The following is a 1,120,860-nucleotide window of genomic DNA, read 5'->3' on the forward strand; positions in this document are numbered from 1 at the left end:
CTCTCGTTAGCAGCACCACAGGGAAAAGCTGGTGAGCCCTGGCAGAGCCATCACCCACAAGCTATGGGGGTTCCCAGGAACCCCCCTTTCCTCCGCCTGCCATGGGCTGGGGGCACATGCCCTGTCCTGGCCGGCTGCTGGTGGGCAATGGGGGGCACTGGGTTGCAATGGGGGGCACTGGCTTGCAATGGGGAGCGCTGGGTTGCAATGGGGGGCACTGGCTTGCAATGGGGGGCACTGGGTTGCAATGGGGGGCGCTGGGTTGCAATGGGGGGCACTGAACTGCAATGGCGTTTGTGGCTGTTTCCCCCCCCCCCCTTTTTTTTTCCTTTTCTTTGGGGGTCTTTTTTGTTTGTTTTGGGGTTTTGTTGGTTTGGGTTTTTTTTTCTTTTTGGGTTCGCTTGGGTTTATGTTTTGGGTTGGGGTTTGGGGGTTTTTTGGGGGGTTGTTTGTTTTGAGGTGCTTTTGGGTTTTGTTTTCTTTTGGGGGTTTCCTTGGGTTTGGGTTTTTTTGGGGAGATATTTTTTGTCTTTTGCTTTTGGGGTTTTTGGTGGGGTTTTATTTTTAGGTTTAGGTTTTTTTGTTTGTTTGCTTGTTTTATTTTGGTTTGGGGTTTTGGTTGTTTTTGGTTTGGTTTTTTTTTTGGAGGGGGGATATGTTGGGTGGGCTTTTTTTAGTTGGTGTCGGTTTGGCTCGGTCCGGGCCCCGCCGTTCCCCCCGGCCCGCCCGGGCCGTGCCGGCAGCAGCGGGCGGCGCCGCGCAGAGGCGGAAGCGGCGGCGCCGAGGCCGGGCGGCGGCGGGGCACAAGGTAAAGCCGCCCGGAGCCGCGGGGGGGGGGGGGGGGGGGGCCGGGGCCGCCGTGGGGGGGGGCAGGACCGGGCCGGGTGCCGAGGCCGTGCGGGGCGGGGGGGGCACCCCCAGAGCCGGCGGGGCAGCGGGGCAGCGCGCCCCGGAGCCCCTCGTACAGCCCTTGCACGCCCGGCGTGTGGGAGGGGGCGCGGGGGCAGCGGTGGGTGCGGGGGGACTCGGGGTGCTGGCGCCCCGCGTGGCTCCGGGCTGGCAGGGAGCGCCTGGGCGTTTGCGCCGCAAAAGGGGAATCGTCCCGTGGTGAAATCCGGTACGCAGCGCGCGGCTGTAGTTTTCGGAGATGTTCCTTGGGTTCCCCTTACCCTCCTTCCGCAAGGTGCTGGGAGAGGGGGGCCCGCATCCCGGACTTCCCGGTGGCCAGAGGCTCGGACCAGACCTGGGATGCAGCAGCAGAGCATACTCCTGGGTGGTTTTTTTCCTTTACGAGATCCTTTTCTAAAATGCTTGTGTGATGTAGGAGCTCATGGTCTGGAAACGCTCCTGCATCCCACAGGTGCTCCTTGCACTCCCATATTCAGTGTGAATTTTATGATTTGTTTATTATTTCCTGTATTTTCTGAACAAGCTGCCATGCAGGGCACAGTTCGAGGTTATAGCAGGTAAACGGGGTGGGACGTATGTTCCAGCGCCCTGTTGGACATGCTGCAAGGGATGGAGATGGTTCTCAGCCTCAGCCACCACCTGGAGGAGGACAGCCTGCCCATGGGAGTCATCCTTCTTGGTCTGACAGCCCCTGGTGACAAAAAACCTGCACGCCCACAATCTGAAGGACAGCTGAAGGGAGGGACAGTGTCACGGCCAGCAGTTGCGCTGGCTTGGCGGACACGGGAAGGCTGTTGGGGTTGAGCAGTGGGGCAGAAAGCAGGAAGGAAGAGATGCCCACGGGGAAGCAGCTGAGGATGTGATGGAGGTCCAGACAAGCAGCTGGAGAGAGGGCAGGACTTGGGACTGGGGCTGAACCAGAAGCCCCAAATGACTTGTCACTGTGGTGTGGTGGAAGGGCTGGCTCCCAGCACCGCTCTCTGTGGAGCAGTTTGGTGTTTTGGGGTTTTTTTTGGGGGGGAGGAGTTGCAGGGACCAGCTCGCTCATGGACATGCCCAGACAGTTTGTGTACCCACCAGAAAGGAGAGGTGGCCATCCATGCCTGTCTCCAGGGCTGTCAGATGCTCACCAGCTGCCACAGCCCCAGTCCGGCATTGCCCAGCCTAGCACAGCTCTTCCATTCTGTGATTCCGTAGCCTGGGAGGTGTTTTGGTCCATCTTTGCCTCAGGAGCAGAGTTGGGTGCAGCCGCAGCAGATGTAAGGTCTGCATTAGCTGGGCACTGAGGAACAGGTGTGATGAGAACGGAGCGGTGGATGTGCTGTCTTCCACGTGCCTTGCTGCAAGAGACGAACGGTGGGAGAGGATTGATAAATGAGCTAGTACGTAAAGCAGAGGGATAGTCCTGGGTCACAGAATGGTTTGGGTTGGGAGGGACCCTTAAAGATCCGTTGAGTCCACCCCCCCTGCAATGACCAGGGACACCTTCATCTAGACCAGGTTGCTCACGGCCCGTCCAGCCTGGCCTTGGTTGTCTCCAGGGATGGCGCATTGGCCACCTCTCTGGGCAACCTGTGCCACCGTTTCATCACCGTCACTGGAAAACATTTTGTCCTTATATCTAGCCTAAATCTACCCTCTTTCAGTTTAAAACCACTACCCCTCATCCCGTCTGTTAGTGTCCTGCTGCTCTGTAATGTGTCCTTCAGTGAGGACAACCAGGGGACCGGGACCTTGGGCAAAATGCCTCTGCCTGCAGTAGGGCTTCAGTCCCTGTGGCTGTGCCAGAAGCAGGACTGCTGGGTGCTCCCTGGAGCACCCCAACGACGTGTCTTTAGCCTTTGCCAGCTTGGCTGGGCACTCAGACACACGAGGACTGAAACGGTTTGCTTCAGGGTCTCTTTGGACTATAAAATGAACAGAGTCCAGTGGAAAATGAAAGCAGAGCTTTGTGAGTTGCTGTTGGGACCCTGTGTCCCGCTGTGCTTTTACAGAATAACAGTAACCTCCTCAAGGGTGACGCTTGCTTTAAGAATATCACCAGCCTCCTCTAGGAAACAAAGGTAAATCCCCGTGATCCCGCCATGCTTGTGCTCGGTGTTTGCTGTAAGTGCTCCCCCGCCGTCAGGCCCTTTTCCCTGTGCTCTCAGCTCACCTGTGTGGTTTCGTAGGGCGCTGAAGATGGCAGGCAGCTCCGCTCCTTGGATCGGCAGCGCTTATCTCTTCCTCCAGTCGACATGCAAGAGCATCGTTCTGCCGTCTCTCTACGAAAGCTCGCAAAAGAAACCCAGCGTGTTCAAGGCACTGAAGCTGGCGTTAGCAGGTACCCATCCTCACCGGTGTCTTGGTGTGCTGTCTCATCCCTTCACGCAGTGCCGTGCTTTGCTTTATTCTCGCGCTCACGGGTAAGGAAGGTTGGCGCTTGCTGTATTTAGTAAAGACAAAGCGGAGCACATTCTGCAGAGGTCTGCCGGGGCGGCTGGGGGCTGGAGCACCGTTCCTGTGAGGAGAGGCTGAGGGAGTTGGACCCGCTCAGCTTGGGGAGAGAAGGCTTTGGGGGACCTACCCACAGCCTGACGGTACCTATGAGGAGGGGAGATGGAGCCCAGCTCTTCACAGTGGTGCATGGGGAATGAGAGGCAATGGGTGCAGATTGAAACGAGGGGTAGACACCAGATCCAGGGACAAACGTTTTCCCCATGAGGACAACCAAGCAGCTGCCCAGCGTGACTGTGTGTTCTCTCCATCCTTGGGGGTTTTCAAAACAGGACTGGATAAAGCCCTGAGCAACTTGGGCTGACCTCAGGGCTGACCCTGCTGTGCATGGGAGGTTGGGCTCGAGGCTTCCTGGGCTTCCTTCCAACTCGAACTGTCCTACAAGTTATCCTACTTTATGAATGTTTGTTTAAACCCATTTATGTAAGAGGGGAAAAGATTGCAATTGCTAGAAAAGAAGATTTAATTTCTGGTTTTATACCACCACAGAAACGTGATTTCTGCTTTGAGAAGCCCATTTTTAAAATTAGCAATAGCCAGTATAAGTTCTTTTCTGATATAAGCAGGCACGATTACATTAGCTTCAACTGTATGTAACCCTATTTACATCAGAAAGAGACTTGAGATGCAGACGGTCATAAAACTCTTTTTCTCTATGCACCCTTGCACCAAGCTGACTGCAGAATAGTTAGAAGGGTTTATCTTACTTAGCTAGAGTGACTCTCACTGTGTTCTTTACCAGTCTCATACACCTGAGCCTATATCGTTTAATGGGGCTTGTGTAACTATTTTGTAATTTCTTCTGGCAATCGTGAGCCGAGCCGAGTCAGGCAGTTTATCCAGTACAGACCTGCTCATCTTGCAGCTCGATCCAGAGCTGGAAAGCAGCAGGGAGCCCGACGCAGTTGCCTGGTTAGGCTTGATTTACACTTGCTTTGTGTCGCTGAAATGTGAATCTGCTCACATGTTTAAGGGAAAGCCAGCAAAAAGACTCAATCCTACTGAGCTTATCCAGACCTAAAAAAGCCATGAAATCGGCAGCTCCCTGAAGCGTCATGAAGAAACATGTGCAAAGTCCTCTCTTCTGCAGTAGCTTCACAGCTGTCATGTACAGCATTCGTAAAGGTTTCCAGGTCTGTGCAGCTTTTCCCTCCCCAGCCCTCCTACCCTGCTATGGAAGCTTGTGTTTAACCAACACTCAAGAAAAACAAAGCCCGGAGGAAGAGGTAGAAAGACGTTTCTGGTCAGCCACAGTGAATTCAAATGCCTCCCCTAGGTGCCTAGCCCCATGTCCCAGTGACACATCTGGCCTGAACTAAGCTTTCTGATGCAGCCAAGGACTCGGAAAACCCTGTAAAGCCACTGTTAGATCACGTACTCTGAAATCCCAGGCTAATTGCCCTGCCTAACGTGGCGCACACGAGTCTGCTTTGCCTTGGGGTTGTCCTCCGAGCTACGCAACGCACGGTGCGGGGCTCGGCGGTACCCGACGCAGTGCCAGTGGGAGCTGGTACCTCTGCGCGGCGGGGGGGAGGGGGTTAATTTGGGTCTGGAAGCAGTTCAGGCAGCCTCCCACAGGCCTCTGCTGTAAGAGCAAAAAAAAAAAAAAGAGAAAAACACGTCCTCTAAACTGTCATCATCAGCATATAAAATCCCTGTGGAGACAAGGTCAATGTGCACAGCTAATCACAATGAAATTTTGCTGGGAGAAGGAAGAACGAAGGCCTGGACAGTTTCTGCTGTCAGCGTGGCTCATGCTGCCCCTCCACTAATGTTAGAGGGCATGTCCCCAGCTTCTCCTTGCTTAGGTTTTACCATTAATTAATTCTCTGTGCGAAAAGAGTTTAACAAGTCAAGGCCCGATCTCAAGCAGCCCAATTCCCGTGTCTGGACCTATCACTCGCCACTTGTGAGATGTTTTGAAGGCTCAGAGCCAGCCAAAAGTTACCTCTGGGCATGGGGTGGAGAGGAAACGCAGGATTTTTTTCCAGGACCTTCATCACTGCATGAAAGTCCAGTCACAAGGACTGAAGACTGTCTGAGCACTGAGCTGAACTTTCATCTATAAAACTTCCCTGTGCTGCCAGTTTAGCGTAACCATTTCTGTCTGGGAAATGGATCCTCAGACTGAACCCCTCCGCTAATAATCTCAGCGTTGAGATAATTACCTGGGGTGCAGCAGCATATGGCCTCCATTGGCCACCATACTTCATGGGGATGGATGGTGGCCGGGCAGCAAAAACTTGCTCTTGGTTTAACGTACAGGTTTTTCATCCCAGAGGATGTGGTCACAGGGAGAAGAGAATTCAAAAGCCCCCCCTTTGCAGGCTTGGTGGTGGGTGGGAGTGGGTCTGGGTCGCATGTCTCATGCCTGGATAGTGACTCTGCTCACTTCTCCCTGCCAGACTCCACCGGCAGCGTGAACGGCGTGGACATGCTCAAAGTGCACTGCAGCCACCCACACCTGATAGTCCAGCTCAAGTTCTGCAAGCAGGAGAACTGCCGCCGCTTCCTGCGGAGTTACCGGGAAGGAGCGCTCCAGCAGTCCCTCCAGAATCACCTCCAGCTCTCCTTGGCCATGACCACGGTGCCTCTCGAAATGGAGCTGAAGGCTGGCAAGGAACACCTCGACGACATGCTGAAGGATGAGGATCGCTGCGTGGAGTGCATCTACAGAGAAAAGGTGAGTGGGAGAGGGTGGGAGGCCAGGCAGCAACGAGGAGCAGTAGCACGGGACTCGGGAAGGTGCATGCAGGTCTTGCTCTGCTGCAGCATGCTGGGTTGTTGACTTCTCCCTCCTTCACTTCTCGACTATAATGTGGAGAAACAGCTCTGCCCTTCCCCAGAGCAGTGCGCTTTTCTGGAAGGTGTGACAGTTACCTAAAATAGCTTACAGAGATTCTGTGAAATCCCTGTGGTTTCTGTGTGTAACAATTAGCATGGCTGTTACCACCACTACAATGAAGAACTATAGAAGGTGCAGCTGAAAGCATGAGCAAGCATGCCTTGATACACCTGTGAGGCAGGTGGAGAGGACAGCAGTCCGGTGTGGAACAAGCACTGCTCAGCACCTTTGTCCCCTGCCTTGCCCACCACCTCCTCCGAGCAAAGCAGTGGTAACTGCACCTAGAAGCGAGCGTGGGTGCAAACACTGCGCATTAAACCAACAACTTGTGACAGAGTGGGGACAAACAGCATCTGCTGCCAGCAGAACATAGGCTGCCCTTTTGAAGGCAAAGTCTCTCTCTCAGAAGTGATATCCAGCGTCTAGCTCATTGCACACTTTGGCCCTGGCACTCTAATCCTGCTAGCAAGAGCAGTGAGGTCTTGTCATCTCACCACAAAACCAAGGCACTTGACATGATTAAACTCATTGCCTTTCCCCTCTCCCTCTTTTTTTCCACCTGGAACTAGCAATACCTTGTAACTCTGGTTCCCTCTAGATGGTCCTGAGAAATAGGTACTCACCATCTACTTGGGAAGATGAGGCACAAGAGTATGTTTTGCCACGTTGCTTTTCTGCAAGCACAGAGAACGAAGTGCAAACGTTTCAGCCCTGGGCCAAACCACACGTGATGCACCGTACCCTGTCAGCCTCTGCTTGCGGCTCCCTCCCCTCGCTGAACTAGCGGCCTGAACAAAAGAGATGGGCTTATTCTCAGTTCCCCCAAACTGACTTAGCCGGGCTTCTGCCTGACAGTGCCACAGTCAAAGATGTCCCTAAGGCACAGCTGTCAGTGGCCGAGGGCACTGCTGGGTGCTGCTGTACGCCAGCTAAGCGCTCGACAGAGCACTCGCCAGGTTGGACTCTTCCCATGTGTTTTGCTGCTTTTACTCCTTTGCTCATTACCTGCCTTCTGGAGGTCAGGCTAGTTTTCTCTTGGTCAGTGAGAAAAACTGGCTCGAAGAGGATCTGGGAGCAACAGCACTTAGGTAGTGGAGGGGCAGAGAGGAGAAGGGGCATAGCAGGAGCTGCCTGCTGTGGTGGCCCTGAGCTGCTGGATCAGGTCACCCCGTTCTGTGGGCCTGACCCTTACATGGGGTAAGTCAGAGAAGCCACGCTGCCTGTGGTGCCCCCTGATTCTTGCAGAGGGCTGCTGGAGGTAAATGTGGACTCGTAGGAATTTTGTGCAACTTGTAAGCGCTCACTGCTGCACGTGAGAAACCCAGGGGAGGGAGATTGCCTGTTTCATATCACATCAGAGAGAGAACCTCACACGTTTACAGCCAGAACTCCATCAGGCTATTTCGTCTGGTCAGTTCACAACTGACACTATAGCTGCCTCATTGCTCCTCTCTTGACACCGTCATCTTAGGCTGCACCTTCCAGCTGAACATCTCCAGCTTTGCAAGGCAGTGAGCCTGGCAGGCATCACTGACACTGTTTGCATTGCAGCCTGACCGCCTGCGGGATGAGGAGATCACGGAGCTGGAGGAGTGCCTCAAGAGCCTGATCGTTCACCAGAGCATCAACAACAACACGGCTGTAAAAGACTGCGCATCTCTGCACTCCCCATCTCTGCCTTTTCCGTCTCAAGGCAGCTCCCTTTCCCCGCAAGTCACCTTCATCTTTCAGGGACAAGAGTTCGGTGAGTAGCTGGAACTGACCAGGACAGCCCTTGGTCTTCCTCGCCTCAAAGCCCAAGAGGGAGGATTAACGTGACTACGTATTGGGGTCTACCTCAGATGCATCAAGGATCTCCCAGCATCCCATAAGGAAGGAATTCCAGCAGTCCTAAGATACTGCCATACTGCTTCTGCTCAGGCTTCAACCTGTTTTTTTCTTTTCTGGGGTGGCACAGAACCAGATGCTTCAGAGCCTGTGTCCTTACAGGTTCCTCACATTTAAAAACTCCTTAATACTGAAAGGAAGAACGCAGATTAGCTTCTCTTCCTCCACATCATTTTGTTGAGGTGAGTTAATATCGTAGGTGGGGTCAGGCTGGGAAGGTTGCTGTGGGCACCATCAGCCCTGCTGTCAGCCGGGATGGATTTGTCCAGGCTCCCTGCAGTACGTCAGCTGTCTTCGGGGTCTGTCCCCTCCAGAGAGCTTTCAGACAGTCTCACATAACAATTTTAGCTTGAGATCAGCTAGATAATTTCTGAGCGTGCTTAAGCTGCGTGTCCATTCTGCAGTGCTAAACAGCCAAGGAGAGAGCTCCTGTGTTGCATCCTGAGGATGCTTAGGCAGGGGACAGGGGACGTGGTCAGAAAGGTCTTGCCAAGTTGATTTTGAAAGGCTGAAACAAATAAAAGAGGATGTCTATCAGAAGAAAAAAAGAAAAGGAGAAAAAAGAAAAAAAGCTCTAGCAAACCACAGGGCAATCTTATACTGGGGGAGGAAAATTTTTTTTTAAAAAAGCTATTGCCGAGCTTGCAGGGTGGGGGCAAGCCCAGACACTGGCGTTGTGGGAGGATTTCAGTAAGGGAAGGGCCCGAGCAAGGCAGAGGGCTGGGGGCGGACGGCCACGGGCGGGTGAACGTGTCACCGCGTGCTGCAGCTCCCCACTGAGGCACCAGCGCCGGGGACGGCAGGCGGTGCGGGGAGCGGAGGGCAGGAAGGTGCGAAGCAGCGGGGCTTCCTCCGGCGGCCCCACCTCCAACGGTGGAGGAGCATTGTGGGGGGCGTGCGGACCCCCGGGCAGGGTGGTCCCTGTAGCTTCCCTGCTCTGGGACCCCAGGCAGGGCTGCCCGGGTGCTAAACCACCGGAGGACGAGTAGAGCAGCCCCGCAGCAGTTTAATAGCACACTGTGGGCGCCGAACAGGCTCCCTGCTCCGCGGAACGTTGAGCCAACCTTGCACTGGCCCAAGCTGCCTCACACCAGCCCTGAAACCTCCGTGTTTCACCTGCCCTCTGTCCCTTTCAGCCAACAGAATGCTCACGCCGGATGACCACCAGAAATTTGCCAAGCTTGTGTCCAAGAAATGGAAGCAAGTGGGTCGCTCGTTGCAGAAGAGCTGCCGGGCCCTGCGTGATCCCGTCATTGATAACCTGGCCCTCGAGTACGACCGAGAGGGACTGTATGAACAAGCCTATCAGCTGCTCCTCAGGTTTATCCAGTCGGAGGGGAAGAAAGCCACGATAGCGCGGCTGATCTCAGCCCTGGAAGAAAATGGTCTCACCAGCTTGGCTGAGGAGCTCTTGGGCCTCCATTCCAGCGAGGACTGCTCCTAGAGCCCACGGGGTCATGGCATCGCTAAGGGCTTTCTCGCTTTAGCTAGTGTATGGGACTGCTGCCAGCGGCTGGGGATGTAAAGCCCTGAAAATCACCGCAGGTTTCCAGGTAGGTGGGAATGGCCGGGGGAGAGGTTCTGTGCTCGCAGAAGCCAGCACGGACCTCTGATGTCCCCATTGTGTGTCCAGAAGTCAACGTTACTTTCCCATGAAGTGGTGAGAGAGGCTTTCAGCCTGACTTCCCTCAGGACTGAGCCGTCACAGGGAAGAGCCAGGCAGTCAGAGAGCCCTGGGGGAGAGTGGGGGAGAGGAGAGAGCAAGGAAGGCACCTCGGAGAATTCCTCTGGGAAGCAGGCGATGCCACTGTTTCTTAGGCGGTGGCCCAGGCCATCACCTAGAGAGCTGCGATAGATTTCTTATATTGAAGACATTTTTACCCTCAGGCATGACACCAACCGAAGACAGAGAGGAAATTAAGGAAAAGTCAGTTTTACATTATTTTTCCTTCTTCAAATGAGGAACAGACACCTGCAGCAAGTGCATCTGCCCTGCCCTACTGTGGTACAGCTCCTTCCCACCTCTCTCCACCCAAAGGTTTCCCTTTTACCTGGGACAGCCATAATCTTCCACAAAGCACCAGATTGCTGCTGTAGAACAAATTTCAGGCTCGGAACAAGCCATCCGAACAAACACAATTTCGGAGAACGATTCCCAACTCTTGGTTTGTGGTGGACAATACTATTTTGCCTACATCGTGCTCAGCTCTTTCCCACCAGCCCGAGGGAGCCTGTACCTGTGAGAAGCAACACGCAGTGCTGGAAGGAAAATTGTCACCTCGTCAGCGAGTTACCTGTGGAGTGCAGATGGGAGCTGCTGCTCTGAAGTGGGTCGCAGCACCAGATCCCATCCTGAACCCGGTGACCAGCTGGCTGCTAGCGCCTTCGCTCGCTTCTGGACCACGTACCCTCAGCCTGCTGAGTTCACCGGAGAGGATCGCTCATGCCGTCGTGTCTCACGAGCATCGGGATCTGCCCAGAGCCTTTCCCTGGCGGTGTTGTCACTGTGTGACAGTGGGGCATTAGCTGCTGTGCCTGGATTTACCTGCCCTGATTTCGAGGGTAAAAATGGCTTCAAAGACAAAGCACCCAAGCCCCAGGGCTGACTTGTGCTTCCAGTTCTGCTGGGAGATGCCAGCTCTCTCCTGGTACGGGTGATGCAGACTGCAACAGAGCGCAGTTTACACCTTTGCCCATAAAGCACAGAGCAACACGTGTCTAGCACGGCACAGGTCTTGTGAACCACAAATTCCCAATGCTTTCCTGATAGGTTTTTACTTACCCTTTTCCATTAATCCTATCTCTCTTCGTCTTTCCCATCCGTGGGAATAGCCGGTGGGCCTTGGAAATCATTTCAGATGTCGAGGGTGGTTCTGCCAGCACACGTAAAGCCCGTGTGGGCACACACATACCAGGCCACTGGCAGTCATGACAGGCCCAGCTTTCAGTCAAGCCCTGATGGTCTTTTAAACCACAACTCACATCCTAATCCTTCACGGGAGCCAGAGCTGTAATTTGGGAGGGAGGAATGCAGCCTTGGGCTCAGGTGTGGGCTGGGATCTGCTCCCACAGCTGCGGAAGACCTGGGGGAGCAGGATTTAGACGGCCAGCTTCTACCCAGCTGGGGTCCACAGGTGAGCTGAGCATCACCTTCCTCAGTGTCAGCCTGAGGAACCTGGCTGTTTTGCTGCAGGTTTGGGATCCCCAAGGTTACGTACACAGTGTGGAAAGGAAACGGAGGGGGTTAAAGGTGGGGAGCATGTTCGCAAGGTGTGAATGAGTATGTTTGCATGGTGCCCTTGACTTCATCCTGGCACTGTCTCTACAAAGACTGTGGCTCCGTGACCTTTCATTCAGCTATTCTGGGTCTGTGCTGTTGCAGTCTCATCTCCCCCATTCCTGCTCCACGTCCTTCCCTCTCCCTTACAGTAGTACCAGTGCTTTTCCCAAAATGAAGCAACTATCTCTCCGACAGTGTTGCTTTTGGGACCAGCATGGTGGAACCATACCTCAAAGCATTTTGTTTTCCTGCCAGATCCCAACTGGGGAACTCTTCAACAGCAGCCTACCTGGCAAATGGTATTTTAAAAAAAAAAATTACAAAAAAAAAAATCAGAAACTTGAAAATTACTTTAACAGCAATAGGGTTTGCTCTTGATTTTGGGAAAATGATTTTTTAGAAAACGAGGTCATATGCATACCTGCTGTCTTGTTTGTAGTCAGTATTTCTAAGCTATTCACGTGCACAGCTTTCATACACAGTTATAAGGCAGCCCCTGAGCAGTGAGAACTCCCAGCTTTTACAGTATCTGTTAATGCTCAAAATGAGAAAGGCTTGTTATTCAGCATCTACTTCAAGTCCAAAAAAACTTCTTTGCTGCTATTACTGTATTACAGAGGACTAAGCACGAATGCTTTTTTTTCTTTAATGCAAACCTTGGTTCATTTTATTCTTCTGCCAGCAGTTGGCATATGCGCTGCTTCTTACTCACAGATTCCCTCTCACAAGTGCCATTAAGTGCTGGAGCTTCTGGCAACCTTTCTGGAATATCATAATCTTTAACAGTATTCACAGGTGCCTTCATTACAGAGACTCAAAGGAAAAGGGTTTTCCAGGGATATTCCATGGTGGAATTGTCTGGAGCGCATGGCATGGTTTGGGACCGTAGCAGTGGCTGTTTCATACCATCTTTTCCGTGATCAGTCATCATCATCAGATGCAATGAAACCTTGATTCTGGTCTCAGGCGGGCTCCTTCCTCCTAAAAAAGAAGGGTTCTTTAGTATTACCTGGCACAAACGTAGAGACAATTTTCACGGAAGCCTTAGAATGAGATAGATCAGTTGGGTCGTGAGTACAGGATGCCATTTGCATTGATTTGGCATTTGGCTGGGGCTCGACTCTGAATTTACTTCTGTTTTACCCAGAAGATTTTACAGCGGTTTTACACCAGGGTGCAAAGACAAGGGAACTCGCGCCCGCACAGGGCAGGCAGAAGCACTCACAGAGGAAAAAAACATCAGCAGAGATTTGTTGAAGAAATTGGAGGCATGTCTACCTGGGACGGTAATGCAGTGAGTGGAACTGAAGAAAGAGCTAGATGCTGGGGGTACTTGCTGATACACCAGAAACTCAGGGCTATATGCTCACCCAAGGGCTGAAATAAGCACCCCAGCGACTGCCTGGCTGGCATGCTGGTGGAAGGGGAGCACACTCATGCTTCCTTCCTTGCGTATGCACAGTTAGTTGCACACATACTGCACCCACTGGGATGCCAGGCATGCAAGCGACACTCCCTTACTGCTGTTTATCCAGATTAGCTAATGTCTAGTGCGTGAGATAAGCCACAGGCAGTGCTGCTGCTGGTGAACTTGGCTCTATCCCCTAACAGCTCTTCTCTATGTATTGAGAGATGTCTGGGGGGGCGGGAAGTAAAAAATCAGGGGGGTTGCGATGTTTCAGAATCCAATATGCAGCAAACCAGCAGATGATTTTAAATAAATACGCTAATCACTTGCATATAAAAAATGAAATGGGCAGAATATAAAACAAACAGCAGAAACCAGGCCAAAATGTGCTTACAGAAAGGGATCCAAGAGGGCTTTTTTTGTGGTAGATTGTTTTTGTAGTTTTAGCAATGTTTCAGACTTGAAGGAGGCTCCTTTCAGTCTGTCAGAAGGAATAAAAGATGCATCCAAAGGAGAAATTGAATGATTTGGATTGACATAGCTGAGCTATAGTGTTCAAACGGAGAGCAACAAAAAGGAGGGTGAAAGTTAAAATGCTCACCAGATACACTTTGACGTGAGGCATCTGGCAGAAGTAAACCTGAGACTATACCCTGATACAAAATTGTCAGGAAGGAAGGAAAAAAAAAAATAAAAATCAAGCCGTCCTGGAGGGCAGAGTCAGTGAAAGGCCAACTTTAACCTTCCTAAATGCTTGTTAAAAATGCAGCATAGATTAATTTGTCTGCTGAAGACGAGGATGCGCCTCCACGGCAGATGGGGAACGTGCTCTCTTCCAGCAGCTGCAGGTCTCACATGCCACAGCTGCTTGCAGTGGGCCACTTTATCAGGTAAAAACAGCACTCGACTCAAAAATAAGGAAAGGCTTCAGCATTATTGATCGGATGCACCTGAAAATCATGAGCCAGACCTTAAAGAAATCATAGAATTTTCTTCCAGGTTTACATAGCCAGGCAAATTACAAATGAATGTCAAAAGCTCACAGCAACGCTTTTCAGGTTTCCGTTTTCAGCTTCAACCCTACCATTGAAAAGCTACCTGGGTTGTTTTTAATGCAAAGCGGGGTGCTAGTGTCACAGCATGGCAGGGTGCAGAGCTTGGGGGAAAAACGGGAGCCTCCAAGTGAAACGGTTTGCTGAAGCTTCCTAGCTGGGAAGTCTTGGAACTGCATCTGTTTCAAGATTTGGGAGGAGCTGAAGCAGAAAGCAGAGCATGCTTTGCACCACTGTCAAGATATGGAAAACATAAGGCCTGAAAAGCCTGTAGGCTTAGAGCTGAGGGGAGATACGTGCTCAGAGAAGGCATGGGTGGCTTGGTGCGGGTGCTGCTCCAGGCGAAGGTCTTCTCCCAGTGTGATGCAGTCGTGGTGTTTTTCCTTACCTGTTAATTTTGCCCTTCATTTCAAAATCTGGTTCAGCATTGAGAAGCTGTCCTGCTGCCTGGTTCACCATGTCACCTCCTCTCTGTGGCTTCAGAAGGTACCCTAGGGCCACCTCCAAGTCACACCCCAGCAGCCGCCCTCGGACCCTGAAACCAGAAGTGAGCATGTGCAGCAACGCGGAGCATCGAATCCACCGACACTGCTGAGTTGGTGTGACTGAAAATGCTGGTGTAGCCGTGAGCCATCGGCATTGTACACCTTAAACCAAGGAGACACTGGGATGGGAATCGAGAGGGTTTTTCACTCTAACCCACATACTGGAGTGTGTGCGTGAAATCGGTGAGAGACACTGCTTCACACCAGACAAGGGTCTGCTCATTTTTGTACAGAGATGAGCTCCACCAGTGAGGTAATTTACGGGCTAGAGTCCAAAACTGCATATTTTTTTTTTCTTCTCTGGGTTGAATTTTAAAGCCACTGAAGGGATTTGGCCCTCCGTCTGTAACCGAAACCTGTAGGAGATGTGTGGTTACGTCCCTTAGTCATCAGTGGAAATATCCCTTGCTGACCTTTGAATTCCAAATTTTCCGTGAGACTCAGCATCAGGTCTGGATCCCGTCTGCAGCTGTGGGCTGCAATGCCATGTGTAAGCGGGTCTACGACAGTCAGTCTCCAAGGAATTGTCTTTTATAGAAAAAAGCACTTTGGTCTATTTTTTTTCTCCATTCTTTTTTATAAATAAATTATACTTTTGATGAGAAGTGCCTCAGAGACTTTCATGAAACACTGAATGTGGTAGTAAGGGGTTCGCTGAAGTTCTGGCCACGTTGGCTACCGCCAGCTCTCAGAGGAGCATCCAGCCCAAGTGTGTGGATGCTCACCAGGGTCCTGCCCGCAGTCACACGTTTGTGCTGCCCCACCTGCGGGTTAACTGCTCTGATTTCAAGCTGAGACCAAACCAAGCTGCCACGTTCCTTCGGTTTCCAGCTCCTGCTTTGATGAGCCCTTTTTAGCAAACATGGCCAGAAGGGAGCTTTGTCCCACACGGGGCACCAGGCAGCCCTCTCCCTGTGTTTCTTTCAGTGTTATGGTACATCTGGGACTCCTCCAAGGCCACAGCATCGCCGTGACCCCCAAAGCGCCTTGCTGTAAGTGAGCTTTCTCACGAGGCTGCCTGCTCCGTAGGTGGGGAGCCAAGGACTGTGGACACGAAAGTTTCGCCAGCGGCTTTGCACAGGAAGCCACTGGCTGACCTGACAGCTGAACCCAGGGAAATTCCTTTTGCCAGAAACTGGAGCAGAGCAGGATTTCACCCTGCATCGCTTGCGTCTCGGACAGTACTTGCAAATCACAAGAGCAGCCCTTCATTATTTGCCACAAAGCTGTGTTCCAGCTGCGTGGCTTGGTGCCGGTGGGAACACGGTGGCAGGGAGCAGGGCTCTGCCCTGTAGCGGGTGGAAGGAAGCCAGCATACCAACCTGGGGCCAACAGGGTTGACCTACTGATGAGGATCAACAAGATCCTTGACGCAGTCTTGCAAGGGAGAGTGAGGTGCCATGGGACAGACCGAGGGCACCTTTGCTGGCAGTGAGAAGAATGACTCAGGCCAGGCATCAGTGCCCAGGGAACAAGGTACAGGTGAGACAACAACCAAGTAGAAGCACCCATGGAGAAAACTCCACCTCCCAAGCTCCCCCTCAAGCCACAGCAGCCACAAAGGCACCACGCAGCAATGAAAGCCTCTGTCCTCACCCTTACCCTATGGGAGCAAGCAAAACGGCCATAGGTCCCAAAACGTGGGTGAGGGAATGGGATGGAAATACCTGCTGTGAGTCCCTGCTGGTTTTGGGGAGTGGTCCCCCTCGCTCCATGGCCAGCCCCTCCGAGCAAAGGCAGCCGCTGCTCTGCTCTTCACCTCTGTGGCCATCACCTGCCTCCACGGAGGAGGCATAAAAAATAGCCTGGGGCTGCAGCGAAGGATAAAAAGTACCTTGGGTTGGCACAGGGAAAGCATGAAACTGAAGAACATTTATGGCTGAGGTTTCTGATCAGCTGCAGTGTTTAGCGGAATGTTTAGCAGAGGAACTGCTGCATTTCAGAGAGCTGCAGATCATGAGGAAAGGGCTTTTGCAGCCTGGAGTGCCTGAATGGGGGCCTGAGGTTTGCTCACCAGGAACCCATCCGTACAGCAGCTCTTCACGGTGACATTGTGGTCAATAAAGCAAAACGTCTGAGCTGCAATTAAAAAAAGAAAACATCAAAAAAGCACAGACACTGCCAAACCCCCACATTTTTACATTATGTTTAAAAAAAACCCAGTTGGGCTTTTGTGAAAGCAGAGTAGATCAAAACCTGCTTTTATGACGCGTTCACTGTAAATGAAAAAAATTTGCATGCTAAAGGGGCCGTGGTCTAAGCACTCTCCAGCCCCTTGGCCTCTGTTAGAGGAATAAGGGTTGTCATTTCCATGGCAGACACGAAGAAACAGCCACAGAGATGGGAAACATTTTGGCTGTCGTCAGCTGGCAGGTTGGTAGCGATGGCAATTTAGATTTGGCTCCGAATAAAAATGTTTTGCTTTGAAGTAATTCAAATTAAATGGAAAAGAAATGGGTGGAGGTTTTTGGTTTGGTTTTTCTTTTTGTGCAGTGTTTTGGGAGGGACCCTCACATCTGTCTTCAACCTCCGCACTGCTCAGCTCCTGCCTCCTCCCAGCATCTCCCTATTAGAAAAAATAAAAAAAACCAACCCCCAAGTGGATTTTCCTTCTGAACTGAATCCAACCTCACTTTCTGATTTTAAGCTTTTGCAGCGGTAAAGTAAATAATCACAAGGGGATAAAAAAAAAAAAAAAAAGCCAAATTGTGGAGGGGGTGGGGGGGGAAGAAAAATCACTGCATTTCCTATTGAAAAAAAGTTACAGAAAAAAAAAAAAAACACAAAAAAACCACAAAAAAAACCCCCTTTTTGTGTTGGTTATTTTTAACCGGTAAAACAGCAGCAGTGATGGAAGCCCCCAGCCTGGCTCTACATTCGATCCCTCAGCACCCCCGTTCCTGCCCTGTCGTGCGGGGCGCGGATGACGGCGTGCATCCCGAGCCGGGGAGCTGCTGGATGCGGGGCTGTGCGGCGCTGGAGGCCATCTGCGCTCCCCAGCCTGCCGATCACGTGTCAGCCGCTTGGACGCGGACCCAGCTCCTTCCCCTGGTGCGGTTGCTCCTTCCACCACGCTACAGCGAGCGAGCGGGTGCGAGGAGGGAGCCGGGCGTCCCGTCTCGCACCCCGCCGGCACAGGCAGCCCTCCCGGTAGGCACAGGAGAGTGGCGGAGCTTTGCTGGCTTTCGGCATAAAAACGGTCCAAAGCGCAGGAGAGCGAGTGCTGCTCTGCTCGGCGAGGATTTCCTCGGTTTCGCTGAAAGGCTGAGGAATGTCTCACACTAACGACATCCAGATGTGCCTACTTGGCAGCCCGCTGCCGAGACATTACCGACGGGACACAGGATCAGCGCTATCAAATGGGCTGTAAGTATCTATTATGGATGTTTGATCAGGGTGGGCTGGGGAGAGTTATGCAGCAAGCAGCGTGCACTGGAGACCGTCCCTGCGCTTTCCTGCTCCCCCAGCCCACGGCTTTTCTTTTTGCTTTGTTGCTGTTGCAACGTTGCTACATGCGGCAGCCCGAGCTGTGATGGTTAATCTGCGGCAGGGCCAGCTGCAGGCTCTGAACATGGCACCACCAGCCCTGCTCTGTCAGCTTCACACTTGGCTTCCCCAAGAACTTTCTTGGGGTGTTTTAGGTTGTTTTTACAGAAGAAAGTTTGGGGCTTCTTTAGACAGTGCCTCCAGGGCTCTGAGGCTGGGTTTCCTCCCAACCACGGACACATTCCAGCGGTGGCATGTTACATTTACAAGCCATTCCTCGGCGGTGAAAGGACATGAATCCTCTCCCATGTTACACTATTGTGTGCTTTGAGAAAACACAGGAATTTTCAAGCCCCCTTGCGTTGCAAAGAGAGAAAGAAAAAAAGCGCAGTCCCAGTGAAACGGGCAGTTACCAATCACTTTTTTTTAAAACAGCTTTGGGCAGATTCTGATAAACTCATGCATTGGGTATCATCTTGAAATTCATGGGGCAAGATAGCACGTACTCCCTCTCCCGTTCACGTCTGGGTGTATCGATGCATCCATGCTAATTGCACTGTGATCGTTGGGTTTGGGGGCACATCGGGCACATTATTTATCAAATCAGAAGAGGGCCTCGGAGCTGAAGAGGCAGCGAGTGCTGCAGCTTGGGGGAGACTGGGAAAGGACAGTGGCTGTTTCCACTGGGTTGTTTCACCCCTTCACAAGCCTGCAAGGCTTTATTCGCCTCCTGGGGCCAGGGGAAATGAACATTTTTAAGAGGTAGGGCAGGTTCTTGCTTGGCGGCTCCAGGAGGGGCCCCCTCCCCCAAGCACTCACAGTGCGTGTGGGGCTGCTGTGTTCTCCATAATTCTGAAAATCAGATCACCTACAGGCAAGACCACATCTGGATTTAGGAAGACACCTCCTGAGGCAGCTGCTAAGCCTGCGGAAGATAATCGCGTGTTACCTTCTCCTACCTTGCAGGCAGCTGGCCGCTCATGTTAGAGACGCGGAGCTGTGCTTCGGAGGCGCTGCAGTTTCCCCTGGCCCCTGGCAGCAGCACCATCCTGCACAGGCACTGCCCCACGGCACGTCCTGCCCATAAGGGCCAGGAAAGCATCTTGTGCTGCTTAAATGCAGCAGAGCTGTGGTCCCCAAACAGTGCCACGTGTACGTCAGTGACTTACCACTGGGTCAGCAGGGCAACGGGAGACGGGAGGAGTGGTGCAGGTGTCCAGCATTGCCCGGAGGTGCCATGGGGACGGACAGCCGTGCAGGCAGCCAGCGCTGCCCAGCATCGCCGGGGTGCCTGTGCACAGCTGTCACTGCCTCCTGGCGCAGTACCAAGCAATTCCCCGCTGAGGATGCTTCAAGTTCCTTCCCGGGACCCCTGTATGTGAAGTGCAAGCAGACATCCTAGCATCCACCTCCAGCCTTCGCACAGCAGCTCTGCCGTTTCTCTGCGTTGAAGTTTGTGCGCTCCATAAAAGCTTTGCTGACTGGGGTGAAGCTAAAAGGAAGCACCGCAGCAGCCATCTGCAAGCAGGGGTCTGACATGACTGGCATTGCGAAGGCGAGGTTGGCAGCGCCAGCAGGAGAGACTGTCGGAACATGGGACCAGCCAGCTGAGAAGCTGGTGAAACCCCGCGTTTCAGAACTGGGGCAAGCAGAGAGATAAATAAGGCACCCTGTCCTGTAACAGCACAGAACTCACCCATCTGTTTGTGCTGGCCTGAAAAGCGGCTCCAACAGGAAAGTTGGAAATGGTCTTTGGAGCGGGGCCTGCATTTTTGTAACCTGCTTGTGCTGTGTTTCAACCAGCAGAGCTTTTGCCTCCAGGTGCTGCAATGCAAGTATCAGCAGTGGTAACACTGGGCCGGTGACACTGTGCATGGGGCCGGAGGGCTGCTGTGACAGTGGCACCGGCCAGTGGCGCCCGAGCAGCACTGTGATGCGCAGCTGAGCACTGCGAGCCTCTGCCCCTCTGCACGGTGCTCGTTTGGTTCTGCCTCAAAATCCCAACTCCTGGAAAAGCTCTCTTAAGACTTTCAGCTAATTAAATCCTAATGCCTATTCTCAGTTTGTTTATAGAACTCAAAACTTCTAAGCAGCTGAATGAGATGGGCTCTTCTTTCTGGCAAGGCTGCTTAGCAATTGTCTTGATTACTTCATTTTTCTAGGGCTTTGCACTAGCCAATGTGCCGAAGGGTGTATCTTGATATTTCAGCCTGCCCTGTCCTCTAGTCAAGAAGATCAAATCATTCAGCATCAATTTGTAAACCCACAGCTCCAGATGATACCACTTCACAAACACGCTGTAATGCAGAGAGGAGCTGACGGGCACCAAAGCCACCTGAGGCATCAACTTTGATGAGGTTATTGACTTTGCCTGGAGGTGGAAGAGACCAGAAAAAAACCCTCAGAAACAAATAAAACCAAAAAAGAAACCATGCAGGAATAAAACTCCTTACATGACACCCAAACATAGAAAAGGAAAAGGGCTTCTTCCCCTGCTCCACCACACAGAACTATTTTTCCCCTTCAAACCCGCCAACATCTGCTCAAACTATTAAACGCAAGTTGTTTCATGCATGTTTCTGTATGTGGGGCAGAACAAACCTGGTGCTGGAAGCTGACGCATTTCCCTGTGGCTACCCCAAAGAGTCCAGACACCCACGCGATGCCAAATGAAGACAAGGTTTTGCCTGCACAAGACCCACGCCAAGATAACGCACCCGAGAGCGTGCAGCCTTTCCCTTAGCGCTCTGCTTTGGGCTCCTGCACAAGGCAAGAGAAGGATGGCAGCACGACGCGGCTTGAGGGTGCAAAACAAGCGATCCCCTTGCAAACCAGTGCACTGCGTGCGGCCGCATCTTTGGCAACGTTTTTAAATTAAACTGGTGCGGACACAGAAGTCAAACGCTCTGCTGGCCCTCGGGGGCAGGGACCAAGCCAAGGTCGGAAGGCAGATGTCGTCGGCAGAGCTCCAGGCGGTGCTGAGCACTCGCTGCCAGCACCCTGCTCTGGTGGGACACCGCTAACCTGCGCCCACCTATTGCCCACAGTCCGGCTGCGGGGCAGGCACAGGGTGCCGCCTTGTTCTTGTTGCTGGTGGGTTCTTGAATGGCATCAGGAGGAGGAGGCAAAGGAACAGCAGCACAAGGTGAGAAGGGGCCTGGGAGCTTGATTTGCTCTGGCTGAGTGAATCAGGGTGGAAAAAGAGTTAGGAACAAGGTGGGAGAGGGACATGGGTGCAGACCTCCCCGCTGCAGGCCAGAGACTGGGTCTCAGCTTCCAGCACTGAATGCTACAACTCAGCTTTGTCGTGAAATGTGTTCGACCAACATGAAATGAAAACAAATACCCCAAACTTCAAGCATTGACTCCAAGCACCCCAACACCCAGAACTTTCCAAGTGCCCCTCAGGACTGCAAAAAACTCATTGAACCCATCAGTACTGGATCCCCAACACTTGCTTTAGCTTATTTTACAGAGAAACAGATAAAAGACACCTCCATCAGCAACCACAACCATATTGCACAGCTACACCGTATGTGGCCACTCCATTGCCCAACCTGAACCTACCAGCGGCAGCTCCGGGGGCTGGAAGAGCTTCGTGCGCAGCAGATTTCTCCAGAGACAACCCACAGCCGTGTTTGGCGGGGAGGGATGCTTCTGCAGGCTGGGCTGGGATGAGCGTGCAGCACAGCTGGTTGCTGTATTTTGTACCCTTTTGCTCAATATACCACGTTTTCAGCTTGCCTCGCTATCTCAGCCGCTTTTTCCGAGGCTGGCTGGGATGAATAACCACCCTTCAAGGCACAAAGCAACATGCCAGAATCACCAAGGCTTCTTGACTGAATTCGGGGCCAGGATCCAGAGGCTTTTTCCCAGCTGGGCCCATGTGAGCAGAAGTGCCAAGCGATGGAGACGTGATGACCGCTGCACAAGGAGGAAGCTCAAGGCTTCACGTCATTCAGCTGGGAATGAAGGACTAGCAACTGGGGTTTTTTAAGTCATCATTTAACAGCTTTTCTTGCAGCACTTCTTGGCTGCATTTCAGAATCTTCTTCTCAAACAAATGAAAACCAGGCAGAGGTGAGGGCCCTCTGCCCGAGCGTGCAACAGCACAGGTCAGATTCCCTGCCTGGAAGCTCACCAGGGTGCCGAGCTCCAGCCACTTCCAGTTCTCAAGCACTTTGTTGCCTCTCTGGCCACGCAGGCTGTGGTCCCCTCGGTCCTTCCAGCACGCTCCTTACATAGGGGCTTCCCCTCGCTGCCACCTCACGGCTGTGGGACCTTTCAGCCTCTTCCTACAGCCCAGCTCAGCCCTCAGACATCGCTGGTGCCTGCAGCCCAGCACGCGACACCCCCCGCCCTGCCCCAGGACCCCCTTCTCCCACTGCTGGGGCAAACTGCACTGGCCCATTCAAACCTGCTTCAGCTGGACACAGGATCCTTACTGTAGCCATCCCTGGGCAGCCAACACGAAGGACAACTGCCTTTTTTTCCAGGCTTGGAGGACATGGGAGGCAGCCCTGGCAATTAAGCCGGCATTCCCCAAGGCAGAGAGTGATGCAGCAGTTTTATAACCCCAGCTCCGTTCCACAAGCTGGATGGAGATCCACCACAGCGATGTATGACGTGGAGGCATGTCCGCCTTGTATGTGGACACGCAGCGAGATGCTGTGCTGACAAATGCTCTGGGGTGCGCACATCTCTTTTGTTTGGCATCCAGTATTTTCTGCTCACTTTCATAGCCCTGTAATTTTATTTTTTTTCCCCTGGTGTCAAGGTGGATGAATAATCTTTTTGGCTTTAGGACACAGTGGAGTGTCTGCCAGAATCATCAATCCCTCTGAATTCAAGAACAGGACAGCTTTTCCCACACTGACATCCATAGATAGAGCTCACACCTTACAATAACCGAGGGCATTTCCTTCAAATTAAGGAAATATCTAACAAAGACTGGAAAATCCACATAATTTGATCAAGGAATCACTTCAAGGACTGGCAGCTTCTTTTGAAAATGAGATGTCTATATTCAGCACTGAACTGTTTTATTTCAGCATGGAAATCGCTATTTCAGATTCTTTCTTTCAATAAATGAAAACACAGAAGAAAATCTGGGCTATCAGCCCAGGCTTGTATCAATTCAGGGTTTTTCTTGGCTTTTCTAAGGGCACTTATTGCCAGATTCTGAGATGCTGGCAGGATAAATCTGTGAGCCATGGAAATTACGAGTTCCATGACACACACATTTTATTCCAAACCCTCTCTGATAAAATTAAACACAGGAAAGAGCCAGGACTTTCATCCAGCTCCTTAATTACCATCTGGAGCCTGGCAGCTGAAATAAGATCAAACTTTTGCATAGAAAAAGAAAAAAAGATTGTTATTACAGCGGGGAAAGAGATGAGACTTTACAAAGAACAAACATCCCAACGCTATCAGGATCTGTTCCACCAGGGGCTGCACATCTCCCACTCACTTTGGAGGCTGCGTGCACAGACCTACATAGCCACTCAATAAAGCTAATTCTGTCACAACAGAAGGAGAAAAAATGCCTCCGTTTTAGTTCTTATGAGCTTTTTGAGACAAGGTCCCTATTTTAGGTATCTCAATAGCACCCAGCAAAAATTCTTGGTCGTGATGGGCAGAAGAGGGACAGACAATTTCTCTGTAGTGGATCCAGTTCAGTGGCATGTCCTGGGTGTAGCAGGACCATCCCTTCATAAGCCTGGAACTTCTGCAAAAATACTGGAGGCAACATGAGCAAAAGCCTGCTGGGAAGCACGTCTTGACAGATAAAGGATGATTTAGCACAAAATTGAAACACAGCAGGTTGCTGCAGAGCATGGCAATCAGGACGTGGCAAGGGTAATTGGGACACGACAGACAAAAAACTCAAACTAACACCCTATATGCGTTAGAAGGAACTGTTTCAGGAGGCTGAGAACAGTTATGAGCCAAGTCATGGGGCAGAAAGAACATAAACAAAACTCAGCTTCTGATGATTATAAGCATTTTAACAACAACTTATGAGATATCAGAGAAAAGTCTACAACCTTGCTATTAATATCAAAGCTACGCAAGTTAAAACATCTGCCTAGCCTAGGAGAGAAATGAAAGGTACCGCAAAAAAAAAAAAAAAAAAACAAACAAAAAACCCAAACAACTCCTTACTAAAGAAAGGTAAAAACACTTACAAAGGATGGAGGAGCCAGGACTTGCAGCTTCCTACACAATTTATTCCTGCAGTTCACTTTTTTCAGCACTGTTCACCTGTGGAGCGCACGGATGGATGTTCAGCCTCCAGGCGGCAGCCACTTACGGATTCAAACATTTGATGGATCTGATGGGGCAGCGAGGTGCTTGGTAAGAAGGCGGCTGGGGCACAGCCAGGCAGCTTTTGGATATGGTCTCAGTTCACCCAAGACAGACAGACAGACAGACAGACAGCTGTAGTACCTTCTAAGGGCGCTTCTGCTCACGCGGCACAGGCAAGCTAGAGCTGTAAATTGGCTACGACCGTAAAACATCATCAGCGAAAAAAAACATCGGATGTGTAATATACTTCCGTGCACTTGTGGGCAAATTTTTGGGTGGAGTTGAACTTTTAGAAGCCCGCTCCTTGCTAAGGACTGTAGGGATTATGACTGCCACCTGCCTTCTCCAGGAGCACCGGTGGGTCCCCTCGGTGCCACTCGGCTGCATGCTGCTGCGGGGAACAGCAGCGCTGCTGACACAGAGCAAGGTCGTAAAAAGATTAGTCAGGATGAGTTTGGTACAATGCTCTGGTTATGTTGAGAAAGGAATGTACTCAATAATTGGAAAATGTTCCACTGACGATGTTAAAGTAAAGGAACGTACTCTGAATAATTAGAAAAAATTCAGTGGGCACCTGAAGGAGATAAGGAGACCTGTGAGCCAGGAAATCGTTGAACAAAAAGTTGAAAGGTTTACTCCACCTAGATCCCACCTATTACGAATAGAATGGTTAGATGTCAAAATCAAATGAGTATGTTTGTAAAGATGTTGTAACCTCTCATGAAAACTGTATAATACCCAACTTTTCACTGAGAACTTCGGAGCTAGTTGGTCCGGTGCGAACCAGCTAGCTCCCCAACAGTTGCAAAATATATACCTTTGCTGCTTAAAGACAAAATTAATCTCTGAGCAGTTACTCTGTGCCGTTTTGGCATCACTGCACGTACAGCAGCAGCCAGGACCTACCTTCGCTGCAGCTACAGACACTTGACCAGCTCTTTCCCTGAACCACGATGACGTGCCACTTTCTGCCTTCTTACTACTCTTTTTTGTTTGTTTGTTTGCTTGCAGTTGAAGAACTGATTGAATGAGACAGAAGATCTCCAGGAAAAGCGTAAGTGAGGAATCAAATCTGCTGTTTCAAAAGGCAGCTTCATCTTTCACATGCGGGTAAAATGTTCCCAGCGCCAGGCACTACCTTGCTTCTGCATATCGGGATTTATTTGCCCACCTCTTGCTTACCGGTCAGGGTGATTTGGCAGAAGCAAAACACCTGTGGCCCTTTCCAACCTCATTAATGGAAGTTATTTATAATGGTTTAATATTTTATAAAGATTATTGGCAGCAAAAAGGCCCTATGTGCATTCGAGAATATGCCTGATGTATTCATTCTGAAGGCACAGATCGTGGTTCGTTTGTGAGAGCTGGCACTGCATGCGGGGAAACGCCAGTGCCACTCTGATGCCGAGAAGTCTGCCCTCCAGCAGCCAGCTCTGCACCTTGCTGTTTTGATTAAAAAAGAGTAAAACCAGCAAGAAACAGTTACTAAGAAAAAGAAAAAAAAAGGAAAAAAAATATCTCATTATTTCTGGAAGAACGGCATTGTTCGTCATTTCCCACCTTGTTTTTCCCAAAGCAGTGAGATCTCTGCAATGGCAAAATGTGTTTGGCAGAGCAGGACGCGGGAGGCAGGGCTGATTTCACGGGGCGCTTCAGCAGTGGTTTTCAGAAGGATGGATGCCTGCTTGGTGACTTAACTAACCAAGTGACAGAGCCAGAGCCCTAGGATCAGCCTTAGGTTTGCAGCCCCTGTGCCTTTTAGCAAGTTCCTTCACGTGTCTCGGTGTTTCTACGAGTAAAACGCACTTTGCTGCTAGTTTTTTACACGGCGTTTCAGGTAGTCTCGTCTGCATGCTTCAAAGCTGCTGAATCCTCATTGCTGACGCGCTGTACGTTTATTTACAGATGGACATTGGTGCCAGGCAGCTCAAACACAGCTTTTAACAGTGCCAGAAACACCACAGAGACAATGAGAGTTCGTCTCAAAGGGGATGCGATCTGTACCCTCCTCCTGCTGGTAGCGCTTTGCTCTTTACTCTACTCCCAGCTGGAACATTTAGTCCCAGTAGGAAACAAGGAACCAACACAGAAGAAGCCTTCAGGAACGTCAAAAATATTCTCTGACGCCAGAGCATCTTGGAGACTGATGCCAGCAGAGGCAACGGCACCCAGACCCCCAGTAACTCCTACCATTAGACGAACAGAAGTGGCCAACAAGAAGGTCCAGACTACAACTGCACCCCCGTTGACTGATTCTGCCTTCAACTTCAAGCGTTACCTTCTAAACAAGGACAACAGGAACTTCAATATCCTCATTAACCAGCCCAAGAAATGCAGGAAAATACCTGGAGGTCCCTTTCTGCTCATCGCGATCAAATCAGTAGTTGAAGACTTTGACAGACGTGAGATTGTCCGGAAGACTTGGGGCAGGGAGGGTTTGGTGAATGGGGAGCAGATCCAGCGAGTGTTCCTCCTGGGAACACCAAAGAACAGGACAGTGCTGGCGACATGGGAGACCCTGGTCCACCAGGAGAGTCAGGCATACCGGGACATTTTACTCTGGGATTTCGTGGACACTTTCTTCAACCTGACCCTGAAGGAGATCCACTTCCTGAACTGGGCAGCTGAATTCTGCCACAATGTGAAATTTATTTTTAAAGGTGACGCCGATGTTTTTGTCAACGTCGAGAACATTGTTGACTTCCTTGAGAGACATGACCCCACTGAGGACCTCTTTGTTGGGGACATCATCTACAACGCCCGCCCTATCCGTGTCCGAAAAAGCAAATACTATATCCCAGAGACCATGTACGGGCTGAGCATCTACCCAGCCTACGCAGGGGGAGGGGGGTTTTTGCTGTCCAGCCGTACCATGAGGAAGCTCTCTAGGGCTTGCAGAGAGGTAGAACTCTTCCCCATCGATGACGTCTTTTTGGGCATGTGCTTACAGAGAATCAACCTCAAACCAGTTCTGCACGAAGGATTCAAGACCTTTGGCATTGTCAAGCCTTCTGCTGCCCCACACCTACAGACATTTGACCCCTGTTTTTACAAAGATCTCATGGTAGTTCACAGTCTGAAAGTTGCCGAGATCTGGCTAATGTGGAACCTGCTCCACAGCCCACATCTTTCCTGTACTCAGAAGAAGCAAGTGAAGAAGCCTTTCCAATGGAAAAAGAAAGCTCAACCAACCACACAGGCATCACCCCTCGGGTAACGCAGGCAGACAGACGCAGATACGCAGAGCAACCAGCTGAGAAAGTGAACCTGGAATGGTTGCAACCAACCAACCAGACTTTAGAAGTATTTTAGCACATCTTATTTACAATGTTAAGAAAAGATGACAAACTGTTGCAGGAATTTGCCACAATTCCACATTTGCACACACCCCCTGTGCAGGTCCTTCTCCATTAATGAGTCCAAATAATCGTAACAGTATCTTTAATTTATTACTATTTATTAGAATTCTAGTAGTGCTTAGTGGGCCAGTGTCTAAAAGCACATTGCAAAATGCAGTCCTTGGAGATTTTTCAGCATTGTTGGAAATGTGAGAAATGAAAGAAGACAGAGGGTAAGAGATAACACCATGGAGCACAGGGATCGCTGTCAACTTATTACCTTGACTCAGACTCATTGAGACATGACCAAACTACACAGGAACTAGAGTATAAAAAGAAATCAAGTCACCTTAGTATACGCTCAAATCAAATCACTGCTGCCTGGTGGGCTTTCTGTAAGCCTCATAAGAAAAGAAGAACGACTACATGGGGTCCTACACGTTACAGATAGGGTGGGCTACAAGAAAACTGGATGCTGAGGCTGGCGTGGCTGGTTAAGCAAGACACGCGAGTAGATTACTGGGAAGGGGCAGACTTCCAAAGGGCCTTTAAAGAAAGGACAAGAAGGACTTTGAGTTGATCCCTCTGAGGTTTGATTTTTCATTATTCGTAGCAACTCCTCAGTTCAAGTATCTGCTTCATTGACACACTCGGGACTCAGGGGACCAGATTTTGGCACTTCCATGAACTCAGGCTCTCTATACTATGGTGACATGCACTCAGCGAAGACTCAACATCATCCAACGGTATCTGATCTCTCTCACAGTCTAATCCAGATCTTCAGAAGGTTCACAGCTGGAGACATCCTTTGGCCTTCACTTGTGAGGATAAAAGCACACGGAGCTGCTACTTGCATCACATTTGGGAGCTTCTTTAAAACCAAAGGAAAACTTGTCAATGGCCTGGGCTGGTTTCTGTAGGCCTCAGTGCTCTTGCCTGGCATACAGTCAGCTGCAAAGAGCACCCAAGACTCTTCACATTGCTGCAGGTGTCATGTGAAGGCAGAAAGTAGTCTTCAGACAGAAAGGGCTTCAGAGTAAAAGCCGTTCTACATTTATTGCAAGAAAGCAAAACCACACAGCCATCTTTCTGCTGGGCTTTCCAAGTTTCAGTCAGCCTGTAGCTTCAAGAGTATTTTAAGCAACAGACAAGAACACTGGATTGCTTAGTTTTTCAAAGAATAGTCAATACTTCAAAGCTTTTGTTTTTTTCCAGCAGATTACCTTAAAAGAACATCCTTTTCTTGGACATCAAAGAGGGAGTAAATTCCTCTAAATCAGGGTTAAAAAGCTATGAAATCCACAGGGCAAAGAGCCTGAGTTCACCTGATACTTCTTTTGCAATTTTTTCCCCCTCAACAGAACTCCTCTCCATCAGAGAACCCTCAATGCCATCCCTCTTCAGGAGGGCACATACAGCTCCAAAAAGGAACTACAATCAGTCATAAAAGTCCAGGAAACTGCTTTGCCTTGAACAGAGCCTGCGGAGCATCTGCATTTCATAGCTGGGTATAACCCTCCTGCTACCCAGCAGCAGACCAGGCTTGGTACTCATGTTAACTATGCACAACACAGAGGAAAGCAAGCTGGTAATAGCTGTTGGTGGGCTGTTAATACCAGTCTTACATGTTATCTTCATCGTAAGGGTTTATGCCTTACGATAATGTATTTCCCAGGAAAGGTCAGCTAGAAATCAAGAAATTTCTGTTTTATTTCCATATATATATATAAAGAAATTTCTATTTTATTTCCATATATATATATAAAGAAATTTCTATTTTATTTCCATATATATATGGAGAAATCAAGGGACCACATGTTGATCTGGGATATTTTCAGCAACGCAATCCTGACATACAAAATGCTCACGTGGGCTTTCCAAGGAGCTCTGTTGGGTGTGGAAATAAGCCAGAGCCTCGCTGGTGGAAGCCAGCCAGCCACGTCCCCGTCTGCTAACACGTGTGACATGTATTTATGAGCTTGTACAGAAATGTATTATGTGTGATTAGTTTACAGTTTGGGAAATTATTTATACCATAATTAAAAGCCAGCATGCAGACATGCCTCCAGTTGTCAGAGTGAGTCTGTCAAGTTCACCTGCACACGCGTTGTAAGACTAACACCAGAGGTATTTTTCATGGAGACAGCAACATAAACAATACATTTTTGTTATTTGGGATAACTTGCGCTGAATCTTTCCTTATGTCAGACTTAATTTAATGGTAACGACAGAAAAATAAACGCGACTTACCCTATGATGTCCCACAAGGCAGGCAGACAGGCACAGCAGTCCTTACCAAGATCTTGCTTTTAAGCTTGGGGACGCACAGATTGGCTTCTCCCTCTAGGATGTCTTCAGTTCTGCAATCTACCCACAATGTGGCATTAATGAGTGCATTTTGTCCCAGATCAAAGTTGTTCAAACACCCACCTGGGCCAGCACATACCCCAATAGCTGGCAGAAACAGAACTAGAGCAAACACATCACTCTGTTGTCTTAAGTCTATGGAATAGCGCACTTACCGCTCCCTACAGCTACCTTGAAGGAGGTTGTAGCGAGGTGGGTGTTGGTCTCGTGTCCCAGGTAACAAGTGATGAGAAGAAACAGCCTTAAGTTGCACCAGGGGAGATTTAGATTGGATAATAGGAAAAATTTCCTCACTGAAAGGGTTGTCAAGCACTGGCACAGGCTGCCCAGGGAAGCAGCTGAGTCACCATCCCTGGAGGCATTTAAAAGATGTGTAGATGCTCAGGGACATGGTTTAGTGGTGGGCTTGGCAGCGCTGGGTTAACAGTTGGACTTGGTGATCTTAAAGATCTTTTCCAGCCTAAATGATTCCGATTTCTTTTATCTGATGAATACTAAACGTAGTATCTATTAATGACACATTTGCTTTAGTTCTCCAGCCTCTGCTGCACAGCGCATTTGACCTGGTTTTAAAAGTTTACATTTGCTTCTGCAGTTGAGCTGGAAGTTCACAGACCCCATACGTGAGCGTAACGCACTGGGGACATGCTGGAGGGCAGCGCTGTACTCCCTGCGGTTTATTAAGTTCTACTTGCTGCTACAGCAGGCAAAAAGCCTTTAACTGCACCCAAGCTGGAGAATGTTTCCTGAAAGATGGGGGTCTTTTCAGGAAAATGCTAAACCCTGAGGTGCGTATGAGAACTGGCAGGAAGAACCCTCTACAGGCCTTTTTGTGCAGCTCAGAAAACCAAAACTATCCGTTCCAGAATGACATTCTGAGCGGCCTTTATTAACTGGCCAATTCAACGCACCAGTTGGAGTTTTGCTACAAAGCCTTGCTGGCAACTTTTTTCATGACTAACCCATGATGAGAAAAGAAAACATAAAAACACCCTAAGTGGGTTTCACCAGTAGCAAGGAAAGCAAGCAGGCTTCCTTGAGACAGACAAACATCTGAAGCTAATACAGTACAGTAGGGTTTATTGAAACTCAGGGATCCACACACAGTCGGATTTTGTTCCTACTGTACATAAGTAGCCACATTTGGTCACTGTAATGAGCAGAGCTGGCTTGAAGCTCACATTCAGCACCTCCAAACGCATCTCTGAACACATAAAACTGGTAGCGAATGCCAAGATCCATCATTCAGTCAGGCCACTGCTGACTTAGACACCACAAAAAAGAAAGGCAGAGATGGCTCTGAAGCAGCCGAGTATTCAAATACCATGCTTCCCGCCTGCAGTTTAATTATTCACCTTCCTACCGCAGGTTCTCGGAAGCAAATCCCAACTGCAAAAATCAAACAGTACAAAAAAAAAAAAAATCAAATGGCTCTGAGACTCCTCACTAAATATCAGCACTGAGAACATTTCCCCCGGAGAGCGCTGACAGACCACCAGGCTGGCGGGGTGCAAGTGCCTGCCCCCCCCCCCACCCCAAGCCCAGTTTGAAGAAGTGCTGAGCCCCCAAGCTGTACCCTTCAGCTGGAGCTGTAGGTCCCAGCAGCCCTGAAAATGAGCCCACGTTTCCTTAACGATGCTACTAACTCGACTGATGCTTGTCAAGACCAGTTTAAACCCAACTTTTCATGATTCTTTAAGCTTATGGCCAGTAAGGAAACCATACTGAGCAATGAGAGTTCATCCAAGCCCCTTCAGAGCAAACAGTTCCCCCACCAGTCTTGACCAGCCAAACACCCTCTCCCCAGTTCACCCAAACCCAGCTCACTGGTCTCTCCCTCCCCTCCCCAGTCTGCCCACTGACAAGACCAGTGCTGAGCCCAGGGAATAACATAAAATCACACAGGTCCGTGGGGACTGCTTTGTCTCCGGGGGGGCTGACTGAGCTGGGTGAGAATAAAGGCATGATATTAAGACAAATCCTCTCTCTGGGCATAGAAACAGAAGAAAAGGGTGAAATAATCTTAGTAGCCTCCACGCTCGGGGATGCAACAGGGCTACCCAGCGAGGAGCACGGTAAACTCGGGATTTCAGGGCTTCAGTTCTCCTGTGAGGGAGCAGCGGAGGTGAAAAGGGGGGACAGTGATTCAAGCTGTTTTGATTACTTGGTTGATTAGACTGCACATTGCATCATCACGCCCGGGGATTTTTTTGTGATTGGTATTTAAACTAAATGTCTCTTCGAAGGATATTAATACTGGAACGAAACGTACGCATGAAGCGGAGTATGTAGTGTAGGTGTGAAACATTAAGGCACTTCAAACCAGCTTTCCAAAATTGCAATATGCAGTACTTCAAAGTGACCACACTAGGAACACTTCTTTTTCATACCCTAATTCATTCCTCTTTAAAAGGGTCACATTAAATCATTACACAAAAAAAAAAAATTATCTTTCTTACACCACGGTAGATGGCCCTGCCTGCCGACTCCAGCTTACCTTTCCTGCTGCTCCAAGCAGTGCGTTTCCAGATCATGAAAATGAATGTTTTTGCCTGCTGGAAAAATACACGTGCCCAAAAATAAAACAAAAGCCTTGGATATAAGGTTTGGCAGATAAAACGTTTAAACAATGACTATTAGTCACACACATAGGTTAGAGAATATGCTGTTTGAGTTCCACCTGGGCCCTCCAAGTGGCACATACGTTCCCTGCAGAAGCAAATCCCCTCGTAGGTGCAGTTTTCACTCAGTGAAATGGTTATTCCCTGGCCTTGAACAAAGCCCCCTTCTTTATTAACTGCTGATCCTATTTTAACGCTTAAGAGTTACATCCTCAGGAAGCTCCACTTTTAATTTCCCCCTGTTACGCTTCAACCTTACCTTATCTCTGAAACATCCTGGGCCATACCTGATGTGAAAAGAACCAACCAGAACGAATTTGTATTGTAACTCCCCCTGCACACATGATGTATTTATTTGGCTACATGTGCTGCGTGAGGTTACATCTGACAGGCTCGGCCAGAAAAAGAGTGCTTTGTGCTCTTAATCAAGATAAAGGAAGTACAATTTCAAAAAAAAAAAAAGTGTTTATGGGGCAAAAGTTGACACGGAACAATTGTATCTGCAAAGCCAGCATAAAATAATGCTGTTTGCATCATGACCCTAAGAATTACTCTGAACTCAAAGCCCTATGAACCACAACCAGCCCACGTGAAATCCTGCCATATCAGACATCTCAGTCCTTTGTCCAAATACTCTGAAGCAAGCAAACAGCTACAGCTTGGACATACTGTTTCTTTCAAAGTAAGACACACACAGCTTCACACATGCAGATGTAGTCATACACATTTGGAGCCATCAAACACAAAACCTAACAGAAGTTCAGCTTAGCAGAGTCGTTAAGCAACTAACACCACCTAGAAAGTTAATGCGAAACGCCAGCTGGGATCTAACCTCCAGCCAGCCCCTGATAACCATGATGAATCACCATCTCGCTGTAATGGTGAGCCATAGGAAAGATTTGTTTTAAACAGGTTTGATGGGAGTTCTGGAATATGATCATGAGCGCATGAATCAGTTCTCACACACCACCCAATTACTATTTCAGAAAAAAAAAAAATCAAATCTGTTTAGAATTAGAAGTGTGATGGATTCCTGGCAACAGAAAGTTGTGTTTTCTTGACAGGAACTGCATTTTGGGGAACAGAGGGTTCTAATATTACACAGCCGCACTCATCTATACAGTACTGCCTGCAATATTCACAGGAGCCCAGGGACTGCCTGCAAGCCTAAAGAGTACAGGAAGAAATGTCAGCTTCGCCTCCAGAAAGAAGCACACAACAATCAGATTTATTAAGTGCAAACAGATGAAATACTGTGGAAAACACCATAATACTCGAGCAGACAGACACTCAAAATCTTTAACTTTTATACAAAGGAAAAAGGCACACACTAAAATGGGATCATATGCACAATGTGTTTTATTAAATATGCAATTATATGTAATGTTATACCAAACAGTTTCATCATATGAAACCAAAATGATGGACCAATGCACATCCTGCCAACACACAGGATCCGTATCAAACCATAGTCATCCTAACAAGGGCACCTGCTGAGGTGGGACCTGACACAGCCCAAACATCTGGTTCCTTTGGGAAGGGATGCACACTGCCCAGCTGGCCCGGCAGAGCTCCAGCTGGCACACAGCATCCCTCCGTCAGGAGCTGCTCTCGGCCTGGACAAACAGCCTTGGTCCAGCCCCTCCTTCCCACCACCCTGCCAGCCTCACCTTTTCCCCCATTGCTCCTCTGTTCCCTGTTCCTTCCTCTCTGCATCCGGGCAATTCAGAACTGCCATCGTTCCCATCCCCGCATCCAGCGTCCTAAATTTTTCAAGCCAGCAAGTCCTTAAAGCTCCACACCAGCTCCCCTAATGCATCAGCACAGGAGCAGCTTGGCTTAGCGCAAACAGCAGCAAACAAAACATCTCAGCAGAGTGAGCTATGAACAGCTGCAATCACAAAGGAAAGCTGAGGAAACCCAGAAGAACTGCTCCACATTATCTCCCTGAGCCCTTCTGGAGCTCTGCCTCTCCCAGAAGTCAAATGCTTTGCACTCAGCCCATCAGTAGCAGCCAAGATGCAAAGTTGCCTTTATTTTTTGTCTGTTAGAGGAACTTTTCAAGACCTACAGCAGCACCTAGGCTGTCAAGGGAGCACATTTCATTATCTACACTGTTTTAGTTGCTTTGACTCACCAGAGCACTGCAAGCGAAGACAGGAGTCACTGAAGTTATTAAGTACCTTTGGTTAGCTGCTGACATCCTGCTCTGCGTCTCAAGGCGCGTGCTACAGCAGCGGTCCTGACTTCACACATCTGAAGAATTTGAACTGAATATGCTCGAGAGCAGGATATTGGCAGCATCTGCATAGCTATTACTCAAATCGTCCCATCAAGAATTTATCTCCTCCTGCAGCTCATCTGGAGCTTTTATTAGAAAAGGATTAATTAATTGAAATTAGCAGGATTGCTGTCATATTTTAGTAACGAACATAAGCGCGCACATCATTCCAAGTCAGAGATCATAAAATCCTCCAAGAGAAAGGTAATTTTATAATCCAAAACGGAAGGCCGCTAGAGGAGGGAGAGCTGAGTGCTCTACCCTGCATGATGCAGCCAGTGCGGGAGAAATGTGAATGGGAACAGGAGTCCCGTTCCTTATGTCCTTCATTAATTAACCTCTAAGCTACTTCAGGGTAAGCAGACTTCCAATGATTTTCTGTCAAGGTAGCCGAGGGCACGAGCAAGCAGTATGAGAATTCACATTTGCTCGTTTCACTGCAGACATTTCTTCCATTCTGTTGTGATATTCAAACTCGTTGACGCTTGATCAATTTTCACAATGCCCAAAGGCTGACATTAGCGTAACTGCTGCATTTTTGAACACAATACAGAAGCCACGGTGTTATTTACTACAAAGACTCCTCCTCCACTTCAGGGCAAAAATTTGTAAGACGCTTTCACAAATCTACTAGGAAACAGATTGCAAAGTTATATTATGTTTTCATACTGTTTCTTTGGAGAACACCCTGTATCGGCTGTAAAGGAGGAACACTAGTCAGGTCCTTCAAATAAAACATCTGAAAGACAGTAAAATAAAAAGAACTAATTGATAAGAAAAAAAAAAGCAAGAACATCCATGATTTTATTACAAACACACCCAGCAACTGTATTTAACACAAAAACAGTAACTGAGAGTCTCTCTTTATTTTTCTTTCAGTGTACATGCTCATTATTATTCCATTTAATTTACAGAAGGGCTATGTAAAATGAAATTAAAATTAGAGAGGAAACAAAAGGAAGGTTGAGGCATAGAATTTTCTTAGCAAGCAATGATCACAGGAGACAGCACAGATTGAACAGGGATTCAACAGGAGTGACACCTAGGGATAAAGGTAAACAGTAACTTTTTCCTTATCCATTAGATTCTCCATAGGGCTTTTTTGTTTGTTTTAGCAAAACAGTTTAGAGTATCACAGTATACAGGAAGACTAAATGGCAAAGAACGTCTCACGCGCACACGCACACACACCACATTTATTCCTGCTACTGGTCCAGGATCCAAAACTTCAGTTAACACTCGACTTCCTATCTCTCATTCATTGATAAACTATACAGGATTACACTGTACATGGAGTTAAAATTACAAAAATGTCATATTTACAAAATCTGTACACACATAGTAAAACTCACAAAATTGTCATCTATGTATCACAAGTTGCGACACCAAAATATTAAAAATGGGATAAAATTATACATTTCTCTTGTCCATTTTTAAAAAGGGTTCAATATTTCAAAGACAGACCACCTATTTCCCCCAAATAAGACTGGTAAGAGAACTAGAAACCTAAAAGTATCCTCCTGGGATAAAATGTCGCGAGCAGCATCTCCCAACTAGAAAGAAGCCTATATCCTGTCTGCTGGGGTGGGGTGTGCAGTTAGCATGTATGTACAGAAATGGTGAAACTACAACAAGGATGTCTTTGGCTAAACCTTTGGCATAAATTAAAACCATACATCAAAAGTTACAGAAAAGGTTTTCTTGGTGATGGCAGAGCTCAGGAAATTTCCTTCTGAGATACGACTATATACAGCTTTTCTTTCTCTAACAAAAGAGAGTAGGAATAAAGGATTTTGGAACAGAGGCAAATGAGGCAACACTGTTTCTTCATCAAAATTTTCACTAGTATGAAAAACTGTATCAAATCTTTTCACCAAAACATAATTCAATCATAGAAATAACCCCTTCTACATTTATTTCTTTTTGAAACTGCATATGAAAAAAATTAGTAAACCAGCCATGGCAGAAAAAAAAAAATTGTTTCAGCATATCAAGTAAATATTAGTGCAGGAAGGTGGATAAATTCGATCCACTGTATAAATAAGCTTTATGCGCAGCATACATTAAATAACCATCACACCCCACTCACACCCAGTACACAGATGCTCCTCAGTGAAGATAAAACATTTATCAAGTAATTAAAGTGTATGTAGTGCAAATGTTACAACCAAGTATTATACACATGCTACTTGCTTGGTTTAAAGTTACACAAAGATGTGGTGCCTGAAATCATGGACATATATACATCCTTGTCACACTTGGTACAATGTCCTAAGCCACAGAAATACCGATGTGTTTATATCTATATATATACACACACACGTTTTTCTTAAAATGTGACCACCACATCAATACAGTAACACAAACAGACTAAAATCAATACCTGCTTCCAGATGCTCCAAGGCTCAGAAAGTTTGTGCTTCTAACTCTTGCAGTCATTACGTGCCCCTCTTCCGTTTCCCCCTTCTGCCAGCTGAGAAGGGGGGACAGTTCTCTTCAGGTCTGTGCTGCATAGGATGAGGGCAACGGAGAGGAATAAATGACGGCACAGGCACCTAAGCTGCTTTCCTCCATCAACAGTTCCATGCCCCATGATGAAGGGTTGAGAGAATTTCCCCTCCACACCACTCCTGGGTGGAAAGGCTTATTGGAAAAAAAAAAAATCATAACGTGCTTTCCATATTATAAGTGGCAGCAAATCAAGGCACGCTGTACTAATTCTGTAGCATTGAGATTAGCTGACTTTGCAGGGGATGCTCACTGGGGAAGGTCCGATGTTCTCAACTGGCTGCTGGGCCGCGTTGGGCCGTACAGAGTAACAGAAGCTATGTGATTATTCTGCATCACCTGCAAAAGGATGGTTAAGGAAAAAAGGAAATTAAAAGAACTGTACACCAAACAGGAACTCAGGCGTGAAAGCGGTGACTACAGAACTGATCTGCCTGAAAAAATAAAATACCCCCATAGCAGGAAAAAGCAACAAGCTCTTGGCTAGTTCCTAAAAATGGTCTCTAGATTGCCCTGACACCTCTGAACCCCGGCGTGCTCTATCACTGCTCGGGGCTGAGCGCATGCACCTCCTGCTAGTAAGAGTTCTAGGTGACAAACTGAAGTTCCAGCTTTAACATGCAAATGCTCAACTTCAAAAAAGAGATTGGAAAGTCGCCTGTTTCTGCCAGAAAACTCCACAAATATAGCCACTCCCAAGTGTTGGCTGTTACTGAAATGGGAAATAAGCCAACAGGCACAATAATAGCAAACTCCTCATCTTCTTTTGCTCAAACAGATAGGAAGGTTTTTCTCCTAACCTCAAAGATCATTCGTTGCAGTCCAAAGCAAAAGGTTGACCCAAATGGGTTAGTGTTGTTCGGAGATGACGACCTGAACAGAAAAGAGGAAGGAAAAAAACACCACAAAACAAACCATGAATCAGGAACTTCTTAGGGAAGAATAACCACTCAGTAATATAAGATAAATTATGAAATTATGGCATCTTTATCATGGCTTTCATCAAAAGAAAGTAACTCTTATGTTATACACCACCACTGCTAGACCCCAAGTGAGCCAGCAGATGCCTCTGCTTAATGTCACAGAGCCATTACTAATACTCAGGAAGAAAGTAATCAGAAAGTTACTAACGACCTCTACAGGAAAACTCTTTCACTTAAATTGAACAGGAAAAACCCTGAAAATAAACAGATACAATAGGAAGAGAGAAGCACTATGTAATTTATTACAAATTATTTTTGTGCAAGATCCTCTCTCACTCTTCAATCTACTTTATGTCTCAGTCTCTACCATGTGTACTTACTATCTGCTGTCTATTAATCCACTGGTTTTATTATGTTAAAAAAACTACCCTGTAAGATGCTGGAATAGAATAATCCAAATTTTATTAAACAGTATTTTTCAAGATTAACTTATCACTTGCCTTCAATTATTTCCAATATACTTTTGGATCATATATATGACAGGCTCCTGCTGACTGCAATGGATTTTAGATTACAGCCAAACAAAACCCCTAGAAAATATTTACCTTTTGGCCCTTCTTGTAACCGGTCAGTTTCTCAGATTGCATGTCTGAGACATTTGAGATGTGCTCAGTAAAGGAAACTCTGGTTGAACTACTCTCTACAACACAGATGAAAAATAGAAGGACTCTATGTAATTGCTGTTTCACCTCAGCTTTACTTTACATGGCTTCTGCTCTAATGATCTGACTGACATAAAACAGAAGGGGAGCAAAGGGAACAATGATTTAGGGGAAAAAATGAAAAAAGTAGTAGTCAAAATCATACAAAAACCTGGTAAAATACCTTCTTTGGTATATCTGAAATTGCTGCAGTATTTTCACAGTACCCATGACCTACACTTGTCCCATGATAAATCCTATTTTCATATCGTGTCACAGAAGGATAACTCTGCAAACAGACAGTGCCTATTTAACCCACCCCCCAGCTCAATCCCTGTAGAAACACTGCAAATGTAAGGCTATTCTGTCTTCAGTCGGCCTGAAAGAACTGTAGAACCACCAGGAACGTTCCTAACAGCAGATTCTTCAGACAGAATGCTATCCTCTATTATACCATGCTGTACGACATCACACTGTTGAAATGTATGCGACTACTACAAAAATTCTACCCTGTATTACACATAGAGAGAGACTGCGTTATATGCTGCTTAGCTCTTCTCTGGATTTTACAGTTCAAGTAATTTTGGAAATGTTTTCATTCTGCACGTCAGCCTATTTCCTGTGAGAGCAGCTATCTAGCCTTGTTAGTGGTGAAAAAGAAGGAAACTTTAACAGCAAAACAGCCCCAAAGTAACTACTGCAATAAACTCTTTTCTGTCTGAACTCATCCTCTCTTCCCAGCTCAACCCCTGCCAAGCAAAACAGAGATCTTTACCTGTGAAGTACCACTGGCTTCTCTACAGGGTGCCCCAGAAGATCCTGAATACTGTCCCACTATAAATACATCAAAGAATTTGTGTTAGAATGAGGCACAGGAAAACTTTTTCTTTTTATCTAGGAAGAGAATCCCGTACATTTGCTTGTGACATGCTCATTTGCCAAATAACAGAGGTTGTATTTACAGAAGTATTTTGTGACTGGAGCCATGCTCAGTAATGGAAACTATCCATTACTAGGGCTAGGAAACCCTCTCAGGGTTTATTCTCTTTTTTTGTCTCAAAATAGCTTTGCATTAGGATTATTAATATATAAATATTTTATGGGTCTTATGGGTAAAGTGTAGCTGGAAAGTCTTGTAGCACTTCAGGGACACCTCAGAGAGCAAAGCAGCTGTGGGAAACTTCAACAAAATATCCTCTTACATACCTTTGCAGAGGGAAAAAATAGCATCACTGCTACCTCTCCCAAAAGTCTGTCTTTGATTTAAGTGACAAGTTTGGAAAAGAAGAGGAAAGCTGCACTATTTAATGACTGGGAACGTCCAGCAGTTTTCATCACTTTAAGCAGACTTAATAAGAAGCTGCCAGTATCCCACACAAGACGGAGGTAAGTCAAAGCACTGAAGGGTATAAGTAATTCAAATCAAAAAGCAAAGAACGGCAGCTTCCAGGTTGCTGACTCCAATTTTTTCTTCCCAGTATGGGACCCAGAATATGCCAAGGAGAGCCTTCATTTGGCACCCCAGGAGCCAAGAGAGCAGCACTGACCCTGGCTGAACGGTAACTGCAGAGACACTGCTGAACACAGTTTTTGAGAAGTTTTTCAACTTAATGTAGCTCTCAAACTTGCAGCAGCAACTGCTCAGTGGGGAGTTTCATTTAGGTGGCAAGGCTATAGTCTTCAAGGAGTCTGCTGTCATCAGGAGGCGTCACACTGGCAGTGACATTTTTTGAAGGCCTGCTGCTGTCTGAGAAACGTCCCATTACTGGCACTCTTCAAAAGAAAGTGGAAGGGCACTGGACCCTCTTGTGAAGACACATAGTATTTAACGAGTTACATTAAGTAGCAAAGCTCTGAAAATTGTGTTTAGAAATACCTCTTCCAGCTAACACTCAGCCACCACTGCTACAGCTTTCCCATCTCACTTATTTTACTGTTCAATTTCTACCTGCAGCTATCTTAAAATGCAAAGCGTGCAATAATACAGTAATTTAGTTTACTTGAAGTGTGCTATCACGGATGCCTTCAACCCTTAACACAACAAAACGTTTAAACCACAAAACATACATTAACTTTTGGCCTTCAATTTTTCTGTTTTAAAACAATGTGGCACAACTGCTATAGTTTCTTCAAAGCATATTGTAAATTCAGCATAGAATGGTTTAAGAAAAGAAAACATTCATTTCTGCACAGACTTACCTTGCTGTATGTTGTACATGTTTCCATCTGTGAATCAGCACGATCTATGAAAGAAAAATAGAAAAACCTTTACAGTTGATGCTTGAACAGTCTCCTATATATAATCCTTTATTTTGGGAGTTTAGTTCAGATAGCAGGAGACATAGAAGCATTAGATCAGATCACACAGAAATTTACCAGCATTTATAGCAACCAGAATTGGCAACATCATCGATTAAATGCCAGTTAAGGCGATTAAATAAAACCTGCCTATTTAAAGCAAGTTCCAAGTTCTAACGCTATATATGTTTAAAGCTGTAATCTTACATAGAAGAACGGCAGCATAAAACAAATGACATCTCTTTGCACGAAGTTAACAAGCCTAGCACAGCCACTCATTGAAAGAACATGATGTGCTGCTCATTAAGTCCAAACACTCCATTGCACTTGAAAAATAAGCTGGCTAAACCTGACAGCTTGAGACTCAGGAGCTGGCAGGCCTGAAATGAGCTAAAACGCCACTCTTTCAAAAGTAAAAATAGCAGAGAGCTTGGGAGTTGCAGTCTACACAAATAATAAAAAAGCCGCAGGTGAAGACAGCACTACATTTACACTTCCAGTCTTTAAAACCAAATTGTTTGCTCGTGGTTTCAAGCACTGTTTCATACATAGATCTGGGGACTTTTGAATATTGAAAGCACCTTCCTGAAGCAGTGGGAATGGACCTAGACATTAAACAAGTCAAACTGAGCAAATGGTCTTTGACTTGATTGAAAGATTCTCTGTATTTTCCCCCTGCTAAATAAACATGCTCTCTTTATGTTGAAAGAGTTCAGTGTCTGGGCAACTTGAACTCTGGCTGTCAGTTTATTGTCTGAAGCTGAATTACAACAGGGAGTTAATAAAGCTGCATCAGGCACCGACACCAGATGGAAGAACGTGGGGTCTTCATAAATTTTAACATTTTTTTTACTTGTCCTGAACATAAGGTAGTGACCAGAAAGGCGAGTTAAAAAAAAACAAACTACACAAACACCCAAGACCCAGACACATTCAGAAGAGATTCATGCTATTACTTGAGGTGAATAAAAATAATCAGAAATTAATGCCTTTGAAGTACTGCACAATAACCTAAGGGAAAAAAATTTGAAAAGTGAGAGCTTTGATGCTTGTTCTCTTGGCTGAAGCACAAATCAATTTTCATATAAGCTTGCTTACAGAAACATTGTTTGTTCCAGGCTATTATTCATTTTCCACGCTCACACTGCTGTGACAGCCACAGGAGGACTGTCCATTCCCCAGGAAAATGCTTTCAGTGAAAGCCAACCAGAATGAAGAAAGCACCTCTGGCCAAAATTCTAGCCAGAACCCAATATTCCCCAGATGATCAAGATACACACTTTCCTAGTACACCTATTAATTCTTACGTTAGATGTCCACCTTGATCACTATAATCTTCAATTAAACAAGGTTCCTCATGTTTTGTTGGGATTACTTACACGCACAGAGCTGGGCACACCTTAGTACCTTGCAGAATGAGCACTACAGATAATAGATATTCTTTTTCAAGTAGAGATTTGCAAGTAAACACCAGACGTACTTTGTCTATAGCATATAGAACCACCATATTCTTGTTGTTCTTTGATGAGATGCTTGTTCTCATTCCCAGCCAAACCCGTTTGTATTTTGTCTCCTGAACAAGCCTTGCAGGAGTAAGTACAACACTAAGAAGTTCAACAGTGGATTGGACAGACCAGCTCGGAGTAACGCTGCCTTACAGATTTTGAAGCTCCAGGCACAAGGTAATTGGTTTTAGCAGAGTGGCAGCATTACAGAAAATTAGTGATGTTGCAGCTAAATATTCATATGATCCAAGTAAGTAAACAAGGTAGCGTAAGTAAAATCAGAGAACTGCTAACTTGTCCTGAAGTAGCTTTTTTACTTAAATAGACACCTAACCCCCAAAATTCTCCCCCGTCTCAGTGACTTTCAACTTCTGCATCCTCTGATAATGAAGGATGCATTAGAAATGTAAACCGATCATACCTCCCCTTTGAGCGTTTTGTGGTATACGCCCGCTGAAGCCAGACAACAGATAAACTACTCACCTCGCTTAATGACTAGTGGAATCTTGAATTCACAGCGATGGTAACTAGAAAGTGCAAATCGTAAAGCTATTAGAAAACAGAAAAGCCAACATAACTGCATAGCATAAACTCAGGGCTCATAACCAGTTTAATGAAAAGTCACATGAATAATAAAACAAAAATGAGAGTCTCAAGGCTAAAGAAAAGTTCTCATTTCTATTTTCTACATCAGAAAAGGCAGCAGCCTGGAAATGTCCTAACACAATTTTCTAGAGGACACAAGAGGTCCTTCAGCACAAACTGCTCTGCTGTTACGCGGAGTGGATGGAGAAATATTCAGCTTAGAATCAGTACTACAGATTTCTCTGCCACTAACACTGTTTTAATCAGGTATCCAATCACTTCTTTAACTCACATTCCTCCTCTAAGGAGTTTACATTTAGACAGTATTAAAAATATCCTCAAAAGCATGAGATTATTTATATTTTTTTTTAATCACTAACTGAAATAATGTCAGGAAAAAACAGCAGCCTACCTACCAGTAAATGGACACTCCTGCTTAATAAGAAATTTGCCTCTAGCAAGAGAGTTTGCACATTATAGCCAAACCAAGAACTACCTTACCTCATTTACTGCTTTAAGACATACCTGACAGTATGAAGGCATTTCAAAGTAAGAAGAAAATAATTGAAAAAACCCCCATGCTAATAATGATGGCTGAAACCATTGTGAAAAAATACTTGATTTCTATAAAGGGAACCCAGCATTTCATTTTGAAATGTTCTAAAATGCTCTTCAAGAGATTAGTTCTTTACACTCACATGTTAAAGTTGTAATGACCAGGATAATTTGTATGCAGGACAAATTTCTTCACCTTGTGAGTGTTTGCATCAAAGAGAATATCCTGTCGAAGAAAACACAGGCAGACATGAAGCAATCTGGACAGAGGAAAGTGGCTTTCCCCAAGCTAACCTGAGAATAGTTACAACAGTACCTGCATACCTCTATATACAACTATCTCACTGGAACTGAATGGAACTATGAAAAGTAGTATTTGAAAATGAGATTATTTGTAAACTCAAATAAACACACATTTCCTCCAGCAGTCAATCACAACTGCAGTTTCATTTGCTAAATGCTGGCAAGTTTTCTAAGGAAGTCTTGTTTTTCTGCATATTATTTACAGTAACGTAGACCAAAGCAAAATCGCAGTAAGGAGGGACATGAAGGCTGAACTACGTCCCACAGCTCAACAAACTTTCACAGTTGGTGTCATGGCACACACCTATCTCGGTTCCGCGGGACAGGAGCGTGGATTTCAGAAACAAGAACTAGTATAATTATGTATCAGGCGTGGCAGAGGGAGAAAACCTGAGAGAATGGAGAAGCACAAAGAGCCCTCCATCCACTGGTAGAGATGGTAAGACATTACTGATTGGATTTGCAAGTGCAAGTCAGCATCGCTTTCACAGCCAGAGGCTCCCAAGGCAGCAATCAAGAGTTTTGCAGTCTCACCTCCCACAGCCTTTAGCCTTCTGAAAGAACTGCCGTGTAACTACATCCGAACTTTACAAGGATATGTTTATGGAAGCTTCCCACTCACCACTCCAAGTGTGAAATAATTGAAGAAGTAGTCATTGCACTTTGATGGGACTTGCTTATGGGGCGAGGGCGAATGGATTTTCATCTGCAAGAAACACATTTTTTCAGAGGTATTTAATAGCGCTGACAAAGATGAATGCCATTAACATCACTACATTAAACCAAATTGCCACGATCTGCCATAATAATAATCTGAAGCCCTTGTTCAAATATGTAAGATATTGTGCTTCATGACAGAACCATCACCTGCTTGCAGTGGCACAATGACATGTCAGCGTTTTGGTTTTGTTTTTTTTTTTTTTAGTTATCTGAAGTAAAAGGTTTACTTATACACTACTGGGTAAAAATATTAGGAAAGGATCAAACTATATGCTGGAGTTATTCTACATAAAATATAATTAAAAACAGGCAGTACACATTTGCTAATGCTTATTTGGATTCAAAAGTGTTCCTATTTTTATCTATTTTTAAACCACTTAACATGATGAAATTCAGTTATTTTACATAAATTGTAATTTAAAATAGGCAGTACACACTTGCTAAGGCTCATTTGGACTCAAAAGTGCTCCCATTTTTAAGCAATTGTAAAACCAGTTACCAAGACGCAATTTTATCCTTATTTTCTTTTAAATTTAAACAGATTTACATCAATTTAGCCTAAAAAAACTTCTTAAAACCGAATTATATAACAGTTCATCCTGGCCTATTACATGTCAAGTGAAGCACTCATAATTTGCGCTACCTGGCAGTTTAATTTCACTGGCCTTGCAAAATGCAGGCCCTGTGATTAAACTGAGACAGCACTGAACATCCAGTCCTGCACCTGAAAGAATTCCCTCACCTTATCTTCGGACTTGTAGAAGACTTTGTGTGGAGACCCCAAGGTGCTCAGCACATCCTGGCACGAATCACCGAAGTACACGCAACGCTCCAATACCCGCATCTTGGCATCAGCTAAAACACTCGGGACACAACCTGAGGAATGGAAATTAACTCAAAATTCATCCTTCCCAATCAGAGAGCACATCAGCAAAAGAATACAAAAAGCTTAGCATTCCTCTATCACAAACCAAACAGCTGTATTTGAACAGTGCCAAGCTAAGTTTAACCATTTATTTTGCAACAGTTTAAACATTTCTTATCAAAGTGATGTACGTGCTGACCATTGCACAGATCCCCATCTTAACCTCCAACTTCAGCAATGCTATCTTCACTTCCTTGCCATTCACGTGGACATGCTTTCCTAGCCCACTTCAATTTGATCAGCTGGTTATTAGCAGGAAGTGCCAGGAATTATTTCTAGTCCTAAAACATTCGACTTCAGCAGCTAGAGATGTATCTCCAGCTCGAGAAGTAAAGCCCATAAAATATAATTCCTCATCCATATTAATTGTGTCAGAGAACCTACATTCTTTACTCAAGATTTCCATAGCTTATTAAATAAATAGCAAGTATGTTCCTACGCAACCACTGTTAAAAATGGATCTTACTGAGTAGCCATTACATAGATGAATTGCTGACATCCGTCAGCAGATGTTAAGAAATTGAACGATCTTACAGTTTGTGACCCCATGCGTTTTCAGGAACGCAGCACCTCACACTTACGAGAATGCATGTACACGTGTGCAGCAGTGACTGCAAAATGCAGGATGTGCTCTAAATACACACTTAGCTTTTCCCACTATGCATTATTTATGTAGTAGTTATTGAATAAAATAAATCAGAAAAATACGATTGAGTCATCCTTGATGTCTCAAGCACGGGTTTCTTCACATTAATATGCTTGCAAAAAACTTGTGCTAGAACAGGCGTGTAATGTGTTCTACAACGGAGTTTCTGCAAACTTTAGCAAGACAAGAACAGCACGTGTCCAGACTGCCTCTTGGCAAGTTTTAGTCTGAACATTAGTGATATAATTTAACAATTTTTTTTATTCATTGACAACATTTCCTTTAAGCTGCATATATATATAAACACTTAACTAAACTTGACACTCTACCGTAAAAGCGTCCAATTTCTCAAAGTAGTTTATATTATTGTGATGTTAAAGCTCACTCCTTCCCTAGTACATGAGGATGTATGTTCCCTGTCCTAGGCAGGTCTCCGTTAATACTCCTCTTTACAGAGAGAAGCGAAGTAGCTTGAAAACACCTGCTTCGTTTTTCTTCGTATTTTTTAATCCTTCATCTTAAATTTTCTCCTTTTTAACTTCTGCATATTGCAAATGTATTCCCCGTGTTTCCTCAATGTACATACAGCTAGCAATCAGAACGGTCAAAAGCTGAACCTGCTAGTGAAAACTGTTGAAAAGATCTCCGTATTTTTTCTTACTAACATTGTTATGTCTCAAGTTATGGTGACTGAGCAAGACTCCTTTGCAGTCATTATTATCTTTCCCTCATTTCTAAGCAAGCATACCCTTCCCATTTCTGAAAGCACACACAAGGAGAAGGTACTCATCAGCCTCTGTCACTTTCACGGTTGCCTCCTACAGCAAATGAAAACAGAATTGAATTTAAAGTGCAGTCTAAGGCTGCAGCATTGCTGTAGTCTCCTGCAGGCATTTTTAAAAGCCTTCCAGAATTAATCACAGATATATTAACATCATACAGCTCACTGGAATCTCGAAAAATGCACACGTACATAAGGTTTCATGATTTCTCATGGATTTTTTTCAGTGATATACCTGCATCTGTTTTACTCTATATGTATGCCTGGACACAAATTCCGTTTCTGCAGACTGACTCTAAGGACGTGGAGCTACTGAGAACAGGGCTACAGTCCTCAGCGATTTCTCCAGGGACAGGGAAATGCAACAGCAGGCAGATTCACCTTGACAGGGATTTCACTGGGTTTTGTTTTCAATAGTTCAAAATAAGGTATATAGAACACTTTGAAATCACCTGTAAAGTCATCACAAATAACCTATGCTTGATTTATACATGTTTATCCCTCTTTTCCTCAGGGAAAGCAATCATGTTTTCCATGTTCTCAGTGTCACTAGTACCTGCAGTGAGTAGGCGAAGCCGTAAACCTGAGGGTCCAGTTCCATCTCTCAGAACATCAACGTTCTCAGCATACACGTTACCGAGGAAACAGCTGAGAGGCATCGAGGGAGCCCTGAAACCAATCATAAGAGTGTGCATAGGATTCCGCTTAGTCTTCAAGTTTTCCATTAACAAGCTGGTAGCAGTTCACTGGAACAGAGCACGTTCATTTTGACAAAGCTGCATTTAATTCAGACTGAAGATTAAAAATTATATTAAACACAAGGATCAGAGAGCCTGGGGAAAAGGGAAGAGGAACAAGCCAGCACTCACATGCAGGACCTTCACTATTAATGAAACAAACAGCAAGTTTTAAAGACTCCAGGAACTACTGAAACTGTATCTAGCCTTTGCATACCTCCTGTAAGGACCTGTCATCTCAGACTTCTCTCGGGGAAAAATGGAAGTCATATAGTTTTTAAAGATACCTGCTCCTTGAACAAGGTGTATCACCCCAATGCAGCAGAAAAGCACGATGCTCTCACTGCTCTTGGGAAGGTACACCTCCTTGCCTAGAACATGCCATCAGCTTGTGCAGGTACACCACAAACAACTCTGCTGCTTTACTCGAGAAGTTCTGATTTTAATTCAGTTAGTTATATTTGAGAAGAGTGTAACAGCCCCAAGTAAGAATTTTAAATGCTGCTTTGTATATTAGTTTGTATATGCTTTGTAAAATTCACTTCTTATGTGAACTTCTCCTCTGTGTGAATGACTTGAGCTAAAAGTCAGGCTTTGAGCTCTCTCACACCCACCCACACCAGAGCCCCACGCAACAATTAGCACTTCTACTAGAGCCCACCACATCACAGATGGGCACAGAAAACAACATTTTTCTGAAGTGCACTTATTTCTAATTGGGAGACAACATCTGCATAAACAAGGTTCTCTCCCTTCTGAGCAGTAATCCAATGATGCGTTAATCTCCTCCTGGCATCAAAACACAACTGCCTCTGCAAAAACTACCACCTTAACAGTCTGGGTATTTATAAGCTGAAAGGAAGAATTTACAGAAGTCCTTACAATTTTTCCTTGAGTAAGGAACCTCAGGGACAAGGTTTTTAGAAAGAGCAAAACATCAGATGTTGTACAATAGATTACTCCTTAAAAGACGACAGAATACAATACCATGAAAACACTAACCATATTAAAAGATAACTATTCCATTAGTATTTAGCCATGAAGATTAGTTTCCTCAGAATAGCAAGTTCAATCAGGTAACTGCAAATATATTGAATATATGGTAGGTTATGCATATGGCTTAAGTCTTCTAGCTATAAAAAATAATTAAAAATGTATTTTTAGGCTTAAGACCCTTGGTAGGGCCAAGCTGTCAGCCAGCACCCACAGGTCCTTTTCTGCCAGGCAGTTTTCCAGCCGCTCTTCCCTGAGCCTGTAGCATTGCATGCAGGGCCCAGCACTGAATCTTGTTGAAACTCATACAATTGGCCTTGGCCGATGGGTCCAGCCTGCCCAGACCCCTCTGCAGAGCCTGCTGGCCCTCCAGCAGGTCAATATTCCCCCCGACTTGGTGTTGTCTGCAGACTTACTGAGGGTGCACTCAATCCTCCCATCCAGATCTTCAATAAAGATAGCCCAACTGCTTCTCTTACCAGATTTACTATATTTCCCCCTTTACTTACTTAATTCATTTTCAGGTCAATTGAAGCCTACCACAGCTGAGCCAAGCTGTTTTTATAGCAACAGAAATCAAATCAATATTTGATTATAATGTCCGAGGACACCACCTATGGAAATTTGAAAGAGGCTGGTATCTAAAAGGCACTCCGTACACTATCAAGTTCACAAAAGACCCAAACTGTACTAGAAAAAAGTGTGTATTTTGCATTCACAAAACCCTAAATAAATGAGGAAGAAAAAGTATATGCTAAATGATCAAAACAGCACAACAAGCTGTACATACTTGGTATCCTGCAGACTGTTCCCGTTGTAGATGTACATACGTTTCACAGTCGCACCATGCGGAATTTGCAAAGAGGCTAGACCGTGGGCAAAGTTAGGCTGCGGATATACAAAATCATTCTTGTTACATGACACAGTAGACACTTCAGGTCAGTTATAGATTACGTTAGAAATACAGTATATGCTTACCAATTCAGGTAAGTCTCTAACCAAAAAAACCAAAGAGGGTAAAACCCAACAATTAAAAGCCCTTCTAGATGGTGCTTCTTTACATTACACCACCCCGGGATCCGCAGGCTGGGGTGAAATGCTCACTGCGTTTGTCCACCAAAAGATGGCACTAGCCAAACAATTAGCCATGGTGTACTGAGGATTCAAGTTTCTTGATCACTGGCAGCTAACAAGATATTTGTACTACTAACATAAACATATTTGTACTGTAATGCTGTATCTTTAAGGCAGAACCTTCTTTCTTGCCTCCCACTGCATTCATTTCAGCCTTTAAACATTTCTGCTGGTTTGTAAAACGCCTTTATCTGATTTTCTGCTCTCCTTATCGCCACAGTCTTACACATACTGCTTTTGATACAGACTTTGAGTGTTCTCATAAAATAAGAAAGCATTTTAAGGAAGTCAGAGCCATTCTTCTAGTACAGTAAGAGCCTATTTCTTTCAACTCTGAAGATGACAGGACCTTCTCCAAGACTTCAACATACTTTACTAGCCCTGGACAGAAAAGAAACTAAGTTTGTCACAAGCATTCAACAAAACCAAGATGTGCAATATGCCAACTATTACCCTGGTGTACTTTAGCAGGACATCACATAAAAGGTAAACAGAAAAAGTTGTACTTAGGCAGAAAGAAATTAACCCAAAGCAATGATTTCAGCTACTGTAAGTATGTAGACAGGAACCTTCACTACTTAGCAAATCTAGAGATGTCCTGATTTCAATCCTCTTTCTGAATTTACCCAGAACACGAACACCTCAAAACACAGCTTTCTAAAGTAGTCAGCTTTTGAACATACTTCCACCTTGCAACACCCAAAGTTTTCCTCAGTTTTTTCACTTCCATGTGCAAAGACTACACTGTTTTGCTAGGTAGTTCCGCATTCCAGCATGAATCCTCTCTGAACTTGAAAGATTTTGCCATCTTCCAGTTTCATTTCACTCCTCAGTCTTTCCTAATGTTCCTCCCTAAAAGGATCTACAATAGTCATGCTCCCTGTGGACTGTTTTATACTACTCTGTTCTCTAAACTATCCTGTTTCAACTCGTTTATAATCCTGAGGAGAATTTTGCCTTTCACTCTGCACAAACAACATTTTACAAACCCTGTTTGAACAACTGGATGAAAGGCTTTGAGAAGGTAAAATTTTCTCCGCTGTTCCAGCAGCTACAAAGAACTATCATCCACGAACCATGCTATGTCCCTCTCAAAGCATATTCGCACCAAGCATTCTGTAAGTATCCCCAATTATTTTCTTAGTTAACTGAACCACGCACCAAAACAAGACACAGATGCAATGGCTAAAACTGATCCTAGCAGCTTTATTTTTACATCTTCTAGTTTTTAGGCAGTCCTGCAAGGACTGAGGATTTGGACTCCATGATCCTTTAGTGGTCCCTTCTAACCTGAGCTATTTTATGATTCTGTTATCTTTTCAAGTCTTTGGTATAACAATTGTCTTCCTTAGCAACTTAGCCATGTTATTCACAAATGTCCTAGGAACTCTTGCATGAAACCCAACTACTCTTTGTTGGGACATTACTTCTGTCTGGCTTATTTGGTTTCTATTTACCTTCCAATATTTCTGAGACCCAACTGACTTTCACTACTGCTAAACAGTAACTTCCCCCAGCTACCCCGTTCTCGTAGCACATCAAGACACAACTACTGAAGTACCAGGCTGTGACATAGAACATGTGTCATCACATTGGTTGTTTTCTCCCCACTTTGTTTTGGCTCTTTATATGCTCCTTCTTATTTTAATTCCATACAGCATGCATTCTTTTTAACTGAGAAGCCTAGATAGTACAACCAAGAGCATTTCCATTCTCACACAAAACAAGTTACACATAAGTTTTCATTAATGTAGGTGGAAATCACAGAAGACCTGATCTTGTTTCCACTACAGAGAGGGATTTCCAAAGATTTCAGAGAATGCAGTAATGTTTAGTTACTCAGTAACTCATCTGAACATTTGGTGAATATGCTAACAGGTATTACAAATAAAGCTCGCTCATTTGGCTTTCTAAAAGCACTCAAACTGAAGGACACTTAAGATGAAAATGTATTTCACGAACTCTATCCTAGTTTAGTTGCATAATTGTTTTGATGAGATTCAAAAATATCTGATAAAAGAACAGCCCTCCAGTAGATTGCTTAATATTTACGTATTTGCACAGACAGCACTCATTTTTAGAAGACTCCTTTCAACAACAAAATCGCTAGTCCCAGTTCACAATGCAAGCAACACTTCTAAGCATATGCCTTCTGCTAAAGGGAAGAAAATTTTAAATTTTTGAATGAATACGAATAAAATACAAATAAGCACAACTGGGGAGTTAAATTCCTTTTAAATTACTATTTTCTTTTGCTTGCAGGCAAGACACTCTGTAGGTGATACTTCGCAAATACCAGTGGCAAAAAGACTGTCCATTAACTAAGAATGATTGCTGACCTCGTACTTCGGAGTTTCAGTCCAGGAGTCTAACTGAAAAGAAAACGACAGTCCTCTGAAATTGAGGTGAAAGAGTTGCTCAGCTGAATTATACACTAAAAGGGAAAAGAAAGTAAAAACAGGGTTACCAAAATAAATGAAAAATTTTCCAGTTCACGTCTAACAGCACTTTCATCACCTCAATGAATTAACTACGTCTCAAGATGTAGGAGGAACACAATTACACAGGACAGTAATAGTTTTGCTTTTTATTTGTTGCAGTAGAAACACAGCAATAAGAGAAACCTTAGATTCATTACAGCTGCCTATGCAAGCCTGTAGGCGCTAACCTATCCCCAATGATACAATTATACAGGATGACACAATCAGTTACACCTTAACATCCCTCAAGCAGTTTAAACAGCCACTATTAGTACACTTCTGTTCAGCGTTATGTGAATGTACAATATTAACCAGAAAATCCTTCAGACTGATGTGCCCAGAACGCTGATAAATTCCGTATTTCACCCCACCGGGAAGCACGTTCCAGTGGGAGCTGACAGGTACCTCCCTGCCACCTCCACCTGCCCAGAGGAGCTCCCACTCACATGCACCAGTTCAGCTACTCGTGATCCTGACTGGTACAGCACAAGGAGGAAATACTTCAGACACGCAGGTTCTAGGCCACTTAAGAGTGGTAATTAAAAATAGCATCACCAGAAACACTAGTCGATCAGTCTGCTTTTACAAAGAGCAGTAATAAATTAGAACACGCACAGGCTTCTAGCTGTCATCACATCACGAGATGTCCCAATTTATTGCAATAAATTGCACATCATCAACTATAAACAGCAACAGAAGTCTATCCCAGTACTTACTCTAACAAAACATACTGCTTTGAGAGACTGTGGAAAGCTTAAAAACAAGCCCAGGAGACTGGGAGCTTGGGAACAGTTTTGGGATTGATGCTATCAAACTTCAACCTGTGCCCAGTAGCTGCTGGGGGTAACACAGTGTTCTTGTAACACACAGAGGCTGGTTCATTTGCAAAACAGTTTGAAAACAGAGGCAAAAAACCATAAAGAAACACTCCGACAAAAGAAGCTGCTTTCTTCTACTTTACCAAAGGAAATTGATTCAATATTCCCTTTTTTCCCCTTACAATTTTATATTTAAGATGACAGAGCATAGAGAGAAAATATAAATATTCACCCCACCCCAAGTGCCTTTCAGATGTTCAACTTGAGACAAGTCACAAGGTATCTGGACAATGCCAGACCACCCATGACAGAAAAATAGTAGTTGAGCAATAAAGCATTAAGCTCTCAAAAGTTATTATTTGCCTTTTCTGCAGAATGTGCTGGTTAAGAGCCTTTTCCCTGCCTGTCACTCAAAGGAAAACGTGCAGGGAGAGGGAAATGTTTTGATCGGCAGGAAAATTACACAAATCTCTCATGTGATGAATTATGATGCATCTTTTCCAAAGCCCACAGCCAGCTGGAGCAGTGTTTTTCCCCTAGTCACGCCAAGTGTGATATCTGATTATACACATCGCATCAGTTCCCATCCCCTGCAATGTTTATGGATGCTTAGGCTTAAAGGGCAAGGAATGGTTTTATCCTTACGAAGTTCTCTCATGCTTCCCTCAAGACCATAAGTCACAACCACATGCCTGAACAAGGTAAGCCTTTTTTAAAAATTATTCTTCTTTTTGTTTACTATACAGGTACCCTGCAGAATAATTCCATTCAAAATTGCTGACAAAAGCAAAAAGACTGCTTCTTTGCTGCTGTACTCCCGGTGAGGGAGAGTTTGCCTTCCAGGAAAGCAACAGAGTGTGACCAGCTGGGAAACATTTCTGTAGAGCAGGATGGGACAAAGCCACCGACAACAGCGAGGCTGCAGAACGGACACGGTTCTGATAAAAGCAGAGGCAGATCCAAAAGTCAAGCCTTACTGGTATCAGACACAAGACTTTCCTGGCACCTCATGGGTGCCTGGGCAGGCTCCAAAGTCTCCGAAAGTTACAGAGCTCGAAGATAGGAACCACCCCTATCCCTGCAAGGCCACTGTGGCAGGAGGGAAGGATGGTGGTTTTTCTCTTTTACCTTATTTCTTTAGTTCAATCCCACAGTGCTTACCCATGCTGAATGGCACTTCGGCAAACAGCCACATCCACGAGGACTCAGAACAGGATGCGATTTCAACAGAACCACTGGCAAGAGCAAGCGCTTCCCAGCAGGAGGTCAGGTCAGAGAATCATGGAAATGTGGGATGAAATCTTGGCTTTGACAAAGCCGTCAACCTCCAAAGTGGTCATATTTCGGTCAGCCCCATGACAAAAATACTATGATGTTTCAAACTAACATAAAAAGTAATGAAGCCGGTTGCAATTTTCCTGATGACTCTTCTTTTTCAAAACCACTGATTTGGCAAAACCAGAACTGCTCGCTGAAGGTTGGTTTCAACACAAAACCATGGCTAACCTTTTGAAATAAGTTTTGAAACTATCACTGTATCCTGTTGCAGGAAAGTTCTGTTGCAACCACCTTGGTTTTAAGTGAAAGACAACAATTTTGTTTGAAATTCTGTCGAGTTTAACACTGACGTGAACAAGAAAATACTTTCAAACTTCAAGAGCTTGTGTTGGAGTTCTGGAGAAGTGTTAGGACAGAGAAAAAATGGGATGGTTGTGTCACACTTTCATTCATGAAAACTGGCACTTGGTACTTTGGTCACATCAGGAGGAAGGTTTCGCTTCCCACCTCTCTCTCCCCATCCCAACTCAAATTTTTGTGGGACATGAAAACATGGTAATCATCCCTCCCACATGCTGAAAACTGTTCTGGTTCTTTGCCTTTACTGTTTCAGAAAATACGAAGAAATAAAAGTTATCACAACTTGCATTGCATGATAGAGTTCAAGCTGTTTATGACAGGCAGCTTAATAGAGAGCATTTACTGCTGCTAGGCAGGCTGTTAATGGAAGATACCAACCTTGCAGTGAGGAAACTGAATAATGCACTAGTGAAATGGTAAGAGGCCAACATTTTAATAAAGGCATTTTCATACTACATGTCACTGGATGAAAACATGTTATGAAAAACTATCATCAGATGAAGCAAGTGGGCAAGTTCTCCTAATTGAGTATGACAGACGCGCAAGATCTGGCAAATTCAGCACAAGGACATGTGGTGCCAAACTGTTTTTAAGTGCTTGCATACAATTCCATGCAGTAATAAAACATGCTATTCCTATCATAAGCAGTGCTTACAGCTGGGTATGTATTTTTATGGTTCATATCATCACAATTTTGCAGGCACTTCACCTCTAAATATTTGCAAATTAACTATCGTCATAGAGCAAGTAAAAATTACAAACTGCCAAGGATATGGAACTGCTTTCACCCTTCCCAAATTCTACGTAGTCTCTTGTACATGATATTTCTATAACAGCTCTAACTATATATCTTGGAGTTTCTACCTAAGAGGAAATGTCAAGACCATGACCAAAGTAAAGCTTAAAAAGGCCAATTCTGGTCCTTGGAGTATTATGACTAGAAGCCATCCAAACTGCATTTATCTCCATCTGATACTCATCTGCTACAGCAGGCTTTTATGCAGTGATATTACTTTAGCCACATGACCCTCCACAGTTAATAAATCCTATTCTGCAACGTGCAAGAGATTGCCTGCAGAGAACAGGAACAAAGACTGGATATGCAATCACCATCAATCACTGAGAACACTAGCCTATTTGGGATCAGCCTGACTACTGCAAATGGACTGGGCTAAGCTAAAAATAGAAAATTATGCTCTAAAAAGGGTATCTTGCCAATATGGAGTTAATCTTCTTTCCTGTTACGCCAGTTTGCGGCTCTGTTTCTTGAAGGCTCCTGAGCAGTTTAATTGTAAAGATCCTCTTCAGTGTTTCACCACTGGCTTATTTTGATCACCTAACAAACCCCTGCAATACACTCTCCATTTTCACATACAAACAAGGAGCTGAAAGATAAGTCTTTTTCCTGCTGCAGCGGTGGTGAACAGCCAAGTAGCAGTGCAAGAGCCAGAGTGGGTTCAGCCAGGTTAATTAAACTTGTCCCAGTCATGCCACACCTAGGCTGACTTCACACCTCCCCAGCGCTCCCAGAAACGGGAAGGAGACGTGAGCCAGTTACACACAGGCTCAGACTTGACCCTGCCCTAGCAGGGGTGTTAACCACGTTCTCAGAGCACAGAGCCTGAGCAACCAGTCCTGGCTGACCCCACGCAGAGATCAGCTCAGATGTCTGTAGGCTTCATGGCATACTTAATCCCTAAGGACACTTGAGAGCTGACCATGCATAAGAAGGTTGATGCTGTTGTTCTTACACAATAAAGCTCACAATTTTCTGGTACTGGCTGTTCAAAACAGATCATCAATAATATCTGAACGCACCATCCTGTGCCAATGACTCTCTGTCTCACTATTTCACTTAAAAAGAGTCACAGTTAAACTTACAGTACATTTTACATGATATCCCAGCTATAAGAATACAACCGTTCCGGAACACAACTTCAGCTCATTTGACCACAGAAGTGTCTACATGTTTCTCTAGGCAGACATACAGGAAAGAATTTCTAGAAACAAGTCTGTCAATCTAGGTGCGCTTCTCAGAAACACTTCAGCTTACCTCCTGGATGTGTTGCTCCAAACGACTGATCAATTTGTTCTATGGTTGGAGCAATTGCCTGAGAGTTAAAATGGACACCACTGAAAAAGAAAACAAAACAAATCTGCCTTAAGAATATTGAACAGATGCTACAAAAGTTTATTAACAGCAATACTACATTTAAATTGGAAAAAAAGAGTCTCCAAGACTGAAGGAAAATAAAATGGTAATTAAACCAAGTGTTACGTTCAAGAAAGGATAATTATCTACCTTCTTTTTTGACAGTTATTTTGGGGTTTTAACAGGAATGATTGAAAAAATGAATTCGGGACAGAAAAGGGAGAGAAACCAGTCACTGTAGTCAAGAAAAAGTCGTAGGAGGCCTTACATCACTTACCAATATTTTAACTTCACCTTAGTCAAGTCATAAACTTCAATCACCTGAAAGACAGGAAACAAACATTACCACACCTCACACTCCCACTAGTCACACAGAGGCAAGTTCTTGTCACAAGGCCAGCCTAGCTAGTGCTGCTCGCTCCCCTCCTGAAGAGACCTCTGCTGGGATAAATCACACAGAGACAAAACTCTGAAAACTGACTCAGCAACTGCACATCTGAAACAAGTACTGAAGAACAACTATGGGCTCAGTACAGGACCTCCAGATCCCGCGTAAATCAGCGCTGACCTGCAGAAAGCCATCTTTTCACTAATTCACCAGCATCTCTATTGCTGCAAAATTACTCTTAAGCAAGTTCAAAGGAAAGTAATAGCAAAGGTCAGCTAATTAGGGAACCCTCTAATCAATGTCAAACAGTAGGCTCTTCCTTGTGTTGCTCTTATTACCCTGGAGAATGCAGGAAGTCCTAGCATCCACTGCTCTGCTCTAACTTCCAAACTCCTTCTGAAGTAAAAGATGAACACGGCAAGATTAAGTAGTAGTAATCCATTTCATAAAGAGACATCCAGCAATCTCTCCAGCGTTACAGAAGATAATCAGAAGACCAGCCCACAAAGAACCCAAGCAAGCCATGATACCTAGTTCTGATATTTGAATATTTTAGACCTTACTGAATAATCCAAGGAGCTCCTCTCTGTAGATAATACTAGGTATGGATCCTTTGTTCTGAGTACAGTACTGCAAACGCCCATCTGAGTGATTTCGTATCATTTTTATGTGACTGTTACTGAATCTTGAGGCTAGACTGGGCTTTAAGCACATAATTTTTGGTGAGTAACCATGGTCAAACACAAGCTTCTTCCACCCTACAGATGCGTTCCTGTGTCAGCAGGAAAAGGAAAATACGTAGAGCACATCATAACCGCTGCAAAGAAAAGGTAAAGTGCTTTTTACTGCTTTGTATAATCCTCCAACAAATCACTGGCAGATTCAGAAAGGACTCTCTCTTCGGCTAGAGAATAAAGCAGAATTCCCCAGGGAACTTGCTATGAAACATGGTTTTAAAGCCTAAAAATATCACCAGCTAAGAAGGAAGTCTTGGTTTTGGGAGATGCCCAGCAAATAACCCTAAATAAGACAACTTGCAATGCTTAAACCACTAGGAAAAAAAAAAGTCAACATTTGATGGTACACTGTTGACTCATAAAAATTTGGAAGAGTTCTCTGCACTTTGTTTGCTCGGGAAGCCCACACTCTTCAGGACATAAGCAACAAGTATAGCACAAAGCAAGTAACAAACGAACATTCTGGCAGAATCAACATAAAGAAGAGCTATCAAGTTTTTCCTCTTAATAAATATACTTCAAATTAAGCTTCTTGGAAAAACGTGGTTATCCAGTATTTTATTCCAAATGTGGTTTGACATGCCCAGGTTTCCTTTACTGCACAGCTTGTTAAAAACAAAGGCTACTTTTATGAAAAGCTAGGAATGACTTCACATTTTTTTAGTGACCTTGCACACTGTCTTTTTCCCCTCAGAAAATGTTTCTGAAAATAGAGAAAACCACTCGCCACACAGATCTCATTTTGCAGCAACTACCAGAGAGCACTGGGCACTCTCCTGAAGTTCTGCTGAAAGACACTGTGGTGGCAGAAGACAAAAGGATGAGCGGAAGAAGAAGGAGCAGTGCATGAGGAACAGCATGTTGCACAAACGAGGTCCCCCACGAGAGAAACACCCTGACAGCAGCCAACAGGCACCGATTTGCCATCAGCCCTCTTCCCACGATTCAGACAGATCTATTCACCTCAACATTTCTTTTTACTAACAGCAGAGGAAGAAACAAGCGCAACCTAGCAAAATTTAAAGGCAGTCAAAAGAGCTCATAAAACTCATGAAAGATATATTGAAGAAACACTGCAACAGGCCATCGCACTAGAAGAGGATTTATTTTTAAAACTACAGAAGCTACGCTGACAAAAGGATTAACATGATTCTTTTTGCTTGCAGAGGAACAAAAACTAAGACCAAGGACTATTCTTTGATGGGCTTACTACACAGCCAGAAGGCAGTTGGTTTAAATGAGTAAAACCTGATGCTTTCTTACACTCACTGTTTTAATAATTAGTACTGAGCAAGACTCATAAAAACGTTCAGGTATCTACTAACCAGCAATAACAGACCAACACTGTGAAATCTAACTCTTTCTCCACCTTAGAGAGAGTGTATGCGAGAGACCTCGCTGCTCAATTTCATAGCAATGTTTTCAAAACCTGGTCCTGGATCTACTCATTCACGTTAGCAGCACCTCCTGCAGTGCTTTGGCTATGGAAGCTGAGTAGAGAGACTGCACAAGCCTTCCTCCCCTCCCTGAAAAAAAGGGAAGAAACTTTTTAAGAATACTGCTATGGCTTTATTCCTGCACCAGGAAATAGACCCTGCAATTCTTTGGGTCTGCCAAGACTTTCCATTTTAGAAGCCTGTATTTCAGTCTTTTTCTCAACCAAATTTAATGGCAAGTGGGTATTAAAAAAACAACACACAAAGCAAAAAGGGATCCTGATTTTTCCAGTTTTGCTGCTGCTGAGCAACACTGAAAACACAGAGTCATACCATCTTAACAGCCATTACTTATTCTACAGCTACACAAGTCCTGTTGCTCACTTCTGAACTAAGCCCATAGAATTTATTCTATAATGCTTTCTGAACCGTTTTACAAGTGTAAGTTTTCAAAGCATTGTATGCATTTAAACAGCTTTACTCCCCATAGTTAAAACAAACAAAAGGTACTACTAGACCACTCAACCACAACGTACCACAATAGATTATTTTTTGTCAGACTCTGAAAACCCAGAGCTTAAGAGACATGGCATATACTAGTTACAGCACCTCAAAAACACTACAAGATTGCAACATTCCAAAAAAAAAGTCAGTAAGCAACCCATGCACTTGAAGGAATTATGTCAGTTTTGAGTTCAGTCTCCTTAAGAATTAAATATATTTTTGAAAGATTTTGTAGATTTTCCTTTACACTGATAAAGATCCATCTGAGACAGATTTTTCAAGACAGCCTCTTAAAAATCGTAAATTCACATACACAGTCTGAATAATTAAGTTCTAAATCTTGACAAAAATAAAACCCCCATTATTACAGAATGACTTCATAAACAGAAACTACCGTAAGGTAACTACAAACTGAAATCCGGCCAAAAAGTACTCTGCTGTCCCCCATCTGAGCTCAATTTGAACTGAAAATTGTTCCTCAAAATGTGTATTTTTATAGTTAATATAAAAGATTTTTAAAAATAAAATAACCAATAAAAATACCACAGTGTTACAGGTTACTACTAGAGAAGTAAGTACTTCTAACAACTACTGATTTGGATTGCTATTCAACAACTTTATATGTATATTTAAAGTATCTGAAGAGCTCAAGTTTCAGCCAATAGCACGCTGCTACACTCTTAAAAGTCATTTTGGGGATAAAGCACTAGGCTGCCATTGTGGAAGGTGACATTTTGCTGCTGGTTTTATTGGCAACAAGAGTAAGGGGAACAAGACCTTGTAAGTTCTTGTTCTACAAACATAAGGGGAACACCTACCACTGTTCCAAAGCTTGAAAGTACGGATGCGAGCACACCTTCCAGACTTACCTAAAGGGTAAGTATTCCATTTTGTAGCATCACATTTAACTCCACACTTCTGCTTTCGTATGGTAAGTAGCACAGCAGTTAGAGTACACTCTCAACCAGTCAGCCATATCAACACCTGGGAACTTTGGGCACACAGAAATTTGCGCACATCATGCAAGAACCACATTGACAACTGCTCAGCACAGCTGGTCCTGCCAAAAAGGACCACCCTGAACAACTAAGTTACATATAGATCTTTCAAATGTTTTCATTAATAAGCTTTTCAAAATTTTGTATTGATCTAGTCCTATGCCTACAGTTCCACAGTCACCTATTTTGTATGAATGAAGCATACCACTTTCGTAACACATTTTTTGCAAACTAATACAACAGGAGGTTGGTGACCAGCCTACCCATTATTCTTCATCTTAACTACACACAAAGAGAGAGGCAGATCAACAACTGGTCACCTAAAAGAACCAAAGCAACATTGCTGGGCTAAGGACTTTAATGGCAAGAATAAAAACTCATCCAGAACAACTAAAGTCAGTGCAGGAGGCAGCTGCTCACAAGAGGCCTGAATATGGCTTTCTGGCAGTTTTTATGCCCTCAATTGAAAACTAAGAACAGGAGGAAGCAAGCTTACTTTCAAAAATAAAACGGCAGCCCAGATAAAGGAACAACCTGGGCAGAAAGCAACACTATCTGGCTTGCATTAATCAATGATCTGATTTCAAATCCTACGCTTCGCTTTAGTAACGGCCTTTTGCAGCTTCTGCTGCAACTTGAGACAAGATGGGCAAGTGAGACCACACTGGCCCCATCCTGCTCCTAGGGTACTCTTACAGTGCCCAGTGCAATGTTAAAGATTTAACCCCCAAAGCAAAGAAATGCAGTCCACCGTCACAAAAGAACAACTACCCATGGCAAATTAAATGTCTAAAAGAGCCACATACTTAACACTCTGTCGTCAATATAGTCTACGGTTTTGGTTTGCACTGTTTTGTTTGCAGGAAGGGTGGTTTATTACCTTAAGTCTCTGATTGAAAGCATCAAACAGCAGTTTGATTCCATCCTGAGTCAGGTTAAGGATGAGGTCATGGCTAAGAGGTGACTGTAAAACAGAAAAAAAAAGCCATTAGGTTTTTAATTTCAAAGCTTCTTTGTTAAGATTATATATATAATTGTATAAATTGGTTACTCTGGAAAAATAAAAGAGTCTCAGAAAAGAACCACTTGTTCAACCAATAAGCCTAACGAAAATGCATTTGGCCAAACCTCTTAACCCCTTCAGTTTCCTTATGAAAAGAAATAGAAGTGCTTGTCTAAGATCTGGACCCTGAAAAAGCTCCCAAAAGAGTGGCTGTCCATTACTTCAAGTGAGAAGAAAAAAACCCCAAACACCTTGAAAATTAACATTCCAAGTTTAGCATCAGAGACATCATTCAGGGACAGTCTGTTGCGCTCCTGGCACACAAAAATAATAGCCCAGCTCAACAAGTCTCGCATCAGAACCAAGCATACAGTTGACAAAAAAAATGGCAAGAGGGCTTTCCACTTATACATAAAAATAATTTAAAAAAAAAAGTCTGTTTCGAGCCTCAAAAGGAGGGCTTCAGACTCTTATGTTGTGAATTTAGGTTTCCTTAGTTACTGTGAATCATAACAACTAAAAGCTTAATTTGCAGTCTGCTGGAGTCAATAGGAGACATTCCACTGGCTCCACTGGTGTCTGTATAGGCTCTACGCCATCTCAGTCTGCTGCGACACTGTGGAAGCTGCTCACTCCCCTACCAGTACAACCCATGCATACACAGTCAGCTGGCCCCAGTTCAGCTATTTGATTGTGTACCATCTAAAACATCTGCTCCACAAAGCTCCACCCTTCACAACTGTCTCCTCGGAGTTAAAAAAAAAAAAAAAAAAAAAAAAAAAAAAGGCTGAACAACAGAGAGGCAGCAATATCCATGCCCTAGAATTGCACCAAGAAGTTATCTAGCAAAAGACAGAATGGGGGTGGGACATCTGGGGCACATACGGGCTCCTAATGTTGGCAGCCCCACCACACAGCTCTTTCCATGAATTACGCATAAGATATTAAAAACTGTTATTCTCCCCTCTGCACTACTGGGAGAAGGTCTGTGTTTTGACTGTCAGAAGACTAATTTTCATCCTCAGTCTTCAAACCTGTTTATTCTCACCCCAGCACTGTCTTCTAGCCTGGATAAGTTTTCTGCATTCTCATGCGCACCTCCCACCCCCTCCCGAACAACATATTTAAGTGATCAGATCCCAGGCTTCACATCACTAGGTCAAACCAAGGCACAAGGCTTTCCTTCCCCCGTGATGCCGATCTCCCAAACCCCATTGATCACTCCAGTAGCTTTTCCTGAAGCAGGTTCAGCCTGAACTCACTTTCTTGAACACTGGTGATGCAGCACGGAAGCTGTCTTCTAAATGAAAACTTGACAGTGCCTCGCACAACGGCATCAATGCTTCACTATCACTGGCAAACTTTTATGATACCGTGGACAACGGAAGCAGCACTGCAGCATCACCATAAGCCTGAGATAAAGAGGTCTAATGTTGATCCTGACAGCCTTTTTTAAAAAAAAATCCAATTATTTTTTTAAAAACCAATTTAGAAAGGCTACAGAGCAAAAAAACCCACCACGTGTCATGTTGCATTTAAATATACCAACAGAGTTGTTCTGATATAGGATATGCTCTGCATTTCACTGGTTTCTAAGTAGAATTTTCATGAAGTTATGCTTTCATTAATTATGGAATTACAAGTACTTTTGAGTGGGTTAAAAAAAAATCTGAGGAAAAGCTTGATAATTAGTAGAGCAAAGAGCTTCTGTTCTATGCTGGCATATTTTCTAATAGAAGAAAAGTTTCAAGGGCGCAAATTTAGTTCATGTGACTTAATACACAAAATATAATCTCAAGTATGAAAGATGATGCCAGGAAGGAGAGTCCCCCCTGAAGGAACTTGGACATGCAGCTGCACTGCTAATCTACATAAAGCTGCAGGAAAAACTGTTATCACCAAACAATCCCATTGACACAAATCCAGAGGAAAAGAAAACATACAAAGGTGATTAAGTACCCCACCTAAACTGACCAAAAAGGAGTTAAAATTCTTTAGCCACAGGAAAGGGTTCATCAAAAACTTTTTTGGCACAGTTTGGGCATCCCACTTATGTCAAGTTACAAAGAGAGCCATAGGCAGATCTAATTGCATTTAATTATCATATATTTTTGAAAGGAAATACTTGCTGCTGGAGTTTCAGGACCAGAAATGCAGCGCTTTAGATGCAACAACTTTAAACAACATTTGATCGCTATGCTCAAAGGCATTCTTATGGAAAGCAAAGAAGACAGACATGAAGGCGTTTCAGGTGTAGTTTAGGTAGACAAGAGTTATGCATGGCAAAGTTTATGTAAAGCTTTGGATCATCTAAGAGCTGCAGCAGCAGCTCTTTGTGCTCAGCTGCTAACAAAGCACACTATGTTCTGCACAAGGGTGAGGATATAGCCAGACAGTCAACTGCAGGCCCTGAGTGGCATGTGGAAAAAACTGCACCAGTATCAGGCACTGAACTGGAATAATACACAGAAAAAATATCAGCACAACTCTTCCACAAAGTTCAGAGCTACTATTTTATTGGACTATGCAGGTGTTAAACAACATCTTTACACTTATTACAGTTTGGGGAGAAAAGCTCTAACATGCCCCTCACCCCCCCCCCAACGCCCAGACAGAATAAAAATTCAGTGTACATAGTGAAGCACAACGCAGCTTTTAGAGGCGTAAAAAGCCAAGCAGCGGTATACCTTGCTTTCTAGCACCGGACCACTAATCCTTCTGTGATCCTACAGACCTGAGAGGAACAGGAATCTCATCATTTATCTAACAAACCCAGAAATAATTCTGGAATGCACTGTGGTAAGAACAATGAAAAAGACTCCAAAGCATACAAAAAAAAAATAATGAGGAATGCATTCACCACCAGACAGATGCTCCCATGCATTAAGTACAAGGAGCTAGATTTTCAATTTGCAATTCAGTCATTATAAAACCCATAAATCTACATAATGTGAAACAAAAAAAATAACTCAATTACATATGTATCCAGCAGTAAAGGCCAGTCAAGTTTGTTCCTTAGCCATTCAGTATTCACTGCAAATGCACGAGGCCTCAATCAGTATTTTGACGCTAACTCACATTCTAGCAGACTTTGCCTTTTTCCTGATGTAAACATCTGTCATCTACAACATATGACTATCATATGATGATCTACTTCTGCAACGTATGATAATCAGAGTATCTTCTGATTAATGTGCATTTCACACAATACACGTCTGAAGTCACAATCCTCCCTTGTCCCATCTCCTCTTCCCTTCCACTTCCTTCAAAGTAAAGGTGAGTATATACCACATTTTATTCGATCTAAAAAGGTTTCACTTCTCATCTGCTTTTTGATGGAAGTCAAACATATTAGGAGCTTAATACTTTGTTACAAAGAATGATTAAAATATCTATAGCTTGTTTAAATCATTGCATCCACTTCCTGCAGACAAGATTGCAGATCCAGAGAGAAAGCATGGAAACCTTTTCAGGGAGTTCAGCACCGCTAAACCAAACACAAAAGCAGGAAGCAATAAGTGATTCACTACTTCAAAAATACTGCAACACCTGACAACGGTAATGTAAAAAGACTAGAATTAAATTATCCAGCTCGTTACAGAACATTTCTCTTCTTAAAGGAAAAACAATACTACCCCACCACTGCATATACAAAACTGACACCTGTTAAATCACTGCACTGTGCTGAGGATTATTACACTTGACATGAAACTGTTACAAAAACTACACCTCTGATGTGGTGGCAATAATTTGGTGCCATTCCATTTCAAGTAGCTCCACAATTCACTCAATACATAGGTTAGCATGACACAGCATCAGTATACCCCCCAAACGCCTTGATTCTGGGATACGATGAGGTGACTGACCTGGCCAGATCACGCACCACTCACCTGCTCACTGTAGAGAACCTGGACGTTTTTGATGATGCGACAATGTTTCTGAAGAATCGCTACAGCCTGAGCCAACGGCATTCCTGTAAATAAAAACAGTTGCATTGGTTCAGTTTAGAGGCCAGCTACCAGTGTTTTTTTAACAGAAAGGTTACAGATGAGGTAGCACAGCTATCATGAGCAAACAGCACATTACAACAGAAAGATAGGCAATCAACACATAAAGCTACCTGACTCATGGTATTAGCACAGACCTGCCTGTTTGTTCTTTTTTTAACAGAAAAGTCATTGTTTATCTACCCGTTTTGCTAGGCATATAGGAAAGAAAAGTATCTCTAGCTACAAAGTTAAACAGCAAAGTTCAGCCAGAAAAAGCAAAGATCTACCACCAGTGCACAAAACTCCCTGCTTTTTGGGGCCAGCAATTGGGTAACTGATAAAATAGCCTGTACCAACCTCCCCCAGAGCTGGCTGGAGCACTCCTGCACACATGCAGCAGGCTCCTGGACCACATTTTATGGCATACCCTTTATTACGCTTGATAAAGTGCTGAGGAGCCATACAAGATAGATATGACTACTAAAAGGGAGCAATGATTCTCCTTAGACCTAACAGGCCACATTACACATCAGCTGCTGATACGGCCACATTTGTGTCAAGGAAGGAACTTTATCTTCTCAGTTTACAGACAAGATAAACACACTAAACAATTTGGTTCAACTGAAGTAATACACTTAATAGTCATTCACCCTCTAACACAATTTCAAGGGCTTTCTTTCCCCATTTTTTTTTTCCTTCTTCGGGGTATATCTTATCTTTACAGCTATAAATTTTTGAAAGTGGAATGAAACAGCTGATTCTGCAGAAAGAATAGCACGGCACCATCTCATCCTTTATCACACTTAAAGCCTTTGTTGCCTTTCCAAAAGAAATGTGACCGTGTTCCTGGATTGAAAGCAGGCATTTATAAAGAGAGGTTATGAGCTCATAATTGTGAAGTTTTATTTCCCTACTAATTACTGCAAGTCAATTTAGATTAGTTATCTAGCACTCTATTTACATTCCTTGCCCCGTTCTTTTCTATTTCTAGTTTTTAAACTATAAGAAAGTTGCCTTTATTAGGGAAAATTTTCCTACGCCTTTATTTAAGTAAACTTTATTAAGTACTTATTTAAGGCATTCAATTTTTTTTAGTTATGAGCTACACCTATCAGACCATAAATCATGTTCCAAAACACCTTTTAGACTTTATCTACAGTACGAAAGTAAGAAAACTGCCTCTCTGTCTACGTATATATTTACATATATAAATAGCACACACGCCTAAATCATCACAGGTCCTGCTTTAATGTAATACTAGCATAACATTAAAAAACCCGATTACTTTCACTGTCGCATAAAACAACACACCTGTCGTGCCCATAAACTGCAGCTTTTCTGCAATTATGAAATCAAGTTTTGGCAAAACAGGTTTATAGATTAGAACTGCAGTAATTCGCTTTGTAAATACCATAAACAATTGTTTCTGTGAAATTGTTTTTCACACTAGCCCATAATCCTGCAAACAAATTTTTCTAGAAATTATAGACCAGAAGATGATATAAAATAAAAAGGAATAGTTATTATTTTAATAACTGTAATAAAATTTAAATGCACAGAGACACACAATAAAGCAGCACTGGTTCCTGTTATCTAGGAAATAGCAGTCAACTTGTAGTCCAAGCAGCTGATTTTAAAAGAGACAGTTATTATGTATTAGATAATATTTTTTAAATGGAACAGAAATATAAACAAGAGCAAGAAGCTAAAATCAAAGATGCTGCTGTGAAAGTTTCACATTTCTTAACCTAGTAAAAGCTATGATTCCAGAAAAAATAAAGATGATTTAAAAATATAAACCGCATTTTCACAGTCAGTATTTCTGGGAGACTTGTAGAGGTAAGACCATGAGCTTTTTTTTTTTTTTTTTAGAAAAAAAAAAAGTGGCAAAGGCTCAAGCAAAGCCAGCAAACAAGCTGACAGATTCTATACGCTGATGGCAAGTGCCAGAAGTAGGTAAGGTTTCAGCAAAAAAGCATGTGGTTAAAAAAAAAAAGTGTGCACAAACACGAAGTTCAGTTTGTAGTCCGATGTAAACTGATGCAATCTTGGGTTGGTAAGTGTGCAAACAGATGGCTCATGTGACTCTCTTACTCAGAGCTTTCTCAAGCTGCAAGCAAATGGACATGGGCTGGGTTTTTTTATTCAGTTTTCTGTAACTGAGAATCAAGAAGATTTTGCACACAGCTGCTTAGCAAAGCTACAGTGAGCAACTTAAATTCTCCAAGAACAGTTTGCAGAACCTGAAACATGTGTGGAGCGGCCAGCATCCTCTCTTTGCCTCCACTAGCAGGGAGCCAAAGGAGTAAAGAAACTGGGTTATTTCTCTCCACCCTTCTCACACGCACACAAAACATCCCCTTTTCCTCAACATTCATCAGCCTTTACAGTCAAAGAGGAAAACAAAGAATTCTTTTTCCCCTGCTTACCAGTCAGGGGGAACAGGGAAGCAAACATGGTTTCCAGCACATCAGATAGTCAACCAAGCTGAGCCATGGCAAATAACACCCTCAAAGACCAGTGCCAGGGCTCTGATAACACAGACTTTTTCCTTTTCTGAATGCTGGAGCGATACAAGCGGCACAAGGCACTCCTCTCAAACACTGGTCGTGAACAACATGGCCTGAAGCGAGAGCCTGTGCTAACACTATGTGTCTTGAAGGGGAGGGAGGCAGAGGAGAGAATAAAAGAGAAGAATACAAGAAAAACCAAGAGAAGATGAATCATAACACATCAAAGAAGTGAAACTTAGTAGGAAAAGAAAGTATAAAAAGCAAGAGAAATGCAAGTATGCCTTAGAAATTATATATTTCAAACGTTAATAATACAGCTATAGGCACTACAGAATAAGTATTTAATTGTTCTTTAAAACAGCAGGAATGTAGCCCGAGAGGTGCCACTACACAGGTATCTAATAGAACACAAAACACAGCCTTGGTTAAATTTTTTATGCTCTGGTCACATAGTGACTCAACACCGGAGTCAGAAACAGAATCCAAAAACTCATGTAAAAAATTTTCCTGGCATTTCCCCCCAGTCATCTCCATTGTGGGCACAATACTGAACGCCAGAGTCAGCAGCAGTTCAGGAATACTGCCATTAGTTCTGCTAAGAGCAGATCTACACAAACGATGAGCAGAATACCGCTGGCAGCAAGAATCCCATTTACACCAGTGCTTCCAGCCTCACTACCACCAACACAGCGGAGCCAGCTGTATAAGCAAGGGCAATTTTCGCACAGTATCACTAGCGCAGGACAAAGTTAATATCTTAATACCTAGTCTGCCTCCTGCTCTATACCAGCAGGTCATGCTAATTATATATTAGACACATCACGTGGTGGCTATGTTTACTCCAAGAATTGCAGGCGAGTTTCCTCCCTCTCACATCTATGCATGCGTGTGTCTGTGTACACATGGACACACACAGTTTTAACGATGAGATTGCATTAATGGGCTTCTTAGGGGGTTCTTGGGAAAAGGAAACTCATTTTCTCTCTTCTCTTTTTTATTTTTATAAGGAGAAGGGGGGGGGGGGGGGGGAAGCCAGTACTATGTTATTTACAAAGATTGTCAGGGTATGTAATTCAAAATCACGTTTCTTTTCAGGTAATACATGCACTAAAGGATCAGGAAAGGTCACAGAGCACAGAAACGTATTAGCAGTACAAGGAGATCACTGAGATTTCAAAGGGTGGGACCTGAGATACTATAATTAGCCTCCAAAAGCCATCCTAACACTCCCTGTAGCCATCAAGTTGTACTTGACTCTGAAGTCGCAGCAGCATAGCTGCATTTGTGTTCAGTGGGTTTCATATAAACAACTCCACGTCACAGCACCACTCCTTCGGTGCGACCCAAGCTCATGGCAGCTGCGTAACAGTGTTTTTAAGGAACAGCCTGTCCCCCTGCCATCACAGGTGACAAAAGCAGAAGTAGAAGTGTAATTCAAGTTCTGGCAGACACAGGCAGCTGCCGTGCAGAGCCCTGTTTACATTAGTCAAACTACAACTACCATTGACTGTGCTTTAGACAAAGCAACAGCGAAGACTGAAAACTGAGGGAAAGAGTCCAACTCCAATACCTCAAATAATCGCTCGGAAAACACAACAGCTACGGTATTTTCTGGGAGTTTTAAGGACTATCAATATCTGCTTGAAAACACAGATCATCTGAGGAATCCACACCATCTGAGCTTCAAATGTACATTTAAGTATCCTGGGTTGAGCACAAGCCAAATTTCCATCAGCGGGTGGAAAAGCTCTTTCCATCGCAGTAAATAGAGCAATGAATGGTAGGGAAGGACCTCTCAGAAACAAAAAATACAAATCATTGGGGGAAGAAATATGTGTTATCTAACGCCGAGAAAACCTATCAAAAATTTACCAAACTTCCATAAGCTGAGGGAAAAGTTCTTTCCATTGCAGTAATTAGAGCAATGAATGGTAGGGAAGGACCTCTCAGAGAAACAAAAAATACAAATCATTAGGGGAAGAAATGTGTTATCTAACCCTGAGAAAACCTATCCGAAGTTTACCTTCTCCATTACAATGTCGCAACCCAGCAACAACACAAAGAGATTGTGAAACTCAACTCATATTTTTGAAGAGTTTGTACAGAAAAGCACAGCATTTATGTTAAGTTGAAGATGCAGGTATCACCTGACTGGCATTCAGGTGACAATTGGTACATCCACACCTCTTCCTTTTAGGAGTTATTTTTAAAAAAATTACTAGTCTAAGATAGCAAGGCAAAAGGAGGTAGACAAGTAGAAGCAAGCATACAAGCTGATACACAAAGCCCAACTTGGCGTGCAAAAGCTGAAGATGAGACCTCCGCTACAAGAGGACCCTTAAAGCTCGTACATTAGTATTTTTAGCGACAGAGAAAGGCGAGCCTTGGCTCTCTCTGCCTCCCTTTCACTCCAGCGACTCGCTGGAAGCGTTGGGAGGAACCTCAGGCCCACCGGTTCCCGGGGGGGGGCCGCGGCAGGCGCGGCTCCGGGCCGGTGGCCACACGCAGACACTTACCCAAGGTGAACTCCCATTGCTCGTTCCCCAGAGAGCGCTCGGGCACCACCTCCAGATCTAGCATTGGCTCAGGTAGCGCGGAGGCCGCGGGCTGGCACGGCAGGTCACCCGGTCGCTGCGCCGGACCTCTGAGGGAAGCGGAGGGAAGCTGGCAACCTGCGGCCCGGCCCCGCCGCCCCCAGCCCCCCGGGGCTCCCGCCACCCCCAGCCCCCGGCCGGCAGCGCTGGGGCACGGCCGGGCCCCCAGAGCCGCGCTGAGGGGAGGAGCCCGGCCACCGAGCCGCAACAGCCCCCCCGCCCCGGGGCTCCCCTCACGGCCCGCCGCCTGCGCGCCCCCCGCCCCGGCCACCGAGCGCGGGCAGCCGCTGGCCCGCCCGCCCCCCCGCGGAAGGGAAGAGAAGAGGAGCCGCCGCCGGCCGCCCCCCACTGGAACCGGGCCCGGACGTACCGGCGGCGGCCCCCACCCGCCGGGGGAAAGGAGCGGGGGGGGGCCGATAACCCCCTCCCCCCCGCGCTGCGGGGCTGCAACTCACCTCACTTGCGGCTGCTGAAAAAGTGCTTTGCAGCTGCCGTCAGGCGAGCCCGCGCGTGGGGCGGTACGGAGGGCGGGGGCGGGGCCAGGAAGGTATGCCCCGCCCTCCGGCCGTGGGTGAGGGGAGAAGGTGGCGGCCTGGCGAGGACGAAATCAAGGGTTCGAGTCCCGCCGTGGGAGGGTCGGGGCTTGCCCTGCGGGGGGAGGTACAGCCCCACTGCTGCCCCCTTGTCCCTTGTCGCCAGCTGCGTGTCAGGCCTACAAGGCAAGCCCTAACTATGCCGCGTCGCAGCCTGGCACTGCAGGATTAAAAAAACAACAAAAACAAACCAACCCAAACCAGCCCAGTTGCATCCAGTTTTTCCAGTTGAAGGGCCAGGCTGGGGGAAAGAGTTAGGGAGAAATTAGTCAGTGGCACGAGCCAAGCAGCTGGAACAAGCTCAGGAATGACTCAGTAAGGAAGAAAGTAGTCATGAGGCCACTGGCTCTGACCTGTGGCTTGAGAAAACAGGGGTGCTGCCCCCCAGGCACCCCGTCCCAAAGTCCATCTTCCTAGGGTGGGGGTCACCACGTGTGAACACCCTTTGCTGAGACCCTGAAGACCCCAGGTGCAAGCAGCTGGCACCCACGCAGCCGCTGGGGATAACGGAGCCCTGCTGGGATACTGCTGCTACCCCATGCACCCCACGCCAGACCATCACCTGGTTTTACCACGGGAACCCAAACCAGGAGGAATGGCACCAGGTTGAGCATTGCCCAACATAAGCAAAGAATTAAAAATAAATGAGAAAACCCGAGGGTATGGACTTGTGCCAGCCTCACGTGGAGCGGTGTGTTCACCAGAGTGGGGCTGCACCAGTGATGGTAAGTCGGTAGCATCCAGGTTTGGAAGTGGCTGCAGTTCCTTCTGCTGGCAGTTGAATGCTCCAGAAGGGGCAGGGGGTGGGGGGAGATGTGGTTTTTTCACATTTATTTGAGGGTAGTAGCAGAAAAACCTCCCCTTGGGTGACACGCATCTCTCATCCCCTCTCCTCTGCTGCATCCCTGGGGGTGGTGGTGCTCACTCCTGGCTTTGACCCACCATCCTTGGGCAGCACCGCCACACAAAATCCCCATGGCACAGAACAGCCCACAGTGGAATGGAAAACACCAGTTGAAAAAACCTTTCATGCAGCTAACCGCAAAAGTTTGGGGTTCTCATATTTAAAAAAAAAAAATTAAAAAAAAATTTCAGCCAGGTTTTTCGCTCCTTCCCACATTCGCATCACATTGCTCCTGGTGTCACTGGCAAACATACAACCCTCATCAAGCCCAGGGTGAGCCAGCCTGCTCCAGCAACCCCAGCTTTTGGGTGTAAAAGGGGTAATTTGCTTTTTCCTCCCGCCTGAGCTGCTGCCGGTGCCTTCCCGCTCCGGCAGCGCTGGGGAAAGGAGCATCTCGGCATCTCCCAGCGCTGCCCGCTGCCTCTGCCCGGCCCAGCATCGCGCCTTGCTCCCTCCAGCCCAGCGCAGGCAGGCAGTGCGCATCGCTGCCGAGAAAAGCCGTCCCTTACAGCTCCAACACCCCTTCCAACAACCAGGAGATGTGGATGCCGACAGGTGCAGCCGTACCTCTCTTCCACAGGCAGCCCACGCCACCACTGGCAGGGGGAATCGAAGCATTCAAAAAAGAAATGCCGGTCCCATTTGGGAGCAGGACCCGGGCCAGGCTCTGCTCTAAACGCCACATTCCTCAGCATCTCTTTTCAGGCCACAGAGCTGTCAAAGCAGGCGAGATGTTAATGTCTGTGGCACGGAGCGGGCCCCAGGGAAATCAGCTTTCCCTTGAAGTCAGCTGCGTGTTGCTCTATTTATTATTCATGGCTTGCTTACTTTTTTTGGTTTTAGAATCCAAGCACGGTGACATCTTAATATGCTGAAAAAGCACAGAGGTGCTGCCAGTTTTTCCCCTTCCATCCAGCCCTCTGACACATCTTTATTGGCTCCAAAAAAGAAATTAGCCTCTCCGCTCCCCGGAGTGCAGGCTGATCCTGCATCCTGAGCCACCCGTGGCACTCCCACTCCCCACATACACACACATATATATGTGGCGACATCCATAAGGAACGTACTTGAGGGAAGAAATGCCTAGCTAGAAATCTTGCATAGCTCATTTATTTAACGGAAGATGAAGGACACCCCAGCACCCGCTTTTACCCGAGCATCCCTTGGGTAGGGATGCCGGATGGGAAGCGGGTGGATGCAGATCAGCTGGTCTTTGCAGAAACTCTTCTCCAACTCACACCTGTGCTCGGTGATGCCCTTTGAGGGCCTTGCGCTGCAAAGCGGGGAACGTGACAGGCTGGGCTGTCGTTACAAAAAATTCATCATCCTTTGAATAAAAATTCCGAAAGTATGAGCTAAATTCCCCGCGCAGGTTTGGAGATTAGAAAGCAAGGAGAATAAAGACCAAATACAACTGAGGAAAAAAATAACGTCTGAGCTAATGGGTTTCGGGATGCTCTTCTACCCTGCCTTCACACATCTCCCCAAAGCCCGACCCCAGGTGGGGGAGGCAATGCCCACCCCCCACCACCCCAGCCCCACAGTGCCAGGGCTTTGCTCTTGGAAATAATAAGCAGTGTATTGTCAAGGGGCTGTCATCTCAGGAGCGTGCCAGCCCCTTCTATGTCTCTGAGCTTAAAATACACCCCTGAAATAACTGGGAGGGCAGAGCAAAGCTGCCGGGAGCAGGCGAGGGCAGCGGTGCGGTGGCCGCGGTGGGTGTTTTTTGGCTGAGGGCAGTGACTCCCTCGGGTGAGAAGCGAGGTCCTGGAGTGGAATCCCACCACAGCATCCCAAAGGAGAGCAAGGGCAGGCACAGCCGGAGACAGAGCACCTCATCACACCCGTGCCCACCACCGAGCTGAGCCCTCTGCTTCCCTACGTGCGGGAAGATCCCCGCCATGCTCCTAAAGCATCCCCCCTGCATTGCTGGGGGGGGCTGGCTTCCCTTCAGAGCACAGTTCTCATTCCATCAGCCAAGACATGTGGGGAAAAAAAAAATCCTGGGTTGCTAGAAGGCAGAAAACTTACCGCAGGCTCTGCTTGCGTAGCTGGGGGTTGCACCACCCAAGGCAAGCGGCCTGAAGGTTGCTTTTGAGTTCCTTTAAATGCAGCGGGAGGGGGCAGCTTGCAGAGGGGACCATCGGCTCTGCAGCCAGGCTGGGGACCCACCGGGGTCACCTCCGTCGCCTCTGGGTACATCCCTCCCTTGGCTTTCCCCTCACCTGGGCAGAGATCCAGCTGCCAGCAGGGTTGTTTGGGGTTTGCACAGCTGAGGGAGCGGGTATGAGCATTCCCAGCACCCCCCAGCACCGATCCTGCTCTGAGCACAGCCGGCACCCATCGGCTGCCTGGGGATGTGGGGATGCTTTTCCCTCTGGACACCTCTGTGCTGCGGGTTGTGTTCGGGGCTGGGAGCAGCCTGGGGGATGCTGGGGATGGAGTCACCCCACGTGTCCCCACCAGGCGCTTTCTCCAGCCAGGGCTGGTGAAGGTCACAAACAGAGACTGATGGGGGCAGCTGAAACCATCCCCCCCAGAGTGACCGGCGGAGCCCTCCTGTGCCCCGCCAGTGGCACCAGGTATTTTCAGGGCAGAGTGAGCAAAGCACCTTCATTTCAGCAGGTGCTCAGGACAGGCAAAAATTAAATTTAAAAAAAAAAATAATTATCCTTTTCACTCTCTAGACTATGGAGCAATTCTTGGAAAATACCTGAGTTCGGTCCCAGGAAGCAATGTACAGCTTTCTAAAAATTATCGTTGTTTTTTATTAAAGGCTGGCTCAGCTGTTCGTGTTTCAGACTGAAGGAATGGCAGCGAGCACGTCCATCGGACACGATCCGGGTTCCCTGCCACCAAAGGCTTGCGATGCCATCACATTTTGGGGTGGGATCAGCAGCTGTAGGGAATTACCAGGTTTTTACTTGACTTTTTGTAAATTCCACCCATCTGCAGGCAGGTGTTAGCGGAGAGAAGCTGGGCTTTGCAATCCAGCGGTCAAGAAAAAAGGGAAAATATTGCAAAAGCTGCCGGGGGTGCGGATCAAAAATACACCAGAGCTTGCGGGTGGCAGCCATGCATGGGGAAAAGCGGCGGTGGCTGGCCGTGCAGGCGAGCTGCCCTCTCCCGATGAGATATAATACCGACACAAATCACATCTGTAAGGAAATCTGCCCTGCCCAGGAAAATGCGCTGGAAACAGACCCCAGACTTGGCAGCGCTGTTTCAGTTGGGGGAAAGATACTTGCTATAAAGCTCTGAGGTTGCTCTTCTTTTTTTTGGAGGTGTATCTCCTGCTGAAAAGCTTGGGTTTGCAGTTAGAAATGTTTCCAAAAGGCGCTGGCAGCTCCTCTGGCTGCAGAGCAAGGTGGGCTTTGTTCGTGTGCTGCACAAAGTGCTGGGATGCTCTGGGGAGGGGGGTTATCCCCCCTTTGCAGGGGGATTTATCCCAGAACCAAGAGGTTCGGATGCACTGGGTCCCACCGGGGTGGGCAACCCCCATGGACCCAGCGTGGGCAGAGCAATGCTGCACCCTGCACCCCATGGGTGCCAGGGTGGGTGTCCCAGCTGGGCGGGGGTGGGGGCTGGCTGTGCTGAGCATGGCCCTTCCCAGGGGATATCCCTGGCTCTGGATTTCTCTTGCTCAGCACTTTCCCCGCTTGCCTGCGCTACGCGCGCGTTGCCGGGATGTTTTCAATCACTCACCCAGAAACCCGCTGGAGCAGCAGCCAGGGGTAACAGGGGCAGAACGTGCAGCATCAGCCCCAGCTGGGGCACGAGGGAGGCACAAAGAGTGTGCTCCGCCTGCGGGTGCTGCAGCCCGGGGGCGGTGGGGCACAAGGTGCCAGTTCCCAAGGGGTCTCCAGTGTGTTGTGAGCCAGAAATCCACCCTGGGCTGGGGGCTTGCAAGCTCCTGGAGAGCATCCCCCATCCCGCCGCCCCCTGGGGTGCGCTGGGCTCACGGCCCTGCAGCTCATCAAAAATAAATGTTTTTGAGGTGGTTCCTTGCCTGGCCAGGGGTAAGAAGGTGGTGTGCGGGCGGGAGAGCACGGCAAGGCTTTGGCACATGCTTTACTCCATCAGGACCATGGTGGCCACTGGCATCACTTCCCACATCCCACATTCGGGCACCCAGCAGCTACAAAACCTCTCCTGCGTTTCTGCACTGTGCTTGGTGTCTAGAGATGGGCAGAAACGGGAGGCTCCCGGCGCTCGCACAGAGACGCCAAGATGTAACGTTAAACACCGACCAAGAAGAGCAGCCAGCACGGCCCTTGCCCCTTGCAGGGCATTGTACAGGGCTGGGGAGAGGGCAGGGGCCGGGGAGGAGGGCTGGATGTTGAGGGCAAAGCGTTTGCAAGAAGGAAAGGCAGCAGCAGTAGAAGCTGGCAGCAGGAGGGGCTCTAAACCGCAAGGCAGCCGCTCCTGTGCATCGCCCAAGTGCATCGGCAGCGACGGCCGGCGCGGTTACGTGTGTTTTGCAGAACTCAGCCCTTCCAGACAGATTTCAAAAGCTCTGATTCATGCAAGGCTCGATCTAAATTGGCTTCAGCTTCATTAGAAACAGATGCACTGGTTTCTCTCTCCTTCCCAGGGCGGCTGAGCCCAGGAGGTGCTGCCAGGCGTGGGCAGGGTGCGAAGCCCAGCTCCCCACGCTGCGGGCAGGGAGCCGGACATGCGCCAGGGCGAGGGGCGGCCGGCGGAGGTGATGCCCCTTCCCAGATCCGTCAGCACGGAGCCACCGGCATCGGCAGCTGGTGCAAGGGGACCGTCCCTCCAGCCAGCTGCTGGCCGCTGCATCCTTCCTTCGGCTGCTGCCTGAAGAGGCACTTGGGGTTTTTAAGTCTGCTTTAAAAACTTGTGGGAAAATTCACCCTGGGGCAGAGCACGGCATTTCTGTAAAAAAAAACCAAACAAATTTAAAGCACATTTTGTATGTATATAAAAAAAGATGAGTCTCTATAGAGTCCCACAACCCAAGGGCTTATGGAGCCAGTGCTGTGCAGATGGCAGGGCTTGTCATCTGGGCTGTGTTTCACCCCCAGAGATGTTTCTAGAAGGGGTGTTTGAGCATCAGGGTGGATGATGAGGAAGGGCCATGGGGCAAAGCACGTGAGAAGGGGGGTAGAGGGGACAGCCTCCCACACCAGCCTGCTCCAGCCCCAGTGCTCAGGGTTTCATCATTTAAAGGGAGATGGGTCTGAGCAGCAGGTTTGGGTGACGGAGCCCTCTCAGAGCCCCTGAAGATCTCCGGCTGCCCAGTTTGTCGCCGACTGTTGGCGAACAAGCGGTGTGGGGGTGACTCAAACCTCACCCACAGGCTGCCACGGATAAAACAAACAAGAGATGCTCATTAAGCCTTGCTCACAGCTCACAGCCCTCTTTGCAGCCTGCTCGTTTCACAGTGGGAAATTACTTGGTCCAATGCACACATCACTGGAAATTCTTCCCTGTGGCTGAGCTTCGTTAAATGATGCTTGAGAGCAGCCCCAGTCCCCGCAGCCCTGGGTTTCCATGGGTTTTGGGGAGCAGCACGTGAAACTGCCTGGGGAACCCGTGCAAGGCCAGCAGTGGCCGTGTTCCCCATAGCCTACCTATGGAGTTTCGGTCCCATTTTTGGTTTTTCATGGCTGTGGGACAGCAGCCAACAGCCCTGCAGCCCTCTGGGGAGCCAGCGGGAGCACATGCATGCACCCTACACTGCCACCGGCACTGCTAGAGGGGACACCAGCCCAGCCCCAGCAAGAAAGGGTCTTGCACCCAAAGGATCGGTTTTGCACCCAAGCCAGTGTCTGTGTTTGCTGCTGCTGTCCCGTGGCATCCATCCCACGCTGCAGAAAGCTGTAAAACACTGAACACCCCCTTTGCAGGGAGCTGAGCTCCGCTCCGCGTGCCACAGCCACACCGCCGCTCCCCTGTGCAGACCCTCCACTTCTGTCAGCCGGTCCCTCACCTTCACCGCTATTTTCTTTGGAGTAAGAAATTGTTTCAGAGAGGCAGGGGGGGCAGATCCCGCACCACGTGCCAGGGGATGAGCACAGCACGCACTGAGCAAGAAACATCCACCAGTGGCTGCTCTGTTAGAGGCGCTGGCCCCAGTGATGGCAGCCCCTTAGAAGGGTGACAGATCACCAGCGCAGTAACGAGGACAGCTTTCAAAAGGCCCACTAGCTGTCACAATTAAAAGTCTCTTATGAACTCATCACAGCAGAGCACGAGCCGAGTTTGTTGGCAGGAGAAGAGGTCCTGCTACGGCCGGTGGCTCCCAGCTGCCATGTGCCATGCCGGAGCGCTGCAAGGGATGGCTGGCATCCCACCCTGGCCAGAGGCGACTAGCTGGAGCGAGGTCCTCCCCGCAGACCCTGCTTTTCCACCCTGTTCCCATCCCCTCTGCAGCCATCTTTCACGCTCCTGGACCACAGGGTAGTCTTTCCAGTTTATTCCCTCTTTTGTTCTGGTCCCACTTTGCAGCGTGGTGCCCCACGGTCCTGCTAGCACATCCTGCCCTGGATGCAGAAGCAGAGGGCAAGACACCGAGGGTTTGAAGGACCTGGTGACTAAGGCACATCGGTGGGGTTGGTGGTTTCGGAGAGTCACACGTCCCATGGACCCACCGACACCAGGTCCCGACGGTCGTAGGCCAGACGTGCTCTGCAGAGCAGAACCGAAAGCAGAACCAAAAAGAGGATCTGTCTTCTCTGCTGTGTGAGAGCATCCGCCCAGTGGCTCCGGGCCAGGGCTGTCACTGCCAGGAAGGGGCTCGGGGGCTTCTCAGCAGCAGCAGCAGCTCTGGGCCAAGCAGAAGGCAAGTGCTAGGCAGCTCAGGAGCAGTCTGTGCATGCAACACCACCTTCCCCCCCTTCCTTCCTCATCCTGGCCCCCAGTCCTCACACGCAGCCAGAGCAAATGACCTGGAGCTGGGGACCACAGCATGCAGGGCTGAGCATCCTCAGATACCCTCCCCTTCTGGGCTGGGGCAGCTGTGGGCACACAGCTCCCGGGGTAGGCTACCTGAGCGGCTGCGGGCAAGGCGCAGGCAACAGCCAGAGCACGGGGGAAGGATGCCCCAGCACCCTGGGGCACCGAGGAAGCATGCCCCAGCACTCTGTGGCACCAGGGAAGGCCACCGAGGAGCAGGATGGTACTGAGCAGGGGGCTGCAGCATCCCACCTCTAGAGCAGGTGTCCCACTGCAGCGCTGCCCCATGGCAGGGGCCACCAGGGAGAGGGGGCACAGGGCTGTGAAGCACAGGGCTGCTCAGCTCTCAGCGGGGCCCGAGGGGACCTGGTGCTCTTTCTGGGTAGGCGACATGTCATTCTGGGCAGCGTGGTGCTCAGCTCCCTTCCTGGCTCAGAGGTGATGGTTAGTCTGGTGTTTCTGGATAGAGCCACCTGCTTCTTAAGACTAGTCTTCTGATAAGAGTTGTTCCCCCCGTGGCTTTGTTTGCAACCTAGCAGGGAATCCACACTTGCCCCACTGACCTCTCTGCTCTCCTCTGAGCTGAGAGCTCCCGGGGTTTCACCGGGACATCACTCCCTGTGCAGCTCCATGCGCTCAGGAACGGGGGATGCAGAGCAACAGCTTGCCATGGGAGAGGGCTGAGGCAGTGGAGATGCGGACCAAGGCCCTCATTAAGGGCCAGTTTCAACATCAAGACAGGCGGGATCTTGGAAGAGGCATCGTCACATCCTGCAGAAGCAAGCGCAATGCACAGAAGGGACACTCGCAGCCGTACATCGAGCAGCAGCCCACTGTGCCAAGGCAGCACCAAACCCCAGCCAGGTCTCGCATCTCTGGGTTAAAATGATCAAGTTGATTGAAGAAGCCAGGAACGAGCCTTGGCAGGACGTTCAGTGCTCCTGGCCACCCCATGCCACTGCACGCCCAGCCACCCCAGAGGAGCCGGGGCAGCCAGCAGGGATGTGTCCCTGTCAGTGCCCGCTCAAGCACCAGCTGCTGGGGTGAGCGCCAGTCACCCCCAGGACCCATCTCCTGGGGGGCTGTATGATATAACATATGATTGTGAACAAGACTGAAATGCAGCTCTGCAAAGGGCTCGGCGCCGCCGCAGCAAGGAGGGGAGGAGGGACACGGGGTCGTCTCTCCAGCCAAAGGCAGAGGCGGCAGGTGGGCCAGAAAACGGGCTCAGGCAGGATGCGGGGGCTTCAGATGGTGGCATCCTAGCCTGGGCAGAAGGATAACCCTCTTCCTTCTCTCTCCAAATCCATAGCCTAGAACAAAGCCAGTGGCTGGGCACCCAGCACTAGCTGTGAGCCCTCGGTACCACGTGTCCCCGCTTCTGCTCAAGACCCAAGCCAAGAGCCACAACCACTTTGGCCAGCCTGAAGCGAGGGCAAATGCAACGGTACCCGCTAGGCTTGAAGGAAGCGGTGGGTGTCAGGAGTGCCTGCCCGGCGGGTCCCACTTCCCTCCTGCCCACCCCTGTTTTCTCTTCCAAGCTGATATGCTTGGGTCCCTGCTCACCCCTGGAGGCAAAGCCCTACTGCCCAGCCTCTGCAGCTAAACCCACCCGCACATGGCTCCTTCCATGCACCGACTTACCTGCCCCGCACTGCCCCCCGCTCTTCTGGGACCTCCCAGGGAGCACAGCCTGAAGAGCCGCAGTCTGCATCACTGCTGCGAAGGGCCAAAGCCCGAAATACTCCCGCAGGATCCCGGCAGCAGCAGCAGCAGCAGCAGCAGCAATCCCCCCAGCCCTGTGCTTCGGTAACAGCACGCTCACAGGAGATGCTGTTGAGGCTGGGTGCATTCAGCAGCCAAAAAGTTCTAGCTCTCCTATGCTGCTCCTATTTCTTTATCCAGCAGCTTTATCCAGCAGCTGTACTTTGCTGGATTTTTGCACGGTAGGAACAGCGAAAGCTGAAAGGGCCGGGGATGGGGATGCACGCTGGCAGGGCTCACGGGGACAGGGGGACAGGCTTGCCCAGCAAACTGGCAGCTAACAGCTGGAAAAGACAAGAGCTTTTGCATGCAAACCTTTCCCCAGCTCTATTTTTTTTCTGTTTTCAAGCTAACCCATCACCTGCTATGGGGAAGAGAGAGGACTGCAAAGGGCAACCAGTTCTGTAAAACCAGGGAATTACAGGCTGCGGAAGGAGGGAAAGCGGCGCACCGGGGAACCCTGCGTCTACCAAGACACCCTCAGCAAGTCGGACAGGCTGGAAAACACCCCCCACTCGCCATGGGGGCTGCGGGCACGGCAGCAGCTCAGCCAAGGTCCCACCAGCTGCGGCGAGCCGTGGGGCAGCCCGAGCGAGAAGCACAGTTTCCCCTCTCCCACCTCTTCCCCTCCGGCAGGGACCCGATTTTTCCCCGGGCACCCCCGGCAGGGTGACAGCAGCGGAGCGCTGGGCTCTGCTGCCTTCCTGCCTCCCCTCTGCTCCCTGCCTGAGCCCAAGCAACGCTGGAAATTCACTTCTCTCGACCCGTAATCGAGACAGCTATTTAATAAAGTTACTTAAGCCCTGCTCCCAGCCAGGCAGCAGCTGATGAATATGCATGTACCGGGATTTACATTTTGTGGCAGCGTGAAGACAGGATGTCAGGCAAATGAGTTATGAGAAATGTTGCCGATGCAAACGCTCGCTCTGCTGTAACTTCTCACTGCAGTTCTCATCCTTGTAGCCATTTTTGTCATTCTCTTATTTGCATTGGAAATGTAGTAACAAAATAATCTAACTTTACAGAAATCGGTCCTGTTTCTACGCAGACAGGATAGATTCCTAAATATATCTGTAATAGAGTCCTGACCTAATGGTGGACCAAAAAAAAAAACCCAAAAAACCGCCAAAAAACCCCCAAACCGAAAGAAAAACCACACAGAAGTCCTCCCAAGATCCTGTCAGGCCATGAGTTTTGGAGTTCTTCAAACCCACGTCTCGTTCCCTTAACTTCCCACTTCCCAGCCCGTACCTGAGCAAGGCTTATTGTCAGCCAAAACCCCACGGACCCGCAGGGACAGAAAAGCCACTGTTTTCACCCACAGCTCCATTTTCATAGTTCTCTGCTTCCCAGAGGGGCCAGGACAGCTGGTGGCTGCTGTTCCCTTCAGGAGAGACCAGGAAGCCCGATTGTGCAGGTTTTGGAAACTTCACCAAAACGATTGAACGGTTCATGCTCTGGATTCTCTCGGGTTAGAGGCCGTGTAACTGCAGGAGGTTAAAAACCAGCCCAGAAGTGACCATACCCCACCTGCTCCGCTGGGGCTCCCGGTCACCGACGTCCATCTCCATCTCCAGTAAGCCCCAGCGTTTCCAGTGGCCTTTCGCTCCCCAGCTGGACACGGCCACTCCCGAGCCACGCCAAGGGCAAGGGCTGTACAGTTTTCCAGATCCTCTTCTGCCGGAGGTGCCTCCTGCAGGAAGGTTTTGATTCCCTCTGCTATTCCCACACGCGGGAGGCAAACTCAGGCGAGGAGGAGTCAGGGGACAAGGCACCTCTGTCCTTCAGGTGCCTCCGCTCAAGAAAAGCTTTATGAATAAGGGACTCATGCAGTTGCGATACCCCTTGGGCAGAAAAGTGGATCATTCCATGAACTTGGGGGTAAACCGAGGAGTTACCTAAATGGCTTTACTAACTGCTCTTTAAAGGTGCCTTTCAAAATGCGCTGCTTTGATGGCAGAGCCCACAGCAGCTGACAGACACCGTCTGCCGTCGGGAACACGGAGTCAGAGCCACACCGGTTGTCATTTATGTCTGCCTTCAAAGCCACCTCCCTCCCCATCCCAAGCACCTTCAGAAGCACCACAGGTCACAGTCAATGCCGGTTTTATTAGGCACAGTCGGATTTTAAAAGTACGACACAAGGTTATACTTTGTCCTTTTGCACGTAAACAATTCCAAAGCAGTCTCGAGTTATTAAGGAACGGATCCTCTGCAGGATTTCAGCACATCACCACCCAACATCAGATAGTTGAAGGTACACCCCTGAAGTTGCAGCAGCTTCAGAACAGGTTTTCAGGTGCAGCACGTATAATTCATATTTTCCCCACATTGCATGATGAAATTCAGGAAACAGGGAAAAATAGGTTGTTTTCCTCCTCATCCAAAACAGCATGATTAGCAAGGTTTAACAGCTGCTGTAAAAATGTGTCAACAACGCTCTTCCGTAAGCGTGCACAACTGTTACAACCCGACAATAAAAATTCCTTAGGGTCACTTGGATGTAGGCTTTCGGAGCAAAGAGGGCATATCAGATATATATAAAAAAACCCAGGACCTTTAGGGCAGCAAAATCCACATTTCCCCAGCATATGCCATATGAAAGGTTTGGAGGGAGCCGCGCATACGCCCCGACAGTGCCCAAAGCACGGGGACATGCCGGTGCAGTGACCGCTGGATGTCACTGTTGCTTCAGCCACGGCCACCAAGGCAGCGCTGCACCGGCCACAGGTTGGCAAGTCCGGCCACCAACACGCGGGGCGTCCTAGGGGGACGGCAGAAATAAGGGCACGGCGACTCGTTTTTCACTACACAGAAGTTTATTATGAAAGTTAAACATACAACACAAAAAGTAGCAAAAGCAATCCTGTAGCTTAAGGCAACTCTTACAGGAGATGAATTCAAGAAAGATGATGCAACTTCAGTTTAAATAGAAATTATGAAAAATATCAAATTGCATCAATAACTTAAAATGCACTTTAAAAAGTCTGCGCTAACCAGCAGAGGGTAAGGGCTCGTGATCTTAATGCCAGCATTAAGATATCAAAAGCAGCAGAATGCTAAATGATGATAGGGAAAGTTCAGTATTTACACAAAGATAGCAACGTTAATATCTGATAGCATAATTTCCTGTGTACTTCTGGTTTAAAACCACCGTCTGAAACATTAGGAAAACCTTTTAAAATAAACCTTCAGACTATTCCATCAAAAATACACAGATGGCAGAGAAGATCCAAGGCTAGGGATGCGTGCGGATGCATGCGTGTGTCCCTTAAATAACTCATTGCAGAAACACTTTAGAAAAATTATTTCTTTGGGGGAAGAAGAGCGAGAAGAATACGTGGCCACAGAATGAAAAAGGTTATCTTTCAGGTGAATCACATTTAAATTGAAGTATCAAAATATTTCTATTTGATGACATTCTCACAGTTTACAGTTATTGACATTTTTAAGTGAATGTTAAATATTCATATTATTAACATACAAAGATTCTCCTTCACATTGACATCTGCTTACATTTTTGCAAGACCTCTTTTGCATCAATTGTTCTGCCATTAATGAGGAATGTAATTATCGTAATTATAGAATTTAATAAAGATTTAACTGTTCTAACCATACAGAGTTTCTACCTTCAAAATAATTCTTAAAGCACTGAAGTCAGATCATCCCTTTCAAAAAGGTATTTAAGTGACATTTCAATTAATCAGGCTGTACAGGAAGCACCACATTTTAACAGAGCCAAATGACACCACATTTCCAATCCGTTTTCTTCAAATACTGGATGCAATGAAAAATTTGGAACAAGTCCATTCACCATCACCCCAAAATCAAACAAGCTAATTCACACAGATTAACTCATCCCAAATCTTACCCTGTTAGAAAATGCAATATATACTGCAATGTAGTCTCAATTTGCGTAAGATTTACTAGAAGTGTCCTATGCACAGTACAAGATTTTCTGCACACCACCTCATCTCGACTTTTTACCGTTCAGCACAACTTTACAAAAAGCCTAAGATATAAAATATACTTAAAGCAGCTATCTTAAACATCATTTAATACATATCACCTCGGCAGCTGATCACTTTTGTTCCCAGTTTAACATGCTGTTGAATCTGATTGTAGAGTTGCAGTATCCCTTTTAAGAACTATTTAAAAAAATCCCTGAATAAAACAGAAGCCAGCCTGCGACTTCCTATGAGTTTCAGTAAAGTACTATATACAGGGGTATAATAACCACCCAAACTCACTTGAGACAGAATAAAATCTAAGACAGATACTGGGGCAGAATGCATTAAAGCATGAAAATATACATTTTAAAATTTTGTAATTTAGAAAGTGGAACCAACGAATTGTTAGCAGTTAAAAGAATACTGCAACTGTAAACGTTTACAAACCCACAAAGTTTGAAAACTGATCCCAACAGCTCTGATTCACTGGGTTTAGCCTGGAAATAATGCAAAATAATGTCAGCAGTTTTAAGGTCTTGCAAATTTAGGAAAAAGAAAACTGAAAGATAGATAAGAATGCGTAGCTAAATTAAAGCAGGAGCACAATAAGGACAATCAAAATTCCAAAAGCCCATATTAAAAAAACTAAGCTTGGAATGCATTGGCTTCCAGCAGTTTACATTAAAAAAAAAAAAAAAACAAAAAAAACCAACCAAACAACAGAAAAAAAAACCAAAAAACCCAAACAAACCAAAAAACCCAAAACAAAAAAAAAATATCTAAATCTGTAATATCTTGACCTATTTTTTAAGTGACAATTTTTATTACAGTTGAGAAAAATGGTTTTATAGCTGCATAAGTTTCCATTTCACTAAAATAGTGCCAACAAAAATAAGTTTGCATAGAAAAACGAAATTTCAAATTGCCACTGGCTACATGCTTAAAATGGGAAATGCAGGTATTGTAACATAAACATAGTGCAAACCATGGCAGTTCATGGTGATTTTGACTGCCGCAGGTCAGGAAACAGACCATAGTATACCCAGTTATCACAGTTTCTGGTCTTTTATTAAATCCTTTGCCAAGTAGGAGCAATGCATGTGTGCAGACCCATGGTACGCCTGCTGCAGTTGATTAACGTAGTTTGAGATCGTCGCCACTTCCTAGATTAGATCCAGGACTAGGGTCTTGCTGTCTTCTTGCCTGTGTTAATAAACACATATTTAGGACCAAAAAAAATTATTTGGAAGTTATCAGTTTAGTTAATTTATTCAGTGTATTAACATGATTAAGACCACAACAAATTCTAAGACAGAAACTTTACGTTTCAAGCAGTAACCAATGTGTTCATTTTTAACATCAAAATCATTTGGAAGCAAGAGACTTCCAGAACAGTTAGGCAACAATTTTGCATCTCTTCTTCCAAAACACATCTTCTTTCCTGTGAAATTCCCTTCTGTTAACCTTTCCTGTAAATGTTTTCAGGACTGAGATCTGGGGGAGAAAGGCTACAACGCAGGATGGCAGAGTATGGTACGTCATTGCCGAGCAAGTCTCCCTCCAGTATTTTTGTGGGAAACGTTTACTTTAGTTTTTTTCTGGAATACAGAGACTTGTAACAACACACTAGCACAATTTAATCTATAGATTGACATACATTTTAACACTTCTTAAAAGCTGGGGGGTTTACTGCAGCATACTTTTTTTTTCTGCACCTGTAAAGTTAGCAATAATACAAAACTGAGAAAACTCTGGTACTTATGACCGCACCCCTGTATTAAAAAAAAAGTAACATATGTTCTCCTTTAAATAAATGATTCTGTTAAAACAGTTTGAATTGACAGCATTTTAAAGAGGAAATTAAGAACGGTCAATCGTAGTAATACCACTCACAGTAACCGACATTGCCATCTACTTTCTCTACCCATACGCATGCAGGCTGCCTTCAAGTAGCACGCACAAATGCTGCAGGTAAATACTTTAAAACTTTGATATAGTTCAATTTTAAAGCAATATTTTAATTCTGGGAACATCTAAGACATTTTAGTATCTATACTTTTATTACATGTTTATAGCCTGAATAGCTGGCAGCTTGGCCTGGAACCACCACATGACCCAAACAGCATCAGGGCTGCATTCTCAGCTGGTGGAAGGCAGCACCACAAAAGCATTATTTGCTCCATTAGTTTCACCAGCTGCAATAACCTGCCACAGGTTATTTCAGGGCTTCAAAAAAAAAAAAAAAACCCACAGAAAAAACAACAAAAAACCTCTCCAAAAAATGCAAAACAAGTGACCGCTTCCCTCCTTTGAAAGGCTTCTCTTATTTTGTTGAACGAGGCGGGAACAGACTTGGTGCATGCAGTTGTACCACCGAAACATGGGAGTTTAAGCAGTTAGCACGTTTACACGGTCACACTGAACAATACAAGTACTTTATATCGTGACTAACAGCAATGTGAGCGCTGCTCTTAGGTGTTCCCTGGGCTCTTCTGACTCACACTTACTGACACAGAGGAAGCCTTCCCGCCCGTGCAGCAGCTCCCCCAGCTTACGGCGTGCTGCTTGCTCGCTCCGGTGTGAAACAGCCAGCCAGCAGAGTCTGCAGCTCCCAAACCCTCTGGCATGCACTGCCAACACCATTTCCTCTAATTTACAGACTTTTCTCTCTTCAACTCTTCCTCCCTGATCTGCCATTCTTCTTGTCTGCCTAATTTTATGTTCCCAGTGCAACTGGTTAGCTTCACCCAAACACAGAACTGTTGCTTCCTTCTCTTATTTAAATACAATGTAAAGCTATGTTTTCCTTTCATGTGCAAAGATCCCGTTCCAATAGAGTTCTTCATTCCATAAATCCCTCTAGTAATCAGCATGTTTCTAGAGAAGACAATTCCCTCTTGCACTTTCTTCAGCGGTCATATTGCCGTTATTGTTTTGGAATCACCCTCGCTATTTTAAATATCACAACTGCTACCTACTACACGTTTATGCACCCAGTACTGTTGTTGGTTGCATTTTAGATATTGAGATGATCTTCTTGCTCTGTTCCGTCTGCACTGGCCACACTCTGAAAGAAACAATCTGCTCTTCCTACATGCAGAAGAACTCTGAACATGACAACTGACATCACTGCTGGTACGCAAACCCACAGATTTCTCAGTAATCTTTCTGAGGAATCGCATTAAAACAAACAGCCCTAATCACGTACAGTGCTGCAGATTTTTAAGTGCTTAAGAACGCACTCCTTTCAGCCCCTGAAGCAACTTTTGCAAACTGCCCTCTTTGTTGAGATGCAGAATATTGGGAGATGGCATTTAATTGAGATTTTCACATTATTTCCAATGGCCAAATCATTGAGCTTCGGCCACCTAGATCGCTGTGGAAAAGCCCACAGATTTTTTTTTCCCCCTTTTTTTTCTTCAGCAAATAAGCAAACTGCTGTAGAGATTTTATATAAAACGGTTGTTCAACAAGTTTAAGTAGATACTTCCACGCTAATTTAAGAGTTGTACTAAGATTAACAGTTCCACTTTGCACACTTTTCTCATATTGAACAGACTGTAACAAGATTTATTCTAGTTTTAACTGCTGCCTCTTTCTTCTAAAAGGAAACGAAGACGTGCACTGTCTTTAAGAATCACCGAACTCTTACTTATACCAGTTTAGTTAACAATTTTGTACTTGATAAACATTTTTACACTTAATTAGAAAAAAAAAGCAAGTTAATTGCTGCTATACTACTGCTTTAAAAGCAACAGTTTCTTCAGAAAACAAATCACATGCACAGCAATTTTATTGTCAAGTTTCAGTGAGGACTCCAAGATATGGGCATATGGTTGCATTTATGCTTTGCCTAAAGTGGCCTTTTCTTTCAAAACATATGAAAGAATTCACATGATTCGTGACCTCATTGCTACTTGTAGAGTTTGCAGAAGCCACTACTGAACAACTACCAGATTTTCCCTTTCAAGTGATATGCAGAAGGCATGACAAATTACCCTAAAATGTACCAAAAGCAGTCATTACAATATCTTACACTAGTATATGTGGGATAAAGGTGTAATTTTGCATTTCAGTAAGTGGGGATTTACACAAGCAACTGCAACATGTTGGAACAACAGCTCCGTCTCACTGAGACACCCTCCTTTACTTGCGCTATAGTACCATGCAAGAACACGTACACATGAAATGCACTTATTCTATCAGTCACCGCCCTGCCAAGGTGGCATGTCCGCAGTATGTAGCAACTACTACTGTGCTTTATGTGCTGGAAAAAAAAAAAGGAAAAGCAACATCTATGTATGCATCTAAAAAATAAAGCACACTAGTAAAGGACCAGTGAAATCACCTTGTATGTACACAGCCAGCACACTGTAGATCATCAGGCATGGGGTGATATTTTTGTCTACTGACAACAGACAAAATATAACTTTCATAAGAAATGCCACAAGATCCTTAATGCTCACTTGCAGGAGGAGTGTGACTACCAGTATGGTAGTATCTGGTAGTTCTCCTCTGCCTATTACAGGAAGCCAAAAGTTCCCTTTTATAAATGTAAAATGGGAATTTCCAGAATTGTGTCGATATGGGGTCCCGTAGTCCCAGCACAGCTAATCAATCCTCTGAATTGCAGTATTTGCTGTAATTTCTGAAGTGCATGTTTTATGACGCCGTGCAGAAGCATCAGAATTGCTCTCAGTGAATAATGAGCTCAGCTTCTCAAAGATTAAGGAGACTTGCTTCAATTAAGAAAGATGCATCTATCTTTGCCATTGGAAAATGGAATACTCTGCCATGAGTCACATACGAGTCATGAGAAAACAGTAGTTATACATCTTATCTCAGCATATTTCATTTTTCAGTCAAATGCTCATATGAAGTTTGAAGCACTACTCTGAACATTATTCGTCTGCTATTTAGTGAAAGGATAACAAATATTTGCTTGCAAGAATAAAACCTGTAAATAGTACACAGATCCCACTACAGTTGTTATTTTCCTAAAAATGGATGTATTTTAACCAACACTGCCAGTTTCCTTCCAAATATCCTGAAATTGAATAGTTAATGTGATGGACACACAGGGAGTTTCAATACCCAAAAATACTTCGCACTCAGCTTTCAGCACATGAAGCCATGCAAATCTTCTGCAATACGGAAGGAATTATAACTGGCCACAAGCCATTTAAAACCTCCAACGCTGGAGATTGTATGATGACCGACTGAAAGAATTGCAGGAACGTATTTGGCAAAAAAAATATTTCAAAGCCTTCTGTGACACGCTAGTCTAGATTTATTCACGCTGAACTCATCACGCTGATACCACAGGGGTAATAACATACTAACAAAGAAGAGAAAAGTTACTAACAAAATTAAACATGACTTGAGGGTAAACAAACACAAAAAATATCCCCTGCAATACTCTAACACCTAAAAGTATCCCCTACAATACTCTAACACCTATGGTCTCTTCAACCCTGTGATCTCTGAGCTTTTCCGGAGCCTAAACACAGGCTAACTAGTATGGGCTAAAAGTCCTGTCAAGAGTATGATGCAGTAATATCTGTACGAAATTGGTTTTCTTCTTAATTAATTAGATAGCTTGATATAATCACATCATTAACTTAGAACTGTGAGTCTTTTGGACAAACCATGCTGTAGCATTTAAATCTGTTACTGGGGCACTTCAGAAAAACAAGTCTAAGGATAATGGCAACTAAGGAAGGTGGCACACCAGCAGTTCCTCCAGCAGCTGGGACAGTCCAACACCGTCCTCCTCCTCCGGCCGCTCAATTCTGACCCATGCTGCTGTTACCGTGCTCTCACCACCGCCAATAAAACTCCTTAAGCTGGCTTTGAGAAAGCATCTGTAACTACCCCATCCCTGTGCACGTTCAGAGGCCTCTGACATAAGAAACCAACTCCTGAATCCATGTGGTAACGTCAGGAAAAGATAATGCAGCCCCACCATGTGGTTTACACGATAGCTCTGAGAAAGCAGAACTAGGAAAGCTGGAAGTAAATTTAGTAAGGATGGACAGGGCTGCCATGAAAATGGCCCACCCTTTCGATGAATCACTTAAAAGAAAAACAGCAGGCACAATTAGGACTTCTGAATCCTAGGCAGTGAAATCACAAGTGCAATATGCGTTGCACATATAACTTGGGACACTGGTGAAGAGGAAGGAAGAAAGAGGGAGATAATTTGAAGGAGAGCTGTCACAAAGAGTAGCCAAAATAAAGTCTCTCCATGGTCAACTCCACTGCAATTCTTTAATTGCATTCTGGCAACTCCATACCGCTGAAACAGACAGAGCAGATGCATTATGTGCCTTGGCATCTGTCATCTATAATTTACTAAATAAATGAAAAATCAGGCTATGTTATGAGAAACTAAACAGTGAACATTTGGATTCTCTTAGAAGGACTGTCAACATCCTGAAAGGGATTTAAAAAAAAAAACAACACCCAAGCCCGAACCTGAGAACACATTGCAGATACTTTTCTAAAAAGCATACAACCACAGGACAAAAAACCCCACCCAAACCAAAAAAAAAAGCGCACCCTGAAATAAAGACAGCAATACTCAGAAAAATGACCAGCTGCAATCAAGCACACCTCCACATCAGTCCTGCTGAGGCAGGCCCACACGAAGAAAAGCAACGAACTAACTGAAAGCTCTTCTCAGAGCTGCTGGTTAGTAACAGCTTCTCCTGTAGAGATGTGAACCTGGTTAAAACGCGGGCCACGCCTCCACCTCATTTACCCTTCTCAGAATTAAAGTCAGCAAAACTGTGCCGCTACAACACAGTCAGAATGACAGGTTACATATAACAGGACTTTCTCTGGTCACAGTTACAGCCCGATGAAGCACCCTGTACTGCTTTCAGGTCTCAGGGGGGCTTGAAAACAGACTCTCCCTCTCAATCTTCACTTCTCAGAACAACTTCAGCTGCAGCAGCATCCTCACTACGTACTGAATGTACAAACTGCTGGCAGTCAGTAGGGTTTCAGATTTTTACCATTCCTAGCAGGTCTAGTTACTGCCATGAGACTTGTGTAGCCTAGATCCAGTCTCTGGTTGCTTTGTTTTGCTGGCCATAGCACCCATCTTGCCATCACCTCTCTCCTTTTCACTTGAACCTGGGAAGAAGTAGCCTTGATCTTTTTTAATTATAATATCAAGCACCACTTAAGATTATGCAGATATTGGAAAACAGTTTCTGTAAGAGATCTGGATACTAGACTAAGTCCTTGTAGAACAATTAATATTATGAACTCTATACCTGATGCTCTTTTTTATTCCTACATCCATTCTGATTGTCTTTCGAGCTCACTGAAAGTCAAAATAAACAATTTTCTTAACAAAGGCCATACATAAAAATCATTTAGCACCTACCTCCATCAAGATTTCATTTCAAGCTTCCAACGATCTACTTCCTAGAAACAGAGTACTCTTCACTAAAAAACACCCATCAATTCATCAATGGCGTTTATGCTGAGTCTGCTCGCCCACCACCAGCTGCTAGAGAGCACGACCAGGCCAAGTAACACAATTTGCTTACCAATCCCGATGTGCTCTCTTGCCTGAAATCTTTGCAAGGGTTGCATCTTTGTGTAAAAGCTATTATCAAGCTACAGATTCTGGTACACCACATTGGTAACTGGACTAAAGTAACAGCAAGCCAAGAAAAGAAAAAGCATGGCTAGAGCATAACTCTTAAGAGAGCTTCAAGTACAGACTAAAATTTTTACTTTCGTATGAAAAATTCTTTTTCAAGGGAAAAAAAAAAAGCGCCTGATATGCTCCCTTTTAGAAAGTATTGTTTGAAGGCTGGTATAAAGGTTATAAATTTATAATTAATATTGATTGCTTCCAGACAGTATTCCTCTGTTGCTCAGCCCCCTGCTAACCTTCATTGACTGAAAGAAGATGCTTATATTACAGCATTCCCTGATTTGCAAGATTGATCTCCTCTGTACTACAGTCAGCATTGATCCTGTACAGCACAAATTGTTTTTCGGATATATGCATTCCATAGCACTTTTACATAAAATACCAGTTATTTAAATTTCTTGCGAAGCAATCTGGTCATAACATTACTGGTCTACTTGTACTGTACTCGCATTGTAGAGCCTTTTGAGGCAATGCCTATTCACAAACATACTTTGATGCTTTTTTCTAAATTATGCTGTGCTCATTCTGAATATAAATAAATCATATATGTATATATATGTTCATATACTCACACAAGCATGTAACAAGTCTGCACTACCTGCTGCATATGAAGAATTAACAGTTTAAGTTGCTTTCACATCCAAAAAGCTGTATTAAAGGTTATGCTATCTTTATATCAATGTCAGCTTGGATAGTACATACAAGAAGTAGTAATTAAATTAATTCCAGATGAACTTGAGGTAAACACCTTAAAAAAATCAGTTTGATAAGAAAAAAGAAAAACAAAACAAAATGGACCCTTACTGGAATATTTTCTTCTGAAGCCAGTTATATTTGACTAAAATACTTACAATTAAAGCATTTATTTATACTAGTAGCTCCATCTTAAAATTCCTTCTCAAAAAACGAAGTTAAAAAAGGAGAATAACTTCACTGTCTAGAACCTTGGAACAATAGGAAAGTAAGCTGTACTAGATTTTATTTTTTTTTCAATTGTGAACTGCTTACGTTTTTGCAGCAAAATCCTGTCTTCTAAGAGTTCATAACTTCAGCAGAATTTAATGAAATAAATTTCTCCCATTTCAACTGATAATTCCCAACAAACAGCAAAAATATGCAGAAACCTAGTACAGGATCAAGTATTTAAAATTTAAGAAAATTTTTATGCCAGTAACTTTAATAGGGTAGGGTTGGTGGGTTTTTTTGGTGCTTTGTATTGAGAGGAAATACTGCTGAAAGGAAAAAGTTTCAAAAGTTTGTTGGTTTTTTTTCAGCAAAATGAAGGTTTTTAAAATGGGAATTTCATGTAGTTTCCTAAAATGGCTCTGCTTAGCCATTAACGTAATTTATATTTAGCACAAGACCACAAACAGACAGATTGCTAGACTAGACTGTTTCAGGGAAGAGCAAACCACTGTGCCTCTTTACTCGTGATGTTGCTAAAATAAAAAGCATGGCAGTAACATTGGAAACGAACACAAAATTGAGAAATATGACATTTAAAAAATGCTGGTTGAACAAACTGCAATTGGAAACCTGAGAAGAGATCCAACCCACCCTCAAGTAAACAATCAGAAGGACCATCCTTACCTAGGCTGAAGAGTGTTCAGAGTAGGACCAAACATGCACTCAAATAGATCACTACAATTCTGAAGTTTAGTTTGCCTATACAAAACAAACCTTCACCAAAAACCCCAAACTTCAACCTCTCTGCACACAGGGGCACACAAAATAGCCTCTTCTCTTTATCCATCCCCTTGAAAAATCTACTGCTTTGTACCTTCTACTCCAGCCGAGAGCTGGCAGGAGGCACCTGCTTGCTGCTTTGCGGAACACAGTCCATTACTTTCAACATATTTTGATTTCACCAGCTAGGGCTGTTTAAGTGTCCTAGACAGCGTAACACATTTTGCAACATGCTACTATGGCCAGAACACTAACTAAAAAGCAACAGTTTTTAACGGAAGATTCAAATATGTCTAGACAGCAACCTCATTATAGTAATTTCTGCAGAACACTTCTTAGCCCAACCCTGAACTCTGGTCATTCATACTGAAACCATACCAAACAGAAGGAAACACCAGCACTGACTCTTTCAACCAAGGATAGAGAGAGTGAAAATTAAGCATCTACCTTGCTGATAGCCCTTTAGCTTCCTCCCTCTCTTCTACTAGTTTGGCAAAGGGAAATGGGCGAGTACTTCAAGTTCATGTTCCTGTTCGATGGCATCAGTTCCAGCATATACCCCTGAAGTAATGGCCTTGGACCAAGTTCTCTGGGGTGTGCCACTTGCTCATGGGAAGAGAACATTGCCTTTGACTAGCACAAAGCCATCCAACAGTGCGAATTTGACAAGTAGCTCAGTGCTCCTAAACTTACAAAGCTTCACACAATCATTTATTTTTACAACAGTCTTTAACCGGGGGTAAGGTCTTTCTTCATGTGTATCATTAAACATTTACTGTCTCAGCATTCCAACATTTTTGTAAAAGCAAAAGCCATTGGAACACGTTATTAATTTTGAGGGCATTAATTAAAAACATTCACTGACTTCAAATGTACCTTTGAAACAAAAGGATCCTGAACAGTGAGGCAGGATCTGCAGGATCTGATGTGACCATGCTACTTAAGCTGATAGAAAAACACAAAAGCATCTTGTATTCAAAACTGAAACTACGTTAAAAAAGGGACAGAATGCAGCTCAACTCAGACACTTAAGCTTCAATAAAAATTCCTAAACCCACTCACACCCTATTTACATTACAAGAGTTCTGTAATTGCACAAAAATACATCACCTCTGGAAATTCAAGCACAACCTACCAACCACTACAGATTCTGTCCTTACATGCAAAGAATATGTTTATTAAAATAAGGATCTGTTGTACTAATGAAGTCATCTATGGAAGCACACTATGTGATGAAAGGAAGGCAAACAAACCTGACAGCAGTCTGAGCAGGGTTTTTGATGGTGGGGGGGGTTTTCGAGTTTTTGTTTTATTGGTTGGTTGAGGGTTTCTAGGATACTTAAAAATGAAAATTAGTATAGCAATTATTCCTAAATTGTTACTGCACTTGCTATTTCTTTCCCCTTCAAAATATCACCACTACAATATCCACATACAAGTAATTTTAACTGTTTTCAACAACCTTCACTGATCGCTCCTAGGCACGGATATACCACTTTGTTTTAGAAGTCTACAGAGAGACTTAGAATAGGGAGTGTTTCCTACACAGAAAGCTGTATAAATACAGAACTGAATCTGATCATTTTCATATGCTGACAGGCTTTGGATGGATAAATGTTTCCAAAGAGCTGGCGCCTCTCTTTTGGGTAGGAGTGGGTGGAATACTGCAGGATTCCCCTTCCCTCCCCCACTGAAGCTGAATCTGGTCTCTATTAAAGGCATTTCAGATGTAATTCTAGTGTCTGAAATATCCCGATTTCATACAGCGTTGCAATTCCTAAAACAATCGTTAACACTGATGAGATCCTGTGCCAGGTCTGGCAGTTCCGAGTGTTACTGCCCATGCCAAGCTTAGCTTCGAAAAGAAAAATTGTAAGTTTTAGTAACAATGAAAGGTGTATAGATATATTTAAAAGATTATACTGAGGGCAACATACATACATAAAAATTCACTTAGCACACTTAGAACCCACCTTTTTTAGCTGCCCCACAAAAACCTTCAAGTAACACCTCTGTAGTGCAACCAAAGATACTATCTGACTTTTGAAATTACACAAACAGTACATAGTGCAGTCTGAACTAACGTTTTTATACCTGTCAGCAATGCAATCGTCAGAAGGGTACAACTGACAAATTGTATTTCCAAGCTGACTGAGCACATAAGCACTGGAAAATTCAATAAAAGCCATAAATATGACAAACACGGGAACGCACATTTATCTATTACTTTCTATTGAAAATTCTGTATGATGATCATGAGTACCTTACGTACGTGCTTACTGATTAAAGTTCATTTGATTCTGCCAGAAACTTGCATTAGAATACAACTGCAGCGAAAGTCAGAGAAACAATGAATAGTTTGGAAATCGGATTCCTCCTTTGGAATGCACTGCAAGTCTGTCTCCGCTCTCTCATCTGCCCCACCCAAAAGATCCTGATTTTTATGCGGTCCTAAGAGCCAGAGTGCAAAAGCTCATCTGTAATCACTCCAGATAAGAGGCCAGGACATCTTTCCCCAAACACACAAATGAAAACTGAAATGTAAAAATCTGTTATAGAACTACAAGTAATTGAGGCAAAGATCTCCTGGGTATACACAGTAAACATGCACAGTAAAATAAAACCTAAATTATGTATAACATTGTATTGCAATCATTAAAAACTTGTATTTGACATCACACAAATCTGAAGAACATTTTGACAATGTTTTTCATTCTGCTTAAGCACAGTTCAGGTCAGTAATTTTTCCTTTCTTCCTTTCTGTAGGTGATCTACACCAACGCTTTAGAGCAAAAACAGGGACTGGCAACTAATAAGGACATCATTTCACAACAACTGCCTTCTGCCTTATTAAAAGCAAGAGCCTTTTCAGAAGTTACTGAATCCAGCTCCTGCAGCTGGCCAGGGATGTTATTTTTTGTGTCTCGGCGTCACAAGTTTTGATGTCAGATGCTTGCTATTACCTCAATGTCACCGTTAATTGAAAGAGTTTTTGCGCATCCCAGCTGCAAATAAAGTCTTTTCTACAATTGGAGGGAAGAGCAAGTCTCACAGAACTCCAGAATTTCAGGAAGCCTCATTCTTTTTAAACTTTCAGCATTTCCAGTAATCACACGGCTTCTTCTGTAGTTAACAGGAGTGGGGAAGATGGGCACAGTAAAGGAAAATATATCAAGAAAAGCTTGAAGTAAACTGAGGTCAAGGACATAAGGCCGGGCTTGTATTTCTTACTGTGTTGTTAAGGCAGGCTGTCACAGATCTTCACGAACAGCTTTAAGTTAATTCTATGTTCCTCTTAATCTGAACTTACAGTTCCAGCTATACTGTGAGAGACAGAATGGTTCAGGTCATCTAGCTGATGCTCCAAGGACCCAGTGATAGTGAGGCCTCCAAGGCAAGGATTTTACCTTTGCTACAGCTCACGTCTGCCCTGGCTACATCAGTGTTTGCTGGGGTGCATCTTCTCGAAGTGAGAGATACTACTCTCCACATCTGCCTTTCCCCTCTCATTCTCATGCTCAGTGTCTTCCAGTTGTACTTGGAAGAGAAGAAAAGTCTGTCTAATCATCTCTATTACAGGTAAGGATGCCAGAAGAAAAAATACCTTAGCAATAACGACACTCAAGTTGTCTAAAAACCCCGAGAAGCGGCAGATTGATCCCATTTGATTATCGTAAAGTCAGGCTGCGCTGATAAAGCAGGAAGAAATTCAAAGCGTTTGTGTTTTCTCCCTATTCTCTGCCTGACCTACAGCCTGCCTTAACTTGCCAACTCTCCTTATGTATTACTTGTCCTCTTACAGCTCTTGCATCTGACATCTCAGAGCAGCTGGTTTCCATTCCCTTTTCTGGCTCCTCTTTTCTTGATCCCAGTAATTTCTGCTCTCATCAAGAAAGAACAAGATTCAAGACTGCGGGGCCCTAAAGAAGCAAAGAACAAGACAGGAGGAACTATGCCAGTGAAAGACAGAAGAGTAAGACTCCCCATGTGTAAGGAAAAGGTGGGAGGAAAATAAAACCAGCCTGTACAAGAAAGCAGACCGTGGCATCTGATTAAATTCACTGGTAATGTTTCCCACAACACAGGACAGAGCGAGCTACAAATTTATGTACCCGCAGCTCCTGAAGCCTTTCCTGTGTTCACGAGAAATGCAAGGGGCAAAAAGATTCCTCTTCCTTGCTATTAAAGTATCAGTTGAGACAGATATGGGAGCTCTGTGAACAAATGTATCCTTACAGCTTAAGTACCACAGAAAAGGCCATCTACAGAAAGGAAGAAAGGGTAAAATCAGAGAATTCTTATCCAAACTTCAAAACCTTCATTTTACAAGAGTTAAAAACAATGCATTTTGCAATTTTTATATGACAACATCAGACAGCAAACAGAAAATACACAACATTGTACAAACAGACAAATAAATGGAAACAATCTAAAGTTTTGGGAAAGTACTAACCAGTTACTGACAGCAGCTGTGAAACCCTCACCTCCATTTCCTCCCGATGAGACCTGTCTCTATCCTCGAATTCGCGAGTTCTTCGCCGAGCTTCTTCAAAGGCTTGTTGTGCCAATGCATCCTCCTGCTACCAAACCAGATGACACAGAGTGACACAAAAGGCTACCCTGGCTTCTACCAGAGCACATTTCTTTAGAATATTAGGGATCATTTGGCAGCAAGACAAGCATGTCCTACAGAATCTGCTAGACAACAGACAAGTTCCAGCAAATGCCAGCATAGGTTAATGAAATAATACTCACCTGCTGTAGAGATAAGCAAAGCTGCAGTGCAGCTACTGCTAAAATACACTTTCAAAGGAGATCTGCCTTTCCAAAGTAAAAATGCTGCTGTTCTTTTAAAAGCTAGGAATTCTGAAAAGTTATATGAAAAAGGCAATACACTTTTTCCTCTTTATAAAAGCAATTTTGAAGACAGCATTCACAGGTATATCTAGATAAGAGTTCACTAGCATCATTATATAAACAATGGTAATTTAATTCTCTTTCATTTAAAAATGTGTTATCTAAGTTACAAATCAAATACATCCCCCATTTTATCAAAAGCTGCTAAAGGTTCATCAGTATGAACATTCGTAATCCTTACATATAATTTCAATTATTTAAGCTCAGATGCATAAGAAAGTTCAAAGCAGAAGTGATTTCTCCACTAATTTGTACACACTCCCATAAATTGCAGAAGAAACCTACAGCTTTTCAACAGCCCCTTGTTTATTTTCAATAGCGGCTTATACACAGGAATAGATGTAATTAATGTTAAAAAAAAAATTTAAAAAAATCCTTCAAACCGTATTTTCTATTAGAACATGTTTTAAATAAAGCATTATTAATACATAAGCCATTATAAATCGGGTTGCAAACTATTTCTCTTAGAGGCCTTTTAGCACATATTTTGCTCAGGATGGAAACAGATGGCTGTTACCCACCAGAATTTTAAAATATTCAGAATGGAGAACTCTAAAGAGCTTCCACAAAACAGTAAGGAATAAACTGTTTTGGTTCTCCCACCTCGTAACTCCTCAGCTATAATTACTAACTCTGCTTATAATTAAAACACAAATGTTATTTCCAAGTTGATAGTTTCAGTTAAAAAAATAAATCCTAACCTTGACTGTTAGAGGACACAAACATGTCGAGAGCCCAACTAAATTTTAATATGCCAAGGGATTAAATGCATAAATTTTTTAATTTAAGATAAAGCATCCCCAGCCTGAGAGAATGTTAAATTGCTTTTTTTGCCGATGGCAGAACTGTGCACCCTGAAGCTACATTGTGAAGTGATGTGAATGAGTGCCCCTCGTGGCCTAACACAGTTAAATACAAACATCATCAGTCACTAACTCCACAGAGCTGGGTCCCCAGAAAGCCATGTTGGAAAGGCAATGTTTAAAGCTGCCAATAAGGTAACATTTTAACACTATTTACTATTTTTAAGAGTAGAATTTGGGTCTTTACAGCTATCTTAATGTTCATCCAATGTATAGCAACCAAGGTCAGACAGGGGGAAAGCAGTTTATCCTTAATAATGCAGAAGGATAGAGACGAAATAGATAAGCTTGTCTCCCAGATGACTACAGAAAAGCTGCCTTATTTCTAATTTACAAAAGCTATGAATGTCTTTCCTAGTCTGTTTGGTTTTTGAAAACAGATTTAAATGAAAGCAAATTTCTTTTTAATAACAATTTTTGCATTTTACGATCATTTAAAGTGGTCATGAAATAAAAGGCTAATATTTTAAAGAAATTGTCATAACCAAAAGAAACTGAATCAGAAATTCATAGGAAAAAAAATCAGCATGCTGACATCCAGAATGAACACATGTTGATAGCTTAAACACTTGTTTACTAATGTTTGAGAAAGGGAAAAAAACCCCAAACATCAGAACTTATCTTTTTAAGTGACAACCAAAAAAAAAAAAAAATTCTGCTCTACTCCTGGTGATGCGTTACAACAGAAATCAAGAAACATCACAGGATCTTGTAGAGCAAGAGTTTAAGAAACTTTCTTTTCAAATGTCGCTCAAATCTAGTAATGACTAGTGAAGTTGGCTGTATGAGAGCCAATCATTTATCCAGTCTAGTTTTAATCAATAAAAATGTTCCTGGTATGAAACTACTAAGAAAAAGAAGAGTAAGCAAAACGTGAGCCATATCAACATCAGAACAGAACAAAAGAAATCCTCCAACCCAGAAAGACAAAAAACAGAGAGAAACTTAAACACACCCTGGCAGGAAAAGACTTGGTGAGAACAACCATTTATAACTACCGAATCTTCCGTAATAGAGCATTCTTGCTGTGTAGAGATACAAAAGGACTGAAGATAGAAACAGTGTTTTAATGATACTCAAGACAAATACCAGATCCAGGGAAATTTCAGTCCCAAATGGGGACGATATTCAAGCATGTACACAGAGCTGTGTGTTAGTCCACTGAAGTCTGAACAAGCGGCTCAATCAGGGTCTCCAGCGACAAAAAAAGTAAGACTGCTTAGTAGTAAGACATTAATGGCCTGTGAATTAAATAGAACACTAGCTTAAGAGTTACAATTAAAGTACTTTTTTATGCATGTGGCTTTTCTTCTTATAATATTTTTTGACCTGGTGAAGGACAGTATAATTTCAAAAATGTGGCAGCAAAGAAAAATTTTATCTGATCCCAGTATTAGTGAGAAGTGGTAAGAGACGGGAAAATGCAAAAGCATCACATTTGTGTATGGCAAGCCTTCCAGACAACAGGATTAAGGGGCGAGTACGGGGTATGCATGAATGCCCACAGGACCTGGTACTACAGAAGACAGTGGGCACCCCAGGTGCTACACCGCATGTATGAGGCACTTAAACCCATCCTGATGTCAACGTTATTTTGGGATCAAAGTCAGCAGTTAGGTCAACTGCCACTAGCAATATTAAAACAGTTTTACAAAAGGAAGCAAAATGACAGATACAGGAAGAAGGAAACTGAAGGATGTAAGAGATTACCCAAGTGTTTACAATACTAACAAACGCAAGGGTGCAGCCACTTCTCTGTGTCTGTATAGCGCCTTATGACACCAGGAACTCTTAGGTGCTGCTACTGTAGCAAGTAAGATGGCAAATCACCTCCTCGTAATCATTGAGAAGCACAAACTGAGAACAAATTACACACCTGTAACTGAGTGCAAACATCTCTCTGTAGATCCACCCTGTGCAGCACCTCCAGCTCAGCACCCTGTACTCAAAACTCAAAAAAGCGCTGACACCTGAGAGCATGCATACATCCCCTCACAAAAAAGAATAAATCACATTCCCAGTGCACAAACACTTTCTGAAGGCAACAAAAAGGAATTCTTGAGTGTAGGTAAGACAGCATATACTCATCGGGGAAATTAAAATAATCCAAGAACATCCAAAAACATTTACCGGAAAATTAAAGAGAAAAACTGAACCCATGGGCCACCTGACCACCCTCCTTTTTAGAAGGGTGCCCACTTTTTTCAGGAACTATCCAGTTTTGGAAAAGAGTGACACTATCTCCTTCTGAGCACACATTCAACTCAGTTTCCTCTTGGTTCAGAAGTCATGTGACAGTGTTGTGTGTCAAACCTAATAGTCATAGATCAAGAACCTTGGGATTTATCTTGCATAGTCCCCAGGGGTCTACATTTGACCTTGCTGTGTAAGCCGTTACAGCCTAAAGGCTTTCCAATCAATGGAGTCTGCAGCAGTTACTCTCTTTCCAGAGAACGCAGGGCTGCAACAGGAACGTGGCTAGCTCAAAATGCCACCACCCAGCTTTGGAAAAAGTGAATGCCACAGTAAACAGTAGCATTCAAGTAAAAGCTTGGTTCTGCGGCTTTCCTGTGGATTAACAAAAGGTGGCAGGACTATTCTCAGAATAGCATACCCTCTCTTTCAAGGCATCCTGAAGAAAGCATGCAAGGCTGTGTGTCAAAACAGTGTCTTTGAAATAGCCAAAGTATTTCTATTTAATCCAGAACACAGTCACAATAACATGATCTCATTAATGTGCAAAATGGTTTCTTAAGTTGGGGAGAGGAGGCAAGGTACCACAACACTTGCAATTCTACGTATCTCCATGTAAATAAAACACCCTTGCATTCAGAGGCACTTTGGACCATGCCTTCATATAGTTCCAAAATGTCTGAATTATCAAACTGAAAAAATGGTTCACCACAAAATACAGATTGTAAGTCATAACTATGGTAACTGATACTACATCCAATTTGCTGTCCACTGCAGAGACAGGTGATCTGTGTAGAAGCCCACACAAACCTGGTGCAGCAGGCCTGAACATCAGTTACTTAGCTTTGTTACCAAGCTACATCTCAAAAGCAAAGATCTGTCTCAAGACTGATTAAATTAAGGAACCCTACAGTGGTGTAAGTGAACCTTATGTATGTGATATGCACTTAAAAAGTAATTTCCTCCGTGTTTACTTTGTTCTTGTGTGTGTCTAAAGATGCAGCTGCTAGACAGTCACTTTGACGGTAGGAAGTAAGCAGAGGAAGCAGGTTCTCGAAAGCTGCCATACCTTAACAGAGCAGAGTGTCTACCCCCTGTCAGAGAACAAATGGAAACCCCTATTCATTCTCCCCACCTCAATGTAATAAAACAAAAAGCTACTTAAAAAACCCAACCAGCCTAAACAGCTAAAAGACTTACCAGTTAAACTGTTACAATTTACAGACATAGCTTTTCAAATACTTTCAGATTTACTACTCTGTAGCATAGCAACAGTGCTAAGTCACCCACAAAGTTGTAAACTACAGATGATTCCTGCCCCTAATTAAAACACTAGTTTAGCTACAACCACACATTTCTGTACATTTTCTTTGAATTTGTACTCAAAGTGAAGGCAGAAAACAAGCAAGTGATTGCTACCTGACTGCCTGTTTCCTTCCGGAAGAACAAACATCTAAGGCACAGTAGCGATGGGCAGACTGTCTTCTTACCTGTGCTCTCTCTTCATCAAATTCCAGGCAGCCCATACCATCCAGTCTCTGCAGATCTATCCAGCCTTTCCAGATTACACAAACACCATTGAGAATCATAGGTGCCTTCAAGTACACCTGAAATAAAAGCATAACACATGCTACCGATTTGAAAGCATTTACACACATGCCTGCACAATGAAAATACTGATGCAGGAAGTTTCTGTATGTATTCTTAGAAGAACATCCAAACCAGCTGGTAACACGAGACTCCACTTAACAGCTTCTCCTGCCTCCTTTCCAAGAACTCATTTTAATCAAGTGAGTGCGGTAACTTTTGCCTACTGTACTGGGTGGAATAAATTTAAGCTGTGTTCTCATTTTATAAACTGGCGTGCACCAGGATTTGGTTAGAATTCTGTTACTGCTTTCAGTTAAAGTAACTGTTTTTCTTGTCAGCTTACCTTCGTGTCACAAAGAAAGTGGCATGCTGCCAGACAGGGAGGATCCCTTACAGCACATTTAAATGGTTAAACGAACACATGCTTCCCTACTTCCAAGAAGCACTGCACCTCACCCCAATACACAAGCTCTTTCAAGAAAGAACAAGCACTGGTTTCAGTCCTCAAATTCACAAATTAGTCAGTTTAGTTAAATACACCATACATACACACTGTGCTAAAAATAAGAAAGTCTTCCTCTGTCTATTCTAGCATTTGTGAAAGGCTTTTCAAAAGAAGCAACACCAGATGATCAAAACCCATCTACAGCATCAAGGTGCACAGTGCCTTGAGCTGCAGCAAGGAATAATGCATGAGCTTAAGGCCCTACATCTAGATAACAGCAGATGATAACAGTGATTTAAAGCAGAAGTATTTCCCCTTCTGAAGACCAGAGATTAATGTCCACACAGGAAATTTAAAAAGAAGAAAATACAACACTAAATGAGTTTGACACCTTAGATTTAATGACACCAGCCTTTAAAAAAAAAAACAACCAAAAAGCCACACCCACCACACCACAGCAAAACCACCTATATTACAAGGTAGGTGGTGGTGGTTTAAAAAAATAAAATAATCAACCTTCAGCAGTTATTTCAGACTACTTGTCAAGTCAAAACCTCTCACGGAACAGAAGTCTGTCTATGTTGAATTGCCAAAGAGGCAAACCTTGCACCCAGGTCTGTGCCCACTGCAGATTTAAAGACTGCCAAGACATTCAAAATCCTGTTGAGTCTTTTCAGTCTTCAGGAGCGGCCCAGCTAGGTAGGGGAATTTTCACACTGCGCCTCCTCTAATAGTTCTAAATTCATCCTCTGGCAAATCCTCATCAAAGTACAATTGATGTTCAGCACTATAGTGAGTTTCAAAGCACCCCAACTGTGCCTACTTGCTCAATTCCACACTTACCAGCTAAGGTCATCCAAGCAGAAAAAGAGAAGGCTTAGACATAGAGGAGGTATAGAAGGAAAGTAAGACTTCCTTCTGCAAAAGCTGTCCTGGTAAAATTAAGCGCTGAACAAGATCAAAGGCAATCCATGAGTGGAAGAAAGGGGACAAATAACATGAAACCAATTGACAAACAAGTAATGTTATTTGCCCAAGAAAATACACATTTGATCTCTCAGCTTGATTTTTACAGCTTAGCACACTTCAGTATGAAGTGGCATACTCTGTAAGTTTTAATAAGCACAATAAGCAGTAGCTTGGTAACGAAGAAATAACAGCTAGTTCAAGCCTATCTTCTTTGCATCATCTCTCCTACCGCACGGTCTGCACTAAGAGCACAGACTGGTTTTCTGTCCTTGAGTTCACAGCCCAGCTATGCAAGTCATCACACCTATGTCTTCCGTGATGACAGCACACTATGCACAGTGCCGATCTAACGGCCTTTGCGAGCAGAGGTGTCAGAACCAGCATGAGTAAGACATGGACTACCAGGAAACCACCTCCCACAGCACTCATTTCAAGATTAATCATTTCAAACACACAAAATACAACATTACTCTCTTTCAGCACAGTCTTCACTCATTCATCGCACAAGAAATAAACGAAGTACGCACCATCAATTTAACAGACGTGCTTAATTATTTAGAAGTGACAGACAGTTAAAGAGGCTATTAGAATCAAAAGTCATTCTCTTCTAAGAATGCAGAATAATTCAAGGGGGGGGGGGAAGCAGCATAATCTAACTACAGGTCTGTAAAGACAAAACAGTCTGTACTGCAACGCTAGTTACTTTTTGCAGAAGGCAAGTGAGCATTTTGCTCATCATCTTTTGGGGTCTGCCTTCCACCTAGCCTCCTCTATCCTCCTGGCCCACAACAAAAGCCTGAGACATTGAAAGTTACACAGGACTTCCCAGAGATGACAAGATCTAGCTTTTCAAGTTGTCCAGGAGGAGAGTATATTTTATTTGTTTCTTTGACAGGGAATATTACGCTGCCTCTAACTGCCTCATCTCCAGGGCTGTCCAGTTGCCTTGGTCACTGCGGCTGCTAGCGCATGAGATTCACCCAGTGCAAACGTTAGGCAGCTCAATGTAGCTGCTCAGGGCTCAGTACTTCAAATGCAACGCGCCTTGCGCATCACCTAGAAGCCTAAGCAGTGCTGGAAATGGTGTGAAAGTCTTCAGAAGTCAAAGGGGAAAAGGGAAACAAGTCGACAGAGCCGACGTCAGTACTGCTGCCTGCCCTGAGCACAGTGACCAACAGCTGAGCTGCTGACAAAGCAGCTTGTGAACCACTGGCACGCAGCCTGACCTTTCCAGATAAAGTGCTCTGCCCGTGCTCCCAAATCAGAGCCCTTAAAGCCTTACGTCGCTGGATTCAGGAGGTCTTCAAAACTCTGATAATAAACATTTTTCACCTCTGAATGGATGAATTCCTTAGCAAGATATCAGAGTTTTGAAATTACTATATAATCATTCAAATTTAGTACGATTCATATTGAAAACACATGTGCTTATGCAGGAACTTTTCTCTCATTAAAACACACAATGAAGCATACTGGTGCTTTTTCCTTTATTTTAAAGAAAGGAATTTAGACTCCTTTCCCCCCGCTCTTTCTGGATAATGGAAACCACCTAAGACTGTAGCCAAAACCGTTTAACCACTTTATTTCCTTCTTTTCAGATAAAGCCATGCTGGTTCCCTTTAAATTTCCGAACTTAACAGAATTATTAATAAATTACTGCTCTTGTCTATTTGCAAATGATCTGTTACGGCACCTCAAAATCCGGCACAAAGTTTGTCTTTTTAAAACATTCCGAATTCTCTATTTTGAAAGTTGCCCTAAGACAGTCACAGTAAGAGGGCAAAGGCCACATTATTTCTATAAAGATCCCAACTTCCCTCCTTAGTATTACTGAGCTACACAGTTAGATTAGAAGTAGACAAAAGGATGTCTTTGCTGAGATAAGTCTTGCAAGGGTTTGTTGCTAACTCCAGTTTAACTGCACTTCTACAGTTTAGTGAATCTTCCCTGCACCTCCGAGCAACTTTCATAATAATATCTGGAAGTCAGTCTTATAAAACTCAGACACTTTGGTGAAAAGCACTAGAGAGCAGTAGGAAGATGGAGAGGTTGGAAGTCAGGCAACTGTAATTTCGTATTCAGTGGATGTATTTAATGCTACATAAAGAAACCCCATTACTGGGACATACATGAGGAAAAGCTATACAGCCGTCTCCTTTCAGAGTACGGTCCATCCTCTAAACGGACAAGGTGCAGCTTTTCTGACAGAGACAGCAGATGGTTGTGTAACTAAGTTAAGCATTATTATATATATGTTGAAGGAGGAGAGTTAAATACTCACTCATTTTGCACCCTCATTTTCCATACACTGGCACAGCCAAAGCTAATTAGTTTGTTAGACTTTGGGACCTAGGTAAACAGTCACATACTGACACTTGCAGTTTTTACTAGCTTATGCCAGCTGAATTTTTGTTCAGGTGGCTGTTATACAAACGTTTAATTTCACCTCAAACTACATCTTCCATTTCTAATTCCTACTACAAATGAAAGTAGCATTAGAATTTTTTAAACAAGAAAAGTCCATGTTACTTTCACATCAGAAACTGGCTTTAAGCGTTAGAACAAATACTCTGCTTGCTGACTGAACAACCAGGAAGAGTAAACACTCTTATCTCCTGGCAGATTATCTGGACGGAGGATGAACAGCACGATAAACACACATAAACTTGAGAAGGTGCTGCATGAATATGTCAGGCTCCAAGTTGTTGAGCTGTGTTTGTGCCCTCTCAGCCTACCAGCAGGCTTTACCTCAAATACCTCCGTATCACACCCTCAATATATAGTGCATCCCACCTTCCTTTTTGTGCTCTTTCAACTAATCTGTTATTTCTTTTCATCTGCATTTACATGAGCAACCCTTTCCCCCAGCTCCAACTAATGGGGAGCTAGCTTTATTATTAAAAATAGGCAGGGATGTGGCTCCTGTAACACCATTTGTTCATATTTTAAAAACCAAACTTGATTTGAATAGTGAAGCAGACAAGAGGACAATTCTCAATGACATAAAAAAAAAGCTGCTTTACTTGAGCACAAGACACAAAACCTCAGTTTCACATCCTATTTTAGTCCTCTAGTAAATCCTTATCTCACAACGCCAGGGTATTTAACTGATGTGCTACAGATATGCTATCTGTACGCTCCATCCACACATCCTGCAGTTACAGAAAATGTTTCTTCTCCCTAAAGCAAGCAAGCCATTTCCTCCCCCAGAGATTGCACACAGCTCTCACCACCCACTGGCTAATGAATCAGCACGCTCACAACAGCCACTGCCACCGATGAGACCAACTCCACCCCCCCAGGAAACACCAGTCCCCAGTGAAGCGGCGCGTCTCCCCCCCCCCCCCCCCCTTCTGTTTTCATTTTCCCAGCACACTGGGGCGATACACATTCTTTCAGAAGAGGCTCAGTTCTGACTCACCGTCTGCCTCACTGCACACACATCTGCCCATTCATAACTGCTCACACAAGCTGCCTCTCTCTTGGCTGGGCCACGTACATCCGTCCCTCCGTCCTGGTTTTGATGCCACTTTCCCTTGAATCATACCCCACTTTTAACTATTTAAAAACAGCAGCCTCCCCAGTGACTTCATATATGAAAAACAGAGCACTAAGAAAGAAACAGCTGTAAACATTTACTCCAAGTAAAAAAGATGTTAAATCAGTTAAGGCTAAGCTCATCATTTCAGCTTAACACATTCTATATACAGAGCCCAGTAAAAGAAGACTACCTATTCAAAACATTCGGATAGGAAATATGTATTCATCTGTTTCCTTTCACAGAAATCTTAAAGTAGTACATATAGGCTTTCATAATATTTAATGTGGTGGTCTCGCCATACAAACTTGGCATGACTGTCATGAAATGTAAAGTTGAGTTAGTCCCCCTCAAATACCAAGGCTCACTTCATACCATAATCAGAGACGGGTTGCTAGCCTGGGTTTCAAAGAGTGGGCAGAGCATGAGAGGGGAAGTAATCTAAGAAACCCACACACCAGAAAGAAAAAAAAACCACCAAGCTTTTCTAAAACTTTGCAACAGAACTTACACACTAAAATCCTCAGTTATCTGGAGGACACAACAAAACAGTACCTTCATCAGTGTAACAACAACTTAAGGTACAGCAAAAGCTGACAACTCTGCCCAAGGCTTCAGACTACACTTTCAGATACCGATAACTCATGTTTTAGAAGAAGCTAACAAAAAACCACCAAGTCACAGACAGAGTTGACAGCACTTCTCAGACTTTCTAAGTTCAATTCTGAAACAAAACTCTTGTAACAGTTTTAACTGGGAATGAAACAGTAAATAGGAACAGTTGAAGAGAATCCCATTTAGGAAGTCACTATGAGCAAATTAGACGTTTTAGTGGTTTTAATCTTAGAACAATAGACACATCACTACAAATCGCAAGAGCTCAAAAATCCAACAAATTTAGATCAATCCTTCTGTCTTCATGGCTCAAAGCACATTATTATTCTTCCTCTAAACACAAGAAAATGTTTTCTAAGTTATTTTGAAACCTACATCTTGAAACAGCTTCCACTATATGAAAATGAGGTTCTTAAAATCTAAACCTTACGCTATTCTGTGAAAATGCAAAGGAAACGATACCTCCTGACAAAACAAGCCTTCCCTAAGTCGTACATGGATGAGCCAGCTGTGGCTTTCAAGATGAACAAAGCTTGAAGTGTCAACGGTGGCACCCATGTCCTGGCTGTACCATGCCACCACCAACAGGCCCTTGCTGGCTGATGAGTGCTGGGACGGGGCTGCCCAGGGACCCCAGGCTGAGCACAGAGGACCCCAGGGGGCCCGGCACCATCACTTCACCCATGACCCGCTCCTGCAGCTCCTCCTTTTGGTGATGGCACAAAGACATTGCACTTGCAACTTTAGATTATGTAAATAATCAGAGAAGAAGCTAGTTAAGATCAGGAATGATCAAGCTTGCTGTAGTGCACAAAATAGTCTTTGGAAAAAGCCCTTTTCAGCTTTTCAGTTTCTGTTTTTCCTCTATGTTACCTACACATGCCATAACACCCACTCATAAAACACACACAAATAAGACAAAAAAAAACAAACCACCCAGGCATTCGTTTTTACAGAACACAAGAATAATTTCTGGGAAGTTTAACATTCAAAATTAAATAGGGTTTCTCTATTTCATCATCTATGACACAGGTTGATTCCTCAAGCAAAACCAGAAATACTAACAAAACTGCTTGCCAAGAGTCTGAATCTAGACTGTTATGCTAAAGAAAAAAAAAAAAAATTAAAAGGGAAGAACACTAAAGTTCTAAATGCAGTCTTTTGTACCACAACATTTTAAAATTACCAAAAGCAGTGAAAATACAAATTCACTAACTGTGAGGAAAAAAATATCTAGAAGAAAAGAATCTGCTGAAATATAAAATATCCTATGAATTGCTAACAGCCTGTACTAAAATTTGAATAGCAACAAGTAAATACCTGAGCATAGAGCTAACTAGTTTAACCATTATTTGCGTGGGTTTGTTGTATATAAGCAGTTAAAATTGTTGTCAAGAGATTTTAAACACCTGTATTTTCCCCCTTTAGAGCAATATATCCCTGGTTCGTTCTACTTCTGTGTACTTCTGCTTAAAGTCTATTAATAAAGTTGGAGCTATGATTTAACTTCTCAGAAAGATTTAATTTAGTCAAAATACCGTACCTGACAGACTCAGGAGTCAGATGAATACAATTTTTTTTCTTTAATTTAAGTTTTAGACCCTTAGATGCATTTTCCCTTGTTCCGTGGAAACCTATACATTTGCAGGTCTATAGGTACATGATAATGTCAAAGGTGTTTCAAGCTGTATCTTGACTCATTAGCTTAAGGCATTTCACAGCAAAGAAAAAAGTCTCCTAAAACTTCCAAAATAATTTCCATTCAAGAGCACCAACAACACACCCACCCAGCCCACCCCCATTTTAGCTCTCCAGTTATAGCAGAAGGTGATAGCATTCCCCTGGTGTATTCCCTGAGGAAAGAATGCACTCCACAACTAGAAAACCACCCCAGAAAACACTTGCCACAATTTCCAACTGCATAGCAAAACCTGATGGGTCTTTGGTTTTGTACTTTGGACAATTCTGAAGTATGCTTATGTAAGTCACCTGTTTTTATTAAAAATACCACTAAAGTTTCAGAAAACGCCCATCTCAATAAAACTCAGATACAACTCTATGTAGTCCTTGTATGGACTACCATTAAAAAAACATCTCTAAGTAGTATCAGAGCTGTGAGAAAACCTCTTTCAACATGCTTTCTCTATTATTGAAAACTACAGTGATGGCTTTTCTTTTGGTTTCTAAAACTTAAAAAAAAATAAAAAAAATCTTCCTCACTTCACTGAAGAGGCAGAATTTACAAGTCACTTAGAATATCTGGTATTTTTATGGTGTTTTGGTTGTTTATAGGGGTGTTTTTTTCTGTGTAGTTAGCTCAACAATGTAATTATGACTCGTTTTCAAAAGCAGATCAATATTTCATTAAATTATGCAGGTTACTAATTCAGTTAACTAAAAAATAAGTCTGTAACTAAGAACAGATATGAAGCATTAAGGATGTCCGAACAAATGTGATTAAAATCTGCAGGGACTACGGCATTTTATTCCTGGATTAAGATCACTGGTCAGTACTTGGGCTTAGAAGCTAGCAGTGAAAAATACTAAAATGCTACTGCACAGAAATTATACTCATGACTTAATAACGAGTAGGGCTCCAGACACAGCTCATCATTCCAAAATACTGCAGTTGCTGCGCTGAGCAGCAAACATACACTACACTCAACCAAAACCACCAAAAAAATCCCAATACAAAGCAAAAAGTAGATGACTTCTGTTTTCACAGTGTCACTACAAAAAGGTCTAATGCATCCCAACGTGACGTGTGTCTCATGCTCAGACTCACTCCATTTACCTTCAGAACAACAAGGCCAACCACACAGCTGGAACTAAGAACCAACAAGAATGCAATGAGCAGAGTACAAGGATAATCTGAAAGGCAAATACACGCTGGGGTTTTGCCCTGTGAAACTTTACAGGGTCTTTTATCAGTCCATCTTTACCACTAGATTCTACATGAGAAAGATGGCTGGATTTTAAATCTACTCTCCCAAAACGGCATGCATTAAAAACCAACAACAACAAAACCCAATCTTTCTTGCAACGTTTTAAAAGAGTACTGTTTTTGCAGCAAAACACTGCTAGGACACTGCTGCTGTTTTGCTGCTTATACTCACAAAACCAGTTAACTAACAGGGACACACACTGTTTTCTGCCACGTTGACAGAATATATTTTCCAGACGGAAATTTCAAAATTGGTTGGGAAATCAGTTCTTTTCAAGCTTTCAGAAAATACCATAGGCAAAAAGCAGTTATAACTAGAAACTCCAGTAGAAGGTTAGAAAGAGAGGTTTATCTAAAATACATCATTTACACACCATGCTGCCTTTGTGCAAATAAATAGCCTATTAAACCTGTATTTTTGAACTGAAAATCTGAAATGTGTACTGCAAGTATACTCAACTAGAAGATACCCATTTTGACAACATGGGCAAGCAATTAATAAAAACCACCCAAGAACTGACCCAAACAGGAGAGGGGCAAGAAAAGTTGCCTCTTCCGCCTTTTGACTTTCATTATGTTCTTGAGCACTTCGACAGCCTCACCTTCCCCCTTAAGCAGGATTCAGGTTCTAGAAAAACTGCATGAATATTCAACATGTAATGCAGCATCAAGCCTTAAAATACTGCAAGTTAATGATTTTTCTTCTTTTGTATATCGTAACAACTATGTAGCTTTCATCATCCAATAAAACTTTGTAATTGTGTCATAATTATTCTATAGAAAACTATCAGCTTCTGCAGAACATCATTAGCAATGGCTGAGAATTTTCTTCACCAGAGTAATTAGCACTTTCAGATACATGTTTAAAACAGAGTTCTGCAAACAGCAAAATGCTGAAAAAAAAAAAATCAGCACAGTTATAAAGACAGTTAATAATATAAATACAGCTTTGCGTAGCCAAAATGCAACAAGAATTCTCTCAGCACAAGACCAGGAAAGGACAGAAACAACACTATGACTCACAGGAGAGGAGAATGGATGTAAATCCTTAAGCACTATTTATTTTTATTCCCTATAAACCACCTACTGATTCATTTTCTTGAAGTTGAAAAAATTGATAGCTGACATGAGCCATTACTTCCTCAAAAGTCTGACTGTCAAGTTCTAGGTATCAGAAGAGAGCTTAAAAAAGTCTCACACTGCTTTGCTTTGTCAGGAAAGTACCACATGCACAATCTGTTGTAAGACCTTTTGAAGTGATCAGAAACATCAGGTAACGAAAACCCACCAGGCTACCAGGTTGTGCAACCACATTGCAGGGTACTGTACTCAGATTCCCCTGGTCGGGGCAATCTGGGCATGAGATGATTGCCCCCACTGCTCCTCTACCCATGTGAAAATGCTTGCCCTCAATATATTTAAAAAAAAAAAACAAAAAAACAAACCAAAAAAAACCCAGAGAAGCATGCAAGCTTTATAAAGAAATCCCCAAATGCTCTAAATTTAGGAGCATAAGAAAAATACACTACTACAGTTGTTTCACTTTGTCTAGATGCCTTCCTGCCTTAAGTTTTCCTATTCATAAGCATTCTTTAGGCTTGTATTAGTTCTCCAAAAGGATAAAGAAAAGTCCGGTATTGCCTCTACTGAAGAACGTAAGCTTTTCCCTTTCTTTAATCTATTTTAAAGGAATACACTGGCTGAAAAGAGGCTAAAAATTTATCCTGGTCACCTCCATCCTGTTTTGTCAAACAATGCTGGCTACTTCTCAACTGCCATCAGGAGAGATTTCATCAGGACGTTAAAGCCCCCGTTCATGTGTTCCAGAGCTCCTTTCTTCCCTAGATTTCAGACCCAAAAGTATTTGAAAAATGTGAAAAAACAACACTTCGTCTTTGGTCACTGTATTTCAATAGAAAATTAAATTTAATGACCCTTACTGTAAAAATCATGTCAGGTTTAACAACTCTCCTGTCACCCTCCATAGGTTTTATGTTCTATATTTATACTGAGATGAACAGATAAAACAAATTGTATATGCAGAAGTCCCACAACATACAGCTGCTGGTGCAACTAATTAAAGTATCCCAAACACAGAATGAAGGCAGAAGTTTTGCACAGACTCCTCAAGTAGCTATAACTTGGATCTCATATACAAGCCTAGATATTACTGTAAAAAAAAAAAGCATATAGACCTTCTGCTAAGACAAAACATCTGCAGCATCAGTTATTCCCCAAAAAATGATCCTTTCACTAGCACTCAACATCTTGGAATGGCAGTCTTGTGCAAGAGTCCTCGTTTTTCCTACCTATTATTGCCACAGTACACATTTCGCCAGACCAACTTGTTAAACATCAAATATACAATTATGCAAGCTAATTAGCTCATTTTGTTACTTCTGCTTTGGACAATAAAGCTTGAAGAAACATTTCAGTAACTTTCAGAAAAACAACAGTTTCTTGCAGCAAATGTTTCATCATCATCTTGATTTATTTTTTTTTTAAATATGAAGCATTAAGTGATTTTCACGAAGAAAGAGACAACCTTCCCGACAGTGATGCTCTTACTTTTCTCATTCATTTATAAGAGTGCCTAAGAAGCATAATGTTAACAACTTTGCTTAGTAAGTGGAGAACGATATGCAAACAAGAGGATACAACAATCCAAATGTCTGGATTTCTTCCAGTGTCTATGCTGCAGAGATCTCAAGCACTGCTTTCCGCCACACACCACTCATCTGCTCTTCCATATAGCTGGTTCCCAAATGCAAAGCTTAGCTCGCTAACTCTGGTTTCCTTCCTCTGCTGGGAAACTTTAGGATGATGGTATGAGAAAATTTGAAGTCTTGTCTTTACAACTCTAATGGGTGCATTTAGACCACTGGAAAAATTTCAAGCTAATATGTAAAATATGACTGAATAACTGCTTCTACAACATGTAATAAAAGCTAATCAGAAGCAGGTTTACTGACAGCAGATCCTAAGTACTCTGGACCTACAGAAAGGGTTGATAGGTAGGCATCACAAACAGCACAGCCCTGCTGCAAGTACTCTTCATAAGCATTCTTTCAAAATTACATCATCACTGCACACACCGTAATGCATGAACAAGGCTGCGTGCAGTAACAAAAATATCTGGAGGATGGGGGGAGTGAAAAGATTAAGGGGAAAAGGCTGCGGATCCTTGTCACACGAGAGACGCCTGCTGTGACTCATGCTTTAGTGGCGGGGGCACCCTGTGATAAATCACTCTGCAGAACAACTGGCCCAACGTCAGTCTGGGGTTTCTTGCCAGCACAGGACAACACGTACCTAAAAACTTACACGAGCTCTAAAGATTTCTCTTCCCAAAATCCAAGTTCCTGACTGTTAATAGTTTATAAACGGCATGCAGACAGAGGCATCTCCATGTCCCTGCCCATGGCAGGGGCGCTGGAACTAGATGATCTTTAAGATCCCTTCCAACCTAAACCATCCTATGACTCAGTGATCTCCCAGCTGTGAGGGAAAGTGAATAAGCAAAAGATAACACTATGACTACCTGGCTTCAAATGGAGTTTCAATTAAATTGCTCTCCTCTATGCAACAGCAAGTCATAATAACTAACACCTCAAAGTGTCTAGGCAAAACAAAGTTTCACTCTTCTCTAAAGCAAAAGTGGTATAAGAGCATAAAGAGAGAAATCACTTATCTGGAAAAAAGAACCTGAGCAGTCTCTGCTAAATAAGACTTAAGCACAAACATAACAATAAAATCTAGAATCACAAGCATCTACGGAAAACTAGTATTTTACCCAAACCATTTAGCTGATCCTGGATGACAACTGATCAAGGGTACCATCCAGGAAAGAGAATTCTTCTCACTCACCAAGCCTTTGTAGGACTCTCACCACACAACTCCAAGAAAAAAAATCAAGCTGTTTAGACAGGCTGGTTACAATCTGGATATATCCACCAAACCCATTTCTCTGCTGTCAGACCAGCCATCCACACACTGACTCCCTTGTTTAAAGCTTACAGAAAAAGCCTGAGAAAGGTTAAAAGGAATGACAGTGTGGGCTTCATCAGGGCACCACCACCTCCCTTGGCTGAAGCAAGCAAAAGCACCTTGAAGGGTCTCCGCACACATAGTTCATCAGCTGATGCACCTTCACAGAAGAATCCCTCCCAGTCACCACAATGTTTTGGGGATGTGGGGTCATCAGGTAGACCCGAGCAGGAGGATGAACAGTTGTTTAGGGGTGCTCAGGAAAAGCGCCAGCTCTGAGGACAGGCACCAGCCAATTCTTCCCTGCTCCACATTCCTGAAGCAAGCTGGAGCTAAGCCAGAAGAGGAATTCTGTATCATTCTGCTAGCACAAAGGCTGAGAATAGCAGATGAACATGATAAAAATCTGACCCCAAAATATCATTATCCTAACCCACCAGTACATTAAGGGACTAGCTAAAAATCAGTCAAGGACTGTACAGAGCTATGGCAACGAACCTCAGTTCAACTTCAGATCTGGAAGCAACAAGACTGTTCAGCAACAGAAAACATTTATGAGCAGGACAACTTCTGGGAAACGAAACATCCCCACCAGATGCCTTCACTTATTAAAACACGATCCACAAAGAATGCTGAGACACCCGATACCCCTTAAAGGTTAACATTTGCTAGTTTTTTTTAACTAAGTTACATCTTACATGCCTCTGCCACATACAAACACCTCGGTGAACTTTTGTTAGGTGATGCCCAAGTCTTCAGGGTCGCAGCACTGTCTTCGGAAGTGCTTTAAGCAGACCTTCACAATCACGTGAAGGAACATTATGTTACTACAGACAAATAAAATGATGAAGCCTTGACAACTGTTAAGATCACATGCATCTCATGACTGAGGCAGTCTGCCCTATGTAGTGGCACACCACAGTATGATCTTAAAATATTAGGGTTCTAGCATACTTCTTTTTTCTTCCCTAAATCCCTAACATCAGGCATCTTTTCCCACTGATCTGGGAAAAGATTAAACTCATATCCTTTTTGTCCAGAGACTCAGTGGATTGCAGGGAACACAGACAAGTAACTGCTATCTATGAGAACATTCTAGATGGTAACAATACAAAAAACCCAAATACTGCTGGACTGAAAATACTGCAACTTAAGGAATATGGCTTTTTAGCACTACCATGAAGGTAAAATGAGAGTTGGAACTGTAAATCAGTTTCCCAGAAACCCTCCTCACCATTTTTTTCAAAATAAGCATACCTAAAGCAAGAAAAAAGAAAGCTGCTACTCCAACTTTATTTGGATGACTTGATGTTTGATCTAAGTTCTTCAGAAAGTGGTGGGGATCAAAGTAAAGAAAGTAAAACTCCCGATTCAATCCAGGTTAGCCCTGATATTCAGATGTTTCTCATAAATTAAGCCTTTGCTCTCCAAGCAAATTCCACTGGGTACACTGGGATCCTATGTTTGACTGGAAATTGCATTTGCTCAGAAAATGGAGCAACCAATACACCATCCCAATAATCTGTGAAACTGTATTGCTAAAGTCAGAAAAGAAAACACTGATTTGTGGACAAGTCCTATCTATCAAGCCTCTAGTGAGAAAATAGGACACAAGTGGAAAACTGGTGCTGTTGGCTGCCATTTAAATATAGTTTTTATTCAAATACAGCACCTTTCGTTCTCGTTACATTTCTGTAACTGCTGTAATGTCTGCAGCAAAGCAGAGATCTTCAGTTTTTTAGATTCATCCAAGCACTTAACATCAACTTATAGCCAAATAAAACTTCCTAGTTATGACAAAAACCTGCATGTATAGAAACTCGGCATCTTCAGGAAGAAAAGTGAGGTTTGGTAATCATTACTTATGGCTAGAAAAATGTTAACAGTCCAAAGAGTAGAAATCCTAGCTACATCACACATGTGGCATACCAGGCACTCTGAATCAATTTAAATCATGTCTGATGTGCTTTCCTCCAGAGTTGTGGGGTTCATAGCGTATTATACCAAAATAAGCCTGTGCTGAAGACTCTGCTTTATGAGCAGCTGCCGCCAAGCAGCAGGCAGGAAGTTAAGCCGCATTAGAAGCGAGATGGAGAATAGTATTGTAAAGGGGAAGGAAGTAAAACAACTTCACACACTTCATCACTGTAGTGACCGGTATTTAAACAATAAAAGAGAATACTCAAGAACTAATGTTCTTTCAGGTAAGAAAGACCAGAGCTATTATAAATGTCTCGAATAACAAATGAAAACCAGGGACATTTCATCTTCCTATAGGAAGTGTACAACATGAATCATGCAAAGAAAGCTGATCACACAGTTCTTAACAGAACAAGGGGACTTTCAATAAAATCAGGTTTTAAGAAGCATCGAAGCCTACACACACACACGGTTCAGCCTGAAGTTCATAGGGTATCAGTATAAAACTGAAGTAAAGAAGTTCAGTAAGCACAATAAAACTAGCCTAAGTAACTAATGGTATCAGAGAACCAAGGTGAAAATAAAGCTCTCCCATCCATTCCAGGGTTCAATTATGTGAAATGTCAGGTAATACATTACACTACTATACTGTCTGCCTCTGAATTTCTTAACAATATCTATTCGTTTATTCTTAAAAAAAAAAAAAAAAAAAGAAAAAAGAACTGGACATTAGCTGACGACACAATGGATCAGGAAGCCTTGGTATGGTTCGGATACCCAGAAACAGGACACACACTGCATTTGGTGCACCCCACACCCTCCCACGATCACAATGAAATACAACATTCTATCATTTTTACAATCCAGGGACCTATTTTTAGTGCTACTTTTTATTTTGCTATGACAAACCTGAAAAATTGCTCAAATACACAATTGAATTTGCTGCAGGGCAAAGACAGCACAGAATGCTAAAACTATCTCAAAAAAAATGTTAAGCTTGAGTTTAAAATGAATAGAAACATTAAGTGAACACTTAGCTATCCAATTCTTGAATTAATGAAGACAGGATATCCACTAGAGGCCTACCCACCCACTGTGAACATCAGATGCATCAACAAATTAAAAGACAAATTAAGAATACGAAAGCCCCCTCAGTTAAGAAATACCAAAATGAAAAACCTCAAGCCTATGAAGTAGATATCCACAGAATCCCAGCTTTCACATATTCACAAAGGTGTTGCTCTTTCTAAAATTCAATGATTTAAGCAGCAGTTCTAGCAGACACTGCACTGGTAGCTTTGTCCATCTGCCTACAAAACTGCTTAGGCACAATAGTGACATATTTCAACTCTGGATAAACTATTTTGGGCCATCATTTTGCTTAGCCAAACACTGAAGCAGAATTCCAGAATAAAAATATTCTGGTGTTGGTAAGTTTATCTACATTCTAAATCTCAAACTAATGCCTAAAATAATAATTAACTGACAGCTCCCCCCGTACGCTTTTTTTATCCATATAATTAAAAACATGCCTTGCTGGCTTAAATCCAGTGATGAACAAACACACATTATGCACTGCCTCAAGAATCAAAGCTCATAAAACAATGTTGCACAGAGCCACAAAAATCACATGGTGTTAAAGAGACTGCTGAAGCCCACGAAAGAAATTTTTAATAAAACCGAACAGACAAATCTATAGAGGACAAAATCTCAGACAATTCATATGAAACACTTAACTGTTTCTGTTGATAACGTAAGAAACACTCTCCCATTCTGCTTACTCCTCTTTTGAAGTTATGGGAGTGGCTTACTTTCAGACAAGTTTAATTCTGTGCAGAGCAAGCCTGCATTCACATGTGATTTATGCTAATAAAACTTTATTACAACACTGAATTTGCAATTTGTTCATACTAGAGCATAACAATATTCCTATTTAATAGTATGTCCACCTCTAGCCTCATTCAGATGAATTCTTCTAAGTATTTTAGCGAAGTGCTCCAGAATTTACTGTAAACACACATCAAACAGGGAGTGGCATTCATTTATTGAGGCTCATGTTCTATTTTAATACACAGCCTATCTACCACGCTCTTACATGATTAAGACAACACAAGAAAACGGATGAAGTAGTTCAGTACTTTAAGAATTCATTCAGAGGAAACAAAGTTAAAAAAAAATCATAGGAGTAAATAAAATTAAGTTCTGAACTGGCAAGAAGAGAGACTTCAGTCTTCTTACACATTACAAGAAAAATTCCTCATTCAATTGTGAGCCAGAATCAATATTTTTCAATAAGAGCCAGATTCAATTCGGTTTCCTTAGCAAAGCAGTCAGTACCCAGCATAGCCAACTTCACTCCTTCTCCCCCAGTCTGTCCAACTTCTGCAAGCCTCACAGGACTGAATGGAAAACAATTTTTTCCAAAAAAACTCATTAACTTGAATTCCAAATACCATAACTGCCCTCAGGAATTTTTTTTTTCCAATCAAGTTTTCCCACTATAGGAAATATTTATCTTCCACCTAGCAGCATTTAAAAGACCCAATATGCCTGGCAGGTTTGGTAGCATTGCTGTTAGTTGTTACAAGAGCGGGTAAAAAATGTTAGGCAAAAGCAAGGATTTTGTAGTCTATTTAAAAAAAAAAAACAACTTTATAGTGAAAAAACTATACAGAAACTAGCCTGAAACAGAAAGCCTGTGGGGGCTTAAGTGCTGGTCCAAACCTACTGAGGTCTGCAGAAAGTCTCCTATTGAACTTGGGGATCTTTGGATGAGTCCCAAAGCATCTACAGTAGCATAGATATTTTAAAGGTATGTTTTTCCTGTAAAACAAAACCAACTGTACGTGATTTTGGTAACTTTATTCTGATGAGACTAAGCAAGGTTTCTGACTTTAAATCTAATACAGCTTCACAGTAACCATCACTGTCATCAGGGAGTTCTACTACCTTTCATTATCAGTCTATGGGACAACCACCTCAGAAAAAATATATTCAGAAAATCAATTCTGAAAGCGATGCTGTTTCTGTATTATAGTTCATTGTGAAACTGAGAAAAAAAGCTTCATTCCACTAAGCAGCACACCAAATACTGGCTGTATCAACCGGCAACCTAAGACCCAATGAAGTAACCTGTTCAAAGTGCAAATTTTCATTCGCCTACCATAATTTGTTGGCCAAAGTCTAATTTCTGAATCATTTTAGAAGCATCTACTCAACACCAAATTTAAATTGTTCCCTAAAATTTTATCACAGCATGACAGCAGAAATAAAGTTCTGTTCCTCAAAATAATAAAAAGCCTCCACTACTGCCCATGTTTCCCCCTCCAGAAATGCTAACAATGCTTCAAAAACAAAGCGATACCAATTTTTCTCCTACCAGCTTCCAGTTGTACTCACGTGACAACCTACAACCACCAAGATGTGAAATATTAATGATTTCACATCATACATGTGGTCCATACTAATAAGATCATAAGCACAACATAAAAATTTCTTTCACTCGCAACAATTTCCTTCTTACCTTGCCTCCTTCTCTTTCAAAGTCGACATATTCCCGGGTCGGTGTCTGTCGCTGCTCCCCCTGCCAGCTGGCCGGAAAAAACTGGAGAGACAGATTGGTTCCTGTGGCCACAAAAGCCTTTTAGAAAAATCAATACAAACAGGATCAGGGAGCAAGACATTACATAAATTATGCAGGCAGTCATTTATTTTTACATCAGTTTATGTCTTAAGCCAGGCAGCACAGAGAATACTTAAAGTCAAAAACATGCACTCATCATTTTTCTTAAGTATTAAGTTACAAACATCTGATTCCATTTTGACAACATTTGCCATTGGCTGCTTCAGATATAAAATACAACATGGAATCAATACTTCTTTCAAATCAGTTTTGCTGACATTAGAATCTGTCCTTTCAGTTCTCTCCGGATACCCCGCACCAACTTAGTACCTGCAACATTAAAAATTGCCCATGCTTTTTAAAGAGCTTGCATATCTCTTAAAAGAAGTACTCCTGAAGGAAAATGAACTCCTGAGCCCTGTTACGAGGGTCAACTTTTCTTGAAGGAAAAGGACTCGCTTCCTTTCACTATCTGCTTGTACCTGGATCAACACTTAACTGAACTGAAATGTAAATATTCCCATTTTATCATCTACGGGCAAGCAGCATCAATATACAGCTCAATTAAACCTCACGGGATGAAGTCCTCTTGCCACATTAAGGCACCAGTGAAATCCAAATCAGCAGATGCTGTGTCAGTGAGAATAGGCAACTGTAGGAATTCTCCGCTGCAGCCCTTTGTAAAATCGTTAAAGGGACTGACTTAACCATATTAGAAAAAGCACACCTTGCTTTCAAGTAAGTAACTTGCTATGGTTTCAAATGAGAATAAAATTCCGTTTTCTGTTTAAACTCTCTGTATTTATTTGTGTATCTTAACTCCAACTCACGAAGAGTACGTCAATTTCTAGACATGAAAGAAAAAATTATTTTTGCAAGTCAGATTCACAGTACTTATACTCCTCTCTGGTACAGGTGAGTACCTCCTGTAAGCCTGCAAATACTCAAACATGCTCCCTGAATTTAACGCTACTCAAAATCCCAGGGTTAAACGCAATTTGTTGCAATCAAATAACTGTATTGATTACCATGATCACTTAAGATTTAAATGGTCATTAATCCAGAATACAGTTTTTCTTAAAAGCTATACAAATACTACCCTAATAGTTGGAATTTCCTGACAAACAGATACCTTTCAAGCAACCCAGAATTCAGCAACTGTATGGCATAACTGTGCTGCTACCTATGACACAATAGCTCTACATGTTATTTAAGATAGTTCCGGTCATGTACTGCAACACTGTCTGTCACAGGATTAATACCTCCCATTTTGAAAGTAGAAGTGCTTTGTCTTGACTTTTTCCCTCTCCGCCAAGGGAGGCTAATACTCTGCAACCAGGTTCCACTCCAGACTATCTTTAAAAGCAGATTATTAATTTTTTTTGTTTGTTTGTTTTTAAAATCTCCCCTTAAGCACATTCTCAGTGACGTTAAAATTGAAATATCAGTCCTACTAATGCCAGGATACTGTATTGGTACATTAATATTTGTTTGCCCTACAATATGCAAAGATAAGCATTTCAATCAATTTTAATAGCTTTACCTAGAATACACTTGCACAAATAGGAAGCATCAAAACTGTGAGGGCTGCAGGGGAACTGACTAGCTTGAATTATTCCTTTGCTTTCGAAGTGATTCTATTTACATAACAACAACAAAATTATATCTATCTCCAAATATTTTTGACTCGTAAGTCATCACCACTTCAGTTTGTTCAAGAACTACCTTCCCACCTCTGAGCATCCTTAGCAAATACGTGTTTAATTCATACACTCAAAACAAAATGCCAAGGAGCGAGATCTTTGAGTGTAAACCAGGTGACCGCTGCAGCCCTCCGGACCACTGCAGCTTCCACAGGCCCCACGGGTACCGGGTCGCAAGTACTGTACTTACTTCCCTGAGCGAGACAGTTAAGTGCCCATGCCTCCCTGCTTCCACCCCCCAACCTGTGCTAGAGGGCCATAAAAACCATGGGAAAAGTATATCAGAGAAAAGAAGAAAATGAAAGTATACAAATTCCCACATCCTCACAAACTCATGCAGGCAGCATTTAAACTCTAGGCTATTTAAAAAGCTGTGTAGATATTTATTCTCTGGGTTTTTGAAGCCTGTTCCCTCCCTTTGACCAGATAAACCCATCCAATTAAAATACCCATGTGCTTCCCAAATCGAAATCATAGGTCAATCCTGAAAAACACGACAACAGTCTTGCTAGTAACCACACAGGACTACACCAAACCCAACAATTTTCTTCTAGTCAGAAGCAAATTCAAAAAATGAGCTGTGAGGTTTTTTTAAAATCACACTGCCAGTATGGTCTTAAACTTGAAAGTAAGAAAATTCTGATTCTTCTATACAGAGCCTTTTAAAGCTCAGTCTGAAACTTTATCATACACATATGCCTCAAATTTTGCAAAAAGCTTGTCAGGTAGTGCAAGGGTGATCTGACCCACGTAGACAACATAAATGGAAGTACCTTTCCAAATAGGTAGTTAGGAAGTCTCCCAAAACAAACTGAACATGTAAAGTTATTTTCAACTTACCAAAGCAACACCAGTAAACCCAAAACATTTTTTAATATTTCACAATTACTTTCTCAGTAATACTGGTAATTATTTTCTTTATTCAATCAAGAGTTTTTTGACAGAAGTAACCAACAACCAACTGCCAATTCTACATTAAATCCCTATGCTGCTCTCTGGGTTGGGGTGTTTTTTTTTTTGCCTGCTTGAAAATATTTGAAGTCATTTGCAAAGACTCCCTTCGAGATAAAAGAATAAACCCTTGATGTCTGACAAAACATTCAGGACTTTAAAAAAAAAAAAAGTAAAATTACTAGCTCTTTTTAACATCAGTCATTACACACACTACATTTCTAAATAAACCTGACTACTTGTGCCCTGTTCACAAAACAAAACCAGATGTTTCAGAGCAAGAAATTTAGAGACTGTTTTATAATTAAGTAGAAGCAAAAATATGTAGAACTTGCATCGCTGGTTGCTTCCAAGGGATGAAGCTCAGGCAGAGAAAAGATAGTAGCAAGCTTAGAAGTACAAAGGTGAAACTACAGTGATTCCTCATTTATATAAATAACTGCGTGGGGCAGGGGGGAATGACACAACTCTGCCACACTACGCAGTTTCACCTGTTCAGGAACTTTAGATGCTTGTATGTTTTCCTCAGCAAACTACATTTTCCTTATCTACCCGCTGCTTCCCCAGTGACTTTTTAAAGGAAGCAAACAGACACAATCAAAAATGAATGTAAAAAAATTAGTAAAATTAAGAGACTGACTACAGGGGGCCTCTCACAAAATAATATTACAGATTCTAAGGCTACAGATAACAAGCAGGCATAAGATTCAGCTAAAATAAAGTTACTCAGTAAAAGACAACCATATCCCTGACTATATATCCTTTTACTCACAAATGCAAACAAGCTAGATCAGTTGCAGCAACTGGCATTCAATTATATTTGTTTGGACATGCGTAAGAATAATTTCCTTGTGAACCAACTGGCAGTATTGGTACCACATGAAATTAAAGAATCACGATAAACCAAACTTGGTGAAAGTAGGGGTTATTTTCTACGGAAAGGGAATTTTGACCTCATCTTTCACTATATACTGTACATGAAAAAGAGGTTACTTCTGCATTTTAAGAACAGCAAAGAGTCAAGAAGTTAACAGCAGTCCTCTGTAGGAGGTACTGATCCTACAGAAGGAACACATAGCAGAAACCAAACCAGGAAATAACGAGTCAGCTCTTGACCACTCCAAGCCATACTTCATCTCACTTCTTAATTCAGGAGAGAGCAGTCTGTACCTAACCTTAATGAATGAGACAAACGGGGCTGAAGTTGCAAGTCTCAAAGCCTAACGTTGGAAGCATTTGATTTAGTTCGCCAATACATCAAACAGCTCGTTTGAGACTTTTCGGCTAGCGCCTACTGAGTAATTTTACTCATTTCGGAAAGCTATTGTTTCCGGGGGTGGGGAAAAAGAAAAAAAAAGGGGGAAAAAAAAAAAAGGGGGGGGGGGAGATGAATATTGAGACAAGCAGGTTATAATTGTAACACGTGCCTAGGGAGGGGAGCAAGCGGCGGTGGCTGCGGGAGAGGATCCCGCACCTGGGCATCCCCCCCGCGCCCCGGACGGCTGTCACACCTCCGGGCGGAGGAGCCCTGCTCCTGCGGGGGGGGAGCCCCTGTCCCCGCCGTGCGGCCGAGGCGGTTTCCCCCCGCAGAAGTTCCCGGCCCCGCCGCACCGCACCGCGCACCGCCCGCTCCCGCCACGCCCGGCGCGCAGCCTTTCGCGTAGTTCCTTGGAGCCGTTCCTCCTCCTCAAAGGCTCCCCGAAACTTTTCATTTAAAAAACCGATAAATAAATTTAAAAAGACGAAGCGTGGGGAGGTGCAGCGGAGGGCGCCGGCCGTGCCCCTGCCCGCGGCTGACAGGCCGGCCCGGTCCCGGCGGGCCCCGAGGGGAGCGCGGCGGCACTTACGATCTCGGAGCGGCCGTCGCGGCAGGCGTTCTGGAAGCGGGCCTGCCGCTCCTCGTGGGGCCGGTCCCTGAAGCCGGTGTATTTAATCTGCGGAGAACAGGGCGCGCAATCAGGAGGGGCCAATCCCGGCGATAAGGGGGCAGCGGAGTGCACAGACTGCGCCTCCCCGCGCCTCGCCTCAGCGGGCGAGCCGAGCCCGGCGGCGCGGGGCTCCCCGCGGAAACTTTCCCCGCGGCGGGGGGAGAAGGGCAGGAGGGGGCCGCGCCGCCGCCTCACCTCGCACTCGCGGCTCAGCTTCCTGAAGAACTCCTCGTTCTCGAACTTGCTCCGCTGGTCGGGGACAACCCGCGGCATGGTGGTGGGGCCGCCGCAGCCGGCTGCCCTCCCTCCCGCCCGCCCGCCCCGCGCTGTCCCAGCCCCAGCGCTCGCCTCGCCCTTTGTTAGCCCCCGCCGGCGGCGCCCCCCTCCCCGCCTGCCTCCTTCCCTCCTCCTCCTCCTCCTCCTCCTCCCTCCGCCGCGCGCGCAGAGCGGCAGCCGCTGCCCGCCCCCCCCCCACCCCCCCCCGCGACTTCCTCCCGGCTCGTAAACTCCGGCCGAACAGCCGCACCATTCACAACTCCGCCGCCGCCGCCGCGCATGCGCCGCGGGGCGCCCTCCCTGCGGGCGGGAAGCGGGGCGAAGCGCGGGGGGGTGACTCAGTGCCCGCCGCCCCCGGCCCGGCCCTGACGCACCCGCGGGGCTGAGGGGAGCGGGGCCGCTTCGGCCGCCCCCCGCCCCCCCTCCATTAACGCGGCTTGTCTCACTGGTTTCCGGCTTCCTGCTCTCGAGGGGAGCCGCTGCGGGCGGGGAGCGGCCTCCCCCCGGGTCCCCTCACAGCGGGGGCGCGGCGGGTCCTCCCCGGCCACCCCCTGCACCTGCCCCGGGGGCGCTGGAGGAAGAGGAGGCGATGGCCGCATTGTGCCCCCCCGGCTGGGGGTGCTGGCGAGGAGGGGGCAGGTAGAGATGGGCTGGTGCTGGTGTCGCACCGACCTCCTCTAGCTCCCCTCAGGCCAGCGACGGCCCGAAGAAGCCGAAGAAGCGTCCCCCTGCTGCCCCCCAGGCCCCAGAGCTCCTTGGCCCCTCCGTGGTGGGGCTGGCGGCTGCCGGGGCTCAGCACAGGTGAGGGCGCAGCTCCTGGGGAGGGCAGCAGGCCCCCCGCCTCAGGACGCATGGGGGGCTGCCCACTGCCATCTTGGTGTCAGCCCAGAGAGAAGCCCGGCGCCGTGGCTCACCGCGCTCGCTCACTACAGCACCAAGGCAGCAGCCTCAACTCAAGATTTTTCATCTTCACAAACAAGCGTTTTACAGAAGCTAACTCAATCAAGGAGCACAGCAGGATATCTATCACCTGTCCCTAAATCCATTTTTTCCCTACATACCTTGATATTATTTTTCCCCCCCAACCACTCCCCCCAAGGTTTTTAGCAGCTCTGGAGCATCATAAAGATAGCGGCGCATGCCTTTTGGCGTGTCAGGTATTACGATACCTATTGCCAGCATAAAAATATTAGAGTGTATTAGATCTTTTGATAAAGAAATGAGGTTTTCTAATCTTTCAGTATTACATTCTTAACTTTACACATACTCATGCAAATTGGAAGAGGGCAATGCTAAGCTTAGCCAGAAGGCATGATTTGAATCAAGTACGAGCAAATTAATAAAAAATGAGGGAAGTGTCTGTATCCCTTAACTAATTGTATACAGACTCCATAAAAAAAACCTGGGAAGTTTTTTCCTAAATGTAGAAAATATGCTATGAGAAGGTTAATACATTTCTAATTAATAGAAACTGCAGATCTAGACAGTAACTCAGCGTGTGTTTAAGCTGTGTCTTCTGATTTTTTGGTAGGCTACTGTAATGCAGATATACAGCTAAATTCAGAAGTTAACTTCTGCACTAAAAGCACTGTTTTAAAAGCTTTCTTCAATAATAGCCAAATCTGAAAAGAAAATACACTGAGATTGAAAACATAAAAAGTTATCTATTATCTTGATTCATTTAGATGGATAAGAACCCTTAAGTGAACTTCTTGCATGTGTCAGGCACATTTAAAAGGTCCCAAAATAAGACCTTTTTTTTAAAAAAAAAAATCATGTCACTATTTATCTTACAGCAAAATCAATACCAAGAGTGTAGACCTGCAGGGAAACTGCCAAGTTCGTAAGGTAGACACCTGCTCTCTTCACCTCCAGTAATCTTTCACTACTTGCTAGTACATTGCCCAGTTTCCATCTCCTCACCTCCCTGCCCCAAACTGACTGTGCCTTCTTCCAAACAACAATTTGAAAAAAAAAAATTACCAAGATCAAAAGCAAGATGAGTCGTTGTAAAGCCCTAAAATAAGAAACGATAAACATAATCACCAGGTTTTTGACCTTGGCATATATTTTTCAAGACTTTGGAAACAACATCAAATTTGACCGCCTTCCTCCATGCAGCTATTTGTTTAACATCCTGGAGTTTTCATCTCTCCACTGCAAAGTTTTTGTTTTAACTGAAGTGAGTCAATATTATCGTAAAGTCTGCAACAGATCAAACACTGCCTCTATTTTCTGCCTCAGTTGTTCTGATGCAGAAACAGGATAGCTGGAATGGGTGAGATGGAAAACAGTGGAACGGTATCGTATTATTATTATGAATTTATCTAGTTTCTCTACACTAAGCTCACACACACACACAAAAGAACCTCTGCCTTGAAGAATACCTCCTTAGTGAAGGGAGACGATGCCTTTAGGTTGTAGCAGATATATAACTGGGAGAAAATAGTTATTTTAGGCCCATTTTCTCATCAAGGAAAGCTTATAAAGTTGGACCAGTTCTTCCTCTCTCTACCCCACGCAGCCCCCGACATTTAACAAGGCAATTCACATCTTAAAGACAGAAGTTCCTACTTTTTTTTGTTCCTAGCTGGGCAGAGGAGAAGCACAAAAATTAGCGTCTTTGCTACAAGAAAGGCTGGAGCATGATTTTGACAGTTATTTACGCTGTTTGGCCAGAGTCGCTGGCCACCAGCCAGACAGTCAACATAGATCAGAAGCAGCTTCACAGGTGGTAGCTGGGGGACATGAGAGGGAAAGCTGGGATTATCTTGCTGGAGAAGGGATACAAACTCATGGGAATTCTGCAGCTCACCAAATTTTTAATTTATTTTTTTTCTTTCAGCACTGCATCATCAACACACCAAAACAAGCTAGAACCTTTTCCCTTGTGCATAACCGAATGCAACTGCTTCTTAAAGGTGTCTCAGCGGTATCTCTGCAAACCCTTTCAGCGTGGTTCAGGCTGCTCAAATGTTAGTAGACTTACCTTGGCGTGTTGATTTACAAGAAGGCCTGTTCATCAGGCCTCTGGGTGAGTCACCTTCAGAAAATAGGAATGGTCAAGCTTGTAGACATGTGGCTTTTGGAGTGATTTCTCAGAACAGACCCCTTTCCAAAGTAAGATCTAAGGTGTTGACAGTGTGTGAATAATCGAGACGGAACACCACTTAAAGCTTTACAGGTGGGATGCTTTTGAGAAAGGGAACTTTCTTCACTTGCCAAGTCCTGTGTATACTGTTCTTTCTATAACTCTTCTCTACCATGTTTTTAAAACCTCTGATTTCCCCTAGGTAGCAGTAGTTGATGAACAACTGCATGGTGCCGATGCTACATTGTTCTCTAGACTTCACTCATGTGAGACAGTAAGAAGCAAGACTCTATCCACTGATCTATGGCAGCTACAGCATAATCAACCAGTGTTATGTATATACAAGCTACTCTATGATTATGGATCCATTAATAAACTGTTTGCAAGATGTAATTATGCACATTAGTTGTGAAATGCAATCCACTTACGCAAGGTCTATGCTCGTGGGTTCTACAAAACTGAGGGAGAGGGGGGAAATTGAACAGATGAATTGACCTTTTTTCCCCCTGAGACTTTTTCATTTCCCTACTACTATAACCAATGCTCCCAGCCAGAATATCCTCACTGAAGCTGTCCCACCAGTGACACGGGGCATTGCCGACTGGTTTGTGGACCCACAGTCACATGCAGAAACCATCGTGAATTGCTTTAACTCACCTCCAGAGCAGCCTTTCACATCTAGCCTGCAAACATCAGCATAAAGATCTATCTTATCTCAGGCCTCCCAAAACAACCCTAATGAGGGATCTGGACAATGCAGAGGGCCACGAGCTATCGGAGTCACTTCGTGTCTGCGGAGGCACTTTCTGCAGAGATGGATGCAGGGACTCCAAACGCACCAACATGCAATTTCAGGATTTGGCAAAGTCCAAAGCTGGTACCTAAACATCTTACACAGCACACAAAGGGAGAGATAAGAGCCATTCCACAACAGTTAAAATGATCTAATTTTGCATTCTGAGTGGGAAGCTGCCTACCAGTTAAAAAATGCTAAGCACGGCAGGTATGAGGGAGGAAGCAGCACCTGAGGTCTCTTTTCTCTCAACCAGGCTACAAGACAGATGTGTCTGTTCACTCCAGCTACCAATGCTGGACCCTTTTTCCTAAAAGAAGATGCCTGCAGGTGCTACTTGAAATAAATGAATAGGTCTCTCCCTTATCAGAACATGACTCCTGCCTGCCTTAGTTGTTCCCAAACATTTGGACTACTAAACCAGGATGCAGGAGAACCTTCCTGCACTGAAGCTGTTGAAGCCCACTTTCCCAGCCCCCTCAGCAAGCACCCTAGTCAGAATGACTCACGCTGGAGCAGCTGCATTTCACACCTCTGCTTCAGCCTGGGTGACTGCCACAGTGTGACAGAAGACCTAAGTCTTCATGGGCAGGCCTAAATGAAAAACCAGTAAAAACAACCGTCCTCTCCCAGCTGGGTGACTTGGACACCCTGGGCTATTTCTGGGTTTGAGCACTAGCAGTTTAACAGCGTGCTTCACAGAGAAATGGCCTTCGTTTCCATAACATAGATGCGCTGCATCTCCCACAAAAGCATGGCCCATGCAGCCTGGGACATCCACCTGAGCACGCTCTTCCGACACTTGCGTGCCAGTGACTAATCGTAAAAAGATCAGGGACGTGCACCTGTGGAGGTACAGTGTGATACCAGGTACAGGAGTCTGATGTAGCCAAGGTAGCCTCTGATTATTGAGCTTGGCCCAGTCTTAGGAAAACACAACATCATAATGAATTGAAAATTCATTAAAATTATTTCAATTAACCAGGGAAATACAGATGTTTTTCTGGAAACCAACTTGCAATGAAACTTGAGAACATCAGAACCAATTATCCCTCCAATGATGCAACAGAGGCTGAACTACACGATTAGTTAGAGAGCTAAACCAGATTATCCCAGAAGGCTACATGACTTTCATATTGGTTGTTGGGAACAGCGATGAAGAGCAAAGTAGATATATGTTTCTATGATTCTGTGCTATCTATACATGCTTTGGCAATGGAATTATGCAGCTTTTATGTCAAAACCCCTTTTTTTCACTTTACCAATGGCTGCACAAAAACTTTGAAAAGAAATATTACCTGAACTCAGAGTCTCCATTGTCTAGCATGCAGAAGGCAGGACTGGCTGCCTCTTCCAGCCTTGCCTGTGACCTGCTAAGTGACTGTGGGCATATCGCTTCACCTCTCCTGCCTCAATTCCCCCACCTATCAAATGACTTGAGATCACCAGATGAAGATCTCAAGATCTCTATGTACAGAGCCAGGCACTGTCATTACTCCTGATGTTGAGCAACGAGGAGAAAGTTTAACTGAGCACAAGGCATGACTCACCCAAGCCAACATACATAAAAGGAAGTGTTTAAAAACTGCCTTTGTGAAATTAGTTCTGAAGATGCTGGTAGCAGCACATGGACAATGCTAATGGCATTCAGCTGCATGCTGTTCAGGCTTAGGGTTTTTTGTGTATTGTCTACTGGGCTGCTGTCAGCCACGCTGCCTCGTTATATTGCGTTTCTTAACCCATTAAAAACTTCCTCAAAAAGTATATACATGGTTTTGGGGGGTGACATGCTATGGTAAAGAGCCTTTTTTTTTACACATTTTAAAAGAAAATTGTTGTTTAACACAAGACCTAAAAGGGCCAGACAAGATCTGTAATCTTGTAGCTGTTCTAGACGGCCCTGCAGATTTCCAGATCTCGAGGGCGTCCAAGAAGCGACATGAGAATGGACAATGCAGACAGTTTCAGTTCCCCAGGCCCAGCACAAGCCAGCTGTAGTACTCTGGCAGCTCAAGAGTGGACACAAGTTGCCCACCCAGGATATTTCAGGTTTTCTTCCACACAAAGGGATCCGGGTGACTAAATGGTCACCAGCAGAGAGCCTGTCTAAGCAGCAGTCAGAACAGGCATGTGCTCTTGTAACCTCCACCAGCCAAATCTCTATCCAATAAGCTAAATGCAACATCCTTGCTCTGAATTAATTACATTTGTCTCTCTTCTGTTTCTAATCTTCAGGGCTTTGGTTTCCTCCACCCCATCCCTGTCAGCATACACAGCACTGTAAGAAATTAGTTGACAGACTCAGTTGGTGGCTGGTGTGAGAAGAGCTCGTGTGCAGGACTGCACAAATATCTGGTCCTGCAGCCATCCCTTCTTGTTCCTGCGTTAACAGCACAGGGTATGTTTACACTGAAAGCATGGAAGCCAAGCACTCGTAGGGATAACTGTTCATGGGTTGAATTTGAGATGATGGGGGGAGAAAGCTGAACAGCGTGACTCAAAGCCCCGTTCTTGTTTCACATGTGAATGTTTATCACTGAGCAAGCTGTGTTATAGTCTGTTGTACTTTTGATTACACTCAGTACAACTGTTAGAGGTGATTCAGTCTTGGTGCAGATGATGTCCAAGCGACTCTTCAGATCCAAAAGAGATTATCCTTGTCAGCTTTAATTCTTTCCTCTCATTTACCCGGTGGTGGAAAAAAATTGCATTTATGAAGCTTTTTTAACTTCTCTATGGTCAAAGTAGAAATGAACTCCCAGCTGTAATCAAAGATTTTAAGACTTTGCCCAACTGAAGTAAAAACATCAATAAACTTCATAGAAGAGGTGGTCTGTCACAGGCACATCTTAGCTGACAGTGTTTTGCTGGTGAGAAACAAAGTTTATGCACAAAGAGATCTCTCCTCCCAAAATTCCATGTTTAGAAGAGCCAGAGACCTCCAAAGAAGTTATGAGCACAACTTGCATTAATCTTAAGAAAGTTTTTGTGAAGATACTAGAAGCTGAAGTTTTTCTACTTTCAGTCTTCTTGGTCACTCACACTTCATGCACTTTTATGACACATGCCCAACTTTAAGTTTGCCTCATAAAAGGCAGCAAAATGTTGACTTTCAAACCAACAGATTATTCTAAAAATCTTGTTCTTACTTAAAGAATTAATTTCATTTCCAAGGTGAAAGTGTTATTTCAGCTGAGCCAAGTTCTGCTGTCTCGTTGCACACTAAACGCATCAAAAGCTTCCGTTTCCATACACCAGGCTGCCACATCATATCATCACAAACAGATTGTTGACTATTTCATTGTGCTTTTTGAGAAATCTGCACTCCACTTTGGTGAACACAGACTGGGAGACAAAACCATGAAGCATGTTGTTGAATTAGATAGACATCCAAGGCTAGGAAGAGTTGCCACCACTTACAGATGGATCACTGCAAGGTGAAGTCTCTTGCTGAGGCCAATACTGGAAATTAGCAATATTTAAATTTGTGTCTCAAACCAAGTCTGCCAGGAAATATTCCTCTTTATCAGCACATTCCATCACAGGCAGGTTTGGAGCACTCTGGCACAGGGGGTGCTGGCCGCTGCTTTCATTATGGAGCTTGCAAAATTAAAATATAAAATAGAAATCTGGCTGCTGCTTTGGGGCTCTACCAAACTCTGCCTGCCTCTTGTCAGCTCCAAGAAGGCAAAGCAAAGCCCATTTCTTGGGTGTGTGCTGCCGAGGGAGCTGCCTTTTCACCTTCTTTTAATACAGTGCTGTTATTGTTTTTGCTCGCATTGATCTTATCCTTTGAGAATTTGGAAGGGATTTCAAAGAGGCAGGGTGTTGATAGGAACTTTGTTTTCATGCTTCTCCTCTGTTGCTCGAGCTATTTGTTTTTACTGACTAGGAATTAGGATGGCCCCAGTCCTCCACCTTCATCCAAACGGGCACGCCCTGGGTCAGAGTGAAGTTTCATAGACTTTCCCTTGACATCATAAGAGCGCAAGAACTTCTCCACACAGATTTGATTGCTCATTCCAGGTTGAAGGGTGTATTTACAGCTACCCCTTTGCCTTCTTTATGTCCCAAGACTGATTCCTTATCACACTCTACCATAGGATTTTCCTATCAGATGTGGATTTTCCCCCCTCAAGCCTTTAGCATTGTAATTTGCTGTGGTTTTGTGCTTTGCTCCCCTTACCCAGGTCTGTGCTTACCAACAGGACCAGAAGACATCTATGAGCCAACACTACAGCAGTGAAGGAAGCAACACCCAAGAGCAGCAAAGATTGCTCTTCACCTCTCTCTCACCTTTGTGGTCTCCATTAGCAGCTGCAGCGTTTGTAGATGTCCAGTTAAGTCTGAGACTGACCCACAGACCAAGGAGAAACAAAGGTCACTTCCAGTTTCACCAAAAAGAAATTCCAGTGGCTATTATGGGAAACCCCGTAATCCAGCCATGATTCATGTGTATTGAGGGCAGATCCAGTTTCACCAGAGATCCTAGATTTTTGAACAGTCTTAGCTGTTTGGGTGGTGGTGGGAACCACCTTTGAAAGCTAAAGGAGAAAAAATACAGCTCAAACACAGAGTTGGATCCTGTCACAGGGATGTTAACAAATGACAATGTTCTAAACAAACACAGGCTGCTCTAGGGAACATGGAAACAAAGCTAGTCTGGTTTCCTCAGGATTTGTACCTCTGTTCTCGCCTTTCACCCATGCCACCTAATTTAAAGGCTTTTGAAGGAATTTCTGAAACCTGCTTTTCCTCCCACTCTCAAATTTGCTTGAATTTTTGACCTGTGGACTCAACAGTTTGAGGTATAGGAGAACAGAAGAGGAAAAAAGGCACACAGGTGTAGTGATTTCCCACACCTTGCTGTACTATGGGTCCAGTGTCAATCTGAGTTTGTGCAGGATGAGACTTTTTTTGGGACAGAAAGCCCTTTCAGGACAAGGAGAGTGACTCCTGAAGCTCTCACAAGAAGCATCTCGGTATCAGCTGAGATTCCCAGGCTGGAGCCAGACCGACCGACCCATGTCTGCCAGGGAGAGCTGTCATTTTGGAAGGATTAGCACCTGGCTGGCTGATCTTCAAGTCACAGCCCCGCTCCCAGATTTCAGATCAGAGCACTCAAGGTTTCCAAAAATAGTCCTATTGCCAAAGTTCTCCCGTTCAGCCATAATGCAGCGGTATCATTCCCTAACCTCCTTCTCAGAAACAGCTGAGATTTTTGGCTACATTTTAAAACAAAAAGGCAAAGAGGAGGAAAAAAGCAGGGGGTGGAAAACAGCTTGAGGGAAATGCCTGGCATGGAAAAGCTTTAGCCTAAATAGCTGAGCTTTGGCAAAGCTGTAAGCAGTCAGACTGCTTCTTACAATGAAAACCACCCGACACACTTGATCGGTGCATACCCACTCAGAAAAATGCAGACATCTCTTGTATCTACAAAAACCTGTGCTCCACAGCAGATAGGGTGAGCAGTAATGAATGGGTTCAAATCGCAGCAGCAAGATCAAGATTAGGTAAGAGGAGAACATTTGAATGTAAAGATAACTTGAGCCCTGGGAAATCTGTCCCAGGAGAAATCTGTTTCCTTCATGGGAAGTTGTCAGAAGCAGATGGAGCACAACCATCCCTGCCATAGCAGGGAGCAGCTAAAAAGTGAAGCAGGTGTCACACCAAGACTCCTCAATATTTACTCTGTACACAATCATCTACGCACTCTAACAATGAGTAATAATGCTTTTCCCTTAGAAGTATTTCATAACTGTTGAAGCGATCCATTTTTCACATCCATGTTTTAACAGAGATGATATCTCTACCCCCCGTCTGACAGAAGTGATGAAGCAGAGGCACATGGAGGTTGTGTGACTTGTCCATGCTCATAGCAAAGCAGTTTGGGTAGGGCTGGTGACACCAGCTTTTAGGAGCTCTGCACTCATTACTTCTCAATCCAATTCACTCTTCTCCCTGGGAATTTCAGAAAAGTTTACACACACGTTTTTCATGGTCAGTGATTGATGGAGCTCCTTTTTTTTTGGCTGCTGCTTCTTCTGCTCTAGGATTTATCTGAGCCCAGTACCCTAGGATCTCCTTACAGCTACCTCATCCCCTCTTTCTTCTTTTCTCCAGCCAGGGGATTTCCACTCTGCTGTCAGATCCAAGGTCACATACATCCCTTTTATCTAGCAGTCTGCTGTGCTTCATCTTTGAGGAAAGATCCTGGATGGAAGCTTTTCTTCCCCATTTTTGTCATCTACTTTTTAACTCCTTTCCTTCATTTCCAACCTGGCAGGTCTTCACTATGTCTAACTACTTGATAAAATGAGGATTCTGGTTTATTTGCCATTTCATTTCCTTCTCTTTCAAGGCTTCATCTTGATTGTAGAAAAATCAAAGAGGAATTCTTTGGGAACCGGAGGAAGCCACTTGAGAGCATCAGAAGATTCATCAGAGACTGTCCTACCACTGCCCAGCCAAGGATGTCTGGTGGGCAGCTCATGAGCCTGGGAATAGTTTGTTTCCTCACCACTTCTCTTATGCTCTAGCAGCAGCTTCCTTGGTGTTATCATGTTCCAGCAAATTTTGAGTATCAGTTTTGAGCTTCACAGATCTTTTGAGATGCAGAGTTTTTTGGTTTCTTCCACCCCCTTGTCTTTGAGACTTGATTTTCATGTCTGTCATACTTATGGTCATTCTCTTAGTAGCACCAAATTGTTCACCTGTTTTTCTGTGGTTTGCCTCTAGATGGGAAACAGCTACAATTAATTCAGGATCTGTTCTCGTTTTGCACTCTTCAGACTGATTTCCCGCAGTGTTGGATCCCGGCCTCTATCACATCTGCTCTCACTCAGTTTGGCAACCTCATTTTCCACCGTGGTATCTTAATGGCTCTTTTCTGCTCTCGTAAGGAGTCTACAGCCATTTCAGAGTTTTGCCCTTTAATATGTCTTTATCTGGCAGCAACCTTGAGCAACATTCATTTCCAGAGATGAAAACCAGGTGTGCTCTGAACGCTACTGTTTTAGCATCAAGAAGGGGTATGTTTGGCCACCCAGTTTAGACTTCTGCCTCCGGTAAAAGCTAAGTAGATTCAAGGGATTCACACCTTCGGCTTCACTAGTAACCAGTCTGAATGACTGTGCCAAAGACAGCCTTCAATGGCACCCAAGGATTACCTTCCTGACAGATCTGCCTGCAGGCAGCATGGTCTTTCATCACCTCCGAGGTAAAGCTTGCAGATTGGTAGGAAGGGGGAAACAAACTTAACTAACCGTTACTTTGCAGCTCCTTCCCACTTAGTAGGTTGTCATGGCAGACCTGTTTCACTCCACCAAAGGAGAGAGAGTCTGGGCACCGCTCAGCTGGGAGGGCATGAGACAACAACCAGGGAAATCGTTCTTAGCAGAAGATATTAATTCAAGCACTTTAAGTTTCACGTAAGAGCTGCCAATGAAGCATTTAAGGCCCCACTCTCCCTGTTTCAAGGTGTGCCACCCACCACATTGTAAGTTTTGGTTGCAAAAAGCTGAATTTCAGTGGGTTTTCTCCCCTAAGCTGTACGTGGCTGGAGTTTTGTCTCACATAGAAGCCCTAGATACCTGAAAATGTCTCCAGGAAGCAAATTCCCCCGAGAACCACAAAGCTGGGAAAAGCCTCCACTTTGTCTGCTAAAAAAATACCCTAGCCATTTTAAATTCAATTAGTTACAGTCCCTGAATTACTTTGCAGCATGCTGAAATTAAAGCTGGTTGAGTCAGTCTGGTCTTTAGGTAACCAGAGCTCAGTGTCAAAGCCACACACCACTACCGTCCCCACCCAGGCACAGGAGTACAGAAAGTTCCAGCCGTGCTCTCCTGTGGGTCCGTTTCCCAGCATTTATCACTAACACTGCATTTAGGAATAACGTGATTGTCAGCAAACATCTAACAAAAGCCCAGGAGCACCGTACAGCGATTGAACTCGTTGCCTGGGAGCTTCTTGCTCCCACGGCTGCTGCCTGCCCACCGGCTTTTGCTCCACTTCACGTGAAGGGCGTGCAAGGCGCTTTGAAAGTCAGGTCTGCACGTTTTTCTCTGAAGCTGCCTGTAACCCACCTTTTTTTATGCTTACATAGGCAAAACCGGGTACCTTGGATAACTAGCTGCAGTCCCCAGCACAGTGGCAGGCTGTTAAACACGGTGCTGCCCTTGGCTTGAAAGCACCATCCTCCTCCGCTTTGTTTCTCCAACACTGGTATTTCATAACAAACACGAGCTTTTCTCCAAGGAAAGCGACATTGCCACAACACAGAACTGCGGATCATGAATTAAGTGCAAGAAACTGCGTTTAAAACGCAGTCAAAGCAGAGGTGTGCATGAATATGGACATAAAGATGGGTCTCTCCATCTCCATTCCTCTGCACCGCCTTTGAACTGAAGAGGAAGTGCTCGTGGCAATGCAGGATGCAAAGCTGATTGCTCTTTGCTCTGTAAGAAAACATATGTAGCCAGGGAACACATGTCTGCCGAGAAAGATTAAAAGGAGGCTAAAATTCAGCGCTTTGTCTTCATTAGCAGTTCCACAACATACTCTTTTCTTCATCCTGCTTTCTCTTCAAAAAACGCATTAAAAAGACAGTTAAAAAGAATACCCCGAGTACTGAGAGCAGAGGTGGGGAAACTGAGGTGTCATTTATGTTCCTGCTAAGCTGCATAAAATGGGCTGGAGCGAAGCAGCAACTGCAATTCAGAGCCCTCAAATCACAGCCCCTGTCTCCTGTAGCAGCTACTCACATTCCAACTATATGCTTAAGGCTTGTGAAAGCTACCCAGCGCTGGACTCTCTCCTAATGCATCCCTGCCCTATCCTCAGTTCACAGTGTTTCAGAAACTCTTGGACACTTGCAGAGACCACGTTCCCTTTCTTACTTTCCTGCACTTTTCATTAATTTATTCAGAAACTATCTGAACACCTTTGTCATCTTTTTGATTTCCCAATTTTCATTTTAAGCACGTGGAGCCTTTGCTATATGACAAGCGTCCCCCAGCAGCATGCTCGTTTCTCTGCCGATGGAGCCTCTAACTTAAAATATAGTGCCAAGCACCTGCGAGGTGCATGTTCAAAAAGACCATTAGAGCTTCTTGGGGTACTAAGCCAGCAGCGGCTGTTAAAAATCACCTGGGGCAGAAGATGCTGCAGCTGCTGATGGCTTGGGAGGTGGAGAAGGGACCACTTTGCCCTTTCTGGCACTCCCAGTGCAAGCAAGACGCACACACTGAGCTCAGAGGTACTTCAACAGCAGCAAAACACAAGCTTCAGCCTAATTTTTCTTCCAAAGTTTCATTACTCCTGCGGGATTTTCTTGCAAGATGTACTGTCCTAGCCCCAAGGGGTTGGCTTGTTAAGCACAGCTTTATCCCAACTTGTAAAGGCAGAAAGACCAGATCAAGAGCAGCTGCTTTCTTTACATCACCAATATGTTTCCAATGACCGGTGCTCGTGAGCACGGCCCCGGTTCAGGAAGACATTTATTCAGCACATGCCTAAAAGGCATTGACCTGAATGAGACTCAAGCTTGTGCTTCAGGTTTGTTCTGACTTAAGGCCTGAAAGATGGGATTTTTTTTTTCTGCTCATTTAAACACTGAAACCCAAGACTGTAACGCAGTATATTGAAACGTCCCTCCACCGCTGTTCCATCAGCTCATGAATCTTGTGGAAAGGCCATCAGTTACAGGTTGCTGCAACTGTGGTAAAAACTGAACCTTGCATTTATCTTTCCACAGCGTACATTAATGACTAAGATGTATGATGTTTTCTTGCTATCAGATTCAGAAAAGTTTTGGAAGCTTGTGGCATTTGATGGACTCTTTGAAATGTTTTCCTTGGATTGAATATCAGGTTGCATTTTGATTAGGAGGAATATATACCAGGGGAAGGCAGGCAGTGATGAATTAACAATTTCCTACTGCTTTCTCAAACTTGCTATTCATTTTAGGTGGAACAAATTTGTGTCAATTGAGTAATTCCATAGAGGCATTGATTTATTTGGAATTTAAAGGTATAGAAAAGAAAACATTCAAAGAGTCTTAATCATAAAGAGCATAGTTTTGATTAAGTCTAGGCTTTTTTAAAAAGGAGCAATTATTTTCCAAGCTGTGGCAATTCCCCAAAAGCTTTCTCTTTTTATCAACTGTTTAGGTTGAGGCACATTATTTCTAAAAAACAAAACAGCACTTTTTGGGTTTCTACCATGCAGCACTAACACCAAACTAGCCTCATCTGTCATATTCTGCTGCCATTTGCCTTTGGGTATTTCTAATTAAAACAATCATAAAGGAGCCAGCATTAGACCCCACCCACACTGAAATGGGGAAAAGACCAATACAGAGTTTCCCACTGGAACCGATGCTTACTTCCCTGATAGCTATTACCCTCTTGAAAAGGTTTTGGAAAATGCAGCTTACAATAAAATGCTCCACCATTCTAAGGGAAAAACAATTGGTCTATATTTAGGTCAAAAAAATTAAACAGTAGTAAACCCCGTGAATTGTAAGCAAGTCTGGCAGTTGTGCTCAGAGGAACGTAGCCACAGAGGAAGGGTCACGCCAGCAGTCTGCCTGCGCTGGCCACTGTCATGAAGATGTCCCCAGGCAGGCTGGTACCCACAAACACATTTCCAACACCAGGGAAGTGTGAGTAAAAGCCCCAGCGATGCTGACAGTGCCTTCCTCTTGAGAGGTGCTAATCCAGCTGAAGCCACACACTCAGTGGCACAGAGGGGAGGATTCACAGCCCCAGCTGGTTTAGGGGCCGGCTGCTGGAGGCCACCTCCTGCAGAGCAGGGGGCTGAGAGAAGGGAGCTGTGACCCCCCCGTGGGGGCAGAGAACTGCTCCAGCCTGTTCCCAAGTCCATGCGATGAGACACCCAACCACCCCACCTGCGCCGCGGCATCTGCTCGCCCCAAGTTTCCAGAGGTCTGGCATGACTCTCCCAAATGGTGTAAGACCCACCAGTGCTTCCCAGCCATCCTGAAGTCAGTCAAAGTTTGGACTAATGCTATTTCCCAGGGCTGCCCGTACCCTACCAGGAGACAGATATGCAAGAACACGTGGATTTAAATGAGGAAAGGGCTGTGGATCTTTTAGATTTAAATGAAGAATTTGATCACGTGCAATAATTAGAGCCTTCGCAGGCACCAAATGCTGCAGTCAAGTTCAAACTCCTTTAATTAGAAGGGCTAGATCTCCTTCCACATTAAATATCCTCATCTAAATAATGAACTTTCAATACACACTACCCAATAAATGCTGCCTCCGGATTGCATATTTAGCATCTTCAATAAACAGGACCATAATTTCAACTACTAACTGGTTATGAATAGCAGTTTAAAATAACAAAGCAACCATTCAAATGCAAAGTTAAAATGGCATTTCAAGTTCTAAAACTGTTTGGAATTGTCACTAACAGGAGCCATTCTGCTCCAGTCAGCAGCCTGTTGTCACAGAGCTGGATGCCCCAGAGACTCCTACCTCTCCATCAAGCTGAGCTCAACTTGGCCCTTGGGTTCAAGCTAATTGGAGCAGGCGATGGGCGGCCAGAGCACAACGTCCCCAGCTTTGTTTATGGAGGAAGCTCTTCTCATTAGATAGCTGGACGGGCCTGCACATTGCTGGAAGACAAATATATGGACTTTCACTTGTAGGTCAGCAGTTCAGATCTGATGGGGATGAGTAATGACAAGCTAATTGATCTCAGATGGCCGTTTGGTGGTCTCTGCAAAATGAATTTGGTGGTCTGGGTTCACATCTCCAGGGACGAGCATCCACGTCACAGGAAAACCAGTACTGCACAGCTCCTCTGCAAGGGCAAGGTCTGGAAGGAGACGCGAAAAACACCTTCTTTTCTTATTTTTCAAGGGCTCCCTTCGCGGCAGGGCTGGAGCGTGCTGACAGCTGGAGCTGGAAAGTTGGCTTTTGCCAAGAAACTTCACCGTGACTCTGAAAAGATGGGCTGCATTTCCTCAGCCCGCTCCTCTGCTCCCAGCAGAGGAGCTGAAGGTTTGCTAACAGCCCCTTCACGTGCCGGGGAACTTGATGCCCACACTTAATTGGAGAAATGCTGATGATGTTCTCTTCTAATCAGAAACTACTGTTTGCATTATGGCTCTCTAATAATATATCCCCTGTCCTTCCAGCATACGAGGAAAAACATGACCCTTTGCAACTCATCCACTGGCTAAAATTAGTGATTTTTAGCAGCAATGCATTTTTTAAATTATGTCCAGTGGGGCAGAAAGAGCCTCAAAAAAATCTTTCTCTCAGGAGGGTCATTTATTCTGACAGAAATGCTAAAGCATGTATCTTTCTGTCACAGCTCTGGCCCTCAGAAGAATTTCTAGATACAGCATTGCTTTTTTTATTTCTTTCGTTTAAACATTATTAATTGCCTCCCCAGCCCTCTTTGCTGAAAACAATTGTCTGGGGTCAGACTTGAGGGCTGTTGTTTCCATTCCCGCTATGCACAAAGGACCGCTTCATTACAGAGCCTTTCTGGAGGAGCTGCAAACGGACCGATCCTGCTCCCCCACCGCTTCATCCTGGGCTAGCTGTTTTAATACCAAAGTTGCTCAGCAGGTTTGCTCCCGATTTGCAGGGGCAGGCAAACCTTCAGCCTCTCCAGCAGGATCGACCCAAAGGCAGAGGTACCCAGGCTGAGGCGTGCCTCCCGACAGGGCTCCAGGGCTGGGGGCGCTCAGAGCATCCCCTGTCTGGTAGCTGGGCTCCTCGGAGGCAGCAGCTCCACCGGGTAAACAAGGAGGACACCGGCGCCCGCGGTCAGCCCCACGGGTGTTTCTTCTTGGCTTGTCCCCGTGGGAAGCTGCCTTGGAAAAATGGTAAATACTCCAAGGAGGAAGGCTGTTTGGGTCGGTGGGGAGGCGAAGCGCCAGCTCTGTGCTCCATCCCAGCCGCGGCATGTGGCCTCAGGCGAGCCCCAGGGCTCCCACCCTGCCGTGGGCACCAACTGTGCCCGCACACGGCCCCAGGTGCCTGGGCAGGTCCAGCCAGAGTGATGGAGACACCCAGCACCACTGGCACCCGCAGCAGGGACGGGATGGCACGGGCTGCCCTTCTCCCTGCCAAGCCCTTTGCGCCCCAAAATGTGCAGAACAACAACGAGTTTGTTAGCGGTGGGAAAATAGACGGGGGCGCTTGGAGGGAAGGCACTGGAGAAACAGAAAGTACTGTATTTGCATGTATAATGGCCACGTTTGCTGCTCCCTTCCATACTCCCCCTCACCTTCCCCTCCCTCCTGCCGCTGCCATAAATTAGCAAACAGGCAGGAGGTGCGCCTGTGCTCATCTGCTGGTAATTTGGTCGAGGCAGGGTGTAGCTGCCACATGCAAATACGCTCTGGCTTCCCCTTCTGCCTCCAACGGGGCACCTTGGCGCCCAGCTCTGCTGGCGATGCCGGCAGCAGGGAGCTACATGCCCAGTGCTGGATGCTGCGCCCCAGCCGCTGCGATTCCTCATGGCTGACCCCAGCCGAGGCAAAGCTGGCCAGGGGTGGTCCTCCGGCAGCACAGAGCCGATGTCCCAGGTCCTGCATTGCTTCCTCCCCCGTGATGGGGGCACTGGGGCCTCCCAACAGCTCCTGCCCCTCCAGCGGGGCACTGGCAGGATTTCACCATTCATATAATTTTGGCCTGCTTTGAATTAGGAGGAGGGCCTGGCTGGGGCACAGCACGGGAGTGCTGAGGCCATTCCTCCCTGCACTCCCCGAGCCTCCCTCCCTGCCTGCTTTCAGGGCACATGGGGACAAAGGGGAGGGCAGCCCCACACTCAAGTCACGAGCCACCCAGCTCTCAGCCCACTTCCCCCAGGCGGTCAGGGGCACCATGCTCAGATCCCATGCCAAGATCCCATGCCAGCTCTGGGCAGGATTTACGCTAGAAACAGCTTATTCCAAGTTAGAAAACCTCGTGCTTTCTAGGAGGGTGTCAGCACAGCTCTTGGCAGGGGGAGGACTAACCAAGCCTGGGCATCAGCACCTAGCCCTGCAGATCTCATTGCAGTGGCTGCACCTGGATGGGACCAGGACCCTTTTGGGGGTGCAGCAGGCTGCAAGAGCCAGGCAGAAGAGACTCGAGCTCCCAGCAGGCACGAGAAGCTATGTGGGGAGTGGTAATCGCTCTCTAGATCTACTACCACAGCTCACCTTCCTGCTGCTGTGGTGGTGGTTATATTCAAATCAGGGGCTGATGTCAAAAATAACCATGGTTAATGCTGCTTGTCCTCCTCAGCCCTTGCAGCAGATCTGTTTCAGCCAGCAGTGAAACATCCCTCCCAGGTGCCTGGTGGACCGGGATCTCAGGGAGGACCCTCTCCCGAGTCACGTCAGCCATGCACAGCCGGTGCTGGGGTCAGGCAGAACCTCAGCCTTTGCCCTCTCCAGCATGCAAGGGGTGAGTTAGACGAACACTCAAGCAGCCTGGCAAGGAAATATTCAATTTGTTTGCCCCCAGGCCCCTCAAACAAGCCCTCCTGTAGCAGCGGCTGCTCAATACCCCCATCCCAAAGCACCCAGTGGTACACACAGAGAGACCATCTGCAATGTCTAGGTTGTTCAGTAGGAGAGAGCGTACAGACGTGTATGCTCTTTACACTCCTACCTCACTATAAAACAAACAGCTTCCCCGCAAGGCCAGGTTCACTGATCTCCGGCCCTGGCTGAGCTTGTGGCAGTGCCACACATGGCTCATCACATGAAGAGGAAAGAGCACGCCTGGTCCTCCTCCATAGCAGGAGGGAGTTTGCAGAGGTGTTTGATAACCCACAGAGTTTTGTGACCCTCAAAACCCCCACAAATCTCAGCTGAGAGTCTGCCAGTGTATTTGCTTCGGTGTCAAGTTCAGGACCAAAAGCTTTTACCCCATCCCTTCCATGCAACACCTTATACCCTTCCCACCAAAGCTTCTCTCCTGATGCTAATGGTTTGGCATGGGTGACACCAGCCTAGGAAGAGCTGCCCTCTGGTATCAAAACCTTTCTATACACCCATGCTTGGATTTGTGCTTCCAAGCCCTTCTCACCCCTGCAATCGAGCAGCACATTTCCAAAACACCACAGGGCAAAGCTGCATTTGATCCCGAGCAAAGTCCTCACACACAGACCCCAGAGGCTCCTTAGACCGCCCTGTAGCTCCTTCCAGGCTTCTGGATTTTCTAGAAGAAAATGCCCCTCCGAGATCCATAAATAGCATCTGCAGCTGCCAAGAGCCCCATCTTCTTTATTCCCCAGGAGACACTCCTCCTGTTTTAGCACGTCCCTGCTCCAACACCCATCGCATAGCCCCACAGAGCAGAACTACCTCACTGCACCGTATTTACCTGTTTCACAGTATTGCTTCCCTTTCTGTAAGGGAGCAGAGGCTTGAGCAGCTCCTCAGCCTGCAATCAGCTGCACAAATCCTTTCTTTCTGCAGGACCATCACCAGGACCCCCATAAGCACATATCTAGCTGGGCTGCAGCTTTTTATAGCCCTGCAGGCAACTGCTTGATGGTCCACAGGTGTCTGGGACCAGCCTTTCCTGCCCTTCTAAAACCAGCCCCATGGGCTGCCCCCTGTTGCCCACCTCCCTGTTCCCAAAGGCCCCCTGTGCCCGAGCCCCCTGCGCTGCTGGTCGGCACTCTGGGCCCCCGAGGTGATGCCCCTGGGGGCTGCATGTCCCTGGGGACATTTCAAGGCTTTGTTTTCCCCTTGAGTAAGGGAAGCTCCGGGTTTGGTGCGAGGGAAGCAGGTGCCCACGTGAGCAGGGTTAGCCTTGTGTTTGAAGAAAAGCCATTGTCTGGAAAATATGTGTAACACAATAAGCAGGTTTAATATTCTTTATATTTTTCATAGTAAGTCCAAGGCTACATTTTCCGTGCATTGTGAAGAGGCAGATTTTGAGAGCTGATGCTTGGAGACATTGGAAATGTAACGCTTCTGGAGAGAAGGTGGGGCCTTCTGTGCGATGCGAGCTCGAGGGAGGCTGCTGCCAAGTCCTCCCCACACTTCCCAGCAGGTTCGGCTGATGCCCACTGGAGCTGACTGGGCAGCTCACGCTGCTTTTGGACCATCAGTGTCAGCTCTCCCAGGGCTCACTGGCCAGTGCTACGGACAAACCTGTGTTAGCCAGGTCCCTGTTTGCCCCAGGAGACGCGGAGTGCAGGGGAGGAGGGAAAAGGCTCTGTGGGTCACTCCCGCCTGCGATGTTTTCCAACCGCTTTCCCTGCCTGGCCAAATGAAAAGAGCTCATTTCTAAATGATAACATGTGGCAAACGATGCTGACAACAGATGGGAAGAGCCCAGCACGATTTTCCACAGGACACGAGCCTTCTCCGGGTGTTTCCCAGCGATGGAAATACCACCTTTAGATCAAAAAAAACCAACCTCGCAGCAGAGTGCAACCCAACGACTGATTTATATCATGGAAAAGCCAGAGGTGCTCATCAAAAAACAAACTTAAAAATAACATTGTGGTTGATGTTCTCTCAGTTCATAAATATGCCCACTCAGTCCACAATTTGGGGGGGGGAATTTTTTTTTTGAGGAGAGGGGGAGAAATGGAGCAGACAGGATTGTAAGCTCTCTTTTTTGGTGTTAAATGCAAGGAAGAAAAAAAAAAACCAAACAATTCTGCATACGGAGCTGCCTGGGCTTAGCTGCTGCAGGAGGAAACAGCTCTGCCCTTTGCTCCAGTGTCCTCATGCCAGGCTTCTCGCAGCTGCCTGCCCTTGCAGGCTCAGCAGCAAGCCCCGGAGCCTCTCGCTGTTGCATTTTTCACCCCAGTAGTCCCAGAGCAGGCAAACCATGCTGGCTGTGCCTGCACTCCACACTGTGCCCTGGGTTCTGGCTGGGTTTTACCCCCAGATAAAGATCGACGGTTGTTTCATATCAGCAATCCCCATGGCTGCAGCTCGCCACCTTCCCACGGGCGCAACAAATCACCTCTTAACCTGGGCTAAGCCAGGGGAGAAGGCGAGCTGCATTCGGCCACCAATGCATGTGGCCATGGCACATCGGCTCCTAGACCACCTGGCACTTGGGCTGCCAACGCGCAGCAACACCATTACCTCCTCCAGCAGCTGACTGCAGCGGCTGCTTGTTTAAATAAGAAAAGCAACTGCCTTGTTCCATGCTGGGGAGGAACAAAATAAGGCAAGAAGTCCTGCTTGATGTGTCATGACATTCTGTGTTCCCAAACATACAGGATGAGAGGTCCCCAGCGGTGTCTGGGGGTGCATGTGGAGCAGCTTTGCCAGCCTGGTAGAGGATCTCAGAAGAAACATAAAAAATCCATGTGTGTGACTTGGAAGAAGAGACCTGGTTGCATCACAACCCAGACCAGCTATGTCTTGTGAAACCAAGCCGTGATTAAAACAACAGACGTGTTTTGGTTTGTCTTTTTTTTTTTTTTTTTTTAAAGCTCTTTAGATCTCTCATTGAGGAAAGCTGGGAGATGACTCACCCTGGGCTTGCAGACCCAGGGGAAAAAAAGGAGAGAAAAAAAAAAAAGAAAAAAGAAAAAAGAAAGAAAAAAAAACCCAAACCATTTTCTAACCAAATGTTTCAATGCATTTGTTTCCAACGTGCCCATGGGCAGGCTGCGAGACCAGCCCTGCGAAGCCTGCCTGCCCGCCCACCACCGCGCACAGCTTGGCTCCAATTTTGAGTAATCCGCACGGGGTGTTTGATGTGGTTGAGCCTGGCAAGAAACGGGGTTGATACAGGTGAACGGCTGTGCTCTCTCTTTCTTCCCCATCTACACAAACTTGCCACCATCTGATGGGCGAGCCCTGGGCATCCCGCTTGCCACGGACTGGGGTAACGTGGCCATCCCTGCCACGAGCCTCAGGGAGGTCAGGATCTGCCCCGGGAGGTCCCTGGAGAGGAGAGCTGGATCTTGCTGCTGTTTGCTGGAGCTGGGGTAGGCACCTTTGGCGAATGCATGAGTAAACATGTCTGATCGTTGCCTGCAAAGTCCCCCAAGCAGCGTTTGCACTTAGACAGCACAGACCCCGGGCTCCACCTCTGCACGGGCATGTTGGGCACGTCCCTGCCTGCCCCTGGCTCCCCCACACGTGGTGGGGGGGTGCAGGGTCCCCCCAGAACAGAGCGGCTGCGGATGGGCTGCAGGAGAGTTAACGCTGAAAGGGAAAGCAGAAAAAAACTCAGGTCCTTCAAAACCCTCTGGAAGGCTTCTGAACATCCCATACCAGTAATCTAACAGAAAATTATAGGAATTACCTCCAGTAATGGGTTGATCTTGGCTTTGACATTGCTTTTAGCCCCAAGCTCTGTATTAAGTAGGCCAAAGCCCACAGAAGCACTCTTAATAGATTATTGCTTAATAAAGCAACCCAATGTATTTTCTCTATAGATTCCGGTGTCCTCAGCTTCAGCCCACGTTCCTGGAGAGAGGTGGGATGTGCCAGGGCTGCGGGCAGCCGAGAAGCCCAGTTCTGCGCTCAGGCACCCCCTTCCCACAGTGGAATTTTTGGGGTGCCTGAGTGGATTGTGCAAGGGTGGTGGGGGGAGGGGAGAGGAGGGTTGAAAGGAAATTGAAGTTCTCCGAGGGGAAGGAGTGGGCTCTGCAGCTATGCTTGACCCACCACCGTTCATGAGAAAGCGACTTCGGAGGAGAAAGGCAAGGGTGATGCTGAAGGGTTGCTGAGGGTTGGGGGGGGGGGCGGGGTAAATCATCTCACAAACCCTCCAAACGAGCCCGAGGGTTTTGCGGAGGGAGGAGGTGCCGTGCCAGGCAAGAACGGCGGGATGAGCAGAAGCCCTGGCGAGCCAGCACACCGGGGGAGCTCGCAGCGAGCGTGCGGGAGGCTGCACCAGCCGAAATCATCTTTCCTTTCCAGAGAAAAAAACCACCTCAGAAGATCTACCCTGCTTCAGAGCCCGGTGCCTTTGTGTGCTGGATCTATATCAGAAAAATACAGCATTCACCCAGGGGTTTCTATTTAGCGTCCCTGCCTTTGTGCCAGCAGACCTTGCATGGCAGGTTCAGTGACTTTCCATGGGGCCTTAAGAATTCAATTTTGCTTTTAAATTTGCTGCCTCTAGGCAAGATGTAGCAAGTTTTTATGCGCATGGTGCCTCTTTGTCTGCGTAGTGGTCTCATGCATAACAAGGAGAAGGAAAACAAAAAATCTATCTATATAAAGGATGCTATTGTGTGAAATTATTAAGTAAACAGGGGAGCTGGGGCTGGATTTGCCCACACCCATGGGCTGTGAGTGCTGGGGCTGGCTGGAGCAGAGCTGGGGTGGGCTTTAGTCCCCCTTTTCCAGCAACATCCCTTGCCAGGCCTGGCTTTCACAAGAGTTTATTTTCAGAGCTGCTCCCTCGGAGCAGAGAGGAGCGGGAATGCCCCGGCCCCGCATCCCGCTCCCGGCACCATCCACCTTCCCTGCGGGGAGGTTTTGGCATGAGCTACCCGACTTGTTTCTCTCTTTACTTCTGCCAGACTCAGCCAGTGATAAACAGCAGCGGGTGCCTTTTAATTAACATCCTCATTCAAGGCAACATATTATTTTCATTAAAATCAATAAATAGTCTCTGCTTGGACTTCTTCATATGCCTTATATTTAAAGCAAACCAAACCCTGCTCCTGGCATCTGGATCCCATACTTCCTCTACGGGATGCTCCACCGCCGAGGCTGCACCTGAGCAGGCTCCGCTTGCGGGACGGGGATTTTCCGGTAGGAAAGGCAGTGGCGGGTCGGTTGCCTTTGGGGATGCTTCTCCCTGGGTGAGGAAGTTATTATTTCAGATACAACAGAGGGCAGAGCCAGTGAGCAATGGAGTGCAGCATCCCTGGCAGCATCCTGCCCTGGACCACATCCCTTCCTGCTCCGCCAGGGCCTTCCTGCCCAGGGTGGATGGACCAGGGCAGCTTCGGGCTCATATGCACGACAGCAAGTGACCCTTCCCCTCTAAAAACGGGTGCTGTTAAATTAGGCAGCCTGAGCTGGGCTAGCTGAACCAGGTCAAACCAGGCGTGGATCCGCAGTAGTTTGGGATCTGGGCTGAAACGCAGTTTAAGTGGAAAATCACCCCACAAAAAGCAGGCATGGGGTCACTGTGTTGGTGAGAGGTGGGTGCCAGCATGCTGGGCTGGGCGCAGGAGGCTGCACAGGCACAGGGTGCGTGGGAGAGCAGGGGTGCACATGGGTGCAGGACTGTCTGTGGGAATGGGGATGCGCATAGGAGCAGGGCTGTGCATGGGGACAGGGGTGCACGTAGGAGCAGGGCTGTGCATGAAGATGGGGATGCACATAGGAGCAGGGCTGTGCATGGGGACAGGGGTGCACGTAGGAGCAGGGCTGTGCATGAAGATGGGGATGCACATAGGAGCAGGGCTGTGCATGGGGACAGGGGTGCACGTAGGAGCAGGGCTGTGCATGGGGACAGGGGTGCACGTAGGAGCAGGGCTGTGCATGGGGACAGGGGTGCACGTAGGAGCAGGGCTGTGCATGGGGACAGGGGTGCACGTAGGAGCAGGGCTGTGCATGGGGACAGGGGTGCATGTAGGAGCAGGGCTGTGCATGGGGACAGGGGTGCACGTAGGAGCAGGGCTGTGCATGAAGATGGGGATGCACATAGGAGCAGGGCTGTGCATGGGGACAGGGGTGCACGTAGGAGCAGGGCTGTGCATGGGGACAGGGGTGCACGTAGGAGCAGGGCTGTGCATGGGGACAGGGGTGCACGTAGGAGCAGGGCTGTGCATGGGGACAGGGGTGCACGTAGGAGCAGGGCTGTGCATGAAGATGGGGATGCACATAGGAGCAGGGCTGTGCATGGGGACAGGGGTGCACGTAGGAGCAGGGCTGTGCATGGGGACAGGGGTGCACATAGGAGCAGGGCTGTGCATGGGGACAGGGGTGCACGTAGGAGCAGGGCTGTGCATGGGGACAGGGGTGCATGTAGGAGCAGGGCTGTGCATGGGGACAGGGGTGCACGTAGGAGCAGGGCTGTGCATGGGGACAGGGGTGCATGTAGGAGCAGGGCTGTGCATGGGGACAGGGGTGCACATAGGAGCAGGGCTGTGCATGAAGATGGGGATGCACATAGGAGCAGGGCTGTGCATGGGGACAGGGGTGCACGTAGGAGCAGGGCTGTGCATGGGGACAGGGGTGCACGTAGGAGCAGGGCTGTGCATGAAGATGGGGATGCACATAGGAGCAGGGCTGTGCATGGGGACAGGGGTGCATGTAGGAGCAGGGCTGTGCATGGGGACAGGGGTGCACATAGGAGCAGGGCTGTGCATGGGGACAGGGGTGCACGTAGGAGCAGGGCTGTGCATGGGGACAGGGGTGCACGTAGGAGCAGGGCTGTGCATGGGGACAGGGGTGCATGTAGGAGCAGGGCTGTGCATGGGGACAGGGGTGCACATAGGAGCAGGGCTGTGCATGAAGATGGGGATGCACATAGGAGCAGGGCTGTGCATGGGGACAGGGGTGCACGTAGGAGCAGGGCTGTGCATGAAGATGGGGATGCACATAGGAGCAGGGCTGTGCATGGGGACAGGGGTGCACGTAGGAGCAGGGCTGTGCATGGGGACAGGGGTGCACGTAGGAGCAGGGCTGTGCATGGGGACAGGGGTGCACGTAGGAGCAGGGCTGTGCGTGAAGATGGGGATGCACATAGGAGCAGGGCTGTGCGTGGGGATGGGGGTGCATGCATGGGTGGGAGCCCTCCTTTGCATAGCAGGAAAAGGGTTGAGCAGGGTTTTGTCCCACAACAAGCCAGCCAGCACAAGTCATCTCTCTACAACGTGCTCGCAATATGTTCCCAGCATTACACCCGCAGTGCGATCCGGGCAGGCCTGCCTGGGCACAAAGCGGCCTCAGTTCTCCCTCTGTTTCCTACCAGCAATTCTTCCATCCCTTCTGTCCCCTTACTAAAGTCCATTTTTACACACAAAGCCTCAGTTTGTCCTCCAGACTCCCCAGTGCAGAAGCACTGCTGTCTTTTCCTACAGGCAAGGAGCCAAAGCACCACACTGAGAGATTTCCCTGTTGAGATTAGCACCACGATAAGAGGTTTCCCATGGCCATGCAGCAAACCGACAGCCTCGCTGAGCCGTATTGCTCCCATCTCCTCCCGGCTCAGCCCCAAACCCCAGGCTCATCCTTGCCTGCGCCGGTGTGCTGGAGAGAGATGCCTTTGTTGCAGTGGCTTTGGCAACGACTTTTATCCCAATGACTTTTCCAGGAGAGCTGGTGAATGGGATGTTTGTCTCCCAGTTCTTCACAGTTTATCCAGCCAGGTTTATTCTCAGGGAGTGGCCAGGGTTTGTGCTGCCCCAGCCCAGGAGCCAGCTCGAAGGGATCCAGTTCCCGGGGACAAAATAAATCCATTCGTTGAACATGATCCGTGTACAACACAGCACCCTTGGACTCCACCCAGCGCAGAATTTTCCTCCAGTTTGGGGCTTTACTGCAGATCTGTGACAAAGCCTGGATTTGTCGGAGGATTAATTTTGACTCCAGTATCAAAAAAACCCAAGCACAGAACCCACCCTGAGCCAGTCCTGCAGCGGGCAGCCTCGAAGCTCTGCCTGCGACAGGGCAGATGTTGATTTAATGAGAGGGCGGCGCTGGTTTGGCGCGAGTTCCTTGAGCATTTTGTGGAGGGGAATAAATAAACGAGGGCACCCGCCGGCTGTCCCCAGGTGACTGCTGCAGGAGTTTTGGGTGAAGGCATCCTTCCAGACCTCCCAAAAGTCTCAGGGAGCCTCTGTTTAACGGCTGGTAAATGGGAAAAGCCCCTGTCCCTTGTCCCTTGCTGCTGGTGGGGACATGTCCCGCTGCCCCTTTCAGCAGGCGTGTGCCCACGAGTGCTGATGGCCTCGGTTTGCCCTCAGCGGGTCTGATGTCTTTGAAAAAGGAGGTCTCCCCGAGCCTGTCTTGGGGTATGGCCCAAACTTGAGCACGTGGGAGCTTGTTCTGCCTTTGGTTTCATATTTTGACCAAACCAAAGCTTTCAGAGACCTCCAGACCCTGGTAGTTGGAGGTGGCAACTCACCACAATGCTCCAAAACCCAGCCGGCCACGAAGCCCAGCAAGCTCCAGCACAGTTGTGTCCTCCTGCGGCCAGGGCACCCCTGCACCCAGCACCCTGGGCTGCCATTAGCAACATGGAGGTGGAAAATCCGGTTGTTTGTCACCGAGCAGCTCAAAGAAATGGATTTTTATAAAGTGTACCCACTCCATTGGCAGCGCTCATCATCAGCTGGCTGCCCTCCCAGGAGATGATGCGCTGTGATAACCACTAGCTTGGATTTCAACCAAACGCTCACCTGCATGGAGAAATAATGATCCCAGGACAATCCAGCGCCCCTTAAAAACTCCCAGCTACAACCAAACCCCGGGAGAGCCCGGCAGGCAGAAGTGGCCCCGAGAGCAGCCGCACGTCCTGGCCATGGCCACGCCGGAGGCTGACGGCTGAGACCCGCAGCTGTAAAACACGCCTGGCTGTTGGTTTCTTGGCCGGGCTTCTCTTGAGCCAGGAGTGTCTGAAGTGGGATTTCTCACTGTGCTATTGTCCCTTGAAAGCTGCCATCCAGCCCTCAGTCTGGGGACACAGGCTGGCCGGGGCGGGCAGCCCTCGCGGCCGGCCGGCGCGGATCTCCAAGCCCTGCCTGCTTACACACACCCTGCTTCCCGCTCGGGATGAGGGGGGGAGAGGGATGTCTTCTGGGGCAGCAAACCGAAATGTATCTGATGTTCAAAACAAAGTCTGGAGTTCGTTAGAGCAGCAATCCACAGATTGGGAATCGGGCACTTCTGAGGGATCACACAAAGGCGCTTCACGGGGGTGTTAGCTCGCGTCGACGCGTTTTCTTCACGGCTCAAATTATTACAGGATCCAGATGTGCTCAAAGGCGCATCTGCCGCCCGCGTAAGCCTGAAGGCAGGCCGGGTGCCCGCGGAGGCTCCCGAGCCCTTTCACAGCCCCACGGCCGCGGCTCACGCCCGCTGCACAGCCCAGCGCCGGAGCCCTCCTCCCACCTGCGCCCCGGCAACACGCAGCAGCGCCTGAGGACCGTCACCTCGGGAGCAAACGCGTTCTTGAGCAGAGACAGTCTCCCTCCAGCCCAGGCTCAAAGTTAAGCCCAAATGTCCTGTGCCCACGTACCGGCCCTCGGCTGGCGGTGGATGGGCTGATTTGTTGCCCGCCTACACCCTGCTGCAGGGCTTGATTGAGTTACAGCAATTAAGGGACATCAGTGCTGCTGCTCCCAGTAGTGCCGAGCTCAGCCCTTTGGCTGGGTGATGGGAACACCAGTTCTTCCCATTTTACAGGCGGGATGGTCTGGTTTGCAGCACAGGTCTATGCAAAACCACTACAAGCTGCTGAGCAGCCCTGGAGCCCCCTCCAAGAGAAAGCGAGGACAGCTTCACCTCCAAAGTGGGGCTCTGCTTCTCCTCCCATCCTTGGCAAAAAACCCTGGCCACCCCGTCTGCTCGCCAGCCTGCGGGGTCCTTGTGCACCTAATGATGCTTGTATAACGGGGGCCGAACACGTCCCGTCCTTGTCAACAGGTTAAGTCATGAGAAATTTAGTGATGTTGGAAAAGAGCTGCTTGTGAGCGGAGCCCCGTTGGATTAGTCCAAACAAAACACATGTGATGGATTAAAAATAAAAATGCTATTAAATTCTTTCAGGATGTGAAATTTAACAAAAGGCCTGTTGTGCGTGGAATGGAGGGGAAACGCCGGAGTCAGGACCAGGAACTCACTTAGCCAGGCAGTTTTGGAAGGACCACCTCGGATTTATTTCATCCCACTATTTTTGGCCTTTGCGTGCAGGTTTTGTTCGTGGGGTGATCTATTAATGCCTCTGTCCCGTCTCCTCGGGTTGCCTCTGCCCCACACCTCCGCAGTGGGCGAGCTTGGGAGCCAGGCTCCCAAATGACAGGGCAGGCTGGGAGTGAAGGGCTGTGTCGGAAAGCAGAGCTCTCCCTCCCTGCCCAGGAAGCCGTGACCTTTCCCAGCAAGCAGAAACAAAACCCAACAAATTCCAGAAAGTTTCAAAATCACGACGGCAAAACCCCAGAGCATCGCCTGGGAGCGGAAAAGCCCTTTTCAGATCAACTCTGGAAGCTTTTCAGCTTTGATTCCCAATTGCTTCAGTACAAAAAATTCACTTTATTTTTCCTGTTTCCCCCCCCTTTCTCCAAGAGCAAAATTTTAACTCCACCAAAGCCGCGTGTTGCACAAAGGTTTTGTCAGCCGTCACGGCTTAGAAAGCAGGATGGAGATAAGCCACTGCCGCGCCAGCAGTTGCTACCCACCAGCATTTCTTGCTCCCCCCCAGGGCTGCTTTCTGCCCTTGGCTGCTCTGCGCCCAGCTCACATAATCTGTGCTTCTTCTGCCGGCTGGCCAAGAGGAGCCTGCCAAGCTGGAGGAGGGCCCGAAGCCCCGGCCCACCGCAGCTAATGCAATATTTACTGCTACAGAGCGGCGCTGGAAACTGCCGAGAATGAGCCGCTTTGTGCTGGGCGGCTGCAGGAGGGTGGGGGTGCCCGGGGGGGTACAGGGGTCCCCCCACCGCCCTGCCTGCTGGTGGCATCTGGGGTGAAACCAAAGCTTGCCGGAGCACGGTGGAGCTCAGACGTGAGCTGGGCATGGTCTGTGGGTCAGGCAGGGTGGACGTGCACATGAGAGCATCAGCGTGTCCTGGAGGACCCCCCGCAGTGCTCGGGGCCATGTGGGGACAGGGGGACAGTCCTTGTGCCCGTGGGGCAGCCCAGTTATGGCTCCCGACAGGATGGCTGCTCAAATCTTTGATTTTCAGAAAGACAGTAATAAAAAGGGGAGAAGTGGCCTGAGTTTGCAGGATCTTGATCTGCAGGGAGGAGAAACCGTGGAGTGTGCCCCGCTGCAGGTGGGGCTGGCGGGGAGATGCCCCCACCGCCCCCTGAAAGCCCCGTGCCCGGGCTGGTTCGGTTCATAAAGTGCAGGTTTTGTGCAGCCTCCTGCTTTTCCATCGAGAGGATGAAAAGCACTTCCCAATGGCAGCGTGCAGAGATCTGCAACACCCACTCTTTAAAGGCAGATTTATTTTATTGATCATTTTACTGAGGATTTACCCACAGGACCAGATCTGGAGCTGCTGTGGTGACCTCCATGGAAGCACCACAGAGGATGCCTTTGGCCCCAAGAGCAAAAGCATTGCATTTTCATCAAGGACTCAGCTGCTGATGAGGCTTTGAGCCAGGGAAGGTGCTGGGCTAAGCTCCTGGGAATATCCAGCCCGGTGGAGCAGAGATGCCTTGGGATAACCTGCCTGGGACGTGCACTGCTCTTTGCAAACTTGGCATGGTACTCCTCAGAAAAACTTGCTGGGGACGTAGCCGAGGTCAACCAGGGAGGGAATTATGACATGGGAAAGTCCATCCCTTCACAGCATCTCTGGGGCGGGAGGTGTGGCGGTGCACGGGAGCACTGCACCCCTGCACTGAGATGCTCGTGGGAGAGCTTTGGAGATAGCGGGACCATCTGCATGGTCGCTGTGGGATGGCTGCGTGGTCAGGCTTCCCAGCCCCACCACCTAACCAGTTGGTTAGTGCCAGACAGTTAAACCTAGGTGAGAAATACAGGTGGGTGATATGGGCAGCTGAGCCTCCATCCGTATTCTTCTGTGGGCAATGGCTATTATTCCTCATACAATAGCCGCCCTGCTCTGCCCGGAGTAAGAGGGCAGTTAAGCACAGGCAGGGTATTCATTTGCAGAATGATTAACTGCATTAGTAATTTAATTCTGCCTCCAAGTCCCCAGTTCCCAGCCCTGTTTGCCAGCGGGGCAGGCTGGCCGCTTTAGCCTTTCCTGTTACTTCTGCCATGGGCGGAGGAGAATGGCTTCTCCAGCACCGACTCCATTTGGTGTTAAAAACGGGAAATTAGTTTTCTATCGATTGGCATTTCTCTTAACGTATTCTCGCAAGTGCTCATTAAATTTTCATTCAATTATCCCGGGCCGTGTTGCATTTTTCTCTCCCCCCTATCCTTTTCAGAGGGAATAGGCGATAATGGACGCATCCATCCCTCCTGCGGAAGCAAGCCGTTCAGCGTGCGGCTAATTTAATCGAGGAGAGGCAAATCTTAATAAAGGAGGAGGGAAGAGCAGTACTCGTACCAGGATGGCTGCTGGTATAATGACCCGTCTTTTGCAGAAGCAGAGCAGCCGAAGCTCTCCTGGTGCCATTAACGTTCAATATGTCAGAGCTGAAGGTACCAGCGAGAGGAAAACATCATTAAGCAGGACACTCTCACACTGGAAGGGGAGGCACTTTGTATTCTGACAGGGGATTATCTAGGCAGCAATAATAATAGCAGGAGTAGTAATAATAATAATAAATCATTATCACTTGGCATTGCTGGCTGTAGTGGGACTCAAGGGTGTGAAACGGCGCTGGTAGAGTTAAAAGGGCAAGTGGCAGACACGAGCATCAGTGGGAGAAGATGGGTTTGCAGGGTGATGTGGGACAAGTCCCTGTCTGCGCCTGCCTCAGTTTCCCCCGTGGCAAAGCCAGGCAGTGATAGCTGACTTTGCAGCGAGCGCTGCGGATGCCCAGCTGGGTACCACTATTTAATCTTAGTGCATTTCCATCCGTTCTTCTCACCCCAGACTAAAATGGTTGTCCACCCACATTCATCATCCTTTTGGGGTGGAGAGCTGCAGCCTGAGCTCAGCTCTTGCCATCGTGGCCACCCCTGAGTGCCCTAAACCCTCCCACCCCCAAACAGGGCTTCTTAAGTCTGGATTTGCCTCTGCTCTGCCTGGAAGAGCTTTTCCCTGTGGGAGCATCCCCCTCAGTGCAGAGTCCCCAAGGGCAGCCTGGCCCTCGCTCAACCCCTTACACAGGAACAGGAGGGATGGTGCCAAACCCAGACCTTGTCTGAGCTTGAAGGTGGGCTTGTTCTTGGATACTTCTCAGATTTTCACATGCAGACTCGTGAGAGCATTTGCCATAAGGCTTGTAACAACAGTTCATCCATCTGCAACTCTGACAAGCCCAGCCACTAGCCAAAATATATTCCAGATTCGGCTCCAAATACCACGTGCTTGACCCATCCCTGAGGACCACACATTTCAGATAGATGTGTTATTCCTGCACCGGCACATTACCGGGGGTGATGTCTGCGTGGCACAGTTGTGCATGTCATTTGTTAGTGTGCGAGCAAGCGTTCTGTCTCGGGGAGACACGCTGGCTGTTGGGGCTGGCTGAGGTAGGCAGAGCTGGGCGAGCAGGGCAGAGCTCTGCAGCACGGCGGGGTGGGTACGTGCAAGGCTGGGAGCCTCGCTGCGTGCGCCACCCTTTATCTGGGTTTTAAGACGGCCTTTGATAAAGAACCACAAGGCAGACAGTGGCGGTAGCTGAAAGGGATCGGGGTTCAAGGCAGTGAAGAAAGACCTGGCTCCAAATCAAAAGGATCTCAGCAGCCGTGCCGAGGGGGCCGGCTCCTGCGCGGGGTGGGATGGGGATGCTCCCTCCTCTTCAGAAGAGGGGAGTGGAAGGGCAGAGGGGGAGCGAGGCTGCAACAGCCCCATGCACCCTTCTCGCACACATTCTGCCATATTTTGCTGCACTCATTCCCTCCGCTCTGCCTCCTGTGAGGACCAGGTTTGTCTCCAGCATTGCAATGGTTTGTACTGCCTGTAACCAAAACCCGGTTGCGGCACGGAGAAAGGAGCCATCCCGGCTGTGCTCTGGCAAACGTGAGCCTTTGAAAGGAGGGAAGAGATTCAGAGACTCAGGATGTGCTCAAAGCAAATCAGTGGATTAGCCGAAGCGATGAGAGCTCTTTCCCTGAGTGCTTGCGGTAAGCTCCATTACCGCCGCCGTGCCGGGGCTCGGTACCCTCGGCGCTGCACAGCTGGGGAGAAGCGCTCTGCAATGCCAGATTGGAGCTGTCTTTCACAATGCAATTATTCCTCAATAATCTTGAAATGGAAGATAATCAGGAAAGGAGGCCGGGGAGAGTGTGCAGTTCTGGTTGGAAGCTGTAATGCATGGCTTGTGCCGGCACTGGGGGAGCTGGACACAGCCCCGGACCAGGACCATTGGCCGTGGGGCATCCTCTCCCTGCCAGAGCCGACTGAAGCCTTGAACTTCAAAATTAAGAATAAAGAGGAGGGTTATTTTGGTTGGGTGGGTGTTTTTTTTCCCCCTTTTATCTTGAAAAATAATTAGGCTGAAAAGTGTTTTGAAAGAGGCTCACAAGCTTTAAATCAAGCTTCTGAAGAGCCGGATCAAAGCAGTGGCATCTCTGTCTGCGGAACCCTCCCGGGTTACGGGGCTGTGCTGCTGTCCCTGGATAACCCCTCCTGGCTAGAGGGATCCAAGTCTGGGATGCAGGGATGGAGAGGGATGCTCGCTGCAGGCAGCCCATACACGGCTGGAAGTACCCTAATGCCCGACAGAGAACTTGCTTCCCAGCACCAACTCCGAACCCCCGATGGTCCGTGTGGTCCCTCTCTCACACCCCTGTAGGCAAAAGGTTTATTTAAACTGATGATCAAATGCAGCTAGTGTTGGGGGCTGAAGGATGAAGGGGTGCCTTCAGGGTATGGGGGGCCTCCAGACCCGTGGGGATGGGTGCAGGGAACACCCTTGCCCCCCCCCCCCCCCGCCTCCACCTCTGTAGCTTTAGGGATTTTGCTGGCTGGGGGGACCCACAGAGGCCCCAGGCCACAGCTGGCTTTGCTTCACCCATCCCTGGACAGACACCCCCAGACAGACACCCCCCAGACAGGCGGCTCACCCATTTCTGGGAACTCTTCGCCACGGAAAAAAAATTCCCAGCCCTCCGAGTGACTCACAGGGGAGATAATTGGCTCCACTGCTTATTTTTCTTCCTTCTTCTGCCTAAAGAAACCATCATCTCCAGTGCCCAGTACTGGGACACCACAACTTTCACCATTTCCCTTTGTTTTGTCTGACTTATTCACTCCTGAGGGGGGGTTGTTTCTCCTGCTGCCAGAGCCCCCAGCAGCAGAGCAAGGCTGTGGATGTGCCTGGTCCCCAGCAAAACCACCCCGCTGTGGAGATTCTCCGGTGGCTAGAAAGGGCTGTGCTGGCAGTGAAAGCCTCTCCCTTCACCCCAGCCAGCCTTTGATGAAGCCTGTGGGAGCAGAGTCACCCCGGGGGCCGGATCCTGTACCCCACTGCGCCGGCACCTCATGCAGAAGTTGGGGCAAGACCCACAAACGCTGCACACATCCTTCCCCCTGGAGGCACCAGCCTCCTTTCCTGCAGGATGGAGGCTGGAGAAAAATATAAGAAAATAAAAAAAGGGCTTTAGAAGCAGCCCCCAGCTGACATGCCAGCACCTCTGACCTGGGGGCTCCCAGTGGAGAGCCTGGCCCCAGTACCCTGGCCCAGGCAGGGGGTGCTGGCCCCGGCTCCACTGCACGCCCCACGCTGCTATAAAAGCTTTGCTGAATCAGATCTAAAGCAGGCCTGGAAATTCCTTTGGCGTGAGCCGAGCTGGGGATTTTAAACCACATATAGCTTTTTCATTACAACGCCTGTGCTTTTTATATATATATATATATATATAAAAATTTTTATCATTATTTTATTTTTTATTATTATTATTTTCAGAGGGCGGGAGTTTTGCCCCAGCCTGCGGGTTTGGTCAGGTCTCTGTCCCGATGCTTCTCAGCATCCTGGGGCCACTTCGCTCTCACACTAAAAGCTTTTGCCTTCCGGCTGCTGGCTCATTAATACAGCTCAATTAATGCTTACTCCCCTCTTGTCCAAAGGTATTGGATTTCCAGTCCCTGCTCGCCAGGCTGAGCCGCCGGAGTCCCGCTCTGCTGCCTGCATGGTCCCACCGAGAGCCAGGGACGTTGCTCCTCTTGGGTGGATTTAGTGTTTTTAGGGATATTTTCCCCTTTCAGGCCTGGGGAGGAGGGATCGGTTGTGGATCGCCAGAGCAACACTGCTGCAGAAGGACGGGACAGGGAAACAGACCTTCAAACTGGCTTTATCTCGACACCTACGGAGCACATTTAAACATACCCCAGTGGTCACCCCACAGCCACCACCCTATTTCGCAGGGCGAGACCCTCCCCGCGCTGCTGCCGGGGCATGAACCAGCTCCGAAACCACGAGAGATGGAAACTGGGCAGGCGGGAGAGTTTTTCCAGGGTGGGATTAAGATAAAATGATTTCCATCTGAGCCCCTGCCTACTGCGGCTGGGCAGGGCTCCTGTCCCCCACCCCCCCACCCCCCTTCCCGCCTCCATGGAAAACACCTTCGCAGGGAGACGTTGGGGGCTTTTAATAGAAAACCAGCAGTTTAAATTGGCACAGCAGCGGCTGAAACGGTGCTTGGAGCCACGCTGTGCTGACAGTTTATTTAACAAAAAAAATAAAAAGAACGATGATAACATTGAACATGTAAAATGGAGCGAGGGAGAAGGGGACTGTTGCAGCGACGCTTTCCGTCGATGTTCTGGGGGGACTAAGGAAACGTCGCTCCTGGGCTTGGAGTAAGCGGCGCATTTCGTGTTTAAATTGCATTTCTTTGCTGTTTGGCTAGCAGAGGTGGTTTGGTTTTGGGGACCGAGCAAGGCTTTCGAGGTGGCATTGCTTCCTGAGCTGGAAGCCTGGGGAAAACCCAGCGAGAGACCCCCAGCCTGGGGGCTTCTCCTGGGATGCTCTGCCACGGCTCCCTGGGGCAATGACTTGAAATATTTCCCATCCTCCATGAGGAAAGGCAGCAGGAGCCCTCAGCAGCCTCACACAGGCAGGATTTGTCCCCTTCCCTGATTTCCTAGACGACACAAGCAGACTTCTGATAGCAGAGCGATTCTTTCGAACAATTTCTCATTGCAACAACAGCAAAAAAGAAGTGAGGGAGAGAGAAAAGAGATGAACCTCTTCATTTACTTCACCAGCAGAAGGGTTCCCTGGCCGGGGCAGCCTGGAGGCTGGAGGGGTGGCAGGGCAGGATGGGGCTGGGTACCCCACTCCCCGGTGATGCTGGGCATTTTCCTCTGGTAGCTGGCAAGGCCCCGGCCCAGGGCAGCGAGCACTGTGCTCCCCATGGAGAGAAAAGAGCCTTCAAAGGGATTTCTTTTGGAAAAGGGGATATAATTACCTGTTTATGGTTATAATTATTTCCTACATCCTTCGCAGCCCTGCCCCAGCTCTGTGCTAAAGAAAGCATCCCCCCTGCCCCGGGCACGGGCTACAAAGCACCTGGAGGTGTCCACCCCAAATATTTAACATCCAGCCTGCAACTGCTTTTCTGGTAGCAAATTCCTTTCCAAATCTCCCCTGCAATTTGTGGCGGGCAAACCTTGTTTGAGTTTGAGGATTTAGCACATTTTTGCTGCCCCGGTTTTCACAGGGAGGGCGCAGGGCTGTCCTGGTGGTGCTTTGTGTGGTCTGGCCACCCCCCCGAGCACGGCATCCTGCACCCTGCCTTGCCGGAGGCACCCCAGCACCCATCCTGCCCGGCACCCCGCAGCGGGAGGGCACTGGACCCCCCCCGAGGGACGGTCCCCGCACCATGTCCCCTCTGCCCTGCGGCCCCGCACATCTGCGGCTGCCACCAAGGCTCAAGGTCGCTGGGCTTTTTTGTTGTTCTTTCTTTTTCCATTTTATGTGGTTTGTGGGCACATAATGGAAGGTGGATTCTGGAGGGTTTTGTTCTCTTGCCAGCCTAAATTATTAATCCAGCCGGGCTTCTTTCTTTCTGGTTTGTTGGGGTTTTTTTTTTTCCCCCATGTATTTTATTTTAGGCAGTGGCAAAGTCACCGGCTGGCCCTCACACCAGCCTCCGACAGCATCGCTCGCCAAAGCCACGCTCTGGCCCACGGCAGCGAGACGATGCTGGGAAGCATCCAGGGGCTTCTCCGCTGCTGGTGCTCCCGCGGCCGGCATGCAGCATCCCGGCACCCTGCCCTGGTGTAATCTGCAGGGATTTGCTGGCAGAGGGGGTTGAAGGGTGAACTAAAGCCTCCTCCTGCGAGGGGCGATGCTGCCTGCCTGGAGGAGATCAGCGCGCTGGGCTGGGGTACCAAACTGTGCGGCACTGGACTGGTGGGAAATCAAAAGCCTTGGCTGACGCGGTGCAGGATCAGTGCTGGTCCAGCTGCCCGCAGCCTCCGTCAGCACCCTTGGCCATCCCCAGCTGCCCCAGGCAGGTCCCTGAGGGGCTGCAGCCCCCCAGGCAGCCCCCACCCCTCGCAGCAGCATCGTGCTCGCTCCCCATCCACCCCAGCACAGAGTCGCACCACACGAGCCCACCGGAGCAGGGACACCCACCTGCGTGTCCCAAGCCGGGGGGCCAGCCCCAGCCTTCCCCTGCCCCCCGTCCCCCTGCTATCGTGCCGGGGTGATTGCTGGCGGGAGCAGGCAATGCTGGGGGTGCAGCTCTGCTCCCCACAGTGCTGGCAGCCTTGGCACCCACTGCCAGGGCTTTGGGTGGCCCCAGCCCACCCAGCCACACCCAGGGCTGCCACCCACCCACCAGACACCACGCTTTGCTTTAATTAGCAGGGTGGTTTAATGAACGGCAGCTCAGCTGCGACCGCGGAGCCTTCCTGGCTGAGCAGCAGCAGTTTGTTACGGCTGTGTATGTTTGTCCCCCTTTGCACCCTGTGTCCCTAAGCCCCTGCCTTGTAGGGAGCAGGGCACTGGGGAGGGGGCTGCAGTGGGGACATAGCCCTTATTACGCACCAAAGAATCCCCATCAGCGGGGCACCCCAGCACGCAGGAGCAGTACAAGGGCACTGGGGCTACCCGGCTTTGCCAGCTTTTTGCTGGAGAGTTGCCTGGGTTGCAGCTCCCCCTGAAAGATGCTTCTATTGACATCAAGGGAAGATGCACGTCTCCAGGTTTGCTGCTCTCCCTTCCTGCTGCCTCATCTGTGGGCAGGCATCGAGCTGCTGCCTCGGGGCTGGGGGCCTTCATTTATACTGGGAAGACTGGGAGAGCATTATTAAATAGAGCATTATTAAATTGAGCGTGGCCAAATGGCTGCCGCGGAGGGAAAGACGCTCTCTGCCATCGCTGGGGCTGATATTGCTATTCCCATCACACGGCGCTGGGCGAGCAGCCTCAGCCTTTGGAGTGAGAACGTGCCTTCCCACGCTGGCAGTGCTAACGAAGCCCCCGGGAGCCCAGGCAGCACGAGAGCCTGCGGCAGAAAGACAAAAGCACTTGTTGAAAGAGCCAGCCAGGCAGGAGCAGCCTCCAGCACCTCGCTGTCTCATCACGGCACGGCAGCGGGGTGCTCGGCTGCGCGGCATCGCCGGCACCTTGCTGCCTAATTGGTGACCCCCGGCTGGCGATGGCAATTAGAGCCCCAGCCCTCCCCTCCACCGGGGACTCTCATTAACCACCGCCAGCTTTACCCCGCGGGGAGTCGGGGCGCGGGAGGCCGCGGACGCGGTGAGCACACTGCCCGCCATGCGCGCTGCCCACCCTCGCTGCAGGAGGAACGGGGTGACAATTTGTCGCGGCGTTAATTGGGCTCACTGCTGCCGAGCTGTGCCGAGCCGAGAGCAGGGAGGTCAGCGGATACCGGGTCATCCTCCTCCTCCCCAGAGCAGAGGGTACCCCTCCCCGGGGGCTTCTCCTTTGCTTTTATTCCTTTCCCCAAAGCAGGTTTTGTAGCATGCGAGCTGCCAACGCCATACCGCAGCCCCAGCTCTGGAGAGGGGAAGGATTCAGCGCCCAGATCCCCTTGCTGAGCATTTGAGGCCAGATACTCGCATTCTTGGCTACACCAAAGACTATTTTACCCCTGTCTGGCTTCACGTTATGTTCTGTGCCTTACGGCTCAGCAGAGTCATGATGCGAGTCATTAAAATCACCTTCTGAACCTGCCATTTTGTGAGACCCGAAAAAGAGGAAAATGGGTAAAAACCACAAGTGTGGAGGCAGTCTCTGTGCACCAGGCTGGGCAGCTGGGAACAGCCTCACCTGCTGCCAGCGGAGAGCTGAGGCTTTGCTGAAAAATGGGGATGTCAGTGCAGAAAGCCGGGTCTGTGGGCGGTGGGCAAGGGCCCAGCCCCAAAATTATGGTGCCGATGCGGCGGGCTCGGAAATCCCAGTGAAATAGCATCCGTCTGTCCCCCTCCATCCAGGCAATGAACGGCTCCTCGTGCTGAGACAAGGCTCCCAGCTCGCTGTGGGAAGCCGGTGGCTGCCGAGGACTGATGCTGGCAGCAAACACGCTTCTTTGATCTCGCCCCGGCTGGCACTGGGGAGGCTGCCCCGCAGGGTCAGCTGCGAACATGGTGCAGCAGGCTCCCTGCTCCCAGCCTCAAATATCTGTCTGCTCCGCATTGGCCACAAACCTCCCCCGGACTAGAAAGAGGGAAAATTACATGCTCCGATTTGCAGATTTGGCAGAGATAAATCCCCCCTGGAAGGCGCGGCTGGAGATGCTGGGGCTGATAGCGCCAGGCTGTGCGTGCGTGGGAGCGCCCTGTCTCCCACTGTGCCCACTGCCCCAGTGCCGGGGCTGCCCCGCTCCCAGGGAGAAGCTGGGAAACTCCCTCCTGCCCTGCTTGGGGGCAGAGGGCCGGACTGATTCTGTAAAACCCCAAGGGTGTATCGCTCCATGGGCAAAATCCTCTTGGATTAAGCGTGGGAGGAAAAGCGGAGCAGTGTTGCATATGGGGTAGCCACTCATGTGGTGAGAGGGTTTGGCCTCAGCTGCTGGGGAGGGCAGCCAGGCTCAGCAGCATCCCTTTGCTCTGGAAGGGGCAGAAGGGACGTAGGGGACAGCGAGCTCCCAGGAGAGCAGCGGCAGGGAGTGCTGTGGTGGGTACCAGCCCCGCTGGGATGATGCTGGAAGGCTGCAGGGTGGAAGGGCTGGTGGCTCTTGCAGGCGGTGAGCTGAAAGCTGAGAGGAGCCCAGGAAGGGGAAAAAACTGACGTGTGCCATATTTCATAACATGAGATGTGAAACTTTAATGGGCTCTGAGATATCAAAGAGGACAGGAAGCCTAAACCTGTACGCGGCACATAAAGCCCAACAGCAACACGCGATACCATCACCACGCTCCTTCGCCTGCGGCGTTCGCCTGCGGCCCCAGAGGACAGACCCCACTTGCCCACAGAGCGCTGGCTTTCTTGCTTAGCTCAAAGACATCAGTGCAAGACATCCTGACCTGAAGAGCTGTGACAAAGTGGTAAACAAGATTTTAAATAAAAAGTGACACTGCCCAAGGCTGGGCTCTGGCAGGAGGGCTGAGCTGGGAAAGCATCCCAGCAGCACGGGGCCAGCAGGTACGTCGCTGTGAGTTGTGGCCTGCACCGTATTTCTCCATTGCAAAGCTGAGCAGTAAATCCTGGCTGTAGGATCTCCCAGAGGCACCGAGGGACAGTCACCACCAAAATTTATGGCTCAGAGGCGGCAGAACTGTGCCATAAATCTCAGAGGTGTGTAGGAGAAGTGGCCCCAGCGCTTCCTCAAGGGGAAGCTTGTCCCCTTGCCCATCCCTTCCCCCAGCCCAATTTTCTCTCATTTTGGTTTCACAGCCAGCACTGTTCATTGCTGTTAAAACATCCTCGTCTCTGGAAGGAGCTGGTACCCATCCCCGGCAGCACCAGGCATGGCTGTAATGGGTAACAAGCGCCGTGACTCACACCAGCGGCAGCGGGAATAAGAGGGAGCGGAGACTTGGGGTGGTCATGTCTGCAAGCCCTCCGCTCTGCAGCAGCATCCTCTCCCCATCACCGCCAGCAGGGCTTTGCCACCCACGGTCAGCCTCTCCCAGGGTTGAACCGCCCCAGCTGCATCCCCCGGGCTCACTCCCCAAAGATCCCCACCAGGACAGAACCCTGCGGCTGCTCCCACCCCTTGTTTAAGGCCAGAAAAGACGATTTCAGCTGTGCTACCACTTATCCCGGCAAATCAATGCGCGGCTGTCACACCTGCTCTGCCCAGCAATGCTGGCGGTGGCTGGCAGGGCTGCACGGGAGGTTAATGCGGGTCCCGGCTGAATGTCCCAGGATGCGATGGGTGGCACTGGGATGCAGGCTGGCACGTGACTGTGAGCACGCTGGGGTTTCATGGTGGATGGGGGAAAATCAGCATCTCTACTTCTGAATGGCGGCCAAGGAATTGGAGAATGTTATCAATGGGCCGGAGAAGAGAAGGGAAAGGTCTGCCGGGAGCATTAACCAGGCACATGAACCCATGGCAGTGGTTACACCCCAGGTGCACCAGATCCACAGGCCTGAGAAGAGAGCTTGAAAACAGGTTCAAAGGGACAAGGCAGAAAATCCCGTCAGAAATGTGGAAGAATAAAAGCAGCCCAGGGGGGAACTAATAAAAATTAATCCAGGAATTAAAAATAATGATAATGACATAAACTAGGGTTCTCCTGTTGACTTTGCTTTGGGATTTCACCCTGATGGGGGATTTATAAACCACACATCTTTCTCATTTAGGGATATATTTGCAAATCTGCACCCTTATCCATCACATAAGGCAGCCGTGGGTACCACGTGCCTGGCTTTCCTGGGCATGGCTGATGCTTCTGCCTGGAAACTGCATCAGGAGCAAAATCCATGCCTGGGATGAGAGATGATCCCAGCCCGTGGGGACAGCCACCGTGACACGGTGGGGCAGCTACGGCTGCGACCTTGAACCGACAGCACGTTAACGGGGAGATGGTTATTCCAGGTAGGAAGGTGCTCCTGCAGCCCAGCCGAGCTCCTGAGGACAACAGGTGGCTGAGCCCCATGGAGCTCATCACGGCAAAGCCCTTTGCACCCCGAGGTGGCGGCTGGCCTGGAAGGTGCCCAAGTGGGGGGGCCCAGGGAGAAGGGCCATGCAGGTGTGGAAGCGTTTCAAAGCCAGGGTGCAGGCAGGGCTCGGAAAAGGCTCGCTTGGCGCTTGCAGGCAGCTCTTTTCCTCCAGCATTACAATCTCTCGGAGGTGGAGCAGCAGCAGAACCCGGTTTGCAAACATCACAAGTGCCGCCCCTTGCTCTGCAACGTGGGCGAATAGCGGCGGGCAGAGAGGGGCTCACCCGCGGCCCCCCCCCTCAGCCTGCGCCCCGCGGGGCACAGCACAGCCTTCGCGGAGGTGTGTGGGGGCTCATTAAACAAATTAAAAAGCAATTGGCAAGCCCCGCCCCGCCTCGCTGTGCCGCCGCGGGCTGCAGGGCTCGCCCCCGGGGACCCCCCAGCCACGCGCGGCGCGGCCGGCACTGCGGCGCCCCCTGGCGGCCGCGTAGGGCGGTACAGGCCCGTGGGGGGGGCCTGCGGTGCGTGTCCCCCCCGCGGGGCTGGGGGCGGGGGGGAGCTCATGGCAGCGCGGGGGGTCTCCCAGGCATCGCCCCGCTCCGAGGAGCCGGTGCCCGGCTGGCTGGTGGGGGGAGTGGGGGTGGTTTACAGCCAGACCCCGGGGGCGGGGGGGGTCGCCTGAAATAATAACGTCAGGGAGGGTGTTTGGGGGGCAGAAAGCCCTGCAAACCCTGCTGCACGGCCCCCCAGCTCAGCCCATGCCCGGGGGGGCTGCACCCCCCAGCAAGGCGTCCCCCTCCCAGCCGCTGTGGGCAGCAGCTTTGCCCCCTGCGGCCGAACCCCACCGGGCTTTTAGGAGAGGTGCCGCCTGCAGTTCAGTCTCACAGCATGTAAAAGTTATTTTGCATCTGGGCTACCCGCCGCTGAGTTGTAATTAACTTTTTTCCAGCACTGAAAATTGTTTACTAACATTTTATTGAGGTTTTATTTTCCAGAGAGGGGATGTGGCTTGGAAACGAAGAGCTGTTGGGGCTCTGGGGCACACGCAACGGGCCCATCGAAACTACTCTTTGAGACTTATTCCAAAATTCAGAGCAGAACTTCACACCGTTTGGAAACAACATTGTCTCCCCTCTGCCTCAATGCTTTACTCGCTGTTTGCCTGTGTTCTACCCCAGTCCCACGTGCCAGCCCCTGGTCAGGGTTTTGCACCAGGATTTAATGCACGCGCTGTTAGGTACCAGTGTGCCCGCTGGGGTGCTCGGCTACCTCAGGAGAGCGGTGACAGCAGGGGTTTGGCCCCCTGATCCCGCCTGGAGACCCATGACGAGTGAACCCCCCCAGCCAGCCCCTCACTCGGGAAACACCCTGTAAAAGCCAGCGCCAAGCTCACAGGCTGCAGCCCCAGCCTCTCCCTCCCACCAGCGCTTTCTGCATGGGACCTTGGCTCTCTGACCGGAAAGGTCCTGTGCCAGCCCCGGAGTCAGGAATGGAAATAACCCACCCCCCTGGGGGGACAACCCAGGCAGGGACCTTTTCTCTGACCGCTTAGAGCTTTGGCGCTGGAAAATGGCTGGGTGCAGCAGCACGGGACACGACGGCTGTGGTGCATGTGATGCTGCCGGCTTTTCGGGTGCCGGACCGGTGGGTGCTGCCAGTGCTGGGGGAAGGGCTGCACCGCACACCCGCGGCGCCATCACCCACATCTCTGAGCTAAAATCTCACCTGTGACAACCTGGGTAGCGCATGCCCATACCCCAAGCCAGCCGTTTGACACGCTGCCGAGGAAGCACTGGGGTCCGTGGGTGCAGGCGAGCAGCCGGCGGGGACCTCAGCCTGGGGACCCATGTCACCATCTGCCTGCACACCAACGTGACTAAGCCTGTCGGCGGCACCAAGACGAGTTCCTCTCTCTGTCCCCTATTTCGACTGTGCTGTTTGACTGCAAGTGGTGCCAGGGTGCTGGACACCTTCACATCGCCAAGCAGCTCCAGGAGTGCCGCAAGGCGCACGGGTGCTCATTTGTGTAGAAAGCAATTGCAGACGGGGCAGGTGCTGGCATGGGGTGAGGTCAGAGCAGCTAGAGAGAGGCATCGCCCTGGGGTGGGGGTTAGACCCCCTTACACTGCCCCTAAATCCCTGCCCTTCTCGCCCTTGCCCTCACTCTTTGAAAGCATTGCTGGGGTGTGCTGTACACGGAGCAGGTCAGCAGTTGGGTACCAGGGCAGTGATGCTCACGGTCCACCAAAGGACCCGTGAGAGCCTGTCCAAGACACGTGCAGTACAGCAGGGAGGAGGATGGGAAAGTATTGAAATGCCATTTTCCAGGAGAGAATGATGTCAGCAAACAATTGGTGTTGAGTGCATGGCACAATCTACACGTAAAATTATGGACTGATCAACGAGCCAGGGCTAGAGACAGCGCAGGAGCTGGTGGGCAAGGTTGCATACACCAGAAATGCACAGCACGGTGGAGAAAAGGGAGCCGGGGCTCGGGCTGGACCCTGCAGGGTGGCTGTTGGGTGCCACAACATGCTTTGGTGTCCCAGTGAGTGGTGACAGCCAGGGGACGAGCAGAGCCCACAACCAAGCTGGGGCTCAGGGGGATACTGGGTGCACCGCAGTCCCAAAAGTTGACCTGGTGCCTGAAGCAGCCGCATCAGGCTGGGGCTTTGGAGATGGCTGGTGGGGACACGGCCAGGGCAGGAGGGGATGGTGGGCAAGTACATGCTCCCCCCACCTCCTGGCAGCCAGAGAAACCCCCAGGAGGCAAACTGGGGGGTTTTCCCTGTGGAAAGCAGAGCCCTGATGCGCAGACGCACAAGCCCCAGCTGCTGGGGCGGGGTTGGAGAAGTAGCAGGGCTGTGACGTGGTGCTGGGAAATTACACAGTCAGCGGAGCTGCTCTAATGAGAAAATGAACCAGACATCATATGGTGTTGATTCAGTGCTCGAATATGAAGAATAGGGGAAAGGGAGGAAAATATCGCCAAACAAACCTCGAACCCTCACAAGGTTATAAAGGTGCTTTGTGCAAACGCGCAGCTTTTACCCCGAGAAGCAAGCAGCGTTCCTCCTGCTGCCCGTTCAGGGTAATTAATCTGGTTTTGGCAAACCAGAAACAAGGTCCCCAACTCTACTGAGAGCCACCTCTTGTGGAGTCTTAAACATCTGAGCAACTCAACACTGCTTTGGAAAATGCTGGCAAAGACGAAGAAAATTAGAGCATCGTTCAGGATGCCGCCGTTCAGCTTTTCCCCACAAGAGTTTTAATGATGTTTTTATTATTTGAGGCACCTGATCAGCTTCCAGAGGCATGGGCTGGCATCGCCGTCAGAAACTTTTGAAGTCTTCCTGCTGCTTTCTAAAACTTGTGTGTTTGGGACGCTGTGAGAGATGCTCTTGCTGGGGGATGCTACAGACTGTGACCACCTTTCATGTCCTATGGCTACAAAAACTAAACACCCCTTGTAAGAAGTCCCAGAGCTGGTGTCTAAAGAAAAAAAATGAAGTCTATTTGGTTTGCTTTTAGAAACCTGAATGCCAGCTGTTAGCAAAGCAAACGCAGCCCACAGCCAAGCTCCAGGCCATTGCACCGAAGTAGGTTTCCTGAGTGATGCAACCCCAAGTCCTTGTATCGGGGCAGCTCTGCTTGCTGGGGCCATGCTGCAGGGGGCTGCAGAGCCTCTGGGTTTTAACCAGGTCCCCCAGTTTGGACCAAATAATTTTTTTACAAACCACTCTGTTAAAAATTTAACACTAGTGCAAATCTCCCTTGAAATGCTCTGTGACTAGGGGTGTCCTGCTGCCCGGTCAGCCTGCTGGGGGGAATGCAAGAGTCCTGCACAGACCATCCTGTAAACCAAAGCCAGTTTAGATGTCTGAGTCACCAGTAGCGTGCGGAGTTTGAACCACCCACGCTGAGTCCCCTCAGCAGAGGCAGACCTGTGTTTGGGGAAGAAGTAATTAGAAAGAGATCCCAGACCATTAACTTCATTACTGCAGACATGATTAATAGCAGCAGTGGCAGCAGCGTGGAGCATCACCAGGGAGGATGGATGTGGGATCCCAGCCCGTCGGTGATTTCCCACCTCCAGAAGCTACTCTTGGTGCTGAAAAGGGGATTGAAATTAATTTCCAGCCACAACCTGCAGGTACCTCCAGAGCAGATAGTTCAAGCCGGCATTGGGAAAAGTATCCGCAGAGCCCCAGGGCTCAGTCCCAGGGCTGCAGAGTGAAAGGAGCGATGCTGGGGATGCCGCATCTTCAGGTCTGGGGCTGTTGGGCTTATGGACCCCATATGTCTGTGCCACACCATCACCTGTGCTCCCCTACTATAAGCATTTATACGGAATTAGTCCATAGGCAGCCGTTACAACGTTTGGTTAGTGTGCAAGATGCTCCATCTAATATGAAACACCCCCAGTAATGTCACAATAATCTGCCTGGGATTTTTCTTTTACTATTTTATTCGTTCCATGGCTGTGCTGTGTCTCACCCACCGACTCCTGGCTGGGATGCCATCTGCCGTTACCCGGCTCCTGCTATTCCTGCTCCTGCTCTCCCACCCCAGCGTGCATCCTGAGGAAACCTCTTCTTTAATAAACAAATTAACACGCCAGTGGCAAATGCTAGTGAGTGGCAGAAGAAGCCAGAGAACCTGTTCTTCCAGCTGGAGAAGACGAGAGTCGGGCTGGGCTGCAGGCAGAGCTGGCTCCTCCAGTGAGATGCTGAAGATGGCAGCATGCACCAGTAAAAGCGAACCAAACCTCTTCTACCTGCCAAAAAAAAAAAAAAAATTAAAAAAAAATAATGAGCTTCTAAGTTTTTCTTGCTCTAGGCCAGGAGCAAAACTAAATAAACCTCAAAGCTCATGAAATCCAGTCTTACAAACCTTAAGGAAAGCCATGCATGTGCATGTACATACGTGCATGTGGTGGAGCAGGGTTTCATCCAGCACATCTATGCCCCAGCAGCCACATGGGGGCTGGGGCTGGGGCTGCTGCCCACCTCCCCCCCCTCCTCGGGTACCCTTTGCTCCCAGTGTTTTGTTCAGCCAATTTCAGGGGCTTTGCTCTGGACCACACCGTGCTGGCTCCCGGTCAGTCTGGCTGCTCCCTCCCTTGCACAAGCCTCAGGGGCAGAGATTTGGGGGGATGAGAGTCTTCCCAAAAGGGAGACCCCAGGAAGGCACCCTACATCCCAGCTGGCAGCCAGCCAGCTGCTGGGGAGCTCTGGCTGCAGCTTAGCGGGTAAAGGGGCAAGCGGGGGATACAAGAGATGCTTCTGTCCCATAAAGCAATCAGGGAGGCAATTAGGCATGTAACGAGCCACATTTGGGTCACACCTGTCAGGCTGATGGGAAATGGCCCTGCTGCAAAATTTATGGAGAATACGTTTTGGGCTTGGATTTGGCTTTCTTCCACCACCCCTATCCCCTGCCCCACCCCCAGCATTAAGTTCCAACCCAGGAGATGAGCTTTGTCAGATGGGAAGCCCTTCATTTCAGAAATATTTGGTTTCAGTTCTGAAGGTACGTTTGGAGTTTTAAATGTGTAAAAAATAGAAATCGAGGCATCTTGGAGAGTAGAAATGAAAAGAACAAAAAAATAGTGACTTCAGAGGCTTATTTCTAAGTGGATAACGCACCAGAGCTGACACATTCATTTTTCTTTTCATTGGTCCCAAAACAAAATGCTGTCCCTGTTGATAAAGTCCTCTAAGACTCAGGAACAGGAGCCACCCAGCACCCCAATGGAAGCAGCAGCAAAGCTGTGGAGGAGCCTGGAGGATGGAGAAAATCAAATGAGCATCAGTCAACATGTGCGGGGGAGGCAGCAGCGTGTCCCGGTGGGGAATGGCCGAGCACATGCCCAAATCCCGGCTCTTCCAAGTGCTGCAAACACCCGGAGTACCCTGGGGCTCCTGGGGCTCGGGAGACTTTGTGGTCACCACACGTGCAGCAAGGAGCGAGGGTACTGGCAGAGTTTGAGCTCCCAAAGATTAAACCCCAGCCAACAAAACCTCACCCTAAAATCCGAGTATGGTCCAGAGAGCAAAGACTGGGGGGAAGGAACCAAACCCATGCAAAAGCCGTCCCTAACCAGTGAACCTGCAGTTTATGGTGATCCCAAATGCCTGGGCTTCATGAGATCATTAAAAATATTTAGCCGGGCTTTCTCCGGGAGCCGGGGCTGGGCGGCTGGCCTGCGCCCAGCAAGCGCCTAGCCCTGGTTCCGCGGCAGTAGCCCACAGGCTTGCTGCAGCGGGCTAGCATTTCCCCCCAGGGAAAGCCCATCTGGCAATTGGCAGCGCTGATTTGTGGCGAGCTGTCACGGGCAAGGATGCTGCCTCGGGCCTGAGGATGCAAAACCGTGGTGGACCATGAGGATGCAAAATACGGGTTCTGTAAAACCGGGGCTCCGCGGTAGGGAGAGCCATCGCCTAGTGAGAGCTGATGGGCAAAATGGCTCTTACCAAAATTCCATTGGAGCTGATGACCGCCCTCAACCCCCTCCTGGGGCCGGGTGCCCCAGGCAGCGGTGGCAGGCAGGGGACAGCCACAGCCAAGGCTGGGGAAGGCAGGTCCCACCCACACCTCTGCATTCACTCGCCCTCGCAAAAATTAAGATGGTTTTACTATTTTTTTGTTTATCCATCAGCTTCTAATTTTTCTTTGGGGGGACGGCGGTTTTGCCTGGGAAGGTGCTGCTCCTCTGCCTGCTGCACAGCCCCCAGCGGGGCTCCCCAGGGCACTGCCTGCTGCAGAGGTGCCGGGGGACCGAAAGCGGATCTAAGGGCAGCTCCATGCTCACCCCAAAACCATCTGGTTTATTTGGAAAAGGCTGCTACTTCCCAACCTGCTCCTTCATCAAGAAACGCTCCCTCCCTTGCTCCCAGGGCAGGTATCGGGTCTATTTATCCATGATTGTGTGGCACACAATGCCAGAGGAAGGGAGGAAGCTGGGCTAAAAAAAAATGGAAGCAAATAAGTGGTTTCCTGCAAAGGGAGGAGGCCGCAGCGGGTAGGAGAGGCACAGCCCCAGGGCATGGCAGGAGCACCCCAGGGAGACCACAGCACCCACCACAGCCCTGGGCTGCTCAGCACCCACCGGCTCGTGACAAACGGGGAAAAGAGTGAAAGAAACGCAACGCAGCTGGTAATTTCCCTGATATTGTCTGAGTGGCAGAGGATGAAGCCATCCTCCTAATTAATTGCAATTGTTTTTGGACAAAGCAGGAGGGCGGGAGAGCAGCCTTTGCTCACTGAAGTAGGAAGCAAGAGCCTCTGGATGGAAATTTGGGCGCTGAAGGAGCTGCAGCTGCGGCTCAGGCTCAGGTGCCCTGGGGAAGGGGCTGGAGCCAGCAGCGAGGGGTGAGGATGGGAAGGAACCAGCCGGCACCTCTCAGCCTGGCCGGCCGGACACGGGTGCCCACAGGATGCCCTGTGCATTGTTCCCCAGATCCGGCCGGGGCCGCAGGATATCCTGGAGAAGCTGCCAGACCCCACGGCTGCAGGGGTTGAGGAGGGGGGGAGCTGGATTGGGTCGTCTATCAACGGGATGCTTTGTTTGATTTCATCTTTTCTCCAAGAAAAAAAAAAAAGTCACGTGTAGATGATGCTGAGGATGCAAGGACATGGCAGCAATCTGGAGCGAAGCAGGGAAGCTGGCTTAATTCACTCTCACCTGCTGAAAAGTTAAAGCCCAGGGGTTATGGTGACCTGTAATGTTCTGGGGGTGCTGGGTGAAGGGGCTGAGGGGAAAAGCCGTGGCCAGCAAGCAGCCAGTTGGAGGCAGGGGAAGTTTCCCAAGGTCTGATAAGCCCTGGGGACACGGCGGTCCCGCTCTATCTGCCCGACTGATAAACCAGGCCTGGCTGGCGCCTGCTGCACCCCGGCAAGGCCACCCGCCCCCGCCAGCCCTGCCGGCCCCCAAGCCCCCAGAAGGTCTTCTGCAGCACCCATGGGTGCCCAGCAGCACCAGCATCCCCCGGAATGGAGAGGGACCCAGCCTGGCCGTGTGTCCCCTTGGCTTCCTGCCATTCTCCCAGTATCGAGCTGCTAAAAATAATCCGGAGGCAGCAGAGAGAAGGCGATGAGTACCCGAGCCTTCACAGCTTTGCTTCACGGAGCCTTTTCGTTTTGGCAGATGGGGCTGGGTGGGCTGACGTGGCCGTGCTCTCGTTCCAAGGGGCCCTGAGAGCTGGAGGGGGGATCTGCTTCGTCCCACCCGCTGCCCAATTAGGGCTAAAAAAGCTCCGCCAAGGTGCCAGACACAGCTTGCTTTCCTCCCATCTGCTTCCCTGGCAATGGGAGACCGCTCACAGCGACGGTGCTGGTCCTGCCACCGACTCCCCCCATGGCCTTGGTCACATCCCTGCACCCCTGCAAGCCAGGCTCATGCTGGGAGGTGGGGAGCCCTGCGAGTGCTGCTCCCGCATGGTTCCCTTGGGGGATTTTTTGTGGTTTGGGGTTTTTTATCTGGGCTTGGGCAGCAGGCAGGAGGGAGAGGACAGTGACCCCACACTTGTGCCTTCATGGGTGCAGAGCTCGTGCCTGCCCACCTGCCAGTGCGCTCCCCGCCGGCTCCTGCTCCCAAGGGTTTTCCTCTAATGGTGGCTGATAGAAACCGCCAGGAGGTCTCAAATATTCAATAAGTCCCAGTGAGCACCAGAAAGGTGTATTTTTATCCTATCCAGGTGATTACTTGGCTGCTCATGTATTATATTTGCACCCTGGCTGTACGTACTGGGGAGCTGATGGGAGAGCAGCAACCAGAACGGGTTCCTCAAACCACGAGCCAAGAAAAACCATCAAGAAAGGAGTTTCTTTGGGGGGAAATGATGATATAAAAAGTTCAGTTTGGCTTGATATGAGAAAAGGGCAGCTGAACTGGGTGAAACGTTTCATCCTGAAGCCTGAATTCTTTAAATTGCACTGGGGTACATTTGGTGAGGACATGTCAGTCCAGGAAAAGTGTAAAATCCTGCTGAGACAACTGGTGTGAAAGAGTCTGACTTGGGGGAAAAATGTGATGAACAAAACAGGAATTCATGAAGCGTTCAACTTGACGTGACTCTGCCTATTTCTGTGCGAGAAAAAAAAAAGGCAACCCACGATGCTGTGACTCAAAAATGCTGCCTGGTGCCGGCAGCAGCTCCCGCACCGCTCGCAGCCGGTGTGCCCAGCTCCACCCCGAGTATCGCCAGCTCCGGCAGCTCTGGTGTGGGATGTCTGCCCTGCCGCTCGCCTGGCTCAACTTCTCCTGGCAATGTGGCACCAGCCTCCGGCTCCTGCAGGCGGTAATGGGGATAATACCCAGCTTTTAAGGGATGAAACGCGTTGGGCAGGAGAGCCGGTCCCGGCTGCCGGAGCAATTCCTCGTCAGCATCTGTCAGGGAAGATTAATGCCTAAGTAGGTTGTGGGCTGGCTTCCAGCAGCATTTTTAATAATCAGATGCCACGCGCCGTTCGAGCAACCCACAGAAATGAAGTTGCCTCATTACAAAAAAGAAATAAATATGTTGACAAGAAGTAGCTCGTTTGCTGGGGATGATAAAGCTGGTGACAACCCCAATCATTCATCATTCCTGGGGGTCTAGCACCCCCCAGACCCTCTCCTGGGTTGCAGCATTGCCTGTGCCAGCCCCAGGGCCTGCGGCTGGAGTGGGGAGGGCTGTGCAACCAGCACAGCTCCTCAAAAAATGCAAACAAGGCCCCAAGCTGGCGCTTGCAAGGTCTCGCAGATAAAAAAAAGGGCAAATTCCTGCCTCCTGGGGTAAGGGGCCAGGCTGGGTTTGGGTTTTAGGGGCCAGGAGCCCACATGCCAGGGTCATGCCTTGGGACATGGCCGTGGCTGTGTTGGCATCACTGGGGGAAGCGTCAGCCTGCACCTCGTGGGTGATGTCACCCACCCCCAGCGTTTGGGATACGGTGGAAAATGGCCCTTTTCCATCTGCTGGCACACGGCACCAAACTGCTGCCTGACGCTGTCAGAAAATCCAGGTCGCTTTAGACTTCATTTTCCTCTACCTGCAGAGAAAAGTAGCTGGTTTAGGAAGAAGTCACACATACGTTAACTTAGTGCAGTCCTCTTGCACCAGATCATCAGTCCTAATCCCGTGGGATGCTGTACCCCCGGCGGTGAGAGCCAGGGAGCAGCGGGCAGGACCTCGTGCACCCAGCCAGCCCCACCTGGCCCACGGGGGCCAAAGGGGCTGGGACACAGCCTGAAGCTTCATCGGGGCTGGCAACCTCACCCGCCAGACCATCCTCATCCTTATTTTCATCCTCATCCTCCCAGAGGCTTGCTTGGCGCTGCCCCAGCATTAAACGGGAGCTTAACCACCCAGAGAGGCTGGGCAGGATATTAATAGAGCCGAGGCAGAGTGTGCTGCTTACGGGTCCCAAAATAGGCTGCCGAGGCGCAGGGATGCCCGAAAGGGAACTGCCCTGGCGAGGGAGCTCCCCGAAAGGCTGCGAGGGCAAGGGCCGGCATGGCTGGAGCTGGGATGTGCTGGGAGCAGCCGCAGGTGCGGGGCAGCGTCGGGTCCCATGCCTGTCTCTGTCCCAGCAAGTGCCAGCGCTTCATCGCCACAGTGAAAACATGTTTCTCCTCCCCAGCATTACACAAAGGCTCCTGTGGGCAGCCCAGGCTGAGCCCCATAAGAGGATTACTGGGCTATTAGTAGATTGGGACCGTGGCGAGGGTGTTCGGAGAAATTTGTTCTCCCACCCCTCCGGAGGGGATGCTCGCGGTGCCCAGTGGGTGCCCTCCTGCACGCAGAGCCCTGGGCGATGCTGGGGCTGCATGCCCCATCCCTGTCCCCGTCCCTCGCAGCCAAAGGCCACCAGCAGAGTTGAGGACAACCATGGGGTGATGACACCTGGCCAGGCTGCAGCCGGCACTCGGAGCCCTGGGCGGGCTCACAGAGGCGATTTGCCGGGGTTGGAATTTACACCAGATGCGCCCGAGCAACCCAGCCAGTGCCGGCCACCGACTGCGGGACACGGCCAGCTCACCCGGAAAACCTCCTTTCCCTGGAGCTGGAGGAGGGATCCTGAAGACTTACATTTATTTAACCTGAAAACGTAGCAGGGTGGAAAGAAATCTGGGAGCGGTATCGACAGCAAAATCCCATTATCAGCCATGAAATATGCATGTGCTGTAACTGCATGGGAAGGGCGCAGGTTTCATCCCTGGGAGCCAGTGCCGCCAGCGCCCGGCCAGGCATCCTCACCCCGCTGAGGGCAGGGAGATGGGCAGCACAGGCAGCTCGGCAGATCCCCATCTCACATGCCAGAGCACAGAACAAATCCCTCCTCGTGCTCCCGGGGAGCAGCCCCGCGCTGACGCGCTGTGTTGCAATGCTTATCAGGCTGGCAGAGCCGAGTGTGCCTAAATATACTCTGTAGTATTTATAATTCAAGGAACAAGTCAAAGCCACACTGCTTCTGTGCTTGCCATGTGCAATGTCCTGATCCCATCCAGCCCCTTCAATGCCCATTTTGATTTGATATTTGGGGTCATTTGGGAGCATTTTCCCACCAGCCTCAGGGGGGAAATTCCAGGTTAATTCATTTTCACTCGGTGCTGCTCCTGCCACCTGTCCCCAGCGCTTTGTGCCGCTCTCAGGAGGCAAAACTGGAACCGCAAAGCTGAAAAAGCTGGTGGAAATTGCTGACTGGTGGGGAGCACTGGGGAAGGAGGGGATGCCCCAGAGCAGGCCTTACTTATGGCTCCGATTAATTTTGGTTGTTGTTGGAGCCAGAGTGGGCTCCACAGGAGCGAGACCTTGGCTGTGACCCCACAGACATGGGGTACCCCCTTGCTCAGCCGGCTCCTGCCCCGACCCCGGGGTGCTGCGGGGTCTGCGGGGTGCTCCCTGGCTGAGCTCTTTGCCAGGAGATGGTGCTGCCCATTCTGCCAGCATGGCAGAGCTGCCTGTGAGGGGCTGCGGGGACCTGGGGACCATCCTGCACACTGCTGCTCAGCGTCAGCTCCCGAGCATCCCACCCAGGCTGCAGAGCCAAGCGCCCGGCTCCAGCCCGACGGGGCATATGCAGCCAGATCTGGCCCACCATGTCTCTGTCAAAACACATCCCATGGGATGTTTTGCTGGGATATTGTGGAAATAGGTGGGTTTTGCAACCCAGGGGCAGGAGGCTCCTGCCTGGCGTGAGGATGTGGATACAGCCCGGCAGGGTACAGCAGGCTGCGCCACGCAGCTGCTTCGCCAATGTTCTTTAACAACCCTTTTCTCACCGAGCCGTGCCCCAGCACCAGGCTCAGGCACATCTCCATCGCCCTGGTGCGACTCCACTGCCAGATCACCCAGCAGGGTAAAACGGCCCCTGCCCCCAGCCCAGAGAGGGGAGGTCTCCCCCCCCAAAGCAGCTCCATCAGCTCAGCACATCCCGGGAGCTGCTCCACACCCACAGCCACATTATAAATCAGCACTCAGCGAACTACCTCCATCAACAAGGAAACCCCGTGTTTGTAGTGAGTATCTGCTTTAAAATGATGTTTTACACAACATAAAAGGATTTCTTTATAATTAGCTGTCTTCTAAACCCTGGCCTATTGAAATTATATTAAACCGTACACCGTTCTCTGCTTTTTAAATATCATCTGAAAGTTGATTAGTTTTGCATTACTAAAGAGCAACCCGTTGAAATATTTAATCATCATGACACCTTTTTCACATAAATGTTAACATTTGATTTTAAAATTTTTTTCCCCCAGTAATTACCGTAGCTTTGCTTACACCAAAAAAAAAAAAAAAAAAAAAAGAGAAAGAAAATTGTCAAAGCAATTTTCTTGCAACGAAAGGATCAAAACAGTCCTGTACTTAACACCTGGAGCATCCTTTGGTGTTTGCTGCCTGGCACAGCTCCAGGTGGGAGTTAGTGCTGCTGCTGCAGACCCAGCTACCACCCTTAGGACCAGTGGAATGGCATGGCGATGCCCTGGGGGGGAGGGATTTTCTTTTCCCAAGGGGTTGATCCTGAGTCTGGGAGGAGTAGATGGGAACAGGGCAGGTGAGATCAGGTGATATGCCGCAGGGGATGGATGGTTTTATACCAGGTGATGAGAGATTTTTAGGACAGACAGGGGCTGAACTGTAAACCACAGCAGCAGGATGCTCAGAGCCTGGAGCAGGGACCTGGTGCTTGGCAGCCGGTGAGCTTAAGCATCACCTGTGGGCACCCAAAACAGCGTGGGGATGTGGGGCCATGCAGGCAGGGACATCCTTGCTTGCAAAAAGGGATGATGGGAGCTTCTGGTATGCTAAATCCAAAAGGAGAAGCTTTTTAGGTGCTTATTGCTTATAAAATCACATAGAAATGCACATGGGCATCAAGGGCTGAACCCTCATCACGTGTGCAGGGGGACAGGCGGGTGCCAAGCTGTGCCACCCTGTGTGGGAGTGGGTGCAGGGGGCAAAGGGACAGGCAGCCTCAGCCCTTCTGGTCTCCACCACAAAGAAAAGGAGCAAAGTCAGAGCCGGGAGGCCCAGGAGTCACTGGGAGGAGCAGGATCTGTCCCGTGGCTGGGCTCTACCCCCGGCACCAGGATCAGCCAGCTCCGCTCGGCTCACCCGGCCGTGTCTGCACCAGCGCCGGGAATAAACCATCTGGATTTAGACACACTTAAAATTCAGCTCCTGCTCCACGCCAGTCATCGGAAATGATGCATTTGTTGTGAAACGAAGCCAAGAGAGTAGTATAGAGAGCTTTTTTTCAAGATGCCTTAAATAGCCGGAACGTTTATTCTATAGGCAATGAAATTCTTACACGTTTCGGTCAAATAATAGGGATAATCTTTCTGGCTTAAGGGAAACACTCCTAACATCAGCAAAGGGGAAATGCACATTTCAGTTTATAATTTTAAGTAACAAATTTGCATGCAAATGTATATTTAGACACTTGAAAGAGATAAATCATACATTTTGGCAGGCTTTTACTTGCAAAAGAAATTTCCAGTGCGGATATGGCTTTGTATTAAATTCCATTATGTTGCTTAGAAAAAAATATGAAAGCTCTAGAAAAGCAAAGGAGTTCAGTGAAACGCAGCCGGGCTTTTCCCTAAGGCACGTCCTACCATGCAGCTGCACTGGTGGGACCTGGGAGCATTTGGTCCCCACCAGAAAAACGGTCCCAAACCGACATGTCTGGGTTGGGTTTTGCAGCCTGTGCATATCACGTTTGCACCCCGATTTGGGGTTTATTTTACCTTTCAGACAACTTAGAGTGGTGCTGGTGAATGCAGTGGGGTTGGAGACCCCCAAAACCTCTTGGCAGAAATCCCAGGGAGATGGGTCCATCTCCTCTCCCTGCCCAGCAAGCGGGGCGCATCCCTGGGTTTTTGGGTGCGTACCACACTGAAAAGCCCTGGAATCTTCTGTTTCTTGCAGTTTTCCCTTCTGAACAATATTGGGAGAATTTTCCTAATGTTTGACCTAAAGGACCCCAAAAGCATTTGTCCTCAGCAGAGCTTTGTTTATTTTCCCCATGGAAAGCATTCACCCTACATGACCCAAACCCACAAAGCCTGAAACCGTTTCCAGCAAAAAGCCACCCTAACCAGCAATGACACGTATTTCTGCCCCACCAGTGCAAAGAAAACCCACCTCCAAGCAGCAGCACACATTGAAAGAACTTTAAATATGCCTTTAAAATTCTCGCCCTCCTTGTTTAAGCACATAATTGTTTTTACTCGCAGTAATCTCTGAGGTGTTCAGGGCTGATTTACTGAATAACTCCTCCTGTGCGCACGGAAAATCACCCATTAGTTGTGAGGAGCAGGGTGCTCCATCCACCACCACCATTGTGCCTGTGTTTTGGCTTGACATCAGCACCCGCGGGGCTGGGAAGGGCACCGGCACGTGCTTCCCCATGGTTACACGCTCTCACAAGTGCAATTTGTTTTGAAATCCAGGCGGTTTGGGTTGCAGGAGGGCTGCGTGCCTCGGTACCCGCTGCACTGATGCTCACCTGCAAGCGCTGCCTGCCCCTGCCCATGCCATGGACGCGCGGGCACTCACTGCCTGCCCAGGTTCTCCCTCATGCGGGGGATGGTGCGTTTCTGGCCCAGAGCACAACACGTGAAGGATCCCCTCAAAAGAAAAAAAAAATAAATCAGGAATTAGAAACAGCAGTGTTGCTAGGGAACCAGACGTGAGCGCTCAGTTCCTTTTTCCCCTAAAGGAGTCCAAGAGAAATCCCTGAATTTCAGGTCATGTGCAAAGAGATGCTTTGCTGGTGGCTCCTGAGCGTCTGTGCTGACTCCTCTGGGACATCAGTATTTGGCAGAGCCAAATCATGCTCCTGCGCCTGGGGTGCAACGATGCTGCTATTCCCTACAGCCACCCGGCACATGGAGAGGGCAGCGATGGACAGGGGGGAGGACAACGATGAAGGATGGAGGAGATGATGGAAGATGGGAAGGATGATGATGAAGGATGGAGGAGATGATGGAAGATGGGAAGGATGATGATGGAGGATGGAGAGGGCAGTGATGGAGAACGGGAGGAACGATGATGGAGGATGGAGAGCATCTAATCAGAAGGAATAGAGTTGAATCCAGACCAGCCAAGGGCTGGTCTTATGGCCAACCACTCAAACCCAAAGAAAGTTCGTTAAGCACCACTCAAACCGAAAGAAAGTTCGTTAAGCTTTAATGCAGTCTCGCACCAACGGACATTATTTATGAGCCTCCAGCATTCCTGCATCATTAGGCTTGAAAAAAGTATAAAATATGAATGACCTAATGAGAAACACAGGGCTAAGGGCCCTCCCGGCTGCCGGGGAGGGGTGTGCTACCATCACCTCAGCGGTGACCACCTGTGTTTCACCTGCACGTCCTGGGGCTGCTGCCGGGGCCGGGAGCATTGCGTGTCCCCACTGCGGCCATGCTGGCTCCAGACTCAGTCAGTCTGCCCAGCACAGACCCCCGTCCTCCATAGAGTGCTCTTCCTCGTGCCCTTCACCAAGGAGCTGGAACCTGAATCCGGGTGCATGGCCATGCGTGACCTCGGAGCACTGACACGACTCTTACCCACGTGGCCTTCCAGCTTGGGAGCCGACTGGCTTCTGTTACTAAACATAACTCTGACTTTTCCTAATTTTTTTTCTGAAAACATTCCAAATATTTTCCAAAGCTAAGCCCCAGAAGATGCTATTTTCATGTCCCCAGTGGGCTGAGGAGCTGGCTCATTTTCCACCCACCAAAATTTCTTTTCATGGTGCTTCCCATCGGGATCCCCAAGCAGCCAGGGAACAGAGGCTCCCTGGTGCTGCCCTGTGCCTGGCCTAACACAACCCAGACTTCATGGAGCTGCTGATGCACTGCTTTTCTCCCTCCTCCCTGCAAAGATTTTTATTTTCCAAAACTTCCAATTTCTTTAGCAGCAACAGTTGCAGAGCTGATGGGCTTGTCGTTTCAAGGGACATCGAACCAAAGGGAGTTCAAAACACGCAGCCAGGAGAACGGGATTGCTGCTGGCACTGCAAAATGCCACCTGGATCTCTCTCCATGCAAAGTCAGCGGAGGGATTGCAGTATTTCCCAGATGAAACCGTTTTAAAGAATTTGACAGCACGGGGGATGCTGGCAACAGTCGGTGCTGAGATTCCGCTCACCATCACCCAGGGCTGCCGGCGAAGGCTGAAATTTCAGACGCTCTGGTTTAATTCAGAGCAAAGACATTTATTCACGGTGCCCTTGGGGTTACGGACTCCGGAGGAGGCATGGGGGGCTTCACCTCCAGGAGACGGGTGGTGGGGGATGGAGATGCAGGCGGGAGGCTGAGCAGGTTGATTCTGGAGGGAGAGCCCTGCTAAAGCAAAGCAGACCTCACCCCTGCTCCACAACTCTGCCCTTGCACCGTCAGGGACACGAAGGATGATCTTTGCCACAGAACTGGAGCGACAGTGCACCGAGCCTGGTTCCGGGGCTCCCGGCTGCTGCATTAAACATGAGCGGACAAATCCTCGCGAGCAACCCGCCAGCTGCTGCTCATCCTTCAGCAACTTTTAATAATTCAAGGGCCAAACTCAAACCCTTAAAACTGGAGGATTTTAATGGGTTTTCAAACAAAAAACATCCCTCCATCCTGAGAGCTCTTCAGCAGAGTCACAGGCTACACGGAGCCGCCGTCTTTTATATTTCTTCGGCATTCAGGGCTCGACCTATTTGCTCCCAGTAAAAGCCATTTTGTTTGAGCGATGCCTTATCACAGCTGAGCCCCATTGGATCCGTGCTTGGAGAGTTATCTGACATCTGGCCAGGACCCAAGGACTTTAAAGAAGACTTTAATCTAAAACTCTACGTAATCCTATGATAACATAACCCAAACTTGTTCTCTGAATCACGCTTTTGCCACCAAACCAACCCCAACTTCAGTAATGACCTGTAAGCCCCCTAGACTGGCTCGGAGCAGGGAAAACAAGGGGATGCTTGTACATACCCAGCGCTGCAATTTAAATCCCACCTGGCTGGGGAAAGAGTGCAAGGGACTGGCTTTTCTTAGGAAAATGTAAACCAGTTCCTTCTTCCTTTGGCAATCCTTTTCTAAATTAGAAATCAGACAAGTTCAGCCTCTGGGGAGGACCCTGTGTCCGGGTCCCAGCCGGAGACCCAATACACCAGCATCCTCCAGTCCATCCTGCCCAACTTCAGCTCACCATGGTCCTCCTCTGACCCAGACCTGAGTTTCCCCACATCTCAGCCTCCGCACCGAAGTTTGTGGTCCACGGGTAGCCTTTGGCATTGGCACGGCAGGGGACCCAGCTCCCTCTTAACTACACAGACTCTTCCTCTCCTTCTTAATGACTCCAGCCCTTCTTCAGCCCTGGTGCCCCATCGGACCGTGCCTCCCTCCCTGTGCCAGGCACCTGCCCGCTCAGACGCTGGCTTAGCCCTGCTGAGGGATTAGGATTACCCACACTGTCAGGCAAAAACACGCCTGGGGAAGAAAGCACTTAGTGTTGTATTATTTTTTTCCTAAGTAGGTAAATATCCCCGTTGAGTGAAATATGAATATCCATCTTCAGGGTCATGATGGGATTTGGTGCTGTAAATCTCTCTCTGGGCCAGCTCGCTCCGTGAGGTTTAGCCTGGGGTGACCCAGGCTGGAGCATGAGATCTGTGTCTCAGGTGCGCATCAGGCCGGTTGGCACATCCATCCCATTCATCCCAAAAAGCAAAGAGGCTGAAGGGAAAGGAAAAACCTGCTGTGAACATCCATGATGTGCTGGCTCAGCAGCCACCCTGGGAGCAGCCTGGGCTGTCATGGAGGAGGGTAATTCATGGGAGCATTCCCTAGCAGGTTGATAGGAGGTTCAAGTCCCATTTTATTCAGGGGTATTTAAATGTGCTGTTTTTTTCAGCATCCCAAAGGGATAACCAACACAGCAGTGGTGTAGAATAAACAATATAATAAAACAATAAATGCACTGATGTAGGCGAAGACCATGGAACAGCAAGGATTTGGCTCTGGACCTTGCAGTGGCCACGGGACCATCTTGTATGTGACAGCCATAATCCATCTGGGGCTTACCAGGCACAAAAAGCAACGGAGCACACAAATACTGACCATGCAAAACGCTGGGGCACTTAAACATCGCAGTAGTGTTTTCTCAAGTGGCAATGTGCACGTCTCAGGCAGGGGAAGCTGTGAGCGGTGTCCAAAGGCTTGTAGGTGCAGAGGATGGGTGGGAAGCACACAGGGGAGGGCACGACGCTTTTTAAGGTCCTAAGCAGTGGGACTGGTGCTGGGCACACTGATTTTGCTGCTGGGGCTGGAGGAGAGGGGCATAATCCCAGCAATGACGGCTCTCGGCAGCAGCCCGGGCAGGGCCTGGGGGTTGATGGAGCCAGAGGTGCCACTACCCGTCACACATGTTCGCAGGGTGGCTTGGGTCAGGGAGAAGTAACACATCACTACTCAAAATTTCTTGGAATCTCTTCCTTCGTTTAATTTCTGTGGCTGTGCGCTGGCATCTTGGCTTCAACACTAGTTAATTTCTCTCTTTGCTCATCGATCTGATGGTACTCCTTCTTTGCGTTTTCTTTTGCCCTTTTAATCTTGACTTCGAAACCACAAAAGCTAAACACATTCAGAAAAGAAGATGAATAAGACAAGATCATCTTACAAATTACCAGAGTCCAGGAGTGAAAGGCCTGAGGGAGAAAAACCACCAACCCCAGTTTCACAAGGACCACAATCCCCACCACCAAGAGCCTCACAGCCATGGGGACCCGGCCGCAGGCTCTCTGCAGGCGAAGCAGGAGACCCCTGGTCAGCCGCGGGTCCAACTACCTTCCATCATCCCCTGTCAGTCTCCCCTAGACCCAGCAAAAAGAAATAACCACCTAAATCCCAGCGGAGGTGGTGATGGGGTGTTACATTTTCATATCATAAAAATGCTCTTCAAATAATGGCTTCTCTTCATTTGCTGACATTTAATAATGGGAAGCCAGAATAAAAATTCATTTCAGAGTGTGCCAATGTGACACTGGGTTTTCAGGTTTTCCACTGAAGTAAAAAAAAACCAATGCGGTAGGTGGAGCAAAACAATTCATTCCACTCTCACGACTTTGTTTGTTTTTAATATTTAATTGAGGTGAGGTAATTTCATGACCAAAGGTCAGTTCAAGGCAAACATTTCCAGTGTTTTGCTCAGAAAATGGTGAAACAAAAGCCTGTGACATTTTGGGAAGGCGCGTTGCTGGTTTTCCTGCCTCTCTGTGCTAAAGCATGGGTGTGAGATGCCCCCCGCCGCCGGGGTCTGCCTCCTCCTGCTCTTCCCAACAGCAGGAGTGGCCGAGGCAGCTCCCAGTGGAGGTGCCAGCCTTGCCTGGAACTGACCAGTACGTTAGCCCTTGTGCAGAAGTGGTTTTACACCCTGTTAAACCCCCACCCACCCCCAAAATGCAGCTTTGATCCCCAGAGCCCAGTCAAGGGCACCCGAGCCCTGCAGTCGCATACGTGGGCTGACGTAACTCCAAAGCACAGGGAAAAAAAATACCTTAACCCTTATTTTCAACATGGTTCCCAAAATATCTTCCTCAGTGACTCCTGTATTTAAGTTTCGCAGGCTGATGATGTGATGTTCGTCTCCGCTCACACCGCAGTGGCTATTCCCAGCAGCATCCTGCTGCCCAGCCTCTGCATAGGTGATGCCCCGTCCTGCCTCCGCACGGACCACGGTGCTATATGGGACCTCTTCTTTATTGGGACCTCTTCTTGTTTAAACCCAAGGGTTTCCAAGCTCAGCAGGTTTTTCCTTCTGAGCTAAGCTCTCAAAGCGAGTGTGCCCAGCGAATGATGTGTCCCAGGCCAGACCAGTCTTCCCAATCATAGCAGAGGGCAGTGTCCCAGGGATGGGGTTGGTGACAAACGCGTCTAAGGGCCATCAGGCTGCTCTGGCAAGGGGCTGGTGACCAGCTATGGCAGTGGCCAGCCCTTCGCTGGTGTCCAGCCACCTCTCGCTGTGTCTGTCCTCTCACCGCCTGACACGGTCTCCTTTCCATCGTATATCCGGTTGCCTAAAGTACCCGCTCACCGGAAAAAAAGGCGACATTTTAGAGGCAATTAATATCCAGGGAATATATATCTCTGCTTCCTATGCTTGTACATTTGTAATCTGAGTCTCCCCTCTCACTTCTTTCCTTCCTCTGCAATGCCCTCTGGGGACAGCCAAGCCACTGGGGACATGGGGGGGTGCCTGCCCCTCCCCGGCCCAGCACCATGGCTCAGACCCCACGAGTCCTCCTGGGTCCATCCCTGCTGGGGAAGGGCCGACCCCAAAATCTGCCGAAGCCCATGGGCAGCACCCCAGGGAGAGCTGCCCTTCTCCTCCCCACAGCTCGGTTTTCCCTGGGGAGCTGTGCCCTTGCCTTAAATCTGAAAGGCATTGTGAGGGCTGAACCGGGATTAGCTGAGAAACCCAAAAAAAGGTCGGGAGATTATCTTTCCATTTAATTAGCCACACGGCTCTGCTTTACCTGCAAAGACAAAACGCACAAGCGAAAGCCAAGGAGGCTCCTGGGCACCACATGTTGTTCACACTCATTTGAACTGAGGGCATCTCCCACAGCCCGTTTCATTACTCCTCGTCTGCTCCGAGCAGGGTGATTAATTGGAGCAGAGGGCTCATCGGAGGTCACCGGTGCCCTGGGCTGTATGTGGCCTCGAATGATTTTCCATCCTGAACTCAAAGAAACTCACCAGGAGGTAGGACAGGCAGAGCCAGACCTCACCTGCATTTACCTGCATCAATGTGATTTTCCTCCAAACCCTCTCCCAGCCAGCTGTCAGACCTCTAAGGCTGCATCTGCAGCTGGTCGAAACCTGGCCACTGAAACTAATGCCCACGAGCAACAGCGTGCAGGGAGTTATGCCAGTGAAGGCTCAGAGATGGTCAAAACCCTGCCAGCATCCTCAGGTGGAGAGCGGGAGGAATGAAGGGATTCTGCTGGAGCTGGGGAGAAGATCCCATCCAACCCAGAAATTACTTTAAAAATATTTCCTGTTGAATACGGCAGCTGCATCGCGGTCATTTTTCACAGAAGAAGCAAAGCCCCTTGCAGCCCAGCCAGCAGCCTTGCAGCTGGTACAGCAGGGGTACAGGAGACGGTGTTAAGGAGCTCTGAGTCAGGGGGTAAAGACAAGCTCTGTTCTGGAGTTTTCTGTGGATGAATGCATTGCTAGGATGGTTCTGGTCCCTGGTCCCAGCACAGGACCGGAGGAGGTCCTGGGAAAGGCAGCAGCGCCGAGCCAAGAGCACAGGCACGGCTCCTGCATCCCCGCACGCCCCGGCTGGCCCAGCGGTGTGTGACACCAGTGCTCCCAGCCCTCACCCACTGGAAGTGCTGCCTCTGCACCGACACGTAATTCAACACGAGCACAGCCCATCTACTCTGTATTACGACCTTGAAGAGCATCCTCGTTAGGCGCTCTCCTTCCTCACAGACACCGGTGGGTGTTGGAGCGGGTACCGCTCCCTGCGGGCAGGTTTGCCGCTGGGAACCAGCAGTCCTGGGCACTGGGGGGAATCAAGCCCCAAGGAACAGGGAGAGGGACACACACAGCGCAGGGGGCCAGGAGGAGCCCAGGTTTGTAAGGAAGGGTGGGGAAGCAGCGAGGTCCCTGGGCTGGGTCCTCCCTGGCAGTTTGCTTTCTGGTTTTAGGACATGCTGCATCCATTTGCAGTGCAACTGGGTGCTGCGCTCTGGCTGTGCAGGGGGCCATAGGCTCAGCACAGCCAACTCCCAGTGCCTAAAAGCTGGATTTGTACCCCCAGTGTACGCCTACGTTCCCTTGTAAAGCACACAGCCAGAAGAGAGCCCCAGGCAGCGTAAGGTACAGTGCCACCCCAGCACACCTCTGCGTTCAGATGCAGCGATTCACACTGCTTTCCTCCTGGGATGATAAAATAAGCCCGGAGTGGCTGATCCCAGCTGTGGCCGTCAACTTCCAGCTGCCAGTGGGGGGGACACAGCCCCTGTGGGACAAATCCTGCCTCCCTCCCTCCTCCACCAGCCGCAGCTGCCTCCTACGAGAGAGCCGTTCAGCTGTGATGCTGTGCAGCAGAAACAAGGCAGGAGAAACCCCCTCGGCCCTGCTCAGGGTTGAGCAGTGTATCAGTTGCTACACCTCCTGGACCATGCTGGCATGGGCAGCTCAAAGCCATCGAGACTGGGACGTTGCATCTCCAGGAGGTGGATATATCACCTGCACCGGGGCTAATGGAGACATCCAGGACGTGGCTTTTGCTACTTGCCTCCAGACAGGAGGAACTGCCACCTGGAGACACTGTGCTCTGTCTGTTGGCCATGAAGAGAAAACTGCAATGCCGTTTAATGAAATATTAAAATCTGAGCAGCCCTTAGAGGAAAGAAAAACAGAGACACCCCAAAAACCCCATGAAGCAGCCTGGCTTCTCCTCCTTCGTAGCCCTGGAATCCTGTCCTGGCCCCGCTCCAATCTCAGCCAGGGCCTGAGCATCTTAGAGACGTGTCAGGGCTTCCCTCCGCATCTCTGGGGTGCTCTCTTTGCCACTCTGAAACCCCAAAGGACACCCCTGCCATTCCCCAGCACACCCCAGGTGAGGAACAAATGGCAATGACATCTCCTTCCCTCCAAGGCAGCACCCCAAGGGCAGCACAGCACACAGCAGCACCCCAAAACCAGCATGGCACACAGCAGCACCCCAAAGGTACCACAGCACGCAGCAGCACCCCAAGGGCAGCAAGGCACACGGCAGCACCCCAAGGGCAGCACGGCACACAGCAGCACCCCAAAAGCAGTATGGCACACAGCAGCACCCCAAGGGCAGCATGGCACGTGGCAGTACCCCAGGGGCAGCACAGCACACGTGCACCGTGCTGACTCATCCCAAAGCAGATCCACATGTCCTCTCTGCCCTACAGTCTCCCTGTGCTGCTGAAGTAGACCAGAGGCCACCCTGTGGTCCACCCTGCTTTGCTGGCAGCTCCTCTGTGGAAACACATCTTTTGCTGGGTTTCCATGGAAACCAGCATAGCACACATGCCAGACAGGCCAGGCAGCTCCCAGCCCTGGGAGATGCCCCACATCAGACACTGCATCTCCACGGGCACCCTTCCCTCCCACCCCAGCTCTGGCACTGCCCCGGAGTCCCTTGCTCCTCATGGCAGTTTCTGGCCAGTGGCAGCGGTGAAGAGCGGTGGGGCAGGGAGCAAACCCATCTGCTCAGTAATTCAGAGGATCCTGAGGACACGCAGCACGTGCCCGTTGGCATGCCTTGCTCTCTGCATGATGCACTTGCAGGTGGCACGTGAAAATGGGCAGCTCCTGTCCTGGGGGGATGAAGAGATGCATTCCCAACAGAGGAATAAGATCCACACATGAGGCTTTTTCTTATTGTAACTTGCTCCCCACGGGTCTCAAACAGATTGCTGGCAAATAATCCCAGCCCTGCTATCCTCCCCCCGACCCTTCTCTCTCCTGCATACGTACATCCTTGCAGCTCAGCTCCCTGCTGCTTCTCCCAGGCTGTTATTTAACGGCGTCACACCAGCATCTCGGCTGCGTAAGGAGCGACGGCACTCCGAGCAGCTCGGGGGAGACACTGTGCTGGCTCTCCTCCACCCAGCACTGCAGAAGGATTGCATTGCTCCGTGGAGTTGGGCTGGTGAAGGAGCTAGAGCTCGTTCCCACTGTGCCAGGCTGGCGGGCAGCATGCAGAGCTCTTACTGCTGTCCCACTTCCCTCCTCTGGGATCTGGAAGTCTGGTAGTTCCCCTGAGCTATTAAACCCATTATGAAACAGAAACTCTGACAATTATCCAGTTTATCAAACTAACCGCTCTCCCCCACGCTTCAAGACACATTGATCTGGTCACCCTCCTCCACATCTTTCTCAAATTTGAAATTATGAATACTCTGCAAATGCAGGCAAAGCATCTGACACCTTCCCTGGGCGATGATGACACCTGCCAGACAAAAAAATACCACTGAAAAGAATTCTTGCCCTTGCCCTTCACTAGCAGTGATGCAAACCCTGCTCACAGTCAGCAGGAGATGTGTATCCCGTTCCCACCACGGGAATGACATGACAAGCACGCTGCCGGTAAATGCAGCCCCAGGAGAAGGAGGAAAGAGAACAACAGCCCACAGCAGCGGCCACGTGGCGCTGCAGCGATCCCCGGCAGGGTTAGCAGCCATATCATGCCAATAAGGATTTTTAAACCCTCTCACCGATCTTGTGGGTATCCCCTGGGTAAGAGTTATCCCTAAGGAAAACATCCGAATTCCAGACAAGGCATGAAAAAGAAGGCCCTGAGACTTTCAAAAAGGGGATGTTGTTTCCAGCTACATCCAGCTGCGGGACTGGTTTCATCTTGAATTGAAATCATGAGGTCGTGGGGGGGGGGGGGGGGGGGATGCAGAAAAATGGCACCCTCGGGTGATGTATGAACACATTTACACCTAATAAAAGGCAGGTCGGTTTTATTTGGTTTGCCAGTTTCTTGACTGGTGAAGGAATTTGGAGACAACCTCTATTGCCAAGACACATTTGGTACCCCTGTGTGCTCCCCCATCACGTCCTGATGACCAGCACCACCTGACGCTCACTGGGGTCAGCAGGACTCACCCTGCCTGGGCACAGCGCCCCTCAAATCCCCAGCACCCCACCATTTAAGCAGGTACTTATCCCTAGACATGTGGCTAATGCTATTCACTGGAACAAAACTTGGGCAAGTCTCCTTATTAAGCACGCAGCCAAGTGCTTGCTTCCTCCAACAGGATCTTGAAAATACTCTGTTTACTTAGGCAAAAGGAGATTTTAATTCTTTTAATGCAGCCTTGAACTTAAAGCTCCTGAAATCCAGCCCTTTCACGTTGCTTCATTGCTGCCTTTGCTTTCTGGTTGCACACTATGCAGTAAGGATGCCACGTCCTTGTCCCCACAGGCACTGAACCTTGTATTTATCTCCCAAAAATTGCTATGCAATGCAAATTACTCCATTTCCAAGAGTGCCAGCCAGCCAGAGCACATTTTCAATGCACAGGGCAGAGGATTAGGAACAGCCTCCATCATTTGCAACTTGGGCCAAGCGGGAATAAAAGTTTCATACTGAATTAGAAACACAGCTCTCATGCCTGCCTGCAGATTTGTGTTCTGTGAATACAGCCAAAAAGAATTAAAAAAAAAAAAAAAAGAAAAGAAAAAGAAACCTGGCAAGCACTCATTCACTTTGAATGAATTTGCTTTGACTGACTGCACGAGGTTTCCACATTTGCAGCCTCGCCAAAAAAATGCTTCGTGCATGGTCAGCAAGGCGAAGTCCTGGGGGGCAGCATGGAAGCCCCAGTGTCACGGGGAGGATGCAGCCCTCAGAGAAAAAGCAGGTACCACGATATTCTGGTGCATACAGAGCGCCTAGTGATGCTCAGCTGTCTGTGGCACTGGGGGTTATGCTGCACACTGGTATTTTCTGGTGTTCCCCACTTTTCCATCATGAGTCCATCCACATCCATCTGCTCTCCTGATTTATACAGGGACTGCAGATTGTTTCTGAAGCAGTGAGATGCCAATCTATAATCAATGCTCCAGAAACCCAATGCTCTGGGATCTTATCTTAATGCAGTGATTGCAATACACTCCTGAGTGATTCCTCTATTTGAACAGCGCTAGTCAAAACACTTCACATCTTGAATTTCATCGGGTGGATATCGCTAATGAACTTACTTCTGCATTTTCTGTAGTTCAAAAATTGTCAGCTGAAGGGTGAAGGGAATCATAACATCTCCCCTGCAACCTGCAGAGAGAGAAAAGGGAAGAGCTCTGTCAAATAAATGATTCATTACTCAGCCTTCTCCCGGGCTAAGGTGCTCGTGTTAGCATCTTCAGAAGCTGTCTCCGCACGTGGCTTCTCTAATTGCATGGTGAGAGCAGCCGGTGATGCCCTGCCAGGGCAAGCGATGCCTTGGGGCTGGCACTGCCCAGGCAAGGTGTCCCTGGCTGCTGGGGAGACCCTCTGTGCCACTTGCTTTGAGAGGAGCAGCACCTCTCCTTAACCTTAAGTACAAATCCCTGCTTCCACGGGGCACCCCGACAGCCAGAAACCCCCACCTTAGTCCCGATTAAAGGCACAGGAAAGGGAAACAAATAAGCAGTACGTATCTCTGCAGGGCAAATACATATATATATTATTGACACCAGCAAGATGCCAAAGTCTACTGATGGGCTGCTGTACACATGATCCTGAAAGAGTAATTATCCCATCGAGTTGCCAGCTTTTGATGACGCAGAGGATAAACAGAAGTTTCCTGTTCGGGCCTTCATAAACACCCTGAGCAGATAAATGCTCATAAGCAAGGGGCTTGGGACAGGGAGGCCACGGGCGGCAATCCTCTTTTATGAGAAATGAGATTGGAAAAATAGTAATCTCCTAAATGGGCATGGCTGGTGGGCTGATAAACAGAGCTCCTGGTTATTACTGTGATGAGCTCAATAGAAAAAGTGTAATCCCAGCCCAACTGTTCGGGAGAAGGCTGCCTGGCCTCTTCCCTCCTCGCCCAAATCATCACATTAGGCTGATAGGAGAAAATAAATGAGATCTCTTTGCGCCAGGTTGTATAACGTCATGGAACAGAAGCATTGAGCTTTGCACTTTTGCCTGGGGACACCGGTGACTTCCTACCCTGGAGCAGGGAAAAGAGCCTCCATCTCCCCGCACCTTGTGTCCTCTGGTCCTTCCCATCACTGAGCATCTCTGATGGCTCCGGCTCCATCCCCTCCACTGAGCAGCACTGCCCACAGCTCTCTTCCCTGGACCCTTTTTGGGGTCTGTTCCTGGGCAGGAGCCAGGGCTGCCCAGCTGCCCAGGGCAGGCTGGTGGGCACCGGTACCTGCCCCCTCCCAGCCACAGCATCGCTGCCAGGCCAGCCTCACCGAGAGGGGCAGGATGCTGGCTTACTGCTGCGTGCAGAGGGAGAGCTGTTGCGGCAGCCCAAAACACACCTCAAGGATGTAAATCCACAGGTTGCAGAGATGGGGGGGTCACAGTTCCCTCAGCAGGACCGCAGAGGAAGCTTTGCATCTCGGCGCATACAGAATCCCTCTCCCAACTGCCAAAATTTCAGGCTGGGGCCAAATTAAAGACAAAGGACAAAATGCCATTTGATGTTATTTTTGTTTAGTCTTAAAATGGGTGGGGGGTGGGGGGTGGGGGAGGGGGGGTGGGAAAGCCACGTAAAAAGCTGTAGGCAACATGACAATTAGTGACAGGATAATGACTACCCGGCAGCCCTGAGAAGCCGTATGAACATCACAGACCCACAGCACCAGCCACATCAAAGAAATCTAAACAGTACCAAGTTAAACCAGCCACCAGCAAATCCAAGCGAAAGGACAAGCTCCCCGTTCCTGGGAAAATACCCACAGCCTCTCCTCCAACCCTTCCCAAACAAAGCGTTTTCCGCAGTTTGCTGGGAAGCTCCTAAGGTTTGTGCTAAGGCAAGCGGAGTCAGAGGGATGACAAGCAAAGGGCAAACGCAGGCAGTTCGGGGAAGTTAGTTTTTAAGAAATAGTTTTGAACACAGAGAATAACAAATAGACCTCAAGCACTCGCGGCTTTTTTTTTGATGTATTTTGCATGAAATGGAAAACTAAAACAACAAGCAGTACATAGAGTGACAATAAACAGTGCGGGAATACAACAAAAAGAGGATTATAATTTCAAACCGGTGTGCCCCGCATAGGCAGCGATTCAAGGGCTGGGGAGCAGCTCTGCCCTTATTTCTGCTGTCTGCTAGGCCAGGTATAAAAGATGTCAAACTGCAGATAAAACCCAGCCTGCTGGGATAACGACAAGGTAAAAAGATGAAAAGGAGGTTTTGCATGGCTAAACTCATGATTCACATTCAAGCATCAGGCTCTAAAAATAATTCTGAAAATCGTGTTTGAAACAAAATAGCACTGTTGTTTTTTTTTTTTTCCCCTCCATCAGAACAGCTCCCAAGGCCGGAGCTGGCTGTGGGATGGACATGGGTATTTAGATGGATGATTTACAGCCAAGCAGCAGGAAGACAGGGTGGTTCCGAGGTGCCCTGTGCCAGGACGGGGTCTGGCCGAGCTCAGGCTACCAGCCGGCAGAGCCTGCGTGATGCAGGGCTGTTGATGCTGGGGGGGGCATCAAAAGCAGGGGGGTGGAAGCAGTGGGCATGATTCACCTTGGGCTTCAGGAAAGCTTTTGATGCCTCAGCACATGAAAGCTTTGCTACCGGGCTAGTAAAATAGGGTTGGAAAAGAGCGATTCTTGGAAAGATAAAAAAAGCTGAAAACAAGTGTGAGGATATCAAAGGCTGTGGGGCTCGCACACGCTTCTGCATACTGGTGAAACATCGCTGCCGTGAGTCCTGCGGGGCCGTGCAGCCCCGGCACAAATCACAGGCACAGCGGCAATGAAGTTGGCAGCACGGATTTGTAACTGCGGGAGAACCTTGACAGGGCTCCGAGCCCTGAAGCGCAGCAGCTGTGGGCTTTCGGGATCTTTCGCACCGCACAAAGAGCCTCAGCACCCATTTCTCTCCCCGTTCCGGCTTTCCGATGGAATATCCATCCCTCCTCTCTCTGCCTTAAGCAGAGTACCCCGAGGGGGGGTGGGAGGTGCCCTTTGCTGGGAGTCGGGGACAGGGAGTGATCCCCACATTGCCTTATTCCCCAAAGGGGTGCAAGATGTCTTGTTAAGAAAGATCAAGAAGTTTCGACCCACCAGTTTGATAGAACTGAGGCATGGGCTGCTCTGGGAAGGGGAAGGGGTGGGTTTAGAGTAAAAAGATCTCATTCTCCATCCATTTAATTGGTTGGGAAAAAGAAAACTCCACATTTTCCCCCCTGGCAGGCAGACCCTTTTCTACCAACATTTTCAGCCTGCCACAGGCTCAACGCAACACCGACACCAGCTCAGTGAGCAGCCGGCTGGAGGCCACTTCCCGAGCTGGGAAGAGCAGCCACAGCTCCTAAAATAAATCACCTCCACCCTACCCCTGCCAGAGGCTTGGAAGAGGTCCCAAGGGCTCTGGTTTGCTCTCTCCCATCCCTGCTCTTCCTTACTTTGAGTCCATCAGAGGACGTGGGGAGGCAGTGCCTCCTCTCCCCCAGGCAGGGGCTCAGGGGCAAGCAGAGCTGGGGTGCTCTGCCAGTCTGTGCTGCTCCCGTCCTGCTCCTTCAAAGCTTTTACAAAGCATCTAGTATAAGAAACGGTATATTGCAAAGACACTTCATGCAAAAAAAAAAAAAAAGGGCAAAAAAAAAAAGCCCTTGAAAAGCCCCGCTCAGTACATGGGGGTTATGCTGAAGGCTTTTACACAGATGCTGAATTCTTTTCTCTTGTGTTTGTGGGGATGAAATGCTGCAAGGAGAGCTGGGGAGCCTGAGGTGGGTCTGCACCAGCCTGTACATGGGCTTGTTCTGGCAAATCAAACATGGGAATCATCCCCTCTTCCACTGAAATGGAACCTGTTTGGGGATAAAAACTGATTTTAACATCTTGTTTGGGGGGGTTATGGATTAATCCCTGGCTGTGCCCAGTGCTGTACAAAAATTAAAGTCAGAAGGTGAGCTTGCCTCTTGCAATTGAAATACAAGAGAGGAGCCAGGGGGAGGATGCAGGCAGGGGCAGCACAGGACCAGATCTCCTGATTTAGGACAAGAAATTGAGTTTTTGCCCCAGTTGGGATCTGGCAGATGGCAAGCCAGTGCTCAAATCCCCGCATTTCCCCTCTTGTCAAGCAGGACATGCAGTGTCAGGGGCCGTACAAAACCCAGAACAAGCAACAGTCCTCCCACCTCAGGGTATACCAATAATGATACCCAGTGTTTCCTTCCCCCGGGAGCTGGGAAGCTTCATTAATTGAGGATTTCAAGGATCTTTGAAATCAGCAGCTGAAAGATACTCCAGAAATACAGAGCAGTTTTATTTTTAGAATGGATGTACAGTAAAATCTCTCCCCTTATCTTCTGAAAAGGGCTTTCTCCCAGTCTGGAAAGGCCAGCTGGGCTATGTAAGCAAAACTGCAGTGCAGTGCGAGGAGAGGGAAGGGAAAAAGAGAAAACACAGAAAACCAAACCCAAGGCGAGACAAAGGACAGAGAATTTTTTTCTTTTTATTAAGGAGGATAATATTAAAATGTTGAAAAATACTGCCAGAGCACCATAAACCGTAAGGCCATGAGAAAACCTGGTTTAGTGGAGTGTTTTCTGCCAGGTGAGCAACAGCAGGAGGAGCAGAACCTCCCCAAACATCCCTGCCCCACGCACCGCGTGCATCAGCACCAGCATTGCTGCAGCAGGTATGGCAACGGCAAGGCACTGCCAAGCAATTTGCCAGTCCTGCAGGGAGCCCAGGCACTTGCTGGGAGCAGCCAAATTAGGAGGGCTTTGCTGAAGATGGGTTTTGAAATGAGACAGGTAATCTGGCCAGACCAGGCATCTTCTGGGGATAAGAGTAGTCTCCAAGCGCAGCTGGAGCAGGAGGGATGCAGCTTTTTGCCTGGGATGGAGGGTTTATCCCAAGCCTTGCTCTGCTCCAGGCATCATCCCATCCTCCACAAGGGCATGTGCTTCCCTGGGGGCTCTGCTACCTCCAAAAGCTTCTAGAAATTAATTCTTACCCCAATGATCTGCTCGATTGACCTATTGCATCTCTTTTCAGGGTATAATTTAGCTCTGGTTTATTCAAAGAAGGCTGAAAGGAAGCAACACAAAAAAGAAACATAAAATGGGCTGAAAAGAGCAGAAATTAGATGTGTTTGGCCTTGAGAAAGGTACAATTCCTGCTACAGGTGGGACTGAATGACTGTTTGGACATCTTTGAAAGGGACTAGAAATATTTTCTGTAAACCTGAGGTTAAACAAAGCTTAGGTGCCAAATGATAAGCCAGACCAAGTCCTGCATAACAGCTCTACGAGCTGGACACAGCTGGGTTCCATTCACCATTCACTCGGCATTTTTCAAGTCATTTGTGTTAATCTCTCCTTTGCCATAAGACACAAAAGCCTTTGAAGAACAGCTTCTTCAAAATATCCATTTCTGCATAATCAGAGCCTAAGAACAGGGAGTTATCAAAGTGAGACACTTTGGTCAGGGCATCCAAGCAGGTTTTTTCCCAGATGTTGCCACAGCTTAGTTTGTCACCCGAGGATTGGTTTCAGAAGGCAGTGGTGGCTTTTGGGTGCCCAATGGATCCAAGGACAGGCAGAGGAGAGAGCAGGGTGGGAGCACCTCTCCCCTCCTCTGCAGCCTTGCTGTTCCTCATGAATGGCTGCCGTGACAGGGTGGAGAGGGGTGTGTGCCAAAAACGGGGTGAAGTGGCACCCGGGAGCTGCACCCTTCCTCCCACAGCTGATGCAACCCGCTCCCGCACCGCCATGGGACAGGGAGGAAGGAAGTGCAGTCGAGCAGTGAGCTGCAGGGAGGCCGAAAGCCACGGCCTGACTCAGCCAGCATCGACTCCAGGTGAAGCTCCCAGCAGCCAAGGCAGCCTCGGGGGCTGCAGCTCGTGGTTGCCCTCGTGTTGATGCCCTGGGCTGAGCTGGGTTGGGGGGCTCTGCCACGAGGTGCCCAGGCCATCTTCCTCGTGGGAGACGTGCCCTCTGCATCCAACCCGCAAGCAAAACGGTCCAGCACCAGCACCCTGAGGGGCCACATCCCACCCCCAGCCATACAGCAAGGGCATGCCCTGGCCTACAGCCTGGAGGTTTAGCTCAGAGACGGGAAGAAAATGGCTTTCGAAGGAAAGGTGGTACAGAATTGGGCATCTTCTCAGCCCTCATCCATGGCTTTCCACCCGTGTAGCCTTCAGTGGCTCACTGGGTTGCACTAAGGCCACCTGCCCCCCAGGACTTTGGGGATGTTCCCTTTTTTCACTTGCCTTTACAAATTGGCTTTTGGCTCTCAGAGCGTGTGGGAGAGCCCTGTGCTGGGGCACGTGGCTGGGATCCGGCCCGCCACGACACACAGCACGCACACTTGTCCCCACGCTGCCCCATGCACTGATGTGGGAGCCAACCAGACAGATTATTAGTAATAATAAATTATTACTAAATTATTGCTAAATAATGCCTTTTCCCTCTCTTCCTGTGCTTGCTCCATGCTCCATTACTACGCGATCTGGAGGTCCTTGGACCATAGGTGACCTCGTGTAATAAATCATTCTGATTTTTATTAACTGCCTAAATTCTTATGCCATTGCAATACATTGTCCCATGTGCTGGCCCTGCTGTGGGAGCCCTGTGGATTCCCCAGGGTGCTGGGTTACAGCATCCCTTCTTTGGCGGCTGCAGCATGGCCAGAACACCCCTGGGTGCTGCTGGAACACCAGTGGTGGGGATGGCGGGGGGGTCAGAGCACTGGAGGAGGAGAGGAGGTGGGGACAACGCCAGCTCATGTCACTCTGCTGCTGCTGCTGAGCTGCTGGTGCCTGGCTGCTGCCGTGCATGAGCACACACCCTCCTACAGCTTGCCTGGGAAGGAAAAAGATCCAAGCTTGTGTGCTGGCAGTCCACACCCTCTCTCCTCTCTAAGGCAGCCTACAAAAGCCATTTGCTAGATGAAGTCCCCTGCCCCGTGCACCTTTTCCACTACCCTGCCCCTGCTGCGGGGCAGCACTCCTTGGGCAGAGCTGTGCCCACCAGGGCAGAGCCTGTCCTGCTGAGCCCCTTCGGATGCTCACCTCTGGGCTCCTTGGGATGCTCGCCACCGGGCCCCTTCAAATGCTCATGGCTGGGCCCCTTGGGATGCTCACCACCGGGCCCCTTCAGATGCTCACCGCTGGGTCCCTTTGGATGCTCACCATCAGGTCCCTTCGTATGCTCACCACTGGGATCCTTGGGATGCTCACTGCCGTGCCCCTTCGGATGCTCACCACTGGGCCCCTGATGTGTTTAGCTCCAAAAGGCAGAAACTCTGCGGATTCTTTTTTTTTCCCAGTGGATTCTTCTAACTGATTCCTCTGCTTTCCTAGCCCAATACCAGGATTTCCAGGAGGAAGGAAGTCTCGTTCCCGATGAGGGCAATCATGCATCTCACCGGCAAAGGCATAATGCAGCCGCTCTCACGCCCAGAGCATCGTGCTGGCTCCACGTGAGCAGAGGTGCCTCCGCTGCCCCCTCCAGCCACGTACCCATCACCTGCCTTCAGCACAACAGGCCAGGCACCACGCAGACATGACAGCCGTGATTTTGCAGGGCATTACTGCAAAACCAGCAATGACCGTGCCTGTTCCTGTGCCAAGAGGCAAAGCTGCAGGCTAGCCTGGATGGCTGTTACTCATCCCAAGTTTATGGGGAAACACAGGCAGCAAAGCAGCCGTTTGCCCCCGATGGGTTGATCCACACACATCCACGTATAGAAGCTGTTGCTCGCTGAAACAGAGCAGAGCCCAGCTCAGGGCCAGGTTTAGCTCTTAAAACTCAGCACCAGTGTGCCAGCAGGGGCAGGAATTTGCGCTTTAGCCACTAATGTCAAAATCATCATGTGGCTGATGCCATGGTTGTTTGGGGCAGGGCAGTGTCTTGAGCTAATGCCTCCGCCCGGAAAACTTCTTCACCACCTTCCAACATGAAATCTGTCCCTAGCTAGCCTCCAATACTGACAGATGCACAGCCCAAGTACAGCATCAATTAAAGCAGTGGGTGACAGGGTCCCAAGCGGCTGCCTTACAGTGAATCTAACAGAGTCAGAGAGAAAAGAGGCTGGAAGAAGACAGCGCTGAGGAGATGTGGATTCAGGAGACCTGCAAGCAAAATACAGCTGTGGCTTAGAGGCTGCAACAAAAAATGTAGGGCAATAAATTTGTAGAGTGAAAGCAACTTGAACATGGAGCAAAAGTACAGAGAAAGCATTGGGGAGATGGGGAGATAACAGAAACTTTAATTTAGGACCCTACCTGCCAGTGCAATAAATATTAATGGAATAAGTTGGAGAAAGGGGAGGCTTCCTTGGGAAAGCAACAGTAAAAACACAGAGGTTGATTTCCCATCAAACAGTATTTGACAAAGTAAAGCAATTAAGGGGTGAAAAACAAAACCTTATGCTAGGGGGGTGGTAGGCAGGATAAATGGGTTTCCAAAGAACCCATAATCAAAGTTTTTGAGTCCACTTCAGGCCCACTGACACTGGTTTGAATTAAAGTGCCCGGCACGTCAGCAGGCTGTGCCCTGCAAGCACCCTCTGCCCAGAGGGTCCCTCCTGCCCTTCGAGAGCCACACAACATGTTTCTAACCTCGAGGCTTGGCTGGCCCATAAAACTCAGACCCATCCACAGAAGCAGCTTGCACTCATAATGAGCCACGTCCACACACCAAGCAGCACCAGCAGCCACCTGCCCCACAGCCACAGCTCCAGAGCCTGTTCATCACCCATTCCTCTGGCAGGATAGGTACCTACTGGTGTTTCTTCTTAGCCATATCCATACACATACTCCCAAGAAAAGAATTGCCCCCATCGTATAAGCCTGAGGACTTGTCCTGGTTTCAGCTGGGATGGAGTTAATTTTCTTCTTAGTAGCAGTGCAGTGCTGTGTTTTGGGTTTGGTGTGAGAACAATGTTGGTAACACACTGATGTTTTTAGTTGTTGCTGGGTAATGTTTATACTAAGCCAAGGACTTTCCAGTTTCCCAGGCCTTGCCAGCAGAAAGGCTGGAGGGGCACAAGAAACTGGGAGGGGACACAGCCGGGACAGCTGACCCGAACTGGCCCAAGGGCTGTCCCATACCATGGGACATCATGCTCAGTATATAAACTGGGGGGGTTGGCTGGGGCCTGCCGATTGCTGCTCGGGGGCTGGCTGAGCATTGGGTGGTAAGCAATTGTATTTTTGCATCACTTGGGTTTTTTTTTCCCTTCCCTTGGGATTTTATTCCTTTCTCCTTGTCCCTCCTTTTCATTATAATTGCTGTTGTTATTATTTATTGTTGTTGTTATGGTTATTATTATTGTGGGGGGTTATCCTATTTTATTTTATTTTAATTATTATTTTTTCTTACCTCAACCCTCAAGTTTTACATTCCTTCCTGATTCTCCTCCCCATCCCTCTCAGGGGAGCGGGGGGAGAGAGTGCTGGGTGGCACTTAGTTTCTGGCTTGGGTTAAACCATGACAGGACTGCTGCTCTTCCAGTTACCTTGGACTGCTGCTCTTCCAGTTACCTTGACCAGTTTTTGTCCAATTTACACTAGGAAATACGCACAACTTGGTCTGAAGGCAGCATTGAAAATTACTCTGGAACTTTCTCTTTCAGAGAAGCTCATTGTTGCCCCTGAAAAATCTCCTGTTGATTCCCAGTGAGTCTCTCTGAGTGGGGAAACTGGGAAGCTTCTGCTTAGTTGGAAGGTTGAGATTCCCTGTGAGGAATCCTGTGAGGAAGTGAGAGATTCCCTGGGTCTCCCACCAGCATCAATAACGTTGCAAGTAACATCTTCATGCAATGCCCCAGGCCAACTTTTTACTCCAACAAAAACTAGCTATTGCTTGTTAGCTTCAGCTTCCCAGCCGCTGGTAAATCACCAGCGTACAAATCTGCATGGGGTCTTTCACTGCTGGGATGAGACCCCTCCTCTCCATACCCCTGATGCTCCCTCAATGAGCCACAATGCAAAGCTCCTTCCTTGATTCACCGCCCGCCCCATCCCAACCCGGCTGAGCAGGCTTCACTGTGCCACGTGCTGTGAGAGTGGATCATCAAAGCTGCCTTTTAATTGCCAGAGTAACCGCTTAGATGTACAAAACCTCCAGTGAAATTTGCATGGCTAATTAAATAATTAAACACAGCCTAACAACTGAGGAACACAATCGCGTATCCAAATATCAAAAACACCTCTTAAAGGTTGGCAGCAAGAAATAGGAAGGAGTTCACCACCCCGCGCATCCCGTCAGTGAGACTTGCTGATGGGTTGTGTCTCCTCAATCACAGACCAAGCGTAAGTAATGGCACAACCATTCTTTGATGAAGCCTTTGATCTCTGCCCAGAGAGCTGCTGAATCCCCAGCTCAAGCTAGCAGCTCCATCGGAAAAGCAGGACTACATCTGGCCGTGCTGCTGATGCTGCAGGGATGGAGCAAGGACTGGGTGCTGCGTGCAGCTCCGCGAAGACGTCTCATGTAGGGTCTGCTAGCCCAGCCCTCCATGGAGAATGCTGAAGAGGCTGCAAACCATGATGCCAGTCGGCCTTGGTGGCTGACCCAGCACCCCAGTGTGAACCCGCTACGGAAAGGTCAGACTTGGGTCTCATCTCCAACCACCTCCCACACTTAACCTCAGTCTTCAGCAAGAGGCAAATCCCACTGCCTCCAGCCACGTGTACTGGACCCAAAGTGTTAAAAAGTGTCATTTTCCAGCAAGGAGAAGGTGATCTATCCCATCTCCTTCAGCCCTGCTTTTTCAATCAAGCTTATAAAACCCACTTAAAATATTAATACGAGGATGGTCGGAACTGCACAGGCTAAAGGGGAATTTGAAAAGATTAATTCTCTATTACCGTCCAAGCCTTGATTTCATAAGCTTAGAAAGCAGATTCCCTGAGACTGTCCTGGGCTGCGGCGCAGCATCTCTTGCCAGGACGCCTGGCTTGACAACACCAAGACCTGACAGAAGCCAGAATCTGACATACTTTAATTCTTCAAGAAAGAGCAGGAGCAACACAAGCTTGAGGAAGGAGAGAGAGGAGACGGGAAATCCAGCCCTAATGGAAAGGCCTGGGATGCTGCCAATATTTTACATTCTTCATGACACAGTTTGCTGCTGGCTCCATTGCCTGATGTGATTAGTCTGAGAAAAAATTGGCCAGTGCCTCCCCAGACCAGCGCTGTGAAGGTGGCTTTTGACTCCCATCCTGCCCACAACCAGCATCCTTGTGGGCAGCAGGAGCCTGGCAACCCCCTGGGTACCCGTGCGGGAAGCTCATTATTTCTTTCCTCTGCATTTGGTGATATTATCTGGAAGAGCAGTGGCACACTTTCGGTCCAGATCTTATTGACACACACACACACACACACAGGGGAAAAATGTCTTCCCGGAGGAGTAGAGAAGGTCTAACATGCATTTTAGTTCTGAATGTATCTGCCAAATGATTGCAGCTCACACCACAGCCTCTCTGGCCACTAGAAGAGCAAAATACTTCCCACCCCCAGCTTCTCACAAACCCTGCACGGGGTTAACAGAAACCCTTTTCTAAGTCAACATGGTTAAACTAGTGCAAAACCTCTACGTGCCCAACTTGCATATGTTTCCACCCTGCTTATATAAAGTGATTAGTGATAAACGGATAAAAATCCGGCGTGTGGATGAAGCGAAATAGCTGGCTGAGCCCATCACAGGGCTCCACCGGAGCAGCTGTACTGCACACGCAGAATGTAGAGCAGCTCCTCACCACGGAAAGCTGAGAATCAAACCAGAGGCTCCCATTGATTTCTCCCTGCCCCAGTGTTTGAAACCAAACCCTCTCCCCTGGGCTGGCTGCTGAGCAGCGGGTGCTGGCGCTGAGCATGCCTGAGCCCACTGTGCTGCTCCGGGGGGGGGTGAAGCCCGGCCTGGGTTATGCAAAGCAAGAACAGATCCTCCAAATGGCAGCACTGCTATAAAAGTGATGGTGCCATTAACGGACCTTGGCTTGCCTCTTTGCTAACTGTGCAAATAACTTCTGCACAGAAGAAGTGTAAGCAAATAGATGAGAAGTGCATAAGAGAATGTATTTCTCTAATTTACTGAAGTCGCTGAGAAGCATCAAGGCAATTTTTAAACACTGCTCAAGCACTCGGGAGTTCAAACACTATCAGTCCCTTAAAAGTTTATTATTTCTGGCTGTATTTACAAATCTGGGTAAGAGACTATCTAGAAAAGCAATTCCATTTAGCCCCTGTAGCAGAAGTTCATTGGGGACTCAGAGTACATAGTGGGGACCCAAAGGAACTGCATTTGCCGTAATTCAGAGCAACCCCAGGTGTCTGAGCCCACATATCCAAAAATGTAAAAAAGCATCCAAAATCAGGCCCAGAGAAATAAATTTCCTTCTTCTGCACTGCACTGGCACAACGAGAGCTCTTGTTAGCTGAATACTTGTAAAAAACACTGCTTGTTTTTCATGTCTCTGAGCAATTTCATACATTTGGCCCCAGAAGAACACAGTGCAAAATCCAGGACCCTTTCAACCAAGCAGAAACCTTGTGTGCAGGTTCCCTGACGCATGCTCAGGCGATACCCTGGCTCCAGTCTCGGTGCTGCAGTTTTAGCATTTGTAAAGCTGGTAAATACAGACCCACCTCCGGGCTCCTGCATAGCTTAACCATTTGTCAAATCAGCGATGTCGGAGCTGGGATGGGCTAAGGGTACAAGGGAGGTCGGTAGAGGAGAGTTACAGCCGCAAAGGCGACAATTGCTATGTTAATAATTTGCATCTGTTGCCATCAGAGACTGTAAGGCAGATCCCCGCAGGGCTGGAAGCACTGAGCCAGCATCTCCAGTGGGTTTGTGGCCAGGCTCTGAGGCTCTCCAGCTTCCCATCGCCCACAGGGAGTAGTGCAGGCCCTTGGAGGCAGCGAAAGCTGTGTGTTTAGAGCAGGCTCTGTACGTCTGGCAACAGGAGCTGATCCTCTTCCTTGCCAAATGAAGCCCAGAGACTTTGCTTAGACCTTTTGCACAAACCTATTTTGGAAAAGAGAGAACAAGACCACCCTGCAGTGAAACCTCATGTTTCTGGCACTGAAAAGCACCTTTATTCCCAACGCATGAAGCTAAACACTGCCTGCACAGGCTCCTGACGGGGACCAGATGATTCACCGAGCGATGCACGCACTTGCTGCCTGAGGGATTTCCAGCCCTGGAAGATGCTTACACCTGCCTGAGCAATGGGCGCCAGGACGTGGTTACACTCCTGCCGCTACGGGGGCTGGTGTTTTCTACCCATGCCTTGAAAAGCCCTGCCTTGCCATCACTCCTTGCAGCTCTGGAGCTGAGTTGGGCAGAAGCTTTCACAGGGGTCCAAATCACCCTGATGTCTGCCTAAACATAGGAGGTGAATAGCAACACTCCTGCCCTGGCCCTCTTGCATTTTAACAAGCACTTAACATCAGCGAACCTTAGAAAACATGCTGTGGAGTCACCCTGACTACCAGAAATCATTTTCCCATGCCAGCAGTGCCCTGACAAGCCAGCCAGGATTGCAGATCCAGCTGTAAAGCTGCCTTCTCTCCATGGCCAGCCCCTTCCCTGCCACCTCTTCCCTCTGCAGACGGAGCAGCGCCGGGTGGGAGGTTTGCAGAGAAACCAGGAGTTCCGAAGCGTAATCCTGAACAGATGGCAGCTCCAGCCGGGCAGCCTCAGAAGGGCACTTTTAAAAGTAAATAGCAACAAATGTTTTGGTGTGTAATGCGTTGAAATCTTGATCTCACACAGAGCTTATTTTCTTCTTTTTTTTTTTTTTTCCCTCTCACAGCAGTGGCAAATGGCTGAGGACAAATGCTGCCGAAAGGAAAGAAGGAGGAAAAAAACCTCAATCAATTAAATGTTTTAGAAACAATTGTGTCTCAAAATCAACAAGAAGAATTCATGAAAATCAATCCTAATTCAAGAGGGCTGTACTGATTTGTTCATCTTTCCCTTTCCCTGCCTAAGCAACCAAAGCAATAAAAATGATAGCTCCATCTCAGGCAAGGAAGCAATTGAAACTTCAAAAACGTTCAACATCAGCTGATGAAGCTTGATGCAGTCTCCATGGCCTGAAAGCTAAATATTCTGCAAGAGAAGCAATGTACCAGGCAGATGAGTGGGAGTTTCAGATAACTCCTACCCCTTCAGCTTCCTTCTCTCAACAAAGCCAAGCAAACCAAGGTTAAGACTGTCCTGCCACAGGGCAAAAGCAAAACTGTTTGTATCAGCAAAAGCACTGCACAGGTGGGAGCTGCCGCAGTTGCTTTTTGCCAGTAGGAAACAGCCACCCTGCTCTTTCTCTGTGCCCACCCAAGGCCACCACCACAGGGATGGTCCACAGAGCAAATCTCCTGGCAAGGAAGCCTAGGGCTTGCAACGCCACTCCTGCAGGAATGCAGCCAGCGTGCCACGGACCTGTGCTTCTTCATCTCGTTGCACAAAGCTGTCCCCGAGGAAAGGCTTCTCAGGAAACCCAAAGCAGGGAGTTTGGGCACCTGCTGCTCCCTAGACCTGGCCCCACCTCAGCGTCCCACAAGGAGAATGGCATTTCCCAGGCTGTCACCCTGGCACGGAGGGTGTCTGGGGGATCCCAACCACATGTTTTGACGTTGCCCCAAATAAATGACATTCCCACCCAGAATTTCCCACTCCAACATGTGTCCCTCTGCCAGGGCTTGCCCTGCTTTAAGCTGACCTGAAGTCATGTGAATGTGATTCCCGCAGCACCCAGCCTTGTGCAAACAAACCCTGGCTAACCACCTTCAGGTGGCTTCCTGGCAGCACAGCAAGGCAGGACCAGAAGAGCAGGGTGCTGCATCCACAGGCTCACATCATCTCACCTCGGCACCACCGACAACAGCGACGGAGTTTTGTCTTGAGGGAAGCAAACTCAGACTCAAGTGCAGGTTTAAAAGTATTTGGAAGATAAAAGCTTCCTAGATAGCAAGGACATGCTCCCAAAGGAGGGTTTCTGTCTAACAGGCAGCAACAGCGTCCTGTGTCACTGCGCAGCGAGAGCTGGAACGGTGACTCGCGGGGGGGGGGGGTGGTGTTTATCTGTGGGGTGCAGATCTCTTCCCAGCTATCCCCAGTGCTCTCTAAAAGGGAGCAGGAATTTGAGCCAGAAAACAAACCTGGGAATAATAGTGTGGAGCGAAATGAGGAAAGGCAGTTAAGAGAGAAGGAGAAAAAAACCAGAGACAAAACCTGGCAGGAAGAAGAGCAATGTAAAACATGGCCTGGAGAAGGATCTCAGACTTCTATTTGCACAGGTTAAGATTTTCTTCAGACAAGGCTTTTCCACTTCTTTCTATAAAGTAATGAATGTTGTTAGACTTCCATCTGCCCAGTACAATCACAAAAGTTATCTGGAGACACTCCATCCTTCTTCCTACATGTCTAATGAAACCAGATGGAGATTTTAGGAGGGGGCCAGTCGGGACCTACATGTCCTGCTACAGCCGTAACCCAAGGGATTTAGATACCACTTGGTACCTCTGTATATATTTAAGGATTCGGTGCGCGGTTCTGCTGTCTCCTGCAACGTATTCCTATTGATGCATCTTGAGCAAACACTTGAGGACTCGGCATGTGTTCCTCTGTAGCACTGCAACAAAAATTGTAAAGAATTTTTTTAGGGAACGGAGCAGCCCCTTTCAAGGTGGCACCCAGGATTTGGCGTTCCCCTCGTGACCCTCCTGGCAGTAATGTACAGCTTAATTTCCTTCTTATCCTGTATTCCGCAGGAAAACACACTGCAGTCTCACTGTGGCTCAGCAGAGGCCAGAATCCAAGAACAGGAGACAGGGCTGAAGTTCTCACAAGGAAAGAGAAAAACAGGCAGAGATTTATGCCCTGCCAGCCCCTATCTGGGGCCTGGCAACACAAGCATGTGTTTGTACTGCCGTTTGGTGCTGGCATCGCCCAGCAACCCACAATGCCAGTCACTCACCAGAGAAGGTGTGAGAAGGTGACTAAGTACCCCAGGGCAGGATGGATGGCCCGGGGCTGCCCCTGGCATGCTGCTGTCGTGGGGTGCATCGCTGCACAGCCCAGCCATGATGTCCCAAAGAGTCATCGCCAAAGTCAGCTGGCTCCTCTGGGCACTGCCTGTCCGACGGAGCCTTGTCCTGGGGCAGAGGGTGAGCAGAGCAACCCATTTACCCAGCGGCACAGCCACACTTGCAAGCAGATTTTTCTTTCCTCAAATACATCTGCTATATCTGTTCATTTAGCTGGGATTCACGGGGAGTGATTTGCTGTAGACCTGGGTAAGAGATTAAAACTGTATTTATTCCTGAGCCAACCAGTTGTATGACCCATTTGCTAAAATGGATAAAGGAATTACATGACCTTACTTTTTTTTTTTTTATGTCAAAACTGCCTAGGATATATCTTCAGTTCCTTGTAGGGCTTTGGTGTGATTATTTTGTAATCACATGCTAAGGTACACATGGCTGATGTGAGGGCAAGACACGTTTTATTTGCTTGACAACACTTCTGGAGCTGAGTGGTCAGATCCCTCCTGAAGCATCCTCCTCTTTGCTAGGTGTACGGGTGCAGCTGTGATCTGGCTTCTGAGATATACGTGCCTCTGGTGTTAAGTTCATGCAGGTCGGGGCTGCACAGAGGAGATCTGTGGCTGTCACATTAATCTCCAAACCCTTTACAGTTGCTGATTATTATCAAGAAGAAATGGCTGCTAAGACTCTTTGTCTCTGCCTTAGAGAAAACACATTTTAATTCTAGATTGGCATCAGCCTGTTGAAGGCAGCAGGCTTACATCCAGCCTGAATCTTCTCTCAGTCCCTTCTTCCAAACAAATTCCAGCTTTGCACGTGGAGGTTAAATCCTACCACATCTATCTTCAGTACATCAGCACTTTGAAAAAGCCTCTCACTGACCTACTTTGTTCTTCATATCAAGCAAATCAAAGGAGAGAGGGTAGAAAGAAACACCATTTTTGTGTATATGCTAAGGGATCATCTACCTTTTTCCAAAGGTGGTCTACTCAAAAATCAAGAAGCTATTAATATCTTGCATTTACACAACGCTGTTCACCCCAGATATGAACACCAAACTACAGGACTATCTCCATCTCATGTCACCTCCTGATGAAAGGTGGAATAGGGCAGGCAGGTGTTTAATAATTCAGTGTAATTGTCCCCAGTGGTGCAGGTGGTGAAGGAAAGAACACGGTGTTCCATGAAGAATTCAAGGAGAAAGGAAGCAAGAGGCAGCCAGCTTAATACTCATGTGAACTATTGATGCAGGTTGCCAGAGATCCCACCCCACCGTCCAAAGCTCCTGGACACAATTCTGTTGGGACATCAGGGAATTCATGCACTACATTTGAAAAACACTTCTTCAGCCACAGAATAAGCATTTTTCAGCCAAACCTGAGATCCTCTGATCCAGGCAGCAGTCAAATATATCTCAGATAAACTGGACTACTACAGAAATCTGGATTCTCCATGCTGTGACAATGCATTTTTCAACATCTTAATCATTAATGCAGAACTCTCTTGAGCTGGCCAGGTGCTAAGTTTCCGAATCTCCACCAAAATCAAGGCGAGTTTTGCTGCTGCCTGGTGAAGCCATGAGAAACAGCCAACAGCAGTGCTCTAGGGAAACCCACTCCTCTTGGTAAGATTTATTCCCTGGGCACAGCCAGACTGGGTAGGTGAGGATGCTACACCCTGCCAGACTGACAGGCTGCCCAGCCCAGTCACTCCAGTTCTCGCCAAGGCCAGTGGAGGCTGCGGGAGGAGGGTACGTGGCCAAGGCACACGTACAGCAGCCCTCTCTTCTTGTACCCACAGCTCCTGACAGCCCGCCACCTGGGGCCGGCTTTAGCCAGAGGCAGTAATTTTGTGTATTTAACAAACTTTGATGGATCTTTTCTCCATGTTTTTTTTTTTCTTCCTGTTTTTTGAACCTGGATCGGGTTTAGCATCCAGCCAACATTTTGATATTAACTGAGTGCAGTGATACTCCCTATACAGAGTTTGCTTCAGGTACTGTTTCACTCTTGACTGAGATGTCATCTCCCCCAGTATGACCTTCTCGGAATAACACCGCATGTTCTCCACCATTCCCTCCCAGTGAAAGCAAGACCTTGGCTAGGGCATTGTGAGGGATGTTCACAAAGGTTAACTTCAGCCAAGGACAGCCAGTCTCTGTAGGCTCTTCTTCAAAATCAAAGGTGAGAGACAATTCCCATTATTCATCCTCCGCTGGAGAAGTGTCTCTTTTCGTACGCTGATTATAGCTTCTGTCAGCTAAAGCTAGCCTTCGTGAATCACTTCGGTACTTACAATCAGGAAGCACTGCATGGCACTGAAATAGCACTTGGTAAAGCTGATGCTTATTTTAAATATTTTAACATGTATTTCTAATAGAAGAACAATGTGATAATTCTGTACAAAAAACCACCAAAAGGTTTCTGCGGAAAAAAAGAGCAGAAGTTGTATGTACCTGGAGTTAGTTTCAGAGAGCTGGGAGGTAAGTGTACACTCATATTTTCACGGACTGAATTAGCACTCCTTAATAAAATCTCTCATCAGGACTACTTGTGTGAATGAGAGCTGCAAGGTTTCTGGAGTGTTTGTATAAAAACAGGAATGTTCCTGAAGTGCTGTAAATGAAACCGCTTAAAATGTCTATCCAAACTTTGCATCTGATGACAGTAGCAGAGTGAAGTATGCAATCAGTTGCATGTTTGAGCTCGAATGTTTCGTGCAGAAGGTTAAGCTTGGTGTCACCAAGACCAAGCAGTGACTGACCTTCTTGCACAGAGGAATCAGGACTGTGCCTCTAACCAGCATTCCTGGATGGTGGTAGGAACTGTTTCGTCCCTACTAAATCATCACGCTGGATATGGCGGAAATAGGAACGATAAAGGGTGGATGGGGTCCTTGTCATCCTCCTTAAGCCCCAAGCAAGGTCAGCTACCCTGTCTCATTTTTGGCACCACCTCAACCTTGCCTGAAGGACAGCACCATGTAGCTTCAGTTTCGTGGCTTTTCAAGGTTATCAGTGCACCTGCTGAATCATTCATGCTCCTCTACGTTTCTTCCTGCAGACAGTGGACCGAAGTAAGCTTCTTCCCCACTTCTCGTTCTGTTCCATTTAGGTTCTCACATCACCACCGAAGTATGGATATCTGCCCTACCATATGAGCAGAAAATAGTGCAACTTTATGTAAACCTGTCCCCAGCAATGAAAATACCCACAAGGGGATCTGTACTGATTTCCTCTTGATTAACTGAAGTTAATCATTTCACTTCTGATATTTGGGGGGTTTTTTGTAGGTCTACAAGCCTTTCTCTTTATCTGCCACGTGTCCCCAGACCACTAGAAAATGGAAAACATTGACACTGAAAGCTCTCCTTAGAGCTGGGAGTTGAAAGTCACTGCAGAAAGGGGAGAGGAGGTCACACCTCATTAAGGGTTATTGACAAGTTCTTTCTCACTTTGAGAAACCGTAACTGGGGGCTCTCTGCAGACCCAGGTAATGTGCTATTTCAGGCCACACAACAAATGTCTTTTCACAGTTAAGTAGCAGAAACTTTTAATTTCGTATTTTAAAAACCCCTTTATTGTGCAGAAACTGATGTGGATCCTTGGGAAATTGTTGGTTGAGGCGCGGTACTGAGCGGTGCTTTCACTCGGCTGCTGTCTTCTGGGGCTGGTAGGCAGAGCAGCTCCAGGAGCTCCTCCAGCCCTGCTACACACAGCTCTCCTCTGCCACCCCAGCAGATCTTCTACCTGGCATTCGTTACTTTCCCCTGAATACATCCCCATCTCTCTCTGTTCTCCTCCCTGTGGCATGAGACTTGAACAGAAAACTTCCTAAGGTTAGTCCTAAGCACTTTGAAGACAAGCTGTTGTATCTCTCTGTCAACCGCTGCCACTCCAGATGGCACACATTTCTAGCCTCATAAACCCTAGCCCAAAAACTACACCTTATTCCAAGACGGGAGCTGTCAGTGACTCCCAGGTCCTGTAGTTATCATCACCCACCCAGACAGGCATGAAAAACTAACAACAGAAGTAGGATTTTCAGCATTTCTCTAAACTTAGACAGGTTGTCCAACTTCTTGATGCCAAGTACACTGCAGGTCATATTCTTATCCACTGGAGGTTGGGGGGGGGGGGGTGTTGGTGGTGGTTTTTTGATTTATTTTAAATATTGACATCTCATTCTTGTTTTGGTGCCAATTTTCCATGCAAGAAACCCACCTCACACCTTCACTTCCCTTAATACTGGTCTCTACTTCTCCAAGTCACTAGTCAAATTCTAAGGTGCTTTCTCATTTGGTTTGCTGGAGTAGAACATATTTGTGGGGTGTGGAGTGAGTAAGAGTGAAGTAAGGATATTTGCAATTTGACCTAGTATCTGTGCATTTCATTAATCCTTCCTCCATCAACCACTTAACCTTTATGGGCGTTCTTATTGCCTCTCATGGTATTGATTTCTGTCCATTTCTCCAATTTAGTGAGATCATGCAGTATTTTAAACCTGTCTTCCACTGCATAACTAGGTTTAGCTGGGGGGTAATTGACATCAATTTAAAGAATGAAAGATTAGGCTGAATATCCGGGGAAAACTTCCTAATGGTGAGATCTGCTAGAATGCATTGCTGTCTCTCCATGGGATTGGTGGCCATTCCATTAGCATGTGCATTAAAACCATACTGAAGGAATATAAGATTATAGATTGGACAAACAATCCTGAAGTAGGAGGGGTATGACCAAGCTGCAAAGCATGGCAGCTTGTCTCCTACAGCCAGCTCATCCTGGATTTGCCCTACTCCTTCATACCACTCACCAGTTCGCTGAGGATATGCTGAACCAGAAGTACCAACTAATTACAGGGACGGGACCCAACGCGATGCTCCCTCCGATATTGTTGCAGCTTCACTTGTGGTGGTGGGAGTGGTGTGGTAGCTCTGGGACTTCAAGTGAAAGACTCACCTTTCTCGAGGCCCACTGGATAGTTTTCCCACCCTGTTTTACTACATCCCGGCAAGCTGTTAGGCACGCACTGGTGGCACCCAAGAACACACGCTGGCATTGGTGGCAGGGGTTTGCAGCTGCTCCCAGAGGCCATGCCTGCACTGAGACCCAGATGGGCTTCCAAAGTCCTGGATCCAGATGTGTGTCCTGGCTCCCACCTCATCACACCTCCTCCTGTGTTTCTCTGTGAAAGAAAACAAGATGCCTGGGCTGGAAGAAAAGCCAACTTTATCCCGAGCTGCATAAAAGGAAGCGTGGCCAGCAGGTCAAGCGAGGTGATTCTCCCCCTCTGCTCTGCTCTGGTGAGACCTGCCCTGTGCAGCATTGCCTTCGGCTCTGGGGTCCTCAGCACAGGAGAGACGTGGCCCTGTTGGAGCCGGTCCAGAGGAGGCCACGCAGATGGTCCGCGAGCTGGAGCATCTCTCCTGTGAGGACAGGCTGAGAGAGTTGGGGCTCTTCACCCTGGAGAGGCAGCTCTGGGGAGACCTTATTGTGGCCTTCCAATGCTTAAAGGGGGCTTATAAGAAAGATGGGGACAGACTTCCTAGCAGGGCCTGTTGCAATAGGACAAGGGACAATGGCTTTAAACTGAAAGAGGGTAGATTCAAACTAGATACAAAGAAGAAATGTTTTCCAGTGACAGTGATGAAACAGTGGCACAGGTTGCCCAGAGAGGTGGCCAATGCCCTGTCCCTGGAGACAACCAAGGCCAGGCTGGACAGGCTGTGAGCAACCTGGTCTAGATGAAGGTGTCTCTACTCATTGAGGAGGGGTGGACTCAACAGACTTTTAAAGGCCCTTTCCAACCCAAACCACTCTATGATTCCATGATTCTGTGATTCTAGGAAGAAAGCCAGAGCACTCTACAGACCCCTGGCATGGGTAGTCAGCGCCCGGGATGGTGAGGTATGCTGGGGACACATCTCTCCCCACGCCGGATACAGCCAGGAGAATCACTGGAGATACCCACCACCTGCAGGAAGACAACACACCTGAGATCATAAACTCATCATGTATCTGCAACGTCACTTCAGTACAGCCTGTTTCAAAGGCATCAGTCCATTCTGTTACCATCCTTCACTTCTTAAAGAAATGAGTGCATCTGATTTTTCTAGCAGAATGGTTGAAAACTGGTTGCAGAAAGAAGCCCGTTTGTGCCAAGGCACAGATCAGATACAGGAGAATGAGGACTTTGGTTTAAAATACACTGCTGAGTCTTAGGTTTGTAAAGATAACAATCCAAGCAGAAACAAGCATGTTCTTTATGCACCTCGAGCGAAATAGTTTAATTGCAGGAATAGCCAGAAAAAAGATTCTCCTCCCCATCTTTTATGGAGAGGTGCTGTCATATTTAAGAAAAAAAAAAGTCAAAAAAAACCCCAAACCTATTTTTGTCTGAAGTTTTTACTGCCAGCAACCACTTTTTATTAAAAGAGGACTTCTGTCAGCTCCTGAAAAATGGAAACATCATTTTCAGCAACAAACCCCAACATATTTATCTCAAAAGCCAAGTAGGCTGGTACATATTTTGATTGATGGGGGAGGCAAGCTTTTTTCTTTTCAGGTTCTTGAAATTTGTCTGCCATGAATAAGCAGATTTTTCAAAAAATGAAATTCCCCTCTAAGAAATTTTCAAAGGAAACATTTCCATCAGCTCTGCTTAATTAGCAGTAGCATAAAAATGGCTCAAAAATGGCTCAGTTTCACATATGCTCCCCTGAATCTGAGAGCTGAGAGCACAAGGAGAAGACTTGCCCATTTCTCATTTTCCCTTAAGAAAGAAATTAGCAGATATTTGTGTAGTGAGGGGGATGTAGATGGGACAAAGGGATGAGTGTGGCCTCCACACTGGTCAAGCAGAAGAGAAATAATTTTCTCTATGGCAGGAGGCATAGGCTACAAATTTGTCAGATAACGAGTAGCCAGAGGCTGATACAAAAGACTAATTCTCTTAGTGAAACCCTTGGAGAGTATCCCAATATGACTCCGAGGCTGGCAAGCTGCTAGAGAAGATGGGAAGTAAATGCAGCCATCTCATGAGGACACTGGCCCTGGATTTCTTGATTGTGCTTTTCCTATATGGCACTTTTCATAATGCCCTCTGGCTAGAACCATTGAAATGAAACTTATTGATCGACATTCCAATCCTATTGATTCTACACAAGAGATTTGCACGAATGTGAAAGAGCAGGAACTGCTCTGTAACCACTCTCGTCTCCATTTATTCCCTGCTGAATATATGTGGTAGGCTTGCTTGTCCATCTCAGTCCCCTGAGCTTCCAGAAATAAATTACCCAAAATTCAAACATACAGTACCTATTAGCACACAAATGTGTGGTAAATATTACTGGTCCCTGAATACACAAACATTATTTATCAGTTCCCTTTTGCTTTCTTTTGTCTGTTTCTCTCTCACATCCCCTCTTTACCTCATTAACTGCGAGCCATGTTTTTCCCCTTTATTTCAGAGGTGTGGAGGGGAAATGGGAAGCACATGTTCCGGGGGGAAGGTGGGATGGGAAACAGTGCTGGGAGGAGATGATATTTGCCTGGAAGGAAAGTGCCGGGGAGGTCATGTTTAAAATACTGTAAGGGCTATTAGAAATCTTATTTCTACACCTAAAGGAAGGATCCTGGATATGGGAACTGCCAAACTCAGGACAGCAGGTCAGAAGATCCCAGAGGAGGCAGCGAACAGAGGTCCCAAGTGGCGAGCCAACGCAGTGTGAGCACACGGTCACCCACACCCACCGCCACAATGGCAGCCCACTGCCCTCCCTGAGCCCCTGCAAGGCAGCCCTGGCGTAGCATGGACCCCGCATTTCCTTCCCACAACACAGGGACCTTCCCGTCAAGCCTCCTGAGGCTATTCTCTTTTGGCAGGGAGGTGGAGCAGGCTTTACAGGCAAAATCAGCTGCCTTGCCATTCACATCTGCTTCCTACCAACCCAACCCCCCTTTGCAAACTTTGTTTATGGAAGTGGTGGGTGTCCTTTCCATATGTTAGACGCGGTCCTTGATTTTGTTCATTTTAGTTTGATGCATTTTAGCTTGCTGAGCTCAACACTTCATTCATTCCTCTCTAGATCTTTTTATAGTCATGACTGTCACATGCCAATCAATGTTATGGATTAAAGTTGAAGGTATTATGACTTGCCTGGGCCAGTAGGAAAGCATTTTAAACAAAGTCCCATTTATTTTATTTTCCCCGTTGACATTTCTTTTCCTCTCTATTTCCAACCTTGTGAAATGGCAAAACTGGCCAGGAAAAATGCAGGATTTTTAACGCAGTACAATTCCTAAATCATTTTTAGGTGTCATGGAATGGTTAAGACAAGCAGGCAGGTCCAGTGAGAGGAAATCTGTGATTTCACTGCAACACACACGAAAAAAAGCCGCTGACCAACCCTGTTAATTACACTGATGGAAAACATAATCCAAAATGGTGGTGAAACTTGATGCCTTGCATCAAGCATGGGGAGCGATGGGAGCTATGGCAGCGATTCCCATCGCAAGTGATGGCTGAAGCGATTTCACCCCAAGGAGCGGAGGAAGGCTCTGCACAGGGGACCTCGTGGATGCCAGCGCAGTGCGTGGGTGCAGGGGCCGTGGGGGACCCGCACGGCCTGTGGGGGACCCCGGCCCCCCCTGCTGCGTGGGGCTGGGGTACGGCTGCCCCGGGCCCCCGGGGACCCCAACGCCCACGCGTCGCCAGGCCCCGGCCGCACGCCGCCCCGCGCCCCAAGCCCTGCGGCGCTCGGCCCGCACTGCGCGCCACGGCAGCCCCCGGCCCCGAGCGGCCGGCAGGAGCCCGGGTCACGGCCTCTCCCCTCCGGGGGCGGCAGGCGCAGCAGCCTGGCTCACGGCCCGCCGCCCCTCACCGTGCCGGCCGGCGGGCAGGCCGCGCGGCCCACGCCTCGCCCCCGCGGCGGGGCCCGGCCCTCAGGGGAGCGGCGGCCGAGCCGGGCCGGGCGGCGGGCAGCGGCGCTGGGGCGGGGGCCGCCCGAGCATGCGCGAGCCGCGCGCGTCACGGCAGCGGGCGAGCCCGGCGGGAGCGCGGAGCCCGGCGCGCCCCCTCCCTTTCGCCGCCGCTCCCGCGCCTCCACCCGGCCCCGCCGAGCGCCGCCAGCGCGCCCCGCCGCCGCCCGTCAGCGCCCCGCCGCCCGCCGAGGAGGGGAGAGCGCGACAGCCGGGAGCACGGGAGAGGGAAGGACCCTCCCTCCGCCGCGAACCCTCTTCCTCCTCCTCCTCCTCCTCCTCCCCCGCCTCCGCCTCCGCCTCCCGGCCGGGAAGAGCTCGCCGTGCCCGCAGCAGCCCCGCTGGATGCACTGAGCGCTCGGCCGCGGGGAGAGGGGCAGGAGGGAGCCGGGAGCCCCGCCGCGGAGCCGCTGCGCTGCCCGGAGGCTCACGGCCATCTGTTTTAATTCTTTTATTCCTCCCCCCCCCCCCCCCCCCCGCCCGCCGGTGGTGGCTGGCTTTGCCCCTGCCTCCTCCTCTCCGCCAGCCGAGGCGGCGGCGGGGGCTGCAATCCCCCCCCCCCCCCTTTTTTTTTTTTAATTTTTTTTTTTTTTTAAAATTTCATCGCCGCCATGGGATGTACCCTGAGCGCCGAGGAAAGAGCCGCCTTGGAGCGGAGCAAGGCCATCGAGAAGAACCTGAAGGAGGACGGGATCAGCGCTGCTAAAGACGTGAAACTCCTCCTGCTCGGTGAGAACCCGCTGGCGGGCCCGGTCGCCCCCTTCCCTGTCCCCTGCCCCGCGCTTATCCCCCCTCATCTCTCTCTCTCAACAGGGGCCGGAGAATCGGGGAAAAGCACCATCGTGAAGCAAATGAAGTAAGTCCCGTGAGGGAACCCGGGTGGCGAGTTAATGGGAGGGAGAACGGGGCGGGGGCTCGCTGAGGTGAGTGAGGGCCGCGGGCGCCATGTTTACCTGAGGGGACCGAGAGGGCGGGAAGGCAAACGGCGGGGGGAAGGCCCCGCCACCGCCGCTCCCGCTGCTGTTCAGGGCCGATGTGGTGCTGAAGGATCTCCCGGAGGCCTCGCCCCGTGGAAAGGGAGGGAAGGTGGGCTGCGAGCGGCCGCTGCGGCCGCTCGCAGCCCACCTTCCCTCCCTTTCCACGGGGCGAGGCCGCGCAGCCATCCCCCGTGAAAGCGGACCGCTGTCACTTCAGCTTCATGCCCGGGGTGGTGGTGGTGGTTCATCATCTGCTCGTTCTGCGGCTTGAAACCAATGCTCCCCATCACCCTCTCTTAACATTTTAACCGCTCCTTGGCCACCCATCACCAATTCCATTCAAAACCTTCCTGCCAACCCCGGGGTTCACGGTGGGCTGCTCCTCGCTGGGGCTTCCCCGACAGAAGCTCTCCCTCTGTTTAATTAAACATGCAATAAACAGCCGTGAAAGACCCCACTGCACCCTCTCTTCCAACCGTGCCTGGAGTAATTACATCCCCTAGGAAAGCAGGTGCAGGGGAAGGCTAATGGTGGCAGCGCTCCCGTGGCACGGTTATTCCTTCTTTATTGCCTGCTCCTTCCTCCTTTTGCATTAAAATGCAATGAAATACCCCGGCCTCCCACCCATGACGGGCTGGTTCGAGGCGGGCGCCATCACGGAACAAACCCCGGCGCCGGTTGAGGGTCTGGATTTCAGCCGGGGGGCGGCACGGAGCGCTCGTCCGCTCTGCCATGGGGGTTGCAGAGGGATCCGTGGCTGGGAGGGGCCCCCCGGGGACCCGGGGGAGAGAGGCAGCCAGAGCTGGGTGTGGATGGGGTGCGGGGAGGGTGCGGGCTGCGCTCCCTGCAGTCCCGGGAGCCGGCTGCCTTTGCGGGTGGCCCGTCGGTGAGCTGGTTGCCGCGGGGGGCGAGGAGCCGTGCGGGCCGGCGGGCAGGTCCCGGCGCGGCTGCGGCTTTCAGGCGGTTCGCGTGGTGGACAGCGCCCAGCGGGGACTCGAACCGCCGGCAGCGCCGCCGCTCCTGCGCCGCTCGGCTCCTCCCGGCGGCGGCCGAGCGTCGCGCTCGGCCTCCTTCGGAGAGCGCTCGGGGAGAGGCCGAACGGGCTCGGAAATAGCCGAAGGAGCTCGTCGCCGCTCGGCAATCTGTTGCCCTGCTCTCCCGTGGCCGCCCCGGGTGTGCGTGCGTGTGGGCGTGCGTGTGAGTGCGGCACTGGGGCAGATCCGGGCCTTCAGCCCACTCCTCGCCAGCCAGAGGGGCTTAGCGGGTCACCCGGATATTTCTGTATCCACTCTGTGGCCCCTGTGTCCAGCCCTCGGGGGCTCGCAGGGAACCGAAGCGTCACCCCCGCCTGAGGCGGTGCTTTTCCCCAGGCGCTGCAGAGCTGGGAGGTCTCGATGCGAGGAGGCTCGCCCTCAGTGCACGGCAGTCTCCGCAGTTTTTCCCACCGACATTCGCGTACCCTACTTCTGCAATGGCTCTGAGCTTCCCCTTGCACGGTCTGGACTTTCCCACCTTGACAGTTTATTTTGGGTATGAGGTGGGGTGGGTTTGGTTCACACTCGTTGGTGTGCAAAAGGTGGATCAGGGGAGACATTACTGCAGATGAACACCAATAAATTATTTTAATCTCTAGGAACTGTTTCTGCAGAAGCATGCTGGAATGGCGGGTGATGGGTTTTGGTTGAAGGGAGAGGCTGTAGATGCCACAATAGCAGCGCATACACACAGAGCCCATAGGCGGGAGGGCAGGCGGTGCTGGCTTACACAACTAGTGTATAGCGACTCTTGTTTTCCAAAGAGCAGAGCTCTTGTTTTTTGAAGCAGAATGCATCAAGATAATAACCTGTTTGCTGGACTAGATCAGTATATGGAGGACTGAAGGATACCCTGGTTTTTTTAATATATAGATATGAATGGGTTATATATATAAATATATATGCCCATATATTTTTTTTTCATTAAATAGCCTTAAAGTAATGTATGCTAGGCTTTCCTTTGTACCTGACTTGAAAATGCCGAGAAGGCTGCTATGGAGAAAGGGCTTGTAGTGTTGGAAACTGGGAGGCATCCATCAGTGTGGAAACTCCAGTGAACTGTGCAAAGGCTGGGGTGGAGACAGCGGTGTTGCTATGAGCACGGCGGCAGGCATCTGGAGAGAGCCGCGCAGCCGCGGGCACCGGGGAGAGTGATGAGCAGGGAACAACTCAGGGAAATTAACATTTCTGAAAATTAATTTAAATATAATGTAGGCATTAGCATTTCACCTGGTCAAGCTTCATTAGACAGGCTTGCTGAGAACCTAATGAATTCTTAATAAAGATTAAATCACATGTTCATTAGATTTTGATGAAAGAGACTGCTATTTTATTTTTTTAATATTGTGTTATTGGTGTGCTTCTAGATTATAAATCTCATCCTCATGAATGGCTAAAGCAGCTTCACATTTGTCCAAGGATACTGCCTTGGAGAGAGGCACAGGAATCTGTAGGCAGGTGAGAAAATGCTAAGACAAAGGAACAGAGAGAAGACATTGTTACAGAGGACTAAGAAGAGGTTACACACTGTCCAGTTAATCCTTGAAATATTAGGTAACAGGAGAAGTGGTGACAGGTAGAAATTAGAATAATTTGAGAGTGTAGCCCAGATGGGGATTACAATTTGTGAAATTGATTAAGTGTGTTTTAATGAAATGCTTGGAGATACCTTTCAGCTGGTGAACGGAGGGCTGTCCAGCAAAGAAAGAGGTACTGGTGAATGGCACAGAGGTGGAATTGGAGGCGAGCATGTACATCTCAAGCAGTGGCAATACAGGCTAGGAATGGCACTTTTCTTTGGACCCAAGGTCATTTTGACACCCTTAACCCTTGCACTTTGACTACACCCATCTTGACTGAGTAGATTGGCTTGTTATTTTTTTGCAACCAGTCCTGCAGTCCAGATACATTCACCTGTGCCTCAGAATGGCAGCGTCAGGGCCAAGCTAGTCAGGGGAACAGTTTTGAAAGACGCAGTTGTGCCATGCAAGCCAAGGAGACTCCAGAGTGTGCCACAGTGTTCAGAATCAGGCTGTTACCAGATTCGATTTTCACTCAGCTTAAACTAAAAACCAGCTTTAACCAAGCAAATCTGGGGCCTCCTTTGAAGATCCAAGCCAGAAGGTGAGAGTTAACCGGATGAAAGAAATTCATCTTCCACTCCCATCACCCTGTCTCAGCAAATTCACTTGGTGTAGGACTGCAATGGCTGTCAACATTTTCTAGATCTTATATCTTGAACTGCTGAACACATGCAGAATTTGGAACATGTCATCTTCTTTTTTGGAATACCTGGATTGTAGCATGGACTTGAGACTGCTGTTATCCTAGGATATTTTTGTGGGGACTTTAACTCTGGTGAATGTGTTTGTTCATCAAAAGCCGCATCCTAGGAAGACACCAAGCATATCTCCGTCTGTTACTGCTTAGCAAAATACTTAAATACATGCAACGGTCCAGTGGTGAGCAGGGATGGACTGCTCAGGTGGGAACACCATCCGCTGCCATCAGCATGAAGCTTCTAGGGAATTCAGTGTTTAATCATGCTAACGCAGAGAGGCTGAGTTAGCTGGCATGGCTTCAAAACCAAGGTCCTGCCACGTACTCAGCAGCAGCCGTTCTGGATGGTGAGCCGGGGCAATACTTCACCTTCCCAAATGAGGGGTTAGCAATGGCTGTGGCGATCAGGAGGAGACATGGCTTCACCTGCCCACAGGAAAAATCTTGGGGTTTGGGGGTTTGTTTTGAATTTTGCCTCTGCAAAAGCAGCAGCTTCTGTCCCCTGCTGAGCTGCAAGCAGAGAGCTGGGTCTGGCTCCCTTTCACAAGATGCTGGAGCTTCCAGCCCTGCACGTCCTCCCAAACAGCTGTTTCTCACTTCACCAGCAATGCTGGCAGTACCTCGGTTGATAGGTTTCTTTGCTGTGCCATTTTTTGCCAAATGTTTTGATGTTACGTATGAGAAGAACCGGAATACGCAATCAGGAGAAAAATGCACCAGCGTACAATACTTATCTCTGAATATCTACTGTCTTCTCCCCAATAGCCATCAGTCCCAATAGCCATCTGATATATTGCTTTGACCTTTCTCAAAAAGCCCCTCAAAACAGCCCCAGGCTCTACTTGCTCTCTGTGTAACTGAATTACTTATAATCTAATGAACTTCTTAAGAGTGAGTGAGAAGCAGTCCCCGCCCACTGGTTTTACAGCCCATCTCAGCAATTTGATGATAAATGCCGTTGAAATGAAATGATGTGTTGTGAACACCCACTTGAGCGCTCTTTGCCGCATGTCTGTGTCTCAAAACTGTAGTGATTTCACACTTGCAGCCCCTACCCCCAGGAATACCTCACCCCATTGGGGCTTAGAGTGTGGGGGGGCTGCTTTGCCTCTGTGGCGTGTTCCCAGGGAGAGGGCTGCAAACTGCGTCTTTGTGGCCTGCCCCACTCCTCAGTGCAGCTTTTCTGCCCTGCGGTGCTGGGTGCAGACACCCCCTTGGCCCCGCTGCCTCACTCCTGTCTGAGAACTGTGTGATCATGGCATGAGCTGGCAGCCCAGAACCTCACTAAAGCATCAGGTCAGGCGGAGCCATTCTCATCCTTACTTGTCTCCTGCTCTGTTTTCCAGGACTTCTGTGACTTGAGGCCCAAGGTGGGGCAGCGACAGGCTGCACCTGGGCAGTATTTTAAACTGGGTTTCAATAAGCAGGGGAAAGAGCTGTAGCCTTTCTGATGAAGTCGTGTTGTTCTCCCAAGACCCGCTCCAGTGCATTCTGCCCTCGCTGTGGATTTAGCACAGTACATACAGCATACTGTTGCTTTTCAGACTCCTGCAGAGAGGCAGCTCTGGTGGGGCTGTTTTGGCAGTGAAACCCAGATCTGGTAGTAAACCGCCTGCCGTGGCAGTTCTGGGGTGTATCAGTGCATTGCCTGCCTTGAGGAAGGCTGTCTCCTGCCAGAGATCATCCCAGTGGAGTCTGCTGCAGGAGGAGGCTTTCCCCTCGCTGCAGCTTTTTTCCCCACCTCCTTCCCAGATGCTATCTTGCATCCCTGGGTGCTGTAGGTGCCATGTTCCATGCCCTGCAATGGCACAGTGCAGGGACATTGCTGCTGAACTAGGAAGGAATAAGACCTGGGAGCAGAAGAAAGTGAGGCTGTTCATTTTGGCTTGTAGTTGCAAAGGGTAATCATGTTTTCAGCACTTCCTTCCTTCCTTTTGGATTATTAATTGTGCTTAGAAGCCAAAACATTAACAACCGTAGTTCATTCTTTTGTACTTACTGTTCTTGTTATTAGACTGAGAGAGATTTCAGGGGAAAAAAGTAACAGTATTAGCAGGCAAGATGGAATACATTTTGAGTTTGGGTGTTTTCTTTTTCCTTGACAGTTCTTAATTTGTTTCTTGTTTTAGGGACTCTTAAAAGTAAAAATATCTTTCAGTGACAACAGTGAACTGCATAGCTTCTCCTCTTTCAACCTAGTTTTAAAACCTTAAAAGAAATTTGCCTGTCATATTCTGACATGACACATCTAGTCCTGTTGGAAATGTTTTAGCAATCTAATGAGATGAAAGCGGTTCTTTTAATGAGCTCTGAAGAAAGAGACAAATCTGCTGCACAAATGTAACCGGGGATCTGTTTTGTTTTATGGCTTGGCTAACCCAGAAGTTGTAAGAGACATTAAATTGAGTCATGACAAATGCAGAAAGGTTGTGGTTTTCCTCTTTAGTCTGTCCTTTCCCAACTGTCTGGGATACAACTTCATATCTGATGTGAGTTCTCCAGTATGCTTACCTAGGGAATACAGGGAAGGTAATCAAAATGGGAGAGGAATGAAAAAGAGACAAATAATGGAAGTAGAGGCACTATGTTGGCTCTTCTGCTTGGTCTGGTCAAGAGAAAGAGCGACATGAAGAAATGCTTTGCTGCTGGCCAAGGCAGGAGCAGGTTACCTGGACAATGAGAGCCAGGCAGTCAATAATGCCTTACAGGCTCATAATTAGCTACCTGTGGTAGAGCTAGTTTTCTTCAGATGCTTTGCAGAGTTACAGCCTACCCCTTTAAGTATCAAGCTCCCCTGGTTTCTCCTGGATTTGCAGGATACAAAATCACAAATGAGCGTTGAAGCGGTGTTGAAATGAGTGAGTTTGCAGCCAGAAAGCCTGATGCAAGTGCAGGGGCTAAGAGCTCGATTTTGCAAACTTCTGAATTCATTTACCTCCTGCTCAAGCTGGGTGAAAGGTAAAAAGCTTTTCTCACGAGCCAGCAGTGGTTCACAGAAGGGCATATCCTTTATACTCTGAAGTCCATGGTTAAACCCTTGAGCATGACTGCGTGCAGAAGACAGGATTTGGTCCTTCATTCATTATAAGAGTGTGAAGAGGAGCTCTGGCTGAAGAGAACTGGCAAAACCTCCTGAAATTCAGGTGGCCAGGGTGTTTAAGAGTCTTGTCATTCTTTCTGGTGCAATTGCAAGTCTGAGATTTGCGGTTTTCTGTAGAGACTGAAATTGCTTCTGTGAAGCCTGGACTCGCATGATGACTGGGCAAGCTCTGTTTTCAGGGATTCTTTGCTTAGTCCTCTGTTTTGATTTTGAAAGAAAACTTCCACCTCTCCTTACTTCATAGAAAAGTTAAAAAATAAATGTCCTTATTCTAGCCTAAGAATTCAAGAATTTAGATCAAAATAAAAAACAGCCCAAATGAAGACAAGGAAATAAAATACATATTAATTGCTTGGTTATTTTTGATGCCTGCGTGGGTTTTTTTTGTTTTGTTTTATTGGGGTTTTTTTTTGCATTAGCAAGATTGAAACCGGCAACCTCACTTATTTCAAATCAATTTGAATGCTACTGACCCCAGATCCTCTTTTTGACTTAACTGGACTTTGGGATAGGTTTTTCCTACACTGGAGGTGATATCTGTTCAATGTACAATTTTTATGAGATTTGATGAATTTCAGGTGTTTGTGTGGCACTTGGTGGGATACTGGAAATGGCTAAATTTCATTCACAAGAACAAGGAAAAAAAGGTCTGGAAATCACATTTTAAAAAGCATTGGCACATTAAACCCAAGGCCATTTTTCTTGCCTCAAAAATTATTTTATTTCATTCTTAGAAAGAAATACTGAAGAGTTTTGCCATGGTTTTCCTAATGGTGAAGAAATGCTCTGCCTAATGTAAAAATCCCCATAACTGTTAATTGAATCATTCTTACTTTAAGACCATTCATGCAAATGGCAGATGTAGGGAGGCTGGAGGATTACAGTCCTGATTATAAGATGCTGTTAGGATTCTGCCTAAAATCAGAAGATGCAAAAGACTGAAAAATGCTAGTGGATAACACAAAGCAAAGGAACTGATGGTTTCCTAGTGCTGAGCAGAAGGGAGAAAAAAGTCCTTTAATCCAAAGCTCAGTCATTGTGTGCTTATTGTGATAATAGAATAAAACTCTTGATGGAGGCATTTCTCAGCTTACCAATAAAAATCCTTACCCTCCCCAGCTTTCAAGTTAATTGAGAAAGAACTGAAGAGCACTGTCTCAGAAGGGAGCCCAGGAAACTGTAGTGAGATGACATCACACCTATTTTAGAGTTGCTAATCAATAATATTTTTGCCTTTGAAAGAGAAGGATTGGCAGAGCTGAAACTGCTTTGTTTTTCTTTATTCTTGGGCATGTCCTGCTCTGCTTGGTCACCAAAAATTATATTGGTTCATCAGCAGACCTTTCATCGAGTATAAAACCTGTAAGCTTAAAACAAAGGAGCTGGAGTACACCAGCTTGAGGGAAAGAAAAGAGGGGTGGGTAACACAGAGTCTTTCCACAACTTAATGATTTTAGGCCATGGGTATTAGTAACCCTTCTCTCCCCCATCAGGCCATCCTGTGGGACTTTGTGTCCTCAGGAGCCAAAGACAATTGATCATATATTCTGTTTGATACAGGATAACTTGTCCAATCCTCCATCAGAAATTATGCTGGTTAACGTTGCAGGAGTTGCTTTTGGGGGAAGGTTGGGAGGTGCCAATCCTAGCAAGGGCATTGAGGTGCCAGTCGCTGTTCTCTGAGAAAGCCTAAAGGTGCTGTCTGATTCTGTTTAGGATTGTGCTGTTCAGGGAAGACGTGGGAGCAGGTTTTGGCGGAAGCAGAATCCAGTGCTGGTAGGAAATAATGGGGTTTAATAACGTGGAAAGGGAATTTCTTTTTGGCATTTGGCAGGCTACTTTGCGTAGAAATGCAGGGGTATGTGTTTCACATTGGGAGGCCATGTCTGCAGGAGCTGCTTTAGTGAGTGAAGAGGGGCTCAGCAGGCTTTCACTGGTTCAGAAGAACACCCTACTCTAGAAATACCCAGAGAATTCATCACCCCAGTGTTAGCATCTTGGCAGGGAGGCTGGGAATGGACGTTTCACCTCAGTGCATGTCCCTTCTCTGAAACATAACCCCTGCAGTGCTTAAAACAGTCTGAAAGGCAGAGCAGTGACTCAACATGCTTTGAGGCTCTCCAGCAACTCCAGACTTGTATTAAATGCTCTTGTCTACATGAGCATCATCAACAGCAACTTGTACACACCGTAACAGTCTGGTACAAGACTTTTCTGCATCAGCTGGGAATCATTACAGAAGGAGATGAGATAAGAATGGGCCTGTATTGAGGAAAATATCACTTAAATGATAAAAATGTGTACTACCTCCTAGCAGAATATGGTGAGTTATCCTCTCCCCGTTAGAGGTGATTTGAGTTAGCAGCTCCAATTTTAAAGCATTAAGCAAAAAATTGCATACAGAAAGCTGAGTGCACAAAATGGATGTTAGGCAGAATAATCTAGACAACAATGAGAGGTTTTATTGCTAGATTTCTGGAGCTGTGGTATGTGGTAGCTCGCAGTCATGTAGTGATGTTTCCTCACTGCCAGTACAGTGCTTCTTATTCACTACAGCCCTGTTCTTTGCCACCTCAGTAGCAGGGGCCTTGCTGTAATCCAGCTCCTGCCTTTGTAGCAGAGGTGGAGAAGTTATCTCATTTTGACGGCTCTCAATGTAATAGTACCATGTCAGTATTTACGGAGGAATTTTGTGTGGAACTGGTGCAGGCCAGCTCTGGTACTCTCCAAAGTTCATGGTGAGATTTTCAAATCACTTCCAGGGCACCCCGATGTGGATCTGCATGCCCTAATTTGAGATCGCGATAGCAAAACCTGCGTGAGTTCGTCATCCTTCCTCGTGCTCCTCTTAAGGCTGACATGGCAGGGCACGTGCTTCTCCACAGCATGGAGGCTTCCGCTTAGCTTCATCCACAGGAGAGACATAACGTTCTCATAATAAGTTTTAAATGTAACAATATCAGGTTGGCTGCTTAAGTAGTGCAGAACAGAGGTTTTGATTTAGTGTATTTTGGGAATCTGTTCTTATTTACTCACAGCCTCTTTACATCTATAAGCAGTGCAAAAGGGAATTACAGCAGGGGCAGCTATAGCTTTCTGCAACTGGAACAGCTCTTTCCACTGGCCAAATAGAGCTCTTTCCATGTGGCCCTTGTGAGAATGAGAAATTAGTCACTTGTTGGCAGGTTGATAAGGTGCACCGATGCCCACGAGGTAAGATGCTCCTTTCCAAGGTTAGGTGGGGACCCCATCTTATTGCCTAGAGATTCTAAAATGGGCACATACTTACCACCACGACGTGCGTACCCCCACCGCAGACATTGCAGAGCCTTTATCATCATACTTCATCAGTAACACTAGCACAAATCACTGGGATGAAAGAAAATTGCCATGATAAACATACACCTCAGAATGTCATCGTGCTGTTCGTTAATCACCAGTCACCCATCGGTGATTAATTATTTAGCCAAATTGGACAAATTTTTCCACATGAATGAAAAGATATTTACTTAATAAAGCAGAAAGCTTCTAGTAGCATGCCCTTGTTTTCCTCAATGTAGACATAAAATAAATTTATATTCTCCTGATATTACAGCTTGGCTGTAAAAACCCCACAGTGCTGTATCAACTTGTTGCTTTCAAGGTGGTTGCTGCCCAGTCAGTTCTTCAGCAGGAGACCTGATGCTGCTCAACGTGTGCATTTAAGATGTTTAAATTGAACAGTAGATGCACGAGCTGATGGTCCTGGGTTTGTTATCTGCATCTCCCTGTGTGCACCAAGCCCTCGTGAAACGCTGGTGAGAAGGAACAGGAGAGTGCTTTGCCAATCCCAGCTCAGGGGTCAGCATTTCTCCAACACTGACTGATGGCATCAGGGTGATGTTAGAAAAGAGGAAGGGCCCTCAAGACCCCCATCCTGCCAGCAGCCTTGTGCTTGACAGGAATTCCCCTGCAAGCGTGTTGCTGTGTTGCTGGGGCCTGCCAGGTCTTAACTCTGTGGTGAGGTGGGATGTGCAGAACAGGTGAGAGCTGGTGCTGGCACTGGGGGATTCAGTACTGGTAATGAATCAAAATCTTGGTATGTTCCTTCATCGTAATGATGTCTGTTCTGGGTCTTTCACCGTAGCTAATTACTAAAAAAAAAAAACAACAGTGAACTAAAAAACACCAACCTTGCTAGAAATAGCAAGAGAGAGCCCAAAAATGATAAAGAAGTAGAAATTAGTAATTTTCCTATGGTTTGGTAAGTCAGAATTTAGGCTTTGTTTATCTACTATTTTATTTATCTACTTCTTCCGTTTACTGATCCTTATTTTTAATTCATATTTGGATAAACAAGTTGTAAAGTTTTTCTACATGACAGAGCATGAAAATCGAATTATTACACTGGTACTTTCAGTCCTGATCAACGAGATCAAATTGTACTACTTTTCCTATCTGTCTGGCATAAGCAGATATTCAGGATTAAATTTAAATTCTGATTTTTTAAAGTACTCCTGCACAGGACTTTGAAATAGGGTTTTGGAGTTTCCTGTAAAAAAATAGAAAAAACTTACTAAGTGTCCATAATGATGATACAAACCCAACCAAAGTAGTGTATTTAAATTCCACAGTAACTGGATAAATATACCGAGTTTTTTAAAATAACCAAGATCATAACATTTTTATTGGCTCCCTCATTAATTTGGGCACAAACCCATGCAGTGCAGAGCCTGTCTGAAGCTCTTTAACACATCCCGCACTGTCTGCTGTCCAGGAGAGTCCTCTTCATTCAGCAGAATGATTGCCTTCACCCTCCCGAAGACTTGCTCAGTGCTTAACTCTCCGCTGTCAGTTTTCAGAAGCGGTGAGCCCCACAGCTGGCTGATTTCAAGACAGTAACAACTGCTCGGTACTGCTGACAGCGAGGCCACAGGACTTGCAGTGCTGCCAAATTGGAGATGCTACTAATCTGTATGTAGTTAAGTCCCAGCATTAGACATAGCTCATGTTTCATTCACACTCGGATCCCAAACCCCAGAACAATTGAGTTTTCTAATAATGTCCACATCAGCATCAATGGGCTTGAACAGAGCTAGGTTACTGCACACAAACAGGTTAGTGTGCACCTAAGCTTTGTTGAAGACCACATCATCTCTGCTTGTGCTGACTGCCACCCCATTTTAGTGTCACTTTGTTTATTCAGCCTTTGTCCAAGTACTCATTCTGTTTGTTACACCTCTTGGAAAACAGAGATTACGAAAAAAAAAATATTATAGTGTTGTGGCTGTTTTCATGACACCCTCATTTCTTTTTTGCCTCAGGTGCTCTCAGGTACCAGCTCAAATTTATTTCAGTTACAGTTATTTGCCATGTTATGTGTATCAGGAGAAGGAAAAATACTCTCTGGTATCAGGAAGTGCAAGTTTAATTATAGTATTTTATATATGTATTCATTCAGTTCAAGAAATGAGGTTGTGCAAAATCATTTGGGAATAAATCTTGCCTATTCCCCACTACTTGGTACTCGCAAAGCTGCATCTGAAATGCGGCATTCAGGTTTGGGTCTCCTAAGCCAAAGGGTAAACCACTAGTAAACTGGGGCCAGCAAAGTGTGCAGGGCTGGTGCACAGGTTGAGTGAAGGGAGGCCAACAGAGCCGGGGAAGAGGAAGCTAAAGGAGATCTCACTGCTCTCTTCCATCACCCAAAGAGGGCTAGAGATAAGATGAAGCCAGACTCTTCTTAGAGATGTATGATGAAAGGATGAGAGGCAACAGCCACGCATTTCATCTAAATGAAGATAGGCTATAAGGAAAAAATACTTCATGGGGAGGTTGGTGCAAAAGTGGAAGTGGGCCCAGAGAAAGGGAAAATCATCATCCCTGGGGATTTTCAAGACTCAACAGGATGAGGCCCTGTACAACCTGACCTACATGAGATGGTAGCTCTGCTCTAGGCAGGGACCTCTAGCCCAAGTTATTCAATGATTCTGTGACAAGAAAATCCAAATTAGTCTCCTTATTCAATGTTCCTGTAATGTCTGTTTTAACTAAAGAACTGCCCCTCTATTTGGAAACCAGTTGAGGGGAAAAGTTGTGCAGTGTTACCAGAATTTTCCCTTAGAATGCAGAAAAAGTGAGGCTTAGCTGGGAATATTTAGTTACTGCTTTTAATTCCCCTTCACACCACTTTGTTTTTTTGCTTTTAGGTGTTGTTTTCTTGGATTTATTCCATGCAACATTTCACAGGCAGTCTTCTGAAATCCTAAGCTGGGGTTTGATTAACATCTCTTTTTGTTGGTGGGGTGGATTTAGGTTGCATCTGTCTGTCCCTGCTCATCTATGGCAGTATGGTGATGTTTGTATAGTAACGTATGGCAGTACAGTGAACCAGACTCTGGTGCTGATCTGGGTTAACATAACTCAAAAAAAACCCCAGAAAGAAATGTCCATCAAATGCTCCCATAAGGCAGCAGTGTACAGAAAATTGAGATGTGAGATTGTATTTAAAGATTCAGTCACTCCTGGCTCGTTCTGTGTGTTTTGAGGGTAAATCAGTCACATTCAAAGACTTTGAAAAGTAGTTTTCAGAAGTCTTTCTGTACCTTTAGGCATTTAAATGGCGGGTGTTTTTTTCCAAACCAGCCTTATTTTCTCCTATTAGTTCCTATAAAAGAAATGCAAAAAACCCCCCAACTGGTTTGAAATTTCTGTGTTGTTTTAAATAAATTTCCTGTGATACACAATGCAATGAAAAGGGAAATGCAGCCTCTCATTGCTGTTTCAGTGTATTTAAACCATCTTTTATGCTTGTGGAGGTCAAATCCATTTAATCTGGTTATGCTATTTCAATCACATTTACATTTTTAATGCAAAGCTCAGGTTTGCTTCACACTAGAATGATCTCTCTGGTTTTGTAACAAGCTTTAGTTGTTCTGGGCTTTGGAGACTTCTCTCTTCTATTTCCCCTCAGCCTTAGATGCAGTCTTCATAATTCGTAAGGTAACTTTCCTCCACTGTGTTGCCAAAGTGCTGCAGGATCCTGATTACACAAGTAGTGAACAACATTTTCAAATTCCATTTTAATGGGAGCATATTTTGAAGCCTGCAATTAAAAGCTTGGTATTCCTGTGGTTAGCCTAACAGTGGTGCCCGAGGTGGTTTGCAGAGGACTCTGCTGCACTGTAAAGGGAGGAGCACTACGTACAGAATCACCACCTTCACTCTGTACCCCATTCAGTGAGCAAGCTACCTCAGTGCTCCCCTTGCCTCACAAGGGCTCACTACCGGTTCACAGCTTCAGTAAGACACCTTTTGTGTTCTTACTGTAAGTAAACCAGACTAGAAGGTCCTTCTTGTGAAAGATACTTGTCACATTTATAGCCTCAAAAAAGCTCCAGGAGGAACCTGCCCCATCTCCCTTTCCTCCATAAGTCTTGTCTTCCTCTTTTCCTTAGAAGAAGCTTTCATACAATAAGCCTTTTTTCCCAAGAAGAAGATGCTGTGTGTTAAGTAACCTGGGAAAACACCAGACAGTTCAGTGTTTTCTGAAGCCCCACTTACTTCTGAATTTGAACAACCCACCTCTCCCATTGCCTTTTGCACCCGTGACCTTCCAGCTTCAACTAAGTTCTTACATTGTCCCCTGTCTGAACAGAAATTAAGGCCCCAAATATCTACTTTGTTGACTTGTAAGACCACTGATAAACAAGCAGGAGAGAAACGGCCAGCCTGCCAGAGGTCTGACACCACCAGTCAAGACAAGAACTTAGTGCAGACAGTGAAATGCAGACAAAAGGCAGAAAGAGACAGAGCTTGATCTTTAAAAGCAGGAGTCGAACAAGGAATCATGATCGAGTTCAGGCTCTGGATAACAAAACAAGATTGTTTCCTAAGCAGTCATCCAGAAGACTGACAACAGCTTGATACAACAGTGCACAGACTGGACACTGACACCTTTATGTGAACCGTGCTCAAAGCAAGTGCCAAGAATAAGTGGATCAGAGCTGTCAGAGCTGTTAAGAAGGGCAAAGGCTGGCAGGAGAAATGGCAACACCCCCTTCGCAGTGTTAGATGCACACGGTAGGATGTGACCATAAGAGAATGCCAACAACAAGAGAGATCCTAGCAAGCCCCCTTTTCATGGTAGGTCTTGAAGACTTAATTTCCTAAATGAGGCTGCAGAAGCAGGACCCAAAATTCGGCAGGCTGGAAGACAAAATGATAACCATGTGTTTTTCCTTTTTATAAAATACATCCTTCCATAACCAACACTAACGCACAGAGGAAAGGGAAAGAAACAGTTTCAATTCAACCACAATTACAAGCAAGCCTTCTTTAACTTCTGATTTATTCTATCCTGGAAGGCCTCCTTAATACAAGTTATCATAAGTAGTGGTCCTGACTGTAAGTGGGGAGACACTGGGCCATTTGCCCAAAGTTTATGCAGTATATACCCAACAGCAGTGTGAAGAGTGGAAAAATAAATGCAGATGTACAGGGGAACAGAAGCAGATCTTATATCCAATAGCAAAGTCACACTTAATTATTAATGACTGAAGTGCTGTAGTCTTTTCACTTAGTAGCAAAACATATCCTGAATATCTGTCAGGTTATGTCAGATTGACAGAGCAGCAGTGTCAAAGACAATGTCAGCTTCTCAGGGATGGATCAGGTGCCATGTACAAGAGTAAGAAAGGTGAATATTCAAATGAGAATCTTGGTTTCCTCTGATAAAAAGCCAGGAATTCCAGGTTCAAGAACTGATTGATGGAAGTTGCCCTTGTCATGAACAAAATGGTAAACAGCTTCAGAATAATGAATTACAAGCAGAAATTGTACTACTCAGTGATGGAGTAGATCATGGAAAGGTCATTTTGTCCAGCTCTGTCCTAGTGCAGAACTCTTCTTGATCACATATTTGTTCTGTGTGATTTACTTGTAAATGACCTGAAGACACCAATTTTTTCACAATTGCACATCACTCCTAACTGCAGATCAATTTCACATTAAAGAACTTTCTCCAATAGCCTGAATTTTTTTGTCTGAAATTTCCTCTTGTTTCTCCTAATCACTTCTCAGTACAGAAGAGCTCTTAACTATCAGCTGTTGGAGTAGAAATATGAACTGGTGAATCTCTGGGCTAAACTGTATCTTTCCTAGCCTTTTTACCAAAATATGGGCAGAGAAATTGGTGGGGCTTTGCTTTTCCCATACTGAAGATTTCCAGTGTGAGAGAGGCTATCCTCAACCACCGACAGGAATTGTTCAGTCCCCACAATGGAAGGAAGTGGTTGGAGGAAGTGATTCCAGTTCAATGTGGAAGGTTTCAGTGGTTACATCTCAGATCCCACTTGGTGAATTTGTAATAGGCTGTGTCAAAGAAAGCAAACTCAAAGCTGAAAAAGAGATTACACTGATAGCAAATGAATCTTAAGTAGAGAGGTCATGGCTGGACTGCATTTTGAGTGCTGGCCTGCCAGCAGCTCAAGGCAGCTTTGGGGGAACGTGGAGGAGAAATCTAGAAGTGATTCTTTATAATGCTGTTTCAGAGTCCTGGCTGGCTGGGTGACCCAGCAGAACAGAGACTGTAAAGCCACACATGGCTCCTTGTCCTCTGCATTGACAAATGTGTACCTCTGCAGTCCTCCATGTCTTACATGTGTTTCAGAGAGAGCAGTAGAGTTAATGAAGAGACTGGTCTTTCTGAAAAGCAGGGTTCAAGCTTCACAGAACAAGCACGGGTGTTATTTGGCCTCTTGGTGGTTTTCTAAAAGTAGAAGATGCCCAGGAACTTGCTGTATCTGCAGCTGGTGCTTGGCAGAAACACTTGTATGATCTATATGGATGAGTGGAGAAAAGGGGGGCAGGAGGGGGAAAGGCCTTGGAGGGGAAACAGCTGAGGAGATACAAATGAAAATTCAATTAAACAGGAGACAAGGAAAATTCAGACTAGCATTGATGCCCTGCTCAAGACTCTTGATTTCATTCTAAACCTAGCAAACGAAGAAGGCAATGGTGAAGAAAATAAACTACTGCCCTGGAAGGAGCTAAAGGACCAGAAAGATAAAAACATTCAAATAAGGGTCTTTTATGGTGTGCCTAGGGCTTGCAACAAATCCAAAGAGAACAATAAGTCTTGGGCTTGTAACCATTCCAAGGCTTGTCCGATGTATGAGAATTTTTTTTTTTCCTAAAGGACTGAGTTTATTTGCCAACTGGAAGACTTGAAAGGGACAATGAACTTAATCCCCTGTTGCTTTCCACCCTATGTAGCCATCAGAATGATGCTAGCTGGATATATTAAAATCAGAATGGTGGCATATTGCACTCGTTTTACCTTCTGCCCTCAGTTGTGCCAGTATGGAATACAGAAAGTGATCTGATGTGGTTATTCTGGTTGCTTCTGGTTTCCTGTTTTGTGGGAGAGGTGTGCAAATGCTCGGTATCATAAGCTGCTGTAGCAAAGAGGCTGAATGGTATTTTCTCTCTTAAGATAAACTGTCTTTCTTCCAGAAAGTGGTCATCATCAATTTCTTTCAACTTTATTTTGCTCTTTGCCAGCTGTGTGAGGAGCATGTTCAGTATAACCAGTCATTCCAACAGCTTAATTTCTCCTATAAGTATTTTGCCGCTTTTGGGGTGTCACCACTATCCCATTTAAAAGCCTGCTAATAGTAACTGAAAGCCATTTTAGGCTTGCATGTAGTATCGGGGTTTGAGCTGTGTTTTATTTCTGTAAACCAGAAATAATACTTAGCTGTGACAGATACTAGGAAGCTAAACAACAGCCAGGGCTACCACGCTTTTGGAAACCTACGTTGCTAGAAGAAACTCATACTATATAGGCTTGATCTAGAACATGGTGAAATTAATGTGAATCTTCCCAAGGACTTCAGTGGGCTTTTGATCAAGTTCTGAGTGCAAAGTGTGATCAGCAGCAGCCAGAAAGAGGTTAGGCATGAAATAGCCGAGAACTTTGCCTTTGCAAAGAAGGTGCCTGGGTCTTCAGCTTGTATTTAAGAGGGGTGTTGATCCTTCTACAGAAAGCAAAGGAGAAAAGGAGTGAAAGGGTTCTGGCTGGTTTGGACTAAGCCGTGTTTAGACCAGGTGGTCTTCTAGACCAGTTGCAAAAAGATACTAGCTTTGTTGGGAAGAAGTTGGCTGATGCTATCTGTTCAGTTCCTCATTCTTAATTATTTTAGTGGCTATCACCTATATGCTATGTCAATCCCAATGAATGGCATTTGAAACATCCGGACTGAAGTCATTACATTATCACATTCAGGCCAGGCTTTAAGTAGAAGAGATTTGGCTTGTTCTTTACACTGCTTGGCCCCTGTCCCCAATGTACTGCCATTATAACAGAGGATTATCTGCACTGGAGCTTTTCTGCGTTTCTATTAGGAGAAAAAATTTCATTCAGCGCAGCAAGGGCAGCCTGAGATGGTAGGAGGAGATTGGCTGCATGCTGATGCCTTTGTTATTCTCAGAGCAGAGCCTGACATCCCCTGACACTGCCGGGGGCTTGGCGAGGGGCTATTATTTATTTCAGTGTGTGGAACACATTGTTTTCCAAAAGGGAGGAGAATCGGCCCTTTATTGAACAGGAGTCACTGGGCAACGTAGTCACTGAGCTGCAGTAACTGGGGTTTGTTGATATAGTTGGCTTTTCAGCAAGCGCCTTTGTTGGGCTTATCTTTTCTTTTAGGCTGCATCTCTTTGGTGGTGCTTAAGGTGGATCTGGGCTCTGCCTGTCTTTCCCAAACCCTCTGCCTTTTCTGACATAAAAACACAGGGACGGAAATAGAGGGACTCATATTTCTCAAGCTTAGGGATCTCCATAAGGCCCCATCCCTGAGATATATAACAAACTTCTCATATAGAAATACCATCTGTCCTGCCGTGGGTTGCCTTAGTTCAGTGGGTTTCTCCAGTCAATTTGCAGACAGCGAATGGCCCATACTGCTCTGGTAGGCAGTGTAAGCTGGTTTCAAGATCTCACTACACCCACACAAAAAAGGGCTGCTGCTTGCTGGTTTACACAGAAATGCAGGAAAGCACTGTGGCCTCCTCTTCATCACGTAACCCCTTGTAACAACCCCTGTGACACATTTGCGTTAAAGTGGAAGCCAGCCAATGTAGTAGCCTCATGTCTTCCTAGAGCCTAGACACTGCACACGTCATCTCCCCCACAAAGAGGCACCATATGAATACAGCACAAACTACGGGAACACTTTGGAGCAGAGACCAGTCTACACTGAATTCACTTAAAAGCTGAGAAAAATCAGGCTTTCACTTTTGATGTTAAGCCCTGAACTAGTGGCAGTGTAGGTGTGGAAACCAGGGGTTCTCGCTGGTATCAGGGAACCATTAATCTAGCCTTGTGTGACAGGTTCATCATACAGTCATCCCAACTTGACCCAAGGGGAGCATTTTTCAGGGGCTTGATCATCCCAGAAAAGTCTTCAGTTTGGAAATACAAACCCAGAGGTGAATCAAGAGACACTAGTCTCTTGCTCTGGGCCAGTGCCTTACAGGGCGCCTTACAGGGCGGTTCCTCCAAGACACAAGCCCAAAAGGGAAGAGTTAACTGCTTCTCTCTGCCAAATAAATGGAAACCTGGCTACAAGAGTCATCCAGTGGCCCTACTCACACCGCCGCCTGCCCTTCCCCATGCGTGCTCATCTCACTGCTGCAAGGCTCCAGGTGCAGCCAGTCTGTGAATCAGCCCTCAGGACCAAATGTGCTCTGCAAGCCTGTACTGCACTTCAGAGTAGGGTTTAGCACGTGCGTTGTTCATGCTCAAAGCTAAATTCGGGTCGCTATCTTGTTAGGGAGTGGCTGCTACGGTAAAGATTCAGAGGGCCAGGTGACTCACCAACGAGTTCAGTTCGCCAAGTGTTCTGAGTTCTTCAGCTAAGAAGTTCTGCTATAAATAGATTTTTGCATGGAGAGGAGAATACATAAGTATGCAGATTGCTTTTACTTATCTTTTTTTATCCTAGAAACATGTCAACAGTAAAGCAGAAGGGGCAGAGTATTTCGTCATGTGGCCATAAGGAATAGCAGTAAAGTGCTGTTTAATGACCAGGGTGGAGGTGTGACTTCAAACCCAAAATGAGAGAATTTATAATCTGTAGATTTGTGCTAAGATAACTGATTCAGTGCTTGACGTCTCTGGGAACCTAGTAGATAAATATGCTGTCTCACAGATACCCAAACCAATTTCATCTGATATTGAACTTTCCATTTCCAGTTGATTTCTTACATTATGAATCTTTTAAGTAAATCTGTCTGTGGGTACTGCAAAACATAGGGAAAGAGAGCTCTTATCACAGCTGAGGGAAGAGAATAACTTGGGTTTTTTTAATGCCTGCACAGAACAGACTGAAAGCATCCTAGGCCCGTCCAGCCTAGCTGAGGTGTGGAGGGCTCCTTTGGCCAGTCCAGGAACGGGAAGGGGAGTCTGTCCCAAAGGTCAGGGCGTGCCAGTGCGTAGACCTGCACGCAGGCGTCAGATGCAGATGCAGAGATGCAGTCAGGCTGTGCAAGACAGAGCATATTCCACACTCTGGGAAAGCCAGAGTTGGGGTCCAGTAGCTCAACAACTTCTAGAAGTATCAAGGAAGATTTTTACCAAAGGTGATTGTTGGTGTTGCTCTGATCAAATTTGCTTTGTTGCCATAATAGTAAACAAGGTACACATGAAGCTCAGAGCCATGAGCCAGTATAAAGGGATAAGATAATGGATGTTGCTTGAGCCTTTTACTGTCTTTGTAGTTAGAGCAGTTATTGGAAGGCACTAATCCCTCTCTGCTGATTCTCGACTTTTGAATGACTCCCCATACACTCTCCAGCAGCAAAACTTGTGGGTTTTCGGGCTCAGTAAAGCTCAATAGAACCAAGACCTTGTCATTTATTTTCACTGTTACTATTATTTTTCTGTTTCAAAGCAGAGGGTTTTGCTGCAAATTCCCCACTGTTTGATCACAAAAGCAAGCAAGGGAAATTGTTATTTTTCATCCTGAACCTTTTGTCCTTTTTATTTTTATAATCCATGTGAGGCGACTTTGCCGGTCATTAGCTGAGTTAGTAAAGCGAGCTTTCTTTGTTGGGTGATAGCAGGGAAACATCAAGTGTCTGGTTCCATGGTAGCAATTTGCTCTTGAAATAAAGCAAGTGTTGATAAGTTGCTACCCTCAGCTATATTTGTCCTGGTAAATAAACATCATCAGGATTTGAACACAAATACACATTGTTTTGCCCTGTTTAACTATTCTGAGATTGTGTCAGGCTAACAAAATTTCCTCTGCATCAGAGAGACTTGTTCTGTAACATTCTTGTTTTGCAGATGATGCGTGTTTCTGCACACCTAGCCAAAGATGTATTTTTCTAGGCATTGATCAGCACAGCAAATAACCTGGAAATGCATCCCATTAAATGCAAAACAGTGCGTGCTTTTGATGGGTTTGCTTTTTAGAGGCCAAGGCTTCTATCACAGAGATCTGAAATGATTTGCCTCTGTGGTACCTTGGAACAGTGGATAGCGTAGAGGGAACTGTGGTTTGCCAGCACAGGGCACGTGGGGGACATCACACCGTCGGTGCCTGCGCTGCCTAGCCAACTTGAGGACAGCAATTGATACATGCTGGCTTAAAGCAGGCCAGAAAACACCCTGAAGACCTGTCTTTGAGAGAAAGATTTGGTTTTCCAGGTTACCCATAAAGGTCATTAACCATTTGGCGATGGGCTGTTCTGCTTAAAAGTGAAAATCTGTGTTTGAACTTCACAAAATCAGGATCGTGCTTCTTCCCTGACAGGCAGCAGGACCCAAAATAAAGCAAAGGAGCAACAAGAGACCAAGTGAAACACGACAGTGACTTTTGTTCCACTTAGAGCAGCAGAGCCACCACTAATTTGGTCTGGAAGATTGGAGCATGTGGCAAGAGGTGGTTTGATGGGTTCAGCAGATAAACATACTGGGTCAGCCCCGAGCTGCACGGCACCTGCATGCTCTGCAGTGAGGCGAATCACAGCAGAAATAGGCAAATTCCGCCCTTTCACCATCACTAAATTTCCCATAGCCCTTCCTAGAAAATTCAAAAGGATTCCACAGCTTCCAGACCAAATTCCAATGTTTAATGGGGGTTTCAGCTCTTCTGACTTGCTGCAGGATTTGCAGTGTGCATTGCCATCACTTTCCCCACTTGCTTAAACAAATGGATGTCTGTACTCAACAGTTTTGGCTGCCCCACCTGCTTCGCACCTGAGACACAGAGAAAATGCTTTTCTTCACACTGCTGATTAGCAGTAATTAGGTTAGGGAGGTTCATAGTGATGGAGGAAGTCTCTCCTCCATGGAGAACCATCCAGTGGAAGTTAGTAAGGGAGCAGGACAGCTCTCTTACAGTGATTAACTCAGGGTTTTGCTGGAGCACTAAACCTAAGCAAGATCCCATTGTGCTAGGAACTGTACATCCAGCATGGGAAGACGGTGCCTGCTGCAGAGAGACATATGTTCTGGCTGATTCTCCCCTCTCCTTTTAAACCTCCAGATTAATCAAATCCCACCTTGAGCAGTGGAAATAGTGAGTTCTGGCTTCAGGAATTGTCTCAAGGGTGAGTGCTAGTCAGGTTCCTCAGGGGTATCTGCCTGTCCCCGAGAGAGGGAATGGGGAGGGTTTCTCTCCTCTGCTGTGCCTTGTATTTTCATAACGCTTCCAGGGGCTCAGTGCCTTTGAGGCCTCTACCAGATTTGGCAAAATTGGCCAAGAAATCAAAACATTAACTGAAAGAGGGGCAGGAGGATCAGGCATGAGCACATGGGTGGACTTGTGTCAGGCGATGCACTACCCTGGGGACCTTGAAGAGCAGACAGGGAAACATGTTGGTGGAACCTATTGCCTGGATTTCCAAAACCACGGGACAAATATTAAAACTAATTACTTGTAGGCAAGTAGACATACTAAAGCCACTCTGAAAACATTCTCCACTGAAACATTTTTTTGACAAGGGAAACTAATTATAGGCTTATTAACTAGTTTCAATAAGTAGAATTACACTGATGAACAGACACCGCTTAATTGCCTTCTATAACATAGCTGAAGAACTTAGAAAATAAGGAGCTGAAATTCCAGACTCACAGCCCCCTTCTTAGCGCCTCCCCCTTCGTTTTCCTTGAAAAACAGCAAAAAAGATCAGATCTGCCTTCTGGCAGAGATCAATTACATACTGTTTTTTAGAGCTTCAGAATATTATTCTCCAATTTAGGCCAAATTCAGAAGTGAATCTGAAGATGGTTAAGATGCATGTCAGAAGGAAATTGGTCAGAAAATGGATGTTGGGTGGGTGTGAGTTGTGTGGCACAGTGTAACTCACAACGCTTTGGCACTCAGTGGGAGAGTAAAATTGGTTTAAGTGAGAATAACTTACACGGATTTGGGCGGGGGTGGATGTAGAAGTACAAACTCTGAAAATGGCCTTTTTCTTAGAGGAGAAGAAAAGGAGAGGCCGGGAAGGGATCTGTTTGTGGTGAGAAGCGGGTACCAGCCCCCAGGAACAAAGGGCCCTGTTTGCAGGATGTGCCCTGAGGAAAATGCAGATCTGTTCCAATCTGCCAGAGCTCCCTCCTTCTACTTGTGCCCTGTGAGCCACCCTCCTGCCAGCCCCACGCCCAAGCAGAGTGCAGAAGGATTCATTTAGGGTTTGTAGATGAAAATAAAGCCACGGGAGAGCACTGCCAGGGCTGGAGGTGACTGGCAGCCCCCAACCCATGCGATTTCATTTCGTAGTTTCCTAAGAGAGGGAATTACGTTCAGTGCCGATTGCTTTGGGGTCGAGAATAAAGAATTCCTGTAGTAACAGAAAAAGGGGGAGCTTAGATTTTGCATAGATGGCTTATTAGGTCAGAGCTGGAACACGCTTTGATTTGTATTCCTGATGATTATACACGGGCACTAATTGGCCAAAGAAGCAAGGGATCTTTGTTGCTTTTGTAGTTTAATGAGGAAAATATTGTATAATGTGATGATTATTTTCTAATCAAAAAGCAGAGGAACAGAAAGGGAAAGAAAACCTATGAGTGCATAAAGACTGTAATTTTAATTAGTATTTCCTGGTGCTAGTCAGCTTCTCTGTTCTATAACCAGTTGTTAGCCCTAAATATACCCTAATGTTATATGAACATTATATGAAATGATACTTAATATTGTATCATGCTTGATATTATAGAAATATTTCCCTTAATATGCTAAGCATTTTGCCTGTGCATACTTTTACTCACATGTATGGGCCCATCTAAGCCAACAGGGGCACTAAAAGGAGGCATTTATGTTTGCAAGGTTGGGGTCTTCCATGTCCTGTGTTTGAATACTGGGAAATTGTTGCTTGTTTGTAAAAGCAATAGACAGTCTCTCTAGGGAGAGCTTTGCATTCTGGAAAGTGAGGCAGAGATGTCTGCTAAGCCAATTTGGAGCCGGATTCTGTCCTCACTTAACGTCCAGTGGTGCAATTGCCCACAATCCAGTGGAATTACTCCACTACCCAACAGTAGGATGTTTTGTTTAATGAGTGATTTGCTTTGATGTGGCAAGACTAGATGGATAGATGAGAATAATACCTGTCCAAAGTATTTTTTTGTTAGCGAATCTCAAAGCACTTCACACAGCGAAAGCAACACCATTGCTCCGTTTTACAGGTGGGAAACTGAGGTGTGAAGAAGTTGAGGGACCGGCCTGTGCACCTGGCAGTGTGTTGGCCAAGCCAGGGGTCAAACCCAGAGGGTCTCCCATCCCCTCCCTACTCCACATCCTAACCACTAGTCCTCGCTTCCCAAAACATGTCCCCTTTCAGCAAGCTCAAGGTACATGCTCGTGTCTGCACAGCCAGTGCTTCCTGGAGAGGGACTTTGTAGCTCTCAGCCACTGGCCTTCCTGTCCCACAGAAAAGCAGAGCTGTTTGCAAAGCTGAGCCTGAGGAAGAAAAAGCATGATGCCCAACACACCGCTGTATTTTAAACAAAGAAGGGTGAGGGATCAGAAGCAATAAAATGTGATCCCTGCAGCATTTGGAAGAACAGGTTGGTGCCTCTCCGGGTTGGAAGGACTGTTTGTCATGGTCACTTGTGTTCTCAGGAAATATTCAACATGACTCTTTGCTGCCTTTGAGTCTTGGAGGAAATGAATATGATTCACTGAGCTTTCACATTACATACTACTGTGGAGCTGTGGCTGGCCTGGGACTCTCTTAGCTGATTTCCTGCTGGATTTTAAGTAACAAAAAAATCCCAATCCCTCTTTGAAGGATAATCTAAGCAAATATTATTTGAAATTAAGAAGAAGCAGCATTGGTCATCTTTAAAATGGTCATAAGGGATTATACATTTCAGTTTGACAGCCAAAATTTTGGAGCAGTTAGTGAACCTAACTGGACCTTTACCTTAATAAATATTTATGTATAAAGATCAATTTGAGCTTGGTGATTTGTTTCTTTAAAAAAAAAATGAATGGTTGAGGTTCTGTGGCTTTACTCTCATAATTTCAATGTTTACTATGCTCAGAAGCCACTGCAGAGTTCGCACTCCTGCTCTTCTTGCAAGTCTCATGATGCCTCCTGGATTTTCCTTAAAAGCCCTCTGAAAGGCATATGAATTTGAGAGACCTCAAGTTCAGGGTTTTTTGGGGGAAAAAAGTATCTCAACCTCTGTAGCAGCATAGAAGTTGACAATGGACTCATAAACCTTAAGAATGCAAATATATCTAGAAAGGAGTATGTGTGTTCATCATACTTTAAAATAAGAGATTTGAAAAATGCCATTCTTATATGCTTTAGAGCAGCAATTTCATATTGGTCATCTCTTTAAACACCTGGAAATCTGCAAAACATCAAATAATCAACTTTTTTTATTTCCAACTGAGTCAGTACCATTGCCAGTGACCATGGTTGTTTTCATCCCTTCCTGAAAGTCTTTTGCCCTGAACCAGCATATGTCCTGGGGAAGAGGGCTCTGGTAATCCTACTCAAGGCAACAGATCCCTCTTTCTGGCTTTGTGCTTTCTTGGTCTGGAGGCTGCAAAATTTAATTTTTGGCCCTAAAAATTAGCAGACCAGAGTCTGCATATCCCCCAGGAACAGAGCCATTGCATAAACACACACCATTTGCAGACAGGCGTTTTTTGAAATTGCTCTTCTGGAGTATGATTTCTTCCCTGTAACCCTTAAATTGCTAAAGTGGGAGTGGTGTCTGCCAAAGAAAACTGGTTTAAAAAAAAATGGAGGGGAAGGGGAAGAAACATCATCCCCTCTGCTGGCATTTCATAGAGGGCATGCCAGGGCCAGGACTGCTTACACGAACAGAATGGGACTAGCTGCCCCCCACGTTCTTTGCAACAACACAGTATTTTCCTTATAAAATTGCAGAAGTGTTAATTATCTGGATTCAGCAATAGCCATAGGTATTTATTGAGGCTTGCTGCTTTCCCACATGAGCAAGGTCTGGATCCCCAGTGGAACAATTCATCAGTGGGTTCAACAATGACAGTCCGCTGCGGGGCTTTCAGAACACAACAAAGATTTCTTCACAGCTCCGAGCGACCAGAGCTGGCTTCTGCTATAGTACAGATTTGACAAAGGCAAAAGGAAACAGTCACTCACTAACATGCATTTCTCTTTCTGGAGTGTATTTCTATCTCTGTACGTCACATAGCACTTCATACAAGATAGAAAAGTGGTGTTGTCTCCATTTTACAGAGGGGAAACCGAGGCCCTAGAAGGGGAAGGCGACTTGAATAAACTTTTTCGGCTGACGACTGTCAGAACAGGGAGCAGGAGCACTGGCCAAGTCCTCTAATTTCCTGGCAGACCTTTGCATTCATCCAGCTGTAGTGAAAGCCACTCTATTTCCATGCACTGGAACTGTGAGTTATAAGCAGAAGGGGAAATACAGAGAGTAATGCAAAATTGTATCCCCCCCCTCTCAGTATCCACCAAACCTCTACCTTCTTCCTCCTTTGCTGTATCATCCCGGGGACAGGCTGCACACATGCCCACACAGTGTGCGTTGGGCACCACCCATATTCATACCAGCCAGGCTCCAGTTTCACTTCGCACAGGCTTTTCTCCAAGCAATTTTTGCTGCTGCTGTAGTTGTTGCAAAACATTTTAATTAATCAGGAATTTTAATTAATTGTAACCCTGCTGAAATGCCAAGACAAAAGCACAAATACAAGGAGACAGTTTCTCAGGTCAGAGCAGCCCATCTTCAGTTAGCTGTGCTCTGACATCACACAGTGTGATTACAGCACAGGGAAAATACTGGATTCTGAACGGCATTTTAATGTCAAGGAGAAATATGGTAGTGTTTTTATCAAGTCAGGAAACCTGTTTTGAAGCTCTGATGGTGACACTGGGCTGGCATACTGTTAACTGGAAAGCTGCATCCCAAAAGGATTACAATGACCTTTTCTCTGGTTCTCCAATTGCTTCAAACAATCAGTTTCACTAAAGCACTTCCAATGTTCTGCGTTTTTATAAAGCTGAAAATCAGGTCGTTTCTAGACTGATTTCACTTTAGTGAATGAGTTAACATGGACACGTATTTCTACCTTTGGCTGCACCACTTCCCAGGGACATGTCATACGTCTTGGGCTGTTAATGGCTGACAGAGACCCCCTTCTTGCTCAACATGTCTAGCAAAGAAAATAATCTGATTCCAGCCTTCTTACTCATCATCTGGCAACGATGCCAATAAATTGTGGCTCCTCTGGTAATGAAGTAATCGAGGTTCATCTGTCCAGTGATACGAAGTCCAGGACCAGCACTCAGCACACAAACTGATTCAACTTTCTGAGCCTGAAAGTAGTTTTCTAGCCTCTTAAAATGATTTTGTGCCTTGGTGCACAGTCTGGACAACCCCCAGCACACCATGAATAATAGATTTTGAAAATATGTAAAAGCTTTATTTATTCAAACACCTAAATATTTAGAATTTGTTCATATCTTTGGCATATTTACCCCACTTTCCCTGCCATAAAAGGTCTCAAAAGGGTTTCCACCTTGTAAACCTGCTGCGAACAGTATGTACACTCTGTTGGCTGACGTGTGTTCTAAGGCTCACAAGTGAAGCAAACAGGATCTCACCCCCGGTGGGTTTGTAGCTCTGCCCCTTCTTTCTAGAGAGCTAGTTGGATGGGTAGTGTTTTTCGACACAGAAACTCCTCTTTAGAAAGCTAATGACAAAGCCACAAGAGTTTTCAGGGTCTTTGCTCACAAAGCAACTTCATTCCCCAGTTTTCTTCCAAACGCCACCATGGAGCCCATGGGAACAGGCGCGGGGCGTGGAGACCTGGGCTCGGCTGACGCCTTGCCCACTAACACTCTGCTGCTTTTTCTCACCATGTGCCCTCCTGGGGAGGAGTGTGGAGAGTAAGCTTGTGGGGAGTAAGCTTGTCTGCCCAGCGAAAGCCTCTTGCTGCACATTTGGGTTGTGCTCTCTTGATGGTGGCTGCCTTTCCAGGCTCAGCTCAGCTCCAGCACTAAGCAATTTGGTGACATGATAAAGAGTGGAAGGGTCGGGTGGGAGGAGAGGAACTGTGCCCCGTCTCAGGGCTTTCTTCCTCTGCAGTAACTGGTGGTTTCTTCTGAGCTGTGTGCTTGCTCGTGGGGCACACAGACCAGGTCAGCTGCATCCCTGGCTACCTCTGAGAGCTTTGAGATGAACTTCAGCAGGAGCGGGACCAGAACCATTTTCATGCACTGAGACTATTTCTTCTCTTGCTAATACTGATGTAAATCCACAGAGCTCCACTGACCTCAGTAGTGCTGCTTTGGAGGGTGAAAGCGAGGAGAGCCACGCGCTATAGCCTAGGGCTGACGGTTTACTCAGATTGATGAGCTCCTTGTGAAGATGGCTCTAAGTGACTCAGCTCTCAATCTGTTTAGACCAACTTCATGGATTGAGGTGGAAATTGAGCCCGAGTAAAGTTACTCCTCATCCCCCAGGTTATGCCTGGAAAGCAACACTTTGCCTGTGCACATTTCATTGTCACAAGTGGTACCTTAATGGCAAAACCCTCTGGCTCAAAACTGCTCAGTTAATCATTTCCGTCATCCAAAGGCAAGGCTGTGCACTTCAGGGTTTTCTTGTACTAACAGATTATTGCCCTGATTCTGCAGACCGCAGTTAGTGCCTGGCATCCTCAGCTGAGCCGATTCCTCCCAATACAGCCCATGTGAGAGGATCTACACCACCGGGACTGTCCAAGCCTTCAGCCGTGGGAGAGGCAGCCCAGCCCATCGGTTTAGATGTGTGGTACATGGGCACTGGCAGCAGCTGAAGCTGAGCTCACTTCGCCTTCGCCTCCACCATGTGCCGCGGGTTCAGGCAGAGAGGGAGCTGCGTGTGTCAGCAGTGGGATCCCTGGGAAAAGGTGTCTAACTGCAGGATTAGTCACACCAGAAATTGCTGTGCTAAGCACTGAATATTACTTGGCTCTGCAGGTCTGTAACTTGATGGTGGAGATGCAGGGGAAAGGCTGGAGCTGCTCTTGTGACCGGGGAGCAAGCCAGCAGGCAATTTGCCCTGGACAACGGGTGCAGGGAGCAAGCCCTACCAGGTTCCTGCTTCCCTTGCCAGGCGGGTACAATAAAATACAGTCATGTTAACATGCTGTTAAACAGCAGAGCACTTCCCGTGTATAGGGAGCACCAAGGGGAAATGCAGAGGTTGTCGGGAAAAGGAACGGTGACACTAAAAGCTTAGTCGTGAAGAGCTGAGGGAGAGGAGAGGACCAGATGCTCTTGCCACAGGATCTGTTAGAGGTGCAGAGGAGGACAAAAGGCTGGTTTATGTAGGGTAGACTGCAGAGGTTCCTGTACTGGCAGGAGGAGATAAAGAGAAGTGTAAGTAGGAAACCAATTTCCTTGTGACCGTCACTTCTACCTGGCAGAGGAGTAAGCTGGGTTAGAGAGCAGACTGCAAGGGCTGGTGTTTGAGGTACCCACCCAGCCCTGTATTTCTAGGGAGCCTGAGGCACAGAGCTCTTTTTTCTAAGGAAAGCGCTTTACATGTAGACATACTCCTGGCTTTAAGGGGAGTCCTCCGTGCAGCACAGCTTCCACAAGTGGGAGCTTTTGCTTTTTTAGGAATGACAGATATGAGCTAATCCCTGCAACCCCCCAGCCCTGAAGGTGATTCTGCCTTCTGACTTGGCCCACCTTGTGCCAGGTGTGATTCACTATGCAGAGCCAGCCCATGCCCTGGGAATTCATGCTGTGCAAACACAGCTCTTGCTCTGCACCAGGAAAAGCTGATGGTTGTATTTTCCTGTGGTGAGTGTCCTCTTCCTCTTCCCTCATGTAATCTCCACTCATTGTCTCTTCTTATATCACTTTCTCAATCTTCATGTTTTCTATAAAGAATTTTTGCGTTGCTTTTTTCCCTTTACTTGGCTATTTTCTTCCCTTAAAACCTACCTTTCGTTTTTCCACACATTTTGGGCTTTCTAATATTTTTCCTTCTCAACAGATTTTTTTTCCCTTTCTTTCTTTCTTTTTTCCTTCCTGTTTTCTTTAGCCACAGGTTTTCACAGCTCTTACAGCTCCATTACCCTCTCCCAGCCTTCCCGGGAGGGTGCTGGAGCATACATCCCACTTGCCTTCCAAATGTTGACAAGGCTGTTTTGGGGGATGAGTGACTGACAGACAAACACCAGCCTCAAATACTCTGAATGCTCTGTTACTAATAGCTTTATTCTTGTCAACACAGTAAGCAAAGTAACCCTTGAAAGGGATAGGCCATATTTTTAGCCAACCTTAAACTCAGCTTCTAAAAAATAGCTTTATGCTCAGCTGTCGGTCTCACTCCCTGGATTCATGTTCCCCAAGCAGATATTTAGAGGACTGCTTTTCATTTGGACCTGGTGGGGATGCATAATTCAACTCTTGGAAGTGTGTTTTCTTCTGACACCTCGCAGCGCTGCATCGGTGGGGCTATGAAGCTGACCCGCAGCTTGCAGACAAGTCAGAAGGAAGAGGCAGGAGATGCTCATCTGGGGCTTTGCTGCATGTTCGGTCCCATGGCTTGGACCTGCACAAAGGAATCAAACGGGGTGGAATTTGAACCCCACCAAAAATAATTAATTGAGAACAGAGTGCCAGGGTTTCCCCACTGGTCATAGTCACCACCAAATTCAAATCTTGATGATATCAATATATCTTGTAGGAGTTAGAATTTAGAACAGCTTAGGGAAGATAAATAAAGATGTTTCTGTGCTGGCCTCGGATGCGCATGACCTTGCCTTCCTATTTTCCTATTGGTCTTAGCGCAAGCCAGATTAAGGAGTGATCTCTTCCAAACAGTCTTCAGTTTGTTAAGCTTGTAAACAACAGCAAGGATGGAAACAATTGCAAGCTGGATAAAGCTTAGAAATGCCCACTGGGATTTCCCTGTGACGTGCCTGTAAGGAATGTGTGCTAGTCAACAGGGCTAATTTGTTGTGTGGTGCTTGTCTCCAGGTTCTTTGTGCAGTTTCCTCATCCAGCCTTGTCACTCGGGGCCCCTGTTGCCACCACCTTGGCCTTCAAAAAGCAAGCTCCCGGTGGGACACTATTGGGAACAAGGAGGGGGACCTTCCCCTCGAAGGAGGCACAGGGGCTCGGCCTCAGTGGCCCCAGCCCAGCTGTGAAAGCTCAGCAGTGTCCCTTCAGCCAGGCACCCCACGCTACCTGCCCTTGTGGCAACCAAGCTCCAAGCAGCACTTTGACACCCAGCCAAAACGACAGCATTTCAGCTTTGCTGTAGTCTGTCTTCTTACAGCGCTTTGTGTCAACACATCCTTCGCTTGAGTGGCGCAGGATCGGAGGCAGCATGCTCAGCAAGGGTTTTGTGCTTGCTGCTCTTTTAGGCTGGAAAGAAGCCAGGGATCATGAGGGTTTGGTGTGTATGTGTGTGTGTAGTGTGCTGGTTCATTGCTGGTCTGTTTGGGATTTTTTTCCCTTGCTCCCTCACTAGAGACACAAACCAAAAAGCCTTTTTGTGTGGCAGCATTAGAGGCTGCTGGGTCTGAAGTGCTCTCGTTCATTTGTAAGGGATGGCTTGTTTATGGGAAAACAGCTCTGAAGCAATTACTGGATGCAGATGGAGAGGTACACCTTTTTCTTTTGTGGACTACCCCTGAAGCTCTCAGTGTGGGGGCGGGGGGTGGGTGTGGGTGGAAGAAATACCACTATCTTAGGAAAGCAAAGAGGGATTGCAGAAATGAGTGTTGCTGTACCTGAATTTAGTTAGTAATGAGGGATATCATCAAAAATTAACAAGTGGCTGTATAAACAGCACCATGTAAGACATGGTGTTGAGCACAGAGTGAGTGTGCAGTGGGATGCTAAGTGCCCACATTGTTTTTAGTGGCTTTCAGGCTGAGGGGATGCTTTTCCTAACATGATCTGATCCTGCTCCCAGTGCTATTCAGTATTGCCATTCATGTTTAGGGTAGTAGTATAAGAAGAGTACAACTCAGAAGAAGGTATGGCTCGGAAATACTGGGGAGGAGCTGCAAGGGCTGAGGAAGACAAGCATCACAAACAATGCTGCTGAAACGGCCCAGAAAAAAACGATGAGGTAAAACTTTGTAACACATACAAAGGCACTGCATTTAAGAGGGAGAAACCTGATTGTCCCAGAGCTACAACTGCCCTGTATGTGCTTCACCCAAGTTAAGCCGAGTTCTTGAGTACCAAGTGGGTGCCCTGCAGGAAACACTCTGTGCTTTGGAGCCAGGAGCCCAGATCTGAGTGAATACAGCAAAGGAAACCTGCCCTTGCTGGCTACAGGAGCTGTAGCATTCCCTCTCTGAGAAATACCCTTTATCCCCTCTTCTGCACTGGTGTGGAGCGGAGCAGCCGTCCTTCCCCGAGCTTGCTCTGCTTTAAGATGCCACAGCTGCACGTCCACTCGGGAGGAGGATGGCAAACCATGTCTGCCAGTTACAGACAGACTGCTGGGAAAGGCTTTTCTCTCCAAACTAAGAGGCATCTTTTCTGCTAGCAGGGCTTTTTCTGTTCCTTTGGCCATTCCAGCTGGATGTGGAAAATCCAGCCCAGCTGCAGACTTTAAGACATTGTTTTAGGACAAGACCTGTCAGGAGGAATGAGGCATTTTGGTGGTGAGTTGCTTACGCTGTGACTGTCACATGTGCACAGGAGAGGCTATGTTTGCCTTTGTGCCTGCTGTCCTTTCTGTATCTGGAAAAAGCAAGAGCCAGTGCAGTGTTTTCCTTTGGCCATTCAGCATTGAGTGTACCAATAATAGCACAGTCACACAGTCAGGGTTTAGGGGAAGGGACTGTGTCTTCTTCACAAGGGACAAGGCCCTTCACGCCGGGGACAATGCTGCTACTGGCGTAATGAAGAGAACATGGTGGTCCTCAGCAAGTTTCTCCAGTTGCCTTTGCTCTTGGCATAAAGCTTTGGTGCCCTTGGTACCTGTGGTATGGGAATGTAAATGTGAAAGGCAGATCATCATTCATATGCAATAGCTTCCGTTAAGAGGAAAGGTCATAACAAGTTTCTTCAGCCTTCAAGAGTGGTGGGGTGAGGGACAGTCAGGTTATCTGTTACTCGTTTTGGAGAGACCATCGGCTCTAGCCCATGGTAATAGGCAAGTGAGTCTAGTTGGAAGCCAGCTGTGCAGAATCAAGACACCTTCCCTCCCCAAATCAAGGAGAGGTTGAAGAAAAGCTTTTGGAGAACAGGGTGAGATGCATTCAGACTTCATAGGTGAGATCGATTCATGATGTGATGCAATGGATTGCATTGCAGGGAGTGCCTTGGGAAGCCCCATCACTCTTGAGTCTTGCAGTGAACAAAACCCCAAGCCCCACAGCTGGCCACAAAAATCCATGTTTTCCTGTTTCACAGGACACCCATTGTGTTTGTGGTGCATGCGTGAGGACAGGACATGTTGCCTAGACCATTACAGAAAAGGAAGTTAGACAGGAGGAAGGTAGGGCCAATTTCTCTATTAAAACTTGACCGACATCCATGCTGCAGACTTCCAGCCAAATTCTCTGCTGAAGGACTGCCAGGTTCAGCAGATATATGGAACCAGGTCTGTATGTAGGTGTGAGTGAGCGTGAGTCTTCAGAAGCCAAATGATGGAAGTTCACCCTGTCAGACTTTTGCCACCACATTTCTTAAGCAAATTTTAACTCTCCACAGGTTTTTTTTTAGTTTCTCTGACTACTGTCTGGCTTTCACCCCCATCTGCTACATATTCCCTTTGTGTTCCCTCACACTGTTGTTTACCTGAGCATTTTCTAAGCCTGCTGCAAATCCAGCAGCCCTCAAGTTCTTGTTGAACTTCTTCTGAACCCACCCTGTTCAAGTGGGTGCTAAATCAGGCAGGACAAGTCAAGCCAGCTCTAGTTCTGATGATAGCAATTGTGCTTTTGGAAAATAATTGACAAACATTCCGCATTTAGACAAAGCTTGTCTAACGGAGAGAGAATGCTTATATTCTGCAACTCTGGTCTGCAGAGCGCCACTGTTCAAGTAGGACATTTTAATAACATCCTTCATGGTAAAGTGTTTTGCTTGGAACCCCTTTTTCCTCCCTCCACTCAGACAATTGTCAGCAAAGGGACTCGCAGGGAACAAAATGGAATTAAATCTATTCAGAAAATTAGAACAGTCTGCATTTCTTTCTTTCTGTGCTAGATTCATTACTAGCCGGGCTATAATCTGCATTTTTTTCCCTGAAGCACACTCCCACTCTTACCTCTTCACAGCAATGCTGCTATTCTCACAGATAAACAGGTCCTCCCTGAATGGGTTATAGCTCTCAGCCAAAGGCAGGCTGATAACAAGGGAAAAACAAACAAATGCATTCCCAGGACCCAAACCAACTCCTCAAGAGGAAAATAGAAACCCTCCGGGATTTCAGTAGTTTCTATCCAGCCCTTACCAGTCCCTTTCCCGAGGGCTAATTGCACAGGGCCCAGGAAATTTGGGCTGTAAGGACTCAGTGTCGAGTACATTGTGTCTTTCCATCATCCGAGCTCAGGGGGCTGGGGCTCATGGTTCCCCCCACATCGGTGCTGCCAACCGGCTTCGTCGGACCTCGGACACGTTTGCATTCCACGTGATGCGATTCCTTCTGCTGCTGCAGGTTTGCAAGGTTTTATAAAGCTGTGAGCTCCTGGGTGGAAGGAAGGATAACTGCCAAAGGCAGCCAGTGAAGGGAGCGGGGTAGCAGGGGGTGACACTGGATGAGCCAAGGCTGACGTTAATGTTCACCCTCCAAGAAAAGGAAAGCGAGTAAAATAACGAAATGAGGGGCAGCTGAAAGAAAAAGAAGCCAGAAATATGTATGCTGAGATAGGAAGGTGCTAGGGAGGGGACAAGAGAGATCTGAATTCAATGATCAGGAAACCTTGTTGCTTTTGAGGTGGAAATCATCCTCTGAGATGAGACTGTGCCCCCAGCCCTGGCGGGAGGGCCTGCCTGCCTCCTGCTCATGCACCCGTTGATCTGTCGCACTGCTGCTGCTACTGGTGCATCTCTCCATCCTGGCTATGGAAACAGCTAGTTTCTTTTTATTTCTCCCACTCAGTCCTTGTGTGCTTCTACGGCTGGGGACTGGGGACGGGTGCTTTCTGTAGTAACAGGCTCACTATTGCCTTGAATTAGGAGGGCTTTTATCAGCCCACTGTTCCTGTAATTTACCGTGGTTTAGAGTGATAATGAGGAAAGAAACCCTAAAGTACACATGGAAATCAACACAAGGGAGGGCAACTCTGAGCCCTGGGCATTAGCAGCTATGAATGGGTGAGTGAGTGCTTAGCACAGGAAACCAAAACAGGGGAGACAAAACAGGAGACAAAAGCCACACATAATCTTCCTGGGCTGGCAAATGCTGTTTATCTTATTTGTTTAAATGCCTGGAGAACAGAAAGCTTTTATTTCCTTTTGTTGCTCTAGCTGTGTTACAGTTTAGCCTTAGAGCTGTGCTGGGTTGCTTGCATGACTCTGGCAAGGAAAGCCATCCCGGACCGGCTCCGGAGTGTGGGACTGGGAGGTGGTCTGGAGATTCCAGGAACCATGGGCACGAGTCCATCACCCCACCACAGAAACCAGAAGAATCGAAGAACTCCTTTCAGTCTTACTGTGCCTGAAGAACCACAAATGAAAAACAAGAGGAGGGGAAGTTCTTTAAGATTAATGTCCTTTTTGTGTAAAAAATGTGAAATGCTTCCTTGCCAGGGATAGTTTCTAGCAACAAACATCAACTGTGGTCACAAATAATACTGCCAGTGGATATGTGCCTGCTTTGAGCGGATGGCAGCATAACTGCATGTGCAAGTGGGGTGGAAGTGCGCTGATTTGCTACCAGATTCCCTAGCAGTGCAAATCCTTTGTAGCATTCTTGGCACTCAATTAGTGCTCCCATCTATAATTTCAGAAGCCTTGTTCTAAGGGGAAGGGGGGAAATACATCAGGCCTGTTATTTCTGCTGGCAACACTGGTACTAAAAATAACTACGTGCATGACATTATGGAAGCTGTATTTGAGTTTGTCAATAGATAAATTTTGACTGGACAGCAGGAAATATTCCTAACAATGAAATGAGTTACACTGTGGATTATTATTCCTGGAGAAAAGGTGAAACCTCATGACCCGGGAGCTTTTAAAGGGAGGATTTAGGAATAAAGAGGAGAGAACAATCTTGCATCACACCCCAATATTCTGCATGTTTGGGGGTTCCTGAGAGTTTTCAGTGAAGAATGACCATAGAAATCTCACTTCCATCAACCAGATGAAGCAGACCCACAGTTGGGTCTGGTTCCCAGGGTTGACAGTGGCAGACTGGGTCTCCAGGGCTCAGGTTTCCCCTTCAGAGGGCCAAATCCTGACTGCTCTTGAGCGCTTATGGGCTGCCTGCTGCCACAAGTTTCCTGGCAAAATCTGCTGCGGCCACAGCACCGCTGCGCCAACAGCTCAGCTGGGCTGCGGTGCTGGTGCACAAGCTGCTGCAGAGACCGACCAGACAACTCGTCCTGCCCGTGAGAGATGGTCTGGGCTGGCCTGGAGGTGCCTGGACCGATATGTCTGCTGTCTGCCCCCCAAAAGGGACAGCACCTCCACACTGAGGTCCCATGTGGCTCAGGTTCCAGGGTGCGAGGTGTGGGATGGGGACCCCTTGGGACATCACAGCCTGCACCTTTGAGACCTCACTTGTGCTGTGGTTTGGTCCCTGGAGGGCATGTTGGAACGGTTTCACCATGTGCTACCTTGTGGAAGTCCCCAGGAGGCCAGAATGCCGAGGGAAGAGAGCAGCTGTGCCCCAGCCATACCCAGTCCTTGGAGATGCTTGCAGGACATTTTTCCCCAGGAACCCCTGCTCAGTTCATCAGTCTTATTCCCATCTTCCCCATTCCCTTGCCCTTTTCTCAGGTGCTTCTGTTGGCATTAGTTGGGATAAATGTGATTTCCAGCTCTCCACAACAGTTCCCAAGCAGAGGCGGCTGTGACAGTCCTACCCGAGTGGGGCCGGACTCGTCTACCAAGTCTGCCTTCCCCCAGCTCCCTGCACCCTGCCAGGACAGCCGAGCAGCATTTACTGTGAGTTATTCCGTTTAAATTTATCAATTGATTGGTTAATGAGCCACTTGTTTGCCTTGGGTTACTCAGCACTATTGCCTTTGCTTGTAGATTAGGTGCTGCTTTTTATCACACGTTTCCCCGTATCCCGTAGGTTGTAAGCCTGTTATATAGATACTAGTAAGCTAGAGTCATCACTGTTGACAGAGGACACTGGCAGTGGTATCAAATGCTAAATCAGCACTCCCTTACCTACGTTTCCCAAGTTTAGATCATCTTTGTAATTGTTTTCTTCTCTTGCCACCAACATCCCCCAAAGGGCAGAGGTGCTCCCATGCCCAGACCTCACAGCAGCAAAGCTGGAGGCTGTTCTTGTTCATGGGACTGCAACTGAAGGGAGGGAAGGGAAGGTCGGCACTGTTTGGAAAACTCAAAAGCTTTGAGAAACTAATGAGGTGTCCAAACTTTCCTAGATACTTTCTGGAAAAACAGAAGCCTACCCTATCAAACCAGTGCATCATCCAAATGCAAGCAGTGCACCCACTATGTGGGTGGGAAAAGAGAGTCAAAGTAGTCTGCGCTAATTAAACCTCAGCTTCTATGAATCCAATCCAACCTCTCTGGGAGGCAGGAATGTTTTACACTAGGGACAGTTAAATAATACTAGACATAAACTTAAACTCTGATGATCAGACGTGGAGTAAATTTATTACGAGGCGTATTTACCAAATCTGGCTGGATGCTTTATAACGTGGTTCAGGCAGTCGCTTTGAACTGTGATGCATCTTCTTCTCAGATACTCTTTGGAAAGACTTATAGGCATTTGCAAATCAAGTCAATAAGGAATTTCTCAATTGAAGATAAGGACATGGAGGATGACAAAGACTGATGAAAGTAGTAGTGGGAACTTACTCATTTTCTGAGATGTTTGTCACAGCGGTCACTTCCCAGCGTAATGGGCAAACACATTTACACATCCATTTAAATGCAGTCTGCTCTCCGTTATTGTGTCTACCTCGAAAGCCAGCGGTGGCTTGCTGAACCAGAACTAGCCCGTACACCCAGCGAGAGCAGCTTGCACCACGGCACCTGCAGCTTCTGCTGGGGTCTGGTGGCTGCCAGGCAGTGCGGCAGCTAGGGGGGGTGGGGACAAAGTGCCAGGCGTGCTTGCTGGTGGCTGTCCCGAGGGGGTGGCTTCCCAGCAGCCTCCGCCTTGTTTCTTGGTAGTGCAGCGCTCCTGGGGATCTCATTAATGCAATATGGGCCTGGGATGGAGAACCAAAGTGCCAGCCTGGCTCTGCGCCAGGCTTTCAGATGCAAGGGAGCGTCTGGCCAGGGTACCCCAGACACTTGATTCTTGATCACTCTCTTCTCCACTGGCATGAGCTTCTGTGCCAAAAGCTTGAGATGAAGCTCTAGGAAAGTGCAGGGATGCGTGCGTCACCCAGCGAGTGGGAGAGGCGGCCTGTACCCCTTGGTGTGCCTGGGGGACAGGGGCACCCTAAGGATCCCGTCAGGCTGGCTGAGTCACCCAGGGAGGCTGGGGAGCTTCTCTGCTTTCTGCCCCTGGGTCAGTCCACTGATCTGATAGGAAGTGTCCTGCTTAGAGCCACGTCCTTCTCTCCTGCTGCCACCGAGAGGTCACGGGACAGTTCTTGGATCTGGTTACAAAGCCCCAGCTCACTCTGCAGAGCAAGGACAAATAATTATTTGTGGTCTTTTGGCAGTGGATGCACATGTTTGTATTCTTCCACTACTCAGTACAGGCATGGGAATGTTTGGCAGCACACTGCCTCCCGGTTCCACCCAGTGCCCCAGCAGCTTCCCAGGGAGGCACTGACTGGCTGTCCCGGCTCAGAGAGACAGGGGCACAGAGGGACACACTGAGGGACCCCAGAGCAGAGCTCTTGGTGTCCGCTGTGCCAGAAAATGCCACAAGGCACCGAGGATACCCAAGGTCTTAAAACAATTTTTCAAACAGTGTTACATTGGAATAGCTTGGCTGGAAAGCTTGGGGAAACGCTGGACAAAAGTTGCTCCTTCGTGCTTCTCAGGATGGTTGTAGGAGGGAGACTCGGACCTGAGGCAGCACCCTCCCCCATTGCCATGGATAAGGTACCTCCCTGGATGCGTGTGCTGAGTTAAACCAGCCAAGGTCTTGTCCCTCACTGGTATTTTCTAAACATAAGCTGTATTTGAGAATCCCGAAGGGTTAATGCTATTTGACTGAATCCTTGTGGTCCTTGTGGCAGGTGTCAGGGAAAAGCCATGCATTTGTCTTCCTTTCAGATAGCCTGTTCTCTGAGTACAAGGGTAGAAGCTAAGATTTAAAAATATTCAAATGCGTGTAATTAATCACAAGTGCAACATACCTCCTTCCTGCTGTGAAACCTTATTAACAGTGTGGGCAGAATCCTAAAATACCGTATCTGCCACATTTCAGCTCAAACTCTTCAGCTTGGAAAGCCTCAACGCAGTCAGCAGACCTGAGCAGCCAGGTTGCAAGAGTTTGGACCCATCACCTGGTGTTACTGAGCACAGGGGCCCAAAGCAAGTGTTCACCACCTCCTTCTTGGAGAGGTGTCCACCTCTGCTCCACCTGAGCCGTGTTTCAGCTGTAGGCACAGACTTCCATAAGGCTCCAGTAAGTACAGACAGCAGAAATTTTGCAGCCCCACTGCGAGAAATAGCACAGTTAGGCCGGCAAGGTTTGGTTTTATGCTGCCTGCAGCAGCAGGAGCGACAGAGATCAAACTGTTCCTCTGCCCAGGACTTTTATCACATCTACACCAGACGCCCCCATTTTGATTGCAAAATTTTCCATCAGCAGAGGTTCCATTGCAGTCTTTGGGGAATTATCACCAGCAGCTAGATACTCTCCCTCGGACTGTTGATCTGTGGGGTGTGGTGCTTGATGGTATCCTCTAACGGAAAGGCAGCCCGTTGCAGAACTGGGAACACTGTGACTCTAAGATCTCTGAGCTGAGATTAGTGGAGCCTAATGTCAGCTTGGCAGCACACCCAGGAGCTTGTGGCAAGCACAGTGCTCAGAGATGGAGCCCCTGAGCTGTAATCATGCCAGGGAAGATGGACAGGATACGAGGAATGGCATAATCACTCTTCCCAGAATGGATTCCTTCCCAGCTTAACATGTTAAAACATCAAAAGTACTGAAAAAAGCCCCATCTGCTACCAGACCTAATCAAACACATCAATTATTGCTTCAGAAAGACAGTTGCTGTGAGATTTGATATCCCAAAAAAGCAAAGCTGCTTTAAAGCATCTTTTTATTTTAGCTGAGTGTTTTCATGACAGCACACGATTCCTAATAAGCACTAGTACAGCTAGGACACACAATAAAATATGTCAACTGCGCAAAGATCAGCTCTAGATGCAGGGGAAGGAACACGGAATCCCAGTGGATTTCAGAAGAATGGAGGGCTTTGGAAGCCGGCTTTTTTGCATCAGTGCTAGGAACCGGGTCCATCCTACCAAAGCCTTGCTTTGATACACTGAGAGAGTTGTGCGCTGACCCTTCATATCTGAGTAAAATTCACAAGGTTGCTCTACTCTTCTAGTGGGATTTGGTGGTGGTACTTGATTGTGAGGATGAAATGCACGGGGCGATGAGGAGGCAATGTATATCTCTTGTTTCTTCTATGGTCCACAGAATGTTTGGTTATGGAGAGCAACATCTGAAAAGGTTTTGAAAGGCAAAGTCACCTTCCAGCTATCAAAACACTTCAGATGAGACAGATGGGAAACCAAAAATATTATTTAGGTTTGGGCAGTAAAACTGACATTGAACCCATTTGCCTCATTTTTCAGGCTTTGATGATAGTTAATGACAGCTTACAGAAGTTGTAAGTGATCTAAAAAAGCCATAAAAAGCTGCTTTGTGTCCTTGTTCAGGGGATGAATTTAACAAAACCATTACGGGGCTTTAAAACACTGTTTTGACTTTCTAGAACCAGCTGCAGGATGATCCAGCTGCAGTTGGATCCCCCTTGCATCTAAGAGAACATTAAAGAGGATTAATCCCAATAATTTTAATTCAACAAAATGACCTTATGTAACATTACGGAGGATTTAATGAGAATTCTCTCATGTGGGTCATCACCGGCCCGGTGGATGTTTTTTTTCCTCGGGGGAACTCATTGGTCTCGGGCAGAGGGTGGACAAAGTGGATTGACTATGTAGCACATCGCATGGGATCAGGAGATAAGTCAGTCGCAGCAGGAACTCTTTTTCCTTCGCTGATTATTATTTAGGAATGCACAAAAAAGAATGCAGCTGTCAGCCTCCACTGGTGCTATTTGAAACCCTTTTGGCTCCGAGGCTTTTTCCACATAAAAATGCAATCTCATCTAATGCAAATGCTGCTGCAGGAATCTCTGTAGTCCAGCTGTCTTTTTTTAATCAAAAAAACCCCTGATCTAATTGTTTTTGACTGTGTTTCTTTGCTGTTCTTACTGAGCCGAGCAGGATGCATATTAAAGCTAATTAGGTGCATGTAGGGTATTCAATATTTGATCTTAATATTAAAGGCCCCAGGAGAGGGCACTTTATCAAAGTTACACAACTGCAAATTTCAGTAAAACCAAACTATGCCAGTGGCCTGACACTGCGTAAAACTCAGGTCTGCACCACTCCCTGCTTGGTGTGGGACGTGGGGGTGTGGGGCAGCCCGTGTCCCTGTTTGCGCCTTTTGCTTCCCGTCTGGGCAGATGTGGCGTTTGGGAGCATAAGGAACTAATTTGGGGCAGTGAGAAAGCGGGTCTGTGTATTGCTTCTGTATCAGCAAGTGTGATGGATTTTTTTTTCCGCTGACTGCACCCCTATACCACCATCCCCTGTCTGTGTGCTTTCGGGGAGGGGTCTGAGGTTTGGGTTTGGTGCCGAGCCAGGCACTGAAACCCTGGAGGGGGGTCAGGTCCTGGGGGGTGTGCATCAGCATGCCTCCAGCAGCCAGCAGGCAGCCTGACCTCCGCAGGAGCCAGGAGCTCCTTTATACTGTAATTAGTGCTTGGGAGCAGGGTAGTTCATCTGGGCTCCAGGATTGCTCGGGGGGTCGGTGACTGGTGGTCTCTGCAGGAAAAAAACTATCATTAGGGTGACTCAGGTGGGTAAAACCACTGGTGTGGTTGACTCTGTGCATATTTAGGCTTGGTGTGGGGAATACTTTTTTTCTCATGAGTAAAGCCACTTCATTTTCCTGCGTCGTTTTCCTGACTTTGTGATGTTAAGTTTCAAAGGATGATGGTGTCCCTGTCGAGTTCGGGTGGAGTACTGGCACAGTAGCTGGATTTGCTCTGCCTGCTCAGCCTTGCCTTCCTTTGAACTGTCAGTACTGGTGTCTTTCATTTATCAGCAGTAATTAATTACTTTCAGGATGCAGTAGAGCGTTTACACTCTTAAACTTGCTTGATACACACACTTAAAAGCAGAGCATTTCACTCCACTGCGTCCTGTTAGAAAATGTAAATACTGAAAGAGTCCTCCCCGAGTGAAGATGGGGAGGGTCCTTGGTGCATCCCAATTGCAGGTACAAGAACCAACCACACCCCCCAGTCCGATGAAAGACACTTGGAAGGAGCCCAGCACGCAGTCCAGGAGATCATCTTTCCTCTCAACTACAGCGTGCAACCGAAGTGGGGATCCCCCCTCCAGACAGCCCAAAGCCAAAATTAAGCATTGATGTGGAACTCAAAAAATAATAATTAAAAAAAAAAGACTAAAAGCTGCTTCCGAAAAGGATTGAAGGGGCACAGCTTTAGTTTGCTTTAGTGCACTTGTTTCTCATTTTGGTCTGTATTAAACTGGAAATGAAGAGTATTCTGCATATATTTTATACACCTGAAAACAAGCTGAAATACGAGGGGTTTGGGAAGATGCAGTATCTGGCCCCTACATGTCTCAAAGCTAATCATTGTTAGCTCAAGAGCTGCTCATCTACAGGCAAAAATACGATGGTAGCAACATCCATTCTGAGTAGACAGGAGAGGGGTTTTTCTAACATCCTTCTGTAGCTTTTTGGCCAGCAGTTAAGGTGCAGAAGCTCACACCTGGCTTTAACCAGACCTCATGAAGGCACCAGTTGCTTGCAAGCGTTGATACTAGGCACAAATTCAGCTGCCTTAGAAGAGCAAAGAATGCTTCTGCCCTGTACAGGTCCATGAAACTTTTGCAACTGATTTGAGTAAGCTCGACCATTTCCAGGGCTGTGGATTTTGGCAGCGTTTCAATCGCCTGATGGATCTGCTTATTTTTTAACATGAACCAGCTGGTTAGTTAGAATAATGTCTTTGCATGCAATAAATACTTTGGTGGTAAGAATTCAGTTTTGAGTGACCCAAAGGCATTTCCTCCAGAAAGAAGGTTCCCCCCAGCTGGGATTCTATCACAGGGCTCCATCAGTATTTCTTGGACTGGTGTTAAAAATCCAGGTTGAAAAAATTATGCTTTTTTAAATGAGTTCCATTTGCAGTTTTCAGATGACCCTGACTGAAGAAGCTGTTTTTCTTTTCAAAAAAGCGGGCATGTAGGCAAACTGTCATCTTAATCTCCATCTTGAAGGATTTCTCATGGGAATAGGATGTACGACGTGTCATTCAAGCAGAGCCAGAGGGGACAAAGAATGAGAGTTCTGAGAGATTTGCACCCTGTCACGGAGTTCTGAACTGTGCCTTTGCAGTCTTTGAAACGCAAGGTCATGTACATCTGCATTGATTTAGTTTAACGTAATCCAGGAGTTTTTAATCGCATTTCAGGTTATTAAATGAGTGAGAAGAGAATCACTGGAATTTAGCTTCATAACTCCCCTGTAAACAAACTTTTAAACCTCACATCAAGATAAAAATAAATTTAAAAGTAGCTGATTACCTCTAGCAGATTTTCCATTAGAATTTGATCAACCCTTTCCCAACATATTGAAGTCAGATTTCTGCATTTTTTCCCCATTTGCAAACAAAGCTTACAGAGTTTTCTTCAGAATTAGTTTTTTTTTTCTTTTGTCTCAAGCTCTGCTCAGCCTTACCATAATAACCTGCTGTGAAACAGAAATTATTGTTTTTGAAAAAGCAGGGAAGAAGAGAAGAAATTAAAAAAAAGTGAGTTTGCCAAGCAAAAATTGATTTGTATGTGTGTTCATTCCAAAACTCTTCAGGTAAAATCCACCTTGGATCAGTCTGTACCCTAAATGTATATGTATGAATGAGGCTGTCAACAGCTCGAGCAAAAATGCATTGGTGAGCAAATGCAAATCCCTTCCACACCACCTCCCTTCTGCCGTGGCCCAAGTGATCTCCTGCAGTTGCAAGCAGCACTTTACAGGCTGTAGCATCTCACACTCTTTGCATGGGCTGGGAGGTTTTCCCATGTGGATGTCAGGAGCTCCCCAGACAGAGCCTGGGAGTGCTGAGCTTTCCCGGCGCAGGAGGAGCACGCAGCCACCCGGGCTGAAGCAGAGCCGGGGATGCTACACAGGGTACCGCTGCCAGCCGAAACCTGGCCAGCATCCTACAGCCCCAAGAGGCAACACTCACCACTGTGGCACCAGGCCCTGTGCAAAAGCTGTGCAATGACCTTTAGGGTCCTTAATTTGTCCAGATGAAGGTGAGGAGCGAGGACTGTTCTTATAGGAACTGGACTGTTCATTTGTGAGGCATTTGCTTGCGATATGCTTCAAGTGTAATAATCCCCTGGTGATTTCTTGCCTGGTTTTATTCAAGCAAATCACTGTAATTTTAGGGATGTGCATTGATATGGGAAAACTTCATTCAGCTGGAAACATCTTGCTGATTGAAAGTAAATCACCTTAGGTAAAACAGAAACTGTATGGCATTTATCTTCTCTGGTAGACAATCGGAAGTCTCTACATACGTCATTTACAGCAATGCAGACAGTTTGAAGCCTCGCAAAGCTTTCTGAATTTAGCAGGAAACATTTCAGAGGCATTGGCTCGAGGTTTTGGGGTAATGACAAAGCACAGGAGATGAGGCAGGGCTGTGTTGGTGAGGAAAGGAGAACCTGCGTGCCAAGATGTAAAGGGGATGGAGGACACCAAGTGAGGAAGTGGGAAGAAGTGTCCGCAGCAGGCTCCACTGCTGGGCAATGGCATCGCTCTCCCTCTGGCACAAGAAGAGCAAGTTTTGTAAGATTAAATGTCTTCAGACCAGCCGTGTTTAAGGAATTTCTTGCTACATACTCACAGGCCTGGCTGGCGCCATCTCCGAAATACAAACACTTCTCCTTGAGAGCTCTTGGAGGGCAGGTGAGGTACCAGAAGAAAGGAAAAAATGTAAACATGGTGTCTATCTTTAAATATAGAGGGAGAAAAGAGGAGTAAGAATTATAGACCAGTCAACTTCTAGAAGCTTTCAAGAGAAATGAACTATCAATCAAACAATTTGCAAGCACCTAGGAGATAAAAAGGGAGATGAGTGACATCCAGCATGGATTATACAAAAATGAGGCGTGTTGAACTAATCTCATTTGATTTCTTGGCAGAAGCAGGAGAGGAATAGTTGGTGCAGTATCTAGATTTTGGGAAGGGTTTGACAGTGTCTCACTTGACTTTTATAAAGTCACCTGGAAAAACAGTCTAAAGAAAACTACTTCAGCTTTTACACAAAAATGGATGAGTAGCACAACTTATTCCCAGAGAATACAGTTAGTGGTGGCTCGTGATCACAGCAGAGGACTCTGTCAGCCAGGACTCTGCAGGGGTCTGTGTTGGTTTCCTTCCAAACCTTCCATCCATGAAAAATGAATGAAAATACATAATTACACCTGGCAGTGATGTGGGGCTAGGAGAGGTACTTCAGCATGTCAGAGGAGAAGCTTTACAGCTTAAAATTATCTTGGCAAGTCAGAGAAGTGAGGACTGGGTCTAGTTCGGGGCACTGTGCCTCAGGAGGGAGCAGGACACAGCTGGGGGAAGAGTCGCTGCATCTACTAAACCTGGCTCAGGTTGGAAGGAAAGCACCAGAATAGCTTGTGTGGGACTGGAGTAGGGAGCGGGGGAAACCGTAGCCTCCGCTCCAGGAGGTTTTCAGGATAGATGGACAAGTGTTCCCCCAGGAGTGACCTAGGCAAACTGGCTCTTTGCTTGGATCAGTTGCCGGCTGGGATCCAGCCCTGCCGTGCCGGAGCTGCCGTGTGCTTTGTTTGACGCTGCCGTTTCACAACTGCTGGGGCGATGCGTGTCAGCAGGGACATACGGCAAAATCATCTTTGGCTTTGCCGTTTTAATACATTCGTTTTGTAGTGAAAGGCTGAAGGCATGTAAGTGCTTTGTTGAATGGAAGCCAAAGCAAGCTGCTACGCAGAATGCACCCCCTGTTTCCAAGTATTTAATTTATTTTGTAATTAAGCAATAATCGCTGAGGCACTGGGCACTTCTTCAGGATTAATGACTTGCTGAGGGATGGCAGAAGATCTGATGTGCAGTGGAACCATTTTGCCCAGCAAATACCTGTCTGTTAATGCCATTCTAAAATGAGTATGACAACATAACGTGCAAACATATGGGCTTTGCTGGTAACAGCCGAGAGATAGGTAGCAGGCATTAACAGGTACATTAGACAGTCAGGTTGCTTCAGTTGTCTCTCGCCATTCCATTCAGAGCACAGTGTTTCGTTAGTCACTTGGTGAATGAAATGGCTTTTTAATTGCTCAGGATCGCTTTTAAAAATTACAGCATTGTCTCCCTCCCGCCACAGCCCCTGGGGATCCTCTTAAATCCCTTTTCTCCCTTTGCCGTGGAGAGAACTGGCTCTAGCATGGCAGAGAGGAACCTGCCTGCAGCACTTTCCTTTGTATTTCAGACACAGGAAAAAATACAAGCCATCTAGAAAACAGAGGATTCACATTTTTAGTGCTGACAACCCTCTGTTCCCATTAATTTGCGGGTTGCTTAAGGAGCAGCCCACCCTGCCTGAACCTTTAAAGACTTCCCAGTCACGACATGCTGCTCACTTCTATTAGTTCCTCCACATTTTTAACGGTCACAGCTCACTACAGCATCCAAACTCCACTGTTGCTTGTGTCCTGTGGCACACAAGCTGGCTCAGGCCATGCCCCACGACAGTATACCTCCCAAGAACCTTGTTGGAGCTTTAGATGTCCTCTAGGCAGCAAAGCACAATGGCAGGCAAGACAAAAGGTGTATCCCAAACAGGTGAACGACAGCATGAACCTGTCCAAAGGACTATGGAAAAAGCTGCCACAGGAGTTCGGCCATCAGATCGCCAAGGCAAGCAAGAGGAGAAGCATTTGCTAGGAGCATATAGGACAATAAACCAGTTCACGGTGTCCTAGCAGGCTTTGGAACGGCACTAGTCAGTGGGGATTTGCTCGCTCAAATATTAGGTAATGTGCTAACTGCGTGATTGATTAATCCGTAGGTACTTCCTACAGCAAAACTTCAATACTGGCATCCGCAGTGCTGCTTTCAGTCGCCGTGGCTGCCTTCCCAGAGAGATTTCGCAGAAGAACAATTGGGGTGGTTTTTTTCCATGCTCTTTTTTGCCCCCTTTAAAAGTAATGCTTTTATGCCTGTGCTTTGAACGATGTCAGTGTGTTGCCCAGTCGGCAGTATGTTCACGGAGGGATCCCAGAGCCACTCTCCATCACTTAATTCTGCCCCTTCAGCACAAGGAACCCTGTTACTTGATAGGGAGCTTACTGGCTTGAAGTATTCAGAAACACTGAGTATTTAGAAGTGAAAATGTCAGGCAACAACTTCATGGCCCAAGGCCAGAGACAGTTTAAACTCTGAAGAAGACTAAAGCTCACCTCTTTCCCTCTACAGCTGTTCAGCCCTCTTTTTGCCATATCAGGTCCCTGGTTGATGCCTGTCAGTGAAAGGCAGAAACAAAGCCAGCCCAAGATGTGGGCACCATCCCATCTCCACCAGCATGGTCAGCAGCTGGACCAAAAAAATTCCAGCTGCATCCTCTTGTGGCCCTTACACTGCCCCTCGTGCTTGTCCTCTTTTCACCCTTTGTTATCCCCCTCTTACGTTTTCATCTCTTAACTGCCCCAGAACCAACATTTAGTCCTCCCTGCCCCAAAATCCAGGCCTGAGCCAACCAACCAGAAAGGATTAATTACTTCTGGTGATGCTTTTGCTAACCGCCTGCCTGCCTCCCACGGGACCCCAGCTCTGCTGAGCTTCTTGCTGTCACGCTCATAGCTGGGAGGAACCGGTGCCGTACAGTTTCTCTTGATTCCAAACAGGATTGATGCAGGATTGTGCCTTGTGCTTTGTGCCTTGTGCCAGCCATAACTCTTCAGATTTGACTGCAATTTTTGACAAAGAACACATTTCCCAGAAGTTCAGCAACTTGTCTGAGTAACAGTAAATGATCCATGAGATCCAGTGCCGACACAGGGCTCTGCTGGCCCCCCTCCTTCCCCATTACTCAAATGCTGCTATTCCAAACCTCGGCACAGGCAGTGGATTCACGCAATATAAAAGCTATGGAGTACAAGGTCTGCTATTGCCCAAAACTCTGCATCAAAATCAAAACTAGCCATAGAAAAAAATGTTGACAAATCAGCAAGACTGGATTTACTAAGTCAGAAAGGTTTTCACCCACCCCTGCCCTTCTCACCCTGAGACAAGCCAGCAGCCCCTCATGCTGTTTCCAGGGCACCAGCACCATTCCCCCATCCTGGAGCTGGGATACCTGAGCAGGGGGCTCTGCCCAGTTCCACGGATCAGTAGCTTAACAATCCCAGACACCAGTTAATTTGAACTACTGCCTGTCTTTGACCGTCTTTGCTTATAGTCATTTTTTTCCAGGACTCGGAGGGTGTTGGAGCAGCTCCTCCCAGGAGCAAAGTGTTCCCTGATGGGTGAGCGAAGGTTGTGGTGGGGGGAGCAAAGAGTCGGTTGCTTGTGTTAGAAAACCTTTCTATCAGCTTCACATCAGAGGAGGCAGATCTGTGTTTTTGTCAGCACGTTTCTATCAGCTTTTTTCTTCATGTAGTCATCTGTTAATAACACGGGGCTGGATGCCAGCCCTGTTCTCCACCTCCATCCCAGCACTGTATCTATTGCAAGCTCACTATGATCCCCGCTAGTGCTCTCTCTCCCCGGGGGGATGCCAGCACTGGTCAGGACCTTGGGTTTGTGTGTATCTGATTTAGAAAAAAAGGAAACAAAAATCCTGTTATAGACAGGATGCTAGGTTTTATCAGTGACCAGATCTGTTACTGAAGGACTCTGTTGTCCAGTGAGATCTGAGGATGAGCAAGAAAGGACTTCATTTCGGCTAAGCAGATCATCCTCTCTGCCAATATTTAAGAGACAGGATCATAACTTATGTCTCCACTGGGAAGAATTATTGTCAAGCACAATTAGATCTGCAAATCCTAGCTGTTTTCTAGACACACACAGACTTAGTTCTTGAGTTGCTTAAAGATGAAGAAATTACAGGTATCGGTCTTCTGAACTGAGCAAGAACTTGCTCCATCAAATAGTTCCTTTTGTGGAGTTTAATGGAGACTAACTCTGAGAGCATCTGGCATGCAGAGCTGCCGGGACGGTGGGTCTCATTCCCACATTGCTTTGGGAAGGGATAACGTAACGTAACGTAACATAACATAACATTAACATTACATTACATGCCTTGAGGTGGCAAAACTTCCAGCGCTATTTTCAAAGGAGAGGGAAGGAGGGAGGAGTTGTAAAGGGCTGTGAATACTTGAAGTGCTGCACAGCTAGGTCCCGTCCCCATGCGTACAGGGGTATTTTGACACTGGTTCCTTTAGTAAGGCACCCCAGGAGTTACTATGAAAAGGACTAGACAAGAACTAGGGGGTTTCTATCACCTGTTTAAGTGGTTAAGAGCAGATCTGATGGTCACCGTAAGCGTCGAATGTATTTCCATAGACCTGGACAGGAAAGGGAATGTAGGACCTGGAAGCCCAGGCCCCGTGAGGGGTAAGCATGCCGACACGAGGCCACCCAGGCTCCGGCGTTTGCAGTTCAGTTGGGAGGGAGGTACCATATGCACCAACCCTGCACAAAACCTCCTTGAGAGAGAGCAAAAGCAATGCTAATTCCAGGCACTGGGCTCAGACACACAACTGGTGAACAATCAGAAAGGTTTAAAAAGAAATGCTGACTAAATTAAGTGAATCAAGCTAGCAGATGTGCTCTTCAAAAGAGCACAGCTCTCTTTTAAATGTCTCTCCTATTGAAATGACATTCTCAAGAGGTTTTTGTCCTTTGCATTTTCTTCAGGATCATCCATGAGGATGGCTTCTCTGGAGAAGATGTGAAGCAGTACAAGCCAGTGGTCTACAGCAACACTATACAGTCACTGGCAGCTATTGTACGTGCCATGGATACCTTGGGCATCGAATATGGTGATAAGGAACGACGGGTAAGTCAAAAATCACCACTGCTTGGTATGGAGAGCTGAACACCTGGAGACTCCAGAGCACAAACAGGAGGCATTTGCACAATCTGAATGGGAAAAGGTGGGAGGGGGGAAGATTTACATCACCGTTGTACGCCTACTGCACAGGCAGTTTGTGCAACAAACAGAGGCATAGGCACAATTATGTACGGCATGCCATTTGTACACCTGCTCTAGGAAGTGTAGCTCTGGAGACCTCTGTGTCACAACGGCCACAATTTCTCATGCCCTGGCACTAGCCAGGCCAGTACAAAAGAAATTCTGTTATCTAGTAACAGTCTAGACAGAGGTGCTGACAGGCTTGGGGAAACGGCGAGAACATGTGTCCTGTCTACTCTGCCTGTGCTGGATACGCAGGCTTCAAGGAGAAATGTCTCGGGGAAAAGTCTTGCTGCTGTTCAAATCCCTTCCACCAGCCTGCTAGGTAGGAAAGCTTTTAGGATTGTCTTCACTTTTGTGGGGGCTTGACTGGCTTTTACTCACACATGCCCCATTCAGGTGTACCCAAACAGCAATTTCACTTCCTAACAAAAGGATGCATGGCTTCAGTGAGGTTCATGTGGACAGAGTCCTGGGCAGCAGTGTTAGCTGCTAGTTAGGCAGTTAGCATCTTATCAGAATAACTATGCGATGTCTGGCAGCCTTCATGCCACACACCTAGGCCAGCCTGCCCTTTTACAGTTGCTACTCTGTTGTTACTTTAACCAGCTCCCTATTTTTAAACAGTGGCTCCTCTGTGAGGTGCCCCTGCCAGCCTCTGCCTTTCCTTTTTGCATTTCTGGCTCAGACCAAGCCCACATAGAGAAACTCAGAGCCGTAGGGAAGTCAAGACCACCCTTTTTGCATGCTGCCATCCCAGAGAAAGTAAAAACTACTTGGTTTCACTGCAAATAAAATAATTTCAGATTAAAGATCTGATAAAGGCAAAGTCCTATATGCCACCGAGTTTGTCATGGCTATTTTTAGGTAGCTATCAAATGACAGATGTACAACATACCCCAAACTCCTTATCTGAGGGTTGATAATAAAAGCATTCACTAGAAAGGATGCCAAAATCCTGCTGTGGTGTTACTGTATGAAGAGGTACCTTATTTCTCCCAGTTGCAAAGGGATATTTTGATTTCTTTGCATCTAGGGATTTTTCCCACAGGAACTCTAAATCCTGGAGACATTTCCATCCCATACGTAGAGATGATACCATAATGGAGTTCTTGTGAGCTTGCCGAGAGCTAATGCTGATGGCTTTCGAACTGAATACATTAATCTGTTGATTACTTGGTGACTCAGCTCTCAGCGAGGCAGTGTATCTTGTCTCAGCTAAAAACCTATGCCCAGGAAAACAGAAACAAATCATTCTCCATGTCTGATAAATAGTCTGTGGCAGACAGCTTTAAAACGTAAAATTTCTTTTTTTTTTTAATCTTTTAATGCCTGAAGTCCTAATTCGAGAAGGGAAATTCAGCACTGCTTTAGTGGCAGGCCTGAAGCAGGGGGTGTGGAGGGGGAGACCTGTTATCAGGACTGCCAGGAACGAGAGATGGAGTACTGGGCTGCACAAAATGTTGCGTCCGTTCATATTTACTATGGAAAAGATACCAAATGTTCCTAGGATCATACGATAACTCAGGCTGGAAGTGAGCTCAGGAGGTGTCTGGCTCAACCTCCTGCTCAAGCAGGGTCAGCTCTGAGGTCAAACCAGGTTGCTCAGGGCTTTATCGGGTCAGGTCCGAAATCCTCCAAGGATGGAGACTGCACAGCCTCTTTGGGCAATCTGGACCACTGCTTTGCTGCCCTCACGATGAAAAGGTTTCTTCTTAAGTCTAGTGTGAACCGCTCTTGTTTCAATTTCTGCTTTCTGGCAGTAGGGATCCTGAGTTACCCTTTGCAATGTAAAAAGCAAGTTAGAGTTCTCCCCAACCTAGTTTCCCCTAAGGTATGTAGTCCTGGGGGAATTACTCCTCTCTTACAATGGCATCATGCTGACTGTGTACAGACAAGCCTACAACAAATAGCTATAAACCAAACAACAGTCTGGGAGGGCCGATTCAGAGCATCTTCTCCCTTCTTAGATGGGGGCAATATTCCTTCATCCAGCAGTAGACGAAGGGGAAAGAAACCAAGTCTCTCCGGGATGGTCTCCCACTTGTTCCCTCCTCTTAGCCAGCCTCCACAGAAAGTTGCTGGTATTAGTATGAAATAGTATTTATTTTAATCTTGCAAAGAAGCACATGGCTTCTGCTACCCCGCTTTTGTTATTAATGCACAGCTGCTATAAAGAGAGGCCATTAAACAGGCGATTTGTTGAGTATTATGCTACATGGTTCATCCCTTTTCAAGCAAAGCGTCTCTATTTTAAAAGACATTCCTCAACCAAGGGTTTCCAATGCAAATCTTTTAGTGGGGGATTTTCCCCTACTCATCACTTAAGCCCCCAGGAGAAGAGAGCTCAGGAAGGGGAGCCAGGGCTGCGGCTGCTCAAGCCTGATTCAGCAGCAGGGAAGGAGGGGGCACAGGCCCAGGACAGGTTTTCCCCAGGGACTGCTTGGCTATTACAGCTTCTCCCACCATGACTTCATGGGAGATGCATCTGCCCCTGTATCCCTTCCAAATGGCACCCTGACAATGTTCGGAGAAAAAAAAAAAAAAAAAACAAACCAAAAAAACACAAACCAACAAACCTCCCCTGTTTAATAAATGCGAATGAGATGATTTGTGCTTTTGTTATTGAGGTAAAATAACCAAATCCTCTCTCACTGTTCTCATTTTACTCCTGCCCATGATTATACCTCCAGTATTAAGTCTACTAGAAGTGAAAGACTGGGGCAAGAGTTCAGACTAAACCCCTTAGCTTTTGTCAGTCAAAGTGAGCTCAGTGTAGGAAATATGAGCCAAAAGGGCAAAATACATCATGAAAAGCAGATGCTCCAGGATTCACTGACCCTCTCTGCTGATAAGGACCTGTCCCCAGGTTAAGAACAAAAGAGTCTGCGTGTAGGATTTCACTCTTACACATGCTCCATGTGCAGGGGAGCGGGTTTTCTTGCAGCTGTGCCTGGCTCACGGAAGGTTCATGGTCTGCAGGCAGCACTGAGGTCCTTCTTTCGTGTCCTTCAGCACAGGGAGGCAGGAGCTGTCCTGCCATCTCAGGGCACATTATCATTGTGCACAGCCCGAAAGGTCAGTGTGAAACTCTGGAAAAGCTGTGCAAGTGCAAAGCCACAAATCCTTTACATGTTGCAAGAGGGCAGGTGAAAAAGGAGCTGTCAGTGAGGAGACAGGAGCTGGTTGCAGGGGGAGCAGCATCCATGGGTGTTCCTCAGCTCCAGGGCCATTGCTGCCCAAGGTCTGGGTCCCCAGCTATCCAAGAGCGAGGGGTTACACAAAGGAAGAGGTGCAGACACTTGGTCTCGCCTCTCTACCCAAGGCCCTCCAGCTGGGCACTACATTTATAATCAGATTAACAGGCAGGAAAGAGTCGGGCAGTAACGTGTAGCCTCTGGATTAAATGGTTCTCTAAAGTGCAAATGTATTAATAAAGCAAGCTCCTCGCTGAGTCCCTTTCAGTGTAACCAGGCAGAGCAGATGGGAAATGGAGATTTAAAGCCAGGAAACTAAAAGTCAGTGCAAGTGTGTGGATCTGATCGAGCAGGAAGGGCAGGGAAGTGATGGATTTTCATCTGAAGAGCCAGTTCTGAAGTCCAGCTTCCAAAACCCCGATCAGAAGAAGTATAAAGGCTTTTCCCTGACAGATCAACTCTGACCTCAGAAGCTGCTTGGAAATGCAGCATCTACCACCCCACTTGGGTGAAATGCCTGAGCTGCAGCCAGGCTGGGTGGCTGGGAGTGTCCGCAGCTTGGAGTGGTCCCAGGCTGCAATGAGCCTGTCCAAGCACACCGCCCGTGCAGGCTGGTATGAAAACAGCTGAGAGCGTGTTCATATTAGCATAAACCAGGCACAAACAGGCTGAAATAGTGCAGAAATTACTCAACAAAGAATCCCAGTATCAGTCACATGGCTCAGATAAAACTGTCTGAGGTGGCAGGGTCACAGGTCCAGCGCTTGGGGTCTGGAGGTGGCAGGCAGTGACCTTCTGGCAGGCAGTGACCTTCACATGGAACTTTTTTCCCAGTGGGAGTCTGGAAATGTCTCTGTTTCAGCTATGAAAGGGAAAACTATAAAGCCGCTAAAGTATTAAAAAATTTTCATAGGGAATTTTTTCTTTCAGGCTTTGTAACAAAATGTGTATGTGGTGACTTTATGCTGTATACAGTGTGTAACTCCTGAACTGTGAGCTAAACCAAGATGTACCTGGGACATTTTAAAATGCTGTAATAGTAATATTTAAAAAAAATAATCTGTTTAGTGCAATTGAACAGCCCACCTGAGGCAGCTGGCGAAGGGGGCCACGTGTGCTAGGGCTGCACCTAGCCTGCTTCTGAGCAGCAGGGTGATGCTGAAAGCCCGTGTCCCCAGCCCTGTCCCCTCAGCAGGTGCCAAAGGCGATGTGAGGAGCTGCCCTTTTCCTCTCCCTCCGGCTCAACGGCGGCAGGACCAGGGATGTGGCAGGACCAGTGGCAGGACCAGGGACGCAGCTGCTGTCACCTGCTGCCTTGCAGTCACTGGGAGGGAGCGGTGTGTGAGAGGAGCTCTTCGTAAGACCTGCTCCTTTGTAACTGGCTTTTTCTACTTGTCAGCCCAAGATATTTGTGGATTTTACTTCATTTCGGGCAGGTATCTGGTTAGACCAGCTTGGCCCTACTGCGGGTCCCTAACCCAAGGTCTCGGAGAAATACCAAAAAGCTGCTAATAACTTAGGGGAGGGCAGGCGAGGTTAATCAGGCACTGCCGTGCTGGTGGGAAGCCGCCGTTTGCTGACTGGCAGCGAATGGGGAGGTCTGGTGGGTGGTCACAGGATTCCTGGGGTTCTGCCACTGCAGTGAGGATACAACCAGCCCTTGCTGGTCTGCTGTTGTGAGTGATGGGGACTTCACCGCAGTGAAGCGTAACAGGGCTGCTTTGTAGAGGAGCAGGAAGGAGTGGGAGAAAAGGGAAAATGGAATCGGGGGGCATTAGCCACCCCATTTTTGCCTGGTGTCAGCATTTGTCTGGATGTCCAGCTGCAACAGGGGTCTGCTGGCTGGCTGCATGCAATAGCCACAGCACATGTATAACCATTCCTCCTGTACTGGGTCTGCTGGGTTCATCACAGTAACAACGCCGGACAAATATTTCAGCCTGCTCTTCACTAAGGTATAAAGATCTGTCACTCTTTTCCATTAAGACCAAAGCCATCTTTGTCACCTGCCTCCCTCTTCGTCCTTCCACGAGGTGCATTTCAGTTACCATCATTCATGGTTTTGAGCAATGGAGACAAATAAAAGGCAGGGCATTTCTTGAGAGGTGGGAAACATAGAAAGGAAAGCACTTGTTATTTTCACAGCCTGCCTTGTTGCCGGGGAGATGGCTGGCTCATTGAAGAAAGGCTCGTTGTTGCTGGCTGAGATGGCCAATGTATTGGGAAACTGTGCTGCAGAAGGAGGATGCGGGAAAAAGAGGGAGACAGCAAAGAAGGAAAAGCCCAGAGTAAGCTCTGGCTGCATGTTCACAGTGCGTTACTCACAAGCCCCGCTGCACCAGTTCTGCAGTCTCTCTAACCAAAAGCTGCACCTTCCACATCACACTAATGTATTTTCCTCCTTTAGAAATCCCTTGAGCCCCTGAAAATACAAAATCTTTCTCTAATGAACAATTACAGTAAAGTAACAGCAGAGCGTGAAGACAATTTATGATAGCCCTTTGCACCAACGAGAAGAGCCTGAAACAGTCTGCTCCCGTGCCTTTGCTCTGCCTCTTAGGGAGAGTCAAACTCACTCATCATCAGGAGAGATTCCAGCCGAGTCAGCTGAGACCTGCGGCCAGACCCGGGAGACCTTGCTTTGCTGCAGCAGCAATGGCACTGCCCGGCACTGCGCTCCGGCAAGGCTGGAGTCGTGGTCATCAAGTCAGTAACATGCAATGCTCTTCATACAGCAGAAAAGATCACCCCAGAACTGGTGTCCAGTTCACTGTAGCCATGCTATTAATAAAGATAGCATTTAGAAGGGAGACAAAACAAGCTTGTGTCATGGCTATGAACACATCATGGCTAGCTCTCACAGACAGAATTAGGCCTAGAAGAGCCAAATTTAATAATTGGGTTGGAGGTTGCCAGATCTTCATGTAGAGTTTTACTTAGGCTAAGTTCGTCAGTCTGTCCTCCTTTCCAACCTGGGTAATTACAATAGAAAACTGGTGATTCATTTAGGGCTAAAATGTGATCGTAGCTCTGGCTCCACATGGATTGCAGCTATTTATAAGGCAGCAGTAGTGATTATGAACAACAGTCAGAATCCCAGTCTTCTGCAAACGTGCCACAGGGCTTGTGAGCAGGAAGAAGTCCTGAGTTTGGGAGGGAGGGAGATGATACCGGCCCTGAGGAAAAGGGGAGGGATGGGTCTCGAATAGAAAGAGCCTAGAAAATGTAATAGCGGTGGAAACAGCTGGGTGCTGTAGGCAAGCAACCGAATGGCACGGACAGCACTGCACCCAGGGGCAGTATCAGCTAACCGCCCTGCCGGCAGGATACTATCAATCACTGATAGCTCTGAAAATCCAAACTTCCCCAGGGTGGCCTGATGTACCTAGTTTCAGTTAAAACGCCTAAAAAAATGAAAAAAGGCCGTATGAAATGGAGCCAAAAGGAGGCAGGGGAGAGTGGGCAGCAGTTGTGTAGCAGGTTGGAAATGCATGTCGTGTGGAAGGCTTCTCTCTGGAAGGTGCCACCTTGCCGAGCGGTTGATGTGCCAGCATGATGTTTTTCACATTGGTCCTGCTTCAGGATGGTAGCTATAGTGTTGGCATGGCAACACTTTAATCCTCACTCAAAAGTAAACATTCTGTCTGCTTTTTGGGTTCTTCCAGACGCCGTGGACCAGTGGTGAATGGGCAGCAATCAGGGGACAGGGTGGGATAGAAGTTCACCTGGTCTTCCAGTCCCTCTGCGCAGTCAGAGACCTGTTCCTAAGAAACACATTTCTAGGGAAAAAAAAAATATTTTGATGCACTTCAGCATCATTTCTAAGTGAGCCAGATGAGAACAAGTGATGCAATCACACCTTAAAATGCCACTCAGATCTGCTTCTTCAGTGAGCGCTTGGCATCAGCCAGGCTCTATAGATCGGTGACGCTTGCTGTCCATGCTGCCTTCCCAATTCTGAGATTAGCTTTATAGCTAACCATCCCATAAAACCACTGACCAGAACAGATGCCATCAATTAATACCAGCCTTTTAATTTTCTTTTGAAGAAAAACAGGAGGGGAAGGGATGTCTCAGGTGATCATTGCTTAGAGAGAGACCACAGTCATCTCACTCCAACTCCAAGGTCCAGATTGAATCTAATCACATATTTCACCACCTAAAGAGGACTTTAAAGAAGATGGTGCCTGAGTCTTCCCAGAAAGACACTGGGAAAGGACAAGATGATGTTCACTGGTGCCAGGAAAGGGAATTCCAGCTGAAATCCCAGCCATGGGCTTGAGCGCGTAGCGCTTTTCCTTTTCTCTCCATACCGTCGGGAGAGATCAAGACAGCCCACTCAGCCCTTTGGGCGTTAGAAGAGGGGAGGGATAAGAGAGGTCTAAGGATGTTTGTGTATGGGGGGGATCAGTGAAAATAGAAAATGCCCAAAAGGTGATTTTTGAATTAGGAGTATTGCCCTCCTCTTCAGCTAGCCCCCGGGAGAAAAGGTTGTCAGATGAATTCTCCTGGCCCTGTTTGCTCCCTGGGCAGGGGAAAGCACAACCTCTTCGGTGCAAATCCATCTTTAGAGCTGCTTTTTCCGCTGGTGCCTCTGCTTTCAGTTGCCACTTCAGGCTTGGTTTCTGCGTAATGAACACCACTACTTCTCCAAAGATTCCTTGAAAAGGATCCCCCACCTCCCCAAAACTCTCCCAACATCCCTGTTCACCCATGGCAATGTGGACCCTGTCCCGTATGGAGGTTAGTCTTCCCTGCTCCTTGCTTGCAAGGTCTCTCTTTTCACTGAGAGAGGGATATATTTTTCCTCTGTGAGCTTTATGTATTTGATACTGAGTTTTTGGATGATGCAGGGAGTATTTTTAGTTTGAAAAGAAGAAAAAAAACCCCAACCACCCTGTTCCCTTGGAAGAAGGGCTGCCTGCCTTCCCCTGTGAGATTTGTTATTCAAATGCAGCCGCAGTTAGGGCTGCCAGGGAGGTGGCGTGACAGGGAAGCACTCGGCACACAGGGGAGTGCGAAGCAGCCATGGGACTGTGCCATTAGTGGTGAATTAATGAGAGGTGGGGTACTGCTTTCCATTCCCACAAGATACCAGCAGAACATGGCTCCTCTGGGAACCCCTGGAAAATGCCAGAGCAGGATAGCACAGAAGACTAGGTGTGCAAAAATATTTGGCAGAAGACCACACTGGAGCAAAGCCCCGAGAAGGTGAAAACCTCCTTGCTGCCTGCGAAGGAGCTTCCTGGTGGCTCCTGCATCCAGGGTGGGATGCAAGGGCTCCGCTCCTTCCCAGAGGATGGCACAGCCTGGCCAAGGCGGATTTCAGCCCATCTGATGGGCTCAGTGCAGCCGCTCCCCACAGAGCAAACAGCACTGGCCTTGCCCTGGGTAGCATCTGGTGTCGGCGAATGCAGTCAGATACTGTTTGTCTTTCTCTAGAGCCTTTCTGTCCATAAAGGGGTTGAAGGGACTGTAAGCCAGGACAAAAAATACGTCTAGTTGTTTGATGTACTGCGCAACTGAGGTTAAACACGCGCCATGGCAGAGGCTTCGAAGGGGCTTATACTATATATGGGTATATATATATATATATATATGCTATATATATAGCTTATACTATGCTATACAAAGGTTTCTGACTATGTGGGTGATCGAGCACTCACTAAAAGCCTTCAGAGAGTCACCACCGTGTTTGAGACCGAAGCTCAGGTTGCCTCTGGCCGCAGCCTTATGCAGGCAGGGTGCTGTCTTCAGGTATGATTGCAAGTCAGCTCTCCCGGCAGCAATTGCAGATAACTACAAGCTACTCAGCACATTTCAAATACATGTCAGTTATTAAGTGGATTTATTTCCATCTCTTCTGGGAAGTGTTGGGAAGCGCTGCTGAGTCACGCTGCTTACTCAACACTTCCAGGAGTGCCATTTAGTTTTCCGAATGCCTTCTATGGCGTTCCCATTATTTGAATGTCTCCAGATGCAAAAAAATGAAAATTTTTATATGGGGCATCCCTGGCCTTAAACAGATCTCTGGTGTGTAACTCACAAAAAGGCATAAACCAAATGTCTTGGGAAGGGACTTCTCTCTTGGCTCTGTCGTTTGCTGTTTATTCAGGGATCGTGGTGAGGGATAGAGCAGACTTTGCTCCAAAACAGCAAGAGCACAGGCAGGCTGGGCTTGGGACAGCTTGGGAGGGAGAAGGAAGAGCCAGGGCAGCTGCCTTGCTGTGCTCGAGCACGAGGGAGCGGAGGGACAGGGAACGTGAGCCTTGCTTGCACTGGGTGCTAATAACTTAGGACACGACATTCTCCTGCAACGGTCTGCTCTGGCCACAGACCCCGAAGCGATCCGGCCTGCTGAGGAACAGCTCCTTGCAGGAGCACCGGGTCCAAGGGCAGGGCGGAATGCGGGCGCTCAGCCACCTCGGGCTCCACGCAGAGCAGGTGTTGTTTTTAGCTCCCTCGGGGGAGGTGTGTGGAGGCCTCGCTGACAGCCCCGTGCCTTTGTATGCCAAAACAAGGCCAGACAAGGGGACAGACCAGAGCAGAGGAGCCATTCCGTGGCCTCTGGCTGTGAAGTCCCAGCCTTCCAAAGGGGGAGTTTTGCTGAGCTGGTGAGACAGGGAGACAGAGGCTTCCAGCTGAAACACTGCCCTTGAGGAAACCAAAACGTGCCGACACTGTGCCCAAGCCCCCTGCCACCCTGCTCCTCCAAAGGGGACACCTGCCCCTCCAAAGCCTGTAGCTGCTCCGTGTAGCCCAGGTGGGTTCACCGGGGAGAGACCCCGAGCTCCGGCAGCCACCGTGGGGGCAGCTGCCCTCCCCCAGGCAGGGGCACAGCACGATGGTGTGTCCCTCATACTCCATCAGTCCTGGGGATGGCAGAAGATCTGCCACACATGAAGACTTTATTACCCGAATACAGGTTTTATTAATTTTTTATTAATCAGCGTTTGTGTACATTGTTAATAACTGATTAAAGATACCGTGTGGGAGCTCATTTAACAGCTGCCATTACTTCTTTGACATCAGCCTCACCTACTGCATGGGGCGGGAGGATGTCTGGCAGCAGGGACCAGCCTCACCCAGGGCAGCAGGAGCCCCAAGAAGCCATTCACCCAGGTCAGGACAGCCACGCTGGAAGGCCAGGCAGGAGTTCCTGGTATTTCATTCAAAGGAAATTTGAAGAATCAAACTCCAAATGAAGATTAGAAACAACAAAGCCTCAAAAGCTGCTGTAAAACCATGTCATTTTGCACCGTGGCAATGTTTAGCCTTGTGGTCAATGACAGAGGGAGAAAATGTGCAGGAAAAAAGCGCAGGACATGTGAATCAGCCTGTGTCTGGTTTAGGGTTTTTGATAGATAGTCGCTGGGGGCCCCCAGGATGCCTCATCCTTCCCCCAGCAGAGACCCACATCCAAAGCACATCTCCCCGGAATTGCTCCAGGCAGCACAGCACATCCCTCCCGAGTGTCAAAACCCACTCAGGAGTCAAAGAAAATCTCACCCACAGGCTTTGAACAAATTTCCTCCTTTCTGCTGTGCTCTTCGTTTTCCAGGGCTGTAGGAGTATCTGGTTTGCAGCATATTGTATCTGTGTTGATGGCACGGCTGTTGCTAGATACTTCTCCCTTGATAAGAAATAATTCCCTTAGGTTGGCTATTTATAATTAAGTCCTCATTCTCCTATAGATCGGTTTAAGATTAGATTAACTTCATTGATTAGAGGGGAATTACTCTTGATTTACGCTGGGATCATGGGAATGGAGAATCAAGTGACGCGTAGGAGCAGTCCCACAGCATCATGCTGTGGTTAGCTGTGTGGTTGTCATCTGCTTGTGAACCCTTCCTTCCTCCTGCATTTTAGAAACTATCCCTGGGCGGGTATTTGCCTCTTTATGGGAAGGGGGGTTAATAACCGGATCTTAACCTGCTGGATGTACGTTACAGGTGTTCAGTCAGGTAGCTAGGCTGTTGGGTCATGAGTTGGATACAACCAGTTGCTTTCTAGTCCGGCTGACAGCAAAACAGAAGCAAGACTGTTCTCCAGAAAAAAACACTTCCAGTTTGAAGAGGTTTTAGAAGTAGGGATGGGAGGGGAATGTTTTGCACAGAGGAAACGAGCATCCATTAACGAGAGAAGATGCAAACAGACTGACAACTCCAAAATAGCTCTTCACAGGTTTGGGAAGCAAAAAGGGTCCCATCCTATTCCCTCTTACCTGCTGGCAGCTGCTGTGCTCCAGAGCAGGCAGCCCCCTTGCCAAGCCTCCCTTGGGAAGAGCACAGCCCTGCTCGTGTCCCTGGGCACACAGCTCAGCCCATCTCCCACCCCTGCCTGCCCCCCCCCACCATTACTGACAAGCAACAGGAGGCAGCAGCAGGGAAGTAGAGAGCATCTTCTGAGGCCAGGACAATGTTTGGCTTGCCAATTTTATTGAGTTTTCATTTAAGATTATGAGAGCTTTTAGTGCTGGTAGATGATATGCCAAGCAACAAAGGAAAATTTTTCGGAGAAGAAAGAGATCCCAGTAGTTACCATCCAGTAAGTTTGAGTCAGTTCTGTAAAATTATGAATTAATTTCTTCCAAGTGAGAAGCAGGTCTCATCTCCTTTGCTCCCTTCTACATGTCATTGCATTTGTGTACTTTTTCTTTCTCTTATGCAGGGCAGGTTTGGCAACACAGCCTCTCTGGAGGCGCAGTGTGACATTTCTGCCGATGCCAAAGATGGGAATTTTAGGCTAGTTTTTTCTCACCACCTCACCAGCACCTTAGCAAAAGGTCTCAAAGCCATTTTTCTTCTGGCTTTTATTCTCCTTAATTACTGTTACTGCTACTATAAGCTTTGGAAAGCTTTTCTTTTGCCAAGTTCCACGGCCATATTTATGAGGCATGCAAAGTTTTTTAACCAGCGATATTTGTGCTGTCCTTCTTCGAGTCCCTTAGTTTTAAACCGACTTTTGTTTTACAACAGCTTCCCTGGATGTGCATTGCAGGCACCCATGGAAGCTGTTGTAAAACAAAAGTTGGTTTTAAACTCGCAAGGTGCACAGATTTTTGCCTGCAAGTTCAGCTTCTGCTCCTCTTAGCTGCTGGGGCACACGTGTGTCTTCACTGGTGGGATCCTTCACCCGCGAAACGGCATGGGGTTAAATCTGCTGTCTGCAGTTGGTGTCCACCTGCCATTCTTGCAGGCTTCTTTATTTAATTTACTCCAGAGGTAAAAGATTTACCAAGACTGAAATGGCCATATTCAGCATTACGGTGGATCATGAGCCAAGTTCAGGCCGGTCTTGTGATGAGTGAGTAGGCAAAAATCCTGATTTCCTCAACTTTCTCTCCAAGAACAAAACCTCAGGGAAGGCTCTAGGACGATTTGCAGCAACACACAAGGCTCTGCAGGGCTGAGCCTTTGGCTCAGCTGCTCTTCATGTCTTTGAGGACTAAGCAGCGAGCACCTTCTATTTATTGTTGGTGATCCAAGCAAAAAATTTACGTGCACAAAATAGTCCCAACCCTAAAGCCCTGAATGGTGTACCGGGAGGAGGCAGCATGAGGACACTGGGCAATTTCAGCATCAGGGCTCTCGGGCCATGGAGTTTCAGAAACCAAGAGGAGCTGGACCCAAACTACACCTCTGCGTATTTCAGTCATGGGCTGTACACAGACATTTTACCATACCGAATCAGCTTAAAAGCCACCTTTTGGGCTGACACCCTTTTTCAGGCTCCCCTTTTCCCATTTCTGAATGGGAATAGGGTGCAAATCGCTGCACTCGACATCCCCCAGACAGCCAGGCAGCTCCGGCGATCCTTCCCTGGGCACTGCATTGTAAGGCCAAGGAGCAAGCCACGGCCAGCACGTTTCAAACCAGGAGGCATGATCAGCTGATACATTTATTTGGAAAAAGAAGCAGGATGATGAGGAGAGAGCTGCTAATAGTAATCCACACAGGCAGCAGCTCTGAGCTGCCTTCCCACTGCTAATCGTCTGTCCCCTAAAATCCTGGGTGGGGGAGACCCCAGTTCTGGGTCGTGCTGCTTGTCAGCATGCATTTTCAGCTTCATTTCTCTGGGCCGATCCAAGAGCACCAAGGAGGGAGGGAGTGGACAAGCGATCACGCCATGTCCCTTTCTCCTTTGCCATCAACTTTGCAAAGAAAGAGTGGGCAGCAAATAAACAGCGAGGGCTGGTGGGGAGGGGAGGCCTGTCACTCCATGCTATCATTAGCTGACTTGCCTTGAAATGCTCCAAGAGGCCGGCAGGAATTAGTTCCAGTGCTAGTGAGTCTTCAGTGACCCTTTAGGAAGAGAACTGAGTTCAGGAGCCAAGTCCACCACAAAGCACCAGCTTCCTGCCAGTTAAATTCCAGATGTAAACACATGTTCTCCCCAGCAGCCCTTACAAACTCTGTTGTATCTGTCAGGCAGCACCGGCACACCGTGCAGTTGTAAGCCCTTTTCAGTAAGAAGCTGTAGGGTATTGCCTGGGATCAGGAAGAATTAGTGCAGCAAGTTCCTCGAGCCAGAAAAATCAAATTTCCCTGCATACTGATTATGCGGTTCCTGGTTCAGCCCAGGAGTCACAGATCAGTTTGCTACACTCGGCGCCACAGAGGAGGTTTAACAGTGCCAGGAAAGCTTCCAGCGAGCCGTTTGTCCCCGTCCCACCCACCAGCACTGAACTGGGTCCTTCCCTTGGCTGTTCTAGCAGAGGCTGTGATTGTTGACAGGCTAAAGAGTGGGGTCTTCTCAGGTGGGCAGGGGCGATGCTGACTTGGCTTTATTTCTTCCCCGCTGAACCAGACATCTCCTCTCCTGCGGGGCAGGAGCTGGGGGAAGTCTCGGTGCTTCCTTCCCAGGCAAGCAGCAGGATTAGGGTGAGTTTCACTCAAGCACCCTCTGCAAATGGCAGCCCTGGTCCGGGCATGCTGCAGGGAGACACCGACTTAATTTCTGTTTCCTCTCAGTTGGCCTGGAAGGGGAGACTGCTAATGAAAAGTGCCCATTAATGCTTGCGGTAAACATGTTAGCTCTGAGAGATGAAATTTTTCAAAAGCCACAGAGACCCAGCCCTTGGCCTCTGTTGTGGGTTACTGTGATGATGGGTATGAACCAGACATCAGGACATTGTGCGGAACAGTTAGCCGAGCTGCCAGCACCTTGGTGCACACACATGAAATTGCAGCGAGAAATCCAGGGCACCTGAAGCAGTGCCTAGCACCTAAATCTGGATGGGTGTATGCTGGGGTGGTCAGAAATAAAGCACTTGATGTGCAGAAGGAAAGGAGATCGAATTCCACATGCAGGACCACCAGCAAAGCTTCTGAGATGGTTGTTTCCAGCTCTTACAGGAAAGAAAGTGGCAGTAGGTTCCAGCTGAATGCTAAATAGGATAGCAAGTAGTGGAGTGATAAAAGTAGCATCTCCATAACTGTCAAGGGTTGTTCTAAAGGTCAGATCTGTGTGTTCTCTCCTAGCTCTGTGATTCCTTTCATCCACTAGTTGAGCTTTTGACTAGGACAGGCTGAAGTAAACAGGGCTAAAGCCATCCCATGCATTATCGCCGGGAATGGCTTGTCTCCAAGAGCAGGCTCTGCCTCTGTAGATACAACACACAGTGAGGCAGAGAGCAGCCCAAGAGGGCAGATGGCTCACGTGGACCATCCTCACCACCAAGCCTTGATCCCCGGGCTTGAAAATGCCGCAGTGCCCCTCTGCGGAGAGACAGCGATGCCGTTGCACTTGCTGCCCACGCAGCCTGAGCGCACACCGCCTGGGCATCGCCCCTGCGGAAGCGCGGGCAGAAGCCAGAAGCCCTTCGTTCTGTATACACTGCCCAAGGCTCTGTATCTGGAGTCAGGCTTCCTTTTTTCCACCCACTAAGGTGAGATGTCAGGAAAGAAACCCTGGCAATACTTCCCATACATTTTCCCTCTCTCTCATACCAAGCCAAAGCAGAGGTGCCCCGTGGCGCTGGTGGCGTAGGCGGGCATACTGACAGCCACTCTGCACGGAGCGGGCAGACGGGGCTCTGATGTTACCACCCGAGTTCTGGGGGATAACATGACCTTGCTCTTCCCATGCTTTTATTGATGGCCTTCTGCTGCCACAGCAGTGAGACATTTTTAACTGGCAAGTAAGAAACAAGATTAAAACCAAAGTAGTTTATTAAATGTCAAACCAAGTTGGTGTGTCTCACAGAAATGTCCCCAGGGCACCGAGATGGGAGCGCGGTCACTCTCTAGGCGTTCGCTCAGGAGCAGGACACCTCCAGCAGACAGACAGCAGTGCCAGAGGGGAAGGGGGCAGTTCTGCTGGGTTTGCATGTTGCCAGCATCTCTGAAGGAACTATCCTGCCTTCACATATCAGTCCAGGGATGCTGGAGCCAGCCAGGCTCTAAGCTACCTGTCTCAGCAGAGCCATTCCTACGTCCACGTCTAGGTGGAGGAAGTCAGATGTATTTCCAGGCTATGCTAAACCTCAGCAGCGTACACAGTGAGGTCCTGCTGCTACCACCATCTCCACATGCCCCAGAGGGAAAGCCCTCAAGCGAGTGGAGAGCCATGCCTGTTGCCAACAGAGCATCTGGTCCAGCAGCCCTCTGCATCAGCAACCCTATCTGCCAGGCTGACACAGGTGAAGTAGGTTGGGAGATGATGTCTCAGTGAAATCAGCTCCTCTTCAACCAAAAACTTTAAAAATTCTGGCAATGACACTTTAGCCTGTCCCCAGAAGAAACCATAAGCTGAAAGGCTTAATTCTTGCTTGTGGAACTAGAGAACCTAATCTTTGTTATCCTGGGGAACAGCCACCCAGCATTGAGGCAGGAAGACTGTAAAGTGCTCTGGTTTCTGGTGAAAGAGCTGATCCTATAAGACTCTTCTGCATCCCCAGATTTCAAGAAACAACTTTTTGTTGGTCTGTCCGGCTGTCCTATTTATAACCAGCTCATGTATTGTAAAAAGTGTGTAATTCACAGTGCTTTCTAATTAGATGTTGTAACTACAATCCTATTTCACGCCACTCTAATTTGCTCCATCACTGCATTTTAAAGTTTTGTATTAACTATATCATGTAGGGCAAACACTTCAAGGGTTTGAGGCCAGCATTTATGCGCCACTTTGAGTTGTATATGAAGCTGATGTGAGTTCACATGGCAATATCCATCTTACCGTGACGCCTGAAAACCTCAGATTAAAAGATACTTCTAAGGCTCTGTCCAAAGTCAGGGTTCGCTTAGTCCAAAGCTGGCAACTCAGCACAAGTTTGCCAGGCTGGAAAAGATTTTGCAATCCCAGTCACTTCCGACCTTTCTAAAAGGACTGAATTTTCAAGAGTCCATATTTGGTAGATCTCCAGAGCAATCTACATCTAAGTTTGTGGCTGACGTTCAAATCTCTAAAAATGGACATGGGCCTTCACCACTTGAACTTGAGGGTTTAGAGGGTAAGATCTTGGGGAGTAACTGGGCTAATGTGGTTAAGCAAACATGACTGGATTAGCCAAGGGCAGGATTAGACATTACCCATTAACACACTGGCATGTGCAGAAGAGCTGTGGGCTGATTCTGTGTGTTATTATAAGTTGAGTATGTGCATACAACTGCTCACCTTGTTTGTGCAGATCAGATATCTGCTTTGACTCATTAAGAGACTCCTTAGTAGGTGTGAACACCAAAGGTTTTGTTAAATGCACTGGCAAAATTAGCTGTAGAAAGTTTTCCCCTCCCTGTTTTAACCTTGGACCTCTGGTATGCTCTTCGCAAGTGTTTATTAAAAAAACCCAAGACATTTCCCTGGTATTCAGAGTGAAAAAACACAGTAAGATTGTAGAGTCTGATATTTTCAAGGAGCTGTTCTCAGCTATCTGTTTAACTTAAGAGCTCCAATTTGGGAAAAACAACTGTTTCTAAAAGTGCTCTGTATCTGCCTGTGCCTCCACCTCTGTCTTAACAACCAAAACCTCTGAGATCCCGCAGGTATGTGTTAATGCAGCAAACCTGGTCTTGCCAAGCTTCTACATTAAAAAGAGTAGCAGCCCTAGGTTAGGATCTTCCTTAGCTGAGCTGTTGGGAGAAAACAGCAAGAAGTTGCCAGGGGATCGTCTCTCCCTCTCCCCCCTCTTCTCCCAGCCCTCCCCGCTCCAGCCATGCCAGGCACGAGCATCCCGCCGCAGAGGGCAGACCCACAGCCTGCACACATCCAGTGCCGCTGAAGACAGTCTGGCCCCAAGGCTTGTTTTGCTATTTTACAACAGAACAAATAGAGCAACATTTCATAACGTCCTAATGAGGCACATTGAAGAATGCCCAGGAGACAGAGACAATATCAGTGTTCCTTGGCACAGAGAGAAAATCAAAGGCATTTGTTTGTTATCTGAAATGTCGATCTCTGTTCCTTTCAGTGGTGGGCAGACATTTTTATACTGTAGGTTCCTGGAAATACTCAGATGTCACTGTTACTGCATTCTAAGAGCGTTATTTATTTTCAGATGTACCTATAAAAGCCGAGGCTGAAGTAAGGAAATATTCAAAGCTGTTACGGGGTTATTAAGCTTTAAGTAGTGCTTTGCATTCTGTATAGCCCCGAAAGACTTAACACTTGTGGACCTGTTCTTCTTCCCGTTGAACGGGAATTATATCACTGACTTGAGAAAGCCCTAGTAAGAGAGGAGTCATTGCCCACCAAATCGCCCCGGGTGGAACCCAGCAGCACCCCAGCAGAGATCAAACTAAAAACACACCAACTGCATCTGACCAGAGCTTCAAGGGTCTGCCATCTATCCTGTAAGAGCGAGCGAGGGGGAGCAACCGTCCCAAGCTCTGGCTTGATAAATCAGAATTAAAACCAGTGCCATGAAGAGACATCACTTCAGCCATGCGCATCCCGCTGCATTACAGCACATCACCACTCAGGAGCATGGGATCTGCCAGCGTCCCGCTCTCAGCCCCTCGGTGTCAGCAGGGTCCGAGTCGGAGAGCCGAGGCCAGCTCTCCAAGCGCTGCCATCACCCTCTCGCCTGCAGGAAAAGGCAGAGGGACCTCTGTGTCATGACAGCCGCTGAAGTCTCACCTACGATCCTGATGGTGCCTTGAGGGAACATGCTGTTCGTTCCATCAAGCTCGCTGCTTTTTTTAAAGTTCCGACACTTGTTAAACAGCTTCCACTTCTCTAGCCTCGATAATCAGAGGGCATATCCCAAAGGCAAAAATACCAGCATCAAAGTGCCTTTGGAGTCTGGCTCAGGCTCGTGCTGGAACGGGGACCGACTGGTACTGGGGGCAGTGGATGAACCACTTCAGCTTTGGGCTCAGCAGGCTTTGAGACCTGCCCCTCAAGAAAGCGGCAGCGACAGACTGGGCTGCATTTCCTCGCCCACGCCGGTGAAGGGGTCTTTGCCAGCCTGGTGCGGTGGCAGCTATAGGGGGTGACGGGGGACTCCGCTGCCGTGCAAGGCTCGGAGGGGCTGGGCTGATCAGAGGGAGGAGTGGAAGTGCAAGGAAGGTGAGCTGAAGTGACCTGTTCTTCAGAACAACTAGAACGTCCTCCTTAAACCCCCAAGCAGTAACGCCTGCTGTGCTATCGAGAAGCCAGGCAATCGGAAGGTGTTGTCCCGTTACAGGAGGTACATCTCCTGCAAAAAGTGTTTCCTAAGGAAGCAATGCTGTTCTGCTGAGGTTGACCTTAACAGAGGCTTCTCCATTCTCAGCTGGATCTGGGAAGCAAGTATGTTAGTAAACTCACTGCCAAGCAATTAAATGTTATTCTGTACACTCGTTCTGGAAGCCTCAGAGAACAAGGAATTTTTGTTTATTTAATAACATTTTTTTCTGAATGTCACTATTTTAAAAATCCAGCAGAGGAAAAAGCCCCCCACCCCCCCAAAGCCAAAATCATCTCAACTAGGTGAGGTATGTTCACTGTGGTTTCTCCAGTTAAAAAGCTATTATCCATCAGGGTCGGGATCATCCATCCATCAGGACTGTATCAGCCATCCAGCTTGTAAAAACGAATACTCCTCTGTTATTTTTGAGGACACACAGGCTGTTCTACAAGATCAGCTCATGCCCACTATCTCAGAATGCCTCTGCAAGAGACTGGGAAAACGAGAAGAGTGGTTAAAAAAAGCGATTCAGACATTAACAATGTCATGGCAACAGCAAATTAGAGCCTCAAAAGCCAGAGCTCAGTTCAGTAAAGGTTTAGGGAGTCACTGCACTGCAGGACTGAATGGAATATTCAGCACATAAAAGAGGTCCCCAAATGTTTTTTGTATTTGTGCTAATGACGCCAAGCCAAGTGCTATTTCTGTATATTTTGCCTAATCATCAGGGTTTTTTTCCCCTGCAAAAGGTTTTAAAATAGTATACTTGTCAGGTAAACGTGGGTCTGTTTTGATTCGTGGGGAACTTTGGCATTGGCAAGCGTAATCATAAACATCAATTTCTGCTCATGCGGAAAGCTACTGCTGGAGCGAAAATTGATAGAAAGAGAAGCTGAGCATTTTGGGAAAAGTTACATAGCAAGAGATTTTGCATGTTGAGTAAGCTGATGTAACGTGGGGCGACGGCCTGACCCATAACTGATAGTGAGGTATGCAACCACAAATTCGGTGTTCCCACCTAATGCTTTGCATGTGTACAAGCAGGCGATAAACCTCCTGTGCTGTTTCTTCCCCCTTGCCACCCTGCAGCTTCTCTCCTAGGTTTTTCAGGCTTTTTCTTCCCAATGATCTCAATCTTGTCAAGCTGCCTAAGTATTGAGTGGCTGTTCCCACCTCCCATAAGCTTTGCTTGCCTGATCTTTTCTTCAAGCTTCATTCTAGTGCTTAGTCTCTTGATTATATTAGCTACCCATGGCTGATACCAGTAATGGGATGGGATCAGGGCAAAAAAACCCTGCATTGCGAAAAATATCCTCTAGTTTTAATTTGGGCTTATGCCAGGCTGGCAGGGAGAGAGAAACTCCAGCAGGGTATGTTCTGTACACTAAATAAGACTCAGAAGTGAGACAGTACTCATTTTTTATTTGTTTTGTGTTTGTATCCTTCTTTCTGCTTTTTGTCCTCTGCACCTCATAATTTTTACCCTCCCCCTTTGCCTTTGCTATGCTAGCTTGGGAACTTGAAACAAGGTTTGAAACACCTTGGGACTTGCTGGCCATGTAAGTGGTCTCTCGCAGGGGCACTGCGAACGCTTTCAGACTCATCTGCCCGACACTGGATGGGAAAGTCTCTGAGCGTCTGAGGCCGTTGCAGTATTTGCCCATTCATTTGCCACATCCTGAGATGCTCCCGCCTTTGAAGACGCCGACTGTCTTTTAGCTAAGTCTCTCCTTCCCATTAGTCCTCTAAACTCTTTCAAGTCACTTCTCACAATGCTGGAATCTTCTGGTTTTGAAGAACTTGACCTTAAAGTGAAATTTTATATAGTGCTGCACACACAGTCCCCCTGAGCCATAGGGATCAGGTCAATTTGGAGCCGTGAACTTTCCCAGTACGTTTCAGACCACCTTCTGCCTCCCAGTGACTCAGTACCAACAAGTCTCCAAGCCTCGCACCGTTGATACACAGGCATTAGAAAGAGAGCAACCTAGCAGGCTTTAAATACCAGCTGTTCTGGCTTGCCAGCTGCGATCTCCTGACACCTGGTTCCAAACCCACTGTCCTCTGTACTGCTGGAGGGGCCGGGAAGCACTTAGGTTTTGCATCCGTCAGCACCAGAGCTGCAAGGGTGGAAGCTTTGAGCGGTTTCTGCAGTTAAGTTTAAGTGAGATCGAGGGCTGTCAGATGGCAACAACACCTGAAGTCAGGGCACGGTAGAGTTTGGAGTGTGCTGTTTCTTGCACGCTCCCTGTAGTGCACTGTCGGGCACCGTCGTGGGGTTGTCTGGTGGAGGGGGCTTTTGGCTGGGTCTGGCCAGTGGGTTGCTGAACAGCCTTGGGGTGGCAAGGCAGCCTCGCGTTTCGGGAAGGTGAGCAGGGAAATTGCACCTACACAAAGCAAGATCTGAATAGTATAACTAAGAGCAAAAACTAGCTGCAAAGAGGAATACAAGGTGTTCAGAAGTCAAAGCTGGAGGAGTTCTCAGGGATCCAGCCTCCAGTTTATGGTACAGTTTGCCATTTTCCTCTTCTTCAGGAACTTTTCAAAAAGTAATGCTAGGACTTAGATGTCACACTTCTTGGATCTCCCTCCCCTCCCCATCTGAGCTCCTGACGGCTCTCAGTTACAGGAACTCTAAAACCAGAAGTACCCCTCGCATTGCCACAACGCCCAAGCGGCTGAGCCAGAGACCAGGAAAGCCTAAAGCCTTTACTGTGCAGGTGATAAGAGCTTATTTCTCTCCCCCAAAAAAGTGTCTGAGACTTAGTTTCTTAGTCTTAAAGCCATGACCTGGGTCCTGCTCTGCCTTAAGAGAGGACACAAAGCTGCCTCCAAAGAGCTGGCTGGAGAAGAGCAGTCAGGTTGTAGGCGGAATTGGCTGGGGGCAGATAGCTTGGGGAACCCTTACAAAAGGGGCACTTTTTCCTCTCCAGATTTAGAGAGGTGACTGTTTTGGAGGATCCATTGCACGCAGGTAGTCAAAAGGGTCAAAAGAGAAGGATAATAGTGAAGGGGAAGACAGAAGGCATCAGCTGCATCCAGCCAACTTTTAAGTTGGTTGCCCTGCTGAAAGAGAATGTCTCTGCTGTTGGGAGCTTCAGAGCCCCTCTGTACTATGCTCATCTCCTCTCACTGCTTGTCAGAAGCCCCCTAAAGCAGAGTATAGATTTTCTAACAGAAGCCCTAATCACTACATTTGGACCTGACTTCTCCTCTTGAGTACATAGAGCCCTTGAATTACTGAGATGGCAAGAGAGGGGTTACCCTGAGCCTTCCCCCCCATCTACTCAGCTCTCCAACATCCTCCATTCCTCAATCCCCCAGAGCAAAAGTCCTTCAGTGCACCAGCCTCTCCATTTATGTGACATTGCTAACCATCGTTAGCAGATGAGTAGTACCGGCTGTGTAATCACCTGATGAAAAGTTCCCCGATAAGGCTGGGCCCAAAATATTTGACAGAGCATCTTTAGGCTGAGACTAGCTGTAGTTGTTACTGGCCATGAGCACCAGGGCTGCTCCCCAGCCCGCCATCTCTGATGGGCACTCACCCACAGACACAATTCCTAAATCCCACGCCTCTCTGTCCAACTTGCTTGTGCTGCTACAGGAAATAATCTGTCGGCTCTGTTAACACTCGTTGATCTGCCTTTCCCATTGCAGGTCCTTCCAACAAACCCGCAGGGTTATGGAAAGTGGCTTTGCCGCTTTGTGAGTGTTTGCAGGAGGCTCGGGCAGCCGTTGCTCCCGGGTGTGTGCGCCCTGGCGAGGTGCACACAGTAGTGCTCCCCTGCGTGCGTGCTCCTCGGTGACTTAGGAGAGCTTATCTTTACCAGCCTCCCCAGGAATATATGAGGAATAAATGCAACTTAGGCCGTCACAGCGGTATGTTCCCCTGACATTTTCTTGGAAAAGCATGGTTGCTGTGTGAACGGCATGGGGGAAGCGCTGGCTCTGGGTACAGATACATCCCTGGTGCTGCCCGGGGTGCGATGTTACACATATCACTCTGGAAAGTAATGTGCTGTTAGGAGCATCCTTTCCCTTCACCACTTCTTTGCCATCGCCTCCAATCCACCTACTTCTCCATAGCTTTCACCTACCTTTTGAAACTTCCTCTCAGACTAGATTTCCATCAGCACTTTTGAGGAGAAGGAGCTGCCAACCTCGCTGTCACCCTACATATGTCTCAGAGCCACACAACACCTTCCCTCCCACAGCACCTGGTACCGGTGGTGGCCAGAGGATCTGAGCAGCCCAAGAGCTCTTCTGGCCCTACACCTTGGCTCTCACCCTTTGCAGATGCTGTGGACTCTAGACTGTTCTAGAGCCCTTTCACTTTGCCCAGCTGACACTTGAAGTGCAGGAGATGGAGAAAGCATAAGGAAAGGGGAACATGTTTTCTTTCTAGTGACAAGCTAGGTAGCATCACTGGTGGGATGCTGGAGGATGAAGCTGGGGATCACTTCCTATCCCCACAGCAAAACCACACCGGTGCTATGCTAGGTTCTTCACCATCAGGGCAAGAGTACTTGAGATACTTGTTGCTACTTAAATGCATGGCAGCAGCAAAAGCTGCCTGATGGATCAATTAGCACATAATTTCTGGTCTTTTTGGCAGAAGGAGCTATTAATAAGTGATTACCCACAGATTTATGGGTCCGCTCATGAATGTGCCCACCACTGTGTCACTCTTTAACCTTGACAGAGCAGTTGAGTGTAGGGTGGAAATGACCACCAAGGCCAGCGGTGGCAAGCGGTGCTTGCAGCCAGAGGTAGCCGGTCTCTTGGTCTTCTGTCGCTGTTCAAGGATAAACTTTCCTTCCTCTTGCTGTCCAACATGAACACGCTCTGAATGATGGACAGGAAACTGGTATTTTTGAACGTTTTAATCATCAAAACAAATCAGAGCCATTTTTTCCTGCACATCCAAGTGAATGAATTTAAAAACAACTCCCCTTCCCCTAGATGGAAGGAGCTGAGCTAATGCCAGCACATGCAATTTACCCAATTTTATTTATTTCCCTGGAAGTAATTTTCTGTCTACAACTGCAGCTTTCTCAAAATCCCACAATCTGCAGGGAAAGTGGTTCTACTGGAACTTTTGACAGTGAAAAGCTGAACAGAACGGTTTTAATGTCTTAAATTTTGCTACATAGCAATAGCACACTTAGCTGGCAAGTGGAAGCAAGAGGAAAATTAAAATTAAAGGAAAGAATTAAAAAAGGATATTTTGTCGTTACTCTAATGTAAACATTTGATACTGCTTAAGTAGAGGGAACTTCATACTACCCAAATGTGGCATGGAGAGAACCACCTGCCAAGATCTGTCGGCACATTTGTTTTGCAAAAGCCAGTGTAACTTCTTGTCATGGCACAGAGGAGGAACCCCAGCATCCAGCTGGCTCTGATGGACACGGGCTTGGCAAAGCCAAATAGACATCTAGTGTCAAAAAAAGAAAAAAAGAAGCCTAAATCAGCACGAACATCATCTCTCCCTCCGCACCTATAGCGATGAGAGCGATGAGTGTTCACCTTCTTCGCAAGTGTTGACTACAGCTCTGTGAAGAGGCTGGTGGCACCTTTGCCAGGCACCCACGCAGGCAGCGCGCAAGCAGCCCCGGCTCCCCTCCTCCACAGGGGAGAGGCCTGGGTGCAGCATGTGGCTGGCGCTCCTTGTTTCTCCCAGGAAAGCAGATCCTTCATCTGGCACCTGAGCCTCTCGGAGCAGGCTGCGGGCATGCTTCCTACCAAGCATCTGCCTCCTCGTCCTGCCGATGGGCATGGTCCAGCCACCATCTCACGCCCTCCTGGTGCCTTGGCTTGATGGAAGAAAGGAACTCACAGGCACAGGAGGAGCAGGCTCACGGTCTCTGCATCTCTTTTATTTTAGTGTGAACAGGAGCAACCTCGCCAAAGCCGCTGGAGGTGCAGACTGTGAGAGGGAACAGGACCCCTCCATCCATATACTTCTCAGGGTTGGAGATGTTCACCTTCAGTTAGGGAGACAGGGAACGAGAGGGGATGAGGGAAAGTGTCAGTGAAGAGACAAGAAACGTACTTGGGAAGAAAGAGAGAATAATTAAACAAGAACTGAAAGCAGGCATTTATTGCGCTTCTGGAAACGCTTCTCGGCTTGAAAGCATCTGAAGTACGGGAAGAACTGAGTGGTGCCGTCATGGTCCCAGGAGAGAGGGGCACAGTTCTTAAAGGATGTGAACTTCAGAGAAACGCAGTCATCTGTTATGGCTATGAGGCCTCTATTTTATTTTATTTTTAATTAAAAAGATGTTTTGAATTTTTCCCACTAGCTGTTTCATTTCAATCTCTGATCTAGTCAGAAATCAGCTTCTAGGAAGGACTGGACCTGGAGAATAACTCAATGGGAAAACACTAATGAACCTCTGAAACAAAGCTCTGTTGGACACACGGGACAAATAGAGAGCCCAGGGACCTCAGCGCAGTGAAGAGGCGCCCGGTGGGGCACAAGGCATCTCTGCAACAGGAAAATTACTCCTCACTCTCTACTTGGTTACTTGGAAGATACCCAGCGTGTGCCTTCCAGGAGGGAAAAGCCTGGCATTTCTCTTCTGCGTGAAATGCCGCCTGGCCCGTGGGGCCCGCTGGGAGCAGCGTGCCTCTGCCGAGACGTCAGTAGCTTTCCACTTCAGCTCCATGAACACAACTCCTGTGCATAACTGTCTAAGCATCTTTACTCTCTGAAGATCTCTGTGATTTCAGCCTCTTCCTTTGACAATATAAATAATATGGTCTATTCTTAGCTCCACAGCAGTATAGTGAAATCTTTATCTAAATTCTGCAGTATTTTCCATTTCAGATGTTTGGGCTTCCAGAGGCAGACTGCTGCTTATCCCATGCACGACATTATTCCTTTGATACATGATCTGAAAATTCAATTATCAGGCCAATTACTGATTTTTTCTCAAATTTAGAAGGAAAACATTAAAGTTTGATTAAGTGAGAATTCCCACCGGACTGATCAGCAATGAGACCGAAATTAAATTGTGTTTTTAATAGCTTTGCCACATTGCAATGCATGAGGAGTATCTGAATGTGAAAGCCTGTTGCTAAAAATCAAAACACTGAACGCTGAGCAGTGAAAGACGTATTTCACTCATCATAAAAATGAATTCATGCTGCTTTAGTGCCAGAGTGGGACCAGAGGTGCCTTTCCAGCGGCAGCACTGGGAGTGAGCGCTTCACATTAATTATACATGCAGCCGAACTTAAGTGGAAATGAGATGGGGTCCTAACCTTTGGTGTTACGAGGTGCTGAACAGCATCATGTGGAGGAGCAAAGCAATAGGAAAATAACCACATCTTCTCTGGAGCTGGATCGACAGCAAAATGCTACGGCATTGTCATCTGGTGGTAACCCAAGAGACACGGCTTGCTCCAGGCATGGGTCTTGGATGCCTTGCAGCAGCACTGGGGGAGCAATGTCCCTGTGGACCTCTCTGAAGTGCAAAAGAGGGTTATGGGTTGTGAGGCACATGCACCTAAAAGACACTTCTACAGGCTCTAAAGGTTTATCCCTTACAGCTAACTGTAGTATGAACCCATGTCCTCATGGGCAGATAAACATCTGCCTAATTATGCCCTCCCAAAGATCGGGCCGGCATCTTAAAATATAACACTTGCGCAGGCAGTCCATTTACTTCTACAATTTGCAGGTGTAAAAAAAGCAAATTCATTTTAACCATTTGCCTGGGGAACAGATGAATCAGTAAAGAGCAAAGGACAGAGAGGCGGGTATATACAGTTTCCATCATCAATTAAATGACTGAAAACAGCCTAGAAACTCAGAGATCTGTCAGCTGCTGGTTTACAAGCTTGGCCAGAAGGTGCAGTGCCTGTGCCAGGTCTCTCCTCACACCTTGTACCTTCTCTGAGCCCTTGCAGGACCCAGAACTACCTTGCTCAACGGAGTTGAGGATGAGGATTTGGGCGCTTTTGTGTACTGATGACACAAAACTGTTTAGAGGAAGTAGGGAATTTACTAAAGTGGGGTTGAAATGTTTGAATTTGGTAAGAGGCGTTAACATTAGGGGAACACACACCCTTCAGCCGCCATGAAGCTCTCCCACTTGCACCCTGGCAGTTGGTGTCTCGGTGCAGGAACTATCATTCCCTTGATTTTCCCTTCACCCACAACATCACTCCATCTTCCAGCATGAGGCTGAGGAGTAAGGAAAAGTGCAGAAATGCCTTCTAACCTTCAGCCTCCATCAAATCAGAATTTCCTGATGAGGTGCACTAATGCACAATGCATAAGCACTTAGGGCACTCCCACCTCTTCCTCGCGTGGAGGGGTTAATGAGTGAAACGGCCTGTACCGTGGCAGGGCCAGATTCCTTTGGAAAGCTCCTCTCCCCTTCCACAGCCTCTGGATTCATCTTTCTTAAATAAACACACTTCAAAAATCTTTTGGAGTGTAAATAAGTCAGGGCAGCAGCAAGAAAGCAATTGCCAGTGAATAATTTGTCGAGCTGCTAGCAGCTGGCCCGTCCTCCTGGGGCCAGACCTGCTGGTTGGCAATGCCCTGTTTATACCTTGATGATCTCGGTGCATAAGCTCCTTCATCTAAAGAGGTTTCCATGATCCCCACTCATTTTTTTCCTCCCCTTCCTCCCCCTTTTTTTGAGCTGTAATAGCCAAGGCACTGTTGACTGCGAGCACTTCAAACAATAACCTTCTGAATGATTTAGCAACGCAGCTCCTTCAATAACAGGTTCCTCTTGGATGAAATACATTCATATTTATGTAGGACAGAGGTTTTGGAATGCTATTAAATTTACATGGTGAGCTGGCAGAGCAGCCATCTTCATCCGATACGGGGAAAGGGAAAAACAGCCTCTTCACAGCAGCAGGGAAATATTTATGAACACAGAAAAATCCTGCCAGTGTTCATCACCCCAGCTGGGGGATGAGGACAGTTAACATTAAAATGGAAAAGCTTACTAAACTGAAAGTCCATCAGGCTGGCCAGGTGGGGTGGGATAGAGAGTTTGGTGCCGTAGGTGATGCACAGGGTTTTTTTGCTTGTTTGACAAGCCCCTGATGTTGGAGAGAGTTTTTTACAATTTCTCACAGAAAGAAGAGGAAAGAAAACTTGCTGAGGTGCAGTGAGGGTGGGCAGAGGTATCACATCACACAACCTCTGGTCTGGGGAGGGATGCGCAGATGAAAACAGCACGACCAAGGGTGAGGAGAGGGGAACTGGCACTCCCATGGAGGAGGCAAAATTCCACGCAGTGCACGGAGATCAGGCAGGGAAGGGGACTGGCACCTGATGCCGCAGCCCAGAAGGATGCTCGCTGTGGAGCGTGGGGCCTTAGGAGTTTGCTACCCCTAACCCAGCAACGTGCAAAGCTTGCAGATGGATTTTAAAGGCGAGACTCTCTAGACCCATGACGATAAACAGAAATCAGGTTGGCACAACATCGTCTGCTGTAGACCATGACCCCTTCAGCTGAGGCTCTAGAGGAAGGAGACAGACTCATCTCTCGGGGCTTCAGCAGAGCATTAGCTACAGACGCAGCCAGGCAGTTCCTAGTCTGGCCAGAGAGCAGAAGAGCTCTGTGTAGACCTACGAATGAGCCAAAACCCAGGCGGCATGGGGCCCTGCTGCAGCGCGGGGATGATGGGCTGTGATGGAGGGGAACGTGGGCCCAGAAGCGGCATCTCCACACTTCACCTCCTGTGAGTGCTGGGAGCAGAGCTGCTGGAAACCCCTTGTGCTACCCCCCAAAACAGTGGGGGCACAATCATCAGAGACACGGCGCCTCAGTGCTGCAGAGGAGTTACAGGTCGGGTAACCGTGAGAGCAGGCTCAGCACGAGCAGCCAAGAGTCCGGCAGGAACGGCTGTGCTGACCCTTCTGCAGCTGCCGGCAGCTACCGGCCCCGTGTGTATTTGCTGTGTGTGGGGCAGGGGGCTCTCCCACCCCGTGGCACCATTCCCTGGCTCAGGAATGCTGGCCAGCCAGTGCACCGGCTACACCACCTGCCTGTTGGTTTGAAATGGTGGTGCCAAACACTGCCCTCTCCTCCAGCAACTCAGGCCAAGCCAGGATCGGTGCAAGGATGGATTGCTCAGGCTTTCCAGTGAGGAAGGAGAGTGTCGGAGGAGGGATGCAGGGCACCGAGCACTCAGCATCCCTCCCCACCGTGGGGCTGGCCTACTTCTCCCCTCGGTGTGAGGGGCCCAGCGTTGGCAGGAGAGCTGCAACCCCGAGCAGCTGAGCACCCATGACCTTTGAAAGGCCCGTGGCACTTTTCTGTGAGAGCAGAGAGGCATTTACAGCGGCGCTGTGGCCAACCTCCAAAGCATGCAAATTACTTTTTGCCTCCCTAAACATTCTCTGCGGTGTCCATGAGCTCCAGAAATGCCAAAAGTGCTGGAGCAGCTCCAGCTGAAACAGATATCTTCATGTCGTTCCTTTGGCAAAGCAATGGTTTTACCTCATATCCTGAACTGCTGCACGTGGTACCTGGGCTGTTCAATAGCCCCTGCATTGAACCCAGTGGCAGCTGCCTCCTGGCCGTTTGCACGGTGGGAGCTCTGTGGTAAATAAGCATTTTTCACAACGTTAGAAGTACTACGGAAACGTTCAATCTTTTTATTAGACTTACTGGGCTGTAGGTGGCAAATAACTTCAGCAGTTCCCAAATGGCTTCAAAAGGTAGCGGCTGCAGAGAGGCAAATCACTCATTTTATGCTCTAAATACTTAATGTCAGTGCTAAAAATGAAAAGGTGGAAGAATATCCTGGAGAAGCGGATCAGGATGCAGCTGAAAACAAACCCCATCCTCATCTGGGGTACAGAGGTGCGGAGGAACAGCAGAGGCAGCACAACAATGTGGGCTTACACCCACCGCCCAGCCGGGAACGCGAGCATCGCTGACCGAGCAGTGTCACGAGACGACCCATACAATGCTCACAGCATTTATACAGAAAACCAACAGTCTCCTCTCATTTCTGACCAAGCAGCATCTGAAATGGAGGCAAAAAAGATGACTTCAAGCATGCTGCCCACCAACAGGCCGAGGGACGTGAAAGACACAGTGTGAGGCTTTTCTCCTTGGTGTGGGAAATAAGGAGGGGAGAGATAGGAAGCTGGCATTGCGGAAAGGAATGGTTTTTTAAAAAAAAAAAACAATCAGGACTAACAAGTACAGGCCATGGTGTGCCTTGAAGAGGGATCAATGCGGCAGCTTTCTGAGGTGGGCTAACTGAGGCAGCAGTAATGCAGACTGGGAACGGTGGACCTTGCGGCTCTTGCCCGGGGATGGGCAGAGCGGGAGCTGCTGGGAGCTGACCGTTCCAGCCAGCGGGTATCGCATCCGCGGGCTTTGAGCTGGGAGTGAAGCCTGGCACTGGGGCTCTTTTACTCGTTTGATTAGCTCCTTTTCCTTTGGCAGCTGAAAGGATGCTTGGCAGCACCAGGGCTTCGCATCTTGTTGAGCTGAATAGGAAGGAGCAGGGTTTTGGCAGGGACAAAAGAACATAGCACTGCTCCATCAATGGCCTTGTTACAGAGCGCTGGGGCTCGCAAAGGGCCGCACAGAGCAATGGAGAGCTTGCTTCTGGTAGGCAACATGGCTTGGAAACGCATTTCCAGCTTGACCTGTTACTCTGAAGATACCAGCTCAAAGGGAAGTTGAAAGCTTGACCGTTTTTATCTGTGGAGGAGATGTGAGCGTGGATTCTCTAGCCCTGGGCTGAGGGCCTGGAAGCCAGCCTGTGTGTGCGTGTGGCGAGAGCCAGCAAGTGAGCTAAGCCATCTGAAGCAGAAGGGTGGCACAGAAAATGAAGGGGCAGGCAGGTTCTCAGGAAGGGGTTAGAGTGCGCCGGGCTGCTCAAGGGGTGCTCAGCACCTGATCATGTTAGAACCGAGGGCAACAGCTGTATTGTCTCCTGTTCATGCCTCTCAAAAAACTAAAACATGAGGAATCAGCCAGCAAATACTCTGAAGAGGTAGCTGGTCACCCAGCTGGCTGTATTTTAGCTCTCTTTTATTCTATAAATTTATTATAGTATAAATCAATACTGTTTATCCATTCAGACATAATGACAAGACTGTCCATGCAGATGCCATTAATGACCTGAGCAGATACATTTTTAAAGACGTCTAGGTGAGAATTTTTAATAAGCCAATAATAATGTATCCCACAGTCTATTTTCTCTCTCGTTATGTCCAAGTGATGGGATTTTCAGGAATGCTCATTACTCCCTACTGATAACAATCCACAGCTGAGCCTGCTGTGAATGGGGTTAGGTCAATACCAAGTGCTTTGGGAAATTCCAACCCCTGTATTAATATTATGAACTATTGTGAGAGCCAGTTGTACAGGGGGTGGCACAAACCACACAATATGTGTCATGCTGAAGTGGAGCTGAGTGCTTTGAAAGGGGTCCAAGAGTATTTGCAAGTGAAAACTCAATGCGGTCTGCGGGAATCACGTCACAGGGAAGTGAAGTTCAGCCACAAAAGGCTGAAAGTTGCAGCAGTGGAAGGCGATCCAGGAACACTGCAGTGGAGGTTAGGGCAGAAAATCACCACGTGCACGATATGCTCGGTGGGTACCTGTGAGAAAGAAGAACTGGGGGCAAGAGGGTAAAACGGCTGTACTGGTTTTGATGCACATGTCCAAGTCCCGTGCTCTCCTGATTCTTAAAATCAAGTCTTTTCCACCCCCAAGCCCCAGGAGCTCCCAGTCTTGCCCCCAGCGAACATCCCCTGGGAAAAGGAGGAGCAGGGTGATGTGTCAGCCTGGTCACCCCTAGATGTTCCAGCAGCCCGTGCCTGCCTGCCCCGCACGCCACAGCTGGTGCCTGCAGCCAGGCTGCCTGCTCGCCCTGGCAGCACCTTCTGACGGGGCAAGGGAGGGTGACACATGGGAGGTGGGGGCACTGCGTGTCACCCGCCCACCCGGGCCCACAGACAGGCCCCCCTGTACTTCCCCACAGGCGGACACCACGTGGCTGTGGCAGAGGCAGCCCCCCATTCCCAGGCGGGGCACTGGGGGGCAGGTTCCAGCCCTGCTCCGCAGGAGCAATGTTGGAGGAATTCCCTGGAGTTAAGCTAAATTAAAACCATTTCAAGGAGGGGGAGTGAGAAGCAAACCTCACCATCTCGAAACTTGCTCAGATAGAGCGCTGCTCGGCATACCAAGATTAATAATAAATAGCAGTGGTCCATCCATGCAGATGGATTTGCTCTGCCCACAGCAGAGGGTGCGAAAAAAAAGTGTGAGAGGAGCATTTCCAGCAGCTCTCCCTCTGCAAACCTCTTGCTCACATAGTATTGATCGTGAGAGGGTACAAAGGAAAAACATTAGTTAAGTAAAATGTTTTAACATCAGGCAGGACATCAATGGCCAGGTTGTTCATCATCCCAAAGAGTCTCTGAGGACAAGGGGAGGGAGAGCACGAGCCTGAGGCTGGCTCCAGCCCAGGGCAGAGAGGCACCAGCACACACCGATGTCTTCCATCCCTCCTGGCCACCCCAGGGAAGTTCCCGGGCCCCCTCCTCCTCCCCTCCCCACATCGGGAGCCCACCCTGGCATGGTGGAGCTCCGTGTCAGTTGCTCTGCGAGGAGCCGGGAGCCAGTTCCAAAGGAGCCCCTGACCCAGCGCCCCTCACGTTCCTGGGGCATCCATGCTGCCTCCTGGGACATGGAGTAAAAGCTCTGGCAGCTCACTTGGCATCACGATCCAAAGCTTTTAGGCATTCCCGTGGGACGCAAGGGAGAGGAAAGGCAAGAGCAGGCCATTTGCAGGCAAGCATCTGCCACTGGGGAGCCTCTCCCCTCCCAGTCTGATATCAATCCCATAAATGATCTCGGGGGCATTTTACTGTGGCAGCCACTTACGTAAGGGCGACGTGCGCGTTCAATAGCTCCACAACAGAGCCACGGACCTGCCCGCCTGCCCTCTCCAAGGGAGGGTGCTGTCCCATGGGCTGTGGGTGCCACCGGTGGGACACAGAGGGGTCTGTGCCTTCCCCATGCCTGAAGCCCCCAGCCCACCCTCCGGGCAGCCAGCTCGCAATGCCGTAAGAGCAAAACCGGCCTGGCCAGCCATAGCGAAACAACCTGATTCTGCAGCTTGGCTTGCACACAGGTATTCACACACCGCACAGCTCTGAAATAAGAATAGGTGAAAACATGTTTCTTTCTGAATGGGAAGAGCCGGAGGGATGCTGGGGTGCTCGGGCACCTCCCGCCTCGCTGCCCTGGGCGCTGGAGGGGAGGCGGCAGCCCCGGCAGTGGGAACCGTGGTGGCTACAGTCAATAGCGTGCTGCAGCCCCGGCTGGAAAGCTCCCGGGACCCAGGAAAGCTCTGCCTCGGACAATGGATTATTTTTAACTAGCTCGAATCTTCAAACACTGTAGCTTAAAAAAAGGGGAAAAGAAAAGAATAGCTGATTTGTGCAAGCTCCCCTGCTCCCATTAAGTCGGTGGAAGTGGTGCTATGCATTTCAATGGGAGCAGGACTGGGCTTCTCATGAGATAAATTGCACCCTGTCCCTTGGCATGCTCTGTGCAGCTAGTCCTGGCTTGCTCGGCTTTGCTCTTTCCTGGCCCCCCTACAAACACTCCTCCCTCCCTGATACGCTCCCCAGCAGATTTTTTTGTTGTTGTTGTTGTCATTGAGCTATTCATTTTCCATAGGCTGCCTTCATTCCCGTGGCCTTTTGCAGCTAGGAGACAAGATGTTGCCTTGGAAACAAAGCCCCTTAGATGTTTGGAGTCTCTGGGATTGCTCTGTCTGCTCCCAAGTACTTTTAGGTTATTTTTATTAACCACACAAAGATGCAGGCAGGCTCGTAGCCAAGGCAGAAAGTAGCCCTGGGAGGTGGAGGGAAGGCGAGCATCTTACTGGCATCGCTCGCTCCGCTGGGGATATTTTTTTGCAGTGCACCATGGGCTGAATGTCTGCGAGAGAAAGGGCATCTCCAGAGAGTGCTGCGCACGCAGGGCTGTTCCTGGGGCTGGGGCTGGCGGCAGACAGGCAGGCAGAGCCACGGGAGTGCCAGGCAGAGAGGCTCGCCGGGAGAGAAAAAGCAAAAGTAACGGAGAAGGGAAAGAAAAGAGGCACTAAGGATGGCAGGCATTCACGTTTGTTGGGGTTTCTCACTTTCCGACTGACGGACCATGCCACGAAGGGACTACCATGCCCACCGCTGCCGGGATGTACATGGTGGCCATAGGCTTATCTACTTATTTTAGAGGCAATCAGTTTTCCAGATCCTTGGCCAACTGTGAGTCTCTGCTCCAAGGTTTTATTGGCAATTGTGCTCTATTGCACAGGGTGAGTTGGGGGCAGCGAAAACAGATCTCCAGCCTGAGCTTTGCACGGGGCTGGAGCACACCAGCTCCTCCTGCCCCAAATCTGCCTGCGGGAGAGGTGAGACCCCTCCTGCCAGGGGGCTTCGGGAGGTGGTGGGAGGCCGCACCGTTCCCGCTTCCCCTTATCCAGAAGCATCACTGCATGACACTGCCAAATCCCAATCCCTCCACGCAGAACTTTTCAGAGTAGACTTTTACTCCTTCTTCTGCAAAGATGCAAATAAAGAAGCAAAACAAAAGCTGATTAAAAGAAGCTCCCTAATCTCTTGCTGCTGGCACTTGAAATATTTCCAAGCCAGCAAAAGTGTTTCAGAAAAAAGTGAATATATATTATTTTCCAAAAAATAATCAGTACAGTATTAAGCCTATGCCTTGTTACTCATGTCAGCCTGGTCCTCTGCTCTGTACAGCCACAAGGGAGGTCTCCCAGCGGCAGTGCTGCATGACCTGCAGAGCCAGGGGGGCTGGCACAAAGCGGGGGAGCAGCCGAGGGGAAGGCAGGAAAGCACTGAGATAGGATGGGCCTGAGAGACAGTGAGCGAGGGCTGGCAACGTCACAGCCCGCAGAGGTGAACCCTGCCAGGGCACAGTCACGGAGAGTTTTGACCGTGGTACTTGAGGTGTTGCGGCTATTTCCATTCTTGACTGCAGAGAGGCGCTGATGCCACCCCCTCCCTTCTGTGGGGCTCGACGTGCTCTGCAATGGCAGGAAAATGTTTTAGGGGGGGATCCACTCTGTGTTGCCCATATGTATCACGTAGGATTACGCACAAGGGAGCAATCTCGCTGTTTTGTGGCATTTTCCATCAGAGCTGAGCCTCACAGATGCCCAGGCTAGCAAGACTCTCACAGATTTTCTTATCCCTTCTGGTGCGTCCTCACCAGAGTGAGGAAGTCTGCCTCATCCTCGCAAGTGTCATAAATGCCAGGCGTTTTCTTCCCATTGTTGCTGATTTTCCTTGTCAATTCCACACGATGCCATGGTTACAGAGATGTAGGACTAATCCAGTGACAGCAGGTTATGGGCTTTTTGGTTTTGACATTCTTTGATGCTATATTTGTGCCAGAAGAATAAATAATAAATAGACACAACAGCATCAAACAGTTCTTCCAGGCCCCCAGCCTATGTCTGCCTATCCTTGTTAAGCCGTTATAAAGATATTTCTCTGCCAGGCACTTATTTTATAGACTACCCTGTCATCTCACGCTGCACCTGAGGCCCTGTTTATCCAGTCTCTCTGAAAAGAGCAGTTCATGAAAGAAAGTTCCTGTTAATTGCCCCCAGAACAGCTCCGCCTGGAATGACAATGCTCACACCTGACCCACCAGGTTCCCCTCCTTCCCCTTCCTCTTCTCTTGCTTTCCCTCTTCTTCCTCCTCCCAGCCTCTCCCTTCCAAAGGGCTGGGGAATGTTCTTAATGGTCTCGTAAGGAAAATAGAAGTACTTCTCTGAGTACTCCTCCTTTAAACAGATAAGGGAAACTTGCTTAAGTTTGCAGTAGAAACTCAGCTCCCAAAGTGCCCTCTCTGCCTGACACCATGCCCCGTCGGTTAATATTTAGCTGATTGCCGGGACAGCTCTTAAACCACAGTGCCAGCGCATCCTCGTGCCCCCAGGACCTGTATCCCGGCCGTGTAGGTATCGGAGTTTACATATGTTGTTTTGCTCTGGTAAAGTCCAAGGCAAACCTAAGGAAAACCCCTTTGTCTGCCCTCAGCAGTGGTCATCTTGTAAGGCATTTGGTGAAAGAGTACAGGACTGAAAATCAGAAAAATTGAGGTGATGAGCATCCAAATTAAAACAGCAAATAAGCAGTGAATGAAGGACTCCTGATAAGAAAGTTCTTGCATTTATTAGATATTAGATACTAGACCTGGGCAGAAATGTTTGATGAATTTGCTAAAAAGCACAGTCTAAAAGAAACCTAAAACATCTGTAAAATCAGTCAAAACCTACAAGTAGTCATGTCCAAGAAGAAATTATGTGAAAATTTGGAGAATTTTTCATAAGGGAAAAGCCAGAGTGTTTTGGTTTCATTCATTTTTCCAACTTTTCATTTGGAAACAAAATTTTTGATTGAAAACTGACCTGCATTTAAAAGAGTAATACTGAGCCCCCAAATAATTTGAAACAAACCAAAATATTTTGGTAGGGCTCAAGGCAAGCACTTTGGCTGGATGTGAAATGAAATTTTTCAGAGGATTTTGGGTCACAGAAGAATGCAGGGCAACACGTTTGATCCGAGATGATTTTTCACACCGCCTAATTTTTTGGTTCTACTGCAAAGTGGAAAATCCAGTATTATTTGGCTGTTGTGATACCTGCTCTCACACCAGCAATGCAAGAAATAATTCTGAGACACCCTGTCAGGCAGAAGGCTTAGGTATGGACACCAAACCCACCGTGGTTGTTTCATTGGAGAGCAATAAGAAATCCCTACCCAGATATCCCAATTACAGGTTACAGAGAAGAGAAGAGGCAACGCAGAGCTGAAAATTAGCAGGACTGGGGTAGGATGGGGGGATTTTTTCTCTCCACTTTGTCCTTTAAGTATGTATCTTCAACACAGATCACCAAGTAAAATAGGACCGTAAAATGAAAAAAGGCTCTTTCTGATTGAAATGCCATTGCTTTCTTCAGGGACAGATAACTGTAGCCCACAGACTTAGTCCTTCATCGTACGAAGCACTGATAAATCGGCTAGATTAATTGTAGAGAGGAGATTAGCACCCACCGTTCAGCATCAAGCTCTGAGCATTAAACTAATTACTAGGTTCCAGCGCTGCATGGCTTCCCAGCAGGAAGGCGCTGCCCTATAAATCATCATACACGAGCGGCATTTAGCCAGAGATGTTAAAAAAAATCCCGCTTTGTCCTGGGAATACTCCCACCATAGGGGCTGGTTTCCCTTTCTGTTCCAAAGACAAAGCCCGTTTCCCCCTTTGTGGTGGGAGAGCTGGGAACGAAACCGTGTCCCCTTTGCCTTGCCACCCTTAGGCGGGTGCCCAGAGGGATCCTAGTGTGGAAAATCTTAAAGACATTTGAAGAGAGGGAGATGGCAGGCTAAAGTGATCGGGAATTCCCAAACCCAGAGCAGGTTCCCAGAGAATCGCCATCGCTCCCGCTCAGCTCGTCCTCAGCCACCTGCTTTGCGATGCGTGTGAAACAGCCGTTGATTTTACAAACGCCTGGAGCTGATGCAGCTTCCCCACCTGCCCTTCCACTGTGGGCTATCAGGCGTTTCCCTGCAGCACCAACGCTCCGGCGCCGCTACATTTTATGGACTTCTACCCAGCAGAGAGGCTTTTACAGCGAGGGGAAGGGCAGTAAGCTGCAAGGATTTTGTTCACTCGTCTTTACATGTTTCCAGCCTCCTCCTCAGCACTGCGGCAGAGCACTTCCCTGCGGAGCATGAAGCCATGCGGCTAATGTCCCCCATCTGTGACTCTCTCTGTCATCCCCTCCCTGGTGGGCAGCGCTGTCTGTGCCTGCATGGCCTGAAAGTCATCAGCGAGGGATGATGCTTGGGCGTGCAGGTCCCGTACCCAGCCCTTCTGCTCCGTGCTTCTAGGACAGAGGACCCATCAAAGCATCCTGCTCCCGGAGGGATGCTGGTGGAGTCTGCAGCAGCTCCCGGTCTCTCAGGGATGCCGTCTTCTCAAATTAGAAGTGACTGGGACAGACAGAGTGCTGTTTTCTCACCTTCCATTGCAGCTAGTGGGTCAGAACCTATTCTGAGACCATTTAACACATCCTTTCTGGCTTTCCCATCCTGGTGTGGCAAAATCAGGCCAGCTGTCCACCGTGTTTGCCTCACCCAGCTCAGCTCTTCTGAGCTCCTCAAGAACAAGGGGGGACCCTATGATTTCCTAGAATGAAGTGGATTTGGGAAACAACTTGCCTCTCAGCAGCATCCCTCTTGCAGTCGAGTTCTGTGTTGTTGGGTGGTGGGATTTTCCACCTCTCTGGGGAGTGAAGCGCTGTTTCCTGCAGGATAGAGAGCTATAGGAACTCTTGCAATGGTGGTGGCCAACTGGCAGCCCAAGGGCTTAGTCTAGTCCATGCATTACCCAGTCCCTGGATTGCCAGGTAGTCAGCAGCCCAAGCAGACAGGGAATACTATTGTACGTGTGTTGCAGGAGGGGAAAAGAAGTTTATACCCATGTAAGAGCCAGCAAATGTTATTTGATCAACTGCAGGATCATACAGAATGGGTAGGAATAAAAGTAGTACCACACTAAAGCAGTTGGCCTGCTTTTAGAGCCATCATGATCTGTAATGCCAGTCCTGCTCAACGTCTCCCCAGACAGGAAGCAGCAGACAGAAAAAACCAGCTGTAACAAGGTTTCAGGACAGAGATCCCAGACCAGGAACCAGACACAGCAAAGCTGTTTGGCCAAGACAGCCAGAGGTGGTGGTGCCATCTTGGCTCCAGAAGGCTATGAAAACCAGGGCTTTACTGATTGCTAGCCAGACAGCACAATCTCGGGAGAAGATCTGGATGTCACCGTCACTGTCGGGTTATGTTTTCCGTAGAAAATTGTCTGCTCACAGGCAGGCAGCAGCCCTTTGGCGTTGTACCCAAGTCAGCCAACATTTTTGTGAGCTGTTTTCCACGAGCAGGGTAGAAGATGGCTAGCGTGACGCTGTGGAAAGCCAACCATCTCTAACTTAATTTGTTAGGCTTAGCTTTGCTGTGTGATGCAAATCGCTGGAGCGCTACACTGAGCCTTGCGTCAGCATAAACCCATCTTTCCCAGACCACTGGGATCTGTCAGGAGTTTCCCAGATCCAACTAATGGGAGTACGGAGGGGCTGTAGTTTGGGTGCCCACCTCAAGGTATTCTTTAAAGGGATAGATTTGAATAAGCTGCTGGGTAGTTTTTTTACTAGCGCAGTGCCTTCCAGGGTCTCTCAGCAAGCCAAATGCCAAGCAGAGGTGGGAGGCCTTGATTAAATGTTCTGAAGGTGGATGGAAGAGTGGAGGAGGAAGGGAGAAAGTTGTCTCTCCTTTGATGCACAGCAGCTGCTTCATGCCAGACAGATTTCCACAGATTGAGAGGTCAGCTTGGAAACACAGATGTGTGAGAAAGAGAGGGAGAGTGACAGGGAGAGTCATATGTGGAGCTATTTATTCAGCATCTACAAAAACTCCTTATGGACTTGGAGCTGGGCCCTGGATGTCTCTGGAAGAGGCGTATTCACCAGCCCTGCTTTGTTTCCAGAATTCATTCAGGCTGCAAATGCTATGAAAATAACCGGCTTTTGCTGTGACGCAGCCACACTTCAGCTGGGAAGCAGGGTCGAGATTTCTGAGATGCTCTGTGAGGAAGAGGAGGAGGAGGAGGTTTTCAGTTTATGAGCCATGTTCTGCCCCTAAGTTATGGGACCTCGTTTCTCACTGAGGTAGCAAAGGCACATACCGCTGTATGCTGTGGTCAGGATCTGGGTCCCCCAAGAAGGTCGTCCTCCGGGGTCACCCTTTGTGGATAGTGGATGCTTTCAAGACATCAGTTTCATTTGCCCCAGGTTCCTGCCCTGCGATGGCCACTACTTTTTTCATGAGATTGCTTGCTTGATAACCAGTACCGTGCCTCTGATTCATCTTGCACTGCCAGCAAAATGCAGTGCTTATCTTTTTCCCCCACTGAATGGATTTTCTGAAATGTTCTGAGATGCAGCTTTGAGTACAACCAGCCACCAGAGGAAATTGCCCCAGTGTTAACCTTTCAGATAGGCTGAGTGACGAGTATGATTAATCAGAGTAAATAACAGCAAAAATTATATTTACTGGGATTTAGTTCACCAAAAGGAAAGCACAGTACAATATGACACACTGGGTCAGCTCTCCTGTGGGTGTAAGGCAGTGCAGCTCTATAGGGTTTAGCAGTTTTGTACCACATAGCTTCAGGCTTTGCCTTTCCCTTAAATAGTTCCCTTCCAGAAAACAATTACTTTTTGAAAAAAGAAGAAGAAAAAAAAAGAAAAAAAATCCCCTAGTTAGTGTCCAGGCAACTTCCAAGGATCGGAGCCAGGATTTACCTTGGGATGGCCAGAGAGGCGGGGACCTGAGTCCCACTCCAGCGCAACTCTACGGCATCCAGGGCAGGAGCAGCTCTGCTGGTACCTTCGTGGGCACAGAGCATGGCTGGTGGGGAGGAACAGATAATTAGGGGTGGTCAGTATCGGCATGATGAGAAATAACTTGCTTGCAGAGATGAACATGACCACCAGTGATGTCAGGCTGCTGGGAAGAGCCCCTCTCCCTTCCAGCAAGGTAACAAATTAATTGGGCTATGTGGCTGTTGCAAGCAAAGTCACAAGTTCGCGTGCTGAGCACAGCCTGTGTGCTTGGTAACAGTGACATATGGGAGACAATTAAATAACTGCGGTTATGCCCAGGTTAGTGAGAAAACAGATCCCCTTGTGAACTGGATTTATACCATGTGCAAAGGTAGATGCACAACCCAGAGGTAGGAAGGAGCCACGCTGATTTCCCGCTAAGCTGGCAGGCTTCTGGCTCACCTCTGCCTGTGGATTTCACTGCCCTGGCCCTGCAGAGCCCCCTCCACTCCCCGGCTGCTGTGGAGGTTTGTTCTTTGACAACGGGTTAGGTGGTTTTTTAGCTTGATGGCAAAAGCCTGGATGTGTCATTTACCATCCCTGGGTCTGTGAGCGCAGCTGTTTCCCAAGCCAAGCCCAGCCAGCTCCAGTTCTCCCGCTGTGGGTGGGCACGTTCAGAATTCAGGAGCGACACAGCTGAACAAATCTCGCTCTCGGTGACAATCAACCCAAAAGCAATCAGCTGGAGGGTTAGGGTTTGACCCACTATGGAAAATGCAAGTGGGATGCATGGGAAAGCTGTGGGGATGGGATGGGATGGGATGGGATGGGATGGGATGGGATGGGATGGGATGGGATGGGATGGGATGGGATGGGATGGGATGGGATGGGATGGGATGGGATGGGATGCTCCCACCAGATAAGAACCAGCCTGAAGGAGACCAGCCCAGCCCCTTACCCTCCTCCCAGCCAGCTTGTACCGAGGGAACAGGAGATGGAGCAGCTGGGGAGAGGCAGCGGCAGCAGTGGAGGAAGCAGCCCTGCACCATTTTGCGGCTCCTTCCAGCAATCCCGGCGGCAGAGCGCTGCCTATTTTTAGCTCCTGAGGTAGCTGAAATACCACCGTGATATTCATTAATGAAAACCCTGTCGGATGGGAACTGCAAGGTGGGGGGGCAGAGGGGGCTGGTTGGTCGGGTTTGTTTTGCTTTGTTTAATTGCTGGCTTCAGTACAGAGGCAGAGCGTGGCAGGAGGCTCGGCTCCTCTCACCTCGGGAAAAGCGGGAGCGCCAGACCCGGGGGAGGCGGGAAGGGCAAAGTCAATCAGGCAGTATTTAAAAATCTACCTGCTGGGCCCAGGGGGGGCTGGAGATTTTAATGTCATTCCCAGCTTGAGATACAGCCTGGAGAGTGAGAAAAGAAAGGGGTATCTTCTCTTCTTGGATCCTTAATTGCTCGTTAAATCACCTAACAAATGCCTGAACTCCTGGATGGCCCCATGCTCCCTGACAGAGGGGCTCCATCCTTGGCAGGGGGGAGGAGTATTTTTAAAAACACTCGTTTCACTTGCTTTTTTCTTGGTCTAGAAAACTGAGAGTTCAGTGGTTCACTCTGCAAAATAAAACTAAGTCTAGAATATTTTTATTACCATTCAGCAGGAGCGATAGACTTGCCTACGAGCTGTTCCCCTGCTCCAGCCTGTGGAGTCACGGTCTGCCCCGCACCGGGGAAGGGCAGCTGCTCCCATCCCTCCCACCGCCAAAAGGGACCCCTGGTGACTGCAGAGCAGCACGTACCAAAATAACCCCCTGCCCTAGGAGCTCAGCCCCGCTTCTAGCCCAAGCACACCTGGTAACCACAGCTGGAGGTGCCTGTCCCTGGTCACTCCCCTTCTGCCCCGTCATCGCTGTTCGTCTACGTCTTCTGCTCAAACCCTCTTGCATTAGGTCTTAAATCACAGGGCACTGCCACAAGTCTCAGCAGTGGGGAAGGTGAGGCAGCTATTTCGTGAAAATGTGACGACCCTGCTGTTCCTTCTGATGCTTTGCAGAAAGCAATCTGCAGTCTAATCCACAAGCTCAGAAGCAGCCCAGACCCTGCCTGTAACAGCTGGAGAACTTCAAATGTGCTTTGCCATCGCAGACAGATGGGCAGATCTGTGACTTACACCTAGAATGCCCCCCAGCAGTCAGGGTGACATACGGAAGACCTCCTTCCTACCTGACTGTAACTATGGGTGCTTTTTCTGCACAAATAACGGGGCCACGCCAGTCCGCAGTCCTGAGCTGACTGGCCATTAGCAGGTTTCATGTTATTTAGAGTCCATGAAAAGAGCAGAATTACAGCTCCAGCAGGGCAGGCAAACCATACTGGTGATTTATGAATATTCACTGAGCTCACGAAGCACTCCGGGGCAGAAAACAAGCTTTTGAAATTAACTGAACTCTTCAAGGTTCCTTGTTTGCCTTGGCTTTGTGGTGTGAGTCACCAATACTGTTTCTCCAACACAAGCAGAGTCTGCAGAGTGCGGGGAGGATTCCTGGGCACTAAAATATGAAGTTAAATGTTCTGCGAGAAAGGCTGTATGTTCATAAAGTCTTCAAAGCAGAGACGCTCCACTCCATTAAGTTTTACGGGATGGTGTGTCCATACAGTACTGAGACTTCTGCCTGTGAAGACTGCATCATCAGGGGACTTGAGGCTCTTTCTCTGAGCTCTGAACTCCCCAGCAGCTTCAGCCTCCAGTGCTAGCGGCTTGGCACCCCGCGATTTCCCAACACTTTCAGTGTTCGGTAAAGGGAGGCTGCAGGGGAGTGTTGATCCTGGCCATGCCAGCCATGCCGTACGCCTGGTCGCTCCCACCCGTGCAATTGGGTTATTGTGATGCTCTTCACCGCTGGTACTTCTCCACTTCTACTTGTACCTATGACCTAAGATATAATCTGCTTGCTTTGCCACAAACCCTGTCATACCTTGTCCCCAGCGCTCAGGCGGTACCCGAGGAGAGCAACGCATTCAGCAGTTGGGCTGTTCCCATCACAGCTGCTAGGTCTGAGTGTCAGGGGGGAGCACCCGCAGCACCTGGCCGGGCAGAGGAACAGCACAGAGACTGTTCTACCCAGGAAAGCTGCAGGAGCTCTTCCCAAAGGCAATGCCCGGCTTCCCAGGAGCCGTACGCCCAGCTGCAGGTGGCTTTGTGCTCATGAGCTGGGTCACTGTGATGGACAAGGGTTGTTTGTCCATGGGACGGTGGCAGCACAGCACGGGCCCTGCCTGCACGCCCGTTTGCGACACTCATGTTTCTGGCCAGCGTTTGCTGGTTTGGACCAAACACCCTGGCAGGCGAAGACTTCCATCTGTGTTTGTCCAAGAGTGGGTTTGATCTAGCAGACAAGAGGAGAAGTAATAAAACCAGGAGGTTGTCTTCGCTAGCTGCTGTAAGCACACACAAGGATTAAGAGCTCCTCTTTTCCAATGAACTATAGCAATAATAATGGGGTTTGTTTCAGCTGGTAGAAATAGGAGAATTTTCCAAAATTTTTAAAGCGATGAACTGCAGATTAGCCAACAGCCCTGGGGTTTCAGAAGTCTGGAGAGGGGGTGGGAGATCCACTTTCTGCAAAGCAAGCAGAGGGTGGTCATGAATTTGGGTGTCCCGCTTTGCAAATGGGTGAAGAAGCATCAGCCACCTTGAACTATTACAGCAGGGCTGAACTCAGCTATTCCAAGGCTGTCTAGACGTTCCCATCCTAAATCTGAGACATCTTCCGGACCCGAGTTGTGTCAGAACACAATCCTCCAGGAAAAGTTGCTGTTCCAACAAATCACATTTTTCTTAACCAAAAAAGATTCCATCTGAACACAGCCAGCTGGCCCTGCCCTCGCTGCCATACTCTTTAACTGCAGGAGATTCCTCTCCCTCTGAGTCACAAAGCACGACAGCCAGCCAAGGTGGTCGGTGTTAATATGAATTAGCCCCTGGAGCAGGGGCTCGTAGCAAAGAACAAAAATTCAGGAAAAGTAATAAACCAGCATCTGAAAAAAATTGCTTCTGGAGCCTTTCTACTGTCCTTTCTGATACAAACAACCCCTACTTCAGAGCAGTTACACACCCAGGTAAAACAGGTATTGTTGCAGGGTATGTGTCGCTCTGCTAACAATTTAAAATAGGCTTGTAAATATAGGAATTTCCTTCTGTTCCCAAGAAACTCCAGACACACGCACCGCTGACTGGTTCTGCTGAGTAGATACATTTGTTGACGGAGGGTGGGTTGCAGAAATAACCCTTTTGCTTGTGGCTTCCTTGCTCCATCCTCCTTTAGCCCTGCCTGCTGGATCATACGGTGTGGATCCTAAAGCCCCATCCCGAGAAACTCAGCCCCTTGCCTCCTAGGGTTTGGTGAACTGTTTCTGAAACCCCTGGCTCCCAGTTCTGCCTTGAGCATGTATGTGACCTCTTGTTTCTTTCCTCTGCAGGCTGATGCCAAGATGGTCTGCGATGTTGTAAGTCGGATGGAGGACACAGAGCCCTTCTCTCCAGAGCTGCTGTCAGCTATGATGAGACTCTGGGCAGACTCTGGGATCCAAGAATGCTTCAACCGGTCCCGGGAATATCAGCTTAATGACTCGGCCCAATAGTGAGTATCCCTGTCCATAGTCTTTTCTGTTAAGAAGCTGCGTTTGGGCTTGTTAAAGTTTTAACTGGAGTTAATGACCTGACAGCGGTGGCTCTGAAGGCAGTCGTGCTTACAGGCTGGGGTGCGTGTTGTGTCACAGGCTGCTGTGAGGCAGAGAGGATCAGGCAGGACATTCATGTCCCCGCCGGCCAGCCGGGGGTCACAGGGGGGTCAGGTCTGTGACCGTGAGGCCAGGTTCCCCAAACTGCTCCCAGACGGCTCAAGGTAGGTTTCTGCAAACACGGATCTAGTGAGCAGAGGCAGACCAACCCATGGACGCGGCCAATGGCTTCTTTGTTTGCCTGGTAGATAGCCGGAGGGTGTGATCAGCTGCTTTGTGTAGCCGCACAGCTCTTGCGTTTGCTTCTCTGATAGCCGTACCCTGTGCTGATAGGCAGCTGGATTACAGCCAAGGGTGAGGGATGTCTTTGCTCCTGTGCTCTTGTGGCGTTGTGTTATTCTCATAATGCAGTCAGTGGCATCTCTACCATTAGGGACCACATCCAGACTACCTTTTTAATGGTGATTGGTTCATCCCACCTTAAGGACAGGAGTTCTCTGGCTCTGAAGAAGCATTGAGTGCCTCTCAAGTTTCTGTTCAGGCCCATTTCTACTGATAATTCATCCAATCTGTTTGCCTCCGCCTAGACAAGGAGGCTAAAGTGTTTCATACTGTAATTTCAATCGCAGCAGCTGTTGCAGTCGGGCAAAACATCCTCTCAGTCCCGTACTGTGTCTTGGGCAGTAGTCAGTAAAACATGGTTAAATATAATATAAAAAAATAAGGAACAGGCAAGCACAGAGTCATCATTTCCCCAGTCATCCCTTTGGACCTTTTGGTAATCAGGGAAACAGAGGCTTCCCCAAGTAGCAACAGGAGAATGTTACGGCCATGCTTTTGGCATTCACAATATTCCATGTCAACAAGTTCACCAGCTGACTCATGCACTTCTGGAGTCGTTACTGCGTGTTTGGCTTGTCTGGTGTCTCTGCTTAGGGTTTTCCTGGATATCTATCAAAACACAAACCCAGGCACCGGCGTGGCTGAGGGTGGTGTTCTGTGCGGTGGGCTTGATCGTCCCCAGTCTGCACCAGCTCCTCCCATCCAAGCTGGCAGGGCAGTTAGGGAGCGCAGGATTATTTCTGCTCTTGCCATGCTGTGGCAGAAGGCGAGTGATGACACATCACTTGGCATTGACCAAAAACCAAATGGGAAACCTGCAGATGTGTGGTTGGTGTCACAGCTTCCTACCCAACCATTTCTCACCACAAGCGACTACATCTCAGTGATGATCCTGACATTATGCTGCCTTTTAATCACTGCTAGGTGGACATCCATGTTTAATTTCATTGCCTGTAATAGCAAAATCAGCCTTCTCTTGCCAGCAAGTTGTTTTTTTCTACAAAAGAAGGGTCTGATGGTATAAACATACCTTTAGAGATATAAATTATATTAAATGCCAGTCCTAATTGCATTACAACCTTGTGGAAAATTTTTCAATTGTTTTAGAGCCAACTACCTTGAGGAAAGTATTTTGATTTTGCTTCCATGCAAGATAGCAGTTGAAAATAATAAGCATAGCCCTCCCAGTGTGACCGGCTGCTGGGCAATTCATCAGCGAGAGCTCTGAAACCACAAGCAGTTTTTAAACATCCACTGAAGAGGCTCTGCACTGTGCTGTTCACAGCAATACCAACATGTGGTTGCAGCCCAGCAACATGAATTTTGGTCCACCCAGATCGCGATCCAGAGGAGGACGTGGGATCCTCCTCGCCAGGGGAGGGCTGGGCTGCCTCTCGGTGGGTCGGGCTGCAGCTGGACGCTTCTTTTCTCTGGGCTAGGTCAGATGGTGAAGCTGAAGACAACAAAATCCTTCCCATTTAGGGACCTGCTGCTGTTTGGGAGCCTCTGGTGGTTCTGTCACCAGGAGCAGAGATGCTGTCAGAGGGCAGGGCACTGCGACGCGTCCCGCTGCATCTCTCAGCCCTGGTGCCATCACACCAGATGGTGATGCAAGTGAGAGCTCGGTTGGCACTTATTCACGCCCAGTGGACTCCCAGCGAAAAGAGGCGTATTTTTCATTTAATCCTTCAATGCTTTGGGGTTGTTTTCTTCTGCATGAGTGAAAGATTTGAGACAGTTTTCTATTTTTTTTTGTACCCCTGGGAAAGGGCTTATCTTTATTGACACTGATACTGGATTTAAAACACTAGCAACTACAAAATGTGATTCCATTAGGGCTGATAAAAATAAATTCCGGAGGAGAACTGAATCTGAAGTTCCCCAAAGTTTGAAAAACAGTGACAGGCAGTGAGCTGGACTAGCATCACTCTTATTTCAGCCTCCTGTTGGTGATAAGCCTTAAGGACCAGTGTTTTGCTGGCAGGAGGGAAGTTTGCTGCAGGAGTGAGAGATTGTGCTCCGCGGCTGCTCAGCACATGTCACAAGGTCCAAAGGCACCAAGTGACCAGGTCCTGCTGTGACCAGCACAGGAGTGGCCCAGGCACTTCACCCAGAAGCCACCCCCTGAATGCCCTGGATGCTTTTCAGAACCCCCCTCCAGTGCCTGGCTATTTCTAAGGAACCACTGCTCAGGCTTCTGCGAGTCAGTGCTGCCATTGCCCTGCGTTGTTCTTCCAGTGCTTTACCTTGAGGTTTTCTTCAATGCTTCAAACAACAGCCCTCCTGTTTCAGCCCCTGGGAGCCCAAGTCACAGGCTGGTCAACAGCCTGCAAGAGCTGGCGGCATGGCTCTTACCAGTCTGTCATTAATTTCACTGGAAACAGATTTTATCTTTTGTGTTAGGCTAAAGAATTGAGTAATAGCTCTTCTCCCCTACCAAAGATGGGCCGGAGCACGTTGTTTTCGATTCTCCCATGCCCACCTGCCTAACGGTGTGAACTTCCCTGTGAAGCTTTGCTTTTCTTAGGCTTTAAAATCAGCCCGTCCTTAGCAAGGAGCTCATAGCTGCTGCGAAGGGACAGCAGAAAACAGCGCTTCTGCAATGAAAAAACATGATTGAGGAAGAGGGGACGCTCCGTAATGGGCCTCCTGTGTCTTGGACAGCAAAAAAGTAAAACCACAAGGACGGTGAGAGAAGGGAAGAGAGTAAAATGTAGCAGTTGGTTTCATCTTTTTTCATTACTGCATTCTTTCATTGTTCCCCAAGGCAAATTTACGGGTGGGTTGAGTTCCACATTCCTAATCTCTTGATTATGTTTTTATTCCTACTTTGTCTCCTCTTCCTTTCTTGTCTCCATGCCTAGAAGCTAAATCTACCTCTGATCATCAAAGAGTCGGGGCACTGCTGATGTCTTTTTCTTCTCTAGCCAGTTTCTGTCTGTGGAAGCACATCTGTGACCCACATTTTGCTTTCAAAATCGGCAAAAGAGGTTTCCAGCTGGTTTCCTTAATCTCCTACTTTTGTTCAGATTTTAAAATTGCCTTGTGTTTCCTAGCCTCGAGCCCCTAACTAGCCTGGTCAGCGGAGTGCAGTGCACAGGGCAAGTTTGATCCAAACCGCCCAGGGATGGGACCTGCTTTGAATGGCCTCCAAACTTCAAGGGGGAACGGAGCAGACGGAGCATCCACATGAGCACCAGTTTTCCGTGTGCATATCCAAACAGGCACAGGCCCTGCAAGATGTGTAGGCAGAGACAGTTTGCAAGTACACAGACATAAAAAAGCCAGAATCCATCTCAAGTTATTCCCCTCCTGCTTCCAAGTACATTGAAAGATCATTTGATAATGCCAGGGCTGTGAAACTGCCGTGAAAATGTAAAATATTTTAGGCCTGCATTCAACCCATCCATCTTCACACATATCAGAGGTGTCAGGGCTAGGAAGCTTGTTGCCTTTGGCTCTCTCCGGGAGCGAGGGGAGGGAAAGATGCCTCCCGAGAGGCATACGGACCTCACTGCTCAGTGGGGAAAGAGAGACGCAACTGTGTCTGCTGCTCTGCCATAGCTAACTGGAGCCCTGACATCTCAAGTCTGTGCCAAATACCAAGCACAAGCTGGACAACACCTGGGTTGCTCCAGCTTCCAGAACTGCCCTGGCCATGCCTTACAGAAAAGCGGCACCAACCCCAGAATCAGATATTGCAGTGCCTTCCTTCTCACCCTCTCTCACGTGGGACTGTTTTCTGATCTCTTTTCCTTGCAAAAGAATTGTCTTTGCAGGAGGGTATCACCTTCCCTACTGATACTTATTGCATCCCACATGCCAACTCACACTCTGCACTGAGAAAACAGTTGAGAAAGTAGAGCCAGATGTTGTCGTGGTACGGCGAATGGCTTCCAGACTGAGCCCCGCCAAGGCAGCGCTGGAACCGGCTGCCCAGAGAGGCGGTGAAATCTCCCTCCTTGGAAATGCTCAGCACTGAGCCACCTGAGCTAACTGAATGTAGCCGTGAAGCTGGCCCTGCTTTGAACGGGGGGTGGTCCAGCTGAGCTCCAGAGGTCCAGTCCAAACTGGCACTTTTTGGTTTGTCTTTTGGTTTTGGTCCCCTTGCTTTTTCTGTCATGACACTGGGTTTAAAAAGGAGAAGGGGTCTTCGGGGTTGGCCGCAGTCTCCTCCTGTTCCCAGCCGCGCCGGACCATGCAGCTTTACGGTAATGCCCACATCTCACAAGTCCCGTGGTCTCAATGTTTGCCTTGCTGGTGAAGGGGACTTGCAGGACGTAGGCATAATGCACGGCTGTCAGGACATGGTCTGTTTTAATGAGCTGCAATTGTTGCTGGCTCTCTCAGGCTGAAGAAAGAAAAATTATAGGTCAAGGTTTTGCATTAATATTCCCATCAGGTGTGTAGATTCCATTTTCTTATCACAGCTTTTGCATTAGAATATGGTTTTCTGTGCACCCGTCTCACTCATGCCCGTCCCTTGCACTCCCTCGCAATAATTGGAGGGAGTAGCAGCATAAATGAAACAATCCAGTTAATTGGAATGACCTGCGTTGCACTGTTTATCGACAACCCACCTTTGTGTCTCAGAGCCCAAGCACCAATAAAGCAGAAAGGGAAAATAGATCACAAGCAGAGATGTAGATACATTTGTTTGAATTTATGGTTTCATTTACTCCCGTTAAGTAAATATGCCCACCAGTTTTGAATAATGAAGTTCCCCCTCTGATAAGCAAAACAAAACAGCTCATGAAGGCCAGAGCAGGTTGACTGGAACCACCAGTAGTTCCCACAAATGAGATGCAAATAAGATTTCCAGGGAGGAGCAGCCCTGTGACGTCTGCTGGTGCCAGGTCTGGAGCAGGGCTGCTTCTGTTAAGTGCTTGGTAGAGGTCTCAGGCTTCATTATGATCCTCATAAATGAAGCAATGGCCGTGGCTATATGGCTACACCTAGGGCTGGGTGTGAGCAGGAGGGTGGGCACGACAGGAGACAAGTCTCCGAAATCAGCTGGATGTTTTCCAGCATCTCACCCTCGGTCTTTATCCATCTGGAGACCCAATTCCACCAAAACTGGGTGCAGTCTCTCCAGGGGCTGCCTCTGTTGGCCCAAAGCAGGGTGGAGACCACGTCACGGTATCCTGAAGATGGGTGTTAAGCAGTGCTCACCTTCCCATCCCACCAGACACTGCCAGGAGAGTGCGAGGACTGAGCTTCCTCACCAGAAAGCTCACTCAGCACGGGGAGCAGAGGTCTGCAGGACCCCTCTCAGACACCAGCACAGCCGAGAGCTCCACCAGAGCTGCTGTCTCCTGGGGCACAGCCTCTCCGTGGGGGAGAGGCCACCCAGAAGCTTAGTCCTGGAGCCAGGCTCTTCCCTTTACCCTTTCCAAGCCACACATGCAAGTCATCAGGGAGAGGGGGAACTGTCTCAAAAGGCATTTCCTGGCTGGAGCCGATGCAACCTCCAAAGAAAATGAAGAAGGAAAAGCAGAAGGTGGTCTCCCTTGTGAACACCTGGTCTCTGAGAAACCCCTTTCAGTCGGTGCGAAGGTATCTGAGGTGCCATTAACACCCCCCACCCCCACCCCTGAACTTCTTCAGCGAAGAGAAGAAGCTGCAGAGCTGGGCTCTACAGCAGAGCTTGTGGCAGCACCTAGTGATGTGGGGACAGCCAGGAAAGCGTTCGCCAGCTGAACCAGAGCTCTGCTGCTTCGCTGGCTGCCTTTCCATCTGAAATAGCCCATTCTACAGCCAGCTCTGATGAAAACTCAGCACCTCTTTAGATATGGGTCTTGCGGGTAAAAACTGGTGATAGAGTCTTTTACCACCCAAAAATCTCTCTAAGGTCTGTCTGAAGAGACCCGGCAGATAGCAGCAACTGCACTGCAGGGAGGAGCGGAGAAGTCATGCAGATAGATCATTCCCTGGGGACAGGGACACAGCAGTACCTGCCACCCCTCTGCCCATTTGCATTGCCACGCCGCATCCTAACGATGTTGTCTGTGTCCTGGAGATTAGGAAAATCTTGACATCTTGACTAAATAAATTGCTGTTTAATGACCCACGATAGCAATCAGGGCTGTCCCACTTTTGGCAAAGCTCCCACCCGAGAGGGTAGGAGCCGGGCAGTAGCTCACGCTGCCTGGAGGAGGGGACACTGCCAGGGTTTGGGAACAACCTCTTCTCTTTTTGCATTTTGCTTAAAGATGAGGAGCAGCCAGCAGCACTGATAAACACGGCACAGGGCATTCACCCTCCAGGAAACCTGCTGCACCGCAGCCTTGAACCCTGGATAATCTGTTCTCATCGCCGACTGACAGACCCAACAGGAATTTCTTCCTGCCTTGTGAAGGGCTGTGGGTGACAGATTCAGTGCAGAAAGATTTGACTTTTTTTGGCTCAGTATTTGTGTATTTTTAGGCTGAAATGTCCTTACGAAACCAGCTGGAGCTGGCAGGCTGCCACCAAGGGTTGGGGTATATTTTTTTTGTTGTTGTTGTTCCGTTCAGCTTGTTTTTTTCACTGCTACCCCTAGTGCTGTCTGCAGCCCTGCTCTCCCACCAGCCCTGCCCTTCAGCAGGCAGCGTTCGTGCCCTGCAGCTCGCCCATCACTGCGGTCTCCCCCCTTTCACCCCAACCTCCTTCCCACGCTGGGGGATGGAAGTGCTGGGATGCGGCTTCGGAGCCAGGAAGCCCAGCTTCTCCTGGGAACCCACAGCCCCTGCTCCTCCTCTCCTGCAGAGCCGGGGAGCCCAAGCTACCCTCTCCCTTTCTGCACCTTGCAGCTCGACATACCGTGTGCCCCCAGCTCCGCCGTCACAGCCTGCCCTGCGAGACAGCATCACTCATATGGGGTGAGGGCAGGAGATGGGGTGTCTCCTGCCAGCGAGGCTCTTGGAGCATCCTATTGCTGTAGGAAGCTCCTTAGGGAATCGGGTAGCTCTAGCAAAAATACCCTCTGTATGGGTAATTCCTGCTATACGCCAGCTAGTCGGTGTCCGGCTCATCGGTCAGCAGGGACTGTGAGTCCTGTCCCACCGCAGCGCCCATGGTCAGGTGGGGACCAGCCGGCTGCTCTCAGCCTCGTGATTCTGCAGTGTGTCTGCAGGCAAAGCTGTCAGGGGACCACCGTGCCGCGGCTCTTCACACCACCAGCGTCAGGTCTGGCACCGTCTGCAACGCTGGGAGGCGAGCACGGCAGTGGCACGTCATTTCCCAAAGTATTTACTGTCTGTTTGAAATCCTTAAATGGCAAAGAATGGCAGGAACGTGGGAATTTCTTGGTAGCTGGGCTCTGGGATGGAGCAAGCTGTCTTCCACATGGGTCTGCAGGCACCAGTGGTGACGGTGTGACTGAGAGATGCTGCCCCCAGTCTTGCTCCCCCACAGGGTCCTATCCCAGACGTCATCCCAGTTTGGAAGGAGAACCTGAAAAGGGGCTAGCTGCAGCCCGGGCAGCGCACAGCAGTGCAGCGGGAGCCTGCCACCGGCCGTGGGGTGCACAGCTCAGGAGGAGCCACCCCAGCCCAGGACGAGCACCACCGCGCAGGGCAGATCAGGTCCCTGCGCTCAGGATGCAGGATGTCCTTTTCCCCTTCCTTCACGTTGTCACTGCCACCAGCCTTTCCCTGCCCTGGGTTTCTCGGCACAACGCTCCCTCCCCTGAACTCAGGAGGTGCCATTCCTCCATCAGTCACCCTGTCCTGCCCCAGCTCAGCGTGCCGTGGCTGTGTGAGTCATCAGACCCCACAACGTAAGAGAGCCCACCAAGCACACGAGTGAGGGACGGCTACAGGTGCGCAGCCACTGCCACCCCTGCCCTCCCTCGGGTCCAGCCTGTGCACGCACGCCCCACGCGAGAAGAGGGGGAGCAGTGCAGCACCCCCACACTCAGGTGTTTAAGGTTAGAAGTTAAATCCAAAACCAATCATGAGCTTAGCTAAAAAGCTCCCGCTTTTCAATATATATTAAGACAACCATTGGAAAATTGCTTTTATCTGCTGCTTCCTAAGCCCTCTGGCTTATACTTTAAAGCCTTTTGTCTGTGAACTGGAGAGCTGGAAAGTCCTTTTTTATTTCCTTAAGCAAATAGTCCACCTAATATCCAGCCTTGAGGGGCTGAGGCTTTAAGAGAGAACAAAAATGAAGAAAATTAAAAATAAAAAATTGTTGCAAACATTGTGACATGTGCCATAGAATCACAGGACTCGGCAATGATGGGGATGAAGCACCCGGAGCTGTGCCCATGCAGGGAAGGTGGCATGGCCCCCGTAGGAAGGCAGAGCTCCCTGGGACCCCCCCGAGCATCCGTGGTGCCTGTTGGTTAGCAGGTTGAAGCTCCTTGTCTCGGTTCCCCCATGGGGACAATAAACACTCCTGTTTATGAGACGCTGATGGCCACAGTGGCAAGAGCAGCACAGGCAGCAGCAGAGCGAGGCAGGAGCCTGTTGGGCTGGGCAGAGCACGGCAGGGGTGTCCCAGTGAGCCCACGGGAGCCGAGTCCCAGCACTCGGCCAGGACAGTCCTGCTGAAATCAGGATTTGCCTGGTGGAGCCCTGTGCTCTGATCATTTCACAGACAAATTGATATAATAGCTTTAATTAGCCCTGTAGCAAACACCACTTTGTTTCTTGCTTATCCAGGCCAAGCACTGAGCCAATATTCAACCCCCGGGCATTGATTTTCTACTGCTTTTTAGGATGGAAAGAAGGAAATATGGGGATTTTTCTCCATGCAGACAATGTGGCCAGGGCTCGGCAGGACAGGCATGTGTTCGGGCACAACCGGTGCCATGCATATGGTGCGTGCTTGGGGTGTCTCAGAGGAAACCTGGCACCGGGGGTGTTGGGCTGCAGGCAGCATGGCTGGGCAGGTGGGAAAGGCTGTGTTTTCCCTTGCGATTTCATTAGCAGCCCTGCGGAGAGTGGCAGGCACGGGTGCTCCCCAGCCTGTGTCCCCAGTCCCCGGACACGCACCACCCGGCTGTGCCCCGCTCCGGGGCTGGGTCAGTGCCAGGCGTGGCCTTGCTGCCTCCTCCCGCTCTTGGAGACCTGACAGCGGGGTCGTACCTGGTTTTTCCCTAAGTGCAGTGATGAGGCAGTCATGGATTTGGGCAGGGGAACTGAAGGCAGGCGAACATGATGCTGCCGCCTTACTGCCTCGTGTGCCTCTCTCCCATACCCACCAGGCACAAGCCCAGCTAACACAGTGGACCTGATACACTTCAGGCAGATCTTTTACCTTTTCCTATTACTACCTTCTTTTCTTTTTCTTTTTCTTTTTTTTTTTTGTTTTATTTTCCCCTGCAGCACAGCTAGTGCTAGGTCCATTTCACTTCATTCACCCATACCTTTTACACCATTAGACTAAAAACAACACTGAGACTGTCTGTGAACTATTCCGCCTTCTCCAGACATGTTCCTTGCCTTCAAACCACTGGTGTAACACACGGATCCAAACCCACGGCTCCTATTTTGCCAGCCCCCATCAGAAAGGCCAGTAAATTCCCACGTGCCTGCGACCCCAGGCTCTGGGGCAGTTCTGCCTGGGCTGCTGTGGGTGGGCACACACTCACTGGGCAATGTGGGCACAGGCTTTGGGCATGGCTGCTTAGTTTGGGCACAGCTGCACAGTTCAGAGCAGAAGGAGGCTGGAGTGCAGCAGAGCAAACACCCGTCCCTGTGCCAAAATCCTTGTGCTTACACCTACCCCACCTCTGATATGTTTAATGCATTTAAATGCTTGAGTGCCTGGAGAAGGCATCTCCTCAGGTGTCCCTGGGGGTCTCTTCTGGGACTGAATTTACTGGGAAAAAAAGAGGAGAAATGGTGCTGAGCCTAGGTTTTAGGCAGCACCTTCTCCACACTGCTGGGAGAGGCCGGGAAGAGATACAGGGAGAAAGAAACAGGCACAAACCGCACCATGGAGCCACGCCAAGGACGTGTCAGCTCGGGTTTTGGCGGTTAGTCCAAGCCTTGCTGTGGATTTGTAATGCACTTTGCCTTGCTGTAACCCCTTCCCGGCTGTGCTACGTTGTCACCCCAATGCTGAGCAGCAGGTTTGCTGGGAGCACCAGCACTGAAAAGAAATTCAGCACTCCAAAATTGCAAGCCCAGGTGGGGAAACACCCCACAAGCCATCACTGTAGCTCTGACAGCACTTTTAATGGCATAAATCAGCGTCTCCCAGTCCCTCAGTACTACTTTCGGTACATAAGGTTTGACAATAGTGTAAGAACTATTTCCAAATCCTCATTCAAGAAAATACCAGGCAGTACATCCTACCAAGCAGCATTAATGTCAGTTTAAACATTTTCAGTTAAACAGCTCCATGGTCTTGCAATTCCCAACATGTGAAACACTGCACCAGGGAGTGCGCTGAACAGTGAGGCCAAATCTGCGATGGGCAGGAGCAGGAGAAAGAAAGAGCAAGAGGAGGCTGACACTAGCCAGCAGCTGTTGAGACCTGGGAACTGGTAATGGAGTCCAGGCAAAAATCTTTGCTCAAATTAAACTAATGTTGGAAGCAGCAACTTTGCACGAAGAAATCCCCGGAGTAGTCTCTCATTGAAGAAAAAATACGTAAACAAAGAAATGACACAAATATAGAAGTCTCAAATAAACTTGGGAAAAAAAGGCTACACGTTTCTACTCAGGAGCTCAACTACCTGTGTCCTGGCCAGGAGACCACCCTTAAGGACATCAGAGCCCCTTCCCCACTCACGATAAAGAGCTGCATCCCATGAACCAGAGTCTCAGCCAGGTCCTCCCTGCACGTGATGGTGGCAATGCCAGTCCTGTAGGTGACAGAGGGGAGCTTGCAGTGCAGGACACCCTGGGCGTACCTCCGAGCAAGCTCTTCCCACCTACGGCTGCTCCCCGGGCAGGGCTGGATGGGTTTCCCACTTGCCTGTGCTTCCCAGCGCCAGTGGAGCTTCCTTTGAAGCGGAGCACACAGGCAGGGCAGCGAGGCTCAGCCCCACTGTGCTCATTCCAACATCTGCCATCACTGTGGGAGACTTCAGAGCAGCTGCTTAAAGTAGTCGGTAGTGAAAACGCACAAAATGCAGAGGTCACCCACACGACCTGTTTATCTTCCCAAGGGTCTCTCTGAGGCCGTGCAGGCACCCATGGGAGGCTCAGAAAGGGCTGCCCAAACCCCTGGGCTGCCTGGTCCGCCCGTTCACCCTGCTCTTCATCTTCCCTTGCCCCAGGACAGAAGTACCATGGGAGAGCTGCAGGTTTTGCTCTGACCCTGCTGACTCCATTTGATGTGTTACTGCTTTCCACCAGCTTCATGAGAAATCTGGGTGTAGGATTAGCACCGGCACCCTGTCTGAAGTCCCAGCAAAGAGCATGGCAGGGTGGGACTCCCTGGCTTGTCAGGGCATCTTGTGGTGACAGTGGGGAGCAAGCAGCTTTGCTCCACGGGAGGGGAGAGCTCCTATATGGATGTAGAGCCCACATCAACAGGGAAAAGCTGAAGAAAAATTGGATGAAATCCAGTATCTGACTTTAACCATGCCGCCTTGCACCCCCTGCCGCGTGCTCCCATAACAGAGCCGCGTTACACACCTTTGTGGTCTCGACTGCAGTCCCCCAGGTGCTCCCTTCATGCCGCAGCGTGGCACATCGTGCTGGCTCCCTGCCCCTGCTCGCCCTCTGGCACACGGGGATGATCCCAGGCAACGCTGGCTGCCTGCTCCCCAGCTCCTTCCTCCACACCGCTCAGCCTCCTCCTCTGTTCTCACTTGTGCCTTAAATCTCATTAGTCCGATACTCAGCCCTAGGGACGAGTGGGTCATACAGTGAGTGCATGAAGACCCCACGTGAGCGACACATATGGGTATGCAAAGACCAGGAGTAGCGTGAGCAGCAGTGCAGGTATGACCCAGACCCACCCTGCAGCCTTCCCCATATGGACATAAGGAGGCACTCCTGGGATCCAGGGGTTTATTTTTATTTCCACTTTGCAGTGGGAGCCAAAAAGCTCTTTATTTTGAGAAGCTTCAAACATTGATTGGATACGGCTGATCCTTCCATCAGCTGGTGCAGTGCCACCAGATGAATAAATCTTGCATGCATCTGTAATTACTGCTTAGCTTGTGTTTAAATGCAGTGTCATTGATCTGCAGAACTCATCAGAATCCATACAGGAATGCATGAAATTACATTGGATAGAGCAGAAAAGTACATGACAACATCCATTTTCAGCCTTCTTTGTTCACCAATAAAAAAGAAAGCACTTATTTATCTCTATTCAAATTCTCGGGTTAACTTACAATTTAATCATCAATTGTAACACCATTTCACAGGCTGCTCTTTATGTAGGGAATATTTTTCTTTCTTATAATAGGCCAGCAAATTTCTACTGGCCTTGAAGCATCTGCCCCTAAGTGGGCAAAATCTCTATTAAAAGCATGGAAGAATATCGCTTAAGGTTATAAAACTCCGTACGGAAAGGTCCTGTGATTAAAGCTCCTGACTGTGATTTAAGGAACCCAAACTGACTCCCAAGTGCCACCACAGACTTCCCGTCGTGTCCTCAGGCGAGTCATCTATCCCCTTAATCCTTCTGTTCCTCCTAAAGGGAGTGTGATCGATGGCATTTCCCCACTCGGGTGGGAGGCTGGCAGGACACATCAGTCACGCTCAGCCAGAGCTGAGGTGCTGCAGCAGCAGCGAGCGCAGAAGCCCGGGACTGGGCAAGGGCAATGCTTGTGCTGCCCGGCCGGCTGCTCCAGATGCTCTCCTCCCCTGCTGCGGCCAAGAGGAAGCTCGGCAAAAGCATGTCTTGGCAATAAAGTCTGCGTTGTCTGGAAGAACTCCTGATGTCTTCCAGACCTAACGCTGCTCCGGGCCAGCTCCGTCCCCCCACTGGAAGTGAAGTGCTCCTGGGTGGGTTCGAGCTTCTCCCACCAAGCTGGCAGGGACTCCTGGTCTGCCCACGCCGTTACTGCAGCACCTTGTCCCGCAGCTCAGACCACGAGAGACGTGGTCACTGGCAGGTCCATGGGCAGGCAGCAGAGCCTGCTTCTGGCAGGGCTGTGTCCCCAGGGCACAGGGGAAAGTCTCTGCACAACCTCAAGTGCAGAGGCAGCAGCCGTCCCCAGCCCTCGTGCAGGACCGTGCCATGGAGGTGGTATCCTTGGCTCATCTCCCGCAAAGCCACACCAGCCCTGCGGCCGGGCTGTCCCATATGGAGTATCCCAAACTGACTTTATCCCCCACACAAAAGTCCCTCATGCATCTTCAGCTGATCCCTGCCTGCTCCTGCAGAGACCTGGGAGCAGCCCACACTGCTGCTCAGTGGCTGCCGGAGCCTCACCCTCCAGGGCTGGATGTGTGGTGACAGCAGACCACAATTGCAGACCTCTCTGAGGTCCTCACGCCCAGAAAAGAGGGAGAAAGGGAAAGTGGGTGGTGGGCAGGACGTCTCGCCAGCCCAGCCTGGTCCCAGGTTGACAGCCTTCCCTGGTGGGAACGAGCGAGCTGTTTTAATACATGGCAAACAAATCTCCTAACAACGATTCAGCTGCACATTTTCTGAAGGGATGAGAAACTCCATGAATTTTCCCTTACGTGTCTCTGCTTCTGGATCTGGCCTGGACTGAAACCAAAATGCTGCAATACCACAAGCAAAGCTGTTCTCAGAGGAGCCCCAGCCTGACAGCTGCTGAGAAGGACCAGAAAGTCCATTTGCATAGCACAGATTTTACATGCCCAGGAGATCCACCTATGTCTGGGATAACTAAGACATTTTTAGCATGCCGCCAAGGGCAAAATTTCCAGGTTTTGCTTTTGCTAGCTGCGGGTCACATCTGCCCATGGCAGAGCATTGGCTGATTTTGGTACCCACGGTTTCTGGCAGTGATGCTTAAATGGGATTTGAAAGCAGAAATCCCCATAGCTTGCAAACAGGTCAGGAAATAGGACAGATGAGAAGATCCAGAAACAAGATTCCTGCTCCATCTCCGGCAACGCATCTCCCTCAGCAGGGTGAGTGGGTAAATGAGGGCCCTGGTTGAAGCCAGTTCCCAACAGACCCACCCCACGCTTGGTCACTGTGCCGTCCGGTCATCCAGCGATGGGCATCCTCTGCCTACCTGATACGAGAGCACCGATCTCATTAACGCTTTCCTTTGTAGCATTAGGTCTAAATCCCTTACCAGAGATACCCCTGCCACAGACACATAGCACCACAAAAGCACTAAAACAAAAAATAATTGTCTATTTTTTTCCTTCCAGCTTAGAAATGGAGATGTTAGTGCTACTTCCCCTACTGCCGCAAGCGTGTAAAATAGATGTCCTGGCCCTTCATGCACACCCTGATAAATCTCTCTGGCTGACCAAAAAATTAAAGTCTGCGGGACTGGTTTCATCTGCGGTCACAGCTGTCTGCTTTCCAGGCTTGGAGTAATTCTGAGTAATTAGCTCGCAAGCTTGCCTTGGGGCCAAATGGGATCGGCCGCCATGCGATGTAAGGAGCTGGGGCGAGGGAGCCTTCATGCCTTTACCAGTGTGCTCGTGGGGGGCCACGGCCACGGCGAGGTGGGTTTGGTGATGGCTCTGCCCTGCCTGGGCTGCGCGGCCGAGAGCCGCCTGGGCAGACCCACCGCCTCGCATGGATGCGCCAGGAGCCCCACTGCAGCACGGAGACTGCGTCCTCTGATCTGGGCACCTTCCCAGAACAAGCCCTTCATTATCCCAAACTCCCCACAGCTTATTTTTAGACCTTCCTTTTCTTTTCTTTCCTTTCTGTCTTTTCTTTTTTCTTTTTTTTTTTTTTTTACAGTATAGAAAGGCATCAGCTCTGCTGTCAGCAGGTTTGTAACAGCAGTCCTGGAGGAAAAAAAAAACCAAAAAACATCAAACCTACTTACTCTGTTGCATAAAGGTTTAGGTATAGATCCTGCTTGCTTCCAGTGCACTGAGTCCCACCACACCTCATCCCTGCTCCAGCTCTCCTTCAGAGCTGGTCACCAGAAGGAAGGGGAGGCTTACCCACAGCAGGAGCTAGGCTGGAGCTGCTGAGCCTTGCTTCAGCCAACATTCGATGCGTGCCTGCGTGTGCCCCGGTGTGTGGAGGACACCTGTGTGCAGGGCCACCGGGAGAGGACACCTGGCACAGCCTGAACCATGCATCACCCCAGAGGGCTTGCATTTACATAGCACCGCTGGAAAGATCCAGTCAGCCCCCCTAAAAATCTTTTGTTTGTAAAGCACAGTGCCCTGTGGTCAAGCAGCTCAGCACTAAAAGTCATTTAAATCACAGAGGCTTTATATAAACAGCGGTATTGCCCAGGTGGGGACACTTCCAAAAGGGATTGCACCACCGCTAACAAACCATGTCCACCAGATCTGCCCACGCAGCAGCTCCGAGGGGGCTGGCGTTGAACTCTCTGGTTCTCCAAGTAGCATTGTATTAAGTGACCACAAAGCAGACAGCTGAATATAGAACAAGGCAGCTCTGGCTCCCTCCTTTCCCAGATAGGATCCAGGAGATGAGGAAGGACCCTTCCTGGTGTGATGAAAGGCTCCGAAGGGCTTCCATGCAGGAATGTCTCAGGAGCAGAGCAGAGGTGTTCCACCGGGGATGTGCGGAGGGCTATGGAGATGTGTACAGAGAAACAAGTGGGGAATCAGGAGGAAAGAGAGCACATCTGTTCCTGTACAATAATTAACAAAGTTAAACTCTGACATGGCAGTTTGAAAACCAGAAAGAGGCAGTTTTTCGCAGACAGGGTAGCTGAGCTAGGAAATTCCTTGCTGCAGATGTGGCCATTAGAAATTTACACTGCTTCAAAAAGCACCTAGACACATTTCTGGAGGAAATATCATTGAGAGGTAATAAATATAAAGATAGCGCCCTTCTCTTTGAAAGTCTGTTATCTATATGAAGCATTGGAGGCTGGGAAAACTGTCTGAGTCCTGCACACTTGCCCTGTACTCATACTTTCCTCTCAACATCTGTTCTCAGACACTGGTTTAAGCTAGGTGAGTCACTGATCTGATCCAGACATATTTTCTCTTTTGTAAGAGCTCCAATATGTAAAAAAAATCTTTATCATCCCCTCTTCCACATCACCCAATTTTCAAATTTCACTGCAGGAAGATGAGCCCACATCTGCTTTCCCAGGGCTGCTCCAAAGGTGTTCCTGAGTAGGTTGTTGGTGTTGGCTCCTTCAAAGCCCACCTCTGCCCCAGCCAGAGCCCTCTGATCACAACCACCAGCTGTTCCACTGTGTCCTTTTATTCCAGCTGTAACAAGACTGTGATATATTGCTGACCAAAGTGCCACCCGTGAGCAAAGCCAGCCAGCAGCTCACACCTGGAGACCCTTTACGTCCTGAGGTACCTTTGTTATAGGGTTGCTATTTAGTGACTCTGCTCACCCTTAAGTGATACTAAAAATTAATCTGGATCCAGTCATGCCTTGGAAAACTGCAAGTCTAACTAGGACAGCTAAACTCCAACCTGCTTTTGTGCATTCCTCCTGCCAATCATTAGTGTTAATATCAACTTGTCAAGTTGATCTTGATGTGCAAATCCTGTACAGCCCTCCTTCAGTGCAGGGTGGAAAAAAATTAAATGCATTGCAACGTAGCATTCCTTCTGTCAAAACTTGGCACCATCCTCCTCATTTCTCAAGGGAGAGTCACGAAAACCCAGGGCATCCAGCAGAATCCGTTCAGGAAGATCACCTCAGGAATCTCTGGTCCTTATGAGCATCACCCCGACTGTCAGCAGCCTGCAAGAAGCAGGTACCAGAAGCGGCGTGTCCGTGGTTGGCTTTAGAGGGGGGAAGCTGGGGAGTGTCCATGCTGGTATCTCACCTGGTTGGACGTGAGATGAGGCTTATCATCAGGAACAGTGGCAGGACAGCAGAGCCTGCCACGTAATTCATGGGATTCCCATCGAGGCAGGACTGACCGAGCGGGGAGCGCAGCCAGAAGCACAAAACCTCTTGCCCAAAGTCCAGGAGCGAATTCCCAAGACTTTCGTTCTCTGGGCTGTGCGCAGAAAAGCCCAGACAATGCTGTCGTAGCTGCATCACTTATCCCCTGAGGTGTCTCACTCCTGCTCGCCCTAGGCCCCCTGGAAGCACCCAAGGAGCAGCATATCACGCCTTCTGGCTTTCCTTAAGAGGACGAGGGGGCACAGCACGCCACGGTCCCCGCTCCCTGGCAGGATTGGTGCCTGCAGGGGCACAATGCCACCGCTCAGTGATGTTTCAGGCCTTTTGTAACTGATGATTATTGAAGACACATGCTGCGTGACTGTTGTGTGTGCTGCATGATGGGTTCTGAGAGTGGGCTGTGGTTTATTTTTCCCCTTCCTCTAAAATAATACAGCAGGTATGGCTGGGCACGATGTCTGCAGGAAAAACGCTGCGGTGCCACGACCTCGGGCGTTTGCCAAGTGCTGGCTGCCCTGGGCAGCCACACCAAGCCCGTGTCACACCGCCGGGAAGCAGCGCCCACATGATTTTTCTCTTCTGGTAGAAGATACGGCAAGATTTTACTACGCTGTTGGGGAGCCACTACTGACACTTCCTAAACCCAGTGCTTACCTGAACCCTTACTCTACAGTCACTAAATATTAAATGGTTTTCACGCTAAATATACCTTGAGCTGTATATTTATGTATACCTTCATCAGTGAAGGAGAGGAAGAAGCTAAGGCACAAGCTGAGCGCAGATGCAGAGAACCTCCCATTCATGAACGAGGAAGGAGCGCTGGGGTGAAGACATCTTCGCATCAGCATCTCGAGTTAATGAGATGGATCCTGCTCGTGACAACCTTGATTAAAAACTCAGCATTTGCCAGGACACAGTGTTGGAGCTGACCCTCGAGCGCCTCTGTACACGGAGTAGAAAATAACCCAGCAGTGACTCAGCTGCATCTGCTGACAAACGGGGATCTGCTTTTTCAATCAAATAGAGCACGAGCCAACACAATGAGGCTGGGGTATCCCACGCACGGCCCTTCCTTCACGGAGCAGACATGGACAGAGGCCAGGACCAGCAGGACAGAGAAACAGGTGGGAAGTGCCGCTGCCTCCAGGCTTGCTCACCTGCAGTTCCCACTGCCCTGCCCAAGGTGCGGCCACTGCTGCCCCACAGCTTGCTGAGCACCGATCCCATGGCCTTGGCATCAGTGCGGCGTGAGCACCCTGGGTGTGCACAGCGCAAGCTGGATGCTGCCCGCAAAAAACCTGACAAGATGTCACCTTTGAGGCAAGAAAAACCCAACAGACGTTTAACCACTTTATTAACCTCAACAGATGTGAATGTACATCTGTGTAAGCTTTACCACAGGTATCCAGCTTTGACCACAGCCTGCAACCTCAGCTACGCTTCTTCATCCAAGAAAGCATCCAGCAGGGCCTTTGGCATAGGCGGTGCAATCCTGGGAGAAGGTTCCCGTGGTAGCAGAGTGCCTGGGGAGAAGTCCCTGTCCACGCACTGCACGTAGGCTACTGCTGTCGGTCCGTTCCCATGGGATAACTCGGACAACAGTCCTTTCTCCGTGCAGCATCCCTGGCATCAACAGTACCGCTACCGCATGCTGTTGGAAACAGCAAACAAAGGTGCAAGAAACTATATTTACTCCCTATTTTCAATATTACTGTGTGAAGGCATTCAGTATCAGCTTGTCCTTACAGAGCGTCTGCCTTTTGTAGCCTCAGCTCAACGGGCTCCTCCCGTTGTATTTGGGAAATGCTTTCGCGCGCGTTCTGCTTTTAGCAGTGTAATATAGTTGGGCTTCACCTCCCTGAGCCTGATAAACCGAGTGACTCAGAAACAAGCGATCTGCTTCCAAACAAAGCATTTAAGATAAAAGATATAAGCAGTAATGGAGCTGCTCAGCTCAGCAGTATAAATGCTAGAGGGTTACTCATGTACTCAAAAACCTTCTAACCTTTCTTCATCTCTTTTTAACCCCTGCAAGCCCTGGGCAAGGCAGGCTGCAAATAAGAGCTGATGTGTCATTTCAGATATGCTTCCACTCTGGCGTGCAAACCCCGGGGCTGGGAAGTGGAAGGAGCTCTGATGCCAGCACCGTGCAATGAAGAAGACATGAAGGGGGAGAGCCGAGCGCTCACTCCATGGCCTCCAAAGTGCTCTTATTCCTGCTGGTTAAACAGATGCCAGCTTCTGAGGGGATTATGTGTCATCGAGCCTGGTGGCTGCAACAACTAATTATTTTCAGCAAGGGTCTGGCCTCCAGATTTGCGGTTCAAAGGGCATACTGGTAGTGCTGTCATCTAGTGCCATGTGTAAAAATTTGTCCCCACTTGGGTTTCCCTGTTCCCAAAGAGGTGGCTCCCTCAACACATCTCGTCCTCCACCAGCTCAGGCTCACGCCCAGCAGACCAGCAGGTCCTTCCAAGCAGCATGGGCAAGGAGCAGCAACCCCGGTGAAGCCTCAGAGATCCCTCCAGCAGGAACTAAATACAAAAAGCAGCTAAAACCAGCTCAGCATCCAAACAGCAGCCTGCCTGAGCTTCCCATTCCCTCAGCTGGATGTCAGCGTGGCAGCCATGCCTCCGGCTGCGCATCGTGGGGTCGGTGACGGGGCCCAGCTCAGCTGCGGCCAGATCCAGGGGAGAAAAATATCTGCGGCAGCCCAGGATGGGAGAAATTCCAGGCGAGAGCAGCCAGAGGAGTAAACGCTTTTGGAACGCAGCCTCAAAACCGGCACAGAAAACATTGTATGCCTTCACATAAATTGATGGCTGACCCTTATCGAGACTACCAGAAACAGCTGGAAAGCAAAGCCAGGCAACTACAAGAATTTAAATCATTGAGAAACACATGGCGAATGATGGGGAAGACTAGAGATGAGGGGAGAGCTGAAGAGGGGAGTTAATAGAAAAGGCAAAGGGTGTGCTGGTAAGCAGCTATCAGAGCTGGGGTGCCCAGCAGCCGGGCTGGATGCGTTAGCGTGGGAGTGACTCCAAGGCACCAGGCTCGCAGAGCTCAGCTCTCAAACCAGCACAAGCCGAGTACTGCTCTGTCACAGCACCAGTTAAGCACTGGGAAGCAGTGCCCTCACCCAGACAGATGCTAGAGCACCCCCCCAGCCAAGGTTCCTGTGGAGATATCCCAACTGGGACTGGAAACTGGATGCTGTCAAGAAGGAGAGGGTAGATGGGACAGATCCTGCTCGGCTCTCCTCCCACTATCGCTATCATCCTGCCCTCTCAAGAGGCTGGCAGGCTGCATCAGCTCCCCACCACCACCACCTCTGATCCCCCAGGACAACTCGAGTGGACCCAGCCACATGAGGCTGCATCACCTCCAGGGACAAGGATGTGAAGGGAGATGAGGCTTTCCAAGCCCTAGATCCAGGTTCTATGCAGGATCAAACCAAATCTGGAGCTAAATTGCTGTTGGGCAGCCAAGGGCAGCGCCACATGGAAGAGCCGTAGGCTGTGCACGCCGGTAGCAAGAGTGAGAACCCCCTGAAGTCCCAGCACACGGCCTGGGGTTTGAAGGGTGCTGCTGTTCATAAGCAAATCATCGCAGGTTGAAGGCAGTAATTACAGTAATGAACTCCTCCATCACTGTGATGCTGTGATGCCGAGTCCTTTGGCCACTTTGCAGTAGATGTCTTCATTTTCTGCACTCCCGGCATTAAAGGAGGATCTCAAAGGCAAGAATAATTAATAGGGAACATTAAACTGAAGGGAGTTGAATCATAGGAAAATAGAGAAAATGAAGATGGAGGAAGTGATAAAGGTCTTCAAGGTGCTGCCAAGAGCTGCAGGAGGAAAAGAAAACCTTTCCCTCTCTTACACCTCCACTTTTTGCCATCACCTTGAAGTATTTTGTCCCTGAGGACAGAGGAGAGCCTGGGTCTCTGACTAACAGTGCTGCAGAGCTGCCTTGGTCTGCGGGGACATGTGAAGAAATGCAGCTGTCTCTTAAATAACAGGAGTTGACACCAGTTGTGAATAGATGAGTGATCGTGGCTTCAGCCGTCACAGCGGAGGATCTGATTTCAGATGAAGCCCCATTCATCCACCCAGGGCCCATCATAAGGCTATTAAGGGAGCATCTGTCACAAAACCACAATGGCTTTAAATGCTTGGAAAAGGGCACAACAAAAATAAGCCTGCTTAGCTTACATACTTTCCTCCGGGTGACGTGATTCTTGCAATTCTTTAGCAAAAATGAATGATAAATACGACAGGTAGCTGAAACACACAATGCGAGGAGGGTGAGATTTGGGTTTCACCTTAGCGCGGGGTCTGGCTGGCTGTTTGTTTTGCCAGGCTGGTGGGGTGGGCATGAGAGCGGGTGGCAGTGAGTTTTCTGGGGTAGCAACAGTCCCTCCAGGACACTGATGGAAAGCCCTTGCCTGGCTCCTGGCGCAGCCGGGGAAGGCTCTCCAGCAGCAGGACAAGGCATCGTGTTCAGGCCGAGTGGGATGTGCTTTGGGAGGGCACAGGGGGAAGCATGCTCCCGACCAAGGCAGTGTGGCTGGGTTGCTTGTCAGGACTAAATCCACACTGTATGTTAAAAAAAAAAAAGAAAAAAATTGCATTTAGCTGAACTGGAAAAGAAAGCCAAGCTTAGCCATCGTGGCTATCTCATGTGAATGGTTCCAGCTCATACCTTCTTGCACTCATACTCGCCAGAGACAAGAATGTCTTTTCCTTCCCTACAACGGCACAGCTCCTCTTACTGCTCTCTGTTCTCTGCAAGCCACACTGGGCACAGCTTCCATCCTCTGGCTGACACCTGCAGGGATACCCTGTCAGCCAGCCCCTGGCATGTCACCTGCTGCCTCCCTGGGTGACATCCAGGCTGCCCCAAGCACAGAGACTGAAGGACAAGGCCACTGCTCATGCGCAGACCAGCTTTATTATATTCATGGTATATTGAAAGCATCTCATGTGCATTAGATTGATGCTCCTGGGGCGAGGGGTGGGTGTTCAGGCCCTGTAATGCTCATCAGACCCCCTCTAAGAGGAGCTGGAGTGTCTGCGTGTGGCTCGATGGCGGTGAGAAAGACTGCAGTGTGTGAGGCAGCTCTGTGTTTGTAATTCCTATTGAATTGTCATCCAGATTCCTCTTTTTGTTATGAATTATATTGAGTTGGGCTGAGCTGTTTTGAAAAATCTTATTGAATGTGGATGAAAAAAGGGGTTGTGGTCATATGTGTGCAGCTGTTGAGTTCCTCTGCAAAACCATGTCGTTCCGAGGGACAGGACTTCCTACCCAAAGTTTCAGCCTATGGAGGCATTGCCTGTGTGCATAGATTTTCAGCCTAGAGCAGAACAAAGGTAAACGTTTTTAAAGTATCCAAGTGTTTTAGAAAGCTAAAGCACCCCTCTGCCCCCTCCCCAAATAAACCCCGACGTATACCCCTGGATTATCACCAGCTGAGTGAGCCCCTGGATTTTGCCCAAGCACTGCACCTCCTGCAGTCGCAGCCCCACGCTGGGTTTCACACCGAAGCAGTGACACACTCAGGCAGATTCATCTCCCTTCGCTTGAGCTGGCTGAAAGCAAGGCATCTCCGGGAGCAAGCCGCCCTGTCCCCCTCCTTCCCTCCCTCCCCAGCACGGAGTGAGGCATCTCCCAAAGGTGACTCAACCCGTTTGTTCTGGGAGCCAGACCTATATGCTCCAACCCCTTAGCTGAATAAACCCTTGCAGAAAACGCGTGTGTGTGTGTGTACAGAATCCAACACAATCGACCAGCTGGGACCTTCATCCCTCAGGGAATAAAAATAGCAAGCAATATTAAAGCGGTGTATTTTCACAGATTGCAGTCAGGGCTCACAACACACGCACACTTAATTTCCTGCTTTCGGTTCACTATCAGATTTTATGCTTAGGTTAGTGAGGTTTGTTAACATTTCTTTTTCCCTAGAATAGGGATTATTTTTTTTTGTCTGTTTGTTTAACTACAGTACATTCAGCTGTGAAAAATAAGATCGAAAAAGATTAATAGAAAGCTGAAGGATTCATCTGAGATTGACAAAGATTAATGTGTGCCTTATTCTTATCCGTTTTCTTTTTCTTTTCCCTTTTTCTTTTAGTTACCTAGACAGCTTAGATCGAATCGGAGCTGCAGACTACCAGCCCACGGAGCAGGATATCCTCCGAACCAGGGTCAAAACAACTGGCATCGTAGAAACCCACTTCACATTCAAAAACCTCCATTTCAGGTTAGTCTAAAACTGCACGGTAAATTTTCAGAGCCTCTCTTTGTCTTGAGATTTTCTTCCTTATGAGTTTCCCCATAGTTCCCAAAGGAGGAATTGTTAAATTGCTGATTAATGCACGGATACCTCCTGCTGCAGAAGACACGGCGTTTTGGAGGGTCGACAATACGAAATGTTTGCTAATCCCATCTTGAAAATCCCTGCCCGTTAGAGAGGAGCTGACGGCAGCTTCCTCTAACCCAAACGGCCCCTCTCTGTTGGGAGGTATGATGTGAGATTGACCCCCTTGTCTGATCAAGCCTCATAAATGTGAAAATATTTGGCCAAATCTTTTCTCTGAAGTGGGTCGCTCACTGTGGTTAACGCTATGTACTGACCCTCGTGATACCAGCCAGCAGCGAGAAGAGGACATGAAGGCAGAGCACCACACACAGGGTTTAGAGCACACAAACTAAAGAGCTGGTGGTCTGCTCCCCCGCAGACCCTTTGGGACCCAGCACGCTGCTGAGGCTCTCCCACCCACCCCCACGGCCCTGACTGCTCCTCCTGGTCCTCCTCCGGTCCAGGCTCTGGAGGAGAAGACCAAGCCCATGGTGAAAGACCTGTGGCTTTTTGTTTGGAGCCTTCCAAGGACCATACGGTCAGAAAACACCAAAAATGCTAACGCTCCCTTACAGCTAAGAGCAAGGGGGTGCTGACGGTCCTCTCCCGTGCCATAGGCTCTTCGATGTCGGGGGCCAGCGGTCAGAACGCAAGAAGTGGATTCACTGCTTTGAGGATGTCACAGCGATCATTTTCTGCGTCGCGCTGAGTGGCTACGACCAGGTGCTCCATGAAGACGAAACCACGGTGAGTCTAACTGGGTCTTGGAGGCCCCGACACTTCTTTATGGGATACTGCGTAGCCAGTGGCTCCTCAGAGATCGCCGAATGCTCACTGGCGTGCTACAGTAACGTGCTTCTGTCAGTCACTCTGAAATCCTGGGGAGATTTGTCCTCCTCCACACTCTTTGAAATCAAGTCTGCATGCCCAGGTAACTAATACTCCCTTGCAGCGGTGGACTCACAGTGTTTTATTTCTCTTTTCTAACTGACCTGTGTGTTTTCAAAACGTGTTAACGGGACCCTATGTCCAGAAAGAGGAGATATAGCTGGGTGGGCCTTAAAAACCAATGTTAAGGAAGCAGTCACGCCACGGTGCAGAGGTGCAGGACAGCTGTGCATGCCCGAGGCAGGCTCGGGCGAGGAGTATAACCTATTTCTTCAGGCTACAGAAATTCATTTTCCTGAGTGAGACTGGAACTGTTTGGTTCCTCAGGTAATTTGCTCTAGGAGAGCTTTTATGACTTCCCGCTGTGACATTAGGCTCAAAATACCATCTGGAAATAAAGCTAGCAAGAACCTGTGCGCTCCCTGGTATTAGAGTGCAATTAATACAAGTGAATTAAATACACAGAAAGGATGCAAGAAGACTCATCAGTGTATTCTGGCCATTTACCTAGCGTGATGGGAATGCGTGTTTTTGGGACTAGCGATGACTGCAGCAAGCTCCCGATTGCATTTATCTCAGGAGAAGGAATCAGAGGCCATGGTCAGACGTGGGGAGGGTTTCGGCTGTGCCCAGGCTGCAGCAGCACGGAGGGCTCGCTCCTGCCAGCTTTGCCTCTCAGAGGCTTTTTATTCTCCTGCTGCTGAAGAGGTCAGGCTTACAGAAAGCTGATGATGAGGGAGGAATTGAGGGAAAAACTGCTGTTAGGTATCCGTTGTGTCGTCCCAAAAAGACTGGGGAGGGGCTGTGGTTTCAAGCCTGTTTGAGGCAGGTTTGTGAGCTCTAGCAAACTGTTTGAGGAAGCCACCGGGTTGTTTGGGTTGTGCTCATGCCAGAATTCAGGGTGGTATTAACGTCACGGCTATGTCCGTCCAGGCTGACCGGAACACCCTACACCCTCTCTTGTCCACTTATCTATAACCCTCAGCTGTCACCTCCCTCTGACCCTGGCCCTGATAGGCTCAAGGATGCTCAGTCCTGTCGGATTTACTGGGAAGGAACCAAAATCTCCGGATGTGATTTGAAAAATCCAGCCGTTAGCTCAGTGCCATAGAGCTGGGCAGCTGGGCAGGGGCAACACACCCAGGAGGTGAGGAGGAGCACACTGGGGGGGGCAGACCCAGGGGGCAGGGAGCGGGGCTGTGATCTGAGCAGAGAGCAGGGTGCTCTGTAGGTACAGCTGGGCTGTGACACCCAAACTGTGAAGCCGAAGGCAGCCTTGAATGCAGGTCACCTTTGGGTGCCAACCTATGTGAGCCACAGCCTGCGCTTCAAAGCCAGGGAGCACAAAATGGAAGGGCCTGAACGCCGATGCCATTCTTTAAATGTCAGCCTTAGCTCAGCTCCTCTGAGATGGAGGTGACAGCATCTCTCCTGGGGATGCTGAGCTCTGCCAGTGCCTGCCCGTCACCCAGCACCACCCCAGTGACGAGCAGGGCGCCAGCTCAGCCTCCCCCCAGAAGTGCCCCGCTGCAGAAACCGGCATTTACACAGCCCCAGCGTCCCTCTCGCATCAGGAAGGCAGCCCTGGCACGGAGCTGACATGCGCTTGCTATTTCAGTCCCTTTTCACAAAGCGTTCCTGGGGACGCTGAGCAACAGGAGGGCAGAGGCAGCTGCTGTTCATTTACACGTTCGGCGTAAATGGGGAAAAGGTTCGGCATCGCCGCCGCCGCGCCTGCAGGACGCCCCTGCCTAACCCAAATAAACAACCCTGAGCGAGGCCAAGGCAAACAGGGAAAAATGACGGTGTCGGATCTTGTCTGCACCCACAGACTCTGACCCTCTCCTAGCTGAACCCCCAAGCGTTTGATCTCCTCCCTGTGGTTCCTCTCCAAAAACCCAGCAGTAAAAGCAGCATCTCTTCAGTCAGCTGATTTGCCGTCTGCCCACATCCGTCACATCTGCTGGCTTTAATGACGTAAATCAGCTTTTATTGCTTCTCACTTAGAAAATACAAAAAGGAGGCAGCTGAGAGAGCGAGGTGGATGCTGCTCCTCCATCTTCATTTTCTATCGAGATGCTTACTATGGTCCAGGCGCTGCCAGCTGTATTAAAGCCGCTGAAGGTTTTGGGGCTGTACAGATGTCTCTGTGAGTATGAAAAGACTTGTAGAGCTTTCATTGCTGGCACGGAGACATGAGAGGGAAAGAGCCCTGCTGCATCTCACGTGCCCAAAAAACTGCATGCAAAGCTGGGTGCACAGGGCGAACAGCTTTTCCTCGTGTGCTCAGCACCCTGTGGACCGCAATCACAGGATTTCACAGGGCAGGGGGGTTGCGCTTCTCTAAGTCAAACCACACTCCAGGCAGATGCTGCAGTTCAGATAAAGCCAGCCTAACACAGAGCAGGGGCTGGTGTTGTTAAGCTCGGTTAGTGGGAGGGCGTCAAGACCGGTATAGTTGTAGGGTCAGCTCGTCTCAAGTGGAAAAAGCTCACAAACAACAGGTTTACTGTGAACCCTTTCAAAGGAGACTGAGCAAAGAGCTTGTTAAATAAGGCTGGGTGAAATGCCCCCTGACCTGTCCCTGTCCTTAAAATTAAAGCACAGCTCTACACTTTTAAAGTTCTTTTGTGGTTTATTGTGCTCTTTATTTTAAAAGATCGAGCACCCATCCTCCTGCAGCAGCTAAAAAAGGGCTATGGTGTGCAAAGCCATCACTCCCTAAGACCAGGTATATTTTATAAGGGATGTATTTTCTCTCCAATGCCCTGCCACAAAAAGCAGCACAGCAGGAATTGAGGAAAGCAAGTGCTTCTTTATGTCCAGATCAGAAAGACATAAATAAAATAAAAAAAACTTTCTGCATCTGTGATTTCTGCCCCAAACACCTTCTTACACCCCTGCTGGCAGATTTAAGCTGCTTCCCTGCGTGCCCAGCTCCCGGGGGAGAGCGGCGAGCCTGCAGGGCGATTCAAGCAGTGCCTTCATCAGTGCCATTGCTGCAGCCACAGCGCCCAGCTGGAGCTTATGAGGTAAAATTACACCCTCTGCCCAGCCCACCCGATGCACAAGGTGCTGTCTTCAAGGTATCACACCTGCCTCTGCCTTTGCCGAGCCCCTCACAAGGCACCGCACAGCACTCTGCTGTCTTCATACACAGATGGGAACAGCCTGCTTTAACTGACTGAACAACTCCATGGATTATGTCTTTTCATAACAAGGCTATTTTGTCTCATTTGTGATTTATCTTTGTGTTTCATAAGCTGAGGTTACAGGAGGAAAAGCCTCAGATCTGTAATCTGGGAGAAGAGAGGGACAGCAGTCATATTAATCCATAAAACTGGAGGTGATTAACAAAGGTAGATTTGCGTTGTTCCATCTAAATGGAATTCCTAAGGGAATTTTTAAAAAAACAGCAATGGCATGGGACCTGTCACAGGAACTGAGACTATCCTCATTGGTTTTTTCCTGACAATTTCAAAGGAGTCATAGCAAGAGGGAGATGTTCACGCTGCACATTGCTGCCTCTGAAGCTAAGGTATTTAGGTCATTCATATCTAGCCAAGACCTGCAAGTATTGTTCATGCCCCCATTGCTGAGCATGGGATGGGCTGAAGGCACTGTGCTGGTGACCCTTGGTGTGCATTAGCATTGGCCTGTTGGTCTGTGTTTCACTGCCTGACCTGGTTAGTGTGCTCTCTCTGCTGTCATTGGGCAAGGAAAATTGAATTGCAGCACTCAGAAAGTGCCTTAGGAGTGACAAAGCTGGTGAAAGGGGCTTGGGCATCTTAGGAAAGATAAGCAGGAGGGGGAATATGGAGTTCCTGTGCTTAGGACAACCGCCAGTGTCTTTATAGCTTGCATGACAGTCAGCACAATCACCATGGAAAACAAAAAAGATGGAATGAACTGTGTGGTGCAGCAGTAACCAGGTCTCCTCCCATACCCTGGGGTAAGAGAGATGGGTTTATGAGTGTGTTTCTGCCTGGGCAGAGTCTTGACCGCAGCATCCTTTCTCCCTCCCGGTCAGTAGAAAGCTGTTTGCCCTTCACATCAGTGATGGGAACAGGCTGTGCGATGGCATCTGAGCTTGGCGATAAGTAATTCTCACTCTTGTCTTACTCAGGAAAATTTAACTGGACTTTTAATTTGTACGGACAAGTGGTTATTCCTCTGTAGCCTGGCGGGTGGGGCTGCTTTCCTGGTTGGGGCATGAGGTATTTGCGGGCATAAGGATTTAAAATACTGATTTTGAAATAGGAAGTGACGTTAAGAAGCCAATGTTTCAAAAGCCTTTCCCTTAACAATAGACTCAACATAGGAAAAAGCAGCACAATGGGTCCAAAAGCAGGTGAAAGTAATTTCTATCACTCCAGATAAAAGTATGAGAGCTGTAATGTTTAGTGCCTCCTAGCAGAGCAGGCACGTCTGCCCCATCACAGCAGCACGGGTGCTCCTGGGAGGAGCCCTTGGGGAAGCTTTAAGGGACTAAAAGGGTCTTTCACTGTGGATTTACTGGTAGGAAGGGGATTATCTGGGGGCTTTAACTTCTCACTCCTTTAGCAGCAGCCTGTGCTTTTATGTGCGGTACCCAGAGACTGCCTCGCGTCTCAGCTCTGCCTGAGCTGTTGGAGGTCTCCTACAAACATCTGTTGAATGAAGGACAGTTGGGAAGGGGAAGAAAAGGGAGGCAGCGAAGCGTTCCCAATGTTAGCCAGCACCAGGACAGCTTGTGTCCATGGGTGGGCTCCCGGGACCCCTCCTGAGATGCAACAGCATTTCCCGTGTGGCACCCAGGCACGGCAACAGGAGCATCCATACCTGCTCACCGGGATGTTGCTCTGCACCTTTGCCAGGCACAAAAAGTGGTTCCTTGCTTTTGAATAATGTCAGCTTCTCTTCGGTGGTGGGGAAGGAAAAGGTGGATTTTAAGACCAGAACCTTTCCCAGGTAAATAAGGACGAGCAGGCAGAGCACTGGTTGTGTTTGCTCCGCTAACTGGCAGAGCCAGGGGGAAAATCAGCCTGCGGAGGTCAGAAAGCCAGGTCAGGCAGCCTTAGGGAGCTTTGAAACATTTTTTCTGGAATCTGAAAGAAATAGAGGATTTTTATTGTGACTCTTATTTTCTACAGGGATGCATTGGTTTGTGCTGTGTGTATGTTCTGTTTACGACTGAACGTCAGGAGTCACTATTTCTTGGGAAAACACTCATTTCATAACAGGTATTAACACACATTAACCAAACCATAGAGGAGCAGCAGAAGGTTTTCTGTAGGATCCTTACGTAGTCTTGCTCCTGTAGGAAGGCCAGCCTCACCTAACTGCGAAGCCCAGCTCAGGGGAAGTCCTCAGCTGCTATTTCTTAACCAAAACTGGTCCCAGCCGTGGTGCTCCCGGTGCCAGCAGGTGCAGCCGCAGAGCGCTGCTCGCCGCCGGGCTGCACAGCGGGGCACGGGGCCGCAGGGCGCAGCGGGGTAAGTACGGGGACCTCCAGGCTGAGGGCTGCTACAGCTGAGCTCTTGGTTTAACCCACGAGCAGCGGTGGTGTGGTTCTCGATGCTTTTATTTTAAACCAGCAAGGATGATAAAAATGTCATTAAAAATGTTCTGTGAGGGATCCTCCTTCAAAAACGGTTAATTATATTTGCTTTCTGTTCCCCTGACCACCCTCCACTTTCTTCTCTCCTCCCAAAGGCTTTGAGTAGCCCAGGATCTCCTGTACAAAACCTTTGTGGGTTTCTACATGGTTACAATTTTGACACCACGAGTAGCAAAGAGGAGCATTGCTCCGGGGCTCCCACACCAGCCAGTACAAAATGGGGTAGCAAAAAGCAGCACACAGACATGGGATGATCCAGATAAGCAACGTCTTGCAACCGAGAGTTAATAAGTAACTGCGTTTGTACGTTTGTACGTGATGGCATCTTCCCCATGCATCGGTACAGTGCACGGTGGGGAGATGCTCGGTCGTTTCAAGTCTGGTAGCAAAGTGCGTGGTGTACGGTACAGAAAATCGCGTGCGTCCTGTTCCACTCTGGGTTGGATCGAACGTTTCCTTCATCCACGGAGCCACTTTTATCTAAATAAAACATTCAGCAGCAGCCAAAGTGTATCAATGAAAAGGAGAGCGTTAATCGATAAAGTGCTGGGCTCAATTATGCTGCTAGCATGGGCATGAATGGAGCAGGAGAGGGGTGAAAGCCCACGGCTGTCTCACATACCACTCGAATTTCCCAGTCTGGGGAGGGGGAACACGTTGTGCTCACCCGAAAAAAACCTCCAGCGGCGAGACCGCGCAGCCCTGTTCTCTCTAGCATCTCTCTGGTGGTTGCTGTAACCGCTCTCGTATGTGCACTAGCGGGTTTGGGGAGTGCTGTCCCAAGGAGATCCCGCTGGGAAAAGCCGAGGAGCCGGTCTGGTCTGTACCATGCTTTGCCTTTGATAACCCCCTGACTCTTGGGTGTGCTTCGTCCTCACCGTGCCTGCTCTCTCCACTGCCCGGCTCCCGGCTCAGAGATGGCCACGCGACCGGCGTCGGCCTCGCGCGCCAAACGTCGTCAGCCTCGGCACCTTCACAGCTTTTCCTCGGCCGTCTGACCTTATCTAGCCAAACAAAGGCCAAAAAATGAGCATTTGAGAGACCAACCAAATTTGGCAGGTATGAAGCTTCTCTTGAACCGAGAAAAAAAAAAATCCAAAAGAAAAAGCGAGTTGAGAGTTGAAAGCAGCAGGGAACATGACACTTGGTTGACTTTGCCGTGAGCTCTTTCCACCACCATAAAACCATGTGGCGGACTCTGCAACTCTAACTGGTCTGTTATTTCATTCCTCTTATCTCTCTCCTTTTCTGTGTCGGTTTTTTGCATGACCTATAACCAAAAAGCTGACTTCTTGCTGTGTGTGCATTTGAACGTATGGCTCTTCTGCTGGCAAGTAACTAATCTTCTTCTAGAGGCATGAGCTAACATCAGTGGTAGCTGCCTGACTTCTAGTCTGGTTGTTCTTAGATGCCCTTTGTTAACATTTTTCCTTTTTATACTATTTCCTCTTCCTTTTTCACTTTTTTTCCGCTCTGTCAGACATCTTCTGTTGAGCCATCTTCCAAGAGAACTCAAAATAAATTAAAAAAAAAAATAAAAAAAAAATGAAAACCTACCAACAGGCAACACTAAACAGAATAACAAAACCAGGCAAAGGTCACGGCAAGGTCATTTCCAAAATTATGTCACCTTGAGGTCTGCTTCCAACTCTAGATTAATTCAAGGATCTACCAGTCCTTGGTTAATGTATCCAACCAGTTGTGTTCCACACGCACTTGAGAAGTGAAAAAAAAAAAAAAAAAGAAATTTTTTAAAAAATTAATTAAAACATTTTAGAAAATCTGCATGAGCTACACCGACACATAAATCTGATCAAAGGGCAAAAATAACTCCCCATCCATGCATGATGCATGATGATTTCTATGAGCTGGGATCCTGTAAATTATATGCTATGCAAAATCAAATCAGCTCTGTGTAGTTAAATGCCCTTAAGTTACTAACTGTATGTCCAATGTGATAGGGATTGCATCTGTGTATGTATATGTTCAGCTGTGTGTATACATACATTTATTATGTATATCGTAGCTTTTCTTTTCTCGTTTTTGTTTTCCTCCTTAATTTAGTTGTTTTAGATTTCCCTACATGTTGAACGTCCCGGGGTCGCCGCCTTTGGCCTGATGTGATCTCTCCTTTCTATTGCAGAACCGCATGCACGAATCACTGAAGCTTTTTGACAGCATCTGCAACAACAAGTGGTTCACAGATACGTCTATCATCCTCTTTCTAAACAAGAAGGACATATTCGAGGAGAAAATTAAGAAATCTCCGCTGACTATCTGCTTTCCTGAGTACACAGGTAATGAGAAAGCTGGCCGTGCAGGCGCGCGCAGCAAAGGCATCACGGGGCGCCTCCAGCCAGGCTGGTGCCACCCTGTATCACGGGCAACAAGGCTGAAGATGAGTAGCTAGAGCTCCAGCAAGTTTTATTTCCATAAATGCCATAGGATCACCCCCACCATGTTTGGCGGTCCACCTAAAGCATGAGGGTGCCTCAGACCCCGGGTCTTTGCTGGCAAAAGGCCACCACCGCTAGGCAGGGTGCTGGATCCTGCCCCACGGGTGCTCTCGATGCTGAGCCAAGAGCTGCTGGTGTGGGGCTGTGGCATGGCCCTGAGCCCCTGCCCTGGCTCCCTGCCCGGGAGCACGAACCCTCTTCCAGGTCTCTCAGGTGCAGTGAGCTGAACCATTGCAAGCGGGTAACTGGTCTCTGGCAGACCAGCACATGGGGTCTGTTGCACTGTCTGCTGGGGCCCAGCTTTGCCATTTCATAGCCCATCACTTTCCCAGCTGTAGATCCTGGCTGACCCCCACAAGCGTCTCTCCACGGTGCCTGGCCAAGCCCCCCCTGCCAGGTGCCTGGGGGCTGCCGGATCGGCCCTCCAGCATGCAGGCAGCAGGTCTCACGCCTTGGCTGCTTCAGCTCAAGCTGTAAATTTTTATCACGTTAGTTTAGAAGGTCCCCAGTTTCGCTCTCAGGCTCGCAGACGTCAAGTGTCTGGACATGGGAACACCTCCCGTTAAAGGCAGATAGGAAACAAGGGACGGGATTTTCTCCTGCACCAGCCGCCCACAGCTCCTAACCCACAGTGCAGAGAGAGGAGAGTTGCAGCAAGCCGTGCCCCGAGCGTGGCTGGGGAGAAGGAGGAGATACCCAGGGATCAGAGCGGGGCTCTGCAACGGGGCAGCATGCAAGAAGCCCTCGGTTCTGCTGGCTGCCTGGTGTCCGACCTGCTCCTGATGACAATACATCACCCATGCAAAGGCTGCAGCTGCACCCTGCCGCTTCCCGCTGCATCTCGCCAGCTTCCACAAACCCTCATTACCATTCCGAGACAGCATAAAAATAAACTTTTATCGTCATGAATTATTTAAGCTCACCGGAGACATCCAGATGAATCAAGCCGACAGACAGAGAAGCAGATCTCTTTGTCAGGAAACCGGGAGTTGTGTTCTTTGTTGTGAACCGGGAGTACCAAGGGTGTCACATTTCTGGGCAGGCCAACAAATTATTAACCAGAGCTTCCTATCTCTGAGCACTTGATTTTTCCCTGTGAATAGGCAAAAGCGATCCATCATCACTGCTTTGGGCTGAATGGTCTATGGCCATGGAGCTGAACGACTCCGTCTGAATTCAGAAGAACATCTGCAGGCTTCCTCTCCGGGGAAGGTTTGGATGTTTGTCACTTCCAACACATTTCAGCCATCTACTCATCTGCTTGGTCTAGACAGAACCAATGTATTCCTGACACGTTTGTCTAAAAAAGATCTAATAATGGAAATTTCACAGTCTTTACGGTTGAAAGCTCACAATAATGCCAACCCCAAATTTTTTTGGTTGCAAATTAGATTGCTGCTTGCCTTGCTGTCTTTGGATGGTTTGTAAAGCAGCTCTTCACCATCCTCTTTATAGCAGCATTTCTATATACCAGAAGGCCTTTATCATGGCCTCTTCCTTTTCCCCTTTCCTCCAGGAAGCAAACCTGCACCTTTCACTCCTTTCCGATCGCATTTTGTGGACCTGGTTTTGCGGATCTTCCCAGAAGTCTCCCAGTAACCCCACTCTGAAATAATACTCTTTACACGTCCCTTGATGGCAGAGGGACTAGAACAAGAAGGAACATCAGTTTAGATAAACTTTTCCTCCTGAAGCTATCCCAGCCCGAGAGACGTTCATGGGAGAAGGAGACTGTCCACACACCTAGCTAAGCTCCCAGCTGACTACACAGAGGAAATCAAATATAAGCTCGTTTCTGAAGCACTTCACCCCAGGTGAACCAAACCAGTCCTCCCCAAATCTCAGAGCACCCCAAAGATTCTCTGAATTCCTTCCAGGTGCTCTCCTGGAAGCTGGGAGTTCTCGCAGTGCCAGGGACACCCCCCGACCTCTGGTCTCTCTCATGCCCTCAGAGAGGGCTGGAAGCCTGAAGGCTGAAAGTCCTTCTGCTGATCCAACAGGGATCTGAATTGGAGCTGGAGAACATCTCGCCCCCGGGCTCCAGCAGTGCCGGGAGGAGCTGGAAGTTACCTCATGCCAACATTAAGCCCGAACTTTAGGCACAAGCTTAAACTTGCTCGCCCCGGCTTTGCTGACCGCAGCTCAGAGGACAAAGCCCTCGTGGCCTTGTGAAGAAGCAGCATTATTAGAAACTTGCCCTGGAGTTAAAAAGAATTATTTGATGAAAGCCTATAAATCAAACAAGCGGAGTTCCAACATCACAAGTAGGTTCCACAAAACGCTTTTAATAAAATGAAGTTTCTGGTGTCCATTAGTCCTGCTGACAGAATTATTAGAAGACTGCATCCGCAAATTTGCTTGCTGTATGCTGGAGCACTCTTTCCATCCCCTTAATTCACTCATGCTTTTAACTAATCCACAGCACCGAGCCAAGCGGCAGCAGAATCCAGGGTGTGTTTTAAACCAAGCTGGCATGAGCAATTCCCTGCTCTCCCAGAAGGAACCCAGCATCTAAACCCTCATGTCTTCGAACAACCAGCTCCCCTTTCATTAAATACCCTCCTGGTTACGCACAGCATGTGCAACTCTTCCCAAATTCCTCACACAGGTCTTCAGGCCAGACCCTGCTCCCAGAAAACATTTTGCTTCTCTTACTCCAAGCATGTTCTCAGGTCTCGTGGCCTTCCTGAGCTTGTGCCTCCAGCTAGCCGTGCACCTACATGGAGGTGCAAGTCATTGCCCAGCCCAGCTGCCTTTAACCACAGCAAATCCCAAGCCCACGTAAGCTTCTGCCTGGCAGATAACGCTTCCCACCAGCAAAGCCTCATGGAGGGAGAGGGACCCAAGAGCATCAGCAGCGGCACAGCTGCGGAACCTGCCGGGGCACGGGGACACGGGCGCTCCCGGCCAGCCAGGGGAATGGAGTTAACCGGAGCTAAGCAGGGGCCGGAGCGGAGACGTGTGTGTGGGCAACGACAAGGCTGGCCAGATGAGGCAGGATCTGCTCTTTTGCATGACTGCTCTTACGCTTTTTTAACACAAAACCTGATGGCTAATAAGGTTTGGCACAGACATCTCTATACATCAAAAGAAGAAACTCCTCATGGTGTGATTTTAGACACAGCTCTAGCGCAGGGTACTGTGATCCTAATTCCTTTTAAAAAGAGGGATGCTCTGTGTTAGCTTTTTTGTGGGGTTTTGTGGGGTTTTTTGAGAAAACCCCACTTTGCCCTGTGACAGAGGCTGGATCTTTCCATGCCCCTTTCTGTTAGCGGTTCAGGGAAAGGAAGGCACAGTTACCACTACTGCCCTCGATTCACGGACATTTTAGTTGTTCTCCATCAAAAGCTGAAACTTTAATAGAAAGAATCAAAAAAAGGGGAAAAGCTAAGCCTTTTCACCAGGTCAAGCACTTTACCGCATTCCTGGCAGGTTTCTTCTCTTTTTTGTCACCAGGATGTGGAATTTCTTCTGCTTTTCCCATCATAGCCTGTTCAACACTCAGCTCCCTCTTCCATTTCATCTCTATAGACTATAAACAGCAACGCAGAATAAAAATACAGCTAAGCTGACAGTCTGAGAGCATCTCCTCCCTTGCAGCAGCCCTGGCTGGTAACGGTGCCCGCCCCCGAGGTGGAGACCGGGCAGCTGGGATGCAGCAGCCCCCTACAAGCTCCCCATGTCCCTACAGCGGGGCACTTGCAGGCACCCTACAGATTTAGGGTTACGGGATTGCTTTAACCTGCTCTTTTTCCTTTCGTCTCTGCTTTCTTCTAGGCCCAAATTCTTTTACGGAGGCGGTGGCTTACATCCAGGCTCAGTACGAGAGCAAGAACAAGTCCCCCAACAAGGAGATCTACACGCACATCACCTGCGCCACCGACACCAACAACATCCAGTTCGTCTTCGACGCCGTCACGGATGTCATCATTGCCAACAACCTGCGGGGATGCGGACTCTACTAAAGCACTCTCCTCCCCTCCTCTCCTCGTGCCCGCCGGGAGCATCGTCCGGTCCGGCGGACAGGTCCTCTCTCTTTCTGGTTTTTTCCTCCTCAGAAGACACTGAGGAAGAAATACGTAAATCCCTCCTCCCATCCCAGAAAACTCTGCAGCAAGTTCTGCTTTCCCCAGCCCCATTTTATTTTATTTTGGTTTATTTTTGGTTCATTCCCTTGCTGCCTTGTTCTGCTCCCCCAGTCCAATTCACAGTGCTGTAGAGGGAGTTGATGCGTTTCCCACAAAGTGCATTTCAACTGCCAAAAGACAAAAATACTTAAGTTTTAAAAAAGAAAAATCAAAGCCTTAAAATACTGGTCAGCAACAGTGTAGTTTGGAACCAAAATTTTTTTTTTCTTGAAATTAAGGAATATTTTTAATTCTCCTGGTTATTTATCTTTTTTTTATAACACTATTCCTTTGGGAAGTGCTAGGTACAACATGATCATTTTGAGGGTACCTTACGGCTTCAGTTCCTACCCCAAAGCCAGAGGGGTCAGTGTTGAACGCAGCCGCTGCAGTTTGGATGTGTATATTCTCCTTTTTTCCAGACAGCTATTTGAACAAGTAAAACAGCCATATCGAGTTCTGCTGGTGTCTGCGTAAGAGGGACACAGTAACAAAACCTACTAAGCCTTGTCTAAAAGCAGTTGTTACTGGTAACAGTTTTACCTCAAGTTTTTTCGAAATTAACGTTAAAATACATCTAGTGGTTTCAGTAACCCGTTTGCTGGATGCTGTGGAGCTGCTGGGCTGAGCGGGGCGGTGGCAGCGGAGCTTGGTGGCATCCCGATGGTGATCCCACCTGGATGCCAGCCTGGGTACCCGGTGACCTTTCCCAAAGCACCTCCCAGCCCATGATTTCAGCACAACTGATGCTCCTGCAAACACGCAGCACCTTTTTCCAAACGTCAGCCCTGAAATGCTGGGGTGCACCAAAACTATTTAGCCCTGGCTTCTCGTCGGCAGAGTTTGACCTTCAAATCCCTGAAATGCGGGGAGGTGCTTTGGGGAAGCTCACCGTGCCTGGGTCACAGCGAGGTGTGCAGGAGCCTCGTGGCTCTTTATCACACCTCAGGCACCCAAACGCCCCCGAGAAGGCCAGCCTCGCACTCTGAGCCTCCTTGGCCAAGCAGAAGCCACTAGCCCGCCTGTGTCAGCTCCTGCCTGAGCATTCAAGGGAGGCAGCTCCTGCTTTGGTGTCTCCAGTCAGGGCATCTCTTTACCAGTACCTAGAGTGAGAGGGATGGTTTATACTGGCCATGCAGTGGTAAGGGAGAGCTCAGGGAGCTGGTTTGAGCCAAGTGATGGAGTAGGAAAGAAAAGCGCAGGGAAGGGAAGGGAGGAAGGAAGGGCAGAGGGAGAGGTGTGGGGAGGGCAAGGGTAGCGCCCAGCACAGCAAGGTGTGGGGACGCAGAGGGGAGGACAGATGGGGCTGGGGCCGGGCTATGTGTGACCATCTGCCTGCCGTCCCCAAGAGCTCCCTGTGCCGTGGGGGCGAAGGCAGAGGGCAGCGTGAGAGGTGGGCTGTCACCCCTGGGAGCATGGAGGGACCCTTAGAAGTCCACCCCAGAATCTCATTTCGTGTCTGGGTGGGACAGCCGCCTCCGAGGTCCCACTTGGGACCTACCTGCACCTGGGAGCAGGTGGGCAACGCTGATCTCTGCCTCTTCCCTGCCTCTCTTGGAAGTCTGTGATCCTGGAAAACATGAGTCTTTCCAGGCCAGCCACAAGTTCAGCTGTCCTCTCTTGGGAGCCTGAGCTGGGGGTGCCTTTCAGGTCTCGGGAGGCCTGAGTTTTCTCCAGTGCCATGCCCAAGAGGGATGGTATGTCTTTTCCCGCTGTGCCATCTAGGAGAGAGGGTGTGGGAGCAGCCCAAAGCAGCACAGCCCAAAGGCAAGGGGCCAGGTGAGCGTCAGCGCGTGGCAGGCAGGGGAGGGAGCAGGTGGAGAGGACCAGCAGGGGCGGTTTGGGAGAGAAGTTGCAAATGGGAGATGAGGCAGGTTGAGGCAGCAGGAAGGCTGGAAGGAGAAAGGCACCTGGGAACTGGAGGAGAGTCCCTGTCAGAGGTCGTGCTCTGCCAGGACAGTGCTCGTGGGACATCGGTGACAAACCCCCAGCCAGGGATGCGAGCGGGAGCACCCCGGGGCAAACAGGAGGCATGCAGAGGAAAATAAGGTGGCTCTCACCCACCTAACCAGCTCACAGCCCAGCACGGTCAGCAGCTGTGTCAGTAACCCCCTAAACAGCATTAAATGATAAAACTATTTAGCATTGTGCAGTGAGGACCCACTGCTGCTCTGCTGGATGCTAACAGCAATAACACCAGGTCTCTGCCTCCCCCACTCTGGCACCAGTGAGTACCCACCTTTCTCTTCACCATCTCCGCCTTAAAATACCTCCGGCAGCATCAGCTCCCACGGAGAGCTGGCTGGCCAGCAAAGCCAGGAGCCCCTCTGCTCCTCACGCCACATCCCACCCACACGTCTTGTTTTCCCAGGTCCCAGCCCCCCTCCCAGCTCCATGTAATGCCGCTGTACAACCATAAACCAAAGGAACGCTGAGCACAAGGCCTGCACACGTCATTGTATTTGGTTTAGCTTAGGATTTTCAGAGCCAGTGGGAAGGTTTTCCGAAGAAAGGGTTCCCGATGGGAAGCACCTGCCCAGTTCTCTCGTTCCTTGGAAGGGACCAGCCTGTGGCCAGGAAGCCACAGAGGAAGGGCAGGGAATTAGCTGGAGGGATGCAGAGGGATGGGGATGCTCCTGGAGATTGTCCGGCATGGGTGGCCGAGCCCCACCGGTACCACCTGCCACCCACATATGCTTCGAGCGTTAAAAGGAGGGCTGAGCAGCTGAATGCTGGTTACGTTTGGTACATAAAGCCTACGTAAGTGCTGCAGCCAGCGTGCAGCGCTGTGGTGCGGTGATGGCTTGCGCTGGCAGCCAGGCAGGTCTTGCATTAAGCTCTGTCAGAAGAGTCGGATCGGCAGCACTAAATTCTGCAGATTTTCTGTTCCCACCCCTTGCTGTGGGTGACATCTGAGCCGAGCGAGGAAGCAGCAGGAGCTGCTCCCAGCGAAGGCAGCACCCAGCCAAGGCTTCAGGAGTTCCCACCATAACGCGCACGGGAATATTTTGGGAAAGGCCATGTAAATCGCTCCACCCCGAGCTCTGCTGGACACAGCCAGGTCCCCGGCGCTTGGTGCGCTTGTGCGGGGCTGGATTCAGGCAGCCCATGCCCGGCCGTGCCGGCTGGGAGGTCCAGACCCCACTGCCCCAAGCCCCTCCGCAGCTCCGGCTGGTTCCCCAGCACATTGGCAATAACGGCTGGTGCTCCACAGGGAGAAAAGGGAGAAAAAGAGGAGGAAATGTTGACACGCAGAGCCTTTTCTTTCATTTTCTTTGGCATATTGTATGTCTAAAGCTTCATTTCAGCTGCTGCTGCTGACATTCCCTCCCTCACATGAGTGTCATGAGGATTCACAGACAAAGGCTGGAAACAGCATTTGGGAGATGAAATGCTTCCAGTGTTAAACACTACTATTTCTCTCGCTTGATGGCCGCATATAGATTTTTGTCTCCAGAATGCCTGCCAAAGCATTACTCACTGCTGCCTTTCTGCATCCTGCTAAGCCTTTTCTGACAGATGTGCCTTCTGCAGGCAATCTTTTGCCCAGTGCTTTTTCTAAACACCAGCAATCCTTGCAGCAGTTGCCTAGACAGAAGACCTTGAAATACATTGCCTGCTTTCAAAAGCCCTTTTCTTAATAGCCCCTCGTGTTTTACCATTGCGATGCTCCAAATCCAGACCCTCGGAGGCACTGAGTTGCCTTTAATTTGCAGTCTCCGCGTAGCAGGGATGTTGCAGCTGGTACCGCTGCATGAGAAACCATACCAGGGCACGGGGGACACATTTTAAATGCACAGAACTGAAACAGCTATGTAATTGAAAACGTATAGACCCCGCTGCCCTTCAAAGCTAAGGTGGGAATTTGCGAAAGATGCCCTTTTTGGGATGCAGGAGGTTTTTAATGACTCAGGTCACTTTTCCAGCAACAGCATCCGAGGGTTGTTGTGTTGAAAGCAGCATTAGCAACTCTGGATTAGCTTCAGACAGCCAAAAGAAGGAAGGAGGGAAGCCCCATTGCTTGCTTCAGCAGCAGCAAGAGGGTCAGGTCTGTGGATCTGTGAGACCAAAAAAAATGCAACTAGCTCCTTTCTTTAAACACCAGTTTCAATTAAATGGAGAAACCTGTGGAAGGAAAGCCTGGAGATGAGCCCGTGGGTGAGGCTGCAGGGCTGAGCTGCAGAGCACCGTGCTCCTTGGGAGGATGCGGTAGCTGGGCTTGTTAGGAGAACCAGCAATAAGCATGCGCCAGGAGAGCACACACTGAAATACAGCCACATACTTCAAAGGCTGGTTTTTCTTTAGCAAATGGAATTTACATTTTTCCTCCAGGCCGGAGGAGCGCGGCCGAGCGGCAGGGCAGCGGGACCCTCGCCGAGGCCATCTGGCCCCTCCGTCTGCCAGCACTGGCCGGTCCCTGCTGCCCCTGCCCTCCCACAGGGCCCAGCCCAGTCCCGCGAGGGGTCGGTGGGCTTCCCACAACCCCCCTCCCACAACTACTTCCAACTAAATCTCTCTCGGGAGTTTTGTATGAGAATTGGCTTCTTGCCCTCGGCCAGCTTTCCTGGCTGGCTGGCCAGCCTGTCCCTCCATGGAAGGGAGAGCATCCTGAGGAGGCAGCTGCCGTGCCTCCTCGGTAGATGTGCTTTTCTTCTACAGGACACTAAAAGTATCAATGAAAGCAGCCTGTACTGCAATGTGCATTAAAATCCATCCTGTGGGTTTAATCTGTCATGGCACAAGCCCAGCGCTCGCCTGCAAGGGAAGAGAATTTTATTCTGAAGCCAGGAATGCAATCTCTGAGAGGTCGGGTTGGGGGGGCCAGAGATGTCCTTCTGCCAAAACACCCCCCTATGCCGAGTTGCTGCTGTGCATGGCACGGGGCAGCCCCTCACCCTGCCCCTCGCCGTGCTGCGGGGGTAGCTGAGGGCGGCAGGCGGCACCCACAGGGATGGGTGCAGCTGATGCTGTAAAAGGGACCAGCCCTGCACTGTTAGCCTGTGCAACGTGTCCGAGGATTCTGTGGCCAAAAAAATCTGGAGCCAGGAAGAGCTGTTGAGGTCCTGGGAGCAAGGCTGACCGTTGGTCAAGTCGGTTAGAGTAGCTTAGGACTAGTGCGTTTGTGTCTTTGTCATGGGCCAGGTTTGTCTTCAGGCTCACAACCAAAAACTCCCCGACCATTTCCAAGGAGACTAAAACACTCCTTAAGGATCTGATGCCAGAAGCATCAAGGCCAGTAGAGATGGTGCTACGGACCATCATCCTGACCCACTCAAACCCATCACACACGCGCATCCCCAACACACTCACAAGAAAGCAGAGCTGTGGTCCGGGTGGCACAGAGCGCAGACCGCGGGCTTGCCTCTGCCTCCCCGGAGGCAAGAGCAGACAGAAACACTCCCAAAGCACCCCGAGACTTGAGTGTATGTTAGCATTTCTGAGCTCCTGCACGACATGAGATAATTGATGCTGACAGATATAGGTACGTGACCTATATAAGACGTTACGCTGAGAACATGGCTATGGAAAGGGACTTCTCACAGGACCACTCACGTCTGAAGCGGCAACCCGGAGATCTGGGTTTGTGCTGCAAAAGCCAGCTAGCGAACATGAGCCAGAGTGACCCTGAAATGCTCACGTGTTAATAAGAGGAGGACCACCAAAGCCCCCCAGCTGGCACCCTGTAGGCAGGGGGAGAGGGGAGGGAGCTGCACTGAGACAGGGCAAAACCACCTCCAGCCCCCAGAGAGGGCAGCTCAGCCCCCCACCGGGAGGGGGGACCTGGGGAGGAGGTGGAGGGCTGGGAGCCGGCCCGACGCCTGCTGCCCCGGCCCCTCAACCACCCAGTCTCTTGGAAATTGATGTCGAGTCCAAATCTCAACAGTCCTGTAGCACAGGCAAGTGGCTCGGGGTCTAAACCCCCTGCCCCAGGCAGGGAGAGATGACAGGGGCAACACCACCGGTGGTGCTGGGCAAGCAAATAGGGACATGTAAAGACCAGCCCCGTTAAACAGCCCAGCCCCCAATTTAACACCCTCAGCCCTGCTGCCCCCCCCCCCGCTTCCCCCCCCCCCCCCCCCCCCCCCTTCAGCTCGACAAGGGAACAGTGACCGTCACCCTGCCTCTGGGCTCCCCGCCCCCCACCACATTTCTTCCCGAAGGATCGCCAGAGGCTGCCACGATTTTCCTTGTGCTGGTTTCCCGCTGAATCATTTCTCCTGCATGTTTGATGGCCCAAACTGTATTAACTGTAATTTTGTACGAAGAGTGACTGTCCCTTGGTTTAATAGAGCATTAGCTATTGTAATAATTTATTGGCTGTCAGTAATGTATTTATTAGTTACAAAATGTTAATAAAGTGCCAGCTCTTTTCTAGTGTGAGAGGGTTTTATTGTGTCTCCCTTGAGCGCGTCCAGCTTCTTGAGCCCGTTCCTTGCCCTATATCTGCTCCGGACATGCACGTGTACAACACGCGCCTGCGATGTCAGTTGCCTGCCACAGCCTCACACACCTGAAAATAAGGAATTCCCAAAGGATATAACCTAAAGGTATTTAATTTTATGTAAGTATCTGGTGGGAATTTTTTTTTCTCCTTGTTTTTAAGTAGAACAACTTCACCACGGTTTCCATATGTTCCTTGCCTTCTTGAAATTGCTTTTCCCTTCCTGAAGTGCCATGCCCCCGTGTATCTATGCGGGCCATCCATGCTTTTTCTCCAGCACTGCCAGACCCTACGTTGACATCCGTCTGTCTGCATCCGACCACTTCTTCAGCGCCCGTCAGTGGGGCAGAGCATCCCTGCCACCCCCCCCCCAGCACCTCAGCTGCCAGTCTTCTACAAGTAGCTTCTTTCATGTTTAAACCAAAGATCTTCCATTATTTGGGGCATGAAATAGAAGCAAAAGGCTTGAATAAACCAAGAGAAGATTTTCCATGAGCCTCAGCAAAGGCCCATTAACCATTCTTCCTATCGACTTCACCTATTTCCAGTGATGCAACTTCAGCCAGACCCATCCTCAGACACGCATCCTCACACCTCTCAACCCACGGATCAGGCAGAATTACAGACCAGCCCTGAGAAGAACTAACAGCTGAGAGGGAAAGGATTTCTCTTCTTATATTTGTATTAGGGATTTTTTAAAATTTTCCTCCAGGATGCCATCCTGCCTGGATCTTCTCCGTGGGTGCCCAGGGGCCCAGAAGTCACCAGAGCTGTTTTCCCTGCACGAGGAATTTTGATTTCCCTGAGCACGTGCTTTATTTCAGCTGCTCCTCCACTAAAACTATCACTCCTTTCTTTAAAGGTAATACATATATGGGACAGCACAGGGGATGGACAAGGAAAAAACCTCACCCAGATACTTTCCATGAAAATCTCAAGACCTGGTATTTTTGTAAACAGCCACAAGTCAAGAAGGGCTCCATCCTTTTAGGGTGGTTTCTGTTGTCCCCATGAATAAGGCTGACATTTATTTTAAAAAAAAAAAAAAAAAAAAAAAGCTGAAATGAGGTCCTGAAGCTTTGGAAAGCAACTGCTTACCATCCCCAGCTACTCTTTGTCAAGGAACCCACAGCGTAATCTCAAAGCCTTTCAAGATGAAATCAGACATCTGCTAAATTTTGCATGCAAAAGCTACAGTTGAAGTGTAGCTAATAAAATGACTCACTAATAAAACATTCATGGAGAACTCCAAAATGTGTAATTGGGTCATCATTTCATTAGGAAACACGTGCGTTCTCATGAATCTTCAGCAAATCCGAAGCCCCCCCCTCCGCTGCGCCTCCAAGACCAGGGGCTGGGGGGATGTTTGCTGCAGGAGGGTTTCCCACCAGCTGCCAAGCACCCTCGCTGCCCCGAGCACGTCTCTGCTGCTCTCAGCTTCACGCAAGGCTTCTCCCAATCGCTGGGGGTCCCCGTGTGGGCAGCCCCCCAGGACTCAGGGGGGCTCAGCCCTAGGACAGCGTTGCCGAGAAGGGCATGGTGCTGCCCTGGCTTGTGAGCCCCGGCTTTGCAGCAGAACCTCCCCCAGTTGGAGTGGGAAACGAGGTGGGTACGTGCAACAGAAGAGGTGCGTGGGCTGCCTAAGGTGCCACCCAAAGCCACCAGTGGAGCAGCCCGGAGCAGCTTTCCCTTTGTTCTGAACAGCGCGTTAATGACGGAGGAAGTTTTTGAGCGCTCCTGGAGAGCTGGATCTGTCCTACCCTGCAGCACCTTCATGCTAACCACGAGGCACAGACACCCCGCAGCCACCCGAGTGGGGAGTGAAAATGCTCTGCTCGGTGGTGCCCTGCGCCAGCCGATTCTGTGCAGGACAGCCCCACTGCCTCCTCCTCCTCCTCTTCCTCCTCCTGTCCGCTCTCTGCTCCTTTCTGGTAACAACCTCTGCAGCGTGGGGAAAAAGGCCTTTCCATCGCTTTTGTCCACTTGTGAAAGGACAAATTTATAATTTTTTTTAAATTGCAGTTTTTAGAGATTTGCCTTGATTTATGCTCCTAGTAGAGCCCTTCCACGCTTGACGTCTGGCTGGATCAGCCCAGGACCCGGGATGCTCAGGGGGCTGCGTGGTGGGGCTGACGGCGGCACCAGCCTTGGCTCCCCCCCAGCACTGCCGCGGTTTCTCAGCAGTGACCCGGCCACCGCTGTGGTGTTTCCAAGATGGGCTGAAGATTTTTCCAGGGGCAGAAGGGCCTAGCTGGGACAGGACCTGCCCCAGGCTCTGGGCAATCCCTCAGCACTGGTCTCACCACGACAGCACTAGCACCCTTCAGGAGGGGCTGTAGGACCCCCAGGATGGGCAGAACTCCCTCCTCCCAGTCCCCATGCCCAGTGCATCCCAGCTGCTGGCCGGTGCTGGCTGCTCATCCTTTATTCTGGCTCTGCGAGTGATGCTTCGGGGGTGCCCAGCCCCTGAAGAGACACAAGGCCCCTTCCACACTCTTCTGGTTCGGCAGACGATGAGGAAATGACATTTTTTTTCTCCTGCTCTTCCTTGATGCTCCGGGTGTCAGCCCTGCAGAGCCACCCCACAGGGACACGGTAGGGCAGCAGCTGCAGCCCCCACACCTGCCTTCTCCAGGCCAAGAGAACTCTGGTTCCTCCACCTTTGTAACCATCTCACATTTATTACTGTCTGATTTTAAAGAGTTGTTTGTTGGGTTGTTGGTTGTTTTTTTTTTTGCTTTCTAACCATTTCAATTCAGAAAAATATTCTCCTCTCCTCTAACTCTCTCTTCTCTTTCCCTTTCTCTCTCTCTCCTCCCTCCGCGCTCCCCACTGCAGAACCGCATGCACGAATCTCTCATGCTCTTCGACTCCATCTGTAACAACAAATTCTTCATCGATACCTCCATCATTCTCTTCCTCAACAAGAAAGACCTATTTGCCGAGAAGATCAAGAAATCGCCTCTGACCATCTGCTTCCCCGAATACACAGGTATGGGATGGGGCTGACATGGTGCAGCCCCGCGTGATGCCCACCGGCGCGCCACCAGGGCTGGGGGGCTGCACCTCACCCCAGAGCTGGGCAGGGGGGTGGAGGGGACAGAGCACCTTCATGGGGGGTGGGGAGCAAAAGCACTGCCCACCTCTGAGAGCCACAGCACAGCTCTGGTACCTCGCTGGTGGGGTGGGGCCGTGTCCTGTGTCATGTCAAGTCTTGTGGCAAGGTGTGCGACCAGCTGATGGGACGCAGGGGTGGCCAAGACCATTTGAGACAAAAGGAGATGAGCTTTAACGAGTCTGGCCACAGGAGCTCTGGAAAGCAGAAGCCTCGGTGAGAGCCGACTGCCCACCGCTCGAGCCATCCCGTTCGCTGATGGGTCCTGAGAAGGTCCCACTAGAGGAGTCCAGGCACGTGCTCCTCCAAGCTGCATCTCCCGTTTGCATCCTGCCGGGAGTGCCCTTGCACGGGGCACAGCTGGGGAAGGGAAGAGCCCTTTACAGCAGAAATCTGGGAAACCACACCAGAATCGTATGTTTTTATGTGAAACCAACATAGCTCGGGGGAAAAAGAAGAAAAACCGAGAAAATGGGGTAAGAATAGCTACCCCTTCTGAATTCTCCAAGGGAAAGAAAAAGAATCAGTTGAGATTCAGAGGCTCCAGCCTACAGATGCTGAAACGTGTCTGAATGATTTCACCCAGAGCACATCCACCCTGGATGCCAGACCCTGGGGACGAGGAGGTCCCCCAGCCCAACAGCACCCGCTCCCCAACAGCAGAAGCGCACTGGCATTTCCACCCGAGGTTTTGAGGCTTCTCCATCGTGAAAGCAGCAGTACTTTTTTTTGCTCAGCCACCTGGTGGAACGTCCCAAACTATCTCATGTGGATACCAACCCCTCCAGCCCATCCTGGCTACCCCTGGGAGGGGGGCAGCCTGGTGCCACCGGACCACCTCCCCTCTCCTTCAGCCACCGGCTGCATTGGGAAGAAGGGGAACCGGTGAGCTGGAAAAGGAAAATAAGTCTCCAGATAATAACAGCTCTCCCAAAGGCGATTTCAGGGGCGTAATTCAGGCTTTGTGGCTTCCCGCGAGGGGCCGGTGCAGCCACTCACTGCCGTAAGCGGCTTAATGCAATAATGTGCATTTTTCGGCTCAAACATCTGGCCCCACTCCAGCTGCCTTACAAAAGCAAACCGCCCTGGTCGGCTGAGCGAACAGGGAACGACATCCCCAGGCAGCTCCTGCCCCCCCTGCATTTCCAGAGCCCAGCGGGAGACCCCCACTGAGGCATCGCCCCAGTGGCACAGGGGGGCTCAGCCCCACGAAGCAGGCACAGCCAGCACCCACAGGTGATGTTGGAGTGGCCACTAACCCTCTGGCCCTCCTAGCCATCCCTCCCTCTGCCTGGCCGGGGGGGCACCGAGGCCCCCCCGGCCTTTCTCCAGACCCCCGCGCTCCCCTGGGGTGGGCGCTGCTGGGATGCGCCATGGGGACTCACCGGTGATGCCGGGAGGAGCATCCCTCGGAGGAGCATCCCTCGGGCGCAGGTGGGAGCTGCAGCCCTTCCCTGGGGGGGAAAAAGGGGAGTGGGCGGAGAGGGCAAAGCAGCGACACCTGGGGAGGGAGGGACCCCTGATGGAGCCCAGGTGCTCTGCGATTTGGGGGAAAAGAGGGGGGAAATGGGGCAGGATGGGGTGGCAAAGGGTGGCCGGGGGAAGAAGGGAGATGGAGGGGGGAAAGGGGTAAATGGACCCTGCTGAGGGGTGAACCAGAGGGTAAAAACTGAAAATAAATAGATTTTACCTAATTTTTTTTTTTAAAACAAAGCGTTTTGTAAGCAGCGAGGGACGCGTTGCAGGCGGGAGGATAGTGGCCCACGGTCCTGATGCCCCCCGCTCTGTCCCCCTGCCCCACCTCTGCCCACAGGTCCCAACACCTACGAGGACGCGGCCGCCTACATCCAAGCACAATTTGAAAGCAAAAACCGCTCCCCCAACAAGGAGATTTACTGCCACATGACGTGCGCCACAGACACGAACAACATCCAGGTGGTATTTGACGCCGTCACCGACATCATCATTGCCAACAACCTGCGGGGCTGCGGCTTGTACTGACCCCGCAGCGCACAGCGACTTCTTCGGTGGCGGTCCCGGTGCCAGGAGAGAAAAGAAACAAACAAACAAAACAAAACAAAAAACCCAAACAAAACAAAACAAACAAAAAAAAAAGAAAATAAAAAAAAAAAACAACGCAACCACACACAGACACACACACACACACACACACGCGCGCGCGCGGGGAAAAAAAAAAAAAAGCGAAACAAAATGAAAAAAACAGATTGAATGAGAGGAAAAAAAATCGTAATCATAGTCATGCAAGTTGGTAAATAAAAAGGCATAAGGAAAAATTATATATATACGTATATATATATATAAAAAAAAATCCACACCCACCTTTTTAGTTTGTCTGAAGGAGCTGTGGGCAGCCCCCGTCCCCCTGGCAGGCTCCAGCCCCCCATGGCACTGTCCCACGGTGTCACAGCTCGGGGAGAAGCCCCGGGGCCTGGGGGGGCTCTGCCTGGCCCCCCACCCTGGCAGTGCCCGGGCATCCCCCCGTGGGGCAGCGGTACCCGGCTGGGGGGCGGGGGGGCACCCCGGGGTCTCCCCACGGCACAAGCGGGGCCGGATCCTGCCCGTGTCCCCGCCGTGGCCAGTGCTCTTGTGAGTTATTTGACTGTGGGGTTTTATTTTTTAATTATTATTATTATTATTGTAATTAATTATTGTGGGTTGGCTTTTTTTAAAATTGTTATTATTATAATAATTAATTATTTTTATTTCCAGCACGGGGAAGGCTGGGCTACCCCCACCTGCCCCCAGCCCAGGTGAGCCGCTGGCTCGAGAAAATAAAAGAAACATTTAAAAAAAAAAAAAGAAAGAAAGAAAAGGAGGAGGAAAAATTCAAAACTCCCCCCCCCCCCCAGCCACGTGCCGTAGCTAAAGAGGGGAACAAGATGAAGAAGAAGATCTTTTCCCGTTTCCCAGCCCAGCTGTTCGGGGAGGAAGGCTGCGGTGGGAGCATCCTCCAGCGGCCCCCCGCTGGGGGTTGGGGGTCGGGGGGGGGGGTCGCGTTCCCAGCCAGCTCCAGGCTGAAGCCCCCACTCAGGAGCCAGGAGCCAGCGAGTTTCCCCCCATTTTTCCACCCCTCCTGGTTTAACAGCTCCCAGCTCCACCTCACTCCAGCTCCAGACCCAAAAGCACAGCTCGGCTGCCCCCCACCCCCTGGGGGCCCGCGGGGCGGCGGGGAGGGTTATACATAGGTATATTTTATTTAATTTTATTTTTTGTTTAGGGTAATTATTTTTTTCCTTTGGGTTTTATTAATTTTTAACTCTTTCCAGTGAATGCTTTTTTGTGCTGCTTTTTTCTCTGCGCCCCCCCCCCCCCCGCCACCTGCCCCAGTCCTCTCTCCCTTTTAGTGAATGGTGTTTTTTCTCTCTCATGTGGGGATGTTTGTGCTGAAAAAAAGAAAAAAAAGAAAAAAAAGAAAAAAAACCTTAAAAAACAAACTTTGAAAAAAAAAGCAAGAATGAAAATGATTTAAAAATTTTAAAAAACACACACAAAACCACAAAAAATAATTAAAAAAAAAAAAACAAAAATCGAATGTAGTGTTTACATTGAAGCCACCGTTTTCATGACCAATCCTTCGTCATTTCTACTTTGATTAGTAACCAGACGTCTTCACGGTTTCACTTTTACGAGTTACCTTTGCTGAAGAAGAGCAGTCACACCTGTTCAAAAGAAAATGAATAAATAAAGAAGAAACTAAAAAAAAAATAAAAAATAAAAAAAATATTATATATATATATATAAAGCGCCAGGTCTTTCTAAGCCTTTCTATTACCAATCAGTGAGGTTTCTGTGATATATTACACACTGCCAATCTCTTTCTCTGACTAATGGAAAAATTCATGTGTAGCTCAATAAAGAGAATGTTTGTCTGTATCCCGGGCTCTCCCCTCCCGCGCCTCCGCCTGCTTCTTTCCCCCCGCGCCTGCCAGAAACAATACTAAAAAAATCACCTTTTTGGGGGGTTTGCTGCCGGTATGAGCTAAGGCTGGGGGGTAAATCCTGGGAAGGTGCTGTGCAGGTGGCTCAGGTTGCTTTCCAACAAAACTCCCCAGGCGAGAAAATATTTTTATTTCTTTTGGGAACGCAAAGACAGTCGTCAGGGTGAGCCCTTTGTTTTGTGGCAACACCAGGAACCCCACAACGTGTGAGTTTTTCCCCCAGGAAGGTTCTCCCAGGAAAGCTGCATCTTTCTCCCCAGGAGCAATTCAGGGGGTGTTTGGGTTTGGGGGCTGGGGGGTTTTTGCACATTTTGTTTTTTTCTCACAGTTTGGGGGTTGTTTGGGTTTTTTCCTTTTTTTCTGCAATTTAGGGTTTTTTTCACCTCCATCCCAGCCCTGGCACACGGCGGCATCGGGCACAGTGGCGACAGGTGGGACACGGAGAGCCCGTTGTCCCTTGGCACAGCCCGAGACCCCGGGCCAGCACTCGCCGTCCCCTCCCGAGCCACAGGAGCGCTCCCAAAGCCCACCGGAGCCCAGGACCCACCAGCCAAGCCGGTGCCGGAGCCGCAGGGAAGGTCACCCCAGCAGCCGGGCCCCCCAGCTCAGCTTTGTGCCGGCCACCCAGGCACCCCCAGCCCAGCTGGCTGGAAAAGATGCTCCATCACGCAGCAGCAGCTCCCGACCCACGCGGCTTCTCCAAGGTTCCTGCTGTTCACAGCCGTCCGGGAGCAGCTCCTGGTGGCACTGGGGAAGTCAATCGGGCTTCTCCTGGGGTGACCTCCCTTTCCAGGGAAGCCACCTCTGGTCCATGCGCCCTGCACAAACCAGCCTCTCATCCCTCAAGGAGGTCACTCTGCAGCGGTGCCGCAGGCAAGGTTGCCATCCAGCGGCTGCCCAGGGCCCACTCCCCAGGGAGCACAACGCAGCCGGGCAGAGGTCGGGAATCCACCATGAGGAGGAGAAAAGACCATTAAGAATAGCCCGAGAGGCTCTGACACATACCCAGCCCTGGGGGTCCAGCGCCAGGAGCCTCCCTGGCTGGGCACCCCTGGGCTCGTCTCTTGCCGCCCGAGCGGTTGCAGGGGCTTGGGCCAGGGGATGCCCAGGATGGGCCACGGCACCTGCTCCCTCCCCGCTGCCCGCTGCTGGGCGAGGGATGGCGTTCCGCAGCAGGGGCCGCACGGGCAGAGCTGCTTTGCCGTTACCTTCCCAGGTAGGTTTTTCTCTAAGTGGTAAAATTGGGGGTGGCCCCGACGTCGCACGGCTCACAGAGCCCCGGAGCCTGGCAGAGGTGGCTTGTGCCAGGAACCAGGGGCTCTTGTGCCGGATCGGGGGAAGGAACCTCCGCAGGGCACCGCGCTGGCGGCCCGGGACGGCTGGACACGATGCTGCAAGGCGACGGAGACCTTGCAAGCCCAAAGCTCGGGCCGCGATGCAGCTGGGGTCACCTCCCGTCACCGTGCACAAAACGCATCCTCACGCAGCCGAGCCCCCAGGAACGCGGCAAGGGGGGAACTCAAAGAAACACCCCCCACCCCACCCCGACGAGGGTCTCTGTGGTTCCCTCCTCTCCCCTCTCTGAGCTACATCCACTTTGCTCTTGCCCACCCGCAGGCTGTGCCGTTCACGTGCACGGCAGCTCTCGCCCCCTCCACTTGCTGCCCAGCAGTCCAAAACCCCACTTTATTTTTACTGTCCCTTGAGACACCGTTCCTCTTCCATTTCCACATTCACAGCACGACCGAATTCCAGGAGCAACTACTGGTCTGCAAGCCCCGGGCTCGGGAAAACAGCTAGAGCCAGCACCAGGCAGCTGCGCTCCCCCTCATCGCGACAGCGAAGGGGAACCAAAGGGGACCAAAGTGCAAGTGCTACATTTACAAACCGAACATGCTACAGAAACATCCAAACAATTTCCAACACTGACCAAGATTTTATTTTTGTGGGGTTTTGTTTGTTTGTTTTTTAAAACAATAAAAACGAAACAGCTGTGCTCTGAGCAAAACCAAAGATCTCAAAAAAATTCTTTGAGGTTTACTAATAGCATTGCAAGGTAAGGCTTCCCAAAGAGTTTTATTGAAATAAATTATTTTCACCTAAACATCGATGCAATTCCTCTCATTAAATTCACCTTCAAATATCTAAAAACCAACAGTAAAAAAAGTTACCAACAATTCTAGATAATACTGGGCTCCTTCTAAAGGACAGTGATACTAGAACTCACTCTTCAGAAGTCTAAAAATTAAGTCACTGCCGTGTAAAATTCAACTATGCAAGCTAGGGGCGGCGGCGGCTCCAAGTGGATCTCGTGTCAGAAGTTCTTAAGAAAAATCAGAGGTTAGCAAGTTGGGCAGCAGCCGGTCCCAGGTCCAGCTGCCCCAGTTCCTCCAGTCTTTCTGCATAAATGCACGGTGAAGTTGTGGGGTTAAAAATGAAATAAAAAGCAAGATAGCAGAGCTATCTCCACGAAGTCCCATCCGTGTTGCTCTGGAGTCCACAACAGGCAGGTCCCTCTATCGCGCTCCCTTGGCTTACAGTGACACGGGACAGCGGAGGCCGTAACCTTGCCTGGCGCCCCACTTCTTCGCTCGATTCCCCGTTCCTCGCTTGTTTCTGGCCACAAAAGGCAAAGGAAAACAGCGCGGCGCTGGGGAGCGAACAGAGCCGGAGGTCTGCCAGCGCGGGAGAGCCCAGCAACAGCCGACAAACTACCGTACGCTGGAATCGATGCGCGTCGGTGCTTCGCTGCACAATTCACGGATTCTGGTTTTTCCGCGTTACGTAGCCAGGCAGCTTCCCTCCAGCCCAACGGCCGGCCTTCAGCGATGCCTCCCCAGCCCTTCGAGCCACCCTCTGTGACAGCCTGCACCGTCGACACCAGCAAGGGACCGAAGAGCGGGCGCCTGCTTATCTAACACAGCGTTTGCTGGAAATTTCTACAAGCTGTCTTTCCTCTTGGACCAACTCGCCCCGCTCTCGAGCTGAACATGCCAGTGCCTGCACCCACAGCTGCTAATTCGGAACACGCCTTCCCCAGCCTCTGCTGTGCAGTCGGCCCAACGCCTCATGCTAGCTGCAGAAATCAGGCCTGTGGTTTAGAAATCGCCTTTTGTTTGTGGAGGGGGTCGACGTCACATAGAAAAGATTACAAAAAAGGTTAATTTGTCAGCTGTCCAAACATTATTAGACCACATGCTTTATACAGCAGAGAGGCAGCCAGCTCACTCGGCAGCACAGCCAGCTGAACTCTGAAGAGACACTTTCCTGCTGGTATAGAAAGCGCAGGGGGTTTTGTATTTAATTCATTTATTCAACATTGCTAACGAGGAGGAAGGAGGGGCAACAAGCACTAAGAGTTTTGCTGCATCTGAAGCCTCCGTTCGGCGGCAGCAGCCAGCATCCTGCGACGCAGGGTGACGGGATCGGCGGACGCTCCCTCGGGCAGAGGAGAGGGCTGCTCTGTGGTCAGCTCCTCGTCAGAGGTTTTGTTTAAGTAACGCCTGCAAGAGGAAAAAGGAAAAGATGAGTGAGCAGAGCCCACTGCATTACGGCTCTGGAAAATACTTCGCTGGTACACCCACAAAACCAGGGAGCCTTGCAAGGCACACCAAGAGCAGGAAAACACCTCGGCCAAAGCACACACAAGCTACGTACTGCAAAACAAAAGAAAGGCCTGTATAAACTACAATAGACTTTGCAGAGTTGGCAGAAGCTCTTCATTTTTGTGCAAGATCCTTGTGCCTGTGGGAAGGAGCCAGTTCTAAAGGTCGGGACACTCAGAGCAGTTCACTGAGACTGCAGGTGAGCTACTGAATCTCTCCGTTCTTGTTATTCCGCCACTTGTAAGACCCTGGCAGCCCCTACAGCCTGATGACAACGAGGAAGCCTTTGACAGAACGACCACTAGGGCTGCAAAGTATAAGGTAAGGCAAAAATACAAGGAAGCAGCTGCCAGAGTTAACATCCCAAAGAATTTTTACGCTTGGGGACAAAATATATTGGTTTGCAATTCCACAGCTCTTCAATATAGCAAGGGAACCAGTAAACCAGAAAATCAAAACCACTTTTGTCTCCCTAAATGACATTTTTCAAACATCAAGGAAAAATTATCATAGGACCAAGCCTATTTATAGACAAACTCGTAAAAGGTGTCACACCCCCAGTTATTTATATGAAGGCATTTCAGTGTGGGAGGAAAAAAAGAGCACAGGTAGGCTGGTAACACCAAAGGACACATAACTCAGTGCAGTTTTTGTAGACCCTTTCAGTAGCCTCCCTGTGATATAACAGAAGGGACAACACTTGTTACAAATGCTGGAGTTTTCTCTATACCACTAACGTGGGGGTTTTTGCTCTTTTTAATCAGCAACTGGATGCTAGTGAAGTTCACCAACATGACTTTTTGCTGTACATAAAAAAAGTTAAACTCTCCCTGTAACACCTATTACTAGTTGGGTTAAAGAAAGTGTTACAAGTTCATCACTCTCTTCAGAGGTGTTGACTTGCTGGTCACGAGCTCCTCTGGCGTGCTTTATAGGTGGTCATCTGTCAGCTCTGTGCTGCTTTGTGCTTAAGACATTTGCTCGGTATTTGGAAAGAGTGGTGCCTGATTAATTTCAGCTGTAACAGCACAGGCAGCGAGGGCTGACACCTACGCCAGGGGACAAACTGGAGATTACTAGAGGACTCGGCACAAGCAACGTGTTCTCACTTATTACAGGCTCAGCCTGAAGCCCATTGAAGCTGGAGAAATCATCTTCGGATTTCAAAGAGCTTTGCATCAAGCACTTAGGAAGCTGTGTACATGTTGGGACACATGACGCTATTTCAGAGCTGGGCTGATCAGCAATGGTTGTCTTAAAGCAGCACCCTGAGCCTGCTGTAGCAGATGCGTCCATTCCTCTTACTACTTCTTGCATCAGCCCAAGCTCTCATGGATATAATCTATTTGAAACCCATTCCGAGGGACTACAACCAAGCGGAACGTACTTTCGAGCTTGCTGCAACAAGTCTTCCTTCCGCTGAACCAACATACGCTGCCTTTCATCAGCTGACTTTGAAAAGCGGCTTCCCCTGGCCTCAAAATCTTCTGCTTCACCAGGCTCTGCTTCCATTTCGCTGGATTCCACCATTTCTTCCAGTCTCGAACTGAGTTCAAGCGGCACTCTCCCAGTCTAAGAGAAAAGGGCAAAAAAAGTCCTAAGTCCTTGCAAAATTGGCTAACATGGCTTCTTTGTGTCAAATAGACAAGCTACGAGAACCGACATTTTCTGAGGCACTGGAAGAAACCAGACTCTCACCTGCTGTACCCAATTCCCCTGGGCTCCTTTGAAACCCCCAGCCAAAATACTGAACAAAGCTATTTCAAGGCGTGTTCAAAGAGCCTGTATTCTGTAACACTGTATCTTTTGTGCCACGCTTGAAAGTAATCTCAAAGATAAACATTCATTACCCATAATTAATGCTCTCTGAAAATGGGGCACTTGAAATAGTCAGATCCCGCAGCTGACTTGACAAGCAACACAACGCTAAAGAGCAGAAAAAGCAGAAATCCATATACTAAGGAAAGAACAGCAAACTTATTTGCAAAGAGGATGTGTGCTTGAGAAGGGAATTTACGAGGCTTCGGTTCACCGGGTTCTGCAGCACACAAATTATCGTGTATTTGGACTGCGGGAGCAAGGCTGGCAGCTGTCCCAAGCACGGTGTGTCAATAAAAGAAGCCGGCAGCCCGGCACAGAGCATCTCTTCACCCTTGACAAGTGGCCGACAAGGCTAACACGAAAATTGAGCTGATGAACGATGACGCCGATGAACCAGCGTAGGTGAAACAGCATATCCTGATTGCATCCTGTCCTACACGATCAGATCAGCTCCACGACAGAAAAGCACGATGTTACTAAGCGGGGTAGTGTCAAGAAACAAATCACCTCAAGGAAGGGCTTAAAGGTTTAGCCCTCGTTTGGTATCGCAGAGGATTACTCAGGCGGGATGCACCAGAGAGGCGTTAGCCAAGGCAGCTCCCACCCCCTTGTTTGGGGACTTTGGCGCTGCCACCACGGCAGCCTGGGTGGCCGTTACATGGGCGCCGCGGGGGCACGGCCGCTCGCGGTCCAGCAGCCCGGGCTCAGAGCACCGCAGCGGGCAAGGCGCGGGTTTCAGCGGGTGACGTGCAAAACACGTTGAGTCATTCCAAAGCCCTAGAGACGTACCGGTAATGCCACCTCCCCGACACGACGCCTTCAGAGAGAGAGAACCGAGGCAAATGTCACTTCCCATCACCCAGGCGACCCCAGCAGGAATGCCGGGGCTCGAGCCAGAGCAGCACAAGCACGGCAGCCTCAGACACGAGTACACGTGCTCAGCCTATTTCAGCCAAACCCCCGGCACGCTGGGATGTACCGAAGGGCTCCCCGTCCCGCACACACCGCTGCGCTGGGGTCAGGCGGCGGGTGCCCTTGGGACTGCCTCAAAGCAACGCCACATCCCAGAGGGGGACGTGAGAGCTCCACAGCGTGATCCCATGGATTGTATGCGGGGCCAAGACAACCTCGGCAGATCCAGAGGAAGAGGTAGGGAGCAACCCGACTGCTGCTGCCCGTTACTACCAGGTGGACACGGAAAAGAGAAGCTCTGCTGGGTAAAGCAGAGAGGGAGGGCATCATCATAGTTAATGTCCAGAAAATACTTTTTTTTTTTTTTTTTTTTATTCCTGTTGGATCATTCGTTTCAGAAGATGCAAGCTAGCTCACCTGAGGTTTAGGGGTTTTTTTGTAATGTTACAAAGACACAAAAATCAATACCCAAAGCCCATCACTCTATCTGAGCACGAGAGTGGTTGCTGAGGAGGTTTTAGAGATAAAAATATCAAAACTAATTGCAGTAAAGGTTACGACAAGCCTCAGTATGACAGCAAATCTCCTTTTTTTTGATGCAGGATGCAGGAACTTACACACTGCAGAAACTCCTCCTCCTTCAGGCCCCAAGAGAGAAAGAGTTAGCTTCATGGAAGCCATGGGATGCCTCAGAAGTGTCTCCAAATGGAGCCACCAAGTACTTAAGCAACAACAATAAGCTGGATTCTCAAGGGAAGGACACATGACACAAGAGCTGCCCCAGGTATGATTCAGCCTTCTAACAAGAGCTCACTACTTAGGTCTGAGCAGTCCTACCCGATCTCCACTCGGGATTACAGAAACATAAAGAAACACACAAAAAGACCCCGAAATTATAATCTTTAAATATATTTTCACACATGTAAATACAAGCTTGCAGAAAGTAGCTATAGCTGCTCTGGGATCTGTTCTTACAGGGAGCAAGAGAGTCAGAAAAGAGGGGAGAGAGGGCAGACAGGCTAGTGATGGAGAGCAAGCGATGGAGAGTGAGCGTGGAGAGCATTATGCACGATGCTGGAAGCATTAGCATTTCAATGCACAGCTGGAGAAAAGCATGTGCCAGCATCTTGCTAACCATACAGGCCAGAACTGTTTGAAGCTGTCAATGTTTACAGCATTATGATTTTTATGATCCCTTCTATTTATTATTCTTCTCTTTTTATGATTCTTTCTGTTTCTTTCTATGATTCTACGATTATCTCCCAAACTTTTAACACAATTTAGACCATGACACTGCTCAGAGATGTCTCTCAACTACCCTTACACTCTATGTCAGCACTGACACCCCAAAACCATAAGCTATATTGGGGGGGGGGGGGGGAATCAACCAATCAATCAGTCATTATCTCTATCTTAAGACCTTGGAATTCTAGACAGAATTAAGTAATAGTATGATACACGGCACAGAGAAAAACTGACACTCCTCATGAGGAAGGGTGCTTTGATTTGAACATGTCAGCTCCCCTAAAAGTGTTATTTCCAACAAGCAGAAGCCCAACGGGCTCACCACTTTCTGCTGGAGACCTACGAAGATTCCCAGTGGCTATGTCGATTTAAAAAAAAAAAAAAAAAAACCAGAAGAAAAAGAGATGGAAAGCCTGTAAAACTTAAAGGCTGCAGCACAAAGCAACTGGAATTGCCATGGCCTCTCTCAGGAGCTGTATCATACGGTGCCAAGTTCCATCTCTCCACTATTTGGAAATTCAAGTCTTACCCGGAGATGATGAGTTGCTTCCCACTTGCATTTAAAAAGCTTCTTAGAAATCAAGTGCAACCTGCTGCAGCAGCTAGACCTTTCCACACAGACAAGTTTGACTGACTACAGCAACATATTGTTCTGGCAAGGAGAAAGAGAACATCTACAGTACACCAGGTACTGAGTTAAAAACTGAACTCAGAATCCCAGAGACATAAAAGTGACGGGAGTTTCCTAGGGAAGGGGCATCCCTAGGCTCCCAAGTCTTCTCTCCACAACAGAAACACTGTCAGCAGCAAGGAGGCAGATCTCTGTGGCTGCGTAACAAGGGTGATCAGCTTGCCTGAAGCCAGCCTAAGTGAGTACTAAATGCACAAAGCATTTACAAAGCAGGAGGAGGACAGCAGCAACCGGAGCTTTCATACCACTGCCCACCAGCAGGTTTCCCTCCAGCATGGCAGTCTCAGTCTCCTGCTTCAGCCTCTGCCTACAAATCCCACCTGGCACAGTAAATATCCGCCCAGGAAAACCCGTGCAGAGGCCACCAGTTCATTCCCCCCTCCACAGCCATCGCCAGCCCCTCAGCTGCAGGAAATTCCCAACTGTTCACATACCTGCAGGCCATCCCTGTGCTATGCTACAAAACAAAAATACATCCTCCATCCAAACCACCATTTGTTCCAGCTAAAACACATCATTTGAGATAAGTGCTCAGCTGTAATTCAAAGCAAGATGATGTCACCAATTATTAGAGAGCACGTGCTCAACAACATGACGTATGAACACCACTCCCAGGTTTTTCAGGTTCTGTAGAAGGAAGGACAGAGACACACAGAGTGCCAGGCAGAAAGAAAGGAAGGTGAACAGCAACACAATCCTTCAAAGTGGGATTTGAAATCGGTACCAAGTTAAGGATAATAGTTAGATACCGTTTGTAGAAAGGGAATTATTACTCCTAAAGAACAGGAAAATGCCACCAAAACCTTCAAGTTAACACAAAAAGTTAGAGCTGCTAGAACAAGACCAAGACACTCACTCCTGCAGTTCTGCACCTCCTACCCCAGGCCCTTATCAAACATCTGTACCAACCCCCATCACCCCTTCTTCAGCCTCAGCTGCGTATCAAACCAAATGAAAGTCTTTTCTGTCCTACAACCGGCGGACGAGGGAACTGCCCCAGTTCAGTTTCAGGTCAGCAGTGGGTTGGCTGTTCCGGTTATTAAAGGCTGCAGAGGCAGAAAGTCACGCACCTCACATATTTCCTCTAAGCCAGAAGAAACAGAGGTTTATAAAACAGAAACCTTCACGATTTTGCTACTACAGTCACAGAAAACAAAAGTGGAATGAGATCTTACTCTGCTTGCAGGCTATTTTTTTTTCTGCCTGCCACAATTTAGCTAGCACGTGCTGTTCAATAAAGCCCTTAGTGAAGAACAGCAAAACCCATTATCGCGCTTTAGATGTACAAGGGCTGTTATGTCTTGGTCCTGTTTGTATCCCATCCCATTCACACCAAAGCTCCCCACGTCTCCAAGTGCTTCCTCCAGAACACAAAAGAATTCTTATACCCAGAAGACAAATACTACTCATTTACTCATTTTAAGGGAAACGTCTGGAGACGTACAGAATGGGAATGGGAAGAGGAAGGGGAAGAGCAATGCATCCTGCTCTTCATGCTCCACAGATGGGCATGGGCCTGACCAGACGTGACCAGAGACACAGGCTTTTTCTGTTCTATCGCTTGAGAGCACTTTTCTTCACGGAGGAAAAAGAAAAGCACACAGATAACTCTTTACAGCAGCACCATGCTGAAGCCTTACTTCAGTTGCCGGACAGCGTTAGTTCTGGTGTGAAACACAAGGAAGGGCTGCCGCCAACCCGACCTGGCACCGAACCAAGCGCACTTACCTGTGCATGCAGCTTCTACTTGTGCTTTTTATGCCAAATTACCTGGGTGACAGTTTCGGTATCCTCCTGATCACTACTATGCCGTTCCACAGAATTGTTTGATGCAGGTCTAATGGTATCCGCACGCTGAAATGCAAACATCATGGGTTTAATACAGCATGTGAAATGGCAAAACAAAAACGAGTTCTTCGAACACATTCAAACTCTGCCCTCTGCAACGTCACGCGTTATGTTCAATTTAGAAACAGATAACTTAGCAATAAACAGAATGCACTGCGTTGAAAGAGAATTCTCTCTGCTTCCCCACAAGCAGACTCCGCATAACAGTATTATCTGATGTGCACAGCACCAGAATTCAATATGCTTATTAACAGAAACATGGTCCCCAGACTGCTTGACTGAAATCTGCTATCACTAATTAAGAACAAGGCATCATCTTGCCGACTCCTTTCTTTGCAGAAAACCTTCCTTAGTGGTACAATTCAATTATCTGTCAGCAGAGAAATCAACTGGAAACGTTCTAAAGGCTCTGCACAAGACTGAGAAGAGCCTCTTTAAGCGAGCAAATATTTGTCTCTAGCCTCGCTAGGACATTTTCAATATATCTTTGGTACACAACCAAATATACCACATTCACAGAGACTAAATGAAGAGAAAACAAATCCTGATGTTTTTTCACTACATAATGTGTTTGAGACTGTACAGGCAAGCACCTCGCGCATCCTGCAGTCCAATCACATCAATCAGGGCCAAGCTATAGGGCACGGGTGATAGACTCTGACTTTCCTTCATAAAGAAAATACCCTGATGCCATGATCTAACCCCAGCCAGCAACTAAGGCCCACACAGCCGCTGGCTCGCTCCCCCACAGTGGGACAGGGGAGAGAACTGAAAGGGTTAAAGCAAGAAAACTCACAGGCTGAGATTAGAATAATGCAATAAATGAAATAAACCACCACCAACAGCAGTAATAAATTGTAATGAAAAGGAAAATAACAAAGAGAGAGAAGTAAAACCCAAGCAAAACAAGTGATGCCAATGGAAAACAATTGCTCACCACCAAGTGGCCGATGCCCAGCCAGCTCCCAAGCAGCTGCCCCCAGCCAGCTTTCCCCCTAATTTATGTCCTGAGCACGACGTTACATGGTATGGAACAGCCCTTTGGCCAGCCTGGGGTCAGCTGTGTGTCCCCCCAGCCTACTCACTGGCAGGGCAGCACGACAAGCTGAGAAGTCCTGAACTTGGTGTAAGCACTGCTCAGCAATGACTCAGCCATCAGTGTATCACCAACGTTGTTCACATCCTAAACCCAAAACACAGCACTACACCAGCTACCGGGAAGAAAATTAACTTTATCCCAGCTGAAACCAGGGCACCTCTATTACAAATGGATAATGCTAAATCACACCCCAGACCCATCCTAATAAATACATTAAAAGGCCTTCAAAGGGCCACAGCAAGGAACAGATGAGTTCCTCAACACGCACCACCGTGAGACATTCCAATCCAGTCAGATGTTGCAACACGGAGACACAACATACACTAAACTGCCAAAACGGGTTTGGTGCTTCTGATTGCAACATCTTCCCACAAGTAAAATCTGAAGTTTAATATTGCATTGAGCTAAGCTGGATTCAGCAGGGCTTCAGCCTGCCTGGTTCCCCTCACTTGGCGAGACTCATTAACAGGCTCAGTTCTGCGCTAAGGCAGCCAGGCATTTTAGGTGCACAGTCTTATGACTTACCTGTGTGGGGAAAGGCACCTGGATGCGTCCCTCTAGGATGTTGTCAGTGGTGATCTCTACAGAACGAGTGATCTGCAAATCCTGCAGAACTACGTGGTAAGGAACCTGAGGGAACATGTCCTGAATCTGATGGGCCTGCAGAAAGCAAGGTTTACACAGTCAGAATCAGCAGTAAGTAAGTGTTAGCCGGTGAGTATCTCAAGAGAAAGAGATTTTTAAAAAATGAACAGCTCAAAGATGCTGGTTACGTTACAATAACTAACACACAGAAAGGAAAACAAGAAAGAAAAACCATTCTGGCATTGACTTATAGGGCAACACTTTGTTGAAGCCAACAGCAAAACTGCAACTCCTGTAGACACACCACATGGTCCTGAAAATTTAGGTTCCTGAACAGCGCTTGTAGATGCACAAAGGCTTCAAAAGCTTCCCAAACCTCTTTTTATGACAGCCTTTTTAATACAGATCTATACAAAATTCACAAGTGACTGAAAGTTAGATCTACACCAAGGGAAAAAAAAAAATCATTTTTCTTTGTCCCAAATGGGTTCCAAAATGGTACTGTTAAGGACAAGTGGAAAAAATTTTAATAACCTACTCTCTCCAGCTACCCTACCTACAAACCAGTTTAATAGGGTCTGAAAGCTCAACTAAACTAAACTGAGCTGTCAGGGAACTGTTACTATTGAATTTCAAGTTACTTAAATAATACGCAAATTAAATAGATAAGAGGGCAGATAAGTAATATGCTTTTAGAGTCTAACAGCTAGACATCATTAAATATTAAAATCCATACTTTAACTAATGCTGAACGTTTCGGGAGGGGGGGAATGAGAACAACAAGAAAGCAAGGGTGGAAGGAGTTTTGAGAGCAAAGCAAAAACAATGGACCAGCTGACGGTGAGTTCAAACACAAGCAACTACAGCAAACCTAACTCTCCGTTGTACTAGCGTGTGACCAAAACACTGATTTAGCATTTCAGCCTCAGGCCCTTCCCTCGAAACACTTCCCCAGGTTTTTATTCAGTAACGCAAAGGAGAATTTCACTTATTTTATATTAAAAATGTGTAACACTTCAACAGTTTGCTAACTTGGGCCTTTCCATTAAAGCAGGCATTTTAATGTAAGTTGATAATGTACTTCTAATAATACACAAGGCTAAGGAATTATTACTCATCTTTAATGAAGCCCACTGATGTCACTGTGTCCAGTAAAAGAAACACCAAACTGACCTGAGATGGAGAGCTCCTGAATATTGTGCTAGTAAATCAACTGCCAACACCTTACTGCTCCCTGCCTGCCCTACCACAAACCCCCTAAAAATCGGGGCCATATCCTGTGATATCCCATAGTGAAGGCTATGGGAGAGATCAGATACCTCCGAACGTTTATTAAGGTGCTACAGCACACACTAGCTCTAAGAACTCAAAGGAAACAGCAGTTCTGAACTAAGTGTGTTCCGTGAGGCTGTATCCTTCTCTTTTTGTAACACATCAGAGTGTTTATGTATGGTCAACAGACCTGGCACGTCACCCTCAACACTCCTACTATCATCGTGAATCAGCAAGAACTGACTGTGCTAGAGACCCCCGTCTCATGCTGACAAGACACTCAAACACAAAGAGCTATCTTGGAGCTTAGTGCTATTAAAAACAAACACTTTAAAAAAAATAAAATCAAAAGCCATAGAATGGGTTTGACTAGTCACCACTTGACCAACAGCTAAATTCTCTACAGACTCACAGCCGTTGCTACTCCGAGTTGTAAGTGAAGATAAGAAAAAAAGCTAAAGTTGCACTAAGCAAGCTGAGAGAAATTCTGCCTGTCTACACAGAAAGTGTATGTAATTTTTCTCCCTCATTTACCTGCCTCCAGACCTGCTGTGAATCAATCTGTGTTGATTCAACATTCCAATCAACATACATCCCTAACTTCACTAAAACAAAGCTCGTCTCAAAAAAACAGCTTTCCCGTAGCACCTAAACACTGTTTTGACTTCCTCCCCCTTAGGTTCTCCATCTACCTCCTTCCCCCCCGCAACACAAAGAGGAAGGCCGAGGTGCAAACTGTTAAAGCAGTCATACCATAGCATTAAGCTGGGAGTTGCTGGCTTGTGCGATACCAAGGATGTGCGTAGTATGCATCACTTCCACTGAAAAACTGGGCAGCCAGCTTGCAATTCGAGAGCCTGAGAGGAAGAAACCACCAAGAAAGTCAAGCAAGGATACGAGGTTCTCAGCAGGCAAAGTACTTCTACATGTATTTAGCACAAGTCTTCACATTTCCATAAGGTACATACGGAAAGTTCTGCAGTGCAATCCATCCCTAAGCTCTCCCAAACCTGGAGATGGCTGGAATAAATCAGTAACTGCCAATACTCTCTTCAAACACACTGTCATCGTGGCTTAACAATCTGAGGGACAGAAGAGGATCAAGAAAACAACACAACCTTGTTTTCTTGTTTTAATGTTCCCATTAAAGGGAAAATTAAAATAATCCAGAGCCAAATTCAGTTCTGGAATACATTTATAACTCCAGAAGTTTTACTAAGAACAGGACAGCTTCTAAAAAGGCTGCATCTGGTCCCAAAATGGGTCAGCTCTATGTGGCTGGCATCACTGTGAAAGTATTACTACAACTACACGGAGTAACTGAGCAAAGTGACTGCTGCGAGTGTGTGCTGAGGCTCAACAGCGTAGGGCACATGGCCAGCACCCTCCTCCTCCTGTGTTTCTATTTAAATAAACGGGGTTTGCTCCATGCCACTTCTGCCTGCACAGTAATTTTGCAGGTCTCCAAGCCACAGGAGAGCACTGGGGAGGACAGCTGTCAAAAAAACAGAGTAGTACTTGAAATACAAATATCTTTTGGAGTCTTAAACCAACCCAGAAGCGGGAGCCATGCAAGAAGCTATCAGCCAGTCTCAGTGTACCCAGAAATGTCTGACCCTTCTCTGCCCATTATTCTCCTCCCACAAGCTCCAAAGGTTGCAAAACCAGCACAAACAAAGAACGGGTCGCTACGTAAGTCTGCAGCATCTCAGCTGCATCCTGGGAGCTCCACCAGGACAGAGCCCAAAGCTGAGTATTTGCACTAGTGAAACCTACTGAGAAACAACACAACTGCCATCAAAAATGTGGGAAGCTGTGGATGACAAGCACACACTGATACCAAAACTATAAAATAATCTGGAAGATAAGTAATGGAAAATGTCTCTTTCAGAACAAGTTTGTCGGCACACACGGAACTCGTCATGGTCTGAAATCACATCTGCTTTGTGAGTACTTATAACACACCACTGAAAAAAACACATGTAGAGAGCTGTTCTGGTTACGAGATTCCAAGAACAAGCTTCTGCACCTAACCCAGCATTGCAAGTCTCTTGTAAATTCAGTGGCAAACGGACTTTTGACAACCTCACATTAGCTAGGGGATAGGGGAAAGATCAACTTTTAGACTGCACCAGAGGTTTGTTTCCACTTTGTCACTGATTAACTGCCACTGGGTAAAAAAAGACAGACACATGAATTTCTCGTTCTGCTCATCAACATGGCACGCAATGAATAAATGCCAGTATTACAGCTGCTAAGCACGACAAATCAAGAAAAAGGGAGCACTTGTACAAAGTCTTTCAGGAAATCTCTGTAGCTCTGGACCACCTCAGAAACACACATCTGAGCTCTTGCAAAAGGCCCGTAACAAACACATACGTGTCTGACAAATGCAAGCAGAAGCACGGTTTCAGTTTCAGCTGAAGCACAGACAGAATGCCCTTCTAGAGAAGGCTGTTCCCTTCGCTTATTTGGGCAACAAAATCCGATGTCAAACCTGCTTAGCTCACCGTCAAAGTGGAAGAAGTGATTGTGCTGGTTCAAGCGCGGTCTGCCTTCTGCTACCGCCACGGGGACCAAGTTCTCATCCAGATTTTCCCTTTGGCGATTCTCCCTCACATGATGGTTGTCAGTGATATTAAGAGACATTCTGCAGGTGGGGCAAGACGTGTCTTGTTCCAGCCAGGACCGCAGGCATGAGCTGATCGGAAAATAGTAATAATATGGTGAGCTTGCAGCGTTTTTCCAAGACATCAGTATCACGAGTACATCAAGCAGCTGCAGCACATCCTGTACAGAACATCAACACAAGGGCTGCTTGGAGATAATTTGAGAGGTACACTTGATGAGCCCCCGATAACTCTGGCACAGGTTTCTCGCTTTTTTCAGCTGAAAATACTCCAAGTGTTCACTTTTATAAACAAGCATGCAGATTTATCACAAACTTAAAACACTCTCCAAGTCTGTTGCCCCTCTAGCTCTGAACAAGCAAGTTTTGCCTGGAAGGGGAAACAAAGCATTTCTCTTCTCTCACCATCCCCAAGTGAAAAAGGACAGAAACTGGACAAATACTGAATATATACTGACTCATTTTCACAGCAGTCCTGCCAGTGTGATGAGGCAATGGCACCTCCAAAGTTTTTCAAATATCTCTTAGAAAAAAAATCAATACCCAAACCACCACCAAAGCGAGTACCACTCTGGGAACTCTCTAAAGAGATTTATTAATGCTGATGAGTGCTGTGTCACTGCAATGCTTACTTAACTCGGAACATTTGCTGTCTGGCAGAAAGTGAGAAGCGTTTGAAATGGAGGTTTAAACACTTAGAGCTGTGCCTGCCTTTTGATTCAGATGGATTTGACCCACCAGAGGTATCTGTTGTCAAGTTAAACTGAATTTTCAGTACGGAAGAACTGAGCAGATCTCAGTATGACAACACATACTTCACGCTTGCAGGGTGGGCTTCTCTCCAGCAGAAGCACTCAAAACACTTTAGAAAGGTAGAGACATGCAAAAAGGTTAAATAAGCCTGTTTCCCAAATTGTGTATTTGCAGAGTAAAGGCACAGATCACAGGTTTGGGCTGACAGAGCAAGTCCCCAGCTGTGGGACTACAGCAACACCAAGGATACAAGCACTCCACACAATTCCTGAAGCTGTAACGTACAGACATATTGCCAAAGTGTCTTCCATCATATTTAAACAGGGGGATACACAGTGTTCAGAATTTATAGCGACGGGTTTCCCAGAAACAACCGAAACACTATAGTAAAAATCTACCAGCTTCCATCAGCACAGGCAGCATGTCAGCACTGCCGATGCTGTCCAGCTTCATCTCCATGACTGCAGCAAAACCACCCTGCACAGAGCCAACTCAAACCTCTGTGAGAGCTGTAGGCAACAGGTCACCTGTGAGACACCCAGAGGGACACAAGCTACCACCACGCTGCTGCTGCTCCACGGCTCAAGCACCGAGATGCTGGAATGGACATGACCCCACCAGCCTGCATCAGCACCAAGCCCTAAGGCTTGCAGCAAGCCAGCCGAGCTTATACCCATTTCGTTCCGCACAGGCAGAGGGACTCGGGCACCTAGAACACCTCAGCAGAAGGATGACTAACAAGAGGCCAAGGCTGGCAACATGTCAGAGCCAACTGCTTCTTAAAAGGTAAAAGGAGAAGGTTCCAACAGAGCCTAAAAGATTTAGACACCTGCTCCCATCACACTCCCTTAATATTTAGGCACAAAGCTGATCTCAGCAATGTGAATCTTCCCCGCCACCTTCTCTTCTACTCAAAATAAATGGCTATGAAAAAAATCCCATGTAACTGAGAATGGACAAAATGTTCAGCCTGTTGGCAAAATCACCAGGCTTTTATGAGGAGAGAAACCATTCTTGGGTTGTAAATAGAGCGATTATTTACAACTGCTTTTATATGCAAGTGTAAGTCATCCACTGTAACACGTTCCTTCCCTAAATGCACTAAGGAAGTTAAGTGTAACTTAGCTTAAAAAAAAAAAAACAAACACACACACACACACACAAAAGGATCCTTTTAGATACAGAGAAGATAACTTTCCAAAGAGAAGACCCTGGGCTTCTCAAGTGCTCAGTAGGTGATTAAATATTCATATGATTCAGCAGCATTGGAAGAGGAGTTTCTGCTACAGAGGCACATTATCTCATTAGAGACTTCTTGGAACACAGATAAATATTTATGGCAAAGTTTGTCATAAATGACAACAAATTAGCACACAGATTATAACCTCTGGTTTGACAGTTACCAGAAAAATAAAAAGCTATTTGCAGCACAGAACTTGCTCATACGACACCACAGGGACAATTTAACTGGCCATGCATGTTAACCACATGGCACTTCAGAAACTCCTGACTCTATCCCCGCATCTCCTTTCATTTTTAAGCACAAGCATGAAAATGTAAGCACTACTACAAAAGATCTAAGAAAAAAACAAAATCACATCTAGCTCAGCACATTGTCTACACAAGCATCTGCTACTACTCACTATTGAGTGAGTGTAAAAACCAGTATACAGACAGATCCTTTGGCCAAGAGCCTCCCAGTTCCAACCACCAGCTGCTTGAGGGACCTCCTCAGCTAATGTGATTAACCTCCGTTACAGCCCTGACAGACTCATCCTCCCATGAAATCAGACAGTCAGACCTGGCCTCCACAACCCTCCTGGGGGGCCCATCACCGTGCAAGGATGCACTGTATAAAAATATTCCCCATTTTCTTCTCTTTCAAGCTGATATCTGAAAGGTATTTAAGAATCCAACTGCAATTTTTCTCCCTCATCTGAAAAGCAACATACTCTCACGGAAGAGGTGATGCATAGGATGAAGTAAAGGGGGAAAGAGCACGCTTTACCAAGCAGTTACACAGCAAGGCAGGGTACAGACTTGCAGCTGAGACACCATAAGGCAACACTAACCCATCAGCTGGCAAGACGCATGCTCTTAGTTTGGGGGGAAACAAAATGCACCAAGTGAAGCAACTCAAACATGAAAATGAGTCAAGTGAACACAACTTGTACTCTGTTATTAGAAGCAGACCAAGACCACTCGGTGGGAAAGCATCCACAGCTTGGCTGATAGCTCTGTAATTGTTACCCCTGCTGTAACTTTCAATCCCTCCCCTTCTACAGTCAGGCACACCTTCCCCCACCCCAGAAACGCACCTGTGGAAGAGATGGCCGCAAGGCAGTTTACGTGCGGATTGCATGGAGTCCCAACAAATGGCACAGTCGTCATTGTTGACTGCTAGCTCCTCTGGTGTTGCAACTGCAAACCTACAAAGAGGAAAAAGGAAGAGACAGAAGTAATGACTTCGTCAGCTTGGCATGGCCTCCCAGCCAGGGAATCCCAGCACAGAGGAAAACTTATCCTCCACCTCAACCTCTCCTTGGGAAAGGTGTGCCAGCAGGCTTGTTATTTTTTTCCATAAGTCAGACCCACACTGCAAAGAAAGACAGACACACACCCCTCCCGTGCCTTCTTACGGGCACTTTTTTTTTTTTTTTTTTTGCACATCTCCACTTACGCCCTAACTACACAAAGCCTTGACTTAGTATCTTCCAAGAAGTATGACCATTACATCGAGAACCTCAAGTTATAATCTGCATACATTCGGCTTACGTCATTTTTCTAAATGAGTTTTTATAGCTGTACCCATTAAGATGTCTGCTTGAAACCCTAAGCGTTCATGGTCTGACTAATTCTGGCCTCAGATTTTGCCAATCCCCATTTGTCTTCAGGTAGCTTTTCGGTTTTGTTTTGCATTTTTTTTTCTTTTTTTTAAACTACAGTGCCATGCAAGAGCTACTACATAGTACCCAAACATGGACAATACAGAGAAGAGCAGCACAGCACCATTTCGTGGTGCTGCTGGTGTGCAATACGCTTGAAGAACAACTACAGGAAAACAGGGAGCTCGCTGCCATCGGCAGCTTCAGGGAGAAGCTAGAATGTGGTTCTTCCAGAACAATCAGAATGACAAAAACACATCAAGTCACTCAGGCAAGAAGTCTGAGTCACATGCAACTCAAACAGCTTTGTGAGCAGCTTAAAGGGGTTCAGCAGCAGCACCTTACTGAAAAGAAATAATGTATTGGGGATAAACTTTATTATGCAGCTCTTAACCTGGTATCAGAGCCATTAAATGACTTGTCACAATGAAAACCTCGGCAATTTCCAGAGAAGTCAGTCCTCTCTATCTGGACTACAGCAGCAGGCATCACAGCCAGTCAAACCCACTGAAGTCCACAATGAAAATGGTACAGTGACATACAGAAAGAGTAAAATTCTCCGTAACTCTTAAAATTATTAAGGACATAGCTGAGTTATGAAAACATTGGATGAGAGAGACAGTAGCATCTGGCACAACGCTAGGTTTTAGCAGGCCCTTCCATTTCTCTCTGTTGCCTCACTACATGGGGATGGACTGAAGTAATCCCAGTGTGCTCGCAGCTCCCCTACAAGTACAGAGTCTGTTTAGAGCTGGCTTCAGATTTAATAAATACATACTTAAAGCTCAGCTGGTTTTAATTAATATTTTGATTTAATTTCAGGCAGTAACTGAATAGTATGGGCCAATGAAATTAAGATCATTTTTCTATCATAGCCAAAGACAGTATCTGACAACCAACACAGGCAGGGGTCTGCAGAATTCATGTCACCCCACCACGCTAGGATACAAGAGAATAGAGGAGAAGAAATACTGGACCAGGGGAGTTCTCTTGTGGCCAGTAACACGTTACCAGAAATACTGCTATTGTAAAAGTCAATCCTACATAGACTCATAGAATAGTTTGGGTTGGAAGAGACCCTTAAAGGTCACCTAGTCCAACCCCACTGCACGTGTCCCCAGTAACAAATAAAATGGTAAAAGTACACCGTAAATGTAAAGACTTAAGAGCGAAATTTGCAAGACTGCATCTCTCCGGCTTACACCACACCACTGTGTATCTAAGGAATGTAAAAGAACCCCAACTTCTTCGTCAGGATCCTCTCTCCAGGATCCATATCAAGATCCCAGAGCAAATGAGAGGCTCACCTAGCTTCCATGTTTCCAACCACACGCAGGTAGTTCTTATGCCGCCGAATTCTTCGCTGAACCTCGTGAAACAGGTAGCGCAGCTGCATAAAAATCACCAGGCTCGCCATTGACAACCAGATACTGCCAAACAGCTTGGGGAAAAAACAGAACAGTTATTAGAAGCAAACACCAGGGGAAACGAGTGGCCACCACCACAAGAAACTGCATCAGGTCTTAAGAGAAAAGGAAATCGAGAAACGAGCACTGAAGAATTTTTCTTGTGTTGAGACCATTCAGACTAACCAGACATGTTCACAGGTATTACTACTCATTACATCTTCAGACACAACTTCAGCAGCACAGCATTTATAAAGGATTCTGTATTCAGTTTTGTTCAGCTTAATGTCCCCTGCTGCCAAAGAAAAGTATTCAGGCTGGTATTACTCATTAACAAAGCTAATTAAACACCTATTAAACAGGTAATTACACAGTAGTTAATACTCCATAACAAAGTTATTTGTGAGGACTCCAATTACACAGGAGGAAAGAATGCCAGAACTCCTCACACTACATTTTCCTCTTTATTTAAATAACTTCTCTGTAATATTTGGTTCCTAAAATAAGCAAAGCAAAAAAAAATAACCCATAAAATATTATATTATACCCAGTACCCTTTAAGGCCAGCCTAACTGCTCAACGTTATGTCCAGGATTTCATACCAGCATATGAGTATGATGCATCAAGTCCAGGGAAAGCAAGGTTAGCTCCATGACAAAATCTGTGTAGTAGACGTAAGTGCCTTTGCCCTCCCATGTTCCTTCATGGTTGAGATCCCAGAGATGAATTATGTATCTGCAAGAGCATGGAAATTAACATTATTCTATCTTTTTTGTTAAATAGTATCTCTAGCATTCAAACTATTCTATCCATTTTTCAAACAACTTCTGGATATGGGTTCTTTGCCCTTCCTAAGCCCAGTGACCATATTCTGTGCTTTCCTGGGGGACTGGTTTTTTAATGCTACTGGTTTCAAACAGCAACATTTTAAAAAGGCAAAAATCAATCAATGCTTAGCCCAAACTGGCATTACACATACCACCAGCTGACAGAGAAGATATAGCATTTGCTAAAAACTCCTGCATATACTGAAAGCCAATCTTTGGATTACAGTAACTACAGACCCACATTTTTCAGCATATGAGTTGTTCCTCAAGTGAGGCATTACAGTTTGGTGACAGACCTGAAATGCCAGTGGTGACCTGGGCAAAGAGGTTCTGGGCTACACGTCGTGTCCTACATGTGCATACACACGGGCATTACAGATACACACGTATGCTACTTTCTCAAAGCAAAAGTTCTTGACATTAAGATCTTAAAAGAAACCCAGCAGGATGACATTAAGTAGCAACCCTCATACAGCAGCCCAAATCCATTTTAATCCATGCCTCCAGCTACTAGCACCCACTGAAGCTATCCAGGCATTGCAAATTCATGCTTAAAAATAGTACAGGCTAACATTAACCACCTTTGTCCATGCATTTACAATTCAACAAGGTAATTACAGACACCTTTTAAATCAACATGCTATACACAATACCTTCTTGAAACACCATCCTATAAAACAGAGGCTACTCACCGCGTAATCACATGAGCTGTTCTGACTGTCACAAGCAGAGACTACAGAAGAGGCAGGGAGGGGAAAGAAAGAAAAAAAAAAAAAAAAAAAAAAAAAAAAAAAAAAGAGGTATGTTGATAACATTCTGGCAGGGAGGGCGGTCCAGAGGCAGAAGCTACAGGGCTAACACACAACACTGCAGCTTAACAAGTTCCTCTGAACCCACGGTCACTACAGACGACTATGTGCTCAATATACCTGTGACAAACATGAAGCTTATAAATAAATAAGGAGGAAATTGTTCTCAAAAACGCAATGCTCTTGGAGCACCCACTAGTACCACTGCTAAGCCTCACTTTTTCCCCTGCTACATCGGACATATTATCTTTTATTCTTATCACTCGCTGAGTGTCAAGACCACAACTCCACCAAGCACCTCTCCTCATCCCACTGCTCAAGAAAGAACTGATTATTAGCAGGAATTTGAAGAAGAACCATGGAAGCACTTTCAAATAATTTCCCCCTTTGCTGAGATATGAATGCTGCAAAGTAACTTCCCTCTTTAATCATACTTACCTCTCTAGGCTAAGTACAGAGAAAAAAACAGAGTATATCAGAAAATATTAAGTAGACCAGAAGTGTGAAGACGAGTCACCAGAAAGAACCATTTCCAGAACACCTAACCACATTTCTATAGGCTCTTGTCATCTGAGAAACGAGGCCCCGGCACCTCTCTCTAACCTGCCAGACGCACGGTGCCCCAGCCCTTCGTTGCACCCTCCCAGTAAAAGAAAACAGGACAGGACAAACCTCTTGGGAGACAGCTCACACCACCCAGTAGTTAGCAGGGGCCAACTGACACCAAGATGCAGGGGGTTTACACTAAGCAACTGAAACCATTGCTGTAAAACTGGTCTGATGGCATGCCTTCAGCATTCACACTAAAAACAGCACAGAAGAACTATAAAACCCACTAACTCCCCAATACAGTGATAGAACAGTTGGTTTGAATCATTTTTTCCAATCTGTAAAAAGCAGTCTTAAAATGCTTCTATGCTTATTTAACCCTTATCAAAATCCAACATCTCTACTGTTTACTAGTGGTATTCAAACCAAGTGGTTCCTGTGACTCCTTGAACACCAGCGCAATCTTTTATCCAAGTAAGGGCTTCAGGGTAAGTTGTACACATCACTCAAGTAACACAAAAAACCAGTCAGGAAGGTAACAGCAAGTCCCCTAGCACGGTGTGCTGTTCTCATCACAAACATCTTTCATAAAAAAGTTAAATGAGCACACTAGCTGCTCCCGCGAGGCACATGAGACCCTCTTCCGTCTCCTGTTAGCTCACACGTGGTACCAGAGAGATGACACCTTGTTCACACCAGCTTTTTGGCTACAGAGGAACTTTGGGCAGACCGCAGAGGAAAACGGGTCCAAATTCTAACCATGCAAGTGGTGAAACAGAACAATCACCTGAGCTGCTGGATGGATACGCTGCTGAGCACCAATCTGTGCCAAACCCAGCACACATGGCATAAAGTCTCCAAGGCAGCTGCCAGGCAGAAACCTGAAGAGTGTAGCCTTTGCAACTTTTGAGAAGTCAATGTTGCCAAGACACGATCTACCCTTGTTAGTGCTGAGGCAGCAAGAGCATCAAAATTAAAAGGATGAGCTAGTGCAGATTTTCTCAGGTTCCTCCACAGCTTCCAGAAATGCATTTCAGCGCTCTGACACGAGAAATACTTTGCAGAAAGTACACCACCCCATCACAAGTTACACAGCTCCACAATCTGAGGCTCTAAATGTACAGCAGGCCATTTTCAGCCCCGACACCTCAAAGGCTCTCGCTCTGCTCGAAACAAACCGCTTACCCCCCCCGACCCTGTGATGCTGGCAGGTACTAGCCACGCAGATCAGCACACAACTGGAAAGCACTCAAACCCTAAGATAACAGATGCAGCGTGAGAAGCTGCACAGGAAAATATACTAGTATCTGTAAGGTACAATTATAAGATTTGAATGTCACTATTAATATTTAGCCTTAACTGAGATGCACAAAAGAGGATCAGAGGATGGCTGCTCTAGGAATAGGTAAATTTTTTTTACAATAAAAAAGGTGCAAAGATTGATGGACTGGACATTACTTGCTGCACTATAATTCTCGAATAACATATATTCAGGCAAAAAAAGCTTACTGTTTACACAAAAATACAGAATGCCCTTCTTCAGCCTTCTCTGGGCATTTGCACATTTCACATCCATCCTTTGCAGGAAAGAAAATGCTGACAAACACCACCAAACAAGGGGAAGCCTAACCAAAACCCGAGAAAAACATCTACATTGCTTTACTGAAAACCCTGAGGCATCAAGCTAAATCAATGCTTGCAGAGTCAGGAGAGAGATGAATAGCTTAATGTAACTTAATATAATTAAATAGACACTAACGGAATACACTTGGCAGGGTCCCTCTCAAACAGCATCACACAAGCCACCACCACAAAAACATTTCAGTCTACAAGATCTAATGTTTTTTGCTGAGAGCCTGACGACTGCCACGAGGTGTCACTGCCAGTACCTGTACAGAAAGAAACCTAAAAGTTTTCCTCCACTTACATGACTGCTGGGTATTAAAATCAAGGAAACTCCTCACGGTTGCCCAATCCATACAGGACATACTTAAAACATTGATGAAAGGGCAAGATATTATAAAATCTCATATGAGGAAAGATTAAGCAGACTAGAATTCTTTCGCCTGGAAGGAGAATCAGAAGGGGAACAGGAAAAAGATCTATAAAACCACAAACGGTATGAAGAAGAGTAAACAAGGGTACGACTCTTTGTAGTTTTCCACCGTAAATGTATTAGATGATAGCCAGGGACATTATCAGACAGAAGATTCAGAACAATTGAAAGAGCTCTTTTGTGTACACAAAGCAGAGTTAAACGTGGAACTTGTTGCCTTTGGATATGGTGGAGGCCAAAGTGTAAGTGAGTTCAATAAATGATCAGACAACTTTCCAGAGTCCATCTGAGGCTATCAAACCCAACAGGCTTGTGCAACCCTCAGCTCAGGAATATCCTCAAGGGCCAGCTGGTGCAAGCAAGGGTAGGAGACCCTTCCCCACAAATCTCCTCTGCTGTCCACCAGCAGCACAGCAAGCTGCGTGGATCCACCGCTTGGCTGAGGACCACACACTGACGCTGAGCAAGCCACCCCTTTTTCAATAAGCAGCGAGAGTAGCTCCCACTGAAACAAACAGCTGAGCACCATCCTGCAACCCAAAACACATACAGCACAGCACTAACGAGGCAACGCTTTGGCACCCTAACACTCCCTGATAAACCTACCCCATGCTGGTATCAGGCTGATACACTCTTCTGCCAAGCCAAGATAAAGAGATGCATCACCGAGACCCCACCTATTAGAGACACTGACAAATCGTCAATACCCTTGCGCTGTGGAATTACAAATCCTTGCATATTCTATTTAAGGAAAGTAAACTGACATATTAAATAAATGAACGGTGGTGTGACCAGTGTCATATTCTCCTACCACCAGCTGACTGTTTTCTTCCCTCCTCACTAATTCCAAGTATAAATTCAAGACAGGAGAAGAAAAATACAACATGCGACTTGTTATCTGAACTAAGGATGTGCTAACATAACTTACTTGCAATTATGCTGGTTACCTTCCCTTTGTTTAAGCTTACCGCTTCCTCAGGCAACAACCCACTGCAACATCAAGACCAAACCGATGTTCATTCCACAAACATATTGCTGTTTACTCCACACCACAAAGAGTTCAGGACTAAACGAACACACACTGCTCCTCTCAGCTGAGACACAACCCTTTACAAAAACATAAGCAAATCTCATGAGTATGCCTTAAGGAAAGGATGTTAGTCTCACTCCTTTTGGGGAGAAATGAAATGGAAAATACACCCTCGAAGCAGCAGGCTGAGGTGCACGTTACACTTTCACACACACTGCCTCCCTCTCCCTAGCAGCAACTTCAACTAACCCTTCTTGCAATGCTCAGGAAGCACAACCATTACTCTTTCAGAGGCTGCCGTTGGATTTCAGTGTTATCTTACAGATTTATCCCCTCATTCTCTTCTTCAGACCAAAGATTTTTAGCAGGCTTAAACTCTAAAGAGAGAAAGCATGCAGATCTGGCAACTACCCTGCAGCAAGGGAGGGCTTGTTTGCGTCTTCGGAGTTTCTTCCTTGTCGAAAACCCACCACGCGGCAAAATACCCCCAAGCGAGGGGTGAAAAGCAGAGACCACGATAAGTATGAAGAAAGTCTCACCTCTGCTGCCATGAAAGCCAGCGTGTGCATGCCATGGCTGTATCCAATAACACCACAGATGACTATTAATCCGCCGCAGGACAGGAGTATGGCTATGAGCAGGGTCAGGACTCTGATGTGGCTGTTCTTGGGCGTGGTAGGAGAAAAGGAAAGCTGCAACACAAATACACAAAAACGTAACAGGTTTAAAGGAGTACTTCATGCACCCTACCTTCCAGAGACACCTCACCAAACAAGTCCTCGTTCAGGAAAATCTGTTGCTTTCTAGAATAAAACCGATTTCACAACTTTAACCACGCAATGCGGAAATAAATGATGCAGAATAAAGCTAAAACCACACACCATCCCCAAAGCCTTGTTCATCTTGTTGTCATTTACATTCACTAGGCTTTTAAAGCCAGAAGTGATCATTACGATTATTTGATCTAACGTTTTAGATCACCTGTGCAAGGGAACCACGGCCACTTTCTCACGGTAGTTTCTGCATCAAACCCACAGCATCTGCTGAGGATGAACACGTTTTAGAAAGACACCTAATCTTAACATACAGTATTTGAGAAACCAGAGTAATTGCTCCTCCAATTTTTCACCTTACAGCTGATCTGAATCTGTCCAGCTTTATCTTACAGCCTCTAGTTCTTCCAATGTCGTTTTCTTCTGGAAGAGAGAGACATCTCCCCCACAAATTTAAACTGCAGAGAGAGACTGCTGAACAGAGTCTACTGAAAGTAGTGGTCTCATTCAATAGCATTCAGTGCTTATTCATTCTCTAAAGTACCTTAACGATAGGCTACACCTAGGCTGCCTAAATCAAAGATGACCCAAGAGGCAAAGTATTTAGGCAGTCCATCCCATTATTTCAGGGCAGGAAGGGGAAGAATGGGACCAGGAAAGGAGGAGTTGCCCAAAGCTTCACTCCGGTCCGACTGATAAAGTTGACTCCCATGTTTTGTTTTATAATTGGTTCTCTCTTCCTTGTTTATATCTGGTTCAGTTCCACATGCCCTGAGTCTGCAAGGCGGCTCACACAAGTACCATTTATGCAAGTAAAGAATTAACGATACATGCTCTGAATGCAAAAGGAATATAATAAGGCTTGCTTCCCACATGAGCTTTGTTCTTCCACAGCTTTCTGAACACTAAAAATACCACGACTGCCTTGTTCACTTCTGTCTCAGTTTTCCTAACCCCAACCAATCTAGTTTCAAGTTAGTGCTTAGCTACCTGTGAATTAACAGGCTTTACTGGATATTAATTAAAAAAAAAAATAATTGCTAAGCACAGAGCTACCAAAAGCAAATTCATGGATTCAATTTAGTTCAAACTTTTACTCCAGGACCAAGGAGCTGAGGAAAATGCATGCCTATCATAGATGTTTAAAGGGCAAGACTTACCATTCAAACTCCAGTTCCTTCTTTCTTGCTTAGCCTTCAATTTCTGCATCTCTACTGCATTTATTCTTGGCATTAACAGGAACTGGGACATAGCTTATGCAGAAAGTTGCACAGTGTACTGTAAAGGCTTTGGCAGTCAACATTTAGTAGATGTAAATGAGCTTGAAACCTGAGCACAGAAGCCACAGAAACAGGCTTCATGGACCAGTCCTAAAGGGCACCAATCTAAGGGATGTTCTGCTGTCAAGGTTTCTTCTCTAAGGAGAGCTATGAAGACATCTCACAGAGTTACGTAATAGTAATTACAGGGCACATATAAGGAGCAATTTATCAAAGAAAATCAGTAACTTCATTTGTCTCCTGGGAAAACTGAAGGAGTAAGACTGACATTGCACTTTAAAGCAAGTATTCAAAGCTACTGGGAGGTGCACGTGTTCAGCACCACAGGGCGGGGAAAGAGTCTAAATGATGCCTTTGTAACCTATCATGAGCCAGTGCCTGAACCAGAACCAGAATTTGCATGTTCTAAAAGACAGCCTTTAATCAAAACTTACATATTCAAAGCGATCCTTGCAGAGCTGAACCATAAGATGAAGAAATACAAGTCCAGAGAACCAGAGGCACCACATCACCACTTCTTCCACTGTCTGGACATTCAGCACACCAAAAATGAAGATGAACTTGTAGAAAATTAAATTCCAGAATTTATCCTTCAGATGCTGTAAAGGAAGAGATTTGGTTACTGTAGTGAAAGCACTGACAATCCACGTGCAGGGGAAAGAGGAGGGAAAACGAGAAAGGAGAAGAAAAAGACATGGAAGTAGAAATGCAACAATATGTTAGCAAAAGCCTGCTACGTACACACCTTGAATAGTATTCGTGACTCTCACTGAATTAAAAACATGTTAGAAATATTAGCGGTTGTTGGTCTTTATCTAGTCTTTTGTACCACCACAGCATAACTGTGTGACACAGCGCACAACGCAGCTTCCTGCCACATTTCCAGAACAGTGCTTAGCACAAACCAAGTTCCATCTCAGGTCGATTCTCCACGCCCAAGCAACACAACTACTGGGCCACAAACGTCAAGTCCTCTGCTGGAAGAACTGCCATGGTTAGTTACGAGAGATGCCCAAATAGCCTAGCACCTTGCTTCCAAAAACCTGTCAAAAAGTACAGATGATAAAGAAAAGATGACAAAGTCTGTTCTTAAAAAGCACAATGCCTACAGCGGAGAATGAGATGGATGAGCAATGAGAAAGAAATTATTCCCACGCACACGCAGTATGAAAGAAAGAATATGACAGTCTCAAGCAGCAGATAGCAAGCCAGTTCGCTGGGGATAAAAAAATTTACGAAATAAAATATTTTGTTAAAGAACACAATGAAAACATCAGGAGTGTAGTTAAAACAGGCCCAGAATTCCTTCATGATGCTGCCGATTTTGGCTTACCAATATAACGACCAGCTTTCCTTTACATGAGATCTGAAGCATAACTCCCACTGTCCAAACACAAATGGATCCATGCCGTTACTCCTTTTTACTTCAGTTTCTAAGCGGTTAGAGAACATCCTGGAAATTATCACCAGTTAAAATCCCACATCCTGACAGTCAACACGGACTGAAAATCTGGCCCAACGCAGTTTGACAGCGCCTTGGTTTTAATGCACTTCAACTCGGAGGCTCTACGAGGTGTGAATCACAAATACAATAGGCTTTGAGAGATCCATGGTTATTAATGAAGCTTTATGTGCCTCAGTTCTGCATGTCAAAAATCATCATGGCCGGATTTCTCCTAAAGAACTGCATTTATGGGCTTTTTTTTTTTTAAATATGTGAACACACTTTAAACCACTGCTCCTGCATTTACACAGAAGAACTTAGGCATTTGCCTTTCTTTTTTAAAAAAATATACAGATACTATTCAAAGTACTGCTGCTGCTTTTATCTTCTGCAGGATCCTGTTTTGAAAAAGCCTGGGCTCTAATGATTCCCTTGCTGAATTTTTAAAAACATTCCCAGCTAGCCCAAGAGTGGGACTAACCGGCTGAGTTTTCAGCCCTGCTCACCTCCTTCCTCTGGCCATATGCCTGCTGCCCCCTCTTAAACCCGAGGGCAGATAACCACCCACTCAGCGTGTGGGGATGGAAAGCTCTTCTCCAGCAGTCAAGGCACAAAGCGAGGTACAGGAGGGAACTCAGACTGCCAGTGCCGATACCTAACTACGAAACGCAATGGAGAAATGCTGCCGAGCGCCAACTGAACAGAGAAGAAGGCATGTTACGAGTGTTCTGAAACGAGGTGCACTAGTAAGAAATTTAACAAAGTTAAGGAAGCAGGATGTTCAAGCTGACTGCGGGCTTATAAAATACAACAGTGACAGTGAAAAGGAAGAGTCCCCCTCAGAAATAAACCAGGAGCTTGCGGCTGTGGATATACTGGCTAACCAAACGGTAAGAGTTAAGTTTACGCTGTTCTAAAATTTTCTTTTCTTGCGTACTTTCAGCAATCCCATATCGAAAACAAACCACACCAGTCATACACCAGGAGAGTTATGAACCACAACAACATCCAAGGCAATGCACTGCTGTCTTACCTGCCTCTCGCTGACGCGAAGAGGACCGAACACCACACGCTGGATTACCCCAGCAACCAACACCAGAATACAGCAGGCAGTGTTCACTAGTACCTGGAAAGAAAGCAAGCAGTCAGCGACAAGTGCTTTTGCCCAGTTTGGCGGGGGTGGAGAGAGAGAAGGGGAATGAATGAGTCTAACAAAACCCACCATTGTTCACAGAACAGTATTAGATCCCTGGGGAGGGGGGGGGGGGCTGTTGGTGAAATTTAAGCCTGGCCTCCTCCAAGACACATACAGTAGCTGATAAGTCACCTAACTTTTTTTTTTCTTCTAGAAATATTAACACAGTCAGTTTGACACACCAATATAGCCAACAAACTAAGCTACTTCTTTGAAATAAACTTGGTTTATATAGATTAGCGAATTTTAGCACCAAGGAACACAAGGAGGAAACTCACAGATCACCAAGATGCTCATTTTGTTTAACATAGGGTGGATGAGAAGGAAGAGGAACAAGATTCCCACTGCCTGGACACATACCAAACAGCACTGCCTAAACCCTGCGGGGGAAATGGAGCAGAACGCACAAACCTGGGGAAAATGCTGCTCACATTCGACAGCGCCACTTGGAATTAACTTTTGACCTAGGCAGCGCACTACAAGGGGGAGCAGGGGTGGCGAAGCAGCTTCCCCCTGTCATTTCTATAGGATGTACATTTTTCCAGGGCTCTTCATGGAAGGTCCTGGGACCAGGTTTCAGCAGGCTGGAGGCATCTGGGATATTCCAACGCCAGCCCCAGCCAAAAATGCCGCTGCAAGGTGGGTGCCCAGGCCCTGGCTGGCAAGCAACCCCCCGGGGTGCCCACCCAGCCCCTTGCCCAGCCCTGGTGCTCAGCACCGGAACGAGTGAGGCCCGATTCAGGCACCGCTGCCAGGTTTGGGTTTAAAGAGAGGGAGAATCTTCTTTTTGTTCCCTTGAACGGTGACAGTGTTTCCTCCTGCCCACAAGGCTTTAAGTGTTATTTAAAAAAAAAAAAACAAATCCAAGCAGCAGGTAGAGCCTGGGCCCGAGCACCTGGGGGCCTCCGCCGCGGGTTTCTCCCCGAAGCCCCAGCGCGGCGCCCCTCAGCACCCCCCCACCCTCACGCGTGGCGAGCGGGGCCGCGCAGGCACTGGCTCCCGCAGGCCCACCGGGGCGGCGGGCGCTCAGGCAGCCTGGCCCCGCCGGCAGGCAGCGGCCCGGCCCGGCCCGGCCCGGCCCAGCCCGGCCCCGAGCGGGCAGCCCAGCCGCCCCTGCCCACCCAGCCGCCGGGGACCCCCCCCTTATCCCGGGAGGGCGGTTTCCAAGCGCCAGCAGCCAAGCCCCGCCGCTCGGCCGCCCGCCAGCCGCCGCTCGGTGCGGGCCCCGGCCCCGACTCGGGGACAGGCCGCTGGGCCCTCCGCGCCGCCCCGCCGGGCTCGGCCGCCCCCGGGCTCACCCAGACGCAGAGGCTGTCCGACAGCAGGTAGTAGGCGACGTCCAGAGCCCGCGGCCCGGCCCGGTGCGGGGGCTCGGCCAACTCGGTGCCCGCCGCGCCGCCGTCCGCCTGGGCGCCGCCGGGGGCCTGGCTGAGGGCGCGGTAGGCGCTGAGGCCGGTGCCCAGCAGCGCCAGGGCGCTGAGCGCCGTGTAGGTGCGGAGGCTGGGCCAGGGGAAGCGCTCCAGGAAGAGCAGCGGCATCGCGGAGCCCCTCGCCGCCGCCCGGCCGCCGCCTGGGCCCTTGCGGCCTAGCGCCCGCCCCGCCGCCCCTCCCCGGGGCCGGCCCGGGCCGCCCCCGCTGCAGGCCGGGGGAGGGACGGGCCCCGAGCCCCCGCCCCGGCTCCTAGCGCCGCGGCCCGGCGCGCTGAGTCACGGCCGGGCGGCGCTGCCCTGCCGGCGGGGGGAGCTGGGCCCGCAGCCTGCCCGGCCCGGGGGGCAGGGGGCGTTCAGCGGGACCCCACAGGCGCCGCCGGCCGCAGATACTGGCAACGGAACCAAGCGCCTGGGCAAGCCCCAGCTCCCTTGGCAACATGTGTTCTCCCAACTACGCCCTCATAGAAGAGGACAGCACACAAGCAACAGCGCATCTTCTGATTAGAGGCACAATTTGGAAACAAGTCTTTAGAAGAGTTACTAAGCAAAATTATGGAAGGCTAAAGGTATTAGGAAGTGACACATCCAACTGGAATTTATGTTTAGCCAAGCATATAAAACCCCCAAAACTATAAAGGCTGATATTTACTAAAGGTTAATATTTACTAGCTGCAAGAGACTGAAATGTTGAGTAGCAAAAGCAGAAGTACAGGTATCCCTGGCAGGATGGCACAGCACACTGCTCTACAACAGCTCAGCATAACGTGGAGCCACTTGCATAAGGCGTTGGCAAAACATTTCAGCGTGACCCAAATGCTGTCCTGTAGCTATAGAAAAAGATATAACATTAATTTCACTTCCCTTATTTTAAGAGGATCTCAGGCCAGCTCAACAGAATTTGTTGGGTTTTTATTTTCTTACAGGGGCACAGAGGGAGAAGCTACACGTCACGACTCCTCCAAGCCCTGCACAAACAGTAATGCTTCCAGGTCAGTTCTGGCAAGCTTTGAGCAAAGGCTACCCTTGCCTTTAAGTACTTGTACTCCCTCAAAACAGCAGTTCTTTTTTCCAAGTTAAGACTCAAAAACATATCACACCTACTTATACTGTTTAATTTCTCCCTCAGACTAATTCTCTGCTCAAAGGTGTGGATCAGAGCATCCAAATGGTCCCTGAATGGTTTAGGTCCTCCTCTTGTTTCCAAGGTCTTCTGCATTCCTGAAGGGAAGTGTTAATTTAAAATATGTACCTAAAAGTAGGAGACAGCTGAAGAAAAAAACCACAAACCAAACCCCGCAAAAAAACAAACCCAAGACAAACAGAATCTTAACCATCTTGTTTAATGTTGTACAAAAAAAAATTGGTGAGTATTACAATGAAAGCGATTAAAACAATGACACCACATCGCCATCCTACTAACTAAACAGTTGATACTCACTTCTCTATTCATACAATAGAAAGTTTAGTGGCCTTCAGGAAAAGAATGACATAAAAAAAAAAATCCTTGTGTCACACGTATTCTTTTCTCTAGGTTTTAAAGCTGTGCTCACAGAGACGGCTTCTTCTATCAGACTCTCCAGGTATACAGGAATTCAGTTGTAAATAAAGTTGAACCTAAAATTAAAAGGATTATACCAAGTGAGGAATTTTAATTCTTTTAAGTGACATTCTTGAATAAGTAACCAAATGTTTTGTTGGTGCTCCTGACAAACTTCCACCTGCCAGAACAAAAGTGTATTTTTCAGTAAGACAGCTTTACTGCATAGCAGGAAGCATCATTTTAACAGCCAATCCTATGCTCACATTGCACGACTGCGTCTTAAGGTTGCCAAAGAACAGATTTATTAACATTTCACCCCTTAAGAAAACTTCACAGATAGGAAAATACCAGCGAGAGTTACCTTCCCCCATCAGCAACTCTGCCACAGCTTTTCTGCTGTCAGGGCCAACCTTATATAGTCCAAGGGCAACAAACGGACATACCCAACAGAAGACTGAATTCTTCTCAACTGTTTTTCCCAACAAACAGCATCCACACGCTGAAAACAAGCATCCATCTCAAATGCCTGATGTCCAGCCTTGGGATGGCTCTCTTGCACTGGCACCAAACTGCTCTTTGGCTGCACGATAGCCCGTCTTCTGCTGGTACTCAGGAGAAAGTATCTGCTGTCTTTAGAGCAGGGGGAAATGGAAGCCCCCGTAGCTACAACTGCCAAAACTGGGGCTAGATGGAGGAAAAAACCCAGCACGATACAGGCCTATTATGGGCAATACCAGCACTGACATTCTGCTAACAGATTTCTCATCAGAATAGGTGGATGACAGAACTACTTTCCCAAGTAAGGGCCGACAGGCAGCAGGATGCCAGCATTCCTGAATATTTGCTGAAGTAACAGAAACCAGTGAGACCAGCGAGCTCTGGAGACCCGAGGTGCAAGCCACAGTCAGGTAAGAAGGCCAAAGAGCATGTATATCAGGAAAAGGAAGGAAAAATACAGCTGTCCCTACAGATACTTGTGTTGAAGATGCTACACGTTATAAACCCTACTTCATGGAGCCTGAAAAAACCCACCACGTGCAGTCAGCACAAAGCTGCGATAACGTGCACACCTAACTGTGCTTCAAACATGCAACTTGGTTTCTACTCTCACACTGTACTGCTGTTCCTCAGCCTGCGCACAGCTTCATCCTCACTATCTTTCACATCTTCCTTTGCTACAACTGCTAGATAGGACTTTGATGCTAGCAAGTTGTGATCAGTGCCTCTAAATTGTCCACTACCTCTCATCTGAGGCAGATTCTAAGCTCTCTGAGATAGCTGCAACCTTTTTGAGTTGGTTCCTGTAGTGCCTAGCCTGGCTCTGGCATCCTGCAGCAAATGTGCTCCCAAGAACTATAATACAAGTAAATTGTAATGTACCTGCTCAAAAGTTGAGGAAGGCTGGAAATAATGGGTCCATATCCTGGTGCGTTGTCATAGAGCTCAAACAACGGTGCAGCAACCAGCTTGTAATTTTTTGGGACTGCGAACAAAGCTAAAACCAAATACAAGTGGATTAATAAGAAAAAACTTCCACAAGTTCAGCCAAGGTATCACCGCCCCCGACACACCTAAGAGCAAGATCACTACCTATAGCAGGTTTATCCATTTTCTATTTCAATATGGGGGTCCTACGCCTGTACAGAGACTGATGCAGGAGCAGGAATGAGAATTTACTAGGAACTCACATTCAAAGGATCACCTACCTGTAAAACTGATGTCGACGTTTAACTTTTTTAGTATTAACTATAAACAACTGCAAGCATATGAACACAAACTGGCTACCATGTTTCCTTCTGTGAAATGCAAGCATTTAGACATAAATACAATCCTTCACTGCAAACAAACACTTACCCTTTTCTTGAAGCTGGACCAAGAAAAGCTTTTTGTGCTCTTTTGGTTTTGTAATATGAGCTGGGATATAGGGATACTGGAAGAAAAAAAATAAAAATTGGTTGTACAGAGTTTTGAAAATATTGTGCAATCTTAAGTGCTACTTTATAAATTATCAAGCACTGTGCAAGCTTTCAAAGTGTCATATACTGTTCTTTCACTGCCCCAAGTATGGAAAACCACTTTTAGAAGAAAGTACTCTGAAAGGAACACTGTTGCTGTCACAAATATTGACAGGATCTGAAGTGTTGGAAGAAGGGTTCGCCGGAGTCAAGAAGACGCTCAATATGAGTTATGCATCTTGCTCAACTTTATTAGTTTCTAACACTACTTATATAGAACCGATACACATGCATATTCGTCAAGCAGAAATATAATTGGTTAGTAGTCTCTAAACACGTGCGGTTCTCACACCCCTAATTATCATGACCAAAATAAGCATTCTATCCATGTAGCTAATTGTGTTGCTGTGCTTCAGCCATGTAGTTTGTTAGTCCCTATTTTCCCATACCGGTCCCTGTCTTTCTTGGCCCTGCACCTGCTTTCCCAGCAGCTGTATCTTGTTACAGCCACGGCCTGTTGGCACAACATAATTGCTTGGTCTCAGGATTCAAGAATAGCTCAGGGCTACCTTTCTTGTTAACTTCAGCACAGCAACTTCAGTACAATTCTGATTACAGGCCCATCCTAATACCAGGCCTGGATTGTGCAGATCTTCAGAGATTCTAAGGCCATGCTTCTGCAGCCATTCTTCTACACTGAAGATGTGCCAATAATCATTAACAATTAAAATAACCCAGTAAGATGGAAACACCTAACAGCAAACTGAGCAAGCATTCTCAGTATTAAAGCATTTAGAAATAGGGTAGTGAGACAAATTTATTCGCAGGGTTTCTGTTCCACATGCAGCAGTGCAAGTTTCCGTTGTGGCTACAACTGGAATTTAAATGCTGTGCCTGACTCAGCAGAGGACTGGAAGCTGTGATATCCAGTGGTTCCTCATCCAGCAGGACGGGTCAGAGGAGGGAGACAGGAGTTACCAAGAAAAAAAAAAAAAAGTTTGCAGTTTCTCCTCAGCCACAGAAAGGAGATGAAACAGGTAAAAACCAGAAAAACTAACTGCTCGTGCAGCAGGTACTCAACAAGCCCAACCGGCAGGTTGAAGGGGTTTGGAAGTACAATCAATACTTGACTGAAGAAGATGAATCTCAACATGAGTACTCACCTGTGGAGGTTCAAAGTTCGGTCTCCACCAGTTACCAATGCAGTCATCAATCACCCAGTCTTGCTGAACACCATCCTGACGACCCAGTATCTACCAAAATCACCGTTACAGTCAAAACTCTTAACTACCCAAGTCAATTTTTTTTTTACAAAACGTATACCGGAAGCATGAAGACTTGCTGTCATAAGGGTCTGATGTAATTTAGAACTGCTCTGGAACAGCTTTTAATATAATTTTAGAGCATTTTGGTATAAAGTGACATTTTTTTAGTAAAAGCCTCACCTGATGGGACAAGGACACTTTAGGGAGCATTTCAAATTCCATGCTGTATTCAGCTGAACTGAGTCCTGTCAGACCAGTGGAAAGAATGAAATGCATTGTTATGCTATCTGACAGAATTAATTTAGGTTACTCGGAGAGCATGGAAGGTTAATTGGTGCATTGGGAAGACTATCTCAAAGGCAAGTCCTCATCAGTTCTGTCTCACAACATATTTTACTGCCCATCTTCACACTCATTTGCCTGAAGCCAGCCAAAAAAGCAAAGCTGCAAATGAACACAGGACATGAGCAGCAGGTAGGAGGTCAGCCACTACACTACTCCATCACACTCGTGATGCAGAGGAACCAAAATTTACTGCTTGATTTGTTCACTACCCGAGAACATCGCAAAAGCATCAAAATAACAGAAGCAGTAAAGAGACTAATGCTTTGCCTCCTTCTATTAACTCTAAAATAATCCAACATTCCAGTATACAACATAACAAAAGAAAACAGACCTCTGTCATTAAGCGTTTGAGCCCTTCTACCTCATCTTCTCCTGGATTGAGTTCACCACCAGGTCTGTTGAAATAATCAATAATGAAAGCTAAAGTTATGTTTTATTGCATTTTCCGACTTTCACAGGTAAGTTTGGATGTGCTTCCAGGCCAAGAATTACAAATTCACTCAAGGCTCGTAGGTCAGAAGTTCCAAATCTAACTTTGCTGAATTTGAAGAATGTTAATTTGATAGCTGGCACCAAAACCACGAGTAAAAAGGCTATTGTATGTCCCTTATAAAAAATAGCTATTAGATAAAATACTTTAACATCATCAGGAAAAACTGTAACAATATAGATGATAGTAACTGGGTCACTTAAAAGGTAGTTTTAACAACAGTATAAACGCACCAGAAGTTGAAGAAAGAGTTGTAAGCACTGACTGTATTTGTTTTTATCTCAATAACAGCACTCACTGAAACACACAGGAAGCAGAAAATAAAACCCATGTGGGGAACTATCCTACATTTGATGCAAGGTTAATGAAAAAAACTAAAACCACATTTTCATCATTATGGTTTCGCAAAAATTTTAGAGTCTAGCCCATTTTGTCCACACATCCCCCAAATCAAGATGTCAAAGAGGAATTTGGGTATAAAATTAGATTTTACACGCACACACACAAAATTGAGAACAAACAATATAAATGTTAAAAACGTAAGAGCAAGAACACAAGCCAGCCCATCCGGTTTTAAAAAGAAAACAAGCACCACCACTGTCACTATGCCCATATGATCCAAACACTAAAACTTCACTCTGGCAGCGAGAACTGAGACAAACTGAAGGAATTTTCCCAAATTTAGGTGCCTATCTTTCTTCCTGTCCCCAGCTCACCCAGTAGTTTGTAAACACGTATCATTCTGCATTTACTGGGGTTTATTCCTTGAGCTCCACTTCACCGCTTTTGTGGTGCAAGCATATTTAAGCATAACAGCTTTCACAATGTAAGTACAACACACTAACTACTGATAATGAGTTTTAAACAGGGTATTACCATAGTGATGCGCTGTTTAAGATTTCCAGTTGGTTCCACACAAAGTCACCCCACTCAGGAGCAGTCAGGCAAATACACTTTAGATGAAAACCCCACCATTCAAGAAAAGTTTTCCCAGACTGTCTTTGCAGGAAATGAATCACATTCAAAACACCCATAGGTCAGCCACACTTTAACCTCTAGCCTGTCTGTTTAGCAGACCATGACAATAAAGTTAAACTGAAAGTTACATTCAAAAAACAGATACTTACAGCTTGAAAAAAGTTGTACCCAGCTGCAGTAACAGGACATGGGGCAGCCTGTGCTCGTGTACAATCAGAACCCCTTCCACTGTCCGCCTCATGCCAATCTTGTCAAACTCTTCCCTCATGCGCTGAAACCGAGCTGCCACGGAACTGTCCTTCTCATACAGGGGTTCCTTGGTACCAAATGTATAATTTGTCAGAGGATACCTATAAGAGGGGTGAAAAAAGATAATGTTACCGCATAAGAAATCTAAATTTAAATCACTATGACGCAGCATCTACCCTGAGGGAAAACCTTCTGTGCTTGACCAAACGGGTAACACACTTGGCACTGGGCTAGAAGTTCTTGTTTGTGACTTATGGGGCTCCTATCACAGTAAGATCTGCACCATGATACACACAGACGCAGAAAGTCCTGCTGATGAACACGCTAGTGCAGATTCAAAGAAGGAAAGGCGGCCAGAAGAACCAGCGGCAACTGTTACTCAGCAGCCACCCTCTTTGATCTCCACACCGCAGAGAAAAGGCAGCTGAGCTTCTGAGAAGAGCTGGGAAAGGGACAGAAGAGAAAAGCTCTGCTGGGAAGGAAGGAAGCTGCACAGGACAGCGTTTTTGGTTTGGCTATTTTTTCCTGCAGAAGTACTGAAGAGCCCAAAAACTAAAGTGTTAGAAGTGGTTTTGTTTTGAAGTGGGAAATCAGACATCTGGATCACAGAAGAAGAGAAATGCTGAGTGTCTAAGTGCAGGGCCAGGAGCCTGGGGTAAGAGCAAGAGTTTAAGCAGATCACTCTGTATGGCTAGGTGCTGGACCTGTGCATTCTCTCATGATAGTATGGTGGAAATTGAGATCTCTCCAGGTAAGAGGGGCTAAAAACAGTCAGAAGAGAAAGGTTAGGCAAGAAATTGTTCAGTCCTAGAGCGCACAGAGGGCAATGGGAGAACGTTACTGTACAGCAAAATCCAAGTAACACAAAGATCTGACGGCATGAGGCCTGGACGAAGACAGGATCACCCAGCTAAGTGAAAAAGGGAGAGGAAAATGGGTTCCAGGCAGAGCAGTCACAGGTTACCATCACGGTTTTATTAACTTGTGGCATAAAGCAACTGAATTAATAGAATAAACAGCAGATCTCACAGAGAATGCTTTCCTTGTGAAGCACCTTGTCATTAATTCTTTCCCCATTACTTATATGTGTCAAATTTAAGTTGCATACACTCTTCCCCCCCCAAATTCCCCCACCCCTGAATTTTTCCTCCTGTTTTACAGTGGCAAAGTCACAAGCCAGTGTTGTTAGAGCCAGTTGTTAGAGCCCTTTCACAAGTAAGGCAAAACAACCAGTTTCCTAACTGCATATTCATTTATTAGCAAACTCCCCAACTTCCACTTATAGCCGAGAACATCTACATTTGTTTTTAATTTCCCCTTTTAGATACACGAATAGCTTTATTAATAACCTACTACGCTAACCCATACTTTACTAATGTGGGTACATTAATCTGTACATCAAAACTCTTCGCTGATACTTCAAAAAACCCAAAAAAAAATCAGTGCTGATAACACAGCTTCCTGCTGAGTCTTTTCTTCAGAACCATTATAAAAATATTCCAATCTCTGAAATACACGTTTGAACTTCCACAAGACTCTTAACTGTGAATAAACTCAGCTAAACCAAAAAAACCCACCCCATGAATCTGCGATTAATAGCTAAAATTGAGTATCACTTGTTACACTTAACATTTGCTGTTTCTGGAACTTGACAGATGTACTCAGTGAAGAACACATCCATCAGTTTACTGGAAGAAGCTAAAGCATATGGTTTCTCACAGAAAGCAAGTAAATATTTATTAGCAAATAGTTTGTATCTATGACAGAAGTAAAGTTTTCTCCAGATTTTATTTCGCATTTCACTTACAACGCCTGCACCAGACCATCGGCAACCACCAGGTGCGTCCAACCACAGCCTGCTGACCACCCAGGGTCAGCTCAAACCCCACCTGGGCCAAGCGCCTGCCTCCCTCCCTGCCGCCCCATAGAAGCGCACACAGGGGGGAAACATATATCATGTCCACCACGTCTAAACACTCCCCGGCTGCGATGTTGTTTCTAGACACTAAAGCACCGCCAGCAAACGCTCCCTGGCCCCCCGACAAGGCCGCAGCACCTCCAGCTCAGCGCGGCCTTTCACCGCAGGCCCCGGCAAGGAGCGGCGGGCAGGGCCCCGCCGGCAGCCGCGCGCCTCCGCCGCCCTCCCCTCAGCCCCCGGGCCGGCAGGGGCAGCCCTGGAGCTGCGGGCGCTGAGGGGAAGCCTCTGCGGGGCTGTGGGGGGCGCGGGGCAGGGCTCGCTAGCGGGACGGGACGGGACGGGGCCCGGGCAGGCCCGAGACGGCGCTCACAGGTTGATGGTCCTCTCCAGCGTGAGCGGCTTCGTCTGCTGGATGTACTTGTTCCCGAACTGGTTCACCCCGCGGGGCCAGCCGGTCTGGGAACGGTTAGGCGGCACCACAGACATGGCGGCGCGGCGGCAGGCGGCGAAGGAACTGTCAATGCTCAGCGGCGGGAACGACGTCCGCCATTAACCTCCCGCCAGACCGCACACCGCCTCGCCGGAACCACCCGCCCCACTTCCGCCGCCACCAGAGAGGCGGGCCTCTCACAGGCCCGCAGCAGCCGCACCCCGCCCTCTTCCCTCACCTTCATTGGTCAGCGCGGCGCGGCTCCGCCCCCGCGCGATCCGATTGGCCCGACGGGCAGCGCTGGGGTTGCTGGGGACTGTAGTCGGCCAGGGGCTGTGCCATGGGCGCTAAGCGGCGCGGGGCGGCGGCACTGCCACCGGGGAAGAAGCGCGGGAAGCGGGAGGCGCGCGCCGAGCTCTGCGCTGCCCTGAGGGACGCGGCGCTGCGGGAGCGGGCAGCGGCGGCCTGGGGCTGCGGGGAGCCGTTGCGGCACGGTACGGCCCAGCGGGCCTCACCCCCGGGCCTGGCCCGTGTGGCGGCGGGTCCTTCGCTCCCCTCACCGGCGGCGCTTCCCTTGCAGAGACGGCGGTGGTGGTGGAGCCGGCACCGTTCCGGCACGGCGTCATCCCCGGCTTCCTGGCGGGCCCGGCTTTCGCGGAGGCGCTGCGCGATGAGCTGCTGGGCCTCGGCTTCCGCAGGCGGCGCAACGACCTCCTCTCGCTACGGCAGGTGGGCCCCGGGCCGGGCTAAGCCGCGCCGCGCCGGGCCCCGCCGCCCTAACCCGTGTCCCTTCTTCTCTTGCATGGGCCGCCGCAGTCCGAGGAGCTGGGGGGCAGGCCGGAGCCCCACGTCGCCGCGCTGAGGTAAAGCGCCGGCTCGAGGAGGGGGAGAGCGCCGGGGGGCTTCCCTGGGAGGGCGAGGGCTGCGGGGTGGGGCAGGAGCCGGCCCTGAGGAGCGAAGCCCTCGCCGTGGCACCCGGTCAGCTCGTGTGGCCGGGGCTCCTGCCAGCCGGCCTGTGTGTGCCCTCCCAGCGCATCCCACTTCGCTGCTGCTGGCGATTGTCAGCGACACTGTGTGCACAGGGCTTCGTCCTGGCCAGCTCCTGCGTGGTTCTGTAGGAATACAGTCACTGGCTGCAGCTGCACCTTCCACTGTTAATACGGTTGGAAGGCACGTAATCAATTAGTTTAGGCCATAGCGATAGGTTTTATAACACACCTTATACTTGTCTTCACAGGCATGCTCTGTGTGAAGAATTCCGTGCGTGGCTTTCTGCTGTGACCCAGATAGAGCTGGAGCCAACTATTGACATCTCCTGTGCTAAATATGAATATACCGGTCAGTCTAATAGCAGTCTTTTCCCTAAAGCATCTGTGCGTGTATAGGAAATAAAATGCCTACAGAATACCTAGTTACATAAGCCACCCCAGCCCCTTTCCAGTTCTACAGGGTCCTGGAGGCTCTCAGCAGCAAATCAAAGTCTCGGTAAATGAAGTACAAATTATGGAAAAACTGTTGCTGTAATTCTGTTGCTGATGGCTGTAACTGGGCCCAGTGCTGTTGCAAGCCCCCACCTTTTCAGAGGTGCTCAGCCCCTGTTTGCGTGCCTGCTTCCGTGCAAAAGGGTGCCGTGTTCAGCTTCCAAATGCTACAGTTGAGTTTGTGAAGCCTGATGTTAGAACATCACGTTACTGAGTCCAGCTTACAACTGCGCCTATGCTGCTAGTCATGAAAAATCACTGTGAGAAGAGGAAAAATTTTGCTGCTGTCAGCTCTACTTCTTGGAAGTCTTTGACACAACCAATTGTTGGTCCAGCTTTTCTGTTCCCAGGGCTCCCCCTCCCCTCTATTCCAGCAACGAACCTACTCAAAGGGCAGCTCTGTATTTAGGAGTCAGGGCATGAATCATTCTTGAAGTCACAAATCTCTGTCCGCTGTTCCCAGAGGCAGCCGAGGCGGGGTGGATGATGAGTTATAACTGCCTGTACCTTCGGAGCGGGCTAATCTGCCAACTGCAGTGCAGTCCAATCCCACAGAAGTTAATCTTGCAAATTTTGTGCTGGTGATGCTGACGAGTGAAAATGCAGTTCTTGGAAAGGGCGTGTTTTTTCTTGTTGTATCCTTGCGGGGACAAAGCAGGGAAGCAGTGACTACAATGAATCATGCGTGTACTGGAAAGATGCTGCTGCAGCAAAACGTCTGTAATTGCAGATGTCTTGCTGTGCCATGATGATGAGCTGGAAGGTCGGAGAATTGCTTTCATCCTGTACCTCGTGCCACCCTGGGAGAAAAGCGATGGGGGAACACTGGACCTCTATAGTGCAGACGGTAAGAGCACTGAGCTCAGCCTCAGGTGGCTGAAAATGGTGAAGCTTATGAGCCCCTTGCAGCAGCTCTCTCCTCAAACAGCAGAAGGGAGATAAAGAGTTTCTTTTTTGTCCAGAGAAGCTAATGTATTGGTAAAACTTGCACCATAGAGATGGACAGTAGCAGGCTTTGCAGACAGTGCTATTGGGTGACAGCAGAAAAAGGAACGTCCTTTTTGACCATTTTTTTGCAAGGCCCAAGAATATCAGCAGGATGGAACCGATGCCAGTAACTGTGCTTGAAACTCTAAACTGATGGAAATAACTTCCCTTTCCAGTGACAGAAGTCCTCTGTTTTCTCACCCAGCCCTTGTTCTGAATGCCATCCATTATACCCAGATGTCTTGCCAGTCGCCATGTCATGAGAAATAACAGTTTCTAGGGAGTTCCAGTTCATATATTAATGAGAGTATGTTTTCTTCCTCTTCAGAACACTTTCAGCCACAGCAGATCGTCAAGTCATTAGTGCCTTCGTGGAACACGCTGGTTTTCTTTGAAGTGTCTCCAGTCTCTTTCCACCAGGCAAGGAGCGCGCTGTTTTCATTTTTTGATTCTCATTGTTGTGGTTTTTCACTCTCTGTGTTATTATAAACCTGTTGAGGAGGAAGAAGGGAAAGAGAGCAGAACTGTGGGTAGAGTGAATACTCATGCTGAGTGCTGTATGTTACAGTCAGGGCTTCAATGACTTTAAGGAGGACAAGAACTAACAAAGCCAACTTTAGACTGTCAGTCTATCTTCATCCTGGGGGAAGAAAAACTTCCGTTTTGTGTTGGTGTCCTGGCAAGCCACTGCTGTGGATTTGGCTATGGTTTCAAGTCAGACTTCTCGTTTGTTTGCTTGTTTTAAACTAGCTCACGTTTTTCACATGGAGGCTGTGACTTTGCTCCAGTAGAGCTCCTCAGCACGTCACCTTGCCCGCAGGGTACTCTGCGGATACGGCTTTGCCCCCTCAGTAACACAGCTGTAGTGCTGTACCCTGGAGTAGAAATGCTGATATGGTTAAGTAGCACTTTTTGGCACTTATCAGGAAGATGCCTGGGAACAGGATGAATAATCCATGGGACTGCACAATATGAACACTTGAGTGAAATCTGAAACTCCTGTGTACTTGAGATACCACAGACTGTAACAAACGGGGCCAAAGAGCAGAAAGTTGGAGAGGAAGCTGATGATCGGTGATGTAGGCTGGGCATGTCCTCACCTAGACTGCTTAGGGGTTTATTTTTGTATCATTTAATCAGTTAATTAATAGAAGCATCTACCTGGTCACTGCCCTAATTGTTTTCAGGTAGTGATTTAATCTTGTTACAAAAATCCATGTTCCATGTAACCGTGTGACTGGCTCCTACTGACCTAAATTTAATCCAACACATTAGCACTAATCAGAGTCCTGCGTACTGTCTCTGATGCTGGTAACACAGGCAATAAACTCAGCTTAAAGAATAAATTTATTTTTTAAATAACACTCCCAGTTAAGCATAATGCTTGTGAATCAAAGCCTCCCAGATCTGGACCTCACTGGTTGTGCCCAGAGTTATTTGCTGAGCCACTGAATCATTTCTTTGACCCTTTCATCAGGAAAACATAGAGCCTGTGAAATTACTGTTACAGGATCTAAGGGTCAGACTGATACGAAACCTTCACAGCACATGCCAGCCTTAAATCCCTCTCAGACATTGGGCAGAGAGCATTTAGTCAGTACTTCCTAACAAATCTTCAGGTTTTGGCTTTCGTGGTGTACATTTCTTCTGCAGATAGCAAACAAAGCTGTGAGTGTTTGCTGAGCAGAGCAGGTCCATGAGCTTCTAACACCAGGCATTCCTCTGGTTTCCATTTCCTAAATGATTCAGGATTTGGTAGACATTCCAGATAACCTAGAACTTCTCTAAGTCACGCAAGGAAAGGGCCACTACAGCTCTGTAACATAAAAGCCTAAATCTTTTTAGAGTGGTCTATGTATCTTCCTCCTGTTCCATCAGACTGTTCTTAAAAAAAAACAAAACAAAAAAACCACAGTGTAAAGTCTTTATATGCTATTGAAAAACTACAATTTGCAGCTTGCAACCAGTTATAAGGGGCTAGCACTCTCTTTGCACTACTGTTGCAGTACAGCACCCTGAAGTGTAAAATTATTCAATTTAGCCCAGTTTACCTCTGCACAATTTGATGAAATCAAGATTTAACAGTGGCCATCACTGTGCAAAAACCCAGGGTTTCCACAGGCCAGGTTAAATGCCAGGACAGAGGGGCTGCTCTTAGTCTAGAGAGGTAGAGGAAAAGCCAAACGTATCAGGCAAATGCCCTTCATGATGATGTTACAGCACTTTTAAAAAAGTTAAAGACACAAATGTAGACCAGTATAGTCTGCTGTGGCCTACAAATGCTCAGCGTTTTCTGAGTTTCCGGATTAAGCTGTGACAGCTAATTTTTGCAGCCTATGATAGCTGAGTCTTCAACAGCATAAATGGTAGAAAAATAAAGTACAATTACTTTTAGTAACAATGACTCAAAGCTCTCAGAGGGAGGGAATGGATTCTGCTGGGAGCTTGGAGTACAAGCTTGGGCTGGGATTCTGGAAACCTACAAAGTTTGCTTTAGCCCTCTCTCTGCGAGCCAAGAATAATCCAGCCTGGTCTGGCCCTTGTCTGACTTTTCTGTGTATGCAGCAGGCTCTCTGGAGCCAGGTCCTTCTCCTGTGATGGCTCTACACGGTGCCTGTTACAGCTGGCCCTTAAATGTTTTGATTCTGAACCATGACATGCTGGTCGATGTTGTTCCAGGTGTCAGAAATTCTGTCCGAGGAGAAGTGCCGCTTGTCAGTGAGCGGCTGGTTTCACGGCCCGTCGATAGTCAGACCTGCACGCCACATTGAAGCTGCCTTGCCCAGGAGCCCACACATCCCCTATGATGTGCGTAACAACCTACATCTGCTTATCTGTACTTCTGTTTCTTTCATGTCCCTGGAATACCCATTACAGGATGCGCTGATGCTTGAGGATGCTTTAATCTTTAACGTATCCTGTTCCCTCTTCCCCTCCGCCCCCCCTAAATTTGTAGCTGGTTTCTTTCTTCTGTATCTTTTTTGACTGTACGTTTTGCATACCTACAATAGTGCAGAGAATGCAGCAAATACTTGTGCTGCCATGAAATAAATTAAGGAATGGAGTGTGTGTGTGTAGGAATCTAGCCCTGTGGCCAGCTGGGTAAGGGGGAACTGGGAATCCTTACTTTTGCAAATTCAGCTTCAACTCCATTTCCCTTCCAGCATGAAATCTTGTATGAGTGGATCAATCTAGTTTATTTGGACATGGACTCCCAAGTTCAAATCCAGGAGGAATTTGAGGAGCGATCAGAAATTCTCCTGAAAGATTTTCTGAAGGTGAGCCCAGTGGTTCAATCCAATGCGGTCTGCTGATGTGTCGTGCAGGCTGGGAAGGGGCTTGCTTCTACGGCTGTCAGCTAAAACACTCTCTAGTGTCACTAACAGGGAATGGAGCAGGTGACCTCCAGAGGCCACTTCCAATGTCAGCCATTCTGGGATTCTGTGGATGGATCCCCTGTGGCTGCCTGTACGCTGTTGCACAAGGACTCATAAAAAAATCATATGCTTTGCTTCAATGTTCTTGTTTCCTGCAAGAAGCAAAGCAGAGGATGGAAACCCATGTCATCCTTCCTGCTTCCTAGCCTTGTGGTGATCGGTGTCCTTTCTTGTCCCTCAGATCTCACAGCCTAGCACTCGGGGAACTCAACCCATGTGCAAAACAGATGACTTAAATGCTTCTGTCTTACTTGAAAGGCTTTGCTTCTCAAGGCTGATTGACCTCTGGTTTACTGGCATCCCTATCTCAGTGAAATTGCATTCTCATCCAGCAGGCAATCCAGTAGCATTTGATAACCTCTTGGTCACTGCCACTGAAAAGACACGATGCCCAGGCAGGCTCTGCCTCTCAGTTCAGCAGTCCCTGGGAGCCTCAGACAAAATTAGAGAAAAAGTGAAGTGTGCCATATCTGAGAGTAAACAATGGCTGCTTCTAGCGCACCGAGGGACACCTGGGAGCTAAATGTTAATGTTTCTGCGCTGCCTTTCTCTCCTAGAAAGAGAAATACCAACTACTGTGTGAAGCTTTGGAGAACAAAGACATCCAGTGGATTAGTCGAGGGCCTGCCAATAAAAGGTGGGGAAGGACAGTGCCCTGCGCCTATTGATCTGGCCAGGCAGGAACTGCCTGCACTGGCTGACACTGCCCCCGTGGACGTGGTCCCTGTTGGTTCTCCAGCAGGAAGCACATCTGCTGATACATCTGCTGTCTTTCAGATGCTATGAGACAGCAGGGGAAGACAGCCTCCCTGACGTCCTGAGGAAATTCCTGCAGTTCTTACGCTCTGAGGCCTTGTTCTTACTGCTTTCCAACTTCACTGGCCTAAAGCTGCATTTCCTGGCTCCCACTGATGAGGATGAAGATGCTGGGGAAGGAAGAGCAGCAGACGCCGCTGGGCATGGTAGTCCCAAACTACAGCAGGAAGAGACTGAAGAGCGCACTGATAGCAGTCCCCATGGGCCAGACCAGCCTGACAACATCCCTGAAGCACAAGACAGCAAGGTGCAGAACAGTAAGTAGAGCAGCAGCAGTGTGACAGAACTTGAGCAGAATCCTGGCATGAAGGGTGTCAGCAGCAGAATTCCCCATGATTTTCGCGGAACTAGCATTTCACCTTGTACCGCAGCAAGCACGGGACAGATACAGGACTTGAAGCATGTCAGATCGGGTAGCTAAAATAAGTGACCATCGCAAAAGCCTTTGGACTAAATTAATGACTAACTTGAAAATACCATTTTGAACAGGCCTAAGTCATAACGGTGAGACTTCTGTAGGAGTTAAGGCATGAGGGGAGGTGTTAATTAATTGCCCAGTAATCTTGCCAATAGTTCCATCGTTTCTATGTCCACATATTCTTGTTTCATATAAAGTAGATTCTTGTATGAGATACAAATCAAAAGGAAAAAAGTGAATGGACCAGAAAACAATTTCAGAATTAGAAATCTGATATCTAAAATTAGGATTTAACCTTTCAGAAGATGCTGCCAGCCTGAATTCAGTTGTCAGCAATGAGGTGTTGTTCCTAGCAAAGACTAGATTAATTTTGGATTTGTGGATTGGTGCTGTTTATTTTCAACAGTGGCTTTGAAGTTTAAGGGTAGAATTTTTGAAAATGCTCATCTTGCACTGTATCAGGCAAGTTAGTGGACACTGGAATAAGAGGTAATAAAGTCCTACTGAAAATCCCAGCAGAACATGTACCTGGTACAAAGGCTTTGTTTTTCTGGTTTCCACGGCTAGTCATTTTGCCTCTTCCATCTGCCACATTTCTGGTGTGTGATTTTAAATTCACATATGAGGAGGGCATAGTTCAGGGCTCCATGGATGGAAAACTGAGACAGACCCATGAGAAAAAGACTTCCCCAGCCTGTGGCACACCTCCTGGGGTGGCACCCACAGCGAGCTCAGAGCCATATCCTTCACTGAAGCTTCTGGTAGTTCCAGCGTACTTGCAGAGCAGATAGGTTGCTGGTTCCTGGGGTTCGGAACTCCATTGTAAATCTGGGAGGGGACAAAATAGAAAAGGAAGAAGTGGTTAAAACAAAGCACATTGTAACCTGGACCTGTCAAAGAGCAAATCTTGGCCCCACTCCTCCACATTATTTGAAGTGCCTAACTTAGAGCCATCTCTAGAAAATAAGTTAACGTGAGATCTGTGGGTTTGGGGGTTTTTTTCCCTTTACAGTTTGCTGGGGCCGGGAAAGACAGTTCCACAGCGGTGTGCAGTGCAGGGCCTTGTCCCCCTGCACACCTTGAGCTCAGCAGGCAGTAGTTATTATACAACTTCATCGCTTCCCTGGCTTGTCTGCTCCCTCTCCTAGGCTCAGGTACACCTGTGTGTGCGGGGCTGCTGAGGCGCTGGACCCATGGGCACTATACTCTAGTCCATGACACCCAAGCAACCGAATTTGCTCTTGACCTGCTCTTCTTCTGTGGCTGTGAGGGTAAGCGGACAAGAGAGATGTCGGGACCCTGCTGATGAGGGTCACCTGAAGGAGGCACTTCTGAATTCTCAGCAGTGCTACAATAGCCAAAATTTCCCTGCTTTTTCCTACATAGAAGGGCTCTGTAGACTTAATCCTAGTTCTCGCTTCTGCTTAAACCCTGGTTTCGGTAGTCCTTACCCAAAGGTTTGGGATTGCGGCCTTGGGATCAGCTTGGCCTCTGCTGCTGGAGCCAGGAGGTGGCGCTTGGGCAGAGGGAAGGCTGTATCTGCCTGGCAGGCTCTGAGCAGGGTGGAGGGTTGGGTGGCCAGAATACCCACCGACAGCATTCCCTTCCACCCCTTTGCTCATCAAAGTTAGTACCATGCCTCCAATTCACAAAGCCTGGGGTTTTCAAAAGTTACTTCAGGCCTGGCTGGGCATTTTAGGTTGATTGCTAGATAGTGCTGAAAACAAAGATGTAAACATAAGCATTTTGGACCAGCTAAGCCCAGAATGCACAGCTGAAACCACCTGGCACGTGCCAGTGATCATACTGAAATCCTTCTGCGTACCTGCTAAGGCAAAGCTGTTCTACATGTCAGGAGCAGAGCGCCAGGCAACCTTCAGTGGGCCATTGGTGGTAAAAGGCAAATCCAGTATATTTGCTTCAAGTTGTTTCTGAACAGGAGAAAAAAAAAAATAGACTGCAGGAGGTAAAGTGGGAATCGTCCTGTATCCAGTAACTTTGGGGAGCAGGGTGGAAAAACAGCATCTCCAGGAAGGCTGTATGGAGTCTGGACAGTGCTGGACTTTCAAAGAATCTTTCTTTCTGTTTTAAGACTGGGATCCGGAATATGGTGGCTTTACTTCCTACATAGCTAAAGGTGAAGATGAAGAGGTAAGGACCTCAGGTGCTAGCTGCAACTTGGATAAAGCTGTTCGGGGTGGAGAGACATAATTACACTTTATCATAATGCTAACATAATCCTGAGGGTGCTCAGTCCCATACTGGAGCTCTTCTGCCTGACCTGCCACTCGTGGGCATGGCTCCAGCTTTGAGAGGCTAGTGTTCATCATAAAGCTTGAGGCTCAGGCCTGACACCACCTGCACCTGGTGGCATTCTGCAAGCCTCCAAGGGGCACGAGGCTGTAGCAGAGATGCTGCTTTTCCTGGGAAGTGCTGTTTACTAGGGTCGCATTCAGCATTGGTACTAGTGACAGTGAGGAAGTCCAGAATCCCTTACTGTGTAATAAATGCTTTAGATTGAGGGGGTAGGGAAATTAAAATAGAGACCTAGTTCATTTTCTAACACTAGACCTTTGTTCTGACTAGCCTTTGAAACTCGTTTATTTCTTCCTCAATGATATCAAAGCCATTTTTGTGAAATTAATTTCCTCCCTTACTTTCATGTCTTGTAGCTGTTGACGGTGAATCCAGAGGACAACTGCTTGGCCTTGGTTTACAGAGACAAAGAAACAGTGCAGTTTGTGAAATACATCAATCATCGTAGCTTGGCACGCCTGAACAAGCATCCCAACAGAACAGGATTTTGGGATTTTGCCTTTGTCTACTATGAGTGATGGTGCGGAGTGTGACTGCTGTCACGCAGAGAACAGCGGTGGTGGTGGGCAGCAGGTTTCTGTCCAGGCCCAGGCACACTTCGCTGATGCTAAAAGAGCTGTACCCTACCACGTCGTGTCCAGGTGACTTTAAACCATACAACTGGAAATCCAGGCTTCTCCTGAGTCCACTGTAACATGCATTTGGACTGCTTTTAATGTTACGTCGAGGGGGTCATTGTCACACAACTCTGTCAGCTTCCCGGCTGTTCTCTCATGCAGGTAGCACCACCGCATGCATTGCTAACCTGTCAGGGTGAAAACTGTAATTGTACATTGCCCCAAGCTGAGGGCTGATTTTATTTAAAAAAAAAAAAAAAAAAAAAAAAAAAGGAAATGGGTCAGTTAAATGCTTCAAACACTGGTTGGGCAAGTTTTGTTACAAAATGCCCAAGACATTTTGTGGAGCTTAACTGTTGGTAGAGGCAGAAATAAAGGAGCTGGGAAATATGAGGGTTTTCCAGCTACACAACTCCGTGGAGTTGGGAAGGAAGACAGGCTATCAAGCTGCTGGGTTGAGAAGGACCCGGCACAATAACAAGGAGTGGGACTTTGTTATGCTAAATGCTGTGCAGACAGACCCAGCTGCAGTCCTTTCTCCAAACGATTTACCAGCTAAAAGGACAAGAGAGGAGACCTGCTCCTGCACACTCTGCCTGCATGGGGATGTGGATGGCACTCTGCTTCGGAGGTGGAAGGGTGGCAGCTCCAGCCTCAGCACTAGGCTGGCTGCAGGTGCGTGGGAAGTCGCCTCTTCCCGGCTTGTCAGCCACTGACATGGCCTGCTGTCCTGGTAGCTTTGTCCTGGGGTCTGCTGGGCTCCAGCATGGGTTCCATCACTGGAGATCAGCTCAGATCTTTCCAGGCAGCAGATATCTAGGTCCTAGGGTACATAGTACGAGAAAGGCAGTGAGCTTGCTGCAGTACCTCCCCCTGCATGTGCCTGCAGCACTGTGCACCTGCCCCACGTTCACCGAGGCAGGACTGTGCCACTGTCCCCTCCAGGAGCTGCCGTAGCAGAGCTGTGCTGGTTGCTGCAGGAGGCAGCCAGACTGCAGAACACTGCACTGGAGGCTCAGCCCTGGCCTGCACACACTTGCCTGAAACCGCTTTTGGCAAGGCAGAGACACAGGTGTACTTTCAGCTCATGCAAGCCAGGCAGTGCAGGCCGTGGGCTTGCAGCGAGCTGGGGAGAGCGTGCACATTTCATTCCTCCTGCCTCTCCCAGCCAGCTCTGGCTTCGAGTCTGCTGCTGCTTCAGCTCCAGGCCTGTTGCAGACCACCCCAGTGGTGTAAGAGCACAGCTGGCAGCCGAGGAGCAGTAAGCTCAAAGCAAGGCCAGCTGCGTTGGCACATGAGTACTCTGCACCCCGCGCAGAGCCAGCCATCCTTTGGGCATGTCTTCATGACGGCACAGGAACAACCACCTTCAGCTGTGACCCCGACCCAAGGGTTGGGAGAGGAACCACTAAAGCATGAAGCTGCTGCCACTGCTTCCAGAGAGGTGACTCAGCACAGCCGCTGGGAGCGACCTGCAGGAATGTATAGTTTCAGCATCGGGCTATGAGCAGTTGCTGGGTCCTGGCTGTCTCCCCACACCATGGGGCTGGAAGGCAGTTGCGCCGAGTTGCTGTTGTGAGATCTCCATCGTCTTGTTCCTCTTCTGACTCATCTCCCTAAGCTGGCTTCTCTGTGCACTTGCCAAGACTTTCTTCCTTGGTTTTAATCTTCCTTCACTACTGTTTTATACTACTTACAAAGATAAGGGGATGGAGCTAGAAACAAATCCTGAAGTGAGGACAAGGCTCTCTTTGTGAATCATTGTTTTCTGAGGCACTCTGCTTTTCTTGGGGAGAAAGCAGTTCTTATTTTGAGCGGCACCAGTAGAAAGAAGTAATAGGGGTTTCAAAGAAAAGAAAAAAAAAGCAAAATTATTTGGGTAGTTTCAGATAAAGGCGACAGACACTACAGCTATTCACAGCACACCCAGCCAGGCAAAGTTGGGAGTAAATTAATTAATGAAACACAGTTGCTTATTCTACTGCATTGTGAGCTTAAGAGTGCGCCTGGTAGGTCCTGGAACAGGCTCCCAGAAGACTGGGAAGAAGCTGGGCTCTCCAAAGCTTGCTGCTTTTTAAGAATAAATAATACACTAGAGGGCATACCAGCCTGTACTTGAGCAAGCCTGTATCTACCTGATCACACAAGGAACCACCTTTCTGCCTCTGGTGACTGAGATGGAGTAATTTAAGAAGCCAAACTGGCAGTTAGCATTTAAAGGTTTAAAAATCAACATGCGTCTGCTCTCCCACCCTTCCTGTTAGGTCCCAAAAGCCGAAGGCAGCCCCACACATGGCTAGCACTGCAGGTACAGGGCAAAGACTCCGCTTGCCGACATTTCAAATGACGTGAGCTACTGGGGGAAGAGGGCTCTCTTTAGACTGTGCCAGTAATGGGAGCCTTCTCTATAGAAGCTCCTGCTGGATACAAATCCGTATTTACAATTAGGTGTAGCTGCTTGCAAAATACTCTGATCATTAGGGAAAGGTATATGACTATGAAATGTATACATTCCCACAAAATGAGTAAGCAGGACGGTATAGAAAAACAGGAGCGAACAGAGCGTGAGCAACAGAGAACAGAAACGTCATACCAGGTAGGATGGCTCCGTGCAGGCGTCCAGCAGCTTGGCTGTACGAGGACACACATTTCCCACCAGCTGGCTGCACCCCCAAAGCTTGGCATGTGGTGTGGGGGTACCAGCAGCTTTCGGTCATTGAGGCACCAAGCTGTTCAAGGACTTCACAAGTATTTTGGGATTTGGTGGCTATCAGTTTGCCACGTAGCTGAAAACAGGAACAGTTCAATATGGAGGGAGGTAAGAGGTGAGCTGTAGACCAGACTGAAGGAATGGTTTCAACATTCATAAACACGCAGCAACAAAGTTCTGACGTTGGGCATTCAGTGGATTAGTATTAATTAAATGAGCAGCAATCCCCAGGACTGGGAGAAACAGGGGCTAAAATCAGATACAACCTGGCGTCAAGTGTCAGTTCCAGTTGTTTTGGCCTTTTTGTTAAAACTCCAAACTGGAACTTGAATTAGGACATTGAAAATCACTGCTACATCGATCCCTCTCCAGCAGGTGCGGAGCCCAGGACGCAAAGGGGCTGCATGAGGAAGGCTCCAGCCCAGGCTGGTGTTTCAGGCAGGCACCGAAGTGCCCCAGCGGGGCAGGACAGTGATACCAAGGTGCGGTGCCACGCGAGCAGCCTTGCCTGTGAATTTGTAGCACCGTGCAGCCCTACCAGTGTGGTTTCAGAGGTTGTTCTGTCCTTCACCAGCAGCTTTACCTGCTGTGACCAGCTCCCCTCCCGCACCCAAGACCAGAATCACTGGGCATGAGTCCTGGGCTGAATTGTACCCACGGGGACCGTTTGCCACTGGTCTCCTGGTGTAGGTTCAGCTCATGTCAGCTTGCTGCTGCACACCAGCCGAGGGCTGCTTTATTTCAACAGGCAACTGCAAACCTGCTAGCACCAGCTTACGGGACGTGGATTTTACATTTGGCAAAGATAAAAGTGGCTTTTACAGGAAAATAAATGACAAATTTCTTGTCAGAAACTTAGCCGGGGAAAATCATCCTTATCAGAGGTCTGGACTGTGACCAAAGAACTGACCTTGCTGCCAAGAGCAGAACAGAGCTGGGACTGGATGCCCTGGACGCTGACGGGAAAGCTGCTTTCTGATCACAGCCACTCTCTTATCATTGAACAGGCTACATAAACATAAGCAAGCAAGCATTAGGATTTTGAACTTAAAGAACAGGAGGTTGAAACAGTGGGAACAGGTACAGCAGGTAGCAGAAAGCCCAGCACTTATGCCAGGAGACTGTTCCATAATCAAACCCTTAGAGCTCACTTGCTTAGAACAGCATGGGTGGCTCACCACCCTTTTACCAAGGAACTTGATTTGACTAACAACCAGATTCTTAAAAGGATTCAAATGAGCTCCGGCTGCTGCAGGTTTGAAGTGACAGAGATCTGTGCTGCTGGCACTGCAGTCCTCCGTATCGAAGGGACCAAAACATGGGCAAGGGGCCATTCGGGGGATTAAACCACACCGCAAGAATTACATTCCCCATTCAGCTGGCTGCACGCTCACCAGCTGCTCTGTGACGAACAGTGGGCTGCTGGCTTCCATGCAGCAGCAGCAAGTAAGAGCCAGTTACGGGACACACTTACTCGTGGCAGTGCCCAGAAGCTACCCAAGGCTTCGCTCACAGAGGTGGCCCGTCTCCTCCCTGCCGGCGTTGCCCACCCCAACCCATGCGGTGGTGAATGTGATGAATGGCGCGGGAGCCAGGAGCACTGGGGCCCAACCTCCATCCTGCACATGGTATTTTTAGCTTCTAGAAGAAATTTGCTTTGGCAAAGGTTCTAAAATATCTTTAGATCTAAGATAGAGCCTTACCGTAATATTTTAATCCAATTCTAAGAGATCCCACAATTAATAAACAGGTTTGAGCCAAGAGCAGAGATATTTTTCAATACCTTCTTTGTCTAATTCCATTAAGTACTGCCAGCTCTTCGTAAGTATGCATCAAGCTTGGGCATGTTGTTTGTTTTTGTTGTTCCTGAAATGCACCCTTGCCCACCTCAGTATCTGTGGTTTTTTCCAACAGCAGCACAGAACCAGCTGGAAGCAAAACCTCCTGCAATCCAGGTGCAGAGAGCCTGTCGGATATGGAACGGACCACTTCCTACCTGTGTGGAGTGTGGAACTGGACGGCTTTCAAAGATCTTCTGGCTTAAAAGCCAGCAAGGAGATGTTATCCCTTTGGTGCTTCTAGTGCCCTGAGTTGCAGTTCACCTAGAAAGCAGCACACCCCTGCAAGGAAACCCGGAATCCTCTGACACAGAGAGTTTAAGTGCTTCACATGCACAGAGACTATGCAGCAAAACCAGGAAAGTGCTTTGTTTGGGGTTGGTTTTATTCGTTGAACAAAACTTAACCGTACGCATCTCCCCAACTAAATCAGAACAAAACCAAAGCAGTCTATGTTTTAACGGAAAAGGACAATGCCTGACCTACAAAATATATTAAAATATTAAGTTACTGTAAGAAAAATAATTGTTGCAATATTACACCTCTGTCTTGCGTAAATAGCACATCTACACTTCAACTTTGATGCTTTCTTCACGAACCTTTGGCCTGCGTAGTAACATTTCTCACCTGAAGGCTTAACTAAAATGCTACCTTTGCAATCACTTCGCCCTACAGTGGAGCGGGGGACTGAACGAACCGCTCGTCATTACTGGTCTGTTATCTGCCCGCTGCATGGAAACACTGCCTCTGCGCAGCTGCTGCTCCTCCAGCCATTTTAAGAAGAGGCTGTTCCCACACGCATTATTTTGAACAGCATGTTAAGGTTGTTGCTTCTTATTGCATCCCGGCAAGCGCTGATCACTTGTGTTTTAGGTTTGCCGACTGTAAAGACAAAAAAAGGAAAGAAAAGAACACACACTTCAGTTACTAAGAAAGTGGTAAAAATACTTATTGACCTAGTCACAGAATTTAGGGGGTTCTTTCAAATATTTTTTAAACACACAGTGAAATGCCACCTTTTCTCCTAATATGTAAATAAAATCCTTTCTTTAAAGAATCATCATCTGTAGCTCTATTACAGGAGAGCTTAAATGACTTATTGAAAGGGGAATGCTATACAGACAAAAACACACCTCCTGCCCAAAGACTCACAGAACTAATAATATAAACAGCCCTGCTTAAGTTGCTGGGGTTTTTTAGAAGTAGAATTATAAATTAAGAACTGAAACACTACTTTAAAAATGGTTTTTAAATGGTGTTCAACAAAACTAGCCATTTCTATACCATTCAGAAAGCTGGAAACTGCTTTGACCTATTCTCTAAAACTGTGATCTCAGATGATGCTGAATACTCACAGGTGACTGTCACAGGCAATTGGCTATGACTGTGAAGTTAAAGGTTACTTCTACTTACTAATTTAGTTTCAGGCCAAAAAGCCTGAAGTCACTTAACTAACCCAGGTGCCTCCAAGACACACCTTATCTGCCTCACTGGGGTCCCAGCCTCCCCGTCCCCTCCAAATGCACAATACTTACCACGTAACCGCCCGGCCCTCTGGATTGCCTGATTCACAGCTTTCAGATTATTCAACAGCTCCGTGTGATTGTGGCAGCGAATTTTGTATTGATTTATTAAATCTCTGTTCAGATCATACAGCTCAACGTACCGTGTCTTCATGCTTTTCCTGGGGGAACAATCAATCCAGTTATTTGCATCTCTGGAGACAAGAAAGTAATTCCTAGTTTGTCAATATAAAAGTGATACATGGTTGTGATGGCCACCAGGGTTAATCATGTATCTGCTAGCTACAAGACAACAGACTTGTCTAGACATGTTGGTTATACTCATTTTGGGGTGGGTAAGAAGGTCTATTTTTGCAGTTATTTTATCCAGCAACCCAGAGGAGGTGCCACTTTCCCCAGTGAAAGTAACACTGCTCTGCAGCAATTTGGACCTCTTTACTGCTGCTCTTTCCAGTAAAGACAGGGCATTAACAGAACACAGCCCATTAAGAGTGAAGACTACACCTAAAATTTCTTTCTTGGGGTTCTCAAAAGTTCACACACCACGAACAGCTTTTACTGCCTTCTTCCTTTAATGTATCTTTGCTAATATATCTTGCCATCTCGAGGTTGACTCACACTACCAGCTCTATGTCAAATACCTAACCTTGCCCTTTTGCCTTTCCCAGACGGGTTTTCCACCTAAAGAGCAAGGCAAGGCTCAAGGAGAGCTCATGATGGACCCAGCAAAGCTACCAATTCTACATCCAGAGCTGTTACTAGGCAACCCCTATAGCACACATGGGGGTTTTGTGCTCTTTTCTGCCTGAAAAGCAAAGACTGGCCATTCTAAAACCAGCACAGTCAAGCTAAGCAGCCACCACTCACATGTCTCCCAGGAGTCGTGCATCTTCCGCCTGAACCAGCATGCTGCGGATGAGGCTGGAGTGTTCAGCCATGTCGGCAGTGAGCCTCTGATTCACTGCATGGTATTCATCCACCTGTCCAAGGCAGACAGTCAGGAGAAAGGGCCCCCAGCACTCTGGGCATACAGGTAATTGTCCAAGGTAAACCCTGGCCCCGTGTAATAGGAAATAACATCCCAACTTACCCAACCGGCATCCCTGGGCCCATTCCCTTTCCCCTGGCTGCCAGAGTAGTACCCTGCCCCAGGAAGGGGGCGATCAGGCTGAAACACACACCTTAGACCCTGACCCAAACCCACAGCTCTGTCTCCCAGACAAGATATTTACATTATTTTAAACAATCAACTGCTGGGACCAATGGCCTGTTCTACAGAACGAAGAATAAACAGAGAGCCGAGGGTGTCCCATTGTCCTTTGCACAGAAGACAGAGCAAGCCATCACTGGCTGAGTTCCCCAAAGATACAGCAGTTTAGAGATCCTCTAGTTCAAATGCCCCCAGTGACTGCCTAGCTGCCAATTCAGAAACACCCCATACCTCCTCACCTTGACCAGTACTTTCCGCAGCTCCTCAAAGTACACAGGGAAATCTGCTTCCACCTGCAAATCTTCGATAGCCAGAAAGGAGGCCATTGACTGGATAATGTCACCAGCTAGATCAATATCATCCGTGTTGATGGAGATCTGTCAGAAAGGAAAGCAAGCAGTTCATCGCTCTTCCATGCCAAAACGTCTCCCACAACTGCCCAGCAGGACTGACTCTCAAACAGTTACCCAGGCTCAAAGCAGTTCACTATCAAGAGGCAAAAATTGATGCATGAGCAAGCTCTATGGCTTTTAGTAGATAAGGAGACACTGATTTCCAAGGAGCTTTTATTCAGGCCTTGGGAAGAGGCATCTGTGCACACAGGACCAGCACAAAAGTTACAGGCAGCCTTTGTGCCTCAAATCGTAGCTCCCCGAAACCGCCCTGTGTGGGAACAAACACCTTCCTACAGATCTGTAGGCTAAGCAGTTTCCTTCAGTAACAGGCCTGGAATTTTACCTACTAACAGTAAACAGACCCAAAAGTTTCCAAAAACATAAGTATTTTCTCTGCCTGTTCAGTCACCATTTTTACTGCCTCAGATTGGCACAACCCCTAAGTTTTACCGGAGTATAATAAAACGGGTGTTCCCCTTGTCCATGAAGATACTCACATCTCCACCAGCCTTGATTTTGATGCAGAGTTGACCTGCATTACGAAGGGAAGTGAAGCAAACCTGAAAGGGAGCGCTCTGAAACTCAGCATCCTCTGGCAGCAAGAAACTCTGATTCAGCCACATAACAATCTTGCAAAAATAAAATGAAGAGCATCAGCCATCAACTGTGTGGAAAGCCTGGAGAAGCACGCAACATCCCTGCATGTGATATGCACCAAGGCACTCTGTTCAGGGTACCTTGGAAATCTCATTTACCAAGTTTCATCCCCTAAATCCATCTCTCAAACTTGTTAGAGTAAGGACAGTTGAATCCTTGCTCCAAAGCTCAATATTCTTAAGAAAACAAAATCCAACAACCAGAGACACAGCTCAAAGCGACAAGCTAAGCCCAGGCCTTGAGACCAGAGAAACCTGGGAACAAGGCTTGGTTGTACTGCAAGAAGTTAAAGTTTTGGTTCATCTTGTGTTTTGCCTTGGCATTTAATGCAGTAAAGGCCATGTAAATATGGCAGAGCCCTACAGTTACGAGGGAAATGACCAGCTCCAATTACTGCAATCCCACTATTCAGATCTTTTAGAACAAAAGCTACCGCACTGCTGCTCATCTGTTGTGAAACTGAGCCATTATCTGGGCACTGCACTGCCTCATTCCTGTTCTCTGCTCGTTTACAATATTCGTCCCTCACTACAGGGCTCCTGCCACATTCCATCAACTATCCCTCAGCAAGGAACGCAGTATCTGAAACGCCTCATCATCTCAGGCCATTAGTTCCTGCCACAACTGAGGCATCTTTGAAAGAAGGAAAAAAAGCAGAGTCAAGTTGAAATACACTGACTCCAAAGGCCAGCAGTGCAGTTCACTGCAAATTCTCCCTTTGCTGTTGAATATCTCAAGCTAATTTCAAACCCTCCACCTACGCAGGACTGGAAAATAGGAAGCAGAGCAGAAACTAACCCTTTGCGGCCTCTCATTCGTTGTACAGTTAACAAAGCTCAGGGGCTCCGGGGCCGAGTCCGGGCTGCTCAGGGCATACATTGAAAAGCGGGGAAGCTGTCTTGTCAACTCAAATACATGGAACTGCGTGCTGGAAGCATTCCAAAGGAAAAATAGAGACAGTTACTAACATATCAGGGATTCACCTACTGCAACGGTTCCTGGTTCTTTTTTAGCTGGCTATTGACATCAGCAGCTTCCAGCTACATAATCAGCTGCTTACTGTTTCCCAGGAAAAAATACTGGAACTTGGAAATTCCAGGCTTATCACATCATGAGGTTGAATGATTCCTCCTCATGGCTTACATTTTCCATAATCCTTACAATGAAATATATTCTCTAAGCTAACACATTTACAATTTTATTATGTGACTGGATATTTTCTTTACAGGTTCAATGAATTCTTATTAAAAGCAATAACAAAGAGAAATTGAGAAAATAAGAAGGGAATTCAGTCCCATACTTTCTTTCTGCAGTTGCTGGCTAGCTGTCAAAATAGGCCTCCCTGTTCAGGGAAAGGATGCTGCTTCCTGGGGCACCGCCAGTTCTGACAGATGTGAGCAGGGAGAAAGTTGTTCTTAAGTGTACGTGAAAAGACATTTTATTTCTGTGGGAAACTAGAAAAGTGTGTCTTGAAATCAAGCATACGCTACTTTCTATTTGCCCTGAAGACAAATAGGTTCAGGGTTACTTTGTAGCTTGAAAGACTACAGGCTTGCTCAAGTACTTCAGCCAGAGCAGCCACCACTCCGGACCTGGAGAGGCAGCCACTTAGAGCAGACAGCCTGGATACAGCCTCTGCCTCTCTTGATTCCCTTCGGAGACCCACAATAAGGCATTCCCCGGACAAGAAATGCTCACTGCTCCCCTAAAGGCAGAGCTAGAGCACAATAAGTCCCAGTGACTCCAGCGCATTCAGACTTTGTCTGGAGAAGAGCTCAGCATCACAGGTGCAACAGTGTTCTTAAGAAAGCATTCCAGCTACCCTTCCAGTAACACAGAGAAGCAGGGCACCAGGGAAGTAACAGTGCACTTCCCATGGGACAAGTACGAAGCCACATCATGGCTGTTTACTGGTCACACAGTTAGTTCTGGAGACCAGCAGAGATCACAAGACAAAACTCACCTGTTCCTGTAACCCACAAAGGCTTTGATGTGCAAATCCACAGGGACATCTTTGGGTGGAGTTAGGGGAACTCGAACACAGCCCGAGAGGCTCTGGAAACTGGGGTGTACCACGTGGCTCTCTCCTTCAAATATGCCCTCAGCAAAGATCAGCACCGCACGGATGATTGTGTCTTAGCAACAGGAAGAAAAAGCAGTTCCTAAATTAACAGCTGTCCTCTGGCAACAAACCACCACTGTTTTCAGAATTGAGCACAGTCAACCCTTTACACCCCTCCTCCGAATTGTTAAAATACCCCAGATGACCAGCAGTACCACATCTGGACCCGACTGCATCCTCAGCACGCCCAGTGCTGGGTGAATTTACTATCTTGGGGTAGTTCCACTTTTGCATACAAAGCCAGCTGCATTCGTACAACAGCCTCACTAACACAGCTGTAGGTTAGAGTCAACATAAGGGGCACTGCAGGGCCACCAAGTCTCATTTCATACAGTTAAATGTTCATTGCCTTAGAAAATAACACATAACAAGACACACATTGCATCAAACTCCTCCCCCCTGAGACCCATCAAAGGAATACAGCTTGATTCAAAACTCTGTGCAAGGAAAGCAACCACAAAGGGGACATTACAGACGATAAAGGGGAGACAGGCAAATCATCAGCTAAATATAACTAAATGTTTGCATGAATTTACATGAAATGAATGTCAATGGTTGCAGGCTACCACTCACCATTTGTGGTGGAAATGCACAGCTCCACATGGGCAGACTGGCTGTCAGAGCCTAGATTAACTGAGAGGGCTGTCTGGAGTTGGGTGTTGGCTGGAATCACACCTCTCTGCCCATCAGCTTCCTTCAACTGAGCGTTCAGTTCAGCCTGTTGCAAAACACATACCCTTTAGTATTAGAACCTCAAGATTTTCATTCAAGCAACTTAGAAAACATATGTGTAAGTCAGTTCTCTTTTCTTGCAGGAGCTTACAGCACTTCCCAGACACTTCACATAGCTATGAACAGTGGTTGGATAAGGCATGGAGCTGTGGATACTTGTGCTACTATTTGTTCAAGTGTTTTATTTTCAATGGAGCTCAGCTCTGTACTCAAATCTTTAGTCAGAAAAGCACTTAACATATATTCAATTTTAAGCACAAGCTTATATAATCTCATGCTTCTGCTATGGTCGTAATTTACTGTTCAAATATGAATTTGTGCTTTCCTCAGACTATTTTTTGAAGCTCTTTATTTCTGCACGTTCACCATCAAGCCAGAAGTGCGCTTCCTACACCCTGGCAGTGCTCCCAGCTCTCACCCCATTACCTGATGTTCTGGTACAAGCCCTTCTGACCCCCAAGTTGGCTTATGCATTGAAAATTACAATTTGCAGCCATAAGCCAAAGCAGAGGGCTGAAGAGAATCCAGCTCCAAACACAACGGCTCTGGAAAGGCAAAGGAGCAAGGAAAGTGTCACATATTACAATACAAAAAGCAAGTTCTGAACCTGCACAAGGAGCAAGCCAGATGCAGAAGCAGGAACCCCAGTAAACAACCTCACCACATCCTAACAGGTTACAGTTCTGACTTGTCTGGACTGCCCCGCAACCTCGTCCCAGATTACTCCGGATTTATAGCAATAGGAAAGTGTGTTTGGGCCCTACACATTATTTAAGTAGTACCTTTGCATTTTCCTCATAATTTCTTAATTCCAGCAGCAGATTTTGTTTCTTTTGACTAAGTTCTCGGATCACATCCTGCTCAGCACTTGTATCCATTAGATTTCCTTTCATCTCCTCACCTCCTGGCAGATAGCCTCGGACTGTACAGGAAAAAAAAATTAAAAGCAACAGGCAATTTCAAAGCCTTTCACAGCCTCTCTGAAATCTAGTTTTCGTAATAAGACCCGCCCTGTACCACCTCCTCAGCAGCAAACACTAGTTCTGGTCTTCAGCTGGTACCATTCAGCTGAAAAACTGAGTATTGATTTATACCCACAGAGGCTCTGACTTTCCTGATGATCAGGACAAGAGAACCGCATAATTAAAAAAAGTTGAATTTCCAACCTGTCTTTAAGCTGTCTTCACCTGGCCAGACAAGTGGAGCACCCAGGCCTTTTGTGAGAGGATTCCCACTTAAGTCATTCTTTCAGGTGCTTAGGCAAGTTTGCAATTATGCAAAATTAATAAAATGTGTACCTGGACTTCTACAGCTGGTCAGAGGAATTGCTGCTGTCTGGAAGTGACTGTAAGTCACTGTCAATCAACCAGTAAAAAAGATTTACCCACATCAGTTTTTCCCCAAATCAAGAGACACATCACTTCAAGAGGGGGTAAGACCTGTGTCCCAGCAGCCCAGCAGAGCACGGTTATGCAAATACCTCCACCTGCCTGTGGAGACAGAAGAGCCGAACAGATGAGACCAACACACTTGCTATAAACTTCCATTTTGCTCTAGGGCTCTGTGCTCTGATTGCAGCTGACAGTGAAAGCCAGGGACAAAAATCTTACACCTACAAAGCACATGCTGCCTGACTGCGTATCACTGCTGCCCTGTAGACAGTTGCAGGGAACTTGAAAAGCAGTCAGCATGCACACCGTCCTCCCAACAAAAGGACCCATTTTGTTATTTCTGAGTGAATTATTCACTTTAAAGGAGAACAAGGCAGAAAATACACTGAAACACAGAACACCACCTCACTTGAAAGGATGCTGGCCCCAAACAGAACTCTATTGACAAGGGCTCCGAGAATGCATTGTCCGTATGTCCTGCTCTCGGCTGGGATGGAGTTAATTTTCTTCTTAGTAGCAGGTGCAGTGCTGTGTTTTGGATTTGGTGTGAAAACAATGTTGATAGCACACTGATGTTTTTACTTGTTGTTTGGTAATGTTATGTACTAAGTCAGGGCCTTTTCAGTTTCTCAGGCCCTGTCAGCCTAAGAAAGCTGGAGGGGCACAAGAAACTGGGAGAGGGGACAGCCAGGAGAGCTGACCCGAACTGGCCAAAGGGCTGTTCCACACCATGGGACATCACACTCTGTATATAAACTGGGGGGGGGGGGGGGGGCCGGGGCCTGCTGATTGCTGGTTGGGGGCTGGCTGGGCATTGGTCAGCAGGTGGTAAGCAACTGTACTGTGCATCACTTGTTTTTTCCCTTCCCTTTGGATTTTATTTCTCTCCTTTTCATTATCATCATCATCTTATTCTATTTCAATTATTAAATTGTTCTCAACGCTTTTACCATCCTGCTGAAGTGGGAGAGGAGCAAGCAAGCAGCTGCATGGTACTGAGTTGCCACTGGGGTTAAACCACACCACCATATAACCCCAACAATAGGGCTATGACTATTCAGTAACAGCTAAAGGCTCCAGCCTAAAGGGATTCCCATCCTGCCGAGGTTTGTTTATGATGGACCCATCAGAAAAGGATGATCATGTTCAGTGATGTTAGCCTACGCAGCTCTGCTAGGACAAGGTATCTTCAGAACTGTGTACAATATTCCCCTTCTGTAAGTATGGGGAAAAGGTTTATATGCTAAAGCCCAAGCGCAGCAAATCCATGCAGCCTGTGATTAAGACAGACAGCAAAACACTGTGCCATTTAACAAGGACAGGCTTTTGTTCCAAATGGATTGTGCCAGACCTGCTTGTCTCAGGCCACTGACGCCAAACAGTCGGATAATCACACCAGTGTCTTTCCTGGAGCCATCCCTGTAAATTCATGCTGAGCCTATTTAAATAACCTGTGATGGCATTTGCTCCCACTCACAGTAACCAGGGCTGACTTGAATGTATGGTGGGACAAATCCACCAGTTTTCCAGTCTCAGGATAGCACCTTCAAGTAAACAAAAAGCTGTTAACATCTAACATTTCTAATACAAAAACTATCCATCTTCAGAAAACCCAGACATGGACCCCCTTAGCTCTCTGAACACCTTTACCCACTGTAAAGTGACCAAAGAACTACCACATATAGGAAAAAAGGATTTCCTATACTTTCATCTATAATAATGTTGTCTGAATATACTGGATATAGTTCTCTTTGCATTGTTAGGATGGGACTTCTTCCATTACAAAAATGAATTTTGACAGCTTCTTGGATCATAATAAAACACACACTGATTATCAGAGAGAAGGCAATATTCAAAATCCTGTTTGCAGATAGCGTAACTCAAAATTCCCTTAACTTCGCGTAAAGCGAAGGGAATTTGTCACGCGAAAATTACTATGGAACCAAAAAAATGTTTAGCTGATCTGAGATGATGTGATGTGCCTCATGTTACTATGTATTAAATGAATATCCTGAACAATGCTCTTACCTTCACCATCAACTGAACAACAGATTAACTGGGTGCTCCCATCCATTCTGTAATCCCCCTCCACCACTCCTGCAATTGAGGAAGCAAAGTTGTCCTTAAAGATGACTTCCCCAGTTCGGTCACTGCGTGCATCAACCTGGAACAACACAGAGTTCCAAGGCACAGCATGAACAGGAAAGCTAACTCCAAAATACATGCCATTCCCTAGTCTGAGCTGTTAACCAAAAGCCAGCTCCGCTCACAGAATTGCAGGTGAACTTGCAGCTCTGCTGATCAGCACACCACACATGAAAAAAATACCATCGAGAAACGACCTCTAGACAGCCTCAGCTAGAAGGACCTGCTCTTCAGAGGTGCTTCCCTAAGTTACAAACAAGAGGGAGGAAAGAAAGGGACTACTGCAAGTCTGCACTGGGAACGTTATGCACATGAGTACAGCAATGAAGGGACTGAAAACCAGAAATAAACTTAATGCGGTATTTACAGCCTCTCCTCTTAGCTCCAGCCCTTGTGCGGTGAATTATTTCTATACACAAATGCCACAACTTTTAATTATCTTTCATTGGAAAAGAGTGGCGAGGGGGACTCAGTTCTGTGCAGTGTGGCTTTTCCAAAGCACAGGACCCAGCACCACACTTTCTAGGAGCTAGGGACTGTTTCAGACCAACAAGCAGGGTAAAAATTGCCAGCGGAAAAGTACGGGGGGGCAGGGAGAAGGTAATGCAAGGAGAGATTCTCTTGTTAACAGTGTTATACACCTAATCCAACATAAGTTACAACATACCTAGGCCCTAGACTGCCAAGCTGATATGAAGTTAATTAAATTCCCTCAGGCTAATGACAGTGATGAAAGGTGTGAAGAAGAAAGTATAGCTTTAAAAAAAAACAAACTGGCAAGCTGTGTCCAGGAGAGATTTGGCAGCTAGAACAGTCATTTCTGGCAAAGGGGAATATCAAGCAACAGGCTTAAGAGTCTACGACTGAGCTGTATAGAATGTCTTTACATAAAATTAAGTAACGCGCGATTAATCCTGCCATAGTCAGGACTGACGCTGCTCTCCTGTTACATAACTGCTTTGCCTTCCCTGTAGCCTGAGAACATTCAGGAAACATTGCAGAGGATTATTAGCACATCCTCAAGACACAGCTGAAAAGAGACACTCGAGCCCTACGATGTGGCATATGGCCTCTGCTACCACAGAAACAAGTTACTACACCTTAGCAATTGACTGAGCTAAGCAGAGGAAGCAGCTTTTCTCTGATCTTGCACTTGGCACGGCATTCACCAGCCAAACTAGGTTGACTGCAATAGTTCTTCAGCGTTCAGTCTTCATCAGTCTTTTTAACTTTTTGGTTGTTCTCCTTCAGACTGTTTAGCAGCCTTGTACAAACACAGCTTCCAGATTTACAGCTCCTCATTCCCCACCCCCGCCCTGAGTAAACTCACCTTCCCATTGGACCAGCCAGTGATCAGCTCACACACACCGTCGGAGTTCAGGTCAAATGCATGTATGCTCATGGCGTGGTTTTTAGACTGAGGACAGAAAAAAAAAAGAACAAATTAAGTCTGGGTATGTTTGTTCAACGGCACATGCCTGACACATGCAAGACATGGGAATAAGAGGCTAGGAAGCTGGAGCATCACTATCTCTAAGGTCACAGACACATCTGAAATCTTAGTCCTTGCATTACTAGTCTAGTCCACTGCTCTCAAAGAACCTGATCTTTCCCTTAAATACATTTTCATCCAAGCAGATGATGAGAACTCACAAAAACAAAGAGTAAAAAGCCAAATTCTCGGGGGAGGGGCAGGGGGAATAATCAGGGCTTCAACATCATCATAAACTGACACCACTGAGAAAACCCATTAACCTCTTCGTGTCACCTCCCAAGGAATCCTTTCTCTTAATACCATTAAACAGACCGTTCTAATCTGTGTTACATTAAGAATATTAAAATGAGCATCAGGAAAGGATCTTGCCAATATGATGTGCTACAGCAGCAAATTGCTCTTGATGTGAAAAATTAGCTTCAAACACAGACAATGCAAAATTAACTCAGTCTCTGAAAAACAGTTTATTGATTCAGCAACAATACAGCCAGGAGAGTTTTCCAACAGTGAACTCAAATTTCTCTGTTGCTTGAACACAAGTGCGCGAAGCTGAAGCTTGAAGTTTGTAAGAACAAAATTACAGTAAGTTCTACACTCAACCAAAAATTTCAAATTCATCTAAAGAGGCAGGATTACATCAGAACGACCTGAGATTTGGTACCCCATCTCCTGGCAGCCTTCAAGCTTTCCATGATGATATTCCAACACTGGACTAACCTTAATCCTCCAGTAGCGGGCTGTCTTGTCATAAACTCCGACTGTCCCATTGGAAAGAGCATAGCCGAACCGACTGCCATACATGGGGCTAAGCGCAGTAACAGTCTTGTGAAGCGGAAGGAGGGAGAGAGAGAGGATACAGGAGTGAAAACTTGAGCATCTTCAAGTAAGAGAACAGACTATACAACCTCTCTATCATATGAACTGCACAATACTTAAATGCTAAGTAAGCTTATTGTAGGAAGCATTGAGTATTGAAGTAACTATTCTTAAAAATCAGTCTGAAATCACCAAAAGCCTTGTAGGATTCCCTCACACAAGCTGTGTTGCCAGCGTCAAGATACACTTCAGCAAGGATTGCAGAACTGCCCTCAAACTGTGGACTTTGACCAAATATTTCCTACCACAAGCAGCAACACAACTGCTCAGAGGATTCTTGTGGTCATCAGTGCTAACATATTATCACTGAAAACCTACTCCAAACACACAACATTCCTGAAGCTTCAGGAGCTGAGGATGCCAAAGAGTTCAACTTCACATGGGTTGGGAAAGCCCTAGAAATATCATTGGTGGAAAATCTTTGTCCAAGATTAGTGAGATAAAAATTAACAGCTCCCGCAGTTTGACTTCTTTGGAACACAATTAGAACACCAGCCTAGGTATTACCTGAATAAGTAACGGCTCCAGGGAAATACCCAAGAGTCCTAACTCAGTCATAGCTGTTTCTCACTCCTCGTAAGACCCGTGACCTTACGATTCTTCGCTGAGCTAAGGCTCTCAGTGCTTGGAAACGCTGTTTTTATCACGCACTAAGACTAGAGATTTTAACATCAGGACAAAATTTCAATCATCTGTCTGGTCTTTTGTACAATGTACCAGAGGAGACTTCCTTAAATTAAATCTTTCACCAACTTCTTAAACTCAGCTGACTATGCTCAATTTTATTTTTTTTTTTACCATAAAACATTTTCCAAACATTTATCCTTCCCTCTCATGACCTTCTCCAAAGCCTTTCCCAAGTACCAAAATCCTCTAAATTGCATGCACCCAGTAAGGACAGAAGACATCCAGAAACAGTCAGAAACTCACAAAAGTACAAATACTCCCTTTATACCAAATTGTTTAAAAACTGAAGAACCACAACAGTCTATGGCTTCAGTTTCACCAGACTAAGTGATCAAACACAGCAAACGCAAACTATTCAAGCCTTCCGAAACAAGCACAATGTATAAAGCCTTTGTTCCCCGAACTGACCTTCCTAAAACAAAAGGTTTAGGTGCAGCTGTTGGCTTTTAAATTAGAACAGTAGGATTCCATCAAGCCTCCTAAGCCTCTGCAGGTGTGAAATTAAAACAATTCTACTGTGGATCTGAAAATAAATCACACATGATAGTGATGGATCTTTAGCTTCCCTTTAACTAGAAATCACAGCGTAACTCCAGACTGGCTACTGTACAGACAACAAAATGTACTATAGGCCCAGTTCTAATTCTAGCTACAGCAACAGCCTCCTTTCCTAGGACACTGCCTGGATTAGTCTTTTATAGCTCTCCATAAGTGGATTAAAAGCTAATTAAGCCTTTTAGCCCCAACTTGGGCAGCAGGGAGACCTCAGATCTTCAAGGACAAGGGTTTGTAACATGTCCTTACTCTAACCTGGGCCCAGAAGCATCATGAGAAGACTAAAAATAAACTCCTAAATGCAATGCTAACAGTATTTTACCCCCTTCCGAGCAACCAAAATTTAACAGTGGCATTTCTCTCATTTCTCAAGCTGAAGAGCAACACCCACACTTTTCATTTATTCTTCTGTAAACCTATCTGCCCCACACCTTACTTTAGGCACTGTAGCCCTGTTTATACAGCCAACATGCATAACTCTGGCTTTGCAATTCCAGTTGCAAACTAAGCCTCCAGTTTTGCCCAGGCAACACTCACCTGCCCTGCTGTGCACTGTCTGAATACATGAGGCAAGTTACTTTGTCAGATTGTGTCAATGTATTTGAGGAAAACTGTCAAAGCCATTCTTTCACTCAGAAGGCAGGAAGAGCTTCAGTCACAATCCAGTAACCTTAATTACCTTTGGACAGGGCCCTGACTTTCAGTCAAGCAATAGTTACTTTTCTGAACCTCGTGAAAGGTTTGTAAATAAACAAAGCAAAAAACCCTGTGCATAATGAAAGACATTATTAAACTTTTGCAGTTCTAGCAGATACTGTGCCAAGTAGTTAAGTAATATTTAATTACACAACAAATTTGAACCAGAGAAGCTTGACAATACACAAGAATTTCAGCTCCATCAGCAATTATAATAAACATTAGGTAGAAGTAATTTACCTCTGTCTCTGACATTTCTGCCACAATCTCATCCTCTTTAAACACCCGGATGTCAAAATCTTCAGAGCCAACAAGAAGCTAGGAAAAAGAAAAAAAAAAAAAAGAAAAAAAGTCTACCTCAAAAATAGTTATTCAAGCCACGGAAATAAAAAGGACATACTCTAGGACCTACAGGGCAAATAAAAATTCCAAGTCCAGCAATGATGAGGTTTTAACAGCTCTATGAAAAGTTGCCAGTGGAATAAAAGGCACCATCTATCAAGACAAGATTTCAGAAGTCTCCCATTGAACAAGTATTAGTTATACATTTTTTTGTCAAGCTAGACTCTACAAAAGCACAGTGAAATATCTGGGGTAGGAATAAAAAAAAAGATACTTGGAATATCAGGGATATGCTCTTTTCTTACTGTAAAAGATTTAGTGTTATAACTCATAACTGCAATTATATACATCAAAAATACTGTGCTGCCTGTGTTGGAGCAGAAGACTGGGAGCCCAGTTCCAACTTGTATTACATGGGTTCAGAGAACGAGCAACTCCCAGTTACTGGCCTGTGAGCAAACAACTGGGAAAAAAAAAAAAAATCATTGCTCAGCACTGAACATCCCTCATTTAAAAAAAAAAATCAAAACCAATGAATCCAAGTATCAAACCATCACTGCTCCTCCAGCCTAAATGGTTGCTGCCATTGCTGCAAAGCATGGGTAAAATGAGCTTTAACTGATGTAAATGATCATACAAATAGGAAATCAGCACCGACTCAGGTCTTCTGCATTCTCATTCCTTTATCATTCTTTTCCTGTTTCCTAGTTGAGCCAGTGTAAGGCATTAACTGAAAAGAAGCTCTGTGGAAAAAGCATTTTCTAAAGATGGTGACAGTTCACAGTTTCTACTTCGCAAACTGAGAAACCAAGAAATAGATTTGCTTAGTGTCTTGCCCACAAAGTCATCCAGCAAATCAATGACAAACAGAATTAGAAATGAAAGTTTAAAACCCGGTAGTACTTTTCCCCACTGAAACCAATGAACCATCCATCTTTACTTGGCAGAATATAGACACAAATCCATATGGAAGTTGGATTTTTACAAAGATTAAAGGCTTCTTTCCTTCCAAAGTAAAGATGCTTCGAATTTTGACAAAGTAAACTACACCAGGCTAAGCTTAACCGTAGATACTGAAATAATTTACAACAAATAACATATGTAAGAGGTACAGATTACTTGACAAGATGCAACTACCAGCTAAAAGTGAGTAACTAAAAGCACAGAATCCCAAAACAACTACTGATGATGCTGCATTTCCCAAAGATGCCTAGATGTTGGGGTTTTTTTCATTTATTGTGATCCAACTTGTCCACCACAGTGACTTTCATTCCACTGGACCGGAACTTGAAAAAGCAAGGAAAAAGATTCCTCCCCCTCCAAGTCTTTGGTGAGACAGGAGAACATAACCTGTATCAATCCAAAATCCCGAGGAAGACAGTGACCACAACAAATCAGTTTTGTTAGCTACTAAACGACAGAAGTATATTCATGACTTTTTAAAACTGGTCAATTTTAAATATAGACATATTTCTGCTGGGGTGGGAAGAACGGAAATGAAGCTAGCACACCCGCTTATCAGATAAGACACAAAGTGATAAACAACGATTTGCAAAGATGTTTCTGTGCATTTTCTCAGAACCTCAATTTTAAACCAGAAGCAAAAAGCCACAAATAAAAAAAAACCCACCTAGAAAATTAAGATTAAAAAGAACACTAAAAAAAAAAATCTCAGCAAATGCATGCTCGGGTAACTGGCAGGGTAAGTTAGTTGGATAATGCATCCAACTGCTTAGCTCAAAGTGGCATCAGATTACACCAGCTGCTGAGAATGAAACTTGCTCAAGCAGAAAAAATAATAGCAAAACAATAAAAAAACCACTTAGTGCAAAACATTTACAATTAGTGCCATAGATCAGTTTCCTGATTTCTGAATCTTTATACACCCTCTCCACTTTCTATAACCACCTCTCAGCACATTAAAACCACCACACTCTAAAAGAAGCTATAGAGAAATTGACTAGAAAACCTGATTTTTTTTTTCACTTCCTGAAGATCCCAATCAAGCAAAGTATCTCTATCAGTTCAGCATTTATATAACAGAAAAACAAAAAGTGTAGATGTCCTTTACATATCACTATAAACATTATGACACAAGAATTATTTATTTTAAAAAAGAATGGGGGGGGGGGAAGTAAGTATCTATAGCGAAAAACAAGAAAGAATTTGAAAAACGAGGGTTTTTTTTGGTGGGGTTTTTTACAGTAACTTTTTTGCAGTTAGTTTAATAGTGAAATCCTTACAGTTACCAAAACATGGCCTTGGGAGAAGAAACAGACACAGAAATGCATCCGTCAAGCTGGGGCACAACAAGTTCAGTTCAAGGAGAACCAAATGGTTAATGAGACTAAACAAAAAATTACTGGAACTATGTCTGAACTATCCTAATTATCATACTAAAAGATCCACCTTCGAGCAAAGAGGGACCCCTACTAACAAAGCCCCCTCCTCACAGAACGTGCCAGGGAAAACAAAGAACGCTGTACCTTTAAATGGAGATAAGGCTTGTAAGAGCCAAGGAAAATTCAGTGTTACTACACCATAATCGTAAACAATTGTTCAAAGCCTACAAAGAAAGCGTCACTCTGTGTTAAGAGGTGTGCTAGCTTTGTGGATTACCGCCTAGCACCCATCTCTGCCCAGACAGGCAATGAACAAACATCTCAACTCGGTGTGTGGATTGGCTCTTGCACACAGAGTGAAGAACCCAGATTTGGGGGTAACAATTAGACATGCCAAGTGGGGAACCAAACAGAAAAGCTTCAGTAATTATGATTAAAACTGAGAGACAGATGACAAAAGTGGTTTTAGCATAGTGATTTAACATCATATTGACTAGCATCTGACGCACACTAAGGAAGCTGTTACTTTTCTTCAAGATTCATATGTATAAGCATGATCCCTCAATTCATTCCGGATGGAAGAACATTTACAACATAGAATGCCATACAAATACATGACTTCATTTCTTGCAGTCTACATGATCAGAACGGCAGCTGTTTCCTATTGTTTGTCTCATCTCATCAGCAAGATGCTTGTTATAAGTTAGCTTCAATTTTAAATCAGAAGAGAGTATTTTGTTTCCCCGTCACTATGCTTCTGGTCCTCCTGTTTCTTCAAAGACAGATTTCTTGATCTTACCAACTGTAAGTGAAGCTCTTCACAGCACAGCTTTTTAAAAGCTCACTTTTACACGTAAGATGCTTGCAAGTTGTTCCTCTGAAATTTAAGTGTTTATAACCACATTCAAGAAATACCACTGAAATAGATGCCTTGCAACTGATGACCACAGGCATTTCATTGTATTTCTCTTGGAGTAGTTAAGAAAAATGTGAGAAGTTTTCCATTACAGCTAGCAATCTATTCACCAAATCGAGGCAGGAATGCAGTAAAGAGTCCAGATACACCTCATTTTACAGACTCCAAGTAGTGCCAGAGACCAGTGCTGCTCCCTGTACATGGGGCTGAGCATTTGTGCAAGTCTTTGCCAGACTGGAGTCTGAAAAAGGCACAACTTCCATGCAGGAATCACTTTAACCAGTAACATCAGTCAGTCATGTTTGCTAACCCATGGTTTTCATTATCATTTCACTACAAGACCATGAAAACAGTCGGATTCACATGTAAACATTTACAAACCTCAGTTTTGCCATCACCATCAAAGTCACACAGTGCCAATGACCGAACGTTGTCTCCAGTAACCTAAAATGAGAAAGACAATCCTCAATACTGATGACAGCTGTCAGAAGCTAAACTATTTTTATGATCTCAACTACAACAGAACAACTAATATAATTAACATTCAAGCAACACCTGAGTGAACTGAATACACGACCAAAACACAGTTCAAGGTCTGACATAAATTAAGAAAGATAATTACTGAATTAGTACTTATAACGTTAAAAAAAGCAAGAGGAATGAGCACCATTGAAAGACTCTTGTAGTAACATCAAAAGCATAGCCTTACTGTCCAAAAAAGGTCATTTCCTTCATAATCAAAGCCCTGCAGGGCACAGTTTCCACCAGTAATAGCAAGTGGAGCTGAAATATCTCCCAGCTTTCCAAGAACTATTGCATTGGCTCCATCCGAAACCTACAGAAAAACAAAAAGAAACAGCAGACAATAAGACATCAGAGTACACAAGTCAAAAAAAGAGCTTCCAACATTCTCACTATCCATTTAGCTGAGCTCTGAATGCCTATTAAATTTAAATTTTGCCTTGCTAGGTGATGTTGACATATTGTGCAAATCTACTCTCACATGTGCATACACAAGACATACATTGCATTTGTTGGGGTTTTTTTAATATTCCAGATATTCTAAAGGCAAAATGTTTTGAATACACTAATGCAAAGAACAGAAGCATAATTAATTGACAAAGTAATGTAAAAACTGCAATCTTTAAAATGAAAAAAAAAGAAAAAACCTAATATATTAAAAAAAGCAGAGAGTTAAATTTACTTGCCTCTTTGTAAAACAAATCTGAGTTGTTATACACATCGTAAGCCAATAAATTAGTCTGTGTTCCAACCAGAAGACAATCATAACCAAGCTGAGGGTTCAGCACTCCTGAAGCTAGACAAGTGATCCCTTGGTTAATGTTGAGAAGAGAAATGTCTGAATCTTGGTTACTTTGCACCATCCGGTTTGTGCTTGTTGTCTGTCCTCGGGCATGAGGGTTATGAATAAAAACCTGTAAAAACAAAGATATAAATATTATCACAAGGCATATATGTTTGTATACAAACGTTAAAGACTACTGTTTGGATAATAACGGTGATGGGGAAGGAGGGCATTCACTCAACCAAAGTGAGAACAAAAGACTGGAGGTTTTGCTGACAATATTCTGACAGTTATTCTTTAAACTACAGCAAAAAGGGGAAGCGCAGGAAAACCCTGCTCTGGCCAGCTGTTTTGTTTCTGAAAATGGCAACTAACATGTCTTCAGAGTAAGGCCGAAAAAAAACCCCAAACCAGAGGGAACAACAAATTAAACAATTTAATCCAGCTGGTAACAATGGTACCAAAAACCCCCAAATATTTAGGACAATTTACCTGGCACCTATTCCTCACCTCCACTGGCAGGTGAACGCGGTTAATTTTAAAAGGGCCTTGTGATAATTCTCACTTGCCAAAGTTCAGTCACTGTAATTCCCAGGAGCAGAGTCAGAGGATCACAGGATATTACAGATTCATTTAGGTTGTGGAAAAGACCTTTAAGATCATCAAGGCCAACCGCTAACCCTGCGCCGCCAAGCCCACCGCTAAACCATGCCTCTAAGCGCCACATCCGTGCACTCTGCAGAAACACAGAGTACTATGCTTAACAGCCTTTGGGTTACGGCGGTACAGCCTGTCCGGGGAACGAGCCCTTGCTCCGTGCAGTTCCTAAAGGCTCCAAAATAAAAATTAATAATAACAACGCTGAGAAACATCACAGCCCAGCCATGTTTGTATTTACAGCAACCTAAATGGCTCTGTGGGTTTAGGCTTCAACCCATGTTTTATTAGTTCGGGTGTATGTTACCCCCCCGCTGCCTGTATTCCCAGCTCCAGCCGAGCACCCACAAGGATTTCTAAGGATTTCTACTCCTGCAAGGCAATCTCCGCAGCCCCCCCTCACCCTTCCCGTTCCCGCTGCCCCGCCCTGGGGGGGCACAGGGGGGCCGGCAGGCCTCAGGGCTGGGGGGGGGGGGGGGGGGGCACAGGGGGGCCGGCAGGCCTCAGGGCTGGGGGGGGGGGGGGGGGGGGCACAGGGGGGCCGGCAGGCCTCAGCGCTGGGGGGGGGGGGGGGGGCACAGGGGGGCCGGCAGGCCTCAGGGCTGGGGGGGGGGGGGGGGGGGCACAGGGGGCCGGCAGGCCTCAGGGGGCTGGGGGGGGGGGGGGGGGGGGGCACAGGGGGGGCCGGCAGGCCTCAGGGCTGGGGGGGGGGGGGCGGGCACAGGGGGGCCGGCAGGCCGCAGCGCTGAGGGGGGGCACAGGGGGGCCGGCAGGCCGCAGCGCTCGGGGGGAACTGGCAGGCCTCAGCGGCCCCCCGCCCCCGGGCCGTGAGCCCCCTCCGAGCGCGGCCCGGCAGCACCCGGCGGGCCCCGGCCGCTCCGAGGGGCACGGCCGCCCCGCCGGGCCCCGGGCAGGGCCCTCCCCGCTCCGCTCGGCGCGGCCCCGTGAGGCAGGCGGGCACCGCGCCGCCCCGTTACCTTGCCCGCCTGCGTGGCGGGCCGCCAGGCAGGGGTGCGTCCCGTCGAACCGGCCCAGCGCCACCATGCGGGGCAGGATCTTGTGGTTGAGCTTCAGCGTGAAGATGGGCACCAGCATGGCGGCGGCGGCGGCAGGCAGCACGGGCCGGCCCGCACACGGGCTCCGCCGGGGCCGCTCCGCCGCCCGCGCCCGCCGCGGCCTCACGGGAGGGGCGGGGGCCTCGCGGGGCGGGGCGGGGCGGGCACGGGGGGGGCTGCTGGAGGGACTGGGGGGCGGCTGGAGGGACTGGGTGCTACTGGGGGTACTGGGGGGGCGTCTGGGTGGCTGAGGTGTGGGACTGGGAGAGCAGTTGCAAAGGTCAGGGCAGCTGGTGGCTGCTGGAGGGACTGGGCGGCATCTGGAGGGACTGGGTGCTACTGGGGGGCATCTGGGGGGCTGGGCTGTGGGATTGGGGGAGCAGTTGCAAAGGTCAGGGGAGCTGGGGGCTGCTGGAGATACTGGGGGGCTGCTGGAGGGCTACTGGGGTGCTATTGAGGGTACTGGGGAGCGTCTGGGGTTGCTGGAGTGTGGGATTGGGGTTGGAATTGCAAAGATCATGGGAGCTGGGGGGCTGCTGGAGATACTGGGGGGCTGCTAAAGATACTGGGGGGCCACTGCAGATACTGGAGGGGCTGAGGTGTGGGATTGGGGGGGGAATTGCAAAGGTTAGGGGAGCTGGGAGGCTGCTGGAGGTATTGGGGGGGCAGCGAGAGGGTTACTGGGGGGCTGAGGTGTGGGATTGGGGGAGCAGTTGCAAGGTCAGGGGAGCTGGGTGGCATCTGGGGCGGCTGGGGATTGGGATTGGGGTTGGAATTGCAAAGATCAGGGGAGCTGGGGGGCTGCTGGAGGTGTTGGGGGATTACTGGAGATACTGAGGGGCCACTGGAGATACTGGGGGGGGGGGGGCGTGCTGTGGGATTGGTAGGGAAATTGCAAAGGTTAGGGGAGCTGGGAGGCTGCTGGAGGTACTGGGGGCTACTGGAGGAGTACTGGGGAGCAGCTGAGGTGGCTGGGGGGCTGAGGTGTGGGATCGGGGATGCAATTGCAAAGGTCAGGGGAGCTGGGGAGCTGCTGGAGGGACTGGGGGGCATCTGGAGGGCTGCTGGGGTGCTACTGAGGGGACTGAGGTGTGGGATTGAGGGTGCAATTGCAAAGATCAGGGGAGCTGGGGGGCCACTGGAGATACTGGGGAGCTGAACTGTGTGATTGGGGGTGGAATTGCAAAGGTCAGGGGAGCTGAGGGGCTACTGGAGGTACTGGGGGGCATCTGGGGGGGCTGAGCTGTGGGATTGGGGGAGCAGTTGCAAAGGTCAGGGGAACTGGGGGGCTGCTGGAGGGCTGCTGGAGGTGCTGGAGGGCTACTGGAGGTACTGGGGGCAGCTGGGGGGCAGGGGCGGGGGGGGGCAGGAGGGCAGAAGGGCAGAGGATACTGGCCCCTAGAGCAGCCACAGCATCCCCCAACACCCGCACCACCATCCCGGCCATGGCTTCCCTGCGGGGTCGGTGCCCAGCTGGGGGTCCTAGGGGTGTCCCCTTGCTGTCCCCAGCCCCCCTGCCTCACCCCTCACACCCTGCGGTGCATGATGCCCCCTCCACCAGCAGCCCGGCGCCTTGCTGCAAGCCAAGGGCATCTCCAACCAAGAAGCCACAAGCCGATAAAACCAAACCTGGTGTTAAAACGCTCGGTGCCACCCGGGAAAGGGCAACCTCCGCATGCTGATGACGCTGTGCCATGGGCTTACACACTGGTTTGTGCAGAATCCCGTCGCTGGGGTGCTGGGAGGAGGTTGGAGACTGGGGGGGTGAAGGGCAAACCCGTGCCAAGCTACGATGCCGGTCCCCATCCCAGCATGGATTTTGGTACCAGACCCTTACGTGTCCCCTCTCCCCACAGTGACCACAAGCTCCATAGGGAGACCCTTTCTAAAATCATGGCTTTAGAAATCCTTAGATTATTTTGGGTTTAAGAAATACTTTTAACACGATAACCTTCACGGATGCTGTAAATGCACCGCACTCTCCGACCAGCACCCGAATCCAGACCCCTCCACCCACTGTCACGCTGTCACTCCCATCCCAGCAAGAGGCACATTTGGAAAAGGATGCAGTGGGCCAACAGCCCTCCCTGCAGAGGCCACCGGGTTGAGGCAAAGATTCATTTATTTCTAGGAAAGCTGGCAGGCATGTCCCCGTTGGCATTTCCTTGTGCCTCAGCCAAGCCCCGGCCGGCAGCAGCATCCCTGCCCTGCATGCGAAGGAGGGCTCTCAAAGGCAGCGCTGGAGAGGAGATCATGCGACTCCGAATGTGACAACTGCCTTTTTCTCCTTTTTTTAATTGTTTTACCAAGTTTTTCTGGCAGCTCTATCAATGTGCCATTATACTTGTGAATAACAAGGCAGCAGTCATATGCAGCATATTAAAGAGGGTGGTTTTTTTTCCCCTTTGTGGACCCGTTTTGGGTGAGCGTGGGTCTAGGTGCCAGCCTTGCAGTGGGTCTACCCTCCCGGGTGCCGCTTTGGGTAGTGGAGCACAAAGGCAAAGCACCGGCGTGAACTTGGGCGCACAACGGGGTGTTGCTGAAGCTCAGCAAATGCTGCTGCCCCCAAAGGGAAAATCCCCATCTCCCGCCCCCCCCCCCCCCCAGCAGCACCAAGCGCGGCTCACTGTTGGCCTCTGCAAACTCAGCCGAGCACAACGGGGAAAAAACTGAGCTCAGACACCTTTTTAGGCTGGTAAAATTGGAAATAGATGAAAATTCCAACTTCTTGCTAAATATGTATGATCTGGGCTGTAAATACTATTTTGCATCGCTAATTATGGTATTGGGTTTGGTGCGTCTGCAATGTGGCTAAATTACACTGCCTGTTACAGCTGCCACTTTGGATTTGCTGGCTCTCAAGCTCCTAAAATTGAAGTCATGACTTTTAGTACTCGTTCCCCTTCGTTTGACAGGCCTGTCATTTATATTCTACGTGCAGCATCCAGTCCTGAGTCTGGTGACCACGCTGCTCCCATCGCAGCCATCCGGCAGCACTCGGAGCAGGGGTCCTTCCCTTTCCCCACTTTTATAGGGGGGGAAATCCCATCTAATCCTCACCGAGCTCCTGCGTATTGCTGCTGCGCAGCCGGGGTCAGCATAACTGTACTCAAGGGATTGTTTGGAGTGTACTCAAGGGGTTGTTTGGCTTCATCACCAGAGCAGGGGTCTTATTATCCAGCAAGAGGCCATCCTCATCCTCCCTGCGTGACCCCAGTGCTGCTCTGCACAGGCTTGCCAAGGGGATGCTGTGTCCAGTGTTTGCTCTGTTCCAGCTCCTGGGGAAATGTAACTTTATATATATAATATAACATAACATCATTTGGTATCATTTAATATAATACAATATGAGGTAACGATAAATATATATATAAAATATATAGAATCAAACACGCTTGGCACCCGTTCCTGGCTTTCTAGGCAGGTTGCACAGGGAAGCTGGCCACGACAGCACGACAGGTACGAGGATCCTCACCCACCCAGTAGCGGTTTCTTGGCAAAGACTTCAAATCCAACCAAAAATTCCTGATGCCTTCACCTGCCTGGCAGGGGAGCGCTAAGGAGCTCTCAGATACCGAGTTTGGGAAAATGCTGGCAAAAATAACCATCCCCAGCCTTCGAGGAGGAGATCGTACGGCTGGAGGGAGTGGGCAGGGGTGAGCAACTGCATCTGCACACCAAAATACTTCTTAAGGTGAAGGCAGAGCCTGTCTGAGCAGCAGCAAACCAGCTTTGCTGTCTGCAGGGGCTTTTCTCTTTCCCCACCCCAGGTTTGCTGCCCGAGCCCGAGCAGCATTTCTCCCCCCATCCCATGCACAGCCCTGGGATGGGAGATGCCTTTGGATGGGGATGGGACGAGCCGTTGTGCCAGATCCTGCCTCCCCTGAGAGCTCCTGGGGGAGACAGGATCCAGCACAGCAGCTGCATGAATCATTCCTGGGACAGACGACCACGATCTCGGGATCTCAGGAGCAGGGCTATGAAGACATCAAGGAAAATAGCACATCCTTTTATTTCACGCCTTTATACCGAGGGGGTTGGTGTTCTCTTTGCAAGCTCAGGCAAGTGTCTACTCAACATCCCAAGGGATTACTCATCTCCTCTACTCTTGGCTTCTAATTAGCAACTAAAGGGGAATGAAATAATTAAATATGCCCAAGGTAACGATACTTGGAAACTTCAGGTCACGTTTCAGCTGGGGGAGGCGGCGAGTAGTTGGAGCAGGTGAGTTTGAAGTCTGTGGGAACCCGAAAGACGCAAAAAGGAAGGGAAGATGGGGGGGGGGGGGAACCAAGAAAAAGAAGAAAATCCAAATTGTACACTGGGAAAACATTGGATTTGTGAGTGGAAAGGATGCCCAGAGTGAAGGTGATACTTAATGTCCGTGCAGGTGTCAGCAGTGCTGGGCACGGTGGGGGACACCTGGGGACCCCCTTTCCCAGGAGGGTCTGCAGGGATGCTGGGCAGCCCCTGACCCTCTCTCGCAGGTGGGGGAAAAGGTAGATTCAAGCCCTTTTATTTCCCAGCTGAAACTTGGTTGGTCCTCACCCCCTTCCACCCCTTGGGGGCTGCAATTCTGCCCTCGTTAGACCTCGAAGTAATTCCCATTAACATTTATGAGAATTTCATGATCAAAAGAGGAGTCAGCCCTTTCATCTTCCAGACATGCCCTAACACACATTGCCTGGCCCCAACACCCCGTACTGCCGGGCGGGAGCTCCGGCCTTGTGCCGGGTCCCTCGGGATGCACACCCCAAAACCCACGGGGAGCTTGCGGGATCAGGCTCACCCTCCCGGACCCAACTGCATGGCATCGCTTCAGCATTCCTTCCTTCCCTTCCCCCTGAGAATAAATGATTAGCAAACCGCCACCCCCTCCGCACTACTTTTTCAAGGGGAGGGTAACATTGATAGCTCATTTCCAGATAAGAAATACGGAATACATTTCAAGCCCTTGCCCGGAGCCATAGGATGAGCCGGCGGCTGAGCCCGGCTCAGGAACCCGGCCTTGGGAGTCGCAGCCCCAGCGCAAGCCGGCTGGGTTGCAAGGCGGCTCCCAAAGAGCCCACATCAAAGCGTGCTGCGGGTTTGTGAAAGCGTTGCAGTATTGCAGGCGGTGCAGTATTGCAGGCGGTGCAATTCCTGCTTAATGAGAACCTGCTCGGCCCCTGCCCGCTGCAAGCGGGCCCTCGCCGAAGGTGTGTTTCTGTTGCTACACAGACATGACCGTGGGCCAGCAAAGCCCACCAAAGAGGGCATTTACCCAGGGCAACGGGACACGCCGTGTATTCGCTGGTGGCTGAGCAACAGGGGAAGCACCGGCTGGGATGTATTTTGCCAAAGCTGCGATGGAGGTGCAGGCAGGGATCTGGCAGGAGAGCAGGCAGCTTCTGGGGAAGGAGTGAGGTGGGAAGGCAGATGATGGGCTTAGCTCATGTCTGCCGCTGAGACCAGAACAGGTCTTTGCTCATGGTTTTCTGGGAAAAAGAAACCTCCAGAGCATGAGGTCACCCCACCGATCCGGTTTCACTCCCAAATGGTTTCCAAGGCTTTGCCTATGCACACGGGGAGCGGTTGGGAATGGCTTCCCGGGGCAGGCAAGGGGTGATTCATCCTCTTCCTCCTCTGCCAAAGGGCTGGCAAGCACTGGCAAAACAAAACGACGTCAGCACCTATTTCCCATGTTCTAAACACTTGTTTATCATCCGCAAATAATAGGCTGAGATACCCGTCAAATGAAAGCCAAACCTGCTTTCTAAGCAGCGACGGCTCCCATGGCTTCCCGCTGGCTTTCAGCATGTCCAGCGTGCTGGGTATCTGCTGGGTGCTAGGGGGGTGCATAAGCCCCTTATTTTCTCTATTTCAGTTTGAAAGGCCAGTCCCAGGTGGGTTGTGGCTCCTTGCACTCCCAGCTGGCCATGGCTCTCCTGCCCAGGGTGCAGCACCAACAGGCAGCTGGAGCAGGCAGAGCTGAGCTGCCCTCGCTGCTGCCACAGCATCAGGGGCACCCCTGGGGTGCTGCTGGCCAGCAGCATCCTGCCCAGCAAGCAGCAGGCAATGGTGAGGGGCAGTGGGGACTGTCCCCCGGGGTCTCCAGGCTGCGGTGTCGTAGCTCCCTGGCATCCCTGGCCATGGTCCATACGGATCCGAGCAGTGGTGCTTTGCCAGTGGAGCCCTGCAGCTGCACGGGGTGTCTCTGGGCAAAGGATGGTCACCAAACCCAGCACTGCTCGGGAGGGGGTGATGAGCCCGGAGTGAGGGCTTGGGGAAGACACGTGCCCCCAGAGAGGGGAGAGGAGGGCCTGTAGTCATCCGCAGGGTCCCCCCGAAGGCAATGTGCTGGGGTGGCTGTGGGAAATCACGGGCAGCTGGAGGCAGGAGCAGGTTCATGATGTGCTGCTGCATGACCATGGGCGCTGGGAGCTGCACATCCTTCAGTGGGGAGTCAGGGCAGACCTGTGCCGGGTCACCTCCTCAGGAGCCAGCGGCTGCCCCTTCCTCGTCACCTGCCTGGCACTGGCCTTGACTCACTGGCACCAGCCCCGGCACCGTCCTGTGGCTTCTGGCAATCAGCCCTGGGCACTGTGGGTGTCCCGGCAACAGGTGCCTCCAGCACATCTTCCTGCAGGTTGTCAGCCTCCTTCACTGCTTTCCGGGGAGCCCTGTCCCTACCATGCCCTGCTGAGCCATTACCCCAGCTCAGCCATCACATCCCATCGAAGAGCGAGCGTCATCTCCGGCTCTGCCTGGAGCGCTGGAGCATCCCGCTGACTCACCCACGTTAATTTGCCCAGCAATCTCGGGGCGATTGCTATGGATGTGCCTGGGGACAGAGCCAGGAATCCCACGCAGGGGACACAACCGCCGAGGGGTATGGCTCTGGCAGGGCAAGGGCTGGTGAATAATTGCCACGCAGGGATCGTGTCCGCTTTGCTCGGCTTTGGGGAGCAGCATCAGGCTTATTTAAGTGGTAAGGAACCCCCAGGCCAGCAAATGGAAGGCAGGGGCCAGGAGGCAAAGGGGGGCTCACAGGGCCTTGTAATGGGGCCATTTAAGCAGCAGGAAGGTCTCCCCGGGGTCCCGGCTCTGCAGCTCAACACCCCAGTCACAAGCTGCTCCTGGAGGTGGCCTGGCTGATGTGTGTCCAATTGACAAGCCCCAGCTCCAGCCCCATCCCAAATTAATTACAGAACGGACCAGGAGCAATACAAGGCCTCCCAGAGCCCTGACCCCCAGTCCTGCATCACCTGGAAGATGCTTTTTTTCCTTTGTGCAAAGGAAGGAAGGAAAGAATTGAGAAGGGCTGGGATCTGAGCTGAGAATAGCTGCTGGAGGGCTTTTTCCTCTGCCCCGTCCTTTTGCAACAGGGATTGCACAGTGCAGCCGACGTGGCCCTGTTCCCCTGCTGTGGACTTCACCTTCCTCCCTCCAGTCTGGAAGAGAGGGACCACTTTGGAGGGGCTGCCTGTCCCCACATCCCTGCGCCACCACCAGCTGGGGACAGGGGCAATGTGCCAACATCATGGCTTTGCCTGGGTGGCCAAGGGTGCCAGGCAGTTTAGGGGGACACAGCAGATGCCACGGTGGTATTGCTGTTCCCCATGCATCCATCGTGACACGGCTGGAAGCACTTCCCTGGGCATATTTCTGCACCACAGGAGTGCTCAGCTGGTTATTTCAGGAGCAGAGCATGTGTGGGACCCCAAGGAGATGTCCCCCCTCTGCCATGACACCCACAGCGCAGGGGGACATGGCTGGGGCCAGTGGGTGGCCACTTGCACGTGTGTTCCCCAGCACATTTGTGTTTCCCTGCTCCTGTGGGAGCAACTGATGCCCTTGGCACGTGCCTGGTCCCTGGCACCATCCCCTGCCATCACACCCCGGTGTATCAGCAGCAGCGTGACGTGCACATGACCCCAGGGCTGGCATGCCAGGGCATCGACGAGCTGCTGCTGGGGCGGCGAGGCAAGGAAGGGGCCCATCAGCTCTGCCTTCCTCACGCTTTTACATGCCCATTTCCCAGCCTGGCCTGGCTGAGCTGGAGGAGACGCCGAGTCGGGGCGCTGGCACCGCTCCCCACCAGGTCACCCAACAAGCTCCAAACATGTCCAGACAGCTGGGTGGTAAAAATACTCCTTGGCCCGCTGTTTCGGCTGGATTAACATCGCCTCCGACAAACCGCCTTAGCCAGGTACCGCAGGCAAAAGCCTGGCTGGGATAAAACCCCAAAGCAAAGTAGTTTCAGAGCGCAGGGCAGCCGGCATGGGGTACCACCTCCACTAGCAAGCACACAAAAAACCCCAGGGGTGAGCAGGAAAGATGCTCCACGGCTGGCAATGCCCCCTGGCTGTGGTGCAGTCCCTCCCTGCACCCAACATCTCAGAAAGCATCTTTTTTTTTTTCTCCCTTCACCCCAAACCCTCACTGCTCTTTCGAGTGTGTGGGTAAAACCCGCTGGAGGAGTTGACCAGGGTGATGGCAGCTCGCCCACCACCCTCCTCTCCTGCACACCCGGCTAATGCTACGTGGAAATTAATTCAGATGAGTGGGACGGAGCACCGCAGCCAGGAAGGAGACAGGGCCCCCGAGGTGCCATGCACGGCGCCAAGGGGACGTGGGTGCCGTCGTCCTGGGGCGCTGGGAGGGCACGGGAGGCTCTGGCCAGGCCAGTCCAGCTTGTTGCTGCTCTCGCTCACGGGGAGGGTGTCAGAGCCATGGGATGGGGTCTGGGGCAGGGACCACATCCCTGTCACCCCACTGTGTCAGCTCCCCATCAGCCCACTGTGCCAGCTCTGGGAGGAGGGCACTGAGAGTTCCCGGCTGTGGTGGCAGCCCTGATCAGTGCACACACACCCCGCGAGACATCTCGGGGCTTGGCAGATTGACTTTAGCAAAGGGCTGGGCTGTGGGGGCTTCCCTGGGTGCACCCCCTCAGCCCCCACCCCCTGGGAGCAGAGCAGCGCTCCTAAGGCAGGTGCCATCGGTGTGATGAGCTGGCCATTCTCTGCACCACCATCCCCCCACAATGTCTCAGCAGAGGGTGACGGTCACCCAGACAGCCCCACTGCTGCCACCAGCACCCCGGGGAGGGGGGACATGGGAGCCCCAGGTCCTGCCTGGCCACCATGGGAGTGAATCAGCAGCGCCCGGGGCAGGTGCGAGGCTGAGCCGTGCGCAGGCTGCGAGGGGCGGAGGGTTTGCACTCGCTCTCACCCGGCCAAGGATAAATAGGAGGTGGCTGCGACTCCTGCCAAAGCTGCTCTTCCCATCGCCCAACGCGTCCAACAGCCGGCATCCAGCCCAGGCAGACATGGACTCCCAGGACTGCCCTTGTGCCACTGGTAAGCCAGGGCTTCCCTCCGCCTCAGCCGCAGGGAGCTGCGGGACCTGGAGCATCCCGGTGGGACCACCAACACTCCCACCCGCCTGCCGGCCCCCTCCGCCATCCCGGTGCTCACACGCTGGTGGGGCTGGCTGCTGAAATCCTCTCCTGGCGTTGCGGTGGCACACCTGGATCCCACCGGGATGTGGCTGGGAATGCCGTGGCGTCCCCACCGAGCGAGGCCAAAGCATCTGCCCCGGCCAGCACTGTGGGAGAGTGGGCGCTCGGAGGGGCGGCAGTGCCCTCCCTGCGGACCTCACCCCGAAGCATCTGCGCTGATCCCCGGGGATGCGGGGATCCCTTCCCACACCCTCTCTCAACCCCTTTTTCTCCTTTTCTCTGTGTTTTAGGTGGCACCTGCACCTGCGGGGATAACTGCAAATGCAAAAACTGCAAATGTACATCGTGCAAAAAAGGTAAGGGGGGGGACCTGGGCCCCGATAGGGGGCAGAAACACTCGTGGGGGTTTTCACTACACATCCCTGGACACACTGAATCAAATCAGGCTCAGCACTGTCGGAGTTAAGTTTATTCCTCCCGTATTTTTGCCCCCAAAGGAGCGCAGGGTGAATTCCATCGCCCCTGCCAGACAATAGGAGCCACCTGGTAGAACCCAAAAGTCGGTGTACCCCTCACTGGCACCTGGGGCTCAGCACAAGGGGATGCCCAGGGAGGAAACCAGCACCGGGATTTCTTCCGGCTACTCCTGATGCTGTCACTCCCGGGCAGAGCCACGTGCGGCAGGGGAGTGGCACAAACAGCGGCTTGGGGGGGGGGGCGGTGAGCCCTTGGGGGTCCCACACCCTCCTGCTGCCTCCCCAGGGACAGCCCTGGGTGCAAAAACATGCTGGGAGATGCTGCTGGGGATGGGGATGATGCTAAAAGGGGAGGACGCAGGTGCTGGTGGGCCACCAAATCAGCCACTCCCCATGGGATCAGCCCAAAACCCACCATGAGACCCCCCCCAGGACCATTCTTGACTGATGTTTCTCCCCGCACAGGCTGCTGCTCCTGCTGCCCGGCGGGATGTGCCAAGTGTGCGCAGGGCTGCGTCTGCAAGGGCCCCCCCTCCGCCAAGTGCAGCTGCTGCAAATAGGGACCCCCAGCTGCACATCTGGGGGTGCCGTACATCTGGGGGGACAGAAGAATAACCTTATTGTGTATGTTTGGGTTTTTTTATATATGTGTTCAGATATCTTTAGTGTTTGTCACTTGTGACGTGTAATAAGCTACCTAAATAAAGTGATGTGTATATAAAGGTCTATAAGGAGCCTGGCATTTCTGTTGGATGGGGTAGGAGGGGAACCTGGGGAGCAGGAGGGCAGCGTGTTTGGGGGGTCATGGCAAAGAGCCTGCATCTTATTTTTGCTCCTTCTAGTCTTCGCTCTGCCCTCCCTGCCAGCACCTCTGACTCTTTGTTTTAACACTTTCCCTGCACAACAAGGTAATTCATAGGGTTTTTTTCCCCCGCCCGGTTGTTACCCAAGGGCAAATCCCATGCTCTCTCCTCCACCAGAAATCCTCGGGGCTAATGAGCAGATCGTTATTACAAGCCTTCACCGACAGTGTAATAACCGCTGCAGCCCTGCCCATTTCCAGGGGTAATGTTTCCACGGCAGGTGGGGTGGCGGGGGAACAGGTTTAGCTTTCCTCCTGGCAGTTAAGTTGAACTGGCTGGAAGAACCACCCTGCTTCTTCCCCCTGCCACCTCTGCCAGCCTGGCAGGGTGCTTCTGTGGGGACCCCCCGGTGACCTGGATGCCCATGATGGGGTACGACACCTGCAATGTGATGTGATGCCCATGATGGAGTGTGATGCCCACGGTGGGGTGCGATACCTGCAGTGGGGTGTGATGCCCATGATGGGGTGCAATGCTTACAAGGGGATGGGACACTCACAACTGGATGTGGTGCCCATGCCAAGGTGCAATGTCCATTATGGGTGGCAGTGCCCATGCTGGCGTGTGATGCTTGTCCTACCCAGGCACAGCCATGACGCTGCCAGGACGCTGCACCCCAGGTGCCACATGGCACTATGCTGCTTCCCAGGATGCACAAGGGGTCCTGCCTGTCCCCACACTCCCCAAACACAGCCTTTCATGGCCTCTTTTGAGCAGCAAACCTTTTTCTGACTTATCCAGCCAGGGGTTTGGCACAGTCAAGGGCACCCCTACCCACTAGCTGCTCACAGTGCCAGTCCCCAAGGGATATTCATTTGCTCCAGCAGGACTCTTACCCCGGGGTGTCCCCTGCGACGTCACCATCACCCCACACCTGTGACAAGTGTGAAGCATGTCCCTATGCCAGCTAAATGTAGGGGAAGCAGGCACGGTGCAGCACCAGCTCTGGAGTTTCAAGCTAAATTCCATCCTGCAAACAGCAGGGTTATCTTTATTCCTTCCTAGCCAGAAAGACTGAAGTGTCAACCATGCAAAAACATTGTCGGTGAGCCCACAACAAGCATGAAGGAGAGGTTGCTAATGGGATTTATCCCCAAACACGCAGTTCAACCAGTGGAGCTGACAGCATCCTTCCAGCCTCACTGTCCCCAGAAGGTGTGCATCGGTCCTGCCCCATGGTTCTGCCCTGTGCCTGTCCCAGTGTCCTACAGCATGTGATGGAGAACAGCCATGGGATGTTGTCACTGCCTGTATGGGAAGTGGGGGCAGAGGGGGGTTCCAGCAGCCCAGCTCTGAGCCCTGAAACCTGTGCTGGCCAGCTGTAGTTCAGAGTTGGACTTGGCATTCCTCCTACATGGGCACAGCCTCGGGATTAACTGCTCCCTGCCAGCTCCAAGAAATTGGAGCACCAGCAGTGACAGGGGACCCCCCCCCCCCCCCATGTGTTCCCCTCTCCCTGTGTTCCCCTCTCCCTGTGGGTGTCTGCCACGTGCCCTGCACCCTGGCATTTCCACAAGCCCACAGCTCGCGGGAGTCATGGCTCATCCTGTTCTGCTGCGGAGTGACTTTATTATTCAGTGGAAATGCCCCGATTGGGAAACACGGTATTTTCCGGGCTGTTTCCCATCCCGGCCCCACGCACGGTCCTGTGGCGATGCTGTGCTGCTCCTTCCCACTCACAGTGACGGGGCCCAGGGCCACGTGCCCCAGGATCTGGCACAGCCCCTCCACGGGTGATGTGCGGGATTCCCGGAAAACTGCAAGTTCTCCTGTTTCCTCCCCCAGCATTGCCCTCGCATGCTCACCCCCTGCTTTCAGTCCAGCCCTGTGTCAGGGTACACGACCCCATTCGGGGGGGTAGGGGGCTCCCTTTTCTTCAAACTGGGGTGCAGCAAAGCTAGTCCCTGGCAACGATGGGGGAGGGGGGTGGGGGGCAGCACTGTACCCCAATGGTGGGGTGCCCGGGAAGCGATTTCACAAGCCGTGTTTATGTGTAGTAAGACCACACGTGCACCGTGATTCCAGCGCTCCTCCTGTCCCGTGGCCAGCGCGATGCCTGCTGGCTTAGCCTCCTGTTTACACTCCCTGGCTGCTGCCTGCAAAAAACACTGCCGGGAAAAAACCCTCCTGTATTTCTGCGAACAAGCACGAGACGTTCTCTGGTGTGACCTCCCAGGGCCACTGACCCGCTCCTGGTCCCAGGGCCACTGGGGGTGACAGACCCCACCGTGGCACCAGTTCCAAGCCCAGGCTTGCCCCGCTGGCAACAACAATGCTAAGAGCACCAGGCGCAGGCGCGGGGACAGGCTGTCCCTGGCCCAGCCGCTGTTTTCCATGTTTTCCATGGCATGTGCCAAGCTGGCCACGGGCATGAGCCGGGCGGTGGCAGCTGGCTGGCACATAAACACCGCAGCAAGGGGGAAAACACATGGGTGCCGGGAAGCTGGGAGTCCCAGCAGCCAGCCATGCCACGCTTCTGCCTACGCTCAGCCCTCCTGGGGGGCCAGCTGAGCACCCCACTCCCCAGGCCCCCCCGGGACTGCATGCCACCTGTATCCCTGGGCCTCCCCCAGCGTGGGGGGCATGGTGCTCCCCCAGCACTGGGCACATGGGGCTGGGAAGGGGCAGGCAGCAGCGCAGGGCTGCCCCAGATGTGCCAGAGTGGCCCATCTCACTGTGCAGATGTGCAGCACTGGCATGGCACATGGTCCCTTTGGCATCTTCCAGCACCTTGGTCCCCTGGGATGCAGCACGCTGCCGGTGGGGGCCGGGGGGCAGGAAAGGGTGTGGGTGGGACCCCTCCATCCCTCCCTACAGTGGGCTGGGAGCCGAGGCGGTGTGCGGGGCCGAGACCCCGGGTGAGCACGGCCCCGGCGCTGAGCACGGCCCGGTTGCGCGCGGCCCCGGCGCTGAGCACGGCCCCGGCGCTGAGCACGGCCCCGGTGCTGAGCACGGCCCGGTTGCGCGCGGCCCCGCCCCGCCGTGTGCAGCGCCGAGCACCGCCCCGCGTCCTCACCCGGTAAATAGCGGGCGGGCGGCCCGGGCCGGTAGTGCCGCCGCTCCAGCCCAGCCCGGTAGAGTCCAGCCCAGCCCAGCCCGCTCCCGCCGCCATGGACCCCCAGGACTGCACGTGTGCCGCCGGTAAGTGCCCCGGCGCGGCGCGGGGGAGCCGGTGGTGCGGCCCCCGGCCCCGCTGACGGCCGCTCTCCCGCCCCAGGTGACTCCTGCTCCTGCGCCGGGTCCTGCAAGTGCAAGAACTGCCGCTGCCGGAGCTGCCGCAAGAGTGAGTGGGGGCTCAGCCCGGGGGGGCCAACCTGTCCTAGGGGAACCCCCCCTTGCTGTCCTGTGCAGCTCCCTGCCCACGGGGGCGCCCCCCTTCTGCCCTGTTGGACCCCCACGGAGACTTCCAGACCCTTGTCTCGTAGGGATAACACCCCCCTTGCCCTGTAGGACCCCTGTGGACCAGCCCTCCAGTGCCCTTCTGCTGGGTGCCCCTGCCCCGTGGGACCCCCATGGGGATCTGCCCCCTTCCCCTGGAGACCCCCCACGGCTGCTCCTCTTTGGTGGGTGCCCCTGCCCCGTAGGACCACCATGGGGATTTGTCCCCTTCTCCTGGAGACCCCTGGTCCCCTTCAGTGGGTGCTCCTGCCCTGTGGGACCCCCATGGGGATCTGCCCCCTTCCCCTGGAGACCCCCTTCTGCTGCTCCCCTTCGGTGGATGCCCCTGCCCCATAGGACCCCCATGGAGACAGCCCAACCACTGCCCCATTGGGATCTTGGCCCTACCCGTGGGAGGGATTCCCAAGTTGTTTCCCACTTCCCATAGTGTGCCCCTGCCCCATGGGACCCCTATCCCTTCCCACCCCCCCTAACTCTTGTGTCCCGTCCCCCCCCCAGGCTGCTGCTCCTGCTGCCCCGCGACCTGCAGCAACTGCGCCAAGGGCTGCGTGTGCAAGGAGCCGGCCAGCAGCAAGTGCAGCTGCTGCCACTGAGCCGCTTGCTTCTGCCTGTAAATAGCCGGCACGCCTCGGGGATGGGGGGGTGGGAGGGGCTCCAAAAAGCTTATTTTTTAATCTTTTGTATCTTCTGTACCAGTGGTGAAACTGGTTGAAAATAAAGGAGTTGGACTGGAGGTATGAGTGCTGCTGTTGGGTTGGGCTGGGGGCTGAGCGCTGCTGGTGGCTCCTGGGTGGGAATGGGCACTTCGGGGTGGGGGCTGCCTGCAGACACACCACACACACACCCCCCTCCCCGCCATGGCCTTCCCTGGGTGGGCTCTGCCCCTTCCCCGGGGAGAAGCAGCCTTCACAGGGCAGGGGATGGACCTTGTCTAGCAGAGATGGTGGCTCTGGGTGTCTTCGAGGTGCTGGTTTCCCCAGTGAGGACAGGTTGACATGCCCGAGAGTGCAGGGAACTCCAGCCCCCTCCTGCCTTTCTCTGGCTTGGTGGCAGGTGTCTCTGTGCCGTGCTGGGGCTCCCCCCACCCCACCCACCCCCGGGCTTCCCTTGGGGTAGGGAAGAGCTTTTGGGACCAAGCCTGGCAGGTGGGAGGTGGTGTGGGCTGCCCTGAGCTGCTGCTGAAAGGCTGGTGGCTGAACCCTACTGGGGATGTGGTTGTCCCGTGGGCAGGGACACACGCCCCAAGGAGCTGGTGCTTTGCAAACCCCAGTCCCTTTGCAGAGCAGATCCACCCTGAAAGGCTGCTTCCCCTGCAGCCTCCCTGTGCCATGCCCCTCCTGCCACGACCATGCCCTCCCAGCACTTTTTTTTTTTTTCCCCAGCCCATCTTTTGGGGAGCTCTTTACTTGGAGCTGCGCTCACCTTGGGGGGCTGGGGGGGTCAGGCAGCCATGGCTATGAATAAACCTTGCATGGGTTAAAGTCAGCGCTCAGTTCCGTGGGTGGTGGGTGCTCAGGGAGGTGTGTGGGCTGTGTTTTGCTTCCGAAAGTCTCTGCCAAGTGAGAGTTGCTGCTTGTGCACTGGAGTCGCTGCCGCCGGCTGGGGTGGCTGCCTCTGCCTGCCCGTGCACATCCCCTGGGTGCGCCCTGCCGCTGAGGCAGGTTCCCAGCCCTGCTGCCAGGGCTGGCACCCCACTGCCATCGCCCCTTTCCTGCTGCCAGGTCTGGCACCCCACTGCCATCGCCCCTTTCCTGCTGCTCTGGCCAGGGGGACCCCTCAACCTGGCAGAGATGTCCCATTCAGCCCTTGGTGGCCAGGCCCAGGATGAATTTTAGAAGCAACAAAATGTGGGGGTAACCCTGAAATGGAGGCACTTGGATAGCAGCGTAATTCCTTTTTGCCAGGCTGGGTGGCCCAGGGTGAGGTGTCTGCAAGGGGGGAGTGTGGTGACACCAGTACCCAGGGATGCTCTGGGCACCCTGGGGAGCTGCTCACCCCTTTGCCAAAAGTTTGTTGGGCTTCAGCACGTGGCTCTGCAGCCTAATCGGCACCCATCCTTTTTGGTGAGAAAAGCAACACCCAGCTCAGCACCCATTTGCCTTTTAAATGTGTTGCCTTCTTGCATTAGCGTGTCTTTTGGCTGAGCAGCCTCCCAGCACCACCTGTTGTAACAGAGGCTTAGCACTGGAGACAGAGTCTGACGGCATGCCTCATTCCCAAATGCATTTAAAAAATAATAAATCTCATGGGGTGAGGGTCTGCTGGAAAGCGGGAGTGACAGGGGGCTGGCACAGTGTGGTAGGGCTGGGACCCCAGCCACTGCAGCGGAGGGGCTGCAAGCTGAGCCCCCGGGACTGGGTGCCTGCATCCTGTGCCAGGGACAAAGCCAGGGTGCAGGTGGGGTTTCCCCTCTCAGGAAGCACCTCAGGCATCAACCGCCAGGGTGGTATGTGGGCACGCACCTCCGCGCCCTGCTGCTGCCAGCCCCCCGCCTGCTCCTCCTGCCTGCGCGCCCATCTGGCAGCAGCAGCAGTGCACCCCCAGCCTCAATGCCCTTTCCAGCCCCCTGCCCCCGGTGTGGTTTTGGGTGAGGAAAGCCACAAGATGGGTGGGATGGGTGGGATGGGTGCAGGCACCCACGGGAGGCACTGGCCTGTGATGTACCCTGCACATGGTGCTGCCCACAGCTGCTTGCAGGTGGCGGGGGGCTTTCTGCTCCTCTCAGGAGTATTTTCAAGGGAAACCCCTGCTTTTTAATGAAGCGGGAGCTGCTCTCAGCCTGCACGCAGTGTTGTTGTGGCAGGAGGGTGACGGAAATCAAGGCTTGATGCAAGAGCGTGCTTTAGCCAGCCTCTGGAAGAAAAGCACAGCTCAGCTCGCAGAGGTGGTTTGAGGTGACGTGTGTCTCCCCTGGGCACCCGGGGGAGCCAGGGCAGAGGTGTCCTGGGCACGCAGCCAGCCTGGCAGCCCGGCAGCAGGGTGCAGCACCCCGGGGGCTGCGCTCAGCACCGCCTCTGGCTCTGCACAGATGTGTCTTCATGGCCCTGGGTGGTGGGTGGCACGTGTGCTGTGCGGAGGGGACAAGGCACCTTGTGCACCCTGTGCGGACAGCACACGTGCCCTGTGCAGGGGGGAGCACACGCTGTGCAGGCAGGATGCGTGCCCAGTGCAGAGGAGCCACGCACCGCGTGCAGAGGGGACGAGCACCCTGCAGGCACGTGACAGGCACCCTGTGCAAAGGGGACATGCACCCTGTGCTGAGGGGACAAGTGCCGTGCGCAGAGGGGACGTGCACCCTGCACAGAGAGTAAAAACACCCAGGGCGGAGGGGACATGCACCCTGTGCAGAGTAAATACGCGGAGGGGATGGGCACCCGGTGCGGAGGGGATGGGCACCCGGTGCGGAGGGGAAATACATCCTGTCCTCAGGGGATGCGTACCCTGTGCACCCGGCGTGGAGGTGACATGCAGGCAGTGCAGAGGGGAAACAATGCCGTGTGCAGAGAGTAAATACACCCAGTGCAGAGGGGGCAGCACCCAGTGCAGAGGGCGGGTACCCGGTGCAGGGGCACAGCACCCAGTGCACCCGGTGCAAGAGCACAGCACTCGGTGCAGGGGCAGAGCACCCGGTGCACCCGGTGCAGGGGCACAGCACCCGATGCAGGGGCACAGCACCCGGTGCCGAGCGCCCCCCGCCGCAGAGCCCCGCCGGTTCCCCGGGCCGCCGCCGCGGCTGCGCTGCCCCCTGCCCGCCCGCCTCAGCGCCGCCCCGCGCCCGCCCGGGGCCGCCCCCACCTCCCCCGTCACCTGCCCCGGCCCCGGCCGCACCCGCACTCGGCCCCGGGCTGCCCGGCACCCTGCCCGTCCCGCTGGAAAGCTGCGCCGGGAGCCTGGACGGGCTCGGGAGAGCTGGAGTGCCATGGCCGCCCTGCCAGGGCACCCACCCCACCGAGACATCCATCCCACCAGGATACCCATCCACCAGGACACCCATCCTACCATGGCATCCATCCCACCGAGACCTCTATCCCACCACAGCATCCATCCCATCAGGACACCAATCGCACCAGGACCTCCATCCTACCAGGGCACTCATTCCACATACATCCATTCCACCAGGATCTCCATCCCACCAGGGCACTCATCCCACAAGGATACCCATCCTACTAGGGCATCCATTCCACCAAGACCTCTATCCCACCACAGCATCCACCCCATCAGGTCACCCACTCCACCAGGGCACCCAGTCCATCATACATCCATCCCACCAGGAGACCCATCCCACAAGGGCGCTAATCCTACCAGGGCATCCATTCCACCAAGACCTCTATCCTACCAGGGCACTCATTCCACCATACATCCATTCCACCAGGATCTCCATCCCACCAGGGCACTCATCCCACAAAGACACCCATTCCACCAGGACCTCCATCCCACCAGGACACCCATCGTGCCAGGGACCAGCACACCGTTCCAAGGGGTTTCCCCCACGCTGCAGTGCCACGAGTGCTCTCCCCCTGCTAAGTTTTGGGGTTGAAGCTCCACGGAGGTGGTAACCGGGCACCCTGGGGCCAAGCCCGAACGCCGTAGAACCCAGGGCACGGATCAGCCCGTGGCGCAGGGAGAACATGCGCTATATGTGTCAGGTCTCGGCATATAAAATACATCAGAAGGAATTAAACCTACAGATCTACAAAGAACAGACTCCAGGGAGCCAGGCAGGCACCCAGCACTGGAAAAAAAATCAGGTTTTTTGGTGATACCAGCCAGCTGTCAGACAACCGGCGGGTGTCACAGCACAGGGAGAGCCACCTAACTGCCTCGGAGTGGGAATATTTCAGGGTTTGCCTTTTTATTTTCTCTGGATAAGGTGACTAAGCTGGGATGGTTGAATCACCTTCACCTCCTCACAGACCTGAAGCAGGGCGGGTGGAATTGGGGCAACCCCTTCAGGGCTGTGATTTATAGCAGAAGTGTTTATGGGCTGCCCCACACTCTGGTGGGATCCTAAATCTCTGCCGTATGTTAGAGATGCTCCTGCCCCGGGAGGCTGGGGCATGGGCAGCTCCCCAGCGAGCTACATTTTAGAGCCACCCTGGGTGTGTTTATGTGCCCCAAGTGATGCTTGCAACTGGGAAAAAATGAAGTGGCGGGAGACGATTTATGACAGCTTGAAAAAACCTGGTGTTTGGTGAGGCAAAGAAAAGAAACCCCAGGAGCCTTCGAGGAAAGCCATGTTTTGGTGCTTCATCCTGCGTGTAAGGAGACACCCTTGGGGGAAAATGTGGATTTCAATGGGTTTGGGTAGGCTGGGATGTAATTTGCCCAAGCACATCCCAGTGAGGGCAGCTTTCCTGCCAGCAGGCAGGGCATGGAGGGGCAGGAATGTGCCCTGACCCCCGCCTGCCCTTAGCAGTTAGGGGATGGCAGCTGCAGCCCCTGCCAGGACTGCCCCTGAGTGCACGAGGATTGCTTTTTACGTGGGAAATCTTGGAAATGGGGGCTGTATCAATGGGGAAATCCATCCAGCTTCAAAGGGCTGTAGGAAATCTGGGTGCTGCGTCTGCTTCCCTTGCTGGGTACCATGAAACAGAATGTGAGGGGGTCACTGCAGCCGGATTGTGGTGCTGGGGATTTCCTCAGCAAGAGTAACCCTTCACCGAGGAGAAAGGCAGTGGGATATGGAGAGAGCCGGGCAAAGGGGAGCAGGGGGGTGTTTCTTGCTGCCACTTGTTAAAACAAGCATTAAGGAAGACAAAAGACACGATCGCAGTTATGAGGGAGGGACTTTGAAGGTTGGCTGGGTGATGTTTTGGAGCAGTGACGAGGTCCATCCATCACCTCTTACACAAGCAGACCGTTGGATATGCCCTGTCAGGGTCCATGAAATTCCCACTTCCCAGATCTTGCCCTACAAGTATCTGCCATCTGCTCCAAGGCTGGTGCTGGTGTCCTGCCCCCCGCTATTCTGTTTGTGTGCCCACAAAAGGCAGCGTATCCCTATGCACCTTCAGAACACTATTCCTCTGGTGAAGGAGAGAGTACCTGCTGGCTGGGGGTTTGTTGGCTGGTTTATTTTTCCATAGGAGGAAAAGCCAGATTAATTTGTTACCCTCATTTTCCCTCCCAGGGAAACAGCTCTCAGATGGGGTTGATCAGCGTGAGTTAGCAGTGGCTATGAAGGAAAAGGGAGGGCAAAGAGGAAAAAGTCCATGCACTTTATTTCTGTATTTCTCCTTTTATTTTTGTGATTTCGCCGCGGTGCGGCGTGCGCAGCACTAAGCACATGGGGCGGAGGGGCAGGGGGCAGCCTCGAACCCGCGGTCTCCTCCGGCTGCCGCCCCCCCCCCCCCCCCCCCCCTCTGTCCATGTCCTCCTCCGAGCGCCTCAATAAAGTTGTTGTCTCGAGGGGGCGGGAGCCTGTGGGCGGGGATGAGCGGCTAGGCCAATAGAAGCTCTAGGCGCGGGGAAGCGCAGCGGATCGGCCAATGGGAGCACGGAGAAAGGCGTGAAGGCGGCCAATAGGGGCCCGCGGCGCGGGGCCGGCAGGCGCGGCGGCTGGAGCGGCGGGCAGGTGAGGGCGCCTCGCGGGCGTGTCATGGCTTTTCCTCCCGCCTCTCCCTCCTTCGGTGGGCAGCGCGGGCATCCTGGTCTCCCCCTGCCGGGTCCTGAGCCCTCGGCAGTCTCCCCCGGCCCGGGGCTTCCTTTCCTTGGCCGCCGGGCCGCCCTTGCGGCGGAGGGCTCCGGCGGGGCCTCCTCTGAGGAGAGCCCCCTCAGGGAGGCAGGGCACGACCAGCCCCGGGCCGCGGCGCGGTCGGTGGCGAGCTCTTCAGCCGCAGCGCAGGCCACTGCGGCGGGAGGCTGGCGGGGAGCACTCGCAGGCCTCCCCGTGGGCCTTCCTGTGGCTCGTCGGGCGTTGCTGTGTATCTCTGCCCGAAAAATAACCCGCTTTAAGGCAGCGGGGCTGGCCTTATACGTGCGAGGAGCAGTCTCTTCATCCGAGCTGGTTTGTGCTGGTCTGCAGTGCAAAGCCTAGCTGTAAAAGGGGAGCCTATCGTTTAACCGAGGTGCCGTGTTGGTGCCTCCGGAAGCAGAAGCTCGTTGTTTGAATGGGGAGGTACCAGGATAGCCTGTCTGTGTAAGCGTGTGATCTGGTGTCTCTCCGTGTGTGGAGGTCATTCCCTGCCACGGTGGGGTTACTGGTTGGCTTCTGATGGGGGGAAGAGCACCTGCTGCCAGGTACCTGGTGGTGGTGGGAGATCGTGAAAGGCACAGGTTCTTTTATGCTGTCCCTTGCTCAACTTCTGTTTTGCAGCACGTTTGTGACCTCGTAGTTGCCAAGCATTGCTTTCATATGTGCATGGCAGGATATAGAAAACTTTGGAATGCAGAAGGTAAACTATATATGATGCTCAGGGCTTGTGTTTTTCAGATCAGTAACTGTGATGCAGGACGAGGTAGCTATCTTTAAATGCTTGATGTGGACCCTTCAGACTGTCCTTGAATGAGAATGATGATTAGCTCTTTCCCCCTACGCAAGGTCTCAGGTCCTTCCTACCAACAGCAGGGCTGGCTTCTCATGCAAAACAGGTGAAAATGGCTGTAAGGGTTTCTTACAGAGCATCTCAGATGCAGAACTCTGTTTCTGAACCTAAAGAATGCTGTTTGACAGTCCCTCCTAGGCAAAGTTCACTCTGTGTATGGTTTTGATTTTCCCAGAGTCATCATCTTAAAGTGTATGCTCCCGCTGTTTGGTCCCAACTGCAAGCAACAGTCGACTTCTGTAATGTGATATCGAACTGCATTTGTGTTAAAACTTGAGTTGAAACATTGTGTTAAAATTGTACGTGCACTGGGTATTGGTATTTAACTAAACTATTGTGTGGTGCTGGGTGCCGTCTGTGTCCCAACAGTATTCTAACCCAGAATATATTAACAGTGAGTGGAAAGGGTTGAGTTAAAGTGCAAGTGCAAGTGAGGGCTACTTCCCCCCTCCTTCAGTTTGGTTCTGTTGTCTTATGGGACAGTAGTTAGGTCACAGAGAACTAAGGATGACAAAAAAAGCCGGTTCCTCTGTGGTTTACTGCTGTTCATTTATGTTGTGTCTCTAAAAGGGTTTCCTACTTCTTGGGAAAACTTCTAGGGGCTTACAAATGAAAAGCTTAAAAATTGCTTGAGGAATAAACATGTTTCTGTAATCTAAATCCAGAGTGTTCCTGTGGTGATGATATCACAGGAAATTCAGTGAGGGGGGAGGATCTAGACTTTCACATAAGGAATTTCAAATATCAAACTAAATTCTCTTTAATTTAATGAAGGTCAGTTTGCTGCCCTGTGGAAGTTAGTGCCCTGCTGAGTTGGATGAGAGTCTGGTGCTTAAATTTAAGTACTAAGTGTTTAGGAAAGGGGGAGAGTGGTAAGATGGCAAAACCGCCAGCCAGGTCAGTTATTCAGGACAGTGGGGGCTTGAGACCACTGTGAGGAACTACAAAGTCAGATGGTAGATGAAAGGCAGTGTTGACAAATGCCTTACAATATATGTCGGAAGAAATAATGTAAGATGGCTGCTGTTCCATTCCATGTTAAATCACAGAACGGGGCAGAGAAGATTCTCGTGCCCCTGTTCTTTCTTACAGTGCAAGAGCAAATAACTGAATGTTTTTGCCTTTAAAACTTTGATAAAACATCTTTGTTAAACATACATACTGTAACAGCTCTTTAAGGTCATAAAAAGATTGGACTTCTGCATGTCTACCTACAGATGAGACAAAAAACCAAAACACACAGGACTGAAAGTCTTTATGGGAAGCAGGGGAGGATTAATTGGTGGGTGGCAGAAGAAACAATACGTTTGGAAGATTGTTGTGTGGCCTATTCAGGTTTTTCCTGCATCAGCCCTTTGTTGCTGGGGGAACGGGCTGTTGTACCAGATGGAGTACCAAGTATAGCTTAGAGCTTTTAGGTGTTTGTTTTTAAGCTGGCCTATCCTGATCTCATGTTTTTAGTGTAGCTAGGGTATGGAAGTTTTCCCTTTGCTAGGTTTGATTAAACATTTATTATTGTGCTTTACATTTTAGAAGGTGAGTTGCTGAAAATGCGCAGCAGATACTTGGGTTGTACTTGGTCACTTCCGCTTGTGGAATGTGGAAAATAAGGTAGGAAGAGACCTCAAGAGTTGACCCCAATGATGTGTCTGTGCTCCTGGTGAGGGGTCAGTAGGTGTACACCATTTCTGCTCTATGCCTGTCCTGCTCTTAAAAAGCTCAGTGACAGAGCAGCTGCATCCTTAGAAGGCAACTTATTTCAGTGTCTTCACTGATATCCTGTACATTGTCATTGTGTTTCCTTTACAAACAAACAACAACTTGGCCACCTGCTCTTTGTTTTCCATATCTGCATTTCTTAATCTGTTCCCCTGTCTGTAACATGGGGATTATGTGGCTGTCTTCCTCTTTGAAATATCTGGATGTCCGCTTATGCGAAGTGCCGTGAGAGAGCTAGGTGCTATTACTGCTGTTCATACCAAATTCCTCAGGCCTCCGGAATGGGCCTTTTACGTATTCATGTTTAGCTTAGTAGACAGAAGCTGCTATGCTATCTGTAGCAGCGCAGGCTTGGAGCCTGTGAAAAAAGCACTGTTGCCTTGGATCTCGGCTGCAGCAAGTAAAGAGTCATCTGCTTTCTCTTACTAGTGTGCTCTTCTGTCATCCTTCCAAAAGCCGCTGATCCCGACTTGTCAGACTGGGTCTCTTGAACACTGGGGTGGGAGGGTGGGAGCCTCTGTGAGAAGGCAACTCTGGATTTCTTCTTCATTTCCTATTCTGGAGTCTCTGCAACTAGTGGAACTGTACTGGCCCATCATTTATTCTGAATGTAGAGGGTGAGGCTTTCCTTCTCCTCTGTCTTCCTCCTTTCCTTTTTTTTTTCTTTTTTTCTTTTTTTCCAAAGCACTGGAAAAATCTTAAGTTTTGTAGTCTGTTTCTCAAAGTTAATTAGATGACACTAAGCTCGTCAATATGTGAAGTACAATAGATGCTTGTGCACACATTTGAGTTTTTTGCCTTTGCATCCTTCTGAAGCTAGTACAGAAGATGTTTATCGTGGTCATATTTGGAATATAGTAGCTACAGTGTTCTTAATTGGATAGATTTGTAGTGCTTTTGAGGAGTTTTTCGGGTTTTTTAGGTAATATATCATCATTTATAATAAGTCTGAATAGACTTAAGAAACCTATCATCTTTTTTAGTTTCTTTTTGGCTTAAATCCAGCCAACTTGTACAATATATAGCGTTTATTTGTGGTTTTAAATGTTGGGGAAACATTAAACTGGGGTTTAATGGAATAGTAGTCTAATGCAGCAGCTTCTATTGATAAGTCATCAAAGTTGTTTTACAGAAGAGCCTTTTCAGTCCGGGCTTTTAGCCCAAGGTCGATCTGGTTTCACTGAAGTTAGTATAATTTCTGATGTATTTTCTTTCCCTTAGGTGTCAGTTGTTGCTCCTTCCCCAGCCAGACATGAAAATCTGCCATCGCTCTGCTCGTTACTGTGGTAGCAGTTTCCATCTTGCACAGCAGCATTAAGAGTCAGACTGCAGTCTCTTGAATGCAGTAAATTCTGTCAGGGTGGAGACAAAGTTGTTCGTGCTGTTACTCAGTCCGTTTGAATTCTGTTGCTTAGAAAAGCTTTTTAGTGTTGGCTTTCAACATAAGTTCTGAGCTGTCATTTCCACTGCTTGGTTATAATCACAGGTAGTTTAACTTGCTCTGAAATAACTGGTTTATGGTTTATTCTGTATTTGCTGAATTTGGTTCAATCCCACGGAGTTATTGCAGTTGTCCTACATCAGCAAATATATGGGACAGACCTTATATGGTATTGACGTGGAGTCTATGGCAAAAAATGTGCAGGTTTGGGAGCAGTTTTATAGTGCGCTAATTCTCCATGATTTTGCTTTCAGTGCTGAGAAGTTAGTGCCTTCTTATGCTCCCAGCTTTTTTCTCCACCCCTTACCCCTCCCCCCCCAAGTTATCGCAAGTAAATGCTGGAAAGATGTTCTGTACTGCATTGCAGGGCGTGAAACTGCTTATTTCCACACACCTCCCCGCTTCCCTCCATCTCGGTGACATGCTAATCTGTTCAAACAAATCCAGTCTCTGCTATCTCACCTGATTAACAAGTCAGGGTAAATATGATTGCTGCCTCGCCCAGTAGCTCCCAGCTTTCCAGAAGTGGGTGGGGAGCGCTTGCGAAATTCTCCATTTCTGGATGCTGGCTGTCGGGGTTTGTCTTGGCACCCAGGCAGTAGGGATCAGTTTCTCTTTCTAATTGCATATGTCTGAATGAATCATCATGCAGTGCTTTTAAATCATTTGTCCAGACAGACAAAAGCAGTGCTGTTGCTGCTGGTAGTTGTACTTGGGAATGGTGCTGAGGCTGAGAACATGAGGAATATTAAAATTGTACTATTAAATTGCTTTGGTATGGTTGAGGGGTACCAAGAAATACTTGAATTGCAGTCTATTTTTGGCTTGTAAATGCCCTGTTTTCTCCGTGGTAGGCTCCCTTGAACCAGAGAGTCTCCATTGATTTTATTTTTGAGTAAATGATAAAGACCTGTTCTCATGCTTGAGATCTGGTTTGTCTTATTTGATCCCAGGCACTCTAGATTAGGGTGCAAATGCTATGAGAGAAAGAGATTGTACTGGAGATTCCCATGTCTGTAGCACCATTCAGCAAGACTAGATTTCTGTGATCTTCTCCTGTGGCTTTACAGAGGTGCCAGGTGTGCTTAGCATGCTGCTCTTTTAGCTGCAAATCATTGATTTGGTGTGTGAAATTGAGGATTTGAGTTTCATATTTCATGAAAGTGGACACCACTGTAGCTCCATGTTGTTTTCTATATTGATCCCAAGCATGTACATTTTTGTCCTTTCTGTAAAAATAAAGGGCTCTGTTCTGAATCGGAACTGCACAATGCACTAACGTCCTAATCTGTTACAGCCCTTGCCTTATGCTCTGCAGTTTCTTTAACTATTCTCTCATTTGTTCAGCGCAAGTAATTCTCACAAACACTGGTAAAACTTTCTGCGTGCGTTGAAGTTAGACAAGTCTTCCACATTGGAACAACATGAACTTACTTCTCTTGACTTTGGGGGTTAATGATGTATGGATTAACACATCTTAGTAGATGGCTGTCTGCATACATGTATACACTCATCTGTTTGGCTGTTAATTCAACCTCATGTTTATACATCATGTGTTTTCAGCCCTCATATATACCTATGCATGCATATGGATTTGTTGCCATTTATAATGTATGAAAACAGAATCATAAAATATCTTGAGTTGGAAGGGACCCACAAGGGTCATTGAGTCCAACTCCAAACTGCTTGTACCTATGTGTATACAAGTAGCTTATAGTCAAATAAACACCAAATTCCTCACAGGGAATTTTCTGCTTTTGCTCTCCTTTGTATCAAGGCAATATATCAACTGTCGTATGGTATCTGCACCCCATTTCTGATGAGTCCATAGATCTACCTTGAGAACATAGTTGTGCAAGGCAAAGCTCCCTGAGACACTTGAAAGTATTCCCTTGATGTTCAGCGCTTGGGGAGGATGGGCAGAAGAGTATGCTGTTGTAGAAGACCCTCTCTTGCTGGTCTGCCTATGCTTTCCTAGGGACAGAAATGGCTTATAGCTGAGCAAGTGTTTTCTCTTTTCTCTGAAGGTTTCTGTGCATCTTGAGTGAAACCTGCAACAGAGATGGATACTGAAGGCTTTGGAGAGCTTCTCCAGCAGGCAGAACAGCTTGCAGCTGAGACAGAAGGTATCTCTGAGCTCCCTCATGTAGAACGCAACCTGCAGGAGATCCAGCAGGCAGGGGAGCGCCTGCGTTCCCGTACTCTGACCCGCACTTCCCAGGAGACTGCAGATGTTAAGGCGTAAGTACAGAGCACTGACACTGGAAACTGCACAGAGGGTAGAAGCTGTTTATGGGGTTTGTTTCTAACACATGGGGTGTCTTGCCAGGAGGGTGTGATTGGGAGAAATGGAATCACTGCAGAGGTGTTCTGTGTTCTCTCCCCCCACACTTCTACTTCGGGGGAAAAAAACGATATAGTAAAAATATCTGAGGAGCTACTGTTTGTGATTTTGGGCACTAAAGCCAAAAAGTGCAGTACCTTGTTCTGGCTGCTGCTGAAGACATTTACCAACATGCTGTAGAACTTTTCTATCTGGAAGGACTTGGCAGCTGTGCAGTACTGCAATGGAACAGCAGAAAAGAGTTCAGCAGGGCTGAGGTTGTTTGGTTTTTTTTTTTGTTTTCGTAACACAGCTGGGAGCACTGTCTGGACAGAGTTCTGTCTGTTCAATACTAATTTCATATCTGTATGATTTCTTCCTTGTAGGTCTGTTCTTCTGGGGTCTAGAGGGCTTGATATATCTCACATTTCTCAGCGACTGGAGAGTCTAAGTGCAGCCACTACATTTGAGCCTCTTGAACCTGTGAAGGACACTGACATCCAGGTAGGGTTTTTCTGACATGTGAATTACCCAGCCCTTGTAACTGCCATTCCTGTGTTGTGGTTCAAAGCTCTTCTAAGACTGTTGTGGAAATTCTCTTGCTCTGCACTTAATCTACTGGCTAGAGGAAGTAGAGAGGAGAGATGCTGCTTTCAGTGGTGAAAGATGTTTGAATTAGCCATCAGAAGCTGCATGAAGTACCAGATCGGCAGAAATACTTTTAAGTTCCAAACTCTTGCTGAAGTCAAGAGGAGCTAGGTATGTACTTACTGCCTTTGTGGACCCATCTTTGTTGGTTTTGCAAGCCTGAATTGCACAGGGATATCTCTCACTTAAAGTTTTGAGATCTTTTTTTTTATGTCTGATTGGAAGAACACATGTGGGACTGCTTGGCAATTTTGAGGTGTTGGAATAGGGCGGCATTTAAGTCAACATGCGAAAGAGGGGATAGCTTTTCTTTCACTGTATCTCACATGACATAACTTTGTCTTTGTGGACTTTGCCATGTTTCATATGCTTTACCGGTGTGACATAATCTTGAACGTTTTCCTGTAGGTAATCTCCCCAGTTGTCTTAGAAATTAGAGTGACCCATCTATTTTTGCTTTATCATGGTTACCTGCCCTTGTAGAACATCTTCGTGATGAAATAGTCTGCAGTATTCGTTACTCAGTTAAGAGCTGGGTTATGGGATTGGGTTGCGTTGAAGGTCATCTGAATTACTGGTTAATCATTTTGAAGTTTATATTCTCTCTCCTTGCTGTCAGATGGCTAAATTAGGAGGGTCAAAAGAGTTGTAAGCTGCTCTTTTTTGCAAAGTAGTATGCCCTAAACTACTCAACTTCAGAAGGGAAAGGGAGGGATCGGAGGTGTGTCAAGTTACCCCGTTTTACCTAATGGTATGTTTTATTTAAGCTGTCTGGTTTGGGTCAACGGGCCCTTAATCTAATCTGATTCTAGTGTTAGGAGCCCTGTGGTCTCCTGGCTTCAGGCAGGTGTATTTATCCCCTATCCTGAAAGGCCCAGAGCCTTTCCAGTAGGTTATGTGTGTACCCTGAGGCCCGAGGCAAAGAGGTGTTTACTTGGAGTGCAGGCCTTACTCCTCTGTGTTGGGGCTGCCTTCTGTCCTCTTGGAGGACGTCTCCAACATATCCTCAGAGCATCTAATGTGTTTCTTGAAGATGGGATTTCTTCTTGGGCCTTTGTATTTCTTCACCTTCTGGCAATTCCTGGCGAATTTGGACATCTTCTCTCACCCTCCCCAGATGATTTCCCCCTCTCTTTCACTAAAAATTAGTGCACTCTGGAGACTTTTATCTACTGCATAATCTTAGAGTGAGAGCTCTAAACCACTGGCATTGTTCACTTTCTGTCTTTTCATTTTATTCCTTTGTTCCAATTTCTGATGTTGTTGTATTTCTAATTGGTGATGTTAAACTTGGTACGTGTCTTCCTTGACCCCATTCTGTCTAGATTTTTTAAGAACTCTTCCTTTTTTTTCCGTTTTTTGCTTTAGGTTTACTACTGCTGTTAATTCTCTTTGATTTCTGGTGTTTTTCCTTTCTGCTCCAAGAGCAATCTTACTGTAGGTTCTCAAGCCCAGAAGCAGCAGAGCTCTTGACTCATTGGATCTCAATTTGTGGCATCTGAAAAAACAGATAGGACTGCGTGATACATCTTACTTTATTTTACTGGTTACCTAGCCAAAATGTGAAGGCTTTCTTCTTAATCATACCAGATCTCAAGCCTTATCATTTGATACGGTGATCTTCTGAGTATATTTTCTCATTTTGGTATATTTTTTTGTGATCCATGTCAATACTTGAATGTTTTTCATTAGAATGTGTTTATTTCTTAAAAAAAAAAGTGTTTAAGTTTGAATTCATGGCAGTTGACATAAACTACTAAAAATTATTTACATAAAAATAAGCACATTTATTTTTTAAACAAAATGACAGATGTGGTTTCTTAATGCGAAAAGCTTGAGGGATGCGGGAGGAGATTATTTTTTTTCTTTAAATACTTTACCACCTGAAATCAAGATATCTTCGGCCATACTTAAATAAATTTGGTATCTGAGACCCACTGATTTCAACTCTAGGTGATTTCCATGGGAACTGGGTACTTAACTTGTGTAGGCATTCTTGAAACTTTATTAAATATTGGTCTTTTTGCATGTTCAGGTGCTGAAATGCCTCTGTGTCTAGCCATCATTTTCAGTCTGTCTTTTTGCTATTAAAGTTAATGATCTCTTTAGTCTTGTAGAGACAATTTGAAATGCAAACATTTTGAAATACAGCCTGGATGCTTTTTTCTTCATGTAAGGCATTTTAATGGACTGAACACTTTTATATGGCCTATTTCCCATAGGATTCTAGTTCATCCTAGTGGAGCTTGACACGAAGCACATGTGTAAGAGTGTGTGTGTGTCATCTAGTAAGTAAGATGATTCTTATTCATGCTTTCAAGCTTAATAATAATGTTTAAGATTCTCAATAAATGCTGTGCTTTTAAAATAAATTTATATTGTGACTATAGATAGAATTGTATCCTCCTGTTTAGGAAAAGCTTCAAATTTAGCATAAAAAGAGTGGCTAATTGCAAATCAGTGTGTTTAAATGGCCAAATTGGCCAATGAGATTCAGCCCTTCCTTTAGCAAAACAGCTAAAAAGTACAAATGAAAAACAGGATTAAGATTAATCATTGAAATCAAAGTTCCCCGCTTACTGTTTTGAATCATGATTAGCACTGGTGATTTAATCAGTGATCACTTTAATTTAACTCTGACTACTCATGTCTGAGGCCTCATACATGCGTGCTTTGAATCTTAAATGTTCTTCAGGGCATGTAGAAAGCATTCATAGTAAATTAGTGAGAACCAGTTTGCAGTGGGAAGCACAGCAAGGTGTTCCATTTTAGATCATTTTGCAGGCACGTGAGCAAAGTGTCAGTTTGAAATGTTTTGTCCCTGTTTGTTTGGCAGTTAAGAGGTGCAAGGATTTTTATGTTGTTTTGCAGAACATTATCCTTGGCTCTGTCTGAGGATATCTGCAGTCACATCTCAAGCTGTCTGGCTGATGATGATGGTCTGTTATCTGAAAGTAACTTGCTTAGAATATGGACAAATCTCTACACTCATCTGTAGGTTCTGGTATGTGGTCATCAACAACAGGTTCTTATCCTTTCAGAGTAGTTTTATTAAGTTTTTGTTGTTAGTTACATAAGAGGACCTTCATGTTACACACTGCTAATTGTGCTCTAATTAGCTGTTAACCAAGTAGGTCTTAAAATTATTTGATGCTTTAGCTAAAGATGTGCTACAAAAGCTTCTTCCTACATTACTTTTTCTTATACCTTCTGATGATTGTTGGGATTTGTTTGCATCCTTCCTCACTAATTAGTTTTATAAGGCTTCATCAAGCTGCTTGTATTTATTTTGGGCCAGAGGTCCAAAGCAGGAGGAGCAACTTAGGAAGAATTCCAGAAAACATCCTGGTTTTTTATATAGAGAGTAAAACATAGCAAGAAGAATCAGAGGGGAGCATCCTAGGGCATGAAGTCCCAGGATGCTGATGTGAGACATTCAGAAAGCGTTAGGAGAGTCTAGGAGTTCACCTTAATAGAAGCCTCAGCTTGGGTTAACGAGCAAGAGGGGCTTTCTGTACAGTACCTCTTTTAAATGGTACTCTATAGTGCTGACTAAAAAGAAGCGCACCAAATTGCAGCTCAATTAATTATCTGAATTATTTATCAGTTGTAAAATGTAGATTGCTTGCACATAAAAGGGTTGTGAGTCCAGGAAATGTCTCCCACTAGAGCAGTAGGCCGGGAAGATTATGAAAAAGATTTTCTAGGCTTACCATTAAATTACAGGAATCTGCATTTTTCCCCTCTCATTTCAAATATTGTGTTCTTTAGTTATATGTAACACAATGAATGCTTCTTGCAGCAAATCCAGTTCATAACAATTCCTATGTCAAGAGTTTATAAAGATCAAGATGTTTCAAAATTGTCAAAAAGCCCTATTTTGGTAAAAGCTTTTTGAAGTTGAATGTGGCAGTCAAGAGATTCTTGATGTTCTTGATAACATATTTAGCACATAAATACATGGGTTTTTTCTTTGTGGCTTTTAGAAATCCCAGGTAAGGTTTGATCATGCAAGCTGGTATCCCAAAGCTGGGGTGTATGTGGATAAACAGGATATTGACACTGTTCAGAAAAGGCATTTCTTGAGTCTTTCAAAGATTCCGAAACTATGATATCCTCTTCTAGCAAGCACAGTCATGGCTGACTTCCGTCAGGTCGCAGTAATGGCAGCCAGAGGAGGAATTATTATATGGGACGGCTGCACTATTGTACCATGTGAGCAGGGACCTGGCTCTTGCACGTGTGCTGTTTGGTTTATATACGGGTGTCAGAGAGGTTAGATGATGCTGTAGTAAACTTGTTTGGCATACCTGGTAGGAGTTAGTTGCAGGATGCAGGCCTGATGTATACCAACTAAGATAGTTTGATTACGGTATATGTTATGTTTACTGTGTGCTTTGTGTTTTGAGCAAGCCACATTGACTTAATAGTAGCTTTAGCTCCCCTGTACGCTTGTTTTGAAATGTCTTAAGTGCAAAGTCGTAGTGGTAACTTCAAGAAATGGTGTTGCTCTTGCTTTGAAGGCTTGGTCCAGCTTTGTGCAGATTTGTGAAATGAATGCTAGAAACAGACATGAGCTCTCCTTGCATACATTGCTTATCTGCTGAAGTCCTGGCTCCATTATGCTGAAGGAAAATTTTGTTGAATTGTCTCAGTTGTACAACAGTTTCACCTTGCCCTTCTGCTCTAGGCAGAACTGAAATTAAAGGTTGCATACGAGGGTTTGGTTTTGATTTCTGGGTGTGAATGTTCAGAGTATTGACTGAGTAGCTCTCTGGAGGTCCAGATGCAGAAACACAAGCTTTTATCTAAATGAGGGCAAAAGATTAGACTGAAATTGGTTCAAGTGGCAACTAAAGCAGGCTGAAATTAAGTATCTGGGATGTCTTCGAGTTTTTCAGAGTACCGTAAACAGCCTGTGTATCAAAGGCAGCTTTGATTTCTGTTTTAGTGTTGGTAGAATCTGGGTCCCAGGATGCTCGCCCCAGCACTGTGTGTTGTTTATGTGTATGTATGCTTGTGACTCATAACTTAAAAAAGCTTACTCTGACATCAGGTACCGAAAGGGTGCATTATTCAACCACTGAGCTCTTACTGCTATTTTATATTACATTTGTGATATACTTTGTGGTATCTGCTAGAATAATTCCAAAGCCTGTGGTAATCTACTAGAGTGTAACTAAAATCAGAGTTTATAAATGGAAATGCTGACACAACCTTAAAGGGGCAACCTCAAGTGCTATTCACCATCCATTGTTTGCATTAGCTTAGCCTGAAAATGCTTTTTCCCTTTTGCAGATTTTGTCCTTTCCCATTTGCCAAACATTGATTTCTTCCCCTCCACAAGTCCTTCAGTTCTAATGGAGCTTGAAATTAAGGTGGCTTTATTTTTCTGTCGCTTCCTTGTTCACCCTAATCGATGATGCCAGCACAGCTGTGGGGACCTTTTAACTGTTGCAGAGCTAGGGCAGTGAATGCAAGAGGACAACCTTCCACCTTGTTTTTTCAGGGTTGGTTGTTAGCTCTTGGTTTCTTTGTACAGCTGTGATCCGAATAAAGAATATTTGCGGTAATAGTTGTGAATTCTTCAAAAGCTCTTTGCAAAGGTCCTCAGAAGTAACTTTTTTCCCCCTCCCATTACTCATGCATGCTAGCATCAAAGCCTGCTGTTGTCTTTGCCTAGGTAGTCTCATTGATTTCATTCAGGATTTGACCCTTAATGTACACATTTAGGCATGTAAATCGGGAATATAAATATCCTGGTAATTAAATGTGGCCAGAGGCAGTTTTAACACATTTGAAGAAAGCAGTGATGTGGAATGAGTGTTTTGACATACAGCAAATGGAGTTAAGGGATGTGGACCTTAGAAATATATATTACAGAAACATCCTCATCTCTGACATGTTTGCATGTACAGTTGTTACAGAATGGAGACATTAACCTCTTCGAAAGGAAAACTGCAGCCTGTCTGTGGCTGTCTGCTGGGTGATGAGAGTTGCAAGGGCTTCTGCAGCGTGCAGGCTTGGTGAGGCAGCGGGGGGTTGGTGGGCTGCCTGACACCGATAGCCACCCAGGGCCCTCTGAGCCAACAGGTTGGTCCCCAGCTGCCCAAGGCCTGTGCTGATCAGAGAATGCCCTGGGAAATGCCAAGGTGTGTGTAGACTGGGATGGGACTGGGGTTTAAGGGTGTGGGCTCCTCTATTTCACAAAACCCCAAAAAAACTCCTTTTAGCATCAGGTAGGTGATGAATAACACTGTATTAAAAAGAAAGCGGGGGTGGGAAGAGGAGAGAAGCCCGAAACATTGGGAATATATTTGGGGGGTTTGGGTGTTATGTTTTTGCTTGTCACTTGTTTCTCTCACATGCTTAGCTTACACCTAAGCAGCAGTTTTCTCAGGTTTTTGTTACTGCTTGAATAGCATGATTTAGTAGTGCCGTCTTAAATTACCCTGGCCTTATTAACCTTTAAAAACAAACACACGCAACCTCCAAAAACCCAAACCATGGCACACAATGTAGAATACTCTGTGGGGCTTTGTTAGTTGGCCAGATTAGTCACTCAGTAAATGCTGTGATACTGAAGGATTTCAGATTTCTTTTGTTTGCTTGGTTGCATGCTAACAGGAGTAATTATGTGGTGATCTTCCAGTTCATCATGGTTCTGATCATGGATTCCTAACCCCTCAGGGGTTAGGAGCAGGGAGGGAGGAGACATGATCTGCCTTTCTCTTTCATCGTGGGTAAACAAGAGAGTATGAAAGGGACATTTCAAAACTTTATGCTAATGCAAGGTCACGAGATGGAAAAATTGAGAACTCTTGTTCTAGTAGCTATGTTTATTGATCTATTTAAATTCTGCTATGTCCTGGCACACTTTATATTTCCTGTCTGCTTAATCCAGATATGTTCTTTGCATCTCAAATAGGTACGACTGTAGACTTCTAATAAACATCTTTGAAGTATCTATCATAAACATTTTAAAACAGAGACCAGGTTTTGAGTTGTAACTTTTGGCTTCACTCTCCCCCTCCCTTTTTTTTCTTCCTTATGCTGCATAGCTCTGCCTTGTGAAAATTGTTGCAATTTCTAGTTGAATGTTAACTCCTACCCCTGTGAAGGGGCAGATAATGGTATAAATGGCAGTTTGGAGCTCACGTACCCTAAATGTAGCTTCTCCTGTGCTAAGGTGTAGACATCTTTGCTTCTCTCAGTATCATTGCAGGACCCTTTAAAACACCACGTGTAGCTGAAACTCTGGAGCAAACCCTGGCTGGTGGGATGTGATTTTTCAGAGTCAGAATTTCACCAAGACCCTGCTTGGAGCAATGTTACTATTGCAAGAAGTACTGTGGTTTCATTAATGACTTTCAGGGTCTGTGTTGCATTTTACCAGGGGGATGGCACTTCTGGCAATGCGGTACCTCGTAATGTCACACCATCCCATTAATTTAGTGCTCGCTGAGGTCTTGTATTGACTACTGACCTAGACAGTGTGTGCTCAGCATGTGCAAATGAACTATGGGCATTAGTGTTTTCATGGTGCTGGAAAAATTTAGTAGAATGGTTTAATCTCTGTGGTAATACAGATTGATGAGAAGAAATAATGCTGAGATGCAAATTCTTGCAACCTGGCAGTTTGCCACCTCCACATATCATGTGATAGAGCAATTACTTAGGCTAAAGAGGTGGGTCTGTTTGTTTAAGGGTCAAATGTAGCTTTTGTAAAGCACTACTTTTTGTTTTGTAAGATACTGATATTTCTATCAACTTTGAAACCATTGCGAAAAAAACTTAGATTTCACAGGAGATGATTTGGAGATTTCCAGTACCTTGATTATAGCTCTGGAATAAAAGGTCTGTAGGGCTGTGCTGGAATTTATCAGTGGAACTGCTTATATGCAGAAGTGAACCTAATTAATCTTTGTTGCATTTAAGGAGGAAAACAAATTAAGAAGTTAAATTAGGTTTCTAAAATATTAACAGCATTTTGGATGGTAACAGCATAAGACCACAGTTTGGAATTTTGTTTTGTTTTTTTTGTCTTTCTAATGTATCTATTTTTGAAGTAATATAATTCTTTCCTGAGTGGATCATGGTATGTCTTTCTGGTGCCTCTCTGAAACTGGAAACAGAGACGTTAGGCTTTGGGAATTGCTGCTCATAGCCATGCAGGGGTCTGGTTGTGGGGACTTTCCACAGATGGCAGAAGCTTTCCATCCCAGTATTGTGGTGGGTTAATGGATTTAAGCTGTAGACTTGGGACTGGAAACTGAACAGTTACCTATTGAAGTTAATATGGCTTTTCAGTTCTTATTTCTGAAAAGGAGAAATAGAGAAAAATTCCCAACTGTAATAAGAAAAAAATAATTCTGATATTTTGCAAGCTTTTCTGAAATAGGACAGAGTAGCTTGGAACTGACCTATGGGTTTGTTAACCTTTCTCCTGAGCTATTGTTTTTGCAGCGTTCTTTGCTAGTGTCTTCATTACTTAAGCATTGTTTTGAGCATCTTTCTGAACCTCGTGGTGCTATGAGCTGTACAAAACGAATCACTCTTTCACAAGGGAAGTTTGTAATGTGAGCAGGCCAGACTATCTCACCGAACTCGTGTGGTCACAAACTGCATAAAATTCTGGGCACTTTCTTTCCAGCGAGGCTGTTCATCAAATCTATTAGAAAACCCAGCAGCTGCTGCAGCTCTCAACTCCCTCCCCTCCTTTCAAGCCCCCCTAATTTACTCAGGCTTCTTGAAAGTGTTACTCCACTGATGGAATTCCACCAGGGTTTATTACTAAGCCATGTGCGTAATTTAGCAGTCTGGGAAAGGCCACAGGTATATTGTTGTGCATGCCCTCCTCTCCGCTGTAGTAATTAGTCTGTTTGACTCCACATCCAAAATCTTAATCCTAGGCATTATCAGGCTTTGGTTTAAAATAGTCACTAATAAGTGTGTAAACTTTACCAATGCCTGGGCATCAAACCGTGGATGTACTTAAGCTTCCCCATGCAAAACGTCAGCCTGAAAATTTGGCAGTTTGCAGAAGAAATGTTTGGGTTGTGTGTATGGATGTTTTTTAACTTTCCTTTTTGAAGTCAAAATGAATTCTTATTCCTGCCAAGATATGCTCCTGAAAGAAAGTTGCAGCCTTTTGAGGTGGAACTAAGGACGCATGCATTTGCTTCACTCATTTAGATTTTTGGCACAACTTCTGTTCTCGCTGCCTCCTTTCTGTTTCCTGTCCTTTATTTCTCATCTTTCTTCCACTCTCCTCCCTTCCCCACTCCAGTTTTATTTATTTCCTTTGCTTTCTTACTTCAGATTAATTTATTAGCTCCTGCCCACTCTTCACTCACCTCTGTGCTTTGAGAATATTTTGGGTGCAAGAGGGTTATTTACTTATTTTGAGCAAAATCATTAAACTCCTGTTTAAACAAAAAGCAGATATTGTGAAATGTCTCATGTTGGTTTTCCACACACATGGAAATGACTGAAAGAAGCTGAGGAAGATGTGTTGAAAATTTTCTATACCATTCCGTTATTTGTATCTCAGCAAGCATGCAAGATGCATGGTGCTTCCACCAGAAAGGATCTGCTTATGCAGCATTTTGAGCCACAATTAATAGATTACTTTTTAAATTTAATTGGAACAGCATGCTTAATTGTTGCTTGGTCAAAATGGCTCGAGAAGGTTGGAGAGACTTAGTTTTAAGATAAGTTTATGGAGAATAAAATACAGCATGTTGCTAACTTCTGTGCCTGCGGTGCAAGTCTCTGTGGACTGTCCTTTTGAAGCACCAATTTCTGGATTATGTGGTATCTTCAGTGTTTGTAGTGGGGTGGAGGTGGGGAAGGGCGGAGAGGTTTCCTAACTTGCGGTATTTTTGCAGGAGCAAGAAGGCAGTTTGCCAGTGTTATGCGAGTGCTGTTCCAAAGGCTGGTGAGAGGAAAGATTGGTAAACACATCAGTACTTAGTTTCAATTTCAGCAGCTTTATTAAACCTTTTTGAAGGGTTCAATTTGCTATCCTAGACTTCAATCAGAGATGTGGGATTAGCTGAAACTAAATTTGTCATTGTTGATCTATTAGATTGGATTTGGGACGCATCTATTCAGTTGCCTTTATGTGCTTATGACCAGCACTGGGTAATTCAGAGGAGAAACACTGACAAAGATGTTTGTGGAGATACCCGCTTGCTTTATTAGGCTTCAGCCTGTTCTCTAGTGGTTAGAGATTGGTTAAAACCCTGAAGCATGAGGCATAATAATTCTTTTCACAATTTTGCTGTTAAACACTGCTCTAGATACTGTCAATATCCATTTACATACTGAGTCAGTTTTTAATCCCATTATGTTTTTGGCTTTACCATCTTCCTGTGGTAGTAAGGTTCCTCAATTCAATTACAGATTGTGTTAAAATTTATTTCCTTTTATTGGTTTTGAGCTTGGCATAATTTAAACAGACATCCTTTCCTTGTTCAGACCTGTATGATCTGAATTTCTGGATCTGCCCTTTCTAGATAACTTATTTCACAGACCTTTGAAGTAGCAGCTCTAAATTGTTTCTTTTTTTTTATCTATCCTGAAAGTGTTCCTGTCTCACATCATGAGGGGGGTATACATGCTTTTGCTGGTTCCCCAATTCCGTCCTGCAGGTTTTCTTTTGGGGGTGGCTGTCCAGCTTACATAGTGTTCTTGATAAAGCCACATCGTCGTTTGGTTTCTCTGATAATAAAGTTCAGTGTATCCAAACTCAGTGCGAAAGGCAGAAGTAGTAATCTGTGAAGATTTGATTTTCATCTTTTTATAAGTGGGAGTGCACAGGTGGGGATACCGTACAGTATCATGACAAATCCTTATCTCTAAATAATGTTTGCAAGCCAGTAGGATTCCGCAGGCCAGATTATAATGTATGAGAAAAGACATTTCTGAAGAGAAGTAGGGGAGGAAGTGGGGGGGGGGGGGGCGGGGCAGCAAACCACATTTCAAATAGATGAGTGGGAACCTGCATGTTATCTCCAAATCCTCTCAGCAGTAATTGATTTTGCCTGCTATGGTTACCATATAGTAACTCTGAAACATTCATTATTTCTTTCCTCTCCTGCCTCAAGGCTTGTAACACAAAATGGCATGTTTAAATCCTTTTACTCTGTCTGTTAAGTAGATACAAAAACTTAAAGGCTTTAATGAATCTGAAATAAGCACTAATTCAGTCGTCAAAAGACCCACCATTGTGTTGACTAAATGAGACTATGCCCATCCTGAGGTCCTAGTGAAAGCTAAATGGTGGAAACTGGGTGCAGAGACTCGCCTGGCTGTGGAATTACACATTTGGACCTTGTACTCTGTTGTGGTTTTTTATAGCTAACCCTGCTATATTTCTCTTCTTAGTCCCTGTCCAGCTTTATTTAATTTTTCCAAGGTTAAAGATGGCTTATCCAGAAAATTCGCAGCTCATTTCTAATGGTAAGAAGCTTGATTACTCAACAGATACAGTGAATCAATATCACTTCTCTTATTTTTGTTTTGCTGTTTGTCTTGAGGTTAATGTTTTTGCTTTATATTTGCTCGATGAAGTGCGTGATAGTGCTTTACGTAATTAGTTAATGTGCTATGCTTAATGTTTTGTTTGTCTGTGGTTTTGTACCCTTAGATGCCTTATTCTCTACCTTTTCCAATGTCCGCTTGATTGATTTTCCCCCCTCCCCCCCCAAGGAAAAACTTTGCATCTTCTCAATGTTTTAAAAACTTAAAATTTAGTGAATTATGGAAGTAGGCACTCAAGCCGGACACCCCCTTTGACTTGTTGCTGGAATGCAGGGCAGCTGAGCTGGGAACTAGTTGTGTGAAATCTTTGGCTAAGAGGTGATCTGTAACTTGTCACTCAGTTATATTAGTGTTAGTCACCATAGCGGAGTTGTTAACTCCTTTCCTTCTTCTCTGGGTTACTGTATTTCTTTTGCTTTTTCCTTGCTTTGTCGAAGCCTTTTGCAGTTTCTTTTGGAGGAGGTTCTCCAGCATGTAAAGTGTGTTATGCTGTGTCATTTCAAAGCTGTTGGAAGGCAGCTAGGAACATCTAGGCCTTCTCCTGCACTTTGGTTTACGGTAGGTCCCCTGAGTCAGCAGGGCAGTCCTCAGTGTGAAAAGAATCCAGGGCTTGTTTTGAAGGCTGGATGGTTCTTGCTGATACTTAGGGGTGCTGGGTTTGTGGAGGAAATGTTGCATGTGAATCCATCCATTTCTAGGAATGCCAGAAATGGCATGCTTTTTTCAAAGCATCACCAGGAAAAAAGAAACAAGTCTTGCTTTTCAGTTGGGAATTATCCCTATAATAAATATGCAAGCTAAACTTTGTGGAGGAATAATGGCCTTTTGTAGCAGAACAGATCTCCTTCCTGCAGTAAAATGAGCATCAGGGGATTGAATCTGCAGTCTGTCTCAAGGGGCAGGATTTAGTTGTTTGTCTCAATAGATCTATCTTACCTTGGTTATAGGTTTGCTTTGTTTGTGTGGCAGGGTTTCATCCTCAAACTCTTCTGCATTCATTGCTTCCTAAGAAGTGCCTGTAACATTTTCTCTCTGCAAGATGAAATACTAATTTCCAGCCAATATATTATGCATTAGCAATGCATCCTGGCAACAAACATCTCTTGAAACCACAGATTCCGAGAGGAAGGTGGGAAGCGCAATGCAAAGACTCATGTTGTTGCAGAGATGGCTCAGCAGAACATGTTGCATGTGGGAAGTGCCCCTGTGGATCCAGAGAAGGTTCATCTTGCCACCTCAGAGGAGTTTCTAAATCCATTGATTTTATGCAGACACCCGAGGTAGATCCTTTTGCCTTTAGCACCCCTGGTTGCTGTCATCTACAGGAAGGAATGCACCCTGGTACTGAGATACACAGATCTGGTGTTTGTCTTGCTTGATGGCTATGGCCATCTCACACCAAGGGAGATGGTATAAACTTTTTGCCTGTGTCTCTGAAGTCTATACCCTTTACATGAATATACTGTGCAGGAGATATTTTTTGCCTGGTCCGTGGCCACCTGTATCTCAGTTTGCAGGTGTTTAACTGGTTTCTTGAAACAGAATTTTTCTCCGATACTTTATATGACCCATGGAAACTTTGAAATTAGAGTCAGATGCTGAAGCAGGAGAAGAACGGTCACCACTTAAAATGGAAATGGTTTTAACTGGCACTATTTTATATGCTGATTAATTGACTTCAAGCATGGTAAACGGGTAGAGGCTCACTTCTGCAACGCATCTGGTGCAAGAGCTATAATCTGGTTGTACATGCCACTGAAGAGTGTAGATAGCCAGGCTGGCTGTGCCTTTGCATTAGTGAGGCTTTTTTTTCTAGTGTCAAAGGCAATGGCTTGCTTCATTTCATCCTTTTTCTAACTGAAGTTCCAGAGTGATAAATTGAAAACTATCAGGTACAGGATACAGTCATATCTGCCTTATATAAAATGCATGCAGTAGACAGTGAAATTGAATTGCTGTCACGTGTGACTAAAGAAAAGGGCTTTTTGTTTTTTCACAATTTATTTTTCAGCAAGTGTTGCAATTTATTTTTGTAAGCTGAATGTGTAGTTAATGCACTGCCTTGAGAAGCAGAGGGGTTCTGTTTAATGCGTGCATTCATGGAGGCTTTTGTTCTTGAGCAGGGTAGGTAGGACCTCAGAGTTTAAACATAACTCCCGAGCTTACTGAACTATTTTACTCCATGATTTTTTTTCCCCCATCTTGAAACAACTCTTTGCTACAGTTATAGCACCATATCTTTGGCCTTGCTTTGTAGTATTGGATAATTATCTTAAAAAATGAACGTGGCACTTCCAGAACAAATCAGGAGTGAGCACCAGGAACGTTGGGCAACCTCTTCCTTTGATGGAGAGAGACCTCCACGTGGTCACACAGTAACGCTGCTTAGAGTAAGGCTGACGGCACTGAGTAGTGCCAGATTAGAAAGGCTGAAGTACTGGCCTTTATAGTACTATTTGTGAAAGCAGTTCAGTGTAGTAATAAATTCAGCTTTCATTGATGGGCACAGCCTCACAGCCTAAATCTTGTTTACTCAGACTGACAGTCTCACAGCTGATTCCTTTGGACTCCCTTTTCCAGGGCCATTGTGAATGTGAATGATTCAAGTGCAGTGCTACCCTTCAAAGTGTTTGTATGAAAGCAGTGCCTTTTGATACACGGTGGTACCTTCTGACGGAGTAATCTTATCAGTGGGGTCATCAGAATTTGCTTTTGCATTAATACCAAAGATCTAGTTGCCTGTTACTTCAGGTAGCCCAGCAAAACTAAAACTGTAGTTTTAGGAAGAAGGAGGAACTGTGTTTCATCCCTTGGTTTTTACATTTGGTTTGGGGTTTTGTTGGGTTTTGCTATTCATCTCTTGCAGGACTTGCGTAGGTGCTACTAGGAGCATCTGCTGAACAAGCTATTGCTACCAGTAGGAGAAGCAAAAACTCTGCCATGTCAAATCTCTGTGGTCAGTAGTTCAGTGTGTTTATTACAACAAAACTTAGTGATTCTTAGAATGTAACAGTTACTGAAATATCTTTTTAACAGAGCTTTAGACTTTATTTTCGAGAGAAATGAGCTGTTTCGGAGCACAATTACACTGACAGGTCTAGGTTATAGAAGCACAGGGAAGTGAAGGCTGAAATAGGAGCAGGTTCTGCTAATCAGTATTGAGTGTAACTGTGGAGATCTCGGGACTGGAATGTCTAGCAGAGCTGCAGTTCAATGGATGGAATTGTTAGTGTGCAGCCAGGTGGGGTATTGGCAGAGCACATCTGCATAGCTTTTGCCTCCATTTACAGCAATTTCTGTCTCACTGAATGTTGCAGAGTTTAGAAGTACGGGCTGGTCAGGGCAGCACAGGTAATGTTGCCCTACAATCTCACAGTTGTAACTTCATTAGTGACTGGCATGATACTTTTTTTTTCCCTGTGTCAAGCCAAACCAATTAAGGGATTCAATTGCATATGGAATATCAAAATGCATTTGTCACTGTACTTTGACTTCTTGAGATTTACATGCAGATCTAAGCAAACGTTATCTCCTCCATAGTTTGGAAGTGTAATGACAAATTGTGTCTTATTTTATAGTACGTGTTGTGAGAACAGCTACAATGGAACCCAGGCATTTAGCTTTTGAAGCCAGTGGTTATAAATGAGATATAAAAATGGAGAGTGTTCTGGAGTTTTGTATTGTGGGTTTTTTCTTTGTTGAGGAGAATTTAGAACAAGGCCTCATAAAGAGCCAAGGATATAGAATTTCAGCGCTTTAGTTTTATCCATTTGTACTTGCTGACCGAAAGCAGCACATTCAAAACAAACCAGCGATGTGCTGTGGATGAGCAGGGAATGGGATTTTCTCAGAGGTTCCACAGGACAGAAGGAAGAAGGGAATGTCTGTTATAAACTTTGAAAGCAAGTGGCTGAAATACGTTCCAAGAGTATTTTGGAGCAGGAGTGCCAGTTAAAATATTTATGCAGTGTTTTATTGCACTGATTCAAATATTGAATAGCACCTGACCCTTGAATTTTTGGATCCTTGCCTGACTGGCACCCCATGATGGGTATATTTACTTAGAAAACAGCCTTCTGCAGCAGCTGTTTTTCAGCACAGGAAATCGGGAAAGCTGGATTTTGATCCAGTTTTTGTCATGGTTTTCATGCTTGACTTTGAGCTCAAGAAATGCCTTCCCATGCATCAATTTCTTCACCTGAGAAATAAAAGTTGCATTTACCACTGACACTCACAAGATTGTGAGATTCTGTAGCGGAAGCATATATGGATGTTGTCCATTTTACTGTTTCCTCAGGCATCTTTTTATTGTTCACAGTACGCATCAGGACACAACAGTATTTAATTGGCCTCCACCTTTTCCCCCCTTAGATACCAATCCTTTTTAAAAAAATAATAAGTAAATAATTCTCTCAATCAGAAGTTTCTGGTTTGGCAGCGCTGAGCAGCACAGCCCTCGGCTACCCTTGTATTACACTGGCTGTCAGCAGCATTCCTTTCCCCACCTGAAGAGAGAGACTGAAGCTGTGCTGCAAGCACCCATCCCCTGGCAGCTCTGCTGAAATGACCCTTCTACTTAAAGACACCTGCAGTGGCTATCACCAGTCTGGGCTGGAGATTTCAACTTCTCTGAGCTGAAATGGTGCTAAGACTGCTGTTAGTTGCTGCCCTGAGCTGGAATTGTGGCCACGCAAAAGCCCTTGAGCTGGCTGTTGATTAGAGTCATAGGCTAAAACATCAGCCAAGACTGCTACTGCCTGCTACCCAATATAATCATTTTATGCAGCAGTATTTTGTAGTGTGATGACTTTTGCTTGAGATGGATTATTTAGGACGTGCCTGTTGTAGAGAGAGATGAAATAGCAAAATGTAATGATCAGACGTCTGGCCTATTGCTGGACACGTACCGAGCTGCTGGGCTTGGATCATGCACCTGCCAGCTGCTCTGTGTTCTGTGTGGACAGAGGTATTTGTGCTCCTTGGCCGCTAGACTTGCAGCGCTGGGTCCTTTGCAGAGCTCAACCTCGAGGTCTTTCATGCCCCAAGTTCAAAATACCAGCAAAAAGTCTGTCCACATTCCCAGCCTTGCTGTGTGCTTGTTTATAGCTGAAACCCCAGTGATGCAAGATAGTTTTAGCAAATAACGTAAGGGATCTGTGGAGGGATTTCTGAAACAATCATTCTCTGTTTCCCTCTGTGTATTTGCAGACTCTGAGAAGAAAATGGAGAATTTACTTGGCTTGTTTACCCAAGCTATTACGCTGGCTTAACTGTTCCGTGATGAAGTTCCATGTCAGTACTGTGCTTACTAGGCTGTGGAGATAAAAATGATCAATTTGATTGGCTTTGTCCTCCTGTTTTTACATTCAGGCTTTGCAGGATTGGATCAATGGCTGCGACCGTTTCTTCCTGAAAATCAGGCTTACGCTGAACCTTTCTGCAGACGTACGCAGCTGCTCCAAGCGCCCATAAACCGTGGGGTCTTTCCGCTGTTCAGAAATCTATCAGTGGCTCAGCATTACGGCCGTGGCTCAGAATGGGAAGCCAGAGTTAACTAGGTCTTAAGCATTTGTTCCGTTGTGGAGCAATACTGCCTGATGTTCACACTTTCCAGAGGGTGTCCAAATCTTGTACTCTGCAGAGCTTGCCTTTGGCTTCATTTGATCAAATGATAGAATATATCAAGAGGGGTCATACAGGAGTGATGCTGTGCAGACAATTAAAATCTATGAATTGGGTTAAAACCCCTGCATTAGTATGCTTTGATGTGATTCTTTCTTGTTTTCTTTGACTGAGATGCTTTTTGGAGATAAAGTTGGAACCAGGTTCCTCATCTGCAGTTTCTTGGAGCTTAGCTGTTTGAGGTTGCTTTATTTTGCAGCTCTCTCCTATTGACCTGCTTGACTAATTTTGTGTCTGAACTTCTGTCCTCTTTATTCCTGACTTTTCTGCCCTGTCAGTACAGTTGGGGGGGGTGGGGTTGGGGGGCGGGATATTTATTAATCTGTACAATCCAGAGGGCCAATTAGGTCTAGACTTTAAGATAGACGTTTGGTGGCTGTGAAATAGTATGTACTTCATTTCTTGCTTCAAGACTATTTTTTTCTTTAGAGTTGAGCTTGACAAAGAAGGATGAGGCTAGAGGCAGTTATAAAGGGTGGATTGTATTTTTACTGTAATACTTAAGTATTGATTGTTGACTTATTGGTAGGCTTAATGCACAACCATTTCCTTAGTTAGTGTTTGAATGTCCATTAAAATGTTGGCTTGGTGCCAGAATGTTGAAATCCTGCATTTTATAATATGATTTGGCTATCCAGAAGTACTAATGTGGTTTGGATTTTTTTTAAAACAAGATAAATAGGCAAGTCTTGAGTTCCCTTGTTGTTTTATATTTGTTAACCTTTACATACTGAAAATGAACCTCTGAAGTATGAGATACTGAAAAGAGAGAGGTGGGCAGGAATGTTTTGAGGCTTGCGCATCTTGAAAATTTTCCACCCCTCATCTTTTGAGATGCCCAGTGCTTGCTGAGTTGTTGATAGACATTTAGGGATAACGTAATATTATTAGAGTAATATTACTGACTATTTATTAGTTTAAAACTAGTTGTTTTTTTCTAGAGGAAAGTTTTGTTTGTATAGCTTCACAAGCTATATGAGTGTTGTGTGTTAGTAGCACTACCTATAAAAACATGCCTGTTGTCATCTTGTAATTCTTCTCGGATGTGAGATGGGGCTTGCTCTCTCTTCCCTGCAGCACCATCAATAATCTGTGCTGAGTTCCCAGGGGTGTGTCCCCATATTGTTTAATGGTATATGTTCCAGTTGGTCCCCTCTGTTCAAGTCTCAGGGCCGTGCTGCTATTTGGACAGCTTTCTAGCTTGTAGAAAAGACTGCATCAGGTTTTGAAGAGATGGTTATGGAAGGCCTGATGCTGCTGCTCTTGTAGAAGAACAGTACTTGTACAAAGCAGCTGTCTGGATTATGGTGCTGGCTTTCTTGTATTGGCAAGGTAGACAGGGGTGGAAACTTTTAATTGCTATGAATTGTTTGCCACTGGGGTGACCCAGCAGTTAACCCAACCCCTAGTGTTCCTTCAGGTACGTCTAAAGTTTTCTGTCTGCTGTCTCTCCATCCTCTTATGTCTCCCTCTTGTAGAAACCTTCACAAAACAAAAAGGATTAAGCTTGCTTTGGTTAATGAGTGTCTCTGGTTTTGGGTGGTGACATGACACTTTTGGTGGAAAATGACGTTTTCAGCTATCTGGTTCTGTCATGTAGTATTGCCATTTGTTAAAACCTGCCATGAGAACAATAATTACACAAAGCCTAAATACTTCATTATAGCTAGAAACAAGTACTGAAAATTAAGGGAGTTTGAAACAGCTTTTTGCCCTACCAAATGTGAGAGGAGACACTTGACAAAAGTGAGGAGCCAAGAGTTTGCCCTCTGGCTACTGTCCTTAGTGATACTTAATCTTTCTCACTCAGACTTGTAGCCAAGACTTGCTGCAGTCCCTTTCCTGTCATTTCAGTTTTCCATTAAATAATAGGATTTTGTAAGGTAAGGTTATTGCCTGTTAGAGTCTACCTTTTTAAAAGAAATTAGTATGATACTTTTGCCAAAAAAATGGATGATTTTCTCTCACTGGAAGTAGTAGCAGTTGCTCCATCTCTGAAGCAAATACCAGTGTGAGTGGTATAATTACCCAAAATAAAGCTTGCGCTGGTATTTGTGTTAAAAGCGACTTTTTTTCTTTTTTTCTGCCATGGAATACTTTGGGCTTAGCGTTTCTGTTGTCACCCATCTGACCTCCATTTCCCTGTTTCAGGAGCCTGCCAAATCCGATCATTCTGTGCAAAGGCAGCCGCTGTTATACTATTCAGCTGTCTTTCCAGAACATACAAAGATGCTGGATAAAAACCTTCAGATTTTTTCTTTTCCTTATGCAGTTCATATCAGTTTGATTACTGTGGTTGGTCTAAGGAATTTTATGGTGACTTTTAAATATTTTGAGTTTTTGTGAGAGATGATGAAGCAATTTGGAAATAAGTCTCTCTTTTTTTTGTACTAAGTGAGAAAGAGAGAACCTAACAAGCTACTAAGTGGAGTACAACACAATTTCTAAGCACTTGTATTCACTTGCCACAGACTCCTGAATGACGTGCTCCATGCTTATCTGACTTCATCAGAGTTTGGCCTTAAAAGGTAGAAAAGAAAGGATGTTACTGTGTAGCAATTAAATAGTTGCCGCAGTAAAAATTAATAGACTTTAAATAATTGGAATGCTGATTTAAGTTGTCCTGTTCCACCTTTCTGGATACTATTAATTGCAAAAGATTATAAACTCCCTTTTTACAGGAGCGTGTATTAATAGGTGTCCCAGTAGGCCTGGAAGGGGCAGGATTTGATTGCATTCCTCGAATGCTTAACACTTAAGGCTCTCAAATCAGATAGCAAAGAGAATCTGTTGAAAGAACATGTGGACTTGCAAGAAAGGCCCTTGCTGATAATGAGGGACCCTGGGGAAAATAAATTTTGGGTAGTATGAAACTTCAGCAGGTGGAAGATCTTCTTAGGAGCAAATTATTAATAAAGTTTTCTTTAAAAAGGAAATCAAGTATTTTTTATCTTTGCCTCCAGCATGTTCTTACTTCCAATAAATATACACAGGAATTAATGTTACTTGCAAGACCCTACCTAATTCAGTAATAGTATGTGAGTAATATGCAACATCATCATTGATTAGCAACTAATGTTTTTATATAAAAATTTGTTGATGTGTTTTATCATCACCATGCTACTGAAACTGCTGGTCCACAAGGAAGTGTTAGCTTAATGAGTAGTGTATGGAGAGTGGTTTGACCCAAACTCCCAAGTGAACAGATCTTCAGCCTGTGTTATTGTGCCCACTAATAGTGAGAACAAAATTGCTTCACTAGGTGTCTATACAGCATGGTGCAGTAGTAGAGATACAATTCCCTGTGAAGATGGATGGGAGACACCTAAGTTTTTTTTTATTTTGTTTAAATTTGGTTAAAGCAGCTATGTTATTGGATGTACCTCCTGAGTGCTAAATATTGTGTGTTTACTACTTTTCACTAGTGAAATACATATTTTTGGAAATCCAGTCAGCCCTCCTTGGGCATCTTCTGGAAAGAGCTTTTGCAGTAAGGCATCTCACAATGTCATGTCTGAGCCGGCAGTGCTGCAAGATCTCTAGTGATAATTGGATCGGTGTTGGGGAAGAGGATAAGTGATACTTGGTGGGTGTATTTTTTCATGAACATGTAAGTTACATGACATTAATGAATTGGCAAAGTAATTTTACAGGAAAATTCACGGACCAAATAACGCCCTCAAAACCTGCAATGTGGTCTTTGTGCTTGTTTATAGATGCTAAATGGGTATCTTTAAGTGTGGTAGCTGTTTATATGTACCTATCAACAAACAGGTGAGCACACTAAAGTTAGGAGTCTTAACCGAAAGAATAACTGTTTTGTGCAGCCTTCACACTTCTGCACTTGGTCTCTGCGTATCCGCCGAAGCCCTGTCTGTTCTGCAGGAATGGGATGGAAAGTAAGTTCTGTCTCACTTTCTGCAGTGAACTTGCAATATGGGCACTTGTGTAGCCAGAGCTGAAAGATTAATAACACATTTTTGTTTAAACCACTAATCAGTCTTTAGATACTTTAGTGTTGGCCACTACTGATCCAGTTCATGTTTGAACTGGTGACCTCTATTTGAAAATCACTTTGTCCTTTTAATAGTTGTCTGAGTCAGCCTCTGTCCCTTTCCTGAGGGTTTCTTTATCTGCACTTGAAAAGGTTGTTCTTTTTTTTATTTTTTTTTTTTTGTGGAAGACTAATCCCTGTTTTGTATGGCTATGCACATTGTAGTAAATGAAAGCTATGTGTATTCCCCTCCCTTACCTTGAATGAGCCCTTGCTTCTCTTCTAACGGTTTGTAACTCAGTCTTCAGTGGGCTTTTGTTACCTGCAGTTTTGGAGGGTTTGTATGGACGAATGGTGAGAAGGTGGTGGGTGAGGGTCTCCCCTCCTGCTGCCTGTTGGTTTCTGAATCTCTTCTAAATGTATGTTCTTGAATTTGGCCTTTCTCTGGAAGTTTTGCTTCTGCTACAAGTATCTGCCTGATCATAGCTTGCTGACCTTAAGACACATAGCATTGTTGAACCTTCATCATCTTGATCGAGCTCTAAGATTTGATCTCTCCCAGTTCTTTTCTTCCTAGCTCTTCCCATTCTCTAGGTATCTCAATACTTGCCACTGTCTTTGCAAAGAATTACTGGGTGATAACTCAGAAGCAAGGTGATGTAAGTACTTTTCAACATAAAAAGGATAGAGACTTAAAGATTGAGGGTCACTGGGAAACGTGAAAGGCATATGAGCAAAAAATAAAATCACCGACTTCAGTCTTCTAGTTCTGCTATTCCAGGTGAAACCTCTGTAACTTTAACATTTGGTGTGTTTTGGAAGGAGTTTAAGGGCAAGATAAGCTGTTCATGCCTTCATCTTTCTTTTTTAGTCACACTCAAGAGATGATCACTTTTATTTCCTCTGCTGGAAGTTGTATTCTCACTATTGTATAATGTAAGATGACAAGGCAAGGAGACTTGGGCAGAGAAATTAAGTGATAAAACTCCAAATGACTTGATTTGGTCTGCAAAGGACAGATTTTTGTTTGTCTTTATATTCTGTCAATCCTGCGTAGAAACGTTATTGGGAGGAGATTTGGTGCTAACCCATCTTTAACATGTACAGCTTCTTAACTGTTACGATGATGATGATAATATGAAACCATTAACCAAGCAGGCAAGGCCAGCACGTGTGCGCTGTGTGAGTGGAATGAGCTAGGGGTGGAGGAATCTCTGTTATCAGTTGTTGGATGTTCCGTGATCCCCTTGAATGCTGTGTTTCTACTCCCCCAGGAAAGGGAGAAGAGAACAAATAACGTGTGACAGATGTTAGTCATGTCACTTAACGCAGGACTGGAAGGCACTTGGATATTAATGTAATGAGCACAGTATAAAGACCTGAATAGAGTAGACCTGACTTCTAATTAAGCCTGCCGAGATGCCAATACTGATTTCAGTTGTGCTTTTGCTATGAAAAATACAAGGATAGTTTGACAAAGCAGGCAAGGACCACTGTGGTCTGTTTTAACTATTGTGCTTGTGGGTGTTCATTTCCCATGCAGGCCAGGAGTTCTAGTGCCACTTTCTTCAGAGCTGGCAGCTTTAATTGAAGGAAAAGCACAAGCTTAACTTCTTTACTAAGGAAAACCTAAAATGCTGCCTTCACCTTGCCTCTTCACTGCTAACTGTGGAACGGCATGGTACCTCATCCCAAGCAAACACCTCTGTACGTCTTGGGATTCAGCTGGTTGTTTTCAGTCCATTGCTAGTGTTTGTTATCTTTTGGCTTAATATCGGGAGCTGTCTGGAGTCCGTTGGCAGGGAGCTGAGCATGTTGTTGTTCCTATATGTTGGGATGCTGCTGGAGGCCCACAAGTTACACCCAACTTGTAGGGTGGCCCTCATCTGCCTGCCTTTTGGAGGGAGGCTGGGGACAGGGACACCCTTTTGGGCAGCACTCATAGTAAGAGCTGAATACATTTATCTTCATCTGTCCACTGTTGGTGAGCGGGCTGGAAATGGCCTTTGCTACGTGATGTGATGTAGGAAAAGATGGTTCTGAAACTGCTGGCAGGCTTCTGTGGCTGCATGGATTGAATTGCTGTGGAAATTAAGAATATGGGCTTGATTCTGTATATGTCACTCTTCCAGTGATGCAAGTCCATGTATAATTGCTGTAATGCAGGGGGGAGGGCAGAGTTTTCCTTACTCGGACCATTCGCAATTGGTAATACAACCCTGAAGAAGCGAGCGTAAAAGCACAGAATTGTTTCTGCTTTTGTGTGTGCGTGCCTGCACGGTGCGTTTTGGGCTTTGTGTGGTGGAGAATTCAGAGACATTTTGTGAGAAGCGGGAGCATTGATAATTGCATTCTGGTTAATCATCGTAGAGGGACCATGATTGCTACTAGCTGATGCTTTGTGGCTTCTGCCAGAGTTAATAATTCATTGCCGGACTGTGTCAAAGCATGCTCTTAAGTCGGATCCCTCCGTGGATTGCAGGCATCAGTAGGAGTTGGAAGAGATGAAAGATGGGCTTAGTGTTTGACAGCCATTAACTTGGTGTGGGCCTCTGGGCAGCATTAGGTTAACTTCCTTGTCCTGTGCTTCCCTGTGTTCGGGAATGTGAGGGACGTGGGAATTCAGCCTCTTGTGAAATTGCATTAAGAAATTCAGTAGCTAGATGGAAGAATGCTGAAATGAAGGTGTGAATATCATTGACCATACGGCTCTGGTTTAATAGGCTGTGGGGCTGAGTGGATTTTGCCTGCCATGATGCTGAGGTGACAGTTTTATAAAAGAGGTGTTTTACTGTGGCATTGAGTTGCTTTCCTATGTGCAGTGCCTAACCTCCCAGGGAGAGCGTGCTTTTACCACTGAGCGCTGAATTTGGTCATGTCGGTGCTCGCAGTCATCTGCGAGAGGGATTGACATTCAGGGCTTGTATATAAAAAAAAAGGGGTTAGCATTTTGAATTAAAAATTAACACATTCTCTGCATAATTACAGACTTACAGCACACACTAATGCTGTACAAAAGAGAGCTTTCCAGGCAGAGTTTAATGGCCCAAAAGTGGAGCCATCACTTCTTTCCACCCCTCCTTTTAAATTAGCATTGGCATGTTTGAAACACTCCTCAAAATTCTGCTGTGAAATAGCTGTTTGGCTTCCAGTTGTGTTTTGGTGGGTTTTTTTGTTGTTTTGTTTTTAAAAGGTGATTATTCTTTTTAATGCTAAAGATGGAAAGTGGTTTGCATATTCAGGGAACATTATAATTTTGAAAATAATCTCCTAGTAGATATTTAACAATGGCTTTGGGTAAATGGACACTTGTTGCGCTTTGTTTAAACGATTACATCTCAATTATCGCTTGATGGTGAGAGCATGGGTAATACCCTTGGTTCTTTGTTAAAAAGGCTCTCATTAAAACTGGTTCCTGCTCTTGCCTCTTGGATAAATATGGACATGAGGTAGTTCAGTGACACTCTGTCAAATTGCCGAATTGAGTGCAAGTTCCCCATTCATCCTGACAAATGATACCGTTAATTGGGGTGTGGGGTGTGGATGGCAGGAACAGGGCTGCCAGTGTTGGTGTTAATCCTCTCTGCTTGGCTGGGCTTCCCCCGCCTTTCCCCTGCTAGGGAGAGTCACTCTTCCAATTTTACGGGATTTGTATTTCTCTCTTTTATTTTTCCTTTTTCTTCCTCTCCCCCCGCCCGCATGGTCACAAAAAGCAGTGCTTCTCAGTTGGTGCTGTCAGAGGTGTTTAACACTCTCTGCATTTACATCCTGCCTCTTGTCTGGTGCAAATTTAGCCCCAGAAAGCTGTGTTGAAACTTGGGTCTCCTTTGAGCTCTGTAATAAGCCAGCGACTCCCAGTCTGAGTGAGTTGGTGGTTTTTTTTTCCCCTGCAAGAGGATGGCTTTCTGTGATGATGTTACTGGAGCTGGTCATTTCCCACTTCGAGTTTTGACTCTGGAAAACTTGTGTTCTCATAGTCCATGAAAGTTAGCAGTTTGCCACAAAGCCCAGATTCCCTGCCAGGTGTGCCAGTAGCATAATGATACACTCAGCTCATCTGACTTTTTGCTTTGCACTGTTTACATGTGAATATAACCGTATTGAGGTGTTAGCCTGGATTTTCTTCCTGTCCTCTTCACCATGACCTGCTTGAATTGGACTCCTGAAATCTTTGGCTCCTCTTTCTGCATCCCTCTGAAGGGAGAGGATGAGTGTGCAGAGCTGAAAACAGAGGCGGCGTGCTGGGTATGGCAGCCCTCCTTCTGAAGAGACCTAGCGTGTCATTAATGCTGGATAATCACCCTGCCAGCCTTGCGGAGGGGAAGGGAGCTAATGCTCCTTTAAGGCGCTCTCCAGACCCAGTATGACAGTGCAGTATTTGCTGCTGCTACAGCACTGGATTAAGCAGAGAAGGAAAGATTTTTGGGAAGGAGCTACCTATCGCTGTTTCAGCTCACTGCCAGCGGAGTCTCTTACTTTTGCTGGCTAATGCTTGCCCATGATAGCAGATGCCACAGCTGTGGGACTTCAAAAAAGAGCTAATACAGGAGCAGATCCAGGGATGCTGTTCATATTTGTCCCCTTGACCCTGCCTAGTGTAAGACTCTGAAAGAAAGGGGGAAGAGATTACAGTGACTGTAGACTAGCATTTTTAATGGGTTTTTCCTTGAACTTAAGGTAGGGGTGATAGTATCTTTGATTTTTGTAGTTATGGTGAAGGAATCCCCTTTGCGCCAGGGATGCAGCTATACCTGAGAGGGAAGGGGGTCATTGTGGACACGCAGAGATGGAGAGAGGGAGCGATCCTGACACAGAGGAGGATGATCATGCTCCGGTGGCTTCTGCATGATCTTTGCATCATCATCCTCTTAGGGATAGGATGCTTTCCACTTGGAAGGAGAGCTTGTATGGTTTTCTTTAGCTGTGGCCCAGCAGCTCTGAACAGGAGTTTTCTCCCTTCTCCTCCCACAGCCAGATTTGAGCGCAGAAGTGGTTGATGTGTGAGCTGACTGAACGCTCTGCTAAATTGATTGCCAGTGAAACAAATAGCAGGTCCGACATCTTAGCTGGGTTACCACTCGGAGTTGTTTACACTAACAGCCATTTGGGGTGAGTATTTCCTGTTTGTATCCTTCAAAGCTGTTGCTTTAAGAAATCCATAGGTAAGGAGTGACAGTGTTGTACTGAGCTGCACTGGAAAAGCTTTCACTGCAACATTGTGAGCTGGCAATGCAATACGTAAAACAAAAATTATATATAAGTAAACTCTGCTGATCTGTAATGCGTAGTTCTGCAGTTGGGAGTAGCTTCTGCAGTTACATTCATGGCCAGAAAATAACAGGGAACGTCTGTTGATAAGAGCAGCATCTTTAAAGTTGTGGCTAGAGGCTCCAGACGGATTATTACACTCCTGAAATCTGTGATGAGGCTACAGCCTGTCCTAAAGAGCTGGCTGTGTCTCCAGTTAGCTTTACCCATATTCAGGTTTGGTTAGAAAGCAAAAGCTGTATGTATCCTCTGTGCTCCTGGCTCTGCACCACTAGGGGTAGGTAGAGGGAGAAACCATCCAAAAATGGAGCACTGTGTGTGAGGCGAGTGGCAAGTTACTGAGGCGAGCGCTGCTGCAGGGATATCGCCAGGCATGGATGCTCGGAAATGCAGGAGGAATGCCAGAGTTAAATTAGTCCTGCAAATGTGTACCCTTCCTCTCCCCAAAGGGACTTGACTTGCACTCTTGGGTGTAGCTGGTTGTGATCAATGGTTTTCCCTGCAATGCAACTGACTGCGGTTTTCCTCTAAGAATGTCGGTGGGTTTGGACCTGTCTTCTCTTCTCATGAGACTCCTGGTACGATGATTTGGGTATTCAGTACAGCGTTCATTTGGTCACAAGCAGGGAGGGTTTGCTCCTTGCAGTGGTTTGAGGAAAATCACCCTTAGGATCAAGTTTGCTAGTTTCAAAGCCAGAATACTGTATTTAAGAGACTACTCTGCCACTTGTGAAGCTCAGAACTGTGCAAGGTGCCCAGTGATACCTTTGGGGTAGGTAAGCCTGAGTCACAGAGCACCTTCTACAGGCGTAACGGTGTTAATGGGAATTGCTTCCAAACCAGGGAGTACAACGTTACTTCAGAGGCTCATGTTTTTTCTCTGTATAAAATACCCTGCACCATTTTCACTGGTACTTCGTGTCCAACCAATACCCCTGCAGTGTTGTTTTAATTAAAACAGAAGTGGTAATAATGAATTGGTGGTATTGGTGGTGATTCTGCAAATACATCAATGTTAATGCACAGTAAAATGCTCTCCTGATAGCTTTCTGTGCTTCATTAAATTAAATGTAGACATCCCAAGTCTAGATTTTTTGTGTGTACATGTGTTCGCAAATACAAGACGTACATTCTGTAAGCAGAATTACTGAATTGTGGAATGCAGTACTGTTGCAGCAGGGCTGTCATTCTGGGATTTAAAATGAAGCAACTTTGAATTTGGGAGTGTCACCAGCGGTTTGCAGGCGGATGGGAGCTGTGTTGGCACCGTGGGTTAAATGTGCACATGGGACCTGTGGAAGTAACTGCCTGATAGCGTTACGCTCATGTTTTGTGAAACACTTCTTCACCGTTAGATGTTTTGCGTACTAGCAAGTGCATTCCTTATTTCTTTGGTGCTTCTAATTTTTTTCTTTAAGATGGGGGTGGTCTGTTTCTCGATTTTTCTCTGGCTTTCTGCACTGTAATGATCGCACCATCACCTGACTGCTGGAATATACTGGCCTGACTTTAATCATCGGGTGACTGGCTCTTAGCATGGTTTCATCTCTGCTGTTTTACATCTCCCCTTGTAATTGCATGATTGCTTGCAGCATTGTTTTTCTATTGGTGACAATGAAAGGCACATGTTAGTATTTTATGTAACCTTATACTTTCTGTTTGATGTTTAAAGTGTAGGTGAAGAAGTAGTACTTTGCAAGTAAAAATCCTCTTTCTTTGTAAGCAGCAATTTTCACCCCTTGTGCAATCATCTGTTAGACAACATTATATATAAAAACACGTTGGTAAGTATCATATGGAGGAAGAGGTAGTCAGGCTAAGCCTGTATTAGTAACAGGGCTGCATTTCTGTAGTGCTGACAGTTTCATTGAGCTATGTATGCTCGCAATGAAATAACCTGTTCAGAGCTACAAAAGAGTGCAATGTTTAATGTAAATAGTATCTTAAGTCTTTTAACTACTAAATAACCAAACCCAGCAAAACAATAGAGAATCAAAGCTCCCCTTTAAAGAACATTGACACCAGTTAATATGCAGTAAAATTATTTGCCTGTACAAGTTATTTCAACAGCTCTGCAGGTCTAAAATGGCAGAAGCTTTCTGTTGCTGTATAAAAATCAAACTACCATTTATTTCCGCCTCATGGTATGTGCAAATTCATGCAGCTCAGTTAAGGGAATAGCTTCACAACTGGTGTTACAATCTGTGGCTGGAGTGCTGCATCACAATGCAGCAAATGCATTTTCCACATTAACCAAACATGACAGCTGAAACGATTATTAACCATGCAATATGTCGGAAGTCATCAAAAATTCACATCAGAGTAATTGCAGTGGCTCGGGGAAAAAAAAATAGTAGCATCTCTCTCCTCTTGCCTGCCTGCCACCTCACCCCCTCCTAATTCTTACATGGTACAGTCCGTTAACAATAAAATATCCTTCTGTAACCTATAAACTGTTACTCCCATCAGTTACTGGTTTCAGACTGATGCTTTCCCTAGAATCTGAATAAAGCACCACTGGGGGAAAAAAAAAATATAGATGCTTTACAGGCAGTGGTGTTCAGCCGTGGAAAGCAGCTGCTTTCTTATTGTCTTGCTGGACTCTTGACTGTCTCAGCCATTTCAGGACTTGCAGGTTTGATTTATTTTATTTTTTTTTAAAGATGAGAAAACTTGAGCATTAATACAGACAGATACAGCTGTGTAAGCCTAAATACCAGGCAACTGAAGTGTGGCAGTTACAGCCAGCATTAACAGGTTTGTAACTCCTCAGTACTGAGATCTACAGGTAGGAATGCATATATTTTAAAATATACAAAATGACGGTTAAAAGCTTGCTTTGATAAGAAAGAGTTTTCCTTCAGGTGTCTTCTGTGGCGGTTTTTCTTTGTGCTGTTGCTGCAGGTGGTTTAAATTTGTAGGTGAGTAATTAAAGAGAACAGGTGGGTAGTTTTGGAGAAATCATCCTTTGCTCACAGAAAAGAAACCTTCAGGTCTGTACCTTTACCTTCTAATATTCTTTGCTCGAGCAGCTGTTGGGTGGGGCAGTCCAGTGTCTGCTTTGGGTTTCAGTCGTGTTGCCTTTTTAAAGACCCTCCTGACATTGCTGACTTTGCTTTTCATTTAAGCAGAAATACAGTAGCATAACTTTCTGAATGCATTTATTCCTATTTTCTCTTCCCTAGGCTATGAAATGTCTATGGAAGTATTTTAAGTAAAAAAAATAAAGGTACTACTTGATTATGTGATTTTTCTCTTAGTTTTCATTGTGGTGCAAAGATATTGGTCCACTCTTTCCTCTGTTCTACAGATGCACTTGTGATTTATTTAGAAGACACGCTAAACTTTCTTTAATATTATTTTGAAGTAAGGGTTTCAAATGTGGGATGAAAATTGAAATAACATAGAAAATATTTCTACTTTCCCAAAGTAAACGAGACACTTAGAGATTTGCTGCTTTTTTTTTTTTTGTTAGTTTCTTAAATGAGGTGGTGAAGTGTATTTGCTTAGTCAACTGGAGTTTGCAGCCTAGACCCCACCTCTCTTTCAAGTGAATAGGATACGTTATGAAAGGGGTTAAGCCAGTAAAATCATAGTAAAGGGAAGCAGCCAGGGAATTAACATTTATATAAATGTGGTGGCCATGACTAGCTGGGTGGGTGGCAGCTGATTTAATACTCTCAGATCCTAGGGACTCAGAGGCTGCATGCAAACTGGAAGCTCTGCCTGCCTTTGGTATGGGGACAAAAGTATAGGGTGGGTTGCTTTTTCTTCTTTCCTTTCAATTCTGTTTCTCTGTAGGGAGAAAAGCAGGTTAATGAAATGTGCTGTGCCGGGACGGCGGCTGGGCTCTTGCAGCACAGAATGACTTGCCTCCTTTGGGGCTCCCTCCCCAGATATTAAGGTGCCTATATGCCATCTTCTGCACTCTTATGTTGTCAACTGAGAAATGCTTAGAAGGGGAGACATGGGAACAGTGGTGTAGCATGGCCAAAAAGTTGCCTCTTTTAAACAAGATTACCTGTGCAAAGGGGGGACTCGCCACAAAAGCAGCTCAGCAAGAAATCAAGTAAAAGACAATGAAATGTGTGGCTTGCATAGGTAAAAAGATGGAGGAAGCCATCTCCGCTGACCCTGTATGGGAGACGGCTCAATTATCCTTGCAGTTAGTACAGTGTGGCAAATTATTTTCCTTTGTCTGAAGTGGGTGGGAGACAGAGTTCAACTAAGCTCCATAAATTAATGTATGGAAAAATGACAGAGCCACTGCAATTAATAATTAGCCACAGGTCTCTTATAGCGGGGTTTTCCGTGATATCTGTTGGCAGCATCTGGACTTGGCATTTCATTTACATTAAAGTCCGAAAGCTGGTGTGCCGTGTTAACGCAACGCGCAAATAAAGGCATGCACTGCTAGAGAGTTCCTTAGCAAGGGTGGAGTACAGCCGGAGGAGAAAAATGGAAACCTTTTGTCTCTGGTGTATTCTCAGCACACTGGTCTCACACCCCAAGTCTGGAAAGTTTAAACCTTAGGTTTATTACACAATAGGAGGAATAAGCTGAAAAAGGATAAAGTGTTTATTATAACATAGCATTTGTTGCAGCAGAGAATTTAAAAACCTGTCTTTTTCGCTGAGCTTTCTAACATTTTAAAATATAAAATGTATATAACAGGCATATTCCAGACTTCTGGTTTTTATTTTAATGATCTGTAATTAATAATTCATAGGTAATTTAAATAATTAACTTTGTGAAATGTATCAGTAATGTAGTAAGGAAACACCATTTCTAAAGACCACGGCATGTTTAAAATGAGGATTTAAAGATATCATGACATGTATAAACTCCAAATTGCTTGCTTTCAGTGCCGGTAAAATATTTATATATTTTCTAAGGGACACGCTGCCATGTTGAAAATACCTATTAGGTGAACAAAGTAGCTATGATTTATTTACAAATACTTAGGAAGAATGGGCTAGCTAATTTGGGCTTGCTTGTCTAACTTGGATGATTTTGCCAAATCATGTCATGTTATTTAAGAAGGCTGAACTTCAAATATGCTCCTTTTCTTGAAATTCCAGTGTGTATTTTTTTTAAAAAAAGCTTATATTCCTCACACTACAATGCGTGTGGTCTTGGCTCTTTCTTTGTAGCGTTAGCCAGCCACTATCAGCGAAATAAAGTAGATTTAACTTTGGAAAGGTTTTCTTTCCCCATGTGGGTTTTACTGGGAGACTTCAAATTGCAATATAAATATTATGGGAAACCCCATTGTGGAGGTGCGGCACTAAGGAAAGCCACCTATGCTGGGGTTTAGGATTTGCATCTCGGTTTAACTTGGTTATCGCATTTAAGTGCTGACGGGATTTTGATGTCTCTGAACCAGGCGTTGTCCCTTCGAGGCAGTGAGCGTTTGGTGCATGCATCACTTTGTGTCTGAAATACAGATGGAGGCTGGAAGATTTTTCCCTTGGCTTTTTTTTTTTTTTTTTCCCCAACCGAATCATAAAGATAACTAGTGCTCCCGAGGAACGTTCAGGAAGGTGGTACGCAGGCTTTCAGCTGTGGGATGGGGGCATAGCAGCCAAAATCCTTCTGCTTGAATCAGCCTGAGAACAGGGAGAGTGTCAGGCTCAGCACTGCCAGGCTCACTGCTTGCACCCAGAGAAGGTAGAGAACCAATTTTTTTCATTACTTTTTTTTTTTCATACAGTTTCAGACTAACTTGAAGGCATTTAACTGTTTCTATGCATCTGAAATTGTGAAGGAAGAGATGTGCAAATCCCGATAATGTTTTTGCTTACCATAAAAGCCTGAGAACATCCCTGCTTCTCACAAACAGCAAGGTTATGTGCTCCCAGGCAGACAGGCAGAAGGATAAAACACTCACAGGGGCGGGGAGACTGAAGGATTGCACTAAAATTTGCAGAAGTGGGTTAGAGGAGACTTGGGTGTTCATGACTAGTAGGTTTGTTTAATAATTTGTCCTTCTTACTGGTGTTCCATCAGAAATGTGTCAGTTTAGGCTGGGAAATACTTCCTCAACTGATAAGGATGATGGCAGTTTGACTTTTGGATACAATCCTGAGAAATGAATTTTCTGCCACCAGGTTAAATGGGTTATTGTATCTGCCTATATGTTGATGCTAATGTACAATTCATCCAGCAACAGACACTGCAAGCTTGTCAGCACACCTCCTTTATGCCTTTTTCTTTCCTTTTCAAACTACTCCCTTATTACCTAGTGTGTTCTGTGGTATTCGGAGAGAAGCCTATCCTCTCTAACAGGGCTGGACACTCCTCTTTCCTTGGCTTTATGAATTTTTCGTGTGGTGCTGACGGATTTCCAGTGGCTGGTGTCTCAGCTTACACCATCTCAGGAGACCCCTCGCCAGCTCTCGGTACAGTAAATCGAGGTGTGGTCTGCAGTGGCAATGGTGTGCTTCATCCCTGCCCCTGCCATGCAAGGACGTGACACGGGCAGGAATTCAACAGCCAGGTTTTATTTGTCACTGCATTATTTGAGCATGGTTTCCTCTTAGAGGGGGAAGAACGCACAGCTACTTCTCGAGAAAATGTGGAGTAACCACGATGCTAAAATGGCAGCGAAAGAAATAAGAAAATGGCGTCATCATTGAAATTAGTTTCGATGGCTTGATTTGAGGGTGTCCTGCTTGGTGGGAGAATGTTTTCAGCAAGAGGTATTATTACATTACAGGCTTAGTTATGACTATACAATGAAGATTTTAAAATCATTTAAATCTGTAGTTTTTTTCTCTGTATTGCCTTAGAAAGCATGATGCCAGAGAGGCGGATATAATAGCTTATTCCAGTGGATGATCGGAAATTTTCTTTGTTTGCATGCATTAATATTTTTAATACAGGATTGCATTGTGGATCGCAAGCCTACTGGAATTACCTCATGATTTGATTTAATTTATACTAAACTGCAAAAAAGAGGTAGAGCCCTGAGTTTTGCTTTCATTGTGAATCTCTTGATGCGTTTATGTTTTTTGTAGGGTTGTATTTTTTTAATTGGGATTTTAATACAAGGACATTTATAGCGCAGGGGAGAGACTGTGGCCAGTCATCATAGCACTGAGCAAAGCCCCGCACCAAGGTCATCCCCCTGCATTTAAAAAATCTTAAGGGGGGAAAAAAGATAGCCACGCTTTTGGAAACTTGATGAACGAGCTCAGATTCTAGACTGTGTGGTTCATTTGTTCTGTGCTGATCCATTGCTGATGGTAAAATGCCGGTGCCAAAGGAGATGGGCTTCCTGTGGGTCCTGCCACTGGTCCTACTGGCCTGATCTGTGCGGAGGCTTCCCTAGCGCAAGAAGCTTTATTCCAAGAGAGGTGACGCTGCATTTAATTCCTGTTGTGACATTTGGGTTTCTTAAGACAAATGGAAATGCTGTTTGGGATGCTTTCAGGTGCTATGTACCAATGTTAGCCAGCTGAACAAGCTCTTTCTGGTGGCTCTGAAGTAACATCTCCTGCTGCTGTAACTGGCTCCAAGAGTCTGTCCACCTTCCCTCTCTAGTTCAGATATATTTATTTTTCTTGGTTTTTTCCCTTCTGTTCTTTGCATGACCCCTAAGCAGGTTAGGGTTCTTCAAGGTTTTGTGTTTTGTTATTGCACAGATCTCCTTGGTGCTTTGTAGCTTAGGTAGGACCCTGGGATTCTTGTTGAACAGCTCCCAGATGCATTGTAGGGAGAAAGAAAATGAGTATAAGCCTGGGGAGGAAGAGAGGATCACTAGAGAAAGTAGCACTGTTGCTTACGCTATTTTTATGTTGCATTAACAATTGCTGTCAAAAATGATCTGTGCAGTGGAGGCCGATAATTATATGTGGAACAGAACCTCATTCTGAGCAACTTCGCTGTAAAATTTTAGATTAAAAAAGGTATTATCTTAGTTTTGTGCCATTGAAGTGTTTGTGACTTTGAAAAAAGCCTCCTAAAACCACTTCTAACAGCATTCCCGTGCTCTGTACAGCCCAACATGACATGGCAAAGATTTTTAGAGCCTGAGAATGAGAGACTAATTGGTGTAATTGAACTTATTTTGGTTTCACTCTGAAGGGGAAAGACACAACAAACAGTATGGGTAACTACTAATATTTCGATAATCAGCAGCACTGTATAAGTAATATATAAATTACATATGTTGCAATGGTTGATATATTTTGGTGGGTTCTAGAACAGTGTCCTAGTTCACTCAATGTAATCACTATGCTTGGGATTGTTAAATCTTGCAAACTTCTGACTTATTTTGTAAGATCTTAAAATGCGTAGGAACACTGCAGTGGATTTCTGTGTTGTGTTAGGACTTAAGCCACTTGTAAGTACAATTTTAAGTGAAATATTGAGAGCTCATACTGCCTGAAAGCCTGAACTTGCTGAGCACACTATGTTGAATTAGAAGAAACTAAAATTGAACGGAGTCACGTTTCCCCAGCAGCGATGATCTGCTTATACGCAGAACAAGCAGTGCCGTGTAGCAGAGAGAGTTCAATTTTGAGGCTGCTGTGTGAGTGCCTGGCACAATATTCCAGAGAAAATCTGAGCAGTGGTATTTATCTAGACATTTCCAGTGGGATGAAGGTGTGCTCCCTGTCTGTGTCATGGTAAAGGTTGCTTGTATCTGCTGCAAACACCTTGCACTCTCCTTGATGGCCGCATGCTGTAAACGTGTTCCGGAGGACTGTGGTTGGGTGTGGGATGTGATGGTGCCTCTCAGTGCTGGGGGGTGGTTTGGTATTAGCCTTCCCTGCTTAATGGATGGTCTCCTGGCTGAAGCAAGAGCCAAGAGGTATTTGTAGTTCTTCCCTCGAAGCCTGTATGTCTGAGGAGCCCATTTCCAGTCTTCACTTGCCAGATCCAAACGGTCCCAGCAAGGGTCAAAGAGCAGGCACCGTCTGCCCCTGCTTCTGTTAAGAGCTGATCTGTGATTTCCTGAGGAGCATGTCTTTCAACAGTTTGAGTTTTTCCTGTCACGGCTAGAAGGAATAACGGTATTTATCCAACACAGCAAAATCCAGTGTTCCTGGATATGGTCTGAAGATTGCTGTGAAAACTGCATGAGTTTCACAGATCAAGTAGTCTAAAACAGTAAAATAATACCAAGAAACATACTAGATTTGTTGCATTGCTGGCACTAACCTATGCCAGAGAGCACTTCGTAAATATTTGCCGAAGGCTTGCTCTGCCACGCAGATTAAAGGCCGTATTCAACACGGAGCACATCAGTGGCATGCTGATGGTGGGGCAGCAGGGAAGCCCTGCTCCTGCCCCAGAGCTAGTCTCCAGCGAAGGTTGCTGCTGTGCATCTTCCATAGTGCACCCAACCTGTCGAAGGCGACTTGCAGGCAAATGGCGGTGCCCCTTCCTCCTGCCACGCGTGCTGCGGCCCGTTGGGCATGCGCGGGGAGTTGTGCGCGTTGCCTGCGTGCACAGGCTCTAGCACTGTGTGCATTGACTCGTGCTGCCGCCGGAGTGAGGTCTATCTTGCTGCTCCTCCATCATGAAAGGAGACAGTATTGCAGCTCTGCAAAATCTGATTTTGCCAGAGCAGAAAGCTGCTTTAAAAGAAGCGAAATAATCTGTAAAATCGTTGGCAGTCATGCAGTGCAGCAGAGATTAGGCCTGGGTTTGTATATTTTAATGACTTACTGCCACTGAAATGCTATCTGCTTGCAGGGTGGGGAAGAGCCCTCCTGCCTTGGCTTTCAAACCAGTTAATGTAAGTATTGCCTACAAGCATGGAGCACAGTCACAGTGTGTGGGGGGAACATGGTTCAAGACGCCTGCGAAGGGCAGGTAGTGGATCAGGAAATCTTCCCCAGGCCCAGTGTTTGGCTGTATTAGCAGTTTTGTGTTACAGCTATTAGTCTGCGTGTTTTTTCCTCTTAAGCTTCAACATGGTTGTTGCTTTGGAAATCTCTGATGCAACAACTGGCTCTTGGGTCTTAGCAAACTGTAAAACCTTCTGGGTTTTCCCTGCTTTTTTTCCTGTTTAGTCAACAGTGAATTAATTTTTTAGAAAAATGTTGCAGGATTTCCCATTCTAAGCATGATGGTAAGGAACTTGAGAAATGCATATTGTAGTTTGACAAGCCCAGCTGTCTTAGGCTAGGAGAATTTTGTATTGCTAGATCCCTGAACTGAACACGGTATAGAGCTGTGGGACAAGCCTCATCAGACCTTTCCTTTCAGTGGACCTTTGTGTGTGTGTACAATGATTCGTTCCTTGTCTTTCACACAGCTTTGAAGTGATTATGACTGGTAAATCACCCTTCCTGGGGTTCTTTTCCTCTCTGAGGATCTCTGCACTTGGGCCCTCAGTCTGCTTCAGCCCCGTAGCAGTCTTGCCATCTGAAGTCCTCTAAGGAGAAAACCAATTTCACAAATGCTCTTAGCTCATTGCGTTTGGTAGCTGACCTTTGGGCAGCTGCCTGGCTGCTTTGAAGGACGCTGCATTGCACGGTCCAAGGTACGTAGTGAAGCAGCTTATCTGTGTGGTTTTAGGAAAAGCTAATGCTTTCTGCAAAACAAATCTTACGACACCTACAGAAGCTTCCAAGAGACACTGGTGTGATGCTGCAGAAGAAGAATCTGGATAGAGAAAAATATTGCCCGTCCTACACTGGCATGTCCCCATCCTCAGGAATACATTACTTGGCTACGCTGTTGCTTACGGGCCCATTGGCATACCAGTGTAAAGCCAGTCAGCAAGCACTGATGCTTGTGTCAGCATAAACAATAATTTGGATTATATGTTATTGCTTTTTTTAGTATAGTCTGTTATTGTGGCAGTGGGTTTCAGGTAGTTTTGCTTCGTTTTCTGTTTCCAGAGGGAACATGGCCAGGAGGGCTGTGCCAGGGTGCAGCACCCTGGGAATGTGCTCAAGCCGTGTGCATGTTTGCAGTAGGATTGTGTTTAGCAAATTGTTTCTTAAAATTGCTAGTAGATAAATCAGGTGCTTTATCTGGAGCAACTGTTCCCAAACTGTTGCCAAAGAATGATTTTTGTTAACCATATAATCATCATCCCTGCCGGTCCTTTGCAGGATTCACTGGATCAACTGGAAATCCAGCTCTTGGAAATATTTTAATCAAAGAGCAATTGACTTGAAATGGCCCCAGATTGTTCATTTCATTTTCTTCTTTCTTCCCCTGCCAGTGAAAAAGTAAGCATTGCTGTCAACATCCAAGGCCTCCGTATACTATTTGGCAACATGCGCCTTCTCTTGACAGCTTGAATACTAAGATCAAGTATTAAAAGTATGGCCTGGCTGATGGAAGTAATTAAGAGACTTCTATCAGCCAGGAAAGAGTTTACTAACCTCATTTACTGCGGTAAATGGAAGAGACTTTCAATCTCCTGTCAAAAAGAGGCCATCAGTGCATGCATGCCCTTTCGTACTGATAATGAATTAGTTACTGGAACACTTTCTTGCTGGAATTCAGGCTGGAGCAAGGCAGGTGCCAGTTCCTGTCACATCAGCCGATGTCAGGCAGCGGTTGCCCAGGATCAGAAATGACAGTGGAGCAAGGAGCACGGTGAGAACAGGGAAGTGGCGCGGCCTCCCAGGGGTCCTGCCCCTCCACTAGTGGGGCCACTTGTGCAAACCATCCTGGAGTGAGGCGGAGCAGAGGGGGGAACATGTGAGAGGAGAGGATCAGACTGGAATCCAAGGGGTAAGAGATCCAAGACGAACTGGAATGTACTGGGGAAAAATACAGAGAGACAGTAGATGTGTAAGAATAAGTGGGACTAGCTGGAAAATGGGAACCTGAAGGTGGGAGAGTGGGTGTATTTCTGTGCCTGGGTCCCTGTTTTGCAAACACCATCTCATCAGATACTGTACAAATGGTGTGTAGGAAACGTTCAGCAGTGTGTGTTGCAGAGAACCTGCAATGGAGAAGAGTTGGACTGCTTCCGTTCCAAACTAGACACAGGAATAATGTGTGGGAGTTCCACAGTAACAGAGAAAAAATTTAAATGCCACTCGCTGAAACAGGACAGCATGGCATGACGTTAGGGCTCTAGGAGCTTTTTTGTGTAAACCTGCCTTGGGGAAATAAGAGAAATTTTAATTTTCAAGCAAAATCCAGGCTAAGTTGGGATCCCTGTGACGGCAGAGCTTGTGCATGAACTGCAAGGTGAGGATTTCACCTCTGAGGTTTTAGTGATGCTCATGTTAGCTATTCCTATCTTTGCCATCTGCCGCTGTGCAATAGCCCTTTGTCTCCTAACAGTATCTCTGTTCTCCTCCTGCTTCTCTCTTTGGATACCAAATAGGAAGCAGTGTCTTACTGCTCGTTGTACAATCAGTAGCATCTCCCCTGAGAGGGCAGCTCCTTCGATAATGGGTCGTGTACTCCCTGCACGTGCCAAATGCTGTACCTCTGTATCCTTGTTACAGTCTGCAAGCATTCGTGGCAAAGTCAAACCTTGCCTCTGGGACTGCAGAAAGCTTTTAGGACAGATGTAACTCGGTGAGCACAACCGACGCTGTTTGAGGCCCAGACTTAAGAGATAAGTGAACCCTTAAAGCTGTTATGTGGCCTGGGATTTTTGAGGACCAAAACTCTCCAGCGTAAAGCACCTCTCTTCCATCTTTCTTCCCATCCTTGTTCCAGAGAGCTCTGGGGTTTTTTTTATGGCAGGTGAATGTTTGTGTGCATTTATATACATCTGTGAAATGCAAATGTCCGGTGTCCAAACCTAGTGCACCACTAGGTGGCAATGCAATGAATCCAGGGAGTAAATACCGTTACAGCAGCTGTGGGCACTCCTCACTTTCTTAACATGTGCAATTATGGCCACCAAAGCCTAGAGTGATAACCCCAGGGGCTCTTGTTTGGCCAGACTAAGCAGAAGCAGTCTCGGGAGCCCCAGCATCAGCTACTGAAACTCCTTCTTCTGAGGTTTAACAATTAGCCTGTAATTAACTGAAGCAGCAGTTGTGATGCTACAGTCATAATGGTTAGCGCGAGGCATAGGGCGGCCTTTTTTTAAATGTACCTTTCCTCAGTGAGGCATTACAGATATTATTTGGAATGTGTGGGGATTTTTGTTTGCTAAAGCAGTAGTTTTTGAGATTGAAAAAGACAATTATCATCTCTCCTAATTGGCATTTGGTGTAATGTAATCCCTTAAACGGACCTAGTGAACTCTCTGGGAGCTGGGAGGTTTCATTAAGCAAGATACTCAGCCTGGATTTACTGACTTCAAGGGAAGTTCAAGCACATCTTAATTTACTCTACTGATTGCTGTCATTGCCACGCACCTTTCTAGGCAGGTTCATGCTCAGTTCAGGGCACACGTTCCCTCCGAGGAGAAAGGGGAGGACCAAGGGCAGTAAGGTAGGACTTGTGTCTCTCGGGGCTTTCAGGAGCCCAGTACTCGCAGAAGCAAGCAGAGAGCCAGGGCACCCAGGACCTCTGCAAGCTGTGGTGCCTGCCTCGGTGTGCCCAGCACCTTCCATCACATTCACATAGCAGTAGGTCTGCTTCTTAGAGGTGGTGGGCTTTTTTTGCCTGTAAAATTAGCAGCATTTTTAGGGTACGGTAAACACAGCGTGTTTCTCTGCAGCATCAGATCCCTACCATCGGAAACGTGGCTGTGTCTCCTGCTCGTAGGTTTGTGCTTTGAAGGTCTAGAAGCACCGCTTGTTAAAATTCCAGATAATTTTCTCCAATTTAGGTTGGAGGTGGGGAAATAAATAAATAAGAATAAAAAATAAAAAAGAACTTGTTGCCTTCCCAAAGTCCTTCCATCCGTGCAGATATGGACAAACTTTACAAAGCCATGTCTCTAGCTCTCTGGCGCGGAGCCGAGATTGGGTCTTGGCCCAGTTAGGTGACTGCGGCAGCCCTTGCCTTGGTGACAGCTGCTGTAATAGTTGGTCCCCAGACATGTGCAAGGATCTGGATTTAGCTTCCCTTTTTCAGATCGCAACTGCGTTTCCTCTGTGGGCATTGTCTAAAAATAAAGCAGGCCATGGCGGGCGATGAAATGAAGAATAGGCTGTGTGGAAGTGGCTGCTCTGTTCCATATGTAATTCTGGGGGGACTGTCGCACGCCTGTCTCGGGAAGATGGCAGTTGGTTCTTTATCTGGTGTACAGAAAGGGGTCACGTTCCTATTTCCAGCTGAAGGGGGTCACAAGCTGTCCTGTACTGTAAATGCTTGTTCTACATATTTCAGAAGGGAAGGGTGCAGTGTCCTTTCTTTCCATACTGGTGCTGTGCAGCCGGAAGGCAGGCAGCACACCTCTGCGACAGAGTCTCCTGCCAGATTTCTTCAGCTGGGGCAGATTTCAAACCCTCCTCATCTCCCAGTGTAAGGAGCAATCTGTGATACCTGTGGTTGCGTGTAGGACTCCTGCAGGACTGTTTCGAAGAGCTACCATAAATATATTTTCCCCAAAGGTCAAAATCCCTGTGACAGCAAGTTTCTCTCCTGCTACAGGATCTCTGCTCCCCTGGAGATCCTGGGCTCTACCTAGGTTGTTTGGATTGATACCAGTACTGTCAGATTGTTGGGGCAGGAGCCGTTTTTTTGCAGGAAAGTGTGGGGAACAAAGGGCACAAAAGCCTTCTGATTCCTGACAAGTTTGGTCGGACACAGCTGCAGTTGTGTATCCTCACTGTAAAAGCCTGAAGTGTGGTACATCGAATTCCCACTCCCTGGGTTTGTTGGTGGCTCTTAATTCTAGAGCTGTGGTGTAAGTGTAAAGACTCTTTAAGATACTAGCACTTAACAGAGTTGATGATGTTGTAGTTGATTACTTCAGAGGGAATCAAAGGTTCTTTTCCTTTTCTGTGATTTGAATAATGATTAAGTTGAAGTCCAGGAGCACAGATCAAGTTGGTTTGTTGTTTGGTTTGTTTGGTGAGGTAACAGTGAAAATGCAAAACATATTTGAGATAGGAGTTTTGATATACTCGAAATTAAAAATGCAATTCCTATGTATTTTACCCAGTTAAGCTGTATGTGTGGATAGAGGCTGTGTGGTAAACTTTTCCTGTATGCTCTCCAACTGTTTAGTTACTTTCATTCTTCCTCAACTGACTATTTTTAAGGCTCTTTTTCACAGTTCCTATCAGGCCTCCGAGAGCTCTACTCCTGCCTGAAGCTGCCAAGTCAAAACCTTTTTTTTTTTTCTCCCCCCCCCCCCCAACACACTCAACTTCAACAATCTTATCTTGGCTTATCGCTCCTACCAGCTTTCATCCTAGCTCCCTCAAATGGAGAGCAAGAGGAAGCAGCTGCTGGGACACAGAGATAAAAGAGAATAGAAGCAGGACATTTCACTAGGATTTAATGCATATTAAAACAGGGGATTAATGTATTTTCATTTTCACATTGCTCTGTATGGGCATCTTGCTGTACCTTTGGTGAAGTAAAGTGACCTTTAAACTTCTCGGGAGTGGATTGGAGAGAGCTCTGAGCACTTCCCAGAGTTGAAAGAGCTGAGTACTACAATATGTATCTGATGTTCGTGCAAGGCTGGCTTTCTTTTTTTTTTTTTTTTTTTTTTTGACTGAAGCTCTGTTTCTCCTTTTCTGCAGGGATTCCTGAAGAATGAAAAAGATAATGCATTGCTGTCAGCCATTGAAGAGTCTAGGAAGAGGGTAAGTTAGAAGCAAGCACCACTTTTTCCTTTAAAAAAAAAAAAAAAGGCAAGGGGGAAACTAATAAATTAGATATTTAATAAACTAGTGGAATTTAAGAGGAATGTGTTGAGAATATAGAAAAATTAGACATTAGAAAATGCTTGCTTAGAATTTCTGGAAGAAATACTAGTCAGTTGTATTTCAGCTGCAGTATTCTGTAGGGTCAGGAGGCTCACAGTGTTAAATCTGTTTGAACAGAGAAGCTGTTGTTCTTAAGACACAGCACACTCGCTCCAATCCTCTCCGTGTCAATGCTGCCTTTTCTAGAGGTGATAATGCCTAGGACATAGGGTTTATTTCCTTTTGTGCTCTGAGTGATGCCTTGTACACTGACTTCCCATGCAGTGGTGACATCCAGTGTATTTATTGTAGCTGTTTCTGCAGGTTGCAGGAGTTGTTGAAATACACGTGACCACATTCAGGCCTGTGCAGCCAGAATGCTGCAAGATTTAATTCTCGTGTCTGTAGAACAGCCCAACACCATATTGCATCACATTGTCCAAAGGAGATCTCTTGTGCAAGGAAAAAAACCCCAGGTTTTTTTAAGCAGTACAATGGAAAATGCTGCAGTAAGAAAGTAAGAGTGATGGCTTAGGCTCAGGGTTTGCCAAGTCCTGTTTTCTTCCCTTGAAAGGGACTAGTACTTAGAGAGTCTGTAAGAAAAAAATACAGAGTTAGCCTTCCCCCATTCATCTCCTGTCTCTTCACCTCCAAGCAAGTAGTTGTTGTAAAGATTTTTCTGAGCTGGAAGTTGTTTTGTGATGTGAAATTCATCTGATCCTGTTTCTGAATCTATTTATGCTTTTGGTATCTGTCGTGTTCTGGGGCAACGATTTCCACAATTGAATTATGCAGTGTGGAAAAATGCTTCCTGTTGTTTGTCTTAAAACTGCTGCTTGGAAATGTCACTGCATGCTTCCTAGTGCTTGTGTTACAATTGTTTCCCCCCATGTACACTTGGGGCATCGGGTTTAGAACTGAACCTGTGTTTCTTTCAAATGATGAGAAACAGTACTTAAGCATTATTAAATTATTTTAGTTACGTATAATTATACTGTAATTATTGAAGCATATTTAAAACCCTGTTGAAATGATTATAGTGAAGGTAAAGTTAAGACCTGTATTCTACCATGAAAGTATAAAGTGAATTCATCTGATAAACCAAAGAATCACAAATCTTATGCTCTAGTTACAGGCATGCACCATAATTGTTTGCCAAATGTCACTGTCTTTTATCGATTCATTTATAACTGGGGAAAGTTTTGCCCCTTAATTAGCAATATCCTAACAGTGGGCTGTAATAAGATGAAAAATTTACTCTGCCGACCAAGACATTGTTGTGTATACTGCAGCAGCACAAAGCTATGTGAAAGGCAGAGAAGGTTGGGAAGGGGAAGGAAGTGGAAGATCCAGTACAGCCAATTCTCTGTTTAGAATTAGTAGAAACACTATTTCCTTTGCTGGTATACCTGAGGCTGCTAGCTAGCATCATCCCAACAACAACAGGAAAAGTAGTGAAGCATCTTCTTTATCCTAATGCTATTGCCAAAATAAAGAATATTGTGGGGAAAAGCGGTTTCCTTCCATGAGTTCCCTGGTTGGATCTGAAGGCGCTGTAGCACATCAGCTATTTTAAAGGTAAAAGGATCGGGTTTTTTGTGGGATATGATTTTTCTATGTGCTTTCCTGGATTATGTTCCTGAAGAGAGTTTCTGATTCTTTGGCACTGGTTAATTTTATTTAATGTTTTTATTTTTATTTTATCATATTTCCCATTTAAAAGAAAAACATACTGGTAAAGACCTGAAAATGAAATACGGGCAATAAACACACAGCTCTGTTAAGAATGCAGTAAGTCAAACCCTTACAGCCTCCAGGGAGGTGAAAAGCTAGTTGCCATTAGAGAAGTTAGTCTCAACAAATGGCGCGGATCAGTGATGACCTGGATATTGTGTGCATGCTGCCAAATTAAAGAAAGAAGCCTATCGATTTCCAGCCTGCTAAGTTTGTGTGCATTGCAGTACCATGGAAGAGACACAGATTCTCTGCTTTACCAGCTGGGAGTATGTGAGAGTTGTCTTAATTCTGCACACACCTGCTTTCTGAATCCCCTCGTACCTGAACAGGAAGCCTGTTAAAATAATATGCAGCACATCATTAGCTCTTGAGGGCTGACCTGGTTGCTTCATCTAGTTGCTATTTTCTGTTTCATTTTTAAGCTGGTCTATTAATAGCAGAGCTAGGCTGTTTGGTGTTTCTGTATGTTCCTTAGCTCTTTGTTGTTCTTCACCAACAGACTTTTGCTATGGCTGAGGAGTATCACCGAGAATCGATGCTGGTTGAATGGGAACAGGTGAAACAAAGGATTCTTCATACTCTGCTTGCCTCAGGGGAAGATGCTCTTGATTTCACCCAGGAAAATGAGGTATCTCTGTCTTTCTAAACACTGTGCTCACACACGGCATGTATGCTACTGGCACTTCAGCACTGCTGAAACCACCTCTGCATTATTCTATGGCTTCAACTATGGAAATGAGAAATGCCAAATCTCTATTTAATTCCAGAATGGCTGTGAGTAGCAGCATGCTGTCTAGCAAAATATCAAACCTTGATGATTGTTTTTATTGACTGATGGGTACAGGCAATGGAGCCCCTGTTGCTGAAGCTATGTTTTAAGCAACATATGTGCAAGCTGGGAACTTAGTCACATTAACACATATTAGGTTAATCTATCCAGGGGACAGAAGACACATTGGGGTGAACTTCACTTTCAGGAAATCTTTGCAATACTGAGGAGACCAGACAGTTTCTCAGGTGCAACTCTGCTCATTCATGGGTCTTAAGGCAGCTCTTTCCCTGATCGCTGTGTGCTAGCCACGATTTATGGCTTTTCTTAGGAGGCTGATGGAAGTCAGGTTTCTTGGCAAAACCAGATCAGTACTCTTAAAAAAAAAATAAAAATAAAAAATAAAAAAAAATAAAAGATGATGCTTTCCTTTTTACCTTGCTGTCTCATGCAGTGCAGGTTAAAATTTTGTGCTGCTAAGACCTCTAGTGTTCAGCAATTCAAAGTTAATCCAGTAGTGACCAAATCCTTTGGACAAGACTGACCCTGTGTTTAACATGTGAAGGTATTGATGAGCAACGTAAAACATTCCTTATCTTCTCTTACAACTTAAAATTTGACAGTTTGTTCTCTTACAGACAATGCTACAGTTACCTGAGTAAAGCACAGTTAGGTGCAGAGTTGTGGGAACTCCACCCCTCTGAGTTAGAGGCATCAGACCTCAGCTGAGATCCCTGAAGCACAAACCCCTATCACAGCCCCTCCGCAATGCTCCATGAAGACTGTAACCTTGAGAGGAGAGGTGATAGGGGTGGGGGAATACAAGCTGCTGTGCTTTCAGGCCAGAAAACAGGCCCAGTTTTTTATAGCCATGTTCCTCACCCCTCCCTTTAAAAAAAAAAAAAAAATATTCTTGTTCATTGGCATGACTTATAGAGCTGTGAAGTACATTAAAATAAAAAAAGCCCTTGGTGTTAATGGGGTATGACCTGTATAGGGATTTGGAAATAATTAAAGTTGTTAATGAAAGGTCCCTTTCCGATTACTGTTCTTTTAAATATAGGTTAATCCCAGTTAGCATACATATTTTTATAGAAGCTGTCTTCCCCAGAAAGTATTTTACTGATACTTTACTGTGACTTCTCAGAAGGTTGTCCAGCTTTCCAGTATTAGAAATACTAAATAATGCAGGCTGAGTTCATTTAAAACTAGGAACAGCTATCCTGTTATTTTAGGATGTGAGTCTGAAGACTTGGCAGCTATTCTGATAGCTTGTAACATCATTGATTTGTGTGTGAGTTACTGGTATGGGGTTTTCCTTTTGAACTGTGGATATTAACTGCTAGGAAAAGCAATTTAATAACCTACTCTGGAAAGGTAAATCCCCTTTTCTGGTGTTACAGTGTCAAATGGACCCTACCCCTGGTCCATGGCACTAGAGATGCCAAGCATCAAATTGGTGGGAGGGAGCAGGGGAAGGGGGAGGGAACCCCTCTAATGTATTTCATGAATGAGTTTAAAGACTCAGTATACACTATTGCTCAGTAATGCTCCACTCTCCGTTTCAAAGCACTTGTAGTATCAGTATGTCATTTCAAGAGCATTTAAAATCCTTGATATATTCTAGTCTTAGCCTCGAGAAGTCAAAGGTCTTGAGGTCTGAGAGGTTTGAAGTGCATCTACTGTGTTAAAAGCCTGTTATCTAACCTCCCCACAGCAGGTTGTTCTTCTAAAGCCTTGTTCCAGTCAAATAAGTTTTTTGTGTGTTTGACACAAACAGACACAGCCTGTAGAATATAGTAGAGGTTTAATTGATATCCTCTGGAGATGGAGAATCAACTGAAAAGGCACAGATCCAAACACAGCAGGGGGCTGGTCTGCCTGCGAGCCAATTCTCAAGCTTTGGGCAAGCTAATTTGGGCAGAGTGAAATACCAACACATTATTCATGGAAATAAGACCAATTAACAGGCAAAGCTCATGATTCAAAGAACCTAGCGCAGGACGTGCCATTAGGGTTTTCTGCTCCCCCTTGTCCTCCAGCCTGGCCTTCTTCCTGTAAGGGAAAAACAGAGCTAATAAAAAGATGCTTCTTGGAGGAAAACCTGAGTTTTGTTTTGAAAGTATCGAACACCTACGCTATCAAAGTGTTTGTTCCGAGTCTTGTTCCACTAGGTGCTGAGGCATTTCTTTTGTCCTGTTACTCCAGGTTTTTCTTTCTTCCACTCCCGCCCCAACTTCTTCAACTCCTGCTGTCAAGCAACCTGCTCCTGCAGTGACAGAGACAGTGTTGCTCTCTGTTTCGGTTCTGCCCCACTGTATCATGTCTTCATATCCCTTAAATCGCAAGGACTGCAAGATGCTTTCTGCTCCCCCGCTGCACCGCAGTGTGTTTTGATGGTGTTTCTCCAGCTCGGTCTCTTGCCTAGTTATTCACTGCATCTACTGGCCAAGCCATTTGGAGTGCTGACAAAATGTCTGCCCAGACTTCTGCTGAGGAATGCGCATATGCATATGAGGGTGATGAATAATGCATCTTTATATGCACGCAGTTTGGTGTGCAAGAGAGGCTGAATGCTTGGCTGAGTACAAATGAAGGAGGACTCCTTTGGAAAGCAGCATCGTTAAGCTAAATGAATTTAAAAGATAAACATGTGACGGCAGTGCAGTATAGCTGCAGCTTTCACGAATGGATAATATTCAGAATGAATATTACAGTTCTGAAGAATGTTTTGGAAAGACTTAAATTCAGGGCAGGGAGAGAAGCAAATGTGGTTGATAAAAACAGCATAAGCCGTTTAAGCAGTATGAGATTAGAGATGCAGAAAGATAGATGTGTGTGTGCACTTGGCTTCTGCAGTCCTTTGTGCATTACCCACTTTTTCTTTTCGCTGCTCCAGTTAAGCTTAAGAACCTGACCTGAAACACGATTCTTCTCATATGCACCTAGCTGCTGTTCTCAACATCTCTTTCATAACGTTTGCCTTGCTTGAAAACTTGGTAAGTTCTGACTAGCCACCAAAGGATATCCTCCCCCACCCTCAAATCCCTCTCCCCCCTTAGCTCGTAGCTACAGAAGGATTGCCTGCACAACTCTCCATTTCTGCTGTTCAGGGTGAAGAGTGGAAATGGCCTTCCCCATGCTGACTCACTGCTTTGGTTTTCCTTTTGAAATTGCCTTTTAGCACAGCCATGAGATTGTTCAGTGAACTAGCGCTTTTTTTTTAAGTTGAATAATTCAAAGATGAAATGCAAGTATGAGATGGAGAAAATAGGGGATAAGCTTGCTTCCATGGTTCTTGGCATAGGAAAGAAAAACATAAGAAAAGCAAGACAAATCCTGGAGTTCCTGAAGTTTTTCCTTTGCTGAAGTGCCAAGTCAGTAGTGGGCATTTAAAGGATTTAATTTCTATGTGGCGTTTCTCAGCTGTGGCAGATTGTTAATAAGTGATCCTCAAAGCATGATGGTTGGGGTAAAATTTAAAATTGGAGATAGAAAAGGAAAACGTAACCCCCTGAGCAGTTACTACTTGGTTTCTGGCGTGCACGTTTGAATTCAGATCCTTACCTGTGGGTTTTAACTCATCAGTCACACACCTCTCTCTGGAGTGGCAGCCACGTGGATGCTTTTTAGTGCTGCAAAGCAGCAGCAGGAGAAAAAGGAACCAGATTCACAAAACAAAGCCTCAGTCCTTATGTTTCTGGTATTTGGGCACTGGTTGAAAAGTGACACAAAGTCAAAATGTACCCTTCTTCACTTGCTTTAGAAGATGAAACCTCATCAGTAATTAATGACAACGTCCATAATTTAGTGTTACTTTAAATAACTCTGCAATTTATCTGGCACAGCATAGGGGAAGGCTGCAAAGCGCTATTTCTTCCATCATGTCTGTTTCCCAGGAAACCTGCTTTAACAGCTTCTTTGTTCTTTAGAACAAAGAATCTGTCGGTTTTTAGGTGGGTTTAAAGGAATTTGTGTCAGATGATTTGGCACTGAAAGAAGAATGCAAATGCTTCTGAATATCAGTATCCATTAAGAGTGACTGTGAAGAATATTTTTAGTGTAAGTTCAGTTGCAAAAAGAAAAAGCTGGATTTCTTTTGGGGTTTTTTTGTGAGGCATTTTTATACCACCTAAGGTCTAAATGCATCTACCTGAGTTTATAATCAGGTTGGACATAATTTAAATAGCACTATTACTGAGAAATTCATGCAGTGATAAACTAATTCCAGCAATTCTAAAGGATTTTCCAGGTTCATCTTTGATACCTTATTCACTTATATTTCACTAGATCAAGGACAAACACAACTTGAGTAGTTTTTTTATTCTGTAATAACTGTTGTATGCTACGCAGTAATCACAAAGTTCTTATAATTTCTTAGTAGAGGTCAGTGCTCTTATCTTCACGTATAAATTCCTGACTAACTCGGAACAGCTGCTTGGCCATTGCAATTGTGTCACTTTATTTGTCTTTAAATTTTAAATTGTGAAAATTTTCCTCATCAAAACTGCTGGACTCAGACAGCGGATAGCTGTTGTCTTTGGAAAAACACATGCTCACGAGTATTAGGGGGTCCTACACAGTAGAAGGTAACCTGGGTTAAACCGATACCAAATTAGAACTGTAAGCATTTGGGAATGACTTGACGCTGTTCAGTGCCTAGACTGATCAGCACCATGTCTGGAAGTTCATATATTTGTATTATTTCATTTCAAAGTTGGGATACAGTTCCCAAAAAAGAGAGATTTTTTTGGAGACCCTGTCAGCATTTCATCCTCATTTGAAACAAACTGAATGATGACACCATTTCTCAGATCTTTCTCAGAAATCCACATAAGCCAGGTCATGGCAGGAACATTGGTCCTGCTGTGCTGCAGCCTGACAGGTGTCAGCAAGGCTGAACTCTAAAGCTGATTAAACTGAAAGTGAAAACAATTATTTTTTCCATTGTATTTGGGCTTTGTGGTTTTTGTACAGGCAGCAAGTTGGTCACATTTAACTGAACTCTTCCAGGAAAGACTAGATCACGTCCTTAAGCAATACTCGAAGGTGATCCTATCTACACAGTAAAGTACTGACATTCCTGGGTAACTGATGTAAGTAAAGCTGTCTGACAGAATTGCTAAGGTGCAACATAACAGCCAGTGAGGATGTGCTGCTAGCTGTAACAGGCTTTGATGATAAAAAGCTTAATTTTAAAACTCTGCAGATGAACTTGCTCTTTCTTGGAGAAAGTGACTGTTTCTAGTTTAGAGGAATATGGATGGCCTTCGGTTACATGGTAACAAACCTCTTCTCACTGTTTGCTCAGCTGCTTTCAGTATTTCGCTTAGTGCTTTGCTTCCTCTCTCCTGGTGGAAATAAACAATCTCAGATCCTCGTTACTGCACCTGAGCCAGACACCTGAAGTTAGCTGGGCAGGGTTTGTGTGGAGAAGTGACATCATCTTATCAGACCAGCTACACCTGGGACAGTCAAATGAGCTTTTGGGTTCAAAGTCTGAAATTCAAAGGCTGTTGTTTCATTTTCAGACCTGAAAACATGCTTGCTTTTCTGAAAGCTTGTCTGTTCCTCTCTGCTTGCCCCAGCTATGTCAGCTGGCTTCATAATAAATACCATGTTTCTATACTGAGCTTGTCTTGCTTTTATCTTCAGAACACTATTGGCTGTAGCACCGCTTATGAAGAAGCTGATTTTAAAGAACTGCTTACTTCAAAGGGATCTGTTTTTAAAATAACTGCACTTTATTTTTCAAACCCAGAACTTTCAATGCTGAAATGAAGAATTACATTTTTAGGAAGCAGGAAACATCAGAGTATTACATACTTAATTGGGAGTATTCTTTCCTCTGGAGTGGTGAGCGTCTGTGTCCAGTGGTGGCTATGCTGAAAACATAGCTGTGATTTGTAGTGAACGCTTACAGGAATAGCTCTGTGCTATATTTTAAGTTTTATAAAGCATGTTATATTTTAAGTTTTAGAGAAGTGTGAATTTTCCATGCCATGAATCAATCACCTGTCCCTCTCTGCTCTACACTGGGGAGATCTCAATGCTGGCGTAGTCTCTGTGGGTAGAAAGATATTTTTTTTTTTTTTTTTTTCTTCCAAGTCAGAGTATCAATGGCATCTTTCTTCCTCCTGCAGCAGACCAGCAGTGGGGCGCTTTTTGGCCCATAACAGAATGCTGGAGTCCCATTTTGTGTCTGTGGTAAGGTACTGGGACAAAATTGGAGTGTCAGATTTGCTAGACTGGGTCCACTTGAGCTGGTCTATTGCTTCTGTCTCCTTGCTGTGTTGGAGGTTCAGACTAGATGCTTTGTAGCAAGACACTAATGTGATAATAAGCAACCTTTCAAGAAACAAAAGGAAAGAATTAAAATTATAAGATGCTGTGGAGAAACACTGATGTCCTAATTCTAGAGAGCCAATGGCTGGTTTGTGTACTGAATAAGGAGGATTTCTGTCACGTTAGAAGGTTTAAGCCATATTGGGCAGATAATGAGGTATTGCAGCGAGACTGTGCATTTTACTCTGTAGATCAAAACTCTCTTCTTGTTTTTGTCAGGAGTATGGTTTTGCTGCTTTTTCTTATAATATGCTTCTCATTAAACAGCCTAGCTACGTTGGGGAGTTGGGTCCTCCAGGTCGCAGCTCTTTGGACAGCGTGGAGATGGCGTATGCTCGTCAGGTGAGTGGAAATGGAGAAACATCGTTAAACATTGTGTTGTACAGAGACAGGGGGATGGGGAAAATAAAGATCTGTGAGCATAGCACATGTAAGAAGACATGGTAGGCAGAACATGAAAATAGCTGCCTGGAGTTAAAATGCAATTGGAAAACATAGAAATTTAGCCTGACTTTCTAGAACTCTAACTCATTTGTCTGCTGCAGGATGCTTTTGTCAAAAGGAGATCCTGAACACCATATATGACTGTAGTAATCATTTATGCTTGTATAGTAAACTGAAATTCTTTTAACCTTTAAAAAGTGGTTTTTTTTAATTGGTGTCAATGCATGTTTGTACGCAAATTAAGACTTTCTATTCCCTTTATTCTCACATGTGGGAGATGGCTTTTTTGATGTGTGCGTGTAGGAAAAAAACCAGGCTGAAGTCTTAATCCTGATGTTTGTCAAATTACATCCCATTTTAATGGCATCGCTTATGAGAGGCTTTAGTGCATCAGCGATGAATTAACGTGTCTGGTAGCATTAGACTTCCTCTGAAAATTTTCAGGGAAAACTGATAAACCTTTACATAACCAATTTGTTACTTTTGTTATTTGAGATGATCTGTTTACCAGCACTGTTGGAAACAAAATGAAAAAGAAGGGCTTGATTTTTTTCAAAAACGTGTGAAACGACATAGACAAAGCGTTGCCTAATTTGCACACAATTACTGTTGTTGTGTGCATTGGCTCGGTCTTTACTGAGCCAGATAGCAGCTTGTGCATCTATTTTTCTATCTCTGTGTTCAGTTATGGTAACTGTGAAGAAATGAATCACAAAATAAGATGCATAACTGTGCTGGTAAAGCACTAAATGTCGTTTAGTGGTTGTTAATAGTACATTAATTTGTTTCATATCTACTGTAACATACCTGCATTAAGGGTCTCCCTTACAGCATAATTATGTCTGTACTTTGAGGCTATTGACATTATTCCTTGATGTTTTGTGGGTATGGGAAGCCTAGCATCTGTAGCAGTACTAGTTCACAGGGGTAGCTGCACTCCTGGAGATCAGGCAGTCCGTGCTGTTTCAGTTTATCAGCAGCCACAAAACATGTTTTAATTACACTGAAATGATTAATTATTCTTCATGGACAGTTCAGACTGTTTCACAGAAACACAGTGCGTACATATATGTGTTTTCACTGATGCTAGATTCTGGTTGCAATCCTGAGCTCTGCATCTTGTTTGCATGCTGGGCATGTTGAAGAAGTAATGCATGCGAAAGGGACTGAAAGGATAATGGCATTGCCTTTCTAGCATTGAGGGTGGTGATTTTCAGATGTAGCTGGAAGATCTTTGGGCTGTGAGTAGAATAAACAATAGTAGAAGCAGCTAAATTAAGACCAAGATTTAAATCAAATCAGATGGGTGCATGTGTATATATGTTTAAGGGCATGTTTTGAAGGGTCAGGTTTCTGTTCTCATTTCCCTGTGTCAGATGTCTCTGAATACTGCCACAAATGAGCAAAATGCTGTTTCTTTCATGTCAGCAGGTAGGAGGTTGCTGTGCAGGGCACTATCACAGCCATCCGGTTGTCAGGTCTCTTCTGAATCTTTGTCCTCCAACAATTAGCTGCAGTTAGTCTAAACAGGGTGTTTAGTGTGGTGCTTTGCCATGCAGAACCCCTGGACAGCTGGATTGCTGCCCACCTTTCAGGCAGGCCTGGGGCTTTGGTGTGTGGTGGGAGCCGGTGGGTGCTGATGCCCGTTCCTCCTGAGTTGGATTAGTAGTGGCTCATGTGGGAGGGAAGCAGAAGGGACTTGCTGGGGACACTGTTTTTGAAGCCTGGTTCAGATTTTGCTGCAGTGTCTGGGGAGGGGAGGTAATACGTATTGTTAAACTTGCTTACTTTCAATATGTTTCAGATTTATATTTATAATGAGAAGATAGTGAACGGACATCTGCAGCCTAACCTGGTGGACCTTTGCACTGCTGTTGCAGAACTGGATGATAAGGTACAGCCAGTGAGTTAACATAAGGAAATGTATTTAATCTGTTTTCAGCTGTGATTAACAGCCTGCTGACATTGGTGGAAAAATACTGATATTGCCAAAAAAAAATTGCATGGCTCTACAGAAAACATAGAGCCAGTACTGGAATCTTCTCTAGTACAGCAGGGCCCACCTGTGATGAACTTGGTCATGGTGAAAATTCCTTAACGCAGTAAGGAAGAAAAGAACCTGATTTCACCGCAGTGTGCCATTGTGAGTGATGAGCTGTTGAGGGAAAAAAAACCCTGTTTATTTTATATGGATTCTGTTGTGTTTGGTTTTCAAAATGTGGTCTCTTATTATCCTTTGAAAGTATTTAGATGTAGGTGAAGGATCTTCAATCATACCCAGCTAGAGCTAAGTAGGCTCCCATAGCAAAACGTAAAGCCCCTAGGATTGACTTTAAACCAACGAGCTGCCTGCTTTTCTTTTTTTTCCCACTCCTTCAATTGCATTGTCTTGATCCATCCGCCCCCCAAAAAACAAATGCACAAAATTCCCACCTTTGAGAAATGCCTGGAGGAGTATACTGCAGGAGGGTCAAGTCATCATGAAAAAAATGTTGCAAATGGGGAGAGCAAAAAGGTGTTCAGAAGCTGAGGGGCAAATGCTTCAGTCAGATCTGAATTATAGATGTGTATCTTTGCTTTGAGCAGCTCTGTTCATTTTGCTAGGGACAGCGCAGTGAGTTTCAATGTTCTTGCTGCTTTGAAGCACCAAGATCAAACACCTGCCCTGCTGAAGCTAACAGTGCTGTTACTTCTCAGTATTTTGCTGTTTCAGCAGGGATACCCTAGTCCTGTAGACAATGATACGATCTTGTCCTTGTGAATGAGGCAGACTTGGATGGTTTTCAACCTTTTTTTCGTAAATGAGCTTTGTCCAAGTGATCAGTGTCCTTTAGATATTTCTTACCACAGCTGATTGCACAGCTTTCCAGCGGCAGCCAGAGCAGTTGCTTATATGGAAAGCTGACATTGTTGTGGTATTTGAGTGGGAAGTGCGAACTGGAAATGGGCAAGGAGGCTGAGCACCAGGTACCCAGGCTAGTTTTGGAAATCACTGTCAATCTTGGGTGACAATTGCAGGTATGGTATTTATAACCATCTTCTTGCACAAGAATTATAAAGAGAAGCCTGGGAGATTTGAATTCTGCAGGATAGAAGTGGCTTACTTTCATGACTGTGCCCAGTGTCTCCACTGGAAATCTAAACTGACATCACTCTTGAGTTTTTATCCTTTCCTTAAGCATCAAAACCACCACGTAGCTCAAAACAGCGTTGCTGGTTCATCTCTGTACTAATCACTGTTGCCTGGAATGGCTTGTTTATAGAACATCTCTGAGATGTGGGCCATGGTGAAACAAATGACTGATGTTACCCTGGTTCCTGCTAGTGATGCCTTGAAAGTCCGGACCAGCACGGAGGTGTGTATGGAGTTCGTGCGGCAGGCTCTGCGCTACCTAGAACAAAGGTAAGGTGAATGCTCTGGGTAGTGCAGTTTAATAGATTTCCTAACAGCGGGCTGGAATGACTTTGTAATGCACACAAAAATATTAACAAGTTGGCTGCCTTGTGCTGCTCTGCAGAAGTGTCTGTTGCATGTCTCTTCTGTTGTGTAGGGCTTAGCAGCCACTTGAGTATAAAACTGTTTTGATTAAAAGCTCTTCTAGTGAAAAAGACCTTGAATCCATGGGGAGGTTGTTTAGAAGATGCAAAGACCTTTTCTTCTATGTTGCTCTTTAATAATCTATATCTGTCATACTGATATGGGAAGATTTTTTTACTTGTGGGAAGAGATCTGCTTCTCCTCTACAAAAAAATTCCCCTTTTCTGTACAGTCCCTTGCTGATAGCTGTCACCAGCTAGTGCTGGGAGGACGTGAGGACAGCGCTGGGGACAAATCTGGTGCAGTGAGTCAGGGTCTGATCATGCCATTTTACACTGGAATGTTTTTGTAAACTGTGAAGAGGCTGAAGCTGAGACATCTAGCAATAATTTTGAGACTCTGGAAAGTGCTTTACTGTCTGTATCGGCAAGTATCGCAGAGGTCCAAGCTCCTTGACTAAGAAAATGTTTGGAGAATTGCAGGGTATGGAGCAGCCCAGGGCTGAATCCCCCGGATGGCTGTATCACCTATTCCCTGCACATGTGGGTATGGCAGTGTCCCTTATCCAGGAGCTGCCGATGAAATGCCAGCAGGCTGGTTCAGCAGCGGAGAGCAAACAATAGCCGCAGTGTAGTGCGTGGGCGTTTGTTACAGATACAGATCTGGCATCTGAGCACGGCAGGTGCTGCGCGCTGATACAACGTGTTGGGAAGGGAAGTTTTGGCCTCCTGGCACAGCCTCTTCTTGGCCCCCAGCAGTGGGTTGCCACACTTCGTTGGCCCTGGTTGTCACCCCGGGGGTGGTGGCGGCCTACCTGCCTGTGTGCAGATGAACTGACACATCGGAAGGATCTTCTGTTTCAAGTTCTTCGGTCTCAGCAGTGTGTGATGAGCCGGTGACTCTCAACCCAATTTGCCAAATATCCAACTTGCTAGATTTTTTTTTTTTTCACAGTGCCATTAGTTGCTAACTGAAATTAGGAATTAGTTACGTATAGTTCCCCTGCAACCCTCACAACTGTGGAAATTGGGCCCTTCGGACTTTATTTATTTATATATTATATATACATTTATATATAAAAATATATACATATGTTATATATATTTTAATATATATACGTATATATATAATATGAATTATATATGATTTAAAAAAGCCAGCCAACCATAACCAAAACCCTGTGTCTTGCTTTGAAGCTTTTCTTTTCTAGCAGGAATTGGCTAATACTGGGATGTTTCCATGTCCCATCAGCCCCTCACCATACGAGGAGGAGGTGTAATGCTGCTCCCAGCTGTTCTTGCGTTAGTTGCTTTTGAGCAACTGTGATCTTAAGCCCTGCGGAGCGTGTGCTTAACTTAGCCATAATGTTAGTTATTGAGATACAGTGATATTTGTCTATGTTTAGTACAACCTTTCAGTTTTATAGTCTGGCACAAGTCTATCGTGTGCTGTAGAGGAAAAAAGAACTTGATGTAATTTATTGCTACTGCTTATAAGTATTCCTTCAGTGTACAGACTTTGAAGACTCCTGCTTCTAAACATGAATACTTGTTAAATTGATCTGCCTTGATTAGAGGCTTTGATGGGTTACTTTAGAAGCCTTTCTCAAAGCTGCCTTTACCAGTTATTTTCCTCTAAATTCTCTTTTTCTCTGTGAGTTCTTTCTGGTGAGTCCACAGCCGTAAGGTTTGTATTTGTCTGTAGGGCAGAGGGGAGAGAGAAACGCATCCGTGGTGTTTAACTGTGCTTCTGTGTCAGGATTGAGACCTAAAGCATTAGGATGGAAAGGCTTTTAGCCAGTTGTGTAATTGAGTTTAGCAGTACTAGGAGAATCTAATGAGAGGAACCTCATAATAGAGAGTTGAACCTGGAGCAGTCCACCGCAGGCTCCAAACATGGATTCTCTTGAGACTGCTGAATACAAGGATTTTCCTTAATCACAGAAATTTTTGCCTTGTTTTGTTGTAATGATAATGTTTGAACATCAAGGTAATTTGCTTTAAATTGCTAATTCTGTTGGATCTGAAAGGCAGTGGATGTTTTTGTAGCAAGTATATTTCAGTCTGTTCACATTTGTTTTGCTTGTGTTGTTTCTTAGTTACAAAAATTACACTTTTGTGACCGTCTTCGGAAACTTGCACCAGGCTCAGCTGGGGGGAGTCCCAGGGACCTACCAACTAGTCCGCAGCTTCTTGAACATCAAACTCCCTGCGCCTGTCCCTGGTCTCCAGGTATGTCCATCGCTTTAAGTGACTGAGCTAAAACAGTAACACAAACCTGTTTGTAGCACAGCCAGGAAACTAGTGCAGCCTCCAGTGGTTTGTCCGTTATTTAAGCTGCTTTTAGGGCAGCAGGCTCTTATCCCTTCTTTAGAATTTTTCATTAGGAAAATGGAACATAGTAGACAAAATTGCTTTGAGTTCAGAGCTAGTCATGAAGCACGGTAGTGCTCAGTATTTTGAGTTCTAAATTCTGGAAGTTATAGTCTCTTCCGGTGGTCTTTTTAGAGATCAACAAGCAAGCATTAAAATACATTATGATATTTCAAAAAAGCAGTAACCTAGTCTCCCTGTTTTGCTGCCTTTTTTTTTTTTTTTACACTTATAAGATGGTGACACTGGCTGTTGATGACTAAATGTGTAATAAATTAATATGAATTGCAGCCTGAGCCTTGTATTTAGGAATCTGAATAAAATCCTGCTCCCCTGCACATAGTAGAAAGTACATATCTGTGCACCTAAAAAATTAACAGATAAACAGTCAGGCTGGATTGAAAAATGAAAAGTTAAATGAAATAATAGTATATAATGGTGGAGACTACATAGCTGAGTCTACCTGTCCTTTTCTTGCCTGCTGAGATCCATGATTACTATGGTGTCTTTCTGTTTCAGTACCAATGTTTTCAATAGCTCAGTGGTCTAAGCCAAATTCACCTCCTGGGTGGGGAAGGTATCATATGCTAGTTCTGGGATTGTCTGAACTGAAATCTGGGCAAGCAGAAAAATCCCATCCTTTGCTGCTAGGATGTGCACAGCTTTCACAGGACTTAAACCTTGCGACCTCTGGCTTCTGTAACACAAACAGAATTTTTTACCAAAGTTAATGTGTGGGTATAAGGGAGAAATAATGAATGAGGGAAATGACAAGGGAATTTAACTCAAATATGCTGCTTTAAAAAAAATAAATCATTATTTCTTGCTTTATTTTCAGGATGGTGAGGTGGAAGGCCATCCTGTATGGGCACTGATTTACTACTGCATGCGCTGTGGAGATTTGACTGCAGCCATGCACGTGGTGAAACGGGCACAGCACCAGCTGGGAGAGTTTAAAACCTGGTTCCAGGAGTACATGCACAGTAAAGATAAAAGGTAATTGGGAACTAGGGAAGATCTTTGTGAGGAGTGGGGATTGCTGTGGAGCAGCGATATAATCGGTGGCTTGGTAGAAACATAAGAAGCTCAGGTCTCTTCTGGTGGTGATGGCTGCCTGGCATTTATATTACCTACCTAAATTACATGTAAGAAGTTTGCATATTATAATTTGTGGCTTTGAAGTGTAGAAATCTCCATAGAGAAGGAGTTGTTTGAAAAGACGCAAAAATTTACATTTCAAAAATAATAGTGGTGTAGCTTTGCTTTTTTTACCATGGGATCTGCCCTGTGTAACAGTAGGATACTGCATACAACAGATCAAATTTAGTCTGCTGTCACAAATCCTGTGTCTTTTTATTTCCTCCATCGCTTATTTTAGTTGAATTTCCTTTGGGGAGTGCTTTTTTACTATACCTGTTTTCGTAAGAATGCCCCACCACAAAAGCAAGTAGTGTTTGCTAGAGGCCTTTAGAGGCATTCGCTGTCACGTCTTCCTTGTGCTTATTCTCCTCTCCCAGTTTTTGCTACCCATCGCTTGACGGAGGCCACTGGCCAAACTTCTGATTCTGTGAGTGCAGGCGGTTGAGCTAGTGCATCACAAGGTGTGCTCTGAACTCTGCTGTGGTGTTCTAGGTTATCTTTCCACTTGCAGTGGATTTCCAACAAGCGCACAGTCAGCTATTGCGTTACAGCTGTGTGCTTATTGCTGAGGTACTGGCTGAAACTGGGGGGAACTGGAGGGCCCAGGTAGGTGCTGGGGCGTGAACCTGTAATACCCCACCTCAGCCTGTGACAATGTCATTCATATGTGGGAAGCCCTCATCCTGCAGTATGTTGAATGTATTGGGGCTCTTCAGGTATGAAAATGTGAGCAAGATTGTATCAGTTTGCATGTCTTAACAAAAAAATAAACACAAACTGGGAGGGGGGGCGGGCGGGGATCGAAATGCTGTTTGCCAAATAGTGTATACAAATAGTGTATGCCTTGTTATTTTTCTGTAAATTAACCTGGTTTGTAGAGAACTTCCAGGAGCGTTCATTATAATAAGATTGTTCCAGAAACCTTAGTGAAGGTACTGGCATTTGTTTTCATTACAAACGCTTTAATAAGATACAGTATAGCTGATTTATTCGGGTTTTCATTGCAGTTATGAAAAGGTACTCTGCCTACAGTTTCGCCAAACAATGTCTTGGTCTGGGAGAGCACTTTATTGATTCAATTCTGTAAAATTCTCTAAAAGCGGGTACAAGAAATAGAATGACCAAGAACATCATGACATTTTATGATATTTAATGATAAAGGTGAAAGTGTCTTTCCTAAAAGATTTCATGGTACAATGACCTGCTCACTTGTGGGTTACTAACCCAAAGAGTTCCAAAGACTATGTGCTCTCTTTTTCTGAAACGATGAAATACCAGTTAGACAAAAATAGCTCATCTACCACAATATTAATGCACCCCTAAAGAGACTGTCATCTGACTTGATTTTTTTTAATATTTTATTCCTGCAATGGGTTTTTGAAGATGATCCTCCATAACTTTAATTACACATTTAAATTCACACGTGCAAAATTTTTACCTACAGATACAAATAAAAAGTGCAAGAAATACCAGCGAGTGCTTGCTGTCGTTACGCCTTTGCTGTGAGCATGTGCCTATTTACATTGATTTGTATCTAGGTTTCCTCATACAGGGAAAGATGGGGGTTTCATGTCTCTTTCCTCAATCTTTTTTCCTTTTTTTCCCTTAGACTATCTCCTGCCACAGAAAATAAACTGCGTCTTCATTACAGACGAGCGCTGAGAAATAATACTGACCCATACAAAAGAGCTGTTTATTGTATTATTGGCCGTTGTGACATTACAGATAACCAGAGTGAAGTTGCTGATAAAACAGAAGATTATCTTTGGCTAAAAGTAAGTGTGGTGTTGGAGCTGTGTTGTTTGTTGTTTGGGGTTGTTTTTTAGGAACAGAGCGAGATGGTATTGTGTTTCTGCACTGCTCTGCTGACCTCCCTAGTGCTAGGTCTGGTGTTTTGCATCAGTGTGGTGTATGGGACTTGACCTTGCCGATAGCGAAGGGCAGGGAACCTGAGTTCCAGGGCTGCTCTGATACCCTCTGTACTATCAGGTGTTAATCTGGGGCGCTTGGTTTTGGAAGTGTCATGTTTTTCATTTGACACTGAGCTTTGTCAGCTGTTTTTACAAGTAGTGCTAGCTTACTACAGTGAGGATCCTTTGAATTGTCCTTTCTGGATGGATTATGTCTGAAATGTTGGTGTCAATTGGCAGATGATGATACTGTCAGTGTTTTTTATAGTCCAGAGTCCTTACGGTTTTGGTGGGGACATGATAGATACTGATCAATACCCATTTCCCTCCATTATCAGAAAGGGGGGAGTACAATGGTGTATTTGTTTAGACTGGGTAAAAAAAATACTGCTTTTAATTATTGCTTAGTGAGTGTTCAGAGCCCCAGCTTTGGAGTCTGGTGGCATGGACAGATAGAAGAGAACCTCGGGTTATGTCTTCATGGGTTTCTGCTGTTGCTGCATTAAATGTTAGCTTTGCAGCAACGGGTGGACCTGATGTTGTGACTGGTCAGTTGGTCAAATCTTCAGAGGGGTTCAGCTGGAACAAATAACTTCTGAGTGCATCCCTTGTGCAAAGGGAAGTTGAAATATCTGTGTTTCTTTTTTGGGGTTGTTTTTTAGCTGAACCAAGTGTGTTTTGATGACAACAGTGCAAGTTCTCCACAAGACCGACTAACGTTATCACAGTTCCAGAAGCAGCTGCTAGAAGATTATGGTAAGAAACCACGAAGACATACGTTACTTGGGGCTCTGCTTTTCTGCTTAGGGCACTTTCCAGCTATTACTACACAAACCCCCGACTCCACATATAACCCTGTAGCTCTCCACCAGTGACAGGCGCCTTCCGGCTGTTTGTGGACAGCTTGCTTCCCTAGAGTAACAGCAGACCAACAGCAGTAACAACAGAAAGACACGATGAATGAGCCCCATGTGTCTTCCCAGCAATCCAGAGAGTGAATATTCATTTGTGAGCAGCACTGCTGCTATTTGTACTTTATCCATACTAAGTTACGGATTGCATTCTCTCACCATAAATATGTTAAGGTTTTTTAGCAAAACTTCCAGCTTCTGGGACACAGAACAGAAAAGCAATCAGTACCTATTGCAGGCATGTATTTCCAAGGCTTTTCTCTGTGTGCCTCTGTTGCTCATTGTTTCCCTTATATTACTAATTTCAAGTAATTATCTGGGGACCCAAATCACAGCTCCTCCTTCTTCAGAATGATTTAGGAACATCCACAGCCCAAAAGAGTACCTTCTTCTGTAATCATCTTCGAATCAGTCAAAATTAGGTCAATTGGACTATCCAAAACACACAGAATTTGTTTCTCCATAGCCTTCTAGTTTGTAACATCACTCTCACCCAGATAAAAATGTGTGGAAAAGAAATAAAATAAGCTACCTTTGGTGTCACTGAGTAGGAAAATCCAGGGTTTTAACATTATTTGTATCACTTGGCTTAAGTGTAAATGCAGATGAAAAGTTGTCATCTTTAAGAATTTATTGCAGTTTGTCAGAGTTGATGGTTCATTGTCTGAAAAGAACAAAGGAACTTCTTGGAGTAACTGTTTGTTTTCTTCCACTTTCTAAATATGTCTTTATTCTATGGTCTTTTGTGATGTATTTGCAGTGGAACAGTTGTAGATAAGCCACTGATGTGTGATTAGGTATTCAGCTTTGTCTGGAGTGTTTATTTCTGTTGGCACTGAGTAAACAATAGTGATGCACTGTGACAGGAAGCATCCACTGTCAGTGATATCTGATTGCAAAATCATTTTCACTTATACTCTTGTTGTGTTTGGGTTTGTTTGTTTGGTTGGTTTTTTTAGGTGAATCGCATTTTGCAGTGAGCCAGCAGCCTTTCCTCTACTTCCAAGTATTGTTCCTGACAGCACAGTTTGAAGCTGCAATTGCCTTTCTCTTCCGGACAGAGCGCTTGCGTTGTCATGCTGTTCATGTGGCATTGGTCTTGTTTGAGTTAAAATTGCTCCTGAAATCTTCTGGGCAGAGTGCACAGCTATGTAAGTCCTGCACATTTACATTACAATAAAGGAATATTTTTCTGAACCCTTACGAGTACCCCACAGATGCTGCAGGTCTATGTAATTGATCAAAGCATTTATCAGAACAGTCTCCTAAAAGTTAATTGATTTAGTTGCATTAGAGCTCTGGATCACGGCTCTGGCTAATCTGAGATGAAGATCAGAGAAACATTTCCTGGCATTAGGTTCTCTGATAGTGTTGTTTCTGACATTGCAGTAAGCCATGAAGCTGGTGACCCTCCTGGCATCAGGCGTCTAAATTTTGTGCGGCTTTTGATGCTTTACACCCGTAAGTTTGAATCGACAGATCCAAGGGAAGCTCTGCAGTATTTTTACTTTCTCAGGTATGAGCTACTATACGTCTCTAGATCTTTCTCCTAGTTATTACTGCTTAGTTATTCTTATCTAGGAAGTCCTCAGAAACAGGAGTACCTTCCTCCTTCCCTTTGTTTTGTAGGAATGAGAAGGACAGCCAAGGAGAGAGTATGTTCTTGCGTTGCGTTAGTGAAATAGTAATTGAAAGCAGAGAGGTATGTCTGACCGTGTTTTGCCTTCCTCACACTGACATTCATTTCTTCACTGAAGTCTTTATTAGACAGTACAGTCTTAAACAGTTGTTTACTCTTTCTGCCTGCTGCAGACCTAGATGATGGGAGATCTCACAACAACCATATGTTTAAGATATTTAATCACGCCTTTTTGCCTCTTATTTATAAACCAGTAGTTTTGACATCAATCACTGTTTTTCATTCATCCATGACCGAATCTTTGTACTCGGGAAATGTGTTGTGAAATATGTGCAATTCATCTCTCTATTTTTGTTTCCTTTTTTCTTGCTTTATATCTGTGTTGGATGTAGTTTGATATGATTCTTGGAAAGCTGGAAAACGATGGTAGTAGAAAGGTGAGTTGACAATTTATATTTTACATAGAAAGTACAAACTATGTGTGATTTCCAAAGCAGCCGTGAGGCTGTCTTGCTTTTCTTTATTTTTTACTAGACGAATCATTACTGTTTGAATACAGACAAGTCCTCCAAATATGAGATCCTTTTACAGAATAATGTATGACCTGCCCTAACAGAAGGCAAGTCAGGAACCACAGGGCAAACCACATCCCTGTAGGCAGCGGATATGTCTACAGAAACAAACGGCACTGAGTAACTTCAGTGAGGCTGGGATTTCATCTTTACCGTATGAAATGGAATTTAGTACACATTAGTAAAAAGCAATTACTAAAAATGGCTTGCTTGTAAGTGGGTGTGAGATTGTTCTATTAACTGAGATGTACGTGTGAAAACTATCTATATGACATTATCCTCATTCACCTCAGAGGAGAAAAGTATTGCAGCCCATTAAAAATTCTTGTAATAAAGCGAGCGAGGGCTAACAGACCACAGGCATAGGCACAACTGATCTGTCTTCTCCACATAGATGAGGGTAAGTGTTGGATTAAAGATCAGCCATTTTTAGTTGTAATAGCTTTTACTTCTGCTGTAAAAGCAGTAACTTACATTTTACTTTTAAGTTTACAGTCAGAAGATAAAGGAAACCTTAAGGTTTCACCTGAAAAGAGGAGAGTGTGTGCAAACAATTAATTTTTTAAATTATCAATGAAGTTTTTCTGTTTGCTGCGGCAATTTTGGAAGCCTTCTGCGTAAAGCAGACTCCAAAATTGTTTAAACCCTAATTTTAAGATTAGGGCTCATGCTGCAATGATTGCTACTGTCAAAAATATCTGGCAGGATTTTCCTTTAGATGTTTTTGTTCCGTCAGTTCAAAAGCAGTGGGGTTGCACACACGAGAGCAAGGTAACTCGGTAATCTTTACAGATATCTTTTCACTTTACAGTCCTTTGTAAGATAGATAATTTTTAGATTATGCCATTAGTGGTGAATGCTGTTTTCTTGACTTCACTCCATTGCTTTTAAATGTATTCCTTTAAATTTTAAACTGTATTCTTGTGTTTCTTTGGTATGAAACCAGCAATCTTAGTTTCAAGATAAATTCATCTAGATGATATAGTCTTATTTTTACATCCTCAACTACGGTAAAATCCTTTCCAGATATCTTTGATTCTATCTGCTCTTTTTATGCTACTTGTGTTTATTGTTTCTTTTAAAATTCTTTTCGCCCTTTCATTTATCTGTGTAAGATTTCACTTGCAACCTGTCATGCCAATATACACAAACAGCATCCCTGAAGACCTTGGCAAGTTATAGGCTGAAGTCTTTTGTGTTTTATTCTCCTCTGCAATGTGTCATCGACAATTAAAATGATTTAGAATTTGACCCATTATCTGGGTCATTTTGAATGAATTAGAAGCCACAGATGTCTGTGCTGACTCCGTTTTGGAGAAAGTCTCTCTCACTAGAGCTCTTGCTATTTTTAACCATGTCCCTTTTGCGCGTTCCCATGGAAATGTACAGGCCATCCTAATCATAATCCAACATGTAAAATGTTCATTGCCTTGACAGGAATAGTCAGAAGTTTTTAAGCATTCTCATTTCTCTTCTCTCTTCTCCTTTAATTTTTGTCTTGCCTCTTTAGCCTGGAGTGATAGACAAGTTCACAAGTGACACAAAACCCATTATTAACAAAGTGGCTTCTGCAGCAGAAAATAAAGGATTGTTTGAAGAAGCTGCGAAACTTTATGACCTTGCAAAGGTAAATATCTTCTGTGTGCTCCCTTAAATATGTACCTGGTTCACCATTTTTTCCCAAACATTCTCCCTGTGATTCGGAGGTTAAATTTCATCTTGGAGATTGAATTGCCCTTATTCAAGCAGATTATTTCTGCTGCTGTTAAAGCAGTGCCTGCCGTTGGCTGCATGGAGGGGGGTTTCAGTGAGCAAACGCAGATGGATTGCACTCCAACGCCTTCTGATTGAAGTCATCCTGGTTCTTGATCAGTCTGGTCTTCTGAAGAGATTGTCCCATGCATAATTTTATTAGCTAGTGAAGTTATTTACCTTAAGTATGCTCTTCCAGTGTCTTAGATGTTGAAGTCTAAAATAGTTGATCTATATAGTGAGTACTTGTTTCCTTTTGAAATATACTGGAAATCAAAGTGGATACAACTATAGCCACTATTTTGGAGGAAAATTAGGGGGAAACATTTTCTCATGTGAACCAGCAGCATTATTTTGCTCATAGCTAAGATGATCTGGACTCTTTATGGGAGGGAAGCATTTCTGAGTTTGCACTGGGCACTGCTGTGTGGGACCTCTCTGCTTTTCCAGTGAGATTAAAACACTAAGTCCCATCATGCTGCTTTTATTTGTGTGTAACTCATCCCAACAGAACCCTGACAAAGTTTTAGAACTGATGAACAAGCTCCTCAGTCCTGTTGTTCCCCAGATCAGCACTCCCCAGTCGAACAAAGAGCGGCTGAAGAACATGGCCCACTCCATCGCTGAGAGGTAAGACAAGGGGGCAGGATGGGTGGTTCACCTGGACCTGACCTGGGACTGTCAGTTCAGTGGGTATTAGTTCCTGACGTGGTTTCTGCTGGCTGGACAGCAGAGTATTCAGGAAGATAGAGAAGAGGTCAGAATTCACCCTGTCCCGCTCGTGATGGGTTGCAGTACTGAAATCAGAAATGTAATCTTCAAAGGCAAGGCAGATAAATTAGGCAAGAAGCTTCATCTGTAGGTGAATCAGGAAAAGGGAGTTGCAGGATTGTCAACTGGAGACGGAGGAGCAATAAATTTAATGAATTCTATGTTTTAGATGGTATTTAAAGCAAAATGGCATAACAGTTGCAGAATTGTTGCACACAATTCACTTGTGTGAAATAATATTGAGAGCGCTACACAACCAGTAATTCTAACTTTAACAGCAGAGCAGTGAGTTCAGTAGCTGTCTGAAAACTTTTTCACTGCTGTTCTAATGAAAGCTAAAAAAGGGAACGTGTAAGCTGAGGTGTGTATGTGGCTAATGTAACCAGTGGACCTCTTTTTCACAGCCTGTTACTTTAGGAAAGTGTCATGTGGTGGTTAGAAAATAGAGAGAAATGGGAGTGACCGAAAGGAACGTCACCTGTGGTGTCGGTGTGCTAATTAGGATATGTGTTTGAGAGACATCAATGCTCAAGATTCATTAGCAGCTAAAAGTTAAGAATAACCTTGAAAGGTTGTAATTGCAAAATAGCTTTGGGATTTTTTTAAATCATGATCTTTTAGTACATCTTATCACAGTGACTGCCATGGACAACTCTTGTGTTTTACTAGAGCAGAATGGGGGTACCTGTGAGAAATGTCTTACTGCTTTTCCTCTACCATTACGGTGGGAAGAGAATAAAAGCATGCTTGCTGGCACTTTGAAATTGGGAGGACAGGTACAGAAATGCATCGATTTCTGTCAGAGGCCTTTGCCTTTCTTCTTTTGACAAGTGGCATTTGCCAGTCACTCCTTCAGTTAGCCCTTCCTTCATTTAGTCAGGTTGCAGGCTGAGTGAAAATTGGTGCCGTATTGACTTAGCGAGACACTCATTTGGTCGCAGGCATTAAGGAGAATTAAACCTTTGGCTTAGGGTTTAAGCTTCAGCAAAAGCCGTAACGGGCTTTGTTTTGCTACTCGCTTTGATCTGTATGAGTACGCTAAATATTGCTGTTCGATGATGCCCCTTTACAGCTGCAAACCTTTGTGACTGCAAAGCCAGAGTGGTTCTGATTAGCTCATCTTCTTGCCAGTTACATATAATACAGGGCTTTTCTTCACTACCGTACCGCAGACAGCACCGTAGCCATGCATGTTTCCTCCTGTGCCGCCTTGTGATGTTTTTGGAACGGGAGAGATGCCCACCAGAAAAGGCCGAGAGGCTGTCTGCCTTCCTGCTCTGCAGCAGCACCCTGCATGGTGTGTACTATGCACTTAACCGCTCTTACTCCTACCTTGAGGAAGGAGCTCCTGTCTGACCTTGCGCTGCTTGGAGTGAGAGCAGACAGCCCTCCGGTTCATCTCCTAGCAGGTGTAGCTAGACAGAGCATGCAGAAGCATCTAATCCATTTTTAAGTCTTAACTTCTTGCCTGAAGCAGGCAGTTGTGCTGGAGAGCCGTCCGCTGTAAAGCAGCGTGTTCGACATGCTTGTACAGCGCTTGCCTTGCGGCCCTCTGGTTCCTGTCACTGTTATCCCCATGAATATGGGAAGTGTAAACATATAAAAGGAAACAAATGCTGGGAAACAAAACTAGAAGTGAATAAAAGCTTTTTTTAAAAAGCCACAGCCTGTGAAAATTCTGCCTCCTGGTTAAGGAAAATAAAAGCTGTCCTTTGTTAGATGCATTCTGTCCTTGTGCTTGACGTCTCTGCTTCCAAGAATTACAAGAGCACATTTATAAAGGTTGCCATTTTGCACAATAAAATTGTAAAACAATTTCTTTCAGGTACAAAGCTCAGGGGATAAATGCAAAGAAATCCATTGACTCCACGTTCTACCTTCTGCTAGACTTAATCACGTTTTTTGATGAATATCACGCTGGTCACATTGACAGGGCCTTTGATGTAAGTTTCAAGAGTTCTGTTTGAAGTGCAGCCTTCCTAATGCCCTTGAAAGCCCAGAATGTCTCTAATAACATCACTTAAAACAAAAACTTATATTTAATGAGTTAGAAGGTGTTGCAATGCTATAGGAATTCAAAACTGTGTTTCTTCCCTGTTGCCTGGTGAGGATGCTCTTTCTGCAGCTATTTTGTAGACGTTGAACAAAATATTCTTGCTGCTCAACAAAGCAAGGGGAGGTAAACCAGTAAATAACAATGAAATTATTTAACCTGAATGGAATTGGGAGCATTTCATTAACACTTCAAAACCATGCTTTATTAGTATATGGTGCATAGGACATAGATTATCTGCCCTGATTCCTGCTTTTCTTTTTGAAGATTATTGAACGCCTAAAGCTTGTACCTCTTAGCCAAGACTGTGTAGAGGAGAGAGTTGCTGCCTTCCGGAATTTCAGTGATGAAGTAAGTAATGCCTCTTGGTTTTAGCTTCCAAAAGCCTTTTGCTTTGTTAAAAGGATCTTAAAACCTTGTCACCTCGTCATTCTTATTCTTTAACGGGAAAATGGGATGAGATTATCTTGCATTCATCCACGTAGACTCTTGGCTTGCAGGTTTCTCCTTAATGCTGCTCTTTGGAGCACTAGAATTCCCTACCCAGAAATACTGTATCCATATTGCAGAAGGTACCCACAGATCTGAATCCCTCTGAATTTACTGAGTTCGATTCAAGAATTCGGAATGTTGAAAACTTTCAACTCTGCTGCTGACCTAGTTCTTCTGTGCTCTTTATGGTCAGTGAGCATTTGTTGGGTCTTATGTTTCCTTACCTCCAAATCAGAGGAACTTGTGTATTTGGGTGTTAGCAGATGAAGCGTATGAGGCATAACAGAAGGCTGTTATCGCTCTGGAACTGTTTTAACTGCAGGGTGGCACTTCTTTCAGAGAGTGTTTATGTGTATTTGGGTGCTTTGAGGTTTTTTGTATTTGGGCACTTTGGGTTTTATCTGAAGCATTGCTATCAATCATGAAGTGCAGCCATTATGCACGCCTGTCTTGAAACTGTAGGTAACTTTTTTTGCCAGTGGTACAGTCGCAGCAGGGGTAGCCATTACGTGTAGGACTGTTAAACGAGTCAATATCAACCACAGTTATCATTGCTTGGTTTTCTGATGTCATATAGCAAGGGTAATCATTTTGTCAACCTGCTCTTCATTGCATTATGTTTGGGGGGGGGGGTTCCCTTCTTTGTGTAGATCAGGCACAATTTATCTGAGGTCCTGCTTGCAACCATGAATATTTTATTCACCCAATATAAACGGATGAAAGGCACAAGCCCAGCCACTCCTGCCAGACCCCAGCGGGTAATGGAAGACAGAGATTCGGTAAGATTATAATCTGACAAGTTTTCCTACTTGCTTTTTCACCTGGTTTCAAGGGTTTGGGCTTCATATAACTGAACCTGTAATGGTCTTAGCTTTTGACTTGCTCGGTTACTTAGAGTCTTAGAATTTTCTGCTACTTGGAGTCTGGAGACTAGTTTCTCATAGCTTCAGCTTTGTGTAAAGAAAGGATACTGTTCTAAATGGCATTGAGCTAATAAAGACATACTACACTAAACATGTACCTCCTAGCGAGAGAGAGCAAGGGTTCAGTTTGCTTCTTGGTGGGACCTTAAATATTAGGGGATGTGGACAGTGCAGGGTCTCCAGGGTGGTTGGTGTCGCTACCTGTTTTTTTCCCAAGAACCCGATATCCATTCCTTTCATTTAAGTTAGTGCCCTGTTCATGCAAAACTGATTTCTGGTGGAAAGGCCTCCCTTGACTCTTCTCCTTGGCTCGCTTCTGTCGTGACATGGGCTGACCTTTGCAAAGTGTCCTTGGGCAATATACCCAGCTGCTCGACGAGTAGCTGTAGCAGTTTGCCGGTGTTGTGCTGCCTCCGCAGCAGAGCGGGCAGCTTCCCAGTGCGGCAGCGCTTGCTCTGCCTGCCCGGTTTAAATGGCTGACACCGGTGGCTTTGCTGTCGCTGCCAGAGTCGTGCTGAAGCATTTCCTCCACGCACTGATAGGACCTACGCCTTCAGCAAGCCTCAAAACAGGTGCCACTTGAAGGGCACAGCCAGATTTGCGGGCAGCCGCCTGTCAGCACGCCGTGTTGAGCAGAAGGGAGGTGGCAGCAGCTTAGCTGTCGTCGGCTTTGGTTCTGTAGCTCTTACTAACTCAAAGCTGCCACAGGCACTTGAAAACCAAGGCCAAACCACTCATCCCATCTTACAGATTAGGAAAAAAGTATCAACTCCTTTTGAGAAGGAAAACCAACTTGGGCCGCAGCCAGCTTTATTCCAGGCTTTAGTCATCTACAGAAGTGCCTTTGATCTGTAAATTGCGGTATTGGCAAAAGCCTTGGTAGCATTTTTAGTTACATCAGAAAACGAAAGGCTCAAGTCATGATCCAGCTTTTGTCTCTGGGGTGCAGCCTGTGCCAGAGCTACGGGATGCTGCATGCGCCTCGGGCTTCTCCCACCTTAAATTCTGCACTTGTGAGGAAGTCCCAGGCTAACCCAACGTCACCTGGTCTGTGTGTTCACAAGACTGGCACTGAGCAAGCAGCCTTAGCACCTTGCCTTCCGAATGAGCCATTTATTTTGGTTTTGTGATTTCAGTCTTGTGCCTTACGTAGAAGCATTTGCCATCTCCGTAGGGGTGTAATGCTGTCAGGTGTCATCTCGGTATGAATCCCATGACCGTGGCGTACCAAAGGTTGTTGGGCTGGTTGGTGATGGGAGCAGCAGCTTTGGTGGCAGGAGTTTGTGTAGAAGGAAGCCACCGTGACATCGTATCATACCAACAGCGTGCCTGTTTGTAGCGAGCTCAGTGTAAGCGTGCTTTGTAAATGTGCTCTGCGCTCATGCTGTTACGGTTGTGGAGATCAGCTGATGACATCGCTAGCTAAAAACTCTTCAAAGTTTTCTTTTTTTCCAGGCTTCAAGGTTTTTTTTTAATCAAGCTTCTGGCCTCGTGGTGGGATCTCACAGTAGCAGGGTATCAGTGGTGATGACAGAGGTTTCTGAGTCGTGGATCTCTGGCTGCCGGGTGCAATAAAAGCTGTGCTTAACCATCAGAGGGGACAAGTGCCTGCTGTCTCTGCAGCCAGGGAGGCGATAAGAGAATGGCGATGTGACTGTAATGTCAGAAGGGAGCATGAATCTGCTAAGGTAGGATTAGCTAGAGAGAAAAAATACACAGCCGTGTAGCTCCCGGCTGCCTAAAGATTTCCATGCGCAGAAAAATACCAGGCGTGGGCACATGGGAAGGTAGTTTTAGCCCATGTTCCACTTTTTTCTTACCCTGAAGAATTTCCTGCAAGACTGTGCGAGCAGGGAATCTGGATCACTTCAGTTTCCCTGCCTGGGAAGCAACTCAGGCAATTTTTGAGGTGGAAAGAAATGAGGGCATCTCAAACGTGAGAAGAGGGGTGTTTCTTCAGCAAAATCTCCCCATTCACCTGAACAGAGACGGCAGATAAGAGCTTCTCCAGGCTGTGCTTGGCAAGAATTTTTCTTTTGAACTTCCCTGGAAGAAAGACAGCTTTTTCTTTGTCCATGGGGAAGCAAATTTTAGGGGAAATCAGGCTCTTCCAGAAGCTTTAACAGTCTCAGCACGTTGCGCAGTAGACACAAGTGACAAAAGACGTTTCCTTGAGTTAGGTGTTTGAAGTCCCTGGGTTTTCTCTAGTTCCATCAGAGCAGACCAATTCAGATCCCTCTGTTCGGAATTTGAAAACATGAGATAGTAGTTGTTCTGAAGTCTGGGGCTTATTCCAGGTAGCCCAGAGCAGAGTTCCCCCAGCGCAGGAGCACGTGGCTCTTGCTTGGCGCCAGAGGGCAAATTCATTGGTCTGCTGAGCACCCAAAGTGGGATCCTGCTGTAACGGGTGGGGGAGTAGGGGGCTTCGGCAGGGGCGGCACGGACCTGGCAGCAAGGGCAGGGCGGGGAGGGGTAGTACTGCTGGGGGCCCCTGCGCCCAGTAACGTGTCCTGCTGGAACGTCTCCTGTCCCACTTCAGAGGTGAAATGGGCTTAATTTAGAACTGATCAGGTTTGGACTCAGAGTTGGCATTTTATGCATTTTGTTTATTTCAAAATGAAATTACCTAAGCTGTATTTTGAGTCTTTTTTTAATCTTTTTTTCTTTTTTTTTTTTTCTTTTTTAACATATATATGTTAATTAGATTTGGGAATGAGGGAGCAACATCCAGTCTCGCTTGGCTTGATCCATTTTGTCAGGTTTCAGACGGAGATCGCCGCGAGCCCGGACTGCAGTGCTGGAAACCATGGCTGCGGTGACAGCCCTGACCCAGATGCCATGAGTGCATGACAGCAATGTCATACGCTCCCCACCCCGACCCGGGGTGGCATACTCTCTGAAGCAGCTCAAGGGCATTATTTTGGTGGCAAAATTAGGTCATGAAAGGAATGGAATTATTTTTGTTTTTATTTGTGGTCTTATTTTAAATTGTAAGTGATTCTAACATTCATTAGGTAATTACAGCCAATAGAACATCTAGACCTCCAGGCTGCTTTTAACCTCTGCAAACCTCTGTTTGTTCTTCCTGAAGTATTGCAACCTATCATGTTTGGATTTTTTAAAATAGACCAGCTCTAGTACTGCTACTGAAAAGGTAAAGGGAATGGCAGCTCGCACTGCTCCTGAGACTTTTAGTCACAGCGAGGGGTTTTGCCTCTTAGTATTTTAATTCCGAAGAGCCAGACGCCTTGACATGCTTTTTCTTCACCTGCCACCTGTTTTGACCTCCACTGAAAAGCAGCAGGTCAGGCAGAATGACACAACCTTGCTGTGTAACAGATTTGGAAGCAGGCTAGAAGAAGCAGTAACTGTGACTGGAACCAAACAAATAATTTTCAGGCCACCTTGCTGAACAACCACTGCGTTGGTGTTAACTAGGTGGCAACTCAGAGCTAGGGAAACTGTCCTGGGAGCTTTTAGCAACTGGGTCAGTCTCAGTTTTGCTGTTCACTCCAGAGGCCCGCTGATGTGCTGTGCTGCCTTCTGGCATTCCTCAGCTGTGGCACTTCCAGGAGGGAGGAGTGCCTCCGGCTGCATGGCTGGCCCTGCTGTCTGCAGCTCCAGGCGTTCAGCCGTCCCCAGCCAGCCAGGAATACGGAGCAAGGTGGGAACTCTGCTCTCTGCTTCAGTCAGGCCACTGGGCGTTGTGGACAGTCGCGGCTTTCCTGCAGACGGGATCATGGAAATGGAAAATTGACTGGCTGTAAGACAACTGTCCTGCCCTGTGGGTACAGTTGGAGGGGTTTTGCACAGTTGAAGCATTTAGGCAATGTCTTGAAACAAACAGGAGCATCCTGGGTTTTCTATGATCAGCTTCCAAAGCTCGTCTGCTGCCATTGAATAACTGACTGGTTTAACATCACCCTGAAAAAGGGGTAGAATTGCCTAGAGGGGCAGCAGGGAGGGTGTTTGTAACTGTTCCCCACCATGTAATGGGCTTCGGTCACTTCTCCGCTTGTAAGTTCCTACTGTCAGATTTGCCATCTGCATGCCCGCAGCAACCAAAGCCGCTTCAGCTTTCCCTGCAGTCAGTAGATTAAAGGAAGATTGGAACTGTGGGATCTTCTAGTACAGTAATTTAGAGATGAGTAATATTTAAGAAGAAAACACTGCGAGCAATCAAAACAATCAGTCTGCACAGTCTTCCATAAAGATTCGGGCTTTCTGTATTCTCCTGACCTCTACCAGTTATCGGCATGATTTTTCTTTTAATTTACTAACGGTTTTAACAAATGAAACAAATTGTTCCTGAATTCATTTAGCTGTTAGGTAGCCTTCTGATGCGTAGGAGGGGGTTTGGTTACTGTAGGCAAAGGTCTCTGAGAGTACTTGGTATGTCTGCTTTCCTTGTGTTACGGCATGAAGAGCCTTCAGGGATGCTGGTGTGTCGCAGGCGATGCTGGAGACCTTCAGCTGCATTTTGGCAGAGTCGACTTAGTATTTTGCGAGGTGGGAAGGAGTCCTGTTGCCCTGGGAAAGCCCCCTTCATGCAGAAACTACAAGATTGCTGTAGTACAGCAACAGCCCACATTGTTGGAAATGTTTTTTCTTGGGTAATTTGAAGTAAATGGATGGGGTTTTTTAAGCAAAAGGGTAACTAGACATGCTTTTAGTGGATGGAAAAGGAAATAATTGGATTTCCTTCCAGATCTGGAGATACGTTATCCAGGGAGCAGCTCTCAGAAATAAAGATGACATTTTCATGTTTGAAAAGACAAGTGCTTAACGCATGTCTAACTCTGCTTTCATTGCATTTTATATATTTTTTTTAATACTAAGTAACTGTACTTTATTTTTCTGTTTTCTAGCAACTTCGATCTCAAGCTCGTGCCCTAATAACATTTGCTGGAATGATCCCTTACAGAACATCGGGAGACACGAACGCAAGACTGGTGCAAATGGAGGTCCTTATGAATTAGCAGAGAAGCTTTTGCTCAGGGTTGCAGCAACCTGTGCCTGTCTTTAGTACGTTCAGAGGGTGGGACCAGTATCGTTTTGTATTCTGTATTTTTGTTGATGGAAATAAATTTCTTTGATTTCTATTTGTTTTTGACATTTTCATTTTCACCGATTTTTGTGTTTTTATGTTTTTATTCATTTTATTTTGGATTGGTTTATATTTAGAAAATTATTCTTAAGTAGTTAACAGGCTATGCTGAGAAAGGAGTTGTAGATCTGCAGTAAGGAGGTGCACGAGCAATTTCATAGCAGGAGAGGAAGTGGAGAAGAAAACTTTCGATTTAATGCTTGCTGAACATACAGCTTGGAAATTTCAGGGGGGTTGTTTTTTAAATGCATGTTAAATGTTGAAAATCTGTCTGATACACCACACACGTGACACACTGCTGTCAGTCCATGATGTTGTCTTGTGTGGCCTGTGTTCATGCGGTGCAGATGAGCTCTGTGTGCTGCAGAGGCTCCTTTACGCTTAATGACGTTTGAGCTCTTGGGTTGGTGTCCCAGGTGTACACAGCTCTGCAAACCCCGGAGCTCCACTGAAGCTTTTGCAGGAGCAGCTGGGATTGGAAACAGGTATATTTTGGTAGGAGGGATTTTCGTGACCGACGTGTGAGTTTGTAGTCAGTTGCATTCAAAATGATCCCATGCCAAGTTCACCAGAAGTAAGGAAGCTGGGCGGAGAAGCCCAAGTGTGGGATGTGTTGGGCATGGGTGGATATTACTGTTGGTTTAGTGGGAAACCTGAGTCCCAGTGAAGTGAGGGGCGTTAAGAAACGGTTAGCTTTAAATGTTCTGAGCTACCGTTAAACCGGTGTCAAAGCCCAGGGAGCACGTTACACTGCAAGCTCTTATCTTTGACACAGCTGCCTATCTTTGAAATGAAATGGGAGGAATGTTGGTGGTTGCTCTGGCTTCCCCCTGCGCACACGGCCTCCTGCACTGCTGCTGTCTTGCCCTCACGCCGTTTGTGTTGCTGGGGTATGAGAACACGTGCTGTTCTGGCTGCGCATCAGGCACCGAAATGCGGGGGCTGATTTCGACCTTTGCATGTTACTAACTGGGCCAGAATTCATCTCCATTTTGCAAAGTCTTTAAGTTTAACGACATTGAGGGATATTTGACTGACTTGATGACAATTTCCTGATTGCTTTTTCCACCAGAAACGTAGTTTAAATTGCGTCAACCTTTTGGACAGGAAGCAAAGGGGTGGCTTGCCCAGCCACCCAAAGCCGTGTCCCTCGCCGTTAGCAAACTGGCTGCTGGGGCTCCCAGCTGAGAGAGCTAGGGACTGTGTGTGGCACCGCGTGGTCCTAGAGCGTGGGCAGGATTGGTTTCAACTGAAAGCTGAAAGAGACCTGGGCAGCACCCTGCAAGCACAGGGGACTTGGTGAGTTACCAAGGAGTGATTTGGGGAGGGGGAACTGAATTGCCTAGCCATGTCAACAGGAGTGTGAAAAGCTTTATTAGGTATTAACTAACACTTCTGGTGTATTCATGTGGGAATGCTTCTCGGTGTGTCTCGGTTGACAATTCATCCAATCCCCTAGAGAAACAGGTTACCGAAGAGCAGGGCCAAGCAAGGCACCTTTCCTGACGCTTGCAGACATCCCTGGCTGGGCCGGGGTTACCCCGCGTGCGGTGCTGCAGGATAAACCCTGCCCCTGCGTGTTTCTTGCTGGCACTCGGCCCCTGTCCCCGAGTTACTCCTTGCATCAAACCACGCCGCGTACAGAGAGGCTGGCGAGGCTGTACCTGTCCTCGGGCAACCACTGACCTGAGCCAGGGAGGGACAGCGTCTGCCGGAGTCTGTCGGGAAGGGCGAAGGCCGCCTTTCCCGCTGCGATTCCTTCCCTCCCTCCTCCACCCTTCATGTGGGGCCTGAAGTCCTTCGGGGCTCGGCTCTTAGCGCTGCCGTTCGCAGGACCTTGCTCTCCACTCTTTTGCCCATCTCCTGCTCACCCGGGCTGTTGTGCTGCCTCGCCGGCATCTTTCTGAAGTCAGACGTTGAACCTAGAGACCTTTTAGAAACGGCAGGTTGCCCTTTCTCCACCTGCCCTTTGAGGACGGCTGTAGCCGACGCTTTCTGGTGCTTCTCAGCCCTCAGGGGTGTTGGTGAAAGAGAAAATCGATGGCCATGTGCATTTTGCTCCCTTTGTACTCAGTGGTTGTGACTCTGCCTCTGGTCCCTTCTAAGCTAAGCAGGAACAGAATTATTTCATGCTTTCAAAAGCTGAGATGGTCCTTCCGTCCTGTGATGAACTGACGGAGGAGTCAAAGCCCTGAGGCTAACCCTGGCAAGGTAAGACCCAGCCCTGTTTCAGCCAAGGTGAGAGGTTGTGGGTTTAACAGAAGGTGCCGCAGATAGTTGGAATTATTTCTTGTTGATTGCCCTGTCATTTCTTCATAGGTCTGTGCAGGTGGTGAACGTTGCAGCCCATCCAGCTTCCCACGTTCCCCGGAGCGGTGTGTCCCAGCTCCACACCTAGGCCTGGCTTTGGCAAACCTGGCTCTTCTCTGCACGACTTTTAAGGGCTTTGCTGCATTGAGGTGGATGCTGACGCATGTGCCGGTGCTTTGCTGCATAAGGCACCCCTGTGGTTTTCCAGATGTCGCCGTTTTCTTTCCACCCCACGCTGCTTCTGCTGGAGAGAACAGCCTGGTTCTGCTCCCTCAGGTTTCTGACCAGCAGAGCTGCTGCTGCTGCTGTGAGGTTTGTTAACCCCTCGTACCGTCACGCTCCGGCTTTGCTAACAGGCAGGCTAGCCTTGGTTTCCTAAATAGCTGATCTGCTAGAAGGGATTTTTGGAGTCTCACTGAATGTATGCGTTGTGTTTGGCGTAGCCTGCTCAAGGGTGGTGTCACTAAGCTCTCCCTTTACAACAGGGAGTAGTGCTCGCTTTTACAGCTTGGTGCTCCCAGGGCCATAGCCAGAGCTACCTCCATTTCGGCCATCTGAGCCGCATTTATTCTTAGTATAAACTGACAAATCTTCTCTAAGTCAGTGGAGCTCTCCCCCTTTATGCAAGAAAAACGTACAGATGAACGCTGCAGATGAAATTTGGGGTAATTCCATCTGCGCTTTCCTACTCCAGGACTAATCCTCAGCAATAACGAGCCTCCAGGCAGACAAGATGCATCCAAAGGGTGGCTCGCTAGTTTGAGTCTAATGCTGATGCTTGTGTTGCTGGAGGAGATTTGAGGAAAAAGTGAAAAGGTGTTTGCCTTGAGCATGTGATGTTCCATCCTAGTATGGGCGCAACGGAGACGTGCAGAGTCTCCAGGTCTGTCCCATGTTTGCATGGCTCGTTGGTAGTGAAGCATCCACCAGTGCTGCCATATCGGCGTGGCAGCTCGTACAGTTTTACAGCCTGCATGTCTTGCAGCCACCGAGGTCTGAGTTGATGTGGTCGGGATTTACAGGGGCATCTAGAAACACTCACTGTAAACTTCTGCCCTGTTACCTTTCCAGTAGGAGGTGGGGGGGGGGGGGGGGGGAAAAGTAAAGCTCTGCCCAGGAGTTAACCATGGAGTACTGGTGAGAATTGAACCGAGCTAATGGAAGACAACCAGCCGTGTGAGAATTAACAGGTTTTCTGCCAACAGGCAGTGCTGGTGAGGGCCCCTCCTAAACCCCGTCGTGGAGCTGGTGTCAGCAGGTCCTGTCTTCTCAGCTCCATTTCTTTGGTGTTTGTGGGTTTGGTTGTTTTTTAATCCCCACAACAGCATTAATTCATTTGTTTTCACAGTGGTGCCCGCACCGTTACCCCAGTGCGCACCTGGCTCAGCTGGTCGTGCAGTCAGGTCCCGCCTGCAGCCCGCGGGATGCCTTCCTGCGCCTCTGCCTTTTCTTGGATTTCCCCACTGACTGCAGGTTCTGTGTCTCGACCCTGATTTTTGTTTTGTTTTCCAGACCCTCTGGCTGGAGGTGACCTGCTAAATGAGGTGGCTCCTGTGACCTCCGCCACAGTTTCCCACCACTGCTGCCTTTGTCTAAGACAGCTCTTGGATCTTGTTCCTCACAGGAGCTGAAGGAAGTGTGTTCAGAAAAAATTAATTCAATGGCTTTTTTTGTTCTTATTACCCTCTCAACATTTGTCTTCCCAACCTCAGTAAACCCCAGCCTCTCAAGGAACCAAGCTGTTTTTATTCCAGCCTGGAGGAAAGAAAAAACTTGTTAATTCCAGTTCTGTGTCCCTGGGGTTGGGACAGTGCTCAGATACTGTCACCATTCGTGTCGCTGTACCAGTGGTTTTGTCCTGTTTCCGTCTGGGTCTGAAGTTGGAAGGATGGAAATGGTGCCTGGAAGAGGATGGGAGGGGATCCCTTTGTCCCTGTCGGCTAAACCATCTGTTCTGTCTTCCCAGGCTTCCTTCCCTGCAGTGCTGGGAAACCGAGTCCCGCTGGGCATGGTGGGTCTGCAGCGCTGAGCCCCGGCGCCGTTTGTGTGGCCTGTGTCACCCAGGGCGGTAGGTTCCCTCTTCCACAGGGATGGAAGCAGGACAACTCAAACTTCGTTAAAGGCCTGTTGGAATGTAGCTCTTTGGCAAACTTTAGAAGAAGCTGTATGTAAAGCATTGCCCCGTTGGGTGCCTTAACTCGATTCAGGTTCATTTGATGCATTTAATAGCCAGAACGAACTGGGGGATCGGCTGGAAGCGAGGGAGAGCCCAGCAGAAGCAACTTGGCACCTCTTCACCGTGAGCAGAGGGGCTGGAGGGATGCGCCACAGAGCTCTGCTCTCCTGCTCGCAGCTCCCAGCGCCCGACGGCCCCGGTATTGTTGCTGCAGCTGGTGTTGTGAATCAGGCCGACGACAAGCGCATCCTACTATCCGGCTATTTCACTACACCAGGGTTGCATCATACCACTCGCTTCGCTCTTCACCCAGCATCTGGAGACCTCCTGTCTCTCCTGGAGCACCTTTGGCTGCGCTGTGTTTAAGAGATTCCCCCTCCGCATTTCAGACACTCCATGTTCCATGGTGGTTCGGGCAAGTGAAGTGTTTTTGCTGAAATAACGAGCTTCTAAAATAAAGCCAATTTCAGCTGGGCATGAGCCTGCTGCTGCATCTGTTGTGAGGGCAGAGCTGGTGTCCCCGTCTCACCCTCCTCCCCGCTCACAAGGCCGGGCGTGGGGAGCGGTGGTGGTGGCACCGGGTGCTGGCGCGATGCCGGGCGTTAGGAGGGCTGCGCCGCGGGGATGCAGGCAGGGCTGCCTGTCCGGACAGCATCTGCTCGCCCACAAACAACACTGGGGGGGCTGAAGTGAGTCCTCAAAACGTGGGTTACAATTTGTGCGTGAATGCAAAAGAGAGCCAGAGGCAGCAGGGCAGGCAGGCTGAATTTTCCATTAACTTGCAAAGCCACACAGGGCTGAAATTCAAATGGGCTGCCCTCGGATTTTATTGCCTGCCTTATTTGCTGTCTTGGCCGATCTTATCTGTAACTGCTTTTAAGACACATGTGACACCGGGCTGCAGAGGTATAAAAGATGCCCGTCCCTCCCCCTGTCCCTCACCTGCTGGTGGCTGTGAAGGCTGAGCGTGGCCTCGGCTCCCATCTGGTCTGATGTGGGGAAGGTCTGAAGTGGCTTATTACATCAGGGGTGGGATCTGGGGGAGCTCTGTTCCCTGGGCGCTCAGCGGCTCCCCAGGGAGGGGGCTGAGGGCCCGTGGGCATCCCTGCTGCCCCGCTCCGGGGAGCTGCCAGCTCCCGGCCCTGCGCAATCACAGAGGGGCTGAGTGCCACCGCTCCGTGTCCCCTGGCTTCTTCATCCCCCTCCCCAGCCCCTGGCACCCGGGTCCCGGCGGGGGTACCCCCCACCCCGTGGTGTTGCACTCCCCCCCTTTCCCCTGGTTTCACTGTGAGATGAAGCAGCCGTTCCCCTCCCTGTGTCCGGCACTCGGTGCTGCCCGCAGCGGCTCGGAGCCCGGCCGAGATGATTTAGTGGATCTGTCAGGTCTGGGGCAGTATCCCAGGGAAGGGCAAGGGTGCGTGGGAGTCCTGCTCCCATTTTCCATAACAAATCCCCGTGGGAACTGAATGTTCCCAGGCTGGGGCCAGAGGCAAACTCAGCACTGCGTTTCTGTGTCAATCTGTCCTTAGGACTTAATCTCAAACCCGTTATCGCCGCCCCCATCGGGCACTGGGAGGCGGCGATGCCCATTACAGCGGTTTTGATACCCCTTCCAGCTATTTTTTTTTTCCCCCTGACCAGCTTGGGGTGGTTTGAGCCGATTCCTTCCCCCATTACCATCGGCGGTGGGTGGGTGCCGGTTGCCTCACTCCGGTTTAGCTGGGTATAAAGCTGGGGAGCCCCTGGCCACCCCATCCCTCCCCTGGCAGGCTCCTGGGTAGGGGCGATGGCCGAGCTGCCCGCCCCGGAGCTGCCCCCTGCCCGCTGCAGCGGCCGCTTCACCATCAGCACCCTCCTGGGCATGGAGGAGGGCGGCCGGGGTCCCTACGTGCCCACCGAGGGGGCTGGCTGCGACAGCGCCCAGCCCACCCACCTCTCCGGCAGCACCTTCTGCACCAGGACCTTTGGCTACAACACGGTGGACGTGGTGCCTGCCTACGAGCACTACGCCAACAGCACGGGGGTGGGCGACGCCGGGAAGGGCAGGCCCTCGCTGGCGGACCTGCACTCCATCCTCAAGGTACGGTGGGGGTCGGCCGTGCCGCCGGCATCCCCTGGCCATGCCACCGGTCCCTGCCACGTGGCACTGGGTCTCCTGGTGCTGTAACTGGTGCTGTGCCCATGTGTGCATCCCTGGGCAAGCCCCAGGAGGAGCCGGAGGGATAACCCAGCTGTTTCCAGCTGTTCCCAGCCAGAGCTGCCCCCCTTGCCTGCACCGCCGGGGGTGGCTGGCTGCCTTCGGCCCTCACCTGCCTCCCCCTGGTCCCCGCAGCCCGAGCCGGGCCGTCTGGGTGTGCAGGTGCCCGACGAACAGCGGAGCAATGGGCTGTCGGAGGCTGGGCTGGAGGAGGTGGCGGGGGAGCTGGGCAGAGCCCCCGCGCCGGAGCCCGTCCGCTTCGGATGGGTGAAGGGCGTGATGGTGAGTGTGGCTCATCCCGCAGGGAGCATCTTTCCCCCCCACGAGTATTTGCCTCTCGGCGCTGCATTTTTCCCAATATATGTGTTTTTCGCAAGTGTCTGCGCTCTGAACAATTCCCTGCCCTCGGCGAGCTGGCTTCTGCTCCGAGGGGCAGGAGAGCCGCCGTGGCCCTGGCCGTCCCCAGGTGCCCTCATGCTGATGGCTGGTCCTCCTCTCCACCTCCCAGATCCGCTGCATGCTGAACATCTGGGGAGTCATCCTCTACCTGCGCTTGCCCTGGATCACCGCCCAGGCGGGAATCGGTGGGTGCTGCGGGCAGGGCAGCGGCACCCGGCTCACCGCCAGCCGAAACACCCAGCGGGACGGGAATGCCGGCACCGTGGGGCGATGCGTGGGGTCCTGGGGGGTCTCCTGGGGGGGAGTGCAGGAAGGAAGCAGTGCCCTCTCCCCACAGCCCTGACGTGGCTCATCATCCTGATGTCCGTGACGGTGACCACCATCACCGGCTTGTCCATCTCCGCCATATCCACCAACGGCAAAGTGAAGTCAGGTAGCACGGCCCCGCCACCAGCCCGGGGATGTCTCCTCCACTCTGGGGCTGCCCTGTGGGCCTGAGCTCCTGGCATGAGCTGCGGGGTGCAGGGGGCCCCAAAAACGTGTGGGGGAGGCAGCTAACGCCATGGGGTGTTCCCACCCTCTCAGGGGGCACGTACTTCCTCATCTCACGGAGCCTCGGGCCAGAGCTGGGCGGCTCCATCGGGCTGATCTTTGCCTTTGCGAACGCGGTGGCTGTGGCCATGCACACAGTGGGCTTTGCCGAAACTGTCCGGGACCTGCTGCAGGTGAGGAAATGGCTCTGCGTGTCCTCTGGGTCCCGTCCACCCGCGCCGTCCCCATCCCCACAGCCCCCATCCCCGCCACCTCCATCCCCATCTCCAGCCCAGCCGCCTCCATCCCCGCCGTCTCCATCTCTGCCACTTTCATCCCCACCACTTCCATCCCTATCTCCATCCCCGCTGTCTCTATCTCTGCCGCCTCCATCCCTTCCACCCCCATCCCTGCCGCCCCCATCCCCACCGCCTCCCCACGCAAGCTGCACTAATTACCAACTGCTGTGTCAATGTTGAACCGCTGATAATGGTTATCTCGTGGCTGCTAAAACTCCTGGGAATCCCGGTGGTTCGGTAAGGGGGAGGGCTGTCACCGCGTTGTGGATGGTTCCCCCTCCCCAGGAGCACAACTCCCTCATCGTGGACCCCACCAACGACATCCGCATCATCGGGGTTGTCACTGTGACGGTGCTGCTTGGCATCTCCCTGGCTGGCATGGAGTGGGAGGCCAAGGTACCCCTCGCCTCTGCTCACCTTATTCCTTTGGGCTGATAAGAGCCGTCCCCACGGCCCGCTGGGCATCCGAGGATGCCCACAGCTCCCCCAAAATGGGAAAGGGTTTCTCCTAACGCCTTCTTCACCCTCTCAGCACCCAAACCCCAACACCTCAGCCGGCTCTTTCTGGTCTGGCAGGCGCAGATACTGTTTTTCCTGGTCATCTTGGTTTCCTTCATAAATTACCTGGTGGGGACAGTGATCCCGGCCACCACCGAGAAGCAAGCGAAGGGCTTCTTCAGCTACCGAGGTGGGTCTGCTACGTGTTGGGGTTACGCTCAGCAGGTCCAAGCACGTTGCTGGAACCTGGCTCTTCGCTGCTGCTGGGGGAGAAGTTTGCCACGGGGAGGTGCTCCTTGCTGAGATGGCAGTAAAAGCGGGGTGGCCTCCTCCCGTGGGTCACCCCCCAGCGGCGTGCCCCCCGCCAGCGCTGCGGTGCTCCACCAGGAGAAAGGCAGCTGGGGGGCTCCGAATGCTTCTCCTCTGCTTCCTCCCCAGCTGACATCTTTGCTCAGAATTTCGTGCCCAACTGGCGTGGACCTGAGGGCTCCTTCTTCGGCTTGTTTTCCATTTTCTTCCCGTCGGCAACTGGCATCCTGGCGGGGGCCAACATTTCAGGTGACCTGAAGGTGGGTTTTGACCTAAGCCAGCGTTTGTCAGGGCTCAAGCCTTGTTACTGCCGGGGCTTTGCTTTTTATCCAACTTTCAGATCCTATTTTATTTCTTCTGGAAACTGTGGCAAAGGCTCAGCCGGGAGATGCTCAGCGGCCTTGTGTCGCAATGAATTAGAATTCCTCTTGAATAACAGCCGCAATTAAAATGACATTGTAGCGGTGCCGCTGGAAAGCTGTCTTACGTTTCTCTGCGACTCCCCTGGGCAGGACCCTGCCGTGGCCATCCCCAAGGGCACCTTGATGGCCATCTTCTGGACCACTGTGTCTTACCTGGTGCTCTCTGCTACCATCGGTAAGCAGCAGCACTACACCCTCGGGTTAGCTGGGAGGATGCAGGTGATGGGAGCCGGGAGCAAGCCATGGGCGCCAACACTGGTGGGGGCAAGGTCCTCCTGGGTGGGCAACGCAGCCCATGGCATTGCTCATAGCCATCGCAAAACCATGGAGAGATGCTGGTCCTGCTCCAGCCCTGCCGGAGGGCTGCTGGGATGGCACATGGGCAGGTGAGCGGGTGCTGAGCGGGCGCTGCGTGCCCCCCACCAGGCGCCTGCGTGGTCCGGGACGCCTCGGGCAGCCTGAATGACAGCGTGGTGGTGGGCTCGCCCGGCTGCGAGGGACTGGCCTGTGGCTTCGGCTGGAACTTCACCGCCTGCGCCCAGCGGCAGAACTGCCGATACGGGCTCAGCAACTACTACCAGGTGCTGCTGGGGCCGGTCGCCTGCCCCCGTCCCTCCTCCCAGCTGGGTTTGTGCTGCAGGGGATGGGTTTCCCAGGGCAGCCCCATGCCTGGCATCCCCCCAGCATCCTGGGGGGCACTCATGCTGTTAAAGCACCCACATGACGGGGATGAAACAGGGAGCACATCTTCCTCGGGCTTTTGGATATGGCTGGACTTTGCCATCTGGATAAGGTTGACAGAAAAGCACTGAGGGCGGCAGGATGGGGCCCAGGGGCTGGAAATCCCTTAGGGCCAGGGCAGAGGTTGAGGCACTGGGGGTGATGGGGTTCCTGACCACCCGGTTTTTGGGCAGAGCATGAGCATGGTGTCCGGCTTCGGCCCCCTCATCACAGCAGGGATCTTTGGTGCTACCCTCTCGTCGGCACTGGCCTGCCTCGTCTCAGCTCCCAAAGTCTTCCAGGTGAGGGGGTGGCATGTCTGGGTCCCCCAGCTCCTGTCCCCAAGCTCAGCAGCAGGAGTGGGCGATGCTGCTGGGCACATTCTCAGTGCTACGGGGCTTTGCAGCCATGAGCAGCCCCAGGGTGAGGAGGAGGAGAATTGTGTCAGCGTAGGGCACGAGGCCCTTGCAAGAGCCACCGTGGCGCTGCCATCCCATGTCCCCAGCAAAGCCCGCCGTCCCCAACGCGTCTCTCCCGCAGTGTCTCTGCAGGGACCAGCTCTACCCTCTCATAGGCTTCTTCGGGAAGGGCTACGGCAGGAACAGCGAGCCCATCCGTGGCTACATGCTCACCTACGTCATCGCTGTCGGCTTCATCCTCATCGGTAGGTGCCGGGTGACCGCCAGGCGACTGGCTCGGTCCCTGCGCCAGCAACTCGCTCTCCTCTTCCTCCCTGCAGCCGAGCTCAACGCCATCGCTCCCATCATCTCCAACTTCTTCCTCTGCTCCTACGCCCTCATCAACTTCAGCTGCTTCCACGCCTCCATCACCAACTCGCCAGGTGGGCTGTGCCGCGCTGCGCCGTGCCGTGCCGTGCTGCGTGGCTCCCTGTGCGCTCCCCGTCCCGGCAGCGGCCGCTGTGTGTGTTTGCGTGCAGGCTGGCGACCCTCCTTTCGGTATTACAGCAAGTGGGCCGCGCTCTTCGGGGCCGTCATCTCAGTGGTGATCATGTTCCTGCTGACCTGGTGGGCAGCCCTCATTGCCTTTGGCATCGTCATCTTCCTGCTGGGATATGTCCTCTACAAAAAGCCGGGTGCGTGGTGGTAACCTGGCCCCGGTGATGCCCCAGGAGGTGCCTGGCCCCATTGCTAACCCGTCTTCCCCTCCCAGATGTCAACTGGGGCTCCTCCATGCAAGCCAGCTCGTACAATATGGCCCTCACCTACTCTGTGGGGCTGAGTGAAGTGGACGAGCACATCAAGAACTACAGGCAAGAGCAGCTGAGCACGGCGCTGGGCGTGGAGGGAGAGGGATGCAGAGCTGGCCGCTGCCACAGGCAAACCCAGGATGGCTTCATGCCCATGGCCACATCCTCACCAGCATCCTCAGTAACTGGGAGCCCTGGCAAAATGTGGCTGTCTCCAAAATCCCACACGTTTTCCGTATGGGCAGGGGTGGAAAGCAGGGCAAACCTTGCCTTCCCCGTGCCAGGCAGACATGCTGGTCTCATCTGATATAAAAAGGCCAAAGAGTGAGGCTGGACCCTCAGCCAGATGGTTCCATCTCATCCTAAAGATGCTCCCTATAGTTGCCACTGGCCAGGCATGGGAGAAGAGAGGTGGCTTGTTCCAGAGAGGCTGGGTGCCTCCAGAGTCCCAGCCTTCACCCTCCCTTGCTCTCCCTGCCTGCAGACCGCAGTGCCTGGTGCTGACCGGCCCGCCCAATTTCCGTCCAGCCCTGGTGGACTTCGTGGGGACGTTCACCAAGAACCTCAGCCTGATGCTCTGCGGCAATGTGGTGATCGTGAGTCACCTGCAAAAGCTGGTCAGTCCCTTGTCCTGGGGGCTCTGGCCACCCATGGGCAGTGGGCTGGCAAAGCCAGATGCATCCTGGTGGGCTCACGGGGTGGTGACTGAAATGTGCCCATTTATGTGCCACTGGACAATTGAATGTTTCATCTGGAAGCCTCTCCAGCTTGTTAAGCAGTATTGATGAAGCACTGGGATGTCCCAGGGGCTAACGGCTTCCCCTTGCCAATTAATGGTCAATGCAATGATGCGGCAGGACAAGGCGGCTTCTCGGAGGACGGGGGGGGGGGCTGTCCTGCAGCCCCAAAGTCTCAAGAGTAACCGGGTGCAGCAAACACCAGCTCCTCCGCAGCCGCAGGGCTGCCGGCGCCATTTGTGTTGGCTGTCCACTCGCAGATCTTGCTGGTTTTCTTGCTGCGGTTGCGACCTCCCATGCGTGTGCTGCGGGGACAGCCGGGTCTTGCCAATGATGTGGGAAGGGAGGAGCTGGGGGCCCTTGGTGCCAGCCCGAGGAAGGGACGCCTGTGCCTGAGCCCTGCACCTGCTCCCTGCAGGGACCCTGGAAGCAGAAGATGCTGGAGTCCCGGCTGACGGCAGACGGCCACACCAAGTGGCTTATGAAGAGGAAGATCAAGGCTTTCTACACAGACGTGGTGGCGGAGGATCTGAGAAGTGGTGTCCAAATGCTCATCCAGGTAGAGCCGTCCTTGGCCATTGACCGTCAGGGTCCCTCCTTTTCCATCATGGCTCAGGGCACTCTGACCCCCTCCCCAACCTCCAGGCACCCCCTTGGCATCGCTCTGCTGGGGACTAACACCACTCATGTCCGCCTGTCCCCGCAGAGGGGTCTCATGGGGACATCTCTCTGTAGGCTGCTGGCCTTGGGAAGATGAGACCCAACATCTTGGTGCTGGGCTACAAGAGGAACTGGCAGACGGTGTCCCCGCAGAGCCTGGAGGACTACGTGGGCATCCTGCAGTACGGCCACGCCGGCTCCTCCGCCCCCCGGGGTCGCCAGCACCCGGTGGTGGCCCCGCGGTGGGGTGCGGGGGGCTGCGGCCACACGCACAAGGTCCAGCTGGGCTGGCAAGTGCTGCCTGGCATGAGCCGGCCGCTGTTAACTGCCTTCTCCTCCCTCCTTCCAGTGACGCCTTCGATTTCAAGTATGGCGTGTGCTTGCTGAGAATGAAGGAAGGGCTGAACGTTTCCCGAGTGCTCCAGGCTCACGGTGAGCGGGTTTGGGCAGCCAGGGATGCTCAGAGATGAGCCAGAGGTGTAGGATGTGCCAGCTGGCACCGTGTCCCCAGGCGAAGGTCACAGTCCTGGGGGGACATCGCTCCTGGGCTGGGACCAAAGGGGATGGGGACAGCGGGGTGCTGCCCTGCTGCCCGTGCTCTTCTCCTCCATCCTCAGTTAACCCCATGTTTGAGGCAGCAGAGCACCCCGAGGAGAACGGCACCGGCGGCAGAGGAGCCCTGGACACAGGTTGGTCCTGACTTGGGGCTGCCCGGAGCATCTCCGTCTCCGAGGATGATTTTTGGGGAGCCAGATGGGCAGGCAGGGTGTGGGTTTCGAGCAGCAGCGGGGAGCAGGGCTGGGACCAGGAGGAAGCAGTGCCTGTGATCCATGGCCGGTGGTGCCTCTCACCGATGCCGGGATCCTCTCGCCCTGGCAGGAGACGCCACCGCCCTGGCTGGCGAGCCGCAGGCGAGCACCATCTTCCAGAGTGAGCAGGGCAAGAAGACCATCGACATTTACTGGCTCTTCGACGACGGAGGTAACCTTCCCCTTGGGCTGCTGCAGCTCATCGCCGTCCACCCCTCCGGCTAACGCGCACCCAGCAGCTCCATCACGATGCCCGGGAAGGCTCGGTCCTTGCCAAACAGTGCCAGGGCATCCCTGGCATCCGGCACCAAGCAAGCACTGGCGCGCCGCTGGGGCCACCACCACCGTGGCTCCCATCGGGTGTTTTGGGGACAGGTCTCACACTGCTTATCCCCTACCTCCTGAGGCGCAAGAAGCGGTGGGGGAAGTGTAAAATCCGGGTGTTTGTCGGTGGGCAGATCAACAGGATGGATGAGGAGAGGAAGGCGTAAGTGCTGGTGGCCGCTGGCACCCCGTGGCCCCTTAGCCATGCGGCCACCACTGCTGTCCCCGTGGGTGGGTGGCAGGAGCTGCTTCCCCTGCCCCGAGCCCCCCCAGCTTTGCCGTAACAGGATCTGTGGGCCCCAACCCGGCTGCTTTGCCTCGCCTCTCCAAAAATCAATGATCGCGGAGTGGGAAAACCCCAAGTGCAGAGCGAGCGCGGCGGCAGGGATTTCTGCCAGGGCAGAGCCACCGTGCCCCCCTTGTTTTTGGAAAATGTGTCCTTTTCCCTCTGGCAGGATTGTCTCTCTGCTGAGCAAGTTCCGCCTCGGCTTCCACGAGGTCCACATCCTCCCCGACATCAACCAGAAACCCCGGCCAGAGCAGTAACGGCCCCCTCCCCTTCTCCCCCCCCCTTCCACACCCCAAACCCACCCCAGACCCCATTCCCTGGCACCGTCTGTTCTCTTGCAGCATCAAGAGGTTCGACGACCTGATCACTCCCTTCAGGCTGAACGACGGCTTCAAAGACGAGGCCACGGTGACTGAGCTACGGCAGGGCTGTCCCTGGAAGATTTCTGACGAGGAGGTGGATAAAAACCGAGCCAAGGTAGCACCGGTGCCACGAGGGGTCCCGCAAAGGGTCTCTTCCTTGTGAGACAGAATTCACTCTTTTTGGCAACAATTATTTTGCCTTCGCCAACCCTCTTTGTTCCGCAGTCGCTCCGACAAGTGAGACTGAACGAGATTTTGCTGGATTACTCGCGGGATGCGGCGCTCATAGCCATGTAGGTGCCAGCAACACCCTCGTGCCTGTTTCTTGCCCCACGGCAACGGTCCCTCTGGCTGCTCATCCCCCCGTGCGGGGGGCTCCTGGACAGACACCCCGGCACTGCGGTGGGATGGTGCCGCGCTGTGGGGAAAAGCCCTTGGAAGGCACCAAGGGGTCCAGCCCGGGTCCTGTCGGGGTGGGAGGACGTGGTGTTGGCCCTTCTTAGGGAAATAAGCTGCAAATTAGCACCAGATTGAGAGAAGGGCTAAGGACGGAGCTTGGCTCGGCCGGGCGGCCGAGGGGGCTGCGCCTCACCCAGCCCCTCGCTGCCACCGCAGCACGCTGCCCGTCGGCAGGAAGGGTCGATGCCCCAGCTCCCTCTACATGGCCTGGCTCGAGACCCTCTCGCAGGACCTGAGACCCCCCGTCATCCTCACCCGAGGAAACCAAGAGAACGTGCTGACCTTTTACTGCCAATAAAACCTCCCGGATCCCTGCCGACTTGGGGTGTGGATTTTTTTCAGGCCAGTTTTGCTCTCAGAGCGCACTCGCCCAGGGGTCTGGGGGGGCAGCGAAGGTCTGTGGTGGCCAGCTCTCGGGCAGTGCCCACCACGCGCAGCTGCCACCCTCTCCCAAAGACTTGGGTGGCTGATCTCTGTCTTCGTAGGTCGTACCTAGATATAAAATAGCGCCAGCATCGCTCTGGCTCTGGGTTTAGCCAGAGCTGTGCAGCTGAGGCGTGGGGCCCCAACCTGAGAGCAGCAAGGGGACAGCGGGACCCCTGTGCCTGCTGCCCTGGAGAGCCCGAGTGGTGCACAGGGGCTGACCCACAGCCCCGGCAAAGCCACCGTCCCAGGGTGAGACCTGCCAAGGGGGACGGGAGCGGGTCAGCACCAAGCCCGGGGGCGGCAGGGGCCTCCCAGCCTCAAGCCAGGCCAAGCCTGTCCCCAACAGCTGAGCAGCAGCGAGATGTCACCTTGGCTGCGGTGGGGTCCAGCTCCTAATGGAGACAAAATTAACAACCGGGACCCTTCTGGTGCAGATGGCCCCAGGTGGGAGAGCCCTGCCCCATGTGAGGCAGGAGCAAGGCTCCTTTCCAAAAGCACAACCCAAGCCCCTTTGTCATGCTGCACGAGAAACACACAAATTCATTCACCTCGATCGTTACAGAATTTACTGATAAATCACCACCAGGATTAGAAGTGTCAGTAGAAAAATAAAATTTACAGAGTTTTCTATCATACAAAGATTTGTTCGTGACAGCCACAGTCGTTAGCGAGATAGGAAGTCGGGTGGTATCTACCTCAGGCCAGCACGGGGGATGTTCGCACGCAGAAAGCAGGGCCACGAGCCTCAGCTCGAGCAGCGATGGCTCCTCAGGGCAGGCGGCTTCTCCGCAAGGTGTTTCCTCGACCGACGTTGCTGGCTGGGCTCCCTGCCCAGGGCTTCACAGCACTGCCCAGCCCGGGACACCCTGGCATTGATATTTTTGCAAGCTCTTTGTAGTTTTTGGCAAGTTTGACCCAGCAAAGTCTACCGACACCCAAGGAAAACCGAAGGGATTCCTCCGCTCACCTCAGGCAGGATAAAGGAACGTAAAGGGAAGACCACACCGATGCAGTGAGAAGGGAGGGGACTCCCAGCAGCAACTGGTCTGATGCATCAACTCAAGACTACTCCTTCCCGTTTGGATCTGGTTTTACCGGAGAGGGAGGTCGGGAAGGCAGCCAGGGGAGCAGAGGAAGCTCAGTGAGTACCAAGACAACACAAAGAAGTCGTCCGCAGTGCTAACACCTGTCAAGTCAGCAGCTGATTTGTTCACCTTTTATGCAAGAATTCCCTGCAAATTTCATGGTGCCTGGGCACTGAGAGGCACCACCGGCTCCAACTGCTCGACATCCAGTGGCCAAGCTGCCAGCTCTTCAAGTAAAGCAGCCTCCCCTTCAAAACAGCCTTTGGGAGATCACAATGGGTATAAACCAGCAAGTTTTCAGTTCGCCCACCACCAAGCGAGTCTGTCAAGCGATATTTTTTCATTTGTTCTGAGCTCTTAACAGCCCGGATTTGTGTCCCGCATGCCTCGGCCCCATGACTACAGAGGAACCACCTCTGTGCCACGGCACGCTGATAAAGTGCTTTCCCAGTTGCAATCAACTTAGTCCTGGTTACTGAAAGATGCCAGGATGGGACAGGGGTCAAAGGGGAGCACAGCAGGTGCCCAGGACACTGGTTTCTAGTGTCCCCTGAAAGGTAAGGCCACACTCACCCAGTCTAAGTCCCATGAGAGACTTTTAATCCATCCAGGAAAACACAGGATGATTTGTGTGAATTAAACCAGACACTCGGGGCACACGCTGTGCATGCAGCCATTTGAAAAAACAAGTGGGAAGGGGGAAAGACATCTAAAGGGACCATTATTCCTGCTTTTTCACTGCGGGCAGAAGCACAGAGGGAAGGAGAGGCCCAACCTTTCCCTGGGGGAATGCCGCAGCAGGAAAGCTGGCTCTCGACAAGCAGCACAGAGCACAGGGTGCTCTGAAGATCCAGGGTTTAGTATACATTATACCGCCTGGACCTCACCCACCTAAGGAGAATAATTCACATTAAAGTCTTTCCTAAAATGCACAGCTTTATTCCCTGAATTAACCTGGGCTAAAATTTAGAGTGATCTCAATAAGTAGCTCCTGAAAAACACCTCTCGCCATCAGCTGCCAACAGCCCACCCCAGAGAAGTTAATACGTAGAGAGAAATTCTTTTTCATGACAAACACAGTGCCCTGTTGAGTGCTGCTTCAGCACAGAGGACACGGGGTTCTTGGAAGATAACTGGCCTTGCAAAAAGTTGCAGGTACAAGAGGCGAGCTCATTTGGAAACCAAAGGAGTTCAGCAAAAAGAGACAGTGTCCTGCGAGGCTGGACACAGACAGTGCCTTCCCTCAGCAGCCCGCACGGATGTCAGCAGTTAATAAACAAACAAGAATCACACAAATCCACGGGGCTGAGATGCGTCCTTGGGATTCAACCCCAGCTTCCCCAAGGGCCCCCCAGAAAGCGCCCAGCTAGCTATCTTGAGAGCCCTGGTGCATGGCATGCCTCCAGGTAAAAGGGTAGGTCCAAGAGTTAGTTAAAAGTCACTTAAAATATAACAAACTAAAACAATTCATTAGGAGACCACACTGCCTGCAGGTAAGGGTTGGTTTGGGGCTGCGTTCACAGGGCTTGTCCCCGATGGACACAGGAATCACCCAGGCTCCTCCCAGGACCCCTGCAGGCATCCCACCCACTGGCACGCTGCAGGCTGCATGCCGCAAAGGTGGCGCGCTCCCTCTCTCTGCGCCTGGGAAGCCTCAAGTCATGACAACCCACCGCCGGCGGTGCAGCTCTCACCAGCGCGGTCGCTGAAGCAGCAGCGCGCTGAATTTGACGTAAGCTGGCCAGCGATGTTGATGTATCAGTGAAGACACCCAATTCCGCCACACTAATGTAAACATGATCAGCAAGTAAAAGGAGAACAGAGAAGATTAAAAACAGGAGTTTCCTTCAAAGCCCCTGAAGCAACAGTACGCACTCACACACGCGCCCTGGGATTTCTAGCATGGGCAGTGGAGCGTGGCGCCCGTTCAGCTGTGCTTTTGCCTCTCGGGCAGAAGGTACACTGCACCCGAAGAGCTTAACCATAATAAAATTCACAAAAATAGTGATCCTTTTTATGCCTGTTATTTCCCCAGCTACAGCATTCCTAGTCACAGCTCTCAGCCACAAATTTGCACTTTCATCTGTCTAAAATGATTTTTCCTTTTGCTGCTCCCAAATTCACTACAACCAAGACCTGGTATTAGGAAGTTTGGGCCAGGAAGAAAAAAATTAATTTTCTCATTAAAAAAATTCACATTAAAAGAGCTTCAGGTTCACTGCAAACAAAGCAGCAAGAGGTCAAAGCATTAAGTGAGCTCTGAAAACATCGCATCATTCTGTAATACTATTTCTACCCCAGAACAACCGGTGTAACATCCTAGTTACACCCTGCTGCTACAATTCATCACTGGTAAAAGGTATGTAGGCATCCTCCTCCAGAAACCATTCTCCTATCCTCCAGAGACATAAAGTTTCACTTGGCACTTAATGTTACCAAAAAGTAACAAAAATCACAATTTTTAGCTTAATTTCAAGCCATGCTGGAGGCAGGAGCAGGCCTTCATGTATCCTTCAACCAGTGGAGAAAGCACACGCCGAGGCACGCCTCAAGTCGCGCTCCCGCTTGATTTATTTCAGAGGCGGTGCAGGTGGCAGATCCTTTGCTCTTCCTTTGCTTTGTGTTCTCTAGTGTCTGAAGAAGAGCTAGAGGGTGGCTAAAATACGTAAAAACGAAACCACCACCACACAGAACGTCTGGCCCACTCCTAAAATGAGGGCTTCGAAGGGAATCATTTTTTTCCCCGCGGCTCTGTATACTCCAGCAATGGCAGCACCTGTGGAGAGGGGAAAAAGCCAAAACGTGAATGTGTGACAGCGCATGTGCGATATATGCTGTCGTACCACAGGGATGAAGGGGAAAGCCTCACAGGATGTGAGACTGGGGCAGAGAACAGGGGGGTCTTGCTGAACCCCTGTGCACCAGCTGACAGAAATTCCAGACAGTTTTTACTGTGACAAACCTCAGCCAGTAACCAATGCACGCTGGTGGCAATGGGTGAATTGGTGGGGAAACTCTGCCGAGGCCTCCAGAAGGTGGGGAGGTTGGGGTGGTTTTGGACACGCTCTCATCACAAGATCCTCTACACCACAGCCTGTTCTGGGCACAGACACCAAACCTGTAAGTGGTTTATCTCTGAGCGCTCAGAAACCCGAAAGCCCACCTGGCTCAGCACCGGACAGGCATGTTTGGGACCCCCGACAAAGGGCTCGAGAGGTGGGATGGTCCAACCCTCTCAAACACGGGGCGCGGGGGGAATATAGGCCAGGACATCAATCTGTCTACCCCCGGGAATGCTGCGGCTCGCCGTGCTCCCAAAGGCAACCTCCAATGACTACAGACCACCCGGCCGGTATTTTCGAGCATCTACCGTACTTGTCAGGATGCCGGCGGTGATGGGTCCCACGATGCCCATCAGCAGGAGGCTCACGGACATGAACCTGCCGTACTTGTGATGCCTGAGCGTGAAGAGCGCTAGCAAAGCGGCCGGGACGTGGAAGGAGAGGGAGGAGACGAGAGCCCAGAGGAAGACGCCATACCACATCTCTGTGGAGAGAAGGGCCGTGAGGCCGGCTCGGGGCCCGCAGGCCGCCGGCGGGGGCGGCGGCAGGGCCCGCTCCCAGCAGGCCCGGCGGCGCCGAGGGTACCTGGGAAGGTGGAGAGGGGGCTGGAGTAGGTGGTGGTGCCGTTGCCCACGCGGGGCACCAGGCGGAGGCTGAGGATCTGCTGCAGGAGTCCCCCGCCGCCGCCCGGCTCGCCGCCCTCCATCCCCGCGCCGGGCCCGCCGCCGCCATCCGCTGCCTCCTCTTCCGCCCGCCCCCTTCCGCCCGTCCTAGCCAATGGGAAGCGCTGTGCGATGACGGACAGAAGCCTTTGCCAACCGCCGCCCGCCGGGGGAGCGCCCGGGCAGCGGGGCCTTGTCCCCACTCCCGCGCTGCCATGGGAACGGCTGCCGGCCGCAAGGACTGCTGGGAGCGGCCTCGCCGCGGAAGCCCCACCTGGGCAAGCGGGGCGGGGCTCTCTGTCGGGGCCGGAAGGGCGCTCTAGCCCGCTGGCGGGGCTCTCCTCGCTGCTCCCTGGGCTTGGGCGCCGTGGGGGAAGCACGGCCGCCTCCCGCCCCGCCAGGGGGCGCCCGAGGCTGGCGGCGGCGCTCTGGGCGGCGGGCGCGCGGCGGGCGTGAGGCGGCGGAGGGGCTGGGGCCATGTCGGGCTCGGAGGAGTACTCCTCGGCCGAGGACGAGGACTACGTGCCCTCAGGTGAGCGGTGGAGGGCGGGGGGCGGCGGCCGGGCCCGGGCCCGGTGCCCGTGCTCACTGCTGTGCTTGCAGGTGCGGAGTACAGCGAGGACGACGTGAGCGAACTGGTGCGGGAGGAGGCGGCGGACAGCCCGCGGCCGCCCCGCGGCAGAAGGAGCCCCCGCCGCCCCGCCAGCAGGTAGGGCCGCGGCCGGAGCCGCCCCCGGTGCTGTACAGCCTCCGGGTGTTCAGCGGGGGAACCCGCGTTAGCCCGGTGCTGCCTCGGGGCTGGGGCCGGCCCTGGTGCCGGTGTAGCGTCAGGCAGCCCCTCGGGCCTGGCAGGCCGCCCGCCCCCCGCGGGGCAGCTGTGCGCCTTTTGATGAGCCCTGTGAGGCGCCAGGCGCTTTTCGGTGGGAGGAAAAAAACCCCGTATAGATACAGTTTAGTTACGGTTGGTTCTTCTCCAGGCCAAGTTCTCCACCCCGTGCGCTTCCTGCAGGGGCCCGGAGGCCGTCGTGTGCTCACAGGTACCCCCGCACGCCTGCCAGCCGTGTCGGGGGGCTGCCTGTCCCAGGCTCCCCTCACTGCAGCAGCATCGTCTGGTGCTTCAGTAGCTTCACCCCCGAGATGAGGGGGAGTCCCCCAGGTGGAGCCTCTTGGCGAGCATATGAAATATTTCACCCCTGTTCAGCTGTGGTATAGTGTTGCAGCACCACCTTTATACATACATTATTTTTTATATTTTTTTTTTTGGCATTTGCTTTCAGGAAGAGGAAGAAAGGAGGTCTCTTGCTAGAGCCAGATGAGAAAGAGGAAGAAAAGGCTCAGCGGAATGAGGAGGAGGAGGAAGAGGAAGAAGAGGAAGTGGATAGTGTAGAGCAGGTGGAAAGAAACAGAGAAGAAGAAGAAAAAAAGAAAGAGGATGCTCTTTGGGCCAGTTTCCTTAGTGATGTGGGACAGAAGCCCAAAGCGGGGGCTGCCACACATGTGACGCAAACTAAGAAGGTAATGGGGGCCTGTGTCTTCGCCCAGGGAGTGTGGGAAGGGCCTGAAGCTTTAAAGCACACACCGTTGGTTCTAGCTGGTACCATATGTCAGTCAGAGCTGGGAAAAGTCTGGGTTTAGTCCTGCCCCATCTGCTTGTAAGCCTGGAGCCCTGTCGTGGGCCAAACTGTAAGCTGCTGGTTTCTTTCCAGCTGGGGAGGTCTGTGATCTGGCAGTGCTGCTTTTGGAGCTGCTTGTCAGCGTCCTGGAGTGTCCCACAGAGTCCTGTTGGCTTCTCTTCCTGGTCCTGGATTCTGCTTGTGATGTAGGAGCAGCACAGTGAGCTTTGGGCTGAGCTGTGCTTGTGTGCATAGCTCTCTGCCAAGGCTTGTGCCTTTACTGATTCTCAAACAAAAGAAGCTGTTTGTGTGTGTGTGAGAGAGGGGAAACAGAAGAGACCTGTGCAGACATCTCTGTGCCTTGCCCTTCATCCTCGTACAGTGACGGGGTCTGGAAGATGCTGTGCATTGGGATGCACATATGTAACAAGAATGAATCTAGCTTTCTCTACTTTATATTATAAGCCCCACTAACATGCTTTTGCTCTCTGTCTGCAGAAGTTTTCTGTAGAGAGAATTCTGTATGTAATCAGCTACTTTAAAAGATTTGGTTCTTAGTAAAACCAAATGCATCTATTTGCGTGGCAAAGCTTTTCATGCTGAAAAGGGAAGAAGGTACCAAAACTGACCCTCTGCTGTTAGAATTGCCTTTTCTTTTTTTGAGTGGTCAGCCAAAAAACTATTTTGTAACAGAAGTTTGGACTCTCAAATCAGTGATGCCTGGTGAGTAAAGTTCTCATTGTGTGAAGCTTCTTTCTAAACTGTTGGAAGGTTGCAGAACAAGTGTCTTTGTGTAATCATTGCTTGCAACTTTTAGAAGGCAGAGTCCTTTAATCTGAACCCTCCAGCTTCTCTCTGCCTCACTTGTTACTGGATGAACAGCTGAGATGGTTAGAGGTAGAATTAGGGAGGAAAGGAAAAGTTCTTTTCTGAGCAATTCTACTTTTATGGGCAGATGGCTAAAATGTGGGTGGTCTTTGAAAGTTCCTTCATAGCCTAAAATAATTTATGGGGAGATGCAGTTCCTCCATTCTCTTTGTGAACTTCTTAATTTGGACTTAAGTTGTCTGCTTGAACATCTTCACTGGTGTGTGGTTGATTTAGAGCAAGAATTTTGGGTTTGTTTTGATTATTTATAGGGTCTGAGTTTTTTTTATGCATGCTGTTAAAAGCTGTAGTTGTGACTGAGTAAATTAAGAGGCGTTGTTGATGAATTGCTTAATAAAAGTATTTCCTTCTCAAATTAAAGAGGCATTATGGACAAGTCATTTAATATCTTCAGGGTTCTCTATGAAGGTCAGCCAGCCTTGCTTTTCCTATTGATGGGTTTGTGTTCTTCTATATTCTTGAGTAAAAATAAATGTATTTCTGCATAATCCACCACCCTGGCAGCTTTATTGTCTGGTGATGCTTAGTCTGGGAGAACTGAGTCTTCAGGCTTTTGCTTGCTTGCTGAACCACAGTAGTGTATTCTTGCTCCTTCCTACATGTAATTACAATTTCACATCTTGTTTTGGGTCTGTTTTGATCCTTGAGCTCCAGTGAGAGCCTGGAGCCAAAGCAGGGAATTTCCTTCTGGTGACAGGGGCATTTGCTTCCTTTTTCTTGTCTGTGGGTGACTTGCTTTGACCATCCAGCCTAAATTGTAGTGCTACCTGAGGTCTGCATTGGGTCCTTGGCCCCTTGGAGTGATAATTTGGCTTGACTCCACAAATGCATTGTTTTGCTTTCTCCTTTGTGTATTTTGTAGGCTGAAGAAGAGAAGAGTGGAAACAAGCTTCAGGAGAAGCCAAAAGATTCAGTAAAAGTGACAATCACCAAAACATTTGATTTCGCTGGTGAGGAAGTCAGGTAAGTTGGCAGATGTGACATGTTTGCTATGGGCTCAGTGCAAACTGGGCGCTGCTCTTCTGCGGGCAGGCTGGAAGTGTGCTGTGAAACATGGGGTACCTTCTCCTTTTTCCTTTATACTTGTTTTTTATCATGAGTACATACAGACCTCCAGGAAAATGAGGCTGAGACTTTTTTTCTGCCCGAGGGCTGCAGAGTATGCTTGTATGCAGACCTTGGTCTTTGCTCAGCTTCAAAATAGGCCTGTGGATTCACTTCAGTTTCCCCATCTGGACAGTGTTTAAAATGGTTGGCAAAGCTTCCTGGTGGCACTGCCACTGTGAAGGCTGGGACAAGGAGAGAACTGCATATGGCCCCACAGGGATGACGTAACGCATTTTATGCCTTCAGTCTGGTCCAAGTCCTGTGCTGGGGGCAGGATTTTTGCTGGCATTGACCCTGGTGATGTTCACAATCCACTGCAAACATCTGCAGACAGTTTTGCTGAACGGACTAATAGCTTAGTGCTTTTTTCGCTGAAACAGTTGCGACAAAGGTGATGGGCTGGGTAAAATCATCCTTAAGGCTGAGTTTAGCTTGCAAGATGCCTCTTGAGATGCGCTGTAAAAAGGGGCAGGCGTTTTATAAACATGTGAACTGAGGGGCCTGGGTGAGCCCACTTGAAACCTGAGTGCCCTGTGACCTCGTGGTTATTGCCATGGTGTATTATTTTTTTTTAAGTAAGTAGCTGTAAACCTGGTTTTGTCAGATGAGACTTTCGCCTGTATTTTGCGTGGCAGCAGAGGGCAGCAGTTCCCAGCAATAACACCCACGCTGCCTCATCTGCAGGAGGAAGTGGAGAGCAGGGTTTTCTGCTGCTCTTGCTTTTCATGTCGGTACTGCTGCCTGAGCTGTTTGAAAAACCTGAGAGCCGAGAGCCATAGTAGCGACTTCCCTAACTCCCTGCATAATCCAGGCTGTAGAAATACCCTTCATTCACTGATGAAATGGCAAAGAACTGCAGCTTTTCTGAGAGAGAGTATCTGTCGTACCCTTCCTACAAAGGAAAGGCTAAGTTTTTCCCTGTGGACAGATGAAAATCTGTAGCAGAACTACAGACAGAAGTTTTGTCTTCTGATGCATGCTCCTGTCCTCAGCCGCTAGCTTGTTTGTCCCCATTTTTCCTGTATTTTTTCTGGTTAAAACACGATGTCTTACCAGGTAAGAATAGCTGAAGCTGTAGGATCACAGGGCTGTCATGCAAAAGCCTGGTTGTGTTCTGACACATCAGGTGGCATATGGCGGGACTGCATTCCTGGTGCTTGGGGTTGCATGAAATCAGCGTGTGATCTTATCTGAAGTCTGGACACATCCATCTGTGTGTTATAGGTTGAGTGTCATGTCCTAACGTGAGCACAACAGGACGGGGTTGATTGACAGGGAAGCTTGCCTTGTAGGCTGATTTCAGAACAGGGGTCTCCCACTTGTGGAAAGAAAATGTTTTTGTGTAATTTTTTGTGAAGTGTAGGACCCTTTAAAGTAGGGGCCTGGTAAAAATGTCTGCCTGGAGGCTTCTTGTTTACCTGCCTCAGTGAAAAGAAGCCCTGGATAATTATGATTTGAGCATAGAATTACTCAGGCGTTGGTCAGATTCTGGCATTCTAGATTTTGCATGGTGGTTACAGATTAGCTTCACCAGTGCTGCTCCTGCTTTTGTTGGTAATGTTAGTTGGAGGGGTCAGAGAAACTTTCTCTGTCCTTCAAAAAGTGGTTTGTCTTATGTGAACGGAACTTGTCCAGGGCTCCTAAGATGCGGAGTTTGTGCTTTTGACATAAGCATCTTCTCTGTAGTTTCTTAATAGCTGTAACTAAGTTAAAGGCATATTCTTCAGCACTAGTTGCTTTTCTACTGTCCTTTGTAGTGCTCAGTGCTGACTCTTTCCCTTGGGGAACTGCAAAGGAATCAATACAAGTTTCTAGTAATTTTTGATCCAAGAGGCAAAAGCTGAAGCCTGGGCAACCATGGGGCTGTAAGCCTGCAAACCAGGAAGGGTATTTTGTTTACGGCAGCTGTATCAACAGGTTGCAGAACCAGCAACAGAAAGTTTGTAACGAGGTCTGGAGGACTGTTTTCTGCTGGTGCCAGTTACAACATGCTACTTTCTTCAGCAGTTTGAGAACAGAAAAATCTTTCAGTGTGTGTTTGCCCCTTTGATTTTTGTGATACTCGGAGCTGAAGCTTTTGTGTTGTTTGCTACATCTTGCATCTCTAAATGCGTTACACTGTTAGCGGTGGGTAGGATATAAGGAGTTATCACTGCTTACAGCTACTGGCATTTTCCTGTAAGGCAGTAGGTGAGGGCCAGAGGGCTGCATTTTCTTTAGAATAGCAGGAGGGTTGTCTTTGCACCACCCTAATGTTTGCAAATGAAACGCAAACTTCCTTGCCTGGGGAAGCAGCTGGCAAATTGTTGGTTACAAAGGCCAACACACGCTAGTTGTGTGCATTTCTGGACTGAAAGAACTGAAATGAGAGAGCTGTCTCTGTTGCTTTCCTTTCTAAATGGTTTGAGGCTACTTCTGAGTGTTGCTCTTTTGAAAGCTTGAGAAGAATTTAGATCAGTATTTAAGCACTGATAGATTCAGGACACAGATTTTGACAGTCTGCTCACTGAAGCTCTTAACAGAAGATCATTTAGCCCTGATCTCATGTTGCAGAACAATTTATTTTCTCCTGTAAGAAGATGGTATCGTCTCTTCTGCGTGACTGGAGTAGTAGAAGTCTCTTTCAGAGATCTCCAGCTACAGGGCTATACTAGAATAGTGAAAGACCTTCCTGTTTAAGCTGTCAACTCCCCTGTAGGTTATTGTAGCATTTAATGTCCATTTTGATTAGTCTGTGCTTGTATCACTTGCTAATGCTGAACTTCAGGTTCAAAGTATTACAAATTACCGATTACCAAATAAAGAATTAAATTTAGTGGCTTTTAATTTTACAAAATGCATGATTTAGTTTTGCCTTGTAAAATCAAAGCTGTTGAATCCTGGAGCTAGGAGCAATCTTTAACTAATCTTGGTGTTTTCCAGTTGTGACTTTTCTGCCTGCTTTTCATTCCTCCCTGGTGTTAAATAGATTAGGAGCAGCAGGTGACTGTCACCCAAATGGCTGTAATTGTGGGTAGCGGGAGCAATTTGCAAAGGCAGTTCAGCATCTAAATGGAAGTTCAAGTCATATCTTACTGGCAGAGGAGATTGAAGCTCCTTTGAAGCCTCTGGTTTATGAACTTGCCTCACGATGCAGGACGTGTGGTTGCATTAATGGGGGATCACATCCCTGGTGCCAGGGTTTATCTATTGCAAAATGTAATTGCTGTATGATGAAACTTGTTTTCTTTTTGGCACTCCAAACTACTTTGGCCTTTGGCTTTCTTTAAATGGCTGCTGTGCTCAGTGTATCAAAAAGGTTCTTCTGTGCTCCTTCCATGAAAGTCAACTTTGTGCCTGTCCAGGAATGCCACCGAATGCAGCTCATACACATGGCGCTGGCCCAGCCCCATGGCATCAATCGCAGTCAGCATGACAGCTTGTGATGGACGAGCAAAGTCAGGTCACTGAATGCTGGCAGAAGCAGGTTTTGGTTTGAAACCTCTTCGTGTACCTTCATTTGGCTCGCAGGAGGCAAAATGAAGTTGAGAGGAGTACTGGTATCTGGCTTGATGCTAATTCAGGGATGGGAGGCCTGTGTTTGGCACCCTGCTTTGTTCATACATTGCACGTTCCAAGTAAAGGACTCAAAACTAGAAGCTTTATATTTCTGAGTGTCTGGGCTTTGTTCCTGTGGTTTAAATGCAAAGTTTTACACACTCGGGTTATTCTTTTGGTGGGAATGCCTTCCTGGTACTGCAGAGTTGCTGAGCTGTGCAGATAGTGTTGCGTTGTGCTGGCAAAACTGTGGCTTGTGCTGCTTCGGTGACTTTCTGCCACTTCCCCTGCGTGCATGAACAAAGCAGGCAAGCCAAAGCAAAGCCATAGCAGGGCTCCACTCTCCCATCTGTCACTGGAGAGAGCCCTGCTCTTTTCCTGAAATCTGGCGAGGCATTCCTGTCACTGCTCCCTTTACTTTCCCACAAGGCTGTCTTCACCATCGGTGTCAGTCTGGGATCCAGAAAGACTCCCAGCAAGCTGGGCAATGGCCTCAGACCTCTGCGTTGTGGTCCCTTTCTGCTCAGTCCTCACGCTGGTAGGTGGCAATTAGCAAACTTCTCGGAGGCAATGCGGACCAGATTTTGCATTAACCCTTGAGCTTTTTTTCTTAAGCTTCTGCACTGTGTTTGCATGCTCTGAGCCCATTTCTTTCAGTGCTTTTGTGTCTGGCAAGTGTTCCTGTGATGTGAGTAACTCCTGGCTTCTTGCCCCATTGGGGGCCAGAATTGTCATGCAAGCTATATGGCCTCTGGCAGCATGCTGGGCCTGGATCCATGTAGAAATATTTCAGGAAGAGGTTTAAGATCTCCTTTTCATGTCTGCAGTGTGAGCTCCCTTCTGCTGTCTAGATGCTGAGATAAGCGAGTGCAAAGATCCAGCTGGTACTTTCTTGCACGCTGCCTATCTTCCTCCTGCTGAGCAGCTGGTAAGTGCTGAAGGCATCATCCTTACTGCTATGACAGAAATTGCCAGACCACAGAGCCCTGAACCTGAAGTACTTAGAGCCAGGCAGCTGGGCGTTCACTGTGGGACCTTGAATAATGGGTAAATGTTTGTCCGGTAAACTCTTGAGTTACTTTCATATTTGAAGGCTGAACAGATGGGTGAGATTTTGCAGAGTTTGACTGAAGCTCATCTTTTCAGGTTGAGCTTGGTAATCTTTATCTGCTTCTTAGGTGCCTGTTCCCTGATTAATTCAGGCTGCTTCTGAAAGTATTCTTTAGTGTTTGCATGATTAAAGCTTACTGTTGCTTTGAAACTCGGTGCTGGAATGTCCATGTTTGGTGGGGCAGCAAGCTCTGCGCAGTGCTCTCGTGGGGAGAGCTCTCAGCTTAAATTCACAGCTGTGAAAATCACCTGACTTACGGTGGTCTTTTTTTCTTGCTCCAAGGGACAGATGATGACCCAATTCCATGGTTATTATTTGCTTTTTTAGATTGCTTTTAGGTGGGTTTTTATAAGGCATTTAGTCCAGAGGTACATACAAAGGAGCAGAAAGCGCTCTGATGTGTTTGAAGTCCTTGAAGGCTTTACAGATGTAAAAAGGAACAAATTCTTAGCTTTCCTACAGAACCTTCTGTCCATGCATCTCAAAGCGCTTCTTTAAAGAAGCGTTGTTATTGCCCGTTTGGGAATATGAAACACGAGGTATACGAGGGTTGGTGACATCCACTGGTTCACAGGGGCTCCTGGATCTTGTGGCTCAGGATACCCAGGTGTCCCAGCTTAACCTGTGCGTGGCGTGTACCAAATCAAACCAGGAAAGGCCAGTGCCAAACATAACGGGCAATAAGCAGCGTCACGCTGAGTACGTGACTTGCTGCTGGATATAATGAATACTGAAAAGTTCATACAGTTTTGTAGAAGGAACCGGGCAAAGTCAGGTCAGATAGATTCGTCTGGGCCGTTATACGCGAGACACGAACTCCACCTCTGGGTAGGCGCTCCCCGCTGTTGACTCCTGTGGGAGCCCAGTTCTGTGGCTTAGAATAGCCTGTGGTCTGCCGCAATATGACCGCTTTTATTTGCGTGTCCACCGTGCTGTGAGTACACGAGTCGTGCTGGCTCCGTGTGCTGAGCAGAGTTGAGAGGCAGCTTGTGTTCTAGGTTAGGGAAGATAAGCTGATGGTTCACAGTGCAGCTGTTAGATTTTAAAAGCAAAATACTTTATGTACCTCTTTAAAGCTTTGTATCTGATTAAGAACCAAATAGTTATAAATGTAAATCATTCTAGTAATTACTGGGGTTTATACTGGCTGAGGCTTGTATTTCATCTGCCACAGCTGAAGTGTGGGGTAAAAGAACCTGACTTTTGTCTGTTACTGTTTGTAAATGGTTATCACCTAGGATGTCCTGGAAAAAACCCTCATTGCTTATTCTGTGTTGCTGCTTCACAGGTTTTCAGCCTACCTTAAGGCTTCAAGAAAAAAGATTATTTGGAGGAGATTGTTCTTAAGTTGGATTGGTGGGTTTTGCTGATGGAATTCATGACGTTTGGAGCAGGAAAAGTGAAGGTGAAGGGAGGTGGCTGAGGGCAGGTTCTTACCAGGTGTCTTGCCTGTGCTAATAAAAGCCCTTTCTTGGCCAATAATGCAGATCTCCTTTGTACAAGAATACTGTTGATGATGGGAATTGGGCAGGCAGGGCTGCAGGCTGTGGCCAGAGCTTCATTTTTTGGTGTCCCATGAAGTAATCGAGGTTCAAAATACCCTTTAACTTAGGCCTGATTAGGTGGGGTGGTAAGGTCTGAGCCCAGTCTGTGGCGTTAGCTGAGCTGCTGGACTCTTCACCTTGGTGAGCTGCTCAGGAGAGCCGTGCAGAGCTGGTTAAGGACTGATTTATTCCCTCGTGGCAAGGAGAAGTGCTGACCTGTGCGCAGCAGAGATGAGGTTATAATTCAGTTCTCTGCAGTTGTACAGTGCTGCTGCTTGGGATTTTCTTGATGCTGCCTCTCACCACTGAAATTCGGGCTTTCTTTTTTTTAATCTTATCTCATTCGTGCGCTTGTTGAATAGACACCTATATCCTAGACTGCTCACTTTCTAACCCCAGGTCTGCTGTCCTCCAGAGCTTCAGCCCTTTGATCCTGACCCTTTTTAGGAGATAACAGGTGGAAATGGCTGCAGGAAAAGCAGATTGGACATCTGAGAACAGCCTGAGTTTTCCAAAGTCCTTGTTCAGCCTCCGATTTCCTTCTCAGTGGCTGTGCTGTCCTCTGCTCCTTACATGACAACTGAGACCAACCAAATGTGACAAAGATGAGAAACAAAGGAGGTGTAAGCCAAGGAGTTTGGGAGACTACCACCTATTTTATTGCTTTGCCTTGAAGACAGTTAAGGTAGCTGTCTGAACAATGGCTGCTGCTTCTGCTTCTTCCTGGCAAGCCTTGAGCAGGGGTGGGAGAATGCTGAGGCTGACAGAGTTAATATTTCTAGGGAAGGGGTAAAAAGACCAGGGAATTTACTCCCACAAGTCTCAAGATTTAGAGCTGGCACAGAGAGCAATTTTAAAAATGTGTAATTGTCCATCTGCGTTCTTGCTCCGCGGTCTCGGCATGGCTCAGTCAGATGTGTTAGGCTAATTAGCACTGGGAGAACATGTAACGCCATTAACTCGCTCCTTACCTTGCGATGCTTTTCAGGAAACTCAGCAGATGAGTAATAGGAAGGGGTTGACAGCATGCTCACGCTCTCTTGCTGGGTGTGAATCTTGGTCATTTGTTTTGTGTTCATGGGCTTTTGCAAGTGCTGAGTGAAGGACAGTTGCTTTTAAAATCAGAAGAAAGATCAGTAGCTTGGGTGTGCATCTCTTACTGATGCTGTAGGTGGTGTGGTACATGTTAGATCAAGGCTGATATGTGTGTAACGTGTGCCATATGTGCTTCTTTGCAAAAGCTTTTGCTGTATTGCTTATACATGTGCGTGAGAAGGCAGGTGAGCATCACCGGAACCTGTGTCCTGAAGCCTTATGTTTGGAAAGCCTGGCCTTTTGTCCCATGGGGATAGCAAATGATACACAGTTTCCACCAGGTGAGATGGACAGGTATCGTCAGACTAGATATGGGAGACAATGAACTGAACTAACAGAGGCAGAGGAAGAAACCACTTGGGTTTTTGTGTGCTTTTTGCAATAGCCTTGACTACCATAGCAAGGAAGTGTTAGGAAAAGTAAGACAAGTGAATTTCAGGAGCCCCTCGAGAAGCCTTTCCAAAGTCCAGCCCCTCAGAGGACTTTTGTTTCGTGTTGATGACCAGATGTTTTATCTTCGGTCTTCCTTGACTAAGGGGTTCTAGAGAAATGTTTTCTAGCCGCTTTCCAGTGACATACCACTTGCTCAATGAGGCTTGCACAGTGCAAACACCTTGGCTTTTAAGATTTTTCCAGAAATTTAGTCTAAGCAGTAGGAGCCTGCAGATGGTGCCTTGGGACCATAAGACAAATCAAATGACCTAGAATTACATGGAATATCAATGTGACCGCTGTTTAGAGGTGGCAGTCTAAAAAGTGACTGGTTGCTCATCTACAAACGAGCACCAAAATGCTGATTTTGGCATAATGAACTGTAGGCAGCAGCCTGTGCCTGTCCTTATGCTGTTGTTATTCTTAGAGGTCAGAACATGCCTCAGTTACCCACAGTTTATATTGGCTTTTTCCAATTTAAGAAACAGCTATTGATTTTTTTTTTTTTTTTTTTTTTTTTGGAAGCCTGTAAGTGAAAATATGTTACCTTTCAAAAGATGCTTAAACATTAAAGGGTCTCGGGGGCGTGTTTTGATAACCTTTCCTCTGTGTGCATCCATTCCCTCATGCTTAAGAATTTCCCTGGGGAGTCTTGATGTTGTGCAGTGCTGACTGGCACGATGGTGGCCCAGAGATGAGGTCATTAAGTGTGAGCAGGAGCTACGTTGTGTGCTGGTTCACTCACTAGGCATTTGCCTTTCTCAAAGGCAGCTGCAGAAATTAAAACTTCATAAACGGTGTGACAAACCTAGCTAGAACTCTAAGCCAGAGCACTTGCTTCTAAAGTAAATTATGTTACGTTCTGCTTAATGTGCTTGGAGAAGGGGAATGGCGTAATGAACAGCTTCTATTCAGGATTTTCATTAGTAGATGTGCAGATGAGGCTCCTGCTTAGACGGGGAAGCTGAAGCACAGAGGGGCTGTGACTTGCAAAGCGTTACACAGTAGTGCCAGCTTTGTCCACTGTTGTCTGGCATTTGCCACCATGCTGACTCCTGTCGTCTTCCTTTATCTTACCGTGCTCTTGAAAATCCCAAAGTGACTGAGCAGATGCCCAGCTGAAAGTCGTCTTCTGCTTCTGATATGGCTTGATGCTTTTAAAGAAATAATTGATGTGCGCTGGTTTCATTTGTGCATTTCTGCTGGCAGTCAGTGTGATGAAAAGGAAGGCTCAGCTGGGATCTCCAAAGGTGGGAGGGGTCTCCGAGCATCTCCAAAATGATCGCTTGACCTCCAGGTTAACTTGGGTGTTTCTAGGTTTTTCAAATCCGTGGTATCTGGGCACTGGATCAGCTTTGGGAACTGGATGACCAGCTGCGTTCTCTCATCTTCATGTTCAAGTGTTCTCTGCCTGTGTTCTGTGTAGTTAGTGTGGAAATACTTCAGTAACAGTCCCACCCTTCTCCAGCAGGTAAGGGAGGAGACATTGTTTCTGTACCTGGCTCTCAGGCAATTTCCTGCCTTTTAAAAAACTGGAAACAGAAGGTGCTTAGTGACCTGTTTAGGTCTCACAGGGGCTCTTTTGCTATTAGTAAGGGCATCTTCTGGCCCTCTGTTCATGCCTTCATCACATGGGCCTCAGATCCAGTCCCAGCATTTTGCTGCTTGCCCTGTTTCTTTTGCTTCCAAGCTGCTGCTTCATTCCTGACAGCTCCAGGCTCAGAAAAAGGCTTTTGATGTCTGGTGAGATGCTGGCAGAGCCTGCTTTGCAGCCCTTGGGCCTGGGGTTTCCCCTGCCGGAAAGTGCAGCTTGCAAGATGGATATATTTTTTTTTTTTTTTTGTAACTAAATGATTCTGAAGCAAGAGTGTTTCTGTGTTAGCCTGAAGGGAAGGCAAAGCTGTTTGCTGCCTTACTATCTCATTAACACATTACAAACTGAGTCAAGCTTAGTCTGGCCTTTTCCCCATGGGGATGCTTCTACTTTGTAGTGTGTTGGCTCCTGTTACGATCTGTGTAACCTTTGTGTCCGGTGTTCATAGCTGTAAGTGAATTCTCAACCCCTGTCTCTGGACCTACAACAGTCCTTCTTTCAGCAAAAGAAGGGACCTGTAATGTGAACATTGTGCTGCTTTGCAGGAGTTGTGGGATCGCAGGGATCTCTTGCTTTTGGCGTATTTACAAGTCATGGTTAACAGGGTCAGAGGACTGTCATGCTCGCACGTACAGCAGCTGCATCAGTTCACCTGGATTGCTTGCCTTGGAGGTGTATTCCATAATTTGAATTTAATCCTTCTGGAAGGCACAAATGAAAACCATGGGATACCTCAAAAACTGAAATGCTAAATGCATGGCAGGATTTTGAGGCAGTATAATGGGGCTGGCTCAGAAAATAATTATCCAAAGAAGCAAGCAGAGACCCGATCCTTGGAGGTACTTAAAACCGGGGTGGATAAAGCTCCAGGCAACAAGGAGGTGAAAGCATGTGCCCTGACTGTGGGTCAGCTACTCCAGAGAGTTTGATGTACTCTACCTATTGCAAGCCCCAGTGGGATCTCAGTAACTGGAGCACTAGTGCCTTTTGGATTTAGAGAGCTTCTTGCAGAAGTAGCAAGCAGAAGCCCAAAAGGGGCCTGTCTGCTTGGTCAGCATCTCACGTGGCAGCACTGGCTGTATGTTTTCTTTATGTCTGTTACAGAGTCCTTGTCATACAGGAGATGATGGAAAATCAGTTGTTTCCTTCAAGGCTTGTGAGGTTAGGACGTGGATGTCAGAAAGTACTTTTTATGCATTATTGATGTTAAAATACCATTCATCTCTTGCTTGTTTTCAGATGAATTGGTTGGAGATCCAGCCTGGGCAGACTGTTTGGGGAGCAGCACATGCCTGCTGTGAGGAGCAGCACCAGGCAGGCAGCTTGGCCCTTGCTTGACTCCAGGAGAGCTCTAATCAGATTTGTTTCTTTTTAAAAGCCAGCCAGCAGCTTCTGTGCAGATAGGCAGCGCACAAAATTATCAGTCACTCCAGCCTGGTCTTGTCTGTGTTGCTTCAGGGAATAGGCTCAGTTTCCCAGGGAACAGCTTCTCCCACCTGGCTTGAAGAGCAAGGTTTGGAGAATGTTGGTGGTTTTTTTCTGAAAAGGAGAAAACAAATGTTTTACTTTGAAATTAGAAAAGTGATAGGCACCTATTGATTTTAACTCGTTTGCTTTACACCAGGTAATCCAGCATAAAATATGTACCCAGTGTGCAGGCAGGTACGGCCTGGAGGCTCAGATGTGTGAGGACTTAATTCTGTCCTGGAAGGTGTAGAACATGTGCTGAACGCTCCAGCAGCTTCAGGACCTTGCAGGCTGGAGCACCTGCTCCTTGTACAATGCATCTGTCTGTAGAAGGCACCCAGGATATGGCAGCTCAAGCACAAGGGTCCACCAAAAAAATACTCAAACAAAATATTCCTCTTGGCTCAGAAGGGATTCGTTTTTTACACAAACACCTGTAGATGAGTATTGCTGCTTCATCAAATGATCATTCCAGAAGGCTAGAGGACTACTTAATGAGGCTAAACACAGATGGGGAATATTGAAAAAGGATAATTAGCCTCATTTCCCCCCCTGCCTTGGTCTGTGATTCCCTAGAGCTAACAACATTAAGATTGTGTGGAAAGTTTTATAATTGTGTTAAGTCTGAACTGGGGCAGGTTTCCCAAGTGAGAAATGTATGTCCTGAGTACAAGTGGTGAAGAGCTGGCATTTTCCAGAACTTCCATTCTTGCTCTCCCTTTCTCAGCATGGAGGTCAAGGGAGATGGCACCTTTGTGCTGCTGCTTTTAGGGATCTTAACCATCTTCTCAGTTCCAACTCCCCTTATACCCAAATATGAACATGTGCTTTCTCAGCCCGATGCACACCAGGCGTTTTGATTAGGAGAATGCGGTTGTGTTGAGCCACCTGGGGGTAAGTTGGAGAGATTTTGGCACTTGGGATACATGAGATTGCTGTTACACAACAGGCTATGGACAGAAGCCTGCAAGCCTTCTTGATGTGGCTGTTTCTTTCCCAGCTTCCTCTATCCTGCCTCAGAGACCCTGCCTCCTTTTCCCCTCCTTGCAAGGATGCGGCTCCACTGATGCCCTTCTGTAAGGGCTTGCAGGTGCTGCTTGCTCCTGAGCTGGGCACTTTCCTGACACTCCACAGCCTTGATTTGCTTTATGCTACTTTTGTTTCTTGCAAACAGGGCTGGATTCAGCTGTGCTAGAGGCACCTGACCACTGCCCTTGGGCGATTCCTGGGGTGTGGGTGTTGTGCTGTGCCAGGGTAGCCGGGGTGGGTTGATGTGATGGATTGGGACCCTCCTCTTCATACCTGGTAGCTGTACACCTGGTGTAAGACCAGAACACAGGAGAAAAGCTGGTATATTAGACTTACTCTGTCAAGAACCAAAGCATGACAATTTGGTTTTAAGCCCCTTTTGCAGATTAGCTGGAGCTGTGTGAATGCGATGCTCACTTTAGCCTGTATTCCTCCTCCTTTTTAGCTGCTTGTGTGGCTGAGGGGATGGCTGGGAGCAGATCAAACACTTATTCTAAAATTAGGATGCTGCAGTTCAGTACTGTAAGTGTATGCTCTGTAGAATAACTTCAGACAGCCCATGACAGCATGTGGGTTGTGCTCTTGTGGCTTGGTGACCAGCATACGTAACTGGGGCCTTTTCCATGCACGTAGGTTGCAGCATTTCAGGGGAAGAGAAGGGTGACCAGTTCTTCAGTGGAAGCTGGAAGTGGCATACCCACAACTGGGCCCAAAACAGGCTGGCTGGGTGGGTATGCTTAAATGCTTAGGTACCACTTTGGGCTTGGTTCAGAGACAAAGGGTCCTAAGGAGAACACCTGTAAGTATTAGAGGCACTTAGTGATCTAGTTTCTAGCTTGTTTTCTTTACGATAACTTTTAAACATGGAAGACCTTTCTATTTTACAGTTGTCCAACACCTTGTACAGTAGCATTGTCTGCTACCAGGCTCCAGCACAGTCCAAAAAAATTAATAACTGTTCTGTGTTTTGGAAGTCTTATTGTGCAGTTTAATAGCACAGCAGTATAATGAAATCTTTACGGGAAAGTGATGAGTGTGAGTGGTTTTGTGTGTGAATTACAGGGTCTGCAAGTGGGCGAGACACTAGCTACTTGTTTTATTGCTGACAATATACTTATTTTCATGTTTGTTCCTGGATTACAATGTGTGAATAGCATCCCAGTAAACAGTCAGGCAAATAGTTATTTATCAAGTATTTAAAAGTGAAAGGTCTTGTAATTTTCCTTAGTAATGACTGTGATTTCTTCCAGCTGGATTAATGGCTCCCATTTCTCCCCATGAAGAACAAGAAGTGTTTTGGTTTCTACATGGCGAGTCATTGTCTTCCATAATAATGCAGACCAGAGGATTTTTTTTTTTCCCCCTTCCTGGCCTGGGATTTGGGAAAGGTTGAAATGTGCATAACCTGAATTAATACCTTGTAAAGCCCTTTCATATTCTTTCTTTTGTCATTCCTCTTGGAGTGGTGCAGGAGTTGCAGCTGGCATCAGCCCAGCAGCAGCTTGCCTGAGAGCTGCTTTTGTTTCAGTTTATGAGGCAATCAGCGGGTCTTGTGATGGAATTGCCTTGAAAGGTCACTTTTAATTACATTTCTGACGCATTCCTCTGTCCCCAGCTGGGCAGTCCTGGTGGAACAGGTTGCCTGCAGCTTTGCAGCTGAGTTTCTGTAGTGGACAGCTTCAAAAATATATGCTAGAGCAGCTGCTGGCAGGCCAAAGGGAGCAAAAAAAATTGAACAAGGTGTTATGTTCTGTGCCCAGCCACTGCTGCTGGTACCCTGAGATGGTAGAGGATGCAAGTATTGAAACTTTAGTAATCCCTTGGTAGCAACCCGTCTCGTGTCCCTGGATAGCAGTGATTTCTTTGCTGCTGAAGTGTCTGTCACTGAAGGGCTGTGCCAGACCCTCCATGTGCATCATGTTGAGGGGCCTCAGCAGGCAGAGGTCTCTCCTCTCTCACCCTTTCTGGGACTGAATGTCTTGCTGCTCGGAGAGCTGTGACTTGTAGTGCCGGCCCAACCAAGAGCATGCAATGCTGTCAGACTGCAGGCTGGCAAATCCCTGGGGCCACTTTTCACGTACGTCTTAGCTTTGTGCCCCCCTTTACCTCAACCGGTAGGACAGACAGCAGTCAGTTTTATCTGTGGCTTGGAGAAGGCTGAAGACACTCATGAGGTTAAGACCAAGGGGCTCTACGTTATGATCAGAGCTCTGCCACAGGCTGTGAAGGCTCGTTCCCCATTGTGTTGTGCCCAGATCCTGTAAGTTGTTTAACTGCCGGATTCCTGTAGGCTTGCGGGAGCCGAGCTGGACTCTCTCTTAGTGCAACAAGCAGAGCTGGTGGCAAGGTGGCAAGGCATGCTTTCTGGGACCTCTGCTTCCATTCCCAGCCCCTGCCTCCTCTGTACTCTTCAAGCCCCAGAAACGTGCAGGATTTAATAGCTGTGATCTAACCCAGGAGCAGGTCCTATGACTGTACAGAGGCCAACAGAGAGAGTTTTTTTCCAGGGTATGCAGTTACTACACTACGCCTCACATCCCTGCGTGCTCGGGGTCTGCCTGGTGTTTCTCATGCAGCTCACATGCTCCCTGCATGCCGAGGGTGGACCCTGATGGCACAAGAGTGCAGGGGGGTGACAGGAGGAGGGGGGACCATGCCGGGAGCCAGCGCTGCAAAGTACATGAGAAACTGTGCTGCTCCCCAGCTGGGCAGGGAACAGAGCCGGCTCTTTGGCTGCTGCGTTTGAAAATAAATAGGCTGTGTGATCATATTAATCTGAACCCAGCACTTGCGGTTGAGGGGGAGCTCTGTGGGGAGTTCCGGCTAATTGCTGCATGAATACGCCAAGTTTATTCTGTTGAAGGAACTTCATGGGTGCAGAGTAACCTTTGGCGTATGACTGCTGTGGGATGTAACTGCTGTTGCTGAGGGCTGTGACTGGATGGTGTGTTTGGGATGTCTTAAATTGTGACGATGCAAGGCTTTTGTTTCGTTCTGTACTGCTTTCCCCCTTTTCCCACCCCACCCCTTTCCAATCTGATCAGCAAAGACTTCTAAATATTCATAACATGGGATTTGTCTCTATCCACATGACTGCCACTGGTTTGAAAGGCATGTGACAATGCAGGGGGGGAAACAGGGTTAATCTCCTCCTGCACTGGCAGAATGTGGCTGTGCAGGAGGTGTACAGCACAAGAATTTATTCTTATTTCTGAACATGCCTTTTCCACTGTGTTTGCAGCCTGCAGAGAAGGAGGAAGAACAGTTTCCCTTCCCTAACTGCTTTTTCAGGTGCTGATTCACTGTCAGGGTGGGGACATGGGTGCACTAGTTGTGTACAGGAGGGATTTCAGGACGTCAATGCCTCTAGAATTAACGAGCTCCACAGCGCCTTCCTCACCGCCAACCCAGCAGTAACCCAGCTGGGTTTGCAGCTCCTTGGGTTTCTGCGTGTCCATCAGCTGGTTTCTACATGGAAGTTGCAGGGTCAGGTCAGTGGGTAGGAGGCGAGCAGCAATTAGCCTGACTTGTAACCAAGGCGGATCCTGTGACTGATGAGGCTTTCGGTCTTTCATCAGCACATGCTCTAGAGCAGGGACGAGCCTGCCCACGCTTGCTGGCAGCAGGTGCAGCCGGAGGCCCAGGCTCTGGGATGGAGGGTGGGATGGAGGACCATGCCTTCTGGGCTGGCTGAGCCGTAGGTCAGGCTGCCTCTGTGCCCCCAGAGCTGCAGGGCCCTGCAGAGGCTCCCAGGCTTGTGCTCCAAGGGAGCAAAAGTGTTCTGTTGGCAAAGCGGGGCAACCTCATTAAGAGCTACTGAGAGCATGAAAACCATGCTGCTGCAGGCAGGTCACTGTAAATGAGGGGGCTAAAGTAGCTGGGGCTTTCTAACAATTAATTATTGAGTGGTTTTCTAGAGATTTTCTCATGTTTGTAATTCATTCCCTGCTGTAGATGCGGTATGGATTTACAATTTTTTGAAGTTCAATATTCTGTGCCCTCAGGGCCTCAAACAAAAATTAACTAGAAAATGAGAGCAAATTTCTGCGTTCTGCCTCGTCAGAGCTTTCTCTCCTGTTCCCTTTCCCCAGAGCCACTTTCTATGCTCTGGTTTGGGTTGCAGATGTTGCCAAGCCTGTGTGCCTTGGGCTGCAAGACGTGGGTGGCAGAACAGCTGTGGCAGAAGAGCTGCCTCACTGACCAACAAATGAGGAAATCAAGAGCCCAATTAAGAGCCTGGAATTGCCCCCAGTGACCTGAGCAGAGCATTTAGTAGCTGCTAGTGAGACAGGCCTGTTTGAATGAACAAGCATTCCTGTTTGAAGAAAAAAATTCCTCTCCTCCCCCAGAGCTAATTAGCTACTGATTTCCCTTTTTTTTTTTTTTTTTTTCTGCCATGAATATAGAGGGTTTGTCACTGGAATGAAATCTTAAGGAGATGTTCTTCAGCTTGCAGCCAATGGAGGTGATCTCTGTGCAAGTGGTGTGGGGACTCCTGTACCTGGTTTCTGTATTTTCTTGCTGGATCCTTGGTTTTTGGCTGTTGTGAGTATAGCTTTTCCTTACCCTCTGGTTTGTCTCTTTTCCTCCAACAGAGTGACGAAAGAAGTGGACTCAAACTCAAAAGAAGCTAAATCTTTTCTGAAGCAGCAAGAGAAATGGCAGTCAGCATCCCCAGCTTCCCTCCCAACAGTCTCTGGGTGAGTATGTGGTTTCTCTGCCCAGGTATGGACCCTTAGTGAGGAGGATGGCACTTGAGCCAATAACATAGACTCTGCGGTATTTAAACTAACAGGTATTTGTTTTCTGCAGGATTTCAGTGGGAGCAAGACTGTGCCTGGAAGGTGTGATGGTTTGGGGGGGAGGGAGGCAACTCATGAGTCCCAGTGACTCACTTCATAGGTTCAGGCTTGAATTTCTCAATCCTCATAAATCATTCATCCTAGTAAGGAAATATTGTTTTGAATGTCTTGAGCAGCCAAATGAAACTGCAGGTAGCCAAGGAACATGCCTGAGATTGCCTGCAGTTCCTTTGACAGGTGCTTCTTGGGACCATAAAAAGCTATGGCAGGCTGGGCTGTGGCTTCCGATGAAGCAGTTGAAATATGCTTTTGCCTCTTTGATGTTCTCTAATATCTCTTAATACCATTTCGATGTGGGTTTGTCACTATCTGTTCAATCTTTAACACGTAATTCTGAGATTATCATAATGCTTGTCAAAGATACAAAGAGGTCGGGTCCCCTGTGCATCTGACATGCCACTCTGTGTGGTTCTTGATGAGCTTGGGAGATCACCTGCTTCTCAGGAATAGAGGAGATGCTTCTGTGTTCCAACAATGATTTTTATTTAATTCAGTCATTTGCATTTATAGTTGAAAGACATAAGCTGCATACGATTTGGTCACGTAGAAACAGCACCCATCAAATACATACATTGTCCTTCCTGTTTGCTGAAGAGCAATTCTCCAGTGTGAGTTAAGGCTGCCTTACCCCAGATAGGCTGTTACTCAGTTGCTGCAGCTGGATTGTCACTCATTTTTCCAGCCAAGTGTTGCATAGCTTGTAGTTAGATCAGGGTAGTGAAAGCATAGTATTTGTGTGTGTTACTCTTGACAGCTGCTGTTCCCCGAGATGACTGAATGCATAGATGAGCACAGTCTCTCGCTGTTGTTCACGCTGCACAAGGGTTCATCCCCACAGAGCTCATTAATTGTAACCTAAGCATTGTGTACGGGGTTTTGTGCTGGAAAAAGCTTGCCCTGAGTTGGACTGGCGTTCTTTGTTCAATCTGTGGTGGTTTGGGTGGCAGCTGAAGCTAGGGCAGCTCCTTGCTGTGCACGCTGCTGGTGGTCCCGTGTCATCAAACCTGCCTTTCAGTTGCCCCAGCAAATGCTCCGCTGCTCTGAGTGCGGGAAATTTTGGTAGCCCACTGGGAAAGCCCCCATGGGCTTCTCGCCTTCCTGCTCTGCTGAGATCCCTGTTTCCTCCTGTATCTTACTGGCCCAGGGGAGGAGGTGGATGGCCAGTGGGCCTGCACAGCCTGGTCATTCATTACAAAGGTGCACAGCTGCTTGTGCAGGACCTCTGACAGCTCAGGAGAAATAGCCAGAGCCTGGGTTGGGTTAGCACTGCAGATATCTGAAGTGAAGAATCCACATTAAATACAGAAAGAAAGATCATTATAAGACATAACAAATTAAGGACTCCTTTAGCTTTCCTCCAGTGTGATTAGTTTGGAAGCAGCTTAATTAGGTCATCATTCATCTTGCTGACGTGTGATGTCCTACTGACAGTTGTTTGGCCAGAATATGCAGTGGTCTGGCTGTGGGAAAGGGAGAGGAAAAATTCCCTGAGCTCACATGTCTTGCCTGCCTTCAGAGCATCAAACTCTGATGCAGCACAGCCCCATTTGCCTTCTGTTTTGTGACCTGCTGCTGAATATTCTGGGTTTGTGCAGTGATACTACAGCAGAGGCATCACAGTGGTGTTTTGATCAATGTGTGGAATAGCCCAGTGCTCTTGGAAGGGTTTAGCAGGAGACTGTCTGGGGCAGCCTGGCCAGTGTCTGCCCTCTAGCCTGAGAGTGCTCCAGGGAGTCTTCCACCCTGCGATAGTATCCGAGACTGATCCCTGAGACTGCCAGCAAACATGCTTGCCTTTGGGCTTAGGAGGATGCTTCCAGCTGGGAAGTCAGCCAGGGTATTTTCAGGTGAGATAACTACTAACAGGCTTGCAGTGTTCCTTGAAGCCAGAGGTGAGTCCCTTGTGTTAAGAAAATTACAAAGGTCAGGTTTTAGACTTGGATCCAAGCTATTGTCCAAGCCCTGCTCCTCTGGAGCAAGGAGCCACAAGCCTCCGTGACATGCCAGAGCAGCGCCTGGGCACTGACAGAGCCTGGTGTAGCCTGATGGTTCTTTGCTGGTGCCCTTTGGCTACTGAAAATAGAAGTTTTGGGGGAGAGGATGTGTTTCTTCCTTGTGTATTATAGGAGAGCCCCGATCTGCATCAGTGTCACCAGAAGGCAGTGGAAAACATGCGATTCAGGATCCTAGATGTGCCTGTGGACACCCACTGTGCCATGAGCCATTGTCAGCTCCTAGGAGCTTTGTCAGCTATATTTTTTTTTTAAAAAAAAAAAAGGAGCCTTGCCCTATGTGCAGGGGATTCGAGCAGCTAAGAGTGGCCTCTCCATCTGGCTTTTCTTTCTTCACCTTGCAAGCAGTTTTCATTATTTCTGGTTGCAGCCAGCCTACCCTGCATTTATTTAATTTCCCTTCTCTAAACAGACAGAAGTAATCCAGGAAAGCAGCGGTCACAAAACCAAACATCCGGTTCCACATCTCTACGTTACAAACCCTCGCAGCCTAACTGGTCCAGGGGAAGGGATGTTTGGGGCTGAAAGTGCATTTCCTGAATGTGTTTAACATCCATACCGGATGTGCTATAAAAAGCTGGATTTGTGCTTGTGAGGGACGTGGGGGTGGTTGGAGGAGAATAACTTAAACACTTGGCTGTAATTAAAGCCAGGAGTACAAAACAACCCACCCGGTTCTCTCAGCAGGCTTTGCTAGAAGGGTCAGAAGCCCTTGGTTCCCAGGGATGTGATGGTTTCCCAACCTTCCCATTATTCCCATCGTGTCCCCCCGTGACACCCAGCTAGGCAGCAGTTTGTCAGCAGTGGGGATCGGTTTGTTGGAGGGGTTTGGGGTTGACACTCTGTTCCAGCTGCGTTTCTGTCATGCTCTTGGATTGTGTTAGGCTCTCACTGATGCCGTCAGAGGTATCGGATGTGATGAGGGGGCCCACTGATCCCTTCTGATTTGCTATCACAAAAGATGGGTGGAAGGCTCCCAACATTCAGTAAAAAGCATTCCCCACCCATGCCACTAAGCCTTCTTGCCTGTCTGTGTGGTTTAGGGCTCATGTCCTATCCTGACCACTACTCCACAGCCTTTTAGGGGCAGCAAAAGTAGCTCCTGGTTGTAAATGCATGACCTGACGGAGGGGTGCTGGCTGCTGGTGCTGGAAACCTGGTGCTCTCAGAGCTACTCTCTGCCCCCTCCCTGGGCCAGGCAGGACCTGCGAGCTGGGTCCCTCATCCTCTGAGCTAATAATCCTATTTTGCAACCACCATTTCATATTCAGAGGATGTTAGAGCAAATTAAATCCTCTGTGCAGCTTACTGCAGAACGACTGTGTGTGTGTACTTGTGCACGTGTGACTTGAGACGTAACCGGGGGGTTGAGCCACAGGCTGGGAAATACCTGCCCAGAGCCAGGCCCTTTGGCACGAGTGGCTGCAATCTGCCCATCGGTCCTTGATGCTTCTCAATGCGCAGTAGCGTTGCGTAGGGAACAGTGTGGCTGTAGCAATCCTGCAAATGAAAAAAACATAGTTGGTGGATCTTATTTGAGATTCTCCTCTAGGCAGCTGTTTCTATATGGCCTGAACAGGAGCCAGGAAGAAAAAGGGAGGTTTTTCACTGGCTTTGTTCTTGCCTTTGCTTATTACCGAAACCATTTGTAATTAAACGTGGACTTGCTCACTCAGCCCAGCTGTTGCTTTTCTGTTTGATCCTGCCTGAAATTGCAGCGGTGAATGTGTGACCTCCTAGGCCTTTTCATGCCTTGTAGGCTGGGATAAACACAGGGTAAAAATCTGCCTTTGAAGCAAGGAGGCACTACTCCCACGGAGTTCAGGAGGTGCGGTGCTTGCAGACCCCTGGGCTGAGTTTGGTCTGCAAGGGTTTGGACCTCTGTGCAAGACCCAGCAGGTCAGCACTGCAGGAAAGCTCTGACCCAGCAACACATACTTGCCCTGAACAAAAGATAAACTCCAGCCTGTTCATCATGGATGCTTTCCTCCCCTCATCTACAGTGGAGCAGTTCACGTGGACTGACCATTAAATGGTGTGAATAGCTTCAGACCTTTGCTTTTAGAAGTCATTTATCCTGCTGCATGATATTGTTGGAGTAGAGGGACTCCAGCAGGAGGACTTCTGTCAGTGTGCAGGAGGAGGAACGGTGGTAGCCCTTGTGGGAGGATACGGATGGTGGGAGAACCTGGAGCATCCTGACCCGTTACTGTAATTTCTACGCTAACCTTCCCCTTCAGCCTGGCTGCTTCTAGGAGCTGCTTTGCATCCAAAGCTTTTTCTTGCAAAAGATGCCCTTTCTGCATGAGTTGGCTGAAGCTAATTGGATCCCTTTGCTATGGTGACCAAAACTGGTTACTTGAGATCTGAAGTGGACACTGGTGAGACTGGCACAGGCTCTCGGCTTCTGTAAGCCTCAGATGATCTCAAGCAAGTGCTGCAGCACTCGCCTCCAGGGAGCAGTTTCATTTCACAGCAATCCCTTGGGCTTTTTTCTTCAGAAAGCAGGAATTTACAGTCCAGCTTCAGCTCGGTATCAGCTGCAAGTGGTTATTTAGCTAAAACTCTTGAATTTTGGCTTGTGCGGGCTGAATAAGGATGCAAGTAAAGCCAGTAATCAAGACCTTTGGGGGAGCTGGAGGTGAGGGTTTTTTCATAGTCACTTAGGCCATTGAATAGCTCAGTTCTTGCTGGTGATTTTGAGGCTTCTCGGGTTTCTCCTGCGCTTCCCTTGCTGTGCTCCAGAGAGTGCTGTTCTCCCAGACGGTGAGTTCCAGCCCCTTGCACCACAGCCAAGTGTCTGGGTGTGAGTAGCACATGACATATTTTTCTGTGCACAACAAGATGAACCAGCCAGGGGCAATATTCATGTGCCCTAGAGCTAGTTTTACTTATTTCCTATTCATACGCTTTGGTTGTGAAAGATTAAATGTGGCAGTAGCTGTTCCAAGTGAGTAATTTCTCTTCAGGTCTTAGATCCTTTGTTGGTTTTATTTTTGTTTTAATTATTCATTGTTAGTGTCTGTCTACTGGTTTATGCATATCCACTCCTTGAATCAACGCGGTAAGGAGACTGAGTGATGATTTTTTTTTTTGAGTATGCTGGTTTTTATTTGCTAGGGGGGCTGAAATTAATTACCCCATGGGGATGAGTGTGGAAAGGTGTTTGTGTGTACAGGGAAGGGGAGGTTTGTCATTAGGCTGGTTCAGTATTGAAGGAAAGGATTTCCATCAGCTGTAGTAAATAAGACGCCGATTGCTGCACACTTGTAAAGCATGCTGACCAACCTTACCCTCTGAACATCTGCCTCCCCTCTTGAAGTCAGCATGGATTGAGGCTTCCAGTCCCACGCGAACTCAGACCCTTTGCAGAGCCTGCAGCAGCGAGGAAGCCGATCTGGGGCTGGCACGGGTTTGGCAGCAGCAAGGGCACCAGCGTGGGCATTGCAGCCCATCTGAGAAGCAAAGTAAGTCAGGCTGCCCAAGCTGCAAGCCATGGCTGCCCAGGTCAGATCCTGTGCTAGGGCCCTGGTGGCTACCTGGAGACAGGCTTCTCCGGGGCTGCAGTCACCTCTGAGGCTTAACTGTGGGTGGGAGAGCTCTGCCATTTTGGGTCTTTGCCCCTTCTCTGGGCAGTTCTTGCTCTTGACCTCGTGTTAAGCCTTTTCCGGTAAGAAACAAGAGCTCCAAGTATGGGAAGTTTTGTACCCGCTCTCCCAGACTCAAAGCAAAACGTGCGCTAAACATGCTGCTTTTAAGCTAGTCTCTCAGGAGCAATCCTTTCGTGTTCTTAGGCTAAATGAGTCAATGCCTTCTACCCCAGCCTCTGTTTTGCAATAGAAATGAATGAGATTTTTTAGCTCCATCTGCACTTTCCTGCAGCCGTGCTGACACACGCGTGGTTGCTTTTCCTTGGGGCAGTGGCATCTTGTTGGAAAGAAGTTTAGCAGTGTCTGTACAGCTCTGCGCCTTGCTTCAGTCCTCTGTCTTGATGTGGCTAAGCTGGATCCCTGGGCTGGACTAACTGGGATCAGCTGTTTCTTTTTCTAGCCTCGTTGGAGGTTCAGCAGAATGGAATCCCAGCTATTTGAGGACTTCTATCTCTAAAGCATCTGTCTTATAAAATACAAACAACCCCCCACCAGTCTGGGGCCTTTGATAATTCCCCAATGAAAGTTGTGGGGCAGTTTTCCCTTAGGGCAGTACAGGTTTTATGAGGCTTATTTTCATTTGCTTTCATCTCTTAGATCATGAGCATTTCTCTTTCTCCCTCTGTGAAAATGATTGAGGAAATTAACTGCTAATGGAGACCGAAGCCAGCTGTATTTTTATTCCAGACCCCTTGCAAGTTTGCAAAGGGAACCCCCTGTATCTTCCCATGTTAAACTCGGTCTAGTCAGAGTGAGAGGTGAGAGGGGCAGCCTTGCATTGTTAAAGCCTGGGATTGGAGGTGGATGCTAAGAGCTCCTGTTCCCAGCTGTGCCATGGCTTGGGGGTGTGTCCACTGAGATTTGTTTCCACTCCTGTCTTATTTTGCTTTTATAGTGCTTCCTTGCATATTAACTGAGCTGCACCATGTCCCTTGAGTGTCTCCCCCATACCAGATGCTTGTGTTACATCCTCCTGCTTTCCCACACTCGTGTTCCTCCCTTTTTCTCATGTCAAGGAACAAGTTCAGCTGAATCATTCTTCATAAAATATGAACCAGCTAAGTAGGGCTGGAATGGCAGTTGGAGTAGAGCGATGCTCCCTGCTTTCAGGCAGTTTTGTTGCCCCAGGCTTTTCACATATTAGTGACTTCATTCATGGAAAATCACATACTGGTGGCCTCATTCATGGAAAATCAGCACACCAATATTTTCCAGCGCATTTGTTAGCCAAAACTTTGATCTGCACGCTAAGTTGTCAGCTTCGTGCAGGACTAGGCTTAGAAAACGGGCATGCCCAGGCTGGCTGGCTTGATATCAAGATGTGAAGTCAAGCAATTTGAGTTAGTTAGCAACTAAAATGCTGGCTTTCTCCCTTCCTGTCTTAAAGGAGATGTTGATGTGGCTCTGAACTCTTGAAGGGTGCGTGATCTCTCTTCAGAGCTTCATCCTCTTTGGTTGGCAGCAGTCTCTGCAACTGCTCTTTTGTTTGTTTCCATAAAAAGTCCGAGAGAGGCTGAGCGAGTGTCTGCCCTGGCCATGGGGATTTCCTCTGCCGGTTTCTGGCCATGAGGATGGTTAGCATGGCTGGGGTTCGCTTTGGCTGTTGCTATCCTGGCATGGAGGTGACAGAGCCCCCCCAGTTCTTGCAGTCCCCTTGCTTATTCCTGCCCAAACCCCTGAGCCTCGAGTGAACTGGTGCACAGGCTGAGCTGAAAGGGCACCTTAAGCTCCTCTCAAGCTCTCCAGGGTGCTCTAATACAGTCTGCCAAGCCATGGAGTACTTTGAAACTTCTTGGATGGGGAAATAAATCCTTCCTGATGCATTGGGTTACAGCCCAGTTGGCTTTGCCCCGGAGCCCTTTGTCGATGCGCTTTTCAGAGCGAGTGTGGTCCTTGCAGCAGTTGCTGTACCAAGGGACCTTCTGCAGAGGCAGATAACTGGTGTCACGTTGGCAGCAGACGTCCTCCTGACTGTGTGAGGATGTGTGTGAGATGGGCTCGTGCTCACTGAGACGGGGAGTGGAAGAAACTGATTTACTTGAAGTTTCTGTTAGAGACCACTCTTTTTTTCTGGGGATCCTAGCAGAAGATGCATTTTGTTGCCCTTTATTATAACATCTGCTCTCGATTCTTTACTGTGAGGGTGGCAAGGCGCTGGCAGAGGTGCCCAGAGCAGCAGTGGCTGCCCCATCCCTGGAAGTGTTCAAGGCCAGGCTGGACGGGGCTTGGAGCGACCTGGTCTAGTGGAAGGTGTCCCTGCCCACGGCAGGGGGATTGGGACTAGATGATCTTTAAGGTCCCTTCCAACCCAAACAATTCTATGGTTGTATCAGCAAATAATCATGGATATGGGTTTGATCTGACCTTGTGTGGCAGCTTTGATACCCTTTGAGGAGCTCGTACTTCAGCGCTGTTGCTATAAGCCTCCAGGCAGCCAGTGGACAATACAGACGCTTGTTCATCACCCGACTGCCTGACTTGAGAACAATGGTGGCGTTTCTTGAAGTAACAAGTCCTGGGCATGTGCAGGGTTGGATTGTAGCACTGTTTTTTTCTCCTTTAAGCTGCAGGCTTGACAGCAGTGGGCTGGGTTGCAGCACGTGTGAATGCAAACACAGAGGAAACTTGGACCTTTTGGAAGATACTCATCGAGAGAAAGCAAATGGCTGTTCTTTAGGTCCTTGCCTGTTTTGCTTTGTGTTTGAGTCTGTGTATGCTGTGTCACCAGTATGCGTTAGGAGGTCGGTTGAGATGCTTGTTTGGCAGCAAGGAGGGGGTTAAAGCAAACCCGCAAAGGCTGCATCTCATGGCTTTCATAATGCAAAGCCGGTGGGAATTCAGCCGGCTTCATCTCCCCCTACCCCCCTTCCCCGCTGCTAGAGGCAAGCTAACCTTCCCCACTCCTCTGGATCTGCATCCCTGCCAGTATGGCTCGTGCAGGGAAGCTCTGCAAAAAGCAGCGGAGGTGTAAGCGTGTGAAAGACAAGATTATTAAACTTTCTTGGGAGAGCACTGAAAGAGTCGTTTTCAAGCATGGTCGTGCAGTTCCCTTACGCTATGGCTGGTATGCAGCACGCCTGCCCCTTCATCTGTGACCTGCAGATCTCCCATTGCAGGATGGCTGAGGAAGCAGCTGGTATATACAATATCTCTAACTCTCGGGAGACTGGTATGCAGGGACATCCTTGGCTTTGCCGTAGGCTCTGGATGATGCACAGCAAAGCCGCCTTGGCCAGAAAAACGGGAAGGTGATTCAGTTCAGCAGTGGTTTGTCCAGCACCCGTCATGCTGCCCTGTGCTGCAGCCAGGAACAGTTCCTGTGATGTATGCCCTGCTGCCAGGCTCTCCATCTCACTGTAGAATGCACATTTTGCTTTAGAGAAGTGCTAAACAAGCAATGCAGTCCAGGGCCTTTTGTTGTGTAGCGTTCACTTTAAGGACAAGCACCATCACGGTATTTTTCCTAATGTGTAAAATCCCTTCTCCCTCCCTGCTGTTTGCAATAACCCTTTGGAAAGCTGGAAGGGCTCTCCGTTTCCTTTCCTGCTCACACGCGTGTACTTGTGAGCCTCGCCAGTACTGTTTGGCTGTTTGCTTGGGGGGGGGGGGGGAATGTTTTTTGGTTGGTTTTTTTTTTCCTACTTACCCAAGTCACAGAAGAGTGTGTAGTGTTTGTTTTGGAAACAAAACCACTTCTGGAGAATTACACAGCCTCTGCAAACAGATCAGTACAAAACAGGTTGTGTGCTTTGGGCTGAGTCTGAAGACTGTACAAGATAGCCATCTCCTTCCTCACTTTATGGTTTCATGGCCATTGTATTTAACAAGGACTCTAAAGAAACCTTTGAAGGGGTAGCATAGCACCAGCTTTACTAGTCCTACGGGACAGTCAAGATGCTTTAGCAGCTTTCCCCTGGTCAGTGCTGTGATTGCAGGGCAGGGTTTGAATCTTTTATGGGAGTGGAATATCTGCATTTGGACAAATGGGTAGAGTTTTTCATGCTGACTTTTCTCCAAAGCCTTTGGGAGTAAAAGTGTGTGGGTGAATATTAGTAAGAGGTTGGTCATAGCTGTTGAGGGACACTACAGAGCTGGCTGTCTTCAGCTTCCTTTGTCACAAACAAATGTCTCCTGGAAAAATAATTGCCTTCTGCCTCCTTCCTTTACCACTAGGCGAGCTGGATGGGAAGTCGGTAGCACTGCTGTACAAGGAGTGCTTTCCTGTCTGCGTGGCACAGGGACCCTTTGGTCAGCTTTGATACCTTCCTGCTCCACAACCTGCCGTGCTCACATGCCAGGTCAGTAGGTATTGGTGCTGCGTTGACCTTAGCTGCTGAACTTGTCTTTAACAAGTATGGGACTCGCTGTCAGGTCTAGGGGAGCTTGGGAGTGACAGCATTGGCACCATAGACACCTGTAAACAAATAAATGAGTGTTGTCTTTGGCCATGGGATTTTTGGCCAGCACTCTTCCTTTAGGAGGCAATGAGATCATATTGACAGGACTGAGTATATAAATCCATGCAAGCTCGGCCACAGGTTGTGGAAAACCTTGAGCACAGTGTCCTGGAGCTTAAAACGCAGGCAGGAATTGGCACGTTCCCTACACGTGCTCGTCTTTGTGCCAGAGCTTCTGCTCTGCTTGATGCTGGGAAGGGGAGTGGCTGGATATCAGCCATTGCAGTTATAAAGTCTTGATTTTCTGTATCAAAACTTACAAACCGAAGGAGCCTGGGACAGTCCTGGAAACTCCCAAGTAATGCTCTGTTTAGGATTCCCAAAGCAAACCTTGCAGTTGTCTCCTCACCCATTTGCTGTGCTTTTCATCCCCCTTCCACACCTCCAGTGTTGCGTTGTAGTGTTCGTTGCCAGTTAACATAACGCCAGTCTGTGCTGGGTGTAACTTTACTACAGGGCACAACCCCGAACTAGAGACCTGGCAAGGCAAGCTGGACCAGCTTTCCAGCAATCCCGTTCTCAGGGTGACAGGGAAAGCTTTGAGTGTGCCTGTACGTTTGTTGTTGGTGGGTTGGCTTCATGGTTTATAGCTTGGTGTAGTGCATGGGAGGAAAAAACCCTTTACAATATGCAGATTTATTGCTACTACCGGCTCTGTAGGACAGATGGCTTCTGGAAGATCAGAGCCACTCGTCCCACTGGAAGCCCTAAGAGCTCGGTAGCTGGGGATTCAGTGGGGTAAATCTAAACCCTGCTTATGTGGGATGGGGACCTCAGTCAGCTCGTATACTTTTTAGCCAGTAAAAGTGCAGCGTCCCAAGTCACATTAGAAGATTATTCAGAGTCAGATCTGTTCCTGAAATAAAAGGAGGGCTTTGAGTTCCATCCAGTTTTGTCCACGCTGGCAGACTAAGCCATCACAAACTTCTCAGCCTGAAGCTGCTTTGGGAACACGGTGCCTTTATGAGCCCAACCTGGCCTCTTGCTGCTGCTGTTTTTCTTGAGTAGCAATGAAGAAATGCAAACCCTCTGTGCCCTTTCTTTGCCAGGAGCTGTGCTTTGCCAGGAGGGACTCTAGGCTTTAGCATCCTTCTCTAGGCAATTCGAGCCAAGGAAAGTGGGTTTGTGATGTGTGCTGAAGGTACTGAAACCATTACTGGAATGGGTGAAAATGTTTGGGACTGACTGTCCTGTTTGTGTGCCCCCCTGGAGATGCCCTTTGTCTGGTCCTCATCACTGCGGTGTGGTTCGTGTCTTCATCCTGACTGTTAAACGGAGAAGTGAAGGCATGAGCAGGCTGGCTTGCCTGAGGTTAGAAGTCTGGTGGATGAGGTTTCCCAGATCTGAGGTTGACCCCAAGCTTCTGGATTGCCTTTGCTTGTATCTTCCCACATAGCCTTTGTGTCGGCTGGGTTAAATGCTGATGCTTTTATGTGAAAGATCTGATTGTATATGGAAAGCGATTTTTAATAAAAACCCCCCAAAACATCCCCAACCCTGTCTGAATTGGGCATACCCAATGTGGCAGGCCTGCAAAACAGCTCCTTCATCAGCTGCTTTCAGCTACCCTCTGCCTGGCTGCTGGAGCTGAAGGCCAGAAATGCTCGTGAGTTCATATGGCCTGAAGTCCTGCATGGCACACTTCTCCCTGGCCACCCCAGTGCCAAAGCACTGGCCTTTCTCTGGTCTCTCTGGTAAAGGATTTCAGCTAATCTTGAGTTGAAGACCTCAGTAAATGAAGAATCCTCCCCTTTCTTGGCGGTTAATTAACTGCATCAATTACTGTTTCAAACAACTTGTTCAACAATTTACAAGCACGCCAGAACTCCTCAAAATTCAGCAAATTGCGTGAGCTCTGCTCTTGTGTGTTTTATTTAGGTGCCACTAGGACACTAGGTTGTCTTTATGCCTGTTTAATTGAGAAGAGGCTGCCGCTGCCCCTCTTGCTGTCCAGCTGTAGGTGCCTGTCTCTGTGCTTGAGGATGCAGAGTGGCTTATTTGTGACATTTACCGGCTTGACCAAGGGCAAACTCCAGAGCCGTATAACTGTGAGTGATTCATCTTTTCTCCTCATACATGGAGATGAATGTCAGGATGGATGTCAGCTGTCTGGCTGATGCGTGAATGAATCTGTTTTCATATGTGCACCTTGAGCTGAGTACGTGCATGTATTTTTTACTGTTTGCAATAAACCTGGAAACATGGATTGTGTTGGAGGAAGAGGGCCTTTCGGTTTTAAATATTGATACCAATATAACGGGGTTGTGGCTGTGATAATCAGGGAGCCTTGAAGCGTTAGCTATGAGATTATGCTGAATGCCGTGGGGAATTCAGCGTTGTGCAAAGCGATAACGTGCTTCAGATGCAGAAATAATGGACAGGGTCTTCTTGGATCCACAGGCTGTGGATGTGTGGGGCTGAAAACAGGAAAAGGATTCAGACTGAGTCTTAGCAAGAGACCCGTGACAGAGGTTTTTTATTTACTTTGATTTGTGATGTAACTGAAAAGAAAGCAGCTGCCCAGAACCCCAGGCGCCTATGGATTGATTGCTGTGGAGGAAGAGGTGAAGACCCTGTTCCTTGGAAATGCTGGAGGCATGGCGAGTTGGATGTGGTAGGTCGTCGTCATCCCTGGAGCCTCAGTTCAGACAGTACAGAGTAGTTCTGCTGTGTGGTTCTTCATCAGCTAATCAAGTTGAGCGGTCATCCAGAAGGCACGATAAGGGCTGAGAAACTTTTTAAAGTAACTTTCAGCGGTGTTCTCATCTCTGATCCTTTTAGGACTTCAGGCCTCATGCAGAGTTAATACGGAGTCAGAATGCTCTGGGTTTCTTGCATGTGCAGTTGCCCCTTCCCCAGCAAGGCACCCATCATGTGGCTTGTGAATAAACTGTAACAGGGGCCCCCAGACCCCTGAGCTGGCACCACACGGAGCATACCTGCTGCTTCTTGGAGGGCTTACTAGCGGAGGCATAGCTTTGTGCAGGCTGAGCTGTGCTGCTTCCAAATCCGAGCTGGCTTTGTGCCTTGCTGTGCCTGGTCTAATAAGCTCTCTCCGAATGGGATTTGCTGGGTAGTGCCTGTTGAGGCACGCGGGCTGGCTGCGGAGCAGCGAGCAGAGGTCTGATGCTTTGTCTGGGCATTGCAGCCCCCCTCCCTCCCCTGCTGCTGTGGAGATGGGGAGCTGACTGTAGGGTATTTTCTGCATCTCAGCGCTGGCTTTTACATTAACTGGATGTAATAAGCGTGGTCTACAGCATGACTAGTAGTCAATGGTTATTTAATTTTTGCAGGCTGTTCCAATGTAGCGTATAGCTCTTGCGTGGAGAAGCATTCAAACTGCAGGGGTAGTTGTTGGTGGGCAGCAGAGAACAGCACAGCACAGCTGGGACTCACCTGGGCAAGGTGAAGCTGTGCAGGAGAGGGACTCGCCTTTTGTCCTGTGCCAGAGGGGTCTCAGCGTCTGATGCATCTGGTAGCGGTGTGGGAGCACATCATCATGAGTTAGTGTGCATGCCAGTTGCCTACGCTGCCCTGTAGAGTTCAAGCACCTTAGCATGTTCATTTGGAAAAGGAAAAGCAAGCTTATAAAACATCAGGATAACAATCTTAATGTAAAAAAGCAAACCACACTGAGAGGCTGGGGGGGAGGACAGGGATGGCAACTCAGTCTCTTAATTCAACTGAAGTTTCACTCAATGTGAAGAGAGTAAATGAGAGGAAGTCATTTTTCTCTGCCAAGTTCTTTATTTAAACACAAAAGCTTTTCCTGGCTACTTGCAAAAGATACTGTTAGCAGAGTGGTCCTGTACATGACACTTCTTTCACTGCAGCATCAGCCAAAAGATCTGGCCACTGGCTGTTGTGTTCCCGCTATACCTCTTGCATCCATGCTTGCTGGATCTTTTTGCTGAGCTATTTCAGTGTGCTTAGCTGAAACTAGCCTGACTGCCAGCGTTGCATGCTAAAACAGCTCTGCAACAGCTGAGTGCTGGAGCTGATGTCAGGGAAGAGGTGGATGTGATTTAAACTGTGAAGGAACTTCAGTCTTGGTTAAAGACCTTAATCTTTTCCAAATGAGCTTGTTTTCCTGAGGCAGGAAAGGTACACCAAGGAAGGATCGTTTCACACTTGACCTTTCATCTTTCCTTACGGTGCGTGCTCTTGGGTGGTGCTAGAGACAAGGTCCTGGATTAGACATGACCTTTGGACCACAGATGGCTTGTAGTATCTCCCCTTCTGAAAGCTGCTCCCTGTGCATGTCTGTTAAGGTAACATCATCATTTGTTGTGTAGACTCGCAAGACAAAATATTTCATGTTCCAGTAGAGCATCACTGGAGTCACATACATGCAACTGCTAGTGCCTGTGGTCTTTGCAGTCATAGCTCTCTCAAACCTATGACATTGTGATAGCATTTTCTTCAGCTTTTTAATTAAACAGAGGCTTGAATTTCATATATTTATTTCCACATTTCTTCAAAGGTCTTATGTTTGCCCCCTTCCCCCCTCTTCAGCTTTCCTGGTAGATTATAGCCTGCTGGAAAACATAGAGCACATTGTGAAGCCCAAAGCAAAAGCTGAGTCAGCGGTCCTTCCCATTTAGGCTGCTGTATTCATGGAACAGGAGGTTAGCCTTAAAATCCTTCTGCCAAAAAATACTGCTGCTGTAACGGAACTGGTGCCCATTTTATTAGCTGTTGCTGTGTCCTTTAACTTAGTTTTGAAAAGAATGTCGTCTACTAGTGCTTTAACACTCTGCGAAAGAGGTGGGGGTTTTTCATATGCCAAAATAATTCTGATTTTTCTATAAGAAGCATTTGGCATCTCTTCTTCAGATCTCTGGACAAGGGCTCTGTCCTAGGCACAGCTGATGTCACTTAACAGTGGCCCCTGTCATTAAAGGATTTCAACTCATGGAATCATAAAATCATTTCAGCTGGAAAAGTCCTGGAAGCTGCTGTGTGGAAGCGCACGGACCTTGCTTATAATCTGAATGTCAGCACATGGGTATGATTTTATAGGTTCAGGCCCACCTGTGGTCCTGTAGATCAGGTCGTTCGCTCCACCATGGGTCTGCTCCAGGTTGCACTCCGATCTACAAAGAGCCAGCCATGAGCTTTCTGCTGGGGACTGGTTCAGCTCCTGGAAGCAGGACTGGCTCTGGGGCTGCCAAACCTGGTTCCTGCTAGGAGCATCTCCCCCGCTCTTCCACACTGCATGGAGCTGTAGGGATGTGTTGCTGCTCTTCTGTGCTTCCCCTCGAGGAGAAGGGGGTATGGATGTGGTGCTGGGGGGGGGGGAGGGGGTCCCTTTAGTGCAGGCACAGGGCAATGCAGGAATAAAAAGCCTTCCTTATCATTCCCATCTTCCTTACTGCCTGGAGCAGATGCGTTTGTGACCTCGGGGAGGTGGTGGGTGTCAAGACCTGATCCATGTGCCTGAGTGTGATCTCACTAATGTGTATGGAACTGGAAGCAAACACAGCAGCAATGCAGGACTAGCCAGTAATGAGGTGCTGCTGTAAAGAGAAAAGCAAATCTCATCAAGATCCCGTGTTCTTCATGACGCAATCGGTGACAGTTTGGGATGATATTCCAGGGAGAAAGTGGGTTTTGAGGAGGGAGCTGGCCAGAGAGCAGTGCTTCGCATGACAATGGTGGGAACTGTGGGTGTCTGTCATTCCCGGAAATATATTCAAATGCCCTTCTTCCACCGGGGAATTAAGAAGTTATGCAGACTCGGCCTAGTTTCATTATTGGATTTAAAACAGGTTTTGGCAGAAGGCAGCCAAGCACATCAGGAGTGGAACAGAAAATACTCTTCCTGAGTCAAAGAGCCTGGAAACCGCCTCTCACACCATCTAAAGCAAGTGACAAATGCTGCTTGTTGTAATCTGAAATCTTTCACTTCTCTCCCTCCCCCACATCCATTGTGTGCGTGAGTGCATAGGCTATTTATTAGCAAATTTAAAGCCACAGGCACAAAACTATTGTGGAGTCACCCTAGGACCCCTGCACTGGAGGAGGAACATGTTGCATTAAAAGGTACTTACCAAAGCAGCTGAATTCAGCCTCTTGATTGCCTTGGCTACAGCTCCAGGTACTTATATTTTTTCCTTTTAACCCTTACTACTTCTCCAGTCTGATCTGCGTTTTTGACAGATGATTATTATCACTGAACGAGCTGGCAGCTCTCATAGTCTCAAGTGCTGCAGAAGTCCTGATGCTAGTTGTAATGCATGCAGGTTGCCTTTGAATATTTGGAAAGAAGGACTGTAGAAAACTCGTATGGTATGAAGCTTGTCTGCACTGGTGCGAGCAGGAGTGCTGAGCCCTGCTCTGTCAGGGCAGGACATACCCTGGTCCCAGAGCACCCCTAAGATCACAGTATGTCTTGGACCCCAACGGGGAGCACTTCTCGTCACAAACTCTGGAGCACAGTGAGGCCGATGACAACTAGACAGCTCATTCTGTAGGTGTTTTCAACATTTCCCTGGCTCTGTCTTTAGTGGTATTTTCTAACCCTCTGCATTTGGGCTGAGTACCTCTCTCAGCTTGGCCTTCTTCCAGCTGGCCTTCCCCAGTGCCAGTGCATGAGCCTGGAGCTGTACATCAGTGACCCCCGCTTCTGGGTTTGTTTTTCACAGGTGTCTCTTGCAAAATCTGTCTCGTTAGTGGGTAATCTGTGACTTGTCCGAGTCTGAAGGAGAAGCTTGTCAGTGTCAGACCCGAACCCAGCCTGTCAGTGTGTGAACACCTTCCTCCTATGCTGAAAGATTGTAGGGGCGCTCAGACCAGTTGCTCAGGATGTCTCAGTTAAGCTGTGTTCAAAGCTGGGATAACTACTGCGCAGACCGCTGTGGTACTTTGAGACCTGTTGATGGGAAGAAGAATATTCCACCATGATGGATGGTGGGAGTCCTGGTACGAGCCCAACGTACAAGGTTTGAACAAGTAGTGAATACTAGGATGAAATTAATTCCATGAAGGGCCCTATTTTTAACTTCTTGATATATAAAATTCTTTGTAGCTGCAGTTTGGCAGGGTCCTGTCTCTTGCAACAGGGGTCACTACTTCCATACAATGGTAGAGCTGGTTTATGCTATTTTTACTAAGCTGCGAAAGTTGTTTTGCTAACGTGCTGTGACTCTGCTTGCTTCCCCACCCTTAGACTCCATCTGTACACTTCAAAATAGTAGGAGGAAGAGGGTAGAGAAAGAACAAAGGCTCATAATACGAATGGAAGGAAACTAGGGAAATTCAGGAGGAAATGGACAGTGAGAAATACAAAAAGATCCAGCTGCGCTGAATGCATGGGGCGTGAGTGCACAGGGATGCTTTCTGCTTGGTATTCAGAGCTCAAAACCTGCATTGTGGAGCTGAACTTTCCTTTGAGTCAGTGACCTATTCAGACACCTAACAATGTCCATTATGTACAGTCAGCTTGTTTATGTGGGCTTTCTTAACTTTTTTTTTACCAGTGCTGGGCTTTCTTACCTTTTTTCACGTACAATAAAACAATATCCTACTTGTGAAGTTGCCAGGCCAAGCTAGATTTTGCTGTGCAAGCGCTTGACCATCAGCTTTCAGCAACCATCTTATTACTTAAGAAAGATTTAAGAGCACAAACTATGATGACCAGATGCTCAAGGAGAACATGGAAGCGTTCAAAGCCAGTTGGAAGTGTTCAAGGCCAGGCTGGATGAAGCTTTGAGCAACCTGGTTTAGTGGAAAGTGTCTCTGTCCATGGCAAGGGTGTTTGGTCTTTAAAGTCCCTTCCAACCCAAACCATTCTATGATCTGCTGAGAAGAACACTGTTCTTGGTTGACTGATAGCAAATGTGTCTGTTCTTTGAAGGATGGAGTGAGGGGAAGGAGGTTGCAAAAGGTGGGTCCCTGCCTCTCTGGAGTGATCAAATTGCTTCAGTGAGGCAGCCTGAAGAGGTAAATCCAGAACAGCGCTGAGGCTTGGTGGCAGCATGGGACCAGCCCACCAGCGATGCTCGTGTTTCACTGTGCGGTGAAAGCAGTGGAGAGGCAAAACCCAGGGAGCTGGGGGAGAGCATCTCAGCTATGGAGAGGCAAGCAGTGCTGCTGCTGCCTGCATCCTTGCTGCAGAATAGGTGGGGCTGTCAGCCCACAGGAGAGCTCTGCTTAGATTTGTTCTACAGCTGCAGAGAAACCAGCTGGCCCAGGTTTAACGTATGAGGGGATCCCCCGAGAGGCTTTGTGTACTCTCTGCAGAGTTCGGGGCAGCAGCTGCAGAGGTGCCTAAGCATGCTCCGCAGCAGAGATATCCTCTGCGACCTTGGGCAGCCCAAGGTTTTAGCCCTGTTACTTGGAAACAGCTCCCACCTCCACTACAAAACACAGGGCAAGTTGTGGTGGGATCACGTGGTGGCTCTGATGAACGTGAGAGCTGAAGTACAGCTTTTGGGTTAGGGGGAATGGTGTACGATACCATTTGACCTTCGCCTTTAGTTTTCTGTGCGAGGACGTTACTCCCAGTTGAGGGAAGGTGCTCTTTAACCCAGCCCACCAAGAAGCAACTGTGAGCAGTGATTAAAAGAGCTGGAGCTAGAAGCAAGGTATACATTTTGTGGTGAGAGCAGTCTGGGCATTGGTACGAGTCTGTGCAGGCGATGGTGCTTTCTCCTCCTATTTAAAGAGAGAAAGCGTTCGGGCAACTTGCTTGTTCTGTCTTATGCCCTTGTTTAACCACTGCTCATTCAGTTAGAGCCACTTAGCAGCTTTTAAGACATTTCTTTAGGGGGAAAAAATGAATTCTGCACATTCAGGGAAACATCTGTCATCATTCGGAGCAGAAACCATAGTTAACGTGGTCCCTGGAGCGTGTGGGAGAGCTCCAGTTCCTTACTGCAACTATGCAGTCACTGTGCAGGGAGCAGAGCTGGCTGAAAGGTGAAGAAGGTGGTTTAGCAACATTGCCCTACATCTAGAAAAATCAAGCGGTGCCGCTTTGAAGTCTCGAACGTGTGTGCAGCACATGACACGCGAGGAGTGTTTTTATTTATGTGTGTTCTCAGGAAATCGTGTTGGTTTGTAAGCTGAGCCCTTTTAAGTGTCTTAAGTTGGGCACCCCGAAAGCTGGGTTTTAGCAGGCACTTCTGGAAGATGTCAGCCTGAGCTGTATTTTCCTGACTCGGATCCTTGCAGTAAGAACTGAAGGAGTGGAGCATTTAAATAAGAAAAAAATAGAAGCTACAGTGCAGCTAGATAACGTCAATCTTGTCATTGCTTTTAATATTCATTGCCAGGCATGGCGATCACACTTTGTCAGTTTTAAGTTAAGCAACCCTTAGTCCTAGTCAGCTTCTGTCTATGTACATGAAAGGGATGACTGAGCCCACAGCTGCTAAAAGCATCTCTCAATTACTTATATTTCACTAGGTATTTAAAGATTAGGTTGGGGCATAGAGGATGAAAGGGGTTTTTCTTTATCTTTTAATAAGAAACTTGTATTTGCAGATATGAGAAAGACCAAAGACTGAAGCGCCTAACATGCTTCTTTTCCCCGCTGCTTCCTCTGAGTGGGGTGGGGGTAGGGGAGTGTGTGGAGATCCTACAGGGAATAAAACCATGTCCCTCTTGGTCTGCTGCTTACCACAGCCCTGCCCCGGTTCCCAAAATTGATGGCTAAGGATGTGCTGTGCTGGAGTTCTCATGACATAGCCTTGCTTGCAGTGCAGGAGACTGAGCAGCGTACGTGGGAATTAAATATATGGGGCTTTGCACGCTTTAGGCATGAACAACAAAGGGGAAGATGAACTCTTCTCTCCGCTTGTAATGCGAGAAGGTTTGAAAGATTCCTGTAGTGACTCGCTTTTGCTGTCTCCACTGACTATCAAACTGGTTTTGGGGAAAGGATATCTTCATTAGCCTTGTGGTGCTCCAGCCCTTCAATCAAAAAATAACTATCCTGAGATCTGCGGAAAATTATCTGGCAGAGTCAGAGAGGACCAGATTAACATGATCCTAAACAAAAAAAGAAAGTAGCTGGGGAAAATAGTTTGGAGAAGGGCTTCCAGCTGTCTGTATTTAAAAATGTGGGAAGGGAGGAGAAAGGCATGGATCCCAGTGTAAAACAAAGCCAGCAGCTTTCATGTCCCCTTTAAGGCAGACACATGTGGCAGGAACAAAGATGCTCCCCTTGCTGTAGCCGCATGATCGTAGGAATGAGTAGCACACAGACTGCGTTCACACCAGCGTGTGCTCAGAAGGGTGTGAACAGTTCCCACACAACCTTCTCAAGAGCAGCCTGAAACGATATGTAAGGTCCTCGTGCCAGCCGTTCATCTTTACGCTGGCAGGTTGAAACAAGCGATGGAGCTGCTTTGAAGGAATTTGATGGTCAGCTGGTTGTGTGTGGCATAACAGACTTAACTCATGTCTTGGGATGCTTGCTTTGCTAATAGCTTAACTGGACATAGAAAGCTCTGACTTCATGATCAGTAGACTTGGGGGTGTGGGGGAGAGCTGGGCACACCAGACCCAGCACCCTCTGTATCACCAGATGCATGTGATGTGGGTGAGGAGGACGTGGGGAGCTTCAGCCCAAACTAAGGCAGTGTGTCTGGAGGGTGCTCGAAGCGCCAAGCAGCCCAGGCACAGCCCTGCTTTGGGGACACGGAGTGAATCTGTGCATCCCGCTCCTCGCATGATCTAAGCCACCTTGGGTTTTCCTCGTGTCTCTGGGTGCAGCCAACCCATGAAGGGTGAAGGCCTTGGGGAAACCCTGCAGCTAAAAGTGCCCTCTTGTTATTTGTCTGATTTTTTTTTTTTATTTGGATTGTATGCTGCCTGTATGTGCAGCTTGGCTGAGAAAGCTTTCTTTGAAGGTAACTCAACAGTGCGCCTACTCCAGATCAGGGATTTTTGTTGCTGTGCCTTGATTCCTGTGCTTTTTTAGCTTATCTAGTTGCAACAGCCCCAGGGCCTGGAGGGAAGAAGCGCAAGGTGAAGAGGAGGTGACCCTGGTAGCTGGATGTAGCTAGGAGCCAGTACATACCAGCTCTCCTCAGCCCTGCCTCCAAATTTGTTGTGTGGCTTCCCAGCATGGTCAGGGTTGGAAGGGACCTCTGGAGATCATCCATTCCTTCATCCTTCACCTCTTTGTACTGCTGTTCTCACCCCCAGAGAGTGCCTTGTTCACACCTGTGGAGGGCTGAGGGGTTTTGTCTATCCTCTTTTGAAGTTCAGCATCGTTCCTTGTGATGGTTTAACCCTGAGCGTTATACCTCTGGATCACCTTTCCTGGTATAAACCAGCAGCACCTCTCACTTTGGTCCCTCTGCTCACGTGTTCGTGCCCCAGCAGTCCTTTGCTCCTCCTGAGTTTGGAAGAGGTGCTTGGTGCTTCGCACCTTCATCTCAACCAGATGTGCAAGGTCAGGAAGCCAGCAGGGAAATTCTGCCTCAAACTCATAAAAGCAGAGGAACCAGGTAAAATAAACACTTGCCTTCTGAAGTGGCTACTTGGGATTGTACCGACGCAGGCTTTCCCTGTCTGCTCTGTTCTCTGTGGAGTTGAACGTGGCAGGGTCCGCTCAGGTAAGCGTCACCCCACGTGGGAGTTGCTCCTGTAGGATTTTGCTGTGAGGGAGAAGAAAACTAAGGGGTTTTTGCTCATGACATAAAAATCCTGCTTCTAAGCTGTGCCTTTAGGCGTATATTTAAATGGCAAGAGCTGTCCAGTTTTTCTTCCATCAATTTATTTGTGTTGCTGCGTTCAGGCGAGGGTACACTGTGAAAAACGATCGTCTCTAGTGGCAGCTTTACTCCGCAGCCTTTTGCCATTCGGAATTGGCCTTGTTTAGCTCTGCTGCTGAAAAAAGGGCATTCAGGCAGTCTTGCTGTGCTTCCATTACCTTTGTGCGGAGTCAGCACAGCAATGGTAAGAGGAGAAAGTAAGGTTCGATTTCTCCTTGCACATTGACACCAGACTGGCTATCAGGCTTTGGGCATCTTTAGTGTTCTTCCCGCTCTTAAAGGCAGGAGAGTAAATCTAGAGTCCCCAGGGTAGGTTGCAGCCTGCAGGGATGTTTCTGGTAACCCACGAGCTAGGAGGAGCCCTAACGTGATGCACAGACCTTCTGCATTGCCTCTGCTGCATCCGCAAGTTGCTCGCGTTGCATCAGGGGACTGTTTTTCCAAAAATCTCTGGGGCTTCTGTTCTGTCAGTGCTGCTGTACCAGTCTCAGCAGCTTTCAGGCCCTGCTTTTGCTGCTTCTCGGAGGTTTGCACTAGTAACCCTGTTTTTCTGCAGTGTGACGTCGCACTGCACCTCCTCCAGCACAGAGGATTTTAGAGGGTCGTTGGCGTGATCCGTGCTCACAACACGGTCATTCACAGCCTGTGGACGGTTTAAGCCTTTAGTCTCCCTGCTGAAACCCCCAAAAACTGGACTCGGTGAAGAGCACCAGTGGCATAAACCTTTCCGTCAGACTCTCTGGGCTGGGCTGTGGACAACAGCTCTCGTCTACTCGTAACCAGCTAGCACAAGCCTCTTGTTGCAAATCCCGAGTCACCCGGTGTCATATTTGATTGATTGTGGGAGGGAGAGATGCTAGCTTTGAATGAACTGCCAAGTCTTAAAATATTTGGCAAATCTTCCTCCGAATGCTCAGGTCCTGGGGGAAAGCGATCAGGTAAGAACCTCAGCTTGCAGGAAAGTTTCTGCCTCTCTTTGTGGGAAGGAAAGGACAGCCGCTCTGGCTGGCTTAACCTAAGGCTTAGAAACTAGGAGGCAAATTAATACTGGTTCTGATTTTCTTCGTTTTCTGCAGTGTCTAGCTTTTAAGCTAACCTCGACTGGAGGGGGTGCGGAGGCTGACTCATGGCTTTTGAACACTGGGGTTGGCAGCTCTAGAGAAGAGCTCCCATGTGCTCTTGGTTACACTGGTGTCCGTTTGCCTGTGAAACTGGGGTGTGTGCTCTGGTTCGCAGCGCTGCTTGTTAGCAACATGTGGCTGGATGTAGGTGGCCTGCCCTTGTCTGTGATTTGGCTGGTGCTAAAACATCAACACTATGCAAATCTGCCTTTAGTTAGCTGTTTCCTTCTCCCAGATGCATGGCAGCGCAGATCTGCAAGGGGAACTGCTGTTGGGGGGTTGTAATTCACCCTGGTTTAATTACATGCTTGGAGACAAGGCTTAGTATTGAAAAAGCTGGGATTTTTCTCTTGGCTTCTGAGTCCATCCAGTCCTCCTCTAGTCTAAACAAAAAAAAGTAAAAAGTTCGTAGCATCGAGAGTATTGCTGTCTTGGTTGAGATAAAACTGCTGGCTGACTTTTAGATGCATCCCAGTCTTGCCAGTTAACAGTGGGCTGAAAGAGTGGATCAGCTGGCTTGATAGCAGAAGTGGAGGAAAGCTGATGGTGGTGCATTTTTTTTGTCTGCGGTGATTTTAGCTCAGAAGAGCACATCTCTGCTAATTGACTATTAAACGAGATTGCTTGCCGAGGTGCGCTGTCTTGCCGTTTCAATCCTTTAAGGAATAAGTCTCTGATCAGCTGCACATAAGGCCCTTAAATATAATCTGCCTAATGACTGGAGGGCTTTGACCTGCTGCTATTAAGGCGCCAATGTTTTGGGTTACAAACCAAACCTTTGGGGTGGGGGGTCCGAGCAGGGGTGGGTTTTTTTCTGAAATGGTAATATTCCAAACAACAAAGGGTGCTTTTTAATCTTGAAACGAGACTTGGAAGCAGCACAGAGTCAGTCTAGAGATAAGTGTCTTTTAGCTCAAGATTTCTAGGATTGCATACATGTTACCGCATGCCTGGACCACCAGTTAGACACCTACCTGGCCGCAGATCCTTTGTCCCAGTTGCTGTGCATGCAAATAATGTGTGTTTGCGTGTGTTTACTCAGTTTGGAAAAAATCTGAGCCCTGAGGGATTCAGGCTTCCTTTTGTGTTATGAAATGGGCCACGCTGAGAGCCAGCTGAAGCAAGGCTCGCTGCCTGCCTTGCAGAGACGCTGCAAGCTCCGGGAGGGTTTTGGAGCTGATGTGCTCGGTGTTTGAGGAAGGATGGCTGGTCCCATTGCTTAGCGAGGATTCCCACTGCCATTTTAAAGAGCTCTGCTGACAGACTCCAGAGGGAATCGCAGCCCAGGCCTGAAAGATAGCAGCAGCTTGGGGTCAGAGTCAGAAAGGGCTGGGCGAAAGGAGGGGCTAGCTGCAAACAGAGGCAGGCTTGCTCTTCCTCTCTTCAAATCCTGCCCTGGTTTATTCAGCTAGGCTGGCCCCTGGCCCCGTCCTCCACAAGAACGGATGCAGGGGAGGAATGCTCCTTGTCCTGGGAGGCTCAGGGCACCCTCCCCAGGGTGTGTGGGAGCACGGATTATTTGGATGCTTTCTGGTTCCGTTCTCCCCCACCCCAGTTAGTTGATGTACATCATCCTAAAGCCTTAATATCACAAGTAATGGATGCAACAGGCTAGAAATGGGCAGCGGGGCAAGACTCACGCTTGCTTTGCTGTTTTAGAGTAAATGCTGCAGGAGCATTTGGTATTTCATTGCTGATATTAAAAATGGATGTGGGGAGAGAAGGGAGAATATGGCTAACGCAGAACACCTGCCTCTGACAAATGCCCAAGCCACTAGAGACCCCACAGTAATTTTGTAAATCACAAGCAGGTTTTCAGCCTTCCCAGAAACACACGCTTCTAAATGCTAACCATCAAATAGCCTAAATTACTGATCCAGCAGATTAATCAATAAATTGAGGTAGGCTTAGAATAGCTGTGGGAGAACAGTGTTTAGTAAATGGTAGCCAATTCAGTGCTCTCCATCTCTTGTTGTTCTGACCTGACAAATAACGCAGCCTCTTGTTTGTGTTCTGGTAAAATATATTGTAGGAAGGGCATTTAAATGGGGTCTTTCTGACCTGTCACGCAGTGTGTGTCTCTAGGAGACCACGCTTCTGCATGGAGCAACACTGCAAACAAAGTAAGTGGGAGACAGTGGGTAATGAGTGGTGCCTAGAGCCTCAAAATCCAGCGTGTTTTCCCTGCCTACCTCTTCCTTTCTTGCTCCAGACACTTGTAATCAGAGAATAACGGAGGTTTGTTGTATTGCTTGCAATAAAGCCTCAAAGCAAGGATCAGCCGTGGGAGCAGTATATTTCTGTTGTATCCTGAAGTGAAAGTAAAGCTGCTCAGTGCTGCACGTCCCCCTGAGATGGGTCAAGTTGCCACCTTTTTCTAAGGTGACATTGCAGGGAATCTGTCTGCAGACTTTGGCCTTTTATTTGGGAGGGGAGAGGAGGGAGGTGGTTTCCTTTGCAGCAGCAAGGGCAAAATAGGCTTTTAATAAAGCTCAAACTCTGCAGCTGCTGGCTAAGTTAAAAAAAGAAGTGCTGGCACTCAGTCCTCCTGGAGATGAGCCTTTTCCAGCTCTCTGCCATGACCCAGGGATGCGAGCCATCCCTTCTGGTCTTTTTTCCTTTGTGCCACTTTCTTGGATGAGAATAATGGGAGAGTTTCTTCCCTTGGCAAGGCTTCACCCTGCTTGGGCTTTTCTGCTCGCGGAGATCATTTAGGTTGGTTAATGGAAGGAAAAGAGTCTCAGAAGGAGAAGCGCTGTAGCAGAGATATCGTGGAGGGGGCTATGACTTTTTATTGGGTATGAATCAGGTCCTCATATCCCTGATTACAGACCCTGAAGAGAACTAGAAGTTGTAATGCCAAGAGGTAAGAAAAAGAGGGACAACTTTGTGTATGATACAGTAACCCTTTCCACCAAGGTGCACGCGTGGATCAGCTGAGAGTCACTAGAGACCTTGGAGCAGGGCTGCTGAAACGGCAGATGACAGTCCAGATACGGACAAGAACACTCTATCCAAATATTATTGTGGTTGAGGGAGATAAGGGAGTTATTTTGCTCCTGCAGAAGGTTTCTGGTTTCTTGCTGGTCTCCTGGGATGTTCAGCATGACCTCCTTGCACCTGACTATTTGTGGAGCCTGGTCCTGGCGCTGGAGAGCCCTGTGGCGTGGTTTGTAGCCAGGAGGGGGGCACAGCACCTGGTTGCTCCAGCTTCCTGACAAGCACAGGCTGGTTTTGGTGGACTTCAGTAAAATGAAGTGTTATCTCTCCTTAAGGGACAAGAGGAGATTGTGGGCCTCGTTAATCCAAGGGAGCAATGCATCTACATCTCTCTTCCCTTCAAATGTATTTTCAGTAGCATCTGAAATGCATCAAAATTGTTCACAGGCTTGTTCTCCACTGGAAACCACCAAGTGTTTTGGAGCAGCTTGAGGCATCTGGTTCAACAGGAGAGGACTCTGAATACACACGTAACTGGGTGCTGAGCATCGTTCAGCGTGCTGCGGTATGTGTGTCGGGTAGCCTGAAGCAGCTCCTAAGGCAGAGCCTGATAGCCTTGACCCTCGATGCGGTTGTCACAGGTGAAGTTAAAGAAGATGAGGGGTTGTGCTATGGGTGAGAGTCAAATCTCTCTGTTGGCGCGGAGTGCTCTCCAGGAACCGAGACTAGGCAGGATGGTGAAGGAACTGTCTCTAGCAGCATGGGTCATTGGCTACTGCATGCTGTGAAGGCTTTCACTAGTCCTCATCTGGGAGATTCACCAAGAAACTGGTGCTGGGGGGACAGAATCTGAAGCAAAGAGGCAGAGAAACTTTCACCAAGATACCTGATTTGTAATTGAAAAAAAAAAAAAAGAAAACAAAACAAAAAACAACAAAACAAAACAAAAACCAGCTAGAGGGTTGACAAGATTTAGAGGATTTCTCAACAGGTTGGGTCAAAGGGAATTTAGCTGGCCTGGGGCAGATCACAGAACCAGCTGAAAACTGGGCTGGCCAGAGATGTGGAAAATGAGCACAGCCAAGAAAAAGGCTTGAACTGCCGTGGCAAGATGCAAAGGGATTTTATAGGTTTGTTGCTTGAAGGTCAGAAGCGGCTGTTCGGGCACCTAGTCTGAGCCCCTGCCTTGGCTGAGGTCGTGGTGTTTCCCTGAGAGCTCCCTGCGAGCGCTTGTGGTTACAGCCTGCATTTTTGAAAGAGGCATCCACTCGCAATGGGAAAACTTACAGTTTGGGATCCACCACATCCTTTGGGAAGCTGTTCCCATGGTTAATGCGTTTACCGCGTAACTGTTACAGTTCCCTGAAGGAGTTTGAATCCTCAGCTGGCAGCCTGCCTGCCTTGCTCAGCGCTGCTGCGTATAGCGCTCTGCCTCTTGAGACAAAAGTCTTGCTACAAATGACTATTGCTACAAAGGGACTAAATGACCTGCCCAAGGTCATGCAGGCTGTCTCGGAGAGCCAGGGACCTGAACCTGCTCCCTCCAACACAAGACTACGGGAGTGAGTTTTGTGAAGCATTTGTTCATTCAGCAGCAGCCCGCTGATCTTGTCTCCTCTCTGGATGATGTATGCCTTGCTGTTTTCCCCTCAGCAGCTGGTAGGTCACGCAGTATTTGAGAAACAGCTCTGGCGTCGTACCAAGCAGAGGCTGTGGGATGCTCACCAGTGAATTCCAGAGATGATGTGTCATGAAAAGCCCAGCCCTGCCATGGGGCTGCTGGAGGTAGTGGGAGCCCTGCCGGCTTGCGGTCCCCACATTCAGTGGGAGCTTTGGCTTCCCGAGCAGATTCTGGTAGGTGGAGGTTAGCTGCAAAATGCGTTTGGGAGCCTCCCGCTTTGCGTGGGCGGAAGGGCAGCCGTGCTCTTACCCCTCTGCCCGCCTCCAGCTGGAAGGTGATGACTGAGCTTGTGGCTGGGAGAAGTCAGCTGTTTCCATCTTCTTCCTCTGGGGAACTGAAATCTATTTCCAGTGAGATGGGTCCCTGGGAAGAGGAAGGGCAGCTCTTCTAAGTGGCTGCTGCCAAAGCTGGAAGGCACTCCGAGGTAGCCTTGCCAGCCCCAGGCATTTAAAACGCTTCAGTCAAGCCCAAGCCCTGGTGGGGAAAAAAAAACCCAACATGGAATAATCTTACTTTCTCCTCTTACATACATTTTGGGCTCTCAGTACTGTCCTCTGGTTTGTCACTGAGCTTTTTCTGTCAGCCGCCAGCCTTACAAAGTTGCAGTGGAAGAAAAGCACATCCTCTCATCAGTTAACTTTTTATTGCCTGCTTTCTCATGGGTTGGACTTCAGGTTTTATATGGCAAACATCTTTAAAGCTTGTCGGGCATTTCCCTCCTTTCCTTACCCCCTGAAATACCCTCTTTGATCTGGATTGTTTGGCTCTTCATCTGGGATAGAACAGGGAAGGTAATTGTGGTGGATACCCCAGTGATGTTACACTTCCCAAAAGCAATTAAAGGTGATCAAACCCTCATTCTGGTTTTATGGCTGCTTGTAGCAGTGCCCAAATGTGTATTGTCCCTCATAGTCCCACATACTGCCAGGCCAGGCTTTCTGCTGGAAGATAATATATTTATATTCATGCTATTTATTAATTTGCATGGCACTGCAAAGCAACAGCTCTGCTGAGCTCGAGCTTGTTGCTCATTGTAGTGATGCATTTGTGCTAGGGAGCCCTGATGCTTGTTCACCCTGACTTAAGATCCTGAGAACTTTAGCCTGTCCTGGGCTGCTGAGCTTTGCAAACATTTGCCAGTGGAACACAGTGTATTTGTTTTAATCAGAACTATTCTTAAAGCTGTCAGATTAATTGCTAGGGGAGGAGGGAGGTCCCTCCCTACTTCTGTCCTGCCTTTCTCACCTCGTTTTGATCAAAGCCTGACATTGATCTGATACAGTGGGAAGCTAATCGGGATTGAACACTGGGACTGTCCACAGATCACAGGGACAGAGCCAGGGACTCCACATTGCTGGGGGGGTGGGCACTGGGTGTTGTTTTCTCAAGGCCAGGGTCCTCAGGGTGTTAGATCCTCCTTGCGTGACACACCGCACTGTGAAGAGCAACTTGGGAGTCGCAACCAGCTGCTCCACCATCCACACTCATTCACTTTGAAATCCCTTTAGCGCTGGAACAATTCCATTAGCAGTACTTCTCTGGCATGATTTGGAGTGGTTTCTCTGCCGATTAAAACTGAGTCCGCGCACCAGTCTGGAGGGCTTGTCATAACGAAGACATTCCCTGCGTACCTCGGGGCTGCTCACAACTGAAATCCTGAACAAAAGATCTGCTGTTAGACAAAGGAGGAATGAGTGAGCCTCAGAAGAGAGGAAGAATTTCTCCTCTGTTTGCCAGCACTTTTTTTTCTAACTACTTTTTTTTTTTTAAGGATTGGTCACCAGTTAATCCCTGTCGTTTTGCAGACAAAGCTGTCAACGTTCTTAAGGTTGCACGGTGAAATAGCTTTAGTGCTGTTGGTTCTAGCAGCTCTGAATGTTCTCAAACAAATGCCTTTTAAGATAAAAATGGTCTGTGCTTGGTCCCAGCCCAGAGCTGTGGTCATTATTGTTTTATTTGAAACGCCTCAGCTGAACCCAGTGAAGTCAGGGAGAGTGTTTGAAAGTAGTCACACTTATTTCCATGGCTAAATATGGGTGGAATACAGGGTGTTACTCTAAAATGCTCCAGCGTGTGACCCAAGACGTAGCCCAGCAAGCATCCTATGTGCCACAGCTACCGACTTGTAGTAGCTTCTGGCAGCTTTCAGGTCATCAGCATGTTAGATGTGGGTACCAAAAGCATCATGCCTTCTCATTTTTATTTTTTTTTTCCGCCTGCTGTTGGGGTGTGAGATGCTTTTCAGCCATGTTAGGCATGTGAGCTCGCTGGCAACTTGTGTGTGTGTTTGTGTGTGTGCATTTTTGCTGATTTCTGTGCATTGGTTCAAGAACGAGAATAGTAGAAGCAGAGCACCTTCCCCCCACCCTATACAGTGCAGACAGTTACGGCTTTATAGATGGTATTTCTTGCTGCTTTTCGGTGGCAGCACTAAGATACCAAATTAAATGTAGCCCACCACCTTGGAGTGGGGTAGGTGTACTGGTTCTGTGCTGATGTAGCAAAATCCATCTGAAACCGGCCCGTTTGTTATTGCAAAACATTTACAGAACTCAAGAGCAACATAAAATACATATATGAAGAGTATGCATGATATTTTTCAATAAAAAAATAGATGCAAATAGTGCTTTGCAGGTTCAAATTAGTCCATGTGAGAACAGTTTGTGGAGTTCTGGTGCACATATGTAGTCCTGCAGTGGCAGGAGCAGGTCTGTTTTGTATTGTGTGGATGCCCTGGGTGGAGGAGAGCTCACGTGAGGAGTCGCTGCAGCTTCCAACTGGGAAGGGGCAGCTCCATCAGCATTTAGCACAGCACCGCAGCTTCGGCCAACGGGCATAGCTTTGGCTGCAGACCAAGCCCCGTGTTACAGGTCCTTACCCATCAGCCGAGCATCAGACAGGGCTGGTTAGTGCTGGGTTGGAATCGTTAATGTCTTCATAGTATCAAAAGTCATTTGAATGCTACAGCTCTTTCAATTAAGCTCCTGTTGAGCTCCTTACGCAGATATTGTAACGTAATTGGCTGGTCTGCTGCATTAGGAGAGTCTGCTACTGAAACAGCCTCCGTCTGTGCTCCGGGCTGGAGGGGAGCCAGCGCGAGCCGTGGTCTCCGCACAATGTCACACTGATTAGAAGGATGCAAGATTTTGTGTTTGCTAAAATAGTTCTGCCAGGACAGCCTGGAGGGCAGCTGCAGTTACACTGTACAGAGGGGCCTTATGCCACTCTGAATTGTCCCCAGCTCTGGGGGCAGGCAGTGATGCTACTGGGAGTACCTTTATCCTGCAGTAACAGCCCGTGCATGGCATGCGCTGCCCAGCGTCACAAGTGCAACTTCATTTTGTTGACAACCACCCCTGTCTCGGAGGCCCAAGGAAAATATTTTGTTTCCTCTGGCTGTTAGGAAGCGGTTCTCCATGGCAGCAGTCCCTACACAAAAGGTTCGGTCCTGAGCAGGAAGCTCTGGTCCGTTCCCTAATGAGCCCTTCCTGCTGATAAGGGGACCAGCAGGTCAGGGACTCTGCCTGAGCCAGCCAGCTCCCTGAGGACTGATGTGCTTCTTGGTGAGCATGTCCTCCAGAGCCTCTTAAATGAGACTCCAGGCCCTCCAGAGAGGTGGGTGCAGACCTAGATGCTATGGGATGGGACCTGCTTGAGGAAGGGCCAGCTCCTGCACAGCTGTGTTACTGCTGCTGCTCTCTGCCATTCCTGAGCCAAATCATCCCATCTCTCTCCCCTGCTCAGCAAATTTGCCTCTTGGTGTACATGGAGACCAAAGTCTGGTTTTATTCCTGGAATAACTATATTGTGTGAGCAGAATAACTGCGTATTTACACCTGGATTGTTCCCCAGTTTGGGGAGCAGACTGGAGGACAAGGTGGTACCACATCTATACTGTCCTGTTTGGGAGCAAGTCGGCGCTTAGGTCTGATTTTCCAGCCCTGCGCTTCAGAGCAGCCTATGAAGCACAATTCGTGACATGGAGATGAGCGTGCAGTATTTGTATGTCTTGGAGAGTGCACCAGAAAAGAAGTTGCTAACTGGGATCTCTGCTGCACCCCGTGGTGTGATGCTCCACAAGCCCATTCACTGCCTGCCATGTTGGTTTTGCTGTTCGTAGGTTGGTACCATGACACTCGCTTCCCTCCTGAAGGTGAGGCACTTGTGAAGTCACACAGAAACTCACCGTGCTGGATTAATAACGAATCCAGCAAAAATCCAGTAGCTAGAATGGCGGAGCATTGCCCTTTGGTGGGCCATTGCTCACTGCTGCTGGGAGGTGGGAGTGACATGTTTTTCCCCTGTGACAAATCTCTGTTCCCCCACTGACTATATTTAGACACAAATACATCCCGAATCAACAGTGCCCGTGGCAAGCTCTGCCACTGCCAGCAGCAACCCTCACCAAGGCAGCGTCACGCATTTAGCCTGTCGCGTCTGCCCTTGCCTCTCCACACTGATGGAAACCGTGTCATCTCTGCCAGGCTTCGATCGCTGGGCTGCCGGGGTGAGCAGTCTGGCTGTCCTTGCCTGGCAGTGCCTTTCATCTCTGTCTTAAACTCTTTTCCCCGTAGACCCTGGTTGTGGGAAGGAGAGCTATCGCTTCCTCAGAGGTTACATCTTCTGTACGTGTCTGACACGTTGCTTATTTTAACAATAGTTGTGCTTTGTGCTGTGATCTTGGATTACCTGCTCCGCTCAGCACAGTCGGTGGCAGAGACTTCCTAGGAATGGAGAGAGGCTGCGAACATCAGCGTTCCTGTAGGAGTCTTCACCGTGAGGCTGTCCTTAGGTGTCAGGGATTACAGGGTGACATCAGAAACCAGAGAGGACCTGGGGCTTGGCTTAGCTCTTCAGGTTTTGCTAGTCGAGTTGCAACAGCAGTGATGGCAAAACAGCTCGGGGTTAACTGGGGTTGGCAAGCCTGAACAAAAGCCTGATAAGAGTTAACTCCTGCTGTTGGCTCGGATTAAACCCCACATTTCCTTGTTTGTTGTAAGTACTTCAGGCTGGCCTTGCTGCAGTCAGATCAGTCACCTTCTGCAGGGGTAAAGTGCATTCCGAGTATTTTCACCGGGAGCTGCTGACTGCTCCAGCCCGCGATGCTCTCCGTGCAGCAGAAGTAAGCGTGCCCCGGTTTGTTAGCAGGATCGCAGGCTGCATTCTCCCAATGGACTTGTGTCTCTTGCTACCTTTGGACATAGGTGCCTGCTCTGCTGTGCCCTGTAGCACCACCCGATGGGGTTCACCCTACTCGTGGCTGCTTTTCCATGGTGGTTTGGTGCGTGTCACTCTTCAGAGTGCAAGAAGCTTTGCAATCCTCACTACGAAGATATGGGCTCGTAACCCTGCCTCGAAAATCAGTGCTACTCCTAGAGCGTTTCTGGCACGTTCTTTGGCTCAGTTTATGCATGCTTTAGGGTGTAAATGCTGAGTATCTGCTACCAGCTCAGGAAGCAGAGCGTATGGACAGGACAGGCGCCACTATCTGAGTTGGCAGCGAGTTCCTCAGACGGTGCTGCCCAGTCCAGCCCAGTCCTCTCCCTGCCAGCCTGCCTGCGTTTACTCAGTCCTGGGTGCTGCCCTCCAAACAGGATCATCACCACCCTGCCAGCCCTCCAGCAGCATCCACCCTGCTTTTATCTTCATTTCCTCCTTGCTTGTTTTTGTGATTTTTTTTCTTTTCCACCTGGAATTTCAATGTTTGTTTGTTTGGCGTTGGGGAGCCTTTCTTGTTTGTGTTTTTTTTTAAATACCTGTTATAACAGGCAGGGCTGATAACAAGCTGGGCTGCTCTCTGCATCCATCCAAGTGCCCTTTTGGGAAATAATGCCGAGTAGGGGAGACAAAAAAAACCCCAGAAATGCAGTTGGGTTTCACCTGGGAGATTTTTCTGTCCTTGCCCGCTGATGCAGGGTGAGGGATGGGAAGAGCTGGTTGGTTTTAGGGTCTGAAGAGGAAAGCCTGTTTTATCAGCCTGGGGAAGGTTCCTGCAATTTGGCAGTACTGGGGGCACGATCATTTTGTGTCCAGCCAGACCACCCTGACCTTGCGGAGCAGATGGCACCATGCTTCCCTTCCTGCCACGTGCCTTTCTTCCTCCCCACCAGCGTTTTCGCTCCTCTGTCGAGGCAGACTGGCTGGAGAGGCTGGGAGTGAACGGCAGAGCTGGCACACGGGCCACCAGGCAGGTCTCTGCATACCTCCTGCTCATGCAGTGTCTCTCGCACACCCATGCATGTTGTTGTTTGAAGGAAGGACGGCCGGGCAGGTGATCTGTGGTGTGCTGGGCAGGAATCTTCCACTTTATTAAAATTAAAGTATTTATTGGCTGCATCAGTTGCCCAGCTGTGGTTAGTTTGTATGAGAACCATTTCCTGCCATTAAGGAAACTATTCAGCTTTACGGCAGTTCGTGGCAGGAGTAGATATTACTATTTACAAAAACCTCGTGCTCTTCTCTTGGAGCGGCAGAGCTTCTCACCTGCATCCCTGACATCGAAGTGCTTGGGGTGACAGGAATAGAGCTGCCATCACTGTGCTGCAAATAAATACTGCAGGGTGCAGTGGGGAAGGGAGGCAGGCAGGAGAGGGGCCGCAGGAGAGCCAGGGCTTGATGGTGAACATGGTACTTCCAGGACTGCGTGGCCTGAGATGCTGGATTTCTGCACTGGGTGGCATTTACTCACCAGCATGCTACTCTGATCGTGGGATCTGACATGCTGCTCTGGGTTGCAGAGAGGCAGTTTGTGTTGCAGCTTATGTTTGAGTTGGGTTCTTCTGCCTGAAGATTTGCAAAGCAGTTCAGCCATGCTGAAGAAGACCTGCGAGCAGATGCCTCCTGCTTTTCCTCTTGTGCCAGACAGCATAAGCACCCTTGGCCATTGCAGTAGTCTCATCATCTAACGCACAGCAAAAACTACCCGTCCTAGTTCTGAACCTTCCTTGAAGGTGGGCTTTTTAGGTTGTAGGTGTAACCTGCCTTTTTTAATAGTAAATGGTAAAGGTGATTTTTTTGATAATCTGTGTACAAAGGCTGGAGCAGGCGATATGAGGTCTTTCCTGGCTTTGCAAGATTTCCTTTTGAAGAAGTCATGTCATCTCTGTACATCCAGCTTTTATTTCTGCAAAAAGAAAGGTTGCTCTGCAGTGCCTCCTGGAGAGTCACTAGATCTTATAGGTGTATTCTGGAAGGTGATAGACTGCCCAGCACCAAATTGTCTCTGCTCTGGGAGGTGCAAGAGCCTGCAATGAGGCCAGAGAAAATGCCCCACTCTGTTGGCTTGTCTCCTGCACCACATAGCTGCAGGGTGGGCAGGATGCATTGGTGGAATCAGCATCATCTACAAGAACGTGCTTCTTGGTCCGAGTCTTGCAGCAGCCACTTTGTCACCAGACCCTCATTGACAAAACAGGCTATTAGCCACTCTGATAGGGGCTCAGGGGGGCTGCCTTTCATTAAAGGGGGGAAAACAAGCATCTCATTTGTGATTTGTGTACATCCGTAACTGTCCCCTTAAGTGCATTTGCTTATGCTGTTTCGCCAAAATGTGACATGACAAGAAGGGGGTGTAGGGGAGTGTTGGGGTGTTAGCTAAGCATCAGTAACATCCTATTTTGTGCTCAGCATTTCCTTCCTACGAATTGAACCTTTCTTAAAAGTATTGGTAGGTGACAGAAGTAGAATCTTCCTGCTACAGAAGTTGCTACCCACAAGAAGGAGGATGATACAAGGTGGATAGGGAAGCAGCATAGGGTTTGCGGTCTGCACGCTCCCATGGAGCCAGCAGAAACAGAGCAGCAGAGGGTTTGTGGTCCCCAAGGGTGGAGGGCAGGCTTGAGCTGGGGAAGCTGCTGCCTCCTTGATCAACACGTGGGTGGGTGTCCTTCGGGCACCCTTTGTTCATTGGAGTCGGACAACATGAACTGTCACAGCTCCTCCTGCAGCCTGACCCTGCTGGTCCCGGCTGCTTCTGGCCATCAGCTTGATCTTGTTTGGCCAACTGGTGCTGCTTCAGCTGCTGAATTGTCTCCATAGGTATTGCACAAAGATGGGAGGTACTTTCCCCAGCGTTACTCTTCAACAGCTGCAGCATGGGTGTTGCAAATAGGAGAGGCTGATTTGCCAAGGCATCCAAGATCCACTGCGTGGAGGGAAACACGAGGGCAAGCAGGAGGAGCAGTGCAGGAGGACGGGTGCAGAGCTCTGCCTTTGGGTACCGGTAATTGCCTGCACAGATCAAGGAAGGAAATAACTGGCTTGGCAGCAGTGGAGCAGGCGCGTACCTCAGTGAATCACAGGCTCAACGTGAGTCAACGCTGTCACACGGTTGTGAAAAAGGCACACGTCATAGGAGGCCGTGTAAGGAGTTGCATGCTTCACAAGGCATCTGAAGTATTCCTCCTGCTCCCAGTGCCGGTAAAGCTGCGGCTGGAGCCCTTTCTTTCCCGTTTTGGATGCTGCGTTTTGAGGAGGATGTGGACCAATAGCAGAGAGTCCAGGGAGAGCAGCAAAGAGTGGTCAGAGGGCTGGCAACCGTGAGGAATGAGAAAAGCTTGAAAGGATTCAGGATTGTTTAGTCTAGGAAAGAGCAAGCTGAGCAAGGGGTGATATGAAAAGCTTTCAAAGACATAAAAGGCTGCTGTGAAAAGTGAGGGCATGATCTGTTCTTAGTAGCTACTAGGAAGAAGATAAGAAGTCATAGGGTGAGTAAGGAAATTTAGTCATCGGGGAAAACTTACATAAGTGAAAGGCTGATGAAGTACTGAAGCCTCTAGTGCGTGTGGGGCTGGTGTCAGGAGGCCCTCAGAGCACCCACCTCTGGATGGGTGGGAGAGGAAGGCATCTTGCTTTGGCTGGTGGGATGCACCGTGAGACCTTTGCAGCCCTGTTTTGCTATTGCTTCAGGATTACTTCATAAAGCTTGAGATGAAGTCTGCCTCTTTGAAGGCAGGCACGCATTTCCCAGACGCTGCCGACCTTCACGTTACAAGCCAGTAGGGATTACATGTGACAGTGACACTTTATCATTGGTAGAGCAGCAATTCTCCAAGGTCCCGGTCAGCCTGCAAGCATGCTCTGAGATGGGGGGAAGCGTTATTGTTAAGGACAGGAATACAGAGCGTGATCAGCTAGGGTGGGACAGCGGGGAGCCCTTGGCATGCATGGGGTGATGCGTGGGCACAGTCCTTGTCCTGAAGACATGAGATGGGGGCAGGGAGATCCCCCCACCAAGGCAGAGCTCCCCAGCACGTTTATTTGCTGGTTCAGGGGCTGAATTTGGCTGGGCTTTTTAATTGTGAAAAGTAAGAGCGTGTCTTTGTGTCCTAAATAAGCAAATGTCCTGATCCTCATCCCCGGGACCCATTATGTCTTAGCAAATTACTTTCTCTCTTTTAAATGCCTTAGTGATTAAAGATGCCACAGCAGATACCCTTAATGAGTACAAAAGGGTAATAATTCCTCTTGTTGGCACTGAATGCAATTAATCAGGCCCCTTTACTTGCTTTTGAAACAGATGAGGCATTTAAGGCCAAGCAAGTTTTTAATTGGACTTTAATGTCTCTCATTTACTTCATTTTGGCACAAGCATAGGAATTCCCACCCCCAGGTTTGCTGTTGGATTTATTCAGGGTGATGAAAGGCTCAGCGTGGAGTGAAAACTCGGCAGCAGACTCGAACATGTCCTTCAGCCCGTGCCTGGCCCTGTCTCGTTGCCTGGCCCAGGCTTGGTCCTGCCGCAAACAGCGCAGAATTGTCCAGGCAGGAGCAGAGCTAGGTCATCCAGCCCAGGGCCCGTCTCCAGCATGGGGCTGACACCAGATATTGGCAGGATTTTTGGAGTAGGCATCAACACAAGGGTGCAACATAGCCTGCCCTTTTTCATCAGGTTCCCTTGCCTTGAAGGAACTGTTGGTTTGCAAGTCTCTGGTGGCTATCTGGAAACCCTTGATGGAGGTCCATGTTCATAACCTAGACTCCGTAGCTTCAAACATGGGGTGAATTGCATCTTTTAAGGGATATTCCTGAGGTACAGAGGCCTTGAGCACTGGTACAGATGGATGTGTGCATGTAAATGTTAATTTATGCCAGGAATTGCCATGGAAGAAAATATGTGTGATGAGCACCCTTTGTCTAACCTGCAGCCCTTGCCCCTGCTGTGAAGCCAGCACTGCCTCTGCTTCCACCTCTGGCCGTGAACCGTCTTGCCTTTGGTTCCCTTCCCTCATGTATGTCCTCCGCTGGCGTTTGGGGACGGCAGTTGCCTGTCAGCATGGCCTGGTCTGCGCTTTGTGCAGGGACGTGTGCGGTGGCCCAGCCTGGCTGGTTGCCCCTGTCCCAGCTCAGCTCTTCCCCACCAGCAGCTAACAGCCTGAGGTTCAGCCAAAAAGGCATCAGCCTCGGCATGTGCAAGCCTGCCTCTGAGCCTGTTTGTCGCTCTGCAGGGCAGGCATTCCCCTAACACCCAGGAAAGATCCTGCAACAGCTACAAGTGGGTTTTCCAGGTGTGTGCTGTGTCTTTTGCAGCGTCTGTCTGTCTGTAGCACAGCCATACAGTGGCTGGGGATGCAGGTGAGCTGTGAGTGCCCTTGGACAGGGAGATGGGTTATGCCATTGGGGTTCTTTGCCCCAAAAAACATTTAGGAAACAGCAAAGGACAAGGGACAGCACCCTCTGCTTCAGCGCTCTTGCTTCTCCCACTTCAAAGGTAGGCAAAAGTGTAAGCACAAGCATGTCTGGAAAGTTAAGTGTATTCGGAGAAACGTGTTACTGAATAATACCTTGTGTTAATTTAAACACATTTTGCCTGCCAGGCTGGGAAGAGAGGAGCATTGCCAGCTGGATCAGCCGTAGCACTTCTCTAGATCTGTCTCAGAGCATCTTTAAATCCCTTGCTAAATCCCAAGGCTTCCCAGTGCAGCACAAGGAGCTGCCCTGCACGAGCACCAGGCTCTGGCACCCAGGCGGCTGCTCAGCAGGGAACACCACGGGGAATGCTTGCCCAATATTTTGTTTGGGTTTGCCTTCTTACTTGTAATATCTCCTCTCCTCCCATTCCCTCGCAACTTGAACACGCGTGTAATACTGGGTTTGGTGGTTGTGCAAGGCTTGTGTGTAGTCCTGAATAGCCAGATGCAGGAGCCAAATCTCTCCAGTTTTATTTTGTGCTGAGAACACCTCTGCGCGTTTTTCCCCCTTGCACTACTTTCTTGCTACCTGCAGATAAGGATGCTCGAAGCCATCATGTCTGGAAAAGTAAGAGAGAATCGGAGCCTGAGTGAGGATCAAGATTTTATTGTGTGATCGTGATGTGAAGGGCTGTTGACATCTTGATCAGACGTTCAGGGATAAAGTGACTATGGCCAGCCATTCTTGCATTGAGAATCTTCTGGCTGAGACTTACAAAGATGTCATTTTCTTTGATTTAATTCCATATAAACTGCGGAATTATTTTCCTTTAGAGGCTTGCAAATTATGGAAGCATAAACCACACTAATGATCCGATAAGGACAGCTTTGGATACATTCCCAAGAACAGCTACCCCTTGGGCAGGACCGTGCTTGGAGAGTACCGAGGGAGAGCAATCTGCCACGCTCACCTGGCTGCCTTCCTCGGCCCCCCCCTCCCCAAATTCCTCCATCTCTCAGGAACGAGAATCATTTCCTCTCCAGCTTCTTGCAGAGGCGAAGGCCCTGCAGACCTGAAGTTATCTCTGGAATGTGTGTAAACACCGAGTTCAATGGGATGCTGTTCACCCCCCCTCTCCTGGGGGGGGGTTTAAGAAGGGTTAATACGAGTTTGTTTTATGGGTTCCCAGCCCCGAGAATTGTCTTCCTCCGAGGGCAACCCGGCTGACCCGAGTCCCTGTGTGTGCATTTCCCAGCGTAGAGGGGAGATCCGGGGGCCCTGCCACGCGGGTGGGATTTCAGTCCTCTGAGAACAAGGAGATGAAGGACCAAGGTGGTCTTCCTGCTAAGCAGGGGCTTGGGAGATGGTGTGGGGTCACAGTGCAAGCGCACTGGGACTCGACATGTTGTGTGATGGTGTAACTAACGGGATTTAAGCAATCCTTGAACAGAAACAGATCTGTGATGAGTAGAAGGGTGTGGGTTACATGTTGTTCTGGTACCCCCATCTTCAAAGAGCGTTGAAACATAAGCAGGGAGACAAAACCTTAGAAATCACGTGCGGGCTGGGACAAAATGCATTTCGATGAGAGGTGTAAAGAGCTCTAGCTGTCAAAAAAAATATATTCAGATGTAGGTTCATTATGGTGTATGAGTACGTTACTAATGAGACCTGCACCAAAATACTCTTAGATTTAGAATAAGCAGCAGCAACCAGAACCTAAAGCTAGACAAAATCAAGTTGAGAACAGACGTGTTAATACCAATGAAATGGTTAATTCCTAGATGTGTTGTCAGTGCTGGTGACGCAATGAGGCTGGATCCCATCCAGAAAACACTTTAAACTGAAGACAAAGAACCGGGCTTAGCACAGAGGTGATCAGTGGAATGGCTTGGCCTGGTGTATACAAGGGGTCAAACTAGATGATTTAATGATCTCTTTTGGCCTGAAAGCTTTCTGTTCTCCTAAGAAGATAAATGAAAAAGCCCTTTCACAAAAAGCGAGCACTTGAGATATGTGTGTAATGAACTCTGCTGCTTCCAGGGGAACGGAGGAGCAGGATCTGCAGGAAGCGTGACCTTGCCGCCTGCAGGCTGCCTGAAGTTGGTGGCCATCTGTTTAGCAGCACTGGCTCACCATCATCAAGGCCACCACTCTTCTGGGTGACGTTTCTCAGCCCTGTTTTTAATTGCTGTCTCCCTGCATTTAAGTAACATTTGCTCCTTCATCTCTGTCAGGGTGAAGAGGCCAAGTGGTATGAGCAGCCTTCTGGGGAAGATTGGCTCCAAAAAGCAGAAGATGAGCACACTGGAGAAGTCTAAACTGGACTGGGAGAACTTCAAGGAGGAGGAGGGGATTGTGGAGGAGCTAGCGATCCATAACCGAGGGAAAGACGGGTAAGAGGGACTTCAACTAATAGTAGTACAGCATTTCCCACCACTTTCTATGCATGTAGGAACCCCATCACTTATTACGGAGAGAATTCAACAAACCTGTGGGATTTTTTCAGGATTTATTCTAAGGATACCTAAAGCCAGTAGCTGCTCTGGCTGTCACAGGGAGATAGGTAAGTTATGCAGGCACCTGTCGCTCTCTACTAACAACCTCATGAGTTCTTCAAGTCCAGCTGAAGTAGAGTCTGGCTGTGCTTTGTCATCTCTCCTGCTAGTGGCACAGATGCAGGGTGAACCAGTCCAGTGCAACACCCCCACAAGGAAACACGATTGCCTTTGCCCTGTTTTGTTTTGTTTTTAAAAAAGTCTTAAACTGGGAGGCATGTTTTTTATTCCATTCTTCAAATGCAATGTTCCAGCTGCATCTGTCCTCCCTGCTCTTGCAAAAAGATGTATGCAAACCCAGAACAGCTGGCAAGGTGCGTTAAAGATTATGGCAGCACTGGGCGTTGATTGTGTGCATCAAGCAATGTTCACTCCAATGAAGTTAATGGAAGTATCATAAAAGTAAATGGCGATGCTGTAAATAAGACAGAAAGTTAATAACATGCACTGCAGGGAAGGATAATGAGATCAGAAGCGGCGTTTCCACTACAAGTGCTTTGCTAAGCTCTGGGAAAACGTAACCGGCTTAGTGGACAGCTCGTAAAATGTATTTTTATTGTAAGCTGTTCTTTTACTCTGCAGGAAAAACGCAAGAGCTTCTGCATTCCAACAGATTGGGATTTTGTATTTCAAATAGGTATTTTATAACTGCTGTGTTTTTTCAGTTTGGTCTTGCACCCTTCCACAACACCCCTTCTCCATCAGATCTGCGCTGATTTGTTCCTGGACACTTGCCCTTGAACAAGTAGAGCAATTCAGTAGGGATGCTGGTGGGGGGCAGGTGTTCCTCCGAGACCCCTGAAATCCAAGGAGCTGAGCAATTCCCATCACGTACAGGCGTGGCAGAGCACACATGCACCAGGTCACTGACGATGCTGTCTGCAGCGTGGCAAACGCTACGGTCAGGGCCCCGTACACAAGGTCTCTCCACTGAAATGGCCCAAGCCTGGAGGCAGTGCCAGGCTGTGTACTAGGCTCTGTCTGAGACGGAGGAGGAGGAGGAGGGTGAGCTTCTCCAGTGAAGCCCCATCAGGAGCTGCAGGCTGCTTTGGGAGAACCCGGCCCCAAGGAAGGGTCCTGTTTCTGTCTGTGGCACCTGGCTGGCTTGTTCCGATGGCTGTGGAGTGAGAATTTGCCCTCCACAGATGTCCTGAGTGGCTGCGAAGTGTGGTAACAGCTTTGGGCCTTCACTGCTCTGCTCTTCACTGCTCCACTGTCAAAACCCAGACCATCTCCTGCTGGTTGCTGGGACACACTGTCTCTTTCCCCAGCCAGTGGGATCAGCCTGAATCAGGGTCCATCACTCTCAGCTGGACTGTACACATCCCAGACAGGCCAGGCTGCCCTGCGTGAGCGTTCTGTGGCATCTCTTACTTGTTCAAACCTTGTGTCAACCTTTCTTGGCCAGTGCAGTTTCCTTTCCCACCCCATACAAGCAGGACAGCTTGCTCTTCACGCCTGGCAGACCTTTTCAGAGATGCTAACGTAATGGTCCTTGAAAGCTGAAGAAGGAATCAGCACCAAAAAAAAAAGATCAGCAAAGCAGAGCAGCAATTTTAAGAGCATCTGTAAGCTTGGACAGCTTTGGGTTTTGCTGCCTGTCACATCTCAGGCTAGAAAATCCACTGGGCTATTGGCAAGCGGTTTTTGTCATTAAACGAATGAGAAACATGATGCCGTGATAACTGCAGACACTCCTCACAAATCTACTTGTGCTAGTTGGGCATGTGGTGCCAGGGGATCAACTAAGTACGTGCTCACTGTGAATGACTTCCACCTTCAAGGTGAAGGAAGGGAGAGGGGAGGAGCACCTGCATTTCTGCTTGCAGGCTACCTGTAAACGCCCGTGGAGTGAAGTGTGCTGCACCGTTAGAGAGCAGCCGGCCTCCTCGCGGGGCAGAGCGTGCAGACACAGCTGCTGCCGGCGTCAGGTCACTTTGCAGGAGCCTGTTGTCCCTTCTGCAGCTGTCTCTTCCCCTTTAATAATGTAGGCTCTGCTCACCCTTCAATGAGCAATCATTTACACATCTCTATAAAAATTGTCGTGAGCGGTTGTTAACCCTTCAACCCGGGCAGGGGGGAGCAAGGTGCTGCCTTTATCCCTGGTGCAGGCGGGCGTTAAGAACCTCTGATCCCCATGTGTCCTGCTTTGTAATTGCCAAGGTCTGCTTGACGAGGAAAGCCACAGCCTGCTCCTGGAGGTGTTTGCCCAATGCCACACGTGCCTGCGCACTACAGAGGTGGTGCGTGCATGTCTCGACGAAGGCAGGAGGCATTTCTTTTTGTTCAGAACGGAAGGCAGGCGCAATTTCTTCTTCACAGTAACCTTGCAGAAGCTGCTGTTCACAGCCCAGAGCTCCTCGTGCCTCGAACCTCCCGTTCTCCAGCAGCGGCACATGCTCGGCCAGCACGCCGGCGGCCAGCTGAGCAACGGGGCTGCGGCATCTTTCTGCTACTGATGCCGGTTATCAGCCAGCCGCAGCCTGGCCCCGGGAATCCCGAGGCAGAGGGGCTGCGTGCTACCCCCTGCCTGTGGCCACCCTTGCCTCTGATTTTCTGCCCTTGCATCACTGGCCCCAGCCGGTGATTCGCATTTCCCCAGCAGCAGGATCTGGGCTTGCGCAGCCTGGTTGTGTCAGGTCCTGAGGGCCTGTCCTGGATTTGACAGGAGGGGCTGAAGTAAGGAGCGGAGGCAGCCATCCCCTTTGCTGTTGGTCTCACTGATGTGCTTTGTAAATGGAAATGTGTAGCGGCCTCTTAATTGGGCCGCCTTTGTAGGGCAGGCCCAGCGGGGGAGCAGCCCTGCTCTGGGTGCTGGGCCTGCCCCGGGTGACTGGTGGTGACTGTCAGGGGACAGGCAGCGCTGATGAAACACTCCCCAGAGCAGTTTGCAGCTGCCCTCATTAGCAGAGACAACCTCTTCTCCCAACAAAGTTACCTTCCTCCGCTGCGGATCACAGCTGCCCCGTTGCCACGCAGGCTGATCATTTACAGGCAGGTATTGATTCAGGTAGCAAAGGTTGTTCAGACAAGCACGGGGCGGTGTGCGCGGCTCACTCGTGCACTTTGCACTGCCGTTGGGCAGCGCCGTGCTGTTGGCTGCACGCTGGGAACCAGAGACGGAGCCACGGCTCAGGCACAGAGTTTGGGGTGCAGGGGGCCTTGCGCCGACCCTGCAGCCCTGCTGCTTCCCTGCTCGTGTCCATCAGCACCTCCAGCCGCCGTGTGCGTGCAGGACAGGCCGGCTGGGCTCGTTTCCAGGCTGCCTGCCCCATAAACTCCGGTGCGTGCACACGTAGTGCCTCGCCGGCTCGGTTCTGGCCCCTGCGGTGCTTTACCGTGGCCAGCCAAGGACAACGGCCACTGGGTAACGCGCCGTGGTTCCTTCCCCATGCAGAGCTACTGCCTGTGGCCCTGAGACCACATTCCTGGTTCATGATCCATATCGATCCCCCAGGAGCCAGTCCCTGCCCACTGGAGAGGCAAGCAGCCATGGCGGAGGAGGAGGAGGAGGAGGAAGGCACCAACCCCAGGCTGGGGTTGGGAGAAGGCAGTCACAGAGAGGCCAAAGGAGCTTCAAATCCAGTAGCTCGGGCTGTCGCTGCCCAAGCAGTCGGGGTGTTCGCGGGTTACCAGCATAACCCCTGTCCCTTGCCTTCCCGGCCGTGGTTGCGGTTGGTGTTTAACAGCGGCGGGGGAGGAAAACCACACGCCCAGCAATATGACACACTGCAATATCCAGCGTGACCCCCCCCGACTTCCTTCCTGTGGCCTCCCCGAGCCCGGCCCCGGGAGCGGGTCACCTCCCTGCTTGCAGGGATGAAGGGAAGCGGCACTCCCCTGCCCGCTTTCCTGAGCCGGCCTGGGGAGGGGGCCTCCGTGCCCAGCCCTCCTCCGATGGCAAGGGTAGGGGTCCAGAAAAATACCTCCTCATGGCCGGGGCATCGTCTGCGTTACGCCACGCCGGGCCCCTGCTCCTGAGAGATGAGCTGACCCAGTTCAGTTGTGTCAGTGTGAGACGGGCTCAGGCTGCGATGGGAATGGGGTGGCACCAGGGTTCTGCGGGTTGTTCAGCCACTTGGGAGGAATCACTCGCTGAAATGAATTTGGATTAATTAATTTCCATTGACTGGGTGGGCAGGAGTGTCAGGGCAGTCCCTCGCAGCAAGGGCAAAGGCACCCTAGTGCCGGGACCACATTCAGCACTGGTTCGATAGCTGTAACGGAAAGCAGAGACCTTGTCACCAAAGGCAGCGGAGCCACTCTGTCCTAGAGGGACCGCTGCTGGTGGTGGGAGGGGGCTTCCACCCTCCCATGCAGCTGGGTCTTGGGCACCTTCGTGCCCCAGGAGCCTGGAAAACTCACAGAGCCTCTTGACCCTCATCTTTCCTGCGGCCTTCGGTCTTGCTTTCAAGCAATGGGCTCCTCTGGTTAGCAGGCACCAGCTGTGGTGCAGGAGAAGCAGTGACCGGCAGGGAGAAGCCAAAGGCAGTGGCTGGGGCATCTCCCACCCGGTGCTGAGCATAATGACCTTGTCATGACAGCCGTGTGTTTGCCGCCCTGGAACAAATGCAAAACAATTGTGATGATTCAATTACAGCTCCTGTTTTGAATTGCAATTTCACTCCCTCTGTAGGTTAATTAGTAGCACAGCCCCAGGCTATCTGTGGCAAGGGCTTGCAGCAAAATTCATTAAAATTCAGCTGCATGCCATTAATGAGCAGCAAGGTGCTTTTTCAGGCGCAGGCGTGCTTGCCTTCTTCCTTGTAGCGCTCAGGTGCCTCCCTGAGAGGGAGAAGTAAATACTCGGTGGTGGTTAGGAGCTGGTCTGTGGCTGGGAAACCCCTGGCCTGAATCCCTGCATTGCTGCAGGCTTGCTGGGTGATGCTGTTTGCATCCCTAATGCTCCCTGTGCCTGTTATCAGCTTGCGTTGCGGATGGTGCTGCTGTGGTTGGGTTTGAGATGCTTTCTTTGCTGAGGGGTGCGTGGGCAGGGTCACCTGGGCAGCCAGGGAGGAGCATCAGGGCTGCCTCTCCTGCCCAGGACCTGCCCTGAGCCCATCCAGGGGTGGTTTGTGAAGGACATCTCCCAGCTGTAAGAGAAGAGCAAAACCAGGAGCAGCCAGCCCCTGTCTGCAGCCTACAGGGACCCCAGGAGACACCCAGCAGGCCACGGAGCAGCTTTGGTGTCCATAGATGTTCAGTGCATGGAGAGAGAGGGAGGGAGGCAGACGATGCCTTTCTCCCTGCTTGTCCCTCGGGGTCGGCTTTGCCCCGGGCTGGGGGGAGCGCTGGCCGCTGCGGGCACTGCTTACAGCCTCTGCCTCTCTGCAGGTACATCGAGAGGAAAGCATTCCTGGAGCGTGTGGATCACAGGCAGTTCGAAATCGAACGCGACATCAGACTGAGCAGGATGAAGCCCTGATGTGCCGGGGGTGGCCGCAGGGGATCCTGCTCCCTTCTGTGCCCCAGTGCTGGCTGGGGGCTGCCAGCCACCGCCGGACCACCAAGCACAGAAGCCGTTCTCTACCCAAGACTCAGCCTGTATGTCTCAACGTACATACAGGTTTTTCCTTTTACTGTAATAGTTTGGGGAGGGTATTTGTCAGTGGGCAGGGCGCACTTTAAGGGTTAAATGGCCCAGCAGGTGACAGAAGCAACCGGTGTGATTCTGGCAGGCAGCTTTCCAAGGAGAAGAGATGGTGGCACCCATCCTTTGCCAACCCTGGATGCTTCTGGCAACGGGAGGATGCTGGAGCCTTGGATAAACCTGGATTGGTGTATTTGGTGGTGAGAGCGGAGCTGCGGGAAGGTTTCACGGCTGCTGTGCGTGCGCAGGCTGTGAGCTGGAGCCCTTCTCCCGGCTCTGCCAGCCCTGCAGCACTCCCTGCCCCTCCGTGCTGTGCTCTTGTCCGGACAAAGCTCAACTGTCTGTACTTGTTTGTGGGGTCTGATGATGCTGGAGGGGGGGTTAAGCAAGCTGATGAAGAAATCTTTTCTTGCTCATGCTGTCAAGAAGGTGGGAGCAGCTGCAGCAGGCAGGACGGGCCAGGATCTAAACATTGATGTGAATAAAGTGTTCCATCCCGACACTTGCGTGCTGGCTGCGTGGTTTGTGCAGGAAGCAGAGGACAAAGAAATTAAGTGCCACATACTGTAAGGAGTGTCTGTGATCATGAAAATCCCTGCTCAGGTGCCTGGTGTCTGCCTTGAGAGCAGCCTGAGGGTCGGAGCGAGTGCTTGGATTGCTTTCCCTCCGCAGTACAGGGGCTGGCAGTGGGAATAAAGCCAGAACTGGGGGGTGATGGGGGTAACGTAGTCCCGCTGTAGCTGCAGGAGTAAGTACACCCACCCAAGGCACGGCCATGCGGGGACGTTCAGCCGGTGAAGCCGCTGCGGAGGGCAGACTGAGGCACCGGGGTGTGGAGCGAGTGGCCGGAGCTGGAGGCCAGCAACACGCCGTCATCTCGGCCACCCCTTCTGGTCTGGCGCTGGCTGAGTTTGGCAGCTCCCAATGTTTGGCCCGTGCACGTCCTCGGAGCAGACGTGCACGCTGGCTTTTCCCCATGGGATGCTCTGAGCCCACTCGGTGGGGCAGCCCGTGCTGGTGCTGTGCTGGGGGGAAAGCGGCACGAGCCCCATCCTCGCTGTGGTGCTGCCGCTGGTCCCTTGCCCGCGGCTCTGAGCGCGGTCTCGGCTTTGGACTCACGTGTCTGCTGCTGAGTCAGCCCTTGCTCTGTGGCCGCGTTGCGGGATAGATGAGAACAAAACACCACGTGCTCGGGGGAGCTGCAGCCTTTGGCGCCCTGTTATGTACAGGATCAGCTGTTATGGACCTGCTTAAACGAGCCTGAAATTGGACAGAAACAAAACAACAGGGGTGATGATATGTTTTCCTCTCCAAATGCTTCCAAGCCAGTTGCTGCTTTGCTTTTGGTTGCAAAAACAACTGGAGTCCCTGTCCAGGGCACCGCTGTGGGGAGGTTTCAGCTCAGGACTCCTGGCTGGCAGCCGGGGCTGGAGCTCGGGGCGAGCTGCGGGGTGAGGCGGGCGCTGCTGGGCTCCCTGGGCTGCTCCTGCTCCGGCTGGGGCAGCAGGACGTCCTTGGCCCCCTCTCTCCTCTCGGCCCCCACCGCAGCCCTTGTTTTTAAGCTGATCCTCGCTGGCAGCGAGAGGCACGGCAGCAGCTCGGCCAGGGCAGCGCAGGCAGGGTGGCGAGGGCTGGGGCCGCTGGCAGCACTGGGCCAGGCAGCTGGGGAAACCGTTTGCCTTGTGCCGCGCTTTGCTGGGGCTGAGGAGGGGTGGCGGGGGTGCTGGGGATCCTCTGTGCCCAATATGCCCTCCTGGCTGCGGTCCTGGGGCCTGGCACACCGGGCAGAGGTGGGAAGGGGTCGTGTCACCCCGCGCAGGCTGGGTCCCGTGGTGGCTGGCTCCCTGGGGGCTGCCAACCGAAACCTTTGCCGCGGCGTGGGTGTCCCAGCTGCTGCTGGGTGCTGCCCACCGCGTCGGGCTGCCGAGGCAGCTGTGGTTGGTGGCGCGTTCTGCTCCAGCAGCTCGGAAGTGTTTTGGGGTGAAAAAGTAGGTTAGAAATGGAAGATAATTCTGCTCTCAAGCAAGAGCTGAACAGAGATGCAGCACGGGAACCTCTGGAGATCTAAAAGGCTGGAGGCACCAAGCCCAGCCCTGCTCCTACAAGCCTTTAAGGCTGTGTCCAGGGAGAGCCCTGCAGCAGCATCGGGCCCTGAGTGCCTTGGGAGTGGCTTAGGGTTTAGTGCTAACGGTGTTAGTGGGATCTGGCCAGCACAGCCTCCACCGGTGCACTGGTAAACTGGGAAAATCAGTGACCCCCAGTACGGATCCCACCTGCCAGCTCCGGCTCTGCACTCCACAAACTCTCCAGCCTCTCTTCTCTGGGATTTTTCCTTCCCTTCAGCTGAGCAAATGTGGAAAATTTTGAAATCTTGGAAGCAACCTGACCTGCTGGAAAAGTGCGGTGTAGCAGCGGTGGCCGAGGGCCTGGGCTCCCCGCTGCGCTGGGCTCCCCAGGTGTCCGGCTTGGCCGGAGGGTGCGGGGCTGCGGTGCCAGCTCCCAGCCTGGCAAGCCGGGACTGGCTCGGCACGACGGCCGGGAGGCAGCCTCCAGCCTTGGGGCTGATTCCTGGCTTCCTCCGTGCGAAATCCCAAGTGTCCCGCGTTTTTGCTCGGTTGGATCATGTATTCCTCGCCTCTCTTTCCTGAAGACGAGGAGTGATTTACAGGTCTCCAGAAAACACAGCTTGGCTGCTTAGAAAGGAAAAAAAAAAAAAATAAAAAGTCCAAACCCCACTCTGCTTGCTATTTCCATTGCCCAGCCGCCTTCCCACGAAGGCAGGGTGGCCCCAGCACCCAGCAGCCCTCAGCACCCCCCCAGCCCTGAGCTTTCTGGCAGGAGCAAAGCTCCCAGGAGGTGTGGGTCCTTCTTTTGAGTCATTCCCACCTTGAGCCATCTTCTCCAGGATGCTTCACGTGCCCTCTGTGGGTCAGGACCCACCTAGGGCATTTGCTTGGGAAAATTTTGGCCCTGCAAGGAGTCACTTGTGGCCCGAGCATCACCTTGCCCCGGGGAGCTCCCCCTTCCCCAGCTGCCTGAAGGAGCCTCTTGTGCAGCCGGGCCCCAGACAAGGCAGCGATTGTGTCTGCCTGCCCCGATGGTCGGGGCTTCTGCTGCCGCCGCCACGCTCCAGAGCCACAGCAAAACCGGCTGCGTCCAAGCTGTGCCCGTGGGCTTGCCGCTCGGCACGGTCTGGGGAGGTAACGGCATGCCTTTAAAGCCGCTTTGGTGATAGGGATGTGGGAATAAATGTCCGGCTCCCAGCATGGGAGCAGGCTGAGAGCTGGCTGCCCGGGGGTGCATCCTGCCAGGCTGTCCCATGGACCATGGTGGGATCTGGGGATGGCCAAGCCACCATGGGCAAAGCGTGATGGCATGTGGTGCTGCGGCTGGCAGCAGGAGGGAGCAGAGCGCGGGGCTGGCCCCGGGAGGCATCACCCCACAGCCGGGGCAGCAGTTCCCCATGGGGAGGGGGCTGGGAAGGGCTGGTGCCCAGGAGGTGGTGCTGGGCGCACCCTGTCCTCTCCTCCAGGCTGCTGTTTTCAGCCTCTCCCCGCTCTTTTCCTCTTAGCGATGTTCCATCGGGCAGCGCTGTGGGGTCTCTGGCTGCGGAGGGTTAGGACTTAGGAAGCAACGGGGTGGCTCATGGGTCTCTGAGCCAGGGTCCCCACCGCGGGGCATCCCGGCGCTGGCGGGTGCTGCCACTGGCATTTGAAGCTCCAGCGGTGGCACAGCCGCCCACTCCCAGCAGTGAGCCCTGGCCGGGGGCGAGGATCAGCGCCAGCCCTCACCGGGGGATGAATGGGGAGATGAACAGAGCCACCACTGTTCGGGCAGCCCGAGGCCTGCGCTCCGCCTCGGCTTTCCTGGGGATGAGGGGGTGCCCCGCCATCCTGCTCTCTGGCAAGGCGAGCGGTCTCCCCTTCCATCTCCGCTCCACAGCTAATAACCGACCCAGCGCCACGGAAAGGCGTGGGGATAAATCCTTGTTGTCATCCTGTTGGGTCCCATGATATCACAAGCCAAGAGAAATGTCCTCATTATTTCCAGAATATTGAAGTCTAATAAATCCCATCCTGCCTTATAGGATTTATTTCTCCGTTCATTGCTAGGAGACTCAGTCCCATGTAATCCTATTGCCGCTCCAGGAGGCGGGAGGCGGCTTGCCGAAGCACGGACCTGGTGGGGCTGCGGGCAGGTGCTGCGGGCAGGAGCAGGCAGCCCTGTCCGGAGCCACCACTCCCACTGGGGACAGTTCCAGCCCTACAAATGTCCCAGCACCATCCCTTCCCTGGGACGTGCCACTGTCCCAGAGCTATGCCCTGGTGTGGGGTCCCCAAAACGCATCCCAGCCAACGTTTGGGGCATGGCTGGGCCAACAGGGTGCTAATTGGCCATTAGCCAATTAATGTGACATGGCATGGCACAGCCTGCTCTCCCAGTTCCATGCATGCCCGCCATGGGCTTTGGGGTCTTCCAACACCTCCCCACAGCAGGACCCAGCGGGAGAAGCCGGGAAGAGCCGGGCCGGCACAGGCAGCTCCCCACAGCCGCAGCGGCAGCCTGCCTGGTGCGGAGCCGGCCGTGCCTGGTGCGCCGGACACCAGGGACTCTACCAAAGGCAATGACGGACACATGAATACGGCTGGAGATTTTGCCGCCAAAGGGTTTTCCATAGCAACCGTTGCTGGGGCAACCTGCATCCCAAGCAGCATCCATCCCAAAATGCCCAGCCCTGTGTCCTCCGGAGCTGGTGAAGAACCAGGGTGTGGGATCAGTGGGGCTCTCACCATACCCCACCGCCAGCAGCACCGGGATGCTCCGACCAGCCGATCCGGCTCTGAGCACCCCCAGCTCCGGAGGGCCCCCGTAACACTCCACTTCTGATCCTCTTTTTGGCATTTCTTGCTGTTAGAGGTGGGAGAAGCCAAAGGGAGACCTGCTGGTGCCTGTCACCCCCCGGGCGCTTGGCTGCGGAAGCCGGGGGTTGTGGGTGCCGTTGCCAGCTCAGGGCGCTCAGTAGATGCGAGCAGCAATTTTGGCTCCAATGCACCAAAAATGGCCTGGATCAGGTATCGACAGGGGATGCTTTGATCTGAGCATCGCCACGGGGAGGGGGAAAAATAAAACCCCTGCTGCTTTTAAGAACCAAAGCAGGGAGCCTGCGGCCCTTGGGCGCCTGCCTGAAGCTGCTGGTGACAGACCTGCCCTGGGGATGCCCCGGGGGTCCCAGGAGAGACCCTCGCTGCCGAGCGGGCCGGCCCTCACTGGGCTCAGGGTGTCCGAAGCAAACACACAAACACACCGTGAGCCCGTGGGATCAGCTGTGCTGGTGGGAGAGGGGCCGGGGAGCTTGGAGCTCGTCCCTGGTCTGCCCATGGGGCTCAGCCCCTGTGCTGTCACTACCGTCACCGCTGTCACCAGCAAGAGGAAACCACAGCCCATCAACCGTGCCTGCCAGGGCGGCTGCGGTTTGTGGGTATGACCGCAGCCCCCACCGCCGGATATCTCCCGCCCTTGGCCATGCCTCAGTTTCCCCTTCTGCCAGGGATGCAAGGGGAACTGCCTCCGAGCAGGGGCCGGTGCCGGGGAACAGCAGTGGTGACTCCCAGGGAGCAAAATGAGCCCCACTTTTGGGGGAAGGGCACATCTTTGCAATCTAGCCTCAACTCCACCGCCGCGCTCTGGCGTGGCCCAAAGGTAACCCCCGAGGGCCAGCGTGGCCAAGAGGGAATGCCACGGCGGGGGCCACAGGCCTTGCCAAGCGCCGCTCGCTCACCAGCCCCGCGGTTCTCACGCAGGCTTGCCCGCCGCCCACTCATGCCCGCGCCCACGTGGCTGCCTGGCTGCCCCGGCGTGCCTTCCCTCAGCGCCTTGCACCCACACAAGCCCTGCGTACCCACGGGGCACCCTGCACTCCCCCTGCCCCAGGCACACGCAGCCCCGTGCCCCTCGAGCGGCCGCGCAGCTTGCACCGCTCCGTGCGGCTTGTGTGCACACGGGCCATGCGCCTCCACGCAGCTTGCCCGTGCCCCGCAGCTCGTCCACACTCATGCAGCTTGTATGTCCTGCAGCTCCTGCGTGTCCCGCAGCTCCCATGCCCCTGCACAGCTCACATGTCCTCCAGCTCATGCACACCCATGCAGCTTGCATGGCCAGTAGGACATGCAGGCCCATGTCCTGCAGCCCAAGCACGCCCTGTGGCTCACACGCGCCTCCCACGAGCTCGCTGGAAGCCCTGTGGCCACCCTCCCCGCCTGCCCCCGGCCCCGTGCCGTGGCGGGCAGGGACCACAGCTCGGCAAGTGGCTGCAAGCCCGGGCTCGCCGGCTGTTGGGGTGCCCATGGGCCACGTGGCCAGGCTGTTGGAACAGGCCGGGCAGGCAGCGTACCGGCTGCTGCGCTGTGCTATGTGTGCCATGCTGTGCCATGTGTGCCACGCAGTGCCATGCGTGCTGTGGTGTGCCATGTGTGCCATGCATGCCACGATGTGCCATGTGTCCCATGTGTGCCGCACTGTGCCATGTACACCATGGTACGCCATGCGTGCCGCCACCCCAGAGCAGCACATGGGCCGTGCAGGCACGGGAAAGTGAAGAAGGGAGAAGGAATCAAAGCCAAGGTGCCTGTTCCCAATGCCACCCCTGGGTGGGACTGGGGTGACCCCCCCAGCTGGGGAAGGCGGGGGGCTGCTGGGGAGCAACGCTGCTGCCCCCCTGCCTGTGCTGCCCCTGCCCTCATTGCACACCCCCCGCCTTACACACCTGCCACGTACTCCCCCCTTACACGGCCACTGCACCTCCCCCCACCCCTTACCTGCCCCTTGTGCCCCCCTTGCCATTACACACCCGCCCAGTACACACCCAGTACACACCCAGTACCCCCCAGTCATGCACCCACTGCACACCTGTTGCACACGTGCCTGCTGCACGCGTTCCCCACACCCCTCCCCCCACGGCCCCCCCTCGCACACACGCACACACGGCTCGAAGGCCGTTACCCACCTGTGACCCCCCATTCCACACCCATCCGTCACACTCCTACGGCACCACTTCCCCCGTGACACACCCGCTGTGCACACGCCCGTTGCATGCCTGTTACATGCCCATTGCACATCTGTTGCACTCCTATTACATGCCCATTGTGCACACACAGGTGCTCCCATGACCGCAGCACACTCATCACCTTTCCATGCCCTTTGCACACCCGTTACACGCCCTTTGCACACCCGTTACAAGCCTGTTGTATGCCCTTGCACACCCGTTACATGCCCTTCACAAGCCTGTTGCACACCCATTATACACCCGTTGCACGCCCTTTGCACGCCCATTGCACGCCCGTTACACACAAGTTGCACGCCTGTTGCACGCACGTTTCACACCCGTTACACGCCCTTTACACACCCGTTGCATGTCCTTTGCACACCCTTTGCACACCTGTTACGTGCCCGCTCCCCTCCGCGCCCCGGGGATGGCCCCGCCCCGGCCCCGCCCTCCCCGACCCCACCCCCGGCGGGCGGGCGCGGCCAATGGGGCAGGCGCAGGCGGCGGGGCGGGCGGGGCCAGCGGGGCGGGCGCGGCCAATGGGGCGGGGGCGGGGGCGGGCGCGGGCGGCGGGCGGGCGGGGCCGGGCCCGGGCGGGCACCGCGCTATAATGATCCCTACGGCGCCGCCGCCGCCAGCGCGCCGCCCGCCCGCCCCGCCGCCCCCGGCCCGGCCCCGGCCCCCGGCCGAGCGGCGCTAGGGCCGGAGCGGCCCCGCGGGAAGATGAACTACCTGGTGAGCGGGGCGCGGCCTGGGGGAGCGGGGCTGCTGCGGGGGCCCCCCGGGCAGGACGTGGGGCCGGCGGTAACGGCGGGGGGCCCGCGGCGTGCAGGAGGGGGCGCGGAGGGGGAGGAGGAAGGCCGCAGCCCGCAGCCCGCCCCGTGGCAGCGCCCCCCGGCTCCGGGGCGGCCGGGCCCCCTCGGGTGACCTTGGCCCAGCCCCGCCGTGGAGGCACCGGTGGGGCCTTGTCCCGGCTCCCCCCTGCCCGCGGGCGGCGGCGCTGCGGGAGCCGTGGGCAGACCCCGGCGGGGCCGCAGGCCTCGGCCTCCCTGCCGGCCCCGGGAGCCGCAGCACCGGGCAGCCGCGGGCAGCCGGAGCCCCCCCCACCCGGCCGGCGAAGGGCGGCAGAGCCGGCGGGTCCGTCCCTCGTCCCGGGCAGCGGCGGGAGCCCAGGGCCGGCGGCGGCCTGTCCTGCCGCCATGGCACCGGTCAGCGGCGGCCGGGCCCGAGTGTCCGGCAGGTGCCTCCGCGCCACGGCCCGGGCGGGATGTGGGGGCACAGCCCGTGTCCGCCGGGGGAGCGGCCGCGCCGCGGGCCGGAGGGGGCCGGTCCCGCAGCGGCTGGCGTGGCGGTGGCCGCGGCGGTGGCCAGGGCTCGGGCTGACTCACCGCCCTGGCACTTCCTCCCCGGCGGCGGCGGGAAGGGGCGGGAGAGGCGGAGGAGGCCCCCGGCACCGGGGAGGCGGAAGGGCCCGGCCCCTTCCCAGCACCACCTCGGGAAGGATGGGTTGAGCTCCGGCGGGGCAGGCGGAGCGGCTGGAGCGGGGCGATCCAGCCGGCGGGACCCGCTCGCACAGCCCCGCGGGGCTCCGGGGGCGGCCGGGATGACCCCCCGGCGGCCGGCGGGGTCCGGCTCACCGCCCCGCCGCGGGGCTCTCCTGCAGAACGTGCTGGCCAAGGCGCTGTACGACAACGTGGCCGAGTCCCCGGACGAGCTCTCCTTCCGCAAGGGCGACATCATGACGGTGCTGGAGCGCAACACGCAGGGGCTGGACGGCTGGTGGCTCTGCTCGCTCCACGGCCGGCAGGGCATCGTCCCCGGGAACCGCCTCAAGATCCTGGTGGGGATGTACGACAAGAAGCAGCAGCAGCAGCCGCAGCAGCAGCAGCAAGCACCTGGCCCGGTGCAGGGGCAGGCACCGCCGCAGGCACCGCTGCCCCAGCCGGCCCTGCCTTACCACCACCAAGGGGGCTTCACCTCGCTGTCACCCGCCTCCCAGTACACCCCCATGCACCCTGCTTATGCCCCCCAAGGGGACAACGTCTACCTGATGCCGGTCCCCAGCAAGGGACAGCAGGGTCTTTACCCGGGCTCGGCACCCACCGGACAGTTCCCGCCTGCCCCGGCTAAGCAGCCCCCCGCCTACCCGAAGCAGACGCCTCCCCACGCCTTCCCCAGCTTGGGCCAGGAGATCTACCAGGTGCCCCCATCCCTGGGCCAAGTGGCAGAGGCGTACCCCGCGGGCTCTGCCAGCCCCCCCCAGGATGTCTACCAGGTTCCTTCCTCAGCTGGTCAGGCTCAGGACATCTACCAGGTGCCCCCGTCGTTGGACATGAGGAGCTGGGAAGGGCACAAGCCCCAGGGGAAGGTAGGACAAGGGGACTGGAGGGGTGGCAGTGTAGTTACGGGGTGCTCTGCAGTCCATGGTGGTGAGTGGGTGGCAGGACTGCAGGGCTCGTGCTTACCACCCAGCACTGTCTCTTTGAGCGGGCAGCCTTGCGCCCGTCATGGGGTGCGTGGGCATCCTTCCCTGCACCGCCGGCAGGAGCGGCTGTGCCGGCACAGATCCCTGCTGTGGCTGAGGTGCCCTGGTTGGCATGGGCTACTGGGCTTGGGGCTGGTACAGTGTTCGGCATTTGGGTCTTCTTGGTCCCTCACGTGGGTTCTGCCGGTGTCACCAAGGGCATGGCAGCCATGTCTGGGACAGGCGTGGGGTTCTGGTAACCCCAGAGCTGCTTGGAGGTGCCCCTTGGCCAGATCCTGCAGCTATGGAGGTACCTGTGGTACCTGGCACAGTGCTGTGATGTTTCCTTCCTCCTGGGAGCGTGGGCAGGGGCAGGCAGCCAGTGCCAGCGTGTCCCGGCCATGCCAGGGAGCCTGCCAGCACTTGCCGGTTGCATTTACTGGTGAGGCAAGGGTGAGCCAGCAGCCTAACGGCTACGTCCCGGACACTGGGCTCCTTCTGGCTCTGCCCCTTCCCTGGCACGTCATGCCAGGGAAGGGAAGCGAGGTGCTTTCTGCATCGTGTGTTCTGGGAAGACTACCCTGACTCATGCTTCTGGGATGCAGCTGGTGAAAGGGGGCACTACCAAATCCTGGCCAGGGCACAGGGAGCATCCTAAAAGGGAGGAGCAGTCTGGCACTTTTGCCAGTTTCTCAGCCCTTCTTGTCCATGGCACTGGCTGGGCAGGGTGCCATGACTCTCTGGGTTTGGTTATTTGCTGCTCTTGTGTCCCCGTGGTATGGCAAGGTGGGCACCGAGCTGCGGGCAGGGATCTGCGGGTGTTGGCAGATCCCTGCCCGCAGCTCGGTGCCCAAATCGGCCATTCCCTTCTGCACGCCGCGGCCCTGCCGGCTGGGCTTTGTCTCTCGCAGAGGCTCGCCGCTATAAATAACCGGTGATATCATTCCCGTTCCCCGGCGTTGCTGCGAGAATCGTGCACGCCCGGCTGGGGAGCGCCCTCCCGTGGGCACCGGTTTGCCCGGTGCCAGACGGTCTGGTACGGGATCTGGCACCCATCATCTCTCCAGGCCCATCGCTGGGTTTTGGGGAGGGTGATGCGGGGTGGGGGGCAGGCTGGGGATGCTTGGCGGTGCCCACCTCGTCCCTTTCCCTCTTGCCAGGTGCTGGTGCCCACCCGCGTGGGACAAGTGTACGTCTATGACTCCCCCAAGGGTGAGCAGGATGAGTACGATTTCCCTCGCCACCTCCTCTCTGCGGGCTCCCAGGAGATCTATGATGTGCCACCTGTCCGAGGGGGGGGCCCGAGCCAGTTCAGCCAGGAGGTGAGGCTGGGCAGGGGGTGTGGGGAAGGAAGGGTCTCTGGCTCCCATCTCCCAGCACGGGAGACGCTCTGGCACAGCCTGATTTTCAGACCTGGGCAAATTACACCCAAAGCTGGGCACGTTATGGGCCTTGGGGCTGCTTCTGGCACCTCCACCCTTCCTGGCTGCACCTTGGGAGAACATGGGTGTCCACGCCATCCCTGACACACCACCCTGTGTCCCCCCATTCAGGTCTATGACACCCCCCCCATGGCAGTGAAGGGTCCCAATGGACAGGACCCAGGGCAGGAGATCTACGACGTGCCCCCCAGCGTGGAGAAGAACCTTCACCAAACTGTAAGTGCTGCTGAGACCATATGAGACAGACACATTTTTACAGTGAGAACAATCTTTCACTGGAACAGCCAGGGATGTGGTGGCATCTCTGGCACTGGAGGCTTTCAGGGTGCCGGGGGACAGGGTGCTGGATGACCTTATCTAGGGGATGAGGTTGGACCAGTGATTTTTCAAGGTTCCTCCCAACCTGGGCTGATGGTGGATTTGTGATTCCTGCCCCAGACGGGATGCAGGAGGCCAGGAGTGCAGCGGCAGGGCTGTGCCAGCCTCCCTGGGGTGCACGGCTCCATCCTGGTGCTCACCCAGCGCTGTCTTGCTTTCCTGGTGCTGGTGCTTATGTGCACTGCAGCACAGTGCAGCCCGTCCACGCGTGACCCAGGCTGGCTCTTCCAGCAGCGCTGACAGTGTCTGCCGCTGCCCTTGCAGGTGTACGATGTCCCCCCCTCGGTGAGCAAGGACGTGCCGGATGGCCCGGCGCGGGAGGAGACCTACGACGTGCCCCCTGCCTTCACCAAGCAGAAAGGCTTCGACCCCTCCCGCCACCCGCTGATCCTGGCCCAGCAGGAGCCCTACTTGCCGGAGGATGTCTATGATGTGCCGCCGGCAGCCGGGAAAGGTGCCCCTGAACCGCCGCTCTCCCACGAGATCTACGATGTGCCCCCCAGCCTCAAGAAGCTGGGGGGGCCAGCCTTCCCCTCCCAGGAGGTCTACGACGTGCCCCGGGACCTGCACGCCCCCAGCAAGTGCTCCCTGGACGTGGAGGGCGAGTACATCTATGATGTCCCACCGCAAGTGGACCGTGAGGCCAAGGGCACCGACACCAAGCGCCTCTCTGCCTCCAGCACGGGCAGCACCCGTAGCAACATCTCCACATCCTCGCTGGACGTGGTGCCTGTGAAGGAGCCAGCCAAGGGAGCCGGCAAGGAGTTCTCCCTGGACTTGGATGCCGCCATGGAGACGCTGGCCAAGCTCCAGCATGGTGTCGGCGGCGCCGTCTCCTACCTCATGTCCTTCATCAGCGCCAACTGGCGCAGCCCCGAGCACATGGAGGCCAATGCTGCCAGCATCCGCGGGGCAGCCGAGGGTGTCCGGACAGCCCTCCGGGACCTACTAGAGTTTGCCCGGGGAGCGGTGGGCAATGCTGCCCAGGCCTCTGACCGCTCCCTCTACACCAAGCTCAGCAAGCAGCTGCAGAAGATGGAGGAGGTCTACCAGGCCCTGGCACGGCACGGCCAAGCGCTGGATGCTTGCCACTGGGCCCCGAGCGCCCTGGCCAGTGGCAAGCCAGGCACGGATGACTTGGAGCACTTCGTCATGCACTCGCGCGGCGTCCCCGATGACACCAAGCAGTTGGCCTCCTTCCTGCATGGGAATGCCTCCCTCCTCTTCAAACGGACAAAGCCGGCAGCGGAGAGCGGTGGCCACGGGCCCCCTCACCCCTCCGACAAGGCCAGCAGCATCCAGTCCCGGCCCCTGCCCTCCCCGCCCAAGTTGCTGGCCCAGGAGTCGCCTGACGGGCCCTACGAGAACAGCGAGAGTGGCTGGATGGAGGATTACGACTATGTTCATCTCCAGGTGGGCAGGGGAAGGGGGGCTGCTCCCCGGCACAGGGGGATTGGGCAGCTCTGGTGTGGTGCTTCTGTCACCCGCATCTCACTTTTACCCTCTGACTTGAGGACTGTGGGGACCAGGGGTGTCCCAGGGCAGGCGGGGGCTTGCTCCCTGCAAGGCTGGTGTCGCTGACCCCCGTGTCATGCCCCTTCCTTCCCTGCAGGGCAAGGAGGAGTTTGAGAAGACCCAGAAGGAGCTGCTGGAGAAAGGCAACATCATCCGGCAGAGCAAGGACCAGCTGGAGCACCAGCAGGTAACAGGGGCAGGGTGGGCAGGTGCTGCTGGGCACAGCTCTTGGGGCAGGGGGGGCCTTGGGTCCGGCTGCCCTTGTACCCCCCGTCCCGCCACCGGTCTGCACCACGGCCCCCTCCTGCGTGGCTGTCCCCGCAGTGGGTTCTGGCTCGCCCCTCTCCAGTGGCACAGTACTGGCACGGGAGGCACTGGCACCTTGCTCCTGGTGGGGAGCCTGGCACGGCTGTCCCGGGGCTGGCACTGTCCAATGCTGTTTTCCCTGGGGCACAGCTGTCATCCAGGGCTGGTGGCCATGGCCACCAGTGCTGGTGGCTCCAGGGAGGGGCGCAGGCGTTGTCTTGGTGGCCGTCCTGCCTCACGCCCGGTCCCTCCCACAGCTGAAGCAGTTTGAGCGGCTAGAGCAGGAGGTGACACGTCCCATTGACAACGACCTGTCCAACTGGAGCCCCCCCCAGCACTTTGGCCCAGCACGGGGCGGTGGGACCTTGTGTCCTGCCGACCGCCAGCTCCTCCTCTTCTACCTGGAGCAGTGTGAGGCCAACCTCACCACGCTCACCAATGCTGTCGACGCCTTCTTCACCGCCATCAGCACCAACCAGCCCCCCAAGATCTTTGTGGCCCACAGCAAGTTCGTCATCCTCAGTGCCCACAAGCTTGTCTTCATCGGAGACACGCTGTCCCGCCAGGCCAAGGCCCAGGACGTCCAGCACAAGGCGATGCACTACAGCAACCTCCTCTGCGAGATGCTTAAGGAGATCGTGGTGACCACCAAGGCGGCCGCCCTCCACTACCCTTCTCCTGCGGCCTCTCAGGACATGGTGGAGCGTGTCAAGGACCTTGCCAACAGCACGCAGCAGTTCAGGATGGTGCTGGGCCAGCTGGCAGCCATGTGACGGCCCTGGGCTGCCGTCATCTCCGCACAGCCCCCACCCTGTACCCAGACACCCATCGCCCTCCACGAGAGCCCTCTCGTCTCGGTGTAAGCAGACATGTACATAGAGACTCCTACGCGCACTGGGGGCCTGGGGCTCTGCTGGTAGAGGGGTTGAGGGGCTGCAGCCATTGTCCCCCTTCCTCTTCCTCCCTCTGGCCAGAGGCCAGACTTGGTTTTGGAGCCGTACCTGTAACAAAGCGAAGCTGGGCGGCAGGTTTGTGCCTGCTCCCTCCCCGCTGTCCTCTCTCCGTAAAAAAAACCTGCTGTTCCTGGTGGCCTGGAGGCCACAGGGCCGTGTCCCCGGTGAATCAAGACTGCGATGGGCCTGGCAATTGGGGGCGATGCTGCGGCTGCCCTGCTGCTGGGGGGACTCCAGCCCAGTTTCTGGCAGCCAGCAGGGTGTAATGGTGTGGAAGCCACCCCTCCTGGTGGGACAGTGGGGCAGGGATGGGTTGTACCTTCACCCCGTGCCCTGGGGGCTGTGCATAAGTGTCCCCAGGGTGGGGGCTAAGGTGTGACAAGGGGGCTGGGCCAGGAGGGATCTAACCTGTATGTTCTCACGTCTTGGGTTTTGCTACCGTACCAGCTGTAACTGAAATGCAAACCAAAATTGGTGCCTTTTAAACACAGGGGAAGCTTCCACTGGTTCCCGGAGTTGCAGCCCCCCAAAACGCAGCCCCCTGCCCCTTGCCCGGCAGCATAAAGACTTGCCTAGAACACACTGCAGGCCCCCCCCATCTACTGGGTATCTGTGTGAACCAGCCACGGGGAGGGAAACCCTGAGGAGGGGCTGAGGGAGCCTGTCCCTGTTCCCTCCCCACCCACCCAAAAAAGACATCATGGCGCATGGTAACTTTGGTGCAGAAGGGTTTTTATTGGGGGTGCCCAACCCCCAGGAGGGGGGATGAGAGGATTTGGGGGAACAGGACAGGGGGCAGGGCAGGGCAGCAAGCCCAGCCCAGCCACAACCCTGGGGGCTGTGGCCCCTGGCCCGCCTGGGTGCCGCTGCCCCCCTCAGAGCACCTTGCCGGGGTTCATGAGGTTGTGGGGGTCCAGCACAGCCTTGATGCGGCGCAGGGTGTCCAGCCCCTCCGGGCCCAGCTCCTCCCGCAGCAGCGCCCGCTTGCCCAGCCCCACGCCGTGCTCCCCGGTGCAGGTGCCCCCCGCCGCCAGCGCCCGCCTGCGGGACGGGGCCGTCAGAGCACAGGGACACCCCCCGGTGCCCACGGCCCCCCGCGGCGCCCCCGGCCCACCTGCCCAGGCGCTGGGCGAAGGCGTGGACGCGCTGCGCCTCGGCCGGGTCCCGGGCGTCGAAGACGAGGAGGCAGTGGAAGTTGCCGTCGCCCACGTGTCCCACCATGGGGCCTGCGGGGCCGCGGGTCAGGCGGGGAGCGGTGCGGAGCGTGGCAGCCCCCAGCCCAGCCCCTGCCCCGCTGACCGGTGAGGCCGGAGTCCCGCAGGTCCCGCTGGGTCTCCACCACCACGTCGGGCAGGCGCGAGATGGGCACGCAGACGTCCGTGGAGTAGCCCTGGGCCGGGCAGGGCAGAGCCGTGGCACATGTGGCTCCGCGGGGCGCTGCCGCCGTCGCCCCCGTGCCCGGCCCTCACCTGGCAGCCGGGCCGCAGCGCCAGGGCGGCGTACCAGGCGCTGTGCCGCATGGCCCACAGCCGCCCACGCTCCTCCGGCTCCTCCGACCAGGCCGGCACAGAGCCGCCGTTCAGCCGCACCATCTCCTCTGCCGGGGCCGGGACCCTGCCACGGGGCACGACGGGACCCCCCGCACCCCTGGCCCTCGCCCCAGCACCCCCAGAGCCCGCCCGCCCCGCAACCCTGGCACCGGCACCAGGCACCCGCCCGTACCCCTGGGACAGCCCCCGTTCCCTCTCCCTGGGCGCTCATCCGGCCCCCCCGGGACAGCCCCGGGTCCCCGGCCCCCCAGCAGACCCCCAGCCCACGCACCCACCCCTCACCCTGGTGACTTCCCAGGTACCACCCTGGGCACCCACCCCTGGTGTGTGTCCCTGTCCCCAGACCTGGGTGCCCGGCCCTCCCCCAGGGCACACTGGTCCCCCATCCCCGGCCAGACGCACCCGCCCACACCCACAGGACCCGTGGACCCCGGCCCCCCAGACCCACGCTCTGGGCACCCGTCCCTTGCCCTGGGGACACCAAGGACCAACAACCCCCGCTGCTGGGCACCCGCGCCTTGCCCCAGGCACCCTGGTCACCCTGCCCCAGGCCCTGCACACCTGTCACTGACGCCAGAGGCATGGCGTGGCCCCCCAGCACTGTCCTGCTCCCCGTGACGCCGCTGGGCCCCCTGACCCTGGGCGCCCATCCCTTCTCTGTGGGTGCCCACCACGGCCCCCACACCCAAGCACCCATCCCCAGCACTTGTCCCCCACACCGCCCCAAGCCCCCAGCCACAGCCCGGTGCCATCCCTACCCGCCTGCCGCTGCTGCTCCGCCAGGCCCTGCCGGGAGCCATGGAGCTCCAGGAGGAGCGTGGGTGCCACCGGCAGCCCCGTCCCGCTGTAGCGGCCGCAGGCATCTGCCATCACCTCGTCCAGGAATTCTGGGCGGGAGGCGGCGGCGCTGAGCCCGGCCACCACCACCGGCACCCGGAGCCCCGGCCCCGCGCCAGCCCCGGCACCCACCGATGCGCGCCACGGGCACGGCGGCCTGCAGCACCTGCACCGTGCAGGCCACGGCCGCCCGCACGCTGGGGAAGGTGGCGACGGTGGCGGCGACGGCCTCGGGCAGGGGGTGCAGGCGCAGCGTGGCCTGCGTCAGGAAGCCCAGGGTGCCCTCGGAGCCCACGAAGAGGGACGTCAGGTCGTAGCCGGCCGCGCGCTTCCTGCACGAGCCTGGTGAGCAGGCGCCGGCGCGGACCCCCCCAGCCCGGCTGGCCCCAGCGCCCACCTGGCCTGGCGCCCGGCGCCTGCGGTGTGCAGCAGGCGCCCGTCCGGCAGCACCACGCGCAGGTTGAGCACGTTGGGCCGCATGGTGCCGTAGCGCACCGCGTTCGTGCCCGAGGCGCCTGTGGCCGCCATGCCGCACAGCGAGGCATCCGCCCCTGGGTCTGCGGGGGGACGGGGACAGGGACATGTGATGGGGCCCCGTGAGCCCCCGTGCTGCCCCCGCTCAGCACCCGCGACCCCGGCCCCACCACACCCCTGTCCATTGCGGAGACCACGGCACCTCAGTGGGGCCCCACAGCACCCCCGGGACCACGGCACACCTGCGGGCAGCTGCAGCACCTCTGGGACAACAGCATCCCCGGTGCCACGGGAATCCCAGCACAGCGTGGACCACGGCAACCCCAGCTCCATGGGCACCCTTTGACACCCCTGGAACCACGGCACAACCCCTCCAGTACCACGGCGACCCCAGCACCCCACGGGGACCGCCGCACCCCTGGCACCCCAGCCCCATGGGCTCCCCAGCAACCCCGGGGACCACGGCACACCCATGGGCACCCTCAGGGGCCCTGGGACCACGACACCCCCACGCCCCTGGGGACGCCCCGCACTCTTGCGGACGCAGCGCCCCCAGCCCCACGGGCACCCCAGTCCCTCCAGCACTCCCAGCGCCACCCGCCCTACCGCTGTCCCCAGCACCCCTAGGCCTGCCCCCCGGCCCCGCGCCCCCGGCCGCGCCCCGCTGCCCACGGTACCGACGGGGAACCAGAGCCCGGTGCCGCGCAGGCGGCTGTTGAGGGCCTTGCGGGTGACGCCGGGCTCCACCACCACCGAGAAGTCCTCGAGGCTCAGCTCCGCCACGGCGTCCATGCGGCTCAGGTCGAAGCAGACGCCGCCCTGGCGGGGGGCACCGCAGGGGCTGGGCACGGCCGGGCACGCCGGGCCCGGGGGGCGGGGGGCCGGGGCACGTACCTGCACGGCGTTGACGCCGCCCTCCAGGCCGGTGCCGGTGCCGAAGGGCACCATGGGCACGCGGCAGCGGTAGCAGAGCGCCGCCAGCTCCTGCACCTGCCCCACCGCCCGGGGCCACACCACCGCGTCCGGGGGCGCGCAGCTGGGGGGCACGGCGGGCACGGGTCTGCCCGGGAGCGGCACCGGGAGGGACCCTGCCCCGAGAGACCCTGCCCCGGGGGAGACCCTGCCCCGGGAGGGACCCTGCCCCGAGAGACCCTGCCCCGGGAGGGACCCTGCCCCGGGGGAGACCCTGCCCCGGGAGGGACCCTGCCCCGAGAGACCCTGCCCCGGGGGAGACCCTGCCCCGGGAGGGACCCTGCCCCGAGAGACCCTGCCCCGGGGGAGACCCGGCACCGGGAGGGACCCTGCCCCGGGGGAGACGCTGCCCCTGCCCCGGGACCCTGCCCCGGGGGAGACCCAGCCCCGAGAGACACTGCGCCGGGGGAGACCCAGCCCCGAGAGACCCGGCCCCGGGGGAGACCCGGCACCGGGAGGGACCCTGCCCCGGGGGAGACCCAGCCCCGAGAGACCCTGCCCCGGGGGAGACCCGGCACCGGGAGGGACCCTGCCCCGGGGGAGACGCTGCCCCTGCCCCGGGACCCTGCCCTGCCCGGCCTGGCCCTGTGCAGACCCCTCCCCTGCTCAGACCCGGCCTCTCCCCATGCTGGTTCCCCTCCTCTGCCCAGACCCTTCCCCTGCCCGGACCCCTCCCCTCCCCCACCCCTCCTCTGCCCGGACCCCTCCCCTCCCCAGCGCCCCCAGCCCAGCCCCGGCACCCACGCGTGCATGGACTCGTCGTGGCCGTGCTGCTCGCGCACCGCCAGGGCCGTGGAGACGTTGGGGGCCCCGACCACCGCCCGCAGGGCCGCCACGAAGTCGGGGGGCAGCGGGCGCTGGGGGGGGGCGAGGGCCCCGTCAGGGCGGGGGCGGGGGCGGGGGGTCCGACCGGGAGGACCCTCACCCACAGGCGGGGCCGCGGCGGGTACCCCACACCCCGGACCCCCGCGCCCCCCGGCACCCCCGCGCCCCCCGCCCCACCTTGGAGCAGCAGCCCCGGCGCCACAGCGCCGCCCCCAGCCCCAGCCCCCGCCGCAGGGCCATGCTGGGCACGGGCACGGGCACGGACGGGACCGGGCGGGACCTGCCCCCCCGCCGCCGCCCGCCCCCTCCCGCCGCCGCCGCCGCCGCCGCCGCCTTAAGGTGGCTCCGGCCGCGGCCCCGGGGCTGCGCCCAGCGCCCCCCCCGCCGGGCCCTGTGCCCCCGGCCCCGGCCCCCCCGGCCCCCCCGGCCCGCGCCGGGAAGGGGTCACCCGCGCCCCCCGGCCCCGTGTCCCCGCGGGAGCCACGTGCTCCCAGCCCGGCCCCGTGTCCCCGCGCCCGGTGTCCCCGCGCCCGCCCAGGGGGCCCCACACCCGGCCGGGGTCGCTGCCCCCATGGGGCCGCATGGCCCCGCGCCCCCAGCCCTCCCGGCCAGCTGTCCCCACGCACAGCCAGGAGTCCCCACGCCCCCTGGCCATCTGTCCCCATGCCCGGCCAGGGGTCCCTGCCCAGACAGGTGTCCCCCATGCCCAGCCACGTGTCCCCCCCCATATGCATCTGTCCCCGTGTCCAGACTGGTGTCCCCTCCCTGCCAGGTGTCCCCACATCCATCTGTCCCCATACCCAGCCAGGTGTCCCTGCCCATCCAGATGTCTCCGTGGCCATCTGTCCCCATGCACAGCCAGGTTTCCTCAAGAGCTAGGTGTCCCCCTGTCCCCATGACTGCTCAGGTGTCCCCGCCCAGCCAGGTGGCCCCATATCCAGCTGTACCCATAAGGGGCCAGCTGTCCCCATGCCTGCCCGCCCATCTGTGCCCACTCCTGGCCTGGTATCAACACCCAGACAGGTGTCCCCAGATCCAGCTGTCCCCATGCCCAGACAGGGGCCTCCACCCAGCCAGGTGTCCCCATATGCGTCTGTCCCCGTGCCCGGACAGGTGTCTCCCAGGCCACCTTTCCCTGTGCCCAGCCAGGTGTCCCCTTGTCCCTCTGTTCCCATGCCCAGCCACGTGTCCCCGTAGGCACTGATCCCCATGCCCGGTCTGGTGTCCCTGACCAGCTAGGTGTCCCCATATACGTCTACACCCACGCCTGCCCAGCCAGCTGTCCCCATGCCCACCTGTCCCCATGCCCAGCCAGATGTCCACACCCAGCCAGGCGTCCCCATGCCCAGACAAGTGTCGCCAAGCCTCCCGCATGCCCCTGCCCACAGCCACCTGTCCCCCGGCTGCCCCGCACACCTCCCGCCCACCCCGCTGTGGCACAAGGACGCAGCACGGTGGGTGGCAGCGTTTATTGCCAGCCTCAGTTGGCCTGCAGGATGGAGTCGATCCAGCTGCGCAGCTTGGTGACGCGGGCGTAGACGCCGGGCACGTTGGGGTCGCAGGTGCTGCTGCCCCAGGAGACGATGCCCACCAGGTTCCAGACACCGTCCTTCTGGCACACCAGCGGGCCCCCGGAGTCGCCCTGCGGGCAGCGGGTGAGCGCAGGGGCTGGGGAGGGGGGCGCGGGGGGCACAGGGGGCACAGGGGGGCTGGGAGCACCTACCATGCAGGAGGAGGCACCGTCAGCACCGGCGCACACCATCACGTCGGCGATGCGGAACCCCCAGTACTGCTTGCACTGCGCGTTGGTGAGCAGGGGCAGGGCCACCTGCTGCAGCACCGCCGGCGTCTGCGAGGCTGCGGGCGAGCGGGGCGGCATCAGTGCCAGCACCGCGGCCGGGACTGGGACCAGGACAGGGAGGGGTATAGGGAGAGGGATGTGCGCAGGCATGAGGATGAGGACGAGGACGAGGACGAGGACAAAGACGAGGACGAGGATGAGGATGGGGATGGGGATGGGGATGGGGATGGGGATGGGGATGGGGAGGGAGAGGAGGGCAGGAGCGGTTGTGGGTTGGAACTTAGGGGTGGGGATGGGGATGAGGACAGAGATGGGGATGGGGGGAAGGATGGGTACAAGGATGGGGCTGGGGATGGGGAAGGGGACAGGGGTGAGGATGGGGCTGGGCCTGAGGCTGAGCATGGGGATGAGGACAGCGATGGGGCTGGGGAAGGGTACGGGGATGAGGAAGGGGCCAGGGAGGAAGGCAAGGATGGGGCTGAGGCTGCGCGGGGGCAGGAAAGCGCAGTACCGTTGGGGTCAGTGAGCCCCCAGCCCGTGGTGACACAGGTCATGCCCCCCGGGAAGTCATCAGTGGCCTGGGGCAGGCAGACGGGGGACACGCGGGCTGACATCCGCGCCGGAGTGGCCAGTTTGATCAGGGTGATGTCGTCACGGATGGTCAGCATGTTGAACTTGGGGTTCTTGAAGACCTGGAGCAGGCAGCACCGCTCCCAGCGCCTGCCTGCACCCTTGGCCAGGGCGCTGGGCACCGGGGGCTCCCTGGGGACCAACAGGGACCCCGGGGGCCCGCAGGGAACCCAGAGAATGGCCCTGTGGGTCCTGGGATGATGGGGTCTCTGGGCTGCAGACCCAGCCCCTGGGGCACAGGGCAGCAGGGACATGGTGGGGACTCACAGGGACCGCAGGGAGCAGAGCCCAGGTCCTGGGCTGATGGGGACACAGGGAGCAGACCCCAGCCCCTGGGGCACTGGGCCGTGCGGACGCCCCAGGGACACCAAGAGGGACTCAGGGGCACCATGAGATGGGGCAGACGCCAACTCCCTGGCCAAGGCGTGCCCAGGGAGCAGGGGACAAGCCCCAGCACTGGTGGGTGCCAGGGAGCAGGGCCAAGCACTGGTCTCAGGAAGACGGGGCCACCAACGCGCCTGTGGCCCACCCGGGGCTGCTGCTGGCCGGGACCTCGGGGCTGCTCAGGGCCCCTCAGGGCAGCCCCCAGCCCGCGGGCACTGGGGAGCAGGGACAGCCCAGGTCACATCACCTGTGGGGATGGATGAAGGGGACCCTGGGGGCCTGACCCCCATCCCTGGGGGGTCCTGCGAGTGCGGTCCCAACTCCAGGCATGAGGGGGAGCAGGGACACCCCGGGGGACCCCAGCCCAGGAACGTGGGGCACCACAGACACCCCTGGGACCCTGACCCCCCAGGACAAGGGGACCCGGACCCCCGGGGCTTCTCATGGTGGCCATGGGACCCCGCAGGCACACGGCCCCCATGCCGGTGGTACCTTCTCGATGGTCAGCTTCTGCTCGTCAGGGGTGGTCACGTCCTGGTCGTATGCGCCCACCACCACGGTGTCGGTGGTCCTGGGCACGGGCAGGCGCTGAGCACCGGGCACAGCACAGGGACAGGGGGTTCCCTGGGGACCCGGTGCACCCACCCAGCCCCGGGGTGGCCGGCAGCAGAGCCAGCACCTACCTGACGCCGCAGTGGGCAGCGGTGACCACCCAGTTCTCGCTGATCAGAGACCCGCCGCAGAAGTGGAAGCCGTTGTAGCGCTGGCGGGCAGAGCTGCGTCAGCACCCGGCACCGCCGGCACCACCGCCGGGGTGCTCTGTGCCCGGCCCCCACCCCAGCACCCACCCTGGCCCCCCTTGGGCGCCCAGACACTCACCTGGAGGGACACCTGCCACGGCCAGGACCCTGGCACCGCCGGCTCCCCGTTGACGATGCGGTTGTAGCCGCGGATGACGGGAGTGATGGCGGGCACGCCACAGCCTGCGGGGCACAGGCAGCCGTGGGATGGGGGCTCCAGCCCCCCCGCCCCCGCGCCCCCCCAGTGCCACCGCCCCCCCAAGCCCCTCGCCCGCCCTGCCGAGCCCCGCAGCCCCACGCACTCTCCACGGAAAGGGTGGCACGGGCAGAGCCCGCCAGCGCCAGGCAGCTCAGCAGCCACAGCAAAGCCATCGTCACGCGTGGGGACAGACCCTGCCTGGGGCTCGGCACCTCTTATACGCGCTGCTGGGCACGGCCCCGCTGCCGGCCTTCACACCACGGCCTCGGGAGGTAGCGTGGCACCGGGCAAGTGCCAGGACGGGGCCTGGGAGCGTGGCACCTGGAGCCAGTGGCCTTGGCTGGGGCTGTGGACAGCACTGGTGGCAGCTGAGTGCTGGCTTCGACATGCTCCTTGGGCTGGTGCTTGGCCAGCTGTCACCAAGTCATGGGGTGGCCAGGGTTGGAAGGGGACCTTGGAGTTCACCTGGTCCAACCCCAGCAGGGCTACCCAGGGACTGTTGCCAGGTGGCTTCTGAGTAGCTCCATGGATGGAGACTCCACAGCTGCCCTGATCCACCTGTGGCTGCTGGCACAGCGCCAGCCTGGCACCATGGCCGTCGCTCAGCTCCTGGCCTGGCCACAGGGGGAACTGTGACCCCATGCCGCAGCTGGGCAGCGCTTGGTAGAGCTCTGTAGCCCAAACCCTGGTGCTGGTAGCACCGGGCTGCCTAGTGCCAGCCACGGTGAGCGGCAGCCATGGCCGCGGCAGGCAGAGCACAGCCAGCAGGTCAAGGGAGGGTGCCTGCCCCAAGGTCAGCACTGGGGAGGGGGAAGCCACCCCTGGAGTGCTGGGTCTGCTGCTGAGCTCCCCAGTACAAGAAAGACAGGGACATACTGGACAGAGTCCAGTGAGGTGTGGAAGGGACATGACCATCTCTGACGGCAAGAGGGAAGGTGCAATGGGACAGAGCTCGGCTCTTTCCTCTGGCGCCCAGTGCCAGGGCCAGAGACAGGGTGACAATCTGACATGCAGGAGGTTTCCTCTGACCATCAGGAGACATATTTTCACTGTGGGGTGACCAAGCACTGTCACAGGTGGATCAGGGCAGCTGTGGAGTCTCCATCCATGGAGCTACTCAGAAGCCACCTGGCAACAGTCCCTGGGTAGCCCTGCTGGGGTTGGACCAGGTGAACTCCAAGGTCCCTTCCAACCCTGGCCACCCCATGACTTGGTGACAGCTGGCCAAGCACCAGCCCAAGGAGCATGTCGAAGCCAGCACTCAGCTGCCACCAGTGCTGTCCCACAGCCCCAGCCAAGGCCACTGGCTCCAGGTGCCACGCTCCCAGGCCCCGTCCTGGCACTTGCCCGGTGCCACGCTACCTCCCGAGGCCGTGGTGTGAAGGCCGGCAGCGGGGCCGTGCCCAGCAGCGCGTATAAGAGGTGCCGAGCCCCAGGCAGGGTCTGTCCCCACGCGTGACGATGGCTTTGCTGTGGCTGCTGAGCTGCCTGGCGCTGGCGGGCTCTGCCCGTGCCACCCTTTCCGTGGAGAGTGCGTGGGGCTGCGGGGCTCGGCAGGGCGGGCGAGGGGCTTGGGGGGGCGGTGGCACTGGGGGGGGCGCGGGGGCGGGGGGGCTGGAGCCCCCATCCCACGGCTGCCTGTGCCCCGCAGGCTGTGGCGTGCCCGCCATCACTCCCGTCATCCGCGGCTACAACCGCATCGTCAACGGGGAGCCGGCGGTGCCAGGGTCCTGGCCGTGGCAGGTGTCCCTCCAGGTGAGTGTCTGGGCGCCCAAGGGGGGCCAGGGTGGGTGCTGGGGTGGGGGCCGGGCACAGAGCACCCCGGCGGTGGTGCCGGCGGTGCCGGGTGCTGACGCAGCTCTGCCCGCCAGCGCTACAACGGCTTCCACTTCTGCGGCGGGTCTCTGATCAGCGAGAACTGGGTGGTCACCGCTGCCCACTGCGGCGTCAGGTAGGTGCTGGCTCTGCTGCCGGCCACCCCGGGGCTGGGTGGGTGCACCGGGTCCCCAGGGAACCCCCTGTCCCTGTGCTGTGCCCGGTGCTCAGCGCCTGCCCGTGCCCAGGACCACCGACACCGTGGTGGTGGGCGCATACGACCAGGACGTGACCACCCCTGACGAGCAGAAGCTGACCATCGAGAAGGTACCACCGGCATGGGGGCCGTGTGCCTGCGGGGTCCCACGGCCACCATGAGAAGCCCCGGGGGTCCGGGTCCCCTTGTCCTGGGGGTCAGGGTCCCAGGGGTGTCTGTGGTGCCCCACGTTCCTGGGCTGGGGTCCCCCGGGGTGTCCCTGCTCCCCCTCATGCCTGGAGTTGGGACCGCACTCGCAGGACCCCCCAGGGATGGGGGTCAGGCCCCCAGGGTCCCCTTCATCCATCCCCACAGGTGATGTGACCTGGGCTGTCCCTGCTCCCCAGTGCCCGCGGGCTGGGGGCTGCCCTGAGGGGCCCTGAGCAGCCCCGAGGTCCCGGCCAGCAGCAGCCCCGGGTGGGCCACAGGCGCGTTGGTGGCCCCGTCTTCCTGAGACCAGTGCTTGGCCCTGCTCCCTGGCACCCACCAGTGCTGGGGCTTGTCCCCTGCTCCCTGGGCACGCCTTGGCCAGGGAGTTGGCGTCTGCCCCATCTCATGGTGCCCCTGAGTCCCTCTTGGTGTCCCTGGGGCGTCCGCACGGCCCAGTGCCCCAGGGGCTGGGGTCTGCTCCCTGTGTCCCCATCAGCCCAGGACCTGGGCTCTGCTCCCTGCGGTCCCTGTGAGTCCCCACCATGTCCCTGCTGCCCTGTGCCCCAGGGGCTGGGTCTGCAGCCCAGAGACCCCATCATCCCAGGACCCACAGGGCCATTCTCTGGGTTCCCTGCGGGCCCCCGGGGTCCCTGTTGGTCCCCAGGGAGCCCCCGGTGCCCAGCGCCCTGGCCAAGGGTGCAGGCAGGCGCTGGGAGCGGTGCTGCCTGCTCCAGGTCTTCAAGAACCCCAAGTTCAACATGCTGACCATCCGTGACGACATCACCCTGATCAAACTGGCCACTCCGGCGCGGATGTCAGCCCGCGTGTCCCCCGTCTGCCTGCCCCAGGCCACTGATGACTTCCCGGGGGGCATGACCTGTGTCACCACGGGCTGGGGGCTCACTGACCCCAACGGTACTGCGCTTTCCTGCCCCCGCGCAGCCTCAGCCCCATCCTTGCCTTCCTCCCTGGCCCCTTCCTCATCCCCGTACCCTTCCCCAGCCCCATCGCTGTCCTCATCCCCATGCTCAGCCTCAGGCCCAGCCCCATCCTCACCCCTGTCCCCTTCCCCATCCCCAGCCCCATCCTTGTACCCATCCTTCCCCCCATCCCCATCTCTGTCCTCATCCCCATCCCCACCCCTAAGTTCCAACCCACAACCGCTCCTGCCCTCCTCTCCCTCCCCATCCCCATCCCCATCCCCATCCCCATCCCCATCCCCATCCTCATCCTCGTCCTCGTCTTTGTCCTCGTCCTCGTCCTCGTCCTCATCCTCATGCCTGCGCACATCCCTCTCCCTATACCCCTCCCTGTCCTGGTCCCAGTCCCGGCCGCGGTGCTGGCACTGATGCCGCCCCGCTCGCCCGCAGCCTCGCAGACGCCGGCGGTGCTGCAGCAGGTGGCCCTGCCCCTGCTCACCAACGCGCAGTGCAAGCAGTACTGGGGGTTCCGCATCGCCGACGTGATGGTGTGCGCCGGTGCTGACGGTGCCTCCTCCTGCATGGTAGGTGCTCCCAGCCCCCCTGTGCCCCCTGTGCCCCCCGCGCCCCCCTCCCCAGCCCCTGCGCTCACCCGCTGCCCGCAGGGCGACTCCGGGGGCCCGCTGGTGTGCCAGAAGGACGGTGTCTGGAACCTGGTGGGCATCGTCTCCTGGGGCAGCAGCACCTGCGACCCCAACGTGCCCGGCGTCTACGCCCGCGTCACCAAGCTGCGCAGCTGGATCGACTCCATCCTGCAGGCCAACTGAGGCTGGCAATAAACGCTGCCACCCACCGTGCTGCGTCCTTGTGCCACAGCGGGGTGGGCGGGAGGTGTGCGGGGCAGCCGGGGGACAGGTGGCTGTGGGCAGGGGCATGCGGGAGGCTTGGCGACACTTGTCTGGGCATGGGGACGCCTGGCTGGGTGTGGACATCTGGCTGGGCATGGGGACAGGTGGGCATGGGGACAGCTGGCTGGGCAGGCGTGGGTGTAGACGTATATGGGGACACCTAGCTGGTCAGGGACACCAGACCGGGCATGGGGATCAGTGCCTACGGGGACACGTGGCTGGGCATGGGAACAGAGGGACAAGGGGACACCTGGCTGGGCACAGGGAAAGGTGGCCTGGGAGACACCTGTCCGGGCACGGGGACAGACGCATATGGGGACACCTGGCTGGGTGGAGGCCCCTGTCTGGGCATGGGGACAGCTGGATCTGGGGACACCTGTCTGGGTGTTGATACCAGGCCAGGAGTGGGCACAGATGGGCGGGCAGGCATGGGGACAGCTGGCCCCTTATGGGTACAGCTGGATATGGGGCCACCTGGCTGGGCGGGGACACCTGAGCAGTCATGGGGACAGGGGGACACCTAGCTCTTGAGGAAACCTGGCTGTGCATGGGGACAGATGGCCACGGAGACATCTGGATGGGCAGGGACACCTGGCTGGGTATGGGGACAGATGGATGTGGGGACACCTGGCAGGGAGGGGACACCAGTCTGGACACGGGGACAGATGCATATGGGGGGGGACACGTGGCTGGGCATGGGGGACACCTGTCTGGGCAGGGACCCCTGGCCGGGCATGGGGACAGATGGCCAGGGGGCGTGGGGACTCCTGGCTGTGCGTGGGGACAGCTGGCCGGGAGGGCTGGGGGCGCGGGGCCATGCGGCCCCATGGGGGCAGCGACCCCGGCCGGGTGTGGGGCCCCCTGGGCGGGCGCGGGGACACCGGGCGCGGGGACACGGGGCCGGGCTGGGAGCACGTGGCTCCCGCGGGGACACGGGGCCGGGGGGCGCGGGTGACCCCTTCCCGGCGCGGGCCGGGGGGGGCCGGGGGGGCCGGGGCCGGGGGCACAGGGCCCGGCGGGGGGGGCGCTGGGCGCAGCCCCGGGGCCGCGGCCGGAGCCACCTTAAGGCGGCGGCGGCGGCGGCGGCGGCGGGAGGGGGCGGGCGGCGGCGGGGGGGCAGGTCCCGCCCGGTCCCGTCCGTGCCCGTGCCCGTGCCCAGCATGGCCCTGCGGCGGGGGCTGGGGCTGGGGGCGGCGCTGTGGCGCCGGGGCTGCTGCTCCAAGGTGGGGCGGGGGGCGCGGGGGTGCCGGGGGGCGCGGGGGTCCGGGGTGTGGGGTACCCGCCGCGGCCCCGCCTGTGGGTGAGGGTCCTCCCGGTCGGACCCCCCGCCCCCGCCCCCGCCCTGACGGGGCCCTCGCCCCCCCCCAGCGCCCGCTGCCCCCCGACTTCGTGGCGGCCCTGCGGGCGGTGGTCGGGGCCCCCAACGTCTCCACGGCCCTGGCGGTGCGCGAGCAGCACGGCCACGACGAGTCCATGCACGCGTGGGTGCCGGGGCTGGGCTGGGGGCGCTGGGGAGGGGAGGGGTCCGGGCAGAGGAGGGGTGGGGGAGGGGAGGGGTCCGGGCAGGGGAAGGGTCTGGGCAGAGGAGGGGAACCAGCATGGGGAGAGGCCGGGTCTGAGCAGGGGAGGGGTCTGCACAGGGCCAGGCCGGGCAGGGCAGGGTCCCGGGGCAGGGGCAGCGTCTCCCCCGGGGCAGGGTCCCTCCCGGTGCCGGGTCTCCCCCGGGGCAGGGTCTCTCGGGGCTGGGTCTCCCCCGGGGCAGGGTCCCTCCCGGTGCCGGGTCTCCCCCGGGGCCGGGTCTCTCGGGGCTGGGTCTCCCCCGGCGCAGTGTCTCTCGGGGCTGGGTCTCCCCCGGGGCAGGGTCCCGGGGCAGGGGCAGCGTCTCCCCCGGGGCAGGGTCCCTCCCGGTGCCGGGTCTCCCCCGGGGCAGGGTCTCTCGGGGCAGGGTCCCTCCCGGGGCAGGGTCTCCCCCGGGGCAGGGTCTCTCGGGGCAGGGTCCCTCCCGGGGCAGGGTCTCCCCCGGGGCAGGGTCCCTCCCGGGGCAGGGTCTCTCGGGGCAGGGTCCCTCCCGGGGCAGGGTCTCCCCCGGGGCAGGGTCTCTCGGGGCAGGGTCCCTCCCGGTGCCGCTCCCGGGCAGACCCGTGCCCGCCGTGCCCCCCAGCTGCGCGCCCCCGGACGCGGTGGTGTGGCCCCGGGCGGTGGGGCAGGTGCAGGAGCTGGCGGCGCTCTGCTACCGCTGCCGCGTGCCCATGGTGCCCTTCGGCACCGGCACCGGCCTGGAGGGCGGCGTCAACGCCGTGCAGGTACGTGCCCCGGCCCCCCGCCCCCCGGGCCCGGCGTGCCCGGCCGTGCCCAGCCCCTGCGGTGCCCCCCGCCAGGGCGGCGTCTGCTTCGACCTGAGCCGCATGGACGCCGTGGCGGAGCTGAGCCTCGAGGACTTCTCGGTGGTGGTGGAGCCCGGCGTCACCCGCAAGGCCCTCAACAGCCGCCTGCGCGGCACCGGGCTCTGGTTCCCCGTCGGTACCGTGGGCAGCGGGGCGCGGCCGGGGGCGCGGGGCCGGGGGGCAGGCCTAGGGGTGCTGGGGACAGCGGTAGGGCGGGTGGCGCTGGGAGTGCTGGAGGGACTGGGGTGCCCGTGGGGCTGGGGGCGCTGCGTCCGCAAGAGTGCGGGGCGTCCCCAGGGGCGTGGGGGTGTCGTGGTCCCAGGGCCCCTGAGGGTGCCCATGGGTGTGCCGTGGTCCCCGGGGTTGCTGGGGAGCCCATGGGGCTGGGGTGCCAGGGGTGCGGCGGTCCCCGTGGGGTGCTGGGGTCGCCGTGGTACTGGAGGGGTTGTGCCGTGGTTCCAGGGGTGTCAAAGGGTGCCCATGGAGCTGGGGTTGCCGTGGTCCACGCTGTGCTGGGATTCCCGTGGCACCGGGGATGCTGTTGTCCCAGAGGTGCTGCAGCTGCCCGCAGGTGTGCCGTGGTCCCGGGGGTGCTGTGGGGCCCCACTGAGGTGCCGTGGTCTCCGCAATGGACAGGGGTGTGGTGGGGCCGGGGTCGCGGGTGCTGAGCGGGGGCAGCACGGGGGCTCACGGGGCCCCATCACATGTCCCTGTCCCCGTCCCCCCCGCAGACCCAGGGGCGGATGCCTCGCTGTGCGGCATGGCGGCCACAGGCGCCTCGGGCACGAACGCGGTGCGCTACGGCACCATGCGGCCCAACGTGCTCAACCTGCGCGTGGTGCTGCCGGACGGGCGCCTGCTGCACACCGCAGGCGCCGGGCGCCAGGCCAGGTGGGCGCTGGGGCCAGCCGGGCTGGGGGGGTCCGCGCCGGCGCCTGCTCACCAGGCTCGTGCAGGAAGCGCGCGGCCGGCTACGACCTGACGTCCCTCTTCGTGGGCTCCGAGGGCACCCTGGGCTTCCTGACGCAGGCCACGCTGCGCCTGCACCCCCTGCCCGAGGCCGTCGCCGCCACCGTCGCCACCTTCCCCAGCGTGCGGGCGGCCGTGGCCTGCACGGTGCAGGTGCTGCAGGCCGCCGTGCCCGTGGCGCGCATCGGTGGGTGCCGGGGCTGGCGCGGGGCCGGGGCTCCGGGTGCCGGTGGTGGTGGCCGGGCTCAGCGCCGCCGCCTCCCGCCCAGAATTCCTGGACGAGGTGATGGCAGATGCCTGCGGCCGCTACAGCGGGACGGGGCTGCCGGTGGCACCCACGCTCCTCCTGGAGCTCCATGGCTCCCGGCAGGGCCTGGCGGAGCAGCAGCGGCAGGCGGGTAGGGATGGCACCGGGCTGTGGCTGGGGGCTTGGGGCGGTGTGGGGGACAAGTGCTGGGGATGGGTGCTTGGGTGTGGGGGCCGTGGTGGGCACCCACAGAGAAGGGATGGGCGCCCAGGGTCAGGGGGCCCAGCGGCGTCACGGGGAGCAGGACAGTGCTGGGGGGCCACGCCATGCCTCTGGCGTCAGTGACAGGTGTGCAGGGCCTGGGGCAGGGTGACCAGGGTGCCTGGGGCAAGGCGCGGGTGCCCAGCAGCGGGGGTTGTTGGTCCTTGGTGTCCCCAGGGCAAGGGACGGGTGCCCAGAGCGTGGGTCTGGGGGGCCGGGGTCCACGGGTCCTGTGGGTGTGGGCGGGTGCGTCTGGCCGGGGATGGGGGACCAGTGTGCCCTGGGGGAGGGCCGGGCACCCAGGTCTGGGGACAGGGACACACACCAGGGGTGGGTGCCCAGGGTGGTACCTGGGAAGTCACCAGGGTGAGGGGTGGGTGCGTGGGCTGGGGGTCTGCTGGGGGGCCGGGGACCCGGGGCTGTCCCGGGGGGGCCGGATGAGCGCCCAGGGAGAGGGAACGGGGGCTGTCCCAGGGGTACGGGCGGGTGCCTGGTGCCGGTGCCAGGGTTGCGGGGCGGGCGGGCTCTGGGGGTGCTGGGGCGAGGGCCAGGGGTGCGGGGGGTCCCGTCGTGCCCCGTGGCAGGGTCCCGGCCCCGGCAGAGGAGATGGTGCGGCTGAACGGCGGCTCTGTGCCGGCCTGGTCGGAGGAGCCGGAGGAGCGTGGGCGGCTGTGGGCCATGCGGCACAGCGCCTGGTACGCCGCCCTGGCGCTGCGGCCCGGCTGCCAGGTGAGGGCCGGGCACGGGGGCGACGGCGGCAGCGCCCCGCGGAGCCACATGTGCCACGGCTCTGCCCTGCCCGGCCCAGGGCTACTCCACGGACGTCTGCGTGCCCATCTCGCGCCTGCCCGACGTGGTGGTGGAGACCCAGCGGGACCTGCGGGACTCCGGCCTCACCGGTCAGCGGGGCAGGGGCTGGGCTGGGGGCTGCCACGCTCCGCACCGCTCCCCGCCTGACCCGCGGCCCCGCAGGCCCCATGGTGGGACACGTGGGCGACGGCAACTTCCACTGCCTCCTCGTCTTCGACGCCCGGGACCCGGCCGAGGCGCAGCGCGTCCACGCCTTCGCCCAGCGCCTGGGCAGGTGGGCCGGGGGCGCCGCGGGGGGCCGTGGGCACCGGGGGGTGTCCCTGTGCTCTGACGGCCCCGTCCCGCAGGCGGGCGCTGGCGGCGGGGGGCACCTGCACCGGGGAGCACGGCGTGGGGCTGGGCAAGCGGGCGCTGCTGCGGGAGGAGCTGGGCCCGGAGGGGCTGGACACCCTGCGCCGCATCAAGGCTGTGCTGGACCCCCACAACCTCATGAACCCCGGCAAGGTGCTCTGAGGGGGGCAGCGGCACCCAGGCGGGCCAGGGGCCACAGCCCCCAGGGTTGTGGCTGGGCTGGGCTTGCTGCCCTGCCCTGCCCCCTGTCCTGTTCCCCCAAATCCTCTCATCCCCCCTCCTGGGGGTTGGGCACCCCCAATAAAAACCCTTCTGCACCAAAGTTACCATGCGCCATGATGTCTTTTTTGGGGGGACTGGCCACCCCAGTTCCTCCCTAGGGGGTCCATGTCCCGAGCAGTGTCTGTGTCCCGAGCAGTGCACACACAGACACCCACAGGCCAGGGGGACTGGGGGGTCCCACTTCAGCCACGTCCCCAGAGCTGGTGCTGCAGAGCTGGGAGCTCTCTGGGACAGGCTGAGCACCGCCGTGGCCATCCCCACACCAAGGTCAACATGGAGAAGGGGCACTGGTGCTGGCGGCGGGCTCCAGCACCCCACAGGCATTGTCTGCTTCGCCAAGAATGCCAGTGAAATAAAATAACAGTGAATATTTTATTGAACATTGTTTTAATACCATATCAAAACACCTTGACTAATGAAGGAAGCTCCCCCCAAGCTCTGAACTCTTAGTTTTTTTCCCATTTTTTTTTAATATATAAATACAGAAAGGTTTCCCGCAGGGGCACGGCCACCGGCAGGGGAGGTCTCACCAACGAAAACACGCCCGCCGCGCCAGGAGGGGACAGGGATGGGTTGGGGGGGGTCACTGCCGTGAAACAACTCCGTCTTGGCACCTCCGGCTCCGGCAAAGCCACCCCTGTGGCCAGGGGGGGTCAGGGTTTCCGGGGGGCCATGGGGGGCCTTCCCTGTGCCCTCCTCGAAAGGGTTTGACTCATAGGCCATGGAAAGAAAGAGGGGGGGCGGTTTTGGCAAGAGGAGCCCGGCGAGGGGGCGGCGGGGATGCTGCGGCTCTCCAGTCTCTGAGTGGTTATAGCTGAGTTAAAGAGTGACCAGTCTGTAAACATCACCGGGGCAGGGAAGCTCAAATCGAAGAACACGCCAGTCAACACGAAGCTTCAGTTGTGGTTTGGTTGGTTGGTTTTTTTTGTAAGTTTTCTTTTTTTTCTTCTTTTTTTTTTCTTTTTTTTTCTTTTTTTTTTTTTTTCTTGTTGTAAACACTTGAAAGATGGACCCCTGCGACTCAGCAAGGGGGAGCAGAGTCCCCATCTCAACACTGCTGGGGCCGGGGTGGAGATCTCCAAAAGGGAGACAGGAGAGAGGAGAAAATTCCTGTTTTAGTCAGTGCAAAAAAACTGAGCAGAGCCCCCGGGTGAGTCCGGGTGGGAGGTGGGGGGGTTGCCGGTGAGAAATGCCGCGTGCTCCGTTTGGCCGGCTGTCCCCCAGCAGCTTTCCCCTTTTGTTTCGGGGAGAAAAGCCAAACATCATGGCAGGGGTTCGGCCGAGGGTGTCCCCGGGGCCTCCCTGGCCGGCAGAGCTCTCCTGGTGACCAGCGGCTGTGGAGGGGAGAGTGGGTTGCTCCGCTTTTCTCACACTGTCTTCTCCTGGATGTTTCTTTTTTTTTAAATCTTTTAAATTAAAAAAACCCAAAAAACCCCCCAAAACCAACAAAACAAATAAAAATAATAACATAAAATAATAATTAAAAAAAATTCGCTGTTGTCCCAAGTGGATTCAAGTTTCTGGGTTTTATTTTTGTCTTCTCGAGGAATTTAAAGTCAGCCCAAAACTCCAGGCGGGGTAGGGGGGATGGGGAGAGGAGGTACAGCAGGTATAGCAAGGTGCCCTGCAACGGCAGAGAGAGACGATCCCAGGTGAGGAGCAGGAGCCACGGCCAGCCCATGCCAGCCCATGCCAGCCCATTCTCCCCTCCTGGCCCAGGATTTAAACCCAGCACGGTGAAATCATTGGATAAGCCCGAGAGCCGCAGGCTCACCTTAGAGAGAAGTCAGCAAGCACGCCCGGCGGGTCAATCAGAAGGATGCTCCGGGCAAGATCTGTTCACTTCAAACCATGAGTCTATACAGCTGCAAAGAGGAGAGTGTGTCACCACCACGCTGCCGAGCCTCGGGATGTCCCCACCTGTCCCCCTGCCACCCGCCTGGCTGCGTCCCCTCCCTCGGGGTGCCTGTGCAGTACCTTTTGTGATAAATGCAGAGGCAGGGCAGCCTGGCTATCGTGTCCCCCTGCAGCAGCTCCTCCAGGCAGATCACGCACTCGCCGGCGTCCTTGGTCAGCACGTCATCTGGGAGGGGAGGGCAGCGGTGAGATATGAGATGGGGCCCACCACGGCGTTCCCCTTCCCGGGATGGAGGGGAGCCCATGGCCACCTCTGCGGAGGCAGCTGGGCTGGGGCAGCAGTGCCGGCAGAGCTGGCAGGAGGCTCAGGTGGAGGCATGGGGAGGGGAGACGGGGCTGGGGTGGCTGCAGCGAACGCCCCCCCCCACCCTGGCTTCCAATAAAGCACCCGCGTAGGGGGTGAGCATCACTCCCCTGCCATGGTCAGGACAGATGGGAGATGCAGGAGCCTACAGACCAGTGCTCAGCCCAGTAAGCCTCACTGCCAGCGAGGAGGGCAGGAACGCAACGACCCTTCGGACACATGTCCCCTGCCCTAGCCAGGCAGGATGCCCGGCCAGGACGGCTCCCGCTGGCACAGCACACCGTGGTGAGCAGCACGGGGACGGGGGCTGTATTCCAAAGGGTCCCAAAGGCAAAAGCAGTGGGGCTGAGCCATGCCGGCGCAGCGCAGCACAGCGGGGACTGCGAGCTGTACCAGCCCACTGGAGCAGAGTCCTCTTGGCAAGCCCAGCCGAGCCGCCTGCCCGCACAGCCTGCGGCAAGCGTCTCTCCAGCCTGCCCGGAGCCATCCCAAGCCGGCAGGACGCTGTGTCCCCTGCACAGCCTGGCCACCGGCCCTTACCGTTGTAGGAGAGGCGAGGTTTGCTCAGACACATGATAAAGTGCATTTCCATCTCGTCAGAAGCCACAGATTTGGAGCAAATGGGGCACTTGAAACCTGGAGGGAGAGTGCAGAGATGAGCCCTTAGCAAGGGAAGCAGGAGAGGAGTCCATCCCGCATCCTGGGGAGTCCCCGAGGCCATGGCTGGGCACAGCAGTGGGCAGCCCCTCACCTGCTGCCTGCATGGTGGCACGCACCCCACACAGCGCCCGCCAGGCACCCACTCATCCTGTGCCGGCCACCAGCAGCGCCGGCGTGGGGGACAGCCACCTGACAGGGGACAGCCGCCCGAGCCGGCGTGCCGGTCGTCCCTGTGCCCGCCGCGCAGAGGGCATGGAGAGCATGCCAAGGCAGCGCACACGTGGCCATCAGCTGCTGCCGGGCCTTAAAGGGCGAGGAGCAGCCCGGGGCATGCAGCACCCCACGCTGGCAAGTGTAGGGGCACGTCCCCACGCCAGGATGGTGCTGTCCCTGTTGCTGCAGCTCAGCCCTGCATGGCTGAGCCAGAAAAGCTGCAGGGAAGGAGGTTTTTCTGTAGGGCCACAGCAGAGGACTGGCAGGCTGGAGCCACAAGCCCCAACTGCTGCGTTCTCCAGCTTTCTGCAGGAGTGAGGTGAGCGCTTGCCCCTCCAATGCCAGCCAGCAGCCCCAGGAGCAGGGGGACTCTGCAGGCTGATGTCCCCCAGCCTGACCTTGGCCCTGCCTTGTCACCCAGCCCTGCCTGGTGACTTGGACTCTTGGATGAAGAGTGATGTCCAGATCTGCTCTGTGTCCTTGCTTGGGCACGGGGATGGGGCCCAGCTGGTGCCAGGGTACCTCACCAGTGCCACCACCTCCTCAAGCCACGCAGACCACCACGGCATCGTCCCCAGCACCACCAAGCGAGGCTGCCCCAAACCCAGGTCTCTGAGCCCCAAACTCCCAGGCAGCAAAACCCCAAACAGGGTCATCCAACCTGGACTCCCTGCCCTCCCACCGCAGCCAGCTCGAGGCCATGCGGTTTGTCACTGCCCAGTGCAGCGGGGCTCAAGCTGATGCAGCCGAACACGTGCACGCCACCACCGCCACCATGGGTTTGCACCAGAATATCTAGCAATTCCCTGCCTGCAGAGAGGAAGAGGGTAATTTAAGGACCTGTCTTCTAAAAGCAGATCAGGTTTGACTGCAGTGCTGCTTAAGAGCTTTCTTCATATATATGCAAAGGCTGCTCAGGAAAGAAGAGAAAAGGAATATACACAAATTATCTAAGGATGAATCAGGTTCTTGTTTGCCACCACGTGGCTGTGATGAGGGCATTTTTTTTGCTTCTTGGAAGGAAAAAAGCGCGGGTGGCTTTAACAGGAGGCAGCTCAGACCTCTGCCATGCAAACAGCCAGGATAACTGCTCAACACCTGAGCACCCTCTCATTAGCAGCAGTGATAAATACAGATTACCTCCCAGCTCCCCGGATGACAGCCTAGAACAGAGATGCTAAATCCTGCTCCTCCACGGGGCAGTTATTTCCCATGAGGGCACAGCAAAGATGAGCATCATGGATGGTGGGGAGCTGGCTCTAAACAGACCTGCTAAATCAAGGAGCCCTCGAGCCCAGGAGTCCCTCCAGCAGGATGTCAGGCTGACCTGTAGCATGCCACATCCCTGCCCCAGCCGAGACAAGCTGCAGGGTCTCCACTGTGAGTCCAGCCCCACTTGCCCCAAGCCCCAGCTGAAAGGGCAGCACCGGCAGCCAGAGCCTCACGGGCAGCAGCACCAATCCACCTCCTCCTCTCCAGCCTAATTTTACTCCTGATCCATTTATACCTTGTGGCAGCAGTGCCCATTAGCTGAAATAGTTGGGTTTTTTCTCCTCCCAAGTGTTTACCCGCCTGGTGTATTTATAGAGCAGGCTCAGATAGCCTCCCAGCCTGCCTTCTGCAAGACCCAACTAGCCTCCCCTTGTGAAATACCTTCCCTGTCCCCCAGCTCCCCTGGCAGCCTGCCTGCCCCTGTCCCTGCCTGAACCGATCCTGCCTGAACGTGGTTGCTCTGCCAGCACCGCAGGCACCAGTCACCACCACGGAAGCTCTTGGGGACCAGTTTCCAGCGGCAACCCCCCAGCACAGGGTGGCTGCGAAGGGCTCCCTATGGAAAAGGTGTTTCGGCTGTGAACTCAGCGCCAGGAGAAGACATTTGCAGAGGTTCGGCACCGTCCCCCACGCACTGCACGGGAAGACCTTGTTTTCTCTGGTCCCCCATTTTTCTGTGCCAACGTGTTATTTTAAACAGTTGCCCCAGATCTGCTGGTTCTGGCAGCAGTCAAAGGGATCCTACGAGACATGCAACCGGTGCAAAGGGAGAGGGCCCTGGATGAGCACGCCCAGCCTCGCAGGCTCCCGCGAGCGGCTGTTGCCGTATCTCCAGGCCTCTCTGCTAGCCGGGGTAGCTTTAGCACGGTTATAAATAGCCAGCATGAACATCCATCACGCTCCTCGATGCTCCCTGGGCAGCTGGCTGGGGGACAGGGACCCCCAGTGCCACCACAGCCCCATGGCAAGGGCGTGGGGACATGGCGCAGACAAAGAGACGTGGGCTTAAACCCCAGCAAGTGCATGGCACGCTCCAGCCCCAGACGCTGGCTGCCGCGCGGGTCTGGGGGCTGAGCCAAGCGCAGAGGCACACATGCTTTCCTGGCTCTGCGTTTCACTAGATGGGGGGGGGGGCAGGGGGAGATGAAAATGCAATTGCATAAATTCCCATGTCTGAGTGAGAGTGAGGAGCCGGAGTGGAAAGGCCCCTGGGGCAGGGGGCCGCCCTGCGCCCCAGCTGTCGGCACAAATACTCAGCATTGCAAGAGCAACTGCTCGCACCCCCCCTCCACGGCAGGCGCGGGAGCCGCGGGGAGCCCACCACCAGCGGGGAAGGGGAGGCAGAGAAGGGTGTCGGGCTCCCTTGCCCCTTCTCCAGGTGACCTTTGGGGAAAGGTAGTGGATGGAAAACCAGGGAGGCCAGGGGCCAGCCAGCACCCGACAGCCCAGGGCCCTGGAGCATCCCTCCGGTCGGGGCAGGCGCTGGGGCCCAGAGCTGCTGCAGATGAAAGGGCTGCTCCCCGCGCAGCTGGCCCCCTCCAGGCCACGGTATTTTCCACATTCCCTGAAATCCCTGTTAATTTATCCTGCCTAAGCTGCCAGCCCGAGCGATGCAGGAGATTACATTTTGACAGCTGCTCACGGAAAATTCAGCTCCCTCCCTCCTCCTCAAGCCCTTTCCGCCCTCCTCCCACATGCCTAAAAAAAAAAAAAAAAAAAAAAAAAAAAAAAGAGAGACAGAGGAAGGGCCCAGCTATTCCTCCTCGCCTGGGCCTCCCACACCCCCAGGGAGCTGGGGGGATGCTCTGGGGAAGGGCCACGGACCCTTCCTCCCTCCCAAGGTGCTCTTGCCTTGCAAGGCTCTTGCCTGCGGCACACTAAACCTGGGGCTGGCACTGTCACCGCAGGCGGAGACGGGCAGGCAGGCAACGCCAGCAGCAAGTGAGGAAGAGGAGGGTGCTGCGGGAAGCGGGCTGGCCCAGAAAATCAGGTTCAGATCCAGACCTGGACTCTTGTATCCTGCAGGAGACTTTGAGAAAGCCAAGGGCTTTCCAGGCTGAGACACATGTTGGCAGGTGATCTCATCTCTCCAATGGCTTGGTCTAGAAATCGGGAGCAAGCAGTGCTGGTGCTCTCCAGGGGCTACTGCCCTCTGAGTATTTTTAGGAAGGTTACATGGTTAATTTTAGAGAGCTGGGCAAGGCAGAGCTGGGAACCACTGAAAACCTCCACCACGTCCTAGGCAAGCCGAAAAAGCCCCATGGTTAACCCCCACAGCGCCAAAAGCACCACCACACAGGCTGCCAGTGCTTTGCTGGTCATTGGAACGTCAAGACACCTTTCCAACCCATCTGTAAACATCTCAAACACAGCTGCTTCTGAAGCTGGGATAGGAAATTCCCATCACTTGTGTCTACACGCGACCCCCCGAGCAACCCGTGCAGCTTGGGGAAGCCACTGAGCACTACAACGGGGTCAACCACACCACATCCTGCGAGTGGAAGTGGCTGCTCCCCTCAGGGATGGGCGAGACAGCACCCATGGGAGCTGCAAGCCCGTGCCTGGCCACAGGGAAGGGCATATGCCATGTCCGTATTCACTTGCCAAACCCTCCACTAGCTCGGTGTGCCTCCAGATGGGTTGGTGACAGGCTGCGGTGCCACCAGGAGACGCAGCATTGCCAAAGTGGCAGGAGACCCTGGCTCTATTGCCAGCAGATAGCCAAAACGCGGGAAGCAGCAGCCTCAACGCTGCATGGCACCTCCAGCAGTGGGAGGAAGATGCAGGTGGGGGATGATGGGCCCTGAAGGCAGGGGGAAGCAGCAGCTCAGGTGCAAGTGCAACCTCAGCAACCCATCCTGTACGGAGCAGCATTCGCTGAAGGGATCCCCAGCTGGCCAGGACCCCACGAATGCAGCAGGATAAACCAGGAGCCCTGTGTGTGGGAGCAACTGCACAAACTCCCCAAAATGTGCCTGCTCCAGGAGGGAGGGGTCCCTTCCATGGTGCTCAGCCATCCCATGGGACACCATGAGCACCAGGGAACTCAGGGGTAAGCCTGATGTCCATGGGAGATCTGGAAACCTCAGCTGCACAGCCCACCTCTGTGTCTCCAGAGAGCATCCTGGGCCCCCTGCCAAGGGAGCTGGCTTACACCAGGTGAGGATGCATCCAAGCATGAGAAAAACACAGGGACTACTTGGTCCGAGCACGCACAGTCCTCATGCTGTCTCCTTGCTGAGTAAACCCTGAGCATCCCACCTCCTCCTGTGGCTTCCCCAATGCTGCCAGCTGAACTGGCACCAGAAAGCTGGAAAAGATGGATCATCTTTAAAAAAAAACACGCTAGTGATCAAAGAGGCGGGAAATACTGAAAGACCACTCTATGGACCTAGCTGGTCAACCTGAAGCAGAAGCACATGGAGTTGGGTGAGGTGAAGGGACTCCAAGTCCTCCCCTTCCCGTACCCCTCGTGGGCTCCAGCGCAGCCCCAGGATGGAAGGGATCACAGAGGAGTTGCCTTCCTCACCAGCTAGCGAAGGAAACCTGCAGAGCCAAGATATTCAAGACGCAATATCTCCTGGGAAATAAATTCCCTACTGGCCTAAAGCAGCCTCATTTTTTTTTTTTAAAGAGACTGTCACACGGCAGCTCTTTGGAAGATGGCGCATAGGGTGCACAAAGCACATCTCAAGCGCTTGGGCACCCCAGGGATCTGGTAGCTGAGGACCTCCATGGGTGTTCTCTTATGAGAGCATCATCCACCATGGAAGCGATGATCTACTGGCTTCTGAGCAATGCAGCCAGTGATGCTGCCTTACATTGGGGCCAGGAGGCAGCTCGCAGCCGCACCAAGGACCACACTCCCTCCGCCAGCAAAGCGCTTGCATTGAGTGCCTGGAGGCCAGGACACGCAGCAGAATCAGGCCCAAACTCACTTCTCTTGCAGAAGGAAACTGCCATCAGCTGCACAGGCAGATGCAGGAGCCAGAGCCCAACACAGCCCCATGGCTGCAGCCCTGGCAGGACACAAGGTGCCGGGTGAGTGCTGCGACGGTGCTCAGCTATTGTGCAGCACAAGGGCTGACATGAGCAGGGACACGTAGGCAGGAAGAAGTAAAGCACTTAAGCAATCTCATTTGCCAGCTCTGAGTAAGGGCCATACAAGCATCCTTCCTCCCCATTCAAGGCTGCAGAGAGGTGGGGAGAGCATAAAGGATGGGTTCAGGGTAGAAACAAACCATCCCACCTTCCTGGGGACAGGAGGGAAGCAGCGCTGAGGGACGGCAGCGGGCCAGTCCCAGATATCAGCCAGGCAGCAGGGATCTGGCCAGGGTGGGACATCCCTGGATGGCACCGTTGAGAGAAACCCAATGATGCAGGCTGCTGCCTCGGCAGACGGCCAAGGAGATTGGTCCTGCTCCATCCCACCCCACCACTTCCTTGCTGATTGAGTCAGTTCAGCTGGCTGAGCCATGCTACTGATGTGAAGCAGCACCCCAAAAAGACAATGTTACTGTGCAAGACCAGGTTTTGCAACATCTAAGAAAAGCCGTCCCTGGTTCACAGTGGCTCTGGCAAAGTCCCCATGCTGCAGGTGTTGGGGTGGCAGGGACCATGAAGCTGGCCAAGGCCAGCACTGCCCTAACACTCAAGGCATTGGGTTTTGGAGATGCCTCTGTCCGCTCCCACCCGACTCAAGCCATGAAGAGGACATGCAGCAGGAAGGAAAAAAAGACATTGATGCTCCAGGTGGGATGTGGGGAAGCCACTAGGGCCAGAGGGATGCAGGACATGGAACGAAGGGGCTGGGTGGCATCATGTCGCAGCAGCCCAGAGCTGTCTTGCTGCAAACCAGGAGGCAGAGATATTTTTTTTTTTTTTTTTTAGCAAGCTGGTTTCTTATGGGGGCGGTGGGGGAGAATGGGAAGGAGAACGGATTGCAACACTGAGGCTGAGGAAAGCTCGAGAGTTGGGAAGAGGCGGGAGTTGCAAGAGAGGGAACCCCACAGGGACATTTGCTCCAGAGCACACAAAGCCATTGAGCCTCAGCAGACAGACACACCAAAGCCTTACAGGAAACCTCCAGCACAGACATGGAGAAGCAAGAGGGCAGAGAGGCCTGGCTACATGGTCACAGGATGTCTAGAGCCACCCTCCCTGCACACACATGCTCAGGGAAGAAGTGCAAAGAGCCTCTGCACCCCAAGCACCCCCCCTGCCTGTCACTGTTTGAGCATTGCCCCTTTCATGGCTGCAATTGCAGTTTTTGAACAAAAGTACCTATGCTACAGGTAGACAGCATCTCCCTCCTACAGCCCAGGCCATGCTGCAGGATCAGTTCCCCCACACCTGGATGACAAAGGTAGCCTCCTGGGGTCACCCTGCCTTCTAGCCAGTCCTAGTTTCCTGCAGAAACTCTCCCCCAGCTGCTGGGAACAGGCTTCATAAGGAAGAGTGTGTAGCCTAAAGCTAATTTTAGCATCCCAGAGAACAGCAAAGTTAAGTGGAGGGGTCCTGGGCGACAGCCCAGCGAAGGCATTGACTCCTACTGTTGGGCTGCAGGGCTTGAATTTACCGAGTTACAAGCTTGTTCCGGGCTCCTGCCAGTCACAGAGCCGGCCTGGGGCCTCTCACTGTGCAGGAGAGCTGCAGGGATGCCCTGGCACTGCCTCCCCACCTTTCCAGGGATGCTGAGGGTTTCAAATTCACTGCCCAGAGTGAAGAGGGATCCCTGCAGGCACACCTGGGAATTTCCAAAGGGTTTGCCTGCACACCTGCCTTTTTCATCCCAAGTATCTCTTGTGCGAAGGAGGAAGCCCAACTGCAAGCCCTGCTAGCAACAGCAATCATCCACAAGATGCACGGAGCCAACAGGGCAACGGAGGCAGTCCCAGGTGCCACAGTGCGGGAGCGCAGGGGATCCTCCGGCAGCGCAGTGGGACATGGCGGCTCGGAAATGGGAGCAGAAAGGGAGGAGAGCTGGATGCTTTGGCTTGGCAGGGGCTGGGAGGGAGCAGCAAGGCAACGTCACGCGGGGACCGGTGGGGTGAGTCACTTCTGACTAAGCCATCCATTGGGGAGGCACCCACGGAGTCCCCGCTGCTGGGTTCCAGCCGCTGTCAAGCTGCCAGAGGAACTCCTGCTGTCAGAGAGGCTTAAGTGCAAAAGCCTGACCTGAGCCACTCCCAAACGCAACCGATCCCATGGGGTGAAGTGGCAGCTCCCTGGCTACCTCCCTCCTGACCGCCAGGTTCTTCCAAAGCGGAAAACTTGTGCCTTGATGCTGCCGGGGCTCCGTCATGCCTCAGCTTCAGCCGATCGCTCTGGGAGGATGAAGGGACACTCCAGAGACACACGATGACAAGGCCTGGTTTCATGATGCTGGCAGAGGGAGCAAAGCCCAGCGCCGGTCTCACCCACGCACCCTCTCCTGCCAGGAAGCGATCCCATCCAGCTCCTGGGACACTCCTCCACAGGCAACCCATGGCAGCACCACACGAACAGACTGGTAGAAGATCTCCCATGGCACTTCATGCCTGGGCCGTGGTGGCAGGGGTTACTGGGGCAACTGGTTTTCATCAGCGAGAGACCTCCGGTGCATGGGAAGATGAAGCACTGCTTTTCTGGGTAGAGAAAGGGCAGGTTTTATGTAGTGGGCAGCAAACAGAGCACGAAAGGCACACAGAGCTACACCCACAGCTGGTGCACGGCTGGGAATTGCTTACAGCCAGTTCACACTGGTTGTTTCTGCAAAGAGACACCGTTGGAACAGAAACCTAGGGAGGTACACACTGCAGAGTCAGCCCTAACCTCACCTGCTCCTTGCATGGCAGGAAGAGATGCACGGCAGAGAGCACCTCCCTGCTCCCCAGGAGGGGCTGCCGTTGCTGAGGGATGGCCAGGGAATGCCCCAGGCTACCAGGAGAGCAGGAAGGGAAGAAGTAGGGCGCAGTCCTGCAGGATGATCACACAGCTTTGCTGTGCAGGGTGCAGGAGGCGAGGGATGCTTGATAGCACCAAGCTGCCCAGCCAGGCAAGTATGAGCTTCCCTCCTCGGGCGAGAGGCTGGGGGTTTTGGAGATACCCCTGTGGCAGGGGTAGGGCCACACCACCCAGCTTGCTCTGGCTTCGGAGCAGCCCTGCCCCATGCGCTTCCCAGCTGCCAGCTTTCTGCAGCTCTGGGAGCCAAACCTCTGAAACACCAAGCAGAACATCTCAGAGGAACAAGCCCATGGGTGAGCATCAGGGGCTGCCCATGCTCCATCCCAGTAGCAGAGGCAGGAGGGGCTTCACACTGTGCCACAGGCAGGAATAAGCCTGCCCAGCTGTCCCACCTTCTCTGCTCCTGCCTCCTCTTTGCTTCAACACATGCCAGCCTCCAACACGGGAAAGGCCGAGCTGTCTCGCAGCCAGCAGACACTGGGAGCAGGAGGGATACAGGGGGCTGCAGGCAACAAAAATCCCAGCTGTGGGGGATTTCAAACGCTCTCTTCCCCAGGAGAAAGGAAAAACACCAAAGCAGTACCCAGAGGAGCACAGTGTACCCCTACTTCCAGAGCTGGACAAGGCCTTGGGAAGCAGAATCCCCCTGAGAAACAGTCACCCAGGACCAGCCACAGGGTGCCGCCTGCTTCGTACCTGTCTGTGGGGAGCAAAAAGAAATCAAAGGCACCTACAGCCGCCCTCAGAAGGGTAAGATCCAGGCAAATAGCAGGCTTCAAGGGCTAGGAGCTCAACATTGCAATAAATAAATGGATAGACAACAGCTTCAAAGCAGCAAGACCTGGGTGGGGATAACCTGAAATGCTGAGGCAGCTCAGGCAGGGTGCTCAGCCTCACCCCATCCTGCTCAGCACCAGCTTAAGACAGCTGCCCCAAAACTGACCTCAACCCATACTGACTCAGCCTCCCTGCAGATGGTAATTTAAGCCATCTGGCTAGAGCCAACCCCTGCCCCCCCTCATTTCCCCAGCTACAGATGTACAGGCCTTGGATGGATGGATTGAAAGGTGGATCCGATTCCCCTGCAGCACTCCTGACAAAATGCAGCTCTACCGCCTTGTAGAGAGAGTTCCCAAACACATTACTGCAATTACCCCAGCTGCAGGAGAAACGGCAGGTTTTCCCTCACTGGCGACAAAGACCTCCAAAAAACAACCCCCAAAACGCCCACCACACCAAGCTGGGATGCTATGTCTGGGATGCGAAGAGCGGAGCCCCCAGGACCACCCTCAAGCCGCTGAGCCGTGGTCAGAGAAACACAGAGCCATGACAAAAGCTGAGGGGAGAACGAAGCCAGCTGCCTTTCAAGGCAGCAACAGGCAAAGAGGCACGGAGGATGCGGAAACTCCTTAATGCCAGCAGCCCTGTCCTGTGAGGAAATAAAATGCTGGGCAGGGATGAGGGATAGGGGAAGCATCGCCCTGTTCTCCTGCCTGACTGCTGCTTTCCTTCTCTTGTGTTGCAGGCAGCTGGCCTCTAAAAATACCCACTGTTGTCACGCTGTCCTGCCTGCTAGGGCCAAGGAACAGCTCTGAGCGGCTTTCAGTTCAATTCCTCATCTGTGCTGTTGTGCTTTCCTCACCAGGACCCGGCCCAGCCCCATTTCTGTGCCTGGTAGGTGACAGTCTCTCAGGAAACGTGGCCATAACTCAACAAAGCCCCAACAAGACGAAGGTGCTCGCTGGGAATATATAGTCTTGTGAAATTTCTGCTGGCATTGCTAAAACTAGCAAAAGGGTAAATATGTCCACTGCACCCGTCTGCTCCTCTACGAAGTGCCACAAGACTGTTGCACAAGGTGCATGGTCTCGTCTCCATGCCACTGCCAGGAGGCCCACAGCCACGCGAGTGTGCACAAGCGCAGAGAGCCAGGACTTTCCCCAGCCAGCTCAGCCCATGCCCTCCTGAGCGACACGACACTGCTGTCCTGGGGACCGACCTACTGCCCACACCGGCCAGTGCCACTCGGCTCCCTGGGGAAGGAGGGGAGGGAAGAGTCAGCCCCCCCTCAGAGGTGTGCTGCAGCCTCTCCAACACATTGCGAGGCACCATCCCCATGGGCAGAACACCTCCAGCTGCCCACAGACCCACCATCGGGGCTTGGGGAAGGACGATGCCAGCGCTGAGCAATGCATCTGCTCAAGCTCAGCCGGCCACACGTGGCACAAACCTGGCAGCGCACAGGCACGGGGACCAAGAGCCCGAGCCCTGTGCCAGCAGCACAGCCACCAGGACCTGCCTGCAGGCTCCCCAGCTCTCCCTGCCACCCTCCTCAAACCCTGGGCTGTGCGGGACCCGCAGCAGGCTGGAAAGCTAAAGCACACCAAGAAAACAGCAGTCCCTGTCCCCAGCTGCAGGCACTGCCCCCCCAGCGCTGCCCACAGCCCAGCAGGGCAGGAAACATGCCTCTGCCCACGGGAAACGCTGCGCAGCGGCGCGAGAGGGTGGCCCAGGCCGGCAGAGCTTCCTGCAGCTGCACCTCCCAACAGCCTCCCACCACAAAGCACCCAGCAAAAACATTCAGCCAAGCAGCACCCACAAGGGACAACAGGAGTATCCCCCGGGGAAGACCCACACCCCCAGTGGGTTCACCCACATTTGAAACACCTGCCTGGTGGGACGGTGCTGGTGAGACATCCAAGGCCCAATTATAACCACTCCTGCTCCATCTGAAATAAAAAAATGGGTCTGCCTCTACAGAGAGAGGCTTGCTGTACCCTGATGTACAGCCATGCGGGAGCGGGTGGGTAAAAATGCTCTGCATCAGGGCCTGCACTTTACAGCATCGTTTGACTGCTCATTTAAATCACTCACAAGCCCTTATGATTTCAATTTTCAAAGGAACCAGGAGAAAGCCAGGTCACATTTTCTCAAACCCAAGTATTCGACACATCTGGGGTTTTGGTGTACCAGCAGCAGAGGTGATGAGATGCACCTTGTGGCTGCCCACCGGTCAGCCGGGGTGCCACACTGGTCCCTGCAGAGGGAATTCATTCAAAGAGCTCTTTGCTGCATGTCTGATTTGTCACATGGGAGATTACATCGGAGAAAAAAAAAATAAGCTTTTGTTTTTTAATTTTTTCCTCCAAAATGGGGTTTTCTCCCTCCCTGCATTTCTCTTGAAATTAATTTTCAGCATTTAGCAGCATTTTCCCATGACTCTCCACGGCTCCCTTGGCCAGGTGCCAGCCCTGGTACGGCTTCTCCACCAAAGATGTCTGCATCTGATTGATCCTCTGGCCAGCAAAGGAGAGAGCGAGAGAGGGAGGGAGGAGAGGAGCCCTAATAGCACATTAATAAATAAGAGAAGCCTTTACGGTTATTCTAGTCACCAGAACAAAGATCTCAGCAAAACAAACCAGCATGGGATAAACTTACGTCACGGGCCAGGAAGACAATCCTGGCTGGGAAGTGGGTCAGCCCAGGGCACACAAGAGCATCATCCTCAGCATGTCTGGAACATACGTGTGCGGAGGGGGGAGATGGCACCCAGCTCCCCTGCACTGGTTTATGCACCAGTTTAGAGAGGAGCGGGCCCAGCCAAGCCAGTTAGCATGCACAGCAATTAGCACCTCGCTCCTGGGCAAGGCAGCTGAGAGATTTCGGGGAGCACCGGAGTGGCAAGGCAGCACAGCGACAGCCTGCACTAGCTCTCGCTGTGGAGACTGAAGGTAACCGCCGCCGGCTTCTCACGCACAACGCCAACGTTGACACACTTAAACTTCATCTCCAGGCTGCAGGTCTGGTACGCATTAAAGCTGCCTTCGAGTCTCCCATCTTCTGGTATTCAGTACTTCGTTCTTCCAAGGTAGCTGTTGCCTCTTGCCCCTGGCCACGTGCTGCTCTGCAGCTGGCCCCGAGAAGGCAGAAGAGCAACCCCTCCAGAGCCAGCTGAACATCACCAGGCTGGGGAGTCATCAGGATCATTCCTCCACCACTTCCCAAACGATCCACAAGCCTGGAAATGCTGTAGGTGCCCAATCCAGCTGCCCCGCAGTCACCAGCACCAAACCCACAAAAAGATGGTTTCAGGACAGTCTCCTTTGGAAACTTCCACTGGCAAAACCAGATTCACAATGGCAAGTTCCTGCAGACCTTGGGGTGCCCTTCCACGCTCTAACCCCTGTAAGGAGGGAGCGAAGCACATATGACGTCTGCACATTGAAAAGTTGGTGGCAGGAAAGTCAGGGCTGAAGCAGTCTCCCTCCAGCAGCTCTCTGACTAGCCAGCTAGAATTAAGCTTTCTAGTTTTGGTGTAGAGACTGCAGTGGCAGGACTAGCTCAGGAGCTAAGACTGCCAAGCACTGGCGAGAAAAGGCTCAGGACTGGAAGCTGTTGGATCACAGCAAGGGTACACCATAGATGTGCCTCCTCCCAGCTGGGCAGAGACCAGGGCTGCCCAGCGCAGGTGTTCACACATGCCTTCCCCTCATCCTCCAACAAGTGATCCCTATTTCACATCCCTGACTCCAGAGCTGGATTAAAAAGCACTTCCGGCCTGTTTTGCACTCTAACCCTACCTGGAGAAAGGCCCAGCCGAGCACCTGGGCTGCCATCCCTGTGCCAGACACCCTACCTTCTCCCCCAAGGCTGGGCCCTCCTGCTCTGGGCAAGGCGCTGCTGAGAAGGCAGTGGCTCACTTGGCAAAGGAGACCTCCCCTCCTGACCTTGCTGCCACCACCATCCAGGACAGACAGCTTGTTTGGTCGGTGCACGGAAAGCCAGCGACATTCCTGACGGCACTGCACAGAAGGATGAGCTAGGCGTCTCCTTAGGCTAGCCAGCAGACAAGGAGATACGGATTTACTAGAGCTTCCAACACTCAAGGGCTTTGGGTGACGAGGGGGATTTCCAGATAAACTTTAAGCTACTTACAGCTTCTGCAAACTCCCCGAGATCCTCTGATGAAGATGAATGACACGAGTGATACTAAGAGAACCACACAAAGCTGGAGACACGCAGCATTAAACCACATCTCCTTTTTCTCCCTTCTTCCCGCTAGCCTTGGCTTTGCCAAGAAGTCCTAATGGTCATGAAGCTACAGAGACAGGGTCAAGTGCTACAAACAAACTCCAAAGTTGCAAAAGATGTTTTGTCATCTTCTACCTTCGCAGGCCAGGAAACAGATCTCAACAACCCTGGGCAGACAGGGAAATCCCAGAGCAGTTTCAGGTGACGTTGGAGCAGTTCTGTCGCTTGCATCGATGGCAGACACGCCTGGGAAAATCCCTGTCAGGAAATGGGATCCACTTACCCAGGGAGGTGTTGTCCCCTTGGAAGGAGGGACAAGCTCCGCCACAAAGGTGAGAGCCCCCTTGGCCACCCTGTTTGGAAGATGCATGTTCGTAAGAACAGCAGCTCTCCTTCCCTGGCCCTGGAAGGGCTAGAGGTGGTCAGTATGTAACTGCTCCTGCCACCCCTGCCCCCCGGCAGCCACGGCAGAGCCCAGTGGGATTCGGCAGCAGGCTTTTCTTGCCAACCATCACAACACACAGCACCCTACAGCGGTGCTGCAGCACACGCTGGCTCTGGGGACCACTTTGCAACCTCCCCCTGCACAGGCTTCCCAGTGCAGCCCTCCCCTCTCCCTCCCTGGGCACACCTGGCTCTTCTGCAAGCCTTTGACTGCAGAGAGGAGGAGGAGTGACGCCAGTCAGGGAAAAGAGCTCAGCCTGCCCCAGCTCACTCCTCGGGGTCCCTGCTGATGGGCCAGATGAGCCATGAAGCAGCCGGAGAGGCGCACAAAATCAGCATCGCAGATAAAGGGAGCGGCGAGGAGCCAAGCCTATCTGCACGGTCCTGTTATCACGGACACGCTGCCGCAATGACAGTGCCTTATCACTGGCGTTAAGCCAGGGCTCCTCACTGTCCCACTGAGGTCCCCACAGTGGGACACTTTGAGGCTCCAAGCTCTTCCCCCAAACTCAAGTACTCCTGGAAGAGTGAGGCCGTGAACACGACCTTCCCACGTGCCAAGATCAGCACCATCCAAGTCTCCAGCCTGTGCATAAGCAGGAGGAAAGGGGCAGGCAGGGCAAGGATCCACTCTTCAGACCTGTTTGCCACAGTTTGGGGCAGGGAGGGGGGGCTCCTCTCCTTGAGGCACTACAGCAACTTGGGCAGATCCCAAAGATCCCCAGGCACACATCGCGGTGAGGGGGTTTGGTGCATCAGCAGGTCCCCTTGTCCCCAGCCTCGAGTCATCCTTCAAAAGGAGCAGGGACAGTCACGCGCAGCAATGTCAAAGCTCCTCTCCGTTTACCAGAGCGCTGCTGCTTCAGCACTTTCCAGTGGCTAATGGAGTGGCTCAGCGCTGCGAGAGAAGCGGGTCGATGGGGAGGCAGGGGGGAAGAAGCGAGTACCTCCCGACTGCCCTGCTGTAGGTTAACCAGCTGCAACAGGAGATTAGAAGGAATTTTAGCAATCTTGAGGTGGCTTACTTCCCCTTGGTCTCCAAATCCTCCGTTAACCTCTTACATTAAGAGGAAGAACACAAAAGTTTAATGAGCTCTGACAAGTTTTCAGAATGGTTTTTAAGCCTCCTCCGCTCCTTTTGCTATTAATTAGCAACGAGGAAGAACCACCACAGGGAGAGGCTTCGGCATGCACTGAACAGCTCTCGCTGCTGCCCGCGCGTGCTTCAGCACAGCTCAAATGCTCTCGGAGGGCCCCAAAAGAGGCACCAGAGGAACCCAATTCTTGCGGCACTTCCCACGGCTCGCGCTGCAATCTTCCAAGGGCGCCCACTTTAACTTAGCAGCATCGCACTCACTCGCTCGAGCGGGTGGAAAAAGCTTACTCCATTTTGCAGCTGCTTTATTTTTATGAGCAGGTTTTTGCCTCTCAGCATTGCAGTTTGGGGGAACTACCATTTAACGTAACCGATACTCTCTGACCGACCACCTCTCCGTACAGATTAGCTACAAGGTGTTTCTGTAATAAAGCCATTCTCGCTCCAGCACCAGGTACAATGGAAGACCCCGTGGCACTCATTCACACTGAGGCTTGTGCAATACCTGGAAGGATGCTGCGCCTTAGTTTCTTTCTGTGTTCAAAAACCAGAGCAGCGGCACAGTCCGCGCAAGGTCCCGGAACAAGAAAGTTTGCAGAAGCGCTGGGTCTCAGCTCCAGTGCCACATGCCAGCCAGTTCTCTCCATCTGCCGGGGAGGACTGCAAGCGCCCAGCTTATCTGGATCCACAGGAACCAGGCCCGGGGTGTTCTGCCACTGAAGACGCAATGCCAGCCATACAGCTTTGATCTAACTGGGAAGAGCAGCCCCCGGAGACTGGGTAAAGGGGAGAAACCCCAAGATGGATGGAGGAAAAGGAGCCCCCTTGTTTCGCACTTTGTTCTTGTCCACTGGTTCAGTTTCAAGCGTTCCTGAAAATGAGGCATTGTCCCAAGGCGCATTATGAAATTCCCAGACCACGTCATGCACGGAGAACACTTAGAGCATTCGCAAGGGGGCCGAGCGGGAAAGAAATCCCAGACTATTCCAGGAAACGCAAGGAGACATCCCTGAAATGACTTCCCCTCCAGCCAAGAGGAGAAGGGAGGACCTCCCACCTCGCTCCCTGTACCCAGCCAAAACTAGGTCAGTGACACAGCCCTGCTCCCAGCCAGAGCTCCTCTCCAGACATGAGGACACATGGAAGAGTCCAGCCAGGAGGGTGAAGATGGGGGCAACCTTGCCCCCTCCCTTAGCCCCATGTTTCCTGCAAGAAAGCCCAGCCGGCTCCCCAACCCCAGTAAAGAGGCAGGCAGTTCCTCCTCTGCTTCCTCCCCAGCACCACATCAGTGCCAGCTGGCTTGAATGAGAAAACCTGCTTTGGCCTCTCCTTGGCCCTTTATCAGACGAAACAAAGGGAAAAAATTCCCACACCTCACTTTCAAAGGCTTCCTCTCCCCCTTCCCCAGCTTCTAAGGCATGGAAATCACTATGCCTCACTGGCACTCCTGAAACACCTTCAGAAGAGGCACATGGAGCTCAGCCCCGTATTCAAAACCAAGGGCTGGAGCTACAGCACCTTCGGACCATACTCCCCTCAAGTCAAAGGGGGATGCCACATCCACTGCTTCACATCCCAGAGCCAAAACACCACCCTTGTGGAAAGCCTCCTCCCTCGACCTTGACACAGATGCCAGCCCCAGCTCACCCACTCACCCGTGCCAGGGAGGGGACTGGGGTCTTTTCTGTCAGGCTTAGCGCCACGGGGCTCAACCAGCCAGCCAAGGGCGCGGGGGGGGCAGACCCCCATGCCGGGTGAACCGTGCCCACCGCCGCCCCGGGGCCCGGGTACCCGCCGAGGGAGGGGAAGCCGGGGGAAGGCTCCGGGGAGCCGGCACTCACCGCTGTGCGAGCTGAACCACCGCGGTGCGATGTGGAGGGGCAGCGCGTCGGCCAGCGAGGCCCTGGCGCCCAGGTACAGCATCCCGTCTCTATGGTGACCGCCTCCCGTCTCCTGGTAACCGTTGCCATGGGCGTACGTGGAGTCGGAGCCCGGACCGCCGCCGCCGCCGCCCGGGGCCCGCTCGGCCTCCCCCGCCGCCCGCGCCGCCGCCGCGTACAGCCCGAAGGGGACGGCGCCGGCCGCCGCCGGGTCCATGCCCATCCCGGCCACCGAGCTGACGGAGCGGCTGCGCAGCCCCATGGCACCGCCGCCGCCGCCCGCCCGGTAATGGCCGAAGGGAGGCGGCCCCCCCCCCTCCTCCCGGCGGCGGCACGGCGCTGTCATCCGTCGACACCCCCGGGAAGGGGCCCCGCGAACGGGCCGCCGTGCTCTGCTTGCCCCCCATATGGGCGCCGCCGGGCCGGAGGGAGCCGAGCGACAGCCCCCCGCGGGGAACGGGGCCGCGCCGCCCCCGCCGCCGCTGGGAGGCGAGAGGGGGCGGAAGGAAGCGGGGGGGCGCGGGGAGCTACGGGCGCAAACCCATCCCCGCCCCAGGCATCCTCCCCCCGCCGGGCCCGCAGGGGCGAGGGCGCCCCGAGTCCGCCGCCGCCGCCGCCACCCCCGGCGGGGGCCGCCGAGGGCTCCGGGGCCGCGGGGGGGGGGGAGGGGGGAACGGGACGGCGGGGGAAGGAGGAGGGGGGGGGGTGGACGGCGGCCGGGTCGCTCCGCCCGCCTCGCTCCTGCCCGGGGCGCGGCCGGCAGCCGGGCGACGATCAGCTGCGGCCCATGGGGCGGCGGGGGGCGGCGGGGGCGGCGCGCCCCGCTCCGCTGCGCTGCGCCGGGCACGGCCTCGCTGCCGGCCGCCGCCAGCCGCCTGGGTGCTCGGCGCCGCGCCGGAGACAATAGAGGCCGGCAGCACGCATGCTCCCGCCCCCGGCCCCCCCGGCCCGCCGCCCTTAACCCCTGCGCTGCTGCCGGCCGCTGCCGCCCGGGCCTGCGCTCCACCACCGCGGCCTGCGGGTCATGGGGACGCCGCTGCCCCGAGGAACACAGGACTCGGCCTCCCCCTCCTCCTCCTCTTCCTCCTCCCCCCCACACACCCCGCTCCGCAGGGGCCTGCGGCGGGCCTGTAACCGCCCGGGGGCCGCCGCAGCCGCCCGCCACCAGGGGAGGGCGAACCGGGCCCTCCCGGGCCCGCCGCGCTGCCGGGCAGCGAGGCCGCGGCGCCCCCCGGGCCTGCCCGCCCCCGGCCGGCGGGGGGGGTGCGCGGGGCGCCGGCAGGGGCGGACTGCATTTCCCAGCCGCCCCCGCGCCGCGCGCGCGCGCGCCCCGCCGGCCCCGCCCCTGCCCCGCCGGCGTCGGGGGTTGCTGGGGCGGCCCAAGATGGCGGCGCGCTGGAGCAGCGAGAATGTGGTGGTGGAGTTCCGCGACGCCCAGGTCGGGGGGGCCGCCGCCGCCGTCGCCGGGGGGCTGCCGCTCTGGCCGGCTCCGGGGGGGTGGGGGGGCGGCCTGTCCCGTGAAGAGCGGGAGCGGGGCCCGGCCCGGGCGGGCTCGGCGGCCGCAGGGGGCCTTTCGGCGGCCGCGGACGGGGCTGAGCCGGTCCCGGAGCCGTTTGCGCGGAGATACTGCCTTGATTCATGAGGCGCTTTATTTTTAGTCTTAATTAGATCTCGGCTGTTTTTTTTTTTAAAGTATATTGGCAGGCCTAATAGGAGCTATTATCACTTCCCACACATCTTTCCTCATTTTTCCTCTGAGACCATTTTAGCTGCCTTCTCTGCTGCGACATAAATTGTTGGGAATTGCTCGGTTAGGAGGAAAAGCGGGTTCTGTTTTTTTATAAATAGCAAAAAGGTCAGCTTTTGAAGTTGCTGGCTACTGGAGAATTCTAAGAGTTTGCTTATGTGCTCTCTTGGGAGCTATTCTAAGAAACGGGTTTTTTTAAGATGCTGGCAGCTGCTTAGCAAAGCTGGGGATGGTGGGTGAGCTATGAACTGCTTCAACAGGAAACCCAGAAAGATTAAAATAAAAAATACAGGTCTGCAAACTTGTCTTCTAGTTTGTCCTCTTGTGCTGGAACAGTGTCAGCTCTGTGCTCACCATTGCAAACAGGTGCAGGGTCCTGCCTGCTGTATCCAGCCTTCCCCCTGTAAGCTCACAGAGCTTTTTGCTTTTATACCTCAAAAGCTTTATATCGGCTTTGTTTTCCTCATTGAAGAAATGTTAAAGCAGGTTTGTCTGCTGTTGAAGGTTTGCTCTCAGGAAACTGGTAATGAGGTACGAAGGTATGTCTTCCTAGATCACAGTTTAAATTGCATCTGGCTCAGGAGATGCGTGGCCTCCTGATTTGATTGCTTATTCATAATGATTGCGTGTGGGAGCGGAGAGGAGAGAGAACAGGTGTTTCCATCTTCTTCTGCAGCAGTTGGTTTCAGTCTTGCTGTTGTGCAGGCGTATACCTTAATTGCGGGGTTAACCATTGGTATTTTGGTCGCTTCGGTTTACTGTGGTGTGATCTTTCTTCAGCTGTTCTGACCTGCCTGCTCTCTCATACGAAACCAGAGAGCTTCAGTGCAGTTGGGGCTGCTAGACTGCTGCTTCAAGTTAAACTCATTTATACGTTTGTGCTTGAGCTTTTTTTAGGAGTCTGCATGAACATTTTTGCAGATGGGAAACCCGAGCTTGAGAAATTGAAACACCTTGGCTGTAATCGTCCTGTACCAGGCTTCAGCTCTGTCTGTAGGCCATGCTGTCTCCAGAATCCCCATCCCAAAACCAATTCACATGGAAACAAGAGTCAAAAGAGTGGGCAGCTGTTACATTTATAGCCTGTACATGTCTGCGAGCACTGCAGTTGTCTTTGTTCGCCATGCCAGAGCGTGTCATGTGAAAGCTACAGCACCCAGCCTGCAACACTTCAGAAGATCTCTGGTAGTTTAGGGCCAGCATTGCCTACAAGCGTCCTCTTTCTGTACAAGGTGACAGAGGGGGCAGTCTCTGTACTCTTCTCATCCACAGGCTTTTGTCACACTGTCCTTGCTATCAAAAGGAGAGTAAAGCTCGCCACATCCAACGGTGAAATAGTACCACTTGTAGCAACTTGGTGTGTAGATGGGAAGCTGGGTGTGCAGGGAACTGGTATTACTTGCCTCAAGAGTTTGCACCTCTTGAAAACCAGTATAGCCTTAGCACATTGGGTTGGTCTGTTGCCTTTCAGGTGGAGAGAATGAAACTAGATTTGAAACTAATGGAAGTTCAGTCATGAAAATGTATTTTCCTTGGCTTACCTAGCAGAAATGAAGTGAAATACCAGAGTAGGTGGTTGAAATCTGAAAAGATGCTGCCTGGGTTGTGGGCTCAGAGCTGGTTTTTACATGCGTGGTACTCCTACCATGCTTATTCACCTAATTGTTACTCATAAACAGCAATTCTGACTATCCCGATTGCTGTTTTAGGATAAAAACTGCTTTCAGGTTGGTTTGTTCAGTTTCAGCTCCCTCCTTCTGGAAGGTTGTGCTGTGAAGACTGACATATCAGTCCACCAAGCACATTAAATGACAACTGGTTTTTTCAGGGTTTTTTTTTGTTTGGTTTTTTTTCTTTCTTTCTGTTGCCTAGATAAGACTGAAGTATTGTAGGGAGCTATTTGTTGCCATAAAATGACTTCATTTATGACCAACCAGAATAGCAGCCTGACATGTGAAACTTCTTACTTCATTCTAGTTGATCATTACATTTTATGACATTTGGTGCCTGGAAAAACAGTTTACCAATGTTCATTATTAAATAATAATGAATAAATAAACAATTTATAAGAATGAGATCCTGGTGCCAATACTGGAAAAAATAAGCTGGTATGTGAAATTGTCAATCACTTTAAATTGATGGTGTTTGTTCTGTCTTGAGGAAAGATGGCCACAGCTGTGTGAAATAGGTCAGCTGACTAGCTCTTCATCACATGAGAAAGTTCCGGTTCCAGTAACAGCTTTAGGGATCCTCATTTTCATTCCTCAGAAGTGAAATGTGTATTGTCAAGGAAAGCTTCCTTCTCCTGGTTCTTTGGTGTTCTGTTTGTTTGGGTTTTTTTAGTATGAACTTAGTAACCCGCTGAGTTTTGCAAGGTGGTGTGAAATTTAGGAAGCTGGAATTATTTGTTTTCCATTTAGAGATATTAAAACTAGCTGCTTATTTACAGCATTAGTTTTAGGACTAGGAAAGCCTTGCCAGAAGACTGGATGTGCTACCAAGAAAAAGCAATGGAAGCGGGTTGTTCCTGGAACAGAAGTGCTGGAACTTGGCTTGGTTGGGGTATAGATGTAGGCCTGGGGTTTACTGCAGACTCCTGCTGAAACTCTGCAGGCATTTGTAGCTGTTTGCCGTGTGGCATTTTGGTCTCCAGTGAAGAATGAGCCCATGATGCTGTTTTTCCCTTAGTTGGTGTACTTGCAAGCAGGGAATGGGGCCCTGCTTGAAAAAAACCTGGTTTTTTGTGATGGTTATTCTCCTGTCAAATCTGATTGAAATGGAGTGGGATTGCCACGTTGTCTGTCTGGTTTCAGTGATACTTGTAAGTAGTAGCTGTGGGACATCTGGAAGTCTTGTTATATCCATGCTGAGAGTACTTAGCAGAATCCTGAAGAGCAGCAGAGACATCCTGAGCCCTCAGAGAGGTAGCTTTGAAGATGACAGCACTTAGTTTGAAGAGTATGGGGCACATGCTGATTTTGTACTGTGAACGCTAAAAACTGCATTGAAGTCATATCTGTGCTTATGGGCTGAACTGTTCAGCTTTCCAAGTAAAATTTTCCTTTATTCTCTTGGCAATTAAATGAGGTGATTGTTTCAACATTGTCTCCCCCTTTTTCGTTCAGAATGGAATTGGCCAGTCTGTTTAATTTTTTTGGGGTCTTATGGCATTTAAGTTATCTCTTAGCCTTCTTTACAAGCAGTGCCAAAGTAAATTCTGATGCCTCTTAGCCATGTCTCATTTTTGGAGACCAGCCACACACAAATGGTTGCACTGCTATCTCCCAGTACACATATAATTAAATCTGGCCCTGCAATGGAAGAGAGAGAGACTGAGAAAGCTCCTGAGCAGGAGCAGAGGCTGATTAATACGGATTATTAGAGATTGCTGATTGAAAGGCTGCAGCTGTGATTGCCATAGCGGGGAGAAGGGAGCAAGGTCTCAGTGCTTGTAATGGTGTCTGCCAGGTCTTGCCTTCAGTTTACTTGAACAAAGATGTTTTTTGTGCGCTGTCCTGCATCCCAAAATCAACCGCTACACCCTGTCTCCCATCTGTGCTTCTCTAAGGGGATGTTACTTCTGCCATCCCTGACAGGTATCAGCCTTGACTCTTACCGTAGCAGTTTATACCTTGAAGATGAGCTGGCAGGTGTTCCTGAACTCCTCCCCAAAGCTGTGTGTTTTGACCGAGAAGCTGACCTGACAGGTATAATTTAATTTTGTCTCTGCTTCTCTTTAACAGGCGACTGCGATGTCAGTGGATTGCCTGGGACAGCGTGCAGTACTCTCAGGGTGAGCATGACAGTCCCCATTAGAAATGTATGACAATCATTTCCACAAGCCAAATCAGCAACCTTCAGGCTGACCTCAATTGAAGGGCTGATGTATTGTTTCAGAAAGGTGCAGCTGAGTTCTGTTCAAGGCTGGATGAAAAGGATTCTGGGTCACGTTTCCAATGGGATACAGAATGGAAAGCCAGCAACAACAGCACAATAAAGTACTGTCGTGGCTTTCCCGATACGTGCTTTCCCAAATCCACTTGTGGGAGGTGGAGCACCATGAAGTACTGTTTGGATTCTGCTTGAAATACAGCTTGCTTAATTTCCTTAAGATAAAATTTGCCCCAGATATCCCCACAGCGTACTTGGGCAGAAGAGCCAAGCTCCCTGACCTGCTTCTCTCCTGCTTCAGTGAGGGATGATACTCCACAAGAACAGGAGGTGCCATGGACTGCAAGCTGCCAGAGCTCCCAGGAGGGCTTGGCATTATGTAGCCACCTCCAGGGCAAGTCTTCAAACTGTTCAGCAGTTGCCTGCCCAGCTGCCGCCTTTCAGTACTATCAGCTATTGCTGCCCTGCTGTCAGTGACACAATTACCACACCAATAAGGGTGTTTACTTGAAATTCAGGATTGTGTGGGTGCAGCTGATGTTTGGTCAGCCTTAGGTCCTTTCGTACAACTCAGAGACCCCCTGGCCTCCGTGTAAACCCGTAGTCTGGCAGCCCTGTGCAGGAGTAACTGGCTCAGCAGCTGCTTTGGGTCTAAATTGATGCCGCTTCCTCCTTATGCTGCTCAGTTTCACAGCTTGTTTATTTGGGGACAGCCTGTCTGCACTTCAGCATTGGGTCTGTGGCCCTCTGCTTTGCAAGCTTCTACTGCATGCTCAACAGCCCTTCAGGTTTTGTCTCCTTTGTTTTAAATCTGTAGGAGAGCCTCAGAGGGCTCAGCATCTTCGCATTTCAGAGTAGGGAGCCCTGAGGACTTTGGTCTGGAAAGGCAGCAAAGATGCTCTTTATGTTCGTTCTCTTGGGAAAATTCATAGTGCTCGGAGCAGCTGTGTGCTTGCTATGCAAGCTTGTGATGCTGGTGTGGTTAATTATATATGGTTCAATATGTTTTGGTGCTGGTTGTCCATTAGAGTTCAGCTGGCTCACAATTATTTCTGGGCGGCTTATCTTGCTGGTAAGGTGAATCAGACTGTGGAGGGAATGATACCTTGCCTAGCTTTGTGGGGAAGGTGTCCATGTCCACCAGAATGTACAAGCTCAGGTTTAGCGTCATGCAAATACATCTGCTGCATAAAGGGTTAGCTCAGGGAATACAACCAGATCAGTGCAGTGCTGTGTCCACCCGTGTTAAGCTGCTGCAGCTGAGCTAGCTCTGCGCAGGTGTACTCGTACTGTCTGTGGAACCAAGTCCCCCAGACAGCATGGTGTGGAAAGATGCAGCCATTAGAATCATCTTATGTTTGTCAAGGCTCGTTAACTCTTGCTCAGAGCAACCTCTCCAGACTGAAGCTGGTTCCAGTGAAGCTGTTGCGTTGCACGCCCAGCCCTGTGCTGCCTCGGCTCTGCTGCTGCAGGACTAGGCCAGCAAAGCTTATTTGGATGTGTTTACAGCATTTCCCAGTGCTTCCTTTTGTATTCTACTTATCCAAGGTTTTCTGTGGTCTGAGCTACCCATTACATTTGCAGATCCTGTCTAATTTCAGCATGTCTGCTTTATCTTTTTTTTTAAATGTAGCTCTTTTTGAAGTATGTGTCTGGAATAGTATTTTCATCTGTCTTGTGAAATCCTGCTCTTCTTTGGCCCTCTAGATGCAAGGCTGTGAGCTCCATGTGAGCTTGGGATTTTGAGATCAGTTCTGTGTGATGCAGCCTCTTTGTGTCGCTGTGTCTTGCAGCCGCCGTTTCCTCTACATAGTCAACCTGGATGCACCAAACGAGGGTCATCGGAAGATCTCCCGCCAGAGCAAGTGGGACATTGGGGCAGTGCAGTGGAACCCGCACGACAGCTACGCGTACTACTTCGCAGCTTCGGTAAGTTCACTCATTTAAAAGCTGTAACTCATCCTCTTCCCTGGTCTTTCACGGCTGGACTTCTGCGGACTTGGAAGGCTGTACAGAGCTGGCACAGGCGTGCTTCTGCAAGTCACACTGCAAGATCAAGGCCTAACTCTCATTTACTGCCAGCAAGGTGTTTGGCTTGATGGCTCTGAGTTACTGGTCAGTCAGTGTTAAATCTAGTTTTGCTTGCTTGTCTTTTATAAAACACCTTGCCAAATAAATCAGGCACCCAAATGGTCCTTTTCTGGAAGGAAGCAGGGATGTGCTCTCTTTCTAACTTCCATTCTGTTACGAGATTTGTGCACTTATTGAATTTCTTGCTCTGTGCTGTTTTGTTTTCACCTCCCTGCCTTCCTGGTGGGATGTGGTGCACCAGGCAGTCTGTAAATAGCACAAGTCAATACTGGCTCACCGCTGTAACAATCTGGATTTGCAGATGGGCAGGGGCCGAGTCATCGAGGAGCTCTTATTCAGTGTGTGGAGAAGTGAATAGGCTGTTCTGAAGAAGCAGTAGTGGCCGTCTGAGACCTGAATGCAGTTTTTAGCTCTGATCTTTACTCACCCTGTCATGCCCCTGTAGCTTGTTCACCCAGAGCCCCAAGTTTTTGCTAGCAGCAGTCTTAGCCATCAACCACAGCACTGCAGCAACCGGCACTAGCCAGATGCAGACTGCTCTCATGGTGAGGTGCTTTTTCTGTCATGTTGCATCTGCTTTTATAGCCTGAGAGTCCTAGAATAGCTGGGGGTAGAGAGGTTTCATGTATTTTTTTGAGAAAATACTTAGCTGAAAGTGGTTTCCTGGGGTTTTTTTGTTCTTTTTGTTTCCTGGACTGGCTATGATTGAAGTTAAGGGCAGTCTTAGAAGTGGACCAGTGTTGTCAGTTAGGAGCCTTTGCTTGCTTGCTCTGGTGACCTTCCCCAGCCTGTCTCTTCCCAGCTCTGGCACATGACTGACATCTGAAAGGTGCTTTCAGCAGCTGTCTGCTTCTGAGTGGAGTGTTAGTTCAACTTGCAAAAAGGTGTCCTTCAGTGCCACTTCTGGATACAGTCTGTGAAAATCAAAACCAGATAAGGAAATGTACTGTGCAGGCCACGAGTACAGTGGGAAAGATGCTTTTCCGATACACTCTGAAGGCAATATCCAGTTAATCAGGTTATCAGATTAATGCTTATCTGAGCAGGACCCTGCTGCAAAGGGGAGCTGTGCCCATCCCACCCATCTGAGCACTCCTGTCTCTTGCTGCACGGAGCCAACACAGGAACTCATCTTGTTCCAGACTGAAACTAGGTGCAGCTGGCATCAAACTTTGCTGTTTATAAATGAAGGTGCAAAGATGCTCTGGTGATTTAGATGTACAACACGCATCAGGTAAGGAATCCCCAAGATGAGATCAGGCACCTTTTCCAGTATGGGTCAGAAACACCTCCTTTCCAGCCATCTCACAGCTGGTTGATGTTCAGGTGCTGATGCATTACAGCCCTGTCCTAGGACTAGAGTTTAGCCTGTCTTGTTTAGAAGTGGAAAGCAGACTTACACCGTGTGCTCAGGTCTGCATGTCCCAGGTCAGGTCTGAAGGCAGTGTGGATGTGTCGGGGGGCCATGTCTGAGGGAGCAAAGGTGCTTTCAGAAGGCTAAATCAGCTTGGATTCAGCAACGTGAAGATGTGATTTGCCACTTCGGGACTCAGCTGGCTGTCAGTCCTCCATCAGCCTGCTATTGAGGTCGTCATGTGTTCAGGTGGTGTAGACAGCCCTGAGGGTCCTATCCCTCTGCATCCCTGTGGATGGAAAGGGAGTGTGTAAAAGGCTACTATCCTGCTGGCCAGCATCCTCACCTGGTTTACAGTGCTGTTAATTGGAAGTGGTGCAGGCAGAGGGAAAGTCTGTTCTTGTGTTTGAATAAGGGCTTCTTATTTTTTTAGCTTCTTTCCAGAAGAGCTGAAACATGTCCTTTTGCTGTGCTTGGCTGTGTCTCCCCTCTGGCTCAAGCACGTTGCTGCTGTTTCAGAAATGCCATTGTTTTCGAGCCTAGATCCTTGTTACTTTTGTGTGGTCACAAATACTTGAACAAGAGGGTGATGAAATTGTTGGAAGTGTATACTGATACTTATCAGGAGAAACATGTGTTTTTAGAAAATGCTCCTGATGGGAGGAGCTGTCATTCCCACACACCTGGTGCTAGGGTCAGCACATTCCATGTGAGATGCCCGACTAAGAATCTGAGAAACTTCTGGTGATCCTCATCTTGTAGCAGCAGCTCTGAAGTCCTGGACAAATCCTGTTTGGTAATTTCACTCTACCCCCTTAAATCCATCTGTCAATAAGAAACATGCAAGGAGTTTTCCTTGCCCCAAGCCCTTGTGCAGCCCTGCTGTGAGCTATTAGAGAAGTGCCATGTATCATTGCTGGGTTGGGAGGAGACCTTTCATTTCAGGGAAGCCTGGAGTGTTTTATCTATCTGCAAGTTTAAATTCATATGAAGCAGCTTTGGGGTAGAAGAAACTCCACCACCACAAAAAACTGCCACAAAAAATGTAAGATGTCTCTTCTTTATTATCTTTTCCCTCATGTACACGTTAAGTCTGAGAAGAGGCTAATGAAAATCAGATGTTGAAGGTGTGTTATTTCTGTTTTTGCAAAATCAAGATGAATTTCCAGCCCAAGAATCACTGTGCTTGGTGCTATATATGCACTCAAAAAGGCAATTCCTGCCCCAGAAGGGCTGGAGTCAGCCTGGGCTGAAGCAAACCTCGATTGAGGCAGAACATGAACTTTAAAGCACGGTAACTAGTTTCTAAGTAACTTTATGTGTGGCTGCATTTGGGGGAGGATTTCTTCCTGGAATGAGTAAAGGAGCCCTAAATAATGTTGTCATTGATTCATTTGGTTTGCTCCTGTGGTTTACAGTTAGTGATAAGCACTTAAAGCTTTTTTTTTTTTTTTTTTTTTCCCTGGGCTGGCAAGGATGGACGTACCCTTGAGGAGGTGATCTTGAAGCCATTAGACTGTATTGGTTTTGTTTGGCAATGGCCCTGATTATCCCAGAAGGAAATTGGGAAAGAATTGAGGAGGACCAGTGGTGGTCTATCATCCCCCTCACTGAAAACTCCATTTGTGAATCTGAAAAGACTGGCAGGGTATTCCTGCGGAGAGAATTTGGCTGCCTGTTGCCTGCAGTTACAGCATGTTGTTAGGAAATAAAAGCTCAGAGAACATCATTTCATGGAAATATTTTGCAATGTGTTTTTTTTTTTTTTTCTCCCATTCTTGTTCATCTCCAATTTTAAGTGGGTGTAATTAAAGTGTAAGCTTTTGAGTCCTTGCAGCCTGTAGTTTCATCTTTGCTCTCCCGCTTTGGGCAAGGACTCTGCTAATCACAGTGTGACTCATTGGTAGCAGGTTGTTCAAAGTGAAGAGAACCTGGTCCTAAGACATGGATTTTTGTCCTACCTGGTTTGCCTGAGACTGTCTCCTTTCTTCCATCTGATTTCAGAGCAATCAGCGAGTTGACCTGTATAAGTGGAAGGAAGGTAATGGGGAAGTGTGCACATCGCTGCAAGGACACACACGTGTGATCAGGTGAGGAACGAGGGATGCTGAGGACCGCTGGGTGGAAACTGGTGCATTGTTCCGTAGAAGCTGAATGTTCTGGTCCTGGCCCTGCTCAGGCTCTTGCTCTGAGCTGTTTTTTCCACTTTTCCGGACTGTACTGCCTTCCCATTTGGAGATGGTGTCAGATGTGAAACTGCTCACCTTTTCATGGCTCCCCCCAGTATATCAACTTAGCCTTTGATGGCTCAAGTGTCATTGCCTTAGGCTGCTGTCCTTGTGAAGAACAGCAGCCATCATCTGGGAAACAGATAGCAGCATGTTTATTAAATTAAATCCGAGCCATGTTTGTGTGCGGTAGCAGCTTAATTAAAGCAGGTAATCCCAAAGGTCAAGCTCAAAGTGTGTTACAGTGGTGCAGGAGAGATTTCTGCCTCTGGTTCTAGGGTTGTATTACAGCACTGGGCTGGAAATGCAGGTGAAGGACTGTTTTTTTTACTCCAGCTCCTGATTGTGGAAAGTATGTACAGCCCTTGAAACGCCATTGTTTGGGCTGACTGGAGGCTGTTTGTGTCCCAGGTGCACTTGGTGATCCCAATAGGAAGGCATCCCAGAGAGAGGTTGATGCCAAGAATGCCTGGTAACTTTGCCTGTGGAGGAAGGAGCGCATACATGATAGCTGTAAAGTTCAGAGCTAGGAGGTTACTTCACTGGAATTTACTAAGAAGCATTTCATTGCTTCTTGGGATTTACTTAGAGAAATGATTAAGATCTTGCTTTTCACTTAAATAGTTTTGGTAGATGTCACGGATGCCATGAATTTGTCAGAGAAATGTACTGGGGGCTTGTGAGCAGTTGATGCAAACTGTGTGTGCTTTTCTTTGCTGACCTACTATGATTTTGCATTTGCAGTGACCTGGACTGGGCAGTGTTTGAGCCAGACCTGCTGGTCACCAGTTCTGTTGACACATACATCTATATCTGGGACATCAAGTAAGAATCAGTATGTTTCTGCACTGCCGGGAAATCATTGGACTCCTTTCTGTAAATAACAGCTTGCAGGGCAAAGCATGCACTGATGGGTGCTGCTTTTCAGCTGCGCTTGAAGGGGCTTCATTTACTTCCCGTAATCTCAAAGATGACTTCTGTTCCCCTATTTTCAAGTCAGTTCAGAGTCAATGAAGGGTAGAGTGGTACAGTTAAGCCACAGTCACACTCCTGTTTTAAAAAAATACTGACTGGCTTCACTTCCTAACCACTTCAGATCCTTCCTTGGCAGCTTTTTCTGGAGTCCAAAGGTGTTCCTCAACCTGCTGGGCTTTTTAGCTGAGTGAGTGGGCACCATTTCATGATCCTTAAGCCATTTTCCACTAAATTCAGTGGTTGTCGCTGGCTCTCCCTCAGTGGTCGGAAGACTGGCAGTGGTGTTCAGAAACATTTTCCTGTTTGTGCCATCTCTTGATTCCTGGTGGTTTCTATCATGAGTAATTTCAGGGTAATGTATTTCCAACTATATATCCAAAACCCACCAATATTGAAATCCCATATTTTACACCTGAGAAGCAAGGAGCTGGCATTGAGACTGCTGGGTTCTCTTGCTGGCTGTACAGCGACTCTTTATGACCCCTGGCAAGTCACTTTGTTCCTCTCTTGCCTCCCTTGCTCAGTGATAATAGGAGGATAATTATATAACCCCACTGCACCAGGCTACCCCGAGGCTTGTTTAGCTCCTATGAAGCACTTAGATCCTTGGTTAAATGGTGCTTGAGAATGGCAATATATTATTAATGTGTAATTAAAAGACATAGAGAGACAATGACTGCTGGTTGTCTTTTCCTGTGACACTATCTTAGTGCCAAGCAAAAAACAGAGTTATCTGAAGGCTGTTATCAGAAGCCCCACTTTAACTCTTACTGTGCCCTTCCATCATTTTGTGTCTGCGTCTGTCACTCGTCCAGAAGCGCTGCTCAGGCAGTCTCTGACTAGCCTCTACATCCCACTTGTGCTAATAAGGTCTCTGAGCTTGCTGGGGCAGCAAGGTCCTGGGGCTGCTGGCCTCCAGCAAAGAACATGCTGCTGAAGCGGCTGTCTCTAATGACACCCCAGGGAGGTAGCCCTATGGTAAGAGCAGCTGGAAATTCTCTGCTTAATTTTTTGTACAAAATAACTTTTCGATTAGGCAGAATTAGAAGGAGAGGTGCAGTCCATTCCAGCAAATGTTCTGCTTTTCAGCAAACAAAAAAAGCTGAAGACAACGTTCCTCATTTTCACTGGTGTTTTTCATGAAAGGGCAGGTGATTTCCTGAGGAGGAAGGTCAAGGAGTGAATTGCCTTTCCATGTCCTAGCTGCTGGGAGCTGTCATGGTGCCGCACTGGCTTCTACCACCGCAGAATTTGTTCTGTAGTGTCTGTACACAGCTGGGCTTATTTCCTGGTAATTTTGTTGTTATGTGCTAGACATGAAGTCTTTGCTCTGAAGTCACTGCTCCATCTGCCTTGAATCAGGGTCTGCAAAGGCTCCACAAACACATCAGTGCCTCTTGTCTAGTTTTTCCACAGCTCTGTTAGTTTTTTTTAATCCTCCTGGGAAAGGCTATTTTGTTGCTTCCTGCAGCAATGCTTTGTGAGCCCCGTTTCCTTGCCTGCCCAGTTGCAATGTGCCACTCTTGCAGGTGTTTCTCCTCTAGGCTCCTCTAACTCCATCCTACATCTTAAATTTGCTACTGTGTGTGGTGGCAAGACAGGATGGCTGCTGTCCTCCAGATGGTCACCTCTTTCCGTATTCCATTTAACATCAGTGTACTTTGGTAAGCAGAAGGCACGTTAGCTCCCAAGAGGCAGCAATAAAATTAGTCCTGGAATAGCAAGGAGCTTGCTGCGGGGTGGGTGGTGCGGTGTGTGTGGACCTGCTGGGCTGGGCTGTGGGTAGTCACGTTAGCCTTGTTGTGTTTCAGAGACACCAGGAAGCCTACAGTCTCGCTCTCTGCAGTCGGTAAGTATGACATGTATGTATGATGCAGGCATTAAGCGAGCCTGTTGTTGTATGCCCCTGCTGTTATTCATCCCTCCATTCATGCTCCAGAACTGATTGTGGCAGAGTACCGAAGTGCCACCGTGTGTGATTGTCCCATGTAGAGGCAGCCTGAAAGGCTCCAGTTCTCAACTCCTTTTAGAGAGGAGTGGAACTCAGAAAGAACGTGGAGCCCTTGGATGTTCCCAGGCATGGAGGGCAGTGGTGGTGCTTGGACTGGCTGTCCTGAAGTTGATGGATGGTCATGTGGCATTTCTGCCTTTTAGATAGTTTCTTCCCTGCTTAACCACTGTGCCACACTGCTCGTCCTGTGTCGCCTGCCTGTAGTTTCTCCATGTCCTTTTGTGTTTGAATCTGCTGAGAAACTGAATTGCACCCCAGGCAGTGGTGTCAGTGCTGCCAGCTGCCAGCCTGCTCCCTTACCTGCTGAGGGGCTGGCTATGTTAACCGCTGTGTCTGCTGCCCTGGGGCACCTTCAAGGTGCAGGAAGCTGCAGCGGTGACACAAAGATGCTCTTTGGGCTGCACTTGCTCTGGAAAGGCACTTGTCATGGCTCTTGGCAGTGTGACTGTCCAGCCGCCTGTAATCCCGCCTGCTGGCAGGTGCTGTGTGTCAGTCCTCACCAGCTGCCTGCTGGAGCTGGGCAAAGCACGGGTGATGAGAAAAACAGCCTTTTCCTGAGTTACTGTCCCCACAACGTGTGTCTCTTACGGTCTGCTGCTTAGATCTCCTTAGGCTACACATCTGCAGCGGCTCCCTCTTCCTTCTCAGCCAGCAAACCTCTCTATCAGCGACGCAGAAGCCTTCCTGAACTGGAGAGAAGCATAGCTTATTCTGGTGCCTGGGCGCAGGTTTCACAGGTCAGCTGAGCCAGCCCAGAAGCTTCCTCCCCGGAAATCTTCCTTCCTCCCATGCCTGATTACGTTTAGTGTTGGTCTAGATGTTGATGTACCCTTCCGTGAGTGGATCAAATCAATCAACTGGCAGCCTATTGGCAGCTTTTTTTTCCCCTGGACTAGTGTTTTGCCAGGTTGTCAGGATGAATCTGCTCACCATGCAGCAGGAGGTGGGTAGTGAAGTGGGGAATAGCAGCTGGCTGAGATCTGTTTAGCTTTTTCATGGACCTCACCTTTCTGATAGCTTAAAATGTTTCGAAAATACTGGCAGAATAAGGATGAACAGAACATGTATTTCTCTTACAATGCCTGAATAATCCACATCAACTGAAGCTGTGTTTTGCTACTTACTAGAAATAACTGCCCATCTTCTGATTTTAGGTCCTTGACTGAGTCCCTTGTGATATCGTATATCATCATATCTGGACCATCATCCAGTTTCTTTACAATGCCGTTGGTGTCTTTGACTTCTGTGGTGTGTTTTGACAGTTATACGGTGGCCTTCTGGTCCACCCAGTGAGTCTACCTCCAGCTGGCCAGACACAAGGTCCACCTGCACTCCAGCCTTCTCCTGCACCTCCATTTCAGTAATAGATAATAACACTAGTTCCTTGTATAGCATCAGATAGTTTAGAGGGTGTTGGGGTGTTGTGGTTTAACCCCAGCTGATAATTAACTACCACGCAGCCACTCACTCGCTCCCCCACACGCACCCAGAGGGATGGGGAGGAGAATCAGAAAGGAATGTAAAACTTGAGGGTTGAGATAAGAACAATTTAATAATTGGAATTAAATAAAACCAAAATAATAATAACAGTTATAATTAAAAGGAGGGAGAAGGTGAAAGGAGTGAAATTCAAAGGGAAGAGAGAAAAGAAACCAAGTGATGCACAATACAGTTGCTCACCATCCAATGACTGATGCTCAGCCAGCCCCCGAGCAGCGATCGGCAGGCCCCCGCCAACCCCCCCAGTTTATATACTGAGCATGATGTCCCATGGTATGGGACAGCCCTTGGGCCAGTTCGGGTCAGCTGTCCCGGCTGTGTCCCCTCCCAGTTTCTTGTGCCCCTCCAGCCTTTCTGCTGGCAAGGCCTGGGAAACCGAAAAGTTGTTGACTTAGTATAAAGGTTACTGAGCACAACAGTGTGTTATTGACATTGTTCTGACGCCAAATCCAAAACACAGCACTGCACCTGCTACTAAAAAGAAAATTCTACCCCAGCTGAAACCAGGACATGGGGAGAGAAATTAATCAATCTTTAAGCACCTGGCAGTAACTTGAATGAAAACAGAAGGGATCTGGGAGGGAGGTAGTGGACCTGCAGTTCTTCTCTGGAGGAAGTTGCTCCTTCTGAACTAATGGGCATGAGTATTTTAATCGGGTACAACCCGTGGCTAGAAATTGCAGAGAAGATCTCTAGGCATGTAACTGGAACACTCTTGCTTTGCTGTCCTGAGGACACAATGGTTAATTGTTTCCACACCATTCTTTGTGCTGTTTTCTGGGATATCCTTCCTCTGAACTGCCTTTCCTGTGCAAAGAAGAGCAGCTTTAAGCGCAGGTCAGGCGTCTCCTGTGCCATTTACTTTTTAATTGCTTGTTTTGACCTGCTCTCTTTGTACTGCAGCTGGAGCTTCCCAGGTGAAGTGGAACAAGAAAAATGCCAACTGTTTGGCAACAAGCCATGATGGGGATGTCCGAATTTGGGATAAAAGGGTAAGCTGAAGGGTTTTTTGAGCAGTTTGTGCGTATTTTCACCTACCTGATACAGACGTCCCTCTGGTCAGAGGGATAAATACTCTGATAAATACTGAGAAAAATATGCTACTTTTTCCCCAAATCTTTCTTGTGAGTCAATTTAAACTAGAGGGAATTGGGAGCCTGTGAGCCTGAAGAGAGCATGTAGATAGCCTCCTTCCCCAGACACTGTGCCCGTTAACATTTTGCTTTTCATCTTGTAGTACTTAACTGTTTTACTGAGTATAAAGTATCATTCAGGGCTGCACTTGGTGACTGGAATTTGCCACACCTACACAGGACCTTTTCTTCAACTGCTTTTGCTGAGCTATTTGCCTTTGCCCAGCAGGAGGGTGTTCCACCTCTCTTGCCCTTGTTAAAAGTGTCTCTTTTTATGCCAGGTCTAGTTAGACCAAATTTCAGGAGTCCTGTGCTCAGAAGGAAAATGTCTCTCCTTGCAGAAACCCAGCACTGCAGTAGAGTACTTGGCAGCTCATCTCTCTAAAATCCACGGTCTGGATTGGCATCCTGACAATGAGTATACGCTGGCCACGTCCAGCCAGGACAACTCTGTCAGGGTAAGTGTTGCTTCAGGGACTCCTGCTTGGGAGATGTCAGGGTGGTGGAGCAGATCCCCTTCTACTGCTGCTGAAGTCTTGGGGCGTGCTTGCCATTGACAAGATCTGCATCCTTATGTTTTGGTTTCTGGCCACCTGCATGTGTTGAGCCAGGGGTGGCTTTACAGAACAGGCAGAGAAGTTGTTGCAGAATGGGTGCACATATGTTTGCCACATATCTGTGGTGATTTGGGCAGTACTGAAGCTGAAAACAACTGCCTCTGCCTGCTGCTTGCCAGAAGGGAGCTGGCCATACATGCCAGAAGAGCCTTCTCCCCAAAATGCAGTGTTGCCAGCCTCAAGCTGATTACAGCAGCTTGCGGGGAGACATACTCCAGCCTCCGGGGTACCCAAACTCATGCCGAACTGGGTTATCACTAAGAGACTGCCTGCAAGCATTGCTGTGTAGGGCCTTTTACTTGCGGGGAAACAGTGCGCTTTGTACGTCAGCCAAATGGAGTTCATTCACGTTTAGCTAAGCTCTGAGGCAAATGCAATTGCTGTGAATTCTAGCAAAGCAAAAGGTTAGATTCTTCATTACAAAATTAGCAGTAACAGCAGGGTGGGCCTGCCTCCAGTCTGGACTGGTACATTGGCTGGGAGCCTGCAGGGTACCTTGTAGCTCTGAAAGCCCATGCAGGCTGCCTGTCTCCCTGCTCTAATTACTCAAGCCATGATCACTGTGAATATAACAAGTCCCTTGTTGTCTAAGGGATGCTGCCAGATGCTAGTAGCTTGATATTTGTCCTTTGGGGCCATCTCTGCTCGTAATGAATAGGATTACTAATGATGCTGTGGGCACCCTGGCAAGTTTTTTGCTGTTATATCTGCAAGCCGCATGGAAGACTGCAGCCTGAAAGTATAGCCAGCTGACTCCTGCTTTTGCTTGTCTTTCTGTTGCCTTCTATTTTTTTTTAAGTTCTGGGATTACCGTCAGCCTCGGAAATACCTCAATATCCTTCCCTGCCAGGTTCCTGTCTGGAAGGCAAGATACACGGTGAGTGAGACACTCCCACCAGCCCCACTTGTGCTGTGAGAGCAAATGTACAAAGGGACATTAAATAAAGAAGAACTGCTGAAGGGCTTCCACCAGTTCTACTGCTGGACATTAAGTTGATTTTAAAAATCTCTCTTGGTGCTTAAAAGGCCTAGAAGAGCAACATCTGCCATGGAGGGCACTCAGGAGAAGGAATGACTAATGGTGTGAGAGCCCAGTCTTGGACATCATCATTCTGGGGGGTGAAAACCTGGGTGCAGTGGTTGGCTCTGGGAGCAGGAGGCTTGGAAAGTCGTGGCTGCTCTCGCTGTCCTGTTTTTCCACTCAGCTCCAGCATTGGTACATGTTGCACAGAGCAATGCAGTGGTCTGCCCTCTCCAAGTGCTTCCTCTACTCCCAGTGTTTCCAAGTATGCCACGGTGGGCCCTTACAGTGTATCACATCCAAGAGCTGTTGCCTTTTACAGAACAAGCACCCAAGCATGTGAAGCTAAGGCTCTTAACATCAGTCATATCTGTTCCCTTCCCCAGACATTTGAATATGGCCTGAAGCTCAGTCCGTAGGTGCCAATTCTTCCAGCTCCAGGCAAATTGCAGTAAGGGTCCCATGTGAAAAGTCAGTGGGGAAATCCCTGCAGCCTCACAGCTGAAAAGTGAGGAAGCAGCAGAAAGAAATTATTAATCTTAAGTGATCTGCATTGAATATCTCAGTGCACTACTGCTTACCCCTTGTAAGACAGTGGTTTTGCACAGCAGCTGCCTTGGACCCTCCCAGTTTCAGGTGTCATTGTGGTTTGTGCTGAGCTCCTTCAAAGCCCAAGCATTCTTGGTGGGAAAAGGGAGGAACGAGAGTATGATTACAGCAGCAAGGGAGCATAACTCCCCGGGGCTAACTGGAGGGGTGTTTCTCTCTCAAGCCTTTCAGCAATGGGCTGGTGACAGTGATGGTCCCCCAGCTCCGTCGGGAGAACAGTCTGCTTCTCTGGAACGTCTTTGACTTGAACACGCCTGTCCACACTTTTGTGGGACATGATGATGTGGTGCTGGAGTTTCAGTGGAGGAAGCAGAAAGAAGGTGAGTTCAGGGCTGGATGTGTGCTCTTCCCTGCGCTGCAGCCATCGGCTGACCATGAGTGTGGGGGCCTGGCTCCTGGCTGTGATGCTTACACTATTGCCATTTGACTCTTGCCTTTCCCTGGAGTAGCTCCTACCCACTTTCCCACCCCGTTCCCCTCAAACTGTAGCTGGTTTGTACTGGTTTTATGGCAGTGCCCACAGAAGCGTTGCCCTTTGGTTCCATGCTAACAAAGCAAATCTACCAAATGCTGAGTGGGTCAGCGGTGACTCTTAATTGCTTCCACTCTCCTGTGAGTCTATTTTTAAATGGATCTTTCAGAATAAATTGAACAAACTATTAAATGGGTGTAGGAGTTCAGGCACCTCCCCCTGCTCCGAGCTGCAGGCTGACCGGTTAACCCCTCACATCACTGCCGGGATCAGCAGCCTCCAGCACATCCCAGACCACAGACCCAGCGAGCCCACCTTATCTGTGTGCTGGCAAAAGCAGGGGAGGAGGAGCGTGGGATAGAGAGGCTGCTCTTAGAGTTCAGTCCTGACTAAATTTTCCAGCGTAGGCAGCTAAATATAGGAGATTCCGTATTAGAGGTTGGATAACCACACAGAGCACAGCTTTGTTTCCAGCACCTGGGGTGCCATTGACAGGACATGCACGCCTGGCTGCGGTGTCACTGGTGGTACAGCTTTGCAGTGCCGTGTAAAAGTTGTGGTCCAACCCTCTGCCACCAGCTGCTGGGGAAATTCAGTTAAGTCACCTTCTTCTCCATATCTTGCTTTTCCTCTTCCAAAAGAGGAGAGCAATCTAGAACTGTGTTAGGATCTGGAGGTGCAGCCTCAGACAGCTTGTGAATGAGCATTCAAGGAGGCTTGAACCACAGTTGTGTTGTCTTAGTTAATAGATACATGTCTGAGGCTGGAAGTCACGCTCATCTCAAGCAACATAAATCAGTCATACAAGCATTCCAAGTCTGCTTCAGTGCAGACACAACCAAGATAGCACAAATCTCCTTCCACAGAGTCTGCTGTGCTGTATTTAGCCCCTGTGCCTCTGCAGAGGGGTGTAGGAAGCAGCTGTGCAGCAGCTAATTCTTAAGCGTAGCAGCTGTTTGACAAGGGAAACTTAAACTGTATCACCAGACGTAAACATGGGCATAAATATGTCTGTGTACCTTTATCAGTTGATCGATAGTATGTGGCTCGATGCATGCCATTGCAACCTCAACTTGTCTTGGCATCATCCGTCTTTCAGAAGGAGAAAGGGGGAGGGCAGAAGCATCTTAGCTTAGAAAAGTTTTAAAACATCTGCATCTTGAAGCAGATGATGAACTAAAAGATGTTTTGACTTTACAGTTATTGTAAAGATAGATCTGTTTCTCAACTATATTACTCGTTTTATTTAAATATTATAGTAGATCTTGTTCATTCCTAGTTCCTCATTCCTAGTTCCTAGAAAACTTGCGTCACATTCATTATACTTACTTTCACCTGTAAATTACACCACGTTTAGAGGTGTGGTAACCGTGGTGCAGGGAGGCATAAAGGCTGATCAATTCCAAGCAGAAAAGGACTTGCTCTGCCTTTCGGTTTAGTGCCTTATCCATTGGATCTCCCTGCTGGCTTGCTTGAATCTGTTTACACAAAACACAGGGCTGAGATAGTTTCTGTTTTCAGTGGGGTCTGTAAGTTGTTTCTGTCCTTCGTAGGTTCTAAAGACTACCAGCTGGTTACATGGTCCCGTGATCAGACTCTGCGAATGTGGCGGATTGACTCTCAGCTGCAGAGGGTACGTAAACACTTCTGCTTGTGAACTGTAGGCAGCTTCCTTACGGGCTGCATTCACCTCCCTTTCTTTGCACTCCCAGTCACTCCTCTGATATCCTAGAGCTGCAGACACAGCACCCAGCTGCCACTTCACTTTCCTCTTCAGGTCCAGTCCAGAAACATCCCCAAGGAGACCTGTGATAAGGCCTCTCTGTGCCTCAAAAGCTGCTGTAGAAGTGCAAGGCTGCTTTGTTGTGTAACAGTAAGCGTAGAAGTCTTTGGGGAAGGTAGAGATCAGTTACTGCCTGCATTGCCTCTAAAGATGCCACCTCCATGGCTGCAAGGCTGTATGACTCTTGGCATTTTAGGTGTCAGGTAAATGTAGGGATGGTGCCTTCCCCTTCCTCCCCTTGTTTCCATTGCCTCTCAGCCTGGTGCAAGCAGTGTGAATCCTGTTCTGCTGCCTGGCAGCAGTTGCAAATTGCTGATGCCGTTACTAGAACAGCTGTGCTGGGTCACACCAGAGGTTCATATGGCCACAATGGTCCATATTGCCCTGCGTCATCTTCAGCTGTGGGTATCTTGGAAGGAGATAAGAATGAGGCAAGTATCTAGTGATTTTTCTTTCATATGCCCTGCCAGCCTCCTGCAGTTTACAGCTTTGAGGCTCTTTGAGTCTGGCATCTTTGTATTTGACAGAGCTTTAGGAGTTTCATTTCTGTAGACTTGTTCTGTCTCTTTTTGGACATGTGTAAATTTTTGTCATCTTAAAAATCCTATTGACAAGGAGTTTCCTGGCTTTCTGTATGTTGTGTGGAAAAACAGCTCCTTTCATTTGTTTATTTTACAATCTGCTGGTTTCATTACACTGAAGATGAAATGAGCAGCCATCTTATCTGTGCCACTGGTAATTCCGTAGATCTCCCTTCTCAGCTGCCTCCTTTTTCAAGTCAAAAGGTCTTGATTTACTTTATCCTTTGTACAAGGTCTTTGATTGTCCTTTTGCATTCCATGACTTTTTTTCAGTTCTACTGTAGACTTTTTGAGATGGGGATCTGAATTTTGTTCTTTCCAAAGAATTTTCAGTACTTGGTTTGTTCCTTAAATTGTCAGGCATAATTCCATGAAAACATGGACTCAGTCTGGCCTCTACACCTTGTTCCCTCAGTCAGCTTGAACTTGCCATTTTTTCCCTTGTGTGCCTTGCTTTATATTTATCTGAACTGAAGTTCATCTTTCATGTTTATACAGTTACTCCAGTAAGGTGCTTCTGTGATTGTTTGCACTCAGCCACTCTTGTTACTACCCTGTAAAACTTGGTGGCATCAGCAAACCTGGTCATGTCGTTATTCACCTCCTATTCCAGGTTTTTAATGAATATGTTGAGAAGCATGTGTCCCAGCACAGATCCTGCAGAAGTCCTGCAGGTCTGTAACAAACTTTCTCTGTGAAAAAATGACCCTTTATTCCTACCTGATATATTTGTGAATAATTTGATTTCTTTCCTGTCTTTAAATCGAATGTTCATCCATGTCAGAGCCTTTACTATTCCTCTGCTGACTCCCGCTCTGTTGTCCTTGTCTTTGTCTGGATCAAACTACATACTTGATGGCACATTGCTGGTGACCAATGCTGGTATTTGCTGCATTGCACCTTTGTCCTTTCCTTTCTCCTCCCTGTTTCTTCATCATCCCTGTTTTCTTGTGCTGAACTTAAAATACTAAATTTTCATGGTCTCTTTTTGATACAGAACCTGGAACACTAGGGCCCCTAGTAATGTACCTCGGTCCCTAGATCATACTGGAATGTAAATATCAAAAGCAGAAAGGGTGCTGCTATTACATCTGATCTAAAAACTTAATCCAGTTTTGACAAATTAATTCAAGGAATTAAAGTTAAATCAGCTTTTGTTTTGATTAAAGTAAAACCTCTGTTACTTAGACTGGCCCTGTCAATCAAGTGGCTTTGTAAGCAAGTAGGAGATTTGGCTGGGCTGTCTGAGGTGACAGAGCTGAGGATGCTGGACAGTGGAAAATCACCTGGTTTTGTCACAGAAACAATGCCGAGGTCTTGGTCATGACTGTTGCATGGACAGACAGACCTTGCATATCCAGCTCCCTGGAGAAACGAGTTGTTTAGTGATGGCTGTTTCCACAGCTTGGTTTCTGTTGTGCACCATATGGGTGTGTTTGTTCTTTTCAGCTGTGTGCTAATGATATCCTGGATGGAGTCGAGGACCTCATCGATGGGATTTCTCACCTGCCAGAGCCAGACAAGACCCTTCACCCTCAGGACTCGGAGCCCCAGCATAACTCTGGACATGGGGATGAGGAAGGTGAGACGAGCGATGGGTCATGGAACTTGAAACACCAGCTGTCTTTGTGTTGGGAAGAAGATGCATCTTGGCATAAGAAAATAACGTAGGCAAAGCACAAACTAGTGCAGTTTCAAAGGTTAATGGATTCCCCATCTGGGAGGAGGGAAAACACTAGGGGTTTCCCAGGATCATCCTGCCAAGCTTTTCCTCCTCTAACACAATGATTCGATCTGTAAAACGAAGCTCTTCCTTGTCACTAATATCATTTAATTGCCTTCTTTTTAGATTATAGTTGTGGCTTGCTCCTAAAAATAAGGCAGCCAGAAAGTCAGTTCTGGCTCTTAACTCACAGACTCATAGAATGGTTTGGGTTGGAAGCGACCTTCAGAGATCATCTAGTCCCAAGCTCCATCTCACGGGCAGGGACACCTTCCAGAAGACCAGGTTGTTCAAAGCCCCATCCAGCCTGGCCTTGACCACTTCTGGGGATGGGGCATTTGCAGCTGCTCTGGGCAACCTGTGCCAGTCTCACCATCCTCTATGTAAAACATTTCTTCCTTATGTCCATTCAAAACCAGCGCTCTTTCATTTAAAACCTTTGCCCCTTGTCCTGTCGCTTTCAGGCCCTGGTAAAAAGTCTCTCTCCATCTTTCCTATAAGTCCTCTGTAAGTATTGAAAGGCTGTGATAAGATCTCAGAGCTTTGTCTTCTCCAGGCTGAACAACCCCAACTCTCAGCCTTTCTTCAGTGGAGCGGTGTTCCATCCCTCAGACCATTCTTGTGGCCTCCTCTGGAGCTGCTCTGATAGGTCTTGTACCGGTAGATTAGTTTAAGCAGAGAGAAGAGGGTAGCATGTGGTAAGGCACTCTGACACGAGCTGCTCACATCACGCCTGGTACCTAAACACTTCTGCTGGGGTGAGCTAACTGCGTGAACTCATCTAACACGGAGATGTTTGCTGGTGCCTTCTCCCATCCAGCAGAAGTCGTATGGAGAGAGCTCATGCATTTTTATTTGGGTATTGATGAAAGGTGCCTGAAGGCTGGCAGAGCAGAGGGAGAGGGATGGTATCTCCAAATTCTGGGTACTGTATGGGTGGGTGGGAATGGGTCAGAGGCTTTAACAGAAAGCATTGATTTGGCTTTATGGAAGAGAAGGCATGCAAGGAAGGAATGTGAAGGAGGGTTTGTGTGGTTAAGGCACTGGCCAGGTTAAACATTCAGGGTGTTAGTGAAGAAGAAGAGATTGCAGCAGCTGAGACCCATGGTGATGATGTGCATGTGACAAAGTTATCTAAAGAGATTTCGCTGTCTAATACTGAGGAATAAGAATCCGATGCTCCCATGCCTTTGTGTCAGCTTGGGTTTAAATGCACAGTTCCTTTCTGTATTGTAGCAGGGTGCTACATGGATCCCCAGGTGAGGGGCTTGCAGGAAAGTGATTTCATTCTCTTTAACTTGCCAACAAACCAGAGAGAAGGGGAGGAAGTGGTCTAATATCTGTCCTTTGAGAAAGGAGCTAGCTGTGAGGTCCCTTAGGGAAGGCATCTCTTCCTAACTGGAAGATGCCAACCCAGCAAATCCCAGTGAAGTTCTCCTCTGCCACCTGTCCTATGTGGCAGCAGAACAGGTTTCTAAAAGTTGTCAGCACCTCTGTCTGCGTCAGAGTTTTATAATATGATAAGAAAAGCCTCAGCCACCTGTGCTACCCATGAGCAGTACTGCGTGAGGAAGCACAGCCTCTCTTGCTCCAGTGGGAGCATTAAGTGTTATTCTGGCTGCCTGGCCTCTCTTTTTCCACAGAGAAGAGTTAACTCTTTTACTATCCCTGATGAGGTCACGGTCATACACCCTATGTGGTTTCCGTGTGGGTCTGGCTTTGGTTCGGACTGGTAGGTTTTCCCTTGCAGCCAAAGGGAATGAAAATGGCTTTTCTGTAGCAGGGTAGATTTGTTGCAAATACCATGACTGCAGGATTAATGCACAGGCAAGTCCCTAGGCAGGAATTTCAGTTATTTCTAGCCTAAAAGCTGTTGTGGACTGTTGATGTTTCACCCTGGAGGTGACTGCATTTCAACTGCAGACAAAAGTCTCCATGTTATATTAGTAAAGCACTTCAGGGATGTTTGAAGAGAACAGCACTCTGCAGATAAATTGGAAGGCCCACCAGCTGTGTCGTCAGTGTGCAGCTCTCCTCACTGGCTGCTGCCTATAAAAGATCTTTAGGAATCTATACAGATATGTGGGCTTTGAGGGATTAGAAACTGATTGCAAGGGAATGGGAGGAGAAGACAAAGGGAGGGTACTGCCCGTATCGGGAACCTCAGAGATGGCTTTTCAGTAAGCTATGTGGTGCCTTGAGCTAGAAATAATTATCTTCCCTGAGAGCCACTGATCTTCCTTTAATCCCCTTTTCAGCTCCCTTTTGTGAAGTATATCTAAGCACTATAGTAAAATCGCAAACAGAAATGAGTAGCTCAGCATCCTACCTATCCGTGTTCAGCAACCCACTGGGCAGCAGTAAAACCAGATATATTTGTCCCAGCAGCAAAGTCGTAACTTTTAGACAAATGCCTGTAAAAGGACAGCTTTTTGCATTTCTTGTAATTTATTTTTTTGCTAGGAGTAGTCTGTGCAATGCAATACTGCAAGTGTGACTATGACAGCTGAATAATCGGGACTTCCCTTGTGTCATTGGCACCATCATCAAAAAATACATTTGATCATGTTAGGTAGTGGTGCCACAGCAAAACACTCCTCAGAAGGAGCTGCCCTTGGCCTGTTGGGGGTACATAGCAAGATACGAGGCAAAAGGCAGGAATGAGCACAGGCAGAGATTAATTCTTCTGAAACTCAGTCAAGTTCACTCTATTAACCATAATTCCTTGTGTCCTGCAGTGCTTGCCTGGCTGTTTAAATGTGTTCTGGCCTTCAGGGGTTATTGTCCTGAAGTGTTGGAACCGGACAAGCTAAACCCAGCATTTAGATGAGTCTTTAAAGGCCATTAAAACAGTAGAGTGCTTTGCAATGTTAAAATGCAAACGGCTGCTACAAATGAATTAAGCCTCTGCTAGGGCCAGAATTGCCCCCTTCTCTCTCCCAAAGCTTTATTTTGCTTCGGAAGCATTCCCTGAAAGCCAGGGGTGGTGGGGTCTGAGTCCCAAAGGCCAGAGCTCCTCCTGGAGACTGCTTTGGCAGCAGTTCTTTCCCCCTGAACTGAGAGGCTCTAGTTCAGCTGTTTGTGACTCTGGCAGTACTGCGCAGGGAGGAGAAGGGATCTCAAATGAGACAGACCATTTAGGGCAGTGCAGAATACAGGCAGGTTCTTAACCTTCCTGGGAAACCTGTGTGCAGACAGATTTGTTTTTTTGAAGAGCAAGGCTCAGAAGCCTGCCTCTAAACAACAGCTGAGACCCTCCAGCTCACAGGTCTTTGCCAGGTAAAACTCAGATCTCCATGTGTCAGCAGAGCAGAGGAAAGCCTGCTGTCTTGGCTCCCTCCTGGCATCGTGTGCCAAAAATCTGTCTGTTATAGCTTGTTTCAAACTGTTCTCCATCTTTCCTGTCAGCCTTAAAAGAAGATTTCCTGAATGACCCCCTGGTGGGAAAGAAAACGGACCAACTGGGACTGCCTCAAACACTGCAGCAGGAGTTTTCACTGATCAACGTGCAGATCCGAAATGTCAATGTGGAGGTAGAGAGTTTCCTTCTGCTGGCTTGTTAGGAGGCGATGTGGGCAGGCTGGCTTCTCAGAGCCTGTAGAGGGGAACCTTCTTTGCTGCAGTGACTGCCATCTGTAAACAAGGTTTATTTTGAGCTGTAGAGATCCTCTTGGCCAGGGGTAGTAGCAAAGAGGGTAATCCCAGACACTGGGAATGAGGGAAGTGTTTCAGCACAGTCAGAGTGCTGGCTGGTCCCAAGAAGGCTGGACAGTGTTTTCTTCCCTGCCTCGGCTGCAGAGTGGGAAGTGACTTGTTGCACTACATGCACCACTGATCTCATTTTGACTGTTTCAGAACCCCACCTGCTGAGCTCTCCCTACCCTGCACTCTCTCCCTCAGTTTTGGCATCTCCCTTGCACACCAGACCCTCGTGTGTGCTGGCTGGAGGCACAACACTGTGCTGGGATGGGCGGCTTGAGGCAGCTGCCCGTCTCCTTTTGCCACCACTGTAGTTTCACAGCTTTTAGCATGGCCCTGATGTAGTTTTCTAAGACAGTAGTATATGATCTTAGATGGTGCCTGTTACTGCTGTACTGGGCCTGGAGCTCTCCGTGGCCCAGTGAGGTGGGCTGGGGTGCAGTGGCTGTTGGGGGCAGAGCCTGATTCCTGGTGCTGCCTGGGCGGGCTGTGGTCTCCACATGCTGGACTAGCTGTCTGCTGGTGTGAACAGTCTGTCTCCATCTGCCTGGGGTTTTTTGCTGTCACTGTGTTCGCTGCCCTTAAGAACAGCATGACTTCCTCTATGGGTGTGCAGAGGAATCAGCCCCTCAGCGTGAATTTAAGCCACTATAAGTTTAGAAGTCATTGGAGATCTAACTACAGAGCAATTGCTTTTCCTCACAGATGGATGCGGTGAGTCGCAGCTGTACGGTGTCAGTGCATTGTGGCAACCACAGAGTCCGGATGCTGGTGATGTTCCCTGTCCAGTACCCCAATAATGCTGCACCATCCTTCCAGTTCATCAACCCAACCTCAATTACTGCTTCCATGAAGGCAAAGCTGCTGAAGGTGTGTGGGGAGTATACACTGTCCTTATAAATGTACAAATGCTGGACACTTAGTGTCTAAGTTACTGTCTCAATAAAACATCTGACTTTACCGAAGACATACCACATGTCACTTTGAACTGATATATTGTGGAGCTCCTAGGGTAGCATTTTTGTTGGCCTTGCAGCCTGGTGTTTGCTTTTCTCTGCTGGTGCTTTTTAAACCTGTGTTTTTCACTGCTGCTCTGTTCCAATATGATGTGTATTGCCTGAGGATCCCTGACATCCTTCTCATCATGCAGTTGCCCCCAATCCCATAACAGACAAAATGACCAGCTAAGCATCCAGCTGCAGAAAGATAATGTTTTTGAGCTGGGATGTTGCCTCCGGCTGTCCTCTACAAGCTGCTTTAAAAATGAGGGGAGTTTTTACACGGGCCCCACTAATTCCAGGCCAGGTGTTTGATCGTCTCCTGTAGGAAATCCTGTTGCTGATGAAATCCTTTCTCCAGCAGCAAGCTGATGGATCAGTTTGGGTTCCTTCCTGAAAAAAAATTGATCCAGTTTGCCACAAACTGGTGTGGAATGTATGGGCTACAGTGGTATGGAAGACCAAATCCTGGCTCAGAGCATCCTGAATCTAGGTGAACCTTCAGTGCTCTGGTCAAAGCTTGCAGCTTAAAGCAGACACCAGACCAGTGAGTCTCTGTGGTTCCATTGGGTCTTAGAGGATGTCTTTGGCCTCTCTGGATCCTGGCAACTTAGTTGCTCTGCAGATAAAAATAGGTGTGGGGAAACTGGATGTAACCATGATTCAAGCTGTGTCTTGTATGTATTCCAGATACTGAAAGACACTTCTCTGCAGAAAGTGAAGCGGAACCAGAGCTGCCTGGAGCCCTGCCTGCGTCAGCTGGTCTCCTGGCTGGAGTCTGTTGTGGTATGGAAAACTGCATGGGCTTTCTGCCCAAGTTTGTTGTCTTCTCCCACGTCCCACACTTCTGACTCTGCAGTGAGAGTCCAGCCTCATTAGACTGTAAATAGACCCCTGTGACTGGCAGTTACATTTGTGTAAGCACTTCTGGTTAATGTTGAAGAAAACTGAGCAGACGATTAGGTGTGGATTTTTTCTGAAAATCAGTCCCTGAAGGTTTGCTGCTCTGGGGAGCTCTGCATGCTCACTGTTAGCAGTGTTAGTTAGCAGGAATGTTAGTTAGCATTCAAGTTAGCAGGAATGACTGGGTGTTGGAGCATCTTAGTGGTGCGTGGTAGCCTCCCAGCTCAGAGTATATCTCGTTGATCACCAGGGCATGGTTTTCATCTATGAGAGATGATAAGAGGCATCAGGGAGCTGAGGGATTCATTTGTGTCTGAAAGGCAGTCGCAGATGTCTTTACCTCCTCGCTTCTAGTCAAAGATCCTGCTAGTCCTATTCTAGGGTCTTTGTTTTCTTCCCTTACAAAAAAAAAAAAAAAAAAGCTGTGAAAGTCTGTTTTTTCTGAAGCCTTGTGCTGAGGTTTTGTAGGGATGATACAATCCAAGTCACATTCTGCCCTTAGCTGAGAGATCTGTGATACCTACTCAGCATTGCAGTGTCAGGTATTAGGTCTGTGTGTGGGTGAAGTGTACTGGAGTGGGTGTTTTTAGCATACAGGAAAAGATTGGAGAGTCTCCGCAAGTTTCTTTTCTGAGAGATTTTGTTTATTCATCACAAATAAAGGGCTTTTTAAAATTATTTATTTACATGCGAAGGCTTAATTCTGTTTGGTTTCAGTGGTTAATTTCTCCATTGTATGGAAATCTGATGACTCAAGCTAGGCACCAGTAGCTTTAAAGAATTCCTTTAGACCTGAGCTGTAGCCCTCCTTTTATCCTTTAGACCCAAGCTGTAGCCCTCCTTTTATCTACATAAGTGCAGATTTCTGCCGAAGTTCCTATGGCCAGAGGCCCCCCTGTGTTTCACACCACCTGCCTTCCTCACTTCAGGACTCCCAACCAGCATTTGACTCCCCACAGCTGTGTGGTATTCCTATTTAAGGTGACTTTGTCTCATTTGCGTCGTTGAGGTCAGGTTTAGCTCAGCTCCGTCTTGAGAGTCGTATCCAGAGTCTGAGGGACAGATTTTCTGTATAGTTTCCCACTGTTTCACCTCAAGTTAAGCTCTGCATTTCAACACTGCTATGGTGGGAGAGAAATCTCTGGACGAGCAGCCAGAGAAGCCCTTTCCTCAAAGGTAAATGAGCTTGCAAGTGATTTTGCAGCCTGGGCAATAACCATGCTCTGTGCTTGATCTGCTCTGGCTCAGAGGACGAGCACTTCTGTGAGGCTGCCTGGCACTGCGATGTCCGGTGCTCCAGCTGGGTTTCCTTCCTGTGGCAGCCGGAGTGTGACCTTGGGTACTTCTGTTTCAGAACCAAGAGGACAGCACCTCCAGCAATCCCTACGCTTTGTCAAACTCCGTAACACCCCCCTTGCCCACGTTCGCCCGGGTCTCCAATGCCTATGGCTCCTACCAGGACTCTAACATCCCATTTCCACGGACCTCTGGAGCCAGGTTCTGTGGTGCAGGTTAGCCCCATCACTGATACGTTACAACAGCTACCTGGGGAATGATCCTTGTAATGCCTTGGGGAATGCTTGCCTCTGAACAAGGCAAGGCTTTGGTTGCTGCCATGCAACAAGTAAGAAATAGTATTAAAGTAGCGCTGTTGTGATAAATTCGTAGATAATGAGACCAGTTAGCAACTGTTTGCAGTTGGTGTTGTATGCAGGAGTTTAGGATCTGGAAATCCAGGGCTAGCTGAAGAGAGGGGCTTTGGCTTGTGGCATGCCGGAGGCATTGACAGACCTCTCTTTTATAGAAGACTGGGAATAGCTGTTTTCCTTGCCTAGTTCTCTCCTACTGGCATCAAATTGCTGAACATACTCTGGCGCTCAGTCTTCAAAAAATTCCTGTTATTTGGGGTTGAACTTACGCCTTGCTGAAACCATATTCTTGTTACTAACCACTCTTTTCTCATTCTGCACCCTTGCAGTTGTCCAAAGTAGCTTTCCTGAGGTCATTGGGAAACTTCTCCTAGATGGGCAATGGGGTACAATCACATCCAGCTTTCCAGGAGAGTGTACAGTGCAAACATCATCCTTAAAAAACAGGTTGCGGTCTGAGTAAGAGCTATAAAGTTTCACCGAGCTGTTTCAGATGCAAGCATGCCTCCTCCAGGCCTGACCACATCCCCATCTGAGCTTGATCTGAAAGCTGCTTTTCAAACAGGCCTCGTCGAATTCCCAGCAAAAGTGAAAGAGAGTAGTATTGTACTGAGTAGGCTCAGAGATGCTAACAAATGTGGTAAGGCTTGTGAGGAGGCAGCACTTTGGAGTTGGCTTCAGGTGGCTGGGGTTATCCTTTTGAAGAGGAGAGTTGTACAAGCTGCAATGGTTTCTCTTTGTAGCCAGACATCACCTTGCTTGCTTCTGGATATCAGTGCTTGACAAGTTCTGGTGAAGAGTTAAAATGTGAACATTAATTTGTTGGTTTTCTTTTACTGTCTTTTCTCTAACATCTGTAAGCCACTTGAGATGGTGCTTTTAAGACAGTCTTCTCAACTGAAACATGCTCTTTAATGATTTTGTAGGGAAGGGATTAGGGTTGAAAAAATGTGGTTGTTTACTTGCAGTTTAAAAGCACTTAGGGTAGTGGACAGGCACCCAGCCCCTCGACTGATACCTTAAATGACCAGGTTTCCCTGTGTAAACCACCCCTGGGTAATCTACTCCTGGTTGTGTGATCTTTATGTCGTGTCATGTCTTTTCAGGGTACCTGGTGTATTTCACGAGACCTATGACCATGCACCGAGCGGTGTCCCCGATGGAGCCCACACCCAGGTGAGTACCCTGTGTCGCATCTGAGGTGTGTTGGGCAGGAAAGCAGGAGAATATCAGATTCTGTGCTGGAGCTACTGACCTCTGGTGTTTGCTGTGCCCTTGACAGCCTGCTGTCTTGCATCACTGGCCCTCAGCAGAGGCTTCTTTCAAAACACCTGAAACTTTGCTAGCAGCTTGGGTTATTGGAGATGTCATTGTGAGCCTCCAGAGCAGTTTGGTGGGTGAAAGCTCCTGAAAGTGTATTCTCTTGTTTCCAGGTCCCTGTCAGCTTTATCAGCGTACCATAGTGGCCTCATTACTCCAATGAAGATCCGCACAGAGACTCCAGGCAACCTGCGTTTGTACAGTGGGAGCCCAACACGCAGCGAGAAGGAGCAGGTCTCCATTAGCTCCTTCTACTACAAAGAGAGGGTAAGTACCAGACCAAAAAGTCTTCCCTAACACTTCAGCATTTGTGAGCTGTATTCCTTTCCTATAGCTGTGAACACTGCTAGTAACAGAAGCTTCATATTCTTCTCAATAAGGCATCTCTTTACAGGCAGCTCTGTAAAAATGTCAAATGGATTTATCTCCTATTAGTAACTACTTTACTGATCCTCTCTAGCATTTGACCTGCTTATTTTGATATTTCTCTACACTGACCATAACAGCTTCCTTCAGTGCATTACATTGTCTCCCTTTGCATTACATAGGGTTAAAATCTTACACTTAAGAAGTTGTAGTCTCCAGATAAGTACATGTGGGGAGCTCTGCTTTTCTCTGTACACCCAGACGTATACAGCTGCAAAGGGTTGTGGCTTTCTGCAGCTCACTGACAACCTGTCCTGGTTTATGGGGTATATTTGGTTATTTCTATTACAGGTGTCTCTTTCAGGGATATGTGCCCCTTTGGACTTTTTATTTTTTTTTTAAACAAAAAAACATTCCTACATGATTCTCCAAAGATCTCTCAGTCCACATGCTTCTGGTTTAGGTATAGGTCTTGCTGTCATTGCTGTTTACAAGCAAGGCTTTGCAGGAGAGTGGGATTGTTTCCTTCTGTGACACAGAGGGTGAGGAGGACCTGTTGGTATTTTTGGGGTGGCCATAGGGTAGTTCTGAAGCAGCTGAGAGCCTGGTGTGCCTGGAGCAGATGCTGCAGGAACAATAAGCCATGCAGCTTGCTCAGAATCTCTCTGTGCTTCAGCAGGGGGTGAAGTGGCTTGCAAAAATTCGGTAAGCTTCCATCAAGAACCTGAGAATTCAGGGCATTCAGGTATTTTCCCCAGTGCCATGCTGAGGCCACTAATCTGGTGCAGCAATGGAGAGCTTCCAGGTACCCCAAGGAAAGCTGAGGGCTGTCTGCACTCTGCTGCAGTGGAGCTTGGGAACTCCTGTCCCAGGAGCAGAGGGAAACTCCATGCCTTGAGCTCTCATCCTTCCTGGGCATGGAAAGAGGTCTTGATTTTCCAGTATTGCTGGACATGACAGCTGACCCCTCTGGGACTGTGTCCTCCTTGCACGATGTGAGTCAGTCATTACACCTACCAGCCATGGGGAGAGCCTCTGTCCCGATGGCAAGCTTTGCCTCCGTGCAGGCCCCAGAAGACTCTCGGAGTCCCCGTTCTGGTGTTTTATTTTTTTCCCCACACAAACTTCTTTTTGATGAGAAGAGAAAATGGTGCTGCCTGATATAAGAATTACAGCCTGTTCTAGTCTTTGCCAGCAGGAGAGTTTATTTAAAGAGCTGCTTCTGTCCTCTGCAGCGTGCTTGTCTCTGACACGCAGCTCTCTAAGATGACAGACAAGGCTGAAAATTACACGTGGAAGCAGCTTGGTGCAATTTCATGTGACCTGTCTCCCCAGCCCTTGTACTGATGGTGACAAGATTTTTGTCACGGATAAAAAAAATCGAGAGAAAAAAGCATATATGTAGCCGTAACTGCTGAAAGCCAGAAAAAAATCCTCTGTTCCCCTTCTGCCTGCCAAGCTATCTCCTTACATGCTGGATTGGAAGAAGTGTAAGGGCCCTAGCAGGGAGCTAGCTCAAATGTTCTTGCAGTTGAAATAGTTTTTAAAACAAACAAACAAGCAAAAGATTGTATCTCCCTTCAGCAAAGGTTTTACGATTCTTCAGTTGATATCATGGCCTGTGTTAGATCAATGCTACATATTTTTATGTCATTTTGTTGTGAGGATTTCAAAAAGCCCAGACTCTTGAGTCTAGTTAACCCCTTGCTCTGAAGCTCAGTTTTTATATTTGCGTTATATAAAATTTCAAATTTTATGTGTTAAACTCATGTTATATAACTTCAGCCCCCAAGCTGAATTTGTCAGCGATAACCAGGTATTTAAATCCCATGTAGCAACCACTGGCATCGCTACCATTAGCAAATAGATGGAATTTACCCATTGCTAGACAGGGCATACGTCATGTTCCCATGGAGGCAGGGGAGCTGCTAAACCCAGCAGAGATGTCCTTAGTAAACCAAAATGAAACTAAATCTGACACTGAGCCTTTCTGTGCTCATGTAAATATATGTGTGTATATATATACACGCTCAAGAGACACACACACATCTATATATATATATATATTTCTCACTTTTTATTCACACATGCACACTCCTCCTCTCTTCCTCCCTCTTTTTCACTCCTCAAAATACCCTCACTCAATAGTAGTCAGCAGAAAGGAATAACTGTATCTATACTGTGGCAATGCCATCAGCGTTTCAAACCTGGATATCTTCTAAAGAAGGTGCCATGGCTGTGTTTTTCTCCCCCAAGTCGGAGGGTTGTTCATGGGGGAACCTGGGGACAGCTCATCCTTGCCTGAAGGACAGCTGTACACAGAGGCAGTGGCAGTAGTGTCCCCATTCTTCCCATCAGGGAATTTGGCAGGGCTTGGGGACGGCTGTTTCTGAGGACATCCCTTCGGTTTTCCCTGGTGCCTGCCTGGTTGCAGACCTCTCCAGCTCCCAGCCCAGGGGAGCGCAGGCTGGCAGCCATGGCTGCCTACAGGAGAGCAGGACTTTGTGGGGGGACTGAGCTTAGTTTTGCTGCTTCTCCACTATACCGAATTTCCTTCAGCTAACCCTTCTCTCCTCTTCTTGTGAGGCCTGGTGGAGCAACCTGTAGCGCAAGGCTGCAGTCTTCTCCTCTCTCTTTCTGGGGCGCCCTGCAGCCAGCCTCACCCCCCATGTCCCTGACTGCAGGGTTCTCCCAGCAGTGAGTTGCAAGGGAAAGTAGAGGCTGAAGGTTCTGACTGCCTATCCTCAGCTCGAAAGAAATGTAAAATACATTGCACATGACACAAATAACCCTTTTTATTGTGTTGACTCTTACAGACCAGTTCAGAAAAATTTTTCAAGTATGTGCACAGTAATACTTCGTTTATTGTTGCTATAGTACTACATTGAGTACTTAATGAAATGTCTGCAGATGTGTAATGAAAGCCTACTTTGGAGCTATTCTGCATAGTCAGTCAGTGAATTTGGTTGCTCACTCAATCTGAATGCGTTCCTCGGCCCATAATGACAATTTCCACATGGCCCTGCCAAGCAGCAGGTCTCTACATCCCTTCTGATATCCTGACATGTGGCTTTTATTGTTTAAAATCAAAGTGAACAGTTACTGCAGCTTCCAGTGAACGAAATCCTGGAGGATGCTGGATGTTAAAGAGATATCTGAGTAAGCAGGGGTGTTTCTTTAGCTTCCTGCAGATTTCTGTGCCATGGCGCTGGACAGCTGTTTTAAAAATAACATTGTTTGCACTTAGCTGCCTTCCTCTTCAGCCAAGAGGAGTAAAACTGGTTAGAGTAGGAGCCTAGCATGGGGGGCCACCAGGGTGTTGTCATCTGCTCTGCTGTCAAATCATGGTATGAAGGTCACATGAAACAGTTCAGTGCTTCTCGCAGTAATACAACGTTGTGTGTGGAAGACTTTGTCCAGATTTGTGGTTGCCAAAGACTTCCACAGAGGCTGGTGTGGGGCACAGACGCAGCAGCCCTTGCTTTACCAGGGCTGTAGGTAATGCTGTATAGTACAATTGTGTGTGAATGAAAGCGGGGATCATGGTTTGCAACTGTTCGTTGTGTAACAGAACCGTTGGGAACAGTATCTTTTACTCTGCTGGTTCAGGGCACTTTTCATTTCAGTTTATTTACCTTTGTCTTTAATTTTCTTGGTGTCTTTCTTCCCTTTTCCTGGGTATAACGTTTTCACATACAGATGTCTCCTCGCTCTGCCCGGCGACGTTGGTCCATACAAGCAATTAACGACTTCCCGGTACTGTGCGCTGTGCTAATATTGTCCTTGATATAACCCTGTCTTCTGCCCAAGGGCCCAAGAATAAAATGCCACCTGCCTGCCTTTGAGTAACCTGCACAGAGGTGGGGGACTTGCACTCCACACAGAGCCTAGGGCTCCAGTACGAGTGAATGCATGTGTAAGTGGACAGGAGCAGACACTAGTTCCCAGGGTACAAATGCTGACCTACAACATGCCTGTTTCACCTGGCCCAGCAGTCAGGAAAGGATGCCAAGGAGTAGTTTGAAGTGTAAGAAAAGATCAACCTCTAAGAAACTGAAAGTGCATTGCGGAGGAGCTGAATGATTATTATGCGTCATCAACTGACTGATGAGACTGACATGAGATCACCTCAGTTCTGAAAAAGATGAAGCCTTGCTGGAGAGGGAGGATCGCTTAAGTGCTGTGGAAGAAACAAAACTGGTTGAGCTGCTGACAGCGATCTGTCATCTCATTAAAATGAGCTGCCTATTCTCCGTGGGATACACCATAAAGTCTTATTTCCTGGAGCAGTAAATAGAATTTCTCCTTAATTTGTGGTCATCTCCCAGCCCATGGAATCGCACCACCCTGCATTCAGTTGGAGTGGTTGCACTTCCAGCCACCCTGGCAGGTACCCCCCTCCTCCTGGCACCTGCCCTTCCAAGGCTGCTTTCACAGTCATTTTCCATTAGTCATGTCCACGTGTCCATCAAGCTTGAACATCATTCATGTGCACATCTTGATGATACCAGCGTTGCTCAAGCTGTGCTGTAAATTTGGGCAATTACTATCTCATCACTCATCTGCCAAGCATAGGCAAAGCTTAGAAAACTCCATTTCAATTTAAAGATGATCTCTTTAGGTCCGTTTTTCTTAATGTCTTATGTGAAAGACTGTTTTTTCACAGCTGCTGTCCTTCGTGCTATCTCTTCGTAAAACAGTAGGGAATAAAATAGAATCCTGTAACACCTAATTTAACCGCATATAATAGGATCAAGCCTTCCTAATTACAGCAGCTTTATGACTATGCTAGCAGATAATAGGTGAAAGAAACCAGAAGTAATTTACTTGACTCCATCAAGGCTTTTCACAAAGAGCTAATAAAGAAATGTGAGCAGTGGAGGCAAGAAATGAAGTTCTGTCTTGGATCAGGAACAGACTGAAAGAAAGAAAACCAAGCAAGGAACTTGCCGGCTTGTGGTGTGGTAAATTGTGGTGCACAAAGGGCCACAGTTTAATTCCCTTACCACTGGCTTGGAAGGGAGGGCAAGTAGTGATGTGATAAAGTTATCATTTTGTGTAAGATATACTTTATAATGACACCTGGATTAGGCCAAGCCTTCAAGGATTGAGTGATTGTTTGTGGATAACCTTTGGAGGAGGCCAATCACACTGTCTAAAGCGAGCAGCAGTGCCCAAGGCGAAGACGCAAGTATACATGGAGGGGGTGTGGATTATTTGTGCAGACCAGGTGCCTACCTTCTGGAAGAAGAGCTCAGCATTGCTGAAGGTGCTCATGGAAGCAAGAGCTTAGCAAGCCCAGAAGAAGGAATAATTCCTCCTCCTTTCTAGGTAATGACTAGCCTCCGCTTCAGAAATGCCTTTGCTTCAGGACAGGTGCCAGCTATTAATTGATGGAACCTATAAAGAAATATTCCTGCTGTGGGGCACTTGATTCAGAAGTGCCTCAGAATTTTTAGCCCTTTTATGGAAGGTGCCTGGTACTGTGGGAGATGCTGGAAATAGTAAATGTTGATTATTTTGAAGAGAAAATCCAAGCAGCGCTGCATGACCTGCATGGGGGTGTTAATCTGTAGGCAGTTGTTCAGAAGAAAGGAGCATAGCTTTCTGCAGGGAGGCAGCAATTTCAAAATTTTATTGGAAAAAAATAATAATATTAGAAGTAGCTTGAACCTGACTTTGAGCAGGTTTAACTCTTTTATTTTGTAAATGCCTTATTGCAACTTAATCTTTGACATCAAGTCTGTTCCCTTCTGTACGCAACCTTTCCCTTTGCCCCACTAACACCAGTTTATACCACGAACCCTGAAATTTTGCATACGCTTACGCAAAGCAGGCACTTTACATTGCACGACGTTACTTAGAGCACTCCTGCCTCGGCAGGATCCAAAGGCATACCCCCCCAACTGTTCAGCATCCTTTCCAAGCAGGCATGCAGCATTTTGTAACTACTTCTGCTGAGTATGCAGTGATGATGGTGGTTGCTACGAAGCAGTTGGTGGCTTATTCTTGGGCTATCTGTTTCTACATGTAACCCATTTACTGCCATCGTTATCACCTCAGATTGCAGCAAATTACAGCCTTGGGTATGGTAGTGCAGGTGCAGGCTGGCTTTTTTAGTCATTATTCAGTGCTGTTCCCGCTGTCACCTCCAACCCCATGATTGTCATAAATGCTCTGGTTTCTTTCCTCCTGGTGCTCTGAGGAACCGATGAGTCTTAATTTACTATCACTGTAGCTATTTTCTCTTCTATTCCTTTCCTTAAACTCTCAGGGGCAACTGGGTAGGTGCAGTTCTCCTTGGCATGGATTCTAGGCTACAGAAAGAGCTAGAAATGTCAGAGGCAGTGCGTAAGACCTGTGTCTGACCTTCAGCTGTCAATAGTTAGCTCGCGCTCGCATGTTGATTTCTGCTTCAGCTCCAACTGTTATGTTCCCTGCTCCCCCTGGTGACCTGTGCTCCAGCCCCTAGGAAGAGACTTGTTTTCTGTCCTACCCTAATGCCCGTGAGCCTCGGTGACACCTTCCAATAAGACCATAGTGGGAGCTTCTCCTCCTGGGAGAAGAGGTGAAGCCAAAAGGAGAGAGGAACCTTGTGGTGGACCTTGGCCAGACAGGCCCAAGCTAGAGCTCTCCTTGCCTCTGGTAATCCCTGTTAAAAGTGCTTTAATACTGCCCGGTGGAGAGCTACGCCTGTAATTAATGCCAGCAATTGGTTCGAAGTAGAGCTTCTCTGTTAATGGTGATGAGCTTTACCTCATCCATGGTGGTTCCCGTATTTCTGGTCGTAGGTTTTTTTTCTAACACTTCGTTGCTGTAGCTGAGGCAAACCTAAATTGCAGAAACCCAGACATTTTTAATGGTGACTCTACATGTGGCTTTATGATTTTCGTCTGTCACAGCTCAAGGGGCAGGAGATAGTCCTTGTGGAAGGGTAGTACTGGCAGGGCATATGGCCTTCAGCTGACTCTACTCCAGGAGCTGCACCAGTAAAGGATTACAGCTTCCCTTTTTGCCCTTAAATAGGCAGTGCTAAGAGGAAGAAAAGAGGATGATTTTCTTGTGAGTCCAAGTTTTCAGGGGGTTCTAATACATTTAGTGTCTTCATTTGTCTGGTGATATAACAGCAAGCAGTGGAAACCATTCATGGGATCTCTTTTCCATTCTCATTCTCATTTGTTGTCATTCTCCTCCAAAACAAAAGTGACTGAATTACCTGTGGAAAGTTACGTGTGTTGTCCATGTTTCTAGTCTTTGAAATGCCTGTCGGGAGGCTTCTTCAGTCCGCTCTTGCAGAGGGCAGGAGCAGGTTGAATCTGTTCCCAATGACAGGGCAGAGAACCTGCCTTGGTCACAGGGAACTCTCCATCGGCTGCGAGTCCTGGGGGCAGCTGGCTTACAGATGGTCAGGAGGTGGCAAGTTGCTCTCCAAATTACCTGCCAAGCTCTAGAAGCCCTTGGTGATAGACCTGCAGAATGTGGTTCTGCGTCTGCAAGCCTGGGTTCAAATACCTGCTCAGACACAGCACAAACAACAGCTTTTGCTGTAAGAAGCCTGGTAGCCCTTCCAGGACGGTGCCTGAGCGCTTGCCCTGCTGGCATGTTGTTGTGCTGGGGCTCCCAAGCTTTGCTCAAGTGTTGGTTTTGGCAGCATCAGCAGCTCCTTGCTGCATGTAGGGGACAGCATATGGCTGCCCTGACAAGGAGTGAGGTACAGGTGCCACTGTTACTTGGGAACCTCGTTGTAATAGAGCCCACATCCTTCAGCACAGGAAGGGGGAGCTAGGTTTTTAGGTGTTATCAAAAGAGGTACAGTCTGCCCAATGGCAAGAGAGCCAGGGCTGATCCAGACAGTGCCTTGATTAGGAACCGATGGACTGAGGAGAGTTTTGGTCTCCCACCTGACCACGTTCTAGGCACCTTCCACAGCATAGCGCTTCTCAGCTTCAGAGCGGTGTAGCAGAGAAATACTGCAGGCAAATTCTGCTTGGATGAATTAGGACTTGCGGGGATGTGGCAGAGAACAGAATCGTGCCCTAGTCAGCCAGCTTTTCCATAGCACTGAGTGATGACAGTCCTTCTGCCAGCATTTGGCATCTCTGAATATTGGGCAGCGTGCACGCTCTGCTCCTCTGTACTCTGAGGAGTGGTGGAAGATCAGGAGAACTGGTGATGCTCTGTCATGCGGGCATCCCCTGGAAAAATCCACCTTCACCTCCTTCAAGTCTGCAATGCCTTCTTCACTTACTGTCAAGCCTGTGCTTGAGCCTCTGAGCCTCGATCACCTAGTGTCCGGAGTGGCTTCAGGAGCACATCCTTTCTGCTGCTTGTGGCATGTGCGACTAGTGCGCTCAGCATGGCAAGACCTCCTCAGCACATTGGCCTAAGCTTGGGCCAGGCAGGCAGTGAAGGAGGAATTAATTTTTTAAGGTTATTAGGTTTTTTTTAAGGGCACTTTGTATCTGTGATAAGCCTGCCCACATTCTCACAGGAACTGCATGATCACGGTCAAAGGCAGTTTGGCATCCAGCCGTCCCAGGGCTGGCCTGACATCCACAGCAGAGGTGACCCTGTTTGCAGCTCCAAGTCCTGCCCTTCCTGCATCCCAGCCCTGCTCTTCAGGAGCACCGCTGTGTTGCCTGTGTGAGCTCTGCCTGCCTCGCAGAGCCGTCGGCACAGGACTGTGTGGCTGGCCTCTTCAAAGGGGCTGTTCTGCTTCGGGTGGGGGTGTAGGAGGCCCCACCACAAGTGCCTGAGGAGACCCTCCATAACACAGTATGACCAGGAGACACTTCTGCATAGGAGCATTGACTCTGTGTGTCAGTGAGGGAACACGCCATAGGGGAGCAGCATTGCAAAGCATCCTTCGCTGCGCTTGGGATCCCTGCGTAGCAGCCAGTGCTTCCCTCGGTAGAGCTCCAGTGCCTTCTGCCTGTCGTGCTGCCGCACATCCTCTCATCCCTCCTCCTTACCCTCCTAGAGCCAGGAGCTGGAAGAGGCCAGGATACCAGCCAAATACTCGGCGGTGTTTCATCCAGTCAAGGTAGCTTTACGCAGCTTGGCGTTAAGATGGCCTCTGTGTCAATTACAGGGAGTATTTGGGAATCTTGGCTTCTTGTTTTCATTCCCTTGTGTTGATTCCTCTCCTTTCTTCCCCCCACCTTATGTCCTGAGCCAGCTGTAAGTAGCAACGAGCATGGTAGCTAAGGATCCTTGCTAGGAAAACTTGGGCCCTGCTTTATCATCTGCCAGTTGTTTGTTTAAAGCTGTTGATAAAGCAGGGGGTGGGAGCCCTGTCCTGGCGCTGAACAGGGGTGCACTCAGACACAGAAAGGACAGACCAAAAGAGACAGTCTGGAGCTGTCGGCTTGCCCTGCAGCTAAGGGTGAGCAGAAGCTGCCTCCCACACGTCTCTGTGCTGGTGTTGGCTGAAGGCAGCGGTGGTCTGTGTGCAGAGGGTTCCCAGACCAGACCTCTAACGAGAACGATAATTGAACCGTCCTCCTGCCAAACTTGCCCAGGTTTGATTGGCATCCCAATGCTGATTTGTTCTCTTATTGGCTTTCACAGGGGAACTCACAAAATACTTTTTGAGTGAGTTTGACCTTGAGCTCGCTGCCTTGACCTGCTTTTCACTTCCTACAGATGGAGATGCTTGTTCTCCTGGGCATGTCATGGATGTTTTCCAGGGTAACACAGAGCCTTCTGAAAGGCAGGTTTGGGTGCTGCTTGCATTATTCCTGACCCTAGTGCTTTGTTCCCTGGCGCAAGAAGCCTGCTGTCCTCCTCCCCGGTAACACATTGCCGTTTGTTCTGCAGAAATCAAGGAGGTGGAAAAGCAAACGAGAGGGGACGGATGCCAACAACCGACCCATCAAAGCCGCTGGGAAAGTTATTATCCAAGATATTTCCTGCTTGCTGCCTGTCCACAAGCTGCTGGGAGAGCTCTACATGTGAGTACGTATGGGCTGGCATCCTTTCCCAAATGAAAGCAGCCGTCTGGCATTGCTGTGCTTTAATCCTGACCAGTCAGCACTCGTCTTTGAATGTTCCTATACCTTATTCCTCTGTTCTTGCCTTGCTGCTTTTTATAGTATCCCTCTGCCTGTGAGAGGGGACGTAGCTCCTAACAATCTGAAAAGTGTGATGGAAGAAATTTGTGATGGGGTATTGCATACAGAGTTTGAACAGGTGCTTCAGTATCATCGCTGCAGATCTTACAGATTCAGGTTTTCACCAGCTAAATAGAGAAATCATCCGCACAAATTCTTTTTCAAATCTTACATTAAACTCCTCGCTTAAATGCAGTCTTAAAAATCCCAATAAATGCACATGTTCTTGGTGTTAAAAACTGTTAACAGTTCATAAGGCCTTTTAATTTCAGAAGTATTTGGAATGCCCCGTACACTTGGAGACTTGGTTGTATGTGCCAGCATCTGTACAGCAAGTTCTTCTGGTTTAATGGAAAGAATGGAGAAGTTCTGTGCTTTGTTGGTATTTTCGTTTGGTTTTGTTTGTTTTTTAAAAAAAACCAAACAAACAAGGGGCTTGTTTTTCCAAATGCTCTAATTCAGATAGTCACAAAGTCTCTGTTGCTGAATTTTTTCCTCCTTAGCTTTGGTAGTACTGTCTGCTCCTTCACAGAATTTCCAGTCTATGCACATTCAGGGAAGAAGCAGCCTTCCCTTCTTAAGGAGAGGGGGGGAGGAGAGAGAAAAAAAAATCTTCCTTCAATCTTTTCTATATTATGAAAAAGAACATTGTTTAAAAAGACCTGCTGGACCTTTCTTCTGTGGATAGCTCATGTGCAAGCAGCCTGACCCTTCTGTATTTCTCTAAGATCTTAAGCCATAGAAGGGTCAAGTGTCTCAGGGAGATTTCTGACAATAAGCAGGAAAGCCCACGTGGGTTTGCCCAGCTCACCTTGCTGGCCTCTCGGAGACTCTGGGTGGGTGCGTTATCCTACTGAGGAACAGGCTGAAGACCAGCCTGCTTCTCCACAGCGGACTGCTGTCTCCCAGTCAGTTGGAGCAGACCAGTAGGCTGAATGGGAACAGAACCATGTAACTGATGGCACCAGCTTCTAGGGACAAGAATGGATCTTGGCTTGGTGTTATCCTGGCACAAGTTTGGTCCAATGTCTCCTTGGAAATGGTGCCTCTTAGGACCTATCCCAGCTAGTTTGGAGCTGGACTTGTTGCGCGGTGTGTTAGTGAAGGTGAATCGTGAGAGGAAGGTGGCAGTGGTCCCTGAATAACAGAGAAGGAGGGATGGGATCCTGGCTATGCTAGCAGGCTCATACTGGTCAGGATGTTCTGGGCTGCTCATTGCTGCCAGTGCCACTTTCACCCCATCCCTCCCCACCTTTGTAGGTAACGTGCCAACCAGAGCTGAGCTGTCTCCTTTCTTTTTAGACTGAATGTGAATAATATCCAGGAGACTTGCCAGAAGAATGCTGCCTCAGCCTTGGCTGTGGGACGGAGGGACCTCGTACAGGTACGATGCTGCATCGGGCCTCTTCCACAGCATGCTGTCCTACCCTCACATGGCTTGTGCTGTCACCTTGTCACCCAGCCAGCCACCTGGGCTCAGCAATTGTTCCAGGGAGTCTCTGGTTGGTGAACCAAGGCCTGTGCAACAGCCACAGAGATGATCTCTACATCACTGACTCTTGGCATCGAGAGGTCCCTTCCCAGGGCTGCAAGCAGATTGTTTTATGCCCTTTGCCAAACTGAGTGAAGCACATTTTTCAGGGAATTCCTGCAGGCAAAGTGCGGAATGCAGCCCACTTTTGAGTCAGCAAATGGAGTAACTGTGCAGAGTTGTCTAGCTGCTGTCAGCATTTTGATGGGTGATTTTTTTTTTTTTACTTATGTAATTGTTCTCATTGTTTGATATTCATCTGTGCTGGCACTGGGTGCTAACTGCAGCTAGCTTCTCTCTGAGAGAGTCTGAGCCCAGGGACCCAGCCTCAGAACGGGGCTGGCTACTTGCCTTCAGCTAGTAACAGGAGAAAAATGGCTATTGTGGCCCATCCTTTTCCATGTGGTTAGACCTTTGCAACAGGCAGAACGCTTGACAGGACGCAGGAGTGCCTGAAAGAGATGGAAGCTGGCACTGCCACCTCTGCAGCTCTCCTGAGCATTTGACCCTTCCCAGACCTGGGCAGGGAACGTGCGTAGGCTTACCTGGTCTAAGCAGAAGCAAACTCAAGCTGTTGTCTTGCTGCTTGGTGGGTTCTGCTAGACCAGGAGAGAGAGAAGGCAGGTCTAGATCCCCGTTGTCTGTACTTCATCTTGCTGTCTGGTTTGCCCCTGTTGGAGCAGAGCTTGGGTGGAATAACTTCAGCAAGATTTCTTGAGATACCTCTGTTTCTTGCTTGGTTTTCCCTGTCCTGTGTAACTCTAGCCTGTATGGCAGCTTGCCTCGTTCCTAGCAGACATGGAGGCTTGAGTTGCAGGCTACATGTAAGATGTGCTCTATAGCAGTGTAGGGAGTGGTGTCTTTCCTATTTCCTTTCTGTGCTGTCTTGTACTCAGCCCTGTCCTTGTTCCAGTTTCTCTCCCATTTCTTTCTCTCTAGTTTCACAGTGAGCAACTTGAGACACTACTTTGTACTTGGAGCACGAGTTTTCTTTTCCATGTTGTCAGCTCTGATTTCTTCTGTCTTTCCAGCACCATGCTCCTTTTCCTTTCCTGCTCTTTTTCTGTGCCAAACTAGGAGCTTTGTTTTTCCCTGGAATATTCTAATTGCCTCATTTTAAAAGACATAGCAGAAAAAACAGTCCTAGGTCAGTGGTATAGAGACTGAAAAGATGGAACTGTTTTCAGAGTAAAAGATGATAATTGAGGGAGGAGTTTTATGTGAAATAAATTGTTGCAGTAGAAATGGTAAACTGTACTGTGGGCGCCAGGAGAACAGAGATGTTCAGTAACACTTGCAACCGATCAAAAGATACTTCTCATGCAAATAATGATTCACCAGTAAACTTTCTGCCACCAGACATCTCCAAACCCAAGAACTGTATCAAATCTAAACAGTTTTGTGAATATAAAATGCACTGATAGGTCTGTTAAGCCACCCTGACAGGTCTGTTAAGACTATGGACTATTCTTCTTGGGAGTTTAACCCAAATTCAAAGCAAGTGGGACAGGGGAAGCTTCGGTTTTGTGTTACTCTATATATTATTTGTGACACACAGACTAAAACTGCTCTCTGCTGCCGGTGGGGGGAAGCTCCATTATTATCTGTCTGTGCGTGATTTTGTGCACACCTGTGCCCTGGGAGTGCGGTTATTTCTAATTGTAGCTTTGATGCTTTTCCTTCCTGTCTGCCAGGTTTGGTCACTGGCCATGGTAGCCACTGATCTCTGTCTCGGACCGAAGTCTGACCCAGATTTGGAGATACCTTGGGCACAACATCCATTTGGACGTCAATTACTGGAGTCCTTGTAGGTGTCTGAATGCCAGGGAGGGGTTGGGGAATGGTTGCTGAAGCAGAGTCCTCCATAACTGAATGTTGTAAAGCATCTTTTCAGACCTGGAGCAGTGCCACAGCATGTAGTTTTCTCCCCTCTCAAGCCTGAGATGCATCAAGAAGGGAAGCTGCAAGAGTGTTTATGACATACAGGAGGCAGCATTTGCCTCCCATCTAGCACCCAGGTCTGGCCTGGCTAACATTGAGCAACAGGCCAGGTGCAAGTTGGAGGCATGCCCACAACGCCTGGCTTGGAGCTTTTGGTTTGCTGCTCCCCACCTCCTAAATAAGCATGTTGGTGCAGCTGCTTTTTTCACCTCCAAATTCACTGTTGCCTTATAGCATTACTGTGAAATCATTCTGCGGGTCTCAAAGCCCAATGTTAGCTGCAGATGCCTTCCTGCCAGACAGTCTGTTTGGGAGGGGACATAATTAGTAATTGATGTTATCTGTCAGTATACCCTGTTTGGAGGCACAGGATTTGTGTGGCGTCGTGTGTGCGTACTGTTGCTTGATCTAGCTCTTTCCTGCTGTGTGGCAGCAATGGGAAGGGAGCGCAGGTTGCTCTTCGTCACTCAGTCTTCAGAGCAAAACAGAATCTTCACAGCCACCCAGAAAACCCGTGGTGGGGTTTTGCCTTGTGATCTAGATGCGAGATGCTTGCATGTTGAGAGTTTTGTTAAAAAGACGTTGTGGCTGGGGGTGAGTCTGATGGCTCCAGCTTTACATCCAGTTAAAATCAGTTCTGTGGATGTTGTTCCTGAAGCTGCGCAAACTTGGGATAATCAGGCCATGAGCACTGCTGGATTCCCAGAGCTCCCATCTTTCTCCCACCTGTTAGGCCATGAGTGTTTTCAGGAGCGCTGGGCTCCTCAAAGATGTGACGGGGAGGGCAACCCAGTCCTGCAGAGCACGTATGCCTCCTGCGGGCAGTTCTGTGACCCAAATCGATTTATGCAACAGGCTTGGAACTGCTTGCCCTGGAGTCCCAGTGCTTTTGCTACTGAATTCTGCCCAGTCTCATACTGTCTGTCTTTTTGATTTCCCAGGCTGGCTCATTACTCTCAGCTCCACGATGTGCAGACCCTGGCTATGCTCTGCAGCGTGTTTGAAGCCCAGTCCAGGCTACAGGGGTGCCCAAACTCCTACGGCCCCTTTCCTCAGCGGGCCTCCAACCTGGCCTCCCACAGCCGATACGTATGATCGCCACTTCTTTCCCATTTGCCTTGGATATCTTTGAACATTTCTCGCGTAGCTGACATGGTTTCCTCTCCTTTCCCCCTCAACAGCCCAGCTTTACTTCCTCGGGCTCCTGTTCCAGCATGTCAGATCCTGGACTGGGCACTGGAGGCTGGAGCATAGGTACCGAGAGCTGGGTAGTAAATAGAGGAATCTCCCTCCCTTCTGGCCTGGGATTTAGAAGGCTCCTGTGGTGGGGAAAGAAGGGAGTTAGTGCTGGCTCTGATTGCAGGTGGGCTCTGCCAGAGCAGCTTTCCAGGGTTTGGCTGACATGATGTGATTCCATGGCTGGAAGTGAGCACGGCTTGCAGTAACAGTGTCGATGCTCCTGCAGTCCTGCCCCTTCTGGCTTCTGTAGCGTGCTGTCTGACTGGGCTTTGGAGAAACCATTACAAACACCTTGGAGGTACCGAGCTAGGCCCCTGGGTCACAGATTAACGCAGAGCCAAGGGTTGCCACTGCTGCCTTTTCCAGTTGGAAACAAGTAAAAAGACAGACCAGTTTGTAGTTTTTGCTTCCAGCCTGGCTGTAGCAAGCACTCGGGGTGGCTGCCTCAGTGCTGCCTGGTGCCATAAGCTTTCCACAGCCCTAGCACTTTGCACAGTTGGAAGCTGTTATCCATGCTGACTACTGGTCACTTCCTTGTCCTTCATGTGCCTGGATGTGGTTCCTGGGATTAGCTGCTCCATCAGCTTCCCAGGTTTCAAGGTCAGGCTGATTGGTCTGCAGTTCCCTGGGTTGTCCTCCTTGTCCTTTTTGAAGGCAGGGGTGACATTTGCTTTGTTCCAGTCCTCAGGCACCTCTCCCAGTCGCCACAATCATTCAACGATTATCTAGCATAGCCTTGCAACGTCATCAGCTAGCTAATTCCACAGGGTTCAGGGGGAAAAAGCATGCTGTGGTTTCTCCTGTCACTGGAAAAACGGCAGCGGTTGGGAAGGCTGTGTTCCTGGTGCCATGAATACCCGTGGGCCTAAGGAGGTTTTCTGCCAAGCTGCGAAGGTGTCAAAGATAAGTCGAAGGTGTCAGATAAGTCGCTCTTAAGGGCTCCAGTGTGAGAGCTGAAGCTGTTGGGCGATTCCTAGCGATATACATAGCCTGGGGCAGTGTCAGCCCTGCTAGCACCAAAGTTGTAGCTTTCGGTGCGATATCGAGGTATCTGTGACATGGGGAAGAGTGGAGGATGGGGGTTAATGAGGGAGCTGATGTTGTCTTGTAGCGATTATTAGCAGTCTTCTCCCTGCCCCCAGGGCAATGCCTTACATACAGAGGCCCCTTTACATAATGGCAGCTCTGGTGATGAGAGTCCTCCCTATCCGGGGAAGAGCGGCCCAGGCCTGCCAGGGTAATATTCCCAAGCAAACTCCATGGGAATGGTTGCCTGGTCACTTTTTGTCTAAAGTGGAAGGCGAAAGGGATTCCTCCGTGTTAGGTTTCTCTCCCTGATGTTCCCCGTTCCCATCCTGTCACCAGATGTGCAGTAGAAGCACTTGGCAAGTAGGGGTTGGCACTTGGTTTTCTGAGTGAGGGCAGTGTTTGTAGAAGTGCAGAAGGTGGTACAACCATGTCTTAGGGAGAAAACCGGGGTGTCCAAATGTGTAGTCTTCCCTGTCTCCTTCCCTACCCCAGTTTTGACAAGCCTGTGCTCGCCGGGGTATGCTCACAACCTTTCGGTGTCTGCAGCAAACAAAGATGCGGAGCAGACCTCCACTCCCTGGTGCGAGTCTTCTCCGGATGACTTCCGCTACGGAAACCTGATGTATCCCGACCATCGGGAACGTGAGAAAGACCAGCATGAGAAAAACAAAAGGTAGGTGTTGGCTTGCCTCAGAGTGCGGGTGTTCAGGGATACCATGCCCAAGTCAGCTGGAACTCTGCAGCCAGGTCTCTGGTGGTGCAGAGAGGTACCACACCTGCTCCTAGACCCTGTCTTTCAGATTGTCATTCAGAGCAGCTTCGTGCTGCATACGGTACATCTGTAAGTGGCCGTGGTGGGGGCCCCAGAGGGCAGCCCAGCCGCTGTGCCTACACCCTGGAGTGTAGAATAAGTGAAAGGCAGACCAGTTAGCATTCCGCAATGTTTGGGCAACATGTGGGAAGTAATCTGCTGCTCTTCCAGCGATGCAAGCTGGTTGCGTAGCCATCAGTGGGAAGAGGATTGCAACCGGAGTCTCTTGAGAGTCCATGAGGTGGATGATGAGCCCGTTTGTTCCTCTAGGCTCCTGGATCCTGCCAACACTCAGCAATTTGATGACTTTAAGAAGTGCTATGGAGAAATCCTTTATCGCTGGGGCCTGCGAGAGAAGCGGGCTGAGGTTCTGAAGTTCGTCTCTTGTCCTCCTGATCCCCACAAAGGAATTGGTGAGTGCCTGCCTCAGTCTGCTCCGGCTGCCCAGGCAGAGCCATGGCTCGGCCGCGGGAGCTCAGGAACATGCGGTCAGCAGGTGGGATGAAAAGTGTCGTCGGTGTGCCCAGAGGTTAGCTCTGCCAGCAAATGGTTTTGGCTTCTTTGCAGCTCGGGGCAGAGATGTGAGGCTTGCAGATGTTGGTTCAAGGGCTTTGTAGACTCTGACATCTCTCCAGCGAAGCTGGAAATGCAAATACTGCTACACTAGCGATATTCAGCTATTTATGCTGATGGCTATTCTTTATTCCCTCTGGGTAAGAGCCCAGAGAGGCACTGTCCCAATCTCTGATTCTGGGCTGCGGTGTCTGTATAGTGCATGTGTAAAATTGCAAGATCTCTTAACTGTGGGTGAGCTAGCCAAGGAATAGGCAAATAGAACTTTTCTCCCAAAATATTTTCAGTAGCGCAAGGGCCCAGAACTGGCTGCTTAAGGACAGTTGCCAAAATGTCTTCTTCCTAGGCCTCTGGGAAAAGATACGCTTAACCTGGGAGTAGAGAAGCAGGCGAGAGATGCCAGAGAACCAGTGGTTGCCTTGCCTTGTCACATGGGGCTCCTCCTGGGGAGTAACTGGAGTGCAAATTGGTGACTCTGACCGCTGCTGTTGCCCCTTCTTGGCTAACAGTCACAGCACTGATACAGCATGCATCAAGTGCTCTCTGCTCTCTCTGTGATGAGAAACAAAGGCCGTTCTCGGTTGCTCTTAGTTACGTTACACGGTGATGCAAGGCAGAGGAGGCCACCGGGAAGCCTTCATCTCTGCAGCATGTGTCAGCATCTACCAAACTAGAAATGCGACACACGTTCCCAGCTGACAGCTGTTTAGCCATCAGGGGAATCGGTGGGCCAGGCTGTGCCCCAGCACGCTGACTGCCCCTTTCTTTGCTCCTGTGTGGAGACCACACCAAGACCATTCTCTCCCACCCTTGGGAAGGAGATGAGAGGAGAGATCTTGTGGGCAGTGGGTTTGGGGGACTCATCTGTCAGTCACGGGGGGGCTGTATGCAGGGCTTCTTTGTCCACAATTCTGCCAGCACTGATTGCCTTGCTTTCCGTTTCTTTCTTCCTGCCAGAGTTTGGCGTGTACTGCAGCCACTGCCGCAGCGAGGTGCGCGGCACCCAGTGTGCCATCTGCAAGGGCTTCACCTTCCAGTGCGCTATCTGTCACGTGGCAGTGCGAGGCTCCTCTAATTTCTGCCTGACGTGTGGACACGGAGGCCACACCAGCCATATGATGGAGTGGTTTCGCACGCAGGAGGTGTGCCCCACAGGCTGTGGGTGCCACTGCCTGCTCGAGAGCACCTTCTGAGCAGTGGCGGCAGCCGGGGCGCCTGTGAACTGGATTCAATATTTAATTCCCAAGCCATGTTAAATCAGCTGTGCTCCACAGTGTCTGGAGGAGATGCCACAGGGAGCTGAAGCAGGATGTCCTGGCGATGCGCTGCAGTGATGTTTACAAGTGCTTCCAGTATTCCTGACCTCCCAGACTGCTTTCAGACTGATTTGACCAAACTCCCCGTGTCCATTGCTGGCAATGGATGCTGGACCAGAAAAATTGCTCTTTCCTGCAGAAGGGTGTGTGAATATTGGCTAGTCTCCCTTGGGATGAGGAGGTGTTAAAAAAGCTTCTTTGCAAAGGGCTCACCTAGCAGAGCCAAACTCGCTCCGACTCCGTAGTGTCTTTAGAGGTGCCTCCTTACAGGCGCTCAAAGTGAGCAAAATAGTTGTCTCACGCAGTTAAGGCAGAAATAATTTGCAAGCAACAGTGAGCTCTAAAGGCGAACTGTAAACTGCGCTTGAAGAGCAAGTAGTCCATGCGGCTGTGCTCAGAGTTACTGGTGGAAGTAACAGGGTCCTTATTTTGAATGGTTGTTTACATCATTTAGGTTACATAAAGCAAGAGAATGAAACTACATTTTTCAGGATTACTTCCTAAATAGCTTCCTACTCACCGGTCAGTATCCGCAGCTGCTGCCAAAAGCCCAGCCGTGCGCCCGCGGTCACTAGGATTAATTGCTTTCCTCCAGCAGTTTTTGAACAGTGACTCTTAAGGTGTCTCCGTCTCCTGCTCTGACCAGGTGATATAATGCACTTTAACTTGTCTGTCCCTGCCCTGACAGTGACACACGTCCTGGTGACCAGGAAAGGCATCTGCCTTTTGAGTTTGGGATCCACACAGTGTTTCCGTGGATCATGGCATCTGAGGGCATTTTGGGAAGCCTCCTTACTGAGAAAACACAAGGAGGACGCTTGGTCCATGCAGCTCCTCTTGACTCTCTTCTCCAGGCTCTGCAGGGGAAATCGGTGAATATTTTGAGGTTTGCTGCTGGTGTGCTTGAATGACAAGGCTCCTGAGCCGGGGAGGCAGCACTTTCTAGGGGGAAAGGGGTTTTGGAAGGGTGGTGGGATTCACGGAGGCAAAAGGTTTGTGCCTTTTCTCCCTCTGGAGCTTCAAATGGAGAATGTACCGGATCGATCCATCTGTTTGGGGCATTCCCATCCCGGGTGGCTGGTTGTGTGCACGGCCTGCGCCTCCTGAGCAGGCTGCAGCCTGAGCTTTGGTTTTGGGCAAGTGCATGTCAGGGATGAGCCCGCCGGAGTTACCCCTGCCCTGTGCCGGCGCTGATCCCTCGCTCCCACGCTCGCCTGCTGAGCAGGGCCACGTGCTGTGCCCGCTCCCAGCCTTTGTGCTAACTGAGGCTGCGGGATCCTGCTGTGGAATAAACAGATGGTGTATCTTAAACATTAAAATTATTTTTTTAAGTGCTGTTCTGATAGAACTTGGTGTCACCATGCTAGTTCTGCCTCCCTGGGGAGCCCCCAGCAGCTCGCCCTCCCGGCACAGCAGTCGGCACTGCACCCCATGGCTCTCCCTGCACCCCAAAGCAGGGGCCCTGCTCTGGGTGCCTGCGCCTGGTGGCAGCAGAGACCTGCAGTAGCTGAGGGGCTGACCGGCTGCGGCCGGGACCCCCAACCCTGGCTCTTGCAGCAGCTCCGTTTGCACAGGGACAATGTGATGGCACGTGGCACGGCGATGCCACGCCGGCCTGGGAACTGCCCATGGGTCACCATGCGCCTCTTGCGAAAACGAAGCTGGGCGGTGCCTGGGCTGCCGGCAAACCAAACCCCAAACCCTAAACCCTGGTCCTGCCGTTTGGGGAGGCCCGGGGCAGCGTCCGTGCCCCCAGCGAGCAGGCGGGTGCGCCGGGGTCCTGCCCGACGCCGCGGCGGGTGCCGCGCTGGCCCTCGGGCGAGGGTGCTCTCCAGCTGCGGGGAGAGGGCTCCCGCCCTCCGCCTTCCTACGTGACAGCCATTCAGCTCGGAAGTATTTTCATTTCCATGCTTGAGTGCGCGTGTAGGTTGGAAGGGAAAGGAGACTTGTTATTTAAAGGTGACGGACTGTCAGATTGTGCGATTTATGTGTGTTATTACAGTTCATTACGGTCTATCTCCATAGTATCTGAATACCTCCGAGGTGGATGGCGGCTGGTGCTCCAGAGGAAGGCGGAAAAGCGCTTGCCGTGGCTGTTTGTGCAGCCCTGCACAGGTGGGTGGAATTTCTTCCCGGATGCTGCAGGCATTTGTCTCACACCCTGCAGCATGTGTGGTGGTTGCTCTGGGAGCGGTCTTGCTCAATGCAGAGGTGACTGTTGCAAGGAAACAGGAATGCCTTATCCTCACCGGCCTGGAGCCTGGCGAGAAGCGCATTGCCTCCGCTGCGCTCGGCAGCCCCTCCGGAATAAATGATCAGAAACGGGGCGTGCTGCTGCACTGGTGACCCACGCCAGCCCCGTCATCTGCTCTGCCACCCCCGCTGCTTGTCCTCTTACCCACCTCGGTGGGATGACTTGGTAAAGTGCAAAAAGTTCCCAAATCTGGCCAAATCTCTGAATTTTTAGAGGAGGGAGTGGGAGGGCGAGAGGAGGCAGGCGCTGCTCAGGACGTGGATCTTGGCACAGACGTGCCAGAGCGCACCGAACCAGCTCTGGGGCCGCCGCCGTGGTCACACCAGACAAGTGGAGCAGAGCATCCATCCAGCCAAGGGACAGTGCAGTGGCCAGCCCTGCGTGCCGGGGAGGGCTGCTACCCCGTCGTGGTTCCTGCTGGTGCAGGAGCTAGGGGGGCACTGAAGTTTGTGCACCGTGTGGGAAGGGCATGGAACCACGTCCCTCAGGGCATCCCCGGTGCCACGGGTGTGCCAGGGCCGTGGGAGCCACTGGCCACTTCCAGGGAGGGGAGCTCCATCCTAGGCCCCCCCCTGCTGCTGGCTGAGACCCCTGCCCACACATCCCCAGCTGGCAGCACCCCACCGAGCTGCCCCCGCACCTCGTGCCTGCTCTTGCACCCATCCCTGCGCGTCACAGAGGACGATGCCGTGTGCGGGGAACCTTCGGGCCAGCCCCGAGTAGCTGCTTTGGCAAGACTTGCTTCAGCCGCCTGCTGAGCGCGTCCCCGGGCTGTTACCCGTGCATCTGCGCTGGCTTTCCCAGCGATGGCTGGAGGAGAAAGCTCCCATGACGGCCCACGCTGGGCCCTCCAGGCCGCCCTCGGCTTTTTCAAGCCTTTTTGTGCTCTGCAGAGCTAGCAGGGGTGTAAGGAACTTGGGGTGCCTTCCTCATCCCTGCTGAGGCTCTCTGTGCATGGAGAAGGGAGTTCAATCTCCAACAATCAAAGTTTGGCAAAGAAATGAGGAATGATGGTATCTGAGAAGGTGCCAAGGAAAACTTTTCCCCGTGGATGCTGCTCCTCGCAGCATCTGTGTTGGCCCCCTCCTCCTCTGCGGCCACAGCCCCATTAACCCAGCATCAGGCTCTGCCAGCGCTCCAGGGCCTGATCCTGCCCAGAGCCCAGCGGCACATTCCTGCCGTCTCCCTCGCGCCAGCCCCAGCGTCCGTCCGTCTGTCTGGCGGGCAAACCAGTTTGGGAACTGATGAGCCAAAACCTTGGCTGCTCTCCTTTTGGCCAGGCCGATCGCCAGCCGGCTCCACTCCCTGGTGCCTCGGCACGGCATGGGGACGGGGACAGGGACGCGGTGGGGACGGCTGGCCATCGGCTAAGCCCTCTGCTGCCGATTTGGTGCTGTTATGGCAGTGCCTGCTGTACAGCTTGGTCCCGGCACCATCCTTCTCCCAGTACCACCAGTGCTCGGTGCATCCCTGCTCTGGGGGGGTGATGGGGTACCCCTGACCCCCATCCTCACCACAGAGCTGGGACGTTGCCCCACGACGGAGCCCGGGAGCTGTCAGCACCCCATAGCGAGGGCATAGGGCGTGTCAGCTCACTGATGTCCCTGAGGCTGCGGCGGAGCTGGGGGCACCCCCCCCCCCCATGTGCTTGGCAGGGGACGGTAGCAGGGACGGTGCACCCCATGGCATGGCACCCTGGGCTGCGCCGCGCCAGGGGGGTGCAGGGCTGGCAGAGGCTGGGCCCGCCGGGGCCACGAGCCAGCCCCCGGCGTGGCCCTTTGCAGCACGCGGTGCCCAGGGGACCCCCAACACCCCAAAACGTGGTGCCACCCCCCAGCTCCTGGGCCATCACCCCGGCGCCTGCCCTGGCCCGCGAGTGCTGCTCAGGCGTGGGCGGGAAGGGAAGGGAAGGAAATGCCTTTCCCCAGTTTCGCCAGCCCCTGCGGCTGTGGGGAGAGGCTGGGACACACTGGGAAGCGCTGGGAGCCACTGGTCCCGGCACCGCCGAGGCTGTGGGACGCCGTGGCAGGGCTGAGCCACGAACGGCATCCTGGACCCACGCCGCCGGCAGGACAGGCCGGGGTGGCAGGAGGTGGCACAGCCGGCGGTGGGGTCAGGACCTGGGGTCCCCCCTGCGTCACACGCACACACCCCCCAGCGATGGGGGGTGGCCGTTGAACCTACCTTGGGGGTCTGGGGTGCCCCCCTGGTTGGGGATGTGGGTGCTGTGGCCTTCAGCTGAGCACCCTGGCTCGTCCGGACCTGCCCCCACCTCGCCCCCACGCTCACCCAAAAAACCTTGATCCCTCCCCGGGGGCCAGGGCTGAGCTCACCCACCCACACCAGGTCGGGAGACCCCCGCCCCACGAGATGGGGCATCCCACCCTCAGCACCTGCTCCGGGGCATCCTGGCAGCCTCCCGGGGGCCGCCCACCCTCCCACCTGGCCCCCAAAAGATGCTTCCAACTACCACCCCAAAACCCCTCCGCGGGACCCCCCTGCACCCATCCGCCGGTGCACCATGGCAGCCCCCCGCCCAGGGATACCCCCACCCCAAACCCTTCTGCTCCCACCGTCGGGGTGGAAAATCACCCCCATCCCCCACCCAAAAAAGAGGATTTTTCCCGGAGGTGGAGGCGACGCCGGCCGCGCGGCGGGTTCGGCATCCCTCTTGATTAAAGGCCTCGCTCAGCGCCCCACCAGCACCCCACAGCGCCCCGGAGCCGGGGGGCTGGGGCAGGGCAGGGGGGGTCCCCATTCCTGAGCTGGCAAACCCCACCCTACCCACTGGCTGTAGCTGCCACCCAAAATTTGCTGGCACATGGCCAGCCCCTAAGGGTCAAGGGTCAAAGCAGACCCTCCCCCCCCCCCCCCAATCCCAGTGGCTGCTCTCCCCCAAAATGGGGAGAGAAGCTCCTTTTTAGTTGTTTTTTTGTGATTTATTTGTCTGTGATTCTCCGGGGGGGGTTGGGGCTGCTTGGACCTGCCCCCCACACCCCCCCACCCCCCCTGCCACGGTGCTGCCCACCGGGCTAATTGCAGGTGTGAAATTTAATTAAAAATTGAAATAAATCTGCAAGCAGCAGGGGAGGGCATAGTGCCTCATAGTGAGCAGTGCCGGGGGGAAACCCCGGGAGGGACCCCCCCCCCTCCTGGGGGCTTCTGAGCAGGGACTGGGGTTCCCACAGCCTTCGCAACCACAGAGCTTGGGGGGGTGGCACCCTGGGCAGGATGATACCCCGGGGGGGGTCCCCACTCCCCCCAGTTACCCCCCCGGCTGTGCCCATACTCCCTGGGGGTGCCCCCCATAGCACATCCAGGGTTGCCCAGACCCCCCCATTGCTCCCCCCCCAAGCATGCCCGTGTGCCCTTGTCCCCTCCCTCGGGTACCCCATTCCCTCCCCCAGGGGTGCCCCACAGCCCCACTCCCCCCCCGGGGGCCACCACACACCCTTGTACCCCCCCTCCTGGAGGCTCCCCATTCCCCGCCCTCAGGGGTGCCCCCCCCCGCCCCCCCACCATTCCCCCTCTAGCAGGTCCCCGGTGCCCCCTAGGGGGTGACCCCCCCTTGACCCCCATGCACCCAGGGATTCCCCATCCCCTCCAGGGGTCGTCGTCCCCCGCCCCCCCCCGTTCCCCCTCCGGTGGTTCCCCGGTGCCCCCTAGGGGCGCACCCCCGTGTCCCCCCTCCCAGAGGTGCCCCCCGTTCCCCCGCTGGGGGTTCCCTGTTCCCTCCAGGGCTGTGTCCCCCCCCGGGGGGTCCCCAGTGCCCCGAGGTGTGTGTCCCCCGAATGCCCCTCCAGGGGTGCACCCCCACTGCCCCCCCGGGCTTCCCTGCTCGCCCCAGGGCTGCCCCCCCCGCTCCCCCTGCAGGGGTTCCCCCCCCCCCCCCAGGGGGTTCCCCATTCCCCCCCTCGGCAGGGCACCTGCGGTGGGGCGGAGCCCCCTCAGCCCAAGCCCCGCCCCCTCGGGCACGGTCCAACGAGCGGCGCGGGGCGGGGCCGGGGGCGGGGCCTGGCGCATATGCATGTATGCAGATGAGCAGGTGCGGGCAGAGCGCGGCGCGCGGGCAGCGGTGCGGGCAGCGCGCGGGCAGCGGGGCCATGGCGGCGCCGCGCTCCTTCAGCGCCGCCGAGGTGCGGGCGCGCTGCGCGCAGGGCGCCTGCCTGGTCTCCTGCCGCCGCCGCCTCTACGACCTGAGCGGCTTCGTGCGGCTGCACCCGGGCGGGGAGCAGCTGCTGCGGCGCCGGGCGGGCACCGACGTGAGCGCGGCGCTGGACGGGCCGCCCCACCGGCACTCGGCCAACGCCCGCCGCTGGCTGGAGCAGTACTACGTGGGGGAGATGGAGCCCGGCGGGGAGCAGGTACTGCGGGCTGCGCCGCCGAGGTGCGGGCTCTACAGGGCGTCCCGGCGCCGCCGAGGTGCGGGCTCTATTGGGAGTCCCCTGTCTGGTACGTACCGAGTCTATAGGGTGTCCTGGGTCCAGGGTGCTCCTATCCCAGGGCTGTGCCATTGCAGGTCCTATAGGGCGTGCTGGAACCAGGGCCTCCCACGTCTGGTACGTACCCAGTCTATAGGGTGTCCTCGATCCAGGGTGCTCCAAGCCCAGGAGGTACAGCGTCTGTAGGGTGCTCCAGGTCTGGGGTGTATGGAGTCTATAGGGTGTCCCAGGTCCCAGCTGTGTGGGATCTGAGCAGTGCAGGATCTATAGAGCACCCCAAGCGCAGGGTACGTAGGGTCCAAGCTGTCTATAGGGTACTGGGGTCTGAGCTGTGCAGGGTGTGAGCCGTACGGGGTCTACAGGGCACCCCAGGTCAGGGCTGTGCAGGGCCTGAGCTCTATGGGGTCTACAGGGCACCCGAGGTCCAGGGTCTACTGGGCATGCCAAGGGTGTGTAGGGTCTGGAATGTATGGGACATGGAGCCTTCGGGGCACATGTAGCGTATAGGAGGGCACCCAGGTCCAAGCCTGAGCTGTGTGGGACATGGGGTGCATTGGGTCTGAGCTGCACAGGACACTCGGGGTCCCGGCTGTGGGGGGCAGGGAGTGTACAGGGGTGTGTGGGGCAGGGGGTGTTTAAGGCAGCGCTCCTGGGTGCGTGGGGCACGCTGGCTCCGAGGACACCTGTGGGGCTGTCAGCACCGTCTGTGGGGCCTGAGGTGCAGGGGATCCCGAGGCACGCAGGGTCCAGGTCTCGGGGCCTGAGACACCCTGCATCCCCGGAGCACAGAGCCTTGTATCGATGGGTCCCACCCCACAGTCGCATCCCAGCCCTGTCACTGGGAGGCAGGGCTGGTGGGTGACCCTGGCATGCCAGCATGGTGAGGAGGTGCTGGTGTCCTTGCCAGGGCTGCGGGCGATGGGGACATGCACCTCAGTGTTGCTTTTAGCTGGGCTGCACGGCACGGGGTGGGTGATGGGGCAAGGCACCCTTCCTGGCACCACCAGCCCTCAGCAGGCACTGGGGTGCTGGGTGCTGACACTTGCTGGTGCTGAGCGGCTGCTGGTGGGGAGAGGAGCCCAGCCACCTCCCTGACTGTCCAGGTATGGGCCAAGGGTGGCTGTGACTCAGCACCGTCCCAACCGTGGCTGCCCAGGTGGAAGGGAAAGCACCCGGCAAAGCACCAGGAACTTCCAGGAGGCAGCGTAGCACGAGGTGCTGCCACCCCAGTTACTGACCGGCACACGGCACTGGCACACGGCACCGGCACGGTGAGGATGGCCAAGCAGCGGGACCAGCCCAGCCCCCTTGGCCAGTCCAGTGGCCGCTTTCCCTTCCGGACATCCCAGCAAGGTCGGTGACCAGTCGGTCCCTCTGGGCTGCTTGTTTGCACTTGCTGTTCTCCCCGTGGCGCAGCCTCGGTCCCGACCGGCAGCAGCACCACAGATGAGGCTTTGTTCAGCCCCAGCACCATGCCTGCTTTTTCCCTGAATCCCAGTGATGGCACCTCCTCTGTTGGGACACTCATTGCCACCGCCCCCTCGCAGGCGTGACGAGCCCAACTGGTTGGGGCGAAGGAAGGTACTGGACAAACGGGTTCTTGCACCGAAGCCTTGGCTGAGGGGAATTGCCACTGTCCCAATGTAAATAGATGGCGTGATAACGCTGGGACGCAGGGAGATCAGATGCTACCTGGCACTAGATAAACCATCCTGCATGTCTGGCGTGCACGCCATGCGTCAGCTGCTCTGCCACACTTGCCACCCCCCAAAAATCCCCTTTGGAGGGAGATGGCGAGAGTCGATGCCCTCAGTGGCACTTGGGTCCTTGCTTTGGCTGTGTTCGGGCAGACGTGCCTCGAGGAGGTGTTGCATTGCCCCCTCTGGCCCCGGACCCCCATGGCTTTGCTGGTGCCTCTCCTTGCCTGTTGGAGGTCCCGGGGCTGCACCATCCCCTTGTCCAGGGATGCAGGAGCCTGTGGTCCCACAGGCATCCAGCACACCCCTGCTTACACTCAGGGACTCTGAGGGTTTTGGAAAGGAAGGGGGGAAATGCATTAATGCAGGAGAGGCGAAGAGGCAGGTGGGAGCCAGCCTTCATCCCGCCGGCACGCCTCTCCGCGCCCCTTCCCGTGGCTCTGGGGAGCTTGGCTCCATCCTTCAGCCATGGGTCTCTCTTCTGCGTCAGCCGGACCCATTTGGCTAAGGACAAATTAATACCCAGAATTTTTATCTATGTAAACAGAATATATAGGGGAGATCAAAGTGAGAAGCGATAATTACCCAAACTAGACAGTGGATTTTAACAGCCTTGCTAGAGGGAAACTGGATCATCTAATTACTCCACCAATTTAAGCAATGAGAGTCTTTCATCACAGCCTCTTTGGGGTACGTGACGTGGCCGTGAATCACCATAAATCTCCATCCCTCTTGGGACTGCTGTCCTCCCCATCCTCTCACCCATATCGCTGCGTGTCAGGCTTGCCCTGGCTCTCTGTCCCAGCCTCAGCTCACTTGGATGTAGGCACTTGTGCGTTCTCAGGAGGTAGCTAACAAGAAGTGGCTTTTAAAGTATTATTGTTTGAACAAGGTAAATTCAACCTCCTTCTAACAGTCCTGCTGTCCCCAGTGCTTCACGGGCTGAGGTGCAGCATCATGGGGCTCCGCCAGCTGCTCCCGGGAACCGTGGTGCCAGTGGGACGGGGATGCTGGGACTGTGCCACCGCAGGTGGGAACCTCGCTCGGGCTCCCTGTGCCTCAGGGGTTGTCCCCATGCTCCACGCCTGAGCCTGCATTGCCCACGCAATTGTCCCACGTGGACATCAGCAAACGGAGCAGTTTAGGAGCTCGGTGAAGGCGTGGGAGGCTCCAGGGCGATGCAGAGGCACGGCAGGGCTCCCGCTGGGTTTGACTACTGGGCAAAGGGGCACGGGTGGAAAAACTGGGTTGGGGCTGCTGGCAGGGTGGCTGGCAGGCAGCATTGCCCTCCCTGGGCTGAGGACGGGTTTCCAGCTTCTCCTCCTGCTCCGTGCTGGATCACCCCTCCTATCTGTACCTGCTCATGCCGCGGCTGGATTTTAGTTTTCTTTTGACGCCCCAAGCCCCAATGCGGGGCGGCACAGGGGCAGCGTGGCTCTCCAGCTGGCACCTGCTCCCTGCCTGACCTGCACGGGGCAGTGGGATGCTCAGGGGTTGTGCCGGGTCACCCGGTCACTGCGTCGTGTCATGCCCTGGGTGTTCGCCCCGTTGCATCCCAGCAGGAGAGCTGGCACCTCGTCGGGGCGGCCACTTGCCTGGGTGGTGGCGCGGGAAGACAGCGCTTCATAGGCGTTAACTTTCCCTTCGTTACATCAGGCCTCTTGCGCATCCCTGCCAGCAGGACCTGTTTGCTGGGGGATGACTCGGATGCATCAGCATCACCCACGGATGACAGGCAGAACCCAGTGCTTGCGAAGACCCCTTCAGCCTCCTTCAAACCCACATTTTATTTGGAGGAGGAGGAGGATGGGCAGAAGCCCCAGCGCTGGTCTGGGTGCCGGTGGGGCTCGGTCCCCGTGGGGTGGCTGCGTGCTTGGGGCAGGCAGGAGCATGTCGCCACTCTGGGGAATGAGCCAGGGCACGCAGGCATGGCTTCGCATCCCGGTTGCGCCATGGTTGTGGGTCCTTTCAGTGCCAGCCCCGGGGTGAACAAGGGGAGAGCCTTCCTCCTGCTCCCTGCCTGAGGAGGAGGAGGTGACTCAGGCGAGGCTGGGCGCTGGAAGGGAGCTGCAATAGCACGCAGGGCGATGGCATCTCGCTGGTGGCACCCATCCTCCTCAGCCAGGGTGCTGCCAGCAAGGTGGGGTCCAAGCCGCTGTCCGCCTCCCTGACCCGGGAGATTGGGGAAGCCTCCAACCATGACGTGGTGCTCGGGTGTCTGTGGGCAGGGGAGCCGGAGGCACGTGGATGTTTCGGAAGAGGGAACAGAGGTGCTGGGGTGTTGCGTCAGCCCCGCTTTCTTAAGCATCCTTCCCGCTGCTGGTAATGCTGTGGTACAGGCATTGAGGCGGAGACCACGGGCTCGTTTCTTGGGGGATGGAGAACCTGCCTGTCTCTCTTAAAGGCAAATATTCTTCCAAAGTGCCTGTGGGGAGGAAGCAAAACTATAACTTGACCATTCTTGGCTGGACTTCAGGGCATCCCCCCTCTCCCAGGGTTTCAGGATGTCTTGCTGAAGGATGGAGAGCGCAAAGCTGAAAATCGTGGTGGGACCCTCACAGAGGGAGGTGTGGTGGTCCATGGAATCAGCTTGCACCGGTGCTCTGCCTGAAATAAAATTGATGCCTGCTCAAGTCCAGCCTGGCTGGAAATATCCCCTGCCCTGCCCGCACCCCCGGGGCGAGGGGCTGCCTTGGGGCTGGGTAGCTCAGCCCCTGTACCAGTGGGATGAGGCTTGAAATCTGGCTAGCCTGGGAAAGGGGGTGGGAGCCTGGCCGGGCAAGGAGTGCCTGCTGTCAGCAAACAGCACCTGGGCCCTGCCGCCGCGTTGCCAGCACAGCACGGAGTAAAGTCCTGCCCGCCCCGGTGAGGTGACGCTGGTCCTCCTGCATCCCGGCTCTTCCTGCAGCTGCCAGGTTTATTCCCACAGGGATGCGATGCCCTCGCATCCCTCAAGGGAGTCGCATCCCTCTTGGAGCAGCAGGGAGAGCATCCATCGAGGAACCCCGTTTGCACCACAGCTGCTGGGAGAAAACCTGTCCTTGCTGGGAGCAGTGGGGCTGGGAACCCCAGTGGGCATTGGTGCGCTGGGGCTGCCGCGCCGTGCCCTGCTGCCGGGTTAATGGGTAACTCAAGGTGACAAAGCGGAGAAAAGGCATGTTTGGCACGTCCTGCCTGGGGAACTGGCCGGCTGCCGGTGCTGCTGCTGGGGGGCACGGCCAGCTCAGGGCTTGCATGGGCACGCTGCGGCCTCACCAAGCCCCCCGCCAGCGGCAGGGCCGGCGCCGGTGCTGGCAGGGCCGCGGGAAGGAGGCTGGTGCTGGCAGCTGGTGGTGTGGTTGCTTCCAAGCATCAGACGAGGCAGGTTTCTCCTGTTTCTCAGCCAGCCCTGGCAGCGGGACTGCAGCCTGGGCTTCATCCTGCCGCCACTGCACCGCCCGGTCCCCGGGCCTCAGCGTGCCCTTTCTAGCCAAAACCAAGAGCCCACCCCATCTTGCGTAGCCTGTGGCGAAGGTGCCTGGCCCAGCGCCGCCCCACAAAGGACACTTTGCCTTCTTCCCTAGGTGGCCTTCCTCCTGCTGCGTTTTTTCCCCATGCCCAGAGCCAGGGTGGTGGCACTGGCTGTGCCATGGTCCCCAGCTTGTCCCCAGCTTCCTCGGGGACCGAACCGCTGAGTGGGGCTCTCACTGCGGGGGGTGGTGGGATGGGGAGGAGAGAGCCCGGTGCCGACATGGTGAGCACCAACCCGCCGATGCCTTTGCTGGCTCAGGCTGGTGCTCACCGTGTCGCTGGCCTGCAGGAGGGCGAGCTGTGCTGCGGCGCTGCCTGCTTGCAAGGGGAGATGCCAGCCAATGGCCCAGGAGCCTCCGCTTCGCAGCATCGAAGCAGTGGCACCCAGAGCCCTCCCAGCAGCGTGCTGGGGTGGCCCGAACACTGGGCGTGGGGGAGGCTTCCAAAGAGACCTGAGCGTGTGATGCTCGGTGCGCAGTTGGAAGCGCAGCGCAGCTCGTTGGTGGCCGCATCCCTTGGGAACCTGCTCTGCAGGAACTGACTGACTTAAATTCATCAAATTTTTTCCCTTATTTATTTAGCAGGCGGGTGTGAGTGAGCTCTGCTTATGCGCCTGGGTGACATGGCCGTCACCCATGTCACCCATGTCCCAACCACGTCTGCCACCGATGCTTCACCACAGGGCTTGCCTTCTTTTTTCAGAGTCTCCCTGAGTCAGTGGATGAGAAGGCAGTGGATGCTGCAGCCCAGAGCCCAGCACGGATGGATCCCCGCTATAAAACAGTGGATGTGGAGACGGTAAGAGCTGGGGGTTCCTCTGGCACGCTGTTTGCCGGAGCGCCCCCAGGGCAGACGGGGTCTCCCCGTCCCTGTGTGAGCGCTGGCTTCCTGCTGACCCCCGGGATGGGAGGGATGCTGGGAGGGAGCCGAGCTCTTCTGGATGCTTCTGCCCTTTCTCCTGGCACTGGCGCATCGCTTGCGCTTTATTGCCCAGGTGCAGCCAAGCTGGGAGGCTGCTGCTGCGGCCGCGTGGGCAGGGATGGCTTTCTCTGGCAGTGGCTGTGCCCTTCGAGTGGGACGTGCTGCCAAGCCACACCTCGCTTTATTTCTTTTTCTTGCTTGCTTTATTTATTTATTTTCACTTTTTCCTCTTGACTGAGTACTGGAGTGCTAAGGGATCCCCTGGTCCAGGCAGGGTGACCCCTACGTGCACAGGGTGCGCCCTGCCAGCTTCTCTCTGAGTGTGCCATGGGAGTGGGGATTTGTCCCCATGGTGCCTTCGGATGTCCCTTCCTTCTGTGGCACTATCTGGCTGCCCTGGCTTGGTGGTGAGCGTGCTTTTATCTTGGAAAGGGATTGAGAGCTTTTGGAGCAGGAGAGCACCTTCACCCCCCCCCCGCCCCCATCTTAATATTTTGCTGCTGAACACCTTGAAAAGTGATTCTGCCATCCCAAAGTGGCCTTTCTGCTCCAACTTTTTCTGTACCTCCCTGGCAGAGGGTGTCTCCATCCCCACCCCTCGCACCCGCTGCGGGCTGGGGTCGTTTCCCCTCCTGCGTGATCGCATCCATCCCTGCCTGCAGACCCAGAAATGCCCACGGCCGCCTCGGCTCCTTGCCCTGAAACACGCTGAGCTGAGCCATCCCCGCTACCACCGGTGGCACAGCCCCGGTGCTGGTCGCCGTGCCGGCATGGCACAGGCTGGCCGATGGAGAGCTGCCAGGTCTGGGGCTCGGCTGGGCAAGCGCAGTTTCTGTCCCAGGGCAGGGGTGTGACTGAGAAACCACCTTATCTGGCCAGGCCAGCAGAAGATGCGTCCAGAGATGCTGAGTGATGGCAGAGGCGGCGCTGCTGGTCGTGTCCCTCTGGTTTTGTCCCATGCACGCGCACACCTGCACAAGTCCCTTCTTGCTCTTGCAGCCACGCAGCTGCGGGAGGAGCGACAGCGACGGGTGTTTGCGTTCCCATCCCGTATCCCTGCTCTCCATCTCTTTCTGCTTCACCCCTCGCTGCCAGAGCACTCCAATGGCTGCGGCCACCCCATGCGTCCTCTCTGCAAGAAGAAAAGCCCTTGGCCAAGGCAATGCCACGGGGATGGGCTCAATGTCCTGCTGGTGGCTTGCTGGCACGGCTAGCAAGCGGGCAGTATCGCTGCTTGCTATCTAATCTTGGCAGCTCCCGGGGAGGGGGGGAAAGAGCCTCGGTTATCAGGGCCTGATGCTGAGCCAGGTCCGGGTACGGCCGCCTTCACCTTGAACCGCCAGCAGGTACCTGCTGGCACAGGGGTGAGCTCAGCCCTGCGTTCCTGGGTAGATGGGGCTGCTGCGTGCCTGGCTCTGCTTGCCTGCGCTGTGCTGCTGCTTGTGGGAGCTCAGGGCTGCTTGGAGCAAGAAGCAGCTGCTTGTGGGGCGTGGGAAGGGGCTTGCAGCCCAAAATCCCGCAGCTCCAGTGCAGCTTTGTGCCTGGTACCGGGCCGGAGTGTGGGTCCTGCGGGGGTACAACCGCTGTCTGCTCCCTCAGGACCTGGTGGACTGGCAGAAGCCCTTGCTGTGGCAAGTGGGCTACCTGGGGGAGAAGTACGACGAGTGGGTGCATCAGCCTGTGGATCGGCCCATCCGCCTCTTCCACTCGGATTTTCTCGAGTCCCTCTCCAAAACAGCGTGGTGAGCCCCCAGGGTCTGCGCCGTGCCCTGGCCGGTGCCTCCGTGGGGAGGGGGGGACGGCTTGCCGACCCATGGGACGCTCCCCCTGACATCTCCCTCTACCCCGCAGGTACGTGGTGTTCATAGTGTGGGCTCCCGTGGTGCTCTATCTCAGCTGGGTCAGCTACACGTCCCTCGCCCAGGGCAACACCAGACTCTTCTCCTCCTTCACCACAGGTACGAGCAGTGGCAAAGCCTTTGGGCTGGGCTTGCTGCCCCCGCTCCAGGCCCAGGGGCAGGACACCTGCAGGGAGACCTCTGCATCCCTTCCGCATCCCTCCTTCCGTGCACGCTCACCACGAGCCGCATGCAAGAGCAGCGGGTGAGCCCCCATCCCCACAGCCACCGGCATGTCCCCTGCACGAAGCCGCCTGAGCTCGCCCACCTCTGTGTGCTGAGCTCGCCCACCGACTCTGTCCCCCCGGGGGGATCGATAGGAGCACGGAGGCCTCTGGCCCGGGCTGCAGCTCACTCCCTCTTGTCTCCCTTCCCTCCATCCCCAAACCCCAGCCCTGTGGCGCTGCACCCCCCGCCGACGCCCACCCTGGGCCACGGCTGAATGCCGCCGCAGCGGGTGAACAAACCCGGCTCTCAGCACCGCCGGCATCGCACAGTGCGGGGCTTGTTTGCCCGAAGCGCCTGCCCTTGAATCTCCCACTGTCTGCTCCCCCGGGAATAACAAGCATGGCCTGGGCAGGCTGTCTTCTTTGTTGTGCTGCTTTTTTTTTTTTTTTTTTTTTTTTTTCTGGGCTCCCTATTTTTTTTTTTTTTCCGCAAGGTGCCACCCGGTGCCAGTGGTGCCCGGCTGCAGGGTGGAGTGCCCGCTGCACTGGCACCACCCTCTGCTCCTCATGGCATTTGGCACCTCGTTGCCAAGGGGCTGTTTATTGATTGATTGATTTCCCAAAAATTAACAGGTTGGGGGGCGGGGAGCGGTTTGAATTGTGCTAGTGAGGAGATGGGGCTGGCAGTCGGCCCTGGAAGGAGGAGGTGGCTGAAAAATGCTCTGCGGGGGAAAGTGCCCAAGAAACCTATTTTTTTTTTTTCTCAAAATTAAAAAAAAAAAAGAAACCCCACTGCCAGCACCACTGTTTGACTGTCACAAGTGCTGCCTGCACAGATAAGGCCCCTCCTGCCCTGCTCTGGTGAGCAAAGCCCTGTAAGGACAGGGCTGTCACTGGGGTGCCCATCTGAGCCCCTGTTGGCACCTGGGATGCAGGGGACCCCTCTCACCAGCTCCTTGCAGCAGTGAGAAGCCAACCCTTTTGCTAAAGAGTGTGACTTAATGGGAATCAAAGGAAAATATGTCTTGGAGCGGTGCTCGGCTAGGTGGCTCCCTGGGGAAGCTTGGGGCAGGAGGTGGATGAGAGGTGAGAGGGAGGGAGAGCCCAGTTTCACCCAGGTGCCAACGGGAGGATGGCGATGAGTAAGAGCCCCCGCATGCCATCTGCCCCGCTGACTGCTGCATGTCTCCTTGTGTAGAGTACTCCATCCCCGTCCACAAATACTTCTTCCCCTTCATCTTCCTCCTGGGGATGTTCCTGTGGTCCCTGCTAGAGTACCTCATCCATCGCTTTGTCTTCCACATGAAGCCACCCGCTAGTAACTACTATCTCATCACCCTGCATTTCTTGCTGCATGGGCAGCATCACAAGGTGAGTCGCAGCTGCCGCCCCCGCCGGCGCCCGCCGGGCCGTGGGAACGGTGGCCTTTGCTCAGGTGGAGCCTGTTTGTGCGTGTTCAACGTGACTCGTGGCATCTTCGCCCCGAGCGGGGCCCTTACCTAATACCGGCGAGGGCTGCAAGACGGGCTCGGAGGAGCTGGAGTTAAATCTGCAAGCTCCGGTTGGGCAAGGGGGAAGACCAAAAGAGCTATGGGCTCCCTCTAGCTTCGCTGGAGGAAGTGTCCCCGTGGAGCTCGGGGACCTGCCAGCCAAAGCCACTGGCTGCCCGGCCACCCCTTGCTGCTCCGGGTACATCTTTTGGGGAGGGTTCCTGGGGGCTGCTCTGGTGATGGCTTTTTCCCGAACGGGCACCCCCCCAGCGCTTGGTGGGGATGCGCTGGCGGACGTGTGGTGAGCTAGGAGCTGCCTGTCCCACTGTCCTCCTCTGCTTCCAGTCTCCCTTCGACAGCTCCCGCCTGGTCTTCCCTCCCGTGCCAGCCTCGCTGGTGATCGGCTTCTTCTACGGCGTCCTGCGGCTCCTGCTGCCCGAGGTGCTGGGGCTCTCGGTGTTCGTCGGGGGGCTCTGCGGCTACATCATCTACGACATGATGCACTATTACCTCCACTACGGCTCACCGAAAAAAGGCACCTACCTGTACGGTCTGAAGGCTTACCATGTCAAGCACCACTTTGAACACCAAAAAGCAGGTAGCGCTGCGTTCCCTGTGTGTGCCACTGGTGGCAAAGGCTGTCGAAGCCTGGCCTGCCTGCCTGTGTGCAGCCGATGCTCGGAAATATTTGCTGTTTGGGATGTGGGATGGGGAAACCTGAGCAGCACGCCAACGGGGAAGCAGCGTGCGAGGTGCTGCAGCCCCATGGGACCCATTTCCCAGCCCCTGGGTTGAGGACGGGGAGCCGGCTCAGCGGTGGAGGCAGTGGGATGTCTCGCCGGCGGGCACCGATGCCGCCCAGGGATGCCGGGGCGGAGGCAGAGCCCCTGTGGCGCAGGGCTGTGGGTGCCCATCCCTGCCCAGCGCAGCATCTCCTCCCGCCGGGAGGTGTTGGCGGGCGCAGGGTGAGGCCCCAGGCTTCCCCGGGTCCGCCCCGCACCTTCAGCAGCCCGGCACTTGCTCAACCTGCCCTTTGCCCGGTTTCCTAGGAGAAAACGCCCCATCCAGATAAGCTATCATCCGTGGGGCCGGTACCGTGGCCCAGCCAGCTCCTTCTGTTCCCTCTGCTCTTCCTCTTTGTCCTTGTCTTGCCTTCACCCCTCCCCGAAACGCAGGCGCTCCTCCCTCGCCAGTTAGCGCGGAGCGAGCTGTGCCCTGTCCCCATCCTGGTGATGGTGGCACTGTGGGCTGAGCTCTCTCTCCCCTGCCCACAGGCTTTGGCATCAGCACCCGCTTCTGGGATCATCCCTTCCGGACGCTCATCCCTGAGGAAACCTTCGAGAAAGAGGACTGATGGCCCCAGCACAGCACCCAGCCACCAGCTCCGTCCCTCCTGGGCTGGGGCTGGCATCCCTCCCAGTCCCGCGGTGAGGCCGGCTGGCCCCTGTCCCCTTGCCGGGGGCTGTGCCACAGCAGTGGCCTCACGCCGGAGCATCCCCGTGGTGCGCTGTGGTCCACTTGTGGCACTGCCAAGGGTGACAGGGGGTGAGGATGTGGGGAAAGGGAAGGAGGAGGTTGCGAGGCTTCCTGGGGGGCTCCTGCCCCTTCCTTGCCGCCCTCCCACTCCAGGCCACGGATGCACGGGCAGATCTGCTGCCTGAGAGATGAAGTGCCTGATGCTGCCCTCCCTCCTCCGCCCTGACACCTTGCCGGAGCCCCCCCCCCCCGCCGCCCCGAGCCTGTCCCCTCCCAGGGTGCCCTCTCCCCACGGCGCCCAGCACGCTGCAGTTAACCCCATCGCCTAACTCGTGCCAAGGGGCTCCCGTATCCTGGGTCCTTCTCCTGGCCTGGTCTCAGCACAGGGTTTTCCTGGCCTCTCGCCCATTGCAGGGAATCCCCCAGGTCTGGATTTTGCCTGGTTCTAACCAGTGCACACCATCTCTCTGCCAAATTTATCAAGTTTGTTTTTTGTAGACATTGGCTACCTGAAACTCAAACTCCAATGAACAGAATTGCTACGAGATGCCTTTGTTGCTGATCCTGTGATTTATTTTTTTTTTCTAATGTTTACTGCAGATATTTAAAGGTTTGGAATAAAGTTATATGTAAAACTGTAGACACTACAATTGTAAATACACTGTATATTTTGAAAAATAAAGCCTTTTAAAAAGGATCTGACAAACGTATCCCTCGGGGCTGCTCCTGCCTTCTTCCACCCTTGGTGCACCCTTTCCCAGGGGCCAATGCCCCTCCCCGTCGCTTTTCCTGGCTCCCCGTGCTGCTGAGAGTGGTGCCCTTGGTGACGGTGAGGGAGATGCTCTTTGCTGGGGGGAGCTCAGCAAACCTGAGTGACCCCGAGCTCTCGGTAAGCGGAAACTGGCTGAAGCTGCCGCTCACTTCTCTGAAGTTGGGCAACAGCATCACGTACTGCCCGGTGTTTCCCAAAACCAGCCTGCCCCTCTGACGAAGCCACCCGTAAAATTTCCTGTGCACCCCGCAGAGGTCAAGCACCACTTCCAGCACTGGTGGCCTCAGCCTGCTTCCTTTGGGGCTGGGGGGTCCCGGCTGCGGGGATGGGGAGGGCAGCGGAAGGTCCCGAAGGACCGGGGTCCCTCGTACAGTCCTGGGGGGTCCTGCTGCCCCTTGTGGGAAGCCCAGCTGGGCACAGAGCTGACGCCGAGGGTGTTTCAGCACCCTGGGCAAGCCTTGCTGCGGTTTGTGGTGCAGTAGAGGGGGTTGGGGTGCTACAAACAGCAGCAAGTGTCAACATGGGGGGCACAGCCTACCCCATCCCCTTCTTCCTGATGTGCTTCCCACAGGCAATCCCTTCTTCCAGCAGGCAAAACCCAGTCCGGGGGGATGCAGCCTGCCTGGCCCCTTCCTCCTCTGCCTCGGTCAGCTTTCCGAGAACGGGGAGCGGGGGTGATGTGGGAAGTCACCGCGTGTTGCACAACGGCCCTTCCGCTGCCTGGGGGGAGCACCCTATAAATCCGCGCTCGCCCCACTGCACCTCTCCATCAGTGGAGGCAGCCAGGGCGCAGGTGAGCAAAGCGGGGCCGGGTGAACCCTACTGGTTTCTCGTAGCGAACGGCCGAGCTTCTTCCTTCGAGGCCACGCTGGAGAGAGCCTGAAGAGGACAGGCGGGTGGCTGCAGCTCCTTCCTGGGTGCGTTTCTCTCTCGTTTCCACCGGCAGAACCCGGTGCCCCTCTCTGAGCACTGGCTGCACCGATAGTGTGGGTGGCTGCTGCTGACCGCCCTGCAGCAGGGGCGGGTTTCTGGCCCTGCTGCCTGGATGCAGCCTGGGGAGCAGGGACCGGCCCTGCGGGGATGCTGAGCACATAAAAAAAGTTTGATTTAAAATTTTTAATTGGGCAGTACAGGGCTATGGGGAGTATGTGTGAAGTCAGGGATGCTGGGGCTGTGAAGGCGTGAAAGCTTTTGTTGGATGGGTGACAGCAGAGAGAGACACTGGCTAGAAATGAAAAACTTTATGGTCAAAGGTGTAGGGTCTGCAGGCAGGACCCCGGGGGCGCACGTAGCTGGTGCCAGGGGGTGCTGTCCCGGGGATGTTCCTTGGGTTATTGCTGACCCTGCCTGTCTGCGTGTAAGCTCTCCAGGCATGGCTAACACTCTAATTCACACGAATCAAGCCAAAACATCTCTTGCTGATGTGAGGTGGTTTGTGCCGATACTGCTGCCACCGATGTCTCTGTTTGCTTGTGCCTGCTCTGGTCTGCACCAGCAGCCACGGTGCCAGGCACAGCAGGGAAAGCAAAGCATCCGGGGGAGGTATAAGGGGCTATAGGGGACCTGGAGAGCAGGTGCCATGTGGAGGCTGTTCCTTAGGGTGGAAAAGCTCCAGCTGGTTGATCTCCAAGCGGTGCCTGAGGTTCACCTTCACCAGCCCACACCCCCAGGGGCCAAGCCCTTTGCTGCAAGCATGGACATCGTGGAGAGGGTCTTCTCCGTGGCCCAGGCCATCCACGCCCAATTCGAGCAGGTGAAGTGCTGTAAGCACCAGTGCCAGCGTCTCGTGGAGCGCATCCAGATCCTGCTGGAGCCCGTGAGGATCCTCCAGGCTCAGCCGCGAAAGCACATTTCCCACCACGAAGAGGAACTGCTGAAGAAGCTGCTCCGGGTGCTGGGGGAAGCCCAGAAACTCGTGATCAAATACAGCCAGGCCAGCTGGATCCAGAAGTTCCTGAGAGCTCACAGCGCTGGCGAAGAGTTCGTCTGGGTGAACGAGAGCCTGGAGGACATCGCCCAGGGGCTCTCACTCCTGCTGCAGGCAGAGCAGAAGCAGGCTTTCCTGGAGTCTTTCCAGCCAAAGACATGTCGCAGGCAGGATGCCGAGGACCTGAGGGATGACAGGGCTTTCTTGGACCAGGTGATCGCAAGTAAGTGCATTTAACAAACCCGCTTTTCCTGAGACAGTCGCTGGCACCTCTCCTCAGCTGCTGCCCAGCTTCGCCTTGGTGGCCGTGGCCAAGGAGAGCCAAAGGGGCATTTAAACCTTGAGAAAAACTAACCTCACCAGCCCTGCATGTTCATCCGGCGGCCCCACCTCTGTGCATGTCTCTTCCCAGGTACTGAGGAGCCTGAAGATGCCCCCGGGGAGATCTACATCAACAGGCAATGTATGGAGAGCAAGGTAGACTGGATGCAACACGAGCTGAACAAAATCGTGCGTGTGATGGAGTGTAAGTTGGCATCACATCTCTAGGCACCCTGAGCACTGTGTCCTTTCGCCCCGAGCCCTGACTAACGTGTCCGTTGTTCCCTCCTGGTGCATGGCGGGAGCAGGCTTGAAGAAGGTCAATGTTGATAAAAGAGAAGACATCACCGAGATCGAGCCACACCAGCTCACCTTCTACAAGCACCTGCAGGACACTGACAGCTACGACCTCTACGAGGGCGAGTACCTCAAGTACCCCGTTGCCATCAAAACCTTCAAGAGGCCGCTGACCACTGACTCGGCGTGAGTTGTCCTGGGTGGGAGCAACATGGGGCAGCTGGGACAGGAAGGTGGCACAGCGCCATGCCGTGCCTTGCTCCCGGTGTCTCACTGTGCTGTCCCTTTCTGCAGCAAGGTCAGAGACATCTTCGAGAAGGAGATTCAGACCCTGAAGAAGTTTGAGTCTCCAAACATCCTGCGCATGTACGGGATCTGCATTGAGGAGAAAGGTAAGGGGTGTCACATTAATGTCACCCTTTCCCTCCCCTGCCTGTCCCCGGTGCTAGCTGGTGGCAAACGGTTTGTCATGGTCCCCTCCTGAGAGGTGGCACAAGGCAGCGTGCTCAACATTTTGCTTTGCAGATGGGAGCCCCTGCTTCTCCATCATCATGGAGTACTGTAAGCACGGGACGCTGCGGGATGTGCTGACCAAGCACCGGCATCTCTCCTGGGATATCCGCATTCGGATGGCCCTGGGAGCCGCCCGAGGCCTGTACAGGTGAGCTCCCCCATAAATCAGTGGGTCCAACCCACAGTCCACAAGCCACACTCTGCTTCCTGCTCTCTCCCAGTAAGTGGTGGGATCCCACTAGACATTGTTTCCACCACCTTGGGACACTGGGGTGGGAGGCTGGCGAAGGGGTGTGGGGTGGGTTTGGATGCAGTAGTACCCATGTCCCTCGATCACTGGCCCCTGCTTCTGGCCTCAAGCCTGCAAAGGTCTGGAAGGGAGAAAACCCCTTCCCTGCACCCGCAGGGCAGTGTCGGGAGCACCCTGCGGCACAGCCAGCTCTCCTTACGGGCCCTGCTCACCCGCAAGTCTCATTATTTTGCCCAAAGTGGCTCTTCCAGCACCCGCTGGAAGGGTTGGCTTGGCAGGGTTGGTCCACCAAGACAGGCAGAGGGCTTCTGGCTGCTCTGGGTGCCTGGTACTCCGTCCCCTGCACAGCAGGAGGGAGCCCTGGCACGGGGATGGATCCACCACCAACCTGTGTTACCCTCGGTTCTATACGGCTGCAGGTTACACCAGACGGGGGAGAAGTCCCGGCTTCACGGCTGCATCTGCAGTAGCAAGTTCCTGGTGGCCGGGGATTACTGCGTGAAGGTAAGGACAGTGCTAGGAGAAGCCTTTGGGAGTTTTGCATGTTTTTGTGGATGTCTACCCCCATCAACACCAAAGCTGATCTGGATCTGATGATCTGGAATAAAACCTGGAGTAGAGCCATCTCCCCTGTCACCTTAGACACTTAGTTCATCATTATCTCTATTTTATCAGCAGCAAAGCGAGCATTTCTGAGCCATCCACCCTGGGATGAGCTGAAGCTAGGGCAATTCGCTTGCCTCCACCTGTGGTTCCACTTGCACAAAGAGCCACGTGCCGGGCAGCACACGTGGCTGCATGCCAGCCTTTGCTGCCCAGGGCACCTCGCTCCGTTTTCTCCGTCTCAGGGCAGGCCCCAGCCATGCCACGAGTTTCTGCAGGCTGCATTTGCACCGCTTCTCCCTTTCTCGTTCTCTCAATCAGCTGTCGGGGTTTGAGCTGTGTGAAACAGAGTCATCCATCAAGAGGAGAGTCAAGAAGAACTGGAAACAAGTCTCTATGTTGGCTTACATTGCTCCTGAGAACCTGAAAGACATCAACTACCCCTACAAGAGGCCCTGTGAAATATACAGGTGTGTGTGTGTCCCTCCCAGGCAAGGGACCCGTAAGTGGGCAGATGGCTGGCAGAGTAGCTGCTGAGCTATGGAAGGAGGCCAGGTTTAACGGGACACATAAAGCAGCCGCTTGCGGTTGGCGTAGCCCGGCAGCCCCCTCCGTTGGAAGGGAGGACAGCACAGAACCATAGAGTCAGGTTGGAAAAGACCTTTAAGATCATCGTGGTGGGGTGAATGCTGAGACTCTTGCTTCTCTCCTTCCAGCTTCGGGATCGTGCTGGTGGAGATTGCAACCTCCAAAATCCCGTTTGAAGGTGAGACAGAAGTATTTGGTCCCTTGTGTAAAAGCCCCACGACCCAGTGTGGCTCCTGTCTGGCACTGGCTGCTCTCTGCTCCTTCCCGGAGCATCCCCCAGCATGTGAGTCCCAGTGGCAGTGCCTGGCATGCCTGGTTCTGCCCAACAGCTTTGAGTTTCTCCTGGGACTCCAAAACAGTAAAGTATTACAGCAACATGCTTAAGCCACAAACATGCAAGTAATTTTTGTCTCTATTTGATGTTCCTATGCACTGAAGCATAAACACACCTTGCTCCACTGGAGCCCAGCGATGTCGGGGCAAATATGGGGGGGTTCGTCGCGGGCACAGTTCGGGTGGCTTCTCTGCTGGCTTCCCCATGCCACAGGCTGCAGGAAGGCTCCTGGCCCTGCGCTGGGTTTCCTCGCCAGCACCCTCCTGTGGCAGCAGAGCTCCGTCCCGATACCCGTTTGCACGCCCGTTGTCTAGGCTGTACTACCCAGGAGATCATAGAGAAAATCTGCAACCACCATTACCAGGACCCTGTTGGGGAAGATTGTCCTGAGGATCTGCGGAAAGTCATTGACCAGTGCCGGGCCTTTGACCCCTCCCAACGCCCTTCTGCTGAGGGTAAGTGTCTGGGACACCTGGTCCACAGCCCTTTTTTAGCCCTCAATCATCTGCTTTGGCAGGCAGTTTGTCCCTTATTTTGCCTATGAATTTGTCTGGCTTTGTGTTTTGGGATCCCTCCTTGACCTACCTTCTTATGCTAACCCCCAGTACTAGCCCTCTCTTTCCCCTCACTGCTCTCATCACACGATGAGGTTCATGGAGGTAATGTTTACCCATGTCATGACAATAATCACCAGGCTGTTCATTCGGCACCACATAAGAGCAAGCTTTTTCTCTCAGAGAAGTGCCGAGCTGGGAGCAGGGATGTGGGGGTTAATCCCCACTCATGTCCTGCAGGTCCCACAAGCTGGAGGAGCAGCCCACAACATGGCACAGGAACATTTCCTGCCTTGGGCTTTCAGCAATAAATTGCAATCTCGGGAGCTGCTCCACGGCAGGGAAGATTTCACACAAAGCTGGTCTGGGTCTGATCAGATACATAATTGGCCTCCAACAGAAGATTTAACAGAAAGAGCAGGAAAAGACAGAGGAACCTTGCCGGTGTGCTTGAAGGCACAGAGGTCGCACCCTTCCTTCAGTTCATCTCCAACGGATAGAAAGCTTTCTTCAGTCTCATCTGCTTCATCCTATAGGGCCAGTTTTCATATAAGAGATGTGGAAAATATGTGTAAGAAACTACTGTGTGCCACGCTTTCTGTGCCCCCATCTCCCAACAGCAGCTCCCTCAGCAGACCCTGCCCAGGAATGGCCCCCACTGAAATGAAAACATCAAAAAATCATCAGAGATGCTAGCAAAGCTGCAGTGAGGACACAACATGTCTTTATTGCTCTAGTTCAACACCCAGCCATGCCTACATGGTGCTGAGCTGGAAGGACATCTTCTTGTGGCTCTTTCCAACCATCTCTCCTTATAACTGGCTGCTTCTCTTTGGGCTGTGTTTACCTGTGTCTGCTCAGGGCTGTCCCCTGCTAAGGGCTGCCAAGCTGTTATCAGTGAGGGAGAGCTATCTTCTCATCTGGGGAAAAAACAGAGCAGCCTATTGCACATGTTGTTCTGATTAACGCTGTCCTTGTGTTTTGCAGAGATTGTGGACGCACTGGCTGACCTGGAGAAAAGCAGAAACCAAGGAAGTTAACAGCAAAACCAGGGTTGGGTGACCAAAAGCAGCCGAGCACCTTGGAAAGCAAGCCGTGGGAAAGCAGCAGGCCTTCCTCACACCAGCGAGCCCTTCCCTGCCTCGCAGAGACTGACCGTTCAATAACCCGTGTTTGTTTCTCAGCTCCGAGCCCCTCACCTCTCCCAGGGGCCGTGCCTGGGATCTCCTCAGAGGCAGCCAGGGCACCCCACCTCAGGCCCTGCCCCCGAGGGGCCGCCCCCAGGGAGCTCCAGGGGAGGCCGGCAGGAACCCCGGTTGCTAGGGGGATCAAGAGGGACGGGACACGGCCAGCGTCCCCTCAGGCCTGCCGCTGCCCGCGGGCTGCTGGGGCCGGGCTCCATCAACGCTCCCTCGGGGCCCTGCAGGCCCCGCCGCCATGGTAGGGCCCCGCCGCCATGGTAGGGCCCCGCCCACCTCGGCCCCAGTTTGAATCCGCTGGGGCTCCCGCTCTTTTCGCCCCTGCGGCGGCTCCCCCAATGGAAACTCACATCCCGGCGCTCGCCCCACCCCCTGCAGCGCCTGCGTTCTCTCCACCCAATCAGCCGTGCCCGCCCTACGGCACTCTGGCCAATCAGAGCAGACCCTGCCTGTGAGCCTTCACCCGCCCTTCCGTCGGGGAGACGGACAGAGTGGTTGGCCAATAAGAAAGGCGGGTCAGGACGCTGGTTGCCCAATAGAAGCGGGCACAGACGTGGTGGCGCGGTGCTGGAGCAGGACGGTTGTGCCTACTGGCAGGTGAGCGAAGGGTCCCGGCCCCGGTCCCCGTCCCCTAGGCCGCCTCCCCCGGCCCGGCGTCCCAGAGCCCCGCAGGCGCGGCTGGACCCCGGCGGCCGGGGGTGGAACGCGGGTCCTGCCACGGCTCGGCCCATTCCGGCGGCCTGTGCGATGGCGGGCCCGGGCGCTCGGGCTGGCGGGGGAGAGGCCGCCCCGCCCCGCCCCGCTCCGCGCCGCTTGTGTGGTCGGTTGTTATTTAAGACACGGGAGCGCCGCGGAGAGCCGCGAGTAAACCCGCGTGTGCCGAGCTGTGAGGCCTTGGCCGTTTATTTTGGGTTACGGTGAAGCAGGTGCCGCGCAGTGACTGGGGGGGGCCGGAGGGGCCTGGGCAGCGCCCGGGGCTTCTGCTTCGGCCTCCGGGTCGGTGCCCGGGGACTCCCGTGGCGCTGCCCGGCCCCGCGGGCTCTGCCCCCGGTGATCCCCGGTTCGGGGGGCACTGCCGGCACTGCGGGGGGCGCCGCGGGCACTGGCTGGCTGGGCGCCCCGGCCTTGCCCCCCCTCAAAGCCTCTGAGGCTGAGTGGTGAAAACGTCTGTGTTAACAGCTCTTTACAATTTTGTTTTATTAAGACATACGCAGCATTTTAATCCGCGCTGGGGTGGATGTATACACTTGGTTTAAGTCTCACAATTTATGGGGAAATTGAAGGGTCTGTTCTACACGGCAACTTTTATCACGACTGTGAATTCAGCACTGTAGCAGCAGCACCTGATCACTGACAGCTTCATACCTTGCCTGTTCCTGGGGGAGGTGGCATTTCACATCTATTTTTGGCCAAACTTCGAAGGAATTGGGCATTAGGATAAGAATTACAGAGCAATTCATAAGTCAGAATGTCTTAAAAGGTCTATAAAAATATTTGGCTATTATTACATCCCCCTCTAGTAATTCTTGTGTAGATTTTTCTAGTTATTCTTTGTACTAAAAGCAGCCTTTGCCCTGTTTGCGCAGTGCCTAGCCTAATAAATTTTGGTGTGTGCTTCGGACTCTTAAGTAGCACTAAAGGTCTGCAGTTCCCAAGGCCTTTCAGGTTTATGATTGCCTAGGTATTTTTTGAGAATGTGAATGACCTTCAGCAGCTTGCAGGCTTTAATTCACACACCTCCTGCAAAAAAGGACTTTTTTTTGTTGTTATTTGGTTTGGTTTTTTGTTGTGCATCTATTTATTCAATTAATGAAATAATATTCAACTTTTTTGTGTTGTAAGACTGCCTGTAGAACACAGTGATTAAAGCGCTCTAATTTGGTGGCCGACAGCAGCATAATAATTAGCAATGCACAGACTGTTGTCTCCTCTGGTTTTCTTCAAAACCTAAGGTAGCCCTCCTGTTTAGGAGGTAACCAGAAGCCTTTTATCCCAGAGGTGTTTGTAGGGTAGCCATCCCTAAATAATATATATGAGGCTTTACTGCAAGTTTCATGTTTATCTAGTCTCAGGCTGATATGGAATAACAAATGCTGATGCTGTAGGCAACTTGCTACCTGTAACGTCTCAGTTGTGCGTTCTGCTATGATAACCCTTTCTGGGTTTGCACAGTGTTGGTGAATATAAAGCACCTGAAAGGCCTGTTAAGTGAGCTGTGGGTAAGGGTCGATGTCATCTGTTGCCATAACGGAATGTTATTCAAAGAAACTTGAAAATAAACTCACCTCCTGAGAGCAGTGAAACAAAGGACTGCATTGTAGAGCTGCTTGTGTCTGTATTTGTGGGTGTTTGTGCAGTGGAGAATCTCTCAAATATTTCCAAATTCTGTTCTCCAAGATCCATGTGAATTTACTGGCAAGTATATGATGCCAGCAAGAAATCCTTAACTTCCCACGTTCATCCAAAGGCTTACTTAAGTCAGCTTTGCGATGTACCTTTGTGCTAGCTGCTGTTGAGCCAAAGACTTCAAGCCCGGACCTCTGGGAGGGTGCTGCTGTGCTGTGCCAGCGCATGTACGGGTATCGACTTGAGGTGGTTTAGCTCTGCTGCAAGAGGATAAATTTTTTCTTGAGTCTGAAATAAAGGCTTTTGTAGTAGCTGACAGCTGCACCCGATGCTTGCTACAGTCTGGCTTGAAGTCGTGTGCATGCTTGCAAATAAATACTGGTTTTCTTCAACTCTTTGCAGAAATGGCTCAAGAAGAGATGCAAGTTGATCTGCAACCTGTGGCTGGTTACCCTGTGGAGAACCTCAGGACGCTTCCCACAGAGCCCTCTGCTCCCGCAGCACCTTCGTCCAGCGCTCCGGTGCTTGGTGAGGGAGGTGGCAGCAGTACGGTTCTTCCTGCTGATGACGCTGTTGTCACAGCGAATGGTGGCACAAGGGCGGCAGCTGCTGAGCCTGACCCGCAGCCGAGTCCTGCTGCGCCTCGGGGCAGGCTGCGAAGGCAGCTAGGGGTATTTGATCTGCATGAGCTGCTGTGGGTGCCGCAGCATCCGCGAGTGAGAAGAGTTAACAGGCAGCAGAGGATTGGTGGTTCCCAGAGGACAGTCAGTGCCAGGTAAAGCAGAAATTAAATTGGGTCTGAACTGTTATCAGGTCTGGCATCAGTTTAAATCCGCCTTGCTTCCTGGCTTATAGAGCCCGGCTCAGTCCGGGTGTGTGCTGGTGACCAGATTCTGAGCCCCTCACATACCTTTTAAGCTCAGCAATAGCACTGTGCTTTCTGATCTCTTCTCATAGGATCTTTGCTCCTCTTAAGTGAATCCCCCTGTTTCTTGTGTTGGCAGTGGTAGTGTTGACTCCTGTGTCCTTCTACACTTCCCATCTTGCTTGCAGAGCTGCGCCCACCATTCCCTCTGTTCTGCCAGATTCCTGTCGGTGCTTCCTTCAGCAGTGCTGACTCTCAGCAGTTCCAGCCGGGATTTAGCTCAGTGGAGCTTGTGCTCTGTTTTGCATTTCACCATTGATTTGGGGACTGCCTGATTAAATTTTCTGGTGACATTTGCTGCAGAAACTTTTGAAAACATGCAAACTAGTATTTTTCTGTAGGTTTTTTTGTTACCTCCAGGCAAAGAAAAAAATACTCTGTGTTTAATACATTTGTGATGGGTTTAAAGGGTGATTCAGAGTAGGAATGCTCTCCAGCTGGAAAGACATCTCTGTTTCTGGTTGGTTTGTTTTTTTGTCTCATCTTTGTAGCTTTTGTAAATGCTGAGGGCGAAATTATAATTAACTGGAGCATTGCGTTTAAATTCAGTGAGACCAAGAACTCCTCTCCTCCCAGATGGTTAAACATAACTGTACTGTTTGCCCTTGGATTGCACCTGAAGGTCACTGTAGTTCTCAAAGCTAGAAGGCAAGCTGAAAAGCTTCTCTTTTGAATCTGAGGGATAATTAAGATAGCTGAACTGAATGGGGGGAGAGGGGAGGATGTTTCTATCCAGGGATGAAGTTCCAGTAGAAAAGAGGAGGGAAAGCAGAAAACCCAGGCACCAAGTAGTCAATGGAATGAGACTCGAACACAAGTCTCATGCATCTAAAGTTACCAATGGCTATGGGAACCAGGCTTGAGGACTGAAGGTACCGATAAGGAGTTCCTTAGGCTATTGGTGAACAATACTTCTTTGCTTTTCTTCTCTCCAGTCCCACCCCACCCCAAAAGAAAGCAGTATCGTAACAAGAAAGAGATTTTCTTTGAGCTGAGCAAAATGAAGTGTTGCTGTGTGGTACTGCTGGTGGTTCATAAAACGGGCCATTGTGTGGGATTGCCCTGCTACTAGAGAAAGTCTGTCTTGATAACTTTGCTACCTTCCTATGGCTGTCAGAGCCTAGCAATTTTACTGCAAACAAGTGTGGAGAAACGTGCCAAGTCTTTAGCTTACCTGTAATAACTGGCTTTTATTTCTTGTTTTCCCGGACTCAGGGCAGCATTGGACCGCTACTTTCAAGTCAGCAGGACCCAGGAGCCAGCTACAGGACAAGTTCTGCGCCTGGAGCCCTTGCCTATCATGAGAGACAACCAGGAACACAGCTCTGATGAAACAGTAGAACTGAGCGACTCCGACAGCAGCACTTCTGAGGAGGAAGAGGAAGCGGTGGAGGCTGCAGCACCACTGTTACCATCAGCCCAGGAGATGCCTCCAGCAGCGAGCTCAGGAGGTTTGTGCTGTGGTTGAGCTGTGTAGCGACAGATTGCAGAAACTCATCTTGCTGTTTCAAAACTCAGTGGGGAAACCCTTTCAAGCTTCACAACAGATAGTGTTAAGAGATGATTATGCCACAGCTGTTGGGAGCTGATTGCTACCACAAGGCTTTCCAGCAAGCAGTTCCTAAGAGCAGTAGTGGCAATAGGTGATTGCTACTGTAATGTTAAATACAATCTTTTTGCTATTTGCAGGCTGCTACTTATAAATAATCCCGGAAATATACAGAGTAACTTCAAGTTCAGAAATTATTACCATGCTTCTGCAGTTGTATATTGTCAAGGAGCATTACTGAAGTCATCAAGTTGCACCTTGGAGATCAGCAGTGCTTTCAGTATTTTTTTAGTTATCTGGGATTTCAGTCTGCTTTGGTTCAGAGGTTTTCTTTTCATTCCTGCAACTCCTTGTGACACTTAACTGAGGAGATGGAGCTTAGGACAGTGGGCTTCTTGGTTGGCGTCTTTCCTGTGCTTTTTCTGGCTCGCCATCCTTTATCTAGTTCACAGGCTGCCATGCACTTCAGTGACATTGCGATGAACGCAAGCAGTTTATGTAAGAGTGACAAATTGTTAACCTGCTAGTCAACGTTATTGATGCCCAGAGAATATGAGAACAAGATTAGGTTATTTTACTTCAGTCTCTAAGGAATGTCCTTATGTTTCACAGTCTGCCCTTAGTTTTGTTATTGATTGGCCAGCCCACCATGACACCTTTTTTTGAGGGTACATCTATGAGGTGTCTTTTGAACAGATGAATTTGCTTGCTCTGAGCTAGTCTTACACGTGACAGGAGCTCAAGCTGTTAAGTGCTGTCTAATATTGTGTGAACATATGCTCTCTGTTTGGTTTTCTGGAATTCCCTTTGCCTTTTTTGCTTATATAAAGCCACTGGTTCCTCTTCAGCCCAGAACCTTAGAGGCTGAAATCTTCATTGACATTGGCCAGGGTTATCTGCCTTGAATACTAAATGTGACTAACGGCGCTGTCGTTTTGTGAGGAGATATTGGGGACACAATGATATCTGCTCCTTTTATAGTATGCTGGTGGTGGTAATACAAATTTAGCTTTTCTGTGTGCCCATGCTTCAACAGAAGGGCGAACAGAGGCCCACCACAAAAACATATGGCCCAACAGAATTGCTAGTTCGGACAACAACCAGCTGGAAAACCACTTAAGTCGGGGTGAACGGAAACATAGCATACGGTAAATGCTTTCTTGGCATATGAAATATGCATGCTTAGATCCCTTGGCAAAATAACTTCTGCATGTTGGTTGTTTGTCTTTCTCTGGGCATAACAACGCAGGGGTGTAACCTTATATCAGCATAAATGTAGACCTGTATGCAGATGTGTTTGTTTCGAGCAGGTTAGAAAATCCAGTTAACAACGTTTGTCTTTTTCACTGAAATTCTGCTGCTTTTTATAAAAGAAAACATAAAATTCTTCAGCAATACTGTTGACGAATAGAAGGGCTTACACACAGACTGCCTGACCTGCCTTATCCAGGGCACTGATCTGAAGCTTTGTATGTTACCTGTGCAGTTGTGCTGCTTACCTTATGCCTTGGTGATTTCAGGTCAAGAAGAACTCCTTTTTACCCCTGTTATATATCAGTTTATTTAAGCAATGCTTTCTTTAGTTTCCAGTCTGATCCAGGCAGAGCTGCCTCAAGCTTTGTCTCAAGCTTCTGCAGAACGTGGAAGTAATGAAGATGAAGAGGCTGAGGTCCAGGAAAAGCAGGTAAGGTGACCTAAATGCTTTTGGAGACAGATTAAATAGGATAAATGGTGCCTTTGTCTAAAAAAAAGTGTTGTGTGTTTTTTCTTAATTTTTAATCCTAGAGGACTCCAGTAAAGAAACTGGAGCCACCAGTTTGTGTTGCGCCACGAGAGGAGGAGGAAGGGGATACCTGTACTATCTGCTTTGAGCAGTGGACCAACACCGGGAACCACCGTCTCTCAGCGCTGCGGTGCGGACACCTGTTTGGTTACACGTGCATTGAAAGGTGGCTGAAGGGACAGGCAGGGAAATGCCCCCAGGTAACATGGATCTTTATGTGCGCTGGAAGGGGCTTGCTGTTGGGTAACTTCTGCTGCAGGTGTGGTCACCGTAACTGCTCTAACCGCTTGCTGCGTGAAGAGTCCACCTTTGTCTGCTGTCAGAAATAACAAAAATCACCATTATTGTGATGTAGCTAGGCCAGGAACAACTAGCACTACTTTAAAGGGGGAATTCTGACTTGGATTTTCTTCCTGAAGTATTTTTGAGTAGCAGACACAGAAGTTGGAGAGTTCAAGTGTTAAACCTGTATAAGTGGTTTCAGAACACTGCACTGTGGTCCCAGAGTGTAGCAATGGCAGACAGATTCCTAGAATCAATTAACTAAGCGTAAAGAGTACGTTATTGGACAAGAAATCAATGTTGGAGAACTGTTTTCAGCTGGTTAATCTTCTGTTTTGAACTGCATCTGCTTTTGCAGGCTTTAAGCAGATCAGGTTGTTTAAGGTACCTTGCAGAGAGTAAACTGAGAAACAAGTTGCATCCTTTAATGTCCATTTGTGATGATAGATCTGCTCTTTAAGGTGCTCTTTTCAGCTTTGTTTGCATGGGTAATACTGATCCCTTTCAATTAGGTCTGTGCTTCTGTGATGTGTTTCCATTCCTTATTCCTTTTCTCCAGAAAGCAATGTTGACAAAAAAATAGGGCAACGAGTACCTGGTAAATAGGGTTCAGTTCTGCTGCTTTCTGACTCGGTGGCTGGAAGCTCAGGATTTCTTTGGCTTTGTCATTTTGAGAACCTTCATGGTCTTGCTTGACTTTGTGCAGGATTCCCTCCTCTCAGCAAGAAACTTCCTGTTGACGTGCACTCTGATGAAACCTAAAGAATCACTGTTGCCATAGCAAAGGCCCAAACCTTATTTTTAACACTGTCAATACTGTGTAAGCTTTTCTTCACCTACTCTGGCCCCAGACAGAATTCTCAGAGGCCTTCCAGGCATCTTTACTTTTTGGAATTCTGTGACTGCTTTCTTCTTGAATCCTAAATACACATAAGGGGTGCTTGCTTCCTCTTTTTCTTCTGGTGATGTAATTACTGAAAACTTTGTGGGAGAACTTGGTCTGGTGAGAACGTTGCAGCTAAATCATCCTCCCTTCATTCTCAGTCGCTGTCCTTTTGCAACTGGGCGTCCTCTGATTGAATAGCACAGAGTTGCTGTGCGTGGTGCTCTGTATACTAAGTGGCTTGAGTGCAAGTTGCTGTGAAATTGCAGCGTTCTTGCTTGGGCCAGTGACAGCTGCCGGCTGCCAGGAGGGCTGTCTTAGCCACTTACTGCTCTGCAAGGCAGCCCTTTATGAAGGGAGAGGGTTTATCTGATCTGAAACTGTTGCTCATGATATCTTCACGCTACTAAATAATAGAGAAGCCTGCATTTTAAGCGCACATAGTAATTTAGTGTTCAGCAGAGGTTACTAGAGCTGAGTATTCACTGCCTCTCTTCTGATCCGCAAAGTGTATTAGCGAAGCAGTGAGCTTCCAGATGGTATCGTTTCTTCCAAGTCTCAACTCAGGGGGAAGTATTATCTCTTATTTTTAAGATGAACCTAAAGTACAAAGTGGTCATAGCCGGGTGCACGAAGTTATTGAAATATATCCCTGTGTATCGCTGAAATCGGTGAGATGTCGGTGTTTCCTACTGACACTGGAATGCTTTTATGGATTTGGGCCTATGGGATTTGATTAAAGGAGTATAGTAGATAAATAACAGTTGGGAGAATACTCAGGGATTTCTAAATCCTTGTCTGTTGGGCAGCCCGTATTAATCTTTTCAAAACAGAAGTTGGGCTAGTGTTTTGTTTTTAGATCTTTTTGCCCTCCTTTGTCTGGTGGTTGTTGGTTTTTTTTGTCCCTGGAACTTAGCTGACCGGGCTGCGTTGCTGATGCTTCAAGAAATTAAAAATTGCTTTAACAATTTTTCAAAACAGTACCTAGCAACGTGTAGAGATGCATTGGTTAAATTCTCATAGATGAACTGAACTTGTCTTTTCTTTCAGTGCAATAAGAAGGCAAAACGTTCTGACATTGTGATCCTGTATGCTTGCAATTTGAAAGCGCTGGATACGAGTGAGCAGGAACGCATGAAAAGGTATGGAGTCTCCATGTGAAGATACGGCCTCACTGACTGCATGCTACTGAAAGCTGCAGTCTAGCTTCTACTTCATGCTTTAATTTCCTGTATTGTCTAAAGCAATTTGTGCATTCCCTTGGAGATTATCAGGAGTATGGCAGGCTTAACAAACCAAGGCCTTGCCGTATTGCATGTGTCTTACCCAGGAGAATTTTCTTTTGGAACAGAATTCTTGAGTTTGTGCTTTGCAGCACTGAAATAGAAAAAACTCTCTTGTGCTGTATCCTGAAATGTCATCATGGAGAACATGCAGAGTTGTTGCCAAAAAGCTGTTTATTGCTAATTCATCATTAAATGAGAAAAGCGAGGCATAGTTAAAATGCAAGGGTCTTGAATAGCTGACCTTTTCTGCTGTCTTTTCTGCATGCATTAAACGGAGTAACCTCTCGCATGAATCGCTTTCCATCTTGCTTTGTCAAACTCTTCATGTAGCTTTACTTACAAAAGGTCAGCAAGCATTACTATGACTCTGCTTCCCCCCTCCAAGTTTAAAATGTAGACTTACTGAAAAAAGGAAAAGCAGGTATGAAAATGGGGATTAATTTCTGTTCAGTAAGATGCTGTCACAGTTACTATCCTGAAATTAGAAGGCTGCAGATATCTGGGTTCTCCTGAATCTTGTAGTGAATAGAATTTAATTGGGGTCTTCACATATCTCTAACTAGACTGCTAGTCTTTCAACAGAAACCTCACTGTCCTGGTAATTACTGATCAGAAATTATTGAGGAGAAACTGTCACGAAGGGAAAAATATCTCTTCTGTCCAGATTGCCCCTGCCTGCTGGTGTTTGAACTGTACCTTTAGAAGGGTCACACTTCTTTTACTGGATTGACGTTGCAAAACAAATGATAAATAAGACGTTTTTTTTCAAAAGCACAGAAAGCATTTCGGTGTTTAAATCTTACCTGTCACAGAGAGGTAGTTGTCTAACTGCTGCTTGTGTCTCAGAATCTTGCTGCAGCCATTCCCCACTTGCCCTAACCTCCTCTGCCCCCTGTTTTTGTTGGGAGGCAGACACCAATGACTGCCTCAGTCCAGGGAAGTAGCTGGCAGCGGCTGCTTCGTGGCACACAGTCACCAGTGGAGGACAAATGTGAACACTGGTGCGTGCATCAATATTGTTTGCACATAGCCTTGTTATTGGGTATAAGATCATGGGCTTTGTTTTTCACATTCAAAAGAGCCAGCCTTCAGGCTCTGGGTACTTATATAAAGAATGTCTTTGCAGTGGTTAAATAGAGCATTTCACCTGTTTCTTCTGCAGGAAGGAAAAAATCATGTGCAGAAGCTGTAGGGAAATGACAGAATTCTGTGCTTGGTCAACGTGCAAAGCTAGGTCTGTACATTTAGAAGGTTCTTAGGCAAGCTGGGGTCTCCCTGCACAGGAACTAGTGAAACGACTGGAATACTGTACCTTTTGAAGTGCAGAATGCAGTGGTCAACATTATAGACCAAATGTACAGATAATTTTAAGGAATACTGGTATTTTTTCTTCCTCTTTAACTATTCTTTCATGTGCAAAGCCTCTATGAGAGAGAAATGGAAGTATGTTACCAAAACTGCTGCTGTTAAATGGTGTTTATGCGCTTTTTAGGCTTAAGGTGAGGTAGCAAGTATGGCTTCTATATGGGCATTCACAGAGAATTTATCTGTATCTGTCTGGTACAGCTATCTTTTCCTGAAACACACAATTAGTTACTGGTAGTAGAAACACGTGTGAAGATCTTGCTGTGTTATGACTTGCTGTATTACTGACATGGTATATTGTGTGGACATTGGTGGTAGAGAATTTGCTAAACTGTTTCTGTAGGAAAAAAACGAACTGATTTCTCTTTCAGTCTACTAAATTAGTACATTTGCAGAGGGTGAGAAGAAAGGCTGCTGTTTCTATGGAACAATAGTTGAGTGAGTCATGCACTACAGTTGTATAACTGAGAACATCTTGAGGTGAATGTACTGGATGAGTGTGGTACCAGATTTTCTGTTACTTTTGAATTTGCCTGAACAGAACTTGTTTTGGAATGAAGCCCGAGGATAGGAGTTGACAGCCCAGAGAAGCATCCTAGATGATACCTAGTCCTAAGGATTGCTTTTCTCTTGTTTCTCTAGTTCTTTAGCAAAGGAGCAAATGTTGCGGAGACAGGCAGAGCTGGAATCTGCACAGAGCCGTCTCCAGTTGCAGGTTTTGACCGACGAATGCAGCAAACTCCGCAAGCAAGTTCAGGTGAGCCTCATGCTACCAATACACAGAGGATTCCCTTTCTCTTCAGCCTGTCTTTTGTACGTTCCCTTAGGGGACTGAGAAGGCAGGCTTCCAGTTTTAATAAGCAGCAAGATTTAGTAAACTCAATTGGTGAATCATCAGGATTCACCTGAACATCCCATGCTGGCGTACTCACGTGTACTATCTAACACCAATCTTTTTTTTGCGTTCTTCTAAGACTTCATCAAAGTTGGAAGCACAGCTTCGCAGTAAAGGGTGTCTTTTGGCTGATTATATTGGAGGCTGCTCCTTGGGTTTTGTGGTGCCTGTAAAGGCCTGATAATACAGCATCAAACTCGAGGCCTTAAGTTTTCTCTTAGGTGCATCGAAATAAGCTTTGAAAATTGCTCTAGTAAATGTGTGATGGTACTGATTATCACTAGTTAGTCAAGAGTCTTTGAGAAGTGGTTTATGAAGCAGTATGACTGCTTGCAAAAAAACAAAGAAAACAACAATCCCCCACTATTGTTTTTTGTGAAGGTCAGTCAGCATTCTACTTGAGCACCTTCTGGTCCCATGAGACCTGGCCTGTCAGCGGGGTAGGCTATATGCATGGGCTGAACAGCTGCTAACAGGCACCTCTGTCCCCTTAGAATACAAATTACTGAAAATAAATGACCGATTGCTAATCGTCTGCTTCCTGTCTGGCTTATGCAGTACTGTGATATGTTGTAACCCATCACAGCTGCTTTTGCAGAATTCCTATGAATGGTGGACTCTACTGGTGCTTCCAACTGAATTATCTGGCATGTTCCACTACTGCTAGGTTTTCCAGCAGTCTGTTTCATAGCCAGTTTGCTGCTTTTTTTTTCTTTTGTGTGAAGTAGAAGCTATCTAATCTCTTGCTGTCTAGTAACTCACTTAATTTTGTACTCTTCTCTACTTCTGGATTTTTTTATAGCCTCGGCTATTCATGTCTGTACATTAAGCAACATCCTCTTTGCTGAAGTCTTCCTGTGTGATGTAAGATAAGTCTTTTATAAATTGTTTGCTTAAATTCCTGCATGAAGCTGTAAGCTTATCAGAGCTAATAAGAAAATGGGTCCACTTTAAAGTTTGGTTTAAGAAAAATGTGAATAAGATAAAACTGCAGGTCTGTAATGTCCCTTTGCAGTTCTTTTGGTGTTAAATGATAGAGTGTCCAGTCTAATGGAATTGAAGTTGCATGTTATAAAGATTAAGCACCCTGTGTTCTTTAAGCTCTGTTTCAGTATTTATACTGCATTCATCACTGTCCTATAGTGGTTAATGTGAATGCTGGAAGCAATTTTAAGGTGCTTGTTTATACTATGAATAAACTGAAAGTAAAACAATTTGCTGGGGAGCAGAAAAATCAGCAGGAAGTGTGGAATAAATCTCCAAGTTGTTTGATTAGATTTTGAGCATATGCCTAATGAGTTCCTTCTCTTATGAGAGGTTATTTAGTAAGCAACTACTTGCATAGAATTGTTGAGGTTGGAAGGGACCCTGCAGTTTTCGAGCCCAACGCAAGCTGGTTCACTTCAGCATTGGGCTGGGTTGCTCAGGGCACTGTCATGCCAGGTGTTGAGTGTATGAGAGCAGATCACACATCCTCTCTGGACATCCCACTGTTTGACTATCCTCATTGAGAAGCCTTTTTTTTTTTTTCTTCCCCCCCCCCCCCCCCCCCCCCCCCAATCAGAACTTGCCTTGTTAAATCTTGAGTCTGTTGCCCTGCTCCTTTCAGCAAGCAAGGCTACTGCTGGCACAAGAAAACATGTTTAACTGGCATACAAAGCTGTAAGTCAACATAGAAAACCAAGTGCTGTGGGATTTCAAAAGAAATGCGCGAAATCTCCCTATGCTCAAAGGGACGTTTGATATGGCAAGGTTCAGTTGTAGTTGTGATGTTCAGTGGTTGCATACAAGCCTTGGCGTCTGAAGCCTTATGGAGAGCAAATGCCATTGGTTTCCCCCCAGAAGTCATTATGTGAGGTGATTTTTTTTTTTTTTTGTTCCTAATGTGCTTGAAAGCTGTGCCTCAGCAGCAGTCATGTCACAAGTTGTGAACTTTTTTTAGGTTTGTACACGTTTTTCTCTGCTGTTGTCCATTGTACTTTGTTATTCAAGTGTTTAAGATGAGGCTAGAAAAGTGATGTTTTTTTTAAGTCTTTAGCTACATGAAAATGTATGAGGAAAGGAACTTGGGAGTTGAGGGGAGAGAGGGTAGGTGGCAAACTAAAACTCTGGAAGAAATCTGTCAGCAGTGTTGTTTCTGTACGTAAGCCTGCAGCGTGTGCTGTGCTGAGCTGTATGCTGCACGGCAGGGTCAGGCTTGCGTTTTGGAAGCAGTGCTACTGAAGCCAGCCTTTTGCCTGAAGTTTTTTTTCCTTTGCGAGCACAAAGAAGTTGAGGATCAGATGTGAGCTGCTGCCGTACTCTTGAATCTGCCAAAATTTTCAGTGAAAGTTATCTAACAATAAGCAAACCATCTCTGGCTTCTGGCATGAATACCACTGATGGAGTGGGTAGGAGATTGATTTTTTGTGAGTGGGAAACAGTAGCTCTGTGTATGGAGCAGTGAAGGGAGGACTGGCAGGGTGATGACAGGAGATAGCACACTGCTGTGGAGAAGAATGCAAGTGTCATTGTGAGCCTTGCAGAAATTGGTTTATATTGCTTGATGTATTGGAAAAGCTTTTCTAATAGGATTTTCAGAGCATCGAAAAGGAATTGGATGGCAAAATGTGAATAAAAATTTTTGAACCTAATACACTTAGAAAAATTTTAGGCTAATGGTTTTATTGCATAAAAATCTTTGATCTTTTTGATCTTTGTGTCCCCCTCCAGTGGATCCCTAGGGAAGATCTAAAGAGGTAAAAGCCAGTATTTCATTCAGTTGTTACTTGTAGTGAAGCAGATTAAAAATACTCGGTGTCCCTTGGACTGAATTTGAACCTGAACCAAAGGAAGGCAGAATGCCTGGAGTGCTGCACCACAGCTTGCGGTTGTACAGCCACGTGTTTATCTCTATTAAATGCAAGGCTGGGGCCGTGTAGTGCAAAATAGCAGGTATGGCTTCTGTGAGAGGTCTGTGGGAGCGCAGCCAGAGAGGGAGGCAGTTATCAGATGGCTGTCAGTCTTTAAAGCTTCATATCAGCTATTAAGACTGTAACCTAATACCCAAAAGAAAACTGTTCTGAATTTGTTGTAGCTAGTGGTCTTCCTGTTCATTGTGCTCTTCTACTTCTTATGCATACTGCTCAGGAAGGCTTCTGCTGTGGAACCTCTCCTTTCCCCAACCTGTGTGACTGTTCATCTCTGCAATGGCAAGCTGACATCTAGGAGGTGGTCATAGTGGGTGCGGGGAGATGCATGTGCCCTCGAGGCCCTTGGGTAACACTGGGCATCGGGAAAACCCTGCAGAGCTGCTTAACAGAAGGTGTAGGATTGCATTACCTTTTCGAATACATTTACTTTTTTAATAACTGGTGTAAAAGTTGAGTGCAGGTGACAAGGAGAGGTTTGTAAACTCCCCAGAGCAACAAATAATTTTAATGTATTCTGATAATCGGTGGTGGTATCCTCCTGCCACTTAGAAATAATGAGTTTATTAAATTTTTGATTAAAAGTCACTTTCTTCCAAGTTACCTGTGTTTTCACTGACTTCTTACTCTAAGCCCAAAGCTATAGCTTCCATCATAAGCATCGTAGCACCCCCACACTACATCTTCCCAGGTTGTTTTTCTTTTGCCTTTTTGTTCTGATGGGATCATCTTGAGTCTTCAGTTTTTATTTTTGTATTTATGTTTTTTATTGCCTTGGGGAATTTGCAATGCACTTGATGCAAAACAGATCAGACCTCTGTAAAATATCAGAATTGCTCTCCTCTCAGGCAGTTTCCAAAAGTTACAGGTCTTGATGATAACTATGAATGTAGAGCTTGATCTTTGATCTTGCCTCTTTGAGCTTGCCTCTTTGAGGACTGCTGCCTTTGCTTAGATGTGAGTTAAGTGGTAGTGGCTGCTTCAATATTGAAGCTAGCTTGCAGTCTACTAATATATTCGTAACATCACTGTTGTGGCCCTTAATTGTTTAAAAATTACATGCTATCTGAGGCATAATCTATGTTGCTTGGACAACAGAAAACAAGTAGCAATTTCCTTAATATATATGTTCCCTCTAATATCCCTGGGGTTCTGTACTGTCTGGTTTTGACCTTGGATTACAACAAGCTGGTTAAAATGCCTTTTTGGGGGGCATTTTTGGTTGACTCATAATATACCACTGCTACTGCTGGCATACCCAGCCCAGCTCACCCTGAGGATCTCTGTGGAAAGAGGAAATCTAGGAATACCTTGTTGCTGATGGAAGCTGTCCTTGGTCATGTCTCTGCTGAGCATCCTTGAGCATTCATCAGTGGAGGTGGAGGAAAAGGTGGGAGGAGGTGGCGGAAAACAGGGCTGGAGCTCTTGAGAGTTGTGTCGTTCCTGGAATTTGCTGCCCAGGGTTTACAAGAAAAGAACAAGGTCATCTTCATTAGACTGACTTGTTTCCTGCAACGCCCTTTATGTTGCAACTTGGGCTTTTATTTTTTTATAGGGTATTCTGGAAATTCTGGAAAATGGGTTTTAATTGACTTTCTCTTGTGGTTTAGCTGCATGTAATACTTGGCAGTTTGTTCTCTTCTAAACAGCATTGATCTGGTAATAATTGTTACTGGCTTTTATGTGTTGCCCAAGAGTCCTCTCTTTCACAGGGTCTAATACATACAATAACAGACTGTGAGTATGTTCTGCCAGAACATGCATAGCATTTGAATGCTTTTGTTGCTTGCTGTCATAGTGGACTTGGAAATCCAGCATTTCAGGAACAGCGTGGAGATAGGACCATATTTTCTCTCTTTGTCTAAGAACAAGCACAGATGGATCATCTGGAGCAGATAGGACAGAAGGTTTCATTGCCAGCAACACATTGAAGCTCTCTGGTGGTTTTTTTTTTTTCTTTTCTTTGCAGGAGCTGAAGGCTTTGGTAACCCAGCACAATGTGAGTGCTTCTCAGCAACCTGGCAGCTCCTGCATCTGCCTCCCCAGCAGCCTGCCCTCCAGCCAGAGCCAGCGCAAGTACCACTTGGAAAAGGTTTTTGTGGTGTCTCAGACTGGGAACTGTCGAGTAATGGCATACTGTGACTCGCTGAGTTGTCTTGTGGTATCACAGCCTTCTCCCCAGTCTACTTTTATTCCTGGTAATTAAGCAAGTCAAGATTTGGGGGTTCAAAGGTGAAAGCTGAATGTGTTTTCTACCTGCTTCTGCTTTTCTCTTTGACCTTTGCATGTGCCTTGTCAACTGGGAATACTCATAAGACTTCCTGTAGTTCATCTGGCCCCTGCATTGGGAGCTGCTGTCTAGTGAGGTAGCTAGTTTCCCTCATTGCTTCTACGGCAGAATCCTAGCAGAGGGTCTCTGGCTCTTCTGCTGAAGCGCCACATCCACAGGAAGGTAAAAGGCATGTCCGGTACTCCTTGCAAAGGTGGGCCTTCTGAAGCAACAAGGGGCTAGTGCACTAGGGCCTGCAGAGAAGCTTCCAGTGCCTGAGTGAGAAATCCCCAAACTGTAGGTGGATCTCTCCACATGCAGCTGATTTGTCAATACTCTTTAAAAGAAAAAACAAAAGCAATGAATTTTTAATATGAATGCTAGGAGCACTGTTTCCCAGTGAGGAAATAGGAAGCCAAGAAGTCACGGGCAGTCCTGGGTTTGTTTGGCTGTTATGGCCAGGAGCAAGTGACCTGACATCTGGACCAGTGCCAGCTTGCTTTTGCAGCGAAATAGCTGTAGCATTAGAAGTCTGAGAGAGTTTATTAGCAAAGTACTTCAATGCTTTCTGAATGATGAAGCTTACTTTATTTGGTAAATGGTTTTGAGATTAATATGCCTTATATAGGCGTAACGAAATTGTTTTCTGCATTCAACTGACCTTATTTTTCTGGCTTTCTGGGGCCAGGCGATGAGTCTCTGAATGGAAGATTTGTGGTGACTATTGTAGAACACAGGTTAAGTTCACCTGTAACCATTCTTTGCAGTGACGCTTGTTCTCTTAAATAGCCATGTAATCCTACTGTGTGCTTTTATCTAGGCAAGAGTATCTTTGAAGAAACTGGCTAAAGAGCAGCAGGCTTTTGTAACAAGAATTGTTAACACTGATATTGAATTTCCTCTTGCTGGCTGGGATCCTTAAGGATTTAGCCCTGTGCCATTTGAACTAAGGAATGATTTGTGGCAGTTCTTTTCCAGAACAGCAAGTGACTCTTACACGTTCGTCCCACCACAGGCTTCAGTGCAGACATTGTAGTTGTGGCAGAGAATTGCTAGTTTTACACGTATGCCACTTTGCGATAACCTGCTTTGTTCTTCTTCTGTGACAGGTTGTGGTGTTAAGATGATGAGTGTGGCCAACCTGAAGAGCAGTCAGTACATCCCCATCCATACTAAACAGATTCGGGGACTGGCTTTTGGCAATAGAGCAGATGGCTTGCTGCTCTCTGCTGCTCTGGACAACACTCTCAAACTTACCAGGTGAGTCCTGCTGGGGTGAACAACCTGTCCCAGTAGAGTTCTGCAAGAGACTGGATTGGATTTTGTTCCGTCTTAATAGAGATGTCTTGCAGCACTTGCTGTTCTGCTTTCCAAAAGGTGTTGTTAAGATGAGATCAGGTCTGCATACTCTTCCTGTGTGTGGGAATTAACAGAGGGGAAGACTTGTTCATGCTTTCAGGTCGTTTAGGTGGAGGTGTTACAGAGCTACCTGTCTGTGATACTTTTCCCATGGAGAACTTGGTGGAAAAACAGTAATTCAGCATGGATTGGCCAAGTTACGTTGAGAACAAATGTAACATAATGTATAGATGTGAAATTTACTGTCCACTTGGTTTTCTGTTACTGCAGGGAAGTGTGAAGCATGGGGACTTGTATGGCATAAACCAGAAACAAGGCATGGTTAGTTTGGGCACTTTCTTCCCTGCATTAGTGTTGGCTTCTCCCATTTTAAACTTGCAGAGCCTGGAGTTCATCTGGGACATGAAATGTGTAAACAGCGTTGTTGAGCATGTACTAGAGGAACACAGGTTCTCTAGGGCTAGCAGATTGGAGACTAATTATGCAGAAGCTGAAAAAAATGTCTCCAGGCCTGTTAGAATTTAAAGCCTATGAGTATGCTTTTCTTGCTGCTCTGCTGCTTTTCAGTCTTAAGCTTAAGCTGCTTGTTAGTCGATTGATTCTTACTGAGTTACATGAACATCTTTATGCACATCTTTCTGTCAGTTAGTGTAGGGTTAGGCAGCATTTGTGTCTGTTATACAGCTGATTAGTCCCAGTTCTTTCCCACCAGTGAAGAAATGAAGAGAACTTAATCCTACACCAAAAATGTAAAGAATGTTGTTTTCCTGTTACCGTGTTGAAATGTTTGCTAGGCTAGCTAAAAGTAAACAAAACTGTCTGATGCTAAATTCAGCATGTCAGACTTCTAACCAATGCAGCTGATACCATTTCAAGGTTTAATCTGGGGAGTGGCTTCTCATCACAGTATCTGCTCCATACTTAACTCCCATGTCTGCCTCTCACTGCCTGGTTGGCTGCGTTGGAACTTGTGATCCTCTTTTGTGCTTGATCCCAGAAGGTCTTGGAGTGTACATGCTTGCTTCAGCAGCATCTTCATACTTCTTTTAGACGCCCCCTGAAAGAAAAGTCCCCCTTTAGTCATCTTTCTTCCCTTGTTACTGACTTCATAGTCATCCTACCAAAAGGAATTAATCCAAGATGTCCCTAAATCTCCTGTTCTGGCTTGCAAGTTTTTAAAACAGCACCATGACTTTGTGGTCGGGTTGTTTTGTGGAGGTTTTTTTCCTGTTGTTTTAAACCAGTCACTGTTCTGATACTAAACTCCGTTTCCCCAGCCAGGTTTGTCTTTGCAATTGTTCCCCTTATGTTTACCTGGGAGCAAATACTTGCTTCTCTGGATTTCTGAGCATGATCATCTTCCCCAGGGAGAAACTCATGTGTTGTAAAGGTTATCCGGAGTTATGATGATATGTGCTGTCTTCTGTCTTACACTGTTCTCCATGTGCTAAGCCTATATTGACAACACTGCTCTTTGTAAATACATCCTAATCAGACACCAGCTTCACCTGCTCTTCTGGGTTGCACCCCTCTATGTACTTCCCTATTCCTCTGTCTACAAATCGTTTCTAAAGAATTAACACTATAAACGTGCTTTTAGTTGTCTTTACCTCCCTCACTGCCTTGCTCTTGCTTAAATCTGGTTCTTTTGAGGCATAAGCACTGTTCCTCTTGTGCAAAAAGAGGGCAATAATTAATGAGAGATGTAATCTGAAGAGACGAGCCCCTGTGATCTCTGGAATATGCAATGTGACAGGATTACACTAGAGTCATGTCTCCTAATTTTTTCCAGAAAAGTAACTTGGCTTTCTTGTGCCAGTAAGGCAGCTGAGACCCTGCTCGGAGACTTCCTTGCCCAGTCTTCAAAGATCGATCTGGAAAAAGAAGCACTGGCATGGAAGAATTATGTATCATTTGATAATATCCAAGTGATTTCTGTTTAGATTTTCCAGTTTCATGTCTGGAGTAAAGGAGGAGTTAATTCAGAATTCAGTCTAAAGAGACTTGAATTTCTGTCTAAAGACTTGAAAAAGCTAGATATGCTTACTTTAATTATGCTATTTTCTCATCAGTAGATGCTTGCGCAATGGGCCAACACTTTGCTTTTCCCCTGCAGCTTGGCAACAAATACTGTGGTGCAGACATACAATACTGGCCGTCCTGTCTGGAGCTGCTGCTGGTGTCTCGATGATACAAACTACATCTACGCTGGCTTGGTCAATGGCTCTATCATGGTATATGATTTGAGAGACACAAACTCTCATGTCCAGGAACTAGTCCCTCAGAAGTCCAGGTATGGCATAAGGATTTTTCATTCCTGTCAACTTCACTAATATATATTAAGCTAAACATAGCTTCTTCCATAAACCACACAGCAATTGTAATAGTTTAAATTGTTTTATGTGAATCTCTTGTTCAAGAATTCAAATGTAGCACAGATGTGAGAAGTCTCTCATAAGGTTGTGTGGTATTTGTATAACTTAGTATGAGTGCTTGGCACCTGCATCTTTTTAAGGTGTACAGTGGTCAGAAATGGACCTACCAGTGCAACCCAAGCAGGAGAACTGACGTTGTTTTGGAGCAGAATTTAATATTTAGTTTGGAAAGGACAAATTACAAAGAGGTGTGAGATGCTGGTACTTCCATCTTTTCTACTTGGGGGGAATCAAATGCTGATTTACACGCACCTGATGTGTGCTGTCTGCTTCTTTGAAACATAAGGTTCAGCAGTTAAGTTGAATTTCATTTATTCTTGACAAACCCATTGGAGTTCCTTGCTGGAAGGACCATTTTTAGCCTGCTTAGGCCCTTTTTTTGCAGTGTGGTTGGAGAGACTGAAGCTCTGAAGCAGTGAGGCTTCAGAACACCAGTACAGCTGCAGCTGGCAGCCCTGACTCTTGGTAATCACACTTTCAGATGCCCTATGGTATCGCTGTCCTATCTGCCCCGGATGGCCTCAGCATCGCTGCCTTGTGGTGGAATATTAGCCGGGAGCTTGGAAGGAGCCTGCTTTTGGGAACGGAAAGCTGGCAACACCTACCGGCCTCATCACCTGCCACTGGAGCCTGGGGGATGCATCGACATTCAAACAGAGATCACCACACGGCACTGCCTTGCAACATACAGGCCTAGTATGTAACGGCGCGCATCCGCAATGCGCTCTTCATTGCTGCTCTGGGCTGCTGTTTGCAGAGTTCAACACTGGCTTTGCTGAGGGCACAGCAGAAATGTAGTCCCTGCCCTAGCCAGAGCAATGAGTGTCTGCATGTAGATAGGAGTTGGGTGAGGGCAAAAGCAGGCAGCTGCAGGGGGTGTTCACAGAATCGCAGCACGGTCAGGGCTGGAAGGGACCTCTGGAGACCACCTAGTCCAGCCCCTGCTGAAGCAGCTCTCCTAGAGCAGGCTGCACAGAGTCATGTCAGGCGGGTTTTGAATGTCTCCGGAGAAGGAGACCCCACAGCCTGTCTGGGCAACCTGGCCCAGTGCTCTCACACTCGCAGTAAAGAAGTTCTTTCACATACGTAGGTGGAAATTCCTGTGTTGCAGTTTCTGTCCATTGCTCCTTGTCCTGTGTTGCCTGTATTCCTACAGTTCAAGCTTGTCTGCAATTAAATTTTCCAATGTTTACCTTTTTTGGTTTTTTTTTCCTGCCACATAGGTAAAAATAACCCATGTGTGCATTGTGCCGTGATGGAACTGACTTGCAGCCCGCTGACAGAGGCCTCTGAAGATGTGGTGTGTTCTTCTAACCTGGTTCAGACTTTGAGTGCTGGGCCCACCTGCAAGTTGCTGACCAAGAATGCCATTTTTCAGAGTCCTGAGGAGGATGGCAGCGTCTTTGTGTGTGCCGGTAATGAGGCATCCAATTCTGCCCTGGTATGTCTCCCTCCTTTCGGTGTGGTGGAGGGGTTTATTGCAATTCTTAAGAGAGAAGCCTTATCAGTTGCAGCATTGGTGTGTTTTGTTGGGAATTGTCACTCACATTACCTTGTGCAGGTTGGTATGTTGTACTTGCTACAGTAGGTGTAACTTTCTGATAGCGTGGGGTGCTTGGTATTAGCTAAAGCCTGTGGTCCACATCCATCGAAAAGAATGTAGGCAGTGAGCCCCTGTTGTCCACCAGAGGAAGACAGTTGGGCACTGTAAGTGCTCTAACAGGCTTGGTGGGATAGCTGAAGTGGTAAGTGCCGTGAGGGATGGATGCAGGTGCTTTGGCAGTGACGGGGAAGATAAGAAGGGTTGCCCTTCATATGAAAAAGCAGCTCAGCTGCAGAGGATGGACAACAGGCTGCATGAGAGCTCACGTGTCAGGCTCAGAGGAGAAGGCAGTCGGGGTGACATCGTGCTGCAAGTCTGTTAAAAGACCATCCCAGCAGGGTGTGAAAGTAGAGAAAGGGACCTATAAGTAAGTGGAGGAAAATTTTTTTTTTTTCTCTCTCAAGAGAGGAAGTTCTGTTCTGGATGGGAGGGGAGAATCCTGCAGTCTTTGATCTTGTCTGTCCCACAGCTATGGGATGCTGGAAGCGGCTCCTTGCTGCAGAAGCTGCAGGCTGACCTGCCTGTGCTGGATATCTGCCCCTTGGAAGTGAACCAAACCCACCTCCTGGCTACTCTGACTGAGAAGACGGTGAAGATCTACAAGTGGCAGTGAGAGTGGTCCCCTTCACTTGCCACAGAGAGGCTTTCCAAACATGCTGCTGATTAACCCTACGTGACTGCTTGGCCCCAGACTGCTGTCTTGCACGTGGTGTGTATAGGAGACATGAACCACTACAGCAGATTTCTGGCAGTAGGCAGGAGCTGGGATGGGCTGATGCCTGGAGCAATTTGTTCTTGCTCCATCTTTCTCTTTAGGCCTGCCCTTATTTCTTCTTTGGTCAGTTTTCTTCAGTCAAACTCTGCAAGCTGTCTCAGCACAGCAGTAATTCTTGGACTGTCTCCAGCGTGTCTTGCTGCTTATTTTCCAGTGTTAGTATGGCACAGGGACTTGCAGATCTCTTCTAGGATTCAAGGAACTAAGAGGAACTTGAAGACCTGAGACTCCCACTGCGCTTTCTTGTGGAGTCCTGCTGTGATTACTGGGTGATGAAAAGGTGGCGATATTGGCATCTCGCTAGTGTTGCTGATACTCAGTGTGAAAGCAAGTTCGCTGCTATAAGGAACACACTCCCATGTTCTTGTGAAGTTCTAGGGTTAGTTGGAAGTTATTCCCTAATGAGGGCAGACCTTGTTTTGTGGCCACGGAGAGAACAGGCTGGGAAAACCTACAGAGAACCTTTATCTTTTGTGTGTAGGTGGGTTTTTTTTTTTTCCCCCATGAGCATATAATTTGCACTTAATTCCTTACTACTTTGCCCCCATTTCCTTTCCTTTCTCTTTTCTCTGCTTTACCTGCAAGCAAACTTGGATGTTTTGGCTGTGGAAAATGAAACTGGAGAAGCAGAAGTAAAGAGGAGGGAGATGATTCTTGTACTGTTGACTGCTGCAGTTCCGTGGTGCCCTTCCTTAAAGACAGCAACATACTGAAACAGCCAGTACCTTGGAAAACAATACTGGCTGCTTTTTTTTTTTTTTTTTTTTTCTTTGAGGAACCTGTGAAAATTCAGGGATTTCATGAGCTTGCTTCCACTGACCTTGTTTTGTGTCCCTTTAGTCATAGTTGCTAGCTCCCCAGCCAGTCACAGCCAGCTTCCAGTTGTATTTGTGCAGAAGTGTGCTGCAGACTCACTGGGTTATGTGACTCTGAGCCCCTCAGGTGGGATCGCAGCTCGTGTGCTGGACAGGTGGGCTCTTGGCTTCCTTACCATAAATATGCTGAGGGGATCATGAAAGAGTACTTAAGTTTCATTTTATGTTTAAGGAAAGTAAACTTGCAAGGATGTTGGAAGCTGCAAGAGGAGAGTCCCCTGTGCTGGAAGTGTATCCCTTGGCACGTCTCTGGCAGTGGTAAGCAGCATCTGTCCTGTTTGGATTGAGTATGCCACCACTTAAACTGCCAGAATAATTTTATTTTCTGAAGTCTGGGGCTTGCACAGTATGATCCTGTTTGTCTTCCCTCTTAAGCAGAGATCTTCTCAATCTTATTTTTAACTTTATATTTTTATGTATAATATCTTGTTCCTGTATTTTTATATACTGTAAAAATAAAGTGTTTATAGTTATCAAATATAACTGGTGCTGCTATACTTCAAAAATGTGTCAATATATACTGCATATCCTGTGAACATAACCAGGTAACCCCGTGTGCAGGTAGGGTTTCTTGTTCTTTGTATTGCTTCCGAGTGACACTGAGCTTCGGACTGAAGTAGTGGTGGCTTTTGGTGAATGATGAGTCCTTGCTGAACCACACTGCTCTGAGCAGGTGAGGGGGAAGAAAAGGGTTGAGCGAAGTCAGGCCGTGCACCTGGAACATCCTTTGAACTGGAAATAAATTCACTCGTGTGAGACTCTGGCATTTCAACAATGATCAGGAACAAAAGGTTAGTAGGAAGAATAACACTGTGAGAAGGTCTCCAGTAAAGCCAGCTAAAACCAGGAGGAGCAGGCTGCTCTCTGCTGGCTTGGTGCAATGAGCTGCTTGTTCTCAGCCACTTTGAGGCATCATTTAGCTCAGTCAACTTCAACCCCTTCTTCCCACAAGAAACTTGGAAAAATTTAAACATACACAGGAAAAGGAATTAAAAGGACGCTCAGCTTTTTGATTTTTCTAGGTAGCACTTGTTTTCTACTTTATACTGCCCTACAGGAGTAAGAGGTACAAACTTAAATGCTATTAAAATATAAAAGATGATGTGTTCATGTTCTCTCAGTTTTCAAATCCAGAATTTAAGGTAATTTTTCAAAGATTTGAGATTTGAAGATCCTTGTAACATGGTCCTAGTCCCAGCTTTGCAGCAAGCTCCAGGAAAGAGCACCTAAATTGTGTGCAGAAAGCCATTGGCATTGAGGGCTGATAAAAGGTCAAATGTGTTAATTAAATATTTGCTCATCTGTCTGGAGTCAAGGGGGCAGATTCCAGGATGGAAGGAAGAAAAAAAATTGGTGTCTCTGCACTATACAGGGCAGCTGCTGTTAGAGGCTGAGCTGTTTCATTGGTGTTTTAGGCAATAAGCCACAGTGTGGCTATTTCTGCCTCTGTCTCTGGGAAGATTTTGTTATCACGGAGCAGGGCGGCCCCTTGGCAATTCCTGTAGTAAATCTGATGTGAGGTGATAGGTAAAGCCAGGCAGTGCTGGGCCTCCTGCAGATGGGGCCTTGCTCTGAACTATGCACGGGCATTTTGTAATATTTCCCTCTGGGCTTTTGCGGGGCAGCACTTTTCTTAATTTTAAGTCTTGTAAAACCAGACCTGGGGACAGCGCAGCGTTGGCCAGAGCTGGCTGTGGTGGCGGCTTGGCAGGAAACCCAGGGGCCACGTTGGCACTGAACACAATCCAGCCGGAGGTGTGGTGTCAGGGAAGGGGGAGCCGTGCTTTCCCGAGAAGGGATTTCCGTGTGTGCCTCAAACAGGAGTGATCTGGTATTAGGTGGTGGTGATCTGCAGAGTGACCAAAAGCGTGGCCAGGGGAGGGTCGAGGCAGCCAGCCCTCTGCCTGCACCCAGCCTCAGCGCCATGGGGCCTTCGCTGCTGTAGCACCTACCCTTGCGTCTTGGCCATGACTTTTTAGTGACTCGGGTGAGGTTTCAAAAAACATGCTTAAAAATGTTGCAGGTGATGAAAGGTAGCCCTAAAGAAGTGAGCACAGCTTGGTGTGTGTGCACACAAGGCAGGACTTGCCAGCGCTTCGCTTGGCTCTGGCTGTGCCTGCCGATTCCTGGAGAGCGGAAAAGTGGCTATTTTACGTGTCCTGAACTAAATTGGATTTAAACCAGGCACTGCAGCAAGTGAAACAGTGCAGCAAGGTTCAGACTAAACTGCTTGAGGTAGCCAGAGCATCCCAGGGGGATTTCATGCAGTTCTCCTTTTCAGTTTGCAAGGAGATGTGGCAACATTTGCTGCATAAAGTAGATGAGCAGATTTTCTACCAAGGCAGTGAATTCCTTAACAGACCTGGCTTTCTGCTGGTTTATGAAGGAGAGAGTATGAGGAAAAGGAGTTCAGGGAGGAGGAAGAGGAGAGGAGGGCAACAGGAACAAGCAAGCAAAAACTATTTTTCTGTTGGATTTGATTTGCAATGAATGCCAGAACTAGTAAATGTGAAAGAACAGATTTCACTGCCAAGGAAGGCACAGTCTCTCCTGCTGGGATGCCACTTTTGACTTTCTGTTAGCAAATGTTCAGTAAAGGTTTTTCCCATCTACAATGTGAATTAGCTGAGTGCTCGGACACCACTGAGTCTAGTTGCATCCCTAATCTGTGCAGAACTGTGTGTGAAATCAAGCAGGGGGGGTTACGGTGCCTTGGCAGCAGGACTGCCCCTCTGCCGAGCTGCTGTCATCCCCTGCGAGGACTCTTAGCCTGCAAAGTCAAGCACATTGGTGTAAACAGCCTCCTGACTTAAGATAACAATATTTATCCTTTATTTGCTTTCGAGATTGTTAACGATATTTAGAGATGGTGCTGAGATGGCAGAAACACCTGGTGCTCGCATTACTTTGCTAAAAAAGATGGGCTGTGCTGGGATGGCAGCCAGAGCTGCTGGTGCCCTGGCGTTACAGAGCCCTGGGTGCTGTGGGCTGGGTGCCCGTAGGAAACGGATGCTTCAGTACAGGAAAATTCACTGATAAAATCTTGGAGCCATAGTGGCATCTTGACAGCATGAAGGACATGTGGGATGTTGCTTTTATTCCATCTCTTTCAAAATAGTGCCTCTAAGTAGCAAAAAAAGTAGACGAGTTTGGGGAACTATGCCCTACTTACCTAATCCTCGGGACAAACCTAGCAGGTAACAGGCCCTGTCCAGCCGGTGCTGGTCTAGAAAAAAACCACCTCAAACTAATTTTAGTGATTATCCCACCCCATGAAGCATAATTAATTTGAGGGTCCAGGGGGTTTAGTCTCACATCAAGTCCAATTTGGTGTTTCCACTAGCGGCAGAGGTTGCGGACAGGGGAATAAGCCACCCCCTGTGCTTCTGATGGCATCAAGCTGGGAGTAGCACTGAGTGCCCAGGAAGGCAGAAGCAGGATTGGGAAAGAATTGTGACAGGTTGGAGGGTTGGAAAATTGCCCTTTTTTTTTTTTTTTTTTTTCCTTATGTAGGTGCCAATTGCAACACAGAGCTGCATAAATAGGGGGGGGAGCAATAGGCTCTGCAGTAATGACCTGGGGTTTCTGATGCTCTGTGAAGCAAGGATGTATGAACAGCTTTGCTCTTTGGTGCAAAACACAAATGTCACGTCGGACTGGAGGAGCTGTGTGTAAGAGGCAAAAAGTTCCCCTTGCTCTTGACACTCACGAGGTTGCAGCTGCAGTATTGTCTCCTGCATGTCCACAGCTTCCTCAGAAGCTAAATACTGCCATGGCCCTCTGGTTATTTTCTAACATGGATGAACAACAGTGCTGCAGGACTCTGACCTGCGAGAAAAGCTAAAACACAGTGGGGCTAAACCAGTGTGCGTCATGCAAATAAAATACCAAGCTGGTGTTTCTGCCTTGACCGTTGGGGAAAAAGCACTGAATTGAAGCAGTAACGAAGCACTTGACTAGGTTCTCTGCAAGAGCTTTTGTTAGTGCAGGTGACCATCAGTTGGGAAAGGTGGTGCTGAAGTTTTGGGGGACACACAGCACTGGAGGGAGGCAGCTGAGCCAGTCTGCATGCAAGGGAGAGGGCCTCAGTGCGCTGTGTGGAGGCTGCGGTGAGATTCGGAGCGATGCCCATGACCACATAAGAGTGAGTGCTCTGTATCCAATTAAAAATTGGAGCAGCTCCTCTGCATGGACTGAGGAAGAGCTTTCCTTCTCCCCTAAGCAGTGAGCTGGAGGCTGAGGACACTGCTGGGAAGGAGCGAGAGGCGTCCCAGCAGCCTCGCCCTGCACAGCTCGGGGTTATATAAATGCATTTTATTGCTTGAAGCGGTGAGACTTAAATGTGCTACCCGCTACAAGAGCAGACGATGGCAAGCACTTAATGCAGCACCCAGAGTCTGAGAGCCTTGCTGGTAAAATGCTTAAAATGTGGTAATAAGGGCATTTCCACTGAGCCTGTGCCAAGGGAGAGGGGCTGCAGTTGCAATGAACTGCTGGGGTTATTGCACCGGCAGTGATGTCGCTCTGTGCAAAACAAATACCTCTTGTTTAACTGGCTGTGTGGACATGGTCAGCATAGGGCTTTTTTTTTTTAATGCTTATTTAATGGTGGATTACGCAGGATGGTAAAATCCAAGTCTGGGAGGAGGTTTCCCTTGAGTGCAGGATGCTTGGCAGAAGGATGTGGGCTGCTCATCAAAAAACAAAGTCTCCGGAGAGCTCCCAAGGGTGTAGGAAGGAGAAGAGAGCCATAACCCAGCCCCAATGCTTCCCTCTGTCCTTGTCCTGCGATGGATAGAGGAGCAGAGCCAGCTCTTGCGCTGGGCTAGCTCTTCAAATAATTTCCACTAAGCCAAATGGGCTGCCAAGCACAGGCTGGATTTTGCTGCTTTTTGTTTTTAAGTGTTCCCAGCTGCACAGCCCCGGGGTGCCAGCACAAAGCCACTTTCCTGAGCGCTGTGTCCCAGCATGACACTCAATAGCAAGAAGCGCGGGGGCTTTGCCAGCTGAGAGAGAGGAGGCCCTCTCCTGCCCTCATCTCCACCTGAATGAGGGGGCTGCAGACTGGTGGCTGTGGTGGGCTCCAGCTTGCTCACAGTGCTCTGGTAGCTCCTGGTGTGGGTAAGATGGTAGGTGGCATCCCCAGCAGGACTCTTTGCCCAGGCAGGATGAGGCAGCCTGGGGCAGGAAGGGAGCTCTGCTTCACCACAGCTCACCGAGCCAGGGCAGACCCATGGAGTGCCTTGGCATCCAGGCAAAATCTTCTGACCTTGGACTGATGCCGACTTGTGCTGGGAAAACTGCTCCTGGAATCAACCAGGCAGAGAAACTGAGATGGGATTCTCCCCGTCCCCTGTTTCCACCTGCTGCTGGAAGCAAAGCTGAGATTTTGGGGCAAATCCATCCAGGGAGGATGCTGAGAGCTGGCCTGCTGGGATCCTGCTGCTGGGAGACTGGGAAGGCACCCAAAAAGCTGTTGTTGCTGAGCTGGTGGCAGACTTGTGTCCCACTGCTGCTACTGACCCAACACTTGGACAGATATTTTTTTTACTGTGGAACTCAGAGGTCTGGCTGCAGGGGTGGAGGGGGCTGTGCCATTACTACTGCTCTGACAGAGGCTGCGTGGTTGCAGGCACCACTTTTAGATGATCCATCACCAAATTCGGCATCTGACTTCCCCTTACTGCCCCAGGAGGAGCTTGTACATCCCACCAACAATGTGATCAGCCATCGTAGATCCCGCTCTGGGGACAAGATCACTTTTACAGGAGTGCCTCTGTCTCCATCCCCGTGCAGAAAGCCCCGGAGCCATGATGGAAAGTGACAGGCCAACACCCAGCCCTGAAACAGAGGGCCCTGCACTGAAAGGGTGGGAGAGGTGCCGAACTCTCAATCTTGTGGCACCCCCAAAATGTGATTGGCTGGGCCACACTGGTGGGCAGTGGGATTTATCCTGTTCCCTGCTGCCAACCTGGGCATCGTGCTGCAGGAGGGGCCGCGGGTGCATCCATGCACGAAGCTCATCTGTGCCGGTGGCTTTGCTGCCCACCTCCGGGCCAATGCAACCCTCAACTGCATGATCCCGTCCTGGTCTGCCAGTGTGAGCCCTTACCCATGAGCACCCTGGCTAGCTGGCAACTCAGTATTTTGTGGTCTTTTTCCAGTATTTTATTCAAGTTTTTTCTTTTTTTGAGCAGCTATTCACTACTTTTTCTTCACTGTTCCACACGGGGCCCCAAGGTTTCTTTACTGCACACAGTCCAACCCTCCTCTGAGCACCGTTTCCTCAGGGCCTTTGCTACGTCCTCCATCACTGGGGCAGCCAAGAGCTCCCCAGGTTTCTAACGACCCTCCCCAACACCCGTCCGAGGCGGACGGCACTGCGAGCTCCGTTTGACGTGTGGGAACTGAGAGATGTAGGGTAAAACCCCAAACTTCCGGACACCTGCCACGGCAGGCACAGGCCAGGCTGCCCTCCCTGAGGTGTAAGCGTGGCCTGGGCGCGGCTCCTCGCGTCCCCTGCCGCCAGCATGGCAAGTGCCGTCCTGCGTGGCTGCCGGGCAGCGGAGGCCACCGCGGGGCCGAGATGGCCGCCGGGGGCTCTAATGGCGGCGGGGCCAGGGGGCTGTGATGGCGCCTCACCCTGCTGAGGGGACGCGGCCGAGGCGGAGCCACGGGGGGCGGAGCCAGAGTAAACCACGCCCCATGGTCCGAAAGAGGCGTGGTCTCGGGAGGGGGCGCGGCGCATGACGTCACCGGCGCGCTGATTTGCATACGGCGTGCGTGCCGCTAGGTGGGCGGGCGGTCGCGCCGGAGGTGGCGGATCCAAGATGGCGCCGTGCGGACGTGTCCGGAGCCGCTGCCCGGGCCCGGCGTTCCTCTTGCTTCTGGCGCTGGCGGTGCGGCCGGCGGCGGGCGGCCCTCCTCCCGCCGCTCCCGCCGTTGCAGGTGGCCTGCCCTTACCGGGGCAGGCGGCGGGGCCGGGCGCGGCGGGCCCGCGAGGTCCCCGCGGCGGCGGCTCGGGCAGCGGGTGGAAGCTGTCGGAGGAGGCGGTGTGCCGGGAGGACGTGGTGCGGCTCTGCTCAAAGCACAGCTGGGCCAACAACCTCGCCGTCCTCGAGTGTCTGCAGGACGTCCGTGAGGTGAGGGCCGGGCGCCGCGCCGGGCCGGGCCGGGCCTACCCGTGGCGGCGAACAAAGAGCGGGGCTCCGCGCCGCCTGCGCCCCCCGGCCCCGCCGTCGCTCCAGGCTGAGCCAGCCTGGCCCGCGGCTCGTTGTTTACCTCAGGATTTTGGTTGTAAAGAGCGGGGGTTGTGTGCAGGCCGCCGCCGGCCGCACTTCCCGCGCTGCGGAGCTTCGTGTGAGGGGGCCGGGCCGGGGAGCCGCCTGCGGGGCTTGGGGCAGGGGCGCCGGGAGGGGGCCGCTCTCCTGCCGGCTCCTCTCGGTTCGCCCGCGGGGCTCGGCGCTGCCAGCGGCTCCTGGTGGGGGAGCGCGGCGAGGGGCGGCTTGCTTCTGCCTTTGGTGCCTCGCAGGGCTGCTCCTTTCCGAGGGCTGGGGAGGTCCCGCCCGCGCAGCGCGGAGGAGAGTCGCCTTGCTGGTAGCAGCTGAGACCTGAGGAAATTTATTTTTTTTCGGGGTTCGGATTCCCACCCTCGCGTTAGAGCTCGGCGGCAGAGACGCTGTGTTTCCAGTGCTTGCTTGTGCATGTATGAAATTAGATGTACGGTCCTTAGACCTGGCTTAGTTTATGCGGGGAGGTTGGCTGGGCAACCTGTGTCGTTCCCAAATAATTTGTCATGAGTGGTTTCAGCCTAGCTCAAGAAAACATCCTGAGTTGCCACCCCAGTCTTTTCTAGCCCCATCTTTTCATTCATTCCTTCGTAGCTTTGGCTCACTTTGAAGAAGCCTTTGGGGGAAGTGTCTTTGGTGAGCTGTTTTGGCGTTGAAGTCTGTTTAGTTCTTGGCTTCTCTGCTACGAAGTTCAGGAATGTCAGGCTGGGTCAGTTTTAATGGTGTTTTATCAAGTGGAAATGCAGTCAGGAAAAAACTGTGCTCGTTTCTCATCCATTAGTGCAGAGACAGCAGATGGCAGTGACTTAATGGTTACTCTCATCCAGGGGAGTCTTGAACCAGTAAGTGTCAGTGATTACTTCCTGGCTTAAAATACAAAAATTATTTAGGTTTTAATCTAACTTTACGTCATAATTTTGGGCAGATAGTTTAGTAAGATGCTCATGTTAGATCTTTTAAATTAAGAGTCCTGATGCAACATCTATTGCAGTTATGAAGTGCTCTGATATGCTCTGATACTTGCTGTGTGAATAACTTGGCCCTTGGTTTCTTCAGCCTGTCTGGGACCTTTTGGACCCCCAGTTAGGGAGAAACCCTCTCCGAGGGGGTCTCAGAAGCTGCGCTTATAGGCGGTGGTTCACAAACTATCAGCCTGCCAAAAAGGCAAGCTCTTGTTCCTTTCTTTCCAGTTGTGTGGCCCCTCCCTTCTCTTTTCACAGTTCCAGTTCTTACTGGTTTTCTGCCATTTTAGCGAGGTGGGCCTTTTTATCGTCTAGTTTGTATCGGCTTTCTGCTGGAATAGTTCTGTCATGTTACCCAATTAAACACAGAGCGGGGTAAGTAGAGGGGTGTGCAGGGAGAAGCCAAAGATGAGGGGACACTTTGCATCGTGCTTCATTTTCAGCAAGTACAAGCTCATGTTGGTTCTGCATCTCTCATGAGAGCTCCACTATCTTTTGCATGTTATGTCTTGCTTGTGGTTTTCCTTTTACCCTTTCAAAGCCTGCCTCGATGTCAGTAGTTTGCTGGCTGTTAGTCTTGTCTAGCTGTAATGCTGTCTGATATCCAGTGCTGAAGACGAATCTTTTACTGGGGTGACATCCCGGGCATCGATAGGGCATCTCAGGGTTGTTTTGGATTGAGTTTTCTCTCCTAAGGTGCCAGCCTGTAAAGAGCACTGTCAGCTGGTCTCAGACTCAACAGTTCTGCCATAACGCAGATGTGATGGGCTGTATCCTGATGTAAAAATGACTTCCTGGAGTGCTGCTCTGAGAAATTAATTAAAATAACTGACTTCTGCATATCACTACTGTTCAATTCTTAATCTTTAGACGCTGTGTAAAAATCCTGTGTTGTAAACATTGGGTGTCACATGGGGTGATGGAAAGCAGGGTCAGATGTCTCAGATGTTTCCTTTGCATTGGAGGTGGCAGCAGAGGAAAGCAGTGACATACTAGCTGTTACTGTTGCTGATACAACTTTTAATTTTGACTCCAGAGCATCTCACAGCTTGTTTGGACAATACCAGAAAAGTGACAATTACATTTTAAAATGGGTAGAGAAGTAGTCTAAGTCATACAAGTCCATTTTAAAAAGTCAGGCTATAGTAAATGGAAGGTTTGGGGGAGTTGCTGTATGTGTGATAACATCAGAGAGGATGGTATTTGGGCACTGCTTCATTGCAAGTAGCAGTTAGGATTTTTAGATGCAGTTAGGCTGCAGAAGCAGCCTTTTTTCCATAGGTGTTTAAGATGATCTACTTTTCTCATAAGAAATGCTCCTCTAAAGGAGAGAAACTTTCACTTTGGAACTGGGAGCATTCCTGTTAAGATTATCCCTTGATTTTTCTTCTTAGTGTGATATGGTAAAGCTAGGAGACTTGAATTTGAATAATCAGGGGAAGCAACTACTTGAAACCTTCCTTTTGAGTCCCTAGAGAAAAGATGTGCTTGTTTTGTTAGCCAGTGAGAATGCCATTACATTATTTCTGTTCGTATTGATATCTTTAAAGTCAGTCCTCTCTTGCTTTTGCTGGGTAGTTCTGAATCTAAAGAAACAGGAGTGCTGAGCCTGTGACTGATTCAGGAACCTAGCTTGTAGGGTGAATGTTGAAAGAAGCAATTTAACACAAACATTCAGTAAAGAATAGTTTGAAACAAAAGAAAACAGTGAAGGAGGTGGGAACTCAAAACAACCCACAACCTCAAATCATATTTTTTTTAAGTTTTGGTTTTGAGAGGTTATGTGTAGACTGTCAGTTCAAAGTATTATCAAGACAGATATTTAAGCATTGTGTATTTTCAGAATTCTTTAAGCGAATTGGACCTCCCCAACTGATAACAAATACCACTGAATTTCCACCAAGTCAATGAAATGCTGAGTTGTAGTGCAGAGTCTGCTTTTGCAGGTGCAGAAATCTTCTGTATTTCAGGTTGTTCAACTGTTTGAAAGATAGAAATCAAGGGACACAGTCATGCTCTTCCGCTTTCCTTTTGTAGTAGAAAAGAAGCGTCCTTCCCAAATTGGAGGAGGTAGTGGTCAGAGCTGGTCAGCTTGAACATCTTTGACTATAATCAGAAAATAGAATCAAACATGTGTTTTGGTGCATTTTCCAAATGAACTAATTTCCTTCTGGTTAAAATTATTTGTACACTGGATACATTACTGTTCTGAGTCACCTAAATTTTGTCATCAGTGTTTTAATTGTTATCCAAATAACTTTATGCCAAGATACAGAGTAGAATGGAGTGGTGTATACTTCTGTTTTTAAAAAACGTGTTTTAAAGTGCTTTTTCTGAAACTGTTCTGGTTGCTAGCCTTGTTTCTAGAGAAGCTTCAGAGCTTGTATTCCACTCAACATAGACTGCAGCCTTTAAACCCTTTTTTATGGGCTGCCTATTAAACTAATTTACATGGTGATTATAGTATAAACACATGAAATATTAATATATTTGCTAGGTAAAAATTTTTGCATGATTAATGATGATTTGCATTTAGAGCATGACTAAGTTGTTGAGTTTGAGGTAGGAAGCATTAGCAGGTATGAAAATATCTTAACCAATGTAGCTCTTTTATCTAGCTTATTAGCGGAGCATAATGTTCCTGTTAAAACATGCCTTAGATGTGATTAATCAGTGAATTGACTTGGTGTCGTAATTGTTGAGCTTTACTTGCGTTGCACTTGTGAAGATTATGTAATATTTAAAGCATTGAACCCATCTATATCACACTAACGCATTATAGGCCAAATAACTGTTCTAAGATGAAATGATGGTGGTTAAGTCAGGATTAGAGGTCAGTGTTCTGGCTTCCTGCTACTTTCTTCTTTCTGAATGGCTGTTTCTTTGGTAGCACCTTTATGGCAGCGATGGTATAACTGAGCCTGAAGGCTCTGCTTTTTGGACAAAATAAGGCACTCTTAACGTTGAGGGTTGGGTTAAGAACAAAACAAGTTAATCTTACAGCTCTTTATTGTAAGAATAGTATTTTTTGTGTTACTTCAGATACATAGTTGGTGTAAACGGCTAGAAAATTCGTTTGATGTGACTTACAGACTAGGAAGTGTGTCCCATTTGATGGGTTGGCAACTAGCCTGTTTCTTCTGTATAAATGTTTTATTCCTCACTGCATATGCACCTGAGCTCCTTAAGTGGTCTGATAAAATAGTGCCAGTGAAATTACCTCAGTTTAAAATTATAGATGGAAAAGAGAAACTGGATGGTAGCACATGCTTGGAGTCTTCATCTCTTTTGGTAATACTATAGTTGTAGGAAAACTCAGGTGTGCTCAGTCTCTGTGCTTGTTCTGCAGTTATTCTGCTTTCTTGGTAAACGGATTGCAAATGTGAAGGCTTCCATGAAGCTTTTTGGTTGCATTGAAATGGATGTGTGGTCTGTCACAGTAGCTCAGTTAAATTTTATTTCTGTAATTTATTGAGGTGAAGGGTGAGGGGTTTGTTTTGACTCAAAATGCAACATTGTCTCATATTTAAGCATGTACTCATGTTATTTCCGTCTCTCACAGCTTTCCCATGCACACAAGCTGTCATTTAAAGTACCTTTTTAGAGATGTCTGGGCTGTGGCAGCAAATGACTGTTTACCTGTCCAGAGCTGTAATTGAGGGCTGTGGATTAAACATAGCACAGGGGTGGGCTAGCTTTTAGGAAATGCAAATAGTGAAAAACTGTTCACTGAGCTGGATATCTCCTTCCGTACATGTAGTTTGTTTTTTATCTCACAAAACCTCCAGACATTCTCCCTGGCTTTCAGGTAAACTGGTTTGAGTGGGAACTGCCCGTTTCTCAGGGTGGTAAATACATAGCTGTGGGATGGAAGCTGTTCTGGTTCTCTGATCATTACTATTGCAAGGGAGTAGGCAGTTAGTATTCCGGTGATGCTCTTACAGTGCCTACAGCATTATCATCTGGTTCAGATATCGACACACAAAGAGATGTTTTTTTCAAAGGCAATGATCAGAAACCTGGGAAATGTACCTTAAGCTTTGCCAAGGGCTTTGCTTACTTTCTCCCTTTTTTCTAAGGGATATTGACCTGGTGATGATTCAAAGCCACCTGAACAGGGCACAGAAATTTAAAGAAAAAAAAAAAATTCTTATCCATAGTTGAAGTTGAGCTAACAAAGTAAAAATGTGTTGCAATTTTAAGCGATTGACTTTATTGGGGTGTAACTGGATGCTGTCTAAGTTGAAGCCTGTGCATCTGTTTTAGAAGTTTCCAGATATCACTCGTGTCTCAAACTGAATTTAATGGAGAATTTACAGTGGTTTGTGGCAGATGCATATTAATTGGAATGGTCGAGACTGGTCCCTCCTGCCTCTAAAATTCATAAAATGGAAGATAAATCTATCAAAGTCAATGGAAGGGAATGGTTGGATCTAGGAGGAAGGGATTTAGATAATTAAGTTCTGAAAAAAACCCATATGAGCAGCAACAAAAGAAAATGGTGGAGACAAGGCTGGAACACTTTCTGAAGCTTTTTCTCCTGAGGCTTGGTTTCTTAACTGAGAATAGCCATATTTTTCTTCTGAAGTTATTGTTTTTCCTTGTGTTCAGATAGGGTAAGCTCAATTTCCTCCTGGCTTTTGTAGCTAAGTCTTAAAGTAAATTTCTAAATATACTTTAAAAGTCTGATTTGTGTTGGCATCAGCCTTTGGCTGAATCTCAGGTTGTAACAGTATTTAAAAGTACCTCTTTCATCTTACTAGAGCCACATGTGAGCTTGCTTAGAGGGTAGGATGGTCTCCCTCCTGTTAGATCCTGGACTTAATGTCTTGTGAACAGAGCATTAAGCACAGGTTCTGAGTTCTCCCTATTCTTAGCAATCTTAACAGTTGTTGCATTTCTTACCTGAGAGTTATTTTTGCGGGGGTGTCTTGGGGGGGTGGGTTTGGTTGTGTTTTTTTTTTTTTTTTATAGTTTTGTGCTGGTTTTGGCAGGCTGATGCTTGCAGTAGCTGGTTATGCATCAGTTTGGCCTGGGATGCCTGGCTTAATAAAAGGGATTATCTTATAAGTCTGCTTCCTCTAGTGAGCTGGCACTGCTGGCCTGCTGCAGCTCTGAATGCCGAGGAGAAAAGGAACGGAAATGCAAGGGGAGAGAAGTGAAGTTTGACGTAGGCTGTACAGTCTGAGCTTGGCTCAGGATGAACTGAGTAAGCTGCGTTATGCAGAGGTCTGGTTATGGGGAGGTGATTTCCTGAGCCAAATAGCTGAATGTATTGAAAAGCACAGACTCAGTCTGTTGTGACAGTAGAGACAGGCACAGCTAGGTTGTGTTTTCCCACGCTTGCATCCTCTCCTCCCTCGTACTGGAGGAAGGGAGGGCTCTCTAGCTCAGGTGCTGCTTTGGGTTGTCACAGTTGGAATGGAATGATTTGACGAGAGATTATTCTAGGCAAATTATGTGCTGTCTTTATTTTCTAGTATAGAGATAATGTCTAGATGTTCTTTACAGTGTAGCTTTTCTGCATGCAAGCAACACTTCCTCAGTGGACTTCGTTTGTTGTGGTCTTTGGAAAACATACTCTTGCTTTTGAAAATCTTTGCAGTTATCTTTGGGGTTTATTATTAGGAAGAATTGGATGAATAAAAGGTCTAGGTAGTCGCCTTTCTATTTTAAATCTTGCTTCAGAATAATTTTTTGCATCTTCTCACTACTGTAGTTCTAAAGTCTGTGAAGTTCGTTGCTATGGCACTAAAAAAATTTCAGTTCTATTAGCTGATGGTTTTTTTGTCGTCATGGGATACTTTCATTGTCTGGATGTCCAGTTTATCAGTATCATAGAAGTGTGTTAGGTGAGGAGCAGAGGTTCTTCCTTTCTTAGGTACCAGCTTATAGCATAATTGCGGCCTGTCTTCATCAAGGCAGTAGATGAAAACCCGTACTGTTCTATGCCTGACCAGAGGTGGCATTCATAAAATGGGTGTCCTGGCACACTGGTGTCTGAAAGTCTGCAGCTCTGAGCTGAGGAATTTCCTTCTACTAGTTAGAGGGGTGTCTGTTTTCCCCACACTGTCTTTTTGGGGTTGTAGCGCCGGAGTTGATTATTTTTTTCCCTTTGGATAAGTGTATCTTGTAGCTCTTACAGCTTTGTGAGCTTAGATTTCATGTGTTTGCGTTGGTGCATTACTTGGTTGTAATGTCTAAAGATTTTGCCTCAACTCAGACTGTACATTTGATGTCTTTATTATTGTCAGTGCTGTGGTTTAAGGCTAATGGTATGCTTCTAATATCTCTTTTGCCAGGTAGCAACATAGGAATAAATGAACATTAATCATGCAGGACAGGAATGCTTATTTGCTCCATTTGTTATTATTTGCATCTTTGCCTGAAACAATGCATAAGAACTGCTGAAGTGACAAAAAAACAGCGCTTAATGTAATAAGTATTCATGGTTTCTCTAAATGTCTGAAGTATTTTACTGTTTTGCAGTTAGTGGTAGAAGTTCTTCTGTAAAAAAACTTCTTGTAGTTTGCTTACTTGGTTCTCAGGAGTTTTGAGCTTCTTCTAGAGAACGCAGCTAGTTATGATGATATAATTAATTACTTACATGTAACAGGGTAGGTTAATAACAAATAGCTATTACAGCCCTGCTATGCAAAACCATTCGGGCAAGTGTGCTGTCTTTTGTTTAAAAAATAATGCCTAGCTTATTCTGGTGGCACATTGGCTCTCTAGATCTCTTAATAGGAGGCTCACTAACCTTTATCATGCTCAGTAGTTTGCTAATTGAGACTTTCTCGACTGTCCTGTTACTGCAGGGTAGAATACTTTCCACCAAGTGAACTGCAAAACAAACGCAGCAGAGCATGCATTCTTCTAAGTGCTGAAGTAATTGCCCTACAAAAAGTTTTGATAGAATTAAAAAAAATAAAATATCCAAACCTGTGTGGCGTGTAGACTTTCTGTAACAGTGCAGGCTTGATTTGAGCTGAGTCAACTTTTGTTATACTCTTCTCAGCTGAGTTGAAATACAATCTGGAAGAAGCTTACAGTAAGCTCTTTCATTATGAAATTGGTTTTTTCTTATTTTTTTTTATTATGTCAGTTTCTCTGTGGCCTATCTACATATGTCATAAAATCAGAAAAACTAACCACTTCCAAGTAAAATCACTGCAACACTGTAGCTGTGAACAATTCATGTTGTAAATTAAGAGACTGCAATTCTTTAGCCGTGTTCATGAAGATTTAAACAAATCAATATTAATGTGATCCTCTTATATTAGAATTTAGACAGACAAGTCAAAATCTGATCTCCATTGATACAAGGTCCTGAGTAAATGCAGGTCCAGAGAACTGTTGACCATGAACTTTTTTTGGCAAGTGTTTTACATAGCTATTAACATGTGACATTATGTTGACCCTGCTGCTTTTTTTGGTTGTTACTTTTGAACTGATGCTGCGAGCACTGTATTTTTGGTGCTTCAGTATTTGAGGCAGGAGATGCAGGGTCTCTACTGTGACACAGCTATTCAAATTCATGATGACATCTCTCTTATCTTACTGGAGTCTATAGAGTTGACTCTGTGGAAGCAATGAGTATGCTAATGTAGTCTTTCTTGCTGCCAGTCTTCAGACCAAAGGTTTAGCCTGCTTTTCAGTAGTGTACATACGTTGCAGCTAGCATTATTAAAGAAGTGTGGAAAAGTCTTTGAGTTGTGTGTTATTGTTGGCAACCGGAACTGCATTCTTAATGAGTAGTGTAGAACAACATACAGGAAAATCTTTTTAGTCAGCATGGAACTGGAGAAACTGTATGCTGTAAAGTGGTTTCAGTGCGAGATTTCTTATGGCAAACTTAATGATCTATTTTTTTCTGCTTAAAACAGTGAGGTGAACTTTCTCCAGCTGTCTGCTTCTTAGGCAAGGATTCAGCAGGATAACAGGTCAGTGCTTGCTAGAGGGAAGTACAGGTTAGAAAATACTTAACAGCAGTCGCTCTGGAAAACACAGAGCTGTTTGAGTCACCATCTGCAGCAGGAGTCAAAGATCCTGTGAATGTGTAACTCTGCTTGCTTTTTTAACTGAAGGCTTCCAGGCAGTGATCAGCAGCCATCATCACTTATTTTGTTTCTGATCAGTCCTATGAAGCACAGTTATTTTTTAAAGCCAATAAAGAAAAAAATGAAACACTAGTTCATAGTGTAAGCCTTCCCTGAGTTGTTTTTTTTTAAACTGAGTATTGGAATGGGACTCCCGTGGCGAATGCGTGTTCTGTCTCTAGCAATCCCAATGGTAACAGCAGCACCTGGGAAGCTGTTGGTAGGTACTAGGGAACATACTTTTCCCTCAACTGATTCACAGCTCTAAAGGTGTGTACTCATTCTAATGTTATTGCTAAGTCTTAATTAAATGTATATGTGCAAAATACTAGTTGTAGGGGGAATGTGATTCTGCACTTACTGAACACAAACAGAACTTTACTGTGTTTCATATTTTTGCTCCATGACCTTTTACCTGTGCTTTAGCAGGCACAGAACACACAGTGAACCATCACTTATAATACTTGTCTCTGACTACAGAAATAATAGCAGTTTATAGGGTAGACTTTCCTGGAGTAATGCAGAATTTGTTCTAGCTCAGGTACTCAGCAGCGTGGCTTGAGCTTGTCCACATTAAACCCCTTTCCCATGCTCTGAGGCCGTGTTGGCTTCCTTTTTGTGAGCACCTCACAGGTAAGACCTGCACAAAGGGGAAAAGCTTACAAGCCGCAAACTACAGGGTTTTTTGCTTCCCTCCCCTCCTCTTCCTCCAGGCATTTGTGAACTCTTCCAGAGGCCTGTTGTATAAAACCATAGTCTAAACTTGTTCTGCTAGGGAGAGTGCTAATGGAATTTAAATTCCTTTCTTTGTATGTCAATACTTCGCAAAGTAATTTCCCCAAATACTATCCTCCCTCGAGACTTTCCAGTGAAATCTATCATAACTTTGTGATGCCCTCAGAGATTATTTAATAAATGTTGTTTTCTAATGTCTATTTTACTCACTAGCATTCACAGTATGTTAAACTTAGAGTACTTGCAAAAGGCATTTCCTAGAAACTTTCTAAGAATACTGGAGAACTCAGGTAGGCTGCGTGGTGTGGAGTGCAGCTGGGAGGAGTATTGAACTTGGATGTCTTTGTTGTGTAACTAAAAGAGGATGTGAGAATCAGTGCTCCAGTCACTTTATCTGCTGGTTGGTTGCCCACCACAGCTGTGTTAGCCAGTGTGTTGGCCAAAGTGGCTTTGGGCAAATGGAAATGGGCAAAAACCTTCCTGTGGTTCAGAGTTGTACATCGTGAATAGCTTCAAATAACATGGCAGCGTATTGTTGCCATCTTAAAGTGATCTTTTGTCTGTTGGGAGATGGAGTTTGATCTCTGACTGTAATAATTTCTGCATTACTTAATGGGATCACTACTTTGGTATTGAGATCCTGTTTAGGAGATCAAAGGTTTGGCTTAAAAAAAAATAAAAGTCCCTCTGTGAAGGTAGCAGAGTAGCTTATTGACTGTTAAACGTAAAAAGGCTGGAGAACCCCTGTATTTCTTTGAAACTTTGTCTCAAGTTTTAAGGCAGAGTGTTATTTCATATACCTTGATTGTTCTGTTCTTAAATTGGGCCAGAAGAGTCTTTCCGAATTGAACTTTTGTTCTCAGGAACCATTAAAATAAACTGGTATCAGACTGGCTGATACTACAGCTTGCTACCTTGGGAACCATGTTGCTGGAAGTACTTCTGAACAGCCCTTTTGGGGTTTGGCGTGGTCGTCTTTTAAGTTCTTTGTTTGTACGTTGCACACTTTTTGTAGCATTACAATAAAATGAATCGAGGTCATCTTTGAAAGGTATCTAAACTAATGCCTCAGAGCTGTCAAAAGAGTGCATGTGAGTAAAATTTGGGCAGTTTGAGTACAGTGCTGTTTGCTGCCATATTTATGGAGCTCACTGTTTTGTTTTGCCCTCTGTAATAAGTTCATCCATTTGGGTGCTATCCCTTGGTAGCACTATTTCAAACCTGAATCCAGGACTTCAGCAGTGAGCTTCCTTCTGTGTACACTCGTGAATCTGAAACCATGCATGTGGGTGAGCCGCGTGGGTTGTCAGTAGATGAGCATCTTCGTAGGAAGAGATTGGGGAAGATGGAGAATTAAACCAGTGCAGCTACCTTCCCAGTCATGAAGCTACCTGGAAATGAAGGACAACAGTGTCAGGGTTATTCTCCTCTCCGCTTCTAGAAGCTGATGTGCAGAAGCTGAGGATCCAGTCTCGGGCGGGCAGTGCTTTTTGCCCTTGTTTCCAAACAGATGGGGCTCTTACTTCTCATGGTATGCTAGAGCAGTGCTTGCGTTAGGCACCTGGGCTTGTAGCCATCATGAATAGTCAAGGTGGACACTCTTATTGGTGGTCTGTTTTTAACATGGAATTTCTCATATCCCTTATTATTCAAATGTCAAACCAAAGCTATGCTAGCCAAATCATGTTAATTCAGTCTTTCGAGGGCAAGGTACAGGAACTGTTGTAGTTTGTTCTTGTGTTGAAAGTCCCTATTTTCCTAGAAATAGATTGTAATATTCCATGATACTGATAAATTCACAGAATTGGCCTAATGACAGTGAATACAGTAGCTGAAAAGAATGATTGATTTCATAGAGAAGCAAGTAATAGGTTTCGGTTACAATCTTGGATTACATGGCATATTGCAGGGATTTTGACCATGGAAATATTTATTTTGAAGTTGCTATGTTTTTGATTGGATATGGTAGCAGCAGAAAGTTGCTGCCTTTCCCTGGAAGAGGTAAGTGATCAGATAAATCTTCCAGAACAACAGTGACTTGGAAAGGATAGAAATCCTTTCTGTCCTGCTGTTCCAGGTAGCAGTAGCTCTTAGTGGCCACCTTACTAAAGCACATCTTGCATCTCGTTCTGAGGACTACTGTGGCCCTGGGCCAAGGGAGAGAAGAACTTATTCCACATCAGTTGCCATTCCTGTAGTTACTCCCATGGATATGCTCTTAATTTGCAGCCTTGTCTGTTTTTTGTTTTTCTAGGTTTTTCACATTTGTTTTTTCCTGGGTCTGGCTGTCCAAGCTGAAAAAGGTACTGTAAATCTGATAGAGGTCCTGTAAATCTGACAGGTATCTGAGGTTGATGACATCTTGGGCTGGACCTGGATGAGAACCTGTGTTATGATCCTGTGTCACTTTGGGAGCTGCTGTTTAAAATAACTCTGCTTTGGTTTCCTCAGTTACAGTACTTGGCAACAGTAGAATAGCATACAGGCTGAAAGCGTGGGCAAAACAGCAAGTCTGTCTTGGTGCTGTGAATGGAGGTGAGGGTTTGTTTTGTGGTAGGTGTTGTGTTTTTTTTTTTTTTCTTTTCAGTGTTAACTGTTCCATAACAGTTGAGCTTTGCCTGTATAACGTTGGGAATGAGCAGCATCTCTTAATGGTGGGCAAATTATGTGTTTGGTTTTTTTTAAATCAGTCTCTCACCTGGATGAGATGTAGCTATGTTTGTTCTTCCTTAAAAAAAAACAAAACCCAGCACCAAAAAACTAACAGCCTCACCCCCAAATGAACACACATAACATCTACTGGCAATACTTGTTGTATCAAAAGGTAACAGTGCACTGGGTATAGATCTGAGTTACTTGGTGTTTCACATCCTTTCTTACTATTGTTAGCTCTAATCCATGGGAAGTGCTTTGTGAAAAATATGGAAGTGGTTCTTTTTCCTGTGGCCTCTCAGAGCCTTCAAAACATTGTGTGGCATTGAAATGTTGCTTCATCCTTCTTCTGGAGCAAATCTGCAACTTTTAGTCCAAAAGGAGTTCTAGGACTATGAGACCAGCAATATGCTATTTCTGTATCGGTATGCATGAGGCTGTTATCAGAGAGAAGTGTGATGTGGTGTAGGATATTACTGTCCCAAAGAGCTTATTTGTTCTTAGACTTGATATTCATTTACCTGGTAAATATTTGGGATTTGACTGCCCTAGGCGTTCATCCTTCAGGAAAACTGGAGCTCCTTTTAATGCAACAGAGACCCTGGGAGTGGCTGTGGAGGAGGGAAGGGCCACAGGCAGCTTGTCCTCATATTTAGCAAGACACATAGTCTAGAAAGTTTCTCATGTGTTCATGAAGTCGCATGTAATCTGCAGCAATCTGTGGATGTGCTTCTGAATGCAAGAGCCTGTGGTATGCGTGATGAATACTGCTCCTGACTTTGGGAATATTGCAGCACTCCGTCTTACCCTTGGCTCTAAGACTGGGGATGCAGTTGGTAGTTTTATCAGTGAAACTCTGCTCGCTGTTGAGAAGAAATCGCTCATTGAGGAAAACAACAGATAAAAGTTATCAAAATAACCCTTGCTCCCTGGAGAGCTGCTGGTGGAGCTGAGGGGGAGGCCCATCAGTCACACTTGTATTTGAATAACAAGATGTAACATAATACAAAACATTTAGGATGAAGGGAGCAGGGGGACTACACTTCCAGCCCTCAGGCTTGCTTTGTGATCAGTTTGGTGTCTTGGTAGGGTGTGTGGGACTTAATTTTATATTTAAGATTAATAGTTTTAAATCTTGGCATGTCGGGCTTGAAGCTTAAATAAACTGAGTGCAGAACTAAAATGATGCATGTCTTTAACTTGGATGTCGCTGTCGTTGAGTACTTGTTACCGATGTGATCGGGGCCTAATTTTTTAGAAGGCATTTGAATTTTTATGAAATGTTTTAGTGAACCCAAGATGAGATTTTTGGTTTTTCTTAGCTGTTTAAGAAATTACAAGTGATCTGATATTTCCCTTTTTTTTTTTTTTAAAAAAAAAGGACTCTCCAGTTTATTTTGTTTAGACTGACAGTTTACTTGGTGTTGAGGTATCCACATCCTGCGTGGTGACTTTAGTGGCTGTTTCAAATAGTTTATGCTGTAAATCTGGGGCAAAATCCTCTAGCAGATAGGAGTGGAGTGGCGGTGGCTCTGTCTGTGGAATGGCATGAAAGGAGCATGTTGGCCCAATCTGACCAACTAGTGAGGTGTGCAGCAGGTGGGGAATGTATGCTAGAGATGTGTTAAGAGTTACAGCTAAATTGCTGTGTGAGGATTTGGACTTGCCCTGTTCCCATAAGGGGAAACAGCTTTAGCTTGGATTTCTTTATCAACGGTCTGCTGTTTATGGAGAAAGTTGGTCTGTCTGGTCACTCATTCAGGAATGTTCTGACATAGCAGTTTCTGGGCAAGGTGGTCAGCTCTTCTCCCAGGAGGGATTGCTCTGGACAGCACAGCATGTGTGCAGTGTAGTTTTCAAGTACTAGATGCAGCTCTTGCACCCTAAGATACTACTGCAATTGGCTTTGCCTCATTTGTTTTCAAGCTGTTTGGTTACAGAGCTTTTCTCTGTTTTAATGCCCTTTTTTTGAAGAAAGGGTTGTCACCGGGATGTATTTGGCTGGTTTGGGGGCTGACTGGATAGTATGCATTTCAACTGATAGAAAATTTAGTTTGTCCTCTAACGCTGCACACCAAGGCATTCAATAATGGCAGTAATAGTACGGGCTAATTATATTTTAGGCTTTTCCTTTCTGAACCAGGCATTTTATTTATTGTGTGTCAGGGGAAAATGATTGAAAGGTTCTAATGAACTTTTCCTGGAGGTTTTTTGTGCTTTTACAAAGCCTTGTTTGTAAGGTCAGCGTTCCCTGGAGGTTTTGCCTCAGCCAACCCCTGATATCTAGCTCTTGTCCCACTTTTTATGCTGGTTTTGTACAGAGTACTTCAACAGAGAGCATTTTCTGAAAATCCCATGTCGTGCTTTATTCTGTCATGCTTTGTGATATTTCTGGGTAGAGTTTTTGGGAGAGGCTGGAGTGGAATGGCTTGCTGGCTGGGTAGGTCTGCTTCGGGTGCTCAGCACTCTGGTTAAGAATCTCAGCGCTGATGGCATAGAGAAAGATGCTCAAAAAAGAGCGTGTTAGCATGAACATCCATACATAAGGAGGTACAACAGTGGCATGATCTTGTGACTATGCACTGCATATTCTGTGCTACATGTTAACGTAAATCGCAGCGATAGGTGTAATAGCTGGAAGTCTAGGCAACTGATGATGTGAACACTGATTTGACTCACAGAAACTTGTTATTCCCTTTAATTTGCTTCTAACAGTTGTCTGCATCACTGCTAAAGGCTGCTGCTCCTGTGGCCAGGGTGGCTGAACAAAACACACAGCAGTTCTTGTACAGGGAAAACAGGAGCTGGTTTCAGAGTGTTTGGCTGCACGTGGCAGTGCTTAGGAGAGGCTTCGTGTTTCAGCGGTCCCTGCTCCAGATACGCTTATCCCTGGAGAGACCTGGACAGTGTCAGCTCATCCAGGTAGAACCTTGGTGGCTGAAGGTGCAAGTCAAGACTCTTGGGAGGAGCTTGATACTAAAGTCAGGAGGAGAAAATATTTCTGTTCCATGCAATAGAAATAGGGCAAGGACTTAGCGAAGCCTTGATGGGAAAAGATATCCATATTATGGGAAACTGGTCTTAAGGGGGTTAAAATTTTGCACCTGTGGCACATGGCTGTGTAAATGAATTCAGATTAGATATCTAGGAAGGCTAATGGAAGCATGTTTTAATGAACCCTGGGTAATTACTCTATTAAGTTCTTGATCAATACCCAGGAGACCTCAAACTGCTTGCAGATTGTTTTTTAAAAAACCCTGCTCTCTCTCTATATTTTAAATCTTCTGCATATAATCAAAACAACTGGAGGCACTTAGTTTGTAGAGTTCTGGTTCACCAGGGCTTTGTATATTGGGAGGCTGTCTGTAAACTAAAGCTGAAGACTTAAGCACTTCCAAAAGTATTAATTGTGATTTCTTAATGGGAAGTGCAGATGAATAAACGGGCTTGAGAGAGCAGATAGTGGAAGAGAACATGAGTGTTTTTAATAATCTTTGCTATAAGTGTATTGAAATTTGTGGGATGATTAGTTGAGTTGCTTTAATGTGGTCTGGTTTTTGCTTTAGGGTTGGAACCCATTTCATATGCTGGTGTAGACCAAACAAAGACAGATGTATGTGGTTTTCTAAAAGAGGAAAGAGTTCTTGTAAGTGCTTGTTGGTGTATGTATGTTCTTAAACCGACCTATATAAGAACCACCTCTTGCGTTACCTCGGAAACTCGTTTTTCTTCAGAAGATTGTGTATGAATTTCAGACTCAATATTAAATGAAAATGGCAGGCAGTCTTACCCTTAAGGGATAAAGTACTGTCTTTAAATTGGCTCATATTAAGGAAGTTGAATATGTTTAGTCTTTTCTGATTGAGCTAATTAGCAAAACTATTGCATGTTCATAGTTAATACATCACTGTATGTGTGTGCAAATGGGTAATGAGCGCATAACTGGGATTAGGAAAGGTAACCCTGCAGCAAACAGCCTGGGACAGGTCTCTGAGTTTTGTTTTGTGAATTCTTTGCAGTATTCAGCAAGAAATGCCAAGGCTGTCGGACAGATAGCTTTTATTCTTGTGTGTATTCAATCCATTGCACCTTCTAGTCTAGTTGGTAGCAGCACTGATTGTATCAATGGGAAAGCATCTGTGCAGCCTGTTTTGACTTGCATAGTGAGGGAATGGCTATGCACAGGAAGGGTTTGGGCAGCAGTTTGGTCATGAATTAATGCTGTACTATTTGAAGGCTTGCCCTCTTCCTATACTTCAGTGGCAAAGGGGTATAAGAAGCAGCATGTGCCTCGTAAAAAAAGAAAGTTAGGAGCCTAGTGGTCTCATTAAGGGAATCCCAAGTACAGCATTCTCTGTATAAATGAACATCAGGTGGTGCTAACTTAAAAACACCTACAAACTCCAAGTTGTAAGTCTTGCAGAGGATTATAAACCCTTGCTGACTTCCACTCAAATGATTGAGTGGTTAATGGGCTGACTGAACAGATCCTTTGCCCGGGAGCTTTTCAGAACTGAAACTGGCAGGCAGTTGAGGAGCTGGTTCCTGAGGTATGAGCAATCTGCTTAAAAGCTTTTTTGTTAGAACCCAAAAATCTGTTTCCTTGGTAGAAGTCTTCAGAGGGATGTTGTCACTCACAGGCAGAGAAACCAGAGCCCAGCTGAGTCTTGAACTTTGTAAGAGAAAAACCCCTGGAGCAGGCAGTTGGCAAACAGGATTAAAAGATAGCATGGAAATCATGGGACTTCGAGGCAGAATCTAGCTCTTCCCCACAGAAAACCTAACACAGTCTTTTCATAAATTTGAGATGCTGCATCCTGGATATCTGAAAGCAGCAGTTGTGTAGTATTGTGTTAGCATACTGTTTCCTTGAAGTTTTCAGAAAGATCATAAGATTGAAAAATAGCCAACAAACTTTGTTCTCCATGTTCCTTCAGAGATGAGTGGGAAAGTTGGAATTCTAAGCTTTTGTGTAATTGCAGAGTTCACTTTCAGGGTTCTCTTATCTTCCATTTAATGTTGCTTTTGTGTTTAACTCTTGTCTGCTTTGTTTCATTGTTGATAAGGCTTTTCTTTAAAAAAAGGAAAACATCCCTGTTATGTTATCAAGAGATTGTTCAAGCATGGCTAGAGATAACATTAACTAGCAAGTCAGTGCTGTGTGTGCTGAGATGATGGCTCGCATTGGGATACTAAAAATGACCTTAGGCAGTGATACGAAAAGACAGGGCTGGACAAGGGATATCAGCTGGAGTGAAACTTTTCATTCAGTGGTGGATATAAAAGGACAAGATCTAACCTTAACAGTGGGTCAGTGGAAGACAGCTTTTTTTATACACAGAAGTCAAACAAATAGTTCTTTGACAATTACTAGTCTTCAGCTATGTCCTGTATGAGCATGGAAAACACTGCTCTGGCTTGTGGCCTTTACTGAACAGCTTTGGTAAATGATTGTAATCACAGTGATTCTTTCCTGCTATCTTGTAGTTATTCTTAGGCAAGAAGGTGGGGATCAAATACGGATAGGGTTTCTAACTGCTGGGCTTACAGATATATATATTTTTTTTAATACCCTTTTCACCTAGGTTCTCCTGGCTATGCTAAAGGAAAAGACTGCTGAACGGCTGTGGATCATGTCAAAGCCTTCAAATATACTGGCAAATCTTTTGAGACTAGGCAAACGTTGTTTTACTGCAGTGAATTCCTAGTGCAGATCCCATGTACTGGCTGAAGGATTTTCTCCATGTGTAATTTGGTGCCTGCTTGGATTTCAGAAACCGTGCTGGTGAAAAATCATGTGTCTGGTTGATGCCTTTCTAAGAAGCAAGTAGAAAAGGCCATAGCCAACTTAGACTTCCTAGGAGCAAAAATGATGAGTTAAGACAGTACCTGTTTTCATACTCCACTGCTTAACTTTCTGTAGTTCCCTGGGTAATAGCATAAATTGAATTTTAAGTTTTCCTCAACCTCTTAGTTGAAACAAAGGCATTTTTATTTTTTTAATGGGTCAGCTACTGGCAATTGTATTAATTGATGTAAGTAGTATTAAAGAGGCAATGTTGCGACGGAGGGAAGACGCAGTCACTCAATATGAGTGATCAGCAGACTTCGTTTATTGTCCCTTACAGTCACCTTTTATGCCTTGTTATAATTAGCTCATACATATTACAAAAGTTAAGCTCATTACTGGTTAGTTGCCTAAATATCAAGCCCGCCCCTAGTTTCTCTTCTGTAGTTATCTGTTCCCACCTGCAACATTCTTTTCCCACTGAAATCTTCCTGTTATTGTGTAACAAGAACAGCCAAAGACAGTGTATTTTTGCTTTACTTCAGATAAGCTGAGAGCGATGTGCATTTTTGTCCAGCCAGCTGGACTATGTCTATGTGACCCTTTTCAGCTAGCCAGTTATCCACAAGGCAACACAGCTGGTGGTCCACAGCTTGCTATATTGGTGGTTGTGCTCAGAAGTCTGCTTATTTCTGTGTTAAAACTGGATGTGTTGATGTATGCAGACTCCTTTGCAGGTTGTCTGCAAGTAGTTCAAAAGCTGTTCCTTCTTAAAAAAAATCAAAGAGAACCTTGAAGCCAGCTGAGCTGATATAAAATCCTTTTCTTGATCTCACAGCAGCTTTCCATTCTCCTGCAAGGATATCGTGGACCACATCTTAGGAGCTTTAGTTCCTTCAACTAGAATGTATCTATGTGAAATGCTTTCTTGGCTGTTGCTGGTTTATGAGAAGCCTCCTGTGGCACAGCATGTTGCAGTGTGCTTAGTTATGCCACTTGAGTTGCTTGCAGGACCGAGCTGTGAACTGAATTTCTGACTGAACTGGACATTGCAGGGTGAACCCAAACCTTCAGTCAACCGTTAACTTGAACGGTGCAGCTCCTTAAACATTGGCATTTGTGATGGTGTTCAAGGTGCCACCGTGAGCAAAGAGCTGGAGATTTGAGCAGGGTGGATCCTTAAGCCCGGTTTGAACTGCCACACTTCAGCATGTTTGGGCTTCAGAGCGGCAGGCAAGATCTAGCAAGTCCCACAGGCAATATGGTCAAGGAGCTGGGCAAGACTTCTTCAGACAAGTCTCTCTCATTTAAGAGTGCCTGTTACAAGCATGAAAGATGTACACAAAGCTCAACATTTTAAATCAAGTCAATTGGCTATGACTTTGCAGTAACAGCTAAAATTGAAAATACAATATAGTGTTAAACTGAAGTGCAGCCTTGTAATACTATTGCGCTCTGTTTTGAAATCATGGGGTTATTGGCTGGTAACTTCAAGTGATCAATCTTGGAAGTTCTGGAGAAAATGAATTCTCAGAAGTTGAGGTGCTGGTGAGTCTCATATATGACAATCAGCAGCAATAATTCAGTTTTATTAGACTTGGCAATGTAAGAGCCCTAAAACTAAGCTGAAGGGGCATTTGATTTAAGCATAATACTATAGATTGGTATATAAAAGAAGGTTCAAAGAGGAAAGGATGCTACAGAGTGCATTTCCAGGTAGTTAAAACACCCATAACACCTTTTCTGCTGCCTCCTCTCTTCTTAAACCTGCTACTGCCAGTGAATGTGACTGCGAAGCAGAGTGAAGAAACATGCAGGCTTGAGAGCTGCACAAATTTAACTAGTTGATAAGCTTTCTCTCTGGCATAGTTACCTGTGCTTTTCTTTCAGACTTAATTCTGTTTAACTTTGTATGGTGGTAAAAGGAGGTTTTCTAGTGAGAATAATTTGTCATTGTTTTCTCTAGTGTTGCTCAGACTTGCTGATTTGTTTTGCAAGTCTCAAAAGATGTCTGATATTAAACCAGATCTAGTGATCTGAGATATGAATGTATTGAAATGGATGCTCTCAGTCAACAGAAGGAGCACCTTGATTTACAGTGAACTTCTGGGTTGCTCACAGACCGATGGGAATGTGCTTAAAAGGGATATAGACTTCATGGAAATGCTTCGTTGTCCTTGCTAGTCAATACAGAAAGGTTGTCTGGTGCAATTTTCTGGTGACCTGTTTCTAATTAACATGCAAATTAACTGCTTGGTGCTGGAGATCAGGAGTGCAAATACTGAGTCCTAATATGTGTTAGGCTAGGAAATCCCCAGCATCTGTTAAAACTCCAGTGCTGTCTACCACCTTGTGTTTGCTGCTGCCATTTGCAGAGTGGTTCCCTCTGGAGGAAGATAGCTACTTGCAACCTGCTATCAAATGGCTCCTTTGTCTCACTTTAAAGAGAATGGTGTTTAATTTTGTGATGTTGCCCCTTGCAGGGAGTCATTTGGGTGCATTTACAGCCTGGTGCACCAAAACGGGGTGTCAGGAAAATGGGCAAGATGTGCTACTTTATGAAACACTGCAATTCTTCCAGAGAAATATTTGAAGCAACTTAACTTCTTTGTAGTAGTGTTACAAATGCCAACTAAATGAAGAAATTAGCATATTTATTAATGCTTGTCATCATGTAAAATTTAGTTTTTCATTAACTACTACTCTCCTGTTTGTATTTAGAAGGCAGCTCTGATCTAACAGGCAGAGATGATTAATTTAATAAAGGTCTGGTCAAGAAGTGAGATTGTACCTATGTCCTTGAGGAATCTGCTTATTTTGGAGTCACAAAACATCTTTGCTTTTCAGCATTTTTGTGCCAAAAGTCCCTATTACCAATGATTGTAACCGCTGATTTAGTAATGCATTTTGGCACAAGCTGTATAAGGTATAATGAAACCCCACTTGATTTTCGTATCATGGCTTGTTTTTGGTGCTGGCAATTAAGAGAAAGATCTTTTGTGCAAACTGAGCAAATTTGAAATGGAAAAAATGAAGCAAGTAAGTGCTCAAAAGCTCTTTTCTTCAAAATGCAACTGAGACAGGCTTTGTAAGAGAATTATATTGAAACCTCAAACTGTCAGCAAAATTGGGTCTCTTTTAAAGGGAAAAAATGACTTTTAGTTGTGTAAGTTGGTTCAAAGAGTTAATAACCAAATGCTTTGGTTGCAGGCAGGCTCAGCTGTCTGCTCTTGGGTTCTTGAGGTATGTAGTCACCCACTGCACTGGGAGCTGGCTCTAGCAAAGGCAGTGGGAGTGTGTGTGGTCAGTCCTAACCTGCTCCTTTCTAAATGATGCTAAACTGCACCAGTGAAGGGGGCTGGAAGTGAATCTGCCTGAAATTTTATGCTAACGAGGCTGGGGCAGTGTAGTAACAAAACTAATTTTCAAAAAAATCGTAGCACAAATTAGCATGGAGGCTGTTAATGAGCCTAAGTAAGGAAAGATTTCTGAAAAACCAGCATGAATAACTTTTAAATTCAGAGGTGTTCTTGCATAGACTGTACTTAATTTCTTTTTTTTTTTTTTTTTTTTACCCCAGAAGATACTGCAAATCTGCCTTACGAGAATTAAAGCATTTTGGCCAAGTGCCTATCAGCACCTTAGGTTACGGTGCTGCTGTGTAAAGCCTGGATGCTGCACAACTTTCCTGGCTTTCCTGTCTTTACAGTGTAAAGCTTCACTCTGCTAATCCTACTTCCACCGAAACTTTAAATAGAAAATGGGGAAGTAGGATCAAGTCTTAAGTTTGAATAATTGATGGATTAACTCAGATTTGCTTATCTTGAAGGGCAGTAAGAACTGGTTTCTAGCGGTGAGCCCCACCTGTTTTAGTAAGATCGTGCTTGTTCTGACAAGGTTTCCCACTGTACAGCAGTCATTCAAGGAGGCAGTCTTCCAGAAATGTGTGGGAAACTGCCTGGGTGTTTTAGAGGATGCCTAACTGTAAAAAGTCAGCAAACCTAGTGCCAAGTCTGTGCAATTGCTTGCTCTGGTTTTGAAGCAATGTGTAGGGAAACTTGCTATTCCAAATGTTTGATACTTCCATGCAGAATCTCTTCCTCCAGTTCTGAAGTTGGAACTAATCACCTGTGATAACTTGCTGAGATGAAAATATCAGAGTTACTGTTTATCTCCCTAGACCAGACAAGTAGTGTTGCACCCACCTCTCCCTTCCCTAAAAGCAATGTGCAATTAGTCTTGGTTTGCAGAAGCAATTTTTATTTGTGTAGCTGCTATTGCTGTGGATGCAGTGTTCCAAGCAGGTTATGTTGTTTAGCTCTTCAGGAATGGGAAGGCTGGGATCATTCAAGGACTGTTCACTGGAAGACCCAAGAGAAGAATATATGCTTTAATAATACATTTTCTTCCCATTTTGAGTCTCAAGAACAAGCTGAACAACTGTGTTTTCTGAAGACTGTTGTCTTGTGCAGTAACAGTTACTTGAGGACATAGGACCCGTCATCACTGAAACAGGGTAGCATCACTTGTACTCTGAGCAGCAGCTTTGCAAGTTCAAATGGGCAGAAGCCTTCTATATCTTAAATTACTTTTGAATGTGTGAATCTGTGGGAAACTACAGTGCTAGTGCTTGTGGTAACAAGCCTGGGAGCTTAGTCAGAGCAAACCAGCCTTTCTCACAGCGGTTTGAGTTGGATTTGGTGCATGGGCTTCCTTCTGGTTGTTGCACATCTCTAACAATGTGGTACTAGGTTTGCAAGGCTTAGGCTCTAAAATATAATTACAAATGTAACTGATAAGGAACATATTAACTTATTTGATTGTGGGTTTTTTTTGAGAAATGTAGTAGTACATCTATCACAGGAATGTGTGTGCAGTACAGTGAAGACTTTAGAATAAGTCCTAAGATTTCCTGATATTAATTCCTGTAATTCACTCTAATTTCTCATCCAGTTTGCCTGAAGAATTGGCAGCCACTTTGGCACAGTGGGATTTTTTTTTTTATTAATAAAAAAGACTCTTTTGAGTCAGCCAAGCTGTTCTGTCAGCCCGCAAATGTACCTTGCAGGTTTGTGCCCTTGTGTGGTTTCTTATGGTAAGAGCTCCTCCCAGGGTTTCAGATTATCAATCTCACTGGTCCTGTAGAGAAGAGAATATAGAGATTTTTTGCTGGCTTCTCCTGCTTTCAGGTTGACCTGAACCTGGGGATCGGTTTTGAGGGAGCAGGTCCATGATAGCTCAGGTTGACCTAAGGTAAACTGGCACCTAGAGGAAGGATAAATGCAATCCTTCCCTTTAGCACCAGGATGCTGTTGTGAGTGGCTTTGGCTCAGTGGAAAGCAGGAAAACCAGAAAAAATCTGATGTGTAATACAGATGCAATGCAAAGCTGTATTTCACTGAGAAGGGTTAGATGGACATTTAATTGTATTTGCCCTCTGTTCATCGTGGTAATGAACCTTCTATTGCTCCCTGCTAAATGCAGGCGACAGTGAAATGTCAGTGCTTCAGCGGCTTGAGAGGTGTGAAGACAATACACTTGCCTAAATGGGGATTCTTTGCAGTACAGTTATACCACCTTAGTTAATGTGTAATACTTAATGAGTGTTTTATTTTGGAGTTGTTTTAGGATTTGTCTTGGAAAAAGGATGAGCTAAAAGAGGGTAAGTGTCTTGTGCAGAAATAGATGAAAATTAAAGTTATTCCACAGTATCTTCTCTTCTTGATCTCTGTGTTAAGGCTAGTTTGGTAATTTGCTAGATTAGCCATTATAAAAATACCCTTGTTAATCTGGTTGCCTTGGGTAATGTGATAGATGCTGTGTTATAGTTCAAAATGCAAACCTGAATTCACTAAATTCAATTTTTCAGGCTTCAGGAAGCCTGAAAATGTTACTTTGGGAATGCCTGGCCTGTGATTCAATGAAAATTGTCTGAATGTGGCAGTTCTTAATTTATGTTTAAGGCTTTTATGTCCTTGCTTCTTGTTTTCAAGGGCAATGAGGATGGAGGTAATACATTGCTACACCCTCTGCATCGCCTGGGCAAAGAGCAGTAAACCACTTGTTTTGGTGCCAAGCCTAGCACTCACCATGAGCTACATATTTCAAAATGTAGCTGATAAAAATGCACACAAAGGAAAAAAAAAAAATCTAAGTGACCTTTACGTGTCCCTTTCAGCACAAACTATGATCTTGCTCTTGCTGTGTAAGTTGTCTCTTTCTTATTGTGCCATCAATGAGTTCAAACATAGTTTATAGAAAACTGTGTACAATAACTTTCCATTAATTGTCAGGTTGGAAAACCCCTATGGATTGCATCTGAATGCCACAAATAGTTGCTGGAGAAGATTTTGCTCTTGAGTTCCCAGTCTGCTCTCATTTTCTAGATGCGTCAAACTCCTGTTGTGTCACATTTGGGCTCTTACCCAGATGACGGCACTGGAGCTTTGAATGCTCATTTTCAGTATATATTTTGCTAAGATTTTATTTTCACTAAAAAAAGGAAATAATAAATCAGTATGCATCTCACAAGATGTAGTAACAGTTGCTACTGTGCCAGGTTTTCTTCCTTCATGCACACACCTACCAGGGATGCTCCTGCCCCTCAGTGTTGCTTGGAAATACCTAACTTGTTTCTGGAGATCTTTTTGATGCATCTAATGCCTCTGGTATTCTGGGTGTAATCTTTCATTAAGAATTGTCATGGGACAATTGTATCTCCAGCATCTTCTCTACTCTGTATTGTATGGTAACCCTAAAATGCACAGATAAATTACTTGGTAACCTGATGGGTAATTTTTTTAAGTTTTCCTTTTGTATGGAGATGGACAAGTTTTTTCACCCAGTAGAGTTAATTCTCGCCCTGAGCAAGAACTCTTCAAGGCTACTCAAAGATACTGAGGGAAACCAAAACAGGTGGTTTTGGTTGGAATGTTGACCTGTGCTTAAAGCATTCAGATCTCACCTTGTTGTTGCACTACCCCAACATTTTTTTCTTATCATTCAGATAAAAATCTGCATGCAAGGGATTTGAACACTCCACTGGGTGGAAAACTGTTTACCTGAGGGTACTGCTGTCAGCTTTTCACCTGAATGTCCCCAGAAGTATGCCACTGCCTTTTTGTGGACATGCAAACCACATCTGCGTACCTGTGCCACTTGGATAAGAACAGATCGGACTCTTAGTCCTATTCTCAAGTGTTATCTGTTGGGGAAAACATGTTTATTCTGCTTATTAGTTGGGACAAAAGAATCTCCTTATTTTATCAGGTTCTGCAGTGAGGACTGCCTGGGCTCTGTCATCAGCATACTGGAAGTAATCCTAAAAATTAGGTATTCCCTGTTGGGCATTTCCATGCCTGTAGAGATGTGAGATTTGTAACTTCATGTTTATTTCTTCAGCCACAACTGGGCTTCAGGTGGTAGGAAAGCCTTGCCTTAGTGTGTAGCTTCAAACAGTTTAATAGTGCATAACTATTAATAATATATTATATTTAATAATTATATATAAATATATAATTGAGACCACCACCATTGACCGACCAGAGATTGAATAAAGTATTTTCTATCAAATGGCAGTTGTTACTTAATAAATACTTAAACTCTGAAGTTCTCTTTTAGATACAATCGAAAATTCAAGTTACAGCAGGAAGGTGTAGTGCTGCCTGTGTACTTTCCTGCAGCCCTTCCAGCCTCCCCTGGCTGGAGCAGGTGACTGACTGGCTTTTAGGTCTGTATTCCTGAGCCTTGTAATTGTTTTTGCTGTTTGTCAGAAATAATCTGGAGGAAGAATAACCAGCTGTTTCTAGAGCAGTTGAATTGTTGATTAAATTCCTGTGTTTTGACAGGTGAGAACTGTTCAGCAGTGGTATTGGTGGTGGTACTGCACAGTGGCATGCTGTGTGTTTGTACAGAGCTATCTGCAGCAGTGGTGTAGCATGGCTGTGACTAGCTTACTGCTTTTCTTGTCTCTCTCTCCCTCCCCCGTTATTTTCTCTCTGTCGTTATTAGCAGAGAAGCTGTAGGTGTGTTTCGTCTTTTTAATTGCAGCTTGTCTTTATTCATAGCTTTTTAAGTAGGAGTTATGGAAACAGTAATTGGAAGGATTTTCGGGCAGGTGTCTGGCACTTCTGCATACCAGTAAGATATCTTTCTACGAACATTGCTTTCCAGAAAACTCTTCAAGCTCACTTTTAAAATACATCATCAAACGTCTTTTTTTTTTTTGAAGTTACTCATCTGTGCGAAACTAGTCAGCTATAATTTCTTTGTCTGCCTTAGGGGAAACTGTTACTGATCTGGCTGCTTACTGTGGTATCATTTTATATCCTCTGAATTACCATTGTGGTCAGAATTTTCAAGCAAAATGCTTGGCTTGGCTTAACAGCTCTATATAGCTATTGAGCTGAGCAGTTCAAGCTGAAAAACCTTAGTGCTTTTTTGAAAGGAGCTGTCAAAAATACAAAATGCATCAGAAGGCAAGCTTCTATGGCAGAGAAGACCAGTACCTATGGAGAAGTGTGCTGCAGCTCAGTACCCCAGGCTTCTCCTGGGAACAAGGTTAATTTAAAATTGTATCTAAGCTCGTGAGGAAGTGCAGAGCTTAAATATGAAGATGTATGTACAGTTTTCTTAGTTTTAATCCTTGAATCAGTGTGGTGAACTGGAGAAAGGTACTTGGTTTGGTCCTGTCACAGGGCTTTTGTTTTCATGTGTGAAGGCAAGCAGAATTTTTATTTGGTGGTTTGTTACTAATCCCATGGAAACCTTGCCTTAGCACTTGACTGTAAAGTCTCGTGTTGATTTTTCTGTTGAACAAAATCCAAGTGATTTTATCCAGGGTTAAAATAAACATTAGAGCTTGTTTTTCTTCCAGTTATATAAAGAAAACATTATGATTCATCCAGGTGAAAAGTTCTGTGGTTGTGTACAATACCACACTGGTCCTGTGCTTTTGAAGAAATTAGGCCCAAGCAAAGGAGGAAACAAATGCATTTAAAGTAGTCTGTGTTTTATATCTAGTCTCTTGTGGCTTTCATCTGCCTTTCCCCTGTATTCTGTACACAGATTCCTAAATAGCCCGAGTGGTGTGCTGTGAATCAGGCCTGCCAGTGGGTTGATGACTCATTTCCTTATTGGTGCAGATGTGTATAGTAAATGTTTCTGGATAACTCCTTATATGAAATGCAGCTCCCCTGTGAGAAATGAACAGGCAGCAATCACTTCCATTTGGTGTGCACAAAAACTTGGTCCTGAAGAAAAGCTCAAATAGCTTTTCTCACTGAAGACTGCACAGTTAGCTCATAGCAAAGGGTAAGTCTTGGGAACTGCTGTGTGATACTGTTTTAGGTTTTTTTGATTAATTTTTTTATCTTGCTTCTCTGTCAGGTTTAAAAACAAGCTGCTGTTTTTACCAGCACCATTCTTTAGACAAATGTTCTAAGTATTTAATCAAGTATGTTATGCTTTTCAGTAAGACTTCTTTTGAATGGCATGCCTCCTGCCTTTTGGCCAAGCAGGGATGAAGTGCTACTATATTTTTCACATCAGTAAAGGCATTAACGCCATAGGTTTGATGAAAATATGGTTCATACACTTGTGCATATAAAATCTAAGTGTGTGTTGCTGAAGTATACCAGAGATAAGGTAGTAAGCCAAACCAAAATGCATTAGCCATGCTGCATTGCATGAGCCTCCAAGGAGAAAAATGGTATTTCTGATCTGGTGCTGAGGTCTGCGAGTGGGAGCTGTACCTAGCAGCTCTGGCCTGAGTCACTGTGCCTGGCTGCTTTTACTTGCAAGACATTTATTAACTTGGTTCAATGTTGTGATGTATAATCTGTCTGAATGCAGAATGCCTAATGATGTTGTGAATCAGCTGATTTCATCTTGTCTTTCTGGTCTTTTCCTTTTTCTTGTCATGGCTCTTACGAAAGGAGAACCAGACGCTAGGGAAATCAATTTACCACAACAATATGTGTGGCTCCCAGGCAGATTGATTTAAGTAAGCAAGAAGCTTAGATTTGAATAATTTCAGTCGTGCTTGAACACTCCAGTAATTTTTCTAGAGCTTTCTGGTCTGGTGATACTATTTTGCAGCTAATTTTAGCTTTTATTGCTAAGCTTGGTATGTTTCCTGATGAAATTGATACTATCTGTAATTATTTAAATGCTTGCATCTTAATGTTTCTATCTTTTTTAATAATGCTTAAAAATGGCAAGACATTATCTACTGAATTACTTATCCACGCTTCAAGCTGCTTTTGGATAGAAATGGGAACTTAATTAAAATGCAGAAGATGAGTATTGTTAAAGTAGAACTGAAGTGTTCAACTTCAATATTGGATCAGAACAGTTGTTTTACATGGAAAATTTGTTGATATATCAGCCTAGCTTTCCTGGTCATTATGACCTTTGAGACTTGAGAATAAGTGATTATTTTTTTTTTTCTTTTTAGTGATTAGAAAAAATTTCTTTTTTTTTTTTTTTTTAGTTCAGTGCCTCAGTGTCAAGGTATTGAAGTGAATGCAGTTCTAATTGAGAACCCATCTTGTCTGCACGTGTAGAAAAGGCTTGTTTATCAGAAGCTTGTGACTAGTTCCTGGAGGAGGAAAGGAAAGTTTTGCCATGGCAGCGTGTTAGCAGGTTCCTGAGCTGTGTAGCGATGGCTTCAAGAGCAGAAGCACCCACTGTGGGTTTCCTGTCACACAGCAGTTCTGTGATGTGATTTCACCAGCATCCTTGTGAATTCTGAATTTCATTGCCAGTCTTACTGCTTGATGGTACCATCCATCAGATGGACTTGGTGGTTGTTTTGGTTCTTTGGAGTGTGAGGAGAGAGGACTCAAATTCTGGCTGCTTGCATGCACTTGAATTTCGTCAGTTTCTTGGTCAGAAAGACTGGTGGTGGGTACCTCTTTGTGACTAAGGCTTTGGTTGGCTTATCCTGACTGGTGTTCTTTTGGCTGACCCAGATTGCATGTAACCATAATTCATGTTTCTGGGGAGAACTGCAAAACAATTAACTAGAGCTGTTTAATTGTGAGCGTTAACAAGATGGGTGCCCTACTGGGCCACCCTAAAGAAAGTTTTGAAACTTACTGTTGAGTGCCTTGTAACTTTTTTTTTAGAAAGGATATAAAATTGATGGTAGATTGTTAGATGGGCAGCACAGCTCAATGTTGCCTTTTGAAGCACAGGGTAGTGTAGGGAGCAGGGGTTCTTCTCAACATGTCTCAGAGGCAGCCCTACCCATATGGGAGGGACTTGAAATGGAAGCTGTGCTGTTTCTAGGACTCCCTAAAAATAGCCTACAGAGTTTTGCTGCTGAGTTCATTGGGTGATGGTAAGAATCCAGCAAAACGGATCTCATGGGGGAAACTCATACAGGGCTGGTGAAGTCCTCTGGACTGCTGAGGCAATGTCCTAATTCTTTGTTGCAGAGTGATGCTGCTTGCAAGTTGCCGTTGTGGGCTGTTTTCTAGACCTTAATATGTGTTAACACTTTGCTTATTTGCACGTATTCCCACTGTGTTACAAAGGCAGTGCTGTTCCTTAAGTGAATTTATAGCAGCCTGTCTCTGTGACTTTTGCCTCACTAGTGTAATGGGATGTGCTATTTTGAATAACCAGAAAGTTATCAACAGAGAAATTTCTTTGAGAAGAATTGAAGAATGAATAATGTAGCAAGTCCAGCTTTTTTTCTGACACTGGCTGATCTTTTGAAGTGTTTTAAAATCTAGACATCTGGCCCCTGTAAGTGGTGTCAAGTCAAGAGCTTGCGTGCAGCATGGCTCTTCTCAGCTCCTGTGTTATGTTTGACATAATGAACTTATACTGGAATGTGTCCTAACAGTGTTTTAATTGCTGTCACCCTAGCACCAGGGAGCCTCAGGTCACCATTGGGTTTTCCCGGCAGCTGTGAGGTACCTACAGCTTTTTCAGTGAGCTTGTGGGTGTTGTAATGGAGAAAGAGAGGATGGATGCAGCCGAGGAGAGGATGGTGGCTGAGCATGGTCATCAAGCATTTGTTGTAGGGTTTTTTGCGTGTTTTGAACAGTACTGTGATAAAATTGCCACATACAGGGCATGATAAAGCTGGTGGTTGTGGTTAATGCTGAAGCGTGAGAAGAACCGAAATGGTTATTTTAACAAAGCAGGGAGTTGCCTAGCTCAGGGCTCTTGTTTTTCACCTGCCTCTTACTGTGGGGAAGAAGCAAGTGATATATTGGGGCCCTGCAGATCTTCTGAAGAAAATGCCAATGTTTTATTTCAAATCCTGCTGTTAGAAGCGGCTGAAGGCTGCCTGTGCTAAGGCTGCTCTTGCTTTTGAGGGAGACTTCATTATGCTTCATCTCTCAGGAAGGTGGCTAGACTGACAGGCGAGGTCCAGGAGACTTTGTGCTTTCAGAAAATCTCTTGCAGGGTAATAGCACTGCAAAGCTGGCATGTGGGGTCCCTTGGTACATCTCCCCACCTTTTAGCAAGGTAACAGGAGCTTGCTGAATATTGCATGGGAATTCAGGAGGATATAAGCCATGTGGAAAGCTAAAATAGTCCTTTTCTTATAACAGTGAGGAACTAGTGCCTGGTGTTGTGCAAGTCCTTTTGCACGCCTGTTTGTCCATGTATAATGTCCAGCACTTTTTGGAAGTACTGATGTTAAATCTGCTTGTGCCTCCATTGCTCTGATTTGAAATGCTGTCAGCTGTGATAGAGGTAACTCCATGTTTATTTTTTCTCTCCCCTTAAAAAACTGGGGCAGGTGGGGGGAAGAGTAGGACTCTTGCCACTGTCCTGAAGGAAGGAGGGAAGACTAAAATAGTTCTTGTGGTTTGTGGTTAAGGCTGATGTGGCTTGAGGTATTTGATTTTTATTGCTTCTAAATAGAATAGCTGGCAGGAGTTAAAAATAGCTGAGTCTGCTTCCCACCTGTTTGGATGCTCTCTTATTTTGGTTCAGAGGTGGAATGTGTGAATGTAAATCATCAGGATTAAAGCAGTGCCGCTGGTGTGGCTGAGCAATGGGCACAAGATGCTTATTGGCCTTGGTGAGGCTAAGCTCCCTGATTGATGTGACACATGTGCCTTGTTCAAAGAGCAGGAAGAAACTGCTCCTGGGGAACGATCTTTGGGAGTGCTGTATGGCTTTCAGTTGGAAAATTGGAGTCATGAGCCCATGTGTTGAATAACAAAGACAAATATGAATATTGGCTGGCAGAGTGTTTAGAGCATTGTTCTGTTTATGCTGAATGAAGCAAGAGCCCTTGGAGGAGGAGCCTGGTAGTGGTTAGAGATACTATCCAGTACATGAGCAACTGTAGTGTAATGAAGCTGCTTGCAAGTGGGGAGTGTTGGAGCTCGATTGCTTTGCTTTGCAGCATAACACTTCATTAAATTGTGAGAGTGGGGAGATGAGTAAGCAACGTGTGCTCTGAAACCTGTGCTGGAGTACTGTGCTTCTCAGGTGCCTTGGGACACAGAGCTTTTGGTATGAATGTTTTTCTCAGCTTCTGTACAAAGTTGATGTGGTAAGGATTTCTTTTATTTCCAGGCCATGTACATCCAAAACATTATTTTTTGAGTAGCAGAACATAGGACAGGCTCCCCTTGGGAGACGGGGGCTCTAGCACACCACCTACAACAGCATTTTTTGTGTAAAACCGCATCTTGCTTGTGAACTGTTCATGGCTTTTTTGAAGCTTTCTGTAAAGTTAAGCTCAACCTGTGGTACTATAGAGTACATACAGAGACTTCACATCTTCTGTTGAAGACAAGTAATGAAATTTTGACTTGGAAAGGATGAATGTATTTCATAAAAGCTTTTTCATTAGCTGTTGCACTGAAATAATTTGTTGGGGCTTCCATTCTGTTATTCACCTATTTCTCCGCAGCATCCCCCAGCAGATGCTCTACAGTACTGCAGAAACCCATACTGTCAATTTTTACCTGTCTACTGGAATAGTAGCTTCAGTTATTTGGGGATATTTCTAGTTGGGGTTAAGGCAGAGAGTGAGTTGTCCAGGAAGGTAGTTTGAGAGTTAGATTGTCTTGGTGTAGCTTAAATAGATGTGTGGGATGACTGATGCTGCAGGTAGAGATGCTGCTGTACTTTCCCAATGATCTGCCTGATGCTGGTGGGATTCAATATCATAAGTCCATTTGTACTGGCCCAGCAGAAAATGCTAAAATGTTGAACAACTTTTCTGTTGATTTGCTGAGTTTTTGACTCTGCCATGAGCAGGAGCCAGCAGCAGAGGCCAAGAAGACGGCAGATTTCCACCCTCAGTTGGTGGGATATTGGGTTGGTTAAGCGATCTGCTGTGGTTTCACCCTCCTGGCTTTGTCTAATAGCTCGCCTTCTGCTTTCATCCTCTGTGTGACACTACCAGCATCATTGCATGCCTTTTGGTCTCTTAGGTTTTTCGCCAGTGTTGTGAGAGCTTTCCAGGAGCAAATCCTGAAACCTCCTGGCTGGATCTGCAGCTCAGTGTAGGTGCTGTGCTTAGCAGGAAAGCTCTGTTGTGGAGGAGTGTTACGGGAAACACTGTATCTGGTAGCAGTGCTGCCAAACTTCTGTGGCAAGCATAATTTCAGGGTCTGTCTCACTCTGTGATGCATTGGGACTGGCTGGAAAGCCTCCAAGAGAAGGAAGAGAGGGGACTAAGGGAAGAACAAATGAACATCTGGGGCAAATTTGCTTTGGTCGTGCTGACCGTTAGAACGTGGTCTGATGCGTGGATCAGTGTTGAAATGAGAAAGGTCCCTGCTAAGAGGGCTTAAGGGCTTGAGAGTCCCCGGTGCAGGGAGAGGGAAGCAGCAGGGACAAGAATACCATGCATGAGAGGACTGTTTCGCACAGTGCCTGGCACTTCTACCACGGAGCAGCTGTGCAGCCTCCAAGCACCCGCTTTGCACAGGAACAGCTGGCTGGGAGAGAGTAATCTGCTGGTAAGAAATACCCAGCAAAGATATTTGACTTGTTGGATGGATGGAATCGGTGTGTTTTCTTTAATTGCACTGTGATCTGTGGTCGTTTTAGATGCATCAGAACTAAAACTTGAGCATTTTCTGTCATTTTACTGCTTATGGTATTTGCACAGGGAGGGATCTCTGCTGTGGAGAAAAGGCACGCAGCCTGCTGAAGACTTTGCTTAGTGTTAAGCAAATGTGAAACAAGCAAAACATAACAATTACTAAAATTCTGTTGACTACATATCCTTTCCTGTGTAGCTTTGGTAAAACTTGCTATACTTTCGTGGTGTTTGAAGCAGATACTGAACGCTGGATCCTCAAAGTACAAGTGGACAAGACCCACTTCATCCTTGCCTCCTTTTTTTCCTTGGCTGCTGGACCAGAAGGGCATACAACATTTTGTGCTGGGGTTTTCTGTTTTTGTTTTGTGATACCTTTTCTGAATGGGCATACTTGTCTTAATGGTATCATACTGATGGAGGATATAAAATGTCAGCATAGGTGGAAAAGTTTGGGGAATCTAGAATTTGGTTAAAACAGTGAAAAACAGTTGCAAAATTTGGTGTGATGTGCTACTTGTGCTTTGTGTGTGTGTGGGGGGGTGGCTAAAGAAATTGCTGGTCATGATGATTTGACTTTCATACACCAAGTTCTGTGTATGTTTTGGAGTCAGTTGTTAGGTGTTTGTGTATAACTTGTACTACTAAGTTTGCATAAACTAGGAGTGCCCAACCAATGTGGAAATAATTATTTGGCCAAATGATTTTCGGTGTTGCAGGCTGTGGCTCTCAAGTGGGGCAAAAAATTACTTACGTGAAATAAGCAAAGTATATGGAAGCTTGGAGCTTGGTAACTTGGTGCATGGTATAGGCACAGTACTATGCCTCAAACTGGCTTTTTTCAAAGCATGAATGGTAAGCGTAGAGGTTGGTTTTTTTTTTTTTTTTCCTGACATGACAACACTGGGTTTGTTTTTAGTACTGACAGTTCACTGGCATTAGAGAATATTTCAGACTCAGCTTTAACAAGTTTAACTTCCATTGCTCACTAAATGTGTAATTAGATTACGAAGTCTTCTCATCTGTTTTGAACTTAAATTATCGCTATCGCTGGTTTTAACTTTATCACACATGACTCTTTCAAGATTGCAGGATGTGTGAAAATGGTTTACTGTAGCCATATGCTTGTTGGCACAGAACTCCAGGATGTTTCAGTAGATTTGAAGCATGGGTGGTTGTGCGATGTGTGGTTTTTCTACTTTTACAAAAGCTGTGTTGATTCTTGCCTAGACTACTGTATCTGTTCATGTTTCGACAGATTCTTCTGTGGGATAATTTCCAGCGGTTGCCTCAGGAAGGGATCAGGTTCAGGTTTGCAGGAGTGTGGCTCCCCCAGATGTCTCCTTGAACTCTACCTTGCATCTAGACTGTGCTTTTTTCTGGTGTCGCAAGTCTAGCTAGCTTGATACCTGCAGACTGAAGTGCTGTGTTGTGAGCTTGCTGTCCTGTCTGGGTGTGTTACCTGTGGGAAGGACACAGCTAAGAAGTCGGTTTTCCCTTTATCATCTTGCTTGCTTCCTCGTTAGAAGCTCCTGGGTCAGCAGGCCTGCTCTAGTTTCTCTACAGATGCTAGTGATAAATGTGTTTTTTAGGTCAGAGTGGAAAACTTAAATGCTGTGGCAGGGAACCATGAGCTGCCTGTACTGTGTATCCATACGCACTGTGCTCTGTAGCATATTGTATGTGTGACAGTGCAGTAAGCTGGGGAACACCCGCAGTCTGGCTGGACTTCTGCCTACCCTCTCTTTCATGGGAAGGTAGCTGATTTAATTACCATACTTTCCTAATTGACTTGTTTGCTCTTTTTGCAATCTGTTCCTGAATTTAGTGAGAGAGCATCTATGGAGTTCCTCCTGTCCTCAAGCCAGTTGCCCAATTGCCTTTTTATTTTGCTGGGTTGCTCACACTGGTTCTTGGTGGTTTTTGCTTGAATGGGCAGGTCCAAAGTCCGTTGTCTTCAATGTCTGAAGATTATCCATAGTTTGTATTTGAAATATGCCCAGTCCTTACTTTTCAGCAAGTGCGCTGCTACTCTTGCCTTAAGAGTAGTGGAAACATCTGCTGTCATCCCCTGTCATCCCCTGTTCTGCTCTAAGGAGGGATTAAATTTGGGGAATAAAGGCACTCATGCAGTTGACTTGAGACTCTTCTATTTGTGTGATATTTGCCAGGGAGCAAAGGAAAGGAAGGTCAAGCAGCTGCTGGTGATTAAAATAGTCTCTGCAGAGTTCTCTCAAGACCTTGAGTTTCATCCACATAGTTGATTAGGATTCTTACCTTGCTTTTCAAAATCCAGTGGTGTGAATTATTTTTTTAGGATGTGATGGAATAAGACCAGATCCAGTCTGTTTTTTTTATGCACAGCTGAAAGGGCTCTCACTCAGACTGTGAGGGTGCCAGGAATTGCACCTAGGCAGTGTGCTTTTTACTACATGGTGGCACTGGTTCGTGATACAGCTACAACTAAAGTATTGCTGGGAACCAGCATGATTGTTCATTTCAGCAGCTAAAACACCAGCACCTTGTGCCTCCTTGCGCCTGGGTAGTGGTGGTGGGTTGCTCACTTGCTGTGTAGTTTTGACCTAGTTTTATAGCACTGCTGAAACGGAGATTTAGAAAGGGATGGCTGTCACGGCTTGTTTGTGTGAGTTGAGATCTGGTGGATGAGAACAGGCACTTCTAAACACAACGGTGTTGACGATCTCGTAGCCTGGTGGTGATGTGACTTCATAGAAACCTTTCAAATTTTTCTGTAGAGTTCACAATACTAATGCAGTATGACTTGTGTCTGTTGTATGTGACTGAATGGAAGGAAATGCTTTTTCTGTTCAGGTTTTCTTATAGCTGTACTTGTTCTAAACTCTGCTTTTCCTGGGAGGTAGGAAGTGATGCTCATACCCTGGAATATGAGTGCTAGTGCGTGAAGGAGTTTGGAGAGCTTTTCAGAGAACTGCAAAGGGAGGCAATGTATTCCCACCAAAGCTGCTAAACGGCAAAAGCTTCTGTGAGCCTAGAGGCACATGTACTTTCTGTAAAGTCTGTTTTTAATCCTTCAGTTAGGAGATGTAAGAGGAGTCCTTCTCCCTTGGTAACTGGTGGAATATCCTCCTTGCCATCAGCTTCCTTTCCTCAAATGCCTCGACTAGCATGTGGTGTGGGTCTGGGCTGCTCTCCTTCTTTGCCCCGCCCTTGGGGGTCTCTGAGCATCTGTGTTCCTCAAGCTCACCACGTGGGAATGACACAATGCAGCTTTTCTTGCTCCTCAGCTTCTCTTAGTTGTAATTTGAAACTTACCTTTTTTTCATGGCTCTTACTACACAAGCATACTGTTCTGAAACTGCTTGTTTAGAAGGTTTCTTGGGTGGATATGGTGGATAGAGGGCCACAGGCTCCTCAAAGGCAGAACTGGTGTGGGTTACGCTGGGGAGATTTTTCTTCCCCTCCCTCAAACTCAGCCCTTCAGTTTATCAGAGACAAGATAAAAAAGATTACTTTTCTCCTTTTGCTACACTTAAATTAGGAGAAGCCGGTCAGCATTGCCACTGCACCAACCTCTCGTACACTTGCGATAGTAGCTAAAGGATTATTGCCTAGATATTATGCTTTTGCATATTTACATACTGAGCTGTGAACGCATACAGTACTAAAGCTTAGTTAGGTCCCATTTTACTTCCACTACTCTTCTCAGAATAAGGCTTGATTTCTCAGAGCTGGGGTTTGCTGCAGAGTACAGGGAAAGCTGGTATTTCAATGTGCAGTATTTTAATGCTGTGTATTTCAAGAAAAGCTTGTTTAAGCTTCCCAGGTCAGTGAGAACTGGTCTGTTATCTTCCTGGGCTCATCTTTCCAGAAAAAAAATGAGCTTTAAACTTTGGTGGATCTGAAGCAAAGGTTACTGGGTTGGAGGATGCAAAAATAACTGAAGCAACCAGGATGGGTTTTGAGAGAGTGCTCTCTGGCCCTTAAAATTCTTCTACTTGCAGGATGTGTTAGTAAGTCCTGTCCTCTAGAGGAGAATTACAGCGTTAACCTATATATGTTTATAAACTATCCTTGACGAAAAGACTGAGACAGCAACTTCAGTGGAGGGCATTCTGACTCACAGCTTTTAAAAATGGTCTTAGTCTAAAACCTCTGTCTGCTGAATAATTAGGATGGGTGCAGAAAATGAAGAAAAAACTACTTGGTAAGTTCATAATAGCGTGGTTCTTAGAGGCTCCTTTAAAATGGTGTAATTTGGATGTCATTTGAGTTTTCAGTTGTGAGAATCTGTTCTGCGCACTGAGGATAACAAACAGGCCTTTTAAAAAGCCAGCCTTTTAAAAAAAGTTGATATCCTGATTTTCAAATTTATGATTACTTTGGGAGGCATGGTTTTAGATGGTGTCAGTCTGACCAAACTGCAATTAATTACTGTGATCCTTCAGGTACTCTTTTGTTTATGTTCTAAGTGGAGAGGTAATTTCTGCCACTTCCTGCTATACAAAATGAAAGTGCTTTAGTTAATAATGGCTGTAATTAGGGACTGGGAAACATTTCCCATGCTCTCTTTTCCTCATAAACTTGTGTTTGTGCTCTCTGAAGCAGCAACAGTGCAAGTGTTGGTGTAACATGTTGTGCAGCAGCAAACTCTTGTACTGAAGAGCTCTTTGGGATGTAGGCTGCTTGCTTCCAAAACTGATGAAATGCTCATTCTCTTATGTCAAATGTCTGAGGCCTAATGTGGTGGTGTCAATGATGTGTTTAAGCTTTGAGTGGTTTTGTGTCTGTGGCTTTTAGGCCATGTCTGGCATCTTAAGTATCAGTGGAAGCAGAGACATTGTGAGTCAGGATTGATTTTTTTCTGTGGGTGTGATGGCCAGGTGATTTTACCCTGCGTTTGTGCTGGTTTGCTATGGAACTGAGATGGATTTGTATGAACTTTTTTCAGGGAGTTCTCCATTGTGGGAGCTACTCAGGCTGGAGGGAGGACAGGATGGTTTGCAGCCAGAGTTCTTTCTGAAGTGGTTCCCTGGGAGAATATAGCAAATGTTTTGAAATGATATACAAATAATGGATGTTACCAGTTTATCATGGTTGAAGGCATAAATCTCAGGGCTGCTTTGAACCAGCCCCTCTGTGTACAGCTGAAAGAAAATACATTGCTTCTCAAATGGGGAATAAGAACACTTCAGTCTGTGGGAGGGAAGCGAGTCCTACCTTTGTCCTTTGGCTGTACGCAAGAAACTTTTTTATTTTTCTTTAAACTTTACACCTTTGTTTTCCCACAGCTGCTTTTTTGCCGCTTTAGTTTGGGCAATTGGGTCAAACACAAGCGGATTCATTATGTTTTTGCAGTGTCTACATAAATGCTGCTACTCTTGCGCTGTTTATGTTCTGTAGAGTTAAGACAGCTAAAAGTCTAAAGTACCTGTTATTTCAATCTTTTTGGTACTTAGATATCACACTTTTTATGCAGCTTTTAAAATTCCTATTGCTTATGTCAAATTGTTTCTTATAATGAAAACAAACTGACAGTGTGTTAGTTTCTGTAAGTTTATACTCTTCTGCATGTTAAGTGCATCTCATGCGTAGTGAACTGACACTCCTTTTTTCTCCTTTCAGCCAGATAATGAAATCTCTTCAGACTGCAATCATGTAAGTATTACTTTTGTTTACTTAGTCTTTAACTATTGCATTTGCACCTTTTATCCCTTATCAACCTTAGATATTTTGCATAGTTTGGTAGCTTGCAAAAGGCCTTAATCAGGACACATTTAGGTTTCCACACTGGCCTATGGAGGAAGAGCACAAGATGACTTCTTTAACTCAGTATAGCCACTGTGATCTTACTGGAGACTTCAGAGTGGAATATATTTAAGAGCTTTATAAAGCGTACTTCTATATCAGAGGATGATAGCAGATGTCTTTCCTATTTTATAGCTGGGGGGTGGTTCCCGTGAGTTACTGGGAGCAATATGATGTGCTCCTTTTGGGAAAGATGTGAGCAGTACTGAATTTAAAGTCTTAATTTCAGCTGTTGAAGCCTTCTGTATTACTTTCACAGCTGCTAAATTCTCAGACTTGCTTGGAAAATGCTGTGGGGGTGTGGTATTTAGAGGCAGTTTGAACCACTTGGCTGGTTTTAGAACAGATTCCCTCTCAGCACTGTTTAACAGTGAGCAAACTGTTAGCCAGTTTTCAGGCTGTTGAGCTGACTCTTCAAATCCCAATACTTAAAAAAAAATAAATATTGGAGCTAAGGTTGGTATTAGGTTTCCTTTGGCTTCTCTCATCTGCATTCTGTTAGAATACACAGTGTTATTAATTGTTTGGTTAGCCCTGGACGCAGACAGACAAGTGCATGCCTCAGTGACCATTTTGGTTTCGGATGCTTGAGAAGCTGTATCTTGGTTTATTATTGGAAGATATATTCCAGAAATGAAACCAGCCATGCTGTACAACTATTAATTTCCAACTGTGTTTACAAATTAACCTTTAGCACAGTGCTGCCTGACTTCATTGGCAGCCGTAATTCTCTGTTGTGAGGGTTGGATTGGATGAAGGGCACACGCTTCTGTTTAAATCTTTTTCCTTTTTTTATTTTTGAGAAAGAGAAAACTCCAGTAGTTAAACTGTATCTACCTGACGTTTAAATATGCCTCAGAGATACCTGAATTAAGAAGAAATTGAGAATTCTAGAAATCGAAAGTTGGACCTTTCTATTGCTGGATGAAGTGACAGCATCTCTGCCATAAGGCAGATGTCAGGCTGCTGTGTGGATCATAGAAGCCATTCATGAATAGCAAGTGTGGGCAAAGTCTGAATTTTTCGAGGCAGAAATTGAAGGGAAATGATCAAAAGCTAGACCACAGAGAGAGGCATCTTGTGTCCAGATGTTTTCTTTGCCCTTCTCTGCAGTCTTTGGTAGTACAACTGCTGATCATCATCTAGGAAAATACTGCCTAGTGCTAAAATCAGGATTTTAAAGCTGTAAGTTTAACCTTCCTTCTGCCTGTGGGAAGGTTCCTTTGGTGAGCATCTGATTTGGAGACTCCTCAAAGTTCAAGATTACAGATGCAGAGGTGTATTCTTACGGTGTTGGACCTCATTCTTATTCTTCTGATCCTGGCTGGGAGAGGTCTACAGCATTCTTTGTGAGGACTGGTTCCCCATTTATTCACTTTTTTCTATTAATCCTGTGTATTTACAGCTTACTCCCTCTGAGATACCCTAGTTTTCCATCGTCTCCTTTTTTTAACTTTTCATAACTCCAGTGCCATGATAGAAGGTGTGGAAGATGTTGCAGTTGTGCTGATTTCATTTTTAGTTCTCTGTGCATGCTTCCACCATCTTGGAGACTATGTAAAACTTCTTTCCTTGTGTATGAGCATGTTTTTGTTTTCCTAGTGTTCTGTGTACAATTGAAACTTCAATGTAAGTTTGACCAAACTGCTAATCTTTTTGATACGAATTTGATTTTTGTCACAAGGGCCAAGTATTTGAAATGGATCTTTGAAGCTGTTTAATCTTTATGTTAATGAAAAATACTTAGATGCAACAGAAATCCCTAGAAAAAAAACAGATGAGTTAATAGAGCTTTTCTCAGGCAACATCCCAGATATTAATTGGCTGAGGTTTTGCTATCTTACCCTGTATTCTTACTTTATGGTACCTCAGGAGGACATCTGGGATGTGTATGTATCTGCAGAGTGTGACTTGCCCAAGATTGATTCTTGCATGATGACCCAATGCATCAAGACTCCTACATGAGCTAATCTCTGGCTCCTAGAAGTCGTCATTCTTACTGAGGTGTTTTGCAGTCTAACCTGTAATGTATCATTGTGCTTAGCAAGAGAGAGAACCTCGTATAGGCTTGAAATATATCTGCACCCAAAAAGTTGTCTGGTTGCAACCCCTCACGGATGGAAATCTCCAGCTGTATTGTCTCCTTCCTTTCTTGCTAGGTTTTTATTAGGTTTTCAGTATGAAATCTGCTCATGTTGAGGGCTTAATTTTTGTTAGATCGTTTTATATCAAGCAGACAAGCCATGGTGCAGAAAGGTGTGGTGGGCTAGAGACGTTGCTAAATATGCAGCAGGTAGCAAGTTACAGCTTTCATTGTTTTATCCTTTTAGTTATAAAATTGTTGTAGTTAGATTTATTTCCTTTTAAAGAGTCGGCTCATGACCTTATGGAGAGATTTCTAACAGCCTGAATTTGTTCAATATGAGAAAATTATTGCAGAAATGAAGGGACAAAGTTGTCAAGGAGACTTTACGTTTATTGTTGCGCTGTAGAAGGCTGCTGATAGAGATCAGGAATAAATGATGTTTCATTCTTTTCTGAAGCAAAATATTTGTCATTCTTCATGGGAAGTTCTTAAAACCCCTTTCTACAAACACTCTCTTTGTAGCTCTTGTGGAACTACAAGCTGAACCTGACTACAGATCCGAAGTTTGAATCCGTGGCCAGAGAAGTCTGCAAGTCCACTATTGCAGAGGTAAGCCAGAAGAAAGGCATGGCTGCTATTGTGACACAAAGGTTTTTTTAATTTCTTTGTGATGGTGAATTAGGGTGCAAATAATGTTTTGGCTTTGGGGAAGCTCTAGTCTTATATGGCATATTACTAGGCATAATTAAGTCTTACCTTCTTGCAGAAAAGACCGGTTACCTTAGTGGTGCCAGGCAAAGAGGCAAGTGGAAAAAAAATTATAAACCAACAAACCATCAGCTCTTACCTGACCTTTTGTCAGAGATCTGCTGTGGATTGGAGTTGTCCCCTCTTCATCAAGTGTTGACAGTTTATAACAGTGTTGATATAGGAAGCGTTCCACTGAACTTAACATAAGGCTGGTTTTGGATTGTGTCTTGCTAGCAGAAAGGATAAGCATGTAGATGTCAAATGATGAATCAACTGTTTATTTTCTTCAAGGCTCAAAGTTTAATTACTCCAAGGATTCTCTGTGGAATTTACTCTTTTTTAGGTGGCACTAGGATTTAGTCCTTTTTCTCAAGCATCGACACACCTCGGTCCAGCTTCAAAGATTACTTGGTTAACGGTTGGACTCAATGATCTTAAAGGTCTTTTCCAACCAAAGTGATTCTGTGATTGATAATTCCTTTCCTTGTGCTCATTCTAGAGCCCTTGAGGCCGTGTGCTTAGCCCCACACAGGAGCTGACTGAGCTGAGGTCTGGTTGGGGTAGTTTTCAGCTAGACATCGGGGAAGCAGTGGAACCAAGGCTCTCCGCAGCAGTGCAAGCTTCAGTTGCTAAACTGTGCTCTGAAAAACATAATTTTGTATATCCACCAGAATAATTTCACCTACCTGTAAACTTGCTTTTTAAAAAAAATTCAATTTGCTCTAGATGATGACTCTTATGTAGTGTTTAAAGTAGGTTTTTCTGAAAGAGAATCAACTGTGTGAATACCATATTGTCTCTCCAATGCCAGTTCATGTTGGCAGTTTATTTTCCGTAGGCCTAGCTTTCAGGGATGCAGCCTTGCTTAGGTGTGAGGAGTGCATCAGGGCTCAGAGCAGGTTTAAGATGGGTAGTTACCCAAGTCCTCCTGTTTCGATGGAGTCGCCTATGTGGTTCCACATTCTTTACAGAGTCTTCATCTGAGAAATTGAGGGTGTCAACAGCAGCCTGGCTGCAAAAATTTGGGAATTAGTTGTGTAGTTGAGGGGTAAACGATTGCTTTTTCTTCATGGCCTGCTAGGGTTCTGCTTCCCCTTCTCAACACTAGCTGAGTTGCATTAAGAATAGTGTTAGTGGGAAACCATCATTTAGTATAAGGAGACATCAAGAAAATTATTAATATAAGAAGGCTAGAAGATGGAACAGTGGAAGGAAAACAGCTTGCATTAAAGGGTTATGTTGTGTTTGGATTTTGGTAGCTCCCAAAAGCAAACACTGCCAAATCTGTTGAATCCCACTTTTTTTTACGATCGTAGGAAAGATTGTTATTCTGGTTTGTGTCATATGGCTGCTGCAGCATTTTTTACAACCAAGGCATTCTTGAAAGTGCTCTTTTAACAGTCTGTTTAATTACCACTTTTATACAGCAACAGTCTGGCATTGCTGTAAATGATGCCCTCTAAATATGGGATATCATGTCTAAAAGCAGTGGGAAGGGTATACAGAATTTTAGCTGTACTTTAACCACCAGTGTTCCTCTTATAATTGTGGTGAATGATAACATGAACTGCTGATATTTTGCCATTTGGTGAGTGGTTTTAAGTAAAAGAAAAGTTGAGTAAGAAACAATAGTCTCATGTGTTTGATCTTCTGATATTTAATACCGAGGCAGGTGCATAAACCATTCCACTAATTTTTTCAAAGGTATTTCTACAACACTCATTGAAACGAAGATATATACTGGGCATATACTGCTAACATACAGTATTAGCCTATTAATATTTTTCTTTAATTCCCACTAACAGGTAGGTGTTTTCTTGCTGGGGTACTGAGCTGATGTTAAATACTGCTTTGTATTAAGAACAAAACACACCTAGAAGAGTAATTTCTAGTAAAAGTCATTTGGGAATTGGTGGCTGCCCCAGCTGAGTATGTTCTGAAAAGTTCACCCTTTATCAGGTGAAAATACAGATTTACATTTCAACCTTTTTCTCAACTGTTGTGATTATTTTAATTTTTTTTAGGTTTGTTGGCAGTAGTTTTAATCTAGAATCGTAGTTGGCTACCTGTTAACAGTGGTTGCTTCAGAAGTGGCTAGGCAATAATGTGATCACTTGGTCTTTTACACAGTTCACTGGCTCAGGCTGTGGGGCTATCCAGAGCCAGGCTCTTCCAAAAACAGCGTGTTGCCATTGTGTGCTAGTTTGGCTTGTGGTACTTAAGCTGAAGTTGGGCCAAACCAAAGATGCAGCTTTCTTGGAGAGAGCTTGCTCAACTCTCTCCCTTTCACCCTGCAATGACTCATAAGTGTTCTCACTTCAAAACTTATTTTATGCCTTATTTGTGACAATTACATTGACCTTAGTAACTATGTTTTTCTAATAGCAGTATAGATTAAATACAAAATGTTCTACCAGCCTACATCTGCCTTCAAATAATGGTGTTTAAAATGTTGCATGTTTTATTTGCTAAGTAGAACGTAATGGCCCCATAAGCTGAGGCAGAGTGTGCTGTTCTATTCATCTGCTCTGACCTGTACGAGTCTGTCACAGGCTACCCCGTGTTAATTCTTGTTTGAATTGGAATATATCTTTCTAGAGATGGCTCTTAATTATTATTATTTTTTTAATTTCCATAGTAAATATTCTGACTTGTTATTTGAGAACTGATAAAATGGTTCCCTGCCTGTTTCCTTAGTGCTGCCCTTTCTTGGTGTCTGAACCTGCCTGGATTATTGATTGCCATGGATCTGCCTTTAGATTGATGACCCCTTCAGTATTTTTACAGGAACAAATCTTTGGTGTAATCAAGTGAACCCGTGTATCTATTGCTTGAAAAACTGTCATTACTGAACTTTAGTGAGTGGCTGTCAAGTATGCTTCCTGCATTGTTATGGCTGCAGTTTTCAGCATGCTTCTGAACAGGGGGCACCAGAACTGGGCGAGTACTTCAACACAGGCTTCCTGGGGTTAAAAAGAGTCTGTATAATCTTGGTACTCCTTGGAGCAAGGCATTGCGCTGCTCCTATTACAAAATTCCTCGGGGAGTGTCCTTAACTGATAAGTAGCCGTGTTTTCCACTTCCTTTGGAAGGGTGCTGTCAAAACTGCCTGCATCTTTTACTTCCAAAGGTGACATTTTTGGCCTTACTGTCCGCTTCCCTGAACAGTGCAGGCTGTGATTTATACTGGGGACCTGTCTGTTCATGTACACTGCTTTTCCAGTCCCTGCACAGCTTTCAGCTTCTGTTAGCCATGATTTTAATTTTTTTTGGACAGAGTAAAATGGTTTAGTACCAACAATCAGTTCCTATAAGAGCTTGATAAAAATGAATTTGATGAGGATTTTTCTTTATAGTAATTTTCAGCTTCCAGCAAGTTATAAACAATTCAATAAATATTGTGTTGACTTTTGAATCAGTCTTGCTTCTAGCCAAAATGTTATATTGTACAAGGTCAGGTGGCTAATGGGGGTCCAAGTATGATTTAGTGATGTTGTAATATGCTCAGCTTTCTAAATAAAGGTTTGTCAAACTAGCATTTTTCCTACAAATCCATGCAATTGCAGGGGTTCAATGTGATTATTATGAAAGATGATTATTGAGCAATAGGGTTTATAATCCTCAAGGTCGCTGTGTTTGCATTCTTCAAATACTGGTACATGTGAGTTATTTCTTATTTCTGAAATTTTTTCAAGTATTCTGACTCTGAAAATCAAACTAAAGCCTAGAGGGTTTCTTTGCCAGCAGATTTTGAAGCTACAGATGCAAGTTTCTCTGAGTATGTTTTTTTTTAAAAGGTTAAGTTCAGTAGCTGCAGCCTCTGTATTTATTCTTTTTTTTTTTTTAAACAGATCAAGGAGTGTGCAGATGAACCAGTTGGTAAAGGCTTCTTGGTGTCATGTTTGGTAGATCACAGAGGCAACATCACTGAATACCAGTGCCATCAGTACATCACTAAAATGACAGCCATTATCTTCAGTGATTATCGGTTGATCTGTGGCTTCATGGATGACTGCAAGGCCGACATCAATCTCCTGAAATGTGGCAGCATTCGACCTGGAGAAAAGGTATCCAGAGAACATGTGGATTGTCAGTAGGCTTGTAAAAGTCATTCGATTAAGGAAACTTAGGTGGAGACTCTGAAATAGTATTATTGTATTATTGCTTACTTGCAGCTGAGAAAATGCATGGCATCTCTCCTCTGAAAAGGGTGATGTCCTGATTCTGTATAGTTCTTTTTAATAAATATGCATTTGTTCCTCTAGGAGGGACTGCTAGTCAGAGATGACTTTCATTTGTCTTTCCTTACCGCACTACAGGTGATCTGGTAGGTTGTTGTCTTTGTGATCATGCTCTGTTAGGCTTGACTCAATACAGTGAATCCAAACAATGGATTTAAGCAGACCCATTGCTAGGCTTATTTCACAGTCTGGTCAGGTGTGATGCAGGAAGGTTATGGAGGTGGTGTGGCCTGTGCTATAACTCTTCCTGCTTTCTCAGGCTATAGTTGATAAGACTGGATCAGGAGCCTCTATCTGTTTGCTTCCCCTTTCCCTTGCCCACCTGAAAACAGTTGAAGGGCATGTAGTACCTAGTGTCACATTTTAGTAGTACAGACTTTATACTGTGTTTTATTAGGTAAAAGAATCAGTGTTCTTTTGCCATAAGAGACTTAAGCAGAGGTTGATGCAAAGAACAGTTTGTGGTGACTAGATGTGGGGTTATTTTCAAGGCACTGTCTTGCTCTGTCTATTTTGGCATACGTAATGCAGGCAGCAATTATGTAGTGCTGCAGGAGTGAGTGGCTGCTTTTATGGCAAGTTTTAGGGATGAAGTTATGAAATTAGCCTGTTAGCTTTTTACAGTGCATTTTAAATTATAGCTCTTATGCTTTTTAAAATTAGTCTTTCAAGTCTATTAATGATGAGGTATATTACCAAAAACATGTATATTTTTTGTTAAACAAAGTTTTCCTAGTTGCTAGAGATGTTTGCTTCTGTAAGCAGCTTCACATCTACAGTGTGTTAAATTGAAGTGCTAGTGTAATCCGGAAGGCTGAGCTGGAAACAGAAAGCACAAAAATAAGGATTCGCCTTCAGGAGCAAAAGCAACCATGCAAGTGGGAGGAACTTGCAGGCACTACGGGTTCAGACTGGTAACAGCTGAGCAGCTTGCTTTCTCCTTAAAATAAAGGCTTGCTTTTAATACTGGCCTAAAGGACCTCATGAAATAATCTGTTTCTGACAATCAGTATAAAATCCAAAGTGTAATACAAGAGTCCTGAGTGTCAGGTCTACATATTACCTGGGGCTTGACCAAGTTAAAATGGCAGCACTGAAGGGTACAGTAGAGTGGTTTTCATGAGCGTAAGCCAAATCTCATATGGTAGAAGTGAAACCAATGGTGGCAGCCTTGTGTGCGTAACTGTGCATAGCCCACCATGATGGTTGTAGAAGTTAAAATGGGTGAAGGGTGAGGATGGCCAAGGGGGCTGAGGTCACAAGACATCTGGGAGAGGGAAATGAATCCAGACTTTGGGTGGCTGAGTTTCTGTGGGATGTCAAAGTGAGGCACCGACCAAACTTCTGTGGAGGTTAGTGCAGGTTTTGCATATTCCTCACTTTTGTGGTACCCAACCCAGAATATCTTGCCTTGGTTTGTGAAAGCATCGCAGCCTGTCATACAGTGTCTTTTGTTATGCTGTCATCCTTGGCACTTAGAGCAACTGAAGTATTTTATACTGCTATGGAAACAGTTATAAATGGCTATGCAAGCATTTCTTTTGTTGGTGTTCTGTTCTATCTCTTTTCTGCTTTGGAGAAATCTAATTTACTCCCATCAGACACCGGTTCAGGTTTTATTTCCACACTGGAGCTTCTGAGAGCTGCCTGTAGAGAAACAGTCATTACCCTTTTGTGTGACTGAATGTAACTGTGAATTTAATAAATAGGACCTGGACACCTGAGGAGGAAGATGGGGGAAGAGATTCATCTCTCTCCTTTTTTTAATTTTTTTTTTTTATTTTTTAAACGGAAATAAGTGCTGCTAGACCCAGTAACTCCATCCACATCAGGCAGTTAGTAGATGGCAGTGTCATAGCTTCATCATAATAACTGGGATAAGCTGGCATTTTTAACTGTAGAAGGTACTTTAGGTATTCTGGAATTACACTGCCTCTTGAAGACCCTCTGCTACCTAACTCTTTTCCTTTTCTATACTTCCCTTTTTTTTTTTTTTTTTTTTGTTTGAGCTTGCTTTCTACTTCCTAATTGAATTTTGTTCCTGCTGGGTTTGTTGCTTCTGTGCTTTTCCACATTTCTAGTTGGTTTTCTGCTCTGTAAGAGCAATGTTCAGCTTGGAAGTCTCAATCTGACTGTAGACTTCATTTTGCTGTATATAGCAGAAAGGCTGTAGATATGTCATTTGAAAGCACTGATTTTTGAAATATGTCTGTGATATGGAGTTTGGAAGGGTTTTTTTTTTCTGTCGTTCCCCCCCCGCCTAGTTAATTCCAGTTAATGGAGAAATATTTAATAGTGGTTTCAGTCACCTTTCCCGTTTAGCTGTTGAGCTTCATAGTGAATTTGGTCTCCTGGTATTTAAAGCTTGCTTTGTCTTCATGGAATAAGGATCTAATTTGAAATTGAAATTGGTAATTGCAATGGAGCTTTTCTTCTCAGGCTGCCTATCAGAATGAGCTGCTTCTGATCTTGTTAATGTCCAGGATTGTATCAAACTAGTGGGTAGTGTATAGTTGCCTGGGTGCTGGACTTAGCCATGATGTCCAAAGTAGAGTCAATTATTTGCTGTAATGAAGGCTACGTAAGTGTCCATTGCACATCTGTTGCAGTACTTTACCAGATAATAGTATTTTTCAGATTCCTAAAATAAGACACATTGTTTTCTTGCCTTTTTTTCACCCCTAAGTACTTTGAGTACAGTTGCTCTCACTCTTTCCCTAGTTTCATAGAAGTAATGGACACAGAGGGGAAATGAATCTAAACTGGAAGAGATTATAACATTCAGCTCAGTCTTTGTTTACTTAGTGTAGTATTATAGCAGCGTACTATCAACTGAAGTACTGGGAATTAACTAATCTAAGAGCCATCCCTGTAACCCTGGTGTCTGGGCTCGCCAGGTGGAATGGCAAACTGGAGCTCACAGTAGGACTGCTGGCTGGTTCTCCATAGCCTCGCTGCTCTGGCTCTAGCAAGTCTGTGGACGTTCAGTGCAAGATGCTGTGCTGGTAAGACCAGTTATGCTTTACCATCCTGCTTCTTTCTTCTCCTGACTCTTTGCTGGTCACTTACCTAGCTTCTCTTGCAAGTCGGCAGCTAGAACAGTCTTGAACTCGAGGCATGTCAGGTTTTGGGCAGAACAAAGTCTTTTTAAAAATTCTGTCTTGGCCTGAAGCCATGTGCCTGGAGTTTGAATTTTGGTCATAGGAATTAAAATCTCCCAAAATGTGCTGAAGGGGGTTTTCTTGGGCACATTCAGAACTTGGTTCCATTTCTCTGTGGCTCATTGCTTAGGACAGCATTGGAAAGCTGCTCCTATCCTTTGTGGATCTAAATGTATCCTTTCATAAAGTTATACAGAGTTTCAAGGTGCTCCGAACTAGGTCATTATCTAGTATGTTTAACAGATCTTTGCACTTGTCAGTTAAAATTCTCCATTTAAGATTGATAGTGGTGGTGAGGCAACAATTCCAAGAAACGTGTGTGTTTTTTTAGATTTAATCTCTTGTATTTCAGTATTCAGTGTTGCACTAGGGAAATGAGGCCCATACTATGTCAGCTCATGCATCAGTTTTGGGGAGTCCTGGCTTGTGGGGTGAACTCAGAGGCCTTCAGCTCTAAGGTGAAAGTTTTCTGACAATGGAGTGCTGGACAGAGGAAAAGCTTTGTTGGGATTCATTCCGCAGCAGAGCTGCAGCAGGTGATTATAGCCTTGTCTGCACCAGGCAGCCGGTGTGGGAGCAGGACTGGGAGAGCTCATGCCATGGGATGCTGTGAGCTGGCAGCATGTGGAGTGCAGGTGGGATCTGGCAGCTCTGTGTGGTGTAGAGCTGCGAAGTGGTGCAGGTACCACAAATGTGTGTCAAAGCTGTGCTGCCATCCTTCGGATGAGCCTGTCAAACTTTTGGTTGCCAGCTGCTTTAGAAAAAGGTGGTTGCCAGCTGCAGTACACATTTGTCTTCCCTTCTGGTCTGCAGTAAGAGATTGTACAATCTTAAATACAGTAGCTGTTAGCCTATAAATAAAGCTTGAAGTTTGATTTCCCTAAACCATGATTGTAAAGTCCCACCTATACCCTGTTTGGTCAGTAGCGTGGCTGCCTTTTTCATTTCTTCAAAAATGCATAGAGTTAAGATCTCCTTAAGCTGGCTTAACTAGCCAGCATTAGCACTCAGGGACCTGATCTGCCTGAAACTGAACCCCAGGTTAGGTCAGTAAATGTCCCAGTGTCAAGTGGGCACCGAACACTAATGGCACCACAAGAAGGCATGTAAATGCTTGGAGGTAGGAGGAAAGGGCAGGACTGCATTGTTCAGGAGCCAGCTGTGTTGACTTGTTTCTGTTACATCTGACACATTTTTAAATTGCTCTAATATGGGGCAGCAGAGCAGCCAGCACTGCAGGGTGATCTACCCAAATGTAAAAAATTTTGTGAAGTAATGCAATAAATTAGTCATTTCATCTTGTGTCCCTGAAATGGAACAGTAAACATTCAGCATCCAGCATATGGAAATGTGCTTTCACTAGACTACTAAAAATAAGTTTGCTTTCATATATAATATGACTCTGACCAGGAATCTAGACCCATGCTGCAAGAAACCAGGAAATTTCTGATCTTCCTAGCAGGAAAAGCTTGCCTTGTGCCCTCCTTGTTGGCAAGGGGAGGCTGCAGGTAAGTGAGAGTAATCTTGGTGTGCCTTGCTTCCCAGCTGCAGTGTCACCTGGGCTGGAACAAAAAACTGCCACAGGATCTTAAAATGGTTGGTTTCAATCATTTACGCTTGCCAGCTCCTCAGTTGTAATTACTACCTACAACTGACCACAAGGATCTGCAGAACAGTGGTTGTTTTTGACGTGGTTACAGATAAATTGCAATTTTAAGTAATGTGGTGAACATACTGCTAACTAGTATTCCTCAGATCCGATTTGGGTTCAGTCCTAAAGGGACTGCTGATATATACTTGTATTTCTTCAGAGACACTGGTATCTAGCCAGCATGTGGAGTTGGCCGGTTCCCACTCAAAGAAAAGAGCAAACTGAAATAAGGAGTTCAGGAGTGTGTGGGTTTTGAGGTTGATTCCTTTTTTTTATTTTTTTTTCTAAGAGGAAAACTACTTATAGCCCTTTTAAACTGATTATACTTCTGGGTTGGGTTTACAACTTTCTCATTGGCTATTTCTTCTTGTGCTCCAAGTGTAGCAGAGTTAAAACAGGAAAGGCTGTCTGCCTGAGGAGACATGGCAAAACAAAAAGATTTGGAAGAGTTGCATGGCTTTGCATAGTCATGGTTATGTTTTACAGAGACTGCTCCCTTACTCATGCTGCTGCAACAGCAATGGATGAATCTGCTTGACAGAGTGAGATGAATAGATAGCTCCTCAATGGTTACTACAAATGCAAGGTTGAGTGATTCAGATGTGTGCAAATATGCATGTTTTCTTGTATACTCCAGATAGTCTGATAGAAGTTCAGTAGCAATATCCTGTCTGAGCAGAGCAGCATAAATTAAGGTGGTCTTCACAGGAGAAAGTTGGACAAGCCTTGAGAGGTCTGTTCCAGAACAGTTTTTGTTTGTGAGAGGAATTGGACCTTCTACAGAGGTATAGAGGGGGTACAGTTCCCTTTCTAAACATGTAAAAAGATGTAGGAAACTTTGGAGCTTTGATCAGCTTTGCCCTGCCTCTTCTGAGCTTTCATACAAATTGCAGGCTCTCCAAGTTTATTGGCAGTCACTGGTCATGGTCCAAAATGGTCTTCAGATTTGCAGGACAGTGGGTGCAGCGTATTGGGCCAGAACTGTTTTGTCCAAGACTTCATCAACTCTTGAATGCTTTGAATTTTTTATTCTCTTAATGGAGAATTGGTGTTGAGAAGCCTGGTCAGAGCTCCTTTGTGGCCTTTTTAGCATCACTAATTATCACCACCCAAACTGCAGGCTTGTCTCAGCATGGAGGAACTATGATTTTTCTCTCCTCCAAGTATGTTCTTAATGTGCTGCTGCTGTTTGCTGTTGCCATGGTGCAAAGAGAGCTATGTCAGATTAAAGATAATTTGGCTGTTTTGGTAAACTGTTCTGATCAGTGTGACTAAGTAGTGATAATCTCATTAAGTCACATTAAAACAAACCCAGAGCGCTAAAGGAGGAGATTTCATGGTGACCATCAGTAGGATGGTGATGTATAAAGTGTATGGATAGTATAGATATTATTAACTGTTGCTGCCTCTGAATATAAATGGAGTTTAGGCTGAACTTTTGGAAGTCTATATTTAGGCAGTTTGTTGCTTAACTTCTGTGGTGTTTATCTGGAATTACACTTGATTATGTAAGTGCGGTTACAGATGTTGTCTTGTCCTTCTCATACAGGATGCCCACTCACAAGGAGAGGTGGTGGCATGCCTGGAAAAAGGCCTGGTAAAAGAGGCAGAGGAAAATGATCCTCGAATTCAGGTTTCTGATCAGTGTAAGAAAGCAATTCTTCGTGTAGCTGAACTCTCTTCGGATGACTTCCACTTGGACAGGCATCTCTACTTTGCATGCCGAGATGATAGAGAACGATTCTGTGAAAATGTGAGTAGCTTCCTCTTGCCTTTTCTTCTACAGTAATCCATTAAAACCAAAACAAACCCCACCACAAACCCATAGGAAGAAGGGATGGAATGGTAAAGAGGAGCCTGAGCAAGATCGTGTAATACTGAAAAGAGACACCTTGTAGCTGTCATTTTGCCAATAAATCTAGTATTAAATTCACTCACTCAACAAACAAGTGTTATTTCCAGTGGGTTAACGAACTGAGTTAGCATAAATGGTTTAATAGGCATCAGAGCTGGTGTGACAGTGGAATGGCTCACATGGGGAGGAGGCAGCAAAGGTAAGTAACTGCTGCCTTCTGCAGCAGAAGGCTGTTGCACAAGCCTGATCTGACTTTACTTGCAGAGCTCCTTATCCCTGGAGCAATGAGCTGGTAAGCTGCTTTGTTCAGTCTGAATTAGCTTGTATCAGCTGAGTATCCTCTCACTAAAAAGGGGGACGAACATGACCAGATAGGGGTTTTTTAATGCACTAAAATGTAAAAGATTTTAGAAGCTATCACTGTCATTTGAAATTGAAATATTAACTTTAATATATTTCTAGTTGAAAAAATAAATCTCTTCAGGTATAGTTTAGCCTGCTCATTAAGCGTTACAAGTCTTAACTTTAATGGTAAATGTTACTGTTCTGTTTCACAGACTCAGGCTGGAGAAGGCAGAGTCTACAAGTGCCTCTTTAATCACAAGTTTGAAGAATCAATGAGTGAAAAGGTAGGTATCTCTCAGTGAGACAAATCCTTAATGCAGAGATGATCAGATCATTCATCAGTCCAGGCCTACATTATTCTTTTCCAATGTTGAGGAAAATCCATCATCTACATGGCTGAATAACCGGCTGCTTTAACAGATGCTTTTACTTTGATATGTTTCTGTTTCCAGCTACCTGCTGATGGCTTGAATTAATTGTACTCAAGTTACAGCCTTTAAAGTTAAAGATTTAAATAAATCAAAGCTTTTGGGTGGGTAATTTGGGAAGGTAGACAAGGAGCTCAAGTCACAGTGCTGTGATTGAGTGTTTAAAGTAGAAGTTACACCATGTTGGGGTAAGCCTTGGATAAATGCTGTCATAATGTACAGATTAGAAACAAAATGCCCAAATGCCTCCGCACAGGAAGCGGCGTGTGTTTCACTCCTGTTTTGAAGGCTATTAGTGTCTGTCTACGAAACAGCAAATTCTGTGGGAAAGATGCACAGTTCAGCTACTGAAGTTTTCCTTATGTTTTTGCTGAACATGTGGTTTTCAACAACAAATAATGTTCTGGGAAGCCAGTCCTGAAAAGAATTTGTATTGATGTAGGTGCTTTGGGAAGGCAGCAATGCTTTCAGTGATTTCAGAAGCAGCATCATAGCATTTGGTTTTCTATGAAATTATATCATCTGTCTGAAAGGATACAGAGATGGATATCTCTAAAGCCCTCCTTTTTGGAGCTCCACTAAAGGAGCCCCATTCAGAGGCCTGGAGGGATCAGACTAATTTCCTTTTCTTTAACTGCGTTAGCTATCTGAAAGCTTGGTTCCAATTAACAAACTCAAAACGGAGTGATCCCCGCAGGGTTGAAACAAAGCTTCATTTTGTATAAGTGCATTACTGAAAGGGACTGCTATTTTTGCTTAACCTGGTTTTGGTTGTACAGGGAGAGTGGTGGGTTTGGAGGGGTTGTTTCCATGGTCAGCTAAGATACAAATGTAAGATGTTGGGAAGTTAGACAAAGCTGTAGTAGATAACTTGGTGGGGAGAGAGGGGTGGACACTCTGAGTGTGCAGTTTGCAGAGCAGGAGGAACACAAAATCTAGTTCTCACTCTCGTAGCTGCCAAGGCAGGACCATCTGCAAAGTCACTAGTTTTGTAGAAGCTGTTACCCAGTAAAAAGTCCCTTCTTGCTGATGGCATCAGCTGCTGCATACATGTCTAGCCAACAATAGCTGCCTAGTGGGTGGCTTGTTTTGTGTAACTGCTCGCTGGGCTGGGCTCCCTGGCTGTATCTGACCTTCCCCTGCTCTGGGGGGTGAGGGATCTGTGAGCCTGTATCTGCCTGTGTCCAGAGCTTTAAGTCTGTCTGGTCTCAGTCTTGGCACAGAGATGGGAGCATGAAGGAGGGAGTGCGAATATCTTTGAAGTAGGGCTTCCCAGGTCCTGGAGTAGGTATGGGAAGGAGGGGGAGAGAAGTCAAGAACCTGATGTAAGGGGGAGGGCTATAGGTCATCTCTGTTTCTTCTGCTGAGATTGGTCCCTGTTTCTCCCCACCATACATGTGCACATTTTCCTTCCTTTTGAATAGGCTAAGAGTGGACAAATTTGCCTGAGCTATTCTGAATTATCTGCTGCCATCAGCTTTAATTTTCATATAATTTAAACCAAAAGCTACGAAGCGTAGCAGTATTTTTACAGGCTCTATTTTGGATGAGATTTAGAGGGTTGTTCTTGCAGCTGCTGGGTACGGGTTTGGCCACAGTGCATCCTCATGAGCCTCATCAGTTGTGGAAAATGGCTAGAAATTCCCATGGTTAGACTGCTTTATCTGCTGTCATCTGTTCAGCACGTTGCAGAACAAATCCAAAGAACATGCTATTTTGTAAATGCAACTGGAAGAAGTAGTTTCTTGAGGGCATGGGGGTGAGCATGTGCCACAGCTGGGATAAATGTCAGCAACTGATCCTAGTTACTGAGAATGAGTCACGCTCTCAGCCATAGCTCTTCACAAAAAGCTGGATGAATGTGCAGTTTTAAGCAGCGCTCTGCAGAGAGCTGCTGCCTTAAAACCCTTGATCTGTTGACCTCTGTGTGCATTGTTAAGTGTGGTTTCTATGAGACAAATGCAATTTCACTGCAGTCCAGATTAAATGCGTGAATTCTAAAACATCAATGGTCTTTTGAAATGCAACTTGAAAAGTTAACAGCAGCAGGTCTAGCTCTCCACCACCAGCGTGCGGTAGCTCATTCAGCCATCCCAATGTGTCTCCTGCAGTGTCGTGATGCGCTGACAACCCGCCAGAAGCTGATTGCCCAAGACTACAAAGTCAGTTACTCACTAGCAAAGTCTTGTAAAAGTGATCTGAAGAAGTACCGCTGTAATGTGGAGAACCTTCCCCGGTCTCGGGAAGCCAGGCTTTCCTATTTGTTGATGTGCTTAGAGTCTGCTGTGCACAGAGGTAAGCAGAGTTCAGTCAAGACGTGTGACTTGCTGGGATCTTGATTTTAAAAGTTTCTCTTGGACTTTCAGCTTCAACATGTACTTACAGTCCCCTTCTCCAAGTAACCTTTTCCAAACTTCAGAGGCAAGTTTCCTCATAATGCTTTCATCACTGTTGTTTTGAAGATTAGAATAGCTGAGTAAACCTCTGACACTGACTTGTGTTGTGTAGACAAGAAGTTTAAAATGCAAAATAGCGAATCCCGCTTGGGTGGATGATGTGTAATTGCAAATCCTTCTATTCACTGTGAATTCAAGCAGCTATTTTCTTCCTTTACGTAGTAAGCATAAAATATGCCACTAGGTTAAAATACAGAATGGGGAGCCTGTTTATCATCACTCAGGGAAATCCAGGGATAAGTCACTCCTCTGCCTCTTGTAAGTAATAGCTTTCCTTGCAGTTTGGTAGCTTGGGTAAATACCTTAATTCCTCTAACTCTAGTTTTTCTTATATAGGAGGAATATAAGTGAGATTTTTTTTTTTTTCATTTAAGTTAGTGTAAGCTGAAGATGTCCTAACACTATTTGCCATCTCAGAGGTATTAGAAGGCCCTGTGAAGCAGAACCATGCTAAAGGTTCTCTGTGAAATTGCTATAATAAGGAAACCAACTTGTTATATATCCTCTAGATCTGTACTGGAGAGTTTTGTTTTTTCCCCTTGGCATGCAGCTGAGTGGTTTCTGATTCAGCAGCAGGTCTGCATGCTGCAGTGCCTCTGGCATGGGAGGAAAAGACTGCTGTAACACCATAAGCAGTTGGTGCATTTATGAGTGAATAACTTACTGCTTCTGATTGATGTGGAAATGATGTGTCCTGTTTGTGGAGAAGTTGTGGGTGGTTTTTTTTCCCCATTTCCCTGCGGTAGGGCAGGTGCTTTCCTGAATTACATGCAGAAAACTGCTGTTCAGTTACTAATTTCCACTCTCATGGTGGAACGGGTTCTGCAGCGCGTGGCTCATGCATGAAGCATAACCTAGGAGGAGCGCTAATTATTCCACACACCTCCATGTGTCTGTATGATAATGGCTGGGAGCCCGTGTTGGGATGTAGGACCTCTGTTGTATGGGGCATCGTACGCATATGACTAGGTTGTGGTGGGTGCTACCAGGAGGGCATAGCAAAAAAGCCAACTTGTTCATTTTGATTTTAAAAATACCCTACCAAACTGTCTACGTGGAGGCTGTGGGAAAGCTTATAGCAGATGTAAGCATTTATTAAAGCTAGATTTCTGTGCAGCTACAGTGGTTTGTTAGACACTCTGTATATACTACTCTTGGTAACATGTTCTATTCTGGGGTTTTTTGGCTTCCTGAACAAGTATGTGCTGTTGCTGTAGAAAACCTTTTCCTTGGAGAAAATGTTTTAACCTGCTCTCCAGACAAATTTCTCCCCAAATTACACATCAAGCTGGTAAATTACCAGAGGTGATTTCCGTTTCTGCAGTGGAAAAACAAGCATACAGGGAAAAGCTGACCTGTGCTACAGAACTGCAGATCAACTCCTGTAATGTGAAATCCAAAATAAAATTCTCCTAATCTTTTAGGAATCCTTTTAAAAAAAAACACGTATTGAATCCATAGACTGGCTATGTTTTGCAGGTTCAGTTAAGCGACAAGAGCTACCATAATCCCCAACACGTCTGCTCTAGCACATTTGTTGCAACCTGTTGTTGTCCAGAGTGTGGATGTTGTCCCTATTTTTCCAATGTGATGGTAGCATAGGTTAAGAAGGGCTCTGCTAAGCATTAATACTAAGTCATGTCATCTTCTCTTGGCTCAGGTCGACAAGTGAGCAGCGAGTGTCAGGGTGAAATGTTGGATTACCGGCGCATGCTAATGGAAGACTTCTCACTGAGCCCAGAAATCATCCTGAGCTGCCGAGGAGAGATAGAGCACCACTGCTCAGGCCTGCATCGGAAAGGCCGCACCCTGCATTGCCTGATGAAAGTAGTACGGGGTGAAAAGGGAAACGTCGGGCTGAATTGTCAGCAGGCAGTAAGATGCTTTTCTATCACTTGACTTTTAGGTTGCTCAGTTGATAGAAGGGCTGATTTCATCTGTTAATGTTTTGCCTCGCGATGGAGATTCTGCTGAAGGCAGTCTGGCTCTGCAGGGTACAGAGGTCTGCTAGAACTTGGTATCTAGCAGCACATTAATGTGTTGGGGTTTTTTTCCCCCCTCAAATACGTTTTGGATTGTTTTGCTCTGGAATTTTATACTGGATCTCTAGCAGTTCTTCTGCAGCAGCTTTCAAGTCATGGGATTCTCTCTTGGGTGCAGGATGTAGGGAAACTTACCTTTTTATAAGTTTTAAAACATTCCTTCTCCTGCCCTTGCCCCCTGTGCCCTGTCCTTGGAAATGCACTAAATCTTCTTAAAGCGCCTTTCCACTCAGTTTTATTTTTGATATTTCATTCAGCTTAAACAGTGGAAATGGAACTTCAGGGACAAGTAGGTACAGCATACTGCTGTGTGTCATTGTAGTTCCAGCCACTGGAGGAAATGTTCTCCAAAACGGGATTATTTTGCCTTTTTTAAACTCATTTTTGGCTTAGGTGCATCCTGTATGTAGTCTTTTTAACAGTTATTTAATATTTGTGCAAACTCATTAGTGCTTTTTAATGTGATATGACATTTTTGCATTTAATACTTGCTTTTAGTGGCCCATGAGCCTGGAAGAGTGAAATCAGTGCCAAAAAAGACTGGGGAGTGTTAGCACTCACGTAGGAATTTGGGGAGATGTATGCTCTTGACTTTCTGCAATATAAGAAACTACTGTAGTCCATTTTAAGTGTAAGTGTAGCTTAAGGCCTGAGCCCAAAATGTTGTCAGTTTGTGTATGTTAGCAGAGATAAGTTAATATCCGTTAAGTTTTTGTAAGGCATAGGGTGGTTTTGTGATGAAGCTTATTTTTGCAGAAATACCAGGTGTATTGGTGCAGCAGCTGTACAGTTTGAGTCATTCCTGCAGTGAGCTGTAGTGCATGACTTAGACTTTGCAACATTTGTGTGAAAAACTGAATACTTGTTTCTGTTTAAATATGAAATTGAACTTGCTGCCTCAGAATTTGATTATTTGCAAATTGTCAGATCGGTTCATCTTGCAAATAACTTCCAGATCATGAAGTGCATGTTCTGAACAAGTCGTAAGTCAGTGCAGCGGACCCCCCCAAAATGATGTAAGATTTTAGCCTTCTGGAGAAAAAGAATGTCTGTGGAAATCTATAGGGTTTTTTTTTTCCAGTTCTCTTCTGCTTAAGCTAGTGCTTTATTTTTGTACAGCAAGTTGATGCAGCAGCAGGGCCTGTTCATGACTCCCCTTCAAGTTAAATGACCTGTTCTGTTCTCTGTGCAAAAGACAGCAGGAGCAAATTAAGTGGTGTTCTTATAAAATATGTTTTTGCCCGTATTTTTGTGGGCAAGAAGAAATAGATGATTGCAAGAATAGGATAAACGTTCCAATGTTCTGGGTTCCTGTGAACTGGCTATTGTATAGCTGCTTACAACTTCTGAGGTACTAAGTCATTTACTGTTGATATTTTTGTATTTGAATGGTAATGTTTGTCTTGGTCATCACGGGTTTTGTTCTGTTTTGATGTATTTTGTTAGAATGAGCTTCCTGCTTCTACCTTCTATGGTAGGTAAATTATGTTTGTAAGGAAGGGAATATTTTCTGAAACCCTTCCAGATACTGTGTGGCTTGTGCAAGACACTCAAACTCCCTGTCATATGAGATTGGCCCATATGACAGGCCATGAAGAAGGCATGTTAGGGATCCATCCCTTGGTAGTAGCTGGAGCTACTTCAGTTCCTTTTGGATACCTAGAGAGCACCTTTGACATATGCTTCTGCTGAGCCACTGCAGCTTGTCTGAAGCTGGTTTCTCAGCTGCTTAGTTGCCATGTGTCAGCATAGTTCAGTCTTTGAGACACGTGGATGGTCTCAGAAGTGCTGCTTTGGTAAATTCATTCATGGGAGAAAGATTGACCTGCATCAAAAAGCAAGGACTGATATTTTTGTTGTCTAGTTTGGGTGTTTTTTTGGGTTTTCTTCTCTTGCAGTGTAATTTTGGTGAGATAATCAGTTTGTAACTCTGGTAGATCCTCATGCAGATAGGATGGCTTTTTCAGGCACCTCCCTGCCAGCTTGCTTCCTGGCTAGTGCTTGCTCCACATGACTTCAGCTCAAGTCCAGCTAGACTAAAGCTGAGTACTATTGTTTCATGCTTTCTGATGTCCCTGGGCAGTTCTTGTTTCAGGAACGAGGTGCTGATGCTCTAAAATTGACCTTTGATGGGGCTGTTGATGGTGGAACTGCTGGTCTGTGGCATCTCTACCTTTTCACCTGCAGTAACAGAGGAAATCAGCATGCTTGCTTTGGGGTTGTTCCAGCAGAACTGGCTGGGGTGCTTTGGGCCCGCCTCCAGATATTGTCTTTTCTATGCAGAGTCAAAAACTTGTGCTTTTAGTAGCACCATTAGGTAATGCTAATATAGCACTTTGATTTCTTGGCTAGCTCAAAGCAGTGGGGCTTGTCCTCAAATTCTTTGTTGTAGAAGCTGTACAGCTAGACATACTTGCCTTAGGTGGTTTGTTTGAGGAAATTGGAAGGGGAAACATCTAATTTGGATCTGGTTTCACTTACTGTCCTGTCTGTCAAGGTTTGCTCTGGTTCTACTTGCCTTATGAAAGCAGATACTTGTCCATCTGCCAAAACCAACATAATCCCAAAACAACAAAACATAACCAAAGAACTTCCATGATGTTTTCCTGCAGGCATATGTGCTCATACCCTTTCCTGCAGGAATGAGTGATTCTTTATATTGAAAACTGTCAACAAGATATGCTCTCAAACTTTCTCAAACCCTGATTTCTTGATCTGAGAAGTTCCATTTCTTGTGAGACACCTCAACAGAATAATCTTGCATGTGAGAGTCTGCGCTCACAATTAACCATGCTGCTGTGCAAGAAGCATGCCCAGACCCAATGTCTGAGAGCTGTGTGGGTTTTTTGTCTGTTTTGATCAGTGGACTTTCCAAAATGCTGAAGTTCTGTAAATGGTAGAGGAATGAAGGCTTTCAGTGTAACGTAAGTGGTTTGGCCTAAGTTGTTTTTTGTTTGTTTTTTTTTAAAAACAAAACACAAATCCTGGGTGTGTGTTTGACGTTATTTTGCCTACCCTAGGCTTTAGTACCTTGCTCACCCCAGTATATCTCGGGTGTGCACTAGCAATATGCCCTCTTAAGGGCTCTTTGCAGTTTGGGTTTGCTGTCTGAGTGCTCTGCCTGTTCTGAAACAAAGGATGGGGCTCCTGTTACTTATGCTATCAATGTACTTCTCTAGAGATGTGTCTTTTATTAAGAAAAAAAAATCAGAAGGAAATACTACTTCTGGAGCATGTCTTCCCATGTAAAACAAGCTGCTCTTTGCTTTGGGAAAGCATATAGAGCTTGGATATATTCCAGTCATGAAATAGTCTTCTGCAGATATCATTGGTATGTTATTCTTCAAAGACGGAGGTCCTGTGCTTAGGGAGGGTGGGTATGTGATGCTGTAGGTCATCAGCAGATAGATGTGTCCCTTCATTGTGAGCATCAGCCCTTAAAAAGTCTACAGCTGTCCTGGCAGTGTCTAGCACCTGTGGTGTCACTTAGTGGAAGCAATATTTTATACTGAAGCTGCTAGCAATTTGTTTTTCAGATACGTGGCTTTTGTATTGCTCTGGTCTCATCCTTTTTTTTTTTTTTTCCCCTGTTCACTCTCCTGAGCATGCAAAACTGAGCCCTTCTAAAAGGGCAGATATTTCTGCTTCCAATTTCTAATACAGCTAATAAAGTGATAGTTAACGGTTAATTTAGCTCTGTATTGGGATAAAAGTTCAGAAGATTATAAAGTTTATGCAGCTGCTCTTCAGCTGCAAGAGTTTGTTGTGGGAGGGAGGAATATCCTATAAAACCTTCACTTCTGTTACTGGTGCCAAATTATTCCCTTGCTCCTGCAGTCAGGGCAGCTGGCTCACTGCTGCACATCTTGCACGTGGCTGAGAATTGGGACTGGGAGTCCTGCAGTTATGCCCAAAACAGGGCAGAAAGACTAGGAGGTGATCTGGTGCTTCTGAGCCGTCATACCCAGTGTGCTTTGGCCTCTTCCACTTGATAGCACCAAAAGTACCAATTAAACTGAGACCTGAGGAAGAATCCTGTCTACATAATGTTCTGGCCAGTTTATTTAATCTCTGTGTGTAAAAAAAGTGTAAGCTTCGAGGTTTCATTCACCCATTTGCCCTTGAGGGAGTTAATTCCACTAATGGTACTTGGTCGCTTTTTATATGTAAACATCTGACACGAAGGGATCCCAGCACTTTACATGCAGAGTATTTCCTGTCTGTGTAGGGTGTGCATGCCAGCAGAATGACCGTATTTCTTCTCCTTTCATTGATTCTTAGAAAGTTTGTAAAGGATGTATCACTTCTCCTGCTGATTAAGGTGCAGCTGCCTGTTATGAACCGGATCCTGGGTTGGCTTCTGTTTTTGACTGCTGTCAATGTCTTATAAAATGTTTCTTTTTTTATTACTATTTTTTAAGGGAAAATGTCCCAAGAATTTTTGAATGAACAGCTTGTTACTGCTAGGCAGCACTCTTCCGAGCTGCCTACATCCCTTAGAAGCTGAGGCTGGACATAACTAACTTTGGCCGAGAATGAGTTGCAGGAGATCCTGTGTTCCTCCCAGGCAGTCTGTGGTTTGTCCTTTTGATTACAAGTTTGCTATTGGATAAATAGCACTAGCTTGTGTTTTCTTCCAGTTCTCTGATGCTTTTTTCTTCTCCATGTTTTGTGGTGATAGGGCTCTGCCCTGAAAATTTCCTGTATGGTGTTCAGGTGCAACCTTTGAAAGATGGAGAATAAAATTGTTACTGTGCTTGTGATTTAGTTGGGCTGGGGGCCAGTAATAAAAATTAAGTCCATACCAAGATATTAACAGTGGAAACCACTTGATGTCAGTGTGCAGTTGCCTTCTAAGCAAGCTCTTCACACCCAACTACCCCCCTGACACCACCTCCCCCACCGCAAAAAAAAAAAGTTTGTCTGTTGAATGATGATACCAGTTTGCCCTACACATCAGTCTTTGGGAATTCACAGCTTGGTGGGGAATGAAGTGGGGCATGGGGATTCTGGCCTGAAAGCTACCCTTGTCCCCCAAACTACAGACTGAGATATACCCAAATTCCTTTCCCCTGGCCCAGCAGACATCTCCCAGTTTCATGTTCAGATGCCATGGGCTCTGCGTCTGATTTGGAAACCTAGTCCTGTGGATGCTAAATTATATTTTCTTATTAATAACAGACTTATTTTTCTGAAGCTTTTAATCAGAATAACTGTTTCACAAGAAGAAAAGATTTGATGAAACTTTATATGTTGAAAGTATTTAAAAGTCACAAAGGGAGTGCTGGGATATCACAGCTTCAAGTTGGTACACATGGTGTCTCAGTCTTTGGGAAGTTTTTGTTTTCATCTTTCACTTACACAGTGACTTAGGTAGATAAAACCTGGTGCCCTGCTTTTATTATTAATAAAAAATCACGTACAATAGACCAAATTGCAGTTACCCTGGCTTCTGAAAGCTTGAACAGGCATCCCTGAGGAAATGCTGCTTCCTGGGGCAACAGGATAGGATATTTTATCCTGTATTTCAATAAAACTTTTTTGTCCTCTCCAGGCAATTCAAAAACTGTTTTAAGCTTTGTTTGTAGTTAGGTGACTGGTCTTTAAATATTGATTGGGATTTCATTTGTTAGACTGAAGTTGTTAGAAATTCATGAGAATATGACAAATTTGCATGTTCAGTACCGTCAGCCTTATGGGATGAGATTGCCCCCAAAGCATAAGGTGGATCAAAAAAACAGTATTAAAATTTTACCACTTCTGTTCTGTAATTAGCTACATAAGTGGTCCAGGTTTTCAGTTTGCCTTCAGTGTGTGACCAATCTCATCTAGTGTTCCTGGTCTACTTCATAACGATAATTAGGATTCAGCAGTGCTGGCCTCCCATGTCTGGCAATTGACTTGGCAGCACAAGCGCTTAAAACTAGTAACTGCAGAGCAGAGGCCATACCCGGCAGCGTTGTTACTGGCATAGAATCGCCACGCTGAGAGGTCGCAAGCACTCTTGTTTTGATCATTATAATTTGTTTCCTTATCCACAATTTCTTTCTTCCAGCTTCAAACACTGATTCAAGAAACTGACCCCGGTGCAGATTACCGCATTGACCGGGCATTGAATGAGGCATGTGAATCGGTGATACAGACTGCCTGCAAGCACATACGGTCTGGAGACCCAATGTAGGTGGCTCTCAGTTACAACTGATTATTTTATTCCCGTTGAGCATCCATGAAGGTTGTGTGGCTGACCAGCACAGATACTAAAACCTGTCCAGAAATGACAGACTAGCAATTTTTACAGAGTTGGAGGTGTGAACCAAGTTCTGTTTTCATTTATGCCATATAAGCAGGCCAAGTATTTTTATAACAGGGCTGGTTTAGCACTGGTGAAGGATGTAACTATTTCAGGCATTTAAATTAAATATGTAACATTTGATGTGCTAATTTCTCTTACAATATAAGTCTTTAGCAATGTCACAAAGACAAAGTACAAGCCTTGAAAGGCCAGTTAAGCAAACCCATACTGCAGAGACAGATATCTGTTATCTTCAGGTCTGATATATATTGTCTTCTAAGCCAGATTTTATATAAAATATTCCTTATGGTTTTGTCATGATTTGCTGAGGTAACTAAAACAATGGAATTTAGGAGGGTACAAATGTGCTATATAGTTGTTGATGTAATCTTTTTGAAGGAAGAGAAAAATCTTCACTGTGTTTGAATGTATTATCTATGATGGTTCATTGGAAAGACTGATTTGGCAACACCAACTGTTACAAGGAAGCTTCAGCATGGTTGTAACAGTCTGTTGCCCACCTTTTTTTCTTCTGTTTGCAGGATTCTGTCTTGCCTGATGGAGCACTTGTATACCGAGAAGATGGTAGAGGACTGTGAGCATAGGCTTCTGGAGCTCCAGTATTTTATATCTCGTGATTGGAAGTGAGTACTGTAAAACAAGATTTATCCTCACTTGATGATGTGTTTAGCATTTGGTATGCATTAGCAGTTTCTGGTAAAACAGTATAGCTTATGCTTGTTCAAAAGGGGACTTTTAAGCATGCCAAATCGGTAAGGCATTAATGCCTGTCTAGAACAGTAGAAGCAAAAGTTGCTTTTAGAGAAAGTGTGATGCCCACTTAAATCAGATACTCGCTTAGAAATGATGCAACCCTAAAAACATCTCAAGTTTGAGCTCTGAAATTCAATGCATCTTTGATTAAAAGAATTTTCTCTGGCCATACTGAATTTGAAGTTCACTTCCTGTGCAAGTGGCAGCCAGTTTTATCTGGTCTGTGCACTGCAATATGGGACTGAAGCAAACCAGACTACTAAGTGTAATAAAGAGGCACTGTGTGAGAGGCTCCCCGCTTCCATTTCTGCCTTTTTTTCAGTTTCTTTGGGTGTGATTCCAGCTTGTAGAGCAGATGTAATTCCCTTTGGAGGACTGCTTTCCCAACTCTGTCATCCAAAGATGACAGTGCTTTGTTTTAAATATGTACAGAGCCCCTTGTACATGACCATTGAGGAAAAAATAAGTGTTTGGCTTTTCTGAAAAAGTTTGAGGCGTGAGGGAGTACATTAAATAGGGTTACTGCAAGAAATGGTATAATTGTTCTCAGTGACTACAAGGGGAGTGTAAGGCAAGAAGCCATGGACTTCAATTACCACAAAGGGTATTCAAATAAAACATTAAGAATGTCTGACTCATGGCAGTATCTATGGACAGCATCACCAGTAGTTAAGAGCTGACGTGCTCTGTGAACCTTCTGCTTTCAAAACACATGGAGCTTCATGGACCAGAGAGTTTAGGGCTTTGTGGCTGTTTGTTTAGTCATCCCGATAACTGTCTCCATAGGTAGACAAAAATACTTAATTTTTTCCTCCTCTTCCTGTTTCCCTTCATTGCTGGTTTCCACCACTGTTCCTGCCTGTACAGTGTTGCCAGCAGGCAATTCATTGCTTGAGCTAAACTTAAGTGATTGGAAGAAGGAAAACTGAGTATTTGCATTTTGCTGGGAGTAAAGATAATTCCAATTCATATTGCAGACTGGGCTATGTCAGCTTATCTTTCTTGTTTAACCACTGTTCGCTAGAACTGGCTTATGAAAACTGTTGTGTTAGCTGTGTGCCTAATGCAGATGCACAGAGTAGAAATAATTATACAGATAATGATAAAAGTAGTAAGAAAACTGTCTGCTGTTATCACTTGATGTTTGCCTTCTAAATTGTTGCAGAAAACTGAAGTTTCTGTTTTGGAAAGTTGGCAATATCTCACTTGGCTTTAAGCAATTAGATGTCACCTTAAAGAGTTCTGCACTTGCAGATTTCTTGTATGCAAAAGCAAGGGATGCTGAGTCTTCAGTTAGTTCAAATCAAGAGCAGACAGTAATTAATCAGACTCGGATTTTTATGAAAGTGGTGTTTCAAAATGGCAGCAATACAAAGTACACATAACATATTAGACAAGCAAAACATGGTATCTATCTGCCTTTCTGCTGCTTTGGGATATCTAGGAGATGATTTCTCATGTCATCGTTTGGCTGGCATGCTGCAGAAGAGAATGGGAGGTGCTTCAATAGTGTTGAAGGTTTCATCATAATTAAGGATCTTAGTGTATTTTTGCAAGATTAGGGAGTTGATTCCAAACTGAGTGACAGGCACTTTGCCACCTGTTGGTTCAGTTGGTTAGACACTGCAGACCGAATGATGTGGTGTATGAAAACTTGAGTGGATTTTTCTGCCTCAGAAGTTTTTCAGAATATGAAAAAGGTTAAAAGTTTAAATGAAGTGCTAGTGATAACTTTTCTGTTTGCAGATTGGATACAGTCCTTTACCGCAAGTGTCAGGGAGATGCCTCCCGTCTCTGCCATACCCATGGCTGGAATGAGACGAGTGAGCTGATGCCTCCAGGGGCTGTTTTCTCCTGCTTGTACAGGCATGCATACCGCACAGAGGAGCAAGGAAGGAGGGTAGGTGCTAGAGTGCAACTTACTGCTCTTTGATCTGTAATAGAAGGGTTGCACATATGGTTTGGAAGTTGGACACACTGTGCTAAAACTGCAAGAACTCACAAAAGCTACTTAAAAGCATTTAACGTAGGTGGTACTTGCGCAGCTTTGGATGCCTAGCTCCTCAATTGTACCTTGAAGGGCTATGCTGCTGTTCTGGTAAGGCAAAATAGCCACATCAAGGTGTGACAACTGCCCGCAGAGGGGAATGCATACTGACAACTTGGGTATATGTTTAGACACAGTGCCAGTTCTCCCCCTTGTTTTTCCAGAGAGGAATGTGATTGCTTGTAGATAGCTAGCATAGCTGCAAAATTGGTTTTATGCAAAAAGGAGTTCCAAGCCTAGGTTTTCTAGGCTGTTTCTAATTAAGTTTTGATTTGAGTGCAACTTCAGCTTATGCTCCATTATATTCTTCCTATTGACATGAAGAATCCTTTCAGTTCTTCGGAGCATACCGTACTGGTAAATGTGCTTATGCTGTCTTTAAAGAAGACGGTAGGGATCTGACTTGCTGCCCTGCAGTCTGGAGATCCACCATAATCACATTTGTTCTGGTTCAGAGCTACTCAGGTTTGCTGCCCTCTTGTGCCTTTATCAAGGCACTCCCTTGAAAGCAGCTGGGTACTTCGTTTCCATTTCTTTTGGCACTGTAGTGTACACAGCCCCGAAGAGTTGGTGGGTTTACACGATGGCCTGGCTTAAAAATTAATTGCTACAGCTTGATTTAGAAGGTGTTTTGTGGCAGAGATCAAATATTGATTGAAACAATCTCTTTTTTAGGAATAATTTTTTTAAAAAATGCTGTTTCTTAGTCGGCTGAGTTAAGTCTTAAAATTTTTTTACATTAGTGCTGACCAAAGAAATCAATAGCCACCCTGCAAATAACCTTAGAGAGAGAAAAGGCTTTTAAATGTATTTTTCTTGTGGAAACTAGGCTAAGGGAGCAGCAGTCATCTTGAAATTTAGTGTTTGAAAGCAAACTCATTAGAGTTTAGATCTGTACTTTTTTCCAGTGCTGTACACAAAATGCTAGGTAACTTCCAGTGGTTTGAATTTTTAAATGTATGATGTTTTAAGCTTCGACAAGTGCATTTTAGGTCTGACGAGCACTGTACCAGTGTCCCTTGATTTTCTACAATTTGTTTCTTCCTCAGTCTTGCCAGTGCTGGCTCTGATGTGCTGCAGTGGGGATTGCTGAGAAGAAACCATACAGCAGGACTATATCGCCTTATTCTGGTCTTCCCTTTCGGTGTCGAGGGCATGAGCTATTTTGACTTTCTGCTCCAGAAGCAGTCTGGAGCTTTGAATGAAGGGGTCAGTGCAGCAGATAATCTAGGGACCTGCTTTGACATCTCATTTCAAAAGTGAAGGTTTAAGAATATAAGATTGATTTTAGTGGAATGAAAGGAGCCTCCATCCAAACTAAATAACGTAGCTCCGAACTCTTTTGAAGCCTGGTTCACTGGTGGGGCCCCAGCAGACTTGTGCTGAGCACTACAGGAAAACTACCATGCTTTCTGGGTTTGCACATGGCATTTGTGGTTACTCACAGTACCTTACCTGACAGCATCTTGTTTGCGTTGTATGGGTGTAGAGACCCCATACGCTAAGTGCTCTCTGCCTCCCTTGCAGCTATCACGAGAGTGCAGAGCAGAGGTCCAGAGAATCCTCCATCAGCGTGCCATGGATGTGAAGCTGGACCCAGCCCTCCAGGACAAGTGCATGATTGACTTAGGGAAGTGGTGCAGTGAAAAAACAGAGACAGGGCAGGTACTATACACAGGAACATTTCTACTTCGTTTGCAAAGTTGGAGGGGTGGGAAGGGCAAAAAGGGGATAAAGGGACATCTTGTTAGCTGTCTCTTTATAGCTGAGACTATATTAAAAATGAGTGCAGTTTGAAATGTAATCTACGCTAGACTGAGGGATGAAGGCGATACGAAGCAGCTTTGTACCTACTGCGTGGCTTCAGTAGGTTGAAAAGGGTAGTGGAATGAGAAGGGGAAGGGCATAGTTAACAAGCAGGACTTCAGTGAAGTAACCCCACCCCACCCTGGCTCTTACTTGTAATATTCTATTACAAGTTTGGCATTTCCCACATAAACTTTATCCTGTTTCCATTTAGCAAATACTGACATGTTTCCTGTGTTTATACAGAACTGAACTAACATCTGCTGCTACTTAACAAAGTTTCAAGACTCATGTTAAATTGCTGTGCCCCTGCAGAGCTGTAGGGAAGGAGCCGTTCAACAGCAGATGCAGTATGCCATTGTCTTTTTGACATGCCAATCATAGGTTGTAGCTTGGATAATCAGCCTCTCATTAAGGGTTATGCAAAGGGCGAATTAAATATGTTATTCCAGAAGTGAAAGCACATTATCATGCAGCTTTTGAGAACAAGCAGTAACATCCTAGACTAACATCCTCGATCACTGCTATGTATATGTATTCTGGGAGTGCCAGTAGAGGAATGGGATTAAATGAGACGTAGGACTTCACAAGGAGGAGGGCAGTTTCACATGTGTTACAGTATTTCAAGCCCAAATGTTCAACTTGGGTTCTTGGATCACACACTAAAATGCCTGCTTTTGTAGGAGCTGGAATGCCTTCAGGACCATCTTGATGACTTAGTGCCTGATTGCAGAGACATAGTGGGAAACCTCACTGAGCTGGAGTCAGAGGTGAGCAGTTTTCAGCCTGGGATAAAGATATTAGTTGAGCATGTCATTTTGATAGTGATGAAAAAAAATGAGGTCAGAGTACCTGCAGAAGTGTAGCTCTCTGAGATCAGACAGAGACCATTCTTTTTACCCCATACAATGGAGATTTTCATGAGGTGTTCTTGAGGAAGAAAAATGAGCAACAGTTCAGACTAGGCTGGTGATGACATTTCTCCTGCTTAAAAAAATCGCTTATGGTACTGAAGCTAAGATTTCTTGCACAGGTAACCAAGTGACCTTTGGTACCAGTCAAGATATGTCATGGGACTTTGTTTTTGGTCTTGCTTGCAAGTAGTTTCGAGTACTATATTGCAGCTTCCCTCCTTCCATCCCCAAAATTTTGCAAGAAATAGCTGCTAGGTTTTCAGTGAGGTCAGCAGCTTTACTCGTGTTATGAAGCTGCATATTTAACTGTCTTGCCCCAAACTGTTCCCCATATCTCTTAAAATTTACGTTGTGCCCTAGGGAAGGCTTCCTTCCAATGGTTACAAAATGGTTGGCTCGGAACTGTCATAAATCTTATCACCTTACACTTAGGTAGTAGTTTTTCTAGTGCCGTAGCATCCAATTCAGAGGAGATTGGCCACATTATCCAAGCAATGAGTTTTGGTGGAGACCAGGCTCTTCCCTTGAGCTGGAAGGCTTGTCTTAACGTTTACGATGTTGTTGGTAAGGGTGAACCATAGGATTTCCAGAACTGAAGGGCAAAGCTGGCTGAATAAGATCTTTCAAATCCCTGTAAGCTGAGTTCAGTTTAACTTGTTACCACAGGTGGATTTTTTCCCAGAGCCTTTTTTCTTGTCCATTCACTGTGAAAACAAAATATTGCATGTTTTTTTGCAGGACATTCAAATTGAAGCCTTGCTGATGAGAGCGTGTGAGCCCATTATCCAGACGTTCTGTCATGTGAGTGCTCTGTAACAGTGTGAATATCTTTTGGGGAAAAAGACGGGGAGGGGGAAGGTTAGAGGTTTTAAATATTAGTTCTTGGTGTACTTGAAATACTTCAAAAGTAAAATCAGGTAAACAGTTACAAAAGTCTTTAATTAAAAAACCACCCTAAAGTAAAAATTCTTAGTTCCATCTAGTGCTTCCGCTGTCAGAGCCCTAGCATAAAAGCTAGTGTTTGAAGATGAAAATTGCCCTGTAATTGGAAAAATCAGTAAAAAACCAAACTTTTTTCCTTTTGCCTTGCCTGCAAGCAGTGTGTCTAGCCACTGCACTCTGTGCACCTGCTCAGTACTGCTGAAAAAACTTTTAGGTTGCTCTAGCATTGAATAGTTAGATAGCAATGAAGGCATCCAACTAATAAGTCGAGTAAGCATTGAGTCTCTACAGGATGTTCTCCTGAGTCTAAAGTGTGCACGTGCCTGGGATAGTTCTTTTCTAAACTACATCTATAAATATAGTTATGTGGTGGAGTTGGGCGGTACAGCTCTAGGGTGGTCTATTGATGGTGAGTGTAAGCTCACAATAGAGAGCAAGACTGTAAGTTCCATTACTTCCTGGTCACAGTGGGCTAAATGAGTATGAAAATCATGACTTTCAAGCCTTTCATCACTTCTTCAGGAGGTTGCAGATAACCAGATTGATTCCGGGGACCTGATGGAGTGTCTAATACAGAACAAACACCAGAAGGAAATGAATGAAAAATGTGCAATCGGAGTTACTCATTTCCAGCTGGTAAGATACACTTTTCTCTGCTATCAGTGGAAACCTGTTCTGTTCATTGAGGGTGTTGACAGGAATTGGCTAGTTATGAAACCCCTCCTTCCTTGAGATTGATTTCCCACTGTATTTAAAGTTTTCTTGTAAATTCAGACAGTTGTACTTGCATGTCTGGTCATAAATGGTTGCTTCTGGAGATGATTTATTTTCTGGCCCCCCTTCCTCCCTGGTGTATGGTAGATAGGGTCCCACCTTCTGCGGCAGTGCAGCATTTCCCCTTGCTTCCTCATCAATAAGTTTTGGACAAAAGCATTTGCTGATTGTACAATTCAACAAGGTTCTTTTGGGTAGCACTTTTCATTATTCTTTCCTTCCAGGTGACCAAAGTTTGGGTTTTTTCCTCATTTCTGTCTTGCAGGTTCAAATGAAAGATTTTAGGTTCTCGTACAAGTTTAAAATGGCTTGCAAGGAGGATGTGCTGAAACTTTGCCCCAACATCAAAAAAAAGTATGTAGCACCTGACCAAACAGCAATGTGAACATATAAATACGTAATAAAGTCAGAGGATATTTCATGACAGGACAGAAAATGCTGGATTTCCTTTAAAGGCTGATTGTTTTGTGTGTGAAAACTTAGTGACTGCATTCTGCAGATGCTTAAGGTAGAGGCATTGCCTGCCTCTTCAAAAATGACTCTGTTTTCCTCTTGCATACAAGTCTGTCCTCTGTATTTTTCTTGCTTAGAAAATAGCTAACAATTACAATTAGTGGTGTGTGTGTCCCGGGATGTTTTATGTCCTTGCTAGACTTGTCGTCTTCTAAGATGCAGGTTACTGTTGTTCCAGTTGCTGCTCTGGGAAGGGGAAATAACCCACTTGTTTTAGCTGGTTTATTCATTTTGGTATAAGAGGTTTTTTAATAGCCTACTGCAATGACATAAGGCTGAATTACACACAAGGTCAATCCTATTCGTGGATAGCAAGACTATTTGCATTTTATGATATAAATGTCCTTCCCATAATGCAAAAGGATTTCTTGCAGTGCCATGTGGGTATTCACCTTCATCTATTTCTAAGATTAAGTAAAGCTTTGCTAAAGTGCTCATGTGACTTAAGAGCAGAGGTCTTGCTGGGCAGGGGTGTGCTGGCATTTTGATTATCTTCCTGTCTGCTGATCTAGACTCCAATTAGACAGCATCAGATTTAGGTTTTAATTGTGATCCAGTTACTCTACATAGAGCTGTACCCAGGCCAGAAGTAAGCACAGGTCCACAAGGACTTTGTTGTGTTTGGATTCTTGGGGTCCGTTTCTCCAATGTGGTGATCCAACACCAATCTTGGCTGATCTGAGTGAAGGGTATATGAGTAAAAAAAGCTGTTTTCTTTTCTGCAGGGTGGATGTAGTGATCTGTCTGAGCACAACTGTGCGCAATGATACTTTGCAGGATGCCAAGGAGCACAGGGTCTCTCTGAAGTGCCGCAAACAGCTGCGTGTTGAGGAGCTAGAGATGGTAAGCATGCATGAAACTCTTGATCTGCCCATCTTCTAGTGAGGTCCTTCAACTAAAGCTTCCTGGTTTGTCCTCCCTGGAAAAAAAAGGAAGCTCATTTGTAAGACATACCTGATTTATTTTTTCTAGTCTTCTTATAATACGAGGCTCAATTGCCCTTCACAGTGAAAGTAATGATTGTCTGCTTTAATGCCTTAAATATAGTCTCGCAAAGGCTAAAGCAAGCTAAATGGTCATTGGAATTTCAGCTAAAGTGATTATCTTTAGTGTTAGATAGTGACATGCAACACGTGCTGATGTCCTTAAAGTCCTCTAGGAGAGAATAAAAGCTTCATTTTACAGGCTGAGGAAACAGGCACAGATGAAGCAACTTGACTGCAGCTGCTCTTAAGTTGCTCAGTGGATAAACAGTAGTAGTATTTGTTCTGTAGGCAAGGCTGCCTCTCAGCTTCCTGGCTGCAGTCCTTGCAGCAATGAACTCTTAAGGCCTTTGTCTGGTATATATTGTTTGACTGTTAAAGCTTCACCTTAAACAGGCCTGTATCAGAAGAGGCAGCACTCTTGCCTTTGTATGGAATAATCCAAATGCTGAGCATCGTTAAAAGCAGGAAGCTTTATTAACATTCTCTAGATCACCCAGTAGATGGGTGGCTATTAATATGATGTTTAGCTTTCACATTAAAAGATTTTAGTTGTCTTGGACATTGGTGTTGATGCCCTTTTAGGAGGAGCAGTGGGAGCAAATTACCACCTCTAAAATTTGGTTTAAGCCCTTTCTTTGAGTGTAAAAAGCCAACTGATCACTGCATGGGTTTGCAAAGCTGATTTCCCACTAACACCACTTCTCACAGCCAAGACCCCTACATTCAAAGAAATGGACCTACCTACTGTGAGAGTTGCTTGCTTTTTTGTGAGTGGAGGGTTGTAGTTAATACGTGGACAAAGTAAATTAGTCTTTAGAGTGCTACTTAAAAGTTCATACTGTAATTTATACTGCAGACCGAGGATATCAGACTTGAACCAGAGCTCTATGAGGCTTGTAAAAGTGACATCAAGAATTACTGCCAGAACGTGCCCTATGGCAATGCTCAGGTAATGGATTTTATTAATAATTTACAATTTAATTTGTACTTTCATTTCAGAAAACTTCTGAAGAAGGCTTTTGCCCCTGTGAGTGCAGCTTTAGATTTTCATTTTGATATCACTGAAATCTTTTGGCAGTATTTTGAAATGTTAAATCTTTTTTTCACTGGTTCACAAGTATTAATACTGGGTGAATGCAATGCTGTGAGCCCTTCGTTCTGCAGTTAATGCTAGTTTTATGCTATTAGCAGCTGGTTACTGCAAATGTTGCTGAAGATTTTAGGCATAATGTCTGCAAGATGAGGTTTGGGGTTTTGGAGTAAGTCCATTTCCATCTCGTTAAATCTTTGTGAGAAGATGAGCTTAAAGCGCATCCTGGAGCTAAGCATGGGTAATGAGTTTTGATAAAATCCAAGCGTTGGGAACTTAACTGCACAAATCAGGTGAAGATAGGCATTGGAGTACACATAGCTGTGTGTTTTGAGCAGCATATGACAGAATTTTGTCAACATGTCTGTTGTGGTTGTAACACTGTCATAGATTATTGAATGCCTGAAAGAAATCAAGAAGCAGTTGAGTACTCGGTGCCACCAGAAGGTGTTTAAACTGCAGGAGACAGAGATGATGGATCCAGAACTGGACTACACACTCATGAGAGTCTGCAAGCAGATGATCAAGGTAATGGTAACGTGCTGATTTAAGAGGGTGAGGTTGAGATATAAGAGCTCTCTCGGTTTTGAGCTTCCCATAAAAGCTTTTTACAAGACTGCTGTGGTGGTTTGGTGCTGTGGTGGTTTGGAAGTTTGATTGCTTCCTCCCCCACCTCCCAAAGTAATTAGTTTCTTAACTGAATCATGCTGAGTTTTCTTCAGGACTCTTCTCTTTCAACTTTACTTCCTCCACATATCTGATTAAAGCCTGTGCACTAATAAATTTGTCTTACCAATTGCCAGCAGAATTGAGGAGGAAGTCTGTGCTGAGGCTTCTAATGCAGTTTTCATCCAGTTGGTTTGGGTTTGCATTGGCTTTTAGCAAAGGTGAAGAAGTTATAATTACAGAGAGGAGTAACATCTTCGGTTTACTGCTGACCTGGTGCATACAGACTTCTGTCAAACTGATAAAGCAGGCAAAGTCATGCAAAATTTAGAATTAGAAATGCTGGCTTAAAGTGCTACCTCGTGAATGTTAATTCAAGCAGCAGTGAATGTTAATACAAGACAGTATTGCACAGGACAAGATACTACTTGCACAGTAGCCAAAATTGCAAGCCCTGAAACACAAGTATGTGTGGCCTGTATGCAGTACCCTGACTCCATACTGTGGCCAGAGCAGAACGTCTTGAGAATTTATTGCTCTTCAATACAGACTCATGCTTTTTTAAAAAGACTTGTCATCTCAGCAAAATCATGAAGATTAGAAGATGCAACAGCCTTATCTTACACCCATTGAATTAGTTTGTAACAAAAGAAATTAGTACCTTGATCTGAATTTTGGTAAGCTGGTTAACTTTTAACTATCTCATTCTGAGCGGGAATGGGAAAATTAGTACCAGTGGGCTCTTCTCTGCTTTCTCATTCCATATGGTCTTTGTCCCGAATGTTACTAATGAAGACTACCTGTTGCTTTGTTCAGCCAGCATTTATGCAGAACAGTGGCATCTGTATGGACTTTTAAAGATTCTCATTTTAGTTTCTGGAATAAAGGGGGAGTGGAAGTAGTTGGGTGTGAGACCTAATTTGGTAGGTATGTGCTGTAACTTAAGAATAGAAAATAAAGGCAAATTGCTTTTGATACTACCAACACAAGCTGGTGCCTAGAAGCCAGTTGAGGCTGTACGGCTTAGTGCACAGTCCGTAACAGAGATATCCATCCCCATAGTTGATTTGGAATAGCACTGTTCTTGTTAACAGGAGGTGTTGGGGCTAGGGCGTGTGTCTGTATACCTCTGGCTTGGGCAGGTGGTGGTTGTTTTTCATGAATATAATTGGTTGTTTTGTTTGGGGTTTGTTTTTCAAGTGTTAAGTGATGAAATTTTGGTTATTTTTGTTTCTTTGGTAGCGGTTTTGTCCAGAGGCAGACTCAAAAAATATGTTGCAGTGTTTGAAACAAAACAAGAACAGTGAAGTGATGGATCCTAAATGCAAGCAAATGATTACCAAGCGCCAGATTACACAGAACACAGGTATCATCTTTGGAAAAAAAACTTGCCTGCCTGAGCTGTTGAGTGATCTGCATGGCTGGAAGAATATTCACTTTGTTTTCATTTCCTTCATGGTTGTCAGTGCACACACTGACTTTATTCAGTCAGGTTCTTGAGGGTCAGCATGTGTTATTTGATACACTTTATTCCTGAAGCTCTTACCTCACCAGTTAAAATTATGTTGTGAAAAAACACTATTTCCTCCCGAAATTAAATTAATTGGTGGTACAATGCTATCCAGGAAATTTCTGTGAAATCTCTTTTGAAGTGTTATGTTCTGTCATCTGAAGAGATGTGTACTCTAATGAAGTTCTGTCATCTTTCCTGGTTAGATTACCGCTTAAATCCAGTGCTCAGGAAGGCGTGCAAAGCAGACATACCGAAATTCTGCCAAAATATCCTGAACAGGGCCAAGGATGATACAGAGTTGGAAGGGCAAGTCATCTCATGCCTGAAGTTGAAATATGCAGACCAGGTGAGTGGAGCTGATGCATGCAAATAAGAAATTCTGCAGGTTTGTGCTGAGCAAGAGTCACTGAATAACAAATCAAACTTGGGCTTGTGGTGTGTTCAGTGCAGGTAACAAGCAGACTGTATGTAAATGAATTTTTTTACACTTCCATATAAGTATTACAGAATACGTAAGTTAAAATGCAAGGTGATTGATTTATGAAAATAAAGGTCCTTGAGTGCGTTAATGACTTTCTCCGCTTAATAGCGTCTCTCTCCAGACTGCGAGGACCAAATTCGAGTGATAATCCAGGAATCAGCTCTTGATTATCGGCTGGATCCCCAACTTCAGATGCACTGTTCTGAAGAGGTAGGAAAAGTAGCTCTGCACCTACTTACTCAGGATGAAAACTCTTCTCATGTTTCATGAAGTCCCTTCACATAACAGATTTTTGTTTCTTAAAACATGAGCTCTCCTGATAATGAAGCCAACCAAAAAACCCCCATAAAACCCCTTTGAACTGTTCCTAGACAGTCAGGTTCTCTGCTTGTGACTTCTGCCAATGTGCAAGAATTGCAGTTTCCTCTGCAGTGCTAATATGAAGTTAATTTTTTCATCTGGGATTTCAGCAATACTTGTGCTATGGGAAAAATACTGCTTTCCTGTTAAAAAAAAATAGTTTTCTGGTCTTGTCAACCTTAACCTGGAGTACAGTCAGGTTTCTGAGCTTTTACTTTCAATAGCTGAATCAGCTATGCCTTAAGTATTGCTTATTTCATATATTAACATTATTTCTATGCTGTTTTCCTCCCAGCCTTCCTCCTCAGTAAAGCAATATCGACTTTTTGCTGTTGAGTTTCGAAGGGTATGCATATTGCATGAGCCAGGCTGCGTTTGGCTCTGGGGATTCTGAGGGGGGAAGTATCTCATCATGTGTTCTGTAGCTGCACCCTGTGATGAGCTAATGTATTGAGATATAAATGTGCCAAGAGGCAGAATGATTGTTGTGAACTACTTATGTTAAAATACTTCTTCAAAATAGATTTCCAGCTTATGTGCAGAAGAAGCAGCAGCTCAGGAGCAGACTGGGCAGGTGGAAGAATGTCTGAAAGTGAATCTGCTGAAAATAAAAACAGAAATGTGCAAGAAGGTAAAGGAAATAAAATGAATGTGCTCTAAAAGATATCCCATCCCTGCAGAAGTCTGATTTTTCTTCCAGATCGCAGCCCTGGCCATGTTCTAGCTAGTATGAAGCCAGAGCTCTGCAAATTTCCTTATGCATCTTAGTTCTGGCCTGCAGCAATTCAGTTTCAATGTGCCGGTGAAGATTGTGCCGACAGTGCCTCCTTTGCAATTCTAGACTTGGATTCTTTTTTGATTATGGTTGCCAAAGTTTCTTGTTACTAACCTGTTTTCTGTTGCTGTCTCCGTTGCACGCTTCCTGAGTGCTGGGTATGGCCTAGGCACTGGCTGTGCCCCAGGGCTGTAGGAATTGCCCCATGGCTGTGGCATCTTATTTCATTTCTAACTCAAGTAGCCCGGGCATATTGACTTTGTACTTTAATACGGGTATTTTAGTGAACATAACTACGGTAACCCTTATAAACCAGGACATTTAATCCAGCCTAAACGAGCTTTCATAGCCTCATCCAGGGACAGTGGTGTTTTTTTCTCATGATCCTGGATTTAAAAAGATGATGCACCTTTCAGAAACATTGAGCAGTGTGAATTTTTTTTCTCCTTTTTTGAGATGTACTTGTAATTTTCCCCTCCCCAGGAAGTGCTCAACATGCTGAAAGAAAGCAAAGCAGATATATTTGTTGACCCAGTGCTCCACACAGCCTGTGCCCTAGACATCAAACACCACTGTGCTGCCATTCCACCAGGGAGAGGACGCCGTAAGTGCTTATGCTTTACTCGTATCACAGTCCTGAGAGCCTTAAGCTGCATTTTCTTACCAGCATTATGTGAAGTTCAAGATACCTCCACCAGTTTTTTGTGGGTAATAGGGTGGAGCAGCTGCAGAGGTGGTAGATGCCACTAGAAGATCTGTATCAAGTCCTTCCTTACGTTGAAGGCGGGACCTGTTCTTCAACCCTGATGTAATATCAGTGCAGTGTTATCTGCAAATTGTAGGAGTCTATCATATGTTCCATCATTCAGATGGTTTCTGACAATAGTCTGTGATACCAGATCCGTAACCCTTCTATGAAATCCTTCCTCAGTTAAATCACATTGAAAATGAGCTCTTAGTATACATGGACTGAGGTGCCCATGGGCTCATTTTTCAGTGAGGTTTGTCTCCCACCCTGTATCAGCTTCAGACCAGATAAAGCTCCCAAGCTTACTTAAAACAGTGTTGTGTCAGACTGTATCAAAAGCGTCCCTAGAACGAAATAAGCTGCTGCTTAAGCAAATCAACTGGGTTTCACAAGATTCATTCACAGCTATTCCCCAAGCTCTGTTCTTTCGTTTTGTCAGTCTTTGTCCATGGTTGACTACTTTATTTCAGTTTAATTTCATCTGTCAAAAATACTGAAATCCTTTGATCTGTTTTTTTTCTTCTTTGCTTAAATATGTCAGTGTTTTTCTTTTCCAGTATTACAGACGGCAGGTAATCTTTACTATGCTTTCTAAGTTCACATAGCTCAAGGCTTTGAGACTTAATCAACTGTTCCAAGTCCTCCAAGACTGAGTTCAGCAAGTTCAGACCACTTGAAACATGATTTATTGAAGTATTTCCTAACCCATTCTTTTCCTGTTTGAGGTCAAGCAAGCTCTTGCACTTTGTTACTGCTATTACGTTAGCTAGCTGGATAGTATGTCTGGCTGTTGTAAGGAAAGCTAGTGGGGAAAACAGTTCTGAACTTTCCCATCTTTCTGAGTTTATCTGGCATTAAAAATAGCAGCTAAGTATTTTCCTGATTGTCGTCTTTCATGCTGGTTACTGAATGCCTTTCTGAAATTCTGGGTATCCTTTATTCCTATTTTGTCATAATTCTTTTCATGTGCTTTCTGACATGTTGGCACTGAGGGTGTGCAGAAGTCTGTAGCTTAGAGGGGGATCTGCCTCTTGGACTGACAATTGTGTTTAGAAAGTCTGGAGTTAGCATTGCAAACTTTTTGAACAAAGTAACTTTTCGTTGCAAAACAGAAAGCGTCCTGTTAGGGATTATTCATGTAAGGCAACATAAGTATAAAATACAAAATTTTATGTCAGTGTCTCAAATAAGCTTATGAGTTAGCTAGGCCGTTCCTTAGGCACCCAGAACATTGTGATCCCGTTTCCTTTCACAGGACAGTGTGAAGACTCAGGAAGTTAAAATTTTCCAAAACAGTTTGTTGATCAAAATAAACCCTTAACAAGCCTAAGGAGATAACATTATGTTTTCTGCTGAGCTGAATGTAATCAGTTCTCTCTAGAAGGTAGTGGCATGGAATATAGAACATAGCTCATTGAAGGTGCAAATGTGTAAGACTTTATAAAATGTCTTGTAAATCACATGAATTACATCTTGCGTATGTACTGTAATTTTTTTTGAAAGTCAGAATTCCTTGTGTCTCAAAATGCAGCATTTATCATGAATCTTAGTGAAATTGCTAGCTTCAAGGGTACAGCAGGGCTTTGTGTATAGCCTGTCGGGCTGGCTGGTCTGTTTAGCAAGCCATTTAACTGTCACCTTTTACGAGAATCGAAGTGTCCCTTCCGAGCAGCCTTTCTGTAATGTGTTGTTGAAGCCACTGTTTCTATTTTGTAACACCCATCTTCTGCACATTACAGAAATGTCCTGTTTAATGGAAGCTCTGGAAGATAAGCGTGTGAGGTTGCAGCCTGAATGCAAGAAACGCCTTAATGATCGTATTGAAATGTGGAGCTATGCTGCAAAGGTCAGTATGTGCAGGATTTCCCTTTTTGTGCATTGGATCTTTCTGTCACAAGCTATTTATGAAAAACTTTTGAACTGATGAAATTCTTATATCTGAAGTTTAGCATTTTGAGTTTTGTACAGAAAAATTGAAAACAAGTCTTTGGTTTTTTTTTTTTGAACTTGGGTATCTTACTTTCTGTGTCTGGGATGCATCTTCAACAGTGCAGAATTTAACAGTCTTCTGTGCACACAGGGCTTGGTCTCCTGTAGAGAAGGTCTGGGGCAATGAAATGGGTGAGGAGATCTTCCTGTTACAAAGCTCTCCTGAGCAGCAGTTCCTTCAGATAAATTGTTGCAGGCCTGCCTGTTTGTGGCTCAGGCCAAGTCTGACAATTGACAGGAGGCCACAGCAGTACCAGAGACTAAACTTGATAAATGCCAAGGCTGAGGGTTGCATGGAAAGCAAAGCTATGCTCATTTATTCCCTTCTCACCTCCAGGTTGCCCCAGCAGAAGGCTTTTCTGACCTTGCCATGCAAGTTATGACCTCTCCGTCCAAGAATTACATACTCTCTGTGATCACGGTCGGCATCTGTGTACTCTTCCTCATCGGCCTGATGTGTGGACGCATCACCAAGCGGGTGACAAGAGAGCTCAAGGACAGGTAGAGCCTGGATTGCCTGCTGAAGAAATGCCTGCCCAGTGCCCAGTTTTGTACAGCCCTCCTCTGTATAGTCTACCCACCCCCTCTTGTGAGAGGAGAATAAAAAAAAAAAAAAAAAAATTAGAACAGCAGCAGGTGTTGGCTCAGTTTTCCCATCCTGGATCTCATCCACAGCATCTTCATCCTATGAAAGTTTGTGTGCAACATTGGCAGCCCAGCCAGCAGCTTTTGTTACCCCTTTGTTAGCAGACTCTTGTTTACCTGCCTGTAGACAAGTCTTTATTGTACTGTTGGAACTGCCTTCACTCTCCAAATCAGACTGGTATGACCTGCAGCTCAAGCAGTTTTTAAGTAAATTTTTAAAGAAAGACATATATCTGCATACCGACTATATGATTTAGGTAATGGTTCATACTGAAATCCTAGTCATCCTCTGTGGCTGGGTGAAATTGAGGCAGGAAATTAAAGGGTAAATTGCATCTTACACCACAGTTGGCCTTGTTTTGGACATCTTGCTCACCTTATGTAAAGCATCTTCAGAGCATAGTCTTGGACAACCTAAGGACACCAGCCACTGGTGTCGTCTTCTAGTGAATATCCTGCTTTTGTGACTGTGGATATTTTTGGTTGAAAAGATGTCCTCCCTTTCTTCCTCTGCCACTCTCAAGATAGAATAAAATACTGACCAGGATCAAATACTCATGTGAGCTGTACAACTTGTATTTCAGTAGATTAAAGACACGGTGTAGACACGAGGCACGTAGAGCCTGTCAGTAGTGTACAGTGCTGCTCTCAGCGGGCATTAAGTGCCCTGATCAGTTACTTGGTCAAATTTTTTATTAGCAATGATGCAGTAAAATTCTAACACTCCTTTTATTTTACCTCGTTGCTGCTAAGATGTTACCCTTCTGAATTAACTATCTACAGATGATATTGACATGCTGGCAATACAGTGCCCTGTCAGCGATGCAGAAAGTGACTGAACGCTCAACGTGCTCTATCTGTAAAACGGTTTCTTCTGGGCTAGCACAGTGGTTTATAACTGGCCTGTCTGGGTCTTAATGGTTTGAATGGTAGCACTGAAGAGTGTTCTTCATTTCCACAACTACAACTGATAGCTGTAGCAACTGGCATTTCCTGGGGTGTAGGATGCAGGTGCTGGTCCAGCAGGCCAAGCAGGAGTGGATGGGAGGGTGACAGTGTTGTATGAAAGGCAGAAACATCTGGATCTTTAAGGGAAGTAGCTTTCACATTGTTACCATCAATGTGTGCACTCACGCTATATATATAGTTACACTTCCAGACCCTGATACTCACACCCGACAGCCCAAAGGTCTGTTTTAGAAAAGCTGCACCAGTAGTTGTGGCCTCTTCTTACCATCATCTTTGTTCCTCAAGGAGGCGTGGAGGGCATAAGCCACATGCTTATGCTGAAACATCGAGTGTGGCGAAATCTCAAAGTGACTGCATGAGAGTCCATGTGTACAGTAGGATAAACTTTATTCGCCTTTTAGATGTGCTCACCTGTGTGTGCTGCGGTAAAAATCATGTGCCTGAAACGGTCCAACTTAGGCTGACACTTGACTCATACCTTTCATTTTTCCACTTAGTGCACTGCTAAGTAAGACCTGACACTTCCAGTTCTCCACATGTTTCTCTAGAGGAACGGTGGAGGTGGTTTTGAGACACTTTGGAGTGTGGAGCAGCTGATTTGATGATGCTGTGTGTACAGAATGGCGTATACATAATACCGTGAGCTTTGCTGCAGCTGAAGCTTTTTGCAAACGTACCTTCACCCCACTCTAAGGATGGACAGCAAACTATTAGTGAGATGTTCTTAGACTTACTATGCTAGTGAGTCTTTCGCCGACACTGCTGGCGTTATATCAAAGTGTTACGAACACAAGGCAAGCAGTAGCGAAAGTCTGGGCAATGAAAGTTCAGTGGAGAATTAGTGCATGGTAGGATTGCAGTTAAGTGGTTAGGTAGAACAGAAATTAAGCCTGAATTCTTTCTCCCCGCCATCCTCCCTGGTGCTAACAAAGCTTAACTGGCCCTCTGTCAATGTGAAGTGGAGCAGAAGAGGAATAGTTGATCGCATCTCTTGAGGTAGCGCAGGTGTGTAACACCACAAATGTTAGTTTGGCAATTATAAGTGTGTATTGTTTCACTTGACGGGGTGCAGAAATTACTGCTGTGGAGATGGGTGTGTTCACAGAGCTGTCAGCAAGGGACGTGGGATCTTTGTGCAGCCTTGCTTGCTTGGCACGAGTCCTGCTTCTCAAAATGTCTATGGGGCATAACTAAATTGCTATCGGAGGGCTTTTTTGAAACTGTTGTGACTTTTCGAAAAGGCATTGTGTAACCTGATTAGCTTGAAAAGCCTAATTAGATGGTTTATTGTCTAGAAATAGCATCTTCCACTAAATTCCAAAAGACATTGCAGTGAAAATTGTAGGGTTTTAGCCATAGTTCTGAATGTAAACCCTGTTCAGCTCTGAAGGTGACTTTCTTAACTTTCAGATACAAGGCTTTCTGGGTTTTTTTTGCTTTTTCATTTGGAGAAGGTTAAGGTAGGGGTGCCTGGAGCGCTGTGTTAGGAATCTGTGGTATATGGTGGTATTAGTTTATGCTTCGTGGTGTTTCTGTCAGTAGACTCACTTGGGAATTCGGTTTCAGTGTGAGTGCTCTGAGATGGTGGTGTAGCTGTGTGTCTGGAAGCCCTCTGAAGCAAAGGTAGAATACTAAATCAATTTCTACATCGTTCCCTCAGATACCCTTTGTCACTGTAAGAGCACAGACCCACCATCACCAGTGTCATACCTTTAAAAGGGTCCAGGCTATTTTATTATTGAGCATTGTTATCTCTTCACCTTTTAAAATGGGGCCCTCTGCCATTGCTAGTGACTACATTTTTTTTTTTTTTCCATGGCTAGGAATCTACCAGTCCCAGTCTTGAACTATCCTTCCCTTCTTTTCACGGATACTTAAAAATCTAGAGGTCTGAGAAGCACAGAAACCCACACAAGTACTCTTCCAAAAATAACCTGCTTGCGCTGTTGCCAACACAACATCTTGCCTGCAGGTAACTGCTTTCCATTGCAGGGAAAAAAATAAATGGTTGTAAGAAAAACTGCTGTTGCCTTGAACTTGAGGAAGCCTTTTAACTTCTCTGATCTAATCAAGAGCACTAGAGATAGCTGCCATTGGGATAGAGAAGTGTGGCAGAACCCAGGGGGACCCTTTCCTCTTCATGACCCTCACCTCTTGGTGGGGAAAGCCGCCTTCCACAGAATGCGGTTCAGGAGGTGGGGGTTTGTTTTCCCTCCTTGTCATCATAAAACCTTCTCTTGGAGAGCTTATTCTAGATGCTGGTGCTCCCAGTGGTGGATGGAAGGGCTAGATGATGGGGGACATACAAGGCATGCAGCTCTGTTTCCCTCCTGCTGCTGCAAGGTTAACAAGATATGTTTCCTAAATGATGGTGTGTGTTTAGATGACATGTATGTTTGCCAAATGACAGCACATGATTAGATGATGTGTAAGGGGGACTGTGCATGATGTGCACCTCATTGCGCCACTCCTGCTAGGCTGTTAGTGTTCATTCTTGTTGACCTTAAGCTTATTTATTGTTTACCTAGTGGGTCTAATCAAGTCCTCTTGCTGAGTTTCAGCTTGGGATTCTCCTGCCTCGTTTCTGTCATTCAGGCTGCTGGAGTAACTCATCTGGGTAGGAACAAAATTCCTGGCACTTCCAAGTACTGTCCAGCAAGTTCAGTTGAGTACCGTATGTCTGTGTCACTGCAAAGGGCGGGAAAAGCCCCGATGAAGGTCAAAAATCAAAGCATTTCCTCCCAAATCTGACGCTTAAATCCATGGCAATATAATCAGTCTTGATTGAAAGAATCCACTGTAAGCGCGTTGTATGAAAAATAAGAGGAGTGAATGTCTCAAGTACAGAATAACTGCGGGTGGGCACAGAGGGAGGAAATGTGACAAGCTGGAGGGATCAATCAAATCCCATAATGTTGTAGAGGAATTATGTTCGAGTTGGATGGCGACTTCTGTTAAAACACAACCTTACTTAGTTGAAAGAAGATTGTAGTACTTTCTTATTTTTACTGTATCAGTTTTGCTTGAAAAAAAAAAGTAGTTTTGAGGTGTGTGTGAGTGTGTGAGTGTGGTATGAAACATTTCATCTAGCACTTCTGTCGCTATTTAAAATATAGCTCGGTGGACCTGCAACAGCTGTAGTGTCGGTTTGTATAAAAGTACTTTCTTAATTATGGGGTTCAAAATCTCGAAGGCAGCTCCCAGGTACTAATCTTTGTGCGGTCGCCTTGCTGGGGGGCCAATCCTGCCGGCTTGCTGCTTCCACCTGTGAGCTGTGCTTAGAGGGGACCTGAATCCCCCCTGTGCTATCGAGCCCTGAGCCTGCGTGGCGCGGGGAGGAGTAGGAATGTATTGCCGCTCGCTGGCCAGAGGCAGATTGCTGTTTTCTCCTTCCACAACACCCAGATTTCATTCCATAGCTGACTGAAAGCAAAAGATCCCTTGCTGGGTGAGTCACTGCACCCCGAAATCCCCCCCCCCCCCCCGCCCCCCCCCATTTATTGAGTTAAAGTGCTTGTGTAGCTCTCCCCTTGGGAAATACTGAACTAGGGGAAAAGGGAGAGGTGTGACCTGCCTGTAGGCGCTGGTGCCGAAGGAGGGGGGATCAGAAAGTGTGCCTAACCTTCGCATGCGACTGGATGGTATACTGGAGAAGTGACAGTGAGTTTTTTGGGGGGCGAGGGGGTACCCCAGCACACCCTGCTGCCCCCCTGGGGGTGGCACCGCAGGCCTCCCCCACAGTGTACAAAGCAGACCCAGCGGGTTCCTGTTGTACAGCAGAGGCTGTTTGAACTTAGTCTCTTTTATTTTTAATTATTATTTTTAAATGTGACATTAACGAGACTTCTTTTTGTTGTTGTTGTAAATTGTTTTCCCTTTCTGTGTATAAATCCTGGCCGCTCCTTGTTTTGGTTGGGTTTTTTTTTGTTTTTGTTTTTTTACATGTCCATGCTGTGTAATTTTAAGATGTTACTGAGATTCTGAACATAATAATGTGCATTTTTTTCTGTACAGATGAAATGGGAGAATTTAATAAAAAGAGTCTGCAGGTTTTCACTTGTTGTAGTTTATTCCTTAGGGCGGGGCGCCGCGGGGCCGGGAGAGGGCGGGGCGACGCTCGACCACGCCCCCGCCTCCCGGGCTGGGGATTGGCCAGCGGGCGGGTGACGCGACGCGGGGGGGCGGCTGTCGCGCCGCGGCTGGCGGCCGTAAAGCGCGGAAGGTCAGGCAGGCCTCCCCCTGCCCCAGGTGAGCCGGCGCGTCCCCGCGGCCCCGGCCCGCTCCTGCGGCAGCCGCCGGGGCCCAGCCCGCTCGGGGCCGCCCGCCGCCGCCACCGCTCCTTGCCCGGCCCTTCCCCTGCCGGCGGCCCTGCCTCGTTCCCCCCGCGCGGGGCCGAGCAGGCCGAGGCGGCGGCGGCTCCCCGCCGTGGCGCCGGCCCCTCAGGCCGGGCGCGGGCAGCCTGACGGCGGTACCGTGCCTGGGCGCGGGTCTGCGGCGTGAGGCGGGCCGCGGGTGAGGGGAGCACAGGGCCCTGCCGTGACCTCCCCGCCGCGGGTAGCGGGCTGCGCCGGGTGGGCGCTGCCACAGGTCCTGGGTAGCGCCTGGTGGCAAAGCTCACGTTAGCGAGGGCGCGTCCGTGGTGCCTTGTGCTAGTGACTGTTCGCAGACTTGGTTTCCTTCCTCAGGTAAGGGCCCGGCAGCGTCAGTGATAAAGCTTATCCTCTTAGTAGCCTTTATGAAAGATCACAGAGCGTGATCTGTGCCCGCTGGCTTTCTGTACTCTACCTGTTGTTGGTGAGAGTGTTCTCGCTCTTCTTTGCCAGCTTTCATCTGGTTTTTAGCTCATTGTCAAGTTATACCGCCGTCAGAAATGGTGCGACGCTCTGCCCATGACACGATCCAAGTTTAAATCTTAATAGCAAGGCTGTTGTTTCAGGACTGAATAACTGCTCTCCTGTTTGTTTACTCATCAGCTTGTCCATGTCCACTTATACCCGATGCACCATGTGATGTTTGCTGCTGCCAGCCTTGTATATAATAAGATAAGCGGTAATGTGATTCTCATCTTTTCCTTCCTAGAAGGAGTGGTACTGAGTTAACGTCCGAACACATCTAGGTGGTGCTTTAAAAAAAACAACTGACAAATAGCTGCCAGGATGTTTCTCCGATTACTGTCAGATACCCGGTGGCGGGCGGCTAACCCCAAATGGAGGAGAATGACCTGCTCCCGGCGAAGTACCTCAAGTACTCAAGAACCTCACCCGGCTTCCTTGCCAGCACAGGCGCAGGTTGTCATCTGTGGTGGTGGAATCACAGGCACCTCTGTGGCATATCACCTTTCCAAGATGGGTTGGAAGGATATAGTCTTACTTGAGCAGGGCAGGTAAGGATTTCTGGTAACAAAACCGAAGAACCAGGACTTCCATGCGTAGCAGCGTCTGCTGTAAAGTGTTATTTCTATTTCTGCACCTGGACCCTTGGAATAAGATGATACTGAACATAAGTAATGACGCTTATTACATTTTTGCAAGCACAGGGCAGGCCTGCAAGGTCAGTTGACCTTGGTTAAAGGCCAGACTCCCACACAGCCACTGTCTTTACCTCCTCAGCAAGGTGGGGAGAAGGTAGGCTGAGAAAGCTCGTGTACCAAGATAAAGACATGGAGATCCCTTATCAGTTACTGCTTTGGGCAAAACAGACTTGCACTATGGAGAATTAGTTTAAAATAATTAAATAATTAGTTTATTTCATGCTAGTTAAAATAGATTCAGGTAATGAGAAACAAAACCCAAATATGAAAGCATTACCTTTCCTTTCCCATGCTCAGTTTTACTCCTGCACTCCACTGTCTTCTACACCTTCCCCCGCCAGCCCACCCTCCGCCCCAAGAAGCGCAAGGGGTGAATGGTGGGGTTATGATCAGTGCTGGGCTCCAGTGTGGGTCCTCCATGGGCTGCACTTCCCATCAGGAGAACTCTGCCCTGGCATGGGTTTTCCATGGACCACAGTTCCTTCGGGAGATACCCATCTGCTCTGGCATAATTACAGGTAATAATGTAAAATACAGTGCAGCTGACAAAGACAGATGGACCATTTTAAGAGAACTAAAAATCCATGTAAATCATCCAGCCCCTATTGACCATCTCTAGAAGTGGGATGCAATACGTATATAAAAGCATTACACCACTAACAAAGCTTAAAAGAGATTGCAGGAGATGTGGAGGTTATAAGCGGACATCACTAAAACATCACTCAGTAAGCTGGTTAAAGGCTGGGATTATCTCGTTTGTTGCAGGATTTAGTGCCTATCTGTAAAAAAGTAAGGCCGTTGCAGTGTGGCTGAATGCAAGCCTTTGTACGCCTTGGTGAGCTGGATCTGCAGTCTGGCAGAGCACGTAGCGCCTGTTGAAAGCTAGCTGTGCAGCCCTTACCTGTTGTTAGATTTCCATTGCAGACAGATCTGTGTTGTTTTCATTAATCAGTTTGGAGACCTTGGGTACGAGGCAGTGCTAAGGCTTTATGGGTTTTGAGAGGTGTTTATTGCAGCAGCTTCTAACACCCTAAATAGGTGCTGGACTGAGCATATTTACTGTCTGGCTTAGAGCGTCTCAACTGTTGCTGCCTTCAGGAATAATTAGCTGTGATTCCTTGACGTTGCATGGTTGGGAGGCAGGTACTATTGGGTTCTTTATAGTTGCAAAGAGAGGAAATGGGGCAGTCTTGGCTGAGAGCTTGTGAGCGGTGTCCTGAGTGAAACGAGGTGCTAGGCTTCATTTGTAAGAATGTTATCTTTACAAGCTTGGAGTTGGGTGCAAGTACTCCATTACAGACTTTCATTGAGTTAATGTTGTACAAGCTCAGTCTGTGCATGCTCAAGTAAAAAGGATGTTGCGTTAGCAGAAACAACGTGAAGCTCAGCCTGGGGAGACTATGCGTCAGCTGTTTGGGTTGTCATTGAGCAGGGATGTGAGGAATACCTCAGTCAGCTGGTTCCCAGGCTGGATTGCTGAGAGAATATGGACGTGCTAGGCCAAAAGCAGTCTTGTCAAAGGCTTGCATAGGCAAATGGAAAACCGCAGGATCGCTTTAGCAGCAGGAAGGATGACTTGGAAGTATCGTGGAAGCAGGTTGTGAGGGAGATGCTTAAACCTGGTTATCTTGCCTTCCTGTGTCTGTACTGCAGGGAGTTTTTAATAGGTTTCTACCTCTACAGCAGCCCTTCACCAAATAGCTGGATGGACAGTGGTTTAAGGGCAGTTTAAAAAGGGACCAGAAATACGTGTACCTGTCTACGGCAGTTGCTGTCCAGTAGGAGGAACTCGTTCTAACTGTAAAGATGCCAGACTCAAATCCAAGTTAATTTTCATTTGAGGGAAATCCTACTTTGGAGAAAGAAAGAATCAGGTTGGCAGGTTGACTTAAGCATAAGGTAATTTTTCATTCAAGTGCTTTCTTTGAAAACTTTCAGTGTTTAGGACTGGTTAAGAAATGGTTTAGAAATGGTTTTGGAATACAATGCATTTTCAAAAGCGAACTGAAGGAAAAGCATTCTCAAGGTTGCATTATCCCTGCATCATCCAACTTCCAGCTTTTGGTCTGATACGTTGGGGGGAGGTTGCTGTCTGGTTTATGCTGTCAGCAGAGCTGCTGGAGCAGCCTGACCTGATGGGGGGTTGCTCGTCTCTGTGCTGGTCAGCAGCATGAGGCCACCTTTGCCACTTCTCCTGCAGGTTAGCTGCTGGTACCACTCGCTTCTGCGCTGGCATCGTGAGCACGGCCAGGCATGTGTCCATAGAGCTGAAGATGGCAGACTATTCAAACAAGCTCTACCAGCAGCTGGAACAAGAGACGGGAGTAGTAACAGGTGCTGAAAGTATAATCATTGAGTAGTCTTTGGGGAACTGAATCAAAGTCCTGACACTGAAATACAAATGTAAATTGATGGTGTCTTAAGGGTTGGTGGTTCCTGTTCAAAAACAATACGTTTGGACAGAATCAGATGCAAAGGGATGTTACTAATGCAGTCAGAGGAGTGGGAAGAGGAGTATTAGATGGGCAAACCGAAGGCATCCTACCTGCAAACTGACAGCTTTTATGTTGTCTGTAACTTGGGCAAACGCAGGTGAATTTTCACAAGGATGCTAAAAAGTATATTGCAGTGACTGGAGCAAATGGCCCATTTTCTGCACTGACTCATTTCTCAAAAAGAGAAGGTGGTTACCAGAAGCGCTAAAGCGTAGGCAAAGCAAGGTATCTTACTCTAGTCTTATCCTGGAAATAACCTGGAAAGAAAATGTTGTGTTGAAATTCTCCCTCTCCCTCTGAAATGCTTAGGCACGTACTGACAGCAAGAACTTGGTCGCTGTAAAGTTTTCTGCTGACAAGGACTTGTGATGTATGTCAGACTCAACAGAGGTTAATAACTGTGCCTGTAATTAAGATTAGTATTACTCTATTGCAGGTGGAAGAGTCAAAAAATGTCTGCATTCAGTAGTTGAGATTTTAGTCTTCTGAGCAGTTATTAGATCACTTTTTGCCAGTAACCTCTCTCTCTTTTAATAGGTCTATGTGTGAAGTTTGATTATGGATTGTTTTTTAATAAACATGAGTAAATGTAGTATAAAGAGTTAGCACACAAGTCAAAATTTAGTTGCTTTTTTAAAAAGTTGACTGATGGGGTTTTTCATTACTAGCTGATATTTGAGGATCTGGGATTTCCAGGCTTCAGAGTAGTGGAAGCAACAGGTCTGCAATTTTATTAAAGCAGTGTGTCTGAGATTAAAAGGAACTGAAGATCCTGTCCAAATCTGACGACTTTGGTCATTGTCCCAGGGTATGTGAAGACAGGCTCTATTTCACTGGCTCAGACTCAGGATCGACTGATCTCCCTGAAACGCATTGCTTCATCGCTGAAGTACGTATAAGCAGGAAATATAAACTGATCTTAAGTTTGTACCAGCTCTCCTGCAAGACTAATGACGGCATTTTTCTGATGTTCTGTGGCAGCGTAATGGGTATACCTTGTGAAATTATCACCCCAAAGCAAGTGGCACAACTCCACCCACTGATCAACATCCATGACCTTGTGGGGGCCATGTATGTGCCAGAAGATGCACTCGTGTCATCTGCCAATGTGAGTCTGGCTCTGGCAACCGCTGCCTCACGGAATGGTATGAGGTTTTTTTATCTATAGAGTGCTCCCCTGCATGATAGTCACCTTCTTTCCATAAAAGAAAATTATGTTCTGCGTCTCTGTCGGTATTCTAACTGAGCCCTGAAGACCAAAATTTGGTTATTTCCATAAGGTTCAGATTCTGTAAAATACATTTTTTTCTCAAAAAACAGGCTGATTTACTTTTTTTTTAACATACTGAATCTTTACAGATCTGCTGTGATGGATCAGGCACCAATTTGTTGTGCTTACTGGTTATTAATTTCTCTGAATAAGCACACTCTCTTATCATAAAAATAATCTTTCGTAGGACCCGATTCAGAATTACACATCAAAAGAGTTTTAATTACCTACAAATGAAAAGGTATGACTGAGTCCTTGGGGAACGTTTCACTGGGCACGTATGCTTTGGAAATGGATTTGGAAGTGTGGTAATAAGTGCTATTTGCCCAGCACTTTGGCAAAATTTGAGTGGTCTATAAGTGGGAGAAAGGTTACATGTGATAACAGAGATGAAGCTCATTAAGGGTGAAAGTCCATCAGATTAGAAGAAGCTACTTAGGAAGATACCTCTCAATTTCTCTTAGTCCATCTTTTTTTTGCACTGTTAATTGATTATTTTTTTTTTTTTTTCACAAAGTGACTGATTTCCCATAGAAGAACCAGTCTTGCCATCTGAAACTACAGACTTTGTTGTATAAAGAAATTTAAATGAAAAGAAACCTGTAGTTGAGACTCCTTTTGTGTTTTTTATGCTCGAGTGTATTTATCACCCAGATTATCACATGGGAAAAAGTTCTGTAAATCTCAGCCTTTAAATTATGTACAAATTGTTTGCGTGACGTTTTACAAGTAACAGGGTTTTGCTTAAGAATTACTGGGTCAAGAATAGAAATTTTGTTTTAAAGAGAAAATAAGCATTTAGGTTCAGTATAAGGCTTCAATGTTAGCAGCCTGACACATTGGAAAGAAGGTTTGTGGTATACTGACTTTGTCATGTCCTCTCCAGGTGTCCAGATTTACGAACGAACGAGTGTCAGTCATGTTGCAGTCCAGAATGGTTGTGTGACTGGAGTCGAGACCGACAGAGGACAGATTCAGTGCCAGTACTTTGTCAACTGTGCTGGCCAGGTTGAATTATTAAAATTTTTCTTTCTTTTTTCCCTTTGGTTAAGAACATGTGCGCTTTCCTCACGATTTTGTTTTCCTTTTCCTTTTTTTTTCTTTTTTTTCTTCTTTTGGTTTGTCCTTTGGCTTGGTTTACTGGAGTAGATTAAAATCATGTTTTTCAGCGTCTTAGACCAGCAGGGGTGTGAAGGAGAACAGCACTTTGCTTGGCACCACAGACTGCTGAGCAGCACCCTGCAGCTTGTTGGTACAACTCTGCCCATGGTCTCTCTCCTGGGGGGTGCACCCTTCTGACATGAAAAATTTTGCTTTCTTAGTAAGAAAATTTTGCTCTCCCTTAGTGAGACAGTTAAGTCTCTCGCCACCCTTCTCTCTCTCTCTCTCATCCCCTGCCCCCAGTTTTTTTTCCCCCTTTAGTATCATGTCTTCTCCACTGCAAAAATACATCTGACAATTGCTGTTTCTCACCTAGCAGCTGGCTGGCTTATTAGTACCTGTTCTTAGCAGTACAGGCACCTAAATCCTGACTATTCTGCTTCTAGAGGCTGAGCCTAGTATTGACCTTGGTGTACAGATCTTATTTTGCTTTTGCATTGTAAGTTGATATACTACTTAGTCTTGAATCAGAGCCCCACTTTTCTAGATCTTATATGAGGAACAGAGAACAGTCTTTATCCTAAACAACGCAAATTCTGAGAAAAGAAAAATATGTGTCTATTTTAAGGTTTAGGGCAGGTAACCAAATCTTACTTGGTCTTCTGTGAAAGCAAACTCACAGAGGTGACCTGTGCTTTTGTCTTGCCTTTTTTATTGGAGTTAATTTTCTTCTTTAGCATTCTAACCTGCACTTGTTTTTTATTTCAGTGGGCCTATGAATTGGGGCACTCTGGGAAGGAACCAGTCAATATCCCCCTCCATGCCTGCGAACACTTCTACCTCCTGACACATCCTTTGAAGGAACCTCTGGCAAGCAGCTTACCAAGTGAGGATTCTTCACCTCTGCTTTGCTTTTATCAGTGAATAATATCCGCCTTTCCAAGGCAACACGTAGTTTATGACAAAAAGGCCAACTGAGGGCTGTGGGTTCTCAGCTTATTTGGGACTGTGAAGTGTGTTCTAGCTGAATTGGTCTGAATATCCTTTCAGTGGTAGAAGGAATCTCTTGTGAAAGTTTTTGCTGCAGAAGTTGATTTTCAGAGTTTGCCAAATTAGCAGGAGAATGACCTTGACTCTAGCTTGGCTAGCAGGTGTCTCTCAGACTTGGATTTTTGCATTTGTGGGCTGGAGAGGGTGCTAGCCTTGGCACTGTGTTTTCCTTGCAGGCTGCTGTCCCCAAATGGCCCATCTATTCCTTTCCTCCAACTGAAGCTAAGGCTTTACAATGGCATTTACATGTCTATGAGCTGTAGGGGCAACCAAACACTTGAGGTAATTGCTCCTCCCCATGTTCTGGCTTTTGGATCTCAAAGAAAAGCCCTTGTGTTTGAAAACTGTGGTTGGGAAGTAGAAGGCTCTGCTTATTTACTCTCAGTCATTAGCAAGATTTTCTGCTTCTAGGGAGTAGTGTATATACTCTCCAGGGAATTCAGCTCCCTGACCAGAGTCCCCAAGTGTTTTGCTTTTACTTGACTGAGTAATTTAAAAAAAAAAAAAATATATATATATATTCACACACACAGAGAGATATATATTCACAGCTTTTCTGTACATGGAAACAATTGCTACGGAACATGTCAGGTGGAGTATCATAAATGCTTCAAGTTGGCACTACCACTGGAAGAAGCAATCTAGAGCTGTTTGTCCTTACCCCAGTGCTGCCCACCTTTGTGCTGATGGTCTGCAGCAAACTGGATCAGTGATGCATCCCCATTAAAATTAACTGTCCTCAAAATAGGAAGAGAAAGAGGGGGAGGGCAGGACATCTTTTGGTGGAAGGTCTGGTCTGGGGTGTAGTTCCGGTGGAACTAAGCCAGTATAACAGTTTGTCAGTCCCACAAGGGGTCTGACTCCTTCCTGTGTCCTCCCACTCCTGGTAACACCATCCTCCTGGCTTGGGTGCTCTTCAGGCTCAATTCAGTTCACTGCGCTGCCCCAAAGTTAACATGCATGGTTGTGGTGGGAGTTAGTGCTGGTTCAGTAATCTAAACTTGCTCACCAAGGTATCACATAAGAACCAGAACAGTGTGAGAGTGTGGGGTTGGGGAACTGAGGTTGTCCCGTCTCGTGTCAGGAGGCCACCAGCCTGTCAGCACACCCCATCGTTGGTGTTTGTGGAACAGCTGCCTGACACAGCTATCCCTCCTCTCAATTCCCTTCCCACCTCTTTTCTTTCGTCTGCAGCTATTGTAGACCCAGATGGCAGGATCTACATACGCAACTGGCAAGGTGGCATCCTCTCGGGAGGCTTTGAGAAAAACCCCAAACCTCTCTTCACGGAGGGACGGAACCAGCTGGAGATTCAGAACCTTCAAGAAGATTGGGATCATTTTGGTATGTTAGGGAAGAAAGATTCCCACAGCAATGAATCACAGCACGGTCAGGGCTGGAAGGGACCTCTGGAGACCACCTAGTCCAGCCCCTGCTGAAGCAGCTCTCCTAGAGCAGGTTGCACAGTGTTGCGTCTGGGCTTTGAATGTCTCCAGAGAAGGAGACCCCAGAGCCTGTCTGGGCAGCCTGGCCCAGTGCTCAGTCACCCTCACAGTAAAGAAGTTCTTCCTCATATGCAGGTGGAACTTCCTGTGTTGCAGTTTGTGCCCATTGCCCCTTGTCCTGTTGCTGGGCACCACTGAAAAGCCTGGCCCCATCCCCACCAGCACAGCCTTCTGGTGTATCAGCCACTCCTCCCAGTTCTGTCCCATCAGCAGCTTGCTGAGGGCACGCTCAGGCCCTTCATCCAGGTCAGTGATGACTAAGTTGAACAGGACCGGACCCAGTCCTGACCCTGGGGAGCACCAGGAGCTACAGGCCTCCAGCTCGACTCTGCCACTGGTCACAGCCCTCTGGGCCCTGCTGTTCAGAAACACGTGAAGCACATGGCTTCAGCAGAAGGCCGAGTTAGCAGCAATGCAGGCTGTTGTTGACCAGCTAGCATGTGTCTGCCTTTACCTGAAGGGTGTGGGAAAGATGAACGTTCTCTTAAATTCATTCACTTCTTCATTTGTCAGTAATTTACATAAAACCCCTTTACCAAAGGAGACTACATCGATATCTGTGTAGTGTTTAAAAACACCCACTAACCCTTAGCATGTATGAATTTCCTCTAGTGCAGCGAGGTACTGCATAAACTCTGCAGCACTCTTTTTCCATTTCATTTGATTTTTGACTGTCAGTGCCACATGCTGCTCTGCTTGTGACACTGGGGATCGGTGCTGTTGACCTGCCATGTAGCCGTGGTATTTTGTTTTGGCTTCTCTCTTCAGTAGTGACTGCCAAGTGCATTTCCATCGGTGGCGGTTGCTTTGTGGACAGAACTTGGTATTGTTGCTTCCCGGATTTCATCCCACCATTGACAGTGGTGGTTTTTATATTCCAGATATTCTGTCTTTCTCTTCCTGTTTTACTTGATTCTATTTTCTTATTCTTTATGTACTTTTATATGGAGGGCTCTTTCTGTAGCAAAGAACACAGCATAGTTAATGAATCCCTTTCTTCCCCCCCCTTCCTTTTCATTCTTGATAAGTTTGTGTGTGCCCTCTCATCTTCACATTTGCCTTTTTTTCAAGGATCCTGTTTTCCCTTGTGTCAGAGCACTTTGCATCCCTTGTGAATGCGCATGCATTTTTTACTGATTTCTCTCTGCAGTGGTAGTGTGTTCTTCCAGCTACTCCCCAGGTTAAATCAATTAATTTTACTTCCATTTCTGTGAGATGCCATATTGATACCATAGAAGTTTGAACTCCAGGGGGTGGAGCCAGGATGGGGTGCAGTTTTGTTCTGGCCTGTGCTAGAGGTTTTTAGATCTGTAGATGCCTGCAGACTTGCTAGAAGATATTAGCTTCACTGTGAATTGCTTGAGCTCTGCACCCACTTCCTTTTTGGTTTTCTAGGTACTGCTGAAGTGAAAAGCAGCTACATGCTGGCACCCACAAATTGACAGAGTTTCAGAAGCAACTGTGTGCTGTGTTCCAGCATTGCCCTTTTATCCGTTCAAACATACCGAACAGTTGAGCAGAGTCAGAGCTTACTCAGCCAATATTTGATCCTTTTCTAGCACTGCAGTTCCTGTGGTTTGAGCTCTTGCATTACTGCTTTGATCTCTTTTGTTGGAACACCTTTCAATTTTGAAATAACCTTTACAGTTGCTTAAATGTTGGGATGGAGATGAGGATAAATCTAATACTGATCTCTCTTTTTAACAATGAGAAAAAAACCCCTGTAACTACAGGTTCTCACTCTGGAATTCTAATGCACAAGAGAGGGAAGAAAAAGAGCAGGTCAGAAAGACCTTCTGTTTGTAACTTCTTAGGTAATGTGAAATCTGATTATTTTACTGCTTGTGTAAAGCAGAGGAGTGTTATTGGTGCTGAATTGTGAGGGTTTTTACCCGCAGTACTATGCAGAGGTAACTTCTGGACAAGAAAAACAAAATAGGTAGCTTATCCCATTATTAATGCTCTCAAATGTCAGACTGTGAAGAATTGCCAAAAGACCTTTCCAGCGTGACTGGGCAATGAAGTGGCAAGGAAATTCAGTGAGGATAAATGTGAAGTGACGTAAGTGTCTGGGGGTGTGTGGGGATGGTCTTATTTTCACCATACAAAATGATGGGCTTCGAACTGACCTTGGGGTTGTATTAGTTCTGTGAAGACATCAGCCCAGCAGCAGTCAAAGCAAAAGACAAGTTAGGCATTCTTAGGAAAGGAGCAGAAAACACAATCATCATGCAATACTAAATCCTTGGTTTGCCAGGTAGGGGTTGTCGTAGGCTGCATATCTCCAGAGGGTGTCGTGTGACTGGAGAAGGCCCGCTGAAAGAGCAGCAAGAAGCTGATCAAAGCTTGGGACAGTTGCCAAGTGAGGAATGACTGAGTGGGCTAGGAAAAAGAGATGACGGGAGGGAAATAAACAGACATTTATGAAATCTTGAATGAGATGGACAGGATAGATGGAAGAGTTCACTCTCTTCTGTTTTGCCAACTGGGAGGCATCAGAAACAGTTAATGGGAGTGTGAATTTCAAAACAAAGGGAGGTGACTCCTCACACAACAAATGATAAACATGTGGAACTCCTTGGCAGTGTCTGTAGGATGTTTTCATGAGTTTGCTGAAGACTGGTCATCAAGTACTTAGGCGAGAGATCGATGTAGGGATTACTGAATAGGGAGAGCTATCCAGAGTTTATGAAATGCTCTGAGCTGATGGTGAGTGGAGGCTGGCAGAGTGCGTGGGGCAAGCGTCATACCGATTTGCCTGTTCTTACTCCTCACTGGGTATCTGTTTGATGTTTGTTCCTATTGTTTGCCCTGACAAAACTGAACATGCTCTTGCGCTGTGGAAAACAATACTGGGCTCTTGGTCTGGATTGGTGTGGCTGCTTTTATGGTACTCGGTGTGATCCATGTCAAGTAGTTCGATTCCAGCAGGTAAACGGTTTATCCTGTAACTGTTTCAAAACATGGAAGCAGTTTCCATCTGTTTAGATAACAGCATGGCTCTGTTGTGCTGTCAGGTGTGAAGGTGAAGTAGCTGAAATGCGTCGAGACTGAAGGCTGTGACTTTTTGTCTTTTTTTTGGGTCCTAGAGCCCCTTCTGAGTGCCCTTCTGCGCAGGATGCCGGATTTGGAGGCTCTGCAGATCATGCAGTTAGTGAATTGCCCCGAGTCCTTCACACCAGATATGCGGTGCATAATGGGAGAGTCACCCACCGTGCGGGGCTATTTCGTTCTGGCTGGCATGAACTCAGCTGGTATCTCATATGGTGGGGGAGCAGGCAAGTAAGTGGTTTATCACCGTTACGTATGTAAGTAAGGTTTTAACCAGGAAAAGAGACTGCTCAGATGATCCTTCTGTGTATAATGTTCTGGTCAGTATTTGTCACCTCCTCTCTGACAAAGACTCCTCTTTATTTTCCAACTTGAGTGAAGGAAAGGAGCAATTGCCATGTTCCGATTATGTTCTCCTGTGTGTATTCCAAACCTGTGCTGGACTCTGCCGTCCTGCACACCTCTCCTCTGGCATCACATCGCAGTGAGCGGCTGGGGATTAAGTAAGCTTCCCTAGAGCTAACTGGTCTTATTTTTATCTACCAGGAAGAGACAAAAGCTTAGCAAAGGATATATTCCTTCACCTTCTGTACTCCGTGATTCCCTTTAATTTATTATTTGATTGAAGTCCTTAGATCATTCAAGTTGACACAGCAGTTAATTTCTCTGAAAGCAGAGTGAATCTGATGCAGATGAAGCACCACATATGTGATGCCAGTGCTGCCAGTACTGCTGAAAGCTGCCAGTGAGCTAGGGATGGAATCATTTCCCAGTAAAACCCAGTTGCTGTGTTAATGTAAATACTTTGACAGGCATGTAAGTGTGATCCCAGCAGCAAAGTTGCTTGCCGAATGATGCTCACTCCCTCTGATTGCCATTTGGTTTTGGCAGCCCAGCATCCCTTCTGCCATACAGCCTTCTTAACAAGCTGCTCACTTGTCATGGCAGGTGTTAGTATATGCATTTGTCTCCAGTAGTTTCTGTCCATTGTCTAATAATTGAACTCAGCGGGGAAGCAACTCATTATTTTTTTCTTTGTCATATAAATTATAGAGAACCTTTGCAGTCAGGTTCTCTAAGAATCAAAGTATTTCTGAAGGTAAAAGCACGATTTGTCCATTTGTTGCTACATCCTCAAGATAAGCAGCTTAGCTTGCTAATGTAACTTTTAATGATCAGTCTCAAACCCCTGTGTTTTTCTGTTTACTGACTGTGAACAGATCCTTCCGCTCTGCTTTGGTCTGAGCTGCCTTTGTCCTTTAGCTCTGGAGCATGCCTTCCTCCTTCACTGCTAGAAGTGTAGCTAAACATAACTTGGCTGGCACCTCGTGCTGGAATGAATGCTGTCACTGATGGTTTGTGGCTGAGCCTACACCAGGTACTGAAAAATGACAAAAGCAGTCGGCCTCCTAACTCCGACCTAAACATACTGGGCACCTCCTTTTTAGTGTAGCCTGAGGATTTGACACGGTGTCAGCCAGGCTACCTGCCCAGGCTCTGGCTTCATTTACCACGTGTCCTTAACTTCCTGTGGCCCTGTGTGTTTCATCTTAATGGGAAATTAATAATTTGGAAATCTGGTGGATGGGTTTTATAAAGGGAAACCTTCCAGATTCTGCTAGTATTTAGAATACCATGTTAGTTGTCTTCTCTCTCCGTACTGCAAGAAATTCTCATGTCCAAATTGCTTTGCTTCTGACTTCAAAATTAGACTCTTTCCCTTAAGACACTGGCTGATAGCTCACTCTTTACTTCTTCCATCAGGTATCTGGCAGAGTGGATGGTAAATGGGTATCCATCAGAAAACGTCTGGCCACTGGATTTGAAACGTTTTGGTGCCCTTCAGAGCAGTCGCACTTTCCTCCGTCACCGTGTGATGGAAGTAATGCGTAAGTGAGGTCTCTGCATTCAGTGCTGGCCAGGTTGTCCAAGATTTTCCTCTCTGCTGTGCTGTCTCTCCTCTGGCATTACTCTGAGAATGATTTTCCTTCTTCCTGGCCTCCTTTGTGGCAGTAGGGCCTCTTTTATAGAGGAGAAAGGAAAGGATAGGGTTTTTTTGTATTAGCAATGTTCTTACTAAGTTTTCTTAAAAGAAATGCTGTCAGTACTGTGCTCTCTTCTATTTCTGTGCTTTGCCTCTGGTATGGGGAGATCTGTGTGTATCTCTGTAGGACTCCAGCCTGATAAAACAATGCCAAGGTCTTAACTGGGAATATTACACTGTCTCAAACATTGTTACTCTTTGCACATCATTATAGTGTGGAAATACCATCGCTTCCAACTTAAGAGTATGTGTTACAGTTATCTTAGATCATTCAGGAAGTATTTGTAGACATACTCTGCTTTCTCCTGTCAAAGTTTGTGATAAATACCTTGCAGAATAGATCCGAGACATCATTGTGCCCTGTCTAAAGCCATAGTTGCCTCCTGTTGTTTGATTATCTGTCCTGAGATCATGTGGACAACTTCTTTACAAGTTTCAAGTAGACGTATGAAGTCCTCCACAAGTTGCAAAACAGGAACAATTATTTGAATACCAAGTCTAAACTAAAAACATATGTTCAGGTGAAAGCAGAGAAGTTGGGTAAACCTCTTAGTCCTGCTGTATCCAGGAAATAAAAACCTTATGCTTTGACCTTCCTCCCAGAAAAATCACTTTATACTCTGGCCATTATCCTGCAGTTGCTTTCAGATACAAATCTCAATGCTGATAGCTACAGAATCACTCTGTTTTTTACAAGATAAGTACTGTATTCAATTTCTGCGGTTTTATGTTCCCATTCTAATATATTCTTTCCTCCACCACTCTTTCAGGAGTGCCAATACTAGATAATGCCAAGAAAATCATTGCATCATTAACTATGAGGCAAAACTAGTAGAAGTATTCAGTAAGAAATACTCGCCTTATCCTGAATTTTAAGCAGCTTATGACCTACGTAGAAACGTAACACTTACGAAGAAGTACTCAGGCATCCTTGAGTTATTACTCCCCAGTGGTGACCAGGGAGGATGCTGCACATTTATTAGGGTAACATGTTTTCTAAATAAGAATATTTTATATTGTTATATATATATATATATATATATACATATATATATATATATATATATAGCTGAAAAGCTATAGGAGCCATGTGGAAAAGCTTCAATAATTAGAGAAGGCTGAACTGCCAGTGTTTAAGAAGGTGAATTAGATGATCCTTGTCACTGTGGGCTGCCTACCCCAGGATTAGTATTGTCAAAATGATAAGTGTCTGATACAGTGTGCTGTCAGGGAAGAATTATGCATAATTAATGCTAGTCAATATGACTTAATGAAAAATAGAGAGGTTTTGTTATCTTGACAGATTTGTCATAAGACCATAAGTATCTATAAATACAAGCTTTCTGTGCAAATATTGTTACTCTGATTTTGAATAGCTATAAATGGATCAGAACAGATTTGTCGATTTTCAAAACCAGAAGAGGAAGGTCAGAGCTGTCTTGAGGATATTTTATTAATGGTTCAGATATTAGTAAGTACTGATAACCTGGAAAAAAATTTTAGGTAAAGATAATCACTTTGCCTAATAACATACCTTTGGGTTACCGTTGCAGCCCTCATTTGTGATCTGAAAGTTCCCCGTTGGGACTTCCAGACTGGCAGGCAGCTGCGTACTTCACCGCTGTATGACCGCCTGGATGCACAGGGAGCTAGGTGGATGGAAAAGCATGGATTTGAGAGAGTCAAATATTTTGTCCCACCTGGGAAAGGTGAGATCATACTTTCCTCTGCCTAGTGCATCCCTGTTGGTCTATGTAAGATCTCAGCTCATCCCGTTTCTGAATTGACCCGTTGATTCTTCTTTACATCAGATCTGCTGGATTTGGATCAGAGCAAAACCTTTTACAAACCGGATTGGTTTGATATTGTGGGTTCTGAAGTCAAGTGCTGTAAGGAAGCAGTTTGTGTCATTGACATGTCATCTTTTACCAAGTTCGAAATAAGCGTAAGTACCTAGGAAGTGGCAAAGCATCAGCCTGGTAAGAGTGGCCTTCAGTTTCGTATTGACTGCTTTTACAAAATTGTGTGTCCCCTGTTGGGGATAGATAGAGGAAGTCAAGCTGTATGACCAAATTTAGGTTGTACCACAATATTTAGTATAGAACTTTGCTTTTTGTCTGTCGGGTGTACAGTTTATAGAAATACCTGCTTACTCTATCAACAGAATTTGACCTCCAGCACTACATCACCATTGTATCCTATTACACTTCAGACATCAGTTCACTGTCATTACGAATTTAATGAATTTGGGCCAGGACGTTGCGATCTTAAACTGCCCCAGTGGATTTGTATTGCTCAGACAGGTTGTCTGACTTTCTCTCCCTTTCAATTCCTGTAGTCCACAGGAGACCAGGCCCTGGAGAGTCTGCAGTATCTCTTCTCAAATGACCTGGATGTGCCAGTTGGGCATGTTGTGCATACGGGCATGCTTAATGAGAAAGGAGGTTATGAGAATGACTGCAGCATAGCACGACTGAGCAAACGCAGGTAAGTATGCAGACAGTGTCTTTATCCATCACCCTCTGGGTGTTAGAGCCTTTAAGAACCTCTTAATGAAGATCACAAAGTTTTTTCACCACTGTAAACTAAAAAGAAAAATTGCAGTTTTCCACTTACGTTCCTAATTCAGTAACCCAAATGAAAGGGAGCTCCTGAATTTACGTATGTTGGGGGAAATACGCCTTTGTCTGAGACTACAGATGAAGATAGGTTTCTGCAAAATGTTAGGCCTTCAGATGTTTAATTGCACAATTGAAATACAATTTGTTTTCAGCAGTCATTAGAGTTTATTAATTTAGGTTGTCATCTAAAGTGCAAACCAAATGGTTCCTCATTGGCTCCTGGCCAGTCTCCTCACTGAAATTGCATGCTGAAAATACTATTTTTTGATTATTTCAACTTGCATTGCAGTATGGGTACTCTAATTCTCAGCTCTGCAGTCTTCCATGGTTTGTTTTTTGTGTGCTCTCTGGTGCAAACTGACATGATCACAGTATCTCATCCTTAGACTCAACAGTTTGGGCTCTCTTTGGCATTCAATCAAAAAACTACTTCTTCACAGGCATGTCCCAGCTGAATGTTGATTTTATTTCTCTGGACCGTTTTCTGTGTGTGCTTTCATTGTATTGGTATGAAAGCATTCTTCTTTGCTGCTCTTTCAATTAGAAACAGCTTTTCTTTCTCTTCCTCTTCTGTCTGTATTCATGTATTGCTTAAAAGTACTGTCCTTCTCTGTGTGAAACCAGGAGCCTTCCTCCTTGCCTAGTCATTTCTGCAGATGTTATCTCTGTCAGTAATGTACTTTAACTTGCAGCTTGTATGAAAGAAGACTTATGCAACAAGTAGCTCATTTTCACATATCAAGTGGAGTTCTCTTTTTGGAAACTGTTAATAATAACTGCCATTGTGTGTGAAAAGACTCACACTGAAACAAGAAATTGCTGTGTGAACCATGCACTCTTCTGACTGTCAGAGCAGACAATCACTGGTCGTGAAGAGCTGCAAATACCTTCTGCAAAGCGATTGTGGCTTTTGAGGTACCCTGTAAACCTGCTGTAAACTGCCCGTGTTCCACTTCTAGTCCCTTCTTGTCACTGGACTGACTGCTGCTAATGCTTGAAGGCTGGGGTTTCTCATCATGACAGAAGTGATGGCATTGATCCAGAGACTCTAGCTGTGTTTTTTTGCAAACCAGCTTGTTTTGGTCTCCTGTTAGCTCAGAGGCTGCTGGATCGCTCCAGTAGTTCATGGACAAAGAATGAACTGAATCATCTTGTGGCTGCTTGTTCATTGTTTGTGGTTTCAATTTGTTCCAGCTTCTTCATGATCTCCCCTACTGACCAACAAGTCCATTGCTGGGCCTGGCTGAAGAACCGCTTACCCGACGACGGCAACCTGACCATGGAAGACGTGACCTGGAAGTACACGGGTAAGAAATCACTGAATGCAGACCTCCTTATACAGCCTGGAATCACAAATGATGTCTTGTGCTGCATGCCCGTTAATTTTTTAAGGTGTCGGAGTGGTGACTGGGTCTCCTTTCCAAACAGCTGGATGAGAACAGCAATTCAGAGACTTCCTTCCAGCATGCCCTGAGCTGGGAGACAGCTTTTCCTTTGCTGTGCACTGTCAGGAGGGAGAGTTTAATGTCTCTTTCCTCCTTTATTAAGTGTAAACATACCTATTGGTTCAGTAAACACTAAGGTTTTAGAAATTGGAGTGTGCACATATGTAAGGTAGACACCGGGCAAGGCTTCTCCAGGCTTATCCTAGTATTGTTACCTGCCCTTCTTTAGCTCTCAATCTGATCGGCCCCCGTGCTGTCGATGTCTTGTCAGAGTTGTCATATGCCCCGATGACTCCAGAACACTTCCCCTCTCTCTTTTGCAAGGTGAGTGACTGTGCTTCCTTCCTTCTCACCCCACTAGGTTTTTTCAAAGCGTCTGTGGAAGGAGGGGAAGAATTATGCTTTGGATAGTTAGAAGGGAATTTAGATTCACACGCAGGTTTGCTGCAGTTTCCGAGCGAAGTTGGTAATGAACTCACTAGGCTCACTGCAACTACTCCTCTGTGGGTTCTGCTTGCTGAATGGATAGGTGAATATGCGTTTGGTTTCGCTATTCCACTCACTCTAGGCTTGGTGCCATTTTATATCTCGGCATATTTCATATAATCAGTCAGGAAGCTGTCGGTCAGAGGAGCAGCTGGGATCGGTGACCGGGGAGTCATTGTTTCCTGTCACATTAAGAAGTTGAGCAGATAGCTGCTATTCAACTTCTGTCTTGTATCTCGAATACAAGCCTGTGTCCTGACCTAGTTCCAGGGCTTATTGCCAAGTGTCATGAAGTGATTAAGAAGTCTGGGTAATGTGACATCACTATTTGAATTTTTAAATTCAAATTCTTTGCAAGTACGTGCTGGTTGTGAATACAGTGAGGAATGGGAGAGAGGGCTGGCCGGTGTGGTTTGTGTTACACGTTGTGCTCCCCCTGGATCTCTGCTGTGTTCCGGTTTGGATGATTTCACCCCCTCTGATTCTGCAGGAGATGAGCGTGGGCTATGCTAATGGCATCCGTGTGATGAGTATCACTCACACAGGAGAACCTGGATTCATGCTTTATATCCCCATAGAGGTAAGAGTACACTGTAGCCTTAGCTAATTAAAAAGGTTGCTTGCATGCATAATCAGAAACACTTTCCAAGTTGACACAGGTATGAAAGGTCTGGTTTGTAGCTTGGGAAAGCTGCCTGCAGGCACCAGGGGGAGTTTCTCCGCTTCGTGTCCCATTCCAGTGGGACAGGCCTCTTGTGCTGCAGCGGCAGGGCACCCTAGGGTCCATGGTGGTGTCAGATGCTGTTGCTCTCTCCGGGTGTTAGTCTGCATCTCTGTGTTTCACCCTTCCTTTGCAGTACGCCCTTCACGTGTACAACGAGGTGATGAACATGGGACAGAAGTACGGCATTCGGAATGCCGGTTATTACGCGCTCCGCAGCCTGCGCATTGAGAAGTTCTTTGCGTTCTGGGGCCAGGATCTGGACGCTTTTACCACTCCTATGGAGTGTGGACGCGAGTTCCAGGTCAAGCTGGACAAGGTACACCGCCTCCTGCACTGGGGTGGGTGGAAGAGCGGTACTGAATTGAAAAGGCTGCCAGCCGAATGGATAGATGCCTTGGTTTTGATGGAGCTGCGTGTAGTGCATAACTATAACCTATATTTTTATGCTTCAGCAAAGTTCTAGAAATACCAAAAATGTTCTGTCTTCCTCCTTCCTGGGCAGCATTCCTGGTGATCTGTGTAGTGTCCTGTATTGCTCAGGGGTGCTGTCTACCTTACAGATGCTCAGAGTTTGTGTTTCTTCCAGCTGTTTTCCCAATCTGATGAAGCAAAAGCCAGCCTGTGCACCAAGTGGCATTTAATGATGTTAAATATGAGGATAAGCACAGAGGACAGGTGTTTTCTGTTTTTACTAAAATGGGAGTTCTCTGCTTTTACTGAAATGTAAATCACCATAGAGTTGTATCCTGCTTTTGGGGTGGCAGGTGCTGCCACTGTCACTTGTCTGTCTTCTTTCTTGCATCTTTGCACAAGCCAAAACAACTGCTTGTATCAATTCAGGAAGGGGATGTAGTGATTAGGGATACAAATTTCATGTGCTATTACAGTTTCCCTCTGGTTTATAAAACACAGTAGACTTCTGGAACCAGAAAAATGGCAAAAACTAGAAACGGTGACACAGTTTTCACTCTGGTGAAAATTAGAATGATGTTTTTAAAGGCCGGCTTCGCGAAGATTTTTGTGCCTTTTAACATCTGGAACAACAAATATGATAGGAAAGTTTCTATCTGAGCTGGGCTTCTTACATATAGAAGCAACCTGTCTTGACAGGGTGTAAGTTCCAAGCGTAAGTTGACCTCGTGTCAGTAAACTTGTCTGCTAAAACTCGGCCACCACTACAGTTTGTGTTCCTTTCATCAGCTGATGCTTCCCTCTCTCCCCAGGGAATGCAGTTTGTCGGCCAGGAAGCACTGTTGGAACAGAAGCAGAGTGGTGTGTACAAGCGCTTTACCATGTTCATTCTTGAGGACCATGACACGGATATGGACCTCTGGCCCTGGTGGGGGGAGCCCATTTTCCGCAACGGCCGCTATGTGGGCAAGACCACCAGCAGTGCCTACAGCTACACGCTGGAGCGCCACGTCTGCCTCGGCTTCGTGCAGCACTTTGACGAGAAGACAGGAGAAGAGCTGGTGGTGACCACTGACTTCATCAACCAGGGCGAGTATGAGATTGACATTGCTGGGCAGCGCTTCCAGGCCAAAGCCAAGCTCTACCCCTTCAGCTCCCTCTTCACACACCGTCGCCGCAAGGATGAGGTGGAACTGAGCGGCTACCAGAGGGAGTAGTGCTGACTAGACCCGACCTGCTCCTTTTCCCACGCTGGAGTCTTCTCCCACTATCTTCCAGTCCTTTCTCCTCGCTCCATGTATTCCTTTCTTTTCCTTTCTTGTCCTTCAACTTTTAAACTTTTTCCAGTGTGTTATATTTTGTATATTTTAAAACTTTAATTTTCAAGCTTTCCCAATCCTGTCGGTCTCCCTCCTTCAACCCTTTGCTTGCCAGGCTCCCCTGTGCCCCAGCAGATGAAGCACAGTGCTGAGCATGCATCCAGAAGTCCATGGGAAGCCTGTATAGGAGTGAACCCCACCAGGGGCCCTCACCTCGTGGTGGTGGGAAGAATTGGGGTGAACCTCTGAGGACTAGACCCTTCCTCTCTCCTCTCCAGCGTAAGGCATGGGACAGCAGGTGTTTGCTGCCTGTGGTTCAGATGAACGCTGTGACTTCACCCTGCTCTCCGCATACCGCGTTGTAAGAGGGGTCGGCACGTTGGTGCACACAGCAATAGAACGATCAGCTACCTCACTGGCACGCACTTCTCTGCCTTGGTAGTACCTCAGCTGAAGGGATTGAATAGACGGAGTGAAAGGAGTGTGGCAGTGGGATCATAAATTGCTTTCCTTCAGCAAAGCTCTTTGTGTCATGCTCCTCACACAGATGCTTCAAACAGCGCAGCTGGGATTCACCCCTTCTTCAAGTGTCAAAATGAGCTGATTCGAACACTGATGGTAAATGGTGAAGGGCTGGGGGGATGCTGAATATTGCACACATTTACGTCTTCTTCTTTTTCTTCTTCCCATTGTGAGCACAATCAAAAGCAAAGATTCTCTTTATTTACTTGAAAAAGATCTGTTAAACATTTTCCCCACTTCTGCCACCCGCATACTCATCATGGTCTTTCTGCTCCAGCATCTTTCCGTCTGGAGTTTAAACACAGTGTTGCACTGATGTCTGCCCTGTCAGCCATGATGAACACTTTTTCTAGGGTCTAGAACCTGTTCGAGGCACTTTCTTTTCCAGTTAAATAGCAAGCATCAGTAGTGTAAATACGAGCTCAAAACCCTCCACGGTTCTTGTCTGAAGTTTGCTTTCTGCTGCTTTAGTTGTTTCAGGTCATGCCTTCAGCTCAGCGCGGGCTCTGCCAGTTCATGATCCAGATGTTCTCAGTGTGCAAAAGGAGTCGGATGGCCCTTAAGGCAGCCGAGGTGAACGCCCAAAACCTTAACCCCTTGATAGAGGTTGTCAGAGCAAGCTCCCCCATCAAGGGTGATAGGGAAGCTGTGGAAGCTAGGGGTGGAGAGTCAGGAAAGGGTGTAAGAGAATTAAGGATTTGAGCATGCACTGTAGTAGGTTGAACGCAGAGGTCTTCGCTGAGCATTCTCTCCTTTGTGAGTGGTGAATTCCTTTGTAGTGTGTGACCTCTTCAAGGATTGCAAACATCTTTTTGAATTGACATGCAAAAATTCTCCAGTCTCTGAAATGTGGTGACCATAGCAGGACAGCTTTTTGAGATCTCGCAACCGAGAGTACCCTGCGTGGCTGCTGTAGGTGGAGATTCCACTTGGTTGTCATTTCTTCCACATTCCCCTGTTAACTGCTCTCTGAATTGAAATTTTGCTTGGTGTGTTAGAATTAATTGCTTAAATGAAAGGTTCGTAGGGCATCTAATAGCAGTTGAAAATCTGATCACTTCTTGCATGTCTTTATTGCATAGAGAGATACTGTGATCCCACTGTTCCTGTGCCGGACGTGCATACCAAGGAGGATCTTGGTCCCTCTGTTGGTTTTATGGGATGTTGCTGTGCCTTCCTTATCCAGGGAAACAGGCTTTCAACCAAAGAAAGAGTTTTATACATGATATTTGGGATGTGTCTTGGAGCAGCCCTTCTGATCGGAGTTTCTTGACCATTTCTTGTTCCTGGTGAGGCATGATGCTTCTTCAGGAGACAAAGTGTACAGCCCAGGCGAGCTAAAAAGTACTTATTGCAACCCCTGAAAAGAGATTTTAGCTCGAACCATTCAGTTTGTTCTCTGCAGAGTTAAAACTAGTTAAGACCAAACTGGAATGTTAGCAGCATGCTGTCCTCTACCAACCACTCGTTCATGAAGTATCATTGAAGTTGCAGCCAGATTATAGTCCTCCTTGTGATTATTTTTTCTTTCCCCTAATTTATAGGCACCTGTTAGTTCCTCAGACAAATTCTGATACGGGCGTCTCTTCCCCAGCAGTTCAGACATTAAAATTGCGTTTTATGAGCTACTTTTGTCATTATGTCTGCTTAGGTTTATTTTATGTCTAGATCTATTGACTTTTCAGTACCAAAAATAGAGTGTGAAAATAGTTTTCCATCATGCTGATAGAGATACAGCGACACGTTCTGCAGCGCTATGGTTGCTGTTCGAAACCCAGAGATAGATGGTTTGGTAATTGTTAGTCTTGCAGCTCATTAACGCCTACTCTGGCTTTCCCTGCTATGAATTCTGATTCTTGTTTTATATCAGAACCTGTAGCCTTCAACTGCTGTTCAAGCTTAGTCAATTTAATTTCTGGCAGCTATTTTTGACCTTACAACGTTAAAGAATAGTTTGCCTTCATCAACCTGAATACCTGTCAAGGGAACAATTGGAAAGTATGTTTTAAAATAGTGCTAGATACCGAGAGCGAGGAAGGTCCTTCTAGTGTAATGTTTTCTTCCAGAGGTATTAAATGGTGATGTAAGGCTTTTAATCCCTTATCTGATGATTAAAAGTAGAGTGCCTAAAAAAAGAACAACAAAATCAGTCAAAGAGCTACCACCTTTAGTACACCTTCAGGTTAGGAAATTGGAAATCATATCTTGGAAGCTGCTGTGACGCATCTAAATAACACGGACTGTAAAATCATATATCCTGATTTTCAGCCTTAAAATGCTTTCTGCTGAGAAAGGCGGTTTGTTCTCATTCTGCACGGGAAGACTGTAAACCTTGGGTGGGAAACACTAAAATAGCATCCCTCTCCTCTGCAGCAGCAGGGGCGACGGCCTCGCTCTGTGCTGAAGCAGCAGCAGCAGCTCTGCCCGGCGCACCTCGTGCGGAGCCGTCGTGGGGTTGTTACCAGATCTCTGAGCTTTGCTGTCCAGAACGGGAACAGTCCTGGAGATGTTGTTCATACAGGCATCTTTTGTTGCAAGGGAAGTTAACTGGAGTTTAATACAGGAAATTCCTTTTTTTTGCTAAAATACCATCGGTTGAGCATAACCCATTTAGGATAAGCTTTTTACCCATCAGTGATAAATGTTTAGGAAACATTAGTGGGCCGTGGGGGGACAGGCCACTGTGAGTGGCATGCGCTTGGCACGTGTAGGCTTGGGTTTTCTGCCCCCAGAACTGAACGTCTGAGGGGTTTGCTGGCGTGGCGGTGGGGCATCCGCCGCAGGGTGCAGCCGGGAGGGACTCGCTTGCCCAAGTGTCGTCTGTGGCGTGGGGAACTTGTGTAAGAGGCAGCACTTACTGGGCAGCCACTTCCCTTAAATGGTTTTTCCAGAGGTATTACGTTGTCTTGCACTTGCTGTGTCCTTTCTGAAGCTCTGGTGTTTTGTTAGTTCTTGAGTGAGTACTGAAAGGCTTGCGTAAAAATGGATGTTAGAGAAGAGAGAGATTGTTGTTCATATTTAATGATCTGAGGATAAAATTAAAGCAGTCTATTTAGGAATGATGTTTTCTGTTTCAGGAGGGCGTGTTACAGTGATTTTTCACGTGTCTTTGCCAGACTTAGTTTCTTCTGGTTTTCTCTGTGCTGGCTCCAGTGTCCACATTTGGTGTGCCTTGTTGGACAGCTTCTTTTTGTACTTTGTGGCAAGGAGGGGAGGCTATGCTGAAACTTCCACTGCATCTCCGAGTCATGGTGTAAGCTTGGATTCCTCCTTTCTACTCTTGCATTCAAGCTGCCGCGGATCATGTTGCTGTTCTACTGCTGCAGCTCTGAACTCCAGCCTGTGCTGCTGTGGGACCTCTTGTGCGCAAGGTTCTTCTCTTCATTCTACCTGATGCTTCATCCTCTGAGCCAGGTTGGCTCTGGATCTCTCTCTGCATCAATTTAAGCTCTTCAACTTGCAGACGGTGCAGGTGCCAACATCCGAACTCCCAGGCGGGTTTGTGGCCACTGTATATTCCACCATTTCACCTTCCCTCTCCCTGTGCCAGGGTTTTCCCACTCTTGCTACACTCTTCTAATCTCCTTCCTCAGGCGGCTGAGTGCAGCAGTTCCTTTTGCCCATCAGAAAGCAAGGCACGGCGAAAGAAAAGCAGGCAAGGGGATGGCAGGGTGGCTGAGCTGAGGCGGGAGGGGAGGTGTGACTGCGGTTTGATCCTTTGCCCCTTACTCAGCCGCTGAAGCCCAGCCTTTGAAAGATGATCAGCCCCGATTCCCAGCCCAGGGAGCATCTTCCTTTGCAGCCCTACTGCTGGACAAGCCCGAGGTGGTGGCAGTGGCTCTGGGCAGAACCGGGACAGCTTGTTGAGGAGGCGAGAGCAGCAGTGCTGCTCGTTTTCCAACATACATTTCCTTCTCTCATCTCCCTTGGCAGTGCAGGAAACCGTGCGCACAGCGGAGGCAGGGGTGCGCGCACTCGCTTGCTCGAAACACTTGTCTCTCTCTGGCATGTTCTTGCAAGTGGTGTCTCACCTGTGGAGGTACAGCACTGACATCACTGACCCGGTCCTTCCAGCACGCTTTAACAAGATGGTTACATTTTGGGAAGAAATCTATAGAAACAAGGTAGTTTCCATGTTTTGAGAGGGAGGAGTTGCTTGCAAGAGCAGAAGTCATTCTTATTTTAAATAGAACATTTAGCTGCTGCCAGCGTCCAGCAAAACATTCACAACCTTCCGATTATGTCTTCCCGAATGATTTTATTGTAATACATGGTCACATTAATTTGTGCCCCGTTTGGGATGTTTTTCTGTTTTAAACTTTTTCCTTAACTGATTGTTTGCATTTTTATTTAAAAAAAGAACCCATTCAGTTAGGGAACAGGGCCTGGGGAAGGGAGGGGGGTTAATGTCATCAGATGACTTCAAGCTGTCTCTGAAAAGCATTTGAAAATTTTCTTTGCACTTTAAACTTTCCGTAAGCTTTGTGATTGTAGCATGCTTACAGCCCTCAGCAAGAACAGTCTTTGCATTTGGGAGAGGAAAAAAACCCTTCAAATATTTGTAGATGCCTTAAAGCTTTAGGTGAGGTATTTGAGCACTGATTGTGCCTGCCATTTGGTTTTCTTCCCGGAAAGCTGTGCTGAGTGTGTGAGCAGACACAACCGTCGGCAGATATTTTTGAGCAAGCACTGGGGCTGGCGGAGGCTGCTGTTGCAGTATGCCGCGGGTCTGAGGCTGGAATTTGTAATGAACTAAGCTAAATGAGCCAGCAGCCCCCGTGCCTGTACAGCTGTCTAGGCTGACACCTTCCCTTTTTATTTTTTCCCCCAGAAATGGATTTATTCGCTGTTTTGCTCGTGCTATAATGAGTTTTCTTTCTTTAAAGAAAGAAGCCGGGGCTGGTGTAGAGTATCCTATGAGTGTCTCGTTGCATTAAAGGAAACAAAATTCTCTGCTTGAATGCTTCCCTGCTGGACCAGCTGACACGTGCAGGCATGGCTCAGGGGACACGGGAGCAGCGGGCATCTGCTGCTGCCCCTGATGGTTGCTGAGATGGCTCTGAGGCTCCTGTTTGTCTCAAAGCTGTGCTGGGTGCCCGATGTCAGGCTGGCTTCTGAGGTACAGCACGGCACCCAGCGCTGCTTTGCAGGTATGATGCACTACGCTGCTCATACGCGCTTCTGCCGGCAAAGCAACCCAAGCCGTGCACGGGGGAAAGGATCACGCATGCACCATGAGCGCAGTTGTTTTCAGACCGCCTGCCAGGCAGCTGGCTGCTGGTAATGTTGCCTGCATCTGCGGGAAGAGTTGGGGAAAACCCTCTTTGGCCCAGATCAAATCCTTGCTGCTGCTCCCGAGACGCAAGGTGTTTCCTTCCCCTCACTTTCTGCTCTGTTCCTGGCTGTGCACGCGTGACAGCTCCTGCTGTCACCAGTTGTGGAGGAGACCTGGGCTGTGCGGGAGAAGGGCTCCCTGCGTCTTGGACAGGTACCCGGTGCAGGTCCCCTGAGCAGAGACTGCCACCCTGTGAACTGCACCAGCACATCCCTTCTCCACCATTGCTTCTGGGCATCGGGTGCACCCATTTACTCCCCCCAGGCCCCTTCATGCTTTTATCAGTCTGCTGAGACCAGATTTGAAAGGGCTGGCAGGGCTTCTGAAGTGTGCTACTGCTGAAGTTTTAAGAACAGCAGAAGTTTGAACCTGTGAAAACATTTTCCTAGTGCCTTACGTTTGTGAGCGTTGTGCAATGGGCGTAGCTGAGGTGGGGCAGACAAGGAGCAACTTCAGCAGCGTGGCTCCCCGTCCGTGGCAGCCCTCTCCCGCTCCCCTCGCAGGGTCATGGCAAGCCGACACACGGGCTGTAGCAGCACGGGGAGCTTTTAAAACCCTTTGAGGTCTGGGGTTGTAGAAGCCTTGCGCTGGGTGGTCTGCCTTTGAGAGGAGCGGTGGTCTCGCATCTGCTGGTTTTGGGTTCAAAGGGGTTTGGGAGAGACGGAGCTGCTCTGGTACTGGACCCCATGGGAGGACATGGACAGTTGTTCCCAAGTGCACAAGTCAGGGTGAGTTTGCTGCTCTCCACTGAGGCCGTGTTGTTACATACGCTGTATTTATATCGTGCTTTATTTCATTTGATATTTTGGTTGGCTTAAATGTTGCTAGGTTTGTATATTAATAAAGAGGCATTTTAACTATTCCTGAATTTGGCAATCTGTTACGCAAGAGCCTTGTGTGTCTTTGAGGACCCAGCCCCCCTGGACATCTGGATAGGATCCTGCAGGGATGCTGGGCCTGCGGCACGGTCCAGCCTTTGGCGCTGGGAGCTGGAGCAAGACCCGGCCCTGCTGGGTCACCCTGGGGAAAGCTCTTCCCCTGCCAGTGCCTGCACCCGCTTTCAGAATGACATCCCCCGAGAGCCTGTCTGTCCCCTCCCTGGGCCCGAGCCGGGGGCTCTGTGGGACTGAAACCTCTTTTTCAGGGTCTCGGCAGGGGCGGGAGGGCTGCAGCAGACATGGCTGCAGGGTCGGCGCGAGCAGTGGCACCACCTGACAGCAGGATCTGGCCAGAGGGGTTCTGTGCGGCACCTGGGGGGCCACGCTCAGCTCCTGCCCCAGTGGAAGGGCATCAGTCGCAGCCCACACGGAGGGCGAGCAGAGCATCCCCCCAGCCCCACCAACCCTCCCGCTCCCTCTCCCTCCTCTCCCAACCGCACCGACGCCTGGGCTTGGGTGCAGGTGAAGGCACAGCAGGCAGGGCTACCAGAAGGAAAACGCAGAGCGGTTCCGATGCGTGGTTTTTATTGACTTTAAAAAAAAAAAAAAAAAGTTGTTTTAAGACAGTTGTGTGCAGAAGTACCTATGTACACAGAGGCTACGGGTGAAGCCACCTGCCTGCTCCCGGCCTGAGGTCGGAGCGCTGGTCTCTCCCTCTCCTGGCGGGGTGGGAGGTGATGGGTGCTCCATCAGGCACCCGTGATGAAGACTGCCCCTGCCAGGTGGGCAAGCCTGGGCGCCCCCTCCCTGCCTGTAGCCTCTGCCTACATCTCCTCTATGTACAGTACAGTGGTGCTTGTCAGCGATGCGCCCGCGGCCCCCTCCTCCTGCCGGTGGCCGCGCTGCCAGGGAAACAGAAGTGGTCGTGAGTCCTAGCGGGACAGCTTAAATAAAAATTTAAAATAATAATTAAAACAAAGCGGAGTAGAGGAAGGAAGTTAGCCAAAAAAAAAAAAATTCAGGGCAGCAAGGAGCGGCAAGCGTGCCCTTCGCAGGATGCTGGCACGGTGCTGCCGGCGCGTTTGGTACCCAGCACCTCCGCTCACCCTGTGATTGTCTGGCCTGGCCCTGCCCAGCCCACAGCAGGAGCTGGTCCAGCCCCATCACGCCGGATTTGGCCCCTCCAGCCACTGGCATGGTGGCCTGGATGTGTCCCTGTCTCTCCAAGCAGCACCTCCCAGCTCAGATCCAGCCCGTTGTGAGGAGGGAAGCAGGTACGACTGTCAGATAAATCGGCCGAGCCCCTACTGCCGGCGCGGCGGCGGGCACAGCCCAGCGTAGCTGACAGGAGATGGTCAAGGCACTCTTGTTGCTCATGGTTTTGTGGGGTTTTTTAGTTTTCTTCCCCTAGAAAAAACCAACCCAGGAAGGTGGAGACCGGGGCTCCAACCTGCCTCCGTGGCGCGGGGTTCGGAGCAGTGTTGGAGGCTGGCCATGGCGGTCGCGGCAGGCTGCTCGCACCGGGGCGGCACCGCTTCTACCAAAACCCACCACGAAACTCAGGGGTTTAAAGCCCTGTGGACAGAAAAGATTAATTTCCCCAGCCCAGGGGATGCTCAGTGCCTGCTCCAGGTGCCCCAAACCCTCATGTTTTATGATTGCAGAGAGAAACCTCAAAAAAAAAAAAAAAAAAAAAAGAAGAAAACCCTGAAAAACAACCAAACTGAAGCAGAGAAAACAGGTAGGAGGCTGCTACAGAAAAGCCAGGTACAAAAGGGTAAAAAACACCTCCAAAAACCCTATGGTGATTGTTCCTCAAACAGCTATTGCAACCAGGTGGTGCGGGCAGGGCTGCCCCTGCCCCAGTCCCGGCACCATGGGGCTGGTGCCACCACCGCGCTGAGCACCCGTTGCCATCACCGGCTGTGCAGGTGGAAGGTCCCTCTCCAGGGGACCTTTTCCATGATTGCCTTTTTCTTGAGCTTTCCAGCATCTCCCACAAAGAAAAAGCCCACCCACCTGATTGCCCCAAAGAAAGTGGTTTTAATTACACCTCTGGGGAGGCAGTTTCCTTCTGCACCCCCTGTCTCGTGCCGTGGGGCAGCCTGTCCAGCCCGAAAAGCCCCGGGGACCCTGAGGGCACCGGTTGTACCAGTCTGGTGTAAACCAAGCCCCACCCTCACAAACGGAGCAAAGACTTTGGGATTTCAGCTTCTCACCAGAGCTGTCTGTTTATAGCAACACAAAAGCAAAAGCACGGTTTGTTCGCCCACTAAAGCTATCTCTAATCTGGATTTTTCCCAGCCCGAAAGCAAAGGGAAATCTTGTCTCCAACCCTCCGGTGGAACCGGACCCACTGCTGCATCCCGCAACCGCTGCATCCTGCATCCCTTGAGCATCCTGCGAGCACTCACAGAGCTCATCCGGGGCTGCCGCTCCTGCGGGTTTCTTAGCTGCCTTGTGCACAGTCGCCCCCGCCACCCGTCCTACCCCTCCTCAATCCTCAGGCAGAGGGGCGCGGGTGCCCAGCCTCGAAGCCGGGGTTCCTCTCCCTGTCCCGGCCCGGCTGTGAGCAGCCACCAGCCTGCAGCGGAGCACGGGCGAGGGTCGGCTTCCCGCAGCCGCCGGCTCCATGCGGTGGGTCCACGCGCTTGCCAGCTGCGCCGGGACCCGCTGGGATGCCAGGAGCCTTCCTCCCGGGGCAAGCAATGGTGGCGGCTGCCTCAGGTGGGTAAAAAAAAAATAATCAAAATTAAAGGAAGAAAGAAGCAGCTGGTTCCACTGGCGAGGCTGCTCGGCCACCGCGGCTCCCTTGGCCCGGACATGATGCTCGGGCGCTGCCCAGAGTCACCCAGCATCAGGGTGGGGGTTGTCTTGTTTTAAAAAGAGCAGCATTTGGTTTGACTGTAAAGAGATGTGAGGCGGACACCCCTGCCGCCCGCTCAGTCATTGATTGTGTTTACAAATCCTTTCTCAGCTGGGTTTCTTAATAATAATAATAATAATAATAACAATAATAATAATAATAATTAAAAAAAAAAAGAAAGCAAAAAGTCTCCTTTAGCTCTGAACCTGATTGGCTGCTGGAGGCACCAAATCTCGCCAGGGTGGCGCCGTCAGCGGCGCGGGGCCGCGCTGCCCACCCGGCACTCATCACCGAGGCCGCCGGGAGACCCTTGCCCTCTGCCCCACGGGCAGCCGGGACCCGGCCGGCGCAGGGCAGCCGGAGGAGGCGCAGCCCTCAGTTCCCCCGGTAAACCTCGATCTTGCTGGTTTTGGCCAGCATGTCGATGATGTGCGCCTCGAAGTCGGCGTCGTGCACCCCGGTCTTCCTGAACTCCCCGGCGTAGCGGTTGTTCTCCCAGTAGTGGTGCCAGTTGCCCCGGCTGTCAGCGCCAAACCCAAAGACGTTCACCTGGAGCGGTGAGGAGGGGGGGGTGAGCCAACCTGTACCCCCCTGCTGGGCTGGGGACCCCCTCAGCCAAGCACCTGCGGCGCTGCTGGGGGGATTTCACACCACACCGCATCCCTCTGCATGTCCCCCCGACCCTTCAAGGGTGTCCATCACCGTGGTGTCAGGCAACCAGAGCAAGTGATGAAGCCGCTGCAGCTGAACCCAAAGCAGCCACCTCCCTCCTTAACGCCGCAAGGTCCAGGATCCCAGCAAACCCAGCCCATGCCAGCCAGGATCCCACAGCCCAGCGGAGGGCCCTGAGGAACTGTCACCCACCTCATCGCAGACGTGGAGGGCGAAGAAGAGCACCAGCATGCCAGTGGAGGGGTAGCGCCCGTGGTGCTCCGTCCAGCGGTCATGGATGTACTTGAAGAAGGCAGGATTGTAAATCTGCACCTGGGTGGAGGCGCTGGGGTTAGTGCTGGAGTCCTGGCCACGCTCCCTCTGGCACTGGCACCCCAGGAAGGAGCACCGAGACGTGCACGGGGACCCCGGGGGATGGTGGGGTGAGGGGGGCTGTGGCCAAACGGGTGCTCATGGCAGCAGCAGGTATGAGCCTTCCCTTACCTTTTCTTTGTCCACCCGCAGAAAAGGCTTCACAGGCGCGTATGTGCTGGGAAAGAAGCAGAGGCAGGTGAGTTCCCAGGGGCACCGTGTCCCCTAGCCCGAGCTGGCCATGGACCGGCGCCAGGGGATTCTCCGGGAGGGAGGAACTGGTGGGTCCCCGCTGCTGCCGTGGGAGCAGCCCCGCGGTCGGGAAGCATCCAGCCTGGTGCTGCCGGTGCCCGATGGGTACTTACAACCTGATCTGGCCAGTGGAGAGGGCACTGGCGATCCAGAGCAGGTCCAGGGTTTTGAAGGGCACCAGCACAAAGCTGACATTGGCGGGCAGGTTCTTGGCACTCTCGGGGTACATGAAGTGGTGTGTGGTCCGACCGCCCACGTCACCCTCGAAACCCACCGTGGGGGCTTGGTTCATCCTAGGGAGAGAGTGGGGAAGGTGGCACCCCCTCCCAGCCACCCTGTCCCTTGCAGATGACACGGGTGTCCCCCGTGAGCTGTTGAGCGCAGCCAAGGAGCGGTTTCCCAGCCCGCTGATGCTCAGGGTGCTGGGATGAGCTGAGGGTACCCCCCAGCCAGCCCAGGGGAGGTGGCAGGGCTGGACCCACTCCCACCCATCCCAGCACCTGGTGGGACCCACGATGGGCTCCTTGACCGAGCAACTGGAGCCGGGCTGTGGCTGTGGCGTACAACACAGGCACAGCCCCTCCGGCATCACACAGCAGACCTGGAGAGATGCTGCTGTGGCGCACAGCAGGAGCTCAGCACCCCCGGGTGCTGCCAGCATCGCCCCATGCCTCCGTGCTGCCCGTGGGGCTGAGCAGGCGGGCAGTGCCCCCAGCAGCGGTCCCCTGCCCTCACCGCATAATGAAGTCATGCCCATCGATCTCCGGCCCGTAACCGGAGCCGCGCAGGTTGCCCGAGTTGCCGACCACGGCGCAGCGGCGGCAGCGGTGCAGGTCGTGGGAGCGGTAGGGATCCTCGCCTGGCACGATCTGGAAGAGCTTGCTCAGGACCTCGTGGGTGTTGTGGGACTTGAACTGGGGCTGCAGCATCTGCGGGGGGAGAAGGAGGTTGGAGGGAATCAACCAGCGGCCCCGCCTCAGCGGCAGTGGAGAAGGCTGGCCCCCTGTGCCGGAGCACATCGTGGCGCTCCCTGGGGCTGGGGGACCCATGGGGACCCCTTGCTCACCATCCACCACCTCTGGACGTCAGGCGGCAGGTCCATGTTCTCCTTGGTCCACACCGGGGAGATGGCGCCGTCATAGCGCCCGTCAAACCATTCAGCAGCGCCGGCCTCCTCGGCTGGGCAGCGGCGGCAGGCACAGCCCCGGGGGTACGGCCCCCCCTTGCTGAGCCGCTGCATGCCGGCATAGCCAGGCACCAGCTTCACTCGGTGGATGCCGCCCAGCCCGCCGGGGTCCAGGTAGGCGATGCTGTGGTGGGAGTAGGTGAAGAGGAGGGACATGACGAAGACGAGCAGGAAGGCGGTCGAGAGGAAACAGAAGCGCAACGAGCACTTCATGGTCGGTGGGCGGCTGAGCCAGGGAGGGCGCCCGCTCCGGCATAGGGCGCGGGCATAGGGCGCAGGATGGCGTCAGCCGGCCAGCGGGGCTCCCTGCAGGACCGACAGCTTTAAATCACCACGGCGGTGGCAGGGGGGACGCGGAGCCCTGCCACAAGCCCCCGGTGCTGGGCTCCTACCTGCTGGGCTGCAGCTTTCCATCCGCGTGGCCCGGCCGTGGCGAGGGCCCTCGGCGGCTCCACGTGCCGGGCAGAGAGCATCTGCTGCCAGCCGGCGGCACCGGGGTCCGGCACGGCTCAGCACGCTGGCCTCAGCCGTGGCACTGCGCCTTGCTGGCTCCTCCGGGTCCCGGCCCTGGCTGGCTCTTGGCCGCGGCAGTGCTCATCGTCCCTGGGCTTTAGCTGATCCGCTGGCACCCTGCCCTCCGCCGCTGGCTCGGGAATGCAGCCACAGCACCGGCCTGGAGCGGGAAGGGGGGGCGGCAGGTTAAGAGACGGCGATGCACATGGCAGAGCTGGGGGGCTGCACCAGGCAGGAGGGGGGCGCTGGGGGCTGAGGGGTTTAGTCCCAGTCGAGCTTTGTAAAATGCCCCGCAGCCTGTCCCTGGCGGGGGGCCGTGGGGCACGAGCCGTCCCCAAAGGGAACAAGCAGGCACAGGGTGCAAAGGCAGCCGGGATGCCGGCATCGCCATCCACGCCAGCTCCTCAGCAGCTCCCAGGCTGTGCCCCCCCCCCCCCCCCCCCCATCCATCAGACAAAGGCTCAGCCATGAACTCGCCTCCAGAGCCAAACAAGCGGCTCCTTTCTGCAGGCTCAATCCTCCTTCTCTATCGAGCCACGAGCAGCCCCTCCAGCAGCCTCCGCGCCGGCTGCCGCCACCGCCCAGACAGCCGGGAAACAGCCGCCTCGCAGCCCGGCGGGTGCCCGGGCACCGACGCCAGCGGCTGTGCCCCCCCCACGTGGCAGTGTCCCTCGGGGAAGGTCACCCGCTCGCTCGTGATCCCGCTGGGTAAAAATAGCCAGGGCAGAGGTGCTGGCGCCTGCGCCCAGGGAGGGACGGGAGGAGTGGCTGAGCCCCCCGAGGCAGGGGGGCAAAGCCAGACCCCCCCTTCCTCAGCCAAAAAAAAAAAAAAAAAAAAAAAAGGCTGAAAATCCGCTTTTAACCTGGGGCAGGACCCGTCACCCCGGGGGATGGAGATGTGACACCCCTCCAGGGCTTTTTGCAGAGGGGGGTGCCACGGCAGGACCCCCCCAGGCCAAACCCTGCAGCAGCATCGCCTCCACAGCTCAGGTCTAGCCCCAGTTAGGCTGATGCCGAGGCCGGCAGTGCTAATTAGGAGCTGGCAGGCCCCGGGATGCTGCTTTCCTATAAAAAAACATCCTCCGGAAGACGCGGGCTTTCTTCCCAGGGACGGAGGCTGCCGAGCTCCCCCAAAAAGCTCCTTGCTGGGATGGGGGAGACCCAAGCACAGACTAAACCCGCCCCCAGCCCATCGCGCAGCCAGGCACAGCCGGCCCCTGCCCCCATCGTTAACCTGCCGTCAAACATTTCTCCGAGCAGCAACAGCCCCTAAAGGAAAGAGCCAGCAAACGGGTGCACGTCCCGTCCACGATCGTTGTCCAAGTCTTTTTTTTTTTTTTTTTTTTTTTTTCCTGGCTCGGGGGGGCGCAGGGGGGGTTCAATACGCCTCCACGGCACATGCACCGCCGGCGAGAACGAGTTCCTTGGCTTGCTGCCAGCGGAAAAAGCAGGGGTGGTTGTTAAACGGCGGGTTTGCGTTGAGGGGAGTTTGGGAGAAAGCCAGTAAAAAGCTATAGCCCCCCCCCGCCCCCAGGATGCACAAGGCGGGAAGGTTTGGGAGGTAAAAGGCAAATTCTGGGCTTTTTTTAGCTGCGACGTGGCAGGAACGCCGAGCAGGATGGGCTGATCCCCTTCCCCTCTTCCCGCTGCTCTCCATCCCACGGGGCTTTTTAAAGGCTAAAGGAAATCGGCTATCACGTGCTCATGGTATTTTTGTTCCCGGTGAAAGGGGGAAAAATCCCTTTCCGGCTCCCCAGCCTCGCCCGGGTCCTGCCTGCTGCATCCCAGCCCTGCCAGCATCTGGAACGCGTTTTGTACAGCCCCATCCCGGGGCCTCCCACCGCTGCCCCCGGCCACAGGCAGGGAAAAACCATCCTCAGCTCCCGCGCCTTACAGCATCCCGAAACACCAGCGGCTTATCTGAGTCATCGCTCTCCCAGCAGGGGCTGGGGGCTATTTCCATCTGCCCTGCTCCTTAATGACCCCAGCAGGGCCGTGGCACCTATGTATCCATATGTCGCTCAGCACCAGCCAGCACCTCCCTGCCACCTCCCGAAGTCGAACCCAGCCTGCCTCCGCCACACAAAGCCCCGCAGGGACTCTTTGCACCGGGTTTTGATGTTTCCTTCTTACAATAACAGGGGATTTCAGGATTTCTTCGGTGGTGAGCAAGCCCAGCAAACTGGCGATACCATTGAATACCCTCCCGCTCCCCAGTTCATCCCCAGGTCTCCTTAATTGCCTTCTGAAGACCAAGTGCTCATCAAACATGAGTTTCTCTTTGATTGCAAGAGATAATGAAGTGAGGCTATTAAAAGGTCCTGGCAAATCGCTCCACTGCTTTTTCAGTTGGATGATTTTTCCAATCATATAATCTTTCATTTCAGGATGTATAATCTTTAATTTCAGGGTGAACACTACAGCGATATGACCAGCAGCTCTGGGGCCCGGAGGATGCCTTCCCCTTCCCCATCAGCCATAATGCCATCGAGCACATCCCCATCTGGCTTTTTTAGGTCTTGTTGGCTTTGTTTGCTCATTTCTAAGATATCCTGAGGCTGTTGGCACCAATTCCCTTGCCGGTAAATGATGAGCTGGGCATGGGAAGGAGCCGTCACCGGGCAATGGGATGTTACCCTGCTTAGGGCAGGGAGAGGAGGGGAGCAGAGGCAACGCTGCCTGCACCGGCTGCTACTGCTCCCAGGGATGCTGGGGGTGAAAGTTCCCCTGGGAAATGCACCCCTGGGTGTCCAGGTGTCCCCATGCCATGGCCCCTGTGCAGGGACATCACCGACCACTGCCGAACCATGGGTGCCGCAGCAGCGCCTGGCTTTTGCAGACAGAGGAGGGAGAAGCATGCAGGGACCCCCCACCCTGGACCACCATCCCTCCTGCTGTCACGGGTGGAAAAAGTGAGCTGTAGGGGATTTTTTTTTTTGAAAGAGGAGGGAGTGGAAGCAAGTTGAGTCTTCTCCCACCTCCTTCAGCCCCAGCCAGAAAGGAACACCGAGTGGCCACCTGTCCTTGTTTCAGGCCCGGCTTCAGTGAGCAGGATTACTACAAAAATTCATCAAACCGCTGCAATTTGCTTTTTCCCGTGGCCCCCAGGCGCTGCTGTAGCTAGGGAGCACGCCGAGGAGCACCCCTGCTCACCGGGGCCGTCAGCTCACGTTAGCTGGGAACGGCGAGCAGGAATCTGCCGGGGGCAGCGTGGGAAGGGACGATACTCCCGTCCTTCGGCATTACTTGGCTGCCAAAGCCAAACCGAGCCCCGGCGAGAAAAGCACAGTTAATTAAAAAGGTCCTTTCCATGTCACCCATCTGGAGGGACTGTATTTTCCCTTTGATTCTTTTTTTCCTCCCTGGAAGCTGGATGGGAGAGGGAGCAGGGAACAAACTCAGCATTGGGAAAAGGATGTTTCTCCCTGCCGTTGAGCGATGCCATGGAGCATTGACAGCCGGTGGCAGCCGGGCACTGGGTATTAACAGGAGAAGCCAATTTCATGGGTTAAGCCATCACCGCACCCCAAGAGCAGCGAGGACCCGGTAACTTATTCTTCATCCTTTTAATTAATCATACTCTTATCAGCCAGCTCAATCAGCTAATGGAGCTGAGTTAATTGGGTTTCCCATGCCTTAAACCCTCCTTGCTCCCCAGGCTGGCACTGGCAGCAATTCCAGCATTTCCTTGCACCTGGCACCCAGAGGTGTTATTTCTGGCTCATCCCACAGCGGGGGAAGCCAAAACCCCAGCACGGAGCTGGGATGGAGCCAGGCATCACCAAGGCCATTTCCTATGGGATGTGGGGGCACAGGGGAGGTGCCAGCAGTGGAAAAGCTCAGAAAGGGATGCTCCCACCCTTACTGGTGGATGGGGCTTGCAGGGACTGGTCCAGCAGCATCTCAAGCCCCTCAGCTCGACCACAGCACAGTGGGGACCCCATGGGGCACCCACTCCAGCCCAGCCCTCTGCGCTGCCCAAGGGGGCAATGCTGGGTGTGGGGAGCTTTGGCTGCAGAGCCTGTCTGGCCATCCCCACCCCCCCCCCCAAAAAAAAAAAAATCACACATGGGCAGAAGCAGCAGAAGCAGCCAACCGCCCCCACAGCTCACATGCACGGACTCATCAGGACAGGCGAGCCACGTGTGCCAGCCCACACAGCTGATGCCCCCGTCACTGGGAAAGGGCCCTGCTCGGCCATCTGCCAGCACCACTTCCCCTACCCTCTGCCAGCTCCCCGCAGCCCCCCAGCTCTCCTCGGGCAGCTGTGGGGAAAAGGGGACCCCCAGCCCCTGCGCTCCGGAGGGGTTGACAAGCCCAAGGTCACGCTTGCTGTGCTGGGAGCAGCAGCATCCTCCCCGAGGCAGGACAGGCGGGGAGGGGGACTCGCCACTCAACCTGATGCAGCGGGGACACGCTGCCCCCCCAGCCCCCAGTGCTGCCAGAGCCCAGGGGCAGACCCAGCCCTGCTGCCCTGCACCCCCAGCACCCACCCCAGAGTCCCCGGTTTGCACCCACTGCCTCAGCTGCTGGGTACCACCGAGCCAGCCACCATCAAGCCACCAGACTGGGTGCCACCAGTTCAGGTACTGCCAGGTCGGGTACCATGCCATGGGGTAGCCCTTGGGGTGGGTACCACCAAGCCGCTGGGTCACGTCCTGCTGAGCCATCAGATCATGGACCACCAGCTCAGGTACCACCAAACCATCAGGTCATGTACTACCAGGTCAGGTGCCACCAAGCCACCGGATCACATACCATCGCATCAAGTACCACCAGATCAGGTACCACCGAACCACCAGGTCGCGTACCACTGAGCTATCAGGTCATGGACCACCAGATCAGGTACCATCAAGCTACCAGGTCGCGTACCACAGCATCAAGTGCCACTGGATCAGGTGCTAGCAAGCCCCTGGGTCAGGTACCACGGGGTCAGGTGCCACTGAGGTGGGTCCCACTGAGCAGCCGGGCTCAGGGCTGGCTAGTGGGTGGGGGTGCCAGCCAGCCCCCCGTAGACCACAGAAGGCAGAGCCCAGGGCTCACCACCCTCCTCTGCCTCCTCCTCTCCCCCATCCTCCCCCAGCCCCCCCGTACAAAGCCACCGGGCCCTGCGGGGAGCTGGCCACCCACTGCTGACCACATTTCCATCTAGACCTCCCACGAGCTGGGGTCAGTCAGGTCCGCCCGGCCCGTGCCCCCCTTCCCACCTGCCACAGCAGGGCTGCCTCCCACAGACACCCCCAAATTGGTCTCCCCCCATCCTCAGCCGCCTGCAAGGACATGGCCACGCCATAGCAGGCAGTGCTCCCCAGCAAGGGCAGGGCCCCCACTCACCCTCCATCACCGGCACCCAGGGAGCCACCAGCAGCACCTTGCGTCTGCCTGCCAGCAGCACCCCAAGCCTCCCACCAGCAGCACCCCAAGCCTCCTGCCAGGAGGGAACTGCTCCCCCTCTACCACCACGGCTTGTTTTACCAGCTCGTGCCCGTTAGGTTCACGCTTAGTGCCTCACCGGGAAAATATGCTCAGGAGCGCAGGAAGGGCGGACGCCGCGCCGCAGAGGCGCCGCCGCTGCCGCCGGCCATGGCCTTTTGCCCAGGGAAAGCCAGCAAGGACGCGGGGGCCCCTGCGCTTTGCTGTCCCCCTCCCTGGGGCTCAGCAGCTCCGAGGACGGGAGGCGGTGGGAACCCAAAGGCTTTCGAGGGCTGGTTGATGGGTGCTGCCACCCACAGCCCCCCTCTCTCCCCCAGGACACGACCTGAGCAGAGAACTGCAAACTCGGTGCATAGGGCAGGGCGGCACGGTAAAGCTGACCAAGGTTTACTCTGCTTGCGGGTGGTGCTTAGAGGCCGTTGAACTTGTTTGGAAAACTGTACCTATAAGATTTTATTACAGGGATGTCATAAAAGGCTCCCCTGGCCAGAGGTCATCGGTCCCAGTACAGCCCAGTTGCTGCTGGGGACTCCCATTACATGTAAAATTAGAGCAGCTCCGCTGGCGAGGGAGCCTGACTTCTCCTCTCCACTAGCTGGGGCTCCGCTCGGACACCGAGGGAGAAGGGGGAGCATCTGCATTTTCCTAATTAGCCCAATTACTACTGCAGATCAGAAGTCCCTTGCTGGGACACGGTGGCACCCGGAGCAAAGTGACTGCAGCTTGCGCTGGCTTCCCGAGCTGCTGCGGGGCTGTTTTAGAGCCTTGTCCCTCAACTGTTCATCCAGTACGGAAAAAACAAAGATCCATCTATCACACACGCATATAAATATGTACTAAAAATTGTTTATATATATTCACCATTCATCCATGTGCGGTTTTGGGGGTATCTTTGGGAACTTTGCCACGGAGCTGGGATTCAAATCTCTTGCAGTCTCAAAAAAAAAGCTTTTGGGAGACGCCAACAGCAAAGAGCGACGCGGAGCTGAGAGATCCCCGGGAGCCCGACACGGAGCAGGGCAGGGTGGGGAGAGGAGATTCCCAGCCTCTCCCACCACATCCCAAGCCCCCCCGGAGACTGGCGGGCTTCCATAAATCACAGCTCGTTGAGAGGCACCGAAGCCGGCCGAGCTGCTGGAGAGCAATTAGCTGTTTGCGCTCTTGCAAGAATGAAATGCAACGGGAGGAGAGGAAAGCCATTACAGCCACTGGGACCTCGGCGTGGGCCAAGCTGGGCAGCATCCAGCCTGCTGAGCGCCGCCGGGGAAACCAGCGCGCCCTCGGTGTTACCGGAGCCTGTTCCCTGAAAAGCTTGGAGCTTGTTTGGGCAGGAAAATTCAAGCCTCAGCCAGCTCCGCCGGCATGCGGCAGCCGGGGCTCTCCCTGCCTGCCTGCCTCCGGCACCGGCGCGGCGTGGGCGAGCGGAGCGCCTCTTGCCATTCCCCAGCACCCAGAACCGCCATGAGCTGCTCGGAGCAGAGGGAAAGGCTTATGACGGCGGTTGCTGCACAGCACCGGCACGGGGCCACTGCTCCCTGCCAGATGGGGACAGATGGACAGGCACGAGCGTGGTCGGGGCGGGGGGGCAAGGCGGCCCTCCCCACCCCAAGCGTCACCACTGCAGATGCAACATCTGGCTCTGATGAAAGGGGAAGGAAAAGCAGAAGCCAGCCCCAAGCACCAAGCGACTCCCTGTCCACGCTCACACTGCCCTGGCCACCACTTGGGGGCGGGGGGGGGGGGGGAAACAGGGGAGCCCCCAGCTCCTGGCCCATTGGGGGACCCTCAGATAACGGGGGACAAAACCACCAGCTCAGAGCCCACCTGCCTTCCTGGACAGAAACTCAGCAAGTTTTGGGGGGTTGATGTTATTTGGTTTCACTCAGCCATGTTTTTTGCCCTTCCTCCAGCCTGAGCTGCCCAAGCACCGTCCTCTCCCCAAAAAAATCCTCCTGCTGGGCTGGGGAGCCCTCGCTCCGGGGAAATATTTGGGAGCTTTGCAATAACTGCTCCGGCTCTGCAGCTGGAGCCTGAGCAAAACCTCACCTTCCCCCCCCATGCCGGCAGCACCCAAGCCCCCGGCACCCATGGGGACCCCTGGCATTGCCAGGGCCCCACTCCGGTAGCCATGCCTCGCCCAGGAAACACCGATGGCACCGGGACAGCACATCCCAGCAGGTCTGATGCTGATGGGATCCCACACCGACGCTCGCATCGGCACCCCACGCACACAGGCACTGCCAAGGGACACTTCCCTGCCCGGTGACACAGTTTCCTACCTGTCCCCAGGGATGCTCGCGGTGTGTTTGTGAAAACCTGGCCGCCGCCACCCAGGCAAGGGACACCGTGTGTCATGCAGCCATGTGTCACACTGCTGCTGCTGAGGGACCTTACAGGCACACGGGCACTGGTGGGGACTGGGGGTACCTGCAGGTCTGGTGTCCCCATCCCCGCTCCTGCCCTGGTCCCATCTGTGGCCACCCCAGTTCTGCCCCCAATACCCCCCCGGGGTCCGGGCCCCGTGGCACTGGTGTGGGGCACATGCTGGAGGGGGGCAGCTCCCCTGGGCTGTGGGGAGCAGCACCAGTCCCGACACCCCTGCCAGGGGCAAGCACCTTCCCCGGCAGCAGCCTCGGGCTGCGGCTTGTGGCCACTGCATCCTCCTGGGGGTCAGTGCATCCTCCTGGGGGCCAGCGCATCCTCCTGGGGGCCAGCACCCCGGGCCCGAATCCAGTGCATCCGAGGTGCAGATAGCCGAGGACAGCACCCAGCACCGGGACCAGCACCCCAGGAAGCACATCCTGGGTCCAGCACCCCAGGGCCGAATCCAATGCATCCCGGGTGCGCGCTCCCTGGAGCCAGCACCGGCACCAGCACAGGGGACTAGCACCCCAGCACCGGCACATCGTCCTAGGGACCAGCACCCCGGGGCCCAGTCCAGCGCAGCCCGAGTCCACGCTCCCCGAGGCCAGCCCTCGGACCAGCACCGGGACCAGCACCTCAGGACCGGCACAAGCACCCGGGGCCAGCGCATCCCCCCGGGGACCAGCACCCCGGGGCCCAATCCAGCGTACCCCGGGCGCCCGCTCCCCGGGGCCAGCACCCAGCACCGGCACGGGAGCAGCACCCAGCGCTCGGGCAGCCCCCGGCAGCCGCCCCCGGCCGCAGCCCGCCATCCCCGCTCCCGCCCCCGGGTCCCCCGCGCCGGGCCGTGCGCGCATCCCTTCCCGGGCCCGCTCCCCGCCGCGGTACCTGGCTCGGCTCCGGCATAGCCCCTCCGCCAGGCGCCCCCGGGCCCCGCCGCCGCCACCGCCCCCCGCGCCGCGCCGCGCCCTCCGCGCCGTGCGGGGCCGTGCGGGGCCGGGCCGCGCCGTGCGGGGCGGGGGGCCGGGCCCAGCAGCCTGGGAGATGTAGTTCTCGGCCGCCCGGCGGGGCTTGTGGGACTTGTAGGAGGCGAGAGGGGCCGCGCCGCGCCCACCCGGTGCACCGACATCTCCAGGGGCTGCCCCGGTGCCCAGCCCGGTACCACCCCGGCACATTGGCATCCGCCGGTACCCAGCCCGGTACCTCTCCGGTACCCCCCCGGCACGTCGGTATCCTCCGGTGCCCAGCCTGGTACCCCTCCTGGCACATCGGCACCCCCCTGGGATCTGCTCCGGTGCCCAGTCCGGGACAGAGGCATCCCCGGCACCATCCCCCTGGTATCCACCCGGAGTATCGGCATCACCTGGTACCCGCCGGGTACCTGGTCTGGTACCCATCGCGGTACCCACCCGGCACACCGGCATCCCCCGGTACCCCCACCCCCCCCTCGGTACATCGGCACCCCCCGGTATCCATCCCGGTACTCCCTCCCGTGCCTCCCCGTTACCCCCCTCCGCTACCGACTTCGGCACCCACCCCAGCACCCACCGGGGCATCCACCCCAGCACCCGGGCACCCCCACCCCGCTGCGAGAGGCCGGGCTGAGCCCGGGCGGGCTCATGACAGGGATGACCCGGAGCACTCAGGGGTGCGCGCCGCCGGCGGGGACCCGTTTTGGGGCAGAAAACATCGAAAACCCCCATTCCCCCCTTTCAGGCCCCCCCGGAGCGGGGGGGCGGACAGCGCGGGGGCTCACTGTAGGGGCGCGCTGTGCCTTTAAGCGGCCGCCGCGCAGTGCACGCTGGGAGACGCAGGCCCTCCGCTGGGCGCCTCCCGCGGCGGGCACAAGGCCGGACTACATCTCCCAGCAGGCACCGCGGCCGCCTCACCGGGGCCGGGGAGGGTACGGCGGCGCGGCCATGGCGGCGGAGTGGAGCGTCCTCCTCCTCACCTGCCAGCGCGGCGGTTGCGTGGCCGCCTTCCAGCGAGGCAAGCGGCGGGGCTGGCGCTCGCCCTATCCCCCCGGCGCGGCGGGGGGGCCCGGCTCTGAGCGCCGCCCGCCTCTCGCTTGGCAGAGCTGGAGGCCCGCCGGCGGAGGGGCGGCCTGGGCCCGCGGCCCCCCCCGCTCCTTCTGGCCGTGGAGGACCCCTGGGCCCGCCTGGGCAGCGGCGGGGCCACCCTCAACGCCTTGCTGGTGGCGGCCGAGCACCTCAGCGCCCGGGCGGGCTGCACGGTGAGGGGCGCGGCTGGGGCTGGGGGGGACGGGGCCTTGGGAGCAGGAGGGGGGCTGGTTGTCCCGTCCCCGCTGGGGATGGGGGGGGTCGGGAGGCTGGCTCTGGTGGGCCCGGGGAGGCTGGGAGCGGGAGGGGGGGGCCGGCCGGCCCGTCCCCGTTGACCGGCCCCTGCTCTGCCCTCCCAGGTGGTGACAGCCGATGTCCTGAGGGACGCCCGCATCCTCATTCTGCATACGGTGAGAGCCTGCCTGCAGCCCGGCTGGGGGCCCCCCGCTGCACCCTCACTCTCCCTGTGACCCCGCCGTGTGCCCCCTCCCCCCAGGGCCGGGACTTCTCCTTCGACGACTGCGGCCGGGCCTTCACCTGCCTGCCCGTGGAGGAGCCCGACGCCCCGGCCGAAGCTCTGGTCTGCAACCTGGACAGCCTGCTGGGGACCATGACACATCGGGTCTGTGTGGCCTGTGGGACGGGGACCGTGACCCGTCGGGTCTGTGTGGCCTGTGGGATGGGGCCCTGGGCTTGTGCCGAGTGATACTAGGCACCCTGGCGTATGGGTGGGTTTGGCTCCCCCTGAAACCTTCGGGGTGCCTTCAGCAGGCTCCCAGTGAGGCAGAAAGGGTGCTGGGTGCCCCAGCGAGGCAGTAAGGGTGCTGGGTGCCCCACGAGGGCCAGGCCCCTTCCATGCCATCCTTGGGCACGTGGCCCTTCTCTCATCAGCTCTGTGTGGGCTCCCCACCCGGTGTGTGGGTCTGCAGCACCGACATGCTCCTCACCATGCCCTCATCACCAGGTGAGTGGGTGCCAGCCTCGCCTCCAGCACCTGCTTTGGCTCGGGGCAGGGGCCAGAGCCAGCAGCACAGCTGGTTCAGCCTGCACCGTGCTCCTGTGAGGGTGTGGATGTTTGGGCATTGCTGACCCCTGTGTGTTTGGGAGCATCTGTTGTGCCTGCAGCAAGGTGGCTGGCTGTCATTTGCTCTGATGCAGGCCCAGTTTTCAGGCAGTTGTGCCCAGTGCAGGTACGTGCACTGCCCCAGTTGGCACTGGTCTCTGCTTCTCTCCCCAGGGATCAACTGGGATGGCTTCCAGGGGGTCAGAGTGATTGCAGTGCCTGGTAGCCAGGCATATGCCAGGGACCATGGGGTCTACCTCACTGATGAGCAGGTCGGTAGCAGCTCCCACTTCAAGCAGCGTCCCTTGGAGGTGCAGGGGTCCCCACCCCTTCAGTCCCTTGGGTGCTGAAGGCCCTAGCCCTGCTGCGGCTGCTGGGCCTGAGGCTCCCCGAAGAGCTCACTGGCGTGGTCTTGCTCCCAGGGGCTGGTGCACGACATCATCTACAGAGGCACGGAGGCCCAGATGCAGCAGTGTGCGGGGCCTGACAGCACTGTCCCGTTGGTATGGCAGGACTCAGGTGTCAGTGGCCCTGCCAGCCCAGTCTCTTGTGTCACTGTGGCTGCGGCCTCAGCCCCACTTTGTCCTGGCAGGTCTGTGGGGTGGTTTTCTTCTCCTCGGATGCTGCTGAGCAACTTCTGGCCACTCATGTCGTTCCTCCTCTGGATGCCTGCACCTACATGGGGCTGGACTCGGGGGCACCACCCATCCAGGTGACAGCCCCTCTGCGGGGAACAGAACCCCTTGCCCCAGGGTGCTGCTGGTGGCCATCTCTGTAGAGCCTGTTTGCCCCCACGCTGCCAGATTTGGGTGGGAGAGGTGGCAGGAGAGGAGCACCTAGCAGCAGGGTGGGGGTCAGTGTGGCTGTACCTGACAGGTCCCTTCTGTCCCCAGCTCTCCCTCTTCTTTGACATTGTGCTGTGCATGGCAGAGGGGATGATGAAGGAGGATTTTGTGAAGGGTGGCAGTGATGCCAGCGTGAGGAGCGCCCGCTCCGTGCTGTGGACAGCTCTCCATGCCTTCCCTCTTAGCATGGGTGAGCAATGCTGCAGTGGGTGCACGTGTGTAGTGGTTTAAGCCTGGCTGAATGCCAGGTGCCCGCCAAAAACACACTCTTGCTACCCTCTTCAACCGGACAGGGGGAGAGAAAATATAATGAAAGTCTCGTGGGTCAAGATAAGGACAAGGAGATCACTCAGCAATTACGATCACGGTCAAAACAGGCTTGACGGGGAAATTTTAATTTATTTCCATTCAAATCAGAAAAAACACCTGCCCCCCCACCCCTCCCTTCTTCCTGGGATTAATTTAATTCCCCATTTCTCTACCTTCTCCCCTCACGCAGCACAGGAGAATGGGGAATGGGGGTTATGGTCAGTCAGTTCATGACATGTTTCCGCTGCTTCTTTCTCCTCACACTCTTCCCCTGCTCCAGCATGGGGTCCCTCCCACAGGAGAGTTCCCAAACTTCTCCAACATGAGTCCCTCGCAGGGTCTACTGTTCTTCGCACACTGCTCCACTGTGGGTCCTTCCTACGGGGTGCAGTCCTTCAGGAGCAGACTGCTCCAGCCTGGGTCCCCTGCAGGGTCACGAGTCCTGTCAGCAAACCTGCTCCATCGCAGGCTTCCCACAGGTCACAGCCTCCTGCAGGCATCCCCCTGCCAGGGTGGGGCCCTCCACAGGCTGTGGGTGGAGATCTGCCCCACCACAGAGCTCCGTGGGCTGAGGGGGACAGCCTGCCTCACCATGGGCTTTACTACGGGCTATCGAGGAGTCTCCACTCCGGCGCCTGGAGCACCTCCTGCCCTCCTTCTGCACTGACCTGGGGGTCTGCAGAGTTGTGGCTGTCACATAGTTTCACTCCTCCCTTCTGCTGGCACAGATTAATTTCCACCACCCCCACCCCCCCCCTTATTATGCAGTCACAGAGGTGCTGCCACTGTCACTGATGAGCTTGGCTTTGGCCAGTGGCGGGTCTGTTTTGGAGCCAGCTGGCATGGGCTCCATTGGACATGGGGGAAGCTTCTGTCATCTTCTCACAGAAGCTGCCCCTGTAGCCCGCCCCCCCCCCCCGCCAAACCTTGCCATGCAAACCCACAGTAATATGATGTGACCCATCCCTGAGCCCTCCTCCCCTGCATGGGGAGAGATGGGGTGCACAGGGCCTGGCCCCCAGCTGTTTCCTCCTACAGCTGTGGGTCCCCGGGTCTTCTCTCCCCACCCCTTTGACTGGGGATGTTCAGCCTGGCTGCCCTTGGCTCCCACGGGTGTCACACACCCACATTTGCCATCGGTGTGCTGACAGCTCTCCTTCCCCCCTGCAGCCTGCATCCCTGATGCGTCTTATGACTACATGACCACCTCTGCGAGCGACTACATCCGCAGCCTGACGCTCCTGCCTGGCTCTGCCAGCCACCTCCACTTCTGCAAAACAGCCCATTCCCACGTGGATGTACGTCCTTCCAGCCTCAGCCTTGCTCATGCACATTTCTTTGGGGGTTGCTCTGGGCTGTGTGGCTGGACTCCGGTCCTACTTGCCTCTGTGCCCTCGGCAGCAGCCCCATCTCCTGGAGGACGGCTCTTCGGTCACCAACTGCCTGCTGGAAGGAGCCGTGCAGCTGGCAGCCGGCAGTGTCATCCAGCACTGCCACCTCCAGGTATGTGGCTGGGGTGGGGGTGACTGAGTTGTCAGTGCACTGAATGGGCGGCAAGGTGAGGTGACCCTGGCTGGGATGGGGGACCCATGGCTGTGAGATTTTGGGTGCCCTTCCTCTTCAGGGCTGCTTTTTGGCTGGTGCTAGGGACTGGTGGCTGTCACCCTCCCCAGGCAAGGAGAGGAAGCTGTTACTGCTGAGCTGTCCCGCCCTGGGGACTAGGGCAGACCCTCTCTTTGGGGGCTCTGTCGTGGCTGTGAGCCCTGAAGGCTGTCACCTGGCCTGAATTTCTGCAGTCCATGTCCCTTCAGCCCTGCGACAAAGCGAAGTGTGTCCCCCTGGCTCCTGCTGGCCCCAACTTGTCTCCCGGGATGGTTGTCCCCTTCCAAGGCTGGGTTCTGACTCTGGTTTGGGGGCTGCTTTGGGGCCAGCCACACCACTCAGGGTCCTGCTGCCTTTTCTGCAGGGTCCCCTGGAGATCGGTCCTGGCTGCCTGCTCTCGGGCCTCGCCGCAGGCTCCTCACCAGCCCTGCAGGGCTGTCCCCTGCATGACATTGTCCTGCAGGGCCACCATGTCCGGCTGCGTGACCTGCCCTGCCAAGTGTACACTCTCACTGGCCGCCTTGACAACTGGCAGGTACGGGGGGTGACGAGGTGGCTCGAGGCTCCCTGCAAAGCCAGGGTGTAACTGTCCCCCCTGCAGAGCCCTGCCGAAGAGGCCACCTACCTGAATGTGCCCTGGGCTGAGTTTTTCCATCGGACGGGCATACGGTAGGTGCCACGTGCCAGGATGGGACTGGAGACCTGGCTTCCCCTGGGATGGCTGCAGTGGGAGGTGTCACAGCCACTCCAGTCCAGCCTGCGTCCCGGCTCCCTTCCTGGAAGGTGTCCCCGAACCCCAGGGCAGTGCTGACAGGCTTTCCCTCCATCAGGGAGGGAGACCTTTGGGATGCCGAGATGCCACAGAGGAGCCGCTGCCTGCTCAGCGCCCGACTCTTCCCAGTGCTGCATGCCTGCGAGGTGCTGGGGCTGGAGGATGTGCTGTGGCTGCTGGCCCCGGCGGCGGTGGCCGGCGAGCGGCTGGCACGCTGGCGGGCGGCCTGGCGCATGTCCTGGCAGGAGCTGCTGCCCTGCCTGGACAAGGCGGCCGAGCTGGGTGCCCGCCAGGCCCTCTTCTTCCTGCAGGGCCAGCGCAAGGTGCGGCGGGTGCTGCTGGGGCGCCAGGACAGCAGCCTCCTGCCACTCGCCCGCAGCGCCGTCCACGAGGGCTACCACGAGGCGGTGCTGGGCACACTGGACGAGGGTGAGCTGGACTCACTAGCTGTGTATCTCTGGGTATCAGGGCTGTTTGGTGGTCTCCGTCTCCTCCAGTGACACCCCCACCCTCATGGGGGTGCACCTTTAGGCATCCGACAAGCCAGGGTGGGCACAAGCCATGCGAGTCCATCTCCCCTGGAGCCAGTTTATCGCAGAAGTGGGCTGGTTTGGGGTGACCTGCAACCCGGCTGTCGCTTTGCAGCCTCCTTTTTATTTTCTAGTTGCCTCCACGGCTGGTGACGCTGGCATTGCAGCTCGGGCGCTCGCCTGCATCGCTGAGGTCCTGGGCTGCATGGCGCAAGGGGAAGGGGGCTTGCGGAGTGGACCCGCTGCCAACAGGGAGTGGGCCTCGGCTTTCAGGCGCCTGGAGAGCGGGGACATCGCCGGCGGTGTCCGGGAGCTGGCTGCTGAGCGGCAGAAGTGGATGAGCAGGTGAGGTTGGGGCTGGTGAGCGGCAGCATCAGTGCAGTCAAGGAGCTGCGGCAGCGGCCTCAGCATCCTTCTCTTCTCAGGCCAGCTCTGCTGGTGAGAGCCGCTCGGCATTACGAGGGGGCCGAGCAGATCCTTGTCCGGCAGGCAGTGATGTCCTCGTGCCAGTTTGTCACTGTGGGGCGGGCGGAGCTGCCACCCCTGGGGCACTGGGTGCAGGTGGTGTGTCCAGCCCGCCTGGACCTCTCTGGTGAGTGCGTCCCCCGCTCCCCCCAGACAGATGAGCCGTGTCTCAGCCCTGTGGTGCTGGGGGAAGAGGAGTTGGGGGGCTGTGGGGTGCTGATGGTGAGTCTTGGCAGGTGGCTGGAGTGACACCCCCCCCATCACATACGAGCACGGGGGGGCTGTGGTGGACCTGGCGGTGCTGGTGGACGGGTGCCGGCCCATCGGTGCTCGGGTACGGCGCATCAGCGAGCCGGAGCTGCGCCTCGTCAGCCTCAGCGGGACGCCGCAGAGCGAGGCGGTGGCAGAGCTGGTGTGCCAGGAGCTGCAGGACTTGCAGGATTACTGCCAGCCGCACGCGCCAGGTGAGGTGTCACCAGCAGCATGGCCTGGCTCTGCATCTGTGATGTCCCCTTTGTGTCCTTACCCTATGGTGCCAGGGTGGCCCTTTCTGGGGATGAAGCGGTGAGGGACCACGGAGTGCAGCAGGCATCATCAGCTTTGCTCTCTTTGTTTTCAGGAGCCTTGCTCAAAGCTGCCTTCATCTGCACCCAGGTCGTGCAGTTCCCCTCGCAGAAACCCCTGCAGGCCCAGCTGATTGAGAGCTTTGGGGGTGGCTTTGAGGTGCACACCTGGTCCAAGCTGCCCCATGGGTCTGGCCTCGGTAAGTCTGCAGGGAGAGGGCTGGGGATTCCCTCCTGCTGCCACCACTGGCGTGGTCCCCCTTGCTGTCCCCAGCCCCAGCCCTCACGGGCACACATGATGCCACGCTGCCCTGTCCGTGTCTGTGCTCCCTGCAGGCACCAGCAGCATCCTGGCGGGAGCAGTGATGGCATCGCTGTACCGGGCGGCTGGGAAGTTTGCCAGCACTGAGTCCCTCATCCACGCTGTGCTGCACCTGGAGCAGAGGCTCACAACAGGTAGTGGCCAGCGGGAGCAGCCAGCCCGTGGGGTGTGAGGGCCTGGCAGTGGCTGAGGACCCTCTGCCCTGCAGGCGGTGGCTGGCAGGACCAGGTGGGTGGGCTTGTGCCCGGCATCAAAATCGGGAGGTCGAAGGCCCAGCTGCCGCTCCGGGTGGAGGTGGAGAAGATCCCAGTACCCAATGGTTTTATCCAGACCCTCAACGATCACTTGCTGCTGGTGTACACTGGGAAGACTCGCCTGGCCCGCAACCTGCTCCAGGTGACACCTGGGTGCCACTGGGTGCCACAGGCTCTGGCCTCTGCTCCCCCCGCGACCTTTGGTGTCTCTCCTTCGCTGGTGCAGAGCTTTGCCACCCCAACAGGGCTGGCAGCGAAGGCTGTGAGTGCAGCGCTACCTCCCTGGTGCCGCTGGAGCCGGGAGGATGGTGACAGGGACGTTCTTGCCTCTTGCAGGACGTGCTGAGGAACTGGTACGCCAGGCTGCCCTCGGCCGTGCAAAACGCCGACGCGCTGGTGAGCAACGCCGAGGAGTGTGCCCAGGCCTTGAGGCAAGGTGTGAGCCCCCTTTCCTGGGCCAGGCCGGCCCTTCTACTAACTGAAGAAACACAGACTTCTCCCGGGCGAGTCTGTGCAGTCCTGGGTGGGGGCAGAGGCTGTGGGTTTTGGCTCTTGCAGCTGCAGAAGCCTCAAATCCTCCCCAGGCCCACCCTCACGTTACAGGCAATGCCCCAAAATTCAGGCTTGAATGAAGACTTGGAGGAAGGGGGGTTAGACATGCCGAGTCTGGTTGATTATCTGCGAGCCATTTGTGATGGGGCTGGGGGTCATGTCTAGCCTGTGCAGTGACTTCATTTGGCTTTTGGCTGCTGCAATACGGTGGAGGGGAAGCTGGAGCATTAAAGCAAGCAAATTTTCCCCCTGTGGAGGATTAAAAATAAACAGCAGCGTGACAGGGCTGGGTTTGCTTGCTCGCCAGGCAGAGCTGGGAGGAACTGGGTAGATGAGAAAGTGGAATTTAGCTTGGGCTGAGCAGGAGAGGCAGGGACAAGTTTCAGCCCCTTGGGCGAGAAACAGGCAAATAGTTTGCAATATCCTCTCCTGTGCAGGTAACCTGCCGCTCATCGGCAAGTGTCTGGACTGCTACTGGCAGCAGAAGAAATGCATGGCCCCGGGGTGCGAGCCGCTGGCTGTTGGGCGCATGATGGATGCTCTCCGGCCCTATGTCTATGGGCAGTGCTTGGCTGGGGCCGGCGGGTGGCGGCTTCCTTTACGTCTTGACCAAAATCCCTCGGCAGAAAGAGGCTTTGCACCAAATTCTAGCGAAAACTGAGGTGAGATATGAGCTCCCAGGCAGTTCGCTGTCGCGGGCAGCTTGCAGAGGTTTGCTTTATATAGCACAAGCACTAGGAGCATCTCACCGCCCCGTGAGTGGTACAAGATTGCTTGTTGTCCCTTTAGCCCTCCCCAGGGCCTTGGAGGTGAGAGCAGGTCCCTTGCTGGCTCCTGCCCCAGCCTGCAACGTTCTTTTTCTAGGGACTGGGCAACTTCAGCATCCACAGCATCGAAGTGGACACGGGCGGTTTCTCTGTGGAGGGTGTGGGACACGATACAAAGGACAGTGCTGGCTCTGGAGGGTTCATGGCTGTGTGAAGGCCTTTAGCCCTGACCCGTTCCTGGCAGGGGGCAGGGGAGGAAATCCCTGCTGCTTTAGAGGCAGCTCCTTCAGCCAGCTCTAGCAGGTGCCTTAGGTCTTGATGTGGCCTTTTTGTGCTGCTGCTTGCCCCAAAAGCCAGAGGCTGGAGAAGCTGTGACGAGCTAGGCAGGCAAACCCACCCCTGGAGGGTTAGCCTTGCTGGAGGGACAGTCGCTAGGGCCTCCAGGCTGATTTTGGGGTTTCACTCCAGTTTTCATGGTTCTCCAAAGTGAAAAGAATAGCATTTGTGATGCTGCTTCTAGCAGGAACCTTCCTGCTCTTCCAGTGCAGTGCTCCTGCACAAAGGATGCACTTGGATGCGGAGTTAAGTCCCTCTCCTGTGCTGACACTTACTTCTGCAGTGAATCACTAGTCCCTGCAGTCTCTTTTAATAAAAAAGCTTGGTCCCAGCATGTGTTTGTGCCCATCTATCCCTAGCAGGGCTCCTCCCCTCCCTATGGGATAGCAGGGGGCCAGCAGTGTGGGGGCAAAGCTCTTGCAGGGGTTGAGAATGGCAGACCCCGCGTGCAGGGGCTGGTCATGGCCCCCCAGCCCTGGCTGCTGGGGGCCGGGGGGAGCGCTGCAGCAGGAGGCAGGAATCACGCAGTGGGCTGGCACCAGGTCCTGTCTCAGGGGCGTTTGTACTCATGATGTGCCAATGCCAGCAGGGGCGGGGGGCGGAGCGGGGCAGGAAGATGCCCTTGATACCGTGGCACAGGGTAGAAGAGGAGAAATGGTGCATAGCTCTTGTCGCCCACCTCCCTCCGGGCCCGCAGACACACACCCACCACCCAAGGCTGCTGCTCAGCCAGGCGAGGTTTATTTACAGAGTAGCTGTACAGGGTATATGAGCCAGCCCCGCTTCCTACAGCAGCTTTCTAGGGATTTCCCAAGCACCCTCCCCAAAAGGAAACCATTCCTTTTCCCTTCAACAGAATGGTCCCCATCGGACCAGGAGAGAGCCACGGCTCAGGGTTTGTAGGAGTCCAGCAGCTGACCCTTAAACGGGTGGCACAGAAGGGACACAACTGTGGCCAGCAGCACAGAGTGCTCTCTGCAGCCCAGTATTTGAGCCACACCACAACAGCCCCCCACTTTCTTGACCTGCAGCAGAGCGAAAGGAGCCGGGAGTGAGCACAAACTCATCCCTCAGACTAGCGTAGTGTCATGCTGCTCTCAACATGAGAGACTGCCCTGCTGCTGCCTTGTTTCTGCTCCCACCAAAGGACGGCAGCTCTTCTTCCCAGGCCCAGGAAAGCCCTTTGCTCCAAGGAATGAGCAGAAGGGCAGACATCACCCCATCCCCACACCGTCTAACAGCCAGGCAGGACCTGGGCAGGCGCCAGGGCTGCAGCCTTCCCACTGTCACCTCCAGCATGCTGCTGGCCCAAGCACCAACCAACTACAGGCGCAGCCGCTTGATGTCCTCACTGCGGAAGTCGATTCGGAGAGCCAGCACCTGCCGCACCTCGGCTGGAGTAAGGCGCCAGGTCAGCGGGCCTGAGTTTGGGCCCCAGTAATCCAGGATCTCCGTCACCTGGAGAAGGAAGAGAGCTTCAGGAGACAACTCAGCACCGCCCGCCCTCACGGGTGAGTTCAAACTCCAGCTACAGGTATTTCCTGCTCCTAACACCCTGCAGGCAAACGCCCCTCGGGCATGGGGCAACTTTTCCAGCTCCTCTGTACCCCATAGCTGTGACAATATCTGGAGAAGCCCAGTAAATCCATGCGGAGTCCAGCTGGGGCTCCAGCAATCCCCTAAAAACTAAAAGCAAAGTGCAGCTCACCCTTTCCAGATTGAGGATGGTGGCCATCTGGGAAAGCCGGGCAAACTTGTCACGGATCGTCCAGGTGGTGACTGTGGTGAGATAGGCTATGAGAGACCTCAGCTCCTTGTCAAACTGCAGACCACCAAGCTGTGGGGACCGAGGGAGCTCTGTGAACTCTCCACACACACACACACAATTAACAAAACTTACAGGGGGAGGGTCTCTGAGCAGGAAGGTTCCAGTTACACAGGTTAAAGTGGCTTATGTTTAGACCCACCTGAAAAGCCAGCCCCCACACTGATGCAAGCTCTTCCCAGCCCCATCACAAACCACACTTTCTCCCTGCGTGTGCGAATGCGAGGTCGCCCTGGGCTGGCCACCAGCTGTGGCAGAGCTCCTTTGGGGGCAATGTTTGCTTCTGCCCTGCCCCATCCCCGCCCTGAGGGTTTGCAGTCAAGCCAGACTGCAGGGCAGAGGATAATGTTTTGCTTACCCTGCTGAAGGTGGATTTGAGCAGCACTTTCTCCAGTTCAATGGCTATGAGACTGGTCATAAGACCAGTGAGGGTATCATAAATCACTGGAGACAGCCCAGCCTGGAAGCAGAAACCTGTGTCATTCTTGTCAGGAACGACTGAGCAGAGGTCTACAAAAGCCAAGCCTGTAAGAGCTTTCAAATAAAGACCCATGACTCGCAGGCTCGGCAAGTGGAGAGCGCCACAGAAGCGATCCAGCTGCGTGGGGCTTTGAGAACTGCAGGAGAAGGGGGTGACGGGATCTCCAAGAGCCCTGCAAGGCACCAGAGGACATCTCTGTCTGCCGTTCCCCTGAGCAGGGAAAATGCTGGGAGATGCCACGTGAAGGTCTGGCCAAAGCCTGGCAGGCTGCCACATCCCTCCCTCTCTCTCTCACCTTGAACTCTGTCATCTGCTGTTCCAGATTGACAATGAACTGCTGGACCCAGGGGTCGTTAGCTTCATAGTCGCTGAACTCCTCCTGACAGTGAAAAACAAGAAGGGTTGTTTATGCATCCTGCCGTGAACAGCAGCGAGGGGCCGGGGGGACAGGAAGGGAGGTCCCCCCGCGGGCAGCGCTGCACTCCTGTTTTCTGAAGGTCCCCTCCAGCCAAACACCCCTTTCAGGCTCAGAGCAAGTTCTGGGTATTTTACTGTTGCTCTGTGCCGAGGAAACAGTGGAGAACGGAGAAGAAGGAGATGGCAGTTGCTCTGACTGTGCTGCTGAGCAGAGGGACAGTGCAGAGGTATGGCCAGGAGCAGAGAAAGCTGAGCCTTACCTCCTCGATGTTGTGGGAGACAGAGAGGAAGAGGTTGATCCAGGGCTTCACCTGGGGTTTGATGGCTGTGCTGTTCAGCTCACTGAGACCTTCCTGAGGGGACAGGAGGAGAGGAGAGTGACTGAGCACAGCCGATGTCCGACGGCACCCAGCCTTCACAACTAAGCTGTCCTGATGCTGCCTCCCATCCCCACCACAAGCTGGGGAAACAGACCCACAGACTTGCACAGGAAACTGAACCCAGAAGTCCCAGATCCCATGCTCTTCTGGTGCTGGAGGGCTCTGAGGACAGCACGATGACAAAAAGAGGAAGGACCCTGGCCCAGAAGCTGCTGCTGTGCTGCCTTGCAGCCTGGTCCGAAGGGCTCATGTTTCCTCCACCCCTGCCCACACAGCTCCAGGGGTTTCCTGGCAGGAAAGGGGCGTTCAGCTCGCATCAGGAAAGGACACAAACACCAGCTTTCCCACTCAGCACCAGCCAGGAGGACACTGTGATTGGACTTGACTGATGCCTCCCACCTCCAGTGCAGCTTAACTCAGTAGGAGAAGCTAAAAGGAGGATAAAAGCTGTAACCACAGTTAGTTCTCTGAATTAATCATAACCCCAGCACACGCCATCTCCCCTGAGCAGCAGGTTGTCAGCAAAGGCTGTTCTGTCTGCTTCGATGCTAGAGAGCTCTCTGAAAGTCCTCTCCTGCCAACCGCCCCCATTTGGCTCAGCAAGATGTCAAGAAAGCTCACCCAGCATGAAACTATTCAGGTACTGATACTGCCTGGCATTTGATGGAAGTTTTTAACTAAAATTGGCATTTCTGAGCAGGGCCCTGCTGGCAATTGTCCTTTTCCAAAGCAAATTCTATGTGTGTGTGTGACTCGGGCAGCGCAGGAGCTTGCTTCTCAGCCTCTTGATTGCTTTGCAGCCAGTTTTAATACTGCACTAGAGCTAGACTGGAGACTTTTACCCCTTTTACTGATGAGCTGTTTTGGTTTTGATACTGACCACAAGCCTCAAGAGGGTTTGCTGGCAATACTGGCCAGAAGGCATCTGGCTGCAGGGAACTGCAAAGCCAAATGAAAACAGCCTGGCCCCTCTGTGCAGTACAAAGCCGATGGCAAACCTGGTTCAAAATATTCTCTTTTTGCTTGGTTTCTTTCCACAGAAGGTATTAGGTCTTCCTGCTCCTCTCCCTGCCAGACTGTGAACTTTTAAGGCAACAGGCCCAAGCATGCCACAGGAGACAGCGGATTTAGCCAGAGAGCCTTCTGCCCCATGCCAGGGATTATTTCCATCTGGAAAAGGAGGAGAAACCTAAGAGAAGAGCAGTTCTTCTCTACCAGCAGCTTGTCTTCAGCATTACCTAGTGAGGCTCTGGACAATTTGACAACGTGCCGTGCCACGAGGGAGAATGGAGGCAAGGGAAAAGCTATTAATATTTCTTCTCCTGAAAATGCTGAACCAACTGCAACTCTGTGCTGAGTGAAGACAAATGGAGCCACGTTCCTTCTGGCTCTGCAGCTGCTTCCATTGCTTTTTAGGCAGCCACCAGCTGGTGCAGCTGTGCAAACAGGATGGATCCATTTCCACGCCTCAAAGCTGGCTGATTTACTCCATCCTGCACCCCTGCCCTGCACTCCTGAGTCAGATGTGCTCAAATGATTCCTGCCTGAGCTCTCCCTGAAGATGCCAGCCAGTGCTGGAGGCCAGCAGTAACAGCCAGGCACTCACCTGCAGCAGGTCACGAAATTTGCTGGAGACAGCAGCCATGTCAGAGAGGCAGCTGTCAATCTTGGCCTGCGCTTGCTCACCCCCGAAGCCTTGGCTAAGCAGTTTGCTGCAGTCACTCTGCAGGGAAGAGATCCACAAGCAAGTTGCAAGTTAATAACCCGGGCAGTCTCTGTCCCTTTGTGTTGCCGAGCTCTGGCTGCCCAGCAGCAGGCTTGCAGACTAGGACAGGCGCCGAACTCTTGCCCCTGTGAAGGCGGAGGCTGCTGGCTCCAGCTGGGGAGAGGACAGGGAGGAAGGAAGCCCGGGGCCATCTAGTTCAGCACCAGGGAACCACAACCTCTCAGTGATACAGGTTATCCCACTGCCTCCCTGCCTGTGCCAGGTTGGTCAAGCTGGAGGAACTGGTATTTCCAGCTGCTACTATCAGCCGGAGATTGCTCTGCCAGCTCAAAATTGCTTTCCTAAGGCTGGAGGGCAAACACCTAAGGAATTTGGGCATAGCAAAGTCCAGATGGTTTACTTGACCCCCCTGAAGGGAGGATATTACAATTTGATTACAGAAAAAACAGTAAAGAATCCAGACCATACCTCCAAAGTCTTCTTTAGAGTCATGATGTTTTCACTGCAGACTTCCACATTGTTTAAGGTCACCTGGGAGAAAAAAAAACAAAAAAACCAAAAAAACAAAACAAACCCAAGTGGAATTCATTGCAATTTCCCAGCACCTCAGCCCCAAGTCCATATGTTTACTCCATTTACTCCTCGGTGCCCTGCTGACAGCACAGGCTGAAATGCAAATATTTAAAGGACAGAGGTGCTACAGTGCAATCAAAGCACTGCAGGTTCATGGAGCTGCATGAAGCTGAATGACAGTAACTGAGCACATGTGCTGAACCTGCAGCTAGCACAAAGTTTGAGAGGGTTTACTCCACTTCTTTTCCTCATCATTCTGTCCACGATGTTGCAGCAAAGCCCCACTTGTGGGTGATGGGTGGAAGACAGGATGCAACCCTAACTTTCTGTGACAGTGCCATGAGGAACAACAGACCAGGAGTGGCTGGAGGTGATGGTTTATACGCTGTGTCCAGAGAAGCAGGGGAGGCAGGAAGCTGTTCATATCTAGGCAGGAGGAATTAGCACACCTCCTGCCAAATGAGTATCTGTTCTTCCCTGAGCAGGCTCTTCTCTGCCTGCTGAGGCTGAACTAAACGTCAGTATAAGGCTAGGGTTTGTGCAGACAGGGAAATGAGGCAAGCTGACAAATGAATGAGGAATTCCAGTGGGAGAACTGACATTTTAGGCACTTTATTTCAAGAAATGCAGAAACCTGTGACCAAGAATTTAATGAAATGGAAGAGTTTGGTCCCTCCTGCTCCTTCTGTTGCCTTCTCCCCTTGTACAGTGAAAGTCCCTAGGAACCTCTTCATCACTGGGTGTTCACAGCAACTTACATAGAGGGGGACAAGTCAGGTGAGCCAGCGCCTCTCCAGTGCTCCCAGAGTCTCTGCCCAAAGGTCTGCTCAAACAGCAGGGCTGGCTGGAAGGAGAGAGCAGACCCAGAGCTGCTCTACCAGCAAGGTCTTTTCCACAATACAAGGTCTATACAGCATCCCACCACGGGGAATGATGCATTATGCTGCGGAAGACAGGACAACGGCCTTTCAAATGCTCTCCCAGGGGTCTCTAATGCTCACTACCATGTCCTGGCCTGTTCAAGTGTGCAGTGTTGCAGCAGTGCTGTTAGGAGAAGGCAACAGGTGGACCTCGCAGGCCAGGCAGCGCGGACAGCACTGCTCTAGCAGAAAGTCTATGATCTGATAAGCAAGAATGAAGGAACCCTGAGCGTGGGCCAGGAAACTTTTCTGTCTAGGGGAAGGTGCGGATGAGATGTTCTCCCACCACCTCTGTGCAGAGCCCGTGGAGAGCAGGATTGATGCACAGCTCAAAAGAGCAGAGTCTCCCCCAGCCTGGAGGGAAGCATCACTGCAGCAGCCTAAGAGACAGTCACAGGATCTTACTTGCACAGACCTGCTGTGGAAGCCCTACAAACATGAGGTGAGCATATATAGAAGCATATAGCAGACATCCAACGTCAGGCCACCCACCGCACCTAAACAGGTTTTCAGGTTCTCTGAACATGTGACAGTTGTCATCAATCCTGTTCCCAAGAGCTTCCCCCCCCCCCCCCCCTCCCCCCCGCATTGTCTTTCCCCTCAACCCAACTCATTCTACACCTGAACAGCCACCAAACCCACCAGAAAGGACTGCTTGGCCTCATCGGTGCTTTCAATGCCTTTGGTATCAAACTTGCCCTGCTGCAGGCTGCTGTGCATGATGTTCACGGCACTGGTCACCCCTCTCTGGAAGTCCTGGAAGGTTGTGGCTGGAAAGCCCTGCTTCAGCTTGTTGTACAAAACTTCCCTATGGAGCAAGCAGAATATACCAGGGCTCAGAGCAAATACTGCAAGCCACAGCAGAGTTGTGCTCTGTGACAGGGGACAGCACTCTGGCTGAGCTGTGACCTGAACAAGTTAAGTGGAACTTCACAGGGGAAAGAAAAAAAAAAAAAGACAGCTGGCAAATATCCCGCGACAGCATCTAAAGGACATAAGGCTGAAAGAAAAACACAGCCACTCACTTTCTGAGCTTTCCCAAAAATCCTGCCTGCATCTGTCTGCTGTCTTTAGTCATAGTTCCCATTCCCAAATTAGGATGAAAAACAGGAGCATCACTTCTGCAGGCTCACCCCAAATTCAAGTTACTGAGCAATCTCACAGGCAACCCAGAGAACAATTAGGGGTGAGTGTGTACCATCAAACAGGGTAGCACTCCAATGCTATGTGGTGACTTGGTCTTGTAGGGATTTTGAGCCATGAGGTTCCTTCTTCTGTTTGTCCTGCAGGTGACCACCACTGTGAGAAAAGCACACCCAGCTCCAGCTTCCCACACCACACCTGCCACTGCTTCCTATGAGCATCTTCCATGGGGATGACAAACCAGAGGTTCAAAGGCAAAGAACACAAGGAAGGCCATCTGACAGCAAACACTGCAGAATGTGAGTTAGAGGTAAGTTACACTGAACCTGGTGTATCTTCATTACCTGAAGTCAGACTCCAGCTCGGTGGTGGAGTGGTTGATCATGGCACAGAGGCAGTCTATGCTGGAGCTGGACAGAGCGCGCCCAATGCACTTCTTCACTATATAAAACACATCATCCACCATGCTGGAGGTCAGCTGGCCCTTCTCGCAGCTGTCCATGGCGACAGCCTGCAAAGAAAACTGTGTCAGTGCCCTGAGCTCAGCGAGCCAAGGTGCCCCCTCAGAGCAGTGCTGCGAGACCAAACTGCCAGCCTGCCCGTTTCACCCTGAGCTGAACCGTGCTGCGTGTGGGCTGGCACCACTCATCCTAGATTTCAATAGCCCATGGACCTCGAAGATCTGTCTCTGGAAGATACTCAGGGGTATGTCTGGAGTCAAAGGTCAGAAACAACCACTTGCTTTTCAAGGCCAAGGGAAAGAGAAGACCTTCCCAACAACTGCAGAGCTGCCACGTACACATCCCCTTCCCCAGGGATGCTCAGCAGAGGACTGCGGAGCACACACAGAGGTCTCAGCCGCTGGCAGCGAGCGCAGGCTGTTGCTGTCTGAGCCTTACCTTGTTGACTGTCTCCCTCATGAAGTATTCCTCCATGGTGATGTAGTAGCCAATGAGCTCCTGCATGGTGCGGCTCAGCAGACAGTTGTTGAGGAGCTTATCCAAGTATTTTTGATGCTCTACAGAATGCAAAAGAGAACCGTCAGCAGGGACCAAGTGCTGGAAAGCAGTTCCACCTAATCCCCTTGCTGCCTGTCTCATGGGCACTCAAAGGACACACAGCTGGCAAAGCCCAACCTTCAATAAATCACAGGCCTCAACCGTGGTACTGAAATTGCTCTGCTGACTTTCACAGGTGACAAGTGACTTCCAGAGCTCCATGGAGTACCAAAACCCTGAGCCTGTTTTCCCTGTGGCCTCCACTGTAAGGATCTGTGCCTGCAGTGACCAAAGGGCTTTCCCGTTCTTCAGGGACCTTGTTTACTATGCTCTGCAGTCATTCCTAGTGTTGGCTTCCCTGTTTGAGGAACAACCAATGCTGAAAACAGATTTGGGGAGGCCAGGCTACACAATCCACTTCCACAGCGTGCTCCCAAAGCATCTTTGCAGATCCCAAGTCACTCTGCTCTGCCACTAACTCAGATTCCATCTCCACTTCTGGCTGCAAGAAGTAGAGAGCCTGCAAGCATTAGTATTCAAGTTGTTACCTTGCTTTACCTCCTCTGAGGCCATGGAGTCTCCCACTTCAAAATCAGATATTATTCGTCTCTTGATGAACCTCAAGTAGAGCTCACTGCGGGCATTCATCAGAGTGACTTCTGTTAAAATAGGGTCAAGTTCCCTGGAAGGAACATAGCAAGAACCAAGCTAGTAAGACTACAAAAGGAAAGGCACTCCTTTAATTTAATTTAATTTAACTCAGTTGAGTAGCATGTTCCCTGTTCTCTTACTATGAGATCAATACTTCCCCTTTCCATCTGTGCTGTCAAGTTGCAAAGCTCAGCAGAATAACTGGTATGAGCAAAGAATGCACATACAATCAAAATGTTCTGAAAAAACATTACAGAGCAGCTTATTTTTCCTCATAGATGTGAGAACAACCACATTAAAAATCACAGCAGTAAGGACTGCATGACTCTAAGCAACCCGGTATAACTTCAGAATTAGCCCTGTTTTGAGTGGGAGGTTGGACTAGAGACCCTCAGCAGTCCTTTCCTACCGCAGTTTTGCTAAGATTCTGTGAGCCCTGCCTGGCCAGCATTAGAAATGCCTGGTGCCTGCCATCTCCTTCTATGTGCTTTTATGCATAGATTCATGTGTTTCTCTGAAAATGATGAAGAATCTGCTTAAGCTCAACAGCTCAGGAAACGTGAGAGCAACAAAGCGTGTGACAACGCAGAACACAGTGTTCGGATCAGAGATGACTATGGAAAAAAAAAAAAGGCTGTCACATCATCAGCTTTTTTCACCAGTGTGCTCAAAAGAACTTTACAAATCCTGCTCAAAGCCTCACAACACACGAGTGGGACAAGGAACCATTATCTTTATTTTATAGATGAAAAAGCAAAAGCTCAGAAAACCTGGGATGCATGCACAGTTACTCGGAGCAAATAGTAAGTGGATCTCTGTATTACTGCTGAAATAATTAGTCATGCAGGCTCACAGACAGATCTTGCTTGAGGAACACAAGTTTTCTTTCTAGGCATGTTTAGAAGTCACACAATGACAGAAGGGCTGGGTGCACTTTCAAATGGCCTTACTTAAGGGCTATGCAAATTCTTAAGAAGGAGGGAAACTGAAAGCACTTCAGTTCATCGGCAAGAAACTGATCTTACAGAGTTGCTGCAGCAGCAGTACAGATTAAATAAGACCTAAGGGCTTATTCCTGATTGTTGCAAATTATCCGTCCAGGGAGCTGCTCCGTTTTGTGGGCTCCAAGGACTGTACTCTGACCATCAAAAGGCAGCAGGCACAGGCAACTGAAGCCTCAGTCCTCCGTGTGCAGTGGTACTGCCAGCCCTTCAGCAACGTTTAGGGCCAATCCTTAAAAGTAATGAGTAAGCAAAATATAGCACCACCACAGAAGCTGCCTATATAAAAGGGCAGTGAAGGGCACCTAACAATTGGCTTTTATGCTTCAGTAGCCACAAAGCCTCTGGAAGACCGGAAGAGTTATCTAAATGCTAAGTAGTGTTAATAACAGCTCAAGAATGAAAGGTTAGAGAACAAAAAGAGGTTTTGTTTGTACCTTGGTTCAATCTTCTCTGCAGAAGAACTTCTCATCATGCTATTCTGAACTTGCTGGAACTGCAATCACAAAAAAAGGGAGAGTCATCAAAGGCTTTGCTGATGACTTGGAGTTAACAGCTGCTTCTCCTGCTGCAGCCTAAAGAGGTGTCACCCTTCCCGTGCTTACTCAGGAGGGGTGACAAGAATGCTTTGCAGGAAGCAGTGCCAGAGAAGGGAACTGCATCAGTTCTCCACCTCCTCCTCCAAGACAGAGCTCAGCCTGCCAGGAAGGGAGGTGGGATGGGAACCCTGACAGAAGCACCAAGGTATGTGACCATGACACAGTTACAGCAGCCCTGCATCTAACAGACAGAAGCACAAGCAAGACAGTGGGGAACGTCTACTGAAAGCACCCTACAGACCTGCAGAGCAAAGAATCATGTGCCCAGGACCCATTTACCATGCTCCAAATGAATCCTCTGCAGCAGGAGGGATAGCTACAGGCTGGACCCCTTCAGCCATCACAGCAAATATGGAGAAAAGCAAGATTTCTCTCAATATGCAAAGGCAAACTTTGCTGCCTCTATGGCAGTCGAAGCCCCACGGAGCTGGACAGAGGCTGCAGTTGGCTGTGTCAGGCAGCATCACGCCCTTCTTACCTGCCTGTGATAGTCCCTCTCTTTGATGAACTTGTCGACCACTTTCTCCACCTGCCGGTCGCACTCCACTTGCAGGTGCTTGATGAGGGTGTACAGCCTCCCTGGACCATAGTAGGTCTCCACAATGGGCTGGTGGGTCTCCACAATGCGAGCAATCCCTGCAGGGAGAGGGGAAGCACAAGAGAGAGACTCAGGCAGGAGTTTCTGCTCAGTCTGGACCCAGAGCAGAGCTACACAGATCCACAGACAGGACCTAACAGGGGATCATTCACTCCCCAGATAAAGTTTAGACTGTCCAGCCACTCTAGTACCTCACTGAAGGCCTGTCACTACCACCCCTTGTTCCATGGCATCTTCTCTCTGTGATACCTTTCATCCTCTCTGCTGTTTCTTGCAAGGCCGCAGTGCAAATCTGGAGTAGAAGCCATCTCTCTTTCTGAAGAGAGCTCCTGCCATGCAATGTGTGTCAGCTGCCCCCCCTACCCAGCAAGATACAAGGTATGAAGCTTCCACAGGAGAAAGCCGCACAAGCTAATCCTAGCAGGGCACCTAACTGCCATCTAAACCCAGTCTCAGCTCTCAGCACCTGCCAGGTTACAAGAGAAAAGCAGCGCTAAGAAAATCAGCCTAGGGAAAGCTCTGCTCTTATCTGTCACGCAGACGCTCAAGAGAGCAAGCGTTAGTGAAGGCAAGATCTCCTTGGAGTGTATCTCTACAATATTGCTTTCTTCTCACAAACTCTGCGCTCCAACAGTTAGCAACGCTCCCCCTCTTTTGAGGCTACTGCCAAGAAAGCCTCGGCAGCTCTAAGGACCTTCAATAGCAGCAAGGCTGCCAGGCTGGGAGAGTGACCTGGCAGCAGTGCAGTCTGGAATTATAGCAGACTTAATAGGGAAGATGGTTAATCACCATGGGATCCCAATTACTGTCGGTGGCAACGTTCCCACAGAGCAGTCATATTCCCCTCTCCCCTCCCTCTCTGCTTTCAGGCTCCTGTAGTGCTCCTTGAAGAGCCAGGCCTGGAGGCATCAACAGCTTCTCAGTCCTGAGGGATCCGATTTGTCTTTCCCAAGAGCTGCACGTCTCAAGAAACCTTCAGGTAATACCCATTTGTTTTGAGGATGCAGAGAAAGAAAGAGTCTGATTCCTGAAGGAAGCCAACAAATCCTTTGCAAATCCACTTTGTGCTTGTGCAATCTGTATGCAGAAAAGCTTGCTTATTGTAATAGCCTCTTCCTGCCCACAAAAAAGTCTATTAGTTGTGTCCCTGTCCCTCTAGTGTGACACTCCCATAGCTCAAAGGGGAAGGGGACATCTTGTGACCTCCTGGAGCTAAAATTAAAAGCATTTAAAATGATGGACAATCTCATCACTGGCTATTTTCAATCCACCAGCAGAGGAAAGGAAGATTACCTTCGAAGAGGAGTGTCAGGGTGTCTGCAAAAATGACAGCAGCTCGACGGTCACTCATGTCTGTCCCCATCACCAGCTGCAGGTTCTCTTCTGCTTTGTTGGCCACCTGCATGACAACAGGACCAGTCAGCTGGTAACACTCAAAGATGTTCTTTGTCCTGTAGAGCCCCACAGAGCTTTTGCTGGCCTTCCCATTGCAAGAGCTATTGCTGTTATTCCTCCTTTGAACAGGGATCCTTTCCTCTCTTGTGGAAAATTCAAGGATCAAGGAGAGGCAGAAACCTGTTCTTCTCTTTCCAGAGGAGCACAAAACAAGCACAAAGAGCAGGACACAGGAAAAGCCAGCCAGCAGGATCTGTATTCAGAGACCACAAATCCCATCCCAGGATGCAAAATGCAGGGAGAGAGAGAGGAACTAAGGCCAGTGCTGATTTATAATTCTAAGATTAAACATCCAGAGCCAAGATCTCCTTTCACAACATCTGTTGACAGAGGCTGGGTTTTGCTTTCCCCTAGACTAAACAGGTCACAGTATGTTTCACAGAACCTGTTACCTGCTTGCAGAGGTACTCTGAGAACTTGCTCAGCCCCTCTTCATGTAAGCCTAGGAGAGGAAAGATCTTGAAGAACCGTTCCACCTGGGGCAGGTCTCCCTGCTTCATAGCTGTGTCAAATTTCTCTGTGACAATTGTCTTCAGGCGCTGCTCTGCTTCCTGCAGGAGCTTCAGGTTAGCATCAATTATGCCCCCTGGTCAAAAAGACAGGAAAAAAAGACAGCACAATGTTAGCACTGTATTAAGGGCTACTTTTTTTTTCCCCAGGAGAGAGATCAACACTGTGCAGCTGTAGGGTCAGAAGGCAGAAGACACACTGGAATTCCCTCACAGGCAAAGATAGATAGGTACGTGTGTGATGTACACACAGCTGATGTCATGGTCTTGCATGAAGGACCTGAACACATCAATTGGGACATTTTAGGGATCGGGCAATTTACTCCTTCATTTCTAGTTGCTCTGCTTGGTAGCACACCATAACACTGAAACAGTTCTCCCTGACAAACCCTTCTCTCTCACTTCTTTTGTCCTGAACATTTTGTCCTTCACCTAGTTAGCACCTGAAATATTATTAAAGCTGTGTGCCAGGAACTCTCCTTTCAATTAGTGGTAATTCAAACCTAATAACACTTCAAAAATTCATCTCTACGTTACCCTATAACATACCAAGATCTTTGGCTAGCATTAGATCTTCTGCTTTGTCTATTGGGCTGAGGCTATCTATCATGGGAAATCATGCAGCCTCTACTTATTTACTGGAAAGGTGACTTACCCTCATGAACAGTACTTACCTTCTTTGCCCTGACGACTGAGCTCAATCACTGATTTGTCTAGAGACAGATAGCGATGAATATGAGCTGCCGCTTGTTCATAATCTTCATTTCGCAGGGCTGTTTGAACTCCATCCATGCAGAACTTCAGGTCAAGGATGTCATCAGCTCTCTGAATGGCCTGATAGAGACGATTCTGCAAGAAAGGCAACCACTAAGGCTTTCTGCTGCGGGCTGAATCAGGGAATGAGAACTACGAGAAGACTGTGGAGGGGGAAAAAAGGAATAAACAGAAGTGATACTTCTCTACACAATAAACAACTATGTAAGCAGAACCCCCAAACTACTTAAAAAATTGTTAAACCAATGGTTCTGGAAGAGGAACAGCATTTGCCAAAACTCAAATTGAACTCAGAAGCCATACTCTACTTTAACAAGCAGGCAGAGACCAGAGATACAACCACACATTCTCTGTTTTGATTTGAGCAGCTGAACTGAGCACTGGGACTTGACGCCTCTTAGCCTGTCTCTGTACAAAGAATACAACAGCCAGGGTTCCTGATCAGTCTTGGGTGACAATGACCATCCCTACTGTTCTCAGCACTGCAATAGTTGACAAAAGGGTACTAATGAAGACTAGTCAGCTTATTCACCATATTCTACTAGGAGCTGCATGGACAGAAGGGAATGCTGGAGAACCAGTTGCTATGTGGAATAGCGTAAGCATTACTTATTCTTGTACCCTGCAATATCCAGGAGCCCAGCAAAATACCACTACCTAGCAATGCTAGATACTGCTAAAATAAAAAACAAAGCAGCGTGATGTGAGCACACGAGCAGACAGAATATGGCCTGGCAGTGACAGGTCCCAAACACCCCCTCAGTCCAGTCACCTTGGCAAGGTCAAGCTGGCGGACTTTACTGCTGACGTTCTCAGCCAGGTTACAGGTGAAGGTGATCATCCCTGCCAGCTGCTGGGCATCCCCCTCGATGAGCTGCAGATTAGGGCTGGGAAGACAAGTGAATTGAACATGAGCTGCAAATATTAAGCAGTCAGATGGTCTGCAATAGCAGGATGGTTCTTTCTCCAAACCCAACTGCTCCTGTCAGCAACATTATCTGTCATTTCATGCCTCTCCTACAGCAGCAGAGCATCAAAATCAAACTGACTGCTTTGGAAGAGGCTGCAGACAGACTAACAACTACCAGACAGGGAATGAATGAGCCACTGAGGCTTTATGATACTCTCCACTTCTGAAGTGGAAGACGGAAGTCTGTGCTCAAAGCTTCTACTAGACCTGAGGCCACTTAAGATGGTTTTCCAGACTGCCTGTGCAAGCTCACCACAAAAACCCAGTAATATTTGCCTGCACCTGTAAACACCCTGACACAAGACATCTGATCCAAGCATTGATGCCCAAACCTGACAATCTCTGGGGTGAGACCTTCAAAGAACCACTCAGCCTATGCCAAAATGGGTCAGTGTGCAGACACAGCAGTTCCCTCTGTTAGTGCTGCTGGGAACTGGGTACCCGGGGATGAGAATCCAACTGTTCTCTTCCACAAACTGATTTAAAGTCTAACATTTTCTGAGAATTAAAGTGCTTCCCTCACAACACCGAAACGAATTGTCATGTCACACCGTAAGCAGCGAAGTACTGAACAGTGTGCAGAATCAGAAAGAAGTGGGGAGATCGCTAACCCCATGCGATGAAGCGCAACCATCTTGCTCTCTGTAATACTTTGCTGTTCCAGGAGGGCATCCAGCTCTTCCTGCACGACTTTCTGAAAAGAAAGGATGAAGGAAGTTTTGTGAGACTTCAGCTCTCCTCCAGACCAGCAGCATATCACAGACCCCACATCCAAACCAAGAACTGATAGCGCTTTCAAAAGCTCCTATGACAAGTAAATCCTTTCTAAGCTCCTATTTTAATCCTATAAATTTTTATACTTTTGCCATTTGAAAGCATCAGTTACCCAAACCTCGTCGCACAAGTTTTAAACCAGATAATCCTCAAAGCCCTCCCCTGGCTGAGCTCACAGCGCACGGCCCTGCCCTGCGACGGCCCCCCGCTCGGGACACCCGCTCCACGGGGGCGACACGGGCCCCCACCGCGCCCAGGGACGGTTCAGCCCCTATTTACTATCTCTGAAAAGGATCCGGACGACGAGAGGAGCCGTGACAGCGAGACGCCCGCGCTCCCTGTCACCGCAGAGCGGGCCGGGGGGGGTCCCGCACCTCCCAGGCCGCCCCGGGCCGCCCCAGCCCGCCCCACCGGGGGCCCTCCGGCCTCCCGGGCCCGCCCCCACACACCTCCTCCTCACACAGTCGGCTGTAGGCGGCCTCCAGGTCCGCCAGGTCCGTAAGCGACTGAATCCGTTCCATGGAGAGGGCAGAGGCGGCCGAGCCACCGCCCTCTGCCCCCGGCCCCCTCGGGCCCGGTGCCGTGGCCGCCGCCATCTTGGGGTGCAGCTGACGCGGGCGGTACGGCCGGGAGGGCTGCCCGGGCTGCCCGCAGCGGTGCCTGAGCGATGCCGCCCCTCGGCTCCGCCCGGCAGCGGGGCCACTCACGCGCCCCCGGCGCTTCTACGCTGCTGAGGTTTATTTCGGAGGCTCTCGGTTGCGGAGAGCGGCTGCCATTGAGCCGTGGCCATCCAGGCGCCTCCTCGGGCAGCCCCTTCTCGCCACTCGGCGAGCGCGCGCCGGGCCTCACGGAAGGCCCCCGCGAAGAGGCGCGGGAGGGCAGCAGGCAGCGCGCAGGCGCGGGGCTCATGGCGGAGGGGCCCGGCGCCGCGCCCGCGTAGGCAGGAACAGCATCCGCCGCCATCCGTACGGTAAGGGCGGCCCCGCCGCGCCGCGCCGGCCCCTCGGCTGAGGAGGCGCCGTACAGGCTGCCATTTTGAGGGGGGGAGCGGCCGGAGAGCCGCGGGCCCCTTGGGGCCTAGCCCGGCGGCGGCGGCTGGGCCGGGCCGGGCGTTGCTTGGCGCCAGGGCCCGGGGCGTGCGGTCCTGCTCCCCGCAGAGCGTGGGAAGCGCGCCCGGCGTGTGGCCCGGCCGGGCCTCTGCGGGCTGGGGGCGGCGGAGGGCTCGGCCCCTGGGCTGCGGGTGGGCGCAGCGGGGGCTCCCTCCCGCGGCAGCCCCGGGGAAGGGGGGGCGCTCGGAGCCGCAGGGGCGCTCGCTGCGAGCAGCTGGAGGCGGCTTAAGGGACACGCGGCTCAGGGAGGTGTAAGGGCGCAGGGCACCTCTGGGGGGGGCGTCCCCGGTTTTGCATTCTGAACGGCTAAAAGTGTATGAGCAGAAATGAGCTGCCAGGCCTGGTCAGTCACGCCGCGGTCGGGAGCTCCGCGGGTGCTCGGCAGCCTGCTTGTCCTTGGGGAGCCTTTGCCTCCTGGTATTAATAAATACCAAATAACTTTTAGCAGGGCGGCAGTTAGTCTGCTAATGTAAAGCAACATACACAGATAAACGAGGGCAGCAGTTCTCTCGGTGCTGTATGGAAGGTTTTGCAAAGCGTGTATTTTTGTTCTACTTGTTACAGACTTGGCAGTTACAATAAGGTGAAGCGAACCTGCTGGCAACATGTTTCTCTACAACTTGACGCTACAGCGTGCCACCGGCATTAGCTATGCTATCCATGGCAATTTCTCAGGTAATTTTGTGCTCCCTTCACACATCGTGGGCATGATTAATGCCCTTGCTTCCAGCACTCTGGAGACCACTGCAATTCTGGTGCTGGTTGAGGTTTTGGCTTTCCAGGGGCATTTGTTTTGCCAAAGGAAGTATGGTAGTCTGTGAACGGCCTGAATGCCAGAGCTACTCTCCTTTATTAATCACGTGTTAAACTTAAAGTTTAAATGTCCAACAAAATGCTGTAGAATTTTATAATTGTACTAATGTCCAGGTTTGATTTGTTTGATGACTTTTCCTATTTGTCCCATTGTTCTGGCGGGATTTCAATTGATTTCTCTGTGATGCAGTACCCGAGGAACTTGATGTCTAAAACCGGATCAGCCATCATTTTGTCCAAATTGATGTGTACACCTAACTCATGTAGTATAGTGCACACAGAGTTGCTAATTGACTGAAGGTGACGAGGGTCTGGGTGACAGAGGAGGAAGTCATCCCTATAAGCAAAAGTCCAGATGTTGTACCAAAGACTAAATTTTGGCTGTGAGGGCAGTTGAGAGGAGATGGAGGAGAAGAGGGCTGAGACTGATGCCCATTGCAGCTCTTTCAGAGCATTCCCGAGCTCTTTTGTGTAGTAGAGGAGAAAAGGTGTTTGGGTTTTATTTTATTTGGTTGCTGAAGCTAGTCTGCTTAAGTATAGCATTTTTTCACTGGTATATTATCATTTGCTCTTGAGCATGTTACTTGAGCTCTTGTGGAAAGATCAAAAGAAGTTTGGCTTGATAATCTCGGTAGTTGTTTGTTCACTTTCCTGGTCTGTTAAAAGGTGCTTAAATGATAGTGGCACTAACATATGTTGTTTTGTATTGCTCTACAGGAATCCTAGAACTCTGGCGTTTAGTAGTTGTGAAGTTTTATCTTCTTTCTTATAATGCTTCTTGAATTTGCATGTTCTCCTGTGTTGTTGCTAACTCTTAACGCTTTGGGTTCTTTAGGAACCAAACAACAAGAAATTGTTGTTTCCCGGGGCAAGATCCTGGAGTTACTCCGCCCTGATCCCAACACAGGGAAGGTTCACACCCTGCTGACTGTGGAAGTGTTTGGAGTCATTCGCTCACTCATGGCCTTCAGACTGACAGGTGGGACCAAAGACTATATCGTGGTGGGCAGCGATTCGGGACGCATTGTTATTCTGGAGTACCAGCCCTCCAAGAATGTGTTTGAGAAGATTCATCAGGAAACCTTTGGCAAGAGTGGATGTCGCAGAATCGTTCCAGGCCAGTACTTGGCTGTGGACCCAAAGGGCCGTGCCGTCATGATCAGTAAGTCAGTCTGTCGGCTTGTTTTCTCCTTGGTATTTGCTCCTGTCTTGTGGATATTTATTTTGGAGTGAGTTTCTGCCAGGTATAATTGGAAGTGTTTCTCAGGCAGTTGGTTGAGCTATGAGATGTGTCAAGGAGAATGCAGGCATTCGGAATAGTTCCTTGATGCTGATGGAATTGCACAAATTAGTTGTAATGCTGGGCCAAAACAATTTGGAAAGAGGCTGGCTGGCTTAGCAGTGTGCAGAGCCCTGAAGTATGATGTCTGCTAGGGAGGCTGGGATTGCAGGCGGTGGTGCTACAGTGTAAGTCAGTCAGCTCCAGCAACCTTGAAACAGTGTTATGAATTGACCTCTCCTCTCTGAGATGTATCCTGAAGACAGCTAGATGCATTTCTGATAAGGCTTCACAGGTAGAAGGACACTTGGATGGGTTTCAGTTTTTTAGTAAGTTTTACTACACGATGTCTTAGTGACGTGGCACAGGAACTTTCTCAGTTTGCTGAAACCAGTTTTGTGCAATGCTGCTTTCCTACACGCTGCAAGCAGGGACTTTCAACGATTGGTAGTTTTAACAGTGCCTCTTTGTATTAGGAAAAAGAATAAATGATACTGTTTTCTTTCAAACAAGTCTTGTTTTCATGGATGAGAAGGTAGCACAGTCACAGTTGTACCATTCACGTTGATAGCTGAGTGATCTTTGCAATGTTAGGGATGCTGTGTATCAGGCAAGGGTACATTTTCTTAGTTAAAATATTTCTAAGGAAAGGTCTTCTTGCCAAATGGCTTTAAATGATGGAACACCTTTCAGTTCTTCAATTTGGTTTTTCCTTCCCTGCAGTCTGTCATCTCTTGTGTGGTGGAATGAGTGAGTAGGTCTGCCTGTAGCCATTGTAGATTGAGTATTGGGCTAGATGAACATAGCTCAAAGGGTTAGGCTTTGGCTTTAAAGAGCTGGAGCTGTCATTAGTGCTTGCAGCCCAAAATGTTTAAAATGAAACATTGGAAGTTAATTGGTGGCACAGAGATAAATACCAATGGTGAACTTCAGAAGTAATGCTGACATCCTCTTGCTAAGTTATGTATCAGTGTTGGACTGCAGGTATGATCGGGTTTGATCATCCGGTGATGTGCTGCAAGTGCTGTTGTCCTTTTCCTTGCAGGTGCTATTGAAAAGCAGAAGTTGGTGTATATCTTGAACAGAGATGCTGCTGCTCGTCTCACCATATCCTCCCCGCTGGAAGCCCACAAGGCCAATACCTTGGTCTACCACGTGGTGGGAGTCGATGTAGGATTTGAAAACCCCATGTTTGCTTGTCTGGAAATGGATTATGAGGTGAGAAGAACTTGATCTCCCTTTGCTGTCTTTTGTGCTTTGTCGTTCCTCTTCTGTCCTGAATCTGTCTGTGGAGGCAGGGAACACTGGCTGCTTTTGCTGTCCGAGACAACTTTAATTTGTCACAAGCTTACTTGCTTTTTGTCTTGCCTTCAGTCAGAACAGGCAAATCTCTTCTGTCTTGGTGACTCTTCTTAAATTCTTGCTGTTCAACTGCAAATAGGCGTATTTTCTACCTCTGAATCCTTTTTTGTGTGCATCCTCCAGCAGTTCTTTTGGATTTCATTCTAATGTTATTCAAAGCTGTTTCCCTATGTGTCAGCTTTGCTCCTCCTTTAATGCCTTTCTTGAAAGACAGCTTCATGCGTTCTGTTTTAGGAAGCAGACAATGATCCAACAGGAGAAGCAGCAGCCAACACACAACAGACATTGACATTTTATGAACTGGACTTGGGTTTGAACCATGTTGTTAGGAAATACAGTGAGCCCTTGGAAGAGCATGGCAACTTCCTTATAACAGGTACTGGACACTAAGTCATTTTCCTGTGGATCTGCTTGGTTCCCGTTCCCCAGGGGAACAGCAGAAATGTGCTTTACATCTTAGAAGTTGTTTTGATGGTCGTCTGAGCCATTACTGTAAATTAATTGACTTTGGAGTCAGATAACGAGTGGTGGTTCACCCATGAAAATATGTTAAGAACTCATAGATACAGCTGTGGTTTGGAAGTGCTCCTGATCTCTCGTCTTTTAAATGTATTCTGGATGTTCTCTGGATTCTGAAGCTAAGAGATGATAACTGAAATTAGCTGGTAGCAGATGCAAAAGTGTATATTTGTAGGTAATACAAAGGTGCTGTTGTATGCTCTTGCACGGGTCCATCAGCTAATATGCCTTCAAAAGGCAGTAAATGAATCAGTGTACTAAAAGCCAGTCTAGTATCTTTGACCTGGGAAACTGCTGAACCGGTGCAGATTCCTTTCCAAGCACAAAGGAAGCGAAACTGGGGGAGCATCCTTGTATGCTCTTCGTCTTCCTGCATCTTCCGCAGACAGCTGTCAGACACCAGATACTGGGCTGGATCTGACCGCTACTGCTATTTTGATGATAACCTTTTTTTACATTGGCTTCTCAATAGAAGTATTTTAAAAATATATACTCTTAAGAATGAAAAGCATGTCAGAAAACCATCTGGTGGGTTTTATTGATGGCAAGCAAACACGCCAGTAACCAGTAAAAAGTAACCATGCCAGGGTTGTGTTTAACTGACAAGCTGCTAATGTGGTATTTTGGGCATGTTGTGGCTTTCTAGACAAGGATAAGCCAGGAAGGATAAAACACAAGCAATTTGTTTGAAGCTGCATCCTTCCTGGTCTCTTGAGTTCCATCTGCCCTGTTCTCATGCCAACACAGGCAGCAGTACTCGGTCTTCTGTCTTCCCCTTCAGTAAAAGCAGATTTGTATATGTAGGGTGATTGAGAGCACTGGAAACTGTGTTGCTTTAAGGAAAACAGAACTGTTTTGCAGGCAGTAAGTTAGATCCGTGGTATGGGCTTGTCTCATAGTATTTCTTTTTTGTGTTTCAGTTCCTGGTGGTTCTGATGGACCTAGTGGGGTGCTGATCTGTTCTGAAAACTATATTACTTATAAAAACTTCGGTGACCAGCCTGATATCAGATGCCCAATTCCCAGGAGACGGGTGAGAATTTTGGGATTCCTGCACTTTTTCTGAGGTTACCTTTGTCAGTGCTAAATGAATGCTTGGTATTTTCTTTCAAGGTCAAAGATTCAGGGAGATTTTAAAGTAAAAAAAAAAAGTTGAAAGTGTGTTGGCCTACCGTCTGCCTTACTGTCTGCATGTTATCTGTGAGGGAAGATGGAGGTGGGCATAGCCTGAAGTGATGAGTTTGGTTCATGTCTCTTCTCTGAGATTTATGCTGGAGATACTCCAAAGACTCTGATCGGGCACCACTGGGGCAGCGCTGTTGGTGTGAGATAGGATTATGTGAGATGGTGAGTCATGGCTGCCATCCTCTACACCGGTGAATTTGACAGCTGCTCTGTTGCATCTGAGGCTGCTTTCTCCTCCTTTGGTTTTGCAAATTGTTGTGTGCTTTGACAGTGCTTTGAACACCTGCCAAGGTTCAGGTGCTCAGAACCAGCTGTGTGTGGATTGCAGCCCTTTTCCTCTGTGTTTGGCCTTGATACATGAGAATTGTCTGGGGAGGAGGGGTTTTATGCTCAGGCACAGTATCTTAGAAATGTATTTCCTTTTGGGGCAGAGATGTACTGGGGTAACTACAAGTGTAACAGAGAGGGTGTGCTTCATGTTAAAAGCCTCCTCACATGCTGTCTGTCAGCTCTTAAGGCACCTGTGAAATGGAAGTACTTCAGTCAGTGAAATCACACCTGTACTTGCCAGATAATACCATGAATGACCTCTGTTTTCTTTCTTAACAGAATGACTTGGATGACCCAGAGAGAGGTATGATTTTTGTCTGCTCTGCCACACATAAGACCAAGTCCATGTTCTTCTTTCTGGCCCAGACAGAGCAAGGAGACATCTTCAAAATTACTCTGGAGACAGATGAAGACATGGTAAGCATCACATGAAGAAAAACTGAAGTATTCGAGGAGAGTCCTTAGTCAATTATTTCAATTCTCTGAAGTGATAAGTACTTAATATTGTGGGTGTAGCTGTGCAGTAACACGTATTATGTGATTTGTAATACAGTTATACCCACAGTAGTGACTTGTGTTTGCTCATATAGAGGCACAGCATGAGGTTTTCAAAATCCTGTGAGAACTATGCTGCAGAGTCACTTGGGCATATTGTAGCAATTCTACAGGCAGTCCTTTACTCAAAAGATGTATTGTAAAGTGTGGTCCACAAACCTGCTAGAAGGTACTCTAAAAACTAATTCTGGGGAACTTAGTTTCCCTTGATCACATTAGGTGCTCTCTATTTCATCTCTTAATTGAATATTTACATGCTGCAATCAGTCTTTTTGCAAGTGAGGTAGCTGACTTCGTACAGCTGGTCCATGAGTTGAAGTGACAGGTTTGAAGTGGCTTGCTGCTGCTTGTCCTAGTATTTTGCAATGAAAAGATCTCTGCTGTAGTGAAACAGCTGGTTTGTTGGAGTAAATGTTGAATGTTAATTACTCCATCTAAACATGTCAAATTTGGTACAAAGGATGATTGTGTTGCATCTTTAAGTGGTTTAAAATTGTTCTTAGATGTTTCACCAAGAGCTTGCAACCATATTGAATGTAGGAGTTTGCTCAGGACAGCTAATTTTTCACGTATTGGGGAATGGCTGGCGTTCAGTGAAGCAGATTTCTTCGTGTTAGACAGCTTGCTATTTTCACAGCTGTTTTTTTCCAGACTGACTCAGTGTTACCAAAGCCAGAAAGTCTTAGAATAAAACGGGCAGCCTGACTTCTGGGTTCAAAATAGTCTGCTGGATTTTGTGACTTATAACCTGCTGCCCCAAACTACTGATGTGGTTAAGCCTGGCCCGCTCTCTTGCTTCGTTCCTTTGGAGAGGACAGCTATGCAGCTTTTTTTTAAATTTTATTAAATCACAGATGTACAGCTCTAGTACTTGCTAGTGTGGTCACATCTTCCTCTGCTTTCAGGTAACAGAGATTCGACTGAAGTACTTTGACACTGTTCCTGTTGCTGCTGCCATGTGTGTGCTGAAAACAGGGTTTCTCTTTGTGGCATCTGAATTTGGAAACCAGTAAGTAAATGTCAGCATTTTCCCCTGAAGCAGACTGTTTCTCCTCAGGACTGCAAACCGGCCCTTGAACTTACTGAACATATAAAGACAACACCTGTTCTAATGCGTAGATTAATACTTTTTTCACATGGCTTGAGCAGAACAATGGGTTCAGAGTATGAATGGGGGAATTTTTTTGTGGTTTGAACCCAGATTAGATATTGTAGTGCAGAGAACAAAAGATGACATGCTGTTGCAGTAGGTTTTGGAAGAATTGAGTGCTTGGAGTTCATATAGGGTCCATCATATATCCAGGTGAATTATCTTTTAATGAATTTGATAGTTTTGATCGAGCGTCTGCATGCTATGGCCCACTCAGAAGTAGATAGCATTTGTAACTAATAACTGTGATCCTTTACTTAACAGATGTATAGTTGAGGGCTTTTTCAACTCACATGTGGAGTTCCAGAATATTTAAGACTCTGAGACTTTGCACACCTTTGAAGGTGGCTTAGCAGTGTCTTAAGTGGGGAATTCATGGGGAATGGAGGTTTATACTATTTGTCCCCTTACATCTGCAGTCAGCCACCTGAGGGAGCTCCAGCCAGTTTACTGGAGTGAATCTGAATTAGGTTGTATAAACGAAGCTCAAGGAAGCCATATTCACTTGAGCTTTATTAAAACCAGGAAGTAAATCAGTCTATCTTTCTGTTTTTACTTGTTCTCCTCTGAAGTTTAACTTGATCATTGTGATATTTAGGCTCATAAAATGGAATAGGGAATGCAGTTAAAAATAGGGAGAGTATTCCAGTAAAATAGGTAGTTACGGGGTTGCAGTCTTAGCCATTGGCCTTGCTTTTGGCCTCAGCTGTCAGTGCTTTGGCTCTAATGCAAGAATATCTGAAAGGCTCAAGGGTAAACAAGAGAAAACACTGAAACTCTGAGATACCTTTGCTAGTAGCAGCTAGCAAAGGTTTAGAGGGGGGTGGTTGTGGTGGATCTTTTTGTTTGTGGGTTTTTGGGGGGTTTTTGTTTTTGTTGGGGGTTTTTTTGCAGGCCTCTGATTCCCTTTAAATATTCTATCATGAAGATGATGATCTTTTGGGCTAAATTTTAATAGCTGTATAATGTACAGAAGGATTCTCTCCTGCCCAATACCTGAATATTTGGCTAAGCCTTACTTAGAGAAGGCTACATGAGCTTTGCACTGAACGTACTGTCGTTCTTGCTTTCTTTCTCAAGTTACCTGTACCAGATAGCTCACCTGGGTGATGATGATGAGGAGCCGGAGTTTTCTTCTGCCATGCCTCTTGAGGAAGGAGACACATTCTTTTTCCAGCCACGACCACTCAAGAACCTGGTGCTGGTGGATGAGTTGGACAGTTTGTCTCCTATTCTGTGTTGTCAGGTATGTTGCCATCAACAAGCTCCCATTCACTACGTAAGTCTTTCTCATTTACAGAGGAATTGGTTGTAGATGCAGGACTTTTTCCTTGCTTTTCTGCAGTGTTTGTGTGTAAGCGGAGTCACCAAAGCTTCGTTATCCTAGGTTTCCAGAAATACTGCTCTATAGTAAATGCTGGTAGAAAAGCAAGTCTGGTAAATTCTCAGACAGTTGCCTAAGACTGGTAGCTGGCCTGGCAGCTTTTGGTTCATTTGGTGATAAATATATATCCAGACACAGGGTGTCAGCCAGCCGTCCTGTGCTTCTGTATTGACCATCAGACCAGTTCTCTGCTCTGCTGAGGGTTTGCTTAAAACTTGACATTGTTTCAGGGCAGCAGATGGTACACCCCATGGCATCTTTGCTATTTTCAGTGTTTGAGAAAAACATTTTTAAAGCAATAATGCGGCATATATAGTTTCATTTTATTTTCTCTTCCTGTGGATATTGTTTGACACTATTTCTCCACGCAGATAGCTGATTTGGCCAATGAAGACACACCCCAGTTGTATGTGGCTTGTGGTCGGGGACCCCGGTCATCTCTGAGGGTTCTAAGACATGGACTTGAGGTAAGACTTCTAGCACTTCAGAAAAACAGCTTGAGAGGCAAGGGCAGTGGGGGAAAAATCCTTCAAATAAGGTGCTTATATGAAGGGATTCTCCTTTTGCCATAGTCTGGAGAGCAACTTACTCTAGGCTTGCTTCTTGAAAATAGAAGGGTTGTACTGTTTACTCTTGCACTCTCAAAGGCTTCTTGTTCAGTTTATTCCAACCACCTGCATTTTGTCTCTTCTGAAACTTGAGTGTATTGAGCTGGAACATCCCTGGTGTCTCTGCCAGCTGCTTCTGATCTCTTTGCTGGGGGTGGGTGACCTTGTTTTAATGCTGATCATCCACAGCTGTAATGCTGCTGTATCATTGCTAAATGTATTCTATCCTGTAGCACATCTGCATGAGGAGAGAGCGTCAGAAATGGGAATTACTGGCTTTCCTGCCCAGTTGTGGGAAAGCTTAAAAACTGCTGGTGGTTTGGTGACTTACTGTAGTAAGTGTAAACATCTGTTTGCAAAAGAACCTTGTTCCTGTTTACTTTTAGGTATCTGAAATGGCAGTCTCAGAGCTGCCTGGTAACCCCAATGCTGTATGGACTGTGAGGAGACATGTTGAAGGTATGAAGTATTTTCATAAAGCACAGGGAGATAACGTTTTTTTGGTGTGTTTTGTTTGTTTGGGTGTTTTTTTGTTTCTGGCCAAGGAGATAGGGAAGGTACTGCATCATGGTTGTGTTCCATGCCCAAAAGTTGTGTTTTGAATCAGCAGCCCCCTGTTTGTATTTAGAAGCCACCCTCTGGTCCCCTAGGGTTGTCATGTTTCCCGTTGACAAAGAAGCACCTGCCTGCAGCTGCATCCATCACCCAATATGCTGTGTCAGCTGTACATTTGCAGCCTGAAGCTGCTGAACTTCTTATCCTTTCCCACTTCCCATAAGTTCTCGCTCCGGCATCAACAGGCAATGATTAAGCTCTTTGTTGCAACATACTCACTATTCTTTATATGCATGTTGACAGCTACAGTAATCAGCTCTTTGTGAGAGAGTAGGATACAAATTAGGGAACAAAGAAGATAAATCAGCAACAGTGCCTGTATTTTATTATTTCCATCTCTGCATATCTGCAAAGAAAACAGTCTATTTGGGCTAGGACACGCTCCCTATTCAAAATCCCAGCAGTGTATGGAATGCTGCTGATTCCAGGAAGGTCTGGATTTGAAATTGGCAGAATATACTGGGTTATGGGTTTGGTTTTGGGTTGGGTTCCCCCCCCCCCCCCCCCCCCCCCCCCCGATCTGAAATAACGGGTTTGCCTTACTAAAGTACAAGAGGAAATAGTCCCTTGTCCTGCCTTTCTCTTGCGGGCGAGAACAGAGTTCCTCATAAACACCTAAAAAGCCTGGAATATATTCTGGGTACTGACGGTCTCAGTGATTATTTCTGAGGCAGTGCTTTGTATAAATCTTGCAAAGACTTGCTGTATGTTTATGCACTGGATACAGAAGTGCCAGATTGTTGTAGTGGAGACCTTAGCTTGCTGTGGTGACATGGTATCTTGGTTTTAAGCAGTCACAGTCGTGTGTCTTCCAGGGAGCCAGTAACCCTGTGGGAATTTCAAACATTGCTGTGGGATTTACCTTGCCATCCAAGACGTGCTGTCGGTTCCTTTGCTTGTGTTCTGAGGCTCATGTACTGTCTGAGCAGCATGGAAGGAACTTAGAGCATGAAGTGGCTTCATGTTCCCCAGACATAGAAGGGTCAGAAGACAAGTATTTCCACAGTTCATATGAAAAATAGGTGCTTTTCTTAAAAGAGGCATTCTGGTTTGTTAGAGACAAACCTTTGCTCCTGCCTTCTGGAAAAGGAGTTGGTAACATTTGCGCCCTCTGAGAGATGGAGGCTTCTGACATCACCTTACAGTTTTAAAACCTTTTATCTTGGGGTTCCAGAGGATGATTTTGACTTTTCAGGAGACGGAGGACCATTGCTAACCTACATGAAACAGTCAGTCTCACTGCCTCCTCTTTTTTTTCCTCCTTCCAAATTCTCCAGATTCCAGCATGAACATCTCCGTGATTTCAGAAAGGCTGGAATCTGTAGCTGTTGTGAACCATGCTACTTTTTGAATACGGTTTAAAGTTATGTGAAACTGATCCCCAAGTTACAACTGGTTGAATTCAGGAATGGTTTTAGTGGGTTTTAATCAGAAAGGCTGCAGAACCTTTCCAAACGTGTATCTATCTGATCTTGAAACTGCCCAAGTGCTGGTTTTTTGAGTGTGCAGTGTCAGGTTGCCTGGCTCTGCCTCAGTGCCACGGTGTGTGGGTGCTGCAAGGCCTCTGTAAAACACGTACAGGTTTGCAGCGTTCAAAGCAAATACTAACCTTGGCTGGTACGTGGTGATACACACTACCAATACCAAGCCTTTTTTTTTCTTCCACAGGTGGCTGGTGGTGGAGGTGCTGATCACCACAGGTGTGTACCTACTGCTAGGGGCTACTGTACTGTCCCACAGGTTAACCACAGCGAATCCCAAAATCGTGGGGCTACTTCTATGCTAAGCTTTCCAGTAAATGAATTCTAGAAGCTGTTGTATAGTCGGAGGTTGTTGCCTTTGTAGCTCAGTAGCTGAGGAGTAGAAAGCAGCTTCTGTTCCATCTTACAGTCTTTGGGGAGCAAAATAATCAACCATGTCTCTGCAGAACGGTCAGTTCGTGCTAAAATCAGAGGTGCACATTTCAGGGTTTTTTTCAGCTCCCTTCCTAGACAGAGGGTTAGCTCCCAGCTGCTTTGTACAGACCTCCCAAGAGAAAATGATCAAGTGTGCTTGAAGCACCTGCAGGTACTGCCAGCATGGGAATGCCCTGTGGATATGGAATGCGTCAGCCCATCAGACAGAAGTGGATGGCACTTGGACCAAACCCTCTCTTGCAGTTGAATGTTGAGGTCTGGGGAGCTAGACGGCTGTGTGCTTTGCTGTGGAGATAGATGTTTGCTGAGAGCTAACAGTCTGCGTTCCCTACCTGGCACTCTTGCATGAAAAGCCATGTGCAGTGAGTCACAGCTGCCGAGTCTCCATGCAGTAGTAAACAGAAGGCCAGGAACAAGTGCTGTCATCCCATCAGTATCTTTTAAGTGAGAATAATCCTGAACTTTGTCACCGCTCATCTCTTGGTTCTCTGAACTCCTCTGAGAGCTAGTGGTGACTGCATTTGTATCTGTGCAAATTGAGATGCTGCAGAGTGTGAAAAAAAACTGTATCAGGCATGGACTAGCATATAGGAATGGAATTCTCATGGACTGACTCAAACTGAATCCATGACATAACAGAAAGGACAGTAATACAGAGTTCATAGACTGAAATGTGATGTTTTCATAACTGGTCATGATGTGCATGAAGCTGCAGAAAACTTTGAATGCTTAGGAGAATGAGTCCAGCTGTGGTTCTTCAGGGTGATTAAAATGTCTGTTACACACTGAAAGGAGCTAACTGGAGCAATTAGAACGGTAACAAGCATCTCTGAAGTCTTGTGTCTGCATACAAAATAATGTCTATCTGTTCAAAACTCGGGGCAGCCTGATCGTATGCTTGGGATTGTGCAGAGCTAAGTAGATATCTTTTCATATTAAAATCTATAGAACTTTTCTTTTTCTAACTGAGAATACTTCCCAGTGTGCCCCAGGGATTTAGTCCTCTTAATTTCAACTAGGCTGCTATATTTTCTAAACCAAAATTGTGTTGTTTGAATCTAGATGAATGAGTCTTATTCACTGACTTAATTCTGGTAAATCAAACCCTTTATTTCAAAAGCTCCAGCAGAGGGGCATTAAGCAACACTACTGGACTTCAGGCAGAAATGCACTTGTCACTATTATTGACACAGACTTAAAGGCACACTCTAATATAACTGTAAGCCAGTGAAAATAGAGAGCTAAAAAAGTATTAAGAGGTAGGAATGAGTTTTTTCGTTTAGAGTAAGACTAAGGGAATCTGTTTCGCTTTCAAATGGGAGTCCTTTGTCCTGCTCCAAATCACATGGTCAGGCCTCCAGCTGGGACATCGTGGTTTGTCATGAGAATGACAGCCCCCAGGGAGGAAGGCAGCAGCTCTCAAGAAGTTTGGAAAGCAGTGACGGTCTTTGAAGTGGAATTTTTAGAACATCCTGTCTACAGGATATTTATGAATTAAATACTTATCCTGTGGCCTGCTAGAATCTCCGCTTATAGCGATCGAGGAATTCTTTTCTTGTGTTGCAAAATTCATGCAGGTTTTATGAGAGGCTGCTATTTAGTGTAGAAAATAACCAGTGTGTAATGGTGTATGTCTTGCTGATCTCTTACCATCTGCTGTTAAAGTTAAGAGAAATTCTCCTGTTAAGCCAAGTGTTTAAGTAGTTGGCATTACTAATGAGTTTCTGTGTGCAAGTTCAGTTCTTGTTTTCTCATTTCCCCAAGTGGACCCGCTCCTCTTTGTGGGGTTTGGAAGCATGTTGGAGGTTATAGGTTGTGACCGCTTAATAGAGTAGTAACAGAGCCACAGACCGCTGCTGGAATTGCTTTAATTATACAAAGCTTTTCAGTTTAATCGGAGCTGTGGTCTGTATACCAGATGTTGGAGAGAAGAATGGTGGTTTTTTTCACTTGCATATTTTCAGCTGTATGTAAGAACTTTCTGTTATAAAAGTGACACAGCAGGTTTGGCAACACCTCCCTCTAAACAGGGTGGATAAGAAAAGGATCAGTTCCTGACGCATTTGTTTCAGTTAACCGGTTCAGCTTCTTTAAGCTGCTGCATGGTATTTACTGGCATATTGTATTCATCCCAGTGAGAGTTCTCTATTTTTTTTTCCTGCTTAGAGAGTCATTAGCCACTTCTCCATGTCACTCACATTTAGAAATTACGGAGAAAGTCTACTCGAGGGCAGAAGCTGTGACAGCTCTCTTACACCCTCACCTCTGCTAATTGTCTTGTGCTGTGGTACATAAGTCTGAGTTTGAAGTTGAGCTGGGTTGAAGTGGGGGATTTTTTCTTTTTAAGAAATGGCACTTGCATGACAGCAGCAGAAGTGGAGTTGCTTCTCTGAGGGAATCTTATTTTTCCACTGAGACTCCTGGCTTCGTTTCCCAACAGATTTCATTGTTTCTGTTGCTTTTGTTTGTTATTCTGTTTTAATGAGACTTTCTTCTCCCCCTCTTTGATGCCTGTTGTTTTCTGCAGAATGCAAATGGCCAGCAGTAAACCAAGGCATTCCTTTTTACCCAGTCCTACTACCGTGTTTCCCGAAAAGCTTCCCTATTTCCAATTGAGCTCTTAAGACTATTTTGATTAGCATAGTTCTTCCACCTCCAAGCTACTGTACTCTCCTAAGCCGTCCCCTTTGAGGGAAGCCCATACTGAAGAGAGTAGCTGTAATCCTGTCACTTACTCCAGTAGAAGTAAAGGTCAACGTTTGCTCTCTGTCTTAAAAATATATTGTTTCTCATACCAGGAGACTGTACGGGTGGCTGTGTGTATGTAAGCTAGTTAAGATTCTGGATGAAGGTAGAGCAAGTTTAACCCTGAGCTCCTCTGCTGCAGTGCACCCTAATCGTTCTTTGCAGCCTTTTATTATGTGGATACTAGATAAAGATGTGATCCTGCAACCTCCTGTTTGCAGCATCCGTGGTGCTATTTCTGCATATGGGTTCCACGTGTTCAGATTATTGGAGTATTTAATTTGACTTCATTGGGTGTTAAATCTGGATTCAGCTCCTCGTGTGAGATGGGGCAAGTGTCTAAAAGGCTTCTAGACCTTGTGCTGGCTTTGAAAAAAGTAGGCAGGAGTCTTGCTTGCCAGAATCCAGAGTATCACAAATTGTCTCTGGATCTGGATCATCATTTGATCCCTGGCTCAGTCTTGCCTTGTTTGGGGTCTTGCAGTGGCTGGCTTTTGGACAGCGTGTCCTAGAATGAACTTGCATGATACTGCCAGCAGATGTAGTTATCACAGGAATTCTGCTGAAGAGTAACTGCTAGACATCTGTCAGACTGCTAATTTTGTTGGGAGACCTTCCATTTGTTTAATCAGCACCCTTTTTTCCCTGTCTCCCTTGACTAGATGAATTTGATGCCTATATCATCGTGTCCTTCGTAAATGCCACACTGGTGCTGTCTATCGGAGAGACTGTAGAAGAAGTGACTGACTCTGGATTCCTGGGTACTACACCCACCTTGTCCTGCTCTCTTCTTGGTGATGATGCTTTGGTGCAGGTAATGGAAAGCTGCTTCTGGCATGTCTGCTTATGTCTGCCACTCTCTTCTTGTTGCACAGCTGTAGTGCAACATACCTCTTGTCTAAAGGTGTGGGTTGGCAGAGAATGACACTTAATTCAGCGTTTCCCTTTTTATATCCTGCTAAGTGAAGCTGGACCAGATGAAGATGGTCCTGTCCCCTTTGGTGCATGCTCAGTAGTGCCTTGCTGTGGTTTGAAGATGCAGTGCTTCCAGCTGACTGCATGCTGGTTGTTGTAGCTAGGCCTGTTGCTGGCTATTGGATCACCGCTGCCAGGAGCAGTGTTTGCCTCGGGCTTTTTCTGTGTCAGAACTACCAGTGAGATAGGAATTGTGAAGGGATAGTAAATAGAGAGTTGATGTGACCTTTTTTCCTTCAGGTTTATCCAGATGGGATCCGACACATCCGAGCAGATAAGAGAGTAAATGAATGGAAGACACCAGGAAAGAAAACCATCGTGAAATGTGCTGTGAACCAGAGACAAGTAGTGATAGCACTTACTGGAGGAGAACTGGTTTACTTTGAGATGGACCCGGTATGTATGTTAATGTTGTGAATGAGTTTGCAAGAGCAAAGCAGAGTATGGGGTATGCCAGAAATTGATCGTTGATCAAACCTTGATCAAATCTGCAGAAAGGATTCTGTAGTGAAGCATCCTTCTAGAGCAGATAGATCAAAGTATCTGGACTATATCTGTCTGAGATGATTTAACGACTGATTAAACTCTCTGAAGCTCGTAATTGAGACTGGAAATTGTGTACATAACCCTGTTGCTAAGCTGGTTCTTCCAATCATAGCTGAAATAGGGCTGTAAAGAAATGGTTGAAAAAAATACAAAAAATCCAAAGCACTGCCTTAAAAATAAATGAACAATTAAATAAAGGTGAGGGGGGAGGTGTGGAGGGATGTTTTGGTGCTGGTTTGCCCCGTTGGCTAGTTAATAAGTCTCTTGTGTTTTTCTTCCTCAGTCAGGACAGCTGAATGAGTACACAGAGAGAAAGGAGATGTCTGCCGACGTCGTTTGCATGAGCCTGGCCAATGTTCCCCCTGGGGAGCAGCGCTCCCGGTTCCTTGCTGTTGGGCTGGTGGACAACACTGTCAGAATTATTTCCCTTGACCCTTCAGTGAGTAGCTGTGCTGTTTCTGCCTCTTACTGGCTTGAAGTGTTCAGAAGGGTACTCCAGAGGTGGGCTGTGTCTGTCCAGGCTGTCTTTCTGTATTCAGGTGGATGGCCAGGAATGAATAGGTTGCATGGCTTTTCTCTGCTGGCTGGGAGGAAGCACGGCCCTTGATCCTAACCTGTAACAGATTTCCTTGTTTTATTTAGTCTCACCCATGCTTGGAAGTTCAGCTGATAGGATGTGAAAACATTTCATTGGGGTTTTTTTGTTTTGGTTTGGGTTTTTTCCTGCCCCTGCCTCCCCATCTCACTGTTTATACCTGTACTAAGAGCAGACTCATTCTGCAAGTGGGACAGCAGCAAACCAGCATTATCGTTCCTCTGCGTGCAACAGATGAGTGTTTAAAGGATGACTGAAGTAACATAAACTTTGTTCAGGTCTCTGCATGCCAAATAGCTGCAAACTGTGCTAGAACAGTTTGGAAGGATCCAGTTTATCTTCTCCAAACCCCACGGCTGCTACCACTCCTGCTTGCCAAAATCCACAGAGCCAGTGTCTATTGTGACTTTTTTCTTTTTTTTCTCTTCTGAATACTTCTTTATGGAGATTTAAAAGGGCATCTTCAAGCTCCTTAGATGAAGCTTGAATCCCCTTTTCCATGCCAAGCCTTGCTGACTGGTGTGGTATCTCTTGTCCGTCTCCCACAGGATTGCTTGCAGCCGCTGAGTATGCAGGCCCTTCCTGCACAGCCCGAGTCGCTGTGCATTGTGGAGATGGGTGGCACAGAGAAGCAGGACGAGCTGGGCGAGAGAGGCTCCATTGGCTTTCTATACCTGAACATTGGACTGCAGGTGAGAGGTGCCTGCCTGGTACTGACAGGCGTGTCTTGGTGAGCTTTCGCTTGAAGGATGGATTGCTAAAATAGCCTTGTTATGATGCAGTGCGACACAGAGCCTGACTGCTCCCTCTTTGTTACAACATGCTTAAAACTGTGACCGGGGAATTCACCGGGTGACTTCATAGAGGTGCAAGTTTCCCCATACATTCCTAGGCTTAAGGCCTGTTAAAAGGGCATAACAACCCAGACTTCATATAGAACAAATTATGCTTTTCCCCTTCCAGAAAGAGGGCATGTTCTAAAAAATGTTTCTGGGTGAAATGTTGGGCAGTTCTTTAGAAAAACTGCCTGTAGGGCAGAGTATCAAAGAAGTAACTGCCCAGAACCACAGGCTCTGCTCTAATAGCTCTGCTGTTACACAGCTTTTTGTTGCATCCAGTACTGACTCTGTGATCTTCGACCAAAAAATGTTGTTTTGACAATTCAACATGTGGTAAAAATAATCAAAGTAATCTAGGTTCTTTCACATGCCTCAAGTTTGATGTCAGAATGCAAGCCCTTCTTAAGCAGCATGAATTTTTGGGTACCGAGAGGGATTAGGATCTGGAATCAGCACTCAGGTTTTTATGGCTTATGTGATGTACCTGGCTGCTTAGTCTGGTTTTTGGCTTTTTTTGTTTCTGGGGGGTGTGCAGGGATTGTTCTACAGTAATTTCCTTCTGCCCCGTAGGAGTGTGCAGAAGCTATGATTTTTAATATTAAGAGCCAATTTAGATATAGCATGGTTGTAGAAGAGAGTTGTACCAGAAGCTAGGAAAACAAACACCTGATTCTCAGAAATTGTCTCTCTGTTTTGAATAATAGCTCTAGGTAGTTTATCTGTAATTTTGATCTAACTTTTTGATTTGCTAATGTCAAGAACGGTGTGCTGCTGCGAACTGTTCTGGATCCCGTTACTGGCGATCTTTCTGATACCAGGACCAGATACCTCGGCTCACGGCCTGTGAAACTCTTCAGGGTCCGAATGCAAGGCCAAGAGGCGGTAAGTGAGGCGAGCTCTCAGGGGTGCAGGTCCAGTCCCCAGATATAGCATTGCAGTTTTATTTATTGGTGGGCAGGGTGAGGGAGCATCCTTGCAGCACAGCAGGGACCCTCCAGGTAAGGGTGGGAAGTAGAATGACTTCATTCTGGAGCTGCCTGGCTTGCAGCTTGCTCTTTCACAACCAGCCTTGTTCTTGTTGGTATTCCCCTTGCTTCTTAGGAAGTAATGTGCAGCGCTGCCCAGCCTTTTTCGAACTAGGGCTTATCGACCTGCAGGCTGCTTGCAGTGTGCCTGGAAGGCACAGAGTAGATCCTTGGGCTTGGAGACACTGAACTGATGAAGAACCTCATCTTGTCTGCCTTGGCGCACAGGGATGGAAAGAGCCGCTTGCAGAAATCTTACCCCTAGGCTGCTTGATGGCAGTGGATGTTGTCTCCTGTGCATGTTGAAAACGGCTCAGCCAGGGGCTGGACAGCTGCCATGCATGGTTCAAGGAAATATTTGCAGGATTTGGCATAGAGGGAAGAACGTGTTTCGTCAGTAGTGCCATATCCCGCCCTTCTGATGTGGCACTGGGGAGATCAGCCACCCCCTGCGTGACTCATTTTTGGATGACACCTTTGGAGTTGAGAAAGATTGCTGGTCAGTGTAGGGGGATGGATCTGGGAATGTGAGCTCTGCTTTAATGTTACGGTACACTGGGTGAACCTCTTGAACTTGCTCCTGCCGGTCTGGCAGCTGTCACTTGGAGATGAGGTGCTTTGCAGCTCTAGCAGAGAATGCTTATAGAATAGCTGAGTGCTTTTGTACTTCGAGACCAGTCTTGGTTCTTTGTCTCACACTATGAGGGGAAAAAGCATGCTGCTTAGACCAGTCAGCGATGGACTTGGTAGCCTGTGAGTGTTTCAGTGTAATTCCAGCTGTTGTTGCTCAGGCAGATAGTGAAGTTGTACTGAAATTGATTTAGCCAAATGCATAGAGCTGAAGAGTTTGTAAGTCCGTCTGCTTCCTTTGTTTCCCTTAACTTGATTGAAAATAAGCTACCGATTATTTTAACTCAGTTTCACTTGAGTGCTACAGCATTTGGATTGTGACAAAGCAGTAGAGTATTTGTTTTAAAAGACTCGTTCCCATTAGAACAGGCTATTGTTCAAAAGAAAAAAACAGATAGGAAAGTACTTGTTGATCTTGGCTTTTATGGATAACAGTTTATATTGTGCCTCAATTTGAGTATTTGTCGTCTTGATAGTGCTTCAAAGTTCCTCTTTGTGTTGTGCACAGTTTCCAGATAAGCTGTCTCTTGAGAGCAGGCAGTTATCTCTGAATATATGCTCTGAGTGGAGTCCACCAGGAGTTCAGTTGTTTATAGGACAGGAGTCTGACACTGTACATCCATTCGTATTGCTAGGAGTGAGCTTGCCTCCATCCCCAGACCTAATCTCTTGTCTTTCCCAGGTGCTGGCCATGTCAAGCCGTTCGTGGCTCAGCTATTCCTATCAGTCACGCTTCCACCTGACTCCCCTGTCTTATGAGACACTGGAGTTCGCATCTGGTTTTGCTTCTGAGCAGTGCCCAGAGGGCATTGTAGCCATCTCCACAAACACATTGAGGTAAGAACTGATGGGGGAACACAAACGCTTCTGGACCGGGATGCTAGGCTGACGGAGGGGTAGTGAATTCTCACTAGACATTCAGAAGGAAAGAGGTAAAGTGACCTAAAATTAAGGTCTTTTTGAGGTTATTTGGTGATGGATAATGATTTGATAGAAACACTTGGATGAGTTTCAGAAAACAAATAGAATATAAGGACAAAAAGAAATAGGATGTGCTTCTGATATGTATTTTTTAGCTTTTTTAAATAACAAGTGTAATTCAAGTTACCCTTAAATTCTCTGATCCTTGGAGAGGGAAGCTTTTAATAAACGTGAACCTATTGTGTATTAGGATCTTGTGGTGTTTGATCTGAATTGGCTGCTTTGCAGAAAATGAGTCATATGATTTAAGAAATTGGAGGCATGACAGGGCTGTATTTGTTGCCTTTTTTTATAAAGTTCATCTTGGATATTAAAAAAATAAATGAAAATAATGGACTGTAAATTCAGGAGCTCTGCTGTATGCACTTGAACAGGCACTTTTTTCATATCTGTCCTCATTGAAATATTATAGCATTCATTGCTTTTAAAGGAGTCATTCTTTCTGGAGAGACTTGTGGTTTTTAGTCACCAGATGCCAGAAGAACTGGCATTTCAGCTGGCAAGTCACAGGAAGAAAGAGTTGGCATTGCATTTTTCAAACTGTTTTAACTAAAGTGCCTCTGAGGAGCATTTGATTACGTGTCAAAGTCTGTGTCACATTTAAATTCAGATGATGTGTTCCCCAGATGTGCAGTTTCCTTCCATGTGCTCTTTGTTCCTCTTGGGAATTTGCATCAGCACCACTCAGAACACAAGGTGGGACAGTGAGAACCCTCAAGTCAAGGACCTTGCACTGCAGGGCACACCTGTCCCACAGCATAGGCACCCGCTGAGGATGCTAGCTTTGCTCTGCTCCCTGGAGCTGTGTGCTAGTTGCTGTCTGGCCCAAGGAAAGTGCTGCTTGTCTCCGGCACTAGCCAGTTTCACAGATGTAAAGCTCAGCTCCAGTTTTGTTCTCTTGGACAGTTGTTTTTGGACCTTGGTCAACATGTCACATCTCTGTCCCCTAGGATTTTGGCACTGGAGAAGCTGGGGGCAGTCTTCAACCAGGTGGCCTTCCCGTTGCAGTACACACCCCGAAAATTTGTCATTCACCCAGAGAGCAACAACTTGATCATCATTGAGACGGACCACAATGCTTACACCGAGGCTACCAAGGCACAGAGGAAGCAGCAAATGGCTGAGGTAATTGGGGTGGGAGCAGGTACATGTTGGGGAAAAAAGTCCTGGGAGGAGACTTTTGCAGCTTGAAATCCTCCCTGCTTGCTAGTTCCCTGCTGCCATTGCCTGCTAGTTTTTGTGCCCTGTGCGAAGGCAGGGACTGAAGGGAGTGAAGATCTTCCTCAAAACTGAAATTTCAGTAGAATACACTACTTCACAGTGCTCCTTTCTTTGCATGTTATTATGGCAGGCTTCAAGAACCACATATTGGAGGACAATCATGCTTGTGTAACATTGCTCTCTGGGTTTTCTGTGACGGTTAGAGGATGTTTGGATTTCAGTGGGTTATTTTCTTCTCAGTGTTGTTTCCAGAGTTGTCTGGGGCGCTGTTTCTCCAAATCAACTGCCCCTTGGGCAGGGCAGAGTTGACGCTGCTGTGCTCTGAGCTGCAGAGGCTCGCTTGGGAATAAGCTCAGGGTGGGTGGAAGTTTTGGGATTTGTCGGCTTTCATGTCTTCACGGGCAGTACCTTGCCCCGGAATGCCCGAGCTTAGGGGAAAAAGAAGGCTATTTTTTTTTTACGCAGAGCAGCAGCATGTGTCTGGAAATATAAATTCACTGAGCTGTTTGTTTCCGTGTCCTTTCGTGTGCTGTAGGAAATGGTGGAGGCTGCAGGTGAAGATGAGAGGGAGCTGGCTGCAGAGATGGCCGCAGCCTTTCTGAACGAGAATCTTCCCGAGTCCATCTTCGGTGCTCCCAAGGCAGGGAATGGACAGTGGGCCTCTGTTATCAGGGTGATGAACCCCATCCAGGGAAATACGTTGGATCTGGTCCAGCTAGAGCAGAACGAAGCTGCCTTCAGGTAAGAAGCATCACCAGATCAGCGAGAATTTCTGCTTGTGATGAGTCTTGCGTGTTTGGGTTTTTCTGTCTTTTGCTTAGCTGCTACTGAGTGGAAATCCAGGTGCAGCATGTTATCAGGAGGCTGGCTTGAAATTCCAGAAGTGATTGCCACGTGCTTAAAGCTTTTGTCTTCCCTTTCCTTCCCTTCCCACCCTCATCTGTCTGCATGTGACACTAAGAACTGGTGTTTGCTGGACCCCAGTGCTTAAAGAACATGGGGATGTAAGTGACAGATAAGAGACCTGGGAACAAGAGAATGTGCTGCTGTCTCTCACTTCCTCTTCTCATCCAGATAAACTGGGCATAGATAAGTGGAAAGGAAGTGTTAGAGGGGCTGGAGGGGAAGACCAACACAATAACCATGGAGAATAGTGAGTGCTTGAGCAGGCAAAGTGGAGTTAGGTCATGCTAGTCCAAAAGGTTGATTCTGTCCTGTTTTGTCCAGGATTCCCAACCTGGCTGAGCTAGGCACTGGGCAGGAAATAACACTTCAGGATGAGGAAAGTTACTATGTACATGTCTAAGTTGGAATGGCCTTGGAAAAACAGCTTCTGCTGGAGCTTTGCACATTGCTAGGCAGTGTCCAGCCTGTGAAAGCATAAAAGTAACACTTTGGGCATATGTGACAGCTGGAGCACATCTTTTTATGTGGGGAATGTGGAAGAATGAAGGGATGTGTTTTTAAACCTTTCTGCAGGGAGGAAAAATGACCTCTGAAAATGAAATGTCGGGGTTGGAAGGTTGGGCTGCTGAATCTGTGCCTGGGAGGTGCAGGTTGTGCTGTCAGGGAATTCAGTCTGGGTGTGCAGTGTTAGTTTGTGTTGTGATGATGCTGATCTCCTGGCATGTCTTGTTATCCGCAGTGTGGCTGTGTGCCGGTTCTCCAACACTGGTGATGAGTGGTATGTACTGGTGGGAGTCGCCAAGGACCTGATTCTGAACCCACGCTCAGTTGCTGGGGGCTTTGTCTACACGTACAAGCTGGTGAATAGTGGTGAGAAGCTGGAGTTTCTGCACAAGGTGAGAGGGATGACCGAGTCATTTAGAGTTGGAATAGCTGTTACTTCACCCTGAATGCTGTGATAGTAGTGCAGTACTCACTGAATCCTGGGCCAGATCACCATGTTGATACTGCACACTGGAAGCAGCCATGAAGAAGCTGCCTCCTGCAAAATCACTGGGGACATCTTTTGCAGAGCTGAGGACTGAACACAGATCTGAGAGTCCCAGTCTTACGCATCTAATTGGATAAATGGGAAGGGAGCAGTGTTTCTCGTGCCCTGTTAGGAAGGAGAGAGAAACAACTCTTTCAGTTTTGGAATATGACCTCAGAGAGCTGCTCTGAGCTCTTGTTTACGAAATGAATTCATACTTGGGTCACTTGAGCCCTGGTGCTAAGGCTCCCAGTCCTTGGCTGGCCACATAAAGCTGGTGTGAGCTGTCATCTTTCCTCTGATGCTGTTTTGGTTGCATGTAAAAATAATTAGTCACCTAGTGACCAACTTGTGACAGGTCTCTGGGGCTTTAGCGAGGGTTTCAGCAGAATTACATTAAAACAAAATTCTATTCTCCTTCCCACATGCTTCCAGCATGGCTGAGATTTGAGCAGATGAGCACATGGAAAGGAATGCTGTGGCTTATTCACTTCCTACGGTCTTGATGCAATGAGTGGAGTGGGTTCTGTCCTGGACTGGGGCCTTTTCTGGTGCCACTGAACCACCCACTTGAAAGCAGACAGAGCTGATGGTGTGAAATAACTTCTCTTAGCCAGTGCAACCAAGCTAGGAACACTATAACTGGAAGCTCTCCACGTGTTCCCATTCTCTGCTGTGGCTGATCCTTTTGGATTGATCAGTGGTAGGAGGTTTTTCAGCCCTGAGTTACTGGAATTGTGGGCACACTGTAATTGTTCTGATTTCACATTTTCTTCAGTGGCAGCTTCAGAGTATCTGTGGCAGATGGCTGAATTAGATTCATGCCTTTTGTTTTAAAAACAGACAATCTGGGTGGATTTAGGCAAAGTATCAAGTCTTTCTGTTGGGTGTAAATCAAAAATAAGAACTGAGGCAACAAGATGTCTTTTTTTTTTTTTTTTTTTTCCCCCTGTTTTTGCTGCCTGCCCAGTGTGGGGTTCTTAGAGCAGTCCTACGCCTCAGTTAAGGTGCACTGCCAGCAGTGCACTGTCTGTGCAGTACCGAGAGCTCTGTTAGCACCACATGTGGTGTGCGCTGCTGTCAGAAGGCATACAGAAGGCTGACCTTTGGCCCCTCCTGTAGCAAAAGATTGTCATGGGCCTTTTACATTGAAAGCCTTGGCACAGGCCAATGAGCTTCAACCGAACTATTAGTTGAACCCATTCTGAAGCTTGGTGTAAGGTTAACTCTGTTAATGGGGGTCTCAGAGTCTTCCTCTTCCCTCTCTAGACCCCTGTGGAGGAGGTTCCTGCAGCCATTGCTCCGTTCCAAGGTAGAGTCTTAATTGGAGTTGGAAAGCTCTTGCGTGTGTACGACCTGGGCAAGAAGAAACTGCTTCGCAAGTGTGAGAATAAGGTACTGGCTTCTGTTCTTGACAAGAGCTGTTAATTTGGAGCAAATGATGCTTTATGGCGGGAGTGGAACAAGGGTTTAGCTGCTCCTCCAGCCCAAGCCTGTCTGTGCGCTTGGACCTCAGAGCTGGTGTGCCCTGGCTGCACGCATCTGGAGTGGTGCTGGCAGCTCTGGCTGGCCTGGGCCATTGTGCTGCCCCTCTGCACCCCGAGCACACATGGCTTCCCCGGCACCGTTCAGGTGGTAGTGCCACAGGTTCCTTTCTGTACCAGCTCAGTGCAGGCTGTTAACGGGCCTGTGCAGGAGTTTCACAGGCCGTACGGACCGTGCCTTTGACCAGCTGCTGCAAATATTAAAGCTCTTGTCCAGATACAAAACAACAGCTGCTGGAAATGGTTCCTTAGGTTAGGTGATCAGCAGACTGGGGACGGAAGTTGGAGGGTGCATATGGGCACCTCTTCGGAGCTGCAGAATCCCAGGAGATTTTCTGCTTGAAGCAGATGGTCCTTCTTGCTGAGCATCTCTGGTACTTTAGGACAAGAAATTGCAGAGCATGGTTTTCTAACTTTTAATTGCCTGTTCCTCCTTCTCTTCATGCAAACTGAGAGCCTGTGCCAGTTGCTCATTAACACACAAAGGAACTCCAGCAAGCTCACGAGCAGACTGGGAATTCATAGAGGAACTTTTTTTTTGTGTTAAGTGGTTTTGGGTGTTAGGTTTGTGTGGTTTTTTTGGTTTTTTTTTTTTTTCCTAAAATGTGACTCAAGTGAAAAATTGAAACTTTCCTTCTTGGGTCTTTTGTGACCGCAGTAGGGAGGGGACGCTGAAGCAATGCCTGGTGCATTCAGCACCTGCTTGTCCTTGGCATCTCAGTTCATAGGCTCACCAGTAATGCTTGTTCTCTGGACATGACTCGTACTCAGCACGCTGAGAATGACCATTGAATTGTTTAGGTTGGAAAAGACCTTTAAGATGAGTAAGCCCCACTGTTAATGATGCATGGCGGATGCTAGGTTGTAAGGCCCTGTATTGACAGTGTATTTAGATTGGGGCTGTAGTATGCCAGAAAGGAGAGAGAATTTTGGAGGGAATGAGGGGAAATGGGGAGTGAGCTGTGGTTCACAGTGGGAAATAAGTGTTTCAACTGGAGTAGGGTAGAGTTAATGGGTTATGCTTGCCTGTTTGAAGCACTCTGGTTTTGTCCTTTCTCTCTCACAAGCACATTGCCAACTACATCTGTGGGATCCAAACCATTGGGCACAGAGTGATTGTTTCAGACGTTCAGGAGAGCTTCATCTGGGTGCGCTACAAAAGGAATGAGAACCAGCTCATCATCTTTGCTGATGACACTTATCCCCGGTGGGTCACTACAGCAACTCTCCTGGATTATGACACTGTGGCTGGAGCAGACAAGTTTGGCAATATCTGTGTGGTGAGTGTGCCTTGGAGAAGCCCGGGCTTTTTGGACACGACATACTTTTCTTCAAAACATCCATGATTTGTCTTGAAAGAATGAGAATCAATGCCTAGCTGGAGACAACGCCCTGTTACCATTCACTTGTTTTTACAGAGTGACTAGCTGTCATCATAGCGGATGGCTGCAGTTTATCAGTTTGTTAATTAAAGCATCAGCAGGTCAAAAAAACGTATTTCTGAAGCATTCAATAACTTTTATTGAAATTGCCCCAAAACTTGCTGTGAATAAGCCTTGAAAGAAAACTTGCGACTGAAGGGGCCCATAAGAACTTGCGTCAGGGTTATCGCTCTTACTTTTTCTGGCAACACCTCATCACTAGCATTTAGCTTTTTCTGTCACTTCCTCTCGAAAGCTGGCTTTGTCAGTGCTGACACTTCTCCACTTGGCTAGATTTCAGCAGGGGAGGAGGAAAGAATAGATGGTCTTTCTGTGAGAGCTTTGATCTCTTTCTGAAGCGTGCTCGGGTGATTTGGAGTACAGAGTTCAGCAAGTGTCAGACACTGCACCTGTAGGATTTGGCCAACACGCACAAATCAGTCCTCTTTGGTTTTCCTGCCCCGCACCCATCAAACTATTTCTGTAGCGGGAGCCACCTTCAGACCATTTTGACCATACCTCCCGGGGTGATCTGCAAGTGCCAGGCCAGGCAGAGGCCAGTCATGGGGTCCCACCCGTGGTTTTGAGTGATAGGCCATCAGTGGTATTGACAATACGGTCATCGTTGAACTCTAAAGGCCTTGTTGAAGGGGCAAGTGGATGATTTTGCTGTAAGCGTAGTGTGATTCTTGTGGGGTCTGCAAAAGCAGACTTTCAAAGGCACAGGGATTCTCCAGAAATACGTGCTGCTTCTCTGCAGCTTGTTGACTCTTTCTTCCTCTTTCAACACAGGTGAGATTGCCTCCCAACACCAACGATGAGGTAGATGAGGATCCCACAGGCAACAAAGCTCTCTGGGACAGGGGGCTTCTTAATGGAGCATCACAGAAGGTAACGCTTCATGGGGAGCATGTGGTAATTGTGAGAAAAGAATATGCTGCTTTTCTGTGAAGTCCTCTACATCTCCTGGACAACACTGCATCGGCAGTTCTGCTCCTACACGTCTGTGGTGCTGTGGGGGATCAGTTTTCACTGTCACTGGGAGCCAAATTCAGTTTCTGAAATCACGGCTGATGCCTGTTGGGTGATGTTTGATTGAAGCGGCACACTCGTTTTCTTTTCCTGCTTTCCCTCATTACTCGCATCCGTTTGTCCAGCTCAAGAGAGTAATTGAGCGGCATGCTGAGTTCTGCCATCTGGTCGCAGGTGAAGGCACTTCCTCTTTAGAAAGGCATTTCAGAACTAGCAGGCGGCCAAATTTATTCTGCTTTCCTCTCAAGTCTTTTTATGCTTTTATATAAAGCTTAAAAAAAACCCATTCTTCTGTGGTTGACTTTCAGGCTGAAGTGATTATGAATTACCACGTGGGAGAGACGGTGCTTTCCTTACAGAAGACCACGCTCATCCCAGGAGGCTCCGAGTCTCTTGTCTATACCACCTTATCGGGGGGGATAGGAATCTTGGTCCCTTTTACTTCCCACGAGGTAAGTGAGCCCCATCGTTACGTTGCAGAATTACTGCTTCTCCATGCGCTCATCCCCAGCCAGTATATTAATGTGCTGCGTCTCTAGAGGGTAACCCTAGGGCGCTGCAGTGCGTGAAAACCTGGCCTGCAGGAAATGCTGTGGGGTGGGATGCAAAAGGGAAGAGAAGGAGCTTGTTAGCTCCTCCTACATCGGTTCCACAAAGAGTTAAGAGCTTTTCTTAGTGCACTGCTGGCTAAATCTGTTCGTACTCCAGAGGAGCTCTTGGCTGATTTTAGAGTCTGCGCGGGGATCCTCTGGCACGCTTTGCATAGCTTGTAAAATTCTATTGATCAGATGCTGATGCTTCAACTCCTGATGATGGTATTCTCTCAGTTTGCTGTGGCCTCCTGGAGCAGCAGGTGCCAAGACATTCCTTCTTTGAGCTGCACCTTGCTGCACAGCTGCTATGTGCCTCCCATTCCTGGGAGGCTGATCCTGGCCGAGGTGGCACAGTTGGCTGCTTAACTCTGCTGTGGGCACTCCCACAGCACTCCCAGGGTGGAAGCGGTGACAGGATGAGCATGACCTTGCCTGCTGTGTGCAGAGCCACTCTAGCAGAACCTGATAGTGGCGGTGTTTCAGCCAGCGCAGGAACACCTGACTGATGGTGTCAACCTGCCCTGCCAGTGGTGTTGGCCTGTAGGAAACTGTTCTCTTAATGATCCTTAATCTCCCCAGGACCATGACTTCTTCCAGCATGTGGAAATGCACTTAAGGTCTGAGCACCCTCCTCTCTGCGGACGAGACCATCTCAGTTTCCGTTCCTACTACTTCCCGGTGAAGGTAGGTCTGAGTATTTAGGATCAGCTGGTCATGGGGGTGCAGGACTCGCTCTGGGATGCAAAACTGCTCTGAGGCTTGGCAGAAACCACTTGTGGTTGCAGTTCAGTGGGGAAGACTCTGGCAATGTAAACCACAACTTGTGTAGTGCCTGTGGCAGGAACTGAAGCTATCTGTTCAACAGCACTCTATAAGGAGAGCGGTACTTAGCACTTAATACCACGTCTGGTTTGGTTTCTTAACCCTTGTAATGAACCTTTTGAGGGTTGGTCTTGAGGCCCAAGCCCAGAGGCACTGCTGCTGCGCTTCTCCACTGGCCGCAGCGTCTCCTTTTTCGATCAGGAGAAGCAGCATTACCTAGCTGTTTGTGTGGCTAGGTCAGACTGGGTATTGCCTTGGGGATATTTCTCCACCACCATTGACAAGGGAAATCTCGTAAGAAATGGCAGTTCCTGCCTATTTCTGCTTTTGAGGAACTTTGAGGCTGTGGACTGCTAAATGCTGTGACCAGGAAGGGTTCAGAGTGCTGGACCAGAGTAAGTGTGTGGTAACTGCTACCAGAGTAATGTCTGTCATACCTGTCAGAAGACTGTCCCAGCAGCTGCAGCTGTCCAAGTGCAGTGGGTGTTCGTGTTCTTGATGAGCTTGAGGCCAGTTTGCAGCATGCACAGAGGTGTCTCTCATCTGACTGGAGATGCCTTTCAGTCACCTTTCACAGCCGCCCCCGGCCTTCCCAGCACAGTTGGACCCAAGTTGGATCCATCTTCCCTTCCCTTGTGTGATTTTTCAGCTGCACCCAGGCTTTTGGGGTTTCTCCTTCATTAATCAAGCTGGCCAGTAATTAATTTGGTGCTAACTGCTGCTATTCAGCAGATGAGGTCACCGAGCATGGTCTTGTTTCCAGGACGGGATTAAGAAGCTCCTGGGAACAAACTGTTTGTTGCCGTTTTTCCCCGTTTAGGCAGGGTTCAGTGCCTCTGTGTTGTGTCGATTCAGTGCTCTCCTCCTTGCCCCTCCAGAATGTGATCGATGGGGACTTGTGTGAGCAGTTCAACTCCATGGAGCCAAACAAACAGAAGAATGTGGCCGAAGAGCTGGACCGGACCCCACCTGAGGTGTCCAAGAAGCTGGAAGACATCCGCACACGCTACGCTTTCTGAGCGGCAGCTGGCAGGAGCAGAGCTCCTCACTGGGCTGCAAGGGACGGTCTTCCAAACACCGTTAGGAGGAGGAATGTGTGCTTTTTTTCCCTTTTGAACTATTGGTTTGCTCCGCTTGGTTTATGTTTCAAAGTAACGTGACTCCAGTAAATACGGTATCCGATAACTAGGTCTCCCAACACATCCCGCTCCTTATGTGAAGGCTCCTAACGTTCTGGCTTCCAGCCGAAGAGGTTCCCTCTTGGGAAGTGCCCAAGGAAGGGTGCAGGCTGCCCCCCAGCCCCCCCACCTTCTTGCCCCACCCTTTAGGATGCGGGAGCCTGAGTGTGTCTTGTGCTGGCCTTGCAGAGGGCCCTGTACAGCAGATCCAGCTGAGCCTTTGTAAGATCAAGTGGGTTTTGCAATTACCCAGCTTTTTGTTAGAGGCAAGAGCTGTGGTGTGACTCAGGATTACCAGGCTCCTTTTAGTAGTCCGTGGCGAGAAGCCCTGGGCTTCCACCAGCCCTGGGAGCAGGCACTGGGAAGCCTGGCTGTGTGGATGGTGTAACTGTCACACTTGTCTTGAGCGTTTTCTTTTGAATTGCAAGGGGTTTTTGGACTCACCATTTCTGACTGTTTTCCCTGTAAATAGAGTTTTGTACAATGTTGACTCTCTTGGGGGTGGGGAAGAGCGAGGCCTGAGTCTGGGACTTGATTTGTTTCATAATAACTTTGGCAAGAGCAGTGTCTCCAAGCTGTGACTGTGAGCAGCACATGGAAGAATAAAAGCCTGTTTTTTAACTTGCCTGACTTGGGGGCTCCTCTCCTTCGCAGCATCTGTTGCTGACCTGGCAGGAGCAGGAGGGGTGGAGGAGGAGGAGGATGGGAGCTTGCACACCCTCAGCCCCGCGCCCTGCATGGATGCTGGAGCAGGGCTGTGGCCCTGCAGGTGTTGGCCTGCAAGCCCCTCTGCGCCCCCCGCTCTCCCTGCAGCTGGCCCACAGCCGGGCCGCGCTCCTGCAGCCAGAGCTGCTGCTCGGCCCACGGACACACCACACACAAGGCGGGGTACGTGGGGAAGGGTCTTTCCCCCAGCTACCGTTTCTCCAGCCCTTCCAGGCCCCGGCTGTGGCTCGGGGCTCCTTCCCTTGCCCTGTGAAGCAGCTGCAGCTCTGGCAGGAGTTGCTGGGATGGCGCGGGGAAGGTGTTTGACCCTGCTGGCTGGCTGCAAAGCTCACCCACGTAGCAAGCGCTTCCCAGCTTTGCCTCCCCACCCGGGGCCGGGGAGGGTGGGTGCCACGGCCCAGCGAAGGGTGTCAGCAGCCTCCCTGTTCCTGCGGCGGGTGCGCTGCAGGGGCTGAGGGTGAGCGTGCCTGCCTGCCCTGCCCTCGGTGCCTTCCCTGCCGCTGCAGGGCCCTTTGGCTCCCGTGTGGCACCCAGCCACCCCTGCTTGCCCTAACGCTCCTCTGCCTGGGGACAAAGGGCTTTGCTCTCCCGTCCCATCCCTTCTCCTGCAACCCTGGGGCAGCTGGGTCAGGGGAGTGGTGGGGGTCCTGCCTCTGGCTTGTCAGGGATGTGGGGCGCCTGCCTCTCCCCTTGTCCTTCTCCCAGGGCGTGATGCCCGCTCTGGACTGGGATGGAGCGCTTCCAGGAGAGCTCCAGCAGAACTTGAGTCAGCTGTGGTGGTAGTGCTGGGCGTGGGGGTGTTCCCAAACAGGTTCCCGGCCCAAGGGTTTTGCTTCCTTGGCCGGGCTTGTGTAAATAACCTGTCTCCAGTGGGAGGCAAAGCCTGGGAGGGCCGAGCCCCCAGTCCCTCTTTGCCTGGGGGGCTCCCAGCGAGGGCTGGCCCCTGTGGCCACAGGGTGCTGGGCTCCTGGCGCCGCATGGGAGCAAAGCTCTCGGGGCCGTGCGCCGGGGCTGTTTGCCTTGGGCTCGCACCAGAGGTGATTTCCAGCCCGGCAGAGCCAAGGAGGGCAAACTGCCTCCAGCGCCGCGCTGCGCCGCTCAGCGCTTTCCCCACTCTTCCTCGCCCCATCCTGGCTGCCAGGCTGATGACTACGTGGGCAGGGAACGCTGTTAAATGGCTTCCTGGAACGCCTGCAGCAGATGCGGGCAAAATCCCTGCGGACACCTAAGTGAGGAGCTGGACCGGCTCCTTCCCCTGCCGGGAGCGGAGCACCTTGCCCCAGCCCGGGGCGGGGGGGGGGCGAGGGCCGTGCCCGGGCCGGGGGCACAGGAGGGCGGCCATGGCCCTGACTCGGTGCCAGGGGAATCCCAGCGCCGGCAGCCGCGCATTCCTTCCCACGCGTTTCCCTGGGAGCGCTGACCTGCGCTTCGCTAGCTCCTTTCTCTCGCCCACCCCTCAGACGCCCGGCAGCCCCCAGCACGGGGGCAGCCGGCGCTGGTTTTTGAGGGGGGGGAAAGATGGTGTCCCGCGCCCCCCATCCCCTGCTCCTGGCTGGGGTTCAGCCCCGCAGCGTCCCGAGGCACCGCTGGGCTCAGGCCGGGGGGCGTGGGAGCCCCGCTGGCCCCGAGGCAGCCGGGGGTCCCCCAGCCCCTCGGAGAGCAGCCTGGGGGGCCTCCCCTGCCCGCAGCGTGGCCCCCGCACGGGCACGTGCTGGCGCCCGCCGTGAGTGCCCCGAAACGCACCCATGGGGCACCCGGCCCGGCCAGCACCCTGGGGCACCCGGCTAGGGGAGCCCCGCACCGCACGGTGCCTGGGGGTCGTGCTGGGCACCCCGGGAGCACGTGGGCAGCCGGCTGGGTGGGGTGGGCGCCCTGGGGGCACAGTGCAGGGCTGGCCCAGCGCCCTGAGGGGCAGGGGCGTGCAGCGCAGTTAGCCCAGCACCCTGGGGACACCCAGCTGGGGCAGCCAAGCACCTGGCGGGCACCTAACTGGGGTAGCCAAGTTGGCAAGAGAGGGACCCAGGAGGGCTGGTTGGGCCAGCCCAGCACCCCAGGCACACCCAGCTGAACTAGCCGAGCACCCCATGCACACCTAGCTGGGCTAGCCCAGCACCCCGGGGGCACCCGGCCGGGCCAGCTCAGCACCCCCCTGGGCTCCCGGCCGGGCCAGCCCGGCTCCCGCGGCCGAGCACGGTCGGCCGAGCCCCGGCGCCGGGCGGTGCGGGGCGGTCGCTCGGTCCCCGCTCCCCGCCCGGCCCCCGGCCGCCGCCCCGCCCGCTCCCCGCCCGCCGCCCCCCGCCCGCCTCCCGGGAAGCGCGGGCACGGCCCCGCCGCTGCCGCCCGCGGGGAGACGCGTCCCGCGCCCGCCGGCCCCGCGCGCCGCGCCAGGTGGGTCCGCGGGCGCCTCGCGCCGGGGGGCGCGCGGGGGCGGGTCCGCGCTGCGGGGGCGGCGGGCGGTCACGCACGGCCCCGCGTGGGGACACGGCACCGCCACCCCCGCCGCGCGTGGGGAGGAGGCGTAGGGGCACGACCCGGCCGCGTTTGCGCGGGGACATGGCACGTGGGGTGGGGACACGGGGCGGTCCCTCGCGTGGGGATGGCGGTGGCGGGGCGCGGCGTGGGGACGCGGCACGGGAGGGGGCGCGGCCGCCTCCCCGTGGGACCTGGCGGGGGGATGCAGCAGGGCTCCCCCTGCGCGGGGACACGGTGCGGGGAGCCGGGGGGACCCTCCGGTGCAGGGGACACGGCGCGGGCCCGTCCGCGTGTGCCACTCCGTGCGGGGAAGCGGCGCACCCCCGGCGCGAGGGGACATGCCGTGAGGGACGTGGCGCAAGGACACGCTGCGGTCTTCCCCCGGGGTGACAGCGTGGGGACACGCCACAGCCCCCTTGGGGTGGATGTGGGGTCAGGATGTGTCCCACGCTGCAGGGGGACCCGGCACGGGGTGGCCCCGCGCCCCTTGGCCCAGCGCCCGCTGAGGCCGGACAAATTCATTGCTGGGATAACGGTGCTGGGCTGGGCCCCCCGCCTGGAAATCCCCGAGGGGTGGCACCGGGGAAGCCCTGGTCACCCTGCCCCGAGCCGGCACAGGCACCCGCGGCCACCCACGGCCACCCACGGCTCCACAGCACGCGGGGCTGCCCCTGCCCCGCAGCCCCCCGGGCTGGGAGCGGGTGCCCTCCCCGGGGCTGCAGCTGGGGCTCTCTCCCCCCAGATCCCCTCTTGCCGTGCAGGGGGGCTCGCACCCCCCCGAAGCGCATCCCTGCCGGCACCCTGTGATGGCCCTGGGACCTGCTGCCCCTCCGCAGCCAGCTGGAGAGGAGAAGCCGGCGGGGACGGCCGGGAAGGGGGACTAACCCCCCATCCATGGCAGGGGGCAACCACCCGGGGCTACCGGAGAGCAGCCCAGCGCCCGGGGCGTGCGCCCATCCCTCAACCCCCCACCACGTGCACCGCTGCCCAGCCAGCTCCCGGTGACCCCCGGCCATGTAGGCGCAGCCCGGGGATCTGCCGACGGCCACAGTCACCATGCAGCAGGGCTACGCGGCCGTCCTGTGTGAGTACAGCCCGGGGATGGGGACCTGGGTGGCTTCAGGGTGTCACCTCGGTGGATGTCCCCAGGGGGGGAGTTGACATCTCTTGCTTTTGGCTGCCCAGGTGTCCTGGCTGTGCTGGGGCTGGAGGCTGCTGCGCCGGGCGAATGCGAGCTCACCCGCCTGCTCCAGGACAAGCTGCAGTACGAGATGCGCCTGCAGTACATGGTAACCCACGGTTTTGGGGTGGTAACCCACGGTTTTGGGGTGGTAACCCACGGTTTGGGGATGGTGGTGGGGACACGTGGCATTGCCAGGCTTCAGTTTGCTCCAGGAGGGGGACATGGGAGGGCAGCACCTGCTGCCTCAGTGACCGGGCGCTGGGGGGTTGATTTATTTTTTACTGGGGGCAGCTTGTGCCAAATGGTGCCCAGGGCTGCTGCTCTGTGGGGGTTCACCACCATGTCCAAGGGCTTTTTCCATCGGTTCTCTGATGTCATGCCGAGGCTGGCAGGGACATCCCCGTCACTTTGCTGCCCACCTCTGTGCTCTCCTTCTCTGTCTTTCCAGAAACACTACTTCCCCATCGACTACACGGTCCAGGTCCAGTATGAGGAGGTGCTAAGGCCATCCAACATCACCCGCCTGGTAAGACAGTGGCAGGGGACAGGCTCGTGACGGGGATGCTCCAGGGCCCCATGGGTCTCACCCGGGGCACCCTCTTACCCACAGCGCAACGGGACAGTGTCGGAGGTGGCCCTGCGGTACCTCTGGTTCCACGTCAGCTCCCAGGCAGTGCTGCGGATCCGCGAGGTGCTGCCGGTGAAGCACCCATCCTGGAAGTACACCCAGGAGCTGTGCCAGCTCTTCGATGCCCTGGGCAAGGAGTACAGCAAGTACCGGCAGGTGGGGAGACTGTGGGGCCCCCCGGCCCGGCCACGCGCGCACGCGCAGCCTTGCACACCCCTTGCAAGGATGCTGGGTGCACACACAGCGTGCAAGCACCCGGTGCTGGTGCCTGCAGATGTGCATGGTGCGTGCTCACCTGGCACAGTGTGGGGGTGCACAAGAGGTGCACACGTGCACACACACACACCGTGCCCCCCCCACCGCCATCCCCACGTGAGGGACCGCCCCGTGTCCCCACCCCACATGCCATGTCCCCACGCATGTGTATGTGTGCTGCGGGGACATGCGCCCACAGATGTGCACACTCGCGGGGGGGGGGCACAGTATGGGCATCCTCCTGCTTGTGGGCGGTGTGGGAGGGCAGGCCTGGGCGGGCTGCTGGGCGATGGATTGCTCCCCGGGTGCAGGGCCGTGGGGCAGCGCCGGAGAATACTGCACATCTGGCATTGGTGGTTCAGTGGTAGAATTCTCGCCTGCCACGCGGGAGGCCCGGGTTCGATTCCCGGCCAATGCAGCATGACTTTTCTTGCCTGCAAACCCCTTCTGGGGGACGAGCAGGGCTGGTGGGGGAAGAAATGGGACCCCCATCAGCACCGTCATGAGGTGGCAGTGCCACGGCTGGAGGTCCTGCAGAACGTGGTCCCCAGACTCATCCCCATTTTGCCGGTGGCAGCACCTTGCAGCAGCGATAGCAGAGGTCCTGCGTCTCCTCTGCGGCATCGATAGAGCCACTGCACTCAGAGGCAGCTGCATTCGGGAGCTGGGTGAGGGTGGCCAGTCACAGCTGGGTCTCAGGGTGAACTTGAAACTTGGCGGGGTTGTCCTGTGCCACGGGGCAAGTTCTGCAGCCCCTCTGAGGAGAGACAGAGCGCTTTGCTTGATTGTCTCATCAGCGTGTTAACTCTGAAGGCTAATGACAACCGGCCCTCGCTGGAGGTGGTGTCTGGGGCAGCAGGAAGAGGCGCTCCCGTGGCAGGAGCCCCCGCAGCAGGGCTGTGTGTTGGGGTGCCATCCCCGGGGGGTTCACAGGTGGCAGCGGCTGTCTGTGGTGGCCCTGCCCTTGCTGGGTGCGTGGGGCAGCACCGGGGGATGCTGCACATCTGGCATTGGTGGTTCAGTGGTAGAATTCTCGCCTGCCACGCGGGAGGCCCGGGTTCGATTCCCGGCCAATGCAACAGCTTTAGTTTTTGCATCCCAGTTGTCCCAGGGGGGGACTTTGGTGATGTCCCTTGTGACCTGTCTCTGCAGACAGATGTGGAGCCAGTGGTGGCCGACCTGGTGAAGCTGGTTCACAGCGTGGGCTCTGAGAGCCGCAGGAAGGCTGTACGCCCCAAGGCACTGCTGGACAACTGCCTCAAGGTCATGCGGATGCTCTACACTGCACCTTGTGAGTGGGGACCGATTGCGGGGGGGGGCCTTGGGGAGCAGACATGCCACCCCTGGGGGTCCTATCCCACATGGCAATGCCTGTTCCCTCTGCCCAGGTCGGTGGGAGTCCACCTAGCACCACAGAAGATCCCTCGCTTGATGCCTTCTCCTTGCCCTGGAGCCTGGGATGCTGCTTCTGCTCTGCCCCCCCAGCAGAGCCCCCGGGGTGGTCCCCAAGGAAAGTGAAAAGGGGGGACAGGTGCCACCCCTCCGGACCAAATGCCACCTCTTCCAGGACTGTGGGACCGTGCACGGCCATGGGGTCGACCCCATCCAAAATGCCAGGCACCTTCTGCATGGGTGTGGGGCTGGGGGGGTTGGGACATAGTCCCCCGTGGGCAGGCAGCTGCCGGCTGCAGCGCTGGGACGTGCCGCCCTGCCCTGCCCACAGCGGGGGCGAGGGCATCACCCGGTTCCTCTCAGTTTGTATTTTTTCCTCAGCTTTCATTAAACACAGGTTAATTCTCTAGCGCTGCAGCTCAGCTTCCAGCCAGGTCCTAGGAGCCTCCAACCTTACTCAAACTAAAGGACCAGCAGAGAGGACCCCAGCTGCCGCTGCTGCCTCCTCTTTCGGGGTGCCAGTTGCCCACCTCGGCTTTGTGGGAGCAATACTCGCCCCAACACAGGGACCCTCAGAGCCACCGCCTGCCAAGCTGCCTCTGTCAGCCCCGGCCGCTTCCCTGGCAAGAAAACATCTGGATTTATTTGTTGTGCTTGGCGGTGCAGTGCGGGCGGCGTGCCGGGAGGGGCTGGAGGCTGGCCAGCTGCCTCTCCCCTTCCCAGCTTAGTTAATTACCTTAATCAGCTATTAGAGCCTTAATTGATGTAGTCCTGACTGCAGACTGCTTAGACTTACAAGTCTATGGGAGTGTGCAGGTGAGGCTGTGGGCACTGCAGCGTGAGCAGATGGAATGTCATCATCATCATCGTCGTCGTCGTCATCGTTGTTGTCGTCATCGTCATCTTCTTCCTCCTCCTCCTCCCCTCTTCATGCCTAGTGGTTCATGTTTATATAAAGCCCACACAGAGTTCATATAAAGCCCACCAACTGTGATCCACCACTTGATAAAAGGATTTAATTAGAGGGACCCCCCGCTCACCCATCCCTGCTGGCTTTAACAAATAACCCCCAGGTGGTCCAGGGCCCCACCTGGGGATGCCTGAGCCCGTGGGGCTGAGAGCCCACCTCCTGCTCCCTCGTGTCAAGCGTGGGAATTGCCCCCCCTGCTCCTCCAGCGTGGGAAAACCAAAGCTGCCCCAGCAAAATGACCCGGCTGGGCTTCCCGGAGCATCCCCGCAGCAAATGGCTGGCTCGAGGCTTGCCAAAGCTCTGCATGGCCGGCCCACTTGAGCTGTTGTGACATTTTTTTTTGGTCCCTCTTTCGAGGCATGGCTTCAAAAATGTCAATGGAGTGTCACCACGGAAATGCACTCACTCCATGGGGAATCGGAGCCTGTTTGCAGTGTCTTTGATGTACCATGAGATGGGATGGATGCACGGAGGGACAGCCCAGGGTGAGGTGCTGAGGTCCCAAAAGACATCCCTAGGGACATGCTAGGGCCTGGGAGATGCTCCTGCTGTGAAACTTCTGGCTGCTGGAGAAGGAAGAGCCTTTGCTGGCCTTATACCAGCAGAAAAAATGACTGACAGCATCCTTAGGGTGGGCATGGAAAGGCCAACTGGTTTTGGGGGAGCTCCGGTAAGGCTGCCCCATGGTCTTGGTTCTGGAGCTGCTTGGGGTGCCCCCAAGCCCCCACCCAGTGTGGCTTGTGGCCACAGAGCAGGGCCATATCCAGATGTGCCCCTCAGGACCCCAGGGATGCCCCAGCAGAGCCTGGCACCAGGATGCAGGAGCACGCTTGGAGCATCCTTCCCTCTGCTGCCCCACACCGCTCAGTATCCCTGGGGGGGCAGCGACCGCAGCTCTCACTCCGCAAGCAGGGGGTCCCTGTTCTCACCCCACAGAACCAGAGCAAGCCTGGAAATGGTAATTAATTAACTTTACTGAGCTTGGTGGCTGCCATGGCCTGGCACCGCTCTCACCAGGGCAGGCTGTGCCCTCTCCAGTCCCAGAAGGTGCCGTTGCTGGTGGCTGAGAGCCGGGCCAGCAGCCGCAGGACGCCCTGCACGCTCTCCTCCACCGTCGCTGGGCCCTGCTGAACTCAAGGACATGGGGGACAAAATGAGGCCAAACCCCCTGCCGGCCCCCCCAGCCCCAGCCTGCGGCACGGTGGGATGCCAGCTCTGGCCAGGGCAGGTTGGAAGAGACTGGAGATGCTCCAGCAGCCAAGGGATGTGGCTTTGCACAAAGTAATTGTCCCTAATTTGGATGCTATAAGGGGGGAGGTTAATTTTATGGTTCCTAATAAAAAAGAGACTCCTTTGTCCCATCCCTAAGGCAGCGCAGGTGTAAGAGCTGCCCAGCCACGCTGTGAGAGGCTGCTCTTCTCCAACTGCACCTGCCTGCCCGGCATGGTCCGAGGAGAGGGATTTGGGGGGATTGCGGCCCCGGGGTGCTGGGGGTGCTGGGGAGGCAGCCTGGGTGCAGCCCTCCCACCAGAGCCGAGCGCGGGGTGCCCTCTGCTGACGTGCGGCCGGGATGGGAAGTGGAATAATAAAAAATAAGGAGGAAAACGGGATGGTTTAGGGGGAGAGCTGGGAATTGGCTCTTTGCTGCAGCGGCACAGCACTCCTAGCCCGAGGGGCTGCACGGGGGGGTGTGTGCACCTGGGAAGGGGTGTCCGTGGGAAGGGATGCCTCTGGGAAAGGATGCCTAGGGAGGGGATGGCCGTGGGAAGGGATGTTCATGGAAAGGGTTGTCCACGGGAAGGGATGCCCCCCCCCCCCCCCCGGAAGGAATGTCCATGGGAAGGGATGCCCCCCCCCCGCCCCAGGAGGGAATGTCCATGGGAAGGGATGCCCCCCCCAGGAAGGGATGTCCATGGGAAGGGATGCCCACGGGACTTTGCCAAGCCAGGGCGGCCATGCATCTCTCCTCACTCACCATCCCCTGTTCCAAGGGAGGTGTCACACAGCCAGGGTCCACGGACACACAGAGGATCCCACTGCCCCCATACTCCAGGGCCAGGCACTTGGTGAGCATGTTCAGAGCAGCCTGGAGGGGACAAGCCCAACCACCACCATCATAGGCTGGCAGTGCCATGGCGGGAGGGGACCCCCCATGTTCCTCCCTGCTCTCCCAGCGGTGGTACCTTGCTGCAGCGGTAGCAGATGTCCTGCCTCTCCTCCCAAGCCTCCACCGCCCCGATGGAGCCCAGGATGCTGGAGATGTTGACAATGGCGGCTCTGCTGCAGCTCATCCCACGCTGCCCTTCAGCCTCGGCTGCTTCCATCAGCAGCGGCAGGAACGCCTGCAGGGGACGGATGCTTGGGCATCATCATCCTCTTCCTCCCATGCTGCCAGCATTTGGGGCAGGGGTGCCTGTGGCCTCACCTGGCTTGTCTGCAGGGGCCCGATGGTGTTGGTGGTGTAGACGAGGGTCATGTTCTCCGCCGTCTCGGTGGCCAGCGTGCTGCGGCGTGTGGTGCAGGCGTTGTTTATCAGGAGGTTGAGGCCGGCACTTCCCACCTCCTCCCGCACCTTCCCGACTGCCGCCTTGATGCTGTTGGGGTCCGTCACGTCTGCAAGGGGACAGGAGGGCTTGGGACGAGGCTGGTGGCCGTGTCCCTGGCAAGATGCTGTAGGACATCTGGCAGCTCCCAGTCATTGAGCCGGCAGTGACCTGGTTGGGCTGAACCAAACCAAGGGACCTGCCCGCTCAGGTGGCATTTCCCGGAGCCACCCATGGGTGCCATTAAATCCTGAGAGGCTTCGTCCTCATTCTACCCACAGCACCTACCTAGAGGCAGGACCACGACGTTGGGGTTGCCCAAAGCCACCTCGTTGATAGCCTGCATGGAGAAAGGGAGGAGGGGGGTGTCAGGTGGGGGGCTCAGCGGGAGGGTGGCTCTGTGGCGTGCTGAGACGGGAACCAGGCTCCCCCCACGTGCCGCAGCCGACAGGTTTTGACAAGCTCCCGTGGGAGAGATTGGGGACAAGTCTCTGCTTTGCTGCACCCAGCTGCACCCAGCAGCTTCAAAGCCACCGGCAGCAATGCCACCGGCGTGGGAGCTGCCACAAACCCCCTCCCAGCACACCCACCGTGCACTTACCTATGCCAAGAGCAGAAAATATTTAAATACATATAAACATACTATTTTCCCATGTCATCACAGCGCAAGATGCTGACACCCAGACCCCCCCCAAAGCCAGCTGGGGACAGTGGCACCCCCAAGCGTTGTGTTTCCCAGCCCATCCCGGAGCTGACCCCCCTGTCATTGCCCCAGTGCCCCCCTTACCTTCCCCTGGGGGTCCAGGCAAGCAGCGAAGAGGTGCCGAGGGGGGCTGGGCTGCTCCAGCAAGCCCTTCAGCAGCCCCAGCCCCAGGCCCCCGTCGCAGCCAGTCAGCAAAACGCTGCCCACGCCGAGCCCCTCCATCCCTGCCGCTCACGGCAGCTGGTTGTGCCGCCCCAGCGAGGTTTGGCAATCGGCCTTGGCAATTCAGGAGGCGGCAACGCGGGTGCTGCTGGGATGGGTGGAGGTGTTGGGGGGGGCACTGCCTGCACCCCCTCTCCTGGAGGGGCTGGGGGATGCTCTTCTGCATCCCAGGGGTCCCCCATCACCTTGATCATGATGATGTCTCACCCTCCCTGCAAAGCACTCACCCCGCCCCCCCCCCCCGAGCCATGAGCACCCCAAAGGGGTGGTGGGACCATCCCACCCGTCCCCCATAATTGGAGTGACCCCAGGGTACCAGCACATCCATACGACTGCAGGCGAGGCTATTAATTACAGTACAACCTTTATTAATACTGGAATCTTCACAGTGCATTCGTTACTTGTAGCAGTGACTATGGAAATTGAGGTGGGGGCAGGTGGGAAAGAGGGGGAATTACCACCAAAAAAAAAAAAATTAAAAGAAAAGAGGGTATGAAAGAAAGAGAAAGAAACCTGGCAGAGGGATGGGGAGGGGGGAAGCAGCGGCAGAGGCGGGAACACGGAGGGGAAATAAATTAAAAAAAAGAAAAAAAAAAAGGACCAAGTTAACAACAGCACCAGAAAAGTTACTTCAGTCGAAAGACAGGTCGGGTTTTTTTTCTTGTCCAAGGATTTTTTGTTTTCTGTACAAAATAAGAGACCCCCCCCCTCCCCCAAACCCAAACATTTGTCACTTGGCATCAGCGGTTCTGGGCAGGAGAAGGGGGGGAACTAAATCGTTATTCCTAAGGGGGAGGGAAAGGGGGGGCTGCAATGCGACAGACAGCGGGGCAGTGGGGGGGCTATGTACAGCAGGGGGGGCCAGGGGGGTTGTGCTTTCCTCCAGCCGCCGGCAGAAATCAGCTGCTTTGCTTCAGGGGGGCCTGGGTGAAACCCCCTGTCCCCCAGACCCTGCCCCAGCAGGATCCTGCACAGGGTCTGCGGGTGCTGAGGGAGAGGGAGGGGGGCTTGGGGGGGCTCCCCAGTGATCCTTGGGGGGCGAAGAGGAGGTTCCGTATCCTCACCCACTGTGCCCCAGTGTCCCCCCAAGTTGGAGGGGGCTGCAGTGCCTGTCCCCCCACCGTCCCCCCGCCCGATCACACATGTGCCCCCCTCTCTGCTCTGCAGCCCCCTCCCCACTTCTTCTGACCCCCGCCATGGGGCTGAGCTGTGCTGGCCCCCAGCAGGCAGCTGGGGGGGCCGGGGACAGGGACCCCTGCTCCTGGTGCTGCTCCTGCCGTGGCCCCGCTGGCACCGGCCCCTCCTGCTGGGGCTGGGGGGGGCACCTGCTGGCGCCCGGGGATGGGGCGGGGGGGGGGGGGGGGCGCAGAGGAAAGAGGAAACAGGGAGAGGAAAAGAGAGAGGGAAAAAGGAAAAGTGAAAGAAAGGAAAGGACAAAAAAGAACGAGAGAAAAGGAGCGAGGGAAAAAAAGGGACAAGAGACAAAAAGGAATGAGTAAAAAAGAGAAAAAAGAAAGGGGGAGAAAAAAGAGGAGAGAAAGAGAAAGGAGAAAGAGAAAGGAGAAAGAGAAAGGAGAAAGAGAAAGGAGAAAGAGAAAGGAGAAAGAGAAAGGAGAAAGAGAAAGGAGAAAGAGAAAGGAGAAAGAGAAAGGAGAAAGAGAAAGGAGAAAGAGAAAGGAGAAAGAGAAAGGAGAAAGAGAAAGGAGAAAGAAGAGGAAGAAGAGCAAAAGAAAAAGAAAAAGAGAAAAAGAGAAAAAGAGAAAAAGAGAAAAAGAGAAAAAGAGAAAAAGAGAAAAAGAGAAAAAGAGAAAAAGAGAAAAAGAGAAAAAGAGAAAAAAAGGAAAGGAAAGAAGAAAAGAAGAAAAAGAAGAAGAAAAGAGGAAAAGGAAAAGAAAAAGGAGAAGAAATGAAGAGAAGAAAAAGGAAAAAGGGAAAAGAAAAAACAAGAAAAGAGGAGAGAAAGAGCCAAAGGGAGAACCAGTGAAGGCAAGATGTAAGGCAAGGCAAGGGCTGGAGGGGAGGAGACAGAGGAGCAGAAAGCGGGGGGCAGTGAGGGAGGGGCAGCGGGTGCCGGCGGGGGGGGTCCTGGGGAGGTGCAGCGGGTGCCTCCGGCGGGTCCATCGGCCACGGTAGGCGCATCCCCGCTGGCCGGGGCATCATCACGATATCCGCGGGGCCGACCTGTCGTTGGTGACGGTCCTGCGCAGGCGCACCCCGCGCCGGATGGCCACCAGCATGTCTTCGGCCGGGGGGTCCATGGAGGCCGCCGGGGGGGGCGCGGGGGTCTCCTCGCCGGGCCCAGGCCCCGCGAGGGCGGTGGGGAAGGGGAACTGGCCCTCCCCCAGGGCGTGGGCGCTGGCCACCAGCTCACCGATCTTCTCCACCAGGCTGTGCCGGTTGGCGGCCAGCTGTTGGTCCTCCTCTTCCTCAGCGGAGAGGTGCTGGCCGGCCCCGGGGTAGACGGAGATCTCCATGGCACCGCCGCCCCAGGCCGTGTTGGGAAGGCTCAGCCGCTTGGGCGAAGCTTTGGCAAAATCCAGAGGGTTCGGTGAGGCGTCATCGGTGTAGAAGACGCACTCTTCGCTGCCCACCCGTGTGGGGCCGGTGTAGCTGGGGGAGTCGGGCACCGTGGGGGTCTTCACGGGGACGATGGGGGGTCGGATGGGGATGGGGCCGGCGTTGGAGAGGGTACGGCGGACCGAGGGTTTGGTGGAGGGTGTGCGGCGGATGGTGGCCACCCCCGGAGTGGTGCCGGCTGGTAGGTTGGTGCCGGTGGGCAGCCCGGCAGTGGAGGCAGGACGCTTGGTCTGGATCATCCGCCGGTAGTTCTGGGCAATGTTGCTGTTGCGCGGGATGGTGGAGGACTTGTCAAAGTCGCTCTGGGGGTCACACTCCACATCGCCATTCACCGAGTAGCAGTCGTAGTCAGAGCCTGGGGAAGGGGCAGCACGGTCAGCGTGGCTGGGGGGCGGCCCAGTTGGCACTGGCAAACCCAACCACCACCTCCCCAGTGCAATCGCAGCCCCAACCACCACTGTCGCAGTGCAACCACAACCAAATTCATCCACCGTGACTGCAACACAATCACTACTGGCCCCCACCACTGCCGGCACCACGTGCTCACCATCAAACCCAACCATCACCATCGCAAGGTAACCACAATCACCCCCACCATCACCACTGCGGGACAGCCACAACCATCCCAACCGTCACACTGGGATCACAACCAAACCCAACCGTCACCATCACAACACGATCACATCCAGCCCCTGTCATTGCCATCACAACATGGTCACAACCAGACTCATCCACGACCATCACAACTGGCCTCCACCATCACCACCACATGGTCATAGCCAAACCCAACCACCATTGTCACAACCGCCCTGATCACTGCCATCCCAACATGGTCACGGCCAACCTCCACCACCATCGTGTGCTCGCAAACAGCTCAGCCATCACCATGCCAACATGATCACAGCAAAACATGACTGTCCCCGTCGTTCCTTGATCTCCAGCCGCCACCTCTGTTGCCATCACCCATCATCTGCCACCACCCCCACCTGTCCTCAGTCACTGCACACAAACATCACCACAAACCATCACCACCCACACACCACTGTGGTGCTGCCTGTCACTGCACTGCCCCGCACCACTGTAGCCATCAGGACCCAACCAACACCCAACAAACACCGAAAGAGCCAGGAGAACCCACAGTTACTGCGTGGCACAACACTTGTGCCACACACGGAACGACCAACACACCTTAAATCTTCACCCTACCAGCCCGTACGTGGTGGGACCACAGCCAGAGGCTACGACACCCAGCGCACAGCCATGCCCCAGGACCACCAAAGCCTCTACCGTCCCCTTCCCAGCTCTGGGTGCCATTCTGGGTGGCCCTGGGTGTCCCTTGCCACCACAGGGCGGGTACCTTGGGAAGGGATGGTGTCCTCGGAGCAGGAGGGGGTGGTGGTCTGTGTGCTGTAGCCACTGGAGTACTGCAGCGAGTCCCGGCTGCTCTTCTGGTGCTCCAGGCTCAGCCCCCGTGTCAAGACCATGGCCAGGTCACTGGCAGCGGGGGACACCTCCTCCCCATGCTGTGGGGGCAAGGGGACACCGTCAGCACCCTGGTTTTTCTCTTGGGAGCCCCACAAAAGCCCACCACCTCTGCGCAATCCCTGTCGGAACCAGTACCTTGGCGGCAATTGTAGCCGGTGACATCCGGGGCCTGGGAGCATCCTCGCTGCCGATGCTCGGGTACCCGCTGGCAGGCGAGCCCATCTCAGCTTCCCGCAGGTGCTCCACGCGGTCCTTGCGCCGCTGCAGGGTGGGGACCACGGGCTGGTCGTAGGGGCTGGCCTTGGACCAGTCCTGCAACATGCAAGCCACTGGGTGATGCTGGTGGCACCGGCACCAGGAGCCAAAAGAGGGGCAAGGGCAGGAGGGACGTGCCAATGTCCCCCGAGCCACGGGTGCTGCCGCCCGGGATGCTCTGCCCGCTGGCAGGGCAGGATGGGGGGATCTGGGGGCTGAACCCCACAAGATGTGGGAGAAGCCACGTGTGAGACGCAACCCCAGTGGGATGGGGGACAGCACCGGGGAGGGGAGGAGAAGAGGAGGGAGCTGCTGACGAAGGCTTCACCTTTCCACCACCTGCCCGTGCTCCAGCAGCGGAGCAAGAACTAACCGAGGTGGGGGAGCTGCACTCGCTAACCGACTGGCAGGTTTCGGAGGCCTCCGAGGATGCCGAGCTGGAGGACTTCTGCCGTGCCACGAGGCCAAGCCGTGAGCCAGAGGGGGAGAGAAGAAGCAGTTAGCACAGCCAGAGCCACGGCCCCGGGTTAGAGCAGCACCCACGGCTTCCCCAGCCAACACAGCATCCCCCGGCAGCAGACGCAGGAAGGCGAGCAGGATCTGACCCAGCACGGGGGCTGCAGAGCCAGGGAAGCACTGGCTGGGTGAAGCTGGGATGCTTAGCTGGGATGCTCAGCATCCTCGGCACTGGGGGGGATGCAGGGCAAAGGGGAAGCTTTTCTCAATGCTTCCCCGTGGGGGACTGGCACAAACTGGGTATTATGGGGCTGGGGTAATTGGGAAGCACCCTGTTCCCCTGGCATGATGGGGGGGATACCCGTACGCCATCCCTGGGGGGTCACAGATGGGGTTTCTCTGCAGTGTGGCCCGTGCTGCTCCCAGGCAGGACAGACATCCCCAATATTCCCAATATTTATCTCTTGTAATGCCTACGCAGCTGGAAACATGCCTCAGGGTGGGTCACATCACCTCCACACAAGACCCTTGTGTTGCACCCAGCAGCACCCACCCATTCTACAGAAGGGGAAACTGAGGCATGGGGGTGGGTGGCATCGACCCCCCCCTCCCCATACCTGGCTGGTGATGTCCGAGGGCATGGGGGAGGGCGGTTTGGAGTAAGCAGCATCCTGGGAGATGAAGCCGGAGTCGTGGGAGGATACGCTAGAGAGGCGGGTGGCGGCGGCGGGGGGCTGCGCCAGGCTGCGGTAGCGATAGGTGGAACTGGGTGAGCAGGTCTGAGCCCCGCCGGGCCATGCCATGCCACCCTTGGCACTGCTAACGCTGCTGGGGGGGCGCCGGGGGGCACGGGGACACGCCGGTGGGGAGGACAAAGGAAGGAAAAGAGAGTTTAAGACGGAGGCTCGGGGGTGGCGGGGTCTCCAGGCAGCAAGCCCAGCAACATGCCCCACACCCCAACCTGGGGAAACTGAGGCATGTGGTCCTCCCAGGGTGTCCCTTTCCATTCTGGGGCCCCCCAGTGGCAGGGGACAGGCTGGGGAACGTGGCAAAGGTGACACGTTTGCCCCCAGAACCTCCTGGCACGCTCACATTGTCCCCAAAACGGAGGGGATGGGGTGTGCCAGGCACCAGTCCCACCCAATAGGTCCACCAGCCCCAACCCTGCACCCCTCCCCAGTGCACCCGGTTTCTCCCACATTACTGGGGACCAGTTGGCCATATGGACACACATATCGTGAGCATCCCCAAGGGCCGTAAGCATCATTATCCTCCGTGGTTAACGAAGGGGCTGGATTTCCCGGAGGCGCCTAGGGGGGAGCCCCCCCCCGCCCCATACCTGCACATGCTGGACTTGCGGGAGCTGGAGCTGCTGGGCGAGGATGGGGGGGTCTGGTAGGACCAGCTGTAGTCAGAGCCCTTCAGGTCCTTGATCACCTGCAGGAAAGATGGCGTTTAAGCCCCCCCTAAGATGCTCCCCCCTTCCTGTGCCCGCCCGCCCCCCCCCCCCCCCCCACTGACCTGCTCGCTGGCGGGGGGCAGCTTGTGGGGCTCGGCGGTGAGCACCACCAGGTCCTCGATGATGCCCTGCAGGTGGGTGATCTCTCCCAGCATGGTGAGCTCCCCGTTCTGCGGCCAGATGAGGGGGAGCATCAGCACCCATAGGGCAGCAGCAACCCCCCCGACCCCTGCCCGGCCCCGGCGCTCACCACCACGGGCTGCAGGAAGGTGATGAAGGTGCAGAAGCGGCCCCGCTCCTCGATGAGGGCTTTGCGGACCGCCTGCTTCTCCGTCTCCTCCAGCAGCAGGTACATGTCATTGACATCCTGCAGCGCATTGTCCAGCTGGGGTTGCAGGTCCCCCTTCCCTGCAAGATGGGGTACCGTAAACGCCAGGCTCCCCCAACACCCCCCCAGTCTGCTGGGGGGGCCCATGGCCACCCCTCTGGCTGGGAGACATCGCCCCATCCTCACCACCCAGTGTGTGCCACGGGTCCATCCCCCCCCCGTGCCCGTATCCCAGGAGGGTCCCAGAGCACCCTCACCCCACAGCAGCCTTGGGGAGGGGGGTGTCCTCTGCCACCCTGTCCCTATCCCTGGCGCTTGGGTCCAGGGGACCTGCTGGAGTGCCCCCGTAGCAGGCCTGGCATCGCCACAGGACGTGGGGTGCAAGCTTAGCTAAGCTAAAAGCAGGGTGGGGGCACAGGGATGGACAGACGGACAGACAGACGGACTGAGGTGGCCCGGCCCCGGGGAGGGGAGCAGATGAGGAAGCAGAGGGGGCCGGGGGGGGCCAGCAGTTCACTTACCAAGTAGCTCTACAGGAAGGATGTGGAGGGGAGGGAAGAGAGAAGGAGACAGAGAAAACGTGTGAAAAGAGGCCGAGGGCCGGGGCACACGCCCCCGCCTCCCCGCCACCCCCGGGCCGTGCCGGCACCCCCTTTCTGCAGGGGGGGCAGCGGGACCCCCTAGTGCCCACCCCCCCGGCTGGCAGCCAGGGTGCCGCATCCGGGATGCCTGCCCTGGCTGGAGGTGCTACGGAGGGGCTGGCGGGGGTATCCCCCCAGGAAACTCCCCCTCACCTTTGCGAGCCTTTTTCTGGAGCTTGAGGGTGTCGGAGGATTTTTTCTTGATCTCGTGGCGGGCTCGCTTGTACTCTGGGGGCACAGAAGTGCTGTCAGAGGGGACCCCCCCACCACTGAGCAGCGCAGCCCCCCAGCACAGATCCAGCCCAGCGTGCCCCTACCTTTTGCGTGGTCCTTATCCAGCTGGTTGGCAGTTTTCTTCCAGTCCTCAATCCTGTCCTGCAAAGGGTTTATCAGGCTCTCCATGAGGGCGCTGGAGCAGGGAGAGAGAAGCAGAGAGCGTGGGACAGCGCCAGAGCTGCGGGGGGGTGGGGGAGCTGTGCTCCCCACCCCGGCCCAGCTGACATCCAGCACCTCCTGGAGCTGAGCCCGGCCAACTCGTGTCACCGATGCCCCAGGGCCACTTACTTGGTGAACTGCCGGAGCTTGGCCTCGATGCTGCGGTGGCGCATGCACATGCGGGTCAGCGCAGAGCCGATGTCCCTCGTGGCACCTGGGGGGGGGGGGGGGGGGGGGGAGCGAAACACCACTGATGAGGGGCAGGGGACACTCCCACACCAGTCCCAATCCAGTTTGTATACTGGGAACAGGGTGGCTTGTAGCGGGAGTGACCAGTGTTGGCCTTTGGGGACACTTTGGGTTGGGTTGGGGGTGACTTGCTTTTCCCTCCAATAAATCCACTAAATAAATAAATCAGCATCCGCCATCTAATAAATAAAGCACTGAACATCCCCTCCTGCGGCTTGGAAATGAGAAACCTGCTCCCGTTTTTTCCCAGTTTGTCTCAAATTCGGCGCAGGGAGGGGCGGTGAGGGAAGGGAGGGGGTGCTGTACCGAGCAGCCAGGCGGGGACCGAGCAGCCAGCCGGGAGAAACGGGGACCGGCTCCCGTGCCCAGCTCAGTGCCAGGCAGCGTGTGTCCCTCACCTCCAGGACGACCCCAGCCCAGGAGGGGCTCCGAGCTCCGGGGGGGCACTTCCCAGCAGCAGAAAGCTGGAGCGGCCCTGCTGGGTGAAACCGCTGTTCACTCTGAAGCCTAAGGACGGCCACACGGTGGCAGTGCTGCTGGCGAACCCCGGGAGCGCAGCAGCCCCAAATCCCGGGGTGCAAGCGGGGAGTGCTGTTCTGCCTTTCTCTCCCCTAGAAAGCCTCCAGAGACACCTCCCGCCCTTTGCAGGAGTTTTGGGCACCCCCCAGCGCTGTGGAAATGGGGGAGCCCACAGGCCTTCTCCTCTGGGGCGGGGGTATTCTCCTAATCCGGCTCCTAATGCTCTTATCCCAGCCTCTGCTGCTCCTAATCCGATTTCCCCACGCACTCACGCACTGCGTGCGAAGCCGCCAGCCAGCCCCCACCCAGCGCCCTGCCTCAGTTTCCCCACCCTGCTGCTCTGCCTCCCCACCCCCCCAGAAAACACCAGCCGGGATGTCCGGTGGTGTCCCCGAGATGCCGCTGCCCAGCACAGCACTGATGGCCCCTGCGATGACTCCTGTCACGCCAGTCCCCCGCTGCATCCCCGCTTTGGGTGCCCGGGCTGGAGGGGAGCCGGGGGAGCCCTAATCCCCCCGGTGCACTGGGCTAGTGGGTTTGGAGGCAAAGCTGATCCCGGCTCAAGCTGCTGCCGCCTCCTCCTCCTCCTCCTCCCTGCACAGCTCCAGATGGCCTGGATGCCGCCAGTCTGCAAACCAGCCCGGGACCATCTGCTTGGCAGAAGCCGAGCGGTGGGAAGCGGCTCCTCATTGCCAACGGGCACCCAGCGAGGGTCCAGGGGTCCGGCCCCAGACCCCACAGCAACAGGGGTCCCACCTGCAGCCTCAGCTCTCCCCACCCCCCTGATGTGTCGGGGCTCATCCCTGAAGCAGTCAAGCGTGGGCTCCTGCATCTCCCATCTAATTCCCCTTCCCCGGAGCTCCCCAGGCAGCCGGGACCGCCTGGGCCCCTCCCAGATGGGTGCAGGGGACAAGGGGCACCGGGAGGGTGGCTCAGCCCCAGATCTGGGTGCATCCTGGGGGGCAGAGGTGGGTGCGGGGGACCTGCTACCCTGAATCTCCCTGCGAGCAAGCCAGCCCCATGAGAAGCTGTGACTAAGCACCCACGGGTGGCGAGGAGCAGCACCCACATGGGTGCCCACCCTCACCCACTCCCCAGCCCCAGCTGCCCCCGCATCGTTCCAATCCTGTTTCCCAGGGGAAGCTCCACAGGGGACAGGTTGGACATGTCTCCATGCGTGGTGGAGCTGCTGCTTGGAGCCCACTCCAGCTGCGTGGACAGGGGACACCCCACAGGGGACACTGGCCACCTGTCCCCTTCTCTGGCCCAGCCCGGGGCACCCACCCCTGGGTGGGGAGGACCCTACCTCGTGTGTTGGTGGCCATGTCGGCCACTTTCTGGAAGGCATCCAGGAAGGCAACTGCGGCCAGCACCGTGGTCCTGGGGTGAGAGAGCGAGGGGGGAGCTCAGCGGGTGCTGGGCACCCCAGGATGTGCCCACAGGGGGTGGCGGTGTCCCCTGTCACCCCCCTGCCACTCACCTGAGCTGGGAGTGCAGCTTGGTGGCCTTCGAGTTGAAATCCTCCCAGATGGGGTAGGAGCTCTGCAAGGAGGGAAGGGGACAGTGAGAACTGGAGCCCCTCGCCCGCCTGCACCCCCTCCTCGTGCAGGTCAAATCCCCCCTTCAGCGCTACAGAGGGATGGGGCAGCTGGGTGGCCTGCCTGGCTAGGTGTGGCTTCTCTGACGGCTAATAAGGGCTGAGCACAACCCTTTTTCCCTCCTGGGTTTTTCTCTTTCCAGTCCGGCCACACAGCCTCGTAGACCATGGAGACCTCGGGATTTTGGGTGATCTCTTCCTCCAAGGGGTAAAGGCAGCTTACGGACTTGGAAATTTGAGGGGAGGAAAGGAGCTGGTGCACAGGCAAGCTCTGAGACCCTGGCCAGCAGCAGAGCAGAGCCCGCCCAGCACCTGCGGCATCCCCCAGTGCAGCGATGGCCAAACCCACCATCACGGAGAGCTCCAGCCCCACAGCAGGCAGCCCCAGTCCCTGGCTGGGGGCAGAAGGGGAGGTCTGGGGTCCCCCCAGCCCTGAATGGGGCAGTTGTGTGGGGACAGGGACAGGTCACAGGTGGTAGGGAGGCCATCCCAGTGCCATCCCGGTGAGGCCACCTGGGTGCCATCCTGATGCCATCCCCGTGAGGCCATCCCAGCAAGACCAGTCCCAGTGCCCTTGTGGTGAGGCCATCCCAATGCTGTCCCAGTGCCACTGTCCCAACAATGCCATCTCAGTGCTGTCCCAGTGAGGCCAGTCCCAGCAAGACCAGTCCCAGCAGTATCTCGGAGATGCCAGTCCCAGTAAGACTGTGCTGGTGCCATCCCAGCAAGGCCAGTCCCAGTAACGCCAGCTCCACTGCCATCCCAGCAAGGCCAGTCCTGGTGCCATTCCAGCAAGGCTAATCCTGGTGCCACCATATGGTGGAAGCCATCCCAGTGTCACCATCCCCAGCGAGGCCAGTCAGCGTTGTCCTGGTGAGGTTAATCCTGGTGCCATCTTGGTGAGGCAATCCCAGTGCCAGCAGGGCACAGCTAGTCCTGGTGCCACCATCCCAGTGAGACCATCCTGATGACATCCCAGTGAGGCTGGTCCCAGTGCCACCATCCCAGAAAAGCCATCCCAGTGAGGCCAGTCCTGGTGCCACCATCCTGACAAGACCATGCCGGTGCTGCCATCCTAGTGAGATCAGTCCTGGTGCCGTCATCCTAGTGACACCATCCTGGTGCCACCATCCGATGGCAGTGCCTGGGACTTGCAAACCCCCCTGGGGTGCCCACCAGGCTGGGACACAGGCACCAGAGCTGGATTTGCAGGATGTGGGTCATCACACATCCCTGTGAGCCTGGCCTGGTGGCACCTCTGGGGACAGGGTTTGCACTGAGGGAGTGTGGGACCAGCCCAGTGCTGGTGTTTGGGGACCGTGAAAGCCCCAATTTCCTCATGAGTTGGCAAAGAAGGAATCTGAGGATGCCACTTCATGTGCCACTTGTGGCAGTGCCCTGGCTCATGGCTGTGAGTCCCCAGGGACTGCCAGTGCTGGAAGGCAGGACCACTGTCCCAGGGCCACCTTCCCCTGGCCAGCCCAGGCAGGGCGAGTGGAGGCTCCCCCCTAAAGAGGGGGCAGGTCATGATGCCCCCATCCCCCTGCAATGCCAGGCAGCAGGGGGATGGGGATGAGGACAATGGGGACAAGGACATGCCAAGGTCACCCAGGGACGCTGAGTGTGATGGAAGGGAGGAATGAAGCCGGCTCAGGGACATCACCAGCTTGGGGACAGCCACGAGGCCTCACTGCCCGAGTCCTCTCCAGTGCAGGCTGAGAGGTGCTGATGACAAAGCCACCCACCACCAAAACCAGGTCCCTTTGCCCCCGAGCCCAGCACAGGGGTCCCGGCCGTGGGACCCTGAGCACACCGCTGCCATTCAATGCCATCCACTCTTTGGGCAGGGGGCTGTTATTCCTTGTCTCCCAGCGCCCACACCGGGACGCCCACGTGGCTGGGAGGTGGGGGACGATGCACCCTTAGGGGCCACCAGTGCCGTGCAGGATAGGAGCCAAGCCTAAGCTGCAGCGTAGTGGGGTTTTTTTTCTTCTTTTTCATTTTCTTTTACCTTTCCCACCTACAAATGGCGTGAAAATGCATCCAGCCTGGTTTCCTCGGGCACGCTGGTGCATGATGGTGAGGGGCTCCCAGCCCAACCACATCCCGGTGGGGCTGGGCACATCGCTGTGTGGCCACGCTGGCACCAGCCGGGGAGGTGATGGCTCCAGGCTGGCTCATCCCCTCCGCAGCCGCAGCAGGGGAACGGGGAAACTGAGGCATGGGCAGCCCCCACCTCCACCCTGGTGGTTTGGGACTTACTCCAGCTGCCAGGCAGGGGTGGCTGGGGTGAAGGCATCTGGGGGGGCCGATCACCCCGGCACCCTTCCCTGCCAGCCCTGGCCCCCACCACCCCGAGGCTGGTGCCTGGGGAGAGCCGGGATTTTCTCCCTCCAGGGCTTTTCTCCCAGCCCCGAGCCAGAGTCCGGCCCTGCAGAGCCACCACTGCCCCTCGAAGGGGTTAATCTCCTTCTCAGCAAGGCTTTTATTTTTTTTTTATCCCCCCCCCTCCTGCTTTGGCAATGACAGCATTGTCTGGACTGGGCTGCAGCAAGAAGAGAGGAAGAGGAGGAGGAGGAGGAGGAGGAGGAGGAGGAGGAGGAGAAGGAGAAGGAGGAGGAGGAAGAGAGCTTTTGCCTCCCAAAACCGACTGGGGCTAAATCCCAATGCTGGGGCTGGCAGCGGGAATTTCACCCCCCCAAGATGAAGAAAGCCGGCTGGTACCCTCCTCCCCGCTCAGCCCCCAGGCAAAAATCCCCCCTCCCCCCAGCATTTCCATTTTCATTTTTAAATGAAAATAAACAAAAAAAGAGGGTTTTGTTTAAAACACGGCCCCATCCTGCTCCCAGGGAGGGTGGAGGCGATGTCCTCTCCCCGGATGGGAGATGGGATGGAGGAGCCAGGGGACCTTTTTGTTCCATTGGTGCAAACCCCAGCGGGCCAGCAGAAAGCCCGGCCGGGAGCGGAGGGTGGCGGGGGCAACGCGGTGCCCGCAGCGGGCGGTGATGCTCAATGTGGGGCACTGGCACCCGCCGTGGGGCTGCGACACCCGGGGATGGATACAGGGCTGAAGGGGGGCTGCGATACCCGATGTAGGGCTGCGATACCTGACACGGGGCTGCGATACCCGGTGACGGGTACCGGGCTGATGTGGGGCTGCGATCCCCAGCACGGGGTCCAATGCCCAGTGCAGGGCCTTGATGCCCAATATGAGGCTGATGCGGGGCTCCGGCACCCCGTGCCAGGCTCCGACACCCAGTGTGGGGCTCTGATACCTGATACAGGGTTGATGGGGGGCTGCGATACCTGGGGATGGATACAGGGCTGACGGGGGGCTGTGATACCCGACGTGGGGCTGCGATACCCAGGGACGGGCAAAGGGGCTGATGGTAGGCTGTGATACCCGACGTGGGGCTGCGATACCCGGTGATGGGTAACGGGGCTGATGGGGGGCTGCGATACCCGATGTGGGGCTGTGATACCTGACGATGGGTAACAAGGCTGATGGGGGGCTGCGACCCCCCGCACGGACCCCGATGCCCGGTATGGGGCTGGTGTGGGGCTGCAGCACCCGGTGCCAGACCCCGGCACCCGGCTCGGGGTCGCGATACCCCGCTCGGACAGCGGAGCCTCGGTGCCCACGGCGGGACTGGGGAGGGGGTGTCGGGGGAGGGGGGGGGCGCTGTCAGGGCAGCGGAACGGGGCGGCGTGGAGGGGGGGGGTCCTACCTTCATGTCGTTGATGATGGCTTGGAAGAGGCCGCCGAGGGCTCCGCACTCCTTCTCCGCCGTCTCCATCGCGGCGCTGCGGCAGCCCGGGCCGGGCGGCGCCGCCGGGGGAGGCCGCGGCGGCGGGCCAGGCTCAGCGGCGGGGGGCGGGCGGCGCCGGGGCGGCGGGGCGGCGGAGCGGCGGGGGGGCCGGGCGGGGCTCGGCGCGGGGCATCGCCCCCCTCCCTCCCCGGGGGCTGAGCGGGACCCGCCGCCCCCCTGGGCCGCCCCCCCCCTCGGGCGGCGGAGCGGAGCGCGGAGCGGAGCGGGATGCGGAGCGGGGGCGCGGGGAGCGGCGGCGGGGCGGAGCGGGGCGGACCCTGCGCGGCACATGCGCCGCCCGCCGCGGGGCCGCGGAGCGGGGGCTGGGGGGGGAGCGGTGAGGCGGGGGCGGGGGGGGGGGCGGGGGGATGCTCGGGGGAAGCCCTGGGGGGAGCAGCGGGTGCCCGGAGGGTGCGTTGGGATGCCGGGGCCGGGGCGTGCTCGGGTTGCTGCCGGGAGGGTCGGGGAGCAGCGCCAGGGATGCCCCGAGGGATGTTTGGGGACACGGGGTCCGGGGTGCAGCCCCGCTGGGGGGCTCTGCTCCCAGGGCAGCGGCGTATCCCCGAGGGATGCTCCTGGGGTGCTGGATGGGGAGAGGGAGAGCCCTGGGGTGTGCTTGGGGATGCTGGGGCAAGCATCGGGACCACCCAGGGATGCTGGGGGGCAGCCCCAGGTCCCTGGGGGGGTGCTGCCTCCAGGCCAGGGCTCTTCAGCCTCTCCCCAGGGGCTGTTTGAGCCCCGCTGCCTTCCTCACCTGGGGAGGTACAGGCCTGGGTGTGCTGCAGGCACCCACCTTGGGGCGGGCTGAAGTTTAACACCCTCCAGGGCGGTTAGAGGGCAGCTCTGAAATGTCTGGGGGCACTCGGTTACCGGAGAGCCGCAGGGATGCACAGACGGACCCTTTCCCGTAGCCATCCCGAGGCCCCATCCCCAGCTCCTGGGATGTGGGGGCACCAGGCTGAGCCCCGACACACCTCGCTGCACCTCACAGTGAAGAGATGCTCAGTGGGGGCGAGGGGCTCAGCCTGAGCTGCCCATTCCCCCTCCCGCCCCAAAAGCAGCCCCTATCCCCCACCAGCGATGATGCCCTGGCAGCACTGCACTGCTCTGGCCAGCGCTGGTCAACAGCCACCCATAAGGAAACGATTACGGCTCAGCGCTGCGGCAGCCGGCTGGAATTTCTCCCCATAAACCCCATCCCTCGGCATGGAAAGAGGCTGCTCAGCGGCGGGAGCCTGGCAGGAGCGACGGGCAGAGCCCCGGTGCCGGCAGCAGCCCTGGCCCATGCCGGCAGCGACGCAGCAGTGGTTGGGGACAGGCAACACGGACCCCTCCGGCACCCCGAGCGGTTGGCCGCCTTGGGAAGCCACCGCTTGCCCATCCTGAAGGGTTGGCTGTTAAAATTAACCTGCCGTGACAGGGTTTGGAAAGCCCTTTCCCGGGAATGACAGGAATGTCTTTATCCCGGCCAAAGCAGCGCTGGTGCGGGGCTGTTCAGGGAACCCGCTGCCAGAGCCTGGCTCTGCTGTAAACAGGCCAGAAGCCATAAAAACTCCACGAATTCCTCCAACCCCCCTTTCCCTGGGATCAGGTGAGGGTCAGGGACGCAATGGCAACCCCCCGAGCCATGGCAGCCCGGCACGCGCCGGCGGTGACGGGCTCTCGGCGCCGCGGGACAGGGCGAAGGCAGCGCTGGTGGCTGCTCGGGGCCAGGAAAATGCCTGTCACCGTGCTGCGGTTTTGTGACCGTGGCCTGGAAGAATTTCGGCGGTGGTTTTTTTTCCTGCCGGGAAGAGGATCAGGCGAGCCAACGTGGCAGGGCTGGTCCAGCCCAGGGCTTGGGGTTGAGCAAGATGCTCCATGCCATCCCCTGCCCTGGCTGGGTTTTTGGCTCCCCTTGGGACCAGATCCATGATGGGGAGCCCAGGTACCAGGAATGGGCTGCTCTGCATTACTCATTTATTTTGTCATGGGGAGCTCAACGTAGGAACAAAGAGCTGAGCCTGGGGCTGCGTGCGATGGGGGTCTTTGCCACCCTCCGTGCCCCCCGGTGCTGGCTGTGCCACCGGGGGAGGGTGCGTGGGTGCAGGGAGGGGGCCAAGTGCTATGCACAGGAGCGCAAGTCCCCAGGTGAGATGCTGCTGGCAGCCTTCAGCATGGCCTCGGAGCTGGAGGGTGGAAGTCAGGGTGGTGAGAGGCGGCCAGCGGCCCCGCGTGCTTGTTTTCCAGGGCGGGAGGCCAGGGGTTGCTCCCGTCTTCCCTTCCCCTCCGGTCCTGCTGGCAGGAGGCTGGGCGCTCAGCTGACAGTCACGGGGAAGGCATTAGCAAAGCAAAGGGGAGTTTCCTCACCCTATTGCAAGAGAAGACGAGGTGCTTTCTCCTGGCCCTCTCCTCCTGCAACCCTTCCCCACATTCCTGCATCGATTGTGCGAGAAGCCAGGCACAGCCTGAGGTTCCCCCACCATCCACATGCACAACGGGGAGGAAAGCCAGCCCTGCACCGAGCGCTTGCCCATCTCCCTCTGCCATTAAACCCACCAGATCCTCCGGCGGCCAGCAACCGGTGTCCCTGTCCCCTGGTCCGTGTCCCCTGGTCCCTGCCCCAGCAACCGTGCACACCCGCGGCTGCTGCAGGGATGCTCAGAGGACCACCCGCCGGTCCAGCTGCTCTGCCCGCCCGGCTCGTTGGTGTCGCGCTTCCAGGTGCTTGTTTTGGACCTTCTCAAAGTGTTGCAGCAGTTCCGTGTAGTCGATGTTGGAGGCTGACGCCCTCTTGAAGCTGGTGCTTGGTTTGGTGCTGTCCCTGCAGGGGGGGAGCAGACAGTGAGGGCAGGAGGGGGCAGGAGAAGCCCGTACCCCGAGCATCCATCGCAAGCAGCACCAAGGGCTTGTCCTGAAGAAGCTGAGCCCAGGACATCCTAGTGATGCTGGCGCCCCATGAAACACCCCCAAAGACCCGTTTCCCTCCCCCAGAGGCATGAGATGGAGCCCAAGGGGTCCTGGGACAGGACAGAGGGGCAAGGGACATCTGCCTCAGCACCTTGGCCCCACAGGGGAGGTTTAACCCCTCTGGCACGGATGTTCCTCCTCTGTCCCAACCCACTCCAGCCAAAAGCAGTGGGACTGGGCAGAAAGAATGCCAGCATGTGCCTCAGATTCCCTGCCTGGTTTTATGAGCAAGCAAAAAATAACCTTGTGCAGTGGCACAGAGGGCTGGTGGCAGTGGGGACAGCTCAGGGAGCTCCCATGAGCTCTCCCCATGCAAGGGAGGGGGACAACCAGCCACGGGATGCCCACTGGGGGACACGGGGGAGCCCATGGGAGGATGGCAGGCGGCTCTTGAGGCCCCAGTGTCCCGCTGGGGAGGGGGCAGCTGGGGCTGGCTTGTTATGAAAGCCGGCTTCGGTGTTTGAAGGAATGTAGGTCAGAGTTAATCAGATGCTCAGGCCGTCTGACAGCTCTGGTTGCTCGAAAAAACCCTGCTGCCGGGGCTAGAGGAGGGGAAAAAGGGGTGGAGAGAAGCACATGTAGCCCCCTCTCTGCCCCCCCCCAATTAAAATCAGTGCCGGGTAGTGGGTACAAGCTCAGTACCAGAGGCCAGGAGGGATAAAAGCCAGCCAGGGGAGCGGTTAAAAGCCAAGGAGTGGTGGTGGTGAGGGGTTAATTCAGAAACCTGCCCATCTTGGGAGCTCTTCTTTTTGTTCCCAGGGCTTTGCAAAGGCAGACCCGGCTTTATCATCAATTCCCCCCTGCTCATTAGCCGAGGGCTGGACAGCAAATCCCACCACTGGCATCTAACGAGCCGGGCAGGCAGCACCCCTGGGCAGGGGGCACTAGCATTTAGGCTGGTCCCCAGGGAGATGCCGCACATCGCTGCTCCCCGAAGGTCAGGGGTGGGGATGGAGCAGCCAGCCCCAGGCGTGCACGGGTGACAGGGTCCTTTTGGGTGCTGTCATAGCTGTCTGGGCTGGTGGGGGGATGCTTTGGGAGCACCCCCGGGCTGTTGGGAGTCTCTCTCCATAAACCTCCTTCCCAGCTCTGCTCGTTTCCATAGCGACCCCACAAGTGAAATTTTCCATCCCGGATGCCAAATGCCTGTGGATGAGGCACAGCCCTCCCAGGGTTACCAAATATAGACACAAACCCCCCCAGCCAGGCTCCCGGCCACGGGGCAAGGAGCAGCCATGGCCGCAGAGGAGCCGAGGGGCGACGGGGCTGAGTCCGGGATCGTGGGGATGCTCAGCTGCAGCGGGGACGGCTGGCCTGTCCCCTGTCCCCATGCTGAGGGTCCGTCCCTGCAGCACTTACGTGGTCTGCATGAGCTCAGGGTTGGGCACGCACTGCAGGCGGTGGGAGAGGAGCTGGAAGGCGCTGCTCTGGGGCAGCAGCATCAGCAGGCCATAGAGAGCCTTGATCAGGTAGGGGTTGTTCTTCACATCCAGCAGCTGCAGGCGGAGATCTGCAAGAGGAGAGGAAGAGGATGGGGAGGCAGGTAAAATGCACTTCACCTCCAGCCCCAGCAGCAGGTTCTTCCCAACCCCTCTGAAGGTCCTAGGGAGGCTGTAAGCCTCTGTCAGCCGACCCGAGGGGCAGCTGCATGGCACCAGCAGCCTCTCCCTGTCCATTAACTCATCCATCTTTGTATCCCACACAGGCCAGAAGCCCCTCTCCTCGCCACAGACCCCAGCTGGGGAAGGGGGCAGCGGCTCCCCAGTCTCCCAGCCCTGCTACCACTCATCCCTGAAACCGTCCACACCATCTGCCTGAGGACACATGTGCAACATGAGTTTGCTCCTCAGCTTCTGCAGAATTAGCAGAAATACTCCCCCGGAGCAGCACACGTCAGGAGGGCTGGGTAACACCTGCCCAGGGGCTCCCCAGAGCAGAAGGGATCCTCTCTGGCCAGCCCTGACGGTTACATGTGTTGGGCCTCAGCGTTGCTCACCAGAGGGGAAACCACCTTCCTGCTCCATCCCTCGTGGTGCTCGTGGGTGAAAAGGTCTTCTGGAGCCCTACAGCCAACTGAGGTCACACCTGGGGCAGCCCAGGGGATCGGGTGAGAGGTCCCTGCTCCAGCATCTCAGCCCCTGGTTGCCACTAGCACCTCTGGTGTCTCCCAGCGAAGGGAGCCATGCCCAGGGATGCTGCTCCGTGGGGGACACATCTGTCCTTTACCCCGAGACTTGGCGATTAAGATGGGGAGGGTGGGGAACCCTCAGGGAATAATTTGGGGGCTGTGGAAAACCGCCACAGACACAATGGTGCCTCACACAGTGGGAAAGTCACCCTCAGGATGAGGCACAGGGTACCACGGGAGGGAGCATGACTGAGGCTCAGCCACATCTCTATAGCCCAGCTGCTCTAACCCTCTTCCCCCAGATATTCTCCAGCCCTGGACCTATAGAGGTCCCCCCCAGAGTCCTTTCCAGGACATTTCCCAGCACCCTCAATGCCCAGCTCCACCTCCAGGGAGAAGGAGTCCAGGGCCAGCTGAATGCCATCACAAGAAATCCCCCACAGCCACAGGACACCCTGCCACATCCCCCTGCTCCCAGCACCAAGTCCCTGAGCCCCCAGCCACGCACTGCCTGTGTTATCTCATAAGGGGGACTCACACTGCTGGGGCTGGGGGGAGCAGATTTGGAGAAGCAGCTCTGGGTTTCCAGGGCTTCATTTTCAATTTCCAGAAAAAACCCCACCTTTTTTCTTGTTAAACGCCCCAGCAGCATCCACAATGCCACCCTGTGTGTCCAAGGGTGGCACACATGGCTTCCCTCATCTGACACCCTACCCCCCTGGAGATGCTCAGCGTGGTCCAGGCTCCCCCCATCCTTTTGGTGCCAGCACCACTCGCTCCCATAACCTGTATCTGGGGGTCAAGCTGCCCACCCCGTGCTGCCAGCGCGCCCGTTCCCCGTGGGCAGCTCCAGTGCTGGGCGAACCTCCCGGCAAGAAGTCTCATAACTTCTGCTCTATTTATTCATGTGGCGACTGCTGCTTGCGATGGAGGAGCAGGGAGGGGGATGTGCCTGGGGTGGGGGAGCACCGCGTGCTGCCCCTTCCCCACACAGGTTTTCCTCCTTACATGTGAATATGGGGCACTCAATGAGCTGCACCAGCTTGTCCACCTCAGTGAGGAAATCCACTGTGACCTCCAGATCTCCACTGGATGCAGCCGTTAAGGATGTCACCTTGGAAAAGGGTGGCCCGGCAGCAGCAGATGGCTTGCCTGGGTGATGGCCGGCATGGACCGCAGCTCTGCCAAACTCTCCCTGCACCCACGGCTCCCGCGGGAAGTGAGCAGGCAGGGAACGGGCAGGGCTCGTCTGTGGGCAGGGCTGAAAGGTCTGCAGGGTGGCCAAGGGAGGGTGGAAGGAAACAGGACAAGCAGGCAGGGGTGGGGGAAGGGGCAGGCTGCCCCACCAGCCGGCAGCTTGCCCAGCCTGGTTGGTGATGCAAGGCAGGACACTGGGGCAGCACGGAGGCGATGCTGAGCGCTCCCGTCCCCCAGAAGAAACGCTGGTGCGTGCCGAGAAGGGAACCTGAGCGCGTATTAAGCCTTGTCGTATGGAAAGCTGCTCAGGGAGGGCTGGGGTTTGCTGGCACATGAAAACAATCATTCTGCTGCAGGCAGATGGTGAGCTCACCGGGAAGCGTGCTGCGCTGGGCGCTGCCTGCTCCTCATCAGGCCAGGAGGCCAAAGCCTTAGTCTTCCTGGGAGGAAGAGGATGCTGAGGAGCCTCCCCTCCCAGGCACAGGAAGGTCAAGGCTCAGCCAGTGCACGCTTTCCTTTTTTTACACCACAAAAAAGAGGTCGACGCAAGGGGAAGGGAGCTGGCGCACACCCAGCACAGGCTGCCCTGCCCTCGCATCGCGGGGACGCCGCCCCGGTAATGATGGGCTGCAGGCAGGAGGCTGGGCTGGCCCGCAGGGTGACCTTGGTGGCCACAGAGGGACCAAGGGCCAGCCTGGCCACCAGCCTCGCAGAAAACCCCCAAAGGATACAATTTCTGGATGAGGTCGTAGGCATGCTTGTAGTTCTGGGTAAGGAAGCAGAGGGACACGGTTGTCACGGGTTGTGACACCAGGACCGGTACAGGCAGCAGAAGAGGTTACGGCTTTCCTGGGGAAAGAGGGAGCCATTGGCGTCGGGTCACCAGTGGGAGCAAGGATGTGGCACGGAGAGCCCCAGGTCCCCAGCACCAACCCGCTGGGCTGGCAAGTGCCACTGTGACACGAAGGGACATTTCTGGACCCACCAAGACCACCTGGCACTGGCATGAGCCCACCAGTCTCAGGAGATGGAGACCAGGTGGTTTTTAGGGTGGCAGTGTGATGGGGTGGCCCTCAGGGGTGCTGCAGGATGAAGGACCGGAGGATGGTGGCTGTCCCACCCAAGGGGACACCACTGCATTGCTGGCCTTCAGCCTGAGGAGGAGAAGTCTTCCTCCCTCTCCCTGCCTTGCTTGTACGTCGCTGATGCTGGTGGCAGCTGCTCGGCAAACCCTGCGGGTGCGTTTCTGGCAGGGACAGCTGAGGAACCGGTGGGCTCTGCTCCTGCCCCATGTCAGGGTGGAGGGAGAGAGGTGGCAGCTGCTCGAGGGCTTGGGGAACCTGTTCCCATGCTGGGGGAGAAGAGCAAGAGTTGGGCACGTCCTCCAAGACTCCTCAACTCCTGAAGAGTGGAGGAACAAAGGGGCCACCCTGGGCACCCAAGCTCCAGCCCTGGGACCTGCCAGGTGGGAAGCAAGCAAGACACATCCCCACGTGGCTGCCAGGTCCCTGCCACCCCCCATTATGTGCCCCTCAAGAGCTGAGCCTGCTCCTGCTGCCCGTACCGGGGTCTTCAGGTCCTTCAGTTGGTTCCTCAGCTGGAATAGCTCAGAGGACGTCAGCAGGATGGTGTTCAGGGTGTGGACCATGGTAGAGGCAAACTTGAGGTCCTCTTCCCGAAGCAGTATGTCTGCCATGGAGTGGAAGATGTTTTCTGCGTTCAGAAGTAGACAAAGCTGCCTGTGTATCACAGAGGAAAGAAACCAGGGGGGATGGATGGTTAATGAGTGCATCTGAGACCCTGACCCAAGCCAGCACATCACCTCCTTCCTCCAGAGGGGACCGAGGATGAGAGATACGGGTGCACCAGAGGTTGGGCAAGTACAGTGGCAGCAGAAGGGAGATGTTGTGGGACTCTGCATTTGGAGGGTGCAGCTATTTGCACCAGGGTAAGGCCAAAAAAATAGTTGGGCTAATTCACATTCCCAGTCGTGCTGCTCTGGGACCTCGATGGCATGCACCACCACAGCTTGTTGCCACCTCAAGCCTCCCAGTGACTTCCCTTGAGAGGTTTTGGCATTGCTTTCCACCCTGACAACTGCAGGGAGCTTGCAGCAGCATGGTTACAGACAGCATACGATGGCCCAGTCAGACCAGTATCACCCCAACACCAGGGAACTGGCACAGAGTGAGCATGGCCACTGGGACAAAGCAATCCCTCCCGGCACTGTGCGACCCGGCAGCCCTGGAGCCAGAGGCCGCCTTTCCGTCTGCAGCTCCCCTTTCTTCCAGTAACACGCCCCGTTGCTCTTTGAACTCCTCCACGCTCCAACTCCCATGAGATCCGGTGCCGAGGGGCTCCAGAGCTCCAGCTGGTGAAGCTGGAAGATGCCTCTGCTCTGCCGGACACCCTGCCAGCACCACTCTCCCCAAAACATGGCACAGCCGGCGCCGTGGTCCATGCCGATCTGCCTGCCCGAGCCTGGCAGGTCACGGCAGGAATGTCCTGAGGCATTCTCAAGGTTTTCGACATTTTAGACCAGAAACCAAAACCCAGATTTTTTTTTTTTTTTTTTTTTACTTCCTCATTTGTTTGGATTTAGGGATTTCCTGTTTTTCTCCAGGCTCCTGCCTTCTTGGGCAGTTTGTCTGAGGACACCTGAAACTGCTGCCCCATGCCAGCTCAGCTCTACGGTGCCCACACTGGAGAGACCCAGGGGAACTCACCTAGCTCCCCAGCTCCTCCTGAAACTGGGATGCTCCCTGCATCCCCACATCTCCCCTACAGGCTGCCGGGGAACCTCAGTACTGGGGCAGATGCTGGCAGCTCCTCTGCTTTCCCCCAACTCCTACCAAGCACTGTTCCCCACCAGATAATCTCAGTTGGCAATGAAATCCCCACCTGGAGTCATCTCAGGAGGGTTTGGGGGGCAAAACAAAGAGCACCTGCTTTGGTGGCTGGGTGGGAGGCATTTGCTAGCTGCTCAGTTTGGCTGGGAGGCAGGAGGCACACTTGAACTCCCCCACCTGCCCCGAGGTCATGTTTTCACCTCCTGGAGTGAGGAGGAGGAAGGAGACGAGTTCCCAGCCCATGTCCCTGCAGGGAAGGACCGGTGGAAGACTACTTGTCTACAGTTAGACACCAAAACCCATACCCTAAAGCCTGGTGTTTTAGGGATGCAGGGGATGCACAGGGAATGAAGAAACGGATTTTCCCTCCTCAACATGTGGAGGAAGAAACCTCCCACCTTCCCCCCACCTCCTCATCCTGCCAAGCAACCCATCCTCTCCTGGCCCAGCCCCGGCTCCCCTCCATCGGCAGCTCCCACATCCCGCGTGGCTGCTGCTGGACAATGAGATGCTCTGTGCGGGCTTTTACGTAACCCAACCCGACGATCGCCCTGGACCCCGCTAAAATGGAACGGGCCGTGATAAATAAGCTCATTTATCCCAATTATTCTTACGTAACCGGCTGCATTCATGGGGATGAAAATGCTTCCCCGATTTCTCGCCGCTTGGACGCGGGCTGGCTGGAGGAGGGAGAGCGATGGGAAAGTGAAGCATCGAGGGAGGGAAGGGGATGGCAGAGGCTTTTAGTCCAGCCTGATGGAGCCAAAAGCAAATCAATAGCTCAGCATTGCAGGCAGGATCCGGTCATCACCAGCTGCGGCAGAGCAAGCCCAGCCTGGGCAGGTCCAAGCCCAGCCCAGGAGTGAGCTGGCTCCATCCTACCCTCCTCCAGTAAGATGGGGTAACTGGATGTCCCATCCGCACCCAGCTTCCTCCAGCAGCCGTGCTGGATGCTCGGACCGTGAAGCGGGGTGATTTACTGTGCCCAAAGAGGGGACAGGTCCCCCAGGGATGGACACCAGGATAGTTCTACCCTCAGTTGCAAAGCACCCGGTGTGCCAGTACAGCTGGAGACTGGCTCTTCTGCTCCTGGCTGGCAGGGAGCCGGCGTTTTACACCTTCCAGGCAGAAAGGCTACGAAAAGAGCTCAAACAAGCTCAGCCAAACCAAAAATGGTACCAGCGAGCATCGAGGGCAATTCAGTGACCTCCAAAGCTGCCGTCCTCTGTCCACGGCGAGAACACCGGTCAGGTCCCCCCATCCGCAGCTCCTCCATGGAAAAGGAGGGCTCTTGCTTTCCATAAATAGGAGCTCTGACATTTGGCTGGTGAACGCCGCACTCCCAGCAAGCAGGGGCCTGAACACGACCCGCTTTCTAATTTCAGGCCTGATTTTGATTAGTGGGAAAGGGCTGGGTTTGTTCCCCCTCCTTTTGGTGGCACTGGGAAAATGGAAACCATCGGGGTGTTAAAGGAGCAGCCATGCAGAGTCCATCCCCCCCTGCTCTGAAGCCATGTCACCCCGCCGGGATGCTGCCCCTCCATGCACTATCCCCACCAGCTGCCCCAGGCTCTCCGGGAGCCACCAGCAGAATGAGTTTGTCAGTGCTCAGCGGCCTCCCCTGACGCAGGTAGAGACCCCAAACTGTCCCCCACAAAGCCCCTTGGTCAGCACATCCCAAAAGCGGTCCCCAAAGGAGGGGACAACTGGCCGGCCACACAGCTGCTGGCCTCCGTGACAGCAGCCAGCAGCTGAACCCAACTGCCAGCGCCGGGTGGCTGCCAGTGGGATGGGAGGGGTCCCCCGGCGCTGATCCCCTGGGAAGCTTCGATGGCACGAGGGGAATGTGAGGCTGGCTGGGAGGAGGCAGGGGATGGGGCCGTACAGGGGACAGGTGGCTTCAAACCAACCAGGCAGCAGCCAAGATGCCAAAGGGGCGGCTGCAGAAGGGCACGGGCGGAGGGGACAGCAAGCAGGAGCCATACCCCTTATATGTACACCCCAGACATATATACCCCATAAATATATATGTATCTATATCTCCCAGATACATACATCCCATAAAAATGTGTGTGTGTATATATATACACCCCCCTTAAATATATATATCCCCCAAGTATATACACCCTATAAATATAAATATATACACCCCAGCTGTAAGACTGAAAACTTTACTGACGGGGCTGGTTGCGGCTCACCCATCCATCCACCTGCCCGTGTTTTGATGCAACGATGGAAGGAGCTGGCTAATCCCCCCGAGGCATCATCCCAGCGAGATGCCTCTCCCCAGGGCTCTCCTTGCATCCCCACGGGCAACATGTGTGTCCCTGCCCCCTGCCCCTTGTCCATGGGGACCCTGCGAGTCCCCGAGACCTCCACGTGTGGGAGAGGAGGGGAAGAAGCGTCCCTGGGGAGGCAGCAGCCGCAGAGCATCACCACACCACACTGCCGAGATGTTAAGCAGCATCGGCGCAGGCACATGGCGCGATAATGAAGTGTGGTATTTAGGCCATTAAAATTTAACTCCTTAAATTAAAAGGGTTATTCGAGCCTTTCTGATGCAGCCAAGGAACGCAGCTGCAGGCAGGCGGGAGGTAGGCCTGCTGGCAGCGTGGTGATGGGGCACAGCCCCTGCCCATCGCCCTGGATGGTGCCGAGCCACAGCGAGGCTCCTGAGGGACCCAGTAGGTCACCCCCAACCCCGCCACAGGGTCAGGACCCTGCCATCCCCCTAGCCCAAAGGACCCCTTGGCAAGACGATGCTGGCCAAGGGAAGAGCCACGGAGCTCACCACAAGCTTTGCATCGCCGTGCCACCCCAGGGTCCCCCTGCATCCCCGAGCTGCACCCCATTAAGCACCACGGCCCCTCCGATGCGGCGGCCACCAAGCCCCGGGGCAGGGAGCTGCTGCGGGGCAGCGTGCTGGAGCCCGGGGGACGTCAGCGCGATGGCTTCAGAGCCACATCTCCAATTAAGGGCAAGCCCCGGCATCCCTCCCAGCCCTCTTGCTTTGACAGCTCGATGCCTGGAAACCCAGCTAATCTAAACATCATAATTTCAGGGAGCTGCTGGAGCTTCCATCCTGCCTGCTCGCCCCTTTAACTGCTTTGGTCCTGTTCCCTGCCCTGAGCCACCACACAGGAACAGGATGGCGGAGGGCTAGGGCAGCCCGATGCTTGCTCGAAGGGGGTGAAAATCTAGTTTTCCATACAATCTAAAAAAAAATAATGAAATCTAGCCCCACTGTGGATGGAGACACCGTCTCCTCTGCTGGGACCGGCAGGGAGCCCTGGTGGGGAGCGCTGCTGGCCCCATCCCATCACCCACCCATGCTGAGCACCATCCTGCTGTGTTCAATTAAGCAGGTGCTTCTTCATTAAGCACCATTGATTTGCTTTATTAGCTCTGGGCAGACACAACACCCCAGCAGGGAGAGAGGGTGCTATCTTGTCCCACTTCCAGCAACTGCGGTGGGGCTGGAGCCAGGGAAGGAGCTGGCTAAGGCTGGGGGTAGCGATGCTCCAAGGTGCTCTGCAGCTCTGCCCCCCTTTTGGTTTATGGGGCTTGCAACCTCTACCCTGGCTGCGAGCTCCTCTGACCTTCCTCCCCACTCTCCTCTTCCCCTGCTCCCTTCCCCTCTCCTCCCAAGGCTTTCCACCACCCTTCCTCCCTGCTCCAGGCTCCCCAGGAGATGCCTCGGCTCGACCTGCCTGCCCAGGGCGCCTGCAGCCTCTGCGATGCCCATCCCTGTCCCCCTCAAATCCTCCTGCCAGGAAAAGCAGCATCCCCAGCCCAGCAGCTGGGATCCTTTAGGAATGTGCAGAGGAAGCACAGATAAAATTAGGATGGGAAGGGGAGAAGAAGAGCGCAGGGAAGGCAAAAGGATGCCATTCCTCTGTCCTTCCCCACCACAGCAGTGAAGAAAATCCCAGTGCTCCATTTTTCTCCCTGTCTTTGCCGAATCCAGGCTCTGGAGCTGCTCCTCTGGGCAAGGGAAACCATGGCAACCCTGGCAGCTCCTGCTTTCAAAATCCATAGCGTTTAATGTAAGGGATTGTGAAGGGTTTGGGAAGTTTAGGGGCTCCTTCTGCAGGAGGCAGGTGTGGGGAGGAGAGGGACCCTCTGCCTGCTCCACCTCCTCTCTCCCAGCCACCCATTTCCATCTCCGTGAAGCTTCTGCTGCCACATCTCCCTGTCGGACTCAGGTCCTCGTCAAGAGACAGAGAGGACCTGGGGATGTCTCCTGGGGATGGGCTGGAGGGAGATATGTGGCGTGGGAAGCTGTAAAGTGCCACCTGGCCAAGGAAAGCCCTGGAGAGCACGGACGTGTCCTTGGGAAGGGCAGCTCAGGAGCCAGCACAGCTCGTCCCAGGTGAGCAAGGAGCCTGCTCCAGCCAGGAGGACGTGAGCAAAAGCACGACCCACGCCTCCTCCTTCATGTGGCTTTTGGACTTTTCCTGACGGCCCAATGCTCAGATCTTGCTCTTTGAGATGTCAGGTCAGTCAGGAAAGGGAGCCCATCAGCGGGAAGGGTGAGAACGCTTAGGGGAGGCCTAGTTTAACGTGCCACAAAGCCTGAACTTTCTTTTCAACCTCACCGGCCCCGGTTTCTTGTAATGGTTATCAAGTTCCCCTGGGAAACTCGGTGACAGCCATGGACCACAGATCCTGGGAGGAGATGTGTGGATCTCGGGAAGCAGGAGGTAAGCCCTGCGATGCCTTTGCTTGAAAAGGGAAAGGTGCAGAGTGTTTCACTGCAAACAAGAAAACCCTCCTACGGAGCGGCTGCTCGGCAGAAACCGTCAGTGTGACAACGGCTGAAGGAGCTGCAGTGCCAGCTCAGTGCTGGGCTGGGGCCATCTCAGCCATAAGGTGCTCCCCAGGGGTCCCCAGGGACCCCCCCGAGCACCCAAGGGGGATCCCTGAGAAGCACAACACAAACATACAGTAGTATTTGAGATCAACTTCAGCTGCTGAAACAGCATCTCCGTCCCACAGAGAGCTTCAGCCCTTGGCTTCTGTTCCTCGTGGTGCTCCCCTTGGACACCAGACCAGCGGGGGGTCCCTGTCCCAGCGGGCAGGATGGCTTTGCCCCTGCCCACCTGCCTACCAAAGCAGGAGCCCAGCCCAAAGCTGGGCATGTCCACCATGACTCGTGATGAACCCAGCCTGGTTCCTACCTTGGACATTGGCTGCTTGGAGAAGAGCGCCCTTCGAAGGGCTCACCTTCCATTCATAAAGCAGGTATCCAGCACCTCTGGGGACTCACATCACCAGTGAAATTCCTCCGCCTGTTCGGTATGGAGCTGTGGGTAACAGGACTGTAGCAAGGAGAAGGAAGAGTTCCTTCAGATGAAGTGTCTTCAAACAATTTCTTCAGTTTCTTCCTCTGATCGCCTTCAGCACAGAAGATGATCAACCCCTAATATCCTTTGGGATGGCCCAGAAGCTAAAAGATAACTAAATTTGGAAACTTAATGGTCCACTCAGCCCAAGATATTACCCAACTCTTAGATGTAACACAGATGAATGTGACAGCTCCTCCAAGGTGAAGCCCACTAGACACACATAGACCGCACCAGCCTCCAGCTGCCCAAGTTAGTGTGTCCCAGAAGTTTCCTCAAGGAAACCTTATGGTGACCCACAGACAAAGCTATCCTGCCTGCAAGCATGCAGTCACTGATGACCTGCAAAGCTTACAAGATACTGTAGGAACATCGGAGCATCTACAGGAAGCTCACCTGAAAAACAGACAGCTCTCCCCTTCTGAATGCTCCAGGAAAGCAAAAAATAACCCCCCGTGGCATTTCTTCCCCAACTTTTAAACCGCCAATGACTCAATGGCAAAACAGACAGCAAATGCAAGTCTCTTCCCTGGGCTCTTGGGGCTTCCAGCGCCAGGCAGGAGGCACAGGCAGCAGCATTCCAGCATGTGCCTGGCAGGGCTGAAACCCTGGCTCCAGCCCCCCTCCCCAGCTGCGGGGAAGGACTCCATGTTCAGCCTGACCGCAGAGGGGGACTTACAGCAGGCAGTGATGTTTTCAGGCAAGCATCCTCTGTTTTGAAGGAGGCAGGGCAGGGGCTGGCTGGGGAGGTGGGGAGATGTGTAAAGCAGCAGCAGATCCTTCCTTTCAGACGTACACTTCCCTTTCAGGCTGACAGCTGTGGCCTAATTTTTAAGAAAACTGACAAGCGCCTTATTTCTCCCCCTATAATTTCTCTTCACTGCAAATAAAATAGGTTAAAGGAACAGGCGCAAAGCTGTGGCAACAGGAGCTGGGAGAGGCTGATCCAGTTCAGGGCGTGCACAGCTTGAGGAGAGATGGGAGCCACAGTCCCTGTGCTCGCCCTTCCCCATCCCTCCCCATCACTTTGCTTTAAGACGAAGAAATAAAAGTGCTTTTGCTCCTAAAGGCATGGCTGAGGAGCATGTTGCTGTCCTAGAGGTGGATGAACCTTTGCATTTCCCCCGAAGGGATGGCAAATTTGCAGGAAGATGGTCCTGCTGGGCATCCCTAGATGTCTGAAAGCAGAGGGACTGGCTGGAGGTGGAGTACACCAAGAAGACACTGCGTGTTTGAGGGTGAAGCTTTCCAGAAGGAATGAAAAAAGGGACTGGAAGGAGGTGGCAGCATCCTAAGGGTGGCAGCAGGTGGGGACCCACTGGCTCAGGGACATGCCTGCCCCGGGGTGGGAGGTGAAGCTGCCTCATCTCTTCTGCCAGCATCTCAAGTTGGACCCGCCGTGACTTTTCCGTCGCTTTGCTTGAGCAAACTGGCTGTATTTTGCTTGATCAGCTCAAATCCAAGCACAGACACACTAGAGGCAGCGATAATCCTTGTGCAGCTTTGGGGAGAACAGACAGAAGGAGCAGGAGGACTGGGGACACTCAAGCACATCCTAGAGCTCAGGGACGGAGGTGCCTGTGGGTAACCCAGTGAGCCCGGCCACACTCCTCACTCAAGTGTGTCAGCTAAAAAACCACCTCCGTTTATGTTGTGGTTTAGATGCCTCAGATGTTATTTTGCCTTACTGTGGGGTTTGCCTCCGTGCCTGCTGCATCTCGCTGCTTTTCAGCATTGCAGGGTGGATCCCACTGCCCACCCTGCCTTCGGAGCCAGGATCCCTGGAGGGATCCAAGGTGGGATGCAGCCTGAGGAGCCTTGCTCCCCCTAACCCTCCAAGGCTCACAGACGTGTGAGAGAGGCTGGATGTTCCCTGCCCTGCCAGCACTGACAGCAGCTCAGGCACTGAAGGGAAGGAGCTCCAACCAGGGTGGCTTTGTACAGCTCCACACTTTCAACGAGGAGTTGATGACAATGATGACATCTTATCCCAGGACATCCCATCCTGCGAGCAGATCGCCCAGCTGGACCCACAGTAGCTAAGAAGCCTGCAGCTGCGGTGAGCCCTTCCCAGGGCAGCATCCAGCCTTGAGCATCTGCCTTTGATGAAAATCTGTGGCAAAGTGAGATTGTGGGAAGTGCCGGAGCATCTTCGCCCGCCTGCCAGCTTGTGCCTGCAATCGGTGGGCGGCGCGTGAGGAGGGAGGGCTGCACGCCCATTGCCGGCGGAGAGCGATGGGCTGTGAGATGCTCGAAAGCAGCCAGGAATAGAAAAAGGCCCTTGATGAGAGCAGCAGGAGGCAAAACACTCAGCCCTGCCTTGAGGTTTTTAACCAAGTGTGCCTTGTGTCTTGGGGATAATCCTGAGCAAGATCCCCTGTAAGAAACATGGGTGGAAAATGCCATTATTCAGCCTCTTCCAGACTCCCTGTCCGGCTCTTCCCTCCACGAAGATGAATAAACCAAGATGTCACATTTGCAGAGCAAAAGAAGGGAACGCTGCCAGAACCCCCAAGCCCTGACCGATGGGATCAGACGGGTTAATTTAGCAGCTAACAGTGAAAACCACCCCCCACACACCCCGCAATGAGGGTCCCCACCCCATCGGCTGGGCAAGGAAAATTTGGGAGACACCTTGAAAGCAGCTTGTGCTGAAGCCCTGCTCCAGGAAACATGATGATTAGCAAGCAGGGGAGCTGTGGGCTCCTGTCCCCACTGCCTTGCCCACCTTTTCCCTGCTCCCCCCTTTCCCAGCCCCTTTTCCGGAGGGCTCCTGCTGGGATCCCAGGGAAAGTGCCGGGAGGGAGCAAATACCCACCACCACCCCCCCCACACACACACCCCCGCCTCCATGGGGACCTGCCCTTTGAAGGAACTTGGCCATTTTTGGGAGGCTTTTCCTCCCCTGCACACACTTCCCCTTCCTCCCCTCCACCCTCTTGCTGACCCGAATTAGTCCCAGCCCACTCCGGTGCTGCCGCTCACATGTGGTTCCCATTTTTCTACAGGAAAATCCATCAAAACCTTCCAGGCAGCTCCGAGTATGGCCAGTCCCGGCACAGCTTTGGCGGGTAGGACAGTGAGCTCCCCTGGCTCCTCCAGCCCCCAGGGCTCTGTGGAGGCATCTCCCGTCCTTCCCCGGGGGGTCCAGCCCCAGGAGTGGGCTGCCACAGGCTGGCCCAGCTCCTGCTATCCCAGCAGGAACAATCCTTAGGCAGAGCAACCAGGCTCCTCCATCATGCAGATCATGCTGTTGATGGTTCCCAGTGTGTTGTAACCCTAGATCCAACCTCTAGCCTGGGGGAAGTCGGGTATCAGAGAGCCCAGCATGACGCCCCATAACCTCAGTGAATTAAAACCTCATTAAACACATCCTCCCTTGGGCTTGCGGAGCCCATTGCATGATGTAAAACAGGCAGATTGAGAGCCAGGGGGTTTTGGAGGTACAGAGGAGTTGCTGGCTTTCACCCCAAATTGGCATGAAAGCCTGAGAAGAGCCCGCAGGGTGCTCACCATGCACGGCTGGGGCAGTGGGAGATGCGCAGCAGCAGAGCCTGGGTGCCACCGCACCACTGAAGCATCACTCCGCATCTGCAGGCGCGGGGTTTCTCACGGCTGGGTGGAGGCAGAGCTGGGGAAAGATTCTGGGGAATGTGCAGGGGTTAAAGGGAGGCACAGAGGAAAGAGAGCCAGAGCTGAGCAAGAAGAAGCCCACAGACCTCGGTGCAGAGCCGGGGATGCTCACTGCCCCACTCCATCACCCTGTGCCTGGCTGGGGGCTTGGGTGGGAGGGAGCCCTGCTTACTGCTTTGCAAACGGCTGGAAAAAAAAAATAAATAAAAGGCTTTCTCCGGTTCCTCCTTTCTGCAAGGCACGAGGTGGGGGATGGAGAGCACACAGTTCATTAAAGCAGAAGGGCAGGCGGCCAGCGAGCATCCTGGCAGGCAGAGCACTGTATTTTCGCAGGCTCACTGCCTCCTGACACAGAAGCTTCCCTTGTAGCACTCACAGCTGTTTGGATTTTACCCGAGTTCATATCACAGTTTATCAAAGGGGCTGCATTTCCCCCCCCCCCTTCTTTTTTTTTTCTTTTTTTTTCACACTTTGCTGAGTACAAGCTGAACGGTTCCCGCAAAAACAAACGCAGGTTTTGTTCTGCAATGCAGCAGGCCGGAGGGTGGGAGAGAAGAAGAGGCGACATGCATTCCCCTCCCCCCCAGCCCCGATTCACTAGCTGGTGGGGCACAGAGATTTTCGGGGCACGGGTTTGGCAATGGCAGCTGGAAGGGGCATGGTGGCATCAGCACAGCCAAAGGAAGGAGGAGCAGGAGGGGATCCCACATCCCAGCCCTGGGAGCCTCCAGCTTGCCAGGAGGTATTGAGACGTTTGGCCAAGCAAACTGTGTGTGCAGGGGAGCTCAAGAGCATCCAGGCTGGGGAGCAGAGGAGGATTTTGGTCAGACCCAGCTAACCCACCCCCCCCCCCCCAGTGAGCGGTGGGCGACAGACTGGGAGCTGGGAGGTTAAGGAGGGATGGGGGGCAGGGGAGCGGGGCGGATGGGGCAGGGGGACAGTGAATCACTGCAGGATGGTGGCATCCTGGGGATTCTGCACCCCCTTACCACCAAAGCAGACATGCACCAGCTCTGCACAGGATCCCCACGTACTCCTCACTGCCAGAACCTGAGGCTAAACCCCCAGCCCACTCCCTCCCCAGAGCACTCCTCACTGGGATGCTGGCGGGCTGCCCTTCCCTTTCCACCCCCCCAGACAGAGAGCACGGCCCTGGGAATGCCAGGCAGGCCAAGCAAAAAGCGATTTAACATGCTCCTCACTGCCTGCCTGCCAAGAGCATCGGATGTCTGTGCTCCACAGGCCACGCCAGCCCTCTGCTTCCCCCGCTCTCCAATTACCCATCCTGGTTAGCAGGTTCAAACCCACTCTGCTTTTTTTGCTCTACTTTTTGGGAAGAAAGGGGTGTTGCACGGTCAGTTCCAGCCTCTCCAAGGCAGAAAAGTCCCCTCCTGCCCAAAAAGAGGGGACTGGCCATCCCAGCAACACGCCAAGGGCATCACTGTAAAGCCCTTTACGCACCCAACGTGACATGCAGGTGTTTGTCCCAGCTCTGCCCTCTTTGCTATCCAGCTCTCCACTGCACTCATCCCGGCAGGACTTTGAGACCTCAAGGAAAAGGCAGGATTTCCAGCCAGATGAACTTTTCTGTCTGCACGAGCCATAAACCCTCAGCCCCATCACGAGACTTGGGATTTTCCACCTCCCCAGCTAATGCCATAAATTGGCCAAATAACCTTATCTGCTCCAGCCTACGTCTTCCAGAGCAGATGGAGAACAGCCCACCCTCCTGGCTGCCACCCATGGGGTTCAAGCATCCCCCAAAAAGCCAACAACTGTCCCCAGTTGAACAGTCAAGCCCTGCCAGGTGGATTGCATGGGAGGAGGCTGAAAAGTCACCCCAGGGCCCCTTCTGTGCATCTTAACCTCAGAAAATGCCTCATGAGAAGGTGCTAGGCAGCAGAGAGGTTTATTTAACAGCTCTATAAAACAAGCTGAGACAACCCCTGTGCACGGGCCCCTGCCTGGGGAGCAAAGCGCTGACTCAGGCATCCTCTCGTGCCCCAGGGTGCCACTGTTCAGCGAGAAAATGGCCTCTCGGGGCTTAAAAGTTAAGCCCCGCACTTCAAAGCATCCACACACACCGTGCACAGGGATGTCTCCAGCCACTGGAGCACATCCCACACCCTGGAGGGTTCATTTGCCATCCTGGAAAGGTACATCAGCCATGAATGTCTGAGCTGCTCCACCTCAGAGAGGAGCAAAAAGCCAGCTGCTTTGGTGCTAGGCTTGGCTTAGCCAGCTAAACTGGCTTCTGGAAGTCAGACTGACCTCGGGAACAGTGCATGGGCTGCACAACCAGCCCTGGAGAGCGACCAGAGGGGAGAAGATAGCTCCTTCCAAGGGCGAGCTGCTACGGCAGCCAGCCCTATCCTCAAACCGTGCTCTGAGCAGCAACACTGATGTCTGTAGGGTAGGGCTTTGTCTTTTGCTTAATGCCCCCATCCCATAGCACTGGTACCAACAAGCAAGCGTTAAATCCAGCCCGTAAATCATAAATCTTGGTGTGAGCTGAAAAGCTCAGTGCCGCTCTGCTGCCTGCCTCCTGACCGGCTGAGCAGCTTTCCCTCCACAGGGTTCCTGCCCGGAGGACGGCCGTGCTGCTCCAAGGAGCCATGTGATGCTTTGGAAGCTCCTCTGCATTTTTCTGCTGCTCCAAGCCATCGTCGGGAGGCCAGAAGCTGAGTGTGAATAGCTGGTTCTTGCTTAAGGGCTCCGTCGAGTCCAGGATGGTCATGTGCCAGCTAGGGCTGATAGCTCCTAATTAGTGAGAAGGCTGGAAGGTCTCAGGTCTGCTCATCAAGGTGAGAGGTAATACTGATGCTGATGCTCCTGCCTCTGACAACCTTTTGGGAGCCACCTTTGAGTGCAAACATGCCTGGCTCGAGGGGAGAAGGCAGGGCTTTGAATCCTGAGTTTTGAAGATGGAATAACTTTACTGGCTTCCAGCCTAAAAAGAGTCACAAGTGACAGTGAGACCGACCGACCCCCAGAGGAAACCCTGTCAGCTGCAATGTGGAAAACTGATGCCAAACCAAAAAGGAATCCTTGGAAGAGAGCATGGGAGTAGGTTTGCCACCTCTCCGGTTCCTCAAGGGGAGAGGGGTGGAAAGCGTGAGACTGTGGGTGATTCGCACCACTGGAGCCCCCTTGGCACATCCCTTAGCAAAGAGGATCCCCTGCCCAGGCATTTGTGAGGCCTCCAAGCAGCTTTAAAGAGCCTTTTCCTGGATGTTGCCCCTCCCTTCTCCTCCTGCCGGGGCTCAGCCTGGTGTGTGAGTTCTGCTGTGGCCACAGGCTCTCCCTCCGTGAGGTCCCCTTGGCTGGTGGTACAGATGGGTCATCACACCGTGGTTTGATCCAGTGACGCCGTGCTGGATCCCACTGGGGAAGGTGGCAGACCAAGAAAGGGCACCTCCTGGATGCACCAGTGGCACTGGCAGATGGACCTCGTGCCAGTGCGGGGTTATCCCCCAGCCTGGTGGTCCCTGGCAAGGAAGAAGAAATGATGTGGATTCTTCCTTATGAACAACAAAAGTTTTTGGAGCTGTTTGCCTGTTATTTTAAAGGCAGGTTGTGTTTCCACTTAGCTCCACCCTGGTGTCTCTGGCAAACCATGTTGAGACACCCAGCTTGGGACCAGGGTCACTGATGGCAAGGACCACCCATCACAGCCCCCCATCTTCGCCTGAGCCAGGCTCAGAGGGTGGGCTCTGCCCAGGAGGGCTGTGAGTGCCTCTCCCACGCATCTGCCAACATCAGACAGGCACTGGAGCAGCTCTGCACGTCTTGGGGACCACAGGTCCCTACAGAGCAAAAGATGGTCCTACCTCCACAGGCTCCTGCTAATCAGACCACGCTCCTGTCCTCAAGCACATGAGGTACTGTAACCTCTGCCTCCAGGACTCTGAGGACACGTCAGGAGAGAGACTAAAGTCCTTTCAGAGTCAGCAACCAGACACGAACAAGCTTGAGTCAGGTTAGAAATAAACGACCTTTAAACACAGACCCTCCGCCTGACCTCACGGACCTTCGAACTTGCCCACTGGCAACGTGACGGGGAAAATCGCTGCGCTGTGCTTTAATAAAAACCCTGTCCCCCGTTTCCCTTTCCCCTGAGCACCCATCCTTCAGCTGGAAATCATTGCCTAAACTTAACAGGTCTATCTTCCTTCTCCACTTGACTGTTTTCAGGCTGGCTGGCAGCGGGAAGGGGCAGCGGTGGACCTGGAGGGGAGGGGAAGATGACAGGTACAAAGGGAGCGGTCGTGCCAGCAGTGGGGGAGGACCACGCTTTAGCATGCGCTGTCCTGGTGTCTCAAGCATCCTCCTTGCGCTCTCCGGCCCAGGATGAAACATCACCAGCACCTCCCAAGTCAAACATGAGGCTGGCTTCTCACCCCGCTGCGCCGAACAGCTGAGCTGGCTTGTGGACAGGGGAGGGATGTAACGTGGGAACGCACATACGGCTTCAATTTGAAAAGTGGCTAAAAATAGCACCATGAGGCTCCCACGTTCACTGGGTCTCTCCGGCAAGAGATCAATCTTTTCCAGAGAGTCCTGTAAAAGTTTTCCTCCTCTACTCCCATCCTGTTTTTTCTGGACACAGCAGATGCGTAGTTAATACCAGCACTTCAACTGCCATCAGTAGGTTTCAGAGTTAATCGCAAGTACCACCACTTTAGCTCCAGACCTGCATCTACCCTACGTGAGCCACAACGTGACTTGACAAAGGACAGAGTAATATATATATTTTTTTTCCTTTACTGGATTTCTGGGGGTATGAGTCACTGTAAAAAGCCCTGGCTCGCTGAGCTGCTGTGAGCCAGTCCCACCGCACCGCTGGCTGGCTGCTGGGAAAGCTGGCCGCGCCAGCCACGGCTCATCCTGACAGAGCTGGAAGGAAAAATCTGAGGTGGCTGCAACACAGGAGAGCTTTCAAATGGGACCCTGCCCAGGCTCCCTATTGCTCTAATTGCCCTGCGCTCTTACTGAGGAATAGGGCCACTTCGCCTGCCAAGGGCTGCTCACACCAGGGGCTGTGCTGCCTGGGGGGAAGGAAGGGGACACTATGAGTGGGATATTGTCTCTGCCCTATCCTTAAATCCCCGGATGATTAAACTCAACATTTCCAGACTCCTATCAGAAGAAAAAAAAACCCAAACCCAAAACACTCCTATCAAAAGAAAAAAACCCAAACCACTCCATATGCACAGCTAGATTTCTTTTTTGGGGGGGGGCGGGCGGGAAAGGTAATATATTACATTAATGTAATGTAAGTGGGGGGAAACCTCTGAAATCCTTGCCCCGCAGCCCAAACAGCAGCTGCAACCCTGCCCTGCCCATGCTTCAACATTTTTGCAACCTGCTGTGCTTTGCCTCAACATTCATTGCTCATGGGCTGAATCCAGCAGCAGCTTTTCGGTGAGCTCTCAGGCTGCCCGAGACATTGGCACAAACTGCTGCCCAAGCTGGTACAGCTCAACATCCAGCTCAGCTTAGCAGATTTTGAGAGCTCTGCACAATTTATTTCCCAATCACAGTGACAGGACCCCCCCACCAGTACCTCGTCCACCCCTCCGCCTTTGGAGAGGCATCTCTGAAGTTGGGTTTCATGCTCTCCCCACGTTCGTTTTGATGCCACCTCCCTGAAAGCAAGGGAGAAAAACCCAGGCTCCTTCCTGCTCCTCCCACCAAGCTCCTCACCGATTTCTCCACCTCACCTCAACCATTAAGCCCATTATTTCCCAGGGAGCTGAGGAAATGGTGTCCCTTGCCCCAGATTTCATTGCATTAAAGATAATGCCCTGCCAGCTGCCACAACACTTCCCAGGCTTCCCAGCCTCTGCCACAGCTCCTTAAAAAGCCAAAGCAAAACCTTCCAGCTCCACACACGGAAACACACAGCTTTGGGGGATGAGGCATTTGCTGGGTGAACATCTCGCCAAGCCGGGTGGAGCGATTCACTTGGCACCCCGAGTGCAAGCCTGTCTTCATGCTCTGGCTGGTCTAGTTGTTTCTTAATGAAACGGGCTCTGACAACGCTGTTTAATAAGGAGCTACTTTGCTTTCGGGGATGGGAGCAAGGAATATGGTGCCTCAACACGTGAAAGGCAAAACCAGTTTGCCCTGAAACCATCTGCTGGCGAGTGAGGGAGGCTCGTGGAAATGGTTTTAGCTGCGAGGGAGCACAGCGCTTGAGCTGCTTGACTTCATCATCCCCATCCCACTCTGCCCAGGGGTGCTTGGGGGCTTCAGTGAGGCTGCTGGGGGGCTCTGACCTGATAATGAAAGCTCCTCTGGTATCCAGGAGTTTCCGTTCGCTGCTGAAGCGCTTGAGCAGGTTGATCATGAACTTGTAGAAGTAGGAGTTCATAGTGGGGGTGGAGGGCGAGCACTCCAAGCCTTTTGTACCTGGGGAGGCAGGGGAAGGGGAGAGCAAATTAGAGCAGCCAGGGCCCTCCTGCCGAAGCAGTCTCAATCAGAGAGCAGACACCCAAAATACAGTCACAGCGCTTGGCAGAGGAAGGCTGGGGCATGAGAAGATCTCCAAGCCTCATACAACCATATTTGCTTGGTCCAAGCAGAGCCAGCCCTGCCGCAGCTCTCTCCAACCCAGGGGAAAGCGTCCTGTGGTGGTCCCAACCCGTGAGGCAGCATATGGCAGTGAAACGGGCTTTTTGGGAGATCATCCCAGAGCCATTCAGCTTCAGTAGCTGATAAAAGAAGGGGTGCCTGAGGCTCTAGATCAATAAGCAATCCCCATCGCCTTGGCTACGGCATGTACACTCATCCCAAACCCCAGGCTGCTGGTGAGCCGAAGAGCCTTGAATCCAGCCCCACAGACGCCCCGAGCCTGCACGCAGCGGCAGACACACACATTCATCCCTGGGTCATGGCACAGCCACCAGTTTATGCTCGGTGACATGATTTCTCCTGAGCAGGAGCCGCTTGGTGCAACAGTGTGACATACAGCGTGCCCCGGGGCTAGCAAAAAGTACCGGTCAAACCACAGCACAGCTCCAGGACTACAGACTGCACCAAAAACCAGGGTTTTCTTTTGTTCTCTGTTTGCAAAGACCCTTTATAACAAAAGAAGCTGAAAGCTAGGGAAGGGGGACTGGCACAAAGGAGCTGTGGGCCCTCCAGCCTGGAGCATTCAGGAGCATCCTTCTGGTCCCTCCAGACCCAGCGGGAGCTCCGGCAAGTGCTGGGTCTGCCCAGAAGGCAAACAAGGCTTTGTTTTGAGGCACCACCTATTACAGGTCACACTTCCAAGTCTCAAAGGCAAAAAATTACAGGTAATGAGAGTGGCTGGACTCTGAGCAGGGACGGTACGGGAAGTGCCTGGCTGGAGGGAAGGGGAAGGGTGGGAAAGCAGAGAGAGGAGAGATAGCAAGGAGAGATGGCAGGCTTAAGAGAGCCTAGGTGTGCTGCGACGTACCCAGACCCAATGCACTGCCAGGCCTGCAAGGCTTTTCTGTGTTTCCTCCTTAGGCACTTTGTTTAGGACCGGAGGATTTCCAGCTGTACAAGGAAGGGATGCTCCACACCCTCTTGTTGCGCAGGGCACCTGGAGCTGGCAAGCTGCTGCTCACAGCCTCTGCCAAGCTGCTGGCATCCCCCTCCGCACACTCTCAGGGCCAGAAATTCACTCTTGATGGGCTCCTATTGCTCGTTTAGCAGCAAATGATGCTCCAGGTTGTAAGGTGTGTGGGCTGCTGCTGCAAGCGGCTCTCGCTGCTGCGGCACCTGCTTGGTAAGACATCCTAACTGGGTCCGAGGCTATGTGCAGGGCGGGTAGCCAGGGAGGGCTGGCAAAGGGGCATCTCCCAGCTCAGGGTACACAGAAAGCTTTAGAAAAAATGTCCCTTCAAACCCACAAATGCAGGGAGCTGGCAAGTAAAGATTGCTTTTCCCACAGTGAAATGACAGGGGAGATGGTTTATTTAGCAGGACAACGCTCAAAGCAAATGTTTGGAGAGAGCATTTTAAAGGCGACTTTGCAACAAGGGGAGCTCTCTCACTTAATTTCTCCTTTGGAAAGACCATGTCTAACCACGGTAAGGAGAGAAGCTGGCACACGCGAGCACCCCAAGGCTATTCCCCCCGTCCTGAGAATAGCCAGTATTTCCATCAGATCACTGACAGAAACCTAAAGAGTTTGATTTATCTATGTTGTCTGCTTCTACCAAGACTCAGCAGAGCATGGAGCAGCCAATTAAAGGCACAATCAAGCCACCAAAGCTCAGGAAAGCTGATGGAAAAGCCACGGGGCTGTTTTCCATCCTGCCTGTCCCAGTGATACACAGAGATACAGGCAGGGCAGCTACCTCTAGTTTGGATTTAGCATCCAAGAGAACAGAGACAGCCAAAGAAAATGGAAAATGAAATACAAGGTCATCTGGACCAGAACCTGGTGTCTCCTGCCCGCTGGAGCTGCGTGTTCACCCCCCACTTGGTACATCTGAAACCCCAAACCAGGCTTTGAAGCAGGCATCGCCCAGAGCACAAGTGTTCGCTGCAGCATCGTGTTTCCCCTCAGCTGCGGGGAAGATGATCTGGGCATAAAAAAAAAAATAAAAAAATCTAGCTGAGCTGATGCGCTCCAAAACAAAGGTGCGTTTGTTCGAAGGCAGGGAGTACCCAGCTTGAAAATACAGCCGTGCCCCACGTGTCATCACTACAGCTGCTCAGCACCACTTGAAAGCGGGTTGAGGAGAGACACGGTCTGGGCAAGGTGACATGGAGCAGCTCTGCCTTCCCACCGCGCCTGCCCGCAGCTCAGCCTCATGTCTCAAGCCCGTACCACAGGTAGAGCCTCAAAAGCAAGCACTGGTTTTCTTTCTGGTGGGGAGGGGAGGTGAAGAGCACATAGAAACTGTCTTCCAAAGCTGCAAAAGTGATGTGTTTTGCCTGGTTTGTCAGCAGTGCCAAGGCTTCCATACCAGAGCTGTGCTGCAAACCAAGGGCTAGCAGCAGGCAGGACATCACACCTTCATCCCCACCCGCTAGTAATGCCCCAGCATCGTAGCTTGTCCAGAGGAAGGTCTCATATGGATTTTTTCCCTTCTCAAGACCCCAAAAATCATGTCTCTGGCCCCCACAATGTCACGGGTCGCACTGTTGCACAGCACAGCAGTGCTCCTGCCCAGTGCTCCCTCACACAGCAAAGCCAGCTACAGTACCCTACCTCACATGCCTTCCAGTGGCAGCCCAAACCATTACATATCCTAAAACACATCCCAAGGGAAAACCCGGAGGCAGCAACTTTTCTCCTCCCTGCAAGGTTCAGCACTTCTCTCACTGGGGTGCCAGCAGCAACGTGCACAGGACAAAGCCTGGGAGCTGCGTGGCTGGAAATGTCGGTGCAAGACACACCAGCCAGAACATCCTCAGCTCTGCACTCCCGAAGGGGTGCAGCATCTCCTGCATCTCAGACTGGATACTCAGAAGGACCCGTTGGGTCAGCTGAGTATCCAAAAGCCAGAATCTCCTCGGAGATCAGAACCCGGCTGCGATTGCAGGACGATCAGCCTCCAGCCCTGCCATTTTCATCCATTGACTCACTCCTGAACCTCCGACGCTCCTGCCCAGCCTGGAGGAAGCCAGGCAGTGGGTCAGCGATCTGGGAACAAGGAGGGACTGAGACACAGACATGGCCAAAACAAGTCTTAGCCCTGGTTTTTTTTGGAGAGGAAGGTGCGATGTGTCAGTCTGCATGCCCAAGGGAGCTGCTTCATCATCCTTTGCCTCTAGGAGCATCGAGACCAAACTCGAAGGGGATCATTTCTCCATCCCTTGCCCACCCAGCATCCAGCAGCTACGCCTGTGTGTCCCTAAGGAAGGTTTCCACCCTGGCACACTGTGCCGGAGCAGCCTTGTCAGTGCTCTCCAGGGGTAATGCCGGGGCTGAGAAACCAGCGTGTAGGAGTCTCCCAGGCTGCAAAAAGCTCAACCTAAATCTCAGCCAGAGTTTAAAAGGGCAATACTTCTTCCAAGCAGGCAAAACATCTCTCCTGCAAAACCTCCCAATCCTCCAAGCTTCCCATTTGCTCTGTGTTTACAGGATGTCTAGGAAGTGGCTGGCACCTTGTTTGCCATTGCTAACCCTTCCCAGCACAGCCCAGAGCTCGGCTCGCTGCCCCGTGGGTTACAGCTCAGCACAGCGGCATCCTCAGCTCGACAGAACCGTAGGAGCAGCTTGTCAAGTGTTTCTACGAAGCACGAGAGACAAGCAGAGAGAAGTGTTAAGAAAACTGTGGCTTAATTAATTGAAGTTTGCACCTCTCCCCCCTTTCCCTGAAGTGAGACTTTGCAGATCTGTAACCTGCCAGATCGGCTGTTAACGTACCCAGAACGGGGCTGGTGGCACGTCACGGCTCTGCTGCCTGTTTAAAAAATCTGGTATGGAGGAGGGAGCTGGAAGAAGAAAGATCCCTGCTCAGACGAATGACGAAACTCAGCCCAGATATCCACTATAATAGGAACAAATGGGAATTTTAGGCTCAGAGGAACATCAGAGCAGTGAAAAAAAGTCAGTAGAAACAGGCTACCAAAGGCACGTGGAAACTGCGCCAGCCAGCCAGCCTGGCCCTTTCTCAGTGACTACAGAGAGCATCCTCCTGTAGCCCAGGATGCTGGGCTAACAAATCCTTTCCTGAGGCAAGCTTCTTGTCTCCTGGGGTAAAGCCAGGGACACAAGCGGGCTTCTTAGATCACCTAAGTCAGCACCGGCATCTGCCCCCTCACCCATGGGTGTTAGCTCGAGCGGAGTGTGGCGAACACCTGCCAAAAGCCCTGGTGCATCCCCAAGCGCTCCCCGGTGGTTCGTGCCATCCCCATCGCTCACATGGCCACGCTATAAATCAACCACGACAGGCAATTAGGGATCTATATTAAGGCCCTTATAAATATATATTGTATAGCAGCCTGGAACATTCAGGCTGTCTGGCTGCTTGATGGGCTGAGCTGTCTCGAGACCTACGGTGGCCAAAGTGTCCCCAGATTGTTCCAGGGGGGCCCAGCAGACTCCGGCACAAAGCTGGATTTTCCTACCTCAGCCACAAAATGCCAAACTTTACCCTGGCATAAAAGACAACTTCCACTAATTTACTGTAATTGGTTTCAAACTGGTCTTAATTAAAACCGGTGTGGACTTGCTTAACTCCATTTAAACCAAATTTAAATAACATTGGACCAGAATTGATTCCTTTCCGAAGCAGGCTAAAGCTGGCTAAGCTGTTTAAAGAGCATCCACAAGGGTATTTGTGGTGGTTTAGCTAAAATGATTTACCGCAATCCCTAATTGAAGCAATTTCAGCTTGGATATAGGGAGGGTAAACTAAGAGCTGGCGGGGCCAAGTATCCTTCCCACCCCAGTGCCTTCCCTGGGGCATCGTGTTTCCACCTCAGCCTGGAGAAGGATCACCCTCGGCTCCTCTGGGAGCAGCCCAGCGGCAGCCGGAGCTGGTCCGTGAGCCCTCATCCTGCGTGGGGCTCGGCTCGGGTGCCAGCGGCGTGGGAGTCAGCGCTGCCAGATGGGGCTCGGCAGAACCCCAGGCGGCGACGTGGGAATCTGCGTGGCGTCTCCCACCCGGCAGCCTTCCCCAGGATGTTTTGAATTTTCGCTTTTGCAAACACAGGGCGGCGAAGCCTCGAGGAGTGGGATAAAAATAGAGCTGTAAAAAAGGCAAATCCATCCATCCATCCCCCCCCCCCCCTCAAAACGCAGCGCAGGGCGTAGCTGGAAACAGATGCAAACGTGTCGGCAGCTGAGCTGGGCTCTGCAAAACCTCCACTCACCCCTCTCCAGAGCGCAGGATGCTGCTGAGGAAATAAACCCACTGAAATTATGGATTGCATGGCCACGGGCTGTGCTCAGCCTGCTTTTGCAGGGCTGCCTGGGCGCACAGATGCTTCTCCCCTTCCTACCTGGCTGAAGAGCCATGGGTTTGCAATTACTGAGACTTCAGCATCTCGCCAGAAAGGGGGTCCCCAGATGGGCCAGGGTACGTATTTTGATGCCAAATAAGACTTTCGCTGCACTGATCCTCTGCATCCCCCCACTCGACGCAGGGTCTGTGCTTGTGCCTGTCTTGGAAGAAGGCAGCAGGCAATGATAATGCTGATGGGTTTCCTAGCAAGGTTAGCAGTCCACTGCTGGCTCGTTTTTCTTCGTTAAGGTAAATCAATAAGCAAAAATGCAGCAGGGGTATAGCTCACACAGCGCACAGGAGGACAGAATAGCCAGCAGAGCTGCAAAAGAGGAGCAGTTAAGCTCAGTGGTGAGTTTAGAGCAGGCTGAGGCTACTGCATGGAAAGGTGAAGCATACAGAAGATAACCTGCAAGCAAGAACGAGCCCCAACAGGCTCTGCCAGGCCATTTCTGCACTAATATTAATTTTGCTAGTTTAATTGTTTTCATTTCATTCCTCACTCCACCCTCCAAATTCCTTGCAACGTCCTGGGGAAACTGAGGCAGCTCAGCAAAGTAACTACACTGGGGGTGCTTGGCTAGAGGCGATCTTATCTGCAGCATCAGATTCTGCGTCAGCCCTACAGACCCGTAATCTCAGCTTTTGCTCGGGAATCCCCAACCTTTCCGGCCAGCCGTGTGCTCTAACCATTTCTGGAGGGATCGATGCCTGAAGGCATGCCAGGTGAGTTATGGCTACAGTCTGAATGGTCTCTCCTGGGCTTTTCCACAGCATCCCAGCACCACTGTTGCAGAGCATCCAGGAAAAGAAACACACGACCTTTTTCTTCTAATTCCCCTCCTCTTCAAGAGACAGAAGAGTGGTTTTGAAAGTCAATCCTCCTGAACAGCTCCATGCCAGCAGGGAAGGAGATGGCAGAGTCACCAACCATCAGGAACCAGAGCGCTGAACTCAGAGCACTCAGGAGCAACAGTCTCTCCTCTCTTGCCTGCCTGGCTCCTCCACTCCCTGCTGTTGCACTCCTGATCTTGTCAAAGCTGTTGGAAACTGACTCCTTTGAGAGCAAGCAGTCCATGGTGTGATGTTGGCTGTCTCCTTGCATTTTGTGGAGAGGATGAATAAGGAGGGGGTTCCCATCTATCCTCCCCTATCACTGGAAATGCCAGTTTAGCAAATCTGAGCCATCTGACAAGGGGCCACCTTCACCTTCCTACCTTTCATGGACCCCCTGCACCCTACAGACTCTCGCCTGGTGTCTTCAGAGGCTGCACTAATAGTTTCCAGACCGTCTGGAGGTGGGACCTTGTCCTACACTGCCACCTCTGCAGATCTACGATTATACAAATGAAGCGACAGACAACGTAAAGGGAGTGGTTTGGTTCACTGAAACAAAATCCCTCAAAAAAATGTTGACAAGAAATCCCTATTGCAGAAAATCTTGTGTTTGGTCCAGGCTCTGGAGCGCTGCACGCTCTCCGGTGGGGATACAGCAAGTCTGAACTCAACAGACCACATTTCTCAGAACTTTCAGCAGCCCCCTCCAGAGCAATCCACCAGCTCCTGGGATACCCACAGACTGCCGGTGGAAACCAATGACCTCAGGTGCATTAGCACACCCACATATGGAGCAAGCCTCCCGGTAAACATCCTATAGCATGGCATGCTCAGAGGGTACATCACCATCCCCACCGTCTCTGGCAGGAAGTCAGGCGGGAGAGACTGGGCTGAGCTGGAGAGGAAAGCACCTCCTGTGAAACAAAGGGTCGTAACCGCTTCTTACAAAGCTGCGGAGAAAGGAAGGAAGAGATGTGTGCAAGAGTAACCCTGTACAAGGCAGCAGATGGTATCAGCATCCTCTTGAAGGGGGCTTTCTCCTTTCATGCAGAGCAGAGCTGGAGACTAGGCTGGAGGGCTTGCACCTATGCCATCACAGAATCATGGGGCAGTTTGGGTTGGAAGGGGTCTTTAAAAGTCAATCAGTCCAGCCCCCCTGCAATGAGCAGGGACACCTTTAGTCAGATCTGGTTGCTTGCAGCCCCGTCCAACCTGTCTTTGAATGTTTCCAGGGACAGGGCATCGACCACCTCTCTGGGCAACCTGTGCCACTGCTTCACCATCCTCACTGGAAAACATTTCTTCCTTGTATCTAGTCTGAACCTCCCCATTTTCAGTTTAAAGCCATTGTCCCTTGTCCTATTGCAACAGGCCCTGCTAGGAAGTCTGTCCCCATCTTTCTTATAAGCCCCCTTTAAGCATTGGAAGGCCACAATAAGGTCTCCCCAGAGCTGCCTCTCCAGGCTGAAGAGCCCCAACTCTCTCAGCCTGTCCTCACAGGAGAGATGCTCCAGCTCTCGGACCATCTGTGTGGCCTCCTCTGGACCGGCTCCAACAGGGCCACGTCTCTCCTGTGTTGAGGACCCCAGAGCTGGAAGCAGCACTGCAGGGGGGTTCTGACCAGAGCAGAGTACAGGGAAGAATCACCTCCCTTGACCTGCAGGCCTTGGTGATAAGCACTCTTGGGCCATCTGCTACTTCTCCCAATATCTACAGGGTTGGCAAAACACTCCCAAAGCAAAGCAGGCAGCTGGGTTCCCATCATACAAACCAGACAGGCATTTGCACCATCACCCTGAAGACTGCGAAGCTCTTGGGCACAGCCCTGCAGACCTTGTCCCTGAAAAGCGGGCAGAAAACAACCAAGGAGAGAGCCATGGAGGTCAGCACCCAGCCACCCTCTCCCAGGGCAGCCGGAGCGGGTGAGGAGAGGAGATGTCGGGTCTCCCAGGCGGTGCTGAGCTGGGCTGGCCCCAGCTCATTGTGTTTGGAGAAGGCGTCAAGGGCAGCCGACCTTACGTAACTGGAGAACAAAGCGGCTAAATAAAAACTGGAGCTGGGAACGGGCTGCGGAAGTGGGACACGGCTTTCCTGACTAATCAACCAGCATCTGAAGGAAACCAAACTCAATGGCAGGGAAACAACTGCATAAACACATCCTGAGGGAAAGAAAGGGAGCAAAAGGAAGCAGGGGGAAGACCACGGGGGCACTAGCCCCTTCCACCTCCCCTCCTGCCTGCACCGCTCAGGTGGCAAAGCCTGGAGTGGTAAGACAAGAGAGCGCAGCACAGAAACCTGCTGCAAGCTCAAGGATTTTAAGGGGTGTCCATGCTCGTTTACCTGCAAAGCCACCAACTGCATGCTTGGATGGGCCTCAGAGGTAAGAGAGAAGCAGACCTGAGATGGCTCAGCAGCTCTCCTCCCACTGCCAGTTCCGATGGCATCTCGGTCTAAAGCGGGATGAAGGGAAGGGACAGTTTTAACCCTGGGGAGATGCACTGGTACCCTGCAGCATCCCCTCCAATGGTGCAATAGCATCCCACTGTCTGAGCTAAGGCATGCTAGCCAGGGAGGTGTGCCTGGGAAACACTGCCATACATCCCAATACAAAACCAGTGACCCCAGAAAGTGGTACACCCTCTCTTCAGTGCCAGCACCTTGTGATTTTTGCCTGTGAAGGGCTGCGCTCACAAATGCATCAGCCTGCAGGGCAGAGTTTGGGTTCTCACTGTACATCAGTACTCTGGGACCACGCACAGATGTAGGGACTTCCACCAGCCACCCTCCCGTTCCAAAAAAAAAAACCCTCCCTCAAACAACCCTCTGACAAAAAGTCTTTCCCAGGAGCCTCTGCTTTTCCAGGCGTAATCCAGGAGGGTCCTGGCCCAGCTGTGACCCCTCAGCTCCCCTGGGAGCCAGAGCCCAGCAGCCGATCCAGTCTCAGCCCTGGGTGGTCAGAGCCAGACGAGACTGGGGCCACACTAAATGTCCGAGGCCAACAAACGGCTCCTTTTCCCCTCCCCAGAAACATCTGCCTTTGGGTAAAAGCCAATGACCCTGCAAAGCTCAGCCCCAAATAAATTTCCAAAGAAACAATTTTCTGGTGCATTATGAGGAAGAGGAGAGTAGGTGAGGAAGCCAGAGCCCATCAGGACCTCTGTGGGGGCAAGCTGCCCTGCACCGGGGCAACGGGAGCTCCAGCTCCAGCTGATCTGCCTAACGCAGGGAGAGCCAGACTCTCCAAACATTACGCCCGAGTAAGTGAAGCCAAGCTGCTCTTCCAGATAGCTAACAGGGGCCACAGCAGCCGTTAGGATCTACGCCATCCAGCCTGCTATTTTTAGATCATCCACAAGGAAGGAAACCTCAGACAACCATCAGCATGAGCTGAACTGCAGCTCCTCAAACTGCTTGGCCAGCGCCGCAGGAGCTGCTCCACCCAGGCGGTCTCACTTCTGACACCGGGAGGATGGATGAGACTGGCAGAGGGTTTGGGGAGGTCGCCAGCACTGCTGCCCCCACCCCTCCATTGCAGGGCTAAAGCTGCCAACATGAAACAGGTAGATCTGCAGAAAAAACCCACCCCACACAACCCAAAGCCTGAGCTGGTTGCTGGTGCAAACATTTCCAAGCCCAGGGAGGGGCGAGTGATCTGGGATCTTCAGAGAAAACAAAGCCTGGGGAGTGGAAAGTGAAGCCTCCCTCTCCAGCAGCGATTTTGCAAGGCCCCGTGGCCACATCCTGCGCAGGGAGAGGCAGCCTTGGCTCCGTGCTCGGGTTGCAATCCAAAGCTGACATGAAACGTGCTTTTGGCTGGGATGACCTGGCCTGGGGAGTACAACAGGGAGGCCCTTAAATAGCAGCAGTGGAGAAGGGGCAGCCAAGCAACTGCAAAGGATGAGCCACAGACAAGGGAAGGTGGAAAAAACTTCCCAATGTGCCAGGATAATTAATGAAAGGCTTTTTTTTTTTTTTTTTATCCCCCAAGTCTCCAGAAAATAGGATTGTCTCTCTCCATCTCTTTCCTGAGGTCCTGCCAGACACTCAGAGCAACACAGCAGTTCATAGTCAATGTGGGCAACATCACCGGCGCAGACTGAAACCTCTGCAGATCTTTCTGTGTTTTGGACACCCGGGCTTGCAGCCAGTGTCCCATCCTAAACTGATTTTAGGGCTCTGAGGGCTTTTACAAGGAGAGAAGAGGCTGGCACCCTTTTTACGGTGCCATAAAAACACAGGACAGCAATGACACACCTCCACACCAGCCTCTGCAGCACCTTGCTGCTAAACACTCCTAAATCTCCAAAACGTGAGCTAGAGCAAAGAGCAATAAAAATAAAAGCAGTGCCCTGGTCTGTGCCATGGCAGACTTGACCCCCCAAGCCAGGTGGGGACGCATATAGGGATTTTTTACTGCAAAAGAGACTTCCCCTTCTGCCCGAGCATATCTGAGTGGTGCCATGGAGCACCGAGTGAGCCCAGGGAGCAGGGAGGCACCGAGCTGCAGCACAGGGAGCACTCACCGGAGGAGCTCAGCTGGCCAGCCCTGGCTGGGACGTGAAGCTCCACAGGGCTGGGTCGCACATCGGAGACATCAGAGGGACCGTGACCCTCCGTCTGTCCCGCTGGGGAAGAAGCAATCTCAGCCAGCACTTCCAGGTCTTTCAGGATAACCTGCGGAGAGAGGGACAGCGTGGGGTGAGCTTTCCTTTCCAAACCCATGGCCAGAGAGGGTGAGCTGGGAAGCAAACACCAAATCCCAGCACATCAAGGCAGATGTAGGGAAAAAAGAGCTACCTATGAAGTTCAAAGTGGAAATTTCAAATGGTTGCAGAAGGGATGGGGCAGGAAAGAGAAAAGGGGAGAAAAAAACAGTTTCTGCCCTGAGAGTCCCAAAGCAGCATGTGAAATTAAACCAAATTTATCCAATCAGGAGCAGGGCTTGCCTCTCCCTCTTCCCACCTTGGGGGGGATCTGGGTTTTGCTTCCCCACTCCCCTTCATAACCACAGATTTGGGACAACCCCAGCAAGAGTATGGGGATGTTCTTGGGGGCAAACAACTGCCTGTCCCCTCCATGCCCCCAGTTTGCCCTGTTTAGGGCAGTATTCCAGGAGCAGGCTTGGCTGCTGGCGCTCAGGACATCGAGGCAGAGAGCTGCCATTCAGATTTCATAGCTCTTTCCTTCCAGAAGTCACCGAATTAGTCTATATATAGCATTTCTGGAGAAGTTATTACAGGGTGGGTTTTTTTTTTGGCCTCAACTCTTCTCATGTCTCAGGCTATTTTGGGTCCCCCTTCTTTCAAACGTCCTTGGGTCTAGAGGTTTCATCAGCCGTCCCTGATGCTCTGAGCATAGCAGGGCTGTATGGAGCAGAAAGGCTGCCAAAAAGGGCCGATTGCCACGTCTAACTCATCAGCATCTAGCATACCACATCCCTGATCACCCCTTGCCCACCAGCACAGCGTCCCAGACTTTCCACACGCTCTCACAACGTACCCTTCTGAGGAGCTGCAGTTATATGGGAGTTTTAGCTTCTGAGCTACCAAGAAACCCTTACCCCTGGGGCAAAAAAAAGCCAATTACATCTTTTTTTGCTCACGCAGAACTTGAAAATATGACCCCTGAAAATCAGAAAGAGGACCTCCTGGGTTTTTATGTTTCTCAGATATCTTAAGCTGGGGATTTTTTTTGTAATTAGGGCTGATTTTCAAGCCCCCAGCAGCCTCTGAGCAGGCAGTGTGGTGTCCAGGCTTTGGTGCAGAGGCAGTCGTGGAGAGGCAGCCTGCTGAGGGTACCATGAGGCTCCAGCACGCTTGGGAAGACCCTGTGCCTATAAACATGATTAAGTCCCAGCCCGTGGCTCCCCAGGGAAGGAAAAAAAAAATAAAATGAGACAACAACAACTTGTACTGCTATCCCTGAAGAACAAGGCACCTCCGTGATGCTGTCAAGGATGGGACCTTTTTGCCAGTATGGGAGGAGGTCACTGCCATGGCCAGCCTTCACCTCTTCCAGTGGAGGGAGGCTGCCATCCCTGGCAGAGGAAAAACCTTGGTCCCCCCTCTCTGCCCGGCTTTCAAGCGTCAGTGGCTCAGATAAAACCATGCTGGCAGCTTGTTCTTTCACGCAGAGAATGCCCCTGAGCAGAGCTTATGATGCCTGGTCTCCTGAAGCCCTATGTAGATTCTCTAGTGGCTAATCATGTGGCTCAGCTGAACTTGCAGCGTTTGAGCAGGGAGGAAGGCACTAATTTGGGTCTCAGGCTCTCACTGCTGGGGAAATAACACCCATGGAGGTTTCCAGGTCTCATTGTCTTTGGCTAGAACTGGTAAAGAGATTCAGGGCTTGGCTACCAGGGCTGGCAGGCTGGTGAGAGCTGGGACTCTCATCCACACAATTGATTTTGCCAAACCCAACTCAACCAGAAGCCAAGGCCGCATGTGGCTGATGTATGGCACGACCCAGCCACTCATGATTACCACTCTTCTGCATTTGCTGCTGCTCCGATCCCCCCATCCAGCTCAGCACTCGGGCTATCATCCAGCACAGACTTCACCAGCAGCTCCCGCAGCACCAGCAAACAGGACCAAGACCTCAGGCTGGGCACAAATTGTCCCTGCTGCCTCCCAAAGCATTTAGAACCATGTCTTACCCTGTGAGGTTATATCCTCAATCCAACCTCCCAGAGCCATGTGCCAAGCCCCGTCTCTGAGACACTGCTTGGGCTCGGGATGCTCCAGTCAGGCTGCCTGGGCAGCAGTGACTAGCACGACCAGGGGCATGGCTGGACCTTTGGAGACGTTAGGGGGTGTCACCCCAAGTCAGCCATGTAGGTCACAGGCAGGAGGTGGGAAAAGCAGCGTGGGTGGAATTTTGCAGTTGAAAAACACAGAGAAAATAAGAAGCAGGAGGGATGGGTGCACGAGCACCTGGAGGAAGAGGAAAAGCAGGCAGCCACGAAGACCTGAGGTTTTCCAGCCATGGGAAAGAGGCAGGGAGCTCCGGCTCCTGCTGGTTTTTCCCCGCATGCTCCGGAGTGGGTTCCCAGCTGGGGACAGAGGAAAGCCAGGAGCGCTTGGTATGCGTTGCACATCCCTGCGCTAAGCAAAGCTGGAGCCGGCGGCTGGCTTTGTGTGAGCCAGGAGGCTGTAAGAAAGCAATATCCTGCCATTGCCATGGCAACGGGCCGGCTGCGCCAGGGGCGAGCTGGTCCCATCCGTCAGGAGCCGAGCGGCATCAGACCTGACAGTGCTGGAGCACAAGGGCCAGAGCTGTTCCCAGCTGCTGGCCGAGGGCGCGATCCCGATGGCCAGCCTGGAGGAGCAGCCACTGAGGATGTTCTCCTGGCCCAGAAGGGACTTCTGTGAAGGCTTCCCAGCGGTGATGAGATGTAGGGGTGTGCCCCTGCCCTGGATGAGCGTGGGGTTGGGTAGCGTGAATGGGTAGGAGCAGGGAAAGGAGCATCATGATGGACGGGGGAGACCCAGCCTCATCACAAGCTGTTCCCAGCACGAGGATGAAGAGCAGCAGAGAAGGCAGAGCTCTTTGCACATCCAGGGGATGAGGAGCACGTTACCATACTGTTATAAAGAAGCTGTTATAAATAAGCTGTTATAAATAAGCAGCTATTTCTCCTCCCTGGGAATAGGCAAGATTTCACCCTGTATTGCCTCCAGAGCATGGATTTTGAGGCCACACAGAACTGTCAGTCTCTTCGGCTTCTCCAGATCTAGGTCAGGTTAATTTGCCGCTTGTTCTGGTTGAACGGAGACCAGCTCTGCCGGTGGCAGTGCAGGGGAAAAGCAGCCCCCAAATGGCGTGCGCCGGATGGGATGCACCTCCTGCGTGCAAAGCATCACCGCCGGATGGGATGCACCTCCTGCGTGCAAAGCACTGACATGATGCTCCTGGGGAGGAATTTGCCTCTGGCTAAAACGCTGGGCTGGCCATGGCATGTTGCAGAGGAAGGGGGAGGTGACCCCAAATCCACTGCAGATCCCTGGGGAGCCAGACTTAGCACCCTGCAGCACACATTGACTACCAGGACACCAGGGCAGGCTGCAGCAGCGGCTCCTGGCACACATGATAGCAAGGATATTCCTGAAGATGCTGTCCTTGCTGGTATTTATGGAAAAATTAAAAAAAAAAAAAAAAAAGTACTGAAAAGATTAAGATGCCTGCTCACCCCAGGGAGGTGCTTATGGGTGGCCTTGGGTGTCCCAGAGGGTGGGTATTCCCTGGGCAATGAAACAGAGCACACAACACCAAGGACAAGGTTATTCTTGCCAAGGAGAAGATGGGAATTCAGCTAAAGCAAGATGCGACCAAGATGGAAAACAAGAAGGTTAAGGGCTGCAAAGCACTTCTTTAAAGGAGACTAAGATCAAGGAGGTTGTGGAAAACCTCACAGCATTACCAGGACTGGAGGAGCAACCTGGGGGAGACCAGGAAAGGTGAGGATGCTGCTGGGTGCTTCTTCCTGCTCCATCACTCAAATGCAGCCCCTCACCGCCGCAGCGTGCACCAAGGCTTCCCCAGAGGCCTTCACTTATTTTATGTTTTTCTTCCTCCAAACCTTTTAGCTGTAGCCAGGGTAGGGTAGGCGAGCAGGGGCAGGCAGTCCTGGAGCCAAGAGCGGCCAGCAGTGAGGCTGGCCAAGCCCCAGACATACACGGTGTGAAAAGCAAACTTGCGCCCCCCCCCACCCCCGCCTCCACTGGCTTTAAAGACAGAAAAAGAAAAGAAAAACCGCCATTAATCTTCCCACATCAATTTAACTAGACCTCTTTTCAAGTCCCCAGCACAGAAATTTTTATCCTCTGATCTTGCCAAGACCTTTTTTTCCCTTTACAGCGCCGGATTTCAGCCTGCAGCCGGGAGGGGATGGAGAGCAGAGGGAAGGCAGCAGGGCTGGGGGCTTCTCCTCTCCTTCCCAGGGCACAGCCTGCCGGCTCGCCTAACACATGCTCACGGCAACAGCAAATACAGCAGGTAGTGGGGTGGTCACTTGGTAATATGGCCAAAACCACCAGAAACTGAGCTGCAACCTGAAAATGCCCCATCCTCCCTCCTGCTTTTACCAATCCCCAATTTGGCCCTGCTGCTGGGTGTGTGAGGGCCAGCCCTGCAGCACCTCTGAGCGGCAGGAGCATGAGCACTGTCACAGATCAGAGCACCTCTTTAAATGTGGTTAATTAGTGTCGGGGGAGCTTAACATGCCACCTGATGCCAGTCACAGGGCAGGATGCCAAGGAGGTTTTGCTTCATGCATTAGAGGGCAGGGATGGAGGCAGGACATGTCCAGCCAGTGGGATGGGGCTGGTGGAAGCCAGAGCTGCCCCGGAGCTTCCCTGCAGGCCACACTGCAGATGGCTGGATGCCTGCTACCCCTTCAAATTCAGCACCCATGTCCCAGAGCTGACAACAGGCAAAGGGTTTGCTTTTATTTGCTATCCCGTTTCCCACCCAGCACCTCCTTCTGTACCCTGGGGACCCAGGCACCCAAAGCCAAGCTCACTAAATCCTGCATCCTACACCTTCATCCCACCCTGGACTCACCCTGAGCCAGCTCCCCAGGACAAGGATTGCCGGTCCTCCATGGCAGACAGGGTTTCTGTGGCTTTAGTCTGCTCTGTGATTTCACCCAGGAACCCTACAAGCACCACCTTGAGCCCAGAGTGCCAGTTTAGCACTAGTTGTTTGGTATATGTATAAACTGCGTGTGCATATGTACATGCAAACCATGCAATTATGGCCCGGAACACCAGTGCTGAGCCAAGAAGCTCCCTGTGGATCACACTCCCCCCAAGAAACTTCCTATTCCTGCATTATGCAGCACACAGATTATCTTTCAACTCCTTGCCCTTGCAATGCCTCGAGTCCTTGGAGGAAGCGTCACCCTGCCCTGCTCTAAGACTTCTGCTTGCGGGCTGCTTCCACGTGTGGCAAGCTGGGCTGACCACATTTTCCACCCTCCAACTGAAATTATATACCTTTCTCTATATCCCACCATTTCAGTCATAAGCTCATCCTCAGTGTAACTTGCCCCTTGAAAACAAGTAGCCTCCCTGCTTCAGTCCCTTGTAGCTTTGAGTCTCTCTCCAGAGCAGCTTTACTGCCAAAAAGAAAAGAAAATAAAAGCTAGGCACACATACATTAGAGTTCTCCTCTTTGCAGTCTTCAGTTTACACCCTCTGCTTTGCACAGGGTCACAATATTTCGGTTGTGGCAGATTAAAGGCTGGGAGCTGGAGCACATCGGCTCTAAAACCAACAGAGCAAAGCTCCAAACCAAACCACACTAAGACAGCTATTCGCTTTGGCACAAGCTATTGTTCAGCTTCATTGTACTAGGAATTGGGCGCAATGGGAGAAGTTTGCTGGGATTTAGTGCGGCAGCAGAGCTCAGAGAGCAGGGCAGAGACGAGGCTTCGAAACCCTGCGATGCTGTAGCAGGACACACAGGAGTGTAGGAGTTAACAGCAAAGGAGAGAGATGAGTATCATATACCACCGTACCTGGGTTCCTCCTCTCCTATTTTAATACTAGAAACCCAAAAGCGGGACAAAATGTTTGAGCTTCTCATGGAGAAGTCAGCTTGAAGGTCTTGCAGATGTGCATCACCACCTCCACAAGCAGTGGCAGCCCAGGCTCAGCTAACCCTCTCTAGGGAAAGGTACCACCCCTCATACAGTTCCAGGAGCAGACTTCTGAAGGATGCTCTAGTGGATACAGCTGCAAACAGCAAACTAAGAAATCATTTGGGTCATCTTGCTGTATGCAAAGCCTTGCCTGGCCACTGCATAAACACAGGTAGGTTTTCATGTTAAGAGTCGAGAGGAAGATGGATTCTATCCTGCTTCACATCAGACACCAGCTCCACCTCATGCGTCACTCCTGCATGAGTCAGACAAAAGTCCCAGCACAACTTCCAACCCCCAGCAAGATTGAGAGGAGCAGATAAGCAAACAGGAGCATGTTCAGCCATAAAGAAACTACTCTGCTTTGGAGCCAGAGAAATAAAAACAAAGCAAAGAAAGAAAACCAGCAGCATCACTGCTTCATGGTTTTCTCAGAGATGCCCTCACCACCTGTTGTGTCCGCTTGAACTCAGCACCTGGGTCCTGCCAGAAAGGACCCAGGGAACTGAACAGCTGCATCAGAAGCTGCCTTTGCTCCAGGAGCTTGCAGAGGGAGATAACTCGAAGAACAGGTCTTCTCAGCACTGCCTACCAGCAGTGGTTCTTTTAATGTGCAGGTGGAAAGATGCAACCCACTGCTCCCGAAGAGCACTTGGGCTTTGACTTTTCACTTTTTCTAACAACAATTCTTCAACCAGGGGTCAGGACTGCGACCCTTGCACCGAAGAAAGGAGCAGCTTGTGCAGAAAAACCCACTCCCAGCAGGATTCTGTTAGTGTTAGTGCTGTAAGGAAGTTTTTAAGTACATCAAATTTTAACCAGGGCTTTTAAGATTGCCTTCAAAACCAGGTCTCAAATGCAGGATGGAGTATCTCCCTGCCAGGAAAGCACGGGAACCAGCACGAGGTGACGCAGTGCAGCAGCACAGCATCTGACAGCCAGGAATCCTGTATCCCGACTTGTCTACATATCAAAGGGAACTGCTTGCTTCAGCTCTGCTCCAACTTCTCTGCGCTGCCTTTGTGAATCTTAACTAGGTCTCTTGACCATTTCTTTACAGGCACAGGAGAGCTGGGTATGAACGGCAACAGGAGAGAAGGCTGAGATGACTCAGGCCGCCGCAGATGCAGCATGAGATACTGGCCCCTGTTCAGCACAGTGGAGGTGGTGCAACACCTTGTGCTAGTTGAACGATAAAAACCAGGCGTGACAACTTAAAGGGCACAGATCTGGCTCCATCCAGCGCGAGTGCCTCCTTGCTTTGGGCTTGATTATTTATGGCAAGTGCACACAAGAGACTCAGAGCAGCTCAGCAAGACAAAACCTTAAAAACAAGGTGCCTGAGCACAGTCCTTCAGTCTGATGCAAAGCCTTGACCCTCCAAAGCCAGATTCTGCTTTGGTGATGAGCTAGGGAGAAACAACTGCTCCCGGACAGCTTCAGAGTGCATCGGGAGAGCAACAGCTATCATCCAAACCATGCATGGGGGCTGGAGGATCTGCAAGCACTGCAAAAGGATGTTCAACCTTCGTGGGAAGAAAGATGGTACTGGTACTGCTGCCCAGCCAGGTTCCCTTGGGAAGGCAGTATCACAGGATGAAGATGGCAAAAAAAAACCCTAAATATGTGTGTACATCTTGTGCTACACTACACAGCGTGTGGAGCCCTACCTGGAAAGGGAGGGAGATGTTTCCTCATCAAAGAGCTGATGGGTTAGCTCACATAAGATCTCACACTAACCTGATGATCCCCAGCTCGTCAGCTAAGAACTTCTGGGGATCGTGATCCGCTCCAGGACAATGTGAATGTGCATACAAATACAGTACTGAGCAGGGAGTAATGGCTAAGAGAGCACCCCGCATCCCCTTTTCTACCAGGCACTGACACTACAGGTTAGCTTGCTCAGTCCATCCTCATCGTTCCCAAAAATGCCCAGCTCAAAACCCCCCTACTATTTTGGTCATTTCTATTTCCTTTGCAGAGAGCAGCAAACCTGGTCAGGAGCCAACTGAGCAGCGGTGTTTAATGGATTGACTCGTCTATGGATTTCCTTAGAAAAAAAAAACCCTCCGAACATTTAAATAAATAGAAGACAGGATTAAATAAATCAGCTTAAAATTACTTTTGAGCCATTCCCAGTTATGTCACATGGAGGAAATGCATCACCAGGGTCCTTTCTTCACTGCTTTTTTCAAATATTAATAAGCAGTGTAATTGCAACATGACTCACCGTGATCTCCTGCCAAGCTGGAGAGACTATCTGCAAGATGCAGGCTTTCTAGAGCGTTGCAAAGGCAGATGTGTGCTTGGGGACTCTTTTGGAAAGGTTTGCATTGTAAGCAGCAGGGTATGGAAAATGGCCAGGCAGTTGCTTGCCTTTGCAAGTCATTCCTTCACTTGTTTTTTCCCTTCCCTCCTCTCGTAACGACCCTCTCGCACACGGGATTTATTGCGTGGTTGGGGTTTGATGCCCTGAGTGTGTAAGGCAAAGCAGACAGTGCTTGATTTTTATTCCACGAGGAAAGTCTGGGCTGAGAAGCCAGCCAGCCAGGATCATTCACAGCTCTGGGCAAGAAGTATCCAGCTGATGGCAAAAGCACTACCCGTGCCTGGGCCAGCTGTGTGCTGAAGCTGCCAGCCTCCCACCCAAGCACTAGAAATGCTCCAGGGCGCAATGGAGAGGGGGAGAAGACACTAAAGATGCCAAAATTGAGATGACTGGTGGCAGGGAAGAGGGGTGAGGAAGGAAGACAAGGAAATGGGAAAATGGTGCAGCATCTCGGGAAGGAAGCAGCCTGGGAGATGAAGAGCACTGCCCTGGGAGGACAAGGCGCAGGCTGGTGAGTGAAGGCAGGGCAAGCTGGCTCACTCGTTGCTGCCTGACTTTCTTTGCTCACTTCCAAGCAGAGCAGTTCCCAGCCAACCTGATGTCACCGGGCATTTGCTGGAGCCCCACCAGGCGACGTTGACCCTGCCTTGCTAGCAGTGCTTAATCACCTCACAACTTGGATTCTGCAGTGCTGGCTGGACACAAACCCCTCGCATCTCTACAGAGCTGTTGCAGAGCACTCCAGATCCCACTCACCGAGGATCTGACCACAACCCAGCCCCAGGGAAAGACACCAGCTCCGGGACCTGAAGCCCCAGCTGTCTTCCCAGGCAGACAGAAAGGATTTTTAGCAGTTGCCTTCGACTGATCAACTCTCTGAGGTGGAGGAAAAGGTTTATACAGAGGGTCCAAACCGCACCAGTCTAACCAAGACAGCAGAACTTTCAGCCAGGCAGCTACCAGCAGGCTCTGCATTGGGTCTTCTTCAGTTTAGCCAACAGGGTTAAACTCCCCAGTGCCACATTGGCCAAGCCCCACAAAAATCCCTCTGTTCAACCCAAGAAATCCAAAGCCCAGCTACATGTAGAAACGGTAAGACTTCAGGAGGACCTTCTGCAGTAGCTGCAGCACTTACCTCATCCGACTCGTCTGAGAGGGTCCGCAGCAAGATGGGGAAGAGGCTGTCGGTGTGTCGGAACATCTAGAACCAGAAGGACAGATGGCATCAGTCCTACAGGCCTGGTCACCCCCTGCCACAGGATCCCTCACCCCACGGGAGGCGGCTGAAAGCTTCACCAGCATTTTACATGAGCTAGAGAGCTTGTCTTCCTTAAGCTACTGGGTATGCAGCAGCCAAAGCCTTCTCAGAAAAAGGCAGGTGGAAACTTGGTTGTAACGCTACCAAGGTAATTACAGTCAATTCAAAGGCATGGAGCAAGCTGGGAGTGGAGGAACCTAGTCCCACAGAGGAAGCAACAGGCTCACGTGCTGCGTCCCTGACTTACCTTACGAGGAGTCTTGATGTACAAGTGGTAGAGCCATTTCAACACTGCAATTCTGGTCATCATCCCAATGGATGTGTCATGAAGGTGGCAGTCCAGCACCTGAACTATTCCATCAAGGTTCAGGGTCACCTGGATCCTCTCACAGCTGCACGGAAAGGAGAGGGGCTGGTTCAGTGCTGTCGTGTCCAACTCACTCCTCCCATGGTGGGGAGGTCTGCAACTGGGGGCTGCACCAAACAGCTCAGACCCTAGGAAATCTCAACTGTCCCCTTGGCCTGCTTCTGCCCCACTCAGCCTGGCCACCCACATTTCTTATTCTGTGTATCCAGATCTGCTCACGGCAAACCCAACATCTGCGCTCATGTCTTCAAGAGTTCCAACAGTCAGGAAGCAAGCTCCAGGCTTGCAAGCTCGTGGGGTCATGGGTGGGCATGGCCAGGTTTGCCTGTGTGGCACAGGTAGCTGACTGGCATTATGAGATGGGGAAGCACAACGAGAGACACAGCAACACACCAAAAAAACTTGCTTTAGGAACAACAGAACTCTTCCAGGCTTCCACTTTCCCCAAAAAGCTGGTACTTACACGTGACAAGACACCATGTTAGATGAATCCAGTACCATGGCTGTGTTGAGAAACCAGGTTTGGGGTTCAAAGACTAGATGATCCATAAAATGCACTCAGGATCCATCTCGGGTTTGACCAGCTCAAACATGTCCAGAGGACATCAACCCACGTGTCCTCAGACTCCACTAGTTGGGGCCACCCTACCAGGTGAGGACAGCCAGTTTCTGCTAATCCCAGCAGACTCGTGCTGAGGACTGCAGATGGTGCCCTGGCTGGCAGTATTTTTGGGATGTAGCTCTCGACTACAAGGCTGCCTTGATAACATCATCTTGTTTCCCAAAAGATGAGGATAACTCTTGGTCATCAAGCAGGGATGAAAGCAAACAACTCCCCTGTTCACCAGGACATTGCCTCTTTTGTAACATCAACAGCCTACAGACCCTTAACTCTTATTCTCCAGTCATTTTCCATACAGTTGGGACTGCACTGGGACAGGAGATCCCAACAGAGAAGGTCATGTTATGGCATTTGTCCTGTTTGTGATCCTGAAGTCTACCTGACAGTTTCCCACCTCCTCAACAGGAAGGACGTGGGAAGTACCTGTCTCAGGAGACATGGTTAAGGAGAGAAGGCTGGACCTGAGATGGCTGAAGGCCAGATAGTTGAAGCAGACCTCCAAAAGGTAGTTACACTGAAGAGCTAAGTCAGTCCTGTCCTACCCAAGCTACTGAATTATTCAAGGCTGGACCAGACTTTGCCGATTTTTCTAGCATGCGCAGGGCTGCTCTGCATCTCGTTTGATAAGAAATCCTAAGGGGCAGATTTCTCATGGTATAATTTGCAAGTAGAGCTGCGGCTTAATAGGATTTGATCTTCCCCAGGACACACGTTGTAAGGGCGAGACGAGGAGGCTGCAGCCCCTCACAACCCTGCAGAGATCTGAATGCTTGATTTGCCTCACGTAACAGACGCTGGGGTCTGCAAATTGCATTTTGAGTTGGACTAAGTTTCACTTTGATGTTGCAAACAACAGCCGAGGGCCAAATGCTCAGATGTGCAGAACCGAAGGGAAGAAGGGACCCAGCGCACAGGGAGTGTGGGAGAGGAGATGTCCAAGGGAGCAGCGTCCCAGGCCATTTAAGCCAGCCTGAGCAAGCACCGTATGTGATTTTCCTGCAAAACCAGCTCCCGCTGCAGTGGCACAGCCTGCCACCCACCCGGCACAGGGCTCCTGATGGAAGAGGAGTATGAATCCTTGACCTGATTATATGTCCACACCAAAATATGCATCGCCTGTGCAGGATGGGGGGAAAAAAACCCTCAGGGTAATGTGTGTTTTCAGAGGGAAGTGGGAGAAAGGATGGCACAGAGAAGCAGTGCGTGAAGCCGGCTGGTTTGGAGGTGGCCTTGATGCTGTCACATCCACCAGCTCCACGCTGCTGTGAGGCAGGGTGGCATGGTTTGCCATGGCACTGTTAGAAGAGGACGCTGGACCTCTGCCAGCACGGCAACAAGCCGTTTCCAGACTGGCTTGTGTCAAAACTGCTCGTGAAAAGCCCTTCCCCAGTGATGCGGTACCTCGGCGGATCCTAGGTGGCTCAAGCCAACATCCATTCGAGCTGACCCCAGGAGGCAGCTGGCAGCGCCAGGCTCCCCTCGAGTCAGCCAGACCCCAGCCATGCCAGGTACCACCGCCCGGCGTCTCTGCTGGCCTCAGCCCCTGCTAAAAGGGATGGTGGCTGGGCAAAGCTCGCTGGCTATCCTCTCCCCACATCTACCCAGACAAACCTTTTCAGGGGGGTTGCCAGCAGAGAAGTAGCTTGTTTACTCAGCACAAAACCAGGGCACCATCCTGAGAGGCAAGAGGTCTGATGAACACGTGAAATTGGGCTAAAAATCTCCCACCAACCACACTCCTCTGCCTTCGAGATGGAGCAGCACCAGATTCCTATGGGCTGCTGCCTTTCCAGGGAGGAAGGCAGCAGCTGAGCGTGGTGAGCACTGCCGCAGCTCCGACGTGGGCTCACAGCTCACCCCAGCTCTCCTTAATCCCCAGGCAGGGCGGAGCAGGAGCAGCAGTAATGGCATTGCGTTAATGCGATCCTCTGGGCCTGCCACGCCAGCTCCCAGCGCCGGCATCTGCGGCAGGGCAGATGTCAGATGCAATTGCTTCCATCTAACCCACTACCCCAGATTCTCCTCTGGAGGATGAACGTGGCCCTAGCACTGCCTCCGTGGTTCGGCTGTGAAGGCAAGAACATGTTTTTAAGGCAAACTGAGCAACAATGGGGGCTGGAGCAGGCTCCAGCCTCTGAATACTGATACACTTTGCTCAAGCTGAGTGGTGAGGCAGGAGACCTATCTCCCAGCACATCCCCTAAGTTCAGAAAGCATCCTCCAGCATGGAACAGTGCTTGCTTTCGCACTGTGATCAACCCACAGCAATTTTTTTCACCCCATATCACTTATCAACTCATTTTCTCATTTCTCCCCTTTCTTCAAGGGCTTCTACCATCTCTCTCCTCAGCGGTCGCCTTTTCTCTGCCAATGCCTGAGCTGTCATCTCCCTCCTGGCCTCCTGCCCGGCCCAGCTGCTTTCCTGACCCCGTTTTCAGACAAGGTTAAGGTCGAGGCCAGGCTCTAGCCTTTAAGCAGGCCCAGCAAAGTGGCTTTGCCAAGGGTGGAAATATCCAGGTTCTTTTATTGTGGTCCAAGTCACAAGGGCAGCTCCCATACGGGCTGGCAGCTATGCTGCTCAACAGGCTCGAGCCAGTGGCCAGGAGGTAAATAGCTCCTCTCTGCTATCGGTGCCACAAGCTGTCGCTTTCTTGTCCTCCACTGCTCTTATTTTGGCGCTCTTGGCTTCCTTCTGCTTACTGCGGTTTCCAAGTACTGGAAGTGCCCGCAGCACCAGCGCAAGCTGATCTCCCAGGGAAGCGATAATAAGGTCTAGGCAGAGGCATCCAGTCCAGCGAGACGTAGATCACAACGAGAAGGGCTGGTGCAGAGTGCCCCACATCCCCCTCCAGCTCATCCACCCAACGGCGCAGTGGGAGCAGCGAAGGGAACCCATCTACTCACTCCAGGCTGGAGAGAAAGGTCAGGAGGAGCCTTCCCAAGAGGACACCCTGGACCTGAAAGCTGCAGCAAGACAAGCTGCTGGAGAAGGGAACTCCAAGGAAGGCTTGGTGCATGAGCTCAAAGTAAGCCATCGTGCTGCCTTCAGCCATCTACCCCCTGGGTGCTGCAGGGCACCCAGCACCATCCCAACCCTCCACCCAAGCGCTCACCACCCCGATGAGCTCCCCAGCTGCACCCCGACGGTGTGCCAGGCTCTGGGCACGGGGCTACAACTTCCAGCATGAGACACGCAGCAGCAAATTTAGCTTTGTACTAAGCTCTAACTACCACATTGAAAAGTCCGATTTAAATGCAGACTCGGGCAGTTAAGCCACGTGGCAGCCGTTTGCCCTTTCTGCAGCGAAACAAGCAGCTTTACGTGTCCATGTGTCCCTGAACATCACCCAAAACAAGAAGCCTTCCTTGCAGCAATAATGACCACAAAGGCTTTTCTGGAGCCCCCATATCCCTTATCTTGTTTGGTGAGGGACCGTGGTCCCATCAACCTTGTCCAACCACCATGCATCTAACCCAGGCAGCCCTGCTGACCACTGGCCAGCTGTGCCTGACTGTCCAACCAGCAGCATGGTCAGGAAATTGTCTCAAACTGTCCAGGTCTTGTACTGAAATGCCGACACAGTTACAAGAGCCTAAAAGGCACTTTCCAGCTGTTTTGGTCCAGCGATGCAGGACACACATCTGCATCTTCTCCTGCAGCAGCTCAGACCGACGGAAGGAAGCCCGGGCTCTGCTCCAGCAGCCACACTTCCAACTCCCCTTCCTGATCCAGGCTCACACCAGCAATCGCAGCATCAGCATGGTCAGCTAGGCCACAGGAAGGCTCCAGTGCTTCTGCATTATGGTTCTGGTCCACTTCCAATGACAGGCAGTTTTGGCAGAAGCTGGAAGGAGGGACCCCCACCTGCACAGGGAGCCACAGAGCCCCTCCAGCCCTGTGCAGCCAGGCTCCCCCAGGAGTCAGTTTTGTCTCAGCACAGGCACAGTCTTCATTTCCTAGTAAATGGCACCAGGAAGGTCCCTCCAAGTGAAGCTGGCAATTACCCTAGCAGCATTTTGGGTTGCCAACAGCACGTTCTAGGAGCAGGGGGGACGCATGTGTCAGTTTGTGGTCACAGGAACGTGCCCAGCATCTATGCATCAAGCATTCAGACCTCGTCATCTTCTTGGATAGCATCTCCATGGAAGACATCCCTCTGCAGCCGCGGGGCCGTGAGCTCCTCCGCCCCCGCTGACCGAGGTCCTCCTACTTTAGTCGCTGCTGCAGTGCTATCCCTCTGCAGATGGCTGTGTGGGGAGGGCAGGAGAAGGGGGCGTGAGAGCTGGATGCCTGGCGCTGGGCCATGCTCCATCACTCTCTTGCCGGGGAGACTGGGGGAAGCAGCGGGGGGGACATGAACAAAAACACAAGCAAAGAGTGACTTCATCTTAAAAGGCAGCTGCAACTTCCTCTGCTTGCAGGCTTCCCAGCTTTTCCAAGCAATGCTATGGTTTCCTGTGGTCCTGTCTTGACACCCAGTGGGCATTCAGCATGCAGGCAGCTGCCTGCTCCCTGGTGTGAATTAGGCTGCAGCTGGCTGTAGGTGCCAGCTCTCACCTTCCCCTGGCTCCACAGCCAAGCCAGACAGCCTGAGGAATAGATGGAGCACCAGGCAGGTACCTGGGGCTCTTGTTGGCCAGGTACAGCCCCCCAGCCCCATGCCAGTCCCCCACAACAGGTACCATGGTGAAAATGTTTCGGGTCCCAATGCTGAGCCAGCAGACATCACACAGGATGGGGAAATGGGCTTTAGGACAGGTAAACCCCAGGGTAAAACCTGGAGTGTCTACTTTAACAGAGGTTAGGAGGGCTCAAGAACAAGACTCCCTGCAAAATCAGGTCTCTTAGAGACACGAAGAGTCTTGCATCCTGTCCCAGACGGTTTTCCCCAGTGCCCGGGGAGCCTGCAGACTGCTTCAGCTTAGGCAGCCGTTCTCCTCCCAGCTCCTGGTGACACTGTGATCAAGTCACTCCAGCTCTCCCTGCATCTGTCCCCCTTTGGTCTTCACTCCCTCTCTCCCCCACGTGCAAGCTCTTCAGCACAGAGCTGCAGTTATCACTTGTCTTGACTTAACACCTCTCCTTTTCCTTCCCCTTCCCAATTTCAGCCCTGTGCACACCCACTTCTGCACCTGCTAAACTTTAAGGGGTGAGGAAGGCCAGGACACAGCAGGAAAGCCAGGGAAAACCATTTAACAACCATAAACAAAAATCTAGACACAAATGAAAAGACCTGTGCTTTCAAGAGAGGAAAAAATGAGGGGCATGATTAAGACCAGGCAGTAACTGGGCTTTGCATGAGTGCAAAAAAGGAACAGAGGGTACAGACCATCAACCTGAAAAGCTGACGCCTGCACTGCTCTAGGATGCATTATGATGGGCATCACGCTGGTAGGATGCAGATAGAGTAACGCGTCCTATTTCGGGGCCCACAACAACAAATAAATACATGCATCAGCACAATAAAATTGTTGGAAATCACAACCTCTGAGGAAGAGAACTGCAGGCAGCAGGAGGAAAGGGAAGATGCGTTACAAAAGTAGATGGATGTGTCCCCAAATTCACTGACAGCTGGATGGGAAGAAAGGTATTTGCAGAAGAGATAGATGAGATATTGGGAGAGATTGTGCTGGGCACGGAGCTGCTCTCTGCGGGCGTGGGGCTGACTAATGCCACGCAAAGCTGGCAGGGGGACAGGCTGGCAGCAAATGCTGCCGAGACCCCTTGCCTCTCCGGCAGTTGGAGCTGAACAGCATGGCCCCAGGCACAAGCCCACGGCAGCGTGCCGTGGTGGGCTGCCAGGACTGCAGCACAGAAGGCTGCGGTGCCCAGCAGCAGGGCCAGCGCTCTCCAGGCTCTTCTGCCAGCCCCAGACAGTTCACATATCACCTTCTCAGAAGGCCTCTGCATCTCTGGCCAACCAGCACATCACTGTTCCACTACCACCATTCCTCTGCAAAGGCAGGAGGGAAACAAATGTCTCCTATTTTAGCCAAGCTACAAAGAGCCATAACCAAGGCAACCATTCACCTTCTCCCCATTTCCACCCTATCTTTTTAAGCCGGAGTGCGCCACCATGGGGGCTTGAAGGCAGGCGAGGTGCAGAACCCTGAATGCACAGGCACTTGCTGCCTCCGCAGACCTCCCCAGGGGGCTTTGCAAGGTCTCCTGCAGGGGAAAACACCTCAATTTACCACAAAGTCAAGAAATTTTGGTGCAAATGCATCAGAGAGAAGCAGTCAGCTCCTACAGCATCCCCAGTCGTCCACCCCACTGTGACCCAGGAGACCCCAACTGTTTTTCAGCCCAGACCATCTTTCTCCACAGCTTTGTCAGCATCTGTCAGTCACTGTGTGTACCCTGAGAAGCCTTCCCTTCTTCTCAAGCCCCTCTGAAGCAACAAACATACCCTACCTGGTTACTGTGAAGACACTGCTGTTGCTGAAGTTCGAGTCACCGGATGCATCCAGAGAGCCTGGGGGCAGGTAAACCAGAGACACAGTTAGTGGGATGGCAGGGAAGGTGGAGGCTGGAAAGCTAGCTGCATGACCTTCTGCAAAGACATCACCATCCATCATCTGAGGGTCCAGAGAACCTGAGGATCCCTTCTGCCTGCAGCGAGCATTTTACACTCCTTGTCAAACCCTTCTCCAATGCCAGAGGTACTGGGCGAAGCTGGTGGAGGACAACACTCCCCCGGCAAAATGCAGGCTGCACAGCTTTAGACCTCTGCCCCAAACTGGGTCTCTTCCTCTGTAATGGAGACCCAGACACATCCTTCTGACTGTTTCAACCATTCCCAAAGAAGGAGCTCAGAACTGCAGAGCTACCTTTCATCATCCAGATTTCAACGCCTAGAGATACCACACAAGCACAGGAAAGGCTGAATCCAACCCAGGACATCTCCACCTGGTCAGTTCTCCCACAGCATGAATCCATGCGGAAGCCAAGCAACCCAAACAGCTTTCCAGTCTCTGCTCTGTGCTAAAACTGGGTCTTACAAGCACCGTGACAAAGCACGAGAGGATGAACTTGACTCTTCATGCCCCCTTGTGCCAACAGCCTCTACTCACACACGGTGGCACCGCCACATCAGCACAACCAGGGAGCAGAGCTCTGAGTTTGCGATGCAAAAGCATCGCAGGTTTAACTGATCCTGCCTGCTTCAAGTGCAATCTGACCCCAAAGGGGTAGAGATTAAAGCAATTAAACTTTCTGTTGAATGTTTTCAAGCTCTTCTACTAGGTTTTAATAAAAGGAGGTATTCTTGGGACAAATACGGAATAAAAAAAAAGTTAAATTTTCACTGCTGTGCTACAGCACTGGATTTTTCCCCTCCATGTCTTCCAAAAACACTACTGCATTGGCCGGGAATCGAACCCGGGCCTCCCGCGTGGCAGGCGAGAATTCTACCACTGAACCACCAATGCCATCCTGCCTGCTAGCAGCTCCTGCCGGCCCTGCAGCTCCATGACTCCCTGCCTTCAACCCAGCTGCTGTTGCACAAGAAAAGCCTTCAGCCTTTTAATTCCCACCTTCCTGCTCCCTCTTATGGCAGGATTTTCCAAAAGCCACTTGCGGGTGTGTTACAGAAGAGCACCGGGCTGAATGTGCAGCCCCGGAAGAAAACAACAGATTAGCCCACATGATTTAAATGTTACAGGTATTTCATATGCCTGGACAAAGATGTACCAGAAGTAGCATGTAGTCATCCCAGGTCAACAGCTTCAAAGGGATGCTGGAAGGCTAAAGCTGCTGCTGTTTTCAGGCATTGGTCCACCAGGACCCTCTCTGTTTAATTTCTTCTCACTCGAACCCTCTTCCTGGTCTCCCATCCTGCTTGCAAACTTTTGCCTGTTCTGTTCTAGAAATTTTAGGACTGTGACAATACCCACGTGATGGTCTCAAGAGTAACATGAATGTGGAAAGGACCCAAAATTCTTCTCGTTTCTGTTCTCTACCCTTCCCCAACACAGGCATCCTCCATGTACACGCTGATGCTCTCCCAGGACTAACACAGCTCTCTGAGCTCTCCTTTGGCTGACGGTAGCTCCTCCCAAACCAGCAACTGCAGGACAGGTGGTCTATTCTCTTCCCATGTTATGTAGCAAGACACTAAACACTGCACTATAAATTACCTTTTTCAGGTCAACTTAATGACTAAGCCAAAGTGAAGCACAGTGAGGGGATGGGGGTGCTCGCCAGGGAACACAGCACTGCCACCCTGCTCGGGCTCCAGCCCAGATCACAGTGACCCTGCTACGCAGACAGCACCAAACATGTCTGCCTCAGCAGAGGATCATCTGTGAAACAGGACACAAGGCTCAAAGAAAGCATGCAGGTCCCACGTGCCCTGAGTTGCCCCAGGACACCAAACCAACTCAAGAACTTCTTGAGGACCTTCCCCTTGGCCTTCCTCACACCTCTAATGGTTCACACAAATGGGAACTCACTGTTGGACGCTGCCTCTGGCTTGGAAAGGGACTCCTCTGAGGTGGGCTCTGCTGGTAGGGTCTGCTTGGCCTCGTCCATTTCATCGTCCTCTGGGATGACCAGCTTCATCAGGCTCTGGTTGCACACGTTTGCCACTTCCTTGATGTCTGAATGTAGGCATTGTAAGGAACACACAGTCCCACATGTGGCTATGTGCCACATCTGGCCAGCCATGGAGAAGCCACTGCAGCCCCATCAGGGCTTCCCCAGCCCAGCTACTGCAACCCCCTTCACGTCCAAAGGGCTAGCGTGGGTTCTAGCACTTGGTGGGAGGACTTGTCCTGGCCCTCTCCAGCTACGCAGCTGGCCCTGCGCCCCAGGGGCAGGAAACAGGCACTTCCCTTTGGGTTGCTGTAGCAGGAATGGGAGCAGCTCCAAGTTACAAGGATACTCTTCTTACGATCATCATAGGAGAGACACGGCAGGACAGCAGTCAGGATCCCTGAGGAGTAAGGCAGCATCACCCGGCCAGCCAGCTGGATGAACTCCCTCATCCAGCACATGGCTGTCAGCTGGATCAGGTCATCTGGAAGACATCAGACAAGCAAAGGTGAGGGAAAGGACAGCACTGGCAGCTGAGCAAGCTCCACAGGGCAAGGACCACCTGCAAGCAGAAAGCTGCCTCTGCTCCATCCAGAATCACTAGTCCAGAGAGATCCTCGTCTGGGACAGCTTAGTCCCAGAGACAGACAAAACCCGAATCTGCAGTGAGGCTGAGATTAAATGCAATCACTTGGTTTCAGACTTAACCCAGTCCAATCCATAACCCATGTTTCCTCATTTACAAATATTCCGTCCGGCTCCCCAATGCACAAGGATATTTCCTCCGTCACACCTGTAGCAGTTGTGTGTCTGAGTCAAGCATCACTCCTCGAGCTGGGGTTTTATTAACTTCCCCAAGTCCTGAAAAAAGGGAGCACTGCTGGGCGAGTCGGCCAATGCAAGGCCACATTTCAGGCTTGAGCAGTGTAAATTCATTTGGCATCAGTTTAATCAAGAACAAGCAGTCTTCATCCATTTCTATTTTTCTATCTCACAAGAAACCGACTCCCATTCAGTAACATTTAAAGAGCAGTTTAAGATCAATGAGCACAGCTCACAGACAAGATCCTTCTCAGGAAACACATCTAACTACAGCTGTAACCCTCGGCCACTACCTACACAGCAGACCCACAGGAGCTACAGCGCAGCACTAACACAAAGCGCCAGGCACATCATGCTTAAGTCTCCTGTCCCTAAGGAGATCCTTCTGGATGTGCTGGATACCCACAGGTGCCATCCGCAGCCGGATATTTTACTGTCAGGTACCTCTGCTTCAGGAGGATGCCAGACCTGTATTTGAGCAGTGCCAACCGTGGGAGCTGCCTGTTCCCCTGCTTTCAGTGGGATTTGCATGCACAATGACCAAGAAAAGGCAAGTGGGTGAGCTGGTGAACAGCCTGCTGAAAAACTCCTGGCCTCAACCTACGGTGGTTGATAGCAGATGCTACCTGCAACTCACCTGCCGCCTGGCAGTGGATCACCAGGATATTGGCCATTTCTGCAAACTTGACACTGGAAGGATTCTTCTTGATCTCCTTAAGGAACTCCCCGAGAGCCACCTCGCACCTGCAGAGAGGCAGAGCAGGTGATTAGTGCTCAGTCACCTTGGAGACATTACAGAGAAGTTCCGGAGACCAGCCTCCTACACACATATATAGAAAGGACACTGGTGGCACAGCAGGCATGCCTCCGCACAGGGGCAGGGCCAGGAAGAACAAGGCTGACAAGCTCGCCTTGCCCCAAGGCAGAGACTGCACAGATGCAAGGAAGGAGGCAACAACCGTCTGGAGCCCCCCGCACCTTCCTGCAAATCCCTTAAGAGCCACACAGGCTCTGCTGAGATGGAGGTGTGCCTGGGATGCGGAGCAGAGAGGGCAGCAGCAGGGCAGGTGATACCCAAAGCTTTCAGTGCTTGTTCCTCAACAAGCAGACACCAGGAACCAAAGCAGTGGGGAGGATCCAGGAGGGCTTAGCAGTGGGATAGACCCAGGAGGGTTTGGCAGTGGGACAGACCCAATCCAATCTCACCACTTCCTTGTGCCCTACAGAACAGGTTCAGTTTTACTTCCTTCCAGTGCAAGAAGCCAAGATCCTCTGACCTCCCTGAGAACACGCAGCCTGTGCTTCAAAATGCTTCTGTCTTGAGACCAGCAATGGATCTGAGGAGCAAGCTTGCAATGCTTGCCTCTCTTCTCCACCCAGGAGAAGCTGGGTTGGTGCTCAACCTTGCTGAGAGGGGCTCAGATGCTACAAACTTGTTCACAGAGCTCATACCTCAAGCACACGTGAGCTTCTGTGGCTCTGATACTGGGTGCAAGGGCCGGGAAGGCAACAACTCAGCTGAGCCAAAACAGTTGGTCCCCCAGCACAGACCACAGTGTCCTCCACAGCCACTCCAGCCACAACAAGCTGGGGAAGGGAGGCCCTCGTCAAGGACAGTTTGATTCACCAAGACAGCCAGATTGCTCTGTCTCCCACCATGCACACGTGGTTTTGCTGCAGTTACACAAGAGCTGCAAATAAATGAAGATGGTGACGGACAAACTGAGCAAGACACAGCCCTTGCACTCGGCCAGCCTCCACACTCACATTTTCCGTATCTCCTTGCTGTTGTCTCCCAGGATCTGGAAAAGCCCATCCAGGATTTCTGGCAGGTAATCCAAGAGGTTGATGTCAGGCACAGACTCTAAAACCAGGATCTAGCTCAGGGGAGGAATAAGAAAGAAGAGGTGAGTTTTGCAGAAGCTAACTGACATCACCAGCACAAATCTGGCACAATACTGAGGAATTCAGAGCTGCCCATCTCAGAAAGAAGCTGAGTTAGCACAGGAAGCAAGCGATAGCCTGCAGCATCGCTATGTTTCTAGTCACAGCTCTGTAAAATGCAGCAGGGATCAGGAATGACTGCCAAGATGCGTGCAGGCAGACCTGGGATGGCACACAGTACGGCAGAAAGAGAGCGCGCAGAGGCACGGTCTCCCCAGAGCCGGGCTAGGCACCGAGAGCCTCTGCCTCGCACAGAAAGGAGAAAGCAGGCAGAGAGATACTTTGCCTCCTGGAGAGTGACATCTCTCCATATCACTGCTGGGTGATGGAAAGCAGTCTGGCACTGCCCCTTGGGAGACTGTAACCTCTAGATCCAGTATAGTCATTTATACCAGCAATACTCTTACTTTCTAACTTGGTATGCAACGTCCTGAACCTGGCTGGCAGAAGTGAAGTATGATGTCCCCGAGACTACAAAAGCGAGGTGACGGGAAGTTGGCAATTTAAAGAAGCAGGTGAAAAACTCTGCTGCCTTAAAAAATCCCATCCATATAAATTCAGGTGCCCAAGTTCACACATTGCTGCAAATATCTGCTGTTTGCCCAGACACAGGATGCTGAGGGGTCACGGTATTTTGGAGTTTGGACTGGTCAGCACACATGGCACTGTGTGTACCTACCCAGGATATAATGAACTGGCGGGCATACTGGTTGTTGGAGTAAATCCTCTCGCGCAGCAGTGGGATGAAGCCCACCAAGTCAAACTGGTTGCTCTCTGTCACGATGTCCTGCAGAGCCCAAGCAGAATGTGTTAGGAGGGATGGCCACCACCACGTCCACACAGCCACTCCCACCCAGCCTTTTTTAAGGCACATGACAGGAAACAGATGACAAGCAGCTGATGCATGGGTCTGTAGGTCAGGAGACCCGGGGAGAAGGAATCACGTGGTTTATTCAGCCCACGAGCCAGTAATTCCCCTTGGGCAGGGACTAACGCTGAGTGGGACCCAGACAAGGAGGCTCCTGCCCGCTCTGTGCCAGCCTGCCTGAACAGATGGAGGATGGGAGCTTCTCCCATTCATGCCTCAGTGGTGTGTTGCACACATGAGCAAACACCTTTGATGTAACCAGGCGTACCAGGGGGGGGAGAGTACCCTGGCTTTCCTTTAAAGCTCTTCCTACACGCCTGGTGGGTTTTGCTGCATGGCTAACTCTCTCGCGCCAGGGCAGTGGAGCAGATCTCCCAGCAAGAAGGTCTGCAGCAGGCGATGCGGAGACTGTGTTAACTGCTATGATAACGAGAAGGAGTGAGGGCAGTACCTAGCAGTGAACCACTCACCTCTGAACAGCAGAAAAAAAACCTGGGAGGTCTGCAAGAGTAAAAGCCTGTAGGCAAGCAAATTACCAACCCTGCCCCTCACCTCGAATCAGCAGCAGAACAGATCTGCGCACATCGCTACTTGCTTAGGCAAGGGAGGAGAAGCAGAGGAACAGCCCTTCTGCTGCCTTGAATGGGGCTGCAACTCTACTTGAATTAAAACCTCGCTCCTCCAGAGCTCCCAAGAGCTGAATGCACATGTGACACTGTGATAACCTACCAGCCCTTTGACCCAGCTGCCTGACATCGCCACCAGTTCCTCAATCTAAAAGGCTACGGTCAGTGAGGGGAAGAAATGTTTTGACAGTAGCCACAGGACTGAGCGGGGATGGTTTTAGCGGCTGCAGCCTCGGGGACAGACACGTGCCCAGCCAGGAGGACGTGCCCACAGCCTGCACCAAGGATTCTCAGCTAGAGAGAAAAAATACCTTGAGAAGCCGATCGAGGAGCTCAGAGCCACTTTTGACGTTCGGATCAGGATCAGCAGCCAGCTGTGAATGACAAAAACAAGAGCCACTACAGCAGTGGGTCCCAGCTCTGCTCCCCACTCTGCAGCGAAGCTCCCAGCAGGCTCACAGGACTGCTGCTCCCCTCTGGCATTACAGGGACGGACACAGAGAAGTCTCTTTATCTCCACCTCCTCATCAGGCCCTAAGAAATTCTCCTGAGAAACTTCCTAAGGGGGGCATCAAGCACCCGTCACCTCCCCTGACTACGCAGGTTTTCACAGGCCAGCAGCCACGCTCTCAAGTGGCGGAGAAATACAACTTGCCAGTGAAAAGCTGCAGAGACAGGCAGATGTAGACAGGGTATCGACCCTACACACCCCACAAAGCCACAGTGCTGCAGAGCCACCTCGCCTGCAGCCGTGCCATCAGCCTCATTTTCTAATACCACTAAACAAGGAACAGGAAAACACGTCTTGGAGGTGAGAACAGAGAACAAGCTATCTTACAGTGAACTCATCACCCACAGTATCAGTGGCTACCGTGCTGCTGCAGGAACTGCTCCTTTGGTCCTTCAGACCTGCTGGGCTCAAAGCAAACCAGTTTACTTGGAAAGATGATTGCAGACAACTTGGTTGGTTTGATCCAGACAAGACGAGGACTAGGGAACAAGCCTTAGGTCTCCAGTGTGAGAAAGAAAAGCACATGGGGGTTGAGAGGAAGCTTCTTACCTTGCTCAGGCCATCGAAGAGTACGTTGAAATGTGGGAGGACGGAGCCCCTGGCCACCTTGACAATGTTATAGAGAGCCTCGCAAGCGTAGTACCGCAGCCGACTGTCGGCATCGTTGAAACACGTTAGCACTGGCTCAATCAGCTCCTTCAGGTAGAGCCCAGAGTCCTGGTGGACAGGAGAGGACCTGTTAGCTGAGGACCACACCACAGGGAGAGGGAAGAGATGGCGCTGCCCTGGAACATACTGCAAAAATTCAGGCCCACAATGGCTTAGTGCACCTATGCTGGATAGGATTTATTCATGAATTTTTAACTTTATTACTGAAATTATTGAATTTTATAATTCAGGCACAGTGACAGCCAACTGAGCAAGGTGAGAAGTTGTTTCAAGGAAGTCCACACCAGCCACTGAAGCAATCACTGCAGCTGTACTCAGCTGGTTTTGATTTGCAAAGCTGTGCAAGAAGTTTAGGCAGTTATTCAAGTGCTCGAGTGCCTTTCAAAGCAAGAGGGGCTGTTTCCCGCTGCACTCTGCTCATCTCTGCGGTAGACTGGCCCACAGAGAAACCGTCCCTGCCTCCCTCTGCCCTGCCGGCAGGAGATGAGGCAGATGCCCAGCAAAGCCAGCAGTCGCTGGCCCTCACGGCAGTCAGCTGCCGGCCAGGATTTATCCCACACTGCCAGCTGGTTTCAGTGTAAACCCACCAAGGTTTCCAGGACCAGGGAGAACATCCCAGAGAGCGACAGACTGAGCCTACCTGCACCTTCATTTAAGCAAAGAAGCCCCTGGTCTGTTGGGCTACTCTTTGTAAAAGTCAGGAGCTGGGTAGTGCAGAGGAGCTGGTGGGTACAGGCTTCACAGAAACAGACGACTGGCAGCCCCCACAGCACCATCCTGCCCTGTTGTCTCCAGAAACACCAACTCAACCGTGGTTCCAGCTACCAGACAAGGAACAGCTTCAGCCTATGGAGCTGTTGGATGAAGCCACTGTGGGGCTCTGATTCGCAAGCAAGATTTGACACGCTTAAGTTTCTTCTCCTGGACCATGGAAGAACCATGCTAGGCTGACCCTGACTGCCCACAAGTGAGTATCTTTGCTAACAAGGCACCCTCCCCACCCCAGAAGACTTGCTTAAGGATTCACCATCACAGCGGGAGTTTCAGACAAACCCACAGGTAAATGCAGGAGGTTGGCTTGTTTTGAAGTTTGGGGAAACAGGCTGGCACTTCCCGAATATCTAGTAAAGGAGACAGTAAGAAAATCAACCGCACATGGTCTAGCAGATTAAAGAGTTCCACTCAAAGATTTATCAGCGTCCCTCAAGACCACCAAAACCAGCTCCCCCATTCCCTAGAGCCAGCTGCACCAGCAGCCCTAGCAGCACGGCGTGCCTGTCCCTGCACTGTGCAGGAGGAGCAGGCGTGTTACGTGCCTGGGCTGAGGGCAGAGCAGAGCGTTGCGCATCCCGGGGAGAATGGTTTTGCAAAGAGATTCTGTGTTTTAACAAGATGACGAAGACAGTAGCACTGCTAGAAGCCCCTGGCCACCAGCATAAAGACAGCTAACGCAAAAGTTGTCAGGCTTCAAAGCACCCGCTCAGACTGATCATGACTGTCATTAGAAGGAGAAAAAAATAATTAAAATCTACCTCAAAGCTCTTCCAACAGGCACAACCTGCTCTTCCTGCGCCCTCTGCTTTCACTGATGTACACCTTACCATGGATCAAAATGACTCCTTCCCTTGCAGGTGCTTTCAAAAACCAGCCGCATGGTTTGACACAAAACTCCGATGGAGCTCTGAGCCTGCAGAGTCCATCCTCCCCTCCATGGGGACAGGGATGCTCTGGCATAGCCCTGGAGGCAACTTACTGACTTTGTTCTCGTTACCGAGAGAAAAGTTATAGAAAAAGTGGGACAGAAATCAGCCAACTTCCCATGCAAGAGGCACCAATATAACACCTCCAGAATGAGACAGAGCCACCCACGAGTTCAGCAAGTAAAACTTCTGCCAAGCCCAACAGAAAGCTGCTACCTCAAGCTAACACAGCTCGACACCTTATGCCTCTTGCTTCTTTTGACTACAACTCTGCCACCATTTGGTCAATACCTTAGCCCTGCTTCCCAAAGGTCCTGCCCACACTGCCGGAGACGACTGAGTTGGGGGTGGGAGATGGAAGGGCTGCAACTCTTCTCAGCTTCATTAACACAAATTAGTACCCACCCTGCTGAGTCTTGCCCAGCTGCTGGAGACAGAGGACAGACGGATGCACTTAAGCCATGCTTAGGGGGCTGCCAAAATGCAGTCCAGGCCAGAAAGCGCTCCTGTGCCCAAAGGATGCGGCTGGGTGTATTGAGGAAACCCAAAGAGAACCCAGCTGTATTCCGCAACACAGGGAGAGCTGGGGGGCCGCAGCGCTGCCAGCCTGAATCTTCCCATCACATTGATCCAGGACAAGCCACCATTCTCCCACTGCAACCCACACAAGCCAGAAAACCCACACCCACACCTACCTTGCCCAGGGCGATGGAGCAAGCAGCCAGGCCAATAAGTCCCCCTTTCCGGCTGTGGGGGTGCTGGGAGAGCGCAAACTCCTGCGACAGGATCTGGATCACGTGTTTGATTTGAGACGTGTTGTTCTGAGCCACAAACTCTCTCACCAGCCTGGGGAGGGAAGACGAAAGCACCCAGGGGGGCTTTAGGTTCTGCCTGATACAAATGCTTGGGGGCTCAGCTCCCCCCCCAGCTGTCAGAAACAGGCATTTTCAGCCACGACAAATGCCAGAGAAAGCAGTACTGAAACAGGGAACGCTCAAGGAGCCCACAGGTGAAACCAGAGCTCTCCCCTTCTCCCCGCTCACATCCAACAGGGGCTTGCTGCCATCTTGCTGCTCCCAGCCTGCAGCCTCCTAGAGGGTTCGTGAACTCCCAGCCCAGGGTGATCTGTCAAGGGCCACCTCACTGCAGTCGCATGCTGGCGGAGAAGAAGTCACCAGATCTTCAAACACCCTCTCCCACGCGGTGGGTTACAAGGGTCATTCACCCCCCGGCACGGCACAAGACGGCAGCAGAGAACTGCTCAGCACACACTAGGAGCGCTGGGGGCCTGGTAGGGAATTGCTGCCCACCAGACACATATGCAGCGCCAAGATTTTGGACCTTTTCAGCCACCTACACATCGCTTCAGCTGATACTCCATATATTTAAATAAGCTACTAACGGTATATTTAAATATACTCTTAAACAGCACAAACCTTAACAAAAAGCAAAGGTTTCCATCTGCAATACCGGCTCCTCCCCAGAGATATTTAACACATCAGCTGCACTTGAATGGAGAGACCTGCAACCCCGCTCCAGCCTGGGCAACTGCTTCAAGCTCCCGGGTCACCCAACTGGTCTCCCCTGCGGCAGAGCTGCTGGCCAGCCAGGGAGGCGCAGGCAGCTGTGCAGGCAGCTGTGCAGACAGCTGTAGCATTGGTGGTTCAGTGGTAGAATTCTCGCCTGCCACGCGGGAGGCCCGGGTTCGATTCCCGGCCAATGCAACGCTGTCTTTTTTCTTTTTTCTTTGACTTCTATACATTACATGGACCCATGCACCTCAAGATCTCAGCCTAGATAAGGATCTTTACCTTAGTCTTCACAGAAGGTGCAAAAACCTCCACTGCCTAACTCCATACACGGGGGTTTTTAGCACTCTATTGAATCTCATGTTGCCCTATCCCAGACAAGTACCATTGGCCAGTATTCCACTTGATAATCCAGGAAAACTGTTATAGAAAATGTTCATGAACTCTCCTCCCAGAACAACTAACGCCAGCTGTGTTCTCATTCTGCTCCAAGGCAAAGCAGCTGCCCCCTTTCTCCCTGGGGGCATCACACAGTCACCCCTCGCTCTCCCTGCTCCCAAGCAGAGTTCTCCAACAGTTACAGCCCAACCCATTCCCCCAAACCACTGCTTTAGGGAAAACAGCTCCATCTCCAGTCCCACTGAGCAGCACAGACTGTCGGGGTGATCCTTTTACTGCCTAGATTTTACAGACAAAGCTCTGTTTGAACAGGAATAACTTTACAGACTTCCTGCAAAAGTTTAATAGGCTCAAGATTTAACTAATAAGGCAAAAAGGTACTAGCAGCATCAGGGTCTGCATGCAGCAGGAGCTGCTCCCACATTACCAGCCAGAGGACGAGGAGGTACCTGAGCTAAAAGGCAGCGAGTCCCTCCTTGCTCCGTGCCACAGACAGGGGAGAGACGCTGCTGGTGCTGCTCTGCGATGGGTTTTAGCTGGTCTAAGCCTCTGTATCTGCAGAAAGGGTTGGCTCTTGCCTTCCTCCTCCTCATACCTTTCCCAAATTGGGCTTCCAGCTCAGTCAGCTGAACCTTCTGACTCCAAATCAGACTTTGGTTGGTATAAACCAACAACAAAACCCTAATCCTGGGGCAGAATAACTCAGAGCAGAGCTGCTTAGACACGTCGAGGAGTATCACCCCTCACAGTGGCAGCAAAGGGGCAGTTACTGAAGTATCCCTGAGGCTGGAGTTACGAGGACAGTGCAGCACACCTGCCACAACCCACACTTCAAAAACTACTCCTATAATGGAGAAAACAAGAGAAAGGTAAACACACAGAACAGAAGGGAGTAACTGAGTTGAGTTTCTCCCTGAGCACACACTCACCCCATCTTAAGAGCCATTTTTCTCTGCTGCCCATGTACACCCTTCCCACGCAGGACACTTTATCTTGAAGGCACACAGTTCCCACCCCAAATCCCTCCCACACCTCCCACCAAACCCTCAGTACAGTGGCTCCATCCCCACGTCCCTGGCTGCATCTCCCACCCAAAATTCAGCCTCTCCGGCTTCAATCATGGTTCCCAGCAGCTGCCCGGAGGGGATGCTTCAGATCGCCTCCATCAGTGGAGCTCTCAGGCAGTACCCGGGGAGTACACGGTCCTTCCCAGGCAAAGCTGCGGACCAGAGCAGCACAAAGCACCCAGACCAGCGCAGGAAAGGCGTGCAGGCAACACAAGGGGGCACGGCCATGCCAGCAGGCACCTGCAGCCCTTTGGAGAGGAAGGCCTGAGCTCCATCCAAACAGCGGTGATGCAGAGAGAACGAGGCAACACCCAGCGGCCAGGGATGACAGCAGGCGTGTTCCCACCTCTGCAGCTGGACCGAGCACCCAACGAACGAGGGTGAGACCTCAGGGAAAGGGGGATGGCACCACAAGGAGACGAACCCCGGCTGACATGAGACAGGCCCTTGATGATGGGCACAACTGCCCCAGCGCCAGCCTGCTGCAGCTCCTGCCCAGTGAGACCCTCATGTTCCCCAGTTGTGCGCAGGGCTGGCACAGAGCCGGCAGCCTCCATCAGCGTTGCAGAAAAGCAAGTAATGCAGTTCTGAGCTTCTAAAGTTAAACTGCTCACACGTTTGCCCCGCGCAGCGCTGTGCAATGGCCCTGGGGACCCATCGTCAGGCCGGGCTTTCTGTGCTCACTGGCACGAATCCTGCCCTGGGACACGGCCTCGAGCTGGTGGGTCCCTGCTACAACCGGTCGGATGAGGCTGGGAGACACAGAGCAGCTCTGGGGGAGAGCCCCTCCTGTCCGGGCACTGCCCCGGACTGCTGGCCACTGACAGGACCCCTGCAGCCCCTTCCCCTGGCCCGCTGGCCACTGACAGGGCCACTGCAGCCCCTTCCCCTGGCCCACTGGCCCGACAGGGCCACCGCTGCACCTTCCCCTGGCCCGCTGGCCTCTGACAGGGCCACTGCGGCCCCTTCCCCTGGCCCGCTGGCCACTGACAAGACCCCTGCAGCCCCTTCCCCTGGCCTGCTGGCCCCTTACAAAGCCACTTCAGTCCGTGGCCCCTGACAGGGCCACTTCAGCCCCTTCCCCTGGCCCACTGGCCCGACAGGGCCACCGCTGCGCCTTCCCCTGGCCCACTGGTCCCTGACAGGGCTACAGCAGCCCCTTCCCCTTGAAGGGCCACCGTGCCCCCTGAGCCCCTTCCCCGGGCTCCCGGGCCCGCAGCCCCCGGGTGCCCTGGACCCCGTCAGGATGCCCCCGCAGCCCCCCCCGGGGAGCCCAGCCGCTCCCCTCCCGCGGCACAGCGGGTCCCACCCCCCCGGCGCCGCAGGAGGCTCCCACGCCGCAGCCCACCCTCGGGGCGCCGGGGCAGCCCAGCTCCCACTTCCCCGGCCACCCCCCGCCCCTCCCCGCCTCTCACTTCTCAATCTCGAGAGCCGCCACCTTCCTCTTCTCGTAGAGCTTGTCGTTCAGCGCCCGCACCACGCTGGGCGCCAGCGGCGCCAGGTCCCGCTCCGCGTTCATGGCCCCGCCGCCCCGCCGCCCCCCGCACCGCGCCCACGTGACCCCTGCGCCAGGCCGCTGCCGCCCCCGCGCGGCGCGGAGGACTCCGCCTGCCCCCCTCAGCCCGCTCCCCTCAGCCCCCTCCCCTCAGCCCGCTCCCCTCAGCGCCCTCCCCTCAGCCCGCTCCCCTCAGCCCGCTCCCCTCAGCCCGCTCCCCTCAGCCCCCTCCCCTCAGCGCCCTCCCCTCAGCCCGCTCCCCTCAGCCCGCTCCCCTCAGCGCCCTCCCCTCAGCGCCCTCCCCTCAGCGCCCTCCCCTCAGCCCCCTTCCCTCAGCGCGGCGGTGCAACCCGCTGTGCCAGCAGCTTATTCAATAATAATTTTTAATAAATATTTATATTATAAATAATATTGTTTATATATTAATATGTAATAAAATAATATAAACAATATGGATAACTAATCAATTTATTTAACACTAAACTCCAGCAGGGTTTACTCTCACTCCAGAGTTAATCGCTCCCTCAGGTAACGAGCCCAGGGGCGCTGAGGACTGACCTGTGAGGGGGGAGGCCGCGGAGGCAGTAGGGCCAGGCCAGGCCCGTGCCCCCCGGGCAGCAGACCACCATCTTGCCGGGGACAGGGGCCTCACAGGGCACCGGGTCGCCCTTGAAGGAGACGGTGATGAGCACGGTCTGCGCAAGGCCATGGGCTGTGGGAAGATGTTTTTGAAGGGGATGGCGGTGGTGCCGCCAGCCCTGATGGGGAAGGGGCCCTGGGGCTCGGGCGGGAGGGCCAGGCTGAAGAGGGGGATGCCGTACCCCCCGAGGTGGGGACCAGAGCTGCAGCGTAGCCCTGGCTTTGCCCAGCTGGCAGGGCTTGTAGGTCACCTCCACGCTCACCTCCGAGCCCCCCAGGCTGGCGGGGGCCACTGACATGCGGAATTAAACTCCATAACTCAGGGTAAGTTATAAAGCAGGTCTGTTTATTGTGGCGCCAGGTGCAAGCGGGATCACTCCTAACTTGCACACTTAGTTGTACTCACAATACATATTTATACACTGAAGTTGGTTAGTTCTGCCCAAAGCCTACACCTACTAACTAATTATTGGTTAGTTGCTTTCTCGCTTCAATTTAAAGGTACAGTTCATTTTAAATTTACTGGGCATGCTCCCCGAGCGGGGCATTCACTCTCTTGGGGGGGGGGGGGAGGGGGCTTTGAGTAGGAGGTCTCAATCTCCCACTACCACAATTATTTTATCCTAGTGTCCTTCAGTCTTACCAGTTCAGTAGTTTTTCTTTTAGCAATTAGCACGTCTGTGTCAGAGGGCTACTGATTTACATTCTTGTGGGGCTCATGTACATCTGTACATACTACCTGTCCCTTCTGAAGTGCTGAGCAGGCCGAGCTCCAGACCTTCTCTGGCAGCCAGGGGGGCTCCTGCCTGCCTGTTCATGGTTCCTGTTAGCCATGCAGCTGCTGCCTGCTGAGTTTTAGGTTTTTCACTATATTTTCTCGCATCAAGTCACTGATGGTTTTTGCCATCTGGAAGTCAGCGCAGTGGGTCTGCACAGGGGAGAGAAGAGACCCGGGAGGGGGCAGGTCACAAAAGCAGAGCTAGCACCTGGGGAAGAAACCAATGCCCCCCTGCCATCATGCTAGCCAGGGTCCCTTTCCCCTGCCTGTCCCCCCGCCGCCATACTCCAGGGGAGTGTCCACTGGAAATGGCCATAAGGACTGCCCAGGCATGCCGAGCAGGGACAACCCTGCACCCAACCCCCAAGAGATCTTACTGCCACAACCGGGGTGTAAAGTAAAATTCTGGGTACCATGGACCCAGCAAAAGCAGCTCCAACAAGGCAGCAGAGAGGGCTCTGCAAGTGGGTCATGCCCCAGTCCAGCTGGGGACAAGTCCAGCATTGGTGGGAAGACCCCCGGGCTCACGTGGCCACCCTCAAAGGATCCCTCCATGCAGAGGGCTGATGCTGGCCGGAGGAGCTGCCTCTCAGCCAGGGCAGGCTGGGGTCACCTGGAGAAGGTAGTCGGTCTTCTGCTGGGCATAACTCATTATTTTAGTGGTGATGGTCTGCCTAGAGCCCAGTGTGGTGCAGAAGTAGAGGGGCTTCTCTGGCCTGCTCATGGTGGCTTTCAGGTGCAGGCCGTAGTAGAAAGAGCCCAAGTCGCTGCTCTGGAGCACCAGGCGCCCCGTGCTCTCACCCGTTTTCAGGGGCTGGTACTCAAAGACAAGATCAGCCTGGGAGGAATGAAGGAAAAACCAGTGGGTCAGGCAGAGATGGGGAAGGCCCAGGCTGGGGAAAGGGGTCCCTGGCGTGCTCACGCAGTGCTGGAAGGCAGCCCAGCACCTTCCCTTACTCCAACTCCCCCTCTCTGGGCAGCGCCTTGCTGCATCTGGGGCAGCGTTCCCTTGGGGGACTGTCCCCAACAGCGCAGAGCCCTCCAGCAGTATCGCAGAAGCTTCCCACCCTCAACCGCACACACCTCCGCGCAATCCAGGCTGCAAACACCCTACCAGTCAGGTAGGGCATGTCCTGCAGCCACTCTGGACTGAAAGTACCCACGCTAAATAAGGAGCGTGAGGCACAAGGACCTGCCACATGAGGTCTGACAGGAGCTTATCACAAGGGGCAGCGTGGCAGACTCCACCCGTGCAGGGCAATTCCCACCTGGGATTTTCTCACACAGATTATTAGTAGGTGGGAGCTGTCACCCTCGGACAGAAGCCCTAGATGGTACATGTAGGGCATCACCCTTCAGGAGTACAGGCTCCCAGAAAGACTGCAGGGAGAAGAGAGCGTACTAGATGAGCTTTGCTCCAACTTGCGACTGTGCAGGAACAGTGAAGTACCGGGGAACACTGACGTGAGGCACTTTGCAACCTATGGCAAACGTCACCGGGACAGCCAGAGGGTTGTCCACCTTGACGGTGGAAGACACTCTCTGCCGAGCAGCGGTGGTCATTTCAACAGTGCCGATGGGTTCTGAGGCGGTGGCCTTGAAAGTCACCATATAGAACAGGTACTCCTTGGTCACCTTGGTAGCAAATTAACGGGGCCAGGACTGAAGTCAGCTGCTTCAATCCACACTGTTAAACTCCCTCCATCTCCAGGACTGAGAAGCTAGAGGCAAACCTCCTGCAGAACAGTTTCTGGCCAGCATTCATTCCCAAACCATGTCCAGGAACTAGCAGTAGAGATGTCTGTGTAACAGCCTCTGGGAAAGTTTCCGGGTGCTGTTTCGCACCCCAATACGGCCAGACTCGGCACTCAGCATGAGGGACAGCATTAAGCCCTGCTCCCTCGTGGCCTCGCCTGCAGAGCTGAATTTTGCTTGTGTGTGATGAGAGAAGGCTTTGGGGAACAGCGCTGCTCTTCACGCCCTTTCCTTCCTTCCCCTTTGCCAGCTTCCCTAACTGACGGCCGGACAGCTGATGGCACAGCCCGGCTTCAGCACGAGTGTGCCCTGTGCCGGGGCAGAGCCAACGCCAGGACCCACAGCCGAGGGAGATGAGCACACTCGGAGCGTGACGGGCTTTGGCTGGGCTCTGCCACCCTGACCATCGGACAAGCTGCCTGTGCTAGGAAACACGAGGGTTGACAGCTCTCCGCGCTCCTCTTCCCAGTAAGACCCCTTGGACACAGAGCCCGGTTTCCCCGCAGAACCGCGCTGCTCCCAGGGAGACCATGTGCTCGGGCACAATCAGGTTAGCGCAGGTTAACGAGCCACGGCCCCGCCGCTGGGCTCTGGCAGCTGCTGTGAGCAGGGTCTCTGCCTGCAGCAAACACTCCTGCGCCCGAGTTCGGAGGGTTCGTTTTAGACAGTGACTTTGCGTTCGCCCTGGGCTGGGGGACTGCACAGAGACAGTGACTCAGGTCAGCTAACGCGTTGTTACACCATCAGTTTTCCCAGACTCAGAGACTTCCCCAAGTGGTGCCCTGATGTCCCCTTGCCGGTCCTGATCCACCACGTGGCTCCCCCCTGAGCCAGGTCAGCTCCTGCGCAGAGCACACGTGTCAGAGCAAGCACAGGAGGCTCTGAAAGGCCCTGAAAGCGGGCAAGGAGAAAGTCTCCAGCTGCAGCTGGGAAGATGGCAATGAAAGCGGATGACAGTACAGGGATGAGAAAGCAATCAGTGTTTTGGGGTGAAGTGGCATGTTCTTCTCCCCATGCCCTCAGCTACCAATTGAGACACCCCGGGCATGCCTAGCTGCCACACTGAGGCAGCACCTTACCATCCAGGCTGGGTGGAAGCAGCTCCCCAGTGTGGCTCAATGCCCTTTCGTCCTCCACAGCCGCCATCCAGTTGTATTCCAGGGCCACATTCCCTGTGTTGGACAGCAGGAAAGTGAAAAGCAAGAAGGAGGAGTGAAAAGGACTGTGACGTATGAAGGCACGGACTCTAATTGTGGCGCAACCAGAGACACGTTATTGTATAGAAAAGCTCATATTTATATCTCTGGGCCTGGATACAAATTCCAGCTCCATGTACCACCAGGCTCAGGGCAGAAACCATTCCTGCAGTTACATGGCTATATATCACTACAAGCATGCAGACACCTTTTTGCTACTAGATAGCCTAGCATGTTTCTCTTTCTTACTTTCCTTCACATATACCCAGCTGTTCTCTCAACTCCTGCCAGGTCAGACATTCTCCATCCTCCTCTCTCATATCTCCCATCAGTAATGGTCAAACATTCTCTGTACTCCTCTCACACATCTCTTTTCAGACGTTCTCTATCCTCCTCTCCCACATCTCCCCCTTTTTTGTTTGTTAACTGTGACAAGGCAAAGGTTGCGTGTAGCTGGGTGACCATGACCTGATTTATGTTATGGTCAACTAAACGCTGAATACAGGAAAAAAGGCATGGGAGACATAAGGCAAACATCAGTAAGGCGGTTAAGATAATTATAATAAATCCTGCAATACTTTTGATCCACAGCCCAAAGTTTCCCAGCCATAAGAAGAGACCAAAGGCATCCCACCCCTGGCTCTGCTGCAGATCTTTGTTTAAGACTTTTAAGTTTTGTATGCTTTGTGAATTGATTCAGAGAGGTCACTCAGATTCATGCAACACATCCCATCAAAGTCTTCACACCCATATCTCTGTGCTAACAATAAAAATCAATAGCAGCTCGGTTCTGTAGCAACATATGATGGACAGAATGGACATCTGCTATTAAGCCAAAAAAAAAAAAAAAAGCAGTATTCGTAGCATTACTTTCTTTAGCAAGCTAGCAGCCTGATTTACAAAGCAAGTTAAGAGAATGTACTATTCCTACAGAAGAGATTAGAGAAGCAAAAATGCGCTGTGCTGCATTCCAGAACTCAGCCTGAGAGTTACAGGCTGCTGTGAGGTCTGCGTTATAAACATTTGACATGTGGTGGGGTTGTGATTTTGCAAGGGCTGCAATGCCCGTTTGCAATCTTCATTGGCATTATCATAGCTAGTTGTTTTAAATGCAACCCTCGAGCTTCCTCATGCTCAACTTGTAAAATATCCTGAAGCCAATCAGTAAAGTTCGTATATGACTCTTTAGGATCCTGCAAGACTGTGGTGAATGATTCACTAGAGGCTCACCCAGACTCTGGTATCCTGACTGCCTTAACAGCCATCTCCTTAATTTGCAAATAGTTGTCCCTGGGATGCCTGGCCTGAGTCACGGAATTGGCATAATTATTTTCCCCAGCCAACTGCTCATAGTTAACAGCAATTCCCCAATTAAGGTTTTCAATCAAGGCCACTACACGTAGCTCACAAGAAGAATAACCACATCATATACTGCACTGGAGTTAGTACCATGCCAAGCAATGACTATTAGTCATGCAGTGCGAGTGTATAAGGCTCTGCCATCGCTTCAAGAAGGGACACAGCAAATGTACTATGAATCCCCCCTTCCCGCACTGCTTTGCTTAACTCTTTAACAGCTTCATATTGCACAGGCTGACACTCTGGAGGCTGATTTGGTGAATACAATACTGGACATGTCATTGCGATTCCCAAATCCCCTTGCTTAAGCTCTTCCCGCTTGCATTCCTGCCACCGATTCCCCAGACCCCCTTTCACCACCCCTGAAAATACAGTTAACGCATCGGGGCAGGGGTGGGGGGTGGGGGGGTGCAGGGCAAGGAAAAAAGTCTGGTTCCTTTTCTGGATCTATAGGACCTGGGATGAAAAGGTTTATCAGTGTCAATGGAATCACTCTCTGAGGTGTCCGGTTCCCACATTTGGTCCTGTGCTGTGAGGGTCGCTGCAATCAGTGACAGGAGCTTTGGGAGCAGAGGAGGTGTGGACGGAATTGCCGTCATTGATGGTGTGTTGGGAAGAGTCGCGCTGTCGGTGGAATTTACAGCCTCCTCTGGTTCAGTGCTTATGCTGTCGGTGGAATTTACAGCCTCCCCTGGTTTAGCACTGTTAGTAGAATTAGTCGACACTTGACGAAGAGTATTCAGGATTTGCCACCAAGGTGCTAAATGCATTCCCACCACGGAGTCCCCCTCTGTGGCAGCATCATACAATCGTCTGCCGACTGCTTGCCAGGCAGGAATTTGCAAAGTGCCATCAGGTGGAAAGTCAGGCACTTTGTCACAGATCCATTCTAACAGAGTCACTAGCTGCGGACCCGGCACAGCTCATTGCTGAGCTGCAAGCAGCCGTCGCAGTACATCCAGGCTGCACTGTTGATCTCAGGATAACCTCCCTCTCATCATTCCTGACTGCTCACCTGTATTGTAGGTGATGGGTGCACAAAGTTTCCATGGATCCTGACCCAGTCAGGCTACGCCACCAGTTCAGGGCTCCATGAGCCTCCTGCTTAAGCTCCACGCTGTCAAAGAAAAGGTTGCCATAGAATCTCCCTTTGCTGCTGCATCAAATAGCATCTTTCCTGCATCTTCCCAAAGCTGAGTGCAAAATGCCGTTGTGGCATCCGCAGCGTGTCCCTGCTTGCGCAGCCAGGCAAGCAAAAATTTCACAGCTGCTTCCTCATACTTTACCCCTTGCCCTTCCAGTATTTTCATTATCATACTGCATATCAATTTTTCTTCACTTGACATACGTGAACCTTTATCATCCCCAGCTGCTCAGCTGTAGAGGTGACGAGGTCCAGACCGAACAGCTCTCTGTACTGCTGCTTTCTTGAGTTCAGCTGGGCATTGCCACCAACTGCTCTATCTTCTGCAGCTTATTGACCATCACGTTGGGGTCACCATTTGTGGCGACTGAGGCACAGACTTTGCAAGGATGGTGAAGCAAAGACCTTTATTGTTAGTTAGTTACAGCTTTTATAAGTTTATACTCTGCACACGTGCTGCTAAAAGCTTTATTATTGGTCAAAATCTACTGTCCACGCACCCAGATGCTGTTCACTATAGGCTACTCTCTGCTGTTGACACCGTTTGCTTATCTTCTGGAGGTGAGATCACATTCCTCCTTTGCCTCTGTTTCATCCGGATTTCTTCTTACACTCCCTCAAAGTTATTTACCTCTTTGTTGCAGGATCACAGCTGCACATCATCAAGGCAAGGTCACAGCTGCACATTATCAATGTCAAACCCACTATCTCCATCCTCTGTAATTCACCCTTTTTGTTTTTCAAATAGTCCTTTATAGTGAAGCTGTGGCTGGACATTTGTGACATGTTTTTGGCCTCTCAATAACTGCAAAAAGCTGAGAACCATGAGAAAATGTAATGACCATTGTCGTGGCCCAGAGAACCAGTAGCCCAACATTTGTAATGTCGCTCATATGGCTACCAGGGCATTTTTGCTTGGCACCTTCTCTGGTGGAGCTGTGCCTGGACATTTCCAACATGTTTTTGGCCTCCAAATCACTGTGAAAAGCCAAGAACCATGAGAAAAAATAGCTACTCTTTTATTGGTTCAGAAAGCAGGTAACCCAAATTTTGTGGTGTCCTTCACATGGCTGCCAGGGCAGGATAAGAACCAGCAAGAGAATCTCTTCCTGGCACTTTCTCCAGGGGACCTGTGCCTGGTTGGTTCCATGGAGCTTTTTTGAGTCTGTACAAGTGAAAAAGTGAGCACTTAAATTTCTAACCACAGAAAGAAGGTAGCAGTGCTTTTGTGGTGTCCTTCACACAGCTACCAGGGCAGGGTGAGAACCACCAAGAGAAGTCCTTCCTGGCACCTTCTCCAGGGGAGCAGTGCCATGGGTGGTTTCATGGAGCATTTTACCTCTGTACAAGTGCAAAAGCGAGCAGTTCCTTTTCTCACCCCAGAAAGCAGGGAGCAGAACTTTTGTGGTGTCCTTCACATCGCTACCAGGGTAGGGTGAGAACCACCAAGACAACTCCTTCCTGGCACCTTCTTTGGTGGAGCTGTGCCTGGACTTCCCCAATGTGCAAACCGAGCTTTGTAAGAGTATAAAAATGAGTTAAACTATTCTTGGATCAGGAACCAGGGAGTCAAAGGTTTGTTTGTGTTAGCAGCACGGCTACCAGGGGACAGTAAGATCCAGTGAGTGAACCCCTTTCTGGCACCTTCTCTGGGGGAGCTGTGCACAGGTGGTTCCACAGAGCTTTTGGGCTCTGTACAAGTGCAAGAGTGAGCAGTTCATTTTCCCACCACAGAAAGCAGGTGTTAGAGGCTGCGTCGGTGAGGACCAACATCACAGATGTTTGTCTCATCATTGATACATCAAGAAACTCACACCATCACCAAAGCAAATGTTTACCTCAGCAGTGTTAAGGCAGGAAGCCAACACCACTGCCATAGCAGAGGTTTTATCTCAACACTGTTAAGGCAGAAAAGCCATCGATTGACACCATGGGGCAACGGAGGGAGCTGATCCTGAGAAACGTCACCAACCCCCTGGGCGTGCGCCCAGACCTGGGCTCGGGGGGACCGAGGGGCCCGGCGACATGCGCTGCGCATGGGTGGTGCCGGACTGCAGTACCGCCTCCTATCGCCAGATGGCAGCACTGAGAGCGGCACAGCACGGCTCTGCGCCTGCGCGGCACTCGGGCGGCCCCCGCGCTGTCTTCAGGGGCGGGGCTGGCCGCTAGGGGTGGAGCCACGCCATTTCCGGGCGGTATCCATGGGCGGGGCTTGGGGTGAGGGGGCGGGGGTTGCCGCCGCGAAGGGGCGGGGACATTCCGCACCCTCCCAGTCTCCGGGGGGGGGGGTCTCGCCGCTAGGGGCGGGGCCGTTGCGGCAGCGAGCACCCGGCAGGCAGCCGGTGTACGCCGAGGTTGCAGCAGCGCTGCGCTTCCGTGCTCTGCGCGCCAAGCGGCTGCTGGCAACGTGCCCGTGGGACGGCAGCTGCGGCTCCTTACCGGGAGGCAGCGGTGGGCGCCGTGGCACCACCCCGCAGGCAGCGCTGGATTGCATTGCCGTTACCAACGGCCGGCAGCACGGAGATGCCACCCGAGCTGCAGTACCGGCTTTTGTGCGACAGGCGGCAGCAGCGAGGGCGGCAAAGCGCGGCTCTGCGTATGCGCGCGCTCGGCGGCACCCGAGCGGTCTCCAGGGGCGGGGCCTGTCCTGGAGGACTGCCAGACCATAGAGCGCGCCCTCCCGATGCCTGATGGGTGCTTCCGGCGTCCTGGGTGACTGCTGGCCCATAGAGCTCTACTTCCGGCGGATCGATGGGAGCTTCCGGGTTGCGCCGGCGGCCGAGGAGCTCGTTTCCCGGGGCGCCCATGGGCGCTCGCGGTGCCGCGCCGCTGCGACCGCGCCCGGTGGCCGGTGCGTGGGGCCAGCGGCGGAACCTGTCGGCAGCCACGGGGCCGCTCCGGTGCCCGTCGCGGGTCTTTGGTTACTGAGAAAATGCCAATCAGAATATAATGCTCCACTATTACTGGTCAGGAAGCCACATTCAGAAGAATATAGACTTCTCCAAGATTTAAGAGCTATAAGTCGAATAATGCAAGATGTCCACCTGGCAGCAGCAAACCTGTATACCCTCTTGACCTCCCTGAAGCAAACAGATAAATGGTTTACTGGATTAGATTTAAAAGGTGCATTATTTTGCCTTCCGCTAGCTGCTGCAAGTCAAGAATTGTTTGCTTTCAAATGGGGAAAGCCCTAAGACTGGTAGAAAAACCCAATTGTGCCAGACTGTATTACTCCAAGGTTTTAAAAATAGCCCTACAATCTTTGGAAATCAATTAGCCAGAGTTGGAAAGGTGGCAAAAGTTGTATGAAAATGTCACCTTGCTGTAGTATGTAGATGACATACTGCTAGCAACCAGTAATAAAGAAAATTCTACACCAATGACAACAGACAACCTAAACTTTCGGGGGCTAGCGGGGTACAAAGTATCCTGGAAAAAGGCACAAATTACCCAAGAAGTAATGTATTTGGGATTTAGAGTTTCACAGGGGGCAAGCATAGTCTTGGAACTGAAAGAAAAGAGGCTATTTGTCAAATCCCAGAACCCAAGTCAAAACAAGAGCTTAGAGCATTCCTCGGAATGGCCAGATGGTGTCACCTATGGATAATGAATTTTGGATTCATTGCCAAATCAGTTGCTCTTCCCTCTCTGTCAATGCTGTAAGCCCACCCATCATACCAGGCCACCAAACCTGGCAAGCAGGACTTGATATTAGTGAAGCCATGCTTATTATCACCAATCACCTCCTTATTTTCCATGTGTCTTAGCATAGTTTCCAGCAGGATCTGCTCCATGATCTTGCTGGGCACAGAGGTGAGACTGACCAGCCTGTAGTTTCCTGGATCTTCCTTATTTAGTCCGTTAAAAATGGAGGTTATGTTTCCCCTTTTCCAGTCTGTGGGAACTTCACTGGACTGCCACAGCTTCTCAAATAGATGGACAGTGGCTTAGCCATGTCATCTGCCAGTTCCCTCAGAACCCACGGATGCATCTCCTCAGCTGCCTCTTGTTGCAGCTGTCCTTATATGAAGTATCCAGCCTCAGCTTGTCACCTGTGCTCCCCGTGGCCACCAACAGCAAAGAACAAGAGCCCCACATGACAATGAAGCCTTCGGTGTCCCAGAGCCCCAGCATCCTGGTCAACAAAGCTGCCACCCATGCTGTCGGCCCACAGCCTCAGTAGGCTCCTGTGGGAGGAAAGGAAGAGTCTGCAAGGAGGATAAGAACACAGTAGAAGTTAGACGGAACAATTAAATCTTGACTTGAAAGTGTAGATCTTTGCAGAAGTCCTGCTAGGACCATCGTTTTATAAATAAATGATGGAAAAGGTGTTTGTAAATGATATATTCTGCATTGTACTTCTTCCTGAAAAAGAAGATTCAGAACAATTCAAACCTACTACGGGCAGTCAGTTAAGAGACTATCCCAAGGGAATGTAAGATGAGGTGCAACCTGTGTGGTTGACCTAACCTCCATCAGCAATCCCCACCCCCACGGCATTTCTCTGGGGGCCCTGGTAGAGCTGCTCCTTCTGCTGATGGCTAGATGCTGTGCCCATTGCAGCGAGCCCAGCCGCAGGACAGGGAGGGCAGGGGGAGGCAGGCAGTGGGCGCCTGGGGCAGCCACGGTGCGCATGGGTGGGCTCCAAGGTGGTACCAGGGGAACAGGACCCTCGGGGGGCCAGGGGAAACCAGGGGATAGGGGTGACCCGGTCTTGCAGCACCTGTGGGGCAGCCGGGTAGGGACATGGAGGTGGCCACAGGGTGGAGGAGCAGCAAGGGGAGGGGCCAGGGGCAGGGGGGAACTCGAGGTTCCCTTTCCCCAAGGAGAAGGATAGGAGAGGCGGGAGGTCAGGGCTGGCAGGGACCGATGGCAGGGCATGGGGGCCCCTGACTCCCCTTATCCCCAAGCATGCAGGAGCTGGGACCAGGTCCTTGGGGAGCTGATGGCTGAGCAGGGAAATGTGTTATCAGGGTTCCCGGGGTAGCTGGGGAAAGGGGGACCCTTCCAGCACAGCTGATGGTCGTGACCATCACACCACATGGACATCACAGCACCAACAGCCGGGGGCTGTCAGGGGAAGTCTGTCTGCATGGCAGCAAGGCAGAGGGCCTGGGAGCAGAGCCTGGCCCCAGCAGGGCTGTGCAGCAGGGGTTCCCCTCCCTCAGCCTCGGAGACGCTGCGGTCCTGCCCTGGGTGCTAGTTAACACAAAACCCTCATTAATAACACCCTAGCCCCCCAGCTAGAGGCATGCCCCCCCCTCAAAGGAAGGCTTCACTGTCCCTCCAGCACCACAAGTGCAGCTGTGGCCTCCCCATGTCCTGCTGCAGCAGGTCCTTGCTCTTCTATGGTCTTTGGGTCCTCAGGTGGCTGCTCCCCTCCCAGCAGCTCCGCTATCCCAGCTGCAGCTTTCCTGACACCACAACAGTCTCCTGTCCTAGAGCCAGGCAGGAGACAGCCCATCGCAGCCCCACCAGTGCTATTCCAGTCCCTCTCCACCCAGATGAGGCTCACCCAAGCCAGGGGCAGCAGGGAGGGGGGCCCCAATTAGACACCCTTGCCAGAGAAGATCCTGAGACCAGAGGAGGGAGAGCCTGATGCTGAATAGAGGGAAAGAGAGAGAAGGGGCAGAAGGGAGGCCCCCAGAATCACAGAATCAAAGCAGAAGGAGAGAAGGCCCAGCAGGAGAGAAGCCTCAAGGCTGGAGCAAGACAGAGGAAGAGCTGGGAGCAGGGAGCCCAGCAGACCCCTGCAGCCACACCAGTGAGGAAAGGCCCCCGGGCTGCCTGCCCACGTCCCAGCTCAGAACTGGAGTCCTGCATCTCCTCCCCACATGTCCAGGCTCTTCTCCACCCACCTCAGGCAACCCTGCGTGAGCTACACAGTCACTCTCTCTCCATGCCCTGGCTCTGGGACCCTCTTCATGGACTGGGACCACTCCAGAGTGCCCCAGTACAAGGCAGACACTGACATACTGGAGCAGGGACGAGGGCTAGGATGCAGGGAGGGGATCCTCCTCAGCAAGGACTTCATGCATTTGGAAAGGGTTGTGGCCTGGGATGTTCAGACCTTGATGGGAAGACAAACAGGGAGCCTGCAATCCTGGAAGAGGGCAGGGAGGCTGGATCTCCTGAGGACCCATCTCACCCCCGGAGCTGCGCAGCCAAGGCTCTTTCCTTCCCCAGTGGGCAGCCCTTGGATCCAACCTTGCCAGGCCACAGCAGGCAGCTTTCCAGTCTCCATCCACTCCCAACATATGGACCACTCTGCCTATGGCTTCCCCGAAGCCAAAGCACCCCATGGATCCTCGCCATATGCCCTCTGGGGTCCTGGGCTCTCCTTCAGGGGCACCCTAGTTCCCCTCTTCCAGCGGTGCAGCCCCTCGTGGGGTTGGTGGCCAAGGTGTCCCTGTCGTCCTCCCTGCCCGCCAGATCTCTGCAGGCAGGTGCAGGATGGGTTCAGATCTGTTTCCCTGCAGCACGTTGAAAAGAGCACAGCAGGTTCTTAACATCTTTATTAGTTTGTTTGTTTTTTTTCCAACAGAGTAAATCCTCTCTACAGCAACAGGTTAGTTAAATCCAGTTTACATATTGCCATCTCTTGAGTGCTGCGGCCTTGATGCCGCTGTGACAAAACCAGGTTGCACTCAGACAGGAAAATGCGTTAAATTCTGCTGTGACTGGGAAAAAAAGGAAAACCAACAAAAATCAAAAGAACAAACCACCAAGGAAAACCAAACTGACCAACAAAACCAAGCTGAGGAACTGAAGGTGAGCACAGCCAGACTACCTCCAGGGAAACCACACGGCACTGCGTGGATGAGGATGAGGGGAATGAACCCAAAAAGGTCAGGGACTGGACAAACCCTTATATATATTAGGTATAGGTATTTATATATATATATTATCTAGGAAAGACACACTGAGAAAACAAGAGATTGCAGCGGTATCTACAGTAAAAAGGAGCTACATAGCTTTCAGAGTCACACTGAGAAGGAAGCACATGGCAGGACAAAGTGGGGGACAAATGGGGACACTGGTGTTTTTGGGGTGGCCATTTCAATATGGGAGGGACTGGGCAAGGCATGGGTCTCAGGCCAAAAGCCCTCGTATACCCACTGGGAGCCCCAGGACCCCTGTGGCCCTCACTGGGGAGTGGGGACAGGGTCAGTGGAGAGCGAGTGCTTTCGGAGGGCTGGGTGGGACCTGCTCCCAGCAGGCTGATTCTGCTTGCCCAGACGGTGGCACCCAGTGGGTCCCCCCCGGACCACCCACAAAGACCTGAGCACCCGTCAGCACAAAGGGCCCTCTTACCCCAGGTGCAGGAGGAGCTAGCTGGGTTCTGCTGCCCGCGGGGTGGACCAGGGGCAGCAGCTGAGGCGGGGTGGACGATGGTGGGGTTATGTGATGACGCAGCTCTCCATGTCGAGCATGTGGCTGGATCCACCTGGAGCTGCTGGCTGGATTTGTCCCCCACCCAAGCCCTTGAGAGACGCCCCACTCAATGTGCAGGCAAGATGCTGGGCTTGGAGGGGGTGTGGGTGGGTTTGGGTGGCCATGGTGGGTCTGGCCAGCTCTGTGGGCAAAGCCAGCCTGTGGACAAAGCCAGATTCTTGGGTGCTCCCCATGTCCGGTGGCTCACCCCACACTGCCAGCACCTTGCAGTGATGCACCCTGCAGGGCAGAGGGTGCTGAGGGCTCCCCAGCATTGCAGGGGGGGAGTGTCACATCTTATTGCTAATGGCTGCGCTGTGGTGACACCCACAGGCTGTGGCAAAACTGAAAGGAGGATTTGCCATGTGACATCCCCAAACCCAGTGGCTTCTGAGCCCTGGTGGCCTCAGCCCAAGAGCTGGAGCTGCCGGTGTGGCAGGGACCAAGCAAGTCAGGGCACACGGCCCCCTATCCCCCCCGGTGTGTGTTTGGTGGTAGGCGGTGATTGTACTTCTTGCGACAAGGGAACAAGGAGGTGCCACCATGGCTGAGAGTGGGGGCAGCAGCAGGACAACCCCCATGCCACCCTCCTGCCCTGAGGGCTTCTGGACCAGGGCTGAACCCCCTCCACCTGCCCCAGGGCAGCCCTCAGGGTACAGGACCAGGGCAAGGGGACGGTTTGGGCTGTGATTTCTCACAATGGTCAGCCAGCTCCAGGGCAGCAGGTCCTGGGCATGCAGGAGGATCCCATACTAGCTCTCCCCAGGGAGGGCCAGTGGGGAGAAACAGGAGCTGCATCCCCAGGAAGGGCCCAGTGACCTCCCAGTGAGTGCTGCTCCCTGTCCCTGTCTTTCGCCTGGCTTAGCCAGCTATCGGTTGACCTTGGAGGAACCAACCTACCTCCTGTGTTCTCTTCACGTCCTGCTGTCCTGCCTCATCCCACCATCCTGTCCCCATCTTGCCACCCTGCCCCTATTTCCCCATCCTGGCCCACCCTCCCGAGCCAGGGGCAAGTCGATGCTAGGGAGGGTGCGGAACAATACAGAACCATGTGTGACTGCTGGAGGAAGCCAGGAGCTGGAGCTGGGAGGCAGGGAAGCAAAGGCCCTCTCCTCCGGTACCAGACAAGGGGATGAGGCCAGTGGCAGAGACAAACCAACCCCAAAGGAGCGAGGGCCCTGGTGGAGGATGTCCACGGAGTGGGTGGGTGGGTGCTGGCGGGATGCTGACGGATGAGAGATGGCTCTGGAGGCGACGCTGGCGGTGGGTGTGGACTTCAGCACGATACCTCCATGGTGTGGTTGATCTGCCCCATGGCCTCGGTGCTCTCCGAGTGGGTGCAGGCACGTGGGCGGGTGCCATCCACTGAGCTGGTGCTGGTGAGGGAGGCCGTGCGGGAGCGTGCCAGGCGGGTCATGCTGGCGGATGGCACTGCACGGGCACAGAGAGATGGACGGGTGCTCAGCTCCCTCCAAATGCTAACGCTGCCTCACGCAAGCAAAGCCACCAGTCCCGCTCCCTGATGCGAATGACCCCAGGCACAAGCTTGCAGCATGCGGTGCTGTGACATGAGCAGCTCCAGCCTGGCAAGGGACAGCAGGGCAGGGATGGGGTGCCCTGCGACAGGCCACACACTGGGCACACCTGCGCACCCAGGCATGCGACCACTGGGCATGAGGCGGGGGGGACCCCTGGCCACCATGCTCCAGGGAAGGAATGAGCTGGGACGGGAGCTCTCCTGGGTCCCGAGGGTGTGCAGGGAAGGCGACACCCTCCTCCAGCCAGGATGCCCAGCAGGTACAGCTCCTGGCTAGCTGGAGGGGGGCACAGTGGGCACACTGCTGAGACTGTGCCTGCATGGGGGGAGGGCGGGACACACTTCTCCAAATGCCATTTCTCAGCCTTCAGCCCTTGCTCGGGGTGCCGTCTCAGGCAAAGCGGAGCAAGGCAGAGGGCAGCTGGCTGGGAAGGGGCAGCCCTGCACCCAGGCTGCTCCCAAAAGTGCCCAGGCAGCTTGAGGGCACAGGCCAGGCAGGCACCATGCAGCAGCGGGCTCAGGCTGCGCAGCAGTGAGTGGTACCTGTGCCTCCACTCAGCCTCCGATCCTTCAGGTGGGCAACTGGCAGGGGTGGAACGGGAGAAGGGGAGGGAGGGCAGAGAGAGAGCGTCAGCTTGCTGGCCGCTCTGTGGGGCCAGGAGCCCCTGCCCAGCCCCACGTGTGCACGCACATGGGCCTTCATGTGTGTACACAGACCTGCACGCACAGAGACACATGTGCATGTGCAAATGGACCTGCAAGCACACACACACACACACGGACTTTCACACAAGTGCACACACAGGTAGGCACACAGACACCCCCCACACACACACGTGCTCACGGACCTATACACACACGTCTGCACATAGACCTGTGCACCTGGACTCTGCACATCTGTATGCACACACACAGCCCCTGCTTGTGCATGGCCACACACACCTAAGTGTACATGCATGTACAGAGACCCTGTCCACACACCTATGTACACGCCGAGCCCTTGTACACATGTTTGTGTGCACACAGAGCTTGTACACCCCGCACCCCTACGAGCGCATGGATAGATATCTTGTACACCTGCACATACAACGGCACAGATGCACGTGCAGCTCTCCATCACGAAGGGCACGCAGGGGTGCCAGGCTCCTCTTCTGTGGCAGGGTCAGCACACACGCACACAGGCACACACGCATGTGCACACACAGGCACGCCCCAGCCCTGGCACTCACTGTAGCCCATGCCTTGCAGGAAGTACTTGAAGGCTTCCGTCAGCTTGCCGGGCTGTGGGGAGAGAGCAAGCTGAGTTGAGGCAGCACCAGGACCAAGATCCCTGCTCAACCCTGAGCTGCCTCTGGCAGCCCCTGCCCAAAACCCCTATGCCCACCTCAGCCCATCCCCTGGGAGCCAGGGACAGCACCAGAGCATGTCTCAGGGCCCAGCATACCCAGTTAACTGCGGAAATTGTGGGGGGCTCACCTGTGTGACCTGGGGCAGCCCACCAGAGTCAGCCATCTGCAGAGAGAAGGTCCTGTTTAGTTTGGGAGGGTGCTTTTGCTACCCACCCTGTCCCCTAGTACCCCCTGGCGGGATGCCACTGCTGGGGCCACTCTGATCTCTCCACATACACCCAGCTCCATGGCTGGGACAGACCTGGAATGGGCAGATGGGGATGCCCTGCAACCCTGGGGCAGAGGGTAATGGGGCACTTCATGGGCAGCAGGGACCTTCCAGCTGCCCCATGCCACCCACCTACCTTCAGGAAGGTGGTGTTGGTAGGATCCAGCTTGGAGTTACACTCCACCTGAGGGTGAGAGGAATGATATTAGCATGCTGGGGCGCCCTGAGCCTGGCAGAAGTTGCCCACAGGTACTGTCACTGGCCCCATGGCACATCCCACCCCAACCAGGTGGAGACAGGGTGCTAGGTGAGCCCTGAGTCTGCAGAACCACCACCCCTTGCCATGGCACAGAGAGGATCTTCCTCCTGCTAGGCAGTGTCTGGGCAAGGGCGGGGGCTCAAAAGGGAGGGGAGGGGGGTTGGTGAGGCATCCTGTGTCTCACACGTGTGTACAAGCACACAAGTGTGCTTCTGTGCACATGCAAAGAGGTACATGTGATGGAGGAGGGGGAGCACATGCACACAGTTACACAGTAGGTACAAATGTGGCTACCTGCACAGTGCCTGCGGCTGAGTGTGCAAGTGTGGACAACCATGCGGATGTGTGCAAGCACATGCATGTACTAGCAGCTCTTTGGGCACATGTGGCCAAGCAAGGAGTGTGCCCATGTGCCAACACACCTGAGAATGCATGTTCTGAGCACGTCTGGCGTATGAGGAAGGGTAGATTTCCCAGGTGTGGCAACCATGCACAGATGCACGTGCACGCATGCCCACATGAGCAGGTAGGTTTGCACACAAGCGCACACGTGGCTGAGCAGGCAGCCAATATGTGCATGCCCTCAGGTTGGCACCACCTGCATGCCAGCCTGCAGGCACTACCCCGTCACATCACTCACCACCCCCTCCTCAGCAGGTGCGTTGTCTCCAACCACTAGCATCACGGGGCAGCTGGACGTGAGAGGAGGAAGGGGCACAGTCAGGGCTTGGCTTGGGTGGACTCCACTGCCCCGAGACCTCCCCACGCCATGCTGGTGCGACTCTTACCTCAGTGTCTTGGCATTGGGCACAGTCCCAGGCCGGTTGATGTCCAGGTCCCTGCGGCTGATGGAGAAGAAAGAGGGCCATTGCTGCCACCAATGCTATATTGCAGGAGCTGGGGCACCGCCAGCTCCAGGAAGCAGCATGCAGCCCTGCTGTCCCGGTACATGGTGCATGGAGGATGCCATGGCCATCACTGCCATGACCTGAGCAGAGCCCACAAAGCGGGATGCTCCCAACCCCTGGCACGCACGGGACAGCACCTTGGCCCTCTTCCCCAGGCCTGTGCCAGCACCCAGTACAGGAGGCGACTAGGGGACCTGCACCCGTGGCCACGGGCTGTGGGATATGGCAAGGCTCTGTCACAGGTACCACCACTCCTGCATCCCCAGCCAGCACCAGCATCTCGATTTGCACCACCACCTACCTGCCTGTGCCAGAGGGTGATGGCAGCACCCAATGGATCAGGGTTCCTCTGGCGCCCTTGGGGCCACCCACCAGTGCTGCAGCCCCTCACCCTGGCGCAGACAGGGGGGCAGCCCACTAGCAGGACGGACCAGGGTACCCACCTGTTGTACATGTTGAGGAAGAGCTGGAGGTTGAACTGGTTCACCACGCTGCCGATCTGCTGCCGGTAACTCTGCACCAGCTCCGTGTTGTTCACCAGCTCTTCCTGTGCCGGCAGGGGATGGAGATCAGGGCAGGTGCTGCCAGGTGCCACTGAAATGCCCAACCCTCCACCAGGCTGGCCCATGCTGTGCCGGCCAGCAGGGCAAAGTGGGAGGATGCTGGGCAATGCAGCTGGGCACAGCAGTGCTGCAGGCAGCACGCTCAGGCTGGACATGGGCATGAGCTGCACATTGGTCGAGGCTAAGCCCAGGATCAGGCAGGAGGGATACAGGCAGGGCTTAACTAATGCCATCCCTGGGCACGGGGCAGGTCCAGCAGCACCTGGCAGCCAGGGCAGAGCACAGCCCTGGTGACCCAGCTGGGATGCTGGGTAGGGGGCTGTGGCAGGGGGCCATCAGGACGCACAGCTCTTACCTGGCTGAACAGGTGGGACAGAACATTGTCCGGCAGTGTGCTAGTGAGGCCAGAGATCTGTGGAGGGAGCACAAAGGGTTACGGCACTGCCATGGCTGGCTCCTGCCCCGGGGAGCCACCAGGGCTGGGAGAGGGGGGACAGGGCCCTGCCCACCTTGGAAGCTGCCCAGTCAATCCAGCCTTTGCCATTGGGATCGATGTTCATGAGGACCAGCCCTTCAACCAGGTCAGGGAAGATAAGCTGCAGTGAGCAAGAGGGGTGGGTGCTCAGCAGGGAGGGGAGATGCGCCCAGGGCAGGCCTCCACCAGCACCACTGCACAGGCATCGCACAGAGCTGATGTGGCCCTGTCCTGAGACCTATGGCAAGACTGCCCGGCCACCATGGCCATGGCACTGCTGTCCTGGCCCTCCATCCCTCCAGGAGCCTTCAGGGTGGCACAGCCCACCCAGGAGTGTCAGCTCCTGCTTTTTCCCATGCCCTGTGCTGAGAGCAGGCACGGGCAACTCAGGGCCAGCCCAGCCCAGCCCCAGGCTCACCGCAAACTTGGCCAGCACGTAGGCTCCTGCCCCGACACCGATCCCGATCACATACTTGAACCTGGAAAGTGGAGAGGTGCATATGGGGGGACAGTGGGCTCCAGCACAGGGACCCCGGGGCAACCCTCCACCCACAGCATGGGGCACAAGGAGACACGCAGGGTGCCAGCTTACAGGGACAACTCCCCCAGCCCCAGATTCCGGTCTTCTGACCAGCACCCTCAGCCAGCAGCTGTGGAAGAGAGGCCGACTCACCCGAAATGCTGCACCACGCTGGGTAACATGGCAGCCAGCTGGTCCATGGATGGGTACTGGTACCTGCAGCACGGAGAGGCACAGGACAGCAGTTAAGGGACCCACGCAGAGTGGGAAGGCTGGGACAGGGCAGCTGGGCTGCCCAAAGTGGGCAGGGAAACGCCACCCACCTGCAAACCACCCCATTGCCCACCCTGGGCCCGTTGGCTGCCTCAGGCTTTGACATGGTTAGGAGAGACCCACAGGTAGGGCGTGACTGCCCGGGAAGCAACAACCCAGTGGGCAGGGAGGTGACATTCCGGCAGGCATAGCAAGCCCCCAAAGCTGGCACCTACCCCTGAGGGAACTGCGAGGCTCCTGCCTGCTGGCCCGGTGCATCCACATGGCACACCACAAAGTGCTTTGTGATCTCCTGCATGTCCTCAAAGTTGAAGAAGGTGTTGAAGCAAAGCTTGTCTGTCAAAGGCAGGCAGGGGTTAGAGACCAAACACCCTGGCATGGGGGCCTGGGAGAGAGGTCGCCTGCCCTCCCGCTGCCCTTCAGCTGGGAGGTGACACGCCACCAAAGCCCTCCCATCCCCTTCTGTCCAGGCTTCTTGTCTCCACAGCAGAGATCACAGCCACTGTTAGCAAGGGCTGCATCCCTACCGGTGTTGGGAGGCATGGGGCTGGATGGACACAGCCAGGAAGATGAGTTCGGGGTGAGCTTCGTCTGCTTGGAGAGGTGGGACTGGGGGAGGCAAAACCCAGAGCTGCAGGACCACCCAGTGGGCAGTGGGATTAGCAGCCCAGGGTGTTATCAGCCCTATTCAAATTCCTCAGAAAGGGCTCAAGCAAACACGGGATTTGAGAGAAAGCTGTAAATCTCCCTCCTTGGAAACAGCCAAAGAAACAGCCCCAGTGCTGCTGTGGACAGGCCACCACCATTGCAGTGGGATACAGTCATTGCCAAGGCTTGGAGAGGTCCTGCAGGCCCCATGGCATCAGTGACAGGACATCCCTTGCAAAACTCAGGGCAAGGCAGGTCGTAAGGTCCATTGCAACCAACACTATACGTCCCCGGACACGAGAGTACTGCTGTGACGGTGAGGCAGCTCGCTCAGCCTGCCGGTGACTCAGCCTCACAAGGCACCAGGCATCCCGGCTCAGCCAAGGGGCACAGCCTGGGGCAGGGGTCTGGGGTGCAGGTCCAAGGCTGCAGGCTAACAGAGCGTGCAGCATCCCCACATCCAGAGCCCCAGCTCGAGGTCCTTCCTTCCCTGCTGTTCCCCATCTCCTTCAGCCCCCACTATGTCTGGCCACCAGCTCCTTGGTCCATGCTCTGAATGATGGGCTGGTGGTGGTGGGGACCCACCCAGCATCCCCCACATTCCATCCCTGCCTGACATGGGTGGGCAGACAGCCAGCACCAGGGCAGCCAAGCGCTCCTGGTTGTGCCTGGCCTGGGCTTTGGGTTCGGCTGAGCATCCAAACCTTCCTGGTGCTTTCAGATGCCTGGGGAGACCCAATGCAACCTGGAGACCCTCCACGGGAGGAGGCAAAGGAGCTGAGCCAGGGGCTTTGGCCGATGTCCTGGCACCCTGTGCAGCCCTGGGCTCACTCCCACCTGTCCCTGATCCCCTTGGCCCAGGGACCAGCACTCACGGTTGAGGCCCACATCATGGTACGTCATGATCGCCGGGCGATTCCCCTTGGGTGAGCCCCGGATGACCACGTGCAGCAGCCCATAGGGGGTCTCAATGTCATGTTCCTGGGGGAAGAGGAGAGATGGGGTGATGCCTGCCGGCCCCAAGACATCCTCTTCTGCCCTGCCATCCCACCCCTCACTGCTGCTTCCCCAGGTGGCTGGGTCCCATGGGAGCACAAGGGAAAGATGTGCAGCCATCCCAGGAAAACCCTCAGCTCTTGGGCATCCCTGTGGTGGCAGAAGGTAGGACAAATCACACAGAAATGCTCCCAGCCTCCACCAACTTGGGAAGGGAAGGGAGGATTTGGGATAGGATAATAAGATTTAGGATTGGACAGGTATATCATGTGATGGAATCACAGGATGGGATCAAGGGATAGAGGTCTGGGATGAGATGATTCAAGAGGACTTGGAAGAGGAGGATTGTGGGACAGGACAGGCAGACCACAGGATGGGACAGACCACAAATGGGCCTAGATTCACTGTTCCTGGGACAAACAGGCAGACATCAGAGCCTGGGCACCACCCCAGGAAATGCTGCAGCCTGATCCCAAAATGACAGCTAAAGTAACTTTAAAATCCCTTGGTCTGAAATGGCTGCGCACCCATAACAGAGACCAAGACTGCCCTGTGCCTCAGTTTCCCTGGCTGGGAGGGCTCCAGCCTTGCCTTCACAGCCATCATCCCCAGCCAGCACGAGAAACTGAGGCTGCAAGCCCAGGTGCTTCCCAGGGACAAGGGACCAGGGGTCCTCTCCAGAGGCCCACACCAGCCAGCCAGCTCACTGGCAGTGACCTCGAAGCTGGAATCTGGCAGGTGCAGAAGCATCATGCGCTGGGCAAGGGGATGCTGGCAGGTACCCACCCAGAGCGGTCCTCGCTGTGGGTACTGGCAGCCCCATGGATGGGCTGGTGGGAGGGAAGCACAGCAGGTTTGTGGACACTCCCATGGGTTACGTGCCAACAAGGACTCTGAAGGACATGGGCCTCAGATGGGAGGAACCACCTAAGGACAGGGGTCTCCTTACCCCAGTGCCTCCCCTCACCAAGATCCACTGTCCCTGGGGGAACACAGCACCTGAGGGTAGCTCAAGGGCTCTGTGGAGATAACACTCGGCTCCCCAAGGACATCCTGACCTCAGCCCTCATCCACAGCTGTCCCTCCACTTCCTGGGGCTGTATCAGGCAGCAGATGATGAGTGGGAACATCCCTCCACAACAACGGATGGGGAAACCGAGGCAGAGGAAGGGCCTGGCCCAAGGTCACAGAGCAAGAGGCATCCATGTGATCTGTTCCGGCACACAGGGCTGCCTGCTTGTCATCACCAGCTCAGCCTGCAATCCCACCCCAAAATCACATGCCCAAGTTGGAGGCTCCTTTCCCAGCACTGCCACCCCCCACTCTCCGCGCCAAGCCAGGCAGATCCATGCCCGGGTTGCAGCCTCTGCAGCATCACTGGGTACCGCAGCCCTGCCCTTTGCCGCAGGGATGCTTGTGGCAGGGGAGAGGCTAGCGACACAGGGGATGCAGGTAGTGGGAGGGGTGGGCACCGGCAACCCGTGGCCCCTGCGGGGATGGGTGTGGGGGTCACAACACCCATGGGTGCCTGAGAGAGCCCAGCCCTGTCCAAGTTATCTGCTCACCGCTGCGGCACTCCCACCTCACTTGTCCCCCTCCACACCGGCCTGTTGCTATCACCCTAGAGGCCAGAGAACATCCGAGGAATCGTGTCAAAACAGCAATAAACCCTCTCCCTCTGCAGCCCTGGGGGTGGGGAAGAGGCAGCATGTTCCCCCCCCCCCCATCAGCAGTCTGTGCCAGCACAGCCTGCAGCCACTGCAGCTGCGCTCACTCACCCTCGGCCTCAGCGCAGCATCTCTGCTGGGCTGGGGGAGGACACGCTCAAGGACAATGCGTCCCCAAAACCTGTGACATGTCGGGGATGCGGCAGCGGGGCTGGGGGAAGGAAAGGCTCCCCAGCAGCAGGTCCCCCCTGCACCAACCTATCTGGCCCACGCCAAGCCCCGCTGGGTGCAAAGGTCCAGCCCGGACGAGCAGGGGAGGTACTGGAGCAAAATTGTCTGGGGAAGGAGGGCAGCGAGCACGGGAACGACGGTACCTACCCCATCCCAGCACTCGGGCATGGTGAGGAAGCGGGCGAACGAGGATGCACGGGCAGGGTGTGCCGAGCACGGGGTCCCAGCGCGGGGCACAGCGGTGTTGTGGGCTGGGGTGAAGCAGAGCTCTGCACTGGCTCAGCCCCTCGCCTCAATTTATAGCGGAGCCCCAGCCCTGCGCTAAGCCCTCCCTCTCCCTTCCCCCTCCATGCGACGCGCAGCCCCAGCAGGTTTGGCTTCCATTGCAGGCAAGTGCTGCGATGGAGTGAGCACTCAGCCATTGGCTGCCGTGGGAATTATTCATGCTCCAATTGGCCCCAAATACCCTTGTTTATGAAGGAAAAAACGCCTGGCACTGCGCAGTACCTGCTCCATCTTCCCTCCTTCGGCAGACCAAGACAGGCAGAGCTGCCTGCACAGAGTTGCACTCGCACCCCTTGCAACACACACAGCAGCATCACAGCGGAGCCCAGCAATGCTCACCTGCCCCCATCACACACGTGCAGCTCCAGCCCCGTGCAGACACACAGAATCATGCTCGAGCCTGCAGCCACCCAGACCAAGGCCCTGCAGCAATGCATATGTACCAGGAAGCGTGCACACCCCCCCAAACACGGGTACATGTTAAACACACAGGAGAAGGACGCAGCAGGGGTGCTCCTCACATGCACGTGACCATGCACATACGTGCACGGGAACACATACCAACAGACCCACAGGGGCCAGGCAAAACTGTGTCCCCACACGTGTCTGTCCATGCCAACTTTGGAAAAATGAATACAATGATCCATGCTGAAGCACATGCACCCACAAAACGCTTGTGTGTACCCCCACAGGGCTGGTCCCGGTGCGCAGGATTTAGCCCCAACTTGGACATTGCCGGTGGCAGGTAAATAAGGCGGGAGGAATGACAACCCAGCAGTGCCAAGGGGTCACATCCTGTCCCTGGGCTGGCATGTGCTGTGTGTGCATGCACACGTGTGTGTATTCCCATGTGCGCAGGCAGGTAGTTTCTGCCCTAAGTCCAATGAGGCTTCACAAGAGGGTGAGTCCATCTGCCTGCAGCTCACACCCACAGACAGCCTTGTGCCACCGTGGCCCCAAAACCCCCCAGCAGGCTCTGGGTGACATGCCCCTGCACCCTGCCTGCCCTTCCCCAGCCCAGCACCACTGCCCAGCTCAGCGCAGCTGGCACCCCAGCTGCTCCAGCATGAAGACGGGCAATCACGGATGGAGAAAGTGTCCTGCAGTCCCTCCAGTGCCTGCTCAAAGAGGATGGAAAGCCACAAGCCAATGCCAGACCAGGGCAGCATCCAGCAGGGACCCTCCAGCCTCCCTGCCTGCCACAGGGATGCTCCCTGTCAGCTGGAGCCTGCCATCACCTCCGCATCATCCCCACCCTGGCAGCTTGCACGGCTCGCTTCCACCATGCCCTGGCACACACCACAGCTGTGGGGAGAGGGGGTCCAGCTGCCATCACCAACACATGCATGGGGCCTCCCTGCATGGCAAAGCCCCGTGTCCTCAGCCTCACCCAGCAGGCTTGCTCCTCTGGAGTCTGATGCTTAATGACAGGGACGAGCCACTTTTCCCTGGGGAAAGCCCCCTTTGCCTGACCTGGAAAAATGATCACCCAGAACTGGTGGGGAGCCACTGAAAGCAGTGTCCTGCAAATAAGTCAGGGCTGGGTAGCCAGGGGGTCTGGATGTGGGAATAAGGACAGGCAGGCAGGCAGAGGAATGGCATCCACCTTGCCTCCACCAAAGAAGCTTTTCTCTGCACTGCTTTGTCCTACAGGAAGCTCAGACCCAAGCCCAGAGAGATGCATCTCTGCTAATGAAGGACCGCAGGTGAGGGCCAAGCCCAGCTCCCAGGTGGCTCCTGGCACAGGTACAAAGCTGTTCATGGGCCCAGGTGCTGGTTTTGCTTTCTGCAGCCCTGTTGGCTGTGGAGCCAAAGAGCACGAGTGGCCACAGCATTCGGGAAAAAGCAAGAGATACAGAGGGGCATAAGCAGGCAAAAAAGACAGAAGGTTGCAAAATAGGTGGGAGAGGGGTGGAAAGGCCCAGGTGGAGCAAGGCTTGAGTGCAGAAGGTCTGCAGGGAGATGGGAGGGCTAAGCAAGGCTGACTCCGCTTGAATGGCATTGCTTGCCATCTCCCCTCTTGCCTACTAGCCCATCTGCCTGGCAGGTGGCCCAGACCTCCAGCAGGGCCAGGGCACCCAGGTCCCAGGGCAGAGGCACCTGCCCCCCCAAGACCTTGGCTTCAGCTAGCAGCCCCAGGGCCTTACTTTGGCTGGTGGCAGCAGTGGGGGATCCCAGCTCCCTCGGCACTGCCCCAGCCAGGCCAGAGCATCTTGGCAAAGGAGCAGCGACTGGCTCCGGGGAGGAGCAGAGGGACAGTGAAGAGTTAAGCTGGGGGCTGGACTGAATTACCATAAGGAGGAAAGACTAAAAAATGAGGTAAGACCTCCCCAAAGAAGGGCAGGCAGCACCCAGCCTTTGCAGAGAGCCAACCTGCAAAGTGCCAGGGTGCGGGAAAGGAGGCTGTTGCCCCAGCACAGCCTGGGAAGCTCATCCCATCCCCACCCTGAGGCTCCTGCAGGGGAACCAAGAGGACACAAGGTCTGGCTGGCTTGCCAAAACCACCTTCATCCTTGCCAGGCTCATTTTCTTTGGGTACCGAGGGCATGCAGGCACATCACTGTGGCCCACTCCACCTGGGCACCGCTGGGGACACAGTTTGGTGTCACCTTGGGCCAACCCCTAAAATACTGGCATAAAGATTGCCCCTGGAGAGTCATTGCTCTTTAACATCCTTTAACATCCATTGCATCTATTAACATCCCCTGCATGCCAACCAAGCCCTGCCCAGGCACAGCTGAGTGAGAACCATACTGGTGCCCATGGCACTACCAGGAGCTCTGGGCAGCCCAGCACTGCTGCCTCCCTCCCCCTCCCCCTCCTTGCCCTCACTTCGGTGACATCAGGAGGTTTGGTTTTCCTCCTAGTGGTCAACAGGGACCCAGAGCAAGCACAGCAAGGAGTAGCCCAGACCTGCACAACCTACTGCTCCCAGCCCCAGCATCCCACCAGCTTTGGAGATGCTGGGAAAGGTGGCATTTATTTTCCATCACTGCAATTTTTGAATGATTTTGTGGCATCCAAGAGGGCCACCAGAAATCTACTCTGTGAATCGAAGCAGCCACCACCCAGCATCATGACAGAAGTCTTTGCTCCCCACCCAGCTGCACCCTCCCACCTGCAGGAGATGGAGACCAAGCAGGGCAGCCCCCAAAGCCTAGGCACCACTTCGGGTCTGCCAAAATGGGGACTTGCACTCCCCTGCCCCTCTCCCAGGATGAATGAAATCCAGAATTATTTTATCCTTGCAGGTGCTGCTGTTTCAGAGCTGGACCTGGGGGGCTCATCCAGCACCACCTGAGTCCATGCTCCTGGTGGTCCCAGCCACTGGCAAAGTGGCGACATACAACCTGGAATTGGTCACCGGTGTCCCCTGGGAGGGGGGATGCTTTGGAAAAGGCAGCAAGCTGTGGTCTGGCAGCCTCACTACCCTCCCTCCCAATCTACCAGCAGCCTGGTCTCTGCAGGGGCAGCCTGGTGTGGGACAAGCTTGTGCAAAGGGGGGAGAGCGATGAATGCCAACACAGGAGCCAGGCGCGAGCTAGAGGCGAAATGGAGGTACAAGGCAGGCAGGTGCCAGCCAGGGCAGCAGAGGGACCCTGGTCTCCGAGAGAGGTGGGTGGTACAGGGAGCAACGCCCCAGCTCTCCAAAACAGAAAGAGGCTTTCAAACATCCTTACTGTAAGCAGGGAGCTGGAATCGCCCAGGAAACCATTGCCATGGCAATGGTAGAGGGGCTGGAAAAGCAGCTCAGCCCTCCTGAGAAGAAACGGCCTTCAAAAAAAGACTTTTTTGTCCCCAGCCTGTCACCAAGTGCCTGCCAGCCACATCCAAGTGCCAGCACAGAGCATGCCTGGCAGCATCCCCCCAGCTCCCCCCCGCACCGCAGGCTGCTGTCCCACATGGGACCCGGGGGTGGGGGCACTCCCCATGGCTGGTCATACCTTCCAGTCCATGTCCACAGCGGAGAGGAAGACATCCGAGTTCTCCTGGGGAGAGAAGGAGCCGTTAGGGACAGAGATGTCCCTCTGACACACCTCACTGCCATGGCACCCTTCTCCCACCCAACACACAAAGCCCCCTGACACCATAAGACCCACTCCCTGGAGCAGCGCTGGCTGCAGGGGGACATGATGCCCACACGTGTGCACACATACGTGCACATCTACAATATCTTCACACATGTGCATGCCCTGCCTGCACATGTGCACGCACACAAGTGCGTATTAGCATGTATGCACAGCATCTTCATACGCATACATCATCACACCAAACCTGCACTCACCCACGTGTGTGCACTGATACCAGCACACATGTGCACGCGCACACACTGACCACCACATGTGCACACACATGCACCCAATACCAGCACGTCTGTACACCCACATGCACTGAATACCAACATGCCTGGGCGCACACATGCACCCAATACCAGCATGTGTCTGAACACACACCTGCACCAAAGAGCAACACACACGTGCACACACACGTACCCCATACCAGCACGCACGCATACCCACAAGCTCCCACTTAGGGACCCACGTCCTGGCACCCCATGTGCAGAAGCCAGAGCCAGTGCAGTCACCAGACTCACCAGCTCAGCATCCTGGCCCCGTAGCAGCGGCTTCTCTTCAGTGAAGCGCAGCTCGTGCAGCCCTGCCATGGTCATCTCCTGCAGCAGCAGCCCTGCCCAGGGCAAGGGAGATGTCAGGGAAGGTCCTGCCTCGGTCTCCTCCGCCCCAGCCCCTGGGAGCCTCCCAGGTCTCCCTGCTCATGGGGATGGGACCCAAATCAGCTTTACTCCACCCATCTACCGTGGGGACATGGTGCTTTGGCTCATCCGGGGGCCACAGCGAGCCCCTCCACTGACAGCTGGAAGTAGGCACGGAGCAGGCAGTGCCTAGAGGAACTCAGGTCGCAGCTCCCACCAGGGTCCAGTTCTCCCAGTTAAGGACAGACCTGTCTCCATGGTCTTAGGCAAACTGGGAGACCATCCTGGTCTGTCTGTGCTGGCCACCTCTGTAAGGGCTCAATTAAGGGCAAGAATATTCCAATTCCCACCCCAACTTCCAGCATCGGTTGGAGAGAGAAAATCCAATGTTTGGGCTGGTTTTAGGCTGCAGCCAGACATGGGTGGGACTGAGGGAGATCTCCCTGTGCAGCCAGAATGAGGAGTGATGTTTCTGAGCTGTGCTGGGAGGCAGAGATGCTCCGAGCAGCTGGGCAGCACAGAGGCAGCCTGAAGTTGGTATTGCAATGATGGGAGAAAAGCAAATGTGAAGCCTTTACTCCCAAACTCTTCTCCTTGCCTGTGAAGCGGGTGCTGGCCAGCCAGCAGCTCAACCCCAGGGCTTGCAGGGACAGACATGGAGCCACCACTCAGCAGACGTGTGACTGGATGCTCCTGACCAAGGAATTTGTACCCCCCCCAACACCGGCATCTCCAGAAACACTCCCAGGTATAAGCCCAGCTTTGAAAGCAGAGGGGAGCAAGGGGATGCTTGTGCCCACAGCAGCTGGCTGCACACAAAAGATAACAGGACATGGGGGACACAGGGGACAATCCAGGCTCCGCTCTGCATAGATGAGGTGTGTGTAACTGGCAAGCCCCAGTGCAAGGGCCTTATCTGCACTCAGGCAGGATCTGGACCTCAGGCATTTGCCTTTGCAGCCTCTGTTTCAACCCCTTTCCCAAGGCCAAGCTTTTGGACAAGTTGTTGCTGCTCCAAATGGGCCAGCACCAGTCCCACACCCTCTCCACTGGCTACCCATGCTCTGCAATCTCCCAGAGATACCAAGGATGGTATGAGGCCGTGCTAGCACTGCAGCAAACACGGACCCTGCTCCATCCACAGCCTGGCCAAGCCTGCTCCGTGCTTTGTCCACCTTGAAACCTGGGTCAGCCCAGGCTGGCAATGTTGGAAAGCCCAAGGAATGACACAAGCATTCCAAGGCCACAGGAATATGGGAGCTACTCATAAACTCCCCTCCAAAGCTGGATTTTGTTCATCCGACCGGTTTTCCATTCAAAATCCAAGCAAGCTGTGCCACCTGGCTGCTTCATGCAGACATCGCACTTTGCTTTGCTCCTTGGGAGCCGTTCAACAAGACAGAACCGTTTGGACAGAGAAACAACTGTTTGGATGGAGAAACACCACCGTGAAGCCTCCCGGGAGTCCCAGGGTGCCCAGCTCTGGGGGCGTCCACCTGCACAGAGGGTCCCACCAGGCTGGGGGCCATGCAAAACCCCGGCAGGGAGAGGTGCTGACAGCCCTATGGAGAGGCACGCATCTGGGACAAGTTGCTCCAGGCTGGGCTGCTACTGGGGAAATAGCTTTGCGCAAGGGGACGGCCCTTGCCTGCAGCCCACCAGCACAGCCAAGACGCTGCAGCCTGCAGAGCCACCGACCGAGCAAACCCGCGATTCCCTGGAATACAATCCCAGAATTAAAAAATGGGAGGAAAATCAGCCTCACCGGTAGCTGGGTCTGGAAGAGAGCCGGAGCGTCCCTCGCTGGCTGTGCCAACCCACTGTGTGGCCACAGTCCCAGAGTGGCTCGGAACAGCATTTAGCATATGGTGAATGCCTTTATTAATTAAAGCCTCCAGCTAATACAGAAGGGAGGGTGGCCGAGCAATGAAGAAAGGCCCCCATGACCTTGCTTGTGTGGAGGTGGGGAAAGCTGGCTCACAAGGGATGTGGCAGAGCCCTGCACCAACCAGCATCCTCAGCATGGGATGGACAATCACCTAAAGCAGTGCTGAGCACAGGAACAGAGAAGGGTCAGTCAGTTCATCGGGGAGTCCTGTGGGTGCAGCACCTGGCGACCAGGATCACAACCATGCTGCCAGCTTCCCATGGGTGCTCTGCTCCCTACGCCACCCCACAGGTAACCTCATCCCTGCTACGCAGCAGTCAGGCTGTGGGCAGCGTCACCCAGCCCACTGGGCCACCGTCACTATGGAGTGCTGGTGAGAAAGTCACGGCTCCCGCTCCCCTCGCCAAAACAACTTGGCTCCTATTGCACAGCGGGGCAATGCGGCTAGCAACAAGCCCTCTTCCCTCCAGCTCGCCCCAATGCTCCCCAACAGCACCCAGCTCCGCTCCCACTCTGCCTTCCCGGTGCAGTGCCACCGTTTCCTGGGCACAGCTGGGACGTGCCTCCTCCCTAGTCCCAAATCAGTCCCAAACCCTGCATGACATTACTGCTCTGTTTGGGACTGGTGATCTGTGCTGCCAGGGCCCTGGCACTGCGTACATGGACGGGGACAGAAACAGCCATGTTAGCTTACCTTCCCCAGGGATCTGCAGCCCAGTGTTGGCTTACTGGAGGAGAACCAGCTCATGGCAAGAAAATACACTATTATTATTTTTGTTGTTGTTGTTGTTATCATCATCATCACTGTGACGAGGCTGTGGAAAGGGTTTAACACCAGGCAGCGTGTCTGGTCAGAAGGCAGGGGTCCCTCAGCTGATGCACCAGCCTCACGGGAATATCCCCACCGACCACCCGCGTCCTGCCCTGGCGCAGATGTGGCACCCACGGGATGTCGGCAGGGATTCTCCAGGCTGACTGAGCAGCGTGTGACAGACCGGGAGGCAAACCCAGGGGAGGAAGGGCTGGCCCCTGCCGGGCAGCGAAGCCAAGATGATTCCCAGTGAGGCGAAGAGAGGGAGAAAGGGAACCTGCAGCCCAGTCTGAGACAGAGTGTTCCCACAGCATCGCCCCCCCCCCCCCGCCCCCGAGCAAGGCTATTGAGGAGCTGTGAAGGGCTGGAGGTAAAACCCCAGTGTGACAAAGCCTGAGGCATCTCCCACTCTGCCACTGCAGGACAAATACCCACAGCTCGCTCAGCCCCCATGGCGGGGCAGGGGTCCGCGCCCCAGCAGCCCCCACCAGCTAGCCTGACGGTGTGGTGCCCCCGGGTAGCACAGCAGCGGGCCGGCCACAGCACCAAAGCCACCAGGCGGGGGGATCCGGTGCCACCCGTGCGGGAGCTGAGCCCCCCAGGCCGGCGGGCGGCGGGGGCAGGGGGGAGCTCTGCGGGGGCGCCGGCCGTCTCGCAGGAGCAGCCTCCTCCCCAGCGCCATCAGCGGGGCACTCGGGCAGCGGGGGGGGCTCCCGGGGGAAGCTGGCAGAGGAGCCGGTGCCGCAGGGATGCTCCAGCAGTCCCACAGGCACCCTCCGCCCACGGACCCCCGCGCCGGGGGGCTGCCGGCTCAGCACCCCCAGCACCCCCAAGCTGGGCTTTCCCCGGCGCAGCCCTGACAGCTCCCGCACCCCAAAAACATCGCTCGCCCCAGCAGCCCGTACCTGGGGGAGAAGAGGCAGGCGGCGGGCGGCGGGGGGGGCGGCAGCCCCATCTCCCAGGGGAGCCGCAGGGCCCCCCCCGACCCCAGCACGCCAGCGCCCGGCTCCTCCCAGCCTCGACCACCCGGCCCCAGCGCGCCGGGGGGGGCAGCGCCGCCGGCCGTACCTGTCAGCAGCTCGATCTTGTGCCGCAGCACCTTCATGCCGGGCCGGCGGGTGCCGGCGCCACCGGCGGGCGGGCCGGGGAGGCGGGCGGGGCGGCGGGCCCCGGCGCGGGGAGCGGGCGCAGCCGGAGCCGGTGCCGGTGCGAGGCGCGCAGGGCGGCGCAGGGGCGAGGCTGGGCACGGCCCCCGCCGGGCCGGTTCCTCCCCTCGCCGGGGCCGGCGGGGTGGGGACGGGTCCGGGACCGAGGGGCGATGGTGGGCGCCGGAGGGGGCCCCTGTGGTCGGGGTTCCCGGGAGCAGGGGACAGTAGGAGCCTTGGGGAGCCCCAGCTATGGGGCCCAAAGGGCCTGGGGGGTCCCCGGGAGCAGAGGATGCTGATGATCCAAGTGCCCAGGGAGGGTCCTGGGACAAGAGGGGACCTGTGCTACAGGGATACCTGGAGCAGAGCCACCGTGGCCAAGGGGTCTAGGGAGTCCCAGGGAGTGGGGCCATGAGGGCCAAAGGGCCTGGGCGTATCCAGGAACAAGAATAAGGATGACAAGGGACCTGGGGGTCCTCTGGAGAAGGTGCAGGTTCCCCTGAGCATAGGATGGTCATGGCCAAGGTTCCCAGGATAAGGGGGACCTGTGCAATGAGGGTCCCACAGCAGGGCCGTAACGGTCTGGGAATGCCAGAGCGTGAGGATGGTGTTAGCCACAGTGTCTGAAGGATCACCCAGGAGTGGAGCTGGGATTCACCAGGAGCCACGGCTGGAGTGGTGGTGACACCCCACATATTGATGCTGGGGGTGTATGGCGGTGGCTGTTTGGGGTAGAACAGGAGGTTGTGGGGTGGCTGTTTGGGTCAGGCAACACCAGGGACTGTGAACACTGCCATGGGGGTGGGGGTGGTTGGAGGGGGCCAGTCCCACAGTGGGGAAGATGCAGGACCCTCATCTTCTGCACATGGCGTGGATGCTGGTGGTGCCTCCCTCTGCCATGGCTGTGATCCTGCACTGCCGGGGGCCACCAGATCTGCAGGGCAGCCAGTCTGCGGAGGTTTGCCCACCATCCCTGTAATGGTGCCCAGGTTTCTAAGGGAGCCAGGGACTCCCAAGGTGGCATGGTGTGAAGCAAGGCAGTGTCCTCAATTGGGACAGCTGGTCCAGCAAGTACAGAGTGTTCAGCCTGCCCCTAGAGCAAGGGCTGCCCATCCCGCTGCTTGTTCCTTCCTCTGTACTTCTTTGGTATTGCTGTAATTCATTTTTTTCCATAGTCAGGGATGGAACAGCCTCTACTCCCAAGCTGCCTGAGACAACTGCACCGGACATGCCATTCAAAACCGGCCCTTTCTAAGACACCTCCATGGGGAAACTGCTGAGGATCCCATCACCTCCCTTCCGTGGGCTTGGCTCCCCATTGAACCCAGCCTCCCCTTCGAGGACTCAGCCTGCTCCCCAGGAGCAGGGCTGTAGTCTAATTTGTTGTCCAAGTTATCACTTGCTCCTCTTGCCTGCTGGGCATTTCTGCCAGGAGAGTCCAAGTAAAATTTCTCCTATCACCATTGCAACAATAGAGTGCATGAGTCCAGGGCCTGATGCTGTCTCATCCTGTGTTTCAGTGCTGTTTACTTGTCAGCATGGGAAAGCCAAGGTTTTTTTGTTGGACGCATGAGGCTCAGGTTCTCCTACACCAAGAAGGGTCCATGCAAGACACTGCAAGAGGGTTGGGATTTGGGTGCTGGGATCTTGGAGTCAACCTCTGCCCTGGAGGTTCTGAAGATCAGCCAGCAGGAGACCTAGGCTAGCCTTGGAAAGGGATTTCTTGGCAGTCCCTGTAACCACCAGCCATTGGCCTTGGGAGCAGCTCTGGCATCTCAGCGGGGGTTGACTCAGGGTCTTGTTAGCACCACCCTCATCCAAACATCCAAATTTGTCCCCAACCCTACATTTGCAGGATGGCAGTGGGTGCTCACAGGCTGCTCGCAGCACCTGGGTTGAACCAGATATTCCAGAACTCAGCCTTGTCACCCCTTGGCCAGCTGCAGTGGCCAACATACCCCTGTGCTTCACAGCAGCTTTCACTGCTGGGCCATGGGCTACCTTGAGGGTGGCCACAGGCAGCTCGTCCTACAAACGCCTGCTGAGGGGCTGGAGGAATGTCCGCTCATACATTCATCTCCACCACTGGTACCTCTGTTTTAACAGCTTGTCCCAGGCTTTTTGGACGGCAACCAGTTTTCAGCTGATTTCAGCCTCTCCTGCTGAGTCACCAGAGCTTTGCATCCAGGCTGTGTTCACCTTCTCACCTCAAAGGGAGAAAATACTTGGGGTGTCAGGGAGCACAAGGACCCTTTAAACCTCAACTAAGAGCCAGCCAGCACCCAGCATTTCAATGGGGTCAGATCTTCCCTGCCTTCAAGGGCTGCCTTTCACCCTCTTCTGTGGGGCCAGCATCTGAGGGGTTTGCTCGGAACAGGTCAGGGTTGAGATGGGATTGGATTCAGATCTTCCTGACATTCTGCAAATTTAAACCTCCTCCTCCTCCTCCAATTGCTCGTGATTTCTATAGGAATAAATGATTTTTCATGCTGGGGATTTATCTGATCTGCATGGAATCCAGCTTCATCAAATAACAGCTTTTAGATGGCTACCTTGCCAAAGGAGCAGGGCCATGTGGCTGGAGTAATTGCACAATTAATTAGGCTTGGGAAGAGCACAGAGCTTGTGCTCTAACCTAGAGGGACTGGGGTGTAACCTCACGTGGGGGTTCAGAAATCACCCACAAGCAGAAACTTCCACACCCTAAACTGCACGATTAAAGGGAAGCATGGATTTTTCCACGTTATTTTTCACTGCATTTTGATGCAGGTCAAAGTAGCATTTTCCATGTGGCTTTCCATGTGCTTTTAGCTCAGCCATGCGACACTAAGCCAGTAAAACAGAGGTCTGGCTCCAGAGGTGGCATTAGGGAGGTCACAGCCCCAGACAGGGACTCCCTAGGACCTTGCTGGGGGTTTGGGGATGGATACTGCTTGCAGACTTGTGTTGTCTCCCAGCGTTTAGTCATACATTCCTGATGTTAATTTCCAGATGCTGCTGTGACATTGGTGCTTCCCAAGGACCCGAGGAGCCCTCTGCCCAGAGGTGTCAGTGATGGCATTGAAGTTGGGCTGCAGCTGACTGAGGGATGTCCCGTCCCCTGTGCCAAAGAGGGGGGATCATGTTGGGGTGTTCCCCGGTGCCCAGGGCCTGCCTGGAGAAGCGTATCCACCAAGTGCTGCCACAGCCAAACCTCTTGGTCACTCTCAGCTGGGCTTGGCTATGGTGTCCTGGGGCTTGGGCCAGATTCCCACCTCCTTTGTGCTGCCACACATATCAGAGCAGGTGGGTGGTGATGGACACAGGCTCAGGCTGGCAGCCTGACCCTCAGTTCACCAAAGCAAGTGGGGCTCAGGGGGGATAGATCAAGCTCCAAATACACCTTGCAGAGCTCCCCCATGGCACTCAGGTCTGGGGTTCCCAGCTGTGCCGGCCGCCCCAGCAGCACGGGGGACTCCTCGCCAGGCTCCCACAAAACCTGAGCAGCCTGGGAGCCACCGTGTCTTTGCCACAGCGTGCCGGGCATCCACTCCAGGAGGACAGAGCCAGAAGTTGGAGGAAGAAGTTGAGTGCTGCGGTCCGGTCATAAGCAGCACAGGAAAGACTGCCAGAAGCACAGCACCACTTGCCAGACCCAAGCCTCTGCCCTGCCACTGTGGGCTGGCGGGCTGGAGCGGAGTGTGCCATCCCAGGGCCATTCACCCCCTCATCCCCAGCCAGCCTCTGTCCTCCCACACGGTGAGCAGAGGGGGCCAAGGCAGGCAGCAGGAGATGGTATTTTAAGCCTCCTGGCTGGGAGCTGGATCCTCCCCCCCAGCTATCTGGTGGGTCTCCCAAGGACGCACCCCAGCCAGCATCATTTTGTAGTCGGCTCCTTCCCTGGTGCACTGGTAGCACAAAATAATCTTCCACTGCCCATACCAACAGTGGCACAGGGAGCACAGGAGGAGCTGTCAGAGCAGGATGGAGCTCTGAGTCATGGCTCCATAGCCAGAGCACAGCAGACAGCCAGGGACCCTGGGATGGATCCAGTTGACCCTGCTGGTCAACCTGCTGGTCCAAGCCCCAACAGGGGCTGCAGGTCCTCCCTGAAGCCCAGGGTTATGTGCATAGGTGGGGATGGGGTTTTATGCTGCCTACCTGTACCGAGCACCCCTGCAAGCCAGAAACGCCCACATGAAGGTTTCACATATCTCCATGTAGATCTTCTTGTGGGATTTGTTGATAGGGAAACTGAGGGACTGAGCGGCTGGGCCAGGCAGGGGCCACCAGGCTCACAAGCCTCATCCACAGGCAGCCTTGTGGCAGCTCCGCTTTCAGCGTGGTGTGGCAGAGAGCAGGCCAGGTGGATGGGGAAAAGAGAGCTGGAATAGGGATTCTGCTGGCGCTCCAGTGAAAGCTCAGCTCCCAGCAGGGTCCCCCTCCCTCTCCAAGAGTCACCTCCCTTAAAAAGACCAGCTTGAAAGCAATGGCCTGCCCTGCTAGCCAGGATCCCCACCACTGGAGCTGCCTCAGCTGTCATGCCTGCAAGCAGGGATGCAGAGCAGCCAAAACTGCTGAACCCCACAATTCTGGTGTTGGCAGAGGGGACGTGGCAGGACATGAGGCCCTGGGACCTTTCATTTCCCCCATCTCTGGAAGAAACCTGGAGAGATTTCATGAAAAGGAGGGTAAAAGCCATAAAACTCTAACAAAAATGTTCCAGCACAGCCCTGTTCCTCCACAAAGCTCCTGCTGGAAGGACCACGGTGCCAACTCAACCCACCAGAGGTGAGCTGGGACCCTCAACCCCACTGCCACCCTGTCCACTATGGCACCCAGTGCTGGCAATGCTGCAAGAACCCATCTGCTGGAGGAGCAGAGAGTGACCACAGAGATGACCAGCAAGGGAAGCAGAGGTCTGAATGCAAGCTCTGGGGCGGGCATGGTTGACAGCTCCGGGGTGCATCCTGTGCTGCACACAGGGCTAATTTCGGGACAGGAGGAGAAGCAGCCTGGGGCCCGTGCTGGCTGCCCATGTTGGCTGGTCAGGGGATTGGCATGGTCGATGAGCCTGTATTGAAGTGTTTCATGGGGCTTAGGTACCACCCTGAGGCGCATGCAGTCCAGTGACAATGCACAAAGGAGTCAGAGCTAAATTTAGCCTTGGCTATGCGCAAGCATGATGTTTTAACTGCTGCCCTTAAATAAAGACATTGTTTAGAGCATGTGGCTGCTGGCCCTGGACCTTTGATGGGCTGGTTTTGTCACGCTGTTCAAAAGGGGCAGAAACAAGGAGAATTAGCAGTTAGTAAGACGTATCCCAAGGGCCTATTTCCAAAAATGCCCGGGAGCTACCCCTCAGAAACCAGCAGTGCACACAAAGCACAAGAAGAGAGGGTGGTCTCGGTGGCCATAGGGATGTGTTTCTGCTGAGGCACAGGTGTCTTCTAGGTGGAGCTGCTCCACAGGCTTGCAGCCATGTGAAGTGGAGCTGTGGCCATAGCAAGGGGGCTACCAGGCTGGTTTGGGCTCAAGGCAGCAGTGCTGGAGCATTGGCTGTTGGTGATGGGCCCCATCCTGCATCCCATTGCCTGCCCACTCCAGGGCAGGCACAATCTGCCCCAGCCTTGCATCCCCAGGGCAGCGAAAGGCACACGGCTTGCTGGCTTCCAAATAATCTGGGCCAGAATGACAGCAGGGCAATTAGACCTTGGACACCTCAAGACTGACCCTTGGAAACCCTGCCCAGAGCCACCAGGTTGGTCCCAGGGCAGGTTGGTCCCCCCAGAACTGTGCATGAGCTCACAGCTTGGGCTGCAGGCAGCAACAGCCGGGAGCCAGCCATGCTGCTCTCCAGCCCACCACCACGCATTTTGCTGAAGCTGCCTGGAAAGATGCAACCCTGCAGGGAGCTCAGCATCCTCCTCCTGCAATGCAGCCTGCGAGCCTGAAACGGGGAGCGTTGCCTCCGTGACCTGGCACAGGGCAGAAATGTGCCGTGCCCTGTCTGCTCCCCCACCGCAGCACAAAGCATGTGCTGGGGCTGGAGAGCCGCCAGCCCCCGCCTCAGCTGCTCCTGCCCTGCCAACGGGGCTACCAGTAATTTTCCATCCTGGCTGCAGGCTCTGCCCTAACAAGATGTTCTCCTACATCTCTCTAATAGGGCTGGGCCCTGTTCAAGTTTCTCTGTTCATTCAGACCCCGAGTCCCATCCCTCCCCCGCCCCCCCCCCCCGGCTTTCACTGCTCGAGCTGCCCACCGGTTCTGCAGGATGGCTGCTCCTCCAAGCCCTGCTCCTCCCTGCGCTCACAGCCCCTCTGCCTCAGGGAAGCGGGAGGATTTTGTCCAAAAGCCAGAAGGAAGAAAAAGCCCAGCAACCCACCAAGAAAAATTCCCATGGCTCAGCAGCACCCTTGGGCCAGGAACAAGGAAGCCTTTGCCATCAGCTGTTTTCAGAGCTGCCTCTGCACAGGCACATCTGCCTGGGATTGAAGGTCTGGGTCCGCTGGCTGCATTCATCTGCCAAGTACAGTGGAGCAAAGTTGATTTACAGAGGGAGGGATGTGGCCCCGGAGCTCAGCGTGCCTGCAGCGCACATGCGGCACTGCGCTGCCTTGAGTTCCCTTCTTGTGGTGAAGCTGCTCAACCCTGATCTCAGCTCAGGCATTGCACTTCGTGGGCCTGGAGAGCCAGGGGGAGATACGCCTGCTCCTAATGGAGCAGAGGGTAGAGAGGCAGGTCCTCCTCATTCTCCAGCACCAGCCCAGAAAGGCTGATGCCACCAGGCATCATTTCAGTGCCTGCCATCGCTGCTCCAAGGCCAGGCAGAGGATGCAGGGGTCCCTCAAGAGCTGGCATTCACTTGTGCTCCTGCCTCCATGCAGAGGGGACAATGCGTGGCTTTCCAGACCAGGGATCAGACGCATCCAGCAGGGAATGTGGATGCAAACATCTCCTTGACTGTCCCAGGAACCACTCATCCCAGGAGCACCAGAACCTTGATCACAATACATGGAAACCACAGAAAAGTTCACCCATCTCCCTTGGATTTTGCAGGCACCAAAAGCAGGTGCAACCTCCACTCTCATTGCACACACACACATCCCCGCCCTGTACCCCTCGGAGCTGTACCAGGGACAAACAGAGAAAGGCTCTCAAAGGAAAAGTGAAAAATGAATGATGCTTTATGTGGCATCAAGGTGTCTTAGCACCAGCAAACATGTTGCTTTGGACAAGTGCCTCAAAATGCACAGAGAGGCACCTAGGGAGAGACGGCTGTGGGAACAGGCCTGGCGCATGAAGAGCTCTCCCACCACTGGAACACACATGTTTTCTGGACGTGCTATTTCCCAGGTCCTTGCCTGAAGAGCCCACCTGCAGCCCCTCTGTGACTTGCTGGGCTGCCAAGGCCTTAGGGCCCACAGGCCAACCTCCTGCCCATCTCCCCTGAGCAGCCCCCTCCATCCCTCCCTGCCTCCTCCCAGCCACGGCAGCAGGCAGCAGCAGCGCCTGTCCCCACCATGCCACTTCTGCGACAGCCCCTTTCCAGAGCCAAGGCAGGCTTTAAATAAATACCTGTCAGCAGAGGAGAGCCAAGCCATGCAGAGTAACTGCACGTGTGCAGATGCATTTAGCAAGTTGATAGGTGTGAGACAGAGCAGACACAGCAGGGTCTCTCTCCACCGAAGCCAGAGACTGGCACGTTCTCAAAGTCAGCATTAAGCAGCATTTTCAGTTACACAGCACCCACTGGGATGGAACAACGCTGCCCACTCTCACCTTCCCTTGGAGAGCAGGATAATGCCATTTCCAAGGGCTGGCTTCTCTGGCTGCAAGCTGCTGTGAGAGTTTAAGGGGAGGGTGATGGAGTGGGAAGACTCAATTGTTCTCAGTTTCCACAGCTCCACAGTTGCCACCAAATGCATTTGGAGACACAGGGCCCAGGTGTGTGTGGGCTGCACCTCTCCACTGATTGGCGATGCACAGCTCAGCTGGGAGGTGTGAGGGGGTCCCACTCCTGCCTGGGTACCAGGGAGCCCCATGAGCACACACCAAGGTCCCCTCATGGCAAGACCAGGACGTGCTAGCAGCTGAGGGCACTTGGGTCTTGAAACACAGATTTCCCAGCGATGCAGAGGCACTCGGGCTGGCCAGGCAGGTATTTTAAAGCAGGTTATATTTGGCTTCTAACATCAGAAAGATAAGAAGCAAGCTCACGTGAGCCCAGCAACCCTCCTACTGAGACAACCAGACGCTGCTGATCCCTGCACAAGGCTGGATTTGGGTTCTCCCCTCTGTGTGCAAACCGCAGGGAGCCCTGGTGGGATGGGCACCCACCATCTTTCCTTGGAAGGTGGCAGATGCCTATTGCCTGCAGCGGACACGTCAGCAGGCTGCCCATGAAAATAAGCTCAAACCTAAGATTGGCTGGATACGGATGTCCCAAGGGGGGTGTCTCTTGGGAAGTCTCACAGATGGCTGCAGCAGTCCCGGATGGCTTCGGTGTTCCTTTGCTTGTGCAGGCAGAGGTTGACCCAGGCAAGCCAAGCTGGTTCTCTTTGTACTGCCAAAACTCCCAGGACCTCATCAGCACACTGAGATGGAGCCAGGCTGGGACCCTGGCCCAGCTTCTTGGGTGGGTGACAGAGCCAAGGAGGGGATGTCAGACAGGAGGGACGGCAAAGCCTTGGGCAAAACCAGCCGGGGAGTGAACTCCCTGTGCTTGGGTGGTGGAGGCTAACAGAAGTGGAGCTGGGGGCTCCCTAGGGTCACAGTCATGAAAAGAGAGGAGCCTGGAGCACAGGGAACAACACGTCTGAGGTTTTCCAGGCATCGGCTTCCCTGCTGGGGTGCCTGGGTCAGGAGCGGGATGCATCAGGCAGAGCCGCACACGTAGGAAGGGCTCCAGCACAACCAATCCTTACCTGGGCAGGAGGAGGCATCTGGAGGGGCCTGAGCAGCCACCTGCGTCCCTTCCTCCTTGTTTGTCCTGAAAGCCTTCACAGGAGCAGCCAAATACCCAGCTCCCTTTGCCTGCACCCCACCAGCTCTGCCCCTGACCTTCTCCTTGGCCCGCAGCTGATCAATACCCCTGGCTCTGGGGGGGGGGATCCATCAATCCTAATGATTTCATCTCACTTCTCACTAATGCACTCTCGTTACGCTGCATTTGGGCCACGGACCTGGCAGATGCTGGGCAAAGGGCCCATCACACGCTATCCCAGGACAGTGGGTTAACTGTTAACATCACCCCTTTTCAACAGCCCTCTCCACTACAGAGGCAAGTCTTCATCCCTTCCTCCCACAGATTGTGGCTCACTAGAAGACCACGAACCTTCCTCTCTCAGCTCTCCAACTCCTTGGAAAGGCACATTCAGTATGTCCGAGTGCCTCAGACAGGACTTTGGAGATTTTTTTCTTTTTTTTTAACCAAAACCCACCAGTGTGTCCTCACAATCCCTCATTGTCTCTTAACTCAGTAACTGCTCCTCTCTGGAGAGCCTGCATCACACTCTGGAGGCTGGAGATGGGGGGGCTCAAGGACACCCTGACCCACCAATGATGGGAAGCAGGGGCCAACAGTTCTAGAGTCTTTTTCTCAAGGTACCCAACCTTTAACCAGGACAAAAGCGCAGGCACTTTGGTAACTGGGGATTTGAACATGCCTCTCTTCCCTGCACACAGCCACCAGCCTGCAGCTCTAGCCCCTCCAGGTGGCCAGCCTGCTGCCCCTCCAGCCCCTACCGTACCTGCCAGAGCTGGAGGCACCAAATTTCAGTAGCTTCCCATTAAGGGCAGCATGGACCCCACCTGACACCAGGAGCACTTCTGGGGCCACGTGTGGGAGCACCAACCCAGCCACGCAGCACACACCTCCCTGCCCACCTGTCCTCTCCTTCCCTTTTTAGCCCTGTCCTTTACAGAAGCACAAGACAAAACTAAGACGAAGTCATCAAACTAGCACGGGGAGGGCTGGATACCAGCCTGTGCATCCTTCCAGTTTGGGGCCTTTAAATACAATCCTGGTGTCGAGCAGCCCTGGAAAGAGTGGTTCTCACCAGTGGGTGCCAAATACCTGTTCAAACCCACTTCTGTTCCAGCCATCACCTCCTCCTGCAGCAGGCTGTTGCACAACCCTGGGGTAAAATCCTCCTTGATGTGGTTGCTGCTGGCTGTGTGGCTGTACCACTGGTGTACAGCTGTCCTGGCAGAGCTTCTGGAGCCCCATCCCTCATCTTACAGCGGACCAAACAAGGGGCTTTGGCCAGCTTGGCACCAACCTTTGCTGTGAATCCAGTCACACATACCCAATCAGTAGCTAAATGTAAGATAACAAAACTACTTGTCGCAGCCAATTAACATGCTGAGTTTAATCAGCTTGTGGGCTTTCAGGGTCGAGGGGGAGGCTGGCTCCAGGCCAGAGGGGCTGGGCAGAAGTAGGTTGAGGTGTCTGCTGGTTCCCTCAGGCAGGAGAAGGAGGCTGGTGTGGGTGCTTCCCTGGCAGCACACAGATATGGCATCATCTCACCTGTGTGAACACCCCAGCCAGACCCAGCAGAGAGGGATGGGCAGCTGCAGGGTAACTGGTGTCAAGGCACCCCAAGAAGGTCTTTAGTCCCAAGGCAGACCTACTCATTAGGAGAGCAGCCAGCTACAACTGCCAAACCAAAAGGATTCCACTAAAAGCTGGGAGGGATCTCAATGTCTGTCTTTAAGTGCCTCTCAACTAATTAGCATCCTGCTGATTCTACGATTGAGATGATTGCTAAGGAGATTAGACTGGTCTCTGCCACGAAGCAGATGCTGTTCCCAAGGCCTGATTCACAGCGATTTTCCTTTCCCTGTGCCATCCTGCCATGCTGACTCAGCTGAAGCCGCAGGCACAGCCTGGTCAGCCAGGGCTCTGGGGGCAAGGGTGGCATTGCTTTGCAGGGATGCCCAGGGGTTAAATGCCACTGTTTGCCCAGGGCTGTGCAGGGAGGGCCTCACTTGAAGGATGCTGGTGTGAATTCAGAGTAGTGTTCATCAGGAGAGCAGTGTGGCGGTGACAAGGCCTGGCAAGCTGGGGAGGCAATGATCTGTTTGCTCCATTCTGCTTGCATCAGCATGGGATGGCCTCACAGTCAGGCAGCTAGAGCTGCATTTGTGTACCTGAAAGCCCAAACTGAAAGGAAAAATCACAGCTCAGCCTTCAGGCAAGGGCTTGGTAAATCCACCATGACTGCAATAAACCCTGCTGATTTGGTCCAAACTCGGAGTAACCTGCTGGTTTCACCGCAGCCACATTCACAGGGGCAGGACAACACAGTACAGCCCTGCCCAGGGAAACATGGGCTGCACCTGGCTCAGCTCTGCTCCACTCCTCAGTGCTCCTCCGGTCTCCACCAGCACAGGTGAGGCAGGACTCTCCTCTGAAAGCCTTTGCTAAAGGGTGGGACTCCAACAGTTGTTCCATTAATGATGACCAGGGCCTGTGCATGGCTCCCCCCATGACCCTACGCTCCCTGAGCCCAGCCAGAGTCGCCCCCCTGCAGTAGAAGTGGCTGCTCAGCCACCCACGGGCACAAAAGGCACTTAGGAAAGGGGCTGCAGGATCATCAGCTCCCACTCCCCAGGTGTCAATTAAACACCCCAACTGCCAATCTTGTATTTGTAAGTGACGTGAAGGCAAGAAACTCACCTTAAATCATTGCTGTGATGGGAGCCTGCCCAACCAAGATACAGCCACGCTGCAGAGGACGGTGCTATATCAAGAGAAACGGGCACATCAGAAGATTGTTTTGATGGTGCCTTGACCTTTGTATCCACTTTACTGCTTTCTCCCAAGTACATCACTGCCACGCTCCCCACCTATGGGACTATGTCATCATCTCCTCACTCTTTTGCTTCAATGCCTGAGAAAAAAACACATGCTGCATCCTAAGCATTTGGCAGCTCCTTGGTCTGAAGTTAGGGAACAATTTGCCTTTTATGTTCAGCAAAAAACCTCCTGTTTGTAGGGGTTTGTCATAATCCTCCTCATGCTGCTGCTTTACCTAGGGAGAGCCCTCAAGGGACTAACAGGACAGCTAGAGACGGGCCCAGCCTTATAAGCCACACAAGCTGAGACTGCAGGTTGAGCTTTCACAACCTCCTTCTGCTTTTTGCTGTTTTTTGTGCTAAGGCATCATAACAGAGGTGGAACGGCACCATCACAACCCTCAGGAGGCAGCTTCTTACCACTGCCCATTTCCAGGCACAATAAAATCTGGAGGGGGGGTGGGGGTAAGGCTGGGATTTTTAAGGTTGCAGTTTCTCAAGCTCATCTGTAGGCAAACTGGGATTCTTATGGTGAAGCTATTTTTGTCCGATCTTATAGGATCCCAGCATAAACAGAAGATGGCTTCCAAGCTTTTAAAGCAATCTTCATCCTTGGTGTCTCTCCTCCATTTCATACGCTAATTGAAAGTAAAATGCTTTTAATGCGTAGTTGTGAATGAGAACCTGAGCCTGAAACAGGGCCAAGAGCAGTTTGCAATGCATTTCAGTGCCATGACTGATCGTGGGGTGCTGCTGTGCTCTTACACCTTCCAGCTGGAGCTGGGGAGAAGTAGGTTCCATGCTCTGTGTTTCCAATGAGGCTGAGCTGACAAGCTGAGGAACCTCACCTTCCCCAAGGGAATGCCAGCTGCCTTCTCTGTGGCTCCAGCAATGCCACATCCTGACACAGCAGGATGCAGCGCTGCAGCTGTGGCCAGAAACATGCACCAAGGCAGCCACATCCCTCATCTTCTGCATCAGCACGATGTGCCGTTCCCCTGAGAAGCTGTGCCTGGAACACCACACCTAGATCTTGGCCCAGCCAGAGAGCACCCTGAGGTGGTACACGCTGCGCTCTGCAACCTGCCTCTATGTCCCTACGCGCTCCTTGCAGCCCAAACCCTGCTCAGCCCGAGTGCTGCCTGCACCTTGCCTGCGACCCAGCACCTGGAAGAAAAGTGCCTTCTGTCCTAAAACACCAGGGATTTCTGCCTTGCCACAGGGCTAGCTGGAAAATCTGAAGAAGGTGCCTTTCCCCCAAGGCGTGGGGGAGCACTGTGAAGAGCTGCAGCTGTACGGCTTCACAAAGGCTAATGAAAGGCAAAAGACCACAGTGTGTTCTGCCAATCCAGATAGAAAGGATACGAAGGCCGCTGGCACTGCTCGGCAGCCTGCCATGAGAAATAGCTCTTCAAAAATAGAAGCCTGCTAATCTCAGGAACCTGCTGGTATTGTCAATGACATTAACGAAGTGTTTCAAAAACGAGAACAAATGCCTTGGCTTTTTGGGGCTTTGCTGCCCCTTGTAATTTTCCACAATGGCCAAGGAGCAGTCCAGCAGTGGCAGCGCGCTGCTCTTCGTGCCGCTCTGCTCTCCTGCAGACCCCCCAAATGGGGATGGCTCTGCCAGGCTCCCAGCAAGCTTGGCACCTGTGCAGGAAAGCCTGGCCAGCCCTCAGTGCTCAGGGAAAAAGAGGCTCCCAGGAGCAATTTCCTCTGTGGAGTGAAGCCCATTAAGCATACTCGATGGCAATAGTGCCTGGGAGAGGCAGAAGCTCACCATCTTCCTCTTCTCTCTTGTCTTCAATTCTTCTCTTGAGCCCCTTCTGGGTTCTTTTCTATTCCAAGGTCCCTCTCCAGCTCCTGCCTCCTCCTCTCCTTTGCCTCCCCACATACCTCCAGCTCTCTTTACTCCAGTCTTTGGTTTCACCCAAGCAATGATGCGCAGCCTGGAAGTGGTCCTGCAGTTTATTTCCTGAGATGTCACACCATTTACAACGGTAAGTGAAGGGACTTCAGGACCCCTTTGAGCAGGGGAGAACCATACTGACTGCTGGACCTGCTGCCTGAGAGCCTTCGGATACTCCCCCTCTCCTCCTGCTCTGCTCCCATCATCTCTTCTCACTGATCTCCTGCTCCAGCAGACCCAAAGGAACCACGGCAGCTGCCACCTCCTGCCTTGCTCCACGCGGCTGGCTGCCTTCCCAGGCACGCCGCTCCCATGGCCAGAGGCTTCCAGGGCTACCGTGGGTGGCAACTTCGCCAAGGCTGCTTTTCTTGCTCCTTGGCAGCTAGAACCACTCCCTCCAACAAGTGATGGGGAGAAGAGGGTAGATGCAACTTTTCTTCTCCCTGTCTCTCCTTGTACCAACAAATTCATGAGGACATATTGTAGAGGTGGGAACGGCCACAGGCAGAGCACAGCTCCATCCACTGCGGCCAGGGGCCACATCATGGCAAATCTGCCCCTGGCAGAAGGGCTTTGAGCTTCGGCACGGTACGTGTTCAACACTGAGCTCAGGCTGGCAAAGAGAGAACAGACATGGGGATGACCTGCTGATCTCTTGCCTTTCTGATCTCTGTGAATCACAGCCTTTAAACACGCATGCAGTCAATCCTAACTCTACTTGTGAGGCTTTCCAGCTGAGGAATAAGCAAGTGGCACTTTGTGAAGAAGAAAGCAGCAGAAGCCAGGGCACCAGCCCCTGCAGCCTGCCCCTCCCCAGCCCATCGCAGTGCTGCAGGACCCCCCGGGGCACTGCCCGCTCCAGCGGAAGCGAATCCTGCACCCACTGGGCAGCACCCAGCACCCCGTGTGATCAGCACATCTCACAGTGGCTAAAATGGCACAGCCAAGCGTCTGCCCCTCTCCGCCTCTGCTACTAGTTCCTGGCAGATTTCTCACCACTTCCCTCCTTACAAAGCAAGCGGCAATACTTCATTTTCACGGCCTCTGCCAGCCATGACATCCGCTCTGCTCCTGCGCTCAAACCTCGGACAAGGCAGCGCAGCCTCAGCTCTGCTTTGAATCTCACGTGAGTTGTGTTTCTGCCTAGCAGACACAACAGAAAGTCCCTTGGACACCTAGTTTGATCTCACAGGCCAAACAGGGTTCTCACTACCTTCAACTTGAAGCAGTTAAGACAGGGCCTGCACAAAAACAGTCTTGAACTCAGTGCCCACTCTCCTGGCTGCTGACCGCTGGCCTCCCCGGACAAGGCCCCTCCCATGGCTGTTGCTTCAAACTGCCCTAGGAATTACTGGGGGAGCCCAGCATGCGCAGTTCACAGCAGCAGAGCTTACTGCAGACTCTGGCAGGAAAGGAGCAAGACAGCGTCCCCCAAACCACGTCAGGCCGGCAGGGTATAAGGCTCCAGCCCAACTGCGTGTTGCACGTAGGCTGAGACGATGGTACCGTTTGAGCAGAGCGAAGCTTCCACATTCGCTGACCCTGGTTCACTGCAGAAGAACCTTACTGCTGAAGAGCCTGGACTGATTTGTGCACATGTGGGTTACAGGACATGATAAACTAGACAAAAACTAATACACTAGGAACACATACGTTCAGCTCCAGCCAGCTGCAGTAGGCTGGCATGCTCTCCATAGCAATGTGTACATGACAGTAACGGGTTCACGCAATCCCTGGCGTCCTGCTGCCACAGCATCAGGCTTGGTTTCAGAACAAAGGCCATCAGGCTGTTCCCACACCCAAAAGCCCCCTGGGCCTAGATGTAAGAAGCAGCTCTCAGTCAGCAACAGTGTGCTAGAAGATACAACTCAAGGCAAGTACTCAGATGGTCTTCACCCAGAAGACACGTTCAAGGGAGGCCCAAACTGGCAGGGCTCCCTTCATCTGCCTGCCCCACACATTGCCTCATCAGCACAGAACACAGAAAAGCATGTTATACCCACTAGAGTTCAGTTCCCAAAGCCAGTCTTGCAAAGCAAAACCACCACATCAGATTTTTTAAAGGTCTTACTGCTGTTTATTCCTAAACACTGAGGGTTACTAAAAGTGACATTGCCTACTTACAAAAAGCCAGTGACACTGAGGACTACTTCAGGGATTTTTTTTCTTCCCATTCTTAAAAGTAGCTGCATAATTTCTTGGCAAATGAGCAACCATCTGCTTGGATCTTTCTCCCAGCAGTAAAGAAGAAAAATGTTCTTACAAATGCAGAAAAATGAGTTTGGATAGTCACCAAAACCAGTCCAGAAGTTGATGAACTACTGGTTTTGGTTATAAACCAACTAGATCTCAAAGTCATCATCTCATTAAAATAATCCTTCCAATTAAAAAATGCTTCTCATCACAGGTGGATGAAAACTTGCTTTCCTTGCAGCAACACAGCTCTGACAAGCTACATGAAGTCTATGCCACAGCGCCTGGAGTAGTAAGGTATGAATACAGACAGTCAACTCCCACCTGCTACCCACCACTCTACAACAAAGTCAAGGTAACACAGAATCGCCTCCATCCACTTGTGTTTCACAGAAATGCAATTTATAAAATCAATAGCTTATTGATTGGTTGGCCATGTCTCACCCATGACTTGAGCAAACAGCTATTACCCACATGGGATAAGCCAGACAAGAACTACTCCTACACCCAAACGACTGCACAAATGTAGCTCCCAACCGTGTTACCTGTAAGAGAGGGGAATGGTATAAGCAGGATTGCATTATCTGTCATGGCCAGTTTTTAAGAGACCTGCACTTTCTGACCCATGACTGCTTTTTCTGCCGCAAGGCAATTAACAACAGACATTTTACATCATGAGCATCCCCTTACAAAATATTTATTCCATATAAAAATCCGGAAACTGACAACAGACAAAGCTGCATGAAAATGCACAGACTATTATGTGCCATTAAGGCATTAAGTGCAGCAGCATTTGATCTTGCATGTACTTGAAATACTTCATTAGGCACAACTTCCAATTAGTCTCCTGTGGCAGGACAGCTGGCCCTGTGCAGCTGAGGCAGAGATGTCAAGGTGCTTGTGAAGCCAGCACACTGTCCCCTCTCACCACCTCCAGAGGCAGAGTTTTCACTCCTCTGGCCAAGGAATGGCCGTGCACCCTTTGTACTTGAGGTTTCCAGTTTGAAGTATCCAAACATCCAAGTGCATCTGCAAGTCCAGTTAACAACTCCTCCAAGATCTGGATCTTGCTGTCATCTCCCAGTGATTCCCACAGAAGAGGAATCACTCAATACCATTACACTCTGGTTCCTCCACTCAAGTACTCTGCAAGGTCCACCTTCTACAGAATCTTAGAAGCATCTGCAGATAAGACATCCACAAGATGTCAAATACCTGCCTCCAAAGGGCAACCACCTTGATGACTATGGGAACTAAGTCCTACAGAGATAACCATCTGTTCTCTGCCTCCAGCCCAGTGAGATTTCAGACAATCTAGGTTTAAGGGTATCCATGTGGAAGGATAACCACTGTGTTCAGCAAGTTCCAATTCCAGTTCACTCCTACTGGCAAGAATGACATTTACTAGTATCACTTTGCTAGGATCATTCAAATGGATCAGAAGGAAGGAAACTCAGCTCATTTGCTCTGTCCCTTCTACTAACCAAATTTAGTAATCAGAAGAACTCCTCACGGGAAAACAGATGGCTCAGAGGTTGCTAATGGGGGAGAGCTTTCATTAAAGTTGTTGCTTCCGATCTGGTCTGGACTAACTCTTTGTTGCCTCCTCTGTAAAACAAGTGGAAGAGCTTTAACAGCCATCACAGAAATGCGTCCATCATAAAAGTCACTCACATCAAACGAGATCATTCTTCACCCCATGCAGCACCAAGCTGAGAAGGGCTGAGAGAGAGAGAGAGAGAGAGAGAGAGGATGAGGTGGCACTTGAGACCTGCATGGCCACTTCACTTGCTACATGGGTTAGAGGAAGTATTTTTCTCCAGGGCATTAACACTGTACAAACGTCAGCAAAGAAAAACATTCCAGCCTCACAAAGAGTCTGATCTGCCTCCATATATAAGAAAAGGGAAAAATTCAATGCAATATTTTTTTTTTTCCCCGCATCATTGTGGCTGTCCAAAGAACAGGGAGCCTGGAAACAGCTGTTCCCAGGAGGCTGGAAAGGGAAGGGCAAGATGAAATACATAGAATTACACTATTTTTCCAAAGGGATCTGGTGTTGTAAATATAAATTCAGAATATAAAGAATAATTAATATTAATTACCCTTGTACAAAATCCTCTCATACCCTTTCAGCCACCTAGTAAACACTTTTAACTGAAAATCCTCAGGAGTGCTACGAGTAAGCTAGTAAGCTGAAAAGATATTCAGTGATGTGATGCCATCTATTTTTCACACCCTTGCCATCTGCTTTTAAAAGTTGCACTAGTCTGATCCAAAGACATTATAGGGAATAATTCCCATTAACGGACAGGGAGCCTGTCCTTCCCAAAGCTGAGAGATCCTTCTCCTCCGTGACAGGCAGACTGTAAATCTCTGTGTCGCTCACTGTAGCTGCATGTTCTTCAGGCTTTAACCATCCATATCTGTGAACTTTCTTTTCCCATAATTCTGGATCAGACTGGAAGCTGTGATTTGAGAAGCCTGTCCCTTTTCCCAGCACTGGAAGTCATTCAGCCCTTTCTGGCCAGCTTGAAATAAAGCTCGCTCCAATTCATCCAGCCGAGCCACCAGCGCTGATGTGTCTTCGTTGTAGGCATTCTGAGAGGAGTCCATGATACGACGAAAACGGCTAATAAATGTCTAAAGAAGATAAGCAAAATTACTGACAGGTTAACACAGAGGCTTCTTCAGCTCAAACACTAGAGGCCTAAGCTTTCAAGACTGAAAAGCCAAAAGTAACTAATCAAGAGTCTGCAAAAAACATAACACTTATTAACCCTGGATATGAAGACAAACCATTTACTTCCTGCATGAGCTGAGAGAGCCAGTGCCCGATATACTGGATGGGAAGCAAGCACAGAATTAGATTTTGGCTGCTTCCTAATGACAGGCTTGAGCAGACCACAGGGTATAACACAATTATGATACATTCCATCTCACTTCATGAGCAGTCATTGCTTTAGAGCAGGTGAAATCAATCTCGTACCACAGCAGCTGCTGCAGGAACGTCAGGATGCAACTTGTGAACAGCCTGGAAGTCAAGCCAAACTGCCATTTTCAGTATGCCAAGAAAACACTCGACCATTAAAAAAGTCAAGGAAACAAATCTACAACTAATAAATAACATTTTAAAAAGCTAAGCAACAAGACATATTTAAGCATCTTTATTTCTCTCCCTCTCTTTGCTTTTGAGAATTAAAAAGAAAAAAGGGTCAAAAGTGTTTGAAAATTGTGGGTTTTATTTCAAAAGCTGATTTTACAATCATCAGAACTGTAGTATTTTAGAGATTTACTCACAGGATAAATATATTATAAATTAACAACTCTAATTTTGGCTTTTTCACCAAATAGTTATACTTCACATTTATAGTTCCTGAATATTTGGGAGAGGGAGGTTTTTTGGCATTTTGTTTATTTTTGAAGTCAGCACAACTCCCCTCTCGTTTGCTTTTAATAAAGAGAAAGCACACCTTGCGTGCTTTGATTTTTTGTCAACAAGTAGTATGTGCTAATGTGGCTTTTCTCCCCCAAGATGTCCATTAGCAGAAAGAGAAAAGGCAAGGAAAGGTGCGGTCACTTCCTCAATGCAGAAAGCAAGCTTTCAGCAGACAACTCCAATAAAGCAGCAGTGCTCTAAAGCCTCTCTGCATCAGCCTTCATTTAAAGAACAGTGAAGGGGAGGAAGAATAAAAAAGCCAATAGCAATCACCCCAGACTACTCAGAGATGGCTGAAAAAATAGCAGAGCTGTTAGCGGTTAACTTTAAAAGCTCACTGAGCATGGAGTCCGGAAACTGGCAAAGATGGTATCTACCTTTTTAAAGAAAGGGAGGAAGGATGAGCCAAGGAATTATAAATCCATCAGTATCAATTCCTGGAAACATACTGGAACAAATACATTATACATAAGCTTCTGCAAGAAAATGGAAAGAAGAGTAACAGCCAGCATGGACTTGCCAAGAAGAAACTTTGCAAGACCAGCCTAGTTTCCTATTCTGGCAGGACGCTAGGACTTACAA

General features: G+C 49.9%; 37 protein-coding genes, 2 long non-coding RNA genes and 5 other non-coding genes across 92 annotated transcripts in view; 26 read left to right on the forward strand and 18 right to left on the reverse strand.

The window, feature by feature from the left end:
- The first annotated feature begins 771 nt into the window (after positions 1–771).
- TRADD (TNFRSF1A associated via death domain) lies at positions 772–10,880 on the forward strand. Of its 2 annotated transcripts, none has more exons than XM_055818867.1 (5): positions 772–808; positions 3,081–3,232; positions 5,811–6,088; positions 7,802–7,994; positions 9,274–10,880. In XM_055818867.1, exons 2-5 carry the CDS (start codon positions 3,091–3,093, stop codon positions 9,579–9,581), a joined length of 921 nt encoding a protein of 306 aa, XP_055674842.1. In that variant the 5' UTR covers positions 772–808; positions 3,081–3,090; the 3' UTR covers positions 9,582–10,880. The 2 variants fall into 2 exon arrangements, with proteins under 2 accessions (XP_055674842.1, XP_005233540.1); XM_005233483.3 differs by lacking the exon at positions 772–808 and adding an exon at positions 1,055–2,291.
- Positions 10,881–17,430: 6,550 nt separating this feature from the next.
- B3GNT9 (UDP-GlcNAc:betaGal beta-1,3-N-acetylglucosaminyltransferase 9) lies at positions 17,431–29,766 on the forward strand. Its single transcript, XM_027781086.2, has 3 exons — positions 17,431–17,788; positions 25,232–25,274; positions 26,126–29,766. The coding sequence occupies exon 3, from the start codon at positions 26,190–26,192 to the stop codon at positions 27,435–27,437; it is 1,248 nt and encodes a 415-aa protein (XP_027636887.1). The 5' UTR covers positions 17,431–17,788; positions 25,232–25,274; positions 26,126–26,189; the 3' UTR covers positions 27,438–29,766.
- A 61-nt stretch (positions 29,767–29,827) lies between these two features.
- Positions 29,828–32,991, reverse strand: LOC114011083 (uncharacterized). Its single transcript, XR_003552831.2, has 3 exons — positions 32,806–32,991; positions 32,423–32,480; positions 29,828–29,925 (listed from the first exon to the last, which is right to left on the reverse strand). It is a non-coding gene; the product is annotated as an uncharacterized LOC114011083 (long non-coding RNA).
- Positions 32,992–34,254: 1,263 nt separating this feature from the next.
- Positions 34,255–71,941, reverse strand: PHAF1 (phagosome assembly factor 1). Of its 4 annotated transcripts, XR_008749783.1 has the most exons (18): positions 71,847–71,940; positions 71,314–71,441; positions 66,186–66,268; positions 62,173–62,256; positions 57,507–57,550; positions 57,131–57,210; positions 52,481–52,575; positions 49,798–49,895; positions 47,834–47,946; positions 45,668–45,801; positions 44,828–44,911; positions 44,046–44,128; positions 43,246–43,289; positions 41,159–41,202; positions 39,735–39,793; positions 38,136–38,208; positions 37,211–37,674; positions 34,255–35,566 (listed from the first exon to the last, which is right to left on the reverse strand). XR_008749783.1 is itself a non-coding variant. In XM_055818577.1 (17 exons), the coding sequence occupies exons 2-17, from the start codon at positions 71,375–71,377 to the stop codon at positions 37,585–37,587; spliced, it is 1,272 nt and encodes a 423-aa protein (XP_055674552.1). In that variant the 5' UTR covers positions 71,378–71,441; positions 71,847–71,940; the 3' UTR covers positions 35,618–37,584. The 4 variants fall into 4 exon arrangements, 2 of the variants coding, with proteins under 2 accessions (XP_055674552.1, XP_055674553.1); XM_055818577.1 differs by lacking the exon at positions 34,255–35,566 and having other exon boundaries at positions 35,618–37,674; XM_055818578.1 differs by lacking the exons at positions 34,255–35,566; positions 71,847–71,940 and adding an exon at positions 71,762–71,839 and having other exon boundaries at positions 35,618–37,674.
- Positions 71,942–84,367: 12,426 nt separating this feature from the next.
- Positions 84,368–127,414, reverse strand: CBFB (core-binding factor subunit beta). 2 transcript variants are annotated; one of them, XM_055818698.1, is made up of 6 exons: positions 127,262–127,414; positions 126,986–127,072; positions 122,386–122,502; positions 104,345–104,461; positions 99,366–99,461; positions 84,368–86,723 (listed from the first exon to the last, which is right to left on the reverse strand). In XM_055818698.1, exons 1-6 carry the CDS (start codon positions 127,337–127,339, stop codon positions 86,655–86,657), a joined length of 564 nt encoding a protein of 187 aa, XP_055674673.1. In that variant the 5' UTR covers positions 127,340–127,414; the 3' UTR covers positions 84,368–86,654. The 2 variants fall into 2 exon arrangements, with proteins under 2 accessions (XP_055674673.1, XP_055674674.1); XM_055818699.1 differs by having other exon boundaries at positions 99,335–99,461; positions 127,262–127,396.
- A 92,835-nt stretch (positions 127,415–220,249) lies between these two features.
- On the forward strand, positions 220,250–366,875 carry GNAO1 (G protein subunit alpha o1). Of its 2 annotated transcripts, none has more exons than XM_005233480.3 (8): positions 220,250–220,920; positions 221,005–221,047; positions 271,411–271,552; positions 316,409–316,569; positions 340,074–340,202; positions 340,919–341,048; positions 348,932–349,085; positions 353,022–359,746. In XM_005233480.3, exons 1-8 carry the CDS (start codon positions 220,803–220,805, stop codon positions 353,207–353,209), a joined length of 1,065 nt encoding a protein of 354 aa, XP_005233537.3. In that variant the 5' UTR covers positions 220,250–220,802; the 3' UTR covers positions 353,210–359,746. The 2 variants fall into 2 exon arrangements, with proteins under 2 accessions (XP_005233537.3, XP_005233536.3); XM_005233479.3 differs by lacking the exons at positions 348,932–349,085; positions 353,022–359,746 and adding exons at positions 362,652–362,805; positions 364,742–366,875 and having other exon boundaries at positions 220,261–220,920.
- Positions 366,876–368,803: 1,928 nt separating this feature from the next.
- On the reverse strand, positions 368,804–399,207 carry AMFR (autocrine motility factor receptor). The gene is made up of 14 exons (XM_055818672.1): positions 398,900–399,207; positions 397,440–397,532; positions 395,397–395,561; positions 393,449–393,601; positions 389,158–389,198; positions 388,241–388,373; positions 387,540–387,673; positions 385,666–385,776; positions 382,476–382,666; positions 380,719–380,822; positions 378,634–378,768; positions 376,932–377,015; positions 371,880–372,064; positions 368,804–370,390 (listed from the first exon to the last, which is right to left on the reverse strand). The coding sequence occupies exons 1-14, from the start codon at positions 399,137–399,139 to the stop codon at positions 370,240–370,242; spliced, it is 1,920 nt and encodes a 639-aa protein (XP_055674647.1). The 5' UTR covers positions 399,140–399,207; the 3' UTR covers positions 368,804–370,239.
- A 1,145-nt stretch (positions 399,208–400,352) lies between these two features.
- On the reverse strand, positions 400,353–408,365 carry NUDT21 (nudix hydrolase 21). Its single transcript, XM_055818443.1, has 7 exons — positions 408,142–408,365; positions 405,754–405,954; positions 404,468–404,531; positions 403,690–403,779; positions 402,426–402,501; positions 401,952–402,066; positions 400,353–400,645 (listed from the first exon to the last, which is right to left on the reverse strand). The coding sequence occupies exons 1-7, from the start codon at positions 408,255–408,257 to the stop codon at positions 400,624–400,626; spliced, it is 684 nt and encodes a 227-aa protein (XP_055674418.1). The 5' UTR covers positions 408,258–408,365; the 3' UTR covers positions 400,353–400,623.
- A 95-nt stretch (positions 408,366–408,460) lies between these two features.
- OGFOD1 (2-oxoglutarate and iron dependent oxygenase domain containing 1) lies at positions 408,461–418,666 on the forward strand. Its single transcript, XM_055818442.1, has 13 exons — positions 408,461–408,695; positions 408,782–408,930; positions 409,018–409,064; positions 409,439–409,539; positions 410,413–410,529; positions 410,998–411,089; positions 413,349–413,477; positions 413,834–413,947; positions 414,664–414,743; positions 414,884–415,179; positions 416,489–416,611; positions 417,433–417,491; positions 418,013–418,666. The coding sequence occupies exons 1-13, from the start codon at positions 408,542–408,544 to the stop codon at positions 418,172–418,174; spliced, it is 1,623 nt and encodes a 540-aa protein (XP_055674417.1). The 5' UTR covers positions 408,461–408,541; the 3' UTR covers positions 418,175–418,666.
- A 4,519-nt stretch (positions 418,667–423,185) lies between these two features.
- Positions 423,186–444,057, reverse strand: BBS2 (Bardet-Biedl syndrome 2). The gene is given in 18 exon segments (XM_055818441.1): positions 423,186–423,703; positions 424,357–424,505; positions 425,212–425,324; positions 425,794–425,931; positions 426,447–426,578; positions 427,405–427,534; positions 428,570–428,741; positions 429,302–429,446; positions 430,243–430,382; positions 432,880–433,015; positions 434,327–434,413; positions 435,209–435,313; positions 437,546–437,623; positions 441,287–441,349; positions 441,615–441,740; positions 442,114–442,341; positions 443,846–443,863; positions 443,865–444,057. Coding segments are annotated over 18 exon segments (2,166 nt in total). The 5' UTR covers positions 443,964–444,057; the 3' UTR covers positions 423,186–423,596.
- Positions 444,058–453,093: 9,036 nt separating this feature from the next.
- Positions 453,094–454,572, forward strand: LOC101920589 (metallothionein-1). The gene is made up of 3 exons (XM_005233477.3): positions 453,094–453,264; positions 453,656–453,721; positions 454,307–454,572. Exons 1-3 carry the CDS (start codon positions 453,234–453,236, stop codon positions 454,399–454,401), a joined length of 192 nt encoding a protein of 63 aa, XP_005233534.3. The 5' UTR covers positions 453,094–453,233; the 3' UTR covers positions 454,402–454,572.
- Positions 454,573–457,685: 3,113 nt separating this feature from the next.
- Positions 457,686–458,836, forward strand: LOC129785720 (metallothionein-2). Its single transcript, XM_055819167.1, has 3 exons — positions 457,686–457,845; positions 457,922–457,987; positions 458,602–458,836. Exons 1-3 carry the CDS (start codon positions 457,815–457,817, stop codon positions 458,694–458,696), a joined length of 192 nt encoding a protein of 63 aa, XP_055675142.1. The 5' UTR covers positions 457,686–457,814; the 3' UTR covers positions 458,697–458,836.
- A 5,778-nt stretch (positions 458,837–464,614) lies between these two features.
- On the forward strand, positions 464,615–546,491 carry NUP93 (nucleoporin 93). Of its 6 annotated transcripts, none has more exons than XM_027781045.2 (22): positions 464,615–464,677; positions 470,835–471,048; positions 471,517–471,634; positions 513,857–513,919; positions 516,258–516,386; positions 523,140–523,214; positions 525,121–525,210; positions 526,580–526,719; positions 528,953–529,085; positions 530,065–530,222; positions 531,976–532,141; positions 532,939–533,032; positions 534,147–534,338; positions 534,577–534,703; positions 534,817–534,889; positions 535,219–535,263; positions 536,909–537,025; positions 537,662–537,780; positions 539,747–539,864; positions 540,242–540,325; positions 541,117–541,245; positions 546,258–546,491. In XM_027781045.2, exons 2-22 carry the CDS (start codon positions 470,870–470,872, stop codon positions 546,366–546,368), a joined length of 2,460 nt encoding a protein of 819 aa, XP_027636846.1. In that variant the 5' UTR covers positions 464,615–464,677; positions 470,835–470,869; the 3' UTR covers positions 546,369–546,491. The 6 variants fall into 6 exon arrangements, with proteins under 6 accessions (XP_027636846.1, XP_027636847.1, XP_027636848.1 ...); XM_027781046.2 differs by lacking the exon at positions 464,615–464,677 and adding an exon at positions 465,433–465,497; XM_027781047.2 differs by lacking the exon at positions 464,615–464,677 and adding an exon at positions 467,235–467,258.
- A 5,175-nt stretch (positions 546,492–551,666) lies between these two features.
- Positions 551,667–561,523, forward strand: SLC12A3 (solute carrier family 12 member 3). The gene is made up of 26 exons (XM_027781074.2): positions 551,667–553,062; positions 553,315–553,461; positions 553,688–553,763; positions 553,916–554,011; positions 554,164–554,303; positions 554,694–554,804; positions 554,985–555,096; positions 555,345–555,475; positions 555,728–555,812; positions 556,064–556,218; positions 556,552–556,659; positions 556,898–557,021; positions 557,097–557,198; positions 557,295–557,450; positions 557,528–557,627; positions 558,049–558,160; positions 558,720–558,860; positions 559,037–559,143; positions 559,311–559,393; positions 559,579–559,650; positions 559,841–559,942; positions 560,146–560,257; positions 560,550–560,636; positions 560,725–560,860; positions 560,971–561,038; positions 561,361–561,523. The coding sequence occupies exons 1-26, from the start codon at positions 552,769–552,771 to the stop codon at positions 561,500–561,502; spliced, it is 3,099 nt and encodes a 1,032-aa protein (XP_027636875.2). The 5' UTR covers positions 551,667–552,768; the 3' UTR covers positions 561,503–561,523.
- A 650-nt stretch (positions 561,524–562,173) lies between these two features.
- On the reverse strand, positions 562,174–566,552 carry TMEM170A (transmembrane protein 170A). 2 transcript variants are annotated; one of them, XM_055818562.1, is made up of 4 exons: positions 566,363–566,552; positions 566,091–566,261; positions 565,678–565,809; positions 565,264–565,491 (listed from the first exon to the last, which is right to left on the reverse strand). In XM_055818562.1, exons 1-3 carry the CDS (start codon positions 566,481–566,483, stop codon positions 565,679–565,681), a joined length of 423 nt encoding a protein of 140 aa, XP_055674537.1. In that variant the 5' UTR covers positions 566,484–566,552; the 3' UTR covers positions 565,264–565,491; position 565,678. The 2 variants fall into 2 exon arrangements, with proteins under 2 accessions (XP_055674536.1, XP_055674537.1); XM_055818561.1 differs by lacking the exon at positions 565,678–565,809 and having other exon boundaries at positions 562,174–565,491; positions 566,363–566,544.
- A 274-nt stretch (positions 566,553–566,826) lies between these two features.
- On the forward strand, positions 566,827–633,585 carry CFDP1 (craniofacial development protein 1). 5 transcript variants are annotated; one of them, XM_055818560.1, is made up of 7 exons: positions 566,827–566,971; positions 567,043–567,148; positions 567,717–567,954; positions 569,803–569,903; positions 586,452–586,556; positions 596,554–596,678; positions 627,175–627,309. In XM_055818560.1, exons 1-7 carry the CDS (start codon positions 566,917–566,919, stop codon positions 627,177–627,179), a joined length of 735 nt encoding a protein of 244 aa, XP_055674535.1. In that variant the 5' UTR covers positions 566,827–566,916; the 3' UTR covers positions 627,180–627,309. The 5 variants fall into 5 exon arrangements, with proteins under 5 accessions (XP_055674535.1, XP_055674530.1, XP_055674533.1 ...); XM_055818555.1 differs by lacking the exon at positions 627,175–627,309 and adding an exon at positions 598,716–598,969; XM_055818558.1 differs by lacking the exon at positions 627,175–627,309 and adding an exon at positions 597,887–597,930.
- Positions 633,586–640,709: 7,124 nt separating this feature from the next.
- Positions 640,710–647,675, forward strand: BCAR1 (BCAR1 scaffold protein, Cas family member). 2 transcript variants are annotated; one of them, XM_055818933.1, is made up of 7 exons: positions 640,710–640,862; positions 641,791–642,495; positions 643,752–643,913; positions 644,145–644,249; positions 644,676–645,824; positions 646,024–646,113; positions 646,490–647,675. In XM_055818933.1, exons 1-7 carry the CDS (start codon positions 640,851–640,853, stop codon positions 647,003–647,005), a joined length of 2,739 nt encoding a protein of 912 aa, XP_055674908.1. In that variant the 5' UTR covers positions 640,710–640,850; the 3' UTR covers positions 647,006–647,675. The 2 variants fall into 2 exon arrangements, with proteins under 2 accessions (XP_055674908.1, XP_005233530.3); XM_005233473.3 differs by lacking the exon at positions 640,710–640,862 and having other exon boundaries at positions 640,985–642,495.
- Positions 647,676–647,900: 225 nt separating this feature from the next.
- Positions 647,901–652,110, reverse strand: LOC129785662 (probable D-lactate dehydrogenase, mitochondrial). The gene is made up of 11 exons (XM_055818934.1): positions 652,021–652,110; positions 651,763–651,875; positions 650,941–651,082; positions 650,724–650,865; positions 649,970–650,129; positions 649,705–649,904; positions 649,494–649,622; positions 648,655–648,782; positions 648,485–648,575; positions 648,300–648,411; positions 647,901–648,226 (listed from the first exon to the last, which is right to left on the reverse strand). Exons 1-11 carry the CDS (start codon positions 652,081–652,083, stop codon positions 648,061–648,063), a joined length of 1,446 nt encoding a protein of 481 aa, XP_055674909.1. The 5' UTR covers positions 652,084–652,110; the 3' UTR covers positions 647,901–648,060.
- A 1,187-nt stretch (positions 652,111–653,297) lies between these two features.
- LOC101924388 (chymotrypsinogen 2) lies at positions 653,298–655,861 on the reverse strand. Its single transcript, XM_055818791.1, has 7 exons — positions 655,761–655,861; positions 655,538–655,641; positions 655,342–655,421; positions 655,151–655,229; positions 654,156–654,336; positions 653,567–653,700; positions 653,298–653,485 (listed from the first exon to the last, which is right to left on the reverse strand). The coding sequence occupies exons 1-7, from the start codon at positions 655,828–655,830 to the stop codon at positions 653,324–653,326; spliced, it is 810 nt and encodes a 269-aa protein (XP_055674766.1). The 5' UTR covers positions 655,831–655,861; the 3' UTR covers positions 653,298–653,323.
- Positions 655,862–657,087: 1,226 nt separating this feature from the next.
- Positions 657,088–659,651, forward strand: LOC129785651 (chymotrypsinogen 2-like). The gene is made up of 7 exons (XM_055818818.1): positions 657,088–657,188; positions 657,309–657,412; positions 657,529–657,608; positions 657,721–657,799; positions 658,613–658,793; positions 659,249–659,382; positions 659,464–659,651. The coding sequence occupies exons 1-7, from the start codon at positions 657,119–657,121 to the stop codon at positions 659,623–659,625; spliced, it is 810 nt and encodes a 269-aa protein (XP_055674793.1). The 5' UTR covers positions 657,088–657,118; the 3' UTR covers positions 659,626–659,651.
- A 1,188-nt stretch (positions 659,652–660,839) lies between these two features.
- LOC129785621 (probable D-lactate dehydrogenase, mitochondrial) lies at positions 660,840–665,050 on the forward strand. Its single transcript, XM_055818531.1, has 11 exons — positions 660,840–660,929; positions 661,075–661,187; positions 661,868–662,009; positions 662,085–662,226; positions 662,822–662,981; positions 663,047–663,246; positions 663,329–663,457; positions 664,169–664,296; positions 664,376–664,466; positions 664,540–664,651; positions 664,725–665,050. The coding sequence occupies exons 1-11, from the start codon at positions 660,867–660,869 to the stop codon at positions 664,888–664,890; spliced, it is 1,446 nt and encodes a 481-aa protein (XP_055674506.1). The 5' UTR covers positions 660,840–660,866; the 3' UTR covers positions 664,891–665,050.
- Positions 665,051–665,363: 313 nt separating this feature from the next.
- On the reverse strand, positions 665,364–685,838 carry ZNRF1 (zinc and ring finger 1). Its single transcript, XM_005233629.4, is given in 6 exon segments — positions 665,364–666,634; positions 666,785–666,875; positions 666,988–667,093; positions 667,772–667,867; positions 684,734–685,076; positions 685,078–685,838. Coding segments are annotated over 5 exon segments (705 nt in total). The 5' UTR covers positions 685,180–685,838; the 3' UTR covers positions 665,364–666,634; positions 666,785–666,817.
- A 41-nt stretch (positions 685,839–685,879) lies between these two features.
- WDR59 (WD repeat domain 59) lies at positions 685,880–737,326 on the forward strand. 4 transcript variants are annotated; one of them, XM_055818526.1, is made up of 27 exons: positions 685,882–686,210; positions 690,263–690,312; positions 692,204–692,339; positions 695,860–695,945; positions 696,828–696,908; positions 698,870–698,907; positions 701,473–701,561; positions 702,044–702,160; positions 703,119–703,196; positions 704,113–704,269; positions 705,975–706,054; positions 708,235–708,367; positions 711,917–712,041; positions 712,913–713,077; positions 713,896–713,991; positions 715,463–715,619; positions 716,864–716,933; positions 717,191–717,344; positions 721,143–721,199; positions 727,263–727,396; positions 728,858–728,939; positions 730,781–730,893; positions 731,969–732,116; positions 732,209–732,281; positions 733,842–733,968; positions 734,377–734,519; positions 735,637–737,326. In XM_055818526.1, the coding sequence occupies exons 1-27, from the start codon at positions 686,157–686,159 to the stop codon at positions 735,870–735,872; spliced, it is 2,979 nt and encodes a 992-aa protein (XP_055674501.1). In that variant the 5' UTR covers positions 685,882–686,156; the 3' UTR covers positions 735,873–737,326. The 4 variants fall into 4 exon arrangements, with proteins under 4 accessions (XP_055674503.1, XP_055674501.1, XP_055674504.1 ...); XM_055818527.1 differs by lacking the exon at positions 721,143–721,199 and having other exon boundaries at positions 685,884–686,210; XM_055818528.1 differs by lacking the exons at positions 730,781–730,893; positions 731,969–732,116; positions 732,209–732,281; ... (1 more) ...; positions 734,377–734,519; positions 735,637–737,326 and having other exon boundaries at positions 685,880–686,210; positions 727,263–727,400.
- A 4,978-nt stretch (positions 737,327–742,304) lies between these two features.
- Positions 742,305–754,547, forward strand: FA2H (fatty acid 2-hydroxylase). The gene is made up of 7 exons (XM_005233641.4): positions 742,305–742,613; positions 748,601–748,696; positions 750,419–750,561; positions 750,671–750,777; positions 752,083–752,255; positions 752,720–752,972; positions 753,649–754,547. Exons 1-7 carry the CDS (start codon positions 742,353–742,355, stop codon positions 753,726–753,728), a joined length of 1,113 nt encoding a protein of 370 aa, XP_005233698.3. The 5' UTR covers positions 742,305–742,352; the 3' UTR covers positions 753,729–754,547.
- Positions 754,548–755,379: 832 nt separating this feature from the next.
- Positions 755,380–762,979, forward strand: MLKL (mixed lineage kinase domain like pseudokinase). Its single transcript, XM_005233640.3, has 11 exons — positions 755,380–755,539; positions 756,222–756,772; positions 756,962–757,075; positions 757,179–757,353; positions 757,462–757,559; positions 757,693–757,828; positions 758,350–758,434; positions 758,855–759,003; positions 759,250–759,299; positions 759,770–759,910; positions 760,997–762,979. The coding sequence occupies exons 2-11, from the start codon at positions 756,316–756,318 to the stop codon at positions 761,047–761,049; spliced, it is 1,458 nt and encodes a 485-aa protein (XP_005233697.2). The 5' UTR covers positions 755,380–755,539; positions 756,222–756,315; the 3' UTR covers positions 761,050–762,979.
- RFWD3 (ring finger and WD repeat domain 3) lies at positions 761,498–784,590 on the forward strand. 2 transcript variants are annotated; one of them, XM_055818682.1, is made up of 12 exons: positions 761,498–761,805; positions 763,957–764,329; positions 765,695–765,930; positions 767,612–767,712; positions 767,814–768,011; positions 770,027–770,118; positions 772,270–772,384; positions 777,401–777,629; positions 778,810–778,960; positions 781,176–781,352; positions 781,976–782,190; positions 782,718–783,708. In XM_055818682.1, the coding sequence occupies exons 2-12, from the start codon at positions 763,959–763,961 to the stop codon at positions 783,080–783,082; spliced, it is 2,250 nt and encodes a 749-aa protein (XP_055674657.1). In that variant the 5' UTR covers positions 761,498–761,805; positions 763,957–763,958; the 3' UTR covers positions 783,083–783,708. The 2 variants fall into 2 exon arrangements, with proteins under 2 accessions (XP_055674657.1, XP_027637063.2); XM_027781262.2 differs by lacking the exon at positions 761,498–761,805 and having other exon boundaries at positions 763,835–764,329; positions 782,718–782,935; positions 783,567–784,590.
- Positions 784,591–791,541: 6,951 nt separating this feature from the next.
- GLG1 (golgi glycoprotein 1) lies at positions 791,542–878,445 on the forward strand. Its single transcript, XM_055818547.1, has 26 exons — positions 791,542–791,889; positions 830,908–830,940; positions 833,699–833,785; positions 837,778–837,993; positions 844,529–844,732; positions 845,392–845,463; positions 847,719–847,902; positions 849,724–849,938; positions 856,161–856,282; positions 856,940–857,041; positions 858,918–859,071; positions 860,746–860,883; positions 861,708–861,794; positions 862,677–862,739; positions 863,403–863,516; positions 863,920–864,008; positions 864,893–865,010; positions 866,010–866,102; positions 866,634–866,771; positions 868,152–868,275; positions 868,626–868,768; positions 869,012–869,113; positions 869,787–869,894; positions 870,522–870,642; positions 872,526–872,632; positions 873,113–878,445. The coding sequence occupies exons 1-26, from the start codon at positions 791,578–791,580 to the stop codon at positions 873,278–873,280; spliced, it is 3,414 nt and encodes a 1,137-aa protein (XP_055674522.1). The 5' UTR covers positions 791,542–791,577; the 3' UTR covers positions 873,281–878,445.
- Positions 878,446–878,546: 101 nt separating this feature from the next.
- PDPR (pyruvate dehydrogenase phosphatase regulatory subunit) lies at positions 878,547–906,158 on the forward strand. Of its 5 annotated transcripts, none has more exons than XM_055818589.1 (18): positions 878,547–878,637; positions 879,472–879,772; positions 882,120–882,253; positions 883,222–883,303; positions 883,396–883,559; positions 884,571–884,692; positions 885,554–885,671; positions 887,030–887,179; positions 890,430–890,622; positions 892,156–892,280; positions 893,989–894,144; positions 894,247–894,380; positions 894,774–894,922; positions 896,251–896,363; positions 896,731–896,825; positions 897,478–897,567; positions 897,845–898,027; positions 898,935–906,158. In XM_055818589.1, exons 2-18 carry the CDS (start codon positions 879,546–879,548, stop codon positions 899,337–899,339), a joined length of 2,640 nt encoding a protein of 879 aa, XP_055674564.1. In that variant the 5' UTR covers positions 878,547–878,637; positions 879,472–879,545; the 3' UTR covers positions 899,340–906,158. The 5 variants fall into 5 exon arrangements, with proteins under 5 accessions (XP_055674564.1, XP_055674563.1, XP_027637065.1 ...); XM_055818588.1 differs by having other exon boundaries at positions 878,562–878,637; positions 879,469–879,772; XM_027781264.2 differs by having other exon boundaries at positions 878,595–879,074; positions 879,469–879,772.
- A 586-nt stretch (positions 906,159–906,744) lies between these two features.
- ST3GAL2 (ST3 beta-galactoside alpha-2,3-sialyltransferase 2) lies at positions 906,745–920,840 on the reverse strand. Of its 5 annotated transcripts, none has more exons than XM_055818838.1 (8): positions 920,702–920,840; positions 911,896–912,176; positions 911,384–911,809; positions 911,053–911,246; positions 910,431–910,610; positions 910,198–910,243; positions 909,907–910,026; positions 906,745–909,591 (listed from the first exon to the last, which is right to left on the reverse strand). In XM_055818838.1, the coding sequence occupies exons 3-8, from the start codon at positions 911,714–911,716 to the stop codon at positions 909,418–909,420; spliced, it is 1,047 nt and encodes a 348-aa protein (XP_055674813.1). In that variant the 5' UTR covers positions 911,717–911,809; positions 911,896–912,176; positions 920,702–920,840; the 3' UTR covers positions 906,745–909,417. The 5 variants fall into 5 exon arrangements, with proteins under 5 accessions (XP_055674813.1, XP_055674816.1, XP_055674812.1 ...); XM_055818841.1 differs by lacking the exon at positions 920,702–920,840 and adding an exon at positions 918,311–919,098; XM_055818837.1 differs by lacking the exon at positions 920,702–920,840 and adding an exon at positions 917,529–918,222.
- Positions 920,841–921,693: 853 nt separating this feature from the next.
- On the forward strand, positions 921,694–930,584 carry FCSK (fucose kinase). The gene is given in 24 exon segments (XM_055819202.1): positions 921,694–921,802; positions 921,889–922,046; positions 922,233–922,283; positions 922,370–922,495; positions 922,765–922,837; positions 923,111–923,208; positions 923,359–923,439; positions 923,529–923,648; positions 923,830–923,971; positions 925,261–925,388; positions 925,492–925,593; positions 926,057–926,227; positions 926,294–926,361; positions 926,523–926,893; positions 927,129–927,339; positions 927,420–927,586; positions 927,696–927,923; positions 928,079–928,222; positions 928,359–928,478; positions 928,553–928,740; positions 928,935–929,034; positions 929,588–929,733; positions 929,735–929,812; positions 930,015–930,584. Coding segments are annotated over 24 exon segments (3,258 nt in total). The 5' UTR covers positions 921,694–921,732; the 3' UTR covers positions 930,132–930,584.
- A 388-nt stretch (positions 930,585–930,972) lies between these two features.
- On the reverse strand, positions 930,973–946,683 carry COG4 (component of oligomeric golgi complex 4). 3 transcript variants are annotated; one of them, XM_055819203.1, is made up of 19 exons: positions 946,497–946,683; positions 945,885–945,967; positions 945,076–945,190; positions 944,204–944,378; positions 943,413–943,606; positions 942,859–942,964; positions 941,446–941,603; positions 940,806–940,864; positions 939,265–939,398; positions 938,618–938,736; positions 938,063–938,229; positions 937,218–937,383; positions 935,551–935,613; positions 934,963–935,079; positions 933,237–933,329; positions 932,855–932,938; positions 932,437–932,538; positions 931,962–932,090; positions 930,973–931,711 (listed from the first exon to the last, which is right to left on the reverse strand). In XM_055819203.1, exons 1-19 carry the CDS (start codon positions 946,641–946,643, stop codon positions 931,577–931,579), a joined length of 2,346 nt encoding a protein of 781 aa, XP_055675178.1. In that variant the 5' UTR covers positions 946,644–946,683; the 3' UTR covers positions 930,973–931,576. The 3 variants fall into 3 exon arrangements, with proteins under 3 accessions (XP_055675178.1, XP_055675179.1, XP_055675180.1); XM_055819204.1 differs by having other exon boundaries at positions 946,508–946,640; XM_055819205.1 differs by lacking the exon at positions 946,497–946,683 and adding an exon at positions 946,327–946,392.
- LOC114011112 (uncharacterized) lies at positions 931,654–944,437 on the forward strand. 2 transcript variants are annotated; one of them, XR_003552871.2, is made up of 5 exons: positions 931,654–931,764; positions 937,865–938,028; positions 942,435–942,544; positions 943,680–943,759; positions 944,301–944,437. It is a non-coding gene; the product is annotated as an uncharacterized LOC114011112 (long non-coding RNA). The 2 variants fall into 2 exon arrangements; XR_003552870.2 differs by lacking the exon at positions 931,654–931,764 and adding an exon at positions 936,617–937,017.
- Positions 946,684–946,867: 184 nt separating the features above from the next.
- SF3B3 (splicing factor 3b subunit 3) lies at positions 946,868–977,585 on the forward strand. The gene is made up of 26 exons (XM_055819201.1): positions 946,868–947,017; positions 947,721–947,831; positions 948,805–949,131; positions 950,294–950,466; positions 950,845–950,986; positions 952,050–952,162; positions 952,924–953,061; positions 954,105–954,208; positions 955,430–955,595; positions 956,105–956,200; positions 956,728–956,800; positions 962,280–962,431; positions 962,833–962,988; positions 963,422–963,577; positions 964,282–964,425; positions 965,332–965,454; positions 966,910–967,064; positions 968,159–968,333; positions 968,965–969,170; positions 970,075–970,231; positions 971,635–971,760; positions 972,977–973,189; positions 974,123–974,221; positions 974,671–974,814; positions 975,535–975,639; positions 976,656–977,585. Exons 2-26 carry the CDS (start codon positions 947,762–947,764, stop codon positions 976,794–976,796), a joined length of 3,654 nt encoding a protein of 1,217 aa, XP_055675176.1. The 5' UTR covers positions 946,868–947,017; positions 947,721–947,761; the 3' UTR covers positions 976,797–977,585.
- LOC114011117 (small nucleolar RNA SNORD111) lies at positions 952,353–952,432 on the forward strand. The gene has a single exon (XR_003552879.1). It is a non-coding gene; the product is annotated as a small nucleolar RNA SNORD111 (small nucleolar RNA).
- Positions 977,586–979,948: 2,363 nt separating the features above from the next.
- On the forward strand, positions 979,949–984,020 carry IL34 (interleukin 34). Of its 3 annotated transcripts, none has more exons than XM_055819158.1 (7): positions 979,949–980,069; positions 980,896–981,237; positions 981,339–981,442; positions 981,785–981,862; positions 981,947–982,120; positions 983,372–983,510; positions 983,608–984,020. In XM_055819158.1, exons 2-7 carry the CDS (start codon positions 981,210–981,212, stop codon positions 983,625–983,627), a joined length of 543 nt encoding a protein of 180 aa, XP_055675133.1. In that variant the 5' UTR covers positions 979,949–980,069; positions 980,896–981,209; the 3' UTR covers positions 983,628–984,020. The 3 variants fall into 3 exon arrangements, with proteins under 3 accessions (XP_055675133.1, XP_055675135.1, XP_055675134.1); XM_055819160.1 differs by having other exon boundaries at positions 979,969–980,069; positions 981,055–981,237; XM_055819159.1 differs by having other exon boundaries at positions 979,994–980,069; positions 980,990–981,237.
- Positions 982,567–982,637, forward strand: TRNAG-GCC (transfer RNA glycine (anticodon GCC)). The gene has a single exon. It is a non-coding gene; the product is annotated as a tRNA-Gly (tRNA).
- Positions 983,227–983,297, forward strand: TRNAG-GCC (transfer RNA glycine (anticodon GCC)). Its single transcript has one exon. It is a non-coding gene; the product is annotated as a tRNA-Gly (tRNA).
- Positions 984,021–984,408: 388 nt separating the features above from the next.
- LOC101918550 (C-factor-like) lies at positions 984,409–988,049 on the reverse strand. The gene is made up of 6 exons (XM_055819155.1): positions 987,912–988,049; positions 987,413–987,464; positions 987,007–987,194; positions 986,765–986,923; positions 986,557–986,667; positions 984,409–985,705 (listed from the first exon to the last, which is right to left on the reverse strand). The coding sequence occupies exons 1-6, from the start codon at positions 988,047–988,049 to the stop codon at positions 985,592–985,594; spliced, it is 762 nt and encodes a 253-aa protein (XP_055675130.1). The 3' UTR covers positions 984,409–985,591.
- Positions 988,050–988,394: 345 nt separating this feature from the next.
- On the reverse strand, positions 988,395–1,002,140 carry MTSS2 (MTSS I-BAR domain containing 2). Of its 7 annotated transcripts, none has more exons than XM_055819082.1 (14): positions 1,001,779–1,002,140; positions 997,934–997,995; positions 997,760–997,833; positions 995,815–995,899; positions 995,568–995,659; positions 995,404–995,478; positions 994,532–994,689; positions 994,344–994,451; positions 994,162–994,259; positions 993,440–993,647; positions 992,695–992,814; positions 992,247–992,423; positions 991,984–992,149; positions 988,395–990,981 (listed from the first exon to the last, which is right to left on the reverse strand). In XM_055819082.1, exons 1-14 carry the CDS (start codon positions 1,001,845–1,001,847, stop codon positions 990,209–990,211), a joined length of 2,265 nt encoding a protein of 754 aa, XP_055675057.1. In that variant the 5' UTR covers positions 1,001,848–1,002,140; the 3' UTR covers positions 988,395–990,208. The 7 variants fall into 7 exon arrangements, with proteins under 7 accessions (XP_055675057.1, XP_055675055.1, XP_055675059.1 ...); XM_055819080.1 differs by having other exon boundaries at positions 993,440–993,650; XM_055819084.1 differs by having other exon boundaries at positions 993,440–993,566; positions 1,001,779–1,002,139.
- A 1,661-nt stretch (positions 1,002,141–1,003,801) lies between these two features.
- VAC14 (VAC14 component of PIKFYVE complex) lies at positions 1,003,802–1,068,185 on the reverse strand. The gene is given in 20 exon segments (XM_055819079.1): positions 1,003,802–1,004,662; positions 1,006,168–1,006,318; positions 1,007,945–1,008,024; positions 1,008,865–1,008,931; positions 1,008,934–1,008,982; positions 1,009,698–1,009,872; positions 1,026,242–1,026,374; positions 1,037,257–1,037,407; positions 1,046,840–1,046,905; positions 1,047,210–1,047,354; positions 1,054,367–1,054,427; positions 1,056,406–1,056,552; positions 1,056,837–1,056,971; positions 1,057,947–1,058,053; positions 1,059,077–1,059,186; positions 1,059,933–1,060,040; positions 1,061,059–1,061,121; positions 1,061,808–1,061,975; positions 1,064,323–1,064,473; positions 1,068,038–1,068,185. Coding segments are annotated over 20 exon segments (2,334 nt in total). The 5' UTR covers positions 1,068,142–1,068,185; the 3' UTR covers positions 1,003,802–1,004,499.
- TRNAG-GCC (transfer RNA glycine (anticodon GCC)) lies at positions 1,055,312–1,055,382 on the reverse strand. The gene has a single exon. It is a non-coding gene; the product is annotated as a tRNA-Gly (tRNA).
- On the forward strand, positions 1,065,281–1,065,351 carry TRNAG-GCC (transfer RNA glycine (anticodon GCC)). The gene has a single exon. It is a non-coding gene; the product is annotated as a tRNA-Gly (tRNA).
- A 13,300-nt stretch (positions 1,068,186–1,081,485) lies between the features above and the next one.
- Positions 1,081,486–1,101,042, reverse strand: NDRG4 (NDRG family member 4). Of its 9 annotated transcripts, none has more exons than XM_055819118.1 (17): positions 1,100,880–1,101,042; positions 1,096,996–1,097,168; positions 1,096,346–1,096,390; positions 1,090,098–1,090,203; positions 1,088,790–1,088,910; positions 1,088,455–1,088,517; positions 1,088,200–1,088,260; positions 1,087,816–1,087,902; positions 1,087,662–1,087,718; positions 1,087,187–1,087,290; positions 1,086,624–1,086,680; positions 1,086,476–1,086,527; positions 1,085,713–1,085,760; positions 1,085,436–1,085,471; positions 1,085,189–1,085,240; positions 1,084,503–1,084,541; positions 1,081,486–1,083,853 (listed from the first exon to the last, which is right to left on the reverse strand). In XM_055819118.1, the coding sequence occupies exons 1-17, from the start codon at positions 1,100,914–1,100,916 to the stop codon at positions 1,083,699–1,083,701; spliced, it is 1,293 nt and encodes a 430-aa protein (XP_055675093.1). In that variant the 5' UTR covers positions 1,100,917–1,101,042; the 3' UTR covers positions 1,081,486–1,083,698. The 9 variants fall into 9 exon arrangements, with proteins under 9 accessions (XP_055675093.1, XP_055675095.1, XP_055675098.1 ...); XM_055819120.1 differs by having other exon boundaries at positions 1,096,996–1,097,087; positions 1,100,880–1,101,041; XM_055819123.1 differs by lacking the exon at positions 1,100,880–1,101,042 and adding an exon at positions 1,100,717–1,100,850 and having other exon boundaries at positions 1,096,996–1,097,087.
- Positions 1,101,043–1,117,520: 16,478 nt separating this feature from the next.
- GINS3 (GINS complex subunit 3) overlaps positions 1,117,521–1,120,860 on the reverse strand; it is a 5,673-nt gene continuing 2,333 nt past the window's right edge. The window contains exon 3 of the mRNA XM_055819154.1: positions 1,117,521–1,119,482. Coding sequence (XP_055675129.1) covers positions 1,119,252–1,119,482 — 231 coding nt within the window. The 3' untranslated portion in view covers positions 1,117,521–1,119,251. The remainder of the gene's footprint in view (positions 1,119,483–1,120,860) is intronic.

Source organism: Falco peregrinus, chromosome 14 (genome assembly GCF_023634155.1).
Source record: "Falco peregrinus isolate bFalPer1 chromosome 14, bFalPer1.pri, whole genome shotgun sequence".
In the NCBI taxonomy this organism is placed as follows: domain Eukaryota; kingdom Metazoa; phylum Chordata; class Aves; order Falconiformes; family Falconidae; genus Falco; species Falco peregrinus.

Excerpts from the sequence above, each read along its gene's own strand:
- TRADD (XM_055818867.1), top strand. The coding sequence starts at position 3,091 with ATGGCAGGCAGCTCCGCTCCTTGGATCGGCAGCGCTTATCTCTTCCTC. Across the intron at positions 3,233-5,810 it reads ACTGAAGCTGGCGTTAGCAG|ACTCCACCGGCAGCGTGAAC; the intron begins GTACCCATCCTC and ends TCTCCCTGCCAG. Across the intron at positions 6,089-7,801 it reads AGTGCATCTACAGAGAAAAG|CCTGACCGCCTGCGGGATGA; the intron begins GTGAGTGGGAGA and ends TTTGCATTGCAG.
- B3GNT9 (XM_027781086.2), top strand. The coding sequence starts at position 26,190 with ATGAGAGTTCGTCTCAAAGGGGATGCGATCTGTACCCTCCTCCTGCTG.
- PHAF1 (XM_055818577.1), bottom strand. The coding sequence starts at position 71,377 with ATGCTAGATCTGGAGGTGGTGCCCGAGCGCTCTCTGGGGAACGAGCAA. Across the intron at positions 57,211-57,506 it reads AAGGTGAAGTTAAAATATTG|TGGTGTCCATTTTAACTCTC; the intron begins GTAAGTGATGTA and ends TTTCTTTTTCAG. Across the intron at positions 47,947-49,797 it reads AACAGTCTGCAGGATACCAA|GGCTCCCTCGATGCCTCTCA; the intron begins GTATGTACAGCT and ends GATTGGTTTCAG.
- CBFB (XM_055818698.1), bottom strand. The coding sequence starts at position 127,339 with ATGCCGCGGGTTGTCCCCGACCAGCGGAGCAAGTTCGAGAACGAGGAG. Across the intron at positions 127,073-127,261 it reads AGCTGAGCCGCGAGTGCGAG|ATTAAATACACCGGCTTCAG; the intron begins GTGAGGCGGCGG and ends TGTTCTCCGCAG. Across the intron at positions 86,724-99,365 it reads CTCATCGGGAGGAAATGGAG|GCAAGAAGACAGCAAGACCC; the intron begins GTGAGGGTTTCA and ends TTATTAACACAG.
- GNAO1 (XM_005233480.3), top strand. The coding sequence starts at position 220,803 with ATGGGATGTACCCTGAGCGCCGAGGAAAGAGCCGCCTTGGAGCGGAGC. Across the intron at positions 220,921-221,004 it reads CGTGAAACTCCTCCTGCTCG|GGGCCGGAGAATCGGGGAAA; the intron begins GTGAGAACCCGC and ends CTCTCTCAACAG. Across the intron at positions 271,553-316,408 it reads ATGGTGATAAGGAACGACGG|GCTGATGCCAAGATGGTCTG; the intron begins GTAAGTCAAAAA and ends TTTCCTCTGCAG.
- AMFR (XM_055818672.1), bottom strand. The coding sequence starts at position 399,139 with ATGCCGCTGCTCTTCCTGGAGCGCTTCCCCTGGCCCAGCCTCCGCACC. Across the intron at positions 380,823-382,475 it reads TCACTTCTTCCACTTTGACG|GCTCTCGAATTGCAAGCTGG; the intron begins GTGAGCTAAGCA and ends TCTTCCTCTCAG. Across the intron at positions 370,391-371,879 it reads TTGTTGCAGCAAGCTCGAAA|GCGTTACTTAAACAAAACCT; the intron begins GTACGTTCCGCT and ends TTCCTCTTGCAG.
- NUDT21 (XM_055818443.1), bottom strand. The coding sequence starts at position 408,257 with ATGTCTGTGGTGCCGCCTAACCGTTCCCAGACCGGCTGGCCCCGCGGG. Across the intron at positions 403,780-404,467 it reads TCAAACGCTTAATGACAGAG|ATACTGGGTCGTCAGGATGG; the intron begins GTCTGTTTTCTT and ends TGATTTTGGTAG. Across the intron at positions 402,067-402,425 it reads GGTCCAGCTTCAAGAAAAGG|CTTTGTTCGCAGTCCCAAAA; the intron begins GTAAGTGTTTGT and ends ATTTGGTTTTAG.
- OGFOD1 (XM_055818442.1), top strand. The coding sequence starts at position 408,542 with ATGGGCGCTAAGCGGCGCGGGGCGGCGGCACTGCCACCGGGGAAGAAG. Across the intron at positions 410,530-410,997 it reads GGACCTCTATAGTGCAGACG|AACACTTTCAGCCACAGCAG; the intron begins GTAAGAGCACTG and ends CTTCCTCTTCAG. Across the intron at positions 414,744-414,883 it reads CGAGGGCCTGCCAATAAAAG|ATGCTATGAGACAGCAGGGG; the intron begins GTGGGGAAGGAC and ends GCTGTCTTTCAG.
- LOC101920589 (XM_005233477.3), top strand. The coding sequence starts at position 453,234 with ATGGACTCCCAGGACTGCCCTTGTGCCACTG. Across the intron at positions 453,265-453,655 it reads GGACTGCCCTTGTGCCACTG|GTGGCACCTGCACCTGCGGG; the intron begins GTAAGCCAGGGC and ends TCTGTGTTTTAG. Across the intron at positions 453,722-454,306 it reads ATGTACATCGTGCAAAAAAG|GCTGCTGCTCCTGCTGCCCG; the intron begins GTAAGGGGGGGG and ends CTCCCCGCACAG.
- LOC129785720 (XM_055819167.1), top strand. The coding sequence starts at position 457,815 with ATGGACCCCCAGGACTGCACGTGTGCCGCCG. Across the intron at positions 457,846-457,921 it reads GGACTGCACGTGTGCCGCCG|GTGACTCCTGCTCCTGCGCC; the intron begins GTAAGTGCCCCG and ends CTCCCGCCCCAG. Across the intron at positions 457,988-458,601 it reads CTGCCGGAGCTGCCGCAAGA|GCTGCTGCTCCTGCTGCCCC; the intron begins GTGAGTGGGGGC and ends TCCCCCCCCCAG.
- NUP93 (XM_027781045.2), top strand. The coding sequence starts at position 470,870 with ATGGATACTGAAGGCTTTGGAGAGCTTCTCCAGCAGGCAGAACAGCTT. Across the intron at positions 529,086-530,064 it reads CGCCTGTCCCTGGTCTCCAG|GATGGTGAGGTGGAAGGCCA; the intron begins GTATGTCCATCG and ends CTTTATTTTCAG. Across the intron at positions 533,033-534,146 it reads GCAGCTGCTAGAAGATTATG|GTGAATCGCATTTTGCAGTG; the intron begins GTAAGAAACCAC and ends TGGTTTTTTTAG.
- SLC12A3 (XM_027781074.2), top strand. The coding sequence starts at position 552,769 with ATGGCCGAGCTGCCCGCCCCGGAGCTGCCCCCTGCCCGCTGCAGCGGC. Across the intron at positions 555,097-555,344 it reads GGGCTTCTTCAGCTACCGAG|CTGACATCTTTGCTCAGAAT; the intron begins GTGGGTCTGCTA and ends CTTCCTCCCCAG. Across the intron at positions 559,394-559,578 it reads CCGAGTGCTCCAGGCTCACG|TTAACCCCATGTTTGAGGCA; the intron begins GTGAGCGGGTTT and ends CTCCATCCTCAG.
- TMEM170A (XM_055818561.1), bottom strand. The coding sequence starts at position 566,483 with ATGGAGGGCGGCGAGCCGGGCGGCGGCGGGGGACTCCTGCAGCAGATC. Across the intron at positions 566,262-566,362 it reads CCCCCTCTCCACCTTCCCAG|AGATGTGGTATGGCGTCTTC; the intron begins GTACCCTCGGCG and ends TTCTCTCCACAG. Across the intron at positions 565,492-566,090 it reads CACCGCCGGCATCCTGACAA|GTGCTGCCATTGCTGGAGTA; the intron begins GTACGGTAGATG and ends CCCTCTCCACAG.
- CFDP1 (XM_055818555.1), top strand. The coding sequence starts at position 566,917 with ATGTCGGGCTCGGAGGAGTACTCCTCGGCCGAGGACGAGGACTACGTG. Across the intron at positions 567,149-567,716 it reads CCCCGCCGCCCCGCCAGCAG|GAAGAGGAAGAAAGGAGGTC; the intron begins GTAGGGCCGCGG and ends ATTTGCTTTCAG. Across the intron at positions 586,557-596,553 it reads TCCCTCCCAACAGTCTCTGG|GCGAGCTGGATGGGAAGTCG; the intron begins GTGAGTATGTGG and ends CTTTACCACTAG.
- BCAR1 (XM_005233473.3), top strand. The coding sequence starts at position 641,395 with ATGTGGGGGCACAGCCCGTGTCCGCCGGGGGAGCGGCCGCGCCGCGGG. Across the intron at positions 643,914-644,144 it reads CGAGCCAGTTCAGCCAGGAG|GTCTATGACACCCCCCCCAT; the intron begins GTGAGGCTGGGC and ends CCCCCCATTCAG. Across the intron at positions 645,825-646,023 it reads ACGACTATGTTCATCTCCAG|GGCAAGGAGGAGTTTGAGAA; the intron begins GTGGGCAGGGGA and ends CCTTCCCTGCAG.
- LOC129785662 (XM_055818934.1), bottom strand. The coding sequence starts at position 652,083 with ATGGCCCTGCGGCGGGGGCTGGGGCTGGGGGCGGCGCTGTGGCGCCGG. Across the intron at positions 649,905-649,969 it reads GGCGCCGGGCGCCAGGCCAG|GAAGCGCGCGGCCGGCTACG; the intron begins GTGGGCGCTGGG and ends AGGCTCGTGCAG. Across the intron at positions 649,623-649,704 it reads CGTGCCCGTGGCGCGCATCG|AATTCCTGGACGAGGTGATG; the intron begins GTGGGTGCCGGG and ends CCTCCCGCCCAG.
- LOC101924388 (XM_055818791.1), bottom strand. The coding sequence starts at position 655,830 with ATGGCTTTGCTGTGGCTGCTGAGCTGCCTGGCGCTGGCGGGCTCTGCC. Across the intron at positions 655,422-655,537 it reads CGTGGCAGGTGTCCCTCCAG|CGCTACAACGGCTTCCACTT; the intron begins GTGAGTGTCTGG and ends TCTGCCCGCCAG. Across the intron at positions 653,486-653,566 it reads ACGGTGCCTCCTCCTGCATG|GGCGACTCCGGGGGCCCGCT; the intron begins GTAGGTGCTCCC and ends CGCTGCCCGCAG.
- LOC129785651 (XM_055818818.1), top strand. The coding sequence starts at position 657,119 with ATGGCTTTGCTGTGGCTGCTGAGCTGCCTGGCGCTGGCGGGCTCTGCC. Across the intron at positions 657,189-657,308 it reads TGCCACCCTTTCCGTGGAGA|GCTGTGGCGTGCCCGCCATC; the intron begins GTGCGTGGGGCT and ends TGTGCCCCGCAG. Across the intron at positions 657,800-658,612 it reads AGAAGCTGACCATCGAGAAG|GTCTTCAAGAACCCCAAGTT; the intron begins GTACCACCGGCA and ends TGCCTGCTCCAG.
- LOC129785621 (XM_055818531.1), top strand. The coding sequence starts at position 660,867 with ATGGCCCTGCGGCGGGGGCTGGGGCTGGGGGCGGCGCTGTGGCGCCGG. Across the intron at positions 660,930-661,074 it reads GCCGGGGCTGCTGCTCCAAG|CGCCCGCTGCCCCCCGACTT; the intron begins GTGGGGCGGGGG and ends GCCCCCCCCCAG. Across the intron at positions 662,010-662,084 it reads GCGGCGTCAACGCCGTGCAG|GGCGGCGTCTGCTTCGACCT; the intron begins GTACGTGCCCCG and ends GCCCCCCGCCAG.
- WDR59 (XM_055818526.1), top strand. The coding sequence starts at position 686,157 with ATGGCGGCGCGCTGGAGCAGCGAGAATGTGGTGGTGGAGTTCCGCGAC. Across the intron at positions 692,340-695,859 it reads CGTACTACTTCGCAGCTTCG|AGCAATCAGCGAGTTGACCT; the intron begins GTAAGTTCACTC and ends ATCTGATTTCAG. Across the intron at positions 695,946-696,827 it reads GGACACACACGTGTGATCAG|TGACCTGGACTGGGCAGTGT; the intron begins GTGAGGAACGAG and ends TTGCATTTGCAG.
- FA2H (XM_005233641.4), top strand. The coding sequence starts at position 742,353 with ATGGCGGCGCCGCGCTCCTTCAGCGCCGCCGAGGTGCGGGCGCGCTGC. Across the intron at positions 742,614-748,600 it reads TGGAGCCCGGCGGGGAGCAG|AGTCTCCCTGAGTCAGTGGA; the intron begins GTACTGCGGGCT and ends TTCTTTTTTCAG. Across the intron at positions 748,697-750,418 it reads AAACAGTGGATGTGGAGACG|GACCTGGTGGACTGGCAGAA; the intron begins GTAAGAGCTGGG and ends CTGCTCCCTCAG.
- MLKL (XM_005233640.3), top strand. The coding sequence starts at position 756,316 with ATGGACATCGTGGAGAGGGTCTTCTCCGTGGCCCAGGCCATCCACGCC. Across the intron at positions 759,300-759,769 it reads CTCCAAAATCCCGTTTGAAG|GCTGTACTACCCAGGAGATC; the intron begins GTGAGACAGAAG and ends CCCGTTGTCTAG. Across the intron at positions 759,911-760,996 it reads CCAACGCCCTTCTGCTGAGG|AGATTGTGGACGCACTGGCT; the intron begins GTAAGTGTCTGG and ends TGTGTTTTGCAG.
- RFWD3 (XM_055818682.1), top strand. The coding sequence starts at position 763,959 with ATGGCTCAAGAAGAGATGCAAGTTGATCTGCAACCTGTGGCTGGTTAC. Across the intron at positions 764,330-765,694 it reads CAGAGGACAGTCAGTGCCAG|GGCAGCATTGGACCGCTACT; the intron begins GTAAAGCAGAAA and ends TCCCGGACTCAG. Across the intron at positions 767,713-767,813 it reads CTGAGGTCCAGGAAAAGCAG|AGGACTCCAGTAAAGAAACT; the intron begins GTAAGGTGACCT and ends TTTTAATCCTAG.
- GLG1 (XM_055818547.1), top strand. The coding sequence starts at position 791,578 with ATGGCGCCGTGCGGACGTGTCCGGAGCCGCTGCCCGGGCCCGGCGTTC. Across the intron at positions 857,042-858,917 it reads TTTATATCTCGTGATTGGAA|ATTGGATACAGTCCTTTACC; the intron begins GTGAGTACTGTA and ends TTCTGTTTGCAG. Across the intron at positions 864,009-864,892 it reads TGCCCCAACATCAAAAAAAA|GGTGGATGTAGTGATCTGTC; the intron begins GTATGTAGCACC and ends TCTTTTCTGCAG.
- PDPR (XM_055818589.1), top strand. The coding sequence starts at position 879,546 with ATGTTTCTCCGATTACTGTCAGATACCCGGTGGCGGGCGGCTAACCCC. Across the intron at positions 885,672-887,029 it reads TCTGGCAAGCAGCTTACCAA|CTATTGTAGACCCAGATGGC; the intron begins GTGAGGATTCTT and ends TTTCGTCTGCAG. Across the intron at positions 894,145-894,246 it reads TTTTGTCCCACCTGGGAAAG|ATCTGCTGGATTTGGATCAG; the intron begins GTGAGATCATAC and ends TCTTTACATCAG.
- ST3GAL2 (XM_055818838.1), bottom strand. The coding sequence starts at position 911,716 with ATGAAGTGCTCGTTGCGCTTCTGTTTCCTCTCGACCGCCTTCCTGCTC. Across the intron at positions 911,247-911,383 it reads ACGTCCAGAGGTGGTGGATG|ATGCTGCAGCCCCAGTTCAA; the intron begins GTGAGCAAGGGG and ends CTCCCCCCGCAG. Across the intron at positions 909,592-909,906 it reads CCCTCCACGTCTGCGATGAG|GTGAACGTCTTTGGGTTTGG; the intron begins GTGGGTGACAGT and ends TCACCGCTCCAG.
- COG4 (XM_055819203.1), bottom strand. The coding sequence starts at position 946,643 with ATGGCGGCGGCCACGGCACCGGGCCCGAGGGGGCCGGGGGCAGAGGGC. Across the intron at positions 939,399-940,805 it reads GCAGAGAAGATTGAACCAAG|GGAACTTGACCCTATTTTAA; the intron begins GTACAAACAAAA and ends TGTTCCTTCCAG. Across the intron at positions 935,080-935,550 it reads CTCTAAAGAAGACTTTGGAG|AGTGACTGCAGCAAACTGCT; the intron begins GTATGGTCTGGA and ends TCTTCCCTGCAG.
- SF3B3 (XM_055819201.1), top strand. The coding sequence starts at position 947,762 with ATGTTTCTCTACAACTTGACGCTACAGCGTGCCACCGGCATTAGCTAT. Across the intron at positions 956,201-956,727 it reads TTCTAAGACATGGACTTGAG|GTATCTGAAATGGCAGTCTC; the intron begins GTAAGACTTCTA and ends GTTTACTTTTAG. Across the intron at positions 974,815-975,534 it reads TCCCTTTTACTTCCCACGAG|GACCATGACTTCTTCCAGCA; the intron begins GTAAGTGAGCCC and ends TAATCTCCCCAG.
- IL34 (XM_055819158.1), top strand. The coding sequence starts at position 981,210 with ATGCAGCAGGGCTACGCGGCCGTCCTGT. Across the intron at positions 981,238-981,338 it reads GGGCTACGCGGCCGTCCTGT|GTGTCCTGGCTGTGCTGGGG; the intron begins GTGAGTACAGCC and ends TTGGCTGCCCAG. Across the intron at positions 981,863-981,946 it reads CATCCAACATCACCCGCCTG|CGCAACGGGACAGTGTCGGA; the intron begins GTAAGACAGTGG and ends TCTTACCCACAG.
- LOC101918550 (XM_055819155.1), bottom strand. The coding sequence starts at position 988,049 with ATGGAGGGGCTCGGCGTGGGCAGCGTTTTGCTGACTGGCTGCGACGGG. Across the intron at positions 987,195-987,412 it reads CGTCGTGGTCCTGCCTCTAG|ACGTGACGGACCCCAACAGC; the intron begins GTAGGTGCTGTG and ends GTCCCCTTGCAG. Across the intron at positions 985,706-986,556 it reads CTCCCTTGGAACAGGGGATG|GGCCCAGCGACGGTGGAGGA; the intron begins GTGAGTGAGGAG and ends TGAGTTCAGCAG.
- MTSS2 (XM_055819080.1), bottom strand. The coding sequence starts at position 1,001,847 with ATGGAGACGGCGGAGAAGGAGTGCGGAGCCCTCGGCGGCCTCTTCCAA. Across the intron at positions 994,452-994,531 it reads CCTTCCTGCAGCCCGTGGTG|AACGGGGAGCTCACCATGCT; the intron begins GTGAGCGCCGGG and ends ATCTGGCCGCAG. Across the intron at positions 992,424-992,694 it reads CACGGGCAGGTGGTGGAAAG|GACTGGTCCAAGGCCAGCCC; the intron begins GTGAAGCCTTCG and ends TGCATGTTGCAG.
- NDRG4 (XM_055819118.1), bottom strand. The coding sequence starts at position 1,100,916 with ATGAAGGTGCTGCGGCACAAGATCGAGCTGCTGACAG. Across the intron at positions 1,096,391-1,096,995 it reads GGGGCCAGGATGCTGAGCTG|GAGAACTCGGATGTCTTCCT; the intron begins GTGAGTCTGGTG and ends TTCTCTCCCCAG. Across the intron at positions 1,086,681-1,087,186 it reads TTCCTCAACATGTACAACAG|CCGCAGGGACCTGGACATCA; the intron begins GTGGGTACCCTG and ends CTTCTCCATCAG.